This window comes from Mobula birostris, chromosome 2, assembly GCF_030028105.1.
Source record: "Mobula birostris isolate sMobBir1 chromosome 2, sMobBir1.hap1, whole genome shotgun sequence".
NCBI classification, from domain to species: domain Eukaryota; kingdom Metazoa; phylum Chordata; class Chondrichthyes; order Myliobatiformes; family Myliobatidae; genus Mobula; species Mobula birostris.
Genome location: NC_092371.1, coordinates 209,382,940 through 210,536,372, shown reverse-complemented (window position 1 = coordinate 210,536,372; position 1,153,433 = coordinate 209,382,940). Strand labels below are relative to the sequence as shown.

Here is a 1,153,433-nt window from a genome sequence, read left to right as displayed (position 1 = left end):
CGCTGACTTCGACTTCCCTTGGCAGCTACTGTTGCCTCATCATTCCTTTGGAATACTTCTTCATCTTTGGGATGTATCCATCTATGCTGCACCTTCCGAGCTGTTCCCAGAGACTCCAGCCTTTGCTGTTCTGCTGTCATCCCTGCTAGTGTCCCTTTCCAATCAACTTAGGCCAGCTCCTCTTTCATACCCCTGTAATTCCCTTTACTCCACTGTAATACTGATACATATGACTTTATCTTCTCCCTCTCAAACTGCAAGGTGAATTCTATTATATTATGATCACTGCCTATGAAAGGTTCCATTACCTTAAGCTCCCGAATCCATTCTGGTTCATTATACAACACCCAATCCAGAATTGCCTTTCCCCTAGTGGGTTCATTCATGAACTGCTCTAAAAAGCTATTCCCGAGGTATTTTACAAATTCCCTCTCTTGGGATCCAGCACCAACTTAATTCGCCCAATCTATCTGCATGTTGAAATCCCCCTTGACTATCGTAACATTGCCCTTTTTACATGCCTTTTCTATCTCCCATTGTAATTTGTACCCCACATCCTGGCTACTGTTTGGAGGCTTCTACATAAATCCTATAAGGGTCTTTTTATTCTTGCAGTTTCCTAACTCTCTACCCACAAGGATTCTACATCCTCTAATCCTGTGTCACCTTTTCGAAGGATTTGATTTCATTTTTCCACCAACAATGTCACCCCATCCTTCTGCCTAACTGCCTGTCCTTCTGATGCAAGTTGTATCCTTGGATGTTGAGCTCCCAACTATGATGATTCCCTGATGTCATACCTGCCAACCTACAGCATGCATTCAGAACCTTCAGTTCTAAATTCTCCATCCTTTTTGATTTTGCCCCCAAGTTACACTTTAAGTTATCCTGCTGCCAAATTAGTTCAAACCTTCCCCAACAGCTCTGGCAAACTTCCCCACAATGATATTTGTTCTGCTCAGGTTCAAGTGTAACCCGTTCTTTTTGTATAGATCATACCTTCTGCAGAAGAAATCCCAATGATCCCGAAATCTGAAACCCTGTCCCTGGACCAATTCCTCAGCTATGCATTAATTTGCTAACTAATCCTGTTCTTACTGTGGCTGGTATGTGGCACAGACAGCAATCCAGAGATCACTACCCTGGTGGTTCCTGCTTCTTAGTTTTCTGCCTATCTCCCTATAATCTTTCTTCAGGACCTCCTCCCTTTTCCTATCTATGTTGTTGGTACCAATATGCACCACAACTTCTGGCTGCTCACCTTCCCCCTTTAGAATGCTGTGGATCCGATGCAAGTCATCCTGACCCTGGCACACGGGAGGCAAAATACCATGCGGGTTCCTTTTTCACCTCCACAGAATCTCTTGTCTGCTCCTCTAATTATGGACTCCCCTACTACACTCCCTTCTTCCCCTTTCTTTCTGAGCCATAGAGCCAGACTCAGTGCCAGAAACACGCATACTGCAGCTTCTCCCTGGTAAGTCATGCCTCCCGACAGTATCCAATGTGGTGCACTTATTATGGAGGGGAATGGCCACAGGGGTACTGATACTGGCTGTCTATTCCCTTTCCCTCCTGTGACTTAGCATGTGGGTCACTCTTCTTTGTTTACAGACCGATATATAGCTCTACATGTTCTGTGTGTTACTTGAAGTGTGAACTAAGTGTGTGACTGGAGTTAGGGTCAGGATTAGGAATACTAGGGGGTCAGGAAACTGGGTAGGTTTGTGACTTAAAATGGTGATCAGCCATTGGCCAGGTCTAGTGTGCTCTAATGTTTCATAGAGAAACTCACCAATTCCATAAGACTAAGAGTAGAATTAGGCTATTAGACCCATCAAGTCTTCTCCACCATTTCCTTATGGCTGATTTATTATCCCTCTGAACCACATTCCCCTGCATTCTCCCCAAAATTTTTGACATCCTTACTAACGGAGAACCTATCAACCTCTGTTTTAAATATACCCAATGACTTGGACTCCACAACCTTCCATGACAATGAATTCCACAGATTAACCACCATCTGCCAAAAGAAATTCCTCTTTATCTCTGTTCTAAAGGAATATCCCTGTACTCTGAGGCTGTGCCTTTTGCTTCTAGACTCACCCACTCTAGAAAACATCCTTTCCACAGCCATTCTATATAGGCTTTTCAATATTCAATAGGTTTCAATGAGATTGGCAGGTATGATATTGTGGCCATCACTGAGACCTGGCTAAAGGTTGCATGTCTCTGGGAGCTGAACGTCCAAGGATACACGGTGTATCGGAAGGATAGGAAGGTAGGCAGAGGGGGAGGCGTGGCTTTATTGGTAAGAAATGATAATAAATCATTAGAAAGAGGTGATATAGGATCGGAAGGTGCAGAATCTTTATGGGTTGAGCTAAGGAATAGCAGGGGTAAAAAGACCCTGATGGCAGTTATTTATAGGCTTCCAAAAGGCTGCAGGGATGTGGACTACAATTACAACTGGAAATAGAAAAGGCTTGTCAGAAGGGCAGTGTTATGATAATTGTGGGAGATTTTAACATGCGAGTAGATTGGAAAAATCAGGTCGGCACTGGATCTCAAGAGAGAGAATTTGTAGAATGTCTGTGGGATGGCTTTTTAGAACAGCTTGTTGTTGAGCCCACTAGGAGATCGGCTGTACTGGATTGGGTATTATGTAATGAACCAGAGGTGATTGGAGAGATTAAGGTGTAGGAACCCTTAGGAGGCAGTGATCATAACATGATTGAGTTCACTGTGAAATTAGAAAAAGAGAAGCCGAAATCTGATGTGTCGGTGTTTCAGTGGAGTAAAGGAAATTACAGTGGCATGAAAGAGGAACTGGCCAAAGTTGACTGGAAAGAGACACTGGCGGGAAAGACGGCAGAGCAGCAGTGGCTGGACTTTATGCGAAAAATGAGGAATGTGCAAGACAGTATATTCCAAAAAAGAAGAAATTTTCGAGTGGAAAAAGGATGCAACCATGGTTGACAAGAGAAGTCAAAGCCAAAGTTAAAGCAAAGGAGAGGGCATACAAGGAAGCAAAAATTAATGGGAAGACAGAGGATTGGGAAGTTTTTAAAACCTTACAAAAGGAAACCAAGAAGGTCATTAAGAGATAAAAGATTAACTATGAAAGGAAACTATCAAATAATATCAGAGGATACTAAAAGCTTTTTCAAGTATATAAAGAGTAAAAGACAGGTGAGAGTAGATATAGGACTGATAGAAAATGATACTGGAGAAATTGTAATGGGAGATGAGGAGATGGCAGAGGAACTGAACAAGTATTTTGCATCAGTCTTCACTGAGGAAGACAGCAGGATACCGGACACTCAAGGGTGGCAGGGAAGAGAAGTGTGTGCAGTCACAATTACGACAGAGAAAGTACTCAGGAAGCTGAATAGGCTAAAGGTCGATAAATCTCCTGGACCAGATGGAATGCACCCTCGTGTTCTGAAGGAAGTAGCTGTGGAGATTGCGGAGGCATTAGCGATGATCTTTCAAAAGTCGATAGATTCTGGCATGGTTCCGGAAGACTGGAAGATTGCAAATGTCACTCCGCTATTTAAGAAGGGGGCAAGGAAGCAAAAAGGAAATTATAGACCTGTTAGCTTGACGTTGGCGGTTGGGAAGTTGTTGGAGTCGATTGTCAAGGATGAGGTTACAGAGTACCTGGAGGCATATGACAAGATAGGCAGAACTCAGCATGGATTCCTTAAAGGAAAATCCTGCCTGACAAACCTATTAAAATTTTTTGAGGAAATTACCAGTAGGCTAGACAAGGGAGATGTAGTGGATGTTGTATATTTGGATTTTCAGAAGGCCTTTGACAAGGTGCCACACATGAGGCTACTTAACAAGATAAGAGCCCATGGAATTACAGGAAAGTTACATACGTGGACAGAGCGTTGGCTGATTGGCAGGAAACAGAGAGTGGGAATAAAGGGATCCTATTCTGGTTGGCTGCTGGTTACCAGCGGTGTTCCACAGGGATCAGTGTTGGGGCCGCTTCTTTTTACATTGTACATCAACAATTTGGATTATGGAATAGATGGCTTTGTGGCTAAGTTTGCTGACAATACGAAGATAGGTGGAGGGGCCGGTAGTGCTGAGGAAACGGAGAGTCTGCAGAGAGACTTGGACAGATTGGAAGAATGGGCAGAGAAGTGGCAAATGAAGTACAATGTTGTAAAGTGTATGGTTATGCATTTTGGCAGAAAAAATAAATGGGCAGACTATTATTTAAATGGGGAAAGAATTCAAAGTTCTGAGATGCAACGGGACTTGGGAGTCCTCATACAGGATTCCCTTAAAGTTAACCTCCAGGTTGAGTCAGTAGTGAAGAAGGCGAATGCAATGTTGGCATTCATTTCTAGAGTATAGGAGCAAGGATGTGATGTTGAGGCTCTATAAGGCGCTGGTGAGACCTCACTTGGAGTACTGTGGGCATTTTTGGTCTCCTTATTTAAGAAAGGATGTGCTGATGTTGGAGAGGGTACAGAGAAGATTCACTAGAATGATTCTGGGAATGAGAGGGTTAACATATGAGGAACATTTGTCCGCTCTTGGACTGTATTCCTTGGAGTTTAGAAGAATGAGGGGAGACCTCATAGAAACATTTCGAATGTTAAAAGGCATGGACAGAGTGGATGTGGCAAAGTTGTTTCCCATGATGGGGGAGTCTAGGACGAGAGGGCATGACTTCAGGATTGAAGGGCACCCTTTCAGAACAGAAATGCGAAAAAAATTTTTTAGCCAGAGGGTGGTGAATCAATGGAATTTGTTGCCACGGGCAGCAGTGGAGGCCAAGTCATTGGGTGTATTTAAGGCAGAGATTGATAGGTATCTGAGTAGCCAGGGCATCAAAGGTTATGGTGAGAAGGCGGGGCAGTGGGACTAAATAGGATAAAATGGATCAGCTCACGATAAAATGGCGGAGCAGACTCGATGGGCCGAATGGCCTACTTCTGCTCCTTTGTCTTATGGTCTTAGATAACACCCTCTCCCCCCCGACCACCACCCATTCTTCTAAGCTCCAGCGAGTACTGGCTTAGAGCCATCAAGTGTACCTCTCAGTATCCTTTAAATCACGGTAACATTTTCATGAACCTCCTCTAAATTTTCCTCTTAAGCTTATCTTGTTCACTAGAAAATCTAAGACACCAATGTTAAACAAATGTGAAGTAGAAGTATGTTGATTGACACTTGTAACATGCAATATATGCTGTTCCCATGTTATGGCTGGGTTCCATTCCTGTGAACTAGGGGTAATCCAAGCAGTTTGCAAGTCGAAAATGTGGCCACGACTTCAGATACCAATGGCAGAAGATGCCTACAGCCGGCAACAGCCAGCGAATCCAGTCTCCTAAATGTTCATTTATTTCTACAGGCTGTACATAAACCAGTGTTTGTAACCTTGGAGGATCTGCAGTGGGAAAAACGGTTAATCCGGTACCACCAAAGTCTGGAGAGTGATGTACTGTTGGATTTTCAACAGTAGGTGAAGTGCTGTTACCTTCAGGGGTATTGACATGGAACTGACAGATGTGATAATCTGTCATGGTCAGTTTAAAAAATGTTGTGGCTCCATATTTTTGTTTAACTGGCAGATAATTAATGATATATTTTAATTATACAGGTGGTAGTAATGAAGTGAGGGCTGTGGTTGTTTTTGTTCTCACATTCCTTTGGAATGATTCACAGAGTGAGCTGGAAGTGTATGCCAGATTAAATTTGTTGAAGCAAGTATCAACTCTTGAGTATCACAAGAAACAACATTACTATTGGCCCATTTATCATATGTACGGCGGGCACCAGCAATATCTTTGGAATAATACAAATCTTTTTTCTTCAGTGTGGAAGCTGTACTTCAGTGTTGTGATTTTTTAGGTAATGGTCCATGAACCCATTAACACTACCTAATCGTTCCTTATTTATTTATTTAATTAATTATTTAGGAAAGTTTAATACTGAGATTGAATTTGTGCTACATATGCCAAACAGCATGTTTCACATCATATAAGACAAAGGCAATAAATCTAATTCTGATTCTGATTCTAACCTGCCCCAAAGAAAGACTGCTACCTGATTCTGCTCACTGGCCAAAGTGTTTTAACCTTTATTGATTTTAATTGTTGTATTTACAGATCCCCAATGAAGAAAGAGGACAGAGTAAATTAAAGGTTGCACAGTCAAATTACTGCTTTTGCTGAAGATGTAAACAGAGCTGCTTCTGTGCATCCTTGCTCCCCAAACTAAAGAAAGATTTGTAAATAGTTCTCTATTAGGACCATTTAGCCTGAAGGGAATTAGAATTAGAAGCCATCAGATTTGAGGTGATGTACAACAAGGGGTTAAGTTCTTAACTTTAAGATAAACTTGCCACATCCATTTGTAGCATGGATCTGCTCTTGAATGAATGACCTGTGTCATGCCTCAGCTGTGCATCAGACATAGGAGCAGAATTAGGCCATTCAGCCCATTGAATTGCCCCACTATTTCATCATGGCTGATCCCAGATCCCACTCAACCCCATACACCTGCCTTCTCACCATATCCCTTGATGCTCTGACCAGTCAGGAAACTATCAACTTCCACCTTAAGTATACCCATGGACTTGGCCTCCACCGCAGTCTGTGGCAGAGTATTCCACAGATTCACTATTCTCTGGTGAAAAACCTTCCTCCTTACCTCTTTTCTAAAAGATGACACCTCAATTTTGAGGCTGTGTCCTCTAGTTTTGGGTATCTCCACCATAGGAAACATCCTCTCCACATCCACCCTATCTGGTCCTTTCAACATTCGGTAGATTTCAATGAGGTCCCCACACATTCTTCTAAATTCCGCTGAGTACAGGCCCATAGCCGCCAAGTGCTTCTCATATATTAACCCCTTCATTTCCAGAATCATCCCCGTGCACCTCCTTTGAACACTGTCCAATGACAACACATCCTTTCTGAGATATGAGGCCCAAGACTTGACAACACTCCAAGTGTGGTCTGACTAGTGCCTTATAGAGGCTCAGCATTATCTCCTTGCTATTATATGGTATTCCCCTTGAAATAAATGCCAACATTCCATTTGCCTTCTTTAGCACAGACTCAACCTTTAATGAATTGTTTGAATGAATTTCATGGGAGTGCATTGTATGTGTTGAATGTGTATTTTGCAGTTCTTCCATGTGTCAGCATATCTAATGAATGACCTAGAAGCACACAAGAGTACTTGAAAATAGATGCAATAAGTACATTTACTGATAAAATTATGTCTCACAGGAAACATAAATTATGCTACATAATATAATGCCTCAATTCATGTGTCGTAGTATTCCTCATGGAAAATATTTTTGTATTGAATGACATTTTACACATTATTTTCTAGCCGGTTTGAGAAGTTAACTCAAATAGTGCCTCAACTGTAAAGTTGCTAAATAAGTTGTCGTGACCACCAATTACCAAGAATTACTGTAATACATGTAATGCTTAGGGCTAAGGACTCGTGTTTGTCTTGGGGAAACCCCGTCTGCCTGCCAAACTGTGTCTCACGGTTGCATAGATGCTGGGTAATGCACCCCGTTACAAACACACACGTAAAATGTCAGACAGCACACAAGGTACGATTAACTGATTACACTTTATAAATCTTAATGTGACTATGTGGTTAATAGAGATACAAATACAAAAGGAAAAGAAAAAGGCGCCAAACTTATCAGAGTTCAACCAATTCATGCACAACCGTTGGAGCTCAATTAACAGAGTTTTCTCTCCACCATCTGATCTCCTCCAAACTCCTCGACCCTCCGACTGGGACCAACCACGGTGGTCTACCAGAGCACGTCCAGCATGCCCTTCCTCTTCATTCTTCCTCACTGAAAAGCCCCAAGCCCATGCAAACTAACAGCTTTCAATAAACAATAGGTGCAGAAGTAGACCATTTGGCCCTTCGAGCCTGCACCACCATTCTGAGATCATGGCTGATCACCTACTATCAATACCCGGTTCCTGCCTTGTCCCCATAACCCTTGATTTCCCTATCCATAAGATACCTATGTAGCTCCTTCTTGAAAGCATCCAGAGAATTGGCCTCCACTGCCTTCTGAGGCAGCGCGTTCCACACCTCCACAACTCTCTGGGAGAAGTTCCTCCTCAACGCTGTCCTAAATGACCTACCCCTTATTCTTAAATCATGCCCTCTGGTGCTGGACTCTCCCAGCATCTGGAACATATTTCCTGCCTCTATCTTGTCCAATCCCTTAATAATCTTATATGTCTCAATCAGATCCCCCCTCAATCTCCTTAATTCCAGCTTGTACAAGCCCAGTCTCTCTAACCTCTCTGCGTAAGACAGTCCGGACATCCCAGGAATTAACCTAGTGAACCTACGCTGCACCTCCTCCACAGCCAGGATGTTCTTCCTTAACCCTGGAGACCAAAACTGCACACAATACTCCAGGTGTGGTCTCACCAGGGCCCTGTACAAATGCAAAAGGATTTCCTTGCTCGTGTACTCAATTCCTTTTGTAATAAAGGCCAACATTCCATTAGCCTTCTTCACTGCCTGCTGCACTTGCTCATTCACCTTCAGAGACTGATGAACAAGTACTCCTAGATCTCTTTGTATTTCTCCCTTACCTAACTCCACACCGTTCAGATAATAATCTGCCTTCCTGTTCTTGCTCCCAAAGTGAATATCCTCACACTTATTCACATTAAATGCCATCTGCCAAGTTTCTGCCCACTCACCCAGCCTATCCAAGTCACCTTGAATTCTCCTAACATCCTCATCACATGCCACACTGCCACCCAGCTTAGTATCATCAGCAAACTTGCTGATGTTATTCACAATGCCTTCCTCTAAATCATCGACGTAAATCGTAAACAGCTGTGGTCCCAATGCCGAGCCCGGTGGCACCCCACTAGTCACCACCTGCCATTCCGAGAAACACCCATTCACTGCTACCCTTTGCTTTCTATCTGCCAACCAGTTTTCTATCCATGTCAATATCCTCCCCCCAATGCCATGAGCTCTGAATCTCCTATGTAGTACCTTATCAAATGCCTTCTGAAAGTCAAGGTACGCCACATCCACTGGATCTCCCGCGTCTATCTTCCTGGTTACATCCTTGAAAAACTCTAATAGGTTAGGCAAGCATGATTTGCCCATGGTAAATCCATGCTGGCTCGGCCCAATCCTATCACTGCTATCAAGGTATGCCGCTATTTCATCTTTAACTCACACAGACAGTAAGAATAACATCTCTTCCATTGGTTAGCAAGTGAACACAAGTCCCGTTATCGCTAATTATAACCCAAATATGCTGCTACAGAGAACCTTACCTCATCAGTTAACATTACAGAGAAGCCATTTTATTTTAACACTACAGAGAAGCTATTTCATTATTAGCAGTTAATATTACTGAGAACACTACATACAAAAATATACCTAAAAGCTAATTTACCAATTAGACATGTTAATTATTTTTATGTCTCCTTCATCTTAATAATTCTTGTATTCTGTCCTGAAGATCATAATTATCTCTTCAAAGTACATTATCATTATGAGTCATGTCATATGACATGGGCAATCATAGTCTTTGACCATGATTGTTCTAGGCAAATTTTTACATAACTTTGAGAGAAGTGGACTTCACACAGGTCCACTGCCCAAGTAGAAAAAGGCAGCAGCAGATCTTGGTAGCACAGTTGAGTTTTGACCAGCGACAAGTGATGAGGTTCTGTACAGGGACGAGAAAATCTGCAGATGCTGGAAATCCAAACAAGACACACAAAATGAAAGAGGAACTCAGCAGCCAGGCAGTATCTATGGAAAAGAGTAAACAGACAACGTTTCAGGCCAAGGCTCTTCATTCACGAAGTGTTCCCCAACACAAACTTCTGTCACCTGTCCTTTCTCAGTCTCTAATAGCAGATTCAGTATCATATGCTCTATCATTTGGACTTTGATGTACTAATGAAAGAAACTTTCCTGAACACATTTGACAAAATCTATCACATCTGTATCAAACAGTAGCAAATCAAGGCAACTAGACTCACTGTGTTATCTAGAAGACATTTTACCACCCATCCAAGAGGCTTCTTCAGTTCTGAGCCATGGTTTTCCGGCTTATAAACTCTGTGAGCTGTCCAAAGGTATAGAAATCCCCTGAGGTCGTTAAGTATTGTAGAGGTAACAAGAAGGTCATTAGTCTTATCTTTGCATGAATGGAGGTGTGAACTGTTGTGGAGAGACTGGAGAAGAGATGTTAAGGACTGCATTGTAAGTAGCTGATAGGTGGTGTTGGACTCCAACCCCTCTATTCAGGAATAGGTTTTTTAATTCCAATTTCAAACCACCTGTCCTCCTGTGCACATTGTTATCATCAAAGGAGTGTCCCTGTACTTTGTGTGTAGATACACACTGCATCTTGACCTGAGGTGTTTCACCCTCCTATGTTGGGCCATCTGTTTCTGAAGTAGTTGTTTTGTCTCGTTGATATACAGATCTGTGTAGTTCTCATTGCATTGGATAACATATCTAATATTGCTCTGTTTATATTTGCATGTCGGATCCTTGGGGCAGACATGTTTTTCTGTCTGAGTGTGTTTGTAGTTTGAAAAACACATTTTGGACAGGGAGGACAGGTCGTCTGAAAGAGTGGTTAAAGAAGCCATATTTGTCAAATTGGAAAACCCATCCCTGAACTGAGGGGGTGGGTACGATACCACCTGTCAGCTACTTGTAATGCAGTCATAACATCTATACCCCAACGTCTCCACAACAGTTCACACCTCCATTCATGCAAAGATAAGACTAATGACTCTCACATTACCTCTATGACTCTTAACAGCCCTCATGTGATTGCTATACCTTTGAACATCTCACAGAGTTTATGAGCCAGAAAACCATGCATCAGAACTGAAGAAGCCTCTTGGATGAGTGATGAAATGTCTTCTAGACAACACAGCAAGTCCAGTTGCCTTGATTTACTACTGTTTGATATAGGTAGGATAGACTTTGTTAAATGTGTTCAGGAAAGTTTCTTACATATAAGTTCCAATGAGAGAGCATGTTATACTGAATCTGCTATTAGAGAAGTGTTGGCGCATGGCCAAGTGGTTAAGGCGTCGGTCTAATGATCTGAAGGTCGCCAGTTCAAGCCTCAGCTGAGGCAGCGTGTTGTGTCCTTGAGCAAGGCACTTAACCACACATTGCTCTGCGACGACACTGGTGCCAAGCTGTATCGGCCCCAGTGCCCTTCCCTTGGACAACATCAGTGGCATGGAGAGGGGAGACTTGCAGCATGGACCACTGCTGGTCTTCCATACAACTTTGCCCAGGCCTGCGCTATGGAAACCTTCCAAGGTGCAAATCCATGGTGTTACAAGTCTAAAGGATGCCTATGAAATATATTAGAGAATGAGAAAGGACAAGTGACAGGAGTTTGTGTAGGAACACTTTGGATTCAGTGACCACAATATCATTAATTTCAAAGTAAATATACAAAAAGGTAAGTCTGGTCCCTGGGGTGAGATTCTAAATTGGAGAAAGGCCAATGTTGATGATATAACAAATGATCTGCCAAGTGTAGACTGGGACAGGGCTGTTTTCTGGCAACGGTATACTCAGTAAAGGCTGATTTATACTTCTGCTTAGGCTCTATGCTGTAGTCTACGCAAGTAGCCTACGCCGTTGTGAGCATTTATACTTGTGTGTTGGCGTGTCTGCGTCGCTCAGGAATTCACCGTCAAAACGTTAGTTGGCGGTGGGGTTTCTATGCCACTGTGTTGAGTTTCTTCATGTTGAGTTTCTTTGTGTACTTCAAACAATGGCGACTGAAACTGAGCACATCATGTTGGAGGTGGAGCTAATAAATGTTGAACAAGAGTTACTTTTATTGAAATTACTGCAACGCGGAAAAGAGAGAAGACGTGGGAGGAGGTGGTGTGTACGACTACTGAACGGATTGAGGCAGAGGGAGGGTGAATTTTCTGTGCTTGTCCGGCCACTAAAGGACATGGATAAGGAAATGCATTTCAAATATTTTTGGACGTTGGCAGGTAGATTTGACGATTTGATGAGAAGAAGCAACTGGAAATGCGATGCTACCAAGTGGACCAATCACAGTTGTTGCAGTCTGCGTTGCTGCAACGCGTAGTTACATTTTTGGGAAGGTGCATGTCAGGCTACATCGTAGAGCACGCGGCTACGCCATAACTACAGCGTAGGTTCGACGCAGAAATATAAATTGGCCTTACGGGGGATGCATTTAAAAGTGAAATTTTGAGAGTACAAAGCTTGCATGTACCTTTCAGAATAAAAGGCAAAGATAATAAGTGTAGTGAATCTTGGTTTTTAAGAGACATTGAGGCCCTGGTTAAGAAATGAAGGAGATGCATAGCAGGTATAAACAAATAGGAACAAATGAGGTGCTTATAGAATACAAGAAATGCAAGAGAACACTTAACAAAATCAGAAAAGCTTAAAGAAGGCATGAAGTTGCTCCAGCAGACATGGTGAAGGAGAATCCGAAGGGATTTTATAGATATGTTAAGAGCTAAAGGATTGCAAGGGACAAATTTGGTCCTCTGGAAGACCAGAATGGTAATGCACGTGTGGAGGAGATCTTAAAATGATCATAAGACATAGGAGCAGAGTTAAGCCATTTGGCCCATTGATACCTTTTCTCCCCTTCCTCTGCCCCACTTCCCGGCCTTCTCCCCTTAACCTATGATACCACGCCAATCTAGAACCTATTCATCTCTGCCTAAATGCACCCAACAACCTAGCCTCTACAACTGCCCTTAGTAACAAATTCCACAAATTCACCACTCTATGGCTGAAGAAATTTCCCTGTAGCTCTATTTTAAATGGATGCCCCTCTTTCCAGAGGCCGTACGCTCTCGTCCTAGACTCCACCACCATGGGAATCATCCTTTCCACATCTGCTCTGTATAGGCCTTTCAACATTTGAAAGTTTCAGTGAGATCCCCCTGCCCCCCCCCATATCCTTCTAAATTCCAGCGAGTACAGGCCCAGAGCCATCAAATGTTCCTCATATGATAACCTTTTCATTCCTGGAATCATCCTTGTGAACCTCCTCTGAACCCTCTCCAGTACCAGCATATCTTTTTTTAGATTTGGAGCCCAAATCTGTCACAATACTCAAGATGAGGCCTCACCAGTGCCTTATAAAGCCTCAGCATTACGTCCCTGCTCTTGTATTCGAGACCTCTAGTAATGAATGCTAACATTGCATCTGCCTTCCTCACCACTGACTCAATCTACAAGTTAACCTTTGGGGTGTTCTGCTCAAGGATTCCACATCCCTTTTCATCGCAAATTTTTGTATTTTCTCCCCGTTTAGAAAATAGCCTACACACTTATTTCTTCTACCAAAGTGCATGACCATGAATTTTCCAGCATTGTATTTCATTTGCCACTTTTTTCCCTATTCTCCTAATTTATCTAAGTCCTTCTGCAGCCTACCTGTTTCCTCAACATTACCTGCCCTTCCAATAATCTTTGTATCATCTGCAAACTTGGCAACAAAGCCATCTATTCCATCAGCTAAATCATTGATATACAGCAAAAACAGAAGGGGTCCCAATCCCAAACCCTGCGGAACACCACTAGCCACTGGCAGCCAGCCAGAAAAGGATCCTTTTATTCCTACTTGCTACCTCCAACCAATCAGCCAATGCCCTAACCATGCCAGTAACTTTGCTGTAATACCATGGCCTCTTAAGTTGGTAAGCAGCTTTATGTGTCGCACATTGTCAAAGGCCTTCTGAAAATCCAAATATACAACATCTACTGCATCCCCTTTATCTATCCTAATTGTAATCTCCTCAAGAATTCCCTTAAGGAAGCCATGCTGACTTTGTCCTATCTTGTCCTGTGTCACCAAGTACTCTATAACCTCATCCTTAACAATTGACTCCAACATCTTCCCATCACTGAGGTCAGGCTAACTGGTCTATAATTTCCTTTCGGCTGCCTCCCTCTTTTTTTAAAGAGTGGAGTGACATTTGCAATTTTCCAGTTCTACCACAGTCCAATGATTCTTGAAAGATCATGCCTAATGCCTCCACAATCTGTACCGCTACCTCTTTCAGAATTCTAGGGTGCAGCTCATCTGGACTGGGTGACTCGGATACCTTTAGGTCTTTCAGCTTTTTGAGCACCTTCCCCCTTGTAATGGTAACTGCACTCACTTCTCTTCCTTCACACCCTTCAAAACCTGGCACACTGTTTGTGTCTTCTACAGTGAAGACTGACACAAAATACTCATTTAGTTCATCTGTCATCTCCTTGTTCCTTGTTATTATTTCTCCCGCCTCATTTTCCAGTGGTCCTATATCCACTCTCATTCCTTAGTTTTTACATACTTGGAAAAGCTTTTTCTGTCCACCTTGATATTGTTGCGAGCTTGCTTTCATATTTCATCTTTTCCCTCCACCTAATGATTCTTTTAGTTGATTTCTGTAGGTTTTAAAAAGCTTCTCAATCCTCTATCTTCCTGCTATTTTTGCTTTGTTGAATGCCCTCTCTTTTGCATTCATGTGAGCTTTGACTTCCCTTGTGAGCCACGGTTGTACTATTTTGCCATTTGGGTATTTCTTTGTTTTTGGAATACATCTATCCTGCGCCTTCCTCATTTTCCCCAGAAACTCAATCCATTGCTGCTCTGCTGTCATCCCTGCCAGCATCTCTTTCCAATTTACTTTGGCTAACTCCTCTCTTTCATACCACTATAATTTCCTTTATTCCACTGAAATGCTGCTAATTCAGACTTTGCTTTCTCCCTATGAAATTTCAAGTTGAACTCAATCATATTGAGATCACTGCTTCCTGAGGTTTCCTTTACCTGAAGCTCCCTAATTGCTTCCGGTTATAGAACACAGCACTCCATCCAGTATAACTGATTCCCTAGTAGGCTCAACAACAAACTGCTCTAAAAAGCCATCTCATAGGTATTCAGCAAATTCACTCTCCTAAGATCCATTACCAACCTGATTTTCCCAATCTACTTGCATGTTAAAATCTCCCATGACATTGCCTTATTAACACGCCTTTTCTATTTCCCGTTGTAATCTGTAGTTCACATCCCAGCTACTGTTTGGAGGCCTGTATATAGCTGCCATCAGGTTCCTTTTACCCTTGCAGTTTCTGAACTCAACCCACAGGATTCAACATCATTTGGTCTTGTGTCACGTCTTTCTAATGATTTGATCTCATTCTTTACCAGCAGAGACACCACCCCTTCTGCCAACCTTCCTATCCCTCCGATACAATATGTAACCTTGGACATTCAGCTCCTAACTACAACCATCCTTCAGCCACGATTCAGTGATGGCCTTGACATCATACCCGACAATCTGTAATCATTCTTTGCATCTATATTTACTCGGAACTTCTCCGTGCATTGTCACCTTGTCGTGATGGAGAAGCTTGTGTGGTCTTGTGATCCCGAGAGCAATGCCGTATGGAGCTATGCTCCTGGTAGGGTCACCCATGGCGGTAAGGTCGAGGGTGAGGTCCCTGACAAAGAACAATCCAACCAAGACCTCAACGGTGGAACAGGCAGATGAAGTTCCTTCGAACTCAATGGCTGTGAAGGCAGATGAAGGCTGTGACAAATCCATCAGCTCCAATCGTCGTGGTTTCCATGCCACTGGAATCAGTTGGTTGATTTGTGAGGTATCATGTGCTCCTTGGAATGCAGCATCAAGTACACGTTAAACAAATACACGCACAGGCGTCTTCACTCTGTGGGCCACTTCTTCAGAAACAAAGACCATCATCCTCGACCTCGAAGGATAGCCACGAAGACGATTTACTCAGAAGATGGATACAGAGTCTGCAGAAGTGAGGCAAAATGGTATCAACTACTTGGAGCCTGTACAGATTACAGAGGAGGAGGAGCTGGCTAAGATAAATCCCCAGGGCCTGACAAGATGTTCCCTCGGACCCTACAGGAGGCAAGTGCAGAAATTGCCAGGGCCCTTACAGAGGTATTTAAAACATCCTTAGCGACAGGAGAGGTACCAGAGGATTGGAGGAGAGCCAATGTCATTGTTTAAAAAAGGTTCTAAACAGAAGCCAGGGAATTAAAGGCTGGTGAGTCTGACATCAGTTGCGGGAAGGTTTTTGGAAGGTATTTTAAGGGACCAGATATATCAGTATTTGGATAGAAATGGACTGATTAAGCATAGTCTGCATGGCTTGTGCATGGCAGGTCATGTCTACAGGGAAGTTACCAGGAAAGTGGATGAAGGCAAGGCAGTGGATGTTGTCCACATGGACTTTACCAAAGCATTTGACAAGGTCCCGCTTGGAGGATGGTCTAAAACAGTGGTCCCCAACCACCAGGCCACAAAGCATGTGCTACCGGGCTGCGAGGAAACAATATGATTTGGCGATATGAAATGATATGAGTCAGCTGCAACTCTCCTCATTCCCTGTCACGCCCACTGTTGAACTTGAACACACGCGAGGTTATTACCCACGCGAGACCATCAGTCAGTCATTAACCTACAACTACTCGATGAGTGAAAAACAAACATCGCTTGAGAGTTTCTTTGGAAGAGATGGTAGGGAACATAAAAGGCCTAACAATGATGATAATGCAGAGACAGCTGAGGCTGAGACTGCAAAAAAAAAGAAAGCTTCCTTCAACAGAAAATACGACGAGTCGTACATAAAATATGGCTTTATTGCGACTGGTGACTCCCATGCTCCAAGTCCCCTGTGTGTGATATGTGGAGACAAACTGTCTAATGAGGCAATGAAGCCCTCAAAACTGCTTCGGCACCTTGAGTCCAAGCACCCTGCACTTAAAGACAAACCCGTTGAGTTTTTTGAGCAGAAAAAAACATGAGCAAGTGGGACAGGAGCAAGTTCTGAGAGCCACCACCTCCACAAATGCTGCTGCGCTGAGAGCGTTGTACTTAGTGGCTAGCCGTATTACTAAGGCTAGGAAGCCTTTCACTGTTGGTGAAGAATTGATTCTGCCTGCTGCCAAGGACATGTGCCGTGAACTGTTGGGAGAAGCTGCAGCTAACAAGATGGCACAGGTTTCTCTTTCAGCTACCACAGTTTCAAGGAGAATCGATGACATAGCGGAGGACATCGAAGCACAGCTGTTGGAACAGCTTAACGAGTCACCGTGGTATGCTATCCAGGTCAGTGAATCTACCGATGTGGACAAAAAGGCAATACTGCTGGTTTATGTGCGATATATATTTGAAGACTATGTGCACAAGGATATGTTGTGTGCACTGCCGCTGCCAACTAACAGAACTGGGGCAGAATATTATCAAGTCTTTGAATGACTACATGTCAGGCTAACTGGACTGGTCATTCTGTGTTGGAATATGCACAGATGAGGCTGCAGCTATGACTGGACAGCTGTCTGGTTTCACTACCCGAGTCAAAGAGGTTGCTCCTGAATGCCAGTCTACACACTGTGTCACACACAGGGAAATGCTGGCTAGCTGAAAAATGTCACCTGATCTTACCAGTGTATTGAGTGACGTTGTTGAAGTTATCAGTCACATCAAAGCAAAAGCCCTTAACTCACGTCTGTTTGAGCAGCTTTGCGAGGAAATGGATGCAGAACACAAAGGCCTTTCTTACACACTGAAGTCAGGTGGCTATCAAGGGGGAGAGCCCTGGCCAGGGTTTTTGAGTTAAGAGAGCAGCTACAGAGATTTCTTTCAGGAAAAGAGTCACCAATGGTAGCACACTTCAGTGATGGGGAGTGGATTGCAAAACTCGCTTATCTGTGACTTCTTCAACCTGCTCAATGAACCCAATTTGTCACTTCAGGGGAGAATGACAATGGTCTTCAAGTTGGCAGATAAAGTGTCTGCTTTCAAAGCCAAAATGGAACTGTGGGGACGGCGAGTGGACAGGGGCATATTTGACATGTTCCCAACATTAGCTGGGTTTTTGGGAGAGACTGAGGCTTCACCGTTCTTCTCACAGCTGGTGTGCGATCACCTATCTTCGCTGTCGACAGAATTCGAGCGTAACTTTCCAACCACAAATGACCCAAGATGTGCAAAGGAATGAGTCCGTGACCCATTTGTGAATATCCCCGGTGAATCATCCATGTCAGCGTGGGAAGAAGATCAATTCCTCGAGCTTGCAAATGACGGTGGGCTAAAAAGTATGTTTGACATAACATCTCTGCCGGCATTCTAGATCAAAGTCAAGGCTGAATATCCTGAGGTAGCCACGAAAGCACTGAAAAAGTTGCTTCCATTTCCAACATCATATCTCTATGAAGCGGGATTTTCTGCAATGAATGCAATGAAAACTAAATTGCGGAATAGACTGGACATAAGGAACCCCTTTCGAGTATCGCTGTCTCCCATCACCCCTCGATGGGACCGTCTTGTTGCAGGGAAACAAGCCCAGGGCTCCCACTGATTCAGTGATATTGATGTGTTGCAATGACTGATATATGATTATGAAGACACGTAGTCCTCTTTTATAATGCATGCATTATGAAATGATACAATATTTCCTCCGGTGTGATATCATAAAACACAGGACAGACCAAGACTGAAAAAACTAACAAAACCACATAATTATAACATATAGTCACAACAGTGCAATAGTACCATAGCTCGATGAAGAAGTCCATGAGCACAGTAAAGGTCTAAGTCTCTCAAATGTTCCACATCTCACGCAGACGGGAGAAGGAAGAAAAACTCTCCCTGCCATACCCGACCATGGTCCGATTCTGAGTCATCCGAAAACTTCGAGCTCTGATCAGCTCTTCGACACCAAGTACTGAGCGCCATCTCTATCCGAACAATTTGACCTCCATCTTGGTTGCCAACAGCAGGCAAAACTGGGGATTTTGAGGCCTTCCCTCCGAAAGATTCCCAGCCGCGCAGTTATGACAGCAGCTAACGAGCGTTTCAGAAATTTTTCCAGATGTTCCTCTGTGCTTTCACGTCCATCTCCATCAAATCAGAATTTAACGGATACGATATCATTTTTCACTGAAGGGCTGTGCACACGTGGCGCGCTGCTTCCCTCTCCTCCCACCGTTAGATAAACCCTTTTAGAAATGAAATTGGGTGTATTAGCACTATAAGTGACTTATAGTTGACTTATCACCTATATTCCAGTCGTGATTAACACCACCCCCCCCCCCCCCCCGTCGGCCAGTCCGTGGTGCAAAAAGGGTTGGGGACCCCTGCTTTAAGGAGATTGTATGTCCTCCCCATGACTACATGGGTTTCCTTGGGGAGCTCCAATCTCATCCTATATTTCAAACAGTAAGGGTCAGGTAGTTGTGGGCATACTATGTTGGAGCCAGAAGCATGACAACACTTGCGAGCTGCCCCCAACACATCCTTGGACTGTTACAGTCGTTGACACTGATGCACACATGACAAATAAAGCTAATCTTTCATAAAGATCTTTATTTTTTATTTCACTTAGAAAAATAATTACTTCATCAGTTGCCTGAAATATTTAAATATCTTCGGCCTTTTATCTGAATTTGGATTTTTGGAATGTTATCAAACTTTGGTATTTATTTGTAATCCTTTTCCCAGGGATGGAGGTGAGTTGCTAAAAATGGGAGGGCAAAGGTTTAAGATTAAGGATTTAAAAGGGCCAGTTGAGGCAGCCCCTTTATTCAAAAGGTGGTGTGTATTTGGAATGAGCTGATAGAAATGGTGGTTGGGTTGGGTATATTCGCATCATCTAAAAACCATCCAAGTAAGTATACGGATGGGATTGGTTTACAGAGTGATGGGCCAAATACAGACAGATAAGACTTGCTCACTGGGTAAACAGAACAACATCGATGACTTAGACCTGTTTCTGTGCTGTATTACTCTCGGACTCCATGCTTCAAAATAGGGGAGTGGGAGATCCTTGAAGGTGTCAGTGGAAGAATTTTAGGTTTTCTTCTGTGTGTTAAAATATAAAATGATACTCAATATGCAATGCCTATAAAGACACTTAAAATATTATTAGTTGAGTCATCCATGACCCCTCACCAATATTGCATTATGTTGATTTGAACTAAAGGACAATGAAAAAGATGAAGATGGAAACAGATTAGGGGTACATTTTTTGAGGAGTACTTAAGCACCAAAAAGAATCCCAAATATCAGTGTGTTGCCAGTTCATATCTTTATGAATATGTTTCCTTAAATTTTTATCTCAAATTTGGCTGTCTAAATTAATTCAGATTGTTACAATTTGTATCAATAAATCAAGTTCCTCGTATTGTTGCAGTTTGGATGCTTTTTTTCACGTTTTAGTCCCGAAAGGAAATGACCTTTGCGTGAATTTGGAGAGAATTTCCTTCCTGATTCTCCCATATTTCTTATGGTTGTGAGAGTATTATAGAAATGTTAATAATATGTGTAGTTTGTAAATGGTCAACCACTTCTGTAAATCTGCAGTCACAGTTTGAGGGTTATGTTAGATTGCATATATTAAAGGATATTAGTTATCCAGGTGCACTTAACCAACAATCCAACAGTTCATGTTCTCCATTTTAATCATTTTGTGATTTGTATTTAGATTCCCTAGCTATCATCTTTGAATATGAAACACTCTGGTTTCCTCGGCTGCGTAAGTCTAGGGAAGACTATCACCAGCCCTGCCAAACGTGTGAGATTGAGGCGCAAACCTACCCCAAAACCCCGTCTGTGTGGATGCTGTGTAATTCATTACCCTGTTACAAATGAGTGGCACAAAATAAGAGACAGTACATCACATACAATTAAAAGATTTAGCTTTATAATTCTTAATTTGACTAAAGGGTTAATAAAGAACAACAAAAGGAAAAGGGCCCATTTTAATGAAACAGTTTAATGTGCACAAATTGGAGCTCACAGTTTCCCCGTCGCCGATCCACCATCGATCTCCCCGGGCTTCGTCGGATCACGGCTCTGCTCTGGGTCGAATCCCATGACCTCTTCTCTCTTCTTCTCTCCCTAACCAAAGCCCCAAACCCAACCTTAGTCTCCCTCCCCTTAATCCGACCATGCGAATGAGACGGCACACAATTCTCCTATCTCTTCAACAGTAACCCAAACATAAGCAGAAAACAAGCAGCTTGCACAGAACAGCATAACAGTAAAAAATATGAACCGGAGCATTACAAATACGTAAGTTGCACTTCTGTGTACAAGGCCATTAACAACAACAATGAAACCAGATCCATAAAATACAGTGGAGAAACAAATCACTTAGCTACGCAGACTCTTCCAGTGTTGATGTGACAAAAATATTGCAAAGCAATTTCAGAGTAATTTTGTTGAAAGATGTGAGAAAAACGTGGGAACAAAATCAACTTTCGCCTGCATGAGTTTGTTTGCAAAGAATCAGAAATTTTGTAATACAGGTTGAGTACCCCTTACCCGAAATGCTTGTGGCCAGAAGAGTTTGGGATTTTGGAATACATAATGACGTAGCTTGGGATCGCCATCATTTATGACAGTGAATTTATGTGCTTCTGGCAAGCAGTCTTTGTCTTACACTAGTTCTTCACACATATGTGGTTGTTGTCTGCCGTTTCCCGATGATGATGTAAACCTGTGCAGGAGGAGTTTTATAGTGAAAAGCCCGTTGCATTGGGGTAGTTCCAGTCCTTGGCCTCAAAAATCTTCATCCAATGGTACAAAAAACTGTCACGACTGGAGACTTCTTCTGCTGCAGTGAATAGCAATGACGCCTTCTGTGCCTTGTCATGCCCTTTGTTCTCCATGAAGTATTGCAGCACCACCTTCTTGGGCATTCGATCTTGTGGCATCCGCTGGAACTGGTGTCACATGCTGGAGTAGGCATATCCCTATCTCACCTGGGTTGGAGGTTCCCGGCTACCCTCACCTGGATTAGCCCGCCTATCGAAGTAGTGTACCGGGGTGTGGTCACTTTCACATGCAAAGTTACTTGGAGCCACAAGTGAGAAGTGAGTGGCAGGTAGGGACCAAAGGTGGATGAGCTGCCCCTGGGTGGAGCACGACAAGCCCGCCACTGCAGGTGCTACCCCTGTCCGGACACCCCATATACCCCACATATGTACTTAACAGTAAAATATATTATATTCTATTAATATAATGAAAATATAATGTGTGTAGGGTAACAAAAGCAGCACAGCAGTAACGGAAGAATACCTGAATCAGCTGTTGAATAATAACAAACAACACCAGACTTTTAGCTTCTACCTACAATGCCGTGTTTTGATTAAAAGGTTACAGAGCACTGTGTTTGTATTTTACTTTTTTTTAGGTTTTATGTAAGGTACAAGAGCAATCAGCATTGTAGACTTGTTCTGGTGTTATATTTTCATCCGAGTAAACTTATATTTTCATCCCAGTAAACTCATCAATGATTTTTTCTGCTGCTTCATGATCAGTAGATGCTTTATCTTTAATTTTTTTTTAATCTTTAAAAATTTAATGCTGTGCATTTTCTTAAATTTCTCCAAACAGCTTGCTGAATATCCACAATTACCTTCAATTTTTAGTTCATCATGAGAGGTCTTTGGTTGTTTCATGATCAGGTTTAATCATGATCATGATTAAGTGACATACACTCCAATGTTCACTCCAGTGTTAATGTTTCCATTCTTTCAAAACACAATCAAGATTTTCGTTTTTCACTTCTGCAGTGTTTTTCTATTTTTCATAAACTTCTGCTCATTACATATTTGAATCCTCTTCTCATAACTGTGTGTTATGTATCGAGACCTGTTCATCGACTGGGAACCTTCCCCGTGTCTTATAGAATTTTCCATTTGTGATGTCAAAAAATTTTGGATTTCAGAGGTTTTCGGATAAGAAGTACTCAAACTGTATTAGCAAAAAGTTAATTCAAAGCAAGTATCTGTTTTATTGATTTATTAAGATGCTAAGTAAAATTTTGATAATTTTCATGTACAGTTATTTTCTTGTGCAAAGATTGGTCAAGATCATAATGACCGTATTTCACTGTCAGTTTCAATTTAATTCAAAGCATATAACATGTGATATATGAGGAACATGGAGGGGGATTTCCAAGATGGTAATTTGATGCTGTTTTTCTCTTATTGTGCAAAACTTTCCAAATTGGCAGAATCTGTGCTATTTCATGCTTTAAAGTGTCTTTTCAATCAACTTCTGAAACATTTATTGATCAACATTGTTGACAACAGTCAAAAAATTTATTCCAGGCTTGCATGTTGAATGGGGACTGGCAAACATGAATAAAAATAAATAATAAATATCTGCAAAATGCCCTCTGCAGGTGTATACTGGAATTTACATGAATATATGCACTTGGAGACAATGCAGGTGAGAATCAGGATCAGGTTTATTATCACCGGCATGTGTTGTGAAATTTGTTAACTTAGCAGCAGCAATTCAATGCAGTACATAATACAGAAAAAAAAACAAAATGAAATAATAATAATAAAAAATCAATAAATAAATCAATTACAGTGTATATATATTGAATAGATTAAAAATTGTGCAAAAACAGAAATCATATATATTAAAAAAGTGAGGTAGTGTCCAAGGATTCAGTGTCCAAGGGTTCAATGTCCATTTAGGAATCGGATGGCAGAGAGGAAGAAGCTGTTCTTAAATCACTGAGTATGTGCTTTCAGGCTTCTATACCTTCTATCTGATGGTAACAATGAGAAAACGGCATGCCCTGGGTGCTGGAGGTCCTTAGTAATGGATGCTGTTTTTCTGAGACAACACTCCTTGAAGTTGTCCTGGGTACTTTGTAGGTTAGTAACCAAGACGGAGCCGACTAAATTTACAACCCTCTGCAGCTTCCTTCGGTTCTGTGCAGTTCAAACTCCTAATGAAGTATAGCCACTGTCTTGCCTTCTTTATAACTGCATCGATATGTTGGGACTAGGTTAGATCCTCAGGGATCTTGACACCCAGGAACTTGAAACTGCTCACTCTCTCCACTTCTGATCCCTCTCTGAGGATTGGTATGTGTTCCTTTATCTTACCCTTTTTAAAGACAGCCTAACATCGGCCTCTGAGACAGACATCACAGGGTCATCAGGTGCAGCAGGGTTCTTCACAGCTGTAGTTGTGTTCTCCCTTTCAAAGTGGGCATAGAAGGCGTTGAGTTCATCTGGTTGTGAAGCATCGCTGCCATTCATGGTATTGAGTTTCACTTCATAGGAAGTAATGTCTTGCCAACCCTGCCAGAGTTGCCGTACATTCGATGTTGCCTCCAACCTCATTTGAAATTGTCTCTTCACCCTTGAAATAGCCCTCTGCAAATCATACCTGGTTTTCTGGTACGGGCCTGGGTTGCCAGACTTCAATGCCACAGATCTAGCCTTCAGCAGACGATATACTTCCTGGTTCATCCACAGCTTTTAGTTTGAGAATGTGCAGTAAGTCTTTGTGGGCACACACTCATCAACACAGGTTTTAATGAAGTTGGTAACAACTGCAGCATACTCATCCAGGTTTGAAGATGAATCCCTGAATACAGTCCAGTCCACCAATTCAAAGCAGTCCTGTAGGCGCTCCTGTGCTTCCCTTGTCCATACCTTCTTGGTCCTCACTACTGGTGCTGCAGACTTCAGTCTCTGGGCCTATACTCATGGAGTAGAAGTACAGCGAGGTGATCAGACTTCCCAAAGTGAGGGTGTGGAATAGCACAATAGGCATTCTTGATAGTGGTGTAACAATGGTCCAATGTGTTGTTTCCTCTAGTGATGTGTTGATGGCAATTGCTTAGTGATTTTTTCGGACTGGCCTTGTTAAAGTCTCCCAAAACGATGGTGAAGGCATTAGGGTGCGCTGTTTTGTGCATGTTGATCCCATTGCTCAGATCATCTAAAGCCTGATTGACATTGGCCTGAGGTGGAATGTATACTGCTACTAAAATGACCCCAGAGAACTCCCATGGTAAGTAAAAAGGATGGCACTTAACTGCTAGATATTCCGGAGTGAGCAGAATTGGGACAGCACTGATATATTTGTGCACTAAGAAGAGTTGATCATGAGGCATACTCCTCCACCTCTGCTTTTGAGAGACAGTAGATCTATCTTGACGGTGTATAGTAAATCCGTCGATCTGAATCACTGCATCCGGTCTCTTCTCTCTTCGGTTGTCCATCAAAATCCGATGACGACGTCCACTCCTTTAACGGTGAGATCTTTGATGACTATGCAGTCCTACCCTGGACCCACAAGCTCTATTGCAGGTAGGACATGTATATGTGGTAGTGGTGGCAACCATGACTGCATTTCTCCTGGCTCTCTTCTGCTGTCTTCTGGTTGTTCTTTTCATCTCCAGAATACAAACCCCGTCCCTACACAGCTGTCGCCAGGTGGTACAGTCTGCAGCAACCTCCTCCAGGTCCTCGGGTCTGATCTTGCACTTCCTTAAAGCATTCTTCATCTGATCCTTATAGCGCTTCTTCGGCCTTCTAGCTGAGCATCGCTTCCGGTACAGAAGGGGTTAACAGTTCTGTGAAACAAAGGACACAAGCGGTCCTAATGTCCCTCTGATTCAGCATCCTAGCTCTAAGATCATCGATTTTATTCACCAGAGACTGCAAGATAGTTGGAATTGGGAGTTTAAAACCCCATTTCCTTAATAGCACTTGTATCCCTGAACTGCAGCCATGCTTCCTCTGTGGAATCCTATGGAATCCTACAAGGACACTTCCGTCCACAATCAGTATTGTTTCTGTCAGTTTTAAGCAGCGATAGTTCATTTAAACGCATTAAGACATCTTTGTTGATGGTTCTGACCTTGGAAGCAGTTGTGCTTTTTAGCTGTGTCAGGCTGGAATGAGAATATTTAATCATATCCATTGAGAGTTCTGCTGCTACGCGAGTCGCTCCTAGGTGCCCTGGAAGTAGTTAGCGATGTTCTCTGTTTTTCATTGTATTTTGCAGTTTTAGTTCATGTCAGTGGTAAGTTAGACCATAAGACCATCAGACATAGGAGCAGAATTAAACCACTCAGCCCATTGAGGCTACTCTGCCATTCCATCATAGCTGATTTATGTCCTTTGTCAACACTAATCTCCTGCCTTCTTTTCATAACCTTTGATACCCTGACTATCAAAGAACCTATTAACCTCTGTTTTAAATTATTCTCAATGACCTGGCCTCCACAGCCATCTGTGGCAATGAATTCCACGGATTCACCACCATCTGGCTCAAGAAATTCCTCTTTATATCGGTTCTGAATGGACATCCCTCTATTCTAGGCTGTGCCCTCTGGTCACAGATTCAACCACTGAAGGAAACATCCTCTCCACATCCACTCTGTCTTGGCTTTTCAATATTCGATGGGTTTCAATGGCATCCTCCCTCATTCTTCTAAACTCCAGTGAGTACAGGCCCAGAGTGTTAACCCTTTCATTCCTGGAATCATTCTCGAGATCCTCCACTGAACCCACTCCAATGCCAGCACATTTTTTCTTCAATAAGGGAAGCAAAACTGCTCACAATACTCCAAGTATAGTCTAATGCCGTATAAAGCTTCAGCATTACATCCTGCTGTTGTATTGTTCTTTTGAAATTAATGCTAACATGCATTTTCCTTCCTTACCACTGACTAAATGTGCAAGGTACCCTTCAGGGAATCCTGGACAAGGACTCCCAAGTCCCCTTGAACCTCTGAGTTTTGAATTTTCTCCCCATTTAGAAAATAGTCCATGCCTTATTTCTTCTACCAAAGTGCATGACCACACACTTTCCAACACTATATTCCTTCTACCGCTTACTTGCCCATTTTCCAATCTGTCCAAGTCCTTCTGACACTCTGCTTCCTTCACACTACCTATCTTTGTATTGTCTGCAAACTTGGACATAGAGCCTTCAATCTGTCGTCCAAAAAGGCCCCCTTTATTCTGACTCTTTGCCTCCTGCCAGTCAGCCAATTTTCTATCAGTGCTAGTATCTTGTAATACTATAAGTTCTAATCTTGTTCAGCAGCCTCATGTTCTGAAAACAAGATCCACGGACTCTCCTTTATCTATCGCACCTGTTATTTCCTCTAACAGAGTTGTTAGGGAAGACTTCCTCTTGAGGAAACTATGCATGCCTTGGCCTACTTTATCATGTGCTTCCAAGTACCCCGATATCTTATCCCTAATAATCAACTCCAATATCTTCCCAATCACTAATGTCAGGCTAACTGGCCTATAATTTCCTTTCTTCTGCCTCCCTTCCTTCTTAGAGTGGAGTGACATTTGTAATCTTCTAGTTCTCCAGAACCTAATGATTCTTGAAAGATCATTACTTGTGCCTCCACAATCTCAACTCACACTTTCAGAACTCTAGGGTGTAGTCCATTGGTACAGGCGATTTACCTATCTTCAGACCTTTCAGCTTTCCAAGTACCTTCTCCTGAATAATAGCAATTACACTCTCTTCTGTCCCCTGATACTTTCAAATTTCTGGCATACTAACATAAGAAATAGGTGCAGGAGAAGGCCATCTGGCTTGTCGAGCCTGTTCTGCCATTCAATAAGATCATGGCTGATCTGGCCATCTCCACCTACCTGCCTTTTCCCCATAACTCTTAATACTGCTAGCGTCTTCCACAGTGAAGACTGACTAATATTTATTAAGTTCATCCACTGTTTTCTTTGTCCTCATCCTCCGTTTAGAATACTTCACCATCTTTGGGATGTATTTATCCTGCACCTTCTGAATTGCTCCCTGAAATTCCAGCCATTGCTGTTCTGCCATCATTTCTGCTAGTGTCCCCTTCCGATCAACTTTGGCCAGCTCCAGTCTCATGCTTCTGTGATTCCCTTTGCTCCACTATAATAATGATACATCTGATTGATCTCCTCAGACTACAGTGTGAATATCATGTTATGATCACTGTCTTCTAAGGGTTCTTTTACATTAAGCTCCTTAATCAAATCTGGTTCATTGAACATAGAACATAGAATAGTACAGCACAGTACAGTACAGGCCCTTCGGCCCACATTGTCGTGCCGATCCTCAAACCCTGCCTCCCATATAACCCCCCATCTTAAATTCCTCCATATACCTGTCTAGTAGTTTCTTAAATTTCACTAGTGTATCTGCCTCCACCATTGACTCAGGTAGTGTATTCCACGCACCAACCACTCTCTGAGTAAAAAACCTTCCTCTAATATCCCCCTTGAACTTCCCACCCCTTACCTTAAAGCCATATCCCCTTGTATTGAGCAGTGGTGCCCTGGGGAAGAGGTGCTGGCTATCCACTCTATCTATTCCTCTTAATATCTTGTATACCTCTATTACGTCTCCTCTCATCCTCCTTCTCTCCAAAGAGTAAAGCCCTAGCTCCCTTAATCTCTGATCATAATCCATGAGCATCCTGGTAAATCTTCTCTCTAGTATTGCCTTTTCTCGATGGGACTCGACCTCAAGTTGCTCCAAAAAGCTATCTCATAGGCATTCTACAAATGACCTCTTTTGGGATCCAGCATCAACCTGATTTTCCAAATCAACCTGCATATTTAAATTGCCCATGACTATCATTATATTGCCGTTTCTATTTCCTGTTGAAATTTATATGCCACATCCTGGCTTCTGTTCAGAGGCCTATATATAACTATCAGGGTCATTTTACACCTGCAGTTTCTTAACTCTACCCACAAGGATTCTACCTCTTCCAAAACTATGTTACCTCTTTCTAAAGATTTGATTTCATTTTTTTACCAACAGAACCACTCAATCTCCTCTGCCTAACTGCCTGTCCTTTTGAAACAAGGTGTGTCCTTGGATGTTAAGCTCCCAGCAATGATCTTCTTTCAGCCATGTCTCAGTGTTGACAACCTCTAATTGTGCTTCAGATCGTTCAGGATCATCTACCTTATTCCATATACTGTGTGCATTCAAATATAACACCTTCAGTCCTGTATTCATCAACCTTCTTGATTTTGCCTTCATGTTACACTTCACCTCATCCCATTAGCTGCAATTTTGCTCTACCCTCTGCCTGTCCTTCCTCACAGTCTCACTACACACTGCATCGACTTGTATACCAACTGTCCCATCCTCAGCCCTATCAGTCCGGTCCCATCATCCCCCTGCCAACTTAGTTCAAACCTTCCCCAACAGCTCTAGTAAATCTGCCTGCAAGGATATTGGTTCCCTTTGGGTTCAGGTATAACCCGTCCTTTCTGTACAGATCATACCTTCCCCAAGGAGATCCCAATGATCCAGAAATCTGAAACCCTGCCCCTGCACCGGTTCCCCAGCCATGCATTCGCCTTATTCCTGCCCTAACTAGCATGTGGCACTGAGAGTATTCCAGAAAAGTTACTATCTTGCAGGTCCTGTTCTTCAGCCTTTCCCCAAACTCCTTATGCTGACTACATTGGACCTCTTCCCCCTTTTCTACGTATGTCATTGCTGCAAATGTGCATCATGACCTCTGGTTGCTCATGCTTCCCCTTGAGGATCTTCTGCAGCTGCTCTGAGACATCCTGGACCCTAGCACCTGGGAGGCAACGGATCATCCTAGCTTCTTTTTCATGGCCACAGAATTTTGCCATGATGTTTACAACACGATTTTGGGAGGAAAAGGAACTGACAATGTTTCAGGTTACCACCCTGCATGAGGACTGCGAGTGGAAAACCAAGGCAGCCAGTATAAAATGAAAAGGGAAAGTGTGACAGGTGGTAGGTGAACCGATATTGGGTGAGGTTTACAAGTGGATGGAGCCATGTTGGGGGAGGGAGAGGCAAATGGGTTATTGAAGTCAGAGGCTGATAGGTGAAAGCAGACAATGGAATAAAGGACAGATGGGACCAGATTGGGCATGAGAGTGGGGATGGTAAATACGGAGAGCTGCTGGAGGGTAAGAAATAGGTACAGAAAGGTTACCAGCAGAATCTGAGAAGTAGGGAATGTGATAATGGGAACAATTAGGAGAGAGATGAAGGGCAAGTAGAGCCAGATTGGAGAGGGGTCTGGTGAGTGAGATGTATGCGAACCAGGGAGTGGTGAGAGACAAATATTGCTGATGGTTGGGGTGTTGCTAGAAGGGGTTGTAGATATGAGGGAAAATTGGAAGACTAAAATGTTCAAACCACTGGGTGTAGACTATCCAGGCAACATATAAGGTGGTGTTCTTCTGATTTGCATTGAATTGCACCTTGGCTTATTTTTGACTGGCATTGGTTCAAAGGGCCAAATATCTCACTCACAAGAAATGAAAAAGATAGAAAGGTTAATTAACAAGTCACTTGTATTTGTTGAAGAATTTGGTTTAACATTCTCCATTAACTACAACCAAACTTCCTGGTTAACTTTATTGTTTTTATTAAAAGATAATATGCAAAGAAATTCTTTTAAAATGTACAGTATCTTTGGATCAAGTTAATAGAGAAACCGTTATGAAATCAAGTTTCATTATGCTAGTAACTACGAACATTGTCGAGGGTAAGAGGTAGGACAAAGGAAGTAAAGAAGCCATGTTAATACTTTAAGTTAGTTCATAATGGCACAGAAGGCACAAAAGTTTGTTCATCAGGTTACTGCCTGGAACACAGAATATTTGGAAAGATTGGATGAACTTGGTTAGTTTTCTCCGGAGCATCATATGCTGAGGGGAGACCTGATAAAGGTTTCTAAAATTATGAGTGATAGGTGATAGATGCAAGAGACTCTGTAGATACTGGAATCTTGAGCAACACTCACAAAAATGCTAGAATTGGTAATCCAGCATTTTGTGGGTATTGCTCAACTGGGTAGATATTCTACTTCCCAGAATAGAAATGTCAAATACTAGAGGACATAGCTTTAAGATGAGAGGAGGTAGTTTAAAGAACATATGCAAAGTTAAGATTTATTTTTAACTTGGTTCTTGCCTGGAATGCACTACAGATGGTGATGGAAGAAGATGCAACTGTGACTTTTAAGAGACATTGAGACATACACAGGAAATGGAGGGACATGGATCATGTGCGGGCAGATAGATTGAGTCTAATTTTGCATTGTGGTTTACACGTTCATTGTGGGTCAAATGACTTATTCCTGTGTTGCACTGTTCTTTTCCTCTGTGTTCAGCACATGAACTCTCGCACTCAGTTTTCTGCCTTTCACTGCCTATACACATCAAAGAAGGTTCACCAAATTGATTCCTGGGATGGCAGGACTTTCATATGATGAAAGACTGGATCAACTAGGCTTATACTCTCTGGAATTTAGAAGATTGAGGGGGGATCTTATTGAAACATATAAAATCCTAAAAGGATTGGACAGGCTAGATGCAGGAAGATTGTTCCCGATGTTGGGGAAGTCCAGAACGAGGGGTCACAGTTTGAGGATAAAGGGGAAGCCTTTTAGGACCGAGATTAGGAAAAACTTCTTCACACAGAGAGTAATGAATCTGTGGAATTCTCTGCCACAGGAAACAGTTGAGGCCAGTTCATTGGCTATATTTAAGAGGGAGTTAGATATGGCCCTTGTGGCTGAAGGGATCAGGGGGTATGGAGGGAAGGCTGGTACAGGGTTCTGAGTTGGATGATCAGCCATGATCATACTGAATGGTGGTGTAGGCTCGAAGGGCCGAATGGCCTACTCCTGCACCTATTTTCTATGTTTCTAAGACACTAATGCCTGACATCTGCCAATTCCCTTTGGAACCATCAACAACTTGTCAAATTGATTCAATCATTTGAGTTGGCAATCCTAAGTTTTCTAAATTTATAAATTCAGCATTTGTTTACTCTGCTGGAGCCATTCCTTAAACTTCTGGTTTAAGATGGCGTGACTGAACACGTGCGACAGTTCACTGGTAGTTCAAAAGGCAAGAAATTTGACTAAAAACATTACTAATAACGCCTTTTCTGAAGTAAATTGGAGTGAATTATCACCGCAAACAATGAAGAGGCGGGTGAGGAGAAGCAAATTCAAGGGATGAACCGTGCTGAGTCGACGCAAATGGAGTAAGCTATTCGGAGGGGAGAAGTCGAGGTTGAAGAGTTCCGATGCCTGTACCACTGGCCAGGATGTGAGGCTGGATCGCTCTGGGTGCTAAGCCAATTTGGAGAAGCTGAGAGCAGCTTTGGGTTGGGCAGCAAAATCTGGGCCCAGAGTCAGTTACTAGGTGGCATGTACTAGGCCCAGAGCCTTTTGCTGCAGTGGTGCCCAGGTCCTACTGTGAGGTACAATACACTGTTTGGACAACTTAAACAATATACCGGAAAGCCAGGCGTCAGGATCAAAGGCAAGCACTGATATCACTCGCTCTCCCGTGATGTTCACTCCTCCCTCCATGGCGCTGAGGCTATGAAGGCTGCTGCTGCTTCCTGCGCTCTGAGCCCACAAATATAGACTGATACCGAGGCTTGGGCCTACTCTGGGCTGCTTTGGGGTTCGGATCTAAAGGCTGATTTATACTTGAGTCAAATGGACGCCATAACCTACGCAAGTGGCCTACGTGCGTTGTGAGCATTTATACTTGTGCGCTGGTGTGTCTGCGTCGCTCTGCAATTCAGGCACGTTGCGCATACACACACACACCTACCCGCGCAAGGCTTCATGGTCATGGTAGTCTTTCTTGGGGTAAACAAGTTTAAAGTGAGCGACTTTCTTCATAAAAGTGAAATGTGTCCTCCATAATTTCGGAGGTCTGTAAAGCTTTATGGAAAGCATTGCAGCCAGAGTTCCTTCCCTGCCCTTCAGTCGGCCAATGGGAAGCTATTGCAGCGTAGGAGGAAATGCGATGTTACCAGGCGGACCAATCACAGTTGTTGCGGTCTGCGTTGCTGCGACACGTAGTTACATTTTGCGAGAGTTGCGCATCAGGCTACAGCGTAGGGATCCGCATAGGCACTGCGTAGGGTTCACGGCGACGCCGTACCTACAGCATCAAGTTGACACACAAGTATAAATCGGCCTTTAGGACTCATTTTGGTTCAGACTGTTGTTGCTGGCTTCTATCATTTGCATGATTTATGTTCTATTTTTCTTCCTTTCTTTGAGTATCGGCTGTTGGTCTTTATTTTTCTTTAATTGGGTTCCTTGCTTTGTGGCTTCCTGTAAGCAAACAAATCTCAAGGTTGTTTAATTATACATTCTTTGATAATAAATGTATTTTGAATCTTTGAATCCATTTATTCCCTTCCAAATTATAGAATTTTTTTTTACTAAGGCAGATTTCAAAAAGTCATCATGATATAAGAGTATTCAATGTCATACACTCTATAAATACTGGCACTGTTGCAGATTTGAGGAATGACTCCCTTAAAGCATTCACTTGAAATATGAAGTGTATGCATTTTGCAGAACCACTTTGAGTCTTGAAGAGAAGTTGTAATTCACGTTGTGCATGGACATTGACTAGCTTGACACTGGCTGTTGAGTAGTTTCAGTAAAACGATTTTGAAAATCAGTTCCAGAAGCTCTACTCCAAGCAGTTACTTATTTAAGTTTTTGATTCAAACTCACACTAAACTGCACTGTTGAGGGAAAATATTATTTTCTTCATTTAATTGCCTTTTACTGAAAATCTATTGCAGCTAATCATAGGTTTAAATTTAAACAATCAGAATTCTTACATTGATAACCCAAGATTAAAACACTAATGCATAACGTTTGACATTGTGATATTTAATGGAGGAATATCAGTCATGACACTAAGACTCTCCTACTGTTCATTCTCAGTTTGAACCATGAGATTGATCAGGTCCCTCTGCACTGCCATATAATATTTAATTTAAAAAATGGCAATGCAACTCTCCCTCTTTTCTGCACTCTGGCATAAACATATGCACTCAGTGTCCACTATATTAACCTGCTCGTTAATGCAAATATCTAATCAGCTAATCATTTGGCAGCAACTCAGTGCATAAAAGTAAGCAACACGGTCAAGAGATTCAGCTATTGTTCCGACCAAACATCAGAATGGGGAAGAAATGTGATCGAAGTGACTTTGATCATGGAGTGATGGGGTGGTTTGAGTACCTCAGTAACTGCTGATCTCCTGGGATTTTCATGCACAATGGTCTCTATATAGAGAATGGTGCGAGTTCTGTGAGTGAAAACACCTTGATAATGAGAGAGATCCAAGGAGAATAGCCAGGCTGGTTCAAGATGACAGGAAGGTGACAGTAACTCAAATAACAAAGCGTTACAACAGTGGTGTGCAGAAGAGCATCTCTGAACACACAACACATCGAACCTTGAACTGGATCGGATACAGCAGCAGAAGACCATGAACATCCAACTCTGATCATTTTATTAGTTATAGGAGATACCTCATAAGATAACCACTGAGCGTATCTGGTCATATCTTCTAGTGGCATTTCCTGCTGGCACTACTGGAAATACTTAATGGAAGACAAGCAAATAATCTGAGATGCCTTTTGGCTGGGAGGCACCCTTTATGAACGTTTTCATTTTCAAGACAACCTCAATTTTTTGTCTCACGTTCCTGATGAACTCCAAATTACCTGGTCAACGGGTATCGTCCTCCATATATTTGATTAAATCTTGAGGTGAACCTTTATCTTTCAGAGATATAAATGCAACATTTGAGCCAATCTGTCATTCTATACAACAAAAAGTCAGGGTGTTTCATCTGTGCCTTCATGCTTTAAGACTACTTTTAAAAGTTAATTATTCTTTACTTCTTCAGTTTCTTATGATGCATAACAGCACTTAGTTATTTAGGATGGTGGTGAATATTGGTAGCTCAGGCTGAGACATTTGCTGAGCTTGGCAATAAGCTTGCAGACCTTTCATCACATAAAACACCCGAATACTTATACAGATGTACTGCGAAGAGCATTCTGACAGGCTGTATCAATGTCTGGTATGGGCGGGGGGCACGGGGAGGGTGCTGTGCTACTGAACAGGATCAAAAGAAGCCTCCATGGTATCCAAGACATCTTCAAGGAATGGTGCCTCAGAAAGGCGGCCTCTATTATTAAGGATCTCCATCACCTGGGGCAGGCCCTCTTCTCAATGTTACCATCAGGAAGGAGGTACAGAAGCCCGAAGGCACACACTCCATGATTCAGGAACAGCTTCTTCCCCTCTGCCATCTGATTCATAAATGGACATTGAACCAATGAACACTATCTCACTTTTTTTAAATATTCCTATTTTTGCACTATTTTTAATTTAACTATTTAATATATATATATACTTACAGTAATTGATTTACTTATTTCTTTTTCTTCATTATCATGTATTGCATTGTACTGCTGCCACTAAGTTGACAAATTTCATGACATGTGCTGGTGATATTAAACCTGATTCTGATTCTGACCAGTTGAGGTGACATTGTCAGTACTTAGATACTGATGTTTCTCCCTTGGGGTGCTCATGTTTATATAGGCCCTAGTTCACCTGCCTCGATCCTGATTGGTTACCCCTTCGGTTGACCTTTGAATTCTATTGGCCCACATTTTTTTGGCTGTTAGGGGTTTGTAGATAGTGTCTATTTCAAAATGTTTGTTTACGAAGTCATCCGAAGAGAACCATGCTTCTAAAAGTTCTCGTGCCTGCTTCGTGTTTGCCTGCACCAAAACCTCTGCGGTGTCCCAGTTAGAGTGGTGTCCTTCTTGGTCTTCACATACTGAAATCAGCAACAGTTGATCATGTCTCCGTACCACCAGTTTGTGTTCTTGTAAACGAGTTGAGAGTTTACGTTCTGTCTGGCCGATGTAGTTCTTGTTGCAGTCTCCATAGGTGATCCTGCACACCACATTGCTTTTGCCTGTTGCCTTACTGGTTCTTGAGACAAGCTTTCTTAAAGTCGCCGCTGGTTTGTGAGTGATTCTGATGCTGTGAGATTCAAGCGGTCAAGCTGTCATTTGTGAGAAATTCTCGATGTAGAGCAAGGTTGCGCACTGAGTAAGGTCTGCACAATTCTTTCTCCTTAGTAAGCATCTCCTCATGAAATTCTGTGGATAACCATTGTTATGGAGCACTTTAAATAAATGCTTCTCTTCCCTGGCCCGAAGTATAGTGGTGCTGCAGAGTGTTTGTACTCTCTCAAATGAGGTGCAAATGCAGCTTTTCTTGTGGCAGTTTGGGTGGTTGCTGTGGTAGTTCAATACTTGGTCCGTGTGCGTACCTTTCTGGAAAATGGATGCTTCTAATGTACCGTCTGTCCTTCTCGCAACAAGTACATCCAGGAATGCGAGTCAGTTGCTACTTTCTCTTTCCATTGTAAACTTGATGTCACTAAATATGTTATCATGTGATTAAAGGTATCCTCACTTTCATTTTGTTTGAGTATGACAAAGGTATCATCTGCACATCTTACCCAGGGTTTGGGTTTGAGGACTGGAAGCGCTCTCTATTTTTGCTTTTGCGTAATGGCCTTGGCAATGAAGCCAGATATTGCCAAGCTCAGCTTCATCAAAGCTCTTCATTATTTTTGTCAGCAGCCATCTAAAGCCAGTGTATCATTCTAAAACCAGTCACAGTCTCAGTTCTTTTTAATGTTCAGATCTGTAATCCTATTCCTTCCATGGGTTATAAACAGGATATTCAGGTTCCTGCCATGATAACTGCAATTTTGTAATCTCTGTTATAGAGAAGTACAGCACAGCACAGAAACAGGCCCCTAGGCTCATCTAGTCCATGCAGAAACCATTTAGACTGCCTATTCCCACCAGGATCAAAGCCCTCCATACCCCTGCTATCCACGTACCTATCCAAATTTCTCTTAAATGTTGAAATCAAGCTCGCATGCACCACTTCTGCTGGCAGCTCATTCCATGCTCACGATCCTCTGCGAGAAGAAGTTTCCCCTCTTGTTCCCCTTAAACCTCTCACCTTTTACCCTTAACCCATGACCTCTGGTGCAGTCCCACCCAATCTCAGTGGAAAAAGCTTGCTTGCATTAACCCTATCTAGATCCCACACAATTTTGTATACCTCTATCAAATCTCCTCTCAATCTTCTACGTTCTAAGGAATACAGTCCTAAGCTATTCAACTTTTCCTTATAACTCAGGTCCTCCAGACCTGGCAAAATCCTTGTAAATTTTCTCTGTACTCTTTCAACCTTGTTTACATCTTTCCCATATTTAGGTGACTAAAACTGCACACAATACTCCAAGTTAGGCTTCATCAATATCTTATACAACTTCAACATAACATTCCATTTTCTCTACTCAATACATTAATTTATGAAGGCCAATGTGCCAAAAGCTTTCTTTACAACCCTATCTACCTGTGACACCACTTTCAATGGATTATGGACCTGCATTTTCCAGATCCCTTTGTTCTGCCACACTTCTCAGTGCCCTACCATTCACTGTATATGACCTTTACTGGTTGGTCCTTCTGAAGCCTAAAACCTCGCACTTGTCTGCATTAAATTCCGTTTGCCATTTTTCCAGCTGATGCAGGCCTCCTGGCAAGACGTGATAGTTTTCCTCACTGCCCACTCCACCCCCAATCTTGAATTCATCTGCAAACTTGATGATCCAGTTAACCACACTATCATCCAAATCATTGATTTAGATCACAAATGACAAAGGACCCAGCACCGAACCTTGTGACACACCACTAGTCACAGGCCTCCAGTAAGAGAGGCAACCCTCTACTACCACTCTCTGGCTTCTCCCACAAGGCCAATGTCTAATTCAATTTACTACCTCATTCTGAACACTAAATGACTGAACCTTCTTGACCAGCTTCCCATGCAGAACCACAAATTCCTTACTCTAAGTCCATGTGGGTAACATCCACTGCCTTGCCTTCATCCACTTCCCTGGTAACTTCCCTGAAAACCTCTAAGATTGGTTAGACATGACCTACTGCATACAAAGGCATGCTGACAATCCTTAATCAGTCCATGTCTATCCAAATACTTATATATCTGGTCCCTTAGAATACCTTCCAATAACCTTCCCACAATTGATGTCAGACTCACTGGACTATAATTTCCTGGTTCACGTTTTGAGCTTTTTTTAAACAATGGAACAACATTGGCTATCCTCCAATCCTCTGGTCACTAAGGATGACTTAAATATCTCCGCTAGAGCCCCAGCAATTTCTGCACTTGCCTCCTATAGGATCCGAGGGAACACCTTGGACCTCAGGGGAGCAAAAACCTCTTCTGTAATCTGTACAGGGTCCATGAAGTTGATGCCACTATGCCTCACTTCTATAGACTGTGGTTGTCTCCTTAGTAAATACAGATACAAAGAATTCATTTAAGATCTCCCCCGTCTGTTTTGGCTCCATACGTGGATTACCATTCTGGTCTTCCAGTGGACCAACTTTGTCCCTTGCAATCCTTTTGCTCTTAATATATCTGTAGAATCTCTTAGGTTTCTCCTTCATGTTGTCAGCTAGAACAACCTCATGCCTTCTTTTAGCCCTCCTGCTTTCTTTCTTGAGCATTATTTTGCATTTCTTATAATCCATAAGCACTTCATTTTTTCCTACTTGTCTACCTGCTATGCACCTTTTTTTTTCTCTCAACCAGTGCCTCAATATCCCTTGAAAACAAGGTTCCCTACACTTGTTATCTTTACCTTTTATTCTTACAGGCACATACAGGCATTGTACTCTCAAAATTTCATTTTTGAAGGCCTCCCATTTACCAAATACATTTTTGCCAGAAAACAGCCTTTCCCAATCCACACTTGCCAGGTCATTTCTGATACCACCAAAATTGGCCTTTCTCCAATTTAGAATCTTAGCCCATGGAGCAAAACTATCTTTTTGCATATTTGCTTCTTTTTGTGTAGATCGTTTCCACGGATGCTGCCCGACCTGCTGAGTTCCTCCAGCGTGTTGTGAGTCTTGCTTCTGTTGCCAGTCCTGTCTCATTCCCTAATAGCAGATCCAGTATCGCACACTCACTTGTTGGGACTTCTATGTACTGGTGAAGGAAACTTTCCTGAACACATTTGATAAACTGTATTCCATGTAGTTCTTTTACAATATGGGATTCCCAGACTATATGTGGAAAGTTAAAAATCGTCTATTATAACAACCTAATGTTTCTTGCAACAATCTGTGATCTCTTTACAAATTTGCTCCTCTAAATTCCTAGGACTATTGGCTGGTCTGTGACACAGCCCCATTAACGTGGTCATACCTTCCTTGTTTCTCAGTTCCTCCCAGAATGCCTCACTAGTCAAGTTCTCCAGTCTGTCCTGATTGAGCAGTGCAGTGATCTTTTTCCTTGTCTGGTAATGCCACCCCTCCTCCTTTAATCCCTCCTGCTCTGCTGTGTTTAAAACAACAGAACTCCGGAATATTGAGCTGCCTGTCCTGCCCCTTCTGCAACCAAGTCTCACTAATGGCTACAACATCGTAATTCCAGGTTTTGAGCTATTCCCTGAGCTCATCCATCTTTCCTATGATACAATACACAGATGATACCACTGTAGTGGGCCACATCTCAAATAATGACGTTGGAGTATGGGAAAGAGGTAGAGATCTTAGTGTCATGATGTCATGTCAACAACTTTTCCATAAATGTCAACAAAAGAAAGAGCTAGTCATTGAATTTAGGAAAGGTGTGGGGAGCAGTGCGAATGCTTCTGTCTACAACAGCAGTGTTGAGGTTAAGGAGGTTGAGAGCTTCAAGTCCCTCAGTGTGAACATCATTCCTTGTCCAACCATGTTGACATCATAATCAAGAAAGCTCACCAATGCCTATACATCCTCAGGTGGCTAAAGAAACTTGGTACAGTATGTCCTATCAACCCGCTGTAATATTTACTGATGCACCATAGAAAGCGTTCTATATGCATGCATAAGGGTTGGTATTGCAACTGATCTGCATGTGACTGCAAGAACTAGAGATTTTTGGAGACAACTTAGCACATCATGGGAAGCAGCCTCTCCTCTAGCTACACTTCTCATTGCCTCAGTGAAACAGCCATTATAATCAAAAGACCCCATCCACCTTGGACATTCTCTCTTCTCCCCTCTCCCATTGAACAGAAGAGCTCAAACCACCAGGCTCATCGACAGCTTCAACTCCACTGCTATCAGACTTTTAAACAGACCTCTTATACAATAAGATGGATTCTTGGCCTCAGTCTACCTTGTTAAGACCTTGCTCTTTATTGTTTCCCTGCATTACACTTTTTCAGGCAGCAGCTCTAGGAAGAGGTACAGTCGACTTTTCGGGCCAAGACCCTTCGTCAGGACTCAGCCCAAAATGTCAACTGTACCTCTTCCTAGAGATGCTGCCTGGCCTGCTGCGTTCACCAGCAACTTTGATGTGTGTTGCTTGAATTTCCAGCATCTGCAGAATTCCTCGTGTTTACACTTTTTCAGTAGCTTTTACATTTTAGTCTGCTTTGTTCTTGTTTTACCTTATTCTAGCTCAATGCACTGCATAATGGTTTGATCTACACTGTAGAAACAGTAGATACAGAATAAAACTCTCTCTCAAAGCAATGATTTGAAAATAAACTAAATGCATAAGCATTCTATTCAACTGGCATTTTTGACATATGCCTAGATGATGCAGCTTCACATTGTCGAAATTCGTGATACAGGCTGTTTTCTCAGAAAGCAACAGCCCTTAATGTGATGTTCACCTGTATTTACACTATTTTATTTGGGGCAAACATACTGGTGTTGTTAAAGCTGCAAACTGGAGAATCCATTCATTTACAATTCTAGTCACAGAATAAATGGCAAGATTACATTAGGCTTATCAGACTATTAGCCATTGGAGCAGAAATAGGCCACTCAGCCCATCGAGTCTAATCTGCCATTCCATTATGACTGATTTATTATCCCTCTCATCTCCATTCTACTGCTTTCTCCCCATAACCTTTGACCTCTGACTAACCAAGAAACTATCAGCCTCTGTTTCAAATATACTCAATGAGTTGGTCTGTGGAAATGAATTCAACGGAATCACCATCCCCTGGCTAAAGAAATCCCTTCTCACCTTGTTCTAAATGGATGTCCCTTTATTCTGATGCTGTGCCCTCTGATCATAGTCTCAACCAGTAAAGAAAACGTACTCTCCACATCCACTTTGTTTCAGCCTTTCAATATTCAATATGTTTCAATGAGATCCCAATTCATTCTTCTAAACTCCAGTGAGAACTGGCCCAGTGCCATCAACCACTCCTTATACATTAACTATTTCATTCCCTGAGTCTTCCCTGTGAATCTCCTCTGGACCCTCTCCAATGGCAGCACATATTTTCTTAGATAAGGGCTCAAAATTGCTCACAATAGTCCAAGTGCAATCTGACCAATATCTTATAAAGCCACTGCATCACATCCTTACTCTTATACTATAGTCCTCTTGAAATTGATGCTAACATTGCATTTGCCTTCCTTACTACTGACTCAACATGGAAGTTAACCTCACACTTAGACAGGGTCATACACTTCCCTACACTATACTCTATCTGCCACTTCTTTGCCTCTTCTCCCAATCTGTCCAAGTCCTCTGCAAACTCACTGCTTCTTCAACACTGCCTACAGCTTCACCAATCTTGGTATCATCTGTAAACTTGGTCACAAAACCACCAATTCCATCATCCAAATCATTAACATATAATGTGAAAAGAAGCAGCCCCAATACTGACTTCTGCAGAACACGACTAGTCAAGGCAGCCAACAAGAACTCTTTTATTCCCACTCTTTGCCTCTTGCCATTTAGCCAATCTTCTAACCGCTTCCACTTCGATCAAGTTGGCACTTGCGTACAATGCTCCTTTGGTCGTGAAGTACAATCTCCTGGATAGATCGTGAAACCATATATTTCACTTCTGTTATGTCTTTTACATTTGTTTATCATCTTGGATGCGATTCTGGAACTGTTGGAGCCTGAGATTTGCAGGTTGGAGATTGTGTGGGTGCAGTCTCCAAGAGGATTCTGGGAAGCAGAGGCAGTGTGTGGGAACCTCATGGTTTGTTTTTTTTTGTGTGGGAAGAAGGATTTGGGTATTGATGTGCCTGTTCCATTCTTGTTCGGTTTTTGTGCAGGGAGGGGGGATTTTGAGGGTTGATGATCGTACTGCCTTTCTTTTCTTTCTTGATTTCATGGCTAGCTGGAGAAGAAGAATTTCAAGTTGTACACTTTGATAATAAAGTATGCTCTGCTGTGCTGGGGGAGAAGCTGACAGCGATGCAGGTGGATGCTTCCCTGGTATCATGGATTCTTGACTACCTGACGGGCAGACCACAGTATGTGTGCTTGCAACACTGTGTGTCCGACAGAGTGATCAGCAGCACTGGGGCTCCACAGGGGACTGTCTTGTCTCCCTTTCTCTTCACCATTTACACCTCAGACTTCAACTACTGCACAGAGTCTTGTCATCTTCAGAAGTTTTCGGATGACTCTGCTATAGTTGGATGCATCAGCAAGGGAGATGAGGCTGAGTACAGGGCTACGGTAGGAAACTTTGTCACATGGTGTGAGCAGAATTATCTGCAGCTTAATGTGAAAAAGACTAAGGAGCTGGTGGTAGACCTGAGGAGAGCTGAGGTACTGGTGACCCCTGTTTCCATCCAGGGGGTCAGTGTGGACTTGGTGGAGGATTACAAGTACCTGGGGATACAAATTGACAATAAACTGGGCTGGTCAAAGAACACTGAGGCTGTCTACAAGAAGGGTCAGAGCCATCTCTATTTCCTGAAGAGACTGAGGTCCTTTAAAATGTGCCGGACGATGCTGAGGATGTTCTATGAGTCTGTGGTGGCCAGTGCTATCATGTTTGCTGTTGTGTGCTGGGGCAGCAGGCGGAGGGTAGCAGACACCAACAGAATCAACAAACTCATTCGTAAGGCCAGTGATGTTGTGGGGATGGAACTGGACTCTCTGATGGTGGTGTCTGAAAAGAGGATGCTGTCTAAGTTGCATGCCATCTTGGTCAATGTTTCCCATCCACTACATAATGTACTGGGTGGGCACAGGAGTACATTCAGCCAGAGACTCATTCCACCGAGATGCAGCACAGAGCATCACAGGAAGTCATTCCTGCCTGTGGCCATCAAACTTTACAACTCCTCCCTTGGAGGATCAGACACCCTGAGCCAATAGGCTGGTCCTGGATTTATTTCATAATTTACTGGCATAATTTACATACTACTATTTAACTATTTATGGTTCTATTACTATTTATTGTTTATGGTGCAACTGTAATGAAAACCAATTTCCCCTGGGATCAATAAAGTATGACTATGACTACTAAAATGAACCTTTGAACCTTTTTTATCCATGCCAGAATCTTCCCTGTTGTACCATGGACTCTAATCTTGTTAAGCTGCCTCATGTGCAGCACCTTGTCAAAGGCCTTTCTAAAACCCAAGTAAACAACATCCACTGACTCTCCTTGTTTATTCTGTCCATCATTTCCTCAAAGAATTCCAACAGATTTTTCAGGCAAGATTTCCCCTTAAGGAAACCATGCTGACTTTGGCCTACTTTATCATGTGCCTCCAAGTACCTAAAAACTTTATCTGTAATAATGGACTTCAACATCTTTCCAACCACTAAATTCAGCCAAAATTACCTACAATTTACTTTCTTCTGCCCCCCCTCCTTCAAAGAGTAGATTTATATTTGAAATTTTCCAGTCCTCTGTAACCATTCCAGAATCTCGTGTTTCTTGAAAGATCTTTTCTAATGCCTCTACAATCTCCTTAGCTACCTCATTCAGAACTCTAGGCTGTAGTCCATCTGATCCAGGTGACCTATCTACCTTTAGTCCTTTCAGCTTCCCAAATACCTTCTCCTTAGTAATAACAACTACTCTTATTTCTGTACCTGATGCTCTCGAAATTCTGCCCTACTGCTTGTGTCTTCCACAGTGAAGAGTGACTCAAAGTACTTATTATTAAGTTCGATCGCTATTTCTTTGCCCCCACGACTACCTCTCCAGCATCATTTTTCCCATGGTCCAATATCCACTCTCACTTCTCTTCAATTCTTCATATATATGAAAAAACTTTTGATATTCTCTTTGATATTTTTGGCCAGCTTACCTTCATATTTCATCTTTTCTCTCCTTATGGCTTTTGTTAGTTGACTTCTGTTGGTTTTTAAAAGCTTCCCAATCCTTGAACTTCCCACTATCATTTGCTATATTATATGCTTTCTCTTTTGCTTTTATGCTGTTTTTGACTTCCCTCTTCAGCCACAGTTGCCACATCCTCCTTTCAGAATACTTTGTCATCTTTGGGATGTATCCATTTCTGCAGCTTCCAGATTGCTCCCAGAAACTCCAACCATTGCTATTCTGCTATCATCCCTACTTTATCAACTTTGAACAGCTCCTCTTTCATGCCTTTGTAATTCCCTGTACTCCACTGTCATACTGATATGTCTGACTTTATCTTCTCCCTCTCAAATTGCAGGGTGAATTCTATCATGTTATGATCATTGCCTGATCGGGATTCCTTTAAGTTAAGCTCCCTAATGAAATCTGATATATTACACAACACCCAATCCAGAATTGTCTTTCCCCTAGTGGGCTCAACCACAAGCTGTTCTAAAAAGCCATGTCCCAGGCATTCTTCAAATTCCCTCTCTTGGGATCCAGCACCAACCTGATGTTCGCAATCTACCTCAATATTGAAATGATATCTTATCATAGCTATCATGACATACCTTTTCTATTTCCTGTTGAAATTTATATCCCACATTCTGGTTACTGTTCAGGGTCCAGTGTACAACTCCAATCAGTTTTTTTTTCATTCTTGCAGTTGCTTTAACTCTACCCACATTCTATATCTTCCAATTCTATGTCACCTCTTTCCTAGGATTTGATTTCACTTTTTGCCAACAGAGCCAACCCACCCTTCTGTCTACCTGCCTGTCCTTTCAATACAAGATGTATCTTTGGATGTTAAGCTCCTGACTATGATCTTCTTTCAGCTACAACCAAATGATGCCCACAACACCATACCTGTCAATCTCTAACTGTGTTACCTTATTCCTTATATTGTATGCATTCAATATAACACCTTCAGTCCTGTATTCATCACAATTTTTGATTTTCCCCCATGTTACACTTCAACTCATTGTACTGACTGCGGTTTTGCCCTTCTTCATTCTCACTACACACTGCATCTACTTGTGTACAAACTACTGCATCCCTCATCCCCAGTTCCCACTCCTCTGCTAAGTTAGTTGCGAAAATTATCAGGATAAGAAGTGTGTCATGAAAAATATTTTAGAAGTTTTGTTCCTAGTTCTTTTCTTATTCCGCAACAAGACGTATTCATAGCAAAGTAGGTAAAAAAGTCAAAAGTAATACCTATGGACACCACACAATATACTGCTGACACCATTTTGCCTTACATATTTTAGCACATATCAGAAAGGAATCAAATATCACTCTTTCCTTGCAGTGCTCTAATAACCTCTCATGCCTGTTCTGTCATCCCATTATATCATTTCCTCAATCTATCTTGCTTCCCTAAGATCTTTCTTTTCAAAGATCTATCAATTTCAGTTTTGACATACCCTCCACCTTAGCATCTTTATATGGCAGAGTCTTTCAGATTTCCTTCAGCTCAGAAACAGATTTGAGACATTACTCCTAAATGTCCCTCAAGTAATCTTTTTGTCATTTTAGATCTCTCAATTGGATTGTGTTACTCCAGTCAAGAGAGCCCAACGCCTAAAAATGAGATTCCATCTTTTATTATGTTAAACGTGTGTCATGCTTGGCAAAATTTGGCACAAGCACATAATACCTTGCCAAAAATAGCATAAATTTGGCTATGCAGCCAGGCAAATGCACCACAATGCAATGGTACTTCTGTGATTGCTGACAGGGACCTTATTCAAAAAAACTTTTAACTATGGCATCTTTTGTCATTGGAAAAGGCAGCAGATTTTAACACAGAGCTACTGCACAAAATGCTGCTATTGAGATGAAAGAAAACAGAGCTAATGAGATTTGCCTCTGCGAGTGGGCACTTCATACATGATCCGTCTTAGTTGAATTTTGTGCTGCAGGAGACCACACAATTTCAAGGTGAATGTTATTCAGTCAGGGAGAGACCACAGTGTGAGCTGCTGATATTTGTTCCATAAAAAGGTTGCAATCAGTGATGGAAAAATCTGTGGTCCTCAATCAATTATCCTAACCATTAAAACTTGAAATGAAAAATGCTGTGCAAAATTTTGGTGTCAGAATGGTGACCCTTCAAAACATTTCATTGGCGTGTCATTTAATGTATTTGTAGTATTTTTGAGAGTTTTCAATGAAATAATCAGTTGTACATAAAATCTCTAACTTACAATAGTAAAGAACTTGATATGTGCTTAATTGTTACTGGGAAAATGTAAGACACACTGAAGTGAATTTTGCATAGAAGTGCCCAAGCCTGTTTTCTGACAGGTGTAATTTAACCTTGAAATGATCATTTGTACAAACAAGAGAAAATCTGCAGATGCTTGAAATTGAAGCAATGCACACAAAACGCTGGAGGAACTCGGCAGGCCAGGCAGCTTAAATGTAAAAGAGTACAGTCGACGTTTCGGGCTGAGAGCCTTCATCAGGACTGAAAAATCCAGGTCAAATCACTTTTATGCATGATTGTGCTTGAAGGAAACCAATTGAATCAATTTCAACAACCAATCTATTCAATCTGTTTTAATAATTTAACAAATTTTAACTCTAACATAATTCTGTACCTCAGAAAATCCAATAAAATGTATTTGATGATACTGGAAGCATCATTTCATATTTTGTTTCATAACAAAACTTTAAGCAAGTGAAAAAGTGGATGGAGAGAGCACAGGAGATTTAGCAACTTGCTGTCTGCCATGATATGTGCAGGTTCTTCAGAACTGAAAAAAACATCTACAGTCTAAGTGTTGAAGAGCAACAGTGGGTGAATGTTCTGAGACAGAGAGACGGACATTGCCCCACGGCCTCCTTGACAAAGATTCCATCCTTGACATTAGTGCATTTGACTACATCTACTGCAGCTTGTCCAGGCCAACCATTCCACCACTCCTGACCAACAAAGAGTCAAGCAGGCCCTATTCAACTAAAAGCTAATTGGGTTTTGGAAGCATGCAGATTTCCTCTGAAATCCTAAAACTCAGTGGTAAAGAACCTCAGTCACAAATCCACGGTCTCATCTTCCACATATGGAAAGAGGATATACCAGGGGACTTTAGAGATGCTATAGTCTTGAGCAACCTCAAGCAAGCAAACATCCAATCAGGTTAACCACAGGTGTCTTCTTACTTGGTAATTGGTCATTACCAACTATGACTGTCTCCTCCCAGTATCTGAAGGTGTACGCCCCAAATCACAGTATGTATTTCATGAAAATCCCAAGAAAAATGTAGGGATCAGCACCAGCCACTACACTTTGGCTCTTTGACCTCACTGAAGCCTTTAATCCTATTGCTTGAGAAGGAATGTGGGATACCGTCTTGAAATTTTCCTGCCCATAGAAATTGTCTCCGTAAGAGCATATATGCCATGACACTAATCAATGGGTCAATCACAGATTCAATCTCAGTGTAAGATGAATGTTAAGCAAGGCTGTGTCATCACCCTTGCATCTTTTTTTCAATCTTTCTCTTGCCATAGTGCTGCCCCTCACCTCCAGCAAACTTCCCTTGGGAAAGGAGCTTCATCCTTTGACAACTCAACTTCAAGCCTTAGAAATTGAGCTGTCATTTTCAGATGACATTTCCATTGGTACACATTCAAGGTCTGAGCCCCAAGCCACTTTCAACATTGTGATTAATACTTAAAGTAGGAAGGACCTTATGCTCAAACTATTGGCAAGACAAAGGTTTGTTTACCAAACTACTACAACAGCTTACAGTTCATCTGACAACAAAGGTTTATGGTGAGATCCTGGAGACTGTGGACCACTTCTTGAAACACATGACTCTTCTCAGCATAGGCAGAAGTCAGTTATTAAATTTATCATCTCTTTCAATGCACCAGAATGTCTTGGGTTGATCGATGATCTACTGGTCTGCAGTATATTCTGTCTTCTGATATGCTTTGAGATTTGGACAATGTACGCAGGGATCTGAAAGGGCTGGAAAAATGTTATCCATCCTATTTCTTCAAAATCCTCAAAGTTCACTGGAAGGAGAAGTAAACCAATGTACATGCCCTTTCCCAGGCCAGCATCCACAAACCCGAGATCCCCGTAATCCGGTACATTGGACAGATTATGCTGTTCTCATAACCAACACCAGACTCCAAAAACAAATATTCTGTTCTGAGTTCTGTCAAGAATTGATTTAACCAGATGGGCAGAGGAAAAGATTTGAGGACATCCTCAAAGCCTCCTTGAAGAAAAGTGAATTCCCCATTGAATCCAGGGACTTTGACTCCTGATTAGTCAAAGGAGTATTCAGGATGGTACTGAGACCCTTGATGCCAGGCATCTGGAGCACACAGTGACTATGTAAGCAGAATAGGAACACTGCACCTCAAAACTACCCACCCACCTCCTGGCCTATCTGTGGAAGAGTCTACAGTTGCACAGTGAGTTCATTGGTCATCTCAGAACTCACAAAACAGGAATGAAAGTAAATTGTCCTTGATTTTAAGGGATTGTCTAAAAAGGAAGAAGATAATTACAAGGGAGTGCAGGTTGAAAATTAACATGCAATTTCTGGAGATTGATTATACGCATTTCTTACAACCAATATACGGTACTTTGAAATATTTAATAAATATTCTGCTTCAGTATTTCAGCTCAGAGTGCTCAAAAGCATATTCAACTGAGCTCTATAATCTAAAGTGTTAAAATAGGATCTGTCCTATTATTGGCATCTCTTTGTTCTAACATTCATAGTTTATAATTTTAAACTATTGCTTAACAGCAGATTAAAAACTGCAAATTTCTTTCTGTGAGGTATCATTGAACCTAACAGGCAAGAGCTGGACAGGCCCATCAGAGGTAGGCGCATCTTTGAGTATGAGTGGGAAGGAGTGCTCTTTGAGCTTTCAACAATCACTTCAGAGCCTTCTGGGTTATCACCAACATAGAAGTCAGTCTTCAATTCTCTCCACATAAAGACAAGAAGAAACAGCTAAAAATACCAGATATGGGACCAGACAACATTGCACTGAAGTTCTTCCAGGATTAGCTGTACTAAGTTATTGCAGTTGAGATACATGTCTGGCATCTACCTAACAACGTGAAAAATTGATTGAGGATGACGTGTTGACATAAGGCAGGACAGATACAACCCAGCTAATTATTGCCCTATTGCTTCACTCTCAATCAGTGGAAAGTGGTGGAAACAGCCAGCAACAGTACTATCAACCAGCACTAACTCATCAAGAACCTACTGATTGATACCCAGTTTGGGTTTCACAAGAACATTTGTGTCCTGACCTCATCAGTTCCGAGGTGTGACAAGAGTCCTAGGCGGGGATGGTTAGGACCCAAGTGCTGGAGTACTAGAATTGAGACACAATATGAGACTGAAACAAGGACAGGGTTCTAAACTAGACACTTGAAGATAATCCAAAGACAATTAAGCACCAAACCTCATTTCGGGTGTTCTTTAAACATTAAAATCCTAGCTCCAAACCATGGCCACTAATTAGCAGGGCAGGCTAGAGTCTTTAAAGGGGCATGCCAGCTATCTATATTCCAGAGAGTCGGAGTGTCTAAACCCCAGAAGCTGGTGTGCTTAGATGCATATCGCAACACAGGGTTCCAACATGACCAAAGAGATGAACTTCTGAGATGAGGTGAGAAACATAGAAACATAGAAACATAGAAAATAGGTGCAGGAGTAGGCCATTCGGCCCTTCGAGCCTGCACCGCCGTTTATTATGATCATGCTGATCATCCAACTCAGAACCCCGCCCCAGCCTTCCCTCCATACCCCCTGACCCTCGTAGCCACAAGGGCCATATCTAACTCCCTCTTAAATATAGCCAATGAACTGGCCTCAACTGTTTCCTGTGGCAGAGAATTCCACAGATTCACCACTCTCTGTGTGAAGAAGTTTTTCCTAATCTCAGTCCTAAAAGGCTTCCCCTCTATCCTCAAACTGTGGCCCCTCGTTCTGGACTTCCCCAACATCGGGAACAATCTTCCTGCATCTAGCCTGTACAATCCCTTTAGGATCTTATACGTTTCAATCAGATCCCCCCTCAATCTTCTAAATTCCAACGAGTACAAGCCCAGTTCATCCAGTCTTTCTTCATATGAAAGTCCTGCCATCCCAGGAATCAATCTGGTGAACCTTCTTTGTACTCCCTCTATGGCAAGGATGTCTTTCCTCAGATTAGGGGACCAAAACTGCACACAATACTCCAGGTGTGGTCTCACCAAGGCCTTGTACAACTGCAGTAGTACCTCCCTGCTCCTGTACTCGAATCCTCTCGCTATAAATGCCAGCATACCATTTGCCTTTTTCACCGCCTGCTGTACCTGCATGCCCACTTTTAATGACTGGTGTATAATGACACCCAGGTCTCGTTGCACCTCCCCTTTTCCTAATCGGCCACCATTCAGATAATAATCTGTTTTCCTATTTTTGCCACCAAAGTGGACAACTTCACATTTATCCACATTAAATTGCATCTGCCATGAATTTGCCCACTCACCCAACCTATCCAAGTCACCCTGCATCCTCTTAGCATCCTCCTCACAGCTAACACTGCCACCCAGCTTCATGTCATCCGCAAACTTGGAGATGCTGCATTTAATTCCCTCATCCAAGTCATTAATATATATTGTAAACAACTGGGGTCCCAGCACTGAGCCTTGCGGTACCCCACTAGTCACCGCCTGCCATTCTGAAAAGGTCCCGTTTATTCCCACTCTTTGCTTCCTGTCTGCTAATCAATTCTCCACCCACACCAATACCTTACCCCCAATACCATGTGCTTTAAGTTTGCACACTAATCTCCTGTGTGGGACCTTGTCAAAAGCCTTTTGAAAATCCAAATATACCACATCCACTGGTTCTCCCCTATCCACTCTACTAGTTACATCCTCAAAAAATTCTATGAGATTCGTCAGACATGATTTTCCTTTCACAAATCCATGTTGACTTTGTCTGATGATTTCACCGCTTTCCAAATGTGCTGTTATCACATCTTTGATAACTGACTCCAGCAGTTTCCCCACCACCGACGTTAGGCTAACCGGTCTATAATTCCCTGGTTTCTCTCTCCCTCCTTTTTTAAAAAGTGGGGTTACATTAGCCACCCTCCAATCCTCAGGAACTAGTCCAGAATCTAACGAGTTTTGAAAAATTATCACTAATGCATCCACTATTTCTTGGGCTACTTCCTTAAGCACTCTAGGATGCAGACCATCTGGCCCTGGGGATTTATCTGCCTTCAATCCCTTCAATTTACCTAACACCACTTCCCTACTAACATGTATTTCGCTCAGTCCCTCCATCTCACTGGACCCTCTGTCCCCTACTATTTCTGGAAGATTATTTATGTCCTCCTTAGTGAAGACAGAACCAAAGTAATTATTCAATTGGTCTGCCATGTCCTTGCTCCCCATAATCAATTCATCTGTTTCTGTCTGTAGGGGACCTACATTTGTCTTTACCAGTCTTTTCCTTTTTACATATCTATAAAAGCTTTTACAGTCAGTTTTTATGTTCCCTGCCAGTTTTCTCTCATAATCTTTTTTCCCCTTCCTAATTAAGACCTTTGTCCTCCTCTGCTGAACTCTGAATTTCTCCCAGTCCTCAGGTGAGCCACTTTCTCTGGCTAATTTGTATGCTTCTTCTTTGGAATTGATACTATCCCTAATTTCTCTTGTCAGCCAAGGGTGCACTACCTTCCTTGATTTATTCTTTTGCCAAACTGGGATGAACAATTGTTGTAGTTCATCCATGCAACCTTTAAATGCTTGCCATTGCATATCCACCGTCAATCCTTTAAGTGTCATTTGCCAGTCTATCTTAGCTAATTCACGTCTCATACCTTCAAAGTTACCCCTCTTTAAGTTCAGAACCTTTGTTTCTGAATTAACTATGTCACTCTCCATCTTAATGAAGAATTCCACCATATTATGGTCACTCTTACCCAAGGGGCCTCTCACGACAAGATTGCTAATTAACCCTTCCTCATTGCTCAAAACCCAGTCCAGAATAGCCTGCTCTCTAGTTGGTTCCTCGACATGTTGGTTCAAAAAACCATCCCGCATACATTCCAAGAAATCCTCTTCCTCAGCACCTTTACCAATTTGGTTCACCCAATCTACATGTAGATTGAAGTCACCCATTATAACTGCTGTTCCTTTATTGCACACATTTCTAATTTCCTGTTTAATACCATCTCCGACCTCATTACTACTGTTAGGTGGCCTGTACACAACTCCCACCAGCGTCTTCTGCCCCTTAGTGTTACGCAGCTCTACCCATATCGATTCCACATCTTCCCGGCTTATGTCCTTCCTTTCTATTGCGTTAATCTCTTCTTTAACCAGCAACGCCATCCCACCTTCCCTTCCTTCATGTCTATCCCTCCTGAATATCGAATATCCCTGAATGTTGAGCTCCCATCCCTGGTCACCCTGGAGCCATGTCTCTGTGATCCCAACTATATCATAATCATTAATAACAATCTGCACTTTCAATTCATCCACCTTATTACGAATGCTCCTTGCATTGACACACAAAGCCTTCAGGCGCTCTTTTACAACTCTCTTAGCCCTCATACAATTATGCTGAAAAGTGGCCCTTTTTAATGCTTGCCCTGGATTTGTCGGCCTGCCACTTTTACTTTTCTCCTTAGTACTTTTTGCTTCTACCCTCACTTTACACCCCTCTGTCTCTCTGCACTGGTTCCCATCCCCCTGTTGTGAACTAACCTCCTCACGCCTAACCTCTTTAATTTGATTCCCACCCCCCAACCATTCTAGTTTAAAGTCACCTCAGTAGCCCCCGCTAATCTCCCTGCCAGGATATTGGTCCCCCTAGGATTCAAGTGTAACCCGTCCTTTTTGTACAGGTCACGCCTGCGCCAAAAGAATTACATACGGGAGGGAGGCAAGCTTGGGGCGACGTTGGGGTTCTAACATTTAACTGTTGTTCATTCTTTGGGGCACTCCTCTGTTTTTGTGGACGGTTGCAAAGAAAAAGCATTTCATGATGTATATTGTATACATTTCTCTGACATTATAATGTACCTTTGAATAACTGACTTTAATGTCAAGGAAACATTTGACTGAGTGTGCCTCCAGGAAGTCCTGGTAAAATTGAAGCCAATGCTTAGGATACATTGTACAAAGGAATCTTGTTGTCACCATTGAAGGTCAATCGTTCCAGTCTAGGTCATCACTGCAGGAATCGATTAGCCAAACCATCTTAAGCTACTTTGTCATTAATCTTCCTTCAGTCATGAGGCTAGAAGTAATTGATGATGGCACAATGTTCAATTGCATTTGTAACTGCCATGCAAATATTGGAAGAACTTGACTATTCATTGGTGTCACCACAACAGTCTAACCACTGTCAACATCCTCAAAGCCATATTGATCAGAAATTCAATTGGGCTGGTGACATAGTGACATAAACACTATGGCTACAAGACAAGGGTTTCTTACATCAAAAAATTGATTTCCCAAAGCTTGTTCACCATCTACAAGGCGTGAAGTCAGGAGTGCCGTGAAATATTCTAAAATTTGCCTGCTCAATTATAGCTCCAACAACAACACTCAAAGAATTAGCTCCTTTCTAGGGCAAAACAGCCGGTTTGATTGTTACGCCATCTACTAGTATTCCCTCGCCATCAAAAGATTGTGTGCAGCGTGTACCATTTGCAAGGTTATTGCTGTTCTGTACATTGGCCACTCTGATACACCTCCCAGATCCTTGACCTAAAACACCAAGGGCAATGGATTGAAATGTATGGGAACATCCGCTCCAATTTGTGCAGCATCCTAACTTGGAAAAAGATGATTGTTTCTTCATCTTTCCTCCACTTAAATTCAGGAACACCTTCACCAATAGCATTGTGGGAGCACCCACTAATTTTCAAGAAAGGCTAATGGATGATACCCTTGCCAGTGATGAGCAGATTTAAACCAATAAAAAAACTGAGTGATAAGTATTGACGGTAGACTTTTGGTCCAGTAAGTATTCAATTGTCATTATTTCCTGAAATAATTTCTAATCTCTCATGTATTTTACTGATCTACTGTTCTGAATTGTTCCCAAAGCTTTCACTGAGTGATATGTTTCAGATTTTCTAATCTTTTCCAGACAAGGAGCACATTCTTACATGTCTGTTTTAAAATTGGTAACAGTATACATGTAAATTATAACATTAAAGTTATATTAGAGGTCATTCTCAAACAGTCTGTCTGTCTGGGTACCATATCCGATACGGACTTTGGTGACCATGGTTTTCCATATAGATCTATCCTTCATTTTTTTGATGACTTCCATTTCCTTGATGTGTAGCCACCTGGCTATGCTTTTGATGTACATAAGCCGAGGTCTTCCTCTAGGTTTACTCCCCTCAAACTTTCCAGAGAGTATTAGTTTTTCTAGTTCATCTTTCCGCATGATGTGTCCTAGGAATCTGAGTTGTCTTTCTCTTATTGTTGGTATGAGTGATCGAACTGCTTGGGCTCTTCTGAGAACTTCTTCATTTGATGTGTGTGTGGTTTCAAACAGTAATTGATTAAAACAAAATAGTTAAATGTCAGATCGCCCATTCATAAGGCAATGCACCAACATATTCATTTGACTGAATGTAAATGCTGCACTCAAATGATTTTGAATGATGAATGAAAATGGGATTTTCTTGTTGGTAACCAGGAAGATTCTGATGTTGTTTTATTTTTCAGAACAATGGGTAGCATCTGACTTCTTTCCCTGCCAAAAGTCAACTTTTCTGGACTGGAAAATATTAGCCATAACTGACATTGGTTGGTTGCTTTCTCAGTCTTTCTGGTGGAAACTGTCTATTTTAAGGAAGACATTTCCTGTCCACTGTTGTTGTGTCAGTTTTGATTTCAAGGTCTTTGCTTATGTTTCCTGAACAAAGGTTGCTGTAGCTTTTAGTTTCTGATTAAATTTGTCATTTTTTTGCATAATTTGTCTTTTCTTGTTCACTACAAGAGTGGATTTTTCAAGTAAAAGAATACGTGTACCTGCTCTCCACCTGAACATTGCTGCATTATACAATGAAACGAAGAACATAGAACAGGCCCTTTGGGCCACAATGTTGTGCTGGCTCTTTAACCTGTTCTGATCAATCTAAGACTTACCCCCCCCCCGCCCCGACATAGCCCTCCACTGCTCTTTCATCCATACAGCTCAGCATTCAATACCATCATCCCCTCAAAACTAATCAATAAGCTCCAAGACCTTGGCCTCAAGACCCCTTTGTGCAATTGGATCTTGGATTTCTTTAGCTGTAGACACCGGTCAGTTTGGATTAGCAACAACATCTCCATGACTTCCATCAACATAGGTGAACCACAGGGCTCTGCTCTACTTGCTTTACACCCATGACTGTGAGGCTAGGCACAGCTCCAATGCCATATTCAAATTTGCTGATGACACCATTGTAGTGGGATGAGTCAAAAGTGGTGATGAATCAGCATTTAGAAGGGAGTTGCTGATCCTCCCCACCTCTGATCCTCCAATGATACTGACTCATGGACCTCTGATTTCAATAATCAGCTCTTTGGTCCTGGTGACAATGAGCAAGAGGTTGTTGTGGCACCACTCAGCCAGATTTTCAGTCTCCCTCCTATATGCTGATTCATCACCACCTTTGATTTGGCTTACGACAGTGGTGCATCAGCAAATTTGAATATGGCATTGGAGCTGTGCTTAGCCACACAGTCATACGGGTAAAGCGAATAGAATCAGAGCTAAGCATACAGCTTTGTGATGCGCCTGTGCTGATGGAGAGAGTAAGTGTAAAGTTCCTTTATACCAGCTATCAATCTCACAATCCCTCCTGGCTTTGCATTATTAGTTAGATTGGATATGTGACATTTCAGCCAAATTCTGGCCAATTATTTTTGCAAATATGACAAGCAGCTTCAAAAGAATAATTAAACACATAAAAGAAGAGCAGAAACAGAATCTTTAGGGAATTGAAATGTCAAACAATTCCTTGTTTCATATCTTTTTTTTCCTCCAATTCACCGAAGAATTTCTTATCATCTGCTTACAGCAAAGGGTTGGAAGGGAGAGAACTTGGCCCAATTTTCTGATCTGAACTTCTCTGCCTACATTGAACTGACTAAGGCATGGAAAAATCTGTACAAAGAACGACAAGCTAAAGTAGAGGTGACCTGGTCAGTTTTGAGGCAAGATTTATGACTCATAATTTATTTATTATTTACTGAGATTCAGCGAGGAATAGGCCATTCCAACCCTATGAGCCATGCCACCCAGCAATTCCCCGTATTTAATCCTGGCCTAATCACTGGACAATTTACAATGGCCAATTAACCTACCAACTGGTACATCTTTGGACTGTGGGAGGAAACTGGAGCACCCAGAGGAAACCCATGCGGTTACAGTGAGAACGTACAAACCCCTTTTAGGCAGCGTCCAGAATTGAACCTGGGTTGCCTGTACTGTAAAGCATTCTGCTAACCACTACGATACCATGCCGCCCCTAACATTTAAAGTGTAATCATTATGATATTGGATAAGCTAAAATAGGTGAACTGGTCAGTTCTGAGGTAAGATTTATGACATAATTTTAGGTCAGTTTTTCTCTGCCATCTGATGCTGTCAAACCTCCTGGGCTTTTCCAGCATTTTCTTTTAGTGTCATATTTCCAGTCATTGCAGCCACTTGTTCCAGCAATATTTCTTTTCTCTTTCTTCTGTCTTCATCCACCCTCCTCTAGTTATACCTCCTACTGACAGATCAGCTGCCATTAACAAACTAACAAGCAGCCTCTTTCAGCTGCCATCAGTCTGTGTCATCTATTTTCTCTTGGTCTCCACCGACCACAAATATTCCCTTTGTCTTCTCTACCCTTCCCCCTCCCTGCAATACAAATGTGCCTGTTTTCTAAATTTTCTTTGTTCTGGTGAAGAGTCTGACCTGCTGAGAATTCTCAGCTGAATACTAATTGATCTGTGAGGGTACCCAAAGCACAGTATTTGTTAACTGCAATGCTTTGTAAATCATCACAGCTGATTATCTGTACTATGTCAACTTAGAACCTCCATTAAAGAGCAACAATTATGAAGGTGTTATTCCTTGTAAGTACAGTTGCTACTTGTTTGACATTGGCATGCAGTGCCATCTGCCTGATGTACCACTCAACACTAATGTTGGCATGAACATTGATTTCATTTCCCCTTCACCACTCACTCACCCAACCTTCCCTTCATTTGGTCTCACTTATCACCTGTACTCCTTCCCCTCCCCCACCTTATTTTGGCTTCTGCCCCCTTTCCAGTCCCCTGAGGGAGGGGGTGGTTCAGCCCCAAATGTCAACAGTTTATTTCCTTCAGTAGATGCTGCCTGATTTGCTGAGTTCTTCCAGCATTTTATGTACGTTGCTCTAGATTTTCAGTGTTATTGTAGAATCTCTTGAGTCTGGGATGGCTTTGAAGATCTGGGATCAGCAAAGTTTTATGTTATGTTAACTTTAACATCTGCAGAAATCTGTAACCCAGCTGCAGATATTTTCTGTAGATCAGCATGATTTAGTTGCGTCAGCCGGTCTTGGAAAATAGAAATGATTAAGTCTTTGCACATAGATTTCACAATGGTGATGTCTGAAGGCTTTTTAAATTCCTTCATCCCTCGTAAGAATTAACTTTAAGCAAACACTTTGTCAGTGCTATTTAAAATTAGATTATGGGAAAGCCATACCAAAATTACATCTACAAAAGGAGGGATACCAACTAAAGTAAATAACACATTCAGAAAAACATGTATTAAATTAAACAGGAAGTCAAACATTAACCCAATAGAAATATATCTGTTTTTCTAGTGAGGAAGGAGGATTGAAAAAAAATTTGCCATTTCATGTTCAAGAAGTCTGTGGTGCTCAATGTTGATTTTTATTTTGGAATAAAGAAGTAGAGACTGTGGGAATTGGACAAGGAAGTGAAATTAGGATGGAGAATAAGTCACAATACTAATTGTTAAAGCAAGAGAGATCTTGCAATCTACTCCAATTTCTCATGTTCTGAGAAGCTGTTGGCAATTTGCTTGTATTTGCAGATGAGATTAACTGAAAAAATGTACAATCAGGTGCAAAATTTAATAAAAATCATTTTAGTTTTGATTCTGAGAGTATGACGGGGAAACACAGCTTTAAACTAACAAAAATCTCATTTACAACTATTGCCAGGAATGATGCACACAAAAGTTGGAGCTTTAGCTGACCCTATCAGATACACTGCATTGTGCTATTTAAATCCCAGTTTGTACAGAGTGCAACCTTACTCAAAATAGAGGCATTCTCTGTGGTATGTTTGTAGAAGACCTCCAAGGTCCTGTAGCAGCTGAAGGATTTTCTCCATGCATCTTGGAATCCATTTCTTGATCTGAATTTCGAGTTTTAAATTTGAGATTTTTTTTGAATCTTTGAAAGTATTCCATCAACTAAACCAATTATCCTGTGCATGTTTTCCAATTAGCAGATGAAATCAGGCTTGCTTGGAAAACTCAGTGACAGTAGCTCTTCTTGCTGACTGTATCAGAACAGCCAGGACTAACTTGTCAGCCTCTGACTCACAGCTTTAAAAAAATACTTACTTCATTTTCAATATTTTTCCTCTGACTCATATCTTTAGCATTTTGCCAAAGAGAATGTTTATTCAAGCCATTAAGCTAGTAATGGGAGTGTCACAGTTGAGCAGAGTCATGTTCTTACTTGATATCAGTTCCTGATCGTTACAAGGAGGGCACTTTAGCTGACTTTCTCCTTCTAAACATGGATTACAAAGGCTAATATAATTACCTCTGCTGATATTGTAACCAAGCTCACAAATGAGAAATAAAATTTAAGACCATCTACTATTACTAGGCCAAACACCATAAACATTTCAGCCCTAAATTATGCAGGACTGGAGAGAACAGAAGTTAAGATCATCCATGGAGGCCCCCAGAATAAAGGTCTTAAAGAAACGTACAACATTTTATATGGACTTCTTGGCCAAAATTAGTGGCTCTAGCACTCCCACACAAGTCCTGATCTTTCTGGCAGTGCTGAACCATAGTTTCCCTGCTGTGCTCTGATCTCGTTCTCCACGTGAAGCAGGAGCTTCCCAAGATGGAGAATCTACTGACAGATCCTGCTCAAAATTAGACCTGGTGCAAGATCCACAACCTATTCTTCCATTAATTTGAAAGTAGATTTTATGGCTGCAAGGAAGCAAGGTTTATGGGTGGTATGCGAACAAGAGCCCAAACTGGTAATGAAGAGAATGTAACAGAAATACAGCAGACTAAAGCTATTTGTCCCCTCAAACCTGCTTAAACATTCAGCAAGTTCATGGGTGATTTATTTCCCGTCCCTTCCTTGTTATGCCAAATATTTACATTGGAATCTCTACTAACTGATGAAAGGTATACTTAGAGTAGCTTGCACAATCCCAGACAAGCTGTAGGCAATTAATCTAACTTATACTGTGGCTTCCCTTTAATTTCCGAGCCCCAGACCCCAGGTCCTTCCTGGTAAGTGTGCGTAAAGTCTCTTTGCAATTCCAGGCTTCCATACTCTTCCAGATTCCAGTAAGGAGTTAAGTCCTTTCCCAAGTGCCATCTCCTTCCTGTTTCTTCTGTTCTTCTCCACTGAGGCAGTGCCACATTGATAGTCCAGACCGGGTTCATCTCATTTTGGCCACTATTGTCTTGTTGCAGTTGGACTATTGGTTACCACAGTATTACTTCAGGTTTTCACTTCACCAGTTAAGTAGCATGCTCATTATTGATGATGAAGCAATCATGTACAAAGGAGCATGGAACTGATCGCTCTTGACTATTCAGACAAGGATCTCCTTCTCAACATTGTTTTCATGACCAGTCCTCATTATTTAGTATTTCATTGTCTTAACCTAGGCCTTCAGTAATCTCTTCTTGTCATAATAACTGGTAGCTCTTATGTCAGTTGTTGAGTTGGAGAGTGGGCCCGTTATTTATGTTCTTACCACAACTAGATGTCCGCTGTCTCATGTTTTCCTCTTTATGTAAGTTGCTGAGGCTTTGAATATTGGTAAAGTGAGTAAACTTCCCAATGTATTATTATCACATAGTTAAACTAAAAGTGTTACACTGGGATTTTGTTGCTTATCTCCTTATAGTTTTATTCATTTTGTGATCACTCATGCCTTGAGATTCACTCCTTCATTTAAATCATTATTAATGGCCTCTGCGATGGATAGTTAAACCCTGAGGTTGGACCACTGTGCCTGGAGAGCTGGGATTGAGCCATGTCTCTATCAAGCAGAGTATGCAACATTATCTGATATCCCTCTGGTACTGTCACCTTGCTCTGAGGTTTTCAATTTTACTTAGCAGAAATTGTACATTAGCCAGGAGGATGACAGATGAGGGTCCTTCAGGCTCTGGGCTTCACTTTTATCTGCAGCCCTCCCCATTGGTCACATTTTCTGAGACAATAGAGACATTGCCTGAGCAATCCATTCCCTCTGTGATAGATACAGGAGCCTGAAGACCCACAGTCAATGTTTTAAGCACACTTTCTTTCCCTCCTCATTAGATTTCTGAATGTTCCATGAATCCACAAATATACTGTAGCTCATTATTCCTTTCTTTTTACTATTTACTTATTTCGTAATTGTTATGTCTTAGCATTGCACTGCTGCCACAGAACAACAAAAGACAGTGATAATGACACTGATTCTAATTTACTTATCAGAGATCATTAACCATGCTTTAATGTGTCCAACACAAATGTCTTTTGAGATTGCAAACTTCATCTATTCTTCTATAGCAATACATTAAAAAAAACTGAATGAACTCCATAGGTCAGGCTGCGTCTATGGAGGGAAAAGAAGAGTCAATTTATGATGATTGGAATGAAAGAGGAGGGATATGAATTCAAGAGAAGGGGTGGAGCAGAGCTGGCAGATGATAGGTGGATCCTGATGAGGTGTGTGTGAATGACGTAAGAAACTAGGAGATGATAGATGGAAGTAACAAAGTACTGAAGCACTGTAAGAGTAGATAATGGAACATCGAATGGTGGGGGGGGGGGGAGCACCAGTGGGAGGAATGCAAGCCTGCGTGAGTGCCTGGTTGAAGAGCTGGAGAGCAGCTGAGATCATGGAGCAGTGAGAGAGGGTCTCAAAATTCCCATTGGAGAGAAGAAGAAAGTTTCAAGGTCGGCGTACCTCCAAGAGATTTATTCTGTGATAGCGCTTTCAATGCCATACCCCATACCCTTTAATTCCTTAAATATCCAGCAATCAGGCAAAATTTGCCTTCTTACCTAAAAAAAATCTTCCGTTTACCAGAGAGTGTTGGGAATGTTTATCACATTGGTTCTTACAGTTCTGTAATAAGAAGAAAGTTTGAATAGATTAGACTTTGCTTTTTAAGAGTATATAAAATGAAAGGTGACTTTTTTGAAATTTACAAAATTCTTAGAAGGTTTAATCATTTGGATTTTGTGAGGATGATTCCCTTGGCTCATGAGTCTCACACTAAAGGTGACAGTTTCAGAATAAGGAGATAGCCTCTTGGTTTTGCAATGAGAAGAAATTAGTGCAAAGAAAAGTCTTTCAGATAATCTTTGGCTGTGGAGAGTTCATCACTGAGTTCATTCAAAAAATATACTGGGAGATTTCAGGATATTAAAAGACAATATGTGTTTAGTGAGGGAAAATAGCATTGACTTCAATGATCAACCCTTCAACTGAAGATGAATGATGGAGTAGGCTTGATGGACCAACTGGTCTATTTCTGCTTCTGTCATTTTGTTTTCATGTATTTATTCCTGTCATATCCCTTCATTCATCACCTCTGAAATGGAGAAAAACCCACTCTTTGCTTTCTATGCATAAACAAATTCTCAATCCATACAAAAACAATACCCTCAATTTTGTATGGTCTAACTTGAATTACCCACCACCTATTGAAAAGCTTCCACAATTCTGACTACACCATACCATATTTGAACATGATTCTCTGGATTATTAAACCAGGTTTCTGGATTACTGGACCTGCTCTACCATCATCATCAAAACAGAAGAATAGTGATATATTCTGGAGAAACTGTCAATTCTCATGATGATCAACATTTTAGAACAGGACATGACATCTACCCCCGATGCTTGTCCTTTTTGTTGCCTTTTGCTACTCTAAGCTTTGTACTTTTGAAAAAGTAATTTCTCATCCCTAAGTTTTTGATGTTGTTTGGACCCACTGTTTTCCAAGAACTGTTCAGCGAGCATTGCTTCCCAAATGTGCAATAAACATAAATTGCATATTTTAAAACAAATCAAGTTTGTTTTAGAAACTTTACAAACATTTATTGGCCATTAAGATAAAAAAAAATCAAGCCATGCTGCAAATATTTCTTTTGATAAACACATTCATAAAAGTGAATTGTAACACAAAAAAAAAGGTAATTAATTGATTTTAGGATTGTGTGCTCTAAAAAGCCAACTCATAGGCATTCTACAAATTCCCTCTCTTGGGCTATAGCCCCAAACTGATTTTCCCAATCTACCTGTGTGTTTGAAATCCCCCATGACTATCATAAAATTGCCCTTGGTACATGCATTTTCAGTCTCCTGTTGTGATTTATATCCCACATCCTGGCTTTTGTTTGAAGGCCTGTATATAATTCCCATCAGGGTCTTTTTACCCTTGCAGTTTCTTAACTCCATCCACAAGGATTCTACATTTTCCAAGCCTATGTCACCCCTCTCTAAGGATTTGCTTTCATTTTTTTACCAGCAGAGCCACCCCACCCCCTCTGCCTACCTGCCTGTCCTTTCGATACAATGTGTATCCTTGGATGCTAAGCTCCTAACTGATATTCTTTAAGCCACGGCTCAGTGATGCCCACAAGGTCGTACCTACCTATCTCTACAAGATCATCCTCCTCAGGTACAGCTGCATCTGTAAGATTTTTAGCCTCCTGGATGATCTGAAGACATCCAGCTCCTGCTCCATTTCTTTGACCTTTCACTCAGGAGCTGCAGTTGGATGTATTTCCTGCAGATGTAGTAATCAGGGAGACTATTAGGTATCCTGAAATCCCACATCTCACAGGAGGAACATTTCACTGGTTAAACTATCATCCTGCCTACACTTGTTACACCTCCAGACAAGCCTGTGGTGTCCAAGCCTGTTGAGTGAAAGGCTGGTCACTCTAACACTGTCCACCCCAACAATGGCCGCTCCAACATTGAAAGCATGCTTCTAGAGTTGTCATTTACAAGAGGACTAGATATGAAGAGGGAGTCAATATTTTGGGTTGTTACACAATTTTTCCAAGAGGGAGACATTCCGCTCACCAACATTCTTGGTTGTGCAACAAATGGAGCACCATCAATGACAGATCACCACCGTGGGGTTATTGTATTCTTAAAAGAGCTGTACCTAACATTTATCATTCACTGTAACTCACAGGCAACATCTTATCAGAAAAAAAATGGCTGCACAAATCATTAAATACTGTTATCACAGTGGTAAATAAAATCAAGTGCAATAACTACATTCACATCCCCCGTTATTGAAATGATCCTACAACCAATGATCTCACTTTAAGGATTCTGTATCTCAAAGTTCAGAATAAAATTTATTATCAGAGTATATACATGTCACCACATACAACCCTGAGATTCTTTTTCTACGGACATACCCAGCAAATCTATAGAACAGGAACTGATCAATATGGAGGACACATCTGACATGCCAAAGAGAGGTGTTATGGATGTGATGGGAGGTGAGGCCGAATCTGGAGTACTGTGTTCAGTTTTGGTCACCAAATTACAGGAAGGATATAAATAAGGTTGAAAGAGTGCAGAGAAGGTTTACAAGGATGTTGCCGGGACTTGAGAAACTCAGTTACAGAGAAAGGTTGAATAGGTTAGGACTTTATTCCCTGGAGCGAAGAAGAATGAGGGGAAATTTGATAGAGGTATATAAAATTATGATGGGTATAGATAGAGTGAATGCAAGCAGGCTTTTTCCACTGAGGCAAGACGAGAAAAAAACCAGAAGACATGGGTTAAGGGTGAGGGGGGAAAAGTTTAAAGGAAACATTAGGGGGGGCTTCTTCACACAGAGAGTGGTGGGAGTATGGAATGAGCTGCCAGACAAGGTGGTAAATGCGGGTTCTTTTTTAACATTTAAGAATAAATTGGACAGATACATGGATGGGAGGTGTATGGAGGGATATGGTCCGTGTGCAGGTCAGTGGGACTAGGCAGAAAATGGTTCGGCACAGCCAAGAAGGGCCAAAAGGCCTGTTTCTGTGCTGTAGTTTGTATGGTTTCTATGGTTTCTTTGAGGATATAATGAGCACAGTGGATAGAGGGGAACAGATGGATATTATTTACTTATATTTCCAGAAGGCGTTCAATAAGGTGCCACATAAAAGACTTACCCATAAATTAAGGATGCATAGAGTCGGGGATGACGTATTAGCATGGATAGAGGATTGGTTAACTAAAAGAAAGCAGAGAGTTGGGATATATGGGTGTTACTTTGGTTGGTAGTCAGCGGTGAGTGGTGTGCCAGAAGGGTTGGTGCTGGGCTCGCAAATCTTCACCATATACGTTATTGATCTGGAAGAGGGGACTGAGTGTAGTGTATTTAAGTTTGCTAATGATACTAAATTGAGTGGAAAAGCAAATTCTGCAGAGAGATATAGATAAGTGAGTAGGCAAGGGTCTGGCTGATGGAGTACAATGCTGGTAAATGCGAGGTCATCCACTTTGGAAGGAAAAATGAAAGAGCCGATTATTATTTAAATGGTAAAAAAAAATTGCAGCATCCTGCTGTGCAGAGGAACTTGGGAGTGCCTGTACATGAATCACAAAAGGTTGGTTTGCAGGTGCAGCAGGCTATCAGGAAGGCAAGTGGAATGTTGGCCTTCATTACTAGAGGGATTGAATTTAAGAGCAGGGAGGTCATGCCGCAAATGTACACGGTATTTCTGAGGCCACACCTGGAGTACTGTGTGCAGTTCTGGTCTCCTTACTTGAGGATGAATATACTGGCTTTGGAGACAGTGAAGAGGAGCTTCACCAGGTTGATTCCAGAGATGAAGGGGGTTACACTATGAGGAGAGATTGAGTCACCTGGGACTGTACTCGCTGGAATTCAGAAGGGTGAGAGGAGATCTTATAGAAACATATAAAATTATGAAAGGGATAGATAAGATAGAGGCAGGAAAGTTGTTCACTGGTAGGTTAGACTAGAACTAGGGGACATTGCTTCAAGATTCAGGGGAGTAGATTTAGGATGGCAATGAGGAGAAATTGCTTTTCCCAGAGAGTGGTGAATCTGTGGAATTATCTGCCCAATGAAGCAGTGAAGGCTACCTCAGTAAATATATTCAAGATAAGGTTGGATAGAGTTTTGCATAATAGGGGAATAAAGGGTTATGGGAAAAAGGCAGGTAGGTGGAGATGAGTCCATGGCCAGATCAGCCATGATCTTATTGAATCGCGGAGCAGGGTCAGAAGACAAGATGGCCGACTCCTGCTCTTATTCCTTATGTGCTGATGTTCAATAGACAACAAACTGTGCAAATGCAGATATAAATAAATAGCTTGAAATAACAAGATAAAAGAGACCATGAAGTGAGACCATCGGATGTGGGAACAACAGAAGTAGAATGAGTGTACAGTATACATTAGCAGTTCAACTATTCACTACTTAATTAATTTTTCACCTTTTAATGAGATGGATGGGCTTGGTGCAGTGATAACAGCTTCTCAACACCAGGGTGAAAGTCACTCAGGAGTCTCAGGTCCCCATGTTAAGGAATTTCCAGTCTGTTTCATTGCCTTGAAAGAAGTTGGGCGACTGCACTGAAACTGCGCTCCACTAAGTATAGACAATAGACAATAGGTGCAGAAGTAGACCATTCGGCCCCTCGAGCCTGCACCACCATTCTGAGATCATGGCTGATCATCTACTATCAACCCCCAGTTCCTGCCTTGTCCCCATAACCCTTGATTCCCCTATCCATAAGATACCTATCTAGCTCCTTCTTGAAAGCATCCAGAGAATTGGCCTCTACTGCCTTCTGAGGCAGCGCCTTCCACACCTCCACAACTCTGTCCTAAATGACCTACCCCTTATTGTTAAACCATGCCCTCTGGTACTGGACTCTCCCAGCATCTGGAACATATTTCCTGCCTCTATCTTGTCCAATCCCTTAATAATCTTATATGTCTCAATCAGATCCCCCCTCAATCTCCTTAATTCCAGCGTGTACAAGTCCAGTCTCTCTAACCTCTCTGCGTAAGACAGTCCGGACATCCCAGGAATTAACCTAGTGAACCTACGCTGCACCTCCTCCACAGCCAGGATGCCCTTCCTTAACCCTGGAGACCAAAACTGCACACAATACTCCAGGTGTGGTCTCACCAGGGCCCTGTACAAATGCAAAAGGATTTCCTTGCTCTTGTACTCAATTCCCTTTGTAATAAAGGCCAACATTCCATTAACCTTCTTCACTGCCTGCTGCACTTGCTCATTCACCTTCAGAGACTGATGAACAAGTACTCCTAGATCTCTTTGTATTTCTCCCTTACCTAACTCCACACCGTTCAGATAATAATCTGCCTTCCTTTTCTTGCTCCCAAAGTGAATAACCTCACACTTATTCACATTAAACGCCATCTGCCAAGTTTCTGCCCACTCACCCAGCCTATCCAAGTGACCTTGAATTCTCCTAACATCCTCATCACATGCCACGCTGCCACCCAGCTTAGTATCATCAGCAAACTTGCTGATGTTATTCACAATGCCTTCCTCTAAATCATTGACGTAAATCGTAAACAGCTGTGGTCCCAATACCGAGCCCTGTGGCACCCCACTAGTCACCACCTGCCATTCCGAGAAACACCCATTCACTGCTACCCTTTGCTTTCTATCTGCAACCAGTTTTCTATCCATGTCAATATCCTCCCCCCAATGCCATGAGTTCTGATTTTACCCACCAATCTCCTATGTGGTGCCTTATCGAATGCCTCCTGAAAGTCAAGGTACACCACATCCACTGGATCTCCCGCGTCTATCTTCCTGGTTACATCCTCGAAAAACTCCAATAGATTAGTCAAGCATGATTTGCCCTTGATAAATCCATGCTGGCTCGGCCCAATCTTATCACTGCTATCAAGATATGCCGCTATTTCATCTTTAATAATGGACTCTAGCATCTTCCCCACTACTGATGTTAGGCTAACAGGGTGATAGTTCTCTGTTTTTTCCCTCCCTCCTTTCTTAAAAAGTGGGATAACATTAGCCATTCGCCAATCCTCAGGAACTGATCCTGAATCTAAGGAACATTGGAAAATGATCACCAATGCATCCCCAATTTCCAGAGCCACCTCCTTTAGTACCCTAGGACACAGACCATCTGGACCTGGGGATTTGTTAGCTTTCAGTCCCATCAGTCTACTCATCACTGTTTCCTTCCTAATGTCAATCTGTTTCAGTTCCTCTGTTACCCTATGTCCTTGGCCCATCCATACATCTGGGAGATTGCTCGTGTCTTCCCTTGTGAAGACAGATCCAAAGTACTTATTAAATTTGTCTGCGATTTCTCTGTTTCCCATAACAATTTCTCCCAATTCATTCTTCAAGGGCCCAACATTGTTCTTAACTATCTTCCTTCTCTTCACATACCTAAAAAAACTTTTGCTATCCTCCTTTATATTCCTAGCTAGCTTGCGTTCATACCTCATTTTTTTCTCCCTGTATTGCCTTTTTAGTTGTTCTGTTGCTCCTTAAAAATTTCCCAATCATCCGCCTTCCCACTCACCTTAGCTCTGTTATACTTCTTCTTTTTTAATGCTACGCTATCTCTGACTTGCTTTGTCAACCACTGTGGCCACTTTCCCCCCCTTTGAATCCTTCCTTCTCCAGGGGATGAACTGATTTTGCACCTTGTGCATTATTCCCAAGAATACCTGCCATTGCTGTTCCAGTGTCTTTTCTGCTAGGATATCCGACCAGTCAACTTTGGCCAGCTCCTCCCTCATGGCTCCATAGTCTCCTTTGTTCAACTGCAATACTGACACTTCTGATCTGCCCTTATCCCTCTCAACTTGCAGATATGATGTTGGAAAGGCAGTAAAGAACATATTGACCTTTTTCCACAGTACAGGACAGTGTTCAGAGATTTCAAAGTTCAAAGGTTCAAAGTAAATTTTACTTTGTCATATGTCACCATACACGACTCTGAGATTCATTTTCCTGTCGGCGTGGTCAGTAAATCTATAGAATAGTCATTATAACAGGATCAATGTAAGATCAACCAGAGTGCAGAAGACAACAAACTGTGCAAATGCAAATATAATTAAATTGCAATAAATAACAAGAACATGAGATAATGAGGGAGATTAAAAATTTGGCTGAATGGTGTAATAACAACTTATCACTCAATGTCAATAAGACCAAAGAACTGATTGTAGACTTCAGGAGAGGGAAACCAGAGGTTCATGAGCCAGTAATCATCGGAAGATCAGAGGTGAAGAGCATCAGTAACTTTAAATTCCTGTGTGTCATTATGTCAGAGGACCTGTCCTGGATGCAACATATAAACATCATTGCAAAGAAAGCATGACAGCACCTCTACTTCCTCAGGAGTCTGCGGAGTTTTGGCATGTCATCAAAAATCTTGGCAACCTTCTATAGATATGTGGTGGGAAGTGTGCTGACCGTCTGCATTACGGCCCGGCATGGGATCACCAATGCTTTTGAGCAGAAAATCCTACATAAGGTAGTGGATTTGGGCCAGTACATCGCAGATAAAGCCCTCCCAGCCATTGAGCATATCTGGGTGAAATGTTGCTGTAGAAAAGCAGTATCCATCAAAGATCCTCACCACCCAGGCCATGCTCTTTTCTCGCTGTTGACATCAGGTAGAAGGCACAAGTGCCTCAGAACTCAACACCAGGTTCAGGAACATTTACTACCCCTCAACCATCAGGCCTTTGAACAAAAGGGAGTATCTACTGTACTTTCTAAAATTGTTGATGAAAAGAGTTTTTACTGTAATTAAATAAAGGCATAATTTTATTTGTAGCTTTAAATAGTTTTGAATATTTCTTGCAATTATTTGTCACCGATTTAAATTTACAGTTCCTACTTTCTTTCACTGTGCATCATAAATCAAAATTCTTCGTAGTTCTTATGCTCAAATGTCATCTATAAATTTGCTGATGATATAACCATTCTTGGCAGAATCTCAGATGGAGACGAGAGGCGTACAGGAGCGAGTGGAGTGGTGCCGAAGCAACAACCTTGCTTCAATGTCAGTAAGGCCAAAGAGCTGATTGTGGACTTCAGAAAGGGGAGGACGAGGGTACACGAACCAATCTTCATAGAGGGATCAGAAGTGGAGAGAGTGATCAATTTCAAGTTCCTGGGTGTCGAGATCTCTGAGGATCGAACCTGGTCCCAACATATCGATGCAGTTATAAAGAAGGCAAGACAGTGGCTATATTTCATTAAGAGTTTGAGGAGTTTTGGTTTGTCACCTAAAACACTCAAGAACTTCTACAGATGTACTGTGGGGAGCCTTCTGACTGGCTGCATCACTGTCTGGTATGTGGGGGGGGGGTGCGGGCAACTGTACAGGACTGACAGAGGCTACAGAGAGTTGTAAAATTAGTCAGCTCCATCTTGGTTACTAACCTCCGTAGTATCCAAGACACCTTCAAGGAGCTGTGCCTCAGAAAGGCAGTGTCCATTATTAAGGACCCCATCACCCAGAACAAGCCCTCTTCTCATTGTTACCATCAGGAAGGAGGCACAGAAGCCTGAAGGCACACACTCAGTGATTCAAGAACAGCTTCTTCCCCTCTGCCATCCAATTCCTAAATGGACATTGAAGCGGTGAACACTACCTCACTTTTTTTTATTACTTCTGTGGTTTCACTACTTTTTAATATAACTGGTTAATATACACATTTATGCTTACTATAATTACTATATTTTAAAATACTATTGTGTATTACAGTGTACTGCTGCTAAATTAACAAATTTCATGACATGTGCTGGTGAATAAACCTGATTCTGATTTTGATTCTAATGGAGATTCTTATGTAACGAAAAGGGAAAGGGAGGCACTGGGGATGTGGACTGGGAGCCAAGGGAGTATAACCCAAAAATATTTGGGAACCACAGGTCTGGATTCTACCATCTGCAGCCTCTCGTACCTTCAAAGCACTGACGACCATCAACTTAGGGTTCAACAGCTGGCTGCCAGAATAGAGAATTTGCTTAAAAGCCTTGGGAAGATTTGCTCAAGGATTAATTGCAAGGTGCAAACAGGGAAGATGTGCATTAGAGATAATAAGAGAAGTGTGTGTGGTGGTCAGAAGAATAAAACCAGCCAACAGAAAAATTGACAGTGTTTGTAAGTTGCCATGTGTAAGAATGTTGATAATTTTTGAAGTTCTCAGAGAATGATAAAAAAATAATCAAAGAAATGATAATAACTTACTCAAAGGAGTAAATCTCTAGCATTGGTTTATCACTGAATGTGGCATGGGAAGGGGAAAAATTCCAATGTAATGTTCTCTCTGCTTCATTAGCAGCAGTAAAATATTGGGCAGTCAGATCTCTTTGCTAATGTCTCGGTAAAGCAAATAAACTGGATACAACAAGACTGATCATCTGATTGGATTTAGGTGAGAAATAACGATTACAGTCTAGGACATATTTGGTGGTATCTAGAGCTTAAATGTCAGGGAGAAGAGTTGGCTGTTACACTGGTAATTAAAAATAATGAGAGGCCTAGGCAAAGACATTGGAATAACTAAGTGATAAGATTTGGTTAAGGGACCCCAGTAGAGAGGAGTTAGAGGATAAACTGTCAGGGGTAATCAGTTCTATGCTTCCCTGTTCTGACTGGGACTGTATTGGTAGCTAGGATGCAACTGAATTAATGAAGTGGAAGATGAGGTTGATACCGAAGCAATGTACAATCCAGATGTAACAGGATGAAGATGGATGAAATCAGTTAAGTTTAAATTACTAAACAAACGGTTCATTGGAGCAGAAGGAATAAGACCATAAGACAGGAAAAGAATTAGGCCTTTTGGCCCATTATTGTATGCTGATCCATTTCCCTCTCAATCCTATTCTTCTGCCTTCTCCCTGTAACCTTTCACACTCTGACTAATCAAGAACCTATCAACCTCCACCATAAATACAATGACCTGGCCTCCTCAGCCACTTGTGGCAATGGTTTCCACAGATTTAAATTAGATTCAACTTTATCGTCATTGTGTCGAGTACAGATACAAAGCCAATGAAATGCAATTAGCATCTATCCAGAAGTGCAAAAGAGTAGTATTATTTACAAAATAACTGTGAATAAAAAGTAAGTGCTACAGCATAAAAATATTAAAGTACCGAGACAGTCCAATATGGGTGCAATACTGCTTAGCGCTGTGATGTGAGGTTCAGCATGGTCACAGCCTCAGGGAAGAAGCTGTTCCTGAGCCTACTGGTGCGGGAGCGGAGGCTCCTGTATCACCTACTGGATGGGAGGAGAGTAAAAAGTCCATGGTTAGGGTGAGATGCATCCTTGATAATACTTTTTACCCTGCCCAGGAAGTGTTTATGGTAGATGTTCTCAATGGTGGGCAATTGGGTGCCGATAATCCGCTGGATTTATTACCCTCTAGCTGAAGAAATTCTTCTTCATCTCCATTCCAAATGGACACCCCGCTGTTTTAAGGTTGTACGCTCTGGTAATAGACTCCCCCATTATAGGAATCATCCTCTCCACACCCACTCCATCTTGGCCTTTCAACATTTGATAGGTTTCAATGAGATTTTCCCTTCAGTCTTCTGAATTCCAGTGAGAGCAGGTCCAGATCCCTCAAACACACCTCATATGTTAACCCTTTCATTCCAGAATAATTTTCGTGAACCTCCGCCAATGTCAGCACACCCTTTCTTAAACAATGGGCCCCAAACTTCTCATGATGCCCTAAGCGAAGTCTGACCAGGGCTTTATAAAGCCTCCGCATTACGTCCTTGTTTTTATATTCTCGTCCTCTTGAAATGAATGCAAACATTGTATTTGCTTTCCTCACCACAGACTTAATCTGCAAGTTAACCTTCAGGGAATCCTGCATGAGGATTGATAGTAGAAGGGTAATGTATCAAGGAAACGAATTCAATACCCTACTGATCCCTGAAACAGTATGAGAACTTGTGATCACAGAAACTATAGAACTAACACTTGCAAATGGAGATCTAGTGCCTGCAATTCAGAGATTAAAGAGAAGCCATATGTCTGTTCAAGACTGATCACTTCATGTCATGCTATATAGTACACCATGCAAGGTGTGAGTGCTTCTATGTTCCTTTGTAATTAAAGAGTTTGAATGAAGCTAAGTACAGCTTTCCCAGCTGTTGGTAGTTTTGGCTCTCCTATAAGTGCAAATTAAGCACAACATTTTGCAGCCAATTCACATGGACACTAAAACATTCAGTCATAAACAGAGATGACATGACTGATGTATGCTTTGGGTGCCAGGTGCTACAATTGCCACAGTATTTTGGGCTTAAATACAAGTAAATAGCAGCCAAGAAAGATGCTAGTTCTCTCATTGCTCAGATGCAAAGAAACAAGATTATAAAACAGTCCTACTGCCCTGGTGCTTGTGAACGAGGTCCCCAGCTGTGGGTAAATAGACCCACTGCCTTGTGGGCAGCCTCAGGAGAGATGAAGGCTATGGGAGGAATGCCAGACAGCAAATCCAGAGTGGAGCCCCTCAGGCAGCTGGTCGTTATTGAACATCCTTCCGGCAGCTCCTGCAGCCAAGCTGGTGCCAAACGTATTGCTTCATAAGCTTTCCATTGGACTACACTGGTGAGACCAAGGTGGGGGGGGGAATGATTGGGCATCTCAGGATCTCCATACTTTCCGCCCAGGCTTGTGATGATGATCATCACCCGAATGTCCTTCTAGACAGACAGATACCAACAACCACCACCACCACTAGGGTACCATGCAAATTGTTGGATCAGACAACATCAAAGTGGCGATGAGGATGGTTTATACTGTATCTTTCCACTAAGGAGAGTTAGGGACACAATCACAGACATGGAGGTTCATACCATAGCAAGTCACCGGTGAAGGGTGGGGTGCGTATCTGAAATATTGCCACCAGTAGTCATTCAACAGTGCAAGGGACAAATTACTGATGAAAGTGCAACAATAAACCGTAGCAGATCAGATCCAGTTGTGTGAAAGCACAGTGAGATAAAAGTAATCTTATCGCAACCTGCAAACTGCCTCCATGGCCATCTGCAGACTTCCTACTATGAGAGGAGAGCTTTAAACAAGTCTTCATGCTACGTCTGCAGAGTACTGCATATAATTACAGGATCAGTCAAAGCACCAAGAACTGTCACACAGATGATTAAATAAGGAGAATGAAGCTTTGGATAAGTTAACTCCATGTTCCTATGCTCCTTTCTGGTAAAATTGTCTCTTTTGTGAAGTCACAACGACAGTGATAAGCTACAGACTGGCACAGGCGATATATGTTGTTAGCTGCAAACTGAAATTATCCTGAGGAAATGAAGCTCAGAGTGCTTCAGGCAAGAAGCTTTGGCTGGATCTCTCCACACAGCAGGTGACAAATTCCATACTCTGACAAAACTTGGATCCTTCAGAAATATCACACATGCATTCAGAATGGTTCTGCACCAAAACTGCAATCAGTTTAGGACAAATTTAACTTGTGCAAGTGGGTGTCATGGAAGGGCCTTCCTGTTGTTCACATATGGACTTATACATAGATTGAAGTCAAAGAGTTATAGAAAAGTACAGCACAGAAGTAGGCCCTTTGGCCCATCTAGTCCATGCTGAAACCATGTAAACTGCCTTCTCCCAATGAACTGCACTGGATCATAACCCTCCATACCCTTACTATCCATGTACCTATCCAAATGTACGGGGTCTTTCTTTTGTTACATTTAAAATGGCGATTTTGTTATGTTAATCTGTGGAATGCGGCTTTGTTGTGTTTTAACGCTGCAGAGAGTTTGCGCTAACAATTTTTTTTTACTTTAAATGAGATAACCAGGTTCTATTAGCCAATGGGTGGTTATGTATCGTTTTGTTTTCGGATGCCATGCTGTATGATATGACTGTGGACTGAGTTTTGGCGGGGAGTCGGAGGAGAGACGAGGAGGACGGCGGACGTGCAGAGAGGCTCCGGTCGATCACTCCGGGTGGTCCCGAGCCGTGGGTCAACGGAATTCAGGTGGTCATCTGACGTCGAACTGAGCTCCAACGGTAGCGCGCGAAGAACTTGGACTTTGATAAGTGTTGGTGCCTTTTTTTTCCCATTACTTTCCTCTCTATATCAAATGTATATTAATGTCATAGAATTAGTAATATCTATAAAGTGTATGTGTTAAAATTTACTGGGTGTGCTGGCTGATGATTGACGTTTGTGATTGATTCGGGCGACGACTGACCCTGAGGGGAGTGTTGAAGCAGGTGCTGGGTGGGATTTCCCCTAGACATACACGAGCCAATATAACGGAACGTTACACAAATTTCTCTTAAACCTAGAACTCAAGCTCACATGCACCACTTGTGCTGGAAGCTCCTTCCACACTGTCTATTCAATCTTCCCTTCTAACTCAGTTCCTCCAGCCCCAGCAACATCCTTGTAAATTTTCTCTGTACTCTTTCAACCCTATTTACATCTTTCCTGTAGGTAGGTGAACCAAAAATGCACACAATACTCCAAACTAGGCCTCACCAATATCTTATACAACTTCAATGTAACATCCTATCTCCTGTAGTCAATACTTTGATTTATGAAGGCCAATATGCCAAAAGCTTTCTTTACGACCCTATCTACCTGTGATGTCATTTTCAATTAATTATATGACCTGTATTCCCAGATCTTTTTGTTCTACCACACTTTTCAGTGCCCTACAGTTCACTGTGTAAGACCTACCTTGGTTGGTCCTATCGAATTGCAAAACCTTGCACTTGTCTGCATTAAATTCCATCTGCCATTTTTCAGCCCATTTTCTCAACTGATCCAGATCCCTCTGCAAGCCATGATTAGTTTCTCCACTGTCCATTACACCCTCAAACTTGGTGTCATCCACAAATTTGCTGATTCATTTACCACACCATCATCCAGCTTGTTGAGATAGATGACAAACAACAATGGTCGCAGCACCAATCCCTGTGGCACTTCACTAGTCACAGGCCTCCAGTCAGAGTGGAAAGCATCTACTACCTCTCCAACAAAGCCAATGTTTAATCCAATTTACAACCTCATCTTGAATGCCAAGCAACTGAACCTTCTTGACCAACCTCCCAAGCAGGACCTTGACAAATGCCTTGCTGAAGTCCATGCAGAGAACATCCGCTGCCTTGCCTTCATCCATTTTCTTGGTAACTTCCTCTAACAATTCGATGAGATTGGTTAGACATGACCTACCACACACGAAGCCATGCTGTCTATCATTAACCAGTCAATGTCTATCCAAATATTTATATACCTTGTCCCTCAGAATACCTTCCAATAATTTTCCCACTACTGATGTCAAACTCACCGGCGTATAATTCCCTGGTTCATGTTTAGAGCCTTTCTTTAAACAGTGGAACAACATTGGCTCTCCTCCAACCCCCTGGTACCTCTCCTGTCGCTCTGGATGGTTTAAATATCACTGCTGCTGGCCTAGCAATTTCTGCACTTGCTTCTCGTCGGGTCAAAGGGAACACTTTGTCAGACCCTGGGGATTTATCCACTCTGATTTGTCGCCGGACAGCAAACACCTCTTCCATCTTAACCTGTATGGGGTCCATGAATTTGATGCTACTTTACCTCACTTCTATAGACTCTGCATCCACTTCCTGAGTAAATGCAGATACAAAAAATTTTTTAAGATCTCCCTCTCTTTTGGCTCCACATATTTTGATCTTCCAGAGGATCAACTTTATCCCTGCAATCCTTTTGCTCTTAACGTATCTGTAGAATCCCTTAGGATTCTCCTTCAGCTTGTCTGCCAGGACAATCTCATGCCCTCTGTTAGTCCTCCTGATTTCTTTCTCAAGTCAGTGACTGTCTACTTTGTGTACGCAAATTCACTATTGATAATTAGAATTATATCTTCCAGCCAAACAAGGACTCAAATAAGAAAATGTGTCATGATCCATTTTATATGCCATTGATCTGGAATAGTGAATATTGCATTCACAAATTTAATTTGTGCTGACCCAAGGATATTTTTTAAGTAACTTCAGTGAAAACCTGCTGACGTCTAGGAAAGGGCTGTGATGTGGACAGGAAGTTAACACCCACAGCTGCAGAATCAGGTCAAACAACTTTAGGGCAGCTGAAAAAGGATGTTTTGAACTTTGAAGTCCTGGGCCCTGCCATGTATAGCTGAAATGTCAATTGTATGTTTGCAGGTTTTGGGGAATTGGCTGGGGTAGCTGTTGAATTCTCAGCCATCTCAATGCTAATTACCACAGGGACTATCCCCTTCCATTCATTATTGCTATGGCAACAGTGGCAGGATACATGCTCGTGGCATTTCGCAACTATAAATATGTCACTGAAAAGAAATAGCGTTATTGGGACACAGGACACATCTGAAAGAAAAATTACTCCGTTCTGCAAACAGGAAGTGATCAGGCACAACACTTTTGCTGCTCCCGTCCACATCAAACCCAGCCACAAGTAAACAGGTGGGGAGCAGAAAATACTCCTTTCTTCTTTTTAATCTCCATGGGATCTTTTAATGAACCCACACCTGACAGGAAGGAGGAGGTGCAGTGGAGACTCAGGAGGATGTTGGTTGGGATGGGATGCTTCAGTTACTGTATGAGGAAAGAATGGAGAGGCTAGGTTTGTCTTCCTTGTGCAGTGAAGGCTCAGTGGGGAATTGATAGAAGTATAAACCTTCAGTGAAACTTTTCCTGAGGCAGAGGAGTCAAAAACTAGGAGGCATAGTTACAGTAAAGGGCATGAGGATGAGAGGAGATTGAGCAATTCAGTAAAGATACAGGCCCTTCAGCCCAATGAGCCCATGATGACCACAGTGCTACCCAGCTCATCCCAATTTCCTGCCTTCGACCCCTGTCCCTCTAAGTCCTATCCTTCATATACCTATCCAAGTGCTTCTTCAATGGTACTACCCGTACCTCCCTCAACTGCTTCACATGGCAGCTTGCTCCATATGCACTCCCCGCCCTCTTCATGAAAAACTGTCCCTCAGGTCACTTTTAAATCTTTCCCCTCTCACCCTCAATTAATGTCCCCAGGTTTCATATTCCCCCTACCCTGGTGAAAAGAATGTTCCACCCACCTGTTGTAAGTGAGGAAACGGATTCGATAGGTCTCAAAGGCGAGGACTCGACACAGTCTTGGTAGTAAAGGATTTTATTTACAGAAGGCAAACATGGGAAAATGGCTTCAGAAGCAACACACACATGCACACAATTTACGGTAGTCAGATCAGCAATAAAACACACGCAGACAATTAATAAAATCGCGTGGGAACAAAGTACACACACACACACACACACACACACACACACCCACCCAAGGGAAAAGTCCATACGATACCCGACACACTTGACTCTGTGCGGACACGGCTCTTATGATATTAGGGACGATACCCACACCCCTAACTCTATTCAATGCACAACTCACCAATGGCAGGGTGGTCCCTCAGAGGTAGCAAAAAAGAGAGAGGGTCGAGCACACGTGGCTTCCTTTATAGTGCAGCAGGACTGATGAGTCCAGCCCAGGTGATTCACAGGGAAGCCAATGGCTTGGTGCCAGCAGGGTTAAGCTGATTACAAAGGCCAGTTGCCCGAGGTCAAGTACAAGGTTAATTAAAGGGGCCAATGGTTAGGTGAACGTTGATGGACGAGGAGGGGGTCAAACCTTGATTGGCAGGTGGTGTGTCTTTCGACCAGGTAAATGGGCAGTACTATCACGTGACAGTCACGACCCCTCCAATACACCACCATATCTATGTCTCTCATATATCATTTCTAAAAGGTCACCCCTCATTTTCCTGTGTTCCAAGGAATAAATTCCTAGCCTGGCCAACCTCTCTCTCACTCGGGCCCCCTTATCAACACCCTCATATACCTTAGATGCACTCTTTCCATTTTAACTACATCTTTCCTATCACAGGGTGACCAAAACTGTACAGAGTACTCCAGCTGCAGCCTCATCAACAACTTACACATCTGCAACAAAAGTCTTCACCAGATGAAGCAAGTATCTCTGTAACGGTCTCCACATGAAATCCAGGATGTATTTGGTCTTTTTATCAGTATCTCGATCTGAGCAAGAATTTTTTCACTCAGAGGGTGGTTGAAATCTGGAAGATACTGCTTGAGAAGGTGAAGCAGTTATACTTACAACTTTGCCCTAATCCAGTCAAGCCAAGGGTAGGTCCAACACACCCCTGATTTACACTTTGTAGATGGTGGAAAAGGTTAATCATGAGGTGAGCTATTCACTGCAGGTAACTAGCTTTGCCAATTCAGCTGCAGCTTATGTTATGAATCCTGGTGGTGGACAGTAGATGCTCTTAGAAGGTTACCTGGCAATACCAGTGTTAATGAATGTAAAGAGTAGGTGGTTAGATTTCCCCGTGGTAGATGATCATTGTTTGGCACTTTTGTAATGTGAAGATTTCTTGTCCATGCCTTAAAATTGTCTATGTGTTATGATGGCGTCTTAGCTGAGAAATATTCAACATGGAACAAACCTCACTGAACATCTCCACATAATCTTCTGGCAAAAGTCATCGATGAAGCAGTTGAAGATGTTTGAACCTCAGACTCAAACTGCCAAAATGAAGCTGGGATAATTGGTGTCCAACAACCATAACCACCTTCCTTTGTGTGTTATAACCATTTAAGTGTTCTTCCCCAAATGTAATTGATATTGAAAATTATCCTATTGATAATTTTATGGAATTTGCCCTGATTTTTTGCTGGCTAGCCTGTTCTTTTGCTTCAAGCTCATGAAAGTAGAAGGTACATGCTTTTATTCCAAATTAGAATATTAAAGAAATCATATGAGTTAAAGTATCAATTGAACTTAAATTGCATGACTTTGAAAAATCAAATCCACTTCATGCAGATATTGAGACGTCTTTTATACAAGCTGATTTTTGAAAGCCTGCATTACTTTAAACTGCCTCAATATACTTTGTTAGTTGTCGTTATTTTCTGCAGAATGGAATTAGGAGGTGTCACAGATAATGTCTTATGTTTCTATAAACATAGAAATTTGGTCCTATGTTTATGTTCATGGACATAAAAACTAAAGGCTCACTTAAGATCAAATTTCAGCTATAAATTAATTTCATTTAGTATTTCAGCAAATTCCACAATTTGAGATTCAACTGTAGCAAATGATACCAAGTCTGTTTTGATGGATTCAGCAGTGCTGTCAGCACTTCATTGACCTTTCCTGCCTCCTACTCATGGTGCTTACACTGGGAAACAAATCCAACATGCTCAGAAAGGTCCCCTTTGGAACTGGAAACGTGGCCCCACTTTAGAGAACTAAGTCAAAAGAGGAACAAATAAAAGAAGTCAGAAGTTGAATTCAAACTTACTGAACTTAAAACTTGTGCCAATCTGAAATAGATTGGGACTAAAGAGGTAGCAATTATGTGACTATATACTTTTACTGATGAGTGATGTTTGTCCAAATTATTTCGTCAATGTCATTTGTCTGATAGCAATTATTTAAACAGACTAAGTATGTCAGGTAACTGCAGGAATTCAGAGGGATCTTTGGATGCTTATGGACAAATCGTGGAAAATTAACATACATATGCAGAAAATAGTTTGGAAGACATAATGATTGATAGCTCTTAATGCAAAACAGGTACATAAGGTTAACAAAGTTGAGCAGCAATCACATAGAGCAAGGGTGGCAAACCTATGGCACACGGCATGCAGTGCCCCTCCTCAATTCATTAAACCGCACCCATAATATAAAGATACACAATGACTATCTTTACTACCAAATGAAGCAGCAGATAATTTTTAATAAGCTAACAACATTCAGATGTTTTCACAGGAAACGTCTCATGCCAGCTAGACAGTTGTGAGAACATGTGATGTTGAAATCCTCACAGACTTGGTGTTCACATCAGTAGCTGGATGGCAATTGGCTTCATATTTCTAATTAAAATTATGTTTCATTTCAATTGTCTTTTTGAAAGATTAATATTCATAATTTTTAATAGGTTGTTTCAAATACTTCATTGATAGTAAAACAATGAATAAACAGAAATAAGCAACAGGACATGGAGCTTAAAAAAATGAAGGGCTATGGGTAACCCTAGGTAATTTCCAAAATGTGCATGTTCGGCACAGCATTGTGGGTCAAAGCAACTGTATTGTGCTGTAGGTTTTCCATGTTTCTATGACACATCTTTTCTCCTTAAAAAATCAATAATAGTAATTCATTAATTAGTGACTATATATTCTTAAAATTACCATGGCATGTGAGAGAATTTTTTGATTTTTTTGCTAATTTAGGCACAACCTCTCTAAAAAGTTAGCCAGCCCTGCTCATGGAGCTTTGGTGAGACAGCATCTCAATTACAATGTCCCCCTACCCAAGGATGGATATGCTTGATTCAGAACACTATAAAGAAAGTTTACATGATTAATTCCAATGGTGAGTGTCCGGACTTGTACAGGAGGCTTGAACCAAAAGCAGAACAGCAAAGGCGAGCTAGCAGTAACAGATATTTTACTAAAAAACTACAACATAACAAGCCACAAAAGAAAATAGATGGGATACTTAACACAAGAAGGCAAAAGGTAACTGAAGGCTAGGAGTTACTGGTTGAGGTTGACTGGTTTGATGGGTGAAGAAAGGACTGCGGATGAGAACTGGGTTTAAATTAGCTACGGGTGTAACATTGAAACAAGTGACAGGTGACTTGTGTTAGCTGGGCGGAGACTGGGGGAAGCATGCCTGATATGAGAGAGTTTTCCTGTGAATTTGTAAACGGGTGGAAAGAGTGGGATAAACAAGCAACAAAGCGCAATTATAGTACAAAGATAACAATTCAAAGCTACAATTTTTAGTAAAAATAAAAACATATTTTAGCTAAAAGCTTTAGGGAATGGTGTCTCAGAAAGGCAGCGTCCATTATTAAAGACCTTCAGCACCCAGGGCATGCCCTTTTCTCACTGTCACCATCAGGTAGGAGGTACAGAAGCCTGAGGGCACACACTCAGCGATTCAGGAACAGCTTCTTCCCCTCTACCATCCGATTTCTGAATGGACTTTGAATCTATGGACACTACCTCACTTTTGTTAATACATATTATTTCTGTTTTGCATGATTTTTAATCTATTCATTATACGTATGCTGTAATTTATTTATTATTACTTTTTTTCTTCTATTTCTATTTCTATTTCTGGTTTGCACATTTGAAAAAATCTATTCCATATACGTAATTGATTTACTTGTTTATTTATTATGTTTTATTTTATTTATTATTATTTTTTCTCGCTCTGCTAGATTATGTATTGCATTGAACTGCTGCTGCTAAGTTAACAAATTTCACGTCACATGCCGGTGATAATAAACCTGATTCTGATTCATCATGGAGCAAGGTGGGGCTCCAGAGCTGAGAACTGGAATCAATTAGTGGAGAAACTCTCCTTCAACTACTTCAGGAATGTGAAAAAAGAAACAGAGTTAAAGGAATTTTAACTAAAACTAAGTATTCAAGTTTATTCTACACCATATTTCTGATCTTTTCACCTTATAACTTGCTTCCTTGTACAAAAAAAGAATAAAACTGCTCATTGAACCAACTGGGGTCTATGTTAAGTTGGCTAACTCTGAGCTTCACGTGGTTTAGAACTAAAACTACTTGTTCTTTCTTTTTGGAAAAAAAACTAAGTTATATAATTTAAAAATTGTGGAGGACATTACTAAAATCAACACCTAGTATTCATGGACTGCATGATCATCATTTTGACAATAGATAGTAATCTCAGCTGCTCATCTTAACTATTTAAATTACTTTAGTTTGAATGTTTTTCAGTGCTGTGTCTGAATCTTTATGGGTTGACTAATGCCCATCAAGCCTCCGGATACAGCACATTATCCTCTGCAACTTCCGCCACCTTCAACAGGACCCCATCACTAAGCACATCTTTCCCCCTCCACCCCTCTCCGCTTTCCGCAGGGATTGGTCCCTCCACGACTCCCTGGTCCACACGCCCCTCCCCACAGATCTCCCACCTGGCACTTATCCCGGTAAGCGCAAGTGCTACACCTGTCCCTACACCTCCTCTCTTGCCACCATTCAGGGCCCCAAACAGTCCTTCCAAGTGAGGCAACACTTCACTTGTGAGTCTGTTGGGGTCATCTATTGCATCTGGTGCTCCCAGTGCGGCCTGCTCTACATCAGCGAAACCTGATGCAGATTGGGGGACCACTTTGTCGATCACCTCCGCTCCATCCACCACAACAGACAAGATCTCCCAGTAGCCATCCACTTCAACTCTGCTTCACATTCCCATTCAGATATGTCCATACATGGCCTCCTCTACTGCCATGATGAGGCTAAACTCAGGTTGGAGGAGCAACACCTCATATACCGTCTAGGTAGTCTCCAGCCCCTTGGTATGAACATAGAATTCTCCAACTTCCGGTAATTCCCTCCCCCTCACTTCCTCTATCTCTATTTCACTCTGCCCCCTCCCCCAGCTGCCTATCACCTCCCTCATGGGTCCACCTCCTTCTACTACCCATTGTGTTTTCCCCTATTCCTTCTTCACCTTTCCTGCCTATCACCTCCCTGCTTCCCCTCCCCCACCCCTTTATCTTTCCCCTTACTGGTTTTTTACCTGGAACTACCAGCCTTCTCCTTCCCACCCTCCCCCCACCTTCTTTATAGGGCCTCTGCCCCTTCCCTCTTCAGTCCTGACGAAGGGTTCCAGCCCGAAACGTGGACTGATCATTTCCACGGATGCTGCCCGACCTGCTGAGTTCCTCCAGCGTGTTGTGAGTGTTGCTTTGACCCCAGCATCTGCAGATTATTTTGTGTTTACGGTTGCTCATCAATGTCTATTTTCATCCACGCTTTTTTGATATTCTTATTTGTTAATCGCATACTGTGTGAAATTGAGATTGCTTATTAGAATAAAACATAGTATGCAGAGCTGTGTAATTGCTTCCCCAATTAAAACATTGCAAATAGCAATCTTCTACATATCACAGTCACACTTCTGCATCCATTACTCAAATTGTGAATGGTTAAAGGTTATACAGCTGATATTTTTTCTTCAGCCAGAAAACAGGAATTACTTACTTACAGTTGTTTTTTTTTATATTAGGCTAGCATGCTTACAGTTTCTTTTTTGATTTTGCTTTACAAATTTCCACTTGGACTGCCTGTGGGGACCAATATTTCATGAACTTGTGAAGAAAGTCGGGAGAAGAAAACAAACTCAAGAAAACAACACTGGGAGATGAATAATTAATGTGGGTCTTTCTGTTAAGTTTAATGCTATTTTGCTGTTACATTCAAATGCAAAGTGGCTTCTCCTTAGAATGAATCAAACAACAGTATTCTTATGACTATTACATTCATAAAACATTTAAACAGAAATGCACTCATGAACATTTTTGAAAGAGTTAAATACAATTTTATTTGATTGATGAATGAAGCTTTTGTTGCATCTGATGCTGTTGATCTTTCTGTATTCACATAGTAACTCATTGGTTTTCCCTTCTCCTTCCAAATGGAGCAAGGGTTCACTTGGACTTCATCCAATTCAATATACTATATCACAGCTTACAAAGTTACAAAGTGATCTGTACTTTGGGCAGATCACAGATTGATGATACTTTGCAGAATAGTGCCATTTCTACTTTTCTATCACTTTAATTCTTCATCTCAGTTACAGTCTGTCTTCCCTGTCCTTGGCTTCCTATATTGGTCCAACGGCACAACTGGCAGGTGTGTTTACAGACATTTTTAATCTCTCCCTCTCCCAATGTAGAGTGCCTTCCTGCTTCAAAACATCCACCATTGTTCCTGTGCCTAAAAAGACCAAGGTAACATGTCTGCACAATGGGCGTCCTGTTGTGAGAGGCTGGTCAAGGACCACATCTGCAGCATGCTGCCACCCACACTTGACCCCCTACAGTCCGCCTACCGACACATCCGATTGACAGATGACGCAATAGCCACCGCTCTACACACCGTCCTTACACACCTGGAGAAGAAGGATGTGTGGTAAACCATATATATGTTGTAACTGGGTTAACTGTCTGGACACGCCCCTCTGCTGACTGCCCCTGTGGCTCCTCCCACAGAGTCCTGAATAAAGGAGATTTCGCCTTGTCCCTCCCCCTCAGTCCGGGGGCAGACACTCACCATGGAGGTCGTATTGTACAGCGAATAAAAGCCTTTCAGTATTTACCCTACTTCTGTCTTTTGGAGTTATTGAAGGTGCTTCAATTTTATACACAGTAAATTTTAAAGCATGGAACGCGCTCTGAGACCAGACAAGTTAGATCTGAATCCACAATCATCTGACGCTGGAAACGCTTTCGAACTGTGGCTGGCCTGCTTCAAATCGTACCTAGAGGAGATTAAAGCAACCGACCCCGTAGCGAAGCGCAGAGTTCTACTCTCCAGGGTCAGTCCACGGGTCTATTCGCTGATCAGAGACCAGCCGAGCTATGACGGCGCGATGAGTGCCCTCAAAGGACAATACCTGCAGCCGTTAAACAGTGTCTACGCGTGACATCATTTAGCGACTCAGAACCAGCGGCCCGGGGAATCAAGTGCTGAGTTCATCCAGGCCCTACGGACGCTCGTGCAAGCCTGCAATTGCCAAGAACTGATGGCAGTACAGCATGCAGAGCTCCTAGTGAGAGACGCCTTCGTCACGGGGACCAGGTCAGTGTATGTGCGCCAGCTGCTGTTGGAAAAAGCTGATCTTACGTTACGTTCGGCGATTGAGCTGGCCAATACACTGCAGGCCGTTCTGCATAACTCTGAGGCTCTCCAGGCACGCGATCCCCCCGATGGCCTCGTGGGCGCCGCAGACCCCGCAACCTGCTGGCAAATCGACCTCGGCTGCTGCCAGTCGTGAGTCCGCGAAGTGCTACTTCTGCGGACTCGAGAACCACCCCCGGAAATGCTGCCCGGCTTGACAAGCTACCTGCTCCAGCTGCAGAAAGAAGGGCCACTTCGCCAAGGTCTGTAAGTCCAAACCATGAGCGGGATCAAGCAGCGCTGCGTGCGAGACATGGGGGTCGCCATCTTGCCTGCCGCCATCTTGCCTGCATGCCGCCACCACGTGCGAGACATGGGGGCGGCCATCTTGGTTGGCGCCCCCTCCCACTGCCTACGACCAACAGGTGCTCACGGGGCACCCCACCACACCGGACCAAGACAGCGACTCAACCCTGGCCTCCGTGACCCTCGACCAAAGCGCCCCCCACCAGCTCGCAAGGTCAATGATGGACATCCTGGTGGAGGGGCGCAGGACAAGCTGCCTGTTTGACACAGGCAGCACAGAGAGTTTTATTCACCCGGATATGGTGCGGCATTGCTGACTCGTGATACGGCCGGTAAGTCAGAGGGTCACCATGGCTTCCGGGTCGCATACAACAGACATCTGGGGGGGTTGTGTAGCGACGCTAGTGGTGCAGGGCACAGAATATCGAGACTTTACGTCACTGGTCATGCCTCAAATGTGTGCCCCCCGACCGTATGCGCCCCCTGTTGGAACTCCCTCTTCCCAACACCCTCAGAGCCCTCAAAAGGTGCCTGGGCTTCTTTTCATATTATGCCCAATGGGTAACTACGCAGACAAGGCCCACCCCCTGGCCAAGTCCACCACATTCCCCCTCTCAGCCGAGGCCCGCACGGCCTTCAGCCACATAAAAAGGGACATTGCCAAAGCAGCAATGCATGCAGTGGATGAGGCCATTCCCTTCCAAGTCGAGAGTGACGCCTCTGACTGCACTGGCTGCTACCCTCAACCAGGCGGAAAGACTAGTGGTGTTCTTCTCCCGTACTCTTCAAGGCCCTGAAACTCAGCACCCCGCGGTGGAGAAAGAGGCCCAGGCCATAGTGGAAGCTATTAGGCACTGGAGGCACTATCTCGCCGGCAAAAATTTCACCCTGCTAACTGACCAGCGCTCAGTTGCATTCATGTTTAGTAACCAACAGCGAGGCAAAATCAAAAATGATAAAATTCTCAGGTGGAGAATCGAACTCTCCACCTTCAACTATGACATCATGTACAGGCCTGGGAAGCTCAACGAGCCCTCCGATGCCCTATCCCGGGGAACGTGCGCCAGCGTGCAGATCGACCGGCTATACGCCCTACATGTAGATCCTTGCCACCCGGGGGTCACCGGCTTTTCCACTTCGTGAAAGCCCAGAACCTGCCTTACTCCCTTGAGGAGATCAGGACGATGACCAGGGACTGCCAAATCTGCGCAGAGTGCAAACCGCACTTCTACCGACCCGAAAAGGCACAACTAATCAAGGCCACCTGCCCTTTTGAGCAACTGAGTGTTGACATTAAGGGCCCCCTTCCCTCCACTGACCACAATGTGTACTTTCTTAACGTTATCGATGAGTACTCGCGGTTTCCCTTCGCCATCCCCTGCTCCGACACCGCTATCACGTCAGTTATAAAAGCCCTGCGCAAGCTCTTCACTCTGTGTGGATATCCATGTTATATCCACAGTGACAGAGGGTCCTCATTTATGAGTGATGAGCTGCACCAATACCTGCTGGCTCGAGGAATTGCAACTAGTAGGACCACGAGCTATAATCCCCAGGGGAATGGACAGGTGGAGAAGGAGAATGACACAGTGTGGAAAAAAGGGACTGCCGGTCTCCTGCAGGCAGGAGGTCCTTCCCGAGGCACTCCACTCCATCCGCTCCCTGTTATGCACGTCCACCAATGCCACCCCTCATGAGCGGCTCTTTTCTTTTCCCAGAAAGTCGACCACTGGGACCACCCTACCGACTTGGCTGAAGTCCCCGGGGCCAGTGCTGCTCTGGAAATATGCGAGGAGCAATAAATACTCCCCGATGGTCGACAGGGTTCACTTAATTCATGTTAACCCTCAGTACGCCTACGTGGTTTTACCTGATGGGCGGGAGGACACAGTCTCCATCCGCGACCTGGCGCCCGCAGGAGCACCGGGCCCCTACCCTGAACACTCCATGGTGACTATTAACCCCGTATCCACCGATATATGTACCCAACAGACACCGCGCACTCCAAGCCCTACACAGACACCCCACGACACTCCCATACCGGGCGCGACACACACGCACGAGGGATTACCGACGCCTAACGTGCTGGCGCCTCAAGTCAGGCCGGAGCCAGCACAACCACCATCGCCAGTGCAATCACCACCAGTGCTACATAGATCACAGCGACAGACTCGACCGCCTGATAGACTTAACCTGTAAATATACTTGTTTTAAATATTGTCAGTCACTTCACTCCGTGGGACTCTGTTGAAAAAAAGGAGGGGTGAATGTGGTAAACCATATATATGTTGTAACTGGGTTAACTGTCTGGACAGGCCCCTCTGCTGACTGCCCCTGCGGCTCCTCCCACAGATTCCTGAATAAAGGTGTTTCGCCTTGCCCCTCCCCCTCAGTCCGGGGGCAGACACTCACCATGGAGGTCGTATTGTACAGCGAATAAAAGCCTTTCAGTATTCACCCTACTTCAGTCTTTTGGAGTTATTGAAGGTGCTTCAGGACGCTTATGTGAGAATGCTGTTCCTGGACTACAGTTCGGCATTCAACACCATAATTCCCTCCAGGCTTGACAAGAAACTCAGAGACCTCGGCCTTTAACTTGCTTTGTGTACCTGGACTTCCTGTCAGATCACCAGCAGGTGGTAAGAGTGAGCTGCTTCACCTCTGCCCCTCTGACCCTCAACATAGGTGCCCTCAGGGCTGTGTCCTAAATCCTCTCCTTTACTCTCTGTATACCCATGAATTTGTCGCCACCCACATCTCCAATCTGCTAATTAAATTTGCTGATGACACTACATTGATTGGCCTAATCTCAAATAATAACGAGGCAGCCTATGGAGAAGAAGAATCTCTCTGACACAGTGGTATCAAGAAAACAACCTCTCCCTCAATGTTGTAAAAATAAAGGAACTGGTTGTAGACTACAGAAAGAATGGAGACAGGCTAACCCCTATTGACATCAAAGGATCAGAGGTTGAGAGGGTGAACAGCTTTAAGTTCCTCGGCATACACATCACCAAGTATCTCATGTGGCTCTGTGGTGAAAAAGGCACAACAGCACCTCTTTCACCTCAGGCGGTTGAGGAAGTTTGGTATGGGTCCCCAAATCCTAAGAACTTTCTACAGGGGCACAATTGAGAGCAGACTGACTGACTGTACTTCCCTCAATCACAGGACTCTGCAGAGAGTGGTGTGGACAGCCGAGCCCATCTATAGATGTGAATTTCCCACTATTCAGGACATTTACAAAGACAGGTGTGTAAAAAGGGCACGAAGGATCATTGGAGACCCAAGTTACCCCAACCACAAACTGTTCCAGCCGCTACCAGCTGGGAAACAGTACCACAGCGTAAAAGCCAGGACCAACAGGCTCCAGGACAGTTTCTTCCACCAGGCCATCAGACTGATTAATTCATGCTGATAAAATTGTATTTCTATGTTATATTGACTGTTCTGTTGTACGTAGTATTTATTATAAATTACTATAGATTACACATTCCACATTCCACAGAGAGATAACGTAAAAAATTTGACTCCTCATGTATATGAAGCATGTTAGTAATAAAGTCAATTAAATTCAACTTAGTTCAACATCCACTTGAGGAACAGAGTCTTGACGTCCAATTTAACCTTCAAATTTCAACAATTTCTACACTTCATTCATATTTCCAGCAATTATTTCACATTTATCCAATAATTTAACATTATTATTCTGGATATATACCATTTGTATGATCTTCTTTCTTCCACTATCTTTACTCATCTTGTACTGTTATTGATTTTGTCAATTAATATTTCCTGCCTTCACCTTCATATAGACCTTTGTTGCTTTCCTCCCCTCTTCAGTTTCTATACATGATAAATGTGGTTTTATCTCTAGTTATTCCAAGTTGGCTCCACAGATGTTGCATGATCTGTACAGTAATTGCAGCATTTTGTTTTTATTTCTGATTTCCAGCATTGATATATATTAGTTTGCATCATCTATCTAATTTTTGCATCCTATAAATCAACCTTGCAGATAAAGTATATATTTGTGTACATGACGTGATATTTATGTGCTTTTTAAAATCCTTTTTATAAGATTTGTACTTCTTAACAAATGCATGTATTTTTCACACTCGCTGGCAGAAAGCTGTATAGCTGCTAAACAAACAATTTATCACCTTTCTCATTTTTCATTGGCTCAGCATTAGCACATTACCCACAGGATGTAATTGTTTAATTATTGTCTATTAACTAATTTATCATTATCTAAGGTATTTTCTTCATCTTATCTATAAAAGTGATAGACTTTTCAGAAGCGCCATCTTTATTTCTTTTATTCCTTTGTCTTACGTAACTTAGCATTAATTTCCCTCTTTTCTCTGCTCTTTATTTAGTTTTCTTAGTATTTGTATGTTTGTTTGTACTCTAAAATAAATTGAAATCTTGGAATTCAGACTGTGTGCTATTTTTGGCTCCCAGAAGAACCCCGAGGATTAGAAATTAAACAGAGATACAGCAGTGCATAAATGGTTTTATTATTTCGTAATGAAACACAGTATAGTATATGAGCACAAATAATGGAGAAGATCTGCATCTTAGTATCTTGGGCCCATTATATTTGTGTTGCGCTCAACCCACATTCTTTGTCTTCTTAACAGTATAAACGGCTTACAAGTCAAAGCACAGGGGTACACCTTTGAAATTCCCTAGTAATTCCAGCATTTGTAATTGGTTTAAATTTGCACCCACCAAAAAGACCAAGATAACAGTCCTCCCCTCCCAATCACTTCATGCAAGTATTAATGAGGTTTTGAGGGCAGGAAAGACTTCCTTTGAATTTATTAACATTTGCTCTGGATTTCTGGACACACTTTCTAATAAGTTCAAATCATCTTTCATGCTAAGATAACTTACTTCTTTGTGGTCTGCATCCCCAAACTCTCAGCAGATTAACGGGCATGAGTTTAGCCTCAGGTAATTTGATTTTTTTTTCTTCCTGTGAAATTGTAATGTTTTCCTGCCAGCGCGTGCACTGTGTGTCATTCACTCACCGCCAAAATATCATGAGGTAAATATTAATAATACACAATCTACAGATTGAAGCCGACTAAAAGGATATATTTAGATATAGTTCAGTTGAGCATCTTTTCAGTCATTATATATATGAAGCATGTTGTATGCAAAGAAAGAAGGAAGTGGATCCTTGGTTCTATTTTTCCTTCAAATGAGCTCATTTGGATGATTTGGATGGATGATTTGGATGAATGAGTCAGACACAAGCTGAGATCTGGAAACCTGTCTCTTTATTCTTTAGCTGATCCTCTCCATGGCATAACTGCTGCAGAATCTGGGCATTCTCACAGGCGGGCACCTGAAAGAAGACAGCAATCACTTCGTGAGGATGCACACATTCCAGCCAATTAGGGTTCCTTTCTAATTGTATATAATCTTCCTTTTGGTTCAGCCTTGTTAAGTATTGACCAAAGCACAATGCCGACAATGCTCCCTGCTTACCTTCATCTATGTTCTGGGAAAGCAGACTAGCGATCTCGATAGACGGTCTAAAAGGAACAGTATTAATTTAGTTCTAGGTGACTGTTTTTGAGCCGCGGTTGGTATTTTTTATCGTCAAGTTTGACACTTTCTGGTTCATGGCCCTGTCGGCTGAGCTTTTATTATTTTCCTTAGTTCAGTACAGTTCTTTTTGAAGCCAAGTGAACTGTTCATTCTGTGTCTCTCCACCTGCACTTGTGTCATCACCAAAGTCCGATCACTCAATTTTCCTCTGCATTTCTTGTAATGTTTCTCTGAATTTACCAGAAAGATATGAAGGCATCACCGAGCTCCCAGAAGTGAACATGGGTGGAGATATGTGGATCTACTTTTACAAATGGTGGACATTGCTGTCAGGGAAAGAGCATTTCAGCATCTTAAGAGAGACCACAAAGGCTTTCAGCATTGACCCATTAAATGGGATTTCTACGCTGACAAACCATTTTCTAACAGTGCAACCCGTGGTTCTTATTTTTTAAAGTCTTGATCAATCTACCAGGAATCATGATGATCATTCACAAGTTAAAGATCTTCTGCATGTGTTCTACTCTTCACCAAAGATCATCAAGCCACCATCTTGGTATTATCGCCCATTTGATGAGATGCCAGAAAAACATCTGTATCTGTCTGCAAATCATAAACACAAGATATTCAGGAAGAGCTTCTTCCCCTTTGCCATATGATTCGTAAATAGACATTGTACCCATGGACACCACCTCACTGCTTTTTATATCTATATTATTTCTGTTTTGCACTATTTTTAATCTAATATACATACTTACTGTAATCAGTTTATTTTTTTCTTTCTATATTATCATGCATTGCATTGTACTGCTGCTGCCGAGTTAACATATTTCACGACACATTCCAGTGATAAACCTGATTCTGATATTCCGCAGATGCTGGAAATCCAGAGCCACACACACACGAAATACTGGAGGAACTCAGCAGGTCAGGCAGCATCTTTGGAGAGCTGAGTTGACGTTTTGAGCAGAGATCCTTCATCAGGACTGGAAAGGAAGGGGGAAGAATCCAGAAGTATCTGGCTGCTCAAGTGGACCAGATGAGTGGAACAGAATTTCTTTAACTATCCAGCACTGATGATGACACAGCTAATGCTTCTACTCCATTTGAGGCCTTACTCTTTGCAAATTGGCACAGCATTTCCCGATCTCAAAATTTGTCTCAAGGTGCATTACAAACTCGACTTCATTTTCAATAATAATTGACCAAGCAAAAACAGGTATATATTTTTCCCATCCTTTTTAATTTTTGTTGGTTCTGCTTACTATGACCAATCATATTTTTGAAGGGTACAGGTCGAGCATCAGGCTGTCTTTGATGGTGATATGTTATTAATGCTGGCAAGCTGGCTATTTGGACCAAGCAGATTATTACAAACGAGCACCTCCAATCTGAGGCAGTTTTATGATTCGCCGCAAACGAAAAACAACTACAGTTCCCGGTGTCCACCGGGGTCCCGGTGACGGCTTGTTCGGGGCGGATCAGACATGATGTCATCCTGGTAAATTGGTGCTGGCTGGGTTTGTAACCATCCTCCCCAGGATTGGGCGTCCTCCTCTGGTCGAAAGCATCAGCATCTGCACACTGAGCTGCCATCCTGCCAGCTGTTTTTTGTGCAGCCCAGCGCCTGCAATCACACGACTCTCATCCATCCGAATGAAAAAGGCGTTGCCAGCTGCAAATGGGTGAAAACTGCCGCCGCCGAGTATCTGATCTCCTGTCTCCCTGCGCTGCAGATCATCACCGTGCAGTGCATCCCTCGCTCGGCTCAGGTTTGTATCTTGGTAGTGCAGACTGAATGCATTGCTTTGCTTGCCGTTCTCCGAGTAATGATGCGTAACCCGTGCATTGCTTTATTGCAGACACAATACATAGAGCGAGTTGTTATGCCGTTTTGATCTGCATTAAGAAGCCTGTATTTTGAGCAAATAAGGTCACCGCCTGCAAAATAAATGAACAAAACCAAAATGTCTAAAGCCAAGACTTGCGAATCGGTGAAGGTTGTTGTCAGATGCCGCCCAATGAATGGGAAAGAAGAGGCGGCTGCTTGCGAGCAGATCGTGGATATGGATATGAAATTGGGACAGGTGACTGTTCGCAATCCCAAAGCCACATCCAGCGAGATGCCCAAGTCATTCACGTTTGACGCCGTCTATGATCACAGTTCCAAGCAAAGCGAGCTGTACGATGAAACAGTCCGCCCTTTGGTTGATTCGGTGTTACAGGGCTTCAATGGGACAGTTTTTGCTTATGGTCAGACGGGGACAGGGAAAACATACACCATGCAGGGTATCTGGGCCGACCAAGAGAAAAGAGGAATCATTCCTAACACCTTCGAGCATATTTTCACCCATATCTCGCGATCCCAGGACCAGCAGTATCTTGTGAGGGCATCCTATCTCGAAATCTACCAGGAGGAGATCCGAGACCTACTGAGCAAGGACCAGAATAAAAAGCTGGAGTTGAAAGAAAAACCGGAAACCGGCGTTTATATTAAAGGTAAAGAATGTTTTTATTTCTTCAAAGTTGAACATAAATAACGGTCTATTTTTATTCAATGCAACAGTAGTAATTAAAACAGGCACAATTGGGATTAAGACTTGGTGAGAGTTGTTTTTGCTGCAGACTCTCTTATGGACACCAACGATTCTGTTTGTTTTCTTCAGAGATAATGGGAGGAGTCGATGGAGGCAGAGAGGAGTTCCTTTCATCAAATTGCATTTTCTTTTCACATGAAGTATTAAAGAGCAGGCCAATGATTCTAATTCCACTCATGTATGAACTTTTCATAAGAGGATTAGTTTATGGACTGTGCTTTATAATAAGTCTCAAACTCTCCACTCAACAAAATTGGACAGCTGCAGTATTCAGATGATGCCCAAATCATAATGCTGCGAAAGTGAGTCAAGCGCGATATCATGTATTTACTTCTCAGTCTCTTCAAACCATTATGATTTTCATTTAACCTTCAAATCTGTGGGCATAGTTTTGGATCACAGTCAAATATAATTGGAATAAGTTGGATGACACTCGATATTCTTGTACAGTAACATCAGCAGCATTCACAACGCGACTTACCAAATGACACAATTCCTTCCATTGAACATTTCAGTCATTGGTAAAATTGGCCATTATGCTTTAACAATAACTCAGCAGAGTGCTGTTAGATTGTTTTATGGATTTATTTTTCTTAGCTTTGTAACCTCCCATTTATAAGATTATGAGTACAGAAGACTGTTCCATCTTCCCCAACAATGCTTTTGACTTAGGGAAAGCAGTTAAGCGCAAAATATTTATCACTTCACAGAATTTGAACAGTCTTTTTGACAAGAATAGGCATCTTATGGGTATCATCACAAGTTCACTGGATCACTGGTAAAATGTAACTACTTTTAGAGGCTTTTTTTTGTTCATTTTTGTTTTTGAAAAAAATCCAATTAACTACATGAGGTTGGTTTGACAATCTTGAGAACAGCATTCTTTAGCAGGGTGACATCCCAGTTTTATTTCTTCTTTTCACAGCAACATTAGTCATAAAATCCATATTGAAACACTGGAATAAAGTCAGACGGAGCAGCATTTCTACAGTGCAAGAATCAATAGCTTTCTCTGTTACTTTGTAGAGATTTAGGAAACTAGGATTGCATAGTATACATTATAATATAATGTATTCTTAATTTACAGATCTTTCATCCTTTGTAACTAAAAATGTCAAGGAAATAGAACACGTAATGAATGTTGGAAACCAGAACAGAGCAGTTGCATCCACCAATATGAATGAGTACAGTTCAAGATCTCATGCCATTTTTGTTGTTACAATTGAATGCAGTGAGCTTGGCCTGGATGGTGAGGATCATATCAGAGTAGGCAAGTTGAACCTAGTTGATCTTGCTGGAAGTGAGCGTCAGAGCAAAACTGGTGTCCAAGGAGAACGCTTGAAGGAAGCTGCTAAAATTAACCTTTCTCTATCTGCTTTGGGTAATGTAATATCGGCTTTGGTGGATGGCAAGAGTACACATATTCCCTATAGAGACTCAAAACTGACCCGCCTGTTAGAAGACTCCTTAGGTGGTAATGCTAAGACAATTATGGTGGCCACTGTTGGACCAGCATCCAGCAACTATGATGAGAGTTTAACAACTTTGAGATATGCCAACAGAACCAAGAATATTAAAAATAAGCCAAGGATTAATGAAGACCCAAAAGATGCATTGTTGAGAGAATTTCAAGAAGAGATTGCAAGATTGAAGGCACAGCTGGAAAGAAGAGGGATGCTCAGTAAGAAAAGAAGGAAAAGCCAAAAGAAGATCATTCTGGAAGGAGAAGAGCTCATGGATGAAGTTGAGGATACTGACGATAACATAGAAAAGAACATGGAGAATTATCTAAAAGAACAAAAAGAGACATTGGAGAAGGAAAAAGCAGCAATCCAAGATGATCATAACTTAGTGGCAGAGGAAAAGCAGAAATTGTTAGAAGAGAAAGAGAAGATGATGGAAGATCTGAGGAAGGAGCAGGAAGCCACAGAGCAGCTTGCTGCCAAGTTTAAGGTAAGGATTTCACATGACATTTCTCAAGGTCATTTTACATTAGAGTATAGATAAGTTTTGTTAAAATAGGATGTTATAGCAACTCAAGTGAAGCACATGGAGATGTTTCAATTGCTTGTTCTTGCAGATATCTCTGGTGTCTAAGCACAAGGAGTGGGCATTGATTGGATGTAAAATTAAACTAGTTTAATACTTTGTGCAATTCAGAAGTTGCAAAGTGTGTATAGTAGCAGTGTCACGTCAGAAATAAAATTTCCATTATTGTTAGTGTTCTGGCTGTGTCATCAGTGACACAGCAACAAATCATCTGCAAGTGCAAAAACTACAAGGGATTCACATTTATCCGTTCAATCCTTTGTTGAACTTGTTTTTTTTTGTGAACACATCACAGAGGAATAATTGTTTCTCTAATGCAAAAATAATTCAGTAGACTGTTTATGAGATTGTCTCCAACTAAATAGTATTTAATTCATATTTAATTTGTTTCAGAAGGTTTTAATGTTGGTAACTCATACTAATAGTACATAACTCTGGGAACAATTTTAATGACAAATGTTTAAAATTAACAGAGCCATATCACCTCTGTTTCAATGCTTTACCAGCCCAGTATCAAGCTCTGTCAACTACAAACACAGTCCAAAATTATGATCTCACATTTTACTAAAGTACAGCAAAAACACATTTTGTACCTCATCCTTTGTATTAGAATAAAATTGTGCCTTTTATGGACTTGCAATTTTTGAGAGGTAAAGTGCTGTAACTTAATGGTTTACTTATTAAGTGTTGGTTCTATTGTGTGTGAAATCATTGTTGCATTGTTATAAATATTTTCTTCCTAAAGTATTTTGTAAAGTGTCCAAATTCAAACATATCTCTATAAAGTTGTAGAGATGCAAATAATTTTTAACAAATATTCTTTAGCAGTTCATTCAGATGGATTGTTAATAACTAAGGCTATGGTAATTTGTGATCAAGTCGTAACCCAGCTGGGTGCCTGGTGAGCTCTCGGGTGATGCCTTTAATGCCTGGTTGACTTGAAAGGGAATGCTGCACCCAGTCCTGACTGATTGAGAAAATACATCTGGTTCCCTTCAAGTCAAGGAGAGATGAACCCTTCAAGTATTTGGGTTCATCTCTCCTCTTTGGCTGATGATAGAAGATGTCTTCATTCCACAGAACACGAAAGATCTGGAGCTACTACTGTATATAAATCCCAGTGATTGTGTTAGGTTGTAGCATGAATAGGAAGCTTCAGTTGAAAAGCAACTATCTCCCCAATGACTAGGCTTTGTCTGGACGTGCCCTACCTGCAGGCTTCTCAAGCCTTTGAACTTATGATTTTGCACCACGAAACTTCAAAAGTTTCATTTCTCAAGAAATGGTCAGTAAATACTGAATGCACAAAAGAGCCGTTCTTGCTTTCAGCTATATATTGTGCATTTTGATGTTTATATTTTGAATGATGTATTTCACATTAATGTTATTGGTTGGAGAGTGCAGAATACTATGGAAAATGGAACTCATTATGTGTGAGTAGAAGCATCTGCTTCATGTATAAATAAGACTGTTATGCTGGTGATTCCAGTGTAAAGCCAGTGGGTCTCAGCGCCTCAACCGTTTCTACTAACATTTGGTATGCTATGAACTCACTGCAAAATATGATATGCAAGACACTCAGATGAAAGAGAAGAGGAGAAGATTTATAACAGGGAAGAATACCTTTGGTACTTTGGAAAACATCTGCTTGTGTTTTATGAATATAATCTATTATTGTAGGTGAAGAGAATACAAGGAATAAGTAAGAAATGTGAGACGGTAAATATATATGTAGTGATCAAGAATTTTGAACAGTAAATTTGATGAAAAATGTGCTATCAGAAACATCCTAAGTAATACCAGTAGAGAAAGTAAATCTGAATTTTCGTATAGCTATCCCATAACAGCAAGAAATATAGTCTCATTCTACCTGTGAACACGTGTAAAGATGTTAGTTGTTCACACACACACCACTCATACATATGAATAAAGATTGAATTTTCTATCATTGAGTCATTGATTAGGTTTTAGGGGATTCAGGTCACAGGTTTGTGAAGCTACTTATGAAACTATCGTTTTTCCTTAAGGACTTTCTGTGCCCTGACCAACAGAATGAAGGTGTCCCTTTCGTTCTTGTTCCTGGGACATACAAGATGAGTGGTTCAGTGTGATTCATATCCTCATTTCAACCACATAAAACTGTGGTACTACAACCACCATTCATTTCACAAGCCCTACAGAAGTAATGTTGTTATTGGGAGACTCATAATGTAGGTAACTGCAGGGTGAGCCACCAAATCTATTTATCCTGGTCCATGTTCTTAAATCCTTGAGTGCACAGTGGGATAACACAACTGGATTGTTTTATCTGACTGGCAAAATGTTACAACTGGTATGCTACAGGGATCATTACAGGAGTCTCATCTTCTTCCACAATTTGGATAAGTAACTTGGCTAAAGGCACCAGATGAGATAAAGATAAACTCATAAAATTTTATCATTTATTGCTTATGGCTGAAATAATACTGGGGCCTGATGCTGATATTGGTGTTCAATCAGCATTTCAATTTGGACCCCACCAGTATCTGGAAGATATTCTTCCTTGTGCCTCCCAGGTTCTTTTGTCAGTTGCCTTACATCTGTAATGAAAATAGAAAATCCTGGAAACATTCAGCAGGTCAAGAACGTAGTTGATCTTTCAGCCTAAGATGCTTGGTCAGAGAAGGTGGGGATGGGTAGGCCATTCTCCTCTGATCTCCCTCATTAACAAGGCATTTTTGCTCACAGAACTGCTTCTCACTGGATTTTTTTTGAATTTCACACCATTCTCTGCAAGCTCTTGGAGGCTCTTGTGTGTGAAAATCCCAGGAGATCAGCAGTTTCTGAGATAACCACCCGATGAGCACCAAAAATCATTCCATGGTCAAAGCCACTTCGATCACATTTCTTCCCCATTTTGCTGTTTGGTCTGAACAGCAATGGAACCTGTTGACCATGTCTGCATGCTTTTATGCATTGAGTTTCTGCCACATGATTGGCTGGTTAGGTGTTTGTATTAACATGCCGTTGTACTGGTGTGCCTAATAAAGTGGCCACTGAATGTAGTAGCTTCAGGGAGTATGCAAAGGAGATTTACCAGGTGCTACCTGGATTAGAGAACATGTTTTATGAGGAAAGGGTGAGTAAGCTAGCGCTTTTTTCCTTTAGAGTGATGGGGGACGTGAGGAGACGATAGAGGTGTATGAGACTATGAGGGGTGTTGAAAGAATGGACAGCTATCTCTGTTTTCAGGCACATAACAAATTCCTAGCCAGAGAAGTCATCGTCTGTGAGTTTGAGATTTATCTCCTTGCACCCCCCATATATTAATCTGAATCTTTACCAAACCACAACAGATTTCAACAAATTTCACAAATTTCACAACATAGCAGACACGGAACAGAATCAACAAATTTATTCGTAAGGCCAGTGATGTTGTGGGGATGGAACTGGACTCTCTCATGGTGGTGTCTGAAAAGAGGATGCTGTCCAAGTTGCAAGCCATCTTGGACAATGTCTCCCATCCACTACATAATGTACTGGTTGGGCACAGGAGTACATTCAGCCAGAGACTCATTCCACTGAGATGCAACACAAAGCGTCATAGGAAGTCATTCCTGCCTGTGGCCATCAAACTTTACAACTCCTCCCTTGGAGGGTCAGACACCCTGAGCCAATAGGCTGGTCCTGGACTTATTTCATAATTTACTGGCATAATTTACATATTGCTATTTAACTATTTATGGTTCTATTACTATTTATTATTTATGGTGCAACTGTAACGAAAACCAATTTCCCCCGGGATGAATAAAGTATGACTATGACTATGCCTATATGCCAGTGATAGTAAATCTGATTCTGAAACTCGCTTTTTGTCCACTATGCTAAAATACCTCTAAGTGTTGCCTTTCCAGACATAAACACCATGAAGTTTCCTGAAGTAGCAAATCATTGACATGAAGGATCAATGTTATGGCTCACCTGTATATTGTCTGTGCCAGTCGAATGCTTTTTGTGATTACAGGGTACAGTACTAATAGTTCACTTGTTGAATGCTGCTACACTTGTGTTATATCCGTGGAATGAATGTGGAGTACCTGTGGCATGGGAGAAATTTATTTTGCTGACAATCATTATGTATGGATTTCCGAGCTGTAAATATTGGCAGAGTTCTTCTTAGGAGAAGTAGATAAATGAAGACAAAAAAATAACATTTTTTGAAGTATGCTTTTGGAGACCTGGCTGATATCCATAGCGTTTCAAATTGTCAAAATAGGCTGATGAGTCAAATAGTTTCCTCACAAGCAAGAGAAAATCTGCAGATGCTGGAAATCAAAATAACACACACAAAATGGTGGAGGAACTCAGCAGGCCAGGCAACATCTACGGAGAAGAGTAAACAGTTGACGTTTCAGGCCAAATAGTTTCCTCATGTGTTGTGATCCTATTACTGTTATTCTATGAGATGGTGTTATAAAGCAGGAGCACATCAAAAGAGATTGAAAACACAGCTTGCGACCATTAGCAACACAAGCAAAATGTTGGAGGAATGAACTTAGCAAGTCAGGCAGCATCTATCAAGAGCATTCACGGAATCTCTTGTGTTCATGATTTGTTGAAATTGTTGAAACGGAATCAGGAAAGCTGAAAAAAAAATGTTTGTTCAGGGTGAAGGTACAACTAAAGGAAAAGAATTTGAGGAGGTCTAGGGAGTGAATAGTGAATAGATGGGCCAAGTGAAGACTTGTAAGCGTTCCAGAGGCTCCTTTGTGCTGGACATTTAGCATCTGGTGGAGGAATGACAAGATTTGAGAAGCATTGCCTAACTTTCTAACTGCAATATTTTACTGCCTTCCAATAGTGCCATTTAATGTCTAATAAAGTAACAACATGATGGAGAAAAGTATATGTGAAAGGAACTTACATTTTTGAGGAAATTTCTGTGCCATCTCTTAGCTGAAACCAGAGACAGAAAAGAGAATGTCCACAGAATGGGAATAGGAGTAATCATCTATGTGCTCCCTGAAAAAGTATATTTGTAATTGTCTATTTAGACTTTCAGAGGGCCTTTGGTATTACAAGCAAGTTACTGGCATGCTTAGAGCAGTGGTCCCCAACCTTTCTTGCAATGTGGACCGGTTTATTATTGACAATATTCTTGCGGACCGGCCGACCGGGTGGGGGGGGAGGGTAGGGTTGCCAACGGACAAGAGTAACTGTCAAATACGTTGTGTTTACCCCGAGAAGACTACAATTACCATGAAGCCTTGCACGGGCACCTGTGTGCGCATGCGTGTACGTGCCGATTTTTTCTTCTACAGATCGTTTTTGGCGATGCTGTTCGGGGGGTTGTTAATCACAACTGGAATATAGAAGATCAGTCAACTATAAATCACTTATAAGTGGCTAATACACTCAATTTCGTTTCTAAAAGGGTTTATCTGAGGAATTTAATATTAAACACACAGCGCATATTTTCCTCTCATGAATATAGTGATAAATCACTTATAAGTCAATAGCATCATAACATTTTAAGTAATGTTTGGATATTAAACACACAACACATATTTCCCCCGTATGAACATATAAAATCATTGCAACACACCAATATCACTGAATCAGTGGGAGCCCTGGGCTTGTTTTCCTGCAACAAGACGGTGCCATCGAGGGGTGATGAGAGACGGTGATACTCGAACGGGGTTCCTTATGTTCAGTCTATTCCGCAATTTAGTTTTCGTTGCATTCATTGCAGAGATATGTTGGAAATGGAAGCAATGTTTTCAGTGCTTTCGTGGCTATCTCGGGATATTCAGCCTTGACTTTGATCCAGAATGCCAGCAGAGATGTTATGTCAAACATACTTTTCAGCCCGTCGTCATTTGCAAGCTGGAGGAGTTGATCTTCTTCCCACGCTGACATGGATGACGCGTGCGTAATGACCTCGCGTGCGTTCAAGCTCAACAGTGGACTTGACAGGGAATGAGGAAAGGTTCAGCTGACTCCTAGCACCAAATCATATCGTTTCCTCGCGGTCCGGTAGCACATGCTTTGCGGCCCGGTGGCTGGGGACCACTGGCTTAGAGCATTGGCTGAGTGGTAGGAAGCAGTGAGTAGGAATAAAAGGATCCTTTGCTGGTTGGCTGCCAGTGACTAATGGTGTTCCACAGGGGTTGATGTTGGGACCTCTTCTTTTTATACTGTATATCAAAGATTTAGATGATGGAATAGATGTCCTTGTTGCCAAGTTTACAGATGATACGAAGATTGGTGGAGGATCAGGTAGTTTCGAGGAAACAGGAAGGCTGCAGAAAGACATAGACAGATTAGGAGAATGGGCAAGAAAATGGCAAGTGAAATACGATGTTGGAAAATGCTTGATCACGTGCTTTGCTGGTAGAAACAAATGTATAAGCTACTTTCTAAATGGGGAGAAAATCCAAAAATCTGTGATGCAAGGGGACTTGGAAGACCTTGTGCAGAACACCCTAAAGGTTAACTTGCAGGTAATATCAGTAGTGAGGAAGGCAAATGCAATGTTATCATTAATTTCAAGAGGTCTAGAATATAAGAGCAGAGATATGACGTAGAGGCTTTATAAGGCACTAGTGAGGCCTCCCCTAGAGTATTGTGAACGGTTTTGGGCCCCTCATCTTAGAAGAGATGTGCTAACATTGGAGAGGGTCCAGAGGATGTTCACAAGGATGATTCTAGAAATGAAAGGGTTATCATACGAGGAACATTTGATAGCTCTGGGTCTATACTCGCTGGAACTTAGAAGGAGGGGGGATGGTTCTCAGTGAAACTTTTCGAACATTGAAAGGTCTAGACAGAGTAGATGTGGAAAGAAAGTTTCCCATGGTGAGGGAGTCTAGGACAAGAGGGCACAGCCTCAGGATAGGGCGTATCCATTTAAAACAGAGATGTGGAGAATTTGTGGAATTTGTTACTATAGACAACTGTGGAGGCCAGTTTGTTGGGTGTACTTCAGACAGGGCTTGATAGATTCTTGATTGGACATGGCATCAAAGGTTACAGGGAGAAGACCAGGGAGTAGGGCTGAGGAGGGGAAAACAGGATCAGCCATGATTGAGTGGTGGAGCAGACTGGATGGGCCAAATGCCCTCATTCTGCTCCGATGACTTATGGATGACTTATGGTTCATAACTTGAACAAAATTTAAAAAGCGGTGCTTAGCAACATCAAGGGTAATTAATCCACATTGTACCATCTCAATCTTTTAGTCAGAAAGGCTTGTCAGTTATTCAACTGATCTTTTTCACATAATTTTGCATTTGAGAACTTAAGTATTTGACTAATCAAAATAGGACATACATGGTAAATGGTAGGGCATTGAAGAATGCTGTAGAACAGAGGGATCTAGGAATAATGGTGCATAGCTCCCTGAAGGTGGAATCTCATGTGGATAGGGTGGTGAAGAAAGCTTTTGGTATGCTGGCCTTTATAAATCAGAGCATTGAGTATAGGAGTTGCGATGTAATTTTAAAATTGTACAAGGCATTGGTGAGGCCAAATTTGGCGTATTGTGTACAGTTCTGGTCACCTAATTATAGGAAAGATGTCAACAAAATAGAGAGAGTACAGAGGAGATTTACAAATGTTGCCTGGGTTTCATCACCTAAGTTACAGAGAAAGGTTGAACAAGTTAGGTCTTTATTCATTGGAGCATAGAAGGTTGAGGGGGGACTTGATAGAGGTGTTTAAAATTATGAAGGGGATAGATAGGGTTGATGTGGATAGGCTTTTTCCATTGAGAGTAGGGGAGATTCAAACAAGAGGACATGAGTTGAGAGTTAAAGGGCAAAAGTTTAGGGATAACATGAGGGGGAACTTCTTTACTCAGAGAGTGGTAGCTGTGTGGAACGAGCTTCCAGCAGAAGTGGGAGAGGCAGGTTTGATTTTGTCATTTAAAAAAAAATTGGATAGGTATATGGACAGGAAAGGAATGGAGGGTTGTGGGCTGAGTGCAGGTAGATGGGACTAGGTGAGAGTAAGCGTTCAGCACGGACTAGAAGGGCCGAGATGGCCTGTTTCCGTGCTGTAATTGTTATATGGTTATATGGTTATCTTTACACTCTTGTATTTAAGGTTGGAAGATCCTCACACCAATCACTAAATTAACTAATCTAAATAACTAACCCACCCTTTCATTCATTAAATCAAAGTGCGATTTACTCAGTGTTGTTTTGATACATTGACGTATAATAAACATAAAATAGAGTGTTCCAGCTTTATTAGGAATTTGAGGTAGTTTGCTTTGTCTTGTAAGTTTCTACAGATGTATGGTGGAGACCATTCTGACTGGTTGCATCATAGTTTGATATGGAGGCTCCAATGCACAAGATAGCAAGAGGCTACAAAGATTTGTAGAGTCAGTCAACTCCTTTATGGGCAGAACCTTTTCCACCCTCAAGGATATCTTTAAGAGGGAGTGCCTCATGATGGTAGGATCCATCACTGAAGATCCTCACCGACTAGTATATGCTTCCTTCTGATTATAACAATTGGGGAAGAGGTACATGAGTCTGAAGACCCACACTGAACGCTTCAGAAACAGCTTCTTCTCCTCTGCCTATCAGATTTCTCAGTTGCCCATGAAACTGTGCACACTACCTTATTATTCCTTCTTATTGCATTTTTTATCACTTTAAAAAAATTCTAATCACTTTTGTGTCTTTGCACTGTTCTGCTGCCACAAACAACAAATTACACATCATATAAGTCAGATTTTTCAGATTTTGAAAAGCTGGTCACAAGCAGCTCTGACTTCAACTCTGGGAAAACCATGAGGCACATCCCATTTTATTGCCCCAGAGTTTGTCTTTCCTCATTTTATGACACTGTCTCTGAGAATTAGTTTTATAGTTGCTTAGCCATTTGGCATTTTAGCCATTTGTTCACGGCAGCACACAAAAGTGGAAGCTCACACTTCAACAGTCTGTGATGTTACTAAAAGTCCCTTCCCTTTACAGGTTGATGTTTTTGACTTCACTTCAGCAGATTTCAGTTTAAAGTTCTCCCTTATTCAAGACTGACAAACACATTGATACTAAATGCATATATTCTGTTTAAAGATCTTTAATCTAAAAAACACTTAGTCAGACAGACATGGCCAACCCAATATGATCCAAAATCAGCTTTTTTTTTTCAGATTTCTCGCTGTTGCCTTCAGGAAGAAGGTACAGGAGCCTCAGGATCCATATCACTAGGTTCAGGAACAGTTATTACCCCTCAGCCATCAGGCTCTCGAATCAGCGGGGGTAACTTCACTCAACTTCACTTGCCCCATCACTGAAATACTCCCACAACCTATGGACTCACATTCAAAGGTTCTTCGTTTCATTTTCTTGATATTTATTGCTTATTTATTTATTCATTATTATTATTATTATTATTTCATTTTAATTTCTTACTTTTTGTATTTGCACAGTTTGTTGTCTTTTGCACACTGATTGTTTACCCCGTTGGTGCAGTCTTCCATTATTCTGTTGTGGTTATCGGATTTATTGAGTAAGCCCACAAGAAAATGAATCTCAGGGTTCCATATGGTGACATATATATATATTTACTTTGAACTCTATTAACATGCTTGGTGACTCTGGCTTTTGCCACTTCAGAAACCGAATCAGGTTTATTATCACTAGCATATGTTATGAAATTTGTTTTTTTGGTGGCAGCAGTACGGTACTGTACATAAAATAATTACTGTAAGTTACAGTAGGAAGTATACAAAGAAACTAAGTTGAGCAAAAAGAGCCAAATTATAAGGTAGTGTTCATAGGGGAAGCAGCTCTTCCTGAATCATTGAGTGCGTGTCTTCTGGCTCCTGTACCTCCTCCCTGGTGGTAGTAATGAAAAGAGGGGTGGTCCTGGATGGTGACAGTCCATCACCTTTTGAAGATGCCCTCGAAGGTGGGGAAGCTCGTGTCCATGTTAAAGCTGGCTGAGTTTACATCCCTCTGCAGATTTCCTGATCCTGGATATTGACATCTCCATACCAGACAGTGATGCAACCAGTCAGAATGCTCTCCATGGTTTATCTGTAGTAATTTGCGAGTCTCAGGTGACATACCAAATCTCTTCAAACTCCTCATGAAATATAGCTGCCAGTGTGCCTTCTTCATATTGGATTAACGTGTCGGGCTGAGGATAGAGCTTCAGAGATGTTGACATACAGGGATTTTTCTCCACGATGTAATTGTAAATTTTTTGGTATATTTTTCTTTATTGCTGGCGGTTTGATGTTTACTTCTAGAAGCTTTTTGTATAACACATGGCTCCGGGGTTGTACACCTAATGGGTTTTCCCCCCCACTTTTTCTGCTCAGTAGGGTTTTATTATTATCACAATATTTTCTAATCTTTAAGATAATGTCTTTTCTCCTTGAGACATTGTAAGTGTTGTTACTTCGATGTACTCGTGTATCTTTTTTTGAATAATATAATAATAAAAAGATTTGAAAAGAAAGAAAGACATCTAGGGATTTGAAGTTGCTCACCCTTTCTACTGCTGACTCCTCGATGAGGGCTGGTGTTTGTTCCCTCGAACTGGCTTTCCTGATGTCCACAGTCAATTCCTTGGTTTTACTGACCAAGATTATTGTTGCGGTACCACTCAATTAGCTGATCTCTCTCACCCCTGTACATCTTCTCGACAGCGTCTGACCCCTTGTCACATTCACTTGTGTTGAGAGCAACAGAGAGATAACAAGGGAACTGCATTGTTCTGAGGGTGAAGTTTCCTTTGTTGGTTGGAAGGTTGGTATTTATTGCTCACGTCTAAATCATTCTGAAGGCAATGATGTGTATCTTCCTGATTTACTGCGGTTGTCATGGTGAAGAAACACTGACGTCATTGCTTTAAGGCGGGGGTATCCAGCCTGGGGCCCACGGACCTCTTGGTTAATGGTAGGGGTCCATGGCATAGAGAAGGTTGGGAGACGCTGCTTTACGGCAATTCCAGCACTATGAGAGGCTGATTACACAGGAAAGGGAAAATATATTTCCGTGTGTTCGTTCCAGAAATATAGGATAGGAAAAGGTGAGAGGGATATGCAATTGGAATTGGTTTATTATTGTAACATGTACCAAGGTACAGTGAAAAGCTTGTCTTACATACTGGTTATATAGATCAGATCGTCACACAGTGTATGGACAATGTAAAGCAATAACAGAATGCAGAATAAAGGGTAACTGCTGCAGAGAAGGTTGCATTGCAGGAGACAGATCAGGGAGACAGCTAGGTACAGGAGCACAACAAAGTAAGTTGTGAGGTTAAGTTCTGATGAAGGGTCTCGGCCAGAAACGTCGACTGTTTTAGATGCTGCCTGACCTGCTGAGTTCCACCAGAATTTCGTGTGTGTTGCTTGGACTTGCAGCATCTGTAGATTTTCTCTTGTTTGTGAGGTTAAGAGTCCACTGGGAACTATTCCACAGACTTAAAACAATGGTGTGGAAGCCGTCCTTGAGCCCGAAGGTACGTGCTTTCAGGCTTTTGTATCTTCTGCTCAGTGAAAGAGGGGGGAAGAAAGAACATCTGGGACGGGTGTGTAGCCTTTAATTATGTTGGCCGTTTTACTAAGGCAGCGAAAAATATAGTCAGAGTCCATGGAGGGGAGGCTGGTTTCCTTGATGTGCTAAGCTGTGTCCATAATTCTCTGCAGTTGCTCGCGGTCATGGACAGAGCCGTTGCCGTACCAAGCCATGAATCAGAATCAGGTGTAATATCACTGGCGTATGGCGTGAAATTTGTTAACTTTGCAGCAGCAGTACTATGTAATGCATGGTAAACATAGAGAAAAGAAAACTGAAATACAGTTAGTATATTAAATAGTCAGATTAAATAAGTAGTACAAAAACAGATATAAAAATGTAGTGAGGTAGTGTTCATGGGTTCAGTGTCCATTTAGAAATGGGATGGCAGGGAGGAGGAAATTCTGTATCTTCTTCCTGATGGTAACAAAGAGAAGGGGGCATGTGCTGGGTGGTGGGCATCCTTAATGACGGACGCCACCTTTTTGAGGCACTCATCCTTGAAGATGTCTTGGGTGCTGTGGAGGTTAGTACCCAAGATGGAGCTGACTAATTTTACAAAGCTATGCAGCTTACTTCGATCCTGTACAATAGCGCCCCCCCATACCAGCTGGTGATGCAGCCAGTCAGAATACGCTCCACAATATATCTGTAGAATTTTTCGAGAGTTTTATGTGACAAACCAAATATCCTCAAACTCCTAATGAAATACAGTCGCTGTCTTGCTTTCTTTATAGCTGCATTGATATGTTGGGACCAGGTTAGGTCCTGAAGAGATATCGACACCAAGAAACTTTAAATTGTTCACTCCCTCTACTTCTGATCTCTCTATGAGAATTGGGTTGTGTTCCCTCATCTTACCCCTTCTGAAGTCCACAATCAGCTCTTTGGTTGAATGATGTTGAGTGCGAGGTTGTTGCTGTGACACCACTCCACTGGCTGGCATATCTCACTCCTGTACGCCCTCTCATCTCCACCTGAGATTCTACCAACAATGGTTGTATCATCAGCAAATTTATAGATGGGATTTGAGACCATGACATGATGCACCCAGACAGGACGCTTTCTGTGGTGCATCGTTAAAAATTGTAAGGGTTGACAAGAATGTGCCAGGTTTCTTTCACCTCCTGAAGAGGTAATGGCATTGGTGAAATTTCTTGGTTGTGGTTAGACAGGCTAATGGTGATGTTTGATTCTAGGAACATGAAGCTCTCAACTTCTTCAACCTCAGCACAATTGATTTAGACAGCAGCATGTGCACTGCCCCCCTTTCTGAAGTTAAGCTCTGGTGCTAACATTGAGGACACGATCAATGTCATGACACTGTGTTCCTAGATTACTAAGCTTTCTATTTCCTTCCTGTACTCTGACTGATTGTTATGTGAGACTCTGAGTGGAATTCACTACAAGAAAGTTTTTTCTTGTGATCTGTAAGTAGCTGAAAAATCTGAGTTTGTGGGAGTGCAGTCTATGGCTGCCTGCACTGATGGGAAGCCAGCCACCCTGGCAAACCACACAGCCTGAGGTGCAACCTAGTCCCCTTTGAAATCAAAGCACGAGGAAATATTTCTTTCCAAATAAATAGCCTGGCATGTTGTTGACTACTGTAGAAATCAACACACCAGGAGAGAGGAAATGAGCTCTGCTGTCACCACATGGAAAGATTTAGTGTTGAGCAAGCTGAGAGTTAACATGACCTGGATGCCCTTGAAAGGAGCAGTGAAGCACAAAAACATGCCAAAATGTCTTAAACACAAGAGTTTCTGCAGATGCTGGAAATCTGGAGTAAAGCACACAAAATGGAGGAACTTGACAGGTCAGACACCATCTATGGAAAGGAGTAAACAGATGACATTTCAGGCTGAAACCTCCAGTATTTTGTGTGTGTGCGCATTAATGCCTTCCTGTGCAATGACCCATTCACATTTCTTATTGATGATGGACTTGGAAAAACTGAGCCTACATATGTGTTGCTTCTCAGAGAGGTGCAGGTGCTTTCCCTGATGAAATCCATCAGTGATCTTGAACTTGCACACAGCAGATTCTCTGGAATTTGTTCCAAGATTAGACTTGTTCCAGGTTAGACCAGCCTCAGAGCCTGTGATTTCATTCATTGGCAGAAAGGGAGAGAGGGAGACATAGAAACATAGAAAATAGGTGCAGGAGTAGGCCATTCGGCCCTTCGAGCCTGCACCACCATTCAGTATGATCATGGCTGATCATCCAACTCAGAACCCTGTACCTGCCTTCTCTCCATACCCCACTGATCCCTTAGCCACATCTAAATCCCTCTTAAATATAGCCAATGAGCTGGCCTCAACTGTTTCCTGTGGCAGAGAATTCCACAGATTCACCACTCTCTGTGTGAAGAAGTTTTTCCTCATCTCGGTCCTGAAAGGCTTCCCCTTTATCCTTAAACTGTGAGCCCTCGTTCTGGACTTCCCCAACATCGGGAACAATCTTCCTGCATCTAGACTGTCCAATCCCTTTAGAATTTTATACGTTTCAATCGGATCCTCCCTGAAACTTCTAAATTCCAACGAGTATAAGCCTAGTTGATCTAGTCTTTCATCATATGAAAGTCCTGCCACCCCAGGAATCAATCTGGTGAACCTTCTTTGTACTCCCTCTATGGCAAGAATGTCTTTCCTAAGATTAGGAGACCAAAACTGCACACAATACTCCAGGTGTGGTCTCACCAAGGCCTTGTACAACTGCAGTAGTACCTCCCTGCTCCTGTACTCGAATCCTCTTGCTATGAATGCCAGCATACCATTTGCCTTTTTCACCACCTGATGTACCTGCATTCCCACTTTCAATGACTGGTGTATAATGACACCCAGGTCTCGTTGCACCTCCCCTTTTCCTAATCGGCCACCATTCAGATAATAATCTGTTTTCCTGTTTTTGCCACTAAAGTGGATAACCTCACATTTATCCACATTAAATTGCATCTGCCATGAATTTGCCCATTCACCTAACCTATCCAAGTCACCCTGCATCCTCTTAGCATCCTCCTCACAGCTAACACTGCCGCCCAGCTTCGTGTCATCCGCAAACTTGGAGTTGCTGCATTTAATTCCCTCGTCTAAGTCATTAATATATATTGTAAACAACTAGGGTCCCAGCACTGAGCCTTGCGGTACCCCACTAGTCACTGCCTGCCATTCTGAAAAGGTCCCGTTTATTCCCAATCTTTGCTTCCTTGTCTACCAACCAATTCTCTATCCACATCAATACCTTACCCCCAATACTGTGTGCTTTAAGTTTGCACACTAATCTCCTGTGTGGGACCTTGTCAAAAGCCTTTTGAAAATCCAAATATACCACATCCACTGGTTCTCCCCTATCCACTCTACTAGTTACATCATCAAAAAATTCTATGAGATTCGTCAGACATGATTTTCCTTTCACAAATCCATGCTGACTTTGTCCGATGATTTCACCGCTTTCCAAATGTGCTGTTATTACATCTTTGATAACTGACTCTAGCATTTTCCCCACCACGCGGGGTTACATTAGCCACCCTCCAATCCTCAGGAACTAGTCTAGGATCTAAAGAGTTTTGAAAAATTATCACTAATGCGTCCACTATTTCTTGGGCTACTTCCTTAAGCACTCTGGGATGCAGACCATCTGGCCATGGGAATTTATCTGCCTTTAATCCCATCAATTTACCTAACACCACTTCCCTACTAACATGTATTTCCCTCAGTTCCTCCATCTCACTAGACCCTCTGTCCTCTATTTCCGGAAGATTATTTATGTCCTCCTTAGTGAAGGTAGAACCAAAGTAGTTATTCAGTTGGTCTGCCATGTCCTTGTTCCCCATGATCAATTCAACTGTTTCTGACTGTAAGGGACCTACATTTGTCTTAACCAATCTTTTTCTTTTCACATATCTATAAAAGCTTTTACAGTCAGTTTTCATGTTCCCTGCCAGTTTTCTCTCATAATCTTTTTTCCCTTTCCTAATTTAGCCCTTTGTCCTCTTCTGCTGGACTCTGAATTTCTCCCATTCCTCAGGTGAGCTGCTTTTTCTGGCTAATTTGTATATTTCTTCTTTGGAATTGATACTATTCCTAATTTCCCTTGTCAGCCATGGGTGCACTACCTTCCCTGGTTTATTCTTTTGCCAGACCGAGATGAACAATTGTTGTAGTTCATCCATGCGATCTTTAAATGTTTGCCATTGCATAACCACCGTCAGCCCTTTAAGTATCATTTATCAGTCTATCTTAGCCAATTCACGTCTCATACCTTCAAAGTTACCCTTCTTTAAGTTAAGAACCTTTGTTTCTGAATTAACTATGTCACTCTCTATCTTAATGAAGAATTCCAACATATTATGGTCACTCTTACCCAAGGGGCCTCTCATGACAAGATTGCTAATTAACCCTTCCTCATTGCTCAATACCCAGTCTAGAATAGCCTGCTCTCTAGTTGGTTCCTGGACACGTTGGTTCAAAAAACCATCCCGCATACATTCCAAGAAATCCTCTTCCTCAGCACCCTTACCAATTTGGTTCACCCAATCTATATGTAGATTGAAGTCACCCATTATAACTGCTGTTCCTTTATTGTACACATTTCTAATTTCCTGTTTAGTACCATCCCCAACCTTGCTACTACTGTTAGGTGGCCTGTACGCAACTCCCACCAGCGTTTTCTGCCCCTTACTGTTATGCAGCTCTACCCATATCGATTCCACATCCTCCCGGCTAATGTCCTTCCTTTCTATTGCGTTAATCTCCTCTCTAACCAGCAACGCTACCCCACCTCCTTTTCTTTCATGTCTGTCCCTCCTGATTATTGAATATCCCTGAATGTTGAGCCCTGGTCACCCTGGAATCATGTCTCTGTGATCCCAACTATATCATATTCATTAATAACAATCTGCACTTTTAATTCATCCACCTTGTTACGAATGCTCCTTGCATTGACACACAAGGCCTTCAGGCTCGCTTTTACAACACTCTTAGCCCTTATACAATTATGTTGAAAAGTGACCCTTTTTGATTTTTGCCCTGGATTTGCCGGCCTTTTACTTTTCACCTTACTACTTTTTGCTTCTACCCTCATTTTACACCCCTCTGTCTCTCTGCACTTGTTCCCATCCCCCTGCCACATTAGTTTAAATCCTCCTCAACAACAGTAGCAAATGCTTCCCCTTGGACATTGGTTCCAGTCCAGCCCAGGTGCAGACCGTCCTGCTTGTACCGGTCCCACCTCCTCCAGAACTGGTTCCAATGCCCTAGAAATTTGAATCCCTTCCCCTTGCACCATTTTTCGAGCCACACATTCATCTGATATATCCTCCTATTTCTACTCTGACTAGCACGTGGTACTAGTAGTAATCCAGAGATTATTACCTTTGTGGTCCTACTTTTTAGTTTATCTCCTAACTCCCTAAATTCACCTTGTAGGACCTCATCCCGTTTTTTTCCTATATTGTTGGTACTTACGTGCACCACGACCACTGTAACATCTTATTCGTGGAAGAATAAGATGTTAATTGTTTTGCACTTAGTTAATGATTTTAGTTATTTAAAGAGTCTTTTTAAGTATCTTAGGTGAATATTATAATTTATTTTTTGAAGAAGTATGCATTCTTTATTGCTGATTGAACTTTCAATAGAATTTAAATGTTTTTAAATGTTGCTGAAATGAGAAGCATTGAAACAACCTGACAGCAAAGTTCGAAGTTTATTAGCAAAGTACATATATGTCAACATGCACAATCCTGTAATTCATTTTCTTGTGGTAAATTCCCTAAAGGTTAATTTGCAGGTTGAGTCTGTGGTGAGGAAGGTAAATGCAATGTTAGCATTCATTTCAAGAGGACTAGAATATAAAAACAAGGATGTAATGTTGAGACTTTATAAAGCACTGGCGAGACCTCACTTGGAGTATTGTGGGCAGTTTGGGTCCCTTATCTTAGAAAGAATGTGCTGAAACTGGAGAGGGTTCAAAGGAGGTTCACGAAAATGACTCCAGGATTGAATGGCTTGTCATATGAAGAGCGTTTGATGGCACTGGAATTCAGAAGAATGAAGGATGACCTATTGAAACCTATCAAAGGGTGAAAGGCTTTGATAGATTGGATTTGCAGAGGATGTTTCCTGTGGTGGGTGGAATTCTTTGCACAGAGAGCTGTGGAGGCCAAGTCTTTACGTATACTTAAGCAGAATTTGATGTGCCTTATTGGTCAAGGCATGAAGGGATTTAGGGAGAAGGCAGGAGATAGGGACTGAGAGGAAAATTGGATCTTCCGTGATGAAATGGCGGAGCAGACTTGATGGGGCAAATGGCCTAATTCTGCTCCTATATCTTATGGTCTTGTGTGCATACTCAGCAGATCCATAGAATAATAACTATAACAGGATCAATGAAAATTCAACCAGAGTGCAGAAAACAACAAACTGTGCAAATGTAAATATAAATTGCACTGTGTGGTCTGACGGGAGGAGAAGATGGCGGCGCGACGCAGCACGCATAACCTCTCCTGTCAAATGATATCGTATTGTTAAATAGGGGCTGTGCACAATCCTGATTTGATGGAGACAGCCGTGAGAGCACGGAGGAACATCTGGAGTAACTTCTGAAATGCCTGGTTGGCTGCCGCTGCTACTGTGCGATCGAGAATCTCCAGAGGGAAGGCTCCAAAATCCTCGGCTTTGCCTGCTGCTGGCAGCCGGGGCTGGGGTAGAAGCGTTTAGCAGAGATGGTGCTCGGTACTCGGTGTCGGCTGGACGGGCTTGAAGTTTTTGGACAACTCAGAGTCGAACTGTGGTCGGGTATGGCAGGGAGAGTTTTCTTCCTTCTCCCGTCTGCGTGAGATGTGGGACTTTCGAGAGACTTTGAACTTTTCACCGTGTTAATGGCCCGTTCTTCATCAAGTTACGGTATTGCTTGCACTGTTGTAACTATATGTTATAATTATGTGGGTTTTGTCAGTTTTTCAGTCTTGGTCTGTCCTGTGTTTCTGTGATATCACTCCGGAGGAATATTGTATCATTTCTTAATGCATGCATTACTAAATGACAATAAAAGAGGACTGCATGTCCTCATAATCTTAAAAAAATAAATAGCAATAAATATGGAGAACATGAGATAATGAGATAAAGAGTCCTTGAAAGTGAGATCATTGGTTGTGTGAACATTTCATTGATTAGGCAAGTGAAATTGAGTGTAGTTATCCCCTTTTGTTCAAGAGCCTGATGGTTGAGGGGTAGTAACTGTTCTTGAACATGCTGGTGCAAATCCCGAGGCTCTTGTACCTTCTAGCTCATGGCAGCAGTGAGAAGAGAGCAAGACCTGGAAGTTGAGGATCTCTGATGATGGATGCTGCTTTCCTAATGTAGATGTGCTCAGTGGTTGGAAGGGCTTTACTTGGGCTATACTGGGCCAGATCCACTACTTTTTGTTGGATTTTTCATTCAAAGGCATTGGTGGTAATACAAGAGGCAGGAATTAGCTCTTGTTAAGGTTTCATTGGACTTCTGTGGTTAAAGCTGATTCTACTTGCTTACATTGTTCAAAGCACTGGTGCGAAGGGGCATGCATGTGGCTTCAGGAGGTCATAGGTAGTCACGTTGGTCATTTATATCCAGACAAAGAAAGTTTTGGCCAAGTACTGGACTAGCAGTCAGATTTCCAGAGCACTGGTAGAGAAACATGAGCTGAAATCAAAATGACTAAGAGTAGCCATGAGGTTACTGGACCACATCTAGTTCATTAATGTCTTTTGAGGAAAGAGATCTGCCATCTTTTATCTGGTCTGCTGGAAAACTGAGGTAGGAAAATGCCCATTCCATGTGAAACTGGGTGTTTCTCTAGAGAATCCTGCAGATTAGATTGTATAAACTGTGCCATTGCTCGTTGCCTTCTGTACAGAGGATATTGATGTTGAAGCGATGGAGAAGATGGTCATTTATTTGCCGTGTCTGAGGTGAAGTGTATGTGACTGGGGTTGGAAGTAGAATGAAAATTGAAAGGAAACTGGGTTATACTGCGGAGAAGATTATTAACTTCACAGAACAGTAATTTAATCAGGGACATGGCGACATTAACGTCTATAATATTTCAGAACATCACCAGAGTTAACATTTGTTCTTGGAGACGAAATGAATACCCCTGAGACATTGCTTTGTAACTACTTTGATGTTAAGCTCTGTGGTAGTGTATTATTGCCGCGATGGGACAGTGTGACTACAATGGCTTTGTATGTTGCAATGCCATTATTGTTTGGTCTTGGAATTCCATCTACATCACATGGCCCTTTAGTCAGAACTGAACAAAGGTGTCATATTGCACTGACTGCTGTAATGGAAATGCAATTACAAATAAAAGCAGTTTTATTTCATTGCCTGCCTCCACATTCTGCAGACAATCAGTATTACAGAGAGCTACGTATGTGGATTATACTGTCTTCCCTCCTCCACTGATCAAGCCAGAAGGGCACATATCGTCAATCTGGTTAACCTTTTAAGAGCCTGAAATATTATATTTTTTTGCAAAATCAAATTTAATAAACCATAATTGATTAGGCAGATAGCTGTGAAAGGTTAGAACTCCATTTTCCAATGAATTCCTCCACAGGGTTTTACATTGTTGTAATGTATTTTGCTGTTAAGTAAATTTAAGCTTTTTTTCTACTGAGAGCTCATGTAATTGGCCGCATTGATCATGTCCAGTTGTGCCGTCAGCAGGAAGCGACACAAGTAGAACACTGTGAGTGTGAGCGCCTCAGCTCCATTGAGCCTGTGATATGGTCCAAAATAGGCTTTTGGCAGGAAACGTGAAAGCTTTATGCCATCACTTTGGGTGGCACAGGCTGCAGCAGCTAAAGCCACTGCTTCACAGTATCAAAGGTGTGTTCAGTCCTGACCTCAGGCGCTATCTGACCAGATATTCCTATGGATGCTTTAGTTTCCAACCAGATCCTAAATCTGACCAGCAGCCATTGGCTGTGTGTGTGTGTGTGTGTGTGGGGGGGGGGGGGGGGAGGGGGGTGAGAGAAATAAGGGTTGATGAGAATGTAGGGAGAATTAAAAAATGAATTAATGCAGAATTACTGTAAATGGGTAGCCAGAAGTCGAGTGTGGACTTGGAGGCAGAAAGGCTTGTTCTAATGATGCATCTCTCTGTATCTATGACTTTTCAGTAAATCATAGGTCAGGTAACAAAGCCATTTGTTGAGTGAAAGTGAGAGGAGCTCAGAAGTGAAGAGCAGTACTGACTTTCACTCCTCAGAGGGGAAGAGCAGGCTCTTCATCTGCTCCTCCATGTTCTGCTGAACGAGGTTCAGTTTGCTGCTAACCTGACTTGACGTTTGTGATTCTGTCGCAAGGCCTTAATATGCAGCTATAAATGGATCTTCTTCCTGAAGGGAACAGGTAAGCTGAAAGGAAAGGTTTCAGTTCAGCCTGGTGATGTGGGGGCAAAATGCTAAAAGCTCTCATTGTTATTCTAACCATGAGCTTGCTTGTTTCCGCCAGTGGGTTGAGGGTTAACATTCCCTTGCCCCTTCGCAGCCACCATGATACGGTGCTACAGTAATAACAACAACTTGCATTTGAGTGGTAATTTAAATGGTAAAACATTTCAATGCACTGCCAGTCAGCAATTGCCTTAACAATGCTAATCAAAACCTCAGAATCAGAATCAGGTTTAATATGTCATGAATTTTGTTGTTTTGTGGTAGCAGTACATTGCAGTACATAATAAAAAAACTATAAATTACAAGAAGAAATATATAAACTATTAAATTTAAGTAAGTAGTGCAAAAAGAGAGCAAAAAATATATTGATGTAATGCACTGTACATGGGTTCATTGTCCGTTCAGAAATCTGATGGCAGAGGGGAAGAAATTATTCCTGAAACGATGAGTGTGTGTCTTCAGGCTCCTGTACCTCCTCCTTGACGGTAGCATTGAGAAGAGGGCACATCCTGGGTGATAGGCATCCTTAATGATGGACGCCACCTTTTTTAGGCATCTCCTTTTGAATGTGTCTTCAATCCTGGGGAGGCTAGTGCCCATGATGGAGCTGTCTGAGTTTAAAACTTCCTGCGACTTTTTCCGATCCTGTGCAGTAACCTTTTCATACCAGATGGTGATGCAACCAGTTGGAATGCTCTTCATGAGCATTTGCACGTGTCTTTGATGACATACCTAGTCTCCTCAAACTCCTAATGAAATATAGCTACTGCAGTGTCTTCTTTGTAATTGCATTAATACGTTGGGCCCAGGATAGATGTTCAGAGATGTTGACACCCAGGAACTTGAAACTCCTTATCCTTTCCACTGGTATGTGTTCTCTTGACTTCCCCTTCCTGAAATCTACAATCAATCCCTTGGTCTTACACGTACTAAATGCAAGGTTGTTGTTGTGAAACCACCCAACACCTCCTTGTCACCATCTGAAATTCTGCCTATGATAGTTGCATCAGCGATTGTGTAGATGCTGTTTGAGCTATGCCTCGTCATGTAGTTGTGGGTGTGGGGAGAGTAGAGCAGTGGGCTAAGCACTCATCGCAGACGTGCACCAGTGTTGACTGTCAGTGAGGAGGAGATGTTATTTCCGATCTGCACAGGCTGTGGTTTCCCGGTGTGGAAGTCAAGCATCCAGTTACAGAGGGAGGTACAGAGGCCCAGGTTTTGGAGCTTGTTGATGAGAACTGAGGGTATGATTGCATTGAATGCAGAGCTGTAATGAATAAACAGCAGCCTGATGTAGTTATTGCTATTGTCCAGGTGATCCAAGGCGGAGTGGATAGCCAATGAGATTGCATCTGTTGTAGACCCATTATGGCAATAGGCAAATCGCAGCAGGTCCAGGTATTTGCTTAGGCAGGAGTTGATTCTGGCCATGACCAATCTCTTAAAGCACTTCATCACAGTAGATGTGAATGCAGCTGGGTGTCAGTTGTTGAGGCAGCTCACCCTACTCTTCCTGGGCACTGGCATGATTGTTGCCCTTATGAAGCAGATGGGAACCTCTGACTGCAGCAGTGAGAAATTGAAGATGTTCCTCGGCACAGGTTTTCAGTGCCCTACCAGGTACATCATCAGGGCCTGACACCTTGCGGGATGTTTTGATGTTGGCCTCTGAAACAGAGATCACAGGGTCACCCAAATGCTGCAGGGATTCGCAGTTATAGATCGCAGTCAAAGGGAATATCTTGAACAGCTTTTGAAATGCAGAGGGGTCTCGCAGTCAGAATGTCAGGGCATAAGCTCCGGAGCTGGGATTGGGGATGCATGCTTCAATCAGCGCCATTACCTTTGAACTCCAGGAACCTGAAAGACCATGAGACATAGCAGCAGAGTTAGTCCATTTGGCCTATCGAGTCTGCTCCTCCATTCCATCATGCCTCGTAGTCAGATTTCCAGAGCACTGGTACAGAAACATGAGCTGAAATCAAAATGACTAAGAGTAACCATGAGGTTACTGGACTCCATCTATTCATTAATGTCTTTTGGGGAAAGAGATCTGCCATCTTTTATCTGGTCTGCTGGAAAACTGAGGTAGGAAAATGCCCATTCCATGTGCAGCTACAAAACAGTGACCACAACTCTTTAAGTTTTAACATAGCGATAGATAAGGATAGGTATGGACCTTGCAAGAGGGTATTAAAGCAGGGCACCACTGCTCAATACAAGGGGACATGGCTTTAAGGTAAGGGGTGGGAAGTTCAAGGGGGATATTAGAGGAAAGTTTTTTACTCAGAGAGTGGTTGGTGCGTAGAATGCACTGCCTGAGTCGGTGGTGGAGGCAGATACACTAGTGAAGTTTAAGAGACTACTAGACAGGCATATGGAGGAATCTAAGGTGGGGGCTTATATGGGAGGCAGGGTTTGAGGGTCGGCACAACATTGTGGGCTGAAGGGCCTGTACTGTGCTGTACTATTCTATGTTCTATGTTCTATGTTTACTTTCCCTGTCAACCCCTTTCTCCTACCTTCTCCCCATAATCATTGACATTCTCACTAATGAAGAATTTTATCAACTTCCACGTTAAGTATACCCAATGACTTGGAACCCAGGTTTGGTCCCACTTTGGGTGCTGTCTGTGTGGAGTTTTCACAGTCTCCCTTGTGTTGTTTCTGTTTCCTCTCACATCCCGAAGACATGGGGTGAGTTACTGGCCACCATAAATTGCCTTGGAGTGGCAGAAGAATATATGGGAAGTTGATGATCATGTGAAAGAAAATAAATTACAAGTCCACAGCGACATAAGTTTTTGGGAGGGTGGGTGGGAATGGAACTCATGGGATTGCCCTGCTGGCAGTAGCGTGAACTCAGTATATCATGTGGTTGTCTCCTCCTGTTGCAGTAATTAGTAAATAATCCGCAGAGTCGGGTGGGCTCCAGCATTGAGGACACGGCGGCTGAAGGCCATGCCTACTGTCCCGGAACTATTACCATGAGGAAAATGAACGATAATTCTTTAAGTCCAACAATTTCTGAACTATGTTTTGGCCCTGTGCTGAGTTTCTCGCTCTGTGTTTCTCCGTGTTAATTGTCATTCATCAGTACACAAGTGTAAAGGAGAATGAAATGATTGTTTCTCTGGATCTGATGCAACATAAGGAAAAAAAAAGAACACAATAAAAAACACAATAAGTACAAATGCATAGGATTAGCTTATAATGTTCATAGACTGATTTTATGTACATTAGGTAATGTTAAATACATAGACTATATGTAACTTTCAGCTGGAGGTAATATGAGGGTACCAAAAAGATGTTTTCTGTTATACAGACGTCGCTCTGAGTCTTGGCTTGTTGACATGTTCCAGCATTCATTTGGAAATTCTGCTGAATTGTTGGTCTTCAGATGCATGTTTATATGACAGGTCGTCAGCAGAAGTTGAGTGAGGCAGCTACCCTGGCATTAGCATTGGACACAATTGAAAACATTGAAACCCAAAGTTAGCAGAGATTACATAATTTCTAGCAAGTTATATAAAACAAATCAAAAAAAAGTACACTTATTTTGATTAGTGTTTGGCCACACCTGAAGAATACATCTCCAGGTTAGAAGAAAAGCTCTCTTCCTCCCTTGCCACGATTTCTAATATCTATCCAGTGAGAAGTCCTCCAATTATTCCACAGGTTTAGGTCAGTTTACAGTTTCAGTTCTTGTTGACATTTAGTTTGAGGAGCCCAGAGGGAAAATTGAATATTCAACCACCCAGTGAAGGAAATTGTCAAGCCTTTGAAAAAGACATCATTCCAGAGAAAGTACGTGGGGTAGAAATTCAATAGGACTGTCGTTGTGCATTTTTAATGACTGTGTGTTCAACTAAAGCTAGAGCAATAATCTGGAGCAATACGCACAAAATGCTGGAGAAACTCAGTATGTCAGGTAGCATCTGTGGAGGGGAATAAACAGTCAGTATTTTGGGCTGAGACCGTTCACCTGTTAAGGAAAGTCATTTAGACCCTGGGCTCACAGGCTGTCATCAAACAGGTTTATAATTTGCACTAATCCCTTGGTTCATTTGATTTGTATGTTTTGGGCAATACCTTCTCATGTAAAGAGAAGCAATTGAAAGTGTTTAAGTGCATGCAGCATTGTACAGCAGTGAAAAAGAGTTGGCAACTGCTTTTTTTTTCCCAGCACTACTGATGGACCAGCTGAAGCAGCAGTACTCCACATGCTTCAGCTTTCTGTCTCGATTCCTCCTGTAGTCTTGCTGCTGACCTCAAAGAAATCTGCCCGTTTGGTTCAAGGGATGTTGGCAGAGTGGAATTCTTCTCTTGTGATATCAGTTGCTGCCAGGCATAAGTTTAAAATGATACTTTTATCATTGTACCTTAATGTTGGCAGATGTTCTGTGAAAGATGATCTGTGTGTAAAGATCAAAATTCCCGAAAATCTTCAAAACACTCTCGATTCAGAATACCTTTGTGGAGAATCAGTGACTTCTATGGGAAAGATGATTGTGAGATTAGAAGTGACACTCCTCATTTGAAATAGCTGAAATAAATTTAAGCTCTGTTTTGGTGGATACCTAGCATTTTCATGAGAGCTGAAGATAGTTTTATGATCCCTGTTGTTAAAAAGCCAGCATTTTTTTCTGAATATGGTATACTCATTTATATTTTGTCACCTTTAGGGTGATGTAATGAAGTTCTCTCAATATATACAAGCCTGCACCACAGACAAGAAGCATTACAGCTCCGTGTTGAAAAAGGGCTTCAATAGACAATCTGAAATGTCTCCCGTGGGTGGATTGACAGAGGAGAGTTGGAGGCCTGGAAGCAAGTTGCCCTCTGAACCTCTCAGCCTCAGAGCTGAGCTGGGTTGAACTGGGACAGAGCAGGTGAAAAATCACACCCAAGCCAACACAGTGACCCACTGTTTTAATTTTTAAAAATGACTACAGGTCAACTCTCTTAGTAAGTTCCAGCTATTTGATTTATTTGCTTTTTGAAATGAAAGTCACAAAGAAAAGTGAAAATAATTTTAACTTTCCCCTCATACTGCTTGCCAAATTACCAATGACAGATTAATTGATGTGGTAGGTTTACATTTTTGTTTGGTGGAAATCTTTTTCCTCCATAATGTTCAATGGCAGAAGGTGATCTGATGAAAACCCACTGGTAGGAAAGGCAGATTCATGGAAGTTGTTGAATTTACTATTAAGTCCCATGCCCGTGAATGCTGTCCAACCAGCTGCGAATTTACAATATTTTTATCTACTTGTTTTATTTACCCTTTTGTCAAGATGTGAACTAGATTGAGGACCAAGTGTAGCCTGATAGCTTTCTTCAAGTCACCCATTCCCTGGTGCATTCAGGGTGTTATCTACCAGACAGTGCATTCAAAGGTTCAAAGGTCCAATTCAGTGTGGGAGAAATGTATACAATATACATCCTGAAATGCTTTTTCTTCGCAAACATCCACGAAAACAGAGAAGTGCCCCAAAGAATGAGCGACAGTTAAACGTGAGAACCCCAAGTCCCCCCCAGCTCTCCCCTACCGTGCATAAGTAGCAGTGAGCATCAATCCCCCCCTCCCTCCACTGGCCTAAAAAATCAAAGCATCAGCATCGCCACCGAGCACTCAGGCGTGAGCAAAACAATAGCAAAGACATAGACTTGCAGTTACCCCAAAGACTCCATGTTTCATCCAACATTTGACATACCACAGGTTCTCTCTCTCCCTAATAAGGGAGAGGGAGGTGTTTCTATTTTCCCAGCGAGCGGGGAGAGATAACAAACAACTTGCTGGTTTATGATGTTAAAGGTCCGTTACGTCATTTTTTTCGAGCTCTGTGCTTGAAGATCAAGCCTCCGTCAAGCTTCCCACTGGATTGAAGCTTTTCACTTTGAAAAGGCGCAACAAAATTGAAGTTCTGTGGCAAAGACAGTGAATGGCCCAAGCAAGGCTTGTTTGTCCACTTGTTTTGAAGCCACCAAACATAAAATGCCAACATTTTTGGGAAGTTTAACTTGTACAGTGGTTTGGTTAGCTTGGATATGTATTTAATTGAGCATAGAGTTAAAAATGGCAGTAAAGTCACTTTGAAAAATGAAGTATGTTAATTTGTCCTATGAAATCACAACCTTTCATGTACTTGGAGAATCTTTGTGATCTGCAGTTCTGTGAACTGGCACATTTTTGCTGCCTTTTTTGATTCAAATCTGACTTGTGATATTTTCAAATGCAGATCAGCCATGTTCTATCCATAGGTTAAATGTATGGCATTTGGCACAGAAGAATTTGATTATATCGACAGATATTTTTGGCTTTACTCCTGCTTTTAATTCTTTTTGAACTGTGCAGCATTTTCTTTTAGATGTTTGCTAAAAGATATTTATTTTTTGTATCAGCCTAGTTCTGAATCTATTAAGTAAAATAATGCATTTATTAAGATTCAAGATTCAAAAAACTTTATTGTCATTCTAACCGTACATCAGCTCTGCAGGGCAGAATGAGACAGCGTTTCCCAGGAGCAGTGCAATCATACCGTAACAAACGCAACACTAAATAATAAACATAACAATAAGTAGTAAAACACAACAGCCACATGTCAGTTAAAATCAAGTTATAAGTGTCCAGTGCAAGTTAAAAGTGTCCAAAGCAGAGTCAGGTGGAGCAGCTATTTAGCAGTCTGACTGCCTGTGGGAGGAAGCTGTTTAGTAGCCTTGTGGTTTTAGCTTTGATGCTCCTGTAACGTTTGCCTGATGGCAGAAGAACAAACAGTTCATGGGGAGGGTGTGAGGGGTCTTTAATGATGTACCGTGTCTTCTGGAGGCATCGACTCTGAAAGAGGTCTTAGACAGAAGGTAGGGAGACCCCAGTAACCTTCTCTGCTCCCCTAACCACCCTCTGCAAGGCTTTTTTGTCGACAGCACTGCAGCTGGAGTACCAGGTTGTGATGCAAAAGGTCAGCACACACTCAACCACGCCTCTGTAGAATGTAGTTAAGATGTTAGTGGGGAGTGATGCTTGTTTAAGCTTCCTCAGAAAGTGCAATCTCTGCTGGGCCCGTTTCACAATCCCAGTGGTGTTCCTGGACCAGGTGAGATTGTCTGAGATCTGCACCCCAAGGAACTTGATGTTTTCCACTCTCTCCACTGTGGAGCCACTGATGCTGAGGGGTGTGTGCTCAGGCTGAGACCGTCTGAATTCGACGATCATCTCCTTGGTTTTGGTGACATTAAGCATCAAGTTGTTATCAGTGCACCAGCTCTCTAGGTGTTTGACCTCCTCCCTGTATATTGTTCTATCATTTTTGCTGATGAGCCCCACCACTGTGGTATCATCTGCAAATTTAATGATCAGGTTCTCCTTGAATCTGACTGCACAGTCATGTGTTAGCAGTGTAAACTAAATTAAATACTTAGCTATTTAATATTTGCTATATTAATAGAGAATATTTAAATTTTCATTGTGTTCAACATTTAATTCTCTTTACCATTATGAGCTGTTGGATTAAAAGAAAAAGGCATGAAGAAACATTCAGAGAAACCTGAACTAATAATCCCCCCAGTGCTGAAGATCAGCAAAGCAATTTCAGTGCTCGACTCTGGGTATTGGAATGTAAATAAATTCACCTTTGGTCCCCAAAGCTTAACTGCAGAGTTTGCAGAGCGTGTGTATCTTTGCAGTTTTCGGTTGCATGGATACAATTCTGCAAACATAAGCACAACTGATGTGCAGATACTCAAATATGTTTAATATTGGTGAATAAAGGAGATCTTTTTCCCCTTGGAATCTCATGATGATTATTTTTAAATAAGATGAAATATAGAGAATTATTGAAGATTGACGACATGGCTCTCATTATTTTTATGCTAACATTAGTGACGTTGAAGTATTTTGCTGATTTAAAAAAAATTCCTTTAACTTACTTCAGCCAAGTTAATTTCATTTTGTCGTGGTTAGTTGGGTGATACTTGCTATTTTATGCATCATTTTTGCCTCGTGCCTTCTGAAGTGGTTGTTGAAACATCTGAACGTGATCACAGGAGAGTAAACACACACAAAATGCCAGAGGAACTCAACAGGGTATGCAGCATCCATGGAAGATTCAAGCTACTTCAGGAGAGTAAAGATGGGTTGAATTTTAAATAATCCTCAACTAAAACCAGAGATGAAAGGAGCAACACACACAAAATGCTGGAGGATTTTGTGTGTGCGTTGCTCAAGATTTCCATCAACTGCTGAGTCTCTTGTGTTGTGGAGATGAAAGGATGTTTCTTTTTCTTAAAGATAAATGTATCTGTAATAAATTCCATGGAAAATATTTCATACTGCTTATGAGGTATTCACAAAAACTGCTCAGTATTGATTTGGGAATAAGAAAAAGAGCAGGATTGTGCCAGTAGGACCCTGGTGATAAATATTCATTCATGATATAAACATAGAAACACAGAAAATGGGAGCAGGACATTCAGAGCTTTGAGCATTCCCCATTCTTCTATCTAAAAACATATTAATAGTCTTTTCCCATGCTCCTTGATGCCTTTTACACTTACATATTTATATATCTCTTTATCAAATGGGTTGAGTGACATGGCCTCCACAGGCCTCTAGGCTAGTGGATTGAGACATAGAAACACAGAAAACCTACAACACAATACAGGCCCTTCAGCCCACAAAGCTGTGCCGAAGATGTTCTTACCTTCGAAATTACCTAGGGTTACCCATAGCCCTCTATTTTTCTAAGCTCCATGTACCTATCTAGGAGTCTCTTAAAAGACCCTATCGTATTCACCTCTACCACTGTCACCGGCAGCCCATTCCAAGCACTTAGCACTCCCTGTGTAAAAAAAACTTACCCCTGATATCTCCTCTGTACCTACTTCCAAGTACCTTAAAACTGTGTCCTCTCATGCTAGCCATTCCAACCCTGGGAAAAAGCCTCTGACTATCCACACGATCAGTGCCTCTCATCATCTTATACACCTCTCCAGAATCTCAAGGTTCATATCCTCCTTCGTGAAGAGATTTCTCCTCAACCTTTTGCACTGTACCCTGTGACTGGAACCTCCTGTGCTAAATATCTAAAGTGGGAGAAACATCCTCCTTTCATACAGCCAGCCAAACCTGTCAGAAATTTGTGTTTCATTTAGACCCCCTCTTATAAACCTAGTCACCTTAGTTTGTTTTTTTTAGATTATGAGGACATGCAGTCCTATTTTATTGTCATTTAGTAATGCATGCATTAAGAAATGCTACAATTTGTTCCTCCAGAATGATATCACAGAAACACAAGACAAACCAAGACTAAAAAAACTGACAAAAACCACATAATTGTAACATATAGTTACAACAGTGCAAGTAATACCGTAATTTGATAGAAGAACAGACCATGGGCACGGTAAAAAAAAACCACAAAGTCTCTCAAAAGTCCCATCATCTCATGCAGACAGTTGAAGGAAGAAAACCCTCCCTGCCATGAGCTTCCAGCGCCTCAAACTTGCTGATGCAGCATCCTGGAAGCACCCGACCTCAGTCCAACTCAGAGTCCGTCCGAAAACTTCGAGCCTCCGACTAGCTCTCTGACACCGAGCACCGAGCACCATCTCTGCCGGGCGCTTCGACCCTGGCCCCGGCAACAGGCAATAGGCAAAGCCGAGGATTTGGGGCCTTCCCCTCCGGAGATTCTGGATCGCACAGTAGCAGTGGCAGCAAAGCTGGCATTTCAGAAGTTTCTCCAGATGTTCCTCCGTGCTTCTCACATCTGTCTCCATCAAATCAGGATTGTGCACGGCATCCTACTTACAAATACGATATCAATTCGGAGCGGCCATGCGCGCTGCGACGCGCTGCCATCTTCTCCTCCCCATAGTTCCTGCCTGATACAGAATTCTCAAATGGTTCAGGGAAACATTTGTCACATTTCTCTATATTCCAACCATGATTTCACCAAGATGTAATTGCTCTTGCACTAAAATCTTTTTGACAGGAAAGTTGGCTCTCATCGACTGGGGAACTTTGAAATATTTTATTCTCCTTCCTCATCCAAGTCGTTGATGATACATAATGAACAGCTGAGGCCCAAGAACTGATCCCTGTGTGAGGCCCCAGTTGAGGCCCTCTGTTAGTTGGGGTTGGCCATGGATGTTGTGTTTCAGCTGCCTACATGATATGCAAGCCAGGGCAGTATGATATGGAGAGCCAGCTGCTGCCCATGTAGCAGGCACCCCCTCTTCTTGCAGTTGATGAGTGAAGGGAATAGCAGAGTCTGATACAGTTTGGCAACAGCGGCATCGCAGGAGTTGCCGGTCAGCGTTGAGCTCCACCTTGCACTGCCATAGGGACTTCAGTTCTGGATTCTTCCTCGGGGTTTACTCCTGAAGTTTTCCCAATGAGTGGGTATAGCTGCAAGGCAGTGAAGGTTTGAGATCAGAATTTTCTTTCTCCACGATGAGCTGCCCAAAATGGCTGACACCGATAAACCGCCTTTACCCCTTCTCCTGTTGGTAGAAACAGTTCTGCCCTGCTTAGTAGCTAAGCCACACATGAAAGCCAGGAGGTGGACTTGATTGTCAGACTATTTGTGTTGCACGCCTTTGGGAGCTTATTCTCACTACCACCCCAGGCTATGACAACTTTAAGAAACCAGTTCCTTCCTATCATTCGTGAAATAGACTCATCTATTACTGTTGTTTCCTGTCTGTCATTCTGTATCAGCTATTGAATTTTCCCCCTTCATGTGTTTTTATCAAAGATGGATACTTTATTGATCCCAAAGAAAATTGTAGTATCACAGTAGCATTACAAGTGCACAGACATAAATATTAGAATAGAAGTAAAAAGGAAAAAAAAAGTTACCACAAACAGCCTAACTGGAGGGGGTCATCATTTCCCCGGCAATGGGTTATCTCATTATAGAGCCTAATGGCAGAGGGCAAGAAGTACCTCCTATAGCGCTCTTTGGAGCAGCACAGTTGTCTTAGCCTATTAGTAAAAGTGCTCCTCTGTTCAGCCAAGGGGGTAAGAATCAGTGTCCAGAATTGCCAGGATTTTCCATAGGGTCCTTTGTTCTACCACAGACCAGTTTGACTCCCATAACAGAGCCAGCCTTCCTCATCAGTCTATCGAGCCTCTTTGCATCACCTGTGTTGATGCCATTGCCCCAGCACCCCCCCCCCCCCGCATAGAAGACCATACTGGCGGCAACAGACAGGTGGAACATGTGATCATCCAATAAATGATTTCCACTGATTTTCCCTGAACTATTTTGCCAGTTACTTTCTCAAAACACTCCAATAGGTTTGTCAAGCATGACTTCCTTCCCAGAAGCAAACGTTGACTTTGTCCAAGATAGTCATAGTCATAGTCATAGTCATACTTTATTGATCCCGAGGGAAATCGGGTTTTGTTACAGTTGCACCAACCAAGAATAGAGTATAAATATAGCAATATAAAACCATAAATAATTAAATAATAATATGTAAATTATGCCAGATGGAAATAAGTCCAGGACCAGCCTATTGGCTCAGGGTGTCTGACTCTCCAAGGGAGGAGTTGTAAAGTTTGATGGCCACAGGCAGGAATGACTTCCTATGACACTCAGTGTTGCATCTCGGTGGAATGATTCTCTGGCTGAATGTACTCCTGTGCCCAACCAGTACATTATGTTGTGGATGGGAGACCTTGTCCAAGATGGCATGCAACTTGGACAGCATCCTCTTTTCAGACACCACTGTCAGAGAGTTCAGTTCCATCCCCACAACATCACTGGCTTTACGAATGAGTTTGTTGATTCTATTGGTGTCTGCTACCCTAGTGTTCCCTAGTGTTCTGTAATCTCATGCCTTATCATAGCCCCTTCTGTTTTCTTCATTGCTGATATTAGGTAAGCATCATTAGTTTCCTATTTTCTCTTTCTCTCTTTATAAATACTTAGGTTATATTTGCCATCCTCCAATCTGTAGGAACAATTCCGTAATCTCTAGAATTCTGGAAAGTAGCAGCTGCTGTGTTACTATTTAGATTGCTTCACTTTCCAACTTCATTAGGAACTGTATCATTCTATGGTCTTTCTTCCCTGATGGACCTAGCACAGCAAAATTACTCACTATTCCTTTCTTGCCAAATAATAAGTACTTTATTGATCTCGAGTGGGAAATTCTTTTGTTACAGCAGCAACATTTAAAATCACACTCAGCAGTGTGCGGACTTAACTAATAATAATGTACAAAATAATAATATACACAATTATAATGTGCCAGTATACAAAAATGTGAAATAATCATGTACAAAAATAATAAAGCAGAGACTTTTGTACTATGATGTGTGTTTTCCTGTCGCATAGAGATGAACTGTTGTATATGCTTGTTGCATGAGGTAGCAAAGATTATCTGTAATGATCCTTGTGACAGCGGAGCTGAAAGAATCTGTTTGAAAAGGTGCACTGCTACTTATTCGGTAGGTCATGAAGAGGATGTGCCCGATTGTCTATAATGGATAACAGTTTGTTTAATGACCTCCTCTCCATCACTAACTCAAAAGAGTCCCGATTGTAGTCAAGGACGGATCCAGCCTTTTTGAGTTTATTTACTCTTTTTGCATCACCAGCACTGATGCTGCTTCCCCCAACGTAAATCAGCAAAGTCTGCACTTGCTACAACAGCCTGGTGAAAGATCTTCAATATCCTTCTCTGATCCTCATCGAGGGATCAGAAGTGGAGAGAGTGAGCAGTTTCAAGTTCCTGGGTGTCAAGTTATCTGAGGATCTAACCTGATCCCAACATATCGATGTAGTTATAAAGAAGGCAAGGCAGTGGCTATACTTTATAAGGAGTTTGAAGAGATTTGGCATGACAACAAATACACTCAAAAACTTCTATAGATGTACTGTGGAGAACATTCTAACAGGCTGCATCACTGTCTGGTATGGAGGGGCTACTGCACAGGACCGAAAGAAATTGCAGAAGGTTGTAAATCTGGTCAGCTCCATCTTGGGCACTAGCTTACAAGGTACCCAGGACACCTTCAGGGAGCGGTGTCTCAGAAAAGCAGTGTCCATTATTAAGGACCTCCAGCACTCAGGGCATATCCTTTTCTCACTGTTACCATCAGGTAGGAGGTACAGAAGCCTGAAGGCACACACTCAGCGATTCAGGAACAGCTTCTTCCCCTCTGCAATCAGACTCTTAAATGGACATTGAATCTTTGGACACTACCTCACTTTTTTTTAATATACAGTATTTTGCATGTTTTTAAATCTTTTCAATATATGTATACTGTAATTGATTTACTTGTTTATTATTATCTTTTATCTTATTTATTATTATTACTTTTATTTTCTTTATTATTTTTTTCTGTCTGCTAGATTATGTATTGCATTGAACTGCAGCTGCTAAGTTAAGAAATTTCAAGTCACATGCCAGTGATAATTCTGATTCTGATATCCTGCTGCACACATTGAAGGATCTCAGCTTCCTTTGAAAATAGAGTCTGCTCATCCCCTTTTTGTAAACAGCCTTGGTGTTGGCTTTCCAGTCAAGTCTGTTGTCGAGGTGAACACCCAAGTATTTGTACTCCTCCACCATTGCAACCACTTCTCCCAGAATGTAGACAGGACTCGTCACAGTTCCTAGTCTGTGATAGCCTACTTGCAACATACTGATCTCTAAAGCCAGCCCGTACACACTCGAGAAGTCTCCTTCCACAGTCTAATTGCTGTATTAGTTTGGCCTGTCCGTATGTCATCCTGATTACTGTAGTACCCTTGGTGCTTATATCTTTAATATCCTGTTTGATATTGATCCATGTATGACCTTTGCTGCTTGGAAGCCAGAAGTCAGGTCCCGCCAATGTTTTTCATTCTCTGGTGCTTCTTACTTCCACCCAGACTGATTCTGCACCATCATTTTCTCAGCTAATATCCTTTCATTATTGCACTGACTTTTTATGAACAATGCCACTCCATCTCATTTTCGTGTGTGCTTATCTAATCTGAACATCAAATAATTCAGAATAATCAAAATCAAAACAGAAACTGCTAGAAATACTCTTTAGGACAGGCCACACCTGCAGGCAGAGAAACAGAGTTCATATTTCAGGTTCAATGTCCTTTCCAGATCTTTCACTTGAAATTTCACTCTGTTTCTGTTCCCACAGCTGCAGACTCATGTGCGGAATATTTTCAACCTATTCTGTTTTTGTTTGAGATTTCTGATGTGTGCAGTTTTTACTGATTTTCACATCACTGGATATCTGGCCTTGGTCATACTTCTACCATGTCTCTGTAAAGGTAAGTGGCCTCTTCTCCATTTCAGTGGTTCAGTAGTTCCTTTTAATATCAGAGAATGTATGCAGTATACAACCTGAAATTCTTACTCTTCACAGACATCCACAAAACAGAAAAAAAAATCCTCAACAATGAATGACAGGAAAATGTTAGAACCTCAAAGCCCCTCTCCAATGCACAAGCAGCAACAACACATCGACCCCCTCCCCACCCCTCCCTCCACCCGTCTCAACAAAAGCATCAGGCCCCCACCACCTACCATGCAAAGCTCCAAAGTGACCATGATCTGCAGTCCATCCCAACACTTCGACATAGTGAGGCTCTCTCCACACTATTGAGGGGGAGAGAGATATCACTTCTGTCACACCGAGACGGAGACCAACAGCTCATCGTTTCGATGTTACAGTCTGGAGCATTGCTTGTTTCGACAGCAGCCTACACTGCTGTCTCGGTGTTCCGATCTCATGATTGGAAATGATAAAAGGCCTGAACAGATTAGATATGGAAAAGTTATTTCCCATGGTAGGAGAGTCTAGGACAAGAGGGCACAACAGGGTTGAAGGATGTCCATTTAGAACAAAGGTGCAGAGAAATTACTTTAGTCAGAGGGTGATAAATCTGTGGAATTTGTTGCCATGAGTGGCTGTGGAGGCCAAGCCATTGGGTGCCTTTAAGGTAGAGATAGATAGGTTTTTGATTAGCCAGGGCATGAAAGGGTATGGGGAGAAGGCAGGGGAGTGGGAATGACTGGAAGAATTGGAGCAGCCCATGATTGAATGGTGGAGCAGACTTGATGGGACGAATGGCCTACTTCTGCTCCTATATCTTATCATCTTATGGTCTTAAGAATGGAATTTCTCTGAATTTACATGAAAGTTGAAAAATATAAAGCTGAAATTTCCCCCACATGATTGACAAGATAAGTTAAAATGTGTTCCATTTTGCTACCTTAGAAAATCCCAAAAATAGCAACCAGTCCCAGGATATCAAAGCAGTGAATCCCAAGATATTAAAGCAGAACTCCCAGTTGTGGACTAAAACTTGCTTACCCAGGTGCTTCAAAGCAGGATGACATATTTAAATATTGAAATGAGGCTTGTACATGGCAGTTATAAGACCCATCTTCTTGATTCAAAATCATTGTGTGAGTCATGTTTTCTGAAGTGAGTATACTTCAAACAAGACCTGTAGAATCATGGAATGAATCTTTTGGCCTAATGTGTCACATTAACGCTTCCCTCCACATGAGTTTATGAGTAAAATCTCATTTTCTTGTTCTTTCTCCATTGCTATTGATTCCTTGCACTTTCAAGAAGTAAACATTTTCAAAAGAAAATCTGGACTAGATTGTTATTATTAGCTTGTGGCAAAAATCTATACTCTCACTATCTAAATGTTCAAAGGTACATTTATTATCAAATATGTGTAGTATACAGCTCTGAAATATGTCTTCTCCAGACAGCCACAAAATGAAGAAAACAGTGGAAGCTGTTCAAAGAAAAACATCAAACCCCCCACATGCAAAAACCATATTGCACAAACAGCAACAAGAACATCACCCCGCCCCACACACAAGCAAAAAACAAACAGATTGCATAGGCAGCAACGAGAAAGAATGAGCAAACACACTGAATATAAAAACATAGAATTGAAAGAGTCTTACTGAACTACAGTCCAATTCATAAACCGCAGACCCAGAACTTCACTGTTTCACAGGTGCAATTAACCCTGAATTAATTCAGTTACTTAAGGTCACAATTCCTCTTTTAAACATTTCACTGACGTGTTAGAAATTCAGTCGTTAGTCTTCCCCAGGGCACCACTGCTCAATACAAGAGGACATGGCTTTAAGGTAAGGGGTGGGAAGTTCAAGAGGGATATTAGAGGAAGGTTTTTTACTCAGGGAGTGGTTGGTGCATGGAATGCACTGCCTGAGTCAGTGGTGGAGGCAGATACACTAGTGAAGTTTAAGAGACTACTAGACAGGTATATGGAGGAACTTCAGCTGGGGGGTTATATGGGAGGCAGGGTTTGAGGGTTGGCACAACATTGTGGGCTGAAGGGCCTGTACTGTGCTGTACTATTCTACGTTCTTTACAGACACTTTGTAACCTTTAAAACTTCAGTCTCGTCATCACTATCTTTAATACTGCAGTGAATGAAACATGCAGTTTCTCAAGCAAACACCAATATCCTCACATGGAGACCTGAATACTCAAACACTTCATCTCTCCAAAAACAAAATACAGTACATAAAAGATAGATATACAGAGAGTGTGCTGAACTAGCCTGGCAGCATGTGTGGAGGTGGAAGCAGATAACATTTCAAATCGATGACTTTCTTTTGTCTGGGAGCTTTTATTTTGTTCCGATCCTCCCTTTTTTTTTGCTTCCATTAGCTCTTTTGTCATGTTATCCCATTTTTATTTAGTACAATGGACAACTGCTCTAGCCATAAAACAAATTATGTGATATATTGTCAAATGCATTGTATAAATCCATCAAAGTCACACCCTTTACAGAAAATGAAGTCTTACTGGTGCCTGGAGCATGATTTGTCATCAAAGATGTTTGGCGTGCTGTGGAAGTTCAAGAAAATTGTTAACCGCTCCCAATTATCATGCAACTGCAGTTTCCTGACAAGCACCAATGTTACAGTCTGTGTAATGTGTAATACTGCTGTACAAAGCTGGCAGATGATACTTCAGAAAGGAGTGTGATGCTAATACCTCTTGAGTTGCCAATAATGTAATAAAGTCTGGGAGGCATTAATTCATCTAAGGCAATTCTGGTGACTTGAAATTTACTTTTATGTTCAGTCCTGACAGCAGAGCTGACTGGTATTCTGTCAGGAAACATCTGCTATGATAGCACATGAATCAGTGAGAAAGCCTCAGATGGTTTCACTGTTATTCTACTTTGTGATTCATGACATGGATGTCTTCAGAAAGGACCATGGAGGGAATTTTCATCTTCATCACTTGCATAATGGTGCGGCACAGTAAATAGTCAACTTATTTTTACAGCTCTCCTGGTTTTACTTCTGTCATTGTTTGTAGAGAACATGCCAGTCTACCTCCTTGGAGTAAGGCTGGAAATTCACACTTAAATTTTTTCCTCTTACTGAAATGTGCTTGGAACAAATAAGATCATGTGAAGCTCCCGGAAAGGAGGTGGACAGGCCAGTCAGATGTTTCTCTGCCTGAATAAACTTGCCCTTCAACAAATGGACTATTCTATAAATCCTTTCTCAATCTTCTCTAATGCTTTCTATGCTGTAATGTCTTGACCACAGGAGAACATTATGACCCATCTGAGCCTGGACAATTGCTTCAGGAAGGTTCAGCTCAGTTTTCCTGCTTTTATACTCTTTACCTGTTTTGATAAAGGCCCAATTTGTTTGTCTTTTTAATGACTTACTTCACCACCAGTGTCACTCGGAATGATTAGTGTACATATGTCCCATGGTACAAATGCTCTTGCTACCCTCTCAATGTAGCATCTTTATTTTTTGTTTCCTCCCATCTTTGTCATTACCGAGGTCTATAATAGAGTCATAGAGAAGTACAGCACAAAACAGGCCGTTCAGCCCATCTAGTCCATGCTGAAACCAATCAGCCTACTTCCATCGACCTGCACCGGGGACCATACCCCTCAATTCCCCTACCATCCATGTACCTATCCAAACTTCCCTTAAGCGTTGAAATCAAGCTCACATGCACCACTTGTGCCGGCAGCTCATTCCACACTCTGGTTTCCCTCATGTTCCCCTTAAGCTTCTCACCTTTCACCTTTAACCCATGAGTCTGGTTTTAGTCCTACCCAACCTCAGTGGAAGAAGCCTGCTTGCATTTATCCTTGCTCTACACCTCATAATTCTGTATACCTCTATCAAATCGTCTCTCAGTCTTGCATGTTCTAGGGAAAAAAGAGTCCTGATCGATTCAACCTTTCCCTTTAGCTCGGGTTCTCAAGACTTGGCAACATTCACGTAAATTTTCTCTGCACTCTTTCAATCTTATTTACATCTTTAACAATTGCAACAAAACATCCCATTTCCTGTACTCAGCACATTGATTTATGAAGGCCAGTGTGCCATAATCTTATTAGCATTAAGCTTCATCTACTGTGAACCTGGCCATTCCACCAGTCTGTGTGTTATGTTGGATTTTTACAGTGCATCATGCAGCCAAATTTTGTGTCATCCACAAAATAGAAATTGTGGCTTGCACTCCAAGTTTAGGTTATTACCATAGATCAGAAAAAGCATTTGATCTGAACACCACTCTCTGAGGAACATCACCATTTACCTTCCTCTAGTCTCGACAAAATATTTTCTGTTATGGAGCCACCTTTGTTTTCAACGAGTCTTTTACTTGTTTTAACTTTGCTGAAAGGACTATTATGTGGCATCTCATTAAAAGCTCTCTAGAAGTTAATACACATCACAAGTCTGACAGAACTTACCCTTCTGATTTTCATTTGTTTGAAATTACACTGAAATTCCTTCAGTTGCTGTGAGATGACTGCAACTCTGAACTTAAATGTCTGGGAATTGGATGAATTCTGTGGGTGTGGAAAAAAACTCAGACGTACTGCAATCAAAATTAGTAACAACTCAGATGCAGATGTTGGCTGTAAAGGTCGAAGGTCAAACATTAGAGGGACCTGACATTTGGAATAGGAAGCAATACAGTGAGATCGGCCTAAAGAATAGGATTAGAGTCTTATGAAGCTCCTTTGTATATATCAGTTTTGTACATGCTATCAGCTAGTTATTAATTACCTATCATGATGTCTACAGATGTTGAATGTGTACACAACTCATGTTTATGTAGTGCTAAATGAGCAAGGTAGCTCGCAGAATCCCTATAATTGTGAATATCACTTAAATAAGAATAACAAAACAAAATCTGAAAATGCTTTATTGTTATGGAATGTTACACTGAAGCAGAAACATATCTGGACAGATGTTAGACATCTCTGGATGCACATCTTTAATCCAACAGTGTTGTATCCTGGAATCCCTCTTTGGTCTTTGGTGGCAAGAACAGGAAAACAGATTATTATCTGAATGGTGGCCGATTAGGAAAAGGGGAGGTGCAACAAGACCTGGGTGTCATTATACACCAGTCATTGAAAGTGGGCATGCAGGTACAGCAGGCGGTGAAAAAGGCGAATGGTATGCTGGCACTCATAGCAAGAGAATTCGAGTACAGGAGCAGGGAGGTACTACTGCAGTTGTACAGGGCCTTGGTGAGACCACACCTGGAGTATTGTATGCAGTTTTGGTCCCCTAATCTGAGGAAAGACATCCTTGCCATAGAGGGAGTACAAAGAAGGTTCACCAGATTGATTCCTGGAATGGCAGGACTTTCATATGATGAAAGATTGGATCGACTAGGCTTATACTCTCTGGAACTTGGAAGATTGAGGAGGGATCTGATTGAAACATAAAATTCTAAAGGGATTGGACAGGCTAGATACAGGAAGATGGTTCCCGATGTTGGGGAAGTCCAGAACGAGGGGCCACAGTTTGAGGATAAAGGGGAAGCCTTTTAGGACCGAGATGAGGAAAAACTTCTTCACACAAAGAGTGGTGAATCTGTGGAATTCTCTGCCACAGGAAACAGTTGAGGCCAGTTCATTGGCTATATTTAAGAGGGAGTTAGATGTGGCCCTTGTGGTTAAAGGGATCAGGGGTATGGAGAGAAGGCAGGTACAGGGTTCTGAGTTGGATGATCAGCCATGATCATACTGAATGGTGGTGCAGGCTTGAAGGGCCAAATGGCCTACTCCTGCACCTATTTTCTATGTTTCTGTGTTTCCGGCAAGTAAATAGTTGTCTTTGTTAAAAATTATAGTCAAATGAATCTATTCCTGGTTCTATCTTCTGAGCTGCAGATCACCACTGTAAATGGTTGCAGTGAGTGTTGCAAATCTGATTAATATGAAAGACTTACTATATAGCATGACACTCAAAAGCATTTGCTGTTAAGGTTAGCTATCAGTTCACAATAATGGACCATTTTTAGGAATTAATTCATGTTACTAACATTTTAAGAAGCTAATTTATCTTGAAAAAACTGTTTCCCTTTAAAAGCACCAAAGGAGAGAGATCCCATTCTCTGATAAATAATTTCCTCCGCAATAGTACACAGTGTTGCATAGAATATCCAAATCTATCTGCAACACTGCCGCCTTTGTGGTGTGGAATCAGATAATGAGGCTTTGACAGATTCTGCAGAGGAGGTTGCATCATTACTAAACAAAATCATCTCAAATGGCCTTACCAAAGGAGTTACTGTTGCTACTGCCAGTGTTATCCCAGGCTTATAATAAAGACAGAAGAATTCAATGGTAGCACTGTGCTGAGTAAGAATGATTGATCAATCATTGAAGTAAAACCCTGGGTAGCAAGTGTTAATAAAATAAAATAAAATAGCTGATTATTAAATACAAATTTTATAATTAATGTCCCAGTTACCTTCGTCCCAGACATTACTCCAGGAATTCCTCAGGGAAGTGTCCTTAGCCCAGCCATCTTTAGCTGGTTCATCAGAGACCCAGCTTTCATGTTGAATTCAGAGATAAGAGATATTTATTGGTTGCATTGTGTTCAGTTGCTTTTGCAACTATTTAGGCAATGAAGTAGCTTCAACAAATCTCAGCATGGTCTGATAAAGAACACACAAATGCTGGGCAACGCTGTCTCCAGCAGAGGAGACTTGAGCCATTGATCCTAGATATTGGGCAGCATTATAACCATCAGTTTCTAATCATCAATGTGCCATGGTCAGGGAGTTAACAAGACCAGCCCTGTCAACAGCAAATCAAACTTCTGGTGTCCTGCTGCAAGGGACTTCATACTTTGACTCCCTAGAGCCTTTTTACCATTCTCTTGGCACGTTAAGAGTTTCTACATGGATGAGTGCAGTTCCAACAACATCCAAAGAGCCTGACATCAGTCAGGATGAAGCAGCCCATCCGACTGTGATTGCAGACCTCACCTAAGATATTTATGTCCTTTCCTACTAATGTCCTAGACTTCAGGAGGAAGTGAATCTTCTCATTCATCCATGGTTTCTGGTTTGGAAACACCTGGAATATCCTTTGTCACATTGTCCTCAATACATTTATTGAAGAAGTTTATGACAATACTGACTTAATCATCTAGGCGGGCTACTGAGTCTCTGCATGGACTCTAACATTGACATCGACAGTCTACTGAAACAAAGCAGTCATGTACAGTTCTGTGCTAAAGTCTTAGGCACTTGTATATAGCTAGGGTGTTTAAGACATTTGCTCAGTACTGTACTGTTTAACACTTGCTTAACACTAGAGGAGGACGAGAAGATGGCAGTGTGACGCAGCTTGCGCAGCCACTCCGGTGAATGATAGAAACACAGAAACATAGAAAATAGGTGCAGGAGTAGGCCATTTGGCCCTTTGAGCCTGCACCGCCATTTATTATGATCATGGCTGATCATTCCAACTCAGAACCCTGTAACTGCCTTCCCTCCATACCCTCTGATCCCCCTAGCCACAAGGGCCGTATCTAACTCCCTCTTAAATATAGCCAATGAACTGGCCTCAACTGTTTCCTGTGGCAGAGAATTCCACAGATTCACCACCCTCTGTGTGAAGAAGTTTTTCCTAATCTCAGTCCTAAAAGGCTTCGCCTTTATCCTCAAACCGTGACTCCTCGTTCTGGACTTCCCCAACATCGGGAACAATCTTCCTGCATCTAGCCTGTCCAATCCCTTTAGGATCTTATACGTTTCAATCAGATCCCCCCTCAATCTTCTAAATTCCAATGAGTACAAGCCTAGTTCATCCAGTCTTTCTTCATATGAAAGTACTGCCATCCCAGGAATCAATCTGGTGAACCTTCTTTGTACTCTCTCTATGGCAAAGATGTCTTTCCTCAGATTAGGGGACCAAAACTGCACACAGTACTCCAGGTGTGGTCTCACCAAGGCCTTGTACAACTGCAGTAGTACCTCCCTGCTCCTGTACTCAAATCCTCTCGCTATAAATGCCAGCATACCATTTGCCTTTTTCACCGCCTGCTGTACCTGCATGCCCACTTTCAATGACTGGTGTATAATGACACCCAGGTCTCATTGCACCTCCCCTTTTCCTAATCGGCCACCATTCAGATAATAATCTGTTTTCCTATTTTTGCCACCAAAGTGGATAACTTCACATTTATCCACATTAAATTGCATCTGCCATGAATTTGCCCACTCACCCAACCTATCCAAGTCACCCTGCATCCTCTTAGCATCCTCCTCACAGCTAACACTGCCGCCCAGCTTCGTGTCATCCGCAAACTTGGAGATGCTGCATTTAATTCCCTCATCCAAGTCATTAATATTTATTGTAAATAACTGGGGTCCCAACACTGAGCCTTGCGGTACCCCACTAGTCACTGCCTGCCATTCTGAAAAGGTCCCGTTTATTCCCACTCTTTGCTTCCTGTCTGCTAACCAATTTTCTATCCACATCAATACCTTGCCCCCAATACCGTGTGCTTTAAGTTTGCACACTAATCTCCTGTGTGGGAACTTGTCAAAAGCCTTTTGAAAATCCAAATATACCACATCCACTGGTTCTCCCCTACCCACTCTACTAGTTACATCCTCAAAAAATTCTGTGAGATTCGTCAGACATGATTTTCCTTTCACAAATCCATGCTGACTTTGTCCAATGATTTCACCGCTTTCCAAATGTGCTGTTATCACATCTTTGATAACTGACTCTAGCATTTTCCCCACCACCGATGTCAGGCTAACTGGTCTATAATTCCCCGGTTTCTCTCTCCCCCCTTTTTTAAAAAGTGGGGTTACATTAGCCACCCTCCAATCCTCAGGAACTAGTCCAGAATCTAAAGAGTTTTGAAAAATCATCACTAATGCGTCCACTATTTCTTGGGCTACTTCCTTAAGCACTCTGGGATGCAGACCTTCTGGCCCTGGGGATTTGTCTGCCTTTAATCCCTTCAATTTACCTAACACCACTTCCCTACTAACATGTATTTCGCTCAGTTCCTCCATCTCCCTGGACCCTCTGTCCCCTACTATTTCTGGAAGATTATTTATGTCCTCCTTAGTGAAGACAGAACCAAAGTAATTATTCAATTGGTCTGCCATGTCCTTGCTCCCCATAATCAATGATATCTGTTATATGCCATGCACAATCCTGATTTGATGGAGACAGACGTGAGAGAACGGAGGAACATCTGGAGAAGCTTCTGAAATGCCTTTTTCGCTGCCGCTGTTACTGTGTGATCCTGAATCTCCGGAGGGGAAGGTCCCGAGTCCTCGGCTTTGCTTGTTGCTTGGCGGTCGGGATGGAGTCGAAGCGCTCGGCAGAGATGGTGCTCGGTGCTCGGTGTCGAAGGGCTGGTCGGAGGCTCGAAGTTTTTGGACAGTGTCGGCTGTGGTCGGGTGCTTCCAATGCATCGACAGTTATTGGTGCCTGGAGGTTTATGGCAGAGAGAGTTTCTCCCTTCTGCTGCCTGCTATCGGGACTATCGGGAGTCGATCGGAATTTTGAGACTTTTTTTTACCGTTCTCATGGTCTGCTCTTTATCAAATTATAGTATTGCTTTGCACTGCTGTAACTATATGTTATAATTATGTGGTCTTGTCAGTGTTAGTCTTTGGTTTGTCCTTTTTTTGTGGTATCAGTCTGGAGGAACATTGTATCATTTCTTAATGCATGCATGCATTTCTAAATGACAATAAATGAGGACTGAGTGTCTTCATAATCTAATCTAATCTAATCTATTGCTGTGCAAATAAAGACAAATGACATGTGAGTAATGATAAACCTGGGTCTCTATTGTGGACTGAGAGTGGAAAGGGGGCAGGGAGAGGAGAATCATGGGTGGGAAAAGGGGAAGGAAGAGGGAAGCATCAGAAAGACATTCTGTAATGATTGATAAACCGATTGTCTGGAACCAAATGACCTTGCATTGTGTCTTCGGGCTGGGTGTGTTTACATCCACGTCACAGCACACCTCCTCTGCCACCTGACACACACCCCTCCCACGGTGTTCCACCCTCACCATTCCTCACTTTCTTTGCTCCCACCAGGTTTACAAACTTCCTCTCTGCTCCACATTGACAAATACAGAACAGTGCAAAAGTCTTCGGCACCCTAGCTCTATATATCGGTGCCCAAGACTTTTATACTACCTTCTGCACTGGATTACTGGATTCTCATGTTTTAACTTTAGCTTGTATGCAGGGAGAAGGAACACATCCCGCTGGTCTGATTTGCCAAAGTGTGGTTGGAGGGTGGGGGTGGGGTAGCTTGGAAGGCCTCTTTGATGATTGTGTAACAATCGTTGTGACACCTGGGGCTTTGGTGATTCAGGAGACATGCTGATAGTGTTTTACTCTTGAAGGTGGCCTGGTTGAAGACACCAGTAATGATGAAGAGGGCATCGTAGTTGTTGACCACAGAGCATGTGTCACTGAGTGTAGGCTTCACATCTGCTTGGGTTAGAGAATGTGACTTTGCTTAATATGGGCAGGCTGATGCATGGGCAGCCACCACACTGTCTTTGATGGATCAAGGTCAGGGCCCAGTGGCACGAAAAGCAAGGTGGCACTACAGCAGCCGTCCTCTGCTTTCATTGCCATTGTGATGTGTCATCATCTTCTGCCAGCTCCACTATTAAGATCTTGGTTGAATTGATCTTTGTTTGGAAACTCCTGCTTGAATTTAGCACCATGGGTGACTCTACCAGCAGCTAAGCTCCAGATGGTGTCGCACTCAGAATCTTAGGAACCCGCGAGCCTCTCCACCACAACGAGGTGACGGTCCTGAGGAAAGACAGCTAGAGTGAACTCCTGCGTGCAGGTAGGACGAGGGGAGAGAAACAGCTAATGTTTCAGGTCAAAGGCTCTTCAACAAAACTGGGAAGAAGACAAAAGAAGCTTGTTCAACTGCAGAGAGTGTGCAGGAAGGTGGATAGGGTGACCATGGGGAATAAACTGTAAAAGACGTTATCTGGTCAGTGAGCAAATGGAAGCAGTTATAAAGTGAGAACATAAGCAATAGAGTTCCATCAAAAGATGTAGGAGTTGCAAAATGCATAGCAGGCTGATAAATCCAGCAGAGCAGGGTGATAAATCCAGCAGGTCAGGCTGGACATGTCCTCCAAACCCAGCTGAAAAAATAACAACAAGCTGAGCCAGTATCGCAGTTGGAAGATGAATAGAGCCTGAAGTTAGATTACCTGAAGTTGTGGATTTCATTATTAAGTCCAGAGGGCTAATATGAGTCCAGATGGAAGATAAAGTACCGTTCCCCAAGCTAGCGTTGCATTGCATTGTGTTACCACTTCTGATGAAGTCTTCAACCTGTCATGTTAGCTCTGTTTCTCTTCCCAGAGGAGTGGCCTGACGTACTGAGCCGTTCCAGCATTTTCTACTTTTGCTTCAGGTTTCCGGCATTTGTAGTTTTTATGTTCATAGATATAAAAATAAATACAGTTGATTAATTGGACCACATTGGGACCAGTATATTTTGGTCCAATTAAGTGACTGCCCCAATTAGCTGAAATTTCATGGAATTAGTTAAAAACATAAAAAAGACAAGCTGCTGTTTAACTGAGTAACAAATTATGTACTTAAATGAAATACAGAACAAGTTAGAACACTACCAATACTACTACAGTACTATAAAACTGTAGTTCCTAACAGTTATTTACAGAGAAATTCATCCAGTGTATGCTACCATGTCCTTTTGATTGACTGTAAATGAACAAAATCAACACAGACACCTGGTGAGAATAATGGATTACCTTTATACAATGCTGTCTATGATTGCATCCTCTAAATCTTCAATTTCATTGTAGCATTCAAGATGATTGCTGATACCTTCAAATTCTTCATGGTGCCTAACTTGTTGGAAGTAGTGAAATTGTTTCATTTTCACTCCTGGCCATTTCTGCAATCTCCAAACCTGAATGCTTGAACCTGCAGTGAGCAAAACAGAATTGTCACACTGCTTATTTCTCACCAACAATCAGTAACAAAAATCAAACAACAGGAATTCTGCAGATGCTGGAAATTCAAGCAACACTCTTCCTTCAGTTAGTCCTGACGAAGGGTCTCGGCTTGAAATGTCGACTGCACATCTTCAGAGATGCTGCCTGGCCTGCTGCGTTCACCAGCAACTTTTATGTGTGTTGCAGTAACAAAAATCACTGCTTTTTGAACACAAACACACACAACTGATGCTATTTAAAAACTGATCGCTCGAAGCATGATGTCGTGTTTAACAGCCACACAGGTGTGCACAACTAGTGCTAGTTAGAAACTGTGGCAACAGCCTTCTGTTCCAGTTAATCGGAATACACTGTATGAGATGCCAAAACTAATTTCGAACACAAACTGCTTGCAACTCAGCGGCATAGCAGAAATGCCACCAGTATCACTTGGGAGGTTGTAGGACAGTTATGTGGAAGTTACAAAGTCACACTAAAGGATTACACCTTTGAAGATGGGGTAAAGCTATATGTTTCCCTATGCCTCATTTGAATTGACAGACACATGATGGTGTGGTGTTGTGTGGGTTGCAATAGTGTGGACGAATTTCTTTTCTGTGTTTACGTGTAACGGTGCAGGAATTGTTTCAGGCAGACAGATACCATTTGTTTCAACGTGCCCCACATAATAAAAACTCCTCATTTCAGAATGTTTAATGAGCCCCCTGATGCCTCATCTGTCGACTGTCATTGTCTTTGTGTCCTCACAGCAGAACTGGTTAACAGTTGGGTAACTTGTGGGCTTTCCACTACAAATGCATACACTGTCACAACACTGCATGAGTGTAAAACCTTGCTGTTGAATGGATGTTCTTTGGACTCCATTGACGACATGGCAAGAAATCATTACATTCCTATCATGCAGCTGTCTCCCTGTATTGATGACTCTTTTTTCTTGAAAGAGAGACTGAACTAATAAAACTGACAGGGAGTAGTCATGTGTCATCCTCGCAACGCGCAGCGGCCACTCCGGTGGTGATGTCTGTTATCTGTCAAGTAGGGTGCCGTGCCAATCCTGATTTGATGGAGACGGACATGAGAGCACAGAGGAACATTTGGTGAAACTTCTGAAATGCCTGCTTCGCTGCTGCTGCTGCTTTGCTTATTGCTCGGCGGCTGGGGCGGGGTCGAAGCGCTCGGCAGAGGATGGTGCTTGGAGAGGCTGTGTCGGAGGCTTGAAGTTTTTGGACGGACTCAGAGTCCACTGCGGTCGGGTGCTTCCAGTGGTGCTGCATCAGCAAGTTTGCAGTGCTTGGAGGTTCATTGCAGGGAGAGTTTCTCCCTTCTACTGCCTGTGTGAGATGATGAGGCTTTCGGGACTTTGAGACTTTTTTTTTACTGTGCCCATGGTCTGCTCTTTATCAAATTATGGTATTGCTTTGCACTGTTGTAACTATATGTTATAATTATGTGGTTTTGTCAGTTTTAGTCTTGGTTTGTCCTGTGTTTTCTTGTGATATCATTCTGGAGGAACGTTGTATCATTTTTTAATGCATGCATTTCTAAATGACAATAAACGAGGACTGAGTGTCCTTATAATCTAATCTAAATCTAAATCTAAGTGGTCGGAGAACTTGAATAAGATTGTCACCTTTGTAGACATGGGAGTGCACTGAGAGCAGAGGAGTGTGGCTTGACTTGTTCCAGCAGCGCAGCACACATAAAATTTATTATGTAACCAAAGATCTATCTACGTACACACAACTCTGAGGAAATATCGGTGTAAGACCAATTCTGTCGAAATATTCTACTGGGCACACGGAATTACAGAGACAGAAGGTCGATTGTGATGGCCAGCAGGATGCTGCTCCCCAGATGGTACCGAGAAAACAGTTCTAACCTCAGGATGGAGGAGATCCAGAGGAATTTGTTTTAATTTACTTTGGGGATGTGGACTTCACTGACAAAGCTGGCATTTAGTGCCCATTTTTCTACGCAATGGAAATCAATGCTGCAATGTTTCAGGCTCAAAGGCCCTTTTGTTTCCCGCCTTGCTTATGTTTTCCTTACAATGCACCATCTACTGCACATCTCAGTGTCGTTCACTCTAAGCATGATCAAGCTTAAACCCAGAACAACTGCAGGTGCTAAATGACTGTTGTCCACTCTGATGTACGCAAATAAATCCTATGCGATTTGGTCAAGAAAAAGCAGAAGAAATCTTGCAAAAGTGAAAGGAATTTGTAGGGAGAGAGGGCAGTGTTGAAACTGGAACAACTTTTACCCAACTTTTCAATTTAAAATATATTCTACTGCATTCTTAAATGGGAGAGTGAACAGCGAAAGGTCATGGTCAGTGTAGGCACCAACGACATCAGTGCAAAGAGTGCCGAGGTTCAGCAAAGGAAGTTCAGGGAGTTGGGTGCTATGTTAAAGGGCAAGACCTCCAGAACTGTGATCTCAGGATTGCTTCCCATATCAAGTGCAAGTAGGAAGATAAATACAGTTTAACACATGGCTAAGGAGCTGGTGCAGGAGGCGGGCAGAAGATTTTTGGATCATTGGGCTTGTGAGGAGATCCTGGAGTACTCCTATTAACTGCTTTTGAAAAGAGAGAGAGAGAATTATTTACCACCGATATGTTGCTTTTGAAACGAGAGAGAGAGAGATGAAGATAAACGGTTGGACTGTCACTTTAAGGCATTGGAAGTAACTTTGGATTTCTTCTGAGTTTGGAGTTGGAGACAGCACCAAGCAGCTTGAAAGTTGCTATGGTGACCAAAGGCAGGTTGTTGATGTTACTTTCAAGGACTTGTTGCCTGCTTGCATTCCTTTACAGACAAAGGAAGGAGGGACTCTTAGAATGACAGGTGATGCTTAGCCTGGTGAGTTAAATAGGAGGTCGGATGATACAGACCTCAGACACATGATCTGGACACTGAATGAGCATTGTTGTGCCCGCAGAGAAAGTGGGTTTTGAAGGATCGATCAGGCGGATCGATCCAAATTGCTATTCCAGCGGTGAAGAAGGGATTGACTGGTGGGGAGTTGTCTATGTGTCCACCCTTGCCGGGGTGATAGCTCCACCACAGGAAAACCGGTCCCCCTGGTTAAAGTCACAGTCGGTGACTTGTGAAGGATTTTGGAGGACGACGAGAAGATCGACGGCAACAGCTGATCTGAAGACTCAACTCTCTCTCTCTCTCTCCCCATCGCTATTCAACTACATACCACGAACTGAACTGAACTTTACTCAACATCGTAAGACTGTATCTTTTTACCCCTAGACTTAAAGAAGCTTGGTTTTTCATATATCTATTTCCACACTTACTGATTTACTTACTTATATATATAATCATTGCTAACCTGTGTGATTTGTCTTCATTAATATTACTGTATTGTGTAGTTAATAATAAATATTAGTAATTTATAGCAATACTGGACTCCGAAGTGGTTTCTATTTCTGCTGGTTTCTTTATCCCCGTCATGGGGTATGTGACAGGCTCTCTTCCAGGGAAAGTGGGACCTGTACTGAAAAGACCAGTTGTTCCTAAACTGTAAGGGGACTAATACCCTAGCGGAAAGCTTTGCTAGTGTGCATGGTAGGGTTTTAACTGGAGTTGCAGAGGAATGGGAATCACAGTACCAGAACCTGTGAGGTTGTGGGGACAGATCTTGTAGCCAACAGTGAGACTTGGGTGCAGGAGGGGCAGGACTTGCAGCTCAATATTCCAGGGTTCCATTGTTTTAGACACAACAGGGCGGGAGGGATTACAGGCGGAGGGGATGGCGTTACCAGTGAGGGAAATGTCCACAGCAGTGCTCAGTCAGGACAGACTGGTGAGATTGTCTAGTGAGGCGTTATGGGTGGAACTGAGAAATAAAAAGGTATGACCATGTTAATGGGGTTACATTACAGACAGCCCAACAGTCCGAGGGATTTAGAGGAGCAAATCTGTAGAGCAATCACAGACTGTTGCAAGAAACATAAGGTTGTTATAGTAGGTGATTTTAACCTTTCATATACTGACTGGGAGAACAATACTGTAAAAGGACTAGCAACACACATAAAAGTTGCTGGTGAACGCAGCAGGCCAGGCAGCATCTCTAGGAAGAGGTACAGTCGACATTTCAGGCCGAGACCCTTCAGGCCTGAAACGTCGACTGTACCTCTTCCTAGAGATGCTGCCTGGCCTGCTGCGTTCACCAGCAACTTTTATGTGTGTTGCTTGAATTTCCAGCATCTGCAGAATTCCTGTTGTCTGTAAAAGGACTAGATGGGATAGAGTTTGTCGAATTTGTTGAGGAAAGTATACTTAGTCAGTACATTGAAGTCCCAGCATGAGAGTGTGTGATACTTGATCTGCTGTTAGGGAATGAGACAGGGCAGGTGACAGAAGTTTGTGTGGGAGAACACTTTGCATCCTGTGATCACAATGCTATTAGTTCCAAACTTACTTTTTACATTTGGCTGACTAATAGGATTATTTAATGCCTGTTGATGTTGATTACATTTATAGAATTTGGTGTATTCGATAACATTTTATTCTCGATAATGTTTGTTTTTATTTATGGTTTTTAATTTGGCTTTGTATTTTTATGACTAAATTTATTTATCTTCACAATCTATGTAAAGCACTTTGAGCCTGCATCTTAATGTAACAAAAGGTTCTGTCTAAATAAAGTTATTATTATGTACAAAAGACAGCAAACTGCAAATGCAAAAGACAGAAAAAAAAAGATTATTATGATTATGAGAACACTCAGTCCTCTTTTATTGTCATTTAGGAATGCATACATGCATTAAAAAATGATACAATGTTTCTCCGGAGTGATATCACAGAAAACAGGACAGACCGAAGATAAACTGAAGTCAGTACAGAACCACATAATTATAACATATAGTTACAGCAGTGCAAAGCAATACCATAATTTGATGAAGAACAAACCATGGGCACGGTAAATAAAGTCTCAAAAGTCCCCGAGTCAATCGACTCCCGAGTCCCCGATAGCAGGCGGCAAAAGGGAGAAACTCCCTGCCATAAACCTCCAGGCACCGACAACTACCAATACATTTGAAGCACTCAACCACAGCTGACTCTGAGCCCTTCCGTCCAAAAACTTTCAGCCTCCAACCAGCCCCACTGATACAGCCTCCCGAGCGCCTTCGACCTTGCCCTGGCCACTGAAACATGCAAAGCCGAGGATTCAGGGCCTTCTCCTCCGGAGATTCCGGTTACCACACAGTAGCAGCGGCAGCGAAGCGGGCATTTCAGAGGTTTTTCAGATGTTCCTCTGTACTCTCACATCCGTCTCCATCAAATCAGAATTGTGCACGGTCCCCTACTTGACATAACAGATATCATTCACCGGAGGGGCCGTGCGCGCTGCTGTCACACCACCATCTTCTCCTCCTAGTAGGTAAAAAGTAGGTAAATAAGCAATAAATATGAAATAAAGAGTCCTAGAAAGTGAGTCCATAGGTTGTGGGAACAGTTCAGCACTGAGGCGAATGAGGTTGAAACCCTCTGGTTCAGGAGCCTGATGGTTGAGAGGGACTGTTCCTAAACCTGGTGTTATGGGTCCTGAGGCTCCTGTACCTTCTTCCTGGTGGTAGCACCGAGACGAGAGCATGACTTAGGTGGTGGAGGTCACTGACGATGGACGCTGTTTTCCTGCGACAGTGCTCAGTGTAAGTATGTTCAGTGGTGGCGGGGGTGGCGGGCTTTGCCCCTGATGGATTGGGCTGTATCCTTCCTTTTTCTGTTCAACGGCTTTAATGTTTCCATGCCAGGCTGTGATGCAACCAGTCAACATACACTCCACTACACATCAATGCTGCCGTAGCCCATCCACTTCAAGGTTTGGCGTATTAGGTGTTCAGGGATGCTCATCTGCACACCACTGTTGTAATGCATGGTGATTTAAGTTATTGTCACCTTCCTGTCAGTTTGAACCAATATGACCATTCTCATTTGAACTCTCCCATTAACAAGGCATTTTCACTCACAGAATTGCTGCTCACTGGATGTTTTATCTTTTTGGGCCTTTTTGCACCATTCTCTGTAAACTCTGGAAACTGTTATGCATGAAGATCCCAGCAGGTCAGTTCCTGAGATACTCAAACCACCTTGTCTAGCACCAACAGTCATTCCACGGTTAAAGTTACTTAGCTTTAATTTCTTACCCATTCTGATGTTTGATCTGAACAGCTGAACCTCTTGACATTACCTGCATGCATTTATGCATTGTGTTGCTGTCACATGATTGGCTGATTAGATATTTGCATAAATGAGCAGCTGTGCAAGTGTACCTAGTAAAGTGGCCACTGAGTGTTCATATTCACTGAATGTTTACTGCTGTTTATATTTGTAACTGTTGTTATTTTTGTGAAATTTGGTCCAGGTCCAATTGGACCAATCATTTCAAGTCCTTGCTTTGGTCTCGGTTTATAAGTATCCAGAGTGAAGTAGGTTTATGAAGGGAAGCCTCGTTCAAATTGCCGTTTGCTTTGCAAGACACCGTTTTTCTATCGAGTGTTAAGCGCCACCATGAAGTTTGAAAAATCAGTAGCAGCAGCTGACTGTTGCCTTTCAGATGTTAGTTGTCAAAAGTGAATGACAGACTGTCATAACCAAGTTTTAATTGTCTGACGCTGGTAGAAATATAATCCAAAGTATGACATCAGTCCAGTGTTTATTTATTTTTCTTATTGAGTGTCCTTGCCTTCTGTTAATAAATTTTAATACTGACAATTCTGACTCCTTTAGATTAATGTAATAGTCTGACTTACTTAGCTATGCCATCATGTGGTATCCTCGAAGGATACATGCAAATGAGCAATTGAAATAAACTTCATTTGATACAATGCTCTCTCTATGTTATGCTTACCCTTGACTTTAATAACTCTTGGGAAGTATTACTTTAGCCTAACAGCCCAAGTTCACATTTGGCAAATCCAGCATTTATGGTAGCATGAACTTGTTACCAGCTCTTTGACAGGATCTCACTTTGGCTGGGATTGAATTGTTTCTGTGTGAGGAAGGAAGCATTCTTAAAAACTCCACAAAACAATAAAGTGCAATAAAGCCTCTATACTGCAGCACTTTCACCAAAGGTAGAAATCATTCTAATGCATCACTTTTAATGGTACTACTCCAGAATTCTTTAGTGACTGCAAAGTGCTTCAAACATATTGTGCAAGCTGGGCTAGTAAATTATTTTGTGAGGCCTGCGGTGCAAAGCTCTATGAGCACGTGTTTAATGCACTGTAAGGCCATCCCCTCCACCCCCCAGAGTTTCCCCATGGTTACATTTGCCTTTAGACACCAACCATACATTTGCATGAAATATGAATGGAGAAGTCAAGGGAAAATCTCAGACAAGAGAAAATCTGCAGATGCTGGAAATCCAAGCAACACACGCAAAATGCTGGAGGAACTCAGCAGGCCAGGCAGCATCTAGGAAAAGTGTACAGTTGATGTTTCAGGCTGAAACCCTTCGGGAAGAAAATCTCGGATATTACAGACTGCTTGGTAAATATTAGATCATGCTTCGGACTTACTTTGGTAGCCCAGGCCTCTGTTCCAAATGTCAAGGCAATAGTTGGGTATCAATATCATTGTAATAGAGTATCAATACCTGCAATTTCATTGGAGAGAAGGGGGAATCTAACACATGTAGGAGTGCATTGAAATTTTAAGATATGATATTTAATAAACACAGATTCTACTAATAAAATAGCTGCCTTTGTTATTTTTAATCAATTGCTCAACCCTGGATGAACATTTCCCTTTTTCAAATAATGTAAGACTTCTTTTAACTATTCTTATCATTTCATTTAGATATTGCCCTGATCTTCAAGCCAAATGTAAATACGTATAAACCAAATGAATGCTTCCATAATCCTTTGAATGTTCTCAATGTGATTCAGTTTATGCTTTGATTAGAACAGTGAGAGATTTATCAATGTAGATTAAGTTTGAGTTAAATTTTAACACTGAAATACTAAAATGAAACTTTCTGAAACTGCCTGAGCATAAATCGTGTCTTTCCATACTTCAGAGTATAAAACCATAACTTGTTGCAATAGCTTATTTTTAGAACTATTATGCAAATCTTGTTTGCCATTGCATTTTATTTGCCAGTTACTGTGCTGACAGTGCACTCCAAGGATTTGGATTTGGCTTTATCTGCTCAAATGTACTTAAAATGCATATTTGAACGTTGAAAGATACCCTAGCAGGGATGACAGTGGAACAACAATGGCAGGTATTTCTGGGAATAATACAGAAGGTGCAGGAACAGTTCATTCCAAAGAGGAAGAAAGAGTCTGAGGGGAGTAAGGGGCGACCATGGCGGACAAGGAAAGTCAAGGACAGTATAAAAATAAAAGAGAAGAAGTTTAACATAGCAAAAATGAGTGGGAAGCCAGAGGATTGGGAAACTTTTAAAGAGCAACAGAAGATAACTGAAAATGAAATATGAGGAAAAAAGATGAGGTACAAAAGTAAGCTAGCCAAGAATATAAACGAGGATAGTAAAAGCTTCTTTAGATATGTGAAGAGGAAAAAAATTAGTTAAGTCCAAAGTTGGGCCCTTGAAGACAGAAACGGGTGAATTTATTATGGGGAACAAAGAAATGGCAGATGAGTTGAATAGGTACTTTGGATCTGTCTTCACTAGGGAAGGCACAAACAATCTCACAGATGTAATAGTGGCCAGAGGACCTAGGGTAACAGAGGAACTGAAGGAAATTCACATCAGGCACAAAATGGTGTTGGATAGACTGATGGGACTGAAGGCTGATAAATCCCCAGGGCCTGATGGTCTGCATCCCAGGGTACTTAAGGAGGTGGCTGTAGAAATTGTGGACACATTGGTTTTCATTTTCCAATGTTCTATAGACTCAGGATCAGTTTCTGTGGATTGGAGGGTAGCTAATGTTATCCCACTTTTTAAGAAAGGAGGGAGAGAGTAATCAGGGAATTATAGATCAGTTAGCCTGACATCAGTGGTGGGGAAGATGCTGGAGTCAATTATAAAAGATGAAATAGCGGCACATTTGGATAGCAGTAACAGGATCGGTCCGAGTCAGCATGGATTTACGAAGGGGAAATCGTGATTGACTAATCTTCTGGAATTTTTTGAGGATGTAACTATGAAAATGGACAAGGGAGAGCCAGTGGATGTAGTGTACCTGAACTTTCAGAAAGCCTTTGATAATGTCCCACATAGGAGATTAGTAGGCAAGATTAGAGCACATGGTATTGGGGGTAGGGAACTGACATGGATAGAAGATTGGTTGGCAGACAGGAAACAAAGGGTAGGGATTAACGAGTCCCTTTCAAAATGGCAGGCAGTGACTAGTGGGGTACCGCAAGGCTCGGTGCTGGGACGCAGCTATTTACAATATACACTAATGATTTAGATGAAGGGATTAAAAGTAACATTAGCAAATTTACAGATGACACAAAGCTGGGTGCCAGTGTGAAATGTGAGGAGGATGTTATGAGAATGCGGGCTGACTTGGACAGGTTGGGTGAGTGGGCAGATGCAGTTTAATGTGGATAAATGTGAGGTTATCCACTTTGGTGGCAAGAACAGGAAGGCAGATTACTATTTGAATGGTGTCAAGTTAGGAAAAGCGGAAGTACAACGAGTTCTAGGTGTCCTTGTTCATCAGTCACTGAAAGTAAGCATGCAGGTACAGCAGGCAGTGAAGAAAGCTAATGGCATGCTGGCCTTCATAACAAGGGGAGTTGAGTATAGGAGCAAAGAGGTCCTTCTGCAGCTGTACAGGGCCCTAGTGAGACCACACCTGGAATACTGTGTGCAGTTTTGGTCTCCAAATTTGAGGAAGGACATTCTTGCTATTGAGGGAGTGCAGCGTAAGTTCACGAGTTTAATTCCCGGGATGGCGGGACTGTCATATATTGAAAGATTGGAGCGACTGGGCGTGTATGCACTGGAATTTAGAAGGATGAAAGAGGATCTGATTGAAACATATAAAATTATTAAGGGCTTGGACACGCTAGAGGCAGGAAACATATGTTGGGGGAGTCCGGAACCAGAGGCCACAGTTTAAGAATAAGGGGTTAGGCCATTTAGAACAGAGTTGAAGAAAAACTTTTTCACCCAGAGAGTTGTGGATCTGTGGAATGCTGTGCCCCAGAAGGCAGTGGAGGCCAATTCTCTGGATGCTTTCAAGAAAGAGTTAGATAGAGCTCTTAATGATAGTGGAGTCAAGGGGTATGGGGAGAAAACAGGAACGGGGTACTGATTGTGGATGATCAGCCATGATCACAGTGAATGGTGGTGCTGGCTCGAAGGGCCGAATGGCCTACTCCTGCACCTATTGTCTATTGTCTGTTGAAAGTTTAAAGTAAATATTCTATCAAAGAACATATATGTCACCATATACAACCCAGAGATTCATTTCCTTGCAAGCATACACAGTAAATCCAGAAACACAATGGAATCAGTGAAACTCCGCAGCCAACATGAAGAACAAACAACCAATGTACAAAAGACAACAAACTGTGCAAATATAAAAGAGAAAAAAGACAATAAATAGGAGCAATAATTATCAAGAAAATGGGATGAAGATTCCTTGAATGGGAGCCAAGTTCAGTGGGAACAGTTCAATGATGATGTGAGTGAAGTTGTTCCCTCTAGTTCAAGGGCCTGATGGTTGAGATGTAATTAGTTCCTGGACCTGATGATCCCTGTACTTTCTTGCTGATGGCGACATCGAGAAGAGCACATGGCCTGGGTGGTGGGGGTCCTTGTTGATGTATACTGCTTTCCCGCGACAGTGCTTTGTGAAGATATTCTCAATGGTGGAGAGGGCTTTACCTGTGATGGACTGGGCGGTGTCCAGAACTTTTTTTAAGATTTTCCGTTCAAGGGTGTTGGTGTTTCCATACCAGGCTGTGATGAGCCAGTCACAGGGCCCTAATTTCCTCAGTGTTATCATTTCAGAAGATCTGCCATGGTTCCAGCAGGTGCAGTATGTGCAATTATGAAGAAAGCATGCCAGCATTTCTACTTCCTCCAAAGTTTGCAAAGATTCAGCGTAACGTCGAAAACTTTGACAAACTTCTATAGATGCGTGATGGAGAGTATATTGCTTGGTTGCTCATTGACCTTACCCCACCCCCGACCCCCCCAAAGCCTTGTGGTCTTGCTGACATTGAGTGAAAGGTTGTTGTTGTGGCACTCCTCAGTCAGATTTTCAATCTTTCTCCTCCATACTGATTCTTCATCATTTTCACTTCGGCCAGTAAAGGAACCAGATTCCTAAGGTCTGTCAGTCAAGCTGGTACAGAAATCTGTGAAGGAACCCATGCAGAGGAGCAATTTCAGTGTGACCTATTTGGCAAATCTGACGTATGGGCCCTCAGAAGGAGCTGCTGTAAGTCACTGCTTCTATCCCATCACTGTCACCGTCTTCGTTTTTAATCTTCTTGTCTGGAGTTAATGGGATCCTTCAATAAAAGTGCCGATTTGAGTTTTCTTTGTACCTTCATTACACTTCAGGCAAGAACTGCTAAGTGAAATTACAGGTAAGATGATTCAGGGCTAGAAAAGAAGATCTGAAGCAAGTTTTTATACCTTAGATACATGAGCAGCAGGTGTTGATTCTTCAGATCTCCCTGCAACAAGAATCCTTCCACCTTACTCACTGACATTTTGTGCTGGCAGCTGAAGTAGGAGATGTGGTTTAAAAACGATCGACTGAATCATGGACTACCAGACTCAGGAGTTATTGCCATCTTCCCTGTTACTTGCTTCTCGATTATGATTACTGGTCCATTTGAAACTGGAGTTCTTACATGAAGATAAATCTTGAGCATTTTTCATTAAATGAAAATTACAGCTTTATAAAACTGCTGTTTATCTGCAAATTTGTAGCACTGACTTTTATTTTTCAGCTGTTTTTGACTTTAAAAAAAGTTGCAAAAGTTATTGGTTGGAGAATGCATCAACCATAATCACTCACTGTTGTAAAACATTGACCTTAGGACATTTCAAGCTTATAAGCTAAGCTCCAAGACCTGAGCCTCGATACCTTCCTTCATAATTGGATCCTTGAGTCTTCACTATCAGACCTCAGTCAGTTCGGATTGGCAACAACATCTCCTCCACACTCACCATCACCACAGTTGCACCACAAGGCTGTGTGCTTAGCCCCCTGCTTTATTCACTTTCTACCGAAGCTGGTGTGGCTAAGTACAGCTCCAATGCCGTATTTAAGTTTACTGACGACACTACTGTTGGCTGAATCAGAGGTGGTGATGAATCGGCAGATAGAAGGAAGATTGAAAATCTGGCTGAGTGATGCCACAACAACCTCTCACTCAATGTCAGCAAAACCAAAGAGTTGATTATTGACTGCAGGTGGAAGAAGCCAGTCCTCATCAATTAATCAGAGGTGGAGAGGACTCGTAGCTTTAAATTCCTTGGCATTAACATATCAGAGGATCTGTCCTGGAACCAGCATGTAAGTGCCATCAGAAAGAAGGCACGACAGCGCATCGACTTTCTTAGATGTTTGCATAGATTCATCGTGTCATCAAGAACTTTGACAGACTTCTGTTGACGCACAGTCGAGTATATCTGAACTGGCTGTATCATGGGTGGTCTGGAAAGACCAATGGCCAGGAATGGAAAAGTCTGCAGAAAGTGGCAGATACAGTTCATGCCAGTCCCAGTCCCTCCCTACCATAGAACACAATTACATGGTGTGATGCCATAAGAAAGCAGCATCCATCGGGAAAGGCCTCCACCGTCCAGGTCCTGCTGTCTTCACACTATTACCATTGGTGAGGCCTCAGGTCCCACACCACCAGGTTCAGGAACAGTTATTACTCTACAATCATCAGGTTCCTGAACTGGCTTAGAAAGCTTCACTCACCACAACTCTGAGCTGACTCACTGACCTATAGACTCTCAAGGACTTTTTTCAACTCATGTTCTCAGTATTAATTTTTTAATTTGCACAGTATGTCTTCTTTAGGTTGTTAGCCATTCTTTGTTTATGTATGGTTCTTCATTCTTCCTGTAAATGCCAACAAGAAAATTAATCTCAAGGTAGTATGTTATATATGTACTTTGGTAACATATTATGTATGTACTTTGATAATAAATTTACTTTGCATTTTGAGAACAAGATACTCCACATCTCTTGTTTATAGGCTTAAAATGATGCTGAGTGACTCTGTTAACATGGAACCAAACCCATAACTGCGGACTGGGCATGGCAGAGCCGGATATTTATCAGTTGGTGCCAGGGCTGTGAGATGTTGCCACTACTGCAGAAGTCCCAGACTGGGTGGCACTCGAGTGCTTCGAGAGTCATTTTAAACCAATCCAAAGACATGAAGTGACAGTGAAATGGTGCCAATGAATATTTTATCATTTTGCATGTCTGAATTAGAAGGCTTCATTTGTTTCATTTGTTAAACACTGCTCTGTAATGCTACTGTACGAGACGTGTCGTAGAATAATTTTCTTCTGTTACTCAGCTTCAGGAATAATTATGTGCTGTTGTTCTCACCAGATAAATCCAACAGGCAATTTAAATGCAACGTGGAACAGACCCGTGAAGCATTATAAAATGGCAATGGCAAAATGGTACAGAGATGAATTTAACTATGACTACCTTTAGAGAAAAATATTAAACCATCAAAATAGTATAATACTGAACAGTTTGCACTCTGTTGTACACTTCCAGCCTCAATCTTGTGCATTCCTTTACCACAGGGTATTTATATTGATTACTCTATGTTCCAAATTAGTGCAAGTAAGGCCACAGTCCAAAAGAAACAAAAGAGGACAAGCAATGGTTCGAGATTTAGAATTTTTTTCTGTTACCCGTTATATTCACAAAGACCACTTTCCAGTGTTGTAGGTTATTATGTTGCATTATCATGCTGCATCTCCGTCGTCTATATCAGGTTCTTGCTGAAGCGTCAAATCTCTGATATATAAAATCTAGGATAACGTGACATCTGATTATTCAGGAGTCTTAGTCTGGTGTCTGGTTTGCTCTTTAAGCTGCAACATAGACCCAGGGTCCAGAGTGCCAGCAGGTTATGTGGCCAGACTAGGGGTCCACTGTGCACACGAGACAGTGTCCGGACTGTGGCTGGGTGTGCAGCTTGAGCCAGGGCTGATTCTAGAAAGTCAGGGATCAGCAAAGTTTAAGGCCAAGACCTGGAGTACTTACCCATTCTCTATAAATTCACTGGAAACATTAGTAGAATACACGTCTGTGTAAAATGTAACAAAAAGTGAAAGTAAAGCATGTTTGGATATTAGAAGTGACATACAGTAATGCAGAAAACCTGTTAGTTCAGTGCTAGCAAGGTTGCAAGAATGACAGATTGTTGAAGATTTATTGTACAGGGTACCAAACTAACCTGAAAGAGCAGATACTAAATCATTGGCCCAGTGCATTCAGATTGATTCAGATAAAAAGATAATAATCTTTTTAATAGATATTTAGAAGGAAGATTTGACAAGGCACATATCAGTCCGATAGAAAGTGAGCCTGGAAAAATAATAATGGCAAACAAGGAGAGGGAAGTTTTTTTTATAAAGTACTTTGCAGTCGTTTTCACTGTGCAGCGAATGTTGTGATGACTAAACTAAATTTCTATATGGAAGCTGTAACTGGGAGATATACAGTAAAAGATCTTTATTCACACTGCCAAATTTCTGGAATGGATCTCGAATCATCTCCTGACACAATGTTTATACCTTGTAAACACAAAACAACAATAAATGATGAACTGCAGTTTCAAGTTACAAATTAAAGCCGAAACAACCATTTCCCTCCAACCATTCATTTTGTGAACCCACTGGCAAAACCCTAATCACTAAAGTTTAGCAACACTGAACACTTTGACTACCTTGCACTAAAATGAACTTTTTTTCTTTCTGATTGTTCTTTCTTGTAAAGCGATTATGTGTAGTTTACATTTCACATGTCTTTCCTGTGAATCCTGCTTATATGACCATAAAATATAGGACCAAAATTAGGCCTTTTGGCCCATCAAGTCTGCTCCACCATTTCATCATGGTTCATCCAATTACCTCTCAGCCCCAGTCTCCTGCCTTCTCCCTGTATCCCTTCATTCCCTGACCAATCAATCAATCTCTGCCTTAAATATACTCCTCATTCTTCTGAATTCTACTGAATACAGGCCCAGAGCCATCAAATGCTCTTCGTATGACAAGCCATTCAATCCTGGAATCATTTTTGTGAACCTCCTTTGAACCCTCTCCAGTTTCAGCACATCCTTTCCCAGATGAAGGGCGCAAAACTGCTCACAATACTCCAAGTGAGGCCTCACCAGCGCTTTATAAAGTCTCAACATTACATCCTTGCTTTCATATCCTAGCCCCCTTGAAAAGTATGCTAACATTTCATTTGCCTTCCTCACCACAACCTCATCCTGCAATATATGGTGCTATGTGCCTGCGATGCTGTAAGTTTTTGAGTGCATCTGTGCATACATGTAAGTAAGTAAAGGCATCCGTTAGTCTTGCGAGACCATGGATCTGCGCCTAGAAAGTCTTCATTCTCCAGGGCGCAGGTCTGGGTAAGGTTGTATGGAAGACCAGCAGTTGCCCATGCTGCAAGTCTCCCCTCTCCACGACACCAGTGTTGTCCAAGTGAAGGGCATTAGGATCCATACAGCTTGGTACCAGTGTCGTCGCAGAGCACTGTGTGATTAAGTGCCTTGCTCAAGGTCACAACACGTTCCCTCGGCTGGGGCTCGAATTTACGACCTTCAGGTTGCTAGTTGTATGTAAACTCAATTTTGGCTTTTGAATGGCTGTAATCACCTACTTAACATTAGCATTTTGAATGTAGGCAGGTAAAGTTGCAGAATAACATCTTTACATTACATGATTATAGCACATTCCAATGAGCAAAACTCCTTTGAATATCCAACACTAGTGGCTCGTCCCCACGTTCCTGAGCACCAGATCCCGGTATCAAAGATATCTGTTTTGTCATACTGTTGTTGAGGGATGACTCCCTGAATGTTTAACTGGCCAGAAGCAGACCAGCTCTGAACTGCACATTAAGCGGTATGGATTTTCCTTTAACAATGTGCTAATACATGAGATGATCACATTTTTCTCTGATCTCGTCTTGAAGTTTTCAGTGAGGACTAATAAATATCCATCGATTATCTTCCCCGCCATGGTTTCATTAGTACAGAATCAGAATGTTTCACTCTCAGGAAGTGGTTTCCGAAGACCCCAGCGATCAGTTAAAGTTAAATTGTGAACAGGTTTTATTTCCTGAAGACTGGTTCGGCAATTTGCAGGTAATAAAATCTGCCATGTTCCTCGTTTCAATTTATATCTCCTACCCATCATTTCATAGCTGTAGAATAATCTCTAACAGAGGATCTAATTGGAAGTCCAGGAGTAGCAGCAAATCAAGATTTGGAAGGGAGAGATTGTGGAGGCAGTGTGGCTCCATCGTGCAGTGGGCACTGGAGACTCTTCTTCTGCTAGCTATGATATTTATTTGAATCTCATGCTTGAGATCACTTTGTGGAGTGTGAGCTTCAAGAACAGCTGCTTCTGTCATGACCCAACAACCAACCACACTCGATAGAGTCATTACAGAGACTCTACTATTGAACTCTAGCAAAAGACTTATATAGTCTTTTATAGGATAAGAGGTGGAAACAGTGGCATGGCAAGGGTTAAAGCAGTGTGTGCCTGTACAGTGTCAGGTCCTTGCAAGAACAAATTCCCATGTGAACAATGTGAAATTGCAAGGTCATGAGTGGACCCAATAGACCAGATAAGATAAAAGTGCAACTGAGGGATTAAATGGCATGCAGCTTCTATTGGTCAACAATGCCTGTGAAGTGTACTAGTGATGTCTATTATTTTGTATGTTGATGATGAATTCAGAAGTGTATAAAAGTTTTCGATTGGGTAATACCTGTTTGAAACTGACAAATCTGAGTGGAATTCTTCAAAGCAGTTTGATGACAGGGGACCAGGACCAGACTGTTCTTCTGCGAAAGTGAATCGTGTTTGCTTGGGAAGCAAATGCCAGTTGTCAGAGTCCAGTTGGCCAGTGACAACAAGCTCTAATTATCAATCCCAATAACTGCATACTTGCAGTTTTTACATCCCTTCATTTTTTTCATTTGGATTGAAGGTATGATTGCTAAGTTTGCCAATGGCACAAAGGTAGGTAAGTAAGTTGTGAAGGAGAGGCTGCAAAGAGCTATAGACAGGGTAAATGAGTGGGAAAGGATTGCCTCATGGAGTATAATGTGGGAACATTTGAAAATTTCTTTTTTTGCATGTGAAAAAGTTACCTAAATGCTGAGAGATACAGAGCTCTGAGTGTCCTGATGGATAGTCCACAGAAGGTTGCTATGAAGGTACAGCAATCCATAAATATTGGTACTTTTTATTACAAGGGAATCCAATTTCAATTGTAAAGAGATGTCTCATGCCATGAGACACTGTTGAGACCAAACCTGCTGCACTGTGTACTGTACTGGTTTCCTAATTTTATGGAAGGATATTAAAGGATTGAAACACTTTAGAGAAGGTGCACTGGAACGATAACTGGATTGGGTGGGTTGGGTTGTCTAATGAGGGGAGATTGTACCTGCTAGGTTTTAGGGTGGCAAGTGATATAACTGATTGTGACGGGCTCGATGTGGAGAATGTGTTACCTCTTATGGGAAAGCTAAGAACAAAGAATCAGAATCAGGTTTAATATCACTGCCACATGTCATGAAATTTATGGTTTTGTGGCAGCAGTACATTGCAATACATAATTAAAAAATTATATATTATAAGGAATACTGTGTGTGTGTGTGTGTGTGTGTGTGTGTATATATATATATATTTAAAATTAAACAAGTAGTGCATAAACAGAGCAAAAAAAAACAATAGTGAGGTGGTGTACATAGGTTCATTGTTCATTCAGAAATCTGATGGTGGAGGGAAAGAAGCTGTTCCTGAAACTTTAAGAGTGTGTCTTCAGGCTCCTGTACCTCCTCCTTGACAATAGCAATGATAAGAAGATATCACTGGTGATGGGGTTCTTAATGATGGATGCTGCCTTTCTGATGTGTTGCCTTTTCAAGGTTTTTCTGATCCTGTGCAGTGGTCATAGAAACATAGAAAATAGGTGCAGGAGTAGGCCATTCGGCCCTTTGAGCCTGCACCGCCATTCAGTACGATCATGGCTGATCATCCAACTTAGAACCCTGTACCTGCTTTCTCTCCATACCCCCTGATCCCTTTAGCCACAAGGGCTATATCTAACTCCCTCTTAAATATAGCCAATGAACTGGCCTCAACTGTTTCCTGTGGCAGAGAATTCCACAGATTCACCACTCTCTGTGTGAAGAAGTTTTTCCTAATCTTGGTCCTAAAAGGCTTCCCCTTTATCCTTAAACTGTGACCCCTCGTTCTGGACTTCCCCAACATCGGGAACAATCTTCCTGCATCTAGCCTGTCCAATCCCTTTAGGATTTTATACGTTTCAATAAGATCCCCCCCTCAATCTTCTAAATTCCAGCACGTATAAGCCTAGTCGATCCAGTCTTTCATTATATGATAGAACCAGTTAGTATACTTTCCAAAGTATATCTGTAGAAATTTGCAAGTCTGGTGAAATGTTATATATCCACAAACTCGTAATGAGATTTAGCCACTGTCATGTGTTCTTTGTAATTGCATCAATATGTTGGGCACAGGAAAGATCTTCAGATCTTTACTTATCCTTGCAAGCAGAGCTGGTGCCACACCTGCCCCTATACCTCCTCCCTCTATACCATTCGGCGGCCCAAACCATCCTTCCAGGTGAGATGACACTTCACTTGTGAGTGTGTTGGGGTCATCTACTGTATCCAGTGCTCCCAGTATGCCCTCCTGTATATCGGTGAGACCCGATGTAGATTGGGAGATTTCTTGGCCAAGCACCTACCTTTATCTACCAGGAAAAGCAGGAGCTCCTGGTGGCCACTCATTTCAATTCTACTTTCCATTCCCATTCCAACATGTGAGCCCATAGCTTTGTGAACTGTTGCAATGAGGCCACACTCAGGTTGGAGGAGCAACACCTTATATTCTGTTTGGGTAGCCTCCAACCTGATGGCATCAACATCAATTTCTCAAACTTCTAGTAATGCTCCCACTTCACTATTCCCCTTTATCTCTTTACTTGCCCATCATCTCCCACAGGTGCTCCTCTCCCTTCCCTTTCTTCCATGGCCTTCTGTACTCTCCGATCAGATTGCCCCTTCTCCAGCCCTTTACCTTTTTCACCAGTGGACTTCCCAGGTCTTTACTTCACCCCTCCCCCTTTCTCGGTTTCACCTATCACCTACTACCTTGTACTTCTTCCTACCCTCCCCTCACCTTCTTTCCCTGACTTTTCGTCTCTTTTTTCCGGTCTTGATGAAGGGTCTTGGCCTGAAACATCAGCTGTTTGCTCTTTTTCATAGGTGCTGCCTGGCCTGCTGAGTTCCTCCAGCATTTTGTGTGTAATACTTTGATTTTCAGCATCTGCAGATTTTCTCTTGTTTAAAGGTCTTCAGAGATGTTGACACCTGACTAGAAACTGCTCATTCTTTCCATTGCTGATCCCATGATGAGAACTGGTGTGTGTTCCCTCGACTTCCCCTTCCTGAAGTCCACAATCAATTCTTTGGTCTTACTGCCATTGAGTGTAAGGTTGTTGTTGTAACATCACTCAACCAGCTAATCTATGTCGCTCCTGGACGTCACCTTGTCACCATCTGAAATTCTGCCAACAATAGTTGTGTCCTTGCCAAATTTACGGACAGAATTTGAACTGTGCCTAGCTACGCAGTTGTGAGAGTAAAACAGCGAGGTAGGCATGCATCCTTGAGGTATGCCAGTGTTGATTGTCAGCGAGGTGGAGGTGTTATTTCTGATCCAGTGTGGTTCACTGATTAGAGTAATTTCCCACTTCAGCTGAACTGAGCCAAAGCTTTTTTGCTCAGAGTGGTGTTGGTCTTTTGTACTCATTTCCTGAAAGGATAGTGGAAGAAGAGTCTTTGAAAATTACAAGAGCAGACGAAGATGGATTCTTCATAAGAACAGAAGTGAAAAGTTACTTCATGACAGAAAATGCAGGTTTGAGAGTTTGCACTCAGATCAGCCATGATGGGGGAGATCTTAAACAATTTTTTTGCATCAGTATTTACTCAGGAAACTGGCATAGCATATATGGAAGGAAGGGAAACATGCAGTAGTGTCATGGAACATATAGAGATTAAAGAGGAAGAGGTGCTTGCTGCCTTACAGCGATAAAGGTAGATAAATCCCCCAGGCCGAACATGATATTTCCTCGGACCTTGAGAGAGACTAGTGTAGAAATTGCAGGGGCCCTGGCAGAAATATTTAAAATGTCCTTAGCCACAGGTATGGAGCTGGAGGATTGGAGGGTAGCTCATGTTGTTCCGTTGTTTAAAAAAGGATCCAAAGGTAAACCAAGTAAATACAGGCCAGTGAACCTGACATTAGTAGTAGATAAATTATTGGAAGGTGTTCTGAGAGATCGGATATACAAGTATTTGGACAGCCAAGGGCTGGTTAAGGATAGTCAACATGTCTCTGTGTGTGGTAGATCGTGTTTAACAAATCTTGTAGAGTTTTTCGAGGAGGTTACCAAGAAAGTAGATGAAGGAAAGGCTGTGGATGTTGTCTACGTGGACTTTAGTAAGGCCTTTAACAAGGTCCCACATGGGAGGTTAGTTCAGAAGGTTCAGACACTAGGTATCCATGGAGAGGATGTAAACTGGATTCGAAATTGGCTATGTGGGAGAAGACAGAGGGTGGATAATTTCTTCTCAGACTGGAGGCCTGTGACTAATGGTGTGCCTCAGGGATCTGTGCTGGGTCTATTGTTGTTTGTTGTCTATATCAATGATCTAGATGATAATGTGGTAAGTAAATTGGATCAGCAAGTTTGCTGATGAACTAAGATTAGAGGCATTGTGGACAGTTAGGAAGGCTTTCAAAGCTTGCAGAGGGATCTGGACCAACTGGAAAAATGGGCCAGAAAATGGCAGATGCAATTTAATGCAGACTGTAAAGAAGGCTTTTGGAATCCTGGCATTCATAAATCAAAGTCTTGAGTATTGGAGTTGGGATGTTATGGTGAGGTTGTATAAGACATTGGTGAGGTCAAACTTGGAGTATTGTGTGCGGTTCTGGTCACTTAACTATAGGAAGGATATCAGTAAGATTGAAAGAGTGCAGAGAAGATTTATTAGGATGTTGCCGGGTCTTCAGGAGTTGAGTTACAAGGAAAGATTGAACAGGTTAGGACTTTTATTCCTTGGAGCGAAGAAGAATGAAGGGAGATCTGATAGAGGTTTACAAAGTTATGAGGGGTATAGACAGAGTAAATGCGAGTAACCTCTCCACTTAGATTAGGAGAGATAAATACAAGAGGACATGGCTTTAGGGTGAAAGGGGAAAGGTTTAGGGGGAACATTAGGGGGAACTTCTTCACTCACAGAGTGGTGGGAGTGTGGAACGAACTGCCATCTGATGTGGTAAATGCAGGCTTACTCTTAAGTTTTAAGAGTCAGTTGGATAGATACATGGATGGGAGCGGTCTGGAGGGTTATGGACTGGATGTAGGTCAATGGGACTAGTGGAATAATGTTTTGGCACAGACTAGAAGGGCCGAATGGCCTGTTTTCTGTGCTGTGGCGTTCTATGGTTCTATGATCTTAAATGGGAGAGCAGGCTAGATGGGCCAAGTGGTTTTATTCCTATTTCTAATTTGTATGCTTGTGTGGGATTTAATGTAGTAAAAGAGGACTATTTCACAATTGGTATTCACCCTGCCACTTTCCCCCTCTGATCTTCTGACTGCTATCTTGCTAATATCGATTGTCATTTTCTGCTATTAAGTTTCTTATCCAATTGGCTATATACAAATTAGGATGTAACAAAAACTGATCTCGTTGAAAATTCATGTAGCGTATTTCCCAGTACAACTCATTCCTGGCTTTTCTCGCTAATAATGCTCCAGTTAGTAACCCCCAACTTGCTTCCATGGCTAAGACCAGTGCAGAGTGCAATCTAAGTTCTCACACTTTTTTCCAAGTAAAGTCCCCACCATTTTTAACAATAGATAACCAACCCAAAAAGAAACTTGTATTCATTTATTTTAATTTTTTTTAAGATGGAACAACTCATGGAATTTTCATGTCTATAGACTGGGGATAACATATTTGGTATTTTGCCAAAGTAAGTTATGTCTTCATATCCGCTTCTTTCTCCTCCATAACACCATCAGGTTATGACACCAGTCTTGTGATCACTGTGAAGAGAAGTAAACATTACCACCTTATTGTAGATGTAAAATCATCGTTACTATATTCGATGTGTGGTCGCCATCACCATCAGTGTCATATGGGATAACGTTCAAAGTCTTGAGAGCTGTAAGTTATGCATAACCTTTGTGCATTCATTTCTCATGTTGAGAAAAGTCACAGGAAAACATGGAACCTCTGTTTATTGCCTTGTGCATTCCTAAATTCTTTCTGAAAATAGGGATTTGTTTTATTAGTCACGGAAGCTTATTGTTATTTGGATCTAAATTTGCAGTAAATATCCACAATGTTAAAAAATTATAAAAAATCACTTCTGAATTTGGTTGGAATGAACGTCCTTGTTAGAACATTGCAGACTTTGGCTGTTCTATCACTTTCCTTACTGAATGCATCAATTAATATCTGCTAGCCATTTACTAATGACTATGGTTTCTTACAATTCAGTGATGTAACTGACATTCACAAAATTTATGTATGAACACTGATACTTAAACCTGACGCACTGCAAGTACAGTCTGTAGTACAGGTGCTGTACAGAAATACTCTGCAGTGAAATTTCACACACAGCGATGACATAATCCTGATATTCTACAAAAAGTGTGAACGATGAAGATTAGTAGCCAATATTGGATTGTATGTCATCCCTACCAATGTGTGGCAAAGTTAGGTCACCTAAGAGTGTGTTTGCTATGAACTTCTGAGGGCAGCCCTTGAACCATGAGAGAGCTGCTGATGTCCTCTAAGCAACAGCTTGGTCACCTCGGTCAGAGACGAGTGGTTATTTTTCAGCTGTCCGCTCTCCTTAATTCCCAGTCCTTCTTTTGCATTCCCTTGTTGAAGGTACCTTCTGGTTGAAATATTAAAATGAGTCCCAGTCTTGACCTCTTCAAGACCCCCTGTCACTGCACAAAGAACAGGAGGTCTCCCCTCCTTCAGGCCAATATTTATCCCACAGCTAATGCCGTAGGTAGGTGAGGTGTTTGCTTGCTTGATTGGTTGTGAGAGTTTGCACAAATTAAACCTGTCGAACAATAAAACACTGACTGAGGGTGTGGAAGGTAATTTTAAAAAACAATGAAATATGCAGGTGCTTATTTTTTTCTTCCCATTACTGTAGGGCTGAAGGACTGAATGAGTAAAAATGGTAAATAAGAAAGATGGAAGTGATTAATTTCTGGACAAATGTTGGCTGCACATCAATCTGATCTACTGCCCTAGATTGGGTTCACTTGATATTATGGAAAAGGATTTTTCCTGATGTCTGGTTATGTCTGAAAGGTCAGGTTTTGTCTGCCCTCTAAAGTAATGCATAGAGTAATGTCATTTTTAATTACCCTAATATTTACAGAGATGGAGCTGTCACTTTTAATTTAGTAATATCTGCATTTCCTTCCTTCATTACTTGCTTTGACGTGCATGGGATAGGTTTTGCTTAATTGCCTGGTGGCAGAAGTTACTTAGTAAATAAGATTATTTTCTTTAAAACATACTGCCTGTGCCTTGCTGTCAGGCATGAGAGCTCTGCTGATTTAAAGCTGTGCTATACTACAGTAATAGCAGCAGAAAATAATTGCATATAAATAATTCTGTGGGGATTTCATGCCATATGGCGCCCTTGCTAAAACTTCCAGTGTTGCATATGGTATTGGACAGAGGAGGAAGAAATCAGAGTGAGTGACTTCTGTGATGCAGCGTCTTGTGCTTTTGATTTTTAAGCTGGCTATTAATAAATGCTCAAAGCAAGGTTTGACGAAGATAAAGTTTCTCTTTATGGTGGAATTTAGGATAAGGACATTTTAAAACGAGAGCCAGGCTGTCCTAAAGAAAAGTTAATGAATATAAAAAGGGCATGAGAAGTGAGAAATCCAACGCCCAAAGCTGCCAAGAATGTCACCACAGTGGTTCATTTTAAAGGGAGCTGGTTCAGGCGGCATGGCAAATTAAACCTGCAGCACCATGGAAGTTCATCATGCCTGTGTTTCAGCTGATGTAGTGATTCCCTCTCCCTTGAATACCTTCTGTCTAAGGTTGTATAAACCTGGGCTTTGAAAATGCTCATCAGGCAAGCATCCTTACAGCATTTTGCAAAAATTCTCAGCCATCTAGGAGAAATGGTGAAGCAAAATATCATCGTGCTTCACACCAATACTGTGCATTTTCAATTGCATGGTTTGTCAAATAAACTGTACTATGAGATTGAATTTCAGACGCTGTTGGTTTATTTGTGATTTAATTGTATATATCTGTATTTACAGGAAATAGTTTGTCGGTTTCGAGCCTTCTATTCAGGTTAGCAAAGAGCTTCCCAAAACCCTGTTATCAGAACATACCTCTGGTACATCATGGTTAACCACCAGTTTGGTGCATCATAACAGACCACTATTTTAAGAATCTACACACAACTATTATACTATTCACACAGCACAAGTGACTGATCAATGGAATAAAAGCCTTCAAACCTGTGTTCTGATTTTGTCCACTTCAACTAATCTTTTCAATAGGAGGTATAACTTTCAGTTCTGTTGCAGTTCAAAACAAGCAGATGTACCAAGGCGTGAACATAGACATTATTTCAGTAACACAGAGCACTGCATTCACTACAATGCCTGTCAGTCCTCAGGCACATTCTGGCCCAACTGCTTTTAAAGGTGTCTTTATGATATAAATTGACAGTTTTCTGATTTTAATGACTTGCAAGATGTTTCTCATTTACAACATTCTACATTAATCTTCAGCAATTAAGATTGCTATACTGGAGTGACACAATTTCCAATCAAATTATTTATTAATCCTTCATCCAAGTCATACAATGTTTCAGGAGGCTTGGTCGAAGAGCAGAGCAGCAGAGATGATTTAGCAGTAAACAATATTTTACTAATAAACTGCCAAAATAACAAGACATGAGGGGTCACAAAACAAGAGAGAACGGATACCTAACACAAGGCAACAAGGTAACTGAGGGCTAGGAGCAACTGGTTGAGGCTGGACGATTCAGTGAGTGAAATGGGGCTGCAGATGAGAGCTGGGTTTAAATAGGCTGCAGGTAATGAGTTGGAAAGGACTGGTAGGTGATTAGCTGGGTGGACTCTGAGGTGCTTGGCTGTACAGGCCTGAGAAGATCTCCCCATCCTTTGGTCAGCATCCGACAGTCCAGAGCGATCTGGATGGGTCTGGTGGAACTCTCTGATGAGTATTTGATCCAAGATGAGACTGGATGGCACCAAAGACCTCTCCTCCAGGCCGTACCCTTCCTAGTCAACCAGGTACTGCACACCCCATCCATGACAACGTGAATCCATCAACTAGCGAACCATGTACGTGTACACTGGACCACCTTCCACCATCCTAGATTCTGGATGGTTTAGGTACAGGCTTAGGTGGGTTGAGAATGGACTTATGCCAGAACACATGGAAGGTAGGTGTGATTCTGAGGGATGGTGGCAGCTAGAGGTAATAAATGAGTGGATTGATGCGATGGGTAATCTTGAAGGGACCAGTGAACCAGGGCGAGAGCTTGCTGGAGTCAGATGTTGGGTAGACAGCCAGACACGATTTCTAGGCTGGAGCAGTCTGGCCTGACACCGCTGGGTCAAGCTGGTGGCAGCTGGTGGTTAGCAGCTAGGATGGCCTGCTGTGCCCTCTGCCAAGCATTCCAGCAGCATGATCCAGAGGTCTGTTGGACATCCACCGTTGGCTCTTTGGCAGGGAACAACAAAGGTTGCTAGCCATGAAGCACTTCAAAGGGCAACCAGGTTCATTAACTCAGTGGCTGATGGAAGACTTGGGAGGGCAATGAAGTGGGCCACCTTGGAGATATAGTCCACCATTGTCATGGTCACAGTGGCCCCATCGGAAGGTGGCATACCCATAATGAAATCCATGGCAATGTGGGACCAGTAGTGGCTGCAGGAGCACAGGGGGCCACTGGTTGGAGAAATTGGTCTGGGCACATTGAGGATGGCAGCTGCGAACTGACTTCATCTGCAAACATGGGGGCTACCGGAACCAGAAGAATCCAGAGTCTGATGTGTGCATGGCTGGCAGGAGAGTAGTGAGGAGTGGGCTTGCTGGAGTGCCTCAGAGCACACGGTCACCAGCACAGGAATGTGGTTGACAGGTGTGTTGGCCAGACCAGGGCCTTGTAGACCTGGTTCTCAAGATCCCAGGTGATACGGGTGAGAATCTGTGAGGACGGAATGATGGGCTGAAGATTGATCTCCATTTCCGTTGGGTTGAACTGTCATGAGGTGCTCACTTCAGCTGAGTCGATAGGCGATGTTAAGGTTGAATTGCTTGAAGAAGAGTGCCCAGGGAGACTGATGTGGGTTCAGTTGGTGGGTCTTTTGCATGGATATGAGGTTCTGGTAGTCAGTTTAGATCAGGAAGGGCTGGGCGTTTCCCATCAGCCAATGTCTTCATTCCTTCAAGGCCCATTTCATGACGTTTAGCCCCCTGTCTCCTACTCCATTACAGGAGTGTAAAGTTGAATTTGTGTGGGAAGATTGCACAGGTCTGTGACTTCCCATCTGGTCCTCACTGGGAGAGGATGGCCCCGGTGCCCACATCAGAAGAGACCACCTCAACCACAAAGGTTCCTGAGAGGTTCAGATGGCAGAAAATGGGAGCTGTGGTGAAGCGTCTCTTGAGCTTCTTGAAGGCATGGTCCAATGCAGCAGGCCTGGCCATCTGTGAGGTAGATAGATTGGTGAGGGAGGTGAGAGGAGTGGCAATTTAACTGTAGTTTCTGAGGAACTGGCAGTGGAAGCTGGAGAAGCCCTAGAAGTACTGCAGCTGTTTGAAGGAGCACGGTCGGGACCATCCAACAATGGTGTGCACTCTCTCTTGGTTCACGGTTATACTTTATCCTGAAAGGAACTGGCATTTTTCTAATTTGCAGTACAGTTGGTTTTCAAGGAGATGCTGAAGGACTGAGCAGACATGACAGACATGATCTTGGAAGTTCTTGGAGAAGATGAGGATGTCATCGATGTAGATGAACACATATCTGTGTAGCAGGTTTTGGAGGGTCTTGTTGATGAAGGCTTGGAAAATGGCTGAACTATTGGAAAGTCTAAAAGGCATCACCAAATATTCCGAATGACCAGTCACTGTTACCATCAGGTAGGAGGTTCAGAAGCCTGAAGGCACACACTCAGCGATTCAGGAACAGTTCCTTCCCCTCTGCCATCCGATTCCTAAATGGACATTGAACTTGTGAACACTACCTCACTTTTTTAATATTCATTATTTCTGCTTGTGCACGATTTTTAATTTATTTAACATAGGTATACTGTAATTGATTGATTGATTAATTTTTTTCTTCTCCTATATTATGTGTTGCTCATGCCGGTGATAATAAACCTGATTCTGATTCTTCCACTCATCGTCCTGGCAGGTGTGGGTCAGGTTGTACAGACACTGTAGATCCAGTTTGGTGAAGATCTGGGTCCCACGGACTGTTTCAAATGCGCTACCCATCAAGGGGTGAGGGTAGCGGTACTCAGTGGTGATTATGCTGAGTCCACAGTGGTCAATGTGGGGATGAAGACCCCACCTTTCTTCTTGACAAAGAAGAATGCTCTTTGGCTGGGCACTGTGATGATCAGATGAAGCCAAGCATTTTGGTGATGTAGTCAATCATGGCTTGGATCTCATGAGGGCAGAGGGAGAACAGATGAGCTCGGGGATGGGTGGTGCCCGGGAGGAAGGCGATCACGCAGTTATGTGGTTTGTGAGTTGGCAGGTTACTGGCATTCCTTTCACTGAAAGCAATGACTAAAGTTGTGGTATTCTTGTGGCAGTCTGGTGAGGCTCAGAATTTTCTCCATTCCCCCGGATTTATTGGATGAGGTCAGCTGAGGTTGGAGGCAAGTGGTCGGGCAGGCGGGTCCTCAGCTCAGCAGTGATCTCAGGCAAAGTGAGGGTCATGAATGGAGAGCCAGGAGTGTTGGGTCAGTCAATAAAGAGGAACTGGATGGATTTGTAGTGTTCTCTGAATCTCAAGTTCACAGGCACTGTGACCATCCCAGACACCAAGAATGTCTGTCAATGGCCGTGGTGCTGGAGGGGTAAGAGATCGAGTCCAAGCTGCACACACAGAGCTCGGTCCATAAAGCTGCCTGCTGTGCCGAAATCCACCAGAGCCCCCTGTGTGTGTAGAGCACAGGGTGTGGAGGAGGAAAGAGAAGGTGAGTCAGGTTATGTTGCTGGAATGAGAGGCCGGGGGGACCTACCAGATAAAAGGCCCCTTGTCTTTACCTGGTAGTGCCATTTCCCTGGACGCAGTGGGCATTTGATGCGTGAGTGATCAGCGGCTCTACGCTAAGTGCACAGGTTGTCTCTCCGCTGATACTCATGCTCAGTGGCGGTTAGGGACCCTCTCTAATTGTGTGCGTTCTGGAGACATTGCTGATGAGAGTCTTGCAAACTGAAATGGTTCTGGGAATGGAACTGGGGTCTGGCTGATGATCTGGGGGGTTGTTCCATAAGACACTTGTCAACTCAGAGAGCTAGAGTGTTATGGCTTTTGAAGTCAGTGGGCACCTCCCAGGTAGACAGCTCATCTTTCAAGCTTTCCGAGAGGCTGCGATGGTAACGGGCCAGCAGTGCTTCAGCGTTCCAGCTGTACTCTGCGGTGAGGATCCTGAATTCCACGGTGTAATCCAACACAGAGTATGAGCCTTGATGCAGGTGAAGTATTGATTCACCCTCTCTCTTCCATTTCCTGTATTGTGGAAAACCCAGCGCATCTCAGCAGTAAGATCTTCATATTGGTTGCATCAGGGGGTTTTACTGTCCCAGTTAGTGGTGGCCCAGGTCAGAGTTCATCCATTCAAGAGAGAAATTATCAAGGCAATCTTGGCCCAATCTGTAACATACAGAGATGGCTGAAGCTCAAAGTGTGACAAGAAGTTACTACATCGTGTTGGGGATCCATCGAAGCACTCGGACACCAAAGTCCAAGACTACGAGGGAGGAGTTGACTGGCGTGGGGATGCTATATTGAGACAGAGCGTTGGTTGAGAGTGGCAAGCAGATTGTCAATGGTTTCCTGCTGCTTCAGGATCGTGTGCTCCTGATGATGGAGGACTTCCTTTAGGCGAGCTTACTCTTCAATGTCAGTTGTTGATTCACTCATCCTGTCAGCAGATGTTCAGGAAGCTTGACTTAAAAACAGAGCAGTGCAGACGATTGAGCAGTATACAATATTTTACTAATAAACTGCAAAGTATCAAGCCAGGAGGGGTCACAAAACAAGAGAGGACAGATACTTAACATGAGAAGACAACAAGGTAACCAAAGGCCAGGGACAACTGTTTGAGGCTGACTAGTTTGATGAGTGAACAAGGACTGTGGGTGAGAGTTGGGTTTGAATAGGCCTTTTAATTATAAATTTGATTGTATATGCATTCAAGTTCATGTGATGAGACTATTATTTATGTAGACAAGTGTTCAGAACAATATTCTGTCATGAGCTGCCTTTTATTGGCCTCTACTTTTTCTTCAAAAAATCTGATCCCAAAAGATGAATAGTGGTTTGAGCTAACAATCAAGTCATTGAATTTTGGAATATGCCCACTCATTAAGTTTTGAAATTCCCTTCAAATTTGGAAAATAGACAAAATTCCAGTAAAACAAAACATAAAAAGTAAATAGGAGAAAGAATATGCTACTAACCATGAGTAACTGTAGTGCCAATTCATCCTGGACACGCTGACAGATAGCTACATTTCAGGTTCTCACCACAATCATCTTTCCAACTGCACTGTTTGCAAATTAACAGTGAGGGAGCATCAGCATCTTTCCTAAGTGAATTGCTGATTTTGACAGACATTACAAAGAGTGAAACATCATTCAGCCTTAAAAATGCAGATGTCTAAATTCTGCTTCCTCTAAAACCAATTCTCAGGACTTCTTTACTTGTTATTGTGGACTTGAACCAGCCAATAACCCTCTCCCCACTACAAACAGACACACAGACACCAAATCATCAAAATGCAGATTCCCATCACCTGCGGTGCATGGTTAGTTCACCTGTTGAAGTTAATAATGGCAGGGTCATGAAGAAAACCATCAGTACATGTTGTGTACTGATCATATAGTGTGCCCATATGGGGCTGCTACATTTTCAAAGGTTTCAAAGGTACATTTAATGTCAGAGAAATGTATACAACATACATCCTGAAATTCTTTTTCTTTGCTACCGTCCACGAAAACAGAGGAGTGTCCCCAAAGAATGAACGACAGTTAATTGTTAGAACCCCGAAGTCCCCCCCAGCTCCCCCCCACACGTAAGCAGCAGCAAAGCAACAATCCCCCCTCCCCCCACCCGCAAAAAAAGCATTGGCACCCACCACTGAGCACTCAAGCGTGCAGCAAAGCAACAGCAAAGACACAGACTTGCAGTACCCCAAAGACTACTCATTCACCCTGTATTTGACGTACCACAGGCTCTCTCTCTCCCTAATAAGGGGAAAAAAGATGTCTCCATTTCACAGCGAGAAGGGAGACATAACAAACAACTCCACGGTTTACGATGTTAGAAGTCTGTTGCGTCGCTTTTTCAGAGCTCTATGCCCAAAGATCTCGGGTCTCTGGGCACACAGCCAGAGATCTTCCGACTCCCATGACACGCTAATCTCCTGCTGGGACACCAAACTTCAATCCACCCGTCTCCAGAGCCACAAGATCCCAGGCCTCCAAAGGTGAGCTAAGCTCTTAGGCCACATCCTTGCAATGTCAGATATCGGCCAGTCGTGAAATCGAAGAGCGGGTCCCATTCCTGCAAAGAACCGAAGTCAACATGTTACTCCAGGTCAGGGTCGTCAAAAGAAACCTGAAAGGGAAAAATAGAGGTATTAAAGATGGAAATAGAACTGTTTCCAAAGATGCAAGCAAAGGATTCGCCATTTAGCACTGTTCTAGCCTCTATTTCTTAAGTAGACATCACAGAATCAGAGAAGTAGCTTGACTAAGAACTCCCAAGAAGACATAGAATTGAGGTTAGAGGGAAAAGACTTAAAAGGAATTTGAGAGGCAACATTTCACACAGGAGGTGTTAGGGAGATGGATCAGAGGAAGCTGTAGAGGTGAGTACCATTACAATATTTAAAATACATTTGGACAGGTACATAGAAAAGGTGCAAAGGGCATGCAGGCAAATAGGACAAGCTCAGATAGACATGCTGGTCGCATAGATGAGTTGGATCAAAGGGCTTGTTTCAGTGCTGTATAACTTTATGACTTTATCATTCACCCTTTGAACAACCAGCTTGGAAACAGAACTTCACAATTCAAAAGGATGCTTCCTTACCCTTTTTCCTGATGAAAATTTTCTGTTTATATTTGATTATCTACTGACTCAATTGCTACTGAAAGTATGATTAACCAGGCTAACTTTGCCCATTCCCCAAATTCTCTTAACTCCCTCAATGAAGTTTCTTACTCATTTAGATTTCTTCTACCACTGATTTTGGAAAAAAAAAGGCAGTGGTCTCAAATGTTGATGTTGTAGACTTGCTCTTTAAAATAGTGCACGCACTTAATTCTGAACGGAAGTATTCCACGCTGGATAATGGCAGGAAGAGTCATCCGTCACCTGAGGCAAGTATTACACTTTTGGCCGACACAATAAGGAGACTGAAGCCTGCTGGAGGTCCCCACTAAAACTTTACAAAAAGCTTCTATTTGATAAATCCATGGTGAAGAACAAAATTGGTGTGGGAGAGGATCAGAGAAGCTACTGTGACGGGAGAATGAGCAGGACCAGGACACAGTGAGCCAGTGACTGAATCTGCACAGCTATCCCAGCTTGGCTTATCTCAACACTGCCCCTATTTGATGTAGCTCAGGTGAGGTGAGGGGAACAGGGAGTAGGGGCCAAGGGGAGAGAAAGCATGTGAAAAACCCCTGTTCCCACCCGGCACAAGATGTCTGCAGCCCTGCAACAGCTGGCAAACCCATCCCAATCCACCCTGCCAGTCTCATATACTGTATAAGGAATATCCATAAGGTGGGTGCTGGTAACTAGGGGACAGTCTGTATTGTTATTTTTGAGCAAATTACATCTTTCTTGCTTTTAAGGAATATTTCAGTGATCTGAGAAAATTCCAGATAAAGCTTACCTTATATCTGAAGGCCAAATGGAAATTTGAGCACAGTACCTCATAGTCATAGTCATAGTCATACTTTATTGATCCCGGGGGAAATTGGTTAGGTTAGGTTAGGGAAATCAATCCCTAACCTACCCCCAATGACTTTAATGACAAACCTTTCCCTGCAGGAGCTCAGCTACAGGACAATTCTGCCCCATGGAGAGCTGCCAAATGGATCCCTGCCAAAACAGAGTGTGTTTTAGCAGCAGTATCTTCATGCAGAATAAAATCCACCATCACAACCGCAGGCAAGCTCGTGTTTTTTGTATTCTAGCATAATCACTTTAGGTTGATGCATCACCACCGCTTCTAAACAAATTACTTGTTTTATCTGATGTCCTTAAATCGTTGGCCTCTCTTAAAAATTATGACATAACTCTCTAAATCTTCAGGCTTTTCTGTTTCCACTGACAGTAATGCATTTTGTTGTACAATCATCTTCCTAACATTAAATAGCAATTCCTGTCAAGGATTTGGTTATTGGCTTTACCACCAACTGCAAGTTCATCTTTATTCATAATTATACTTGGCCACTCTGAGCAGGAACACATTTGCATTTCTTTCCATGTGACTACCTCTGGCAATTTGACCTTCCATTTTCATATCACTGAGAATAACTTAAGACAGTTAATTTTTTCTCAATGTGTCATCAACTGGAAATTTGTCATTTTTAGGAAAAAGTGTAGTAATTTGAACACCCTGATGAGAGATTGACCTGCACTCCAGGAGCTGTACTCTGGAATGTACACGAGCCATGCCCTTGGTCCCAGCTGTGTTGAACTCCGTTGAAAAATCATGTTGAAACGACTCGGCGACGGAAGTTGTATTCTGTGACTGAGTTTCCAGATTGTTTATATCTTATCGGTCTTGTCTGAGGTGTTAACAAATGTAAGAGATGGGGGCAGAATTAGGCCATTTGGCCCATTGCGGCTGCTCTGCTATTTCATCATGATCTATTTACCCACTCAACCCCAATATCTCCCCGTAACTTTTCACAGCCTCCCAAGAACCTATCAACCTCCACCTTGAATACACTCAATGACCTGGCCTCCATAGCCACCTGTGCATTGAATTCCACAGATTCAACACCCTCTAGCTAAAATAATTTCTCCTCATCTTCATTTTAAATGGACATCCCTCTATTCTGAGGCTGTGTCCTCTGTTCCTAGATTCCACCACTATAGGCAACATCCTCTCCACATTAGTTTAACAAAAATTGTGATATAAAAGCAGAGATGTTCCCTTCAGTATTTTAACAATGAACATTGGCAAATGTGATCCTGGGTTAAAAACTCTTGTATTCTAAAGTATTAATGCTTGGGCTGAGAAGTGGCAGATGGAGTTCAACCCGGAGAAGTGCGAGGTGGTACACTTTGGAAGGACAAACTCCAAGGCAGAGTACAAAGTAAATGGCAGGATACTTGGTAGTGTGGAGGAGCAGAGGGATCTGGGGGTACATGTCCACAGATCCCTGAAAGTTGCCTCACAGGTAGATAGGGTAGTTAAGAAAGCTTATGGGGTGTTAGCTTTTCATAAGTCGAGGGATAGAGTTTAAGAGTCGCGATGTAATGATGCAACTCTATAAAACTCTGGTTAGGCCACACTTGGAGTACTGTGTCCAGTTCTGGTCGCCTCACTAGGAAGGTTGTGGAAGCATTGGAAAGGGTACAGAGGAGATTTACCAGGATGCTGCCTGGTTTAGAAAGTATGCATTATGATTAGAGATTAAGGGAGCTAGGGCTTTACTCTTTGGAGAGAAGGAGGATGAGAGGAGACATGATAGAGGTGTACAAGATATTGAGAGGAATAGATAGAGTGGATAGCCAGCACCTCTTCCCCAGGGCACCACTGCTCAATACAAGAGGACATGGCTTTAAGGTAAGGGGTGGGAAGTTCAAGGGGGATATTAGAGGAAGGTTTTTTACTCAGAGAGTGGTTGGTGCGTGGAATGCACTGCCTGAGTCAGTGGTGGAGGCAGATACACTAGTAAAGTTTAAGAGACTACTAGACAGGTATATGGAGGAATCTAAGATGGGGCTTATATGGGAGGCAGGGTTTGAGGGTCGGCACAACATTGTGGGCCGAAGGGCCTGTACTGTGCTGTACTATTCTATGTTCTATGTTCATTAAATCTGCTGTTTCACTATTTTGTGAGTTGCCAACACTTATTTTGGTTATGTCTTAAGTCAGAAACATGTGACCATTACACAGCAACAAAACTGAATGCTAACCATGAATCAGCATTTCTTTTGCAATGACTCAGTTCACCAGTAACCAAAAGGGCCTCAGTAAAAGACAGGGACACAATCCTGTTTCAGTGTGCTTGAGCCTACTAGGGGAAAGGCTGTCTTAGATTGGGTGTTGTGCAGTAATCCATCTTATTAGGGAGCTTAATGTAAAGGAACTCTTGGAAGGCAGTGATCATAATATGATTGAATTCATACTGCAATTTGAGAGGGAGAAGCATAAGTCAGTTGTATCAGTATCGCAATGGAATAAGGGGAATTACAGAGGCATGAGAGTGGAGCTTTGCCAGGTGGATTGGAGGGGGATACTGGCGGGGATGACGGCAGAGCAGAGATGGCTAGGAATAGTTCACATGGCGCAAGATGGATATGTCCCACAGAAAAAGTTCTCAGACTGTATAAAAGCCAAAGAAAGGCATATAAAGCAGCAAAAGTGAGAGGGAAGTTGGATGATTGGGAAGCTTTTTAAAATCCAACAAAAGGCAACTAAAAATGAAATATATGCAGAAACTAGCCAATAATGTAAAGCAGGATACTGAAAGTTGTTTCAGCTATATAGAGAGTAAAAGTAAGAGGAGAGTTGATATTGGACCACTGGAAAATGATGCTGGTGAAGTCGTAATGGGGGACAAAGAAATGGCAGATGAACTTAATGAGTACTTTGCATCAGTCTTCACAATGGAAGACACTCGCAGTGTGCCAGATGTCCGTGAGTGACAGGGAGCAGGAGTGAGAGCCATTGTGATTACAAAGGAAAAGGTGCTAAACAAACTCAAAGGTCTTAATGTGGATGAGTCCTGAGAGAGGTTGTTGAAGAGATAACGGATGCATTGGTAATGATCTTTCAAGAGTCACTTGATTCTGGCATGGTCACCGAGGACTGGAATTGCAAATGTTACTCCACTCTTTAAAAAGGGAGAAAGGCAAAAGAAAGGAAATTATAGGCCAGTTAGCCTAGCCTCAGTGGTTGGGGAAGTGTTAGAGTCTATTATTAAGGATGAGATTTCAGGTATTTGGAGACTAATGATAAAATAAGTCAAAGTCAGCATGGTTTCTCTAAAGGAAATATTGCCTGACAAATCTGTTAGAGTTCTTCAAGGCAGTGACAAGCAGGTGGATAGAAGAGAGGCAGCGGATGTCATTTACTTGGATTTTTAGAAGGCATTTGAGAAGGTGCCTCACGTGAGGCTGGTTAGCAAGATAAAATCCTATGTCGTTACAGGAAAGATACTGGCAGAATGACTGACAGGTTGGAGGCAGAGAATAGGAATAAAAGGGGCCTTTTCTGGTTGGCTGTCAGTGACTGGTGGTGTTCCTCAGGGGTGCCAGTATTGGAACCACTGCTTTTCACATTGTCAATTATTTTGTTAAATGGAATTGATGGCTTTGTGGCAAAGTTTGCAGATGATATGAAGATAAGTGGAAGGGTAGGTAGTGCTGAGGAGGTAATGCGATTGCAGCAGGACTTAAGACAAATTGGAAGAATGGGCAAAAAGCGGAAGATGGAATACAGTGTTGGGAAATGTATGATAATATATTTTCATAAAAGGAACAATAGTGCACACTGTTATATAAATGGGGAGAAGGTTCGACATCGGAGGTGCCGAGGGACTTAGGAAGACTCCCAAGAGGTTAATTTACAGGTTGAGTCTGTGGTAAAGAAGGCAAATACAATGTTGGCATTTATTTCAAAGAGAATAGAATCTGAAAGCTAGGAGTTAATGTTGAGGATTTATAAGACACTAGTCAGGCCACACTTGAAGTATTGTCAACAGTTTTGGGCCGCTTATCTCAGAAAGATTGTGTTGTCATTGGAGAGAGTCCAGAGGAGGTACATGAGGATGATTCCAGGAATGAAAGGGTTAACATATGAGGAGCGTTTGGCAGCTTTGGGGCTATACTCATTGGAATTTGGAAGAACGTGTGGGGATCTCATTGAAACCTACCGAATATTGAAAGGACTGGATTGGGTGGATGTGGAGAGGGTGTTTCCTCTGGTGGGGGTATCCAGAACTAGAGGGCACAGCCTGAAAATTGAGGGGTGACCTTTTAGAACAGAAGTAAGGAGAAAGTTGTTTAACCAGAGAGCAGTGAATCTGTGGAATGCTCTGCCACAGACTGTGGTGGAGGCCAAGTCCGTGGGTATATTTAAGGCAGAAGTTGATAGTTTCCTGATCGGTCAGGACATCAAAGGATATGGAGATATGACAGGTGTATGGGGTTGAGTGGGATCCGCGATCAGCCATGATGGAATGGCTGAGCAGACTCAGTGTGCTGAATGATCTAATTCTGCTCCTGTGTCTTATGTTCTTACGAAACATAAGATGTGAGAATTAAAGTAGTCTACAATTACTTCTAGAAGAAGCTAGTAATTGTCGTTCAACACACAAAAGAGTCTAGAAATTGGCCCTCTTTACGGGAGGCTGCTTTGTAGTGCCAGCCTGTGATTTCAGGGGTGTTCCAGGCTGACCCAGTCCCCTTCTTTGACCATCCCATATCCTAAGCTGATCCAGGATTTACTGTGTTTGTTTACAAGGCTTCACTGTAGTTCCCAAGTGAAATTCTAATGCTTGGATTTTCGAGAATTTCTACTATAGCCTCTTTCGACCATAAACTCCATACCAGGCCACAACAAAGTTCAGGGAATCTTTAATGGTATGGAAGTAAAATGCTATGGCCAAACATTTAGAGTTCTGTTTAGTTCAAAAGAGACAAAAAAAGAAGTGAAGGAGGAAATAGTGATTTCATTAAACTAAGCATATTTGGTGAACAAGAAGGAAAAGAATGCTGAAGGAAGTTAACATTTTTAAAAAACCTAATGAATTATAGCATTTGCTCTTGAAAAGAGGAACATGTGACTGATGGAGCATTGTTGTTTGTTGCACATTTTTAGCGAATGTAGGAGATACAGTCAGCGAGTTTGTGAATACTTTGTCAGTGTTCCAGACAGCAATAATGATTGCCTCAGCCTCCAGCAGGATATTGGCCAGCAAATTGGATAGTGAATTTAAATCCCGAATGTTAAAGGTGACGCATTTTGGGAAGTCAAGAAGGGGTATGCCATACTGTATGCTGGGGCATGAACGAATGTTGTATGAAGTTACGGATCTTGGGTTTCAAGTCTGTAGGCAACCATGCTTGACTTCCTGGGTTGGGGCAGAAAATATTAAACGTTCAGAAGTTATGATGCAACTTTGCAAAACACTGGGTTAGACTGCACAAAGAGTGTTGTCTGCACTTCTGACTGCTAAACTGTATCAGGAAGATAATTGCACTGGAGAGGTGCAGAGACGTTCACCAGGATGTTGCCTAGATTGGAGGACTTTAGTGATGAGGAAAGTCTGGGCTTGTTTTGGATCAGACTGAAAGAGGCTGAGTGGTTTCATGAGGCCGAGGATAGATGAGAGTGAGAATGGGAATGTGATGGAAAAGCAAAATGACAGGCATCTGGAAGCTCAGCTTCACCTCATGGGCTAAAGCAGGTGCTCTGCAAAACCAGCCCTTAGTTTGTGTTGGTTATCGAATGCATATTGTGAGCACCAGATTAAAAATGTATATGAGTCTTTGTTTCCTCAACCTAACTGCTGCTGTTAGGTCAAAATTCTTTCTGAGTTTCCTTCTCAATCCATATTCCCTGTTTTATTTAAATAACAGCAAAATTCTGGAGGAACAATTAACCTCTCAATGCATTCTCAATGTTTTTTTAACCTTGTTTTACAGTGGAAGACTTCAATTTTAGTTTGTGCCTAATGTTTTTATCAGATTTCATGAACCTGTATTGTCAAAGCCAAGTCGAGTTTATTGTCATTTGTGTGTACATGTACGCAGAGTTGCAATGAAAAGTTTACGTACAGCAGCATCGTAGTCAATAGCATGATGTAAGCAGCATTCACAAGAAAAACATAAGTTAATTTTAAAGTATACACAATGTTTCCAAGAAAACACAATTAGAACAAAAAATAGCCAAGTTCATTTTGGTGCAAAGTGATGAAAGTATTCATCGTGAGTGATTAGGGTTTTGTTGGTTGGTTCAAGAACCTAATATTTAAAGGCAAGTAGCTGTTCTGTTCAGCCTGGTGGTGTGGGACTTCAGGCTTTTGTAAATCATGCCCAAAGATAAAAGATGGCATGGCCCAGATGGTGGAGATTTTTAATAATAGATGTTGCCTTCTTGAGGCAGTCATTGGCTCCCAAACTTCTTTGGGTTACCACCCTTGGTTCCCAGACCACATCCCCTGCCTCTCTGGCTATTACACACAAACTATAAAACATCTTGATTTACAATGCACCGTGAAAGAAAACAGGAACTGTAAATTCAAAGCAGTGAGAAATAATTGCGATAATTATTCTTATCTATTTAAAGCTACAAATAAAATTATTTCTTTGTTTCAATGCAGTAAAAACAATTTTCATCAATAATTTTAACTATTCACTACCTCAGTGCTTTTTCACCTTTCAATGAGATGGATGGGCTTGGTGCAGTGATCAGCTTCTCAACATCAGGCTGATTGTCACTCAGGAGTTTCAGATCCGCACATTTACTAATTTACAGCATACTTCATTGCTTTCAAAGAAGTTGGGCAACTACACTGAAACCGTGCTCCACTAGATATGATGTTGGAAAGGCAATAAAAAACACCTTGACTTTTGTTCACAGTGCAGGATAGCATTCAGAGATTTCTCTCTGCAACCAAAAATTTGATATGGTTATTTTTGAGCCTGATGTTCAGTGATGTTCACAAATGTTCATGGATGGATTTCGTACCCAATCTGGAATTTGGATCAAGAGAAAATCCTGAAAGCTCTGTGACACGTCTTTATGCAGCTCACCCAGGCGGGCACAGTATACTTGAAGATTATCGTCTGACATTCTTTCTTTCTTTTCCAATGCAGAGAGGCTCAGACATTGGAAAAGGTCGCAACAACCAATGTTGTACTTAAAAAGGGTTAACTTGGACAGAAGTGTGGAGACGACTTATTTGACTTTCATAAGATTCACGTCATTTCCTTTGCAATTGAAGATTGATTTAATTGAATTTTACAAATAATTCCGACATATTAGCAATGTCATGCCTAATATTCTTGAGTTGATTATTGAATGAAGCATTCAAGTCTTCAAAGAATTTTATCTCATTTTCAAAAAGTGCATGAAAAAATCTCAGGCAGTTTCCTTTTGAGACATCTGACTTCTTTGTGCAACAGCAAATGCTCAGACTGTTTATCATTCTCAGTACAAAGCTCTTGAAATAGTCAAAAATTGAGAACCTAGAAGTTGATTTTATTGACTGATAACGGCATTTAACGATTTGTACAGCCAACCAGTTAGGTATTTTTGTGACAAGATGTTGTCTGTGAATTACACCGTAAATGGTAAATATGATAGATACTTTTTTTTTTGAAGGAAGTAGGAACCCTCATGGTGGCACTCTGACATTGATATTCTGACATTCTGACATCTGTTGCACAAGCAGGAATATTGGTGAGCAGAATGCTTTTCTCTTCAAAAAGTAGCTCTCAGCGAAAATATTGCTTTCGTAGCTGTTTCTAGTCCCCTTGCAAATAGCAACTTTTGAACCATCTTTTATGAAGTAAACATAGCAAGAAATAACTATTTGTTGCCTGGCAAAGTTGACTCATCCAACTGCAGAGCGAGTTCTGTTGCCTAAGTATGTTGCACAATGTGTCTTCCACATTTTCAGGAATTTCATCTATTTGTCTTTGAACAGAGTTGCCAATGAGTGGAATCGATTTAATTATTTGGTCTGGTGATTTATGCAAAACTATACTCAGAACCTCCCTTACTGCTGGCAGAATCAGTTCTCCAATTGTATGGGGCTTTCCAGATTTAGCAATGAGCAATGAAATGTTCTACAAAGCACGTGAACCATCACTGTTTTGTTCTGAGGTGCTGGCAAGCATGTTTTGAAGTGTTTTCCATTTTTGAAAGTTTTCATGAAGGGGCTGAAAATAAACAAAATTCTTGTTTGCTTTATCGGAGTGTATTCTCTTCAAATTTTTAAGGTGTCTGGACAGTTTCATTGCCTCACTTGTAAAACCTTTCCACACACCAGACTGTGGTTGCTTGGTGCTGATATAAGTCCATATTTTAGATACTCCACACTGTACTGTCTACATTTCATTTTTGTTTGGGCTGCTTCTGCTATTTTCATTATGGATTAACGACCATGATCAATCAACTCTTCTTTAAGTCTAAACTCAGGGGCTACAATCATTAAAATGGTAATTTATGACATCACCATAGCTCAGGCAAAGCCTGACTCTCTGCCTGAAGGTACATAAAGTGGAGCAACAATATCTCGGTTGAGCCATGGATGAAAGAAATGTGATCAAGACCATTCAAAAGGGCATATTCTGTGAACTTTACCTCATTGAACATCATACCAAACTCACAGGAATTGTGTCACTGCATGATTAGAGTGTGGGAGATGCACTGGCTAACACTGTACCACTATAGTGAACACCAATAATGCACAGGCCGGGGCCGGAAATAACACTATTTCTTCAGGCTAGATTTCTCATAATATGTGTTACATTGTTTTTAAGACCATAAGATACAGAAGCAGAATTAGGCCCTTCGGCCCATTAAGTCTGCTCCACATATCTTCATGGCTGATCCAATTTTCCTCTCCTGACTTCTCCCTGTATCCCTTCATGCCCTGACCAATCAAGAATCTACCAAACTCCGCCCTAAATATACATAAAGGCTTGGCCTCCACAGCTGCCTGTGGCACCAAATTCCACAGATTCACTACTCCATGGCTAAAGAAATTCCTCCTCATCTCCTTTCTAAAAGGACATCCCTCTATTCTGAGGCAGTGTCCTCTGGTCTTAGACTCTCCCGCCATAGGAAACTTCTCCACATCTACTCTATGAAAGCTTTTTGCCATTTGCTAAATGGATTCATCCATCGAATTCTAGTGAATACAGGCCCAGATCCACCAAACACCCTTCAAATAAGGCCTCACCAGTGCTTTATAAAGTCTCCACATTACATCTTTTCTTTGATATTACAGTCATATTGAAATGATTAACATCGCATTTGTCTTCCTCACCACAGACTCAACCTGCAAATTAATCATGAGGAAATCCTGCTCAAGAACTCCCAAGTCACTTTGCCCCACAGTTTTTTTTTGTATTTTCTCTCAATTTAGAAAGTAGTCAACACTTACATTTCTTCTAACAAAAAGCATGACTATACACCTCCTGGCGCTGTATTCCATCTGCCATCTCTTTGCCCATCCTCCTAATCTGTCTAAGTCCTTCTGTAGCCTCTCTACCGTCTCAAAATTACCTGCCACTCTGCCTATCTACATATTGTTTACAAACTTTGTAACAAAGCCATCAATTCCATCATCCAAATCATTGACATATAACGTAAAAAGAATCAGTCCCAACACAGAGCCCTGTGGAACACCACTAGTCACCAGTAGCCAACCAGAAAAGGTTCCCTTTATTGCCACTCTTATCCTCCTGCCAGTCAGCCCTCTGGAAGTTTTTTAGCCAGGGAGTAGTAAATTTGTGGAATGCTCTGCCACAGACAGCTGTGGAGGCCAAAACCGTGAGTATATTCAAAGTAAAATTCTGATTGGTCAGGGCATTAAAGGTTATGGTGAGAAGGCAAGTGTATGGGGTTGAGTGGGATCCGGGATCAGCCGTGAAGAAATGGTGGAGCAGACTCAATGGACTGAATGGCCTAATTCTGCTTTGATGTCTTATTGTCTTAGGTGTGGTACCTTGTCAATGGCCTTCTGAAAATCCAAGTACACAACATCAACCGATTCTCCTTTGTCTCTCTTGCTTGTTATTTCTTCAAAGAATTCCAACAGATTTGTCAGGCAAGATTTTCCTTTGAGGAAACCATGCTGACTATGGCCTATTTTAGCATGTGCCTCCAAGTACACTGAGACTTCATTCTTAATAGTTTACTCCAACATCTTCCCAACCACTGAGGTCAGACTAGCTGTCCTATAGTTTCCTTTCTTCTGCCTCTCTCTCTTCTTGAAGAGTGGAGGAACATTTGTAATTTTCCAGTCTTCCAGAACCATTTCAGAAACTAGCGATTCTTGAAAGATTGCAAATGCCTCCACATTCTCTTCAGCCACCTCTTTCAGAACTCAGTTCCAGTTGATTTATCTACTTTCAGACCTTTCAGTTTCCCAAGAACCTTTTCTCTAATTATAGTAACTTCACATACTTCATGACCTCCAACACCTGGAACTTCCACCATACTGCTGTTGTCTTCCACAGTGAAGACTGATGCAAAAAACTTATTCAGTTCATCCGCCATTTCCTTGCCCCCGTTACTGCCTCTCCAGCTTTCTTTACAAGCAATCCGATATCCATGCTCACCTCTCTTTTAATGAAATTTGGTCAATTTTACTGTGAATTTTTAGTTTGTGAATCACATGCTCCTTTTTTCACTGTACAGCCTCAAAAACATGGAAGATAGTAAAGCATGAAAATCTAAAAATTCAAAAATTGAAACGTCAGCAGTTCAAATGTATTCATCTCCCTTTTCTCACTACTAAGTTGAACCACCTCTTTTGGATAAGTCTTTATTACCTTTGGACATTGAATTGAGCAAGATTTGCCTATTCCTCCTTGCCAGGTCAGATGGGGAGTGGTGCTGGACAGCAATCCTGAGGTCCTGCCAGAGATGTTTGATTGGGCTAAGGTCAGGACTTCTGGCTGGGCCATTCAAGGACATCAATTTCCTTCATTTGAAACCACTCCATGGTTGCTCTGGCAGTTTTCTTTGGGTCATTGTCTTACTGAAAGACAAAAGTTCCCCAGTTTAAGCTTTCTGGCAGAGGCTAGCAAGTCCAAAATGAGGTTGTATAAGGCATTGGTGAGGCCGAATCTGGAGTATTGTGTTCAGTTTTGGTCACCAAATTACAGGAAGGATATAAATAAGGTTGAAAGAGTGCAGAGAAGGTTTATAAGGATGTTGCCGGGACTTGAGAAACTCAGTTACAGAGAAAGGTTGAATAAGTTAGGACTTTATTCCCTGGAGCGTAGAAGAATGAGGGGAGATTTGATAGAGGTATATAAAATTATGATGGGTATAGATAGAGTGAATGCAAGCAGGCTTTTTCCACTGAGGCTAGGGGAGAAAAAAACCAGAGGACATGGGTTAAGGGTGAGGGGGGGAAAGTTTAAAGGGAACATTAGGGGGGGCTTCTACACAGAGAGTGATGGGAGTATGGAATGAGCTGCCAGATGAGGTGGTAAATGAGGGTTTTTTATTAACATTTAAGAATAAATTGGACAGATACATGGATGGGAGGTGTATGGAGGGATATGGTCCGTTAGCAGGTCAGTGGGACTAGGCAGAAAATGGTTCGGCACAGCCAAGAAGGGCCAAAAGGCCTGTTTCTGTGCTGTAATTTCTATGGTTCTATGGTTCTCTCTGTATCTAGCAGCATTCATCTTCCCATAAATCCTGACCAGATTTACAGTGATGATAGTGATACCTGACTGCTGTGCAATATTAGATTTTCACTGCACATATTGCTTCGTGTTGAGATCAAAAAGTTCCACTTTTATCTCATCCACCACAAGACCTTTTTCCACAACTTTACAGTATCTTCTAAGTGACCCTTTGCAAAGTCTTTAAAAGCAAGGATATGCTTTTTTTCAGCCAAGGCTTCTTCCTTGCCACTCTTCCATAAATACCCTATTTGTGCAAAGCCTTACAGATTATGGAGCCATGAACTTCATCTCCTGTTGCAGTCACTCAGATTGACTGTTAGTGTCACAGTAGCCTCTCCTACAATCGTCATTCTCCTCCGGCAACTGTGTTTAGAGGGGTGGCTTGACCAAGGCAGTGTGGCTTTGGTTTCATATTTTCTCGATTTTTTTTACAATGGTCTGCACTGAGCTCCGTCCCTGTGTTCAGTCCCTTTGAAGTGGTCTTGTATCCTTCAGACTTGTGCTTCTCTATTATCATTCCCTGACTTGTTTTGAATGCTCTTTTGTCTTCATTTTGGTTTGGTCTGTTGAAAATCTACCATACTGTTGGACCTTACAGAGGGAGGAGGGAATTATTTTTATGAATTCATTGAAAGCAAGTGATCCTCTAATTTTCTACAAATTGGATGAGTTGGTAAGGTTATAGCATTTTGCACCTGAGGAAAGTCAGCATTGTTATCACAAAGGAGATGAATACTTTAACAGCCTCACAATTTTGGTTTTTAATTTTTAGTAAATTGTTGACAAGTTCCGTAATTTCTCTTTTGATTTGACACGATGCACACTGTTTTGTAAATTACTTCAAAAAGTTCTACTTGAATATATTTAAAATTTAGGAATTGAGGCAGTACAATGTGAAAATACTTGAGTACTTTTTCAGGCACTGTATAGAGAGTAGATCAGGGGGCTAAGTATGCAGTCTTGAGCGTGTGCCTGTGCTGACGGTCAGCAAGGAGATGCTTTTACCAATCCTCACTGTTTGAGGTCCTTCAATGAGGAGGACCATCTGGTTGCAGAGGGAGCTACAGGGGCCCTGATCTTGAAACTTGGTGATGAGTTTGGATGGTATGATTGTGTCGAACACCAGGCTGTAGTCGATGAACAGCAACCTGATGTTTGAGCTCTGGAGCAGATGGTCCAGAGCACAGTGAAGTGCATGGGACAGTCATCATTGAGGCAGGTCCACACTCTCTCCTTTGACACCAGTACAATCAATGCCCTGTACAAGCAAATGGGACCTTTAGACTGCAGAAGCAAGAGGTTGAATATTTCTATTAATACCCCTGCCAATTTGTCCTCGCAGATCATTAGTACTTCGCCAGGTATGCCAGATACCTTTCCTGGATTGACACTCTTGAAGGATGTTCTGGATGTCAGCCTCAGAGACCGAAATTACAGGGCCATCAGGATTTGTATGTGTTATATAACCTAATACTCCCTATCAAAACATGCATAAAAGGCTTTGAATAACATGTTGTTGCTATTTTATTTTTAACTCTTATTTCATTTTATCTTCACCCATTTCTGGAGCTTCCTCCCTGATACCCTGAATCTTGTTAATTCTGAAAAAAAAACCTTCACAAAATTCGACATGATTTTAATCACTTTTCCTAATTCTTGTTTTATCCTTTCTTTGGTCTCCAAATAAACCACCTTTGGAACAACACAGAAGTTGTTACATGAATGCAACTTGTTTTAAGGTTTGACTCATCACTGCTCATAGGAAAGAAGATAAAATCATTCTGATAAAGTCAACAACCCTTCAAAATGAATGATCGCCTTTGAGACCATTGTATGACACACAGGAAGGCTGGAGCAGTGATTACCGGAGCCTCAGAAAGCAATATAGAAGCAGGGTAATTGTAGCTCTTTCATGGTCACCCAAGTCCAACTCACAGTTCCCTGTACAGAAATTCTATTTTTTTAAAAAAGCGGGAAAGGGTAGATAATAAGAGGGTAGATAATTATTACCCTTGCAACTGCATCTTCCCTGTGATGTGTCCAATAAGAGTAATAAGAGTCATATCCACAGTTTAATCCTGGTGGTAAATGCAAAATATTTAGAGAAGCAATCAACGTTAAATATCCAAGCTATAAATGATATCTAATGATGATTGTATGGGAACCATTGATGAGATGAGGAGAACAAATTTAATGAAATTAAAATAGGGCGAATGTTGGAAATCTGAAATAAATTGAAAATTGCACAAGATAATTCACAAATTGGGCAATATCTAAAGTTTATGGTGAGAAAATTGTGCCCAGAAGTTGGACCCATTTGTGCATGCTTGCTGTGCATAAATCATGCATGGGAAGAGTTTTGGGTCATTTTAAAGTGCTTGTGCACTCTTCCAGTTAAAGTCACAAAGTCATGATTTGACTTGTCACATCCTGTTGCAATTCATTTGAACACTGATGTCATTTCTGACAAGTGGGAAGGTGGCAAAGAAGCTCTGTCTGCACCTGCTACCTTTTAACACAAGTCTGCATTTAATTGGAGGAAACCTAAATGAAAAGCTTTTTATTTAAGGCAAAACTGTCCCAGCTTTATTGTTATTTTGGTGTTTGGCGTTAGAGGAAAATATGATGCCCATTTTGCACACAATTGCTGGGGTGAAGTCAGCATCAAGGCATTAAAGTTAATACTTTGACTTGCATCAAATGTGGCAGAGTTGGCTGATGTGAAAAGATTTTGTACAAATACTGAAGCTGTGAAAGGCAGGAGGGCAGAAAAGGGGTATGTTTGAGATTGCATAGAAGGCAGGAGGTTAAATGATAAATGAGCAGGTGATGGCGAGTGAAGTGGGGTTGAAGGGAGACAAAGATTTAAAAGGTGAATCTAATCAACAAGTGGCAACAGCAGAACCATAGCCAAGGCATGCACTTCAAACAGTGGATAATGATTCCATTGCTAATTCTGTAGAGACCATTTTCCAGTTTTACTCAGATGTGTCTGTGTCTGACGTTAATTCCTTGAGGTAAAACTATCTGAATTTCTGAGGAAATGTCAGAGTGAAGAACAAAGGCTAACATTTGTTGTGGGTCATAAATCAATTCCAACCCATTTCTAAGCAAAGGATATGTTGTAATTAAATTATTATTTAACATCACATCCAAAATGTAATTTTTACTTCTTGATATCTTCATTATGCCATGGACTTAAAATTAATAACAGACTTAAAGAGAATTCTCATTCTATCCCAGTGTCATGTTATTATACTTCATCTGTAGTTGATAGTCATGCAGATTCTTGCAAACTTCAAAGTTCTCTATCAGTGAATGTTTCAACACCAGCAATTGAGAGAACATATTATTTTCTTGGTAAGTAAAAGCTTCAATCAGGAATTTGTGAATAAACCAAAACTTGTAGAGGAAGGTATTAAAATGAAAATAGGTGAAAAGTCAACTGCCCAAGTACTCTACATCATTGGGAGTTTCTCTATTCATTACTTGCAAACAATGACTAGAAGATAACAAAGAAAGAAAAATTGAGTATGAGATTTGGCTAGCCAGAAATATTCAAGTAGATAGTAAGAAATGCACTGTGTATTTCAAAAGGGAAAGAGTTGATGAAGTGAATGTTGGTGCAATAGAATGCAATGGTAGCGTAATGGTTAGCACAATGCTTTACAGTATTGGGGTTCGATTCCTGCTGCTGTCTGTAAGGAGTTTGGTGTTCTCGCCATGATTGCCTGGGTTTCCAAAGAGGTACTGACTGGCAGGTTAATTGGTTATTGTAAATCGTCCCGTGATTAGGCTGGATCGCTGGATGGCACAGTTCAAAGGGCAGAAGGGCCTATTCAGCGCTGTATCTCAATAAGGAAAGGTACGTCGCATCTGGAGTTTCTCCGGTTAGCGGACGATTTCGTCCACGCCTCTGTGATGTAGTGGGGAACCGTGTACGAGGCAAGTTACAGCAGTGGTTTGTCATTGCCGTCTGCCGGGTGAGTTTCCAAAGAGATCACCAGCTCGTAACCCAGCACGGATGGAAAGCATGCAGGGGAGCCAGCTGGATTCGAACTTGGCACCTTTCATCCCGCAGTCCGGCACTGATGCCACTACACCACCAGCCGGGTCTGAAAAATAAATAAATAATGGGGAGAATTAATCACAGCAAATACTGAGGTGGTAGACGACTAAAAAGAGCATTTTGCATTAATCTTCACCATAAAGTGCTATAAAATTGGAATGAAAAAGGAGTTAATGTGGAACTCAGGAATGTATTGAATAAATTGTTGGAGCTGCTGGCTAACAAATACCAAGGCCCTAATGCACTTCGTCCTCAGGTTCCATTAGATCAGAAAGTATCAACGCAGAAACGGCACAGGGAGCAGGAAACAATAGACCAGTTAAGTTACACACATCAAAGTTGCTGGTGAATGCAGCAGGCCAGGCAGCATCTCTAGGAAGAGGTACAGTTGACGTTTCGGGCCGAGACCCTTCGTCAGGACTAACTGAAAGAAGAGCTAGTAAGAGATTTGAAAGTGGGAGGGGGAGGGGGAGATCCAAAATGATAGGAGAAGACAGCAGGGGGAGGGATGGAGCCAAGAGCTGGACAGTTGATTGGCAAAGGGGATATGAGAGGATCATGGGACAGGAGGCCCAGGGAGAAGGAAAAAGGGGGGGGGGAACCCAGAGGATGGGCAAGGGGTATAGTCAGAGGGACAGAGGGAGAAAAAGGAGAATGAGAGAAAGAATGTGTGTATATAAATAAATAACAGATGGGGTACGAGGGGGAGGTGGGGCATTAGCGGAAGTTAGAGAAGTCGATGTTCATGCCATCAGGTTGGAAGCTACCCAGACGGAATGTAAGGTGTTGTTCCTCCAACCTGAGTGTGGCTTCATTCTCCCCCCCTCCCCCTTTTCCTTTTCCCTGGGCCTCCTGTCCCATGATCCTCTCATATCCCCTTTTGCCAATCACCTGTCCAGCTCTTGGCTCCATCCCTCCCCCTCCTGTCTTCTCCTATCATTTTGGATCTCCCCCTCCCCCTCCCACTATCCAATCTCTTACTAACTCTTCCTTCAGTTAGTCCTGATGAAGGGTCTCGGCCTGAAACGTCGACTGTACCTCTTCCTAGAGATGCTGCCTGGCCTGCTGCGTTCACCAGCAACTTTGATGTGTGTTGCTTGAATTTCCAGCATCTGCAGAATTCCTCTTGTTTGTGTTTTTAAAGACCAGATAAGTTAATATCTGTCATGAAGAAATTGATGTTCTGGCAGAGTATTTCAGAAAAAAGAAAGATAATTGAGAGAAGTCAGCAGTTTTGAGAAAGAGGTTGAAGGTCAACTGGCTAGTGAGAAACCTGGAGAAGTCACAACCTGGCAAGTTGTGACAAATAGTGTGTCACAGAGATCATTGCTGGGGACTCAACTTTACAATTTATAGAAATGCCGTGCATGAAGGTATGATTGCGGATTTTGTTTAATTGCGCAGTTTGGAAGAGGATATAGAGAGCATACAAATACTATAAAAGTGAGGAGGAAATGTATGTGGCAAATGAAGTTTAATACAGGAAAATAAGGAAAATATTTTGACACAAAAAATTAAAGAAGATACTCTGTACGATTGTACGATTCTATGAATAGTGAGCAACTGCAGTGCTCTGAGATGCAGAGAGATCCAGTACATGATTCACAGAATGTTTGCATGTGAGTAGCAAGTAATTAGGTAAACAAACAAAAGATTGTTTATTGTAAGGAAGATTGAATATAAAGTGTTGAGTTTATTGAGTTATATAGGGCATTGGTGAAAATGCACTTGAAAAATTTGACAGTTTTGGTCTAATTTAAGGCAGAATGGTAATATGTTGGAAGCAATTCATGGTTTACGAGATTAATACTAGAACTAGGTCACTATTAAAAATAAGAAGTTGTTCATTTAAGAGAGAAATGAAGTGATTTTTCTTCTCTCCCAGATTGCTTTGAGTATTTGGAATTTTTTTTCTCAAAGAGTTTGAATGCTTTTAAGGAAGAGGCAGATAGCCATGATCTTACTAAATCGTATAAAGCTGACTCAGAGGATGGGTAGGGGGGCGTATAAAGCATTTACTCATATTCATGCTTTGTGTGGTTGTGTAAAATACATTCACATCTACCACTGAGATTAAAGTGCAATAGTTATGATATTTTTATGTTGCATCTATTTTAGCTTAAAATAATTCAATTTAACCTGATAAGCTGTTTAAATTGAAGACTAACTTACAACAGAGCGCTCAGGAACACATGGCAAAAACAAAATTGATTCAAAGAGCCGTAGAGCTATACAGTACAGAAACAGGCCTTTCAGCCCAACTCATCCAGAGCAACCAAGTTGCCCACTGACCTAGTCTATTTCCGACATTTGGTCCATTTCCCTCTCAGCCTTTCCTATCCATGTTACCATCCAAAGGCTTCTCAATTGTACCTGCCTGTACCACTTCCTCTGGCAGGTCATTCCATGTGCTCGCCACCCTCTGTGTGGATAAACTTGCCCCTCCCTTGGGTTGCTTTTACATAATTTCCTCTCACTTTTAATCTATGTCCTTTAGTTTTGGATTTCCCTACCCTGGGGAAAAGTCTTTGGCTGTTCACCTTACCTGGAGAGGTCACACTAATTGAATCGCCACCAGTAGTGCGTACCAGTCATTTGGCACACAAGCAGGCAACGTTAAGTTGATGTACTGTCGTCCTTGAATATTTGATAAAATTCCTGGAGAATGAAACTTCTTTACTCAGCAACATAAGGCAATCTTAAAAGGCAAATGAAAAAAAGCTGCACATGCTGGAAATCTAAAATAAGAATGGAAAATACTGGAAACACTTTCCAGATCAGGCAGTATCTACAGAAAGAGAAACAGGCCTGAAACCCTTCACCAGCCTAAGTTTTCTAGCACACTGCACAATTCAGGAAAATAATATGGAGAGATTGTCAATCTCAGCTGCAGTTTTAAATTTTAGATGAACACAGTCCTCAGTCGCCAACACATTATTATCCTCTGATTTTACCAGGTAGAGGGGAGTCATAGAGCACTACAGCACAGAAACAGGCCCTTCAGCCCATCTGGTCTGTGCCAGACTGTTATTCTGCTGAGTATCTTGTGAGAGAATTCTTCATTCAAATAAAGATCATACTTATCAGTTAAATGAGGGAATCAAAGTTAAAAATGCTGCATGATGATATATAAACTTAAATAGCCAGTGTTGCCGTGGTAGAGAATCTTTTGAAGTGTTTGATCACAAGCTGCACAGGAATCCACAAAACATCTCAGAATAATTTTATTTTATATTTGTGATGCAGTGCTTTGTCAACTCAAATTCCAGTGCAAGATGTATGTTCTCACTGAAAAAAAAGACCTGCAGCTGAGGAGTTTGGTACCCTACCTGACAGGTCAGATCTGGAGCTTCTTGATGGCAAATGCGAATCTCTGTAAGGTGCTTTAGTTGGGTGGTATTCTGGTCTGCTTGTGGTGCAAACGCAGCCCATCTCCCTTGAGGAACATCTATCAAATATGGACAACAAGTTCCCAGTTGGTTCCCCACTGCTAAAAGAGAGCCAGGTTTGCCTTAAATTATCCCATTATCCCATTTTCTTTCAGGCTGGATTCCAGGTGACAAAGGGGTGTTTTCACATTATTGTTAACAAAGTAGAGTTTACTACCCATCTTTCTCAAAGAAAATCTCAAATTGCTCATCAGAGATGACTTGAAGTCAGGTCTATCGTTGAGGAATTTGACAACGCCAACCCCTTCTATGAAAGGTTCCACAAAGTCAGAATGAGAATGAGTGATTTCAACTCATCTTTTGCTGTCATCCTGCAAGTTAAGGGTTTAAAGTTCTTAATGCTACACAGGACCTTAATCTGTTTTTTACTACTGGATAAGAAAATTATAGTCATAAGGCATGTTGATATTCTCACTCTGACATTTACCATACTTTATATGATTAATGCCATTTTGCCTCCAAAACATGAGGTGTGGGTGCACAAGCAGTGTAAATGTTACTAAAGATGGGGAAGAGAAAATAAGAATAGGAGAAAGAAAAAATAATATCTTAATCTTTCTGGAAATTTTTTTTTTGTTGTTCTTAAGAAATTGCTTCCTCGCACTTATAATTAGTTCATCACTGAGCAGCGGGGGGGTGGTTGTTAAACACTTAATTTGTCAGGTTTTGTTTTTGAAGATTACAGACTGATTCCATTATTTCACCAAGAAACTGCAATTAGAGGTCTGTTAATTGCTAGTATTGAATTCATAACATAGAATAATAACAAATTTGGAATGCAATTATTGTTATAGAGTTTTACAAGATCTACCTCTAAAAACACATGTATCCATTGCACTAGAATTTACAAGCCCTCTGCCCAGTGATTTCATCTGAGACATAGAATAACTGTGAAAAGAATTAAAATGTGGCTACCTGTTTGTTTATACCACTTTTATATTTTCCTTTCCCCACACTTAGAGGAGTGGTATCATTTTAAAAGCAGCCTAAGTTTCCAGAGAAATCCATTAAGACACATTTTCCTGAGCTATGCCTCATTCCATGGGGCTTTTTTATAAGGTTGGACCAGTGTGCATGAGCTCAGCACTCATTTTCAACACTTTGATTTTAGGCCATCTCTAAGACTATATGACTCCCAGTATGTATACATTTGGGTGGCTGTTTTGAGTGGTTTTGTGGCCAATTTTATCTACTGTACAGGTCAAGGAGTAATTTTAGTAAATTTAGTGACGTGTTTTTCGCACTCTGCTCACAGTTCCCTTGAGTCAGATTGGTTATACCCTGTGTTTGTCAGAGTTAAAGCTGGTCAGGATGTTTGTGTCCCACGGTGGAATGTAATCATCGCAGGAACTTTTAGGAGCAGAATTAGGCCATTCGGCCCATTGAGTCTGCTCCATTACTTCATCATGGCTGATCCATTTCCCTCTCAACCCCATTCTCCTGCCTCCCCCCCATAATCTTTCATGCTCTGACTAGTCAGAAAGCTATCAACCTGTGCCTTAAATGCACCCAGTGACCTGGCCTCCACAGCCGCCTGTGGCAATGAATTCCACAGATTCACCACCTTCTGGCTAGAGAAATTCCTCTTCATCCCTGTTCTAAATGGATGCCCCTCTATTTTGAGTCTGTGTCCTCTGGTCCTAGATTCCCTCACCAAAGCAAACATCCTCTTCACACCCCCTCTATCTAAGCCTTTCAACATTTGTTAGGTTTCACTGAGATCCTCCCTTATTCTTCTAAATTCCAGTGAGTACAGGCCCAGAGCCTTCAATTGCTGATCATATGATAACCCTTTCATTCCCGGAATCATTCTCGTGAACCAACTCTGAACCTTCTCCCCAGACAGCACATCCTTTTTTAAATGAGGGGCACAGAACTGCTCTCGGTACTCCAAGTGAGGCCTCACCAGTGCCTTATACAGCCTCAATATTACATTCTTGAGTTTATATTCTAGTCAACTTGAAATGAATGCTAAGATTGCATTCACCTTCCTCACCACCATTCAACCTGCAAATTAACCTTCAGGGACTCCCAAATCCCCTTGCACCCTTTTCTCTGTTTAGAAAATAGTTTGTTCTTTTATTCCTAATACCAAAGTGCATGAACATACATTTCTGACACTATTCCATCTGCCATCTGCCCATTCTCCTCATCTGTCTAGGTATTCCTGCAGCCTCTCTGCTTCCTCAGTATTACCTGCCCCTCCACCTATCTTCATATCATCTGCAAACTTAGCCACAAAGTCATCAATTTCATCATCCAAGTCATTGACATGTAGCATAAGCAGAAGCGGCTCCAACACAGACCCTTGTGAAACACCAGTAGTCACCAGCAGCCAATCCGAAAAGGATCCCGCTATTCCCATTCTTTGCTTCCTGTCAATCAGCCTATGCTCTATCCATGCTAGTATCTTTCCTGTAATCCCTGAGTTCATATCTTGTTTAGTAGCCTCATGTGCCACATTTTGTTAAGGCTCTTCTGGAAAGTACACAACATTCGCTGATTCTCCTTTGTCTATCCTGCTTGTTATTTCTTCGAAGAATTCCAACAGATTTGTCAGGCAATATTTTCCCTTGAGGAAACCATGCTGGCATTGGCAAATTTTGTCTTGTGCTTCCAACTACCCCAAAAGCACGTTCTTAACAATTGACTCCAACAACTTCCCAGCCACTGAGGTCAGTCTAATTGGCCTATAATTTCCTCTCTTCTGCCTCCCTCCCTTCTTGAAGTTTCCAATTTTCCGGCCCTCTGGAACCATGCCAGAACCTATTAATTCTTGAAAGATCATTAATAATTCCTCCACAATCTCTTTAGCTACCTCTTTTAGAACTCTGGGGTGTAGTCCATCAATTGCAGGTGACTGTAGCTCCCCTGTGGTAGTTCATCTTCCCCCCCCAACAGTATCCAAAACGGAACACTTGTTGTTGAGGGGAAGAGCAACAAACGTATTCTGTACTGACTGCCTATTTCCCTTCGCTCTTCTGACAGTCACCCATTCATTTGCCTCCTGCAAATCAGGGGTGACGATGTCCCTGTAAGCCCTATCTAGTTTCCCTTAGGAGCTGAAGGTGATTGAGTTGCAGCTCCAGTTCTTTAACCCATTCTCGGTGCACCTGCTGTAGATGTTACCTGGGAGACTGGAGGTCTCCCAGCATTCACACATCCCACACAGAACAAAACACAACCCCTGGAGCCATTCTTACTGCCCTAGCTGTACACTAACAGATGAAGAATAAGCAAGAAAAGGCTTACTAGTTACTTATGTTGCCCAAGCCTGTTGAGTCGAAGCCAAAAGTCTCCCCACTCTAACACTGTCCCGCTCCAACAATGGCTGGTCAGCTTGCCCCTGCCTTAATTTTATTTGACCTTGCTGATGAATCCTGAACTCTGATTGTCCACTGTTCAAGCTTTAAAAAATGGCTACAAAGTGCTCATTTTCAAAGCTGGGTAAAGTCACCTTTACTTTTTGCCTCTGAATTCCAATTGGCTGCTGTTCAAGCCTCTCATAACCCCATAAACCCTGCCTTTCCCCCCAAAACCTTAGACAACCTTACTGAGCAAGAAACTATTAATATTTGCTTTAAATATAACCACTGACTTGGACTCCACAACCATCTGTGGCAATGAATTCCACAGATTCAGCAACCTCTGGCTGAAGAAATTCCTCCTTATATCTGTTCTAAATGGGTGTCCTTTTATTCTCAGGCTGTGCCCTCTGGTCTTAGACTCTCCCATGACTGGAAAAATCTTTTCCACGTCCATTTTATCAAGACCTTTCAATGCTTGGTAGGTTTCAATGAGGTTGGCCCCCTCGCCCCCATATCTAATCTAAACTCTAGCAAGTACAGGCTGAGGGCCATCAAAGACTCCTCATGTGTTAACATTTTCATCTGTAGAATTGTCTTTGTAAACCTCCTCTCCAATATCAGCAGATCCTTCCTTAGAACATAGAATAGTACAGCGCAGTTCAGGCCCTTCAGCCCACAATGTTGTGCCAACCCTCAAACCCTGCCTCCCATATAACCCCTCACCTTAAATTCCTCCACTAGAGACTGTCTAGTAGTCTCTTAAATTTCACTAGTGTATCTGCCTCCACCACTGACTAAGGCAGTGCATTCCATACACCAACCACTCTCTGAGTAAAAAACCTTCCTCTAATATCCCCCTTGAACTTTCCACCCCTCACCTTAAAGCCATGTCCTCTTGTATTGAACAGTGGTGCCCTGGGGAAGAGGCACTGGCTGTCCACTCTATCTATTCCTCTTAATATCTTGTATACCTCTATCATGTCTCCTCTCATCCTCCTTCTCTCCAAAGAGTAAAGCCCTAGCTCCCTTAATCTCTGATCATAATGCATACTTTCTAAACCAGGCGTCATCCTGGTAAATCTCCTCTGTACCCTTTCCAATGCTTCCACAACCTTCCTATAGTGAGGCGACTAGAACTGGACACAGTACTCCAAGTGTGACCTAACCAGAGTTTTATAGAGCTGCATCATTACCCCGTGACTTTTAATCTCTATCCCTCGATTTATGAAAGCTAACCCCATAAGCTTTCTTAACTACCCTATCTACTTGTGAGGCAACTTTCAGGGATCTGTGGACATGTACCCCCAGATCCCTCTGCTCCTCCACACTACCAAGTATCCTGCCATTTACTTTGTACTCTGCCTTGGAGTTTGTCCTTCCGAAGTGTACCACCTCACACTTCTCCGGGTTGAACTCCATCTGCCACTTCTCAGCCCACTTCTGCATCCTAACAATGTCTCTCTGCAATCTTTGACAATCCTCTACACTATCTACAACACCACCAACCTTTGTGTTGTCTGCAAACTTGCCAACCCACCCTTCTACCCCCACATCCAGGTTGTTAAAATCACAAAAAGTAGAGGTCCCAGAACTGATCCTTGTGGGACACCACTAGTCACAATCCTCCAATCCGAATGTACTCCCTCCACCACCACCCTCTGCCTTCTGCAGGCAAGCCAATTCTGAATCCACCTGGCCAAACTTCCCTGGATCCTATGCCTTCTGACTTTCTGAATAAGCCTACTGTGTGGAACCTTGTCAAATGCCTTAATAAAATCCATGTAGATCACATCCACTACACTACCCTCATCTATATGCCTGGTCACCTCCTCGAAGAACTCTATCAGGCTTGTTAGACACGATCTGCCCTTCACAAAGCCATGCTGACTGTCCCTGATCAGACCATGATTCTCTAAATGCCCATAGATCCTATCTCTGAGAAGCTTTTCCAACAGCTTTCCCACCACAGACGTAAGGCTCACTGGTCCATAATTATCCGGACTATCCCTACTACCTTTTTTGAACAAGGGGACAACATTCGCCTCACTCCAATCCTCCGGTACCATTCCCGTGGACAACGAGGACATAAAGATCCTAGCCAGAGGCTCAGCAATCTCTTCCCTCGCCTCGTGGAGCAACCTGGGGAATATTCTGTCAGGCCCCGGGGACTTATCCGTCCTAATGTATTTTAACAACTCCAACACCTCCTCTCCCTTAATATCAACATGCTCCAGAACATCAACCTCACTCATATTGTCCTCACTGTCATCAAGTTCCCTCTTATTGGTGAATACCGAAGAGGAGTGTTCATTGAGTACCTCGCTCACTTCCACAGCCTCCAGGCACATCTTCCCACCTTTATCTCTAATTGGTCCTACCTTCACTACTGTCATCATTTTGTTCTTCACATAATTGAAGAATGCCTTGGGGTTTTCCTTTACCCTACTCGCCAAGGCCTTCTCATGCCCCCTTCTTGCTCTCTTCAGCCCCTTCTTAAGCTCCTTTCTTGCTTCCCTATATTCCTCAATAGACCCATCTGATCCTTGCTTCCTAAACCTCATGTATGCTGCCTTCTTCCACCTGACTAGATTTTCCACCTCACTAGTCACCCATGGTTCCTTCACCCTACCATTCTTTATCTTCCTCACCGGGACAAATTTATCCCTAACATCCTGCAAGAGATCCCTAAACGTTGACCACAAGTCCATAGTACATTTCCCTGCAAAAACATCATCCCAATTCATACCTGTAAGTTCTAGCATTATAGCCTCATAATTTGTCCTTCCCTATTAAAAATTTTCCTGTCCTCTCTGATTCTATCCTTTTCCATGATAATGCTAAAGGCCAGGGAGCGGTGGTCACTGTCCCCCAGATGCTCACCCACTGAGAGATCTGTGACCTGACCCGGTTCATTATCTAATACTAGATCTAGTATGGCATTCCCCCTAGTCAGTCGATCCACATACTGTGACAGGGATCCGTCCTGGACACACTTAACAAACTTTGCCCCGTCTAAACCCTTGGAACTAATGAGGTGCCAATCAATATTAGGGAAGTTAAAGTCACCCATGATAACAACCCTGTTATTTTTCCACCTTTCCAAAAACTGCCTCCCAATCTGCTCCTCTGTATCTCTGCTGCCTCCAGGGGGCTTGTAGAATACTCCCAATAGAGTAACTGCTCCCTTCCTGTTCCTGACTTATAGCCATACCGACTCAAAAGAGGATCCTGCTACATTACCCACCCTTTCAGTAGCTGTAATAGCATCCATGACTAGTAATGCCAACCCTCCTCTCCTTCCCCCCCCCCCCTCTATCCCTTTTAAAGCACTGAAATCCAGGAATATTGAGGATCCATTCCTGCCCTGGTGCCAACCAAGCCTCTGTAATGGCCACTACATCATAATTTCATGTATGTATCCAAGCTCTCAGTTCATCACCTTTGTTCCTGATGCTTCTTGCATTGAAGTACACGCACCTTATCCCTTCTACCTTACTACCTTTACACCCTTCATTCTGCTTCTCTTTCCTCAAAGCCTCTTTATATGTTAGATCTGGCTTTACTCCATGCACTATACTTGCAGTTCTCTCATGACCTTTATCCTCCTCCACCTCACTATCTGCTCTAACACTCTGGTTCCCCTCCCCCTGCAAATCTAGTTTAAACCCCCCCCCCCCCCGGAGCAGCACTAGCAAACCTTCCTGCAAGAATGTTAGTCGCCTTCAGTTCAGGTGCAACCCATCCTGTCGGAAAAGGTCTCACCTTCCCTGGAACAAGGCCCAATTGTCCAAAAGCATGAAGCCCTCCCTCCTGCACCATCTCCTTAGTCACGTATTTAGCTGCATTATCTTCCTATTTCTAGCCTCACTAGCACGTGGCATGGGTAGCAATCCTGAGATTGCAACCCTGGAGGTCCTGTCCTTCAACTTTGCACCTAACACCCTAAACTCTCTTTGAAGGACACCCTCCCTCTTCCTATCCACGTCATTGGACCACGACATCTGGCTGCTCACCCTCCTTCCTGAGAATACTGAGAACTCGATCCGAGATATCGTGGACCCTGGCACCAGGGAGGCAACAGACCATCCGGGATTCTCGATCTCTCCCACAGAACCTCTTATCTGTCCTAACTATCAAATTCCCTATCACTACTGCTCTCCTCTTTTCCCTCCTTCCCTTCTGAGCTGAAGGTCCAGTCTCGGTGCCAGAGACGCAACCACTGCAACTTGTCCCTGGTAGGTCGTCCCCACCAACAGTATCCAAAACGGTATACTTTCTATTGATGGGAATGGCCACAGGGGTGCTCTGCTCATTCTGTCTATTCCCCTTCCCTCTCCTGACAGTCACTCAGCTACCTGTCTCCTGACTTTTAGGGGTGACTATCTCCCTGAAACTCCTGTCTATTTCTGCCCCTGCCTCATGAATGATCCGAAGTTCATCCAGCTCCAGCTCCAATTCCCTAACTTGGTTTGTCAGGAGCTGCAGCTGGATGCACCTTTCGCAGGTGTAGTCATCAAGGACAATTGTGCTCGCCGTGACTTCCCACATACTGCAAACGGAGCACTCAACTGCCCTAACTGCTGCCTCCATTACCTACTCCTAAGTTAATTAGAGTTATTAAAGGAACTTACCTGGCCTTACCTCACTGGGAGCAGGCTCGTCCTCAGCCTCTGCTCGCCGAAGCCTCTCGAGCCAAAGCCTTCCTACTCTGTCTCCCACTACTCCGTCGCCCGCTCCGTTAAACTGCTCGCTTTTTAAACTCTCCAGCTGTCTCACAGGCTGACTTTCACGCACTTGTGCAGTCATGCCCCGTTCAAACTGCCGAAGAAATGACTGCCCCTTCTCAATCTGCTCGCTTTTTAAACTCTCCCGCTGTCTCACAGGCCGACTTTCACGCGCTTGCGCAGTCGTGCTACGTTCAAACTGCCGAAGGAAAGCTCTTTCGGCTTTTAGCATGGGGCTTTTAAGTTCTATCAGGTTCAAGTTTAACATTTGTGCTTACTCTGAACTGGAGAGGGTCACTTTAGTCGCAGTTACTGTTATTAGACTTTAAGTGAGAGATGTGGATGTCACGCCTGATGCTGATCCAATCAACTATCTTCCATTATTTATTTAACTGTGAACGTTCCAGGACCATTCTGCTGCCTGCAACTTTCCAGACTTACTGAAGAAATAAATGGTTCCAATGCCCACCCGAGAGGGCTGATTCCTGATTCTACAGATGGGAATAAAGAATGATGGAATTCACTCTAAAATTCAGGATTATTATGTCTGTTTTGAAAAAGAGACAGTTAATTAGTACAGACACAATTCAGCACATTTTTGAAAATTATTCAGAACAAGAAGCCACAGGAGGAAGAGGTGAATAATTACAGATGCCTCTTCAGTTCCCTGGGGATTGAGGGGGAAAAATGCAGTCAAATAAATGAGAAGCCTTTCAATAAATGATGCAGTTGCAGAAGGTCGTCCATGTTGGGAAAACCTTACTGCGGAGGGAATCAATGGGAAGCAGCTCGTTCGTGAGCCCGGCTTGGATTTGCCATTTCATTGCTTCCATTTTAAATTGACTGGATTATGTTGCTGCTGCTAGAACCCTCAAAATTGATTCAGCCTCAGGAACAGAGCAGCAATGAGCAGCTTCACGCTGAGATCATTTCTAATGTAATTTAACCATGCAGCCGTGGGCCTTGCAAGGCCAAGAGGGTCAACCCACCGACTGTTCAGCAGCAGGCAAGTGAAGGGAAATACTTACTGGATTTCACATAGTGTTTGGCAAAGGAAATTGGGAGCTATGTCTTGAATCAGGCTGGAAGTGTAGGGCGACAAGGTCTGCAAGATTTGTAACTGAATTAAGAATATATCTTAGGTGCATTTATATAGTTCTTGCATTTAATTCAGTACTCGTTACAATGGTCTCACACACACACACACACACACACACTCACACAGTAGCAGTCTGCATAGTGAATCAGACTCCTGTCGGAACACTTCAGTATTTTCATTGCCATATACGGTCTGAAGCACTGGAACTGTAATGCTGTAAATCCGGAATATTCCCTCCAGCATTATAAATTATTAAATTCTACAGATATTTTATGCCCAGTTGCATTTGATGAGAAAAAGAAGAAATAAAAAATGCAAGGGTTAAAAATGTGATAATGTGCTCGTTATATTAGGTGAACATTTTCACACAAATATCCTACTCTAGAACAGTACCCTCCCCCTGTGGACTCTGTTTGTACTTCTTGGTGCCTGAGTAAAGCAGCCACCATAATTAAAGACTACATTCACTCTCTTCTCCCTTTTCCCATCGGGCAGAAGAAACAAAACCTTGAAAGAACAGTCCACCAGGCACAAGGACTGCTTCTACCCCACTGTTACAAGACTGTTCCCTAGTACAGTAGATGGAATTTTGACCTCACAATCTACCTCGTTAGGACCTTGCACCTTATTGTCAGCCCCACGGCACTTTATTCTGCTTCTGTTATTGATTTACCTCGTGTTACCTCAATGCGTTGTGTTATGTTTTGATATGCTTGAACAGTATGCAAGACAGGTTTTTCACTGTACCTCGTACATGTGACAATAATAATAAGCCAATTCCAGTACAGCACAGGAACAGGCCTTTTGTCCCATGATGTAATTAGACCGTAAGATATTGGAGCAAATCAAGCCCCAGTCTTCAGCCTTCTCCCCGTAACCCTTCATGCACAGACTAATCTAGAACCTGTCAACCTCTGCCTTAAATACACCCAATGACTTGGCCTCCACAGCCACCTGAGGCAATGAATGCCACAGATTTGCCATTTGCCATCCTCTGGCTAAATACATTCCTCCTCCTAGATGTCCACTCTAATAGGACATCCCTCTATTCTGAGATAAAGATACGGAAGGCGCTGGCGTGGAGGGCTATGAACAACATGAAGGAAATCTGGAAGTTGAACCTGACCAGAGGACTTAAAAAGAGGATTTTCTTAGCAGTCATAGAGTCCATTCTCATGTACGGATGCGAGACGTGGACACTCACCAAGACGATGCAAAAGTCTCTAGATGGTTGCTATACATGAATGCTCCGGATGGCTCTTGATGTGAGTTGGCAACAGCACATGATGGACGTCGAGCTCTATAACAACCTACCAATACTCACCACTAAATCGAGGCGAGAAGACTGCAACTAGCGGGGCACTGTCTACGCCACCTCGAGCTACCTGCCAGCCTAGTCATCATATGGGAGCCCAAGCATGGGAGGGTGAACCCTGGGCGCCCTCCCAAGACTATGGTCAACACGCTCCTAGAAGACAGCGGCTCGGCTAATGTAGATGAACTGAACACACTGATGAGGGAGAGGGAGAAGTGGAGAGTCCGTCATCGTGCTCGACGCCGGCCCCCTAGGCCTGAGTCGACGTAGTAGTAGTCTATTCTGAGGCCGTGACCTCTGGTCTTAGATGCCGTACTAATCAAGGTACCAAGACCTCACATGGCCTATATCCTTCCATTCTGCACATATTCCTGTGTCTGTCTAAGCCTCCTTAATGCCTCTGTTGAATCTATCTCCACCACCAGCCCTAGCAGTGAATTCCAGGCATCATCTTTGAGCAAAGTTCAAATGAAAACAATTAGTTCTTATGTTTTCATTACAGGATGGTGATCCTTTGATAGATTGTTGCAATTTTCAAAACATGCACTATGTAATTGCATTAATTTGAGTTCTAAGCTCAAGGAACAGTCTACTAGGTTGCAGGGTGAGGAATAAATTGTTGTTTCAGTGCTTGCCTGCCAGAGGGGGCTGAATCCTGATTCTGGAGGTGTGAACAAAGAATCAATTTGGAAGTTGGAATTCTACAGCATTCATTTTGCACCCTAAGACGAAGGATTGTTGAGTCTATTTTGAAAAAAATTTAATTAGAACTGTCACAGTTCAGACACAAATTTGGAGGGTTTTTTTAAAATGCTGCTAAAAATAATTCCTAACAATCAGCCTACACTGGTGTTTTCCTAATCAAGAGATTCTGTTCGTGTTACTGCTCAACATAATAGGCCCTTCCAGCCCTTTGACCCACACCACCCAGCGATCACCCATTTTAATCCAGTCCTAATCAGGACTGACGAAGGGTCTTGGCCTGAAACGTCGACTGTACCTCTTCCTAGAGATGCTGCCTGGCCTGCTGCGTTCACCAGCAACTTTGATGTGTGTTGCTTGGAGGGATGGGTTAGTACATTTGCTGATGACACAGAGATTGTGGATGTTGTGGATAGTGTGGAGGGCTGTCAGAGGTTACAGCGGGACATTGATAGGACGCAAAACTGGGCTGAGAAGTGGCAGATGGAGTTCAACGCAGGTAAGTGTGAGGTGGTTAATTTCGGTAGGTCAAATATGATGGCAGAATATAGCATTAATGGCAAAACTTCTGGCAGTGTGGAGGATCAGAGGGATCTTGGGGTCCGAGTCCACAGGACACTCAAAGCTGCTATGGAGGTTGACTCTGTGTTTAAGAGAGCATACGGTGCATTGGCCTTCATCAACCATGGGATTGAGTTTAAAAGCCGAGGGGTAATGTTGCAGCTATATGGGACCCTGGTCAGACCCCACTTGGAGTACTGTGCTCAATTCTGGTCGCTTTACTACAGGAAGGACGTGGAAACCATAGAAAGGGTGCAGAGGAGATTTACAAGGATGTTGCCTGGATTGGGGAGCATGCCTTATGAGAATAGGTTGAGTGAACTTGGCCTTTTCTCCTTGGAGCGACGGAGGATGAGAAGTGACCTGATAGAGGTGTACGAGATAATGAGAGGCTTTGATCGTGTGGATAGTCAGAGGCTTTTTCCCAGGGCTGAAATGGCTAGCACGAGAGGGCACAGTTTTAAGGTGCTTAGAAGTAGGTATAGAGGAGACGTCAGGGGTAAGTTTTTTACACAGAGAGTGGTGAGTGCATGGAATGGGCTGGCAGCGGTGGTGGTGGAGGTGGATATGATAGGGTCTTTCAAGAGACTCCTGGATGGCTACATAGAGCTTAGAAAAATAGAGGGCTATGGGTAAGCCTAGTAATTTCTAAGGTAGGGACATGTTCGGCACAGCTTTGTGCGCCAAAGGGCCTGTATTGTGCTGTAGGTTTTCTATATTCCTATGTTTCTGTAATTGACCATAATGGTAATGGATGCTGTCTTCACAGAAACTTTTAAAAATTAACATTATAAAATATTGGCACATCTAGAACTGAAATACCTTCTTCAGTTTGAATTGGAATGCTGACTAGAACAGACACATCCTAACATGCAGTTCTTTGAAATATAAGATGTTGCCTCTCTTGCACTGAGGACTGCATAGGAAGCTCATTGTGGTTAACTTTATGATCCAAATGGAGAATGGGAATGTTGCCTATTGACTGAAATATGGATTTGAATCCACCCCCGCTGGTGGTGAAGGAGTCTCCAACTCTGAAGAGTTTCATAAACACTTTCTGCCCAACAGCGTTCCTTGTAGTTTCAGATCTTGAACAATAGTTTGCTCACCTCTGCAAAATTTGCATGGCATAGATTGCATATGGTGTGGAAGGGAACTGCAGATCACCATTACAATTCTGAAATAAAAATAGAACCTCCCATGGAGCAGACATACACAGAGCAGGACGATAGGACCATAAGACCAGAAGGCCATTTGGCCCATCGTGCCTTCTCCACCATTCCATCATGGCAAAACCACTTCCCTCTCAACCCCATTCTCTTGCTTTCTCACTGTAATCTTTGATACCCTTTCTGATCAAAAACCTAGCAACCTCTGCTTTAAGTATACCCAGTAACTTGGCCCCCTGTAGCTGTCTGTGCCAATGAATTCCACAGATTCGCCACAGGTTCTGAACAAAGAAATTCCTCCTCTGTCCTAAAGGGACATCTTTATATTCGGAGACTGTGCCCTCTGTTCCATGACTCCCCCATTAGAGAAAACATCCACATCCATTTGATCTCGGCCTTTGAATATCCAATAGATTCCAATGAGATCCCCCCCCCACTCCAGCGAGTACAGGCCCAGAGGCATCATATGCTCCTCCTCTGTTAACCCTTTCATTCCTGGGATCATTCTCGTGAACCTCCTCTGGACCCTCTCCAATGCCAGTACAAACTATCTTAGATAAGGAGTCCAAAACTGCTCACCATGCTCCAGACGTGGGGGGAGGGGAGGAAGAACCACAAGGTGAAAGGTGAAACCGGGAGGGGCGGGGGGAGTAAAGAGCTGGGAAGTCGATCGGTGAAAGAGATACAGGGCTGGAGAAGGGGGAGTCTGATAAGAGTGGACAGAAGGCCACGGAAGAAAGAAAAGAGGGAGGACCACTAGAGGGAGGTGACAGGCAGGTAAGGGGATATGGTGAGAGAGGGAAATGGGAATGGGGAATGGTGAAGGTGAGCCGGTGGGGGGGGGCACATTACTGGAAGTTCGAGAAATCGATGCTCATGATATCAGGTTGGAGGCCACCCAAGTGGAATATAAGGTGTTGCTCCTCCAACCTGAGTGTGGCCTTTTCACGATAGTAGAGGAAGCCATGGACTTACATGTCAGAATAGGAATGGGAAGTGGAATTAAAATGGATGGCCATTGAGGAATCCTGCTTTCCCTCCCCAATAGACAAGAGGTCACACCGGGAGCACTGGATACTGTAGATGACCCTAACGGACTCACAGGTGAAGTGTTGCTTCTCCCAGAAACACAGTTTGGGGCCCTGAATGGTAGTGAGGGAGGAGGTGTAGGGGCAGGTGTAGCATTTGTTCCACTTGCAAGAAGAAGTGCTAGGAAGAAGATCAGTGGGGAGGGATGAATGGACAAGGGATTCGTGTAGGGAGAGACCCCTGTGGAAAGCAGAAAGTGGCGGGTGGGAAGGATGTGCTTGGTGGTGGGATCCTGCTGGAGATGGCGGAAGTTATGGAGAATTAGGTACTGGGTGCAGAGGCTGGTGGGGTGGTAGGTGAGGACAAGGGGAACCCTATTCCTTGCAGGGTGATGGGAGGATGGGGTGAGGGCAGATGTGTGCGAAATGGAAGAAATGTGGTTGAGGGCAGCGTTAATGGTTGAGGAAGTGGGAAGCTCCTTTCTTTGAAAAAGGAGGACATCTCCTTAGTTCCAGAATGAAATGTCTCATGCTGAGAATAGATGTGGTGGAGCCAGAGGAATTGAAAGAAGGAGGTGGCGTTTTTGCAAGTAACAGGGTGGGAAGAGGTATAGTTCAGGTAACTGTGAGAATCAGTGCGTTTGTAACAGACATCAGTAGATAAGCTGCCTCCAGAAATAGAGACAGCAAGATCGAGAAAGGGGAGGGAAATGTCAGAATTGGATCTGGTAGATCTGAGGGCAGGGTGGAAGTTGGATGCAAAGTTAATGAAGTCATTGAGCTCGGTATGGGTGCAGGAAGCAACACCAATGCAGTTGTCGATGTAGCCCAGGAATAGTTGGAGAGCAATACTAGTGTAAGCTTAGAATGAAGACTGTTTCATGTAGCCAACAAACAGGCAGGCAAAACTGGGACAATGCGAGTGCCCATGACTAATCCTTCTGTTTGAAAGAAGTGGGAGGAGCTGAAGGAGAAATTATTGAGAGTGACAAGTTCTGCCAGACAGACGAGGATGGTGGTGGAGGGGAACTGGTTGGGTCTGATGTCCAGAAAGAAATGGAAAGCTTTGAGGTCTTCCTGGTGGGGGATGGAGGTGTATAGGGACTGGACATCGATGGTGAAAACAAGATGATTGGGACCAGGAAACCTGAAGTTATTGAAAGGATCAAGACTCTATCATAAACTAGGAAATTATAGGCCGGTGAGTCTGACGTTAGTTGTGGAGGAGATTTCATAGAGGTATGAGAAAATTATGAGGGATATATATATTGTAAATGCAAGTAGGCTTTTTCCACTGAGGTTGGGTGGGACTAGAACAAGAGGTCATGGGTTAAAGGTGCAAGGGGAAAAGTTTAAGGGGAACATGAGGGAGATCTTCTTTACTCAGAGGGTAAAGAGAGTGTGGAACAAGTCGTGCATGCAAGTCCAGTAATATTCAGTTTAATTCAGTTCAGCACTGCACAGGGCCACAGGGCTTTCACCAAGGCGCCCCAGTCTGCATCAATCCCACCGATCAAGAAGAACAAAGAAAAAGTAACCAAAAGCCAGAAGCACATGCAACATGAACCTCAAGGTCCTCCAAAACAGCCACGAGTCTCACCAATAAATCCTTGCAACATGAATCCCAAGACTCCTGCACTTCCTCCCAACAGCAGCTATCGAGGGGGGAGAAGACGAATGCTCAAACATAGTCAGACAGCACCAAACACCCGCCCGTCATCTGCTCTCGTCCTCATCGACTACAACCTTGCTCAGCGCCTCTGTTGGAGAGAAGCAGTGGAGACAGTCATGGGCTCACACCCCGGCTCCAGGCTTCTCGGCCTCCAGGATAACACTCCACTCCAAACCTCACCGACTCCCTCAGAGACAGCAAAGTGCCAGATTGCTCAAACAGCCCAAAAACACACCATCAAAATGTAAGTCACAGGTTCCAGTCACACACAGTTTAGGATTAGAATCCTATTTCAAAGAAGTAGCTTCATGAACTGTTTGTAGAATGTTGTGTTGGTCATATTGTTCACTTGTGCCATCTTGAAGAAACACCTCCTGTACCAGTGTTTAAAGTGGCCAGTGAGTGTACATTTGTGGTCTTCTGCTGCTGTATCCCATCCACTTCAAGGTTTGACATGTGTGTCCAGAGGGAGTTGCTCTTCTGTACATCACTGCTGCAATGTGTCATTATTTGCGTTGCTGTCACCTTCCTGTCAGCCTGAACCAGTCTGGTCTCCACTGACCTCTCTCATTAACCAGGCCGAAAATTTCTCGGTTTATTCTTCGAGCCTTTTGTAAACAATGGAACAACATTAACTATCTTCCAATCCTCTGTCACCTCGCCTGTTGCTAAAGATGTTTTAAATATCTTTGCAGGCGCCCCTGCAATTTCTGCACTAGCCTCCCGCGAGGTCCAGGAGAACACCTTGTCAGGCCCTGGGGATTTATCCACCTTAAGTTTTCCTCAAGACGAGCTCTCCAGCCTGCCCTGTCTAAGCACTGTCATGTGGATCACATTATTACAGATGGGTACCCACTGATCAGATGACTAAGTGGCCTGTCTCCATCCTGTCTGACTCTCTGACGATGACATTATTTATCATCCTGTGCTTATATAAATTTGATTCCTGGTTATAAGGTGAAAGCTGTGGTAAATTTGAATGAAGGAAACTTGAAATACTTTCCCTCTGGTGTCTGGTGATAGAATAATAGATAAGAATTCTTGCTGGAAGCTGACTGGATTTTTTTATGAACCATATGCTAAGAATAAATAGCAAGATCTTTGTGGTGTAAGTGCCTTGTCAAATTAAAGGCATCTGCCCACCAAAGTGGCGAACTCATGTCCTTAACCCCCAAAGGAGTCACAAACTGAATATTCCTACTTTACATGATCAATGATGTAGTTATCTGTTGCATGCTCAGTACATCCAGTCTCATTATTGATGAAAACAAAGGCAAAATATAGAATCGCCTTGCAGCCTTGTCCTATATTCTATTCAAGAGCTACAGTGGTATGATTTATTTTCGACAGAAACTATTCGCAACAAAAAAGGAATTAGAACATAGAGCATTAAATCTACAACACATTACTGGCCCTTCAGCCCATAATGTTGTGCCAACAATGTAACCTACTCTAGAAACTGCCTAGAATTTCCCTACTGCAGAGCTCTCTATTTTTCTAAGCTCCATGTACCTCTCCAAGAGTCTCTTAAAAGACCCTATTGTATCCAGCTCTACCACCATCACTGGCAGTGCATTCCATGCACCCATCACTCCCTGTGTGAAAAGCTTACCTCTGACATCCCCCTTGTACCTACTTCCAAGCACCTTAAAATGATGCTATTTCAGTCCTAGGAAAAAGCCTCTGAATATATATATGATCATTGCCTCTCATCATCTTATACACCTCTATCAGGTCACCTCTCAACCTCCGTCACTCCAAAGAGAAAAGGCCAAGTTCACTCAACCTATTTTCATAAGGCATGCTCCCCAATCCAGGCAACATCCCTGTTGTGGCATAAGACTAGAAGGAGACTTCCTTTTCCTTGGTGGCAAAAACTAAATACTTTTGAACAGTGAAGAATTATTAAGAGTAAACAAAAAACAAACTCTATATTGTATTAAAATGCTTAAATATCCCAAAGGGATGGCAGTAATAATTTTAGGACTTCAGACTATGTATGAGTTGACTGAAATTGCTGTCAGTAATGTGGAGAAAGTTTGACAGCTTTATGGATGTGACATTTTCCTGCAATATCAATGCCAGTTGCAGGAATGTCAGTGGCGCCATGGACTGATACACTAATGAAGAAGGAAAATATCTGCTTCCTTGCAAATCTAACAGTATGTATTTTTATCTTGTGTGGAAATTCATAAAAGTTCTGGGACACTTAGCTTGTTATAATTCCTGCCACATTCATTTCTAATATTTGAATGTGTTAAAAGTATGAAAAGTTTAAAGTCAAAGTTCAAAGTAGATTTATTATCAAAGGACGTATATGATGCAAAACCTTGAAATTCATCTTCTTACAGGCAGCGACAAAAATCCATTAAAAAGACTATCAAATACCCAATTTGCCAAAAAAAAGAACAAATCAGACAAACAATTACAAGTAAACAAAACTCAGAACTAAAGTTGGCGAAAGTGAGTCCATAGTCATGAAACCAGTTCATCATTGCAGCCGGTCTAGGAGCCTGTTAATAACAGGCCACAGCCTCAGTTCTGCGCAGAGACGAATAAACTTTTCAGAGCAGCGAGCTGAACACAGGCCCCGACACCCCGACCTTTTCAATCTGGCCCTGTGCTTAAATCAGACAAATATTAGCTTGTTCCTCGCCCTAAGCCCAGCCTTGCCGCTTCAATTCTGCTCCAAGACAGCTTCAGCAGTGGCCAAACATTCAAAACTTTTTAAAATACATTCATCTCAAAATATACCATACTTTTTCCAGAAGGAAAATTAACTATATATCTTGCATACACGGTAGAACAAACTGTAACAAGCCTATACTACGTTTTAGAATATCTTCAGAGAGATATAAAATTCATTATATCAATGTATTTGTCCAGCTCCTTTCTGACTGGAGTTGGTAGTATCTGCAATGTGAATGGCAATTCATACCTTCAGAGTGTAAAACACATTATTTGATAGAATTATTACTTCTATCAGGTTACTGACCAGCTGACGAAGTAGCTGGCTTCCAAGTATGCACGAAATACCAATTCATCCATGTAAACATGGGCCCATTCGTAATACTCTCATCTAAGGGCACCAGAAAAGGGTTATGGCTGTTTGATGTCCATTCCCAAACAGCAACTGCAATAATGTTGTATTTACAGCCATTAATGTGTGTTGAAATGGATCAAAAATGGAGGGATAGAAACATAGAAATATAGAAAGCCTGCAGCACAATACAGGCCCTTTGGCCCACAAAGTTGTGCCAAACATGGCCCTACCGTAGAAATTACTAGGCCTCTATTTTTCTAAGCTCCATGTACCTACCCAAAAGTCTCTTAAAAGACCCTATTGTATCCGCCTCCACCACCTTTGCCAGCACCCCATTCCACGCACTCACCACTCTCTGAGTAAAAACTTACCCCTGACATCTCCTCTGTACCTACTCCCCAGCACCTTAAAACTGTGTCTTCTTGTGGCAACCATTTCAGCCCCAAGAAAAAGCCTCTGACTATCCACACGATCAACGCCTCTCATTATCTTATACACCTCTATCAGATCACCTCTCAAGCTCTGCCGCTCTAAGGAGAAAAGGCCGAGTTCACTCAACCTTTTCTCATAAGGCATGCTCCCCAATCCAGGCAACATCCTTGTAAATCTCCTCTGCACCCTTTCTATGGTTTCCATATCCTTCCCGTAGTGAGGCGACCAGAACTGAGCACAGTACTCCAAGTGGGGTCTGACCAGGGTCCTATATAGCTGCAACATTACCTCTCGGCTCCTAAATTCAATTCCACGATTGATGAAGGCCAATACACCATACGCCTTCATAGCTCCTGGTCAATCAAGGCCAGGCTTCTTCAGCACATCCCAAAGACATATTTTGCCAGCTATGAAGAAAAACACTCATCAGATCAGTCTTCACCTGAACCTTGAGGGATTCCGTAGATCATGAACAAAGATGATCAGATGAATGGGACGAGGGTTGGGGTTGTGGGTTTGGAGAATCACAGTCAGAGCCTGGGTCCTGGGTGGCGTAGGACCCCAGAGGATCCAGAGCATTAAGTAACCAAGAGCTGCAGTCCACTCCACAAGAGTTTAGGAGCGAAAGAAGGTAAATTGGACAAATTACTGGCACGGAAATAACAACAGCCATATAAAGATAAATCTGTGTATAAAACAAGCCTAAAATTTAGAATTGATTAAATTGAAAATAGAAGTTTTAGAATTGTGTTCAGTGGTGATGTTGTAGGCCGAAAGGCCTGTTTGTGCTGTGCTGCTGCACTGCTCTATATTCTGAAGGAAATGCCCTGACAAATTCCTTGAATGATATGATATGAACAAATATGTGGGTGGCACTACAGCCCAAGGGCTAGTAGAACAATAGGAACAGGGCCTGGGTTCAATCCCACCACTGTTTGTGAGGAGTTCATACGTTTTCTCTGTGACCGCGTGGGTTTCCTCCAGGTGCTCCAGTTTCCTCCCACCATTCCAGTTAGTAGGTAAAATGGTGTTCCCTTTTCTCAGTTCCTCTGTCTCTGCTGCATCTGTTCCCAGGATGAGGTTTTCCCTTCCAGGATATGAGAGATATCCTCTTCCTCAAAGAACAAGGATTCCCTTCCTCCACTACATGCTGTCACCTGCATGTCCTCCATTACCCAGATGTCTGCCCTCACCCCATCTTCCTGCTGCCTTAACAGAGATAGAGTTCCTCTTGTCTTTACCTACCACTATATGGGCCTCTGCATCAAGCACTTCATTCTATACAACTTCTGCCACCTTCTACGGGATTCTACCACCAAACATATCTCCACCTGCCCCCACTTTCTGCAGGGATCACTGTTTCCATTATTCTCTTGTCTATTTCTCCCTCCCCACTAATCTCCCTCCTGCTACTGATCCCAGCAGGCGGATTCCATTCCCCGCCTCCCTCACTCCATTCAGGGCCCCAAACAGTCCCTCCAGGTCAGGCAACACTTAACCTGTGAGTCTGTTGGGATCACCTACTGTATCTGCTGTTCCCGATGCAGCCTCCCTTACATTGGTGAGACCCAACGTGGAGGGAACTGCTTTATTGAGCGCCTTTGCATCATCCGCAACGTCCAAGATTCACCGTTTGCCAATGATTTAAATTCCAATCCCCATTCCCATTGCAATGTTTGAGTCTGTGGCCTCCTGTACTGCCGTGATGAGGCCACTCTCAGGTTGGAAGAGCAACACCTCACATTCTGTCGGGGTAGCCTCCAACCTGATGACATGAACATCAATTTCTCCGGAAGCATGAACTTCTAGGAACTTTTCCCCTCCCCTTCCCTCTTCTTCTATTCCCCACTCTGGCTGTCCTCATACATCTTCCATTCTCCTCACTTGCCTAGCACCCTCGTGCCCCTCCTTCCCTTTCTCCCATGATCCACTCTCCTCTCTTATCAGATTCTTTCTTCTTCAGCCTTTTTTACCTTTTTCACCCTATCACCTCCCCAGCTTCTCACTTCTTCATCCTCCCCCTCACCTGGTGTCACCTATCACTTACTCTCCTGTATCCCATCTTCCTTAACCTCTATCTTCTTATTCTGACTTCTTCCCTCTTCCTTTCCATGATGAAGGGTCTCAGCCTGAAACATCGATTGCTTATTTCTTTCTATGGATGCTGTTGCTTCATGTTCAGGACTCTATCAGAAGTGGATTGAGGAAAGGAGGGTGGCAGGTGTCATGAATGAGGAAGATGGATTCTGGTCTTGGTGCTAAGTAAGATGAAATCCCTGGACCTGCACTGCATCCACAATGCTCCGACTCATACACCATCCTGACTTGGAAATGTGTCACAGCTGCATCATCTTCATTGGGTCTTAAATACCCAACAACATTGTTAGAGTGTCTTCACCCTTCAGGAAGATGACTCCTTAGCACTGTCTCAAGAATGATTATTGATAGAAAATAAATGTTGTACCTGCCGGTGAAGGCCATGTTCCACAAATGAAGAAAAAACCAAAAGAACATATTTGTTTCATGAGAACTACTCGTCCAACACAGTGCAACTTCCCTTGATGCTGTGTTTCAGAGGTTCCAGTTTTGGAGACACCAGCTCCTCCCCCATCCCCCTCCCCATCTGAAGCTTTCGGACACCGTACTTGCTGTTGCCACAACCATTAACAAATCAAGCAGCACTCATTGAACGTGTCAACCAGAACACAACAAACAGATATTAGGTAACTGCACACCTTGGGCTTGTTTAATTAGATTAGATTAGATTCAACTTTATTGTCATTGTGCCGAGTCCAGATACAAAGCCAATGAAATGCAGTTAGCATCTGACCAGAAATGCAAAGAATAGTGTTACTTACAAAATAACTGCAAATAAAATGTAAGTGCTACAGCACACAAATATAAAAGTATTGTGACAGTACAATATGGGTGCAATACTGCTTAGCGCTGTGATGTGAGGTTCAGCAGGGTCACAGCCTCAGGGAAGAAGCTCTTCCTGTGTCTGCTGGTGTGGGAGCGGAGGCTCCTGTAGCGCCAGCGGATGGGAGGAGAGTAAAAAGTCCATGATTAGGGTGAGATGCATCCTTGATAATGCTTTTCGCCCTGCCCAGGCAGCGTTTATGGTAGATGTTCTCAATGGTGGGCAATTGGGTGCCGATAATCCACTGGGCAGTTTTCACCACCCGCTGGAGTGCATTGCGGTCCAATATGGGACAATTGCCATACTACACTGAGATGCAGTTGGTGAGTATGCTCTCAATGATACAGCGGTAAAAGTCCGTCAGTATCCTGGGACAGAGGTGAGCTTTCTTGATGGTCCACAGAAAATAAAGGCGCTGTTGCGCCTTTTTGATCAGGATGGAGGAGTTCAGAGGCCAGGTGAGATCATCGGAAATATGGGCAGCAAGGAATTTGAAGCTTGATACATGCTCCACTACAGCTCCGTTGATGTAGATGGGGACATGAGTGTGGCTCCTAGCATTCCTGAAGTCCACAATAATCTCCTTGGTCTTCTGGGTGTTAGGGGCCAGGTTGTTGTCGGCACACCACGCAGCCAGGTGCTGGACCTTGTCCTTGTAGGCCGTCTCGTCATCCCCTCTGATCAGGCCAACCACCGCAGTGTCGTCTGCAAACTTGATTATGGAGTTAGAACCATGTACAGGAATGCAGTCATAGGTGAAGAGGGAGTACAGAAGAGGGCTCAGCACACAGCCTTGAGGCACGCCGGTGTTCAGGGTGAGAGTGGAGGAGGAGAGGTTGTCTAACTTAACAGATTGGAATCTGTTAATCAGAAAGTCCAAGGTTCAGTTGCAGAGGGATGAGCTGATACCAAGCTAGTGAAGTCTGGCGATCAGCTTGGAGGGGATCACAGTACTGAATGCTGAACTAAAGTGAATGAACAGCATTCTGACGTAAGACAACAGGAATTCTGGTCTGATGTAAGAGTTGGGGCTGTCCAGGTGGATCGGGCAGAGTGAAGTGCCGTGGAGATGGCGTCCTCTGTACACCTGTTGGTGCGATAGGCAAATCGATGGGGTCCAGGGTAGTGGGCAGACAGGATTTCAGATCTGATAGAACCAGTCTCTCAAAGCACTTTGCAATGATGGGGGTGAGTGCAACTGGGCGGAAGTCATTCAGGCCCATGGCAGTGGAATGCTTCGGCACTGGCACGATGGTGGCAATCTTGAAGCTTGTGGGGACAACTGCCTGTGCCAGGGACAGATTGAAAATGTCCGTGAAGACTCTGGCCAGCTGCCCTGCGCAGACTGTGAGCATACGGCCAAATATTCCATCCGGACCAGCTGCCTTCCGTATATTCACCCTGCTCAGGGTGGCGTAAACATCGGAGGTGGAAAGTGAGAGAGGCAGTTCACCAGGTGGGAGATCCACTTTGAGGGTGACCTCCTTGTTCCCTCGGTCAAAGCGAGCGTAGAAGTATTAAGTGGTCTCATCTAATTTATTTTCTTTAGTACTCATTTCCCACTACACCTTTCTCAATTTGCTGAGTTGGAAATTCTTCTCTTGTCCTAAACCGTATCAGGGAGGCTGGCAAATCTCAGTGACAAATTGAAGGTGATAGGTGAAGCCAGGTGGGGGTGGAAGGTCGGTGGGTTGGGGGGTTGGGAGAAGAAGCAAGAAGCTGGGAGGTGATGGGTGGAAAAGGGAATGGACCATGGGAGAAGGGATGGAGGAGGGGCACCAGGGTTGGTGACAGGTCTTTTTGCTGCAAATATTTTTAAAAAGGAAGCAGAAGAATTATTTGCCTGAGTCAAGCAGTGCACTGAAATTATTTATTGCTGACATTGTGATATCAGCATGATGCTTGTCCAAATGCAGATTGTGTTCACAGGCTGGCTGCACTGATAAGATTCTTCTTCCACAATTCATAATTTATGATAATCACATTAAATTATATGATGGGCTGCAGCTGACATATATTGCTAGGATTTACTCAGAAAAATATCATTTTAATAAAAATTATTGCGTTTTAGTTTATTTAATAGTATTGGAGTATTCTTTAATTGAAGCACCTTGCATTTTAATGAGCATCTGCATTGATTATTCTCGAGGTGCTAAATCAGTTCAGATTCATTTCGTGTATCGAGCTTTGCACTTAATCTGAAGCGTCCATCATTAAGTGTTTTCTTGCCTTGTGTATTATGTAAAAAGGTGGCTTGTTACAGAAGGTCACTGGAGTCTCACTGTTGACAATATCAACACACAAACCGTTCTTTCCCTCTATATTTCAGTGTACACGTGACAAATAAAGCTCATCTTTGATCACACAATACATGAGATTGCTCCTGGCCAGCATTTATTTTTGTAGAAGCATCACTATCAGTATCTGATGTTTGTGGAACATTGTAAAAGGTAAATTGACATGCATTATGTATATGACAAAATGAACTACAATCTAGAAATATGCCTTTGTAAAGTACTGTGGGACATCCTGAGGCTGTGAAGACACTGTGAATGCGGGGATTTTTCTCATGATGTCCGGGTAGAACAGTTTCTATATTCTGTTTATCTTCTTTATTCTGGTGAATTTTGTTGCTTGTCGTAAAGGTTGGCTGATTGTGATCAACCGTCCTTGATCATTCACCATCTCTACTGTCCTTGTTGTCTCAGAAAGGACATGTCAAACAAAATAACCAAGTACCACATTAATTTTTGATAGCAGGAATTCTCAGAGAAAATGAAACACAAAGACTAAAGTGATTGTGCTCAATTTTTGGGGCCTACCAATTTGGTTTAAGAATGAACCACCTGTCTTCAGTATAGGCTTTGCCCTTGAAAATTGTGGCAGATATATGGATTGCACTTCACTGAAGCATAGTAATATGTGATCAAGAAGGCTTAATGGTACTTCCTTTTCCAAGGGTAAGTGGGACGATCCGTCATCCTCTTGAATTCAATATTGTAATTGTCTCCTCCAAGAAACAGAGCCCATCTCTGCATTTGTGCTGCTGCTGTTAGTGGAACAGCCTCCTGGGGATTGAAAATAGACACAAAATGGTTGATGGTCAGTAATGAGGGTAAACTCCCTCCCATACAAGTACTGGTTGAAATGCTTTACTGCCAAGTCAGGCTTAAGGCCTCTCCGTTGATCAGTGCATAATTTTTCTCTGCAGCGGTAAAGGAACATGATGCAAAAGCTCTGGGGTATTCACTTCTATCGTGCAGCTTACTGTACACTGTACGGGATGCCAACATGTCCAGAAGATGCCAAGAGCCGCACATCTCCATCCCTGGCATTGCCCTGGCAGAGGACTCATGTGGATGTTACCACACCATTCATAGGCACAAATTTCCTGGTAGGAGTGCATTGCAGGTACAAGGTTGCCAGAAGCGTTCCCTGTAGCCTCCACTGCAGCCTCCCACACTGTGGATTTATTGAGAAGTCTCTTCGCAAGGACTGATGTTCCAGGACACTTAGTCAGTGACAACAGACCACCGTTTGTGGAGCAACAGTTTCAATCATGCCGAAAAAAGACTGGAATAAGATATCTTACATCTCCACTGTACCACCCAGCTACAAGTGGCTAGGCAGGAATGGTTGTCCAGGGTCTAAAGAATGCAGTGCAAGCTATGTCTGCACTAACACTGAACCAGAAACTCACCAGCTTCCTCCTTGCATATTGTAATGCAACACACTGCACAGGCAACAACTCTCCAGCTATGCTGTTCCTGGGTCATCTCCTTGGATCTCCTCAAGCCCAATCTCAGAAGCGGGGTACAAGACAAAAAGCTGAGACAAATTGAGGGCTCCTCAAACAATGTTTCACTCCTGGACAAGCAGTCCTGACAAGGGACTGCAGAGATGATCAGAAGTAGGTACTCGGAAGGATTCAGAACAGAACTGGACCATTCTCCTGCACGGCTGGAATTGTGTCTGATATCACCTGGAGACGACACATTGATCAGCTGAGGAGAGCAGAGTCAATTGATACAGAAGAAAGGTGGCTAGCACGATCAGAACCACTTCCAGCAGTCTCAGAGGCAACTCCGACAACCACCACAGAGGAGGCCCCAGAGCCTGAGATTGTTTCACAGCCACAAGTCTCACCTACCCAGCAGAGTGATCTCCTTCGTCAGGAAAGGCATTATCACACAAAAGAAAGAAAACATCCACAGCGATTAAATCCTTAGGCCTGAATGGGACAATTAAAATTTTTCTATGATGTGAATATCTCTATATTAGTTGTATTATTTAGTATACTGTGTATATAGTTGAGATTGGAGTTTATAGCTAAGCAGGGAGCAGTATAGCATATTTAATATTTTCATAATATTTAATCTCATATATATATTGTTTAATTAACCATTCTTGTTTGCTCAAATAATTAATTAATGGTTATATGTACAAATACATTAATTGCATACACCATCAACTACCACGTGATATGTGCGCTGCTCGTTTAAAGTAAACTTTAAGTTAGACCTGCATTTCAGACACACATGTGTTCCTTTGAATTAGTTTAATGTTTTGAAGTTACAGAGCATAAAATTTATATGAGGACCGTGTACTCACTGGAATTCAGAAGAATGGGGGTAGGTCTCTTTGAAACCTGTTAGATGTTGAAAGGCCTCGATAGAGTTTTTGTGGAGAGATGTAACCTTTAATGGGGGGAGTCTAAGACAAGAGGACTCAACCTCAGAATAGAGGGATGCTCATTTAGAACGGAGTTGAAGAGGATTTTTTTTTTGCCAGAGAGTGGTGAATCTGTAGACTTTGTTGCCACAAGCAGCTGTGGAGGCCAAGTCGTTGGGTGTACTTAAGGCAGAGATTGAGAGATTCTTGATTAGTCAGGGCATGAAGGGATACGGGGAGAAGGCAGAAGATTGGGGCTGAGAGGGAAATGGATCAGCCATGGTGAATTGGTGCAGCAGACTCGATGGGCCAAATGGACTAATTTTGCTCCAATATCTTATGGTCTTATGGATCACAGCTTTGTATGGCAATTTTTCTACCGGAGACAAGAAATTATAGAGAGTTGTGGACACAACTGAACACATCACATTCTTGATCTCACAATCTCTCCTGTACTGCACTCTCTCTGCAATTGTAACACTTCATTCTGCATTCTGTTATTTATTTCCCTTGTACTACCTCAATACACTGAGTGATGAAATGATCAGAATGGATGGTAAGCAAAGCAAAGGATTTCACTGTACCTCCGTACAGATGACAATAACAAGCCAATTCAGAATTCATAAAATTGTTCTCCTAAGTGTGTAAAAGGGAAGTTGGCTTAAATTGTTACTACAATTGAAATAAGGGAGACAGCAACAAACTGTAAGGAAGCATGAGTAAAATGGTCAAGAACTCATTTACATAAATGGGAACTCAAAGGAGTTTTACCTCAAGAAATTACAAAGGACAGACCCCCAGTCAATGCACTGGAAAGCAGCCCTCTGGACCATTGAGCATGAAGCTACACTAATCCTAATTTTATTCTGGCCTCGTTCCCATCAACTTCCTCCCCCCATCCTGCCCCTCCTACATACGAGGGGTAATTTAAAGCAGCCAAATAACCTGTGGACGGAAAGGGGAGAATCCGGTGGAGATCAAAGCTGTCACACGGGGAACATGCAGCTCCGAGGGCGAGGATCGAAACTGTGACCCACCAGCTATGGGGTAATTGCACCTTGGCTCCAGTTCATTCGGTGCCAGATCCAAAAAGAAAGCATTGAGAGGCAAATTCATAGCCAAAGGGATTAAGAAGCAGAAATAAAGGGCAGAGAGCCACACATAAAGACAAAGAACCAAGAACCACACCAGAGACTGAGCCAGAACCAAAGGCAATTCATTAAGATCTGGACCAAAAGTTAAGGCCCAGAAAACCCACAACTAATGATATGGTGGGTGGGGAGAAACAAAAATAATAATTTACACTGTAGATTCAATCTGTAGATGTCAAATGAACACCTGCTTGCTTTACACAAATTCAATTCTTTAGCAGTTGGTGAGAGAAAGAAAAGTACAGTTTTAACATTAGTTCTGAGTTTATTTGAAAAGAACTGCCGATTGTGCACAAAGGCAGCAGCCCTCCATTTACTCCACTGCACAAAAAATGCTGGAGGAACTCAGCAGACAAGGCAGCATCTGTGGAAATGAATGAACAGTCATCGTTTTGGGCCAAGATCCTTCATCAGGACTGGAAAGGAAGAGGGAAGACTTCATTCACAGGCTCTCTGGTAACATTCTTACACCAAACGTGTGGAAAACTGGTAATCAATAAGTACTAATTTTGGAAAAAAAACTCTGCCTCATCCCTATTTTAGCAACATTCTGCATAATTAAATACCTTTGATGCTTTCAGGGCATGTTTCTATTGTTTAAACCAGGGTTTATGAGTGTTAAATTGAAAATCTAGAGGATCTTTTAACTGTGAGATCTTGAACTCAATTTATGTTAATAGGTTTCTGATCACGTCCTTGAGGCTACATTACTGATCAGTTGAATTGGCCCTCGGCAATCTACCAAACCACATGGAATAAAAAGCATCTCCACAATGACTATTGGCATAGTTTGCAAAGGGCTTCCATTAATCCTCCAACTCCCTTCTCTGTTCTTGAGCTTTGGAGTTCTCTGCATCTATATCATTTCACACAGCAAAACGAGCTCTTCAGAAGTTTTCCATAATAATTTAAAACATTATAACTAACGTAAAAGACTTTCTACCTAAACAAAATGTGTTCACATCTGTTCCTTTTCCTTCCCGCCAGTCACCTGTTTCAAAGAGGCACCCCATTGGTCAGGCTTAGTGTGCATTTCTAATTAGGGCCAGAATACCAACCTTCAGCCAGAAATAAGTCTTGGAGAAATTATACCCCTGATTGTGCTGTGACTACAGAAGATGCTTGGATATATATTCCTGCAGATAGTCAACATGTGGAGCCTGGAAATAGCACTGCAGGAAACAAAAGCAACCCGTTCAGGTCAAGCTAATCTGTCAGCTAAAAGTAGTTTGAAGTGAACAAGCTCATGCTTACATTAGACCCACAAATAATGAAGTTTTGGGGCAGGTGGAGGGCACTCAGTTGATTGTAGAGGTGATGTGTTCGCCTTCACATTGAGTGTTGCCGAGTTTCTCAACTGCAAAGTCATTCACTGTAAAACTGTTCCACATATCCACCTGTTTAAGCAGCCCCTTTATTCTTGCTTTTAATTCATTACGCAGAAAGGTTGATCTCACTGCTACATTTGCCAAGCTTCATTAGCTTAGAGTGGAGTCTTATATTTAAATCCGTGGAGATAAGCTGCCAAAATGAGTGGGCATTTTATTGCATGAGTGTCACCATTTTATTGCATTCATCTTCGATTTCTTGACCGTTGAATTTCATTGACAATGTGTGTAGTCTGCGAAGGGACTACAGAAAAAATGAAGCATTTACTACAAACTGTGTCACAACTTGCTCTGTGTGAAGTGAACTCAAGTCAAAGTAATTAATTAGTGGGAAGACAGCAATTTGCTCTATTCACCAGCCTAAAATCAGATCCCATTATTCAATAATTAGATTGTCCTGTGGAACACTGATGATCTATCTGAAGCTACTTTTGTTGTATGAAGTCCTTATTTATATTGGAGTTATATTATCGGTCTTGCCACTGGATCCAGATGGGAATTGGGAAGAGAGAGTGAGGCTGACGCTGCGCAACTCTCCCTCACTTAAATCCAAATCACGCGCTAGTCTCGACACCATCTGGTGTCGAGGTCCTCATCGATGTCAACGATGGATGAACAACATATTATTGACAACCCACAAAGGGTATACTGAGCTTTATTCAAGATTCAAGATTCAAAAAACTTTATTGTCATTCTAACCGTACATCAGCTCTGCAGGGCAGAATGAGACAGCGTTTCTCAGGAGCAGTGCAATCATAACATAACAAATACAATACTAAATAATAAACATAACAATAAATAGTAAAACACAACAGCCACATGTCAGTTAAAATCAAGTTATAAGTGTCCAGTGCAAGTTAAAAGTGTCCAAAGCAGAGTCAGGTAGAGCAGCTATTTAGCAGTCTGACTGCCTGTGGGAGGGAAGCTGTTTGGTAGCCTTGTGGTTTTAGTTTTGATGCTGCTGTAACGTTTGCCTGATGGCAGAAGAACAAGCAGTTCATGGAGAGGGTGTGAGGGGTCTTTAATGATGTACCGTGTCTTCTGGAGGCATCGACTCTGAAAGAGGTCTTGGACAGAAGGTAGGGAGACCGCAATAACCAGACTCTTTATTGTAAAGATAATAAAAATGAGCTTTATTTGTCACATGTACATCCAACCATCAAAACGTACAACGGAAAGCGTTGCTTGCATCATATCAAATCAGCGAGAATTGTGCTGGGCAGCTTGTAGGTGTTACCAGCGCCAACAGAGCTTGCCCTGACTCACTAACCTGTACATGTTTGGAATTTGGGAGGAAACCCATGCAATTGTGGGGTGAAAGTACAAACTCCTTACAGACAGTGGCAGAATTGAACCCCAATCTTACAGCTGGTGCTGTACAGTGTTGCACTAACCACTGTGCTATCATGCCTCCCATCGTAAGGCACTCGTTCCTTGCAATATATACTACCCACTGGGACATAAAATGAACAGGCTCGTTCACACTTCTGGCTGCCCTTTGTTCTCTGGTGACCTTGAATTTTACTGGTTCTCTTTTCAAGGAGGCATTTGATCAAAATCAGTTACTTTGTTTGGGATTCTCGCAGATTTGTTAAAAACATCCTGGTGTCAGTTTTTAATTAAGGCTTATTAAGGCTCAAAGTGGGCACTTCAGTTTTCTGAATCTTGTCCAAGTCAATTAAGCAGACTAAGAGAACAAGAGTTTTAGATCTGGTCAGGAAAAGTCAATAGATTTTTTTTTCTTTCTGAAATTCTGTTGTGAAAATTATATTGATACATGACAGATAGCTCACTCTGGCTTTGACTTGACTTCTGGTGGGACTTGAGAGTGCTATTGGCATGCACACTACGTATGGGGACCAGCAGAATTCTGTGACTAACCCAGGCAAGCATCTGACTTTCCCACAAGGTTCCCTAATGATACTAATGGTACAGGCAGAACAAAGGCAGCATAGTTGCTCAGTTAGTGAAAAAAATGTAAATTCAGATGAATACTCCACCTGGAAATGCACAGTTTCTAGGTTACCCATCATTTTAGTTACAAACTAAAATGGGCACGTGGCCAAGTGGTTAAGGCGTTCGTCTAGTTATCTCAAGGTCGCTAGTTCGAGCCTCAGCTGTGGCAGCGTGTTTGTGCCCTTGAGCAAGGCACTTAATCACACATTGCCCTAGTCTGTGCGAGGAGTGGCGCCCCACATAGACTTCCAATCTGCGCCCGGTAAGGCATGAAAATGCCTGACGCAGGCCTCTCATAGTCTGAGTCGACGTTCGCTCCCTTAGTTGCAAACTGGAAATGTAATATGGTGTTCACAGAATACCATAGGACTTGAAGTATTCTGTAGAAAGTTAGTTGAGATGATGAAAAGCAATGAGGGTGGATGGACATCTGGAACAATTATTTACCATTGTCCATTGGGCAGTTTTAACAGTTCACCATCATCCTAGTTTTCTACAGCCAAATCAGTTCCCAGACCGATCTATTTCCCTATATTTCTTAAGTCTTAGGTAACGGGAATATAAATAATAGTGACACTACTCTTCTTCACGCCTGGGAATAGTTAGTTATTAGTATCAATGAACAGAAAGATGTTAAAACTTGTAGCTTTTATTTCTGTTCCCTGAATGTCATCTCAATGCTTCCAGCACTCAACTCAATGGTTGTCAGGTTGCTTGAATGTAGACATGCCCAGAAATTGTGCTGTCAATCTTTCCTGTGCCACTATTTCATACCTGTGGAGCTCTGGGTACAGAAATACACAACTAATGTACAGTAACAAGAAGGTGATTAGTTGGAGGACCAACCAGAATCTGTTTCAAGAGGAATCAGCAGACAGATCTCTGACAATTTAATGCAGTACATTGATCTTGCCAGCTTTCCAAACTGAGAGGTAATCCTTCAAACCAGTAGCTGCTTCTGTGGATGTCTCACTATGGCTCTGACAGCATCACACACAAAGTGCTTTAGGAACTCAGCAGGTCAGGCAGCATCCTTGGAAAAGAGTAAACAGTCGACACTTTGGGCCGAGACCCTTCTTCAGGAGTGACAGAGAAGAGGGGAGGTGACTGGATTAATTGTTGGGAAGAGGGGAAAGAGGTTGGCTGGAAGGTGATAGGTGAAGCCAGGTGGGTGGGAAACGTCAAGGGCTGGAGAAGAAAGAATCTGATAGGAGAGATGAGTGGACAATGGGAGAAAGGGAAGGGGGAAAAAATAGGCAGGTGAGAAAAAAATGGGTACATTGGTAATGGCTCCCTGAGTGTAGCACAATGAAAGATCAATTGATGCATTTTGAAAAATAATACAATCTTGCTTCAATTATTCCTTGTTTTCTGCTCCCACATAATGAACACTATATTTCATACTCCAGCCAGAGAGATTGATGAGTTAATATCTTAAAAACATGGCATGCAAGATAAATTAGTGCCATCTCATCTGTGATGGAAGTTGCTTGCAGAAGCAAACGCATTCTTGTACCAGTAGAAATGTGAAAATGTCCTTGTTTTGCACATCTTGGCTCTTAAGCCGGCATTATAGGAGACATTGTAGCTGAATTATCAATCCACACACTGCTCGATTTCAATTGCATTTTCCATTCCCTGTGTGTATAACTAAATGGAATCGGATAATTAATGAAATAGATTCTGAGAAAGCCATAAAGAATCATTTAACACATTTTGGTTAATGTCTCCTTGCCCATTTTCTCATCTGCAGTAAAAAGGACCAGGCCTCAGCTACAGTAGGCAGGGTTTTCTTCACGTTACAGTGGGCTGCATTAGACCCAGCCAGTGGGAGCTGATGGCAGGAGCACTGGCCCTGTAGTAACACGGAAACAGTTTTAAATATGAAGCACGGTGTGAGATTCCACTGAGGTCTTCTGGAAAAGGATTTAAAAATGTTCAATATCTTTAATTTTATGAAGTAACCATTTAACAGTAATTATTCTAAATCTATATGGCTACCTTATTTATTATTTACTAATATCAGCATGCCAAACAAAAACTAATATTTAAATCTAATTCCTGTAAAATGCTTTATTATATCAGGGGAACCATACACTTTATTTTCTCCATTAGAAAACAAGAGGGCTCAACAAAGTAGAGCCAGATCTCATCCAGTATTCATGACCCTGGGGATGTCATTAGAAAGGTCATCGTAATCTCCTGTGTGCAGTGTTCCCTTGAAGGTCTGAACTGGCTTCTTTGGAATATGAAATCACATATCTCTCCTTCCCGTTTTTTTTATTAGTATGTACAAGGTTAACAGTTGTTTAAGTGGAAGTTAAGACACTGCCAGAAAAATTAAATCTGTGTAAATATCTTTCATTACCAACCTTACTCACTTAGTCCTGGGAACTCATTATCAGTTTTTATTTTTCACTTTGCCATGGGTTTGCAAATTAACGGCAAAATAGGATACTGTGGAAAAACTCCACAGGTTATGCACCACCTGGGGAAAGATAAATTGAGTTAGTGTTCTGCAGAGAAATAACCAAAGTATGTGTCCCTCTCCACAGATGCTGCCAGACCTGCACTTTCTGTTCTAACAACACACATCAAAGTTGCTGGTGAACACAGCAGGCCAGGCAGCATCTCTAGGAAGAGGTACAGTCGACGTTTTGGGCTGAGACCCTTCATCAGCACTAACTGAAGGAAGAGCTAGTAAGAGATTTGAAAGTGGGAGGGGGATGATTTTGGATCTCCACCTCCCCCTCCCACTTTCAAATCTCTTACTAGCTCTTCTTTCAGTTAGTCCTGACAAAGGGTCTCGGCCCAAAACGTCGACTATACCTCTTCCTAGAGATGCTGCCTGGCCTGCTGTGTTCACCAGCAAATTTGATGTGTGTTGCTTGAATTTCCAGCATCTGCAGAATTCCTCATGTTTACGTTTTCTGTTCTAACTTCAGATTTCCTGTACCTGCAGATTTTTGGTTATAAATAGAAAGCTTTGCTTTATGATGAGAAGCAACCCTTTAGAATACAAATTTAGTGATTTCTTGGAAGAACGGAAATTTGCTTCTCCTGCAATTATTAATGAAAAGACTGAACAAGTAACTATGAACCATCCATCATCAAAGATCCCCACCACCCAGGCCGTGCTCTCCTTTTCCTACTACCATCGGGCAGGAGGCATAGGAACCTTAGGTCTCACATCACCAGGTTCAGGAGCAGTTATTCCTCTACAGTCGTCAGGTTCCTGAACCAGTTTGTCTTCTTTTCAACAATGGTCATTTTTCAATCTTTGTCTGTTATGCTTAGCTTTTCATAGAAACATAGAAAATAGGTGCAGGAGTAGGCCATTCGGCCCTTCGAGCCTGCACCGCCATTTATTATGATCATGGCTGATCATCCAACTCAGAACCCCGCCCCAGCCTTCCCTCCATGCCCCCTGACGCCCGTAGCCACAAGGGCCATATCTAACTCCCTCTTAAATATAGCCAATGAACTGGCCTCAACTGTTTCCTGTGGCAGAGAATTCCACAGATTCACCACTCTCTGTGTGAAGAAGTTTTTCCTAATCTCGGTCCTAAAAGGCTTCTCCTCTATCCTCAAACTGTGGCCCCTCGTTCTGGACTTCCCCAACATCGGGAACAATCTTCCTGCATCTAGCCTGTCCAATCCCTTTAGGATCTTATACGTTTCAATCAGATCCCCCTTCAATCTTCTAAATTCCAACGAGTACAAGCCCAGTTCATCCAGTCTTTCTTCATATGAAAGTCCTGCCATCCCAGGAATCAATCTGGTGAACCTTCCTTGTACTCCCTCTATGGCAAGGATGTCTTTCCTCAGATTAGGGGACCAAAACTGCACACAATGCTCCAGGTGTGGTCTCACCAAGGCCTTGTACAACTGCAGTAGTACCTCCCTGCTCCTGTACTCGAACCCTCTGGCTATAAATGCCAGCATACCATTTGCCTTTTTCACCGCCTGCTGTACCTGCATGCCCACTTTCAATGACTGGTGTATAATGACACCCAGGTCTCGTTGCACCTCCCCTTTTCCTAATCGGCCACCATTCAGATAATAATCTGTTTTCCTATTTTTGCCACCAAAGTGGATAACTTCACATTTATCCACATTAAATTGCATCTGCCATGAATTTGCCCACTCACCCAACCTATCCAAGTCACCCTGCATCTTAGCATCCTCCTCACAGCTAACACTGCTGCCCAGCTTCGTGTCATCCGCAAACTTGGAGATGCTGCATTTAATTCCCTCATCCAAGTCATTAATATATATTGTAAACAACTGGGGTCCCAGCACTGAGCCTTGCGGTACCCCACTAGTCACTGCCTGCCATTCTGAAAAGGTCCCATTTATTCCCACTCTTTGCTTCCTGTCTGCTAACCAACTCTCCACCCACACCAATACCTTACCCCCAGTACCGTGTGCTTTAAGTTTGCACACTAATCTCCTGTGTGGGACCTTGTCAAAAGCCTTTTGAAAATCCAAATATACCACATCCACTGGTTCTCCCCTATCCACTCTACTAATTACATCCTCAAAAAATTCTATGAGATTCGTCAGACATGATTTTCCTTTCACAAATCCATGCTGACTTTGTCCGATCATTTCACCGCTTTCCAAATGTGCTGTTATCACATCCTTGATAACTGACTCCAGCAGTTTCCCCACCACTGACGTTAGGCTAACCGGTCTATAATTCCCTGGTTTCTCTCTCCCTCCTTTTTTAAAAAGTGGGGTTACATTAGCCACCCTCCAATAATCAGGAACTAATCCAGAATCTAACGAGTTTTGAAAAATTATCACTAATGCATCCACTATTTCTTGGGCTACTTCCTTAAGCACCCTGGGATGCAGACCATCTGGCCCTGGGGATTTATCTGCCTTCAGTCCCTTCAATTTACCTAACACCACTTCCCTACTAACATGTATTTCGCTCAGTTCCTCCATCTCACTGGACCCTCTGTCCCCTACTATTTCTGGAAGATTATTTATAATTTCTTTTTATCCCTGTAAATGCCTGCAAGATAATGAATCTCAAGGTGGTATATGGTAACATAAGAAAGTTAATTTGAACTTTAAACCTAATTGAAATTGGACTCCAGGACAACGGTATGGTCAGGAAAATAGCACTAATTAGATGGCAGAGTTATGGTGAAACAGATCTTATGTTGAGTCTTTTGACATCCATTTTCATGACTGCTTTGCCAGCATTTCACCTTTGCTGTTTGTAAAAGTTAATGCTTGGTAAATATAGCTGTCCTTACCTATGGCAGTAATGGAGACGAGTGGTGTGATGGGGATTGGGAAGAAGGTGGTTGGCTAATGAAGCGGGAAGCCAAGATACATTGGGGAAAAAAGGGGCTTGTCAGGGAAAAATGCCTCTCCTGTGGAAGATCATTTTAAATCATTTAAAAAAAGTTTTGGGTAAAGCATTTATTAAATAATTATTTATTAATTAAATTATTTTAACCTGTTTAAACAATTTAAATAATTAAATTATTTATTAAATAATTTAAACATTTTTTGGGTAGAGCAGATATTTAAGAGGAACAATGATGAATAACAGAAAATAATGTGAAAGTAGAAGGAAAAATTGCAATGTTTGCGAAAAATGTGCCAGCCTGTAAAACAGATATTAAAAAAGAGCATATTCAGCTCTTCTCTTCGCAGTTCTGCAGCAGAAATGTTTTGATGTGGCTGTTCCCGAATTTGTAGATGGAAACTCAGAAGTGAAAATGCACTGTTATTAATATCCCCGGTCTGGATGGTTTAAAATCATTGGTATTTGCACAAGTGAGTCATCGTTAGTTTGGAAATAGTAGTGGATTGCCCAGTCATATGATTTCAGAATATTTAAATGATCTGCTAGTTTATAGATGTCATTGCAATACACGGCTAATAATTAGTTCTGGCAGCATTACTGGGCAACATATCTATGAATTTTTTCCACTAAATGGCTCCGGAGGCCTTTCAGGCTACACGACAGGGGCATCATGTGGGACATGTAGATCTCTTGAAATTGTGTGGGCTTGCACAACTCCTATGTTCATTCATGTCTAATGGAACTTGCAGCTTATGAACTGAGATCAAGTACACATGCACAGGCCCAAAGTCAGGTGATAAGCAGCTTCCACCACTGATCTTGGAGTTCAGTAATTTTAATAAATTTGCATGAATTCCAGGTCAAACCTGGAGAGTCTCCAGGTGGGTGAATGGACAGAATGTTGTTGCTGATTAATCTTGACAGTTGGGTTAAATTGCAATTTAATTGGTGATTCCCAGTGCAAAGCAAGAACTAATTGCAAAATCACAAACAAGAAAAAATCTGCAGATGCTGGAAATCCGAGCAACACACACACAGTGCTGGAAGAACTCAGCAGGCCAGGCAGCATCTATGGAAAAAGTGCAGTCGACGTTTCAGGCCAAAGAGTTTTGGCCCGAAAGGTCGACTGTATTTTTTTTCCATTGGCGCTCCTGGCCTGCTGAGTTCCTCCAGCATTTTGTGACTGATTGCAAAGTTACCAGTCACCACAGGGCAAAGTCAGTTCGGAGTGTGAAGATTGAGGAGCCAGAGAAACTAAAATCTGATCACTGTCTTGCCATTTATCAACAAATGGGCAGTCACAATCCGCTAGAGTAGACGATTCCTAATACTTACAATTGTCTCTGAAGTTTCTTTTAATCTAAGCCCTAAATGGGGCCTGCATTCAACAAAAAGTTGTGGTGTTGTAGATAGCGTAGAGGATTGTCAAAGATTGCAGAGAGACATTGATAGGATGCAGAAGTGGGCTGAGAAGTGGCAGATGGAGTTCAACCCGGAGAAGTGTGAGGTGAGAAGGACAAACTCCAAGGCAGAGTTCAAAGTAAATGGCAGGATACTTGGTAGTGTGGAGGAGCAGAGGGATCTGGGGGTACATGTCCACAGATCCCTGAAAGTTGCCTCACAGGTAAATAGGGTAGTTAAGAAAGCTTATGGGGTGTTAGCTTTCATAAGTCGAGGGATAGAGTTTAAGAGTCGTGATGTAATGATGCAGCTCTATAAAACTCTAGTTAGGCCACACTTGGAGTACCGTGTCCAGTTCTGGTCGCCTCACTATAGGAAGAATGAGGAAACATTGGAAAGGGTACAGAGGAGATTTACCAGGATGCTACCTGGTTTAGAGAGTATGCATTATGATCAGGGATTAAGGGAGCTAGGGCTTTACTCTTTGGAGAGAAGGAGGATGAGAGGAGACATGATAGAGGTGTACAAGATAATAAGAGGAATAGATAGAGTGGACAGCCAGCGCCTCTTCCCCAGGGCACCACTGCTCAATACAAGAGGACATGGCTTTAAGGTAAGGGGTGGGAAGTTCAAGGGGGATATTAGAGGAAGGTTTTTTACTCAGAGAGTGGTTGGTGCGTGGAATGCACTGCCTGAGTCAGTGGTGGAGGCAGATACACTAGTGAAGTTTAAGAGACTACTAGACAGGTATATGGAGGAATCTAAGGTGGGGGCTTATATGGGAGGCAGGGTTTGAGGGTTGGCACAACATTGTGGGCCGAAGGGCCTGTACTGTGCTGTACTATTCTATGTTCTATGTTCTAAATGCGGCACTAAATTGATCTGAACTGTTCTAAACTGAACAGTTTTGGACTGTTTCAAGGACTCTGTGGTTTGATGTTGAATATTCTGTGTGTTATTCACCTGTGTTTTTTTTTGCTGTTGGCATGATTAGTTCTTTTTGGCTGATCTGGTATCATGTAAACATATCATGCTCAAAAAGCACCACAAAAGAATTGATCAACTTTGTTTCTGTGCAAAACCTTGAAGGACAGATATCAGTAATCTTGAGAAAGCAAAGGAAAAAATGACATGGATGTTGCTGGGGCTTGAGAACCTGAGTCACAGGGATAGATTGAATAGGTTAGTTGTGTATTCCGTGGACCGCAAGAGAATGGGGGAATATCTTAAAGATTCAAAGGTTCATTTATGATCAAAGTGTGTAAGCAGTATACATCTGTGACATTTGTCTTCTCCAGATAGCCACAAACAAAGAAAGCCATAGAAAGCCCTTCAAAGAGAAACAGCGGATCCACCCCCCGCACAACAAAAAAGAATGACAACACGATCATTAACCCCCCTCCCTGCACAGAAAACTAACAAAGCAGAAGAACATCAACCCCCAAACCCCCTCACAAAAAAACTAACTAAATATAACAAGAACCTCCACCCTCAAGCCCCCTCCCTCCCCCCACACAAAAATCAACCAGAAAGAATGGGCAAGAACACAAAATATAAAAACTGTAAGACTGTTAAGCAGCATTCAGGTAATGACCTGTTATTTATTAAAGAATTTATTTGCGTTCAAGCTTGATACATGAAAGAACAAGGCAGAAGACAGACACAAAGCACTTTGCATAAAGCCTGAGTGAAAACTCATTGAATTCATGACAGTTCCTTGCTAATACTGTAAATATCCTTTGGTTAGCATTTGCACGCTAAGGTTGGTGATACAATGGCAACAGTTGGTGGTGTTTTATCAATTGTATTTACCAGTGGATGTCATCCTAAGGAGAACCCACCAGCCTTCTCCTTCCCACCCTCCCCCCACCTTCTTTATAGGGCCTCTGCCTCTTCCCTCTTCAGTCCTGACAAAGGGTTCTGGCCCGAAACGTTGACTGATCGTTTCCACGGATGCTGCCTGACCTGCTGAGTTCCTCCAGCGTGTTGTGAGTGATCCTAATGACATGACTCTCCCTGCGAGAGAGTCTACACTAATTGTAACACGGGAGATATTACTCAGTCCTACACACTATGACAGCTGAGCAGAAGTGTGTTGAAACATTTAGAATTTTCTCCATTAATTTGAAATTGTCAGTATACTGATTTTACTGGCTTGGGAAGCTTGAAGCATTTCTGTCACATGAATACTGTATTGCAACTCGCCTGGTCTCACTTCTCGATTTGCCCCCAACCCTGCACCACTACCTCCCTCCCTCACCAACTCCCAGTGAGGATTAAAATATAAAATTGTCATTTTCCCAGACAGTTAACACATTACTTTGGGAGATTTTTCACCATTCATAGCTCCAAGTTCATTGAAAGATATTGTATGTGAGGCATCAAGCTCAGAGTACCCTTCAGTGTACAAGTAGGTGATTAGCAGATGTCACTGATAGGTCATGATGAAACAAACTTCAGTGTGATTATTGGTGCTATTTAGTGAGTAGGGGATCACCAAGGCAGCTATAACCAAACCCCAGAGTTACTTACTCAGACTCAAATTTACTGGTCCAACCAGTCTCATTGTATTGGGTTTTTGGAATGTTGATCTGAATATATGGTCAGCCAAATTGAATCTGACTGACAATCCGTGGGTATATTTGTTTTGTTTTTGATTACTTCAGCAATCTATTTCTGTTGTTACAAAGGAGCACTGAGCAATCTGTAATTGCCCTCCCCTGAGTAACATGTCAAACCACACTGCACAGCAGTTTCCTCTTGTGACTTTGCTATGGAGCAACTGAAGACTTGAAAAATTGCTAAGAGTCTGTTTATTTCACAAATTTCTTTCTCCTTTCAAGCTCTAAGTACTGGACACTGCTCAGTAGCAGTAATTTCCAAATTCTTGGGAGGTGATTTTTCAAACATGTTGCAAATGGATCATCTTGTTTATTTGTTCCAGGCAATGGAAAGCAAGCTGCTGGTTGGAGGGAAGAATATCATAGATCACACCAATGAGCAACAAAAGATGCTGGAGCAGAAAAGGCAAGAGATTGCAGAGCAGGTGAATGCCTCTTCCAATCACAATAGTTTGGTGACATGCAAGTGTTTGTTCTTTCACCATCTCAAGTAATGAAATATCTTCTGACCTAAGAAATGCAGATGAAGGGAACAGATTGTGCTTGATAAGCCACACCACTCTTTCAATTTAGCAAAAGCGAACATGGATTCCCCAGTGTCAAGTTATATGCATTCTGGAAAATGTATTGGTCAGCATTACCACTGGACTAAAGTGGCATATTGTTCACCAGTGTGCAGCTGAATGTGACAAGTAAAAAGTTAATCAATCAATATCAGAGTGCTGTAGAGTTCGGAAGAAATTTCCATTGCATCCATCTAAAGAGAAGGCAAAATAAAGACCATAGGATATAGGAGCAGAAGTAGGCCATTTGGCTCATCGAGTTTGCGCCGCCATTCAATCATAGCTGATCCAATTCTCCCAGTCATCGCAACTTCCCTGCCTTCTCCCCCAGCACTGACCCCTGTGGAACTCCACTGATAACCAGCAGCCAACCAGAATAGGATCCCTTTATTCCCACTCTCTGTTTTCTACCAACTAGCCGATGCTCCACCCACACTAGTAACTTCCCTGGAATTCCAAGGAACCCTTATCTTGCTAAGCAGCCTCCTGTGCAGCACCTCGTCAAAGGCCTTCCGAAAATCCAAGTACACCACGTCTACTACATCTCCTTTGTCTACCCTGCTTGTAATTTCCTCAAAAAATTGCAGTAAGTTAGCCAAGCAGGATTTTCGTTTCAGGAAACCATACTGGCTTTGGCCTTTCTTGACACGTGCCTCCAGGTGCTCTGTAATCTCATCCCTAACTATCGATTCCAACAACTTTCCAAGCACTGATGTCAGGCTAACAGGTCTATAGTTTCCTTTCTGCTGCCTCCCACCCTTCTTAAGTAGCTGAGTAACATTTGCAATTTTCCATTCATCCGGTACAATGCCAGAATCTATCGATTCTTGAAAGATCATCGTTAATGCCTCCACAATCTCTCCAACTACTTTCTTCAGAACCTGAGGGTGCATTCCATCAGCTCCAGGAGAGTTATCCACCCTCAGACCATTAAGCTTCCTGAGCACCTTCTCAGTCATAATTTTCACTGCACATACTTCACTTCCCTGACACTCTTGAATGGTATACTGCAGATGTCTTCCACTGTGAAGACTGATGCAAAATACACATTCAGTTCCCCTGCCATCTCTGCGTCTCTCATTACAATATCTTCAGCGTCATTTTCTATTGGTCCAATATCTCCCCTCAACTCTCTTTTACCCTTTATATGCTTAAAAAACCTTTAGTATCTTCTTTGATATTAGTCACCAGCTTCCCTTCATAATCCATCTTTTCCTTCCTAATGACCTTCTTAGTTTCCTTCTGCAAGTTTTTAAAAGCTCCCCAATCCTCTCTTCCCACTAGCTTTGGCTTCCTTGTGTGCCCTCTCTTTTGTTTTTACTTTGGCTCTGACTTCACTTGTCAGCCACGGTAGTGTCCTTCTTCCGTTCGAAAATTTTTTTCTAATTTGGAGCATATCTGGCTTGTACTTCCCTCATTTTTCACAGACACTCCAGTCATTTCTGTTCTGCTGTCCTTCCTGCAAGTGTCCCTTTCTAGTCAACCTTGGCCAGTTCCCCTCTCATACCATTGTAATTTCCTTTATTCCATTGAAATACCGACACTTTGGAATTTAGTTTCTCCTTCTCAAATTTCAAAGTGAACTCGATCATATTGTGATCACTGTTCCCCAAGGGTTCCTTAACCTTAAGTTCTCTTATCACCCCCGGATCATTGCTCAGCACCCAATCCAGCACAGCCGATCCCCTAGTGTGCTCGACAATACACTGTTCTAAAAGGCCATCCCTTAGACATTTTACAAATTCTCTCTCGAGTTCCAGTACTGGCCTGGTTTTCCCAAACCACTATCATGTTAAGATCCCTAACGATTATCATGACATTGCCCTTCTGACACATGACATTGCTATCTCCTGCTGTAATTTGTAGTCCACATCCCAGCTGCTGTTTGGAGGCCTGTATACAACTGCCATTAGGGTCCTTTTACCCTTGCCATTTCTATGTTATCCCTTTCTAATGACTTAATATTATTTCTTATACACAGGGCCACACCACCCCCTCTACCTACTAACCTATCTTTCTGATACACCGTATATCCTTGGACATTCAGCTCCCAATGGCAGCCATCCTTTAGCCAAGTTTCAGAGATGCCCACAATGTCATACCTGCCAATCTGTAGCTGAATTTCAAGATTGTCTTGACTTGATTTCACCTTAATTCCTGAGGTGCCAAAACAGCTGAGCCAGGCTGCCAGAGACAGTGAGAATCCATGGCCAGGGTTTGAGTTTCTCAGAAATGTGATATAGATAAGCCAGGCACTAAAGGGGCGGACAGTGGTTTGAGTTACGTCAAATGTCTTTGGAAGTTTTGTTGATTACAATATCATGCCCTTATTTTATAGATCCAATCACCTACTTCCCTGCCTCACAGCCTGCTTGATTGGCCAATCCATCCTTGCATGGCTTTAAGTTCGAACTACCAAATAAAATACACTAACTGTGTCAATGACAACATTTATACGGTGGAAGACGCTAAGGCTATAAAACATTGGAGCAGAATTAGTCCATTCAGGCCATCGAGTTTGCTCCGCCATTTCATCATGGCTGACCCCGGATCCCACTCAACCCCATACACCTCTCTTCTCACCATATAATTTGTTGCCCTAACCAATCAGGAAACTATCAACTTCTGCCTTAAGTATGCCCCACAGACATGGCCTCCACCACAGTCTGTGGCAGAGCATTCCACAAATTTACTACTCTCTGGCTAAAAAAAATCGGCCTTAACTCTGTTCTAAGAGCTCACCCCTCAATTTTGAGGCTGTGTCCTCCAGTTCTGGATGGCCCCACCATAGGAAACGTCCTCTCCACATCCATCTTATCTAGTCCTTTCAATATTCGGTAGGTTTCGATGAGATCCCACCACCCCACATTCTTCTAAACTCCAGTGAGTGCAGGCACAAAGCTGTCAAACACTTCTTGTATGTTCAAGCAACACACATAAAAGTTGCTGGTGAACACAGCAGGCCAGGCAGCATCTCTAGGAAGAGGTGCAGTCGACGTTTCAGGCCGAGACCCGAAGCCTGAAACCTTAATGTCTGAAACGTCGGCCTGCTGCGTTCACCAGCAACTTTTATGTGTGTTGCTTGAATTTCCAGCATCTGCGGAATTCCTGTTGTTTGCACTTCTTGTATGTTAACCTCTTCATTCCCGAAATCATACTCATGAACCTCATCTGGATTCTCTCCAGTGACAACACATCCTTTCTGAGATATGGGGCCCAAATCTGTTGTCAATCCTCCAAGTGCAGCCTGACTAGTGTCTTATAAAGGCTCCGCATTATCTCCTTGCTTTTATATTCTATTCCTCTTGAAATAAGTCCAACATTTCACTTGCCTTCTTTACCACAGACTCAACCTGTAAATTAACATTCTGGGAGTCTTGCACAAGGACTCCCAAGTCTCTCTGCACCTCTGATGTTGAACCTTCTCCCTATTTACATAATAGTCTGCACTATTGTTCCTTTTACCAAAATGTGTTATCATACATTTCCCAACACTGTATTCCATTAGCCACTTTTTGCCCATTTTTCCATAGCTTTCTCACCACTACCTACCCTTTCACCTATCTTCGTATCATCTGCAAACTTTGCCACAAAGCCATCAATTCCATTACCAAATCATTGACAAAGAATGTGAAAAGTAGTGGTCCCAATACTGACCCCTGAGGAACACCACTAGTCACTGGCAGCCAACCAGAAAATGCCCCTTTTATTCCCACTCGCTGCCTCCTGCCTGTCAGCCATTCCTCTATCCATGCCAGTATTGGTTGGGAGGTAGTGCACATTGCTTGTTTGTCAGTTTTGGCTTTTGTATAGTTTTTCATAAATTCTATTGTATTTTATTTTCCTGTAAATGCCGGCAAGAAATTAAATCTCAAGTTTGTATAAGGAAACGTATGCGTAATTTGAAAGTAAGTTTACTTTGACATTAAGATTGAACAATGCTGCACAGTTCTGGATGCTTTATTGGGTACTTTGGTGACATGCCCCTTTTCTTACAAAAACTGACCCACATACTGAGTTTGTCACAAATATGTTTCAGCTTTCCCCATTGTTAGTTCAAATGGGTCTGAGAAAGACTGAAGGAAAAAAACTTATTACTGTATTTTTGTAAAACCACAGTACTGTGAATATGTTTGAAAATCTCATTGAAGTATGAAATTTGATGCCAGAATACAAAATATAAAAGAGTTATTTCCTTTAAACAGAAACGGAGGGAACGTGAAATACAACAGCAGATGATGCTGCAGGATGAGGAGACATTAGAACTACGAGAAACTTACACCTCACTTCAGCAAGAAGTAGAAATGAAAACCAAAAAGCTGAAAAAGGTGAGAAAAAAAGTAAGAATCAATTTAATATTTTACTTTTTCCACTTCCTTTTTTTAAATGAAACACCTTTGGGTTTTTTTATGGTTAAAATTATAAGTCTCCCTCATTGCATAACGTTAATATAAAACCCTAAATGTTTAATAATCAGTCTCTCACTAACAAATGGAAAATGTATTAAAAGTGAATTGGTAATATTCATTCGTGTCGGGCACAAATGGAACTGAAAGGCAAAGGCAGATTGTTTTGGGCAGTGAGTATAGCCCGAGCATACAAACAGGGCACCTCGAGAGCGGGATCTGCCCATGGAAGTTTAGTTGAAGTATGTATGATTTGACATTTGAGCTGGAGTATCTGCTTCAGGTCGAGTGTTTTCCTTAGCACTGGAAGTATTGCTGCATAGATGTGCAATAAATAATGTTTCTGTGCCACGCTGAACAGTACCTGCCGCAGGGTAGAGTCAATTCTGAAGGCTTGGACAACTAGAAATAATTTGAAAAGTTACATGTCACTTTTCTGCTATTTTATTAAGAAACTCACAAAGGAGAATGGTAAAGGCATTTTGAAAATGGGTCTTAAACTGATTTTACTGTTTTCCTTTGTCAGATTTTATGAGGTAACTTAACATATCCATCATTGGTTGGTTCCCTCAGTTGTCCACTAATATATCAGGCAGTCGGCCTTTTGCAATTAACAAAAATTTGTCTCTTCTTCAGTGACTCCACTGACATGGCAATGTAGTGATCACAACAATGCTTTACAGTACCAGCGACTTGGGTTCAATTCCTGCCGCTGCCTGTAAGAAGATTGTATGTTCTGCCCGTGGCTGCACGGGTTTGTATCTTCTGCCCGTGACCGCGTGGGTTTGTACGTTCTGCCCATGACCACGTGGGTTTGTAAGTTCTCCCCGTGACCACGTTTAGTTTGTATGTTCTGCCCGTGACCACGTTGGTTTGTATGTTCTCCCTGTGACCATGTGGGTTTGTACATTCTGCCCGTGGCCGCGTGGGTTTGTACGTTCTCCCTGTGACCATGTGGGTCTGTACATTCTCCCCGTGGCTGCGTGGGTCTGTACGTTCTGCCCGTGACCACATGGGTTTGTACGTTCTGCCCGTGGCCGCGTGGGTTTGTACGTTCTCCCTGTGACCATGTGGGTCTGTACATTCTCCCCGTGGCTGCGTGGGTCTGTACGTTCTGCCCGTGACCACATGGGTTTGTACGTTCTGCCCGTGGCCGCATGGGTTTGTATGTTCTGCCCGTAACCATGTGGGTTTTACGTTCTCCCCATGACCACGTTGGTTTGTATGTTCTCCCCATGGCCACATGGGTTTGTACCTTCTCCCCGTGACCACGTGGGTCTGTACGTTCTGTCCATGGCCGCGTGGATCTGTACGTTCTGCTCGTGACCACATGGGTTTGTACGTTCTGCCCGTGGCCGTGTGGGTTTGTATGTTCTGCCCATGACCACGTGGGTTTGTAAGTTCTCCCCGTGACCACGTTTAGTTTGTATGTTCTGCCCGTGACCACGTTGGTTTGTATGTTCTCCCTGTGACCATGTGGGTTTGTACATTCTACCCATGGCCACGTGGGTTCGTACGTTCTCCCTGTGACCATGTGGGTCTGTACGTTCTCCCCGTGGCTGCATGGGTCTGTACGTTCTGCCCATGGCCGCATGGGTTTGTATGTTCTGCCCGTGACCATGTGGGTTTTACGTTCTCCCCATGACCACGTTGGTTTGTATGTTCTCCCCATGGCCACATGGGTTTGTACCTTCTCCCCGTGACCACGTGGGTCTGTATACGTTCTGCCCATGGCCGCGTGGATCTGTACATTCTGCCCGTGGCCGTGTGGGTTTGTACGTTCTCCCCGTGGCCACGTGGGTCTGTACGTTCTGCCCGTGACCGCGTGGATCTCTACGTTCTCCCCGTCGCCGCGTGGGTCTGTACATTCTGCCCGTGGCCGCATGGGTTTCGTCCGGCTGTCCCAGTTTCTTCCTACAGTCCAAAGACGTACTAGTTGGCAGGTTAATTGGTCATTGTAAATTGTCCTGTGATTAGGCTTTGATTCAATTGGGGGATTGCTGGGCATCGTGACTCGAAGGGCCAGAAGGGCCAATTTCGAGCTGCATCCGAATAAATAAATAAATAGATTTGGCAAAAGGGTCAGTCATCATGATATGACAGCACTTAAAGTTAGACATGAGACCAACTGAAGGACAAAATGTATTTAACACAAGCATTTTACTGGTGCTTATTATGTACTGACAGACAAATATTAGATCTTCACTTTTAATCTGACTGCCACTTCCATGAAAGGCATTTCTACATATTAATATAATCTCTGAAGATCAGTCAAGAGCTTCAATTCATTACTTCCTATTGGTCAGGAGAATTGGAAACTTGCAGGATATTTAAATGTTGTATTCCTTTCACGATCAAGGACAGTAGACTGAATTTCACTATGAAAATGAATTTCACTATGAAAATGAACTTCACTATGAAAATGAATTTCACTGTGAAAATGATTGTGAAAACAATCAATACTCAGGATCAGTTTTGCTAAATTCAGACAGTAATTGTCATCATGTGCAGTACGTAAGTTCAATTTAATTTACAAACCTGAAAATATGTCCAAGGTATGGTGCTCCTTTGTTAGAATGTGAAAACATTCCATTACTGTCTCCCTATTTAGTTATAGTGAGTGAGTGGGTTAACAAACTAACATTGGAGAAATGATTCAAACTCATCACAAAATGTTTGATCACAGTGTTCAAGTCTGGTGCACTTTACTGTGTTAAACTATCGGAAAGCCTCTCTGGTGCAGAATTTAATTTTTTCACATAGGGTGCAGAGGCAGCTACTGCTCCATTTCTTCGAGGTGTTTGAGGTCACAGGTTTCAGAAACATGAGGTACAGTTTACTGAAGGAGTTGTATCTGAGTGCGCGCAGTTTACAGAACAGGGTAGATGAACTTGTAGATTGGCAGGTATGATGCTGTAGGCATCACTGAATCATGGGTGAAGGAAAATTATAGCTGGGAGCTTAATGTTCAGTGATACACATTGTACTGAAAGGATAAGCAGGAAGGCAGAGGAGGTGGTGTTGCTCTGTTGGTAAAAAATGAAATCAAATCATTAGAAAGGGGTGACACAGGATCGGAAGGTGCATAGAGCTAAGGAACTGCAAGGTAAAAAGATCCTGATGGGAGTTGTATACAGACCCCCAAACAGTAGTAAGGATGTGACCTACAAATTACAAAGGGAGATAGAAAAGACATGCCAAATAGGCAATGTTGCAATAGTCAGGGGAGACTTCAATATGCGGGTAGATTGGGAAAGACAGGTTGGTGCTGGATTCCAGGAGGGAGAATTTCTAGAATGCCTATGAGATGATCCTTAGAGCAACCCGTGGTTGAGCCCCTTTAGGAGAATCAGCTATTCTGGACTGGGTGTTGTGCAATGAACCAGAACTGATAAGAGACCTTAAGGTAAATGAACACAAAGGGGAAAGTGATCATAATATGATCAGATTCACCCTGAAATTTGAGAAGGAAATGCTAATGTCAGACGTATCAATATTACAGTGGACTAAAGGGAATTACAGAGGCATGAGAAAGGAGTTGGCTAGAATTGATTGGAAAAGAACACTGGCAGGGATGGTGACAGAGCAGCAATGGCTGGAATTTCTGGAAGCAATTCAGAAGGCGCAGTGGTATACATCCCAAAGAGGAAGAAGAATTCTGAAGGAAAGTTGACACAACCATGGCTAACAAGAGAAGTCAAAGCGAACATAAAAGAATGGGCATAAAATAGAGCAAAAATTAATGAGAAGTTGGGAGATTGGGAAGCTTTTAAGAACCAACAGAAGGCAGCTAAAAAAATCATTATGAATTAAAGAATGGAATACAAAAATAAGCTAGCCGGTAATATTAAAAAAGATACCCAAAGTTTCTTCAGATACATAAAGTGTAACGAGAAATGAGAATAGATACCGAACCACCTGGAAGATGATGCTGGCGAGGTAGCAATCAGCACTAACAAAATGGAGTACAAACCGAATAAGTATTTTGCGTAAGTCTTCACTAGCAGCATAGTGAAAGTTCCAAGTGTCATGAAGTGTGTGATGTTACCATTAATAGAGAAAAGGTTCTTGGGAAACTGAAAGACCTGAAGGTAGATAAGTCACCTGGACCGTATGGTGTACACCCCAGGGTTCTGAAAGAGGTAGTTGAAGAGATTCTGGAGGCATTAGTAATGATCTTTCACGAATCAATAGATTCTGGAATGGTTCCAGAAGACTGGAGCATTGCAAATGTCCCTCCGCTCTTCAAGAAGGGAGAGAGTCAGAGGAAAGAAAATTATAGGCCAGGAAGTCTGACCGCAGATGTTAAGAGTCAATTATTAATGATGAGATCTCTGGGTACTTGGAGGCATATGATAAAATAGGCTACAGTCAGCATGGTTTCCTCAAGGGAAAATCTTGCTCAACAAATATGTTGGTATTCTGAGAAGAAATGACAGGCAGGATAGACAAAGAAGAATTGGGTGATGTTGGGTACTTGGATTTTCAGAAGGTATTTGACAAGGTGCCACACATGAGGTTGCTTAACAAGCTATGAGCCCATGGCATCACAGGAAAGATTCTAGCATGGATAAAGCAGTGGCTGATTGGCAGGAGGGGAAGAGTGAGAGTAAAAGGAGCCTTTTCAGGTTGGCTTCTGCAGGGGTCTGTGTTGGGACCGATTCTTTAGGCTGTATGTCATTGATTTGGATGATGGAATTGATGGCTTTGTTGCAAAGTTTGCAGATGATACGAAGATAGTTGGGGGGCGGGTAGTTTTGAGGTAGTAGGGAGGCTATAGTGGACTTAGACAGATTAGGGGAATAGGCAAAGAAATGGTGGATGGAATACAGTGTTGGGAAGTGCAGGATTCCCTAAAGGTTAATTTGCAGGTTGAGTCTGTAGTGAGGAAGGCAAATGCAATGTTAGCATTCATTTTAAAAGGACTAGAATCTAAAAGTCAAGGATGTATTGTTGAGATTTTATGAAGCACTTGTAAGGCCTCACTTGGAGTATTGTGAGCAGTTTTGGGCCCCTTATTTTCGAAAGGATATGATGAACCTTGTGAGGGTTCAAAGGAGGTTCATGAAAATGATTTCAGAACAGATTGGCTCAGAATGAAAAGGTGTCCTTTTAGAACAGAGATGAGGAGACATTTCTTTATCCAGAGAGTGGTGAATCTGTGGAATTCTTTGCCATAGGCTTCTGTGGAGGCCAAGTCTTTATGTATATTTAAAGTAGAGGTTGATAGATTCCTGATTCGTCAGGGCATAAAGGTATACGAGGAGAAGTCAGGAGATTGGGACTGAGAGGAAAATTGGATCAGCCATGATGAAATGACGGAGCAGACTCAATGGGCCAAATGGCCTAATTCTGCTCCTTTATCTTATGTTCTTATGGAAATAAAACATAAATTTTTCCACAAAAAAACTCTATGACAAGCTGTACAGGATCTCTGAAGATATCAATAGTTCCAGTAAACCACTTAACCATATTCCCATTGTACCCATTTGGCCTGACATTCTGTTCTACAACTGAATCAGAATCTGTTTATTCTCACTGACATATGTTGTCTAAAATTGGTGTTCTGCGGCAGCACGAAATTGCAACAAATACAGTATGATTTACTGTAACAACATGTTAAACAAATAATGCAACAGGCAAATAATGAACTAGGGTTCATGGGTTCAAGAAAAGTTCAGAAATCTGATAGTGGAGAGGTGAAAGCTGTTCTTAAAATGTTGAGTGTGGGTCTTCAGGCTCTGATACCTCCTCCCCAATGCAGAGAGGGCATGCCCCAGCTGTGAGAACCTTTAACGGAGGATATTGCAATCTTGAGGCACTGCCTCTTAAAGATGTCCTCAGTGGCGGGGTTTGGAAATGGCTGAGTCTTCAGCCCTCTGAGGCTCCTCATGATGTTGTGCATTGGAGTTCAATACCAGGCTGTAATGCAAACAGTCAGAATGTTCACCATCATACATCTGAAGATATCAGTAGTTCCAGTAAACCACTTAATCATATTGCCATTGTACCCATTTGGCCTGGCATTCTGTTCTACAACTGTAGAAATATTCAAGAGTCTTTGGTGACATATGAAATCTCCTTCATCTCAAATGAAGTGAACTGCTGACGTTCCTTCTTAGTGATTGCATCAATGTGTTGGTCCCAGAATAAGTCCTCTGAGTGCAGGAAATTGATGCTGCTTACCCTTTTCATCGCTGACCCCCTCTATGTGGACTGCTGTGCATTCCCATTTCTCCAAATGAATGGGCCAAATCAATGCTTTGTCCTGTCACATCTTGTCCTGAATGGTGATGGAAAGTTAAACAGCTAATGAGAGAAGAAGGCACCATAGGCATCCCCATACATAACAATGACAGGGCTCATCATTTGAATGCTAAAGTGAAGCCTAAAGAATTTGTAAACATGTTCAACCAGATGGTCTATCTCATCCTGAGAACCCCGAAGTCACAGAGTTGGCCTTCGAGCAGTTTGATTCAAGACATGGCTGAGATACAGAAAAAGGCCTGTGTCATTCCCATGAGGTATTCTGGCACTAATGTCCTGTTGCTGAACTGTTTGTCCGCCTACAACCACAACCATCTCAGTTGCAGTACTGAAGACTAATGATCTGGAACCAATGGTTCCAGATCAGTAAGCTACAAAGGAAGTACAGTACAGGTAAACAATGAAGCACAGGATCTTGATGAGATATATTGTGAGGTCAAGAGTCTGTACTAGGGAACTAAATGACCTTCCTTTCATCATAGAACATAGAACACTGCAGCACTGTAAATGCCCTCCGGCCCAGGATGCTGTGCCAACCTTTTAACCCACTCCTCGATTAATCTCAAATAAGAGAAAATCTGCAGATGCTGGAAATCCAAGCAACACACACAGAGTGCAGAAGGAACTCAACAGGCCAGACAGCATCCATGGAAAAGAGTAAATAGTCCACGTTTCGGGCTGAGACCCTTCATTAGGACTGTATTACCATGTCTGTATTGCCACGAATAATCAAGCCCTTCCCTCCTACAGCTCTCCATTTTTCTTAAATCCATGTGCTTAGCTAAGAGTGTCTTAAATAACCCCTGTATATCAGCCTCTACCACCACCCCGATCATGAGGTCAAAAGCAGGGACGTTAGCAGATGATTGAACAAATGCTCAATTCCCTTCATGACTCGCATTAAAACATAGAAACATAGAAAACCTACAGCACAATACAGGCCCTTTGGCCCACAAAGCTGTGCCGAACACGTCCTTACCTTAGAAATTACCTAGTGTTACCCATAGCCCTCTATTCTTCTAAGCCTCATGAACCTATCCAAGAGTCTCTTAAAAGACCCTATCGTATCCGCCTCCACCACCGTCGCTGGCAGCCGATTCCACGCACTCACCACTCTCTGCATAAAAAACTTACCCCTGACATCTCCTCTGTACAATAGACAATAGGCAATAGGTGCAGGAGTAGGCCATTCGGCCCTACGAGCCAGCACTGCCATTCACTGTGATCATGGCTGATCATCCACAATCAGCATCCAGTTCCTGCCTTATCCCCATAACCTTTGATTCCGCTATCTTTAAGAGCTCTATCCATCTCTTTTTTGAAAGCATCCAGAGAGTTGGCCTCCACAGCCTTCTGGGGCAGGATTCCATATATCCACCACTCTCTGGGTGAAAAAGTTTTTCCTCAACTCTGTTCTAAATGGCCTACCCCTAATTCTTAAACTGTGGCCTCTGGTTCTGGACTCACCCATCAGTGGGAACATACTTCCTGCCTCCAGCATGTCCAATCCCTTAATAATCTTATATGTTTCAATAAGATCCCCTCTCAGTCTTCTAAATTCCAGTGTATACAATCCCAGTCGCTCCAATCTTTCGACATATGACAGTTCCGCCATCCCGGGAATTAACCTTGTGAACCTACGCTGCACTCCCTCAATAGCAAGAATAGCCTTCCTCAAATTTGGAGACCAAAACTGCACACAGTACTCCAGGTGTGGTCTCACCAGGGCCTTGTACAGCTGCAGAAGGACCTCTTTGCTCTTATACTCAATTCCCCTTGTTATGAAGGCCAGCATGCCATTAGCTTTCTTCACTGCTTGCTGTACTTGCATGCTTGCTTTCAGTGACTGATGTACAAGAACACCTAGATCTCGTTGTGCTTCCCCTTTTCCTAACTTGACCCCACTTAGATAATAATCTGCCTTCCCGTTCTTACCACCAAAGTGGATAACCTCATATTTATCCACATTAAACTGCATCTGCCATGCATCTGCCCACTCACCCACCCTGTCCAGGTCACCCTGCATTCTCATAACATCCTCCTCACATTTCACACTGCCACCCAGCTTTGTGTCATCGGTAAATTTGCTAATGTTACTTTTAATTCCCTCATCTAAATCATTAATATATATTGTAAACAGCTGCAGTACCCCACTGGTCACCGCCTGCCATTCCGAAAGGGACCCGTTAATCGCTACTCTTTGTTTTCTGTCAGTCAGCCAATTTTCAGTCCATGTCAGTACTCTGCCCCCAGTACCATGGGCCCTAATTTTGCCCACTAATCTCCTATGTGGGACTTTATCAAAGGCTTTCTGAAAGTCCAGGTACACTACATCCACTGGCTCTCCCTTGTCCATTTTCACAGTTACATCCTCAAAAAATTCCAGAAGATTAGTCAAACACGATTTCCCCTTCGTAAATCCATGCTGACTCGGACCAATCCCGTTACTGCTATCCAGATGTGTCGTAATTTCATCTTTTATAATTGACTCCAGCATCTTTCCCACCACCGATGTCAGGCTAACTGGTCTATAATTCCCTGTTTTCTCTCTTCCTCCCTTCTTGAAGAGAGGGACAACATTAGCCACCCTCCAATCCACAGGAACTGATCCTGAATCTATAGAACACTGGAAAATGATTACCAATGCATCCACGATTTCTAAAGCCACCTCCTTAAGTACCCTGGGATGCAAACAGCCTATCCAACACCATTTCCTGCCTAATATAAATTTCCTTCGGTTCTTCCATTACCCTAGGTCCTTTGGCCACTATCACATCTGGGAGATTGTTTGTGTCTTCCCTAGTGAAGACAGATCCAAAGTATCTGTTCAACTCATCTGCCATTTCCTTGTTACCCACAATAAATTCACCCACTTCTGTCTTCAAGGGCCCAATTTTGGTCTTAATTACTTCTTTCCCTTTCACATACCTAAAGAAGCTTTTACTATCCTCCTTTATATTCTTGGCTAGATTACCTTCGTACCTCATTTTTTCTCCACGTATTGCCTTTTTAGTTACCTTCTGTTGCTCTTTAAAAGTTTCCCAATCCTCTGGCTTCCCACTCATCTTTGCTATATTATACTTCTTCTCTTTTATTTTTATACTGTCCATTACTTCACTTGTCAGCCACGGCCTCCCCTTACTCCCCTTAGGATCTTTCTTCCTCTTTGGAACGAACTGATCCTGCACCTTCCACATTATTCCCAGAAACGCTTGCCATTGCTGTTCCACTGTCATCCCTGCTAGGGTATTGTTCCATTGAACTTTGGCCAGCTCCTCCCTCATAGCACCATAGTTCCCTTTGTTCAACTGTAATACTGACACTTCCGAGTTTCCCTTCTCCCTCTCAAATTGTAGATTAAAACTTATCATATTACGGTCAGTATCTCCTAATGGCTCCTTTACCTTGAGGTCCTACTTCCAAGCATCTTAAAACTGTGCCCTCTCGTGCTAGCTATTTCAGCCCTAGGAAAAAGCCTCTGACTATCCACACGATCAATGCCTCTCATCATCTTATACACCTCTATCAGGTCACCTCTCATCCTCCGTTGCTCCAAGAAGAAAAGGCCAAGTTCACTCAACCTGTTTTCATAAGGCATGCTCCCCGATCCAGGCAACATCCTTGTAAATTTTCTCTGCACCCTTTCTAAGGTTTCCACATCCTTCCTATAGTGAGGTAACCAGAACTGAGCACAGTTCTCCAAGTGGGGTCTGACCAGGGTCCTATATAGCTGCAACATTACCTCTGGGCTCCTAAACTCAATCCCACGATTGATGAAGGCCAATGCACGGTATGCTTTCTTAACCACAGAGTCAACCTGCACAGCAGCTTTGAGTGTCCTATGGACGCAGACCCCAAGATCCCTCTGATCCTCCAATATGCCAAAAGTCTTACCATTATATTCTGCCATCATATTTGACCTACCAAAATGAACCACTTCACACTTATCTGGTTGAAATCCATCTGCCACTTCTCAGCCCAGTTTTGCAACCTATCAATATCCCGTTGTAACCTCTGACAGCCCTCCACACAATCCACAACACCCCCAACCTTTGTGTCATCAGCAAATTTACTAACCCATCTCTCCACTTTCTCATCCAGGTCATTTATAAAAATCACGAAGAGTAGGGGTCCCAGAACAGATCCCTAAGGCACACCACTGGTCACCGACCTCCATGTAGAATATGACCTGTCTACAACCACTCTTTGCCTTCTGTGGGCAAGCCAGTTCTGGATCCACAAAGCAATGTCCCCTTGGATCCCACGTCTCCTTAGAAACCATAGAAAAACTACAGCACAGAAACAGGCCTTTTGGCCCTTCTTGGCTGTGCCGAACCATTTTCTGCCAAGCCCCGCTGACCTGCACACATACCATATCCCGCCATACACCTCCCATCCATGTATCTGTCCAATTTATTCGTAAATATTAAAAAAGAACTCGCATTTACCACCTCGTCTGGCAGCTCATTCCATACTCCCACCACTCTCTGTGTGAAGAAACCCCCCCAATGTTCCCTTTAAACTTTTCCCCCCTCACCCTAAACCCATGTCCTCTGGTTTTTTTCTCCCCTTGCCTCAGTGGAAAAAGCCTGCTTGCATTCACTCTATCTATACCCATCATAATTTTATATACCTCTATCAAATCTCCCCTCATTCTTCTACGCTCCAGGGAATAAAGTCCTAACCTATTCAACCTTTCTCTGTAACTCAGTTTCTCAAGTCCCGGCAACATCCTTGTAAACCTTCTCTGCACTCTTTCAACCTTATTAATATCCTTCCTGTAATTTGGTGACCAAAACTGAACACAGTACTCCAGATTCTGCCTCACCAATGCCTTATACAACCTCATCATAACATTCCAGCTCTTATACTCAATACTTTGATTAATAAAGGCCAATGTACCAAAAGCTCTCTTTACGACCCTATCTACCTGTGTCGCCACTTTTAGGGAATTTTGTATCTGTATTCCCAGATCCCTCTGTTCCACTGCACTCCTCAGTGCCTTACCATTAACCCTGTATGTTCTACCTTGGTTTGTCCTTCCAACGTGCAATACCTCACACTTGTCTGTATTAAACTCCGTCTGTCATTTTTCAGCCCATTTTCCCAGCTGGTCCAAGTCTCTCTGCAGGCTCTGAAAACCTTCCTCACTGTCTACTACACCTCCAATCTTTGTATCATCAGTAAATTTGCTGATCCAATTTACCACATTATCATCCAGATCATTGATATAGATGATAAATAACAATGGACCCAGCACTGACCCCTGTGGCACACCACTAGTCACAGGCCTCCACTCGGAGAAGCAATTCTCTACTATCACCCTTTGGCTTCTTCCATTGAGCCAATGTCTAATCTAATTTACCACCTCTCCATGTATACCTAGCGACTGAATTTTCCTAACTAACCTCCCATGTGGGACCTTGTCAAAGGCCTTACTGAAGTCCATGTAGACAATATCCATTGCCTTCCCTTCATCCACTTTCCTGGTAACCTCCTCGAAAAACTCCAATAGATTGGTCAAACATGACCTACCACGCACAAAGCCAAGTTGACTCTCCCTAATAAGTCCCTGTCTATCCAAATGCTTGTAGGTTCTGTCTCTTAGTACTCCCTCCAATAATTTACCTACTACTGACGTTAAACTTACTGGCCTATAATTTCCCAGATTACTTTTCGATCCTTTTTTAAACAACGGAACAACATGAGCCACTCTCCAATCCTCCGGCACTTCACCGTAGACAGCGACATTTTAAATATTTCTGCCAGGGCCCCCGCAATTTCAACACTAGTCTCCTTCAAGGTCCGAGGGAACACCCTGTCAGGTCCTGGGGATTTATCCACTTTAATTTTCATCAAGACAGCAAGCACCTCCTCCTTTTCAATCTGTACAGTTTCTATGATCTCACTACTTGTTTCCCTTAATTCCATAGACTTCATGCCAGTTTCTTTAGTAAATACAGTCGCAAAAAACCTATTTAAGATCTCCCCCATTTCCTTTGGTTCCGCACATAGCCAACCACTCTGATCTTCAAGAGGACCAATTTTATCCCTTACAGTCCTTTCGCTTTTAATGTACCTGTAAAGGCCCTTTGGATTATCCTTCACTTTGACTGCCAAGGCAACCTCATGTCTTCTTTTAGCCTTCCTGATTTCTTTCTTAAGTATTTTCTTGCACTTCTTATACTCCTCAAGCACCTTATTTACTCCCTGTTTCCTATACATGTCAAACAACTCCCTCTTCTTCTTTGTCAGAGTTGCAATATCCCTTGAGAACCAAGGTTCCTTATTCCTATTCACTTTGCCTTTAATTCTGACAGGAACATACAAACTCTGCACTCTCAAAATTCCTCCTTTGAAGGCTTCCCACCTACCGATCACATCCATGCCAGAGAACAACCTGTTCCAATCCACGCTTTTTAGATCCTTTCTCATTTCTTCAAAATTGGCCTTCTTCCAGTTCAGAACCTCAACCCTAGGACCAGATCCTTGTCCATGATCAAGTTGAAACTAATGGTGTTATGGTCACTGGAACTAAAGTGCTCCCCTACACAGACTTCCGTCACTTGTCCTAACTCGTTTCCTAACAGGAGATCCAATATTGCATCCCCTCAAGTTGGTCCCTCTATATATTGATTTAGAGAACTTTCCTGAACACATTTTACACACTGTAAACCATCTAGACCCCTAACAGTATGGGAGTCCCAATCAATATATGGAAAATTAAAATCCCCTACCACCACAACTTTATGTTTCCTGCACTTGCCTGCTATCTCGCTGCAGATCTGCTCTTCCAATTCTCGTTGACTATTGGGTGGTCTGTAATACAATCCCACTAATGTGGCCATACCTTTCCTGTTTCTCAGCTCCACCCATAAGGACTCAGTAGACAAGCCCTCTAATCTGATCTGCCTGAGCACTGCTGTAATATTTTCCCTAACAAGCAATGCTACTTCCCCACCTTTCATTCCTCTGCCTCGATCACATCTGAAACATCGGAACCCTGGAATATTAAGCTGCCAGTTCTGCCCCTCCTGCAGCCAAGTTTCACTAATTGCTATAACGTCATAATCATAATTCCACATGTCAATCCACGCCCTCAACTCATCCGCCTTCCCCGCAATACTCCTAGCATTGAAATATATACACCTCAGAAGATTTTTACCACCACTCACAACCTTTCTATTAGCGGATTTGCTTGAACTTTTAACATCATTTATTTTCACCCCAGCCACACTGTCAGCTCTGGTACTGTGGTTCCCATCCCCCTGCAAATCTAGTTTAAAGCCTCCCCAATAGCACTAACAAACCTCCCTGAAAGGATATTGGTCCCCCTGTAGTTCAAGTGTAACCCGTCTCTCTTGTACAGGCTCCACCTGCCCCAGAAGAGGTCCCAATGATCCAATTACTTTCTCAATAAGCCTTGAATGGGGTACCTTATCAAATGCCTTGCTGAAATCCATATATACTACATCTACTGCTCTACTTTCATCAATACGTTTAATCACATCCTCAAAAAATTCAGTCAGGTTCGTAAGGCACGACCTGCCTTTCACAAAGCCATGCTGACTATTCCTAATCATATTATGCCTCTCCAAGTGTTCATAAATCCTGCCTCTCAGGATCTTCTCCATCAACTTACCAACCACTGAAGTAAAAGAAGAAGCTCATGACTCCACCTGAGTGACTTAAACAGCAGCGGGCTGATCAATGGCAAGAGGCACGAGTGTGACAGAAGTGCCAAGAAATTATCATTTACAACAAGAGAGTCTAGCCTCCAACCCTTCATGTTAACATCACTGGGATTACCATTCAGCAGAAATGGAAATTGGCCAGCACATAAATATTGTGGTCAAAGTTCAAAGTAAATTCATTATCAAAGTACATATATGTCATTGTATACACCCCTGAGATTCATTTTCTTGTGGGCATAGTCAATAAATTCATGATAGAATAATAACCATAATAGAATCAATGAAGGACAGCACCAACTGGCCATTCAACCAGTGTGTTAAAGACAACAAACTGTGCAAGTACAAAAAGAAAAAAATTTAAAAAATAAATAAGCAATAAATATTGAGAACATGAGAGGAAGAGTTCTTGAAAGTGAGTCCATCAGTTGTGGGAGCATTTCACTGATGGGACAAGTGAAGTTGAGTGAAGTTATCCCCTTTGGTTCAAGAGCCTGATGGTTGAGGGGTAATAACCATTTGAGTAGTGTGGTTTTAAGGGCAAAATACATGTCTGAGTTTGGCATCCTGTGGCAAGTGACTCATTTTGTGATACCTCAGGTCTTCCTGCTATATACAAGGGACAAGTCAGGAATGTCCTCCATTTCCTTAGGTGAGTGCAATGCTGATTCCCAGCAAGCCTGACACCAGGCAGGAGAAAGTTCCACTTGATGAATACCCTATTCACCTGCCTAAACATTTATTCTCTTCACCTTTGGTGCACAGGAGCTGCAGCATGTATCATCTGTAAAATGCACTGCTGGTAATTATTTTAATTACTTAAATCCCAAATATGTGATCTCTACCGTCAAGACCAAATGCTTCTGAGACATGGGACTTCATTATCTGCAAGTTCCCCTTTAACTCACACACCATCCTGATATGGGCAGGTCTACCTTCTCATTGGCTCAATATCTTGGAATTGTCCATCCAATAGAGCTATGAGAGTACTTTTGTTTGAAAGGTAATCCAACCCCACCTTCTCAAGGGCACTTAGGGATGAGTAATAAATGCTGGCTTTGAAAGAGAGCTCCCAGACCAAGAATAATAAAAACCCTACCCCCATTTCTGAAGTTCCTGTGTGTGCATGTACCCAGGTGTCAGAACATGCCATCTCATTTGGCAAGCACCTTCAAATCTTGCCATGTTTGAATATCTCTCACTTTGAATATACTGACCAGGACATGTCGATGAATGATTTGGTGGTGTTGGTTCTGCAACAGTACAGCAGCGGGTTGGAAGGAAGGGCTTTTTGTACACAATGTACAGCTGCAGCAAGCAGTTAGAAGGGATGTAGTATGTTGACTTTTTTAATGAAAGGATTTGAAACTTTACTACAAGTACTATATATAGCACCTTGCTAAGGTTCTTTATCCTCAAATCATTTGCCTTGGAGAGTGTGAAACAAAAATTAGTTCCATGGATAGCAAATCCGACATGAGGAGAGATTGAATAGAATAGGCTTGCACTATTGGAAGAAAAGAAGATCTCATTGAAAATTCGAAAAAAATACAGGACTTGACAAGCAGATGGTAGGGAAGGTGTTTCTTCTATCTGAAGAGCCTAAAACTGTTGTCAACATCTTATAATAAAATATAGGTCACTTAGGGCCGAGATGTGGAGAAATTTCTTCACACAGAGGATGTGAGTCTTTGGATGACCCTAACTCTAAGGCTCTGGAGCTTCACTCAATAAGTTCATTCAAAGCAGAGATTGATAAATGGCAGAGAATCAAGTGAAGGAAAATAGTACTGAGGTAGGAGATCAACCCTGAATGGTGGAGCAGGTTTGAAGAGCCAAGTGGTGCGTTCCTGTTCCTCTTCCTTATGTTCTTATGTAAAGATCCAGCGTTACACTTTTTAGGCCTCCAAAACTGTTGAGTTTCCGCTTCTGTTCTCAATGCAATGAAAAGCTGAAAAGCTGAACAAGGCCAGTAGTTTTCTCCATGATCCCAATCCTGCAAACATGAGTCTGGCTTGGGATGGCACAGGTCAAGATGGGAGATGTTTACACATTTCTCAGTAGTAATAGAAATCCAGGGAAGAGCAATGAGAGAAAATATAAGAGTCAAAATATTTTTGTGTAAATGAACCTGCATTGGTCCTGGAGCTGGGTGAGGAATAATGATATCAAAGTTAAATGTAGGTGCCATGATTGATACACAAGTGTGTGGACATGTGTAAGAATACATATCGATAAGAATCATCTTAAGACTGAAGTCAGGGAGTTTGCTATCAACAGCTTACTCAGCACGTTTGATTGACATGGATTGCCGCCATTGTTTAGGGAATGAGGCTGTGAAAAAATCTCATCATAAAGCCCTGTTAAGTTTTCCACAAGTCCATTTGTCTACGAATCAACTACAATCAGTTTTGTTAATTGAATCATAAAATGCTGGAAATTCTATACAAGCCAGGCAACAGCTGAAGAGAGAAACAGAATTAATGTTTCACATTGAAGACCGAACAACCATTTTATTAAACTGCATTTGCCATTTGTGAGATTCATGCAATCTCCTTGTCATTTACCAACTATCTGGTGGCCATCTATCATTGATGCAGTAGCCAACTGTTCATTATATAATGATGTAAAAGAATCCTCATCATATCTTATTATTGGAAAGCAACCTCCTCTCATCAGGCAGTATATCATCGGATATTTCTTCAGAGAACAGATTGTCTGATCAATATCCCAACACCATGAGATAGAAATTATCTTACAAATCTATTTAATTAGGTTCCTAATACAGTAACTTTGATGGGAATTCTTGAGAGGAGAAATGTCATAAAAGTACGTAAGAATTGTTTTGTCATACTCAAGTGAGACATTCTTTCTCACTGACTGATTTTGGTATTTCTAACTGCTGTAGTTAACTGGCTGACAAAGGAACAGATGCTCCTAACCTTAGTAGTTCATCTGATTGATCATATCAGCAGCATCGCAGTATGTTGCTAACATGGGGATAATCTAGCCCAGTCATCTGGGTCTGTGCTCATGACATCTTTTCTTTTTAAATCTTTTTGTTAATTATTATTGAAAATCAACAACAGAGAAAAATACATCAAAATAATCAAGATAACATATCCATATATAGAATAAGAGTTAGACTATCAACCAGGCTGAACAATGTATCAATAATAATCAAAAAACAAAGTGTTAAAGCTTTTTTTTTAATGGAAAAAAGGAAAGAAAGAAAAAAAAGAACCCCTACTAGCTAAAACAGAGAAAACCCCTAATAACTAAAAACAAGGGGGGGAAACCCATTTGGAGCACAAACCTGGAGCTATGCGCCATACAAGCTTCCATAAAAAAAAAGACATCAAACCGCCAACCAAATCCATATAACCAAGCATCAGAAAAGGACCATCTTTATTAACTCGTCAAATGATAATAACGAGCAAAAGAACCCCACCTTTTCTCGAAGTCAAATTTAGGATTAAAAGTTCGACTTCTAATTTTTTCCAAACTAAGACATAACATCACCTGAGAGAACCATTGTATCAAAGTGGGAGCAGAGACATCTTTCCATTTTAATAAAATAGCCCTTCTAGCCAATAACGTAACAAATGCAATTATGTATTGGTCAGATATAGAAATACCGTGAATATGTTGAGGAATTTTACCAACAAAACTGTCAATTTATTAGGTTGTAAATTGATTTTTAAAGCTTTAGAGATTGTAGAAATAATAGATTTCCAAAATTGTTTCAATACAGAACATGACCAAAACATATGTGTCAATGTAGCTATCTCAGTTTTGCATCTATCACACTGACTATTAACATTAGGAAATATTTTAGACAATCTCTCCTTCGTCAAATAATAACAATGTACAATTTTGAATTGAATTAGAGAATGACTGGCACAAATCGTAGAAGAGTTAACCAGCTTCAAAATTCGCAACCAATCTCCTGTTATCAAGGTCATATCAAGCTCTCTTTCCCAATCTTGCTTACTCATGGCATCTTTTAGGTTCATAAATGAATTTTCCTGTTGAAAGCATTGGATCAGATGATCTGCCTTTATCTGTCAGCGCAAATCCCAGAACTGTTCCTCTCCATTGCAGAGCAAACCCACAGTTAAAAATGAAGAATATTGACTTTAATGTTTATCAATTTGTCAACAGTAATTGAATTTTATAGTAAGATAAAATAAGGTTTATTATTACGTACCCTTTCCTTGTACAAAGATTAAACTATGTATTTTAAATTTCAATGCACTTTCCACAGTTCCAGTCACTGTCTGCATTTGAAGATCCAGTCAAAAGGTCACAAAGTTTGCTTTTAATACTGATGAAAATGATTCCCATCTCTTCCACCTTTTGTTCTTTTTTTTATCCCACTACAGCTGTTGGCAAAGTTTGAGTCTGTGAAGGCTGAGATCCAAGATCTACAGAATGAACATGTGAAGAAGCGACAGAACCTGGAACATGCACAGAATGAACTGACACGGGACCTTAAACTCAAGTAAGTTCAGGACATTTGGAAACGATAACCTAAAATTGCACCACAGTTTTTTGCAGCATTAAAACAGCAGCACTGTGGGTCACATAAAGCACAAGACTCCCGTTAAAGGTTCAGACCAATGCATTACCAAGTTTCCCTGTGTAATGCCATGCTGAAACTGATATTGTTGTTTTCAGCCTTCATGGACCTTATTGTTAGGTTCTCATCAGGTGACACCGTAGGTCCTCAACCAGCTCTCAAAGGAACTTATCACCATGCAAAGATCTATCAATGTACAATCTCTAGTACCTATGTTAAGATTTCAATCCATTTTGAATGGCTATTGATGAGTACAAGGAACTGAGAGTTTCGTTTTAGACAAATATCAGCATAGACTTGTTGGAATGATTGAGTCAGTCATATCAAAGGTCAGAATGATATCATAAAAATAATATTGTCAGCACTGCTGGTAAATTCTACACATGGACGCAAGCCTGCCAATTCAATGCAGAGGATACAAAACTAGGAGACACTGTGAATTGTGGAGAGGATGGTAACTGACCTCAATGAGATATACGGTGGCTGGTGGAATGGATGGAGCAGTAAATTAACTGCTGAAAAAATCTGAAATGTTTGGGAAGTGCAATATGAACTCAAGGCCACAGTTCCTGAAAGGGACACCAAAGTGATCTAGAGATCTGTGCGTAGCTTATTACAAGTGGCAGGATTGGATAAAAAAGTAATTTTAAAAGCATGCTAGCTTTTATAAGCTTGTTCAGCTGCACTGAGATTTAATGCCGATTTAGATAGCAAAGATGTGAAGGATGTTGCGAGGCTGTGGTTGAGATGGAGTTCAATTATATGGATAAACTGGAGCTGGGGTGTTCTCCTTGGAGAAGAGGGGTGTTAGGAATCTCGAATAGAGGTATTTAAAATCATGAAGTCAGGGTGGAAACTGTTCTCATTGGTGGAAAAGTCAGCAACTAGGGGATGTCGAGAAAAGAAAATTGGCAGAAGAACTGATAGTAATAGAAAGAAAATATTCTGCAGTGAGCAGAGAGAATCTGGAATCAGTTGCTAGGTAACAGTAGAGGCAGGTTCCATTGGAGCTTTCAAAGGGAGATGAGTAAGTATTTGAAAGGAAAGAATTTGTAGGATCGTTGGGAGAGGCTGAGTTGCTCTTTTATAGGCTTGATAGAGCTAATGACTTCCTTCGGAACTGTAACCATTCTACAAATTGTTTTATCAATGATAAGTCAATACATAAACGTCTATGTCAATGGCATTGGTATTGATGATTTTAGTGAGCTCGGTATGTAGTTCATCTACCATCCTTTTCCTGGAGTATTTAGAATGAACACTCAGTGTCTCCATTTGAAACATTTTTGGCCAGATGATAATTCAAATCTCTGATTACAGAATGGCTGTAAAACTGCTTTTGAATATTCCTCCAAGTTCGTCCATCTGGATAAAGTGCATTTTTGCCCTGCTTTAATATTATATCTGTTTGAGTCGCCTGAGCAATCTCTGTGGCTGTAATTGGGATATCCTTGTCCACACCTTTCACCACTGACATCAGATGAATCAAATAGCAAAATGTACAGAGCATTAGCTTTGAAAAATAAATGCTTCTATCCAATCAATTTCCAGTCTTGCAAACCCAATCTTAGCCGGTCAGTTTTTGATCATCTTCTGTTGTACACTGCAACTGTGGGTAACTCAAGATGTTTGGCATCAGTATATTATTATATGTGTACCAGAACTCTGAAATTTGTCTTCAATGCTTCTTAAGTTTGATTGTTTTACTGACTGCTTGTAATATGTGTTTTTCTCTGAAATGGAACAGATTGCAGCTTTTTGAGCTATTAAACTCCAGAAGTAATTAGTGCCTAAGAGCTTAAACTGGATCATTTCACCTCTCTAATTACACTGATGCCTGTCTCTGAAGGCCAAGTCTAAAAACGCTCCAGAGATTCAGTACCATGACCGGTCTGAGAAGGTAGCAGTGTCATCACTCCCAGGCTACGTCTGCACTACGCCGGATAATTTTGAAAACGACAGACGTCCACACTAAGCGTTTTTCAAAATATCTCTGTCTACATTAGGCGGGTATTTGGGCGAATCTCCTCCTACTGGGCATGCGCAGGACACACAGAAAACAAGCAAAGAGGAAACGGTATACTTGATGTGCGTTTGTCCAGTTACAGAGTAGAAAAACTTTAAAGGAATTGCTCTTGGCTCTCGCGCAGGAGGACTTAAAACTGAAAAAAAGCAAATACTGGAGCGTATGGAGGCAACCGACAGGGAGTTCACGGACAGTATGACCCGGCTGACGACGAACGTTGAAAAACTGACTAACTCTGTTGCGTTAATAAAGCACCTTGTTAAATGTATAAAACATGTCTGCATCAGTGTTATCTTGTATTTCCATACAATGGTACATTAGGCTGTTACACATCTATTGTCAGAGAAGTACTTGCATAAATAGGTAAACCACCTTCATACAAGCAAGGACAGAAAATGGGGCAAAGTGAGTATACTTATTTATTTAGTAAGCTATGGGTCAAAGTATTTGGTGAGTACATTTCTAACTCTTCTGGCTTCAGTCTCGTTGCCGTCTGTTCTGAAATTGTTAGGTTATGTGGGGGGTTGCGTTCAGGAAAGCAACGAAATGCCGCGCTGCGGCCATCTGTTCCGGCACGTCATGACAGCGTTTTTAAATAGTCAAATAAGCTCACTTTACAATTTAACTCTCACGCCGTTCACACCGACTGCGCGTTATAACAGCCGTCCGGCAGTGCTTGTGCAGTACCAAGCAGAAGCAGAAAAAGCATTGTTGTTGTTGTGTTGTCATGACAGCGTTTTTAAATCTCCCTGTTTACCCCATACACACTACAATGGATATTAGGCGTTGTCAGACTTACTCACTCTGGAGACCGTTTCTGAAAATCTCCGTTTTCAGGGGATGAAAACGCCGTTTTAGTGTGGACAGAGGGTCAGAACAAAGAGAAAAAGCTTTGTTTTCAAAATTATCCGGCGTAGTGTGGATGTAGCCCCAGAGTAGGACTGCTAATATTTAACTGCCCATGATTTCAAACAATTGTTAAAGTTTGCTTTCACGGTCTGAATTATGTCTACAAACAATATATCTGTAGCTTTTTGTAGGGCTTTGTTTACAAATTTCGGTAACATTGCTTTCTAACATTCCATTATTCAATTCCTGCATATTTTCAGAATTACCTTCTATCTTAACTTTTGACATAAGAAACATCTCCAGCTTTTCACATAGTGCATGACTGATTCACATATCTTGTTGTAGTTCCCTCGCCTACTTATAAAGGTTGCTTTTGCTCGAGTCTCCATTTTCTTCATTCCCCACCAGTTGTGTTGAAGCACTCAAGCCTGCTTGTTTTATTCTGAGCTTGTTCAACTATTTACAGACTACCATGATCCTCCTTGTCTTCATTTTGCTTTGACACTGATTGCCTTAGTTTTAAATCATAACCTTCTACGTCACAAATTCTCCCCTTCCTTTCCCTCCTCAGCCTCCTGAAAGGAACCATTCCATAGAGGACACAGTGATTCACTTTTCCTTTTCCATTATCACTCACTTCCTTCATGGTGGCACCTTCCTACGCAACCACAAGAGATAGAGCAGATGCCCTTCCTTCCTTCTCTGTCAACAGATCAAAATTGTTTTTCCAATTATCTTCAGTTGAAATCTTCATTTGGCTGTTTCAACAATTACCTCCTTGCTTCATAAGTTCAGAAGCAGGGATATTGCCTAACAATTGCACAAAATTCATTTCCATTCATAGCCCGAAAAATGCAAGACAATGACGACTTAGACAAATTGGAAGAATGGGCAAAAAGGTGGCAGTGTTGAGAATTGATAATGCATTTTTGTAAAAGGACCAGAAGTGCAGACAATTATCTAAATGGGGAGAAAATTCAAACAACAGAGGTGCCAAGGGACTTCGGGGTCTTCGTTCAAGACTCCCAGAAGGTTAATTTACAGCTTGAGTCTGTGGTAAAGAAGGCAAATGTAATGTTGGCATTCATTTCAAGGGGAATAGAATATAAAAACAAGGACATATTACTGAGGCTTTATAAGATACTAGTCAAGCCACACGTGGATTATTGTCAGCAGTTTTGGGCCCCATGTCTCAGAAAGGATGTGTTTTCTTTGGAGAGACCCAGAGGAGGTTCACAAGGATAATTTCAGGAATGAAGGTGTGAACGTATGAGGAGCATTTAGCAGCTTTGGGCCTGTACTCATTGGAATTTAGAAAAATCTGGCGGGGGGGTGGGGCGGTTCTCACTGAAACCTACCAAATTTTGAAAGGACTAGATAAGGTGGATGTGGAGAGGATGTTTCCTATGATGGGGACATCCAGAACTAGATGGCACAGCCTCAAAATTGAGGGGCAACCCTTTAGACCAGAGGTAAGGGGGAATTTTTTTAGTCAAAGAGTAGTAAGTCTGCCACAGACAGCTGTGGCGGCTGAGACTCTGGGTATATTTAAAGCAAAAATTGCCAGTTTCCTGATTGATCAGGGCATCAAAGGTTATGGTGAGAAGGCAGGTGTATGATGTTGGGTGGCATCCGGGATCAGCCATGATGGAATGGCGGAGCGGACTCGATCGGCTGAGTGGCCTAATTCTGCTCCTGGGTCTTATAGTCTTATGGACTATCTCCATAAGATAACTTGACCATCTCTGACCAATTGAGCATCATGGGATTTGTTACCCATCAGAAACTCAACTGAACCAGCTATGTAAGTATTGTGCCAATAAGAGGGCGGGCACCCTATGATGAGAAACTCAGCTCCTGACAGTGCAAAGCATTCCACCATTTGCGAAGTACATGCCAGGAGTGTGATGGAATTTTCTCTACTTGCCTGGATGAGTGCAGCCCCAATAATTCTCAAGAAACTCACGACCATCTACAAGGAAACAGTCTGCTTGACTGGCACTCCTCCAACCACCCGACATTAATTTTGTCCATCTTTGATGCGCTGTGCCTCAAGCATTTAGATTCATTTGCAAAATGCATTGTAGTTATTCTTCAATAACACCAGCAAAGTTTCCCAAATTCTTCAAGTCACACGCCATCTTGACTTCATCAAATCAGTAGAAAAATGTGACATAGGATCGGAAGATGTTGAATCCTTGTGGGTTCAGTTAAGAAACTGCAAGGGTAAAAGGACGTTGATGGCAGTTATCTACAGGCCTCCCAACAATGGCTGGGAGGTGGACCACAGGTTACAAGAGGAAATAGAAAAGGCAAGTCAAAAGGACAATGGTATGGTAGTCATGGGAGATCTTAACACGCAGGTCGATTGGGAAAATCAGGTTGGTAATGGATCTCAAGAGAGTGAGTTTGTTGAATGCCTATGAGATAGCTTTTTAGAGCAGTTTGTCGTTGAGCCTACTTCCACAGTGGATCAGCTATAATAGATTGGGTATTATGTAATGAAACGGAGGCGTGTAGGGAGCTTAAAGTAAAAAAAAACCCTTAGGAACTAGTGATCACAATATGATTGTGTTCAACTTGAAATCTGGTAGGGAGAAAGTAAAGTCTGAATTAGCAGTATTTCAGTGGTCTAGGGGAAATTACAGTGGTATGAAAGCGGAGTTGGCCAAAGTAAATTGGAAGGAGCTGCTGGCAGGGATGTTAGCAGAGCAGCAATGGTGTGCATTTCTGGGAAAAATGAGGAAGGTACAGGACGTGTGTATTCCAAAAATGAAGAAATACTCAAATGGTAAAATAGTACAACTGTGGCTGACAAGGGAAGTCAAAGCTGTTGTAAAAGCAAAGAAAGGGCACACAACAAAGCAAAAATTAGTGGGAAGATTGAGGATTGGGAAGTTTTTAAAAACCTGCAGAGAGCAACTAAAAAAAAATTAGAAGGGAAAAGATGAAATGTGATAGCAAGCTAGCAAATAATATCAAAGTGGATAGTGAAAGTTTTTTCAGGTATGTTAAAAATAAAAGAGAAATGAGAGTGGATATAGAACCGCTAGAAAATGAGGCAGGAGAGATAATAACAGGGGACAAGGAATTGGCTGATAAACTAAATGAGTATTTTGCGTCAGCCTTCACTGTGGAAGACACAAGCAGTATGCCTGATGTTGTAGTGCGTGAAGAAGAGAAGTGGGTGCAGTTACTGTTACAAAAGAGAAGGTGTTCAAAAAGCTGAAAGACCTAAAGGTATATAAGTCACCCGGACCAGAGGAACTGCACCCAAGAGTTCTGAAAGAGGTAGCGTTAGAGATTGTGGTGTCGTTAGAAATTACCCTTCAAAATCATTGGATTCTGGCATGGTGCCAGAGGACTGGAAAATTGCAGATGTTGCTCCACTCTTCAAGAAAGGAGGAAGGTAGCAGTAAGGAAATCATAGATCAGTTAGCCTGACTTCAGTGGTTGGGAAGACATTGGAGTCAATTGTTAAGGATGAGGTTATGGAGTACTTGGTGACACAGGACAAGATAGGATGAAGTCAGCATGGTTTCCTTCAGAGAAAATCCTATCTGGTGAACCTTTTGGAGTTCTTTGAGGAGATTACAAGTAGGATAGATAAAGTGGATGTAGTGGATGTTGTATATTTGGACTTTCAGAAGTCCTTTGACAAGGTGCCACACATGAAGCTGCTTACCAAGTTAAGAGCCCAAGTTAAGATCTCATTGAAACCTTTCGAATGTTGAAAAGCCTAGACAGAGTAGATGTGGAAAGGATGTTTCCCATTGTGGGAGAGTCTAGGACAAGAGGGCACAGCCTTAGGATAGAGGGGCATCCTTACAAAACAGAGATGTGGAGAAATTTCTTTAGCCAAAGGGTGGTAAATTTGTGGAATTTGTTGCCACATGCAGCTGTGGAGGCCAGGTCATTGGGTGTATTTAAGGCAGAGATTGATAGGTTCTTGATTGGACGTGGCATCAAAGGTTACAGGGGGAAGGCCAGAAACTGGAGTTGAGGAAGAGATGGAAAAAAAGGATCAGCCATGATTGAATGATGGAGCAGACTCAACCGGCCAGATGGCCTTATTCTGCTCCTATGTCTGATAGTCTTATGGTCTTGACTTGGAAATATGTTGCCACTCCTTCATCATCCCTGGACTTACAACATTGAACTCTCCAAATGGTTTCTGGAACTCTTTTACCAGAAACAGTGCAGCAATTCAATAAAGCCACTCACCATCACCTTATCAAGGCCAATTAGGAATGGGCAATAAATTGCTTGTGAACATATGTCGAGATACATGAATAATTTAAAACCATTGAAACCATAGAAACTACAGCACAGAAACAGGCCTTTTGGCCCTTGTTGGCTGTGCCGAACCATTTTCTGCCTAGTCCCACTGACCTGCACACGGACCATATCCCTCTGTACACCTCCCATCCATGTATCTGTCCAATTTATTCTTAAATGTTAAAGAAGAAACCTCATTTACCACCTCGTCTGGCAGCTCATTCCATACTCCCACCACTCTCTGTGTGAAGAAGCCCCCCGCTAATGTTCCCTTTAAACTTTTCCCCCCTCACCCTAAACCCATGTCCTCTGGTTTTTTTCTCCCCTTCCCTCAGTGGAAAAAGCCTGCTTGCATTCACTCTATCTATACCCATCATAATTTTATATACCTCTATCAAATCTCCCCTCATTCTTCTACGCTCCAGGGAATAAAGTCCTAACCTATTCAACCTTTCTCTGTAACTGAGCTTCTCAAGTCCCGGCAACATCCTTGTAAACCTTCTCTGTACTCTTTCAACCTTATTAATATCCTTCCTGTAATTTGGTGACCAAAACTGAACACAATACTCCAGATTCAGCCTCACCAATGCCTTATACAACCTCATCATAACATTCCAGCTCTTATACTCAATACCTTGATTAATAAAGGCCAATGTACCAAAAGCTCTCTTTACGACCCTATCTACCTGTGACGCCACTTTTAGGGAATTTTGTATCTGTATTCCCAGATCCCTCTGTTCCACTGCACTCCTCAGTGCCTTACCATTAACCCTGTATGTTCTACATTGGTTTGCCCTTCCAACGTGCAATACCTCACACTTGTCTGTATTAAACTCCATCTGCCATTTTGTAGCCCATTTTTCCAGCTGGTCCAAGTCCCTCTGCAGGTTCTGAAAACCTTCCTCACTGTCTACTACACCTCCAATCTTTGTATGATCAGCAAACTTGCTGATCCAATTTACCACATTATCATCCAGATCATTGATATAGATGACAAATAACAATGGACCCAGCACTGATCCCTGTGGCACACCACTAGTCACAGGCCTCCACTCAGAGAAGCAATTCTCTACTACCACTCTCTGGCTTCTTCCATCGAGCCAATGTCCAATCCAATTTACCACCTCTCCATGTATACTTAGCGACTGAATTTTCCTAACTAACCTCCCATGTGGGACCTTGTCAAAGGCCTTACTGAAGTCCATGTAGACAATATCCACTGCCTTCCCTTCATCCACTTTCCTGGTAACCTCCTCGAAAAACTCCAATAGATTGGTCAAACATGACCTACCACGCACAAAGCCATGTTGACTCTCCCTAATAAGTCCCAGTCTATCCAAATGCTTGTAGATTCTGTCTCTTAGTACTCCCTCCAATAACTTACCTACTGCCGACGTTAAACTTACTGGCCTATAATTTCCCGGATTACTTTTCGATCCTTTTTTAAACAACGGAACAACATGAGCCACTCTCCAATCCTCCGGCACCTCATCTGTAGACAACGACATTTTAAATATTTCAGCCAGGGTCCCTGCAATTTCAACACTAGTCTCCTTCAAAGTCCGAGGGAACACCCTGTCAGGTCCTGGGGATTTATCCACTTTAATTTTCCTCAAGACAGCAAGGACCTCCTCCTTTTCGACCTGTACAGTTTCCATGATCTCACTACTTGTTTCCCTTAATTCCATAGACTTCATGCCAGTTTCCTTAGTAAACACAGACGCAAAAAACCTATTTAAGATCTCCCCCGTTTCCTTTGGTTCCGCACATAGCCGACCACTCTGATCTTCAAAAGGACCAATTTTATCCCTTACAATCCTTTTGCTCTTAATATACCTGTAAAAGCTCTTTGGATTATCCTTCACTTTGACTGCCAAGGCAACCTCATGTCTTCTTTTAGCCCTCCTGATTTCTTTCTTAAGTATTTTCTTGCACTTCTTATACTCCTCAAGCACCTTATTTACTCCCTGCTTCCTATACACGTCATACAACTCCCTCTTCTTCTTTGTCAGAGTTGCAATATCCCTTGAGAACCAAGGTTCCTTATTCCTATTCACCTTGCCTTTAATCCTGACAGGAACATACAAATTCTGCACTCTCAAAATTTCTGCTTTGAAGGCTTCCCACCTACCGATCACATCCATGCCAGAGAACAACCTGTCCCAATCCACGCTTTTTAGATCCTTTCTCATTTCTTCAAATTTGGCCTTCTTCCAGTTAAGAACCTCAACCCTAGGACCAGATCTATCCTTGTCCATGATCAAGTTGAAACTAATGGTGTTATGATCACTGGAACTAAAGTGCGCCCCTACACAGACTTCTGTCACTTGTCCCAACTCGTTTCCTAACAGGAGATCCAATATTGCATCCCCTCTAGTTGGTCCCTCTATATATTGATTTAGAAAACTTTCCTGAACACATTTTACAAACTCTAAACCATCTAGACCCCTAACAGTATGGGAGACCCAATCAATATATGGAAAATTAAAATCCCCTACCACCACAACTTTATGTTTCCTGCAGTTGCCTGCTATCTCGCTGCAGATTTGCACTTCCAATTCTCTTTGACTATTGGGTGGGCTGTAATACAATCCCACTAATGTGGCCATACCTTTCCTGTTTCTCAGCTCCACCCATAAGGACTCAGTAGACAAGCCCTCTAATCTGTCCTGCCTGAGCACTGCTGTAATATTTTCCCTAACAAGCAATGCCACTCCCCCACCTTTCATTCCTCTGCCTCGATCACATCTGAAACATCGGAACCCTGGAATATTGAGCTGCCAGTCCTGCCCCTCCTGTAGCCAAGTTTCACTAATTGCTACAATGTCATAATTCCATGTGTCAATCCATGCCCTCAACTCATCCGCCTTCCCCGCCATACTCCTAGCATTGAAATATATACACCTCAGAAGATTTTTACCACCACTCACAACCTTTCTATTAGTAGATTTGCTTGAACTTTTAACATCATTTATTTTCACCCCAGCCACACTGTCAGCTCTGGTACCGTGGTTGCCATCCCCCTGCAAATCTAGTTTAAAGCCTCCCCAATAGCACTAACAAACCTCCCTGAAAGCATATTGGTCCCCCTGTAGTTCAAGTGTAATCCGTCTCTCTTGTACAGGTCCCACCTGCCCCAGAAGACGTCCCAATGATCCTGAAATCTGAAACCCTGCCCCCTACACCAGTTCCTCAGCCACTTGTTCATCCTCCAGAGCATCCTATTCCTACCCTCACTGGCACCTAGCACAGGTAGCAATCCTGAGATTACCACCCTCGAGGTCCTGCTTTTCAACTTCCTACCAAGCTCTCTATACTCACTCTCCAGGAACTCCTCACTCTTCCTTGCTATGTCATTGGTACCGATGTGCACCACGCCATCTGGCTGGTCACCCTCCCACTTCAGAATGTCATGCAATCGATCAGAGACATCCTTGACCCTGGCACCTGGGAGGCAACAAACCATCCTGGATTCTCTGTCACGACCACAGAACCTCCTATCTGTACCTCTAACTATCGAGTCCCCTATCACTACCGCTCTCCTCTTTCTCCCCCCTCCCTTCTGCACTGCAGAGCCAGACCCAGTGCCGGAGATCCAGCTACTGCAGTTAGTCCCAGGTAAGTCATCCCCCACAACTGTATCTAATGTGGTATACTTGTTGTTGAGGGGAATGGCCACCGGGGAACCCTGCTCTGCCTGCCCTTTCCCCTTCCCTCGCCTGACAGTGACCCAATTTCCTGTCCTCTGCTCCTTTGGCGTAACTACCTCCCTGTAGCTACGATCTATAATCTCCTCATTCTCCCGAATGATCTGCAGGTTATCCAGCTCTGCTCCAGTTCCCTAACGCAGTTTGTTAGGAGCTGCAGCTCCTATGTTAATAAATATGTTAATAAACAGCATCACATTTAAGCACAGAAGATGATGAGTTATTCTCAGTACTCTAGAAACCTTGGCAGCATCTTAAAGGATTAGCCAGAATCTGCAGAAGAGAAAAGCTGTTGGAACTTGTGGGAAAATTTTATCAGAAGGTAGTTGGGTATAGAATTTGAGATCAATCCTGTGACTACCGTGGTTCCAAAATTTACATCAATGACTGGAATTCACAAATTACGCTCAATCACTGCTTTATTAGGTACCTCACGGTAGGCTTATTCAGAAAGTTAGAAGGCATGGGATCCAGGGAAGTTTGGCCAGGTGGATTCAGAATTGGCTTGCCTGCAGAAGGCAGAGGGTGGTGGTGGAGGGAGTACATTCAGATTGGAGGATCGTGACTAGTGGTGTCCCACAAGGATCTGTTCTGGGACCTCTACTTTTCGTGATTTTTATTAACGACCTGGATGTGGGGGTAGAAGGGTGGGTTGGCAAGTTTGCAGACGACACAAAGGTTGGTGGTGTTGTAGATAGTGTAGAGGATTGTCAAAGATTGCAGAGAGACATTGATAGGATGCAGAAGTGGGCTGAGAAGTGGCAGATGGAGTTCAGCCCGGAGAAGTGTGAGGTGGTACACTTTGGAAGGACAAACTCCAAGGCAGAGCACAAAGTAAACAGCAGGATACTTGGTAGTGTGGAGGAGCAGAGGGATCTCGGGGTACATGTCCACAGATCCCGGAAAGTTGCCTCACAGGTGACTAGGGTAGTTAAGAAAGCTTATGGGGTGTTAGCTTTCATAAGTCGAGGGATAGAGTTTAAGAGTCGCGATGTAATGATGCAGCTCTATAAAACTCTGGTTAGGCCACACTTGGAGTATTGTGTCCAGTTCTGGTCACCTCACTATAGGAAGGATGTGGAAGCATTGGAAAGGGTACAGAGGAGATTTACCAGGATGCTGCCTGGTTTAGAAAGTATGCATTATGATCAGAGATTAAGGGAACTAGGGCTTTACTCTTTGGAGAGAAGGAGGATGAGAGGAGACATGATAGAGGTGTACAAGATAATAAGAGGAATAGATAGAGTGGATAGCCAGCGCCTCTTCCCCAGGGCACCACTGCTCAATACAAGAGGACATGGCTTTAAGGTAAGGGGTGGGAAGTACAAGGGGGATATTAGAGGAAGGTTTTTTACTCAGAGAGTGGTTGGTGCGTGGAATGCACTGCCTGAGTCAGTGGTGGAGGCAGATACACTAGTGAAGTTTAAGAGACTACTAGACAGGTATATGGAGGAATTTAAGGTGGAGGCTTATATGGGAGGCAGGGTTTGAGGGTCGGCACAACATTGTGGGCCGAAGGGCCTGTACTGTGCTGTACTATTCTATGAATCTATGAATATCCTGTGCTACTGTCGCCCACCTACTTCAAGCTTCAATGTGCTGTGCTCTTAGAGATGCTCTTCTGCACGTCAATGTTGTAACACGTGGTTATTTGTGTTACTGGTGCCCTCCTGTCAGCTGGAACCAGTCTGGCCATTCTCCTTTAACCTCTCTCACTAACAAGGCGTTTTCACCCACAGAACTGCTGCTCACTGAATGTTTTTTGTTTTTCGCACCATGCTCTGTGAACTCCAGAGACTGTTGCGTGAAAATCCCAAGAAATCGGTACTTTCTGAGATACTCAAACTACCCCATCTGGCACCAAAAATCATTCCATGATTAAAATCACTTCCTCATTTTGATGCTTGGTCTGAACAAGAAACTGGCAAAGAGAAAATACAAAATGAATCAGAAAGGAAAATATAAATCTAACGAAGCAAATGGTGAGTATAAAGACCTGATTTCAGACTAAAGAAATTTGATGAATATGTTGAAATAGAGATGGAGAAAGTAAAAGTAGATTCTGTGGTCCTGATTGATTTAATATCTGGTAGATCCCATCACAATAGAGCAACATGCATGAATGCAAATTGAATTTTGAACAATGATCAAGAGGTCATAATCTCAGTCAAACATACAGAGGAAAGCACCTAATGTTCTGAAGCACTTTTTAGCAAATAAAATACTCTGAGGTGCTGCTATGTAAGAACCTGCAGCTAATTTGCTAGTAGCAAGCTCCCAAAAACAACGTTGTGAAAGTGCAACAGAATCAAAAAATCTGCAAATTTAAAACAGAAGCAGAAAATGCTGAAAATGTTCAGCAGGTCAAAGTGCATCTGTGGTCATGTCTTCAGTTATGTTAACATCCTAATCCAAAAGCAGCTCTTGCAGCTATGGAGCACTCCCTCATTAGTACCAGACAATGATCTAGTTCTCAGGTATCTCAGGTAGGATTTGCAAATAGCCTTTTGATCAAGTGGCACTTGAGCTAGTAGTTTTGTCTAATAGCTGGTCACATACTTTGTTCAAACCTGGGCATCAAAATACAATAGACAAAGAAAGGTCTGAAGTGTGAAAAACATCTTTTAAAATCTGGAAGGAGTCTGGAAGGAAATACCTGAAAGCAAATCTGGAGGGGCATAAAGTAACAATTGGCATGTAGAATAAATTGAGAAAGTTACTACCAAATAACTTGCAAGAATAGATCAAGCATTTCCATGGCTCGTTTAATAAAAAGCAAATTTATGAATTCAAGAAGCTCTCTGGCAGAAAATGGTCTTAACAAATAGAGCAAATGTCCAGGTAAAGTAATAGGGACAAACATATTCCTGGAATTGCATTAGCAAGGTTGGATAGTCCTGTGGAGACCTTTGGTCTGTCCAAATAGATGAATGAAGATACTAAGTAGGCAAACTTATAAATACTTACTTTGTGATCTGCATGTGTCTCACCTCCTGATGAACTACTTCCACCTCTTCTTCATATTTACAACAGCCATGCCTTTTCCCCGACTCCTGAATGTTGTGTTCCACAGTGTGTCATATTTCTTTCTTTTCTTCTAGCTCAAGGATCTCCTCACTCTTCTTGTCCCAACTAAATTTCAATCTGTGTCTGTAGCCTCAAGCCTCTTCTTCAGGATTCAAGGTCCAGTTCTCACATCTCTAGCTCTTCAGCACTGATGCGTTTCCTTCTTTCCACTGGTTTAATTTTATAACTGCACAGAAACTCTTCCATGCTATTGAATGTCTTTTTTCACAGTTGCTAGTCTCTATTCAATTTCTTTGTTGCTTCAGCCATTTGATGTTTTTACCTGTTCAACAAAATGACTGTGTTGACTGGCTCTACTTCCATACTGATCACTCAAAAGTCAGATTTTGGGGGTTCTCTTTCTTTGCGGTTCATCTGTATATTCTTCAAACTCACTTTTAATCCACGTTGCAAGTTTTGCTGACATATTTGCTGAAATATTTTATAATTTATCCTTTGCCACAGTAATCTGCTGTTTATCATATACATCGAATTCACCTCATAGTGCAATACAGTAGTCCTGAGCTTTGAAGCCATGTATCACAACAGGTAAAAATTCTGATTGTTTTTTTTCACTCATCTCTGCCTATGTCTTACTCAGGTATCTGATCATTGAAAATTTTATTCCACCTGAAGAGAAAAATAAGATCATGAACCGGCTGTGTTTTGACTGTGAGGAGGATCAATGGAAATTTCTGCCTCTGGCGCCTGCTGACAAGTAAGTCTTGTTTCAGTCTGCTTTAGGTTAACGCGTACATCCTGAGTAAAGAAAGAACAAATCTCAGAAGAGAAAGATTATTCCCACCCTCGTTTTTGAAACCCTGTCCATAATTTTTTTTTAATTTCACAATCTTTGAGAGGAATCTTTTCATGTCAGAATCATGTGTTTCATGCAGGAGAAGTGTGCTCCCAACATTCTAGCATATGTCAATGGAAAGCAAGCAGGAGGTGCAAAGAGGAAAGGTCATTGCTTGTGGTGGTGATACAGGAAATGATACAGAAATTATAATGATAATGCAGGTGCTTGGCCCAACCAAAGTTCAAATTTATTATCACCATATACAACCCTGAGATTTGTTTTCTTAACTGCGGGCATACTCAGTAATTCTAAGAAACTGAACAGAGTTGATGGAGGACCACACCCAACAGGATGGAGAAACAACCATCGTGCAAAAGACAACAAACAATGCAAATAGAAAAGAAAAAAAGAAATAATAATGAAATAAATAAGTAATAAACATTGAGAACATGAGATAGGTCCTCAAAAGTACACAGCTTGTGGGAACAGTTCAGTTTAGGGGGTGAGTGAAGTTATTTCCATTGGTTCAAGAGCCTGATGATTAAGGGCTCAATAGTCACTCAAAATCAAAATATTGCAAAAACTGGAAATCTGAATTAAGAAGTGAAATTGCTGGAAGTACTCTGCAATTTTTTATTAGGTGGACCCTATCTAATCTATTTATTTGATAATATTGGTACTTTCTTTACTTCATTCAATAAGTCCAGAGTTCCACAACATTCATTATTGACATTTTCCTCTTGTTCTTTGTTCTAGATCTCTCACACTTATTTGGGGGTAATTTTGACTCAAGATGCAAGATGACTTTAATCCAGTCAGCCACTAAACATTTCTCCAGAATTTCATTTCTATTGAGTTAGTCTGTGCAATCCTCTGTTAACTCTGATATTAAATCCTGCCTGTGGTGCACTTTGTGAACTTAAATGGGGACTGTTGCTGGCCTCACAGAGCTGCTTTTTTGTCTTCCACCTGGGAGAGACTGTTGGGTGTTAGCAGTTTGCTGTGTAGAAATGAATTTAAGATGCTGCTCAAGCTCATCAGTTCAGATATGGGGATTGATTCTCGCACACTTGCCCCGCATCCTCTTATCAGAATATCCTTATTCCCTCATCCTCCACGATTGCCTCTTTGGCCATGCTAATTTTTTTCATGAAAACCCAAGCGATTCAAAAGCAGGAAATGTTGGAGACATTCACTGTGCCAATCTGTATGACGGCCTGAAGAGGAAAGTTTTTGTTTTAAGACTGTTAACTTCAACAACAGCATTTTATTAGTTAACTGATTATTTTGCTAAAGTGTTTTTAAAATGAAAGGACGGCATTAAGTTTATTAGTGCAAAAGTAACATGAGTTCAGATTTGATTACTCATATTAGAATCTCAATCTTATTATTACTAGGTACTTATCTGGTGTAGAAAGCATATGCAAACTGTCACTGACCTTTATTACTTTATGCTTGTACTATCCAGACACCAAATGAAGAAACGGTCTACATCTGCAGTTGGCTACAAGCGACCAATCAGCCAGTATGCCAGAGTTGCTATGTCAATGGGCATTCATCCCAGATATCGTGTAAGTAATCTATGCACCAAGTTTAATGGGGTGCTAAGGCCTTTATGCGTTGTGTAGAAATAGTTTATTTTCTCATCTGTCAAGAAATACATGAAAAAAAATGTCATTCTGATCCGTTTTACAATCATAGTATGTAAGTCATAGATTTGTACGGCATAAAAATAGGCCCTTCAGCACATGTCCATGCTGACTCTTTTGCCTTTCGACACTAATTCCACAGAAATAGGCCCTCAGCCCCTTTTTCTCCAAGGAAAACAAGCTCAAGCTGTCCAATGTCTACCCATAACTAAGTCCTCCAGTCAGGCAACATTCTGGTGAGTAACACACACAAAATGCTGCAGGATCTTGGCAGGTTAGGTACCATCTATGGAAAGGGCTGAAGAGCTGATATTTTGGGCCAAGACATACTGCCTTTCTGAAGTGGAGGAACACTTTTTTTCCAGTCTTCCATCCGTGGCTAGCAAATTTACAATCATTTTTGCCAATATTAATTTTGCACATGGGCTTTCGATAGATAAACTGTTGAAAAGCGATTGAAAAAGTGACAAAGATACACTACTGAAAAGTAATTTATCAGTCTAACCATGCTGGAAGAGAAATTTGTTGTCTAGAAAGCACTTGCATTAACAGTAGGTAACCCCAACTTGCTCTACACCATCCCCAACAGTTATAATGCAGATATTATTTAGTTATCGTGCAGATATTGTAATGCTTTTGGCACAAGTAAAGAAGATAAGTACAGGAAAATTATGTTATGAAGGCAACTCATATGGTGAGTAGATATATTTTGCAGGTGCAGTTTGGGATTGAACAGAGCACTGAGATTCTGGTTAGCAGCCATAAAGTGGAGCAGATTTTCTAAATTACAATAATCAGATGGAAGAAATTTTGTTCCATAGAAGACTGGACACCACTCAAACATTTAATGGGGTGGAGAGGGAGGCGTTTGATGGCAATAATAGAAACAGAAAGAACACATCAGCAACAACTGAAGATGAATGAAAATTGTGAAAACTGAAATAGATATTGAAGAGGTGTATACTACAGGAGAATAGAGACATTTCCTTCTATGTTTCTATGAAACTCTCAGAGTTATGGACCATTTTTGTGGACAAGAATACAGCATTGTGGAGATGGATATAGTCAAGTCAGATCTGGTGCTGCTCGATTAAACCCTTTGTACACTGGGTATGTTTGAAGTTGCTCCCTTGAAGTCAGAAGAGCAGACAGTAAATGAATACTTCAATATTAATGGAGAAGGGTTTATTAGGAACAATAGTGTCATAGGAGGAAGTCAAGATTTGTTTTAGCCAAGTTACAGCTACAGAGGTATTATGAAAGGAGACTCAAAGGCCAAGCAGGGTGAACGTCATAGAATGGAGCAGAAGTGGGTACATAAAGGAAGATGCTGATTCACTTGGAAGAGAGGTTTTTCTCCCCCTTCAGAACATCTTCTGTCTGATGGAAGGAGGAGGTGGGGAGGAGAGGATTCTGGGATACAGAGTTCTCACCAGAACCCAGACAGAAGATAAGAAAATTCACGCACCTCTCCCAACATTGAAGCAGACTGATGTCTCAGATATATGTAGAGTGTTTTTTAGGCAGTCACAGTCTTTTCTGTAGATAGTCACCATCTTTTTCCAAGGGTTGGAGAGTGTAAAAGTAGAACCACATAAGGTGTCTAACCCTGTCTGCCTCTATGTTTAGCCTGACTGTGGCTCAAATATTGTGAGCAACGTGAAAATAATTTCTGAACTGTTAGGATCCCACAGGATGTGAAAATCAGAAAATTTCCATCAGTGGCATTCTCAGTTTCTCAGTTTTAGTGTTTACCATATCAACGCCAGTAACTTTAAATTCCTCAGTGTTATATCAGAGGATCTGTCTTGGGACCAGCGTATAAATGGCATCACAACAGCACCTCTACTTTCTTAGAAGTTTGTGCAGATTCAGCATGTCAGCTAAAACTTTGACAAACTTTTGTGGAAGCACAGTGGAGAGTAACCTGACTGGTTGCATCACAGCCTAGTATGGAAACATGGATGCCCAGGGATGGAGAAGTCTACAAAAGGTGTTGGATACAACCAAGTCCATCACAGGCAAAGCCCTCCCCACCTTTATTCCCTTTCAAGTTGGCAGGCGTCCTCTCGGAGTCCATGATCTGCAGTTGCACTCAAACTGCATTCTTCATGGACGGTGGGCTCTCACTTTTTGGAACTTGCCGAGTGTCCTGTGTTTGGAGATCTCCAGGAGCAGCTTGGAAGATGTGCACCTTCAGCGTGCAGCCTCGCGTGGCCCTGTGGATGACCCAATTCCTTGCCGATGTCACCGCCTGAAGCACCACAGGAGGTCCAAAACATCGGGACAGTGGGCATGGCTGTCAGAGCCCTCTGCACTCATGTGCTTGCGCTCTCTCGCAATGGTGAAAGAGGGCCCCAAGTCGAGGAAACTCAAAGTAATCAACAGTGCAGACTATAACATTGAAGCAGTGAGCCTTTGGCCTCCCCTCTCACTGTAGGAGCACTATCTCTCTCCCTTAGTAGTGAGTGATGGACAGTAGTTTTTGATGGACTTTTAGATCATGGTCTCGGAGGGCTTGTGGGGGCTGATGCTTGCTGAAGTGAGGTGGGGAAGGGAGGGGGATGGTTGGTGCCTTTGCTGCTGCTGGTCGGTGTCTGTGAAGAGTAAAGATTTCAGGCTGTATACTGTAAACGTTCTCTGATATTGAATTAAACCATTAAGCACATCTGCAAGGAGCTCTGCCTCAAGAAAGCAGCATCCGTCATCAAGGACCCTCACGACCCAGGGCAAGCTCTCTTTTCACTGCTTCATCGAGAAGGAGGTACAGGAGCCTTAGATTCCACGCCAGAAACAGTTATTACCCCTCAACCACCAGGTTTCTGAACCAGTGTGGATGACTTCACTCACCTCAACACTGATGTGACTCCATAACCTCTGAACTCACTCTCAAGGACTCGAGATCTCATGTTCTCAGCATTATTTATCTCGGTCTGTTGTTTATTTATTGATTAGTTGTACAGTTTGTCTTCTTTTGTACTTTGCTTGTCCGACTTTCTGTATAGTTCCTCATTGATTTTATTGCACTCCATTTTTACTATGAATGCCTGCAAGAAAATGGATCTCAAGGTTGCATATTGTGACATATACGTACTTTGATAATAAATTTACTTTGAACTTTGAATCTGATAAAGAGTTATCGACTCTTCTTGGAGACATTAGTGAGGAACATTATCCGGGTTTCTATTTTCTTGAAGATTGCCTTCTTAGCTCCAAATATTCATTGTTGAAGAGAATAGTGCGGATCTTGCTGCTTTAAAACTATCAAATTTGGATTTAATGATCCTGTGAGAACAATCCCAGCCAGATATTCTCCAGTGTGTGCTGAGTTACTAATTAGTTCATTAAGGTCGTCAGAGAACCGGAAGCAGAGTTTACAGAACTTCTGCCTTTCTCCGAATGATAAGATTATGGGTTTATGATGATTTCACATTAATCTTTGCAATAATATGGAATATAAACCTCTGCATAATTTTTTAAAATTTCCCCTCATTTATTACCTCTGCATTATGTGATGCAACATCTTGTGTTTCCAGCATCTGCAGAATTTCTCTTATTTATGAGGCATGATATCTTGCTTGGGATGTTTTACAAGTTCACAGTCCTGCGTGGAACTTATTATCGAGAAAGAACTTTAGTGGCTGATCACTGGGGTGGAGGTGATAGCTCCATTGTGGTGATTGATAGAGCCTGCTTTCTTTTCAGCTCTGTATGGCGAACAGCAAGTGCAGAGCCATGCAAAGTTGGAGTGTCTGAGTCACGGAATTATTTAGATTCCTTGGTATTACAGGAAATTGGATAGAGAGATCCTCTTTTGACATGACAAATTCTACATGTGTATCTCTTCAGCAAGTCATACTGGAAAATTATCACTGAAGAAACAGAGAATTGCTGATTATTTCATTGTTACGGAAATAAGAGTGTACATTTCCAAGCTCGGGACTGGGTAATAGTTCATTCAGCATCCCTTGAGAAGCTCAACACCATTCATAACAAAGCAGGGTTCTTGCCCTCACTCAGTAATTCCTTGCACTAACAGTACACTCTGCCTGCAGTGTGTACCATCCCCAAAATATACTGCATTTAATTTTAAACATTGTCACAAATGCATCTTCCAGCCTTGTGGCCCTGATTGTCAAGAAGGGTAAGGGCTAATGCAAACAGCACTGACCACAGGTTCCCGATAAACACATCACCCAGTTCCCAGTATCTCTGCTTTATCTGGCCTTCATAACAAGGGGAATTGAGTATAAGAGCAAAGAGGTCCTTCTGCAGCTGCAGAGGGCCCTGGTGAGACCACACCTGGAGTACTGTGTTCAGTTTTGGTCTCCAAATTTGAGGAAGGACATTCTTGCTATTGAGGGAGTGCAGTGTAGGTTCACAAGGTTAATTCCCGGGATGGTGGGACTGTCATATGTCGAAAGATTGGAGCAACTGGGCTTGTATACTCTGGAATCTAGAAGGCTGAGAGGGGATTTTATTGAAACATATAAGATTATTAAGGGATTGGACATGCTGCAGGCAGGAAGCATGTTCCCGCTGATGGGTGAGTCCAGAAATAGGGGCCATAGTTTAAGAATAAGGGGTAGGCCATTTAGAACGGAGTTGAGGAAAAACTTTTTCACCCAGAGAGTGGTGGATATACGGAATGCTCTGCCCCAGAAGGCTGTGGAGCCCAAGTCTCTGGATGCTTTCAAGAAAGAGATGGATAGAGCTCTTAAAGATAGCGGAATCAAAGGTTATGGGGATAAGGGAGGAACTGGATGCTGATTGTGGATGATCAGCCATGATCACAGTGAATGGCAGTGCTGGCTCGAAGGGCCAAATGGCCTACTCCTGCACCTATTGTCTATTGTCTATTATCTCCAATGTGTTCTAACACAAGGGACACATACTGCCTGATCAGTGCTTTGCACTACCTATCCAATTCAATTATAATCTTTGCAGTTATTTAAACTGCAAAATTAGTTACTTTTACACCCTCTGGTCCACCTTTAAAACTCAACTGTCATTGATACCATACGTTGTTGCATTGAATACCAGCATTTTCAGGCACCAGACTCCTAACAGATGATCCTTGGAAAATATTGCAAGAGCTACCTTCTGCTTGGACAATGTGGAATGCCTTTGTGTACCTCTGGGGTGACACCACTGCAGTCCCAGTGTTTTGGAGTTTCTCCAGTATTTGAAGAAAATAAGGTTCTTATACACTTTTGGGTCCTGGTGACTTCTCAGAACTGCCACTTGGGGATTATTTTGTCCAAATGTATTGATTGTCCAATCCAAATTAACTATCTCAATGCAGGTAACCTCACTCCTGTCAGGAAACTTGGATTCAGACAGCTTTTATGAACTGCTTGTGTGTTAAACTCTTATGTGCTTTCTCCTGGCTCAAGAGATACAAAAGGATAAATTGACTGTGTTTAGTCACTTGATCTGGTAGTTTAGCACAGTGTCTTCTCCCAGTCTAATCTTTGATGACTGTGGGTAAACATCCATCACCAGAATAACGCAAAGATGTGCAGCTTAGAATGGACATCAATAAAGAAGTTCTTCCAGTGTCCCAGCAGTAATATATAACTGAACCCAATTCAGTGCATGAGTAAAGCAGATTCACCTTTTTACCAGCTGGTGATGAGAGGGGATTATGAGGGGCAGCTCAACAAAACAGGGTGAAAACTGCATCTGCACAAAGTGCATCAGGCTGCAGCTACTTAGGGACCGTGTTAAGTTGCACCTCGATGACCTACTGACAATGAGGACGTGATAGATAGGAGCTACAGGGAGGTAGTCGCTCCTAAGTTGCAGGAGGCAGATACCTGGGTGACTGCCAGGAGAGAGAAAAGGAATAGGCAGCCGGTTCAGAGTACCCTTGTGGTCATTCTCCCCAAAAAGAAGTGTACTGGTGAGATACATCAGGGGAGGGAGAGGAGGAAGCCACAGGGACTGAATCTCTGGGCACTGAGTCTAGCTCTGTGGCTCAGAAGGGAAGCGGAGGAGAAGATGAGTGCAGTGGTGACAGGGGATTCCATAACTAGAGCAGCAAAAAGCAGAATACTGTGGATGTGAAAGAGGCACACGGATGGTATGTTGCCTCACAGGTGCTGGCTCAGGGAGATCCACAGAGATCTGAAAGGGGCAGCTGAAAAGATTGTGGAGGCATTAGTCATGCTCTTTCAAGAATCTCTGGATTCTGGAATAGTTCTGGAGGACTGGAAAATTACATAGTCAAATGGTTTAATTTAATATTAGAGAATGCATACAGTATACAACCTGAACAACTTACTCTTCAAATCATCAGAACCCCAAAGCCCGTCCTCCTCCTCCCCTGCGTAAGCACAACCCAACCCCTCCCCCCTTCCTCTGACACCCGTGCACACCACCTGCTGCCGCGATGTTTCAGTCTCCCATGATGCTCGGAGTTGGGTTGTCCACGGGACCGCACCCTGAAGGTGCACGTCTTCCAGACCACTTCTGGAGATATTGAAATGCCAGGCCACCTGCGGAGAACCGTCATTTTGAGCTGTAGCTGTAGGTCATGGACTCCGACCGGACCAAAAAGAAAAGGTAGACATGAGAGAAAAAGAATAAGCTGTTTCACAGACGAACTGGAAGAAGTTACCAAAGCTCTGGCGCCATCTTTTCTAGCTCCTCCCCTCATTAAGAAGGTGGGAGGACAGAAGGAAGGAAATTGGAGGGCAATTTCCTAACTTCAGTGGTTGGTAAGATGTGGGTGTAAATTAGTAAGGATGAGTTTTTGGAATACATGGAGACATATAATAAAATAGGTCAAAGTCAACATCGTTTTCCAAAAGGGAAATCACACCTGACAGATCTGTTGGAATTCTTTGAAGAAATAACAGGCAGGATAGACAAAGGAGAGTCAGTGGATGTTGTTTATTTGGGTTTTCAGAAGGCCTTTGACAGGGTCCTGCTTATGAGGCTACTTACAAAATAAGAGCCCAGTTATTACAGGATAGTTACTGTTGTGGATAGAAGATTGGCTGACTGGCAGGAGTCAAAGAGTAGCAATAAAGGGATCCTTTTTCCGTTTGGCTGCCGGTGTCTAGTGGTAGTCCACAGGGGTCTGTGTTGGGACCGCTTCTTTTCGCATTATATGTCAGTGATTTGGATGAAGGAATTGATGGCATTGTGACCAAGTTTGCAGTCAGAACGAAGATAGGTGAAGGGGCAGTTAGTGTTGAGAAAGCACGGTATGTGATGAAGGACTTAGACAGATTGGGGGAATAGGCAAAGAGATGGCAGATGAAATATATGCAGGAAAGTGCATGGTAGGCAGAAGGGATAAAGGCATGGACTATTTTCTAAATGGGCAGGACATTCAGAAATTCAAATATGAGGCATGTTGATGGCTCTGGGCCTGTACTCACTTGAGTTTAAAAGAATGATGGGGTATCTCATTGAAACCTATCGAATATTGAAAGTTCTAGACAAAATTGATGTGGAGAGCATGTTCCCTATAGTAGGGGAGGCTAGGACCAGAGGACACAGCCTCAGAATTGAGGGCCATCCATTTAGAATAGAGAGGAGGAAAAATTTCTTCAGCCAAAGGCTGGTCCTTGGCAGGCCGAGTCATAGGGTATATTTAAGGTGGAGGTTGATAGGTTCTTGATTAATCAGGCCATCAAAGATCATGGGGAGAAGGCTGGAGAATGTGGTTGAGAGGGATAATAAATCAGCCATGATGGAATGGTGGAGCAGACTTGATGGGCTGAATGTTCATATATATTATAGTTTAGGCCCTCCTTTGTGGGATAGCTAAACCTTTCTGGATAAGTTATCCAATAAACCTGGTTTCTCACAATCCTACACCTAATTTTTACTGATTTTCCAACATGCTTTGAAAATCAGATTCTTGATTGAGTTACTGTTTTTTTTAAGTAGGGTTTCTTCTTGATGCTGTGTTAAAAATTGGCAGAATTGGCTCTCCCACCCCCCCCCCCAACAATGTTAATCAATGTCACCTGCTTTCTGGGAACTTGAAATAAATACAGATAACACTGGAAAGGGAATTAATTGGTTTGTCAGCATTTGAAAAGAGAAGGCACAAGTTTTCTGTGAACTGGAGATTGGTTATCTGTGTGATAATATATTGTCCAGCCAATTAACTGGACAAATTTCCCTCTGCAAATGTCTAATATATTCCCATTGTGTAAAACACTGCAGTGCAAGCACTAAATCAAAGAAATTAGACTGAAGTACTTCTAATGGAGATTGCAAATGAGGTTTAAAGTAATGCAGCAGCTCCCTCTGTTGTGAAATGTGAGTATAACAAGTTGCCTCAGCCCGAAATGTTGACTGTTTACTCTTCTTTGTAGATGCTGCCTGGTCTGCTGAGTTCCTCCTGTGTGTTTCTGGGCTCATGCCCCCTTGATATTTAGTGGGTTTTCTAAAAAAAATAAAACTACAATGCAACATCTGATTAAAAAAAACATTTAGAAATACTTTGGGGTATTAATTAAAACAACATCCAATATTGGATGTCTCAACTCCCACTGGGAAATTCATACCTTATTTCAGTGAGATTTTTATTCATCCTGACACATAGCTTCCAGTGTAAAACTCCCCCACATAACGTCAGCAGAACTGCAATACACCAGTTCAATTTTCAGTATCACTAGTTGTGTGGCAAATCACCCAAATTCTGTCTACAAGGAGAAAGGGCTTCCTCTGCATTTTCTTTTACCCACAAGAGCAGCCAGAACAGACACGTATATTTTCTGCATTGCAGGTTTCACTGAGCGTGTATGTTTGGAGAGAGCATTCATGTTCTTATTGAGACCTGCTAAGCGACTTCATGCCAGGATCACTGGCTGCAGCCCCGGGGGATTTCCCTTGCTCGCTCTCACGGGCACTGATCTCCTTAGATCTCCCCAGGCACCTCCAGTCCCCCAGTGAGCACTCGGCCATCATTTCCAAGTTCTGCTATGTTCACTGTGCCAAATGCAACACGTCACTAAGGCTGAAGCTGGCATTGCCATTTTCAATGGAGGATTATTCAGGAGAACATTGCCACTATTCTGCAACCTTTATCCTTCATGCCATTTTCACATTATCTTCGCATGCCAAAGGGACAGCTCAGACCACATTCTAAGTCACTGTAACTAGACACGGTGAACTGTGATATCTGTCCCAGGATGAGCTTGGAAGAATCCATGAACTCCAGCAGAATCAGTCCAATGGATACATTTGGCTTCCGTTTAATATTTCTTCCAAATGGCAGCATCATTAACAATGCAGCATTTACTCACATATTGGAGAGTCCCGAGTGTCAGCACTAAAGTTGTATGATCCTCTCCGAGACTGGCCATGTACTGTTTGTCTGTAAGGTGGGACGAGGACATAAAGAGATAAAAAGTAATATGGACAGGTAAGGGTGTGGTCGGAGGATTTGGCAAGTGGATTATAATGTGGGGAAATGTGAAATAGTTCATGCTGTTGGGATATGCTGTAGTGTTTCAGGGCCATTGCATTGCAATTCATCATTGATGCAGAGCTGGAGCAACTTATAATTACCTTTAGAAGAAAGAAGAAATGGAGGGTGGGGGAAGGAGCACCAGAGGGAGGTGACGGGCAGGCAAGGAGATAACATGAGGGAGGGACAAGGGGATGGGAGATAGTGAAGTGGAGGGAGGCACTACTGGAAGTTTGAGAAATCGATGTTCATGCCATCAGGTTGGAGGCTACCCAGACGGAATATAAGGTGCTGTGGCCTTATCCCGACAGCGGAGGAGGTCGTGGATGGACATATCAAAATGGGAATGGAAGTGGAAGTGGAAATGGAAATGGAATGGAAGTGGAATTAAAATAGGTGGCCCGTGGGAGATCCTGCTTGTTCTGGTGGACAGAGCGTAGATGCTCAGCGAAGCAGTCTCCCAATCTATGTCAGGTCTTACCAATATAAAAGAGGCCACACCGGGAGCACACACTGGAGACCGTCCCGCACTTTTCCAATGCTAATCGACGACTGCATTGGTGCTGCTTCCTGCACCCGTGCTGAACTTATCAATTTCATCCACTTTGCCTCCAACTTCCACCCGGCCCTCAAATTCACCTAGTCCATTTCTGACACCTCCCTTCCCGTTCTCAATCTCTCTGTCTCTGTCTCCGGAGACAGCTTATCCACCAATGTCTATTACAAACCCATGGACTCTCTCAGCTACCTGGACTATACCTTGTCCCACCCTGCTCTTTGTAAAAACGCCATTTGCTTCTTTGAATTCCACTGTCTCCACCGCACCTGTTCTCAGGATGAGGCTTTTCATTCTAGAACAAAGGAGGTGTCCTCCTTTTTCAAAGAAGGAGGCTTCCCTTCCTTCACCGTCAACTCTGCCCTCAACCGTATGTCTTCCACTTCACACATGTCAGTTCTTATTCCATCCTCCTGCCACGCTACCGGGGATAGGGTTCCTCATCCTCACCTACCATCCCACCACTCTCTGCATCCAGCATATTAATTCTCCGAAACTTCCGCCACCTCCAACTGGATCCCACCACCAAACACCTCTTTCCCTCCCCCCACCCCACTTTCTGCTTTCTGCAGGGATCGCTCTGTATGCAACTCCTTTGTCCATTCATCCCTCCTGGCTCTTATCCTTGCAAGTGGAACAAGTGCTTCACCTGCCCCAACACTTCCTCCCACACTACCATTCAGGGCCCCAAACAGTCCTTCCAGATGAGGAGTGAGTCTTTTGGGGTCGCCCTCTGTATCCAGTGCTCGCAGTGTGGCCTCCTGTATATCGGTGAGACCCGACGTAGATTGGGAGACTGCTTTGCCGAGCATCTATGCTCCATCTGCCAGAACAAGCGGGATCTCCCAGTGGCCACCCATTTTAATTCCACTTCCCATTCCCATTCCTGTATGTCCATCCATGACCTCCCCCACTGTCATGATGAGGCCACACTTAGATTGGAGGAACAACATCTTATATTCCGTTTGGGTAGCCTCCAACCTGATAGCACGTACATTGATTTCTCAAATTTCCAGTAATGCCTCCACCCCACCTTCACTATTTCCCATCCCCTGGTCCCTGTCTCATGTTACCTCCTTGCCGGCCATTGCCTCCCTCTGGTGCTGCTTTCCACACCCCCCCCCCTTCTTTTTTCCATTGTCTTCTGTCTCTTTCGCCAATCACTTCCTAGCTCTTTGCTTCATCCCTCCTCCTCCGAGTTTCACCTATCACCTGGAGTTCTCTCTCCCCCCACCTTTCAAATCTACTCCTCATCATTTTTTCTCCGGTCCTGCCAAAGGGTTTCGGCCCGAAATGTCGACTGTACTTTTTTTCTATAGTTGCTGCCTGGCCTGCTGACTCCCTCCAGCATTTTGTGTGTGTTGCTCGGATTTCCAGCATCTGCAGATTTTCCCTTCTTTATAATTATCTTTCTTCTCTCGTTTAGGCTGAGAACATACTGTTCCTAGAATTGGATATGGCAACACCCCAGGTTTTTGAGCTGGATATCCCACGGTCGTGGTCATTACATGGAGCAACCGGAGGAGAGCCACACTACAGCAGTTCTGTTTTCCCAGACCGGTCCACCGCAGCGAGAGTTCGCAAATCAAGATCATGGTGAGGATTTCTCAATTCCCATGGCTATTTTCTCAGCAGAGATAAAATTCATTAAATACCTTAAAATTTGTGCAACACACACAAAATGCTGGAGAAACTCAGCAAGTCAGGTGGTACCTATGGAGAGGAATTAATGGTCGACATTTCGGGCCGAGACTCCTCATCATGACTCTCAGTGGAGTCCTTGGAGGGAAATGGATGGTCAATATTTCAGGTCATGACCCAAATCGTCAACTGTCTACTTCCCTCAAAGAGCTGGCTTGACCCTTGAGCTCCTTCAGTAGTCTGCTTCTTTGCCCCTTGCGGTCTCTCGTGTCTTAGTGTAATATCTTCTCTGAACAACAGCGCCTTCAGCAACACAGCATACCCTCAGTCCTGTGCTGGACTGTCAGCCCACATAACATGTAGGAGGAATTCTTGCATAATTTTGGAATAAATTATCTTCTTAAAAAAAGATAATCAGCCATGTAAAAGTGAAATCTTATCTTAATCTTTTTTGATTGTATTCCAGGTCCAGACCTGAGAGACGAGTAACATCCTCCTCTTCCTTCTCCTCATTGGCTTCAGGCTCTCAGCTGTTCTCTCATTCGGAGGGGAAGGTGTCACAGTGAGGAATACTGTGAAACTTGTGCCTGTTCTTTGGTGAGAAATTCGTCCTCAGCCTACGGCATTGAAGGTGCAGGTTAGCAGTGGCTCCATTTCCAAAATTTGCTTCATGTAACTTCAGCTGAAGCAAATGTTGGAAGTGGCGTTCAATGCACAGCTGCCTCCAAATTGCAGACTTAGGCCCAGAGACTGAGGGCAGATTTCAGGCCGTTTATTTTCCCCGTCGCTCAATCCATCTCATTGCAGCCCAAACAAAAATGGTTCATGCTTCTCACTTTCAAGTGCAACCTCCTGCGTTTGACAGTGTCCCACCAATCTCCATCTGCTTTACTGCCTTATTTTGCAGTCTGAGCTACAGGGTTAAAGAGGCACAAAATGGAGCTTAGTGGGGAAACTCGTTTTCCCAAACGAGCTTAAAAATCAGAGCTATGAAAATTAGCTGTTTATGAGAATCAAATTTTATCAGCACAACTGGTCTTTCTATAGAGTTCAAGCCAGAAGTAAGACTTAATTGATCATCCCGTTTTTATTTACACTGCAATGTTTTCAAAATACTCAGCCTCTTCAGTGTCATTCCCTCTCTTCCAATATATTCATGCCTTCCATTCAGTTTGGAAATCTGTTCTGAAGAAGATGTGTGTCATGTTGTGCTGAATACAGCAGATTGCCTGCCAAGTTTTATTTCCAAGAGCAGTAATGTCGCTTTGTAAATTTGTTGGACTTTTGATCCTAATTAAATTGATGTTGCTGTTGCTCCAAAAAATGTTGAAATATTTAATCGCAGGTCCTGCTGTCACTGGGATTGAGGGTACTTTATTGTGGAATAAAATAAATACTATATGCTCAAGGACAATTGTGTGCATTTGCTTGATGTTTTCAATCAAGACTGGATACTACCTTTTTCAGAAGATGGTGGTTATGATTTGAATGAAACAGGTCAATTATGAAAATGGTATTATCTAACAAAAGGAAATGCAGAAAATACTCAGCGGGTCAGTCAGCATCTGTGGAAAGAATAGATTTGATGTTGCAGGTCAGGGACTTTTTTCCAGAGCAATAAATTTACTTGGACAAGATTTTATGAAGTGCATTTGGTTCCTTCAACCAGATTGTGAATAGTAAATGTAGTACACTAGATTGAATTGATGCTTCGCTTGGGAAGACCTTTAGGGTCTCTGGATGGTGGGAAGGAAAGAGATAAAGGGACAAATATTCCATCATCTGCAGTAGCAAGAGGAAGATGATGGGTGAAGATGATGATGAGGTACTTAATGAATATTTTACTTCAGTATTCACTATGGAAAAGGATCTTGGTGATTGTAGTGATGACTTGCAGCAGACTGAAAAGCTTGAGCCTATAGATATTAAGAAAGAGGATGGGCTGGAGCTTTTGGAAAGCATCAAGTTGGATAAGTCGCCGGGACCGGATGAGATGTACCCCAGGCTACTGTGGGAGGCAAGGAAGGAGATTGCTGAGCCTCTGGCGATGATGTTTGCATCATCAATGGTGACGGGAGAGGTTCCGGAGAATTGGAGGATTGCGGATGTTGTTCCTTTATTCAAGAAAGCGAGTAGAGATAGCCCAGGAAATTATAGACCAGTGAGTCTTACCTAAATGGTTCGTAAGTTGATGGAGAAGATCCTGAGAGGCAGGATTTATGAACATTTGGAGAGGTATAATATGATTAGCAATAGTCAGCATGGCTTTGTCAAGGGCAGGTCATGCCTTACGAGCCTGATTGAATTTTTTGAGGATGTGATTAAACACATTGATGAAAGTAGAGCAGTAGATGTAGTGTATATGGATTTCAGCAAGGTATTTGATAAGGTACCCCATGCAAGGCTTATTGAGAAAGTAAGGAGGCATGGGATCCAAGGAGACATTGCTTTGTGGATAAAGAACTGGCTTGCCCACAGAAGGCAAAGAGTGGTTGCAGACGGGTCATATTCTGCATGGAGGTCGGTGACCAGGGGTGTGCTTCAGGGATCTGTTCAAGGACCCTTACTCTTCATGATTTTTATAAATGACCTGGATGAGGAAGTGGAGAGAAGGGTTAGTAAGTTTGCTGATGACACAAAGGTTGGAGGTGTTGTGGATAGTGTGGAGGGCTGTCAGAGGTTACAGCGGGACATTGATAGGATGCAAAACTGGGCTGAGAAGTGGCAGATGGGAGTTCAACCCAGATAAGTGTGAAGTGGTTCATTTTGCTAGGTCAAATATGATGGCAGAATATAGTATTTATGTAAGACTCTTGGCAATGTGGAGGATCAGAGTGATCTTGGGATCCAAGTCCATAGGACGCTGAAAGCAGCTGAGCAGGTTGACTCTGTGGTTAAGAAGGTGTGCGGTACACTGGCCTTCATCAATCGTGGAATTGAACTTAGGAGCCGAGAGGTAATGTTGCAGCTATATAGGACCCTGGTCAGACCCCACTTGGAGTACTGTGCTCAGTTCTGGTCGCCTCACTACAGGAAAGATGTGGAAACCATAGAAAGGGTGCAGAGGAGATTTACAAGGATGTTGCCTGGATTGGGGAGCATGCCTTATGAGAATAAGTTGAGTGAACTTGGCTTTTTCTCCTTGGAGCGAAGGAGGATGAGAGGTGACCTGATAGAGGTGTATAAGATGATGAGAGGCATTGATCGTGTGGATAGTCAGAGGCTTTTTCCCAGGCCTGAAATGGTTGCCACAAGAGGACACAGGTTTAAAGTGCTGGGGAGTAGGTACAGAGGAGATATCAGGGGTAAGTTTTTTCCTCAGAGAGTGGTGAGTGTATGGAATGGGCTGCCGGCAACGGTGGTGGAGGCGGATACGATAGGGTCTTTTAACAAACTTTTGGATAGGTACATGGACCTTAGAAAAATAGAGGGCTATGGGTAAGCCTAGCAATTTCTAAGGTAGGAACATGTTCGGCACAACTTTGTGGGCTGAAGGGCCTGTATTGTGCTGTAGGTTTCCGCTGTTTCTATGAAGTGGTGGAAAACCTTGTTTACAACTTAATCCCATGATCACCCCAGTTTTCCCCCATCTCCTTTCTCCAGTCTACTTCAACAACTATCTTCTGTGCTTTTTGGCAAGTCAGAATACTGTGGTACTATGTTGGTTATGATTTAACATCACTTGATGGTTCCAAATACTGCACAGACTGGGCTCATGCACTGATTTCTGCTTGTGGAAGACAAAAATGGATTGACATCTGAAGAATGCTGGAGAGAAACTGAAGAACTCAAAAAGTGAAATATTCAGCAATATTCTGCTGAAGTGGTCTGAGTCTGACAATTTCATTCTGTCACTTGCGTACATATTCCACAGCAATTTTGCCTCTGGGTAAAACTGCACAGAGCAGCAGCATTCCACGGCAAAGGCTGGGAGAAGTTTATTTCTACCATTGCACATGCATCTGAGATTGGCCGGTCACAACTTTGATCCCAACGTGGTGTCTTGGACCAATTACAGTATCATTGCAAAAAGACCTGTAATAAATTCCAAATGTTCAGCATTAATAATGCAGTTGTGACCCTCAGGTTCTGTTGGCTGTGTAGGTCTAGGGTCAACAATCTTTGGCCCCACCAAATGTGTGAGACTGAGGTGCAAAACCTCCTGTTTGTGTGGATGCTGTGTGAGGTGTTACCCTGTTACAAATCAGTACCACGAAATAACAGACAGAACACCATATGCAATTAAACAGTTTAGCTTTATTATTCTTAATTTGACTAAAGAGTTAGTAAAGTAATACAAAAAGAAAAGGGCCCATTTTAATGAACCAGTCGAATGTGCACAAGTTGGAGCTCACGGTTTCCCTTTCGCTGGTCCTCCATCGATTTCCCCCGCTTTGTCGACTTCCGGCCCCACCAAGTCCACTCCTTTCTGGTGCCTATTGACCTCTCCTCTCTGGCATCTTCGCTGCCCATCTTCCGCCGAGCAAAAGACCCAGATCACCTCGGTCTCAGGCACACAACAAGAAAAAACACTCCCTTCATTGGACGGCGCACATTCCAAAGCTCCCGTTATCTCTAGTCATAACGCAAACACTGCTGCTACAGAAAAGCTATTACATTAGCAGTGCTTCTACAGAAAGACCATTACATTAGCAGTGAAACCTTTCCCAGGGTGTTACACTAATGCAAATTTACTTGTTTTTATTAGCACTTGCACTTAGATTCATTTATTTATCACATGTACATTGAACATAACAGTTAAATGTATTAACAAACACCACAATCTGTGTAGGTGCTGGGGGCAGCCTGAAAGTGCTGCCATGTATTCCAGTGCCAACATAGTGTGCCCACCATGTTCACAGAGCAGCAAAACGACTATGGAAAACCAGGCCCATCCCTCTCACACACACAGATAGTCATCTGACTCCACGGGAGGCTGTCTCCTAGCCTCCAGTGGACACGCAGATCTGCAAACATTAGGCTTTCAGCATCCCCAGTGAGACCAGGGCTCTGGCTATTGGGCCTCAACTTCCAGACTTCTGCCCCAGGGGTAAGTGGAATTCATTCTGGAATGGCCACTTCAAGGAGTTCCTGTCCCAATGGTCAGAGTTTCCTGAGATTATCATGGTCAGAAATGAAGTTGGCTGGAGTAAGAAAATCAATACAGCCAATCACAAACCGCTTTCACTCCTCAAAGTCAATACCTGAGAAAAGCATTGGTTGCACCTGTAATTCTGATTTATGAGGGAGGAGGGGGCATTTTGCTTTCAATGCAAAAGCAGCACAATTCAAAGAACCTTTCATCTGCAGCCTGCTGCATTTATTTTCCATTCACTGTTTTTATTTCCTGTGGGAATTCTGGTTTCCTTTGTGCTCAATGAGACCTGGTCTTCCAAAGGATTCATCAGCACTGAGCTTCCTGCTATTGTAACACTCTGTTACCAGTAAATGATGCAGAGCTTTTACTAAGAGCTCATGAGCCCTTTCTCCTGGACACCACTGGATCTAGTTTTATTTACTATTTTCTAAAATATGAAAAAAACCTGAACTAATGTTTTCACACAAACTCAGGTTCCATCCTTCCTCTACCATAATCTTTCAACTTCATTTGCATTTTGTTTGGTTGATAGATACAAAGGTTCTGCAATTTCTGCATTGGTTGAGTTGGCAGTTTAAAGCTGATATCAAATGCAATCTTACAGACATCTAACTGTTTAAAGCTCTCATTTAAATGAAGTTAATAACTGCTAATGGGGGAAAAACATTTTAAGTGTTAAGTGGAGTCACCTAATATTCTTAATAGCAGATTCTTCAAAAAAAAGTGCTTGCACCATGTCAAAACACATATACAATATCCATATGGTATTTACTCAGTAAATTATCATGTTTATGAGATGAATACCTCCACTAAAATAATAGGAGAAAATGTTAAGGGGTCTTCAAAAGGCCATTTGCAGCTACATAGAACATAAAAATCCAGAGCACATTACAGGCCCTTTGGTCCACAGTGTCGTGTCAACCATGTAACATACTCTAGAAACCGCCTAGAATTACCCTACTGCAAAGCCCTCTATTTTTCTTAGACAGAGGCTCTAAAAAGATATTATTGTATCATCCTCTACCACTGTCGCTGGCAGTGCATTCTATGCACCCACCACTTTCTCTGTGAAAAACTTACCTCTGACATCCCCCTTGTACCTACTTTCAAGCATCTTAAAACTATGCCCCCTCGTGCTAGCCTTTTCAGCCCTGGGAAAAAGCCCCTGACTATCCACATGATCAATGCCTCTCATCATCTTATACACCTCTATCAGGTCACCTCTTATCTTGTCGCTCCAAGGAGAAAAGGCCAAGTTCATTTAACCTATTCTCATAGGACATGCTCTCCAATCCTGGCAACATCCTTGTAAATCTCCTCTGCACTCTCTCTATAGTATCCACATCCTCCCTGTAGTGAGGAGACCAGAACTGAACACAGTACTCCAAGTAGGGTCTGACCAAGGTCTTGTATAGCTGTAACATTACCTCACAGCTCTCTTGAGCTCAATCCCATGACTGATGAATGCAAACACACCATACACCTTTAACAACACTGTCAACATGTGCAGCAGCTTTGAGTGTTCTGTGAACACAGACCCCAAGATCTCTGATCCTCCACACTGCCAAGAGTCTTACATTTAATACCGTATTCTGCCTTCAAATTTTACCTAGCAAAATGAACCACTTCACACTTATCTGGGTTGAACGCCATCTGCCACTTCTCAGCCCAGTTTTGCATCCTATCAATGTCCCGCTGTAATTTCTGACAGCCCTCCACATTATCCACATCACCCAAATCACCCCCAACCTTTGTGTCATCAGCGAACTTACTAACCCATCCCTCCACTTCCTCATCCAGGTCATTTATAAAAATCACAGAGAGGAGGGGTCCCAGAACAGATCCCTGCAGAACACCACTGGTTACCGACCTCCATGCAGAATACAAACCATCTACAACCACCCTTTGCCTTCTGTGGTCAAGTCAATTCTGGATTCACAAAGCAAGATCTCCTTGGATCCCATGCCTTATTGCTTTCTGAATGACCCTTGTATGGGGCACCTTATCAAATACCTTACTGAAATCCATATACACTACATCCTCTGCTCTACCTTCATCAATGTGTTTTGTTATCTCCTCAAAGAATTCAGTCAGGCTCATAAGGCACAAACTGCCCTTGACAAAGCTATGCTGACTATCCATAATCAGATTATTCTCACAGTAGCCTCGGGTATATCTCATTCAGTCCCGGCAACTTATCAAACTTAATACTTTTTAAAAACTCCACTACATCCTCTTTCCTAATGTCTATATACTCAAGCTTTTCAGTCCGCTGAAGTCACCTTCACAATTGCCAGAGTCCTTTTCACTGGTGAACACTGAAGCAAAGAATTCATTAAGTACCTCTGCTACCTCCTCTGACTTCATGCACACATTTCCACTATCGCACCTGATTGGTCCTATTCTCACACGGCTCATCTTCTTTTTCTTCACATATTTGTAGAATGCCTTGGGGTTTTCCTTAATCCTGCTTGCCAAGGCCTTCTCATGGCCCCTTCTAGCTCTCTTAATTTCATTCTTGAGCTCCTTCCTGGCAACCTTTTAATTTTCTAGAACCCTAGTGTCCTGAACCTTTCAAAAGCTTTTCTTTTCTTCTTAACTAGATTTTCCACATCCATGGTTATTTTACCTTACTATCCTTTCCCTGCCTCAGTGGAGCATACCTATGCACAACACCATGCAAATGTGCCCTGAACATTTGCCACATTTCAGCCATGCATTTCCCTGAGAACATCTGCTCCCAAGTTCCTGCCTAATAGCATCATATTTCCCCCACCCCAATTAAATGTTTTCCTAAATTGTCTGCTCCTATCCCTCTCCAGCACTAAGATAAAGGCGATAGAGTTGTGATCACTACCTCCAAAATGCTCTCTCACCAACAGATCTGACTCCTGACCAGGTTCATTTCCCAATACTAGATAAAGAACAACTTCTCCTCCAGTTGGCATATCTACATATTGCATCAGGAAACCTTTCTGACCACACCTAACAAACTTCACCCAATCTAAACCCCTTGCTCGAAGGAGATGCCAGTCAATATTAGGAAAATTAAAATCTCCCATCACAACAACCCTGTTATTATTGCACCATTCCAGAATCTGCCTCCCCATCTGCTCCTTGATGTCCCTGTTACTATTGGAGGGATCTATAAAAAATGCCTAGTATAGTTATTGCCCCCTTCCTCTTTCTGACTTCCACACACACTGACTCAGTAGATAATACCTCCATGACTTCCAACTTTTCTGCAGCCGTGACACTATCCCTGAGAAGCAATGCCGTGCCCACACCTCTTTTGCCTTCCTCCCTGTCCTTTTTGAAACATCTACAGCCTAGCACACTCAGCAGACATTACTACCCCTGAGATGTCCAAGCTATCATGTTTAATTCTCAAAATTCTCTAAGTTCATATTTTCATATTTTTGGAAACAAAAGGAATTGGATGATATGGGATAGGCTCAAAAGGAGGATGCGGAGAATAAGATGATCTTATCCAGTATTCAGTGTCCTGTTTCTTATGTTTCGCTGTGGTCTAAGGTGTTTAATTTGTGCACATAATATTCAATTAGGTAAAATAAAACTGAATTACTTAATAAAATAAATCTTTTTCAATCTGTGGGTGATGTTTGCTGGTGCAATTTAAACCTAATCTGAGGTGTTTACCATGACATCATGTTTTATAAGGAATTATAGATCCATCAAGCCATTGGTTCTCTTTAAAATAGAGTAAAGTAAAACTTCTTAATAAATAGAACTCCTAATCATTTAAGATGGAAAAAATTAAAGTGGTCTTAGCATTGTTCCAGCTATATCACACTTAGCTGCTATGGCAACAATGGTGGTTTGATTATGTGGAAACACCTAGAATAATGAGAAATTGCTTGAAGGAGTTTTGTGCAGAAGTTGAAAGAAAACGGGGAATGTTGAAGTTACTCAACAGGACAAGGAATATATGTGGAGAGAGAAATAAAGGTACTGCTTCAGAGTAATGACATTTTGCAGAGAAGTTGGTTGGTTGGTGGAACAATATTGAACAAAAATAGTAATGCTGATATTTTTGCAAAAAAATGTCTTCTTAGCTTGCACTCAGTGTTAGTGTTAGCAAAGCCTTAGTGGAACTGAAAGTTAGAAAACAGTGATTTTGGATAAATGGATCCTTTATCAGGCTGTAGGGCTTAACCAGTGGAATAGACAAGTGATTAGATCTTGGTCCTCAGTTGTTTACTATTAATGATTGGAAGGAAGGAATAAAAGCTAAGATTTCCAAGTTTGCTGATGATAAGGAAATAGATGGAAAGACACATTGCGATGAGGACATTTTGATTCTGCAAAGGCTGCAGATAGCATAGGTGACCGGGTGAATACCTGGGAAAGCAGATTTTAATGGTCAGAAAGACAACAATTATACAAGTGCACAATTAGGCAATTAGGCAATTTATACCTAATCTGAGGTGTTTGCCATGGCATCATGTTTTACAAGGAATTATGGAACCACCAAGCCATTGGATTTCTTTAAAATAGAGTAAAATAAAAAAACTTGTTAATAAATGGAACTCTTTTAAGGTGCTTGGAAGTAGGTACAGAGGAGATGTCAGGGGCAAGTTTTTTATGCAGAGAGTGGTGAATGCGTGGAATGGGCTGCCAGTGACGGTGGTGGAGGTGGATACAATAGGGTCTTTTAAGAGACTCTTGGATAGGTACATGGAGCTTAGAAAAATAGAGGGCTATGGGTAACCCAAGGTAATTTCTAAAGTAAGTACATGTTTGGCACAGCATTGTGGGCCAAAGGGCCTGTATGGTGCTGTAGGTTTTTTATATTTCTATTAAGAGTAGTGTGAGCTGCCTTAAAGACTGTCATCCTGTAGTACTCACATCTACAGTGATGAAATCCTTCGAGAGGTTAGTCATGACTAGAAACATTTCCTGCCTCAGCAAGTACCTGGACCCATTGCAATTTACCTCTCGCCACAATAGGCCTACAGCAGACACAATCTGAATGGCTCTTCACATGGTCTTAGATCCCCCGGACAAAACAAACCCTATGTTAGGATGTTGCTCATTGATTGTAGCTCATCATTTAACACCATCATTCCTACAGTCCTGATTGAAAAGCTACAGAACCTGGACCTCTCTACCTCCCTCTGCAATTGGATCCTTGTCTTCCTAACCAGAAGACCACAATCTGGGCAGATTGGTAATAACATCTCCTCTTTGCAGACAATCAACACCGGGGATGTGTGCTTCTCCCCCTGCTCTACTCTGTACCCATGACTGTGTGGCTAGGCACAGCTCTAATAGCATCTATAAATTTGCCATTGTTGGCAGAACCTCAGATGAAGATAACCTCTCAAGTCTGCTTGACCATTCAATATGATCATGGTTGATCTATATTGGCATCCATCCCACTTCTATACCACTTACCCATAACCCTACACTTGCTCTTAATTTCTTGTGTACATTGTTGGGAATACCTGATTTCCAATATATCAAATGCCTGGAGGTAGATCTGGAACTGCAAGTTCCTTGTTACTGGACACTCCACACAACCTTCACAATAATTTCAGTGGACAAACTGTAAAAGTGTGGGATCTAATATGAGTAGAATCACACAGCTTTCGAAAGCAAAACCAGGGAATTGATTGTGGACTTCAGGAAAGGGAAGTCAGGTGAATGCACGCCTCTCCTCACCGAGGGTACAGCAGTGGAACCAGTGAGCAGTTTCAAGTTCCTGGGTATCAGCATCTCTGAAGATCTATCCTGGGCCAGACATATTTATGTAATATGAAGAAGGCACACCAGCAGCTATATTTCATTCAGAGTTTGAGGGGATTTTGCTTATCACTAAGGACTCCAACAAATTTCTACAGATGTACCGTGGGGAGGATTCTAAGTGGTCGCGTTACTGTCTCGTACGGAGGAACAACCGCACAGGATGGGAAAAGTGACAGAGGATCGCAAACTCAGCCAGCTCCATCACGGCCACTAGCCTCCCCAGCATCGAGGACATCTTCAAAAGGCGATGCCCCAGAAAGGCAGTGTCCATCATTAAGGATGCCCTCTTCCAGGACATGCCCTCTTCTCCTTGGTACCATCAAAGAGGAGGTACAGGAGCTGAAGGCACACACTTGATGTTTCAGGGACGGCTTCTACCCCTCAGCCTTCACATTTCTGAAAGGACAATGAACCAACCCGTGAATATCACTCACTGTTGTCGCTCTACTTCCTAGTTTATATATTTCTTATTGTAATTTATGGTATTTATGTATTAAACTATAATGCTGCCACAAATCAACAAATTTGATGGAATATGTCAATGATATAAAACCTGATTCTGAGATAAGCAGGAAGTACCTTTTCCTGTCAGCAGGACCAGGAGGCATTGAATTTAAGGAAAGGATAAAGGATACATAGGGGATGTGAGTAAAGTCATTTTTATTCAGAAAATGGTGATGATTTGAACTCCCTGCTGATGAGGATGATGGAAACTGAGTGAACTTGAGCTTTCAAAAGGAAACTGCATTTGACAGAGAATTATTTACAAGACTATGCAGAAAGATTGAGGACATGTGATGAAGAAGAGAGCTGCCATGGATTAAGTGGCAGCTCTTCTACGCCACAATGATGCTGTGACCATGTAACCTATTCCACTTGTGATTTGCTACTTGAGATGCAACACCAGAATAAGGTTGTGGGCACAAATAGTATTAAATAGAACCTTGAATGGTAACATTAAGAAAGTAATTGAGAATGCACATGTTTGATTCTTGTTGCTAGTTTGCATAAATTCTATTGCTACCATGTGGCTCTTGAAGAAAAGATTGTGTTTGTTTCTGCTGCACAATCCAGCCGACATACTTGAACATGAAGTCAGTAAAAAGCTACTTACAACTTGTACGAAGGGCAAAATGTCAACAGAACTCTCCTCTGTGATGTACAGAATCCATGATACTAGCCAACAGTCTACAGCAAATTTGAGTCCAGTATCGAACAAGAAAGCATAAATGCCACATCGCTTTTCTCAATTTTTATTGTTGCAATGTTTCACCTTACCATGACTAAACTTCCTGTGAGATTGGAGCTAATCTTCAGAATGAATCTCTGTTGACTACCCTCCAGAACCAAGGTCACCAGAACCTCAGTAGTGAATTGCAGTCAGCTCTTGTGTCTGCAAGCAGTCAGAGGCTGAATTTCAAGACATTCCCAACTCACTCACTGCAGTATATGGAGAATGGATTCCTGACAGATACATAGGAAATATGCAGGGGGATGTGGATTTAATGCAGGCAAATGGGATTAGTGTGGATAGGCTTCATGGTTGGTGTGGACAAGGTGGGCCAAAAGGCCCAGTTTTTGCACTGTACGTTTCTGTGCTTCTAAAAAATGCAACAGCCCCACTGACTTTTTCCATTTTTGAGATATCATTAATTTGTACAGCTACTTTGGACATTACATTAGTAACACTAAGGGGCAGAAGACGCTGGTGGGAGTTGTGTGCAGGCCACCTAACAGTAGTAGTGAGGTCGGAGATGGTATTAAACAGGAAATTAGAAATGTGTGCAATAAAGGAACAGCAGTTATAATGGGTGACTTCAATCTACATGTAGATGGGGTGAACCAAATTGGTAAAGGTGCTGAGGAAGAGGATTTCTTGGAATGTATGCGGGATGGTTTTTTGAACCAACATGTCGAGGAACCAACTAGAGAGCAGGCTATTCTGGACTGGGTTTTGAGCAATGAGGAAGGGTTAATTAGCAATCTTGTCGTGAGAGGCCCCTTGGGTAAGAGTGACCATAATATGGTGGAATTCTTCATTAAGATGGAGAGTGACATAGTTAATTCAGAAACAAAGGTTCTGAACTTAAAGAGGGGTAACTTTGAAGGTATGAGACGTGAATTAGCTAAGATAGACTGGCAAATGACACTTAAATGATTGACGGTGGATATGCAATGGCAAGCATTTAAAGGTTGCATGGATGAACTACAACAATTGTTCATCCCAGTTTGGCAAAAGAATAAATCAAGGAAGGTAGTGCACCCGTGGCTGACAAGAGAAATTAGGGATAGTATCAATTCCAAAGAAGAAGCATACAAATTAGCCAGAGAAAGTGGATCACCTGAGGACTGGGAGAAATTCAGAGTTCAGCAGAGGAGGACAAAGGGCTTAATTAGGAAGGGGAAAAAAGATTATGAGAGAAAACTGGCAGGAAACATAAAAACGGACTGTAAAAGCTTTTATTGATATGTGAAAAGGAAAAGACTGGTAAAGACAAATGTAGGTCCCCTGCAGACAGAAACAGGTGAATTGATTATAGGGAGCAAGGACATGGCAGACCAATTGAATAATTACTTTGGTTCTGTCTTCACTAAGGAGGACATAAATAATCTTCCAGAAATAGTAGGGGACAGAGAGTCCAGTGAGATGGAGGAACTGAGCGAAATACATGTTAGTAGGGAAGTGGTGTTAGGTAAATTGAAGGGATTGAAGGCAGATAAATCCCCAGGGCCAGATGGTCTGCATCCCAGGGTGCTTAAGGAAGTAGCCCAAGAAATAGTGGATGCATTAGTGATAATTTTTCAAAACTCGTTAGATTCTGGACTAGTTCCTGAGGATCGGAGGGTGGCTAATGTAACTCCACTTTTTAAAAAAGGAGGGAGAGAGAAACTGGGGAATTATAGACTGGTTAGCCTAACGTCGGTGGTGGGGAAACTGCTAGAGTCAGTTATCAAGGATGTGATAACAGCACATTTGGAAAGCGGTGAAATGATCGGACAAAGTCAGCATGGGTTTGTGAAAGGAAAATCATGTCTGACGAATCTCATAGAATTTTTTGAGGATGTAACTAGTAGAGTAGATAGGGGAGAACCAGTGGATGTGGTATATTTGAATTTTCAGAAGGCTTTTGACAAGGTCCCACAAAGGAGATTAGTGTGCAAACTTAAAGCACACGGTATTGCGGGTAAGGTATTGGTGTGGGTGGAGAGTTGGTTAGCAGACAGGAAGCAAAGAGTGGGAATAAACGGGGCCTTTTCAGAATGGCAGGCAGTGACTAGTGGGGTACCGCAAGGCTCAGTGCTGCGACCTCAGTTGTTTACAATATATATTAATGACTTGGATGAGGGAATTAAATGCAGCATCTCCAAGTTTGCGGATGACACGAAGCTGGGTGGCAGTGTTAGCTGTGAGGAGGATGATAAGAGGATGCAGGGTGACTTGGATAGGTTGGGTGAGTGGGCAAATTCATGGCAGATGCAATTTAATGTGGATAAATGTGAAGTTATCCACTTTGGTGGCAAAAATAGGAAAACAGATTATTATCTGAATGGTGGCCGATTAGGAAAAGGGGAGGTGCAACGAGACCTGGGTGTCATTATACACCAGTCATTGAAAGTGGGCATGCAGGTACAGCAGGCAGTGAAAAAGGCGAATGGTATGCTGGCATTTATAGCGAGAGGATTTGAGTACAGGAGCAGGGAGGTACTACTGCAGTTGTACAAGGCCTTGGTGAGACCACACCTGGAGTATTGTGTGCAGTTTTGGTCCCCTAACCTGAGGAAAGACATCCTTGCCATAGAGGGAGTACAGAGAAGGTTCACCAGATTGATTCCTGGGATGGCAGGACTTTCATATGAAGAAAGACTGGATGAACTGGGCTTGTACTCGTTGGAATTTAGAAGATTGAGGGGGGATCTGATTGAAACGTATAACATCCTAAAGGGATTGGACAGGCTAGATGCAGGAAGATTGTTCCCGATGTTGGGGAAGTCCAGAACGAGGGGCCACAGTTTGAGGATAGAGGGGAAGCCTTTTAGGACCGAGATTAGGAAAAACTTCTTCACACAGAGAGTGGTAAATCTGTGGAATTCTCTGCCACAGGAAACAGTTGAGGCCAGTTCATTGGCTATATTTAAGAGGGAGTTAGAATAGGCCCTTGTGGCTACGGGGGTCAGGGGATATGGAGGGAAGGCTGGGGCGGGGTTCTGAGTTGGATGATCAGCCATGATCATAATAAATGGCGGTGCAGGCTCGAAGGGTCGAATGGCCTACTCCTGCACCTATTTTCTATGTATGTTTCTATGTATAGATTAGCCCAGACAATAATGTTAAAGTTCTTTTTCCCTTTCGATTTATTGCACATATTGTCAAAATGTACATCTTGTACCTAATAAAGTACCCATTGAGTTTATATTCATGATTTCTGCTGCTGTAGCCCATCAGCTTCAAGGTTCAAAGTGTTGTGCATTCAGAGATGCTGTTCTGCACACCGCAGCTGTAACACAACTGTACCTGTTACTGTACCACAGTTGTACCTGACAGCAATGAAAAGATGATGAGAGGTATTGATCGTGTGGATAGTCAGAGGCTTTTCCCCAGGGCTGAAATGGCTAGCATGAGAGGGCACAGTTTTAAGGTGCTTGGAAGAATGTACAGAGGAGATGTCAGGGTAATTTTTTTACGCAGAGAGTGGGGAGTGTGTGGAATGGGTTGCTGGCAATGGTGGTGGAGGCAGATATGATGGGGTCTTTTAAGAGACTCCTGGACAGGTACATGGAGCTTAGAAAAAGATAGATGGCTATGGGTAATCCTAGGTAATTTCTAAGGTAGTGACATGTTCGGCACAGCTTTGTGGACCAAAGGGCCTGTATTGTGCTGTAGGTTTTCTGTGTTTCTATATGGTTATTTGAGTTACTATCACCTTCGTGTCAGCCTGAACCAGCCTGGCCATTCTTCTCTGACCTCTCTCATTAACAAGATGTTTTCACCTACAGAACTGCTGCCCACTGGATTTTTTTTTTTTTTTGTTTCCATTGTGTGTGAAAATCCAGGAGATCTGCAGTTTCTGAGATACTCAAACCACATTAACAATCATTCCACAGTCAAAGTCTTAGTTCACATTTCTTCCCCATCCGATGTTTGGTCTGAACAACAACCGAACCTCTTGACCATGTCTCCATGCTTTTATGCATTAAGTTGCTGCCACATGATTGGCTGATCAGGTATTTGCATTAATGTGCAAGTGCACCTAATAAAGTGGCCAATGAGTGTCTGTTTATACATGTACCAATGTCATGTACTTGCAGAAATTAGTAATTGGGAGAGATACAAATTCTTATGCAATCAACACACACAAACAAGAATAAAAAATTTGTGATTTATATTTGTAATTAGTTTAGATCCCTCCATCTTCCTCACATTCATGTGCCTATCTAAACATCTCTTAAAATCCTCTAATGTATTGCCTCTGCCACAATTCCAAACAGCACATCCAGGCATCCACCCCTCTCTGAGTAAAAAACTTACCTTTCACATCCCCTCTGAACCTACCCCCTCTCACTTTCAATGCATGCCCTCTGGTATTGGGCATTTTTACTCTGGGGGTATAGATACTCCATCTATGCTTCTTATAATCTTATAAACCTCTTTCAAATCTCCCCTCAGCCTCCACTGCTCCAAAGAAAACAAGCCAAGTTTATCCAGCCTCTCATGATAGCACATGCCCTCTAAACCAGGCAGCATACCGGAAAACCTCTTCTGCACCCTCTCCAAAGCCTCAACATCCTTCCTGTAGTAAGGCAACCAGAATTGTATGCAAAACTCCAGATGTGTCCTAACCAGAGTTTTATAAAGTTGCAACATAACCTCTTTTGAACTCAATGCCTCAAATAATAAAAAGCAAGCATTCTTAACTACGTTATCGACCTGTGTCACCAGTATCAAGGAGCTATGAACTTGGATCCCAAGATCTCTCTGCTCAGCAACACTGTTAATGATCTTGCCCTTAACGGTGTACTGTTGCATTTGCCCTGCGAAGGTGCAGTATCTCGCATTTATTACCATCTGCCATTTATCTGCCCTCATCTATAACTGATCTATATCGCTGCAGTATTCTTTGCACTACACTATCCATAACTCCATCAACGTTGGTATCACCCGCCAACTTACTAACCCACCCATCTACATTTTCATCCAGGTTATTTATATTCCATTTGGAAGATCCAAGTATATCACTCTAGTATCTCCTGCCTATGTTGTTCGTTGACAGCCTTGGAAGTCTCTGGCCCCTGATGCACAATGTTTGCAGCAGATGTGAGCCAGGAGACTCATGGAACATGACAGTATGCTCACTGCTGTCAAGAATTGTTAATGCAGACAAGCACAAATAAGCAACACCCTTGAGTAGATGGTGCTTGCCTGCCTTCGTGAGTTGGTTAATGAGGTCTCAGCTGCAAGAAATTCAGCAAGAGTTTTCAAAAATTACTGGCTGTTTCAGAAAGACCAACTGAATATATTTTACCAATATCTAACAGGATTACCAATTCAATAGAGCTGTGCTACTTTTTGGAGCTATTATAAAGAGTAATTGTGAGGTACTCTATGATAGTTTAAAGTTTTAAAATACAGTGCACACAAATTCCTGTTTTTAAAATTAAAGCCAAGGTTTATATTGGTGCTGGAAGGCTCCTGAGCTCAGCTATCCAAATAGGCCAGGAACTGTATCAACATGAGCAATTTGAAGAGCACAATCAAGAACCAAGAAGTGTGGTTTAAATGTCATCTTCACACAGGAAAAGGTTATTCTGTACTTGACACTTCCCCAAATGCTTGGGCAAGTGCACAAAATATTTTAAAGTAGCAGATAAAGATGCTAAGCAAGATGTTTGCTGTATACAAGTTTAATATATAAGGCTGACCCACTGCAGTTTTCAGTCATGCTGAAATGGATTCGCCCTGGGGGACAGATAACTGCAAAATGGTCACCAATACAGGTCAAGACTACAGACCAAGATAGTTGTAAAGAACTTCGTGCTTTTCATATGAATATACCTGAATATACCAATTTCCTACCCTTACAAATAATATTGAATCAAATGGACTTCACAATCAGACCCCAGCATTCATGTCAATGATGGGTTTCAAATCCAGATTAATTTAATTAAGTGAATTTACTCCCCAGCTACTGGATCATTAGTCCAGGACTGTATAAGGTTACATCTGGTTTGCAACTGCAACTATATTTAAAGTATCAAAATTTAGCTCTGCTGCTGCATCATTTACACTGCCTGATATGTAAATGAGCCAAGCGAAAAAACACAACAGCGAGGGGGTGAAGCGTGCACTATTCACTGGGTTACTCAACAGAGGGCTGTAACGGGGGGAAACCTCTGGGAAGAAAGCAGAAGTTCATCATCTGATATTCTTGTGAGTGAGATTTGCTGCAAAATGGTGCAGGTGAGAAAAAAGAGATGAGGAACATAAAGAACAACTGTTACTAGTGTTGAGTTCATTAAATCCCACCTCTTGTATCTCAGAAGAAGCTGGACAGATTTTATTTAGCACTCTGCTTGACATCAAGGCAGCATTTGGTCAAATGTAGCATCATTTGGAATCAGGAAAATGCTTCAATGATGGGAGTCATACCTTGCACAAGGAAAAGTAGTTGTCACACACAAAATGCTGGAGGAAGACAGCAAGTCAGGCAACATCAATGGAGGGAAATAAACAGTCGATGTTTTGGGCTGAGGTCCTTCATCGAGTAACTATAGGAAACAGAGACCAGAGCACTGCAAAGTTTGTGAGCAAGAAAAGGAGTGCACAGCCAAAAACACAATGGCTGATCAAAAAAGTAATTTCACACCTGCCTCCTTGCCCTTTACTCATTGAGAAGTGTGTGACTTCTGGCTACTTCCCAAACAAAATGGGAATGGGTTTCACCTGGTATCAGTCAGTACTCGCAATACATGATAATGTGCAAAAATGAGTTGAGATATTCAACTGCACAATGTTTACTTGTCGAGAAAAAGAAACCTCAAATACAATGACACAGACCCATAGGGAGCAAAGAATTAAAGGATGAGAACATCTGCACTATCTTATCCTGTTTCCAGCATCTTGAGGAATCACAGATTAAACTCAAAAACATGAGATTAAAAGTAAAACTCTCAGAAAAGAACACAGGAGAAATTTCCTTAAACAAATACATTAGGATATGAGCTTTGCTTTCATAATTCGTGACTTTGGCAGAAACTATAGCAAGGAAATTCCTTGAATCAGCATGCTCTCCAATGGAATTATTTTTTCTCAAAACATAGTGTAACGTTTCTTTAAAACTATATGCACGCCTTATACCAGACTTCTGGTAAAAATAAGATAATCAGAATCAGAATTATTTTCTAAGGAATTGGACGGCAAGTCAGCATCCAGAATAAAGTGAGAAAGAAGGATAAATAATGGGGATTAGAGAGCAAATGACATTCAAAATCTTTGCTCACACGGTCAGACAATGCTGAAATAGGTTGTTTAAATATTGTGAGTCACTACTTGTGTTTAAATTGCTTAGAAAATGAAGTATAATATCCCTTGTCTTCTATATATATATAAAAAGGAAAGGTACATCACATCCGGAGTTCCTCTGATTAGCGGACGATTTCCCTCCACGCCTCTCTGACGTAGTGGTGAACCGCGTACGAGGCAAGTTACAGCAGTAGTTTGCCGTTGCCTTCTACCAGGTGAGTTTCCAAAGAGATCACCAGCTCGTAAGCCAGCACGGATGGAAAGTGTGCAAGGGAGCCGGCTGGATTCGAACTCGGGACCTTTCGTCCTGAAGTCCAACGCTGATGCCACTACACCACCAGTTGGGTCCCTCTATATATAATCTGAGGAAAATTACCACTAAATCACACAGGAACACATGAGCAAAAATTGCAAAGGGCTTCTTAAAACAGGAGCGGTGGATGAAGAGGTCTTGGACAACTTGAGACATGACCACAGATGGGTCAAGGCAATTGGAGATACAGAGACAGCCAGACTTATGGAATGCAGGAATCTCACAGGGTTACAGATTGGAAAAGGTGAGAGAGAGTGATGAACACTAGAATCAGAAATTTGAGTTTGTTCAGAATGTGAGTCCATAAGTATCAGTGAATGCATGACTGATGGTGAATGGTAGGATATTTGTAGTAGAGGTTTGAATGCAGTCTACAGAAGAAGTCCTAAAGAGAGATGTTCAAGTTTCAAGTTTCAAAGTGCATTTGTTATCAAAGAATGTATAAATTATACAACTTTGAGATTTGTTTGTTTACAGGCGGCAAGTAAACAAAAACACCTGAAAGAACCCAATGAAAAAAACTCAGCGAGATAGGTAAAATCTGAAAAGCAGGACCTCCAGGGTAGCCCTCTTTGGGTTGCTGCCTGTGCCACGCGCCAATTAGGGTAAGGGTAGGGTGATTTGGCAGATGGAGGCATAGCTGAGGAACTGGTGCAGGGGTGAGGGTTTCAGATTTCTGGATCATTGGAATCTCTGCTGGGGAAGGCATAACCCTTATAAAAGGGATTAATTATACCTGAACCTGAGGGGGACCAACATCCTTCTGGGCAGGTTTGCTGGAGCTGTGGGGAGGGTTTAAACTGATTTAGCTGGGGGTTGGGACTCAGAGTGATAGGGCTGTTGGTTTACAAGCAGAGGCAGTGTGCAGTGGCACTGTCAGAAAGGATAGGCAGATGATAGGGCAAAATTGCAGCGGGATGAGTTGCAGTGTAAAACGGGGACAAAATCGAAAAGGGCGATGAATACAGGATTGAAAGTTTTATACTCGAATGCATGCAGTAACAAGGTAGATGATCTTATACTGAAGTTAGAGATTAGCAGGTATGAGATTGTGGGCATCACTGAGCCATGGCTGAGAGATGATTATAGTTGGGAACTAAACATCCAAGGACACACATTGTATCGAAAGGACAAGCAGGTAGGCAGAGGGGATGGTGTGGCTCTGTTGATTGAAAATTAACTCAAATCTTTAGAAAGAGGTAGATTCCTTGTGGGTAGAGTTAAGAAACTGCAAGGGTAAAAAGACCCAGATGGGAGTTATGTACAGGTGTCCAAACTGTAGCTAAGGTACAAAGGGAGATAAAAAATATATGTCAAAAAGGCAATGTTATGATGGTCATGGGGATTTCAATAGTCATAGTCATAGTCATAGTCATCCTTTATTGATCCCGGGGGAAATTGGTTTTCGTTACAGTTGCACCATAAATAATTAAATAGTAATAAAACCATAAATAGTTAAATAGTAATATGTAAATTATGCCAGGAAATAAGTCCAGGACCAGCCTATTGGCTCAGGGTGTCTGGCCCTCCAAGGGAGGAGTTGTAAAGTTTGATGGCCGCAGATAGGAATGACATCCTATGATGCTCTGTGTTGCATCTCAGTGGAATGAGTCTCTGGCTGAATGTACTCCTGTGCCCAACCAGTACATTATGGAGTGGATGGGAGACATTGTCCAAGATGGCATGCAACTTGGACAGCATCCTCTTTTCAGACACCACCGTCAGAGAGTCCAGTTCCATCCCCACAACATCACTGGCCTTATGAATGAGTTTGTTGATTCTGTTGGTGTCTGTTACCCTCAGCCTGCTGCCCCAGCACACAACAGCAAACATGATCGCACTGGCCACCACAGACTCGTAGAACATCCTCAGCATCATCCGGCAGATGTTAAAGGACCTCAGTCCCCTCAGGAAATAGAGACGGCTCTGACCCTTCTTGTAGACAGCCTCAGTGTTCTTTGACCAGTCCAGTTTATTGTCAATTCGTATCCCCAGGTATTTGCAATCCTCCACCATGTCCACACTGACCCCCTGGATGGAAACAGGGGTCGCCGGTACCTTAGCTCTCCTCAGGTCTACCACCAGCTCCTTAGTCTTTTTCACATTAAGCTGCAGATAATTCTGCTCACACCATGTGACAAAGGTGACAATATGCAGGTAGATTAGGAAAATCAGGTTGCTGCTGGATCGCAAGAGAGAATTTGTAGAATGCCAACAAGATGACTTTTCAGGGCAGCTTGTGGTTGAGCCCATTAAAATCCTATGGCTTTACAGGAAAGATACTGGCATGGATAGAGGAATGGCTGAGAGGCAGGAGGCAGTGAGAGGGAATAAAGGGGGCACTTTCTGGTTGGCTGCCATTGACTAGTGGTGTTCCTAAGGGGTCAGTATTGGGACCTCTACTTTTCACATTGTTTGTTAAGGATAGGTAGTGCTGAAGAAGCAATGTGATTGCAGCAGAACTTACATAATTTGAAAGAATGGGCAAAAAAGTGGCAGATGGAATACAGTGTTGGGAAATGTATGATAATGCATTTTTGTAAAAGGAACAATAGACTATTATCTAAATGGGGAGAAGGTCCTCGTGCAGGACTCCCAGAAGGTTAACTCACAGGTTGAGTCTATGGTAAAGAAGGCAAATGCAATGTTGGCATTTATTTCAAGGAGAATAAAATATAAAAGCAAGGAGATAATGCTGAGCCTTCATAAGACACTTGACACGCTGCACTTGGAGTATTGTCAACAGTTTTGGGCCCCATATCTCAGAAAGGATGTGTTGTCATTGGAGAGAGTCCAGAGGAGGTTCACAAGGATGATTCCGGGAATGAAGGGGTTAACATATGAGGAGTGTTTGGCAGCTTTGGGCCTGTATTCACTGGAGTTTAGAAGAAGCGTGAGGATCTCATTGAAAGCTGCTGTGGGCAGTTGCGCAGAATGTGTTCAATGTTCTGCACCCTTTCGCCACACTCACAGGATTCGCTGGTCTTTAAACCCCACTTCACCATGTTGTCTCCCGTCATACAAACTCCTGCTCTCGCTCTGTTGAGAGTGCACTACTTCCATCTGTCAAGCAGTGCCCCGTCTGGCAACATTTCTGTGGGGTCTTGCACTGTATTGTTTGGTGGGGTTCTGGCTTCTGTTTGTTGCCAGAGGTCAATCCTGTATGTTTGGGGGGATGTTCTGTGCGGTAGTTCCTCCACTATAGCAGTTTTTCCTCGATTTTAGGTGGTTGGAAACTGGCACATGTTGATGTAGTGGGTACTATGGATCCGAGTTCTGTTTACCTTTTTCAATTTTTGTTGTAGTGTGTCTTTGGATCTCTGGGGGAACAATGCTTGCAAGTCTGTAAATGATATTAGTGGGTGTGGGGTGCAGTGTGCCCGTGATTATTCAGCAGGCTTCGTTAAGCAACGGGTCTGTTTTCTTCACATGGGCTGATCTGCCCCACACAGGTGCACGGTATTCTGCAGGTGCATAGCAGAGTGCTAGGAGGCAGTGATGACAATGATAGAATTCACCCTGCATTTTGAGAAGGAGGAGCTAAAATTCCATGTATCAGTATTGCAATGGAGTAATACTGATCCATCCAATTTTAGTTTCTCCCTCGTGTAGCAACAGAAATGCATCAATAAGATGTATCAGTTTTACAGTGAAGTAAAGCAATTTCCTGTGGCATGAGAAAGGAGCTGGCCAAGGTTGATTTAGAAGGCAACACTAGCAGGGATGACAGCAGAGTGAGCAATGGCTGGAGTTTCTGGGAACATTCTGGAAGGTGCAGGATAGATACATCCCAAAGAAGAAGTATTCTAAAGGCAGGATGACGCAACTGTGGCTGGCAAACAAAGTCCAACCGAACATAGAAGGAAAAAGGAGCAAAAATTAGTGGGAGGTTAGAGATTAGGAAACTTTCAACAAATAGAACACAACTCAAAAGCCATAAGGTGGAAAAAGATGAAATATGAAGGTAAGCAAACCAACAATATCAAAGAGCATAGCAAAAATTTATTCAGATATATAAAGAGTAAAGGAGATGCAAGAGTAGCTATTGGACCACTGGAAAATGATGCTGGAGAGGTGGTAATGGGGGACAAGGAAACAGCGAACAAACTGAATAAGTATTTTGCATCAGTCTTCACTGGGGAAGACACTAGCAGTATGCCAGAAGTTCGAGAGTTGCAGGGGCAGAAGTGAGTGCAGTTGCTATTACTATGGAGAAGATGCTTAGGAAATTGAAAAGTCTGAAGGTAGATAAGTCACTGGTGGACTACACCCCAGTGTTCTGAAAGAGGTGGCTAAGGAGATTATGGAGGCATTACTAATGATCTTTCAGGACTCATTTGATTCGGGCATGGGTCTGAAGGACTGGAAAATTGCAAATGTCACTCCAATCTTCAAGAAGGGAGGAAGGCAGAAGAAAGGATATTATAGGCCAGTTAGTCTGCAAGGTAACCGTGGTTGGGAAGATGTTAGAATCGATTACTGAGGATGTGGTTTCGAGGTACTTCAAGTCACATGTAATATAGGCCAAAGTCAGCATGGTTTCCTTTAGAGAAACTATTGCCTGACAAACCTGTTAGAATTTTTTGAGGAAATAACAAGCAGCATAGGCAAGGAGAATCAGAAGATGATATGTACTTTGATTTTCTGAAGGCTTTTGACAAAATGCACATGAGGCTGCTTAACAAGATAAGAGCCCAGGGTCTTACAGGAAAGATAACTAGCATGGATAGAGCATTTGCTGATTAACAGGAGGCAAAAGCAAAGATTGGGAATAAAGGGAGTCTTTACTGATTGGCTGCCGATGACAAGTGATGTTCCGCTGGAGTAGTTGTTAGGACTGCTTCTTTTTACGTGGTATGTCAATGATTTGGATGATGGAATCGATGGCATTGTGGCAAAGTTTGCGATGATACGAAGATAGGTGGAGGTGCAGGTAGTGTTGAGGAAGCAGGGAGGCTACAGAAGGATTTAGACAGATTAGGAGAATGGACAAAGAAGTGGCAGATAGAGTATAGTATTGGGAAGTGTATGGTCATGTACTTTGGTAGAAGGAATAAAGGTGCAGACTATTTTCTAAACAGGAAGAAAATTGACAAATCTATGATGCAAGGGACTTGGCAGTCCATATGCAGGATTCCCTGAAAGTTAACTTGCAGGTTGACACAGTAGTGAGGAAGACAAATGCAATGATGGCATTCATTTCAAGAGGACGAGAATATAAAAGCAAAGATTGTAATGCTGAGGCTTTATCAGGCACTGGTGAGGCCTCACTTGGAATATTCTGATCAGTTTTGGGCCTCTTATTTAAGAAAGTATGTGCTTATATTGGAGAGGGTTCAAAAGAAGGTCATGGGAATAATTCTGGGAGTGAAAGACCTATCATATGAGGAATGATTGATGGCCTTTACACGCTGGGATTTAGAGGAATGAGGGGTGACCTCATTGAAACCTATCAAATGGTGAAAGACTTTGATAGAGTGAATGTGGAGAAGATGTTTCCTATGGTGGGGAAGTCTAAAACCAGAGGACACATCCTCAGAATCAGGATCATCCATTTAGAACAGAGATGAGGAGGAATTTCTTTAGCTAGAGGGTGGTGAATCTGTGGAATTCATTGCCACAGGTGGCTGTGGAGGCCAGCTCATTGGGTGTATTTTAGGCAGAATCTGATAGGTTCTTGATTATTCAGGGTGTGAAAGGTTACGGGTAGAAGTCAGGAGAATGGGGTTGAGAGGGAAATGGATCAGACGTGATGAAAGGACAGAGAAGACTCGATGGGCCGAATGGCCTAATTCTGCTCCTACATCCTATGTTCTTTTGTATTTGGGGACCAATACTGATCCTCACTGGACCCAACCATGTTAGTTGGGTTTGTGCAGTTGGGTTATCAAAAACATCATAATTTTAATTTCTATCAGGTTTATACTAAATGAGGGTGCATTGTTGAGTGAAATATAATGTGTAAGATAGAATGGCATTAGAACAGTCCTGGAGGTCACACTCATGTGAAGATAGCAGTAGTTCACAGCAAAAGATAGACTGAGACAACAATGGAGGTGATCCATATGTAGCAAGTGGTGGAAGCCTGTTGGATTGTAATCTCCGTTTCTGATCATGGATGTTACCGTCAGTCTCCAGACAACCTATTGTTTGCTTTCTTGCCTTCAGTACCTAGAAATTCACTATTCTTTTTCTAAATTCAGCTAATCACGCCTTCAGGTAAATTTAAGACAATCTGGTGTCTCTCATGATTGCTACAATTGTCACTAAGAATGATTTCCTTTCTCTTTGCTGCTTTTAAAATGGTAGAACCATCACTCATGAGTACACTGATGAAAAGTGTAATCATTAGTGCAATCAGATGTTATTTACTCCCCAATAATATACTCAATGAAGCTGAGTTTGAATTTCACTGAACTACTCCGTTCCAGGCTCCTTTCTGCTTAGGAACAAAGGGCTGGGAGGGAGGTGAGGGGCTTGTTTTGCTGTTGCTCCTTTGGTGCTGTTGTTCGGTTCTTGTGCGAACACGATAGGCACGCTGTGCTGATGCCAGAATGTGTGGCAACACTTGCAGACTGCCACCCGCACATCCTCAAGTTGTGTTGGTTTGTTAACACAAATGGCAAATTTCACATTGTGTTTCAATGTATATGTGATAAATAAATGAATCTGAATCCGAATCTTTCAGGCGGTATCCAGTATCCAGCATTTGATCCATCTTATACTGTAAGTTCTTCAGTATGAAGCTAAATTACCAGAAGAAAATAGTGCATTAAGGAAGGAAAAGTATATCGTCAACTCAGTAATATTCAACTGTGTTATTTCAAAGCAGACAGAAAATGGACAATAGCATTTGCAAAGGGAAACCTGCAGATGCTGGAAATCTGTATTTAAAGCCGATAATACTCAAAATGCTTAGCAGGTCAAGGTGGAACTATGGAGAGAGAGAATTGTTTTGGGTTAATGTCCTTTCATCAGAACTGAGAAAATTTGGAGATAAACCAAGTTCAAAGTTACAGAGTAGTGTGGAGAGGCAGAATGAATAAGAGGGAAGTACTATGAACGGGTGGAGACTGGGAGAGATCAAATGATTCAAGCAGTGGAGGTGACAGGTCAAAGAGGCCTGAGCTAATAACATCTTAGAAAGAGTGCTCTTGCTGTGCCAGATCCAGCTGCTATTAAAATTGTGTCAGTACTTGAATCAACATGTTCACATTGCAGGGAAAGCGTTGCCAACACATGAACAACAATAACTGGAGTTTCAGGGGACAATTCTGAAAGCGTAGGATATATGCATCCCAAAGATGAAGAAATATTCTAAATGAAGGATAAAGCAACCACGGCTGACAAGGGAAGTCAAAGATGGCATAAAAGCAAAGGAAAGGGAATACAATACAGCAAAAGTTTGTGGGAAGTTAAAGGATTGGGAAGCTTTTAAAAACAACTGAAGACAACTAAAAAAAGCCATAACGGAGTAAAGATGAAATATGAAGAGAAGTTATCTAATAATATAAAAGTGGATACCAGAAGTTTTTTAAAAATATATAAAGAGTAAAAGAAAGGTAAGAATGGATATCAGACCACTGGAAAATGAACTGCAGAGGTAGCAACTGGGGACAAAGAAATGTCGAACGAACTTAATAAGTATTTTGTGTCAGTCTTCACTATGGAAGGCACTAGAAGTCTGCCAAATTTTAGAGAGAGTTAGTGATTGGAAGTGAGTGTAGTTGTTATTATTAAAGAGAAGGTGCTTAGAAAGATGAAAGGTCTCAAGTTAGATAAGTCACCTGGACCAGATGAAGTAGACCCCAGGGTTCTGAAAGAGGTAGCTGAAGAGATTGTGGATGCATTAGCATTGATCTTTCAAGAATCGCTAGATTGTGGAATGGTTACGGAGGACTGGAGAATTGCAAATGTCACTCCATTGTTTAGGAAGGGAGGGAGGCAGAAGAAAAGAAAGTATAGGCCAGATAGCCTAACTTCAGTGGTTCAGAACATGTTGGAGTCCATTACTAAGGATGAGGTTTTGGGCTACGTAGAGGCACATGATAAAACAAGCCAAAATCACCATGGTTTCCTCAAAGGGAAACCTTGCCTGACAAATCTGCTGGAATTCTTTGAGGAAATAACAGGCAAGATAGACAAAGGAGAGTCAGTGGATGTTGTTTACTGGGATTTTCAGAAGGCTTTTGACAAGGTGCCACACATGAGGCTGCTTAACAAGATAAGAGCCCCTGGTATTACAGGAAAGATACCGGCATGGATAGAGCATTAGCTGAATGGCAGGAGGTAAAAGCAAAGAGTGGGAATAAAGGGAGCCTTTTCTGATTGGCTGCCAATGACAAGTGATGTTCCATAGGGGTAGTTGTTGGGACTGCTTCTTTTTATGTTGTATGCCAATGATTTGGATGCCAGAATTGATGGCTTGGTAGCAAAGTTTGTAATGATACGAAGATTGGTAGAGCTGCAGACAGTGTTGAGGAAGCAGGGAGGCTGCAGAAGGACGTAGACAGATTGGGAGAATGGGCAAAGAAGTGACAGATGGAATATAGTGTAAGAAAGTGTATGGTCATGCACTTTGGTAGAAGGAATAAAGGTGTAGACTATTTTCTAAAATGGAAGAAAATTGAAAAATCAGAGATGCAAAGGGACGAGAGTCCTTCTTCAGGATTCCTCTAAAGGTCAGTGGTATGGAAGGCAAATGCAATGTTAGTATTCATTTGGAGAACATAAAAGCAAGGATGCAATGCTGAGGCCTTACAAGGCATTGGCCTGACCACATTTGGAGTATTGTGAGCAGTTTTGTGCTGGCAATGGAGAGGGTCCAGAGGAGGTTTAAGAGAATGATTCCGGGAATGAAAGGGTTAACTTATGAGGAGTGTTTGATGGCTCTGGGCCTGTAGTCCCTAGAGTTTAGAAGGAGGGGGAAATTTCCTTGAAACCTATGAAATATTGAAAGGTCTGGATAGAGCGGGTATAGGAAGAATAGGAGAAATTCCTTTACCCAGAGGGTGGTGAAACTGTCGAATTCATTACCACTGTCAGTGTGGAGGCCGCTATGTTTTGTAACTCTAAAACATAAAACCAATTGCAAGAAGATGATGGGAGCCCAGGAGAATGGGTTTTGTTTTTACTTGAAGCAAGGCATGCAGGTATGACCAACAAAATAAAGTAACAAAGCCCATTATATACATATTAGTCTATATCGTTCACATAATTGTTAGAGTTCATTGCTGTATAATCAATCCAGATTGCTTCACTTTGTTTACTCACAATACCGAAACAGTTTTGCACTGAAGAAACCTGTCCCAGGAAACAATTATTCATGCAACATCCAAAAAAAAAGTTGAACTTTCTTCAACATCATGCTAACTAACTAACTAAAAGTTATCTACATATTTTCCATGAGACAATTGACTGCATGGGGTTTTTGCAACATCAGTATCTGTCCTTTCAAATGGGTTCTGTGAACATTTCACTGTGTTCTTCTCCAATGTTTGTTGACAGTTTCTATTCTCCTTCTTCGATCCTGTGCTCTCCCAAAAAAAAAATGTTTCCCACATTCTTTTCCTGCCCTCTCTCGGAATAAAATGTTAACAAGACAAATTCTATTGGCTAATTCAACAAGCCTAACTTAGTCATTGAATTTTTATTTTAAGCAGCAAAAATTAAATACTCAATTGTATAATGTAATTAAATGGACATTTATTGCACTTAGAGAAAACCTGCAGAAAATACCCAACAGCATAACTGCATTAATAAAGTAACATGTGATCTGAAACCAGGGTATTACGATTAATTGCCTTTCACTACTGGTGGAAGCTATTTTGCTTGTCTATGATTAGTTTTCACATTGTGGATCTTAAGACTCCCCGTCCTGTGTCACTCTCAGCATTATCATATTCTTCGTCAACAGCATGTAGCGTGCTCTTCTTGAAACTGCAACTTGACTTTTAATCCATATCTCTTCCCTTTTTGTTCTTTGTAAGTATATGTCCAACTTTATTGCATTTTCTGCAAGTTTCACCTTTAAACTTGCAATGGTCTGGTCTGGTCAAGTCAAGTCAAGTCATGTTTATTGTCATTTGGCATATAATGTATATGGAAATGAGACATTTCTTTGAAACAGGGTGTAAAGCACAGAAGTGCAAATAACACACATAACTCACGATAACTTATGAAGGTAAGAATAAAATCAACAGATGAATCGATCACTTCCCTTAATCGCAGGACTCTGCAGAGAGTGGTGTGGATAGCCCAGCGCATCTGTAGATGTGAACTTCCCACTATTCAGGACATTTATAAAGATAGATGTGTAAGAAGGGCCCGATGGATCATTGGGGAGCCGAGTCACCACAACCACAAACTCTTCCAGCTGCTACCATCCGGGAAACTTTACCGCAGCATAAAAGCCAGGACCAACACGCTTCGGGACAGCTTCTTCCACCAGGCCATCAGACTGCTTAACTCATGCTGACAAAACTGTATTTCTATGTTATATTGACTATCCTGTTGTACATGCTATTTATTATAAATTACCATAAATTTCACATTGTACATTTAGGTGGAGACATAACGTAAAGATTTTTACTCCTCATCTATATGAAGGATGTAAGTAATAAAGTCAATTCAATTCACTTCATAAATACCAAACTAAAGTACATAAATTAAATATTGTAAGTTACGGAACAGGTTAACCAGTGACAGTTCAAATGTGATGGGGCAGGGTGTTTTTATGCATCCGAGTCTCCTGCCTGATGGTAGAAAGTCAAAGAGGATGCTGGATGGATGGCTGGGATCTTTAATAATACTAAGGGCCCTGTGTAGGCAATGCCCCTGATAAATGTCCCCAATAGATGGTAGGGAGACCCCTATGATTCTCTAAGCTGTTTTCACTGTAGGGACTTCAAAGTGTACGTGAGCCCCTGCCACAGTGGTACCACAATTTGTTCACCCAGCTCGGTTTCTATTAAGATGTTCCAGTTTTATTCATGCTCACTTTCATTCAACTGCATCTCTGTCTGCTGTTTCCATTGATGCAGCTAATTCAACTGCTCTTTTAAATCTAAGTTGTGCATCAGTTCGGAGCTGATTTTGAATGTTCTCTTGTAAGATTCCATAAACTAAACATTCTCTCAATGCATCATTTAGCCTATTACTGAACTGAAAATGCTCAGACAACTCCTTCAAATCAGCCACGTACACTGAAATAGACGCCCCTTCCTTTGAATTTCACTAATGAAACCTAACACATTCTGCAATCAACAATGCTTTTGGTTTTAAATGCTTCTGTATTACTTTCATGATATCAGCGGAGCTCATTTTGGTTGGTTTCGTGAAGCAGCCAAACTTCCAAGCAAACTGTAATCTTTTCCACTCAATGTTCTCAGCAAAACTGATAGTTGTTTTTCATTGACTATTCCATTTGTTTTAAAATACTGTTCAATTTGCTCAGTATATGTATTCCAGTTATCTCTTGTACAATCAAATGCATCTATCTTTCCGAAGTATACAGCCAATTCTGCTTTTTTATGATTATTAATACCTGGTACTCACTGTTTATGAACTCGTAAATACATCCATTTCCTGCCTTTTTTTTTACCTCCACCATCGTCCTTTGCGAAGAAGGTCACTGTGCTTTTTTAAAAACTCAAGCACCTCGCTGCACTTCAGCAGGTAGGTAGGCATCTTGGGTTTATTTTAAAACTTACTCATTGCCACTGTTATATTTTGTAACTCCAAAAGATAAAACTAATTGCAAGAAAAAGATGGGAGCCCAAGAGAACGTTTTTAGTTTCATTTTATTTTAAACAAGGCGCACTTGTATGACGTGGTGGCATGATGATGTTATGCATTAAATAAACAAAAAAGAATGTTTAATCAAACAATATATTTACAATATTACAGAAATATTAAATACACACCAAAGGTCAAGTCATTGGGTATACTGAAAGCAAAGGTTGATAGGTTCTTGATTAGTTAAGGTGTCAAAGGTTATGAGAAGAAGGCTGGTGAATGGGATAATAAATCAACCATGATGGGATTGCAGAGGAGACTCGATGGGCCGAATGGACTAATTCTGCTCCTATGTCTGATGGTTTTATGGTCTAAAAGCTGAAATGGATCAATTGTTAGTAGCAGAATATTAATGGTGCACAGTGGTGCTCGGCATTGATCTACAGTCTACCTGCTGTAACTTCAAAGATTGAAGGAAGTATGGTATTTATTTGGCTTGTCAAGTTCAATTTTTATGGTTGGTAGCAACTACGTTTCTGCATGCGTAGCAGAATAATTTGTTTTGATTCATCCATTTATTTTTTCTAATGTAGATCTGCAACCAAGGGGCTACCAGGAAGAAACACACAGCAAGGAATGCACTTATCTCATTATCTCTGATTATTTGAATTCATTTTTAAGTAGAATCTGCCTGAAATTACAGTCTGTCCACAATTTCTATTGATTATATAAAATTTAAAAATATATCCAATCCCTTGGTTACATAAAGATCCTGTTAGTGAGAACAGTCTTTAAGTCGGTTTCTCTGTAAGTCAGAAACATCTTGTATTGTGTTACTCCACGTACTCATGCTATGATTTTTTAATTTTACCTTTTATTTTACTATCCCAGTTTGTTTATTCTGCATTATGTTGTACTATTTATAGCAGTTTGAAAATGCTTTAGAGGTTTATGGGAAGATTTGCGTAAAGTTGATTTTCTATAAATCAAATCATTTTTAATCCACTGTTCAAAAAAGTGGATGTTGTGAAACTTTTTATCCTTTTCAGGATGATTTACGATTTCAGACACATGCAAAATTTGAATGGGAGATGTCCCAAATTAATCAGTGTGAAGAATGTGACCCCCGTTGAATTAAAATGCATTTGAATATGTTAGAAATTTGAAACACATTATAGCCCTGAGAAAAAAATATGATATGTTGACAGGTTCAAATTTGGATAACCTTGTGTCCATGCTGAGTCTGTGCCAAGGATCCCAAGGAAATTGACAATTTTATTTTTTCAGCTATCTTCTTGCTTTCTCTCCTCCCCACTGACATAAAGAACACATTTGAAGATTCTTTTGATCCACAACCCACTGTAACCTCTGACACCTTGTTTTAGATGCATGTCCTGCAATTCCCTCATCACTGTGTGAGATGGATCTATTAAGTCATCTTCAACTTTGAGCTTTTCTCATTCCTAAATATAATTCTGCCTGCTGATCACTGGTCTAATTCCTGTCTGGTCTGACTGAGTTTCCTGAAAAATAAACAATCAATTGACATGCAGGAGTGGCAGAGGCTAAGTGTCTGATGTTTTCCACACTCCCCTTACTGTGGCATTTTGCTCAATCATACCTGTTGTTTCTCAGATTTAAAACAAAACATGCCGCTTGCTCAAGGTGCCTCATTCTCCACTACTTTCCACTGAGGAATGTTCAGTTCCCAGGTGCAAAGAAGTGAAAAAAAGATTTTGTTGAGAGGCCTCCACTTGCTCTGCAGACAGATCAGTGATATAAAGCACCATTCAAAGCGTTGCTGAATTGGACCTATGCTCAGAACAATTGAGAAATTCCTCCTTATCTTTTAGAACATACAACATAGAATAGTACAGCACAGTATAGGCCCTTCAGCCCACAATGTTGTGCCGACCCTCAAACCCTGCCTCCCATATAAGCCCCCAACTTAAATTCCTCCATATACCTGTCTAGTAGTCTCTTAAACTTCACTAGTGTATCTGCCTCCACCACTGACTCAGGCAGTGCATTCCACGCACCAATCACTTACTGAGTAAAAAACCTTCCTCTAATATCCCCCTTGAACTTCCCACCCCTTACCTTAAAGCCATGTCCCCTTGTATTGAGCAGAGGTGCCCTGGGGAAGAGGCGCTGGCTATCCACTCTATCTATTCCTCTTATTATCTTGTACACCTCTATCATGTTTCCTCTCATCCTCCTTCTCTCCAAAGAGTAAAGCCCTAGCTCCCTTAATCTCTGATCATAATGCATACTTTCTAAACCAGGCAGCATCCTGGTAAATCTCCTCTGTACCCTTTCCAATGCTTCCACATCCTTCCTATAGTGAGGCGACCAGAACTGGACACAGTACTCCAAGCGTGGCCTAGCCAGAGTTTTATAGAGCTGCATCATTACATCGTGACTCTTAAACTCTATCCCTCGACTTATGAAAGCTAACACCCCATAAGCTTTCTTAACTACCCTATCCACCTGTGAGGCAACTTTCAGGGATCTGTGGACATGTACCCTGAGATCCCTGCCTTGGAGTTTGTCCTTCCAAAGTGTACCACCTCACACTTCTCCAGGTTGAATTCCATCTGCCACTTCTCAGCCCACTTCTGCATCCTATCAATGTCTCTCTGCAATCTTTGACAATCCTCTACACTATCTACAACACCACCAACCTTTGTGTCGTCTGCAAACTTGCCAACCCACCCTTCTACCCCCACATCCAGGTCATTAATAAAATCACGAAAAGTAGAGGTCCCAGAACAGATCCTTATGTGACACCACTAGTCACAATCCTCCAATCTGAATGTACTCCCTCCACCAGACCCTCTGCCTTCTGCAGGGAAGCCAATTCTGAATCCTCCTGCCAAACTTCCCTGGATCCCATGCCTTCTGACTTTCTGAATAAGGCTACAGTGTGGAACCTTGTCAAATGCCTTACTAAAATCCATATAGATCACATCCACTGCTCTACCCTCATCTATATGGCTGGTCACCTCCTCAAAGAACTCTATCAGGCTTGTTAGACACGATCTGCCCTTCACAGAGCCATGCTGACTGTCCCTGATCAGACCATGATTCTCTAAATGCCAATAGATCCTACATCTAAGAATCTTTTCCAACAGCTTTCCCACCACAGACGTAAGGCTCACTGGTCTATAATTACCCGGACTATCCCTACTACCTTTTTTGAACAAAGGAACAACATTTGCCTCCCTCCAATCCTCCGGTACCATTCCCGTGGACAATGAGGACATAAAGATCCTAGCCAGAGGCTCAGCAATCTCTTCCCTCGCCTCGTGGAGCAGCCTGGGGAATATTCCTTCAGGCCCTGGGGACTTATCCGTCCTAATGTATTTTAACAACTCCAACACCTCCTTTCCCTTAATTTCAACATGCTCCAGAACATCAACCTCACTCATATTGTCCTCACCATCATCAAGTTCCCTCTCATTGGTGAATACCAAAGAGAAGTATTCATTGAGGACCTCGCTCACTTCCACAGCCTCCAGGCACATCTTCCCACCTTTATCTCTAATCGGTCCTACCTTCACTTCTGTCATCCTTTTTTTCTTCACATAATTGAAGAATGCCTTGGGATTTTCCTTTACCTTACTCGCCAAGGCCTTCTCATGCCCCCTTCTTGCTCTCCTCAGCCCCTTCTTAAGCTCCTTTCTTGCTTCCCTATATTCTTCAATAGACCCATCTAAACCTCATGTATGCTACCTTCTTCCACCTGACTAGATTTTCCACCTCACTTGTCACCCATGGTTCCTTCACCCTACCATTCTTTATCTTCCTCACCGGGACAAATTTATCCCTAACATCCTGCAAGCGGTGGTCCCTGGCCTTAGAATGGAGATTAGGAGGAATTTCTTTAGTCAGAGAGTGGTGGATCTGTGGAATACTGTTGCCTCAGGCATATGTGGAAGCCAAGTCATTGGGTATATTTAAGGCAGATGTTGATATGTTCTTGATTAGTCAGGGCTTAGAGGAATACAGGGAGAAGGCAGGAGATTGGGGCTGAGAGGGAAAATGGATCAGCAATGAGGAAATGGCAGGGCAAACTCGATGGGCCAAATGGCCTAATTCTACTCCTATATCTTATGGTCTTCAACTTTATGTTCAGCAAAATCTCATTAGCAAGAGCAGAAAAGAGACATAAGGAGTAAATACATTTCCTAGACAAAGTTAAAACCCCATTTCTGAAGCAATATGACACCATCTTTCTGTACCCCAGCCAGAACATGATTGCAGCCAGCAGTTATGTATTGAACACAGATGCACAGTGAACTCCACCCAGTCTCCAGGCAGAAGCTAAGGCCCAGAAATGTCTCATTCTATTAATGTGAATTAAAGTGGGATCAGCACAAAGTGAGCGGTAAATTCTCACCAGATGGATGTGAGAAGGGAAAGATGAAGTGCCTACATAGATTGGGAAGAGTGAAACAAATCATTTGTAATTTACACAGTCGAAACCAACTTTGTCCCTGCTTGCAACATTTGCAAATTACTGATAAAGATACTTAAAGTAACTTTCCTTTCCTCACTTCTGTGACAGAGTATTTGCATTGAGAATACTGAATTTTTGGATCATAGCTGTAAACCCAATTATCTGACTCCAGTCTCCCAGGTCAGGTCTCTGAATTTCTTACCATTTTATATTGGCTTTCTAACCTTGTTTCTATTGATATGTCCTTTCCCATAAAATTTTGTTCATGTACTTCATCCCTAATTTTCTACATTTCGATTTTCTTAAGTATTCTTGTGAATTTCAGTTGCAAGTCCAGCAACACCCACAACCTTAAGCTAAGAGCTCTAATTTCCCTATCATGTCAAAGAATGGCCTGAACAGCACTTACAACTAAGAGTAAAAATCTATCAAGCTTTTATAATTGCTGATGTTTTTCGAGAGAAGCCTCCAACACCTCCTATGCCCTTGAAGTGATTTTGAGAAACTTTCTTTTCATATGATGTCCCATACTCTCTCTTTCCATCTCTTTCAAAAAATATCATGCTGCAATATCAGCCAGAATTTAACTTGCTCTTTCTGCTCCTTGTCAATCACAGTACACCATATTGTGTTCTGTTTCTTCTCCTTTTGTGTGCTATAATCAAAACGTTGCATAATCTATCAATGCATCTCATTCTTTTACATGACATCCTATTTGTGTTCAATTTATATTCCAAAGGTGATGGGATGCACAAGTTAGAAATGAGTGGCAGATTCACCCATTCATTTACTTTGCCACATAATTTATTGGAATTTGAAATTGAAGGCAGCAAATATATGCACCAAAATCGAGCATAATCTCATGGAAATTGGACTCTGCTGACTTGACATGAGCAGCACTTGAAGCTGGAAACTTTGACAGGGAGAAATGAGATCTTCTACCACAGATAAAAGCTGGGAATCAGCCCCAGAGTCAGAATAGTCACAAGAACACCGCAAAAGTACATTATTCAGACCCTTAATCCAGCCCACCATCCACTGATCTATAGTGGCCTCAACTCCTCTTCTATTCCAGTTCCCTGTGACACTCTATTCCTCCATCTTTCAAATATTTATCTATCACCTCCTGAAGATGTGGTCTCCAACACCTGGGAGGGAAGAGAATTCCAGAAATTCATCACTCTCTGAGAGAAGAAACTTCAATGCACCGTCAGATTTAAACTATTGGTCTATTATTTTGAAGCTATGTCTCTTTGTGTTTAACTCTCCCACTTGCAGAACTATCTCAATATCTACCCTGGAAACTCCCTCTATAATCGTACATGCTTGAATAAGATCACTCTTCATTTTTCTAAACTCCAAGGAGTATAGACCCAATTTGTCTAGACTTTCTTGATAAATCAATCTTCTCATCCCAGGAATTAAACTTTGAACTGCCTTCAGTACAATTACATGCTTTGTTCAGTGGCCTCACCACCAACTGTACTGCCATAACAAAACTCCTCTATCCTTAAACTCCAACCCCTCTCAAACAAATTCCAACATGCAATTCATTTGCCTTCTTTTCAGACCTGCCTGTCTACTCCTTGCGATTCATTCACATCTTGATCTCTTTCAACATTCAGATAATAATCAATATTTTGATTATTTTACTAAAATGTATGCCTCATAATTCTCCACATAAAAATCCATTTGTCAGGATTTCACCCAATCACTCAATCTATCTGATTCCCATGGCAGAATCACAGTGTCCTCATCACAACATGCCTTTCCACCTATTTTTGTATCTTTGGCAAACTGGAAAACCTTATGTTTTGTTTCTTACTCCCAGTCATTCATTGTAAATACGTGAGGGCCAAGAACTGATCCCTAGGGTACACGGCTAGTTACCTCCAGCCTGAAAAGGATCCATTTAATTCCAACTCACTGTTTTCAATGTGACTGCCAGTTTTCAGTCCATGCTAACTTCTTCCAGTACCTCAGACTCTGAATTTATGCTACAGCCTCTTATGTAGCACCTGGCCAAATATCTTTTGACATCTAAATACACGGCATCAACAGGTTCCCCTCTATCAAGTCATAACTTCGAAGATTTCGAGCAAATTTGTCAAAAGTGATTTATTTTTCACAAAATTATGTTGACTAGGTTTGATTATATTTAGCCTTCTTCAATGATTTGTGACATTCTCTTTTGTTAGTGATACCAGTGCCTTGCCAGCAATAGATGTTAAATTAATTGGGCTGTAATTCCCCGCCTTCTGTCTTCCTCCCTTTTTAAACAGGGGAATCTCATTCACTGTTTTCTAATTTCTTGTTACCTTTTCTTAATTTAGCAAGCTTTTAGAATTTTCAGCAAATGGGTTCAGTATTTCTGAGAGCAGCTCCTTAGTTGTCTGCCATTGGGTCCTGGTAACTTGACCAGCTTTAATGCCAGGAGTTCCTCTGATACTTTACATGTTACATTGCAATTGGATTTTTTTTAAAGTTCCTCTATTATTTGAAATAAGCTCACTTCTGTTAACTCCAAGATATTTGCTTTGACTTCTAGTGATATAAAACAAACTGATTTAACATATCTGCCATTCCTCGATCCCTGCTATTAATTCACCAGCCTCGTTCTCCAGAGGTCACATACCAACCTTACCTGCCTTCCTGGTTGTTTCATATTGTACATAGAACGTTGACTAGCAGCCAATCCAAACAAGTTTGGAGAGGAGGGAACTTCAATCAGGTCCACTGCCTGAGGATAAAAGGCAGGAGCCAGTCACGGCAACATATTAGAGCTTTGACCAGCAACCAGTCAGTGTTTGGGATTGATTATTAAGAACAAATTAAAGATAGGTAGGGGCGAACACAGTGGCCTTTGTCGCAGCGGCCATTGTTAGAGTGGGCCTAGTCAGCTCTTTGAGGCTTCAACAAAGAGAGCCTTCACTCAAAGAAAGCAAAGGAAAGAAAAACTCATGTTTTTCCTTCTGTTCTTTATATCTGCTCAGTAGACATGCCAGGCAGGTTAGTGAAAAGCTCCTCTTGCAGGATGCAGGAAGTGTTCTTGATGACGACAACTGCGAGAAGTGCATCCAGCAGCAGCTTCTAACAAACTATGTTAAGGAGTTGGAGCAGAAAGTGGATGAACTGCAGATCATTTGGGAGGCTGAAGGAGTGATAGATAGAACATATAGAGAGGTAGTTACACCCAAGGTGCGGGACACAGGAAACTGGGTGACAGTCACAAAGGGGAAAAGATTTTAGGAGTCAATACAGAGTACCCCTGTGGCCATTCTCCTGAACAACAGGTATATCACTTGGGATACTGTGAGGGGGGAACGACCTAACAGAGGAAAGTCTCACTTGTTGGGTCACCGGCTCTGAGTTTGACTCTGTGACTCAGAAGGGAAAGGGGGAGAAGAGGCACGCAGTGGTGATAGTGATTCGTTAGTCAGGGAAATGGACAGGAGGTTCTGTGGGTGAGAATGAGATTCCTGGATGGTATATTGCCTCCAGAGTGCCAGGGACTGGGATATCTCAAATCAAGTCCTCAGCATTCTGAAGTGGAAGTCAGAAATCGTGATCCATGTTGGTACCAATGACGTGAATAGGAAGAGTGACCGAGGTTCTGCAAAGCGAGCTCAGGGAGGTAGGTGCTGAGTTAAAGGGAAGGACATCCAGGGTTGTGATCTCAGGATTGCTACTCGTGCCATGTGCTCGTGAGGCTAGAACAAGGAAGATGATACAGTTTAATACGTGGCAAAGGAGTTGGTGTAGGAGGGATGGCATAAGGTTTTTGGATCATTAGGCTCTCTTCCAGGGAAGGTGGGCCCTATACAGAAGGGACAGCTTGCACGTGAACTGGAACAGGACTAATATCCCAGCAGGAAGTAGAGTTAATGCTGAAAGGTGGGGATTGCAGGGTTGCAGGGGGATGGGAATCAAAATGCCAGAACAGTTACTAGGCAGCTTATGGAGGTAGATGTTGGTTATACTTGAGACAAAGTTAGGAATCAAAAGGTTGAGCATGGTGTGGCTAGTGTCCTGAGCTGCCTATATTTCAATGCGAGAAGTATCATAGGAAAGGCAGCTGAAGATGAGATAGCTGGTTTACAAACAGAAGCAATGTGTAGTGAAGAGTGGCTATTGACAGGGCAAAATTGTAGTCAATAGGATGAGTTGCAATGTAAAACGCAAACAAAACTGTAAAGGGTGAATACAGGACTGATGGTATTATATTTGAATGCTCGCAGTATACGGAATAAGATAGATGAACTTGCAGCACAGTTGCAGATTAGCAGGTATGATATTGTAGGCATCACTGAATCATGGCTGAAAGATTATAGCTGGGAGCTTAATGTCCAAGGATACACATTGTATTGAAAGGACAGGTAGGAAGGCAGAGGGGGCAGCATTGCTCAGTTGGTAAAAAAATAATATCAAACTATTAGAAAGAGGTGACATGGGGTTGGAAGCTGTTGAATTATTGTGGAAAGAGCTAAGAAACTGCAAAGGTAAAAAGACCCTGATGGGAGTTGTATACAAACCCCCAAACAGTAATGAGAATGTGGCCTACAGATTACAACGGGAGAGAGAAAATGCATGCCTAAAGGGCAATGTTACAACAGTCATGGGGGACTTCAATATACAGGTAGATTGGGAAAATCAGGATTCCAGGAGGGGGAATTTCTATGAGATGACTTTTTAGAGCAGGTCATGGTGTAGCCCAGTAGGCAATCAGCTATTCTGGATTGGATGTTGTGCAATGAATCAGAATATATTGGAGAGCTTAAGGTAAAAGAACCTTTTGGGGAAAGTGATCATAATATGATCGAATTCACCCTGAAATTTGAGAAGGAGAAGCAAAGGTCAGATGCATCAGTTTTACGGTGGAGTAAAGGGAATTACAGAGGCATGTGAGAGGATTTGGCCAGAGTTGATTGGTGAAGAACATTGGCAGGGATGACGGCAGAGCAGCAATGGCTGGAAATTCTGGAAGACACAGGATATATACATCCCAAAGAAGAGGAAGTAGTCTAAAGAAAAGATGACACAACTGTGGCTAACAAGAGAAGTCAAAGCCAACATAAAAAAAAGGGTATATAATAGAGCAAAAATTAGTGGGAAGTTAAAGGATTGGGAAGCTTTTAAAAACCAACAGAAGGCAACTAAAAAGTCATTAAGAAGGTAAGGGTGGAATAATAAAGTAAGCTAACCAATAATATTGAAGAGGATACCAAAAGTTTCTTCAGGTACATAAAGTGTAAAAGAGAGGTGAGAGTGGATATCAGACTGCTGGAAAACAATGCTGGAAAGGTAGGAATGGGGGACAATGAAATAGGGCATGAACTAAATAAGTATTTTGCATCAGTCTTCGCTGTGGAAGACACTAGCAGTGTGCTGGAAGTTCAAGAGTATCAGGGGGAAGAAGAGTGTGCAGTTGTTCTTACTATGGAGAAGGTGCTTGGGAAACTAAGTCCCCTGGTGGATAAGTCACCAGGTCCAGATTGTATACACCCCAGAGTTCTGAAAGGGTTTGCTGAGGAGGTTGTGGAGGCATTAGTAATGATCTTTCAAGAATCACAAGATTCTAGAATAGTTCCAAAGATTGGAAAATTGCAAATGTTACTCCACTTTTCAAAAAGGGAGAGAGGCAGAAGAAAAGAAACAATAGGCCAGTTAGTCTGACCTCAGTAGTTGGGAAGATGTTAGAGTCGATTATTAAAGGTTGTTGTCTCAGGGTACTTGGAGGCACATGATAAAGCAGGCTGATGTCAGCATGGTTTCTTCAAGGGAAAATCTTGCTTGTCAAATCTGTTGGAATTCTTTGAAGAAATAACAAGCAGGATAGACAAAGGAGAATTGGTTGATGTTGATGTGATTTTCTGAAGGCCTTTAACAAGGTTCCACACATGAAGCTGATGAACAAGCTATGAGCCCATGGTATTACAGGAAAGAATCTAGCTTGGATAACGCAATGGCTGATTGGCGGGAGGTAAAGAGTGGGAATAAAGTGAGCCTTTTCTGGCTGACTGCCAGTAACTAGTGGTATTCCACAGGGGTTTGTGTTGGGACCAACTCTTTGTACGTTATATGTCAATGATTTGGATGATGGAATTGATGGCTTTGTTGCAAAGTTTGCAGATGATATGAAGATATATGGAGAGGCAGACAGTTTTGAGGAAGTAGAAAGGCTACAAAAGGACTTAAACAGATTAGGAGAATGGGCAAAGAAATTGCAGATGGAATACAGTGTTGGAATGAATAGTCATGTACTTTGGTAGAATAAGTGAAAGGGATGACTATTTTCTAAATGGAGAGAAAATACAAAAACTGAGGTGCAAAGGAAGGGAATTGCAAGTCCTTGTGCAGGATTCCCTAAACATTAATCTATATGTTGAGTCCATGGTGAGGAAGGCAAATGCTGTGTTAGCATTCATTTGAAGAGGACTAGAATATAAAAGCAAAGATGTAATGTTAAGACTTTATAAAGCACTGGTGAGGCCTCACTTGGAGTATTGTGAGCAGTTTTGGGCTCCTTATCTTGGAAAGGATGTGCTGAAACTGGACAGGGTTCAAAGAAGGTTCACGAAAATAATTGCAGAATTAAATGGCATGTCATATGAAGAGCGTTTGATGGCTCTGGGCCTGTACTCACTAGAATCCAGAAGAATGAGGGGTGACCTCACTGAAATCTATCGAATGGTAAAAGGCCTTGATAGAGTGGATGTGGAGAGGATGTTTCCTGTGGTGGGAGAGTCTAAGAACAGAGGACATAGCCTCAGAATAGAGGAGCATCCTTTTAGAACAGAGATTAGGAGGAATTTCTGTAGCCAGAGAGTGGTAAATCTATGGGATTTTTTGCCAAAGGCAGCTGTGGAGGCCAAATCTTTAAGTCACTATAAGGTAGAGGTTGAATGATTCTAGATTGGTCAGGCCATGAAGTGATACAGGGAAAAGGCAAGAGATTGGAGCTGAGAGGGAAATTGGATCCTTCTGCAGGATCCCCTAAAGGTTAACTTGCAGGTTATGTCGGTGGTAAGGAAGGCAAATGCATTCATTTCAAGAGGTCAAGAATATAGGAGCAAAGATGTAATGCTGAGGCTTTATAAGGCATTTGTACACTGCACTTGTGGTATTGTGAACAATTTTTGTGATTCACTGAATCTTGGATGACAAACGAGAAAATCTACAGATGCTGGAAATCCGAGCAACACACACAAAATGCTGGAGGAAGTCAGCAGGCCAGACAGCATCTATGGAAAAAAAGTACAGTTGACGTACTGACTGAAACCCAAAGTTTTAGTTATTTGATTCACTTATAACACATGCTGATATATTTGTTGATCTTATAGGAACCAAGGGTAATGTGAACAGGGCAGGAACGGTGGGGATGGCGCAGTTACCACCACACGGCACTACAGGCCCAGGTTCAGTCCTGAATTCAGGTGGTAACTGTGTAGAATTCACATCTTCTCCCTATGACCCTACAGATGCTCTTTGGCTGCTCCAGTTTCCTCCCGCATTGCAAGGAAAGGGTACATTAACTGGTCACTGCAAATTGTCCTTTGTGTGTAGATGAATGACAGACTCTGTGGGGTGTTGAGGCGAATGTGGAGAGAATAGAAAGGGAATTAGTGCAGAACTGGTGTAACTGAGTGGATTTGGTGGGCCGAAGGGCTTGTCACTATGCTATATGACACTGTGATAGGATGAAAGCGGCTTGAACAATGGCACCTGCTTGCTCCTATCGTATTGAATTAATTCAATGACTGAATTTCCATCACCTTCCAAAATACACTTTCAAAGATTCACCATCTGCATGAAGAATTTCTTCTCAAGTCAGTGCTCAGAACAGGAGACTAAAAAAATAGCCTTCTCCATATATTCTTATGTTTTCCCACTATTTAAGGTGCCCCATTTGTGTCCAACATACCTCTTACAACATATTTTATAAAACAGTATTTCCATTCTCATTTCAATGAGAGTCAGGTAGTGGTGAATGTCAATAATGGAATGCTTTGGACCTAAAGAAAATATCCTGAATGGTCCACTGGGTCACGATAGCTGGCATTTAGTACCATTACAACCACCTTTCAAATCCCTACACAATCTCGTTATTCTCTGAGAAATAGGTCTTCCTGATTTCTATCGCTCCACTGTCAGTAGCCATGGCTTCATCTACAAAGACTCTGATCTTTATCTCTGTGCTTTGGCACTGCACTGACCCAAGTTCCCTTCATTCCTCTGGCATTCAAAAACCTTTCGTTCTCTTTCTTGAACTTGCTCAATGGCTGAAACCCAGCAGCCTTCTTGGATGGAGAATTCCAAAGATTTGTAATATTTTGGGTAAAGAAATTTCTTTTAATCTTGAAGGGCTAAGCTCTTCATTTAATACTGTGGTCCTTGCCTCTATATCACCCCCACCCACCCTTTCTCACCACCAGCCAAGAGAATGGTCCTCCCTGTACCTATTCTGTTAAAGTCCATAAGGTTGCGCAGGGTGCAGTTCATCGAACTAGTCTCACTGTTCTAGCGATTGATCATTGGGCTTGTAAGTTCTCCATGTGGCTGCATGGGTTTACTCTAGTTTCTTCCCACAACCCAAAAAACCTGAGCGTTGATTGCTTATCTGGCCACTGTAAATTGCCCCTGAAAGTGAGGGTAGAATTCAGAGAGAGTTGATGATGATGTTGGCAAAATAAGTTTTAGGAAAAATCAGTGGGAGAATTAATGGGATTAATCTGTGAGCAGAAATAAACTCAATGGTCTCCTTCTATGTTGTAATGAGGCCCTCAGTTATTCAGGGTCAACCACAGATTTTGCGTCCCAGCTGTCTGCATGATACACAAGCCAGAATGTAAGCCAGGGCAATATGATATGGATTGCAAGCTATTACTCATGTAGAAAGCTCCCTTCTCTTCATGCAAATGATGAATCCAAAGGAATGGAAGAGACCAATATGGTTTGGCATTAACAGCATCAGAGGGATTGCCAGTCAGTGTTGAACTCAATGTAGGACTGCCTTAGGGACTCCAACTCCAGATATTTCCTTAGGGTTGGCTCCTGAAGCCTTCCTCGTAAGTGGGTATAGCCATAAGGCAGCGGAGGCTTGAAATCAGAGTTTCCCTTCCAGATGAGCTGTCAACAATGGCTGATGAGACCTATTTGCCAGAAGCAACTGGTATTAAGACACCAGTAACCCAACTTTTCCCCTTCTCCAGTCAGTAAAAATGGTTCCACCGGGCTCACAGTAGTAGCTAGGCCACACGTGAAGGTTAGCAGCAACTTGGTTGTCAGAGGCCATTTGAGAGCATTTAATAGGTAATGGGAGCTTATCCCCACTACCACTCCTAGCTACAACAACCTTAAAGAACCTTCTGTGTTCTCAGGAAGCATTATAATACATTCATATCCTTCAATGAGATCAGTTCACATTGTTTTAAAGTGAGGGTTTTGGTATAGATTACATAATGGTTCCCCATGGGGAAATCCTCCTCCTCAGGAATCAATGCAGTAGACATTTTTTCAAAATTTTAATATTTTTTATTATCTGTTAATATTATTATTAATATGATTTTATGTGGTGTACGTGATATATGTACTGTGTTTTGCCCTTTCGTCCCAAAGGAACGTTGTTTCATTTGTGGTTGAATGGCAATAAACTTTAATTTGATCTGTTGCATTTGCATTTTAACAAATACATTTCTTTCTTCTGTAGTTTAGGAGAATAACTACAATACATTATATAGGTACTGCTCAACAATGCACATACTGTTTCACCAGGACCTAACATACTTACAGTAAATCATCTTTAATTTTCACTTTTGCAGTAAGGACCTTCCTGAATTCTTATTGTACCCACACATAAACTTTTAGATGCCCAAAAACATCTTGAATTCTTGAATCCCCAGCAGAGAACCTTACATTTTCCATCTCCCACCTGCCATCGTCTCACACATTCACTTAGCCTGTCCCTATAATTCTGAAGCTTCTCTACACAACCCATTCCAACACTTCGATTTGTATCGTCTGCAAACTTGTATCATCTGCTTCTTTAATTGATTTTCTTGGAGTCACTGGTGAGGTTAACATTTTTTGACACTAATAACAGTCCTCAAGAATGTAGTGGTAAGCCACTTTTAAAAACTATGACATTGTTTTTGTAAGGATACTCCCATGAAGAACATCAGGAAATTCCAATATTTTAACCCAGCAACATTGAGAAACACCAAAATATTTTCCAGTCAGGAAGATGCAAAATTTAAAGAGGAACATGGACCTGATAATGTTCACTTGAACTGGAAACCATTTTTCCTCCTTGGTGTGGAGGTCTTGGGACTGGAAGATGCTGTTGCAGTAGCTGAGTTGAGTAACCACAATACATTTTAGAGTTGGCACACACTGCAGTGACAGAGTATCAGTGATGGATGATTAGACTGGCAGATGAGATACCAAACACATGGGCTTCTTCTTGAGAGCTGTGGAAATTGCATTCATACAGGTACAGTAAGTGAAGAGTATATGACTGCATTCATGATTTGTGCCTTGCTATTTTGGAATAATTGTGTGGGGGGGTAGGGGGGGGTCAACAGATGAGTGACTCAACACAGAGCGACAATATCTGACTACCTGACCTTCACTTGTGCCCCCAGTACTATGTGACTGGATCACTTGAGTTTCTGATCAATGGTGATCAGTGGGATTTGATGGTGGGGACTTGGCAGTATTCAAGGGGAGTGGTTGGACTCTGTCCTTTGGAAAGATCACTATGACAATTATGTGGTGTAGATTTCACCTCTCACTGATTGACACTTGTCAAAAGTTGCTTACATCTGTGCCTGTATCTTATTTAATTTCCCAAAGACCTGCAAATGGAATCAAACACTGGGTAACCATCTGACATTATGATGGCAGGAAAGTCATTGATGAAGCAATGGTTTTAACGGTTGGACCTGGGACACTGCCTCATGGAACACTTGTAGCAATGTCCTGTGATAATTGACTTTCAACAATAACAACCTTCATCCTTTGTGCAAAAAGATTATTCTGATGACAATCATCTGCAGTTTTGGCATTTATAGTTCACATGTTAGTGTTAAATCTGTACATAACATTAAAACTATTTAACACTATCAAATACAAAATTATTGGCAGTTGAGATAGTGAATACAAGTACCAAGCTCCGGCTTTAAATATATATCTGGTGGCCTCATCAAAATTAATTTCTAGCCCTTTGATAGAGCTCACTGGTGGAAATCATAAGCAAACTGAAAATAAGGAGATGCAAGGAAGAACAAAACAGGAACAATGACCACATGCATCATCTTTGAGTCAAATTGAAAACAACTTGTACAATTCACACTGGAAGATGGTCAAACATTTCTGGACTGAACTTTCATTGTGACACATTTTCAGGTGCACAGCTAAACGCATGTTAAACTGCAGCCCAACACCCAAAGGAGATTGATTTTGGATCTCATTTTACAAATGTTTGCAAATTACTGGAGTTTATGTTTTCAGAGGTGCACTGTACAATCTTACTAATTTTCTTGCTGGCAGCAGTCCTTAGGTGCAATGGATTACAGGACAAGATGAAAAATCTGAGGGGGGGTGGTGCAATTGGCACATTGGTCCGCAGAAGAGCTGTGGAACTACAGGATAACACATCAAAGATAGTATCTTTGAAAAAATTGTGTTTTTGATCATAATGTGCATCAGGCCATAAGACAGAATTAAGCCATTCAGCCCATCCAGTCTGTTCTGCCATTTCATCGTGGCTGATTTATTCCCCTTTTCAACCCCATTCTTCTGTCTTCTCCCCATAACCTTGACACCCTCAAGATCCAATCAACCTCTGCTTTACATATACCCAATAACTTGGTCTCCAAAGCTGTCTGTGGCAATGAATTCCACAGATTCACTACTCTCTGAGTTCTAAAGGGATGCCCTTCTAATCTGAGGCTGTGCCCTCTGGTCCTAGACTCCCCTACAACAGGAAACATTCTCTCCATGTCTACTCTATCTTGGCCTTTCAGTAATCAATAGATTTCAATGAGATCTTCCCTCATTCTTCTAAACTCCATCCAATACAGGCCCATATCCTTAAAATGCTCCTGATACATTAACCTTTTTATTCTTGGGATCATTCCTGTGAACCTCCTTTGGAACCTCTCTGATGGCAGTACATCCTTTCTTAGATGAGGTGCCCAAAATCGCTCACAGTATTTGAAGTGCAATCTGACCAATGTCTCATAAAGCCTCAGCGTTACATCCTTGCTCTTATATTCTAGTCCTCTTAAAATTAATGTTAACATTGCATTTGCCTTCCTTCCCACCGATTCAACCTTCAATTTAACCTTGAGGGAATTCTGCATAAGGACTCTCAAGTCCCTTTGCACTTCCTGACTTCTGAATTTTTTCCCATTTAGAATGGGCCTATTTTTAGGCTCGCTCTATAGCCAGCAGATAGGTCTGATATACTCTGCTTTGCATAATCAAATTGCCCAAGTGTTCCTGCAAAAGGCATGAATCCTTTGATTTGCATTTTCATGTAACTTCACCTTTGATTCAGGCAGGTTTGGCAGGAACATGTCACACTTTCCAGCTCAGATGGAGACAGGAGTCAGGATGCTTCATGTTGAAATATGTTTTAATTACTCCTTTATGGTTACAATGAGACCACTCTCAGGTTACAGGAGCAACAGCTCATATGCAATCTGGATAGCCTCCAACCTGATGGCATGAACATCAATTTTTCTAACCTCTGGTAATTTCTACCCACTTCCCCTTCTTTGTTTTTTCATTCCCCATATGGCTCCCCTCTCACCTCTTCTCTTTTCTCATCTGTTCATCACCCCATCTGGTTTCCCCCCCCCTCCCCTTTGTTCTGTGGTCCACTGTCCTCTCTTTTCAGACTCGTTCTTCTTCATTCCTTTATCTCCTCCACATAGCAGCCCTCAACTTCTCACTTTAAATCCCCTACCCACCCACCTTCCACCTCACATTGTCTTACCTATCACCTGCCAACTTCCCCTCTCCACCCTTTATTATTCTGGTATCTTTCCCTTTCCTTTCCAGTCCAGATCAATGATCGTGGCCTGAAGTATTGACTGTTTATTCATCTCAACTGATGTTGCCAAATCTGCCAAGTTTCTCTAGCATTATGTGTGCGTTGCTGTGGATTTCCAGTATCTGCAGAATTCCTTTCTATTTCTGAATAATAGGGCTGTCTGTGTGGAGTTTGCATGTTCTCCCTGACTGTGTGGGTGCTACATTTCAAGTTCTGTTCAAGTTTGCACGTATATCCCCAAATGGAACAACGTACCTCTGGATCAAAGTGTGCAATATAGTTCATAGAACTCATACTAAAGTGATCATTCTAATGACATGTCGGTCCTTACGTTAATTGACTACTATAAATTACACCCAGTGTAGCTGGCTTTGGGGAGAGTCAGCAGAATCCCAGTGCCAGGCTTCTCTTGGTTCAAACATTTCATTTCACATGGATGCATTTAACCCTGTAAGCGGCCAAAGTGCTACACCTGCCCATCCATCTCTTCCCTCACCTCTATTTAGGGCCCCAAACAGTCCTTCCAGATGAGGCAACACTTTACCTGCAGATCTGCAGGGGTTGTCTATTATGTCCAGTGCTCGCGATTCGGCCTCCTCTAATTTGGTGAGACCTGTTGTAAATTGGGGGACAGCTTTATCGAATGCTCTGCTCCATCCACCAAAAGTGGAACCTTCTGGTGGCCAAACATTGTAATTCTGTTTCCCATTCCATTCTGACATATCAGTCCATGGCCTCCTTTTGTGCCACAATGAGGCCATAAAAGGTTAGAGGAGCAACACCTTATATGCCATCTGGGTAGCCCCCAACCTAACGGCATTAACATCAATTTCTCCTCCCAGTAAAAAAAATTCCCTCCCCCTCCCCTCTTCTCCTATTCCCCGCTCTGGCCTCTTACCTGTTCTCATCTGCTTCTCTCCTTCCCTTTCTTCCATGGTCCACTCTCCTCTCCTATTAGATTCCTTCTTCTTCAGCCCTTTACCTTTCCTACTCACCTGGATTCACCAAACACCTTCTAGCTATCCTCCTTCCCCTACCCTCACCTTTATATTCTGGCATCTTTCCCCTTCCTTTCCATTCTTGAAGAAGGGTCTTGGCACAAAATGTTGACTGTTTATTCATTTCCATAGATGCTACCCAACCTACTAAGTTCCTCCAGCATTTTGTTTGTGTTGCTTTGGATTTCCATCTTCTGCAGACTTTCTTGTATTTATGCATTGCTTTATATTGTCTTTGTATTGTCATGCGTCTTTGTGTTGGCGCGTGGGCAAGTGGTTAAGGCGTTCGTCTAGTGATCTGAAGGCCGCTAGTTTGAGCCTTGGCTGAGGCAGTGTGTTGTGTCCTTGAGCAAGGCACTTAACCACACATTGCTCTGTGACGACACTGGTGCCAAGCTGTATGGGTCCTAATGCCCTTCCCTTGGACAACATCGGTGGCGTGGAGAGGGGAAACTTGCAGCATGGGCAACTGCTGGTCTTCCATACAACCTTGCCCAGGCCTGCGCCCTGGAAACCTTCCAAGGCGCAAATCCATGGTCTCACAAGACTAACGGATGCCTATAATATATTGTCCTTGTCACAATCCACTTAGACAGAATTTGCAGTCTGCAATGTGTCATTTGCCATTGACTATCAAAATGAATTTGTACTTGACAAGATGATACTGCTAAATTGAGCTTCTCAGTTACTCAAAATAAGTTTCCAATAGAAGGGCCAAATGCTTCTTGCTCTGCTTGGTTTATACTTATGACTATGAGGCTAAGTACAGCTTCAATGCCATATTGAAGTTTGTAGACAACACTGTTGTTGGCCAAGGGAGACTGAAAACGTGGCTGAGTAGTGCCACACCAACAACCTTTCACCCTACATCAGCAAAACCAAGAGCTGATTATTGACTGCAAGAGAAGGAAACCAGTCCTCATCAGGGGATCAGAGGTGGAGAGGATCAGCAACTTTGAATTCCTTGAGGTTATCATTTCAGAGGATTTGTCCTGGGTCCAGTACATGAGTTCCATTATAAAGCCCTCCCCACCACTGAATGCAGCTACAAGGAGAGCTGTCACAGGGAAGCAGCAACATTCATCAAGTCCTCCACCATCCAGGCCATGCTCTCTGCTTCACTGCTGATATCAGGAAGGGAGCCTCAGGACCCATACCAACACGTTCAGGAATAGTTATTACCCACAACCATCCATCTCTTGAGTTAGAGTAGACTTCAGTCACTCCAACAATGAACTGATTGAACAACCAGTGGACTCACTTTCAAAGACTTTACAATTTTTTCTTTATTATTTTGATTTCTGTTTGTATCTGCACAATTTGTGAACTTTTGCACATTGTTTGTCCTTTTTTGTGTGCAATTTTTCATTGATTATGTGTTTCTTGGCATTTACTATGAAAGTCCACAAAAAATGACTTGTAGGCTAGTATGTGGTGACATATATGCACTTTCATAATAAATTTATTTTGATTACTTTGAACTTTGACAAATTGGTAGCTATACAGCCTGCCTGTAAAATTTTGAAATTTTGACATACTTATCCAATATGTGTTCTTCATTTTGCAGCTTAAATATGGTTCATTGCTTGGAAGTATTGGAATTATGAGAAAAAGATGGAAGTAACTTGTGTACATTTCTGTCTCACTGGGCAAATTCCATCTGTGGGTCAGTAGACAGCTGTTCCTAATAAACCAGAAGGATGGTTGTCAAAACACACTCATTTTTATTTCAATATTTCAGTGGATGTAACATTATTAGAATTAAGTAAGGAGTGTAGTGGCTGTATAACAAACGACCCACACAAAACATACTTACCAGTGAAAAAAAACCTGCAGTGCAAACCTCAGTTTTGAAACTGCCAACGTGCATAAGAATATCTTCTGCTTGTGTAAAAACCGTCAGTGTGCATTCATGATTTAAGCTGCAAACACATTTTCATCTTTAAAAAAACTCTCAAGTACATAAACAAACTTAAATAAAAAAAGATACAGTAGTACAAATCTTCTACCAATTCATTGTTGGGACTAATGGAAATCCACATTTCCAGTGGCAGCATTTAGAGCAAGCTGGAGTTGTCATTATCTGTCTGGGCTGGCTGACTGTGGATGTCTCTGTCTGCTCTCACGGATTGCTCATTGATCTTCTGCAGACCTCCTGACCCTCAGTCTGGGAAGTCAGCCCACTGAATCTATGCCATTTTAAATTAGGCACAAGTGCAACAGTCTCCAACAGATGGAATAGAGGCCACCTGGTTCCAAGGGAAAGGTAAAACAACTCCATTTTTAATATTTACTAAAAATTACTTTCAATGTGTTAATTGATATATTCAGATTCAGAATTAGAATCAACAGCATATGTAATGAAATTTATTAACTTTGTGGCCGCAGTACAATGCAATACATGATAATTGAGAGAAAAAGATTGTGAATTACAGTAAATATACACATAGTTATATATAAATAATTAAGTAATGCAAAAAGAGGAAATAAAAAATGTGTTCAATGTACATTCAGTAATCTGATGGCAGAGGGGAAGAAGCTGTTCCTGAGTGTGTACCTCCTTCCCGATTGTAGCAATGAGAAGAGGGCATGTCCTGTGTGGTGGGGGTCCTTTATGCCGTATGGTCACTTTTCTGAGGCACTGCTCCTGGATTCTGGAGGCTGGTGCCAGAGATGACTAATTTTACTACTCTCTGCAGTTTATTTCGATCCTGCACAGTAGCCCTCTCCATGGTGCAGTTATGTGTAGATATGTTTTTCAATTAGCATAAGTTTTTGTTTCAAATCTCTTGACGGTTACTGCACATTTGAAAATATCAAAGAGCAGCCGCATGGCCTGTGAGTTAGGGTTGGAGCCTCTCCATCGGTCAATGGTCCTGTGGCTTTCAGCAAAATTCTGCACACAGTGAGCCACAGTGCAGGAATCCAGTATAATGTGCGTCTGTAACAGATAACTTTAATGAAAATAATATGGTAGGTGTTCTGTTGACTAAGATTATTTCCATTAACGTTGTCTATTACCTATCCTCTGGAGTTCTCAAAAATGTGTACAGAGGGATGTCACCACAAATTCGCAGTATACAGACATGAAAAGAAATGCTTGTTTATTTCCAAGGCGGAACACTTAACCAAAATACATGGCGACGCCTTTGGCTTCAACTCCAGACTGCACTTTACAGTCAATGTCATTTATATACCAATCAACATATGCTGACAGACCTTGCGTGTGGTAGAGGGCGGGAACGGGTGCGGATTTATGTGTGCACGATTACTGACTCGGCCGGTTGGCCTCTAGTTGTTTTTCCAGCAGCTGCCCCAGGCTTTACCCGCGTCCAAAAAAAAAGAAGAAAATTTGCACCTAATTTCCAACAATCAGCAGCTGCACACCGCGCCTCCCGCCAGTCCCGACCGACCCCCACCCGCTCACTGCGGCTGCATTCCTCAGTGCGGTGTCATCCCTCTGAGGCGACTTCCTGTTTTACTGTAGCTGTACACGACGCCCCGAAGCTCCCCTGTAGGATCATGTGAAACGGTGCGCCGAAACTTGGAACGGAAAACCCAACATACCTGCTAATCTTTTCCCCACACAAAAAAATGTCTATCTGTAAAAGAGGGGACGTGACGGACGCTGGGCGCGGGGGTCAGAGGGCTGCCCCGGGGTGTACGTGAGTGAGAGAGTGAGTGATGTTATTTCCTGCCTTACTGTACATGACGTGTTCGCACTCCGGCCGTGTGTCTGGGCGGTCTCCGCATCATGTGAGGCTGTTGTACAGTAAGCCAGCAGCAACATGGCAGCGGCGTTCGCACACTGAGAGCCTGGGCGGGCTGTCACTCAGCGACCAAACACAGCGCTCGCGCTCCATTACTCAGCCCCCCCCCACCTCCTCCTCCTCCTCCCCTCCTCTCTCTGCCTCCTTCCTCCACTTGCAAAGTCTCTATAACCTTCAGCAAGTGTCAGCCTTTCCGACATGAAGGAGAAACAGAAGAAAAAGAAAGGACGAACCTGGGCGGAGGCAGCACGAACGGTAAAAACGACAGCAATAATTGCAGCGTCAGTTTGTCCTTCTGCCTTATTTTTCTTTGACAAAAGGGAATTTGAAACTTTGCGTGTGAATGCGTGGGCGAGCGTGAGTGTATGTGTATGAGTTCATGACCTACTACTGCAATCATTTACTGTCAGGGCCTCCTGTAGGCCGGGGAATTATTTCTTTTAAATTAATCGACTGTGCATGTCCAGGCTAATGGTCCAGCCACCCAGTTGGGAGTTGTCAGTTGGAAGTTCACCCTTTTTTTATGTTTTGGAAACACCTTGTGCAATATTCATTCTGGGAAATAAAATGCTAACCCGGTACACACAGTAATGGACCAGGCAATTAAGAGCTGTTGATGGCTTTCATTTGCAAGATAGTCTTTTTGTAAACTTTTTTGAAAAAATTAGGCATTTATACGATTTCTCCACTAATGCACCAGGTGAACGTGCAAACTCGATGTGTTTATGTGGGTGACATAAATGGTTTGATTGAACCAGTAATCCTGTTTTGCTTTGCACAAGTAATAATACACTAGTAATGTTATTGACATGATTGTATGAGGTTGACATCTAATGCTGTTAAAAAGTTGAGATACATGAAACAGATAAACAGGGAAGGATCTTTGAGATATTTTAACATTTCAGTCCTCTGCACTATGGTTGCCTGAAATGATACACATGCTTAAATACATTTTAAGAATTGAGGATATAATTATTTAAAAAAAACTAATCCTTGTGGCTCCATGTTCGTGGATCCTTCTGTCATTACATGCGGAAATTACGACTGATGTTGGCCTTCTGGGAAAACCAGGATTAGAGTTCCAGGGTAATTGGATGTGTGTGTGGTGAAGTATTTCAGTCTCATTTTGAAGTAGTGCATTCTGGCTTTTTAAATCTTCATTATATTTTCTGTTTTTGTGAGGTACATCAATGCAAACTGCCAATGCTCTGATTGCATATCCTTGCCAGTACTGGCAGTAATGTTTAATTGCAACACAATTTTACATGGGCATTTTATATTATAAGCATGAATATAGAAATTAATAGTAGAATTGGAAGTACATGAATGTCCAAAGATTTTCAAAGCATGGTTCTAGTCATACTTTGTATATTTGCATTGTTGTATTACTAGTCCATAGTGCTGAGAATTGCACTGTATAAAGTTTGAGCTAAAACTTAATCAGATAATAAGGTAACAATACTCTGCCCCTCATGAGCAGTGGGAAGTTGCACCTATTGCAGAGCTGCAGTACACTTTGCAGCAATCAAACTGAACCAATCACAACCCACAATTCCAATTTGATGCCTCGTCAGGCATCTTCCTGCAGATTCCAGGAAATGGAATAATGGAGGGTTTGTGAACTTGCTCTGGAGCTGGAGCTGTGGAATTAAGACCTAAATATCATGTTAATAATGAGAATTTGCTACTTTGTTGTATGTACGGTAAAATGGGCTATGGATTGAAGTCTAGTTATTGAGCTGTGTGATATTTTTCAATACTTTGAGTAAGATCATCCACTGCATTTCTTCTGCATTTGAAACTTCACCATTAGTATATGTGGCATGCTCTAAATTTACTGTAATTTTTGTTTGGCTTAACTAGAATTTTTGGAGATGATCTTACATGGTTTCTGACTGGATCTGCAGAATAATCTATATCCCACTTTGAACACTGGTATTATTAAGGATTCCAAAAAGTTATACTTTCTGTGAGCTTTCTTGAACAGAGTGGGAGAAAATTTGGACATACACATGATTCATTTTTCGGCAGCTTTGCGCTAAATTCTGTAGCATATTGAATATTGAAATTAGATTAACTGACTTCTGTAGCACTGATTAAATGTGGCTTTGCTGATGGAAATGTGCCTTGAATGGAACGCGAATTGGAATGATGTTCAATCCATTACTATCAATATGGATACCTAGCAATAGGATAAAAGAAAGCTGGAATGGAGAGGCTTACGTGTTTGTCTGTGTTCAAATGGGCTTTACAATGATTATCTTAGAATTAACAAATAAACTTGGAATACCATAGTCACTAAATGTTTTTATGTCATGGATAAAGGGAAATGCACAGGAGGGATTTAAAAAAAGACCAACAAATCTTAGCCAAGAATTTTATTGAAGATAAACATGTATTACATTCAGTTTGAAACTGATAGATATTTTTTGGTGTCAGTACATCTGTAGCAGGTGTTAATAAGAATTTATAAATGGAGGGAGTGAAAACGGATGAACGATTCTTCATATTGTTTTGCACCCTCAAACTTGTGATGCTTCATATTGCTCATTGTTGTAGTCAGAACACTTTACGTTTATGTAGTCATACCTCTTCAGCTCAACATTGTTATTTCCTTGCCCCAAGGAAGCAAACATAAAGGGGTAATTAAAAATTGAGAATCATTTGCAATTTTTCCAAGACAAAATTGATTTATTGCATATGTTTAAGAATTTTTATACCTTGTTGGTTCAGTTGACGTAGCTTAGCTGAAGTAATCTGCTTCTCAACAAGCAGCTCTGAAATTGGAGATTGATATTGTTGTCTTGTTGATGCAAACCCAAATCACAGATTATTCCTTTGACAGGCACAGCACAAAGCTCATGAGTTGAGTTTGGCAAAGTAGTGCACTATGCCTGAGCAACATCAGTGTGCAGTCAGCAAGAGTTTCATGGTCTACTGATTGCAGATTCACGTTAATTGTCATATAGCTCCATTTCACTCGGTAGCTCTTGACCATGTGAATTGTGTACTCTGCAGGTGATCTATTTCCCCTTTGACCCAGCTTTGTTGTCTTAGTGCTCTCATTGACCCCATTGCTATGGGTTAGGAGTTGCCCCTACACGTGCCTTGCATGTGGCCATAGCTGTAGTGCTGTCTTCCCATGTTGCTGTGAGAAAGCTGGTGAATTTTGATGGTGGTGTGTGCATGAAGGAGGTATCTGTGACCCTGTGTGCAACAACTCTCCTGATGTTTTGATGCAGAGACTGTAGACATTTGTGGACTTGGGAAGCTATTGATGATTCTGTAGCTGTCATTCAGCACTTGTCAATTGTTTTTGTTTGACAGAGCATTCCCAACAGGGCAGGTGTACGTACGCTACAGGGTGAGAGCACCGTTTCCAAACATGGATGGCCTTCCATTTGAAGTTGTTTGTTGTAATAATGACAAACACCCATTAGAGAGGATTATATGGATCATTGGATTTGCTGGACTAAACTGGAACCCCTGCTCTTAAGTTAACTCTGTATCATCTTGATAGATAGTGTGTTACAGCAATAGCAGCATTGCTGACCAAGCATTGTATTTGTTCACTATCAGATAGCCAACAGCAGATCCAGAAATGAAATGGACAAAATCTTCAGTCATAAAAGCTTTTTGCCATAAAATTCAGACTCACTGTCATCATAAAGAGCTGTATTTATTTCATGTCAGTATTAACTTACCATTATCTATTGAGTAATGTATTGCTCAGTGAAATATGGTTCTGCGGATTAGCTTTGAATTTGCCACTCTTGTTCTCTGATTCTACAGTTGGTAGGTGAGATGAGTCAGCTCACGGTAGTTATCTATTTAGCATTACAGTGCAGTAGTCCCTTCTGGCCCTTCAAGCAACGCAACCCCAGTAACCCCTGACAAACCTGATCAAACCTAACCTCATCATGGGACAATACACAATTACCAATTTACCTCCCTGTCTTTGCACTGTAAACCCACGCATTCCACAGGGAGGATGTACAGAGACTCCTTACAGAACAGTGCTGGAATTGAACCCTGAACTTGAGAACACCCCCCCCGCCCCACCGAGATGTTGTAGTGTCACGCTAATTGCTATGTTGCCGTGGGGCCTACATGATCTAGTCCTTTTCGAGTTGCAAAAGCAGTAGCTGGATTACTTGCCACCTTTCACTTTTCTCATGAGAACACAGCCAATTTACATATAACTCAAAACTTGTAATCATTCTATTGAATCTGTCTCCATTGTTTCAGAGGGCTATGTAGTATCTCAACTACAAGAACATTGGTAATTTGCAGATGGTTAATTGCATAAGCAAATCAGATCAATATTGTCTCTGGCATACATTTTCACCATCTGGTTAGCTTCATTTATTGTTGTAGGACATTGTAATAGTTTTGATTATCATCAAGATTTCTTGTACATAGATAAATGTTTGTGATTTTTGATAGTCCTTTTGTTTCCCTTTCCCTTGGACCATTCTTGACCAAAGATTTCAGCTTTCTGACTTGTATGATTGACTGCATCTTCTGTTGGTGTCAGTTGTAGATACTATTGTATGAAGAAGCAGAGCCAAATCGATGCACTGTTTGTGGGAGGGCTTTGTTTAGCTTTTCCATTTATTTTTGAAAACTGTAAACCCCGCTGTATTTTGTTAGCATTTCATTTTTAATTTCCACCCCAATCTTGTTTTCATTCTTCATTTTCCTGTCTTTTCCTTGACTCTGTCTCCAGTTGCTTTATTGATATACACTTCTGTTTTTATCTTTTAATTTCCTTTCCAGTGTCTTGCTCCATTGATCTGTTGCAAAGTCTGGCAATCATTTCATCATACTACCTCTCAGTATTTGTTTTTCTTATCACTTCCTCCTCTCTAAGTTGACTTCAATGTTCATCCTTCACTTGTTAGTTTTCAAATTCCAGGCCTGAGCCACTGATCTGTCTTTGCATTTAATAAGTTAATTGATGCACATTCCCAGTATTTTCTGTTTTCATTTTTTTGGGTAAATGCTTTCCTGATCTGATTATGTTACACAAGAATTAGCACTGAAGTAATTCAAAGCAGCACATATTTGTTAAGAAGCGATGAACGAAAAAGGTTGAATAATGTCTTTATTAGAGTCCTCTTTTGCATAGTAAATGGAAGATTTTATACTTTTTAAAAATGTAAGTGTATAATACAATGATTCTCTATTTTGTGTCCCAAGTTAAAAGATACAAAGGCACCAGGAGAGGATGCAGCGCAGATGGTAGTTGATTGATCACCAATGGCAATTTAACAGTGCATCTGATATTCTTGTCAAAAAGGTTTTTATACCTTTTTCAATCTTATCTCTGTGAGCAGCTGGCCCTATGCAGGCCGGCACACCGTTTATTGCTTGTATTCAGAATCTAGTGGGCATAATTGCTCATGGGAAGTTATCTGGCTGCTGTGCATTGTTGGAAATGTCATTATCCTTGTGCACATCCTAATTGAGAGATTAAAAATGGTAACAATTATTCTCAGCAAGACCCAACTTTCCTATCCAATTGTTAGCACTGTCCTGCCAGTAGAATTTTATTGCTAATGACAGAGAGCTAGTTTGCAAATTGACCAAGGCTGGGAAGGAGGAATATCTAGTGATACTTTAAGAAGAGATGGGCAAAGTAAAATGAATAACAGAAGGTGGGGGGGGGGGGGTTAGTCCTGATAACAATGTTTGGGATAAATGCGGTAAAGAGGAGAGGCCTTAGCTCCGAAAAGAAAGAAAAGGAACCATTTCAGACCAGGCTGAGAACTCGTGTGGGGTACTACATGGGAAAACTATGTTGGGAGTTGTATCATTCTGTTCACCCGTCCCACAAAAGAAAAGATAACATGGGGAATAATGTCATCAGGAAAAGAAGGGTGCCTGTAACAAGGATTATGTGGGAACTTTCCATTGCACTAAGGAAACCAAATTATTAGCCATAGTGCCCTGACTGAATTTTCTCAATATGAAAGAGGTTATTTCTTAGAACATGATGTTGTGGACCCAATGAGGGAACAAGCTGTCTTTGGTATCCTATTGTCCAATGAGAGAACATGAATTGGTGATTTGTTGGTGAAGAGAACTTCAGCCATGAAGGGAGTTGTAGAATTTAGGGGTTAATTTAGGAAAGTGGGGGTGAGATAAAAGGTTGCTCATAACCTTACTGAATGGCAGACCAGGCACAATGGGTTGAATAAACTATTTTTTGCTTCTGTTTCTCCTGCCATGATAAGAATTGTTTCGCAGAGACTCCTGGCTATCTGTTCTGACTTTGAAATTGCCTTTATAATGTCTGTCACTTGTTACTGGTTGGGAAACTGGTAAGTTGGAATGACAAATCATTATGGCAAAAGCACAGTGAAGTTAGTAATTTTATGTGGTTGCAAGCTAATTTGTACTGCATCTGAATTACTGCTTGATTCACAAATTCCACTTCAATTAAATTATGATCAGAATTCTTTTTATTCGTGTTGAATTGTATTTTCCTCTATCAGAGCACTCCATTCTACCACCTCCATTACTGTGAACTTCTTTTGGGAGGGTTCTCGATACTTGTGCTTCACTGTGAGCCAGTGTGCTAAAAGGTGACAGTGTTGTCAGATATATCAAGGTTGCCGATCACGTTAGAGGCCTTGCAGAATTTAACAGACACTATGTCAGTCTGACTGGGGGAGACCAACAATCACTGTCATTTTATTGATGACATCTGACAACAGGGATGACTGAAGAGCTTCCAGACATTTAGGAATGCCACACAAAACTGCAAAGACCGTGAGAATAGTATTAAGTTCTAAGAAAAGCAGCGAGGCCAGTCTCCAAGGTTTTGATGTTGAAGAGAAAGTCAGCAAAGGAGAACTATAGAGAGTAACAGTTTTTTTAATTATTTGGGAGCCATCATAGGTAACAGTTAAAAGGAAGTCATGACCAGAAAACAAACAGCTAATCTGGGTAAATTGCCATCATGCACTCAAAGCTGCTGCCTACTGTACTCATCTCAACCCTTGTGGCCGTGACGCAGAATTTCTTGACAAATAGATAGATAGTTAAGGCAATTGAAATCGTTGCAACCTGTGAACCTTGACAGACTTGGCTTGATAAAGGATAGTGCAATGGTTTGGGCATTTTGCAAAAAGCCCAAACGTTTTTGTCCATACCAAAATCCAGAGTGTTGTAGAGGACAGAAACATTGTAAACCCCAGAAGAGCTGGAAGCTGTTGCAAGGTCCTTGACCTAAAACACTCACTTTGTTTCTTTCCCTGCAACTGCATTTTTTTTCTTTTTAGAGAACTTCTATGAAGGTCTAGATGTGTGTTCAACAGATAGTGCGCAGAACTAGCCAACAGGACAGATTGGAGAAAGTGATTGCAGTGAGCTCATGTTTGAATATGGTTAGCTTTCTTTTGCTGTCTTTTGTCCATTGTTGTTGTTGTTGTTCCTTTTCACGCCTTATGGTGCATCAGGCAGCAATTTTGCCATTTCCTTCGCACTTAACTGTTTTTCACGAGGCCAAATTGCTAGCTCGATGCTCAACCCTGCACAGATGGAAAGTGTCCAAGGAGCCAGCTAGATTCAAACTCGGGACCATTTGCCTCAGAAGTCCAGTGCAACACCAGCCAGCTATTTTGTCCATTGATCTTACTTCAATTTCAAGCCACGTATAGTCAAAGATGCTTAAAATAAATAATAAAATATTTCTCCTATTTTTTCTTAAGACTGGCAATGATAGAAAGCAAATGTGAAAATGCCTGTCATGTTTAAAGTTCAAAGTGAGTTTATTGTCAAAGTACATTTATGTCACCATATACAACTCTGAGATTTGTTTCTTGTGGGCATACTCAGTAAATCCAAGAAACATAATATTGGTGAAAGACTGCCCCCATCAGGATGGATGAACAACCAATGTACAAAAGGCAACAAGCTGCAAATACAAAATAAAAAAAGAAATACAATAATAAATAAGTAAGCAATGAACATCAAGAACATGAGATGAAGAGTCCTTGAAAGTGAGTCCGCAGGCTTTGGGAACAGTTCAGTGATGGTGCGAGTGAAGTTAACTGAAGTTAAACCCACTGGCTCAAGAACCTGATGGTTGGGGGGTAATAACTGTTCCTGAACCTGGTGGCGTGAGTCCTAAGGCTCCTGTACCACCTTTCTGATGGCGGCAGCGGAAAGAGAGCATGGCCTGGCTGATGGAGTCCATGATGAAGGGTACTACTTTCCTACGACAGCACCCCGTGTCGATGTGCTCAGTGGTGGGGAAGGCTTTAGTTGTGATGGACTGGCGATATCCACTACTTTATGTGGGATTTTCAGTTCAAGGTCATTGGTGTTTCCACTCTAGGCCATGGTGCAACCAGTCAGTATTCTCTCCACCACACATCTATAGGTGTTGGTCAAAGTTTCAATATTATGCTGAATCTTTGCAAACTTCGAAGGAAGTAGAGGCACTACAGTGGTTTCTTTGTACGTAATTGCACATGGGCTGGGCCCAGGACAGATCCTCTGGAATGATAACACTGAGGAATTTAAAGTTACTGAACTCTCCGCCTCTGATTCCCCCAATGAGGACTGACTCACTGACCTGTAGTTTCCTCCACCGGAAGTCAATAATCAGCACCTCGGTCTTGCTGGCATTGAGTGAGACGTGGTTGTTGTGGCATCCCAGAGCCAGATTTTCAATCTCCCTCCTCTGTGCTGATTTGATTCAGCCAGTGACAGTGGTCTTGGCAGCAAACTTGTATGTGGCATTGGCACTGTGCCTTAGCCTCACAGGCATAAGTATAAACTAGTAAAGCAGGAGAGAAATACGCAGCCTTGTAGTGTACCTGTGCTGATGGAGATTGTGGAGGAGATGTTGTTGCAAATCTGAACTGACAAGTGCGGAAAATAACGATCCAATCGCACAAGGAGGTATTGAGGCCAAGATCTTGAAGCTTATTATTAGTTTTGAGGGGATGATAGTATTGAAAGCAAAGCTGTAGTTGATCAAGTGCATTCTGAAGTATGCATCTTTGCTGTCCAGATGTTCCAGGGTTGAGTGAAGAGGCCAATGAAATGGCATCTGGTGTGCATCTGTTGTGTTGGTAGGTAAACCGGAGCGGATCCAAGCTGCTTCTCAGGCAGTTGATATATTTCGTTACCAGCCTCACTTTATCCCAGTGGATGTAAGTGCCACTGGACGATAATCATTGAGGCAGGTTACCACGTTCTTCTTGGGCACCGGTATAATTTAAGGCTGCTTGAACCGGGTGGGTATCTCACATTGCTGAAGTGAGAGGTTAAAGATATTGGTGAACACTCCAGCCAATTGGTCAGCACAGATCCTTGGTACTTGCCTAGGTATGCTATCAGGGTCTGATGCCTTCCGTGGGTTCACCCTTCTAAAGGATGCTCTCATGTTGGACTCAGAGGCTGAGTTCACATGGTCATCGGGGGCTGTGGGAATTCATGAAGGTTCTTCATATTTTGACAGTCAAAGCGAGCATGGAAGGCATTGAGCTCAACTGGGAGCAAAGCCTTGTTATCATCCATGTTACACACACAAAATGCTGGTGAATGCAGCAGGCCAGGCAGCATCTATAGCAAGAGATGCTGCCTGGCCTGCTGTGTTCACCAGCATTTTGTGTGTGTTGCTTGAAATTCCAGCATCTGCAGATTTCCTTGTGTTTGCGTTATCATCCATGTTTCTTGGTTTCACTTTGTAAGAGGTAATAGCATTCAAACCCTTCCACAGCTGTCGAGCATCCTTCAGTGATCACACCTTTATACTTTCAGTGATTGGACTTTTCCCATGTGTTCTCTAGTTAGATATATTAGCTCTGGATTGTTCTTTATCCTTCTGCATACAGCATGGGAACAAGCCATTTGTCCTATCAATTCCTCAATTCGTATTAATTTATTATTGTAACGTATTAAAAATAGTGAAAATCTTGTCTTGCATATAGATCATATAGATCAATTCATTGTAATAGTGCACTGAGGTTGTACAAGGTACAATAAGAGTGCAGAATAAAGTGTTACAGTTATGGTAATATAGTGTATATAGTGCATAAAGTGTTACAGTTGTGGTATGTAGTGTTATATAGAGCATAAAGTGTTACAGTTATGGTATGTAGTGTATACAGTGTTAGTTATGGTATGTAGTGTATGTAGTGAATAAAGTGTTACAGTTATCGTATGTAGTGTTACAGTTATGGTATATAGTGTTACAGTTATGATATATAGGCATTGCAAGTAGACAATAAGGTGCAAGGTCATCTGAGGTAGATGGTGAGATGAAGATGGTTCCTTATCATACTAGGGAACCATTCAATATTCTTTTAACAGCGGGACCCTTGAGCCTGGTGGTATGTGCTCTCAGGCCTTTGTATTTTCTCCCTGATTCATGAAGAGACAGTGACTGGGTGAGTGGGGTCTTTGATTTTGTTGGCCGTCTGACCAAGACAGCGAGAAATATGGACAGCAGGCTGGTTTATGTGACCTGCTGAACCGTGTCCACATCTCTTTGTGATTTCTTATGGTTATGGGGAGAGAATTTGCTGTACCAAATCATGGTACATCCAGATAGACTGCTTTCTATGGTGCACTTCTTAAAAGTTGGTGAAGGAAATAGGGACATAAGCTTCTTGAAGAAATAAATGTGCCGGTGATCTTTCTTGGCCGTGGTGTCAATGTGATTGGACCAGAACATTCCCTGGTGCTGTTCACTTGTAAGAACTTGAAGCTCTTAAACCCCTTGGACTTCATAATCATTGATGTAAACAGGAGCGTGTACATCACCCTTCTTGAAATCTTTGACCAGCACACTTCTGTTTTGCTGACATTGAGGTCAGGGTTGTTGTGATGATGCAATGTCAGTAGGCTCTCTGTTTCCTTTCTTTACTTTGACCCATTGTTACTTGAGATACGGACTCCATGGTGATAATCATCTGTAAATTTGTAGATGGAGCTTGAGCAAAATCTGGACACGGTGTCATGAGTATGTAGGGAGTAGAGTAAGGGGTCTGATGACGCAGCCTTGTGAAGCATCAGTGTTGAGGATAATCAAGGTGGGGGGGTTGCTGTTTATTTTTATTGATTATAGGCAGGAAGTCAACAATCCAATTGTAAAAGGAGGTGTTGAATCTCAGGTCCAGGAACTGGCAGATGAATTTGCTTGGAATATTTGTATTCAACCACCATGTACTCTAGTTATCCACTAATTTCATATTTTAATACTCCCCACATTCCCAGCCGCTGCCCACAGGTTCTGCTACCACTCGCCTGAACTCCAGGGGCAATTTACAATGGTCGCTTAATTTACCAAGCTGCATGATATGGGATTAACCAAGCTGCATGTTTTTGGGATATTGGAGTAAACCAGAACAGCTGGAAGAATCTATCCTTAATGCTCCAGAGATGTTTATTTTTTCTTCGGCACTGTAATATTCACTTAGATTATAATAGCCATCCTCTGACATTCTGTTTTAAATGGCGCTCATTGTTCCTGTATACCTTTCCAGCTAGAAATGTTAACGATCTGTTCTCATTATCAATTTTGCAGCATGGCTGTTTGAACCTACAACTCATTCAACCTTATCACCACACCTAACACAGCCGAAAACACTCTTCAGATTTGAATCTGTTAATAATCTAGTGTCCTGTGCTGATCCTGCTTTTTATAACTGGGTCGGCTCCTGTCCCACATGGAACTCTTCTCCAGCTCTTTGAACTTTGACTTCTTGCATTTGTTTGTTCCTTCAGTGCTGCTGCTTTCTCGTTGGGGTTTGATGACTCTTTCTATGAATTCCCTTTACCTTGGCACTAGGAAGGCAGTTTGGATTTGGAAACCATCAGTGCCGGCAGAACTGTCTCTAGCCCTGACAATCAAATCCCCATTATATTAAAACTGTTAATATGCCGCCTGGGATTGGTACTGGACGCTCATTTTCCTTGGACAGTTGGATGTTATACTACTTAAATCTCCGAAACATGTTTATTTTGTTCAACTGTTCTACAGGAGAGTAGAATAATTAAGTTTCTATTGGGTGAGTTTAGAGGGAGCATAAGAAGTCAAAGAAGGCATGGCAACAGCTCTAGTTCTTTAGGACATTTGGTACGTCACTAAAGTCTTTTGCCAATTTCTATAAATATACTGAGCATTCTGACTGGTTGCATCTCAGCCTGATGAGGAGCCTGCACTGTGCAGGATTGCAAAAGGTTGTAGTCTCAGTCAGATCCATCACTGGTACAACTGTCCTGGCCATTGAGAACATCGTCCAGATGAGGTGCCTCAAGAAGGTGGTATCCATCATTAAAGACCCTCACCTCCAGCACATACCTTCTTCATGTTACTAGCGTTGGGGGGAAGGTGGAAGTCCCACACTCAACATTTTAGGATCAGCTTCTCTCCCCCACCCGTCATCAGATTTTTGAACAGTTCATGAACACTACCTTGCTATTCCTCTTTATTTCTCAGGTTCAGGTTTGTTTATTTATCCCATGTACATCAAAACCTACAATGAAATGAGTCATTTACATTAACAACTGGCACAACCTCAGGATGTGCTGGGGCAGCCTGCAAGTGTCACCACACATTCTGGCGCCAACATAGCATGCTCACAGTGCTTGCCAAAATGACGTAGAAAACACCAAAACTAAACAAGGCACAACAAGCAACAAAACAACAACAGCAAAACAGGCCCCTTTCCTCCCTCCCTCCTACCCACACAATGGGTCAGTCCCCAGGACAAGCCTCTGGGCCTCCAATCTCCCGACTTGGGCCATCGGGCTTTGACTTCCGTTTGACCTTCTGTCTTCGATATTGATCCCTGGGCCGGGACCCTGAACTCCAGGCTCACTGACTCCCTGGCCCTCGTGCCTCCTGCTTGTACAGACATCGAATCCTGGGAGCCACGAACATGGTACATCTGAAGTCGATGGATGTCCTTCGTCACATGCTCATTTTGCAGGCCTTCTGGTGCGGGAGGCCTACGTTCCAGATATTGTTCGTCCTCTGTCCCTGTTGCTGGCCTTTGAGGGTGAAGCAGAGGTCTGGACTCCAGATCTAGCAATTTTTGTGTCTTATGCTATATCGTTGCTACAAAAGAACACATATCATGACATATGTTTGCGATAATAATTCTGATTCTAATTTAGAAGGGACCTGGGCCCCCAGAGTGCAAGAGGAAGAATGGGAATTAGCACCACTGAGCCAGATACCAAGTTACAGGATTTCTGAACACTTATTGGAATTTTAATGAACAGATGAATTTGTACAATGTTATAATTGGCTCTTATGTCAGGCTCAGGCCTCTGACCTGGCTGTGACCACAATGTTTACTTTGGGTTTATAATCCTTCCTCATTTTTTTTTTAACTGAAGCAATACAGAAATGGTTGACAGATAAGTTGCAGTGTTTTTGGGCAAACCAGAAATCAGCTTTACCTTTCTTTAAGGCTTTTCACTTTTATACACAGCACTTGATGCTGTTGGGTTGGAGCTTCAGGGAAAGAACGGCATATGAGTGTTGTAAAGGTACCAACTGATATAATCTTCAGCAGAATTTGAACAGTACTGTGACTGAGCCAAAAGTTTTCACATCGTTAATGATTTAAACAAAAACAAGGATGATGGTGTACTCACTATCAGTAGTGGCTCAGTTGACTGCCGTCTGGCCTCCTGCCTCTTAGTCATAGTATGGAAACATGCCCTTTGGTCCACTGAGTCTACTGACGTCAAACACATATTTACACAAATCGCACATTCATCCCGTTTTAAAACAAAATCTCTCTGCATTGTCATTAACTCTTACCCTCCCCAGATTCTTTCACTCCCTAAAGATCTGGGGGCATTTGCAGTGCCCAGCTAAGCTACTAATCTGTGTATCTTTGGGATGTGAGAGGAAACTGGAGTGCCTGGAGAGAACGCAGACAGAGCCCAAGATCAGGATTGAATCCTGGTCTCTGGGGTCGTGAGGCAGCAGCTATTCCAGCCAAGCTTTTGAAAAGTTGCGGTAGGTTCAGGACGCACTTCAGAGATAAAAGCAGAAAAATCTGGATTAACAACAACACTGCACTACCTAGATTTTATAGTTGATAAATACAAATGATCCTCCAGATGCTGGAAATCCAGAGCAGCACACACAAAATGCTGGAGGAACTCAGCAGGTCAGGTCCGTCAAACAGCCCTAAACTGAGGCCTCGTCTACTCGACTAGGAAGAGTTGAGCAATCCCTTGGCAGGAAGAAAATTAAAATTTGTAATTGGTTGGTTAATTGGTATAGACCTTAGTTAATTATGGATGTTAGCACTTTGTTAGAATTAGTTAATAGTATAAATTTGTACTACAAACTCAAAACATGCTGGATCACAGAATTGTAGATGAGAGGACATCAAGCTATAACATTTTCAAGCTATTTTGGCTAAATCATCCTCACTTTATGTACTGAACATCTGGAAGTACAGGATTTTTGGGAAAAAAATAATTCACAGTTACTTTGTAACAGTTACTTTGCTTTCTGTTCACTGTTCCCTGTTAATCTATTTCATAATTCTATCACCAGCTCAGAAAAAATAACAGCCGTGTTACCTAATTCTTCCCAATTTTCCTTTCTTTGAATCTTTTAGCAAGTAGAAGAAATTAGCTGAGAACAAATTTTCTTCACTTGTAGCAACAAGTGAAGAAACTTGGAGAAATTCAGCAAGTCAGGTGCCATCTGGGGAGGGGAATAAACAATCGGCATTTTGCGCCAAGACCCTTCATCAGGAGGATCTCCACACTTTGTTTTTCCACACTTGTAAATTTTTTAAACATTTGTAATCTTTGTTATTTAAAAGGTATTAGTGAGTTGGAGCGTGGCCAAGTGGTTAAGGCATCAGTCTAGTGATCTGAAGGTTGCTAGTTCGAGCCTTGGCTGAGGCGGCGTGTGTGTCCTTGAGCAAGGCACTTAACCACACATTGCTCTGCGACGACACCGGTGCCAAGCTCTATGGGCCCTTCCCTTGGACAACATCGGTGGCATGGAGAGGGGAGACTTGCAGCATGGGCAACTGCTGGTCTTCCATACAACCTTGCCCAGGCATGCGCCCTGGAAACTTTCCAAGGCGCAAATCCATGGTCTCATGAGACTAACGGATGCCTATATAAAAAATAAATAAGTGAGTTCGAGCACTTCATGTTGTGTAGATCTGAAATTTGGGCTTCAGCTTTGTAGCTGACTTCTTTGCCTCATATTCATACAGAGAATAAATCTAAATGCAACATAATTGGTGAATCACCAGGAGCAGACTCACTTGGAAATTGCCTGTTCCTAAACTTGTAAATCACACTTGAACGCCAGCACCTTATTCTGTTTCCTCACGACTTGGAATCTCTGAAGTTAATTTGATACCTAGATCTTGTAGTTGATAAATACAAATGATTTTCCAGATGCTGGAAATCCAGAGCAGCACACACAAAATGCTGTAGGAAATCCAGAGCAGCACACAAAGTGCTGGAGGAACTCAGCAGGTCAGGAAGCATCTCTGGAAATGAATAAATAGCCACTATTTCTGGCCGAGACCCTTCATCAGTATTGCAAAGGAAGAGGGAGAAAAAGCCAGAACAAGAAGGTGTGGGGGAGGGGTGCAGTAGGTGAAAGATGGAAAAGTCAAAGGGCTGGTATCTGATAGGAGAGAAGCGTGGACCATTGGAGAAAGGGAAGGAGGAGGAGCACTTAGGGGGAGGTTGATGGGAAGATGAGGAGAAGAAAATGGGTAAGGAGGCCAGAGTGGGGAATTGTGGAAGAGAGAGGGGGAAAGTTTCCCAGAGTTGGAGAGATCATTGTTCATACCATTTCACCTCTCTCAAATGTCTTGTGTCTGCATACAAATGTGCACTGCATTTGAATGCGTATGAGCTACAGGATTGAACTTAATGCAATAAGTAGCAAATTGCATTTTGACTAATTTAAATTTTCCTATGCGTACCTGTTAATTTTGATGTGAATTCTGTTTGTGTGACTGAGCCAGTGTAATTTTGTAGATTGGCAAAATACATCAGCTTCTTAAAGGTCCCATGGCAGCTGTGGAAAGCCATCATACTAATTTAAGGTATTACCATAGAAGCTGTGACTAGCATGTAAAAGTGACACAGATACCAACTGTTCACACTTGTGTCGTTGTTTTGGAGAGTTTTAATTTATATTTCAGTCTTGTTCAAATTCCTGAAGCAATAAAAACAAAATTAATTGAGGCCAAAAGTGCTAATTGGAATATAATGCCAGTGTCAGCAAGAATTCTGAATTGTGTTTGGACTGATGTTGAGAAGATTCAGAGGTTTGTCTGTACACATTATCCGAGAGTAAGATTGAAATCCCACAATGCTGCGAAGTGATGAGATTTTTGGATAGCAGGTTGTGTTAGAACCACACAGTCTACACTTGGATCAGAAGTTGAATACATTCTCGTTTCAATTGTTGAAGGACAAGGTGTGCAGCCTCAGAATAAACATAAGATATTTGCAGTGTGAATACCGGCATAAGCACCGGCCTGATGGGCCACAAGGCTCGTGACAGACTTTAACTAATTTGCAGAGTGAGGGCACGGCTTTGAGGAAACATTGGAAAAATTGGTTTATTTATTGTCTAAACAGGACAAATAAATTTCTCTTGGGGATCATTCCTTCAGATCATAAACAGGACCCTCGCAAGGTGTTAGGCCCTGTTGGTGTACTTGGTAGGGCACTGAAAACCTGTGCCAACCAACTGATGGGAGTGTTCAAGGACGCCTTCAGTCTCACTGCTGCAGTCGGAGGTTTCCACCTGCTTCAGGAGGGCAATGACCACACCAGGTCCAAGAAGAGCAGGGTAAGCTGCCTTAATGACTATTGCTCAGTGGCACTCACATCTACTCGAGGTTGGTCATGGTTAGAATCGACACGTGCCTAAGCAGGGGTACAGACCCGCTACAATTTGCCTGTCACCACGATAGGTCTACGGCAAATGCAATCTCACTGGCCCTCTGCTCAGTTTTGGATCACCTGGACAGTAACAATACCTATGTCAGGCAGCTGCTTGTTGACTATGGCTCAGCATTCAACACAATCATACCCTCAGTTCCAATCAACAAGCTCCAAAACCTGGGCCTCTGCAACTGTATCCTTGACTTCCTCATCGTGAGACCACAGTCATTGAGAATCAGAAATAACTCCTCCTCGCTGACAATCAGCTTTGGCATACCTCAAGGGTGCATGCGTAGCCTGCTGCTGTACTGTCTCTACACTCATAATTATGTAGCTTGGGACAGCTCCAACACCATCTATAGAATTGCCAATGAGTCCAGAACAAGCTGCCAGTGCAAATGGTGCGTTCAACATTTGATAGAAGTTTGGACAGGTACATGGATGGTAGGGGTATGGAGAGCTACGGTGCAGGTATAAATCGATGGGGATAGTGTGGCACGGCCAAGATGGGCCAAAGGGCCTGTTTCTGTCTGTACTTTTCTATGACTCTATTGTTGGCAGAATTTCAGATGGTGATGAGGAGGTGTACTTGGAGTGAAAACAGATCAGCTGGTTAAGTGGTGTCACAGCAACAACCTTGCACTCAATGACAGTAAGACCAAGGAATTAATTGTTGGCTTCAGGAAAGGGAAGTCAAGGGAACACATAGCCCATCCTCATCGAGGAATCAGAAGTGGGAAGAGTGAGCAGCTTCAAATTCCTGGGTGTCAGCATCTCTGAGGATCTGTCCTGGGCCCAACATATTGATGCATTTACAAAGAAAGCACAGCAACGACTATATTTCTTTAAGAGTTTGAGGGGATGTGATAGGTTACCAAAGACACTCGCAATTTCTACAGAAGTACTGTGGAGATGGTGGGCACGTGGCCAAGTGGTTAAGGCATTTGACTAGCGACCTGAAGGTCATGAGTTCGAGCCCCAGCCGAGGCAGCGTGTTGTGTCCTTGAGCAAGGCACTTAACCACACAGTGCCCTGCCACGACACTGGTGCCAAGCTGTATTAGCCCTTGCCCTTCCCTTGGACAACATCAGTGTCGTGGAGAGGGGAGACTTGCAGCATGGGCAACTGCTGGTCTTCCTTACAACCTTGCCCAGGCCTGCGCCCTGGAGAGTGAAGACTTTCCAGGCGCAGATCCATGGTCTCACAAGACTAATGGATGCTCTTAACTGTGGAGAGCATTCTAACTGGTTGCATCACCGTCGGGTATGAAGAAGCCACTGCACAGGATCGGAAAAAGCCGCAGGAACTTGTGAACTCAGCCATTTCCAACATGGGCATCACCCACTTCAGCATCCAGGATTTCTACAAAAGGCGATCCCTCAGAAAGGTGGCATTCATCATTAAGGACCCCCATCACCCAGGACATGTCCTCTTCTCATTGCTACCATTAAGAAGGTGATACACACACTCAATGTTTCATGAGCAGCTTCCTCCTCTCTGCCATCAGATTTCTGAATGGACAATGAACCCATTGAACCAATGAACCAAACTACCTCACTATTTTTTTCCTTTCTTTTTGTACTACTTATTTAATTTAACGGTTTTTTTATATACATCTTATTGTAATTTATAGTTTTTACGTCTAGGTATTGCAATGTACTGCTGCCGCAAAACACCAAATTTCACAGCATATGCCAGTGATATTAAACCTGACTCTGATTCTGAAAGCTATCGTAAAACATACTCTTACAACATCTTAATGGATATTGAGCATTATTTGACAAAAGAATAAACATGATTGTGCTCTATTAAAATAATTTGGAGATACTGAACAGATTTTTGGAAATGGGACATGTGAGTGGATTGGAGCTGGGGGTTTTGTATGTTATTTCTGGATTGAAGAGTTGGAGTAAGGGTAATCTGACTTTTCCTTAACTTTATTATGAACTTAAAGCTGTATGGTAGTTCATTTAAACTTAGTTTCTTATTGAACATTCCCTTGTGCTGCCTTCCAACTGGAGCTAATTTACTCTTCGGTCCTTCCAATGCTCATTCACAGCCTGTTTGAGATGAGCGTCACAAACTATCTTGCAAAGATGTTTCTTCAAATCCAGATTTGGAAATTAAACACCAGTGGCAACTCTTTGTACAAAAAGTTATAATGGTTACGCTAATGAATTTTCTCATTCTGACAAAGGGTCTTTGCCATGGATGTGAATATTTATATTCTCTTTCTGAGTTTGTAAACAGGTCTTCAATGTATTTCACACAACTTTGAGTTTTGTTTTGGATATTTCTTTGACATTCGTGTTTCAGTTTTTACCTGTGCTGAATGACATGGTCATTAGTGTTTGAGTTCCTGAGTACACTTGCCCTGTGTTAACACGAACTGTACGGGCCTTTCATCACACACAATTGTGGTCAAGGAACGAAATGAATTGAGGAAATGTATGGAAAATCTGTGTTTGTGGTAATACATACAAAAATGGGCTAGGAATGCCATAAAAAAACATTTTAGGTTTTGATATTACTGACAAAATAGGCCTTTTGCAGATGTTGAATGCCAGGACATGAGTTGGGTATTGCAACCTTACTTGTCAAAAAGAAGCAAAACAGGAAATGGAAAATTCTACATTTGCTTGGGCTAATATCTTGGGAAGGAAATGCTTTGAATGCACTTTACTGAATGCAATTAAGGTTCATCCAAAGAGCATTAACTGGAATGGTTAGAGTGGCTTTGCCAACAAATATTCATGGCTCATTAAGCTTCTGGAATTCTTTTGTGTAAGTAACTGAAAGAGAACTGTACAGTGAATATAATTGATTTGGGTACTCGGGGTATATTTGATCATATTTCATGTGAAGATTTTAGAGAAGAAATTAATGACATTTTCCAACTGAACAGAGAATGTGAATGTACAATAAAGGCACAATTAGATGTGATTTTAAAAGTAACTACAAGTTGTACAAAATGCAACAGACTGAGGAATCATTAATGTATGGGTGAAACAAATTATTGTAATTTGAAGCAAGAGCAGATATGAATTAACAGTTTAAAAAATGTGCTTTGAGACTTCAGGAACATATGAAAGTGTTGTTACCTTCAGCAGTGTTGAAGTGTATTCTGTAATTATCTTTTTACATTTACTTTCCTTTTTATCTCACACCCACCCTCAGAGCAACTGGTTTATAGACAGAGTCTGGAGTATAGAATGACAAAGGTGTATTTCAGATGAATGAAACTTATAGTTCAAATCAGAGCTCGAAACTTTGAGTATGGCTGGAAAGCTTAAAGGTCCATTTTCACAGAGTTCAGCAGAGCAATGCAGTTGGGGAGGGGGAGGTGGACGCCCATCCAAGTTGAATATTTAGTAAAACTTGTCTTTTTCAAATCAGTGTGTTGACGTTTGAATATAAATTTGCTACAACCAGTGGATCCCAGATACTGGAATTACTTAGTTTTTCTGTTGTTCGTTCATTATACACTGTGTTGAATGATGTAGGTGATCATGGCCTTTCCATGACCATGATTGTTCTTGGGAATTTTTTCTACAGAACTGGTTTGCCATTGCCTTCTGAACAGTGTCTTTACAAGATGAGTGACCTCAGCCATGAACAATACTCTTCAGAGATCTTCTGCCTGGCATCAGTGGTCGCATAATCAGGATTTGTGATATGCATGAGCTGTTCACATGGCCATTCACTACCTGCTCCCATACATTCATGTGACCCTGATCCGGGGTGGGGAAGGGCTAAGCAGGTGCTACACCTTTCCCAAGGGTGACCTACAGGCTAGCAGAGGGAAAGAGTGCCTTTCACCTTGTTTTGTAGCGATGTATCTCCACTCCACAACTTATTTTTCGAAATTTGCTTAAAATGGGGATCTTTCCTTCTCCCACTCCCTGTATGACTTATCCACTTAAACTCCCCCTAGTTCTAATAGTTACTTTGACTATGGAATGATTGTTGGTGCCAGAGAGGGTGGCTTGAGTATCTCAGAAACAGCTGTTCTGGAATTTTCACACACTACAGAACAGAGAACAGTGCGAAAAACAAAAAAAAATCCAGTGAGCTTCAGTTCCGTGGGCAAAAATGCCTTGTTATTGAGAGAGGTCGGGAGAAGAGCCAGATTTAAGCTGACAGGAAGGGAACAGTAACTCAAATAACCATGCGTTACAACAGTCATGTACAGAAGAGCATTTCTGAACGCACAACACATCAAACCTTCAACGTGCATGGGCTACGGCAGCAGGAGACCACACCAGGTTCCACTCCTATGGCTACTTTATCGGGTACATTCCTGTATATGACAAGCCACCAGGGGCACTGCACTGATCCCCATGGTGCACTGCTGGTCAAAGAGCGGTCAATCCATTACCATCATCTAACTCCTTCCAGCTAGACAATTTTGTATCCAATTGAACAGCTCACTCAGGATCCTATGTGATCTCTCCTTCTGGACAACCCTATCATGGGGACCTAGTGGAAGGCCCTGCTTAAGCCCTGTCTTCTTTAATCCTCATGGTCACTCCTTCAAAAAGAGAACTCAAGTCAAATTTGTGAGACACGAGAAGTATGGTTACTTTCAAGATCAGAGTGACAGCAGGAAACAAGCACCAATGCTAGTTGTCGGTGCAGCAGTGCGAAGCAAACAGGGGAACCCGGGCAGTATTGAAACAAAGAATGCTCTATATAGCTTACAAAACGTCAGGTACAGCTGGTTTTCCATAGCAACATCCTTTATCTGCCGTGAGTTAAAAAGAATTTTTTCAAGGTAATACAGAGGAGCTTATCAGCTAAGTAGGGGGGGCTGAAATGTGTTGACTGTTGGAACAGCACTTCCAGGACATTTTCTGGGAGACGGGAGGTAAGTCGTAAGATTTGCTACGCAAAGTCATTTTGGTAGCAGTGTCTTGTCAGAGGAGTCATGAAGATGAGACGTTGGACAGAAGAAAAGTGATCAAGGTATGTGGAATTTAATTTATAGGCATTGCAAGAAGCTGGAAATAAATGGTTTACGATTATTGATTGTGAATATGGGTCAAGAGAGGAAGGAAGAAACAATTATCATGGAATTAGGCATCGACCCAGAGTGTAGCAACTGGTTGAAAACAAACTAAAAGTTGCTGAGAGACTAAGTGAGGGAGTAGTGCACTGTATGATGCACTTTCAAGTCAAAAATGTACCTTTAATCTTCTATTACAAACCAACAATAAATCATTCGACTCTCCATAATTCAAGTAAAACAAAAATGGGGGAGATAAGCGTAATTGGATCATATTCAAAGACAAAAAATATGTGCTCCTTACTCACCCCCTCTCTATGCCGCTATGCAGGTGAATAAGTGACCATATTTATTTCTCTCCATGTGAGAAATTACCTTAACCCAGAGTGAGGATACTCAACACAAATACAACACAGACAGTCAATAAATAGATACATGGCTCTGACAAAGGGGTCAAATAAATGACTGGTTTAAAGTTCAGGATTGATTTCAGAGTACTTGTACTGACGTGTGGAATACCGTACAGTGTTGATTGGCAACCTGCAGTTTTGAAGAAGGCTGTATCTCAAAACTATAGGTTTTCAACCCAAGGATGATTAAAACTTGCTGCTGCATTTATTTTGTTGAATAGTTACTCATAATTGTGGACTTATGAATTTTTCTTTAACTTGTATATCTCATTGGCATTTTATTAACAGTTTTAGCATTCATTTTCAAGATAACAATATTATTAATATCCATTTAGATGGGATGTTTGAGACCCCACAGTCATCTAAAACCAAGTGAGACAACATTTTCTTTCATGTGGTTTTTAGAAGTTCTATGACAAGCTAGGTATTATGTTGTGCTTCAGCTGAGCTTTGTTTCACCAGTGGAATGCCCCTCTCTCAAGGAGCGCATATTGGCTGATGAAAGGAGGGGGATGGTGGTGAATGAGGAAGTAGAAGCTTGTACTGGAAGAACAGAGCTGCAGCAGGTATGGATGACCGAAACCCTCCCTGGTTGCTAATCCTCCAAGATTATTTCGGATATGATGAAATTAAGGATAAATCCTTTGATTTAGCTGCTCATCAAAGAAAATATCGAGCAATGCATATCAAGGAAGTGTTTTCTCTAGTACATTTGGGAAATTGGAGAAGTGTTTGAAAAGGATCCTTGGCTGCATATGGCTGCCGCATGTGTGGGACAGGGTGAACACTCAGGAAGGTTCATATCACAGTTTGCAAATGTATATCCTGTCTGTATTATCATGGCATTTGTAAAATTGATGACCACATTATGGGTGAGGTTATTGATCTTACAGTACCTGGAGATAAATCTGGTGACACGGCTATTAGCTAGGCTTTTAAGCAACCAGGCTGTTGGTTATATTGCAAGAAATACATATTATATCACAAATAAAAATTAAATTGTGGTCTCCAGTCAATATATTGCTTTTATTTTAGCCTTTAGATCATAGGCTACTGATGTTGTATGTGGACTGGTTTCTTAAGCCCACTGTGGAAGACCGTATACATACCTATCCTCCTTGTGTTTCAGTTTTTGGCTTTGTCTTGTATGACCTGGTGTCCATTATTGTGAACTGTGAATCATTGAGTGGCAGTTTACAACTTGAGAGCCAGATATACTGATTAACAAAGAAAGGGGGTCTGTCAGATGCCTGGCAGTTCCTGCAACTCAGCAAAAATAGCTGAAGGGTATTTAATTTCTACTCGTGTCCTGGTTTTTCCTGCTGCAATTTTGCCATTAATACAATTTCCAAACCGTCTGCTTGTAAGTGAATGAGAGCTGGTATGGTTTGTCATTTCCCCAGTTGAAATGTAAAAGTTGAATTCTATAGCTTAGCAACCACACTTCAAGTCTTGATAATGCTTTGATTCAAACCAGCCATTTGACCTTGAGCTCCCTCTAAGTTCTCTTTTGGGACATGGGTTTTACAGTTCATTTCTCCATCTTGGCATGATTAAAGGCTGGAGGATTTGAGTGCCAAAATAACTTTTGTCCAGAATTTGATCCTTTGTGATTTGACTGTTGTCCATTCTTCTGCCCACACTGTTTCCCCCTTGACTCAGGGTCGTATGTGTTAATCATCTGGGTGGGAAATTTGGTCCTAACAGTCTCCTGTGTCACCATCCAGAATGCACAAGACAATGATAATCAGCATATGGCAGCAAATTTCCTCATTACATTTTGATCAACAGTGTACACTTGGCATTTTCCAGGAGCTTATGGATTCTGTGTGGTTGAAGGTTATGCATTCGATACCTCCTGAAGCAAGATCTACTGAAGTGGAAAAGCTGCTAGTTTCATAATTTCTTATTGTGTGTGCAGTTCCAAGACTGTTCCATGAATGATTAACTTGCTCATTCCAGCTGTGAGCCTTCCCTTTCCACATGCTACTAAATGTGTTCTGCTCAGAACTACAGTTCAAGCATTGTTGCAGCATGTCAGTGTTTATTAATTGGCAGGGACAATGCCTGAGGGTTTTTATATCTAACCTCCCATTCTTGATTGATGCCATATTCAGAAAATAACCATTATATAAGTGAACTTTATAACATCATTGCATACCAACACACACACACACACACACACACACACACACACACACACACACACACACACACACACACACGGGATTTTACACAATGGCTTTCATTCAACTCTCGAACAATTAAGAAGGGATTGGCTGTCAATCATTCTGAATATAATTACTAATGTAAGATAGGAGTACCACGGCAATTGGTACCACAGAGAATTTCCAGCAAGAATGTTGGCAGAGTGTTGAAAGCTAGATAAAGTGTTCCTGATGAGTTGCACAAGTCCACTTCCTGAGTGCTACACCTATAAACAATGATCAAAGTATTCAACAGTGAATTGTTTAATGCCAATCAGCTGGTTGATATTTAGAGAGGGTGTTCTTTGGAGCCTTCAGGTGAGAGTTTGCAAGTAATTTCAAGTGTAATTGCACTTTATTTAGGCTCCTTCATTTCTCCCAGAGGTGCAAACTTATCCCCCAAGTAAACTTTAAATTGAAGTTCTCTGTCTCTTTCACTGTATGATATACTCCATACTGTAAAGGTAGCACACTAGACCATCAGGCCAGTACCTGAACACTTTGAATGTCAATTAGAAATTGCTTATCGATGCATGCATCCTCTGCACCATCCCTTCTCAAAATAAACTGTGTCACTTAATAAAGTGAATGGTGTTAAAAGCAGCCAACATGGTCATTATATGGGTTTGTTTACATTTTTTGATGCTGTCAGTCAATGTCATCCAGCCGTCACTGTCCGTGAAATTGTGATGTATCCTGTCATTAAATCTGGGTGTTAAAGGAGCTTTCAAAATAAACATTCACAATCCACCAAGTCCTAATTTTGTGGCAATTGTATTTTGACATCCAGTTTCTTGGGAGTTGCTATAAAAATTTAAGATTCTTTTAAGCATTTAATATCTCAGTAAATTTTCTGTACAGCAGAAATCATGATTTGAAAGTTGATTGAAGTGAATTGAGTTGTGGAGTTAAAGTAGGAGACAGGTTTGTTAGCATGGGGATGTTGGGGTAGAATCTGCTTCAGTTAATAGGGATTTTCTAAAGAGTTAAAAATGTTCCAGGCCATTAAGTTTAAACTTTTAAGTTATAGGCGAGTTGTGTAGAATGGTGTTGTTCCTGCTTTGATCAATTTGAATTCATTTTTGGAAGCATTTTATGAATGGCTCTTGAAAATCTGGGGGAAGATGTAGTCTTTCATTTTTTCCAGGTATTTGTAATTCCTTTTCATGCTGAGGAACATCTTCCACAGGTGCTTATTGCTGACTGCTACACTGCCCAAGCAGCTATCTTTCATGTGTTGACTGAAACAGGGTTTCAAAGTAAGGCTGTGGAACTGGTGATAAGGAAAACTACAGCCAATTGCAAACATGTCTCTCCTTGCTTTAGTTTCTCCGTTTGTTGCCACTGTTTTAACCTGCCACACACCGAAGTCAAAATTTTCGCTTTCATTGAAGTTAGATGAAATCTGCATGTAGCAGTTAACAAAAAAAAGCAATTGATTCCTTTAGCATGCAGGAAATGCTGAACAACCTACTTGGGAAGAATTGAAATGCTCTAAGAATGCTGAGCTTTCAACAGGTTCCAGCCAGAATTACTTATTTCAGCTGTACAAATATTAAGCTTGACCATGAACCCTTAACCCTTAAAAAGGATGCAAACACAAAGAAGCAATTACTTTATCTTGTTGACTTAATGACTCAAATTATTGACCTCACTTGTCATTGCAATATTTTTATTTAGATCTCACCAATTTATATTGTCTCTGAGCAGTGCATTAATCATAGTGTTGCAAGTTTTCCATGATTCTATGTCTGTGCTGATAAATAATGTTGGATTTAAAACACATTAGCTGGACATTTGCCCTAATGTGGTAAATGTTAAATCACTACTTCCTGTGACTGAAGGCAACCTTTTCATAATAATCTATTGTGCCATTCAGTAATTTGGGCCAGTCTTAAATAACACAGACTTGTTCATTTGACAATGTTAAGGATATGATAATTAAATCATTCGATTCTCCATGGATGCTGCCAACTTTCCCATTTCAATTTAATTAATTTTAAAGCTTTGACAGCTTCACTGACAACAGAAAAGGCAAAATAACTTTACTCTATTTTCATTTCTAAACCATGTTTTTATTTGGGCCAAGAACTGAATTATTTGAAGCAGGATTATTTAAAACAGCAAAGTTCATGGGTTGAGGGTGTACCAGAGCTGCATTGAGCAAATGACACAGGTCAACTCCAGAAAGGCAAATGTGTTTAGCGTGCTTTGCTGCACGAAAGAGAGAAAAAAAATTTGAGGAAAACCAATGTGACAAGGAGGGGGTTGATTAGATTTTTTTGTAGTGTCGATGTATACATGCATGGTTCAGCGGCTCCTTTCAGTTGTTCTTCACCAGTTTGATACACAGGATTTGATCTTGTTAATATTTTAAAAAATAATTTAATTGATTTAAAATTTTTTTATGTGTTTTCCTGTCATAAGGATCTTGCATTGCCACTTGTTGGTGTCATGCTCCACTCAACAGATCCTGGTTGAGAAAAGTTAGTGTACTTGTGCAGATAACAGAAGGTGTGAAATGGATGTGCTGTTTTCACTTTATTTTCTTAATCCCTGGAGAGTATCCTGTCTACTCCACATGCAAATGTTGCATTGCCAGCTATTGGTCAAGGCATTCTAGTACTCAAGGGGTTGCAACTTTAATGTACCCGGAGCCACTGAATCTCTCTTAGTGTAAGCCACACCTCAAATGTTTACACGCAAAATGCCGAGGAAACTCAGCAAGTCAGCCAGCATTTATGGAGAGGAACAAACGGTTGATGTTTTGGGCAGAGACCTTCATTAGAACTGGGATCTTAGCAATCGTACCTTGAGTCAGAAGGTTGTAGATTCAATTCCTATTGCAGGATTTTGACCAAATCATCTGGACTGACTTTCCATGGCCTGTACTGAAACTGTATATTCAGTGAGATATCAATTAGGATCTCCTGTCCCTTTGGGTGGAAATAAAAGTTAACAGAACATTGCTTTGAAGAGAAGTGGTGAGCTAATTTGTCCTTCAAGTGTATTAAAAACTATCTATTTGTGAAATTCTGCTGTGGGCAATTTGACCTTTGTATGTCCAACCTAAGTGGCAGAACTCCAAAAGCAGGCTCAGGACACTTATAGATGCCCACAGGTTGTGACTGGTGATGTACAAATGCATCCTTCAATGAGCAGCTTTCTATCATACACAGTCTCTTAGAACAAATCAATTTTGGATCCAATTTACGAACTTGCCCTAACCTTTTGGACCAGCCTCACATTAGGGACGTACTGAAGTTATTAATGCACTTAAGAAAAGATGACACTACCATTGCTAACAAGAGAAGTCAAAGCCAATATAAAAGCCAAAGAGAGGGCATATAGTTGGGAAGTTAGAGGATTGGGAAGCTTTTAAAAACCAACAGAAGGCAACTAAAAAAAGTAATTCAAAAGGTAAAGATGGAATACGGTGGAGGCGGTAAAGATGGTGGTTGGTATCCATCTGCCTAGAGGGACAATGGGTGATGATCATCATCACAAGTCTAGGTGGAAGATATGGAATTCCTGAGATGCCCAGTTGTCAAGATCCCCCTCTTGGCCTCACTGGTGTAGTCCAAAGAAAAGCTTGTGAAGCAATGCATTTGGCACTAGTTTGGCTGCAGGAGCTGCCAGAAGGATGTTCACTGACGTCCAGCTGCCTTAAGGGCTGAACTCCAGATTTGCTGTCTGGGTTTACTCCTGCAGCCATTGTCCCTCCCGAGATTGCCCACAAAGCAGTGGGGCTATCTACTCATAGTTGGGGATCTGGTAGGCGGTAAGCATGAGTGCTATGTGTACAGGGCCAAACCTCCTCCCTGTCCTCTCGTTCACCCTGAGTCTGAAAGGAGTTCAGTTTCCGTGTGTCGCCAGCAAGGAGGCACTACGTGAAGCTTGCTGTAGGAGAGGCTCTGTACTGGCAGGAAGATACCTACACATTCACCTCTCCTTTTTGCAAGACTGTTAGCCAACGGTGGAAGCTCAATGTGAGAGCGCCAAGCACTACCCACTACACTACCACATAGATGCATCCCAACAACCATTTCAACATACAAAAGTAAGCTAGCCAATAATATTAAAGAGGATACCAAAAGTTTCTTCTGATACATAAAATGTAAAAGAGACGAGAGAGGATATCGGACTGCTGGAAAATAATGCTGGAGTGGTAGTAATGGGGGACAATGAAATGGCAGATGAAGTGAATAAGTATTTTGCATCAGTCTTCACAGTGGGAGACACTGGCGGATAGTGGAAGTTCCAAGTGTCAGTGGGCATGAAGTGTATGAGGTTACCATAACTACAGGGAAGCTTCTTGGGAAATTGAAAGGTCTGGAGGTAGATAGGTCACCTGGTCCAGATGCTGGACAGAGTTCTGAAAGAGGAGGCTGAAGAGATCGTGGAGGCATTAGTAACCCATAAGATATAGGAGCAGAAGTAGGCCATTCGGCCCATCAAGTCTTCTCTGCCATGTAATCATGGACTGATCCAATTCTTCCAGTTATCCCTACTCCCCTGCCTTCTCCCCATACCCTTTGATGCCCTGGCTAATCAAGAACCTATCTATCTCTGCCTTAAATACACCCAATGACTTGGCCTTCATAGCTGCTCGTGGCAACAAATTTCATAGATTTACCACCCTCTGACTTAAGTAGTTTCTCCGCATCTCTGTTCTAAATGGACGTCCTTCAATCCTGAAGTCATGCCCTCTTATCCTAGTCTCCCCTACCATGGGAAATAACTTTGCCATATCTAATCTGTTCAGGCCTTTTAACATTCAGAATGTTTCTATGAGATCCCCTCTCATTCTCCTGAACTCCAGAGAATATAGCCCAAGAGCTGCCAGATGTTCCTCATATGGTAACCCTTTCATTCCTGGAAGAATCTTTCAGGAATCACTTGTTTCTGGAATGGTTCTGGAAGACTGGAAAATTGCAAATGTCACTCTACTCTTGAAGAAGGGAGCGAGGCAGAAGAAAGAAAACTAGGCCAGTTAGTCAGTCCTCAGTGGATGGAAGTTATTGGAGCCGATTATTAATGATGAGGTCTCAGGGTTCTTGGAGGCACAAGATAAAGTAGGCCGCAGTCAACATGGTTGCCTCAAGGGATATCTTGCCTGACAAATTTGCTGGAATTCTTTGAAAAAATAACAAGCAGAATGGACAAGAAGAATCAGTTGATGTTGTGTACTTGGATTTTTGGAAGGCCTTTGACAAGGTGCCACACATGAGACTGCTTAACAAGCTATGAGCCCACGGTATTACAGTAAAGATTCTAGCATGGTAATGCAGTGGCTGATTGGTAAGAGGCAAAGAGTGGGAATAGAGGGAGTCTTTTCTGACTGGGTGCCGGTAACTAGTGGTGTTCCACAGGGTCTGTGTTGAGACCGATTCTTTTTACGTTATATCTCAATGATTTGGATGTTGGAATTGATGGCTTTGTTGCAAAGTTTGCAGACGATATGAAGGTAGGTGGAGGGGCGGGTAGTTTTGAGGAAGTAGAGTGGCTACAGAAGGACTTGGACAAATTAGGAGAATGGGCAAAGAAATGGCAGATTGAATACAGTGTCGGGAAGTATATGGTTATATACTTTGGTAGAAGAAATGAAAGGGTTGACTATTTTCTGAATGGAGAGAAAATTCAAAAACCTGAGGTGCAAGGGGACTTGGGAGTCAGTGTGTAGGATTCCCTAAAGGTTAATTTGCACGTTGAGTCTGTGGTGAGGAAGGCGAATGCAATGTTAGCTTTCATTTCAAGAGAACTAGAATATAAAAGCAAGGATGTAATGTTGAGACTATATAAAGCATTGGTGGGGTCTCACTTGGAGTATTGTGAGCAGCTTTGAGCTCCTTATCTCAGAAAGGATGTGCTGAAGCTGGAGAGGGTTCAAAGGAGGTTCACGAAAATGATTCCAGGATTGAATGGCCTCTCATATGAATAGCATTTGATGGCTCTGGGCCTGTATTCACTGGAATTCAGAAGAATGAGGGGTGACCTCATTGAAATGTATTGAATGGTGAAGGGTCTTGATAGAGTGAATGTGGAGGGGATGTTTCCTTTGGTAGGAGAGACTAAGACAAGAGAATACAGCCTCCGAATAGAGGGGTGTCCTTTTAGAACTGAGATGAGGAATTCTTTAGCCAGAGAGTGGCGAATGTATGCAGTTCTTTTCCACAGGCAGCTGTGGGGGCCAGGTCTTTATGTATATTTAAGGTGGAGGTTGATAGATTCTTGATTGTTCAGGGCATGAAGGGATATGGGGTGAATGCAGGGGATTGGGTTTGAGAGGAAAATTGGATTAGTCATGATGAAATGGCAGAACAGATAAGTTGGGCCAAATGGCCTAATTCTGCTCCTATATTTTATGGTCTTAATATCATTGGTATATGTTGTGAAATTTGTTAATTTTGTGGCAGCAGTACAATGAAGTACATGATAAATATAGAGAAAAAAATCTGAGATAACTTTATTGTATATATGTCAATTAAATAGTGACAGTAGCACAGAAAGGAAAGAAAAGAAATAAAAAAGTGGCGAGATATTTTTATGGGTTCAATGTCTGTTCAGAAATCAGATGGCAGATGGGAAGAAGCTGTTCCTGAATCGCTGATTCTGTGCCGTTAGGCTTTAGTACCTCCTTCCCAATGGTAGCAGCGAAGAGGGTATGTCCTGGGTGGTGGGGATCCTTAATGATGGACTCTACCTTCCTAAGACACCAGTCCTTGAAGATGTCTTGCATACTGTGGAGGCTGGTACCCATGATAGAACTGACCAACTTTACAAGTTTCTGTAACTTATTTTGAACTTGTGTAGTAGCCCCCCCCCCCCCCACCCCCCATGCCAGACGGTGACGCAGCCAGTTAGAATTCCCTCTACGGTACATTTGTAGAAGTTTTTGAGTGTTTTAGTTGACTAACCAAATCTCCTCAAACTCTTATTGAAATATAGCCTTTGTCTTGCCTTCTTTATAGCTGCATCCAGGTTAAGTCCTCAGAGATATCAACACTCAGAAACTTGAAATTGCTCACTCTCTCCACTTCTGATTCCTCTATGAGGATTGGTTTGTTTTCCTTTGTCTTCCCCTCCTGAAGTCCACAATTAGCTCTTTGGTCTTGCTGCCGTTCAGTGTGACATCAATTGGCTGGTATATCTGGCTCCTGTATACTCTTTTGTCACCATCTGTAATTCTGCCAACAATGGCTGTAAATTTATAAATGCTGTTTGAGCTGTGCGTAGCCACACAGTCATGGGTGTAGAGCAGTGGGCTAAGCACATATCCCTGTGGAGCATCAGTGTTAGTTGTCAAGGAGCTGAAGATGTTATTTCGAATCGACGCAGATTGTGGTCAGTGCTTTGAGTTTGTCTATTTTACAAGTTGAATTCCTTGTACTAAAATGATGCAATTAGCCTTTGTTTTCTTCCAACGATACTTATCCCTACACTACCAACTGGATTTAACCTTTTCTCCACTCGGTGACTGTACCTCCCCGTCTGAATATCTACTCTGAGCCCCATTCCTTTGTCAACTTGGGTTAAACCCTCCTCCAACTGCACCGGTGAACAGTAACTTGTAAACTGAGCTCTGACGAAGGGTCTCAGCCCAAAACATCATATTGGTATACAATTGACAGTTATCAATTTAACTGAATTCTTCAGTCTGTGCCTTGGACTGAAACAAAAATGATTTCGTAGTATTTCCCAGGTTGTCTGTTTTGTTTCCAGAAAAAAACTTGTCTCTCTTCTTAGTCCTGATATTTTTTTGGCATAATCAAGGATGCATACAAAGGGCCACACGGTGGCGTAGTGGTTAGCGCAATGCTATTACAGCTTGGGGCATTCGAATTCGAGTTCAATCCCAGCTTCCTCCGTAAGGAGTCTATATGTCTCCTGGTCTTAGCAAGTCCATTGGGCAGATTCTTCAGAGATTCTTGATTCGTCAGGGCATGAAGGGGCACAGGGAGAAGCCAGGAGATTGGGGCTGAGGGGGAATGGATCAGCCAAGATGAAATGGCGGAGCAGACTTGATGGCCTAATTCTATTTCTGTATTACGGTCTTCTATACTCCCCGTGGAATACATGTGTTTGTTTTCCCCCAGATCCTCTGGTTTCCTCCCAACAGTCCAAATACAGTGCCTACAAAAAGTATTCAGCCCCCTTGGAAATTTTCATGTCTTATTGCTTTACAGCATTGAATCACGGTGGATTTAATTTGGCTTTTTTTGACACAATCAACAGAAAAAGACTCATGTTAAAGTAAAATCAGATCTCTACAAAGTGATCTAAATTATTTGGAAATATAAAACACAAAATAACTGATTGCATAAGTCTTCACCCTCTTTAAGTCAGTATTTTAGCAGATGCACCTTTGGCAGCAATTACAGCCTTGAGTCTGTGTGAATAGGTCTCTATCAGCTTTGCACATCAGGACACTGCAATTTTTCCCTATTCTTGTTTGCTAAACGGTTAATGCTCTGTCAGGTTGCATGGGGATCGTGAGTGAGCAGCCCTTTTCAAATCCAGCCACAAATTTTCAATTGGATTGAGGTCTGGACTCTGACTTGGCCACTTCAGGACATTAACTTTGTTGTTTTAAAGCCATTCCTGTGTAGCTTTGGCTTTATGCTTGGGGTCATTGTCTTGCTGGAAAAGAAATGTTCTCCCAAGTCATAGTTCTCTTACAGACTAATCAGGTTTTCCTCCAGGATTTCCCTGTATTTTGCTGCATTCATTTTACCCTCTACATTCACAAGCCTTCCAGGGTCTGCTGCAGTGAAGCATCCCTACAGCATGATGCAGCCACCACTGTGCTTCACATTAAGGATGGTGTGGTTTTTGGTGATGTGCGGTGCTTGGCTTACACCAAACATAGCGCTTAGTCTGATGGCCAAAGAACTTCATTTTGGTTTCATCGGACTATAGAATTTTCTTCCAGCTGACTTAAGCTTAAGCTTCCAGCATACTCTAGCTGAGATTCTGTGTGAGTTTTTTCAACAGTGGCTTTCTCTTTGCCACTCTACCATAAAGCTGTGACTGGTGAAGCATCCGGGCAACAGTTGCATGTGCAGTCTTTCCTGTGGCAAGCACTGAAGCCTCTAACTCTTCCAGAGTTGTCATAAGTCTCTTGGTGGCTTCCCTCTCTAGTCCACTTCTTGTGCAGTCACTCAGTTTTTGAGGACAGCCTGCTCTAGACAGATTTACAGCTGTGCCATATTCTTTCCATTTCTTGATGATTGACTTAACTGTACTCCAAGGGATATCCAGTGAATTAGAAATTTTCTTGTATCCATCTCCTGACTCGTGTTTTTCAATAGCTTTTTTTGGGGAGTTGCTTGGAGCGTTCTTTTGTCTTCATGGTGTAGTTTTTGCCGGATACTGACTCACGAGCAGTTGGACCTTCCAGATAAAGTTGTATTTTTACTGCAGTCAATTGAAACACTTGACTGCATGCAGTGATTTCCATTTAATTAATTATGTGGCTTCTAAAACCAATTGGCTGCACCAGTGATGATTTGGTGTGTCATATTAAAGGGGGGGGGGAAATACTTATACAATAATTTTGTGTTTTAAAATTGTAATTAATTTAGATCACTTTGTAGAAATCTGTTTTCACTTTGACATGAAGGAGTCTTTTTCTGCTGATCAGTGTCAAACAAGCCAAATTAAATCACTTTAATCAATGCTGTAAAACAATAAGACATGAAAACTTCCAAAGAAGGTGAATACTTTTTATAGGCACTGTACATACCGGATAGGTTAATTGGTCATTCTAAATTGTACTGATTAGGTGAGGGTTAAATCAGCGGTTTCTGGGCAGTGTAGTTTGAACTACCAGAAGGTGCTACTCCACGCTGTATCTCTAATGAAATTAACAAAACCATGGTGCTTTTGGCATTTTAAAATTTTGTTTCTGATTTCCAGCATCTGCAATACTTTACTATTTTATCATTGGAAATACATTGATTTTTAAGTAATTCTGTATAACTGGTACTCTACCCAAATATCTATTTGTACAAGTTCTGTAACCAAATACTCAAAGCTTTTGTCTTGTGTATGGACTTGCATTGTTCATGCTTTTCATCAGGGCTCTGGGAAAATGAGTTTTTCTTTATTTAATCGTGGTCCCAGCCTGTAACAATTAAGTCTAATTTTTTTTGAAAAGAGATTTCCTTATACTGGCATTGCTTAGTTTTTCATGTATTACAGCTAGCCACCTTATTGTTGAGATTTTATTTGAGAGTTCAAGGTTATTTTCTGAAGCTGGGTAAGTAGAAAACCTGCATGTTAAATAGTTTTCCTGTACGGATAAAGTTGTACTTAATTTGTGTTGGTATGTTGACGGTGATGGACTTTATCGTATTAAATGTAAGTTGATTTGGTACCCGCTGTTTTTTCGTAAAGACAAATAATTTGCTCAATGTACTGTTAGCTTGGATAATTGTCAACTGATAAGCATAAAATTGGCAGAAAAGGCCTGTGACATCAAGTTTCCATTAAAATATACTATGTAATTCTTCTTTCTTTATTTTAAAGATTGACAATTTGCAGAGCTGGAAAATCAAGCAAACCCAGTCGCTGTTTTGAATTTCATATTGCCCACATTGAGAAGGGTGAGATGCCAAGAAATATTATCTAAAAACATTTTTATATGTTTATGTTTTTGAGGATTGTTTGAGTAAAGCAAATATTGCACGATTCTTGTTCACACTCAAGACTGAAGTAAAGATTGTGAGATTGAAGTAATAATTTGAAAGGACTTTAAAATAATATTCATTAGTCAACTATTTCTGTAAATGTAGTGACAAATACAAAGAAGTAACCAAAACTTCTCATGGGTCAAGGCTCCAGTGGTTAACAGATGTCTCAGTTGTTTTGCCAGCCAGTAGGAGTAAGTATGGGGATCCCTATATAAAAGGTCAAAATAGAAATGGATGCACAATAAAGATCTTCCATTGGGTAACTTTGTGCTTTTATATCTTCTCCTGTTCAGCATGCTCTCAAAGCCAAGTCAATGTTTCCTTTGTTTTGAGAAAGAAAACCAATGAATATGTAAATACTTTGGAGATTTCTGTAATTGCTCCAGTATGTGTTCCACTTGTTTGACCTCTTTTGGGGAGAGAGATGTGCTCAGTAAATGCACCGTTAAAATTGATGAATTGTAGTTTAAAAACTATGTTTTTTAATTGTGAGTACATGAGCGATGATGTATTTATGAGGCAGCTTTATAATGGGAAGTCTGGTAGGGTGGTTAATCTGCTCTTGGTTGCTTGTTCTTATCTCTATACTCTCATCAGGCCTACTGTCCATGAAGTGTGCCTGATAGTTTAAAATATTTTGTTTTAACAGTGTATCAATGGTAACCAAATCCTAGAAGGGGAATTCCTTCTCAACAACATAGGTCAAAGATCTCCTGTGACTACAGATACTCTAATCAATTTGGGGCTTTGGATTTATTTTCTGTCTGTAGAATTGATGTAAACAGAGTTTGTTTCTTTTTGCTTTTGGTAAATCTTCTGAATATGTACTTCTAAAGCACCATATCAAGTCTACAGTGACTGAAATTATCTCAGAAAAATACTCCTAGGTTGTAAAGGTATGAGCTGTAAATTGCTATAGAAGGATCTTTTTGACTTAGTCAAAAAGATAAGTTTTCTGTAGGTTTTTAAATGCAGAGACAATGGCATAGGGATTAATTTGCAGAGTGGAGGCAGGTGAAGATTAAAACAAAGAATGGAGTGAACTAGACACGCACACTCACATACGCACACTCACAGATGCACACGCATGTGCACACACAGTGCTGGAGGAACTCAGCAAGTCAGGCAGCATCTGTGGAAAGGAATAAAGAGTCAACATTTCGGGCCAAGACCCTTCATCAGAAGATGGTTTGAAACGTTCCTCTTCATAAATGGAGCAGAGATAGTTGTCTGAGATACACAAGAGAAATCATTGCATAGCCACAAACATTCCACCGATATCCCACCTCAAAGAGCCATCTAACCCTCTGTGAGGAACAACAGCTCTTAATCTGTCAGTGTATAAACCTGGTGCTCTGTTAGTAAATTGGGGAATTGAAGTAGAGCAAGTCTGAAACATAGATCAAGGGTTCACTATGTATCCACACACCAAAAATACTCTCAGTTTAAGATCAACAGCAGTGTATCATGGGGAGGTAAATATTGAGCTATTTGGAGTGGTGGTTCAGAACTTAGATTTTTCTTTTAAAGGCAAAGAGCAAGAAAATTCCATATTCTGAATCATTTGTATACAGTTGGCTAGGAAGAGCAGAGGGGAAGAGGGGATGGAAGTAGTGTTTCAGAGTCAAAGGGGCAGTAGTTTCAGCTGGAATGAATGTCTGACAAAGATTTCACAAACCTGGGAGTTTAAAGGTCTTGTTGTGGGAGTAATTTGTCTTTGTATGCTCAGTTACAGATGTGCAGTTGTTGTCTGTTGCTTGTATCTGCTTTTCCATATTTAAATTTATTGACTTGGGAGCCATTTGATTTGTTTACAGGTGTATAGGCAGTGTCTGAGGCACTGAATTTGACGAATTTCTATTTACGTTCCTTTGTTTTGTTGTGGATATAACCTGATTTCATTGTTCATTATGACAAGGCTGTTGTACACTTCTACCTTTTCCAAATTCTTACCTTGTAAAATGAATTTTATTCAAATTTATTAATTTTATTTTGGACTCCTAAAAATCTCTGGGCAGTTTGTAGCTGATTCACAATCAATGCATACCATTTCAACGAAGTCCCAGCATAGAAACTGGCCATTTACCCTAAGCAATTCATCTCTGCTTTTATCCTTCATTCAGCCACTTGACCAAATCTAACTACTCACTCCTTCCCTGCATTTCTTTTTCTTTCTCCTTCACCCCATCTAATTCCTTAACATTTCTTCTCGTTCACCTGATTGCCTTTATCCTTTCTCTCATCCCTTGCAACCTGTCATGTGAGTGCACCTTAGTTGGTTCTTTGTTCAGGGGGATGCTTGTACAGCTCCCTAATCAGATCCTTCAGAAGGTGTTCCCTTGGACCCTGTGGGAAGCTGGTACTGAAATTCCAGGAGCCCCAGCAGAGGTATTTAAAACATCTTTGGCCACAGGTGAGGTGCTGGAGGATTGGAGGATAGCCAATGTTGTTCCATTGTTTAAGGAAGTCTCTAAGAATAAGCCAGGAAATTATAGGCCAATGTGTAGGGCCTATCGGTAGTGGGAAAGTTATTGGAAGGTATTCCAAGGGACCAGATGTATAAACATTTAGATGGGCGTGGACTGATTAGAGATAGTCAACATGGCTTTGTGTGTGGCAAATCATGTCTAACCGATCTTGTGGAGTTTTTCGAAGATGTTACCAGGAAAGTTGATGAAGGCAAGACAAGGGATGTTGTCTACATGGACTTTAGCAAGGCCTTTGACAAGGTCCCCATGGCAGGTTGGTCAAGAAGGTGCAATTGCTTGACACTCAAGACATCGGCTTTGTGGGAGAAGGCTGTGTATTGAGTACAGGGAGTTGAGATGTTATGTTCAAATTGTATAAGTGGTTAGTGAGGCCTAATTTGGAGTGTGGTACCAGTTTTGGTCACCTACCTAAAGGATAGATGTAAATAAGATTGAAAGAGTGCAGAATATCTACAAGGATGTTGCCAGGACATGAAGAAAAGGTCGAATAGGTTAAGACTTTATTCCCTAGAATACAGAAGATTGAGGGGAGATTTGATAGTTATACAAAATTTTGAATGGTATAGATAGGGTAAATGCAAGCAGACTTTTTCTGCTAAAGTTGAGTGACACTATTAGTAGAGTCATCTGTTAAGGCTGAAAGATGAAATGTTGAAGGTGAGCATGAGGTGGAACCTCTTCACTCAGAGAGTGGTGAACGAGCTGCAGTGCAAGTGGTGGATTCTGGGTCAATTTCTTGACTTTTTTTCAGATAACTGGTGAAGAATGTAAAGGATTAATAGACAAATGAATGTCACGTCAGTGTTGACAGATAGTCAAGTGTAGTCATGCTTTCAGGTCGAACCATGTAATTTCATTAGTTCCATTTCCCTAATCATTTTCCTGAACTCTATTCTCTCTTACATAACAAGTCTCCATAGATTTTACCATTCACAATCACTTGGATTAATTTATGGCAGCCAATTTACCTGCCAACCTGCACATCTTTGGGATGTGTGAGGAAAGTGGAGCATCTTAGGGAAACCCCACGTGATTGTAGTGGGAACATGCAAACTCTGTATAGTTAGCACCAGAGGTCAAGATCAAATCCAAGTTACAGGAGCTGAGAGGCAACAGCACTGTTTGCTGTGTCACTGTGCTTTAAGTGCGGAGTAAGGAGCATTGGAAGGCTGGGAGATGCATGAGCTAATTATGAAGTCAAGCAGTAAAGATGCATGGAGTATGTGTTTTGGATGGCAGTGCACAACGCTTTACAGTACCAGTGACCCAGGATCAATTCATGCCGCTGACTGTAAGGAATTTGTACATTCTCCCTGATCATGTGGGTTTCCTCTGGGTGCTCCTGTTTCTTCTCACAGTCTAAAGACGTACCAGTTAGTAGTTTAGTCGGTCATTGTAAATTGTAAATTAGGCTAGGATTAAGTCAAGGGATTGCTTGGTGGCACGGCTTGAAGGCCTGAAAGGGCCAATTCCAAACTTTATCTCAATAAATAAAATAGAAATATCCTTTATTTTCTATGAGAATGGTTAATTTAAAAGTGAGTTATGCATAGGTCTTCTGTTCTGAGATAAGCACATGATAAGAAATAGAAGCAGAAGGCTATTTGGCCAAATGCATGCACCCCATTCAGCGAGATCATTGCTGATTTTTCACTTCAAATACTATTTTACTCTTTTTGGTTTATTTGGGGTTCTTTATTTTGTTTATTCTTTCCTTTTCCTTTCTGTATTAGCTTAAATGTTCATTACTGTTCTAGTCATACTCCCAGTGAGAATAATCATTGCCCCCTTGAATAGCACACATCTGTTTGTATGATTTGGCCTCTCTCTCCCAGTGATGATGTTAGTCTTTCAGGAATCTGAACTCTTGCCATCAGCACTGTTTATCCTCATGATGCCCTCTGTGGTAATATTGAGATGAATAAACTCTGGCTCTAAATTCTACTCGCTCCTCTTTATACGAAATCGCAACACAGAAGTCACGCCTTAGCTTTGGAGAAGAGCTATTGAATCAGTACTCTACTGCCGTCCCAATGACCTGCACAGGTTTTTTGTTTGCACATGTATATCCAATTTCTGTTTGTTTTTCTGGGTGATGTTACATGATCTAACATGCATGCTATGCTTTTTTTGTAAAGAAATTTAAAGAGAAAATGCTGGAAAGACTCAGCTGGTTAGGCAATGCGAAGGAACACAATGAACTTTATAGATTAAAGACTTTTGGTCAGACCTGTTCCGACATGGTATCTTTGATCTGAAATATTAAAGTTTTCCTGCTTCATTAAAGCTGCCTGACCTGTTGAGCGTTTCTTGCATTTCCTGCTATCATTTCTCACTTCCAATATATGGAGTTCTTTAAGATATATATATTTATTTCAAAGTTCCCTCATCTCTGATCTGCTCCTTTGCCAATTATTTTACTTTAGTGTCCTTTCATTATCAACGGTGCTGTTAGTAGAAATGATTTCCTCCTCTTTACTGTGTCAAAACCTCTCATGATAATGTGTACCTCTACCAGATTGTCTCTTAATCTTCTCCGTACAACCCCATTTTGTCCGGTCTGTCTTTTGACAATAAGTGAAACCTCCTGATCTTCATTCCATTCTGGAAAGTCTCCTTTGTCTCTTTTCATGGGTCATTATATTCTTGATGAAGCCATTGTGAGTGCTGAAGGACTGCAGTTGGAGTGGATAGATCCTTGCATGGGACTGTCTTTTTGTACAAGGGAGGATCGAATTGAGGTTTATAAAATCATGAGGTCCAAACAGTGTGAAGGAAAGGACTTAATATCTCTTATAGTAGCAGAGAGGTCATTAATTAGGGGGCATGGTGGTGGTGGAAAGGAGTTGACAAAAATATTTTTCACCGAAGTTTAGTGAACATGTGGATCTCACTGGTTTAAAAAGGGAATAGACATTGAAACCCTCAGCATTTTTAACTTGTAAGTGGATATGTACCTGCAGGACATAACCTAAAGATTTGTGAATGATGCTCGGATGTGTGCACCATCCCAGATTCAGTTATTATTTTAATTTAGCTTCATGATGACCTTGCTCTTGTATTTTTTGGTATTTTATTTACAAAGACAAGGATTCCAAATGCTGCTTTGAAAGCATTATCAGGTAGTCTTACCACCTGCAAAGTTTCAGCATAGCTTTGGCACGTCTCTCAAGGTCAGAAAGCAATTATAGGGGACTTTGACACGGATGTAATGTGAAATGAGGTTGGCCATAAATTATTCAATTTACCCACAGACAATTTAGAGAAATCTTTGCCAGACTTCTTTGTGCATATGATTTAATTATTTCTAAATTATTGATTTGGAAGACATTAAATAAATAATAATAATGTAGGTCATGTCCGGAATTTTTCTGGGTAGCGAATGACTTCCTCCCACGCCATTCTGACGTATTGGGAATTCGCGTACGAGGCAAGTTACAGCAGTGGTTTGCCATTGCCGTCTGCCGGGTGAGTTCTGTTTTCAAAGAGATCACCGGCTGTTAACCCCCACGGATGGAAAGCGTGCCGGGGGGAGTCGGCTGGATTTGAACTTCGGAATCTCCGCCCCACAGTCCAGCGCTGATGCCACTATGCCACCAGCTGGAAGACATTGACACTGTGCAATCAGATCACTGTATTTTGCCAATATGTTGTTGGAGCAGTTTTTTTTGATTGTTGTTTAAAATAAAGTGTAGTATAAAAGCAATTGCGAAATAGTGCATTGCATCAAATTAACTTTGAACGTGTATTTATATGTACATCATGCATGCACTTTGGAACTTCACAAGATTATATTATTTATTATACAGCACTTCATAATATTCCAATGCTAATATTTTTGACTATGCACGGAGAATTCAGTCTCAGTGACATGGACAGGCCCTAATACTCGAACACAAAAAGGAATATATTTCAAGTTTTTACATCACTGAGTACATTTTAATTCTGAACATTAAACCCCAAGGTACATAGACTTGCACAGAAGGCATCTCAAAGCTCTGGAGAAAAGCCAACAAGTTCACTCTCACTTCTACAAAATCTTCCAAATCCACTGGCAGAAGAAGTGAACCAACTTCAATGTCCTCTCACAGGTCAACATTGCTAGCACCGAGGTCCGTTTCTAGTACTTAGTCAGTTCCTTTGGGCAAGCCAAATTGATCCAATCCTTTAAACATGCAAAGCAGACAGAAGTTGCAAGGACATTTTCAAAGCTGCTTTGAAGAAGGGTAACTCCCTGCCAGCCTGAGGGAAACCCTGGCCCAGGACCTCCTGCACCGGGGAAGGAGCATTTGGAATGCCGCTGAATGCCTTGTCCAATTGTCAGGAGCGCGCAGCGGCTTAGCAAAAGTGGTGGAAAGAGTACATTGGCATCCACCTGCCCTGCCAAGCACTTTGTGCCTCATCTGTGCCTGTGTCTGAGTCTGCAGATTCTGCACTGGCCATATCAGACATCCAAGGATTGGAGTGGAAGCAAATTTATCCTCAATCTTGAGGGACTGGCTACAAAGGAGGACTGTTCTGTTAGTAAGTGGCCTGATCATTCCAGTCAGCAGCTCTGAAGTGTCCCCCCTCTAATTTGCAGTACACCTGTAAGCAAAATTAAATGCCAGCAATTTGTTTCCATCTCCTTCAGCGGAGAGAGAGCATCAGACATCAAGCGTATGGCTTGAGCCAAATTGCTAAAGGTTTAAAGAAACATCCATGTATCCAGGAGGCTTGCTGGTCTAATTTACCCTGTGGTTCTTTGCTATACCTATCATACTAAAGCCAATGTGCAGAAAGGATCTTGTGTGAAAAGACTATCACTTTTATTAATACACCCAAAATGATGAAGGGCCTCATCCTGAAACGTCTTTTCCGTAGACGCTGCCTGACCTGCTGAGTTCCTCCAGCATTGTGTGTGTACTGTATAACTTTGACTTTCAACATTTGCAGATTTTTTCTTGTTTGTGATATCCCTGCTATTCTTGGCTCCTCATGCTTGGCCCAGTTATGCTACAAGTTCTATTCGTACATGATCCTGGGGGGTCATGAATCAAAACACTATTGCGTTCCTCAGGGTGGGATTTCATTGCCAGACTACTGAAGGATACTTGCAGTACTCTCTGTACAGATTCTCCCACTTAGTTGTTGTGTGCCACAAGCTGTAAACCATCTTGCTGTAATGAGAGCAGAGTACAATATTTGGAGAGCAAAGGGGGTAGGTAGTAGGTGTCAATGAGGAGAGGATTTCTTAAATGCATAGTCAGGGTGCAAACACGATTTGTATGAGAATGCTCTTCCACTGGCTCGAGCATACACAGAGGGCAGTTCCTGTCAGATTGCCACCATTTGGAAGTCTCATTTTCCCCCTTTCATTACAAGTTTCTCAAAAAGCAACATGCTGACAAGAAAATGAGCAGCCAGGCACCTGCTATGGCTGCAAGACCATGTTGGGAGTTGTAAATGTTACAGCGTTGGGACTCAGCGTTCACAGTAAAGTTCATGAGAGAAGTTCTTATTTGCTTCAGCGGCACTGAATCCTCTCTGCTTGCATTTATGATTGAGTAAAAATACAACTTTATTATCTGACTAGCATTTTATTACAGCATCACTTGTAGTAACTTGGCAAGAATCACCTCTATTTCAACTTGGATGGAGTTATTGCTGTCCAGACCACTGTTTTTAAACTTCCTCCCCATCAGAAAGAAAAGCTTTAACATGTACCACCTAGGAAGACACAGATTGTTCTCATTTGGATAATTATTACATTTTAAAGAGAATTCCAAGTCTCTGATTATGCTCATTTAGCAATATATTTTCCCTTTAATGTGTGTTAATTAATTTAAGGAGCCAATATTTCCTTAAGCCCAGTGGAACCATTTCTACCAACAAGAGAAGGGGCAAAGGTGAGTTACTGGCGCCTTAATACCAGTTGCTTCAGGCAGATAGGACTCATCATCTGTAATTGGCAGCTCATCTCAGAAAAGGAAAGTTCCGATCTCAAAGCTCTGCTACCTTGTGGCTATACGCACTCATGGGGAAGGCTTCAGGAGTAAACCCTGAGGGGGGGAAAAATCCAGAGCTGGGGTCTCTAATGCAGTCCTACGTTGAGCTCAACGCTGATGGCAACTCCTGCGACACCAGTGGTGCCAGACTGTATTGGTCTCTGCTGTTTCTTTGGATTTATCACCTGCGTAGAGAGGAGAAGCCTGCTGCATGGGCATCAGCTTGCCTTCTATATTGGACTGCCCTTGTTTGCATACCAGCTTGTGTATCATTAGACATCTATTCGTGGTCAACCTCGACCAATAGGGGGCCTCGTATTACATTTGGAGTTTTCCCACAGCAGTGCTCAGCACCTCAAACCCTACAGTGGATTAGGAAGGCAGCACCTCAGCACCACTGGTGCTGACGCCTCCAGTACGGTGAGCACCCATGAGAAGATAAATGAGAAAAGCGAGAGGAAAACATTTCCTAGTTGCCATCCTTCTGTCAATGATTATTTTGGTGTCCTTCACTATACAAATCAGAATCACACTGGTTGATATCCTAAGTATTATGTACATACATTCAATGGCACAATTGTTAATTCATCACTTTATGCATTCCCTTAGTGCCTGTAGTACTATTACATGGCTCCTTCCCTCATACCTGATTGCTCCCTTGGAGTAGATGAGGACGTGGATGACTGTATGGGGTGATTACAAGGAAGTGACAAAATAAACTGATGAAGGTAGAGTGGTGGATGTAAAGTATATGAATTTTAGTAAGGCTTTTGACAAGATTCCCCATTGTAGGCACATCCAGAAAGTCATGATGCATGGGATCCATGGAAAATTGGTCATGGGGATTCAGAATTGGCTTGCCCACACAGGACAGCGGGTGGTGGTAGATGGAGCAGATTCTGCATGGAGGTTGGTGACTAGTGGTGTTCTGCAGGAATCTTTGTGCTGTTTAGAAATGACTTGGCTGAGGAAGGGAGAGTTGGGTTGGTAAGTTTGCAGATGACATGAACATGGGAGGTGTTATTAATCATGTAGAAGGCTGTCATAGGTTTTAATGAGATATAGACAGGATTCAAAGTTGGGCAGAGAAATGGCAGATTGTTCAGTGTTAAGTAATACACTTTCAAAGATCGAACGAAGACGGAGCACAGGATTAATGGCAAAATTCTTAGCAGTGTGGAGGGAGAGAGGGATCTTGAGGTCCAGATCCATAGATCCCTCAAATTTGCTGCACAAATTGATAGGGTTGTTAAGAAGGTGTATGGTGAGCTGACCTTCATTTGTCGGGACATTGAATCTTCGAGATGTAAGGTAATGTTGCAGCCTTATAAAAACATGGTTTGACCACACTTGGAGTAATACACACAAAATGCTGGAGCAACTCAGCAGGCCAGGCAGCACCTATGGAAAAGAGTAAGCAGTTAACGTTTAGGGCTGAGACCCTTCATCAGGACTGGGAAAAAAGAGGTAAGAAGTCAGACTAAGGAGGAGGGGGAGGAGGAGGAAGAAGTACAAGGTAGTAGATAATGAGTGAAACTGGGAGGGGTGAAATAAAGAGCTGGGAATTCTATTGGTGAAAGAGATGAAGGGCTGGAGTAGGAGTAATCTGATGGGAGAGGACAGAAAGCCATGGAAGAAAGGGAAGGGGAAGGAGCACCAGAAGAAGGTGATGGGCAGGTAAGAAGATAAGATGAGAGAGGGGAATGGTGGAGGGGAGTACTTAACAGAAATTTGAGAAATCGAGGTCTTGCCCTCAGGTTTGAGGCTACACAGATGGAATATAAGGTGTTGCTCCTCCATCCTGAGTGTGGCCTTATCACAGAAGTAAAGAAGGCCATGGACTGATGTCGGAAACTTAGAGTATTGTGTTCGGTTCTGGTCATCTCATTATAGGAAAGATGTGGAAGCTATAGAGAAGGCGCAAGGGAGATTTACCTGGATTAGAAGTTTAGGGGAGATATCATATGTTAGGGAAGAGGTTACAGAGAGAATGGTAGGTGCCTGGAATGCACTGCTGGGGGTGGTGGTTGAGACTGATACATTAGAGACATTTATATGTTGGTGCAATATTGTGGGTCCAACTATGTTTAATGAACAGCTCTGCGCTTGGATGACTTGACTTTGAACTGCATATACCTGAAACAGGATTTCCAGTATCTATTGCAGCTTGTTTTGCACTTACATTTGTCAGACAAGTGTATGTTCAAAATATGCCAGGTGAAGGTGCTCAAATGAGTTCTCCAGAGTAGACCTGGTGTGTGGCCTCACCTTACAGAAGCAAGTTGAAGAGCTTTGTTTTTACCAGTTTGGCTGGTGTACACCCATGTCTGGCGACTGAGCTTGTGCATCTCCTCCCTCTTCAACCGCTGTTCAAGAAGTGTCAGTGTCTGACCAGGTCAGTCAAGTGTTAGATATGGTCATTTCTATTTTCTGCAGGTTCACCAGTGGTCAATTGTGATCTCCTTACCCTGTGAAATAACCAAATGACAAATGTAAGGTCACAGTGAGGGGAGTGGCAGTGAGGATACAGTGAGGGGAGTGGCGGTGAGGAGGTGAGGTTACAGGGAGGGGAGTGGCGGTGAGGAGGTGAGGTTACAGTGAGGGGAGAGACAGTGAGGAGGTAGGGTTACAGGGAGGGGAGTGGCGGTGAGGAGGTGGGGTTGCAGTGAAGAGAGGCTGTGAGGAGGTAAGGTTACAGTGAGGAGAGAGGCTGTGAGGAGGTGAGGTCACAGGGAGGGGAGAGGAGGTGACGTTACAGTGAGGGGAGTGGTAGTGAGGAGGTAAGGTTACAGGGAGGGGAGAGGAGATGAGGTGAGGTTACAGGGAGGGGAGAGGAGATGAGGTGAGGTTACAGGGAGGGGAGAGGAGATGAGAAGGTGGGGTTACAGGGAGGGGAGAGGAGATGAGGTGAGGTTACAGGGAGGGGAGAGGAGAGGAGGAGGTGGGGGTTACAGTGAGGGGAGAGGAGATGAGAAGGTGAGGTTACAGTGAGGGGAGTGGCAGTGAGGAGGTGAGGTTACTGAGGGGAGAGGAGATGAGGAGGTTACAGTGAAGAGTGGCAGTGAGGAGGTGAGGTTACAGTGAGGGGAGTGGTGAGGAGGTGAGGTTACAGTGAGGGGAATGGTGAGGAGGTGAGGTTACAGTGAGGGGAGTGGTGGTGAGGAGGTGAGGTTAGTGGTGGTGAGGTGGGGGTTACAGTGGAGAGGAGATGAGGTGAGGTTACAGTGAGGGGAGTGGCAGTGAGGAGGTGAGGTTACTGAGGGGAGAGAAGGTGAAGTTACAGGGAGGGGAGAGGCGGTGAGGAGGTAGGGTCACGGAGGGGAGTGGTGGTGAGGAGGTGAGGTTACAGTGAGGGGAGAGGAGGTGAGGTTACAGTGAGGGGAGTGGCGGTGAGGAGGTGAGGTTACAGGGAGGGGAGAGGCGGTGAGGAGGTAGGGTCACAGGGAGGGGAGTGGCGGTGAGGAGGTGAGGTTGGCCGAGGGGAGAGGCAGCAAGCTGACAAGGAAAGGGCATGGTGAGTGGAGGGAGTAGGTCAGGAAGAGTACCTGTGAACTGACTGACAGTGTAGATTGGGTGATATCAAGGGAGGTAGGAAGGAGGACACTGCAAGGCTAAAATTACAGTTCAGTTGGATATTATGGAAAATCTATCACATAAGTTCTGCACTATAATGAATGTGACCACAGTGAGTGACTCTTGCATGGGATGTCTGTATTTTCAAAGCTCAGGGACCACCCTGTTTCGACAGATACCTGAAAAAAATTTCTGCCTGTTACGACAGCAGAGGGCAGAGTTGCATGGCATTGTAACATTATTTAAGCAGTTTTAAAAAATTTCTATGATGTTTGGTAAATTCGTTTTTATTTTTGTGAAGTGCGACAGCTTACGTTTGTTTTAGGGCAATAATCTCAGTTGTGTATGAAGAAAAATAGTGACGTGGAGTTTTGAAATGTTGCACAGTAGTAAGGTGTGGATATTTTTAAAAAGTTGAAATATACTTTATGTATGTAGAGGTTGTAAGCCGAAGATGAAATTTTCATGTTTTGCATCATTAAGTTGCGGTGCTTGCCAATAAAATGAGCTCATGTGAGCAAATATGTGAAACATAGTCTTCAAGATGGAAAATTCCAGTTTATGGAGTAGTTGTTCATCTCTGTGCGCTCGACAACTTTTGTGTGGTCAGTATATTGTAAATGGTGACTCATTTCTTTAGAAATGTTAGTTCCAGTGTGATGGCAACATTTTTAGTTTTTCGAGCAATAAAGTACAGTTAAACTGAATTTTGCTCACAAAGTAAAATAATAATGTTTATAATCTTGTATTTAATAGTACAGGATTTAAATTGGGAAGTCATATTTGTTCCTTTCAAAATCCTGTAAATACTTCCTTTATATTTTCATGTCTTCCTTTTGGAACTAGTTTCAAATTTTTTAACATCAATTGTCTCTCGTGCATGGCTCCTAATCAACTTAGTCTTTTGTGGCTTCCCAAACATTCCTCTCATAAAAGACCTTTCCTAGCATTCTATCTACTCCAAACACTTGTTTGAGATACTGGTTGCTGTGGTTTAAATATCACATTGTTGCTAAATGTTGTACGGCTTCCTGAATTTTGAAGTTAACTTTTCACTGTGTTAATTTAATTCTGTTTAGAATACAAACTATTTATTCACTTATTTGAGTAGGATATTGAAACCATTTGTGATCTCAATTCAACTTGTGATATTAAAGGAACACTTCATATAAGGTCACAACCGTAAGGTATAGGAGCAGAATTAGGTGGTCCGGCCTGTCGAGTTTACTCCAGCATTCAATCATGACCTATTTATTTTCCCTTCTAACACCATTCTCCTGCCTTCTCCCTGTAACCTTTAACACCATTACTAATAAAGAATCTATCAACCTCCACTTTTGAATATATCCAATGACTTGGCCTCCACAGCCGTCTGTGGGAATTAATTCCGTAGATTCATTACCCGCTAGCTAAAGAAATTCATCCTCATGTCTGTTCTAAAGGGACATCCTTCTATTCTGAGACTGTGCCCTCTGGTCTTAGACTCTCCTACCATTTGAAGCCTCCTCTCCACAGCCACTCTATTTAGGACTTTAGATATTCAGTAGGGTTCAATGAGATTCTGCCTCCCCCCCCCATTCTTCTAAATTCCAGTGAGAACAGGCTCTGAGCCGTCAAAAGCTCCTCAAATGTTAACTCCTTCATTCCTGGGATCATTCTCACAAGCTTAATTTGGATCCTTTCCAATGCCAGCACATCTTTTAGACATGGGGCCCACAACTGCTGGTAGTAATCCAAATGTTCTCTGACCAACACCTTATAAATTTGCAGGATTATATCCTTGCTCTTATATTATAGTCCTCTCGAAATCAACGCTAATGTTGCAGTTTGGCTTCCTTACCACTGACTCAACCTGCAAATTAAACTTTTGGGAATCCTGCACGAGGACTCCCAAATCCCTTTGCACCTCTGAATTTTGAATTTTCCCCCATTTAGAAAATATTCTACGCCGTTATTCCTTCTACCAAAGTATGCATGTCCATCCATTTCTCTATACCATATTCCATCTATCATTACTTTGCCTACTCTCCTAATTTGTGCAAGTCCTTGTGCAGAGTCTCTGCTTCTTCAACACAACCTGCCCCTCCATCTATCTTCATATCATCAATTCTGTCAACCAGGTCATTGCCTTTTAATGTGAAAAGTTGCAAAGCCAAAACTGACCCCTCTGGAACATCACTAGGCACTAGCAGCCAACCAGAAAAGGCCCTCTTAATCTTACTTTAGCATTTTGTCAGTAAGCCAATTTTCTGTCCATACTAATAGCTTGCCTGTGATATCATGGGCTCTTGTCTTGTTTAGTGGCTTCATGTGTGACATCTCGTCAAAGGTCTTCTGAAAATCCAAGTAAACAACATCCACGGATTCTCCTTTATCCATCCTGCTTGTTGTTTTCTCATAGAATTCCAGCAGATTTGTCAGGCAAGATTTCTCCTGAAGGAAACCATGCTGACTTTGGCATATTTTATCCAAGTACCCCAAAACCTCATCCTTAATAATAGACTATGACATCTTGCCAACCACTGAAGTCAGGCTAACTGGCTTGTAATTTCCTGTCATTTGCTTCCTTTCTGAAAGAGTATGACATTCGCGATTTTCTAGTCCTCTGGAATCATTCCAAAATCAAGTAACTCTTGACAGATCACTACTAGTGCCTCCACAATGATGTGGGACAGTAGAAAAAAAGAAATTATAATGGAAATTAAAGCAAATCTATTATTAGCACTTTGAGGGCAGATGGCAACAAGTATTATGCAATGTCCAATCTACTGTGTGGATTGATGCAGCAGAGTAAGTCATTATGCTTTATCAATCTAGGACCTATACCATCTTAACTATCAAAAAATTCTGGGTGGAAATTACAGTTCAGCTGTACTTACATATAAAAATGTGAAATGATTCTGCATCTGACTAAATAGTATCCAGGTTGATGATATAAAATAGAACAGGCTATATGTTATCATCAGCATATAACCTGCAGCACCAGGGGTCCCATAACAACATACTTGACCACTGCTATACTACGATTAGGAATACTTGTGGTTCCGTGCCTACACCGCATTTTGGGAAACCTGATCACTTGGCTGTCCTTCTCACCTGCATATAGGCAGAGGCTAAAGAGCAAGGCTCCAGTGATTAAGATGGCAAAGAGATGGTCACCGGAGGTAGAGGAGTGGACTGGGCCATGTTCAAGGACTCATCAGAGGATCTGAACCAATACACATTAGTTGTTATGGACTTTATAAAAACAGTCGTAGACAAGTGTGTCCCCTCAAAATCATTTAAAGACTTCCCCAACCAGAAGCTCTGGATGAGCCATGAGATCCACAGTCTTTTGAGAGCCAGGTCAGTGGCATTCAGGTCTGGTGACCAAGTAAGATAAAAGAGGTCCAGATACTGTATCTGGAAGGACATCTCATGGGCAAGGTAGCAATTCCGGACTAAGCGTAAATCAGTGAAGGTTACTCCACAGTTGTGGAAGGGCCTGAATGCTGTTACCAAAGTAAAGCCAAGTGACGTAGGTAAAACAAGGCTACGCTCCTAGATAAGCATAATGCCTTTTATGCTCGCTTTGACCGTCAAAACATGGAGGAACGGTCATGAACTCCCACAGCCCCTGATGACTCTGTGATTTCATTCTCTGAGGCCAATATACGAGCAACCTTGAAGGAGGCGAACCCACGGAAAGCATCCAGCCCAGATGGCATACCTGGTAGAGTGCTAAAGACCTGTGCTGATCAACCGGCTGGAGTGTTCATTGATATCTTTAACCTCTTACCTTGGCAGTTTAGGGTGCACACCTGCTGCAAGCAGGCTTCAATTATACCAGTGCTGAAGAAGGATGTGATAAACTGCCTCAGTAGCTATTGTCCAGTAGCACTTGCACCCTCAGTCATGAAGTGCTTTGAGAGGTTGGTGATGAAATGTATCAACACCTGCCTGAGAAGCAACTTGGATCTGTTTCAATTTGCCTACCGTCACAGCAGGTCCACAGCACATGCCGTTTCATTGGCTCTTCACTCAACCCCGGAACATCTGGATGGCTAAAAAGGCATACATTAGAATGCACTTGGTCAACAATAGCTTTAAGACCCTAGCCTGAATACCTCCTTGTACAATTGGACACTCAAATTCCTCACTTGCAGATCCCAGTTATTTTGGATTGGTAACAACATCTCCATAATCTTCATCAGCACAGGTCACCAAAATTCTGTGTGCTTAGCCCCTGCTGTACTCGCTTTATACTTATGATTATTAGGTTAAGCACAACTCCAAGGCCATATTTGAGTTTGCTGACGACACCACTGTTGTTCCTCGAATCAAAGGTGACAATGAATCAGCACATAGGTGAAAGATTGAGAATCTGGCTGAGTGATGTCACAACAACAACTGCTTACTCTATGTCAGCAGGACCAAGGTGCTGATTATTGACTTCAGGAGGAGAAAACAGGAAGTCCGTGTTCCAGTCATCATTGGAGGATCAGAAGTGGAGAGGGTCAGCCACTTTAAATTCCTCGGTGTAAACATTTCAGAGGATCTGGTTCCAGTATGTAAGTGCTTAGAAGTTTGCAAAGATTCAGCATGACCTCTAAAACTTTGACAAACTTCTGCAATTGTGTGGTGGAAAGTATATTGATTGGCTGCATCATAGTCTGGTATAGGAACACCAAGGCTCTTGAACAGGGTTTTCCTTTTTGTAAGAAAATCCTAATGAAAGTAGTGGATATAGTCCAGACCATCATGGGTAAAGCCCTTCCCACCATTGAACACATCTTAGGATGTGTTAGGAAGGTTCAATCGTTAGGTATTAATATCGAAGTGGTAAAATGGATTCAGCAGTGGCTAGATGGGAGACACCAGAGAGTAGTGGTAGATAGCTGTTTGTCAGATTGAAGGCCGGTGACTAGTGGTGTGCCTCAGGGATCTGTACTGGGTCCAATGTTGTTTGTCATATACATTAATGATCTGGATGATGGAGTGGTAAATTGGATGAGTAAGTATGCAGATGATACTAAGATAAGTGGAGTTGTGGATAATGAAGTAGGTTTTCAAAGCTTGCAGAGAGATTTAGACCATTTAGAAGAGTGGGCTGAAAGATGGCAGATGGAGTTTAATGCTGATAAATGTGAGGTGCTACATTTTGGTGGGACTAATCAAAATAGGGCATACATGGTAAATGGTAGGGCATTGAAGAATGCAATAGAACAGAGGGATCTAGGAATAATGGTGCATAGTTCCCTGAAGGTGGAATCTCATGTGGATAGGGTGGTGAAGAAAGCTTTTGCTATGCTGGCCTTTATAAATCAGAGCATTGAGTATAGGAGTCAGGATGTAATGTTGAAATTTTACAAGGCATTGGTGAGGCCAGATTTGGAGTATTGTGTACAGTTTTGGTCACCGAATTATCGGAAAGATGTCAACAAAATAGAGAGAGTACAGAGAAGATTGACTAGAATGTTACCCTGAGTTTCATCACCTAAGTTACAAATGGAAGGTTGAACAAGTCGGGTCTGTATTCTTTGGAACGTAGAAGGTTGAGGGGGGACTTGATAGAGGTATTTAAAATGACGAAGGGGATTGATAGAATTGACATGGATAGGCTTTTTCCATTGAGATTGGGGGAGATTCAAACAAGAGGACATGAGTTGAGAGTTAAAGGGCAAAAGTTTAGGGGTAACATGAGAGGGAACGTCTTTACTCAGAGAGTGGTAGCTGTGTGGAATGAGCTTCCAGCAGAAGTGGTTGAGGCAGGTTCGATGTTGTCGTTTGAAGTTAAATTGGACAGCTATATGGACAGGAAAGGAATGAAGAGTTATGGGCTGAGTGCAGGTCAGTGGGACGAGGTGAGAGTAAGAGTTCAGCACGGACCAGAAGGGCTGAGATGGCCTGTTTCTGTGCTGTAATTGTTATATGGTTGTATCTATATGGAGTGTTGTTCTAGGAAAGTAGCATCCATCATCAAGAACCCCTTCCAACAAGGCCATGCTCCCTTTCACTACTGCCATCAGGAAGAAGGTACAAGAGCCTCAGGACTCACACCACTGGGTTAAGGAACAGTTATTACCCCGCAATCATCAGGCTCTTGAACTAAAGGAGATAACTTCACTCAACTTCACTTGCCCCATCACTGAACTGTTCCCAAAACCTAAGGACTCAGTTTCAAGGACTCTTCATTTCATGTTCTCAATATTCATTGCTTATTTATTTATTATTATTATTCTCTTGTATTTGCGTAGTTGTCTTCTGCACATAGGTTATTTGCCCTCTTGGGTGCGGTCCTTTGCCTTTATTGTGTTTTTTGATTTGCTGTGTATACCCACAAGAAAATGAATCTCAGGGTTGTATAGGGTGACATATATGTACTTTGCACTTTGAAAAATACATAAAGAAAATTATGTTAATAGTTCGTAACACAACTCGGGTCTGGTTTCCTAAATGAACTCTTCTACTGACTGTCCCAAATTTCTGATCTGTTATTAGACTGGAGTAGAGAAAAATCATCAACCTCAGAACCTGCTCTTCTGGTCACACCTGGCAATGCCTGTCACCAGAGTAGCTTCTCCATTTCTATGGCCCAGAGAAACTGGGGGGAAACCCATGACGAGACGGTTAGAGATCCTTGCTGGATTCGTGACCCTTTCATAACTGCTGTTAGCTTTCTGCTTTTGTCAGCCCTTAAAAGCTCTGGTCTCAAAGGTCAGTTGGAAATAAATAAAGAAGCATGAGTATACAGTATACAGGCTGTTATTAAAGATCCAGGGATTGAAGTGATTGATTATTTGTTGCATATCCAATCAGTTAGGTAATAAACTTTAAATGCAATAATTGAAGTCTGAGTTCACTATTAGTTAAAAAGAGGCCACAAGCGAAATGTACAGATGATTTGATGTGGACCTGGACATGTACGTGAACTGCTGTACAAATTCTTTGCACTTCCTCGAATTCCTTCAAGCCAGACACTTACCTGGGGCTTGTTCACTATGGGTGAAAAAACTTATGATGATATGATCCACACATTAAAAAATAAGCTGCATGACTTAACTTCAAACACAATGCTTGCTTTAAATTTGTACAGTCTTCAGGAGAATTCCAGTCAATATTAGTGACTGGAATATTTCTTTAAGGAAAGTATTTATTCCATAGACCATAAGACATTGGAGAAGAATTAAGCCAATTGGCCCATTGAGTCTGTTCCACCATTCCATCGTGGCTGATTTATTATCCCTCTGAACTTCATTCTCCTGCTTCATATTGTAACCTTTGACCCCCCCCCCCAAAAATAATTAAGAACCGATCAACCTCTGCTTTCGATATACCCAGTGACTTGGCTTCCACAGGTGTCAAACAAACGCAATGAATTCCACAGATTCCCTACCCTTGGATTAAAGAAATTCCTCCTCATGTCTGTTCTGAATGGACGTCCCTCCAGTCTAAGTCTGTGCCCTTTGGTCCTGGACTCTCCCACGCTTGGAAACATCCTCTCTTCACCCACTCTGCCCAGACCTTGTAATATTCGGTAGGTTGCAATGAGAGTCTTTCTCACCGCCCCCCCCCCCCATTCTTCTAAACTCCAGTGAGTACAGGACCAGAGCCATCAAATGCTCTTCATAGTTAACTCTTTCATTCCTGGAATCATTCTCGTGAACCTCCTCTGAACCCTCTCCAACGCCAGCACATAATTTCTTAGATAAGGGGCCCAAACTGTTCTCAATAGTGCAATCTAACCAATGCCTTGTATTCAGCAACATATCCTTGATTTTATATACCAGTCCCCTCAAAATGAATGCGAACATTGCATTTGCCTACTTTACCACTGACTGAGCCTGCAAGTTAAAATTTAGGGAATCCTGTACAAGGACTCCCAAGGGCCTTTGCATCCCCTGATTTTTTTGAAATTTTCTCCCCGTTTAGAACATAGTCCACTCCTTTATTCCTTCTACCAAAATATATGACCATACACTTTCTTACACAATATTCCATTTGCCACTTCTTTGCCTATTGTCCAAATCTGTCCAAGTCCTTCTGCAGACTCCTTCCTCAACACTACTTGGATTGTCAAAATCATTCACATATAACATAAAAAGAAGTGGTCCCAACATCAGTTCCTGCAGAACACCTTTCGTCACTGGCAGCCAACCAGAAAATGGCTCCCTTTATTCCCACACTTCGCCTCCTGCCAGACAGCCGAGTCTCCTATCCATGCTAGTATCAAAGTTTTAGCATGGAGACATAAGCCACTGCAAGTTCTGAAATCTGGACCCCCAAAAAGAATTGAGCTGCTGGAGGAACACATGAGTTGGGCAACAGGAGAAAAACATGAATCAGGCAATATCTGTGGAGGGAAATGGACATTTGACATTTTGTGTTCCACCTGTCAGTTAACCCTTCTCATCTGGATCAAGCTATAATTTCCCAGCTTTTGCACTACCCTCTTTATAGTCAGCTCTTTTAACAGGCTACTTCACTCTATTCTTTCAGTCCAGAACAAGGGTCTCAACTTAACGCATCAACTGCCCATTTTGCTGTATGGATTCTGCCTGACCCGTTGAGGTTCCCCAGCAGCTCGCTCTTTTGTGCTACCTGGTAGCCTGGTCCTTTTTGATACTCAGATCATTTCTCAGTTTGGGATTGATTTTTTGTAGTATACTTGGAGAACTTGGGTTTGAAGTCCAAAAGTATGAAACAAAGGGATAAATGAGTTTCAACAAGTCTTAACACTGAACTAGTGTCGGCTGTCACTGTGTTTTAAGAATCTGCATTGGATGTGAGTCCACAGTCTTCATCGACATTGATAGTGTCACTGCTGGCCAAAGCTGCGTCCCTGTAGCAAGCAGGTGGCAGGCACAGCAATTACTGCCTTTTCATATCTTCTCCACAGAGCTGAGGGTCTAAGTGGCTTTGTGTTTTGGAATGTAAATACAGATTCTTTTGTGAAGTTTGAAGCAGGTTAATTTAGCAGCTTTTTCAGTATGGTTATGTCTAAAAATAAAAACACAACATTTATGAAATTACATTGATGAACTATTATTTTCATTTCGTGATGGTTCTAAGCTGGACGCGCAAAAGCAAAGAAATGTTTTCTTCCATGATTCTGTGGGTAACGTAAATCGCCAGCAGAGAGCCTCTTTTGGCTCCAAATGACTCATCCATTGTTATTCACAGATTTGTTATTTGCGGCTTTGACTATTTGTTAAGCCTATGGAAAATATGATCCCTGAAGAAAAAAATTACCAACCATTGTACATTCAAATGTTGTAATTGGTTTCTGATCCACTTGTGTCAATTCGTACCCTGCAGTGTAATTTTGAAGCTGCTTGTTGTAATTGTGAACAGTTTGTTTTTTTTAATATAGCAACATCTGGTGATCTCAAAACTTAGTTCTTCTGTGTGGCTATACCAATAGAGTGAAGGGTAGTTCCCATTTATAACCGTGATTCCTATATTTGTTATCTACCCTCTGAAGATTTTTGGTAGCCAGCGCAGACTCAGTGGGCCTATTTCTATTTGACTCAGTGACAACTAAGATGGCTTTCTTATTGCTTACAAACTCCACCCAGAGTCATTGAAGCCAGACTGTAGAACCAGGGTGCACCAATTTGAGCTTCCTGTCCAGGTCTTTCGAAATATACCATTCTGAACCAGTGGCACATAAAAATTGTAAAAAAAAAATAAATTTAAATCTGCAGATGGTGGAAATTCAAAATAAACCAGTAAATTCTGGAAATGTACAGCTGTTTCGCTCTGCACTGATCCTGCTAACCTGCAAGGTGCTTTTGAAACTTTGTTTTTATTGATTACTTTGGTTGGGATCTTTTGTGGGAAGGACTGAAACATGAGTGGGACAATCAAATTGAGCCAAGAATTGTGAAGTGAGTTAAAGGGACAGAGGGCATTATGCAGGCTGGTCTTTTTTTAACATGAGAGATGAGAATCAGCCACATGCTCACTCCAGGCTGCTCTGACTGTGTTCAAAGGTTTCAAAGGTATATTTAATGTCAGAAAAATGTATACAATATACATCCTGAAATGCTTTTTCTTTGCAACCATCCACGAAAACAGAGGAGTGCCCCAAAGAATGAACGACAGTTAAATGTTAGAACCCCGAAGTCCCTCCCCCCCCCCAGCTCCCCTCCCTCCTGTGCGTAAGTGGCTGCAAGCCACAATTCCCCCTCTCCCCACCGGCAAAAATAAAGTATGGGCACCCGCCACCAAGCATTCAAGCGTGAGCAAAGCAACAGCAAAGACACAGACTTGCAGTACTCCAAAGACTACCTGTTCACCCGGTATTCAACATACCACATGCTCTCTTCCTCCCTAATAAGAGAGAAAGAGGTGTCTCCATTTCACAGCGAGAGGGGAGACATAACAAACAACTCACTGGTTTACGATGCTAAAAGTCAGTTGCGTTGTTTTTCCGAGCTCTGTGCCCAAAAATCTCTGCTGTCTGAGCACAGCCTGAGATCTTTCATCTCCGACGACACACCGGTCTTCTGCTCAGACACTGACCTCCGATTTCCCTCCCCCGTTTCCAGAGCCAAAGCTTAACAGGGATATTTTTGACATTATGCTTCTATATACCATGAGACAAATTAATATTCTTGACTACACTATTTGGAATTTAAGTTGATACAGGTTGAGTACCCATTATCCGAAATGCTTGAGGCTGAAGGTGTTTCAGGTTTAGGATTTTTTTTTCAGATTTTGGAATATATAATGATGGGACCGCTATCATTTACAACACACAATTTATGCACTGCTGGTAAGCAGTATTTGTCTTACACTTATTCATCAAACTTGTGTACGTAACAGTAAATAATATTGCATGCCATTAATATAATGAAAGTATAATGTGTGCAGGGTAACAAAAGCTGCACAGCAGCATTGGGAGAATACCTGGATCAGCTGTTGAACAACAAATCAAGGCAGGCTTTCAGTCTCCACCAACGATGCTATGTTTTGATTAAAAGGTTACACTACACTGTATTTGTATTTTAAATTTTTTTAAGGTTTGATATACGTTATAAAAACAATCATCATTGTAGACTTGTACTGGTGTTAGATTTTCATCAGCAATGATCTTGGCAAACTTATCAATGAATTTCTCTGCTGCTTCGTGATCAGCAGATGCTTTGTCACCTCAAATATTTTTAAAAAATTAATGTCGTGCCTTTTCTTAAATTTCTGCGGCCAGCCTGCTGAATGTTTGCAGGTACCTTCAATTTCCAGTTATAGTGATAGATATTTGCTTGCTTCATGATCGGCATACCGTTAAGCAGGATATGTTCACTCTGTTGCTGATGAATCCACTCTTTCAACTCACGATTGAAGTCTTTATTCTTTGCTTTATGCAGTTTTTTTATTTTTCTTTCACATACGTGAGATCACCTCTCAGAGCTGTCCGTGCTACGCAGGGACCTGCGCGTCATCTGGGAACCTTCCCAGCATCTTGTGGAATTTTCAATTTGTGATGTCATGTCTGCACTCAAAAAAAAAAAATTTGGATTTCGGAGGTTTTAGGATTTTGGATGTTTGGATTAGGGGTGCTCAACCTGTAGTTAAGAAAGGCTCTTCGAATGACGCATGTGACTGTCATTTAGAAATTAAGTAATGTTCAGAAAATTGCTAATAGTTGAAATGTTTTACTGAGTAAAGTGATGGAAGTTGAATCCTATTGACTGATTGGAAGTAAAATCTTTTTTTTGAAGTTATGTTGGATTTCTGGCACAAGATCAGATTTTAGATTGTTGACTTTATCACTACTTGCAGTAAAATAATTTTCAGACGGTGGTATGGTAAGCACAAGCTTAACTGTCATCACTATAGTAAATGCAGAGTTTTGTTTGTTCAACATCCTTGTACAATGTGGATTTCATTCAAATGGTGGAGCAACTGAGGAAATTGCTATCTTTAGGCATTTATGCTGATCACTTTCATCCTGTAATTTCATGTAAGAAAATACATGAGATCTTTTTTTTTTTAACCCTATTCTTTACTATCAGATAGATATTTTTCTTTGGTTATTCTGTTCCAAAGATTTGTTTTTTTTTCCTTTGTCATTGCATGAATTTATCACTACCATTTTAATATTTTAGTTCACTGTCTCTGTTCTTAGCTCACTAAACCCAGTCTTTCGTTCCCCACTTCATGGCTAGGCCCTGACTTGCATCTACAATCTGCCACATGAATCACTGCCTTGAACTGAAAGCCAAGATATATTACAGTTATGTTTCAGAATTGCATTGTCTTCACAAATGAGGCCAGTCCATATTTCAGTGTGATGCTTCAATCATGGTAAATGGCCTGCCACAGGAATGTTAAAATTCAATTCACAGGCCTAAAAGAATAACTTAGTCCTTAGAAACACAAGAAATTCTGCAGATGATGAAAATCCAAAGCAATATACATAAAATGCTGGAGGAATTCAGCAGGTCGAGCAGCATCCATGGAAATAAACAAACAGTCGATGTTTCAGGCTGAGACCCTTCTTCAGGACTGGAATGGAAGTGGGAAGATGCCAGAATAAAAAAGTGGGAGGGGAAGAACGATCGTGAGAAAGATAATGGGTTGGAGATGAAGGAATCTGATAGGAGAGGAGAGTGGACCATAGGAGACAGGGAATGAGGAGGGGACCCAGGGGGGAGGTGATAGGCAAGTGAGAGGAGGTAAGAGGCCAGAGTGGGGAATAGAGGAAGAGGGGAGTGAGAGGTACATTTTTTTTTAACCAGAAGGAGGAATTGATATTCATGCCATCGGGTTGGAGGCTACCCAGTCGGAATATAAGGTGTTGCTCCTTCACTCTGAGGGTGGCCTCATCACGGCATAAGAGGTTGCCATGGACCGACATGTCAGAACGGGAATGGGAATTGAAATTAAAATCTTGGGCCACTGGGAAGTTCCACTTTTGGCAAATGGAGTGGATGTTCTTGGTGAAGTGGTACCCCAATTTCTGACGGGGCTCACCAATGTGGAGGAGGCTACATTGGGAGCACCGGACACAATAGATGTCCCCAGCAGAGTCGCAGGTGAAGTGTTGCCTCACCTGGAAGGACTGTTTGAAGAAGGAGGACATCTTTGATGTCCTGGAAAGGAAAGCCTCATCCTGGGAACAGATATGGCGGAGATGAATGAACTAAGAAAGTCAGTAAAATGCATTAACTGAGCAACATTCCTTCCCCCTCATAGTTTGGCTTTTCTGATTCTTGTGTAAACGTCTTTCTGGTGTAACTCACAAACATGCAAAATTCATTAGACATACAGAGTGCTGGTATGAGTGCAAAGCATGTGTGATGTATCAGGTGAAGATTGTAGACGTGTTCCATTGGATTCCACACTCGGAATTTGAAAATTGGCATTCTGCAGGTTATGTACTTGGTTTCCGAGATGAACTACCGGATTTTTTCATGTGAAAGCAAATCTTGTATCTCCATGGAATGTGAAATCCCTCAAAGAATAAGGAAGATAACTCCAATGATAGGCAATTAACATTATGATAGTCCTGGTGAGTTAATTTATCTGAGTGTTCACAGCTGCTTCCTCTTTGATCTTGTACTGAAACCAAACAAGTCATAATGTATTTAACTAGGAGAGCCATTGAGCATTTTGTAATCAACATATTAATGAAAAGAGGATTTTTTTTGTTAAGTATATAAAGCCTGGAATTACTACTTAATTTTTTGGGAGACAGTTTTCATCACTGAACAACAGTTTTAATATGGAGCAGTTTAAAACAGTGGTTCCAAAACTTTTGGGTTACCGTCCCTTGGCTCCAGACCCCATCCTCAGCGCCCCCTCTCCCTTTCTGGCCAGTACAAACTATAAAGAATTTTGATTTACGATGCACAGTTGAAAGAAAATAGGAACTACAAATTCAAAGCAGTGACAAATAATTGCTAAAATTATTTAAAGCTACATATAAAATTATTTTTAATTACAGTGAAAATAATTTTCATCAACAATGTTAAGAGTGTACATTAGCAGTCCAACTGTTCAATATTTTATGAATTTTTGGCCTTTCAATGAGATGAATGGGTTTGGTGTAGTGATATCAGCTTCTCAATGTCAGGCTGAATTTTACTGAGAAGAATTCTCAGATCCCCACATTGATTAATTTGAAGTCTGTTTCATTGCTTCGAAAGAAGTTGGGCGACTGCACTGAAATCGTGCTCTATCCTTCCTGTTACTTCCTCATTACAAGTGTTCAGGAATGGATTTATGACTCAGTCTGGAATTTGAATCGAGAGAAGATCCTGAAATCTCTCTGACATGTCTTTATGCAGCTCGCACACTCGGGCACAGTGTACTTGAGTATCATCTGGTATTCTTTCTCTTCCAATTCCGAGGGGATGGGAATTGAAAAGGTTGTGACAGCCAGTGTTGCACTTAAATAGGGTAAGCTTGGTCAGAAATGTAGAGACAACTGATTTGACTTTGATAAGATTCACATCATTTTCTTGCAATCGAAGATCAATTTCATTAAAATTTAGTGAATAATTCTGACAAATAAGCAATGTTACGTTCTTGAGATGATCACAGTTTGAAAAACTGCATAAGAGTATCTCAGGCATTTTCCATTTTGAGAGCCATCTGTCTTCTGTGTGCAAGAGCAAGTGTTCATACTGTGCATCATTCTAAATACAAAGCTGTCAAAATCATTGAGAGTGAGAGCATGGAACTTGATTTTATTTACCCCTGTGATAAGTGTATTGATTTGTATAGCTGATCACTTATATTTGTTGCAACAAGATAACGTCTGTGAATAACACAGTGAATGATAAATATGTTAGGTACAGCTTTTTTCAAGAAAGTAATAACTCTATGGTGATGTCTTGTCAATGATGGTGCCCCATCTGTTGTACAACCAAGAATGTTGGTGAGCAGAATGCCCTCTCCTTTGAAAAATTGCCCGACAACCCGAAATATTGACTCCCCCTTCGTATCTGTTTTCAGTCCCCTTGTAAATACCAGAAGGTATGAACATAACCAGAAGGAAGCCAGAGCTGACAGTGTGGCTGGGGTGAAAGTAAATGATGTTGAAAGTTTAAGCAAATCCGCAGATAGAAAGGTTGTGAGTGGTGGTAAAAATCTTCTGAGGTGTATATATTTCAATGCTAGGAGTATTGCGGAGAAGGCGGATGAGTTGAGGGCGTGGATTGACACGTGGAATTATGATGTTGTAGCAATTAGTGAAACTTGGCTACAGGAGGGGCAGGACTGGCAGCTTAATATTCCAGGGTTCCGATGTTTCAGATGTGATCGAGGCAGAGAAATGAAAGGTGGGGGAGTAGCATTGCTTGTTAGGGAAAATATTACAGCAGTGCTCAGGCAGGGCAGATTAGAGGGCTTGTCGACTGAGTCCTTATGGGTGGAGCTGAGAAACAGGGAAGGTATGGCCACATTAGTGGGATTGTATTACAGACCACCCAATAGTCAACGAGACTTGGAAGAGCAAATCTGCAGACAGATAGCAGGCAACTGCAGGAAACATAAAGTTGTGGTGGTAGGGGATTTTAATTTTCCATACATTGATTGGGACTCCCATACTGTTAGGGGTCTAGATGGTTTAGAGTTTGTAAAATGTGTTCAGGAAAGTTTTCTAAATCAATATATAGAGGGACCAACTAGAGGGGATGCAATATTGGATCTCCTGTTAGGAAACGAATTAGGGCAAGTGACAGAAGTCTGTGTAGGGGAGCACTTTGCTTCCAGTGATCATAACACCATTAGTTTCAATTTGATCATGGACAAGGATAGATCTGGTCCTAGGGTTGAGGTTCTGAACTGGAAGGCGGCCAAATTTGAAGAAATGAGGAAGGATCTGAAAAGTGTGGATTGGGACAGGTTGTTCTCTGGCAAAGATGTGATTGGTAGGTGGGAAGCCTTCAAAGGGGAAATTTTGAGAGTGCAGAGTTTGTATGTCCCTGTCAGGATTAAAGGCAAATTGAATAGGAATAAGGAACCTTGGTTCTCAAGGGATATTGCAACTCTGATAAAGAAGAAGAGGGAGTTGTATGAAATGTATAGGAAACAGGGGGTAAATCAGGTGCTTGAGGAGTATAAGAAGTGCAAGAAAATACTTAAGAAAGAAATCAGGAGGGCTAAAAGAAGACATGAGGTTGCCTTGGCAGTCAAAGTGAAGGATAATCCAAAGAGCTTTTACAAGTATATTAAGAGCAAAAGGATTGTAAGGGATAAAATTGGTCCTCTTGAAGATCAGAGTGGTCGTCTTTGTGCAGAACCAAAGGAAATGGGGGAGATCTTAAATAGGTTTTTTGCGTCTGTGTTTACTAAGGAAGCTGGCATGAAATCTATGGAATTGAGGGAATCAAGTAGTGAGACCATGGAAACTGTACAGATTGAAAAGGAGGAGGTGCTTGCTGTCTTGAGGAAAATTAAAGTGGATAAATCCCCGGGACCTGACAGGGTGTTCCCTCGGACCTTGAAGGAGACTAGTGTTGAAATTGCAGGGGCCCTGGCAGAAATATTTAAAATGTCGCTGTCTACGGGTGAAGTGCCAGAGGATTGGAGAGTGGCTGATGTTGTTCCGTTGTTTAAAAAAGGATCGAAAAGTAATCTGGGAAATTATAGGCCGGTGAGTTTAACGTCAGTAGTAGGTAAGTTATTGGAGGGAGTACTAAGAGTAACAAGCATTTGGATAGACAGGGGCTTATTAGGGAGAGTCAACATGGCTTTGTGCGTGGTAGGTCATGTTTGACCAATCTATTGGAGTTTTTCGAGGAGGTTACCAGGAAAGTGGATGAAGGGAAGGCAGTGGATATTGTCTACATGGACTTCAGTAAGGCCTTTGACAAGGTCCCGCATGGGAGGTTAGTTAGGAAAATTCAGTCGCTAGGTATACATGGAGAGGTGGTAAGTTGGATTAGACATTTGCTCGATGGAAGAAGCCAGAGAGTGGTGGTAGAGATTTGCTTCTCTGAGTGGAGGCCTGTGACTAGTGGTGTGCCACAGGGATCAGTGCTGGGTCCATTGTTATTTGTCATCTATATCAATGATCTGGATGATAATGTGGTAAATTGGATCAACAAGTTTGCTGATGATACAAAGATTGGAGGTGTAGTAGGCAGTGAGGAAGGTTTTCAGAGCCTGCAGAGGGACTTGGACCAGCTGGAAAAATGGGCTGAAAAATGGCAGATGGAGTTTCATACTGACAAGTGTGAGGTATTGCACGTTGGAAGGACAAACCAACGTAGAACATACAGGGTTAATGGTAAGGCACTGAAGAGTGCAGTGGAACAGAGGGATCTGGGAATACAGATACAAAATTCCCTAAAAGTGTCGTCACAGGTAGATAGGGTCGTAAAGAGAGCTTTTGGTACATTGGCCTTTATTAATCGAAGTATTGAGTATAAGAGCTGGAATGTTATGATGAGGTTGTATAAGGCATTGGTGAGGCCGAATCTGGAGTATTGTGTTCAGTTTTGGTCACCAAATTACAGGAAGGATATAAATAAGGTTGAAAGAGTGCAGAGAAGGTTTACAAGGATGTTGCCGGGACTTGAGAAACTCAGTTACAGAGAAAGGTTGAATAGGTTAGGACTTTATTCCCTGGTGCGTAGAAGAATGAGGGGAGATTTGATGGAGGTATATAAAATTGTGATGAGTATAGATAGAGTGAATGCAAGCAGGCTTTTTCCACTGAGGGAAGGGGAGAAAAAAACCAGAGGACATGGGTTAAGGGTGAGGGGGGGGGAAGTTTAAAGGGAACATTAGGGGGGGGCTTCTTCACACAGAGAGTGGTGGGAGTATGGAATGAGCTGCCAGACGAGGTGGTAAATGCGGGTTCTTTTTTAACATTTAAGAATAAATTGGACAGATACATGGATGGGAGGTGTTGGAGGGATATGGTCCGTGTGCAGGTCAGTGGGACTAGGCAGAAAATGGTTCGGCACAGCCAAGAAGGGCCAAAGGGCCTGTTTCTGTACTGTAGTTTCTATGGTTCTATTAGTTGCCTGGTAAAATTGGCTCATCCAACTGCAGAGCAAATTCTCTTGCCCTAACTATGTTGCACAATATATCTTCCACATTCTCAGACATTTCATCTGTTCATTTTTGAACAGAGTTGTTGCTGAATGCAATTGCTTTTAATTATTTGGTCTGGAGACTTGTGCAAAACCGTACTTAGAGCCTCCCTTACTGCCTGCAGAGTCAATTCTTCTCCAATTGTATGGGGTTTTCCAGATTTAGCAATGAGCAATGAAAGCACACAGACCATCACTGTTTTGTTGTGAAGTGCTGGCAAGCATGTTTTTGAAGTGTTTAACGTTTCTGAAAGAGATAGGGTTATTATGTGATCATTGTAATCAATTGTACGGCACTGACAGTCAAATGCTTATAATAGTATTTCATTTCTTAAATTAAGCCTGTCCCCCTTGCTACCGATCACCCCTTTAGAAACTCTTAGCACCCTGGGAGGGGGGCAATTTTGCCAACTTCGGGAACCAGTGGTTTTAAATGTATATATTCTGCAAAATATCACAATTGCAAGGTGATTGTCTATTCATTGAACACCATACTTGATCATATTTGTTGTTTGAAAATGCTATGTTTAATAAAATACCACTGTAATTGAAACATAATTTTTCTAAGTTAATCTTTGGATTATTAGATGTATACTGGGTGCTCCTCATAAGTGTGGTTACCACGCGGGAATGCAAATTTGAAGCTGACATTGCTGTACGTCTTTATCAGGTACTGGAGAAGTACCGAAACACACCAATGAGCCACAAGGAGATCCTACAAGTCATTCAACGTGAAGGACTGAAGGAGATCAGGTAAGTGCTTTTACATTCTTTTGTACACAGTTACCTCCACAAACCAGAATAAGGGTTAGAAGACCAACATGATAAAAGCAAGGATATAATTTTGAGGTTTTATAAGGTACTGGTGAGGCCTCACCTGGAGTATTGTGAGCAGTTCTGGGACCATTAGAAGGAATGTGTTGAAACTGGGGAGGGTTCAAAAGAGGTTCATGAAAATGATTCCGGGATTGAACGACTTGTCATATGAAGAGTGTTTACTTGCTGGAATTCTAGAAGAGTGAGGGGTGACCTCATTGAAATGCATCGAATGTTGAAAGGCCTTGATAGAGCTGATGTGGAGAGGATGTTTCTTATGGCGGGGGAGTCTTAAGACCAGAGGATGCAGCCTCAGAATAGAGGGGTGTCCTTTTAGAATGAAGACGAGGAGGTATTTCTTTTGACAGAGAATGGTGAATATGTGGAATTTGTTGCCACAGTTGGCTGTGGAGGCCAAGCCAGTGGGTATATTTATGGCGGAGGTAGATAGGTTCTTGAGGAGATTAGGGCTGAGAGAGAAAATGGATCAGCCATGATGAAATGGCAGATCAGAGCTGATGAGCCAAATAGCCTACTTCTGCTCCTATATCTTATGGTCTTATGGTCACACTGATAATAGAAAGACAAATGAGGTACAAATTTGAGGTACAGGCCAAATATAGACATTCACAAAATGGTATTTACTCAAGAATATGGAGACATCTCCTCTGTTTTTTCCTGTTTGGAACTTTGAAACAAATTTTTTTCTCTGTCCATAGCACAGTGCTTTGGTATAAATGTAAACGTTTGTCAAATTATGTACAGTAAAGATAACCAAGCAGAGGTTTCAGAACATTATACTTAGTGCTGTTCTCTTTGTTGTCTATGAGTTCTCTTCAGCGATGTCATCTGGAAGCAAGATATTGATTATGCATGTCTTGTCTCCACCTCTGTGCATACCAGTGACGTTATTTAATTGGCCCAGTTAGAAGAGCAAAACTCCCTTATCTACATGGAGCCAAAATTTTAGCAATTCCTTTTGGCTTTTGTCAGCTTTGGTGGTTCTGCTCTTGTTTTTAATTTGAAGTTTTCCTTGGTGTCATTCGTCTTTGAAATTGTGTTCAATTCTCAGCTGATTCCTTTTCCCCACATCGTCTGTCAGCAAAACCAACACTTTGCATTGTCTGTAAGAGTCTTGAAACAGATTGTAACTTCAAGGCAGTTATATATTTTTGGGTATTTTGTCATACTAATCTTGATTTTTGTGTCCGTCCATCTAGGCAAATCAAATTTCATTAAATTCCATTGCTCAATTTTTTATCTGTTTAAAAACCCCACACTTGCTTTACCAGGCTTCACTTCCACCCTGCATTTTTGAGGTTGAACTTGAAGACATGGTCCTTCAGATGTCCTCCCCACAGTCACACATCTTCACAAACCTTTTAACTTGTAACTTTGTTCCTATCCTTTTTCTCCTTCACTTCTGCTTTTGTATGTTAAAAGATTTCCTCCTCACTCCTCTGAGCTTACACTCTTTTCTCCTCCTTTCCAAAGTTCACTCTGGACAACTTTATTTGTCACTGCAGATTGGTGTTTGTGAAAGAACTGAAACTGTTATTTTAATTTGACAATGAATATCTGTTGAAAATTGATAATTTAACTGAATATAATGATATTAGAAACATAGAAACATAGAAAATAGGTGCAGGAGTAGGCCATTCGGCCCTTCGAGCCTGCACCGCCATTTATTATGATCATGGCTGATCATCCAACTCAGAACACCGCCCCAGCCTTCCCTCCATACCCCCTGACCCCCGTAGCCACAAGGGCCATATCTAACTCCCTCTTAAATATAGCCAATGAACTGGCCTCAACTGTTTCCTGTGGCAGAGAATTCCACAGATTCACCACTCTCTGTGTGAAGAAGTTTTTCCTAATCTCAGTCCTAAAAGGCTTCCCCTCTATCCTCAAACTGTGACCCCTCGTTCTGGACTTCCCCAACATCGGGAACAATCTTCCTGCATCTAGCCTGTCCAATCCCTTTAGGATCTTATACGTTTCAATCAGATCCCCCCTCAATCTTCTAAATTCCAACGAGTACAAGCCCAGTTCATCCATTCTTTCTTCATATGAAAGTCCTGCCATCCCAGGAATCAATCTGGTGAACCTTCTCTGTACTCCCTCTATGGCAAGGATGTCTTTCCTCAGATTAGGGGACCAAAACTGCACACAATACTCCAGGTGCGGTCTCACCAAGGCCTTGTACAACTGCAGTAGTACCTCCCTGCTCCTGTACTCAAATTCTCTCGCTATAAATGCCAGCATACCATTTGCCTTTTTCACCGCCTGCTGTACCTGCATGCCCACTTTCGATGACTGGTGTATAATGACACCCAGGTCTCGTTGCACCTCCCCTTTTCCTAATCGGCCACCATTCAGATAATAATCTGTTTTCCTATTTTTGCCACCAAAGTGGATAACTTCACATTTATCCACATTAAATTGCATCTGCCATGAATTTGCCCACTCACCCAACCTATCCAAGTCACCCTGCATCCTCTTAGCATCCTCCTCACAGCTAACACTGCCACCCAGCTTCGTGTCATCCGCAAACTTGGAGATGCTGCATTTAATTCCCTCATCCAAGTCATTAATATATATTGTAAACAACTGGGGTCCCAGCACTGAGCCTTGCGGTACCCCACTAGTCACACAAAGTGACACTCAAAACGATAGAGCAAAGTTTATCCCAACTGATATGAATTTTCTAGTCTGTGTGCCTGGAAGTTTGGGTAAAGATGGATAGATTGCTGTGTTTTTATAATGATCTATTGGCATCTGATCATCATGGCAGATGGTGAACTTTACATATCTAGATTTTTGTAACCGCTGTATTCAAGTTCTCACACTGCCATAACATGTTTTTTCATGTTTTTATACATTTTCCTATTTTCTTATCATATAGAAGGAGCCATTCAGTCCATATGATCTGTTGGCTCTAAATCCCATAACCCCACTTATCTCCCGGGCAACTGTTTTCACTTTCACACCTTTTCAACTTCTCCGATTATCCTACCTCCCAGCTACACAATGGAAAACTTTGAATAGCCAATTAACTTTCTAACTAACACGTCTTTGGGATGTGGGAGAAAACTAGTGCGCCTGGGGAAACACAAATGATTAGAGGGAGAAGGTGAAAAATCAGTCCATAGTCCTCATAAATTATTTGATTAGATCCCAAATTTGTACCTGAGTGCTAGGTGACAAAGAGATTTGCATGCAGGTGAACTGAATGGGAAAGTGACATGTAGAAGAAATAGAAAGGCAGTGTATTTTATAAAGGGTTAAAGTTGGAAAGGTGCCAATGTCTAAAATAAAACTTGGGTGGCCTTATAGACAAATCACCAATAGTTAATATGTAACTCAGCTAGATTAGGAAGGCAAATAGGATGTTTTCCTTCATTGTAAGACTCTTACCCTAATGATTTAGAGCCTCAGTAGTACCACATTTGGGATTTACCCAAGGAAGAAAATACTTCCAATGGAAGGAATGCATCAGATTGATTTCTGGATAGAGGAGACTGGACCTATACTATTTTGAGTGGTGATTCTCTTTGGGGGGAAAAAAAAAATTCCTTGAAGGGATAACATAGGATGACGTGACCATGATGATTCCCTTGGGGTGTCCAAAAGAGGGGTGTGCTCTCAAAATAAATGGTTAGCCATTCAGGACTGAGAGGAGAAGAAATTTCTTGACTTGGAGAATGGAAAATGTTTGAAATTCGCTGTTGAGGCTCAGTTACTGATGTAATCATGTTAAGGGAATCGAATAGGGGTTTAATCTGGGAAATAACATCAAGGGCAAAAGTCAGGCACAACCTTACTAACTGGTGAAGCAGACACAAGGGACCAAATGGCTTCCTGCTCAGATTTCTCACGTTCTTCTGATTTTAAAAATCAATGGATGGGAAACCAACAAATTTCATACTTTGAGATCTTAAAAAAATGTAAAAAAAAGTAAGGAGAAGTACTTTCAGAATTGATGAAGATGTCGGGAAACCATGCAGGATACGCTTGAAGAAGAATTGAAAAAGAATACTCAAAGGCCCAGTGTGTTGATGTCACTAACCAGCAAAATACACACTGATATCACTTTGCAACACTTGATCTAAAATGCTGCAGATCATGACTCCATCCAAGTATGTTTCAAATGTGATATGAATTTCGCCCTCTACATTCCTTTCAGACAGTGTATCCAGACTCTATTACCCTTGGTTCAAATCATTCCTCATCTCTTCTCTGATGTCTGCTGTAACTTCAAATCTATGCCTCCTATTTTTGAATTGGCTGATTGGAGAAATAGGGCATTGTTATTCACTCTGGTTGAGGAGAGTTGGCTGTGCTAGATTTCATCATTTGATAGAAACATAGAAAACCTACAGCACAATAAAGGCCCTTTGGCCCACAATGCTGTGCCGAACATGTACTTAGTTTACAAATGACCTAGGGTTACCCATAGCCCTCTATTTTTCTAAGCTCCATGTACCTATCCAGGAGTCTCTTAAAAGACCCTATTGTATCCACCTCCACCACCGTCGCCAGCAGCCCATTCCACATACTCACCACTTACTGCGTAAAAAAACCCAAAGAAAACTTATCCCTGACATCTCCTCTGTACCTACATCCAAGCACCTTAAAACTGTGCCCTCCCATGCTGGCCATTTCCTCTCAAACCTTAACCAGAGAATCTCCTGCAATCAATACACGCACACATATATCTAAAGAGATAGCTGTTTTCTCTTATTCTTTCATAATACTGTATGCAAGATGCAAAAGATTTATTCACACATTATAATATTTATATAAGTACAGCACAATTAGTGATTATCAGAATTAGTGGGTTCGCCAACTGTACACGATATACAAAATGCAAGTGTTAAGAGGCTTTGGTTCTTTAGAATTAAGTCTAATGTGGATATCTTGAGGAAATGGTACTGGGATTTACAGAAAGCAAAAGTCGAGGTGTTAAGTTTTATACAAAGAAAGAAATTTATGTGATCATTTTAGTTGGTATCACATGACAAACAAATTTATAGGCACAGCACTTGATGGAGCATATGTTGGAGAGAGTGAGATAAAACCACTTGTCACTGAGCATGATCTTGCATTTGCCATTTACGTATGAACTCATGTTCATCCTTGACGAAACTGTCTTCATGTTCTCCTTCCTCACAATTTTTGTTCGCTGTCAATGTTCATGTCAAGGATTTCCAGTAAACTTGCAAAACATAGATTATAACTGATTTAATGTTGTATTGTTTGTGTTACTAAGACTTGCATTTGAAAAGTAGTCGCAGTTCCAGTGGGGTTTATCTTGTACTGTTCTGTTACTTGGATGGAATGAGTGAGTGGTTCAGTGTCAAGAGTGCTGGTGAACCCTGAAGTATTAGAGATGTGGGATATACCCAGTAAGTGTGAGGTTCAGTTGGCCTGCCTTTGAGTAGGAGCAGCTAACATGGGCAATGGATATTTATGAATTGCTGAATAGGACCATGGTTATTGTCTGAGTTATCTTTCCTTGTGGAGGTACAAATAAAATGCAGTAACATTCATTTGTGAGCACTATTTTCTTTGGGGAAAAATAATGTAGGGAGCAGAAGTCACTCAGATTTCGTGGTGGTAAAAGCTGGAAGTTTAGACAAGCTTGGATCATAAGCAGCACGGTCCTTTTTGAAGATGCGTTCTTTCAGGCCTGCTTTGATATTAGATTATACCTATGAGCGGCTTTACAATGACGAGGTTTGTATTTTATGAAAGAGAACAGCTTAACCAATTCTAGAGAAACTAATTATGTGCTTGGCTCTATTCAGAGCGATTATTTGTAACTTCCCTGTATGATGTTGCAAAATGTGAACTTTGTGGTTAAAATGCTTCAAACTGCATTTCTTTTCTCCAAGCCCTCCAGTGAGAATTCAATAAAAAATGCTGCTCCAACGAGTTTTCGCAATATCTTGCAGCCAGCTGCAGATGGTAGTCGGCACAGCATGGTTTTATTAAATCAAGCACATTTTGCAACTCCTGCAGGGTGAAAGGTTCTTGCATCTGACTTGAGGGCGCTGTACGTATTTTGCCAGGGGTTAGGGATCCTCCTTTAGTACCTCAATGAACCCTTTATTTTTGACTCTCCACTGCTGATTAACACTGGCAGAATTTTTGATGAGTAAATGAATAAATTGCAGCCACAGTGAAGAACTGAAATATCTGACTTCTTAACAGTGGCCTGGAGTTTCTGGAAAGTGGACGTTTTAAAATAGTGAGTGACTGCATAATGTTAACGTTTTGAAGAGGTTATCACTGAGAGATGAAACAGAAATGCAGCAAGAGATTAGAAAGGTGGAAGGCCTTTGTTATGAGAGGGTTTGAGAGCATGAGTAAGGATTTATTGCTGTAACAATAGAACCTTGGTAATAGTATATGTGGAGCAATTTGTAGAGTTTTGGTTTTTCTTTCTAAAGAAGGATACATTGGCCTCAGAGGAAATGTGGCAAAGATTCATGAGGTTGACTTCAGGGATGATGTGTTTGCTGTACGAGCAGAGATTTTATTTATTTGTTTTTATTTATTGAGATACAACGTGGAACAGGCCCTTCTGGCTCTTCAAGCCATCTCCAGCCTAATCATGGGACAATTTACAATGATCAATTAACCTACTAACCAGTACATCTTTGGACTGTGGGAGGAAACCCACGCAGTCACGGGGAGAACATACAAACTCCTTACAAGCAGCGGCGGGAATTGAACCCGTGTCGTGTGTGCTGTAGAGCATTGTGAGAGCCACTATGCTACCCTGCCACCCCATTCAGGTAAATACGACTGTATTCTCCATAATTTAGAGAATGAATGAGAGTTCATTGAAATATACAGAGTACTTACAGGGCTTAACTGATTGGATAGATGCAGATGGATGCTTCCCCAGGATGAAAGAGTTTAGGACCAGGAATAAAAAGGAGACATGCGTGAAACACTAGATAAGTGCTTTCAACATTTTCTGTTTGTATTTCAGATTTTCAGCATCTACAGATTTTGGTTTTCAAACTAAAGCCAATAGTCATGATTTCAGAATAAAACCTAAACTATTTTGGGTCAAGGGGAGGATAAATCCCATCACTAATGAAGGTGTAACAAGGAATCGCTGGAGTTTTCCACCCAGGAAGGCTGCGGAGGTTTTGTCATTAACTGTGATTAAAACAGAGATAAACAGATTTCAGAATATTAAAGGAATCAGGAGATTCAGAGGCAGTGCTTGAAGATAGCATGAAAGTGTCAGATGAGCCATGATTTAATTAATAGTTGAGTGGGCTTGGAGGACCAAATTAACTCATCCTGCTGTTACTCCATGTGTTCTGAAAGATACAGAGTTCCGTGTTGTTCTCCACAAAGCTTTACTGAGAGTGCATTGCTTTGTGACAGGAGTGGTTGTCGAGGACCTGATGCCAGGGAGTTTCAGAAAATGGTGATGTCCCCAACTCCAATCAGCGTGGAAACGTTTAAATGGACAGCCAACCAGGAATTGCAGAACATGCTTAAATAATAATAGACAGTGAAAAATCATATACCAAGTTACTTAGAATTTTCTTATTTTCAAAATTCAAAGATTCAAAGTACATTTATTATCAAAGTATATACATTACTGTGCAAAAGTCTGAGGGACCCCAGATTTTTTTTTATATGGTTTCAGATGGTATGGCCTCCACAGAGCCCTGAACTCAACGTCATCGAGCTGTCTGAGATTACCTGGAGAGACAGAAGCAAGTCTGCAGAAGAAATGTGGGTTAGTTCTCCAAGATGCTTGGAACAACCTACCAGCTGATTTTCTTATTAAAAACTGCATGACAGTGTAAAGTCAAGGTTTATTTATCATCGAAGTATGAAACCAGAATACAACTCTGAGATTTGTCCTCCCACAGTCAGCCATGAAACAAAGAAACACCATAGAACCTGTTCAAAGAAAACATCGAACACCCACGTGTGGAAAAAAGAACATGCAAACGGCAAAAAGAGAAGGAATAACGCACAGAATATTAAAGGTCAAACTGTCAAGTCCGCGATGATCCAGGGGTGTTCAGTTCAGTTTATTTTAGTGCTGTCTTGTTCATTGACTGCAGGCCGAAGCACCCTGATCAAATTGCGCAAAAATAGTAAAAAGAGAAACCAGAGACACATGTAACATGAACTGCAGAGTCCTTCAAAACCAGTCCAGAGCCAGAAGCTGCGCTGGTCAAACCTTGCAGTGTGAGGAAGACTCCTGCACTTTCCTCTGGCAGCAGCAAAAGAGAGGGCGAGGGAGACCGGTCAAACACCGACAGACGGCGCTGAACACCCACTTGCCTTCGGCTCTTGTCCTCGTTGATTTTCATCTTGCTGTGATGCTTCAATCGGTAAGGAGTAATGGAGCCAATCACGCATTCACGCTCCAACCTTTAGCCACTCACTCTTCTCTCAAGCTTGCTGAATTCCCCTGGAGACAGCAAAGGCCCCAGATCGCTCAGTCAGCCCAGAAACACATCACTCAACGTAAATTTCAGGCTCCAGTCACACGCAGTTTAGTAGCAGAAGCATATTTAAAAGAAGTAGTTGTTTTGTGAACTGTCTGTAGGACATCTCCATTGGTCGCTGACGCCATCTTGTCAAAACAGTGAAATCAATATTTTAAAGTCAGTGAAATTTTGCAACAATATTAAACCCTATGTATAAAGATTAGTCAGAAGCAATTATGAATGAGTGTGATTTCATAAATTTGGTTACTCATTTGACAAGTCAATCGATGTTCAGTGGTTTTATGGAAAGGATGAATTGAAGTACATGTCATATCACTGTTTGTGTGTTGCTTTTAGGAGTGCCAGATGCAGTGCAGGACCAGGGTATCACAGCTTGCTGATTCAGTTGTTTCCCTGTGTGTCTGTGCAGACATCAGAGATTTTAGTGTTGAGCTGACAATTTTACTGTTATTAAAACCCAGATGATGGACACACAATACTCTTCTCTGGAGTGAGTGGGGTTAGAGATTCACAGCAGTATTTGTTTCTCAATCTATTATAGGAAACTTGTTATGAGAAAAAAGGAAGGGGTCATTCATTGCAGGCCACTAATGAATTTACTCCTTTGCAGTTGATAGACTGCCCATATATTTCAGGCAGGGTAATATGGGAAAGATGAAATGAAATTGTGGGAGGAGATGGAAGCAGACCTGACAGTTCATTAAAATATATAAATTATAATTGATGCTATCATCTAATTGAATATATAATTACCATATTCTAACTGAAGCCTTAATGTTGGGCAAGAGAAAGAAACTGAAAGCTGGGGAAATGTATTAACAGAATTCAGAAATCCAATAGGCGTTCCAACTAAAAGTCATTCTACATGGCAGTTTTTTGCAGTACTTCTACTTCACTCAGGCAGTTTTGGCAATGGCAATTGCAATTGCCATTGCCACTGCAGTTAATAAATAGATATAGTGAGTTAGATTTAATTTAAATTTTCAAGTGAAGTGTTACAAAGACATTCTCTGTCTTCTCACATCTGTCAAGAGTTTGTCCTTGTCCTTCATGGGAATTGGAATCAGAAAGAATCCATATTTTGTTGTGTTTACATTGTGGATAGGAAGCATAGGTGCACTGGAGAAAGTTAGCAATGTTTTGTATTGTTTTGAAATACTGCTCAACATCGTTACTGTATGAAGTCTAAGAAACTTTAAAATTCAAATGAAGCCCTTATCTGAGAAATCAGTTCTTTAGTGGAATGTGGCAATTACAACATGCTAGTGTTTCTGTTTTAGAAACGTTGATTTCTTTTGGAGAAAATAATGTGGAATTAAATAGGGTTCAAAACTAATGAACATAGCAAATGCAGAGTTCAGGTTGTGGTGAATATTGTAATAACGAGGATTATGTTTGAGACTTTCATCCGGGGCAATTAAATCAGTGGTCAGCGTTTGATGTAATTGGCAGGTTTACCTAATATGGGTGTGGAAGCAAAGTCTATTGACTATATTCAGTTGAATTTGATAAAGGAAATTATGTAAGGGAATCTTCATGCTTTTGCTCCTGAGGGGATTATGAGTGCATCAAAGAATTTTTGAGCTTTTCATTTAGGCTTGGTTGGGTGTGTGTGTGAGAATGAGAGTTGTGCATGTTGCCAAGAAAATGACTACTGGGCTGTATGGTTACTGGCTCTTCAAACAAGTCTAGACACACATTTGACTTTCTTGAATTGAATCTGCAGTAGCAAAATTGTCAGTTAACACCTTATGTTTCTTTTTCTATGTGAAGCCATTACAACTGGTAGCTTGTAACATTCCAGGTTTTAAATGTTGGCCAGTGTGATCCTGTGTATTTCTAACCTGGAAATCTGAGGTAGGTTCTTTTAAAATCAGAAATATTTTTCCTGTTACGGATGGACACACAATTCTTAATGTATTTTGTGGCATTTTTCATATTGACTGCTTCTGTCTCGGTTATATCTCAAGAGAATTTCACTGAACAACAATATCAATGAAGTCATGAGCAATATCAATGAAGTTTCTTTTCTGAGCCCTGTCTAGTAGCACTGTAAGTCTATGAATGATTAGGTGCAAAATTGTGTTGAAAGTATATGTTTTCTTTTTAGTTATTGTTTGGTGCGCCTATTTACTGTTTCATTTCTATTCCCTACATGATATTCTTGCAGCTCTACCTATGTTCGTTTGGAAATGTTTGTGCTCGGTATTTGTTGAGTTGAACTGCTCTGTTTTAGCACGGCTTACTGCAGTGAGCAGTAAACTCTTGCCAAACTGCCTTTTGGAACATTGGAGAGATAGAAGTAATCGATTTGAAACTGCCAAGGTGTTGAAGTTGTGAAATTTTGTATTAAATGCCAGTTTGGAGGTTAATCGGTTTTTACAGCTTCCGATGCAACCGAGTGAACCATCCAGGTAAATGTATTTGTGGTTCTTCTGTGTTCTCATAAGAAATCATACTGCTTTATATACTCAAGTTCTACATCTGCTTTTCTCGGCTGTGGGAGATGTAGTTTTAATATCAACTACAGAAACTGTTCTTGGATTCTGTTGCTGTGGTTTGAGAGGTGCTTTGTTTGTAAGGTACCTTGTAAGAATGACTGTTTTTTTTTGAACAGGGAGGCTGATGTAATAGTGTGCTGGCAGCAGCTGCAAGTAATGTGGGACAATGGCTGGTTACACAGCTGCTTTTGCCTCTCAGGGTCACCAAGCAGCATTGCTTTCAACAGCTCACAGTCACTTCAGCTGAGTTAACATTAAGGCAAGGCTAGCAACAGAATAGTAGAGCAGAAACAAAAAAAAAACAAAGTGAGAGCACCAAATGCTGAAATTCCCAACAGGACAGGCAGCATCCATGTTGCAAATGCATTGTCTTGAACTGAATAATGTTTGTGAGCGATCTGGCCAGAGCTATTAAATCACAAGGCAGCACGAAACAGGTTACTGGAGAGTCAGAGCTATTAACAGTCTTCTCCCAATTACACAGTTCATTATCCATCTGTAATCTGAACTGAACTGGATCAGAATCACTGATGTGAAGTTTGTTTTGTGCCAGCACTACAGTGCAAAAACATAAAATCACGATGAATTACAAACAAAACAGTCAAAAGAAAAGCAACAGTGAGGTCTTGTTCATCAACCACTTAGTAATCTAATGGCGGAGATTTCTTAGTGCTATAGTTAGTCCTTATAAAATCTAGATCTGTACAGGTATGATCTTTTATATTTATCTGGCTTCATCTGGTGTTATTCGCCACAGAACACTTTGTTGAAGGTACTTGCTGCATGTTATGACAAGACCAGTGGTCTATGAGCGATTCCCATAGATCAAAGAGATTTTGGGGACTCTGCACCCCTGTAGTTGCCATCAAGCATAAGCTGTGCTTTCCCCTTTGCCCCACGTGTGGATGAAATGCCTGATACCAGTGGAGGTAAAGTAGGCTCTCACTAAACCTGCTGTTGCTGTTCCTTCACTCCTTTCTTGTAAGACTGCAACGAAATTCAATTTCCATCCAATAAGAAGCAACTTTCTGTCTGTTTTATGCCTTCCCCCAATTCATGGAGCACAAACTAATAATCCTTATCAAGGAGTATTTCAACTCTTGGCTCTGACGATAAGGGAGTTGCATGATTTTTTAAACCCTCCCTCCCCCATGGAGTTGAATTTCTTGTCACTTGCTCCCACTGCCTGTGAAAGAAAATGCAACCTATATTGCATTTCCCTTCTTGCCCCTCTTAACCTGATTCACTACCTCACTTCCATTCCTATCCATCTTCACTCCATCCTCCTTCCATCAGGACTTCCTCACTTATCAAAATGATGCATCACTTCACCATCCTCTGTTATGTTACTGTCTCCTCCTCTCCTTCTGTCCAGATGTTAAACAAGCTTCTACAGTTCTGGATTTGGTTGCTGGGTATGTGCTGTATCGTGGGAGGTTTGCTGGTGTACTGAGAAAGAAACAGTGGAAAAATACAAAGAAAGGAAATGGAACTAAATTTAAGAGCACTATTATTAAATAATGTTCTTCTTAATTAACCCCAAATAACAATATTGTAACTGTACAGTTTTATAAAATCTTCATGGTTTGATGTTAAAACTACTTATTATAGGATGTGTTAGCTGAGAAAACAATATCTCAGTGGTGCTGAAGATTTGATGAGAATGAACTAATTAATTCTTGTGAAGGACTTAAAAGAGATGAGAAATTCTGATTAGGTACTTTTCAAACTACTTCCTGTATTATGTGCTTTGGAGCTTTATTTTGTAAACTTCCAGTGCTGTTTTTGTATTTCTAATTTTTTTTCTGAAACCTCTCACTTGCTATAAATTGTGCTGCTATTTGGTTGACTGCCAAATGTAAGCAGGGGGTTTAAAGTGCCACTCTGACGAAGAGGGTGATGTACATATCATACACCAGGATGGCTGGGGTGCTCAACAGCAATTGACTGTAAATTGATTTTAATGGCAATGTTGCCAGCAGTGTACAAGAGAACAGCTTGGGATTTTGAAAACTCTTCAGTCTTCAACTAATATTCATGAGCAATGAAAGCTAGAATTGAAGGTGTTAAGATATACTCAATATTCATTGAATTACAGGCAAACTTCCCTTCCCCTCCCTTCCTCCTCCCCCACCATGGAGAAACAGTCAGTGACCTGAGCCAGTGGTATTTCAAATTTCTCTCCTTCAAAGTCAACCTTTTGTTTCTGTGGTCTCCTTCATGAAGAGTACTAAAGCATCCAGTAGTTTTAATATAATTTATATATAATTTACCACTCACTGATCATCAACAACTCTACAGTTAGCACCGATTCAACATTCAGCTTCCTGGGCATCATTATTTCACAGGACTTCATGTGGGGCAGAACCAGATCTCCTTCTTTAACAAAAAAGCTTGATCAGTATTGTGGGAACGACGGTGTCAAACACTGAGCTATAGTTAATAAACAGCATCCTGAAATGGGTATTTGCATTGTCTAGGTGATCCAAGGCCATGTGGTGAGCCAGTGAGATCATGCGCACTGTAGACCTGTTGTGGCGATAGGCAAATTGCAGTGGGTCCAGGTCCTTGCTGAGGCAAGAGTTGATTCTCGCCATGGCCAACCTCTCAAAGCATTTCATCACCATGGGTGTGACTCCTACTGGATGATAGTCAATAAGGCAGCTCAACTTGCTCTTCTTGGGCACTGGTACAATTCTGCACTGCCATCATAAAGAGCATTCTCACATCAGCCATTACTGTCTGGTTTGGTGCAGCATCCTCCCACAACATAGAAATATTGCGGAGAACTGTCAGGACGGCAGAATCAGAATCAGGTTTATTGTCACTGGCATGTGTCGTGAAATTTGTTAACTAAGCAGCAGCATTTCAATGCAATACATAGTCTAGCAGAGAGAGAGAAAAAAAGCATAATAAATAAACAAGTAAATCAATTATGTATATTGAATAGATGTTAAAAAATGTGCAAAAACAGAAGTACTGTATATTAAAAAAGTGAGGTAGTGTCCAAAGCTTCAAAGTCCATTTAGCAATCGGATGACAGAGGGGAAAAAGCTGTTCCTGAATCACTGAGTGTGTGCCTTCAGGCTTCTGTATCTCCTACCTGATGGTAACAGTGGGAAAAGGGCATGCCCTGGAGGTGTTTAAGCTGCAGTCTACTTTCGCTGCAGGACTTGAACACTTTGTGGCCACTTCATTGGGTACACCTGTACATCTGCTTGTTAATACAAATATCCAAGCAGCCAAACATGTGGCAGCAACTTGGTGCACAAAAGCATGCAGGCATTGTCAAGAGGTTCAATTGTTGTTCAGATCAAACATCAGAATGGGGAGAAAATGTGACCTAAGTGAGTTTGACTGTGGAATGATTTGCTAGTTTGAAACTGATGTCCTGGGATTTTCACCCACAACAGTTTACAGAGGAAGATGTGGAAAACAAAAAGTATCCAGTGAGCAGCAGTTTATTTGTTTATTTTTATTTAGTGGTACAGCACGGAACAGGCCCTTCTGGCCCAATGAGCCACCCTGCCCAGCAACTCACCTACTTAACCTTAGCCTAATCACAGGACAATTTACTATGATCAATTTACCTACTAACCATTACTTATGGACTGTGGGAGGAAACTGGAGCACCCAGCGGAACTCCACGTACTACATCTGCTACTGCCCACACTGGACCCCCTACAGTTCGCCTGCCGACATAACCAATCAACAGATGACGCAATAGCCACAGCTCTATACACCGTCTTTATAAGGTTCATCCATGGTTATCGATGAAGACCTCAACACTATTAGTACTTTTTACGAAGTCGGGTTGCTAGCTCAACGCTCAACCCAGCATGGATGGAGAGCGTGCACGGGAGCTGGTCGGATTCGAACTCGGGACCTCTCACCCCGAAGTCCAGCGCTGATGCCACTACGCCACCAGCTGGCTTATATGATGGTGTCGAGACTAGCGCTTGATTTGGATTTAAGTGAGGGAGAGTTGCGCAGCGTCAGCCTCACTCTCTCTTCCCAATTCCCATCTGGATCAAGTGGCAAGACAAGAGTCGAGATGGCTGGAGATGGGACTAGGCACAGTGTATGACCAGGACGTCTTCTGTGTCTAGTCGTGCTCTACACCTTCCACGACGCTTGCGGAGACTGCCTTCTTGACCATTGGACCTTCCGTTGGTCTCGTCTGCTCAATCCGCTGGAGTCTGTCTTCACATGCTGGGATAGACACCTCCCTATCTCACCAAGGGTTTGAGACCCGTTGGCTACCCTCACCTGCTTTAGCCGGCTTGTCGAAGCCGTTGCCTGGGGTGTGGCCGCTGTCGCATACAAACAGCTACGGGGAGCCACGGGTGAGAGGTGAGTGCCAGGTGGGGACCAAAGGTGGACTAACCGCCTTGAAAAGGATGCGACATGTTCCCCCACCAGGGGTGCTACCCCTCCCTGACACCCCATACACATCGTCCTTACACACCTGGAGAAGAAGGATGCTTATGTGAGAATGCTGTTCTTGAACTACAGTTCAGCATTCAACACCATAATTCCCTCCAGGCTTGACAAGAAGCTCAGAGACCTTGGCCTTCACCCTGCTTTGTGTAGCTGTAGCTGGACCTGGACTTCCTGACAGATCCCTCACCCCTGCCCCTCTGATCCTCAACACAGGTGCCCCTCAGGGCTGTGTACTAAGCCCCCTCCTTTACTCTCTGTATACCCATGACTGTGTCGCCACCCACAGCTCCAATCTGCCATTTAAATTTGCTGACGACACTACACTGATTGGCCTAATCTCAAATAATAATAAGGTAGCCTACAGAGAAGAAGTCATCACCCTGACACAGTGGTGTCAAGAAAACAATCTCTGTACTATTCCGCACCGTATCTCAACAAACAAATAAATAAATAAAAGCCAGACTGGTTCAAGCTTCCGGGAAGGAAACAGTAGCTCAAGCAACCACGTGTTACAACAGTCGTGTGCAGAACAACATCTGTGAACACACAACACGTTGAACTTTGAAATAGGTGAGCTACAACAACAGAAGAGCACACTCCTGTACCTAACAAGGTGGCCGGTCAGTGTATGTGTCCAGGACAAAGAAGCGGGCAGGAAACATGATTGCGGGCACTTCCCTCCCAGCAGACTGCCTTTTCCAAAGCCTCCCTTCTGGAAAGGGCTGCAGGTTTACTGAAGCAAATACTTTGTGTAAGTGTGTGGGCACGTGGCCAAGTGGCTATGGCGTTCGACTAGTGAACTGAAGGTTGTCAGTTCGAGACCTGGCCGAGGCAGTGTGTTGTGTCCTTGAGCAGGGCACTTAACCACACATTGCTCTGCGACGACACTGCTGCCAAGCTGTATGGGTCCTAATGCCCCTCCCTTGGACTACATCGGTGGCGTGGAGAGGGAAGACTTGCAGCATGGGCAACTGCCGGTCTTCCATACAACCTTGCCCAGACCTGCGCCCTGGAGAGTGAAGACCTACCAGGCGCAGATCCATGGTCTTGCAAGACTAACAGATGCCTTTACTTACTCCCAAGAAGCTAATCTGATCAACCATTCTAGTTAGCTCCTCCCCCCCAATCTATTACCTCAGTAACTGCACTGTTAACATTTTAAACCACTTTTTATAATGCTGTTTACTTTGTAAATACATGGTTGTATTTATGCACATTTTATTCCAGATCTGTACTTCTAACATTATTTTTATGTAACTGTAATTCTTCATTCTTTAGAATTAATTTCTAATACATGTAACTGTATGTGGCGTCTGAAGTTGATCCTTGATGTAGTGCATAAAAATGGCAAAAGATGCATTTGTTGTTCATCAAATTGTTAATACCACCTGTAATTGCTGGTCAGTATGGTGCTGAATTGTTATTTTAGCATTGCAGACTTGATGGGGGAGAAAAGATGACTTTTGGAGTCACGTGAACCAGACCTGAATTCGGCTTTGTGACTTGCAGTGAAGGAAAAATTGCCATTCATGTTGCTGGCAGCTGTTATAGACTTGGCAGTCTTTTGAGCCAAAACTTTCTCTGATCTAGTGTATCCATGCTCGCAGTATATTACAAGATGAAAAATGCCAAAGCTCTTTAATCAGTTCATTGAAGGCTCCACACATAATCCTGCTGGAGTGAAATTTGTTAATGGGCAGTTCTGTCTTTTCAGCAGTATCAGGTTGGCTAACAATTATAATCAATACCTGATGTTCAATTGCTTTGAATTACCAGAGTAAAATATCATTCACTGCATATGAAGGGACAATGGTTTGCTGGCTCATGCTGTGCAGATCATCTTCTGTTCGTCTGTAGTGTTTAAAATGATTTGTTGTTTTGGAGAACCCAAACCAGTGAAATGAAGATTGGAAATGAAAACTGGCTTGATGGTGGTGGGGTGGGGGTGGAGAAAAAAAGGGATATGAAAGTTACAACTAACTAAAAGCAAACACTGATAATTCTTTTCAAGTCACCCATTTAAAAATCACTAATGAACTCTTGAAGGAATGAGTCTCAACCCATGAGATGTCTTAAGAACAAAAAAACAAATCACAGTCTAATAGCGTCTGTGGTGTCATGAGGCTGGTTGACCTTTCAGGTAGTGACCCTGCATCTGGACTTGAGAGTGAGGAGCGAAGATGGTCAGTATATTGAAGTGAGAGGGAGGGTTGAGGCTAGGGAAGGCAAGTAATTAGGGGAACCAGAGGAATGGGAAGAGTTGGTGGGCAGATGGTGCTGGATGGGAAAGGGTAGAGATGTGAGCTGGTTGGTGATAGATGGACGCAGATTTTTAAAAAAAGGACAATGGGTAGATAGAAGCAGGTGGAGGAGGGGATATAGAACGTGAACTAAGGGAGAAGAGAACCTGGGCAGGCTGTGGGAGTGGAGGGTGCTATCTGAAACTGGGAAATTAAGCATTCACACTAATCATGCTATAGGCTGCCCAAGTGGTATATGAGGCCTTATAGACGAGGCTTGGTAGTGCAGAAGGCTGAGGACAGATAGGATGGTGTGAGAGTGGGAAGAAACTCAAGGTGGCTATTGTAGACAAAGTGCAGGTTTTTTGCAAAACTGTCATCTCACCCTTGTTGGGTCTTGCCAATATAGATACAGGAAGCCACATTGTGAGCACTAGGTGCAATTTTTCCATGTTGAAGGAGTGGCATATGAATCTCTCCCTCACCTAGGAGGGCTGTTTAGGTCCGTGGATGGTGGTGAGTGAGGAGGCGTGGAAACAACTGTCGCACTTCCTGTGATTCCAGGGAATGATGCCAGGATATGGGGAAGGGCAGGTAGGTGGGGAGAGATCGAGCAGTCATGGCGTGTAGCCCTTGCAGAAAGGTGGGTGAGAGGAGGAGATGTGGCTGGTGTTGGGAATCTTTGTGCTGGCAGAAGTGGCGAAGGATGATAAACTGGGGATGCAGATTCCAGGTGAGGTAAAAGATGAAGCCCGAGGGGACTCCTCTGTTCTGTCTGTGGAGAAGGAGGACATGGGAAATGGAGAACACAAGTGTAATATTTCATGGGCTGCAGAGATATTTGGCCATATCATCTTGTTAAAAATTTCTTAAATGCTCCAGTCCAAAATTCACATGGCATTTTCAGGGTGGTCATGTTGGATTGGAACACCAAATAACGCCATTACATGGCATTGCTGAAGCTGTCAAAATCTGTTTCAGCAACATCTTTTGGGGTACAGGCCATCTTTGACATGAACTGTGACTGGAAATAACTTTATGATTACTGTTGTAATTATTGGCAGTAATACAGTTGTAACATTATAAACCAGATCACTGACTTTCATTTTAGCATTGCTCTATTTAAGTTCCCAAACTGCAGGGACTAATTATAGAGGAGTTCAAAACACATGAAGAGGAAATGAAGTTTGACATCAGATGCCTGATTAAATTTATTAATCTATATTGTTCCCATTTTTGTGTTGTAAATCTATTTCTTTATGTCAGACAGCTGATGAAAGTTTCCTTCACTTTCTTCTTCTCCTCCCAACCCCTTAGCTTCCTAGTTTTCTGTATTTGATATCAGAAATAATGAAGTAGATATTTGAGGGGGAAAAACAGGTTTCTGTGTTTCAAGAACATGCTATTGTTGTTGACCTCATCAATCAAACAAATGAAAGGCAGAAAAACTTGAAAGCATTCATGGGACTGTTTGCTTTGAAGAATGCAGTCACTAGTTTCATTATTTTGACATACGGTGAAATCTGAGGCTGCCTTGTTTTGGCTTTTGGTACGTTGTGATGTTCATTAGCCTGTGGCTGTAAATGTTGCTGTCAAGTCTCTGCAAGCCCACCATGGAGTGGCAAGAATCACAATCTTTACTTGTTTTTCTCCTGGAGGCACCCTTGTTTTAATCTCTTGCTGTCTGCTACAGGCCTAACAGCAGGCTGTGAATTTGAACTTACTTATGCATTTTTAACAGTGGTAGATTGTTTTTAGTGATGTTACAATAGATGCGCACATATTTGAATCTTGCATATTGGAAAGGTACTCAGAAATAAATTTTCATGAAGTGCTCACGACTTTAATAGTTTTGGTATGAAATGCACCAGTTTTCAAGTTCTTCCAGGTTATTAGGAATCATTGTAAAAAATCCTTGTGTGTGTATTTAAAAACTGCAGTAATAAAGAAACTATGGCGAGAATGCTTTTTTTTGACATTCCCCACTTAGAAAAATATATTGAAAATAATGTGGTGTATTTCAATTTTGTTTAAATTTTATTTAGACATGCATAAGGTGTATGCATACATCAAGCTGCACCAAAGCTAGCAGTAATGAGAGTAATGTAAATTTAAAATGGGCCTTTTCTTCCCTATTGAGAATAGTTTTAGGCATTTGTCAGGGAAGGTGACGTGCTGAAGTTTCAGTAAAGATAATTAAAACCATCACACAAAGGAGCTGGAGGAACTCTGGGTCAGGCAGCATTTATGGAGGGAAATGGACAATTGACTGAAAGTTGGTGTAAATATGAAAGACATATTAATTTGTGTATTTGAAATAGTGAATAATGTTAAATTCCATATTGTATGCTTATTGTACAAAACAAATTAATAATTGGGATTTGGTGAGTGTGAATTAGAAATATCCCAGTCCCCACTGTGATTAGTACAGACACTCTGGCATGAGCAGAGCTATTCTATGAATTATATTGTGAGGAAGAGGAGGGATTGGGACCCAAGACAGTGGATTTATGTTAACTGTACTTTGTTTATCTATGAACTTGGAGGGGTTTTCAACTCTTGAATTGCTTTTATTTTCCTCATGTTAACTGTAACTTCATTGAGTGTGTATCAGCAGCGTCAACCTGCAGTGTGCCATTGCATTTTTCTGACCTCTTGTATCTGCATTGACTCCAGTGGGGGGAACACAAACTTGCTTTTATCTATCAGCACTCACACTGGGAAATATATCCACTGAAACTGCACTGGGTAGGACTGTTACATTTTTTATTTTGTAGTTTTAGTTTCAGTGCATTTAATAGAAGTTAGTTGTTTTCTGCCGTTTTTGTGTTTCCATTTTAACTCAATTATTTTTGTCATCATGCTTGCTTCTTAATGGCCAGGATCTCATGGAACAGCTTGGAACTGACTTGCCTGCAGAAGTTTGTGCTCAGTCCCCTGTTCCAGGTAGTAGCAAGTTCCACAGGTAGAGAGCACTGGTGGCTCAAAGTTCAAAGTACATTTATTATCAAAGTGTGTATACTATATACAAGCTTCAGATTAGTCTCCTTGCAGGCAGTCACAAAACAAAGAAACCCAATAGAACTTGTTAAAACGGAATACCGTAAAAAACGAATGTGCAGGGAAAAAAAAACAAATCATGCAAACAATGAAAGTAAGCAAATAATAATCAGAACTAAAGTTCATGAAAGTGCCATGAAGCCAGTCATAGTCAGTCCAGGATCCTGCTAGTTGCAGGCCACATCAGTTCGGTGCAGAGAGGAGTAAACTTCTTGAGCAATGAGCTGAAGATTGGCCCATCCCTCACCTCTGGTCCTGATACACTGATGTTTTCAGTCCTGCTCGGTAATTAAATTGGTCAAACACTGGCTCATTCCTGGCTCCCAGAACTGGACCCCGCCGCTTCAATATGCTCTTGAGCCTGGGCCCCTCTGCCTCGATTTGGTCTGTACCCATCCTTTCCAATCTGGCTTGGCGCTTATATTGTTCAAACATTGGCTTGTTCCTTAGTCTCGGGCTCCGCTGTCTGGACTCTGTCTCGCCTCGGCTCTGCTGCTTCAAATCGCCTTCAAGTCTGCTCGAGCCATGACCAAACATTTGCTTGTTCCCTGCTCTTGCACCCAGGTCCCACCGCCTCAGTTCTCATCTCTCTCAGTTCAAGATCCAGGCTATGTACTCAAGTCTGTAAGACTTCCTAATTTACATGGATTGGAGCAGAGTGAATAGATTCTTCTTCAATTTAATGGTGTTTGCTTTTTTATGTGGGAGAAAGTTCTGTACTTCTAGTATACTATGTATGAAATATCAGTTGAATCCTCTCCGAAATACCATCTTATGTTGCCCTGAATAAGTCTTCCTCCCAGCAGCAACTGTGTACAAACCTATTTCTTTTACGTTTGTAAGTACCTTTAAATTCGAGGAAAATTATGCCCAATTTCTGTAATCTTAACTTAATTCCGGATGTCCTGCTGCCAGTGTATTATTGCAGTGATTTCAAAGCTAATTTTATCATTGTAAGGTTCAGAGCACAAAAATAAAATCATTGAAATCTAGATGTGACTAAACCAATGTACCCCAGAGTTGTCACCAAACATCCTCCTCTTTATATTCTACCTCTGGGGATATCAAGCTCAGCATTCCTTCCAAGCATGTTTATTGTACCTGCTGTTGGCTTTTTGGTGGCATCTGCATGCAGTTCCTTGTTGTGTCATCACTATTCCCAATTCACCGTTTACATTTTACAGTTTAGAGCCTCTTGTTGCATGTACTCAAGAAATTCATTATTTTCTCTAATTTTGCTTTACTCCGCTGTTTCTCCTGTGAAAGTGTTTTTGCTTTTGTGCTGGTATAGTGTCATTAGAAGGATCAATACTGAAAGTTGCTGCTTGAAACAATGTGAATGCTGAACATGATCTAAACAGTGAAGTTCAGAATGTATGTACCCAACGGTAATTTAAACTGCATTTCCTTGAACTTCTGTTGAACTTCACTGGGAACTTTCAGAGGCCAAGGTCAAAATGGGAGGGAGAGGAAAAATTAAAAAGGCAGCTGCGGGACTGTGCTTGAAGTCTGAATGGAGCAACTGTTCTTTGTTTTTAATTAGGTTTCATTCCTACACTGAGGAGGCGAAGAGCAGACGAGTTCAGAATAGAAGTGTGATGAAGGAATAACTGGAAACTAGGAGCATACTGTTTGTGCAGGGGTCAAATGGATGGAAACTGCTCTTAATCAGTTTAAACACTACATTATCTGAAGTGCTGATGAACTGAAGCATCTGAATTTGTGTTGGGGGGGGCGCGGTGTGAGCAAAGTTGATTTGGTGTCAGACTTGATGGTCATTTATGTTCCTGGGAAACTAACTGTTGCAAGGCTAAAGTTTAAATTTGTAAGTTTCCCTTGGGTGATGAGGATTGTGTGGTTGGGGTGGGATGGGAAGGATTACAGCAGCATGTAGGAAATCCAAAGTAATACAGTTCATTATGGAGAAACTTTCATCCAGTCAGCACGTACAATAGGAACAAATATACTTAGTTAATGCTGAAGAAGTATTTCATTGTAGTAACTTGAATAAAATATTCAGGATAGGAAAAGCTGAACATTAGAACATAGAACATGACATTCTTTCGGCCCAAGATGTTGTGCTGACCTTTCAACCTACTCTTAAGATCAATCTCACCCTTTCCTCCCACATAGCTCCCCATTTTTGGACTGTTGAAAAGCAGAGTTGCCTTTAAGCATAGCAGCAAAAAATGTGTGATGCAACGTTGGCTGTTTCAACTGGACTATACATGATTCCAGATGGGTTGGTGATGTCTACCCCAAGCATGAATCACAGATTGTCATGGCTTTAGTGGTGAGACCTTTATGGTAATGCCTTTGCTCGTGGGAAAAGTAGTTAAAACTTTACACAAAATCAAGGATGCTTCAGTATGATTTGGTGCAACTCCCTATTATGTCATTAGGCCTGACAGTATCAATCTCCTTGTCCCTAACCTTGACTGTCAAGTGTGTAGATGACGAGAGGCATAGATAAGGTAGATGGTAAAAGTCTTTTTGTCAGGGTATGGTAGGTCAGAATGAAAGGGCACAGGTTTAAGTGAATGGGAAAATATTTAAAAGGTGGTAAATGTGGGTTCTTTTTTAACACTTAAGAATAAATTGGATAGATACATGGATGGGAGGTGTATGGAGGGATATGGGTCTTTGTGCAGGTCAGTGGGACTAGGCAGAAAAAGGTTCGGCACAGCCAAGAAGGGCCAAAAGGCCTGTTTCTGTGCTGTAGTTTTCCATGGTTCTGTGGAAACTGAGAGACAGCGTCTTGCATGCAGTAGCTGGTGAATAAATGGAATGAGCTGCCAGTGCAAGTGGTTGAGACAGATACAGTAAAATTATTTAAGAACCACCTGGATAAGTACATTGAGAGGTGGGGCTTAGAGAGATCTGGGCCAAACGTTGGAAATTGGGACTAGGTCAGTGGCACCATTGTCAGCATGTACTGGTGGGCCAAAGGGTTGCTCCGTGCTCAATTACTCAATAACTCCGAAGATTCAGTAAGATGACCCACAACTTCATCGCAAAAGCTGTATAAATTTTCATGCATGATTATTCATATTTTGGATTCTGCATGTCATCAGCTTTTATTGCCCGTGTTGAATTATCATGGAGATAATGGGGTGTGTCACCACCATGAGTTGCTGTTGATATTAATAAGGTTTTACTATTAGGTTCCAGCAGCTCTGAGGGAAAGGAGATTTTACATACTGGCACTTTACTGGTATGACTTCCACTCGTGCTCCCAAACCTACAATAATGATTCAGCCCATTATTTCAGCTATTTAGTGTGGTAAAATAAAGAGTAATGCCCATTTAATTTGTAATATTTAATTTCTGTTGAGCAGTCCAGAACATCATCTTTACAGTTCGCCAACTGTTTGCTTGTAGCATCAGCCTAAGAATATGTTTCTTTTAAATATTTTTTTTGTGAATGGCTGTGAAGCATGTAGATTAATAAAAGAGAAAGCCTTCACTCTCTCCTGTAGCTTACCAAATATGCTGAAATATCAACTAAAACCATAACGATTTCTTTCAATTGGTGTTGAGACCAGAATCACTCACCCGTTCCATTCACCTGCCCTTGATGTGTTCCTCCTCCATGGCTATTTGTCTATGTTTAGATACATCATGATCCTGGTCCTATTTTTGATTACCTTCTCTCATAAACATTGCAGCTTTTACCTCAGTATAACAGTACATGAATACTAATACTGCCTATCAAGTGTACTAGAACATCCTGAAGTTATCAAAGACATGTTGCAAAAAACAGGTTTATTTTATCCTGTTGAAATTAGTTCCTTTTTAAAATTGCCCCTCACTTTCAAATTATTCCCACCGCTGCCTGTAAGGAGTTTGTACGTTCTCCCTGTAACTGTGTGGGTTTCCTCCAGGTACTCCAGTTTCCTCCCACAGTCCAAAGATGTACCAGTTGGTAGGTTAATTGATCATTGTAAATTGTCTCGTGATTGGGCGAGGGTTAAGTCAGGAGTTGCTGGGCGGTGTGACTCGAAGAGCCAGTAGGGCCTACTCTGTGCTGCATCTCAATAAATTAAAAGATCAATAAATGATTAGAAAAAAAGTAGGCAAAATGTATTAAAAGATAGAGGATCAATTTCATCACTGTAATTGACTGCTTCTCAATTTTATGGGTTTACAGGCAACTGATGAGGACATTGTGGGAACAACAGACAATTCCAGGATGGGACCAGAAGTAGATGAGGACAAGGGCAGGTGTTACCTTGTGAAATGGGTGCAGCTTCTATCTTACACTTGGGGTTTATGTAATTTACAGAAGTAACCTCGCAGTATGACTGTTGGATATTGGAGGCCAGGGCACCCATAGAAAGCCAACATAGTAATGGGGAGAAAAGTCACAACCCACACGGATAGCACCTGAGGCCAGGATGAATCTGGATCCTGGAAATTTGAGATGACAATACAAACTGCTGTGTCACAAAACTGCACTTTTGGTTCCAAGCAACACACACAAAATGCTGCCTGGCCCGCTACATTCCACCAGCATGTTGTGTGTGTTGCTTGAATTTCCAGCATCTGCAGATTTCCTCGTGTTTTGGTTCCAATATCATTTTGGCTTGTTGATAGCAAAGACTGTGGCAAATCTGAGTGTATACGGATGTAGACTTGAAAACTATGATCATAGTGTGATCCAGTAATGAAATCGCTTTTGTACATGTGTGCACAATGGTTTTTAAATTCCATATGATTCATAATGTGAGAGATTGCACTCACTGACCTTTTGAGCAGCAAAAACAGAAAATGCTGGAAGTACTCAAGAAGGTTGAATAGTAATAATGGGTTTTTCATCTCTTTATGTACAGTATTTTTAATGCTTCTTATTTGAACAGAGCATCTTGGAAATGGAAGTTTGTTATACGCAAATAACAACTCGTTTGAAGGACTGAATAGAATGCACGGTTAGAGACCTTCATCAATTTGGAAATATTCGAAGGAGCAGAATTTATTGTAATTTCAGATTTTCCACATAAGAGTTATGACACTATTGTAGTAATCATGTCAAAGTTCAAAGGAAATTTATCATCAAATTATATATATGTAACCATATACAATCCTGAGATTCAATTTCTTGCAGGCATACTCAATAAATCCAATAATCATAATAGAATCAATGTATGACCACACCAACAGGGTGGACAGCCAGTGTGCAAAAGACAATAAACTGCAAAACAAGAAGAAAGAAAAATAACAAATAAGCGATAAATATAGAGAGCATGAGATGAACAGTCCTTGAGAGAGAGTTTATAGATTGTGGATTGTCTGTGGATTGTCACCTTGTCATGGTGGAGAAGCTTGTGTGGTCCTGAGATCCTGAGAGCGATGCCGTCTGGAGCTATGCTCCATGGCGGTAAGGTCGAGGGTGAGGTCCCTGACAAAGAACAATCCAACCAGGACCTCAACGGTGGAACAGGCAGACAAAGTTACTTCGAACTCAACGGCTTTGAAGGCGGATGAAGACTGCAACAAATCCATCAGCTCCAATCGTCGTGGTTTCCGTGCCATTGGAATCAGTTGGTTGATTTGTGAAGTATAGTGTGCTTCTTGGAATGCAACATCAAGTACACGTTAAACAAATACACGCACATGCATCTTCGCTCTGTGGGCCACTTCTTCAGGACGAAGACCATCATCCTCGACCTCGAGGGATAGCCACGACGGATAGGTTGTGGGAACAGTTCGGTGATGCGACAAGTAAAGTTAACCCCTTTGATTCAATAGCCTGATGGTTGAGGAGTAATAACTGTTCCTGAACCTGGTGGTGTAGGTGCTGAGGCTCCTGTGCCGCCTTACTGATGGCAGTAGAGAGAAGAGAGCATGGCCTGGATGCTGCGGGTCACTGATGATGGATGCTACTTTCTTGTGAGAATGTTCCATGTAGATGTGCTTCTGCACCATACCCACTACTTTTTCTAGCATTTTTTGTTCAAGGGCATTGGTGTTTCCATACCAGGCTGTGATGCAGCCAGTCAATATACTCTCCAGCACACATCTATAGGGGTTGGTCACAGTTTTAGTTGTCATGCCGAATCTTCGCAAGTTGCTAAGGAAGTAGAGGCGCTGCCTGCTTTATTCATAATTGCACATGCATATCTTCCTTCTGTTTCCATCCCTCCCCCAAGTAACACTTAATGATATCTTCACCACATAGAAGGAGGTCATCTGGCTTATCAAATCCATGTCATCTTTCAGAACAACATCATCAATTCCTGTTCCCTTTTCTCCGAGCCTGTTCTCTCACACAAGTCCTATTCTGCCCTCGTTCAAGGGTCTTCCCTGTTTCCTTTAGCTAGACAGATAGATAACTCCAATCCCGGCATAGCTGTAGATGAAGGCTTTTTATTATTCACCAACGTGTTCCAGTACGCAAGGAATCGGTGTGAAAAGACAGTACGTCTCAGCGTTCTCCTGAAATGTAGATTCAAGTATTGATTGAAATTCCTTTGGCTTCTAACTATGAAATGAAATGTATAAAGATATAAAATGGCTGACCAGATGACGAAAGCTAATTGCATAACAATACGATAATAAGCAATCAACAACAGCTGTGAACCCACGAGTAAGCAGTGAGATCTCGTAATTAGAAATAAAATAATTCAATTCATGAGAGACATAACAAGCCCATTAGAAAAGATACTGATGGAAGTGTAAATGAAATAAGAGCAAACAAGAGAATCTGCAGATGCTGGAAATCCGAGCAACACACACACAAAGTACCGGAGGAACTCAGCAGGCTAGGCAGTATCTATGGAAAAAGTACAGTTGACGTTTTGGGCCAAAACCCTTCAGCATGACTGATGAAAAATAAAGAGTAGAGTTAAAAGGTGGGGTAGGGGAGAGAGAAACACTAGGTGATAGGTGAAATCCAGAGAGGGAGGGATGAGGTCAATAGCTGGGAAGCTGATTGGTGAATGAGAAACAGTGCTGGAGAAGGGGGAAGTCTGGTAGGTGGGGATAGAAGGCCATGGAAGAAAAAAAGAGGTGGAGGAGCACCAGACGGAGGCGATGGGCAGGCACGGAGAAAAGGTGAGAGAAGGAAAAGGGGAAGGGGTCTGGGGAAGGCAAGGGCGGGGTGGGGTGGGGTGATGTGTTGGGGGTTGCCATTATCGGACGTTCAGGAAATCGACTACTTTTTTTTTCCATAGATGCTGCCTGGCCAGCTGAATTCCTCCAGCATTTTGTGTATGTTGCTTGAAATAAGAGCTTGCTGGCAACCAAAATAAGAGTGCCAGGGAGTGAATTAGGTTATAAATAAATGGTTAAAGATTAATGTGAGAGGACTTGCTATTGAAATGAATTGAGTTGTTTCTGTGATTAAAAATACAGCGTCCACAATGGAATGAGGAACTGGAGGTAATAATACACAAGGATCCAGGTATTATAGGTGTCCCCATTGTAATAGAGCTGTAGACAAAGTCAGGACTAGGAATTGAACACATGCTCTGTTTATTAAAGAGGAGGAACTGTTGTGGGTGGAGTTGCAGTTTCTGTCAGAAGTACAAGACAGCCATTCACACAATAGAACAGAAGCCATGTGGGGATAGGATCAATTGCATTTAGTTGGACGAGTCTGCAATGTACCTGTTTGCCGAGAGGCAAAGAAGTATTTGGAAAAACTATGGAAAGCACAGAGAATCAATCATAAAGGGATTCAAACACCGATTACTTAGCTATAAGATGAAGTTAATAGGTTGAGGGAATCGAGTTCTTGCAGTGTCTGCAGGAGTGTTTTCTACTCAATATGCAAAAAGGAGAAGCATGTTCCTGAATGTCATGAGTAACAAATCAGACAGAAAGCAGAATTAAGATAGGAGTGGGTCAATTGGTGGCCACATCACATTGAAGATGATATCTGCTCCTCTGTCTTAAGATCTTGTGACTGGGAAATCATTTTTGAGGGGCTTAGTAAAGAGTTTTGGAAAATGAAATTGACAACAATATTGTCAACCAGTATTAAATGGGAATGGAAAATGCAAAACAGTCTTCAATAGAATCCAGAACATGCAGATTTTGTACAAAAATAATCAGACCAACAGCTAATAAACATGAGGGAAGGAGCGCTCTCAGGAAGCAGCAGAAAGAATGACAGAGCTGAATATGAAGTACATGTATTATTGATGTATACGATATACAACCTTGAGATTTGTCTCCTTACAAGCAGCTACAAAACAAAGAAACAAGAGAATCAGTTTTAAAAAAGACTGTCAAGGTGCAGAAAAAGAAACAAATTGTGCAAGCAATAAAAGCAAGCAAGTAACATTCAGAACTGAAGTTCACAAAAGTTATGAAGCTGATCATCACTGCTGCCCATCCAGGAGCCCATTAGTTGCAGTCTACAGCCTCAGTTCGGTGCAAAGACAAGTTAACTTCATGTATCAATGATTTGAACTGGCCCATACCTCGCCCCCGGCTCGACACCCTGAGCTTTTCAATCTGGCCTGGTGCTTCAGTCATCCAAACCTCGGGTCGTTCCTCAGTCTTGGACCTGGTCCCTGCCGCTTCTGTGCGCTCTCAGGCCTGCTGCCTCAATCCGGCCCATATCTGACCTTTTCAATTCGCCCAGCACCTAAATTGGTCAAAGCCTGAGTCCTTCTCTGCTCTCAGGCCCTTAACTTTGTATCACCTCCACTCAACTCACCTCTGTTCTGCTGCATCGAATTGCCTCTGAGTATGCTCCAGCAATGGTCAAACATCGACTCACTCCCACTCTTGGGCCCGGGCCCGGGCCCTGGCCCTGCTGCCTTGATTGGGCCCGTACACGCCACACCGCAACTGTCCTGCGCCTTCGAGACTTCAGTTCACACTGCAAAAGATGCCAGGTTGTACAGGTGGTTCAAAATCTCAACTCCAAAAGGGAATTTACAGGCTATTGATGGCCGTGATCCTATTGGAGAAAAAGTCTGGTAAGTACAGTAGTTTTTTTTGTTTGCTACCTGCAAGGCATTGCTATGCTTCACCAGCACCATCTTAAACAGAGATTAGGTGAGAGACTGAAAGAGGAAAAGAAGAAATGTTGAAGCATAAAGGAAAGTAAGGCCGAGGATGCAAAGCTGTAATCTTGCTTCAAAACCTGGGCTTCTGTACCTCCCACTGTACACAGGATCCTTGACTTCCTTATCAGGAGACCACAGTCATGTAGATCAGTAATAACATCTCCTCCTCATATGTACAGTGAAGACCTTGTCTTACATACAACACGCACACAATTTCCAGCATCTACAGATTTTCTCCTCGTTGTGTTCTAATACTTTTCATACAGATCAAATTATTACTCAGCGCACTGAGGTACTACAAAGTTAAACAATAACAAAATGGGATGAAAGCACAACAGCTACAGAGAAAGCGCAGTGCAGACAGACAGGTGCAGGATCATAATGAGGGAGGTTGTGAGGTCAAGTGTCACAACCTCGCACTCAACATCAGCCTGACCAAGGATGAGGACGTTGGGAGAACGCAGACCAGCCTTTATCAAGGGCGTCAGCGGTGGAAAGGGTGAGCAGCTTCAAGTTTACGGATGTCAACATTTCAGAGGATCTATACAGGACCCACCACATTAACGCAGTTGCAGAAAAGGCATACCGATGGCCGTACTTCATTAGGAATTTCAGGAGCTTCGGTATGTTACCAAAGACTTAATTTTTTGACAGGGGTATGGTGGATTACATTCCAGCTGTTTGCATCACCACCAAGTATGGAAGCTGCAATGTGAAGGATCCAGAGGGTTAAGGTCTCAGCCAGTTCCATTACAGGCATAAGCCTCCCCACCCTTTGAGTATATCTACAAGAGGCAGTATTCATTATTCAGAACCCTCAACATCCAAGACATGCCCTCTTCTCATTGCTACCACCAGGATTGGAGGTACAGGAAGACCCACGCTCAACGTGTTTGGATTAGATTCCTCCCCTTCTCCATCAGATTTCCGAATGGTCCACACAGCACTCCCTTGATATTCCTCTTTTACTGATTTGTTTGTAACTGATTTCTACGTTTTGTACTGTATTACTGCTGCTGCAAAACAACAAATTTCACAACATATGTTAGCGGTAAACCTGATTCAGAGAAGAGGGAAAAGGAGTTAAAGCCAAAGTTAGGATGGGAACAGCACAGCTGGGTGTATTGAATGTAGCTACAAATGATAATTACATTGGTTGTTTCAGATGAAATAGATGATATGCGAGTGACATCAGAAGATGAGATTAGAAATGTTGCAGCTGTATATATAATATATATCTATTAAATTATTCATCCTCTAAAGAAGATGAAACTGATTCAGATAGATTCACGCAGCATTTTTTAAGAAGAACCTGCTCAAAGGATTATAAAAGTAGTCCCTTTAAAGCTTAATAATTTGATTGCAATACCAAAGCTGTGTTCCCTCTAATTTGTAATGACCAGTGTGCGCAAAAATCTTGTGCTGTGCAATTTTTTGCCCAATGACAACAACATGCGCGCACTGAATTTTTAGGTGAAGTAAACCTGAAGCTATTGTAAGGGTAATAAACTACCAAGTCCAGTTCGTTGTTCACTCGCTGTCCATATCATACTGCCCAAGCGTGTGTATCTAGAAAGCTAGGACGAAATATACGTTGTCCACTCTGACCTATGGAGGCCTTAGATTCAGAAAAGGAAATACAATAATAGATATCAATGAGTCTTTTTTTCCTCTTATGCCATATGACAATACACACAAGTAACACCAGTTTCTGTATTGTACATAAATATTTCTCGTAGCTGCATGTTCCTGACCTCGTGAGCTTTCGGTGTAGCAGTTCCTACTGTTTCATTAAGCCATTACCCTTTAAATGAACAAGCAGTTCTTTAGCGCTTCATGGCTTTTGCTTCTTTGGAATTTGACGTAGTGAATACGAATCAGGTTTATTATCACCGGCATGTGACGTGAAATTTGTTAACTTAGTAGCAGCAGTTCAATGCAATACATAATAGAAAAAATATATATAACAATAAATAAGTAAATCTTATTCGGTTTACTTTGTACAGTATGCATATATTGAATAGATTAAAAATCGTGCAAAAAACAGAAATACTGTATATTTTTTTAAAAGGTCCTAGGGTTCAATGTCCATTTAGGAATCAGATAGCTGTTCCTGAATCCCGAATCAGTGAGAAAAGGGCATGCCCTGGGTGCTGGAGGTCCGTAATAATGGACGCTGCCTTTCTGAGGCACCGCTCCTTGAAGATGTCCTGGGTATTTTGTAGGCTAGTACCCAAGATGGAGCTCACTAGATTTACAGCCCTCTGCAGCTTCTTTCGGTCCTGTGCAGTAGCCCCCCCACCCCCACCCCCCCATACCAGACAGTGATGCAGCCTGTCAGAATGCTGTCCATGGTACACCTATAGAAGTTCTTGAGTCTATGTGTTGACATACCAAATCTCTTCAAACTCCTCATAAAGTATAGCTGCTGTCTTGCCTACTTTATAACTACATCAATATGTTGGGACCAGGTTAGACCCTCAGAGATCTTGACACCCAGGAACTTGAAACTGCTCTCTCTCCACTTCTGATTCCTCTGTGAGGATTGGTATGTGTTCCTTCGTCTTACCCTTCCTGAAGTCCACAGTCATCTCTTTCGTCTTACTGACATTGAGTGCCAGGTTGTTACTGTGGCACCACTCCACTAGTTGGCATATCTCACTCCTATACACCCTCTCGTTACCACCTGAGATTCTACCAGCAATAGTTGTATCATCAGCAAATTTATAGATGGTATTTGAGCTATACCTAGGCAGACAGTCATGAGTATATAAAGAGTAGAGCAGTGGTCTATGCACACACCCCGAGGTCCACCAGTGTTGATCGTCAGCGAGGAGGAGATATTATCACCAATCCTCACAGATTGTGGTTTTCTGCTTAGGAGATCGAGAATCCAATTGCAGAGGGAGGTACAGAGGCCCAGGTTCTGCAACTTCTCAATCAGGATTCTGGGAATGATGGTGTTAAATGCTGAGCTACAGTCAATGAACAGCATCCTGACATAGGTGTTTGTGTTGTCCAGGTGGTCTAAAGCTGTGTGGAGAATCATTGAGATTGCATCTGCTGTTGACCTATTGTGGTGATTGGCAAATTGCAATGGGTCCAGGTCCTTGCTGAGGCAGGAGTTCAGTCTGGTCATGACCAACCTCTCAAGACATTTCATCACTGCAGATGTGAGTGCTTCCGGGCGATAGTCATTAAGGCAGCTCACATTATTCTTCTTAGGCACTGGTATAATTGTTGCCTTTTTGAAGCAAGAGGGAACTTCTGCCCATAGCAGTGAAGGGTTGAAAGTGTACTTGAGTACTCCCGTCAGTTGGTTGGCACAGGTTTTCAGAGCCTTACCAGGTACCCTTATCGGGACCTTCTGCCTTGTGAGGGTTCACTCTTTTTAAAGAAAACCTAACATCAGCCTCTGAGACAGAGATCACAGGGTCATCAGGTGCAGCAGGGATCTTCACAGCTGTAGTTGTGTTCTCCCATTTAAAGTGGGCATAGAAGGTGTTGAGTTCGTCTGGTAGTGAAGCATCGCTGCCATTCATGCTGTTGGGTTTCGCTTTGAAGGAAGTAATGTATTGCAAACCCTGCCAGAGTTGCCGTGCATCTGATATCATCTCCAACCTCGTTCAAAATTATTTCTTTGCCCTTGAAATAGCCCTCCGCAAATCATACCTGGTTTTCTGGTACAGGCCTGGATTGCCAGACTTCAATGCCACAGATCTAGCCTTCAGCAGACGACATACCTCCTGGTTCATCCACGGCTTTTGGTTTGGGAATGTGCAGTAAGTCTTTGTGAGCACACACTCATCCACACAGGTTTTAATGAAGTCGGTAACAACTGCAGCATACTCATCCAGGTTCGAAGATGAATCCTTGAATGCCGTCCATTCCACCGATTCAAAGCAGTCCTGTAGGCACTCCTGTGCTTCTCTTGTCCATACCTCCTTGGTCCTCACTACTGGTGCTGCAGACTTCACTCTCTGCCTATACTCAGGGAGTAGAAGTACAACCAGGTGATCAGACTTCCTGAAGTGAGGGTATGAAATAGCACGGTAGGCATTCCTGATGATGGTGTAGCAATGGTCAATTGTGTTGCTTCGTCTGGTATTGCAAGTGATCTGTTGATGGTAATTGCTTAGTGATTTTTTCAGACTGGCCTGGTTAAAATCTCCCAAGACGATGATGAAGAAGAAGAAGTTAGGATGCGCTGTTGCGTGCATGTTGATCCCACTACTCAGATCACCTAAAGCCTGATTGGCATTGGTCTGAGGTGGAATGTATACTGCTACCAAATTGACCCCGGAGAACTCCTGTGGTAGGTAAGATGGACGGCACCTAACTGCTGGATATTCCAGGTCTGGTGAGCAGAATTGGGGCAGCACTGATATATTTGTGTACCAGGAAGAGTTGATCATGAGGCATACTCCTCCACCTCTGCTTTTGAGAGACTCTGTAGATCTATCCTGACGGTGTATAGTAAACCTGTCGATCTGAATCGCTGCTTTCGGGACAGAAGGGGTTAACCAGGATTCTGTGTAACAAAGGACACAAGCAGTCCTAATGTCCTTCTGATTCAGCACCCTAGCTCTGAGATCATCGATTTTATTCACCAGAGACTGCATATTTGCTTGCAAGATAGTCTGTGTTGGGAGTTTAAGTAATCAATAATTTCTTCAATAAAAACAGTATAAATAAGTCAGTTCTAACACCTGTAGACAAATCATTGCAAACTCCACGTTGTTAACACCATCCACATCAGAAACCAGAAAGTGAAATGTGATTGTGTATGATTGTGAAATATACTTAACCTGCCATCACGGCAGAGAGATTATTGTACCAAAGGACTGCCAAATCACGAACAAAATACTTTGAAAGGTATCTGATACATAGGTAGGCTGCCGTCGTTTAGTCAGCTGAGTGACAATCATAGGTTAATAATTGGATTCCTATGAAAGCAGACTTCGAAAAATGTTTAAATACTAATTGTTTAATAATGAGTAGCCAGCATGAGTCCAAAAGACTTTCTGAACCTATTTTTGTAATGTTGTAACAGAAGAAATAGACTAAAGCAATGCAGCAGATGTAATTTATTCCTTGAACGAGGTCTCATATAGCAGTTTAATGAATCGTATTGGAGCATGTGTGGAGTTGAGACAAGTTATAGACGAGATGTATTGCTATCTTCAGGAAAGCAAGGATAAAGGATGGCTTGTTTAAGTGGCAGAGGATGGAGAACGGAGTTCCATTTGTATTACCACAGAACCACTATTGTTCACTATTCATAGTGACAATTTAGACTGCAGCTAAAAATGTAATCTCTAAAATTACAGTGACATAAAATTGTGAGCAGAAGTTTAGGGTAATTGTTAACGTTGAGGAAGGGCGTCATAAGTTAAAAGGAGACATTAATAAATTGAAGATTGGGCATACAACTGGCAACTTAAATTCAATGACCTTCCAAGCATTCTATATTTATAAATAAAATGCAGAGATCTCATTTTCTTGGGAATTAAGAAATTCACTTAGGAAGATGAACAAAGGACTCTTGAAGTGCAACACAATAGCTGCGCATATTAACAGGGCAGCAAGAAAAATGCAAGCCAAACACTTGGAATTATTTCAAAAGAATATAGTAGGAAACCCAGTGTGCCAAACCTACACCAAGCTTATGTGTTACCAGTGCTGTGCCCACTTCTGTTCATCGTATAAAAATACAAGATATGGAGGTACTGGAAAGGTGTAGAATTAACATGGATGATGATGGGGGTGTGACATTATATCTACCAGGGAAGGGGGAACAGTTTATGTCAAACATAGAACAATGCAGGCATTTCAGTCTGGGATGTTATGCCAACCTTTTCACACATTTTCATATCAATCTAACCTTTCCCTCCCACGCAATCCTCCAAATTTTTTTTATCATCCAGTGCCAATCTACAAGTTTCTTAAATGTCCCTCGGTGTATTTGCCTCTACCACCACCCTTGACAGGCCATTCACATATGCACTACTCTTTTTTTTTGATGATCCCCCTATACTTTCTTATGCTCACATTAAAAAATTATGCCCCTCACCCCTCGTATTAGCAATTTCCACCTTGGAAAAATGGTCTCTCGCCATCCACACAATCTATGCTCTTGTCATCTTGTTCACCTCTACCAAGTCATTTTTCATCCTTCATTCCTGCAAAGAGAAAAGCCTTAGCTCGCTTAACCTGGCCTCATAGGTCATGCTCTCCAATCCAGGCAGCATCTTCTTTGCATATTCTGTAGCTTCCAGATTCATCCTATAATGTGATCAGAACTGAAGTCAATATTCCAAATGCATCTAACCAGGGTTTTATAGAGTTGTAACATTACCTAGTAGCCCTCCAGCTCAGTCCCCCAATTAATGAAGGCCAATACACCAAAGACCTTTAAAAACCCTGTCAACCTGCCCATCAACTTTGAGGGATCTCTGGATCTGAACCCCAAGGTCCGTCTGTTCCTCTAAACTGCTAAATATCCTGCTGTTAACCCTGTATTCTGCCTTCAGATTTGGTTTTTCAAAGTGAACTGCTTCACTCTTTTCTGGTTGGACTCCATTTCCCACTTCTCAGCCCAGTTCTGTATCTTTTATGGTCCTTATTCTTTTGAAAAGAGGAGGATGAAGATTCATGTAGCAGGTCTTTTAAGGGGGTGAAGAAAGAATATTTCCACTTGTGACCATCAATGTAGTATGGCACTAAAAGATCAGAGAGAAACTGAAGAAGAAATCTTTGCCCAGAATATTGGACTAAAATCTTACTTACTGAAAGAATATCTCAACAAGCAAGCAAAGGAGAAGGTTATAGATGATGTGGACAGGCTGCAGAAGCATTTGAATTGGTATGGAGTCATTGCGCTAAATGGCCTTCCATTTTTCTTTCTTTTAAGAAACAGTTAAAGATCAAGAAGAAAACTGGATTTGCTGGCAAGTATGAACACAGATAAGCTCTAACTGGGTCACTTGAGACACCATTCCTGTAAGCAGCATATGGGAAATAATGGCGTGGCACTCTGTTGAAGTGCTGTCCAAAGAAAGAAGGGACGATTGAAAGGTGGTAGAATAAAAAGTAGAGAGGAAAATTATAGAAGTAGAAAATGCTGGAAGTTATATCCAGGTTGCCAGCAATTGGCATCAAAAGATAATATTTCAATATAACCTGGCAGCATAACATGAAAACATCATAGTTTATCTGCTGATTATTCCTCCCCTATATTAAAAGAGAATGGAAAAAATTTGACTGCAGCCTGTGCCAACATGACTAATTTTATTCCATTTTTTTTTAAGGTCGACCCATTGAATAACGAAGTACGGCTGAAAGCAAAAGCCAAACACGCCCAACAGGATGTTGTACTGTGAACAAAAGTTGACTCTTAATTGATTTAGAAGCTCACGGTCGCCATAACCTACATAGTTGCTTTTAAGATAGAAAACAAAACTTGGTAGAATATTCTGTATGGGCAGCATCTGCAGAGAGAGAACAGCAGAGCCACTATTTCTGGCTCATAACCTTTAATTAGAACAGCCGTACTTTTTGTCTTATTTCAGATTTGTAGCACTTGACATATTTTGTTTGTTATTAAATATGCTCAGCTTCTTTATTGGCACGGATACATTGGCTGACCAGTCCATTACAATAGTCTCCAAATACAAACACAATATAAAGGAATTGGAAATGAAATAGAAAATTCTGTAAGCATACAGCATTTTCATGAGGGCATGAATATAGATGCATTGTTAGTCATCTTGTAAACCTATCATTAGAATCGAAATAAATTCGTTGAATTCTTTAATAGTAATGAACCAATCAAAAGGGAGATGGAAATTTTGCTAAGTTTGTTCCTGCCAGACCGCTTTTGCAACTAGAAGCTCCTTCACAATCATAGACTCTGGCAACTGTCCAGAAAATGTTCTAATATTGTCCTGAATGATGCAAGAGAGCAACTTGCATTTAATGTAAATAAATACAACAGATGTGATCAGTCATAAACAGATATCAAATCATTGAAGATGTTAGGATGTGTGAGCATGACATGATCAAGAAGGTGATTTTTTAAAGTTGCTGGCTACCTTTATTCACCACTGAGAACATAGCAAAATATTTCATATTGTTTCGCAGGCATGTTATCTAGCAGGTTTTAACAAGGGGAGACAGAGGAAGGGTCCCAAAATTAAAGATGGAATTCCAAAGCTAGAGGACAACTTCAATGAGTGATTGTAGGACAGGAATGCACAAAAGAAGTCTGCAGAATGAAGAATTTCTATATGAAGTTTGTTAGTTTTGTGCGTTGAAAGCGGCAGAAGAGGTAAGGCTGTGAAAGAGTTCTACCAGAAAGAAAATGATTGTAAAGTGAAGATAATAGCTGTTGATGGAAATTGACCAGGAAAAGATGAGTCAGCTAGTAACCAAGTTCGGAATGATTTTTACAGCAATATACTGGTCTAATACAAGGAACCTTGTGTTGGAGCCTTGCATTTCCAACAGGAAACACTTATTAGACCCAACAAATATGCTTCCATAGATATCAGCAGCAGCACTGTGCATGTTGAAGATTAACTCACTAACAAAGTCTTGTATGCAAAACATGGGTCCGCGTTGTATTCAATTTGCAGAAAGGTTACTAATGGATTTGGTGTAAATAAATTAAGCCAGTTAATGCATTGGATATAACCTAAGGAGAATCATCCCATTCAGTGAAAATTTTTATGGCAGGTTCTTTTTAACTGAATTCTCCAGAACTTAGGTTCTGATTGAAATATTAAAGCCATTTTGACACAGTATCGTCACATGTTTCCTTTCTGCTGGAATCAAAAAGAAACTGGCAGAGCTTCAAACAATTCTCCAGACTTATAAAGATGAATTTTCATAGGTTGCACCCTTCAAGGCAATGCACATTTCTGACTGTTCTCTGATTATACAGAAGATTTTAATAGAGTTGTTAAGAAACATAGGTGCTGGCTGAAGAACAAGTCATTAAAGTAGCATTGGCACCTTGTTGAAATTCATTTTTTGAAACACTTCAAAGTAGTTTAATAATAAAATCTTGACTAATAAATGATCCGTGTATCTTTAATCAAGCATTGATTGATGTTTCTATTTTTTTCCTAGTGGCACCTCTCCATTGGCTTGCTTGAATGCTATGCTTCACACTAATTCTAGAGGAGAAGAAGGTATTTTCTATAAAGTACCTGGTCGCATGGGAGTCTACACCCTAAAGGTGAGCTGCTGTTTAGAAAAATGACTCCTTTCTTTGGAGATAAATAGATTATTTCTAATCTACTGTAAAACTAGTTTATCTGTTAGATTGCATTTATTGGTGATTAACGGTAAAGCAAGTGAGTTGAGCACTTTTACACTCAGCAGTCTCGGGTCTGATGTAGTATCACTGAGAATAAACTTGCTTAAATCTACTCCAATATTACCTTTGTTCATTGTAAGAAGAACAACCCTTTGTCATCAGCGCAAATTCTTCAGTTTCTTGCAATCTTTTGATTATGAGAAGTAGTCCAGGTTTGGTAGTGTTTTTGTGTTGGGCATTCTAACCCTCCAGGAATTGGCTGAAACATCTCACGGAATTTATAACAGTAGTGTGTGATGATGCCTCCGCACCATCGAGGGTGCCTTCAAAAGGTGATACCTCAAAAAAAGCAACATCCATCTTTAAGCCCCCACTACCCAGGGATCGCCCTCTTATTGTTACCATCAGATTTCTCAATGGTTCATGAATGCTGCCTCACTATTTTCCCTCTTTTTGCACAACTTCTTTATATATTTCTAATTTTGGTGTAGTTTTAATGTATTGCACTGTACTGCTGCTGCAAAACAACAAATTTCATGAAGTATGCCGGTAATAATAAACCTGAATCTGATCCTGAACTTAAAGGAAGGGCCAAAATATGTTAGATTTATGAGTGACATATGAAATCTAAACTCCTGAATAATGTGAAATTGCAATTTCATTCACTGGATGAGCACAAATTGTCAATGGTTTTGATTCACAAACGAGAAAATCTGCAGATGCTGGGAATCTAAGGAACACACACAAAATGCTGAAGGAACTCAGCAGGCCAGGCAGCATCTATGGTTTTCATTTGCATGTCATCCCTCTTTAACACTAATAATACTGAAACATCAATTTCACTAAAATAGCATTAAAATTTTCCTTTGAGAATGAAGTTCGTGCCCCCGTTCTGCCTTCTTATTTGTGCCGTTGGACAGCACTGTGGAATACAGGTCATTCTGACATCAGAATCGAGGCTAAGTGACATCTACCACAGATTAGGAGTGGCACAAGACTGAGAACAGGGGACTTGACAGCGGAAACTTTGCTCTGCTTTTTTTTGTCCCGTGTTACTATATTTGCACTGATTAATGTGGGAAATCAAATAGCAACTTGAAAACGATATGGAACTGTGCTGCAGAATAACTCAGATGAAGCAGTGATGAAATGTGCATTGTATTATACTGCGTCCATGCTATCAGATATGGTGAGGAGATGGCTCATCCATAAGCATATTTTTATGTGTTTAAATACATTTGTATTTTCTATTTAAATTCATATTTGACCATTATCCAATTATTTTGACAGCCTTGGTTATCGGTCCTTGACCGATAGTAATTGGAGACTAGTCAGCAATAGACACATAAATGAATAGACAAAAATGAAAAGTAGCTGACAACAATTTAATCTATTCTCAAGTTCATAAATGGAACTTATTAACCGAATATATACAGAGATATGGTCTCTGAACAGGTAACATTTGACTAGTCTCTGTGCAATAATGGAAAAGTCTGAAAAGTTAGTCATTCTTACTTCGACACAAGAGGTACTGCAGATGTTGGAATGTGCTGGAGGAGCTCAGAAGGTCAGGCAGAATGTATGGATGGGGATAAAAAGTCGATGTTTCAGGCCGAGACCCTTCTTCAGTCATTTTGACTTGCTGTGGTCTTGAAGTCCAGAAGGTGGTAGAACAATCAATGGGCTTCTCTTTTTTTCAGGTTGACAAATCCTTAATTCAAACTCTGCTTTCATCAGTACAGTACTATAATTGGCAGCAGTTAATGAGTCAGTTCTGTTGTCATGCCATCAAGGGTGAGTTTTCAGAATCTCCATTTATAGCCTGTGAGCTTAAACAAGACGTGTGCTGAACTGGTTGTAGCAGAACAAAAGTCCCAAGGGATTTTGCTGATTGTAGCAACCTATTGAGACAAATTTTCAGTAGGTGACCTACGCGGTATTGGGCTGGAATGTGCTGACTTGCAGTTGGTAGGCCAGGAAAGAACTGCTAGTTCATTCCTGACTTCCTGAGTTGATGCATTTTTCAGCAAGAAGGGTGAGAACAGCCTGGAGGTCCAGTGCTGGTGCACATGGGTATTATGCATTTTCCTTCCCTCTCGACTGCTGGACTCAACACTCCATCTGCAGTCGAGTCTCTAAGCTGAAGGGCTGGGTGCCACTTCGTAATCACCCCAGTCATTGTGCCAGAGATGGCTGCTGTACATATCGCATGACCCATTTTCGAGAAGGGAGTTGCTAACACCGATCGAAAAGTAGAGTGGAAATAAGTGGTTATGATTGATGTTTATGATTAACTTCTTGCTCTTAAATGTTCAAAGTGATCCGGAAGCAAAATGTCATGTACCAGAACTCTGAAATAAAGATATGTTCGAAATACTCTGTCAGACATCATCTGCAAAGGATAAACAGAGTGAACTGTTTGTCTCCACGAAGAAGATTCCTAAGGACATTGAGGCAAGCAAGACTCCCAACCCCCATCTCAACTGCGTTTTACAGGAACACCAGAGCACCATCGAGCACGTCCTGACAAGTTCATCCCCATCTGGTATGGGAGCTGCCAAATATTAGACTGAAATTCCCTACAAAGGATTGTGAGAACAGCTGAGAGGATCATAGGGGTCTTCCTACCATCCACTGGGATATTCATCAGGAGCACTGCATGCGTAGGGCCCTTGGTATTATTAAGGATCCCACCCATCCATCCAGCATCCTCATTGACTTTCTACCATCACGCAGGAGACTATGAGGAATAAAAACAAGGATGGTCAGGATGGAAAACAGTTTCTTCTCCCAGGCTATTAGGCTTCTGAACTCCCTCCTGCATCGTATTCGAAGTGTCACTGGTTCATCTGTACCGTACCTTCCAATATTTAAAGTTAATGCACTTTAGTTTATTATTTATGGGTGATTCATCTGTATATTTTATCCTTACCTTCATAAATTATTGTGTGTTATATGCACTACTGTGCTTTACACCCCGGTTCGGAGAAGTATTGTCTTGTTTCTGTGTACATTATACATGTTGTATACATTATATACTAAAATGACAATAAACTTGACTTGAAGATACTGTGTGACCTGCTGAGTGCTTAGAATGTTTTCTGTTTTTTTACAATGATGCACTTGAGTAATTTTATTACTTTAATTTACTTACTGATTTTTAAAACAGGTAGTTTTGGTTTCTTTTTTAAATGTCCTTCAAGATGAGAGACATGCAGGAAGTGTTCAAAGGCTACTGACAGCAGCAGACTGTTGGTAGACTGTGATGGTATTCTGAGGATAAAGTCTTCGTCACTGCTCATGGGCTGCTTTGCCTTTGGGTCAAGAGCTTCAGTGAGGCCCAGAGGATGATTAACCCTCAGTTATGCAAAAAAGTGCAATCACAGGAAAGTTTTGTTGGGCGTTGGGGTTGTGAGTGTGGACAGTAGGCTGGATCGAGCAATGTCTACCCATTGTAATGACAGGACTTTAGAATGCAGTAACATTGCTTTTTCTTTTGGCTTTGCAGAAGGATGTCTCAGATGAAATGAAGGATCTATCTGAGATGTGGGAAGACAGCAGTGATGGCCAATCGGACTCGCAGAGCATAGAGAGCAACGAGAAAAAGGAAAGGAAAAAAAGTAGGTGAAATTTAGGAGACAGTTGAAAAGATCATTTTGTGGCCTCCACACACGTTTAGTTCCCCTTCTTGATCTGGTCAGAGTTGTTTAATAAGGACTGAGCTTCAGTAATTTGGACCCCGTTTTATCCCAGCTAAAAATAATCTCAGAATTTCACAGCAGGTGACTGTCAATTCAATCTAGGGTACAGGCATATTGTGCACCTTCAGCCAACAGAGGAAATGATAGTGTTCATATTGGATGCTCACATGCCAAGTAATATTGAAGTTTTAGAACTCTCCATCCATTTCCCAGTGGGAAAACCTGCAAAGGGAACACACGAGTGCTGGGTAGAACAATGGAGTGTATACCACATTGATGGACAGCAATGATAAAGTCTGTTCTTGTCCCTCCCAGTGGTTTTTAATGCTACATCAGTCTTTGTACATGGTTCAGTATGAAGATCGACTCTAATGAATGTATTTCTAGTCGGCTCTTCCTTGCTCACAAGTTCTCCAAGTGCAGTGGTAATTCTACATTTTCTGTTGCAAATGTACTTTGACGTAAACATGAATGTATGCTTGCAATATTCTTTATACTACATTTTTATTAGCAATTTTATGGGTTAGCATTTCTGAGTTAGAATCTTGTATGAAATCAGCACAAAATCTATTACATATTTAATTGACTTCATTCCTGGCTGATAATTTTGTGTTTTGAAAGCTTAATTATATATGTTAAAAGAGGAAAAATGGCTGGAAAGAGATAAATGTGTCAGATTCTCCATTGCACCCAATTATTTGATCATTTTATAATTAATTTGGATTTCAGCTCATATTTTTGATAAAGGGTAGATGGCTCATCTTTGAGTTTTAGCCAGTTTTTAGTGGAAATGATGAATAACAGATTTATTTCAAAAATAACAATCTGCCTGGTGAATGACCATTAATATATCTGTGACATGCCCATTCACTCCCTGTACACAGATGGTCTATTTACAAGTTATTTGCCAGAGGAACACTTGCATGTTCGTATGAGAATTATTAGAATTTTTGGCTGTGCTGATCTATTGAGTAACCTAATTAAATTTGTAATTGACAAATTAATTAAATAGAGAAAAATCATTGCACTAAGTCAGTGGTCCCCAACCACCGGGCTGCAGAACGATACTGGGCCGCAAAGCATGTGCTACCGGGCCGCAAGGAAACGATGTGATTTGGAGATATGAAACGATATGAGTCAGCTGCACCCTTCCTCATTCCCTGTCACGCACTGTTGAACTTGAGCACCCCCCACCACCTGTCAGCCGGTCTGCAAGAATATTGTCAATATTAAAACGGTGCAGAAAAGGTTGGGGACCCCTGAACCAAGGTGACATAATGAACACAGTCAAACATATGCATTTCATTCAAATCATATTCTGCAAATCATTGGTGGTTGGCAAAATTGAGATAATTGATAGTCATGGAAACATTTTTAGTACCTGCATTTTCCTGCCACACAAGATGAAACTTGTTATAATTAGCCAGTATTACATTGAGCCTTTATTTAAATTTCCTGGTTTCTACACCTGTTATAACTATCTGTGACAAAAATAATTGAATATGTAACCTTTTATTAATGAGGCGTTCATGGGTTCAGTGCTCTGGGTCCATATTCATTACTTTGTGGTGTATATTTCAAAGTATGAAAACTGATGATAGGAGTCCATATCAGCTAAGAGAAAAATCCAAATTTAGACAGTAGATAGTTTTCAAGCGCTTCTGAAGTGCATGTCTTAAAGTAACCGCTGTTTGCAATTGTGTTGCGCCTTGAAAGTAACTCGATTTCAGGTGCTTTGCAGGACATAATATTGAGCCATTTGTGATATATTGTATACTGTTTGTGGTATAGTAGTTGCATTTTAAGGGGCACTATTATGAAGGTGATTCCAGAGTTTGGAGCTTTGGTTAAGTTGGATGAATAAGTTGAATACAAATAGCTTTGGGTTGTGAGTTTACATAGAAAGAATGAAAACATGTCTGAGATATTAGAAGTTAAATATTGATCAGTAGGGAACTAATAAAAGAAACAACAGGCAGTTTTTGGAATTACTGTTGAAAGGCAAATTGATCTGTTTTATGTTAAGAATAAATATTGGTCAGAATGTTCTTTGCAGCAGAGATGTTTAATACTAAGGGACATATAATTAGCCGAAGGAATAAAGTTTTCAAAGGGATCTGAGGAAGTACATTTTCATCCAGAGACTGGTTGAAAGTATTTCGATGAGCCTCTGAAGTGTCAAGTCAAAGAAGGCAATAGACCAAGGGCTGGTAAGTGGGATTAACATAGATAGGTACTTGTTGGTCAGTATCTTGGGGCCTGATTCTGTCCTGTCCTGTTCTGATATATTTATTCTTTGCTTTCTAAAAGCAATCCATTCATGCTTCATGTGCACTTGAAAGAAGTGCTGCAAAAATTGAAATAATTGGCAAAATACTTTGTCTCATCCAAAAGACGGCACCCTGCACTGATGTACAAGTGAAAAATTCTGTGCCCCACTCTCTGAAGTGAAATATGACTCCTTCTCTTTGTCAGTAGAAGGATAGACACCAGTATAGAACCACAGCTTCCAATCAATCAAAGTTCAAAGTAAGTTTGTTATCAAAGTGCATGTATGTCACCATATACAACCCTGAGGTTCCTTTTCTTGCGAGCAAACTGAATAAATCCAATAACCATAATAGAATCAAAGAAAGACTGAACCAATAGGCTAGACAACCAGTGTACAAAAGAGAACAAACTGTACAAGTACAAAAAGGAAAACAAGAAATAATAATAGAAAATAAATAAGCAATAAATATCGAGAACATGAGATGAAGAGTCCTTGACAGTGAGTTCATAAGTTGTGGCAATGGTTCTATGATGGGGCAAGTGAAGTTATCCCATCTGGTTCAAAAGCCTGATGGTTGAGGGGTAATAACTGTTCCTGAACCTGGTGGTGTGAGTCCCGAGGTTCCTGTCCCACCTTCCTGATGGCAGCAGCGAGAAGAAACCGTGAGCTGAGTGGTGGGGACCCTGATGATGGATGCTGCTTTCCTGTGACAACGCTCCATGTAGATGTGCTCAGTGATAGGGAGTGCTTTACCCATGATAGGCTAGCTGTATTCACTACTTTTTGGGCGATTTTCCATTCGAGGGCATTGGTGACTCAATATCAGGCTATGATGCAGCCAGTCAATGTACTCTCCATAACATCTATAAAAGTTTGTCAAAGTCATGCCAAATCTTTGCCAACATCTAAGGAAGTAGAGACACTACCATGCTTTCTTCATAATTGCACTTGCATGCTGCGCCCAGGACAGGACCTCTGAAATGGTAACACCGAGGAATTTAAAGTTGCTGACACTCGCCACCTCTAACTCCCCCAATGAGGACTGGCTCATGGGCCTTCCCTTTCCTCCTGAAGACTTAAAAATAACTAAAAAGATCCCCTTCATCCCTGGCAGCTTCAAAGAAAGTGCTAATGCATGGAGAAAAGAAAAGAAAACAGAATCAGTTTGAAGAGTAATATGCATGAGTTCAACAATGATGGTTAGAAATGTTTCAGATACCCCTGCTCTCTGTTACCTTTGTTTCATGGTGGGAGCTACATGTTGGTTCTCTCTCTCTGGCTATCCATCCCATAGGATGATGATGGTTCCTTTCAGTCAGTTAGTGGGGTTTGATATGTGCGTCCTGGAGTGGCTGTACAGGCCGATCCTTGACAGGCACTGCTTGCCACATACTTGGCAGGTGAGGCCTGGAGGGGCAGCAGGGGCCGAAGCTCTGTTGTGGCGCTTCCTGTGCCTTTCCTCCGTTGCCTCGTTGAGCTTGTTCTCAGCAGCATCCACACCTTTTCTGATGGCGTCCCTCCACTGTGAGCGATCTTGAGACAGATCCTCCCATGTTGATGGGGCAATGTCAGCTATCTTGAGGCTCCTGTGCAGAACATCCTTGTACTGCAGTCACTGGCCTCCTCATCTTCGGGTACTACTGGACAGTTGGCCGTACAAGATGTCCTTGGGCAGTCTTCCGTCAGGCATTCTGACAACATGTTCTGCCCAGCGCAGCTGGGCTGACATCACCAAGGTTGAAACTGCTGGCATTCCGGCTCGATAGAGGGCCTCCGTATTGGAGACCTTGTCTCGCCGGGTGATCTTCATCAGAGAACGTAGGTGACGCTGCTGCAGTTGGTCAAGCTGGCGTAAGTGTCTCTGATATGGGGACCAAGTCTCACATCTGTTTTACAAGGTTGATATGACAACGGCCTGTATACCTTGCACTTGGTGGCCAACCTGATGTTCTGTGACCAAACTCGATGTTTCAGCTGACCATAAGGCAAAGCAGGCTTTCCTGGTTCTTGACTCAATCTCTGTATCCAGAGAAGCTGAGGATGTTATTATGCTGCCCAGGTAGCAAAACTTGTTGACAGCATTGAGACGAGTGTCATCAATGAGGACAGTTGGTTCTTTGTAGCTTGAGCCAGGAGCCGGTTGGTACAAAACTTCCGTCTTTTTCAGGCTGATTGTCAGTCCGAAGCTTTTGGCTGCACTGGCAAAGCGACTAGTGATCTCCTGTAAGTCTTCGAGAGAGTGGGCAACTAGTGCACAGTCATCAGCAAACTGTAGCTCATGCGCCACAATGTCCCTGACTTTTGTTTTTGCTCTCAATCTTGCGAGGTTGAGGAGCACGCCATCATCCTCGTTTGTAGAAAGACCCCTAACTTCAGGTCTGATGTGGCATCCTGAAGAACAGCGGCGAAGAATGGTCCAAACAGAGTAGGAGCCAGAACGTAACCCTGTTTTACACCGTTGCTGATGGAAAATGGGTCTGACCACTCACCGCACATGTTGATGCGGTCTTCCATGCCTTCGTGGAACTGACGGATGATGTTGGTTAGGCGTGGGGGGCAACCGAATTTTGGTAGGAGCTTCCACAGGCCATCTCTACTAACAGTGTCAAACGCTTTGGTTAGTTCAACAAATGTGACATAGAGACTTCTCTGCTGCTCAACACATTTCTCTTAGAGCTGCCTCAGTGAAAAGGTCACGTCCACTGTACTACGGCCTGCTCGAAAACCACACTGGCTTTCTGGAAGGATGTTGTCACTGATGTTGGACACCAAGTGTCTGGGGATGACCTTCGCGAGGCATTTTCCCGCAGCTGACAGAAGAGAGATGCCACTGTAATTGTTGCAGTCTCTCTTGTCTCCCTTGTTCTTGTAGATGGTCACGAATGATGCAGCTTTGAAGTCTTGTGGTAGTTCTGCAGCTCCCAACAAGTTTGTGAACAGCTGGTGCAGGCATGATGTCAGTGTGTGTTAAGCAGTGAGCCAACAGATGGTGAGTGAATTATCTAGCAGCTTATGAAAGATGACCAAGCTCGGAGAGTGATCGTCATTGAGTGGAATAGCAATCTGTCCAACATTAGTGATGGCATGAAATGTGGGTTGCTTGTTGTGCTCACTTGCAAGAAAAAAGCAATTTCATGAATTCTGTAGCTCTTCAACAAAAGTATTGTGGTGGAGTGTGTTTTATGCTGCACTTTATTATCCAATTGCAGCTGGATTAAAATATTGTAATTTTCTTTTTTATATGAGATCTTCCTGAATAGTGAAATAGGAAATCTGCTTTTTATAAGGTACCTTGATGCCTGGATTTCAGTAGTGGAAAGGCAGTTTTGCAAGCTGTACTGTAAAATAAAGTTATCAGTGAAGGAACAGCTTCAAAATGGTATTCTTCTGCTAAATCAGTGAAAGAAAGTTTGATTTGTTTTACAAACAGGATCTCGTATTCGAAGGTAAGCTTGGATATCAAACCACCCAGGCAGCTATTCAGCTGATGTCAGGAAATAGTTGCATTGAAGTTATTGCTGGCAGCAAGCAAGGACATGGAGGCCCAGTACTGATGAAATAAACTTGCATGTTTATGCAACAGGTAAAGGTTAGTCAGTTGGTTGACCCTTCGACACAAAGTAGTGACATAAACCTGAAACACAAATTCAAGAAAATTGGTTTTGTTTACTTAATTTTTGGAAGGAAATGTATCATCCAAATTAATGGCTATAAATTTCCTTGAAATGGCAATGGCCGTGGCCCAGGGTTTTGACCCTAAACATTGACAGTTCATTTCCTCCCACAGATGTTGCTTGACCTGCTAGGTTCTTCCATCGCATTGTTGCTCTTCGGTTAATGTCTTGAGTTTCCTATAGCTGGATAGGTTGTGCTGAAAAGATTGGTATACAGTTTCCATTTGGTTTAGGTTTACAGTTTCGAAGCTGAAATCAAATGGAAACATCTCAGCTGCTGCTTGTTGTCAAAACAGAGACGTGATTCACTCTCGTGCTGTTTGTAAAGGCCAAGTGAAGATTGGAAACTTCAGTTGTGAGGTTCATTACCATCACTCTCACATTCAATGTGTAACAATGCACGTGAGAAATGTTGCCTGCGTCATTGTAGATTCTCAATTGATGTGTAACAAGTGCTTTCAGTTCTCAACATGAAATGCAACCAAGAATGGTCTTTGCAGGTAGTTTGAAAAAGACATAACTCAACGCAGTCAACACTCTTCCACCACCGGAGAGTATTATCACTGCCTGAATGAATATTGCAGTGGTGTGACGGGAAGATGATCCCAGGAGCTCAGATGGACTCGTGCCTGCTTTGTCTTCCAGAGGATGAAAGGAAATTAGATGAAGACTTCTCTTCGTGTTCATGGAATTTGAGTGTGCTCCCAAATGCATCAGTGAGCAGCAAACTGAGTTGAGGCAGACACCAGCAGCCTTGAACCATCTTGAGGCTGAGAAATAGTGACCTTGATAGTTCTAATATTCAGAGTTGGCAAGGCACACATCAGCAGTGTTTGATGTCGTAGAAAGCCAAAGATCTCAGTATGTGTTCAGCGTTTGACCCATAAAATAGTAGAATTTCAGTTCTGTGAATGATCAAGTATTCATTTTTTCAGGCCTATAAGATTGAAAATCTGACTGCAGACAAATATTATGTATTGGATTGCTTTGTGGGTGAACTTTATACTTGAAAAGTGTCCATGGGGGCTGGCTGGTGGCGCAGTGAGATCAGCACCGGACTCTGGAACGGAAGTTCCTGGGTTCAAACTCAGTTAGAGCCGCTCCCGAGTACGCTTGCCATCCGTGCTGGGTTGAGTGTTGAGATCGCAACTCGACCTCGTAAAATAAAAGGGGAAAATACTGCAAATATCTGTGTGAGGAGTGGCGCGCCACACAGTCTCTCTCTCTCTCGCTCTGCACCTTGTAAAGGCACGAAAAAGACATCGTCTCGCCAACATCGCACACGCAAAAAAAGAGTCCAGGGAACAAAAATTGTCCAATAAAATGAGTAGATTTATTTTCTAGTAATATGAAAAACATATTAAAAACCCTGCATGGTTTCAACCCGAAACATCGGCAATTGATGTCTCCCCACAAATACTGCTTGAACCACTGAGTTCCTCCAGTAGATTTTTTTATTGCTTAAAAACTGTTGGTCAGTTATAAGCCTTATCTTGGAATTTTCTTGTGCGTTGTTAGAGTGGAGAATCCACCTGCCTCAAGGAAGGTAATTTTTGCAGAAGCTGTGGAACTGTGGGTGGCAGCTTTCAAAGTCTGGGATCTGCGTGCCTGAAAACACTTGTCTGTCATTCAGCAATTTAGGAGCATTTGGCATGCTTTCAGCTTCTGTTGTAATGTGTAGTCACTTTTGACAGATGCATACCAAGCAAGTAGATGGAGATGGGGAAGTATGATTTCTGCTCTCAGTAGGCAGTTAAAAATTTCCATTTAGACATTAAGTAAATTTAACCCATTGAAACACAGTACTTGTGTACTTCAGCAAAATTGAATGCTTTCATTCAAAAAAAAGAATCAAACCAAAGAATATGAATCTTACATTAAAAATAAAAGGATGCAAAGTGGAAAGGTTTGGTGTTGTATACCCAGTCTGGCAGAAAGCTGTTTTGATTCCCTTAACAAACTAAGAGCTTAGTTTTACAGAGATATTAGAAATAAAACACTTTTTAAATAACCTCATTTGTCAAAATTCTTCAGTAGGTTCTGCAACTGCTATTGTTTAAAATGAACACCTTGGAGACCTCTCAAAGAGACTGCTTCAAGCACCCTTTCCAATCAGGGCTGAGCACCGCAGGCAAGAAGGTGGTTGTGAGCCAGCATGGCCAGCAGCTCACGCGAAAGTAAAGGTCGTGAATCATTTCTATCAGAACTTCTTGCCTTTTGTGGAACCAGCATGAGTCCACACCTGATAACAGGCGTTGATGCATTTTCATCGCAAAGTTTTCCTTTGGAATACATGTAAAAATTCAAATGTAAGAATTAACTCTCTGTTTGATCGGCAAAATTTTTTGAAGTGCGGATTAAATCTGTCTGCTTGCACCCCAGTCTTTGATCAATTGTAGTTCCCTTTTAAGAAAGATTTGTTAAGTATTGTCTGTCACAGCCTCCAGTCTTTCCAAAATCCTCAATGATCTCTTTTATTTCCTTAGTGAGGAGAAAACAGTTTGAATAAAAACAGTTCTCAGTCAAACCCTGGAGCTTCTCTATGTCAAAGTATACGATAATATTGACGTTTTTCAGATGGATGACAATGAGAGAAGAGAGAGAGTTTTGTTTATGTATATGGACATCGAAAGCCACTTGCAGAGTAATTATCTTGCAATTGAATAATTGATAAAGAGATCAGATTTGCTTTTTTGTCATACATACGTCGAAGTATGTGTCATTTTGTATCAAATTAAATCGATGAGGAATGTGTGGGGCAGCCTGCAAATGTCACCAGGCATCCTGCTCCAACGTAGCACACCCCCAACTCACAAAGCTTAACCGTATGCCTTTGGACTGTGGGAGGAAACCAGAGCACCTGGAAGGAGCCCAGGCGGTCATAGGAGAATGTACAAACTCCTTAAAGACTGCAGCGGGAATAGAACCCCAAACTTACAGCCAATGCTGTAAAGCATTACGCTACTATGCCGTAGAGTACGTAAATCGACCGTGACAGGTCTCGAAAGTGGTGTTCCAAAGAATCTGTATCTGCAAAGGGGTGGGAGTGTGGATTGGGGAGGTGTGTTCTATTCTGAAATTATTGCAGCACTTAACTTTGAAATGCCTGTCATGCTTCATGGTCATTCAGTGCATGGTCAAATTTTCAAAGAACACTTTCAAAGCAGGGAGAGAAATAACAAGGCTGGAATTCCAAAATAGATTATGTAAACAGAAAATGCAGGAAACACTCAACTGGTCAAGCAGGATCTATGCAAAGAGAAGCACAGTTTGTTTTTGAAGACCTGCTGTGTGTAACAAGTGTTTTCTGATTTTTGATCAGAATTCCAGCACCAGGGTTGTTTTTCATACCATTTGAAATTGGTTCCTAGTTGCCTGAAGCTTTGGTTGTCACTTATAGATACTGGGATGCGAGGTATGTAAGCTTTGAATTTTCTGTGGCAGAATCTTGTAACTAGGAGGTTGCAGGGAACTTGAACTGCCTCTTGCTCTGACTTTTGTCTTAATATCCTGCCCATTATGAAATGATGAAACTCTGAATGCAGCATTGAAGGAAGTTGGTTTTGTGGATGGCTGTAGTAAAAATACTGACTAATTTGAAATCAGTCAATACAAAATCAAAAATAATGTGCTATCACTTTAAGAAAGTAACTTCCTGCAGCTTTGAGTTGATTAAGTCTGAGTCACAGCTGTGGGTGACTGAAGATGGCTGTGACTGTTGAATGTGGTTACTGGGCAGCAAAATGTCATCAGAAACAACATGTGTGTGGTTTGAGAATGTAGAGAGAAGGTGATGCTACTTTGGCAAATAAGGGTGTCCTATATTTTTTCCATTATATTCGTTGATACACATGCATGACTGGTTTGAAATGCAAAGAGGTGGTCTGAAGGACCATTGTTATATCCGGAATTTTAAATCCAAAAGGAAACAGCAACATTTAAACTTACAATATTTTGTTGGCTCGGTTCAATTATGATGATTTGGATTTTTTTTGCCTTAGGAGACAACTATTTGCAAATACAAGATCGAGCGATGGCCATAAATGAGAATGAGGGGGACATAATTGCCCTGCAATCCCTGCCTTAGCTCATCTCTTCCACTTTACTATTCAGTATAGCAGACCTGTTTGTGATACCATTTAGCTCTATTACAGTATAGCTGCCATAAGACATAGGAGCAGAATTAGGCCATTCAGCCCATTGAGTCTGCTCTACCAATTCATCATGGCTGATCCCAGATCCAATTCAACCTCATACAGCTGCCCTCTCACCATATCTCCTGTTGCTCCAATCAATCAGGAATCTTATCAACTTCCGCTTTAAATATACCTACGGACTTGGCCCCAACGGCAGTCTATGACAGAGCATTCCACAGATTCACCACTCTCTGGCTAAAAAATTCCTCCTTACTTTGGTTCTAAAAGGTCACCCCCTCAATTTTGAGGCTCTGCCCTCCAGTTCTCTAGTTCTGGATACCCCTACCAAAGGAAAGATCCTCTCCACATCCACCTTATGTAGTCTATTCAACGTTCAGTAGATTTCAGTGAGATCCCCAAGCATTCTTCTAAATTCCAGTGAGTCCAGGCTCAAAGCTGCCAGATGCTCCTCATATGTTAACCACGTCATTCCCGGAAATGTCCCTGTGACCTCCTCTGGACTCTCTCCAATGACAATAATCCTTTCTGAGATAAGTGGCCTAAAACTGTCGACAATTCTCCAACTGTGGCCTGACTTGTGTTTTTAAAGCTTCAGCATTATCTCCTTGTTTTTATAGTCTATTCCCCTTGAAGCAAATGCCAACATTGCATTTGCCTCCTTTACCACAGACTCAACCTGTAAATTAAAATTCTGGGAGTCTTGTGCAAGGCCTGACACACTTTTAATTTTTAACATCTTGGTTTAAATATTGAATTCAGATTCTGGTTTCATGTTGCGAAAATTTATTCTGTTCAAACAAGAATTTCGACCTGTCAGGGTTTTATTGAAAACTATGGCCATCACTTATCGTGGATAAAAACGTAAGAAATAGGAGCAGGAGTCGGCTGTAGGCCCCTTGACCCTGCTGTGCCCCCTTCATGGCTGACATGATCCAAGTCCCGGCCATGCTTTCCTGCCAGTTTCTCCAAACCCTTGATTTTTCCCCCATAGTTCAAAAATCTGCCAATGTCAATCTTGACTTTTATCAGAGACTCAGCAAGAACTTCGGAGCACTGCAGCTAATACTTGATAACAGAAACAGTTCTCTTGTTCATCAAAGCGGGGGGCATCCTGTCAGATTCTTCATAAGCATGAGGAATCCATCATTTCTTAAAATTGTGAACCAGAAGGTTCTTGTCTTCCTGATTGGTACTTGGACAAAATGTTATTTTTCTGCTGCTTCAGTTTTAATTCCTGTGGCTGGGTATGGTCTTGGGCACATTTTGGGTAGATCAATATCAAGGGGAGTTGCAATACAGTTAGAAGAAACAGAAATTATTTAACAAAATCTTTGCAGTTCTCAAGGTAATTTGAACTCCAAGCAAACAAATTTAGTTAACTTGATGCATTTTCAGTATGATGAGAGGCAAATCTGTTTGCAGTGTGACATTCAGAAATTTAGTGTTATGCAAACAGAAAAAGTTATAATTTTTGCCTCAGCTCTGTATGTCCATTTCCATGTGTATTATTTTGAAATGGTGAGTGGCGAAATGAGGGACACTATATGGATGTGTAGGCATAATTCAATTTCCATGTTGAAGTTGTATGCCTTGTCCTTAATTTTCACACAATATGTTTGAATTAATGCCAGTATTTAAAGTGTTGATTAGTGAAAACAATACTTGGGAAAAGTAAAGTTAATGAGAACATGCACTTTTCTCAGTGATTTAAACTTGAGAGTGGAGCTACACTGAAGCGGGTTATTATATTCTCACAGTGTGAGGAAGTGATTGCTACGTGGCAAGTGTAAATAGCCAGCGCCTGTTATCTATGTGAAATTTACCTTTGCATCATTTGGTGCTACTCCGCAGCTGCCTGGAACCTCGCTTCATTTGCAAAATGTTGACCAAAGGAAAGGACAAGCAAAGGATTTTTCTTCAATGTTCCATGGTAGATGTAACTCAAGTGATGAGAACAATTGTTATTTAAAGTTGGGGTACTTAGCTCAGAGAGGTACATTACATCCTATAAAACTCTTGCATTCAGTTTTCTTTTCTTGGATTTTCATAATCGCCCCTGATGTGTTTGCGGTATTAGTAATTGAACTTGCCTTCGGTGTTCAGGTTTTTAAATTTTTTTAGCAATTTCCTTCAGATGTTTCCTGATAACTATGCAATCATCAAAGAAGGGCATGTGGGATCCAAGAGTGATGAAGGAAAAACCCGTCGGATTGAAACATTTTGAATAATGTGAATTGGAATGGAGGAGAGAAGCAAAAGGGAGAACAAGATCGTTAATCTGGAATCATCTCCAACAGTCCCTTGGAGGAGTACAACTATTCATGTAATAGATAAACGCAGGAGATTCTGTAGATGCTGGAATTCCAGAGCAACACACACAAAATGCTGGAGGAACACAACAGGTCAGGTCAGGCCGGGTCTAGACCCTTCCTCAAGATGGGAAAGAAAGGGGGAAGGCAGCAGAATAAAAAGGTGGGGAGAAGGGGAAGGAGGGTATTTGGAAGATGACAGGTGATGCCGGGTGCATGGGAAAGGTAGAGGGCTGGAGAGAAAGGAGTCTGATAAGAGAGGATAATGAACTGTGGGAGAAAGGAAAGAAAGAGGGGCACCAGGGGAGATTATGGACAGTGCGGAGAAGGGATAAGAAGCCAGAGTGGGGAATAGAAGAAGAGGGAAGTGGGAGGGAAATTTTACCAGGAGAAATAGCTGTTCAGGCCATCAGGTTGGAGGCTGCCCGGACAGAATATGAGGTGTTGCTCCTCCACCCTGAGAGTGGCCTTTTCATGGCAAAAGAGGAGGCCATGGACTGACTTGTCAGAATGGGAATGGGGATAGAAATTAAAATGGTTGGCCACTGGGAAATTCCATTCTTTACAGAGTGGAGGCGCTCAACAAAGCGGTACCCCAATTTATGTTTGGTTTCACCAATTTAGAAAAGGCCGCATTGGGAGCATCAGATACAATAGACAACACCCAAAGGTTTGCAGGTGAAGTGTTGCCTCACCTGGAAGGACTGCTTGGGGCCCTGAATGGAGGTAAGGGTGTTGGTAAATGGGCAGGTGGAACATTTCAGTCGCTTGCAGGGGTATGTGCCAGTCTGGAAATTAATGGGGAGGGATGAATGGACAAGGAAGGAGTCTGTGGAGTGATATGAACATTAAATGCTTCAGGTCAAGATCCTTCATATAAGGTTCTAGAAAGGAAACGTCATCCATTGTATTGTCAGAGAGAAAAAGATGAGCTTTTTCATTGCTATGTCACACTGCAATGGCACCCTCCCACCAGTGGAGACACTCAAGTGCCATTGCTGCCCATATCTGAGAAGTTGCTATTGGAAATGTAAAGGCAAAATGTAACACAGTAAAATTGATGCAAAGAAATTTTTTAATTGGGAGAAAGGTGGTTTTGATTAGAAAAATCTGCAAAGAGTTAAAAGTATACCAGTTGCTGTTGACAGTACCATGGATACATTTCATGGCATGTATGCACTAGACACTGAGACTTGTGAGCACATATTGCTGTTGCCTGGAATTGAATGCTTCACCATGAGTATACTTCCTCATTCAGTGCTGTTCCGCCTCAATTATATGGTCAAGGATTGCTTGTCACAGCTTGTACAGCCAATACTGCAGTATGCAAATTCACAGTGTGAGCAAAGTAAATTTGTGGTGCATTCTTCTCTGGAGTGCTTGCAAGTTATTTCATTTAAGAACAAGAACCTTGGTGTCCTGATATATCACTCAGTGATTTAATAATTTTCAGGCACGATCATGAGTAATTGCTAAATTGCAAGTTGTTGTTTTCACGTTGATTCTGGATCAGAGGGAAGCAAAAGCTGAGAAGAGGTCAGCTGGTTTGCATCAACCTCGATTTAGGTGCAGAAATACAAGCATTGACTCTGAAGATGACCAAGGAGATAGGCCAGATTGTCAAAGCCCAGTCCAATCAGACACGATAATCTAAATTTGTAGAACGACAATTTTGAATCATGGTGTTTAAAGTTCAAGATACTTGTAAACACAAAGGTAATAAAACTGCTGTTCGCGCAAAAATGGTGGAGAGCATTATATGGTACAGCCCTTCACAAAGTGTCAAAATCATTTTATTCTGCTGTGGATTTTGCAACGTGACATCATTAGTTTCATATACTTGGTACAGGAAGCTTACTGATAAAAATCAACAACCACTTCCTTATAAGTACCGAAATAAAGTCACAGAAAGCGGAAATGTCGCTTTTTTTTTCAAAGAAACACTTTATTTTGCTGATATAAACTATATTACCATGCTAATTGACCAATAAGCTGAGGTGTTGAAAACAGCAAAAGTTAAGCAGTACAGCAGCAGCTTCAACTGTTCGAGGTGAAGTGAGAAAAAAATGTTGAATAAAAACTTTTATGCCGATCAGTACAAAGGTAAGGAGCACTGACATTTTGTTGAAACCTTGTGTGTGTGTGTTGGAAATTCTTACATCTGTTAAAGTGATGAATGTTTGTAAGGAGGCAGAATCACATTTGCATTGACTAATATTGTGGGTGGAACATCAACTCCAGTTTCATTTGGACATTTTAACTCTGAGGAGTCTTTGAAGAAATACAAGTAAATCCAGTCGGAGGCCTTTGCGTCAACTGTCTCCTTTCTTTGTCAAATCATGATGAATTCCTTCATCTTTGGCATTTGCTTTGAAAATGTAACATTGATAGTGTGCAGTTCCGTCTCTCATGTGAATTAATGAAAGACCTGAAATTGACCAGATCATTAAAGAGATCATAACAGATTATTAAAAGATTCTTAAATTATCAGCTTTGAACACAACCTTTTATTGAGATATTTTTGGATTATGTAACTAAAATAAATTAGAATAACATTTTGCCAATTTTGACCATTCTGTGACTGTTATCATAATACACACTCTGCGCCATTGACAGACGTAGTTAAAAATTGTTGAGATCTCATGCTTCACCAGAAGGCTGTTTCCATACATTTTATCATTCAGATACTGGTAACACCTGCCCAGTAGAAGGAATTGACACCTCCAATGTTACACTTCCTGTTCATTGACCTAAAATGAGAAGTTTAACTGTGTGAACATTTGCAAATCTTTGTCTGAAAGTATTGGAAAAAAAACATTTTTTAAGTTGCTTTCCTCTGTGTTCAATATTGTGACAGTTGCTTCGCAATCAAATTTTACAGAATATGATGACAGTTTTGAAATGTAGGACAGTTTCAACCTGTGAATTAATACTCTTTGCCGGACTATTAACTTAATTAACTTTTAATACATCTCATCTACAAGCAGCACCTAGTCAGTTGAGCCAACACAGGTGTGTCCTGTTCTGTACTACCTGACTACGTTTAAATTAAATTGACATTAATTGAAGCAGCAGGAGTAACCCAACTCGATTGGAGCTTCAATTGATCAGAAAAATAAAGGCTTTAAACTGGTTGCTATGTGATGATGTTGGATCGAAGGTTACATTTTCAAGTTTATGTCTGCTTTTCAGAGAACAATGAAATGTACTCCCTGTATAAAGGGAATGTGTGGAAATTTGCTGTGCTGATCTGCTGAAATGACCAATTTAGTAATGATTCATTGTGTGCCGAATTTTTGGACCAGCGTGATGATGGAGGAAACTCAAAGGTTGAGATGCTGTTGACCTCCATTTACAACTCTGAATCTCTCATTCTCTTGGATTTGAATTTATATTCTGATATGTAAACATGGAGCAGTACAGATAGGAATAGCCCTTCAATTCATAATATCTACGTTATTATGATGACAATTGAAACTAATCCCATCTGTCTGCATATGAGCAGGAACTTGCGTGGCTGCAATGTCTTAACTTGCACTCCCACCTTCCAGGAGTCAATTTTCGACCTATTTCCAAAAGATTGTCATTTAAAAGATTTCAGTTTGATTTTTAGATCTTGTCAAACCAAATGCTCTTAGCTGGTCCAGCATTTGGGGCAGTACTGTTGATCTGCACAGATAAATCATGAATGTTTCAAAAACGTATGGTCACAAAGTTGGCTTTTGGTTGGTATCCAGTGATCTCTGAGGGGAAATTTGCATGCATGTTCTTAATTGTATACTTTTCTCAAAATTCCGTTGGATTTAAAATCCTGGTAAGTTAACTTAGGAAATAATTTTCTTTGTTGTATGATTTGAAGGAATGGTCCATTAAATACAGCCTTACTCTACATTACCACATTAATTTCTAATCCTTCGTTTGGCAAAGTTAGTAATATTTTGCTTTTTACAATAACTCTACCATTTGCACTGAACCAGCTGCAGGCTCCCCTTTGTCCTGCTGGTGATGACAATTCTTCCATCAGACTCAATGGCAGAAAGTTACCCAGAAGCCTTGCCCCTGATATGTCTAACTGGATTTTGATTCTCAAGAATCTGTGTGGTTAGATCTATTTGTGTCTCATGGTTGAAGATCATAGTATGTTTGTCCCATCACAAGATACACGTAACTAAACTGAGGAACCAGAAGGCGCTTCATGTGAAGTATAATGATGCATGGAAAGTTGCTTCAGGGAGAGAAGAGAGGAAGGGAGAAAACTGGAGCATGAAGGATGGAAAACGTATTTTGGAAAATGTTATTGGTTCCACTGATTCATTTTTCTTATAAAGCCAAAATTGCATATAAGAATGGTTTATGTTCCCAAGAAAGGCAAATCCTTAAACTGAAGTGAAGACACAAAACACTGCAGATGCATGAATCTGGAGCAACAATTTGTTGCAGAGTGAGCAGGATCTGTGGGGAAGGGGGGTGGGGGTGGGGAAGAGCTGTTGATGTTGCTGGTGGAAACCCTGCATCAGAACTGACCTGAAATGTCGACAATTCCTTTGACCCAAAACGTTGACAATTCCTGTTCTCTCACAAATGCTCCACAAACCATGAAAATTGTTTCCCTTAAAAGTGAAATGGTGAGCACTACCTTACTTTTAAAATTACCTATCTTAACCATGTCAGGTTGTACAAATTTGCCTGCGATGAAAGCTAATGACCAGAATGACTGCAGATCCACCTTAAGTTAAAGGCATCCGTTAGTCTTGCGAGACCATGGATCTGCGCCTGGAAAGTCTTCACTCTCCAGGTTGCAGGCCTGAGCAAGGTTGTATGGAAGACCAGCAGTTGCCCATGCTGCAAGTCTCCCCTCTCCATGACACCAATGTTGTCCCAGGGAAGGGCATTAGGGCCCATACAGCTTGGCACCAGTGTCGTCGCAGAGCAATGTGTGATTAAGTGCCTTGCTCAAGGACACAACATGTTCCCTTGGCTCGGGCTCAAACTCACGACCTTCAGGTAGCTAGTCCAATGCCTTAATCACTTGGCTACATGCCCACACAGATCCACCTTAAAAGCATACAAATCAATAAATGTAGCAAGGATGAGGGAGAGGAGGGGAATGCAGAGTTGACATTACATGCAGATAAGTCATGATCTCATTGAATGGTGAAGGAGGTTCAAGGGGGCTTTGTGACCTACTCCTGCTCCTAATTCATACATTTCTTTACTGAAGTATTTTTATTGTGCTTGAAGAACAGAAAAATTACTATGTACAGTACTGTGGAACAAGAAAAAATCATGACATATATGAGTGATGATAAACCTGATTCTGATATGGGTCTCTATAGTGGGAAGGAGGCAGGGAGAGGGAAATCATGGTTGGTAAAAGGGCAAGGGAGAGAGAATGAAGCGGGAAACACCAGAGAGATGTTCCATAGTCAATAAACCAATTGTTTGGAATCAAATGACCTTGCCTGGTGTCTCAGGGCTGGGTACATCTGCATCCACACTCCTCCAGCCCACCTCTGGCACTCCTCTTCTGCCACTCGAGTCTGCTAAATCTTCCTGAAGGACTTTTGCAGTCCAATGGGGGTTTTGATTTGCCTTTCTAGCAATCCTACGAGCAGTTCTCTCGGAAAGTTTTCCTGGTCCTCCAGACCTCAACTTGACCTCCACCATTCCTGTTAACTGCCATTTCTTAATTACATAACGAACTGAGGAAATGGCTACCTGAAAAATGCTTTGTTTTCTTCTTCTAGCCTTCTCCTGCTTTGTGAACATCATTTATTTTAATTTTCAGAGTGCTAAGCAGCTGCTTAGAGGAGCCCATGGCTGCTGATTGTTGGGACAAGGTTTGAGGAGTCAGGGTATTTATAAAGCTTTGAAATTTGCATCACCTGGTCTTTCCTAATAATGACTGTGAACAAGCCATAGCCCTAACAAGCTAATTAAGGTCTGAGACCTTGGTAACAAGTTATCTGAGAGCTCAAATCTCTTGGGGTGCCCAAACGTTTTCATGGTGCTCCTTTCCTTTTTTTCACTCTAAAATTGTACAAAACAAAATTAATACACTAATCTTGCTTAAAATGTTGAAAAGAATGTTTCATCTTTAACTTTATGACTTTTGGAGATCAGTTCATCTTCTACTCACTTAACTATTCACAGTAACAGAAATTTTGACCGGGGTGCCCAAACTTTTGCAAGCCACTCTGTATGTGTGTGTGTGTGTGTGTGTGTGTGTGTGTATATATATATGTGTGTGTGTATATGTATGTGTGTGTATGTATGTGTGTATATATATATATAAAAACAAACTTTTGGTACAGTACTGTATATTATGTAATTAATGCTTCAGCATTTGCTGCTGTACACCACCTAAAAGCTCCATTTTCACCTGTGGTTTTTGCTCTGTAATGGGGGCTTTGGCCCAATGGTTTTTATCCAAACCACAATAGAATTCTCATTCTGGTATGGCTGAACACTTCAAAGATGTGTTAATATTTGATGATTTATCTTTTGTTGTGTTGAAGTAATTCAGGTTATGTTTCCTCTGCTTAAAATCTGGAGACTAAGTGATTGGAATGTGTTAAGAAGATGAAGCACCAGGCTATAATGACCTGTGCTTTGCAATTTGAGAGATTGTCATGCTGCCTGGGTATCTAGTAGAGCTCTTGCAGGCTCAGCTAATCACTTGCATTAATTTCAGCTGGTGATGGGTAGCACCCTCATGCAATCTATCTGCCATCTATTTTATCTGCTGAGGGGGGTTTCCGGCATCATGTTGGTAGTTATATACATTGTGTACAAGATAATGAGAGGTATTGATTGTGTGGATAGTCAGCGGCTTTTCCTCAGGGCTGAAATGGCTAGCACGAGAGGGCACAGTTTTAAGGTGCTTGGAAGTAGGTACAGAGGAGATGTCAGGGGTAAGTTTTTTACACAGAGATTTGTGAGTGCGTGGAATGGACTGCTGGTGGCAGTGGTGCAGGTGGAAACGATAGGGTCCTTTTAGAGACTCCAGGACGGCTACATGGAGCTTAGAAAAATAGAGGGCTATGGGATAAAGCCTAGGTAGTTCTAAGGTAGGGACATGTTTGGAACAGCTTTGTGGGCCGAAGGGCCTGTATTGTGCTGTATGTTTTTCTATGTTTCTACATTCCATGTGCGGCAGGCACTGAGGGAGCTGAGCACTGTAATCAGCAGGCACGAACCAGCACACCTTGATGGGGCATTTCAACCGGGTAATCCTGAAGAAGTCTCAGAACAACTACCACTCACATATCACTGGTGGAACCAGAGGAGCCAACACCCTTGACCACTGTTAGACCACCATCGAGACACACTTACCATGCCGTCCCACAGCCACACTGTGGAAAGTCCAATCACTCAGCGTATAGGCGGAGACTAAAGACTCCAGCAACAGTGGTGAGGACCAAGAAGGTGTGGTCAAGGGAGGTGTAGGAGGGCTTACAGGATGGCTTTGACTTCATCGTGACCTGTGAATGAGTGTGTGCCTGTGAGAACATATCTGACATTTCTGAACCAAAAACCCTGGATGAACCAGTCTCCTGAGAACTAGATCCATGGCTTTCAATTTCAGTGATCCAGAACTATGCAAGAAGCCCAGTTATGACCTACAGAAAGCTATTTTAAGGGTGATGAAACAATCCTAATTGAGGTTAGAGATAGAATCAGGTGCATGTCAGTTCTGGCAAGGTTTGTTTGTCATTGCTTCCTACATAGTAAAACCTAACATCATGAATGGCTGTGATACTTCAACACCTTCTATGCACACTTCGAAATGGAGAATAAAACTCAGCCTGTGCAAATCTCTGCAGCATCTAGTGACCCTGTGACCTCTGTCTTGGAGGCTGACGTCAGAACATCCTTCAAGAGGGTGAACCCTTGCAAGGCATCAGGTCCTGATGATGTACCTGGTAGGGGTCTGAAAATCTGTGCCAACTGGTGGGAATGTTCAAGGAGGTCTTCAATCTCTGACTGCTGCAAGCGGAGGTTTCCACCTGCTTCAGAAAGGTGACAATTATGCCAGAGCCGAAGAAGAACAGCCTGAGCTGCCCGTGCAGCGTAGGTTCACAAGGTTAATTCCCGGGAGGGCAGGACTGTCATATGTCGAAAGATTGGAGCGACTGGGCTTGTATACTCTGGAATTTAGAAGGCTGATAGGGGATCTTATTGAAACATATAAGATTATTAAGGGATTGGACATGCTGGAGGCAGGAAGCATGTTCCCGCTGATGGGTGAGTCCAGAACCAGAGGCCACAGTTTAAGAATAAGGGGTAGGCCATTTAGAACGGAATTGAGGAAAAACTTTTTCACCCAGAGAGTGGTGGATGTATGGAATGCTCTGCCTCAGAAGGCTGTGAAGGCCAAGTCTCTGGTGCTTTCAAGAAAGAGATGGATAGAGCTCTTAAAGATAGTGGAATCAAAGGTTATGGGGATAGGGCAGGAACTGGATACTGATTGTGGATGATCAGCCATGATCACAGTGAATGGCGGTGCTGGCTCGAAGGGCCGAATGGCCTACTCCTGCACCTATTGTCTATTGTCAATGACTATCACCCAGTGGCACTCTCATCCACTGTGATGAAGTGCTTTGAGAAGTTGGCCATGCCTAGAATCAACTCCTGGCCTATTACCGCAATAGGTCAACAGCAGATGCAATCTCACTGGCTCTGTACTCAGCCTTGGATCATAACTGCATCACGCTGCTGTCTATTGTATACAGCTCAGTGTTCAACACAATCACACCCTCAGTTCTAGTCAGCAAGCTCCAAATCCTGGGCCTCTACCTCCTACCATCTGGATCCTTGATTTGTTCACCACAATCTGTGGATCAGAAATAACATTTTCTCTTCGCTGACAATCAACACTGATATATCTCAAGGATGGATGCTTAGCACACTGCTGTACTCTCCCTAAACTCAGGACTGTGTGGCTTGGCACAGCTCAAACAGCATCGATAAATTTGTTGGCAGAGTTTCAGATGGTGATGAGGAGTGTACAGAAGTGACGTAGATCAACTGGTTGAGTGGTGTCACGCAACAACTTTGCACTCAACTTCAGTAAAACCAAGAAATTGATTGTGGATTTCAGGAAAGGGAAGTCGAGGGAACGCACCAGTCTTCATCGAGGGATCAGCAGTGGAAACGGTGAGCAGTTCCAAGTTTCTTGGTATCAACGTCTCTTAAGATCTAATCTGGCCCAACATATTGATGCAATTACAAAGCAGGTACAGCATTAGGAGTTTGAAGAGACTTGGCATGTCATTAAGGACACTCGCAAATTTCTGTGGTGAGCATCGCCGCCTGGTATGGAGAGGCCACTGCATGGGATTGGATAATGCTGTGGAAAGTTGTAAACTCAGCCTCCCCAGCATCAGGGACACATGTGCAAAGGCTATGCCTCAGAAAGGTGACATCCATCATCAAGGACCCCCATCACCCAGGACTTGCCCTCTTCTCATTGCTACCATTAAGGTGGAGGTACGGGAGCCTGAAGGCACACACTCAGTGTTTCAAAAACAGTTTCTTCCCCTCCATTATCATATTTTTGAATGAATTCCACGAGCACAACCTCTCTATTTCTTCCTCTCTTGCACTACTTATTTAATTTAATATTTTTATATTTATACTTACTGTAATTTATAGTTGTTATGTATTGCACTGAACTGCTACTGCAGCAAAACAATAAATTTCATGATGTGTGCCAATGATATTAAACCTGATTCTGATCTCTTGACAAGCAGGATCAAAGTCTGCACACATTTTTCTGGTAATCCTTGTTCTCTAGTTGAAAACGTAATTCTATTCTGTTAGTCGTAACTAAGAATAAGCTTGGAGAAACTGGACAAGTTAGGCAGCATCTGCAGAGGGAAAGGGAAAGATGACATTTATTTGTCCAGCTGAAAGGTCTTGACCTGAAATGGCAGCTATACATTTCCCTCCACAGACACTGCTCAACCCACTGAACTCCTTGAGCCTTTTGTTTATTGCTCCAGATTCCGACATCTGCAATATCCTGCGTCTCCAGCAGCATCTAATTTTTTTAACCAAAAGTTGTCAGTACGATGTCACATCTAGTACTTGGGCAGATAGGTGTCAGCTCTGATCACTGTACAAATGTCCCTCTGAAAGGTTCTGGCCTGAAACGCCGACTGTACTTTTTTCCATAGATGTTGCCTGGCCTGCTGAATTCTTCCAGCATTTCGTTCGTATTGCTTGGATTTTTCAGCAACTGTAGATTTTCTTTTGTTTGTACAATTATATTTATTTACATTTCCTTCTCCTTTTTCTTCCAATGTCTTGGTGTTAAAATGCGGTAATTAATAGCAGCAATTGGCATTAGAACTTGCCTAGGAAACCTCTATGGTTTGAACATCAGTGCTTTCAGCTTGGACCTATGGAATCTAGCCAAGCCAATATCAGGGATGTGACGCTTGAGTCTTGAAGAATTTGAACTTGTGTCATTTGCAAACATTTGTGCTAATGTGGGGATAAAAGATGAATGGGAAGAAATGAAACAGCCATGACCTTTCACTTTAATTTATCACCTCACATTCAAAAGAAGACTGACCTACTTTTCTCATTACATAAATCCACAGGGTTTTGTGCAACTAAAGGACATCTTATAAAACATGATGGATTTACAGTCAGTCTTATCAATGCTATCTTGCTGGCAACACTTTAATTTTTGGTTCATAATAATGTACTATATAATGCAGGCCAAGAATAGATTTATCAAAGAGATTTGGTTATGGCCTCTTTCTCAAAGTTTATGAGGCATTTTGAGGAAAATCTGCACATGAAGTACACCCTGTACCTAATAAAATGGCCACTGAGTGTATGTTTGTGGTCTTCTGCTGCTACTGCAGCGCATCCACTTCGAGGTTCGATGTGTGTTCAGAGATGCTCTTCAGCACACCACCATTGTAGCGCGTGGTTATTTGAGTTCCTGTCGCCTTTCTGTCAGCTTGAACAAGTTTGGCCATTCCCTGACCTTTCATCAACGAGGTGCTTTCCTGTGGAACTGCTGCTCACTGAATTTTTTTTTGTTTTCTGTACTTTTTGGGGTTTTGTTTTTTGCACCATTGTCTGTAAACTCTGACACTGTTGTGCACGAAAATCCCAGTAGATCAGCAGTATCTGACACCGACAATCATTCCACAGTTAAAGTCATTTGGTGCACATTTCCTCCGCATTCTGATGTTTGGTCTGAATCACTGAACCTTTTGACTATGCCTGCAGGCTTTTATGTATTGAGTTACTGCCACATGATTGGCTTATTAGATATTTGTATTCGTGAGCAGGTGTATCTAATAAAGTGGCCACCTGATGTACATGGTGTGATGTAGAACTGACTGCCATGGAGCGAGCTATCATGAAAAACAATGGCATATGGCATCAAAGATGAACATCAGAAAGGTGTACGAGAATAGGCAGACTACATCAAACTTCTGAAACTTGTGTAGTGATAAGCATCCTGTGCACATTATAGAAACATAGAAAATAGGTGCAGGAGTAGGCCATTCGGCCCTTCGAGCCTGCACCGCCATTCAGTATGATCATGGCTGATCATCCAACTCAGAACCCTGTACCTGCCTTCTCTCCATACCCCCTGACCCCCGTAGCCACAAGGGCCATATCTAACTCCCTCTTAAATATAGCCAATGAACTGGCCTCAACTGTTTCCCGTGGCAGAGAATTCCACAGATTCACCACCCTGAGTGAAGAAATTTTTCCTAATCTCAGTCCTAAAAGGCTTCACCTTTATCCTCAAACTGTGACCCCTCAATCTGGACTTCCCCAAAATCGGGAACAATCTTCCTGCATCTAGCCTGTCCAATCCCTTTAGGATTTTATACATTTCAATAAGATCCCCCCTCAATCTTCTAAATTCCAACGAGTATAAGCCCAGTTCATCCAGTCTTTCTTCATATGAAAGTCCTGCCATCCCAGGAATCAATCTGGTGAACCTTCTTTGTACTCCCTCTATGGCAAGAATGTCTTTCCTCAGATTAGGGGACCAAAACTGCACACAATACTCCAGGTGTGGTCTCACCAAGGCCTTGTACAACTGCAGTAGTACCTCCCTGCTCCTGTACTCGAATCCTCTTGCTATGAATGCCAGCATACCATTCACCTTTTTCACTGCCTGCTGTACCTGCATGCCCACTTTCAATGACTCGTTGAACCTCCCCTTTTTCTAATCGGCCACCATTCAGATAATAATCTGTTTTCCTGTTCTTGCCACCAAAGTGGATAACCTCACATTTATCCACATTAAATTGCATCTGCCATGAATTTGCCCACTCACCTAACCTATCGAAGTCACCCTGCATCCTCTTAGCATCCTCCTCACAGCTAACACTGCTGCCCAGCTTCGTGTCATCCGCAAACTTGGAGATGCTGCATTTAATTCCCTCATCTAAGTCATTAATATATATTGTAAACAACTGGGGTCCCAGCACTGAGCCTTGTGGTACCCCACTAGTCACTGCCTGCCATTCTGAAAAGGTCCCATTTATTCCCACTCTTTGCTTCCTGTCTGCCAACCAATTCTCTATCCACATCAATACCTTACCCCCAATACTGTGTGCTTTAAGTTTGCACACTAATCTCCTGTGTGGGACCTTGTCAAAAGCCTTTTGAAAATCCAAATATACCACATCCACTGGTTCTCCCCTACCCACTCTACTAATTACATCCTCAAAAAATTCTGAGATTCGTCAGACATGATTTTCCTTTCACAAATCCATGCTGACTTTGTCCAATGATTTCACCGCTTTCCAAATGTGCTGTTATCACATCTTTGATAACTGACTCCAGCAGTTTCCCCACCACCGATGTTAGGCTAACCGGTCTATAATTCCCCAGTTTCTCTCTCCCTTTTTTAAAAAGTGGGGTTACATTAGCCACCCTCCAATCCTCAGGAACTAGTCCAGAATCTAAAGAGTTTTGAAAAATTATCACAAATGCATCCACTATTTCTTGGGCTACTTCCTTAAGCACTCTGGGATGCAGACCATCTGGCCATGGGGATTTATCTGCCTTTAATCCCTTCAATTTACCTAACACCACTTCCCTACTAACGTGTGTTTCCCTCAGTCCCTCTATCTCACTAGACCCTCTGTCCCCCACTATTTCTGGAAGATTACTTATGTCCTCCTTTGTGAAGACAGAATCAAAGTAGTTATTCAGTTGATCTGCCATGTCCTTGTTCCCCATAATCAATTCACCTGTTTCTGACTGTAAGGGACCTACATTTGTCTTAACCAATCTTTTTCTTTTCACATATCTATAAAAGTTTTTGCAGTCAGTTTTTATGTTCCCTGCCAGTTTTCTCTCATAATCTCTTTTCCCTTTCCTAATTAAGCCCTTTGTCCTCCTCTGCTGGACTCTGAATTTCTCCCAGTCCTCAGGTGAGCCGCTTTTTCTGGCTAATTTGTATGTTTCTTCTTTGGAATTGATACTATCCCTAATTTCCCTTGTCAGCCACGGGTGCACTACCTTCCCTGATTTATTCTTTTGCCAAACTGGGATGAACAATTGTTGTAGTTCATCCATGCGATCTTTAAATGCTTGCCATTCCATATCCACCGTCAGCCCTTCAAGTATCATTTATCAGTCTATCTTAGGTAATTCACGTCTCATACCTTCAAAGTTACCCTTCCTTAAGTTCAGAATCTTTGTTTCTGAATTAACTATGTCACTCTCTATCTTAATGAAGAATTCCACCATATTATGGTCACTCTTACCCAAGGGGCCTCTCACAACAAGATCGCTAATTAACCCTTCCTCATTGCTCAATACCCAGTCTAGAATAGCCTGCTCTCTAGTTGGTTCCTCGACATGTTGGTTCAAAAAACCATCCCGCATACATTCCAAGAAATCCTCTTCCTCAGCACCTTTACCAATTTGGTTCACCCAATCTATATGTAGATTGAAGTCACCCATTATAAAGAGCATAATTAATACCAAGTGTAATTGGAAGGCATCCATCTAATTTTTATTTTTAAGAATGTTCACTCGCAGATCTGATCACTTTAAATTCCCCTCAAGGATCTTTTTTTTTTAAAAAGTAATTAAATTCACTACTGCGAAGCCTGTTCCGGTGATGCCTACACTGAAGAAGTTTAAATCTTCCCTTTGACGGGAGTTCAGCGAAACCATCTCTCACTGCTCCCCATCTGTAATCTCTTCGGCCATTTTGGATCTCCCCCTCCCCCTCCCACTTTCAAATCTCTTACTAGCTCTTCATTCGGTTAGTCCTGATGAAGGGCCTCAGCCCGAAATGTCGACTGTACCTCTTCCTAGAGATGCTGCCTGGCCTGCTGCGTTCACCAGCAACTTTGATGTGTGTTGCTTCTATTTTACAGTTATTTTCCCTGAGTTCAATCATCAGAATGGCAGTGTTATTGATTATAAAGAATTGTGCTTGAAAATGTCAGCCATAGACGGGGAAGACGGTTTTGTGTGGGTCCTCGTGCTGCTTTTGTTGTGCACTTGCTGATCTTTTACACCCTGGCTACTTAAAAACTGCAATGAACTTATTCCACATAAGCCTGCTAAGCAAGATAAGAACCCGTGGAATTAAAGGAAAGATACCAGCATGAACAGAGGATTAGCTGACTGGCAGAAAGCGAAGAGTGAGAATAAAGGAGGCCTTCTCTGATTGCCTGCCAGTGACTAATATGTATGTTCTGCAGGGGTCAGTGTTGGGCCTGCCACTTTTTACATTATATGTCAATGATTTGGATGATGGTATTGATGGCTTTGTGGCCAAGTTTGTGGATAATATGAAAATAGGCTTAAGAGCAGGTAGTGTTAAGGAAACAGAGCCTTCAGAATGACTTGGACAGAATAAGGAATTGGAAAAGAACTGACAGATGGAATAAAGTGCAAGGTAGTATGTGGTCATGCACTTTGTAGAATAAATAAAGACGCAGACTATTTTCTAAATGGGCAGAGAAGTAAAAAGTCAGAGCTGCAAAGAGGCTTAGGAATCCTTGTGTAGGATTCCCTAAGGATTATCTTGCAGGAGGAGTCAATGTTGAGGAAGGCAAATGCAATGTTAGCATTCATTTTGAGAGGAATAGAATATGAAAACCATAGTAGAATGCTGAGGCTTTATAAGCTTTGGTCAGACCACATGTAGAGTGTTGTGAGCAGTTTAAAGCCCCATATCTAGAAAAGCGCATGCTGGCATTGGAATGGTCCAGAGGAGTTTTCATACAAATTATCCTGGGAATGAAAGGGTTAATGTATGAGGAGCATTTAATGGCTATGGGCCTATTCTCACTGGAGTTTAGAAGAATGAGTTGGGTAGGGAGTATCTCATTGAAAACCTACTGAATATTGAAAGACCTAAATGGAGAGAATGTGGATAGGATGTTACAAATTGTGGGAGAATCTCAGACCAATGGGCACAGTCTCAGAATAGAAGGATGTCCCTTTAGAACAGAGATAAGGAAGAATTTCTTGACCCAGAGGTGGTGAATGTGTGGATGGCTTTGCAGGACAAGTCATTGGGTATATTTAAAGCAGAGTTTGATAGGTTCTTCATTTGTAAGAGGGTCAAAGGTTATGCGGAGAAGGGAGGAGAAAGGGTTGAGAAAGAAAATAAATCAACCATGATAAAGGATGGAGCAGACTCAATGGGCCAAATGGCTGAATTCTGCTCCTATGTCTACGGTCTCATTGGAAAATTAATCAAGCATGCTATTACCCTGTACCTTGGATTATTGAAATGTTGAAACTTTGAAAATTGTCTGTTAACATTATGGATTTTATTCACTACATTAATTTTCCAATTCTTTTTTCAAGTCTCATCCAGGTTATCATCTCAACCAGCCTCGCCTCAGGAAAGCTGTCCCTCTCCCTCCATCACTCAGAATAAGGTTATGTCTCCATCCCAGAAGCACAGCAAGAAGGCTCTCAAGCAGGTTAGCCTTTCAAATTGTCTCTCGTGTCTTCTTAGTAGTCTCATAAATATCCCAGACTTGGTGCCAACAATTGAATTATTATTAACTTAGCTGAACAAATAAAACAAATTTCAGCAAATTTTAATATTTGGAATATTTTGTCCAGATCTTTATTATACCTTTATACTTTATCATTATCCTTTCAGAAATGTTAGGCCAAGGACAGTTGCAATTTTTCTGATCTAATATTTTGTTTTAAATATTCTAAGATAATTTAAAAAATAATGTAAAATAAAATGGAAGTTTTTTTTCTGTGTATTCTTTAAATGCCCATGCCACTGATTGTGAGAAAATTGAAAAAGAAGATATCCTCAATTTAAAAAAAGAGGTTGAAGGTGTCATATTCTCCAGTTTCAGAACCCATATCAGCAAATATTTTCAATGTGTTGATAAGACCATTGTAGATTTCATATGATCTTTATAACGGTTTAAGTAACGTTGTAATTGTGCCAGTTTTATTCTGATAAAGAAATGATACACATACAAATGAAAGCCAGATGAATTAAGACTTCCTTGCCCAATGTTTCCAGATTCTAGAGACATGAAACAGAACGACAGGGTACACATTATCAGAGTCTACTGTGATGGGGATCATTGGGACTTGGCCCAATCTATATGCCTGTAATGCTGCTGCAAGCAATGTTTCTTTGTACCTGTATCTTGTCGTACTTGTGCATATGACAAAAAAAAAACTCTACTTCAGGAGCTCATAGAAGTATCTGGAGTAATATGCAAATTAACAGTGTAAGCCGGGTGTTGTAGCCAGAGAATGCAAGATAATGATTGACTTAAACAGTAGATGTCTCCTGTAGTGTCCGGCAATAATGCGTCTGGGTTGCTACTGTATGTCGCTCCAGAAAACTATCTGAGTGTCCTGACAATAATTACTTGGTTTGCAGTTTAAGCAGTGTCCTCTGGAGGGAATCCCATTGGAGTTTGACAGTCATGCGGTGGCAATCTTAACTTTTATGGGTTGAATATACATAAGTGCTCTTATGGGTGATATTTTTGTTCTCTTTCACCTTGTGGGTTGGAGGTTGGGGATCTTCTGAGGGTAATACATAGTTCCAATCCAGCTGAGGTCCCCTTTCGCACCTTATGAAGAGATTGCTGTCTTATGCCAGCTCTGCCACTGTAGAGGCCAGTGGGCTGTCATTCATTCCCAGTATCCGCTTACACAAGAAAACGTATCCACTGTTGAATGGCCTTGCTGGAATTAGGAATCCAAGGTGGTCTTTTAATGTTCTGTGTAAGTTTTGTCCATTTATAAGATGACTGTGAATAAATTGGAGATTGCACTATTTCCCAGGGAAATCCCCTGGAATTAGAAATAGAAGCAAGTGGAAGCCATGTTGATTCATTGTGTTGTGAATGGAACAGACATGAAGTTTTATCAGTAATTTGAAGGAGCATTTTATTGTAAATAACTTATCCATCTGTATCAACCTCCTTGGTTCTGCTGCTTTCTTGATCAACACAGTCTAATCACTGTACAGTATTATTCTTAACATCAGAGAAAAGTAATGCTCCAATCTCGTGTTAAAAAGTAACTATCAATTCAAGTGATTGCTAACGGAGACTTGAATAGTGAAATAGTTTGTACATTGAAGCATCTCTGGAAGTTGTTGTTTTTTGAAACAATGTTGTCATTTCTAAGCACAAATAGGTTGTACATTAAAACAAAAGCTTCCAGTTGTCATTTCCCTTGAGGCTATCCAAATAAAAGTGTTTTATATTGTTATGCTTTAAATAATATAAAACCTTCACATATTTTAATACTGGCAGGTACAACAAAATCGGTGTAAATGTGTTCTGCATTAATGTAATGTGTGGGCACGTGGCCAAGTGGTTAAGGCACTCGACTAGTGACCTAAAGGTCGTAAATTCGTGCCCCAGCCAAGGCAACGTGTTGTGTCCTTGAGCAAGACACTTAACCACACAGTGCTCTGCGACGACACTGGTGCCAAGCTTTATCGGCCCTTGCCTTTCCCTTGGACAACATCGTTGTTGTGGAGAGGGGAGACCTGCAGCATGGGCAACTGCCGGTCTTCCATACAACCTTGCCCAGGCCTGCGCCCTGGAGAGTGAAGACTTTCCAGGCGCAGGTCCATGGTCTCACAAGACTAATGGATGCCTTATTTATATTAATATAATGCATGATTAAGCAAAACTTGTATTTAAACAATGCTTAGTTAAAAATTGGTCATAATTGGTGGTTGTTGCATTGTACTTGTGTTCGTGATGTGGTACGGTGTTCCTCAGTTTTCATGTTGCATTCAGTATTCAACAAACCCTTTCCAAGAGCACCTCATTCAAATTCAAGTTTATTGTCATCTTGACTGTACATGTATACAACCGAATGAAACAACGTTCCTCCAGACCAAGGTGCACAACACATATAAAAAAAATTGCCACAAATAAGTCTCTCAGCCTGAGGGAAGAAGATATTGCCCTATCTGGCAGTCTAGTCCTGATGTTCCTGTACCTCTTTTTCTTGACAGTAGTAGATCAAAGAGATTGTGGGATGGATGGTCGGGGTCCTCAACAGTGCTTTGAGCCTTTCGTATACAACACTCCCAGTAAATGTCACAGATGAGTGGGGGGGGGACATGAAAATGCATACCCTTAATTCAAATTAAACAATATTAATGCATTGATTCTGGGTCAAGGCCCGATCCATGGAAAGACTATTGGGTTGACTTGACATCTTTTGAAGGACCCAGGAAGAAAAATGTTCGATTCCTTGTCGTTAAATTGAAAAAAATAATGATGGCGCAATGACATTGGCAGAAATATGTACTGCATTAAGACCATAAGATATAGGAGCAGAAGTAGGCCATTTGGCCCATCGAGTCTACTCCGCCATTTAATCATGGGCTGATCCAATTCTTCCAGTCATCCCCACTCCTCTGCCTTCTCCTCATACACTTTGATGCCCTGGCTAATCAAGAACAAATGGACACTGCATTGATATACCTCTTGTGTGGAGCTAGATAATATTTGGGCAGTCATATTACCCCACTGGAAAAATAATCTTGTCTGGTAATGAATCAGACATGTGTATTTTGTTTAACCAGTTCATTATGTGCTTGATATCATTCGGTGGTTTGTCTGAGGCCAGTTATTTCCTTTAACTTACCAAGTGCACAAACACTGAAAGCACTCGTCAGAATCAAGTTTAATATCACTGGTATATGTCGTGAAATTTGTTGTTATGTGACAGCAATACATAATACTGTAAATTACAGTAAGAAGTACATATACATTTTAAAAATATTAAGTAAGTAGTGCGGGGGGAGAGAGAGAGAGATAGTACTCATGGGTTCACTGTCCATTTAGAAATCTGATGGCAGGGGGAAAGAAGCTATTCCAAAATCGTAGAGTGTGTGCCTTCAGGATCCTGCACCTCCTTCCTGATGGTAACAATGAGAAGGGGTCATGTCCTGGGTGCTGGGGAGGCTGGTGCCCATGATGGAGCTGACTGAGTTCACAACTTTCTGCAGCTTATTTTGAAGCTGTGCAATGACCCCCCCCCCCACCCCCCAAAACCAAATAGTGCCAGAGCCAGTTAGAATGCTCTCCACTATACATCTGTAGAAATTTGCGAGTCTGTTTGATGACATGCCAACCCTCCTCAAACTCTTAATCAAATATAGCATCTGTCGTGCCTTCTTTGTAACTGCATCGGTATGTTGGGCCCAGATTAAATCTTCAGGGATGTTGACAAGTAATGTCATATTTTACAAAGAAAATTAACTGCTCTAAAAATTGGTTAGCATGTCATTTTGAATAACTGCTGATACTTGCATGCCATAACATGTCAAATGGTATTCCTTATTTTGACTTCACCTCCTTTTGATTTGGGATTTTTTTTATGTCTTTTCTTCTAGTAGCGTTGGGTACAAAGGAAATACTGCTTTCTTACTTTGTTCATTTTCCCAAGTGTTTATGATTAATTAAGAATTATGTTTATTGTCACAGGTTGTAATAGAAAAGTTTGTATCTTGTGAATAATTTTCCATCCATATTTTGTATTATTTTAACATGTAGATTATGAATGCTAAACAAGTCTGTCACAATTTAGACATTTAGTTCTATTAATTAGATTAATTAGTATAATTACTTTTATGTATTTATCCCTGTTAATATACTGTATGTTGTTTATTTCATTTTTAAAATCTTTTTATTTATAATCTTCTACAGCTATAAAATATAAAAGTTCAACAAATTAGTATATATATATATATATATAATTAATAAAGCTGAAAGGAAAAAAGGTTGTATATGCTAATGAAAAGAAAAACTTATTTAAGAAAAAGAAGGAAAATAGAGAACCCCAACTAACTAAAAAAAAAAACCCCACTAACTACAAAAGAAATAAAAATCCATTAGGAACCAACTCCCGGAGCAATACATCTTACAATAATCTATAAATATAAAAAAAGAAAAAACAGCAACTGCCAAATCACATTTATATAACATAAAATTGGAAGGAAACCATATAAATTAATTCAAATTAAATGATAATCTTGGCAAAAGAGCGCCACCTTCTCTCAAAATTGAATCGGGGATCAAAAGTTCTACTTCTAATTTTTTCCAAACTAAGGCATAACATTACTTGGGAAAACCATTGAATTAGTGTAGGGGCAGACATATCTTTCCACTTCAATAAAATAGCCCTTCTTGCCAACAATGTAACGAATGCAATTACATGTTGATTTGAAAATGAAATACCCCGAACATGATGCGGAACTATTCCAAATAGAACAGTCAATGTATTAGGTTGTAAATTAATTTTCAAAGCTTTAGAAATTGTAGAAAATAAAGATTTCCAAAAAGATTTCAGTGAGGAACATGACCAGAGCATATGTGACAAAGTAGCTACTTCATTTTTACACCTATCACAATAGTTGTCTATATTAGGATATATTTTGGATAGCCTCTCTTTTGTTAAATAATAACGGTGAACAATTTTAAATTGAATTAAACAATGTTTGGCACATATCAAAGAAGAATTAACCATTTTCAGAACTCGCAACGAATTTTCATTAACAAAAGCCATATTAAGTTCTCTCTCCCAATCTTGTTTAATCTCTGGTGAGAGTTTATCTTTTTGTAGCAAAAATAAATTAATTCTACCAATGAAACCTCTCACTAAAGGATTCATACTGAAAATAGTACCCAACAAATCAGATTCTTGCATATATGGAAACGTAGAAACATTTTTGTAAGAAATGTCTAACCTGAAAATATAGCAAGAAATGTGTATGAGAGAGAGAATATTTGCTAATTAACTCTTCAAAAGTCATCAATTGACCATTACTAAACAAATCTGCAAAAGAACAGATCCCCTTATTTCTCCATAAAAGAAAAATGGGATCAGTAATTGAAGGTTTAAATAGCAAATTTCGAAACACAGGGCTAGACAATTTAAATTGTTTAAAACTAAAAGAGTTGTGAAACTGAAACCAAATCCGTAAGGGCTGTTTAATAACGGTAGAGATTTAAATTGGGAATTTTAGCAAGTTGTAAGGGTAATGGAGTATATTGTTTAATTAACATAATTGACCAGATAGAACTCTTTTTTTTAAATACACACAGGCTTTGAAACAGCAGCAACAGAGAAAGCAGTGTCGTCCTGGTTTAACAGTGTCCTCCAACTCACGGCTTTTGGTGAAGTCTGTGAAAACCACTGATCAAGCAGGCTCTAAGACTGGTATGCTTTAAACTTATTATATTTCCCACAGATGGTAATTTCTTCTCCATAACAAAAATGATAATGTCACATCATGTGTTATTTTTGAATATATTGGATTTTATCCCATCCGGTTGATTTATGTACCGTTTGTATTTGCACTGCAATTTCAGTTAAAAATTACAACTTAAATAACTGATCAGCATGCAAGAATTGTGAATGCACGAGGACCATTTGCTAGTTTCAAGCATGTGGGGTCTAACCACTAATGTCGGTTAAATACAGTTTTGTGAATAGAATTTTGTGAGGATTTGTGGAAGTGGGTTCCAAAACATGTTTTTGTCAGTGCAACTCTTATCTGTAAACTGTGGGATATGAATTGATGCAACATGAAGTCTTAAACAGTGTAGTTGGATGTGACCAGAAATGCCATAAGGATACTCTGAAGTTATTTGTAATCATGGTGAGCTCAGATTTACAAAACATTTAATTTACCCAAAGAAAGTTTTACAAAGGCAGTTTTAACAATAACTTCAGTTCAAATCCCAATGTTATCTCCAAGGGATTGAATTAGTTGATTCAAGTCAACAGTATTTTGGAGAATTACATGCTTTATTGAATATGCCTTCTGAAGAAATTAATGTAAAATAGGTCCTAAATATGGGGGTAAATCCTCTGCTTCTGCTCTTGGAGCACACATCGCAAGCACATGCTGTGAATTCCCAAACCAATTTCTTTGTCTATTAACATTTATGAATAGAAAATGATCAACTCTGTGTGTCATCCCAGTGTATGCCATAAGTCATGGTGCAAAACTACTCCAAGCAATGACGGAGCACGGCAGTACAAGTTCAATTTTATTGTCATCTGTTTATATGTATATAAAACCAAACAAAACAACATTTCTCCAGACCATGGTGCACCCTCGCAACACAGCACACACAGCACCCAAACCAAAATATTACCATAAATGTGCAAGTAAACGGTCCCGTATAAAATCAGCAGCACTTCGACCTCGTGACGAGACCACGGTGATGGCAGGGTATTCTTTAGTCTCACAACCTGAGGGAAGAAGCAGTTACACAGTCTGAGTCCTGATGCTTCTAATTCTCCGTCCTGACAGTAGATTGTGAGATGGGTGGTTGGGATTCTCAACAATGCTTCGGCCCTTTCGTCTGCAACACTGGCGGAAAGTGTCACAAGTCGGGGGAGGACACCCCATGATCCTCTCGGCAGTTTTTACTATCTGCTATAGCATCTTGCGGTCTGAGTCCTTGCAGCCTCCATACCACACAGTGTTGCAGCCAGGCAGGACACTCTCAAGGTGTGCTCCTGTAGAAAGTTGTTAGAATGGGGGTGGAGAGCCTTGCCCACCTCAATCTATCCTCAGAAAGTGTCGGCGTTGCATCGCCTTCTTGACTAATGAGGAAATGTTGCAGAAGAGGCATTCTGCCTGAACATAGCATCCACATGCTGAGCAGGCCTAGGGTTGCCGAGTTGAGTTCATGCATAGGTTGTAATGAAGACTGAGATGTTGCTTCCCCACCTACTGGAAGTTGGCCAAAAGCAGGCGAACGATCTGGCCAAGATGACCTGTATTCCAAATTTTCAGAAGAAGTGGCTGAAGCAATAGTGGATGTATGAGTGGCGATTTTCCACAATTTTCTGGATTTTGGAGCAGTTCCAATGAATTGAATAAACGCAAATATAGCATTGCGTATCCAAAAAAGAGTGAATGAGAAAATGGAGAAGTACAGCCAAATTAACTTGGAATAATTTCTCTGGGGCTTCCATCATTAAGGAGATGAGAACAGGAAAGCTGGAAAATGGGAATGTGAAATCATGCTGGCTGAGGCTGCTGGTTTCAAAGGGAATCAGCATCAGGTTTGTTATCACTGTTAACTTTGTGGCAGTAGTGCAATGCAAAAATTACCATAAGTTATAAAAATAAATAACACAAAAGAGGACTAGCGAGGTAATGTTCATGGACCATTCAGATATCTGATGGTGGAGGGGAAGAAGCTGTGCCTGAAATATTGAGTGTTGTCTTCTGATGGCACTGATGAGAAGAGGCCATGTCCCGGAAGGTGAGGATCCTTCATGATGGATGCCACCTTTGCCTCTTGAAGATGATATCAGTGGGGAAGGTTGCTGGAGCTGGCTGATTCTACAACCCTCTGCAGCCTCTGTTGATCCCGTGTACTGGTGCCTTCATACTGCGCAGTGAGGTGGCGAGTCAAAATGCTGTCCTTCGCGCATCTGTGCATCTGTTGCTGGTGACTTAACAAATCTCCCCAAGGTATAGCAGCTGGTGTGCCTTCTTCATGATTGCATCAATATGTTGGGCTGAGGATAGATCTGTTGGCATTCAGTTTATTCCCATGCAAAGAGGTTTGGAATTTATTGAGTGTTAAGTGCTGCCAGGTATTTAAATACCTCCTTACATAGTTTGTATTCTTATCAGGCCTCACCTGTTTTCATTTTTCTAAACCTGCTGTAAACCATCTTTTTTATTTATCCAACCTGTGATGTTCCTTGACTTCCAGGTTCTTTGGACTTGTTGCCCTTCACCATTACGGAAACTTCTTGATCCAGAGCTTCCAATCATTTGTTTTTTGAATCGCAAACAAAAATCTAAAGGTTCAAGTAATGGCCTAGAAATTCTACTGTGTCATAAAAGACTTAGTAAAATGCTGTAGCGAGGCTTTCTGAGGCTGAATTCAAAGGTGCTGTGTGCTATGGAATAGCGCTTAGGCTAATAAATGCATACAAAGACTTTTGCTCTGTAGCTCTGTCATGGTTAATGGTCTAGGGTACTGTGGACTTCCAAACCTGACCTTTGGAATTTGCGGACATGATTGGATCTGCTTAAAGGGGCACAAGTTTGGAGTCTTGACGAAGGGATTTGTGATCAGAAGCACAATCGGATGAGGGTCAGGTGGGCGGGAGGTTAAGGCCATGAGCAGGAGCCCAGAAGCTAAAAGAATGGAATGGGTCAGTGTAGAATTCTTCAAGGAACTACCTACAAGAAAACCAGCACCTTGGACTCCCTCAACAAACACAGTAAATACACACAAAATGCTGGAGGAACTCAGCAGGCCAAGCAGCATCTATGGAAAAGAGTAAACAGTTGATGTTTTAATCCGAGACCCTTCAGCAGCACCTGATGAAGAGTATTGGCCTGAAACGTCGATTGTGTACTCTTTTCCACAAATGACAGGTGTGGAAAACTTTAAATCTCTCCCTCTCCCAGTGTAGAGTGGCCTCCTGCTTCAAAACATCTAACATTGTTGTTGTACCTAAAAAGACCAAGATAACATGTCTGAACAACTGGCGTCCTGTTGCACTCACCTCAACAATTGAGAGGCTGGTCGAGGACTACATCTGCAGCCATGTTCCCACCCACACTGGACCCCCTACAATTCGCCTACCAACACAACCGATCGACAGGTGACACAATAGCCACAGCTCTATGCACTGTCCTTACACGTCTGGAGAAGAAGGATGCTTATGTGAAAATGCTGTTCTTGGACTACAGTTCAGCATTCAACACGATAATCCCCTCCAGGCTCGACAAGAAGCTCAGAGACCCCAGCCTTCACCCTGCCTTGTGCAGCTGGATCCTGGATTTCCTGTCAGATCGCCGGCAGGTGGTAAGAGTGGGCTCCCTCACCTCTGTCCCTCTGACCCTCAACACAGGTGCCAGAACCAACAGGCTCCAGGACAGCTTCTTCCACCAGGCCATCAAACTGATTAATGCACGCTGATACAATTGTATTTCTCTGCTATATTGACTGTCCTGTTGTATATACTATTTATTACAAATTACTATAAATTGCACATTGCACATTTAGACGGAGCTTTAATGTAAAGATTTTTACTCCTCATGTATGTGAAGGATGTAAGGAATAAAGTCAGTTTAGTTCAATTTTTCCTAGATGCTGCCTGGCCTGCTGAGTTCCTCCAGCGCTTTGTGTCATTTCACCTTGATTTCCAGCATCTGCGGATTTTCTCTTGTTTGAAATACAGTAAATGCAGCCTTCCTTAATGGGAGAGCAGAGGTTCCTCAAGTGTAAGGCCTGCTTTAGTGTGACTGGCTTGTGACATTTGCAGGTCACAGCCACATAAGTGATGTCGAAGTGTGCACTCACTGACAGGTGTGAGGATGAGAGATTACAGTAAACGAACTGATTGCATTTGATGTTTGAGTTTTGTTAAAGTGAACTTGCTGAGAGTGCAGAGGCATTGCACTGTGCAGAAGAATTTCCAATACAGTGAGATGAATAAACAATGTTATGCACCATGATTTCAAGGGGATTCTAGAGAGCTTGGTCTTAAAACAACTTTTTAACATGAAATGGCCATTGGGTTTCGTGAGTGAGATGATATGCTTGAGAGCATAGAGCAATGTTGGGCACATGCTCTCTGAGAATCAGAATCAGGTTTATTATCACCGGCATGTGTCATGCAATTTGTTAACTTAACAGCGGCAGTAGAATGCAATACGTGATAATATAGAAAGTATGAATAAATAAATAAATTACAGTAAGTATATATCTGTGCAGACCATAAGACATAGGATAAGAATTAGGCCATTTGGCCCATCGAGTCTGCTTTGCCATTCAATCATGGCTGATCCTCTTTCCCCTCCTCAGCCCCATGCTTTTGCCTTCTCCCCGTAACCTTTGATGCCGTGTCCAATCAACAACCTATCAAGCTCTGCCTTAAATATACCCAACAACCTTGCCTCCACAGCTGCCTGTGATGATAAGTTCCACAAATTCACCAACCTCTGTCAAAAGAAATTTCTGCACCTTTCTGTTTTAAATGGACGCTTCTCTTTTCTGAGGCTGTGCCCTCTTGTCCAAGACTCCCCCACTAAGGGAAATATCCTTTCCACATCTACTCTGTCTCGGCCTTTCAACATTAGAAAGATTTCAATGAGATACCCCCTTCAGCATTCTAAATTCCAGCAAGTATAGATGCAGCTATCAAATGTTTCTCGTATGATAACACTTTCATTCCTAGAATCATCCTTGTGAACCTCCTCTGTACCCTTGCCAGCACATCCTTTCTTAGATGAGGAGCCGTTCACAATACTCAAGGTGAGGCCTCACCAATGTCTAATAAAGCCTCAGCATCACATCACTGCTCTTGTATTCTGGACCTCTTGAAATGAATGCTAACATTGTATTTGCCTTCCTCATCACCAATTCTACCTGGAAGTTAGCCTTTAGGTTGTTTTGCATGAGGACTCCCAAGTCAATTTGCATCTCAGATATTTGGATTTTCTCCTCACTTAGAAAACAGTTTGCATGTTTATTTTTACTACCAAAGTACATCTATGGAAAAGAACCAAAGTACCAATGCATTTTCCAACATTGTATTTCATTTGCCACTCTTCCCATTATTAAATAGGTTAAAATAGTGCAGTGCAAAAACAGAAGTAGTATATATTTTAAAAAATTAGACATGAAAAGAAATGAGTGGATTTTGAAGATTGCCTTGAGCTTTTAATTTTTTTGGTGTTTGTCCTTGCCAATTAATGTAGATAAGCAGCATTTTCATCTAAAAACAGAATATCACCTCTCACCACAGGTTGGGAAACAAAGCAGTCAGACGGATGTTCAACAAATCCTCAGAATTCAACCTCCACTCCATCAGTATCCGGTAAAATGGAACAAGCTCTGTCTGGGCTGGGCAGGAAACCCACTCAGAGGTCTGAGAGGCTCAATGCAAGTGAGTTTATAATGTATTTTATTGGACAATCTACGCTGTTCAGTTCTGTAAATATAGAAAATATCAAGAAAAGGAACACAGAAAAAAAGATGTTTGTTGGAGTTGCTGGGATTGAGGTGGGAAAAAACCAGTAGTGACTTCTGCCAGCAGGTGCACACCAACAGTGTGGTTGAAAAGGCTGAAAATCTATTTTCTGTCTCTAATCAATGCACTTCTGGAATCTTAACAAAGAGTTATTATGCATGAGGCTTCCACACTGTTAGTGAGAAATGCATTTCCTTTGTCTTGGAAGTTCACTGTTAACTGAAGTATTTGATCGTGACTGTAAGACATCGGAGCAAAATTAAGCCATTCAGCCCACTGAGACGACTCTGCCATTCCATCATGGCTGATTTATTTTCACTCTCAATACCGTTCTCCTGCCTCCTTCCCATAACCTTTGACTAATTGTGGATTAATTTCCAAAATTTGATTCGTGAAGAACCTATCAGCCTCCGCCTTAAATATACTCAGTGACTAGGCCTGCACAGCCTTCTGTAGCAATCAATTCCACAGGTTCGCAACCCGCCAGCTAAAGAAATTTTTCTTCATCTCTGTTCTCAATGGATCTGTCTCTATTCTGAGACTGTGCCCTCTGATCTGAGACACCACCACCATGGGAAGCATCCTCTCCACCTCCACTCTGTCTAGACCTTTCAATATGCGATCAGTTTCAACGAGATCCACCCTCATTCTTCTAAACCTCAGCGAGTGCAGGCCCAGAGCCATCAAGTGCTTCTCATATGTTAACCCTTTCAATTCTGGGATCATTCTTGTGAATCTTCTCGGGACACCCTCCAATGGTTGCACGTCTTTTCTTCGATAAGGAGCCTGAAATTGCTCACAATACTCTAAAAATGCCATCAGAATTGTTTCTCCCTGAATGATCTAAAAACAAAATTGGAACAGCAACAAAACCTTCCCTCTTATTTGGGTCAAGGAGAAGAATGAAGTGCTTGGTTGCCAGAGTAAATGCGACTAGAATGAGAGCGAGAGGAAACATTTCCAGAGTTTGTTCAGATTAGAGTAACAGTGGCATGAGATGTCAATGTGTGCATGTGGTACATGGATAGGTGATAGGTGCAATGTGTGCATGGATAGGTACATGGATGGTCCTGGTGCAGATCAATGCGAGTAGACAGTTTAAATAGGTTGGCATGGACTAGATGGGCCAAAGAGCCTGTTTCTGTGCTGTACTTTTCCATGACCATAGGAAATGTTAAAATGAGTGTGGGGCAAAGGATGAGAATCTTGGTTGGCATGAAGCAGATGGGCCAAAGGGCCTGTTTCCTTGTTCTCTGACTATGTGCAATGAACAGCTCTGATGTTGAATCACAATCCATTTTCTCCTGTTATACACAATCCACAGAGAAAAACACATTCAAAGCTAGCATGTGTGAATTGCCCTGAGTCCAAAGTGACTATTGTGAAGCGATATATGTTCTCTATAGTTTAACCAAATTGCTAGAAAGCACGGTTTCAAGTTTGTAAACAAAAACTGTGCATAAATTAGCAGGTCATTGCTGGAATGCCATTGTGGGAGTTGATTCTCCTTTGGGCACAGGATGTTCACAACAGTGGAAAAATAACAGAAATGTTTGCTTTGTACTTTTCTCAAATCTTCAGTGAACTCCCAAGCAGGTTGGAACTAGAAACACTGCTGTACAGTGCAGCAAATGGAAAATTCATCCAGGTGCACCGAAGGGTGAAAGATGATCCCTTGGTTCTTGTTTAGGAAGCACCATAAAACCAAAGCATTTTGTCATTCTCATTTCTTCACTTGGTATCTAACTTATGGAATTACGTACCCCCCATGACACTTTAAGGACTCATTCTGCATTATAAAATTGTAATATAAACCAACAGCAAGGCCACAGAATACATAACTTTAGCAAAAAGCAGAAGGCTAACTGCCCGCAAACAAAGATTGGATAAAAAATTAAGAGAGAGCAACCAACTATTGATTCAATAGTTAGCAGAATGTATGCTGCAGATGGGATGGTAGTGCAGCTTCAGCAGCCCAGGTTTCTGACCTTGAATGATTGCTCTGTGGATTTTTCATGTTCTCCCTGCGAATGTGCAAGTTCGCCACACATGGTTTCTCTGTTTTCCTCCCATGTCCAAAGACTATGAGTTCTTAATTTATCTCTGTGAGGCCAGGGTTGTAAATGGGTGTAACGTTGAAGCAGGTTCACGGATTTGATGAATGACTGCGAAGAAGTATATAAATCAGTTATTTACAAACAGTAACAAATTCAATCAGACACTCATGTTCCCCAGGTTACAGAAACTACAAAGTCGAGTATTCAACAAACAGATATGTAGTTAAAAGTGTGTGTGAGGCATACCTGTAAAAGCTCTGCACAGCTTGCTTTAAACAAAGGAAGAGAGAGAGCAAGCCTCCTGAATGTGCTATCTTATACCCAGGATATAAAGTGGGGCACTAGGCCACCAACCAATGAGAAGAGCAGCTGCAGTTTCTGAACTAACCAATCAGGATGGAAGCACCTTTCGACCAGCAAAATAAGCCGTGCCCCAGAGGGCACCCCTGAAAATTTGCGAGACCGTGATGATCCAACCCTCAAACTAGTAAGACCCTGCTGAACTCCCAACAAAGCTAGATATAAAAAAAATACCCAGTACTGTAAACCCAATTGTGACCACCCCGCCCAGTGTACTACAGTAGTCCACCAGCCTCCCTGTGCCTCAAAAGGCCACCAGCCCCACCCTGGAGTGTAACAGCTAATGAGCTGGTCCCCCACTTAATCTGACACACTGACTCTCAGATGTGATGATCCAGATGAGTGATATTCCCCGGCCTGTCAGGCATGTAGGGACAGCTTTTTTGACCATTAACAGTAGAAGTGCCACTTCGCTTTGAGAGCTGATAATCTAAGGCCATCAAAATCAGTTCCCAGGACAGTCTGGCCATACCATGCCGAGAAAGGCTATCATTGGAAACCTTCCTTGCTTTGTGATAGCCCTTACTGTGCCAACTAACATGGGCAAGGTGCTCATCCAGGGCACTGGGGTGGTATACGTTCTGCACTGCATATCAACTGTACCACCCTGGGGGGGGGGGGAGGCGGTGCATGGGCAGGCCTGGGAACTACATATCCAGTGAGTGCCAGTCAGCGTCTAGCAAGTGCCCACCTTCACCATATCATTTGGGATAGACACATCCATCCCAGGATACTGCTCCTGCTCACACTCGCCATCCACCGTGTACCTGTGCTTATCATACCACCACCACCATTCCCTGTCAAATGGGAACTTCAAGAGTCAGGACCTTTCAATTATGTAGGGAAGTACTAGCCCTTAAAACACTCACTCAGCAAGGGCTGTTTCGTCTCTAGTCTCTTGAGGCTGTTACTGTACTCTTGGTCGAGATTGGCTGGAATAGACGACTACTTCCCAGCTCCCCCCCAAGACAGAATGCCAAAGCCCAAGAAGCCAGATCATTTCCTCCAACAGTCTGTTTCTCTTGTCATCAAAGGGATTAATATTAGCGGCATGCCTTCCGCAATGTAGTAAGAATTCCTCATACAAATTCAGCAACCTGATCCGTTGGTCCATGTGAGAATTCAAACACCATTCCAGGAATGTATCACAGGATCTCCCACGACAAGTCAGCCTCCACCACTTTGCCATTCTGTAATGCAAGGAGATACAGTGGTATGGAAAAGTTTGGGCACCCCTGTTCAAAATTCCTGTTACTGTGAATAGCTAAGCGAGTAAAAGATGAACTGATTTCCAAAAGGCATAAAGTTAAAGATGACACATTTCTTTAATATTTTATACAAGAAAACCTTTTTTTATTTTCATCTTTTACAGTTTCAAAATAACAAAAAAGGAAAAGGGCCCAAAGCAAAAGTTTGGGCACCCTGCATGGCAGTACTTAGTAACACCCCCTTTGGCAAGTATCACAGCTTGTGGATGCTTTCTGTAGCCAGCTAAGAGTCTTTCAAGCAACACACATCAAGGTTGCTGGTGAACACAGCAGGCCAGGCAGCATCTGTAGGAAGAGGTACAGTCGACGTTTCAGGCCGAGACCCTTCGTTAGGACTGTTGTTTAAGAGTCTTTCAATTCTTGTCTGGGGAATTCTCGCCCATTTTTCCTAGCAAAAGGCTTCTAGTTCTGTGAGATTCTTGGGCCATCTTGCTTGCATCGCTCTTTTGAGGTCTAACAACAGATTCTCGATGATGTTTAGGTCGGGGGACTGTGAGAGCCATGGCAAAACCTTCAGCTTGCGCCTCTTGAGGTAGTCCATTGTGGATTTTGAGGTGGGTCGAGGATCATTATCCCGTTGTAGAAGCCATCCTCTTCTTATCTTTGGCTTTTTTACAGACGGTGTGATGTTCGCTTCCAGAATTTGCTGGTATTTAACTGAATTCATTCTTCCCTCTTCCCAGTGCCACTGGCTGCAACACAAGCCCAAAGCATGATCGATTCACCCTTGTGCTTAACAGTTGGAGAGGTGTTCTTTTCATGAAATTCTGCACCCTTTTTTCTCCAAACATACCTTTGCTCATTGCGGCCAAAAACTTCTATTCAAAAAGTTCAAAAGAACATCTGAACAAGCCGGATGCATTTTGGAAACAAGTCCTGTGGACTGATGAAGTTAAAATCGAACTTCTTGGCCGCAATGAGCAAAGGAATATTTAGAGAAAACAGGGTGCAGAATTTCATGAAAAGAACTCCTCTCCAACTGTTAAACACGGGGGTGGATCAATCATGCTTTGGGCTTGTGTTGCAGCCAGTGGCATGGGGAACATTTACTGGTAGAGGGAAGAATGAATTCAGTTAAATACCAGCAAATTCTGGAAGCAAACATAACACCGTCTGTAAAAAAGCCGAAGGTGAAAAGGGGGTGGCTTCTACAACAGGATAATGATCCTAAACACACCTCAAAATCCACAACGGACTACCTCAAGAGGCGCAAGCTGAAGGTTTTGCCATGGCCCTCACAGTCCCCCGACCTAAACATCATCGAAAATCTGTGGATAGACCTCAAAAGAGTAGTGCATGCAAGACAGCCCAAGAATCTCTCAGATCTAGAAGTATTTTGCAAGGAAGAATGGGCAAAAATCCCTCAAACAAGAACTGAAAGACTTAGCTGGCTACAAAAAGCGTTTACAAGCTACGATACTTGCCAAAGGGGGTGTTACTAAGTACTGCCTTGCAGGGTGCCCAAACTTTTGCTTCCGGCCCTTTTGCTTTTTCATTATTTTGAAACTGTAAAAGATGGAAATAAAGAAGTTTTCTTGTTTAAAATATTAAAGAACTGTGTCATCTTTAACTTTATGCCTTTTGGAAATTAGTTCATCTTTTACTGGCTTAGCTGTTCACAGTAACAGAAATTTCTATCAGAGGTGCTCAAACTTTTGCATGCCACTGTATACAGATGCATTCCCTCTTGATTAATCACTGGGTATTTAGAAAAAAGAAAACAAAAACTTCTAGAATTGCTCCCCAAATGCTTGTGTCCCTCAGAAATATGGGCATCTCATTTCTGGAATAAAGTTGCTCAAATTTCTACCCAATCAACTCAAATTTCATGTAGCCAGTGTGAAATGTGAGTTGTCTCTAAAACCGATTACATGGAAAACAAGTAACAAAACACAAGAAACAAAGTAACAGATTAATACACAATAAACACATAATAGATTTCAAAAATGAGAAACAAATTAACAGATTTTTTAGAAACACAAGATATAAAGCTCAAGCTGTATTCCTCTTTAAAAACTTCTCATGGAACTGCAAAACCTCAGACAGGCAGTTAATTCCCATGGGGAATAGCACACTTATCAGAGAACAACTGAGAAGGAAAAAGCAACTGGACAGGGCCCAACACATTCACATTGTCTCTTAGCGACAAAGTCGTCACGCACGCATGCACGCACACACGCACGTAGACACACACATTCACACCTCTAACCCCTCCACCAGGTTCCCACTGCTGTCACAGGTCGGCACCGGCCCTCTGAAGGAAACACGAGGAAAGGGAGTACAAAGAATCTGACAGAGGAACAAAAGGAGCTTTTATCAGGAGAGGGCTTGAGAAATGACCCCTCCCCCTAATGGCCTTCCATTCTCGCCTCCCTTGACAGTACTCCCTCCACCTCACATAGAGGGTGGGGTAGGAATCCCTCTTACCTGCTCCTCTGGGACCCCAGCTTTAAGCAACGCTAAAAATATCTTTTATAAGACGTGCAGGATCCCTCACCCCTCGTCTGTTTATCCAACTCCCTTACCTGTCCATGTACACCCTACATGAAGGTCCAGAGAAATAATTGGAAGAAATGGAATTGCTTCACTTATGTCTCTTAAATGGGACACTCAATGTTTTACGTGAATAAGGTGTCGATTCTGAACAGGAGGGAAAGTTATGAAAATGTGAGCAAAGGTCAGAGATTTAATTTTCAGACTCCGGCCAAATCACAATGCAAAGATGTTGGACATTGCAAATGAATACATATAGACTTGAGGTAAAATATGTTCTGTATATACTTTTTATTATTATCTATTGAGCCCTATTGTTTTCACTAGTTGTTGCTATGCATTGCAGTGCTGTTTTGGAAACATGCAAAGGACTTGTTTGGGAGTGTTGAGTATCCAGGATCTTCATAGAAATATTTATTTGCATATTAGCATTCTGGCTTTAGAAGGTTCTGCAACGTACAGAAATTTGTGACATTAGGTCACATTCAGTCATTTTGTCATATGGATGTGACAGCTTTGCCATCAGGAACATGAGTAAACCAATGGCAAAACCCTGGTGTACTACAAGTATAGTTATAGCATACTGGAATACAAGCTGGGGTTGGGCAACAATTTAACTGTTGATAGTCTTAATAGTGCTGTCCCCACTGAGTGCAATATGTGTGGAGAGTTAGCTTTACACATGTAAGGTCAGCTGTTCAGTTTCTTTTAAAGTTAAATTATTTAAGGAATTAATTAAATTAATTGTAACATTTTGGCATAGTGTGCTTAAGCAAATGAAGGCATAGCAAAGCCTGTGGACTGCATAGCCAGTATCGTATGAAAACTCTTGGATGCTGCCCAGGTGCTGAACAAGTTCAAGTTCTCGGTCCCGGAGCTTGAAAAATACCTGACATCTTCCAGGACTGTAAGCAAGGTTCAGCAAGTGGCCAACCCCAAAGTGCAAAACTAGGAATTGGTGACTGCCAGACAGACAACTAGATAGTCTAATGGACTCCTGACTCTTTCCCTAGTATCTTGTTTTAAAAGCTACCTGAGGCCATGCATCTTGGTGAACACAAAAGAACCACAGCGACCAGAAATGAGAAAAATAGCCAAGAAAGCATAGTTATAAAGGAGTGTTTAGTTAAAACAGCAGACCTGTTTCCAGATGAGATGTTGTCAGACAGGTTCTAGAATCATGGATAAATCATAACAACCTAATGGGAGTGGAGGTCATAGATTATTTTGGTGCCAATAACATATAGAAACTTGAGAAGTTCAAAAGGGAGATACTTTGAATAAATTAAGAAGCAGGGCCTCAAATGTGGACACCCAGAGGTAAATGAAGAAATAAAAGGATTGCCGGTGAATGAATGCTGGCCAGAGGGACACTGCAAAAGGAAGGGCTTGACAATCCTGGGCCATTGGATCTAGTTCTGGGCAAGTTGAGTTGCACCTCAACAGGGCTGCAACAAATGTTTTCAGAAGCAGGTTTGCTGGAGCTATTGGAGAAGGGGCCACCTTTGCAGGAGGATGGAAAGGGAGAAAAAGCAGAACTGAAAATGGGAGGCAGAAGTCAATGAGAGAGTAAGAAGAAAAACGGACCAAAAAAAGGAGTGTGGTCATGATTCTAGTTAGTACACAGTGATACAGAAATGAGTAAACAAGGCAGAAGAATTTGGGGCCTTGCTAGAGCTGTTGAAAAATGTAATGACGTGATTATGAAAAACGTGGCTCAGACTGTAAGGAATGAAAACGACATTCCAGCTTGCAGTCTTTGCAGATAACAAAGATGGAGATAAAATGGACTGAGTGTTTATGACAATATCAGTTGAAGAAACATTCACAACCAAGAAAAGGGTCAATGTGTTGGAGGGATTATCACATGAGGCTTTATACCTTGAAGTGAAGAATAGATGATCATACTGTTGCAACTGTACTACAGCCCGACAAATTCCCATAGGTAAAAAGCTTGAATGCAGAAATATTGGGAGGTTTTAATTATGCTGATATTTACCGTGTTACAGTCAATACAACCTGTTTTGAGGTCTCAAAGCCAGGCGGAAGAAAATGTTTTGAGTCAGCTTCTAGGAAGCTCAGCAAGAAGCATGGAGGAGAAAATGAAATTCTGAATTCAGTTCAGGGGTTGACACTGGATGTTGTGTCAATAGCACAGCATGCCTGTGGTGATCATAGGTTAGGTTTACTACCATTATGGAAAGACCAAAGATGGAATTGGAGTAAAGGTTCTAAAATGCTAAAGTGATCTAGCATAAGTGAACTGAAAACTAAAATGTTGTTTCCGTAACAGTTGGCTACTCCTGAAGGCCTGGATGAGTATTACAAATACAGTAGTAAAATTACAGGAGCGTTTGGGAAAATAAAGGATGGGCATGAAAAATTGTGCAAGTGAAATCAAATCCAAAATCTTTTACACATAGTACATAACAAACGAGATTATTCAGAAATAATCTGTAAGCGGAGCATGTGGTAAGGTTCTTCAAAAAAATAAATTTTTAACCATCCTCACAAAAGAAGGGAATAATGCTGTTGTAATTAAAAATGTGATAAATATTGTAAAAAAAAGTAAATATTGAAGAATTTATCATCTTTGAAAATGGATAAATTGCCAGACCTGAATAAAATGTAACTCAAGCTGTTAAAAGAGGCAAAGTTTAAAAATTGCAAAGACTTTCTCAAGGACCTTTATCGTCTTGTGAGCCTGTGCATTGGAGGCTGCATATCAGATGGTGATGCAACAGGTCAGAATGCCTTCCATGATATATAGAGACCTACAGCACAGTACAGGCCATTCAGCCAACAATGCTATGCTGATCATGTACTTAATTTAGAAATTACCTAGGGTTACCCATAGCCCTCTATGCTTCTAAGCTCCATGTACCTGTCTAGGAGACTTTTAAAAGTCTCCACGTCTCCACCACCGGCAGCCCATTCCACACACTCACCACTCTCTGCGTAAAAAAGCTTACTCCTGCCATCCCCCTGTACCTACTTCGAAGCACCTTAAAACTGTGCCCTCTCGTGTTAGCCATTTCAGCCCTGGGAAAAAGCCTCTGACTATCCACACGATCAATGCCTCTCATCATCTTATGCACCTCTATCAGGTCACCTCTCATCCTCCGTCGCTCCAAGGAAAAAAGGCTGAGTTCACTCAGCCTGTTCTCATAAGGCATGCTCCCCAGGCCAGGCAACATCCTTGTAGATCTCCTCTGCACCCTTCTATAATTTCCACATCCTTCCTGTAGTGAGGCAACTGGAGCTGAGCACAGTACCCCAAGTGGGATCCACAACACCCCCAACCTTAGTGTAATCAGCAAATTTACGAACCCATCCCTCCACCTGCCTTTGACAAAACCATGCTGACGTTACATGATTTATATTATGCCTATCCAAATGTTCATAATCCTGCCTCCCAGGATCTTCTCCATCAATTTACAACCACTGAAGTAAGACTCACTGGTCTATAATTTCCTGGGCTATCTCTACTCCCTTTCTTGAATAAGGGAATAACATCTGCAACCCTCCAATCCTCCAGAGCCTCTCCTGTCCCCATTGATGATGTAAAGATCATTGACAGAGGCTCAGCAATCTCCTCTCTCACCTCCCACAGTAGCCTGGGGTATATCCCGACCGGTCCTGGTGACTTATCCAAGTGATGCTTTCCAAAAGCTCCAGCACATCCTCGTTTTAAATTTTTTTTTGCTCAAGCTTTTCAGTCTGCTGTAAGTCATCCCTGCAATCAGCAAGGTCCTTTTCTGTAGTGAATACTGAAACAAAGTATTCATTAAGTACCTCCGCTACCTCCTCCGGTTCCATACACACTTTTCCAGTCACACTTGATTGGTCCTATTCTCTCATGTCTTATCCTCTTGCTCTTCACATACTTGTCGTATGCCTTGGGGTTTTCCTTAATCCTGCTGGTCTAGGCCTTCTCATGGCCCCTTCTGGTTCTCCTAATTTCATTCTTAAGCTCCTTCCTGCTAGCCGTATAATCTTCTTGATCTCTATCATTACCTAGTTTTTTGAACTTTTCGTAGACACAGACTGTCCATTCCCGGCCCCCCCCCAATGGGTGCTGCCTGACCTACTGAGTTCCTCCACTGCATTGTGTGTTGCATCAGACTCCAGCACTTCTGGTCTCTTGTGTCTTCTGTGCCAGAATTGGCTTGGTTGCCTTTGCGAATGGCTGCCGGTGACTAGTGAGGTCCCACAGGAACTGGTGCTTGGGACACTTGTTACTTGTAATACTTGTGAATGGCTTGGATGTGGATATGGATGCAGAGTGAGTAAGAGAGATAACTGATGTGTTGAAATGCACTGCAAAATGACAGATGGAATGTGCGATGGGAGTATTGAAGAACAAAGGGACATTGGAGCGCATCTTTCGGGAGAAGTACAGGTAGACAACATGATTTAGAAGGCACTGAATAAAGAAGGTTTTAGAACAATGGTCAGACCTCGGCTGGAGCACTCCATGTATTTCTGGTCACCATGGTGTAGGAAGGCTGTGATGGTGCTGGAGAAGGTGCAGAGGAGATTCACTTGGATGTTGCCTGAGGTGGAGAAATTAAGTTATTTGTGGAGGCTGGGGAAGTTAGGTCTTTAATCCCCAGAGAACAACACAAGAGGAGTATATAAAACTGGAGGTGATAGATTTGGGGTAAGAGGAAAGAGATTCAGAAGGGACATGCAGGAGACCTCCTTCACCCAGAGAGTGGTAAGTTATTGGAAAGCGATGCCTGGTTGAAGCTGGGTGGCGACAGTATTGGAAAGTGTTCAGATGAACACTTGAAATGCTTTGACACGGAGGGCTATGGATCAAGTGGTGACGGTTAACCAATTTCCCCCGGGATCAATAAAGTATGACTATGACTATGTGGAAGGCTGCACATGGGCCGGTGTAGATGACATGCATGCTGTATGTTTGAAAGCTGTCTGATTCTAGTTGGGAACTGGAAGAGGTACTGTCTGGTGAGCTGATGGGCAATCCTCCTGATTGTAAATCTTCGTGATGCCATGATTCTTTAATACACCCATCAACATTACTCATAATTAAACACGGAATAATTGTTACAGCATTTGTAATACAGTCTACCTGTTAGTTTTAATTAATGCAAAATCATGGCACATGAGGCTGCCAAGAATTAGCTGGAATTTTTAAACTGGTGCTGCTGATTTAATCTTGTATCAACATCTGATTACCATAAAATTTATTGTCGTGATTTGGAATTATCATTTTCTATTTTTTTTGAGCAAAAGGGGAAAGAGCAAATTTACCTCTGAGCCAGTTACAATGAGAAATTAATTTGTCTCCTCTGTTAATTTTTAGGACAACTGAAAAGAACAAAAGCCATGGACATTGATGTTGAAACACCAGATTCCATTCTTGTGAACACAAATCTGCGGGCTCTTATCAACAAGCACACATTTTCTGTTTTCCCTGGTGATTTCCAGCAGCGTCTCCTCCTCCTGCTTCCTGAAGTGGACAGACAGGTCTGTGTGTTGTCAATAAACAGAAAAGCAGCTCTGCTTTCTGCCCTGATTTGTTCCAAAAGCAACAGGAATAGTGTCCCACAGACCTCGTGATATTCTACTCACAGTCTGTTATCACCCCCAGAGGCAGCATGCTGAATTGAAAGTCACAGGTTAAATGGTTCCAGAAATACAGAACAAGTCATTTTATGAGATGATGTAATTGCCCGTATTGAAGCTGCAAAGAAAAACCTGCAAATTTGTCTGTCCACAGTGTCAGTGGCACTCTAGATTTTATCGATGGTATCAAAAACACAAATGCGTAATGCCAGAAGCCCTCGCAGATTGAGATGTTGTGCAATATTGATTAGGATAAAAGATAAATCACTTCCACCTGTCTCATTGAAGAAACAGCATTGTGAGTGAACAAACCCAGAAAATGCTGGAAATGCAGAATATGTTGAAGAACTGAGAAAGGAAAGAAAATACTTACTGAGTAGGCCCTGAACATGTAATCGAACTGGGATTTTTAGTGATGTCATTGCAAAAACAGTGTGGCGGAAATAAGATTGTCTGTAAACTGCACAAAGGAAGACAGCTAAATGATGTAAAAGAAATTTGGTGAAGTGTAGAGATTTGCCAGTGGTGCAGAACAATATTGAAAATGTGAAGCTTAGATGTGTATTCAAAGCCTGGAAAATAATGAATCAATAAGGAGTTAGAAAACTGTTGAAATATTTAGATGAATCAGAAATTAATCGAGAGAGGAAAATGCACTAATCTGCTGGACCTAAGAAGAGCTCAGACCCCAGCAGCATTGCTCTCTAACCCAAATGTCAACTTGATGCTCTCCCACCACTGTTGTGATGAAGGTGAGCTGTGAAGCTGGGATCTGATGTTTCTATGGTAGTCTTAAGCCCACTGGGTTGGTTATAAGAAGGAAGATGACACGTTTTGGAGGCTGGTTAAATGGAAGGCAAGGATTTTAGCTAGATAAAAGCAAAGGTCTGAGAAATACTGTAAGTTTTGGTTAAGAGTCCTGTGAAAGAATGCATGATTTTTGAAATGCTTTGGAAAATGCGGGCTTCAGGGCAAATGGGATGACGATGAAGAAGCTAAGGTGGAATACTTTATTTATGTAAGGTAGGAAGAAACCTGATGAAATAACAAGGTGTACCATCTAGGCAATAAATGATGAAAGCCCATCTGCATAAGTCAGGGAAGTCTGAGGAATTGGAAATGGGTTTTGTGAAGCTTCATGTTTTCAGCACAACATGCCCAACTCAATCAGGCCGGCAAAACACCACTTGGTCCTGGGTGTGAAGCTTGAGGACAACTTAATAGCATCCAGCATTAATATTGTGAACTCCTGTTCTTCCTGGTTTCACATTTTAGTAAATTGAAGGAGGGGAGAAAATCCTTTCACATTGGTGGCATCCAATAATCTTCTCACAAATAACTTGCTAAGTCTTCTGATTTTAGCGCAATCTTAGTCACTTGCATTGACTTTAGTGTGTAGTTCTTCAATAGAACTTTCAGTGGAAGTCCCATGAAGAGTGAGAATTTATTTGCAAGGTTCACAAAGCATCCTTCTTGGGTTTCCTTGCAGAACGACTTGCTGAAACTGGCATTATCAGTTGTAGCAGTGTTCCCTTCTGACAGATTATAATTCCTCTCAGCTGTCAACATTTCGCCTTTATCAAATGGGTCTTGAAGGCCAACATAAATGATGTAACGTCTTTCAAGCTGCAACGAGTCTGGAGTGGATTGCTTCTGTATTGATAAGGGCTGTGGCAGGGAGGGCAATGGATGACCGGAAGAAGTGTGGTCCTGTGAAGTGAGAGCATTTTGACCTTTGGATGACCTCCTTCCTGTGGTAATGAGCAACAGATTTTGAAAGGTGTTGGAAATCTATGATATCATAGCAAAGCATCTGCAGAGGATCGATACCTGTTTAATGTGGCATCGGAATCCCTGGATATTGTTGAAAACCAGTGTAGCACTGAGTATATGCCATTCAAGCTGAGAGTCATGGGAGACAGGCCATGGGAGATTGCTTTCCTCTCTTGCAAACAGCCAAAGTTTGGGTTTCATTGTAGATGCTGACTTGGTACAGGTTTACTGGACATGAAGGTGGCAAGTTTCTAAAGAGTTGACTGGGCTGTTTGGCTAGATTCTTTGCAGTGTTATATCTGATGAAAGTTTGATTGATTGATTGTGACTCCAAAAACCTGATGATGGAGAAATTTCACTTGAGAGTTGAAAATGTGTTTGAATATTAAAGAGGATTATTGTGGGGGTAAGTCTTGACATACTTTGCACAATGTTTGAAAATCACCCAGGAGTATGTTTTGCAATAATTACCCTGACAGATAAAAATCAGCCACAGTGCAAACCAAGCTGACAATTATTTATCAGTATATTTAGTTTGACTTCACTTCCGGTTAGTTAGTTTTGTATCTGTCTCATATCTAGTAAATGCAGCAGTTGTATGCCAGGGTTACCAAGCTCAATATACAAGTGACTGCCTTTGCATTGCTTTTCCCCCAATGTTCTGCTTGGATTTTTCTCACAGGTGGGTACAGATGGCTTGATGCGCTTGAGCACTTCAGCACTGAATAATGAATTCTTTACTTCTGCAGCCCAGGGTTGGAAGGAGCGGCTTTCAGAGGGTGAGTATCTTCTGCCATTTAACAGGCATTGTTACTTAATTGTACAATTTTTATTGTTCCCCAAGTGGTTGCCCATTAAGAAGTAGAATTTTGACAAGTATGTTGACGCTGTATAGCCACCATATGAGGTTTGATGAATTTCTCATTTGGCATTATCCATTCTGATATTGTTTTATGATTTTTAAAATGTAGTTCTGAAATATTAGTTGACAGAAGTTTACAGAATTAAAGTCTTATTGCTATACCTGCCCATTCCACATCCCTCTCATATCCATCCAGGGCCCCTAACAGTCCCTCCAGGTGAGGCAACGCTTCACTTGCAATTCTATTGGGAGTTGTCTACTGTATCCGGTGCTCCCAGAGAGGCTTCCTCTATATTGGTGAGACCCAACCTTGAGAGGGAGACCACTTTGTCAAGCACCTTCACTCCGTCTGCAAAGGGCAGGATTTCCCAGTGGCCAATTTTCCCAATCCGACATGTCGGTCCAAGGCCTCCTTTACTGCCACAATGAGGCCACTCTCAGGTTGGAGGAACAACATCACATATCTGGGTAGCCTCCAACCTGATGCATGAACATCAATTTATCCAACTTGTGGTAATTTTTCTCCCTTCCCCTTCCCTCTTTGATTCCCCATTCTAGTCCCCCTCTTACGTCTTTGCATCTCTTCACTTGCCAATCACCTTCCTCTGGTGTCCATCCTCCTTCCCTTTCTCCCCTAGTCCATTCTTCTCTCCTATCAGATTCCTCCTTCTCCAGCCCTTTACCTTTTCCACCTATCTTACTTCAACCCCTCCCCCACCCACCTGGCTTCACCTATCACTTTCTACTTGTTCCTCCTTCCCCCTCCCTGGACCTCCTTTTTCTGCCTTCTTACCACTTCCTTTTCAGTCCTGATCAGGGGTTTTGGCCAAAACTTCGACTATTTATTCATTTCCATAGATGTTGCATAATTTTCAATATTCCTCCAGCAGTTTGTGTTGCTATGAATTTTCAGCATCTGCAGAATCGCCTGTGTTTGCCTATTTTACCACACAGTGTTCTGCAAATTCACCTCAAATTCACAACCATGTATCAAATATTTAAAAGTATCAAAATAATTATTCTATTAAACTTGATATGTTTTAAAGGAGGTAAACAATTGTTAAAATAATATCTTTTGGTATTAAATGTTACACAACGGGACAGGAATTGTTTTCAGGAAAGATTCCTCATATGATGAGTTCCTATTTTAATTAAATTATTAGGATAAGTTATCAAGTCCACCCCTAATTGGATGCAGTAGTGGATCCAAGTAACTCAGCAACTTTTACTGGCATTATAGAATGGCATGTATAGTTTCCTGTCGTGTGAGAGTCTCAGACCAGAGGGCACAACCTCAGAATAGAGGGACGTCCTTTTAGAACAGAGATGAGTAGGAATTCCTTTAGCCAGAAAGTGGCAAATCTGTGGAATTCATTGCCACAGGCAACCTCGAGGCCAAGTCATCAGGTATATTTAAGGCAGAGGTTGATCGATTCTTGACTGGTCAGGGCATGAAGGGATACAAGGGAAGGCAGGAGACTGGGGCTGAGAGGAAAATTGAATCAGCCGTGAGGAAATGGCAAGGCAAACTCGATGGGCTGAATGGCCTAATTCTGCTCCAAAATCTTATGGTCTAATAGTTGATTTAAGAGGTACTGTTTGTTTCTGTGGAAGATAATGCGTATCTTGGAGACCAAAAGAAGGAACTGTTGCAAAATATTGATAGTAAAAGCAGCAATTCAGTTGTAATGCTTCTCAGTTCTCCATGTCCCATTCCTGTGGCTTATAAAGGTTATGAACTTCAAGCTGTATTTTCTGTTTTTCTTAAACCATAGCCTGTGTGTGACATCAGAAAAATGTAATGCAGAAGTGATCTGATATAGAGTTTTAAAATGGTATTCTAGCATGTCATTCTTCGTCCTCATTTGTGCACTTTCCACTTCAGCTCAGAACAAAAAAATCAATGCCATTTTTAAGCCTTGTCAAAAACAGTGATTCATTCCATTTCACCTCCATCTGTATCAGAAATCGAACCTGAATGGATAATTTCTGTGAAAGTACATTCAGAGGCATGGCGCCTTAAATCAGGGTGTATTTGCGGTAAATTGAGCAGCAATGAATTCAGGATGTCTAATCTAAATAGTTAACTTCTATAAAGTTTTTATTCCCTATAATCATTAAATATTAATCTTTTAGCATACATAGAAGGCTGGAAATATTTGCTGACCAAAGAGAAAATTGAAAGAGGTAAATTTTTTGATGACGGTATTGAAGGTTTAAGCCACCTGATTAAATAACAGCCTGATTTGCATAGGCATTCTATTTTTATTTAAAGATTATGAAAGCATATTGCATTTATTCAAATGTTCTATCAGAACACTAAATGAACTGTAAAATTGTGTTAAATCATTTAAGTTTTAGTAATAAATTTGATATAATACTTAAGGAAATTAATTCAAATTTTAGTTAATCTGTTATGTTTTCACCAGAGGATGGTTTTGAGCAGACAGATTGTGAAGCAGAAATATTGCTGAAACTAATTATGAATGGCATTCTGCCAGCTTATTTAACAGTCCTGTACACTGAAGAATATAATCTAGCAGGAACAGAAACCAAATAGTGTGATGCTGGAAGTTTACAGTCAAAATGCCCAGTAGGTCAGAGAATGTCTGCAGAGATGGAGTTTAACTTTTCAGGTTGACATTAATCAGAACGAGTTTTATCCAGCAGTCTATTATTCCTCTCACTTCATTCTCTTTGTTACCTCGTGTATTATTTCACTGACAGTTATCATTGATATCACTTTTAAGTATTTTGTCTATTGGAACTGAAATAGAAGACAGTAGACCATGTAAATTAATATCCAGTAAGCATATCTTTTGGGTATAAAACCTAATTCTATAGTATTATTTTCACATTTCCTGTCCACAACTTCCCACTTTATTTTATCATTAGAACAAATAGTCTTAATTGCCATCCACCTTGTTTGCATTTGAGAGTGGTTTTCCAACTCTTCTGTTGCCAACGTACTACAATAGAAACAGCTTCACAATATTGCTTTGGCTTTCTCTCTTGCAAGTTTTCATTCATCTGTCCGACTCTTGATTACGCTTAATTGAATTCTGTGTTGTTCACTCTTGCAATTACTTTGTCTACACATTGGTAGATGAAAGTAGATTCTGATTGCAAACCTTCCCACTAAACTTTCTAACTAGCAACAAGATTGGGGGAGGAAATAAAGCATCATTAATTTTCTTTTAACTTTCATGATTTCCTTCATTTGGTTTATCAACATTCAACCATGCAGTTGAACTGCTATATGCCACGTAATTTTATTTTCTTTCTCCAATCTTCTAAGCAACAAGAACATGTTTGTTTAAATTCCTTTTAGGTGCACTGATGCCAAGAGTTAGTTGTCTGTCAGCGCCACAGTGGAAATCTTTGAATGTCAGTCAGGCTTGAATTCAGAATCGTCACTGCCGGTTTTGCTAGGCCAAAGATATGCTGTAATTATATTTTATGACCTAAGCATTAATTTTCTATTTAACTAGCATGATGATTCAGCAGTTGATAGCTAGGAGATATTTTGTGGTGTGCTAATAGACGTTGATGGTGTACCATCTTCTTAAATTGCTCTTTTATATGGCAGTGCCCAACTAACCTATTTAACAATCGGCCTATTGTACAAAATATTGACAAAATGTTAAGTTATTTTAATTGGGTTGATTTTTTGTTTTTTTTTTGAACAGTGCTGCTTATTTTTCTAATAACAAAGTATTGTTAAGAATATTCCATCAGTCTTGGTTGTTAATTCTGAGAAATACTCTGATTCGTGGTTAAGTTAAAATAATGTGATGTATATTCAAGTAAGACAAAAGTTTGTCTTATTCCCCTGAACTATTGAAGTCAGTGGATTTTGAGTCACAGTGACAATAAAGGTGACCTATTTTTGCCTCAATCCACAGCTATTTCCTTCATGTCTCGTGATAAAGTGCCTCAGAGAGCCATTGGTAATTTTCAAAATCTTCCAGGTTTATACTTGATATTTGCCATTTTTTTTTTCATTGCAATGAACAGTGGCCCTTTAATTTAATTTCCAAGGTAAGGTGCTGAGCAAGCAGTGTTGTACCACTCATCTACTTTGCTTATATCAGGTGAACTTACCTTTCTTGGATTGGCAAATGACAGTGTTTTCTTCTTGCATTGTCCACGTCTTTCTGGTACTACCAGCATCTCATTCAGCTTTGGTGCCTCAAATATTCTGGGGTCTCAAAGTTTCCAGCCCCTCGCAGAAATCCAGCAGAACACCCCACCTGTACAAAGCACTTACTGTATACAGAAGTCTGCACCTCTGTACAAGATCCTGGCCATTTCCCACTTTCCTGGTCTCCTTCTCAGGGTCTTCTATTACTTACCTAATTCATCCTCTCCTTCTGATCTCTTTTCATTATGGATCTGAGACACAGGCATTGTTGTAAATGAGCATAAGACGTTGGAGCAGAATTAAGCCATTTGACCTTTTGAGTGTTCTGTCATTTGATCATGGCTGATTTAACCCCATTCTCCTGTGTTCTCCCTTAAATCTTTGACACCCTTATTAATCAAGAATCTAAAAGCTTCCACTTTAAATATAACCAATGACTTGGCCTCCATAGCCATCTATGGCAATGATCTGCAGATTCACCACCTTCTGAAGAAGAACTTCCTCATCATCTCTGACCTAAAGGGACTTCCTGCTGTTCTGAGGCTGTGCCCTCTGGTCCTAGTCTCTCCCACTATTGGAAACATTCTCTCCTCAAACATTCTAGGTCTTTCAACATTTAGTCAATTTCAGTGAGATTCCCCCATCATTCTTCTAAACTCCAGTGAGTTCAAGCCCAGAGCCATCAAACGCTGCTCATTCATTCCCAGAATTATTCTCGCAAACCTCCTCTGGACCCTCTCTAATGACATGTTGTCTTCATTTTGCTTAATAATCTAAAAGACAGTGAAGGCATGTCTGACAAAAATTGCACATCAGGAAATGATGGCATTGAGCATAGTAATGATTTTGTACCACATCAGAAGTTTGGGACTTGTTATGGATATTGATTCTTCCAGTCCTATTTCTAATTGTATGCCAGCAAAACCCAAGGACACAGTACTGGCATCTCCTGCTATCTGAACTGAACATTTACAATGTTCGCATTTGTGCTTTTATCTTCTGAAGGCAAACAAACACTTGGTGAAATTAAACTGTTTAGAAGCCAATAAACTTATTTTAGAGTAAATCAAATGTTTGAATCAGAATCACTTGGTCCAACAAGAGAGAGTACTATTGCATGAAGTGAACAAGACAAATAACACAGCATGCTTCCATCCGTCATTAGACCACCTATCTCAGCTTCAACTAAATAGCTGCTGATTATTTTCTCCTGCAGTCCAAGCACCTTCAGTTGTTTCTACCTGCTGGCCTCACTGCATTCTGGTTCAAAACCTGACTGCCTGTGCCTGTGTCTGTGTCTGTGTCTTTTAACTCTAGCTGTTCACAGCCAGAAAGGAAAGGATTACCAGACCTCATGCCAAGCATCAGGGACCAGTGACCCTTCCAGCAGAATGCTTGTGAGTCGTTTATCAATTGCTGAGCCAAGCTAATGAATTGCTCATTATCCACTGCCCATGGGGGAAACAACACCAAAGTGAGCTCGTTATCATCTTTGACTTGCATGAATACACTGGGGTAGAAGATAGTCCTCAGCCTGCACTAAATGCACATAAATAGGAGGGCATGCGCACTGTACTTCACTGAGGAAATTAGGTTCCACTGAATTGAGCATGCTGTACTAGGCTGTGCATTTACTGCATGATTCAGAGGATGAATTTCTACTGCAGCATGTTTAAAGATGGCATTTTTTTCAAGAGTTTTTTTTGTGGAAAATAAGTCAAGAATTACAGAAATGTGTTAAAGAACAGATTTTAAAAATTTCCAAGGTACAGTCTCATCTCATCTTATTACTTAAATTGATTTCGGTATCAATGTAATTCTCCATTTTCAGAAGTTGCTTTTTGAACACAGTATTGTTCTTTGTGAGAAGCAAAGAAAAACCTATAGTACTGGAAATGTAAAATAAAAAGCATGCTGGAAGCATTTTGCAGGTTGGGCAGCATTTATGAATGGAGAAGCAGTTAATACTTAAAGTCAACCATTCTTTAGAATTGGGAATTGCTAAAAATTAAGTCCTCTTTAAGTTGCTGAGAAGTTGTGGAGAACAGGATGTCAGAGAACAAAAGGGATCAACTATGGTATGATGGAAAACAAAAGAGAGTGGTCGTGGTGTTGAGGGAAAGAGGGTGGTTTAGACAAAGTGTAAATGGGAGACCAGTGAATTGTAAAATTACCAGAAATAGCAAAATAAATACTCATGGCTGGGTTGGCTGACTAACCAAGTTCATTTCTGAATAGATTAGATTTTAAGCACCCAGTCAGATGATAAGGTACTACTCCTTGATTTTGACATGGAAAAGAGGGGGAATGGAAAGGAAAATCAAAATGACAGAATTGCCTAATATCTGGTGTAACATTTCAGTGTAGCATTTCAGTTGTTTACACCCAAAAGCAATACCTTCCTGGTTCCCAACAAGCTAGATTCATTTGAATGCAGTGCCAACACATTGCTTTGCAACACTCAGCCCTAAAATGCACCTTCTTTCCACCCTCCCCCCCCCAACCATTGCTGTTGTCTGCTTACCATGGAGAAGGAGAAGTTGCTAAGGAGCGGGAGAGCTTCTCAGAAAAGGTCATTGAACTCCTTTTAACTACAGTATGCAGTTATCTTGAGAAGTGTGTAGGACAGTAACTGGGTGGGTGAGTGCATGGGAGATGAAGAACCACCAAGACCATAATTGGAAGGTTTTAGCATGGGAGACTCAAGTGATCCCGGTGGGAAGATCAGTTCTGAGATACATCATGGCCATTTGCACATCACAACAAATGTTATTACAGTAGATGGTCTCACCTATCCAGGCATATATTTATTTGCCTGTTGCAGAAATCTCAACACTGGAGATAGAGGCCTGAATATCATTGGAGAACCTTTCATTAGACAGTGTTCAGAGCCTTGCTCCTATTTCCTACAGCCTTAGTGCAAACAGAGAAGTGTTACGTTCTCTAACATTTTTGTTCTTGTCCCATTGGAGACTTGGTCTCTTTGTGAGGTTGGAGGGGTTGAATGTCATTGGTGAAGACCATCATGAAGACCCTGGAGAGACTTGTTCTGGAGCTGCTCCGGCCTATGGTCAGGCCACACTTAGATCCCCTCCAGTTCGCCTACCAGCCCCGACTAGGAGTTGAGGATGCCATCGTCTTCCTGCTGAACCGTGTCTACGCCCACCTGGACAAGCCAGCGAGCACTGTGAGGGTCATGTTTTTTGACTTCTCCAGTGCGTTCAACACCATCTGCCCTGCTCTGCTGGGGGAGAAGCTGACAGCGATGCAGGTGGATGCTTCCCTGGTGTCATGGATTCTTGATTACCTGACTGGCAGACCAAAGTACGTGTGCTTGCAACACAGTGTGTCCGACAGAGTGATCAGCAGCACTGGGGCTCCAGAGGGGACTGTCTTGTCTCCCTTTCTCTTCACCATTTACACCTCGGACTTCAACTACTGCACAGAGTCTTGTCATCTTCAGAAGTTTTCGGATGACTCTGCCATAGTTGGATGCATCAGCAAGGGAGATGAGGCTGAGTACAGGGCTACGGTAGGAAACTTTGTCACATGGTGTGAGCAGAATTATCTTCAGCTTAATGTGAAAAAGATTAAGGAGCTGGTGGTAGACCTGAGGAGAGCTGAGGTACCGGTGACCCCTGTTTCCATCCAGGGGGTCAGTGTGGACATGGTGGAGGATTACAAATACCTGGGGATACGAATTGACAATAAACTGGACTGATCGAAGAACACTGAGGCTGTCTACAAGAAGGGCCAGAGCCGTCTCTATTTCCTGAGGAGACTGAGGTCCTTTAACACCTGCCGGACGATGCTGAGGATGTTCTACGAGTCTGTGGTGGCCAGTGCTATCATGTTTGCTGTTGTGTGCTGGGGCAGCAGGCTGAGGGTGGCAGACACCAACAGAATCAACAAACTCATTCATAAAGCCAGTGATGTTGTGGGGATGGAACTGGACTCTCTCACGGTGGTGTCTGAAAAGAGGATGCTGTCTAAGTTGCATGCCATCTTGGTCAATGTCTCCCAGCCACTACATAATGTACTGGTTGGGCACAGGAGTACATTCAGCCAGAGATTCATTCCTCCGAGATGCAGCACAGAGAGTTATAGGAAGTCATTCCTGCCTGTGGCCATCAAACTTTACAACTCCTCCCTTGGAGGGTCAGACATCCTGAGCCAATAGGCTGGTCCTGGACTTATTTCATAATTTACTGGCATAATTTACATATTACTATTTAACTATTTATGGTTCTATTACTGTTTATTATTTATGGAGCAACTGTAACGAAAACCAATTTCCCCGCGGATTAATAAAGTATGACTATGCCTATGACTAAGTGTGGTAGAAGAAAGGATGGAGATTGGCTGGTGTGGATCAGATTGTGTGATATACTGCCATCTGCCTGTTCCAATTGATATTAAATGTTCCTAAGAACCACTAGCCAAGCAGTGTAGGCAACCCCCTTGTTACAGCATGGTCGTATTCCAAGAAAACTGCATTTTGATTTTCTGTACACAAACCCCATTTTCCCATTAAATCCCATGTTATGAGCAGTGAAACATGCATGAATGTTTTTTCTCTCATATTCAGCCATTTTTCAATATTGTCAATTTGATCAATTGTGGTCATTTAATAACTAAAGGCAACATTAGGCTTGGATGGATCAGGCTCATGAGAAAAATAACGAATGATGTAAAATTTTATTATCATCTATTCAATACTGTGGGCCAATAAGATTTGGATATAAGTTACCATGTCGATTGGGTTAGAGTTCCCTCTGTCTGAGGACACATGAACAGCCATGCTCTTCATCAGCAAACAGATGCGCAAACTTCGTAGGTTAGGAAAGGGTTTAGATGAGTTTGCTGGAGCCTTGAATAATATCTTTTTGTCCTTTCTAGCCATTGGCGAGGTCCCAGAAGACTGGCAAAGAGCTAATGTTGTCCATTATTCAAGAAGGGAAATGGGGATAATCCTGGAAACCACATCAGTATTAGGGAAGTCACTGAAGAGGATTCTTAGGTTTAGGATTTAAGTGCATTTGGAAAATCATGGCCTAGTTAGGGACAGTCAGCACAGCTTGACGCAGGGCAAGTTGTGTCTTGATAATCTGATTGAGTTTTTCAAGGAGATGATGAAGATAGAGCTGTGGGTATTGTCTACGTGGATTTTAGATCCCCCATAGGAGACACATCTAGAAGGTTAAGATGCATGGGATCCTCAGTCATTTGGCTGTTTGGGTCCAGAATTAGCTTGCTCATAGAAGTCAGATGTAGTGATCGATGGGAGTTATTCTGGCTGGAGCTTTGGGACAAGTTTTCCACAGATGTATATACTGGGACCTCTACTCCATGTGATATATGTAAATAACCTGAATGAAAATGTAGATGGGTGGGTTAGTAAGTTTGCAGGTGATCTAAAGATAGATGATGTGGTCAACTTCAAAGACTGGCAAAGGATGCAGCAGGATATAGATTAGTTGCAGATATGGGTGGAGAAATTGCAAACAGAGCCAAATGTGAAGTGTGCCATTTTGGGAGATCAAAATGAAAGGACAGTACACTGTTAATGACAAGACCTTGAACAGTGTTGATGTACAGAGGGACCTTGGGGTTGAAGTCCATTGCTCCCTGAAAATGGCTACACAAGTTGATAGGGTGGTAAAGAAAGCATTTGGTATGCTTGCCTTCGTTAGTTGGGGGTTTAAACTGAAGAGTCGGGGAGTTATGTTGCCACTTTATAAAACTTTCATGAGGCTGCATCTGGCGTATTGCATTGAGTTCTGATCGCCCCATTCTTGGAAGGATGTTGAGGCTTTGGAGAGGGTGCAGAAGTTGTTCACTAGGACGTTGCCTGGGTTATAGGTTATGTGATGTAAGGATAAGTTGAACAAACTTGTGTTGTTTTCTCAGGAATAGCAGAAGCTGAGGGGAAATCTAATTTAGGGTTTTAAGATTATGGGAGGCATAAACAGAGTAGACAGCAAGTATCCTTTTCTCAGAGTTGGAATGTCCAATACCAGAGGCTATGCATGCATTTAAGGTGAGAGGGGTGAAGTTAAAAGGAGATGTGCAGAGCAAGCATTTTTTACACGGAATTGTGGAGGGTTGGAATGTCCTACCTTGGATGGTGGTGAAGGCCAATATGACAAAAGTATTGAAAAGGACATGGATGTGCAGGAAATGTAAGGATATGAACATTGTGCAGGCAGAAGGGATTAGTTTAGTTGTGCGTTTGATTACTGATTATAGAAGTGAAATTTTGAGAGTACAGAGTTTGCATTTCACTGTCAGAATAAAAGGCAGGTCTAACAGGTTTAGGGAACCTTGGTTTTCAAGAGATATTAGGTCCTGGTTAAGGAAAAAAGGTGCATAGCAGGGCAGGTATAGGCAGGCAGGAACAAATGAGGTACTTGAGTATAAGAAATGCATGAGAACACTTGAGAAGGAACTGGAGGGCTAAAGAAAGATATGAGGTTGATCAAGCAGACTAGGTGAAGGAGAATCCTTAGGGCTTCTACAGATTTATTAAGAGCCGAAGGATAGCTTGGAACAAAATTGGTCCTCTAGAAAATCATAGTGGTAACCCATGTGTGGAGCTGTGAGATAGGAGAGATCTTAAATTAATTTTTGCATCTGTATTTACTCAGGAAATGGACACAGAATCTATAGGTGTGGGGCAATGCAGCAGTGAGGTCATGGATCCTGCACAGATTAGAGAGGAGGGGGTGTTTGCTGTCTTGAGGCAAATTAGAGTAGATAAATCCCCAGGGCCTGACAATACGTTCTCTCAATCCCTGTGGGAGGCTAGTGCCAAAATTGCAGGGGCCCTAGCGAGATATTTTAAAAATCCTTAACCAAGGGTGTGCTGCCAGAGGATTTAAGGACAGTTGATGTTGTTCCACTGGTTCAGAAAGGCTCTGAGAGTAAGCCAGGATACTGAGTCAGTAGTGGGTTAGTTATTGGAAGGTATTCCAAGGGACTGGATATATAAGTATTACATAGAGCTGGACTGATTAAGGATAGTCAGCATGGCTTCATGCATGGTATGTTGTGTCTAACCAATCTTATAGTTTTTTGAGGAAGTTACCAGGAAAGTTGATTGAGACAAGGCAGTGGATGTTGAATGCATGTACTTTAGCAAGGCCTTTGACAAGGTCCCACATGGGAGATTGGTCAAGAAGGTTCAGTTGCTTGGCATTCAAGGAGAGGTAGTAAATTGGATTAGACACCGGCTTTGCAGAAGAAGCCAGAGAGTGCTTGTAGATGGTTGCCTTTCTGACTGGAGGCCTGTGACTAGTGGTGGGTCACAACGATCAGTGGTGTCAACTATATCAATGATCTGGATGATAATGCAGTCAATTGGATTAGCAACTTTGTGAATGCCACCAAGATTGGGGTATAGCAGTACACAGGGAAGACTGTCAAAGCTTGCAGTAGGGTCTGGGCCATTTAGTAAAATGGGCTGAAAAATGGCAGATAGAATTTAATGCAGACAAGTGTGAGTTTTTGCACTTTGGGAGGACTAATCAGGTCTTACACAGTGAACAGTAGGGCACTGAGGAGTGTAGTAGAACAGAGGGATTTGGGAATACAGATCTATGATTCCTTGAAAGTGGTGTCAAGAGTAGAGAGAGTTGCAAAGAAAGCTTTTGGCACATTGTCCTTCATAAATCAATGTATTAAGTACAGGAGATGGATGTGATGTTGAAATTGTATAAGAAGGTCTAATTTAGAGTATTGTGTCCAGTTTTGGTCACCAACCGACAGGGAAGATTTTAAGGTTTAAAGTACATTTATTATCAGAATATGTATGCAGTATACACCCTGAAATTCATCTTCCCACAGGCAGCCACGAAACAAAGAAACAGCATGGAACCCATTCAAAGAAAACATCAAACAGCCAACGCGCAAAAAAAACCAAATCATGCAAACGCCAAAAAAAGAGCGAAAATCGCAATAGAAAACATCAAACGACAGAGTCACTGAAACAGTTTAGTTCAGTTCAGATCAATTTAGCACTGTGTTGTTCATTAACTGCAGGCTGCAGAGCCAGTCTGCCCCAATCAAAATCACACAAAATAGCAATTTTTTAAAAAAGTAACCAGAAATACATCATAACATGAACTAAAGAGTCCAATCAGCAAGCCACATTGATTAAAACTCGCCCAAGACCCAAGACTCCAGCACCCTCCTCTGACAACAGTGAATGAGAGGGAGAGAGAGATTGGTCAAATGCAGGTAAATGGCGCTGAACACCCGCTCACCCTCATTGATTTTAATCTTGCTGGAAGCTTTAATTGACAAGATCAGTGAGAGATGGAGTCTATCATGGGCTTGCGCCGCATCTCCAAGCCGCACACTCCACAGAGAAGAAAAAATTTACAAGGATGTTGCTGGGATTTGAGGACTTGAGTTATTGGGAATGGTTGAGTAGGTTAAGACTTTATTCCCTAGAATATAGAAGATTGAGGGGAGATTTGATAGCGATTTACAAAATTATGAAGGGTATAGATAGGGTAAATGCAAATAGGATTTTTCCACTGAGATTGAGTGAGTCTGGAACTAGAGGTCATGCATTTAGGGTGACAGCTGAAATGTTTAAGGGGAATATAAAGGGGATCTTCTTCACTCAGAGGGTGGAGAGAAAGTGTGGAATGAGCTGCCAGAGCAAATGGTGAATGCTTGGTTGATTTCAATATTTAAGTAAAATTTGGATCGGTACATGGATGGGAGGTGGTATGGAAAGCTATGGGAGTAGTCAATGGGACGAGGCAGGTTAATAGTTTGGCACAGACTAGATGGGCCAAAGGGCCAGTTTCTGTGCTGTAGTGTTTTATGACTCAATTTAATGTGCCAAGAGCCTGTTGCCGTGCTGTACTGGTCAATGTTTTGTGATCAGTCTCTGTCTGGAAATATCCACAGGCAGCACCAGAGACCCTGTTCTAAATCATTTGCGCAGGCAAACTTTGAAGATGGAGGTAACATTCTCTTCATTAAGCATTTCTGTTTCTGGTGTTTACATTATAGGGAAGGTCAGTGTTGAAGCAGGGGAAATATGGAGGTTGCAATTTATTGCGAGGCAAAGGATGCTAGCGTAGCACTGTTGGATTCCACCTTATAGAATCTACCAGGGTAGTATTAACTTCTGCAGACTTCCCTGCTCCTAGGATGGGATATCTTCTGCTGACTGCATTCCATTTTAACCTGCCATAGTGATAGCAAGCCCATTGGGTAAATGGGGAGAAATCAGCTGCATGAGAAACATATATGAAGATTATTAAGTTAGCTTAAATAGTTTGCATCATGGCCTGGTATGGGAGCACTGATGGCCTTGAACGGAAAAGCCTACAAAACGTAGTGGATGCGGCCCAGTCCATCACAAGTAAACTTCTCCCCACCATTGAGCATATCTGAATGGAGCACTGTCGCAGGAAAGTAGCATCCATCATCGGGTACCTCTGCCACCCTGGTCATGGTGTCTTTTTGCTACTGCCTCCAGGAGCCACGCTGGTCATGGTCTATTCTTGCTACTGTCTTCAGAAAGAAGATAGAAGAGCCTCAGGACCTGCAGCTCCTGGTTCAGGAGCAGTTATTACCCCTCAACCATCAGCTCTCGAACCAGAGGAAATTCATTCAACTTCACTCATACCATCACTGAACTGTTCCCACAATCTACAGATTCATTTTCAAGGACTATTCATCTCGTGTTCTTGATGTTTATTGCTTGCTTTTTGTTCTTTTTCACTTTTACACAACTTGTCTTTTGTACATCGGTTGTTTGTCCATCCTTTTGGGTGCGGTCTTTCACTGATTCTATTGTGTATCCTGTACTTACTGTGAATGTCTGCAAGAAAGTGAATCTCAGGGTTATATATGGTGACGTAGATGTGGTTTGATCATAAATTTACTTTGAACTAATTGATTTCTAATGCTTGTTATTGGTTCTGTAATCTTATTCTTTAAATACGTATCATTCAATAGATTTTTTTTCAAACAGGTCCCAGGTGTTTTTAAATGTTTCTACATAGATATCATATCCATTGATATTGGAAGCAATCACACCATGGACTATCATTGAAACTGGGGGAGGGAGGGAAATTGGGCTCAGCAGCGATTAAAGGCAGGCTGTCAGCACAGCTGAACCCCCAACATTAGGAGAAATTGAACTGCCCCGTGCTTCACATTGTCCTTGCTGCAGAGAAATTTGACCAGGACCGCTTTGGACAGAAGTGTGTGATTCAGGACACAGGTCACAGTTGGTCAGCAATCTTGGGTTTAATAGTATATCTGCCCCATAGTTTCCTCCAGCTTGAGGATAAGTTGTACTTTGTATTTTTCCCCTCTGTGAAGTGATGGCCTCTTCTGTAGCTATAACAGAACAGCTTAACTCAAGACGCAAGGGATCTTGATCATAGATCTTCACCACCAATTTTCCGATAGTGTGCAGTCCCATTAACTTATCCTGTGTTGCCAGCCCTTGTTATCGCATTTAGCTGATAAATTTACAAGATTTTGTCTCGTGCCTTTTTAAAATCCATTGTCTTCTCCTTCTGTCACTTAAAAGCTATCTTTTCATGTACTTAATACCTCTTTAGTAAAGCAGGACTTCCTGCTTTTCCAGTTTTCTTTTGCTGCCATCAGTTTGTTGATCTGGCCTCTGTCAAAGACTTGTATTTCTGTGTACCCATTTGGAAAATAGAAAGCTGGCAAAAGAACAGCTTGTGATTTAATGGGAAAGTCATCCAAAGCACTATGAAGTGAAGCACGAGGAAACGGATGCCAGTAAGTTGCAGAGGTGGATTTTGAAAAGGTTTTTAAGAGGAGAAGAGTATAGGACAATGGTAATGACTGGAGAAAGCACTGCATGATATCACTTGATGCCTTTATCCTCTTTATTCAAAGCATAAATGTGTTTTGTTTGACACTATACCCACCAGGTGTCTGGTGATTGATCTATTATAAATGAAAAAAATAGTATATATGTAGAACTAAACTGCATATCTAATGAAGAAATCTGCATCTTTTTGTGCCATTGTGTTTCACTTTCCCACTACTGTGATTAAAGTTATTTCTCTACTCTCACTTTGAGCCATGAATTTTGCCGAGCAGATGGATTCAGTTGACAGAGTGATCAGCAATCTGGATGAAAACTTGGAAATTTCTTCTGGGAAGTTTATGTGAATTCAGTACACATTTTGATCCAGTTGATGTAATTATTCATTTGCTTTAGAAATCTCACAATATCCAGACCTTCTCCATAAGTGTGCTTGAAATATATTTTGGAAATACAGTCATCATAATTTGTAGGGGATTAAAAATTACTCAAAGTTTATGTTAAGTTTAATCTGAAACATACAAATATGTAGCCTAACAAATGCACTCTTAGACTTGGCTGCTGGAACAGCTTGCTCTTTGGCTACCTGACAAGAAAAGCTGCCTTCAGGGACTTCTGATTGCCTTTAATGAAAGCAAGAGAGGGCCATTTGGCCCCTCCTGTCTGCTCTGGCAATCAAGATAATTATGGCCAATCTTTTACTTTGGTACCACTTTCATGTAATAAACCCATATCCCTTAATATCAAAAAATGGGTTGAGCTGCATCTTGAGGATAGTCAGTGTGTCTCCTCAATGCTCTTAGCCTGTAGATATATTAACACATCTTCCAGTGCAGGTAAATTATCCTAATCTACCTAGTCAGAAGGTGAGATATGTAAGGGTTCTCCTCACACATAGGGCAGGAGACTCATGGTAAAGGCCCAGAGATTGGCAGTAGTGTGGAATATGGTTGGTACTGCAGGGTCGATGGAAGTAATGAAGCCACAAGGAAATGTAAATGTAATTGTGGGAATATTGGTGATAACAGTACATAAAGAGGAGCAAAAGTATTTCAATCATGTAGAAATTGTCATGTTAAAACTAGTAATCATATTACTGCAATTAAGTTATGCACTTTTGTTACACAGGAAGAAAAAAATATATATAGTTCTCAACAAGATTATTGGAAGAAAGCTCTAAATAAGGATGTACTGTTGAGACTTTATAACGCACTGGTGAGGTCTCACTTGGAGTATTGTGAGCAGTTTTAGGTTCCTTATCTTAGAAAATATGTGCTGAAACTGGAGCGAGTACAAAGGGGGTTCACCAAAATGATTCCAGGATCGAATGGCTTGTTATATGAAGAGCATTTGATGACTCTGGGCCTGTATTCATTGGAATTCAGAAGAATAAGGGGTGACCTCATTGAAAGCTGTCAAATTGTGAAAGGCCTTGATGAAGTGGATGTGGAGAGGATGTTTCCTATGGTGGGAGAGCCGAAGACCAGAGGACACAGCCTCAGAATAGACGTGTGTCCTTTTAGAATGGAGATGAGGAATTTCTTCAGCCAGAGAGTGGTGAATCTGGAATTCTTTGCCACAGGCAGCTGTGGAGGCAAAGTCTTTATGCATATTTAAGGCAAAGGTATAGATTCTTGATTGGTCAGGGCATGAAGGGATACAGTAAGAAGGCAGGAGATTGGGGCTGAGGAAAATTAGATCGGCCATGATGAAATGGCAGAGCAGACTTGATGGACCAAATGGCCTAATTTTGCTCCTATATCTTATGGTCTTATACCTTTTACATTTATGTAGCAAAAGGTATTGGTAAATACTTGAAGATGCATAAAATAAGTAGAGAAGAATTGGGACCGCACACATTTTTCAAATAATAGAACTCATTTTGTTTCATCCTTGTTTTAAGCTTCAATTCAACACTCAACGGATTGGAGCTTTTAATATTTTATGAAACAACCTGGGGAAAGCTATTGTATTCTTTCTTCTTTTAACTCTTTAGTTTATCACATATTCATTTTAAATACACACTTTCTCAGACTACTTTGCCTGTACTAAATATACTGAGAACCTACATTTACCAAAAGGAAACAAAAAGTTCCAAATACATCGGTGTATTGCTGCATGCCATGTTTGTGCTGGTTAGTTGTGCTTTTATAACCAGGAACAATACTGGCAATTAAAGTAGGATGATATCCTAAGAAATAGCACAAGAATTCAAGCTTTGATATGAATCTGGCATCAATTGGTGCCAAAGAATTGCTTGTTATAGCGAGCATTCACCCATCTACCTGTTTCCATGAAATGAAAGAAGATATTGGTAAAGGTCAATATCTACTGTAAGCAAGGAGCCTTTACTCCAGCAATAAGAAAGAATCAGGACACACCATTCTTCTGTTTAATTTGTTCCTCAGCTCCATCTTTCTGGCTTTGTCCAATATGCTCTGATACTTTTTCATACCAGATAATGGGAAAGAGAAATATATAGTGTGAAGTAGTGTGAAGGTTTTTCAGGTTGGTTCAAGAACCTGGATAGCAGTGGAGAAGGAGTTGTTGTCGAACCTTGAGCTGTAGGTCTTCAGATTCCTTTTCCTCCACAGCACGCACAAAATGCTGGCAGAACTCAGCTGGCCAGACAGCATCGATAGAAATGAATAAACTGTCAACAGTATGGGCTGAGACCCTGCTTCAAGACTTTGTCTCTAGCCTGATGACGTCGTCATGAAGAGAGCAGAGCCGAATGAGGTGTTGGGGAGGGCATCCTTGATGGTGGATATACTCTTCCTGACATGTCTCCTCTTGAAGATATTCTGATGTTCACTTGCTGAGTTACCGTTTGTTACTTCATGGTGCACTTCATCCCAAGTCGCAGAGGAATTATGATGTGAGACATTAATATTCTTAGAGTATGCATGCTTTTGAAATTCTTCTCTCTGCTATTTTAGGAACACCATTAACCTGTCTAAAGTAAGTGTTGTTAGCACCCTTGAACAGTGGAGATGAATTTCAGTCTTTTGCATTGACTATTTATCTACCAGAATGAGAAAACATTTATTGTGGACCTAGATATTCTATTTCAGCTCATTTATATTCAGATTAGTGACGGGAAAGTTTAAATTTTTAATTTTTTTTGTATAAAATGCATGTAAGTTGCTTTAAAGCATGGCTTTTGAAAAGTAAGTACATATAAGTTGTATTTACCATCTAAGACTAAGCAATCTTGTAAAGTTGCTAAGGTGAAGAATTGTTCTTCTCCATGCTTAATATGATGAACTGATTCAAGAGAATTATTGAGAGTCAAGTGGTTTCAGTTTTTATATTTGATCTGAAGAAATAATCTTGTATTCTGATTTGTTTTTTGTTACTGAAAGTTATATCCAGCCTGTGGTCATGGAAACGGAATTCAGACTGCTGGAATCTTTCAGTTCCATCCAGACAGACAATATTTAGCTCTATTTGATAATGTCTTTACTGTGAGGACTGTCATAATATCTATAATGTATTTATGTGTTTGAATATTTTTATCATTGATCTTAATTTATGTTACCCTATTTCAAAACAAATTCTTGTATTCTTTGCAAATGCAAACAAAATCTAGCCAACTAGTATTCACTATGGTGAATAGAATCTGTTTCAGGGTTAAAATATCAGGGTTTGTCACTCAAATGAAAATTTGAATCATCTTTTTGGTAGAATGGTCCAGAATTTTGATTTCAGTGTGTACACAGGCAAGTCAGAACATTTTATGCTCCATTTTCTAATTATACTTCTGTATAGCTGGCTGGAGATGAGAACATTTTTGTAACTGTTCAGTGTGTACCATGCAGCATATTAATCTGTTAAATGTTTATTTATCTTCAGGAGAGTTCACTCCAGAGATGCAGCTGAGAATACGACAGGAGATAGAGAAAGAAAAGAAGGTGGAACAATGGAAGGAAAATTTTTTTGAAAACTATTATGGTCAAAAGTAAGAAACTTGTTCAAATTTTAAACCTTGTAGTGAAGTTATCTGTAAGTTAAAGGGAATATGTCCTTTGCTTTATGGCAAGCTATTCCAGTTCAGGTGCTATAATATTGCAATTTTTGTCACAAAATTAGCACCTTGAGCCAATCCTTTTAAATAAGGAATAATCTTTCTTTGTGAAGTATAAATGAAACATTCCTTCAATGGAAAAATAACTTTCTAATATCATTATTAATTAATTTGAACATTAACTATGGTATTGTTTTAGGACAATATCAAGTGCCAGTTTCACCTTATGCTAGTGAGGTCAGAAACAGAACGATAGGCCAGATTCATTCATGGTTGATAAGCAGGTTCAGGTTCTTGGACAATTGGGATTTCTCCTAGGGTAAAGGCATTTGTATGAAAGTGACAGGTTGCTACATAGGAAGGTTTAAACTAAATTACCAGAAGGATGGGACTCTGAGCATGAGAAAGTCATAGTTTAAAGCAGTAGCCTTTGAGAGCAAATCTAGTAATCAGAATAGCCAAGAGCACAGCAAAGGCTTGGAAAGGAATACTCAGTTAAACTGTGTTTATTTCAGTGTTCAACATTTAAAAGGTTAAGAAGACGAACTCAACTTGGATTGGCTCTGAGGTCTAGGATGCTAAAGAGATAACAGAAATGTGACTAAGAAAAGGACAGGACTAGAAGCTCAGTATTCCAGGATACAGATGCTACAGTGTGACAGAGATACAAATAATCAAGGAGAGTGTGTGGCCTTTTTATTAAGGAAGAATATAACAGCAATACTTAGAGAAGATATTCTTAGGGAATCACCCAGGGAAGCCCTGTGGGTCAAGCTAGAAAGGGTAGGGGGGGGTCGCCCAGGTGGGGCTGTATTGTAGATTCACCCCCCCCCCCCCCCGCCCCAGTAGTCAGCAGGAACTTGAGTAGGTGTGCAGAGAATTTGCTCACAATTGTATGAATAATTGGTTTGTAATCATAGGAGATTAACATTTCCCTAGTATTGACCAAGCCACCTAGCGTGTTCAGCACTTACACAGGGTGGAATTTGTGAAATGCGTCGAGGGAAGTTTCCTAGGCCACTGTCTCCAAGCTAGGGAGCTACAGACTGTTCAACCTGGCATCAGTGGTGGGAAAGTTACCCAAAGGAATTCCAAGGGGCAGGACCTACCAACATTTGGATAGGTAGAGTCTGATTAGGAGGAGTCAGCACGGCTTTGTGCATGAGAAGTTGTGCTTGATGAGCCTCTGAGATTTTTGAAGTGGTAGGACAGGGGATGTTGGATTTTTGAGGGTAGAACAGTGGATGTTACCTATTTGGATATTAGCAAGACTCCACTTGCTAGGCTGGTCTGGAAGGTTGGGTTCTGTGGAATCAGGGAGAGCTAGTTAGGTGAATTCGTAATTGGCTTGGAAGTGTGAGCAGACAGCGTGGGTGAAGATTCTCTTTGGGTGGCTAGTGCTGTACCATGTGGCCTAGTGTTGGCACCCATGTTACCTGCTACTGATTTGAATGCAAGTGCACAAGGCTTGGTTAGTAAGTTTGTGGATGACACACAAGTGAATTTGGTTATTGTAGATGACAAGGAAATCTTGATCAGTTAGAAAAGTGGACTGAGGAGAAGCATATGGATTTCATACAGCAAAGTGTAACGTGATGCATTTTTGAAAGTCAAACCAGTGTAGGACTTATAATGTGAATATTAGGGCAATGAGGAGGACAATGGAACAGAGGAGTACAAGTGTGTAGTTCATTGAAAGCAGTGCCACAAGTCGACAGGGTGGAGCATAAACACAGGAGCTGTATTAGGCCATTTGGCCCATTGATTCTGCAGCGATGATGAAAAAGGCTCTTAGCATGCTGGCCTTCATCTGTCAGGGCCGTGACTGCAGTGTTAGGACATGATGTTGCTATTGTACAAGTCAATGGTGAGGCAGCACATGGAGTATTCTGTACAGTTCTGGTCACCATGTTACAGGAAAAGTGTAGTTAAACTGGAAAGGATACAGAAAAGATTTGCAAGGAATTTGTCAAAACTAGAGGGCCTGAGTTATAGAGAGAGGCTGACTGGGCTTGGTCTTTATTCCCTGGAACGTTGGAGACTGAGGAACAGCCTTATGGAAATGTTTATAATTATGAGAGGCTTAGATAAGATGGAAAGAAATTGCCTTTTCCCCAGGGTAGGGGAATCCAGAACTAGGAGCATAGATTTGAGTTGAGAGGGGAAGGATTTAAAAGAGACATTGGGAAATTTTTTCTGCAGAGGATGGTGAGCATAGAGGATGAGTGGCCAGAAGAAGTGATTGAAACAGGTACCATACTGTCAATTAAGAAACACTTGATAGGTACATCGAAGGACAGAGCTTAGAGCAGCAGTTCCCAACCTGTTTTAAGCCATGGACCCTTACCATTAACTGAGGCGTCTGTGGACCCCAGGTTGGGAACCCTTGGCTTCGAGGGATATGAGCCAAACACGGGGAATTGGGACTGGCTGGGTGTGCACCTTGGTCACCATAGACTGACTGTATTGCTCTGTGGCCCTGTAACTTTGTCTCTAGGCCATGGATATATTATCCAGAGCTATTCTATACAGGAGATGTAAATCAGAAATGGATCTTCCCAATTAGCAGGAAAAAATGTATTCAGCATTTTCCTGGTACTCCTTTAAGAGGGAGCTTATAATGTCTAGTTTTCTTCAAAAAGTACATGAGTGTGTTTCTTGTCCACTTGGTCAGAACATGAACATAATAGTCATTTTCGCCAGGAGGTTTCCTCACTTACTGGTACATCACATATTTTCCAAAATACACCTAACAATCTGAGGGTAGCTGGCCAGTGGTGTGGTGGCATCCCACCAGACTTCGAGGCGAGCATTCCCTGGTGCAAACTCCTTGCATGCTTTCCATCCGTGCTAGGTTGAGCATCGAGCTAGCAACTCGGCTTCGTAAAAAAAAAAAACAGACACATGCTAAAGAAACGGCAAGGTTGCCACCCGATGCACCACAAGGCGCGGAGAGGAACAACAACAATCAACTGAGGGGGTTTCATTTTTTTTTTGAACAATCATTAGTGTTATTTATTTCCCCTCCACATGCTTGAAAATACAAATTTAAAAATTGTTTGTGGTTTTCGATCTCTTTTAATTTTGCAGCTCTGGGATAAGTCTGGAAGACTCAGAAAAGCTGACTGCAGTAACAAATAATTCGGAGGATCGTCCTGTGTCCAAACAATGTCCGGTCCAGTTGGCTGCACATGATACCTCTCACAAGGCTGGGACACAGACTGAAGCAAAAGGAGAAAAGGACAACAAGACAGGAACCAAAGAAATAAGAATGCTAAAAGAAGAAAAGACTGAAGAAAATGAGAAATCACCTGTGTCTTCAGAGCAACGTAAAACCAAATCTCCAATTATTAAAAATCCTGAAGAAAACTCCTCTGCGATCAGTATCGTGTCTGAGATAAAGGTGGAGCACGCTCAGAACACTTCAACACTGAAGCAGGATAATCAAGCAATGGGAACAAGCCGGGTTATCTCCCCAGAGCCAAAAGTCATGGTAGTTAAGCCAGAAGTAGAGCAAACTGAGTCCAAAGTGCAACTGAAATTGGAAGGCTTGGATGCAAGTGAAAATAAAAAATCTGAGACTGTTGATTCTGTGGAGAGCAAAGCCCATGAGCTTCCTAAACAAGACCAGCTTGTAAAAATGTCTTCTATAGAGGAAATGGAAGTTACTGCAGAGGGCCTGAAGAGGAAGTCTACCAGTGACCAAGAATCTGTGCTCAGCCCTGAGAAAAAGCCTCGAGTTGTGGACCATCTGTTATTTCGGACCCCACCTAAGGACTTTCCCAGGAACGAAACTGAGCCAGAAGAACCCAAAGTCCCACCTCTTAAGGTACTTAAAATCATACTTAAGAAGAGTTGTACCTGGTATAGTTAGGGAGATGTGTGGGTGTACATGATAGAACTTAAGCTGTTGACTCAGTTAAATAGATTTTTCTTCTATTTCTAGCTGAGTTTGTCACCAATTATTGGCATATTGGTTAAAATAGCACTTATAGTTACCAAGTTATGTTTTATAGCCAGAAATAATGCAAGAAATCATAGAATGAAGCAACAAAAATACTATCATTGAACCATGGAATCATACAATACAAGATGTCTTTACTCCCAACTATAGTCAGTCTTATTGCCCAGCTATTACCTTTAACTCTGCATTTTTCCTGTCAGATTTCTGGTTAAGCCCTTTTGGAAGCAACAAAAAACATTGATTCCACAGCCTTGCAAATTGTGAAATTGAGACCACAACAATATCTTACATCTTTTTTGTTTCTTTGAGTTACCTTTTACAAGTTTGCCAATCACTTTTAAGTTCAGTTCCTCACACTTCACCTTTCTTCAGTGGGAGCAGGTTTTCTATGTACTGGCTGCCCTGGATCTTTTCATTGCTAACTGCTGGCGAGACACTAACCGTCTCGACTTTACCACTCCTTCCAAAGGCACTGCTCTTCACTCTTTCTGCATTAATCCTAACCTCATCATCAAACCCTCAGATAGAGGGGGGTGCTGTGGTAGTCTGGCAGACTAGCTTGTTGAGGCCAGGCGGCAACTCTCAGACACCTCCTCTGACTTAACCCCTCGAACAGGACCCTACTAAGAAGCGCCAGGTCATTGTCTCCTGCACCATCAGCAACCTTATTAACTCTGGGGATCTCCCACCCACTGCCACCAACCTCCTTCCCCCATCAGGAGGGCCTTAAAGCTCTCTACTTCTTTCTAGGTGACAAACCCGACCTGTTCCCTCCACCACCACTCTCCTCCATCTGGCAGAACTGGTCTTCACTCTCAATAATTTCTCCTTTGGCTCCTCCCACTTCCTCCAAACAGGTGTAGTCATGGGCACTCACATGGGTCCCAGGTATGCCTGCCTTTTTGTCAGCTACATGGAACAGTCTATGTTCCAAGCTTACACTGGTATCACTCCCCAACTTTTCCTACGTGATGTTGCATTGCTGCTGCTTCCCGCATGAAAGCTGAGCTTGTCAACTTCATCAACATTGCCTCCAATTTCCAGTCTACCCTCAAATTTACCTGCTCCATTTCTGATACCTCCCTCCCCTTTCTCGATCTCTCTGTCTCTGTCTATGGAGACAGCCTATCTACTGATATCTTTCATAACTCCACTGATTCTCACAGCTACCTGGACTATACCTCTTCCCACCCTGTCACTTGTAAAAATACCATCTCCTTCCCTCAGTTCCTCCATCTCTGCCGCATCTGCTCTCAGGATGAGACTTTTCATTCCAGAGCTAATGAATGTCTTCCTCCTTCAAAGAAAGGGGGCTTCTTTCCTCCACCATTAATGCTGCTCTCACTTGCATCTCTTCCATTTCACGCACGTCCACCCTCACCCCATCCTCCCACCATCCTACCAGGGATAAGGTTGCTCTTGTCCTCACCTACCACCCCAGCAGCCTCCATGTCCAGCACATAATTCTGTGTAACTTCCGCCATCTCCAACGGGATCTCACCACCAAGCACACCTTCCCCCCCCCCCCACTTACTACTTTCTGCAAGGATTGCTCCCTATGTGGCTCCCTTGTCCAATCATTCCTCCCCACTGTGTCTCCCTGCTGGTACTAATCCTTGCAAGTAGAACAAGTGCCATACCTGCCCCTATATGTCCTTACTCACTCCTATTCAGAACCCCAAGCAGTCCTTCCAGGTGAGGCAATACCTCACCTGTGAGTCTGTTGTGGTCATCTCCTGTATCTGGTGCTCCCAGTGTGGTCTCCAGTATATCAGTGAGATCTGAGGTAGATTGGGAGACAGCTGGGCTGAGCACCTATGCTCCATCCACCAGAAAAAGCAATTCTACTTCCCATTCCCACTCCCATTCCGACATGTCAATCCATGGCCTCCTCTACTACTGCAATGAGGCCACACACAGTTTGGTGGAACAACACCTTGTATTCCACTTGGGTAGCCTCCAACCTGATGGCATGAACATCAACTTCTCAAACTTGCAGTAATTGCCCCCACCTTCACCATTCCCCATTTCCATTTCCCTCTCTCATCTTATCTCCTTACCTGCCCATCACCTCCCTCTGGTGGTCCTCCCCGTTCCCATTCTTCTCTGGTCTTCTACCCGGTCCTATCAGATTCCTCCTTTTCCAGCCTTTTACTTCTTTCACCAATCAACTTCCCAGCTCTTTACTTCAGCCCCCACCTCCCAGTTTCACCTATCACCTTCCCCACCTCCTAACTTCTCATCGTTTTCCCCAAGTCCTGATGAAGGATCTCGGCCTGAAATGTGGACTGTTTATTCTTTTCCAGAGATGCTGCCTGGGCTGCTGAGTTCCTCCAGCATTTTATGTGTGTTGCTTGGATTTCCAGCATCCGGAGATTTTCTTGTCTTTCTATGTATCCTGTTTAGATTGTTAATAATTTTGAACTGCTCTCAAGACACACCTCAACCTTCTCTGTTCTAAAATCATAACTAACTTCTCCATTCTGTTTAAGTTGTTCATTGTCCTGCAACCACTGAAGTGAATCTATTTTTCTCTTTTTCTTGCTCATTGCCCCTCTGCGTGACCCACCCCAACACCCTCCTCATCACCCCTCCGTGCCGCCCCTCTTTTTGCCTCCGTCCTCATTGTCTGCCTCTCGGGCTTCACATCCTTCCAATACTGCCATGATCAAAAGTGGAGGGCAGTTACAGGTAGCTTATTCAGGTTCAATGTCATCTGCTTTTGTACTCTTTGCTCCAGTTAATTAGATTAGGATCCCTTCTATTTTCTGGAAAGTCTACTTTCTCCACCTCCCATGCACCTTCAATTATTTGTTAATGCAACTACTGGTGTCTATGTTCCAGCCTCCATTTTGGAACTCTGCCATTATGCTGCCATTTCTCCCTTTTCCTCCTGAAATTCCTGGTTTTAACCTCTGTCTGCTATGTATTCAACGGACTATCTGCATCTTCTTGAAGTCACACACTCTGCTAACTGCTGATCTTGGGGAATTCAACTCCGGTCCAAAAAAAAACTTCCACATTACATTGATTTTTGTTTGTGATTTTTGGTGCACTGTGTTTGTACCAACTTTTTCAAAACAGCTATTCAATTTGTCCCACTCACATCTTCTTTTCCTCAAGCCCTGAAAACCTTTCTTTTTTACTAATATTTTTCTAACTCCTTTTTGTAAATTATAAATGAAAATTCCACCACTATCTTTGTAGGTGAAAACTTTTAAGCAGCATTATCAATGACTAGTCTGCCTTCGATCTGTGTCTTTAACTTCTGTCATTGAAAACACTTTCTCCTGAACCATTTGTGATTCAGACACTTATGTTAAAGCTCGATTTAATCTCCTCTGCATTGAGGAGAATAGATGCATTTTCTGTAATCTGTGCCTTGCTGGAATTCATTCATATATTTTCCCATCTCCAACGCAGACTCTTCAGGATTATGACATCCTTCAGAGAGTGTGCTGCTTAGAATTAACGACCATACTTGACTGACTTAAGTTTGTTCTGATGTCCCAGCTTGTGGATTCTGAAGTTCTAATTATAAACCCCAAGAATCAAAATGCATTATATAATTTAGCTTTAATTAATTTCAGTGAGACCCATTGAGCACAATGGTGCAGTTGATGGAGCTGCTGCCTTTCATTGGGTTCACTCCTGATCATTGGTACTGTCAGTCTAGAATTTTTTATTCTCTCTCTGACTGCATGAGTTTCTTCCAGCTGCTTTTATTTTCTCCCACCTCCTAAACAATTCCGATCAGTAAGTTAATTGATCACTGTAAATTTACCTTTATGTGGAGGTGATTGGTAGAGAATGGGATGAGATGATGGGAATATGAAGAGACTGAAATGGAGTCATTGTAGAATGAGTGTAAAATGGCCATTGATTTGCTGTTGTCCAGGACATTAGTATCCAGGGCATCTTCAAGGAGCTTAGCCTCAAAAAGGCAGCATCCATCATTAAGGACCCCCATCACCTAGGTCATGCCTTGTTCTCATTGCTACCATCAGGCAGGAGGTATAGAAGCCTGAAGACACACAATCAACAATTCAGAAACAGCTGCTTCCAATTTCTGTATGGACATTGAACCCTTGAGTTTAGTTTAATTTTTATTTTTGAACTGATTTACTTGTTTTGTGTGTGTGTGTATTTATGTGTGTATAGCTATTCACTTCTTTCTGCTATTATGTATGGCATTGTGCTGCTATCGCAAAGACAACAAATTTCTGGACATCTGCTGGTGATATTAGACCTGATTCTGATTCTCACGTACCAAGATAGTGTGAGGAGATTTAGTTTGCGATGCCATTCAGGCAGACGATTCCATGCACAGCGTTGTGCACTGCAGAGAGTTCTGGGCACAGAAACCAGCTACTTTCTGTGGACTCTGTCAGCCTTATGCTTCAGTGAAGCAGCCAGCATAATCAAAGAATCCAAACATTCTCTTCCCATCAGGCAGGTGGAAGATACTAAAACTTGAGAATGTGGATCGAGGACAGCTTCTATCCTGCTCTTATAAGGCTTTTGAACAGTTCCCTCGTACAATAAGATGGACTCTTGACCCCAATCTATTTCTTATGGCCTTGCACCTTATTGTCCTCCTTGTCCTCTGTAACTGTGAGACTATATTCTGCATTCCATTAATGTTTGTAATTAATTGATCTAGATGGATGGTATGCAAGACAAATTTTTCACCGTACCTCAGTACCCTTGGTAATAATAAACTGAGTTTCCTTAAGGTAGAATGATATATGCATAGTGGAGCGTTACACTGACAGAGTGAGTGCACTACAGGTAGATATATAAAGTGCAAGGGTCTTGACGAGGTAGATTTAGCAATCATGAGTCCATCTTTGTCATAAAAGAGGCCCATTCAAGACTCTTGTACCACAGGGCTCAAAGGCAGCTTCTATGCTGTTGTTACAAGTTCTCAAGCGTTAGCACCTTCTATCTAAAGGAAAGAAGGAGAAGAGGGAGTAACTGGGCTGGAGAGGTTTTGGATTATGTTGGCTGCTTTCCCGAGGAAACAAAATGTCGACCAAGTCAATGGAGGGGAGGCAAGTTTGCATGATAGATTGGGCTACGTTCACAACTCTCTTCTACTTCATGTATCCCGGGCAGTGCATTTGTCGTATCATCTGGATAGGATGCTTTCTATGGTGCTCAGTGGTCGGTGTGGCCTGGACCATTGGGCTGAAAGGTCTGTTGCTGTCCAATATTAATCTGTGACTGTATGGCTTGAGAATCTGAGGAGTGAGCAGAAGATTTCAAACCTCATATGTTTTCCCATGGCAGAAACTGTGTGTACACATTTTAATTCAAGGACTGAAAAGATTAGATTAGATTAGATTCAACTTTATTGTCATTGTGCCGAGTACAGATACAAAGCCAATGAAATGCATTTAGCATCTGACCAGAAATGCAAAGAATAGTGTTACTTACAAAATAACTGTGAATAAAAACAAGTGCTACAGCACACAAATATAAAAGTACTGAGACAGTACAATACGGATGCAATACTGCTTAGCGCTGTGATGAGAGGTTCAGCAGTGTCACAGCCTCAGGGGAGAAGCTCTTCCTGTATTAAAAGCTGTATTAATGGAACCTTGGCAAAGAAATTTTAAGAGCAAACATTGATTCCACCCATAATTAGGCAAGCAATTCACATGCATTTAATACTCCTTTAACGTTGTGTTTTTTTCATTCTTAACAGATACCGGTCTCAAGGATCAGACCCGTACAAACCCCAACTGGTCAGGTCTCTCCAAGGGCCACTTTCCCACTGCTCGTCACTAGTCCAGGGAGAACCTCAGCCAGGACTCTGGCCGACATCAAAGCTAAAGCTCAACTGGCCAAAGCACAGCACGCAGCAGCCGCCGCAGCCGCAGCCGCAGGTGGAGCCGTTCCAGGCCCGGGTCCGGGAGGAGGGAGTGGAGGAGGCGGAGGTGCGCTCGCTGGGACAGGGAGCCACAGGAACTCAGGACAGTGGGGTGCACTGGACCTGGACAGAACTGGAGGCAGGAGAGGTGCTGGAGGTCCCCTGTTTGTTTCTCCAAGAGAGCAATCTAAATCGAGTTCGGAGGCAGCGAGCGAGGCAGGAGCCAGTGTGGATACGAGAGCACAACTACAGCCGGCAGCCCTGGCGCCGTGCAACTCTACAGTCAGCAACATGGACCCCAGCAAATCCACATCCCTATCAACACCAGCATTAACATCACCAAGTGCACATAAAGCAGTACCAGTCGCTGTGCGATCACCTTCGCGGGCGTCCCCAGTGGCGGCAAGTATTGCTGCAAGTAAAACTTCTCCTGCCCTTTTTCAGGCACACACAGTAAACCAGGTTTCCAGTCCAACTTTGAGAGAAGTTTTGAAACTTGCACCTGCTTTCAAAGATTCAGAATATGCAAGGGCAGAAACTCAAAGCTCAGGAAATTTTACGGTGCACAATAAACCGGGTGAAGGGGGTAATGAACAACCTTCAGTAGGTTCCAGTAACAGAGAATCGAATGTGGACAGAAAGCAACCTGCTGAAACCCAGCTGCCACCCCTTTCATTTGATGCACAAAAGAACCTTCAGCTGGCATCTTCAGCCAGTGTCTTCACCACAGCAGGTAGTTGTAATACAGTAGCAACCAGAGGCACAACTGGGACTTTAAAGGTGGCCCCTCCAGTTTCTGAAGCCATTGTGAATGTAGAGAGCTGTTTCGTTACATCTGTTGCGTCCACACCATTACCTTGCAGCACACAGAATGCAGCCAGCCTTAAAACGCAAGTAGAAACCATGCCAAAAAGCAGCTCGTCTATCCCTGCAAACAATCCACTGGTGACGCAATTGCTTCAAGGAAAGGAGCTGCCTCTGGAGCAATTTCTACCTAAGACGCTAACCAAAGCAGAGATGAAGCCTGTGTATCAGTTATCGCCAAGTGATAAAGTGAGGGCATGTTCTGATGGTGCATTGTTGGTGTCTGTCACTGTTGGAAGTGCTACCACTGTGATTCACAGGTCTGGTGAAGGAACCACTGATCTTATCAAAGGGAGACGATTCCAGACAATTACGGAACACGGTGTTGAATCAATAGCTCAGCTAATTCAGCCGGAGCAGTTTGAACAGACTTCAAAGGACAATTCTACCAGTGAAGAGCAACAAAGCAGGGACTCTGATCAAGACAGCATTCAATCAGAGTTGTTCAACAGATCGCAGGAGAGAATTCTGCCGCCCATACTGAGCAACGTGCCAGGTCAAAGCCTGCCTGCTGTGTCAGAGTCATTACAGTACAAGATCAGCAGCTTTCCCTCTGGAGATGCTGCTTTGGGTCAAAGATCAAGATTTGGTTTGATGGGGACAAAGTCTGCCCTTAAGCCAGCAGTGTCTGGCCACTACCTGCTTAATACGGCAACCTATGGGAGAGGTTCTGAGAGCTGGAGGAGGGCACATGCTCAGACCTCGGAGCCTCCAGTTGCTCTGAACGGTCAGGCGGAAACTTGTGAGAAGGATGGCAGGGCAAAACCGGCCGAGGCTGGTGCTCAGCAGACACCAGCGTCCAGTCATCCTCCATCTGCAGTAATCAAGACAGAGCAGGACTCTACCCAGGCTGGTGACAGTGTCTCCTGTCCCCAAGCAGGTTATTTATCCAGTGGGGTTTTGAAGCAGGAAGTAGTTGTGCATGAACACAGACACACAGGAAAGGAGAATACTCCTTTACTGCCTCCTGTCCCAGTGGCTGGTTTACCTGTGTTTAAAGAACACCATCAAGGAACACAGTCAAACCTAGCTCATTCCGGTGGTGGCAAACTGTTGCAGAGTCATCAGGATCCCAACAAAACAGCCAGTTTCTCTGTCGGATTTCAGCAGTCTGCCCAGCATCAGCAAAAGGTTCCTGCTTATGGAAACCGTGCAAGTTCCCAGTTTGCATTCAGACCTGTTCATAGTGGTAGTAACAACATTCCTTCTGTTTCACCTGTAAATCATTGCTCCATAGTCAAAGGAATGTCAGTGTACAGCCAAGTTTCAAACAACTCTGGAAATATGGTGTCATTCTCGGTTACTGTAACAACACTTCCTGCTGGTCAGTCAGTAAATACCAGCACTCATGGCCAATCTGCCCAGACTTTTTCTGAAGGTGGCAAAATGGAGGACTCACCTTCCAAATGTTATTGCAGGCTTAAAGCCATGATTATGTGTAAAGGATGCGGAGCATTTTGTCACGATGACTGCATTGGACCATCTAAGTTATGTGTTTCCTGTTTAGTGGTACGATAGATAACATGGTTTCTTTTGTTTAAAACATTACCTGAACTGGCATATGCCATGCACAAGAGACATGTACAATCAGGAAAAGTTTGTATCGATTTTATTAACAGTGGCACCTTGTTCTAGGCTTGACTGGTATGTGTTAAATGAGACAGAGTTTGCACTAAAGATCATGTTCAGATATTATTCATCTATTTTTTTCAAAAAAAAAGAACTTTGAACAGAAGCAAACAGGGTAACTAATAGAAATTTGTTTGATGTTATTTAAATGCCCACATATATTAACAGGGGCCCAGTGTATTTTACCCTTTCTCCCCGTTTTGGCCACTAATAAAATTAATTTGATGAGGCATATTTGAAATTTGCATTGGCAGCAAACACTATTTGCTGCTCATTTACCTTTCCCCATGAAATGAGACAAATCATCCAGCGTTATACCGGGGTAAGAAATTTTCGGCTTGTCACGAGGGATGGCTGGTCTGTCAACTTAAATCTAAATCTGCTTGGTAGTTGCTCTTGCTTAGTTTTACACTTATGAGATTGGTAAATGGGTAACGCAGCTGCAATATCCAAATATAACCAAAATCATAAATCTCTGAAGTTAGTTTTGAACTAGAAATCATGGCTGATGTGAAATTAAGGCAAAATGAATGAACTGCATTATTATTGACTTTAAATAAGAGAAACTCCATCAGGCATTAAATTTTAAAAGCTGTCAGGTTGTGTTTGTCGATCAGTAAAAGCCGAGATTATAAACTGAAGGCTCTTTGGCAATGACCAATAAAATTTACATCACGGTTTCATCATAGAAAGAAAACCCCAAGATGATTAGATTTTATATCCTTTCACAGTATTTCTAAGCTCCTTTGATGATCAGTCCAATGACAATGACAAAATGAATATAATAGATTTTTAATCTGTATTTCCTGAAATAATTATAGGGTATGTGGCACTGAAGAAATTCCAGATTTTTCCCTTCATTTTTAATGATTTTATTTAAGTGTATGTATTAAAGTAATTACATTACAGAATGCCAGTGGAAAGAAAAATTCTCTGTTACAATATACAGATCCAAGCCCTCAAATAGAGTACCTCTTGTCCAATGTTTCTGTGAAATGACAAAAGTGAAGCTCTTAACTTCTGAAAGGCAAGCATTTAATAAGGATATTACAGCCTCTCAAGCAAGAGAACATATCACTGATTATATCAGCAATAAACAACACAGTTGCAAATTCAAAGAACTGGCATACTTCCTTAATCCTTCATCCACAGCCAAAATCTAGGCTCTGAGGTTAATTACCAGGAATCACCAAAGCTCTTTTTACCAACACTAGTGAAACCTGCTAACATATAATTGCCTGTGGTTATTTGGAGATTTCAGATGACATTTTATGATTTTTGAAGCTGTTGACAACGATCCAAGCAGTTTAACACCAAAAAGGGGGCCAACAAAATAACCCACTTTCTTGACAGTGTAGGTTTTTTTTTTAAAACACCCTTTTCCATTCAGTACAAGGGAAGTAAGACTTCAGTTGGGTGGTAAAGCAAAAAAGCACCCTTAACTGTCACTTAACTGAAGACTAGCTACACTTTTTTTTATTATTTCTATTGGTTTTGGTTTAAAATAGATTGTAAAAATAGCATGATTTCAATGCTTTTGTTGTCTTTAAAGACTTTTTAATATTCTGCCTTTGTCATGCAATTTTTGAGGGTCTTTTGAGTTAATAATGGGGCAAATGTAAAAATAAATTAGACTGATATATAGTTTAAAAAAAGACAGTAATTTTTTTCACAAATACCAGTATAGAAATCACTATTTTAAAATAATAAAGACTTTTTAAAGAATTTAAAAATGAAATAGATGATTCTTACTTTATATTGGTTGCACTTCATATTTTATGTTTAAAGAAAATAAGTGGCAAAATATTTAACATTTACTTTCCAAAACAAAACTCACCCAATAGTAGGTTGCATGGTTAGTAACATGGAAAATACTCCATACTTACTGTAACTGCATCAACCAATGTTCTTGTCATAGATGCAATTGAATTATTGATATATTATGTCACTTGTTTTAAAAAAAAAGAAACATAGAATCTTTATTTCTGGTATTGTCTTTCTTGATACAGATTATATTTTTCTCTTAAAATTAAGAACCTGTTCTTTTAATGGAGAATGTATATTAGAAATATAGCTCCTGTATGAAATGTATTTTATCACCAGATAAACAGCAAATAAAGATGGCTGTTATATCATTTGTGTTTGCAATAGCAGAAGTGAATGGTATGATCTATGGCAAAAAGCACACCAGTCAATTGTTTCTTTGTTCAGTAATTCAGTATCATTACGTTGTTAATATGGTCTTGTCTGCAAACTGTGGGCAAATTCTGAAGGTATACTTCAGATCTGGAAGTATTTTCACCTTTTGTATTAGACACTACTCACTAAGTAATCTATTTCAAAATCTTTGTTAGCGAAGGCATGATACTTTTTACTGTCAGTAAGAAACTGATAAAGCTGGATTTTTTTGGTTTTTATACAGTTCACCCAATGTTATGTCATGTCATTTTTTATGGAAATCAACAAAAGAATTTCTGGTGCAGTATAGAACCTGCAGGCAGTAGATTACTGATTGCTTTGGGGTATCATTCTCTTGAATCAACACATTTAAGCATTTACAGAAGATCTTCACTTTTTGATTCCTTTCCTTGCCTCACAACTATTTCAATATCCAGAACTTAAAGCAAGATTCTCTCTTACAATTCCACCCACTCTTTCACACTGACCATGGTGACTGTGTGCAGTGTTTATCTGTTATTAAATGTGTGTACACTCTCACACATCCACACGAGTTAGCAATGAAAAGCTATGTACAGTTGCAAACAGTGTGTTTTATATGTGAGTTCAGCGTTATTCCACTGTACCCTTTTATAACACTACATGACATTCTGAAGTTAATTTTATTTCTCACCTGGTGGGCAAATTGATATAAAAATGGAATTATGTATATGAAAACAATATTCATAAATTTAAAGTGTTAGAACCTTAATAGCTATTTTCAAAAGGAAATTTGGATGCGTAATAAATATTCACTCGGAGCTTCACTCATTAAAAGATGATAAAATATATTGAACATAAATGCACTGAATATGTTTATCAATGTCTAATTAGTTCTTTAAGAGCTTTTTAACATGAAGTAACAAATTGCTAGAAGTATTTCAGTACAATATTGACTGTCTACACCTCCCACTGCCTGAAGAAAGCAGCCAGTATAGTCAAGGTCCTCTTCCACGCCAGTCATTCTCTATCCTTGCCCCCTTCCATTGGGCAGAACATACAAAACCTTGGAAGTATGTACCACCAGACTCAAGCACAGTCTTTACTTCACTGTTATCATACACTTGACTGGATCTCTCATATGCTGAAGATCAATTCTTGATCTCTCAGTCTGTTTTGTCATAGTCCTTGCAATTAAGTTGTCTACTGCACTTTCTCACCAGCTTAACAGGATGTGTCTGGATGGTAAGAAAACAAAGCTTTTCACTGTACCTCAGAACATTTGACAATATGATGCCAGTATCATAAACTTAATACTTCCGAGCTGCTGCCTGTACAAGATGGAGGAAGCTACGGTTGCAATGCATGTGATGTTTTGGTATGAAGCTTCCCTTACACAACATGTCCTCAAAGTGTAGCATTTAGATAAGTGAATCAATTTACAAGAGAAGCACAAAGGTCAAAGGATAACTACAGACCAAGCAGACTGGTTGAATAGAGCTATGAAATATTTCTAGCACTATTCCTTAATAGATTTGATCTGCGGTGTGGTTCTGTCATTCCTGTTGGGGGAGTGAAGACTTTTTGATCATCTGCATCTCTTGATGAGCATCCTTTGTAAATACATGTAGCACAGATTTTAAGATTACAGTTTGTGAATAATTAAGTTTTACTCAGCAACTTCAGTTTCATCCTGTATAACTGAACGATAATGCAGAAAGTAATTTATTTCTGATTAGGATCTTAATTGGGGAGCCACTTCATAAACTCGTATCTGCAACAGCTTTACAGGCAAACACTATGGTCCGTTCATCACCATTCCTTTGCACCTTGCCATTAACTACATATCCTGCCTCTATTTGACTTATAATGTGTTACTTTTCACTTGTTGGGATGAAATTCCATTTGCCAACACCTCATCCAAATTTCCATCTGATCTGCAGCCTTAATCTGGAGCTAGAGCTTTACTCTTTGGAGAGAAGGGTGATGAGAGGAGACATGATAGAGGTGTACAAGATAATAAGAGGAATAGATGAGTGGATAGGCAGCGCTTCTACCCCAGGGCACCACTGCTGAATACAAGAGGACATGGCTTTAAGGTAAGGGGTGGGAAGTTCAAGGGGGATATTAGAGGAAGGTTTTTTACTCTGAGAGTGGTTGGTGCGTGAAATGCACCGCCTGAGTCAGTGGTGGAGGCAGATGCACTAGTGAAGTTTAAGAGACTACTAGACAGGTATATGGAGGAATTTAAGGTGGGGGCTTATATGGGAGGCAGCGTTTGAGGGTCGGCACAACATTGTGGGCCAAAGGGCCTGTACTGTGCTGTACTATTCTATGTTCTATGTTAACGTGTGTTCTTCTCAATCCACACCAACAACTTCTGTGCCATCCACAGATTTACTAAGCATGTCTCCAACATTGATGTCCCAGTCATCAATATGTATTAGAAACAACAAGGGTCCAGGAACTGATCCCTCAGGTACCCCATTGTTCACAGACTTCTAATCAGAGAGACACCTTTCCACCACCTTCAATCACCAACCCAAGTATAAATCGAATTTGTCAGCTTACCTTGGATCCCATATACTGAAATGTTCTGCATCAGCCTACCATGCAGGGTCTTGTCAACCACCTTATTACAGTCCACATAGACTTCATCCACCATCTTGTCTTCATCAGTCTTCTGTGTTATCAAAATTATATAAAATTAAGTAAGCAGGATTTCCTGTTTGCAAATCCATGCAGGCTATCCCTGATCAGCTCTGCCTTTCCAAATATACACAAATCCTATCCCTTTGGATTTTCTCAAATAATCTCCCTCCCACTGAATAAAACTCACTGGCCTGTAGCTTATTCCTGCTGCCCTTCTTAAATAAAGGAATGATACTCGCTATCTTAGAGAACATGCTTTCACTGGAAGTGCATTCAGAATAAGGACCACTGCTGAGTATAATGGCTGAATGACCAGCTTGTGTGCTGTTGATTTTCTGTAGTGTGGTGTATCTGTGGCTCAGAGCTCAGACTTGCTATTGCAGTCCTTTGGAAGACAGAAACCAAGTTTAGAATGTAAAGTGAGTGTGTTGTCTATTCCAGGGCTGATACCCTGATATGTTAAGATGCCGCGGTACAGTAGCGGTTAGCACGTTGCTATCGCCGCTCGGGGAGTAGTCGGAGTTGCAGTTCCATTTCGGCACCCTCTGTAAGAAAGTTTGTCCATTCTCCCCACGTGCACGTGGGTTTCTGTCAGGTGCTCCAGTTTCCTCATGCAATGGAAAGATGTACCGGTTTGTAGGCTATTTGGTCATTGGAAATCGTCCTGTGATTAGGCTAGGGTTAAATTGGTGGGTTGCTTTGCGGTGTGACTTGTTGGGCCAGAAAGGGCTGTTCGTGCTGTATCTCTAAATAAATAAATAAGTCCAGTACGAGGGTGATTTTGACCTCTGACAATGACATAACACTTATTGGCTCAACCCCCCTGTTAAATGCTTCAAAATGACTTTCTGTTGACTGCAATGGAAATGAAAATCAAGCAGGACGTATATCCTGTCATCAAAAGTCAAAAAGATCCCACATGCTCTGTTTTAGTTCATTTCTCAAATATATTATATCTGCTTTAATATCTTGGAGGCAATGCAAATGATGAGAACTTTGCATTTCATGTAAAATCTGTGTACACGAATTAGTGAAATCTCCGCAGTGTGATAACACCATAATTTGTGGATTTGCAGAGTTTTCTCCAACAGACTTCAAATGTGTAACAGCAACAGGAATGAAAGCTGGCTGAATTTGGTCTCGAAGCCAAGTGGGAAATTTGTGGTCAGAACAGCCAGATGGCCAGGGGCCAGAATTATTCCTGAGTGGCATCTTTTTAAACGGAATTACAATCTTTCTACTGTAAACAGCCTTCAGAACTGAAGCTCCAATTAGGCCCATTAAGTTACAACTCCATAAGATAGAAATACACTCTGACATCAGCCTGCAAGGTATTTCCATTGTTGCAGCAAGAAAATAAAGAGACTCCACATTCAATGGCATTATCTTGTTATTGTGATAAGTCAGTGTAGACAACATGAAATCCCTGATCCATATTTAAATAGCAATCCAAAACTCTGATTTCAAATGATTAAGGTTTTATAAATTTGAACAGAGTACAGGAGTAAAAAAAAAGTTACTGCTTTGTGAAAGAAATCATCTGGGATGATTAGCGTACAGGATATGAGGAAAAGCATACCTGTCCCCTCAAAAAAACATACAGCCAGGACCACCAAGATAGCAGTGACTCAGTTGTATGTTGGCAGTTCGATACCTGAGTTAACAGGACAATCCCTGCTTTAGCAATGAAGGAATATTGGAAATTTAATGGAAGTTTCCAATATTATTAACAACTTCGTAGAATTGAAAAAGAAAATTAATTTCCTGTAGCTCTTAGTTGCATATGGTCACCAACTTAAAATCATCATGGTGTGCAATGGGAAAGATAAGAATTTGAAATGTATATGTTTGTATGGGCAGTGTATTGCTCAAAAGCTTTATGTTATATCTTCTTAGTCAATTCCTGGAGAATGATGATGACTTATTTTCATTATGGTTGTGTAGTCCCGAGGTGTTTAATCAGACCGATGTAAGACAACAGATTCTTCCAGAGATGGGACGGGAGTTTGAATAGATAGGCAGTTTCTGAGATGGTACTGTATACTTACTCTGCTGCTAATGCTGGTCTTCTGTGTGGTCCTGGTGCATGGCTCCCAATGCCATTCTAAAGGTTTCGGCTCCACTTTGAGAGGTGATGGGCCTCGGATTCCCAGGAGTAAATGGGAAATGCTGATTTTTTTTCCCACAGCATTTGAGTATATCTTTGAATCCATACTCTGTCCAACTGATAAGCTCTTCCTGTGATGCTGACCATTCTTCTGAAGTGGCCTATTGAGGTTTCAGATCAAGGCTGCCAGGGTCTAGGAACAAGAGAATGTTCTCAACTGAAGACTTGTTCATTCTTATGAATACATTTCTGAGTGGAAATAATTTCTTAGTATCTTTACATATCATCATATATTACGTGATCTCTCAGTTGCCCAAACACAAGCAATTACAACCCACTATGTTGATTGCTTTCTCAATGTATATACTGTAATAAATTGCTGGGGCATTATTCTGCTGACTTATAGAAGTTTGGTTCTTGAAACTGAATGCATTGGTCAACTGACATAAATCTCCATGCCCCCACGCGCCCCCCCCCCCCCCAGCCCCACTCCCAATTGCTTGTTTTCCTGACCCTTAGAGACGAAAGCCAGTGTTGTGTTGCCTGTTAATTATTGTACACATCTGTGAACAAGCCTTTAATGGTTTGTGTTCAAGGAAACACAAAACCCATTGATCTTTGACACTGCTTCTATTTCACCTTTTATAAAATTCAGATTTTTCTTCCTTTGAATCAAAGTTGATGGCATCCAAATTAAAACATATTTGATCATAGTTCAATCATTTAATTAGAGCCACTTGGAAACACAGAGAAATATACCATACTTTAATCCTTTATGCAAGAAATGGGTTAGACTGAGGTGCCATTGGTGGTGACTAGAGAGTATCACACACATCATTAGACATACCATTAAAGAGAATGTAGTCCCTCAACCCCACATCTCTGTCTCCTGCAATTAACAGCTCCAATTCTTCATGGTCTCACATAGCCTCTTGTGCTATAAACACTGCACAATTGTGACTTTTAAATAATAGTCTTAGGGAAAGATCACTAAAATTAATGAATTTATTTTTATAATAACCTTTTGATGGCAATGAAGCAAAGTTCACAATCCAGAAGGGCGGTCATGACATCAGACCTGTTAGACCTCCTCCATTGCCATTTACCTCTTCAGACAATCCCTCAGGGTTGAGGATAACTTGCTTCCACTCCAGTTCCATGCATTCTGATAAGAACAACAGAGAGCACACAGATTTTGCCACTGGTGTTCAGTAAGTGTCAGGCTGGTCAGGGAGGTGCGGGTTTTGTAGGGTGGGGCACTCCTTCCACTTTCTGCTTCTGGGGCTCTCTGCTCCAGATGCATAGACCCAAGAGCTCTGTCAACGATGGGAGATGGAAAGTCATGGTTCATTAAGACATCCTCAGAGGCAACTTGATGGAAAGCCTTGTATTTAAAGCAAATAGAATGGAAATAGAGGAACATGGAAATTTGAATGGAGCCCTTAGATGAGACAGTGTGAGAGGAAATATGGCAGAGCTAGTCTGTAGGCTTGTAAAGGATGTTCTCCTGAGCACTGCCACTTGTTTAGAATAACAAATATATTCACAACAGTTCATGAAAAAAGTCTGTAATACATAGGTTCCATGAGTAATGGTGGGCACATAAATGACTAGGTCTTCTTAAAAAATTCATCTTTGTCATTTACATCCTCTAAGGAAGGAGATCTGTCAAGCTTACCGATTCTGACCGGAGTTCAGTGAAATTTTTGGAAATGCAAAACAAAGCAGGAATACTGCTGGAAAACCTCAGCTGATCAGGCAGCATCCACAGACGGTACAGTAGAGTAGTGGTTACTGTATCACTTTACAGTGCCAGCCATTGGAAGATCGGTGTTCAGTTCCTGCTGCTACCTGTAACGAGCTGGTGTGTTCGCCATTCACCCCTACCCCAACATTCCTAAAGGTGTACAAGTTAGGGTTAATAAGTTGTGGGCATGCTACGTTGGTGCCAGAAGCATGGCAACACTTGCGGGCTGCCCCGAGCACATCTTCAGGCTGTGTTGGTCATTGACACAACGCATTTCACTGTTTAGGTTTACACGTGACAAATAAAGCCAATCTTTGACAGAGCTTAGCTTTATCAGAGCTGAAAGGACAGTCTGATAAAAGGTCATTGACCTGAAATATTAACTCTGTTTCTGTCTCCACAAATGTTGCCTGAACTGTTCTCAATATTTATTGTTTCTTTATTACTACTATCATTATTATTATTATTATCATCATCATTATTCATATTAGCACAGTTTATTGTCTTTTTCACACTAGTTATATCTTTCATTGATTATTGGATTTATTGAATATGCCCACAAGAAAATCAATCTCAGGGTTGTATATGGTGACATGTATGTACTTTGATAATAAATTTACTTTGAACTTTAAACTTTTGTGGAATGTTTTGTGGAATGAAAGATTCACTGTTTTCATTGTGGGCGATTCTTATTCTTAGAATTCAACTCTAACATGTCAGGAGCATCAAAGATTGGGCAATAAATGACTGCACTGCATCAAATTCCAAAAGACCAACTGGCTAAACACAGAATTTTTATATACTGTTGAGGCCTCAATCAGATACCCAGAGAAGAGAACTTTAAAAACAAGATTCATAATTTTAGTTGAAAACACATGGTCTTATTTCCTACTTTGTTTATCTGTTATAAACTAGTCTACACTGCTGCTTTTATTAGTTGGAAGCGATTGTCACCTGAATAAATGTCATATTCAGACAGGCATTTCCAATATTAATACTGAGAACTGACACAGTTATATAGCACTCAGTCAAAATGATTGATGCTTTGCTGAGTGATTGATTGAATCATGTATTCCTCTCAATAATCTCCAAGGCAGCAGAAATTTGGTGTCTTTTTGACAGGACATAACAGAAACTGAATATTTGGAATCAAAGTGGGATCTCACACATAGATCGGACTGGGGCAACATGAGTGATTCCCTTTCTCAAAGGCTGATAATGGGCAGGACTGTGATGAGACTACCTGAGATTTCTGTGTGTGCTCCAGTTTGGTCACATATCCCAAAGGCATGCCAATAAGTCAATTTGAAGCTGTGTATTTACTTTTGGCATAGGTGAGTTGCAGGAGAATTTAAGGGTAGTCGGCGGGTATAAGTACAGAGTCATGGAGAAATAAGAGAAGGAGTGTCATATTAGATTTTGTAAAAACATTGGCTGAATGTCTGAGAGGTCAAAATAACAATTTACCTCTTCCTGATCTTGTAGCATTTCGGGTCTGTTGGTGGAAAATGTTTGTGAAGTGTCTATACAAGGTAAAGACTGTAGATCTGCTAATGTCTGCACGATGTCTGTTGATAGAAGCTGGAGTTTTTCTTATTCTCAGGCATCATTAAAATATAAATGTCGGTCCAGTGATTTGATAGTTGGCCAGATGAATTTTTTTGGATTCAGGCTTATTGCTTATATGTAAACCTTTTTAAGTGTAAGGAATGCAATGAGTAACTATTACAATATTTAATTAATTGTTTTGTGAGGCCTGTGTTAATGGACACGAGAAGTGTTTGTAAAAAAAAAACAGGCTGTGTGAAGACAAAAGATCATAGACTTTGTCTGTTTCTGGGTGTCTCTGTGCTTGTGGAGCTTGTGTTTATGGGGGTGCCTTTCCTGGCTTCGTTGGACTTCACTCAAGGGCTGAAATGGTGATCGATTCCAAGGACCCAGGGGAATTTCAGGAATGAATCAGAATTTGGTGCTTCCATGACAACAGCAACAATCAAGTGGTGACTAAGAATCATGAGCCATGAACCTTTGTGCCTTGCAGAAATATATGATACTTGCTTTGTAGTATTTTGGGTGTTTTATTTGTGCTTTCTATTTTATGATGATAAATTAGGCTTAAGTTACCTTGTTGTGCTTGTACACTTATTACCGCATGTCCTGGACACTCAGATAGTGTGAGTCTGATTAATCCAGCTCATTACTGAATGGGGAAACAGGACTGATGGAATTGCTCTGCTGGAGCTAACGTGGACCTGATGGGTGAGTTTCTTCTTTCAGTGTCAAAAGAAGTCAGTCAGTGCAGGTGAATAGTGATCCAGTGGACACAACTGGAGTACCCTTATTGTTGGTAAACATATGACAGCTTGTCAGTATCTACAGATTACATTGTGTTCCTATATGCAATGCAATAATGCAGAATCTGAGAGTTTTATACATGACAAAGTATACTCATAAGTGATCAGCAATGATATTGTAGCTTCACTTTTCAGTGAGGTATTTTTATATGCGATTAATATTGCTGAAGATTTCAGAGTACAGTCTAGTTTCAAGCAAACCATTTGCATTCTCTCCATACAGATCATCATCCAGAATATTAATTCGTCTCCACTGCTTGCTGTGCCTGAATAAACCACTATTTAGGTTTCAAAGAAATGCTTCAGAGGAGGCAGTGACTTTAATTTCTCTGTGCAAGCTTTTAAGTAAATTGTAGGCATCTGTGAAGCATTCAATGCACATAAAAATGTATTTCCTTAGCAACTTTAGGATGACTGTGGAATACATTATTTGTAAGAACATAGCATTGGAAATATTGGATAAGAGATTTATGTAACTGTCTTGCAATATTATTCAAATAGAGTTTCACAGGCATACAGGAAGGAGGGTAGGAGAAGATGGTGGCGCGAGGCAGTGTGTGCGGCTGCTACGAAATGCTGTCGTATTTGTTAAGTAGGTACCGTGCACAATCCTGATTTGATGGAGACAGATGTGAGAAGCACAGAGGAACATCTGGAGGAACTTCTGAAATGCCCACTTCGCTGCCGCTGCTACTGTGCAACCAAGAATCTCCAGAGGGGAAGGACCCAAATCCTCGGCTTTGCCTATTGCCTTTTGCCAGGGCCGGGGTCGAAGCGCTCGGCAGAGGTGGTGCTCGTTGTTGGAGGGCTGGTCAGAGGCTCAAAGTCTTTGGACGGACTCAAGAGACGGCTGTGGTCGGGTGCTTCCAGGGTGCTGCATCGGCAAGTTTGCGGCGCTGGAAGCTCATGGCAGGGAGAGTTTTTCTTCCTTCTACTGTCTGCATGAGATGATGGGACTTTCGAGAGACTTTGAGACTTTTTTTTACCGTGCCCATGGTCTGTTCTTTATCAAATTATGGTTTTGCTTTGCACTGTTGTAACTATATGTTATAATTATGTGGTTTTTGTCAGTTTTTTTAGTCTTGGTCTGTCTTGTGTTTCTGTGATATCATTCTGGAGGAACATTGTATCATTTCTTAATGCATGCATTACTAAATGACAATAAAAGAGGACTGCGTGTCCTCATAATCTAATCTAATAATCTACTAGCCCCTGAAATTTGGACACTTGGATTTCTGTTATTTCCTGATGAGTTTTCAGCAATATCCACTTTCATGGCGTGTCAATAAATTACTTGCATCATTGATATGTTGTTTTTGGAGGGCCATTGTGTGAGTGGACAGTGTTAAATTGGTTAACAGCCTTGGATGAGAATAACTAAAGGTGAGGATTTAAGTTTGAGAAGTTAAAGGCACAACGAGTGTAGGCAGGATGGTAGTTCAGGAGGTGGAATGCTCCTTCTGTGAGAAGTGTGATTTCAGGGTACCTAACGGTCTCCCTGATTATTACATCGGCAGGAAGTGCTCCCAACATCAGCTCCTGACTGTCAAGGTCAAGGAACCTGGAGCTGGAGCTGGAGCTGGATGTACTCAGGACCATCTAGGAGGCTGAAAATCTCATAGACAGGTCTTTTACTGAGAAGGTCATACCAAGAGTGCAGGCTTCAGGTTGTAGATGGGTGACCAGCAGGAGAAGTAAGGGGATTAAGCATGGTTCCCCTGTGCCCATTCTCCTCAGTTGCAAGTATACTCCTATGGATACTGCTGGAGGGGGTGTCCTGTCAGGGCACAGCAGCAGCAGCCAGGCCAGTGGCACTGTGGCTGGCTCTGAGGGAAGGGTGAAGTCAGGAAAAGCAACTGTGTGATAGGAGACTGGATAGTTACGGGGACAGGCAGCAGATTGTGTGGCTATAAAAAAGAAGCCAGGATGGTGTGTTGCTTCTCAGGGTGTCTCAGAGCGGCAGCAGAAGACTCTCAAGAGGGAGGCCGAGCAGCCAGAGGTTGTGATGCATATTGGCACCAATGACATCCTGTAGGTAGAAAGGGGGAAGAGGTCCTGTGCAGTGGATTTAGGGAGGTAGGGAAAAGGCTAAAGAATAGGATCTCCAAGGTAGTAATCTCTGGAATACTCCCAGTGCAACATGCTAGTTGAGGTAGGAATAGGGTGATGGTATTGATGAATGAATGACTGAGGAAGTGGTGCAGGGGGCAAGGTTACAAATTTCTGGATCATTGGAATCTCTTCTGGAGAAGGTATGACCTGTACTAGGTGGACGGGTTACACTTGAACCTGAGGAGGACCGATATCCTTGTGGGTTTGTTTGCTAGTGCTCTTGGGGATGGTTTAAACTCAGTTGGCAGGGGAATGGGAATTGGAATGATCGGGCTGAGGATGGGACAGTTGATGTACAAGTTGATGCAGTGTGTAGTGAGACTGTGAGGAGAGACAAGCAGATAGTAGGGCAAAATTGGGGTCAGTGGGATGAGTTGAAGTGTAACATCTAGGCAAAATTGAAAAGGGTGATGAATACTGGACTGAAGGTGTTATATTTGAATGAATGCAGTATATGGAATAAGGTAGATGATATTGTAGTGCAGTTAGAGAATGGCAGGCGTGATGTTGAAGGCATCACTGAGTCATGGCTGAAAGAAGATCACAGTTGGGACCTTAAATCCAAGAATACATCTTATATTGAAAGAACAGGCAGGGAGGCAAATGAGGTGGGGTGGTTCTGTTTGTAAAAAGTGAAATCAAATCCTTAGAAAGAGATGATGTATGATCAGATGATGTCAAATCCTTGTGAAGTTAAGAAACTGCAAGAGTGAAAAGCCCCTGGTGGGATTATATACAGCCCCCGAACAGTAGCCAGGATGTGGGATATAAGTTGCAATGGGAGATAGAAAAAGCATGTAATAATGGCAATGTTACAGTAGTCCTGGGGATTGGAAGATTGGGAGAATTGGGTAGGTACAGGATCTCAAGAGAGGGAATTTGTACAGCTTTTTATAGCAGATTGTGGTTGAGCCCACAAGGGGAAAGACAATTCTGGATCGGGTGTTGGGTCATGAACCAGATTTGATTAGGGAGCTTAAGGTAAAGGAACCTTTATGATCCTAATATGATAGAATTCACTCTGCAGTTTGAGAGGGAGAAGATAAAGTCAGGTGCATCAGTATTACAGTGGAGTAAAGAGAATTATCAAGAGGAGCTAGACAAAGTTGATTGGAAGGGGACATTCACAGGAATGACATAGAACAGCAGTGATTTGATTCGGAAGATGCCACCTGGAGAAAAAAATACACCCCAAAGATGAAGAAATATTCTAAAGGGAGGATGAGGCAACCGTGGCTGACAAGGGAAGTCAAAGAGAGGATAAAACCAAAAGAGAGAGCATATAATATAGCAAAAAATAATAGGAAGTTAGGGGATTAGGAAGCTTTTAAATACTAACAGAAGACAACTAAAAAAAAAAACCATAGAGAGAAAAGATGAAAAGTGAAGTTACAGTAAGTTAGTTAGAAATATCAGAGGATAGCAAAAGCTTTTTTAAATATAAAATGTGTAAAAGGGAGATGAGAATTAATTGGCCGCTGGAAAATAATGCTGTAGAGGTAGAAATGGGGACAAAGAAATAGCAGATAAACTTAATAAGTAATTTGCATCAGTGTTCACTGTTTAAGACACCAGCAGAATGACGGAAATCCAAATGTCAGGGGACAGAAGTGAGTGTAGTTGCAACTACTAAGGAGAAGGTGCTTAGAAGCTGAAAGGACAGAAGTTAGGTAAGTCACCTGGACCAGATGGACGATATTCAAGGGTTCTGTAACAGGTATCTGAAGAGACTGGGGAGGCACTAGTAATGATCTTTCAAGAATCACAAGATTCTGGAATGGTTCCAGAGGACTGGAAAATTGCAAATGCCACACCACTCTTTAAGAAGAGAGAGAAGCAGAAGAAAAGAAATTATACGTCAGTTAGTCTGGTTTCAATGGTTGGAAATGTGTTAGGGTATTATTAAGGATGACATTTCAGGATGCATGGAGCCACATGATAAAGTAGGCCGAAGTCAGTATGGCTTCCTTAAGGGGAAATCTTGCCCAACAAATCTGTTGGAATTCTTCAAAGATTCAAGGTTCAAAGTATGTTTATCAGCAAAGTATGTATGCAGTAAACATCTCTGAAATTCATCTTCCCTACAGACAGTCACAAAGCCAAGAAGAACCATGGAACCAACCCCATTCAAAGAAAGACATCAAACCTTCCCCCCCCCGCCCACACACACACACACACACACACCCGCAAATGGCGACAAAAAAATGAGTGAAAACAGAATATAAAACACAAAATCAAAAGGCGTATTTCAGTTCAGTTCAGCTCAATGTACCTTACCTGTTGGCCGCCCCGATTCAAAAATCGCCCCAAAGTAGTAAAGAAAAAGGGGTGACCAGAACTAGAACACATCATAAACCTGAATTAGAGTCCAAATCTACCATCTGCCTCAATTAACCCTTGCTTTGGCACCATCCATCGACAGCATCAAGAGAGAGGGTGGTTACTCAAACGCGTCCTTTCGCTTGGGAGCAGCGAGCAAGAGAGATCAGGAGACTGCCACACACGGACATCTTCTCTGGCAGCAGTGAGCGAGAGGCTGGTAGACGGCGCTGAACATTTGCTTTCCATCTGCACCTGCTTCGACGGTTTCAATCTTCTCAGCACTTTAATCGGTGAGCTTGGCAAGAGATGGAGTTGATCATGGGCTTGCGCCCCGTCTCCTGACTCCTGGCCCCCTGGACTCCAAGCTGCACGCTTTGGTTGCAGCCTCGTAGAATATTCTCAGAGACAGCAAAGTGCCAGATCACCCAATCAGCACAAAATCACACCGCCAGAATGTAGATAACCGGAAATAACATGCAGGATCGACAAAGGGGAGTCAGTGGACGTTGTGCACTTGGATTTTCAGAAGGCCTTTAACAAGGTGCCATACCTGAGGCTGCTTAGCAAGATAAGAACCCATGGTATTACAGGAAAGATACCAGAATAGGTATAAGATCGGCTGATTAGCAGGAGGCAAAGTGTTGGAATAAAGGGGGGCAATTCTGGTTGGCTGCCAGTGGTGTTCTGCAGGGGTTGGTATTAATGCTGCTTCTTTTCACATTATATATCAATGATTTAGATGACAGAGTTGTTGGCTTTTTACGCAAGTTTACAGTTGATACAAAAATAGCTGGAGAGGCAGGTAGTCTGCAGAGGGAATTGGACAGATTGGACACTGGAGTTTAGAAGAATGAGGGGGTGGATCTCATATGAAATCTATTGAATATTAAAAGGACTAGACAGAGTGGATGTAGAGAGGATGTTTCCTATCATGGGCGAGTCTAGGACCAGAGGGCACAGCCTCAGAACAGAGATGAAAAGCAATGAGAAGCAGAGAGTGAATTCCACAGATTCACCATTACCACAGATGGCTGTGGAGGCCAAGTAATTCAGTATATTTAAAGCAGAGGTTGATAGGTTCTTTGTTTGTCAGGGCATAAATGGTCACAAAGAGGAGGCAAGAGAATAGGTTTGAGAGAGTTAATACATCAGCCATGATTGCTAGGCAGAACAGACACAATGGGCCAAATGACCTAATTCTGCTCCTGTACCTTCTGATCTTATATCCAAATCAAAGCACAACAAAGCATCACCCTAGTTACTTCACTGACGCAATGAGGCTTTCGATTCTCCTGTCATGACTGGATGGAAAATAATCATTGAAGCTGGTCTTGGGAAGTGAGGCATTACTATTGCAGCAAATGGTCTTAACTTCAGAAACAGATCGTGTAGATTTGCAGAAAAGGAAAACATGCAAGTTTAACCCGCAAACTTCAGCATTTAAATTAAAATTCAATATGAAATGTAATTTAGAAATGTGGTTGATGAAGAGGGAGACTAGGAAAGACATGAGCAGGAAAGGGAAACTTACTGGGTGCAAATTTCGGGTGTGTGGTCTGATTATATTGGATTTACATCTTTTGAGGACTCCATAAAAGATAATGTGCTCTCTTTTGCAACTACTCGAGGCAGTTCCAGCCATAACATGGATGTATTAGGGAGTGTTCTTCGTAATTTATTCTAAGATGCAGGCATCAGAGAATGGCCAGATCAACACATTCCTCATTGCCCGTGAGAAATCCTCATTCTGGTGCAAATTGACTTGTGAGTTACAGATGTGCACAGCCACTTTAAGGGATTTTTCTTGCTCTGGAGGTGAGAAGCCTTATCTGGCATGAACAAAACTTGGCTACATGGGACAGGATTTATCAGTATTTGGAAAAGCATCAAAAACATTCATGAAATTTGAACTCCTAAGACCCTGACCTTTGATGGCAATGGGCAGAATGCCCTGAAAGAAGTGAAGAGTTGTAAAAAAAAACCCTACCATCTAAGACATTCCCTGTTCTCATTACTACCATCAATGAGGAGGAGCCTGAAGACCCAGACTCAATGTCTTAGGAACAGCTTCTTCCTTCTGCCATCAGATTTCCAGAAGGTTCATGAACACTATCTCACTGTTCCTCTTTGCACTGTTTACCTATTTACTTTTAAAATTGCAATTTAAAGTAATGTGTTATGTTTACATTGCACTGCTCCCACAGAACAACACATTTCACCACTAACATCAATGACAATAACCCTGATTCAGTCTCTAATTCAGAAACTATCTTGTAAAAAATTTCAAACACCAGCTGTTGAGATGTGGTTTAATCCACTAACAGATTATTGGGATGGGGCCTTTTGGGGGAAGGCTGATTATGATGGTATTAGTCAGGAACTTGGGAGCATAAAGTAGGAACAGATGTTCTCAGGCAAGTGCACAGCAGAAATGTGGAGGTTGTTTTGAAGCTCTTGCATGGGGTTCTGGATAGGTTTGCCCCACTGAGATGGCAAGAATGGCTGGTTGAAGGAACAGTGAGGAGGAACAAGAGAGGAAGAAGGAAGTAAACTTCAGATTTAGGAAGCAAATATTAGACAGAAGAGAGTTAAAAGATAGTCAGGAAGGAGCTTAAGTAGGGACTTAGGAGACTTAGAAGGAGTCATGAGAAGGCCTTGCCACACTCTAGGTGTTCTACATACACGTGAGGAACTAGAGTATGACTAGATTGAAGGTAGGACCGCTCGGGGATAAAGCGGGAAATATGTACCTGGAGTTGAAGGAGGTAGGGAAGTCCTTTATGAATACATTGCTTCAGTGTCCAACAAGGAGAGGGGCTTTGATGAATGTGAGGTCAGAGTAGAAAAAGCTAATATGCTAAAACATGTCAATGTGAAGAAAGAGGCAATGGTGGAGCTTCTCAAAAACATTTGGATAGATAAGTACTCCGAGTCAGACAGGTTACTCTGAAATGAGAGGGGGGAGATTGCTGAGGCATTGAAATAATCTTTACATCTTCCCTTGCATTGGACTCATAACAGAGGATTGGAGGACGGCAAGTGTTCCATTATTCAAGATAGGTAACAGGGATAATCCTGGGAATTATACACCCAATGAGTCTTATGTCAGTGGAGGGCAAAATAATGGAGAGGATTCTTGGGGACAGAATTTATCACCATTTGGAAGAGCATATGCTTATTAGGGATAGTCAGCATTGTTTTGTGAGGAACAGGTCGAGCCTCATGAGCCTGATTTGAGTTTTTTATGGAGGTGACAAAACAAATTGATTAAGGTAGAGTGAATTTGACAAGGTTCCCCATATTAGGCTCTTCCAGAAAGTCATGAGGCATAGGATTCATGGAAAACTGCCTGCATGGATTCAGAACTGGCTTCCCTACAGAAGACAGATGGTGGTAGTAGGTAGAATACATTCTACCTGGAGGTCAGTGACCAGTATTGTTCAGCAGGGATCCATTCTGGAACCCCTATTCTTTTTGGTTTTTATAAATGACCTGGATGAGGAAGTGGAAAGGTTAGTTAGTACATCTGCAGATGACACAAAGGTTGCCAATGTTGTGCACAGTGCAGAAGGTCATCATAAGTTACAATGGGATATAGACACCTTGCAGTACTGGTCAGGGAATTGGCATATGGAGTTCAATATGGAAAAAATGAGAAGTTATACACTTTGGAAGATTGATCTTAAATGTTAATGGCAAGATTCTTAACAGCATGGAGGAACAAAGGGACATTGTGGTCCAAGATCATAGACCCCTCAAATTTGCCACACACATTGCTAAGGTGGTTAAGAAGGTGTATGGTGTGTTGACCTTCATTCATTGATGAACTGAGCTCAAGAGCCAAGAGGTAATGATGCAGCTCTATAAAACTCACGCTTGGAGTATTATGTTCAGTTCTGGTCACCTCAATATTGAAGCTTCAAAGAGGGCTCAGAGCAGTTTTACCAGACTGCTCTCTGGATTAGAGAACAGGTCTTATGAGTAAAAGTTGAGTGAGCTCGTACTTTTCTCTTTGGAGTGAAAGAAGATGAAAGGTGACTTGTTGTGAAGATTATGGGAGGCATAGATAGAGTGGACAGCCAGTACCCTTTTCTGAGGTTGCCAATGGCCAATAAGGAGGACATCCTTTTAAGATGAGTGGAGGGAAGCTTAGGGCAGATGTCAGATGTAGTTTATTTACACAGAGAGCGGCAAAAGCCTGCAATGCATTGCCAGGGATGGCTGATACAATGGGAACATTTAATAGGCACATGGATGTAAGAGAAATGGAGGGTTATGGGCTATGTAGAAGGGATCATGGAGTATTATCAGGGATTATGTAGTAGCATCATGGGCATTAAGGACAATACTGTGCTTTATGCTCTATGTTTTATTTGTATGTCACCCCGTTACACCCTTGATTATAGGATCATTCATCAAAATCTATTATCAGATTTGTCCTTTGACATTGGACTTCCTTTTCTGCTAAACAAGTTAAGTACACTCTCACTAAACTTAAAACAAACTGACAAGCCATGAAGACTTTGTTTCCATCACCAGGCAGCCTAAGGCAGAATTATCATCGACTCCCAGAATCCCTTGGAAGAACATTGTTTTCACCAAAGGTTTCAAGTAGTATTGCACATACGTAATTCTACATTCACCACCACAAAGAATTCTCCTCTGTTTATTCAATTAATTTTCACTTCACAAATTTTCCATCCATTTTTGAAAACATGGGCACAAACTGATCTTACGGATGTTACAGACAAAATGCTGAAGGAACTCGGTGGTTCAGGCAGCATGTCTGGAGAGAAATGGAAAATCGATTTTTCAGGTCAGGACCCTTCATCTGGACAGCACCTGCGTGCTATTGTGTCTCCACTTTATGGATGACAGTTACTTTTCAGTATCTCTGTCATTCACTCTCCTCACATGGACCTGGGATATTAACACAGCAGCAATTATGGAGCTTACATTTAGATTGTGGAATAGGACTAACAAGTCAAAATCTCTTCGTCAGCTGCTGTACTTAGAGGATAACATCTGAAATAAATATCATTTCTTTATCTCATGGTCTCCTGGGCTTTGGACCAAATTTTCATTCACATGTTTTTGTAATCATGAAAGAAAAGGGCTCGACAAATGATGAATTAACTCACTAATTGTAAGGTTTGCCAGCTCAGTAATTAAATCCACAGAAGGTTGATTTCTCTTTGTTCATTGTTCCTCTGCTGCTGCTTGTGATGCATTTATGAGCAGCACAATGGAACACCCTACAGACCTGCCACCTCACAACTCCAGTCACCTGACTTCAGTCCTGACTTCCAGAGCTGTCAGTTTGACAGTTTGCTCTGTCTCTCTCTGGCCGTGTGGGTTTCCTCTGGATGTTCTATTTTAATTCCACATCCCAAATATGTGTTGATTGGTCGTTCATGTGTAGGTGAGAGGTGGAATCTGAGAGGAATGTGGGAAGAATAAAATGGGATATGTTTAAGTGGGTGTCTCATGGCTACTGTAGATCCTGTGGGCTGAAAGACTATAACACCATAAGACCATAACATATCGGAGCATATTTGGCCCATTGAGTCTGCTCTGCCAGTTCATCATGGCTGATCCAATTTCCCTCTCAGCCCCAATCTCCTGTCTTCTCCCCATATCCCTTCACGCCCTGACTAATCAAGAATCTATCAACATCTGCCTTAAATATACATAAAGACTTGGCCTCCACAGCTCCTGTGGCAAAGAATTCCACAGATTCACCATGTTCTGGCTAAAGAAGTTCCTCATCTCCATTCCAAAAGGATGCCCCTCTATACTGAGGGTGAGTCCTTTGCGCTTAGGCTCTCCCACCATGGGAAACATCCTCTCCACATCCACTCTATCAAGGCCTTACCATTCAATACATTTCAATGAGTCACCCCTCTTTCTTCTAAGTTCTAGTGAATACAGGCCCAGAGCCATCAGATGTTCTTCATAGGACAAGCCATTCAATCCTGGAATCATTTTTGAGAATTTCTTTTGAACCCTCACCAGTTTCAGCACATCCTTTCTAAGATAAGGGGCCCAAAACTGCACACAATATTCCAAGTGAGGCCTCACCAGTGCCTTACAAAGTTTCAAACTTATAACCTTGCTTATATTCTAGTCCTCTCGAAATGAATGCTAATATTACATTTACCTTCCTCACCATAGACTCAACCTGCACAAAGACTCCCAAGTCCATTTGTGTCTCAGTTTTTTTGTATTTTCTCTCCATTTAGAAAATAATCAACCCTTTCATTTCTTCTACCAAAGTGCATGACCATACGCTTCCTGACATAGTATTCCATCTGCCAATTCTTTGCCCATCCTCCTAATCTGTTTAAGTCCTTCTGTAGTCTCTCTTCTTCCTCAACACTACCTTCCTTTCCTCCTATCTTCATATCATCTGTAAACTTTGCAACAAAGCCATCAATTCCATCATCCAAATCATTGACATATAACATAAAAAGAATTAGACCCAACGCAGACCCTATGGAACACCACTAGTCTCCGGCAGCCAGTCGGAAAAGGCTTCCTTTATTCCCACTCTTTGCCTTCTGCCATTATCCATGCTAGAATCTTTCCTGTAATACCATGGGTTTACAGCTTATTAAGCAGCCTCATGTGTGTCAACTGGTCAAAGGCCTTCTGAAAATCCAAGTACACATCATCAACCAATTCTCATTTGTCTACCCTGCTTGTTATCACTTCAAAAAATTCCAAAGGATTTGTCAGGCAAGTGTTTCTGTTGAATCATGCTGACTACGGCCTATTTTGTTACGTTCCTCCAAGTATCCTTAGACCTCATCCTTAATGATCGAGTCCAATATCTTCCCAACCACTGAGGTCAGAGTAACTGGCCTGCAGTTTCCTTTCTTCTGCCTCTCTTCCTTCTTGAAGAGTGGAGTGACAATTGCAATTTTCCAGTCTTCTGGATCCATTCCAGAATCCAGTGATTCTTGGAAGATCATTATCAATGCCTCTACAATCTCTTTCAGGACTTTGGGGTGTACACCATCTGGTCCAGATGACTTATCTACCAACACACATAAAAGTTGCTGGTGAACGCAGCAGGCCAGGCAGCATCTCTAGGAAGAGGTGCAGTCGACGTTTCAGGCCGAGACCCTTCGTCAGGACTAACTGAAGGAAGAGTGAGTAAGGGATTTGAAAGTGGGAGGGGGAGGGGGAGATCCAAAATGATAGGGGAAGACAGGAGGGGGAGGGATGGAGCCAAGAGCTGAACAGGTGATAGGCAAAAGGGATACGAGAGGATCATGGGACAGGAGGTCCGGGAAGAAAGACAAGGAGGGGGGGGACCCAGAGGATGGGCAAGGGGTATAGTCAGAGGGACAGAGGGAGAAAAGGGAGAGTGAGAGAAAGAATGTGTGTATAAAAATAAGTAACAGATGGGGTACGAGGGGGAGGTGGGGCATTAGCGGAAGTTAGAGAAGTCGATGTTCATGCCATCAGGTTGGAGGCTACCCAGACGGAATATAAGGTGTTGTTCCTCCAACCTGAGTGTGGCTTCATCTTTACAGTAGAGGAGGCCGTGGATAGACATGTCAGAATGGGAATGGGACGTGGAATTAAAATATGTGGCCACTGGGAGATCCTGCTTTCTCTGGCTTATCTACCTCCAGATTTTTCAGTTTCCCAAGAACCTTCTCTCTAGTTATGGTAACTTCACACACTTCATGCCCCCTGACACTTGGAACTTCCACCATACTGTTAGTGTCTTCCACAGTGAAGACCTGTTTCTATACTTGAAGGGTTGGACTCCATGATGGGAAGCAGTTTTCTGGCTCTTTATGTAAATGATCTTTCTTCATTTGCCCCATACCAGATTTCAATATATTTCTTCATCATGGGGCAGCATAACCAAGCCACTTCTATCAGAGATCATTAAATCAAGATCAACCATGAATTCTGATTTCAGTCCCTGCCTTTTCCTCACAAGTCAAATAGTTGCATCACACAGGAGATACAAGCCTTAAGAGATCTTTATCTTGTGCAGCAGAACAAGACCTATCACAACACTCTAATCAGCTGAAATAATCCAAGTCCCGAGGCCATCTTGTGTATTGCAACAGCACAAAAGCATACTTATATCAAGAAGCAAAGGGAGAGCGAAGGTGTTCAGGATCAGTCAATGGGTAAATAAGGAACAATGACCTAAAGGTAATACATGAGATTCGCCTCACCAACATTTACATCTCACCTATTAAACCAAAAATCAAACTGACACGCTAACCTCATCCACTTGTCTGGATATAAACCTTTTGTTCAGAGGTATCAGGCTTTTGTATCAGCCACCGGTGGAAAACCCAGGGATGTTAGATTGATATAAATCAGAAACATCACTGTTCTGACCCTTGCTCCCCAGAGCATGCTGGTTCTATTTCTTCTGGCAACCTGGATTGAAGAATCTGGCAAGGTATCTCTGGAGTCAACTTTTATTTAAGCTACTTTCCTGACTGATACCTGAACGTCTTCACTTTTGCACTTTGTTTATCATGGGTGCTGCTATAATTAGCAAAGGCTGACTGTTAATTGATCATCACTCAGTTACAAACCTTCAGTATAGGAGTGAGTAGTATTTGCACTTTGGTGCCACTGGCCCTCCCAGCGTCTAGTGGACCTCCCAGCAAGGCTCCGGAAACAGATCTTCACTGAAGAATGGAGTGACAGTGTTGCAGCATCGAAGAATAAAGCTGCTACGCTGCCTTTCTGGATCTCACAGATGAAGACATTGGACTTCATCATCTGATCAGCCATCCAATACATAATGTGTGAAATCTCTGTGATTTTCAGCTTGAAGGCCTCAACATTTAGGGGAGACATCTCCAGATATCATGGCAAAATGTCCATTCTTTACATATTCTATCACCCCCCCCCCAACCCAACTCCTTACCCCATGCACTGCTCATTCATTGCTCTTCTGGTAATCTCCTTCTTGTGTGGTTGCTAGGTGGCTTGGATTGCTGGTATGATTGGTAGTGAAGTGTCTGAATAGATTTTCTTCCTTCAATGTTTCTGCTTGACAACGCAAAGTGTCATGACAAGAAATCGAGTGGTTAGTGAGGAGAATGGACCATTGACAGGTTGTGTTCACATATGGCTCTTTGGAAAATGGGACACAGAGATTTTCACAAAAGCTTTATCACAATGAAGAAGTATGGAAAAATGCTTTTGTGAACTCAGGGTGATGCTTGCCCTCCGCTCTCTGCTCATCTATCAGCAACAAAAACATCTTGAACAACGGAGAAAATCAAGGATGATGGTGTCAAGGGTGGGGATACCGGTTCATCTGTGTTTGTTTTCTCTTTTACAAAGAATTCAAAATGTGAGGTTGGCCTTGAGCAGATGGATGTATGTGCAAGGAGCCTTGTGCTGCTTGTTGGACATTAACAATGAGCCTTAAAATTTTACAACAAATTGAAGGGGAAATTTTTAGACGATTTCCTCTTCAAAGGTGGGTGCAGTTTCTCTTGTATGGCTATCCTTTGCCATTATTAATGACTAATGACATTTGTCAGTAGCTCAGCTCAGAGTGACTGTCCAGAATACTTCCTTCAGCTGAATCAGATAACAATCTCTGGGCTTGGTCTCTGACGTAATTGTCTTCTGTTTTCCTCACTGTGGAGTTAATGGCCCAGAAAACTAAATTCTTCTTTCTGGGAATGCTTGGCTAGTTAAAATTTGACTAAATGCCATATCATATCCACTGATCGATGTGGAGATTATGTTGCTGTTTGTCCACAGCAGTTCAACTCTGGTGAGAATCTGGGCAGATTCACCACAATGCCGTTTATCCAGGGGAGGCTCCATCCTCCCACTTCTCATGATGATCACTTAGCAGTGGAACATCTGAAGTTAAGCACTAAAAAGTAGGTTTTAATATTTTCAAGATTTCTGTACGGATATGCCACAACTAAAAATATTCTCAGAATGATAGTTGTGAAGAGTTCTGCATGAAAACAACTTGTATAGCTTCCTGAAGGTGGATTTGACACAAAAAAACGTTGTTTTGCTCTGATTAACAATTTCATTTGCTGGGCAGGTTACATTTCCCTTTGCTCATCTGCTTAAAAGAACCTTATGGCATTAAATGCTTCTGAAAGTCAGTATTCTCGCAAGATTCTCTCGTGGTGTAAAACAGATTGGAACTGTTAGATGCAGAAAATGACATTTAGTTGCTAATTAACACTTTTTTAAATATTCCGTGAACTACTGTATATAATCTATTATCACCAGTGCCTCATTAAATTTCATGGCTTCACTCTTCCTAAAATCACATTAGAATCCCCGTTGCAGGTGTCATCAACAAGAGACTTTTATACCCAGGTTCTCAACATAGCCAGTATCTCTGCTTCCAAGCAATAATGTGTTGACTGTAGATTATTCCTCTAGAGAAATTCCAGTTCTCTTCAGTGCACATCAGTAATTGCATATGTCAGAGAAAGGTGAAAGTGCTTACATTGTCGATGAAATTACTTGTATCTTAACAAGCTTTATTTCAGCCAGTGTAATTAAGGAATAATTTTATTCCTTCACTGTTGTGAGGGGAGCACTGAATAGCGAACTATTCATCACAAAGTATATTCCTATTTAGATAAGATTTTGCTTTTCTTCACATTGTTCTTTGTTTGAATTGTGCCAAACAAAGTAAGTGTCACTGATGGTAGGAAGATAGGCTTCGGAGCGGAGTGAAGTGATGATGGTGCTAAACGGTGCCTCCTTTGCTTACATCTTCGGAAACAGCTCTATTCGTATCTTTGATATCTCTTTTTTTTCCTTTTCAAGGTTCTTTTGAAGACCTTGACCTGGAGTTACACTCTGACTTCAGTTCTTTACAGGAATGGGACCCACTCTCAGGGTCTCACGACTGGCTGTTATTTTGATATCCCAAATTACCGGGTGAACGAGTAGTCTTTGGGGTACTGCAAGTCCGTGTTTTTATTGACGCTTTGCTGCATGCTTGAGTGCTTGGTGGAGGGCACCGATGCTTTTTTGCTGGTAGGGAAGGGTGGGGGGGGTTGTTGACTTACTGATGCTTATGCATAGGAGGGGGGGCTTTGGGGTTCTAACGTTTTAACTGTCATTCATTCTTTGGGGCACAACTCTGTTTTCATGGATGTTTGCGAAGAAAAAGAATGTACATTGTATACATTTCTCTGACATTAAATGTATCTATTGAGATCTACTGAAACAAAAAAGAATATAAATTGTCTCCTTATCTCAATGGATTTAAAAAAAAACTTTTTTCATTTTAGGTCAGAGGTAGTATGCAGGGTATGATTAGACATCTGCTGTACTTTGAAGCTGTAAGTTCTTCCAGCTGTGGTTTAAATGGGTTACCATGTACTACCGACAAAGGAACATGTGGGTGGCATGTGATAATTCAGTTATACCATGTGTAATGGGCCCTTACACTGCAGGTAAGGCCTGTGTAACCCAGGTTAATTAAACCCAAAGATGCAACATTAGAAAGCTCCACCTGTGGAGGGATGAAAACAGGGTTTATCAGAGAGATCTTGGAAAGAAAGCTTTGCGAGAATGAGGCATGGCTGTTGTAGGCGTGGACAAGTGAGGGAGATGTTGCAATCTGTTGGAAACTAAAGATGTAATCTGTTAAGAGTGGAATTAGTGTTGAGTATCTTTACACTACTTACTTGAAAACCCCAGGGTGAAACCCCTGAAAGACAGACAATAGTGATGAAAAATTTATTGAAGCTATAGCTACTACAGGCAGTAGCTATAGTGAGACAATTCTGGCAGAGATGAGTGTCCAAGATCTCTACTGTGTAACTGGGAATTAGTTCTGTTAAATCACACCAAGGGTTTTGGGTAGTTTTTTTTGTGTAAGTATTGTGAATGGACTTTCCATGGATGATCAAATACTTCAACCAAAAAACAAAGAAACAAGGTGGGAAGCCAACCAAGGTTGAAGAACCAGCACGCGATCGAAATATTTCATGATGTACAGGATTTAATACAGTTGGATGTATAAGGTTATTTTCATTTGAAGAATCTGAATTTGATTTTCTGCAACAACTGATTATTTTTGCAAAGACTTCTTTTTATGCTGTAGATCAGCAATTTAGATGATGGAATAGATGGCTTGCTGCCAAGTTTGCAGCTGATTTGAAGATTGGTGGAGGGGCAGGTATTGTTGAGGAAATAGGTGGGCTGCAAAATGACAAACAGATTTGGACAATGGGCAAGAAAGTGGCAAATGAAATACAATTTGGAAAATGCATGGTCATGCACTTTGGTAGTAGAAATAAATGTGCAGACAATTTTCTAAACAGGGAGAAAATCCAAAAATCTGAGATGCAAAAGGGGCTTGGGAGGCCTTGTGCAGGACATTCTAAAGGTTAACTCGCAGGAGAGGAAGATAAATGCAATGTTAGCATTCACTTCCAGAGGTCTAGAATACAAGACAAGAGAAAATCTGCAGATGCTGGAGATCCGAGCAATACAAACAAAGTGCTGGAGGAACTCAGCAGGCCAGGCAGCACCAATGGAAAAAAGTACAGTCTTCATTTTAGGCCAACTTTCAGCCCGAAACGTCCACTGTACTTTTTTCCATAGATGCTGCCTGGCTTGCTGAGTTCCAGCATTTTGTGCGTGTTTGTCTAGAGTACAAGAGTAGCCATATGATGCTGAGTCTTTATAAGACACTGGTGAAGCCTCACCTTGAGTACTCTGAACAGTTTTGGACTCATCTAAGAAAAGATGTGCTGGCATTGGAGAAGGTTCACTCCCACTCTTCCCCCTTCTGCCTGTCACGTTCTGCCCAGTTAAAATGAGAACTTGAGGAATCATATCTTAAATTATTCTGGACCCATTGCAGATGGAGCCTATTCTGATTCAACAGCTTTGCTGGTGAACCTGCCCAGATTCTCACCCGAGTTTAACTGCTCCAACTTTAGGTAGCTCACTCTGTCTTTCTGTCTACTTCAGAGATTATTATTTCTGTCTCCATCATTTTGGCTCAGTTTTTCTTTAACTGTATAATATAGTAAGTCCAACTGGGCACAGCCTTCAGTCTTACCATGAGCAAGACTCTGCACAAAGAAGTTTAATCTGACCTTACTGCTATATTCACTCATTTGGTCTCCCCATAACGGAGATACTATCTTTGTTCTACCCATCCCTCCCCACTTCTCTCCTACTGAAAATTAAGTTTCCCCTCTTTCCCATTTCTGATGAAATTACCTTTTCCACAGATGCTGCTTGCCCTGCTAATTTTTTTCCAGCATCTTCTGTTCGTTTTTCAGATTTCCAGCAAGCATATTAGAGCTGTGTTCTGTAACTGGGCTAATAATCCACAGACCAGAGCTGAAATCCATAGCAGCACTGAAAGTTCAATTCAGTTAATAATCTGCACTTAACAAAAAAAAGAACCTATTATTAGTAATGTTAATGGCAGAATTATCGACTTGTCATAAAACCAGATCGAAAAGGTCAGAACGTCAGGACCAGAGGAGAGGTGAACTCAACACCACCTTGCTCGCTTTGAAAGGGAGAACACAACTACACCTGTGAAGATCCCTGCTGCTCCTGATGACTCTGTGATCTCTGTCTCAGAGGCCAATGTTAGGCTGTCTTTAAAGAGAGTGAACCCTCGCAAGGTGGAAGGTCCCAATGGAGTATCTGGTAAGGCTCTGAAAACCTGCGTCAACTAACTGACAGAAGTATTCAAGGACACTTTCAACCTTGCACTGCTACAGGTGGAAGTTCCCACTTGCTTCAAAAAGGCAACAGTTATACCAGTGCCTAAGAAGAATAATGTGAGCTGCCTTAATGACTATCGCCCGATAGCACTCACATCCACAGTGATGAAATGCTTTTAAAGGTTGGTCATGACTAGACTGAACTCCTGCCTCAGCAAGGACCTGGACCATTTGCAATTTGCCTATTGCCACAATAAGTCAACAGCAGATGCAATCTCAATGGCTCTTCACACGGCCTTAGACCACCTGGGTAACACAAACACCTATGTCAGGATGCTGTTCATTGACTATAGCTGAGCATTTAATACCATCATTCCCACAATCCTGATTGAGAAGTTGCAGAACCTGGGCCTCTGTACCTCCCTCTGCAATTGGATCCTCGACTTCCTAACCAGAAGACCACATCTGTGTGGATAGGTGATAACATATCCTCCTCGCCGATGATCAACACTGGTGCACCTCAGGAGTGTGTGCTTATCACACTGTCCTACTCTCTGTATACCCATGAATGTGTGGCTAGGCATATCCCCTTCTCAAACACCTTCTCATTAGCATTAAGAAGCTGTGCTAATTTTTGGTTAGTGCTGCCATTTGGGCTGCTGTTGTTTGTTGGTACCACACTGAATGTTAGCCCTCCACTTTTCAATACATACGAGTGGCAGGATGGGAGATGCCAGAGAGTGGTGGTGGATAACTGTTTGTCAGATTGGAGGCTGGTGACTAGTGCTGTGTCTCAGGGATCTGTACTGGGTCCAATGTTATTTGTCATATACATTAATGATCTGGATGATGGGGTGGTAAATTGGATGAGTAAGTATGCAGATGATACTGAGATAGGTGGAGCTGTGGATAATGAAGTAGGTTTTCAAAGCTTGCAGAGAGATTTAGGCCAGTTAGTAAAGTGGGCTGAAAGATGGCAGATGGAGTTTAATGCTGATAAATGTGAGGTGCTACATTTTGGTAGGACTAATCAAAATAGGACATACATGGTAAATGGTAGGGCATTGAAGAATGCTGTAGAACAGAGGGATCTAGGAATAATGGTGCATAGTTCCCTGAAGGTGGAATCTCATGTGGATAGAGTGGTGAATTTTGGTATGCTGGCCTTTATAAATCAGAGCATTGAGTATAGGAGTTGGGATGTAATGTTGAAATTGTACAAGGCATTGGTGAGGCCAAATTTGGAGTATTGTGTACAGTTTTGGTCACCGAATTATAGGAAATATGTCAACAAAATAGAGAGAGTACAGAGAAGATTTACTAGAATGTTACCTGGGTTCCATCACCTAAGTTACAGAGAAAGGTTGAACAAGTTAGGTCTTTATTCTTTGGAGCGTAGAAGGTTGAGGGGGGACTAGAAGGGCCGAGATGGCCTGTTTCCATGCTGTAATTGTTATATGGTTATATGTTATATGGGTGATTGATAAATCCCTGGCCTAAGGTAGAAGCAGTCAATTTTAGAAAACCTCGCACATTTATTTTTCAACATAGTCCCCTCCTACATTTACACACTTAGTCCAGCAGTCGTGGAGCATACGGATCCCTTCTTTGTAGAAGTCGGCGTCTTGGACCTCCAGAAAGTGGTCCACAGCAGGGGTGATTGGTAAGTTCGTGGCCTAAGATGAGTTATACGGCTCTCGTTACATGCATGTGCAGTTCAACCCTTTGAGCGATTATGCAGAAAGTTTGAAGTTAATAACTCATCTCCTTCTCAAGTCAAGTCAAGTCACTTTTTATTGTCACTTCGACCATAACTGCTGGTACAGTACACAGTAAAAACGAGACAACATTTTTCAGGACCATGGTGCTACATGAACAATAAAAAACTACACTGAACTACATAAAACAACACAAAACTACACTAGACTACAGACCTACCCAGGACTGCATAAAGTGCACAAAACAGTGCAGGCATTACAATAAATAATAAACAAGACAATAGGCACAGTAGACGGCAGTAGGTTGGTGTCAGTCCAGGCTCTGGGTATTGAGGAGTCCGATGGCTTGGGGAAAGAAACTGTTACATAGTCTGGTCGTGAAAGTCCGAATACTTCGGTGCCTTTTGCCAGATGGCAGGAGGGAGAAGAGTTTGTATGAGGGGTGCGTGGGGTCCTTCATAATGCTGTTTGCTTTACGGATGCAGTTTGTGGTGTAAATGTCTGTAATGGCGGGAAGAGAGACCCTGATGATCTTCTCAGCTGACTTCACTATCCGCTGCAGGGTCTTGCGATCCGAGATGGTGCAATTTCCGAACCAGGCAGTGATGCAGCTGCTCAGGATGCTCTCAATACAACCTCTGTAGAATGGGGGGGGGGGGGGGGATGGATTTTTCTCAGCCTTCGCAGAAAGTAGAGACACTGCTGGGCTTTCTTTGCTATGGAGTTGGTGTTGAGGGACCAGGTGAGATTCTCCACCATGTGAAAGCCAAGAAATTTGGTGCTCTTAACAATCGCTACGGAGGAGTCATCGATGTTCAGCGGAGAGTGGTCATTCTGTGTCCTCCTGAAGTCAACAACCATCTCTTTTGTTTTGTTCACAATCAGAGACAGGTCGTTGGCTCTGCACCATTCCGTTAGCCGCTGCACCTCCTCTCTGTATGCTGACTCATCGTTCTTGCTGATGAGACCCACCACGGACATGTCATCGGCGAACCTGATGATGTGGTTCGAGCTGTGTGTTGCAGCAAAGTCGTGGGTCAGCAGAGTGAACAGCAGTGGACTGAGCACACAGCCCTGGGGGGCCCTGTGCTCAGTGTGATGGTGTTGGAGATGCTGCTTCCAATCTGGACTGACTGAGGTCTCCCAGTCAGGAAATCTAGGATCCAGTTGCAGAGGGAGGTGTTCAGGCCCAGTAGGCTCAGCTTTCCAATCAGTTTCTGAGCCTACTGGGCCTGAACACCTCCCTCTGCAACTGGAGGAATGATTGTGTTGAATGCTGAACTGAAGTCTATGAACAGCATTTAAAAATACGTGTCTTTTTTGTCCAGCTGGGTTAGGGCCAGGTGGAGGGTGATGGCAATGGCATCATCTGTTGAATGGTTGGGACAGTACGTGAACAGCGGGGGTTCAGTGAGGGGGTCAGCAGGGTCCTGATGAGCTCATGATGAGCCTGTCGAAACACTTCATGATGATGGGTGTGAGTGTGATGGGACGGTAGTTGTTGAGGCAGGACACTGAAGACTTTTTCTGCGCAGGGACGATGGTGGTGGTCTTGAAGCATGTAGGAATGATAGCGTTGCTTAGGAAGATGTTGAAGATGTCAGTGAGAATATCTGCTAGCTAGTCAGCACATCCTCTAAGCACTCTGCCAGGAATATTGCCTGGTCCAGCAGCCTTCCGTGGGTTGACCCTGCACAGGGTTCTCCTCACATCGGCCACAGTGAGACACAGCACCTGGTCGTTTGAAGGAGGGGTGGCCTTCCTCACCGCCAAGTCATTTTCCGCCTTAAAATGAGCGTAGAAGTTATTCAACACATCTGGGAGGGAGGTATCACCAGCACAGGCAGGTGGTGTAGTCTTGTAGTTAGGGATGTCCTGAATGCCCTTCCACATACGCCGCGTGTCGCCGCTGTCCTGGAAGTGGCTGTGGATTTGCTGGGCATTTGCACGCTTTGCCTCTCTGATGGCCTGGGACAGGTTGGCCCTCGCTGTTGTTAGGGCTGCCTTGTTGCCTGCTCTGCTGGCAGAGTCACGGATCCTCAGCAGTGCACGCACCTCGACGGTCATCCATGGCTTCTGGTTAGCACGTGTAGTGATGGTCTTGGCCACAGTGATGTCATCAATGCACTTGCTGATGTAGCTAGTCACTGATGCCGTGTACTCCTCTAAGTTGGTGGTCACCATCGGTTGCAGCTTCCCTGAACACGTGCCAGTCAGTGTGCTCAAAGCAGTCTTGAAGAGCAGAGATGGCTCCTGCTGGCCAGGTTTTCACCTTCTTCTGAACTGGTCTGGAGCGTCTGATGAGCGGTCTGTATGCTGGAATTAGCATAACAGAGATGTGGTCTGAGTAGCCAAGGTGGGGGCAGGGCTAAGCCCGTATGCTCTCGTTGCAAAGTCCACATACTGATGGAATTTAGGGAGCACTGACTTAGGTTCGCGTGGTTAAAATCTCCGGCGACAATAAACCTTAGGCCACAAACTTATTAATCAACCCTGCCGTGGACCACTTTCTGGAGGTCCAAGACGCCGACTTCTACAAAGAAGGGATCCGTATGCTCTACGACCGCTGGACTAAGTGTGTAAATATAGGAGGGGTCTATGTTGAAAAATAAATGTGCTAAAATTGACTCCTTCTACCTTAGGCCACAAACTTATCAATCACCCCTCGTAAAGCTCTAAATGTTGTGTTTGGCCTTTATACATCACACTTACTTTCAGTTTTCCTTTGGGAGACACTTTTTCACTTGTGTAAGTCTTTAGCATCAATGAGGTCTTCTCTTATTGTATCTTAGAAAACAGACTGTTGTATTCAGCCTCTGGAATTATAGACAAAGCTAACCCTCTATCCAGCTCCATTTTTACTTTTACACCAGACATATCTGTTGTATCCATATTATATTGTGATCTGCTTCAGTAATACTATGCAGTTCTAAGCATGATAGTTCAGCTTTGTCAGACTCTATGTTGTCTGATTCTGTTTTACATTCGGTAACTTTAAGCTTTTGCTTAGTTTTGTGTTTGAGACTTTTCACTTGGTTGTGTTTTTTCTCTGCCTCTCTTTATGTGACCTTGTCTGTGACACTTCCTGCAGACTTTTACTTTGAACCAACAGTTTTTAACAATATTGCAATGGTCAATGCCCATACTTGGATTAGGTCTCTTTCTGCCAGTAGCCTTGTTTGAGTGTTTTGACTATGCATGCCATATAAAAGCCCATCCCTTAATGCATCAGAAAGTCCATCTCTAAAGTTACAGTACTGGGAAAGTTTGCACAGTTCTGCAATGTATTGAATGAATGAATGAAATTTATTTCAGTCAGTACAAACATAACAAAAAGCATCATTTTCAATGATGATTTCATAAGACAAAATTACAACAAAAAAAATAGATATTTTTTAAAACAGACCGAAAGGGTGTAGGCTGAAGCTACAGCTTTTTATGCCTACCCCTCTTACTTATACAACAACATATTTGGCATCAATCATCACATCAAAACAAAAGATTTCATAATCTTTTAACACAAAATCCAATTCCAAGTATCACTTATTTACATTACTCCCATTCATTTTAAATCATATATTTTATAATTGTTCATTAAATTATTTTTAAATAATTTTTTTAAAACTTGAGTGTGGTGCATATTTTTAAATTCTCACTACAACTGTTCCATAGATTCACCCCTCTGACTGAAATACAATGATTTCTTACATTTGTTCTTATCCTTTGTTTTTGAAATATACATGTTCCTCTCAAATCACATTGGCTTTCTCTCATTTTAAACAACCTTTGGATACTTTGTGGTAGCTGTCCATTTTTCACTTTGTACATAATTTGTATTATTTAAAAATCTATGAAATCTCTGAATTTTAAAGTTTTTAGTTGAATAAGTAGTGGATTGGTTCAGAAAGGCTTGCATCTTTTGAACGATTCCTTTTGTAAAATCTAAATCTCTCAGCTATTGCCAACAGTTTAGGGCCCAGTGATTCAGTAAAATTGTAACAATTTCATCGAACGTCTTTCTCGCTTGCTTTTCAGGGGTCTCTAGGTTGCATAAGAGACTGTGGTTCCTTGCACCTGTAAAGCTGTGAAGTGTAGGGGCTTTCTTTTCCTCCTCCATGTTATTTGCGTTACAGTACAGTTACACGTTCTTGATATACAACTCCCAGCCTTTATTAGTACTATCAAATTCATCAACTTTTCCGAATGAAGCCATCACCACATTATTTTCACTTTAAGTTCAGCATGTCTTTCACTGTTGCTGTGCACTGTACTCATGCATTTGTTAGGGTCTATGATGGCCTTCTCATTCAGTTTAACTCTCGTTGTTTCGTCCTGTAACTGTAGGTGCAGTTCGTGATATTTTCTGATGTTCAGGAGCGTACTCATCACCAATTTGTTGTGTCTGTGCACTACGTGTCAATTAAGTAAAAGCACTCACACAGGAGATGGCTTTAACTTGTGTATTTGCATTGCTGCAAGTGAGAGAAAGAGAACAATGTGCTTGTGTAGACAACGGTGTAGGCGTAGACAACAGATCAATATGTAATGCTAAATGTGGGGTGGGGGGGAGGTTATTGCTCTAAAAGCAATAGATCCGTACATTACAGATCCCAGACTCATTTGTTTAGTTGACTCAAATGTCTTTTGAAGTGGGATTGCAAGCTCCTCAGTTCAAAGGCAAAAAAGGAGGATCAATAAATCCTAGATTCTGAAAAATGAATAATTTAGTCTCTTGGCCTGCAAGGTATTCACTGGCAGGAGAGAGTGAAATGAGTTCAGCTCTGTTTATCTTATGAAGGGCAAGTGGTGACATGGATTGCTACCAGCAATGCAGTCCTTCTCCGAAGCTGGCGTTATGAACGAAGTCAAGGGTACTTTTCATTCAGAACTAACTTCATAAAGTACAAGTTGAGCATTGCATCTCAAATGGTTGATCTGGCCTCCCAGTGAGAATCCTCCTTCCTGTCCACCAGCTGTCCGCTCTGGTCTCTGTGCTCTGTTGTCATTATTTTAGTCACGCCAAACTCCAAGGGGAATGTCTACAAAGACATGCATGCTTGGGTGAAACTGACTGGCATAAAGTCTCATCAATGACTTCCAGTGCCTGCCCAACCAACAGGACTGAAATATGCCTTTTGATTTTGTGCTGTACATTCTGTTTACACTCGTATTTTTTTGTCAACGTTTGCACAATGTTTTGCACGCAGGGGAAGGGGGGGGTGGTGGCTGATGTCTTTTTTTTGTTTGAGCAGTTTGGTTCCAGGCTTCTTCTTTCCTTTGTGACTGTCTGTGGGGAATTTTAGGGTTGTATACTGCATACATAATTTGATAATAAATGTACTGTGAATCTTTGAAAGCAATCTCTGTACCCCTGAGTACCACAAAAAATACTCATAACTGTTTAATTCTAACAACAGCCAGTAAAAATCAGACATTAACTTACCTAAGTCGCATTAGTGGGAAGGCCTTCCCGCTGCTAAATAAGTGTTCCGCTGTGCAACATCAAGAGAGAGACTGAGCCGGAGAATATCAAACGTGCAATGCGTGCTCTTCATGTCAGAATCTGATTTCTCTGCATCCCTTCAGCAAGTGACAGCATCACAGACTCAACCCTCTTAAAGTATGGTGTTCACAGTGACCATGCTTCAAATCTGCATACTGACACTTCAGTTACCATATTGGAATCAAGGTTCTGAGTAGAACCTTGTGCCTAAAGTAATCGTTTATTATCACGTTATTTAAATGTTCTCCATAATAATTTTTCCTGTCTTTGTCTCAAAGAGACCAACTTTATTTCATTCAGGATTTCATTACGGCCATCTTAAAGGATTTACTTTACCTGAACATGCTGCTGAAAACGATCCTCTTGATATTTGCAATGAGCAATAAATTGCATTTTCTAAATTGCTAACTTCATTTGGGATTACTTGGTTCTGCTCTTTCAATGATTTATTCCAAGAGCCTTATGTGTCTTCAACTAAATAGAGACAGAATTGCAATTTTAATTAAAAATGTTTATTTTCTCAAAGCTTATAAAATATAAAACTGCATTCTTTATACTCTTTCGTAATATTTTCATCCAAGCATTATTATTTCAAGTTTACTTCATTAAGTTAGCCTATAATTCCTTCCAAAATTGGAAGTCTTCATTGGAAAAGCAGTTAGTTTAAGTGATTAAGATTACAAATAATATTACAATAACAGTGGTGCTAGAAAGTTTGTGAACCCTGTAGAATTTTCTCTATTTCTGCATAAATATGACCTAAAATGTGATCAGCTTTTCATGCAAGTCCTAAAACTAGAAAAGAGAACCTAATTAAATAGATAACACAAAAAACATTATACTTGTTCATTTATTTATTGAGAAAAATGATCCAATATTACATATATTTGTTGGAAAAGTATGTGAACCTTTGCTTTCAGTAACTAATGTGGCCTCCTTGCACAGCAATAACTTCAACCAGATGTTGATAAGTCTTCCTCATTGGTTTGGAGGAATTTTAGGCCATTCCTCCTTACAAAACTACCTCAACTCTGGGATGTTGGTGGACTTCCTTGCATGAACTGCTTGCTTCAGGTCCTTCCACAACATTTCTTTAGGATTGAGGTCTTGACTTTGACTCGGCCATTCCAAAACACAAACTTTCTTCTTTTTAAACCATCTTGTTGTGAATTTACTTTTGTTTTTCAGATCATTGTCTTGTTCCAGTATCCAACTTTTATTAAGCTCCGGGTGACAGACTGCTACCCTGACATTCTCCTATAAATGTTTTGATACAATTTTGAATTCATTGTTCCCTCAATGATTGCAAGCTGTCCAGGCACTGAGGCAGCAAAGCAGCCCTAAACCATGATGTTCCTTCCACCATGCTTCACAGTTGGAACGAGGTTTTGGGGTTGATGCGCAGTGCCCTTTTTCCTCTGTGCATAGCAATGTGCATTTCTGCCAAAAAGTTCAACTTTTGTCTCATCTTTCCACAAAGTATTATCCTAGAAGCATTGTAGAATTTCCAGATGGACTTTTGCAAACTTGAGACGTGCAACCCTGTTTTGTTTTGGAGAGCAGTGGTTTCCTCTGTGGTGTCCTTCCATGAACACCTTTCTTATTCAGTGTTTTTCCTTATAGTGGACACATGAACAGAGACTTTAGCAAGTTCTAGGGATTTCTGCAGGTCTTTTGTTACCCTTGAGTTCTTTTTCACCTCCTTCAGCATTGTACATTGAGCTCTTGGTGTGATTTTTGCAGGATGCCCACTCCTGGGAGAGAAGCAACAGTACTGAGTTTCAAACAACAGGAATTCTGCAGATGCTGGAAATTCAAGCAACACACATCAAAGTTGCTGGTGAACGCAGCAGGCCAGGCAGCATCTCTAGGAAGAGGTGCAGTCGACGTTTCAGGCCGAGACCCTTCGTCAGGACTGAGTTTCCTCCATTTGTAGACAGTTTCTCTTACTCTGGACTGATGAACACTCAGGTCTTTAGAAATGCTTCATGCATCTCTACAATTCTTCTTCTAAGGTCCTCTGAAAGTTATTTTGATCGAGGCATGGTGCACATAAACAGATACTTAATACTTTATTGTCGCCAAACAATTAGTACTAGAACATACAATTGTCCCAGCGATATTTGAATCTGTGCTTCACACTCCCTGGATTACAAATATTAAATATTAAAAATAGTTAAAATTAGTAAATATTAAAAACTTAAATTATAGAACATAGAATAGTACAGCACAGTACAGGCCCTTCGGCCCACAATGTTGTGCCGACCCTCAAACCCTGCCTCCCATATAAGTCCCCACCTTAGATTCCTTAAATTATAAACCATAAGTAGAAAATAGAAAAATGGGAAGTAAGGTAGTGCAACAAAACCGAGAGGCAGGTCCGGATATTTGGAGGATACAGCCCAGATCCGGGTCAGGATCCGTTCAGCAGTCTTATCACAGTTGGAAAGAATCTGGCCGTACAAGTCTTCAAGCTCTTGAACCTTCTCCCAGAGGGAAGAGGGACAAAAAGTATGTTGGCTGGGTGGGTCGTGTCCTTAATTATCCTGGCAGCACTGCTCCGACAGCATGCGGTGTAAAGTGAGTCCACAGACGGAAGATTGATTTCTGGGATGTGCTGCACTGTTTTCATGATCTTCTGCAGCTTCTTCCGGTCTTGGACAGGATAACTTCCATACCAGGTTGTGATGCACCCTAGAAGAATGCTTTCTATGGTGCATCTCTAAAAATTAGTGAGGGTTTTAGGGGACAGGCCAAATTTCTTTATTTTTCTCAGGAAGTAAAGGCGCTGGTGGGCCTTCTTGGCAGTGGACTCTGCTTGGTTGGACCAAGTCAGGTCATTTGTGATATTGACCTCGAGGAACTTAAAGCTTTTGACCTGTTCCACTTGCGCACCACCGATGTAAGTTGGGTCGTGTGGTCCGCTACTCCTTCTGAAGTCAACAACCAATTCCTTCGTCTTGCTGACATTGAGGGATAGGTTATTGTCTTCGCACCATGCCACCAGGTTCTTAATTTCCTCTATGTACTCAAACTCATCATTACCCGAGATACAGCCTGCAATTGTGGTGTCATCAGCAAACTTAAATATTGAGTTTGATGGAAATTTGGCTACACAATCATGGGTGTACAGTGAGTACAGCAGGGGGCTGAGTACACAGCCTTGTGGGGCACCAGTGCTCAGAGTGATTGTAGAGGAGAGCTTGTCCCCTATTTTTACAGCCTGGGTCCTGCCTGTGAGGAAGTTGAAGATCCAGCTGCAGATCTGAGTGCTAAGGCCCAGGTTCCAGAGCTTAGGAAACAGTTTATTTGGAATGATGGTATTAAAGGCAGAGCTGTAGTCAATGAAAAGGAGCCTTACGTATGCGTCTTTATTCTCCAGGTGTTCTAAGGAGGAATGTAGGGCCAGAGAGATGGCATCTGCCATTGACCTGCTGCTCTGGTAGGCAAATTGCAAAGTGTCGAGGTTGACCGGTAGGCTGTGGTTGATGTCTGCCATAACGAATCTCTCGAAGCACTTCGTAGCAATTGATGTCAGAGCCACAGGTCGATAGTCATTCAGGCATGCCACCTTGCTCTTCTTCGGCACTGGGATTATCATTGCCTTTTTAAAACATGAGGGGATCTTAGACTGAAGCAAGAGCAGTTGAAGATGTCAGCAAACACTCCAGCTAGCTCGCTTGCACAGGCCCGGAGAACTCGTCCCGGCATGCCATCTGGGCCCGTCGCCTTCCTTGGAGTTATCTTCAGGAAGGCCCTTCTAACGTCCTCCTCGGTGACGATGAATCTCAATGCCACCAGGTCCGGTTCATCTGGAGGGAGTGGGACGCTCCTCTTCTGTTCGAATCCTGCGTAGAATACGTTAAGTTTGTCAGGAAGAGAAGCGCCACAGTTATTGATACTCCCAGCCTTTTCTTTGCGCCCAGTGATCTCATTTAGACCCTGCCATAGTCTACTGGCATCCCTTTGGTTAGCCTATGCTTCCAACTTGGCTTGATATTGCCTCTTGGCACCCTTAACGGCTTTCTGGAGTTCATGCCTGGATTCCGTGTAGCGACTGGTATCCCCGGACCTAAAAGCCGCAGCTCTAGTCTTTAAAAGGGACTTGACCTTCCAAGGTTTCCGGTTAGGGAATACCCGGATTGTCTTGCAAGACACATAGTCCTCCGTGCATTTCCGAATAAGGTCCGTGACAGCTGAGGCATACTCATCGAGGTTAGCTGCCGAGTCCTTGAATACTGACCAGTCTACCGATTCAAAGCAGTCACGGAGGACCTCATCCGTTTCCTCCGTCCAATGCGACACTACTTTTGACACCATGACCTCCTGCTTCAGTTTCTGTTTGTAAGCCGGGAGGAGGAGTACGGCCTGATGGTCCGATTTTCTGAAGTGAGGTTGTGGGATGGAACGGTAGGCATCCTTGACTGCTGTGTAGCAGTGGTCAAGAATATTCGGGCCTCTAGTGGGGCAGGAGATCTTTCTTGAGAAGAGCAGGGTCTGTCAGTAAACTGACTTTGTGTGTCTTTTTATTTATATAGGGCAGGGCACCTCTACAACTCACACCTCCAATCTCATCTCGTTGGTTGAAACACCTGACTCCAAATAGCTTTTGTAGAAGGCTTTACCCCAGAGGTTCACGTACTTATTCCAACAAATACATGTCATATTTGATCATTTTTCTCAATAACTAATTGAACAAATATAATGTTTTGTGTTATTTATTTAATTGGGTTGTCTTTATCTAGTTTTAGGACTTGTGTGAAGATCTGATCACATTTTAGGTCATATTTATGCAGAAATAGAGAAAATTCTACAGGGTTCACAAACTTTCTGGCACCACTGTACATACATATTTTTCAGATAATGTAAAGTCATTTTCAATTTTGCATTTTGCATTGAATATTACATTTTTGGGGTCAATTCAAAATATTTCAAAGTTCAAAGTTAATTTCACCATATACAACCCTGAGATTTATTGCCTTGAGGGCATACACAGTAAATCCAAGGAACACAGTAGAATCAAGAAAGACCGCACCCAACAGGACATACAAACAACAAATGTGCAAAGGACAACAGACTGTGCAATACCAAAGAGACAAAATACATAATAACAATAAATAAATAAGCAATCGGTACAGTCTCGCTCCTCTACACTGATTCGTCATCACCTTTAATTCACCCAACAACAGCGGTGTTGTCAGCAAAGTTACAGTAAATATGACACTGGAGCTGTGCTTAGCCTCACAGTCGTAAGTGTAAAGTGAGTAGAACAGAGGACTAAGCACACAGCCTTGTGGTGCACCTGTGCTGATGGAGATTGTGGAGGAGATATTGTTGCCAATCTGAACTCACTGGGGTCTGTAAGTGAGGAATCAAGGATCCAATTGTACATGGAAGTGTTGAGCCCAAGATCCTGAAACTTATTGATTAGTTTTGAGGGGATGATAGTATTGAATGCCAAGCTGTAGTCAATAAAGAGTATCTTGACGTATGCATCTTTGCTGTCCCGATGTTCCAGGTTGAGCCTGTGCAATGGTCTCTGCAGTGGCCCTGTAGGCAGAATGGAGTGGATCCAAGTCACCTCTCAGGCAGGAGTTGGTATAGTTTCATCATCAACCTCTCACAGTGGATGTAAGTGCTACTAGTTGATAGTCATTGAGGCAGGTTACCATATTCTTCTTCGATGATGATGATGATGATGATGATGACGTTGACTCAGACCTGAGAGGCCAGCCTTGGGCATTTTCATGCCTTACAAGGCACAGCTCAAAAGGCCGTGTGGGGCGCCACTCCTCACACAGATACTTTGCAGAATCATTTTACCAGGCCAAGATGCGAGCTCGACATCAACCCAGCGCGGATGGAGAGCACGAACAGGGGCGGTCTGTCACTTGACCGAACTCAGGAACCTCCGTTCTCGAGCCCAGTGCTGATCTCACTGCGCCACCAGCCGACCTACTTAGGGACCAGTATAATTGAAGCCTGCTTAAAGCAGGTGGGTATCACTGTCTGCCAAAGCGAGAGGTTAAATATATCGGCAAATTGTAGTTAATTGTCTCCTTAAACAATGAAGATGCAACCAAAGGCAAAGCGAGTTCGAGGGATGAGCTGTGCTGGTATGTTGCAGAATTGGCGCAGATTGTGTGAGCCATTCAGAGAGGAGAAGCTGAGGCACAGGAATTTCAAAGCCTGGGTGCAAGCTTGGGTTGCTCTGGGCCCAAGCTGATTTGGAAACATCGAGAGTGGCTTCGGGCTGGGCAGCAAAATCTGGGCCTGGAGTGAGTCATTGGGCAGTATGTTCTAGGCCCTGAGCCTTTCGTTGCAGCAGTGCCGGTGTCCCAGCGCAAAGTACAATATGCTGTTCAGATAATTTAAATGCCTCGATATACTGGAAAGGCAGGATGTCAGGATCGGAAGCAAGAGACGATTTCACTCGCTCTCCTGTGATGTTCACTCTTCTCTCCATGGTGCTGAGGTTATGAAGTCTGCCCCCAGCTGCTGTGCATTGTGCCCACAAATATGATGGCTGATACCATAGGCCTTGGGCCTACTCCAAGCTGCTCTGGGGTTCAGATCAAAGTACACATTTTGTTTCACTTCTATTGTCTGCATGATCTGTGTTTTTTTCTTTGCCCTTTCTTTGCGCATCATGTGTTTTTTTAAATCGGGTTTCTTGCTTTGTGGCTGCCTGCAAACAAACAAATCCCAAGGGTGTATAATTTATATATTTTTTGATCATGATAAATGTACATTGAAACTTTGAACACTCCAGCCAGTTAATCAGCACAGGTCTTTAGTACTCAGCTGGGTACCCGTCTGGGCCGGGTACTGAATGTGGGTTCACCCTCCTGAAGGATGTTCTCACATCAGCCTCAGAGACTGAAATCATCAGGTTATCAGTGGCTGTGGGAGTTTGTCAAGGTCAAAGTGGCCATAGAAGGTATTGAGCTCATCTGGGAGTGAAGCCGTGTGGTCACCTCTGCCACTTGGTTTTACTTTCCAAGAGGTAATAGCATCCAAGCCCTGTCACAGCTGTCAAGCATCCCTCCATGACTCAGGTTTGCTCTGGAATTGTCACTTGGCGAGAGGGATGGCTTTTTGGAGATTGTACTTTACTTGGTCACCAGATCTGAACACCACTGATCTGGCCCTCAGCAGATCGTGGATCTCATGGTTCATCCGGAGCTTCTGGTTGGGGAGGAATGTGAACGATTTTGTGGGCACTCACTTGTTCACAACTATTGTAATAAAGTCAGTGGTGTATTCATTCAGATGTTCTGATGAGTCCTAGAACACATCCCAATCCACCAGCTCAAAACAATCACGTAGCTGCTCCTCTGCTTCCTGAGGCCAATCCTTTGTTGTCGTTATCTCTGGAGCCTTGCTGTTTAGCCTCTGCCTGTATGCAGGTAGGAAAAGGACAGCCAAGTGATCAGATCTCCCAAATTACAGTCTAAGCATGGAATGGTAGGCATTCCTAATAATGGTATAGCAATGGTCTAATGCGTTGGGGTCACTGGTGTTGCACATTATGTGCTGATGATAATTTGACAGCTCATCCCTCAAACCATATTGAAGTCGCTAGCTATGATCTGAAATGCATTGCAGACAGCATTTTTTTTGTTTGGTGATGGCAGCATTCAATATCTTGAGTGTTTGGTTAAATTGGCTTTTGGCTACATGTGAAGTCAGGATCGTGGAATTCCCTTGGTAAACAGAGTGGTTGCCACTTAATCATTAGATGTTCCATGTCGGGGGAACAAGTGTGCGACAAGACTAAGACTGCTGCATCTGCGCACCACAAAGAGTTTATCATGAAACACTGACCAACACCTTTTGCCTGCTTCAAATCTGCAGTTCGGTCCATTCTGTGTACCAAGAAGACCTTGTGTCTGATCATCGAATCCAGCCTGTTAGGAGTGAGCCATGTCTCCGTGAAATATGGATGCAGCAAATCCTCATTTCCCTCTAATACAGCAATCTTATCATTAGGTCTCCAATCTTGTTTTCCAGTGACTGTACATTTACTACCAAGATGCTGAGTAGAGGAACTTTCATTGCATGGCATTTCAGCCTAGCTTGGAGTCCTCCTCTCTTCCCTCTCTACTGGTTATGGCAATGTACCTTAATCTGCTTAAAAGTGTTGTACCTGTAAACTTGAGAGTTAATTTTGCCAAGTACTTCAGAGGATCATGAAATCGCTAGTTCATTAAGGTGGTTCAAAAGTGCATTTCATAAAGGGAAATTACAGTCCGCAGATTGCAATGTGTGATTTAGAAGGGGTATATCTGAAAGCTTTGTAAGCAGCCTGCAGCATGCCACCATGGCTCACTGGTGCCATCTTACCAAACAAGTTGCTTAATTGGAAGTACTCTTTTTAATGATGGCATATTTTTCTATGTAAAACCAAATTATTTTTAAGGAAGGAAAATAGCATCTCATTCATGGTAAGAACAAAAGAAATAAAAGCAGTGGTTGGCCATTTGGTCCCTCCCATCTACTTCACTAGACAAATTATGTTTTTACTCAATGCCACTCTCCTGCCCTTCCCAACTCCCTTGATCCCATATTCAACCTCTGTCTTGAATTTACCCAGAGACTGGGCCTGCAAAGCCCTCTTGAACAGTGAAATCCAAATCCTTTCAACAAGCCCCATAAAGAGAATGCCACCATCTCATGTCAATGAGAACTCAATCAGCCCAGCCTGTTTATTCTCTTTCTACTGTCAACCCATCATCCCAGGACGTGTTGAAAGAAAGGTGGTTTACCAGATTGATAAACCTTTGCTGCAATCTTTACTAATATACCCTTTCTTTGTCAGTAAGATCAGAACTGTAAGTATTCAAAAAGTGAAATCACAGGAGCTCTGCATAACTGGAACAGGACATCTCTTCCCTGGTACATAAATTCCTTTGCAATAAAGGCCAGCAAGCCCTTTGCCTTTCTGCATGGTACCTTTCAGTGATTTTTGTACTCAGACACTCAGGTCTTTCTGACACCGTCACTTTCAATATTTCTTTTTTTTAACTATTAGCTTTACTTATGACATGTACACTGAAACATACAGTGAAATGCGTCACTTGCATCAAATCAAATCAGTAAGAATTGTACAGGACAGCCATCAAGTGTTGTTACACTTCCAGTGCCAATAAGACATGCCCCACAACTCAGTAACCTTCACCATACGTCTTTGCAAGGTGGCAGGTAACCAGAGCACCCAGAGTAAGCCCATATAGTCACAGGGAGAATGTACAAACTCCTTACAGACAGCAGTGGGAAGTAAACGTCAATCTTATGACTAGCACTGTAACAACACTATGGTAACTACTATTCCACCATTTAAGAAATTTTTCCACATTATATATCCATGTTAATACCCCCTGAACTTTCTGCAGCCCTCATTGGCACCAAAAGTGGATATAGTATTGACAATCTTCTCAACCAACTCATTGATGTAACATGCAGGGCCCCGCATTGATTCTCGCAACCCTCTGTTGGCCCTAGCCAGTAAGTTATTGTTTATGTATGCTCTGTTTTCTGTCCACACTTTTTTTTTAACCAATACTCACATCATGTTATTAATTAACTATCCAGAATGTCATCAGTCTCAGTATTGAATGAAATCAGTGACTGAAAGATCATTGTCCTTCCAGGTGGAGAATTCCAATAACTCACCAGTCAGGCATAAATTGGTATCCCTTATTTTGAACTAAGACATCTAATTTTAAATTCCTGAACCTAGAGAATAATCCTTCCAATATCCACCGTGTTGAGCTCTCTTTCTATAAGTTTCGATGAGGTTATCTCTCTCTCTTCAAAAAACCCATAAAAGATGGCATTTTAGAGCAGCTCATGGTTGAGTCCACTAGGGGATCAGCTTTTCTGCACTGGGTGTGGTGCAATGGACCAGAATTGATTAGAGAGCTTCAGGTAAAAGAACACATAGGGGAAAGTGATCATTGTATGACCAAATTCACACTGAAATTTGAAAAGGAGAAGTTAAAGTCAGATGTATCAGTATTACAAAGGAGTAAAAGGAATTACAGAGGCATGAGCGAGGAGTTGGCCAGAATTGACGGGAAAAGAACACTGGTAGGGATGATGGCAGAGCAGCAACGGCTGGAATTTCTGGAAGCAATCCAGAAGGCACTGGATATATACATCCCAAAGAGGAAGAAGTATTCTAAAGGAAAGATGACACAACTTTACCTGGAGTCGATTATTAAGGATGCAATCTCAGGGTATTTGGAGGCACATGATTGTACAGGCCATAGTCAGCATGGTTTCCTTCAGGGTAAATCTTGCCTGACATATCTGTTGGAATTCTTTGAAGAAGTTACGGGCAGGATAGACAAAGGAGAATTAGTTAATGCCTTGTACTTGGATTTTCAGAAGACCATTGACGAGGTGCCACACATGAGGCTGCTTAACAAGCTCTGAGCTTGTTGTATCACAGGAAAGATTCTAGCATGGATAAAGCAGTGGCTGATAGGCAGGAGGTAAAGAGTGGGATTAAAGGGAGCCTTTTCAGACTAGATGCCGATGATTAGCGGTGTTTCACTGATTCTCCACAGGGATCTGTGTTGGAAAGTTCCTCCAACATCTTGTGTGTGTTGCTCAGATTTCCAGCACCTGTTTGTCCTTTGCTAATTATGCCTGTTGCCGCAGGGAAAGGTATTCATCCTTTAACTATTCTCTCCTCTTTGATCATTGCTTTCTTCTTTACCTCTCCTATTCCAAAATTCTTTGTTAGTTTCTCATTCACCCTACAGTCTCTGCTTTCATCTCAGCAGGTTGCAGGGAATCTGCACGTGTCGGACAGATGCAAGGGCTAAAGCCCCAGTACCACTTCGTTCTGGATCCTCATACCTTCCCGACCTGCAGTCACATCCTCCTTTCCCTTTTGACTAACCAATTCATTGTACTCATTCTAAGAAACATGGCTGTTTCCTGGAAGAAGTTATCCAGGATACTTCTCATCTCACTGTGCATCTCATCATTTTCATCCCAGACTCTGCTAATCAGCTGTGAGCATGAATCCCAGTAATTCCCATCAGTTGCCACTGATATCACCTGCACTGCCACGCCTCTCTTAAGATATTTATTTAATGCAATTAACTTAGTTAATCCTGTTACCATCACCCTTTTCTTAATTGACTATTTCAGATCTTTGGCTGAAATCTTTGTCAGATCTTTGGCTTATATTGGTAAAATGACCAAGGCAAAGACATTTACACCTGCAAAATGATATTATCTGTTCACTCAGCTGGGATTGAAAATGTATTCATCAATCCATAAAAATGTACAAAACATGTTTTAGTCTGCGCTTGGCTTCATTTTAATGATCGTGTTAAAAAAATCAGAGTTTGTAAATAATTTCAGTGGCATTTTTTTGTTAAAACAAATGAAAAATATCATGAGAAAACAGGTTGTGATGAAATAACTTATTTTTCCTCCTAATTTTGACCTACTGCTGGCTGGTAGTGCGTGTGACAGCACAATTCTATTGCCTTTTCAAGAACTCCATTGTTCATTGGAAGTGGGCATGCTTATCAAGACAAAGCATTGCAGAAACTTTGACTGATTTTGAAATAATCTATAGTTAATAACTCTGTGGTCTGCACTGTATGTTCGCTGCACAACAATGGGTAATGATTTTTCAAGGTATATATTTCCTTCTCTTAAATCAGCAAGGTGTTGATGGTTGCTCATCTGTGGTTTCCGATGATGATCAGATCTGAAATGTAACTTGAATTTTCTTCCAACATAGTGACAGGACTGTTGGGTGTTTTGGAATTCTTGTTTTAGATTTCCCCATTTCCTTTCATTTTATTTTATCAATACTGCTTGACTTGTTATCTCTCTTGTAGGAAGAATTGCTTTGAAAGCTTTGTGTTCTTAGAATCACAGAGTCTTTGAATCTGATTTTGCACAAATATGCTCTTGTCAAGATCTACTTTCCTAAGATTTAATGAGATGTAATGAGGAAGTACTTACATAGGTTCCTTCTGATTGACATTTTAAATTTAATGAACAATTCTATTTCTCCAGGGGCTCCATGAGTTTTCCATCATAATGTTATCAGTAGACTCAAATTTGCAGCAAAAGTTTCTGGTTCTAATTCATTCTGCATGGATTTTAATTGAAGTTTTTTTTTGTTCCACTTTTATTCACATTTACCAATCAGTGGAAACTTTTGTGACTTCCAATACCCTTCTGGTTTCAGGCACTCTATAATGATTTTTCATGTGTGTATTCTCAAATTTTAAGCAACTGCATTGGCTGAACCCTCGCACAATTCCTTGGTTTTCCATGACGTATGATCCTTTCTACCATCTGTAGTATATCCAAAAAAGGTTTGTACTTTCCTTTTAGTTGAGAAGATTAGAAAATTAAGCACTTATTGGATGCAGACTAAACCACAATTTTCCTCTGGCTTGGACTCTTGTAATCTCCAGTGCTCATCAGTTGTGACCCAAGGTTTCTTAGCCTGAAGAATGCTGCCATGTATCCCAACAATTTCCTTCAAATGCCAATGATGGCACCTGCACTGCTATACCTGTCTTAAGATATTTATTTAATGCAACCAATTTCTCAGAAGCCCAAGTTGCCACGTTCTCCCAAGTTCTCACCACAACTAGAAAGTAGAAGATACTTTCCAGCATCTGCAGAATTCCTGTTGTTTGCGGTTGTAGAAGATACTTTATACTTTATTGTCGCCAAACAATTGATACTAGAGTGTACAATCATCACAGCGATATTTGATTCTGCACTTCATGCTCCCTGGAGTGCAAATCAATAGCAAATATTAAAAATTTAAATTATAAATCATAAGTAGAAAATAGAAAAGGGAAAGTAAGGTAGTGCAAAAAAACCGAGAGGCAGGTCCAGGTATTTGGAGGGTACGGCCTAGATCTGGGTCAGGATCCGTTCACCAGTCTTATCACAGTTGGAAAGAAGCTGTTTCCAAATCTGGCCATACGAGTCTTCAAGCTCCTGAGCCTTCTCCCGGAGGGAAGAGGGATGAAAAGTGTGTTGGCTGGGTGGGTCGTGTCCTTGATTACCCTGGCAGCACTGCTCTGACAGCGTGCGGTGTAAAGTGAGTCTAAGGACGGAAGATTGGTTTGTGTGATGTGCTGCGCCATGTTCACGATCTTCTGCAGCTTCTTTCGGTCTTGGACAGGACAACTTCCATACCAGGTTGTGATGCACCCTAGAATAATGCTTTCTACGGTGCATCTATAAAAATTAGTGAGGGTTTCAGTGGACAGGCCAAATTTCTTTAGCTTTCTCAGGGAGTAAAGCCGCTGGTGGGCCTTCTTGACAACAGTCCGTTTGCTTGGTTGCACCAAGTCAGGTCATTTGTGATATTGACCCCAAGGAACTTAAAGCTTTTGACCTGTTCCACTTGTGCACCACCGATGTAAATTGGGTCGTGCGGTCTGCTATTCCTTCTGAAGTCAACAACCAATTCCTTCATCTTGCTGATGTTGAGGGATAGGTTGAGAGATTTGATAGAGGCATACAAAATTATGAGGGGTATAAAAAGGGTAAATGTAAGCAGGCTTTTTACACTGAGGTTGGGTGGGATGACAACCAGAGGTCATGTGTTAAGGTGAAAGGTGAAAAGTTTAAGGGGAACATGAAGGAAAACCTCTTCACTCAGAGGGTCATGAGAGTGTGGAATAATCAGCCAGCACAAGTGGTGCATGTGAGCTCGATTTCAACATCTAAGCAAAGTTTGGATAGCCACATGGAATACAGGGGTACGGAAGGCTATGGTCCCGGTGCAGGTCGATGGGTGTAGGCAGTTTAAATGGTTTTGGCATGGACTGGATGGCCAAATGGCCGGTTCCCCTGCTATACTTTTCTTTGACTCTAACTAATCACAAGCTTGTTAAGACTTTGTTTAATCTGCTGTTGCCATTATTACTTCACTTCCTAAACTCTTTTTACAGTGAGGAGAATCCTTCTGTCTGAATCTGATCTTTGCAGCGGACAACAAATAAGATCAAAAACTGAACCTGCTATTTCAGGTGATGATTGGGGGTGGGAGAACTTGATGTTCCTTCTCTAGAACTATCATGGGATCCTTAACACTCAGCAAAACAAAGGGAGTTAAAGATCAGCTTTAGTTGTCACATATACACATATGTCAAGCATACAGAGTAAGTAGGGTGAAATGCATCAACGACCAACACAGACCGAGGATGAGCTGAGGGTGGCCTGCTAATGTCACCATGCTTCTGGCATCACCCTAGCATGTCCACAACTTAATAACCCTAACTCGTATGTCTTTGGAATGTGGGAGGAACGCAGAGCACTGAGAGGTAGCTCACACAGTCAGAATCAGAATCAGATTTACTATCACGGGCATATGTCATGAAATTCGTTTATTTTACAGCAACAGTACAATGAAATGCATGATAAATAAATAGAGAAAAAAAACTGAGTTACATTAAGTATATATATGTCTATTAAATAGTTAAGTTAAAATAATTAGTGCAGAAAACAAAACTGAATAAAAAAGTAGTGAGGTAGTGTTCATGGGTTCAAAATCCATTTACAAATCAGATGTCAGAGGGAGAGAAGCTGCTCCTGAATCCCTGATCTCCCGATCAATGTTGCCATGAAGTGTTCTGCCAACCAATATGCAACTTTCCAGGTGTTGATTTAAGGCTTCTTCCTGATGATAGTACTTCTCACGCTGTAGCTGTTTATAATGCAACACATCAACAGGCAGCAATCTGAAGAGGACATGTTGTGTGTGGTGAGGATCCTTAACGATGGACACTGCCTTCCTGAGTCACCGCTCCTTGAAGATATCTTGGATACTATGAAGGCTAGTACCCTTGATGGAGCTGACTAATTTTACACCTTTCCGCAACTTATTTCAATCTTGTGCAGTAGCCCTCCCCGATACCAGACAGTGATGCAGCCAGTCAGAATGCTCTCCATGATACATTTGTAGAAGTTTTCAAGTGTTTTAATTGACAAACCAAATCTCCTCAAGCTCCAAATGAAATAGAAGCACTGTCTTGCCTTCTTTATAGCTGCATCAATATGTTGCATCCAGTTTAGATCCTCAGAGATATTGACACCCAGGAGCCTGAAATTAGAACATTAGAAAGTTTTTGACAAGAACAGACCATTTGGCTCAACAAAGTTTGCCAAATTCCGATTCACATAGTGTGTTGAAATAACTATCGAGTTTAGATTTGAAAGTCCCTAAGGTACTCCTCTCAACTACACAACTGGGTAGTTTGCTCCATATGTACACAACTCACTCTGTAAAGAAATGCTTCCTGATGATAGTCTGAAATCTCCCTTTAACCAGTCTCCACCTATGGTCCTTGATGATGGATTAATTTTGAAGTAGCAGCTGGCATCCATCTTACTTGTACACTTAATGATACTGAACACTTTTATCATGTCTCCTCTCATTCTACGTCTACTTGGGGTCAACAGATTTAATTCTTTCTCACTCTCCCCACTTCTGATCCCTCTATGAAGATTGGTTGGTATTCTCTTTTCTTACCCTTCCTGAAGTCCACAATCAGCTCTTTGGTCTTGCTGATGTTGAGTGGAAGGTTGTTGCTGCGACAACACTCAACTAACTGGTATACCTTGCTCCTGCATGCCCTTTTGTCACCATCCGAAATTCGGCCAATAATGGTCTTATCATTAGCAAATTTATAAGTGGCATTTGAGCAGTCTCTAGCCACACAGGCATGGGTGTAGAGAGAGAAGGGCAGTGGGCCAAGCACAAATCCCTGTGGTACGCCAGTGTTGATTGTCAGCGAGGTGGAGATGTTATTTCCAATCCGCACAGATTGTGGTCTTCTGGTTCGGAAGCTGAGCATCCATTTGCAGAGGGAAGAATGTACAAACTCCTTACAGACAATGCTAGGAATTGAACCCTGATTTCCCGATCAATGTTGCCATGAAGTGTTGCGCCAACCTATATGAAACTTTGCAAGTGTTGATTTAAGGCTTCTTCCTGATGATAGTACTTCTCACGCTGTAGCTGTTTATAATGCAACACATCAATATAATGCTGCGTGGAGCAGTCAGGCTAAATTATGAGTTGATTTCTGCAATGGGAACTGACTCAAAACAGAGAATACTTCTGATGGAGTTAAGCTAAAACTCGAATATCTTAAAGTATGGGCATTTTCATATAAAATTTCTTTCTGATATTACTTTGCGTCTTCTTTGAGGGAGCAAAATCTGCTTTGCCACTTCCCATTTTGGTTTCACTTCATCTTCAGCCTGCTCTAAATGCGGCAGCACTGAATGAAAATTCAATTGTGCAGTGATGCATTAATGCCTTCCAAGTGTTCTGCAGACTCGATTAATTCCATGTTCATCAACAATGTGCACAGGACCTTTCCCTGACCAACACCATTCAAAAAGACAAGTTTGCATTATTAACCCTTTCAGTACCAGGCCACCGATGGGTTTATTTATCATTGATGGCATATCATGGTCCGGATGCGATTTCCGTGTTTGAAATCAATCCTGTGGCTTCTATAATGCAATCATTTGAACTCAATATTCTGATTAGCAGATAAATTTACCTTGAGAGGGAATCATAAGCTAATTGATCAGTGCGTTGCTTTATCTTTGGTTTCATTTCAAATGTAAACGAGAGAAGCAAGACCATCAAAAAGGAAGGGAAAAAGAAGAATAGGTAAATGCAGATAAAAGTCTGTGAAATTAGTAACAAATATATTGAGGGTCCTTCTCGGGATGTGGGGGGAGGTGCTGCAACAAGGGACTCCTTAGGAAGGGCAAGTGTTTGAAGAGTCAGTCAGGGAGCACCTTGGGTTCAGTGAACATAATTCTGTAAGTTTTTTTAAAAATTAAATGGGTAAATTGGTTTAATATTGTTGCATGTACCAAGATACAGAGAAAAACTTTGTTTTGTGTGCCATCCATACAGATCATTTCATCACATCAGTGCAATAACAGAATGCAGAATAAAGTATTACAGTTATCAAGAAAGTGTGGTGCAGGTAGGTTACAATAGACCATGAGGTCCAGAGTTGATCTTACCATACCAGGGGATTGTTCAATAACTGTGGGATAGAAGTTTGTCCTTGAGTCTGGTGACATGTGCTTTTGTATCCTTCATCCAAATGGCAGGTGAGTTCCTTGGGTCTGCTGACTGCAATACAGTACTGATCAGCGAGAAGGACAGACAAAGTCCCTGGAAGGGTGGCTGAGCTGTATCCACACTTGCTGCAGTTTCTTACAGTCATGGGCAGAGCAGTCAACATATCAAGCAATTGGCAGGCTGGGTTATGGAAAACCCCAAGGGATTCTATAGGTATATTCAGAGTAAAAAGTGGCCTGGGAGAGAAAAGGTCCCCTTAAAGATCAACATAGGCACTTATGTGTAGAGCCAGGAGATGGATGAGGTTTTAAATGAATATTTCTCTTCAATTTTTATAATGGGGAAAATGATGGATGCTAAAGAAATGTAGGAAATGAGTGATGATATCTTTCATCACATACATATTCCCAGAGAGGAGTATTGGCGGCCTTAAAGTACATTAAAGTGGATAAATCCCTGGGCCTTGACCAAGTGCATCCTCAGACCCATGGGAAGCTATGGAAGAAAATCTAGAGACCCTTGCAGAGATACTTGCTTCAATTTTAGCTGCAAGTTATGTTCCAGAAGACTGGAGGAATACTAAGGTTATGACATTGTAACACTCAGGTCTATCGGCTCGTGTTTATCTAGGGGAAACTCTGTCGGCCCACCAAACCGTGTCTCACGTTTTGTGTAGGTGCTGTGTAATGCACCCTGGTTCAAACTCACACCTCAAATATCAGACAGCACACAATGTACGATTTACAGATTACAATTTATAGCTCTTACTGGAACTATGTAATTAATAGAGATACAACATAAAAGGAAAGTAAAAGGTGCCAATCTTATCAGAGTTCAACCACTTTGTGCACAACAGTTGGAGCTCAATTAACGGGGTCTTCTTTCCACCATTCGATCCCCTCCGACTCCCTCAACCCGCCGCCTGGGATCAACCACGGTGGTCAACCAGAGCGCGTCCAGCATGTCCTTCCTCTTCGGTTCTCCTCCCGAAAACCTGCCAAACCACACAGTTCCCAGCCAAATGAGACAGAATGTCACCCACAAAAAGAATAACATGGACACTCATTGGTTCATTCTCTCCCTGATCAATAATATAACCCAATCAAGCAGGGAGAGAGAGAACTCCTTACATCACAGTTATTTTAACAGAAAAGCCATTTTATATAACATACAAGGAAGCCATTTTAGACACCTCAGCAGCCAGTGTAACCAAGACCCAGTTACATTATTTAAGAAAGACAGCAAAGACACATCAGGATCTATAGGTCAGTGAGTCTGACATCAGTGGTGGTAATTTACTGGAGGGAATTCTGAGGGACAGGATCTATCAACATTTGGATTGGCAAGGTCGTCTAAGTAGGGAGAGTCAGCATGGCTTTGTGCATGGTAAATTGTGTCTGACAAATTTCCTAGAGATTTTGGTAGAGGTAACCAAGAGGCTAGTTTTGGGTAAAGCAGTAGCTGTTGGTAAGGACTTTTGCAAGACCTTTGCCAAGCTCTTGCATGACAGGCTTGTCTGAAAGGTTAGACTGCATGTGATCCAGGGACAAGTACCTAAATGGATTCACAATTGGCTTGATGATAAGAAATTAAAGGTGATGGTTAGAAGCTGTTTCTTGGACTGGAGGCCTGTGACCAATGACATGCAAAAGGGGTCAGTGCCAGGACTTTAGATGTTCATTATTTATATAAAAAATTTGGACGTGAATGTACGAAGCACAGTTAGTAAGTTTGTGAATGATACTATAAGAAGTGGTACCATAGATAATGAAGGAGGTTGTCAAAAACCACCGAGGGACCTTGATCAGCTAGGAAAGTAGATCTCCAAATAGCTTTCAATTCAGCTGAGTACAACGTGTTGCATTTTGGAAAGTCATACAAGGGCATCACTTGCACAAGAATGGTCAGCCCCTGGGAAGTCGTGTGGAACAGTGGGATCAAGGATGGGCATGAAAGTGGCAGCACAGGAAGACAGGAGAATGCAGAAGGCATTTTGGCTTGCTGGCCTTCATCAGTCAAGTTACTGAGTACAGGAGTTAAGACTCTATGTTGCAGTGGTACAGGGTATTAGTGAGACCGTACTTGAAATATTATGTCCCGTTTTGATATAATTAAACTGGAGAGAGTGCAGAGAAGATTTGCAAAGGTGCTGCCAGTACTCAAGGGCCTGAGCTACAGGGAGAGATTTGACAGGGCAGGGAACAGACGATATTGAAGGCTGTCCTTAGAGAGGTGTATAAAATCATGAAGGGAATAGATACTATGAACTTTGAGACTGGGTGAATACACATTGTATTTTTCTCAGTGAAGGGGAACAAAAAGACAGAGGGCATAGGTTTAAGTTGAGAGGTGTAAGATTTAAATGAGACCGGAGGGGCAACATGTTCTTGGAGAGGGCACTGTAAGTATGGAGTGAGCTGCCAGAGAAAGTGGTTGAAATTGGTGAAATAACAACATTTAAAGCAAAAAAACAGGAGAAAATCTGCAGATGCTGGAAATGCAAGCAACACACACAAAATGCTGGAGGAACTCAGCAGGTCAGGCAGCATCTATGGAAAAAAGTACAGTCAACATTTTGGGCCAAGATCAGGACTGGAGAAAAAAAGGCGAGAAGTCAGAGTTAGAAGATGGTGGGAGGGGAGGAAGAAACACTAGGTAGTAGGTGAAACCGAGGGTGGGGGTGGGGGAAAGATTGAAGTAAAGAGCTGGGAAGTTGAGGGGTGAAAGAGATACAGGGCTGGAGATGGGGGAATCTGATTGGAGAGGACAGAAGGCCATGGAAGAAAGAAAAGGGGGGAGGAGAACCAGAGGGAGGTGATGGGCAGGTAAGGAGATTAGGCGAAAGAGGGAAAAGGGGATGGGAATGATAAAGGGGGGAGGGACATTACTGGAAGTTCGAGAAATTAATGTTCATGCCATCAAGTTGGAGGTTACGCAGATGGAATATAAGGTGTTGCTCCTCCAACCTGAATGTGTCCTCATCGCAACATTGACATGTTGAAATGGGAATGGGAAGTGGAACTAAAATGGGTGGCCACTGGGAGATCTCGCTCTTTCTGGCAGACGTAAGACATTAGGGTAAGTACATAGGGAGGTCGAGTCTAGAATGATGAGGGTAACACAGGCAAATAGGACTAGCTTGGTGGGCATTATGGTCAGTATGGATGAAGATCCTGTTTTCATGTTGGTTCATTCTTTGGCACTATGACACTTCTGGCTGCAGAGAGAGAAAGCAGAAGATTTTCAGTTGGCTCTAAAGCACAGTTAGGATAATATAGGTCCTTGCACCAAACTGCAATTTCCACTCAAGCTATTTTATACATCTGTTGGAAACACTCAAGGCACATTTTTAACTGATAACTTCTGTCAAGACCCAAGCCTCAAGAGCTTCTATCAGTCAAGACTTAATGATGCAGCTCCCTCTTTCACCACGATTATTTCATGCCTTGGAATAAACCAGAGTGAAGTGATTACTCCCAATTATCTAGGTTGTATACTCAATCTGACAAATTTGCAAAAATAAGTTTCGACAAGAATTGGAAATTACTGTAGTCTGAGAAACCTGTACAGATTATTCATATTTTTTTCAAGAATATTATACCGTTATTCATTACGGTATTTACACAACACAAAAGGATAAGATTTGGCCTAATGAATCCAAGGTGGCCTCCAGCAAGACAATCCCATCATCCATCACTCCCATTCCTGTGATTTTTTGAAAAATATTTCTCTATTGCTCAGGAACATATTCTATCAGAAATGCCCACAGCTCACCTTTGATCCTTTTTGCCACTGTACCAATTAACATCTCAGTTCAGAATGGGGGAGGAAGTTGGAGAACCTGGCAGAAGTTCATAGAGTGTGTAAACTCCACACAGACAGTCTTCCTAGATGAGAATCAAACGTGTCTCCCTGGAACTGTGAGGCTGCAGTGCTAAGTGTTGCTCTTGAAAACCATGACTGTTCTGGTGATGAAATGATAACTTTGTTAAAAGTGCAATGTCCTTGTGAGTATTAATTTCACTTCTCAACCATTTAAGCAGTGCAAAAAAGATATACATAAACAAATACATTTTGTATGTAGCATTGCATGGAAGAATATATTCCTAATTCATAAATAGCAAGTATTGAGAGTCTAATTGGAACAAAGCAATTTTGGTGTAATGAGAGGAAGCATTGCTGCTGACTGTTGAAGTAAATTGTCTTGTTAATGGTGAGAATAAAATAGAAAACAATAGCTATCTCAATGAGAAAGTGTCCTAACACAATTATTTCTGTTAGGAGAAAATAGGTCAAACAATTATAATAGCTTTACATTGCTGTTCAAAATACAGTAGGACTCCCATTAAGTGCTCCCGTATATGCAGAAATTCTGATCGTTCAGCATCCAGTTCACTGGCGATGTTTGCTCAGCTCACTGGCGATTGTTTGCCCAGCTCACTGGCGATGTTTGCTCAGCTCACTGGCAACGTTTGCCCAGCTCACTGGCGATGTTTGCCCAACTCACTGGCGATGTTTGCTCAGCTCACTGGCGATGTTTGCCCAGCTCACTGGCGATTGTTTGCCCAGCTCACTGGCGATGTTTGCCCAACTCACTGGCGATGTTTGCTCAGCTCACTGGCGATTGTTGCCCAGCTCACTGGCGATTGTTTGCCTAGCACACTGGCGATGGTTGCCCAGCTCACTGGCGATGTTTGCTCAGCTCACTGGCGATTGTTGCCCAGCTCACTGGCGACGTTTGCCCAGCTCACTGGTGATTGTTTACCTAGCTCACTGGCGATTGTTTACCTAGCTCACTGGCGACGTTTGCCCAGCTCACTGGCGATGGTTGCCTAGCTCACTGGCGATGTTTGCTCGGCTCACTGGCGACGTTTGCCCAGCTCACTGGCGACGTTTGCCCAGCTCACTGGCGATGTTTGCCCAGCTCACTGGTGATGTTTGCCCAGCTCACTGGCGATGGTTGCCTAGCTCACTGGCGATGGTTGCTCGGCTCACTGGCGATGTTTGCTCAGCTCACTGGCGATTGTTTGCTCAGCTCACTGGCGATGGTTTCCCAGCTCACTGGCGATGGTTTCCCAGCTCACTGGTGATTGTTGCCCAGCTCACTGGCGATTGTTGCCCAGCTCACTGGCAATGTTTGCTCAGCTCACTGGCGATGGTTTCCCAGCTCACTGGCGATGTTTGCCCAGCTCACTGGCAATTGTTTCCCAGCTCACTGGCGACATTTGCCCAGCTCACTGCTGACTAAATAGAGACTACTTCCAGTGGTCCCTTCCAATCCAACAGGGCACCACTTCTTGTGCTTGCTTTTGAATTATTGGGACTGCTGTCCCCCTCTCATTTCTGATTCATTGGGAAAGCTCCTGTTCCCATCTTCTGATTCAGTGGAGTGCTCATTTCCAAGCTCTCTTTAAACCATACTGAACCCCTCCTCCCAACATCCCACTCCTGCTCGCCTGTTAAACTTGCTAAGTTTCACCAGAAAACTTCATCGTCATCGTCGTCGTGGCTATCCCTCAAGGTCGAGGATGATGGCCCTCGTTCTGAAGAAGTGGCCCACAGAGTGAAGACGCCGGTGCGTGTATTTGTTTAATGTGTACTTGATGTTGCACTCCAGGAAGCACACAATACTTCACAAATCAACCAACTGATTCCAATGGCCTGGAAACCATGACGGTTGGAGCTGATGGATTTGTTGTAGCCTTCATCCTCCTTCACAGCCGTTGAGGTTGAAGTAACTTCGTCCACCTGTTCCACCGTTGAGGTCTTGGTTGGGTTGTTCTTTGTCAGGGACCTCACCCTCGACCTTACCGCCATGGGTGACCCTACCAGGAGCATAGCTCCAGACGGCATCGCTCTCGGGATCACAGGACCACACAAGCTTCTCCACCACAACAAGGTGACAATCCACGGAGAATTAGAAAACTTACAATACTGTGGAACCTGTACTGTGGAATAGACTGCAAGAGGATATAAGTAAGATGTCAGATTTGGCAGCCAAGAGGCAAATGGGCTCAAACGGGATGATATGCAGTGGATTCTGGTTAATTGAGACACAATCAGACCGGTACATTTTGACTCAATTAAGTGGCTGTCCCTATTAGCTGAAGTTTCATGGAAGTACATAATTTATTATTCCGTATAAAGGTATAAAAAAGACAAATTACTGTTGAACTGAGCAACAAATTATGCATTTAAATGAAATGCAGAACAAATTAGAACACTACCAATACTATTACTGTACTAAAAATATTTATTAGTTCCTAAGTTATCAATGGAGGAATTAATTCAGTGTATGCTGACACGTTCTTTCGATTACTGTAAATGAACAAAATCAGCCGAGACACCTAGGACTACCCCCATACAATGATACCGACAATTGCATCCTTCATTTTAAGACCATAAGATATAGAAGCAGAATTAGGCCTCTTGGCCCATCGAGTCTGCTCTGCCATTTCATCATGGCTGATCCAATTTTCCTCTCAGTCCCAGTCTCCTGCTTGCTCCCTGTATCCTTCATGCCCTGACCAATCAAGAATCTATTGACCTCTGCATTAAATATACATACAGACTTGGCCACCACAGCCACCTGTGGCAAAGAATTCCACAGATTTACCACTCTCTGGCTTAAGAAATTGCTCCACATCTCCAGTATAAAAGGATGCCCCTCTACTCTGAGGCTGTGTCCTCTGGTCTTAGACTCTCCCACCATAGGAGACATCCTCTCCACAGCCACTCTATCAGGGCCTTTCATCATTCAATAGGTTTCAATGAGGTCATCTCTCATTCTTCTGAATTCTGGTGAATACAGGCCCAGAGCCATCAAACGCTTTTCATGTGATAAGCCAATCTATCCTGAAATCATTTTTATGACCTTCCTTTGAACCCTCTCCAGTTTCAGCATCCCTTCTAAGATAAGGGGCCCAAAACTGCTCACAATACTCCAAGTGAGGCTTCATCAGTGCTTTATAAAGTCTCAACGTTACATTCTTGCTTTGATATTCTAGTCCTGTTGAAATGAATGCTAACATCACATTTGCCTTTCTCACCAGGACTTAGCCTGCAAATTAGCCTTTAAGGAATCCTGCACAAGGTCTCCCAAGTCCCTTTGTGCCTCAGTTTTTTTGTATTTTCGCTCCATTTAGAAGATAGTGAACCCTTTCATTTCTTCTACCAAAGTGCATGACCATACATGTCCCAACATTGTATTCAATGTCCTGCCTCTGTACTCATTCTCCTAATTTGTCAAAGTCCTCCTGTAGTCTCTTAACTTCCTCAAAACTACCTGCCCCTCCAACTTCCTTCATATCATCTTCACAAAATTGGCCACATGCCATCAAATTTTCATTGTAATATTCAAGGTGATTGTCAATACCTTCAAATTGTTTATGGTTCTGAACGCGTGGAAGTCGGGAAATCATTTCTTTTTCACTCCCGTCTGTTCCTGGCAACTTCAAAGCTGAATACTTGAAATCACAGTGAGTAAAACAGCTCTGAATTGTCTTATTGCTTTTTTCTCACCCACTATCAGTCAAAAAAGTCATTGCTTTTGAACACAACGGCATGTAACTAATGTTCTTTAAAAACTGTTCGCTCTAAGCACGTTGTAGTCTCTGTTACGTACCCTGTAACTGGGTTGCCAAACCAGCAGAAATGGATCACTCAGTTGGAGTCTGGATTACTAGAACTAAGAGAGTTTTATTAAAGAAACAAGCAACACAGTACACTAATCAAAAGGATAATAAATGCAACAGTTCAGCAATGATAAACACACATGTACACAGAATTAGGATAACAGGATCAATCAAGCTCTATCGTTGTCTAGGGGTAAATGACCAGTTTCAAAGTGACGCAAAATTCAGTTCGCAGACAGTGGGGGGAAGGAGAGAGAGAGCAAAACGAATGAATATTCAAACGGCTTCCACACAGACCTTCGCAGTCAGCTTTCGTGCGAGCCCTTTGTGATGTCATCTGAGGTCACCGACCGTGACCCCTCCGTTTCCAGATACGGTCGTTTCTCTGCGGTGAACTCGGCACCCAGGCAAGGGTGGACACACACCAGGTTCCCGCCGATCGTGCCTTTCCACCCTGTGCACCTATGGCTTGTCCCGCGACCAGCCATCCAAAAACTTCCCACCGACTTGTGGGAGACGCACCGCTTCCAGGGTCTCATTACCTCGGGTGTCGTGTGTGTTGCCTTAGCGAACCTGTCCCTTTTTATCCCCCTGCTGGGGTATCGCCTGTCCATCACTTCAAACAGTTCAGGGTTCAAAGGGGGAGCCGATCTTGACAGCTCTCCTTCCGTTACTCTCTCCCGTCCCTTCATTAACATCTCCTAATGCTGCTCCATTGTTTTCCTTATCTCTCTCTCTCCTGAAGACAGGTGACAGACCAACTGCTGATCCCACTGGTGCCAGCACAGGACAGCTAACATCTTAATCTATGTGTATTCTTGTCACATCTCTCATGGCTACACAAGCACGCACATCTGACTCTAATTAGAAACTGTTTGGCAACAGTCTCCTAAGCCAATTATGTGGCATGGTGTCCCAAATAAACAAAGGGAATTCCGGCTACTTTCTTTATTTGTTTTTGTTCTTTAAGAGTTGTCCCAAATAAGTGGCTGCCCTGATTAACCGATGGCCCATTTTACTGATAAAGCATTTGAAGTGAAATAATCAAGGCAATGGCATGATTCTAAACAGTCTTCTGGAATTGAAGGGTGTATGTGGGCATAAATTGTTGAAAGCAGCAGGATTTTTGGATTGGGTTTGGTTTATTATTATGTTTATGAAAATACAGTGAAAAGCTTGCTTTGCACACTGTTCATACAGATCAAAATCATTGCACAGTGCATTGAGATAGAACAAGGTGAAACGATAACAATGCAGAATGAAGTGTAAAGGCTATGGAGCAAATGTAGTGCAGGTAAATTACTGTTGATGGTGACAATCTGTCTTTTTGGAGTAGCTTTATAGATGTAGCATCAGCATTATAGTATGAGGAGTGTCTGACATAAAACCAAACAAACCAGTGAGAACTTCAACTGAACCAAACAGCATGATGAAGATTAAGTATGGAACGCTGCAGATACAGTGAAAAAGAAATCCAATAAATTAGACAATTGGGTTTAATTGGAAGTTTTCACGAGTTAAACTACTTCAGGTACAAATGTGGAAAGTACATTATTCCTAAATTTAAGAATTAAGGCTTTGCATGCAATACTGACACAGTGTGCTACCAAACCAAAGGAGATGAATTTATCAAGAAAGTATTATGCATATGCACTGCATTGGAGAGATTGAGTTATCGGGAGAGATTGAATAAATTAGCTCTGTTTTCCCTGGAGTGAAGGAGGCTGAGAGGTGACATGATAGAGGCAAATAAAATGATGAGAGACAGTAGATGTTTCCCATGGCCATCACCATTATGTGCTATGCACCTGCTGCTCATACGACCATCCAAGACCTGCTCCCATGGCTTCACATGACCCTGATCGGTGGGGGATGGCCAGGCAGGTGCTATACCTGGCCCAAGGGTGACCTGCAAGCTAGCGGAGGGAGGGAGTGCCTTACTCCTCCTTGGTAGAGATGTATCTCCACCCTTCCACCTATGGCAGCAGCGTCTAAAACAGGAGGGCAGAGGTTTAAGATGAGATGAGTTCTGAACGGTAATTTCTTTTCACGCAGTGTGGTTGGCAACTGAATTGAGTTGCCAGAGGGGGTATTGGAGGCTGAGATGCTAACAACATTTTTGGAGGCATCTGAACAGGTACTTGAACATGCAGGGCAAAGAAATATATGAAATTAATACAGGCAAGTCGGATTATTACAGATATGTATAGTTGTCAGCATACACATGGTGGGCCAAAAGGCCTGTTTGTACACTGTATTAACTCTAAGACAACATGAAATGCAATGGCCCACACACCAATGTTGCTTGAGAAAGATTTAGTGTACTTGGCTCATAGTGGAAATGACGCTGAACACAGGGTCACTTATTTGGGAAATGGATATGTTGCATTGTAAAATAGGGTGGTTTCTCAAGTTGAATCTGAGGTAGCTTAGTGAGGAATATCTGATCATCCTATATTATTGATCTTGCTACTCTAATCTATAAATTGATCCTCACTGCTTCTTGCTGGGACTCTGGTCTATTCTAGCATTGGCCAGCAGGGGAAGACATAGTTCCCTAAGGGATTTTTCGGAACCCATCGGACTCTCTTGTTATTGATCATTGACTGCTCATGATCCTAATTAATGCCTATGTGTTTAAACCCTGCTTCCTGTACTTTATTTTGCTTGGTCATAAAGGGTGACCTTGTAGGTAGTGACAGCCTCTGGTATTTTTGAGTCTTTTCTGTGTTTTTTTTTATGTCTGCTTACTGCCTGCTATTTCTGGATCTTATTTGTGCCTCAAGATCTTGGATTATTGAACTTGTGTTTGGATTACTGCATTTTTGGGTTGGACTAGTTGCCTGTTTTATTGCCCACCTTGGCTAAAAGAAAGTAAAATTTGCTTTTGAATCTGCACATCAACTCCTGTTTGCCTCGTGGTTTCTGCAATTGGGGTCACTCACTATACTCAGTGGTGCAGCGGTAGAGTACTGGACTTCCATGCCGGCAACCTGAGTTCGATTCCTGATTGGGCCATTTCCTTACAGCCTCCAATCCCAAACATTCTCCACACTGATCAAGTGAGGACAAAAAAAATACAATAAATGTCTACATATATCAATGATAATATATAGAATATTATCAGATGAATCAGATGCAAAACAGGCAATATCCTTAACAACCAACATAAAAAAGCCAGCTCTGCACTGCCCTGATCCCTGGATTGAGTTCCCGGAGCTCAGCAACCATGAACACATAGAAACATAGAAAATAGGTGCAGGAGTAGGCCATTTGGCCCTTCGAGCCTGCATCACCATTCAATATGATCATGGCTGATCATCCAACTCAGAATCCTGTACCAGCCTTCCCTCCATACCCCCCGATCCCTTTAGCCACAAGGGCCATATCTAACTCCCTCTTAAATATAGCCAATGAACTGGCCTCAATTGTTTCCTGTGGCAGAGAATTCCACAGATTCACCACTCTCTGTGTGAAGAAGTTTTTCCACATCTCGGTCCTAAAAGGCTTCCCCTTTATCCTCAAACTGTGACCCCTCATTCTGGACTTCCCCAACATCGGGAACAATCTTCCTGCATCTAGCCTGTCCAATCCCTTTGGGGTTTTATACATTTCAATAAGATCCCCCCTCAATCTTCTAAATTCCAATGAGTATAAGCCTAGTTCATCCAGTCTTTCATCATATGAAAGTCCTGCCATCTCAGGAATCAATCTGGTGAACTTTCTTTGTACTCCCTCTATGGCAAGGATGTCTTTCCTCAGATTAGGGGACCAAAACTGCACACAATACTCCAGGTGTGGTCTCATCAAGGCCTTATACAAATGCAGTAGTACCTCTCAGCTCCTGTACTCGAATCCTCTTGCTATAAATGCCAGCATACCATTCGCCTTTTTCACCGCCTGCTGTACCTGCATGCCCACTTTCAATGACTGGTGTATAATAACACCCAGGTCTCGTTGCACCTCCCCTTTTCCTAATCGGCCACCATTCAGATAATAATCTGTTTTCCTGTTCTTGCCACCAAAGTGGATAACCTCACATTTATCCACATTAAATTGCATCTGCCATGAATTTGCCCACTCAGCTAACCTATCCAAGTCACCCTGTATCCTCTTAGCATCCTCCTCACAGCTAACACTGCCGCCCAGCTTCATGTCATCCGCAAACTTGGAGATGCTGCATTTAATTCCCTCATCCAAGTCATTAATATATATTGTAAACAACTGGGGTCCCAGCACTGAGCCTTGCAGTACCCCACTAGTCACTGCCTGCCATTCTGAAAAGCTCCCCGTTTCGAGGGGGAGCAATATCCTTGCAGGTGGGTTTGCTAGCATGGTTCAGGAGGGTTTAAACTAATTTGCGAAGGGGATGGAACGCAGAGCGATAGACCAGTGAAAGAAGTGCATGGAGTAAAGACAGATCTAACAAACAGAGAGGCTTTGAGGAAAGAGAAGCAGAATAAACGGTGTAAAGACAGTAAGGTAGAAGGGCTGAAATGTGTGTACCTCAATGCAAGAAGCATCAGGAACAAAGGTGATGAACTGAGAGCTTGGATACATACATGGAATTATGATGTAGTGGCCATTACAGAGACTTGGCTGGCACCAGGGCAGAAATGGATTCTCAATATTCCTGGATTTCAGTGCTTTAAAAGGGATAGAGAGGGCGGAAAAAGGGGAGGAGGGGAGGCATTACTGGTCAGGGATACTATTACAGCTACAGAAAGGGTGGGTAATGTAGCAGGATCCTCTTTTGAGTCAATATGGGTGGAAGTCAGGAACAGGAAGGAAGCAGTTACTCTACTGGGGGGTATTTTATAGGCCCCGTGGTAGCAGCAGAGATACAGAGGAGCAGATTGGGAGGCAGATTTTGGAAGGGTGCAAAAATAACAGGGTTGTTATCATGGGTGACTTTAACTTCCCTAATATTGATTGGCACTTGATTAGTTCCAAGGTTTTAGATGGGGCAGAGTTTGTTAAGCGTGTCCAGGATGGATTCCTGTCACAGTATGTGGACAGGCCGACCAGGGGGAATGCCATACTAGATCTAGTAATAGGTAATGAACCGGGTCAGGTCACAGATCTCTCAGTGGGTGAGCATCTGGGGGACAGTGACCCCCACTCCCTGGCCTTTATAATTATCATGGAAAAGGATAGAATCAAAGAGGACAGGAAAATTTTTAATTGGGGAAAGGCAAATTATGAGGCTATAAGGCTAGAACTTGCGGGTGTGAATTGGGATGATGTTTTTGCAGGGAAATGTACTATGGACATGTGGTCGATGTTTAGAGATCTCTTGCGGGATGTAAGGGATAAATTTGTCCCGGTGAGGAAGATAAAGAGTGGTAGGGTGAAGGAACCATGGGTGACAAGTGAGGTGGAAAATCTAGTCAGGTGGAAGAAGGCAGCATACATGAGGTTTAGATGGGTCTATTGAGGAATATAGGGAAGCAAGAAAGCAGCTTAAGAAGGGGCTGAGAAGAGCAAGAAGGGGGCATGAGAAGCCCTTGGCGAGTAGGGTAAAGGAAAACCCCAAGGCATTCTTCAGTTATGTGAATTAAAAAAGGATGACAGGAGTGAAGGTAGGACCGATTAGAGATAAAGGTGGGAAGATGTGCCTGGAGGCTGTGGAAGTGAGCGAGGTCCTCAATGAATACTGCTCTTCGGTATTTACCAATGAGAGGGAACTTGATGATGGTGAGGACAATATGAGTGAGGTTGATGTTCTGGAGCATGTTGATATTAAGGGAGAGGAGATTTTGGATTTGTTAAAATACATTATGACAGATAAGTCCCCGGGGCCTGACGGAATATTCCCCAGCCTGCTCCACGAGACGAGAGAAGAGATTGCTGAGCCTCTGGCTAGGATCTTTATGTCTTCGTTGTCCACGGGAATGGTACCGGAGGATTGGAGGGAGGCAAATGTTGTTCCCTTGTTCAAAAAAGGTAGTAGGGATAGTCCGGGTAATTATAGACCAGTGAGCCTTACGTCTGTGGTGGGAAAGCTGTTGGAAAAGGTTCTTAGAGATAGGATCTATAGGCATTTAGAGAATCATGGTCTGATCAGGGACAGTCAGCATGGCTTTGTGAAGGGCAGATCGTGTCTAACAAGCCTGATAGAGTTCTTTGAGGAGGTGACCAGGCATAGATGAGGGTAGTGCAGTGGATGTGTTCTATATGGATTTTAGTAAGGCATTTGACAAGGTTCCACACCGTAGGCTTATTCAGAAAGTTAGAAGGCATGGGATCCAGGGAAGTTTGGCCAGGTGGATTCAGAATTGGCTTGCCTGCTGAAGGCAGAGGGTGGTGGTGGAGGGAGTACATTCAGATTGGAGGATTGTGACTGGTGGTGTCCCACAAGGATCTGTTCTGGGACCTCTACTTTTCGTGATTTTTATTAACGACCTGGATGTGGGGGTAGAAGGGTGGGTTGGTAAGTTTGCAGACGACACAAAGGTTGGTGGTGTTGTAGATAGTGTAGAGGATTGTCAAAGATTGCAGAGAGACATTGATAGGATGCAGAAGTGGGCTGAGAAGTGACAGATGGAGTTCAACCCGGAGAAGTGTGAGGTGGTACACTTTGGAAGGACAAACTCCAAGGCAGAGTACAAAGTAAATGGCAGGATACTTGGTAGTGTGGAGGAGCAGAGGGATCTCGGGGTACATGTCCACAGATCCCTGAACGTTGCCTCACAGGTGGATAGGGTAGATAAGAAAGCTTATGGGGTGTTAGCTTTCATAAGTCGAGGGATAGAGTTTAAGAGTCGTGATGTAATGATGCAGCTCTATAAAACTCTGGTTAGGCCACACTTGGAGTACTGTGTCCATTTCTGGTCACCTCACTATAGGAAGGATGTGGAAGCATTGGAAAGGGTACAGAGGAGATTTACCAGGATGCTGCCTGGTTTAGAAAGTATGCATTATACAAAATAATAAGAGGAATAGATAGAGTGGATAGCCAGCGCCTCTTCCCCAGGGCACCACTGCTCAATACAAGAGGACATGGCTTTAAGGTAAGGGGTGGGAAGTTCAAGGGGGATATTAGAGGAAGGTTTTTTACTCAGAGAGTGGTTGGTGCGTGGATGCACTGCCTGAGTCAGTGGTGGTGGAAGATACACTGGTGAAGTTTAAGAGACTACTAGACAGGTATATGGAGGAATCTAAGGTGGGGGCTTATAGGGGAGGCAGGGTTTGAGGGTCAGCACAACATTGTGGGCCGAAGGGCCTGTATTGTGCTGTACTATTCTATGTTCTATGTACCCACTCTTTGCTTCCTGTCTGCCAACCAATTCTCTATCCACATCAATACCTTACCTCCAATACTGTGTGCTTTAAGTTTGCACGCTAATCTCCCTGTGTGGGACCTTGTCAAAAGCCTTTTGAAAATCCAAACATACCACATCAACTGGTTCTCCCCTATCCACTCTACTAGTTACATCCTCAAAAAATTCTATGAGATTCGTCAGACATGATTTTCCTTTCACAAATCCATGCTGACTTTGTCTGATGATTTCACCGCTTTCCAAATGTGCTGTTATCACAACTTTGATAACTGACTCTAGCAGTTTCCCCACCACCGATGTTAGGCTAACTGGTCTATAATTCCCCAGTTTGTCTCTCCCTCCTTTTTTAAAAAGTGGGGTTACATTAGCCACCCTCCAATCCTCAGGAACTAGTCCAGAATCTAAAGAGTTTTGAAAAATTATCATTAATGCATCCACTATTTCTTGGGCTACTTCCTTAAGCACTCTAAGATGCAGACCATCTGGCCCTAGGGATTTATCTGCCTTTAATCCGTTCAACTTACCTAACACCACTTCCCTACTAACATGTATTTCCCTCAGTTCCTCCATCTCACTGGCCCTCTGTCCCCTACTATTTCCGGAAGATTATTTATGTCCTCCTTAGTGAAGACAGAACCAAAGTAATTATTCAATTGGTCTGCCATGTCCTTGCGCCCCATAATCAATTCACCTGTTTCTGTCTGTAGGGGACCTACATTTGTCTTAACCAATCTTTTTCTTTTCACATATCTATAAAAGCTTTTACAGTCAGTTTTTATGTTCCCTGCCAGTTTTCTCTCATAATCTTTTTTCCGCTTCCTAATTGAGCCCTTTGTCCTCCTCTGCTGAACTCTGAATTTCTCCCAGTCCTCAGGTGAGCCACTTTTTCTGGCTAATTTGTATGCTTCTTCTTTGGAATTGATACTATCCCTAATTTCCTTTGTCAGCCACGGGTGCACTACCTTCCTTGATTTATTCTTTTGCCAAACTGGGATGAACAATTGTTGTAGTTCATCCATGCGATCTTTAAATGCTTGCCATTGCATATCCACCATCAACCCTTTAAGTGTCATTTGCCAGTCTATCTTAGCTAATTCACATCTCATACCTTCAAAGTTACCCGTCTTTAAGTTCAGAACCTTTGTTTCTGAATTAACTTTGTCACTCTCCATCTTAATGAAGAATTCCACCATATTATGGTCACTCTTACCCAAGGGGCCTCTCACGACAAGATGGCTAATTAACCCTTCCTCATTGCTCAATACCCAGTCTAGAATAGCCTGCTCTGTAGTTGGTTCCTCGACATGTTGGTTCAAAAAACCATCCCGCATACATTCCAAGAAATCCTCTTCCTCAGCACCCTTACCAATTTGGTTCACCCAATCTATATGTAGATTGAAGTCAGCCATTATAACTGCTGTTCCTTTATTGCACACATTTCTAATTTCCTGTTTAATACCATCCCCAACCTCACTACTACTGTTAGGTGGCCTGTACACAACTCCCACCAGCGTTTTCTGCCCCTTAGTGTTATGCAGCTCTACCCACATCGATTCCACATCCTCCCGGCTAATGTCCTTCCTTTCTATTGCGTTAATCTCCTCTCTAACCAGCAATGCTACCCCACCTCCTTTTCTTTCATGTCTATCCCTCCTGAATATTGAATATCCCTAAATGTTGAGCTCCCATCCTTGGTCACCCTGGAGCCATGTCTCTGTGATCCCAACTATATCATATTCATTAATAACAATCTGCACTTTTAATTCATCCACCTTGTTACGAATGCTCCTTGCATTGACACACAAAGCCTTCAGGCTCGCTTTTACAACTCTCTTCGCCCTTATACAATTATGTTGAAAAGTAGCCCTTTTTGATTTTTGCCCGGATTTGCTGGCCTGCCACTTTTACTTTTCACCTTACTACTTTTTGCTTCTACCTTCATTTTACACCCCTCTGACTCTCTGCACTGGTTCCCATCCCCCTGCTGTGAACTAACCTCCTCTCTCCTAGTCTCTTTAATTTGATTCCCACCCCCCAACCATTCTAGTTTAAAGTCACCTCAGTAGCCCTCGCAAATCTCCCCGCCAGGATATGGTCCCCCTAGGATTCAAGTGTAACCCGTCCTTTTTGTACAGCTCACACCTGCGCCAAAAGAGGTCCCAATGATCCAAAAACTTGAATCCCTGCCCCCTGCTCCAATCCCTCAGCCACGCATTTACCCTCCACCTTATTGCATTCCTACTCTTACTGTCGCGTGGCACAGGCAGTAATCCCGAGATTACTACCTTTGCGGTCCTTTTTCTCAACTCCCTTCCTAACTCCCTATATTCACCTTTAGCAAAAGCTTCCTTCCACTGGCTAGGCCGAAGCTGGCTGGAAACACCAGAAAGGATAACTGGGAAAGTACAAAATATATTTAAGGAAGTCACTTCGTGATACTGTTAGGTAACATAATTTATATTAATTATTATCTAAGCATTTAAAATCATTTTAACACAGTTCTTTCAGGGCAAGATGTGTATTTGGAGTGTGAAGAAGTCATGAATCGGATAGATTGGAAGTGCAGAGTGAAAAACCTGGAGGAGCAGGCACTAAATACTTAATCTTCAGAAGAATCGTGGAAGATTTGAGTTGATTGAATAAATAAAAGAATACAGAAAATAATTAACCGATCCAAAATGGTTTGACCACCAACTGGTTCCTTTGTCTTTCTTTCCCGCTGTATCATATCCCTGGTATCATCTTTAATATTTAACGGCAGATCCTCTTGCTTTTCATCTTTCACTTCTTTTTGCTGCATATAGTTGTATAAAAAGTGGATATAAAAGCAATGAGTCAAGTCTATTAAATCTAGAGAATTTGTTTTAAAGCCGGTTAGGTTATAGGATGTTCACTTGAATTTATTTCCATATAATGCCTTGAAAGCAGATTGGAATTTATAGCAAATTCTGCAAGTGGTGTTTTGAGCTTAAAATGAATAAGGTATTGGTATTGGTTTATTATTGTCACGTGTACCAAGAAACAGTGAAGAATGTATTTTGCATACTGCCCACACAAATCAAATCATTACCACATTGCATTGAGGTAGAACAAAGTAAAACAATAACAATGTAGAATAAAGTGTAAGAGCCACAGGGGAACGTGCAGTGCAGGTAAATTATAATGTACAAGACCATAACGAGGTAGATTGTGAGGCCAAAAGTCCATCTTATTGCACAAGAGGTCCTTTCAGGAGTCTGAAAGCCCTGGATGGAAGCTGTCCTTAAGCCTGGCAGCACATTCCTTCAGGCTTTTGTATCTCCTGCCCCGTGAGAGTAGGGAGAAGAGTGTATGTCTGGGGCGGGTGGGGTCTTTGATTATGCTGGCTGTTTTACTGATCCAGTGAGAAGTATAGACAGAGTTCCTACAGGGAAGGCTGGTTTCCATGATGTGCTGATCCAGGTCTACAACCCTTTGCAGTTTCTAGCGGTCATGTACAGAGCAATTGCCATACCAAGTTGTCATATATCCAGATAGAATTATTTCAATGATTCATCAATTAAAATCAGCAAGAGTTGATAGGGATGTACCAAATTTCTTTAGCCTCCTTAGGAAGTAAAGTTCAAAGTAAATTTTATTATCAAAGTGTATATATACATTCAACCCTGAGATTCATCTTCTTGTACTCATACTCAATAAATCTATAGAATAACCATAACAGAATCAATGGGAGACTGCCTAACTGGATTGTTCAACCAGAGTGCAGAAGACAGCAAACTGTACAAATACAAAAAGAAGAAATAATAATAATAAATAACTAAGCAATAAATATTGAGAACATGAGATGAAGAGCCCTTGGAAGTGAGTTCATTGGCTGTGGGAACATTTCAATGATGGGGCGAGTGAAGCTATCCCTTTTGGTTCAAGAGACTGATGATTGAGGGGTAATAACTTTTCCTGATCCTGGTAGTATGAGTCCTGAGGCTCCTCTACCTTCTCCCTGATGGCAACAGTGAGAAGAAATCATGTCCTGGGTGGCGACGGTCCCTGACGATGGGTGCTGTTTCCTGCGGCAGTGCTTCATGTAGATATGCTCAAAAGTACACTGGTGAACAACGTTTGAACCAGCAGAGGGAATTGGAACTTGGAATCCTCTCAACCTCAATACCTTTGATGTAAACGGGAGCATGTGCACTGTCCCTTTCCTGAAGTCAATGACCTGCTCTTTTCTTTTGTTGACATTGAGGGAGAGGTTGTTGTCATGACACCATGTCACTGAGCTCTCGACCTCCTTCCTATACCCTGTCTCATTATTATTTGAGATATGGCCCACTATGGTGGTATTATTTGCAAAATTGTAACTGGAATTAGAGCAGAATTTGGCCATGCGGTCATGAGTGTAGAGCAGGGCGGATGAGGACACAACCTTGTGAAACACCACTGTCTGGAGTAATTGTGGTTGAGGTGTTTCTGCCTACCCCTACTGATTGCAGTCTTTTAGTCCAGAAGTCAAGGATCGAGTTGCAGAGGGAGGCATTGACACCTAGGATCCAGAGTATGGTGATGTTTATACCTGGAATTATAGTACTGAAGGTAGAACAGTGTCAATAAACCATAATCTTTACTGTCTTTACTGCTCTGGGGATGAGTGTAGTACCAGGGAGATGGTGTATGCTGTGGACTTGTTTTAGCAGCAGGCTAATTGTAGTGGGTCAAGGCTTATATTAGTAACTCTGTTAATCTTGACAGAACAAACAACAAAACAAATAGGAATATAAATGACAGAGAACACTGATTATTCAAATTACCTTGGATTCTGCACTTTCAAACAATACTTGTTTGAATGATTATATGTAGATTGAAAAGGTAATTTTATTTAATTTTTCATAAGGCCAATTTCGGGATTGTTTACTTTCCATCAAACATGTGGAGTAGATTCCTGAAGCAGAAGCTCTTCTCGAAACCCTGTCATGGGATGAGATCAACAGAGACGGAAAAGATTCATGGACGTGCTCAAAGCTCCATTGACAAAATACAACATCCCAGCACAGATTCTTGGAAACTTTGGCCTATGACTGCTCAAAGAAGCTTTCAGAATGGCACTGAGAATGCCAAGACCATGAGTCAAGAGCACACGGGTTTCTGTGTAAGTGATGGAAAGACTGTAGCACCACAAACTACCCATTTGCCCACTCCATCAATTATCTTCTATCCCATCCGAGGCAAAGCCTGCAGTTCACATATCGTCCTCATCAGCTACCTCTGAAGCCAGGGAAGAAGCAGAACATATAACACAAAATAAGGATTAAGCCTTCATGATTGTGGATTGTTGTCTGTTTGAACAAAGAAGAGAACTTATTTTCAATTATGGTATTTTTCTCATGTAAATTCAGGGTGGGAATTTCAATTGTTAAGCCATTAAAATTGCAGGCAAAACAATAGTTTCACCATGGATGTCCAGTCCCTGTATACTTCCATCCCCCATCAGGAAGGTCTCAAAGCTCCCCGCTTCTTCTTGGATTCCAGACCCAATCAGTTCCCCTCTACCACCACTCTGCTCCGTCTAGCAGAATTAGTCCTTACTCTTAATAATTTCTCCTTTGGCTCCTCCCACTTCCTCCAAACTAAAGGTGTAGCTATGGGCACCCGTATGGGTCCTAGCTATGCCTGCCTTTTTGTTGGCTTTGTGGAACAATCTATGTTCCGTGCCTATTCTGGTATCTGTCCCCCACTTTTCCTTTGCTACATCGACGACTGCATTGGCACTGCTTCTTGCACGCATGCTGAGCTCGTTGACTTTATTAACTTTGCCTCCAACTTTCACCCTGCCCTCAAGTTTACCTGGTCCATTTCCGACACCTCCCTTCCCTTTCTAGATCTTTCTGTCTCTATCTCTGGAGACAGCTTATCCACTGATGTCTACTATAAGCCTGCTGACTCTCACAGCTATCCGGACTATTACTCTTCTCACCCTATCTCTTGCAAAAATGCCATCCCCTTCTCGCAATTCCTCCGTCTCCGCCGCATCTGCTCTCAGGATGAGGTTTTTCATTCCAGGACGAGGGAGATGTCCTCCTTTTTTAAAGAAAGTGGCTTCCCTTTCTCCATTATCAACTCTGCTCTCAAACGCATCTCCCCCATTTCACGCACATCTGCTCTCACTCCATCCTCCCGCTGCCCCACTAACGATAGGGTTCCCCTGGTCCTCACCTACCACCCCACCAGCCTCCGGGTCCAACATATTATTCTCCGCAACTTCCGCCACCTCCAACGGGATCCCACCACGAAGCACGTCTTTCCCTCCCCCCCTCTCTCTGCTTTCCGCAGGGATCGCTCCCTACGCGACTCCCTTGTCCATTCGTCCCCCCATCCCTCCCCACTGATCTCCTTCCTGGCACTTATCCTTGTAAGCGGAACAAGAGCTACACATGCCCCTACACTTCCTCCCTTACCACCATTCAGGGCCCCAAACAGTCCTTCCAGGTGAGGCGACACTTCACCTGTGAGTCGGCTGGAGTGATATACTGCGTCTGGTGCTCCCGATGTGGCCTTTTATATATTGGCGAGACCCGACGCAGACTGGGAGACCGCTTTGCTGAACACCTATGCTCTGAACGTCAGAGAAAGCAGGATCTGCCAGTGGCTACACATTTTAATTCCACGTCCCATTCCCATTCTGACATGTCCATCCACGGCCTCCTCTACTGTAAAGATGAAGCCACACTCAGGTTGGAGGAACAACATCTTATATTCCGTCTGGGTAGCCTCCAACCTGATGGCATGAACATCGACTTCTCTAACTTACGCTAGTGCCCCACCTCCCCCTAGTACCCCATCTGTTATTTATTTTTATACATTCATTCTTTCTCTCACTCTCCTTTTTCTCCCTCTGTCCCTCTGATTATACCCCTTGCCCATCCTCTGTTCCCCCCCCCCGTCTTTCTCCACGGATCTCCTGTCCCATGATCCTCTCATATCCCCTTTGCCAATCACCTGTCCAACTCTTGGCTCCATCCCTCCCCCTCCTGTCTTCTATCATTTTGGATTTCCCCCTCCCCCTCTCACTTTCAAATCTCTTACTAACCCTTCCTTCAGTTAGTCCTGACGAAGGGTCTCGGCCTGAAACATCGACTGAAACTCTTCCAACAGATGCTGCCTGTCCTGCTGCGTTTACCAGCAACTTTGATGTGTGTAGTTTTAAAATGGGGAAATGTTGAGGTCATAGGAACAAGGCAGGGAGGGTCAGGTTATTGAGAAAACCACTGAGTTTAACGTGTATAATGTCTTCTCGGGCTTCCAGTATATCAAAAGGACTGGAGAGAAATGTACAGTGGAATTGCAAATGATTTAGAATCAGAAACACTGCTTTTCCTGAGGCAGATTAATAACCCAACTAGAGTGTGCTCTACATAGTTTTTAAATTGCAAATGACATATAATTCAAAGGTATAACAAAAAGAAGTTAAGAATATACTTTGGGAGATGTAGACAGGTTGGTGGAATAGTCAGATAGGTGGAAAATGTAACTTAATTCTGAAAAATGTTACACAATTTGATAGGAGGAATAAAAAAAGTAATTATATACAAGGGAGCACAATTCTAAAAGGTGTTCAAGAAAAGAATGATCTAGGGGTGGAGTAATATGTGTTTGTCACAAGAGGGACTAGTTGAAGAAGATGATGAAAAACATACTGGATTTGAGGCTGCACAAGTAACATTCAGAGAGTATAAGGCAGGGATATCAGGATGAACTTTTATTAGACAATGGTTCAGCCTCAGATGGATTCTTAGAACAGCTTGTACTGGAGCCTACCAGAGAGAATGCAATTCTAGATTTAGTGTTGTGCAATGAACCGGATGTTATCAGGGACCTTGAGGTAAAGGAGCCATTAGGAGGTAGTGACCATAAAATGATAAATTTTAATCTACAATTTGAGAAGGAGAAGGGAAACTCAGAAGTGTCCATATTACAGGTGAACAAAGGGAACTATGGTGCTACGAGGGAGGAGCTGACCAAAGTTCAATGGAACAATACCGTAGCAGGGATGACAGTGGAACAGCAATGGCAAGTATTTCTGGGAATAATGCGGCATGTGCAGGATCAGTTCATTCCAAAGAGGAAGAAAGATCCTAAGGGGAGTAAGGGGAGGCCGTGGCTGACAAGGGAAGTAATGGACAGTATAAAAATAAAAGAGAAGTATAACATAGCGAAGACGAGTGGGAAGCCGCGGATTGGGAAACTTTTAAAGAGCAACAGAAGGTAACTAAAAAGGCAATACACGGAGAAGAAATGAGGTACGAAAGTAAACTAGCCAGGAATATAAAGGAGGATAGTAAAAGCTTCTTTAGCTATGTGAAAAAGAAAAAAAAAGTTAAGACCAAAATTGGGCCCTTGAAGACAGGAGCGGGTGAATTTATTATGGGGAACAAGGAAATGGCAAACGAGTTGAACAGGTACTTTGGATCTGTCTTCACTAGGGAAGACACAAACAATCTCCCAGATATAATAGTGATCAAAGGACCTAGGGTAATGGATGAACTGAAGGAAATTTATATTAGGCAGGAAATGGTGTTGGATAGGCTGTTGGGTCTGAAGGCTGATAAGTCCCTGGGACCTGATGGTCTGCATCCCAGGGTACTTAAGGAGGTGGCTTTAGAAATCATGGACGCATTGGTAATCATTTTCCAATGTTCTATAGATTCAGGATCAGTTTCTATGAATTGGAGGGTGGCTAATGTTGTCCCTCTCTTCAAGAAGGGAGGAAGAGAGAAAACAAGGAATTATAGACCAGTTAGCCTGACATCGGTGGTGGGAAAGATGCTGGAGTCAATTATAAAAGACGAAATTACGACACATCTGGATAGCAGTAACAGGATCGGTCCGAGTCAGCATGGATTTACGAAGGGGAAGTTGTACTTGACTAATCTTCTGGAATTTTTTGAGGATGTAACTATGAAAATGGACAAGGGAGAGCCAGTGGATGTAGTGTACCTGGACTTTCAGAAAGCCTTTGATAACGTCCCACATAGGAGGTTAGTGGGCAAAATTAGGGCCCATGGTATTGGGGGCAGAGTACTGACATGGATTGAAAATTGGCTGGCTGACAGAAAATAAAGAGTAGCGATTAACGGGTCCCTTTCGGAATGGCAGGCGGTGACCAGTGGGGTACCGCAGGGATCAGTGCTGGGACCGCAGCTATTTACAATATATATTAATGATTTAGATGAGGGAATTAAAAGTAACATTAGCAAATTTGCCAATGACACAAAGCTGGGTAGCAGTGTGAAATGTGAGGAGGATGTTAGGAGAATGCAGCGTGACTTGGACAGGCTGGGTGAGTGGGCAGATGCATGGCAGATGCAGTTTAATGTGGATAAATGTGAGTTTATCCACTTTGGTGGTAAGAACAGGAAGGCAAATTATTATCTAAATGGAGTCAAGTTAGGAAAAGGGGAAGTACAACGAGATCTAGGTGTTCTTGTACATCAGTCACTGAAAGCAAACATGCAGGTACAGCAGGCAGCGAAGAAAGCTAATGGCATGCTGGCCTTCATAACAAGAGGAATTGAGTATAAGAGCAAAGAGGTCCTTCTGCAGCTGTACAGGGCCCTGGTGAGACCACACCTGGAGTACTGTGTGCAGTTTTGGTCTCCGAATTTGAGGAAGGACATTCTTGCTATTGAGGGAGTGCAGCGTAGGTTCACAAGGTTAATTCCTGGGATGGCGGGACTGTCATATGTCGAAAGATTGGAGTGACTGGGCTTGTATACTCTGGGATTTAGAAGGCTGAGAGAGGATCTTATTGAAACATATAAGGTTATTAAGGGATTGGACATGCTGGACGCAGGTATCACGTTCCCACTGATGGGTGAGTCCAGAACCAGAGGCCACAGTTTAAGAATAAGGGGTAGGCCATTTAGAACGGAGTTGAGGAAAAACTTCTTCACCCAGAGAGTGGTGGATATATGGAATGCTCTGCCCCAGAAGGCTGTGGAGGCCAAGTCTCTGGATGCTTTCAAGAAAGAGATGGATAGAGCTCTTAAAGATAGCGGAATCAAAGGTTATGGGGATAGGGCAGGAACTAGATACTGATTGTGGATGATCAGCCATGATCACAGTGAATGGCGGTGCTGGCTCGAAGGGCCCAATGGCCTACTCCTGCACCTATTGTGTATTGTCTATTGTCAATGTGAATATTGAATCCATTTCAAGGTGCTACATTTTGGAAAGAATGTGGAGCCTTTGGAGAAATTGCAGAAATGATTTACCACAATGATCATAGGAATGAAAGACTAAAGTGATGCTGATAAACAGGTGGTTCTGAGGGGATAAGATAGAGATAATTAAAATAATAAGGTATATTAAACAGACTGGATGCAGAGAAATTGTCAGAGGAGTCAAGAACCAGGGACATGGGATGAAAGTGATTGGCAAAAGAACCAAATATGTGTGAGAAAAACTTTTTTTTATGCTGCAGGTGATTGGGTCTGGGATGGAGTGGACTTTTTTAAGCCAGAGGCTGATAATCTATGGAATTCATTGTCACCCATAGCTGTGGGGGCCAAATCATTGGGTATATTGAAAGCAGAGTTTGATAGGTTCTTGATTAGTAGGGGTGTTATAGGTTTTGGGGAGAAGACAGGAGAATGGATTTGAGAGGGAAAATAAAATCAGCCATGAATGAGTGTTTCAGAAGAACAATGGGCTGAAAGGCCTAAATCTGCTCCTATGTTATATGACCTAATGAAGGCATGTTCAAAGGAAGTGTGCAGAAGGAGATTGATTTATGTCTGAAAGGAAAGAATTTGCTGGAGTTTGGGCGGGCGGGGGGTGAGGAGCAGATCTGATTGGAGTTTTCTTCCAGGGAACCAGTATGGACTTGATAGGCCACGTGCTCTCTTTCAATGCTGTAACCATTCCGTGATTCTGAAGTGCAATTGTTTTCTTCACTCTAGAACAAATAACTTGAAAATCCCCATGTGCTCTTAGCATTTCTTACTTATTATCATCAACAAAAAGTTTCACTCCTACAGCCTCCCTTGAGCCACAGTTTGAAATGTGTGTGGGCAGAGTAGATTGTCGTCAGCTGCTTGAACACATACTACCAGGCCATGATTATCAGACAGTCTGTGGGACAGTGAGGGATGCAATGGATTTTTTACAGTGATATTATTTTGTCCCACGCTGGTCCAAAACACACTTTCCAGGAACTTCTTTGGTGTTCTCCTGATGCAAAATCCACAGAAAAATGTGTAACATTTTTTGCTGAAATAACAGTATCCAAATGGGGCTATCCCACAGACAGTTTGAGTAATCAAGTTTATTATTGTGCAACACACGCAAAATTCTGGTGGAACGCAACAGGCCGAGCAGCATCTATAGGAAGAAGTACAGTCGACATTTCAGGCCGAGCCCCTTCATCAGGACTCAGTCCTGAGGAAGGGTCTCGGCCCAAAACATCGACTGTACTTCTTCCTATAGATGCTGCGTTCCACCAGCATTTTGTGTGTGTTGCTTGAATTTCCAGCATCTGCAGATTTCCTCATGTTTGCGTTTATAATTGTGCATTTGCTTTGAAGTGATATCAGTCAATAATGGAGAGGCCAACTCTCCAGAGTTCATTAAGAAATTAAAAACTAATCTGCATGACATAAACTATGAGCAAGTCAGGAGAAAAAAAAGATATCGTAGAGATAAATATATTTTGTTTTAATTTTTTTAGGGTTCAGTTTTGTTTGCTAGTTACAAAAGTACCAGGCATAGAGGAAAATGGATAGTTAAACTAATTGTTCACAATCATTCAGTTGCTTAAGTAATGGAGGGATGACTCACTTTCTACTTAGCTGGTGTGGACGATATACCAAGGTAATGGATATATTTGGGTGACTAATAGATGGGATGACACCTCCAGAAATTTTTGCTGTCAGAACTGGCAACATCAAAAAGGAGCAGGATTCTCAAAATTCAGATCGCACCTGGTAATGTTTTAAGCAAAAAGAAATTCAATTATTACTGTCTATAGAGACTGGAAGTAAAACAAAATAGTATATTATGCTGATAACAGACAACTATTGCAGATATTCTGCTGTTCTATAGGAATGTGTTCACAGCAATTGTAACTCTTTCTATTGGACACGGACGCCAACAATTCTTGGATAATTAATACAGCAGATTTATAATCAATTGCGTAGGGGATGATATTTCTGATTGTGCTATACAAAATAGAGCAGTGCGGTTTCTCTCTTCTGGAAAAAACTGGAAATTTGGAATTATTTATTGAATTGTCTTTGGAAAGTGCATCACCTCATAAGCTGTCCACCGGATTACTGTGTCAGTCGTTCCTTGTCGTACACATAGTCCAATTCCCGCATTAGCCTTTTCATTTGGAAGGATGAATTCAGCATTCACACAGATACGCTGAAGTCAATTCCTCAGGATTCACTGATTCCAAAGCATTGACACCAGGTTTCAAACCTGTCAACTATAAACCAAGTCCATTTAATCTATTTCTTGAAAAGTCAAGAAGAAGCAAAGCTCAAGAAATTGGAAAATATCTTTGTGACTGGGCAACTCTAATGGTCGTCATGGTGAGAGAACTAGTATATTTACATATAATATGTAAATAAGCCATGATATTTCCAATGCAGAAAATAATGTAAGTGCTACATTTTGACCTGCCTTGTTGTTGGACCAAAATATATTACATAGTAACATAGAAATCTACAGCACATTACAGGCTCTTCGGCCCATACTTTTGTACCAATCATGTAACCTACTCCAGCAGCTGCCTAGAATTTCCCTAGCACATAGCTCTCTATTATTCAAAGCTCCATGTACCTAAGAATCTCTTAAAAGACCCTATTGTAGCCTCCTCCACCACTGTCACTGGCAGTGCATTCCATGCTCCTGCCACTTTCTATGTGAAAAACTTGCCTCTGACTTCTCCCTTGTACCCACTTCCAAGCACTTTAAATCTGTGCCCTCTTGTGTTAGCCATTTCAGCCCTGGGAAAAAACCTCTGGCTGTCCACATGATCAATGCCTCTCATCACCTTATACACCTCTGTCAGGTCACCTCTCATTCTCCGTCGCTCCAAGGAGAAAAGGCCAAGTTCACTCAACCTATTCTCTTAAGGCATGCTCCCCAATTCAGGTAATATCCTCGTAAAATCTTCTCAGCACTCTTTCTATAGTATCCACATCCTTCCTATAATAAGGTGACCAGAACTGAACACAGTGAACATCCCAAGTGGGGTCTAACTAAGGTCTTATATAGCTGTAACAGTACCTCATGACTCTTAAAACTCTATCCCATGGTTGATGAGTGCCAACACACCATAAGCCTTCTTAACAACACTGTCAACCTGTGCCGCAGCTTTGAGTGTCCTATGGACATGGACCTCAGGGTCTCGCTGATCCTCCACACTGCCAAGAGTCTTACCATTAATACTATATTCTGTCTTCAAATTTGACCTACCAAAATGAACCACTTCACACTTACCTGGGTTGAACTCCTTCTGCCACTTCTCAGCCCGGTTCTACATCCTATCGATGTCCTGCTGTAATCTCTGACAACCCTTCAGACTATCCAAGACACTCCCAACTTCTGCGTCATCAGCAGATTTACTAACCTATCCCTCCACTTCCTCATCCAGGTCATTTATAAAAATCACAAAGAGGAGAAATCCCAGAACAGATTCCTGCAGAACACTATTGGTGACTGTCCTCCATGGGAATACAGACCACTTACAACCACCCTTTGCTTCCTGTGGGCAAGCCAATTCTGGATCCACAAAGCAAGGTCTCCTTGGATCCCATGCCTCCTTTCTTTCTAAATGAGCTTTGCATGGGAACATTTGAAATCCATATAACGCACCCATGTTTCAAAGCTCCTCATCATCATCAGCTCATAGGAACATAGAAAATAGGTGCAGGAGTAGGCTATTCGGCCCTTCGAGCCTGCACCACCATTCAGTACGATCATGGCTGATCATCCAACTCAGAACCCTGTACCTGCCTTCTCTCCATACCCCCTGATCCCTTTAGCCACAAGGGCCATATCTAACTCCCTCTTAAATATAGTCAATGAACTGGCCTCAACTGTTTCCTGTGGCAGAGAATTCCACAGATTCACCACTCTCTGTGTGAAGAAGTTTGTCCTCATTCGGTCCTAAAAGGCTTCCCCTTTAACCTCAGACTGTGGCTCCTCGTTCTGGACTTCCCCAACATCGGGAACAATCTTCCTGCATCTAGCCTGTCCAATCCCTTTAGAATTTTACACGTTTCAATCAGATCTCCCCTCAATCTTCTAAATTCCAGAGAGTACAAGCCTTGTCGATCCAGTCTTTCATCATATGAAAGACCTGCCATCCCAGGAATCAATCTGGTGAACCTTCTCTGTACTCCCTCTATGGCAAGAATGTCTTTCCTCAGATTAGGGGACCAAAACTGCACACAATACTCCAGGTGTGGTCTCACCAAGGCCTTGTACAACTGCAGTAGTACCTCCCTGCTCCTGTACTCGAATCCTCTTGCTATGAATGCCAGCATACCATTCGCCTTTTTCACCGCCTGCTGTACCTGCATGCCCACTTTCAATGACTGGTGTACAATGACACCCAGGTCTCGTTGCACCTCCCCTTTTCCTAATCGGCCACCATTCAGATAATAATCTGTTTTCTTGTTCTTGCCACCAAAGTGGATAACCTCACATTTATCCACATTAAATTGCATCTGCCATGAATTTGCCCACTCACCTAACCTATCCAAGTCACCCTGCATCCTCTTAGCATCCTCCTCACAGCTAACACTGCCACCCAGCTTCATGTCATCTTTTGTTGGAGAGAGTCTTTACTCGTTGGGGATTGCCAAGGAGTTTTGAATCAGATCAAGATCCGCACTTCACCGCACAGGTGATGCAAAGTTTGATGGGACTGTATGGGATAAAACAGAGGTTATCAAAACCAATGCAGTGGAATTGTTGAACGGATGAATAGGTCTTTGAAGACAACATTGGCCAAAATGTCTAAACAACATAGGACCACATGGGTCACGGTCTTACCCTATGTTCTTATGATTCTCCGAACCACCGAAGCTTCTTCTCCTTTGAAGTTGATGACCAGGTCAGAAATAAAAGGGTTAGAATCCCTGGTTGGACTAGATTTATCAGATCCTGAATATGATAGTATTGTAAAGGACGAATGGGTGCAGCAGTTAATCAACACTATTAAGGGAGCCCATTATGTCACAGCCTATAATATGGGACAGAAGAAATAGCAGAGTAAAGCTTGTTTTGGTGTGTGAATAAAACTTAGGGAGTTGGAGATAGGACAGAAGGTTATGATCTCAGTATATCAGCCTGGCCTTTCTACATCTCTGAGATTTGTGGGACCATATGATGTTATTGACAGAGCCAGTTCATCAGTTTATTGCATCCAGACTGTGCCAAATAAGTTAGGTTGGTATCATATCAACCAGCTTAAATGCCTTGGGGGCAGTCAACGTTCTCTCGCGGCTGAGGTCCATAAAACACATTGTTAATGGGATGCTCTGGACCAAGATGATGATTTTTTTTTGTATGCCATATTCTGCCAGAGCCCCGGCGACCACTTTTCAAGTGGTTGCCTTGGAGGAAAGATTCTTTGAGTGGTCCCCCACGTCCTTCCCACAGCGCAGTTTTTTTTTAAAGAGGCCGAATTGCGAGCTCGACACTCAACCCGGCACGGATGGAAAGCAGCCCGAATAGGTTTGAACTCGGGAACCTTCGCTCCGGAGTCCGGCGCTGATGTCACTGTGCCACCAGCTGGCCAAGATGATGATACACATAGATTTGTTTCAGATAATTGACGATGAGGAGGATGAAGGAGTAGTTGTATCCTCAGTTACTTTGGCAACCATTTCTAGTTTGTACCCAGAGGTTAAGGATAGTCCACTTCATACCCAGTATCAAGAAGGGAGGGTTAAGGCTGGGCAATCTTTATAGTTGCCTAAGCCAAAGCAAAGTCAATGGAAGAGAGAAGCTGATGGGAGATTGCGTTCATCACCAGATATTTTGGAAATACAGCAGGGGATAGAAACCTTGAATTTAGAGGAGGTATTAGATAACTAGATAAGTACAGAAACTGCTCTTAGTGTTTTTATTTCCAGGTGTTCAGAGATGATTGGGATTAGAATAATACTGATCAGTGACCTCATAATGGTTGAAGGTCCTATCGAAGATCGCATGTAATATGAATGAAATTGTTAACGACTGAGACTGATTGTTGACATTTGTGGTTGAATAACGGTGATATGGGGAAAAGATGGGAGTACTAGGATAACAGTAGGGCATTATGTTTTATTGTGAATATAATGATATTGTTGATGTGGACACAAATTAGAAGTAAGGTTAAGGATTACCCTAACCCAGGTAACTCAGTCCCAGTGGCCCTGGAGCTCTAAGGTTTCCCATATATACCTTACTCCATGGCGTGAATGACAACAACTGACAACACAACCATCACAATGCCAACCGATGCAAGTCTTTTATTGTGTGATGAGGTTTGGAACTACAAAGGGAGTAAAATTGGTTCTTTTCATTGAAAAGGAGAATATTGGGTTTATTGCGAGGATTTAATTAAGAATGGGTAAACAAATTGTTGTTTTGTTTCTTTATGAATGAGCTCATAATGCAATTTGAGAGAGAGAAGCATAAGTCAGATGTATCAGTATCGCAATGGAATAAAGGGAATTACAGAGGCATGGGAGAGGAGCTTGCCCAGGTGGATTGGAGGAGGACGCTGGCAGGGATGACAGCAGAGCAGAGCAGAGATGGCTGAAGTTTCGGGAAATGGCTCACAAGGCGCAGGATAGATACGTCCCACAGAAGAAGTTCTCAAATGGCTGGGGAGGGTAACTGTGGCTGACAAGGGAAGTTAAGGACTGGATAAAAGCCAAAGAAACGGTATATGAGGTAGCAAAAATGAGTGGGAAGTTGGATAACTGGGAAGCTTTTAAAATCCAACAAAAGGCAACTAAAAAGCAATAAGAAGGGAAAAGATGAAATGTGAGGGTGAACTAGCCACTAGTATAAAGCAGGACCCCAAAAGTTTTTTCAGTTATATAAAGAATAAAAAGGAGGTGAAAATTGATATTGGACCACTGAAAAATGAATCTGGTGAGGAAGTAATTGGGGGCAAAGAAATGGCAGATAATCTTAATGGGTACTTCGAATCAATCTTCACTGTGGAAGAACTGGCAATGTGCCAGAGATCTGTGAGTGTCAGGGAGCGGGAGTGAGTGCCATTGCTATTACAAAGGAAAAGTGCTAGGCAAACTCAAAGGCCTTAAAGAGGATATGTCATCTGGACCAAATGTACTACATCCCACAGCCCTGAGACAGGTTGCTAAAGAGATAACGGATGCATTGGTCATGATCTTTCAAGAATCACTTGATTCTGGCATGGTCCTGGTAGACTGGAAGGAAATTATAGGCCAGTTGGCCTAACCTCAGTAGTGGGAAAGCGTTGGAGTCTATCAATAAGGATGAAGTTTGCGGGTACTTGGAGACTAATGATAAAATAAGTCAGAGTCAGCATGGTTTCTGTAAAGGGAAATATTGCCTGACAAATCTGTTAGTGTTCTTTTAGGAAGTAACAAGCTGAGTGGACAAAGGAGAGGCAATGGATGTCATTTACTTGGATTTTCAGAATGCATTTGATAAGGTGCAACACATAAGGCTGCTTAACAAGATAAAATCCTATGACGTTACAGGAAAGATTCTGGCATGGATGGAGGAATAGCTGACAGGCAGGAGGTAGTGAGTGGGAATAAAAGGGGCCTTTTCTGGTTGGCTGCCAGTGACTAGTGGTGTTCCTCTGGGGTCAGTATTGGGGCCACTACTTTTCACATTGTTTGTCAATGATTTGGATAATGGAATTGATGGCTTTCTGGGAATGTTTGCGGATGATAAGGAAAAAGGTGGAGGGATAGGTAGTGCCGAGGAAGCAATGTGATTGCAATAGGACTTAGGCAAATTGGAAGAATGGGCAAGAATGGGCAAGAAAGTGCCAGATGGAATACAGTGTTGGGAAATGTATGATAATGCTTTTTGATAAAAGGAACAGTAGTGCGGACTATCTAAATGGGGAGAATGAGTGCAGAGGGACTTAGGAGTCCTCATGCAAGACTCCCAGAGGTTAATTTACAGGTTGAGTCTGTGGTAAAGAAGGCAAATGCAATGTTGGCATTTATTTCAAGGGGAATAGAATATAAAAACAAGGAGGTATATGCTGAGCCTTTATAAGACATTAGTCAGGCTGCACTTGGAGCATCGTCAACAGTTCTGGACTCCATATCTCAGAAAGGATGTGTTGTTATTGGGAGAGTCCAGAGGAGCTTCACAAGGATGATTCTGGGAATGAAAGGGTTAACATATGAGGAGCGTTTGGTAGCTTTGGGCCTGTACTCACTGGAATTTAGAAGAATGCAGGGGGATCTCATTGAAACCTACCGAATGTTGAAAGGACTAGATAGGGTGGATGTGGAGAGGATGTTTCCTATGGTGGGGGTATCCAGAACTAGAGGGCACCATCTCAAAAGTGAGGGGTGACCTTTTAGAACAGAGGTAAGGAGGAATTTTTTTTTAGCCGGAGAATAGTGAATCTGTGGAATGCTCTGCCAGAGGCTGCAGTGGAGGCCAAGTCAGTGGGTATATTTAAGGCAGAAGTTGATAGTTTCCTGATGAGTCAGGGCGTCAAAGGATATAGCGAGAAGGAAGTGTATGGGGTTGAGTGTGATCCGGGATCAGCCATGATGGAATTGCAGAGCAGACTCAATCGGTTGGATGGTCTATTTCTGCTCCTATGTCTTACGGTCTTATTATGTGCCATGTTGTGTGACTTAGGCGATCATGGTTGTTGGCTGTGATTGTCTTTGACAAATTCTTCCACAGAAGTGGTTTGCCGGTGCCTTCTTCTGGGCAATGTCTTCATAAGACGGGTGACCCCAGCCATTATCAATACCCTTCAGAGATTGTCTGCCCGGCGTCAGTGGTTGCATAACCAGGACTTGTGATATACTTCAGCTGCTCATACAACCAAAAAAGAAGTCCTATTGTACTGTAATTATCATTGTAGTAAAAATTTGTAAGCAGTTTCAAAATAATTTGAGGTCCATCCCAAAATACATTGCGAGACCAAGGAGTTATTTTAGAGACAGAGTGAAAGCAGATACTAAGTTGGTCCCACACTGAAAAGGATATGCCTGATTGAAAGCCTGGTTCCTGCCTGCATTGTTGTGGCTGACTATTGAAAATCATGGTCTGCATATTCCTAGAGAAGTTAAGCTGCAGGCACATTCAGCATTCACTTGGTCATAATGGTTAATGGGTGACACCATGTATTAGAAGATAGAACACTACTAACGGTACAGTACAGGCTTTCAGCTCACAATGTTGTGCTGAAATTTTAACCTGTTCCATGATCAATCTAACCCTTCCATCCCATGTAGGCCTCCATTTTTCTTTCATCCAAGTGCCTATCTTAAGAGTCTCCTAAATGTCCCTAATGCATCTGCTTCTACTGCCACATTGGAAGCGCATTCTGCACACCCACTACTCTCTGTGTGAAAAACCTGCCTCTCGATAGGTCTGGTTGTGGGAGCGTAGGTGCTTGTTCCATGCCAAACCCATGGAGGAAAGGAAGTCAGAGAGGAGAACAACTGAAGAACATGTGAGGACATTGTTGAGTGGACGAGGGTTCAGAGGCCTGGTTCCACAGCTGGTTCCAAGGCTGGAAGAGATTTCATCATTTGATACAAGTGTTTTAAGGTGATATTCTGCCTCACAAAGACCCTCTTCAATAGTTGCACCACAACTTGGATCTCAATGTCAAGGAAAATGAAAGCTACATTCAAGAGTCTGCTCAGTTGTCAGATACATTTTACATTTTGTTTTTTTAGCACTGTTCATCTTGAAATGCATCTATGCAAAATACATGCACACGTACCTGTCATGTTATTATGAATACAATCATGTGCCATTACCATTCCAGATCAGGGTACCCTAAACAGGCATGGCCATTCATGCCTATAGATATTACTTATCTGTTTGCAGTGGAGTCATATAATAACGTGTAAGGCCATGACGAGGTAGATTGTGAGGTGAAGAGTCAATCTTACAAAAGAACATAATTAAGAATCCTAAAAGTCTTAGAATTTAGATTTAAGAGAGTAAAATGATTACAATAATGAATAGATTTGTAGAGGGAGGCTTGCTAGCACCATCTTATATTAACTTTTATTAATCTTTTTCATTTTATGTATATACAGAATCTCTTATAACACTTTAATATTTCTTGTGAGGCCTTTGAAAGGAAGCTCTCCAAGTATGCAGGACTGGTCAGCAACTGTCGGAAGGCTGGATGGAGAGCGAGGTGTCTCCCAGTGGAGGTTGGTTGTAGGGGATTCGTAGACCGTTCTTTAGTTAGAGCTTTCAGCATTTTGGGCATCGAGGGAGAGAGAAAGAGCAAAGCCATCCACAGTACCACCGATGCGGCAGAGAGGGCCTCAAGACGGCTGTGGCTCAAAAGAGGGGAGCCATGGAATCATAAGTAGCTAGCCATCTGGACACAAGCTGGGGTCTGACCAGCCCCGGCTGGGTCACCTGGAGGAGGTTGTATGATGTTGAAAGACCCGAAACACCCGATGATTCCAGGAACATCACTGAAGATGTGTCCAGAAGCATCAATAGATGTATGTACACAGTGAATCCACTTCTTATTCTACAGTTTTTTCTTTTTAATTGGTTCTCCTTTTCCAAATTCTGAAATGTTCCCAATCCTCATGCTTAATGCTTTTTCACGAAAATATTTTCTTTGATCTAATACTATATTTAATTTCTCAATAGATCAGATTCCCTGGTGGGATTTTTTTTTGCCTTGGAGTGTATACATTTCTCAAAAGTTAGGCACTGTTGGTTTACAGTCAAGCTCTTCACTCTATTTTCCCAGTCTATCATGGTACACCATGCCTCATGTTCTTCTGTATTTAGATTTAATACCCTAGATCGCAGCTGAAATAAATCACTTTAACTCTTTAAAACAAAAATGTAAGTAATTATTATTGCTGCACTCTGAAGACTCCTGAACTACCAGATCATCAGTTAATCGTTTCTCATTTTTTCCCACATTGATTCCTCCACACCTTGATTTTTAAAACAACCCTTAAACACTCCATATAATTTACTTCTCCACTATCATTGTGGATCTGTTTTCCCTTGTCAAAGTGCAGGATTAAAGTCCATGACTATTCTCTTATTTTTATTCCATTTATACTACCTCAAATTTCATGTTTATACGATACCTTTACTGTTTTTTAGGGGGAGGGGGAAGGCCTATAGACAAAACCTTTTGATGTTTTCTGTTGTTTCTTAGCTCCATCTAAATTGATTCCAACTTTATAATTTTTTAACTAAGATTTTTTCTACTCTACTGCCTACTCCCCATGCTTCTCAATCGGGTCTAACCTATCTTTCACTTTCCTAACTACATGCAAATTTTGGAGCCCTTGATAAACCCTCACTCCTGGATGGTAATGCCCACGGCAGAACTGTTTCAAAGCTTGATGAAAGAAGGTGTGCTTTTTCATTTAACAGGCAATCATCTGGAGGAGTTCGGCAGGTTAAGAAGTACCTGTGGCAGAAAATGAATTATAATCCATCCAGTTCGAAACCCTGCATCAAACGTTTCAACCTGAAACATTATCAATGGCTGTACCTCCCAAAATGTTACTCAGCCGCCTGAGTTCCTCCATCTGATTGATGGTTGCTCCAGATCTCAGCGTCTGCTGTCCCTTGTGCCCCACTTTTGATTTAGTTGGTGCCAAACATCTCTCCCAGGGTCAGGCTGAAAATCTTGACCTTCAATGTTGTATATAGTAGGCATACTTTGATAGTAAATATATTTGAAACTTTGCTGGTCATGTTATGATTTTTATGCTGGATCAACTACAGTACAACATCTGCTGGGGTAAAGACTAATTTCAAGACAAGGAGAGATGCACTAAGTCGTCCCCAGTTTGAGACCCTCCCCTTTTGTCCGTGCTCCTTTTGAGGTAGGTAGGCTCCTCTAAGTGCTGGCTCGAAGGGCCGAATGGCCTATTCCTGCACCTATTGTCTATTGTAAAGAGAAAACCCAAGCAAGATGTTAAAGATTAGGACTTCTTTCTCTAGGTGGCTTCTCTAAGATCTCCTCGGCTATTTCAGACGAGATACTCCAAAACTTGGTAGAATAAATATTGTTGCAACGTCTGTGAACTCTTCACCAGATTGTCTCCAAAAGCTTTCCACTATGCACTGAAAGTCCTCTTTTCGTGAAGTTTAATTTGCAGCAGCAAGTGAAAATTTGCCCCTTCCAATCGATTTCGGTTGTTCGCAGTCTGCAAGATGACAACCTGTAACACTTGCCCTCAAGATGTTGTGAGGTCTCAATTGAGGATTTAGAATTGCTCAGTCAGTCCGGGCAATTCTGGAGGAGGCCTTCAGTACTGTCCGTCTCGTTTGTTCTATTAAGATGGTGTCCTGCACTGGGCTTAGTTATCAAAGCGCTGCAACTCAAGTTCCCGTTATAATGACCTCAGATACTCACTAGCTCATGTTGAAATCAGAGCGTAAAATGTTCACGGAAAATTCATCCAAGTGGTTGCATGTTGGATAGTGGTGAGCGACGAGAAATAACTCTCTCTCTCTCTCTCTCTCACAAAGCCCAAACTTTTGAATTCCCACCAACCATCCAGCATAGTTAACCAAATTTTAGTTTGCCGAGATTAATCTTCAGTAGTGCTTCGTATGCGAGAGCAACCAGCCCAGCGATAAAGTACAGGTCAATCCTTCAGTGCACTGTATGAGTGATAGAATACCGATAATGGCTATCGATCACACCGTGATTTGAAGCGTCATTAGTGTTTAATGGTGCAAATGAAACTAACCAAAATAAATACGCGCGCCTCTTCAAGAAATATTGTACAGTAGAAAATATAGACATTTAAAGATAGGAACTACTTTATATAATAATATGACTTTGAGACAAGTAAGACGAGTGCAGTGAACTTGTGCGGTGTCATGTAAAATTGAAAGTGAGAAAATAAGTGGTCGAGAGAAGTGCAGAGGCATCTGAAATAAACGGTAACGCAGGGGGAATATGCGAGAGTCAGTGGGAAAAAGTATATACTATAGAAGCTGCTGGTGTGGGGGAAGAAGCAAGCGTTGCATCCAGCGAGCCCGTGAGTGAGGCTGATCCGCAGTAAGGTGAAGCGGGAGGCGAGCCTGGGCGAACAGAGCCGCAGCACATCAGGGTCCCGCAGTGAAGTCAAGTGCGGCAACGCGCAGTGACTCCTCTTTCCCGGTGATAGCAATACACGACCGAGCGCGGATGCTGCTGCGGGGATCCAGCGCCTGACTGCAGGCAGCCCTCCCGCCCGCAAGCGGCCGAAGGACTGCGGAATCCGTGCCCCGTCCGCTCACAGCTCCAGCTCCCGGGGGCCGCGCAGGTGAGCGACCGGCCGGCAATTAGACTCCGGTAAGTGCCCGCCAAGCGCGGGGAGGAAGGGAGGGCGATGGACCCAAACATGGCCGCGGAATCGCGGCTCCCTCCCAAGCTCAGCATGTGGGAACGCTGCTGCATCAGTGCCCCTCCCTCCTCGGCCGTGTGTGGGGTGTGGAGAAGGTGGAATGGAGAGGGTTGTGCACGGGATCTACCACCGCTCAGCTCAGGTACGGCGCACAGGGCAGCGACGGGCCTCTCTCCCTCCGCACCAGGGGCGGGGTAGCGGCGCTGGCTGCCACCTCGGTCCCCCACTCGAGTGGGAGGAGGTGCTGCGTTCCTCCTCCGCCCTCGGCGGCTGTGAACGAGACCAGCGAGGGAGCGGCGAGGCTCCTTTCAACGGTGGCTCGCACTTCGCACAAGTTGCCCGAGGGCTTGGCTTGGAGGAGTTTCTGCCATCTCCTCCTCCTACTCCCACTCTTGGGACAAAATCCGTCCCGCTAACTCGTGTTTTAATGTTAATCTCATCCCAACGGCTGTGAGCTCCCTCCGACCCCGCTTCCCACAGAAGTCGCCGGCTGATTTAATTTCCTTTGGTACACTGAGGTAAATTATTAACATTTTACAGTTGAACAATGTAACGGGAACAATGTTTTCTATTGTTGTGATTATGTCCGTGGGATAAGGGCGGAGAGCTGGGGAGGAATTTGTGTCGTTATATGACTTGGAGCTAAAGGTAGGCACAACTACTTAAATTCACCATCCAAGGTCAATGTTCTTAAATTGGACGGTGTTAGTTTTGTTTTGCGTGGTTTAGTTTTATACTTGAAGTGGTATTGTAGAATGCTTTGTAAGATGATTTGGCTTCTGACTGTTCATATACTTGTGGCCATTCTCCATTTCTTACCCGATTGTTTATTTTTTAATATATAAAACACCATAAATTTTTGGAGTGGATTTTAATGTGGCGCTTAATAATTAACAAAAACAAGCACTCAAATAAAGATCAAATACTAATTTAGCAGAAATGTTGCTTTAATGAGACTATTTGTGATACAGTATTTGTGTTCATTTGGACAACGTGTCTCACACCGGTCATTGGATGAAATAAATTTTTCCAATGTCCGAGTAGGTCCCGAGTTTTACAGATGTGCAGTATTCAGAATCATGGCCACTGTCTCACAAAATGCTGGAGGAACTCAGCAGGCCAGGCAGCATCATGGAAAAGAGTGGAATAGAGGAAAATAGAAGTAAGTGTGTGTTGTGTAAACAGCGTGACTGTATAATGATTGCAAATAGAACTTCACTATTGTCAGTAGTACCTACCCAAGCTGAGGTGATGTACTCCAACTTTTAAACTCGAATAACCTGTGCAGTAATATTCTCCCCGTCTCTGGTATCTCGCTCTGAACATCCCGCTGGGTATGGTTTGTAAACTGAAGCAGTATTGTGGGAGGGTGAACAATGTTTGTTCTGTGTCGGTGTATCGGATTTCAGAGGTGCACTCCCGTGCGTCCGCTTCAGGGAATGAAAGTCATGCACGTTCACGTGATGTGATGCCATTTCTGTCACTGCCTGGATTCGTGGATCAAAATCTCTGCATTTGCCGAAAGAAAGTGATGTCCAGGTACTGAGCTGGGAGGAAGCCTTCATTACATGTGCCTGACATTAATGGCTTTGAAGCTGAAAGCCATAAATAAGCCTTCAGTTTCAGTTGATTGTTCACTTTCTGAAATAAACAGCCTCTTTGCTGATGGTGTGCTATTTCAGGGAATTGTTCACCTCCATAAAGACATTCGCTGGAAGACTGTAGGTAAATTCCACATTAAAGAACACTGCTAATTCACTTCTGTCAGTGGAAGCAGTTTATTCAGCATGTATCTGATGTACTGTATTTATGAAGTAGTAATCTGGTTGATATCAGAAGAATTAAAGCAGAAAAGTAGAACTGAATGATGTGTGTTTGTAGCCTAAACTTTTAAGACTTTCAAGCTATGGTTTCTGCATATAAGGGAGGCAAGTTGAAATTGCACTCGATGGACTGTAATTGTTGCGACATTGAAAGAAACGATTTTGCCAATCTCATTTCCCAAATGAGCTGATTATTGGCCACACATATCAAAGTTGCTGGTGAACGCAGCAGGCCAGGCAGCATCTCTAGGAAGAGGTACAGTCGACATTTTGGGCCGAGACCCTTCGTCAGGACTAACTGAAGGAAGAGCTGGTAAGAGATTTGAAAGGGGGAGGGGGAGATCCAAAATGATAGGAGAAGACAGGAGGGGGAGTGAAGGAGCCAAGAGCTGGACAGGTGATTGGCAAAAGGGATATGAGAAGATCATGGGACAGGAGGCCCAGGGAGAAGGAAAAGGGGGAGGGGGGTAAAAACCCAGAGGATGGGCAAGGGGTTTAGTCAGAGGGACAGAGGGAGAAAAAAGAGAGAGAGAGAGAAAAAGAAAGAATGTGTATATATAAATAAATAACAGATGGGGTACGAGGGGGAGGTGGGGCATTAGTGGAAGATTGAGAAGTCAATGTTCATGCCATCAGGTTGGAGGCTACCCAGATGGAATATAAGGTGTTGTTCCTCCAACCTGAGTGTGGCTTCATCTTTACAGTAGAGGAGGCCGTGGATAGACATATCCGAATGGGAATGGGATGTGGAAATAAAATGTGTGGCCACTGGGAGATCCTGCTTTCTCTGGCCGACAGAGTGTAGGTGTTCAGCAAAACGATCTCCCAGTCTGCGTCGGGTCTCGCCAATATATAGAAGGCCACATTGGGAGCACCGGATGCAGTATATCACCCCAGCCAACTCACAGGTGAAGTGTCGCCTTACCTGGAAGGACTGTCTGGCGCCCTGAATGGTGGTAAGGGAGGAAGTGTAAGGGCATGTGTAGTACTTGTTCCGCTTACACAGATAAGTGCCAGGAGGGAGATTGGTGGGGAGGCATGGGGGGAATGAATGGACAAGGGAGTCGCGTAGGGAGCGATCTCTGCGGAAAGCATAGAGGGGGCGAGGGAAAGATGTGCTTAGTGGTGGGATCCCGTTGGAGGTGGCGAAAGTTATGGAGAATAATACGTTGGACCCGGAGGCTGGTGGGGTGGTAGGTGAGGACCAGGGGAACCCTATTCCTAGTGAGGTGGTGGGGTGGTAGGTGAGGACCATTATTGGCCAGCTGGCTAAAGATGTGCTGTCTGTTTACTTTTGTATTGGTTGCAGACCATGTTTGACCTTGGTTTGCTTCAGCCAGTTGAATGTTGCTTTTCTAACTTGGTTGGTTGCATGTGCTCGTGGTCTGTGTCTGAGATGAGGATTGGTGGAAAGTAGTTCTGCTGGAATTTGAACTCTTCTTAATAAACAGTTTGTGACTATATTTTGCTAACTGATGTTTTCCAGTGTTTTACCCATAACTGGAAAGGTGCTTATTGTGTAAAATTGACACAGTTCTATCTTGTTGTGTTTCTGTTATACCTGGGTACGTGCTTTCTTTACGTCCTGTGGAGTGAGCTGAATAGGCAAAGCACTGGGATCTATCAATATTAAGGGCTTAATAGGATTGTCCTTCCAGCATCTTTGGTGAGGGTGCTTGCAAGCACCCCAGGGTTGACTTGTGTGCATGTGATGGGTTCCACTGTGGTTGCAGGTGGAGCAGTTACTGAGTCACCATCTCTCCCTGTTAGTTTCAGGACATCCAAGGGGAGGGTGAACGGCTGGAGACCATGATCCATATCAGTACCAAAGACACAGGCAGCAGCAAGGATGAGATCTGGATTCTCGGGAGCTAGGTAGAACATTTAAAGACAAGAATTTCCAGGTCTGTATCTGCGCCACCTGCCAGAGAGGTGAGAAGCAGCTACACGGTGCAATGTGAAACATAGCTGAGGAGCTGGTGTAGAAAGGAGGCTTCAGATTTATGGAGCATTGTGCTGTCTTCCAGGGCAGTCTGTATCTGAACTGGAGAGGAACCATATTCTTGATGGGAGGTTTGCCCGTGTTGCTCAGGGTTTAAGTTAGAGTGGCAAGGGGATGGCAGCCACTACAGCAGGGCAACAGGTAGTAGGGTTGAGAGCACGGAGGGTGATATGACAAGTCGTCGTCGTGGCTATCCCTCGAGGTCGAGGATGATGGTCTTCGTTCTGAAGAAGTGGCCCACAGAGTGGAGACGTCTGTGCGTGAATTTGTTTAACGTGTACTTGATGTTGCACTGCAAGAAGCACACAATACTTCACAAATCAACCAACTGATTCCAATGGCATGGAAACCATGGCGATTGGAGCTGATGGATTTGTTGCAGCCTTCATCTGCCTTCACAGCCGTTGAGTTCGAAGTAACTTCGTCCACCTGTTCCACCGTTGAGGTCTTGGTTGGATTATTCTTTGTCAGGGACCTCACCCTCGACCTTACTGCCATGGGTGACCCTACCAGGAGCATAGCTCCAGATGGCATTGCTCTCGGGATCACAGGACCACACAAGCTTCTCCACCACGACAAGGTGACAATCCACGGAGAATGATATGACAAGTAGGACCGAGAGGAAGGGCAGCAAGGGACAGGCAAATATCATGGTGGGGCTGATAGGCTGAAATATGTTAATTTCAAAGGAGCATTTAGGACGAGGAGGATGAACTTTTAGAGCTTGGATCGTTACATAGAATTACAATGCTCTTGCCATTACGGAAGTTGCATGAGGGATAGGACTGGTAGTTCAGTGTTGCTAGGTTTTGTTGTTTTAGATGTAATAGAGAAGGAGGGTAAAGAGGTGGAGGGGTTGCATTGATTATCAGGGAGAATGTCGCTGCAGTACCCAGATCACATTCTTGAGGGCTCACCCTACAACTTGGGTGGAGCTCAGCATTGGAAAGGTGCAGTTAGACTGCTGTGATTATGCCTTTGTCCCTCCAGTAGCCACCAAGAATCAGAGGAACAGAAATGTGGACAAATGTGCAGAAATAACAGGGTTGTCAGAGTGGTGGCATTGATTGGAACTTCCTTAACACTAGGTGTTCAGAAGGGGCAGATTCCTGCAGTGCAACCAAGAGGGATTCTTGAAACTGTGTATAGAGCGTACAACTAGAGATAATGCACTGGGCTGGGGCCTAAAACCGGGCCTGGTGACCAACCTGATAGTGGGGGAGCAATTTTGGAACAGTGACCACAACTGGTGTTTTAAGATAGTTACGAATAAGGGAATAATTGGATATTGCAGGAAGGTACTAAATTGGGGGAGCATGAATTACAACAGGATAAGACAGTCCTGATAATTGGCCTCAGCCTGAACATAGACGGTTTATCCCTCTTCATAGATGTTGCCTGACCTGCTGCTTTCCTTCAGCATTCCGTTTGGTTCTCAGGATAAGACAGAAGCTAAAAGGTATTGATTGGGAGCAGCTACTGTCAGACAAGTCCAGACCTTACCTGTGGGGGTTGTTTAGGATGGTACTGAGGGAAGCCTTTGAGCTCTGGGCTTCAGTTTTACCTGCAGCTCTCTGGGCAGCCAGATTTTCTGAGACAAGGGAGAAGGTCACTGACCTTCCACCTGCTGTGCTTGTTCCCTGGGTGGTAGGTACAGGAGCAACTAAGCTTCATCTGCGACTAAAAACTTTAGAACGCTTAAAAAAAAGCCTGTTTCATCCCTTAGCACGGTGATGTGAGACAGTTGTGTGTTTACGGAGCAGGATGCAAAAACGAGTTGTTAATATTCTATACATCTAAAATAACTTGTCAGCAGGAGTGAGAACTGAAATCCATATACACATAACTCCAAAGGAAGGCTGTTGATAAGAATATCAACATCTGAACTGCTATGAGTTCACAAGTTTATTGCACATCAGAGAATTAGGCAGTTGATGCAAGAAGTCCAGAAACTACAGGGAAAATCCTTCTGATTAAGCAGTGACATTGAGAACACTTGTACTGAATTCGTGCATTGTTATGGTGGCAATATCCATGCTAAGTATTCAAGTACATCGAGCCAAATATGAAGCTGAACACTAAGGCATTGAAACTCATTGAAGAAGAATGTGAGCGATGTGCAGGATTTGGATAGTGCCTTTATTGTGGGGACGTCATACAAAGTGGAATGACTTCGTAAGGAGAAGCAGTGTCTCCTACGGAAAGTTCCACAATTTCCGGAAAGTTTATTGTACAGCAAACCCAGTTCTTCAGAAAGCATATCGCGAGTGCTGAAGTGAAGGAGAAAGCCAATAACAATGATCATGACTCTGAATATGTAATGTCATTCACCTCGCTTGCTGGGGCATTCATCGAGAAGTGAAGGGGCAAATGATATTGTGATAAATGGAAAAAGAAGTTGACAGTCTTCACCATTGTCGTACTCTAACTCTGTGACAAAATGCTGACTCTAAGCTGGCGACATCTTTGACAGTTTGGTGAAAGTGTTAAGGAGATTGAGGGGTGAGTTTGTTGGGGTGTGTATAATCACGAGTGGGTATAGATAGGTAAATGTACAGTCTTTTGTGAATGGGGACTAAAGACAAGTGAGTGTAGGTTTAAGGTGAGGGGTGAAAAGTTGAAAAGGGACCCGAGGGACAAATTCTTCACACGGGATGGTACATATATGGAATGAATTGCCAGAGGTTGAGGTAGGTAACAATAACAGTATTTAAGAGACATTTTGGTAAGTAATGGACAGGAGGGGTTTAGAATGATATGGGCAAAACTTGGGCAAATGTGAACTAGTATGATTGGTACAATGGATAGTATTGGATGAGTTGGGCAGAAGGATCTATTTTCATGTTGTATTATTATATGACTTAAGATGATGCTCCATTGCTCTCAGTGACAGTAATTCTGTCACCAAAGATAAACCGTATTCTGGAAACACAATACAGACTGCAGGACGTGTACACGGTATCCAGTGAGCTCATCATTTCATTTTTGTCAGTTCTTGTGATGCGCGGTAAATTGTTTCTGATCATGCATCGTATCTCAAGCACCCGTGGCTTGCGTTGTGCTCAGTATTGAGTTCTTGTAATTAATCATGGGAAAAGGGGTCAACATTTAGAATTATTCACTCAGGGGATGTCTTGGGAGGTTTACCTTGGTGAAAAAGCCAAAGAGGTGCAGCACAGAAGCTGAATGAATAGTTTCAACATGATCAACATGATCAGTTTGAACAGCCTGTAGATCCTTTCTGGCATTCACATCAAATGGCAGCATGTTGTTATGGAGTTGCTTGCTTGCCTCTGTGGTTATCAAGTTTCATCAGAACTATTTCTCCAGTAAGTATTGTTGTAGATCTGAATTTTATGTATTTGCATATTATTTGTGAGAAGTGACGAGTGAAAAATATGGTGTGCTCAGTGGTTAAATTATCGGTCTAAAATTCAGAGGCCTGGAGTGTTAATCATTTGTATGCTTTCAAATCCCATCAGAGCTGGGGACTGTAAGTTTAAAAGCTATTTAATAATCTTTTAATTTATGGCAAAAAAAGCTTGTAACAACATTGGTGCTTAAATCTGGTGCTAAATTACTGGATTAGCATGTGATCCCAGATCCCCCATTGTGACTGGAAAAGGCATTAAGAGACATTGACTGGCCATGAGCATTCAGTAGCATTTTAAGGTTAGGTAGTAAATGCTGGCATTGTTGGTCATGTTCACATCCTACAAGCAAATAAGTTATAAGGATACAGATTTGGAATAGAGAAGCAAGACCCATTGGGGCTTGATGTGGGTCAATTCAACTCTGGTGATGGATACAAAACTAATCCTTTACTCAGGAGATGGAATGGTGCAGGAAAGGGAGCTGATTTAAAAGATCAGACAGGATCTTAATGAATGAGGGAGAGTGTATGTGGGGGGATCGTTTACTCAGATTCAGTAGCTTGTGTTCCCAAATTAGCAATTACTGAAATACTGTGGCAATGGAAGATTAGAGAATTTGAAATTTTAAAAATATCGTTGCACGTGACATGGAATTAATTTTTTTCCCCCAGAATGAATACATTTCTATACTTAGGTTGTGTAGCATTTATGGATCAATTTTAATTCAGTAAAACATTCTGAGTTACTTCACGGGCTGTTTTTCAAGCAAGGGTTAGTATTGAGCCACAGGGGAGGTGTTGGGCCAGGTGACTAAAATGTTGGGCACAGAAGTGGGTGCTTTCAGGAGCTGGGTCTCTCTGAGCCACACTTTCTCTCTATCTTTGTAGACTATGGCAGAGGTGTGAGGTTCAGTGAGAGCACTCTGGAGCCTGGGTCCCAGCGGAGCAAACACACTGCTGCCAGTGAAAAGATGGAATTGATAGGGCTGGAGAAAAATTCTGTTGTCAAAAGATTGCAGGCTGCTGGAATTAGGCCATGGAGGTTTTGATCACATATATAGAACTTTAGGCCTGTCTGATGGCAGGTTAACAAAAGTTGTTGACTGGGAAATGGTAACAAATGTATGCCATGTGTAGATTGGAAGTTCAAAGATTCAGAGTACGTTTATTATCAAAGTATGTATAAAGTTCACAACCTGAGATTCACCTTCTTGCAGGCAGCCACAAAAGAAAGAAACATCATAGAACCTGTATAAAGGAAATCCCCCACACAACAAAACCATCAAATAAGTGGGGAAAAAAAGAATAAATTGTGCGAACAGCAAAAAGCAAACAAATAACACACAAAAGATTAAACATCAAACTGCAGAGTCCCTGAAAGTTAGTCCACAGCCACAAGCCATGGAGGCGAGTGAAGGCAGTCCAGGAGCCGATGGGCACTGTCACCACGTCGGTCGGTACAGCGCTCTATCGATGGCTGCAGGCCACAGCCACAGATCCAGTTTTGTGCCGATCAAATCGAGCAAATAGTGAAGTACATTCAATGCTGAGGACATTGAACATCGAACCGCAGCCTAAAGTGAGTCCACCGCCATGAGCTGCCGAGGTGATCGAACCTTGCTGCGTGAGACCCAAGACTCCTTCACTTCCACGCCAAATGCTCCAGGAGATCACAGAAGTGCCCGATTGTCCAGCCAGCCCAAAAATGCATTCATAAAAGGGAAATTACATGCTGCAGTCGATCATAGTTCAGAAGAAGTGTATTTAGAAGAAGAGTATCCAGTAGTTTTGTAAGCCATTAGCAAGCTGTCACCATTGGTCACTGCCATCTCACCAGAAACACCAGTTAGGTAGGACCTGTAGTAAGTGTTTTGGATGTTTTGAGTGTTCTGACATACTCCATGTTTTAAAGGTTTTGAGATTAGATTAGATTAAATTCAACTTTATTGTCATTGTACTGAGTACAGTTACAAAGTCAATGAAATGCAGTTAGCATCTAACCAGAAATGCAAAGAACAGTGTTATTACAAAATAACTGCGCATAAAAAGTAAGTGCTACAGCACGCAAATATAAAAGTACTGAGACAGTACAATATGGGTGCAATACTGCTTAGCGCTGTGATGTGAGGTTTTGCAGGGTTACAGCCTCAGGGAAGAAGCTCTTCCTGTGCCTGCTGGTGTGGGAGCAGAGGCTCCTGTAGCACCTACCAGATGGGAGGAGAGTAAAAAGTCCATTGTTAGGGTGAGATGCATCCTTGATAATGCTTTTCGCCCTGCCCAGGCAGTGTTTATGGTAGATGTTCTCAATGGTGGGCAATTGGGTGCCGATAATCAGCTGGGCAGTTTTCACCACACGCTGGAGTGCTTTGCGGTCCGATACAGGACAATTGCCATACCACACTGAGATGCAGTCGGTGAGTATGCTCTCACTGGTACAGCAGAAAAAGTCCATCAGTATCCTGGGACAGAGGTGAGCTTTCTTGATGCTCCGCAGGAAATAAAGGCGCTGTTGCGCCTTTTTGATCAGGATGAAGGAGTTCAGGGACCAGGTGAGATCCTGGGAAATGTGGACACCAAGGAATTTGAAGCTTGATACACACTCCACTACAGCCCCGTTGATGTAGATGGGGACGTGAGTGTGGCTCCTAGCATGCCTGAAATTCTGGTTATAAATATTTTCAGTTGGTGCACCAAGTATCTAACAAACTGGAAAATTTATGTTGGAAGCTATATAACGGGTAGGCTACGTAGGTGACATGTTGTTCAAAAGTCCGCATTGACTGACTTAATGCTGCTGATTGGTTTCATTTGATGTAGTGACTGCCCACCCAACTATGGTTAAAATGAAATATAAGGAAAATTAATTCTTATCTGTTTTTGGTGGATTTGCATCGTTTGCAGAAACGAAAGAACATGATTTTGACTCCTGAAATTATTCTATAGTGATTCTCAGCCTTTTAAAGAGTTGAGCTCTTTGTGCAACCACTTAGTACAAATGTTGTTCTTATTGAATTACGATAAATGAATAATTGTGATTCTAAGAGCAGAAGTGAAATACTGAATTAATCTAGTTTATGATTTATTCAGGCAGTCCATTTGTCTGCAAGGTTTCTCTGCACTACACCCATGGAGAAACTCTACCATCCTCCCCAAATATGGTTGCCTTTTACAGGATAGTTCAGAATACTTGTCCTTTGCAAAATAGTCTTGGCAACTAACTTAGTGCACAAATGCAATACAGACAGACTGATGTGACATGAGTCTTTGCAATGGGTTTGAAGGATTTGAGTATGGAAGTTGTATGTTGTGATGACTTTAATTTCTGTCTGCCATCATCTGTGCTGACTTCAGCATTGAAAGCTGTGATTATGTTTGAATTTGTGTGGTGGAAATGGTTTTTGTGAGTGCCAAGATGCTGTGGATAGCTTTGATCTGAATTTGTTCTCTCTTATTTGTTGCCTGCAACAAAATCACAAGTTTCGAGTTTCCTTGCAGATTTTCATCCTGTATTCTGCATGGTGCAAATGAAATGAATGTAGCGTTTAAGAATAATAAAGAGTGGGGAAGAGGAGAAAATGAACTATGTCAGGAAGGATAAATAGGCTGACAAAGCTAACTTAAAGAATAGAATCTTCTGAGAATTGCAGAATTAGTTTCCCAGCACCCCAATTGGAGCATTTCAATTTGTATCCTATTGAAGACCATCTCCCAAAATTTTGCATTTAAAAATCAAATGCACTCAAAGCCCTAATAGAAACGATGAATTTTGGCCAAGGACAGTATTTAATGCTGTGCTGTCTTTTCTCCAACTCTTTCATTATCTTGTTGTTCTTGCATTGAATTACACTGCAGCTGTTGTTGGGTATCCATTCTGCTGTGCAACGGTAAGGTTCCACACCAGAGTAACATCTGTCCCGCACCTCCACATAAAAATGTCCCAGCCATTACAAAAGAAAAGACAAACGTTATGACCGTAACTTAATTTGGTGAAATAAACAGTTGGAATTGAAACATGAAGGAATAGGTTTGTTTTTTTTTGGTGGAATTAATTCCTTGACAGTCATTCTTGTCAGTGGGTCAATTGAAGCGAATGGTCACTAACCTGCTAATAGTATTAGCACAGAGCATTTGTTTGTAAGGAGTTAGCATACCACATGGTTTTGCCATGTTCTGCTGTTATCTGATTCTGGTGTTCGCATTGATTGTTCGCATTGACAATGGCTGCCTCCAACAATGGATATTCTGTTAGAACTGTCTGGTGAAACATAGTGCTGCCACAGCCCTCGCAGAGGTGGAGTTTGCTTGCTTGTGAGCGTGGTAAGAGACCGATGTAATGAAGCAGGAGAAATGGATACTCTGGATATTGGTGAGACAGGTATTGGCTTATTATTATCTTAATAAGATAAAATGAAAAGCTTGTCTTGCATACTATTTATACTGATCAGATCATTACGCAGATTGTAACAAAACAATAACAATGCAGAGTTGTGAAAGACCTGCTGAAAAGTGCAGTGCAGGTAAATGATGAAGCGTGGTGGTGGGTGAGGCGGGGGGAACATGTGGATACCTGGGAAGTGTGAGCAACTCCGGTGTAGACTCTGGGGAGTTACTTTTGTAAGATAGGAAAAAATTTGAGATCCTCCCACATTCCAAAAATGTACGAGTTAGGGTTGGCAAAGTTGTGGGAGTGCTATGTTAGTGCTGGAAGTGTGGTAACACCTGTGGGCTGCCCTCAGTACAATCCTGGATTATATTGGTCACTAATACACAAAAAAAGACTTTTCACTGCATGTTTCTATGTACACATGACAAATGGAGCTAATCTTAAGATCACAAGGAGAACGTAAAATGGGGAATGTGAAGTTGGGTGAGGAGGAGGAGGTGACGTTACTGCTCCTAACATAATGGGAGACATGAGATTCTCTGAGTATACTTAAGCCATCTTTCATGTTTTCAGGACGAAGTGCACAAAAGAAGTGATCAGTGAAAGTGAAAGCTCTGGTTGTTTAATTTGCAATCTGGACAGCAAAGGACCAAACTCCAAGCAGCCAGTGGATTGTGGATCTACTTGGAGTGGTGTTGTTTCAGCGTAGTAGCAGTGGAGCTGAGATATTCTGACCTTCGCAGAGGATCTGGATCCATGGTAAAGAGGGTGGTGCAAAATTAAGGGGGCAGAAATGTGGTTTCAGAACCAGCAATTAAATCAAGATGCATGGCTGCAGAAGAACAGACGTCTGAGCATGGAGAATGCAAAAGGGTAACAGAAGACCATTGAGAGTTCATACTTGATAGGGAGCTAAATGTATTGTATAATTACATTTATGCTAACTGTTAGAGGTAATGGAAATTTAGGGTTTTCATTAACTATACAATTGATAATATGGTCAAAATTTTGGCGTTTTTTTTTGTCAGTTAATTTTGGAGGTGTGGGTATTTCTAGCAAGACCAGCATTTATTGTCCAATGAATACTGTTCTGAATAATGTTAGAATATAGAACTGTACAGCCCAGTACTGGCCCTTTGGCCCATTATGTTGTGCTGACCCTTTAACCTACACTAAAATCATTTTAACACTTCTCTCCCACATTTCCCTCCACTTTTCATTCATCCATGAATTTACCTGAAAAAAATTTAAATGTCTCTAATGCCTTTTCCACCATGCCTGGTAGTGTGTTCCAGGACCGACCACTATGTTGTGTTTTTTAAAAACTACGTTTGACATCCCCCCTGTACTTTGCTGCAAACACCTTAAAATGATGCCCCCTTGTAGTAGCCATTTCTGTCCTGGGAAAAAGTCTCTGACCATCCACTTGATCTGTGCTTCTTATCATCAAGTCACTTCTCATCTTCCATCTCTCCAAAGAAAAAAAACCTAACTCTTATAGCTTCCACCTCCTTCCTATAATCAGGCAATTAATACTGCTTACCTTTGTTTTGCTTGGTCACTTCAGTGAAGCACATTGTTGGTCTGGTGTCACAAGTTCAAAGTTCAAATTTGTTATCAAAACATGTGTATGTCAGCACGAAATTTCTTGTGGGCATACTCAGTAAATCCATCATAGGAAAATAACCACAACAGTATTAATGAAAGACACACCAGCTTGGGTGTTCAACCAGCGTGCAAAAGACAACAAACTGCAAACACAACAAAGAAACAAATAATCATAATAAATAAGCAACGAAAATCGAGAACATGAGATGAAGAGTACTTGAAACTGAGTCCATAGGTTGTGGGAACATTTCAACGATGGGGCAAGTGAAGCTGAGTGAAGATATCTCCTTAGATTCAAGAACCTGATGGTTGAGGGATAATAACTGTTACAAAAAGGTCAGACGAGGAAAGGATGGCAGACTTCTAACCTGAAGGACCTAAATAACATTTTATTTTACAACAGTCTTGAAATTATATTACCAGATCAAGATGTTTTCTTTTTCAAATTGCAAATGCAGCATAATTTCATTTTGGAATTTGAACTAGTGTCTCTCAATTGTTAGTCTGAAGCTTCAGGCTACCTCTCTGATAATTTGGCTGTTGCATCACCAATCTATCAAATCATTTATGTACATTGATGTTAGACGTGTGAAGAATGCTTAAAGAATTTCAGATACAGCACAAAGATTGTCTCTGGGTTCAAGTAAGACAACCAAGGTGAGGAAAATTGGAAATGGAATAGATTCATGTTTGGTTAGATTGTCTTATAGTTAAATTGCTTTTGGAAAGACCAGCATTGATTGTGCAATTCAGGTAGCTCCTGAGAAGGAGATAATGAGCAACCATGCTGAAACATTGTAGTCTGTCAAGGTACTGCCGAGATGTTGTCGGATCAAGATCTAGGAATTAAAATAGTGTGATGATATATTTCCGAAACAGGCTGGTTTGCAGCTTGGAGAGGTGTGTGGTGGTGATGCTGTTCCTGTGTGTCTGCTGTCCTTGTCCTTGGTGGTTGTGGGTTGAACAGGTACCATTGGAATAAACTAGCTGTGTAATTGCGGTGCTTTTCGGGGATTTTTGTGTTGGAGGAGTACCAGCTCGTGCTGAGCTCCTTGAGAGCTGTTGGAATTGCAGTCTACCAAGCAAGTGGAGAATATTCTGTCACACTAATTATTTTGTGCCTTGTAGGTGGTGAAAAGCCCATGGGGTGTCAGATAGTGAGTCGCTCACTTACAGAATACCCTGCCTCGGATCTTGTAATCAGGGTAATTATGTGCCTGATCTAGCAATGCTTCCAGTCAGTGGTGACGCCAAGGATACTGATTTGGGGGAAACACTGAGTACCAGATGAAGGTGATCACATTTCCTCTCGTTGGGATGCCATTGCCTGATATTCCTGTGGCAAAAATGTTACTTCCCACTGGTCTCCTGTGCCTGAATGATGTCTGGTTGTTGCTGCATGGAGGGGCAAACTGTTTCGGTTGCTGACTGGGTTTAGAGTCCAGCTGAATATAATGCAGTCACTGAGCACTCTCACTGCTGTCATTGTGATTGAGGAAAGGTCATTGAGGATGACTTTGAAGATGGCTGGGACAGGAACACTGCACGGAGGAACTCCTGCATTGATGTCCTGGGGCAACCACTACAAGATGACACCAAGCTGTAGTCTCCACCGAAGTCATGTCTCAGACTTTTTTAGATTGTATGGATGGTTTCTGAGTACGGGGGAAGAGCTGGGGGTCGGGCTAGGGTTTCGGGACAGGGATGTTTGGGAATAAGAGGACAAGCTGGAGTTTAAGCCTCCACTCTCTGTGCGAAGGCCAGTGACTTGGATCTGGGTTGGATGTTGGTTTGTTAGACCAGAAGAGATGAGCGCAGGTCCCTGTACACCCTTCCCTCTGGTCTGTGAGTCATCGGCATATTCTGGAGTTCCTTGCGGGCAGGAGGCATAAGGGCCGGTGACTCTCTAGTATGTGAATCAGCGAGAATGGAGTTCCAAGCTTGGTGTACCCTTGGTTGTGTTGGTTAACACAAATGACACATTTCACTGTGTATGTATATGTGATAAATAAATCTGAACATGAATCAACCATTTTTTCCCCATTGTTGAAGGCTTTTGGAAAGCAAGTGCTTTCCGATAACTCTGCTAATAATTGAGATAGCCTGAGTTGACTTACTAACCCGATTGGTTTTGTCCTGCCTTTCATTGGCTCGATGTACTTGGACAACATGTTAAGCAAATACCTGTGCTTTATCTAAACTGGAGCAACTGCATGAAAGATGTTATTTTGTTGGCTCTGTCTGGTCTGAGTGACAATACTTGCAATGACACTGCAGATGTACGAAAGCACTGCAGTGGTTCAAGCTGTATTTGGGTGGGTATCTACAGCTGCTCTCTGGTCAGCCTACAGACTTGAAAGGTAGCAACCTTGTCTTTGTAATTAAATATGTTTTGCATGTGTCTAGATAATTTTAAATAGAGTTTATTCATATTCCAGTGTTGACTACATAAAGATATTAGAAACAGTTGAAAGAAGTGTAAGAATTTTGCTGAATTCAGATACAAATTCGTTTGTATTGAATTGCAGAACTTGGGTTACTGGTTCAGGAGCAGTTTCCAAGATGGTGTTTATTTTTTCCTCAAATTTCTTCAAGTAATATGAGCTGCTTTCATATAGGACACGAGTCGCAGAACAACACTTGGTTACATGCTTAACAACAGATGTTATGACATTAATTACCAGGACGTGTTTTTTTTTAAAAAGAAGCTTGTAAGGTGAATGATTATGTGGCACCATTTAGATAATTCAAATATGCTTATCATTACTGAATAATAGAATGTAAAAAAGGGGAACTAAGTATTTGAATCTGACTACGAAGGTGGTGAGGGTAGATCTGATTCTTGGCTTCCTGCAAAGGAGATTGATGATAGAAGAAAACGAGTGCTATTTAGTCTCCACAGAACCTTGGTCAGATTGTGGTAAAAGAGCTTTGTCATTGGGCTCCCCCAAATATGAAGCAGTGGAATGGCAATGTGTAAAGTAATGTTAGATTGAAACAAGTTCAAGTTTTTTGGTCATCCAGCCGTATTCATGTTCCGTTCAGTTCAGTTTTCATTTATTGTCATTTAGAAATGCATGCATTAAAAAAATGATACAACATTCCTCCAGAATGATATCACAAGAAAACACAGGACAAACCAAGACTAAAACTGACAAAACTGCATAATTATAACATAATAGTTACAACAGTGCAAAGCAATACCATAATTTGATAAAGAGCAGACCATGAGCACGGTAAAAAAAAGTCTCAAAGTCCCGATAGACTCATTATCCCACGCAGGCGGCAGAAGGGAAGAACTCTCCCCGCCATGAACCTTCAAGCGCTGCCAACTTGCTGATGCAGCACCATTGGAAGCACCCGACCGCAGCAGATTCTTGAGTCCGTCTGAAAAGTTCGAGCCTCCGACCAGCCCCTCTGACACAGCCTCTCCGAGCACCATCCTCTGCCGAGCGCTTCGACCTCGCCCCGGCTGCCAAGCAAGCCAAGGACTCGGGGCCTTCTCCTCCGGAGATTCTGGACTATACAGTAGCAGTAGCAGCAGCAGCGAAGCAGGCATTTCAGAAGTTTCACCAGATGTTCCTTCGTGCTCTCACGTCCGTCTCCATCAAATCGGGATTGTGCATGGCACCCTACTTGACAAATAACAGACATCACCACCAGAGTGGCTGCTGCGAGCTGCGTCGCGCCGCCATCTTCCCGCCTCATTTACTGCTAAATGAAACAACATTCTTCCAGATCAGCACAGTACATATCAAAGTAAAAACTTATTATCATAGTACATGCATATCACCACATACAACTCTGAGATGCTTTTTCCTGTGGGTGGACTCAGCAAATCTATAGAATAGTAACTGTAAACAGGAGCAATGAAAAAGCAAGAGCATACTACTACTACTACATCAACTCAGGCGTAGGGGGCATAGAAGTCAACAAACTATTGAAATGCACCTATAAACAAGCAGCGATAAATAACAAGAACATGAAATAAGATGAAATAAGATAAAACATGTAATTCACGCACAAAGTATCATTGCCACAAATAATAAATTATCATCCAGAAAATTGATGTCCTTGAACAAGACATAATAGATTGTAGTTGGAAGAAAACTCTGAAAGCATTTGGGTTAGTTCTCACTGGTATAGAAAGCATTTCATAAAGACTTAAGTTCTCTAATGTTTTGGAAATGAAAATAATCAACACCTCTGGCTATTGATTGTCAAATTGATGTCAATGGGGCATCAATTGAAGATTGTATAAGAGGAATGATGTTTCTCGCAGTGTGTAGTGAACATCCTTTTTAAAAAGTATTTTGGTACGCTAACAATGAAAACTGTGATTTTGATCTATTATTGAATAATGACCCAGAGCAAGTTGGTAGCTTAAAAGTAGGGTAACATTCAGCTAGCTACTTGCTAATCACATCTCTTGCTTCTTGCAATAACCTGGCAGGTTTATCCATCACATCAATCTCTGGGGACTTAGCCACCTTGATGTTTTTTATAAAGAGTCCAAACATTATCCCCTTTATCTTGAAGTATGCTTGCAAATTTGCATGCTTCATAATGATGTTGCTTTCATCCACGTACTTCTCCTTGGTGAATACTGATGACTGAATAAACTTCTCTTTATTGCAGTGCTAAGCAGCCTGGCCCTTAACAATGGCCTCAGATTCTAGACTCCTCAGCCAGGAAAATCCCTGCATCTAGCCTGAAAAACCCTTTACTGCTTTGGCATGCTTCAATGTGAGTTCCGTCATTTTTCTGAACACATGGCCACACAACAGCTGTCTACTTGATCTCTCCTCGTACAGTAAACTCACCATCACTGGAAGTGGTCTATGGAGTCTTCAGTGCACTCACTATAGTATACACATCGCTAGCTAAGGAGAGCTGAGCAGTACACAATATTCCATGGATCATCTCGCCACAGTCCATATTCAGCGACATGGGCCAAATCGATGTGGCAGGGCCAGTTCCAAAAGTGGGTATTGTACTGATGTTTAGCCATTGATAAAGCTGATTGAGGCCGAATCAAAGCAGCAGGGCCAAGTCCAAGAGCATTGTTTGGCTGATTTAAGCATGGGGCCCGATTTGGGGGGTGGGGGGAGTTCAGGTGTCAGGGCCGGAGGCAAAGTACATCCACTGTTAAGCTTGCTGCTCCACAACGTTTACAAGTCTGCACTGAACTGAGGATGTGGCCTGCAGGTAACAGTCTCCTGGACCGGCTGTGGTGATAAACTGGCCTTGTGGCTGTGGACTCACTTTTGTGAGTTTTACTTGTTTACTTTTTATTGTTAGCATGATTTTTTTTGCACATTAGGTGTTTGTCATTTTTTAATAGGTTCTATTGGGTTTCTTTGTTCTTGTGGCTGCCTGTAAGAAGACAAATTTCCAGATTGTTTATAGTATACATACTTGATAATAAATGTACTTGAATTTTTCTTTGAATTTGTAAAGGACTTTTATTCTGAATTTCAATTCCTGGTTCTTGCCACTTGGTGGAGCCAGTGAGCACCATTCTGAAACCTTTGTGCTTTCCTGGACCTTGAGGGCTGGAATTTGCAGGAGCAGTTCATCAGAAACCATTCACTGTATCTTTTCCATTCAGTTTCCTCTGCTCCACAAGTGCAATCTGACAGATTGCAAGGATGGCAATGTTTTTGGGATCACGGTGAAAAATGAGAGCAACGTTACTGATCTGATTTCTAGATCTGTGGCGTTCTAGTCTGGCGACCCAGGCCTGTACCAGAAAATCAGATATGATTTACGGAGGGCAATTGCAAGGGTGAAGAGACTATTTTGAATGAGGTTGGAGGTGACATCGGATGTACGACAACTCTGGCAGGGTTTGCAAGACATTTCTTCCTACAAAACAAAACCCAATAGCATGAATGGCAGCGATGAATTCAACACCTCCTATGCCTGTTTTGAAAGAGAGAATATAACTACAGCTGTGAAGATCCCTGCTGCACCTGATAACCCTGTGATCTCTGCCTCGGGGGCCGACGTTATGCTGTTTTTAAAGAGAGTGAACCCTCGCAAGGTGGAAGGTCCCGATGGAGTACCTGGTAAGTCTCTGAAAACCTGTGCCAATCAACTAACTGGCGGGAGTATTCAAGGACACTTTCAACCTCTCACTACTATGGTTGGAAGCTCGCACTTGCTTCAAAAAGGCAACAATTATACCAGTGCCTAAGAAGAATAATACCTTATACTTTATACTTTATTGTGTCCAAACAATTGATACTAGAACATTACAATCATCACAGCGATATTTGATTCTGCGCTTCCTGCTCCCTGGTTTACAAATCGATGGTAAATATTAAAAATTTAAATTATAAATCATAAATAAAAAATATAAAAATGGTGGGAAAGTAAGGTAGTGCAAAAAAACCGAGATGCAGGTCGGGATATTTGGAGGATACGGCCCAGATCTGGGTCAGGATCCGTTCAGCAGTCTTATCACAGTTGGAAAGAAGCTGTTCCCAAATCTGGCCGTACGAGTCTTCAAACTCCTGAGCCTTCTCCCGGAGGGAAGAGGGACAAAAAGTGTGTTGGCTGGGTGGGCTGTGTCCTTGATTATCCTGGCAGCACTGCTCCGACAGCATGCAGTGTAAAGTGAGTCCAAGGACGGAAGATTGGTTTGTGTGATGTGCTGCGCCGTGTTCACGATCTTCTGCAGCTTCTTCCGGTCTTGGACAGGACAACTTCCATACCAGGTTGTGATGCACCCTAGAAGAATGCTTTCTACAGTGCATCTATAAAAATTAGTGAGGGTTTTAGGGGACAGGCCAAATTTCTTTAGTTTTCTCAGGAAGTAAAGGTGCTGGTGGGCCTTCTTGGCAATGGACTCTGCTTGGTTGGACCAAGTCAGGTCATTTGTGATATTGACCTCAAGGAACTTAAAGCTTTTGACCTGTTCCACTTGCGCACCACCGATGTAAATTGGGTCATGTGGTCCGCTACTCCTTCTGAAGTCAACAACCAATTCCTTCGTCTTGCTGACATTGAGGGATAGGTTATTGTCTTCGCACCATGCCACTGAGTTCTTAATTTCCTCTCTGTACTCAAACTCATCATTACCCAAGATACGGCCTACAATTGTTGTGTCATCAGCAAACTTAAATATTGTGTTTGATGGAAATTTGGCTGCACAGTCATGGGTGTACAGTGAGTACAGCAGGGGGCAGAGTACACAGCCTTGTGGGGCACTGGTGCTCAGAGTGATTGTAGAGGAGAGCTTGTCCCCTATTTTTACAGCCTGGGTCCTGTCTGTGAGGAAGTTGAAGATCCAGCTGCAGATCTGAGTGCTAAGGCCCAAGACCTGGAGCTTAGGAATCAGTTTATTTGGAATGATGGTATTAAAGGCAGAGCTGTAGTCAATGAAAAGGAGCCCTACGTATGCGTCTTTATTCTCCAGGTGTCCTAAGGAGGAATGTAGGCCCTTCTAACGTCGTCCTCGGTGACGATGAATCTCGATGCCACCAGGTCCGGTTCATCGGGAGGGAGCAGGACGCTCCACTTCTGTTCAAATCTTGCGTAGAATACATTAAGTTCGTCAGGAAGAGAAGCCCCACAGTTATTGATATTCCCAGCCTTTTCTTTGCACCCAGTGATCTCATTTAGACCCTGCCGTAGTCTACTGGAATCCCTCTGGTTAGCCTGGGCTTCCAACTTGGCTCGATATTGCCTCTTGGCACCCTTAATGGCTTTCCAGAGTTCACGCCTGGATTCCGTGTAGTGACTGGTATCCCCGGACCTAAAAGCCGCAGCTCTAGCCTTCAAATGGGACTTGACGTCATAATTCATCCAAGGTTTCCGGTTAGGGAATACCCTGATCATCTTGCGAGACACACAGTCCAACATTCATTTCCAAATAAAATCCCAAATAAAGCTGAGGCATACTCATCGAAGTTAGCTGCCGAGTCCTTGAATACTAACCAGTCCACCGATTCAAAGCAGTCACGAAGGACCTCATCCGTTTCCTCCGTCCAACGCGACACTACTTTTGACACCGTGACCTCCTGCTTCAGTTTCTGTTTGTAAGCCGGGAAGAGGAGTACTGCCTGATGGTCCGATTTTCCGAAGTGAGGTCGTGGGACGGAACGGTAGGCATCCTTGACTGCTGTGTAGCAGTGGTCAAGTATATTTGGGCCTGGAGACATGTTGGTATAACTTTGGCAGCGCCTTTCTGAGTTTGGCCTGAATAATGTCCCCGGTTGTGATGAGCAAAGCCTCCGGATACCTGGTCTCAAGTTCACTGACGTTGGCATACAGTATGTTCAAAGCACACTCCACGTCCGCCTGTCAGTATGACCAAGGTGAATTCCCGTGGCAGATAGTAGGGATGACACTTCACCGACAGGTGTTCCAGGTCCGGGCTAATGTGAGCTGCCTTAATGACTATCACCCGGTAGCACTCACATCCACAGTGATGAAATGCTTTGAGAGATTGGTCATGACGAGAATAAACTCCTGTCTCAGCTGGGACCTGGGCCCACTGCAACTTGCCTATCGCCACAATGGGTCAACAGCAGATGCAATCTCAATGGCTCTTCACACGGCTTCAGACCACCTGGACAACACAAACACCTATGTCAAGATGCTGTTCATCGACTATAGTTCAGCATTTAGAACCATCATTCCCACAATGCTGATTGAGAAGTTGCAGAACCTGGGTCTCTGTACCTCCCTCTACAATTGGATCCTTGACTTTCTAACCAGAAGACCACAATCTGTGCAGATCGATGATAACATCTCCTCCTCGCTGACGATTAACACCGGTGGACCTCGGGTGTGTGCTTAGTCCATGGCTCTATTTTCTGTATACCCATGACTGTGTGGCTAAGCATAGCTCAAATACCATCTATAAATTTGCTAATGATATAACTATTGTTGGTAGAATCTCAGATGGTGACAAGAGGGCATACAGGAGTGAGATATGCTAACTAGTGGAGAGGTGTCGCAGCAACAACCTGGCACTCAACGTCACTAAGATGAAAGGGCTGATTGTGGACTTCAGGAAGGGTAAGATGAAGGAACACATACCCTATCCTCACAGAGGGATCAGAAGTGGAGAGTGTGAGCAGCTTCAAGTTCCTGGGTGTCAAGATCTCGGAGGATCTAATCTGGTCTGAACATATTGATGCAGTCATAAAGAAGGCAAGACAGTGAGTATACTTCATTAGGAGTTTGAAGAGATTTGGTATGTCAACAAATACACTCAAAACTTCTGTAGATCAGATAGGCATTCTGATGGGCTACATCACTGTCTGGTATGTTGGGAGGGGGAGAAGGTTTTACTGCATAGGACCGAAAAAAGCTGCAGAGGTTTGTAAATTTAGTCAGCTACATCTTGGGTACTAGCCTACAAAGTACCCAGGACATCTTGAAGGAACAGTGTCCCAGGAAGACAGTGTCCATTAGTAAGGACCTCCAGCGCCCAGGACATGCCCTTGTCTCACTGTTACCATCAGGTAGGAGGTACAGAAGCCTGAAGGCACACACTCAGCAATTCAGGAACAACGCCTTCCCCTCTGCCATCCAATTGCTAAATAGACATTGAACCCTTGGATACTACCTCACTTTTTTAATATATGTTGTTTCTGTTTTTTTGCATGAATTTTGCTCTATTCAATATACGTATACAGTAACACACATAAAAATTGCTGGTGGAACGCAGCAGGCCAGGCAGCATCTATAGGAAGAGGTACAGTCGACGTTTTGGGCTGAGACCCTTCATCCTGAAGAGTGTCGGACCAGAGGACACCAGCCTCAGAATAGAGGGGCGTCCTTTTAGATTGGAGAAGAAGAATTTGTTTAGCCAGAGAGTAGTGAGTCTGTAGCATTTGTCGCTGTGGAGGCCAAGTCTTGTTTTTACTTAAGGCAGGGGTTAATAGATTCTTGAATGGTCAGGGCATGTAGGGGTACTGGGAGAAGGCAGGAGATTGGGATTGAGAGGAAAATGGATCAGCCATGATGAAATGGCGGAGCAATCTCAATGAGCCAAATGGCCTGATATCTTATAGACTTAAGACGTAGCCAGGCAAAAGAAACATCAAAAGGTGCTATCTCGCATTTTGTTTAGATTGAATGTTGTGGGGGTACACTGACGGATGCGAGACTCAAGGAAAACCATCGAATCCGATGGACGTAATGTTCAAGGTGGTATATAAGATGACCCCCTGTATGGAAATGGAACTTAAAACATGAGGCGGTTTTGATCAGGGCATAATTCCCAGGTGCAAGCTATTAAAACTCATTGAGAGGTGGTTTAGGTGGCATGGACACCTTTGTTGCCAGATAAAGTGGACACTCCAATTGGACAACAGGAGGTCCCTGAGTGCAGTGGTCAAAGGCGAGGGTGTACAATATGTGTGTCTTTGCTCATGGATGTTATGAGAGCCAAGTGGCCATTGAAAATAGTCAAGTGAATGTCCTGGATAGAATGTTGCTGCCAGTAAATTTGGTACTCTCGCGTTGGCTTAGATACAAGGAGACTAGTTTACGGAACAATTTTGCTGGGAATCAATCACATAGGGTCAACTAACGATCAAATGAAAACAGAAGTGCTAATTGGTATCTGTTGGATAACTAAACAGTGTGAGAAAGGGAGTACTTTTTTGGTTATCTTGCTGATAATGAGGAAGTAATTGTAAATGTAAGCAGCAAGATATGTTGTGGACCAAGACACATTTGAAATACCATCTCCTATTTCATTAGAATAAGAGCGAAACAATTTTGGTACATTTGCAGAGTGAACTCTCCCAAGTTAAGGGGCTGATGAACTTCCTGGTCTCGAGGAAATAGAGAATCCACTTGCCTCTTCTAGCTGTCAGCTGTGAGTGTGCAGCAGTGATCATGGGGGTGGGTGGTGGTGGTGGACTGGATCAAGTCCTTTAAGGCTTTTTGAAATTCAACTTCCTTTGGCCCTGAATGAATTCAGAGGCTGCCCTCACTTTGGGAATGCACTGACCCCGACTGTGGATATCATTGGTCAGGTGGGTTTGGGGGGTGCTGAGGAGTTTCCAAGTTCCAGACACTGGAGCTGCAGGGTACAACCCTCTAGTGCCAATGAGATAGCTGTGTAAAATGAGACAACTCGTGAGGGGAGGTGCAGTCCAGGATGGGAGTAGCCTTCCCGAAGAGGACATGTGCACTTCCCAACGCCAGCACCGTGACAGGTGGAATTTGGAGACAGTCCATCAAGTGTGAAAGGAAGGAGGGCTGACCGGTGAAACATGAGACCTACTTGGAAGAAAGCAGGGAAGAGCTTTGGCTGAAGCATCCACATCACACAAAGAAAAACAACTAAAGGAATTCCTGCAACTCTGTGTCAAAAGCCAATGGGAAATAATGTGGCAATGACAGAGGTCTAGGACAGGATAACTCCAGAAGAAGTTTGTAATTAGTGTATGATGTTCATGGAGGAATAAGGAGCCTACTGAGGGTATTCTTTGGGAAACATAAGCTCATGGTACTAATTTTTCAGGAATCAGACAATTGATATATGATTGTTTTGCCAGGAGTCATGCATTGCAACCAAACCTAGTACTGAAATTATTAATCATGGAAATACTTGCAGAGGTAACCACAGGCCTATGAAACAGGTCTGCAAATCTTAGTAACAAGATGGTCAGTAAATAAGCCAAGGTTAAGGTGCACTGGAAGAATACTGTAGACCCTCCAAGTCCTGGACCAGTGGAGGTCAATAGAGTGTAAGTAGCCATATGAAGACATGGGTGATCTGGACTCTGTGTTTAATTTTGCGTAGGTGGATTTGTTCATACAAGTGATGGCAAGAAGATGGTGATACAGAAAATGTATGATATTTTTGTTATTATAGAGACAATTATGGTGAAGTATTAATTATAGAACATGGTGCAAAATTATGTGAAGCTGTTTGGAGTGTGATCTACTCCTTATGAAAACAGGTTGAGTGAACTCGGCCTTTTCTCCTTCGAGCGATGGAGGATGAGAGGTGACCTGATAGAGGTGTATAAGATAATGAGAGGCATTGATCGTGTGGATAGTCAGAGGCTTTTTTCCTGGGCTGAAATGGCTATCACAAGAAGGCACAGGTTTAAGGTGCTTGGGAGTAGGTACAGAGGAGATGTCAGGGGTACGTTTTTTATGCAGAGACTGGTGAGTGCGTGGGAACGGGTTGCCGGCAACGGTGGTGGAGGCGGATACGATAGGACCTTTTAAGAGACTTTTGGATAGGTACATGGAGCTTAGGAAAATAGAGGGCTATGGGTAAGTCTAATAATTTCTAAGGTAGGACATGTTCGGCACAACTTTGTGGGCCGAAGGGCCTGTATTGTGTTGTAGGTTTTCTATGTTTTACTGTGTGTATTTCAGGCTTGTCAAGGGAATGAAGAGGCCAAATGATTGAGTGAATTTATAATTCTATTTACAAGTGCATATTGATATAAATTGCTAACACTATCAATTCAACTTCTTTTCACAACTTGATTTAAAAATGCCCATTCTTGTTTCCAAGTGAAGATCTATCTCTATAAATGTCCTCCAGACCTATAAGCTCTAAAGGTCTCTTACTTGGATAAAATTCTGCTTCATTGGCCATCCTTCAAATTAATTGCTCTTTAATGTGCAGCCACGCCTGTTTCCTTCGCTCTGGAGTGCCCTCCATTAACCTTCCTACCTTTTTTTCCTCCCTGTGCAGAATTAGAGTTCGCTGCATCAGTTGTATTGGGCAAGTTTACTGAAGCGTGCAAATTGATTTGGTCATGGAAAGTGTATATCATTGGCTGTAGGTGTACACAAAAGAAAACTAAGGTGCAGCTAAAAATAGGAAAGATTAATTCCCTGGGTAGAAAGTGCTAGGGGCTGTGGTTAGATTGTTAAAAAGCCTAATAATAGAATCACTACAATGCAAGATCGTCAGCACAGCACTTTTTCTTCACTGTTTTAAGTTGGGAAACCCATACCCAGGGTTGGGGACATTGTAAATAAAACTTTGTTATATCAGTGAAAACTAGTGAGTGACAGCACAAAGTCAGTGAGGCACATGATGAACTAAGTGATAAACAGTTCTCTCCAGTTTCCATCAACCTTTTTGAATGTCTTAAGTATGAAAGAGCCACCTTGTTCTCCAGTTAAAATATTTATACATCCTTAGCAAATTTTGCAACATATTCAGGTTTATTATCACAGACATCTGACTCTAGTGATCTTCAGCCTTGCCTCAAGCTTGAATCTCAATACTAGTTTCATCCCCATCTCAAAAGCAGTTGTAATGCAAACAATACCGTATTTGGATATAAAACTTTTTAACTTGGGTGATTGGATTTCTTTCACAGTGTTTGACAACTAAGGTAGAAGAATCCTAATGGCAATTGTATACAGGCCTCCAAACAGCAGCCGGGATGTGGATTACAAATTACAGCAGGAGATAGAAAAGGCGTGTCAGAAAGGCAATGTCATGATAATTGTTGGGGATTTTAACATGAGAGTGGATTGGGAAAATCAGGTCAATACTGGACCTCAAGACAGAGAACTTGTAGAATGTCTAAGGGATGGCTTTTTAGAACAGCTTGTTGTTGAGCCCACTAGGGGATCGCCTGTGCTAGATTGGCTGTTGTGCAATGATACAGGGGTGATAAGAGAGCTTAAGTTCCCTTAGGGAACTGTGATCACAATATGATTGCGTTCACATTGAAAGTTGAGAGAGAAAAAATAAAATCCAATGTGTCGGTATTTCAGTGGAATAAAGGAAATTACAATGGCATGAGAGAGGAACTGGACAAAGTTGACAGGAAAGGGACATTTGCAGGAAAGATAGCAGAGCAGCAATGCTCAGAGTTTCTGCAAATAACGAGGGAAGTGCAAGACAGATATATTCCAAATAAAAAGAAATTTTCAGAGGAAGGGCACTACCGTGGCCGACAAGTGAAGTTAGAGCCAAAGTAAAAGCATGAATAGGAAGCCAGATACAAGGAAGCCAGAGCTAATGGGAAAATAGCTTTTAAAAACTTGCAGATGGAAACTAAGAAGGTCATTAGGAAGGAAAAGATGAATTATGAAAGGAAGCTGGCAACTAGTATCAAAGAATATACTAAAAGCTTTTTTAAGTACATAAAGGGTAAAAGAGAGTCGAGGGTAGATATAGGACCAATATAAAATGACACTGGAGATATTGTGATGAGAGTTGCAGAGATGGCAGGAGAACTGAATGCATATTTTGCATCAGTCTTCACAGTGGAGGACGTTTGCAGTTTACTGGACATTCAAGAGTGTCAGGGAAGTGAAGTTTGTGCAGTGAAAATTATGACTGAGAAGGTGTTCAGGAAGCTTAATGGTCTGAGGGTAGATACATCTCCTGGATCTGGTGGAATGCACCCCTCGGGTTCTGAAGGAAGTAGCTGGAAAAATTGTGGAGGCATTAACGATGAACTTTCAAGAATCGATAGATTCTGGCATTATACTGGATGACTGGAAAATTGCAAATGTTACTCCGCTATTTAAGAAGGGTGGGAGGCAGCAGAAAGGAAACTATAGATTTGTTAGCCTGACATCAGTGGTTGGGAAGTTGTTGGAATCGATTGTTATGAATGAGATTACGGAGTACCTGGAGGCACATGATAAGGTAGGCCAAAGCCAGCATGGCTTCCTGAAAGGAAAATCTTGCCTGACAAACCTACTCCAATTCTTTGAGGAAATTACAAGCAGGGTAGACAAAGGAGATGTAGTAGTCTTGGTGGACTTGGATTTTCAGGAGGCCTTTGACAAGGTGCTGCACATGAGGCTGCTTAGCAAGATAAGAGCCCATGGAATTACAGGAAAGTTACTAGCATGGGTGGAGCATTGGCTGGTTGGCAGAAAACAGAGAGTCAGAATAAAGGGATCCTATTCTGGCTGGCTGCCAGTTACCAGTGGAGTTCCACAAGGGTCAGTGTTGGGACCGCTGCTTTTTATGATGTATGTCAATGATTTGGACTATGGGATTAATGGCTTTGTGGCTAAATTTGCCGATGATACAAAGATAGGTGGAGGAGCAGGTAGTGTTGAGGAAACAGAGAGCCTGCAGAGAGACTTAGATAGTTTAGGGGAATGGGCAAAGAAGTGGCAAATGAAATACAATGTTGGAAAGTGTATGGTCATGCACTTTGATGGAAGAAATAAACGGGCAGACTAGATGGGGAGAGAATTCAAAATGCAGAGGTGCAAAGGGACTTGGGAGTCCTTGTGCAAGATATCATAAAGGTTAACCTCCAGGTTGAGTTGGTTGTGAAGAAGGCAAATGCAATGTTGGCATTCATTTCTAGAGGTATGGAATATAAGAGCAGGGATGTGATGTTGAGGCTCTATAAGGCACTCAGGAGAATGAGGGTGGCTCTCATAGAAATATTCTGAATGTTCAAAGGCCTTAGCAGATGAGATATGCGAAATTATTTCCCATGGTACAGGATTCTAGGACAAGAGGGCACGACTTCAGGATTGAAGGACATCCATTTAGAACTGAGATCCGGAGAAATTACTTTAGTCAGAGGGTGGTAAATCTGTGGAATTTGTTGCCATGAGCAGCTGTGGAGGCCAAGTCATTGGGTGTATTTAAGGCAGAAATGGATAGGTTCTTGATTAGCCAGGACATCAAAGGGTATGGGGTGAAGACAAGGAGTGGGGATGACTAGAAGAATTGGATTAGCCCATGATTGAATGGCGGAGCAGCCTCGATGGGCCGAATGGCCTGCTTCTGCTTCTATATCTTATATTGTTTATCTTTTTTGAATTGATTTTGAAAACAGGTAGGTATATTTAACACATTTTCTATTTGCAGTGGATGTTGTTCGTCAGCATCCACAGTGCCCCGGTAGCGTGATGCTATTACAGCTCAGACCGTCAGAGTTAGGAGTTCAATTCCAGCATCTTCTGTCAGCTGTTTGTACGTCCGCCCCATGGAATACGTGAGCTTTTTTTCTCAGCTGCTCTGGTTTCTTCCCACAACCAAAGATGTACCAGTTATTAGGTTAATTGGTCATTGTAAATTGTCCTGTAGCCCCCCTGGCCACCCTCAGGGTCGCTCGGCTTGCTGTCATCGAGGGAAACAGCCTCGGCCCCGCCAAACTGGGTAATTCGTTTGTGTGGATGCTGTGTGAGGTACCTCACCCCGCCCAAATAACAGACAATACACCAGATGCAATTAAATGATATACAGTTTATAGATATTACTGGAACTATATAATTAAAAGAGAATAAAATATAAAAGGAAAATAAAAGGCGCCGCACTTATCAAAGTTCAATCTCTTCGTGCACAAAAACCGTTGGAGCTCAAGGACCTTCTTCTTCACCCTGCGACCCCTCGGACCACCTCGACCGGCCGCCTGGGACCAACAACGGTGGTCGACCAGACGCTCCACACGAGTCCGAGTCCGTCTCCGTCTCCTCGCCGAGCGTCCCGCTCGGGGTCCGACCCCGTTAGCGGACTCACAGCACCTGGTCCATCCTCTGTCTCGCTCTCCCGCCTTCTGCCCCCAAAACCCCGCGCATACAGTATCTTCAAATACACCAAAACCATAACTACTATCCCAATTGGTTAATAGCACCCTCTTATTACCCTCTAAACCACAATAAGCTGCTAGCGCAAACTTTCTCAGCGTTAAAGCACAACAAAGCCGCATTCCCCAGATTAACATAACAAAAACGCCATTTTAATTAGCCTTCGCAGTAACATAAAAATCGAAACCCCCTTACAGTCCCATGACTTGGCTGGGGTTAAACTGGGGGTTGCTGGGTGGTGCAGCTGGAAGGGCCAATTCTGTGCTCTGTCTCTAGATCAGATAATATAGAAACTAATGGCAATGTATGTAGGTGTACTTGAGAAAGTACATGTTTTACTTTATTTCAACTTATTACACTGTAAAGAGAACAGTGGAATTAGAATGAGAGAATGCTTAGAGAAAGCAAGAAATTGAACGAAGCTTATTTTCACAGAGAAGCCACTGCAAACTTATGCTTAATGAACGCTGCCAGTGGTTCTGAGTGCATCTGCTTGATCTGTGTCAGGAACTCTTGGCTTTCTGACAGTTCCAAAGAACAGCATCACCACGCTGGGAGCTTACAATGTAAACTGGTACCCTGGCATCATGTCAAACTGCTTTGGTGGAGTCATCCTCACTGGTAGATTGTCTGAATCAGGGCATGGCTTAGCTGTCACATATTTAAGATTATCGTACTTCAGGCTGTCACTTTGTGGAAAGCAGGCCAAAAAGACATGTTAGTCCATGAGTAAATTCAAATGAAAACAAATTGATGGAGTAACAGCATTATCTCTGAATGCTAAAGTGACTCGTGTGCTCAAATTGTCAAATGAATATTGATAATTAAATTGCAGTTTGCAAGATGTGATATTTTCTAACTTGGAGATGCATTGGTTATCGATCCACGGGCAGAGGACGCCTCTGTTATGTTGCTGCAGGACTTGATTAAAAATGCTGACTTTAACTCATGCATGTGTCCGATCTTGCATGTAAAACAAGGCGTTGCAAGGGTTATGTCACCAACCTACATTTCTAGATCAGTGGATTTAATTTTGAAAGTTCCTGTTCAACTTGGGTGTTTTAACTACTGTATGTTTATTGAAAAAAGTTTATGCCAGTGAAGAACTTATTTACTGATGTAATAATTATGCACCCAGTGAAATAATATCAGTGTAGTTTTCTTTTTAATGGCCCTAAGAATATAAATTATCAATTGATTTAAAAGGTAAATGGTTACATGGAGTAGACGGGAAACACCAACTTCTAGCTGTTGATTGTCTCTGTTGTATAACAATGTACAATGGTGGTTCCCAGTACAAAAATTGATATGCGTTTGTGGAAGGAGATATTTGGACAGGTTATTGAAGCTTGGTTTTAAGGTGGGGGTGGTGGAGAAGAAAGATTTGTAACTGGAGAGATCAATGATAGCTTGCATTCAGGACCTTGGCAACAAAAGATAAGATCATTGAGATGAAACAATTGGATCTGTTTTGGATTGTTTGTTTGGATTTGTGGTGAGCTTAACTGTTGGTACGACCGAATCTGGTAAAAAAAAGGGCCTACAGGAAATTGAACCAACTCTTAGACTGAATTAAGTGATGAACATCTATGACTTTATCGGTTGTACATGGTGTTATGTCATTTTAATACACAAAATGCTGGAGAAACTCAGCAGAACTGCTGAAGGGTCTCGGCCTGAAACGTCAACTGCTTATTCTTTTCCACAGACCTGTTGGGTTCCTCCAGCATTTTGTGTTTATAACAAACAAGAGAAAATCTGCAGAAGCTGGAAATCCAAGCAATATACACAATGCTGGAGGACCTCAGCAGGTCAAGCAGCATTTAGGGAAAAGAGTATAGTCGATGTTTTGGGCCAAGACCCTTTGGCAGGACTGGAGAGAAAAAGCTGATGAATTGATTTAAAAGGTGTTGGGGGGGGGGGGGAAGGGGAGAGAGAGACACAAGATGATGGGTGAAACCTGAAGGGGGAGGGATGAAGTAAAGAGCTGGGAAGTTGATTGGTGAAAGAGACAGACGGCCATGGAAGAAAGAAAATGGGGGAGGAGCTTGAGAGGGAGGTGATAGGTGGGCAAGGAGATAAGGTGAGAGAGGAAAAAGGGAATGGGAAATGGTGAAGGTGGGGTGGGTGCATTACTGGAAGTTCAGAAGATCAGTGTTCATGCCATCAGGTTGGAGGCTACCCAGACAGAATATAAGGTGTAGTTCCTCCAACCTGAGTGTGGCTTCATCATGACAGTGGAGGAGGCAGTGGATAGACAAACCGAATGGGAATGGGACGTGGAATTAAAATGGGTGACCACTGGGAGATCCACTTTTTCTGGTGAGAGCTCAGCAAAGCAATCTCCTAATCTATGTCATATCTCATCGATGCACAGGAGGCCACACCGGGAGCACCGGACACATTATATGACCCCAGCAGACTCACGGGTGAAGTGTCACCTCACCTGGAAGGACAGTTTAGGGCCCTGGATGGTAGTGAGGGAGGAGGTGGAGGGGCAGGTGTAGCACTTGTTCTGTTTGCAAGGATAAGTGCCAGGAGGGAGATCAGTAGAGAGGGATGAATAGACAAGGGAGTCGCGTAGGGAGCGATCCCTGCGGAAAGCAGAAAGTGAGAGGGAGGGACAGATGTGCCTGGTGGTGGGATCCCGTTGGAGATGGCGGAAGTTTCAGAGAATTATGTGCTGGATGCGGAAGCTGGTGGGGTGGTAGGTGAGGACAAGAGGAACCCTGTCCCTGGTAGGGTAGCGGGAGGATGGGGTGAAAGCAGACCTGCGTGAAATGGAAGAGATGTGGTTGAGGGCAACATTGATGGTGGAGGAATGGAAGCCCCTTTATTTGAAAAAGGAGGACATCTCCTTCGTTCTAGAGTGAAAAGCCTCATCCTGAGAGCAGATGCGGTGGAGACAGAGGAATTAAAAAACAGGGATGGCGTTTTTGCGAGTTACGGGGTGGGAAGAGGTATAGTCCAGGTAACTGTGAGAGTTTGTGGGTTTATAGTAGACATCAGTGTCCAGGTAGCTGTGAGAGTCCGTGTATTACGTAGATTTCCAACATCTGCAGATCTTTTCTTGTTCGTAATATGTCATTTATGTGTTTCAGTAATAAGCTGTAGACCCTAACAATGAAAGGATACTAATTTGAAAAATTAAAAGGCAGGAGCCAGCATATGATAAAGAAGAGAAAATCTGCAGATACAGGAAATCCGGAACAGCACACACAAAATGTTAGAGGATCTCTGCAGGTCAGGTAGCATCTATGGAAATGAATAAACAGTCACCATTTTGGACCAAGATCCTCTTTCAGGACTGGAAATGAAGGTGATGGAGTAAGAAGTTGGGGGAGGCGAAGGAGAGTAGCTAGAAGGTGATAGATGAAGCCCTGTGGGTAGGAAGAGTTAAAAAGGGCTGGAGAGGAAGGAAGCTGATGAGAGTAGACCATAGGAGAAAAGGAAGGACGAGGGAACCCAGGAGGAGATGATAGGCCGGTGAGAAGAAATAAGAGCCCACAGTGGGGATTAGAAGGAAAGGAGGGAATTTTTTTTCACAGAAGGAAAAATCAATATTCATGCCATCAGGTTGGAGGCTACCCAGATGGAATACAATACTATGTGGGTGGCCTTATCTTGGCACAAGAGGAGGCCATGGACTGACATGTCAGAACACTGAGTCTTCTGATTTTACTACTGAAAACCTCAAGCTCATAGTCAAGATAATAGATTAACAGAGTGCACTTAATTTGATTATTAACTGTCCTTCTGTAGTGGATTTTGTAACTGTTTCCATTATTGCTCTGTCGAAACAGTATTATCATGTGTCATAACTTGACTGCTTCACCAGTTTCTTCTATCAGCAGACTTTTATCCAGAATCTTTTAGACCATCTTTCTGAAAAAGGTATCTGAAAGAAAATCACGAGTGTGAAGTCACGGAAGTGGCAAAGGAAGACTTTTTAGGAATGGTCCAGGAACATCAAGAAGAATGACAGAAGCACAGTGGGGGGAGGGAAGTGGAATTCATTCCTCTGCCATTGAATTATGTGACGTACGATTTGCCTGTCTGCGACTCGTGCATATGTCTTTTTAGTTTATAGGAATTGTGGCTATATTTTGGAAATTCTTTGTTTTAGAAATCATTTGTAACTGAATTGACTTTATTTCTTACACCCTTCACATACCTGAGGAGTAAAAATCTTTGCATTACGTCTCTGTCTAAATGTGCAATTTATAGTAATTTGTAATAAATAGTATGTACAACAGGACAATCGATATAGGATAGAAATACAGTTGTATCAGTGTGAATTAATCAGTCTGACAGCCTAGTGGAAGAAGCTGTCCCAGAGCCTGTTGATCCTGGCTGTTATGCTGCGGTACCGTTTCTCGGATGGTAGCAGCTGGAATAGATTGTGGTTGCGGTGACTCAGGTCCCCAGTGATCCTTCAGGCCCTTTTTACGCACGTCTTTGTAAATGTCCGGAATAGTGGGAAGTTCGCAACAACAGATGCTCTGGGCTGTCCGCACCACTCTCTGCAGAATCCTGCGATGAAGGGAAGTACAGTTCCAATACCAGGCAGTGATGCGGCTAGTCAGGATGCTCTCAGTTGTGCCCCTGTAGAAAGTCCTTGGGATTTGGGGACTCATGCCAAACTTCTTCAACCATCTGAGGTGAAAGAGGTGCTGTTGTGGTTTTTCACCACACAGCCAGTATGTACAGACCACGTGTGATCCTCAGTGATGTGTATGCTGAGGAACTTAAAGCTGTTTACCCTCTCAACCCCTGTCAATAGGGGTTAGTCTGTCTCCATTCCTCCTGTAGTCTACAACCAGCTCCTTTGTTTTTGTGACATTAAGGAGAGGTTGTTTTCTTGACACCACTGTGTCAGGGTGATGACCGCTGCCTTGTTATTATTTGTAAGTCTTTTATAAGATAGAAATCGTCTGAGTTTTATAAGTGTTTAATGAATGTTGTTTAAACTTATCGAGTAACACTGCAAATAAATTAACTGTATTTAAACTAATTTGTTAAGTGGGCACATCTCCTCCTTGGTAGTGAGATTGCTCAACTCCCCATGGATGATAAATGGGGAAATGAACTCACCTTTGAAGATTTGGTAGTTAACGTATAACCTCCCTTTGGTGAGGGTACCCGTAGCTATCTGTATTGAATAGGGTTTAAGATCTTCATTTGAGTTTGGAACTTCACGGTCAGCAAACCCAAGACCATCACACCAGTATCTCCACTGTTTTTTGCTTTTATGGAACTCTGAACTCTGTAAAATCATAAAATAATTGACAGCTCAACTCTACCAAGCGAGTATTAAAGTTTTTTTTTACTTTTTGCTGAGAAAATTCTCTCGAGGGCTTGTCTGTGAGAATTAAACTTTCTCTTTGGTGACGAGCTACTTCTCCACTTCAATAAACACCTGCTCCTAGCTTTGAAAACTGGAAAGTCAATTAGCTTCAGCAACATTCCTTGCAGCTTCAATACTTTCTGATAGGTTGAAACCAAAAATTTTCTATCTGTTGTTGACCAAAGAAAATTTTACTTTGAAGTTTGAACATTTGAAACTTGGTTCGCTTTCTCTCTAGGACCTGACCTAATGCCTTCTTTCTGGCTTTTTGCATTGAAGATTTAAAGATTGGCTTTAATTATCACATGTATATTGAAGAATACAGAGAAACCTGTTGTTTTGTCTTAACATCGGAGGATTGTACTGGGCAGCCCCCGCAAGTGTCGCCATTCTTCCAGCATCAAAATCGCGTGCCCACCACTCACTAACCCGAACAATTGGAATATGGGAGCAAACCAGAGCACCAGGGAGAAATCTGTGCTGTTACAGGAAGAACGTACAAACTTGTTATGGGCAATGGCAGGAATTAAACCCTGATTTGTGATCACTGGCATTGTAAAGGTATTGCACCAACTGCTAAGCTACTGTGCCAACCCTGAATAGATTCAGGCTGAAAAGAAAGGCTTATGGTTGTTTTTCTTCCCCTATCCCTGCTTCGGTGTGCAATATTTGTGAAGGCGCATATCGATTTCAATATCTGTCCAGACTAATTCAGAAAGAGGAGTGAAAATTTCCCTGATGTAATTCTTCTTATAGAAACATAGAAAATAGGTGCAGGAGTAGGCCATTCGGCCCTTCGAGCCTGCACCGCCATTTATTATGATCATGGCTGATCAGCCAACTCAGAACCCCGCCCCAGCCTTCCGTCCATGCCCCCTGACCCCCGTAGCCACAAGGGCCATATCTAAATCCCTCTTAAATATAGCCAATGAATTGGCTTCAACTGTTTCCTGTGGCAGAGAATTCCACAGATTCACCACTCTCTGTGTGAAGAAGTTTTTCCTAATCTCGGTCCTAAAAGGCTTCCCCTTTATCCTCAAACTGTGACCCCTTGTTCTGGACTTCCCCAACATCGGGAGCAATCTTCCTGCATTTAGCCTGTCCAATCCCTTTAGGATTTTATACGTTTCAATCAGATCCCCCCTCAATCTTCTAAATTCCAACGAGTACAAGCCCAGTTCATCCAGTCTTTCTTCATATGAAAGTCTTGCCATCCCAGGAATCAATCTGGTGAACCTTCTTTGTACTCCCTCTATGGCAAGGATGTCTTTCCTCAGATTAGGGGACCAAAACTGTACACAATACTCCAGGTGTGGTCTCACCAAGGCCTTGTACAACTGCAATAGTACCTCCCTGCTCCTGTACTCGAATCCTCTCGCTATAAATGCCAGCATACCATTTGCCTTTTTCACCGCCTGCTGTACCTGCATGCCCACTTTCAATGACTGGTGTATAATGACACCCAGGTCTCGTTGCACCTCCCCTTTTCCTAATCGGCCACCATTCAGATAATAATCTGTTTTCCTATTTTTGCCACCAAAGTGGATAACTTCACATTTATCCACATTAAATTGCATCTGCCATGAATTTGCCCACTCACCCAACCTATCCAAGTCACTCTGCATCCTCTTAGCATCCTCCTCACAGCTAACACTGCCACCCAGCTTCGTGTCATCCGCAAACTTGGAGATGCTGCATTTAATTCCCTCATCCAAGTCATTAATATATATTGTAAACAACTGGGGTCCCAGCACTGAGCCTTGCGGTACCCCACTAATCACCGCCTGCCATTCTGAAAAGGTCCCGTTTATTCCCACTCTTTGCTTCCTGTCTGCTAACCAATTCTCCATCCACATCAATACCTTACCCCCAATACCGTGTGCTTTAAGTTTGCACACTAATTCTTAGCTGAATTTCACAAGCAGCTTTTGGAATGTCAAAACTGGGCAGAATACTCCAAACTAGGCCTCACCGATCTTGTATACAATTTCAACATAACATCCCAGCTCCTGTACTCAAAGTATTGATTTATGAAGGCCAGTGTGCCAAAACTTTCTTTATGACCCTATTTACCTGTGATGCAATTTTCAAGGAGTTATGGATATAGATCTCAATATGGATTGAAGGAGTTAGATATGGCCCTTGTGGCTACAGGGATCAGGGGGTATGGAGGGAAGGCTGGTGCAGGGTTCTGAGTTGGATGATCAGCCATGATCATAATAAATGGCGGTGCAGGCTCGAAGGGCCGAATGGCCTACTCCTGCACCTATTTTCTATGTTTCTATATATATAGTTTGTTCATTTAAATAATTATGATTGTATGTAAAATTACATCAATTGCATATGTCATCACACTACCACATGATATGTACATGCCTTTCTTAAAGTAAACTTGAAGTTAGACCCACATTTCGGACTCGCATGTCTTTGTTTCAATTAGTTTAATGTTTTGAAGTTATGAAACATAATAGTACCTTTTCTTATTCCTCAGTTCTACTCATAAAGTCTCATTGGACGAAGTCTCCAGTCTGTCCTGACTGAGCACTATCGTGACATTTTCCCTAGCTTGTAATTGCACCCCTCCCACTCTGCCATGTCTAAAACAGCAAAACCCTGGAACGCTGAGCTGCCAGTCCTGCCCCTTCTGCAACCAAGTCTCACTACTGGCTACAATATCATAATTCTGCATGTGGATCTATGCCCTAAGCTCATCCGTCTTTCCTACCATCATGATCATTATCATCATGTTGTATGATGTGAGAGATCATGGTCTTTGATCATGACGGATCTTGGCAAATGTTTCTGCAGAAGTGCTTTGCCATTGCGGCCTTGTCTTTACAAGGCGGGTGACCCTAGCCGGTATTAATACTTTACAGAGATTGTCTGCCTGGCTGGCTTCAGTGGTCACATTAACCAGTTCTTGTGATATACACCAGCTGCTTATGCGACCACCCACCACCTGCTCCCACGGCTTCACGTGACCCTGATCGGGGGACTAAGCAGGTGCTACAACTTGCCCAAGGGTGACCTACAGGTGAGCGGAGGGAAGGAGCGCTTTATACCTCCTTTAATAGAGATGTATCTTCACCCCACCACCCATTTCAGACAATACCCTTTGCACTGAAATATATGCAGGACAGATCATTAGTCCTACCATGCTCAACATTTTGATTCCTGACTTGGTATGGAGGCTTAACAATATCTTTCTCCACAACCACTCTACTATCTCTAATGCATTCTGGTTCCTATACCCCTGCAATTCTAGTTTAAATAGCCCCCGCCACCCCGTGCATGACTTGGAAACATGCCTGCCAGGATGTTACTTTGCTTCCAGTCCAGGTGCAAGCCATCCCTTCTGTTTGGTCCCACCTCTCTGGAAGAGAGCCCAATGATCTGAAGGCCACTTTCCTGCACCCATTCCTTAGCCACATGTTAAACTAATGATCTTCCTGCTTCTGGCCTCACTGACACATGGCATCAGGTAGCAATCCTGAGATCACATCCCTGGAGGTCCCGTCCTTTAACTCAGCACTTAATTCCCTGACTTGCATTGCAGCACCTCGTACCCCATCCCACCCATGTCATTGGTACTGACATGGACCACGACCTCTGGCTGCTCACCCTCCCATTTAGGAATGCTAAAATGTCCCTGACCTTGGCAAGTAGATTCTTGTTCTCATCCACAGAGCCTCTTTTCTGTTCCCCTAACCAACGCATCCCCTAGCACTACAGCTCCCCTCTTCTCCCCATTCCCTTCTAATCCACAGAGCCAGAAACCTGACTGCTGTGGCTTTGCTTCGCTAGATCGTCCTCTCCCCCCCCCCCCCCCAAACAGTATCCAACATGGTAAACTTGTGGTTGAGGGGAACCCACATGGCCTGGATGATGAGGGAACTTAATGATGGAAGCCGGCTTCTTCAGGCCCCACCTTTTGAAGATATCCTCGATGGGCAGACTTGTGTCCATGTGTCTACAATCCTCTGTGGCATTATTCAATCCTGTGCATTTGAGCCTCAATACCAGGCTGTGATGCAGCCGGTTAGATTGCTCACCACAGTGCATCTGTAGAAATCTTTATACTTTATTGTCGCCAAACAATTGATACTAGAGCGTAAGATCATCACAGCGATATTTCATTCTGCTCTTCGTGCTCCCTGGAGTACAAATCGATAGTAAATATTAAAAATTTTAATTATAAATCATAAATAGAAAATAGAAAAGGGAAAGTAAGGTAGTGCAAAAAAACCGAGAGGCAGGACCAGATAATTGGAGGGTATGGTCCAGATCCGGGTCAGGATCCATTCAGCAGTCTTATCACAGTTGGAAAGAAGCTGTTCCCAAATCTGGCTGTAAGAGTCTTCAAGCTCCTGACCCTTCTCCCGGAGGGAAGAGGGACAAAAAGTATGTTGGCTGGGTGGGTCGTGTCCTTGATTATCCTGGCAGCACTGCTCTGAGTCCAAAGATAGAAGATTGGTTTGTGTGATGTGCTGAGCTGTGTTCACGATCTTCTGCAGCTTCTTCCAGTCTTGGACAGGACAACTTCCGTACCAGGTTGTGATGCACCCCAGAAGAATGCTTTCTATGGTGCATTTATAAAAAATAGTGAGGGTTTTAGGGGACAGGCCAAATTTCCTTAGCTTCCTCAGGAAGTAAAGGCACTGGTGGGCCTTCTTGGCAGTGGACTCTGCTTGGTTGGACCAAGTCAAGTCATTTGTGATATTGACCCCAAGGAACTTAAAGCTTTTGACCTGTTCCACTTGTGCACCACCGATGTAAATGGGGTCGTGCCGTCCGCTATTCCTTCTGAAGTCAACAACCAATTCCTTCGTCTTGCTGACATTGAGGGATAGGTTATTGTCTTTGCAACCATACCACCAGGTTCTTAATTTCCTCTCTGTACTCAAACCCATCATTACCTGAGATACGGCCTACAATTTTGGTGTCACCAGCAAACTTAGATATTGAGTGCGATGGAAACTTGGCTACACCATCATGGGTGTACAGTGAGTACAGCAGAGGGCTGAGTACACAGCCTTGTGGGGCACCGGTGCTCAGAGTGATTGTAGAGGAGAAGCTTGTCCCCTGTTTTTACAGCCTGGGTCCTGTCTGAGGAAACTGAAGATCCAGCTGCAGATCTGAGTGCTAAGGCCCATGTTCCGGAGCTTAGGAATCAGTTTATTTGGAATGATGGTATTAAAGGCAGAGCTGTAAATCTGGAGAAGATAAGGTATAATATGGAGGTCAATAGCATTCAGACAATAAGCAAACTGTGCTGTAACAAACACAACATGCACATTTGGGCTGAGAAATGGCAGATGGGGTTCAACCCAGGTAAGTGTGAAGTAGTTCATTTTGGTAGGTCAAATTTGATGGCAGAATATAGTATTAATGGTAAGACTCTTGGCAGTGTGGAGGATCAGAAGGATCTTGGGGTCCGAGTCCATAGGACGCTCAAAGCAGCTGCGCAGGTTAACTCTGTGGTTAAGAAGGCATACGGTATATTGGCCTTCATCAATCGTGGGATTGAATTTAGGAGCCGAGAGGTAATGTTGCAGCTATATAGGGCCCTGGTCAGACCCCACTTGGAGTACTGTGCTCAGTTCTGGTCACCTCACTACAGGAAGGATGTGGAAACCATCGAAAGGGTGCAGAGGAGACTTACAAAGATGTTGCCTGGATTGGTGAGCATGCCTTATGAGAATAGGTTGAGTGAACTAGGACTTTTCTCCTTAGAGCGATGGAGGATGAGAGGTGAACTGATAAGGGTATATAAGATGATGAGAGGTATTGATTGTGTAGATAGTCAGAGGCTTTTTCCCAGGGCTGAAATGGCTGCCACGAGAAGGCACGGGTTTAAGGTGCTTGGGAGTAGGTACAGAGGAGATGTCAGGGATACGTTTTTTACGCAGAGAGTGGTGAGTGCGTGGAATGGGCTGCTGGCAACAGTGGTGGAGGCGGATGTGATAGGGTCTTTTAAGAGACTTTTGGATAGATACATGGAGCTTAGAAAAATAGAGGGCTATGGGTAAGCCTAGTAATTTCAAAGGTAGGGACATGTTCGGCACAACTTTGTGGGCTGAAGGGTCTGTATTGTACTGTAGGGTTGTTATGTTTCTATCTCTGCAAGGTTTATTGACTTTGTTAAGAAGCACCGATTCCGTTATTTTCTTTGTGCTACAAGTTCACCATTGGATTGGCTTTCTTTGTGTAACAAGGGTGATCTTGGAATGACCCACTCAGTCCTTGTTTCAAATGCAACACCTTTCAGGAGATGGCTCAGATATTTTTATTACTCGGAGCACTGTGTCATGTTGCTCTATTTTTTCTCTATAGTTTGAAAACCAGGATAGAGGTAAACGTATTTTCAGATATGCCTTACTGGTTGTCTGATGTGTATCTGAAGAGGAGTATTCATTTGACTTTCAAGTCCAGATTTTTTTCTACCTGCTGTGAGTAGCAAGGAAAAAAGTTGAACAATTTTTTTGTGGAAAAGCTTATCGCATTATTGGTGGATAGCAGCATTAGCTAGAATTGATTTGATAAAGTTGCATTGGTTATTTGTTTGTGAATAAAATTGCTGCTTTTTTTTGGTTTGTGCTCCATAATTATTTTTTGACTATTGCAGGAGTCTTGGTGCAAAATGATGCAGCATACTGTATAAATCCAGAGGATATGTGCAGTGGATCAGCCCTTCCCAATTTTTAGTGTGTTTTGTAATACTCCACTGAAGTAAGCAATCTTGGTTTGCTGCAGGCGTTTCTCAGCATGCCTGTCATAAGAATACCTGTTATATAAGCAATTGTATACCCTCCCTAGCAAGGCAAATCCAACTTGGCTCCATGTAAACTGGGAGTGCCACTGCAGGTGTCCCGTGATTTACAAGAGGGCTGGGTTGAATTATGTTTCTTTAGAATGATCTATATCACAGCTTCCCATAATGTAAAGCTGAGTAATCTGTGTATACATCCAGATATGTGTGTCTGAAGAAATATTGTGCAGATTTACTTACTTCCTGTTCACTGAGAGTCAATTTTATTCCATAGTTCAACATTTTGGAAAGTGATTTGTGAATTCTGTAAATGTGAATTTCCTTTTTCAAATGGCTGTAACAGCGGAGTTGCTAATACTCAACCAATCAGATAGAACAATTCTTACAAAACATACAGTTTCAAACCAGGACTTGGCTAAGACTTGACGTATGATTGGAAAATCACTTGCCATAACTTAGTGTTATTTGATATGCATCATCCACAAACATCTGCACCATCACTATCTCACTTTTCAAAACAATACGCTGGGCAGGAGTCACAATGATGTTGCTTTGGCTGGAGAGCTTGAGATAGGAGAGATGAAATATTTTTGCTTGAGTGAAGGAGACTGACAGGTGACATGATAGAGGTATATAAAAATATGAGAGGCATAGAGAGGATATCTAGCAAGAGCTTATTTCCCATGGTGGGAGTGTGTGAAACTAGAGGGCAGAGGTTTAAAGTGAGAAAGTGTTTATAAGACCATAACATATAGAAGCAGAAGTAGGCCATCCGGACCATCAAATCTGCTCCACCATTCAATCATGGGCTGATCCAATTCTTCCAGACATCTCAACTCCCCTGCCTTCTCCCTTTGATGCCCTGGCTAATCAGGAACCTATCTATCTCTGCCTTAAATGCACCTAATGATTTGACCTCCACAGCCGCTCATGGCAACAAATTCCACAGAGTTACCACTCTCTGACTAAATTAATTTCTCGGCATCTCTGTTCTAAATGGACATCCTTCAATCCTGAAGTCGTGCCCTCTTGTCCTAGACTCCCCTACCATGGGAAATAACTTTGTCATATCTAATCTGTTCAGGTCTTTTTACATTCGGAATGTTTCTATGACGTCCTCCCCTCATTCTCCTGAACTCCAGGGAATACAGCCCAAGAGCTGCCAGACGTTCCTCATACAATAATTCTTTCATTCCTGGAATCATTCTTGTGAATCTTCTCTGAACCCTCTCCAATGTCAGTATATCCTTTTTAAAATAAGGAGCCCAAAACTGCACACAGTACTCCAAGTGTGGTCTCACGAGTGCCTTATAGAGCCTCAACATCGCATCCCTGCTCTTATATTCTATACCTCTAGAAATGAATGCTGTGAGGGGATCCTGAAGTACCCCTATTAACTGTGCTTTTAAAAAGAGAGAGAGGGAGTTATTTATCACCGATAGCTTGTTTGTAAAAGAGAGAGAGAGATGAAGATTAACGGTTGGACTGTCACTTTAAGGCGCTGGAAGTAACTTTGCATTTCTACTGAGTTTGGAGTTGGAGACAGCACTGAGCAGCTCGTAAGTTGCTATGGTGACCGAAGGCAGGTTGTTGACACTTTTTCAAGGACTTTTTTTGCCTGCTTGCATTTCTTTCATAGAGAAAGGAAGGAGGAGTTAATTGAATGACAGGTGGTACCCAGTATGGTAAAATAAAATAGGTCGTCAGATGGTACAGACCTCAGACACATGTTTGGACACTGAGCATTGTTGTACCCACAGAAAAAGTGGGTTTTGGAGGATCAATCAGCTGGATCGATCAGTCGCTGTTGCAGTGGAAGGAAGAGGAAAAGGGGTTGACTGGTGGGGAGTTGTTCACGTGTCCACCTTCGCCTGTGGGATAGCTCCAGTCCCCTTTGCTAAAGTCACAGTCGGTGACTTTTAAAGGATTTCGAAGGACAACGAGAAGATCAATGGCATCAGCTCACCTGAAGACTCAAATCTCTCTCCCTCCCTCTCTCCTCAACTCAATACCATGAACTGAACTTTACTCATCATTGTAGGACTGTATCTTTTTACCCCTAGACTTAAAGAAGCTCTCTCTTTTCTGCCGATCGGCCAATGCTCCACCCATGCTGGTAACTCCCCTGTAATTCCATAGGTTCCTATCTTGCTAAGCAGCGTCATATGCGGCACCTTGTCAAACAGCTTCTGAAAATCCAAGTACACCACATCTACTGCATCTACTTTGTCTACCCTGCTTGTAATTTCCTCAAAGAATTGCGTTGTTAGTCAGGCAGGATTTTCCTTTCAGGAAACCATGCTGGCTTTGGCCTATCTTGTCATGTGCCTTCAGGTCTTCTGTAATTCCATTCCTAACAATCGATTCCAACAACTTCCCAACCACTGATGTCAGGCTAACAGGTCTATAGTTTCCTTTCTGCTGCCTCCCACCCTTCTTAAAAACTGGAATAACTTTTGCAATTTTCCAGTCATCCGGTACAATGCCAGAATCTATCGATTCTTGAAAGATATCGTAAATGCCTCCGCAGTCTCTCCAGCTACTTCCTTCGGAACCCAAGGGTGCATTCCATCAAGTCCAGGAGATTTATCCACCCTCAGACCATTAAGCTTCCTGAGCACCTTCTCAGTTGTAATTTTCACTGCACATACTTCACTTCCCTGACTCTTGAATGTCTGGTATACCGCAGATGTCTTCCACTGTGAAGACTGATGCAAAATACGCATTCAGTTCCTCTGCCATCTCTGTGTCTCTCGTTACAATATTTCCAGCATCATTTTCTATTGGTCCTATATTTAACCTTGACTCTCTTTTACCCTTTATGTACTTAAAAAAGCTTTTAGTACCTTCTTTGATATTAGTCACCAGCTTCCTTTCATAATTCATCTTTTCCTTCCTAATGACCTTCTTAGTTAACTTCAAGTTTTTAAAAGCTTCCCATTCCTCTATCTTCCCACTAACTCTGACTTCCTTGTATGCCCTCTTCTTTTCTTTTACTTTAGCTCTGACTTCGCTTGTCAGCCACAGTGTGTTGTTCTTCCATTCGAAAATTTCTTCTTATTTGGAATATATCTGTTTTGCACTTCCCTCATTTTTCACAGAAACTCCAGCCATTGCTGCTTGGCTGTCCTTCCTGCTAGTATCCCTTTTCGGTCAACTTTGGCATGTTCCCCTTTCATGCCATTGTAATTTCCTTTATTCCACTGTAATACCGACACATTGGAATTTAGTGACTCCTCCTCAAATTTCAAAATGAACTTGATCATATTGTGATCACTGTTCCCTAAGGCTTCCTTAACCTTAAGCTCTCTTATCACCTCTGTGCTGGATTGGGTGTTGTGCAGTGATCCAGCTGATCCCCTAGTGGGCTCAACAACAAGCTGTTCTAAAAAAAACCATCCCTTAGACATTGTACAAATTCTCCCTCTTGAGGTCCAGTGCTGGCCTGGGTTTCCCAATCCACTTTCATGTTAAAATCCCCAACGATTATCATGACATTGCCCATCTGACATGCCTTTTCTATCTCCTGCTGTAATTTGTATTCTGTGTCCTGGCTGCTCTTTGGAGGCCTTTATACAACTGCCATTAGGGTCCTTTTACCCTTGTCCTTTCTTAACTCAACCCATAGAGACTCTACACCTTCCGATCATATGTCATCCATTTCTAATGATTTAATATGATTTCTTATACACAGGGCCACACCACTCCCTCTGCCTACTAACCTATATTTCTGATACACTGTATATCCTTGGACGTTCAACTCCCAATGGCAGCCATCCTTTAGCCAAGTTTCAGAGATGGCCACAAAGTCATACTTGCCAATCTGTAGCTGAATTTCAAGATCGTCCATTTTATTTCTTATGCTGTGTGCATTCACTTACAGTCCAGTATTTGTTGCTTTCTGTTGTTAATCATCCCACTGGCTGTCATTGTGCCTCATCTCTTGCCTGTCCTTCCCACCATCTCTGTTGCACTCTATCTGTGATTCATTTCTGTTTTTCCCTTCCTCAGTCCTATCTCTCTGGTTCCCATCCCCTTCCCCTTTGGGTCCTTTTTGTACAGGTTGTACTTCCCCCAGAAGGTTGTCCAGTCATCAGCCCTTCACATTTTAAGAAGCATTAAAAATCTGAAATAGCTAAATGATTTACAAATAGTTTTTAAAAAATCTATCAACATTCTATTTCACAAAAGAAATATTACATTTGATGTCAAAATGAATATTTGTTCATGTGAAAGTTTTCTTTGAGCATTATTCATTTCAATGTTGCTTCGTGGTTTTGGAGCTTTGATTGGGCTTCACAAGTTCAAAAAGAATTGTCTGCTGTTCAGTCTGCCTGAATGCAGTCTTTCTGATGAAGGACTTGGATCAAAGCTGATTTTGTGACACTTGTGGATGAGCTTTGAACTTTGCCACAAAGCTACTACAGCTTGCTGGGGGTGGGGTGTGGTGGGTTGGAGTTCAGAGTTTATTCCCAGTGTCATCTGCAAGGAGTCTGCATATCCTCCCTGTGGAATGCACTGGTTTCTCTGAGTGCTCAGGTTTCCTCCTGCTGTCCAAAGACATACTGGTCAGGAATTAATTGGTCATTGTAAATGGACCCGTGATTGGGTTGGGGTTAAATCGTGGGTTGCTGTGTGGTGAGTGTTGCTGGTTCAGAAGGGCCTGTTTGCGCTGTGAGATATGGACCTCCGTCGGTCAGACCTCCATGGATATTGTGTCCTACCTGTCTAGATCCACAAGCTTGGGCAGTACAATATGGAGAGTAAGCTGTTGCCCATGTAATATGCTCCCCATCCCCATACACCTGATGAACCCAAATGAACAGCAGAGACCAATACAGTTTGGTACCAGCAGCGTCACTAGAATTGCTAGTCAACTTTGAACTCTATGTCGGACTGCCTTAGGGATTCCAGCTCCAGAGTTTTCCCTTGGGGTTTACTCCCAAAGCCATCCCCATGAGTGGGTTTAGCTGCAAGGCAGCAGGGGCTTGAGATTTGAGTTTTCCTTCTCCAACTGCAGCTAATGACTCCCATCTGCCAAAGCGACTGGTTTTAAGGTGCCAGTAACCCACTTTTGCTCCACCTCCTGACAGTGGAACTGTTTCGCTTGGCTTAGTAGCTAAACCACACAAGAAAGCCAGGAACTGGACTTGGTCGTCAGAGGCTATTTGAAGAGTATGCCATTAGGAACATTTAATAGGTAGTGGGAATTTGTCCCCATTACCACTCCAGCTTAACAACCTTAAATAAAATAAGGAACAGGGTGTTGGGATATATAACAATCTGGTTCTTTTATGCTTAACTTCCGTTGTAGACATCTAGACAGTGTTCACGTGTATCACTGCGTATGATGTTACTGCCAAGTCTTTTTGCTTAGAACAGGAGGAGAGTCCTTGAACGTTTTTTTTCCTGAAGGTGTTGATGTACCTCTAGTTGTTTGACAGAACTTCCAAAATTTTCTGGAAACTTTCTTTCTGTTTGTTATAAACTGTATGGCAGCAAGAAACTTCACAATAGTTTAAAAAAAAATGCAATGTCAAAGTTTAGTTGGATTTTAGACATTGAACTTTCAAAAACTGCGCATTCCAATAAGTGAAGTGTTTTTATTTTAAAATTGTGGCAGCTTGTTAGATACTTTGCCACATACTAATTGAAAAAAGCCATCGGTTTTGCCTGCCACAGTGCTGCTGCCAGTTAACTGCTAATGCGTGATGATGGATTTTCTACAGCAGAAAGGAACACAAAGACAACTAGCAGAATTGTTTGATCAAGGCTGGGTTACTGAGCTAATATTAACTTTGAATTAATTGCATTCTTTGGGGGGTAGAAGCAGCAGTAATGCATTAATCGCAGTGAAGGGGTGCAATATATGATCTGGCAAATGAAATCTTTCACAACTTCAAGTCATGAATTTATGATATTCATTCAGTGTTCTCTTGTAAAGTGTATTCTGCAGTTCCACATCAACAGCCGTGACTAAGTGTTAAGCCTAGCAGCTTGGTAGTTTGACATTTTCAGCACCTGTGAATGCTCATATGTTGCTACATAAGGTTGTAAAGGAAGGAAGCTATCAAGCTTTGTGTTAAAATAACTTGCATTGATTGCTAGAAAATATAAATTTGAAGAAATAAAAGTCTGAATATTGAATGCTTTGGTCGGATTGCTATGTGCAGATTTGTGTCCTGACATTGCACACTTTTGAAATTGTATGTAATATTACTTAGAGATTACAAAATTAATACCACAACATTATGAACTGGTTTGCAAACCACATACTTTCGGCCCTCCTTATCTGCGAGGTGCCGGGACCCCTCGCGGATACCAAAATACGCGGATGCTCAAGTCCCTTATTCAACCTGTCTCAATGCAGTGGACCTCAGGACCCAGCGGAACCCTGGACCTTATTTAACCTGTCTCAGTGCAGCGGGCATTAGGACCCGGCAGTGGAGCTCTGAATGCGCAGTGTTTCTGTTCACGAAAATAATCACGATCGCGATTTAAAATAAAGTGGAAATAATAAAGCAATCAGTAAGAGTTGAGACACCATCGGTCATTGGAAAAGCGTTAGGCTACAGTCGGTCAACGATCGGCACAATTTTAAAGGATAAAATGAGAAAGGCTGTGCCTGATTAAAGCTAGAATTATTACTAAGCAACGCAGTGGTTTAATTACTGAGTTTTGGGGTTTTGGGTTTTTGATCCTCCACATCAACCCAGCAAGGATGGACAGCGCGCTGGGGAGCGATCTGTCACTGGATCAAACTCGGGAACTTCTGTTCCCGAGCCCGGCGCTGAAACATACGTTTCTTAAGTATTTTATATGCATAGAAAGGTAAAATATATACTATATACTAAGACAAACGTTTGACTAACTGACACTAAATAATACTGGATGTACCTGTTCTGACTTACTTAGTAAGAGAACTTCCGTTATTTTTCCGATCCTGATCTGGGATAACCTACGCACATCCTCCCGTATTCTTTAATTCATCTCTAGAACAATGTAAATGCTATGTAAAATATTTGTTATACTGCATTGTTTAGGGAATAATGACAAGGAAAAAAAGTCTGTACATGCTCGAACAGCAAGTGCTGTTTCTCGATTCGCGGTTGGTTGAATTCGTGCGTGCGGAACTCGCGGATAACGAGGGCCGACTGTATTCTCATTCTTCTCTGAGATAAAGTGAATATGGGAATTGTTCATATGAAATTTCAGAGATAAGGGGAAGATGGATCAAAGCAAAGGGGAAGTAAATAAGTAGCTAGTCACAGTTAAGCAGTCCTATTGGGTGGTGTTCTCAGGATTGCCGCCAGTGCTACGTGACAGAGATGGTAAGGATTGGAGCAGATGGCAGTTGAATGCGTGGCTGAGGAGTTGGTGCAGGGAGCAGGGTTTTGGATTTTTGGATCATTGGGATCTCTTCTGGGGAAGGTGGGACCTGTACAGATTGGATGGGTTGCACCTGAACTCGAGGGGGAGCAATATCCTTGCAGGTAGGTCTGCTAGCATGGTTCGGGAGGGTTTAAACTAATTTGCAAGGGGGATGGGACCCGGAGCGATATAGCAGTGGAAGAAGTGCATGGAGTAAAGCCAGATCTAACATACAGAGAGGCTTTGAGGAAAGAGAAGCAGAATAAACGGTGTAAAGGCAGTAAGGCAGAAGGGCTGAAGTGTGTGTACCTCAATGCAAGAAGCATCAGGAACAAAAATGATGAACTGAGAGCTTGGATACATACATGGAATTATGATGTAGTGGCCATTACAGAGACTTGGCTGGCACCAGGGCAGGAATGGATTCTCAATATTCCTGGATTTCAGTGCTATAAAAGGGATAGAGGTGGGGGAAAAGGGGGAGGAGGGGAGGCATTACTGGTCATGTATACTATTACAGCTACAGAAAGGGTGGGTAATGTAGCAGGATCCTCTTTTGAGTCAGTATGGGTGGAAGTCAGGAACAGGAAGGGAGCAGTTACACTATTGGGAGTATTCTATAGGTCCCCTGGAAGCAGCAGAGATAAAGAGGAGCAGATTGGGAGGCAGATTCTGGAAAGTTGCTAAAATAACAGTGTTTTTATCATGGGTGACTTTAACTTCCCTAATATTGATTGGCACCTGATTAGTTCCAAGGGTTTAGATGGGGCAGAGTTTGTTAAGTGTGTCCAGGACGGATTCCTGTCACAGTATGTTGACAGGCTGACTAGAGGGAATGCCATACTAGATCTAGTACTAGGTAATGAACCGGGTCAGGTCACAGATCTCTGTGGGTGGGCATCTTGGGGACAGTGTCCACCACTCCCTGGCATTTAGCATTATCATGGAAAAGGATAGAATCAAAGAGGACAGGAAAATTTTTAATTGGGGAAGGGCAAATTATGAGGCTATAAGGCTAGAACTTGCAGGTGTGAATTGGGATGATGTTTTTGCAGGGAAATGTACTATGAACATGTGGTCGATGTTTAGAGATCTCTTGCAGGATGTTAGGGATAAATTTGTCCCGGTGAGGAAGATAAAGAATGGTAGGGTGAAGGATCCATGGGTGACAAGTCAGGTGGAAGAAGGCAGCATACATGAGATTTAGGAAGCAAGGATCAGATGGGTCTATTGAGGAATACAGGGAAGCAAGAAAGGAGGTTAAGGGGCTGAGAAGAGCAAGAAGGGGGCATGAGAAGGCCTTGGCGAGTAGGGTAAAGGAAAACCCCAAGGCATTCTTCAATTATGTGAAGAACAAAAGGATGACAGGAGTGAAAGTAGGACCAATTAGAGATAAAGGTGGGAAGATGTGCCTGGAGGCTGTAGAAGTGAGCGAGGTCCTCAATGAATATTTCTGTTCGGTATTCACCAATGAGAGGGAACTTGATGATGGTGAGGACAATATGAGTGAGGTTGATGTTCTGGAGCATGTTGATATTAAGGGAGAGGAGGTGTTGGAGTTGTTAAAATACATTAGGACAGATAAGTCCCTGGGGTCTGACGGAATATTCCCCAGGCTGCTCCACGAGGTGAAGGAAGAGATTGCTGAGCCTCTGGCCAGGATCTTTATGTCCTCATTGTCCACGGGAATGGTACCGGAAGATTGGAGGGAGGCGAATGTTGTCCCCTTGTTCAAAAAAGTTAGTAGGGATAGTCCGGGTAATTATAGACTAGTGAGCCTTACGTCTGTGGTGGGAAAGCTGTCGGAAAAGATTCTTAGAGATAGGATCTCTGGGCATTTAGAGAATCATGGTCTGATCAGGGACAGTCAGCATAGTTTTATGAAAGGCAGATCATGTCTAATAAGCCTGATAGAGTTCTTTGAGGAGGTGATCAGGCATATAGATGAGGGTAGTGCAGTGGATGTGATCTATATGGATTTTAGTAAGGCATTTGACAAGGTTCCACACGGTAGGCTTATTCAGAAAGTCAGAAGGCATGGGATCCAGGGAAGTTTGACCAGGTGGATTCAGAATTGGTTTGCCTGCAGAAGGCAGAGGGTTGTGGTGGAGGGAGTACATTCAGATTGGAGGATTGTGACTAGTGGTGTCCCACAAGGATCTGTTCTGGGACCTCTACTTTTCGTGATTTTTATTAACGACCTGGATGTGGGGTTAGAAGGGTGGGTTGGCAAGTTTGCAGACAACACAAGGGTTGGTGGTGTTGTAGATAGTGTAGAGGATTGTCGAAGATTGCAGAGAGACATTGATAGGATGCAGAAGTGGGCTGAGAAGTGGCAGATGGAGTTCAACCCGGAGAAGTGTGAGGTGGTACACTTTGGAAGGACAAACTCTAAGGCAGAGTACAAAATAAATGGCAGGATACTTGGTAGTGTGGAGGAACAGAGGGATCTCGGGGTACATGTCCACAGATCTCTGAAAGTTGCCTCACAGGTGGATAGGGTAGTTAAGAAAGCTTATGGGGTGTTAGCTTTCATAAGTCGAGGGATAGAGTTTAAGAGTCGCAAGGTAATGATGGAGCTCTATAAAACTCTGGTTAGGCCACACTTGGAGTATTGTGTCCAGTTCTGGTCACCTCACTATAGGAAGGATGTGGAAGCATTGGAAAGGATACAGAGGAGATTTACCAGGATTAAGGAAGCTAGGGCTTTACGCTTTGGAGAGAAAGAGGATGAGAGGAGACATGATAGAGGTGTACAAGATAATAAGAGGAATAGATAGAGTGGATAGCCAGCGCCTCTTCCCCAGGGCACCACTGCTCAAGACAAGGGACGTGGCTTTAAGGTAACGGGTGGGAAGTTCAAGGGGGATATTAGAGGAAGGTTTTTTACTCTGAGTGGTTGGTACGTGGAATGCACTACCTGAGTCAGTGGTGGAGGCAGATATACTGGTGAAGTTTAAGAGACTACTAGACAGGTATATGGAGGAATTTAAGGTGGGGGGGTGTTATATGGGAGGCAGGGTTTGAGGGTCGGCACAGCATTGTGGGCCAAAGTATAGTACTGTGAACTATATACTGTATATATACTGTGCTGTACTATTCTATGTTCTATTGCAACCAAAATGTGTCTGCACAGGAATCACTAAATTCGTATCTGAAATGTTGAAATATTTAACCTTATTAATCCAAGAAACAAGGCTTCAGAGGAAAAAATTAACACTGCAAGTTTGCCACTTTGAGAAAATCTGAGATCAAGTTCAATTTTATTGTCATTCATCCATACATGTGTGTACCACCAAACGAAACAACATTCCTCTTGACCAAGGTACACAGCACAGTACATATAACTCAAACACACACAACACAATGTATTATTAAAACAGATAAATTAACAAACAATAAGTTGCATATATGATAAAAGTTTAAAAGGTAAACAGTATAATGCTTCATGGTAGTCTTGGTCAGCAGAGGGAAGAAGCTGAGCTTTTTTCCCCATCTTAACAGTTCTTGTCTTAATGCTATGCTACCTCCTGTCTAATAGTAGGGAGTCAAAGAGATTGTTGGACGGATGGGAGGGATCATTGACATTGTGAAGGGTCCTGTGTATGTAGAACACCTGCTAAATATCTCTAATGGGTGGAAGAGAGGTCCTGATGATCCTCTCAGCATTCCTTGCAATCCTCCTGTATGGATTTACAGTCAGATGTCTTGCAATTCCCATACAAGAAATGACACAGCTGGTCAGAACATTCTCGACAGTGCTCTGTAAAAATTGGTTAGAATGGGAGGGGGAGATTTGCTCATCCCAATCAACCCAGGAAATCAAGACACTGCTGTGCTTTCTTGACCAAAGTGGTTGTGTTGAGGGACCAGGTGAGATTATCCATTCAGTGAACTCCTAGAAATGTGGTGCTCCTAACTCTGTCAGTGAAGAAGCTGTTTATGTTCAGTGAGAATTAGTCAGCCTTCACCTTCCTAAAGTCCATAATCATCTCTGGTCTTGTTCATGTTGTTGTGCTTGCACCGTTCTATCAGTGCCCTCCCTCATCCCTAGGCATTGTCTCATCCTTACTGTTGAGACCACCCGATATTGTGTCATCTGCGAACTTATGATTTAGTTTGAACTGGATGTCGCAGTGCAGTCATGTCTCAGCTGCAGGCTAAGCATGGGGTGTGCCTGTAAGGGTTAACATATGGGGTACGTTTGATAGCCCTGGGCCTGTACCCACTGGAGTTTAGAAGACTGGGGGGGGGGCGATTTCATTGAAACCCATCAACTATTGAAAGGCTGAGATAAAGTGGATATAGAGGGGATGTTTCCTATAGTAGGTGAGTCTAGGTCCAGAGGGCACAGCGTCGGAATAGAAAGATGTCCATTTAGAACAGGGATGAGAAATAATTTCTTTAGCCTGAGAGTGGTGAATCTATTAGATTCTTTGCCACAAACGGCTGTGGGGGCCAAGTCATTGTGTATATTTAAAGTGGAGGCTGATAGTTTCCTGATTAGTTAGGGCATCAAATATTACGGGGAGAACAGAGGGGAATGGAGTGGAGAGGTTTTATATATCAGCCATGGTGGAATGGCAGAGCAGACTCTGGGCTGAATGGCCTAATTCTGCCCCAATATTTTGTGGTAATTGTGAGTGGTGTAGGTAACCTTTGGAACCATCAACAGCTAGCAGAGTTGATGTTATTTTATTTACCACAAGACTGGTTGGCTGCCGCTGCTGGTCAAAGCTTGGCAAAAATGTGCTGCTTGAGCAACTCTTTGGACTGACTTTAAGCATTAGAACAATACTGAGGTCTTGTCACTAAAACAACTGTAATTGCCTTGAAATGACTGTTGTTTTCAGCAGAGCAAAATTGTGTCCTGCTGGTCCCATCATGTGTTGTTTGCCTATGTGCTGTGGGCCTTTTGGAATGCAATCTGGGTATTATTTATCAAAGAGTTGGTTGAAAAATGCAAGTCTCATTACAGATCTCAATAGTATGACATAAGCTGAGGCTCTGAGATTTGTTCTTTGTCATTCCCATCGGTCTTTGAGAAGCTCTCAGGTCTTTGAAAAAAGGTTGGACCAAAGTAGGGGAAGTTTATTATTTTGAATTTTGCAATGTCTTCAGAATGTATTGAAGGACAACAATTATATACAAGAAGATGTGGAAGGTTATTAATGAGGTAACTTTATAATATAAAAAAGCAGATGATATGAAGTGTCAAAAGTATGTGTGAAGCCTTTCCAATTCATAATTTGAAAACTTGGAATCATAACTTGGGAGTCCATTGCTTGTAATAAGTTTATGAGTAAGCATGTGTAGCCGTCAGCACATCTGCAGTTGATTCAGTAGTTGTTTTTGAAGTTGCTGATTTGACAATAAATTGATTAATACTTGGAAATGTCATTGCAATTTAAAAAAAGACTGGAGGTATTCGCTGGGAGAGTTACTTGGGCCATGTCCATGACTATTGAAAAACTTTGTTGGCTGCTTCTTTCAATTTCCACAATACTTGACAAAAATTACATTTGTTGATAAATGATTTGAAATCATGGTCCAAACAAGTGCTTCCATTTTAATTATTTCTGTGTGTGCAGTATGAAATTTCAGTATGAATCTTGCTGGAGTAATACCACTCAACAATGTTACATGAGACGCCCCTGCTCATATAACAAATTATTGTGATGATTGTGGGATGGTTTCCATTCCAAATGTAAACAATAATTAAGATCTATCCCTCCTTTCAATATTTCATTGTAATTATCTTTTTCAACACCTGGGCTTCTCTGGGTCTAGTCTGTCGTTTTCAAAAAGCATTCTTTAATGTGTTGTTCCCCTTCCACTTCAATTAAAAAAAATATATACCCATCCTTGTTTCTGCAGTTGCCGCAGGCATCATTGATTTTGATGTGTAGTGTTGTTAGCAGTGGCATATAATCTCAAGATGGTAGAGAATTGACTGAAGTAAAGATGAGTGGACTTTCCTAATTCCAAACACTATTCCAATGCTTTCTTCTCGGTGTGTTCACTCCCTGTGATAAAGTAAGGCAGAAAAGTGATGGATTCTCTTGCCCATTGTTCACCGTGCAGTTTAGTAATGTGCCTAGGTCAGCTTGGTGTGCCTTAATAAATAAGGATGGCTTCGGTTGCTGATCTTCCATTCACTATTTGGACTTTCTTACACTTTGTTCCTCATCCATTTCACATGATTTGAAATGGTGAGATTTGGAATGAATCATACAGTACTTCATAATTCCTCAGAGTGATCTGAGCACTGCTATATGTTCCAAACCCTGGTACACTGAAGATGGGTTTTTCTCCCATCACTGGTCAATGGTGATTTGAATCACCATTCAAGCGGAGGGACCCTATCTCTCATTGCAAAAATATATTGCTTCACTTCATTTTCAGCTAAATGATGTGCTTGCACTGTGCCTCTCACAGTCAGAAAGTTCTTCTGTCTGCTTGTGAAGATTATCAGATTATCCTTGTTTACACAGCAATGACCCATTTTGTATGAGATTTAATCTCCTGTGGCCTGAAAATTTTGGCTAAATCAGTGGAGCTTGGGGTAGATTGAATGACAGGGCAGATCTGAAGGGCTGAGTGGCCAGCTCATGCTCCTGTTTTCTCGCCATCCAAATACTTGACTCAGGGTGGTTTCGTTCAGGAACTGAATTGTTTTTGCATGTGATGTACTTCTATTTTTGTTGATAATTAACTGTGTTTTGGCGTGGAGAGGTCCAGATTTATAACTCACATTAATCCTGCCAACATGTCTTGTACTTGTGTAGTAGACATGATTTGTTACTTCCATATCTTGGAGACCTTGTGGTCTCCATACAATCACATGTTTATTCTTCTGTCTTGGGCCCATTCGCTGTTGGAATGTCATACTCATTCTTGCCAATTTTCCTAAGATTGTTCTGTTCCAGTTTTTCTAGTTTTCAGCCTTCTTCTGCAGCTGATCCAGTGCAAGATAAAGAACTTCTGCACGCTTATTCTTGTAGAAACATGGCTCCAGGACAATATCCCATGCAGCATCAGTCTTCAGGCTATGCCAGCCAAGGACTTGTGCTAATATTTTTTGTGTGACTGTGTGTTGTGCTGAGTGTGTTTGTACCTTGTCCCTGGGAGGAACACTGTTTCATCCAGCTGATTATATATGTATGGTTGAATGACAGACTTGAACTTTTCAACATGAGAGAGGTCTGGAGGGGGATGAGGACCATCACTGGGTTCCGGCAAACTAGCAACAGAGGAGTGGAAGGCAGTGTGGACAGGGCCAATGGGTTCTTTAACAGATTTGACATTGTGGCCCCTGCCCGTCCCACACATGAGCGATCTGTTGTCGGCCCCCAACCAACACATATTCCACTCTCCCCTCCTACCCCTCCTCACAGTCCCCCACCCTGCTCTCATGACTATACCCCTTCCCCACACGAAACTACCACGGTGGACTTCACAACTGAACAGGTGAGAAGACAGCTGAAACGTCTCAACCCAAGCAAGGCGGCAGGACCGGTTGGTGTCAGTACCAGGGTGCTCAAAGCCTGTGCCCCTCAGCCATGTGGAGTACTTCGCCATGTATTCAACCTGAGCCTGAGGCTCCGGAGGGTTCCTGTACTGTGGAAGACGTCCTGCCTCATCCCTGTGCCAAAGACGCCGCGCCCCAGCGGCCTCAATGTCTACAGACCGGTGGCATTGACCTCCCACATCATGAAGACCCTGGAGAGACTTGTTCTGGAGCTGCTCCGGCCTATGGTCAGGCCACACTTAGATCCCCTCCAGTTCGCCTACCAGCCCTGACTAAGAGTTGAGGATGCCAATGTCTTCCTGCTGAACTGTGTCTACGCCCACCTGGACAAGCCAGCGAGCACTGTGCGGGTCATGTTTTTTGACTTCTCCAGTGCGTTCAACACCATCCGCCCTGCTGTGCTGGGGGAGAAGCTGACAGCGATGCAGGTGGATGCTTCCCTGGTATCATGGATTCTTGATTACCTGACTAGCAGACCACAGTACGTGTGCTTGCAACACAGTGTGTCCGACAGAGTGATCAGCAGTACTGGGGCTCCACAGGGTACTGTCTTGTCTCCCTTTCTGTTCACCATTTACACCTCGGACTTCAACTACTGCATGGAGTCTTGTCATCTTCAGAAGTTTTCGGATGACTCTGCCATAGTTGGATGCACCAGCAAGGGAGATGAGGCTGAGTGCAGGGCTACGGTAGGAAGCTTTGTCACATGGTGTGAGCAGAATTATCTGCAGCTTAATGTGAAAAAGACTAAGGAGCTGGTGGTAGACCTGAGGAGAGCTAAGGTACTGGTGACCCCTGTTTCCATCCAGGGGGTCAGTGTGGACATGGTGGAGGATTACAAATACCTGGGGATATGAATTGACAATAAACTGGACTGGTCAAAGAACACTGAGGCTGTCTACAAGAAGGGTCAGAGCCGTCTCTATTTCCTGAGGAGACTGAGGTCCTTTAATATCTGCTGGATGATGCTGAGGATGTTTTATGAGTCTGTGGTGGCCAGTGCTATCATGTTTGCTGTTGTGTGCTGGGGCAGCAGGCTGAGGGTGGCAGACACCAACAGAATCAACAAACTCATTCGTAAGGCCAGTGATGTTGTGGAGATGGAACTGGACTCTCTGACGGTGGTGTCTGAAAAGAGGATGCTGTCTAAGTTGCATGCCATCTTGGTCAATGTCTCCCATCCACTACATAATGTACTGGATGGGCAGAGGAGTACATTCAGCCAGAGACTCATTCCATCGAGATGCAGCACTAAGCGTCATAGGAAGTTATTCCTGCCTGTGGCCATCAAACTTTACAACTCCTCCCTTGGAGGGTTAGACATCCTGAGCCAATAGGCTGGTCCTGGACTTATTTCATAATTTACTGGCATAATTTACATATTGCTATTTAACTACTTATGGTTCTATTACTATATTATTTATGGAACAACTGTAACAAAAACCAATTTCCCCTGGGATTAATAAAGTATGACTTTGACTATGACTATTCACTCATTTTGGCACTTTAGAATGTGTGGGACTGGCCTCAGCTTCCAATAGAATGATAGTATGTATAGTTAGTATGTGGCTTGTACTGTGTGATATCCAAGTGTCTTTGAACATATCATTGTACCTTTTCAGAAGTATATAAAGACCATAAGATATAGGAGCAGAATTCGGCCATTTGGCCTGTTGAGTCCGCTCTACCATGGTTGATCCTTTTTTCCCCTCCTCAGCCCCACTTCTTGGCCTTCTCCTGTAACCTTTGCCATGTCCAATCAAAAATTTATCAAGCTCTGTCTTAAATACACCCAACGTCCTGGCCTCCTGCCTGTGGTCACAGATCCACCACCCTCTGGCTCAAGACATTTATTTACATCTCTGTTTTAAATGGATGCCCCACTATCCTGAGGCTGTGCCCACTTGTCCTAGACTCCCCCACCATGGGAAACATCCTCTCCACATCTACTCTGTCTCGGCCTTTCAACATTTGAGAGGTTTCAATGAGATCCCCCCCCTCATCCTTCTAAACTCCAGTGAGTACAGACCCAGAGCCATCAAACCTTTGTCATATGATAACCCTTTCTTTCCTGTAACCATCCTTGTGAACCTTCTCTGAACTCTCTCCAATGCCAGCACTTCTTTTCTGAGATGAGGAGCCCAAAACTGTTCACAATACTCAAGCTGAGGCCTCATAAAGGCTCAGTGTCATATCCCTGCTCTTATATTCTACACCTCTTGAAATGAATACTAATATTGCATTTGCCTTTCTCACCACCGACTCTATCTTTTAGGGTTTTCTGCACAAGGACTCCCAAGTCCCTTTGCATCTCTGATTTTGGGATTTTCTCCCAATTTAGAAATTAGTTTGCACATTTATTTCTTTGACCAAAGCGCCTGACCATGCATTTGAAAGGTGTACTTTGTAGCAGCACTGCTGAAAATATTATATGTAATCTTCTTCAGCTGTCTTGACTAGATCTTCCCAATTAATCTGGAGCAAAGAACATACTGGAAGAGCTCAGGCTGCAAAGAAGCCTAGCTGTAATCATTGCAACATACTATCAACTTAATTTAGCCCCCACACATGCAGCTTTGTCCGCTGAATTCATCCAATCTCCTGTTTGTTTTTTTTTGTCTAGAATCTGCAGTCCTCTTTGCATTCATTAGCAGTGAAGGTTTTCAATGTTGATGGAACCACTGTCACAGTATCTAGCTGATGTAGTTTGCATAAATAGTTTCATCTGAAATTACCACACAATCTGTGGCAGGATTGATTCTTATGTCAATGCACCTTCATTGGAAATAAAGTCAGGAAGAAGGTGTGTCTGGTGGGTTGGTGATTGTGGTGAGGCTGGCAGAAATGGCGGACGATGGTGTGTTGAATGTGGAATCTAATGGGGTAAAAGGCAAGATCCAAGGGAATTCTGTTGTTGCTCTGTGTGGGGAGAGAAAAGGGTTGAGAGCAGATATGCGTGCAGTTATAGCAGAGGGGGTGGGGAGGTCACCTTTCCAGAAGGAGGAGAACATTTCAGAAGCCCTGGTACAGAAGGCAAAGCCAATCCATGTAAATCCAGCATTTGAACCAGTGGTCAAGGAGGGAGTGGTGAAAATCAAGTCGTTTGGTCCTGAATTTTAGGAAGATCTGTCAAGCAAAAGAATAAAATGCATTATTATGAGATGTACTACACAAAAAAAAAATTCAAATCACTGAGAATTTTTTCCCAAAACTTTGTGAATACCTTTTGGGGAATCAGTAAGAGGCAATTGGATGTCAAAACCTGCAACTCCGTGAATGTCAAAAAAGCTTTGCTTCACTTGCTGATATTTGACATCTTCATGAGGTGGTTCCTAATGAATAAAGCATCCTTCGTTAAGGACACTAAACATCTGAGGCACACCCTTTTTGTTGCTAGCATCAGAGAGGAAGTACCAGAGCCTACAGATCCACATTTAACATTTTAGGACCTTTCTCTGCCTCTGCATCATCAGATTTCTGAATGATCCAGGACCCTCACCTTGTTAGTCCTCTTTTGTACTATTTATTTGTTTTTTTTGTGACTTGAAGTAATTTTTATATTTTGCACTGTACTACTGTCGGACAACAATAAATTTGTTGGCACGTGTCGATGACAATAAACCTGATTTTGATTCCAGTTATGGGTGGAACAGTGTACAGTGCATGATGTTGAAGTTTTGCTTCTGTAAATGTAGTCTGATCTGGTTTTGATGACTGAGCTTTGTATCTGTGGTAAATGGTCTGACAGATGATGAGGTATATCTGTAGTTTTTGAGGACTAAATAATACATTCAGTTTGTAGAATTTATAAATATTGCAGCAGTTTCCCTGGAAGCATCCAATGGGGCAATTGTTGCGAATAGCAGAAATAATTATAACTTGTATTACATGAACTGAAATAACTCTCAGGCACAGATTAAAATGACATGACAAACAAGATCACATTATTTAGTATTTAATTCTTTTTGTTGTTTTGCAGTTCTGACCCAGTGTTGACTAACACATTGCTGATTTTTCTGATTGGTTTGCAGGTACATGAGTCCAATGCATCCATGAGTCTTGCTCTGGAACAGGTTACAAAATAAATTAGTTTATTCTGTTGTATCTAGGAAAAAAAACTGGTGAGGAAATCGTGGAATCTTTGGTAGAATTCTAATTAAGAGTTCAAAGAATGTCACAAATTGCTGAAGTACTAATGAATAGTTTGTGACTAGAATATAATCCTCCAGTTGATAACTGGCATGTTTTTATGGATCATATCAGCAAAACAATAGAGCTAGTCATTGACTTCAGTTGGGCAGGCAGCGCACATGCTCCTGTTCACATCAATGTGCTGAGGTTGAGAGGGGTGAGAGCTTCAAGTTCCTCAGAGTGAACATCACAAATAGATAGTCTGGCCTGATCCAGCCAAGTTCCCACAGCCAAAATATAGCTCAGCAGTGCCTCTTGCTCAGGGTGAAAGAAACTTGGCACATCCCCATTGACTATCAGCAATTTTTATTGATACACCCCACAGAAAGCAGCCTGTGTGGATGTGTCACAGCTTTTTTAGATTATGAGAACACTCAGTCGTCTCTTATTGTCATTTAAAAATGCATACGTGCATTAAGAAATGATAGAATGTTTCTCCGGCGTCATATCACAGAAAACAAGACAGACCAAAGACTAACACTGACAGAATCACATAATTATAACATATAGTTACAGCAGTGCAAAGCAATACCATAATTTGATGAAGAACAGTCCACCGGCACAGTAAAAAAAAGTCTCAAAGTCCCGAGTCGATCGACTCCCGAGTCCCCGATAGCAGCGGCAAAAAGGAGAAACTCCCTGCCATAAACCTCCAGGTACAGTCAACTTGCTGATACCTTGGAAGCAGCCGACCACAGCCGACCCTGAGTCCATCCATCCGAAAACTCCGAGCTTCCGAGCAGCTTCTCTGATACAGCCTCCCAAGCGCCATCCTCTGCCGAGCGCCTTCGACCTCTCCCTGGTTGCTGAAACATGCAAAGCCGAGGATTTCAAGGCCTTCAGCTTCAGAGATTCCGGTTACCACACAGTAGCAGCGGTAACAAAGCAGACATTTCAGAAGTTTTCCAGATGTTCCGCTGTGCTCTCACGTCTGTCTCCATCAAATCAGGATTGTGCACGGTCCCCTACTTGACAGATAACAGATATCATCACCGGAGAGGCCATGCGTGCTGTCATCACGCCGCCATCTTCTCCCCTTGGTAAGGCAAGTGCTCTGCCTTTGACTGCAAGAATTTGCATAGAGTTGCGGACACAACTCAGCACATCGTGGAAACCAACTTCCCCTCCTTCAGCTTTGTTGATTCTTCTCACTGCTTCGGTAAAACAGCCAGCATAATTAAAGATCCCACTCACCCTTGACATTCTGTCTTCTCCCTTATCCCACTGGACAGAAGATACAAAAGCCTAAAATTGTATACCAACAAGCTTAGGGACAACTATCCTGCTGTTGTAAGACTACTGAGTGGTTCCCCAGTATGATAAGATGTACTCTACACCTCACAATCCATTTCGATATGATCTTGCACTGAACTTTTTCTGTAACTGTAGCACTTAATTTTGCACTATTATTGTTTGATCTTGTCCTACCTCAATGCATTGTTGTAATGAAGTGATCTGTACGAACAATATGTAAGATAAGTTTCTCACAATGCCTCAGTACATGTGACAATAAAAATAATCAATTACCATTTTTTTGTAACAGATGGAAAAATAGAAAAATAGTTCTTGCTGCATTGTGGTCTTCAATGTTACACACCCTTTTCCTCAATTTACCAGATGTTGTACTAGTGCCGGGAAGATGCATAAAAGCAAATTTCATCATTGATGTTTCCTTTGCTGAGAGGTATGAAGTATCTCTCTACTTATTAGCAGTGATCCACATTTTTCAAGGTCTTGCCTTAGACCTTTTATAGTCAGAAGTCAATGTACCATCAGTAATGGCAGGTTGATATAAGGACTTAGTGTTGCAAGTGTAAAGTATGAAATCCATTCTCACATTATGCCTCAGTGAATTAGTTGGTGATTAAGTTTAGTTGACATATTTAAAAAAACACTGTGCCTCACCTCCAACAGACCTCCGACAGGACTGGAACTAATCTTCAAAACAAATCTGAAATTCAGCTTGTGGCACATACACTCCAGAACCAAGGTCATACCAACCTCAACAGGGGGAAATGTGTGTGATGAATGTAGCCATACAAAGCACTGTTGCTCCAGGGCCGAGGTGCAAAACAAAGTACCAACAGTCACACGCAGCACATATAGCACACGTTGTCCTGATAGCGGAAAAACACACAGTTGCAAAAAAAAAAAAATATATATATATATATTCGTAGACTAATAAATTACGAGTCTTCTTCCACTGAGGGAAAACTGAAGGGCAGCACTGATGGGAGGAGCCAGACCCCCAACCCAGTATGGGCTCTAGCTCTCTTTCACAACAGGTCTGGCATCTCCTTCCTTGGGTGGCTGCACAGGCCATCCTGTGGCATGAGGGTCTGGCCCGTGCAACAACTCAGGCCGCACAGCTTCTCTGCCATCTGTCTCACCAGCAAACTGCACTTCAAGTATTCAACATTACCCATGTGCACAGGGTTATGTTTTGGTGCCCAGCTTTGTTGCAGATGTAAGCAAAGCATAGCCTGCATACACATGTCCTCTGGTGAGATTGATTCTGGAGTGTGTTTGCCACAAGCTGAATTTTAGATTTGTTTTGAAGATCGGTTCCAATCCTGCCAGAGGTCCTTTGAAGGTGAGGCACAGTTTTTTTTAGCGAGAACGATAGTGGGGCAAGGAGTGGTGGTAGGAGCATCTTCACTGAGATTAGTCCGGTAATGAACTTCACTCAACTTCAGTTACCCCATCATTCCCACAACCTATGGATTCACTTTCAAGGACTCTTCATTTCATGTTCTCAATATTCTTTGCTTTTTAATGTTTTGTATTTGCACAGTTTACTGTCATTTGAACAATAGTTGCCCCTTGGGTTTGGTCTTTCATTGATTTTAATATGGCTATCAGATTGATTGAGGTTGCCTGTATATAAATGGTTGTAAATTTACAGCGTACGACATCATCTAGATAACCCATGAAAATGTCTATTTTATTTCTTTTCTGTCTGTTTTCATCTTAGCTGTGTTTCTGGAATTGTTAGAGCCTATGATTTAGAGTCTGAAGTGATCTAGCACTTTGCTGTCTTCTAGAAGATTCCAGGAAATAAGCGCATACTCAGATGGCCTCGAGGCGAAGAAGCTTTGAGACTGGGCACGAGCTGATGTTCAACACCACTAGTCGTCGATTAAAGCTTCCATTAATCACCAATTAATGTGTTAAGGAACTTTGTGCTGGAGGTGCAGAATGTAGATAGCGGCTCCATTTATCCAAGATGGTGTTGGCCATGTTGAGCATTGTTGGAGTTGCAGTTATCCAGGTGGGTGGGAGTATTCCATTACTCTCTGAACAAATCTTGCTAGTGGTAGAAAAAGTTGTGTTTAGGAATGGATTGAGGTTTGAGGGCCTCATTTGGTCAGAGTTGACGATGGATATTGTGTCCTAGCTATCTAGATACACAAGCCTGGGCAGTACTATAGGGAGAGCAAGCTGTTGCCCATGTAGTACGCTTCCCTTCTCTATACATCTGGTGAACCCAAAGGAACAGCAGACACCCATACAGTTTGGTACCAGCAGCGTCGCTGGAGTTGCCCATCAGCATTGAACTCAAAATAGGACTGCCTTAGGGACTCCAGCTCTGGATTTTTCGCTCATGGTTTCCTCCTGAAGCCTTCCCCATGAGTGGGTATAGCTGCAAGGCAGTGGAGGTTTGAGATCAGAGTTTTCCGTCTCTTAGATGAGCTGCCAATCACAGCCGACGAGCTCCATCTGCCCGAAGTGACGGGTTTTAAGGTGCCAGTAACCCACCTTTGCCCCTTCTCCTGTCAGTAGAAACTGTTCCACTGGGCTTAGTAGTTAAGCCACGTGTGAAGGCCAGGAGCTGGACTTGGTTGTCAGAGGCCACTTGAGGTGCATGCCATTGGGAGCATTTAATAGATAGCAGGAGCTTGTCCACATTGCCACCCCTGGCTATAACGACCTTAAGGAATGGATTACCTGATTGTTCAAAGTCAGCCTCCAGTGAATTCCTTTACCCACACTAGACATACTGTATTCCATTAACTAATAAGGGGCGGTGTAGGTTTTTATACTATTTTCCCCTTAGTAAATTCATTTATTTTGCTGTAGTAACAAAATCAACCACCTTTGTCTGACATCTTCATCAATAAATAACTCAGGCAGAATGGTGAAAAGCAGAGACTAGCAGGGATGTATTATGATTTGTAGCTGAGCTTTGAAAAGATTCAGTTTTCACAGAGAAGTGAAGAGTTTGATTTTTGGGGAGAGATTCTGGAGCAGCAGGGTAAACATTTAAAATTAATAGCTAGGATGGCGAATGACAAATGGATAATGTAAATAAATTTTGAGGGGATTGATCAAACAGCAAAACTTACCTCAAGACAAGAAATGTGCCAAAAGATTATGGATAGATTTGGAGTTTCTGAAATTTGTGCAGAGGGGTGGGAGGTCAACATGACAGCTCGAGAGTACTTCACCAACTGTGACAAAATAATACTCGAGGGCACTGGCTGCTCGAGTGAAAGTAGTGTCAGTTATGAAATATAGAGGTCGTAACATGAATTCAAAAGCAGCAATGGAAGGTTGTAAATCATTTAGTCAAACCCATGAGAATGTTTGAGGACAGGAATGCAAAAAAACCAGAACATGCTGGAAGCACTCAGCAGGTCAGGCAGCATCTGTTATAAAATAACTAGAATTAATATTTTGATGTGGTCTCGAATCTGAAGCTGTTCTAAGTGCTGTTTACAGCAGTTTTGTTTGATTTTCAAGGCCATGAACTTGGTCAGCAGGGAGTGCACCATCAGGTATGTCAAATGTTGTTCATTAGTTTACTGAGCAGTTCTTTCCAAATTTTCTTGCAGAATTGGTCTGTTAGTTACTTTTTAAAGAAGGTGAGTAATTTTTCCTCATGGGCAGAGGGACATCATCACAGAATGTAAGAAATAGACCTGAGAGTTGGCCATCTGTTCTCTTACTTGTGACTAGCCATTAAATAAGATCAGTAGAGTGTTTGAGCATCCTAAACATCTGTGATGGTTGGAAACGAGTTCATTCCACTTTGCTCTTTACATACACAGCTTGTTCTGCATATTTTCAGCAGTTTCTGCTTTTATTCAAAAACCTATTCGCCTTCCGGGAAGTTTTGTTCAGCGTTTTCTCAAACTGGCATAATTTGTGTGTCTGATCTCTGTGTCTTTCTCAGTCTGTAAGATCCCATATTAACTTTGGCCAATGTTTTCTTTCCTACATGTCCTTACAAGTTACTGCAGTCAGTTTTTTGCCAGATTACACTTGCTTTCATTGTTCCTTTTCCATGTCATTGCTTTGGCCCTCCTCTCTTGAATTCCTGGTTTTCAACCTTGGTGCTTTTTGGCAAAATTTACAAGTCTATTCCTTGGCTATAATAGCCATGATGTGTGTTCACAGCTGGACCACATTTCATGTTGGAAGTTTTGCTGAAGACATTTTTTGTAAGCTATGCTTTTAATTACTTAAAAGTTAGCCACTACTGTTTTATGTTATTTCTTAAACATAATTTTCCAATCTACCATTGCCAATGTGCTTCATATTTTCACAGTTGGTTTGAATTTAAAGCCCAAGTTTCAGATTTAACTAAATACCTGAAATCTTTATATCAGGGTCTGTCACATTATAATCACATTTCCATAAAGACCCTTTAACTACTAAATTATGAATGCAGCCTTTCCCATTGCTCCATGGTAGATCTGAAACAGTCTTGTTCATAGTAGGTTTGTCAACATGGTGATCTCGAAGGAAATAAAAATCATAAAATTGCAGATTTGAAAAAAAAAGACAAAAAATGCAAGACAATCAGTAGGTGAGGCAACACACACAATATGCTGGTGGAGCTCATCCGGTTGGGCAGCATTTATAGATGGGGATAAGTAGTCAATGTTATGGTCCGAGACCCTTCATCAGGACTGGAAAGAAGTCAGGATAAGAAGGTTGGGGGAGAGGATGGTGATAGATGAAACTGGGACGGGGTGAAGTAAAGAGCAGGGAAGTTGATTAGTGGAAGAGATAAAGGTCTGGAGAAGGGGAAATCTGATAGGAGAGGACAGAAGACCATGGAAGAAGGAGAAGAGGGATGGGCAAGTAAGGAGTGAGGGTGTGCGAGGGAGGCAAGAATGGGGAACGGTGAAGGCGATGAGGTGGGCTGAGGCAACATTCGTGAGTTTGGAAAAGGAAGTGGAGACATCATTGCGGGTCAAAGACCCGACATCAAATTGAGAACGTGAGCAAACAGCGTTATGCACACCATATTTATTCCATCATTTCATTTCAGGCATGTTCTATGTCCTCCATTTGTACCCATTTCTTCAAATAGTATAGAAACTTGTACAACTAGACAGCTCCGTCATGGGTACTAGCCTCCTTCGTATCCAAGACATCTTCAAGGGGTGGTGCCTTAGGAAGGCAGCATCCATCATTATGGGCTCTCACCACCCAGGACATGCCCTCTTGTCATTGTTACTGTTGGGAAAGAGGTATAGAAGCCTGAAGGCACACACACAATGATTCAGGAACAGTCACTTCCCCCTCTGCCATCCGATTTCTAAGTTGACATTGAACCCGTGAACACTACCTCAGTACTTTTTTATTTGTTTTCTTTTGCACTACTTGTTTTAACTTAATTATTATATATGTAATTCAGTTTTTTCACTGTATGCATTGTACTGCTCCCATAAAGTTAACAAATTTCTTGGCATATGTCAGTGATATTAAAACTGATGCTGATAAACAGTGAAGTAACCTGGAGTATATAACTTACAAATCTATGGATTGCGAGCAAGACTGCTCGACTTGTTGAGCCTGTTCTGCCATTTAATAACATGATGGCTCATTAAATTATCACTTCAACTCATTGTTCACTTCTACCCACAGTGTTAAATGTTTCACCTCCATGTTTATCAAGAAAATATATCTGACAGTGCCTTAAAAACATACAAAGAATGTCCTTCCACCAGCCTGAAAGGAAGAGGGGGGAAAATACATCCAATTAAACATTAACCCCTTAGTTTTAGATTTACCCATTGAAGCGCCTTCAATATTTCCAAAAGACTGAAGTAGGGTAAATACTGAAAGGCTTTTATTTGCTGTACAATACGACTTCCATGGTGAGTGTCTGCCCCTGGACTGAGGGGGAGGGACAAGGCGAATCACCTTTATTCAGGATCTGTGGGAGGAGTTACAACAGTTACAACATATATATGGTTTACCACACCCATAAGGGGTAAATCTGCTTTTCTGCTCTTTTAAGACCTGCCAAAATCTTGATTTTATAAACAGTGTCTTTTCTCTCTCTAAACTCTAGCAGCTATGGTCTAGTCTAGCCAATGCAGTTTTGATGAAGGGTTTCAGACCCGAGCTGTTAAATGTTTATCTTACCACAGATACATCCTGATATCCTAATTGTATCAAGCAGTTTTGATGTTATACTCCATCCATTCTAAGCTGCATTCTTTAATTAATGAGACCAGTCCAAAGCACAGTGCTGCAGATTGGGGTGGCGCCAGAGCGTATGTAGCAGTTATTGTAATACCAGTGACTCGGGTTCAGTTCCATGGCTATCTGTAAGGAGTTGGTGAGTTTTCCCCGTGTCTGTGTGAGTTACAATTTCTTTTGCTGGCCTTTCTCAGGAGCTGATTTATTTTTTCTTCTCTTTTGCATACTTGTCCTTTTGCCAAATATGTGGTCGGACATTTGGATCTAATTCTTGCATCTGTCTCTCTAATAAATATTAGAATGTTTGTTCATTTCTGTTTGTATTGTTACGGAAGCTTCATACCTTCAGAAAAATAACCATTTTTTAGCAACACACACAATATGCTGGAGGAACTCAGCAGGCCAGGAGGCATCTATGGAAAAGAGTAGAGTCAGAGTTTCTGGCCGAGGCCCTTTGGCGGGACTGGAGAAAACAAGCTGAGGAGCAGATTAGTAAGTTGGGGGAGGAGAGGAAGAAACACAGGGTGATAGGTGAAACCTGAAGGGAGAGGGATGACGTAAAGAGCTGGGAAGTTGATTGATGAAAGAGATACAGGGCTGGAGAAGGGGGAATCTGATAGAAGAGGTCAGAAGGCCATGGTAGAAAGAAAAGGGGGAGGAGCACCCAAGGGAGGCGATGGTTGGGCAAGAACGTAAGGTGAGAAAGGGAATAGAGGATGGGGAATGGTGAGGAGGGGGGAGCATTACCGGAAGTTTAAGAAATCAATGTTCATGCCATCAGGTTGGAGGCAACCCAGATGGAATATGAGGTGTTTTTCCTCCAACCTAAGTGTTGCCTCATCACGACAGTGGAGACTGCCATGGATAGACATATTGGAATGGGAATTGAAATTAAAATGGTTGATTGTTAGATTATGAAGACACGCAGTCCTCTTTTATTGTCATTTAGTAATGCATGCATTAAGAAATGATACAATATTTCCTCCAGTGTGATATCACAAAACACAGGACAGACCAAGACTGAAAAAACTAACAAAACCACATAATTATAACATATAGTTACAACAGTGCAACAATACCATAACTTGATGAAGAACAGTCCATGAGCATAGTAAAAAGTTCAAAGTCTCTCAAATGTTCCACATCTCACGTAGACGGGAGAAGGAAGAAAACTCTCCCTGCCATGCCCGACCACAGTCCGACTCTGAGTCGTCCAAAAATTTTGAGCCTCCAATCAGCCTCCAACACTGAGTACTGAGCGCCTTCTCTATCCGAATGATTCGACCTCAATCTCGGTCGCCAGCAGCAGGCAAAGCCGGGGATTTTGAGGCCTTCCCTCCGGAAGATTTCTCGATCATGTAGTAACAACAGCAGCGAACTGGCGTTTCAGAAATTTCTCCAGATGTTCCTCTGTGCGTTCACGTCTCTCTCCATCAAATCAGAATTGTCCACGGCCCCTATTTAACGGATATGATATCATTTTCACTGGAGGGCTGGCCGCACGCGGCACGCTGCTCTCTCTCCTCCCGCCTACTGGAAGATTCCACTTTTTCTGACAGATGGAGCGTAGGTGCTCAGCGAAGTGGTCTCCCAGTGTAAGTTGGGTCTCACAATATACAGAGGCCCCACAGGGAGGACCGGGCACAGTATGTGACCCCAGCTGACTTACAGATGTTTTAATTCCATTCCCCATTCCCATTATGATTTGATATCCATGGCCACTTCCACTGTTGTGATGAGGCCACACTCAAGTTGGAGGAACAACACCTTGTATTATATCTGGGTAGCCTCCAAACTGATGGCATGAACATCAATTTCTTGAACTTCTGGTAATGCCCCCATCCCCCCCCCTTCACCATTCCCATCTCCTTTTCCCTCTCTCACCTTATTTCCTTGCCTGCATATCGCCTCCTTCTGGTGCTCCTCTCCCTTTTTCTTTCTTCCATGGCCTTCTGTTGTCTCCTTTCAAATTCCCCCATCTTCAGCCCTGTATCTCTTTCACTAATTGACTTCTCAGCTCTTTACTTCATCCTTCTTCCTCCCGGTTTCACCTATCATCTTGTGTTTTTCTCTCCCCTCCCCACCGTTTAAATCTACTCCTCGCCTTTTTTTCTCCAGTCCTGCAAAAGGTTCTTGGCTCAACGTCGACTGTACTTGGATTTCCAGCATCTGCAGATTTTATCATTTTTTTAGCAACATCTGACAATGTACTCACGTTTATATGCCATGTCCTTTTCTAACCATGATAATAACCACTCTGGTTATTATCACTCCTTCCTTGTCCCTGCACTGTTGTCTTTGGCTTTTTGATTCAATGTCCTCTTACAAGTATCTGTGTATTTTGTACATTGCTTCTGTTTACCTGCAGCTCTAGTTATTCAATTTAGCATTGCGTTGGTAGCAACAGATTCAAATTGCATTCAATTACTCAAATCTTGGACTCCAGCTCTTCAAATCCCCTTTCAGCTATTGACTCATATAGCTGCAATAGCCGTGGGTGTCAGTTGTTTCCATCAACTCCTGTATGTGATTTTGGAATTTTGATTATTGGAATGCATTTACATGTGCTGTTTGTCCTTAAGAAAATTAATTCATTTATTTAATTTATGCAGCTACTGTTGTCTTACTGAAGATTCTCACTTGCCAAAGTCCAAGTTCTGGAGGCAATGAATTCAGTGGCTGAAACACATTGTGCTTTGTTGGGATGCACAGATTTATCATGCCAAACACTGCACTGTCTGAGTCAGGTGGTGGTGACTTCATTGACCCCCTTCCAGCTGCTTGTTACAACAACTGGGAGAGTGGCAGCATATTTGCTTCACACTTTGGGTTGATAGCTTACATAAACCACGAGGCTAAGGAAATCTAAGTGTAAAACTAAATAAGATTTAAGTGCCTCTTCACTCACCAAAGTGCACACTACACAGACACTGCATTCTTTGGGTACGATATTGCCATGCTAACATGCATTTAGACATCTTTCTTTCACAGGCTGGTTTTTGCACAAACTTGTTTAGCTTTTTGTTTACATAGGCACCACTCCATGTATTTATTATCTGCCTTTAAAGGAATGTGCATATACTTTGGTTATGCTCCAATTTTTACGTGTGTTATTTTTGCATTCTCCACATGACAGGTATGATGCACCTTAAGTATGTTAGAAATGCTATTTGGAATAAATAACATTCTAAGATTGATTGTTATGCAGTTTTAAACAAAAGATCAAAATAGAGTAACATCTAGCTGATGGCCTAATTATGTCTCATGGTCTTGTGGTCTCATTGGACCTATTCAGGTAAAGAGATGAGAACTACCTGAAACATAGTATGTGTTGGCAATTCAGGACTCACGAAGGGTCTCGGCCTGAAACGTCGACTGTGCCTCTTCCTAGAGATGCTGCCTGACCTGCTGCGTTCACCAGCAACTTTGATGTGTGTTGCTTGAATTTCCAGCATCTGCAGAATTCCTTGTGTATGTGTTGACAATTGTTTTAATGTAATGAGTATCATTTTTGTGACTTAAAATGTATTTATTGAAAACTGAAGTTCTATTTTCTGGAATGTGCTTGGGTGTAATTTGGACTGCTCTTAAACATTAGCTGGTGTCTCGCCAGAAAGAATCATTGCAAGTTGCTTTAAGTATTTATTCCACTTTTATGCTACTGTTCTCCAGTTGGGGGTACAGGTTGCCCCATAGTGTAAACTCGTATTTCATTTGCTCAATGAATTGATCTTTTTGAAATGACACATGGGTCTTTATAATTGTAAAGATCAACAGGAAGTTCTTTGGTCTTCAGTCGTGGCAGGAAGATAATTTCCTCAAGCACCAAACACAGCACAGACAAGATGCTGTCCTTTAATTAAAAAGAACACATCTTTTCCCTCAGGGATGGATATTTTAGGATTTCTTGAGTTATTATGCAGAGAAAATTGTGCAAATGAGGTGTGGAAAAAGGTGAAAGAGGAAGATGGTCTATCTTGCAAAATTGTATCTATCATCAGAAATCAAAAGAAAAAAAGATATTTCAAAAGCGGCTTCTCCTTTGAGTGCTGTGGAGCTTATTTTGAACTAGTCTCAATGTTGTTAATGCACTTGGATGTGGGACAATAATACTAACAAGTAAATACAAATACAGTTCTTCCTTCCAGAAATCTATAGACAAATAAAATTTCAGAATATTCCCTGGTGTCCACTGGCTGCAGTCCCTGCACAGAAGTGCTTGTGAGGTTCTGATGTAAGATAAAACTGTTTTATATTTTTTACAAGCATTTGCTGCAGTGCATTTTTTTTCTTAGAGCAGTGTTTGTAGAGAGTCAGGTTTGATTCTGAGTTCACTATGACAATACCAAAGCATTAGACCTTTCGGCATTATGGTTGATTTTCAGGCAGAGTGATTTGATGACTTCCATCTCCACTGTAGGTGAAGCCTGCTGCATTTAGCATTCCAAGCTAGTCTGCCATTCAAGTGTTAACAGTGGCTGAAATCAGAGGGGAATCGGCTCAGTTCTCAACAATGGGCTGTATGCAGGGTAAGAAATAATGATTACCAAGTTTTCTTTCTCCTTTCATTTTGTCTGTTGAAAAATTGCATTCTCCGTAATTAATAAGACAAAACTAGCCAAACATTCTCTTGTGTCCCTCTGTAAAATCCTGTCCCTGTGAGGGTATGAGGACCGTTCCTGCAGCTGTTGGCTCTCCAGCACTGTCAATGCCAGTGCACCCAGTCCTCCTTCCCGAGGCCTGTTGCTACCTCTGAGTCTGGAGCTAGCACATCCAAGGCAAGTGTTCATTGTGGCATTTGCAGCGGACATCAGGATTTCAGAGCCAGCTTTCTAGCAGTAGGCTCGGCCACGGCCAGTCAGCTGTGGCTTGGTGAGTGTATGCTATTCCTCCAACTCAAACTTAACCAGAGCTCAGGAGCAGACCTTGTGGGATCTCTTCAGAAATCCTAGCCAGAGAAGAAGTTAAAGTTCAGAATATCATCATGCATATCTAGTAGAGCAGAATATATGTGGGGTATTCAGAAATACCATGATCTTGACCATCTTCTAGAAAGGAGGCATCTAACTATGGCAAGGGAACAGAGTAGTTCCCTTGTTATCAGCTGCATGGAATTTATCAATTGGCTCTACCTTAACTAACTCCCCATGGTTGAAAATTCTGCTCATTGAAAGGGACGGTGAACAGGATCTTCACCACACAAAACCCCCAAGAAAACTGCTGGGAGCAGGGCAGGCATTAAACATGGCCACCAATCTCACTAAAGCCTTTGACTCTGTTAATTGCGAGGGACTGTGGACTACTCACATTCCAAATACAGCTGACCATGGAAGTTCACCTCCATTTTATATTTGCTCCACGAACGTATTCAAGCTGTGGTACAAACAAAATGTCCACAAATTATTCAATATTTGTGAAGGTAGATGTCAAGCAATATGCAATCATTCTTGCTGCAGCATTACATCTTGCCTCAAAGGAAAGGAATGAGTTTTCAGAAATGGGAAATTGTTCAACCCTGGATAAGTATCAGAAGGTCAGAAGCTGAGCTGCAACGCATCATCAATTTGACAACTGACGCAAATGAGAAGATGGGCCCTCCACTTCTCATTCACAAGATCAAGGTACCCCTGGTCCCCTACACTATCCTTTCCCACCCCCTTCCCCCAGCAATAAAGATTCTCAGTGAGATCTTGGACAGGGACGTCAAAATGCTGCAAACATTGGAAATCAGTAAAAACAGAAAATACTGCAAGTTCCCAGCAGGTAAGGCTGCTTCTGGAAGATAAACAGAATTAATGATTCAGGCCAAAGATCCTTGTGACCCTTCAACAGACTGAGAAAGGGACAATAAAACTAACTTGTTTTTTCTGCTTTCCCAGTTCCGAAGAAAGAGTCTTGACCTGAAGCATTAGCTGTTTCGTCTTGCACTGACACTGCCTGACCTATAGGTTGGTTCAAACAGTTTTTGTTTTTTATTAAATACGGATGCATGTGATATCACATACGTCGACTGGTCTCTTTTCCGAGATGCTCTCTGGCCTGCTGAGTTCCTCCAGCATTTTGTGTGTGTTGCTGGGATTTCCAGCATCTGCAGATTTTCTCTTGTTTGTGAGCACATTTGTAATGTTGGTTTTCTTACACAAAGGCTGCTTGGAGGAACTGGCGAGAGTGTGCCAAATGAGCTGCATTGTTAGATGTTTGGCTGCAGTTTCAAATGAACCTAAAAGCTGCTGAATGTGTGTTAATTGAGTAAACAATGAAAAGTTATATAGTTGTTGCCAAGTATTCCAGTAATTTAAAAGGATTATTAAGTGTCCTTATGATCTTATTGAGTAGTGCTGGTATTTAGTGTTACTGTGATCCTAAATGTGCATGGCTGCGTGTTTTTAAATGAGCCATTTAATGGATATTTGTGCAGATAAGAAAAGCGATAAGTGGCCTGTCGTGAAGAAATTCAGTCCCTCAGATAAATTGAAAGTGCTTTTGGTGATGGGCTTGAAAAGTGAAGGTGCTGCATACAATGAGAAATAATACACATATCTTTGAAAAGTTGATCAAATGGACATGAATCCATTAAGTTTGTGGTTCTAAGAAGCTCTTTGTTGATTGAGTTTGAGAACAGAAACAGTTTGAGTCCCTCAGCCAGCCTGTGGAAGAGAAAGTGTGGCAGCATTATAAGGTGTCAGTACTGAATCACACTGAAGATTGTTGCAAAAATATCAGACTGGTATGAATGACCCTTTGTGTATGTATGATTTGAGAAAAATGTGCATTAAGACTGATGAGAATTTTTACCAGCTGAAACACTGTCTTACAGCATGAACATATTCAAGTAACTGATTGGGTAACCAAGGATCTTTTAGGTTAGCAACATAAAGTAATGTGATTAGTTATTTAAAGTAAATTTAGCTAAATATTTAGTTTTGTCAATAATAGTAAACAAAGATTCAGAAAGGAAAGATTCTGCATGCTGAGCTTTCTTCTTTGATTATGGTTAAGCTCAATGATTCTGGGGCCTTGGACTTCCAAAATGCACTTGACAAGAAGCCATTAATTAAAGTCAAAGTAGGATTCGGACAATGAGTAGGTGATTCTGGAGAATGGGAAACGGCAGGTAATCATTTGGGAGTTTAGTTGAAAGTTCAAAGTAAAATTTGGTAAAGTACATATACTTTAAACAAATATACAAATATACAAACTTGAGATTTGTTTTCTTGCGGGAATACTCAATAAATCCATAATAAAATAACCATAATACTATCAATGAAATACTGCACCAACTGGACATTCAACCAGTGTGCAAAAGACAATAAACTGAGAAAATACAAAAAAAGAAAGAAATAATAGAGTTCTTCAAGGAAGTAACAAACTGAGTGGACAAAGGAGAGGCAATGGATGTCATTTACTTGGATTTTCAGAAGGCATTTGATAAGATGCCACAGATAAGGCTGCTTAACAAGATAAAATGCTATGGTGTTACAGGAAAGATACTGGCATGGGCAGAGGAATGGCTGAGAGGCAAGAGGCAGCAAGTAGGAATAAAGGGGGTCTTTTCTGGTTGACTGCCTGTGGCAAGTGGTATTCCTCAGGGATCAGTACTGGGACCGCTACTTTTCACATTGTTTGTCAATGACTTGGATAATGGAATTGATGGCTTTTTGGTGAAGTTTGCGGATGATACAAAGATAGGTGAAGGGGTAGCTAGTGTTGAGGAAGCAATGTGATTGCAGCAGGACTTTGACAAATTGGAAGAATGGGCAAAAAAGTGGCAGATGGAATATGGTGTTGGGAAATGCATGATGCATTTTGGTAAAAGGAACAATAGTGCAGAATATTATATAAATGGGGAGAAAATTCAAACATCAGAGGTGCAGAGGTACCTAGGAGTCCTTTTGCAAGACTTCCAGAAGGTTAATTCACCAAATGAGTCTGTGGTAAAGAAGGCAAATGCAATGTTGGCATTTATTTCAAGGGGAATAGAATATAAAAGCAAGGAGATAATTCAGAGGCTGCATAAGACACTAGTCAGGCCACACTTGGAGTATTATCAACAGTTTTGGGCCCCTTATCTCAGAGAGGATGTATTGTCATTGGAGAGAGTCCAGAGGAAGTTCACGAGGATGATTCTGGGAATGAAGTGGTTAATAGAGGAGCGTTTGGCAGCTCTGGGCCTGTACTCACTGGGATTTAGAAGAATGCGGGGGGGCGGGGGGTGGAATCTCATTGATACCTACCGAATGTTGAAAGGACTAGATAGGGTGGATGTGGAGAGGATATTTCCTGTGGTGGGGGTATCCAGAACTGGAGGGTACAGACTCAAAATTGAGGGGTGACCATTTAGAACAGAAGTAAGGAGGAATTTTCTTAGCCAAAGAGTGGTGAACTTGTGGAATGCTCTGTCAAAGACTGCAGGAGGCCAAGTCCGTGAGCGTATTTAAAGTGGAAGTTGATAGATTCCTGATTTTTCAGGGCATCAGGGGTATGGTAAGAGGGCAGGTGTAAGGGGTTAAGTGGGATCAGCCATGATGAAATGGCAGAGCGGACTCAATGGGCTGAATGGCCTCATACTACTCCTGTGTTTTATAGTCTTGTATCACTTGCCAGCTCTTGCTCCATCCCTTTCGCTAACCCCTTTATACTGACTATCTCCCCGCTATCTTTTACTTCAGATGAAGGTCTCTTCCTTAAGTGTTGACAGCCCATGTCCCTTTGCTGATGCTGTCTGACCTGCTGACTTCATCAGCATTTTGTCTGTTACTTGAGATTCCAGCATCTGTAGCGTCTTATGTCTGCAGTGAATGTTAAATAGGTTTATTAATGTCACATTATCGCTAGAACAAATTAGAACATTACAAATACTACTGCAGTATTAAAAATCTGTATTAGTTCCAAATAGTTATCGACATAAGAATTCATCCAGTGTTCATTAGGGTAATATTGTTGGCTAGTGTTAAATCTTTTTGTGGCTTTTTGACAAGGGTCATAAATTATTTAAAGTCAAAATAAAGAATAAAATTGTCAAAAATCATTGCTTTATGAATTGGCGTCTGTTGGCCCAAATGGATAACATAACATAAACAGAATCGGAATCAGATTTATTATCACCGGCATGTGACGTGAAATTTGTTAACTTAGCAGCAGTACAATGCAATACATAATATAGAAAAAAAACCACAAAATAAAATAACAATAATAAATAAATAAATCAATTACAGTATACATGTATGGAATAGATTAAAAATTTAGCAAAAAACAGGAATACAGGTCGACCTTCACTAATCCGGCACCATTGGGACCTGAGGAGTGCCGGGTTAATGAAAATGCCAAATTACAGAAGGTTCACATTAAGCAATAGCTAACCACCTCATCATACCTTTAAAATATCATGTAAATCAGTACAAGTTAGATAATAATGAAACAGAAATATTAAATGAGTAGCAAGTGAAATTTTAGTAAAGTAATATACTGTACAGGCATAGATGAAATAAAGGGTGCAGGTAAATGTACGGGAATTAAGTTATACAGAACAGTTGAGCACTTCTGCTTTCAAAGTGAGACGTTTAATATACCTTCAGGCAAAGTTACATGTCTACAAGTGTGGGGTTGTCAGGATCATCAACATCTTCATCTTGAAAAGTGAGTGAAGCATCAGGAACTGGTGCTGAAGCTGGCACAACGGTTTCTTCAAAAACAGTTGATGTTGGTGGCAGCACATCTGGGTAAGCAGAAGTCGGAGAAAGGAGGTCTTCTGCATGTTATGTTTCATGCGACCGCCAGGTGGCCGGGGATTAGGCGCCGGGCTCTTCCCTCTTCACTCGCAGTTACTGAGGGAATCCTTGTTAGTTTCTTTTCCTCCGCTTAGTAATATGCTTAAATTCAGCGGATCGCCATGTCTGATCTGAGGTCGTAGGCAGAAGAGAACGGAGCGCTGGCCGGGCAACGCCAGAGGGCAGTACGCGACTGTTGACAGGCAGGCGAGAAGGCGGACCAGCCCAGCACGTGCCAGCTTCCCTGCCGCTGGCGGGTGAGACGGGCAGGTGCCGGGCGGCCGCACCTCACGCAAATGATAATAATAAATGCAGGAAAACAAGCAAGAATCGCCTGTCTGTGCTTACAAGAGTGTGCCAACACGTGAACAGATCTAGTGCAACCAAAACAGTGCGCAGCAGATTGGTACGGTGGCCCAGGAAATTTGAAATTACAGTTGCGCAGAAAATTTGAAATCAGTGCCGGATTATCGAAGGAACCAGATTGCAGATAGTCAGATTAGTGAAGGTCGACTGTACTATATATTAAAAAAAGTGAGGTGGTGTTCAAGGTTTCAATATCCATTTAGGAAACGGATGGCAGAGGGGAAGAAACTGTTCCTGGATCGCTGAGTGTGTGCCTTCAGGCTTCTGAACCTCCTACTTGAATTGTAACAGTAAGAAGAGGGCATGCCCTGGGTGTTGGAGGTCCTTAATAATGGATGCTGCCTTTCTGAGATACCGCTCCTTGAAGATGTCCTGGGAACTTTGTAGGCTAGTGCCCAAGATGGAGCCAACTAAATTTACAATCCTCTGCAGTTTCTTTTGGTTCTGTGCAGTAGCTCCCCCATACCAGACAGTGATGCAGCCTGTCAGAATGCTGTCCATGGTACATCTGTAGAAGTTTTTGAGTATATTTATTGACATACCAAATCTCTTCAAACTCCTAATGAAGTATAGCCGCTGTTTTGCCTTCTTTATAACTACATCGATATGTTGGGACCTGGTTAGATCCTCCGAGATCTTGATACCCAGCAACTTGAAACTGCTCAACCTCTCCACTTCTGATCCCTCAATGACGATTGGTATGTCTTATCCTTCCTGAAGTCCATAATCAGCTCTTTCGTCTAACTGACGTTGAATGCCAGGTTGTTGCTGCGACACCACTCCACTAGTTGGCATATCTTGCTCCTGTACGCCCTCTTGTCACCATCTGAGATTCTACCAACACTGGTTGTATCGTCAACAAATTTATAGGTGGTACTTGAGGTATGCCTACCCACATAGTCATATGTATACAGAGAGTAGGGCAGTGGACTAAGCACACATCCCGGAGTTGCACCAGTGTTGATTGTCAGCGAGGAGGAGATGTTATCACCAATCTGCACAGATTGTGGTTTTCTGGTTTGGAAGTTGAGGATCCAATTGCAGAGGGAGGGACAGCAGCCCAGGTTCTGCAACTTCTCAATCAGCATTGTGGGAATGATGGCATTAAATGCTGAGCTATAGTCGATGAACAGCATCCTGTTTGTGTTATCCAGGTGGTCTAAAGGTGTGTGAAGAGCTATTGAGATTGCATCTGCCGTTGACCTATTGTGGCGATAGGCAAATTGTAATGGGTCCAGGTCCCTGCTGAGGCAGGAGTTCATCCTAATCATGACCAACCTCTCAAAGCATTTCATCACTGTAGATGTGAGTGCTACTGGGCGATAGTCATTTAGGCAGCTCACATTATTCTTGTGTGGCTGTTCCATACGCACAAGAATAATGTGAATAAACATACACAAGTGCCCCAACTTAGAAACTGTTCAAGCTAAGCATGGTGTTGTGTCTAACAGCCACACAAGTGCATGTGACTGATGCTGGTTAGAAGCTGTCTGGCAACAGTGTCTTGTCCCTATTAAGCAGCATTGTGTCCCAAATAAAGGTAGGGAATTTCTGCTATGTTATCGATTAGTTTTTGTTCTTTAAGAATTTTCCCAAATAAGTGGATGCCCTGATTTAGCCTATGGCCCAATTAACTGGACTCCACTTTAGTTTGTTCAGCTTGCAAAGAAATTTTAAATAGATTCTGTCTTGTGCAGGGACTGGAATTTTCTTTGATATATGTACATGTGGGGTACTTTATTTCATGGGTGAGCACAATAATATTATGTTTGGTAAGAATTAAATGGCACATTTAAGATGCCACAGCCAACAGCTTTGAAATTTCCAGTCTTGCAAATTCAGCAATGTTTGTATCCTGTAAACAGATGAGAGATTTTTGTCTTTGTCACATTTATATATAGACATCTGTTAGTCTCATGAGACCATGGATTTGTGCCTTGGAAGGTTTCTAGGGCTCAGGCCTGGGCAAGGTTGTATGGAAGACCAGCAGTTGCCCATGCTGCAAGTTTCCCCTCTCCATGTCACTGATGTTGTCCAAGGGAAGGGCATTAGGACCCATACAGCTTGGCACCGGTGTCGTTGCAGAGCAATGTGTGGTTAAGTGCCTTGCTTAAGGACACACAAGCTACCTCAGCCAAGGCTCGAGCTAGTGACCTTTGAATCACTAGACAAACACCTTAACCACTTGGCCACACGCCAACATTTGTCACATTAAAGTTTTTTTATATTCATCCATTCAATTATTTTCATCTTTAATATGATGAGAAACAGAATAGTCAAACAGACCTACCCTTTGCTAGTCCATATTGGCTGCCTCTAATTAATCCATGCTATTGTGTGTGTGCACCATTGAAGACCTTTTTAATACATTGCCATTCTTCAGTAATTATCCATATAGTCCCAGAGAATAGCTTTTGGAAGCAAAGAAATTTTCAGTTCATTCACTTGACAGGAGACGTGTTTTAAAATTCTTGATTAATTCGCACAATTAATGGGTTGACTTTGTTCAGTTATCATAAGGATCACCTTTTTTTACCATTATAAAAAAAAGTTAAATTTGTAATAAATGATCTTGTTGTATAGCTCTGAAATTTGAACATAGTATCAGGAAGCTGTTAGTTGTATGATAATATAGCTTTAAAATTGCTTCTGCTTGAAAATGTATTAAATTAAAATTAAGTTGTTAAATACAATTTGAATTTTCAAGAGGAATAATTTTCCGCTCCAATATGGTCCTCTGCAAATTACTTTTGACACTGTAGAATTTCTTTGTCTGCAGCATTTTGATTCTTGAAGTTTTCCCACAGGTATTTTTGTGAAAAATAAATTGGACTCTTAAAATGCAATGTATTCATAAAAGTTTTAAACAATAGCACAAAGGTTAATGATGTTTAAAATGCTCATGAAACAATTATTAACTATAGATTGTACATAATATAACAAGCCATTCCCCAGCCCAACCCAGTGACTTTGAAAATACCTCAGTCAGATTGTTGGAATGAGTTTGATCAAATGAATTAGAAAATTGCAGCTTAACATTAGTCCTCTCCTGTATAAGGACAAGTGTGTTTTTCTAATCATTTTGGTAGGTGGAGTAGTCACCCTTTTTGACAGATTGAGGCAAAACAAAACAGAGCTGTGAAATTTATTGGAAAACCGGTAAACAAGGACATAAAGTCATGTGAGATTTGCCAAATTTAATTGTTACAACCTGTTAGTCTGAATTGAAAAAAGAGGAATTTGTTGCTAATACCCACACTGGGTAGAGACTTACACTGCAGCATTCTGCTTAGGAAGTCACCAAGGCATGTTTCCATAGTTATCATTCTGCTCAGGAACTCACCAAGCTATGTTTCCATAGTTATCCTTCCCTCCTATTTTTGCCACCAGGATAGAAAACCCGAACTAGACAATTCATGTTTGATTTTCCTAAAATAACTGAGAGGTAAATTGATCACGGAACTGGGATAACAAATACCTTATTATGTTTGGTTGGTCAAGCTTGTTAACACCTCAGCCATCCTTTTCCTCATTTCCACAAGAAGAAAGCCTCACTCTGTCATGTGCGTGAGTGTACTTTGTTCTAATACTTAATGTTTTGGGTCAGCAATTCAACATAGCAATTGAGTAAATTGTTACCTTTTGCATTTTGCTTCAGAGATTTTCTGGCTAGCATGTGAAGCTCTGAATATAAAATGTTACATTATTTAGAATTAATAATTTTCTATCATTACTTTAAATCAATTATTATTCTTTGACAAGGCACCAGGTTTTACACAACTTAATATTTTGAATTTTTCTTGTTGGTTGTAGTTGTTAGACAACAAAATGAATGAAAACTTGTAAACCTGGTGTGTTCTTTAATATTTCCAACACTATTTGCTAATTCTGGATTCACTATAGCTGCTTTTTGAGATGCATAATCATGTTTGACTAAATCCTCTTTGTAATGAAGTTAAATGGCACCACACACAATTGCTTCTGTATGTGGTGAAAACACACGAGGCATGAATATTCAACATTCTGAATAATATAATATATCACATTATTGTCCTGTTATCCAGTCATAATGGTTAAGCCAAACAGAACAGTAACTACCACCAAATGATTCTTGGACATATTTAAAAGATTGTCAAGAAACATAGGCACTGCTCCAGAAATGAATACAGTGTAATGAAGGTTCCTTTTCCATTTGACACAAGGATGTTTCTGTTGGATGAGGAGTTGGCATGGGAACCAGGTGTCATTATTTAAGCTAAAGGATAGCCCACTAATGACAGACATAGTGGAATATTTTTCCTGATGGTTGTGAGTCTTTGGAAATGTTTTAAAAAAAGGCAGTGGAAACAGAAACTTTGATTTTTTTTTAAAGCAGAGCTAGATAAATGCATGATTTTTTTTGAGGATGTGACTAAACATGTTGATGAAGGTAGAGCAGTAGATGTAGTGTGTATGGATTTCAGCAAGGCATTTGATAAGGTACCCCATGCAAGGATTATTGAGAAAGTAAGGAGGCATGGGATCCAAGGGGACATTGCTTTGTGGATCCAGAATTGGCTTGCCCACAGAAGGCAAAGAGTGGCTGTAGACGGGTCATATTCTGCATGGAGGTTGGTGATGAGTGCTGTGCCTCAGGGATCTGTTCTGGGACCCATTTTCTTAGTGATTTTTATAAATGACCTGGATGAGGAAGTGGAGGGATGGGCTTCATAATTTGCTGAAAAGGTTAGGTTGTTGTGGATAGTGTGGAGGGCTGTCAGAGGTTATAGTGGGACATCGATGTAAAACTGGGCTGAGAAGTGGCAGATGGAATTCAACTCAGTTAAGTGTGAGGTGGTTCATTTTGGTAGGTCAGATATGATGGCAATATATAGTATTAATGGTAAGACTCTTGGTAGTGTGGAGGATCAGAGGGATCTTGCGGTCTGAGTCCATAGGACACTCAAAGCTGCTGCGCAGGTTGATTCTGTGAGTTAAGAAGGCATACAGTGCATTGGCCTTCATCAATCGTGGGATCGAGATTAAGAGCCAAGAGGTAATGTTACAGCTATATAGGACCCTGGCCAGACACCACTTGGAGTACTGTGCTCAATTCTGGTCACCTCACTATAGGAAGGATGTGGAAACTATAGAAAGGGTGCAGAGGAGATTTAAAAGGATGTTGCCTGGATTGGGGAGCATTCCTTTCAAGAACAGGTTGAGTGAACTTGGCCTTTTCTCCTTGGTGTGATGGAGGATGAGAGGTGACCTGATAGAGGTGTAGAAGATGATGAGAGGCATTGATCATGTGGATAGTCAGAGGCTTTTTCCCAGAGCTGAAATGGCTAACACAAGAGTGCAAAATTTTAAGGTGCTTGGAAGTAGGAACAGAGGAGATGTCAGGAGTAAGTTTTTTACGCAGAGAGTGGTGAGTGCGTGGAATGGGCTGCCGGCGACGGTGGTAGAGGCGGGTACAGTAGGGTCTCTGGATAGGTACATGGAGCTTAGAAAAGTAGAGTCTATTAACCCTAGGTAATTTCCAAAGTAAGTACATGTGCAGCACAGCATTGTGGGCTGGAGGGCCTGTATTGTGCTGTAGGTTTTCTATGTTTCTATGATTAACAAGGGGGTGATCAGTTACAATGGGCTGACAGAAATGTGAGGCTATACATCAGTGTTGATCATATGAAGCAGTGGAGCAGCCTTGAGGGGTGACATGGCTTTGGATGTTCACATGGAGTCCTAAACATGGTTTGCAACAAACACTGGTGCATTTCCCAGGAGATGCAGATGTGATTCTTGTTAAGGAGTGACAGTTTCCTCTGTTAAAGGTTTTATCTAATTTCAAGCTTTTGTTGTATTCCTTTGAATTGTTGACCCTTAACCAGGGCAGAAAGGTGGATTTCCAGAATTTGTGCTGATGATTACAATTGGCAAGGGAGATGACATTTTGCTCTGGGGCTAGTGGAATTAGTTTTTGTGCCTGAAATTTTGCGAAATTTTGAAATTATTAGATTATACAAAAATAGTTTGTGGCAATGGAGAAGAAATTGTTGTTGAACCTTGAGATGTAGGCCTCCAGGCTACTGTACCTCCTGCCTAACGGCAGCTTCAAGAAGAGGGCATGGCCCAAATAGTGAATGGCCGTAATGATATATGTTAATTTAGAGGATGAGAAATTAGGCATCTGTTGCACAAAAGAGCTGGAAAGAAGACTGTTTTAGCAGGACAAAGCTTTGATTGACAACCCAACTCATATAACCTATGACAAGCAAATTGCTTTATAGTTGGAGGAGGGGGGAAGAATTTGTATTAAGATAGTTGTCTTTATATTATGTTAACTCTGGCCAGTGAAGAAATAGTCCAGAGGATGAACACTAGTAACATACAAATCTCGGTCTATATTGGAGTTGATTACTGACAGGAGAAGGATAAGAAAAGCCGTGTATCTATCCTGTTCCTTATGTAATACAGTTTAAACTCCTGTCACTCTTCTCAATGTGTTAAAGAGGTGTGATCTCTCATTTTCGATTCAATTCTGGTGATCATTTATTTTATACCTCCCTATTGACCATTCTTCTCCAACATAGATGGATCAAAGTCCCAAAGCTAGGAACCTTTTTTCAGTTTTTTTTTTTAGACTAAATTTTTAGTTATCTTAGTTGAATATTTGCAGGTCTAACAACCATAACTATCATGGAGTCTCAATTAATGTTACCACTCAAGTTTTATTTAAATCTATTTACACTTGCAAGGGGATCAATTGGAGGAGACAGAGTGACTGGATGTTGGCCGGTCTCTGTATTTTCTATGAAATAACTAAGTATTTGAAGCCTTTGGGAAGCCAGTATGACAGACTTTGAACTTGTTTTAAACTATAATTCTGCTGCATTTGCAGCTTTGTGAACTAGGAATAAATCTCTGTGACATCCTGTGTTTCTGTGTTATAATCAAAGGGGCATATGATTCATCTTTCATTTGAACATGATTCTATCATGGGCAGGTAGAATGTCACTTCCCACAGCAGGAATAAGAGGGGTGGTCAAGAAAACATCCCCAATCCACTGCTGCGTTGATGGAGCAAAGAAGTAAATTCTGACCTGTGCATGTTTTTAAAACTAATCCCTACTCTACTCTGTCTACGCTCATGACTGTGTGGCTAGTCACAGGTCAAGTACTCGTCTATAAATTCACCAGTGAAAGCATTATTGTTGGCAGGATCTCCAATGGCAATGAGGAGGAATGCAGGAGTGGGATGGATCAGTTGATTGAGTGGTGTCACAACAACAGCCTTGCACTCAGCTACAGCAAGGGAACACACACCATTCCTTAGAGAAGGATCAGAAGTGGAAAGGGTGAGCAGCTTCAAATTCCTGAACGGCAGCATCTCAGAGGACCTATCCTGGATCCAACATATTGATGCAATCATGAAGAAGGCATGCCAGCATGTATGCTTCCTGAGAGATTGAGGAGATTTGATATGTCACCAAAGACTTAATTACCAAATCTGTGGAGACCATTCTGACTAGTTGCATTGCTGGCTGCTGTGGAGGCTCTTATACGTGGATACTGCAAAGGGTTGTCGATTCAGGCAGCCCCATCATGGGTACAAACTTCCTCCCCACTCCCCATCCCTTCAGTCAAAATCATCTTCAAAGCACAATGCCTTGAGATGGCAGCAACCATCAGTAGGAAGCCTTGCCATCTGAGACATGCCCTTCTCTCATTACTGCCTTCAAGAGGTGGTACAGGAGCCTCAACGTGCACACTCAACACTTCAGAAACAGCTTCTACCCTCCACTGTCAGATTTCCGAACAGCCTCACTACCTCTTTTGCACTGTCTTTTTTTTATTGTGGCCATAATCTTTTGTCTTTCACTGTACTGCCACACAAATGAATTTCAGGTGAGTCATTAAAAGGTAATGAAGAAGTTTTAAAATATGTTACATGTATTTAGGTGGTGATTCTGGCCTGGCAGTAGTACTCTCACTGAAAACTTTCAGAAACTCTGCTTGCTTTAATGAAGGAATTAAAGTAGTTGGTTTCTTTAAGAAAAGGGAATGAATGATAAATGCTCTGAGAGTGAGTGAGAGGGTGAGATCAGCCAAAGCTGTCAGTAGAGACAATACTGGTTGAGACTTGAAGGATTAGATGATTCTCTCTCCTGATGAGATATAATTGCTTGCAGCCCTTCACCTTTGAGTAGTTATTAATGATTCTCAAGTAAACAGTTTTCTTTTCTTTACAGTGCATCACTTTAAAATAGTTATGGTTTAGTTTCAGGTCATTGATGGCTATCTAGATTTTGGTATGAAAACTTTCTGTTGCTCTTCTCCACGTGGATCTGCTTCTGAACGAGTCACCTGCTCAGCACAGAACTGATGATGCCCACCTCTGCCAAAAGTCTGGCTGCAAGAAAAATAAATGAAGTCACTCAGCATTGTTTGCATCTGAAACAAAAATCCTTCCCATAAAATAAAAATCTTAAAGTTCAACAGCATGGAATTAAGGAACCTGACCACATTGAACCTGGACTTTGTTCCTTTGATGAGATTGACAATGTAAAATTGGGAAAGAAAGGCAAAAGCGCATTCGTACATAGAGTCAAGGAAAACTGCGGAGTGCTCTGAATAACCAACGAGACGAGAAGTTTAGGCTGAGGGGGCATATGAAATGTGTTAGGAGGACAGGAGTTTGGGGGTTGTGGGCAAATGTCCAGTAACGCAAATGAAGCTTAAGCTTATTTGATGAATTGGAAATAAATGAACTAAGTTAATTTGAAGTATACATTACACAACCTTGTGATTCGTCTCCTTACAGGCAGCCACAAAACAAGAAACCCAAAAGAACCCTTTTTTTCAGAGACCAACAAACACCCAATGCGCAGAGAGAGGGGGGAGAAAAGCAAATCATGCTAACAATAGAAGTAAGCAATTATGAAAGTGAGTCCTCCAGTGCAAAGCCCAGGGCATGCCATGGCCTCAGCCTCAGTTCATCACATAGCAGCGTAAATGTTGTGGAGCAGCGAGCAGAACTGGCCTGACCTTTGCCTCTAGTCCTGATGCCCTGTCTTTTCAATCTATATGGCCCGTCTGAACATGGGGTTGTCCCTCGCACTAGGACCCATTCCCTATCGCATTGATATGCTCTGGGCCCGGACCCCACAGCTATGTTTCAGCCTGTACTTGACCTTCCCAAATCGGGCTGGTTCTTAATCAAACCTTCCTCTTGGTTTGGGTGGACAGGCTCTGAATCTTCTCCACTTCGACTTTTCTCTGCTCCGCATGCCCTGACTCCGTCTCAAATACACCTCGACCTCGCTCCGATTTCTTCTCCTCGAAGAAGGCTTGACCTTGCTCCAACTTTGCATTGCACTCGCATGCTTCGACCTTTGGCTCAGCCTCGCCTTCACTTGCCTTTTCATTGTTTGCCGTGATCGTTTACCATTTTTTTTTAAGAACTGTTATTAATGAAGTCTGTTATGCGGTACATTTTATGTTCTCATTTTCTGACTTGCTATTTACCATTAAGGTGACAACACAACAATGGTAGAAATTTTGACAATTTTATAAGCTTGCGTGATTTATTTGGATTGAAAACCTACTATTAACTTGTTTCAGTATCCGGTTTAATAAATTGCAAAATATTGCTCAAGTTGCAGACTGTATAATTTTTGGATGTTGAAAGTAGAAACACAAAAAATTAATCTTTGTGGATGATTTCTGTAGTAAAACATAGAACATTATAGCACAGGATGGGCCCTTCAGCCGATGATATTATGAAGATTTTTTAACTTAACGATTAATCCAAGCCTTCCTATATTATATTCTATATTTTATATTAATATATGTATATTAATATAGAAACATTCCTGACAGCAGTGTAAGTGTAATGGATGTTTGAGCTGAGGCAGTTTTCAACGTTTGGAATTTATGAACAACTGATCCAGGGTAAAATGTGCAATGCCAGTTCTTTTTTTTGTTTTCCTTTGCAACATGTCTTTGCAGAAGAAGATTCACAATGATGAAGAAAGGACTCCGGAGTTAGCCCTTCACTGTCAGCACCAATTATCCAGCTACCCTATCTCACTCAGGAGCCCAAGCACAGTGGCCGAGCAACTGATGACCTTGTGAAGTCAGAGTTAGCACGGAGTCAGTAACACAGCAGCATATCCGACAGGTGGAAACTTGCAGGCAAATTAAACAGTAGAATGTCATTGTTGGTGGATATCATGGTGACACTTCTTTCAATTGTAATGCATACGAGTCCTTCCTGCATACTGTGTAGGACATCAGTAGGTCTTTAGTTTTCAACAGAGCTGGTATCTTCATCAATCATCTTTACGGTGTGCCAGCTTCTACAGAACTGTTGACATTTCAGAGGCCATTGTGCTTGGGCCTAGTATAACACAGCAGTGTATTTATCTAATTTTAGTAATGCTATGGTGTAGTAACTTCTACTTTGAAAAAGGCACACTCGATGCCCAAGAAGCAACTTTATTTCGAACTTCAGAACCGTTGTGTATATACAGAGGCTTTCACAACCCGTACGGCATGGCAGGAACACCATATACAGAGCCCACCGGAAGTCAAAGAAACGGAAGTAAACCCCCCCCCCCTCCCCACCATTATCCTAATTAGTATTAACTTACTTTTAATAATGCTCACATTACAACACTTCTCCCCTTTAAAATCCAGCATCCTCAAATGTAAAAGAACGGGGAAATAAAAGCAGTGGTGTTATTAACTTGCGTACCACTGAAAACTTATACTAGTATCTCAGCAACAGTTATCAATACAAAACATCTGGAAAATGTGACAGATTCAACATTAAACTGTCCCGTCAAAGATTCAGTCTGTCAGGAGGTTTACGAGTGCGCTGTGATCTGCGCACTACCCCCGGTGACCCAGCAGGCACTGCTGGTGAGGGTGTTTTGGGTGGATCTGGTTTTGGGGGCATGAGAGGGGTCTGTGTGTCTGCGTGAGAATGTCCATCCTCCTCAGGGGACCCCGACCCCTCTGCCAGCGTCTCGCTCTCTGGCAAAGTCACTGGTGGACATGTGTCCACCGTAGTCTGTCTCAGAAATGGAAACTCCATGGAACTGTTGGCCTCTGAGCTGGTATCATGACGCAGGCTCACATGGTCCTGATGTCTGCGGAAAACACGCCCATCAATCAGCTTAATAACAGGAGACGGGACCACTCTGCTTAAGAATAACCCCAGGCAGCCATTGCTGATTGTTTCTCACATAGACATTGTCATCCGGTTTTAACTGCCTCTCTCGCGCATGTTGATCATGTCCCTCCTTCTGCATTTCCTGCTTCCTCTCCACTTTCGCCTTCACGTCCGGGCGCAGCAGGTCCAATCTGGATTTGGGCCTATGTCCCATCAGCATCTCTGCTGGAGTGGGGGCAGTCGTAGACTGTGGTGTGAAGCGGTATTTAAACAGGAAAGGTGAAAGCCGAATGCTAGGAGAGTCCCCTGTCATCCGCTTCAGGCCTTCCTTCGCTGTCTGAACAGCCCGCTTAGCCAAACCATTGGAGGCTGGGTGGAAAGGGGCCGTCCGAATGTGATGAATGCCATTCTGCTGCGTGAACTCACTGAACAGTTCACTGGTGAACGTCGGACCATTATCAGTGACCAAAGTATCAGGCAACCCGTGGACTGCAAACACTTGCCTGAGTTTGTCTATGGTCGAGGGGGCTGTGATGTTGCTCATGATGTGAGCTTCGATCCATTTAGAATGCATATCTACCATTGCAAGAAACATCTGCCCCATAAAAGGGCCAGCAAAGTCCAAATGTAGCCTAGACCAGGGGTGGTCTGGCCACTCCCATGGGTGCAAAGGAGCTGGTGGTGGCATATTCTGATTAGTCTGACATTGCGTGCATGATTTTACTTTGTTCTCCAGATCCTGATCCATTCTTGACCACCAAACGTAGGATCTTGCAAGGCTTTTCATTCAAGACACCCCTGGATGAGTCTCATGAATTTCCTCCACGATCTGTGAATGGCCAGGGGGAGGCACGATGGACCTCGCCCCGCAGAAAATGTAGCCATCCTGCGGACTGAGTTCTGTCTTGCGTTTGGCACAAGGCCTCAGTTCCTCTCCTTCCACGACATTGGGCCAACCTTGTAAAAGAAAAGTCTTGACTTGGAGCAGGACTGGGTCCCCTGCCCTTAGCTATCACTAGCCTGGCTTCAGCCTTCTGACCCCCGGCTGAAATTGTCCACATATAACACCCCTAAATGAGGTATGGGCTGCCTCATATAGATTCTAAGTTTGAGCTTTGACGGTCTAATGGGAGGCAGGTTGGACCCCCATGTCCTCCTGTCGGTCTCCTCACTAATAACCAATGCAGTAGCCCCTGAATCAATCTCAAACTTAATATCCTTTCCCCTGACAGTGACTGTGGCATAATATGGTTCAGGTGGTTCCTCATCTGTTTCCACTCCAAACGTGTTGTAGGCACACGCTGTCTCTTCACCTGCTTCTTCTAGATGGTGTGTGGCTGCCTGAGCCTGTTGAGCTTTCCCCTGCCCAGGCTTAATCTTACCCTTTGAACCTCTGCACTTTTTAGCTAAATGTCCCTTTTTGCTACAAACATGGCAGACAGTGTCTTTGAATTTGCAATCATTTGCATAGTGCGTCCCTCCACACCGGAAACATTCCACCCGCTTTGCCTGTTTACCAGTCTCCCTCCTGACTTGGTGCACTGCCGCCGACTGCGACCCCCCATGTCCTTTCTGGATATCCTTGACATTATTAGCAGCCATCTCCATGCCTTGGGCAATCTCTAAGGCTTTCTTGAAAGTCAACAGTGGGGTTTCCTCTAACAGACGGCATTGTATGCCGTCATTATTGATGCTACATACCAATCGCTCATGGAGCATGTCATCCAACACCGCTCTGAAGTCACAATGCTCTGACAGCTGCCGAAGCTCGGCCACAAAATTGGCCACAGACTGACCTGGCTTCCTGAAACGGCTGTGAAACTTAGGCCGTTGGACGATCACAGAAGGTTTCGGATTGTAGTGGTTCCCCACAAGCTTGACCAGTTCATTATATGGAATGTCCCCCGGTTTCCGTGGTGCGACTAAATTCCTTATTAGCTTGTAAATCTATGCCCCACACACACTCAGGAGAATAGAGCGCTTCTTAGCCTCCTCAGTAATTCCATTAGCACAGAAAAAGTGTCCCAACCTTTCCTCATACTCCGGCCAGTTCTCGTTTCCTCTCAGAAATTCCCTGATAGTTCCAAACGTAGCCATCTGAAACGCAAAGCTCCCGTTTGAAAAACATACTGATATGTTCACAAAACCGGTTCACCTTGTCGCCAAAAATATGTAGTAACTTCTACTTTGAAAAAGGCACACTTGACAACTTCATGCCCAAGAAACAACTTTATCTTGAACTTCAAAACCGTTGTGTATATACAGAGGTTTTCACAACCCGTACAGCATGGCAGGAACACCATATACAGAGCACGCCGGAAGTCAAAGAAACGGAAGTAACCCCCCCCCCCCATTATCCTAATTAGTATTAACTTACTTTTAATAATGCTCACATTACAACATATGGTTTGTTGCTGCACAACATCATACAAGTAAATGCCCCATTCAGTTGGCTACCGCGTTTGCGTACAAAAACCAGGGATTATTTCAGACATTTATTAACTGTGAAGTGCTCAGCAACGTCTTGAGGTCATCCACATTGCTTGACAAAGTCATGTTTGTTTTTGGCTATTTTACCACATGATAACTGAAGTTTCAAACTTGTGTTACTGTTCAGTCATTTCAAAATTACTTACAAATGTTACCAATTCCTTTACTTGTTACCTGCTATGAGGATTTACTGCAAATCTGGTTACCAGTCTTATCTTCTAACTCAGAGATACAAATATAATCAGTGAGAATATCTTGCAATTAGCCCTTAAAATTCGCCGTCTTTTTGGGAGATTTTGTGAATTTGGTGTTGTTCGAATTCGGTCTTGCCCATGGCTTCAGTGTTTCTTTGGAACCTTGAAAGTGGTGGAGCCTTCCTAAAAATTCATAGGTTCTTGGAGTATGCAATTGGTAGTGTTAGGTCCATGAATCCTAGTTTCACTGGAATGAAAACACTCATTTCTGATGGCAGTTATTATTTATTTTTTGATTTTTTTCATTTAGTATTTGAGAACAAGTAGGCAGCAAAAGCAATTTGCTGCTGTTCATAGCTAATGAAGTGGTTGGTAGAGACTGAAGGAGAATAGGCAAATGTATTTGGGGGTGGTGGAAGAAACTATCCTTTCCGTAACCCTTTCAGGTGTGAGGGATATAAAAAAAATGGACTCTAGTGTTACTCAGACAAGCTTAGTTAAAACAGTTTCTTAATTGGATAATCATTGTGATTCATCTTGTTTTAACTGTTCTAACATGTGTGTCCATAACTCCCTAAAGCAAGGGGTAGGCATTATAGTATGCAGTATAAACAAGTAGTATCCTTGCAGTTATTAATTAACCAGAATTAAGGGGCACAGATATTTCAGGATGTAAAAGGAGAATCCTTTAGTATTATTAAGGATCCCACCCATCCATCCAGCATCCTCTTTGACTTTCTACCATCAGGCAGGAGACTATGATGCATAAAAACAAGAACAGTCAGGATAAGAAACAGTTTCTTCTCCAGGCCATCAGGCTTCTGAACTTCTGGCTTCATTGTATTCAAAGTGTCACTGGTTAATCTGTTCTGTACCTTACAAAGTTTAATATTAATGCACTTTCGTTTGTTATTTATGTGTGATTCATCTGTAGATTTTTATTCTTACCTTCAAAAGTTATCGTGTGTTATGTGCTTTACACCCTGGTTTGAAGAAATGTTGTCTTGTTTCTAAATACATTATATACATGTACGTATATAACATATATAATAAACCTCATTTAACATGAGCCCCCTTACTAATGTACTGTGATAACTGTTGCCACTTTGGGCAGGATAGAGATGGGCGGATCTGCATTTTTGATCAAGGAGTATGCCACAGCAATAATGAGAGATGAAATTACTGAAGGACATCCAGTGACGATGTATGGGTGGAAATGAGAATAAGAGGAGGATAATTATTGGGATTGTACGCTAGGCCCCCAGATAGTCAACGTGATTCAGAGGAACAAACATGCAGGGTGATTGTGCGGTGCTGGAAGAATGCCACAAGTAGAAGCACAATAATTGGAGTGATTTTGGCTGAGGGATGTAAATAAAGTGAATAGTTTTTTTTTGCCCAATATCTAAGAAAGGATGGACTGGCAATGAGAGGATCCACAGAAGTTTGTGATAATAATCCGTAATGAAAGCATTAATGTATGAGGAGCTTTCAATGGCCCTGGCGCTGTACTCACTGGAGTTTAGAAAAAACAAGCGGGGGGGGAATCTCATTGAAGCCTACCCAAAATTGAAATGCCTAGAGAGGGAGAGTGGATGTGGAGAGTTTATTTCCAATCATGGGAGTGTTTCGGACCAGAGGACTCATCTTCAGAAGGAGGTCCCTTTATTAGGGGTTCCCAACCTGGGATCACGGACCCCTCAGTTAATGGTAGGAATCCATGGCATAAAAGGAGTTGGGAACCCCTGCTTTAGAACAATGATGAGGAGGAATTTCTTCAGTCAGTGTGGTGAATTTGTGAAATTCATTGCAACAGGCGGCTGTGGATGCCAAGTCATTGGGCGTATTTAAAGCGGAGGTGGGTAGATTCTGAATTTGGTGGGGGAGGGGTAAGGGCATCAAAGGATACGTGGGGAAGGCAGGGGTATTGGATTGAGAGCCTATGTAGAATGGTGGAGCAAACTGGATGGGGGCAAATGGCCTAATTCTGCTCCTATGTCTTATCTTATGATCTATACTGTATATAGTAAGGTTGTCATACTAGGGGATTTTAACTTTTCTGACAAAGCCGAGGACTGCCATTCTGTTGTGAGCTTAGATGTAGTGGAATTTGTTAAGCTTGTTTAGGAAAGTTTACTTGGGTAACATGTAAGAGAACCCTATTAAGAAGAGGGTAAAGCTTAACCTAATCTAGGGCAATATGGTGAGGCGAGTGATTGAAGTGAGCTTTTGGGACCATTAACCATAGTTTTATTAGTTTTAAGATAATATGGAAAGGTTTAGAACTGATTCACAGGTTCAGTTCTAAATTGGGGCAAGAATGAGACTGGGACTTTCATTTGACTGGAGTAGGTTGTTTCTGAGTAAAGGGACCACAGGCAAGTAGTTTTGGATGAAGTGGGAACATTTAGGAGCTAGATGATCTGACTGCTTTTATTAAAATCTTCCTTTGTCCATTGTCTAAGCACCAGACTCCTTTTTAAGGGGAGAAAGGATAACTTATAACATGTGGAGTACATCTTTTACTGTAATAGCTGCATAATTGACAGGCTGGAGGCTTTATTTATTTGTTCACCGCTTGGTCACCGTTTTGTCGACTGTGTGGACTTTGACAGGATGAATTTTGCAAAGATATAGGATGTGACAGATCCAATGCTGCAATTTCCACACCTGCATTAAACAGCTGAAAAAATATAAATTTTCAGGACGTCTTTTAGCATGCAATGGGAGCAAATCCGCAGTTATCCTGAATTATACTTTCCAGTGAGGTTGCTGGATTGTAAACCAGAAATCCCTGTTCAATGTAACAAGACACAAAGATGTGCTCCGTGCTTTTCACAGAATGGGAGGCTGCTTTTTGTATCAGACACTCTGCCTACTCTACTGCTGTAAGGAATTGAAGTGATGTTTACAAGGTGGTGTCATTATCTTGAAAATGCTAATTCAGTACATAATTTATGCTTATCATCCAACCAGAGATAGAAATTCTAATCTCTTCTGAAAAGAATCCAACTTCAAGAACAGTTTAATTTCCTGTTATATTTATTGTTGTTGCATCAGCAACAGATTGTCATTCAGTTACAGGAATCATAACATCAACATTATAAAACATTAGTGCGTCCAGAGTTTTGTGTGCATTTCTAGTAATCACTATGTAGGAAAGATATGATTATGATAAAAAGGTTGCAGACAACATTCATCAGAATACTGACCTGAACTGGAGCACTTCATCTGCAAGAAGAATTAGAATTAGAATTTATTTAAATCTTGCATCCATCCCACAACGTGAGGGAGTAAAAATGCTTGCGTTATGACTCCACGGCAATGTACAGACTTGTGAATTTAAAAGCTTGTAGAAAGAAGCTGTCCCATAGCTTTTGGTCCTGGCTTTAATGCTGCAGTAGCATTTGCCAGATGGGAGCTGAAAACAGTCTATGGTTGGAGTGACTGGTGACCACAATGATCTTCCAGCCCTTCTTTCTGCACCTGCTGCTGTAAATGTCCTCAGTGGAGGGAAGTTCACATCCACAGATGTGCTGGGCTGTCCGTACCACTCTCTGCAGTGCCCAGCGATCAAGGTTGGTGCCGTTCCCTTACCAGGTGGTGATACCGCCAGTCAGTAAGCTCTCAATGGTGCCCCTGTAGAAAGTCTTGAAGATTTGAGGACCCATGCCGAACTCCTTCAGTCACCTGAGGTGGAAGACGCTGCTGTGCTTTTTTTGCCACAAAGCTTGTGAGCACAGTCCAGCTGAGATCTTTGATGATGTGTATACCGAGGAACTTGAAACTACTCACCCTGTCAACTGCAGACCCATTGATGTTGATCGGGTCGAGCCTGTCTCCGTTCCTCCTGTAATCCTCAGTCAGCTCTTTTTTTTGATTGGGCAGTTGAATTTGTTTTCCCTGCAGTGGAGGAGGCTGAGGTGTGACTTGGCAGAAGTAAACAAAGTTTTGTTGGGGTGAGATACAGACCAGATAGATGGTAAGGTTTTTTTTCCTTTCGGAGGATGTGTCCAAACCAAAAGAGTATTGCTTATAAGGTGTGAGACAGGAGGTTTGGAGGGGTTCAAAGGGAAATATATTTACACCCTGAGTGGTTAAGTCTGGAATTTACTGATGAGAGGATGGTTTAGGCAGGTATAGTTACAATATTGCAGAAGCATCAAGACAAGCACTTGAATAGCCAAAGCCACAGAAGGCCAAAGGCCAATTGGGACTAATGTAAGTTGGTACAATGGGCAGCATGGATGTGATGGGCCAAATTACACCGTGCTTGTATGACTGTTTTTCATGTTAGTTTTGTTAAGATGCATGTGAATGTGTTCATGCACAACTTAGTACTGTGAAAGGAGACCACCAGAACTTGGAACTTGAAATACAAGATGATGTGAGATATATTGGGGATAAAATCTTCTGGTTGGAAATACTGAGTTTAGAATTGAAAGAAAACTGATAATTAAAGTGTTAGCAGCATCTTAGAAGAATAAGTATCTGAACCATCCAAGTGGTAAGGAGAGGAGATTGCTCTTATTTTGCAGTGCAGTACGGTATTTTGTTGTATTATGGTTGGGAGTTGGTAACCTGTTTTAATTTGGATTAATTTTAAAACTATATTTCCAGACATAAGGAATGAGGTAAATTTAGAAATCAAGTACCTTGTCCATCTCTTACCAGCTCCACTGAGTTAGGCTGATTCAGCACAGTCTATGATCAGATTCTGAATTGCACAGCCAGTTGGGTGGATTCACATACTTTAGTCAGAGAAAACTAAATTGAAACTAAGGGATCAGGCCCATTGGCCCATCTGGTCCAAGTCAAGACATTTCAACTGTCAGTCCCATCAACCTGCACCCAGACAATGGCCTTCCATGTCCCTCCATTCCATGTACCTTCTCTTAAACGTTGAAATCGCAATCACGTCCACCACTTGAACTCTCGCCATCCTCTGAGTGAAGAATTTTCCTTTCATATTCCACTTTAAAGAATTCATCTTTCTCCCTTAACCCATGACCTCTAGTTGTCATCTCACTCAGCCTCAGTGGAAAAAGCCTGCTTGCATTTACCCTATCCTCGTAATTTTGTTTACCCCTCTTAAAACTTCCGTCAATCTTTTACGTTCAAGGGATTAAAGTTCTAATCGAGTCAATCTTTCCATGTAACTCAGGTCCTCCGATCTTAGCAACATCCTTGTAAATTTTCGTTCTACACTTTCAATCTTATTTACATCTTTCCTGTAGTCAGGAGACCAAAACTGCATACAGTACTCCAAATTAAACCTCAACAATGTCAGATACAATTTTATCATAAAATCCCATCTCCTGTATTCAATACTTTGATTTTTGAAGACCAATGTGCCAAAAGCTTTCTTTATGATCCTGTGATGCCACTTTCAATAGATTATAGACCTGTATTCTCAGATCCCTTTGTTCTTCCGATCCCTGAAAGTTGCCTCACAGGTGGATGGGGTAGTTAAGAAAGCTTATGGGGTGTTAGCTTTCATAAGTCAAGGGATAGAGTTTAAGAGTCGCGAGGTAATGATGCAGCTCTATGAAACTCTGGTTAGGCCACACTGTGTCCAGTTCTGGTCGCTTCACTATCGGAAGGATGTGGAAGCATTGGAAAGGGTACAGAGGAGATTTACCAGGATGCTGCCTGGTTTAGAGAGTATGGATTATGATCAGAGATTAAAGGAGCTTGGGCTTTACTCTTTGGAGAGAAGGAGGATGAGAGGAGACATGATAGAGGTATACAAGATATTAAGAGGAATAGATAGAGTGGATAGCCAGCTCCTCTTCCCCAGGGCACCACTGCTCAATACAAGGGGACGTGGCTTTAAGGTAAGGGGTGGGAAGTTCAAGGGGGATATTAGAGGAAGGTTTTTTACTCAGAGAGTGGTTGGTGCATGGACTGCACTGCCTGAGTCAGTGGTGGAGGCAGATACACTAGTGAAGTTTAAGAGACTACTAGACAGGTATTTGGAGGAATTTAAGGTGGGGGGGTTATGTGGGAGGCAGGGTTTGAGGGTCGGCACAACAATGTGGGCCGAAGGGCCTGTACTGTGCTGTACTATTCTATGTTCTTCCAGACTCCTCAGTGCTCTACCGTTCACTGTGTAAGACCTACTCTGGCTGGTCCTCCCAAAGTGCAACTCCTCGCACTTGGCTGTATTAAATACCATTTGCCATTTTCAGCCCATTTTTCAGCTGGTCCAGATCCTACTGCAAGCTGTGATAGTTTTCCTTGTGGTCCAATGCTGGTGTCATCTACAAATTTGCTGATCCAGTTAATCACATTATCATCCAGACCATTGATGAAGATGACAAATAAAACGATCCGGTACCAATTCCGTGGCACACCACTAGTCATAGGCCTCCAGTCAGAGGGGCAACCATCTACTAACACTTTCTGGCTTCTCTCACAAAGCCAATGTCCAGTCCAGTTTATATCCCCATCTTGAGTGCCAGCTTTCTCTGCGGGACCTTGTCAAAGGCCTTGTTTAAAGTCCATGTAGACAACATCCATTGCCTTGCTTTCATCAACTTTCCAGGTAACTTCCTCAAAAATCTCCAACTTTGGTTAGACATGTCCTCATGCACACAAATCCATGCTGACTATCCTTAATCAGCCCCTGTCTATCCAAATACTCATTTATCCAGTCCCTTAGAACAATGTTGATGTCAGGTTCACCAGCTGATAATTTCCTGGTTTATTCATGGAGCCTTTCTTAAATGCAGAACAAACATTAGCTCTTCTCCAATCCTCTGGTACCTCAGCTGTCGCTACTAATAATTTAAATACCTCTCCAGGGTCTCTGCAATTTCTGCACTAGCCTCCCACAGGGTCTGAAGGAATACTTTGTCAGGTCCTGGGGATTTGTCCACCCGATTTTGCCCCAAGATAGCAAACACTTCCTTCTCTGAAAACTCTTTGAATTGAATTGATTTTATTTCTTACATCCTTCACATACATGAGGAGTAAAACTTTTTACGTTACGTCTCCTTCTAAATGTGCAATGTGTAATCATTGTAATTTATAATTATAATAAATAGAACAGTCAATGTAACATAGAAATACACGCAAATCAGCGTGAGTTAATTAGTCTGATGGCCAGGTGGAAGAAGCTGTCCCGGAGCCTTTTGGTCCTGGCTCTTATGCCACGGTACCGTTTCCCGGATGGTAGCAGCTGGAATAGATTGTGGTTGGGGTGACTTGGGTCCGCAATGATCCTCGGGCTCTTTTTTTCACACCTGTCTTTGTAAATGTCCTGAATCATGGAAAGTTCACAACTATAGATACGCTGGGCTGTCCGGACCACTCTCTGCAGAGCCCTGCAATTAAGGGAGGTACAGTTCCCATATCAGGCAGTGATGCAGCCAGTCAGGATGCTCTCAATTGTGCTCCTGTAGAAAGTTCTCAGAATTTGGGGGCCCATACCAAACTTCCTCAACCATCTGAGGTGAAAGAGATACTGTTGTTCCTTTTTCACCACACAGCTGGTGTGTACAGACCACGTGAGGTCATCAGTGATGTGGATGCCAACTAACCTAAAGCTGTTTACCATCTCAACCCCAGATCCACTGGTGTCAATAGGGGTTAGCCCATCTCCATTCCTCCTGTAATCCACAACCAGCTCCTTTGTTTTTGCGACATTGAGGGAGAAGTTGTTTTCTTGACACCACCGGGTCAGAGATGACTTCTTCCCTATAGGCCACCTTGTTATTGTTTGAGATGAGGCCAATCAATGTAGTGTCGTCTGCAAATTTACTTAGCAGATTAGAGCTGTGGGTGGCGACACAGTCATGGGGACACAGGGAGTAAACCAGGGGACTCAGTACACAGTCCTGAGGGGCTCCTGTGTGGAGAGTCAGAGGGCTGGAGGTGAGAGAGCCCACTCTTACCAACTGCCAGCAATCTGGCAGGAAGTCCAGGATCCAACTGCACAAGGCAGGGTCAAGGCCAAGGTCTCTGAACTTCCTGTTGAGCCTGGATGGAATTATAGTGTTGAATTCTGAACTGTAGTCCAAGAACAGCATTCTCACATAAGCATCCTTCTTCTCCAGATGTGTAAGGATGGTGTGTCGAGCAGTGGCAATCGGTTGTGTCGGTCGGCGAATTGTAGGGGGTCCAATTTGGTTGGTAGCAAGCTGCAGATATTGTCCTTTACCAGCCTCTCAAAGCTTATAGGCTTATTTGACCTCACTGCTGCTTCGCCTTGCATCTATAGACTTTGTGTCTGTCTCTCTTGAGTAAATAGAGGTGTAAAATAAGATCTCCCCCATCTCTTTTGGCTCTTTGCATGGATTTCCATTAGGATCTTCTAGTGGACCAATTTTGTCCCTTGCAATCCTTTTGCTCTTAACATATCTGTAGAAGTCATTCGAATTGCCCTTCAACTTCTCTACTAAGGCAATCTCATGTCTTCTTTTAGTCCTCCTGATTTCTTTAGCATTCTCTTGCATTTCTAATACTCAAGTACCTCATTTGTTCTAGCCTGCCTATATATCTGGACGAGCTGCTTCTTTACTAGATGGGTTGCAGTGTTACAGAAACATGTTATCTCTGTTCATATTTCCTGCCTCTTCTGTTTCAAAACTAAATCGAAAATCTTGGTTGACTACCTAATCCGTCTATCTGCTGCATTAGCAGAGGTTTTCGGGAAATGGCAGTACAACGGTTAATTGATAGGCAATTTCAGCTGTGAATCAAAGGTCATTAGTTGAAATTCCTCAGGTACAAAATCAATAAGTGATGTACTGAGAGAGGGCACCATTGATGGGGAGGCATCTTTACTTCAATAGAAGTGTTAAACCATTGTCCCATCATGGGATTATTTGAGTATGTGTACAGCAGTTAATGCACTGCCAAATATTTACCCCCTTTAATATAGATACAGAAAACTCTGGAACTACTCAGCAGATCAGACCACATCCGTGGGAAGAACAGATGTAACCTTGCACTGTGCCTTGTAACTGTTAGTGTTTTTTTTCTGAATTACTTCATGAACCACAATAGTGGATGAGTTTGTCCACGAGCTGAATGATTGTAATTTCTTTCTTCTTTTTGTGATATTAAATTTTAAGGATTCTGTAGTTTTGACACAGATATGATCATTTCATCGTTTGTCAGATTGCTAAATGAATGATAATTATTTGATGATATACCTCCGAGTTGCCTTTCATCATCTCAGAATGTAAGAAACCTGTAAGCTGCACTTTTCTTAAAAGAAGACTTTTGCCATATTTTCATAATAAGAATCTAATAAGTTGCTTGCAACTGCATTGTTAAAAGTCCAGTAAGCAGTTTTACAGTTAATGCAGATCATGTATATCTGAACATCTTCACGGAGTTAGATTTAATTTGGATAAAACGTTCCGCTTCAATTAAATTTATTCAATAGTTTATTTTAATTTGATTTTCTCTCTTTCATCTCGTATCTCATCTCATAATTACGCTGTTTAAAGTTACATCATAATGGATTCACGTTAAAGGGATACACTGCACTAGCCAAATGAAAGTTTGTAACCATTTTAAGCCAGTTCACGTCTTCTCGCCAAAATAGGGGGGAGCATGTATGTTTTCATGCTCTGCAACAAAAAAAAACTATTTAATGTAGTGGTTTCTGAGTGAGAGAGGAAGTAATAGCTTCCTCTTTCTTTTCCTCCTGCATCCTTCAGTGTGCTTGCTGCACGCCTGATAAGTGACTGGCAGCTACCTCGCCTCTGTCATTTGACAGAGGCTCCTAGCTCGGCCCAGCAGCAGCATGACGTACCTTTCGGGTCATGGACTGTACATGGTAATGGCTGTGATCTGTTCGTGCCAGCGAGCGGCTGTGGAGTCGGTCTGTGGCGGAGGCGTTTGAACCAGCTGGTTTGTTAGCGAAGGAGTGGAACTATAAGGAATAAGTGCTGGACGGCGCGGGCAGGAAGGAGTAGCGTGGGCATCGACACGGTGACCTGGGAGGAATGTAGAAGATTTCCGAACAGGCTGGCTTATTTTGGTGCTTTGCAGGTCAATTGCAAAAGGCTGCATAGTCATCCCCAACGGGAATGTGTCTTATAATTGGGAAATACACGGAATAAATAACAGTGACATTCCACCCAGAAGGACGATATAGGCAAGACGGAAGGATCGCAGCAACGAAAGGAATAGCGTGCGATGGGCATGAAATTCTCGGCTGCAGCGTCTGCATGTACAGTGTGAAACGATCTCACACATAATAACAGCACGCTGCGCACGCTCTCCAATAGGCTTTATGCAGTTGTGGAGTTTTTGCCTGATGTGTTCGTCTTGACACTTTGTTCATGCAAGTAAGTACTCTGCAAAAAAATATCTTAAATGCTGTTTCCTCCGATCCCCGCTGTGGATCCGCATAACGTGTAGTTGTTCAAGCTAATGCCCTCCGTACCGGATAGGAAATGATGCTGTTACCGTCTGTTGTCAGATACATGCAAACATAAATTCTTTTCTTGCACGGGAAAATGAAGCCCCCTTCACTCGGATGCTGAGGAGTGGGGGCAAGAAAAACATTGCGTAGGTGCAGCAGTTCAGTTTGGTTGCGTTTTTCATTTTAACCTTTTCAGCGCGGTTTTGAAAGTCAGAGTTCAATGATGAATGCGTTGTTTTGAGAGAAGTATCAGGTCGGATCTTTTCCCTCTGTTTTCTGTTTTGCAATTTCACTTGACGATAACAAAGAAGGTTTGGCTTTTGATGTTGAGCCTCCTCCCGTGATCTGTGGACCTGCGATATTGCATATAAAGCGGACTTGTTGTGTATTTTTTAACCGATTGGAATGCGGGAGTTTAATATTACTCGGTTTGTGTCATTTGTGTTCCCCCCCCCTTCAGCAGTTTAGAAATACTTTACTACAAAGCAATTAGGTAAGAGCTCTGCACTTTATAAAAACTCGTTTTCAATGCAGTGGATTCATGACATGAAATATACCCACAGGTAACGAGCTTTTCCCGCTTTTGTTACGGTTGAAAAATCATAACTGTACTAATAATGACCAAAAGAACAGTTTACATCATAGAAAGCCACAGGCTTCCGCTTCTCATAAGTTTCTCAATCTACCTACATAAATTTTTTTTGATAAAAGGAAACGTCGGCTGGAGTTGTATATTCCCCAACAACTTGATCCAGCTGCACCAACTTGTCTTTTTTCTTAAGACAGCTCTATCCTGTTACACTTCCAGACTTCATATAATGATAGCTTATACACAATGCAGCACAACGTGTACTGCGGTTTATGTATTTTCTTCATTAAAAGTGGCTGCATTTAAAGGGCATTGTTCTGTCCAGGGATTTTGGACTTTGAGTTTTAACTCTTCTGGAGCTGTGCTGTGCGAAGCTGTATTTTTAATCTCATTTCAAGTTTTACATCCGTTTTAAATCTTCTTGATGTCAGGTATTCTGGAAAGAGTTATGTTATTTAGTGGGTGGCAGATTCCTTTCAAGGTTTTAATTACAGTAGGTGAATCACGATTGTAAAACAGAAGTTGCTTAAATTTCTTCTTAAGCCGGTCGCTCTTACTGGGGCATAGGCCGCAGACAGCAGCTTGCCACAGTCCTCCGTCCTGCGCCAGTCTTCCAGATTTGCTTTCAAAGTGTAGCCTATTGAAAATCCTTCCTGTCCCAGAAATGAGGTCTTTGGAGCTTCTCTTGGCATTTCCAGAGTGCTGTGTTTTTATGGGATGGGTTTGCTAGTCTCCTTCCCAAACCTTCTCCTTTTGCAGCCGGGCTTGAGACAGTCTATGGCGGAGTTTTGGCGCAAATTGCACTGGTACAATTTGCTCTTTCTGGAGCACGTTTGTTCAAATCTACTATAATGTTTAGCTCCGTGTGTGCAACCCTTTCAATTAAAATATAACATAATAACAACATTGAGCTTGAATTCAGACCAAAGATGAGCATCATGGTTGATGTGTACCGATAACACTTGAAACAGGAACAAATGATGTTCATGACAATTTTTGCTTATTTGACACAGACTTTTGTATCCAGAGACTAAGATTTTAGACATGGAGGCTTACATTTGAGGACTGATTATATCTGTTAATTATGCTTTTAAGTTTATTTATTTATGAGGCAGTTATTCTTCAGTTACTGTGAGACTTTGTGTGGCAGATGGACTTTTTGGTACTGTGCGGTATCTGTTGCAAGCAATCACTGTTGTTTTCATGTGGACCAGGAGTGGTGACTGACGACACGTCATTGTGTAAACAGGGTAATGAGAACAATGCCACGTGAAGCTGTGAGGGACAAGCAAATCATGAAGCTGTGAAAATGAGTCCCAATTATTAAACCACAGTATGTAAGCCACATTTTACTTTTAAATCAAGCAGGCATTGCCCCTGGCTTGTATTGGAGAGCCATAATATTTGACAGTAATTTTTTTAATTGCTGTAAATTAAAATATTAGTGTAATTTCCCTTTTTTTGATGTTTGCATGTCCTTTGCTGCATTACAGAGAGACAACAGGAGAACCTACCCAGGAGTCTTGTTGTCCCAGCAACAGGTACACACATGGATGTGTGTAGATAGTGAGTTTATGACAGGAGTGTATAATAGTATGTAAAACTGAAAGGAAAAGGTGCTACTGAATCTAGGAATTCCTGAAAGAGACTTTGAACTTGTTCCATGCACCCAGAGGTATTTGTAGACGTTGATAAGGTTGGAGGTGATTGAAAGGGCAACAAGACAAGTGATGCAACAATTAAACTCATGACCTGTTTTGCTCAGTCCAAATGAAGATCTGGACAAATAGGCATTTGAAATTGCAGAAGATATGCAAAGATGCAGAGTCAAGCTTCAGAGCATTACAATTGATAACTATATCCAGAGTGGTATAGAAATGTAGTGGTTAACATAATGCTTTACGTTGCCAACTGTATGCTGTTGTCTAAGGAGTTTGTACATTCTCCCCATGACCATGTGGTTCCTCCAAGTGCTCTGGCTTCCTCCTACGTTCCAAAAAGATGTACTGTTTGGGTTAGTGCGTCATGGATGGGCAAGCTATGTTGGCGCTGGAAGAACTGATTTGATTTGGCACAAATGACACCTTTCACTACGTACTTGTGACAAATTAAGCCGATCTTTATCTTCTACTAGCCAGTAGCAACAAGAACTCTTCATAATATATTCTTTCCTGTTAGTGTCTACATCTGGTTCTCTGCTGACCCAGGCTAGTGTCGATAGTTGTTCCCTTGTTGGCAGATATGTTAGGTTTTCAGTAATCATATCTGGCAAGCTCCCCATCCATTTCCAACAACATGATATGCTGTGATTCACCTGAGAAAGCATCCATTTTTTTTTTGTTATTTGTTCATTTATTTGCCTTGATGATGTAATTGGAGATGTCTCATCTTTGGGAAAGCAACCTTTTCATCGGCCCAAGTTGTTTTTCAAAGCATGGTGTACTCAAATAAAAATATCTGGTGCTGTAAGACGATTAGTAAGTGGATAAAGCTTAACCAACCTTTTGTATAGCATAACAATCTTTAATTCTATTGAATATTCTCAAGGCTTTTGAAGGGTTTCCATTTGGGGAAATGCATCAGCTTTTGTGTGTGTGTATAAATATGTATGTAAACAAGTTTTATATATATATAAATAAACAAGTTTGGCACAAGGTTTTGAAGATATGGAGCCAACCAGCTGAAAAAATACACAAAATGCTTTTCATGAATAATGCTGTAACCACCACCAATAAGCTATTTTAATTCACCTTAAAACAAGCATTCACTTTGTTCTACAAGTCCCCCCACAACGTTTTTGTCTGCTGAAAACACTCTGGTATTGTTCTTTTCTCCCGTTCTGACAAGAGGTTACATACCCAAAATGTTGTCCTTTTTCTTCCTACAGATGCTGACTGGGTGGCTGAATTTTTCCAACATTTTCTTTCCTCCTGTTTTATAAATAGTGCTGTGTTATTCTGTGGGAAGTGCAATTTTGTCTTGTAACTCTGGGAGAAATATTTTCACGTAGAAGTTGTTCATGCTTGGTAGCATCAGAACAATAGAGTGTAGTGTGCCAGGTGGATTTCATCACCCCTCTTGCTCCATTTTTTTTTGAAAATAATCCAGTTCGTTCAACGTTGTGTATTTCTGGTGGAATGACTTTTTTCACCCGTTTTTGTATCTGCTGTACCTGTATTGTCAAAATAGAACAATTGTGGCCCATGACTGGTATCTGGTTTTATCTGTTCAAACATTTAAAGATATAAGACCAACCCTGAGAGATTAATTTCAATCGTGCATGAAGATATCTCATAAACTTTCCTTTTCCTAAATCGGGTTTGCTGAAGACTATAGAAACATATTGATAGCCACTGGAACTGGGGCTAGATAAAATAGCTCAATCATCGAAAGAATTGAACTTGGCATTTGTGGTGTGCGGGTCTTCGGTACTTGCTGTGTTTGCTTGTAAGCTTGTGTCCATATGGTAAAACTGCTCTCCTTTGGGAGCTCATAAACACAAGATATTTTGCAGATGCTAAAAATCCAGAGGACCGTATAATAAATGCTGGTGGAATTCAGCAGATCGGGCAACATCCATGGAAAGGAATAAACAGTTGATGTTCCAGACCAAGACACTCATCAGGGCTGGAAGATGGGAGGGGGTGCAGGAGTACAAGCTAGGAGCTGATAGATGAAGCCAGATGAGTAGGTCAGGGGCGATGAAGTGAGAAGATGATATGTGGGAAATATGAAGGACTGAAGGAGGAGGAGTCTGAAAGGAGCGGAGAGTGGACCATGGGAGAGAAGGAGGGAGGAGGGGCCCCAGGGGAGATGATAGGCAGTTGAAGTGAGGAGAAGATGTAATAGGGGAGCCTGAGTGAGGAATGGAAGAGGAGGAAATGGGGAGGGGAAAATTACCAGAAGTTACTGGAGAATCAGTATTCATGTCAGCAGGTTGGAGGCTACCCAAACTGAATAAGTTGTGTTGCTTCTTCAACCTGAGAGTGGCCTCATCATAGCCTTCTCTATTGCCATAAACTGACCTACCGGAATGGGAGTGAGGATTGGACTTAAAATGGTTGGCCACTAGGAAATCCTATTTATTGTGAATGTGCTTGACAAAGCAGTCTCCCAATATACGTCAGGTCTTACCAACCTGGAAGAAGCTGCATTGGAAGCTGGAGATACAGTAGATGACCCCAGAAGATTCGCAGGTGTTGCTTCACCTCACCAAGATCCATATACTTGACTGTCCATGGAGTTCCATTGTGTCTGCCTGCTCCTGCCCCGCTGAACTTGTGTCCACATACTTTGACTCCATTTAATCCCCCTTGGTATACTCCCTCCCCACCTCCATCTGCAAAGCATTACATACTGTTGATCAGTTCCATAACTTTCAATTCCCTGGCCATGGTTGCTTCCTTTTCACCATGGATGTCCGTTCCTATACACTTCTATCCCTAATCAGGAAGACCTTAAAGTTCTCCGCTTCTTTCTCAACAACAGACCTGACCAATTCCCCTCCTCCACCACCACCCTCAATCTGGCAGAAGTGGTCATCACATTCAACAATTTCACTTCGGCTCCTCCCACATCCTCCAATTCCAAGGTGGAGCCAAGGGCTCCCGCATGAGCCTCAGCTATGCTTGCCTTTTCGTTGGCGATGCGGAATAGTCCACGTTCCAAGCCTTCTCTGGTAAAGCTCCTCAACTCTTTCTGTGCGACATGGACAACTGCATCATGCTGCTTCATGCACCAATGCTGAGCTTATTAATTTCATTAACTTTGCCTCCAACTTTCAGCTCACCCTTAAATTCACTTGGTCCATTTCTTTCACCTCTTTCCACTTTCCCAATCTCTCTGTCTCCATCTCTGGGGACAAATGTCTACTGATGCTTTTTTATAAACCTACTGATTCTCACCTTAGAAAATCTACAGATGCTGGAAATCAAAGTAATACACACAAAATGCTGGAGGAACTCGGGACTGATGAAGTGTCTCGGTCCAAAACGTCGACTGTTTACTCTTTTCCATAGATGCTGCCTGGCCTGCTGAGTTCCTCCCCTCTCTTACCTCAGTTCAGGGCCCCGAACAGTTCTTCCAGAAGAGGCAGTACTTCACCTGCAAATCTGTTGGGTTCCTCCACTGTATCTCATTGGTGAGACCTGACTTGGGTTGCTGGACTGCTTTGTTGAGCACCTTCCCTCTATCTGCGACGAGTAGGATTTCCCAGCGGCCAACCATTTTAATTCCAATCCCCACTTCCTTTGGACAGATCAATTCACGCCTCCTTCTGTGATGAGGCCACTTTCAGGGTAGAGGCGCAATACCCTCATATTCCCTCTGGCCTCCAATCTGATGGTATGAGCATTGATTGCTCTAAGTTTTGGTCATTTTTCCCCATCCCCCTTCTCTCTTCTTCAATCCCCTATTTCTGGTGCTCTTCTTACCTGATCTCCTTGCCTGCCTATCACCTACCCTGGTGACCCTCCTCCTTCCCTTTCTCCCATGGTCCACTGTCCTCTCCTATCAGATTCCTTCTTCAGCCCTTTACCCATCTCCTTTCAATTTCTCACTTCATCGTCCTCCCCTACCCGCCTGGCTTCACCTATCATCTTCTAACTTGTACTCCCTCCCCTCCCCCCGTCACTTTATACCGTCTCCTTCCCCCTTTCCTTTCCAGTCCTGATGAAGGGTCTCGGTCCAAAATGTCGACTGTCCATAGATGCTGCCTGATCAGCTGAGTTCCTCCGGCATTTAGTGTGTGTCATTTGGTCGATATTGTAATATAGAATGAAAATGTGGTCCGTGTAGCAGAGCTGCTAGATAGTCTCTTCCTTGATATGGCACTCAACCAGTTAATACTATAGAATTATAGTATCAGCGTTAACTGTACTAGTGATGCCCACACAGTGAAGAAAACTCACCAATGCCTCTGCTTTCTGAGGAGGCTCAGGTGAGCTGGGCTTTGGACATCTGTGCTCATGTCATTCTACAGTTGCACAGCAGAGAGCATCCTGACTAGGTGCATCGCTCTGCAGTGTGGAAGCTGCACTGTGATGGACAGGAAGGCTCCCTGGTGGGTAGTCTGAACTGCTCAGCACATCACTGGCTCCAGCCTGTCCGCTACCGAGGATATATATACAGAAAATTGCCAGCAAAGGGCCAATAGCATCATGAAGGATCCTACCCATCCTGGCCAGGACTGTTCTACTCCCATCAGCGAGGCGGCGATACAGCATCCACGCCAGGACCACCATACTCAAAGACAGTTACTTTCCCAAGCAGTAAGGCTGATAAGCACCCCACCCTTCCACGCCCCCAACCACCACGACTTGATCATTTTCTGTCAGTCACCTTATGTACCAACACTCCTGTGCCTTGCATTACTTTTTGAACATACAATCAATCTATGTGTAGAAGCTATCTTGTGTCTTAATTATGGTTTTTAAATTATTGTTTTTTTTATCTTAGTCTTTTTTTCTAATGCTGTATCAGACCCAGAGCAATAATTGTTTTGTTCTTCTTGTGTACTGGACATGACATTAAAGAATATTGAATATTGAACCAGAAGATTAGTTATGCACTATATGATGCATTTTATTGCACCACCCCGACAATGTGAAAGATGCCCAAAACTAAAAGTCCCTTAAAAATAAACACTGGTCTAAAAGCAGCAAAGATATTTTTGAAGTACTGTTATTAATTATTTGCCTTGTTCAATCATAATGAAGACTAAGAATCAGAGTGATTGTGACAGTCAAATTCAGGTGAAAAGATTCGTTGCAGTGCAAAGGAGTAGAGGAATTTTAGGATCAATGTCCATGGGTCCCTCAAAGTTGCTGTTCCAGTTGATAGGACGGTTGAATTTGCATATGGTGTGTTGGCTTTCATTAGGGCATTGAGTTCAAGAGCCGCGAGGTAATGTTGCAGCTGTATAAAACTCTGGCTAGACCAGACTTGGAATATTGGGTTCAGTTCTGCTCTTTGTTGTAGAAAGGATGTGGAACCTTAAGAGGGTGTAGAGGGGATGTACCAGAATGCTGCCTGGATTGAAGAGCATTCCTTTGAGGAGAGTTTGAAGAAGTTAGTGTTCTTCTCTTTGGAATGAAGGAGGCTAAGGCGTAGCTTGACAAAGGTGTATAAGATAAGACCATAAGACATAAGAGCCACACATTTCAAAGTTGCTGGTGAACGCAGCAGGCCGGGCAGCATCTCTAGGAAGAGGTACAGTGGACGTTTCGGGCCGAGACCCTTCGTCAGGGCTTGTCCTTGGTTGAAAAAATATTGGAAAGAAAGACATAAGAGCCATTTGGACCATTGAGTGTGCTCCACCATTCAATCATGGCTGATCCTGTTTTCCCCTCCTCAGCCCCACTCCCCAGGTCCAATCAAGAACCTATTAAGCTCTTCCTTAAATACACCCAACGACCTGGCCTCCTTAGCTGCCATGCAGTAACAAATTCCACAAATTCACCGCCTTTTAACTAAAGAAATTTCTCTGCACCTCTGTTTTAAATGGATGCTTCTCTATCCTGAGGCTGTGCCTCTTGTCCTACACTCCTCTACCACGGGAAACATCCTTTCCACGGTTACTCTGTCTAGGCCTTTCAACGTTTTAAAAGGTTTCAATGAGGTTCCATCCCCACCCCCCCGTCCTTCTGAATTCCAGTGAGCACAGACCCAGAGCTATCAAACGTTCAAATGTTCCCCATATGGTAACCCTTTCAGTCCTGGAATTATCCTTGTGAACCTTCTCCTATACCAGCACATCTTTTCTCAGATGAGGAGCCCAAAACTGCTCACAATAATTGAGGTGAGGCCTCAGCAATGCCTTCTGAAGCCTCAGCATCACATTCCTGCTCTTGTATTCTAGACCTCGTGAAATGAATGCTAACATTGCTTTTGTCTTCCTCACCACTGATTCTACCTGCAAGTTAACTTTTAGGATGTTCTGCACAAGGACTTCCAAGTCCCTTTGTATCTCAGAGTTTTGGATTTTCTCCTGTTTAGAAAATAGTCTGCACATTTATTTCTACTACCAAAGTGCATGACCATGCATTTTCCAACATTGTATTTCATTTGCCGTTCTCTGGCTTATTCTCCTAATCTGCCCAAGTCCTTCTGCAGCCTAACTGTTTGCTCAACACTACTTGCCCCTCAACCAATCTTCGTACCATTTGCAAACATGGCAACAAAGCCATGTACTCTGTTATCTAAATCTTTGATATACAGCATAAGAAGAAGAGGTCCCACCATCGACCCCTATGGAACACCACTAGTCACTGGCAGCCAACCAGAAAAGGATCCTTTTATTCCCACTCACGGTCTCCTACCAATCAGCCAATGCTCTAACTATGCTCGTAACTGTACTGTAATACCACGGGCTCTTAACTTGGTAAGGATCCTCATCGGTGGCATCTTGTCAAAGGCCTTCTGAAAGTCCGAAAATACAACATCTACTGCATCACGTTTATCTATCCTACGTGTTATCTCCTCAAAGAATAACAACAGGCTTGATGGGCAAGATTTTCCCTGAAGGAAACCTTGCTGACTTGTCCTATCTTGTCCTGTGCCACCAAGTATTCCATAACCTCATCCTAAACAGTTGACTCCAACATCTTCCCAATCACTGAGGTCAGGTTAACTGGTCTATAATTTCCTTTCTGGTGCCTCCCTCCTTTCTTAAAGAGTGAAGGGATATTTGTAATTTTCCAGTTCTCTGGCAGCATGATTCTTGCAAAGATCGTTGCTAATGCCTCCACAATCTGTACTACCACCTCTTTCAGAACCCTAGGGTGCAGTTCATCTGGTCCTGGTGACTTATGTACCCTTGGGTCATACAGCTTTTTGAGCACCCTTTCTCTTGTAATACGTCTCTTCCCTCACACCCTTCACCTTCTGGCACATGGCTAATGTCCACAGTGAAAACTGATGCAAAATACTCACTTAATTCATCTGCCATCTCCTTGGCCCCCATTATTATTTCTCTGGCCTCATTTTCTAGCGGTCCTATATCTACTCTAACCTCTTTTACTTTTTTACAAACTTGAAGAAACTTTTACATTCCACTTTTAGATATTGTTTGCTAGCTTACTTTCACATTTCATCTTTTCCCTCCTAATGATTTTTTTAGTTACTCTCTGTAGGGTTTTAAAAACTTCTCTATCCTCTATCTTACCACTTAATTTTTGCTTTGTTGTGTACCCTCTCTTTTGCTTTTACATTAGCGTTGACTTCCTTTGTCAACCACTGTTGTACTATTTTGCCATTTGAGTATTGCTTTGTTTTGGAATACATCTATCCTGCATCTTCCTCATTTTTCCCAGAAACTCACACCATTGCTACTTTGCTGTCATCACTGCCAGCATCTCTTTCCGGTTTACTTTGGTCAACTCCTCTCTCATACCACTGTAATTTCCTTTACTCCACTGAAACACTGCTACATCAGACCTTACTTTCTCCCTATGAAGTTTCAAGTTGAACTCAGTCATATTGTGATCACTGCCTCCTAAGTGTTCTTTTATCTTAAGCAACCTAATCACCTCGGTTCACTACATAACACCCAATCCAGTATAGCTGATCCCCTAGTAGTCTCTATGACAAATTGCTCTAAAAAGCTATATCATAGGCATTCAGCAAACTCACACTCTTGCGATTCATTTCCAATCTGATTTTCCCAACCGATCTGCATGTTGAAATCTCCCATGACTATCATAACACTACTCTTTTGGCATGCCTTTTCTATTTCCTGTTTTTAATTTGTGGTTCATATCCCAGCTACTGTTGGGAGGCCTGTATATAACTGCCATCAGAGTCCCTTTACCCTTGCAGCTTCTTAACTCAACCCACAAGGATTCAACATCTTCTGACCCTACGTCACATCTTTCTAATGATTTGAGGCCATTCTTTACCGGCAGAGCCACGCCACCCCCTCTGCCTACCTTCCTACCCCTCCGATACAGTATGTAACTTTGGACATTTAGCTTCCAACTACAGTTCAGTGATAGCCACAACATCATACCTGGCAATCTGTAAAAAGAAAAACAAGAAGATTATCCACCTTATTTCTTGCACTCCATGTATTGAGATATAACACTTTGAGTACTGTATTTGCTACCTTTTTTGATTCTGCGTCCCTAATGCACTGATACTCATCCTGCTGGTTGTAATTATGTCCCATCATATACCTGCCCTTCCTGACAGTCCGACTGCACACGATCTTTGCTTTTTGGCCATCGACCCTATCCTGAGTCCCTTAACTCCATTTCCCACACTTCTTCTGGATTACTTTAAACCCTCCCCAACAGTTCTAACAAACCTGCACGCGAGAATATTGGCTCCCCCAGGGTTCAGGTGCAGCCCGTCATTTTTGTACAGGTCGTACCTCCCCCAGAAGAAATCCCAATGATCCAAGAACCTGAGGCCCTCCCCCCCTGCACCAGCTTCTCAGCTACACATTAATTTGCCAGATCATCCTGCTTCTACCGTCACTGGCGCGTGGCACAGGCAGCAGTCCAGAAATTACTACCCAGGAGGTCCTGCTTCTCAGCTTTCTATTTGGCTATCTAAATTCTCTTTTCAGGACCTCTTCACTTTTCCTTTGTTTGTCATTGGTACCAGTGTGTACCAAGACATCTGGTTGCTCTCCTTACCTCTATAAAATGTTGTGGACGTGATCCAAGACGTTACTGACCCTGGTACCTGGGAGGCAACGTACCATCTCGTTCCCCATCCGTTATTTACTTATATACACACATTCTTTCTCTCTCTCTCCTTCTTCTCCCTCTGTCACTCTCACTATACCCCTTGCCCATCCTCTGGGGATTCCCCCCCCCCTTTCCTTCTCCCTGGGCCTCCTGTCCCATGATCCTCTCATATCCCTTTTGCCAATCAACTGTCCAGCTCTTGGCTCCATCCCTCCCCCTCCTGTCTTCTCCTATCATTTTGGATCTCCCCCTCCCCCTCTCACTTTCAAATCTCTTACTAGCTCTTCCTTCAGTTAGTCCTGACGAAGGGTCTCAGCCCAAAACGGCGACTGTACCTCTTCTTAGGGATGCTGCCTGGCCTGCTGTGTTCACCAGCAACGTTGATGTGTGTTACCATCTGAGTGTCCCATTCACATCCACAGAATCTCCTGTCTGTTCCTCTGACTATTGAGTCCTCTATCAACACCGCTCCCCTCTTCCCCCTCGTTCCCTTCTTCACCATGGACCCATGCTCAGTCCCAGTAATGCGGTCTCCATGGCATTCCTCTGGGAGGTCATCCTCCCACAACATTATCAAAAATGGTATACTTATTTTTGAGGGGAATCGTCACGGGGTGCTCTGTGCTAACTGTCTATTCATACTTCCATTTCTCCTGAGAGTCTCCCAGCTACTCGCCTCCTGCAACTTCGGTGTGACTACTTCCCTTTAACACTGATTATCTCCTCACTCTCCCGTACAAGCCAAAAGACATGCAGCTGCTGCTCCAGATCCCTAACACGGTCTTCAAGAAGCTGTAGTCGGATGTATTTCACATAGATGTAGTTCCCTGGGAGACTCTGGGTCTCCCAGGAATCCAAAATCTGGCATGAAGAACATACAACAGCCATTTACTACACCAGGTCCAGTAAAGGTGTTGGGGGGGGGGGAGGGGGTAAGGAATTTTTTTAAAGATTATGTGGATACGCAGTCCTCTTTTATTGTCATTTAGTAATGCATGTATTAAGAAATGATACATTATTTCCTCCGGTGTCATATCACAAAAACACAGGACAGACCAAGACTGAAAAAACTGACAAAACCACATAATTATAACATATAGTTACAACAGTGCACAATACCATAACTTGATGAAGAAGTCCGTTAGCACAGTAAGGTTCAAAGTTTCTCAAATGTCCCATGTCTCACGCAGACGGGAGAAGGAAGAACTCTCCCTGCCATGCCGACCACAATCCGACTGCGTCATCCGAAAACTTCAAGTTCTGATCAGCTCTCCGACACCGAGTACTGAGCGCCATCTCTGTCCGAGTGATTCGACCTCTTTCTCGGTCACCAAAAGCAAGCAAGGCCGGGGATTTTGAGGCCTACCCTCCAAAAGATTCCCGACCGCGCAGTAACAACAGCAGCGAACAAGTGTTTCAGAAATTTCTCCAGATGTTCCTCTGTGCTTTCACGTCCATTCTCCATCAAATCAGAATTGTCCACGGCCCCTATTTAACAGATATGACATCATTTTTTTTTACCAGAGAGCTGTGCACGCGCAGAGCTTACCCAGAGCCAACACCTCTTTCAAGCTGATTCCTCCTTTGAGCCAAAGCCTGACACTCCTACTCTCACCACTGGCCTACACCTGACAATGGCTGCCCTGCTTGTCCCTTCTGTACTTTTAAACGAGCATTTCCAACCTGCGAGAAGCCTGTTCGCTGTGGCCTGCTCCTGCCACTGTTTAGGCTGTTAGAATGAGCCTGAACGCCTGCGAAGCTCTCCTTTTAAACAAGCATTACTGACCTGCGAGAAACTTTGTCGCTGTGGCCTGATTGGGCCGTCAGAATTTCACTGTACCTGGACAATCATTGTGATTTGGCTTCATTTGTTCACACATTTAAGGCAAGATTAAAGGCTAAACTGAAGAATGAAATGGCAATTAACAAATTCTGATAGGTTTTCCTTTTCCAAAGTTGAGCCCTCAACAGTATCTTTCACTTGAACCAAGGAAGTCAAAACTGTGAGGTGACATCAAAAGTTAATTGTATGTTATTTTAAAATACGTGTTTGAAATAACAACATAACACAGGTAAAGGTTTTGGGTAGCTTAGTGTGGTCTTCCGTGGTTCTAATATGATCTGGATTTTATGGTTATTTGGTCAAGAGTGTATTTTTATGATTATTTGGTCAATCTTAGAAGATAGTCTTAAAAATATAAATGCAATGGGTGGAATTGTATGGCTTCTGATTGATGCACTATATTTGAGCAAAATCTTGTGCAGAAATATTAGGAATCTTTTACATGTGTTATATAGCCAGTAAGGAAAACACTTTATGAATCAGTAATCAGGGAGCAATGGATGCTACATTAAAATCAACTATAATAATATGAAAAAAAAATTAGGATTAATTCAGTCAAATTGCAGAATAAGTAGAATTAGTTTTTTCAATTTATCTGTAGAAAATTATGTGGTGTTTGTTTCTTGTGTTAATATTCCATTCTATAAATCTGATCTTAATTAACATTTTTATTTCTAGATATTCCTATTATCAAAAATTGAAGCCTATCGAAGTTGAAAAACCAGGATAAAAGACCCCAAAGCTCCTAGGACAAGACAGAACCCAGGTTACAGACAGGTGGGGGTAAAATTTTGATATGTATTTGGGAAGAAAATTTTGAACACAAACAATGATGCATTTTCTCGCCTGAAACCGTGCTAAGACATAAAGTTGCATTCTGCTCACATGGCTTGCTTCTGAGCACCTTAGTTTTAATGTACAATGAAAAATTTACATTTTGAAAATTCTAAGATCTTATTTGCAAGCTAATTTTAAGTTATTTTTGCTGGAAATTGGTTGTAAGGTTACTGGTTACAAGTCAAATATTTCTAAAGTTTGTAAATTATCATGTTTGCACCTGGCCTGTTTTGTAGATAAGTGTTTTGGAATATTTCTAATACTTTCTGACTGCTTTGATGTATTGTTTATCAAATAATATAGTATTTGGACAGGATTGCCTTTGATATTTTTCCTGTGTAATTGGTTAACATTCTTTTGGTTCATTTCTCAATGGAAAAAAGTTGAAGTGAAGTTTGGAGGTGATACAAAGATAATTTTGTTAAGTCAAATGTGTTAATGGGAAATGCTTTAAATTCTCACAGTTAATGCCAGAGCATGATTTATAGAGGTATTTGTGTATGATAGATATGGCATATTTTTCACGAATAACATTAGACAAATCCTGAATATTGAAATGCGCAAGGCATTGCAGCTGGTCATTGCTAAGTTTTCACCTGATAACCATTCGTAAGCATGTTCCAGTAGTTATGATAAAGAGCAAAGTCTTATTGATATTAAACTTTTGTATTCTGGGAGCACTGTGTTTCAGCATTATTTTTGTAACTTTGCTTATTTTCTATGTAACCTATCTCTGGATAATGTGAACTGAAACAAGTATTGGACTTGAGAAGAAACGTGCAGTATATATAAGCCATCCAAATTATTCATTTGGTCCTTAATGTGATCAGCCTTGAATATGATATTTGTTGGCCTGCTAATGTTGAATTGAAAGTAGATTGGCAATAATTACAGTTTTGAAATTGCTGCCTGCAGACAATGAATAAGCCTTGTTTGTGGATGATAATGAAAGAAAGTGTGTAAACTTGTTCATATTTTGCCCTTTGTTTAAAGTGTTTTCATTTCTATAAAGATGATACATTCTGTTTGGAAACACACTCTGCTATCCATACTCCACTTTTCTCTGAGCTATAATTAAACTGCTGATAATATTGTGCATGGCCTCTTTTTTTTGTACTGTAGTCTACCTGTAACATAGCATTAAATTAAACCTGTAATTTTGTGTGTGGACCTTAACCAAAACAAAATATTTTCATTCATGTCTGTACAATCTTCCTTTATTAGTTCTTCAGAGTAACACCGCAGGGATTTACCTGCGGATGAGAGCCAGCTAAAAGACTGTCTGCTGTATGATCAATGCCAGTACTCTGTTCAATGATCCGGCCCTATTTCTGTTGTCCAGGAGCCTGTGTGTGGAATGTAGGATTTTCCTTCTGCATATACTGTGTGAAGTCCTTCAATTCCAACTGTCCACTTTGAAAACTGATTAGAGGTCTTTTCCTTAAGCAGGTAGACTGTTCCAGATCGAAGTCACGCAGCTAATGAAGGACGATGTTGAAGATTTCACTCAACGGCCTTGTACTTTAAGAACTGCTTTCATTATTGAGAAACTTAGTTATCCTCTTTTTAAACGTTCTTAAACTCCACTGCTGCTTTATGTTTTATTGAGTAGTTGGCCTTGCATTTTTCTAGAGGTTGAGTTTGGATTGAATGCATAGATGAAGAGGTGGTTTAAATATATTTGCAGTGAATGTTCAAAATAATGCATACCTCATGATCAAACCTATTTCTGATGCTGTTTTTCATCTCATCAGCAGTAGCCTAATCATACTTGAATTCACACTTTTCCTTTCTCCTCATTCCTTCTTCTTATAATTCTTCTTAGCATTGATGGACTCTGCTTGAATCAATGCTGAACTCTAGCGCTTTATATAATGCCTCAAACTTTTATGTATTAAGTTTCTACAGTAGGTTTATAATTGTAAATACTTCTCTCATTTTGTTAATATCTCACTGTGTTAGTGTATTGCACAGTGAATACTCTGCATAAGTCAATGTGTTTTCTGCTACTTTTTTTTTATTCCTATGGTGAAATTCATATTTGATGTTTATAATTTGCATTCAATTGTGGGCATTAAATTTATGTTTCAAATATAATAGAATGGAATTGAATTTCTATTGTTAAGCATTTTGAGTTCCAGAATATAAATTCTATAGTCAAAGTTTGTTTTACACTGATTTCTTTTAGAGTGCATTATGTGGAAGATCAGAGGGATCTTGGGGTCCGAGTCCATAGGACACTCAAAGCTGCTGCGCAGGTTGACTCTGTGGTTGAGAAGGCATATGGTGCATTGGCCTTCATCAATAGTGGGATTGAGATTAAGAGCCGAGAGGTAGTGATGCAACTATATAGGACCCTGGTCGAACCCCACTTGGAGTCTGGGCTTAGTTCTGGTCACCTCACTACAGAAAGGATGTGGAAACTATAGAAAGTGTGCAGAGGAGATTTACAAGGATGTTGCCTGGACTAGGGAGTATGCTTTATGAGAATAGGTTGAGTGAACTTGGGCATTTCTCCTTGGAGTGACAGAGGATGAGAGGTGACCTGATAGAGGTGTACAAGATGATGAGAGGTGACCTGATAGAGGTGTACAAGATGATGAGAGGAATTGATCATGTGGATGGTCAGAGGCTTTTTACCAGGGCTGAAATGGCTAGCACGAGAGGACACAGTTTTAAGGTGCTTGGGAGTAGGTACAGAGGAGATGTCAGGGGTAAGTTTTTTACACAGAGAGTGGTGAGTGCGTGGAATGAGCTGCTAGCGACAGTGGTGCAGGCGGATACGATAGGGTCTTTTAAGAGACTTCTGGTTAGGTACATGGAGCTTAGAAAAATAGAGGGCTGTGGGTAACCCTAGGTAATTTCTAAGGTAAGGACATGTTCAGCACAGCTTTGTGGACCGAAGGGATTCTATTGTGCTGTAGGTTTTCTATGTTTCTATATGCTAGGGAAAATTGGTCAAGTTGTGCTGCCTTCACTGACTTCAGTTGCTGCAATAAGGCTACATAAGGAAGGACGTTAAAGCATTGGTGAGATTGCAGAAGAGGTTTGCCAGAAGACTACCTGGATTACAGGACTTGTAATATAAGGAGAGCTTGGTCAAGCTTGGGTCATTTTCCCTGGAGTAGGGAGGCTGAAAGGAGATCTGATAGATGCTTTTAAAATAAAGGAAAGTATTCATGTTGATAGGATGGGCAGCCGGTATCTTTTTCACGGAGCTGAAATGTCTGAGGCCTGGTGTGCCTGCACCTCAAGGACTACAGGAGTTCAAGAAGGCAGCTCATCACCACCTTCTTAAGGGCAACCAGGAATGGGCAATAAATGCTGGCATAGCTGACGATGCCCACATTTTGTAAATTAATCAATTAAAAAAAGCAACAGGGCGTAAGTTCAAAGGGGAGGTGTGGGGTACTTTTTTATATATCAGAGAGGTAGGTGCCGGGGATATGCTACCTGGTGTGGTGGAGGCAAATACAATAGGGGCAATCAAGAGGCTCATGCATATGCAAGATGGGGAAGGATATTGACTTTGTGTAAGCATAAGGGACGAGTTCAGTTGGTCATTTAATTACCGATTTAATTAGTTCACAACATTTTTAGTTGTTCCTGTGCTATACTGTTTGATGTTCTTTAACCTTGTATTTGGGCTGGAATTGTGAAGCAAAAAGCAAAAATTCTGTAGTGCATTCATGTTTGTAGAGTAGTAACTCAGCTAGATTCTACTCTGAATAAATGTACTTACAAAATAGGGTAATTCTCCTCTTCTGTGCCTGATAATTCTCACTCCGGTGTTTAGTGAAATGAGACATTTTCCAAAACCAAGCCTGCAAAGCTTTGATACTTGTTTTGACAACAGCTAGGTTGATTAATGGTAAGGCAGGTGAGAGATAAGTTTTAAAGAGGATCTTATTGAAGAAAGAGGTGTAAAAGCAGGCTTTGGAGAAACAGTGAAATTGAACTAGCACAGTGAATGTATTTGCTAGGAATTGGGCTAGCAGTGCTCAAGTTGATGAAGGTAAAGAAAATGGAAGGTTGGCAGTGGGATAATTGAAACGAAGTTTCTGGCATGGTTGTGGCAAGATCAACATTCTTCCCCCCCCCCCCCCCCATGTTTGCTTGAAATCAGGATTCATTCTGTTCGCTCAAGTTCAAGTTTAATTATCATTTGACCATACCACACATGAATGTAGCCGAACGAAACAGTTTTCTTCCCGGGCCGAGGTGCAACACGCACACAGCCCTGTATTTTTCTAAGCTCCATGTACCTATCCAACTGTCTCTTAAAAGACCCTATTGTTTCTGCCTCTACCACCGTCACTGGCAGTGCATTCCACACACCCACTACTCTGTGTGAAAAGCTTAGCTCTGACATCGCCCTTGTACCTACTTACAGGTACCTTAAAACTGTGCCCCCTCATGTTGGCCATTTCAGCCCTGGGAAAAAGCCTCTGTCTATCCACACAATCAATGCCTCTCATCATCTTAGACGCCTCTATCAAGTCGCCTCTGATCCTCCATCGCACCAAGGAGAAAAGGCCGAGTTCACTCAACCTTATTCTCATAAGGCACGCTCTCCAATCCAGGCAACATCCCTGTTGTGCCGACAAACAGGGCAAGTGGGCCTGTCTGCATTGTTACATTGTCGATGTCCAGCAGGGTTTTGTGATCTCAAAAGAAATGTCCAGTGCAGTAACTCGCTGTTATACCGCATGCTGCATTCCTGTACCAACTCTGATGCCTTTAGTGCTTTCCTATAGCAGGCAGCAACATGGCCTGCACCAAGCCCATCTCCTCCGCCAATGAGTAGCTCGCTGATCGGGGTAAACCTACAGTACCCGAAGTTCTTAAAGTTCAGTTTTGTCTTGCAACAGTAAAAAAAGATGTTTAAACAAAGACAAAAATACCATTGGTTGGCTCCCAAGAGGCTGCTGTGTCTGAGCACACTGTCATGTTATTGAAAGCAGTGTGATGATAGACAAACTATGGAAAGGACATAAGAGTGGTGAAGAAGTAGAACTGTGTACAGTCAAAATGTATGTGGAAAAATACAAAGCTGATATAGAGTATTGAGCATTGAAGTAATCTCATTGATATGCTTTTCCTGTGTTTACATTTCACTTGGCCCTCCTGCTTTTTCTCTAATTCTACAAAAATATCCCTCAAAATGTAAATGCAGTTACTCCTGGTGAGTGTGTTCCTCATGCGAACCATTTAAGATGAGGAAACTTTTTTTATGACGCTAGTTAGGCACAGCTTATAGACCAGCGGGTTTGTGTGGAGTGTAGGTGTTTTGATTGGGGATTATAGAAACTTGGAGAACTGTAGAGGTAACTATGCAGACTAATGAGAGAGCAGTTGCTGGAGATGTTCTTGATTGCCATAAAATTAATGAAAATAATCAGTTTGCCTTTTGGGAACACCAACGTAGAGAGATGTTATTTCAATTTGCCTTGATGTCACATGGGATGATTGAAAAATAATTATGAAAAAGGATGTGAAATTTTAACCTTTATGACTTCCATACCCAAGATGAGCTGCGGCCAATTGCTATAGTGGTGAAGGGTTTTGAATGGGAGTTGGGGTGGGCAAGAGGTTAAAAACCGGTTCTCTTTATTGGTTGTTAGCGTGGTTGGGACCTATGTGCAGCAACTTAAAATGGGGAGTGACGGTGACGAGATGAGAAGAAAATCTTCCATTCAGAACATTACAAGTGTATAGAATATGAAGTGACATAGAACCCAATGCATCTTTTCAGGAAAAATTGATCAAGTGGCGTAAGAGAAGAACGTGTACTACTGGTTGAAGAAATGGGCTTGGTCCTGGTACACCAGCTGCATGGCTGCTTCTTGCACTATAAAACGTTATGGTTTCTTCTTATTTGTAACCTATCCAAGAGGTTGTTGCCAAACAGCTGCCCTAAGATAGAGAGATGATTCTTTCTTGCTATTTTTCTCCAAGCCAAAGGGAACTTGATACTCCTCAAAGAGCAATGGGAGTGACTTGCAGTACCACCCTGTGACCTCAGGATGCATACAATTAGGTAACTTTTCCATAGGGGAAATATCACTAGTGTCCTTGAAGCGATCTGACTAAAAGCCAAATACTGTATAACCACTTGATTCCCGACCACAGTGCACACAGAAATAAAGCTGGAGCAGAGCTATTAATGCCCAGTATTTTGGAGCGACTCAACTTACTGCTGACTTTGAATTGTGTTCACTGAAAGTAAAATCATTAAAATGTCATTGATTATATAAAGTTATTATCAGCCTCAGTCAAACTTTAAAATCATGCAGTTATTTTGGGTTTTTTTTTAGTACAGCTGCAAGAAATATTTGGAATTTCAAGGAAGAAGCTAAGTTCACAAATTGGGATGGAGTTGTATTAGGTCCAGACTCGCCATTAGACTTGGGAGCAGAATTCGCCCTTTCAGCCCATTGAGTCTGCTCTACCATGGCTGATTTATTTTCCCTCTCGACATCATTCTCCTGCCTACTTCTTGTAATCTTTGACACCCTTACTAATTAAGATCCTGTCAACGATCCGTTTTAAATATACTCACTGACTTGGCCTCCACCACCCTCTGGCTAAAAAGATTTCCTCCTCATCTCTTCTAAAGGAAAGTCTATCTATTCTGAGGCTATGCCTCTTGGCTTACGACTCTCACATTTTTTGAAAACATCCTTTCCATGTCCAATATTCAGTAGGTTTCATTTATCTAAACTTCAGCGAGTACAGCTCCAGAGACATCTAATGTTTGTCATTCATTCTTTCCCAGGATATTTCTTAAAATCCTGCTCTGGATACTGTCCAATGCCTGCACACCCCTTTGTAGACATGGGGCCCAAAAATGCTCACAACACTCTAAATGTGGTCTGTCTTATGCCATATAAATTTAGACGTTTATATCTCATAAATACTCAGAATCACTTTTTTTTATATTCTAGTCCACTTGAAACCATTTGCCTTGCTTTCTATTGACTCAACCTGCAAATTAACCTTAAGGGAATCCTATACTAGGTCTCCTAAGTCCCTTTGCACCTCTTGATTTCTAAATTGGCACCATTTCAAAACTAGTCTACACATTTATTTCTTGTACTAAAGTGCAAACCATATACTTCCATATACCTCCTTCCACCTGTCACTGCTTTGTCCATTCCCCCAATCTGTTCATGTCCTTCTGCAGACTCCCTGCTTCTTCACCACTATCTGCCCCTTCACCTGCCTTTTTATCATCCATAAACTTGATGTCAAAGCCATCAATTCTGCCGTCCAGATCAACAATAACGGATCCAACATCAACCCCTGCAGAACACCACTAGTCAAAGCAACAGACACGAGGCCCCCTGTTATCCCACGACACTTTGCCTTCTTCCAGTCAGCCAATCATTTATCCATGCTGGTATCTTTCCTGTAATCCCATGAGTTCTTATCTTGTTTAGTAGCTCATGTGCGGTACCTTGTCAACAGGCTTCCGAGGTTTGGGTGATCCAAGGCAGAGTGGAGAGCCAGTGAGATTGCATCTGCAGTAGACCTATTGGAGCAGTAGGCAAATAGCAGTGGGTCCAGGTCTTTGCTTAGGCAGGAGTTGATTCTGGCCATGACCAATCTCAAAGCACTTCATCACAGTCGATGTGAGTGCAACTGGGAGATGGTCTTTGAGGCAGCTCACACTGCTCTTCCTGGGCACTGGTATGATTGTTGCCTTTTTGAAGCAGGCGGGAACCTCCAACTGCAGCCGTGAGAGTTTGAAGATGTCCTTGAAACTCCCACTAGTTGCTTGGCACAGGTTCTCGGTGTCCTTCCTACCTGTTACATCATCAGGCCTGACACCTTACAAGGGTTTACCTTCTTGCAGGGATTTGCAGAGGTGTGGCTTTATTCTCCCTTTCAAAGTGTGCATTAAAAACGGTGAGCTGATCTGGGGATGAAGCATCACAGGCATTCATGATGTTAAGTTTTGCCTTGTAATGACCAGTAAACTCTCCCAGAGCTGATGTGTGTCTGATTCCATATCCAACTCCAAACCAGAATGATTTTCACACTTAAAATCATTGGTTTTCCCCACTATGATCATATTGATTGTATTGAGTTTGGCTGCTGATTTTGAGTCAGTCAGTCTTTGGGCAATGGATTATTGAAGCTGCGATTCAATGTTACTGTTGTGAACTTGAGCAATCTTGGCACAGACAAATGGCAGTAATTCAAAACCCTTTAATAAAGCTCGCATTGACAAAATAAACCAGGGCTGCCCCTCCCCAAGCTGTAGTGTGATCTGTTTGGTTTCCACATTGTCTTTCAGAATACCAGCTGAAATATTCCAAATTGAATCGACAGTCAAAGGAAATAAGTATCCATCAATTGAAATCCTTTTGCCAATCACCTGTCCAGCTCTTGGCTCCATCCCTCCCCCTCCTGTCTTCTATCATTTTGGATCTCCCCCCGCTCCCACTTTTAAATCTCTTACTAGCTCTTTCTTCAGTTAGTCCTGACGAAGGGTCTCGGCCTGAAACGTCGACTGTACCTCCTCCTAGAGATGCTGCCTGGCCTGCTGCGTTCACCAGCAACCTTGATGTGTGTTGCTTGAATTTCCAGCATCTGCAGAATTCCTCATGTTTGCATCAATTGAAATGATTTGTTATATTGACTGATTTAAAAAGAAAATGTAGATTGTATCTTCCAAACGCACATACTTTGAAAACCAAATAAGAACATTCTTGATTGAGAATCTAGGCTGGGTCAAATAATTTGATGTAAACATGTGTTCACTATATTTTATTTTGCTCCTGCTTTAAGAAGATGGTAAGTGATTTTGAGTAGGAAATTTTAAGAGATTGAGCATCCCTTGAGCTGGTGTTTGGCAAGGCAGGCATCTACACAATAACACCTGTGCTGCAGGTGTTCTACTAAAATAACTGATGACATTATCATTAAGTTAACACCCAAGCACCAGATGCCAGCTGAATTGTGATTTATTCATTGACTTGGATACAACATGCGCGACTTTTAAGAAGAGATGCTTTCTATTAATTGTGTAAACGATACTTGTATTTACATGAAATTACACGGCAATCATGCTGCAGTAATTTTTTTTGCCAACTGCAGAATTTTGGGTATTTGTCTCCAGAGTGGTTGGTTAAGAGAGAATATGGCCTGAAACTCAATCCTGATTCTGACCACTCCTGCTATACGAACTGCTCTGAAAATGATCAATAACTCTTAAGTTCCGGTACCTCATAGCTCAGCTGGATGAGGATCCCTGGTGCAAAAATATAGGAGCAAAGAATGTTCTGGGATTAGTGCAGTGAAGGCTGAGACTTCAAAGCATTACAGACAGACTGAGAAAGGGCTAGATACCTGGCAGGTAAAATTTAATGCTGAGTTTTATAAAAAAAAATAGATTCGAGGAGGAAGAATTAATAGATATGCAGAACAGCACATTTATGAATGATGTGCAGGATTCTGATGAAAGTTCAAATGAACCATGAATTAATTCTCCATCCCAACAAATACTAGCTTCCCTGCTGAGTATTTCTAGCATTCTTTGTTTTTATTTGAGATTGGAGCATATGCATCAAAGTCTATTGAACGTAGAGGGCAGGATGAGAAAGTGGTTGAAAGGATATACAGGTTATTGGGCTTATAGAAAGAGATATAGCATACAGAAGCAAGGTAATAGTGATAGAATTTGATGAAGCACTGATTCAGACATAGCTGGAATATTGTGTTCTTGTACCACACTCAGAGATGAATGTTTTATGAGTTGTGCTGAAGAGATTGAAGCAACCAATTCTACAGATGAGGAAATTCAGTTTTGACTGGTGAAGCTGAGGTGGTTCCTCCCTAGGATCAAATCATAAACATGAGAAAGCCTGCAAATGCTGGAGATCCAAGACAACACACACCAAATGCTGGAGGAATCAGCAGGTCAAGCAGCATCTATGGAAAAGAATGGATAGTTCATGTTTTTGGCTGAGACCCTTATTTAGGAGTTCTGATGTTCCCGATGTTGGGAGAGTCCAGAACCAGAGGCCACAGTTTAGGAATAAAGGGTAGGCCATTTAGAATGGAGTTGAGGAAAAACTTTTTCACCCAGAGAGTTGTGGATCTGTGGAATGCTCTTATCCAGAAGGCAGTGGAGGCCAGTTCTCTGGATGCTTTCAAGAAAGAGTTAGCTAGAGCTCTTAAAGATAGTGGAGTTAAGGGATATGGAGAGAAGGCAGGAACGGGGTACTAGTTGTGGATGATCAGCCATGATCACAGTGGATGGCTTGAAGGGCCGAATGGCCTACTCCTGCATCTATTGTCTGTTGTCTATTGAAATGTCGAATATCAATTCATTTCCAGAGATGCTGCTTGACCTGTTGAGTTCCTCCTCCATTTTGTGTAGGAGGGGATCTGGTGGAGGTACTGAAAGGTACTGAAGTTGTTACCGACTTCATTTAAACCTGTGTGGATGAGTGTGTGCCTACAAAGACTTACTGTACATTCCCAAACCAAAAGCCATGGATGAACCAGGAGGTACGTCAGCTGCCGAAGGCTAGATCTGTGGCATTCAAGTCTGGCGACCCAGGCCTGTACCAGAAAACCAGATATGATTTGCGGAGGGCTATTTCAAGGGTGGAGAGACTATTTTGAACAAGTTTGGAGGCGACATTGGATGCATGACAACTCTGGCAGGGTTTGTAAGACATTACTTCCTACAAAGTGAAACCCAATAGTATGAATGGCAGCAATGCTTCACTACCAGGTGAACTCAAAGCCTTCTATGCCCATTTTGAAAGGGAGAATATAACTGCAGCTGTGAAGATACCTGCTGCACCCGATGACCCTGTGATCTCTGTCTCACAGGCTGATGTTAGGCTGTCTTTAAAGAGAGTGAAAACTCGCAAGGTGGAAGGTCCCGATGGAGTACCTGGTAAGGCTCTGAAAACCTGTGCCAACCAACTGGTGGGAGTATTCAAGGATATTTTCAACCTCTCACTGCTACGGGTGGAAGTTCACACTTGCTTCAAAAAGGCAACAATTATACCAGCGCCTAAGAAGAATAATGTCGGCTGCCTTAATGACTATCGCCCTGTAGCACTCACATCGACAGTGATGAAATATTTTGTGATTGGTCATGACTAGACTGAACTCCTGCCTCAGCAAGGATCTGGACCCATTGCAATTTGCCTATCGCCAAAATAGGTCAACAGCAGGTGCAGTCTCAATGGCTCTCCACACGGCTTTAGAACACCTGGACAACAGAAACACCTACATCAGGATGCTGTTCATCGATTATAGTTCAGCATTTGATACCATCACTCCCACAATCCTGATTGAGAAGTTGCAGAACCTGGGCCTCTGTACCTCCCTCTGCAATTGGATCTATGACTTCCTAACCAGAAGACTACAGTCTGTGCAGATTGGTGGATAACATATCCTCCTCATTGATGATCAACACTGGCGCACCTCAGGGGTGTGTGCTTTGCCCACTGCTCTTTTCTCTATATACCCATGACTGTGTGACTAGGCATAGCTCAAATACCATCTATATATCTGCTGACAGCCATTGTTGGTAGAATCTCAGGTGGTGACGAGAGGGGATACAGGAGCGAGATGTGCCAACTAGTCGAGTGGTGTCGCAGCAACAACCTGACACTTAATGTCAGTAAGATGAAAGAGCTGATTGTGGACTTCAGGAAGGGTAAGATGAAGGAACACATACTAATCCTCATAGAGGGTTCAGAAGTGGAGAGGTTGAGCAGTTTCAAGTTCCTGGGTGTCAAGATCTCTGAGGATCTAACCTGGTCCCAACATATTGATGTAGTTATAAAGAAGGCAAGACAGTGACTATACTTCATTAGGAGTTTGAAGAGATTTGATATGTCAACAAATAGACCCAAGAACTTCGATAGATGTACTGTGGAGAGCATTCTGACCGGCTGCATCACTGTCGATATGGCGGGGGGGGGGGGGGAATACTGCACAGGACAGAAAGAAGCTGCAGAGGGCTGTAAATCTAGTCAGCTCCATCTTGGGTACTAGCCTACAAAGTACCCAGGACATCTTCAAGGAGCGGTTCTCAGAAAGGCAGTGTCCATTATTAACTACCTCCAGCACCCAGGGCATGCTCTTTTCTCACTGTTGCCATCTGTTAGGAGATACAGAAACCTGAAGGCACATACTCAGCGATTCAGGAACAGCTTCTTCCCCTCTGCCATCCGATTCCTGAATGGAGTTTGAACCCTTGGACACTACCTCACATTTCAAAAAAAATATAGTATTTCTGTTTTTTGCTCAATTTTTAATCTATTCAATATATGTTTACTGTAATTGATTTAGTTATCATTATTTTTTTCTCTCTGCTAGAATATGTATTGCATTGAACTGCTGCTGCTAAGTTAACAAATGTCACATCACATGCTGGTGATAATAAACCTGATTCTGATTCTGAAGATTTTAGGCAAAGTTGATGGATAGAAACTGTTCTCATTGGCGCAAAGGTTAAGAGCAAGAGTACATGCAATGAAATTATTAACAGAACCAAATATGATATGCGGAGATCTTTTTTTTTAATGCAGTGGATGGTTCGGGATTGGAATGCATTGCCAGAATTACTGGTGATGGCATATTTTATGGTAACCTTTTAAAAGGGATCTGAGTATGCAACTGAATGGAAACCATTTGCAGGGTAAAGGGGAGAGGACAGGGGAGTGGGACAAGCTAGAGTTGGCAGAAACAGAATGGGCAAGATCTCCTTACATGTTGAAACTGTCCTATACTTCTGTAGTAGCATTTTCAGCATCACCGTCACTTTTAACATTTGACACTGAGGAATGCTTTTAGGTAATAAATAATATGGAAGATGGCTTTTCACAGATAAAAATGATTGATAACATTATTAGAATCCCGGATTTTAAGTATGAACATTTTTAAAAATTCCATTTTATTTAAGTGATATTCTAGCTTCCTTCTGTTAAATAATGGAGAGCACCTTGTGTGCAAGTTTAAATAACCATCTAGAAATTCATTCATGAAATGGTTGGAATAGGAAATTAATTGTGATGCATGAACAGCTTTTCCTTGTGTGCATATTAAGGAGTTGGATTACATGCTTCTGAGTATCGGGTGCCTTCATACACTGAGACCAGTCAGCATGCAAAATGTCAGTTGTGCGGCACTGGTTTGATGGAACTGCTGCGATGTTGTATTGTAGGTGAAGCCTTAGTATGTTCTTTCTGGAGAGTGGATGGTGTGGCTTGACCGCTTCAGAATTGTTGGTTGGTGTTAACCATGTACTGTAGGTCTAGTTGCCGGATGTACACACCCATCTCCAGAACACCCGATCAAGTGAGTTGAACTTGCTGCCAACCCATTCTGACCTGACATGACATTTGGTGGTGTAAACATGCCTCACTAGAACCAATTGAGTTCCCCTGGAAGAATAGTTTTACCGTGATAGAAACTGGAGATTTTCCCCCTCTGTGCTTTGTTCAAGTGTAGAAAGCGCCGCCCACTTTGCTTCTGGTAAATGATGATGCAGCACTGTTTTAGAAACATAGAAACATAGAAAATAGGTGCAGGAGTAGGCCATTCGGCCCTTTGAGCCTGCACCGCCATTCACTATGATCATGGCTTACTGAAGTTGAAGTTTTAGCATTGATTCCGTGATAAACAGTTGGTTCGAACCCCCAAACAGAGATGGATTGGACCAAAATAGGAAATCAACTGAATTGCACAGTCCTGGTCTGATGAGGCAAGCTGGTTTGCTTATAACACCTGGTCATTTGCATATTACAAAGAAGCTGCCTGCCTTCATTTTTGTGAATAATCACAGCTGGGCTTTCTAAGCTTAAGAAAGTAAACCGCTAAATGCAGGCAAGAAGGGGTGAGATAAAGTACTGTGCACACGTATATCGCTAGGATGCCCAAGACTTTTGCACAGCGCTGTATTTGTCAATGACGAGCAGAGAGTGAGTTTGTAAATCTGGCAGGAGCAAAGGATGTGGATAGGGTGTGGGACATGTGGCAGAGTGTAAGGAGCAGGGAGTGGCTCGGGTGCAGACACACCCAGCCCTGAGGTACCAGGCAAAGTCATTTGATTCCAACCAATTGGTTTATTGATCATAACAGAATGTCTTTCTGGTGTTTCCTGCTCCCACCCCTCTTCCTTTCTCCTTTTCCAACCATGATTTCACTGTCCCTGTCCCTCTTCCCACTGTCAGTCCATGCTAGAGACCTATATAAGAATCAGGTTTACATCATTCACATTCAGTATGTCATGAAATTTGTTTTTTATGGCAGCATAATGGTGCAATACATTTATGAGAGTATTGTGCAAAAATCTTGGGTGTCTTAGCTATATGAATGTAGTGAAGACTTTTGTACAGTTCTGTGAGTATCCTTAAAACTGTATCTCCTGCAGTCCCATCAAACTGACTAGTAATATCGTACCCACAACCACCCCAACACTACTCACGATTGAAATTTGCTGCCTTCTTTCTGACCACTGGTTACATCCTCTTCCCAGCTACCACCTCTGTCCGCCCATCCATAGCAGTGATCTCCCTGTGCCTGATGACGTCAGGCCGAGGCGTCGACTGTGCCTGACGACGTCGGGCCGAGGCGTCGACTGTGCCTGACGACAGCGGGCCGAGGTATCGACTGTACTTTTTTCCATCGATGTTGCCTGGCCTGCTGAGTTCCACCAGCATTTTTGTGTGTGTTGTCTGGGGAAACCTAGTGGCTTTTTTTTGACATAATAACCAAATAGAGACAGGCCAATCTGTATCTGTGTTAGTGGGTATTAATTTTATTCTGTTTATTGATGGCACTAAAAGGAGCTTTAAAATTTAATTCCTAATATATGGAATATGAAATATTTCTACTTCAGGGTAAACTCAGTTTTAAAACACTTGAGTTGCACATAGTAAAAACAGCAAGTGATACATAAATTCACATGTATGTTTTTATATAAACTTATTCAAACTAAAGAGAACTTTGCATAGATTTGGTAGGCGAAAGGGGCCTGTTGCTCTGCTGTACAACTCAATGACTCTCATAATTGTGTTTATAACCACTGCGAGACGGACGAGCCACCATTGCTCTTCAAAGCGTGATTTTTTTTTAGCATACTGCAATGTGATGCAGTCAAATGGATAAAACACAGTTGTATCAACAGCCTCAATATTCATAAATTGCTTCATCAGGAACCAGATATCGAAAAGTTGCATTGAACAGAGAAAAGTAAGTGTTGTAGTGAACAGAAGCGGAGTGGAGTTTTATCAGCTCAGGGAGTAAAGGTGGTGATCACCTATTTTCCAGCAAAGGATGAAAATTCGTTTAAGATTTTAGATTAGAACAGTTGTGTAAATTATTAGAATGAAGAAGAATAGAATTAAAATAATTAAATATTTTCATCACCAAGAGCTTTCATCTGATAATTTTTGAAATTGGGATGGTTACATTATGTGGAAATTATATTGAGAAAGGCACTGAAGTATTCGGGCCCAGCACTGGATCAAATAGAAGTAGACAATGTTGCAAACAATCTGGAGCTCAGGCAACATCAGTGGAGAAATAAATGATGTCGATGTTGCAGGTTAAATCTCTTGCTTTGAACAGGTGCTCATTTGGGTCATAGTATCATTGTAGCATGAAATGCCATTGTAGAATGGTCACTGTAAGCTGGTCAAAAATGTACTAAAATTAAATTGCTCTACTGTAGCCATGTAACATAGGTGTGCTCAGATTGGAAATGCATTGCTTTATTCTATTGTGTTAGGATGCTTGGGAATGCTTTAACACATCAAGCACTTTTTTTGTGACTGAGATATTCTATAATGGTTTTGATTGTTTTTGCTGTTCATGTTACTATTGTGAGACCTTTAGTTATGTAAGTCTCCTGAAAGTTTTTGATAGAAAGGGATTTGCTTTTGATAGCAAGAGATTTTCTTTTGTAATGCAAACTTTGCCTTGCCATTGTGCTTTGTTTGAGTTACGAAAAACAAGTTTAATGTCCCATTTATGTTTTATTTGGAGAACGCATTTCCTTGCAGCAATATCTTGGGACACCTTCAGAGTGGTTTATACTGTATATCTGATCCTTGGCAGGCTTTGTGACCAAATAGTTTTTTGCTTCCGTTCACTTCAATTCAATTCACTTTCCCCTAATGGAATAATCCACAAGTCTTTTCGTATAATCAGTTTATTCGACAAAGAAAAAATATCAGAGGAATACAATCATTGTTTAACAATTGCTCGTTTCTAGAGCAGCCTTTCTCAACCTTTTTGCCCTGGAGGAACTCTTGAAATAATTTTCAGGTCTCAGGGAACCCCAGCGTAAAAAAAAATTATATCTACAGCTCACGGTATGTTAGCGTGATCAGTAAGTTGTAGATATAACCTAAAAATAATTGTTAATTCTCTCTTGAGTAGAGAATGTATTCTTAGCCAGCCTTTCTTGGGGGAAAAAAAAACAGATAGTTAGGTTTAGCTTACTTTTCTGAAGATTTTAATTAAAAGCTTTACTGGTTGTTTTGAGATTTCAATAGCGTTCAAAATATTCAGCACTTCTACCTGTGCTTTGTAGTTAAGTGTCTTTTCAATTTTGCTGGAGCCATTGCTGCATTTGTAAGTTGTTTGCCACAGACTAGGGTCAGTGGAATAGGGGCTAATATAAATAAGAATGGCAAATAAATAACTAGACAAGAAACCATAAAAAATACGAAAACTTCACAATACCATTCACTTCTAACCTACGCAATACACCTATTGCAACATTTAAGCTAAGTCACAGTGCGTAAAATATCCTCCTTTAGAATGAAAATTTCCCTCCAACTTTCTACTACATCGGTAGAGTTTGTTCACTCCCTTAGGTCAGTCAGCAGTGCATAAGGGGAAGTTGGAGGAGGTAAATTGGGAGGAAGAGGCTGACATCACAGCCCATGTTGGGTGACTCCATTCAATGCTCATCAAATGCACATCGCGTTCCTCATCAGCCTACCGTCCTCCCCTTTGTGTAATACCATGCTCACCATCAGCCTACCATCCTCCCCTCCGTGCAATACAACTCTCACCAACTATCAACAGCCTACTCTGTCCCGCGTCACATACACACGGTCCTACTGTGCACTGGACCAGACCTCTAACGAGATTGCGAACAGGGTCGCTCAGTCACTGCCCACCACTGTGTGTGCTAACAATGCACATTGCGTGAAGTTCAATAAACGATTATCTTTTCAATAAAAAAAAATAAGAATCTTGTGGAGCCCTGGGGTTCCGCAGAACCCCGGTTGAGAAACCCTGGTCTGGAGTTTGCTGGTGTGCTTGACTGCATGAGATGAAATAGAACCTAATGCAAAGTGAGGAAGCTCAGTGTCTACAAGAAAAGCTCCCCTCAAAACTCCAGTGATCCCTGAGGTTTTGCCTTCCCAACACCATCGAAGAGTTATCATAAATAACAAACCAGCAAATAAAAAGCTCAAATTTCCGAATAACTTTTCAAACATTTTTAAAGGAACAAAATAAAGATTAGGATATTCACATGAGAGCTGTATGACTAATAAACTGCAAAAAATATGTAGAAATCTATGGAATCTTGCGATGATTACTCAAAGGTAATTAGACTTTCACTTTTAAAATTAATTTTATTTTTAGTGCTGTGAAAATGGTGAGCATTACTTTTGGCGTTCAATACTGTTACACCTTATTAGAGAAGCCATAATGTTTTCAGAAGCTATTCTGAACGTAAAAATTAGTAAAGGACTGCAATTACTTCACTGATTTCTGCTGACTAAGCGAGGCAAGTTTGCAAGGGATGAGGACTCATTATTTATTTCCATATTTAAATATCAGAATCAAATTTATGATCTGACATATATTGTGAAATTTGTTTTCTGGCAGCAGTACTGTGCAAGACCAAACAATATTGATAATGCATGCACTGCTCAGGCATTATGCAGAATGTGCCGTACCCACGAAGCGCTGGAGGAACTCAGCAGGCCAGGCAGCATCTATGGAAAAAAGTACAGTCAGCGTTTCGGGCCGAAACCCTTCAGTGGCTCCTTGCAAATGACAGTACACTGTGCAAATACAAAAAGAAAGAAGAAAAAAATAATAATAAATAAATAAGCAATAAATATCGAGAACATGAGATGAAGAGTCCTTGAAAATGTGCATAGGTTGTGCAAACAGTTCAGTGATGAGGCGAGTGAAATTATCCCCCCTGGTTCAAGAGCCTGATGGTTGAGGGGTGATAACTGTTTACTGAGCCTGGTGGTGTGAGTCCTGAGGCTCCTGCGCCACCTTCCTGATAATAGTAGCAGGAAGAAAGCATGACTTGGATGATGGAGGACCCTGATGATGTTTTGCTGCTCTCCTGCGATGACACTTCATGTAGATGTGCTCAGTGGTGGGGAGAGCTATACCTGTGCTGAATTGGGCTTTATCCACTACTATATGTCGGATTTTCCATTCGGGCACTGGTTTTTACGTACCAGACCAGGATGCAGCCAGTCAATATACTCTTCACATATCTTACGCAAGCTAGTCAAAGTTTTAGATGTCATGCCATGTCTTTGTAACCTTCCAAGGAAGTAGAGGTGCTGCCGTGTTTTCTTCGTACTTGCACTTGTATGTTGGGCCCAGGGCAGGTCTTCTGAAATGATAACACACAGGAATTTATAGTGCTGACCCTCTCCACCTCTGATCCCCTGAGGAGGACTGACTCATGCACCTCCGGTTTCCTCTTCCTGAAGTCAATAATTAGCTATTTGGCCTTGTTGACATTGAGTAAGGGTTTGTTGTTGTGGCACTAATCTCCCTCCTTCCTATATGCTGACTATGTTACAAGTCTAAACAATGAGAGAATTCCAGTCGAACGTCTAAATTACAGAATTTTTGAGATGATTTGGCAAGAATATAATGAGTGGAGATGTTTTAATCATTCAGAAAGGAAATTGGATTTTTTTCTATTATTAAGCATACACAGTAAGGCCGTGAAATTATGCAGCGAAGTGAGTGCATTTTCTAGTTCCCCATGTTTTTTTTAACTAGTGAAATATTAAGATGCCAGCTAAATTTAAATGTGGCAACTATATTAGTATATTGGCGCTCGGAGGACACCAAAATCCATTTGGAAAAAGTGAAGAGTTTTGTGTTTTGAGAAAGTTCTAAAGAAGCATGTTTAAAGGAATTAGAGCTCAATTGAAATCTTTGTGTTTAGAAACAGACAAGCTTTTCCAAACTGGATGATTTGTTTTATCAACCCACTGAAAATAAATCCAGCCACAATTCAACTTTGATACCTTAATCTAAAGTAATCTTTAAAGCTCCTGTAATTCCCTGGCATTTAGTTTGTTCCATAATACTTAGATTATAGAATTCTGCTGTGAATTTGCTCTATGCACCAAGGTTTTGCACGTTATTGTGGTATTCTTGTGAACTTCCTGCTTAATAAAAATGTGCATATTGGTTCAAGACATGCACTTATTCTTTGCTGAAGTTTGTATCAGTTAATAGCCTTGCAGATTTTAGTTCAAATCACAATTATTTCCAAAATAAATTACTTAAAATATAAGAAGGTTATGCATCACCAGTTATTGTTATAAATAATAATCTCATCCTTGAGTATTTAAACATAAAGTGCAACGAGACAATTTTCTCTTGCAAGGAATTACTTTGGTCTCAGTCTATTAAGTATTCTAGATTCTCTGTAGATTATTGCAATTGAGATAGATTTTGAGTAAGCTTAAAGTAGGCTCCTGATATGTAAGGCTTTATCTTCCATTGGCTTACTGCCAAATTGGAGGTGCAGATTGTTGCTAGGACAGAAGGCTCTTTTGCAGTGTTTTCACAATACTTAATAATCCATATTTTGCCACAAATTACTTTGCCATACCTTATTTATGTATGTCACGAACTTAAGTTTGCATTTTAGACAGCTTAAGAAAGATAAAAGCAAGTGCTATTGTATTTGTGCGCACAGAACAAGGGTGAACTCAAACTCTAGCTCTTGCAATAAATCAAATTTATTAAGTCATTTAATAAACAATGGCATTGTGCTACTACTGCTTGCTATGCAGCCACAACACAGATGGTGTTCAAGATACGAATCATTGCACTGGGTTCCCAGAAGAACTTTTATTTTTCATGTTGGTTTTGCCATTTACTGCTTTGTCATATGTGCATGGGAATGCAGAATAATTGCTGTAGTTCATCAGAGCACCTTCTGACTTATCCCCCAAGAGCCACAGTCTTACTCCTGGGATGATCGGATAAGAATGGATGAAATAAAGCCATTTTTATTAATCTTATCCACCGAGTTCTGAGACATGACTGTGACCCATCTGCCCACATGAACACTATAGCATTCAGTTGTTTCTCTCATTATTCCAGGGATTTCCCCTGCACACTTGGCAAGAGTCAACCATTAATAAGTTGGAGATCTTAGAGCTAAAATTGTCAAATTCTGGGCAGATTTGCATATTATATTGGTGTCAAGATGCATTGATGTTCAAGCACTGGAGGTAGTGTAGAGCACAACCACCGGTTATTTGATCAGATTTATGAAGCAAAAGTCAAGAGAATTATTCCAGACATAAGACTCTCTTTAACTGGTGAAGGAAATTATTTCAATTAATCTGCCCAAGCGCTTTTATCAAACTTGCCTGTAATTGCCGAGCTGATTACTGTACCACTGTAAATGGAGGAAAATGGAATTCTGTTATGTTGACCTGAATTTCCGGATTAAGATGGTACTGATGAATCACAGTGACTTCTGGCTGGTGGCAGATTGAAACAAGGAAAGCAACTAGGTACTTTGTTAATAACTTTTCTCTTTCTGGCAAGCGATCATTGCAAACCATAATCTGTAACTTCCCTTTGAACTTGTGGCAGAACCAGGGCAAGGCAAGGCAGTGGGCCCGGCACAGAGACCAAGGAAGACCCAACCTAAAGTTCAATCGATTTAAACACTCTTCTCAATTGCAAAGGTTTGCAGACTGAATTGCAAACTTTCCCTACCTGTATCAGGAAATAATTGAGACATCCTTCATCTGAGTATCCCTGGTAGTGTGAGCTGATCAGAACAAAAACCCTCTCACAAACTTGGACTGATAGCAAAGCCAAGCAGTTGTGCATCAATGCTTCTAGTGCTTTGCAATGACTCTGTCATTCAGAAACATCTAAAATGAAGTGCATAATCTCAAAATCTTCTAAATTATTAAAAACCTCCTCAGATTCCTCCTCCCTCTTCCTTATACCTTTTCCATCTATCCTCTCCCAGCTTCAAGAACAAGAGAAAATCTGCAGATACTGGAAATTTACTTTAGGAACACACAAAATGCTAGAGGAACTCAGCAAGCCAGGCAGCATTTGTGGAAAAGAGTAAACCGTTGACATTTCAGGCTAAGACTCTTCAGCAGGACTTCAGCAAGCAAAAGCTTTTATGGTTTTATATGCATTAGCATTGCCTGTGTTGGAGATCAAATACAACTATTTGCTCTGAAGCACTGGGTTGCATTATGAGACAGATAATTGTATGAAACAGCATTATAGTCTTCAAAGGTGCCTGAAGCTGCCCAGTGGGTTACTCCAGCTTCTGAAGAGAACAAAGGATGATTTTAATGTCTTGCTATGGAAGACATTTCACCAGTCTCATTGGAAAGTGGGAACATCAATTTATCAGTCAGAAGAATTTTATAAAATTCTTCTATTTTGCAACTGTTGACTGGTATGACTGAATATGTCCTCAGAGCTATTTGGATTTGATGTCATTTTACCATTGTTATTGACCGTATCTGCAATGGACTCAACACAAATTTAGTTGACCTCTTTTCTAAAACACCTGAAGCCACAAGTTAATTCACCAAACTGTGTAGGTTTTGTTCACCAAGACAGATGAGATCAGGTTTTGGAGGAGCTGGAGAGCTATGAAGGTTGATATGGTCTTAATTCTGAGAAAGTATAATATTGAACCAAATAACAAATGAGGGCTCTTGGTAGACATGAGAATACCAGACAACAGGTTGATGGAGGATAAACCAGCAGTGATTCAGGTTTTAAGGGACAAAGGAAGGTAAAGAAAGAGCATTTTGAGAAAGGTTAAGGAGCAAAGGTTTGTAGGAGGAGAGGAAACGGATTACAATATAGGAAACATGAGTACTAGTGGAGTGGACAACGGAGAATTCAGAGGATGTGAAAGAAATGGATGAACTGAGCCACAAGAGAATGCAGATACTGAAATCTGAAGTAAAAAAAAATGCTGCTGGAGGAATCCAGCACGTCAGGCATTATTTGTTGAGGAAAATGGAAAGTCAACGTAATTGGGTTGAGACCCTTCATCTGGTCCTGAATTTTGATTGTCCCTAGATACTGATTTCTTTCAACAACAATATTTTGTTTTGGTAGGATGGATAACTGAACGAGAAGCCATTTAACCGTCATGAGAAAATCTGCAGATGCTGGAAATCCAAAGCAACACACAAAATGCTGGAAGAACTCAGTCAGTCAGACAGCTTCTGTGGAAAAGTGTGAACAGTTGACTTATTGGGCCAAGTCCTGATGAAGAGTCTTGGCTCGAACCATTGACAGTTTACTCTTTTCCATAGATGCTTCCTGGCCTGCTGAGTTCCTCCAGCACTTTGTGTGTGTTACCATGTTGGTGTTCATTAGTATTGGTACAGAGCTGAGGAAGAAGAGTGGAATAGTGATTAAGAGGAAAGGATGTGAGGCACGGTGCGGTTAAATGAGTCAGAAAGGGTTAATGAGTGAATAATAGAATTGGTGGAGTGGATTTGTGGTAATGGGGGAGGCTGAGAAAATAATTATTTAAATTGTTAATACCAAACATGGCAGCATTATGCAATGTGATGGGTGAGATGGAAAATATGGGAGTGGAGAGTATTTCTGTATTTTAAATGGGTGGCAGTGGGTCCAAGGGCATGTCTCCGTGCTCTATCTCTTGTTCACTGCATGACACTGATTTGAAAGGCTGTCTTTGTAATACCTATGGATGAGAAAAATCAATGAGTTTCTGGGGAGTTCTCCGATTTGACAGATGTAACCTCGAAAAGCTGGTTGAAACTGTGGATAGACGGCAAGATCAGGGTAACTGTCTCAATTCAGTTATGGCCTTTATTTTTTTTTTGTTTAGTACCTTATTACCTGTGAAAGTTAGTCATACTATTAATTAACACGTTCTTATTCATTTTGACTCCAGGGTTACAGACAAGAAATAAGAGAACAAATTCCCTGATGATTAAAAATTGTATTATACAAGTGTTTGAGGAATTATATAGGATAAAGAGTTTCATCAATTCAACTCCCACAGAAATGGGAACTTGGCAGAATAAAGTAGGCATGGTTCTTATTTCAAAACTCAAAGTACATTTATTATCAAAGTATGCATATAGTATATAACCTTGAGATTTGTCTTCTCGTGGACAGCAACAAAATAAAGAAATACCATAGAACCTGTTTAAAGAAACAAGACAATTAGATGTACAAAAAAAGAACAAATTGCGCAAACAGCAGAAAGTGAACAATTAACACAAAATATTGGACAGCAGACTGTAGAGTCCCCAAAAGTGAGTCCACAGTTGCATGTCACTGAGGTGAGTAAAGCCAGCCCGGGAGCTGCTGGCTGCGGCCGCAGCCTGAGTCGGTCAGTTCAGCACTGTGTTAATGGCTGCAGACAACAGCTGCAGATCCAGTTCCACCCTGAAGCACCTTGGTCAAGTTGCGTAAATAGTGAAGTGTGTTCAGAACTGAGAACATTAAACATCAAACCGCAGCTGAAAGTCAGTCCACAGCCATGAGCCACCGAGACGATTGAACCTTCCAGCAAGGGGCCCAAGACTCTCCTGGACCTTCAGTGGGCAGCAGTGCGAGGGAGGCTGGCCAAACGCAGGCAGACGGCACAGAAAACTCATTCATTTTATACCCTCCAACTTGCTTGATGCTTTAAGCAGTGCGTAGTAATGGAGCTGACCATTGGTTCATATTCCACCATTAGCAATCGACAACCCCAGCAAAGACCGTGGCTACACTCCGTGCCAGATAACCCACGAGATCGCAGAAGTGCCAGATCGTTCAGCTGACTCAAAAATGTATTCCTAAAAGGGAAATTACAGGCTGCACTCCAATTTCTGTCCTGTGCTCCTTAATCTAAATTTGTGTGATACCTTTCAAAAATGCAAAGTGTGGAGAAGAAGCATAGGTTGGCCCCACAGGGCTGGTTACAACACTGTGCAGCATCATCCCTCCCTCCTCATTCCCTTTGCACTCTTGATTTGCTGATGAAACTGAATTTCCCACATGCCATTCACACAGCCTATTGCCCTGAATGTGAACCCAATGATGGTGTCTTACCATTTCTAGCTTATGAGGAGGCTCTGGGATCGTGCATGGCCGTTGTGTACATACATCTACTGATGCTTCTGGACCCACCTTTAGTGATGTTCCTGGAATCGTCTGGTGTTTCGGGTCTTTCAACCTCCTCCAGGTGACCCAGCCGGGGCTGATCAGACCCCGGCTTGTGTCCAGATGGCTAGCTACTTGTGACTCCATGGCTCCCCTCTTTTGAGCCACAGCCATCTTGAGACCCTCTCTGCCGCATCGGTGGTACTGTGGGTGGCTCTCCTCTTCCTCTCTCCCTCGATGCCCAAATTGCTGAAGGCTGTAACTAAGGAATGGCTGCAAATCCCTTACAACCAACCTCCACTGGGAGACACCTCGCTAACTGTTCAGCTGCGATACTGACAATAATTGTTGTCATGGCTCCATAATGGTTGTTATGAATATTGAGTAGGGCATGACGTGGAGGAATACAAGAGCAGATGGCATAGGCTGTGTGACAGTTCAATTAAAACTCAGATTGGATCACGTTCCATGAAACCAAGAAAAGAAAAGAACCAGCAGCACGATCATCAGCCCTCAAAATCCCCCCTCCCTCCCCGCACAAGACAAACAAACAAAATCGTACCAGTCACGTCAACTTGATCGGAACTGGCGTGGCTGTGCTCGTGATCTGTTACTGGAACTGATGTTGAGTTACAGACCATCTCTGTGTTACAGGGGAGGGACTGGGTTGCATTCCTGTGAAACAGCTGCTATCATAATTTTAAACACGAGAAATTCTGCAGCTTCTGGAAATCTGCAGCAACATATACAAAATGCTGGAAAACTCAGCAGCTCAGGCCACATCCATGGAAATGAACAGTCTATGTTTCAGGCTGGGACCCTGGAAAGGAAGGGGGAAGATCCCAGAATGCAAAAGTTGGGGGGGGTGGAAGAAGGATAGCTAGAAGGTGATTGGTGAAGGCGGATGGGCAGGAAAGGTAAAGCACTAGAGATGAAGGAGTCTGATTGGGGAGGAGAGCGGACCATAGGAGAAAAGGAAGGAGGAGTGGCAAGAGGGGGAAGTGATAGGCAGGTGAGGTGCGGTAAGAACCCAGAATGGGGAATAGAAGAAGAGGGGAAGGAATTTTTTTTTTAACCCGGAAGAGAAATCAATATTCATGCCATCAAGTTGGCGGATGGCTAGATGGAATACAAGGTGTTACCCCTCCACCTTGAGGGTGGCCTCTCGGGTCAGAAGAAAAGGCGTGGACCGACATGTCGGAACAGGATTGGGAATGCCACTCTCACCCTTTAATGCTGTCCAAAACAGCTTATTCCTGATTTATTTTATTCTGCAACTGTAACAATTTATAATTCAATGCAGACCATGACTGACGTGAAGAGAAAAAGCATAGAAAATGGTGAAAGCTTGCAATGAATTCAGATCCATTTTCTTTATGAAGAATACAATAAGATCTTGCATTAAGATCTGATACAGCTTTAATATTATGAATATAAATTTGGTTTAGTTCAGATTTAGCAGCTATAGACAGGTAAGAACAAACGAGCTGTTTATGGAGTATAAGGAATGCAAGAGAACACTTAAGAAATAAATCAGGAGGGCTGAAAGAAGGCACAAGATTGCCCTAGCAGAGAAGGTAAAGGAGAATTCTAAGGGATTCTATAGATTTGTTAAGAGCAAAAGGATTGCAAGGGACAAAATTGATTCTCTGGAAGATCAGAGTGGTAGTCCATATGTGGAGTCAAAAGAGAATGGGGGAGATCTTAAATGTTCCCTTGTATCTGTATTCACTCAAGAAATGGACACAGTCTATAGAAGTGAGGCAAAGCAGCATTGACTTAAACAAATTAGAGAAGAGGAGATGTTTGCTGTCTTGAGGCAAATTAGGGTGGATAAATCCTCAGGGCCTGACAAGTTATTTTCTTGGACCCTGTGGGAGGTAAGTGCAGAAGTTGAAGGAACCCTAGCAGAGATAGTTAATTCATCCTTAGCTACAGGTGAGGTACCAGAGGATTGGAGGATAGCTAATGTTGCTCTGATGTCTAAGAAGAGCTCTAAGAATAAACCAGGAATTGTATGCTGGGGAGCCTGAGATCAGTAGTGGAAAAGTTATTGGAATGTTGTCTAAGGGATCTGATATGTGACTATTTGGATCAACATGGACTGATTAGGGATAGTCAGCATGGCTTCATGCGTGGTAGGTTGTATCTGCCTAATCTTGTAGAGTTTTTTAAGGAAGTTTCCTAGAAAGTTGACGGAAACAAGGCAATTGGATGCCATCTACAAGGACTTCAGCAAAATATTTGACAAGGTCCCACATGGGAGGTTGGTCAAGATGGTTCAGTTGCTTGGCATTCAAGATGAGGTAGTAAATTGGATTAGACATTGGCTTTGTGGGAGAAGCCAGAGAGTGGTTGTAGATAGTTGCCTCTCTGACTGGAGGCCTATAACTATTGAAGTGCCACAGGGATTAGTGTTTTGTCCCTTGTTGTTTGTCATCTGTATCGACAATCTGGACAATAATGTGGTTAACTAGATCAGCAAATTTACCAATGACACCAAGACTGGGGATCTAGTGGACAGTAAGGAAGATTATTAGACCTTGCAGCAAGATCTGGACCAGCTGGAAAAATGGGCTGAAAAATGACAGATGGAATTTCATGTAGACAAGTGCGAGGTGTTGCACTTCGGTAGGACACAGTGAACATTAGGTCAAGGTAGATTGGGTCATAAAGAAAGCTTTTTGACACATTGGCCTTCATAAATCAAAGTACTGAGTCCAGGAGTTAGGATGTTATGTTGAAACTGTCATTGGTGAGGCCTAATTTGGAATATTGTCTGCAGTTTTGACCACCTACCTACAGAAAAAAAGATGTAAATAAGTTGGAAAGAGTAGGAAGAAAATTTAGAAGGATGTTGGCAGGACTGGAGGACCTGAGTTGTATGGAAAGATTCAATAGGTTAGGACTTTATTCCTTGGAATATAGAAGATTGTTGTCCTGGGTATGACTCTAAACTGCAACCGTTGATGAGGCTGTGATTGCGGACTTTCAGAGCTTTGGGGAAAGTGGAGTTGCCCCTTAGTCATTCATTGCTCCCAGGGCCGCTCTGACCCGGAATGGTAGCACCTGCAAAGGTTCCTGCTCAGGATACGAGCAAAGGCCAACGGCAGATCAGGCAGGTTCAGTAACTGAACTTATGACGGAGAAGGCGGATGAGCTAGGACCTCAAATGTCAACGGCTATAGTACAGGCGGATAAACATTTGGGAAGAGAAATGGTGATTGGATAGGTGCTGGAACATGTCAGAATAGAAATAAAACACTAATTTATTCTTGTGGAACATCCCATACTAATGGAGTAGGAATTCTTATGGATGAAAACATGGCGAAAAGTGTTTTAGGACATTGGGCAATATCAGAAAGAGTGCTCCTTGTTAGATTCAGAGGACAACCATTTGATTTAGCAATTATACAAGTATATGCACCAACAACAGATGGAACAAATGAGGATATAGATTAATTCTATGAAGAGCTTGAACAAGCAAAGAATGGACGCAAATCTCAAGATATTGTTATTGTCATGGGAGATCTAAATGCTAAAGTAGGACGAGGTGCTGATGGAAAAACCATAGGAAAATTTGGACTGGGGTAAGAAATGAAAGAGATGAGAAATGGGTAGAATGGAGCAAGATGAATAATCAGGTCATTATGAATACCTACTTTAAAAACGATCCAAGATGCTTGTGGACCTGGAAAAGTCCAGGTGATAACACTAGAAATCAAAGTGACTTTATTACTATACACCAAAGATTTAGAAACTCAGTGACTCAATGCAAAACATATCCAGGTGCAGACTGTAATAGTGACCTTAACCCAGTAATATGTCATGTAAAAGTAAGACTTAAAAAGCTAAAGAAGCAAATACCTGAACAATCCCTTGACTACTTGCCATTAATTAAAGAAGAAAACTTAAGACAAATACTTACAATTGAAGTAAGGAATAGATTTCAATGTCTAGAAATAGAATCTGTTGAAGACGATAGCAATCATGTAGAAATGAAATTTAACTGTCTAAAGGATGCCTTGGTAGAATCAGCAAAGTCAGTGATTCCTGAAAAAGAAAAAAGCACAAAGAATAAATGGATGGCAGATGAAATCAAAAATCTAATGGAAGAAAGGAGACGGAACAAAGCAAATCCAATAGAATGTAAGTCTTCAGATAAAAAAAGTTAAAAACTTATGTCAAAAAGCCAAAGAAGAATGGTTAAACCAGGAATGTGGGCAAATAGAAAGAATCCCTATTACTGATCAAAAGGTTACATAAACAGATCAAGAATATCACTGGTAAAAAAACTCCTCTGTTCTTCAGGTGGATGTTTGAAAGCAAAGGATGGTACCATTATCATGGAAAAAGATGAGATTATGAACAGATGGACTGAGTATATTCAGGAATTGTTTGAAGATGATCGAGGTGAAAAAACAGAAATTAAGAAGAACATTGAAGGTCCAAGTATTTTAAAATCTGAAGTTCATAATGCAATAAATAAGATGAAGAAAGGAAAGGCAGCAGGTCCTAATGAATTAGTAATAGAACAAATTATCGCCCTTGAAGATTATGGAATTGAAAAACTTACTGATTTAATCAATAACATTTATGAGACTGGAATAATAACAGAAGAGATGAAAAAATCAGTATTTATCACTCTTAAGTTTAATGAGTCATATCACCAAGATACTTCTAAGAATTTTGATGACAAGAGCTAAAGTAAGATACAAGCTGAAATAGGTAAAGAACAATGTGGTTTTGTGAAAGAGAAAGGAACAAGAAACGCAATATTGATGTTAAGGATACTATCAGAACGAGCTATTCAAGTGCAAAAAGATTTGTTTGTTTTACTGACTACACAAAAGCATTTGATAAAGTGGTGCACAATAAGTTATTTGAAATATTACAGAAAACTATAGATCTTGATTCGAAAGACCTCTGCCTAATCAGAAACCTATACTGGGAGCAAGCTGCCACTGTAAGAATAGATGGAGAAGTGAGTCAGTTTACAAAAATCAAGAGAGGCGTTAGACAAGGGTGTGTTTTCTCCCCTGATTTATTTAATGTGTACAGTGAAACAATATTACAAAAAGAGATATTTTGGGAATCAAAGTTGGCTGTGAAAATAATTTCAGATATGCAGATGATACTGTGTTAATTGCAAGTACGGAGGAAGAACTACAAAACTTAATTGATATAGTTGTTGAAGGAAGTGCAAAAATGGGTCTATCTATCAGTTACAAAAAGACAGAATGTATAGTGATATCCAGTAAGAAGGAGAATCCTATCTGCAGGCTGAGAATAAACGGGAAAGACATAAAACAAGTACAGAACTTTTGCTGCTTAGGAAGCTGGTGACATCAGATGGCAGGTGCGACATGGATATCAAAATAAGAATAGGGATGGTAAAAGACACCTTTACAAGAGTGAAGAGTATACTGACCAATACTAAACTAGGCATGACAACCAGCCTCAGAGTACCGAAATGTTACGTTTATCCAGTTATGTTGTATGGCTCAGAATGTTGGACAATATCTAGTAACATGAAGAAACAAATTGAAGCTGCAGAGATGTGGTTTTTGAGGAGGATGCAGAGAATATCATGGATGAAATGAATATCTAATGACGATGTCATGAACAGCAAACACAAAAAGAGAAATAATGTATGAGATCATGAAAAGGCAATGTAACTTCATTGGACATGTGATTAGGAAAGAGGAGTTAGAATGCAGGATAATTATGGGAAAGATTGAAGGGAAGAAAGCAAGAGGAAGACAAATGATGATGGAGACAGCAGACGGAGAACTGGAAATGAATACCAGTGAGTTGATCCACTTGACCCGAAACAGGAGCATGTGGGCCATGGCAGTCAAAGCTCAAACTGGGCATGGCATCTGATGATGATGATGATGATAGAAGATTGAGAGGAGATTTGATAAAGGTATATAAATTATGAGTGGTAAAGGTGGGATAAATGCAAGCAGGTTTTTTCACTGAGGTTGGGTGGGACTCCAATTGTAAGTCAGGGGTTAAGGGTGAAAGGTGGAAATTTTAAGGGGAACACGAGGGGGAAACTTCACTCAGAGGGTCGTGAGTGTGAGGAACAAGCTGCCAGCACAAGTAGTGCATGCGAGCTCGATTTCAAGGCTTAAGAGAGGTTTGGATAGGTACATGGATGGTTGGGGTGTGGAGGGCTGTGGCCCCGGTGCAGGTCAGTGGCTCGACATGGATTAAATGAGCCTGTTTCTGTGCAGTGCTTTTCTGTGACTCTATAATCTTCAAAATCTTGGAACTCAAGTTTTATCTTGCAGCTTGACAGACCTATATTTACAAATAGGACTGGTTAGTCAGATTTATTGCTACAGATTAACCAGAAATCTAACTTGCCCTAATTGTTAGTTCTGCAAGATAAATACTTCAACTTCAGTGAATTAAAAGTCGCTCTGGATTAATATTTGTTCATTATACCACATCTGAGATGCACAGATTCCGTCAAGCAGATTTCCTTTTGAATTTAGAGGTGTGCTTCCTTACTGCAGAGACATTTGGCTGCACTGTGATCGCGGCTGACCCTCTGCTCGCCTGGGCCACGTTGTTTTTTCCGGTGTGCGTCAGGTGAGAGTGTTCTGTTGGGTACCGGAATCTAGCCATTGGTAAGGTCAGCCCAGGGCACCACAGATCCTCTCTGTGGCTTTGACACAAAGACATTCGCAAGTGTTAAAAGTTATGAGGGTTCTCTGGAAAATAAACCTCTAATATTCTAAACTATTTAAAACAGTTTTATAAATTAAAGACAGACAAAAGAGCCATGTTCGTTCTCACAGGCATACTTGCAGAACAACTAACAAGCATTCTTAAAATAGCTTAATTAAATTAAATGAAAAGCTCTATTTATTTTGCTCTTGGCAACCCATTTTCCCCATTCATTTTAATGGGCCTTCTGTACTACTGCCAGGCCAAATCTGGTCCAGGCTCGCTGGGCAACTTTCCCAGCCTGAGTGTTGGAAAGTCTGCAGAAGTTGTTTCTGCCTTGTTAAGATTCCTCATTGGAGTCAAGGGCCAGCATTGTGCTCAGTGCAAGCCTGTTGTACACTGATCTGACAGCGAGTCTGGGGAGATCTCAACAGACTTAGCTCCTGAATGGTCTGCAGGGAAACATGGTGCCATTTAGCTAAATGTTTTCTATACTAAAGAGAAAATGCTGGGAATGCTTGGTATCTCAGGCAGTGTGAACAGGAAGTGAAACAGAGTTAACATATGAGGGGTATTTGACTTGAAATGTTAAAACTCTAAGTCAGCACACAAATGGGTCCTTCAGCCCATCTGATCCAAAGCGATCTGTGCTAGTTCCATTTGCTCGCACTGTGCCCATGTCTCTCTACTCTTTTGTAATAGTATTTTATCACTTCCAGCAGTAGTTCTTTCCATACAGCCTCTATCCTCTGTGGAATACTTTCCCCTTTCTTTCCCTGAAGATCTCCCCTCTCACCTTGAACCTCTACTTTTAGGCTTCACAACTCTAGGAAAAAGACTGCGAGTGAAAAAGATATTTGTGTTGCAGTTCCCTGATAAATTCGACATGATTCTCAATTTATAGCCTGTTTAACTTGGCTAGACTTTGGATTGAAAGCAAATCATATTTCTGATCCTGTAAATGAGGGAGAGAAAGAGTTGGTGTAATAATTGCTTGTACTCCGTGATTCATCTGTAGTGATTACAACAGTGCTCGTCTTCTGAAGAAATGGAAACCAGTTTTGTGCACAAATCAGCCAGATCCCTTCAGAGCTCTAAGCATCCCAGTCTTGCACCATTTAAAAATACTGCACAGCAATTTTTGCTGCTTTTTTAAAAAAAAAATCAATGTGGATAACTTCACAAGTTTCCTGCAAGTTAACAAGTGTGTTTTAATAATTGGCACACACTGCAGCCACAGTGCATTGCCTGGTCAACAGAAAGTCATTTATGGTTGTGGATGATGTTGAGATTTTGGAGTGGTATTGATGCTGTTTCAATTATGGCGTGTAATGTTTTAAAAGTCATTTCTGTTTTTGCACTACTATTTTTAATTTAACTATTTAATTTACATATATACTTAGTGTAATTCATTTATTTACTTTTTTCCAGTATTTATCATGTCTTGCAATGTACTGTTGCTGCTAAGTTAACAAATTTCATGATGTATGCCGGTGATGTTAAACCTGATTCTGATTCAAAAAGAAAATTTCCACCACACTTCTGGCTTCTACCTTGTAAATAGTAGTAAGGTTTGAGGAAGCTGTGTGGTGATTCACTGTCTGCAGGATACCCAGCCTCTGACAGTATAAAAGTGGCCATTCTAGTTGAGTTGCTGGTGATGGTGACTCCCAGATTGTTGTTGGCAAGCTGTTTGTATAACCATTGAATATCAAGGGTAGTTGGTTATGGTTTACCTCTTAGGAAAGGGCCTGGCACTTTGGTGCAAAGATTACTGGACCTACCCTGTTGTTGACTACCCCCATTTAGCATGACTTTATCCACTTGAAGCTTTTTTGCAGCAACATCATGACTCATGTTCCGACCTAGTGTTGTGTCATCAGCAAAATACAGAATTGTTGCATTTGTTCCCCTCAGCCAAATTAAAAATTGTGTGTAGGTGAGCTCTAAGCATGATCTGCCAATCTGAGAAATACACATTTATTTCAACTCTTTGCTTTCTGCTTTCTCAGTATCTCTAAACTTTGTTTTTGCTTCCATATGTGCTTGTCCAGATTTATCAACTCTTAATCCTTTCCCTTGTTTTATTAGCATTTCAGGTGGGCTTCATTCATTGTGGTAATGCATTAATTGTGATGTGGACACCTCTCTATAATACAAACTTCCATTTCCTCCTCCTGGGTCAGACATTTTGTTCATAGGCAGAGTCGAATGTGGAGCCTGGGATATTTCTTTTGCATGTTAAGCAGAATTCATACCACCTTTATTGGATATTTTCTGTGTGATTTATTCACAAATGTGCTTTATTAATTCATTAGCACATATTCATTGATCTTTGATCAGACTCGTTAAAGATTCAGGTTCACAATTGTTTTGAATAGATGAACTGCTGAGTAGACATTAATAGGTCTCCAGCATAAGAATTGCAATAAGTGAATGTAATGCACTTTATTGCTGACCCTGGTCCATAAACTGCCTGACTTCAATAATAACATCATGAACATATTTCCGAGAAGAAACTAAAACTGTGGCTCCATTTCCGAAAGGCTGCCAATACTGACTGTTTGTGCTTTCTTTAGGATCAATTTATAGACTTTGGGCTTTGCTGGGATGCCAGAATTTATTGCCAATCTCCTACTAGCCTGGAGTAGGTGGTGCTTGCTGTAGTCGTGATGAAGGAACTCCCACAGTGTAGTTGGTGGGAGTTCCAGATTTAGACTTGGTGACAAAGCAGGGTTAGTGATTTATGTGGGAGCCTGCAGTGGTGTAGGAGGTAAATGTTTTAGATGGTTGATGGGGCATTAGTCAGCTAGGCTGCTTTGTTGTGGATGCAGTGAGCTTTTTGACAAGTATTGGAGCTGTACTCGTCCAAGTTGATAGAAAGTGTTAGAGTTCTTATTTTTGCACATGGTCAGAAGATGTGGATAGTCTGTTTGTGCTCAATTTTGGACATGATATGCATGTAACTGATACTCTTCACTTTCTGGTACTTGGTGACATCCATGTTGTTAATGGTAGAGGACTTACAATTAACATTGCCATAATCACGGGGAAGTTGCTAGTCCTCAACCCCCTCCCCCCTCCAGAATTAGGGGTGATTGTATTTGAGTGCTTCTCATGAAGCTTTCCCCTTCTGTAGGTTAATACCTCTTGTTTATGAGGGACGATAATTGGTCATAAAATGGGAAAGAGCATTATTTTAATCGATGAAACAAATTTGGCTGTATCTTCAAGGGTTTCAAAGGTACATTTAATGTCAGAGAAATGTAAACAATATACATGTTGAAATGCTTTTTCTTCACAAAGATGCATGAAAGCAGAGGAGCGCCCCCAAAGAATGAATGACAGTTAAATGTTAGAACCCCAAAGTCCCCCCTCAGCTCCCCTTCCTCCTGCATAAGCGGCAGCAAGCAATGATCCCCCACCCTCCACCAGCAAAAAAAAGCATCGGCACCCACCATCGAGCACTCAAGTGTGAGCAAAACAATAGCAAAGACTACTTGTTCATCCGGTATTCGACATACCACCGGCCCTCTCTCCGTAATCAGGGAGAAAGTGATGTCTCTGTTTCACAGGAAGAGGGGAGACATAACAAACAACTCGCTGGTTTACAATTTTAAAAGTCCATTGCGTCGCTTTTTCTGAGCTCTGTGCCCAAAGATCTTGGGTCTCTGAGCACACAGCCTTAGATCTTCCATCTCCCACGACACACCGATCTACCTGTCTCCAGAAACACGAGATCTTGGCTCTCTGAAGGTGAACTGGGCCCTTAGGCTGAGCCCTTGGTGTGCAAAATAACGGCCAGTCATGAAACCCTGAGAGCAGGTCCCATTCCTGCAAAGAACCATAGTCAGTGTGTAACTCCAGTTCAGGGTCTCCAAAAGAACCTTGAAAGGGAAAGATAGAGATATTAAAGATGGAAATAGAGCTGTTTCTAACACTGCAAGCAAAGGAGTTGCCACTAGGCACCATTAAACCTCCCAAACTCCTCCTCCAGCTTTTACTTTAAATTTCATTAAGTATTCTTTTGACCTGAGTTGCTCAGCAATGAGTGTTCTCTTTTCAGATTATATATTTAAGTCATTAAGGTCTTGTGTATTTAAAACAAAATGATCTGTGCTCATTTTATGCCAAGTGATTGGTGCACATCTGTTCCTTTGCATTGTTTGGAATTTTCTGAGCTGACCAGTCCTTATACGTTAATAATACTGTCTGCAGTTATAATATGGCTGCAGATTCAATTAACCTTACAGCTAGAAATTATTTCAGATTTTATTGGAAGTGTTCATTTCATCAATGTGCAGTAATTTTATTTCAAAATGAATATAATAAATTGAATACTGTAATTTCACTAACATTATAAATCTTAATGAGTTTCAATTAGAATATTTAAGTGGGGCATTGATAAGTCAGCTGGCAATGAGCTGACATGGAAATATTCTGTACAGTACATTTTTAAAAAACTGGTTTCTCTTTTAGAGCAGTTTTTGATTTGTTCTCTGGGACAATAGCACAGATATCTTTAGTAAGTATATTACTGACATTAACATAATTTTGAAACACTGATTCTGCACCAATAAAACCAAATTAGCGCTAATTAGAATTGCTAAACTAGATGTACCGTGCAAAAGGTTTAAATGTAGAGATTAAAGAAGACTTATAATTTAATACCCTGTTAAAATCAAACTGGAGTCTTTCTGAAAGAAAATAGAGTTGTTTTGTTTTCAAATATTTTCTCTGCAGTACTTCTGTCAATCATTACTTCACTTTAAAAGCCTTCTAAATTACAGAAGACAGAAGTTTGGATGTTTTAAATTGTTAACAGAATTTGGTTTAACGATCCCATAGACAGCTGTTTTCATTTTCACGCTTTACTGAGGTGACTTTTGTAGTTTGAACACACTTTCTTGAATGCCCTCACTTGTAATAGTGAAAGACTGGTAAGATGGCATTCCAAATTGTGGAAACTGCAGCTTGGTATTAGAACTAATCCACCGTGATTGTAATAAGAGCATTTATGACAAAGTTCTATGTTTAATTATAGCCTTGTACAAACATAAAATAAAACAAGTCTTGGTTATCATATATTCATTGGCAACAGGAAGCAGTTCATGATAATTCAGAAATAATTTGATGGGCTATGTCATCGTGTATGTCCTGAAGCAAAAAACTGACGATGCTGATGCTGGAGGACGTCAGTGGGTCAGGCAGCATTGTGGAAGGAAAAGGACAATCACCATTTCAGGTCTTCTGGACTGGAAGGATTGAGAGGAGATGGCCAATGTAAAGAAGGGGGAGGCTGGAGCTGTTTACCTTTGATAAGCTGTTGACCAAAACTTGCTTCCGTAGAGACATTCCTTCGCAAATATCATTAGCTTCAACTGTTCCCATATATCTGGGTGTTGTGGAACGGAGGGATCTCGGAGTGTGGGTACATGTTTCCCCAAAGGTGGCATCATGGCTGGATGGGGTGGTGTAGAAGGCTTTTGACTTGCTGCCTTTATGGGTTAGGGCACTGAGTATAAAAGCTGGGAGGTCATAGTGTGGTATACAGGACGCTGGGGAATCTGCCTTGGGATGTTGTGTTCTCCTTTGGTGCGGGTGAGGCAATGTTCTGGGGCTAGAGGGGTTGTGGGGAAGATATACAAGTACGTTACTAGTACTTGAGGAACTGAGTTGTGTGCAGAGGTTGGACGCACTGGGACTTCATCATTTGAAGCCTGGGAGATTGGGTTTGATCTTCTGGAGACCATGAGGGGCAAAGAGAGGGTGAGTGCCCTCAGCGTTTTTTCCCCCCTCGTGGTTGAAGAATAAGTACTTGTGGTTATTGGTTGCAACTGAGGGGTGAAAGGCTTAATAGAAATTTGAAGGTCAACTTTTTTTTACACACAGGGTAATCAGTATGTGGAATGAGTTGCAAGAGGAAGTGGTTAAGGCAGGTACAGTAATGAATTTTAAAAGGCAGCTGAACATGTACATGGATTAGAAAGGTTTAGAAAGTTGTGCTGTCAAATGGAACTCGTTTGGAGGGGACATCTTGGTCGACATGGACAAATTGGGCTGAAGGGCCTGTTTCTCTGCTGTATAATTCTGACTTTCTGTCCAATACCACGCAAAGTCCACAAGTGTTGTAATGCCGCTGACATCGAAAGGTGAAAGGTTAACAGGAACCAACTGGGTGAAACTACAGCCATCTGGAGTGAAACCACAACTATGACAACAGCTTCTAATTGGAACATAAGCTGTATCACTTTCCAGTCCTTCACAGCTGCCTGAAAACACTTCAGGTACCTTCCGACTTCCTTGCAGACACATCAAGTACTCCCTTTTCAATCATGCACAGCAAGTATGAAATCCCAGAACATTTTCATTGTTCTAGCACAAGGGATTTTTCAACAAAATCCACTGGAAGCACTGAAACCTTCAATTTAAGCCGTCACTGATTTTATATTGGAACTGCATATTTGAATGTAATGCTCTTTTCTCATGCCCTTAAATATGTTTCCCTCATAACATTTTGCAAAACTAGCCCATGATCTGAATAAATAATGAAATAGGCAAGAGGAACCAAACATTATAATAATAATAATAATAATAATAAACAAGAAATTCTGCAGATGCTGGAAAACCAAAGTAACACAAACAAATTGCTGGAGGAACTCAGCAGATCAGGCACCATCGATGAAAATGAATGGACAGTTGCTGTTTCAGGCTGAAACCCTTTATCAGGACTGAAATGGAAGGGGAAGATGCCAGAACAAATAGATGGGGAGGGGAAGGAAACTATCTAGAGGGTGATAGGTGAAGCCAAGTGGATTGGGAAGCGTAAAGTTTGGAGAAGAAGGAATCTGGTAGGGGAGGAGAGTGGACCAAAGGAAAAGGGAAGGAGGAGGGTACCCAGGGGAAGTGATAGGCAGGTGAGAAGAGGTAAAAGTCCAGAATGGGGAATAGAAAAAGAGAGGACGAGTAGGGAAAGAGAAATCGATATTCATGCCATCAGGTTAGTGCCTACCAGATGGAATATACAGTGTTGCTCCTCCACCCTGAAGGTGTCCACCTCTTGGCACAAGAGGAGGCTGTGAACCGCCATATTGGAACGAGGATGGGAATCAGAATTAAAATATTTGGCCACCAGGAAGTTCCGCTGTTGCTGGATGGAGAAGCGGCGCACGACAAAGTGGTCCCCCAGTTCACGACGGGTCTCACCAATGTAGAGGAGGCTGCATTGGGGGCACCAGACACAAGAGATAACCCCAGGGATTTGCAGGTGAAGTGTTGGAATCCTTTCTCGCCTAGAAGGATTGTTTGGTACTCTGAATGGAGGTGAGGGAAGAGGTGTATGGGCTGGTGTAGCACGTAGGCCGCTTGCAGGGATAAGTGCCGGGAAATTAGTGGAGAAGGACAAATGGACAAGGGAATTGTGGAAGGACCAATCCTTGCACAAAGTGGAGAGGTATGGTGGGGATAGGAGAAGAAGTAGAGGCAGGATTATTATTCTCAGCTCAAGCTGGTAAAACCTGAGGTATAGGCATAGTCAAGCACACTTATTTTTCAATTGCTGGGAACTTTTGGGCTATTCTAGTGGTGTTTAGTGTTGTGGCTTTCTGAAGATTTACTTAAATATTGCTGTGCAGGCCAACTTAATACTATTGTGTAGTGACCTTGGGATGATACCAGTTGTAGATATTACTATGGGGATAATGTACATCCTGTACATGTTCCATAGCCTTTCAATTTCCTCTTTCAATTCAGCTTATTTCTGATGGTTTTCACCTATTGATTTCTGTGTGTTTGTTTGCAATGGTTCCATTAAGGAAAGTTGTTCTTGCTTGTTTACCCTCTATTGTTATATCTGGAAGGTAGTTATGCATTGCCACATCTGTAATAATGGATCCGTCGTAATATAATTTGTAGGACTGACTCAAAGTGGGTCAGGCCTGTATTTATCGTAAGGTATGTTGTCTTTTATGAGTTTGTATTTAAAAACGGGATTTTGGTGAATGAAGTTTGCAACCTGATTGTGTCTGTGTAAGTAATCAGATTGAATTAAGCTACTGCAGGATCCTGTAATGTGTTCACACAAAATGCTGGAGGATCTCAGTAGGCCAGGCAACATCTATGGAAAAGAGTAAACAGTCGACGTTTTGGGCTGAGACCCTTCATCAGGACTTCCCAGTTCTTTACTTCACCCCTCGCTGTCTCCCCGATTTCACTTATCACCTACAACCTTGTACTTCTTCCTGTCCTCCCCCCACCTTCTGACTCTGACTTCTCATCTTTTCCGTCCAGTCATGGTGAAGGGTCTCGACCTTAAACATCGACTGTTTACTCTGTTCCATAAGTGCTGCCTGGCCTGCTGAGTTCCTCCAGCACTGTGTGCGTATTGCTTTGATTTCCAACATCTGCAGGTTTTCTCTTGTTTGTCCTGTAATGTGTTGCATTGTTTCTGGTTTCTCTTGGCATTTTCTGGAGTTATCTTGTATTTGTTGGTCTTTTATTATTATTATTATTATTATTATGTCTTTATGATAATTGTTTGTGCTAACCACTTGGTCTTGTATTGCCACAAGGAACCCCTCTGTTTCTGGGAAGAGGTTTCCAACTCTGAGCCAGGTGTTTGATGCTTCCTTGTCGACATCTAGTCTGCTCACTTGGGGGTGGGGATGTTTTCCGTCGAGGGCTATGCTCTTCCATTGGTAGTTTTTTGTTCTGTAGTGATAATTTCTTCATTTTTCTGGGTTGTGCTTTCATTTTTAGTTTAGTGGTGTGTACTTATCAGAATTAGATATGTTTCTGTGGAGTGCTGAATCCTGTTTTTGTTGATGAAAATATATCCTTTGAAGTTTTATCTGACAGTTGAGTATTTTTTCATGTCTGTTTTTCCTGTTATTATAGTTATTATTATCATACAACTTAATGAGAAAAATATATTTTGGCTAGGGTTAATTTTCAACCAGAGCTTTGATTGCTTTTCCACCAGCTTTCAGAGTTGGGTGGGTTTTAAGAATGTATGAATAGCATATAAAATATATACCAAACATAAAATGATCTTGCTTTCAGAAATTGCTCGTGTGCTTCTTCAAACAATCATATTTTTTTTCCACTAGAATGATTGAGGAGTGTGGAAGAAGAGGGAAGACCATGGCTGAGAAGAGGCAGCTATTTATGGATATGAGTAAGTATCCTGAGTTTCAAAGTTCAGACGTTCAAAGTAAATTTATTATCAGAGTATGTATCTGTCACCATATTCAACCACGAGACTTGTTTTTTTTTTGTGGGCACACTCAGAAAATCAGAGAAACATAACAGAAACAATGAAAGACCACACCCAACAGGATGGACAACAAACTGAGCAAATACTAAAGAAAAAGTAAAAATTATAAAGAAATAAGAAATAAATAGCAAGAAATAAAGAGTTCTTGAAAATGAGTTCTTAAATTGTGGGAACAGTTCAGAATTTGTAACTTTTAAATAAAAAAACTTTTAACATTGAAGTAGTGTTAACAGATGTTTGTCTAATATCATTATTAGAGCAAAATTCACTCAAAGGGAAGAATGAAAAATGGGCAATTTAAGAGGATGTAAAGTTGATCGGATGGAAAATAAATTCATCATTAAACTTTGCAGTTTTAGTATACACTTTTGCTCCTGTTTTGATGGAGGCCATCTATTCATTGTTTCCAGAAAAGATATGCTAATGAAAATGAGTTGCCTGAAGTTTGTACTTTCCTCCAGGCCAGAAGAAGGAGAAATTATTGTTTCAATAATCTTAACCTATGCTTTGGAGCTACTTGTGGTTGATCATTCTGACTGAGGATTACCATGCCTGGCCTGCTGACCTCCTCCAGCATTTTGTGTGTGTGTGTTGCTTGGATTTTCAGCATCTGCAGATTTTCTTTTCTTGATGAGAGACCATTGACTGGATAGAATTTGACACAAATACCAAGCCTAACTGGCCATTCTGGTTGCTAGCTTTCTGAAAGACATGACCTTGGGTCACATTCCTGAAGGTCATGTCCCAGAAATATTTCAAGGGGCAGAGAGTACATGTATGTAGATACTATCTGTCTTTGTTCCTATTTCTTGAACTGGGATGACATCCTTGATTCAAATCTTGGAACTCCTAGAGCTGGGGTGAATGAGTTTCAGTCTGAAGAGGGTGAGGGGTTAAAAATCTATGCCAAAAACAGAAGCCTCATGAATTATTGAGAAATGCAGCACTGATAGAGGCTCTGTGGCCCAAGGAATCCACATTGAATTGAAACAAACACTTGGGTTTACACAAAGCCAAAAAAGTTATAGAGTTTAATCGGGGTAAGTAAAATGTTATCTGAAGTATTGTGCATCTTTTGATATTTTTTCTGTTAAGTGAGTCAAACTAATAAATAGAGACAAGGCATCTCAGGCCCATTGAATACACACTGAGTGACATGTGGGAACTCCAGGATGGTTACTGTATCCTGGAGAATGATAGCTACAGGAAGTGTTGTCAACTGGAGGGGCTTGTACAACAGTTGGCAGCATCGAGTGTTTTGAGGAGTCGACAGTTTGAGAGCTGCTCAACCTGCAGCTGAACAGAGTGCAAGCCTGGATTCATAAAGGAGCAGGCGGGCAATTCAGGAAATCCTTAGGAGCGCTGTGGTCTTTAAGCGATGTTCAGTTTCGAATACCGTTGAGGGTGTTCCCTTGGAAGTGTGGCCACAACAAGATCTGTAGAACAGTGGTCAGCATAATTGCAAATGGCGGGAGGATTCAGAGGAGCACTGGTTTTAGGAGAGTCTCCAGTTATGGACCCGAGAATGTTGCTTTGCATTCCTGCTGATAAGGTCAAGAATATCACTGATCATCTACCAGAGATAAGAAGGAAAGACTGAGCAGCCTGAGGTTGTGGTTCAGTGAGGTGGGATGAAGTTCTTCAGCAAATGTTAGAGGCAATAGTCTGTGTGTTGATATCAGCACCACAGGCCAGTGAGTGCAGAAATAGTAGGAAAGGTGTCGGTGAATGAATGCCTGGCTGTAAAGTTGGTACAGTAGAGAGTGCTTTTGATGATTGAGATATTGGGACCAGTTCAGGGGAAGCTCAGAGCTGCGTGGACTGGCTGGGTTGTACCTCAGGACAGGGATCAGTAGGCAGGTTTGAGAGTGCAGAGCTCAAATTAACTTGACAAGAGATTGGGAAGCTGAGCATGTATTCAAAAGGGAGGAAAGGAGATAAGAAAATAGATGGCAAGAAATTAGTGTGTTTGGAAGATAGGACGAATGAGTTTGGAAAATAGAGTATCCAGCTAGCTTCCTTACCCCTCCCCTCATCCTTTTATTTTGGCATCTTACCTCTCTCTTCTCAGACCTGAAGAAGGGTCTCAGCCCAAAATGCTTCCTTCAGTTAGTCCTGACGAAGGGTCTCGGCCTGAAGCGTCGACTGCACCTCTTCCTAGAGATGCTGCCTGGCCTGCTGCGTTCACCAGCAACTTTTATGTGTGTTGCTTGAATTTCCAGCATCTGCAGAATTCCTGTTGTTGTCGACTCTTTATTCATTTCCATAGACGCTGACTGGCCTGCTGAATTCCTTCAGCAATTTGTGTGTGTGTTGCATTGAGGTTGCTCTTTTTTTCCACTGTATATGTTTAATTATGGTAAGTGTTATGTATAAGTTTCAATGTACATTTATTATCAAAGAATGTGTAAGTTGTACAACCGTGAGGTTTGTTTGCTTGCAGGCAGCCATAAAGCAGGAAACCCGAAAGAACCCAAATAAAAAAAATAAAATAAAGACCAACACCTGATGCGCAGAGAAAGAAGGAGAAAACCCAAACCATGGAAACAGTAGAAGCGAGCAACAAGCAGCCTGGAGTAGGCCCAAAGCCTTGGTATCAGTCCGTCATATTATCAGGCAGAAAGCACAGCATACGGGGCAGTCTTCATAGCCTCAGCACAATGGAGAGAGTAGAAACATCACAGGACAGCGAGTGATGTCTTTCCAGTCTATCTAGGCTGGTGTTGAAATTGTCCAAGCAGCTTATTGTACCTCGGACTACGACCCGGACCCCAGACCTGGGCCCTGGCGCAGTGAAATGCACCAGACGTAGACCACGCCACCCAGCTCGAAGTCACTTTGGATTTCTCCGAATTGGCTCGGCGCCCAGAGTGACCTGGGCCAGTTGTACGGGTATCAGAGCTCCTCTGCCTCGATTTCTCCTCTGTGAATGGCTCACTCCATTTGTGTCGCTTCTGCAACGTAACAGCATGCTTCATCTTTGCATGCCTCTTCATTGTTTGCAGTGATAATTTTCCACAGTTGACTTCAGAAAAGATGTGATTAGTAATGTTTTTAGTCAAATTTCTTGCCTTTTGATCTACTGGTGAGCTGTTAGCACGCATTCGGCAGCACCATCTTAAACTGGAAGTTTCATTCTGTACAAGGCAGATGAGCTGAAGGCACTGATCAGTACATGGCAGTACATTATTATTTTTTTCATGGAAATGGGACTGAATGAAAAATGGTTTAGAGTTCCTGGTTAGAAGTTTTCTGGAGGATAGGAAAATAAAAAGAAGGGTGGTATTGGCAGTATTGCTTTAAGAAGCATAACAGATCTGAGAAGTACCTTTCAGACCTGAGAAGAATTATCAAATGATACTACAATAGAAAGATAATCAAACGATGCTGCATGCATTGAATGAAAGAACAACATTGGAGGGAATCACACTACTGGGAGTGCAGTATAGACTTCCAAACAATCTGTAATAAATTAAAGAGCAAATCTCTAGACAATTGTAATAATAAAGTTAATAAAGTGGTATTAGTGCAGTATTTTTATTTCCTAAATATTAACTAGGACACAGTCAGTGTAAAATTTGCAGTGGGCATTGAATTCTTGCTTTCAGGAAAACTATTTTATAGCGAGCATAAGATTATTTTGTTTATGACTAGAAAGTTGTTGCTAATGGGTTCCACAGAGCACGGTGCTAACACCCCTGCCTTATCTTATGTATATACTAATAATTTACACTTAAATGAAGGAGGATTGATAAGAACTTTGTAGAAATAATTAAAATTGGCATTGTGGGTGGCAACGAGTAGGTGAATTTAAGACTGGACGTGGATATTACGCTAACCGCCAGGGTGGTGTAGCCGTTAGCGTGACACAATTACAGCACCTGGTGATGGAGTTCAATTCCCGCATCCTCTGTAAGGCGTCTTTGTCTGTCCTCCCTGTAGTACCATAGAGCCATAGAAACTACAGCACAGAAACAGGCCTTTTGGCCCTTCTTGGCTGTGCCGAACCATTTTCTGGCTAGTCCCACTGACCTGCACACGGACCATATCCCGCCATACACCTCCCATCCATGTATCTGTCCATTTTATTCTTAAATGTTAAAAAAGAACCCGCATTTACTACCTCGTCTGGCAGCTCATTCCATACTCCCACCACTCTCTGTGTGAAGAAGCCCCCCCAATGTTCCCTTTAAACTTTCCCCCCCTCACCCTTAACCCATGTCCTCTGGTTTTTTTCTCCCCTTGCCTCAGTGGAAAAAGCCTGCTTGCATTCACTCTATCTATACCCATCATAATTTTATATACCTCTATCAAATCTCCCCTCATTCTTCTACGCTCCAGGGAATAAAGTCCTAACCTATTCAACCTTTCTCTGTAACTGAGTTTCTCAAGTCCCGGCAACACCCTTGTAAACTCTTTCAACCTTATTTATATCCTTCCTGTAATTTGGTGACCAAAACTGAACACAATACTCCCGATTCGGCCTCACCAATGTCTTATACAACCTCATCATAACATTCCAGCTCTTATACTCAATACTTTGATTAATAAAGGCCAATGTACCAAAAGCTCTCTTTACGACCCTATCTACCTGTGACGCCACTTTTAGGGAATTTTGTATCTGTATTCCCAGATCCCTCTGTTCCACTGCACTCCTCAGTGCCTTACCATTAACCCTGTATGTTCTACGTTGGTTTGTCCTTCCAACGTGCAATACCTCACACTTGTCTGCATTAAACTCCATCTGCCATTTTTCAGCCCATTTTTCCAGCTGGTCCAAGTCCCTCTGCAGGCTCTGAAAACCTTCCTCGCTGTCTACTACACCTCCAATCTTTGTATCATCATCAAATTTGCTGATCCAATTTACCACATTATCATCCAGGTCATTGATATAGATGACAAATAACAATGGACCCAGCACTGATCCCTGTGGCACACCACTAGTCACAGGCCTCCACTCGGAGAAGCAATTCTCTACTACCACTCTTTGGCTTCTTCCATTGAGCCAATGTCTGATCCAATTTACCACCTCTCCATGTATACCTAGCGACTGAATTTTCCTAACTAACCTCCCATGCGGGACCTTGTCAAAGGCCTTACTGAAGTCCATGTAGACAATATCCACTGCCTTCCCTTCATCCACTTTCCTGGTAACCTCCTCGAAAAACTCCAATAGATTGGTCAAACATGACCTGCCACGCACAAAGCCATGTTGACTCTCCCTAATGAATCCCTGTCTATTCAAATGCTTGTAGATTCTGTCTCTTAGTACTCCCTCCAATAACTTACTTACTACCAACGTTAAACTTACCAGCCTATAATTTCCCGGATTACTTTTCGATCCTTTTTTAAACAACGGAACAACATGGACCACTCTCTAATCTTCCGGCACCTCACCTGTAGACAGCGACATTTTAAATATTTCTGCCAGGGCCCCTGCAATTTCAACACCAGTCTCCTTCAAGGTCCGAGGGAACACTCTGTCAGGTCCAGGGGATTTATCCACTTTAATTTCCCCCAAGACAGCAAGGACCTCCTCCTTTTCAATCTGTACAGTTTTCATGATCTCACTACTTGTTTCCCTTAATTCCATAGACTTCATGCCAGTTTCCATAGTAAATACAGATGCAAAAAACCTATTTAATATCTCCCCCATTTCCTTTGGTTCCGCACATAGGCGACCACTCTGATATTCAAGGGGACCTATTTTATCCCTTACAATCCTTTTGCTCTTAATATACCTGTAAAAGCTCTTTGGATTATCCTTCACTTTGACTGCCAATGCAACCTCATGTCTTCTTTTAGCCCTCCTGATTTCTTTCTTAAGTATTTTCTTGCACTTCTTATACTCCTCAAGCACCTTATTTACTCCCTGCTTCCTATACATGTCATACAACTTCCTCTTCTTCTTTATCGGAGTTGCAATATCCCTTGAGAACCCAGGTTCCTTATTCCTATTCACTTTCCCTTTAATCCTGACAGGAACATACAAATTCTGCACTCTTAAAGTTTCTCTTTTGAAGGCTTCCCACCTACCGATCACATCCTTGCCAGAGAACAACCTGTCCCAATCCACGCTTTTTAGATCCTTTCTCATTTCTTCAAATTTGGCCTTCTTCCAGTTAATAACCTCAACCCTAGGACCAGATCTATCCTTGTCCATGATCAAGTTGAAACTAATGGTGTTATGATCACTGGAACCAAAGTGCTCCCCTACACAGACTTCTGTCACTTGTTCTAACTCGTTTCCTAACAGGAGATCCAATATTGCATCCCCTCTAGTTGGTCCCTCTATATATTGATATAGAAAACTTTCCTGAACACATTTTACAAACTCTAAACCATCTAGACCCCTAACAGTATGGGAGTCCCAATCAATATATGGAAAATTAAAATCCCCTACCACCACAACTTTATGTTTCCTGCAGTTGCTTGCTATTTCCCTGCAGATTTGCTCTTCCAATTCTCGTGGGTATGCATAGGTTTCCCCCGGGCCTTGTGATTTCTTCCCACGTCCTGAAAACTTACCGGGTAGGTTAATTGTTCGTTGTAAATTGTCCTGTGATTAGGGTAGTTTAGAGTTACATTGGGGTTGTTCACTGCTGCAGGTCAGCACAGCTCAAAGGGCCTATTCCACACTGTATTCCTACATAAATAAAAATAAATAAATGCATATAGATACGATCAGTCGGCAGAAAAATGGCAAATGGAATTTCATCCAGAAGAGTCTGAGGTAATGTAGGTGAAACTGCAACAGGGTAAAGGAATACTCAATAAATGTGAGAATATGTATAGGTGTGAAGGAACAATGCCACCACAGATCCATAAAGGTTGATTAAATTGTGAGTGAATGAGGGCCAACCTTTGACTGATGCCTAAATTTAGCTTGCCTAATTGATTTGTATCAGCTTTAATCATATACTGTTAATAATAACTCTCAATTGAATCTACAACGTTGCCCTTTTTTTTGAATTATTAGAAGTTAGTTTTAAAAAATGTTGACCATGTTAATCTTAGAATCATGCCTCACACCGCTTGACTGTTGTCAGCTAATCAGTGGATTAAGCCAGTTAACCAATTAAAAATGTTGTCGAATTATATTTAAGTTAAATACAGGAATTTAGTATTAACTAAGTGCTCACTGATGATAAATCTGCACTCGGAATCGGTGTCTGAGATCAGCGTAGATTTATGTGATTAGGCTGCTGAGATAGCTGACAAGCTGGATGTTAACAACTCCCATTTATACAGTGTAGTACCTCTATTGTAGTAACATTTCCACATTAAAAGCAGGAGGTGGTGAACAATTTGGTTGATGGATTTGGTTCTGATAACATTTGGAGAGGCAGCTTCTCAGTAGGATCCAGGCAGCTGATGGTGTAGATATTACCAGTGGTAAGGAGATTAAAAACCGGCTTGCACAAGGGGATAGAGACTTAAAGATGTGACAGACCAAGGGAGATGAGGCCTTGGGTAACTTGTAAACAGGAACGGGCATTTCAAAAATCTCCTAAGAGCGGATGTCAGCTCAATGAGCACAGTAGTGAGATAGGTGAATTCGATTTGAAGCAAGTAGATATGTAAAGTAGAATTTTGGATGAGCTCCAGTTTACGTGAGAGGGAAGGCAATGGGTCAGCTCGGAATGAATATTGAGATTGTGTTTGGCTTAATGGCTTATTAAGCTATTGCTTTCCCAGCATTTAGTCTCTGTACTCGTAACATTTTGAGGAGACAATTAATGTACTTCTCAATCAGTTTTCCTCTGCTGCTGCTTTTTAAAATCTTTTTAATATTCTTCTTCATGACGCTATCTCATTCCCATTGGTTTATGGGCTTGGTTTTAGTGGTTGAAAAGGCAGAGTATGTTATGTAACCAACCCCTGTGCTCAGAAGGGTGATAATCAGACTATTCTGCCCTTGCTCAAGAGTTTCCTTGATTTTTAAGCTAGGCTGATGGGTATACGAGGGGTGATTGGTATGTTTATGGCCTAAGGTAGAAGGAGTCAATTTTAGAAAACCTAGCACATTTATTTTTCAGCATAGTTCCTTCCTCCATGTATACACTTAACCCAGCGGTCATGGAGCATACGGATCCCTTCTTTGTCGAAGTGGTCCACAGCAGGGGTGATTGATAAGTTTGTGGCCTAAGGTAGAAGGACATGAGTTATTAACTTCAAACTTTCTGCGTTATCACTCAAAGAGTTAAACTGCACAAGCGTGTAACGAGAGCGTCTTGAACCCCCAGGTGGTCCACAGCAGAGGTGATTGATAAGTTTGTGGCCTAAGGTAGAAGGAGATGAGTTATACGGCTCTCGTTACATGCACGTGCAGTTCAACTCTTTGAGTGAAAATACAGAAAGTTTGAAGTTCATAACTCATCTCCTTCTACCTTAGGCCACAAACTTATCAATCACCCCTGCTGTGGACCACTTCTGGAGGCCCAAGACGCCGACTTCTACAAAGAAGGGATCCGTATGCTCCACGACCGCTGGATTAAGTGTGTACGTGGAGGAGGGGACTATGTTGAAAAATAAATGTGCTAGGTTTTCTAAAATTGACTCCTTCTACCCTAGGCCACAAACTTATCAATCACCCGTCATACTTCAATCCTGCACAGTTGCAGTTTGAGGGCATTATAGTTTGCAAGGAGCTGACGTATAAAGGCAGTATTTCTCGGTGCTCTTGTGAAAGGTAGTTTTAAATATTGATTGAGATTCCTTCGACTTCCAACCAAGTGCTTCTAACTACTAGCAACTGAGTAAAATGTACAAGCAATATAAAATGGCTGACCTGATGATGAAAGCTAATTGCTTAGCAAAGCAATAATAAGGAATGAACAGTAGCTGTGAACTTACAAGGAAGCAGTGAGAGCTAGTAATTAGAAATAAAATAACAAACCAGCTCAAGTAGGACATAATAGTGACCTTTAATTATGTATTGGCTATCTTAAGTTTGCTCCCTGTTAGTTTCACATTGAGCAACTAAATATATCCATTGGAACCTTTAACAGCCCCTCATATCTTGAATAAGAGACACATTTGCTTTCAAGGGCGAAGAGACAATTTTGAATGAGGTTGGAGGCAACACCGGATGTATGACAACTCTGGTAGGGGTTTGCAAGACTTTACTTCCAACAAAGTGAAACCCAATAGCATGAATGGCAGTGATGCCTCATTACCAGATGGACTCAACGCCTTCTTTGAAAGGGAGAATATAACTGCAGCTGTGAAGATTCCTGCTGCACCGGTGATCTCTGTCTCAGATGCCAATGTTAGGCTGTCCTTAAAGAGAGTGAACCCTCACAAGGTGAAAGGCCTGATGGAGTAACTGGTAAGGCTCTGAAAACTTGTGCCAACCAACTGGCAGGAGTATTCAAGGACATTTTTTCCCTGCTACGGGCGGAAGTTCCCAATTGCTTCAAAAAGGCAACAATTATATCAGTGCTTAAGAATAATGTAAGCTCCCTTAATGACTTATCGCCCAGTAGCACTTGCATCTACAGTGATGAAATGCTTTGAGAAGTTGGTCATGACTAGACTGAACTCCTGCCTGAGCAAGGACCTGGACCCACTGCAATTTACCTATCGCCACAATAGGTCAATGGCTTTAGACCACCTGGAAAATAGAAACACCTATGTCAGGATGCTGTTCACCGATTATAGCTCAACTTTTAATACCATCATTCCCACAATCCTGATTGATAAGTTACAGAACCTGGGCATCTGTACCTCCCTCTGCAACTGGATCCTTGACTTCCTAACTGGAAGACCACAATCTGTGATAACATCTCCTCCTCGCTGATGATTAACACTGGTGCACCTCAGGGGTGTGTGCTTAGTCCACTGCTCTACTCAATGTATACCCATGACTATGTGGCTAGGCATAGCTCAAATACCATTTATAAATTTGCTGATGATACAACTATTGTCAGTAGAATCTCGGATGGAGACGAGAGGGCGTACAGGAGTGATATATGCCAACTAGTGGAGTGGTGTCACAGCAACAACCTTGTACTCAAGGTCAGTAAGATGAAAGCTGATTGTGGACTTCAGGAAGGGTAAGATGAAGGAACACATACCAATCCTCACAGAGGAATCAGAAGTGGAGAGAGTGAGCAGTTTCAAGTTCCTGGGTGTCAGGATGTCGGAGGATCTAACCTGGTCCCAACATATTGATGCAACCATAAAAAGGCAAGACAGTGACTATACTTTATTAGGAGTTTGAAGAGATTTGCTATGTTAACCAAAGCACTCAAAAACTTCTATAGGTGTACCGTGGAGAGGATTCTGACTGGCTGCATCACTGTCTGGTATGGAGGGGCTACTGCACAGGACTGAAAGAAGATGCAGAAGCTTGTAAATTTAGCCGGCTTCATCTTGGCTACTAGCCTACAAAGCACCCAGGACATCTTCAAGGAGCGGTGTCTCAGAAAGGCAGTGTCTATTATTAAGGACCCCCAGCACCCAGGGCATGCCCTTTTCTCACTGTTACCATCAGGTAGGAGGTACAGAAGCCTGAAGGCACACTCTTGGTGTTTCAGGAGCAGCTTCTTCCCCTCTGCCATTCGATTCCTACATAGACATTGAACCCGTAAACACTACCTCACTTTTTTAAAAAAATTATATATATTATTTCTGTTTTTGCATGATTTTAATCTATTTGATATACATGTACTGCAAGGTATTTATTTTTCTTCTATATTATGTATTGCATTGAACTGCTGCTGTTAACAAATTTCACGACGTCATTGATAATAAACCTGATTCTGACCATAGCATGTCACAATGATAGGCCGCACTTGAGTTGAAAACACTTGAAATACGAAGTGTTACTAGCTGCATGATTGGGTGCTCTGCTGAGATTTTCTGACATCTGGTTTTAGTATTTAAAGCACCAGTCCTGTTCGCGTGAAACCAACAACCTGAAAAGTTTTCAGTCGGCCCAATTGTGCTGCTCGTGAACTGTTGTCCAGCTGCAGTGTGCAGTTTGCTTGTTTCTGGTTTACGCACCTACACACTAGAAAAGCTGAAATCATGCTACTGGGTAGGGACAAGTGCCTCAGTGTTGGATTTGGCAATTAGCCCAGAACAGAGCTCAGTCACACTGATCTTATAAGTCAGCCAGCTTCATATCCCGGAACTTAGCTTTACAGTAGCCATACAACAATACCTCATTCAATCCACTGACCTGAATTGGAAGGGACATTTAAGAAACTCTTAGATAGGCACATGGATGATTGAAAAATAGAGGGCTATGTAGGAGGGAAGGTTTAGATTTATCTTAGAGAAGGTTAAAAGGTTGGCACAACATTTTGATGTGTTCTTTGAAAGGGTAAGAACAGGTGACTTAATTTGTTTCTTTATTATATTAAAACTATTTAATTAATTTAAATATCTTCCACAGCAACGTGCTGGCAAAAGGCTATTTCCTACATGAGGCATGGCATTGCTTGCAGACCACCCTGTCTCCGGGACGGCTGTAAGACCTGGAGGTTGTTTGTACCTGTGAGGGTGCAAGAAAGGCAGCTGTAGGTGGTATGGAGGTGAGGGAGGAGCCTGGCTTGAGCACGATCAGGCCCAAATTGGAGGAAAGGAAGGAAGAAATGTCCCAGTGTTACCCTAAAGAACAGATGGATACTTTATTTACATATGTAGCTATTGGCAGTGTGTTAAAAGAACTTAACACCTCAGTGTTTGCACAAAGTATTAGCTCTCACTTGTTGTATGCCTGTTTACACCCGTGTTGCTAGTTTGTGTAACGCAGGGTGTTATTGAACACCCGAACCTCATTGGTTATTGCAATAGCATGTTCCAATATGGCTGTGAATGGCCCTGCTTATTTCTTGGGTATACAATTCTCCTCACTGGAGGAGGAGACCATCCCTGCCTATTATTCATTGTTATGCCTTGTGTGGACGATTATTTGCAAACAAGCAGAAAATTGACATTACATTGCAGACCAAGCTACTTTAAAACATTTGATTTCTTAAATCCAAAATTTTGGAATTGCTTCATGCATTTGTTAGGTTATTTGAGTGATTTATTTCAATGCTCCCCTTGCTCCTGCTCTGAAGTTTGCTCAGATCTATTGGGACTTGTCATATATTTGCAGCATTGTTGGATTTTTCTTTTTAATCAGTTGTTATTCTCACAATTCACACAAAATCAATAATTGTTTTTAAGAAAGAGCAATGTATCATTTTTACAGTCTTCTGTATTTTTCAGTGTTAGAATCATTGCTTTCATAAGATTTATTGTTGAAGAAAAAGAGTTTGTTACTGTTATTGATCTGTGTAAAAGTGATAGAACTTTTTTGGAATTATAGCAAGTCTCCTATTCCACAGTTCATTTGAGGTTCTGTAGGGAGCTATTTGATTTGAAATTCATTCTTAAGAATTGTAGAGGATTCCAGTATTGACAAGGTTGCATTTTTTGTGTGCCTGAAGTATTGGAGCAAGGCTTATTTTTTTGCTGTGGCAATGTACTAAAGTTATCCTTCTCCTGTGTTACAAAATCTGAATGAATGAGGAAAAAAATGTTATAGTGCAAGTACACTCCACAAATGTGTCATTAAAATTTTATTCCATGTTCATTTAGCAATTTGAGAAAATCCCGAAGTGTTTGCTGTTGTAATGCCCTGGTTAAGATTTCCACTGCTATGCCCAGAAGTAGTTTAAATTAGCAGTTTTCTGTAAAAGCTGGAAAGTGTGGTTTGGCTTCGGCTAAGATGAGGACCCATGTTGTCCAGTTTGGGAACGTTAGTCTGTATGATCTGTTATTTCTTGCCGACCAATGATTGCGTATGGGCAGTATTTACACAGCATTCACTCAAATTGAGGTTCCTTTAATTCAGAACATCCCGACTTTCCTATTCAGTTGAAACCCAACTCAGACCAACCCTGGACGTGTATTGTTTATGAAAGGTGGCCCTCTCACTGCTGAGTCATGAAGCTGTCAGCTGAATTAGCTATCAAGCCTGTTTGCATACAAGCCTGGTGAGAGTGTTTCTTTGGAAACCATCAAAAAATTGCAGCATCTAAAGCTTAATGCTGGAAGTCAAATAGAGATTTTTAAAAATAAAGTTTCCAATGTTTTGATGTGGTAATTAGTCAAAGCTTTCACTGGTATACCTATTGCTTTATGAACAAAGGGTGGAGTTGATTGTATTGGGCTTAGAATGATTAGAATAGAATTCTTTGTTACGTGAGACTTTTGTATTAATTAGAAATAATGTTTTTACTAGAAATGGAATGAAATGGAATAATTTTTGAACAAGACATGACGTTGGTTTTGTTGAAGAGTCTTCATTGACATGGTCTCAACTGCAGCTTTCATTACAGGTGACTTTTTGATGAGTGACAAGAAAGTCTGGTTAGAAAAGAAAAGCATCCCATGTCTTGCAGAAAAGGCATTTAAACATAAAGGCAATGTTTATTTTTCATCTTCCGTGCTTTGTTTATAAATACAAAGAACAATCATTTCTCTGCCTTGCACTTATAACACTACTGAGAACCCCTTAATTACTGTGTATGACCCAAAGTTGGTCTGGTGGTGTAGTGTCATCAGCACTGGACTTCAAGACAGTTGGTTCCGAGTTCAAACCCAGCCGGGTCCCAATCTGGGCAACAGCATTATCTGCGCGGAAGAAAGGCCTGTATCTTGCCATGAACACCCTATGGATCCCATAGTCCATGAGGTCACGAAGAGTCGGACTTGACTTAACAATGGAACAACAACAAATGATAGAACATTTAGATTTTCTAGAACATAGAACCATATAATACGGGACAGTTTCCACGGCCCACAATGTTGTGGTGAACCAAATAAATTAGTAATCAAATTGTCAACTAAACTAATCCTTTATGACCATACAATGTCCATATCCATCTATTTTACTCACATTCATACGTCTATCTAAACCTCTCTTAAAAGTCCCTAGATGTATCTGCCCAGCACCCAGGCACCAACCACTGTCTGGTATTAGACATTTCAACCCTGGGGAAAAGGTAATGCCCGTCAATGCCGTTTATCATTTTATAAACCTCCATCAGATCTCCCCTTGGCCTCCGCTGTTCCAGAGAAATCAATCTATGTTTGTCCAACGTCTCATTATAGCATATGCCCCCTAATCCAGGCAAACCTCTTTAATCCTGGTAAACCTCTTCTGCACCCTCTCCAAAGCCTCGACAGTCTTTCTGGATGACCAGAACTGCATGCGATGCTCGAGCTGCAGCCTAACTAGAGTTTTATAAAGCTGCAACATAACTTCCCGACTCAAGGCCTCGACAAACAAAGGCAAGCATGCCATCTGCCTTCTAAACCGCCCTCTCAACCTGTGTGGTAACTTTCAGGGAGCTATGAACTTGGACCCCAAGATCTCTCTGCATATCAGTGCTGTTCAGGATCCTGCCCTTAAGTGTCCCATCTCTTTATATTTGACTTACCAAGGTGCAACACTTCATATTTGGCCAGGTTAAACTCCATCTGCTACTGATCTATAACTACTGTATTGTTTGCAGTCTTCTACACTATCCACACCACCACCATCTACAAACTTAATAATCAATCTATCTAGGTTTCAGTCAGATTGTTTATATACATCACAAACAGCAGAGGTCCTAGTCCCACTTATAACTCCGAGCTGCAGTTAGTCCTTTCAACCACCACTCTGTCTTCCGTGGACAAGCCAGTTCTGAATCCAACTGGCCAATTCACCGCTAATTCCATGCATCTTAATATTCTGGACGAGCCTCCCCTGAGGGACCTTGTCGAACATCTTACTAAAATACATGCAGACAACATTCACAGCTCTACCTTCATCAATCACCCTCGTCAAATGGTTAAAAAAAACTCAATCAGATGAATAAGACCGGACTTGCCCTGCAGAAAGCCATGCTGGCTCTCCCTAATTCGACCGTGGTTTTCCAAATGTTCATAAATCCTATCCGTAAGAATTCTCTCCAGTACCTTCCTTAACACTGATGTGAAACTTGTCAGTCTGTAGTTCCCAGGATTATTACTGGTTCCCTTCTTGAATAATAGAACATTAGCTACTTGCCAGTTCTGCCTGTGGCAAAGAGATTTGTCAAGACCTCAGCACCCTCTTCAGTTGTCTCATCATATATCCCATATATATCCCATCAGGTCCTGGGGACTTATCTACCCTATTACTCTTTAAGAGACCCAGCATGACTTCCTCCTTTACTACAAAAGAATATTAATACTCTCTGCATTGATCTCCTTGTCCTCCACATCTTTCTTCTTGGTAACTATTGATGTAAAGTAGCCATTAAGGAGCTCACCCACATTCTTTGCATCCAAGCAAATATCCCTGTCCTTAAGTGGTCCTAAACTCTTCCTAGCTGTCCTCTTGCCCACGATGTATGTATAGCATTCCTTGGGATTCTCTTTAATCAAGGTTCAAAGCACACTTATCATCAAAGTATACATTATGGAACATTGAGATTTGTTTCCTTATAGGCAGCCACAAAGCAAGAAACCCAAAAGAACCCATAAAAAAGACTGACAAAACACCCAGTGTGCAAACAATAAAAGTAAGCAAACAGCATTTAAAATGAAAGTGAGTCCGCAGACATAAAGCCCAGAGCAGCTGTAACATGCCCTCAGCCGCAAACATAAAGCCCAGAGCAGCCGTAGCATGCCCTCAGCCACAGCCTGAGTGCAACATGCCCTCAGCCGCAAACATAAAGCCCAGAGCAGCCGTAGCATGCCCTCAGCCACAGCCTGAGTGCAACATGCCCTCAGCCGCAAACATAAAGCCCAGAGCAGCCGTAGCATGCCCTCAGCCACAGCCTGAGTGCAACATGCCCTCAGCCGCAAACATAAAGCCCAGAGCAGCCGTAGCATGCCCTCAGCCACAGCCTGAGTGCAACATGCCCTCAGCCGCAAACATAAAGCCCAGAGCAGCTGTAGCATGCCCTCAGCCACAGCCTGAGTGCACCGCAGAGCAGAGTAAATGTCGCGGAGCAGTGAGCCGATCTGACCCGACCCTCACTTCCGGTCTCAACACCCTGCCATTTCATTCTATCTGGCCCAGCATTTAAATTGTCCAAACAATTCTCACACTACAACCCGGGTCCTGTTGCATCAGTGCACCGCTGCCACAGTTCAGCCCGTACCCAACCCTTTCAAAACACCCCAGCACTTGGATCGACCGGACCTCGCTCTTGGTTCAGGTGGATGGGCCCCGAATATGCCTCTCCACTCATCTCGACTTTGTCTCAACTATGCCTCAATCTCGCTCCAACTTCTCCTTGAACGTGCCACGACCTCGCCTTGCAACCGCAAGCTTCAACCCTCAAGTCAGCCTTGCCTTTTCTTGCCACTTCATTGTTTGCGGTGATCATTTTCTGCCAAATTTTTTTTTTACGGAGAAGTGTTATTAATAAAATATGTAGTTGTATTTCTTGTTTGGGAACCGCCAGTAATTTGTCAGTTGCCCTCAGCGCCATCTTAAACTGGAAGCCTAGGACTTTTCAAGGCCCCTCTTGGTTTTCCTATTCCTTTCCTGAGGGTTTTTGTGGCTTCTTTATAATCCTCCAGGGCTCTTTTGATTTTAGCATCCTAAGCTTTACATAGTTTACCTTGTACTTCTTGACTAAATGAATCACGTCTCTTGACATCCAAGGTTCTCTTCCCTTTCCATCTTTAGCTTTCCTTCTGACGGGAGCATACCTATTGTGTACTCTCTGCAGCTCTTTAAACACCCTCTGCATGTTGGATGTAGACTTGCCTAAAGACAGCTGTTCCCAATTAACTCTCTGTAGTTCCTGCCTAATGCTCTTGCAATTTGCCCTGTTCCAGTTTCATACTTTCTCGCAAGGTCCATGGTTATCCTTATCTATAATCATCATTCATCATTATGCGGCTGCTCTGAAATGATATCGTAGGATGCCATGCACAATCCTGATTTGATGGAGGCAGACGTGAGAAGTACGGGAGGAACATCTGGAGAAACTTCTGAAATGCCCGCTTTGCTGCCGCTGCTACTGTGCGATCGAGAATCTCCGGAGGGGAAGGCCCTAAATCCTCGGCTTTGTCTATTGCCTGTTGATGGGGTTGGGGTTGAAGCGCCCGGCAGAGATGGTGCGCGGTGTCGGAGGGCTGGTCAGAGGGTCGAAGTTTTCGGGCGGACTCAAGAGTCGGCTGTGGTTGGGTGCTTCCAGGGTGCTGCATCGGCAAGTTTGCGGCGCTGGAAGCTCGTGGTAGGGAGAGTTTTTCTTCCTCCTCCGTTTGTGTGAGATGATGGGACTTTCGAGAGACTTTGAGATTTTTTTTTTTACCATCCCCATGGTCGTGTTCTTATCAAATTATGGTATTGCCTTGCACTGTTGTAACTATATGTTATAATTATGTGGTCTTTATCAGTTCTTCAGTCTTATTTGTCTTGTGTTTCTGTGATATCATACCGGAGGAATATTGTATCATTTCTTAATGCATGCATAACTAAATGACAATAAAAGAGGACTGTGTGTCCTCATAATCTGATCTAATCTATGTGCAATGTCATATGATGTAGGTAATTGTGGTCTCATGGTCATGATTGCTGATCGCAAATTTTTCTGCAGAAGCGGTTGCCATTGCCTTGTTCTGGGTAGTGTCTTTACCAGACTGGCAACCCCACCCATTATCAGTACTCTTCAGAGATTTGTCTATCTGATGTCAGTTGCTGCATAACCAGGACGTGATGTGCACCAGCTGCTCATATAACCATAACCACCTTCTCCCATGGCTTCACACTACCCTGATTGGGAGGCCGAGCAGGTGCTACACATTGCCCAAGGGTGACCTGCAGGTTAGCAGAGGGAAGCAGTGACTTACAGCTCCTTTGCATCTCTACCCTACCACCCATCTACTTAGCTATAGCTATCTTAAAGCTTAAGGGAGTTGTCAGAATCAGAATGAGCTTTAATATCACCGACATATGTCATGAAATTTGTTAACTTTTTGGCAACAGTACAATGCAGTACATGATAAATATAGAAAAAACTGATTTACAGTAAATATACGTGTGTGTATGTGTATATATATGTATATGAATAAATGTACATATAGTAAATAGTTAAAATAAGTAGTGCAAAAACAAAAAATAAATTTCAAGAAGCATTGAGGTAGTGTTCATGAGTTTGAAGTTCATTTAGATGTCGTATGGCAGAGGGGAAGAAGCTGTTCCTAAAACACTAAGGATGTGTCTTCAGGCATCTGTACCTCCTCTTTGACCGTAGAAGAGGGTAAGTCCTGGGTGATGGGGGCCAGAATGATGGATGCTGCCTTCCAGAGTCACCGCTCCTTGTTAGTGTCTTGGATTTTATGGAGGCCAGTGCCCATGATGGAGCTGGCTAATTTTACAACTCTGCAACTTACTTTGGTCCTGTGCAGTAACCCACACTACCCCCAATACCAGACGGTAATGCAGCCAGTCAGAATGCTCTCCACGGTACATCTACAGAAGTTTTTGAGTGTTTTCGGTGACAGACCAAATCTCAAACTCCTAATGAAATACAGCTGCTGTCTTGCCGCCTTTATGGCTGCATCGATATGTTGTGGCCAGGTTAGGTCCTCAGAGATCTTGACACCCAGGAACTTGAAACTGCTCACTCTCTCCACTTCTGATCCCTCTATGAGGATTGGTTTGTGTTCTCTTGTTCTGTCAGTCACCTGGCCAAACTCACTACTCAACACCAGATCTAGAGTAGCCTCTCCTTTTGTTGGACTATGTACATGTCGACTTATGACACCCTCCTGGATGCAGCTTACAAAATGCCCTATCTAAACCACTTGCACAGACAAGATCCCAGTTTATATTAGGGAAGTGGAAATTCCACAGGACAACAAGACTATTGTTTTTACACCTTTCCTTTATCTGCTTGGGTACCTGTTCCTCAATGTGCTGGTGGCTATTGGGGGTCTGCGGTACAATCTCATCAGAGCGGTTGCAACCTTCCTATTTTTGAGTTCTACCCACCTACTATAGACACAGTGGATGTGCCTTCCATTATGTACGCTGTGCAGCTGTGATATTGTCCCTGATTAGTAGTACAACTACACCCCCTCTTTTATCTCCCTTTCTATCTTTTCTAAAACATTGAAACACTGAAGCATTAAGCACCCATTCCTGTCCCTCTCTCAAGTAAATCTCTGAATATGGCCACAGCATCATTGTTTACTGTATTGATCCATGCTCTATGTTCATCTCCTTTACCCATTATATTCCGAGCAGTAAAATACACACACTTCAAACTACCTGTCCTGTTGTGTCTATTACTTTGCTCCTGTCTGTTGTTACTGGCCCTGACACCTACCTTCTTTACCATCCCTCCATTTTGTGACCTGGTGCTTGGTTCCCATTTCCATGCTAAACTTGCTTAAACCCATCCTGATGATCTTGATGCATTCCTTTTTACAACCTCAGAACTATTGAATATGTAAGGATTGAATTTTAACAAACCATTTCTGTATTTTCCGTTATCAAAATAGATTACTTTGCAGATGCATCCCACCACAGATCCAAACTTGCTTTGGCTGACAATTTAGAGGGCTCATTAAATCTTCAGATTGCAGATAATGTACAAATCTGATTATTTAGATTCTTTTGTATATTGGCCGCGAAGCTGGGGAAGTCGTTTGCTTTATTTCCCATACACTGTGCCCTGTTTTTCCCCTGAGTGGAATAGTGAGTTAACAGATTAACAACTTTGGTGCAGAGAAACTTGAGGATTTAATATATTTTCTCCTCACACAATGTAAGCATTTATTGTATTGCCAGAGTCACTGAATGTGACTTCAGACTTCAGAGGTGAAGTGAATGATAATTATTTAATATAATCTTATAAAGACACAAGAGGTGAGGTTGAGATTCTAATCTGGTTAATCATCACCAGTTACTTTATTTCTCTGCCGATGCTGGTATTGAATGACATAGGAATTCATGTACCCTGGTAGACAGAGAGGTTCTAATGTTTTGTTTCTTTCATTTCTTGATGTGATGTTTATTAATCTGAAACAGCTTGAGGAATGATTTATGAGATTCTGTTCTGTTCTTGAACAAATCAAATATGATGTATTATATTTGTCCATAAAGATCCAGGTTAGTTATTTTGCAGCGTTTAAAATGAATTGCTTTCGCCGGCAGTAGGCAGGAGTCATGCTTAAAATCTTTCATACTTGCATCGGAGTTTCAGTGTGGTCATGGGAAAAGCTCTGGTGACATTTTACTCTGAACACGATTGGTAAGTGGCAGGAAGCTGCTTAGCATGTTGGGGCAGTTTGAGTAATCTTAATCCTGCAACCAACCAATGTTTGCCCGTGAAGTTTGAGAAGAAATGTTATCAGATTGTGGATCTGTTGGTCCAGTGCCAATGTAAAAGCCCAGTACTCTATTACAATTTCTGATAACAGCTCAGCATAGGTGAATTATTTAAGTACATGGGATGGATTGAATCTGGGATCTTTGTGGACTCCTTTTCAGCATTACGTGTTCCAGAGTCTGCTGTACTTATCATTTGTCCTGTTTTCAGGATGTATTGAATAATATTGATAGGATGAGTGAGAATGAAAATCAGGACATTTTGGGTAACTTGTACAATCACACATGTAAGCTAGCAAGAGAATAATTCATCATTGAGCAAATGAGTTATTGATGAAAGATATTTTTCAGAAGAAATGCACAACTCCAGCAACAAATATACCTCACTGCTAAATTCAAGCAAGGCTCCAGGTTTGACTGTTGAGTTACTTTAGATCGAATCAAAGTCTGCATCATTTTATGTAGCAGATTGAATGAAGCATGTAGGTGGTTAGATTAAAAGCGGCAATAATAACCACAGTGGCCCCCTTGAAGCAAACAAGTCTGGCAAAAAGCAGCCAAAGTTGATGTGCATCTGAACAATTTGCTCCTTCCCATTTCAGTTTTGCTTTTTGAACTATCAGGGAAATTATAGATCTTATTGCTCTGCATTGGGACACAGAGAAAATTGTATAAGGCTTATAACAGCAAAAAGCACATTATGTAGACTACTTCAAAAGAATAACCGTCAAATGGAAATAACCATTTTTAATGGGGTGCGACCATAACTGGCTCAAGTAAATTGGAATAAAGGGCCTGGCAGGTGGAACTGTAGTTAACGAATGGAAGGCCTCTAAGTTAGGGATGTTTCAGTTCTGCATTTTCAGAAGGGGGGGGGTAAAGAAAATTAAAGTTAAAGGCAGTGTCTCCTGGTTGACCGAAGAAAATAGGAGCAGAAGTGAACTAAAAGCATCTGATGAATGCCAGCTTGTTAACACAAATGAGATGCAGACTGATAATGGAAAATTCAGAGAAGGAACAACAAGAAAATGCAAGTGGTAAAGGCAGAGCATGAGAAAAAAAACAAACAGCAAATGGAAAAGGGAATCCAAACACACTCTTCATGCATATAAGGCAATAAGACATACGAGCAGAATTTGAGACATCGAGTTTGCTCTGCCATTTCATCATGGCTGATCCATTTCCTCCCAGCCTATTCTCCTGTCTTCTCCCCATATTCTTTCATGCCCTGACTAATTAAGGACCTGTCAACCTCCACCTTAAATGCACCCAATGACCAGGCCTTGCCAGTTGCCTGTTGTAGCAAATTTCACAGTTTCCCCAGCCTCTGGCTGAAGAAATTCCTTCTCATCTCTTAAATGAATGTCCCTCTGTTCTGAAGTTGTGACCTTTGGCTGTAGACTCCCCACCAAAGGAAGGATCTTTTACACATCCACCCTATTGAGGCCTTTCAACATTCGATCGATTTCAGTGTGATTTCCCCCCTCGTTCTTCTAAATCCCAGTGAATATAGACCCAGATCCTTCAATCGCTGCTCATATGATAACTCATTAATTCCTGGAATCATTGTCATGAACCTCCTCTTAACCCTCTCCAATAGCGACACATCCTTTGTTAAATAAGGGTCCCAAAATTGCTCACAATATTCTGTGAATCCTCACTAGTGCCTTATAAACCCTCACATTACCTTCTTGCTTTTATATTCTAGTTCACTTGCAATGAATGCTGACATTGTATTTGTCTTCCTCACCAGCAATTCAACCTGCAAATTAACCTCAGGGATTCCAAATCGCTTTGCACCTCCAGGTTTTTGAATTTTCTCCCTGTTCAGAAAATAGTCTACACTTTTATTCCTCTACCAAAGGGTGTGACCATAAACATCCCAACACTATTCCATCTCCCATCTCCTTGTCTATTTTCCTCATCTGTCTAAGTACTTCTGTAGCCGCTCTTACTTCCCAACCACTGAGGTCGGGCTAACTGGCCAATAATTTCATTTCTTCAGCCCACCTCCCTTCTTAAAGATTGAAGTGACGTTGGTAATTATTCAGTCCTCTGGAACAACGTCAGAATCCATTGATTCTTGAAAGATCATTACTAGTGCCTCCACAATCTCTTCAGCTACCTCTTTTCGAACACTGGGATATAGTCCATCCAGTCCAGGTGACTTATCTATCTTCAGACCTTTCAGTTTCCCGAGCACCATCTCCCTAGTAATAGTAATTAAACTCATAATCTGCCCCTTGACACTTTTGAACTTGCGGCATGCTGCTAGTGTTTTCAACAGTGAAAACTGATGCAATATTCTTATCCAGTTCATCTGCCATTTCCTTGTCCCCCACTACCATCTCTCCAGAGTCCAATATCTACTCTTGCCTCTCTTTTGCTCTCTATATATCTGAAAAAACATCCAGAATTATTTTTGATATTATTGGCTAGCTTACCTTCATATTTAATCTTGGACCAATCAAAACTCACTCTCACTTTAGGTGGATGGGTCCCTAATCTGCTTCTCCTTCACTCAGCTGATGCTGTCCTGAATATGCCTCGACCATACCCCAACTTCGCCTCACACCTGCACCCTTCAACTTTTGATTCAGGCTCACTTTCGTTATCCTCTTCATTGTTTACTGTGATCGTTTGCCATAACTTGCTACTGAAAAAGTGTTATTATTAAAGTATTTAGTTGTATTTCTTGTTCTGGGAACCGTCAGTAAGTTGTATCCTGCCCTCAGCAGTACCATCTCCACTAAGTAGGAAGACATTATTTGGTGGACAGAGGAAAAATAACAAAGATGAGCTCTGTGCTTGTTTGGGGGAAAAATGAGCAACATTGCTTTTGACTCTTGGATTCCCTGGGCCACCACCAGTCAGAGTGGAGAGGAAGCATTCTGAATGGTCTAGGGATCTTTGCATCAATGCACAATCAAGCAATTGAATGGTAGGAGTTAGCTGCCTCACACACCACCCACTCTTCTGCACCTTTGGCCCTATCTGCTGAAGTATGCGTTACCCCCATTGGTCATCTCCAAATTCTCAGAACTGGAGTGGAAAGAAGTCATTCTCGATCCAAAAGAGAACATATATTCTGCCACTTGGTTTTGCTTGGTTTAACTTGCAAGATATGTTTATTCTTGGTTTGATTTAGACCATAAGACGTAGAAGCAAAATTAGGCCTTTTGGCCCATTGGGTCTGCTCTGTTATTACATCATGACTGATCCATTTTTCCTTTCAGTCCCAATCTCCTTCCTTCTCCCTGTATCCTTTCATGCTTTGACCAGTCAAGAATCTATAAACCTCTGCCTTAAATATACAAAAAATACTTGGCTTCCACAGCTGCCTGTGGCAGTGGATTCCAGAGATTCACCACTCTCTGGCTAAAGAAATTCCTCCTCATCTCTGTTCTAAAAGGATGCCCCTCTATTCTGAGGCTGTGTCCTCCTGTCTTAGACTCTTACACCATAGGAAATGTCCTCTCCACATCCACTCTATTGATGCTTTTCACCATTTGATAGGTTTCAATGAGGACACTCCTCATTCTTCTGAATTCCAATGAATACAGGCCCAGAGCCATCAGACGCTCTCCATATGACAAACCATTCAAACCTGGAACCATTTTTGTGTAGTTTCGGCACATTCTTTTTAAGATAAGGGACCCAAACCTGCTCACAATACTCCAAATGAGGCTTCACCAGTCCTCTCCAAATGAATGCTAACATCACATTTGCCTTCCTTACCACAGACTCGACCTGCAAATTAACCTTTAAGGAATCCTGCACAAGGACTCCCAACTTCCTTTGTGCCTCAGTTTTTTTGTATTTTCTCTCCATTTAGAAAATCATCAACCCTTTCATTTCTACCAAAGTACACTTCCTGACACTGTATTCCATCTGTCATTTCTTTGCCCATTCTTCTAATCTGTCTAAGACCTTCCGTAGCCTCTCTTCTTCCTCAAAACTACCTGCTCCTCCACCTATTTTCGTATTGTCTGTGAACTTTGCATCAAAGCTATCAATTCTATCATCCAAATCATTAACACATAATGTAAAAAGAATTGGTCCCAACACAGACCCCTCTGGAGCTCCACTAGTCACCGGCAGCCAACCAGAACAGGCTCCCTTTATTCCTGCTCTTTGCCTCCTGCCAGGCAGCCTGTGCTAGAATCATCCATGCCAGAATCTTCCCTGTAATACTATGGGCTGATGGTATTAAACTGATTATCCTGTCGTACATACACATGTGTGTAATTCTGGTCACTTAGCTGTAGCGAAGGATGTGAATGAGCTGGAGAGGATGCAGATAAAATTCACAAAGATGACCGAGTGACTGGATTGCTTGAGGTATTAGGAGAGACTAGGTTGGGACTGTTTCTCCTGGGGTGACCTTATGGAGGTTCACAACATTCTGAGTTGCAGAGATAAGACGGATTGTCACAGTTTTTTTTAAATCCCAGGGTAGAAAAGTCCAAAGGTAGAGGCTATAGGTTTATGGTGAGTGGGGAAAGGTTTAAAAGCGGAACCCTACAGTGGGTGGAGGAGGGGCAAGTTTTTCCACACAAAGTGAGCTTGCAACAAGCTGCCATAGGCAGGGGCAATTATAATGAATAAAGGACATTGGGGCAGGCATAGGGGTTGGGAAATCTTGAGGATGTTGGTTGACACATTTGCACCAAAGGGCTTGTTTTTGTGCTGAAGCATTAAGACTCATTCTCTTGGTATAATAGTTTGCAAGCTCATAGGGAAAGTTTATTGTAGTCTAAATACCTAGGATTGTTAATTAATAAGATAAATTACTTGAGGCGCTTTTGGTACCAAGATTCAATCAGGTGCATATCTTTGTTTCATCCTAATATTTACATATTGCAAAATGTGACATTTAAAAATATGTTTTCTAAGAATTCAGTTTGTTTGAGTCATTAATCAATGAAATCCCATGTCCTGTTCATCAAAGAGAATAGTGGTTCCAATTACTTGGTGTTAATACTCAACGTACATAAGCTTGCTCATGACACACACCATTGTTCATGGACCCTGTACGGATTACAGAGGAGGTTACCTGAGGCAAATCAGGCTGGATAAATCCCCAGGGCCTGACAGTGTTCCCTCAGACCCTAAAGGAGGCAAGTGCAGAAATTACCAGGCCCCTCGCAGAGATATATAAATCATACTTAGCGACAGGAGAGGTACCGGAGGACTGGAGGACGGCCGGTCTTGTTCTGCTGTTTAAAAAAGCCCTAAACAGAAACCAGGAAATTATGGCCCTTGAGTCTGACATCAGTTGTGGGAAAGTTATTGGAAGGTATTCTAAGGCAGTGGTCCCCAGCCACCGGGCCGTGGACCGGTACCGGGCCGCAAAGCATGTGCTACCGGGTCGCGAGGAAATGATATGAGTCAACTGCACCTTTCCTCATTCCCTGTCACGCCCACTGTTGAACGCACGTGAGGTCATTACCCACACGAGGACATCAGTCAGTCATTAACCTACAACTACTCGATGAGTGAAAAGCAAACGTCGCTTGAGAGTTTCTTTTGAAGAGATGGTAGGGGACATAAAAGGCCTAACGATGATGATAACACAGAGACAGCTGAGGCGGAGACTGCAAAAAAAAAGAAAGCTTCCTTCAGCAGAAAATATGAGTCGTACGTAAAATATGGCTTTATTGCGACCAGTGTCTCGCATGCTCCAAGCCCCCTGTGTGTGATATGTGGAGACAAACTGTCTAATGAGGCAATGAAGCCCTCAAAACTGCTTCGGAACCTTGAATCCAAGCACCCTGCCTCCACAAATGCTGCTGCTCTGAGAGCATCATACTTAGTAGCTAGCTGTATGGCTAAGGCTAAGAAGCCTTTCACTGTTGGTGAAGAATTGATTCTGCCTGCTGCCAAGGACATGTGCCGTGAACTGTTGGGAGAAGCTGCAGCTAACAAGATGGCACAGGTTTCTCTTTCAGCTACCACAGTTTCAAGGAGAATTGATGACATAGCGGAGGACATCGAAGCACAGCTGTTGGAACGGCTTAACGATTCTGGTTTCACTACCCGAGTCAAAGAGGTTGCTCCTGAATGCCAGTCTACACACTGTGTCACACACAGGGAAATGCAGGCTAGCAGAAAAAAGTCACCTGATCTTACCAGTGTATTGAGTGACGTTGTTGAGGTTATCAATCACATCAAAGCAAAAGCCCTTAACTCGCGTCTGTTTGAGCAGCTTTGTGAGGAAATGGATGCAGACCACAAAGGCCTTCTTTTACACACTGAAGTCAAGTGGCTATCAAGGGGGAGAGCCCTGGCCAGGGTTTTTGAGTTAAGAGAGCAGCTACAGAGATTTCTTTCAGGAAAAAAAAGTCACCACTGGCAGCACATTTCAGTGATGAGGAGTGGATAGCAAAACTGTGTGACATCTTCAACTTGTTCAATTCACTCAATTTTTCACATCAGGGGAGAATGACAACTGTCTTCAAGTTGGCAGATAAAGTGTCTGCTTTCACAGCCAAACTGGAACTGTGGGGATGGTGAGTGGACGGGGCATATTTGCCATGTTCCCAACATTAGCTGGGAATTTCGGAGAGACTAAGGCTCACAGCTGGTGTGCGAACACCTGTCTTCGCTGTCGACAGAATTCGAGCGTTACTTCCCAACCACAAATGACCCAGGACGTGCAAAGGAACGGGTCCGTGACCCATTTGTGAATGTCCCCGGTGAATCATCCATGTCAGCGCAGGAAGAAGATCAACTCCTTGAGCTTGCAAGTGACGGTGGGTTGAAAAGTATGTTTGACAGAACATCTCTGCCGGCATTCTGGATCAGAGTTAAGGCTGAATATCCTGAGATTGCCACGAAAGCACTGAAAACGTTGCTTCCATTTCCAACATCATATCTCTGCAGAGCAGAGTTTTCTGCAGTGAATGCAATGAAAACTAAATTGTGGAATAGACTGGACATAAGGAACCCTCTTATGACTTACAATTGACTTATCACTATATTCATGCGAGGAAAATACGCGCTGTGTGTTTAATATTAAATTCGTTAAATAAACCCTTTTAGAAACAAAATTGAGTGTATTAGCCACTGATAAGTGACTTATAGTTGACTTAGCACCTATATTCCGGTCATGATTAACGCCCCCACCTGTCGGCCGGTCTGCAAGAATATTGTCAATATTAAACCGGTCCGCGGTGCAAAAAAGATTGGGGACCCCTGTTCTAATGGATTGGGTAAATAAGTTTTTGGATAGACGTGGACTGATTAAGGATCAGCGTGGTAGGTCGTGTCTAACCAATCCTACTGAGTTTTTTTGAGGAAGTTACCAGGAAAGTAGATGAGGCAAGTCAGTGGATGTTGTCTACATGGCCTTTAATAAAGCATTTGACAAGGTCTTGCTTGGGAGGCTGATCAAGAAGGTTCAGTCGCTTGGCATTCAAAACAAGATCGTAAATTGAATTAGAGTTTAGCTATGTGGGAGAAGCCAGAGAGTGGTTGTAGAGAGACTTGCCTCTCTGACTGGACACCTGTGACTAGTGGTGTACTGTGCCCTTTGTTGTTTGTCATTTAGATTAATGATCTGGATGATAATGTGGTTTACTGGATCATCAAATTTGCAAATGATTACAAGATTTGGGTGTAGTGGACAGTGGGGAGACAATAATGGCTTGCAGAGGGATCTGCATCAGCTGAAAAATGGCAGATGGAATTTAATGCAGATAAGTGCAAGGTTTTGCACTTTGGTAGGACCAACCAGGGTAGGTTTTACTCGGTCGGGCACTGAGGAGTGTGGTTGAACAAAGGGATCTGGGGATACAGGTCCATAATTCATTGAAAGTGGTGTCACAGGTAGATAGGGTTGTAAAGAGGCTTTTGGCAAATTGACTTTCATCAAATTTATTGAGTACAGAATATGGGATGTTATGTTGAAGTTGTATAAGACGGTGAGGCCTAATTTGGAGTATTGTGTGCAGTCACCTACTTACAGGAAAGATATAAACAAGATTGAAAGAGTGCAGAGAAGATTTACAAAGATGTTACTGGGTCTGGAGGAACTGAGTTACAAGGGAAGATTGAATAGGTTAGGTCTGTATCAGATCAAAAGACCACAAGATATTGGAGCAGAATTAAGTCATTTGGCCAATTGAGTCTGCTCTGCCATTTTGTCACGGCGGATCCATTTTCCTCTCAGCCCCAATCTTTTATTTCTCCAGCCCCCCTGAATCTTTTCATGCTCTGACAAATCATAAATTTACCAACCTGTGCCTTAAATATACATCAAAACTTGCCATCCACAGTTGCATGCGGCAACAAAGTCCACAGATTCACCCTCTGTGCCGAAAGAAATTCCTCCTCTTCTCCGTTCTAAAAAGACGCTCCTCTATTCTGAGGCTATGTCCCCTAGTCTTAGACTCTCCCACCATAGGAAACATCCTCTCTGCATCACTTTATCAAGGCCTTTCACCATTCGATAGGATTCAATGATGTCGCCCCTCATTCTTCTGAATTTGAGTGAATGTAGGATCAGAGCCATCAAGCACTCTTCATATGACAGGCCATTCAATCTTGGAATCATTTTCATGAATCTCCTTTGAACTCTCTCCAATTTCAGCACATCTTCTCTAAGATAGAGGGCCCAAACCTGCACATAATACTTTGGTAATACTCGTATCATGGATAATGATGAGTTTGAGTACAGAGAGGAAATTAAGAACCTGGTGGCATGGTGTGAAGACAATAACCTATGCCTCAATGTCAGCAAGACGAAAGAATTGGTTGTTGACTTCAGAAGGAGTACGGACCGCACGACCCCATTTACATCGGTAGTGCACAAGTGGAACAGGTCAAAAGCTTTAAGTTCCTCGGGGTCAATATCACAAATGACCTGACTTGGTCCAACCAAGCAGAGTCCACTGCCAAGAAGGCCCACCAGCGCCTTTAGTTCCTGAGAAAGCTAAAGAAATTTGGCCTGTCCCCTAAAACCCTCACTAATTTTTATAGATGCACGGTAGAAAGCATTCTTCTAGGGTGCATCACAAACTGGTATGGAAGTTGTCCTGCCCAAGACCAGAAGAAGCTGCAGAAGATCCTGAGCACAGCCCAGCACATCACACAAACCAATCTTCTATCCTTGGACTCACTTGACACCGCACTGTGTTGGAGCAGTGCTGCCAGGATAATCAAGGATACGACCCACCTGCCAACACACTTTTCGTCCCTCTTCCCTCCAGGAGAAGGCTCAGGAGCTTGAAGACTCGTACGGCCAGATTTGGGAACAGCTTCTTTCCAATTGTGATAAGACTGCTGAACGGATGCTGACCAAGATCTGGGCCGTACCATCCAAATATCCGGACCTGCCTCTCGGTTTTTTTGCACTACCTTTCTTTCCATTTTCTATTTTCTATTTATGATTTATAATTTAAATTTTTAATATTTACTGTCATACCGCTGTGATGATTGTACTTTGTAGTATCAATTGTTTGGCGACAATAAAGTATAAAGTGAGGCCTCACCAGTGTTTTATGAAGTCTCAAAATTGCATCTTTGATTTTATATTCTGGCTTTTATATTCTGCTACCAAAGTGTATGGTTATATACACTTCCTGACCCTGTATTCCATCTGCCATTTCTTTGCCCATTCTCCCAATCTGTCTAAGTTCCTCTGTAGCCTCTTTACTTCCTGAAAGCTAACTGCTGCTCCACCTATCTACGTATTGTCTGCAGACTTTGTAACAAAGCCATCAATTCAGTCGACTAGATTGTTGACATATAACCTAAGAATTGGTCCTAACACAGACCACTGTGTAACACCACTAGTCACCGGCAGCCAACCAGAAAACGCTCCCTTTATTCCTGCTCTTTGCCTCCTGCCAGTTAGCCACTGCCTTGCCCATGCGAGAGTCTTTCCCTTAATACTATGGGCTTGTAGCTTGTTCAGCAGCCTCATGTGTGGCACCTTGTCAAAGGCCTTCTGAATATCCAAGTACACAACATCAACTGATTCTCCTTTGTCTATCTGATTTGTTATTTCTTCAAAGAATTCCAATAGAATTCTTTAGAATGTAGAAGATTGAGTAGAGATTTGATAGAGGTATACAAAATTATGAGGGGTATAGACAATAGACAATAGGTGCAGGTGTAGGCCTTTCGGCCCTTTGAGCCTGCACTGCCATTCACTGTGATCATAGCTGATCATCCACGATCAGTACCCCGTTCCTGCCTTGTCCCCATATCCCTTCACTCCGTTATCTTTAAGGACTCTATCTAACTCTTTCTTGAGAGAATCCAGAGAATTGGCCTCCACTGCCTTCTGAGGCAGAGCATTCCACAGATCCACAACCCCCTGTGTGAAAAAGATTTTCTTCAACTCTGTTCTAAATGGTCTACCCCTTATTCTTAAACTGTGGCCTCTGATTCTGTACTCCCTCAACATTGGGAGCATGTCTCCTGCCTCTAGCGTGTCCAATCCCTTAATAACCTTATATGTTTTAATCAGATCCCCTCTCATCCTAAATTCTGGTTTATACAAGCCCAGTTGCTCCAATCTTTCAACGTATGACATTCCCACCATCCCTAGAATTAACCCAGTGAACCTACGCTGCACTCCCTCCATAGCAAGAATGTCCTTCCTCAAATTTGGAGACCAAAACTGCAGACAATACTCCAGGTGGGGTCTCACCAGGGCCTTGTACAACTGCAGAAGGACCTCTTTGCACCTATACTCAACTCCCCTTGTTATGAAGGCCAACATACCTTCACCGCCTGCTGTACCTGTATACTTACTTTCAGTGACCGATGAACAAGGATACCCAGATCTCATTGTACTTGTCACCATTCAGATAGTAATCTGCCTTCCTGTTCTTGCCACCAAAGTGGATAACCTCACATTTATCCACATTAAACTGCATCTGCCCACTCACCCATCCTGCCAAGTAACCCTGCATTCTCATAACATCCTCCTCACATTTCACACTGTCACTCAACTTTGTGTCATTTACAAATTTGCTAATGTTACTTTTAATCCCTTCATTTAAATCATTGATGTATATTGTAAATAACTGTGGCCCTAGCACCGAGCCTTGTGGTACCCCACTAGTCACTGCCTGCCATTCTGAAAAGGACCTGTTAATGCCTAATCTTTGTTTCCTGTCTGCCAACCAATTTTCTGTCCATGTCAGTACCCACCCCCCCCCCAGTACCATGTATAGATAGGGTAAATGCAAGCAGGCTTTTTTCACTGAGGTTGGGTGGGACTACAACCATTGGTCATGGGGGTAAGGGTGAAAGAAGAGAAATTTAAGGGGAGCAGGAGGAGAAACCTTTCCACTTGAGGGTCGTGAGACTGTGGAATGAGCTGACCTTACAGGTAAGTTCAATTTCAATGTTTAAGAGAAGTTTAGATAGGTACATGGATAATAGGGGTGTGATGGGTTATGTTCCTGGTGCAGGTCGATGGGAGTAGGCAGCTTAAATGGTTTTGGCATGGACTCAATGGGCAAAGGGCCTGTTTCTGTGTTTGATTCTCTGACTGTTGGCTGAATTAAAGGTGATAATGAATCAGCATATAGGAGAGAAATTGAAAATCTGGCTGAGTGGTGCCACACAGCAACCTGACACTGAATGTCAGCAAAACCGAAGAGCTGATTATTGACTGGAGGGGAAAGAAACCGACTGGCTGTGAGTTGGTCCGCATTCGGGGATTGGAGGTGTGGAGGGTCAGCAGCTTTGAATTTCTCAGTGTTACTGTATCAGAGAATATGTCCTGGGTCCAACATGTAAGTACTATTACCAAGAAGGCACGACTGTGTCTCTACTTTCTTAGAAGTTTGCGCAAGACTTTCACAAACTTCGATAGATGTGCAGTGCAGAGTATTTTGTCTAGTTACGTGACACCCTGATATGGAAACACCAATGCCCAAGACTGGAAAGGTCTTCAAAAAGTGGGGGCTAAGCATGCAGCCTTGTGGTTCATCTATGCTGATGAAGATCATGGAGGAGATGATGTTGCTAATCCCAATTGACTGGGGTCTGCATGAGGAAATAGAGGATCTAGTTGCACAAGGAAGTATGGAGACCCAAGTCTTGGAGCGTATGGATTATTTTTGAGTGGGCGATAGTATTGAATGCAGAGCTGTAGTCAATGAAGAGCATCCTGATGCATGCATCTTCACTGTCCAGATGTTCCCGGAATGAGTGAAGAGCCAATGAAATTTCCTTTGCTGTTGACATGTTGTGACTGTAGGCAAACTAGAGTGGACTGAAGTTGCTGCTCAGGCAGAAGTTGATAATGCTTCAAAGCACTTCATCACAGCGGATGTAGGTGGTGCTGAATGATAGTTACTGAGGCAGGTTGCTGTGTCCTTCTTGAAGCAAGTGGGTATCTCAGACTGCCGAAGCAAGAGGTTAAAGATATCAGCCGTTAGGTCAGCTCAGGTCTTTAGTACTTGGCCAGGTACCCCATCTGGGACGGATGCTTTCCATGGATTCACCCTCCTGAAGGATGCTCTCACGTTGACCTCAGAGACCGACACCACAGGTTTGTCAGGGTTGTGGGACTTCATGAAGGTGCCTGCATGCTTTTTTTTCAGTCAAAGCGAGCATAAGAGGCATTGAGCTCATCTGGGAGCGAAACCTTGTTGTCACATACTGTATGACAGTGGCTTTACTTTGGAGGAGGTAATAGCATACAAGCCTGCTACTTTGAATGTGAAATGGCTTTCCGGAGTTCGTAACTGGACTTCTTGTACTTTACTTGGTTGCCAGACTTGAACGCTACCGATTTGGTCCTCAGCATGCTACAGGTCTCTTAGTTCATTCAGGGCTTCTGGCTGGGAAAGATTCTAAATGATTTTGTGGAGATGCACTCATCTATGACTGACTTTATAAAGTCCATGACAATTGTGGTACATTGGTTCAGATCCTCTGAGTCCTTAAACATGACCTTGTATACTGACTTAAAGCAGTTCTGTAGCAACTCCTCTCCCTCCTGTGACCCAGCTCGTCATTGTCCTTACCTCTGGAGTGAATGATGAAATACAAGTACTTTGATAATAAATTTACTTTGAACTTCGAACATTCTGTGCCAGTGTTGTGATTTGAATTCATACTTATACTTTATGGTCGCCAAACAATTGATACTAGAGCGTATAATCATCACAGCGATATTTGATTGTGTGCTTCCCGCTCCCTGGATTACAAATCGATAGTAAATATTAAAAATTTAAATTATAAATCATAAATAGAAAATAGGAAAATGGGAAGTAAGGTAGTGCAAAAAATCCGAAAGGCAGGTCTGGATATTTGGAGGGTATGGCCCAGGTCCAGGTCAAGATCCATTCAGCAGTCTTATCACAGTTGGAAGGAAGCTGTTCCCAAATCTGGCCGTATGAGTCTTCAAGCTCCTGAGCCTTCTCCCGGAGGGAAGAGGGACGAAAAGTGTGTTGGCTGGGTGGGCTGTGTCCTTGATTATCCTGACAGCACTGCTCCGACAGCGTGCAGTGTAAAGTGAGTCCAAGGACGGAAGATTGGTTTGTGTGATGTGCTGCACCGTGTTCACGATCTTCTGCAGCTTCTTCCGGTCTTGGACAGGGCAACTTCCATACCAGGTTGTAATGCACCCTAGAAGAATGCTTTCTACGGTGCATCTATAAAAATTAGTGAGTGTTTTAGGGGACAGGCCAAATTTCTTTAGTTTTCTCAGGAAGTAAAGGTGCTGGTGGGCCTTCTTGGCAATGGACTCTGCTTGGTTGGACCAAATCAGGTCATACAGATGCAGTATAATGATTGCTTATTAAGGAAGAATGTTTTCTGTTTAGTTGTTTGGTAATTGGTATTTTAAAGAACCAAACTCTTGTAGGACAATAACAAACTTAACCAAAGTATAACGATAAACATAGCAAATGCTGTTGAACTCAGATGATAAAAACCATAAGGGTAGGAAGAAGCTGGTATTAAAGAAGGAAAGATTTTTTTTAATGTTCTGGGTTGTGGGTCAGACAATCTCAATGTCTATATCAACTTAATCCTCTGGATTTTAAAGTAATTTATTTTCTTCCACCTTACAAAATCTTCATTGGTTTTGCCTCACAATATATCCTGGTTGTTTAAATAGTGAGATGTTGAGCTTTGGTTCTACAGTTTGAAAAATATCAAGCAAACTTTTTAGATAATATTTTAACCTACATTATTTATTCACAAATTGTGAATTAACAATATAAAAAAATATTTCCAACCTCTATGATGGGAATCAGATATATTATTATTGTGTTATATGACATAAAATTTGTTACTTTGTGGCAGTAATACAGCATAAATTTACTATGAATTACAAAGTAAATGAAAAGGCCTAATGAGGTAGTGTTTATGGGTTCATGGACCTTTTAGAAATCTGATAGTGGAGGAGGAGAAGTTGGTTCTAAATTATTGAGTGTGGGTCTTCAGGCTCCTGTACCCATCTCCCTGATGGGAGTAATGAACAGAGGGCATGTTCTGCATGATGATGGATGCCACCGCCTTGCTCTTCCATTTAACTAATAACATTTATTGGTTATGTTGAAAATATCTTGATTATCAATGCACCATCAGAACTTTGGTCATTTTGATCCCTTTTCTTCAGATTTCTTGTTTTTCATTCCAGGGGCTCAGAACTATGACGTGATCCGGCTGTCCACCTATCGTACAGCGTGCAAACTGCGGTTTGTGCAAAAAAGATGCAATCGTAAGTTTTGGCTCAAAGTAATTTCCTTTAACCTGAAGAGTTGAGTGATTGGGTAGAGGTGGGTCACTGAGTGAAAGGAAACATTGAATATTTGGGACTTGCAGGACAGGTAATTGGCATTTCTTGATTATGTTTTATCTGAGATGAATTTAAGGTAAACTCCTGATAGAAAAGACCTCGAGTGTCCTGGCCAATGTTTACTTGTACTACTTAATCAACAACATCAGAACACATGCACCTGGACTTCGCAATTCTTCAAGGGATCAACTTTACTCGCAATTAGCGTTTTGTTGTGCTGTGTTGTCATGACATGCGACAAAAACATTTAAAAATATAAAGAAATGTACAAAGATAAGTTAGAGGTTAAAGTATGAATATAGATTAAAGATGAGCATAAATACATACCAGGTTGTATCTGCAATGTAAACATTATTGTAAAAAAGTGTTTTAAAGTGTTTTCAGTGCAAAGCAGTGACAGAGGTAATAGATAGAGAGGGTGGGTGGGCCTGACTAGAATGGTTGATCAGATTAACTGTCGTGGGGGCGGGGGGAGGGGAAGAAACCTTTAAGATGGTGTTAGGTATTTGTTTGAATAGCCCTATAGCACTTTCCCAAAGGGAGCTTTTGGAAAATGCAGTTTACTGGGTGTTGATGATGAAATCTGTGGATTTGCCCCAATTATTGTCAAAACTCACAATAACAAAGATTTTTTACAGGGATGTAGATGTATGTAGCAATATGAAGGTTGCTGTCAACGTATCCCCATAGGGTGCTCTCAGGCACTGAGCTCAATACAGAATTGAAAGAGGGAACGATGTCAGCTAACTGCCCAATAATATATATAAAGGCATCCGTTAGTCTTGCGAGACCATGGATCTGCGCCTGGAAAGTCTTTGCTTTCCAGGGCGCAGGCCTGGGCAAGGTTTTTATGGAAGGCTGGCAAGTCTCCCCTCTCCACGACACCGATGTTGTCCAAGGGAAGAGCAAGGGCCGACACAGCTTGTCGCAGAGTACTGTGTGGTTAAGTGCTTTGCTTAAGGACACAACACGTTGCCTCGGCTGGGGCTCAAACGCACAACCTTCAGATCGCTAGCCCAATGCCTTAAACACTTGGCAACGTGCCCAACTGCCCAATACCTGAGGATGAAACATATTGAAAAACTCTGCACTTATTGAGAAGCAATAACACAATAACCAATAACACATTAATTTAGACAAAATCCCATTGTTTTTAATTTTAAAAGATGTATTATGAATTGTTTTGGACATCTTTTAAAGTATGATCGTCTAAAGATTTTAATGTTGCTTTTTTTTATTAAAACTGAACAATTCTGGTTATATCTTGTTAGATTCTGATGTTTTAATATAAGGTTTCTTCAAAAGTCAGGAAAGGCACAAAACGTGTTGTTTCATGATCGTTTTATTAAGTGTTAATAGACCAAAGATAGTTGAAAGCAAACAGTGATAGTTAAAGAGAGGGAGAGTTGAAAGATCTAAGAACTAAGATGGCACTGGTCTTGTGTACAGCTTTTTTATTCTACATGGATAAGGATAATTCCATTCAAATTTGGAAATAAGAGTTAACCAATGAGAAAGCTTTTATTCAGATAATGCAGTACCCAGAGACGCTTCCAGAACTTCCTAGAATTTTACAAATATAACTAGGTAAATATACCTAGGTAAACTACAGTACGTGACAAAATGGCATGGAAGGACATAGGGCAGAGATATTTTTGAGTGTATCATCTAGGTCAACACTTGGAGGATCACTGAAAGCTCACTCTGATAAACACTATGAATTTGCACCAAATCCATAGTTGTTAGCAGTTTCACAAGAAGATCTGTAGATGCTGGAAAACCAAGCAACACACACAAATTGCTGGAGCAACTTAGCAGGCAGTCCTGATGAAGGGTCTTTCCCTGTAATATCGACTGTTTACTCTTTTCCACAGATGTTGCTTGGCTTGCTGAGTTCCTCCAGCATTTTGTGTGTGTTGCTGGCAGTTTGATCATATCGTACTGCTGTTTGCCATGTGTTGCTGTGGCGAAATTATTTGACGTGGTTCCTTCATCTCAATAATGGAGGTGCTTGAGAAGAAAGTTCTTCATTGGATGTAAGGGTTTTGGAATCTTCTGAAAGATGTGTTTAAAGTGATATAATCAGATATATCCTGTTCGTGGTCTTCTGCTGCTGTAGCCCATCCAGTACCAAATAATTAGCCATTTGAGTAATTCTTCAATCTATTAATTGTTAGATTTACAGATTTTTGCTAAAGTACTAATGACTGCTTGGAATTGGCCTCTTCAGTTTACAAAGCTATTTTTCACTCTGGTGAACACAGTGTGGCACTCTCCATGCATTCCTATTCACTGTGCTGAAATGCATGCAAGGCATTTTAACTCATCTTTTAATAAAAGAAAATGTGCTTGAGTTAAATAGAGGAGCCCCCTAAGTAGTTAAAGGGTCATTGCTACAGGGCAGACAGCTTGGGTCTTTAGGATTGTGCCGTTAATAACACAGTGAGGTAGACCCTATTTACACTAATTCTACACTGAACCTATTTTATTTCTTCCTGCATTCTCATTAACTTTCCCTCCATCCCCAGAATCCACCACTCACCTACACACTTGGAAAGATTTACAGTGGGCAATTAACCGACCAGCCCACATGTCTTTGGGACGTGGTTGGAAGAGGGAGTACTTACAGTGTGGTGGCCAAAGGTCACACAGCAAGGTTTAGGCTTAAGACAAAGAGAAATCCATTTTTATTTCAGGGAAAGGAGCAACGTTCAGAATCAGAATCAGGTTTATTATCACCAGCATGTGATGTGAAATTTGTTAGTTTAGCAGCAGCATTTCAATGCAATACATAATCTAGCAGAGAAATAAAATAAAATAATAATAATAAATAAATGTCCATTTAGGAATCAGATGCTGGAAGGGAAGAAGCTGTTTCTGAATCGCTTCTGTACCTCCTACCTGATGGTAACAGTGAGAAAAGGGCTTGCTCTGGGTGCTGGAGGTCCTTTCTGAGGCACTGCTCCCTGAAGATGTCCTGCGTACTTTGTAGGCTAGTACCCAAGATGGAGCTGACTAGATTTACACCCTCTGCAGCATACCAGACAGTGATGCAGCCTGTCAGAATGCTCTCTACGTTACAACTATAGAAACTTTGAGTGTATACTTTATACTTTATTGTCGCCAAACAATTGGTACTAGAACGTACAATCATCACAGTGATATTTGATTCTGTGCATCACACTCCCTGGATTACAAATATTAAATATTAAAGATATTTAAAATAGTCAAAATTAGTAAATATTAAAAATTTAAATTATAAATCATAAATAGAAAATAGAAAAATGGAAAGTAAGGTAGTGCAAAAAACACCGATAGGCAGGTCCGGATATTTGGAGGGTATGGCCCAGATCCGGGTCAAGATCCATTCAGCAGTCTTATCACAGTTGGAAAGAAGCTGTTCCCAAATCTGGCTGTACGAGTCTTCAAGCTGCTGAACCTTCTCCCAGAGGGAAGAGGAATGAAAAGTGTGTTGGCTGGGTGGGTCATGTCCTTGATTATCTTGGCAGCACTGCTCCGACAGCGTGCGGTGTAAAGTGAGTCTATGGACGGAAGATTGGTTTGTGTGATGTGCTGCACCGTGTTCACGATCTTCTGCAGCTTCTTTCGGTCTTGGACAGGACAACTTCCTTACCAGGTTGTGATGCACCCTAGAAGAATGCTTTCTACGGTGCATCTATAAAAATTAGTGAGGGTTTTAGGGACAGGCCAAATTTCTTTAGTTTTCTCAGGAAGTAAAGGTGCTAGTGGGCCTTCTTGGCAGTGAACTCTGCTTGGTTGGACCAAGTCAGGTCATTTGTGATATTGACCCCGAGGAACTTAAAGCTTTTGACCTTGCGCACCACCGATGTAAATTGGGTTGTGCGGTCCACTACTCCTTCTGAAGTCAACAACCAATTCCTTCGTCTTGCTGACATTGAGAGATAGGTTATTGTCTTCGCACCATGCCACCAGGATCTTAATTTCCTCTCTGTACTCAAACTCATCATTACCCGAGATACGGCCTACAAAAATGAAGCTTCATTCCTTTCCTTCCTACCAAAATGCATGTTACATTTCATTGCGTTAAACAAAATCTACCTCACATCTACCTGTTCCAGCCTGATTAAATCCTGTTGAAAGCTCTCACAATCTTCACAGTTCACAGCACTGCCAAGTTCTGTGACGTTCTTAAACTTGCAAGCTGCAACTAAGCTGCCTGCATTTTGAACAGTATTTGTTGACATGCCAAATCTCTTCAAATTCCTGATAAAGTATAGCTGCTGTCTTGCCTTCTTTATAACTACATCGTTCTGTTGGGACCAGGTGAGATCCTCAGAGATCTTGACACCCAGGAACTTGAAGCTGCTCACTCTCTCCACTTCTGCTCCCTCTATGAGGATTGTTATGTGTTCCTTCATCTTACCCTTCCTGAAGTCCACAATCAGCTCTTTTGTCTTACTGACATTGAGTGCCAGGTTGTTGCTGCGGCACCACTCCACTAATTGGCATATCTCACTTGAGTACACCCTCCCGTTACCACCTGTGATTCTACCAACAATGGTTGTATCATCAGCAAATTTATAGATGGTATTTGAGCTATGCCTAGCCACACCATCATGTATATAGAGAGTAGAGCAGTGGGCTAAGCACATACCCCTGAGGTGCGCTGTTCAAAATGCAGGCAGGTTAGTTGCAGCTTGCAAGTTTAAGAACGTCACAGAACTTGGCAGTGCTGTGAACTGTGAAGATTGTGAGAGCTTTCAACAGGATTTAATCAGGGTGGAACGGGTAGATGTGAGGTAGATTTTGTTTAACGCAATGAAATGTAACATGCATTTTGGTAAGAAGGAAAGGAATGAAGCTTCATTTTTTTAATGGCTGACACATCATATGGATAGCTTGTACAGAAGTGGACAAGGTTTAATGCTCTGCAGTGAATTTAAGTTCTATCTATCATTGAACCTTTTGCCATTAATTTGTGTCTCAAACAAGTTGACGCTGTTCCATAGTTAATAGTAGAGCGGTGGGATGTGAATAGCTTGGATGTTCAAAATAGAGTCAGTAACTGCTTCTCAACTGACATTTCTGCAGAGTTTGCACATGAACAGCAGGAGGTAGATTTGGCTTGATCTTGTTTTTTAAAATTTCTTTGAAGGTATTTTAATGCTCACACATCAGTTGCATTGAAATTGAAAAAGTTTAAAGATTGCACATTCTTAACTTTGCCTTTCCTATTCAATAAATCGATGGCCTGAATCTTTAATTGATATGGTCAGAAGATTTCAATTCCTTGGGGCTCAATGTAATGTGGCAATAATAAATCTCTCAAGAACGGGTATGATTTCAGATGTAACTTTCCAATTATATACTAGAAAAAATTCCACCACATCATGTGGGGCTTTACTCCCTGTTGTGTACACTCACTCTTGTTATTTTAAAACATCCAAAGGGCTCAGCTGCATGCCTAGAACAATAATTGTAATCAGAAGGATTTAAGAACATAAATTGCCACAAAAAATGCAATACAAGTCCAATGAAAGATCATAGTATCCAAACTTAGAAAGAAGAATTATACTGTAATAATACACCGGGAGTTTTGATCTCTGACGTAAGTGCATGTCATCTTTTGTTCTCTGACTTCAGTTAGCCTGCAACAGTGCAGCAGCAGCTTAAATCTTTCCTCAAGGAGAGAATGACCCCACTGCAAAGACCCTACTTCTTAATAGCACAAAGCAGTTCATTTAATTTCAACGTTTCACCAGATGTGTATTCATCTGGGAGTTGGAGCAAACCAAGATGAGTGATTTGTCATTGATTACATTCCAGAAGTTTTAAGTGCAATTGTAATTTGGATTTTCACTTAAGATTTTAAACATCTGTTACTTTATTGATCTCCTGCTGAAATCCAGAGACTAGGAGAGAAAATGTGTGAATCGCTTCAGACACACCAATAATTCAGCCCTCACAAAATGCCGGAGAAACTCAGCAGGCCAGGCAGCATCAATTCAAAAGAGTAAACAGTTGATGTTTTGGGCTGAGACCCTTCCTGCTGAGTTTCTCCAGCATTTTAGATTTCCAGCATCTGCAGGTTTTTTTATGTTTGGGAATAATTCAACCCAACTCTTAACTTTCACAGACTATTCAAACATGAAAGAGATTTGACTTCCCAGTACTTGAATATGAAAGTGCAAGTTAGTTTGCTTCTTGAAAATCCTAGTACATGCCCAGTAAGTCCTGTGGCTGTGTGCGTGCATTTTTGTTCTTCTGTTGTGTTTTCACCATTTGTGAACCATTTACTGGGTGTAATACAGAAAAAAAATGAAAAACACTGAATCTTGTGACCCAAGTAATGTGAAGATTTTGCATGATAGAAAGGTCTTAATGATGACAACTCGCGGATACCTCCTCTTATTTACCCCTTGATCGTGACCCCACTAAGGAGCACCAGGCCATTGTCTCCCACACCATCACCGACTTTATCTGCTCAGGGGATGTCCCATCCACTGCTACCAACCTTATAGTTCCCACACCCCGCACTTCCCGTTTCTACCTCCTACCCAAGATCCACAAACCTGCCTGTCCTGGCCGACCTATTGTCTCAGCTTGCTCCTGCCCCACCGAACTCATTTCTGCATACCTCGACACTGTTTTATCACCCCTTGTTCAATCCCTTCCGACCTATGTTCGTGACACTTCTCACGCTCTTAAACTTTTCGATGATTTTAAGTTCCCTGCCCCCCACCGCTTTATTTTCACCATGGATGTCCAGTCCTTATATCCCCCATCAGGAAGGTCTCAAAGCTCTACGCTTCTTTTTGGATTCCAGACCTAATCAGTTCCCCTCTACCACCACTCTGCTCCGTCTAGCGGAATTAGTCCTTACTCTTAATAATTTCTCCTTTGGCTCCTCCCACTTCCTCCAAACTAAAGGTGTAGCTATGGGCACCCGTATGGGTCCTAGCTATGCCTGCCTTTTTGTTGGGTTTGTGGAACAATCTACGTTCCGTGCCTATTCTGGTATCTGTCCCCCACTTTTCCTTCGCTACATCGACGACTGCATTGGCGCTGCTTCCTGCACGCATGCAGAACTCGTTGACTTTATTAACTTTGCCTCCAACTTTCACCCTGCCCTCAAGTTTACCTGGTCCATTTCCGACACCTCCCTCCCCTTTCTAGATCTTTCTGTCTCTGTCTCTGGAGACAGCTTATCCACTGATGTCTACTATAAGCCTACTGACTCTCACAGCTATCTGGACTATTCCTCTTCTCACCCTGTCTCTTGCAAAAACGCCATCCCCTTCTCGCAATTCCTCCGTCTCCGCCGCGTCTGCTCTCAGGATGAGGCTTTTCATTCTAGGACGAGGGAGATGTCTTCCTTTTTTAAAGAAAGGGGCTTCCCTTCCTCCACTATCAACTCTGCTCTTAAACGCATCTCCCCCATTTCACGTACATCTGCTCTCACTCCATCCTCCCGCCACCCCACTAGGAATAGGGTTCCCCTGGTTCTCACCTACCACCCCACCAGCCTCCGGGTCCAACATATTATTCTCCGTAACTTCCGCCACCTCCAACGGGATCCCACCACTAAGCACATCTTTCCCTCCCCCCCCCCCCCCCGCATTCCGCAGGGATCGCTCCCTACACAACTCCCTTGTCCATTCGTCCCCCCCATCCCTCCCCACTGATCTCCCTCCTGGCGCTTAACCGTGTAAGCGGAACAAGTGCTACACATGCCCTTACACTTCCTCCCTTACCACCATTCAGGGCCCCAAACAGTCCTTCCAGGTGAGGCAACACTTCACCTGTGAGTCGACTGGGGTGATATACTGTGTCCGGGAGTGCTCCCGATGTGGCCTTTTATATATTGGCGAGACCCGGCGCGGACTGGGAGACCGCTTTGCTGAACATCTACGCTCTGTCCGCCAGAGAAGGCAGGATCTCCCAGTGGCCACACATTTTAATTCCACATCCCATTCCCATTCTGACATGTCTATCCACGGCCTCCTCTACTGTAAAGATGAAGCCACACTCGGGTTGGAGGAACAACACCTTATATTCCGTCTGGGTAGCCTCCAACCTGATGGCATGAACATCGACTTCTCTAACTTCCGCTAATGCCCCACCTCCCCCTCGTACCCCATCTGTTACTTATTTTTATGCACACATTCTTTCTCTCACTCTCCTTTTTCTCCCTCTGTCCCTCTGAATATACCTCTTGCCCATCCTCTGGGGTCCCCCCCCCCCTTGTCTTTCTTCCCGGACCTCCTGTCCCATGATCCTCTCGTATCCCCTTTTGCCAATCACCTGTCCAGCTCTTGGCTCCATCCCTCCCCCTCCTGTCTTCTCCTATCATTTTGGATCTCCCCCTCCCCCTCCAACTTTCAAATCCCTTACTCACTCTTCCTTCAGTTAGTCCTGACGAAGGGTCTTGGCCTGAAACGTCAACTGCACCTCTTCCTACAGATGCTGCTTGGCCTGCTGCGTTCACCAGCAACTTTGATGTGTGTTGCTTGAATTTCCAGCATCTGCAGAATTCCTGTTGTTTAAGGTCTTACTGATATTGTTTTAGCTGAAGGAATTTGTATATGTGCTACCAGGGGCACTGATATAATTTCAGGAAGGTGTTTTTCCTGATTGATTTTACATGCTGCTTATTGGTACTGTGGAATGTATCAGGATTGTCTTTAGATTGATGCATTTAAAATTCCAACCAGTCTTTCAGGGAATTCCATATTGATTCCTTGTCAGCTTGGTGATAAGTTTTAGTATTGATGGTGGGCGTGAATGTAGGTGGATAATTTTAGAATAACTGTCCTGCTATGTGGTTGAAGCCGAGTAAATAATTTAAGTTGTCCCATCAATCCTACTAAAAGTTCATGAAGATCCCGCCTGTACTCTTTTCTCTATCAATGACAATAAACACTTTTAGAGAAAAGGAAGAAATAATAGACTCTTTTTCATGTGGTGCCATTTTGACCTTGAGGCATCTCAAAGTTTTGTATTGCCTATGAAATCTTTTAATGTTTTAAATGTAGGAACATACCAATTACATAAAACCCTCCACTTAATATATGATTGAAAAGGTAGCTTTTGATGCATCCCTTTGCCAAAGTTATCCGAGAATATGAGCTCAAGTCTGAACAGTTTTCTTTTTAATCAATAGCCTTAAAAATTTGAGGCAAGAATACTTAAAATAGATGCTAGTAAGTATTAAAGTGAGGTGAGTGGGGGCAGATTAGGGAAATTTGGTGGGCTAGAGAGGGGAGATTACAGTGAAAGGACCAAAGGAAGTGCAAGAGAGGAGGAAATAGGAACAAGGCAGAAAGAACAGAGGCAATGCAGAATAACAGGGTGAAAGAGGAAATGTTCCCAAGACCATTTCTGCCTTTACTTCTACAGTGTTCCCCTGCTTGAGGGTTGGTCATTTGGATAATTTTCACTTGAGCAGTCAAATAGCATGTGTAGAGAAACTGAGTCTAAGGTAAATAGGGAGAATGGAAGGAAAAGAAATAGTTTGTTTCCTTGTTCCTGGAGATGGCCAGGAATTTGATTGAGTCTCATTTATGTTACAGAGTGATGATACGGGTCATTGCAAATTGCTTCTTTTTGTATTCTTCGGAGAAAATACTTCCCATAAAAATGTGCCATCCTGTGTTTGCATTATCTGATTAATTAAACATCCCTCTGTCCGACATGGGGTTAGAATGTGTACAGGTTTTAACGGTCTTGTGCCTTTGGAAAAAATGCTGTAAGATATAAATATCAATGTTGCTGCTGCCAAAACAATTGCGCAGAGTAAATGAGTGATCTTAGAAAATACTTTGTCTTTGCCATGTAATTTCACAGGAAGTAAGCTGATTAATAATTCAAATAGGAAACAAGCTACTGGTTAAAATTTTCCAATTTCATTGATGATTAGTAATTATTTTACTGTGCTAGTAATATGAGGCATGGACTCAAAGTTTAAAGATGAAAGTTCAGATTCTACCTCGGCAATTTCAAAACTTGAATTCAGTACAGCAAAAAAATCTGAAATTTGAAAACCCTCAGTAATTATTGGGAAAGGCATCAGACCCACAGCAAAATGTTTTATCTCTGAAATAGCTGAGCAAGGTACTCATTTTGTATCAAACTTCTTTGAAGAGAAATAGTGAAAGTAAACCACGAATAGATCATTTGATGTTGATTTAGGCAAATGATTGGGAGATGACAAAGGCTTGTCAAGTCCAGTTTTGTGAAGTTTTCCCTCGTTTCTCTGGGGATGTGCTAGTATTTGGAGATTTGGCCCACATACAAGTTCGACCAATCTTTTCAGTTTTCCATATCGTTCCAGACATGCCCATCCCAGAGAGAGCAGCACCGTTTTGCATCTCTACCACCTTCCTTGCTGCTTCAACTAATGTTCTTCATGGAAGATGGTGATTCATCAGCTGAGGGGGTCGGGGGGACAGTCAGCAGGAGGTTTGACATGTAACACTTCATGGGTTCTGGAAATATGACTGAAGAATCCGGAAGCGCTCCCTCCTGGTGGATTTTCTTTACCTTCCTCATTGAATTAAAGGGGCCAAATTGAGAGTAATCTTTACACGCAGCAAAGATCCTGTGAAAGTGGAGGTGAAGAATCCAGTGTATAAGAACTGGCAATGCAGTGCTGTAAAGGCTATGTTATAGTTGGTATCTGAAATGTATGCGTTCTCCTAACTAAATAATTTTAGGAATTGTGAGGCTATGTGCGTATGTTTGTTTTTGCTTTGACAGTTCATCTTCCTTCTCGCCTACAGTCCATCTTGTAGATATATGGAACATGATTGAAGCTTTTCGGGATAATGGCCTCAACACCTTAGACCACAGCACAGAAATAAATGTATCTCGATTAGAGACCATCATTTCATCTATCTATTACCAGCTGAATAAACGCCTGCCAACCACCCATCAAATCAGTGTGGAACAGTCCATCAGCTTACTTCTCAATTTCGTCATAGCAGCATATGACAGGTCAGTGCTCAGCCAGTCTTGCACATAATGGATGCCTTTTGGTGTCAGAGCATTGAATGTCAATTTTTCTTTTAGAGTTCCTCTTAATGTTCAAATCAAGTATTCTTTCTTTCCAAGTAATGTAGTTAATATTGCTTATAGCTTTTAGTTGTTTAAAGTCAGGGACACAATTCTCTCATTTGGTTATGTTGGCTGGAACGTATCATCAGGGTTGGCACTTGGACTGACCTGAAATCTTACCCATGTTCTGAAGCTACTCTTGGGAATGTTCTTCAGAGCTGTTGTGATGAGGCTGGGAGAGTTTCATCATGAGCCAAGGAATGATATAGCAGGGAAGAAGATCATTAAGGTTATTGAGACACTCCCATTCACCTGCTTTTTTTGCCCTCCAAGGCCTAAAATTAATCTTCTTTTCAGCAACTACTTAATTCTCTGCTGAAAGCTGGTTTTGAATCCCTTTTCTGTTACTGTATTGCAGTTCAGAATGCAACATGTAAAGATATTTTACCTGCAGTTTCAAACACGTTTTCTTAGGTTTCTGTATCTTGTACCATTTGAACCAGCTTTTCCTTTATTTACTCTGTCCTGTCTTGAGATAGAACATAGAACTTTACAGCACATTACAGGCCTTTCGGCCCACAATGTTGTGCTGACCATGTAACCTACTCTAGAGACTGTCTAGAATTTCCCTAGCGCATAGCCCTCTATTTTTTAAGCTCCATGTACCTATCTAAGAGGCTCGTAAAAGACCTGATTGTATCCACTTCCAATGTCACCGCTGGCAGTGCATTCCACACACTCACCACTCTCTGTGTAGAAAAACTTACCCCTGACATCCCCTCAGTACCTATTTCCAAGCACCTTAAAACTATGCCCCCTCGTGTTAGCCATTTCAGCCCTGGGAAAAGCCTCTGGTTATCCATGCGATCAATACCCCCCATCATCTTATACACCTCTATCAGGTCACCTTTCATCCTCCATCGCTCCAAGGAGAAAAGGCCAAGTACACTCAACCTATTCTCATAAGGTACGCCCTCCAATCCAGGCAACATCCTTCTTGTAGTGAGGTGACCAGAACTGAATACAGTACTCCATGTGGGGTCTGACCAAAGTCTTAATTAGTTCTAACGTTACTTCACAGCCCTTGAACTCAATCCTATGGTTGATGAATGCCAACATATACCTTCTTAACAACACTTGTCAATCTGCACAGCAGCCTTAAGTGTCCTATGGACACAGACCCCAAGATCTCTCAGATCCTCCACACTGCCAAGAGTCTAACTTGTATTAGATTCTGTCTTCAAATTTGACCTACCAAAATGAACCACTTCACACTTATGTGGGTTGAAGTTCATCTGCCACTTCTCAGCCCAGTTTTGCATCTTATTGATGTCCCGCTGTAACCTTTGACAACCCTCCAGACTATCCACAACGACCCCAATCTTTGTGTCATCAGCAAATTTACTAACCCACCCTTCTACTTCTTCATCCAGGTCATTTATAATAAAAAAAAAGTCACAAAGAGGAGGGCTCCCAGAGTAGATCCCTGAAGAACAGCACTGGTCACCGACCTTCATGCAGAATACGAACCATCGACAATCACCCTTTGCCTCTGTGGGCAAGCCAATTCTGGATCCGCAAAGAAAGGTCTCCTTGGATCCCATGCCTCCTTACTTCCTGAATGAGCCACGCGTGGGAAACCTTATCAAATGCCTAACTGAAATCCCTATACACTACATCCACTGGTCTGCCTTCATCAATGTGTTTTGTTACTTCCTCAAAGAATTCAGTCAGGCCCATAAGGCACGACCTTCCCTTGACAAAGCCATGCTGACTATCCCTAATCAGGTTTTGTCTCTCCAAATGCTGATAAGTCCTGCCTCTCAAGATTTTTTCCAACAACTTGCCCACCACTGATATTGAACACCTCTTCCTTTTGGCTTCCATTTCGTGAAACAATTCTAGCCTCTTTATGAAACTAAGGTAATATATCCCAATATTATTTTCCCAAAGTCAACATACAATTTCAAAGGAGCTTGATGAACTTTGGCACATTTTGATTTTTCTAGAATTTTAAGAGACCCTTCAAACCTAATAGTGTGGAGGGGAGAAAAGAGCAGGTTTAAATTTGTATCAAACCACCCCAGACCCATACCCTTGATCGGTTAATGAGAAGACATTCTCCAAACTTGATCATACTTTAAGTGCAAGTGTGATATGCTTGGTTTCCTGATGGTCAGGAAGTCCATTCATTAGAGGCTTTAGAATAAGGTTTTGCCCAGTGAAGATGGAAATTAGAAGAAATTTCTTCTGTTAGGTGTTTGTGAATCTTAATTCTCTTCCATAGATATTTGATGGAAACCATATCTTTAGAAGTACACAAGGCTGATGTAGACCCATTTTTTGTGTTTAGGGGAATTGAGACTTAGAAGCAAAACAGGGAAATGGAGCTGAAGCTGGATATTATTGAATGGCAGAGCACGCATGAGCGCTTTATAGCTGATTTCTGCTCATATTTTCATACACAAATGTTCACAAGGGGCAAGATGAATAGCTGAGTGCTTTTCAGAGGGAATCTGTGCATAGTTAATGTTGTGACAGTGACTGTAAACTGGGTATTCTCTTGCAGTGAAGGGCATGGGAAGTTGACCGTATTCTCAGTTAAAGCCATATTGGCAACAATGTGCGGAGGCAAGATCTTGGACAAACTTCGGTGTAAGTACAAATGATGTTTTAATGTTAAGCATTTGAAACAATCAGTCAGGCCTTTGTTTGGTATTTGCTGATGGGTGTGTTCTTTATTTATTGACCTTTGATCAGAATTCTGGCAGTATTTTCCTTCCTACACTTAGGCATCCTGGGGCATTTGGTCTAAAAGCCTTCTTGACGTATTTGGCTTTGCTGTTCAAAGGCTAAACACTGGAATTATGCCTTCTAAGTTAAAAATCATGTGGACTCACTAATTTTTTGTACAGTGCAAAACCTGAAAATAAAGCTATTTATTCTGTATTCTAGATAAAATGCATGGATTTGATTATTCAAAAACTAAAAATTAGGTGGTTCCAGTTTAAGCAGACTCTCAGTTTTCTGTTAGAGTTTGACTCTGAGAGTGCGTTATTTAATTTGTACCTTATTTGATATGAAATTTATGTTGATCATTTTTAATCTAAAACAAATTGCATTGCCAAGTTAGAAACAAAAATAACTTGCTTACAAAACGTTTCTAATCCTCTAAGCTGATTCAAGTCTTAAGAGAGTCTAAGAGGTCTGCAGTTACTGTGCAAGATGGATTTATATTCATATGTTTAAAATATGCTTCAGCCCTATATTGAGATTTCTAACCACAAGTGTCCTCCAGATGGTTCGAGACTGGATGTAAAATGAAGGACAGATTCAATTACTGCCTGCATTCTAATTAGTTAAATTTGTTGTAATATTTTAATATATATTTGGCACCATTTTTGGCAAGTTGAAGGGGTGGGGTGTGCAGGATAAGGAGAGTTTTGTCACAGAGTGTGTTTGTACTGAAAAACACCTAGAGTACATTTACTGTTGTAAGAGCGTGAATGTACAAACAGCGGAGCTTGGCCAGTTGTCTTGGTCCCATCACCACAAATGAAGACTTAGAGTAACTTTGTGAAGTCTGTGTGGTAGCTGGTATGTGAATGCTAACCCGTGTTGTGAGAAATCATGCACAAACAATTTGAATTTGCCTAAGACGATACCCAGCAATTTTGTACAAGTGCCAGACTTAAAGACTTGTGAGTGATAAGCTTTAATATAAGATACTGCACATCATTTTCATTCTCCTGATGCTCCTACGTAAGAACACAAGAAATAGGAGCAGGAGTAGGCCATCTGGCCCATTGAGGTTGCTCCATCATGCAATAAGATCATGGCTGATCTGGCCATGGATGCATCTCCACCAACCTGCCTTTTCCCCATAACCCTTAATTCCCCTACTATGCAAAAATCTCTCCAACCTTGTCTTAAATATTTTTTCCGAGGCAGCCTCCACTGTTTCATTGGGCAGAGAATTCCACAGATTCACCACTCTCTGGGAAAAGCCGTTCCTCCTCATCTCTGCCCTCAATCTACTTCTCCGAATCTTGAGGCTAAGTCTCCTAGTTCTAGTCTCACCTACAAGTAGAAACCACTTTCCTGCCTCTATCTTATCTATCCTTTTCATAATTTTCCTACGACTGAAATAATAATAATAATAATCCTACAATTGAAAACAGTGATTGACCTGGTCCCAACGGTCTGTGAGTTTCTGATCTCAGCCTCCTAGCATGACAGAATTTGAAGCCTAATAAGAGGATGGATGTCTCAACATGGCCCTTCATTGTACTGCATAAACACAGCAGATTCTGCCACTGATGGAGGAACTCGGCAGGTCAGGCAGCAACTGTACAAATGAATAAACGGCCAACATTTTGGGTCAAGGCCCTTCATCAGGACTGGAAAGTAACGGGGAAGATGGCAAAGTAAAAAAGGTTGGGGGACGAGGAGGAGTGCAAGCTGGAAGATGATAGTTGAAGCCATGTAGGTCAGGAAGGGGGATAAACGAAGAAGCTGGGAGGCGATAAGTGGAAAAGGCAAAGGACTGGAGAAAAAGGAACCTGATAGGAGAGGAGGATAGATCATGGGAGAAAGGCAATGAGGAGGGGCACCAGGGTGAGTGTGTCACGTACCCCGTGACAGGAATAAAGAAACCAGCAGAAATAGAAACCACTTTGGAGTCCAGTATTGCTAATAACTAATAATATTTATTAATAACTACACAATACAGTAAACTAAGTGAAGATAAATCAAACAGGTTAGCAAGAATTATATATATAAGTAAGTAAATCAATAGTGTGGAAAAATATGTATGAAAACCCAAGCTTCTTTAAGTCTAGGGGTAAAAAGATACAGTCTTACGATGTTGAGTAAAGTTCAGTTCAGTTCAGTTCATGGTATTTAGTTGAATGGCGATGGGGAGAGAGAGTGAGTTGAGTCTTCAGGTGAACTGTTGCCGTTGATTTTCTTGTTGTCGTCCGAAATCCTTCAGAAGTCACCGACTGTGACTTTAACAACAAAGGGGACCGTACTTCGGTGTGGTTGAGCTGTCTACCCAGGCCAGGGTCGGACACATGGACAACTCCCCACTAGTCTTGCCTTTGAATTTTCACTGGCAGGGCACTTGGATCAATCCGCCTGATCGATCCTCCAAAACCCACTTTCTCTGCGGGCACAGCAATGCTCATTCAGTGTCCAGATCATGTGTCTGAGGTCTGTATCATCTGACCTCCTATTTATCTCACCGTGCTGAGCATCACCTGTCATTCAAAGAGTCCCTCCTTCCTTTGTCTGCAAAAAAATGCAAGCAAGCAACAAGTCCTTGAAAGTAACATCAATAATGTGCTGTTGGTCACCGTAGCAACTTTCGAGCTGCTCGGTGCTGTCTCCAAACCCAACTCAGTAGAAATCCAAAGTTACTTCCAGTGCCTTAAAGTGACAGTCCAACCGTCAATCTTCATCTCTCTCTCTCTTTTCAAAACAAATCATCAATGATAAATGACTCTCTCTGCCTCTCTTCAAACAGTTAATAGGGGCACTCTTGGATCCCCTCACAAGTGGAAAAAAGGTAAGACATCAGAGTAGGATGTAACTGCATAACTAATTGAGAAGAACACCTTCTCCTTTTGAGGGGCAGCCATCTTACACCATTTAAATGGACATTGTCTTACAATTTCACCAACTGATATTAATCTTCATTTCATGCCTGGCTGTGTAAGAGGTTCAGAGTTGTTAGTGACTTGAATTTGAAGATCCACGGTTATGCGAAAAGAAAGGCAGTTCTATGTTTGAGTCTGTGGCTTTCCTGGTGCAAAAATAAAGGACATTGAGGGACTGCAGAGTATTCTGGGGCTAAGGAGTGAGTCAGGTTCTTTTGTACAGAAGACATGGGGAAGTAGAATAGAGATCTACTTCCTCAATGTTTAAAAGCATAGTGTGGGTAGCAAGCTGTTAGACTCTTGGCAAATTGGAATTAATTCTGGACAGGAGGCCGTTGTTCAAAATGGATGTGTACACCCTAGTATTGTGTATGAATGTAATAGGCTGCAAGAATTATCAGATGGAAGATAAAATTTAAGGCAGGTGGTGAAGTGGTAGACTTTGGTGTAAAGATTAATCAGAGACATGATAGATTAAATGGGACATTTCCAAATGATATGCGAGAACAGAGGGTCCTGGTTGTGCAGGTGTAAGTTGGAGAGTACATTGGCAATAGTTTGTTAAGCAAATAAAATGCTGGAATTCATATGCCGAGCACAAAAGCCAAGAAGATATATTAAACCTGTGTTTACATTGTCAACGTCCACTGGTATATTGCATCATATTTTGGTCTCTACACTCAAAGTAGCATTTAGAGGCCTTGAAGTGCAGAAAGGATTCTCTTGAATAATTTCAGGAATGAGGAATTCCACCTGTTAAGTTCAATTGAAAAAGTCGGGGTTTTTCTCTGGAGCAAGGAGGCTAGGGGGATTTTAAAGAGCTGTTGAAGATTACATGGAATTGGTCCAAATTGTGGCAGCTTCTGATTAGGCAAACAGATAAACTGTTCTTCTGAAGGTTTCAGGGTCAGCATTCAGCTTTACTTATTTATTACATTGAAGTATACAATGAAATGTGTTGTTTGCATTAACAGGCAACATCCAAGGTTGTGTTAGGGCAGCCTGCAAGTGTCATCCACTTATCATGCCCACAGTTTTCAGCAAAACAACACAAGCAGCAGGAACAACAACAGGAAACAAGTCCCTTTCAGATCTTCCCGCCCATTCACTTAAACATGCAGACAGACAGGCCTCCAACCCCAGGAAAGTTTGCCTTCAGGCCTTTAGTCCTTGGCCCTGAGCTGTCAGACTTTTGCCTCTAACTTCAGAATTTGCAATCCTCTTGGTTTCAAGGGTAAAAGAACCAGTGGTGTCTTGGGGGAGGGGGTGAAAATTGAAAATGTTTACTCTAAAGAGTATTTATAACTTGGAATTGTTTGCCTGCAAGGGGTGGCTGGGGGAAAACTGAATGAAAGGGAATTGGAGAGTCACTTGAGAGAAAATAATTTGCAGCTCCTTGCAGAAGGAGCAGGCAACTGATGGGATTGGTCCACGCAGAGTTAGAATGGACTCCTTTGTGCTGTAGTAGTTCTTCCTAATTTGGCAAGAATGACCAGTGTAAGAGTCATAATGGTTATTGTAGGAAATAGAAAGCAAATATCACCTTAGTTCTGCAGGAAGACTGTTGTCAGCTTGCTGAAGTACACCATCAAGTGGAGTGGAATGAGATTTATTGTAAATCTGGCTCTCTCACAACCTAGAATACTTGATTGTGTCAGATGAGAAGGAATGTACAAAGTTCATAAAGTTCAAGGTAATCTTATTACCAAAGCACACGTGTCTCTTCATACACCCCTGAGATTCATTTCCTTGTGGGCATTTGCAGTAAATATAAGAAACCCAATAGAATCAATGGAAGACCATCCCCAACAGGACAGATAATATCCAATTGGCGAAAGACAACAAAATGCTGTTACCTGTCTCGTGAGCTTGATGTAATTATCTTCTGATGGGCATGATGTAATTGTCTCATGATAGCGGGGTGATGTGATGTCATGTGATGGCATGTGCCAACCGGTATAAATGGGAAGCCGTAGTCTGTTGCGTGGTTGTTTTGTTGGGAGTCACAGTCGGTGGTTATGCAATCGCAGAAGGAGAGAGAGAATGAAGAATTACCAGCTTCGTGCGAACCCAAAGAATTGGGTTGAAATCAATGGCGTTCTGTGTATCTTGAAGAGGTTGATGTGAATTATGGCACACACTTTTGGGTAACGCCTGCATGGTCTCGGGTGTGTGGTGACCACCTCCGGTGAAAGGTCAGTTACTTTGAGAAATCTTTCTCTTCATGATCTCTTCGGATAAGGCATTTCTCGGCTGGAATCTGCATCCGCAGTTTCACCTATGCTTCAGGAATCGCTCGCTGGTTCGAGAAGTCTCTCCTCTCACTTACTTTATGTATCATATGGACTTATTAAACTCCCACCTTAAGACTGTGCTTAAGTAAGATCTGTTAAGAATTGTCTTTAAGTTCGACTGCTTGATAACTAAAGTTGCATAACATTGTTAACTTCCGTTTACGTTAGTCGTTTGTATACTTTTCTATGCTTTTGAGTAGAGGTTAATAAATTTCGTTGTTTACTTATAAAAACCTGACTCAATATCTATTGCTGCTGATCCGTAACAAAAATTGGGGGCTCGTCCAGATTTGAACAAATTTAGAGCTTAAATGGTTGTTTAATTATCAATCTGATTGGAAAAGGGGAAATAATCGGTTCCTTTTTTTTGGTTGATTTGTGTGTAGTAATCAGCAGCAATGGATATTGGTGCTTTTCTGGCATTACCAACCCGTGAGGTATTAGCGAAAGCCAAAAAGGGTGGGGTACTGGAAATTGCTGAAGAGCTGGAGCTTACTGGGATAATGTCGGCTATGACAAAGTCAGTGATTCAGAGGAAAATAGCTGACCACTATATTGTTGCGAAAGTGTTTGATGAGGAGGTGTTAGAGAAGTTTCCAGTAAGTAAACTTGAGATGCAGCTACAAATGCAAAAAATGATGTTAGAGAGATTTAAAGTGGAGGTAGTGGAACGGGAAAGAGATAAAGACAGAGAATTTAAGCTAGCAATGGAGAGGTTAAGGCTCGAGAAGTTTTGGGTATCCGGTTGTACCGTTTATTGCTGGTCAGGAAGTTAAATTGGTTCCTCCATTTAATGAGGCAGAGGTTGATAAATGCTTCCAGCATTTTGAAAAAATTGCTCAGAGTTCAAATTGGCCGAAAGAGGGCTGGCTTGTCCTTTTACAAAACATTATATAAAGGTAAAGCACAACAGATTTATATGGCCTTAACTAGTAAACAGGCAGCTGATTATGATACTGTGAAGCAGGTTATATTTAAAGCTTATGAATGGTTCCGGAAGCTTATAGACAGAGATTTTGGAGTCTGAAGAAATCTGTGAACCAGACTTACGTGGAATTTGACTATGACAAATCTGTGTTTTGAGCGCTGGTGCACCTCTAAAAATGTGAATGGAGAGTATGACAACTTGAAAGAGTTGATTTTAATCGAGGAATTTAAAAGGTGTGTCCCTGATGGCATAAAGGCATATTTGGATGAGAAGGGCCCTGCCATGTTGCCAGAGTCTGCAAAATAAGCAGATAAGTATGCTCTAACCCATAAGAGTAAGTTTACTCCGAGTAAAACTTTCCAAAAGAGTAACGTGGATGGTCAGGGTAAACCAGAAACTAAATCGGAAGCTAGTGATAAAGGTAAGGATGAAGGGAAGCAAGTGAAGGAAAAATATTTTGGTCCTATTTGTCACTATTGTAGGAAACCTGGTCATGTTATGGCTAATTGTTTCCGTCTGAAGAAGAAGAAAAAGGAGACAGATCCAGATGCTTGTGTGCAACACTTTGAAACACCCATGAACCCGTAAGGTTTGGGACATTCAAAGGAAGCTCTGTCAAGGTCTGACAGAGTTAGGAAGGGATTCGATCCTTTTATGTCAGAGGGATTTGTTTCCATGAATGAAGGGTCCACTCAAGTACCAATAAAAATTCTTCGGGATACTGGGGCTTCTCAGTCAGTCATGTTAGACAGTGTTCTAGAGTTTAATGATGAGACTGACACTGCTGAAGTAAATCTTATATGAGGTATTGAGGGCAACCTTACACCTGTACCTCTGCACCAGGTAGCTTTACGGTCAGGGGTAGTTTCAGGATCTGTTAAAATCGGACTACGACCCAGTTTACTGGTGGAGGGTGTCTCCTTATTGTTAGGGAATGACCTAGCAGGTGGAAAAGTTGTTCCTGCAGTGCAGCTGACAACTAAGCCAATCACTGATGATCCAAAAGATGGATTCTAACATGTATCCCTCCTGTGCAGTAACCCGAGCTATGGGCAAAAAGTCTGCCAAGGCAGATAGTTCTGTGCAGCATGGGTCTGCTACCCTTGACAGCTCAAATTGGGATTCAGATTTTGATAACTTGTCAGGAACTTTCCCAACCTTCCTTGTTTGATCAAGATGCTTGTAGTGAGTCTGACCATAAACACTTGCCTTTGTCTAGGAAGGAGATTATAGCGGAGCAGAGCAGAGATCCTGAGATTGCCACCTTGAGAGAGAACGGTCTCCCAGATAATGAGATTGAGAAGGTGCCAGTAGGGTTTTATTCCAAGAGTGGAGTGTTAATGAGAAAGTGGAGACCACCTGAGATTCCTGCAAATGAGGATTAGGCAGTTGTTCACCAGGTAGTCGTTCCTAAGGTCTGTAGGAATGTGATTTTAACTTTGACTCATAGTATGCCCTTAGGTGGCCATCTAGGTGTGAAGAAAACTGAACAAAGTTACGAAACACTTCTTCTGGCCTGGTTTGAGGAAAGATGTGGCGACATTTTGCCGAACTTGTCACATTTGTCAGGTTGTGGGAAAACCTAATCAAGTTACCCCAGTGCCCCCATTGCAACCTATTCCTGCATTTGGTGAACCGTTTTCTGAAGTTATTGTATATTGTGTTGGCCCATTGCCAAAAACTAAAACTGGCCATCAGTATTTGCTGACCATCATGTGTACAGCATCTAGGTTTCCAGAAGCAATACCTCTCAGGAATATAAAAGCCAAAACTGTGACGAAGGCTCTCATAAAATTGTTTGCTTTATTTGGGTTGCCTAAAGAAATCCAGTCTGATCAGAGAAGTAATTTTATGTCTGGATTATTCCAACAGGTAGTTTATAAACTAGGAGCCAAACAGATTACATTGTCTGCATACCATTCAGAATCACAGGAGGCCTTAGAAAGGTTCCATTCTACCCTCAAAACCATGAATAGGAAGTTCTGTGTTGAAAATGAGAAGGATTGGGATGAAGGGAGTTCATTTGCTTTTGTTTGCAGTAAGGGAGTCAGTGCAGGAGTCCTTAGGCTTTAGCCTCTTTGAACTTGTGTTTGGGCACAGAGTCAGAGGATCTTTGGCATTGTTAAAAGAACAGTGGATTAACAAAGAAGTATATACTAATTTGTTGGATTATGTCTTAAAATTTAAGGAGAGATTGCAAAAAACTTGCAGGTTAGCAAGGGAAATTTTAAAATCTGCACAGGAAAGAATGAAAACTTGGTCTGACAAAGAAGCTAGAATGAGGACATTTAAGCTGGGAGATAAGGTGTTGGTTCTTTTCCCTGTGCAAACCAACCCTTTACAAGCTAAATTTCATGGACATTAGGAGATTATATCTAAAGTTAATAGTGTGGTAAAAACACCAGATTGACAAAGGCCAACACAGCTTTTCATGTAAACATGATAAAACCATATTATGAAAAACAGTCTGCCACTATAACTGCTGTCAATAACAATGAGTCTGATCTCCCTGGGAATTTGGTAGCTGATCCATCTGAGACTTATCTTAAACCGAACATTATTTCCGCCAGACTACCAAATTCAACAATTTTGGAACTGTTAAACTTGGCTAAAGGTGAATTTGTCCATGCCACTGTGACCTATCTTGGTTACGTTTGTGGGTCAAAGCAGGCTGGCTCCTGTTCAGGCAATTTTGGAGCTTCCCACTCCAACCGGTAAAAAAGCTCTGAGAAGATTCTTGGGAATGGTAGGATATTACCGTAAGTTCTGTAAGAACTTTGCTGAGATTGCCCTTCCATTGACTAACACTCCTGAAGAATGGTGAAAAGTTTATTTGGAAAGATACTTGTCAGGAAGCATTTGATAAATTGAAAGCTATCCTATGTTATCACCCTGTGCTCAGGTCACCTGACTTTGAAAAGCTATTTTCCCTTGCTGTGGATGCTAGTGACAAGGCTGCAGTAGCTGTGTTACTACAAAGGGATAATTATGATGATGTTGACCATCCTGTGGCTTACTTTTCCAAGAAATTTAATGGGCATCAAAGAAATTATTCAACCATAGAAAAGGAATTATTATCCCTAATTTTAGCTCTGCAACATTTTGATGTGTATGTTGGCGCAACTCAGAAACCTCTCGTGGTTTACTCTGATCATAACCCATTGGTATTTTTGAGTAAGCTGAAACGTAAAAATAGAAGGTTGTTAAATTGGAGTTTGATATTACAAGAATATGATCTCTTAATAACTCACATTAAAGGCAAAGATAATGTAAGTACCATATGTCTGTCCAGATGTTGAATTTGCAATATGTTTTTTTTTGGAGTGGAATTTTGATATTTGTATGCACTCCTGCCATATGTTATATTAGTACTGTATGATAACTATGTGTATGGTTCATTTTGTAAATTTTATGCATTTGTGTATTTTGAAAATTGTAGTTGAAATTTTGCTCTTGATAGACCAAAATTATCTTTGGAGGTGTTACCTGTCTCGTGAGCATGATGTAATTATCTCCTGATGGGCATGATGTAATTGTCTCATGATAGCGGGGTGATGTGATGTCACGTGATGGCATGTTCCAACCGGTATAAATGGGAAGCCATAGTTTGTTGCGTAGTTGTTTTGTTGGGAGTCACAGTTGCTGCTGATCTGTAACAATGCAAATACAAAATGAGAAAAAACAAAATAAATAAACAAACAAACAAGCAAGCAGTAAATATTGACAAAATGAGTTGTAGAGTCCTTGAAATTCAGTCTATAGGTTGTAGGAACAGTTTATTGATGGGGAGAGTGAAGTTATTCCCTCTGGTTTATGAACCTTATGATTGAGGGGTAATAACTGTTTCTGAATTTGCATTCTTGAGAGTTGAATTCAATGAGTCCTTTAGTTTGGTAAGACTGTTAAAAAGTACTTTACACAAGGGAAATTACAGGCTGCAGGTTGCAGTGAGATTAGTTGAGAAGAAATATATTTAGAAGTTTTGTAAACTGCCCGCAGTGCGTTGTTGTGGATTCCATGCCATTACCATTTCCCAACATTCAGAAAAAGATTCCTAGTACTCCAGGGCTTTGAATGTTCACACAAAGTACCAACATCAACATGGACCAGTTCAGCTAAATCATCAGTTTTGTGCAGTACATTATCTTGGTGAGGAGTCACACTTTAAGTATAAAAAGTATACCTTATAGCTGACCTAATGTGGTACAGCAGAATATCTTAGAATCTTTCTCTTCGGCATTGTTTTCGGTGTTTGAAATTGGATGATGGCTGGATGATGAACTTTTCAGCTGAAAGTTCTGGTGTCTTGGTTTTTGTTGTACCCCCAAGAAAAGAGAACAGAGGGCATGTATTGTCTTTAATTGCCTTGGATTAAGAGCTGGTTCAGGTACTGATTCTTCCCCATTTAAGTTTGATTAGATTTTTTTTGAGTAGGTAAGGTAATTTTATTGGGTGAGGATATTGTGGTTGATGTAGTCTACATCGACTCTCCAATTAAAACTTTTGACCAAATTCCACATCAGAGGTTGGTTTAAAAAGTAAGAAACTGTCACTGGTAAAGCATCTGCAGACTTTCTCTTGTTACTGGTAGAGTTGTTGAAGATTGTGATTCTTAATTGTGCACTGGTGATCCATGAGAGGCATTTTTCGTAGTTAACATGGAATATTATCGCAGAAGCACTGATGCAGGTTTTCCCGTCTTTTGGCTGATTTGATTGCATTTGGAGTCCACCACACTGGCTGATTGACTCTATGGACAATAAACCACAAGGGAACGTCTGTGGGAATGATTTTAAATTAAATTTTGTTCTTTGCTGTCTGTGCATTAGTTTGCCATTTTATTTCATGCTCTGTCTGGTTTGTTTGCACAGTCATCTGACTAGTTCTCTGCTTGTAGTTACTGAAAACAGTGTTTTATAATGTTTCTGAAATTTGCATTATGTCGTGCAGACTTGCACGTTTTAGCAACCACATTTGGATGTTAATTCTGCAAAATTAGTGTTACACTTCAAAGAGGGATATTATTAAGTAGTTAATTTTGAAATTTAGAGATTTATTTCCAGACATTCCAAAAAGAACTACAGTAGCCTCACATGATGTAGATGTTGGAAACGCCAAACCCTTAAAGCAGCAGTTGAAGACCATTTGTCAGAAATGAGAAGACAAAATAGCTTTGTTAAGGTGCAGGGAGGAGAGACCAGAGGGATGTCCCTGATTGGATAAAATTCGGGTGGCTGTGGAAATGAATCTCAGGGTTGTATATGGTGACATAGACAGTGGCATGCAAAAGTTTGGGCAGCTCTGGTCAAAACTTCTGTTACTGTGAATAGCTAAGCGAGTAAAAGATGAACTGATTTCCAAAAGGCATAAAGTTAAAGATGACTCATTTCTTTAATATTTTAAGCAAGAAAACTTTTTTATTTCCATCTTTTACAAAATAACAAAAAAGGAAAAGGGCCCGAAGCAAAAGTTTGGGCACCCTGCATGGCAGTACTTAGCAACACCCCCGCTGGCAAGTATCACAGATTGTAAACACTTTTTGCAGCCAGCTAAGAGTCTTTCAATTCTTGTTTGGGGGATTTTCACCCATTTTTCCTTGCAAAAGGCTTCTAATTCTGTGAGATTCTTGGACCGTCTTGCATACACTGCTCTTTTGAGGTTTATCCACAGATTCTCGATGATGTTTAGGTCAGGGGACTGTGAGGGCCATGGCAAAACCTTCAACTTGCGCCTCTTGAGGTAGTCCATTGTGGATTTTGAGGTGTGTTTAGGTTCATTTTCCTGTTGTAAAAGCCATCCTCTTTTCATCTTCGGCTTTTTTACAGACGGTGTGATGTTTGCTTCCAAAATTTGCTGGTATTTAATGGAATTCATTCTTCCCTCTACCAGTAAATGTTCCCCGTGTCACTGGCTGCAACACAAGCCCAAAGCATGATCGATCCACCCCCGTGCTTAACAGTTGGAGAGGAGTTCTTTTCATGAAATTATGCACCCTTTTGTCTCCAAGCATACCTTTGCCCATTGAGGCCAAAGAGTTCTATTTTAACTTCATCAGTCCACAAGACTTGTTTCCAAAATGCATCAGGTTTGTTTTGATGTTTCTTTGAACCTTTTGAGTAGAACTTTTTCCTTCCCACCCTCTCCCCAACTTCTTCATAGGGCCTCTGCCCCTTCCCTCTTCAGTCCTGACGAAGGGTTCCAGCCCGAATCATTACTGATTGTTTCCACGGATGCTGCCTGACCTGCTGAGTTCCTCCAGCGTGTTGTGAGTGTTGCTTTGACCCCAGCACTTGCAGAGTATTTTGTGTTTATCTCACCCTCCCTGTAGTTTAACAAGCTTTTGTCTCCTTTCCTGTTCCAATAAGTGGTCTTAGACCTAAAATGTTAACCCTGTTTCTCTTACCACATGTGGCCTGACTTGCTCTATATTTCCAGTATTTTGTATAGCAGACAGGGAAGTGACTATTGTGATACAGTTCTTGTGCTGCTGATCTTTTTGAATGGTAAATCAAATCACTAACTGTATTAAAAAAAGATTTGAACTTTGTTGCCATTGTTGATTTATGTTTTATTTTTAAGGAAGAAACTTACTTCACTTGCAGTATCTGCATGCTGATTATTCCAAATTAATTATTCACTCTTTACTTAACTGGAGTTAGTGTAAGACATTTTTTACATTGTGATTCTAATGTCAATATCTTTTGACTGAACATCAACAAATTGTGAAGTTCAAAAAGGATCAAATTATATTAATTTGCATTTTTACTTGATTTGCATGCCGGCAGTAGGATGAACATTTTGCGAATTCTCCATTATCCAGCAATTTCTGTAATGTGCAGTCAGCAACCTCTGATCCTTTTACCATACCTGCACTCCATTGTGGAGGATAATGGAGATGACAGTTCTGCTGTCACAAAATGCAGTGCATTGGCTCTGAAAGAAGGATTATTCCCTAAATTACCAGTCATAACGCTGTGAGCTTCCCTCCCCGGCAATGGATAATGTTAAATTATTGAGTTGTGCTGTGCAGTATTTTCTCACAACTTTTGTGAAAGTTTATGTTGTTACTGGAACTTTCAACTCAGGTTATCATCCTCAGCAATTTATCTCTGAAAGAATAATTTTTACGTAAAGCATTTCTCTTTTAATTCTGTCACTTGCTGGTGCCCTATATAGTTTGGTGTCCATTGCAACTTAATTTAACTACGAAGCCCACCAGACTTGGCATGGATCCCATTGTGAATCTCTGGATGATATTTCATAAGATTTCTGTTTTGTAGTGAGGTGTAGTTTCTCGAACATATAGTTTACCTTCTGTGGAGAGGGGAGTCAAAAATCTCCCAAAAATGGTAGAGACGCAGATAAGCCAAGTGTCCTGCCATTGATCTATGATGGGAGATTGACAGCAATCATAACAAACTGATAATAACATGAGTCCTGCCGAAGGGTCTCGGTCTGAATTATCGACTGTACTTTTTTCCATAGGTACTGCCTGGCTTGCTGCGTTCCTCCAGTATTTTGTGTGTATTGCTCGGATTTCCAGCGTCTGCAGATTTTCTCTTGTTTGTGATAGTAACATTTCTTTTTTGCTGTAACTATAAATTTTAAGCTCTAAGAAATAATTAAAATTACTTTCCAGAACACTTTATTCAGTGATCCTTCTTTGAAGTTCATGCATAAATTTTGCATTGTAATAATTAAAGAAATGGAGTTAACTTCATCCATGTTTAGTTTTAGGGCTCTATAACCTGTACTTTTATATTGTACTATCATGACTTGTTTGCTGAAAGTTAAAACCCAAAATAAATAAGGGGTTTATTCATCCAAGCCTGAAACTTTGCATCTGATCATCTATTGTGAGCATTTACAGTGGATATATTTTTCTTAAAAATAATATTGAACAATGTGAACAGTGAGGAGTTTGGTGTAAGTGATCGACTACAAAGCTAAATCAAAGAGTCTACCACCCTATCGCCTGTTCTAAGACACCTTGGTTATATTTGCTTGCTCTCCAGTGGCAGTCAGGTGGTACTGCATTATTGGAGAGAGAATTTGTTTAAGAAACAATTCGAAATTTATCATTGCACTGTTTCTTATTTTCCTTTTAGTTCTTTAGGAATTCAGATGCAAGCCTCTTGAATCAGTCTTTCCTAGGCGATATCAGTAAAAGAGGCCAGCATTGCTACCTCAAGTGATGATTGTATTCTTCCTTACTAGACGGTAACCACAAGGTATTTTCATGTCACGATGAAGGAAGGAAAGAATTCCACAATAGAATTTAATTGTCAGTATTCGTCTTCAAATGTGGGGAAAATAATTGTTAACTGCAGTCAAATTTGCAACAAGATTTCACAAGTGCTGGAGAGATTTGAAGGATTAGTTTGTACTGCTCCAATGCTGAGCCAGCAGCGGGACAATGAGCTGAATCCTCTGGTCCTATTAGTTTCTGTAGTTCGGCAATTCCATGTGCACTCAAGTCAAGTGGAGTTTATTGCCATATGCTCAGTTATGGCTCGGCTTACTATAGCATCAAAACAACAATGCACATGGTAATGCAAGAAGTATACAGTAGCTTTCTGTTTCTGAGGGAGGACTAGGGTTATGCAGGTCAATTCAAGGACCCTCTGTAACTTGGAATATGTTTAATGGTTGCCTAACACATGTAGCATCTGCCCAATCTCTTGTGTTTAACGGCTGCTTGGTTGGTTGAGGGTATGAAATCATGTTTTTATACCTTCTGTTATCTTTTTCCTGTTCTTCTGGATCTATTCTCTTCTGGGTATTTTTCAGCGATTTTTATATTTGAACTAAAATATTGTCGTCGTTTCGCATGGCAGTTGTTTTTCTCTTCGCACTTTGAATTGGTTTTTGTCAAGCCATTCCCTCCATCTTATGGCTGCATCGATGGACCGCAGCAAAGCTGTCTTGGATCTTGGTGAGAGGGCATGTTTCAACCAAGTGGAGGATATCCTGGGTTGGGGCACCACAGGGGCAAGCTGGGGTTCGTGCTGTTTTGGCATGTCAACTTCTGAGTCTATTTGCGGCTGTCCGTTTTTTTCTGGCAGCTGTAGTAAAGCCTGGGAGGGGCAAGGCGTGGTCGTCGATCAGATCTCCACCGGGGGCATGTTGGCGCTATTCAGTATGTGTTTGTCAAAGGAAACAAGGTTCCTCAAGTTGTAGAAAGCCTTTCCGGAATTGAGTTGGGAAGTTAGAGGAGCATTATCCATGCGTTTACAAGCTGGAATATTGTTCGGCATATGTTGGATATGCTTGTAGAATTTTGCTGAAGCAGATCTCTGGGGGTGCTATTCTGCTCATTGTTGGGAGTTATTCGACAGGTGTGGATCATAGCGCTCCTGAGGTCACCAGTGTTCACCAGCATTTTTTGTGTGTGGAGCTGTGTACTGATGATGTTTGTGTGAGCACTTCTCTCCCAGGTGGGTGCGCAATACTCAGCGAGGCTAGATGTTCGTAGGACTGGCTGGTTAGCACCCATTTGGTTCCTGCTATCTTCCTGATCATGGCCATTCTGGATTTTAGTTTCTTTGCAACATTTTGAAGGTGCTTCTTAGATGAGAGAGTTCGATCCAACGTGCTTTCTAAGTACTTTGGGTGTGGATTGTTGGTTAGATGTTTGTCATTTAGTTTGATATTAAGTTTCAGTTTGGTTAGCCAGTTGTCCAAATGAAATATGGAAGTCAGTGTTTTGTTGACATTGATATTTAGGGACCACTTTGAGAAGTATTGGATAGGGAGTTGATATCTCGGGTAAGGTTTTTTTCAGTGGATTTGACATGATTCGGTTGGAGGGCTATGGCCCAATTATCAGTGGATCCAAATCTAGCAGATTTGGTTTCGAGGAGGTCACTGAGGTGCAGCTGGAACAAGGTTGGAGCCAGAGCTGACCCTGGGGGGTGCCACTGCAGGGCTGACCCTGGGGGATGCCACTGCAGAATTATCTCGTCCCAGGGAGGTGAAGAAAGAACGGGTGCCTGTCGTTCTCTGGAGGAGGCGTAGGATGGTTCAGCAGCATCTCTAGGGTCTCGGCCTGAAATGTCGACTGTACCTCTTCCTAGAGATGCTGCCTGGCCTGCTGCATTCACCAGCAACTTTGATGTGTGTTGCTTGAATTTCCAGGATCTGCAGAATTCCTGTTGTTTGTAGGATGGTTCAGGCTAGTTTTAACATAGGCATTGGTTCTAAAAGGCATTGATGCAGCGGATAAATCGATAAAAATTGCTCCTGTTTTCTTTTTGAGCTGAAATCCTGATTCGATGTACGATAAGGGTGCGAGAACTTGTGCACTGGTATTGTTGTGTTGTCTGAAGCCAGCTGGTTCGATTGGTATGTAAGGATTGATCAGAGGGAATAGTCCGGATTCATCATGAATCAAATAAAATAGTGAGGCTTCAATAAATCAGTGCATCAATTTAACAGTAGCTCAATGCCCTACAAACAGTATTTGGACGAGTGTTAACATACCACTCAGCAGCCAGTTCAAGTGGTGGCAGTGAATGGATAAGACACTGCTACCAGAGCTAAATCTGTAGGTTTTTGCCAATAAAACAAAGTGAGGCGATTTGCATTTAAGAAAAAAATTGTTAACACATTTTATTGAACTCCCAAACCTGAAGTCAAAAGTGTGCTAAAAACCTTTTACATAATTACCTCATCATGACAGACCGGCCTCTTGAAGTGACACACCCACTCATTGTTGGTGGTTGTGAATTAGCTCCGTCTCCATCAATTACGTTACCCTACAAACCACCGCTGAACATTCCTGACCTTCGTGGTAAACGCACATTTGGTTTATGGATTCCCCAGTGTCAAAATAGATGCTTAACTTTACCTGAAGTTGGAAGCCTGTGAACACATGGGTGATGGATGAATGGACTCTGAGATGTGAGCTCCTCAGATGTCAGTGTTGTGCATATTAGAACAACGGTATAGAGTTGCTGAATTCCAATGCCACAGCCATACACGCATGTTCATCATCTCCTGCCTTGTGTTGTGCCAAATCCTAGCAGCTGCATCTGCTCATTTATTATTTCCAACATACAAGTGTTTATATGCTTAATCTGAATATTACTGTTCAAAGGAAAGTGAAATGAATGAAATGTTGATCATGTAAGTTAACTAGAATGATTCAAAAGTTAGCTTTCCATTTTTTTCCTCCCCAAGCCCAGAGCTGCTGCTGATCATTCCTGTACCTTGCAGTGTTCTGGAACAGCAAGGCCAGGCACGTAACCTTTAGCTGAGCTCTCTAAATTATCTCTGAAGGGCTTGCTGGATCATGTGTCATTTAAATGCTGACTTAAAAATTCCAGTGTTCATTTTGATTTGTGTAATTACCAAAAGGGTGAAATACGAAATTGCTCACAGAAACAAGGAATGTTCAAGCCGAGCAACAGTACCTCATTTGTTCGTGGAGGTTTGCTTGCTGGAATCTGTCACGGGCAGCAAAGTCAGCACTTGGAGAGGTGAAGGCTGGGCAAGCTGAACCCGGCTGATTCCGTAAATAGTTGTCGATTTAAAGAAAGTCAGCTCAAGTGCTGGATAGACCAACAGCAATTGAATGTCACTTGTACATATTTTTATAACGCATTTGAAACATTTGCATGAAAGACAGTTGTCTTTTATTGAGCTAATCTGGGAAGGGAGGTGATCCCATGTCATTGATAAGGAAGTAACAGGGAGATAATTGAGGTAAAGCATAAGATATGGAAGTAGAATTTGGCCACTTCTCCCATCGAGTGTAATTCACCATTTCATCATGACTGACCCAGTTTTCACTCTCAGCCCCAGTCTCCTGCCCTCTCCCAGATCCCTTCAAGTCCTGACTAATGAAGAATCCATCAAGGTCTGCCTTAAGTATACTGAATGACTTGGTCTCCACAGCCACCTGTGGCAACAAATTCCACAGATACACCACTGTCTAGCTAAGAAATTCCCCCTCATCTCTGTTCTGAAAGGACACCCCTCTATTCTGTGGCTGTGTCCTCTGGTCTTAGACTCCCCCACCATCTTCTCCACATCCACTGTATCAAGGCCTTTGAACATTGGATAGCTCTCAATGAAATCCACCCTCATTCTTCTGAATTCCAGTGATACTGGCCCAGAGCCATCAAACACTCTTCATATGACAAGTATTTCAATCCCAGAATAATTTACGTGAGCCTCCTTTGAAATACATGGTAACCTGAGTTATTGGGTAATCTCAGTGATTTTTGCTATCTAATGATCATAATGCTGCTCTTGTGACTTGCAGCCAATAAGTTGGGTGTTTGGAATATCTTGAGATTTTTGTTTTCACTCCATCTGTCTGTAAACATGGATTGGTGATGTGTTGCTAGAACTACTGTTGCGTTTTTCTGATCCATTTTCAATGAAGTGTGTGGACGTACCTGCCAAGTCTGTTACTGCTTTATGGCATTTAACATTGGTATGCAAATGCTCAACAACTATGTCCTTCAATGTTTCCTTTCTTTGAGTTTGTTCGGTTTTTATCACTTTATCAACTAACTTCTTAAAATCATTCTCTCCCCTTTTCACAGACACTTTCTCACAAATATCTGACTCCAATGGAATAATGATGTACATGAAGTTTGACCAGTTCCTGAGAGAGGTTTTGAAGTTGCCCACTGCTGTATTTGAAGGCCCATCTTTTGGCTACACAGAACATGCTGTACGAGCCTGTTTCCCACAACAGGTGAGATATTTGGAGCAATTCAGCACCCAAGTTTATATTAGCTTACATTTAACAAGTTTGTGCTTTTGATGTGTTTGATCGTGGAGAACGTTCACGATGCATAGTTTTGTTGAGGGCTTAAACATGGTCACTTTTGGGGATTGGAAATTATAGTGTTATCTGGATATTTTAAAGATTGCTGGACAGAGTCATACCTGAATGACCTGATAGCGCAGTGGAAGCAAATTTTCGTCACTTCTGGCATTTTGAATCAAGCTCCCTTCCCTAGCTTCAAAGATCATGTAAGATTAAACTCAGTGATTTTAATCACATTTGCCTGTGCTTTTTAATTCATAAATTCATTGAGACATTGATTGAGAGACCAATAGGAAATATGAAGATTAGCATAAGTAGTTGGAGAAAGTTGAGCAAAATACGTTCTTGGATGGGAGTGCACTGTTTTTGCTTCCAGTTGAAGATTTTGGAACTGAGCATGTCTAAGTGTGTTTGGTGCAGACAGAGTGTCCAGTTTGCCAGTAATATGTTTGGGCTAATAGATTTTTTTGCCATTTGTGCACCTCACTTCTGGGTGAGTTCTTCTAATGACTTACGTTTCTGAAGAGCATCCACTGAAGTTAAGACAAGTTTTTGGGCAGAATCATATCACGCCAAGACATCACAGCACAAAATCTAGTGTCCTTTTAATTTGAAGCTAAGAGCCATGGCCAATGTTTTCCATGAATATGATTGATATGACTTCCCAGCTGAAGGGCAGCTTCTAAGTTGATCTTCATGGTGACCATTATCCTGTATCCAAGCAGGAGAGATAGAGGAATACCTCTTTTCCATAGTTGAACCTGAAACGATGTGTTTGGCCATTTTTAGAGCCAGTTTACTCAAAATAAATTTTGTTTTAATGTGTTTGATCTGAAGTATATGAATTCTTAAGAAATTCCATTACATTTAGAAATAACAGACAACGCTGAAAATACACTGTCAATAAATATAATCTTGAGGAAACTTGATGCTTGAAGCAAGAGCACTGTTAGGAAATTTAACTACAACATCTTACCTGTAATTGTGTTCAAAATATTAAAGAGGTCTTGAAATACCTGATTCTATAGAAATAAGCTGCTGAATAAATTTAAAATTTACTTCACTCCCACATGAGCCTCCAACTTTCATAAGACTTCATAGGAAAATAATATTTTCTGAAGCTGAGTACTTAACTGAAGCTAAATGCATAAATACACCATTAAAATTCACACTCAGTGGCTACTTTATTCGGTACACCTGCTTGTTAATGCAAATATTTAATCAGCTAATCATGTAGCAGCAACTCAATGCATAAGAGAATGCAAACATGGTCAAGAGGTTCAGCTGTTGTACAGACCAAGCATCAGAATGGGGAAGAAATGTGATCTACGTGACCTTGACCTTGGAATAATTTTTGGTGCCAGATGGAGTGGTTTGAGTATCTCAGAAACTGCTGATCTCCTAGGATCTTCAAGCACAATGGTCTCTAAAGTTTTCAGAAAATGGTGCGAAAAACCAAAAAAAAAGACATCTAGTGAGTGGTATTTGTGGGGGGAGAAAATGCCTTGTTAATAAGAGAGGTCAGGGGAGAATGGCCAGACTAGTTCAAGCTGACAAGAATGCAACAGTAAATCAAATAATCACAACTTCCTACAGTGGTGTGCCAAAGAGCATCTCCAAATGCACAACGTTGAAGTAGATGGGCTACAGCAGCAGATGCCCATGAATAGACACTTTGTGGCCACTCTCTGGTACAGGAGAAACCTATGAAGCAGCCACTGAGTGTACCTGTATGGAGATGAAATTGAAAACTTAATGTACTTGACATGGTCAATTTTAAGAGTCGGGGTGAGATCGGGAAAGTTGGAATGGGACGGAGAGAGGATTGTTGATGATGAAGGTTGAAATGGACAATTGAGACAATCTAGATGGGGGAAAGGCCATCTTGGTTGGTAGGGGAGACGAAAAGGTGGGCCTGAGTTCGATAATGTGACCAGTCACTAAGAGAGGCACTTTAAGGGAGAAGCCATGTGGGAAAAGATGGCCATCTTGAGTTCCCCAGCATTAGCTCAGGTAAAGTTAGACCTCCTTTAATTAAACTAGTAGCAAACATCAGCCCTTTAATTTTAAATGACTTTAGAGTGTGAGCTTCTTCCTGTTTGTGTGCCTGGTCTGGGGAGAGCACTTTTGGCAAATGTTCCATGCCATTTGATGTTATTGTGTCCCTGTGTGTTTGTTGCAGTGACCTCCAAGCTGGTGGTGTCTTGCACATTGAGAGCTAAAATTGGTAAATATGCCATCCTGGTCTAATTATAATACGCTGAAAGGCTGAGCTGTGAGATAAGAATTCTCAGCCGCCATCTGCCTGGGCCAGATGATCATTTTAAGATCGGTGTATGTGTGTGTTTCCTATTGCTAACGAAGTTATTATTCAGGTTTCTCTACAACATAAATAGTATTCTGAAATGTGTATTCACTTACAATACAACTAGCAAAACACCGACAGTACATTGATTTACAAAGCACTCGAAAGCAAGTGGATTTTTTTCCAAATTTACTCTCCAGTCAAATTGCAGAAATTAAACTTCCATAATTGGAAAATGAATAAATATTTGTAGGTATGTGCTGCCTTGGAAGCTGATAAATTCTTGTTCTCTTTTAAAAGTTTGGACAGATCTCTTACATGTACAGGGCACTGTGATCAGTAGAGAGAGAGTTGTGAGGGATCGGAGAGCACAGAACTGGAAGGATAATTACCTACCTGTTGGCAGTGCTGCCTTACGTCAAGGGGCGTTCAGGTGTTCACCCGAAACCCTTCCTCCTGACTGACAGAGTCCCGTGGAAAGCCAGTGTTTTTGGAATACTGCCTTTTCCTTGAAGAACCTGCAATAGAAATTGAAGTGGAAGGTCCCACAACCTCTGGGAAGTGGGGCTGAACTGCCAGTATCAGCCCAACTATTCTGCCAGATCCATTGTGTAAATCTCCGAGAAACAATCCCTGTATTGAATATGCTCAGTAAACGAGTCTCCTCAGCCCTCTTGGGCAGAGAGTACTAATGATTTATGGTCCACTGAGTGAAGAAGTTCTTCATCATCACAAATCTAAATCTTATCCTGAGTCTGTGACCCATCATTCAGAAGAAACAAGCCTTAAGAATATCATCCATGCAATTATTGTTCATTCTTTTAAACTCATTGGCTGTTTTGACTGTTGAACAATCTTTAATCCACAATGTACAGATTCAGAGGTGTCTGTGAGATTGGAATCAGGTTTGTTAACACTGGCGTATGTTGTGAAATGTTGTTTGACAGCAGTAGTACAATGCAATACAGAAAAATGTACTATTAATTACAATGGTATATTAAGTATATAGAAGAGCAAAAATAGTGAGATAGTTTATCTCTTTTCTGTCAGTCTGTGTTGCATTTTGTGTTGTGTGTTTTATTTTGGGTAATTTGTCACACGGGTTGGGGTGTGGTCGAAGTGAAGAGTATAGTTACGTATTCGTGCTTTGTCTTTAGGTTCCTGTCAGTCCGATTAGGGCAAGGTGGTGAGCTGGGGTGATTTTTTTTGTTGACCACTAGAACACTAAGGTTGATAATTTCTCTATTACATTAATTCTGCTATTCGATTGCTAATTACATCGTTATGACACTCTTATACTGCTTATTTCTCCAGATGGCAAGTTTCAGTTTTGTAAGTTTTATAAGATTGTTCGGATTTCCTGGTTTTGTAATAAAGGATAGAGTGTACCTTTTTCGATTTGGAAATTCGTTATTTTGGAAGCACGTCATACAGTGTCAACGTCTGTACTCAGTCTCTCAGCAGTTTTGGTTTGTTTTCAAGTGACTGGTACAGTAGTGTTCATTGTCTGTTCAGTAACCTGATGGCAGAGGGGAAGAAGCTGTTCCTAAACCAGCTCATTTAAATATTTTAACTCCAGAAACATTTTTCTCACAATCTTTATCATTTAAACGCAAGCCCCTATTTAGAGCCTACATGATTCTGTTATACGTCTGACAAACCTCATTTTGATATTTGGTGGAAAATATTCTGAGTAGTGAAAATGAGTTCTAAGACAGAGCATTTGTCAAGTTCTTGTATTTCCACAAGAAGGCAGTGTTGCCTGCCTGTTCTCGAACTGCACAGTCAGGAGGAGCATGTGCTCCCTCACTCTTGTTGAAAAGGAGAAATTTGCAAATGTCACTATTAACTTGTCACCCTGAGTTCCTCCAAAGACTTTCATGTTTTGCAGCTGGATGTCAAAGTTTGAACTACCTGTGTCAGCCGATATTCTACTGCCTCCTCGTCCTCCTCCTTGAAAGTCACGTTATTGGCCGAGCATTCGATCATCCCTCCTGCTGTTAGCCCTGGCTCAAAGCCCGTTTTGGATTTCAGCCTATTTACCATATGTTGTTTAAACACGTTGGTCTCATAAATAATAGTGGCTTTTAACTGTTAAACTTCGTCCTTGCAAATGAAATCCATGAGGACGAAAGATAAACAGGTTAGCACTTCGGCTCTAAATAGGGGCTTGTGTTTAAATGATAAAGATTGTGAGAAAAATGTTTCTGGAGTTAAAATATTTAAATGAGCTGTTTCCAACTAGAAAATCTCATTTGATTTATGGGCATTTTTGTCAGAAAGTATGAAACATTAGCTTGTTTATTTCATGTTGTTTTGCCTTCATGGATTTCGATAGCTCAATAGCATGATGCCATTTTACTTTTCTGAGCTTTCTGTGAAGCAGATTCTAAATCAAGATTGAAATGCTAAACAAATGTCTTTTTCCACCAAGTCCGTTGTGCAACTATGCAGCTGTGTTATGTCGGGGTATAAAATAGTCTGGTGCTCTGGGGGGAGTGGTCAACATCTCGCCCCAGCATTCCCTGCAGCCAGCACTACTTGTTGGTCGAGTTTTAAAATGAGTTGATGGTGTGCATGTTCAGTAGAACAATGGCGAGATGTTCAAGTTTGGTTATTGTTACATTTTAGCTCGGATTATAGAGTTTTTTGCTTGAGTGTTTGTGTGTTCCCCTCTGAATGTAACCAGGGTGTGTCAAATCACCTCCCCCATCTGTATTGGACTGAGTTAGTTTTCACTGAGCTGTTGTGGTCTGCCCATTAATGTCTTTCTCGCAATAAAACTGGTAGTTGAGATCAGGTCGAAGTTCAAAGTAAAATTTATTATCAGAGATTTTTGATGATGGATGCTGCTCTTCTACAGCAGTGTTTCATGTAGATGTGCTCAATGGTTGGGAGCATTTTACCAGTGATGTATGGGGCCAAATCCACTACCTTTTGTAAGGTTTTCTGGTCAAAGGCATTGATATTCCCATACCAGGTTATAATGCAGCCGGTCAGCATACTTTCCACCACACACCTGTAGAAGTTTGCTAAAGTTTTCAATGACATACTGAAACTCCACAGATTCCTGTGGATGCTGTTGTGCTTTCTTCACAATAATATTTACATGATGGGTCCAGAAGAGGGAGTTAGATATGGCCCTTGTGGCTAAAGGGATCAGCGGGTATGGAGGGAAGGCTGGTATAGGGTTCTGAGTTGGATGATCAGCCATGATCATACCGAATGGCGGTGCAGGCTCGAAGGGCCGAATGGCCTACTCCTACACCTATTTTCTATGTTTAGAACAGGTCCTCTGAGATAGTGACACCCAGGAATTTAAAGTTACTGACCCTTTCCACTTTTTATTCTCTGATGATTACTGCCTCATGGACCTCTGGTTCTTCTGTGTCATTATGGACTGAATCCTCACCACAATAGTTTAATAGCTTAAAATCTGTCAGAAATTGGCTTATAAAATGGCTCGGAACAATGAGGATTCTACTTCATCGTAGGAGGATTATACTCTTGGGGATTAGGGGTATCTGTTTGTAACTATTGTAAATGTGTGTGGCAGGAGCAGATTGCATATTAAATAGCATGCAATCTTATTGTCAGGTATTGAATTGAGTTGCTGAGTGCAGCGGTGGAGGAAAATTTCCATTATAACAAATAATGGAGGTTGAATATTGCACATTTCTTTTCTCAACAATATTTTTATTTTTTTGAAATAAAGAGAGCATAGTATAAAGGAGATTTGTGCAGTGCATAACAAATGTATTAAATGTACAATTCACATTTGTGAAAGAGATGCACTGATAGTACAATCATGCTTTGATTATCTCCTCACCCCTCCCAGTCCCCAACTCCAAGCCATCATTGCATTAGCAAATAGAGTTAAACAGAACCTTTGTCCCCACAGAGCTGCATTGGTATAGAGAAGGTGTATTTTCCTAATTCATAGACTGTTGTATCTTCACAAGTCTGAGTCCATAGAATTTTACCAGGAAATGCTGGAGGTCAGGGATTTATGTACTGAGGAAAGGAAGAAGGGATGGACCTTTAGTCTGGCTGGGAATTCTGAAAATATTCAAGAAAGGGTCCCCACACCTTTTGGAGCTTTATGTCAGAGTTAAGAATTGAATAATGGATCTTCTCAAGGTGTAGACTGGACATGATGTCCCTGAGCCACTGAGCGTGGGTGGACGGGGCAGCATCCCTCCACCTGAGCAAGACTGCGCACCTGGCCAAAACAGGGGCAAAAGACTCTGTGCGACGTTTGGTCGGACTTAGGTGCGTGTCCCCCTCTCCAGAGGTGCCGAAAAGGGCAATCAAAGGGTTAGGTTCCAAATTGTAATTAAGTATTTGGGATAGAGTTTGGAAAACATCTTTCCAGCATTTTTCCAAGCTAGGGCATGTCCAGTATATATGAATAAGGGAAGCCTCGCCCCTTTTGCATTTGTCACAGCAGGGATTAACATCTGGGTAAGTGCGAGATAATTTAGTTTGAGACATATGAGCCCTGTGTACGACCATGAACTGTAACAGGCAGTGGCGGGCACATAAAGAGGTTGAGTTAACTAACTTGCGAATTGCGTCCCATACCTCATCCGACGGTGAGGAATTTAAATCTTGCTCCTAGGCAGTTTTAATTTTGTCAAGGGGGGCTCGCCTCAGAGCCGCTAGCTTGTCACAGATAGTAGATATTAGACCTTTGCGCAATGGATTCATGCAGAGAAACATATCAACGGCATTTGTGTCGGGTGTCTCAGGGAAGTTTGGTATCGGAGGGCTGATAATTTGCAAATATCTGAAGAGATGAGTGTTGGGTAGGTTAAACTTTGCAGACAGTTGTTCAAATGATGCAAAGCAGTTGTCTATAAAAAGATCTTTAAGGCGCCTGATGCCCTTTCTGTACCAGCCTTGAAATGTTGGATCAGGTATAGAAGGCTAGAAGAGATGATTATATAGAATAGAACTTGAAAGAGAGAAGCCATAGAGACCACTATGCTTTCTGAACTGAGTCCATACTGTCAGGGTGTGCCTGATAACAGGATTAGCAATTGGTTTAGGTGTAAGAAAAGGGAGTGTGGATCCAAGGAGTGCAGAGATCGAGACATTCTTCATAGAGTTCAGTTCCCATTGTCACCGATATGGGGCAGTCAGATTGGTCGTAAAAATGAGACCAAAAGATGAGACAGCGTATGTTAGCTGCCGAGTAATATAAGCAGAAATTGGGCAGAGCCATGCCCCCATCTCTTATAGGTTTTTGAAGATGGACTTTATTCAGATGGGACACTTGCCCTTCCATAAGTAGGATGATATGACTGAGCCTAGCGAGTCAAAGAAGGCTTTAGGAATGAAAATTGGTATGGATTGAAAAAGGTATAAGAATTTAGGAAGGATGTTCATTTTGACAACATTGATTCGGCCCATAATATTGCAAGATTCTTTGTTCATGTGAAACTTATAACAGTTCGATTGAAAAGGCAAACTGTGAAAAAAATTAATATTAATTGAGTTCAAATATATGGGTAAGGTATTCATCATAATGCAGTAAATGCATTCTGTTGTTGTATAGTTAGTGTACATAATGGGCCTGTCTATAACAATGGTGATCATTCAGAAGTGTCACTGTAATAGAATGTGCTGTGAATGTCAGGTGACATTTGGTAAATAAATACATTTTGAACATCATTCAGTTCTGGCCTCTGAGACCGATTTGATTTTCTATGCGTTTTTAGCCAACAAAATGGTATGAATGCACATTGGAATGGGTTGTGTTTACAGATGGCAGATGATAATGTTAAATATCCCTGGAAAAGTCATTTAAAACAGCAACAGTATTAAAAATAATAATTCTTCACAGCTATTTGATTCTTTGAGATTTGCTGGAAGAACTAATGAATAAAAACATCATTATGCTATCCACCATGGTTGATGGAATTGATGTCAGTTCAAAGCATGGCTTGCTTTACAGTGCATTGTTGACTACCACACAAGAGGTGAACTGTGTCCCCTGCTATGAGCATTCCTCTCATGTTGTTTTAAATCCTTGTTTGTTGTTTTCAATAATATGTCACAGGTAAAGTGGCACAGCTACTGTATTTCTGAAGTTGGCCATAGGTGTCAGTGTGCAGCCACTGGCATGAGCACAATGAAAAGAACTTAGTTCTTACAAGAAGAATTAACTCAGCAATGGTAAAATAACGTGTGTTGGTGCACTGGCCCAGATTTTTTAGTGACAGTAATGGTGAGATTTTAAGCACACTGTTATGAAGGAGTAAATTGGATTGAAAATTCCAGCACACACATATACAAATTGCTGTGCAGATTTCCATTGATTTTGCCACCTCTCGAAGTGTGTCATAAGAGCACTCTTGCTACCTTTAATAGTAAAACCATATGTAGTCAAAGGGGAGGGTTTGTCTTTCACTTTCTGCACAAACCAAATGAAATCAAACATCCAAGCAGGACTCTTTGACTGGAGTCCCCCAGCTGATCATGTTAAATACATCGTACAGGTCATAAACTTCAAGGTAAATGCATCATCAAAGTACTTATGCCACCATATACAACCCCGATTCCATTTCCTTGTGGACGTTCATAGTGAATATAAGAAACACAATAGAATCAGAATCAATGAAAGACTGCACACAACTTTACGGACAAGCCAACAACATGCAAAAGATGTCAAACTGGACATACAAAAGTAAAAAAAAAATAAGAAGAAGAAATAAGAAAATAAATATCAAGAACATTAAATGAAGAGTCCTTGAAAGTGAGTCCATAGGTTGTGGGAACAATTCAGTAATGGGGCAAGTGAGGTTGAGTGAAGATATCCTCAGTTGTTCAGGAGCCTGATGGTTGAGGTGCAATAGCTGTTCATGAACCTGTTGTGTGGGTCCTGTTCCAGGTGGCAGCAGCGAAAATAGAGCCGTGTCTAGATGGTGGATGGTCCATTCTTGCAACAGCATTCTGTGTAGATGTGCTGAATGGTGGGAATGGCTTTACTTGTGATAGTCTGGGCTATATCCATTACTTCTTTAGGACTTTCCGTTCCAAGACACTGGTGTTTCTATACCAGCTGTGATGCATCCAGTCAATATACGTTCCACCACACATCTATAGAAATTTGTCAAAGGTTTAGGTGTCCATAAAACCATAAGCTATTGGAGCAGAAGTAGGCATTTCAGCCCAATCAAGTCTGCTCCACCATTCAATCATGGGCTGATTCAGTTCTTCCAGTCATACCCAGTCCCCTGCCTTCTCCCCATACCCTCTGATGCCCTAGCTAATTAAGAACCTATATATCTTTGCACCAAATGACTTCACCTCCACAGCTGCTGGTGGCAACAAATTCCACAGATTTACCACCCTCTGACTAAAGTAATTTCTCTGCATCTCTGTTCTAAATGGACACCCTTCAATCACTGAAGTCGTGCCCTCTTGTCCTAGACTCCCCTACCATGGGAAATAACTTTGCCATATCTAATCTGTTCAGGCCTTTTAACATTTGGAATGTTTCTGTGAGATCACCTGTCATTCTCCTGAACTCCAGGGAATACAACCCAAGAGCTGCCAGACGTTCCTGATACGATAACCCTTTCATTCCTGGAATCATTCTCGTGAATCTTCTCTGAACTCGCTCCAACGTCAGCAAATCCTTTCTTAAATAAGGAGCCCAAAACTGCACACAATACTCCAAGTGTGGGCTCATGAGTACTTTATAGAGCTTCAACGTCACATCCCTGCTCTTATATTCTATACCTCTAGAAATGAATGCCAACATTGCATCCACCTTCTTTACCACCAACTCAACATGGAGGTTACCGTTAAGGTATCCTGCACAAGGACTCCCAAGTCCCTTTGCATCTCTGCGTTTTGAATTCTCTCTGCATCTAAATAATAGTTTGCCTGTTTATTTCTTCCACCAAAGTGCATGACCATACACTTCCCAACATTGTATTTTATTTTCCACTTCTTTGCCTATTCCCCTAAACTATCTAAGTCTCTCTGCAGGCTCTCAGTTTCCTCAATACTACCCGCTCCTCCACCTATCTTTGTATCATCGGCAAACTTAGCCACAAATCCATTAATACCGTAGTCCAAATCATTGACAAACATCGTAAGAAGTAACGATCCCAACGCCAACCTCTGTGGAACTCCGCTGGTAACCGGCAGCCAGCCAGAATAGGATCCCTTTATTCCCACCCTCTGAGGGGGGATCTTATTGAAACACATAAAACCCTAAAGGGATTGGACAGGCTAGATGCAGGAAGATTGTTCCCGATGTTGGGGAAGTCTAGAGCGAGGGGTCACGGTTTGAGTATAAAGGGGAAGCCCCTTAGGACCGAGATGAGGGAAAACTTCTTCACACAGAGGGTGGTGAATCTGTGGAATTCTCTGCCACAGGAAACAGTTGAGGCCAGTTCATTGGCTATATTTAAGAGGGAGTTAGATATGGCCCTTGTGGCTAAAGGGATCGGGGGTATGGAGGGAAGGCTGGTACGGGGTTCTGAGTTGGATGATCAGCCATGATCATACTGAATGGCGGTGCAGGCTCGAAGGGCCGAATGGCCTACTCCTGCACCTATTTTCTATGTTTCTATGTTTTCTGCCGACCAGCCAATGCTCCACCCACTATGTAACTTCCCTGTAATTCCATGGGCTCTGATCTTGCTAAGCGCCCTCATGTGCAGCACCTTGCCAAAGGCCTTCTGAAAATCCAAGTACACCATGTCTACTGCATTTCCTTTGTCTATCCTGCTTGTAATTTCCTCAAAACATGGCTGTAGGGTAGTCAGGCAGGGTTTTACTTTCAGGTAAACATGCTGAGTTTGACCTATCTTGCCATATGCTTCCAGGTATTCCGTAATCTCATCCCTAACAATCGATTCCAACAATTTCCTAACCGCTGATGTCAGGCTAGCAGGTCTATAGTTTACTTTCTGCTGCCTCCCACCCTTCTGAAATAGCAGAGTAACATTTGCAATTTTCCAGTCTTTTGGTACAATGCCAGAATCTATCAATTCTTGAAAGATCATCATTAATGCCTCTGCAATCTCTCCAGCTACTTCCTTCAGAACCCAAGGGTGCATTCCATCAGGTCCAGGAGAATTATCCACCCTCAGACCATTAAGCTTCCTGAGCACCTTCTCAGTTGTAATTTTCACTGCACCTATTTCACTTCCCTGACACTCTTGAATGTCCGCTATACTACAGATGTCTTCTACTGTGAAGACTGATGCAAAATACGCATTCAGTTCCTCTGCCATCTCTGCGTCTCTGACTACAATATCTCCAGCATCATTTTCAATTGGTCCTATATCTACCCTCAACTCTCTTTTACCCTTTATATACTTAAAAAAGGTTTTAGTGTCTTCTTTGACATTAGTCACCAGCTTCCTTTCATAATTCATCTTTTCCTTCCTATTGACCTTCTTAGTTTCCTTTAAGTTTTTAAATGCTTCCCAATCCTCTATCTTCCCACTAGCTTTGGCTTCCTTGTATGGCCTCTCTTTTGCTTTTACTTTGGCTCTGACTTCACTTGTCAGCCACAATAGTGTCCTACTTCGATTTGAAAATTTCTTCTTATTTAGAATATATCTGTCTTGCATTTCCCTCATTTTTTACAGAAACTCCAGCCATTGCTGCTCTGCTGTCCTTCCTGCTAGTGTCCGTTTCCAGTCAACCTTGGCCAGTTCCACTCTCATGCCAATATAATTTCCTTTATTCCACTGAAATATTGACACATTGGAATTTAGTCTCTCCTTCTCAAATTTCAATGTGAACTCGATCATATTGTGATCACTATTCCCTAAGGGTTCCTTAACCTTAAGCTCTCTTATCACCTCCAGATCATTGCGCAACACCCAATCCACCACAGCCGAACCCCTAATGGGCTCAACAACAAGCTGTTTTAAAAAGCCATCTCTTAGACATTCTACAAATTCTCTCTCTGGTGGTCCAGTACTGGCCTGGTTTTCCCAGTCCACTTTCATGTTAAAATCCCGAATGATTATCATAGCAGTAGTCATAAGGGATTCCATAGTGAGAGGAACAGACAGGAGGTTCTGTTAGCCTGATAGAGGTACCCGCATGGTGTGTTGCCTTCCAGGTGCCAGGGTACAGGATGTCTCAGATCGGGTGCAGAGTATTCTGAAGGGAGAGGGTGAACAGCCAGGTCTTGGTATATGTTGGTACCAATGACGTAGGTAGAAAAAGGGAGGAGGTCCTGAAGAGAGAATTCTGGGAGTTGGGGAAGATGCTGAAAAACAGGACCTCCAGGATAGTAATCTCAGGATTGCTGCCTGTGCCATATGCTAACAAGCGCAAGAATAACATGATCAGGCATATTAAAGTGTGGCTGGGAGACTGGTGTAGGGGGCAGGGCTTCAGGCTCCTGGATCATTGGGGCATCTTCTGGGGGAGGTAAGACCTGTACAAAAAGGAGGGGTTACACCTGAACCCAAGGGGATCCAATATCCGAGCTGCAGGTTTAATAGACCTGTTCGGGAGGGTTTAAGCTAATTTGGCGGGGGATGGGAACCGGAGTGATAGGGCTGAGGAAGGGGAAAACAGAAATAAATCAAAGGTAGTATGCAACAGAGATGATAGAATGGGCAGGCAGGAGATGAGGCATAGTCACAGCCAGTGGGATGAGTTACGGGGCAATGGAGGCATGGTGTAGTTAAAATAGAAAGCAACAAACACTGGACTGAAATTGTTGTATTTGAATGCACACAGCATAAGAAATAAAATAGACAATCTTGAAATTCAGCTACAGATTGGCAGGTATGACATTGTGGCCATCTCTGAAACTCGTCTAAAGGATAGCTCCATTGGGAGTTGAACGTCTAAGGATATACAGAGTATCAGAAAGCTAGGTTAGTAGGCAGAGGGGGTGGTGTGGCCCTGTGTATAAGAAATAATATTAAATCATTAGAAAGGGATGACATAGGATTAGAAGGTGTAGAGTCTGTATGGGTTGAGTTAAGAAATGGCAAGGGTATAAGGAGCCTAATGGCAGTTGTATACAGGCCTCCAAACAGCAGCCAGGATGTGGATTACAGATCACAGCAGGAGATAGAAAAGGTGTGTCATGTCATGCTGAGCCTTTGCAAATTTCTAAGGATGTAGAGGCATTGCAGTACTTTTTCATAATGGCATTTACATGCTGGACCCAGGACAGATCCTCTGAAATAATAACACCAAAGAACTTAAAGTTGCTGACCCTCTCTACCTCTGATTCCCCCAATAAAGACTGGCTTATGGTTTCCTTCTCCTGAAGACAATAATCAGCTCCTTGGTCTTGAAGACGTTGAAAATATGGCTGAGTTCTGCCACAACAACAACTTCTCACTCTATCTCCCTCCTACCTGCTAATTCGTTACCACCTTTGATTGGGCCAACGACAGTGGTGCTGTCAGCTAACTTGAATATGGCATTGGAGCCGTGGTAAGTTTCACAGACATATGTATAAAGTGAATAGAGCAGGGGCAAAGCACACAGCCCTGTGGTGCACCTATGCTGATGAACATTGTGGAGGAAATGTTGTTCCCAATCTGAATTGACTGGGGTCTGCAAGTAAGGACATCGAAGATCCAATTGCACAAAGAGTAACTGAGGCCATTGTCTTGAAGCTTATTGATTAGTTTTGAGGGGGTGGTGGTTTTTAATACCGAGCTGTAGTCGATGAGGAACATCCAAATATAGATCCAGATGTTGCAGGGTTCATTAAAGAGCCAATGAAATGACACCTTCTGTGGACCTGTTGTCAAGGGCTCTGCTTTATCCTAGCTTCTTAAGCTTTACATTTTTCCTTTTTTATTCTTGACTAAACTCATCACCTCTGTTGACCTCCAATGTTCTCTTTCCTTGCTGCACTTGTCCTTCCTCCTGTCCTGTACTCTGTGCAGTTGGTCGTTAAACACCCTCCACATGGAGACTTGCTGAAAACAGCTGTTCCTTATTCACTCTCCCTACTTCCTGCTTAATGCTCTCATAATCTGCCCTGATTCAGTTTAATACTCTCTCACAACATCCATACTTAACCTCATCTCTTAAAATCTAAGGAATTGTGGTCACTGTTCCCTAACTGCTCATACATTAAAAACTCAACACCAGATTCACAGTGCTGCCAGACCTTTTATTGGACTATCTAGATATTGATTTAAGAAACCCTCCTGGATGTACCTAACAAATTCTGCCCTATCTTAAGTTACTCGCGCTAAGAAGACTCCAGTTTATATCAGGGAAGTTGAAATACTCCATGACAACTCTATTGTTATTGCACCTTTCCTTAATCTGCCTGCATATTTGTTCTTCAACTTCCCAGCTTTACCTGCGATGGACTGGGCCATATCCACTACTAAGCTAAAATCAAGCCAAAAAAGGCAGACCTCATCATGTTCAATGTTTTGAAGCCAATGTGTCAATATTTTTACCTTCTATACTTATATATTGACATGTACCTCGTGGTTCTCTGAGGCAGAGTACAATGTTTTTACTACATTTAAAGGTGCCATTGATCAATTGAAGATGTTGCTGAAGTAATGTAGCTGAAGTCAGGGTAGCCGGGAAGATACTGGCAACAATTTCTTAATTGGGTGATCATACCAATAATCATATAATGCCGTGGGATGTGTTTGGATCAAATTGAGTTTCAACCCATTCAAATGACAATGCATCAACTGGGATTAAATATACCCAGGAACATATTTTTCTCTTGGATAACATTTTGCATCTGGTGAATGCAAGCCAAGCGTGCATCTTCAGCTGAAGAGAAATCTAAGAGCTTATCGATTGAAGCAGCAGCCTATTTTTGATACATGAAGTAGTTACAAGAAAGTTCATTTACTCTTTTAAAAATCTGTTTTAGTATACTTAGATGGGCATACCAAGCACGTGAATAAAGATAGTGCTGAAAATAGTCGTATCTGTGGTGCAAGAAACATTAAATATTTCAAACAATTTTCTCTCCATTGATCCTGCTTGCCTTGCTGAGTTTGCTTGCGAAGCATTTTTGAATTTTAGTTCAGATTTTCAGTATTTGTCAAAATTATTCTTAACTTTTTGTTTTGACATCCTGCACCTAATCATGAAGTATGGTTTGCCCTTATCTTCAAAACAACAGTGTAGAGATGAAACTGAAGAAAGAAGCTGCAGAATTGGAAGATTGGATGGTGCAGTTTGTTTTGGAGGGAAAGGGTGGGACAGTTGGGTGGGAAAACAGCACAGTAAAGTGAGTGCTTCAGTTTGAGTGTGTTCTGGAATCAGTCATGACATCTAGTGCTAAATATGTGTAATCTGTATGTTTTTCTTGTGACCATGTGAGATTCTCACAGGTGGCCTGGTTTGTTCCTATCTCAAGATGTGAGGTTTGATAGGTAAATTTGCCCAAGTGTGCAGATGAGCAGAAGAATCTGAGAGGATTGCTGGAAGTGTGGAGAGAATGGGATTCAAGGAACATTAGTGGGGGAAATTAGAAATGGACTTGATGGGCCAAAGTGGCCTCCTCTTTTGTCATGTGGAAATACAAATTGAAAAGGGCCTGTTGTTGGGGAAAGAGGGGGCATTTATTTTACTGGTTGTTAAACTTTTGTAAAACTGAGACCTTTGAAACTTTGAGACACTTTTCCGAACTCTGTAGAATGTGATAATTAATATTTTTAATATATTTAACAATTGCACCTTGTACCATTTGCCAAATTGTCTGGAACTAACATTCATGTTCTTTATTTTCAGAAAAAAATTACTTTAAATATGTTTCTGGATACAATGATGGGTGACCCTCCTCCACAGTGCCTGGTCTGGTTACCACTTATGCATCGACTTGCCAATGTGGAAAATGGTAGGTTCTGGCAATGAAACAGGATCTCTTCATGCCAAACAGGTCTGTGTTTTCACCTGAGGGATTGCAGTGGTTATGAAGTTGGCATCTCACCACCAATTTGTCAAGGGAAATGAATGCTAGCCTCGCGAGTGTTCAAAGTTCAAAGTAACTTTATTATTAAAGTACATACTTTATATGCTACTATATACTTCCCTGAGATTAGTTTCCTTACAGGCATTCACTTACAGTAGAACAAAGAAATACTGTAGAATCAATGAAAAAAACTGCAAAGAAGGCAGACTGTGCAAATACAAATCAATGAATAAGTAGTACTGAGAACATGTGTTGTAGAGTCACCCACTCCTTCTAAATGAACAAGTTTTAAACAAGTCTCCAAAATTGTTTTCTGGCGTTTGACAGCACGATGATTCACATGCACAATTCTAGGATGTTGACTGCAAAATTGGTTCAAAAAGATATTGCTGTCTCAATTCATTTATTATGTTCTCTTAAGCATACTAAGTGATTTCAGAGAGCGTAATATCTACGTTGCCTATGTTTTCCTTTTTGAGTAGTCCCAAGATAAGTAGAACAATATGATTTTAGAAGTTGGCGGCAAGTCAGATCCCATGCTTCCTCAAGTCTGCTTGCCATTTCATAAAATCAAAGCTGATTTAATTGTGATTTCAAGTCTGCATTCCTGTCTGTTCCTGGTAATCTTTCACTCCCTTGCTTATCAGGTATCTTTATACCACCCTTTGAAGAAGAGAGTTCCAAACATTCTCAACTCTTTTGAAAAGGAGACATCTTGCCTCATCTCTTTCTTAAATGAGTGATCCCCTTTTAAATACTGAAACTAGTTTGAATTTCTCACAAGAGGAAAGCTCTTTTACATTCATTCTGTCACGATTCCTAACAATCTTGAATCTTTCTATCAAATCACCTCTTAATCATCTAAATTTGGGTTTTTCCTTACTGTTTTTCCTCATAGGACACCCCCTCCCTTGGCGATGTCAGTTATCTAACTTTGAACTGCGAATGCATTGCCATACTTTGTTAAGTGAAGAAACGATTACTCAACCAATGCGGTTGTTGCTACAATCTGTCCAGCCGCCTCATTATTTTATGTACATATCAAATTTCCCATCAGCCTCCTCCAAAGGAAACAGTTCTACCTTTTGTAATCGATCCTTCTGTGTCCGTCATTCCAGGAAACATTCTTGTAAATCTTTCTAGGATCTTCTTTAACACCCTCGTGTAGAATTCAATTAAGAAAAGTTGTGGACTCCTTAAAAATAGTAGTCCAACACTCTGTGTAGCAGAGGCCATACCAAAATAGTGGTGCAAGCATAAGAAAAAGACATACGTTTGCAAATTGATTAATGCAAAAACAATTGTGCATGCTTTTTTAAATGTTATTCTGTTTGCCCTAAATAAGAATAGACTAAAAGGAAATGCAAATCTTTATTAAAATGATTTTAGTAACTATTGAAGTGCATGGCAATAGTTAGCAATTGAAATTCTTCTCTTCTGCAATGGGATTTGATTCCCATTGGGAAACATTTCATTCTGTCCGCTTTGTATAGTATTAATTCCAAAGTGTGACTACTGTTGAAATGCAGATCGAGCTTCAAGGAGTTGAATGGTCCTTGTGGCCTTCATTTAGACACTTACTGTACCTTATTGAGGTCATCAGTGCTGCATACACGTACTATAGGAATAAGACCAGAAGACTAAGGAGCAGAATTAGGCCATTCAGCCCGTCAAGTCTGCTCCACCATTCTATCATGGCTGATTAATTATCCATCTCAATCACGTTCTCTTGTCTTCTCCCCGTATCGCTTGATACCCTGACTAACCAAGAAAGTATCAACTCCATTTTAAATATACTGAATGATTTGACCTCTACAGCTGCCTGCAACAATGAATTCTATTGATAATTTAGTCTCTGGCTAAAGAAATTCCACCTCTTCTCTGTTCTAAGTGGACATACCTCTTTTCTGAGGCTTTGCCCTTTGGTTCTCGACTTGCCCATTATTGGAAACATCCTCCCTACATCTGCTCTATCCAGACCTTTAAGTATTTGATTTGTTCAATGAGATCCCCCTTCATTCTTCTAAACTCCAGCAAGTACAGGCCCAGAGCCATCAAATGCTCCTCATACATTAATTTTTTAAACCAAATAAGTTGTAAATTAACAGCTGTAACTATTTTTAAGTTTAGACCATCCTGAGAATCCCAGAGTGAATGACTGAAAAGTAATTTTGGAGTACAATTTGGATTTGATGCAATTTATTTCCCTTTCTCTAGTTTTCCATCCAGTGGAGTGCTCATATTGTCGCAGTGAGAGTATGATGGGTTTCCGCTACCGTTGTCAACAGTGCCACAACTACCAGCTTTGTCAGACTTGCTTTTGGCGGGGTTATGCTAGTGGCTCCCACAGCAATCAGCATCAAATGAAAGAACACTCCTCCTGGGTGAGTAACGGAATGTATCTTATTTGCAAAAGTACATCTTACAGTGCAATGAATTAGTTTCAGTATCTAAGTAAGAAAGATGTACACATCAATTGCCCACACGGTGACTATGCCTTGTTTTTCTTTTCATTGTGTTTTTGTTCCGTGTTAGCAGATTTAAGACATTTATTTCCTGTAGCCCAGCTTTTTTTCATGATCCTTGGGCTGTATTACTTTTCAGTTGGATACACTGAATTATTTTCCTAATTTGCAAATTCCCTAACAGTCAATACCAAAAATCAGTAGTTTCAAGGAAGTTGTGATCTATTGTAATTTAGTTGCACATCAGATAACTTTAGATTAGCTACTATTTCCAGTAATTTTTAATTAAACATTTGTGGAACTTGGTTCTGCAATTGTGAAATTACTTGTGTTATTACATTTTAGTTGGATTAATAAAAGTTTGCAAATTTTGCTGCTTTTATGAAGCAATTATTCTACATTTCTCTATCAACTTGGGGAAAACTACAGACATTTATAACATTACTTGTGCCTGATTGGATTGATTCCTGAACCATGAGGGCTGTTTGTGAAAAGTGTTTTAATGAAGTGCCTATCTTCTCTGTGGTTTAATGGGAGGTGATACTCGTATGTTCCATGATGTAAAAGGAAGCTGCTTGGTCCATCTGGTGTATGCAAACTTTCAGTGCAATTCCGTCACTTGCATTCTCTCAGTTACCCCCTATAATCTAGTCTTTTCCACTAAGAAACACCTAGAGAGCTGGTGCAGGGATAACAACTTGATGCAGAGATTGCACTTTCTGAGGAAGCTTAAACAAGCATCACTCCCTAGTAACATCTTAACTACGTTCCACAGAAGCGTAGTTGAGAGTGTGCTGACCTTTTGCATCACAACCTGGTACTCCAGCTGCAGTGCTGTCGACAAAAAAGCCTTGCAGAGGGTGGTTAGGGGAGCAGAGAAGGTTATTGGGGTCTCCCTACCTTCTGTCCAAGACCTCTTTCAGAGTCGATGCCTCCAGAAGACATGGTACATCATTAAAGACGCCTCACACCCTCTCCATGAACTGTTTGTTCTTCTGCCATCAGGCAAATGTTACAGGAGCATCAAAACTAAAACCACAAGGCTACTAAACAGCTTCCTCCCACAGGCAGTCAGACTGCTAAATAGCTGCTCCACCTGACTCTGCTTTGGACACTTTTAACTTGCACTGGACACTTATAACTGATTTTAACGGACATGTGGCTATTGTGTTTTACTATTTATTGTTATGTTTATTATTTAGTGTTGCATTTGTTATGTTATGATTGCACTGCCCCTGAGAAACGCTGTCTCATTCTGTCCTGCAGAGCTGATGTACGGTTAGAATGACTAAAGTTTTTTGAATCTTTTGAATCCCCTTCACCTGTCTATCACCTGTGCTTGGGTTAGTTAACAGTGGCCTCTAAGCTGCTAATGAGCATATCTTAGGGATGTGGAAGGAAATCAGAGCTTCTGGGGAAAGCTGCACAAAGGGAGAACATGCAATTTCCACACCAATAGCATCAAACGTCAGATTCTAAACTGGGTTACAGGAGCTGTAAGCTAGCAGTGCTACCTGTTCTACTTTTATTGTACACAGTACTATCCTGAATTAAATATTTATCATCCTGTCCCACTTAACAATGTGATTGCTATATAATTTACCAACATTCTGAGACGTTACTCCCTGGCTCACTAAATGAAGCTGTCACCTTATCAACAACATCCCATGGAGACAAGTGCTGTTAGGTTTTGTGAAACTACTTGTCTCAACAGCCCCTCAAATCCCCTCCAAGCCTCCTACCCTTTTCCTTCATATTAAGCCTTTGGATTATGGATGCCTTGCTTAAGGGATAAAGTGTCTCATTTTCTTGGCCCCTCATCATTTTCTGTATCTCAGTCAGGACTCCCCTTGACCTTCCTGGCTCCAAAAAGAACTAACCAGGCCCATCCAGTCTGTCTTCCAGCTGAATTTCTCCCTGCGAATCTCTGTACTCCCTGTGAATTTCTCCTTGCAAACCTCTGGAGTAAATGTATCCTTCTTCTAGTGTGGCGACCAGAAATGTGTATAATATTACAGCTGCAGCTCAAACTGTCTTGAACAATATTGCCAAAACTTCCTTTCTCTTACATTTTCTGCCTCAGCAAATGAAGGTAGTTTCCCATATACCACTTCACTACCTTGGCACTTACAGAGACCCTTAGATGTGAAGACAAAGGTTGTTCAACAGCTGTTGCTGGCTTGAAAGAAATAACCTTTCCAGTGCTATTCAGCACTAAAGCCCACTGCCATTCTTCTTATTACTGTATTGCAATACCTTGCCTCTTCATTTCTACTCTGTATTTCTAAACTAATCTGAAATGTTTTAAATTAATGTGGAAAGAATGTTTTTGATTGGTACCGTTCTGCCAAATATGGTGCAAAGCAGGAAATTGTGATTGAGATCTCTAATATTTAATTGTGCTCCCTTGTGTGTAACCAGCAGTTGCACGGTCAGGAATCTTGCATTTCAGAATTTGTGCATTTACTAATGTCTTCCAACTGAGAATTTTACTCTGACCCTACTCCCAACCCTTCTAAGGAGTGTTGTCAGGAAATAGTTTCTCTGTTCATTCAGTGTAATAATCTATTACTTCTGGCAGGAGATATTTTCTTTCAAGTTCAAAGTAAATTTATTATCAAAGTACATATATGTCACCATATACAACTCTGAAATTTGTTGTCTTGTGGGCCTACTCAATAATTCCAGTACCCATAAGAGAATCGATGAAAGACCACACCAACCAGTGTGCAAAAGACAACAAACTGTGCAAATACAAAATGAAAGAATAATAGTAAAATAAAATAATAAAAATAAAATAAAAAAAATAATAAAATATAAACTCCTAAATGAAACCTCACCTTCCTATAAATACAAGCCTGGTCCAGTTTTTAAGTCAGAATACTGCAAATTAAATTATGACTGTTCAGATGTACAGACAGGACAATTCATATTAACCATCTGGATATAATAATACAGGATAAACAAGCAAGAACAACTTATTTAATGGATATAGCCATTCCAAACATACAACTTACTGAAATCAATAAGTGAAAAACACCAGAAATATATTGTATTAAAAGAGGGAACTGAAAAACTTTGGAACATGAACATTGTCCCAAAAGTAGTATCTACAACTGCTGTCATCTCAGAAGCAGTACACAGTAGCTTTCTTGTCATCCTAAAATGTGCTGGTAGATTAATTAACGACTGTTTATTATTCCATGTATAGGTTGATGGTGGGGAAAAGGAAGAATGCACTTGATAGATATTTGTGAGTGATAATACGTTGGATGGGTACTGGGAAATGGAGAGGTGGAACGGAAAGTATGGAATTGTTCCCTCTGGAGCTGTAATGGACATGATAGACTGCATGTCCTCTTCCTCATTTAAGTAAGATTATCTTGTCAGAAGCGCTAAAGAGGGAACTTGCATTTGTATGTCACATTCTAGATAATCATGATTACTTCAAGTGCTTCATGAACATTATTCTTTAAGCTAATTGGGAAAGGCACAAGCACAATAAAGACTGTGATAATGAGAAAAAATCTCATTTTGAAAAGGAAAACATTGGGAAATAAAATGAACAATCGTTTTGTCAAACTGAATTTGAGAACATCACTGGCAAATGAACAATGTTTGCAAAATAAGATCTGAAGAAAAGCAAACTTAAAAACAAGTGGACAATGTGGAAATTTAACAGTGTCAACAATATGGATGCACTTAACTACCGTGTATTTCTCATGACCCTAAAATGTGCTGGTAGGTTAATCAACGACTGTGTATTACCTCATGTATAGGTTGATGGTGGGGGAAAGGAAGAATACACTTGATAGACATTTGTGAGTGATAATACGTTGGAATCTGTACTGGGAAATGGAGAGGTGGAATGGAAAGAATGGTATTGTTCCAGTATGGACTGTGGAGAAAAACAAGTTTATAAGGCAGATGGCATACTTATTGATTTTATTTCTATACAAAAAAATATATATATTTATGGGTCCCAACGTGAAACGTCAACTGCTTACTTTTTTCCATTAATGCTGCCTGAAACAAACACACGCACACCACCTTGACCAGATGTTGCATCTGTATAAAACCTTATTTAGGTCATATATGAAATGTTACATGCATATTTTGTCACTGCATTACAGGAATCATGTGGAGGCTTTTGAGAGGGTGCAGGAGAAGTTCATCTGGATGTTGCTTGGATAACAGCATATGAGAACTTGAATAAACCAGATTCATTTTCTCTAGGGCATTGGAGGCTGAGGGATAACCTGATTTTTTTTTTAAAAAAGCATAAAGAACAGTGAGGTTTTGAGAGCGGAAATGTCACATACTACATGGCATAGCTTTAAGTAGGAGGTGGTGTTGAGGGACTGTATGGAGGAAGTTTACAGAAGATTTACAAGGCAAATTCTTATTTACACCCAGAGTCGCAGGTTCTCAGAATATGCTGCTGAAGATACAATAGCATCGTTTAAGATAAAGTTAAGATTAAGTGAATATCCCTGGACTCTTTTGATGTCTTTGTGATTTGGTGCTTTCAGTCCGTGAGCCAGGACCCCATATTTGAGCCACTGGTACCATCTGGGGGGGAATAATGCCTATAGTGATTTTTGGCAAGATATACACCCCTAGTGCTAGAAAATATATGATAGCATTGTAGCGGTGGTAGTTTTCTGTGATCCTACGGTGCTTTGCTTATGATAAGATGAATTATGTCAGATACCTGTCCCCTTACTTTGCTCAGATGATGAACCTCTCAGAGAAGAATCCTTCTGTTTGAGGCCTTCAAGACTGGCCAATTCTCAGTGCAACTGTCAAGTAACAACACCTTTGGGCAGATCCCTGTGGACCAGGCTATTGAAGCCACAGTGAGCAAAAGCACACAGACTCCTGGAGGCATATCACGGTTCAGCCTGAATGCTGGAGATATCAAGTGTTACTACATAACAGCTGAGCGCCACAGTGCATTCCTGGGACAGTTAAGGGAGATGTTGCAAGGCAACAAATCAGAACTTTGTCATGCAGAGCTACAACAACCAAGAATCCAGAAAGATGAGGAAGCAGTTTCAGCAGTGGTTAGCCTCATACATGAATGGGTCAACCCATTTGCAGAGAAGTGGGACCTCATTAGCATGTCTACGGCAAGGACAGCCCCCAAGGACATTGCCTCTGACCTGATGAAGGTATATGAGATTAGTGAGCAATGCTATGCAACCTTCAAGGATGAGAGACTATAGGAAGACCCACCAGCAAAGAAATTCCATGACCCAATGAAAACCAACAAGCTGAAAACATTCAGTGATATGTGGAAGAAGAGAGAAGTGAAATGAAATGGGAGGTTGATCATCTTGAAAGCAGACAGGTCTTTGCTTAGACGCATCATAGTGATGACACAAGGGCGCAGTCTACATATGGAGGATATCCTTTCTCATCCCCTTAAAACTATTGCCCTGGGCCTTGTCCACACCAGAAGGATCTCTGAGAAAGACAAATAAAGCTATTTTAGACACAACCTTGCAGAAAAATGTAGCAGTAGAAGAGCAACTCCCAGGAAACTCTGCTACAGTGGTTGATGGAATGAACTTGGTCCAAAGAGTGAAAGGTGATCAAGTTACTTTCAGAGATGTTGCCACAACAATTCTGGGTATGGCTGTGAGAGAAGGCAGTCAGAGTAGCAGAATAGATTTTGTGTTTGACACATACAAGGAGAACTCTATCACGAGTAGTGAAAGATCTCTACGGGGTGAAGAGACTGGTCATGAGTTGCAAGGCATCACAGGCACACAAATGGTGAATGGAGGAAGGTGGAGTACAGAGCGAAGCTACAGGAGAAGATTCTGTATGCAACTGTGAATGACAAATGTTACAGAATCACATCTCAAGACAGTGAGGAAGTGTCAGCTCTTCAGTTTCAACAAGAAGAAGCAGATGGCTGCCTACTTCTCCATGCTACCCATGCTCCACAAGAGAGGGATACCAGTCTGCTCAGAAGACACAGATGTTCTTATCATGTCTTTAGCATTTTGTGACAAGATTGAGGCCCCATTGTTGCAGAAGTGTGGCACTAGAACCCGTACAAGGCTTGTAGACATCAGGAAGGTTGCTGCCACTGTTGGCATAGAGGTTTGTAGGGCTCTCATCGGGTTGCACGCATATACAGGAGGTGACACTGTAAGCGCTTTTGCAGGCAAAGGGAAAACAAGTGCCCTAAAACTTCTGACCAGCAACAGGGAAATGGGACCTCTTCCCAGAACTGATGGACAAACTGGAGGCATTTACATGTCTCCTGTATGCCCCAAAAGCATCGACCACCAAGGTCAATGAGCTCAGGTATCACCTTTTCTGTGCCAAAAAAGGGTGAAATGGAAAGTCATCAACTCCCAGCATGCAAGGACTGCTTAACAAAACATGCACAGCGAACCAAGTATCTGGCTGGTATATGGAGAAGATGTTTGGAGAAGGACCCACAAGTGCCAAGCCCTGTTGGCAGAGGATGGAAGATGGAGAGAGAAGAGGAAGCTGAACAGTTGGTGGTGCACTGGATGGAAGGCCAGCCAGCACCCGATGCCGTCCTGGATCTACTGGCCTGTAACTGTCCAAAAAAATGTTCACTCCCAAGATGTATGTGTGTTGTAAATGGCCCCAGGTGTACTGACATTTGTAGACTGGCAGACTGTGAGAACCAGGCATCCACCTCAGAGAGTGTGCAAAGTTCAGATGAAGATGTGGAAGACATGGAAGACTTGGAAAATTATTGTGATTAATTAATCATAATTATGAAAATTTTTATGATTATGATAAAGCTACCACTGGTGCAATGCTATCACATATTTTCTAACTCTAGAGATGTATACCTTGCCGAAAATCACTATGAGCATTATTCTCCTCAGATGACCAACCCTACTGGCTTACGGACTATTTGTATTCTGTGTTTTTTGCTCATTTTTTTCATACCATTTGTGTGATTTGTTTTTTTTTGCACATTGGGGGATTTGATGCTTTTCCTTAAATGTATTCTATGGTTGTCTTTGTTTCGTGGCTGTCTGTGGGAAGATGAATCTAAGGATTGTATACTGCATGCATACTTTGATAAATGTACTTTGAATCTTTGAAATAGACATGAACAAGCTGGGAATGGAACAATGTGGACCAATGGGATGAGTTTCTATTAGTGTCATGGTTGGTATGGACATTGTGGGCTGAATGGCCTGTTCCTGTACTGTACTAATTTGTGTACTAATGAAAGAAGCAAGTCACATAAAGAAATTGGAAACCTGAGGAATTAACTAACTGAAGAATGTAAATCATAATTGTAATATATGCTCCTGGCACATGAAAAGGAAGCTAGTTTGTGACTGGAATAAAATTGCTGAAGCGTAACAAATAGCAGAAAAAGTAATTATTTGCTTCCATTGCTTATCCAGGAGCTGCATTATGTAAGTATGAAGATATGATGCTAAACTGTTTTATCAGCATTTCGATGAAGGAGAAACATTATAAAAGTATTTTCAAACTCGAACTAATATCTACTGTATGGATTGCATGTCTAAATTTTGCTATCTAAAATAGACTATGTCCAAAAGGGATTTAAGGAATAGGTAGCAGAGGAATAGTTGAATTAATAGCTGGGAAGAAAATAGAACAAAAGTTGTGTTAGTTAGCTAAACTTTTGACTTGACCAGGGCAAGCAGTAGCTGGAAAAAGTAAATATTACAGTTGATTGTAAACTGGGTGGCACGTTAGCATAGTGATTAGCACAATGCTTTACAGTACAGGTGACCTGGGTTCAATTCCTGTTGCTGTCCGTAAGGAGTTTGTACGTTCTCCCTGTGACCGCATGGGTTTCTTCCGGGTGATCTGGTTTCCTCTCACAGTCCAAAGACAAACCAGTTGGTGGTTGGTATTAAATTGGGGGATTGCTGGGTGGCATGTCTCGAAGGGCTGGAAGGGCCTACTTCACACTGAATCTCAAATAAAAGATAAGAATAAAATAAAGGCTCAGTGGTAGCTAAATGGATATGCTTGCACATGCCGGAGAATTGTGGTGTGGCTCATTGTCTGAACTTTGCTACATGTGCAGTTTGGTGGGTTTGTAATCACCCATTTTTCAATAAAAAGGCAAATTTTCCTTTGTAGGCTGGAAATACAACTAGAGTGAATACACCCAGAGACTTACAACTTTGACTTGTTGAAAAACAATAGTATCCTTATTAAAGGGAAAGCTACCTCACACAATCGAAACTGGTGAAAAAATTTCAAAACATTTATAAATAAAAAAGGTAAAGATCAAAGATGGAAGCACCAGTGGTGAGGACTATAAAGTATGGTCAAGGGAGGGTAGAGCAGCTCTAACAAGACTGGTTTGATTCAGTAGACTGCACAATATTCAAAGGTCAAAGGTACATTTAATGTCAGAGAAATGTATACAATATACATCCTGAAATGCTTTTTCTTTGCAACCATCCACGAAAACAGAGGAGTGCCCCCAAGGAATGAATGACAGTTAAATGGTAGAACCCCAAAGCCCCCTCCTACGCATAAGCAGTGGCAAAGCAACGATCCTTCCTACCCCCACCAGCAAAGAAAAAGCATTGGCACCCACCACTAAGCACTCAAGCGTGCAGCAAAGGAGCAGCAAAGACACCGAATTGCAGTGCCCCAAAGACTACTCGTTCACCTGGTATTCGACATACCACAGGCTCTCTCTCTTCCTCATAAGGTTCTTTATGCATATTTTGAGCGGAGAACTAGAAGTACACCTGTGCGAATCCCTGCAGCAACTGGTGACTCTGTGACCTCTGTCTCAGAGGCCAATGTCAGAACATCTTTCAGGAGGGTGAAAGCTCGCAAGGTGTTAGGCCCTGGTAGGTCACTGAAAGCCTGTGCCATACAACTGGCAGGACTGTTCAAGGACATCCTGAGTCTCTCACAGCTGCAGTTGGAGGTGCCCACCTGCTTCAAAAGGGCAACAATCACACTATTGTCCAGGAAGAGCAGTGTGAGCTGCCTCAAAAACTATTGCCCAGTGGCATTCACCTCTACTATGATGAAGTACTTTGAGAGGTTGGTCATGGCCAGAATCAATTCTTGCCGAAGCAAGGACCTGGACTCACTGCAATTTGCTTATCATCACAATAGGTCTGCAGTGAATGCAATCTCACTGGCTCTTCATTTGGCCTTAGACCAGCTGGATAATAGCAGTACCTATGTCAGGCTGTTCTTTATTGATTACAGTACAGCATTCAGCACTTCTGTTCTAATCAATAAGCTCCAAAACCTGGGCCTATGTTCCTCCTCCTGATTTCCTCACTGGGAGACCACGGTCAGTGTGGGTGGGAATTATTGCTGGCAGTCAACACTGGCACACCTCAAGAATGTGATTTAGCCCACTGCTCTACTATCTTTCCACCCACGATTGTGTGGCTTGGCATAGCTCAGGCACCATTTATAAATTTGCTAATGACACAGCCATTGTTGGCAGAATTTTAGATGGTGACGAGAGGAGGTGAACGGGAGCGAGATTGATCAGCTGGTTGAGTGGTGTCACAGCAACAATCTTGCACAGTGTCAGTAAGACCAAGGAATTGATTATGGACTTCAGGAAGAGGAAGTTGAGCGGACAAGCACCAGTCCTCATCGAGGAATCAGCAGTGGAAAGGGTGAGCAGTTTCAAGTGCGTGGGAGTCAACATCTTGGAAGATCTATCCTGTGCTCAACATATTGATGCAACTACAAAGAAGGCACGACGGTTCCACAATGGGCTCTAGTTTCCTCAGCATTGAGGCCGATGCCTCAAAAAGGTGGCATCCATCGTTAAAGACCTCAGCACTCAGGAACCCTTCTCTTTGCTGCGATTGATGAGGCTGTACAGGAGCCTGAAGGCACATACTCAGTGTTTCAGGAACAGCTTCTTCAAAAGTCCGAAGTACTTTTATCTTCAAAATATGTATACATTATGCAACCTTGAGATTCGTCTCCTTACAGGCAGCCACAAAATAAAGAAACCCAAATGACTGTATTAAAAATAAGACCATCAAACACCCAGTGTGCATAGGAAAAAAAATTGTGCAAACTAGAAAAGTGAGCAAATAACATTCAGAACTGAGGTCCGTGAACGAGATTCCATCTGCATACTCAAAGCTGCAGCCTTGAAAAGTTGTGGAGCGGCGAGCTGAATCAGCTTGGCCCTCACCTCTGGCGGCTGATTAAGTAGCTGTTGAGCTTCACAAGCACAATTTTAAACCTCTGCCATCTGGTTTGTGAATGGATAATGAAGGCATGAACACAACCTCACTTTTTTTTTGTGCTACCTACTTAATTATTTAATATATATTTCTTATTGTTATTTATAGTTTATTATGTATTGCAATGTATTGCTGCCATAAAACAACAAATTTTACAACACTTGCCAGTGATATTAAACCTAATTCTGATTCTGAAGAGCAAGCTTGTCTGCTCTGTGTATTTTTGTAAGATTAGTACAGTGTTGTCAAATGTAACGTTACTGATGCATTTGTTCTAGTTTTTCATAAACTGTATGTTTGTTACCACGATAATGCTGAGGCCTTATAAAGCATTGACCACACTGCACTTGGAATACTGTGAACAGTTTTGGGCCCTTTGTCTAAGAAAGAATATGCTGGCAATGGAGAAGATCTGGAGGAGATTCACAGAATGATCCTGGGAATGACAGGGTTAACTTATGAGGAGTGTTTAATAGCGCTGGGCATGTACTCCCTCGAGTTTTGAAAAATGAGGGGGTTCTCATTGAAACCTATCCAATATTGAAAGGCCTAGATAGTGTGGATGTGGAGAGGATGTTTCCTACATTGGGTGGATCTAGGGCCAGAGGGCACAGCCACAGAATAGGATGTCCCTTTGGAACCGAGATGAAGAGGAATTTCTTTCACTGGAGGGTAGTGTGTCTGTGGAATTCATTGCCACAGATGGCTGTGGAGGTCAAGTCATTGGGGTATATATAAAGCAGAGGTTCATGCGTTCTTATTTAGTAAGGGGTCAGAAGTTACGGAGAGAATGCAGGAGAGTGGAGTTGAGTGGGATAATAAATCAGCCATGATAGTATAGCAGAGTAAGTTCAGTGGGCTGAATGGCCTAATTCTGCTCCTATGCCTTGTGGCCTTATCATGAATTAATGAATAAGGTCCAGCTTGTAGAATAAGGTGACAAATGGCAGAAAACATGTAGCTAGCTAAAGAGGAGGAGTAATAGATAGCAATTCAGAGTGTGAGAGAATGGAATAAAACCACTATCAGTGATGACATTGACAATTTATATCAATAATTTAGACGAAGGATTCAAAGTGGAAGCAGGTGAGGTCTAATTTAGGTGATGATATCAAGGAGGAGAACAACAAATTACATGGTGACTTCAGTAAGATTAATGAAGGATATGGATCAAAGTAGAGAAAGATTTTGAATGGAAATATGTGAAGTGTTGTATTGTAGAAGAAGATGCATTTTCCTTGGAAAATAAGGATTATCACGGAGAAGAATCAAGGCACAGACCCAGAAATCATTATGTTCAAAGTAAATTTATTATCAAAGTACACATATGACAGCATATACCACCCTGAGATTCATTTTCTTGCAAGCATTCACAATAGAACAAAGAAATACAGCAGAATCAATGAAAAACTAACCACAAAGACTAACAAGCAACTCATGCAAAAGACGACAAACTGCAAAGATAAATAATACTGAGAACCTGAGTTGTAGAGTCCTTGAAAGTGAGGTCACAGGTGAGTGAAGTTATTCAAGCTGGTTCAGGAGCCTGATGGTTGAAGGTAATAACTGCTCCTGAACCTGGTGGTGTGGGACCTAAGGCTTATGTACTTCTATCCCAATGGCAGCAACAAGAAGAGAGCTTGGCTGGGTGAGAGTCCTTGGTGATGGTGGCAGTGGTCCATGTAGATGTGCTTGCTGATGGGGAGGGCTTCTTCTGTGATGTGATGAATTGGACATTTTGAAGGCTTCTCCGTTCTTGGGCACTGGCGTCTCCATACCAGGCCATGGCGCAATCATTCAGTATACTGTGCATCTATAGATGTTTGTCAAAGTTTTAAGGCTGATTTATACTTTTGTGTACGCAAGTATACTTGTGTGTACCTACGCAAGTGGGCTACGCTGCTGTGAGCACTTATACTTGTGCATTCGTGTGTCTGTATCGCTCTGCAATTCGGGCACGTACACGCATGTGCACGTCACGTATCACACATCATGCATGCGCACACACCTGCCCGTGCAAGGCTTCATGGTCATGGTAGTCTTTCTTGGGGTAAGCCAGTTTAAAGCGAGCGTCTTTTTTCGTAAAAGCGAAATGTGTCCTCCATAATTTCGGAGGTCTGTAAAGTTTTATGAAAAGCATTGCAGCCAGAGTTCCTTCCCTGTCCTTCAGTCACCCAATGGGAAGCTATTGCAGCGTAGGAGGAAATGCGATGTTACCAAGCGGACCAATCACAGTTGTTGCGGTCTGCGTTGCCGTGACGCGTAGTTATATTTTGGGAGAGGCGCGCGTCAGGCTCCGGCTACGCCGTACCGACAGTGTGAATTTGGCGCACAGGTATAAATCAGCCTTTAGATGACAAGCAAATCTGTGTAAAATTCTAAGATAAAGTTGAGGCATGCTGTGCCGCCTTTGAAATGGCACTTACGTGATGGTCCTTTGATAATGCCAAGAAATTCAAAGTTACTGATCCTCTCCGCCTCCAATCCCCTTATGAGGACCGCCTCATAGTTCCCCAATTTCTTTCTCCTGTTGTCAATAATCAGCTCTTAGGTTTTGCTGACGTTGATTGAGAAGTTGTATCTACCTACGTCATGAGATAGATCAATTTGGCAATTAAAAATTAAGAAAAAAGAACACTAGATTTTATTAAATTGCAAAGGAGAGGAGTTATGCTAAATATTTCACTGAAGTTTGTTCCACTGTATTCTGTGCACTGGAACATAATCTGTATTATGCGTTGAAGAGTTCAGATGAGTGCAAGTAATCACACACGAAAGACCAAGGGACAGAGTCCTGCCAAACTCTTAATACATTGAGTCTGGACACCTTTTAAGTTTAAACATCTGGTGAATAGATGCAATTTTAGTAGTTACAATACATGGTTTGCTTCAATGTTTTTGTTACAATGGTACTTTTACAATGGGAATACATACTAACGCTCAAGACCTGCAAACACTTTTATTGAGACAATGTCATTCACTTCAATATTCTCAGTGCTTCTGAAGACAAATCCCAAGCTATAAATATATATATAGTGACTAAGACTTTTGCACAGTACTGTAGTCATTTTACGTATTGCACTGTACTGCTGCCACAAAAAAAAACATATTTCATGACCAATGTGACTGATGGTAAACTTGATTCTGATGAGGGTCTCCATTGTGGACTGAGAGTGGAAAGGAGGCAGGGAGCAGGAAGCACCAGAGAGACATTCAGTAATGATCAGTAAACCAATTGTATGGAATCAAATGACCTTGCCTTTTGTCTCAGGGCTGGGTGTATCTGCACCTGCACCACATCACTGTTCCGCTATGCTTTCACTGCCACCTGTACAACACCCCCTCCACCTTAATCATTCCCAACGTCGTTTGCTCCTGCCAGATTTACAAACTCGCTCTCTGCTCCATGTTGACAACTGCAGTGCTGTGCAAGAGTCTTAGGGACCCAAACGATATATATGTGCTTAAGACTTTTGCACAGTACCATATCTTGCCAGAATGCGAGCAACACACATCAAAGTTGCTGGTGAACGCAGCAGGCCAGGCAGCATCTCTAGGAAGAGCTACAGTCGACGTTTCGGGCCGAGACCCTTCGCCAGGACGAAGTCTAGTCCTGGCGAAGGGTCTCAGCCCGAAACGTCGACTGTACCTCTTCCTAGAGATGTTGCCTGGCCTACTGCGTTCACCAGCAATTTTGATGTGTGTTGCTCGAATTTCCAGCATCTGCAGAATTCCTTGTGTTTGCCAGAATGCGAAGCTGTTTAGGTCTGAAATAATAATGTAATAAATGACCACTAATAATCTGTTTTGGATCATGTTGATTGAAGTAAGTTGTGGCAATAATACTTGGAGGACTTAACTGTAACATGGTATTCATATGCTCGAGTTCTGAAATACTTTTTCCATTGACCTCCATCACTTGTACTTTGTTTCATTTTTTAATGTTGATAATTATAGCATTATTATTTCATCCTGTGGAACACAGACACTGAACAAAAATTCTACCAGAAGTGGCTGATCAACTTGCACAGACTGCTGCGGACTGAAAGAAATTAAAACAAAATGCATAATGAGCAATTCCTTGGGTATTTTTTCTTGCCAATAGATGGTGCTGAATGAACAGTTTATAATGTAAATTTCCAAAACTAAATATTTGAATTGTTTGTTCAGGATTTTTGGCCCTCTGTTTGCTGGGGTGTGTGCGAGTAGGGGGTGGAGTGTAAATATAATTTAGTTTTCACAGTTTTACAGAAAAATTATGACTTGAATACATCATTCAGGCCAATCATTCTGCAAATCTGACTTGCATGTTCTTGAATATTTGTGTGATCTGATTGTAGGCTTGGGGCAGGGGAGGGTGGGAGGACACACCAGTTCTCAGTGGTATGGTGGACATATGTTGGGCTGCATTCTGACTGGTTGCATCACAGCTTGGGATGAAGTCTCCAATTGCTCAGAATCGTACAAGACTCCGGAGGGTTATAGACTCGATCAGCTCCATCGTGAGCTCAATGTGATCTGGCAGTACTATAGCGCTCAGTTTTTCAAACTTGTTTTTGGGGAAATCAGTTAGCTTGTGGTTTAAAAAAATCAAATATAGCCTTATACCATGACCTTTTACTTTTGACCTCTGAACTATCAATTGAGTGTTCCCATATGCTCTGTCCTGTGCATTCGTGACTTTGGTTAAATAACTCTCATCTCTCCTTTTCAAAAAAAAAGACATCATTTTGGTCTCTATCTTTTCTGAGTTCTGGTGGAAACTTAGCTGAATGTGAATTTTGCTCTTTTATCTACTGATTTTGTCCAACCTGCTCAGTATTTCTACTGTTCTGTTTTGTTTTACTTTAACATCTTCCTTTCACTTGCTATTAGAATAGCGAGTGGGTTTATGAATTTGCATGGTGCTTCAACAACATCTTAAACAACAGAACATTAATTAAATTCTGTATTCCACTTGTGGTCTTGATCTTTTGGATATCTCGACATAAAATTTAGCGTTTCAATCATTCTTTTAGGAAGTCATTCACTTGTTGCCAAGATTTTCATGCCCTTTGAATTTGAAATGCGCAGTCCCTCTTCATCATTATTCAGCTCTCCTGTTGTGTGCAATCATCTCGGACACATCTCAAGGATGTGTGCTTAGTCCACTGCTCTACTCTTTTTCTCTACACTTAGCTGTGGAGCGAAGCACAACTCAAAAGCCATCTATAACTTCACCAATTACAGTACTGTTGTTCTTTCATGGCATTGAGGGGGCTTACAGGAGTGAGATAAATTAGTTGGTTGAGTGGTGTCACCACGTAACCTTGAACACAGTGTCAGCAAGACCAAAGAATTGATTGTGGGCTTGAGGAAGGGGAAGTACCAGTTCTCAGTGGACATAACACTGGAGTGCATTCTGAATGGTTGCTTCATGGTTTGGGATGAAGACTCCAATTGCTCAGAATTGCAAGAGACTGCAGTGGGTTAGAGACTTAGGTAGCACCATCACACGCACAGCCCTCCCCACTAACGTGGACATAAGAGCAGAATGAGGCCGTCTGGCCCGCTCCGCCATTCAATCATGGCTGGTCCTGTTTTACTTTCTCTCCTCCTCAACCCCAGTTCCCGGCTTTCTCCCCATAACATCTTCAAGAGGTGCTGCGTCAAGAAGCCAGCATACATCATTAAGGGTTGTCATGACCTGGCTCATCATCACCATCAGGGAAGAGGTACTGAAGTCAAAAGACCCACACTCACACTCAACAGCTTCTTTTCCTTTTTAGATTTCAGAACGATCCATGAACAGTACCTTGCTATTCCATTTTGCATTTTTTATTGTGGCTTATAGTAATTTGCATGTCTTGTTCTGTAATGCTGCTACAAAACAAATTTCATAACATATGTCAATGATAATTAGCCTGATTCTAATTTGTTCCAAACATTGGCTGCTCTTCTGCAGCTTTTTTTGGGATGGTCCCTGGATGATACATGTAGCATCATCTTCTTGCTGTATCAGTGTATTTACCAATTTCTTTGAATAGTAAATTACATAGATTGTTCTTAGAAATTCCTACTTAGTTTACAATCTTGATCTTTATTATATCAATTTTTTCTAATGAAGTATATACTTCAGGCAAAGCTCTTCAAAAGTTTTTTACTGGTCCCTCAAGCTGAGCCTGCACTTACCACCTACAGTGTCCTTTCCCCTCCAAATCATACTCCTTCCTGACTTGGAATAACATCCTTCTTTGTCAATGAGTCCACACCCTGGAGCTCTGTATGCGGTAGTAGAATGCGACTATTTTCACAGTAGCTACAGCAGGTGGCTTAACACCTCCTTTTGTAGTGCATTTAGAGATTGCCAATAAACACTAGCCTTGCCTTTGGAGCCTGCATCCTGTAACTCAACAAAAAAGTAATTTCCTCCAGAAATAGCAGATGCGGAGATGTAAGATAATCATTGACCATGTTAGACAATATTCAGATTGGTTTGAAGCTGATTGTTTCTTTTTTCCCTCATGTTTGCAACACCCTGAAATGCCAAATATTTGTGATGTTTGCACTGAATAATTCGCTCTTTATTGCTGTTCTTTTCTGTTTGTGCTGCAATCCAAATGAAATGAAAGTTCAATGTAGTACTTTAATGAAAAGGGTGAAATCCAGGCAATCGGGAGCAATGCTATTTCTAGCTCTCGATAGTGACATTGCAGTGCTGTGTATTCTCTGCCTTAGCAGGCTGCATGCCTTGTGTTTACCAGAGCAAGTTGGATGCATTAAAATTTGTGGACTTGCATTCATACTGTATTTTTGTTTTGTATCCCACTTGAGTAAAGAAATACTAATGCATCTCTCTCTCAGTATAGTACGAATCCAGTAATCTGACACACTCAGGTGGTGCCAGACAGGCAGATTTTCTGCACTGTTGGTGGCTATTCCAATTAACACTCCAAAACATTTTTGACTTTTTAAAAAAGGTAGTAAAATAAATTTTCCAGGAAACACAGTACATTTCAAGGTAACAGAGCTCAAGGGAGCGTGAATTTTAAGAGGGGGGAAATGAATGGAGCCAAGCTACACACATTGTAGTAGAAACAAGGAACTATAATCAAAGTGTATCCGGCACCTTATTCCAAGATAATTAATGACACTCTCAACATCTGTGCTGACATCTGATCTGCACCATATACCTGACTTCCATTGTGCAATACAGAACACTTTACAAAATGAAGCAATTTATTATATAAATGCTGTAGGAATTAGACAATGTTCAGCTATAGTTAGTAACTGAGAAAGAGCAAGTTCAGATTCAGAATCAGCATTGTTATCACTGATATATGTCTTGAAATTTGTTGTTTTGTGGCAGCTGCAGAGCAAAGCGTAAAATATGCTGGGTAGGCTACTGCCCATGTTGGAACTGGCCGAGGTTACAATCCTTTGCAGCTTTTTGTGATCCTGTGCTGTGCCCCCTGATGGCAGCAGTGCGAAGAAAGCACGTCCAGGGTGATGGGGGTCCTTTATGATGGATGCGGCTTTTTGAGGCATTGCTTTTTGAAAAGGGCCTTGATGCTGGATAGGCTGGTGCCCATGTTGGAACTGGCTGAGTTTACAATCCTTTACAGCTTTTCCCATCCTGTGCAGTGGCCCCCGCGTACCAGGTGGTGATTCATCCAGTTAGAGTGCGGCCAATGGCACTTCACCATATGAGCCTAGAAATGACTCTCTCCAACACCAGTTTAACAGTATGAGCATCACTGGCCCAACCAGTGGTCCTTGTCGGATCCACCAGTTAAAGATAAGCCAGTTTCACCCTACTATGCTGTTGTAGTCAGCAGTGTTTTCAAACTCTTGAGATATTCCAAGTGTAGAGAATGCTTCAAATTGAGAGGGTGTCCGTGGTGGTTGGGAATCTGTTTGCCTTCAGCAACTTTATGTAGCAAGCATTGGAACTGATAAAGAAGCACCCCTTCAGTTTTGAAGAATACCACAAAGTATTTAAGTAGACTGCAGCCTGGTTCCCTTCTCCAACAGAAAGCACAGTAAAGCAACTGGGGCAATGAGTAGAAGTGTCAAGAAGTCATATAGAAGCTATGTAAAACTTTGTTGAGGTTGCACTGGGAGTATTGTGTACAGTTCTGGTCGTACTATTATGGAAGGATGTGGAGGCTTTGAAGATTGTGCAGAGGGTACTAAGATGCTTCCAAGGTTAGGGAATAGAAAACATAGAACATAGAAAACATACAGCACAATACAGACCTTTTAGCCCACAAAGCTGTGCCGAGCATGTCCCTACCTCAGAACTACCTAGGCTTTAGCCCTCTATTTTTCTAAGCTCTATCTAGCCATCCGGGAGTCTCTTAAAAGACCCTATCATATCCGCTTCCACCACCACCGCTGGCAGCCCTTTCCACGCTCTCACCACTCTCTAAAGCCCTCTTCTATGCCCTCTTGTGCTAGCCATTTCTGCCCTGGAGAAAAGCCTCTGACTACGCACATGATCAATGCCTCTCATTATCTTGTACGCCTCTATCAGGTCACCTATCATCCTCCTTCGTCCAAGGAGAAAAGGCCGAGTTCACTCAACCTGTTCTCATAAGGCATGCTCCCCAATCCAGGCAACATCCTTGTAAATCTCCTCTGCACCTTTTCTATGGTTTCCACGTCCTTCCTATAGTGAGGCAACCAGAATTGAGCACAGTACTCCAAGTGGGGTCTGACCAGGGTCCTATATAGCTGAAACATTACCTCTTGGCTCTTTAACTCAATCCCATGGTTGATGAAGGCCAATGCACCGTATGCCTTCTTAACCAGAGAGTCAACCTGCATAGCAGCTTTGAGTGTCCTATGGACTTGTACCCCGAGATCCCTCTGATCCTCCATACTACCAAGAGTCTTACCATTAATGCTATATTCTGCCATATTTGACCTACCAAAATGAACCACCTCAGACTTATCTGGGTTGAACTTCATCTGCCACTTCTTGGCCCAGTTTTGCATCCTATCAATGTCCCATTGTAACCTCTGACAGCTCTCCACACTATCCACAACATCCTCAACCTTTGTGTCATTGGCAAATTTACTAACCCATCCCTCCACTTCCTCATCCAGGTCATTCAGAAAAATCAGGAAGAGTAGGGGCCCCAGAACAGATCCCTGAGGCACACCTCTGGTCACCGGCCTCCATGCAGAATATGACCCATCTACAATCACTCTTTACCTTCTGTGGGCAAGCCAGTTTTGGATCCACAAAGCAATGTCCCCTTGGATCCCATGCCTCTTTACTTTCTCAATAAGCCTTGCATGGGGTACCTTAACAAATGCCTTGCTAAAATCCATATACACTACATCTACAGCTCTACCTTCATCAATGTGCTTTGTCACATCCTCAAATAATTCAATCAGGCTCGTAAGGCATGACCGATCTTTGACAAATTCATGCTGACTATTCCTAATCATATTATATCTCTCCAAATGTTCATAAATCCTGCTTCTCAGGATCTTCTCCATCAGCTTACCAACCACTGAAGTAAGACTTACTGACCTATAGTTTCCTGGGCTATCCCTACTCCCTTTCTTGAATAAGGGAACAACATCCGCAACCCTCCAATCCTCCGGAACCTCTCCCGTCCTCATTGATGATGCAAAGATTATTGCTGGAGGCTCAGCAATCTCCTTCCTCACTTCCCACAGTAGCCTGGGGTACATCCCGTCTGGTCCCGGTGACTTATCTAACTTGATGCTTTCCAAAAGCTTTAGCACATCCCCTTTCTTAACATCTACATTCTCAAGCTTTTCAGTCCACTGCAAGTCATCCCTACAATCGCCAAGATCCTTTTCCGTAGTGAATACTGAAGTAAAGTATTCATTACGTACCTCTGCTGTTTCCTCCGGTTCCGTACACACTTTCCCACTGTCACACTTGATTGGTTCTATTTTCTCATGTCTTAGCCTCTTGCTCTTCACATACTTAGATTAGATTATGAGGACACGCAGCCCTCTTTTATTATTTAGTAATGCATGCGTTAAGAAATGTTACAATGTTTTTCCAGAATGATATCACGAAAACACATGACAAACTGACTTAAAAACTAACAAAAACCACATAATTATAATATATAGTTACAACAGTGCAAAACAATACCATAATTTGATAAGACCAGACCATGGCACGATAAAATCTCAAAGTCTCTGGAAAGTCCCATCATCTCACGCAGATGGTAAACCTCCAGCGCCGCCAACTTGCTGATGCAGCATCCTGGAAGCATCCGACCACAGTCCGACTCCGAGTCCGTCTGAAAACTCTGAGCCTCCGACCACCTCCCGACACCAAGGACCGAGCACCATCTCTGCCGAGCGCTTCGACCTCGGCCCTGGAAACAAGCAACAGGCAAAGCCGAGGATTTGGGGCCTTCATCTCCGGAGATTCTCGATCGGCCCGTAGCAGCGGCAGCGAAGCAAGCATTTCAGAAGTTACTCCAGATGTTCCTCTGTACTCTCATGGCTGTCTCCATCAAATCCGGATTGTGCTCGGCCCCCCTAGTTACATATACGATATTTATTCGGAACGGCTGCGCATGCTGCATCGCGCCTCTGTCTTCTCCTCCCTCCTCCTACTTGTAGAATGCCTTGGGGTTTTCCTTAATCCTGTCCACCAAGGCCTTCTCATGGCTCCTTCTGGCTTTCCTAATTTCATTCTTAAGCTCCTTCCTGCTAGCCTTATAATCTTCTAGATTCATATTCATTACCTAGTTTTTTGAACCTTTCGTAAGCTCTTCTTTTCTTCTTGACTAGATTTACAACAGCCTTTGTACACCACTGTTCCTGTACCCTACCATCCTTTCCATGTCTCATTGGAACGTACCTACTCAAAACCCCACGCAAATATCCCCTGAATATTTGTCACATTTCTTCCATGCGTTTCCCTGAGAACATCTGTTTCCAATTTATGCTTCCAAGTGCCTGCCTGATAGCCTCATGTTACCCCATATCCGAATTAAACACTTTCCTAACTTGCCTGTTCCTATCCCTCTCCAAAGCTATGATAATAGAGATAGAATTGTGATCACCATCTCCAAAATGCTCTCCCACTGAGAGACCTGACACCTGACCAGGTTCATTTCCCAATACCAGATCAAGTACAGCCTCTCCTCTTGTAGGCTTATCTACATATTGTGTCAAGAAAGCTTCCTGAACACACCTAACAAAGTCAACCCCATCTAAACCCTTCACTCTAGGGAGATGTCAGTCAATATTGGGGAAATTAAAATCTCCCACCACAACAACTCTTATTATTACTTCTTTCCAGAATCTGCTTCCCAAATTGCTTCTCGATGTCCCTGTTACTATTGGGTGGTCTATATAAAAAAAAACACCCAGTAGGGTTATTGACCCCTTCCTATTCCTAACTTTCACCCACAGAGACTCCGTAGACAACCCCTCCATTTTGGTAAGATGGAGGTATTGGATAAGCCTGAGTTGCTCAAGTCTATGCGGTGGGGGGAGCTATTGGAATTTTGTAAAATTATGTGAGGCAAAAATAGGATAAAGAGTCAGATAATTTTCTCATGATAGAAAAGTCAAGCACAGGAGGCCATAGCTTTAAGGTGAGGAGGAAGATTTAAATAAGATGTGTGGGGCAAGTTTTATTAACAAAGAGTATTGGATGTCTGGAATTCTCTGCCAGAGATGGTGATGGAAGCAGGTATGTTGATGAAGCTTGAGTTTTCAAGTAGTTCTAAGCATGTGCACGGATTGGAGGGAAGTCTGCCACCTGCAGTCAGAAAGGATGTTTAATTTGGCATCATGTTTGGAACAGGCATTGTGGGCAGAAGAGCCTCCAGTCAATTCCTTCAGCGAGGAAAGAGGCAATTATGTGAATGGTGAGCAGGGCCTCCTTTGTTCCTCCTGGAATTGATCATCATGAGGGGTGGTTGATAAATTCGTGGCGTAAGGTAGAAGGAGATGAGTTGTACAGCTCTCGTTACATGCACATGCAGGTTAACTCTTTGAATCATTATGCAGAAAGTTTGAAGTTAATAACTCATCTCCTTCTGCCTTGGGCCACGAACTTATCAATAACCCCTGATGAGTTATTAACTTCAAACTTTCTGCATAATCACTCAAAGAGTTGACCTGCCTGTGCCTGTAACGAGAGCTGTATAACTCATCTTCTACCGTAGGCCACAAACTTATTAATCATCCCTGCTGTGGACACCTTCTGGAGGTCCAAGATCCATATGCTCCACGACCGCTGGACTAAGTGTGTAAATGTAGGAGGGGACTATGTTGAAAAATAAATGTGCTAGGTTTTCTAAAATTGACTCCTTCTACCTAGGCCATGAACTTATCAATCACCACTTGTAGACCCTAGCACCATTAGGCATAGGAGCAGTTTATTCCCCCTCTCAGCCCCATTCTCATGCTTTCTCCCTGTGACATTTAAAGCTCTGATTAATCAGGAACCTATCAATGTTCGCTTTTAAATATACTCAATGACTTGGGCTCACGCCATCCATTGCAATAAATTCCACAGATTCACTACTTTCTAGCTAAAGACATTTTCCTCATCTCTATTCTAACTGGATGTCCCTTTATTCTGAGGCTATGTCGTCTGGACCTCAACTTGCCTATATAGGGAACATACTTTCCACATCCACTTTACCTAGACCTTTCAATATTGGACAGGTTTCAATGAGATCTTCCCCCATTCTTCTGAACTCCAGAAAGTACAAGCCCAGACCTATCAAACATAATCCTTTTATTTGTGGAATTAGTCTCATGAGCTCCTCTGGACCCTGTCCAATGCCAACTCATCTTTTCTTAGGTAAGACCATAAGAAATAGAAGTATTAGGTCATTTGGCCCATCTAGTCTGCTCTGCCATTTCATCTTGGATGATCCATTTTTCCTCTCAGCCCCAATCTCCTGCCTTCTCCCCATATCCCTTCATGCCAATCAAGAATCTTATCAACCTCTGCTTTAAATATACATAGGCAGCTGTGGAGGCCACACCTTTGTGGCAATGAATTCCACTGATTCATCACTCTTTGGCTGAAGAAATACCTCCTCATCTCCATTCTAAAAGGACGCTCCTCCATTCTGAGGCTGTGTCCTCTGGTCATAGGCTCTTCCACCATCAGATACATCCTCTCCAAATCCACTCTATTAAGGCCTTTTACCATTCGATAGGTTTCATTTAGGTCTCCCTCATCCTTCTGAATTCCAGTGAATGGAGGTTCTGAACCATCAAACATTCTTCATATGACGAGCTGTTAAAACATGGGATCATTTTTGTGAACTTCCTTTGAGCCCAGTCCTGTTTCAGCACATCCTTTCTAAGATAAGGGGCCCAAACCTGCTCACAATACTCCAAGTGAGGCCTCACCAGTGCTTCATAAAGCCTCAACATTACATCCTTGCTTTTCTATTCTAGTCCTCTTGAAATGGTTGCTAACATTGCATTTGCCTTCCTCACCACAGACTCAAACTGCTAATTAACCTTTAGGGAATCCTGCACAAGGACTTCTAGGTCCCTTTGCACCTCAGATTTTTGGATTTTCTCTCCATTTAGAAGATAGTTAACCCTTTTATTTCTTCTACCAAGGTGCACGACCGTGTACTTCCCGGCACTGTATTCCATCTACCACTTCTTTGCCCATACTCCTAATCTGTCTAAGTCCTTCTATAACCTCTCTACTTCCTCAAAACTACCTACACCTCCACCTATCTTTGCATCATCCACAAATTTTGCAACAATGCCATCAATTCATCATCCAAGTCATTGACATGTAATGTAAATAGAAGCGGTCCCAACCTCCATGGACCAGAAAAGGCTCTCTTTATTGTTACTCTTTGCCTCCTGCCAGTCAGCCAATACTGTATCCATGCTAGTATCTTTTCTTTAATACCATGGGTTCTTAACTTGTTAAGCAGCCTTATTAGTGGCACCTTATCAAAGACATTATGAAAATCCAAATGCACAACATCAATTGATTTTCCTTTGTCTATCCTGCTTGTTATTTTTTCAAAGAATGCCAACAGATTTTTAAGGCAAGATTTTCCCTTGAGGAAATCATGTTGACTATGGCCTATTTTATCGTGTGTCTCCAAGTACTGTGGAACGGCATCCTTGACAATTGACTCTATAACATCTTCCCAACCACTGAGGTCAGACTAACTGGCCTATTGTTTCCTTTCTTCTGCCTCTCCCCCTTCTTGAAGAGAGGAGTGATATTTGCAATTTTCCAGTCTTTTGGATTCATTTCAGAATCTCATGATTCTTGAAAGATCATTGCTAATGCCTTCACAGCCACCTCCCTCAGAACCCTGGGGTGTACACCATCTGGTCCAGGTGATTTATCTACCTTCAGACCTTTTAGTTTCACAAGAACCTTCTCATTAGTGATGCTAACTTCACACATTTCTGACCCTTGATACTCTGGAACTTCCACCATTCTGCTACTATCTTCCACAGTGATGACTGATGCAAAGTACTTATTCAGTTCGTCTGCTATTTCCTTGTCCCCCATTACTACCTCTCCAGCATCATTTTCCAGTGGTCTGATATCCACTCTCCCCTCTCTTTTATGCTTTGTATATCAGGAGATGATTTTGGTATTCTCTTTAATATTATTAGCTAGCTTACTTTTGTGTTCCATGCTTTCCTTAATGGCCTTTTTTAGTTGCCTTCAGTTGGTTTTTAAAAGATTCACAGTCATCTAGCTTCCCACTAACTTTTGCTCTAAAATATTCCCTCTTTGTTGGCTTTGATTTCTCTTGTTAGCCATGGTTGTGTCAACCGCCTTTTAGAATAGTTCTTCCTTTTTGGGATGTATATATCCTGTGCCTTCTGAATTGTTTCCAGAAATTTCAGCTGTTACTCCTCGACTGTCACCCTGCCAATGTTCTTTTCCAGTTAACTTTGGCCAAATTCTCTCTCATGCCTCTGTGATTCCCTTTACTCCATTGTAATACTGATACAATTGACTTTAGCTTCTCATTTTCAAATTTCAGAGTGAATTTGATCATATTATGATTACTCACCCCTTAAGGGTTCTTGCACAACACCCAGTCCAGAACAGCTGATCCTCTAGTGAGTGCAACCACGAGCTATTCTAAAAAGCCAACTTGTAGGCATTCTAGAAATTTCCCCTCTTGGGATCGAGCACCAACTTGATTTTCCCAATCTACCTGCATATTGTAATATTGAAACAGTGTTCATTTGCATGCATTTTCTATCTCCTGTTGTAATTTGTCAACCACATCCTTACTACTGTTTGGGGGCACTGTACCCCATTAAGATTTTTCACCCTTGCAGTTCCTTAGCTCTACCCACAATGATTCAGAACCTTCTGACCCTGTGTCACCTCTTTCTAATGATTTGATTTCAGTTTTTAGTAACGGAGCAATGCCGCCCACTCTGCCTTTCTGCCTGTTCTTTCAATACATTGTGTATCTTTGGACGTTGAACTCCAAAGCTATAATCTTCTTTCAGCCATGACTCAGTGATACGTCCAACATCATACATGCTGATCTTTAACTGTGCTACAAGTTCATCTGCCTTATTCCATATACTGCGCACGTTGAAATATTGCACCTTCAGTCCTGCATTTGATTTTGTCTGAACTCATCCTGTTGACTGCAATTTTCCCCTATCATCAGCCTCTCCTTTCTAGGAGTCTCACTACAGATTTGCTTTGTTTGTAAACCAACTACTTTGTCCTCAGCACTGCAACTACAGTTCTCATCCCCCTGCCGAATTAGTTTGAACCTTCCTGAACAACTCTAGCAAACTTGCCCACAAGGATATTAGACCCCTTCAGGTTCAGGTGTAACCCATCCCTTTTGTACAGGACATCACCTCCCCAAGAGAGATCCCAATGATCTTTCAGTCTGAACCCCTTCCCCCTGCACCAGTTCCTCAGCAACGCATTCACCTGCCAAATCATCCTATTCTTATCCTCACTGGCACATGATGCAGGCAGCAATCCAGAGACTAATACCCTCGAGGTCCTGTTTTTCTGCTTTCTACCTAGCCTCCTAAAATTTCTATTCAGGGCCTCCTCACCTTGTCTATCTATTTCATTGTAGTCAATATGCAGCAAACCTGGCTGCTCACCTCTCACCCTTGAGAATGTCATGGACACGATTTGAGGCATCCCTGTTCCTGGCACGAGAGAGACAACATACCATCCGGGTGTGTCTATCATGCCCACAGAATCTCATCTCTGTTCCTCTGACTCAGGAATCTCCTGTCAACACTGCAGTCCTCTTCACCTCTCTGCTCTTCTGTGCCACAGCACCAGACTCCGTGCCAGAGACCTGGTCACTGTGCCTCTCCCTCATTTGGTCCTCACCCTCAACAGTATCTAAAGTTGTATACTTATTACTGAGGGGAATGGCCACAGGGGTAGTCTGTACTGCCTGTGTGTTTATCTTCCTTCTCCTGACAGTCACTCAGTTACCTGTCTCCTGCAGCCTCAGGGTGACTACCTCCCTGTGGCTCCTGACTATCGCCTCATTCTCCTGTATGAGTCAAAGGTCATAGAGCTTCAGCTCCAGTTCCTTAATGTGTTCTCTCAGAAGCTGTAGCTCGGCACACCTGGTGCAGATTTGTTTCTCTAGGAGAATGCAGGTTGCCCAGACTCCCCACATATCACACCCAGTACAAAATACTGCCCCGGAGCCATTCTCACTACACTCCTCTGCCCTGACAGATGAAGAGTGAAGAAATAAGAGGAAAAAGAGCATGTCACCAAGATATTTTACCTCGCCTAAGCCCGAGGAGCCAAAGCAACTAAAAGATTGGCAGGTCAAATGAATGGCTGCTCCACTTGTGGCCCAAAGCTGCTTACAGTACTCCAAGTGCATTCTGACCAATACCTCATAAAGTCTCAGAATCACATCTTTGCTCTTGTATTCTAGACCTTTCAAAATGAATGCTAACATTGCATTCTCTTTCCTGACCATCAACTCGAGGCTGCAAGGTAACTTTTAGGGAATCCTGCTCATTGACTCAAGTCCCTTTGCACATCTGACTTTTGGATTTTCTCCCTGTTTAGTCAAGTCAAGTCAAGTCAAGTCACTTTTTATTGTCATTTCGACCATAACTGCTGGTACAGTATACAGTAAAAGCGAAGTAACGTTTTTCAGGACCATGGTGCTACATGAAACAATATAAAAACTACACTGAACTACGTAAAAACAACACAAAAACTACACTAGACTATAAACTTACCCAGGACTGCATAAAGAGCACAAAACAGTGCAGGCGTTACAATAAATAATAAACAAGACAATAGGCACAGTAGAGGGCAGAAGGTTGGTGTCAGTCCAGGCGCTGGGTATTGAGGAGTCTGATGACTTGGGGGAAGAAACTGTTACATAGTCTGGTCGTGAGAGCCCGAATGCTTCGGTGCCTTTTGCCAGATGGCAGGAGAGAGAAGAGTTTGTATGAGGGGTGCGTGGGGTCCTTCATAATGCTGTTTGCTTTATGGATGCAGCGTGTGGTGTAAATACCTGTAATGGCGGGAAGAGAGACCTTGATGATCTTCTCAGCTGACCTCACTATCCACTGCAGGGTCTTGCGATCCGAGATGGAGCAATTTCCGAACCAGGCAGTGATGCAGCTGCTCAGGATGAGGAAAATAGTCTACACCTTTATTCCTTCTACCAAAGTGCATGGGCATACACTTTACTGCACTATATTCCATCTGCCACTTTTTTGCCCTTTCTGACTCCTTCTGCACATTGCTTGCTTCCTCAACATTACCTGCCGCTCCACCTATCTAGGGTCAAGACCTCCGCCTCGGCCTCACCAATGTAGTCCGAAGGAAAGCTTATGAAGGCAATATGTTTGGCACCAGCTTGGCTGCAGGAGCTGCTATAGGGGCTCCACTCTGGATATCCTGTCTGGGTTTGTCTGGGTTTACTCCTGTAGCCTTTATCTCTCCTGAGGCTCCCCACAAAGCAGTGGGGCTATTTACCCATAGCTGGGAATCTGGTTCACAAGCACCAGGATGTGTCCACGTGTGGGTAGGCCTGCGTGCTATGTGTGCAGGGGCCAGACCTCCTCCCCGTCCTCTGCAGTTCAACCTGAGTCTGACAGATGTTCAGGTTTTGTGTGACGCCAGCGAGGAGGCGGTACATGAGGTTTGATGTTGGAGGCTATGTACTGGGAGGGAGAGACTTGTGCATTCAGCTCTCCTTTTCGCGAGACTGCTAGCCAGTGGTGGAATTTGAAAGCGAGAGTGACGACTCTACCCATTATGCTACCACACTGGCTGCATCCCAACAACCATTTGACACGCAGAGGAGTTTCCACTCCAAGATCAGATCAGAGGATATGGGACTATTCTCTTACTAGTTGTAATACAGAAAGACACCAGTATCAATGCCAACAATCAACAGAGCAATCGCATCAGTGTGATTCACCTTCATCTGTATCCCTGAGGCTTTGCAATCCATTGTGTCTCAAATGCCCATTAAATTCTCCTTTGATTTTTTGTTTTTGCTGGGTAATTTCCTTTAGCCACTTAACGTTGCAGGAGGAAATAGGAGCAGCTGCTGGAGAACATGACTGTGTGGGTTTCCTCCAGCTGTTCCAGTTTCCTTGTACATCCTAAAGGTATGCTGCTGGGTGGTGACTGCAGTACGAGAAATTACCCCAGCTGTAGGTGGGCCGCTCAAAGAAATATGTTTTTACTACCCACGTCGTCAGGTTTGAATTCTCGTCGTGAAGCAACTGAATGTTAGCATGGCATTTAATGCATGCTTTCTGGGTAAATTGAAAGAAGCAATTTCCACCTGCAGATGGTTTAATGGATGGTTTATTAGCAAAATGGATTTGTTGAACACATAACTCTCAGGAAATGAGGAAGCTCGTTTGTACACCGACTGTTGTTATCATCTGCCACTTGCTGCCTTTAAGAAGAGTAGAAACTTCCAACCAGGGCTTTGAAATGGAAATGGCATTGAAAACTTCAGATGCAGATGCAATAATTTGCATGCTTTTACAGAATAATGGATATTCAAAGTTAAAACTTCAACGTAAATTTATTATTGAAGTACATCTAGTCACCACACACAACACTGAGATTAATTATCTTGCAGGTATATGTATATTCAAGAAACACAATAGAATCAATGAAAGACTGCACCCAACAAAACGGACAAGCAATCAGTATGGAAAAGACAACAAACTGCAAATTCAAAAGGGAATAATAATAATAATAATGCATAATTAAGCAATAACTATCAGGAATATGAGATGAAGAGTCTTTGAAAGTGAGTCTGTTGGTTGTGGGAACAGTTCAATGATAGGGCAAGCAAAGTTATCCCTTCTGGTTCAAGAGCCTGATGGTTGAGGGGCGACACCTGTTCCTGAACCTGGTGCTGTGGGTGGGTCCTGAGACTCCTGTGCCACCTTTCTTTTTTCTCAACAATATTTTTATTGGTTTTTTAAATAAAGAAAGCATAGTATAAAGGAGGTTTGTATAGTTCATTAACAAATGTATCAAATGTACAATTCACATCAATGAAAGAGATGCACCCGTAGTACAATCATGCGTTGGTTGCCTCCCTGCCCCGACCCACCCCTCCCAATCCCCATCAAACCAACAATAGAGTTAAACAGAACCTTTGTCCCCACAGAGCTGCATTGATATAGAGAAGGTGTATTTTCCTAATACATAGACTGTTGTATGTTTACAAGTCTGAGTCAATAGAATTTTGCCAGGAAATGCTGGAGGTCAGGGATTTATGTACTGAGGAACGGAAGAAAGGATGGACCTTTAGTCTGGCTGGGAATTCTGAAAATATCCGAGGAAGGGTCCCCACACCTTTTGGAATTTTCTGTCCGAGTTGAGAATTAAATAATGGATCTTCTCAACGTTTAGACTGGACCTGATGTCCCTGAGCCACTGAGTGTGGGTGGGCGGGGCAGCATCCCTCCACCTGAGCAAGACTGCGCACCTGGCCAAAACAGAGACAAAAGACAGTGTGCGACGTTTGGTCGGACTTAGGTGTGTGTCCCCCTCTCCGGAGGTGCCGAAAAGAGCAATCAAAGGGTTAGGTTCCAAATTGTAATTAAGTATTTGGGATAGAGTTTGGAAAACATCTTTCCAATATTTTTCCAAGCTAGGGCATGTCCAGTACACATGAATAAGGGAAGCCTCGCCCCTTTTGCATTTGTCGCAGCAGGGATTAACCTGGGTAAATACAAGATAATTTAGTTTTAGATATATGGGCCCTGTGTACGGCCTTGAACAGTAATAGGCAGTGGCGGGCACATAAAGAGGTTGAGTTAACTAACTTAAGAACTGAATCCCATATATCGTCTGACAATGAGAAATTTGAAGTTTGCTCCCAGGCAGTTTTAATTTTGTCAAGGGGGGCTCGCCTCAGGACCACTAGCATCACAGATAGTAGATATTAGACCCTTGCACAATGGATTCATGCAGAGAAACATATCAGCGACATTTGTGTCAGTGCCTCAGGGAAGTTTGATATTAAAGAGCTGATAAAGTGTCTAATTTGCAAATATCTGAAGAAGTGTGTGTTGGGTAGGTTAAACTTTGTAGACAGTTGTTCAAGTGATGCAAAGCAGTTGTCTATAAAAAGATCTTTAAAGCACCTGATGCCCTTTCTGTACCAATCTTGAAATGTTGGATCATGTATAGAAGGCTGGAAGAGGTGATTATATAGAATAGGACTTGAAAGAGAAAAGCCATAGAGACCACTATGCTTTCTGAACTGAGCCCATACTCTCAGGGTGTGCCTGATAACAGGATTAACAATTGGTTTAGGCATAAGAAAAGGGAGTGCGGATCTAGAAAGTGCAGAGATGGAGAAATTCTTAATGGAGTTCAGCTCCCATTGTCACCCATATTGGGCAGTCAGATTCGTTGTAAAAATGAGACCAAAAGATGAGACAGCGTATGTTAGCTGTCCAGTAATATAAGCTGAAATTGGGCAGAGCCATGCCCCCATCTCTTTTAGGTTTTTGAAGATGGACTTCATTCAGTCGGGGACACTTGCCCTTCCATAAGTAGGATGATATGACTGAGCCTAGCGAGTCAAAGAAGGCTTTAGGAATGAAAATTGGTATGGAGTGAAAAAGGTATAAGAATTTAGGAAGGATGTTCATTATAACAACATTGATTCGGCCCATCACGGACATGGACGGAGTGACCACTGTGCTAAGCTCTATTTTGTATGATTTAACAAATTGATGAAATTTTCTCCAAAAAGATGCTTATGTTTCCTTGTTACTGTGACGCCAAGGTAAGTAAATTGGTTATTCACTACCTTAAAAGGGAGGTTTTGAAACTCTAATGCTTGTGCTTCTCCATTTATTGGAAAAAGTTCACTCTTGTGTAAATTAAGTTTGTATCCTGAAAATTGAATAAACTTGTTAAGTAGTGAGAACATGTGGGGTAAGGAGGTGATCAGGTTTGATATAAAAAGTAAAAGATTGTCAGCATAAAGGGAGACTTCGTGCTCAATTCCCTCCCTCCAAATCCCCATCAGATCCGCACAACTGCGGAACGCAATCGCCAGTGGCTCTATGGTCAGATCGAGAAGTAAAGGGCTTAAAGGGCACCCTTGGCGGGTTCCATGTTTGAGTTTGAAAGGTTGGGATAGCTGAGAGTTGGTCAAAACAGAGGCGGTGGGACGCAAATATAACAGTTTAATCCACGTGATAAAACTTGGTCCAAAATCAAATTTTTCTGAAACAGCAAAGAAGTAATTCCATTCCACACGGTCGAATGCTTTCTTTGCATCTAAGGAGGTGACACTTGTGCCACCTTTCTGATGGCAGCAGTGAGAGCATAGCTTTGATGGTGGGGGTCCTTGTTGATGGATGCTGCTTTACTGTGACAACGTTTCGTGTAGATGTGCTCACTGGTGGGGAGGGTTTTACTCATGATGGACGGGGTCATATCTCGTACTTTTTGTAGGATTTTCCATTCAAGGGCATTGGTGTTTCCATTCCAGGCTGTGATGCAGCCAATCAATATACTCTCCACAACACATGTATAGAAGTTTGTCAACATTTTATATGTCATGCCGAATCTTTGCACACTTCTGAGGACTGGCTTATGAACCTCTAGTTTCCTCCTCCTGTAGTCGATAATCAGCTCCTTATTCTTGCCGACATTTTCAATCTCCCTCCTTCCTATATGCTGTTAACAATGAGAGAATTCCAGTAGAACATATAACTTACAAAACTTTTGAGATGATTTGCCAAGAATATAATGAGTGGGAGATGTTTAATCACTCAGAAAGGAAATTGGTATTATAACATACACAGTAAGGCAGTGAAATGAAGTGTATTTTCTTGTTCCCCATGGCCGTTTTTATTGGTGAAATGTTAAGATGCCAGCAAAGTTTAAGTGACGATAATGTCAGGTAAATTGGTGTGAGTAGAGCAGGGAGCTTTGCACGCAGCTTTGTGTGCAAACAGAGCCTGTGCTGATGGAGATTGTGGAGGAAATGTTGTTGCCAATCCGAACTGACTGGGGTCTGCAAGTGAGGAAATCAAGGATTCAATTGCACAGGCAGATATTGAGGCCAAAGTCTAGAAGCTTATTGGTTAGTTTTGAGGGATGGTAGTATTGAATGCTGAGCTGTAGATTATGAAGCACATCTTGGCTCTCCAGATGTTCCAGGGTTGAGTGAAGTGCCACTGAAATGGCATCTGTTGTGGATCTGTTATGATGATAGGCAAATTGGAGCACATCCAAGTTACTTCTCAGGCAAGACTTGATACTTTTCATCACTAACCTCTCAAAGTACTTCATCACAGCGTATGTAACTGTTACTGGTACTGATTAGAGTGCTGTGCAGAGAACCAGCAAAGAGGGATTAAACTGAACAGCTTGATAACTATATTTTATTTTGAGAAGTAGCAGGTGAAGAGAAAGCATGCTGTTCAGGGTCATTTATGTGAGGCTGATGTTCTCCGAGAATTGGATCTTGCAGGATTTACTTTTGAAAGTTGGATGCTTTGTGAATGTTACTCATAACTATGTAAGGCAATTTCCATGGAGAGGTCTTAAACATGGGATTTTGCAGATGCTGAAAATCTACAGGAACTCACACAAAATACTGGAGGAACTCAGCTGGATAGGTAGCATCTATGGAGAGGAATAAGCAGTTGATATTTTGGGTGGAGACCTTTAATCAGGACAGGAAAGGAAGGGGGAAGAAACCCTTCCTCTCCAGTCCTGATGAAGGGTCTTGGCCCAAAACATCGGCTGTTAACTCTCCTCAATAAATGCCATCCATGGAGAAGTCTGCCTGTTCTGAAGCATTGAGGTAGCAGTCTTGCTTGTGTGGCAAAAACTGGATGCAGTTAGGCAACTGTGATGATTGAAAGAACTTGTCTTCTATCTGGTCGTGATGGCTAGGTCATGTATCAGAGGTTCAGTAGCCAGTTTACTCATGAGCAAAAACAGAATGGAACATGCATAAAATGATTGCGAGAAAGGTGCAAAGGAGCATGTAATTGCCATCAGAATCCTTGAGATTCCTTGTTTTCTCCAGTGCTGCTGCTTCCCCTTCAAAATCTACTGTACTTGATATTGTGTGACACAACCCTCTCCCTTTGTATTTTGTGCTGATCCCGCGTATAGTGTATCTGATGAACTGCATGCATGATTTTTATGGATTGAATGAGTCTCCAATCTTTAGTTCGGGGCCAGTAGAGCATAATAGTGAGTCGAAGTCTGTTTCTTTCACTATAACCTGTACACCTTGTATGCTAACTTGCTATGTATTTTTCAACCTTAGAGCTGATTATTGATTACAGATGGAATATATAAAGTATTGTGTAAAGATGTCTCTGTATCTTCATGGGAGCTTAATTACAGCATTAATAGAACAATGTAATCTTAATGGCAAAAGCACCAGTGAAAATTCCAGTAAGTCAATTATTTGACTTGTTTAAATACTGTAAATCAATGGCTCTCTTAACTACAACGTTCAATAACTGTTTTGCTGTAAAATTAACTTGCCACGCGCAATATCAAAAAAAAAATTTTTGTAACTTTAAATTAGTTGCTTTGGAAGTAAAGGTTGAAATGTATGGAAGTTAACTTGCCCACTTCTGCACACAAGCATTGATCTTCAAATCAGGTTGGTAATATTACTCATGGCGATGATGCAAGGTTCTTCATATTGAAAGCAGCCTTCAAGAGAGATTTTGGGGCAGATGTCCGGTTGCATCCATGTCTTGTGGAGCAGAAGGATGAAATCAGTTTTCATTGTGAACACAAATATAAAGGTGCAAAGTATCCAAAAGATACTTTGGTATATTTTTAATCTGTTACTTGAATTGGACACTTTTTGAGGTATTCCAGGGTAATCTGGTAGTTAACCTGACAGCCTGACTCATTGACTTGATGGGACTGGACTTGTTACCTGATAATCTGCAAGCCAGTTTGCAGATGAGTAAAATGGTCTCAGGGCAGAAGAGACACAGTTAACCTAGCAATGTTCCCTCTTGTTCATTATTATCGATTTCTCCAGTAATAAAGATCCAATTACCATGATTATGGATCTGACTTCAAGAAAAGTCTCCGAGATCTTTGGCTGTTGATTAATCTCCAACATAATTTCTTTTGCATTAATGGCAGAGGTAACACTTCAAAGATCTATGCCAGTGAAGATTTCACTGAGTTCTGAAAGGCACAATTATTTATCTAAAAAAAGAATACTGTTAGTGCATTAATCTGCGTAATTGAAGTACTGCAACATCAAGATGCAAATGCAATACAGCTTAAAATTGCAGAAGAGTAATACTGAAAGAAATCTGTCATGTTCATGTCACTTTTCATTCCCATCAGGTGTTCTAAAGCAGTTGCAAATAATGAATGGCTTTTGATGCTAATTCCACATAGCAAGGTCTAAATGAAATGAGAGAATAAACAGGCCATCTGCTTGTTAGTTAAGAGATGAGTATTGGTCAGGACAGGAACAGCTCCTCTGTTCTTTACTCATTTGTGCAGTGGAATCAGAATTTAGCTTATTATGCTAAATTCTGACTCTGATGATAAAAAGGGCAGATGCCTTTGGTTCTGTCTTCTCTTTGCCAAACAAACTGGACTGAATTGTTAAGGTTTATTCCAGTCCCTGTATGAAACTGCACTTTCTCTCTTCTATCCCCCTGCTTGCTGAGTTGATCTTGGCCATGTGACCTGTGACCTTCCTTCTGCCTTGTCAAACCAATTCTCATTAATTTACTTCCCATCCAGGTCCCTTGCGGATCCCACCATTAGACAATATAGTTGGTGATTCTCCATGCTTGGTTGAATTCTGTTTCTTTAGACTGAAAGGAGCAATCCTGTCTTCAATAAAGCAGCTTCCATCCTTGGAGACTGTTTCCCCATCTGCAGTCTCTGGATCCTGTTGTTCTTGAATGTGCTGTTGACTTTTATGTTAGTTGCACCTCCTTTTACCCTTGTACTTATAATTTCTCCAACAAAGAGTGAGCAAAAGTGGCCTTCAACTAAATATTGTGTAAACTGGTGATTGATTAGAAACCCCATTTCCTTGACTCTGCCACTATTCCTCTTCCTGAAATGGAAGCTGCACATTCTTGTATTTGACTCTGAGGTAAAACACGGGTGGCATGTCTACAGCATTACTTGGTTCTCCTTTTCAGCTCGTATGCTGTCAAAGCCCTCATTAGTCCCTGTGCCACAGCAAGGACATTCTTCTGCACTCCTTGGCTTTCAAATTGTTTAATAATGCTTTTATTTTTGCCTATTAGAGCAAAGGCCATTTTTCCTATGGTTCCATGCCAGCACCCAGTACTACAAAGCTTGTTGTTAATGTTTATTGAGAATATGGAGCTGAATTATCCTTACGAAAAACATGAATAATGAGACAGGAACATTGTGTGATTAGAGACATGCAATGTTGCAGCAGGAAATATTAATGAGTGCACATTTATTAGATACCTGACATCAGTATCTGAGGGAGTAAAGTGGAAACAGACCAAGCCTCGTTATATTCCTTGGATGCTGAAGGCTAATAGTTGTAACTCAATAGTTGCTTTAAATTATACTATTCATCATTTGCTGCACTTGAAGATTATCTTCCTTGAGTTTCTGAACATTACCATCTGCTACTTATTCCACTGGAAAATTCACTTGTTATATGATGTATATATTAAAAAAATACAAATTATGGTACCTAATTCTGCCCTGAGGCATCTACTTGGCTCTGCGCTGAACTGAGGCTGCGGCCTGCTCCATCTGCATGATGCTTGGTTTCACATCTACATACTCACTTTCATTCTGCATACTGTTTGCTTGCTTTCGTTGTTTGTGCGATTTATTTCTTCTCTCTGCATGTTGGGTGTTTGACTGTTTTTTTAAAATGGGTTCTTTTGGGTTTCTTTGTTTCATGGCCACCTAGAAGGAGACGAATCTGAAGGTTGTATAATGTATGTGTGCTTTGATAATAGGTGTGCTTTGAACTTTGAATATGTGTTCCTGATCAGATTCTGCTTAAAGCAATCTTAAGTACTTGACCGGCAAAGAGGAAGGGCGTGGGTTATTGGTGATGGGCAGTCAGCAGTGGGTGAAGTGGTAACAGAGTTCTACATGGCATGAGTGATTGCTGGATGGTCAGGAGATTGTAGAGGATGGGTGGGTGTGTGTGGAGTGGATTGTCCTTGTGAAAAATGCATCTGTAATGATCCAGGGCTATAAACATCAATACATTTAAAGAAAAGTGTAAAAATGTCCTCTTTACTTAAAACAAATAATCGAGTATTTGATTTTTGGGAAGTTGTGATGGTTCAGCATCAGATGCATGAGCCTGGAGTGTGAACTGTGGGCCTGGAGCATGAAAGATCAGTGCAGCTCAAGCTCGAGTACAGAGTGCTTGTTTGCTTCAGCTTGTTTTTAGTGAAACTCACTGGCTTCTAATACTCACTCCCTTTAAACATTGTGCAGAATGTCGGGGCAGGGGAGGGAGGTGAAATAAAAGCTTTTTAGGAAAAATATGTTCAGCACCTGTATGTCTCAGGGTGTTGGATTATCTGAGGTCTGGTATGCATTTATTTGTATAGCATCTACCAGGGCCAATGTGTCTTTTCTCTCCTCTATCTGAAGATTGTGATCTTTTTGCTGATAGCATTGTAGCCTTAGAATTTTGCCAAATGAGAAAAGGTACTTTAGCCCACCAAATCCACAGCGACCATCCACGTCCATTTACACTGCTCCTAGACTGAGCCTTGTATTTGCATAAATCCCACCGGATCGTATAACTCGTGTGTTGGGGCAATTCATTATCACCAGTTAATGTAACAACCTGCACACCTTTGAGATGGGGGAGGAACCCAGAGTATTCGGAAGAAACCCTTGTGGTTGTAATGCAGATGTGCGATCTCCATGTAGATGTTTCTGGAAGTCTGGATTACTTGAGCTGTGAAAGGAGCAGGTCTCTTGATCATCATCTCTGGCTCAACCAGATTGTTCTTTCATTTCATTCTTTCACCCCCCCCAAACTTGGAGCAGTGCAGACACCAAACCCTCATCCTGTTGAATAACTACAACCATCTATTGAGATCCCACAGCCGATGATCTCACCTTAAGGGTTCTTTGTCTTGTTATTTTCATGCACTCGTTATTTGTTGCTATTTATTTATATTTACATTCTTAGCTCTACTCGATCTTTCATTGATCCTGTTATAGTTACTATTCTGTAGGTTTGCTGAAAATGCCTGCAGTAAAAAGAATCTCAGGGATGTATGTTGGTGACATGGATGTACACTGATAATGAATTTTACTTTGAACTTTGAATCTGGCTGTAGCCTCCATCAGCTCCCAGTGTTTCTACCTTCTTGTTCTCACAGTGTTTGTGGTAATGTTTTAAAATTATTTAAATTAAATACTTCAGTTGATTTTGTTTTATATCTCTTGAAATCATTTTTTACTTTTTATTGCTAATTTTATTTTGATTGTTGAAATGCTTCTGAACAATGGAACATTATGGACATTCAGATGTATGAAAAATGACAGTGTTCACTGATGGCAAGATTGGGGTGTGTGGCATTGTCGTCTTGATGTTTCAGAGTTGTTTTGTGGTGATGCTGGTTTTGACTCCTCTTGTGACCTTGATTAGGTCCTGTGGGTTCTTGGCCAGACAAATCCACAACGTACTTTGCAACCAATACTACAGAATTCAAATCAAATCAGACTAACTGTGGAGCAGTGCAGATTCTGGTGGTGACGTGCCCCACCTAGTTGGGTCCAGATTATTGCATCTAATGGAATAATATTTTACTACTGCTCTCGATTTGTTCATGAACATCATTAAAAAACTGTTAAACCATTAACTGTGACCCTTCATCCTATTAACTTGGATAAAATGTGATCAGTGAGGTGTGATGAGTTATGTCTTTTCTCTGTGTTGTTCTTTGTTAATCAAGAGTGAGAAGTGATGACACTTTAGACGTTCCAAGTGTTGTGTTTTTTTTTGTGAAAGATTTTATTTGAAAACCACTGAGATCAAGACATTTAATGAGGTTGAAATATCACTTGTGTTTCATCCTGGAACTCTGTCTTATCTTGTATTACTTGTTGTAATGAATGGATTTGTATGGACGGTATGCAGTGCAGAATTGTCATTGTACCTCAGTACATGAAACACTAATAGACCAGTTTACCAGTTTTTCTTGCCAAATCAGACAGGAAGGGTCACTAAATCTTTTTTTTTACTTCTAGTTACTGCTTTGCTTTCATCATTTTCCTTGGGTAGTGCTTGACAATCATATACATCAGTCATTGATTTGTTTATTTTTTACAGAAATCACCGGCAAAGAAGTTGGGCCATGCGATTAGCAAATCCCTTGGATGTGTACCAAGTCGAGAGCCACCTCATCCAATATATCCCGAGATGCCAGAGAAACCTCTAGATTTGGCTCATATAGTGTGAGTAGTCAACTTTTGTGTAGCTTTTATTGGCACATATGATTAAGCTGGAAATTGACCAGAGGAGAGCCGGGCATGCTGTCACTGCTCACAAATACTTTGGGATAGCTTTAGTGTGATTTCTCCTTCATTACATTTGTAATCTCATTACGCATAATTTGGATCCGTCTTGAAAAGCTGCTCGATGATATTTGGTCATAACATCGAATTGCCTATTTATTGGGAGGAAACATAATTTTCAATGGAAACTGTGAGACTCATGTTTCTGAAAATGGCCACACTAAATCTTACAGAGCAGTCTGTTCTGAAGTCGAAAGACAGGAGTGATGTCCAGATCTCACAGGAGCAGATATGGCGTTCATCTCCTGAATCTTGTTCTGTCAATCACCCAAGTCATGAGCAGTCTATATCTCAACACTATTTACATATGTTTCCCTACTGATTATCTCAGCCTTCAGCCTACAATGCAAGTAGTAGGTTCCAGATCTTTTCACTGAATACAAGGTAAAGAAAGTGAAATGTTTCTGAAATTCTTTGGAGTGATTTGCAGAAAATCAGTTTTCAATTGCCCGAATTGATTTTAGGTTTGTTTTGGCTTTCTTGGTGGAAAACGTGACACCTTGCAATTGTTCAGCCATACCTTTCACGTGATTAGCGTCCATTTGGTGAATTCAGTAGCTCATTTTGGGAATTCAGGAGATTTAGGAGCTTTTGCAAAATAGCAGAATTTGTACAGTTTGGTTAAATTATTCTGTAGTCCTTATCCTGTTGAAATAATACTTTGAATGTGATACAGATTGGAACAGTTGGTGCTTCATTGTTGAATTAATTCAGTTCAGTCAGAGAGATCATTTCTACTGAAGCCTTTTGATTTTCTCACCTTTCCCAATTTTCTCAGAAGCAAAGTCAAATTTGTTTATTCACACTTAAATCTTCCATAAAAACGTTTGCTCTTTACTTTATGGCTTATGTACAGTATATCCTGATCAGAATTTTCAAAAGTGTAGCACTATTGAAAATGTAACATGGGCTTGACTTTATGTCTTTCAAAATAAAATCTTGAAGAGTAAACACAGCATCAGAAAATTAAACTGGTTGTTGTGTACTCCTCAAAATTGCTTTATAATTTATAATGTTCCTTGTTCCCTTTTCAATTTCACTCACATTAGGTGACTTTAAGGCATACAGTGTGATGCACAAAGATTAAAGATTAGTTTAATTTGTCACACACACATCAAAACGCAGTGAACTCTGTTATTTGTGTGAACGACCAACACAATGTGTTGGGGCAGCTTTCAAGTGTCGCCATGCTCCCAGTGCCAACATTGCATGTCTATAAATGAGTAATCCTAACCCGTACAATTTTGGAATTTGGGAGAAAGCTAGGCTACCCGGAGGAAACACTTTCAGTTATGGGGAGAATATATAAAATCCTTACAGACAGCGGCAGAATGGAACCCAGGTGGCTGGTGCTTTAAAGCGTTATGCCAATCACTATGCCACCATGCCGTACCAAGATTAGGTTATACATATATGAGTAACCCAAAATACAAGAATCTTCGATTAAGTATTTCAGGCAGAAGTTTTCTACAGCTTCATCAGTGTTATGTTTAGATGTTGGACAAATTTGCTTGCATCAGATTAGTATCTTTAACTGATGCATATATTTTGGTATGTCATTGAATATCCTGTCACCATTTTGGCTTCACAGCTGCAGTTCAAAAATATAGGCCTTCCACAACCGTATCTGGTCAAGCAGAGTGTGGCATATTCACAAGTGGAACGTTTTTGCCCTTTTACAGAAGTTAGGAGGAAACAGTTCCGAGCTTGCACTTGGTGACAAAGCAGTCACTGTGAAGAGGAACCTGATCACAACTGACTCATCAGAATAAACGAAGACTGGTTAGGAATTTCTTAATTGATTTTACAGCCTCTTATATTGCAGTACCCAAGAGGTGTTTCAGATTAGCATGATTTATTATGTGAAATTAGATTACGCTAAAGTGCTTATTCATGTACTGTCCCTGGGACACATTTAATTTAGTGCTGTTGAAATAGAGTCTATTCTCATGTGCACAGGTGCATTGAAAAACTTGCTTGCAGCATCATTATAGGCACATAGAACCTTTTTACTACAAAGTTGTCAAAGTGGTCATAGTGTTGCTAAACTGTAGTGATTAGAGCAGCCTTTCTCAACCTTTTTGCCCTGGAGGAGCCCTAGAAATAATTTTTAGATCTCAGGGAACCACTGTGTAAAAATCATTGTATCTATAGCTCATGGTACTTAGAGTGAACAGTACGTTGTAGATACAATAATCCAAAAATAATTGTCAATGCTCTTTTGAGTAGAGAATGAATTTTTAGCCAACCTTTCCGGAAAAAAAACAGGTAGTTAAGCTTAGCTTACTTTTCTTGAAATTAATCTCTTTCTTTCTCTTTCATAAATTTTTAAACTCATAAGGCAAACATAATAAATTTCTGTTAAATAACTGGCTTAAGACAAATTGGGATTTAATTTTTCTAAAGGTGTGCTTGGTAGATCTAATTTAAATAAAGGTTATAAATGATTTTAATGAATGCCATATACAACATGAAAATTTATTAACAATGTTGAATAGTAAAGTTGCTAAAAGTCATAAGCCAAAGCAATATGAATAAATATGTAGCCTAAGACACAATTTTATACAAGACTTTAAAAAACACATTTTCTTACAAGTGACATGATCAGGCTCAAATATAGGCCTAGTATGTGAAACCTGTGCTTGGTTTTTGCTGCACAAATACTCATTTCTGGTTCAAACTTGAGATAAGTGCACACAGATTTCACCTTCACCTGAAATGAGACGATTTCTATCCTTGCTCTTGATGCTTGTTGAACAGGAAGAAGGTTGCTCACACATGCAAGAGTTTGAAAACTGCCGCAAAATGTTCATTAACGAGAAAATGCGTAGATGCTGGAAATGCCAGCAGCACACACAAAATGCTGGAGAAATTCAGCAGGCCAGGCAGCATCTATGGAAAAGGGTACAGTTGACGTTTCGGGCCAAAATGTCGACTGTACTCTTTTCCATAGACGCTGCCTGGCCTGCTGAGTTCCTCCAGCACTTTGTGTTGCAAAATGTTCATTGCTTTCCTATGAATGACAGGATACTCTTCTTTCACATAAGTCAGTCCGTGGCATGCAAGGAGAAGTTCGAGGGAGGTAAGTCGGGAGGGAGAGGCCAACGTCACAGCCCAAGTTGGTGCAGTCCTGTCAATGCTCGGAAAATGCACTTCATGCTCCTCATCAGCCTACCGTCCTCCCCTCCGTGCAATACAGCGCTGGCCAATTATCAGTGGTCTTCCCTATTTCGTGTCAGTGACTGAGAATGGACTCAGGCAAATAAACATGGTCCTTTTGTGTATTGCCATACTGGGCTGAGAGACCTCTAATGAGACTGCTAATGGGGCTGCTCGGTCATTGCCCACCACTGCAAGCGTGAGCATTGTGCAAAGTTCAAAGAGCATTGTTTATTTTCTTAATCACAATCTCTCACTGAACCCCTGGTGACCTGTTGCCAAGCCCCGATTGAGAAACCCTGGATGAGAGTTTTGCTAGTTGGTTCAAAAACTGAATGGTTGAAGGGAACTAGCTGTTCTTGAACATAACGATGTGGAACTTCCAGTTTCTGTGCCTCCTGCCCAATGGTGGCTGTGAACATTCAAATTGCCACTCCAGACCATTATGCAACCAGCCAGAATTCTTTCAACAGTACATCTACGGAAGTACTGTATATGCAGGGTCTTACTATTATTAAGGATCCCACCCATCCATTCAGCATCCTCTTTAACTTTCTAGCATCAGGTAGGAGACTCCAATGAATAAAAACAAGGGCGATCAGGATGGGAAACAGTTTCTTCCCTCAGGCCATTAGGCTTCTGATCTCCCTGCCGCATCGCATTTGAAGTGTCACTGGTTAACCTGTTCTGTACCTTACAATGTATAATTTATGCACTTTAGTTTGTTTATTTATGCTCAATTCATCTGTAGATTTTATCCTTACTTTCATAAGTTATTGTGTATTATGTGTACTTCTGTGCTTTACACCCTGGTTTGGAGAAATGTTGTCTCGTTTGACAGTAGATGTGTGTATAGTTAAATGACAATAAACTTGACTTGATGACTTACAGTGTTCAATGACGTTGAACCTCCTCAGAAAGCAAAGGTGCTGGTGCGCTTTCCTCATGATTGCATCTATGTGCTGGGCTCAGGACTAGTCATTTGATCTGCTCCTGCACAGGAATTTAAAGCTGCTTACTCTTTCTACCACTGATTCCCCATTGCTGGCTGGCTTGTGTTTGCCCTCCTTGCCCCTCTTGAAGTCAACAGTTGGTTCTTTAGTTTTGTTGGCATTGAGTGAGATGTTATTGTTGGTGCACCACTCAACCAGGTGTCCTCCAAGCTGAATCATTGACGCCTGTGTTTTGTCCAACAACTGAACTGTCATTGGTGAATTTAAAGATGACATTGGAACTGTGCTTAGTCAGTGAAGAGGAGATGCTAATGTTGTATTAGTGAAGATTTTTGTCTTGGTAGTATAACGCATGTACTTAGAATTCCACTGCTCTGTACTTGGCTTGATGTGTTATGACAAGACTTAGTGTAGGTATTGAAAATGCAAGATAATTCATGTTAACACACTCTAATGGTGGAATGGGCCATGACAGTTTGAAGTGATTTTCATAGAATTATCCACCTGAATAAAGAAACGTGTACCTTTTCTGAGAGCCAGGAATTAAATTAAATATTTATTCTGTATACTTGCATCAGTTAAATCAAGGAAATTTTGTTGTTCGTGAAGTTTTGTTTATTGCTAATTTGGATGAGAACTCTGAATGTTTGACTGCAGAACAGCTGCATTGTTTAGTTTATCTGGAAATTTGCAAAGGCCGTTTACAACAAAACAAATATGGAACTCGTAGCTTATTCTGAGTCAGATCCTGTCGCTGTGGGATCACAAGACATGTTCATGAGATGTTTTCTCATATTGTTTATATCACCACCTGCTGGAAATATGAGTTGATTTGTGCATGTCAATGTCAGCAGAGCTCCTGAGCCCTGAGTGAGCGATGGGGACCAACTGTGAAAGTTAATCAATGAAGTTTTAAGTAATGAGAATTGATCACAGAGAAGGAAGTTTGGATTGTTGTTGTTAGAGCTTTAGTGTCAGTGCTCAGGACAACAAAATTGCAGTGCTCCTCCAGTCAGTGCAAAGCTGCCTACTGGCAATTGGGAAAACACATTGACTAAATTTTAAATAATGTCTGAGTTAATTAGAGTGACATCTCAGTTACAACTGAGTTACAAACAAACAACTATAAAATTAAAGGAAACAGTGGCTGCCCTATTCGTATTATACATGCCCATGTTAAAAAATACAATGATTAAATGTAAAATTGCATCAAGAATTAAAGCTGAAATTTTAAAAAAACAGAGCTCTGAAATCAAAGGGAGATAGCTGCTTCATTTAAACCCAAATATTACACATGTCCATGTATTGCACTTAGAGTTTGTCCCTCATGCCTTTGTACAAAGGGTGAGTGGAAAGGAGCATTGTTCATTTGCACATTAGCCCAAGCTGGTTTTTTCAGTCTGGATGTCCATGCAGAGATGTTTCTGTATCTCCTGCTGGATGGTAAGAGATTGAGCAGATGATTACTAGGGTGGGATGTGTCCATCACGATATTGCAAGCCCACTGTAGACAGCGTGACTTGTCGATGGTTTCCATATCTCGCCCCAGTGATCTTCTGTGCAGTCCTGATCACACATTGAAGTACTTTCTGGTCAATCTTGTTGCAGCAGTGTAACATACCACCGTGTCAGTATGGCACATCGGTAAAAGTTTATAAGCAGCTTTTGGGACAGGTTTAAATTCCTAAGATAGTAAAGGTGTTGCTGAGCTTTCTCTACTATCAAAGAGGTGTTGGTGGTCCAAGGAAGCTCCTCTGTGAGATGTTCATTCCCAAGAACTTAACACTGGAGACCCTTTTCACTGCTTCGCCATTTATGAGTAACGGAGCTTGTTCATGCCACCTTGATTTCCTGAAATCGATAATAATTTCTTTATTTTTTTTGTGAACATTTATGGCTATTGCACCACTCGGACAGTTACTGCACCTCCTCTCTGAATGCTGTTTCATTGTTATCCAATCACTGTGGTGTCATCTCAAATTTGATGATGGAGTTGATGGCCAAGGCAACGGCACAGTCATGGGTGAAAAGAATGTAACGGCGTGGGCTCAGTACACATCCCCACGGTGCACTGATGAAAGGTACAGAAGGACAAGCAAAATGAGGGAAAAGGAATGGAGTGAGAAGAAAGAGACAGAATGGGAAAGTGGGAACAAATTTAATGTTTTCATATTTTGAGTATCTTCTTTTTGAAATTGTTTCAATTGGATATGTCGCTTCACAGTTATAATTGTTTTCATTCCAGGCAAAATATAATGGTGGTGTATTGACCATATTCATGTTGTTAAAATACTTTATTTGAACAAAACATTGCTGTGAAAAGTTGAGTTCGCAATAATTTTGTAGTTTTAACTTAGCTAAAAATGATGTGGTAATAGAGGTCAGCATGTGCCATTTGTGGAAAGCAATTGGTGATGGTCATGTCAATTGGATCTCAGGTTCTGCAGATTAGTTCTTGCTTTAATTTCTTAATTCTTTGAATTTTCTATCTGACCTGTGTGCTGATAATTCCAGTCTTTGTAACATCCCACTGTTAAGAAACCATAAGATATAGTATGGTTGAGAATGATATGTGCTTTGATGTTCATTTTGATAAGTTGGCTGGAATCAGTTAGCATAACACTTTACAATGCCAGTGATCAAGGTTCAATTCCTGCTGCTGTCTGTAAGGAGTTCGTACAATCTCCCTGTGACCACACTTGTTTCCTCTGGGAGCTCCAGTTTCCTTCCACGTTCCAGAGACAGCACGTTAGGATTCTTAAATTCTTGGCATGCTATTTTAGTGCCAGGAGCATGAAGACAGTTATGGGCAGCACCCAGCACAGCTCGCACTTTATTGGTCAATGACGCAAATGACGCATTTCGATATACATTTGGCTGTACATGTGACAAATAAACTTTTCTGTTTTGTGAATTTCTGTGCTGTTATTTTCTGTAGAGCAGATATGCCACTGTGATATTAATGAGAATCCTGTACTACAGAGGTGCAGACCTTTTGCAGTTGATTAGTCAGCGACTTCAAACTAGTATTGCTCAGGTCTTGTAACATTTACCAGATTTGTAGAATACTCACTTACCTTTTATCATAGAAACCATAGAACCATAGAAACTACAGCACAGAAACAGACCTTTTGGCCCTTCTTGGCTGTGCCGAACCATTTTCTGCCTAGTCCCACTGACCTGCACACGGACCATATCCCTCCATACACCTCCCATCCATGTATCTGTCCAATTTATTCTTAAATGTTACAAAAGAACCCGCATTTACCACCTCGTCTGGCAGCTCATTCCATACTCCCACCACTCTCTGTGTGAAGAAGCCCCCCCTAATGTTCCCTTTAAACTTTTCCCCCCTCACCCTTAACCCATGTCCTCTGGTTTTTTTCTCCCCTTGCCTCAGTGGAAAAAGCCTGCTTGCATTCACTCTATCTATACCCATCATAATTCTATATACCTCTATCAAATCTCCTCTCATTCTTCTACGCTCCAGGGAATAAAGTCCTAACCTATTCAACCTTTCTCTGTAACTGAGTTTCTCAAGTCCCGGCAACATCCTTGTAAACCTTCTGTGCACTCTTTCAACCTTATTTGTATCCTTCCTGTAATTTGGTGACCAAAACTGAACACAATACTCCAGATTCGGCCTCACCAATGCCTTATACAACCTCATCATAACATTCCAGCTCTTATACTCAATACTTTGATTAATAAAGGCCAATGTACCAAAAGCGCTCTTTACGACCCTATCTACCTGTGACGACACTTTTAGGGAATTTTGTATCTGTATTCCCAGATCCCTCTGTTCCACTGCACTCCTCAGTGCCTTACCACTAACCCTGTATGTTCTACGTTGGTTTGTCCTTCCAACGTGCAATACCTCACACTTGTCAGTATTAAACTCCATCTGCCATTTTTCAGCCCATTTTTCCAGCTGGTCCAAGTCCCTCTGCAGGCTCTGAAAACCTTCCTCACTGTCTACTACATCTCCAATCTTTGTATCATCAGCAAACTTGCTGATCCAATTTACCACATTATCATCCAGATCATTGATATAGATGACAAATAACAATGGACCCAGCACTGATCCCTGTGGCACACCACTAGTCACAGGCCTCCACTCAGAGAAGCAATTCTCTACCACCACTTTCTGACTTCTTCCATTGAGCCAATGTCTAATCCAATTTACCACCTCTCCATGTATACCTAGCGACTGAATTTTCCTAACTAACCTCCCATGCGGGACCTTGTCAAAGGCCTTACTGAAGTCCATGTAGACAATATTCACTGCCTTCTCTTCATCCACTTTCCTGGTAACCTCCTCGAAAAACTCCAACAGATTGGTCAAACATGACCTACCACGCACAAAGCCATGTTGACTCTCCCTAGTAAGCCCCTGTCTATCCAAATGCTTGTAGATTCTGTCTCTTAGTACTTCCTCCAATAACTTACCTACTACTGACGTTAAACTCACCGGCCTATAATTTCCCGGATTACTTTTCGATCCTTTTTTAAACAACGGAACAACATGAGCCACTCTCCAATCCTCTGGCACTTCACCCGTAGACAGCGACATTTTAAATATTTCTGCCAGGGCCCCCGCAATTTCAACACTAGCCTCCTTCAAGGTCCGAGGGAACACTCTGTCAGGTCCCGGGGATTTATCCGCTTTAATTTTCCTCAAGACAGCAAGCACCTCCTCCTTTTCAATCTGTACAGTTTCCATGGTCTCACTACTTGATTCCCTCAATTCCATAGATTTCATGCCAGCTTCCTTAGTAAATACAGACGCAAAAAACCTATTTAAGATCTCCCCCATTTCCTTTGGTTCCGCACAAAGCCGACCACTCTGATCTTCAAGAGGACCAATTTTATCCCTTACAATCCTTTTGCTCTTAATATATTTGTAAAGGCTCTTTGAATTATCCTTCACTTTGACTGCCAAGGCAACCTCATGTCTTCTTTTAGCCCTCCTGATTTCTTTCTTAAGTATTTTCTTGCACTTATACTCCTCAAGCACCTGATTTACCCCCTGTTTCCTATACATTTCATACAACTCCCTCTTCTTCTTTATCAGAGTTGCAATATCCCTTCAGAACCAAGGTTCCTTATTCCTATTCAATTTGCCTTTAATCCTGACAGGAACATACAAACTCTGCACTCTCAATATTTCCCCTTTGAAGGCTTCCCACCTACCAATCACATCTTTGCCAGAGAACAACCCGTCCCAATCCACGCTTTTTAGATCCTTTCTCATTTCTTCAAATTTGGCCTTCTTCCAGTTCAGATCCTCAACCCTAGGACCAGATCTATCCTTGTCCATGATCAAATCAGGGTGAGTCCATGGATGTGTGAGAGAGAAGAGAGAGAGAATGTGTTTTGGGAACCGTATGGAGAGGACATTAACGGACTTACTGGTTGCAACACAGAAGCTGATGTGGACACTGTAATACCATCAAGGACTGTTCACTGCTTCCCTAACAACAAACCATGGGTCACCAGTGATCTGAAGGCTCTTCTCAACCACAGAAAGAGAGCCTTTAGATCAGGAGACGGAGGAACTGAAATATGTGCAGAGGGAGCTAAAGGAGATGATCAAGGTGGCTAAAGAGGAATGCAGGAGAGAGCTGGAGAACAGGCTTGGACAGAGTAGCATGTGAGAGGTGCGGAGAGGCATGAAGAACTTTACTGGCTCCAATCAACTGAGCTGTTTCTGTTCACCCCCCCCCCCCCAGCATACCAGTCCAGGTGCCGAGGCACCCAATGCTCCCTCAGCACCAACGCCTCCCATCCTCCCTCCTCTACCCTCCAGTTCAACATGTGAATGAACAACACAGGCTACCACTGTCTACAACCCCTCCTTGCCCTGCACCTACCATCCACACCTCCACATACCAACTGCTATCGTCCCGATCTCTACCTCCCCCAGCTCCTCACCTCCTACCAGTTCGCCAGTCATCATGCACTCAACCTTCGCTACTGAGCAGGTGAGAAGGGCCCTGGGGAAACTCAGACACGGCAAAGCATTGGGATTGGATGTTGTGAACCCCACGGTCCCAAAGGAGTGTGCTGAGCAGTTGTGTGGGGTTCCCCAGCATGTTTTCAATCTGAGTCTGCCTGGAAAGGGTCCCGACTGTGTGGGAAACATTATGTGTGGTCAAACTACCCAAGAAGGGCTGACCAAAATCCAGTGGCCTTGACCTCACACTTTATGAAGACCTTAGAGGGACTGGGTTTGGCTCACCTCTGTCTTAGCCATTTCAGGGCATTAACTTTGTTGTTTTTAAGCCATTCCTGCGTGGCTTTGGCTTTATGTTTCAGGTCATTGTCTTGCTGGGGGAAAATATCTTCCCCCAAGTCGCAGTTCTCTAGCAGACTGTATCAGGTTTTCCTCGTGGATTTCCCAGTGTTTTGCTGCGTTCATTTTACCCTCTACCTTCGCGAGCTTTCCAGTGCCTGCTGCAGTGAAACATCCCCACAGCATGATGTAGCCATCACCATGCTTCGCGGTAGGGGTCGTGTGTTTTTGATGATGTGCGGTGTTTGGCTTACACCAAACATAGTGTTTAGGCTGATGGCCAAAAAGCTCGATTCTGGTTTCATCAGACCATAGAACCTTCCTCCAGCTGACTTCAGAGTCTCCCTCATGTCTTTTGACAAACTCTAGCCAAGGTTTCATAGAAACATAGAAACATAGAAAATAGGTGCAGGAGTAGGCCATTCGGCCCTTCGAGCCTGCACCGCCATTTATTATGATCATGGCTGATCATCCAACTCAGAACCCCGCCCCAGCCTTCCCTCCATACCCCCTAACCCCCGTAGCCACAAGGGCCATATCTAACTCCCTCTTAAATATAGCTAATGAACTGGCCTCAACTGTTTCCTGTGACAGAGAATTCCACAGATTCACCACTCTCTGTGTGAAGAAGTTTTTCCTAATCTCGGTCCTAAAAGGCTTCCCCTCTATCCTCAAACTGTGACCCCTCGTTCTGGACTTCCCCAACATCGGGAACAATCTTCCTGCATTTAGCCTGTCCAATCCCTTTAGGATCTTATACGTTTCAATCAGATTTCAAGTGAGTTTTTTTCAACAGTAGCTTTCTTTGTGCCATTCTCCCATAAAGCTGCGACTGTTGAAGCAAGTGGGCAACAGTTGTTGTGTATGCAGTCTTTCCCATCTCAGCCACTGAAGCTTGTAACTCTTCCAGAGTTGTCATAGGTCTCTTGTTGGCCTCTCTCACTAGTTCCCTTCTTGCACGGTCACTCAGTATTTGAGGACAGCATGCTCTTGGCAGATTTACAGCTGTGCTATATTCCTTTCATACTTAACTGTATTCCAAGAGATAGTCAGTGACTTGTGTTACGTACCCCGTAACTGGTTGCCAAACCAGCAGAAATGGACCACTCGTTGGAGTCTGGATTACTAGGAACTAATAAAGTTTTATTAAAGAAATAAGTAACACAGTACTCTAATCATAAGGATATAGATGCAACAGGTTAGCAATGATAATACACACATGTACACAGAACTAGGGTAATAGGAATCAAACCAAGCTCTATCGCAGTTTAGGAGAAAATGATCAGTCTTAAGTGACGCAGAGTTCAGTTCAGCTTAGTACTGTTCACAGTAATTGCTGTTGTGCCATTGGAGGGAGAGAGGGGGAGGGGGATGCAATTTGATCCAGGCAGACCTTTGATGTTCTTCGCAGTTGGTTTCAGGCAGACCCTTTTATGTCTTCTATCCCGCTGTGGTCACCAACTGTGACCCCTCCATTCCAGGTACGACCGTTCTTCCGCGGTGAACCTGGCACCCAGGCAAGGGCGGACACACACACCAGGTTCCCACTGATCGTACCTTTGCACCCTGTGAATCTGTGGTCGGTTCCCGCGAACCGGACCTCCAAACTCCCACAAACTTTGTGGGGGGCACATCGCTCTTCCAGGGTCTTGTTATCTCGTGATCTCGTGGTGTGTGTCCATGCCTAGTGAACCTGCTCTTTTTATCCCCCTGCTGGGGTATCACTTGTCCATCAAACTTCAAACAGCTCAGGTTCAAAGTAACCAGTCTGTCAATAGCTGAATTATGTTTCTTTTCCATTAATCTCTCTCTCCTTTCTCCTCTCTCATTAACATTTTGAATGTTTCTCCATTGTCTCTCTTATCTCTCTCATTAGCATCAATTGTCTGATAACTTGGTTTGGCGTCACACGTGGAAGTTTTATTGTTTTACAACATTGAATCACAGTGGATTTAATCCATTTCCTGACTTGTGCTTTTCAATAAATAATCTTTTTCACGGACTTGTTTGGAGTGTTCTTTTGACTTCATCATGGTGTTGTTTTTGCCAGGATACTGACTCACCTACAGTTGGACCGTCCAGATACTGGTGTATTTTAGTTACAATCAATTGAATCACCTTGACTGCACACTCCAAAAAAAGGTCTCCAGTTAACCAATTATGTGACTTTTAAAACCATTTAGCTACACCAGTGATAATTTGGTGTGTTACATTAAAGGAGGGTGAATACTTAAATGCAATCAATTATTTTTTGTTTTATATTTGTAATTAATTTAGATCACTTTATAGAGATCTGTTTTCACTTTAACATGAAAGATTCCTTTTCTGTTGATCAGTGTCAAAAAAAAAAGCAAAATCCTTCAAAGTTGTAGAACAATAAAACATGAAATCTTCTGGGGGGGGTGAATACTTTTTATAGGGACTGTATTTCACTGTATATTTTGATGTACGTATAATAAATAAAATTATTTGAATCTGAATGTGAAATTTGCACTGCCTTGCAGGCGTAAACTACTGATAAGATCAATAGGCATAGAATCTCTTTGAGCACCTTGGTTTAAGAGTGGAGGAGGAGCAGAGACAATCTCTCCTCCTCCACTCTCACCCTGAACACCAGCATGCTTCAAGGCTATGTGATGAGCCCTCTTCTGTACTCCCTTTTCACCTATGACTGCGTTCCTGTACATGGTTCTAACTCCATAATCAAGTTTGCAGATGACACCACGGTGGTTGGCCTGATCAGAGGGGATGACGAGACGGCCTATAGGGACGAGGTCTAGCACCTGTCGGCATGGTGTGCGGACAGCAACCTGGCCCTTAACACCCAGAAGACCAAGGAGATCATTGTGGACCTCAGTTATGCTAGGAGCCACACTCATGTCCCCATCTACATCAACGGGGCTGTAGTGGAGTGTGTATCAAGCTTCAAATTCCTTGGTGTCCACATTTCCGAGGATCTCATCTGGTCCCTGAACTCCTCCATCCTGATCAAAAAGGCGCAACAGCGCCTTTATTTCCTGCGGAGCATCAAGAAAGCTCACCTCTGTCCCAGGATACTGATGGATTTTTTCTGCTGTACCATTGAGAGCATACTCACCAACTGCATCTCAATGTAGTATGGCAATTGTCCCATATCGGACCGCAAAGCACTCCAGCGTGTGGTGAAAACTGCCCAGCGGATTATCGACACCCAATTGCCCACCATTGAGAACATCTACCATAAACGCTGCCTGGGCAGGGCGAAAAGCATTATCAAGGATGCATCTTACCCTAACCATGGACTTTTTACTCTCCTCCAATCTGGTAGGTGCTACAGGAGCCTCTGCTCCCACACCAGCAGGCACAGGAAGAGCTTCTTCCCTGAGACTGTGACCCTGCTGAACCTCACATCACAGCGGTAAGCAGTTTTGCATATTGTACTGTCTCAATACTTTTATGTTTGTGTGCTGTAGTGCTGTAGCACTTACTTTTTATTTGCAGTTAATTTGTAAATAACGCTATTCTTTGCGTTTCTGGTCAGATGCTAACTGCATTTCATTGGCTTTGTATCTGTGCTCGGCATAATGACAATAAAGTTGAATCTAATCTAACCTAACTTTCTACATTTGTCCTTCATCCTGTCTGTTCCTCAGATACATTGTTTGAATTATATTCAAACTGTCATAGTCGGAGTGTCCTTTCTCTACGTGCTACAAAGGACACACACTCTTTGTTCTCTGTGAAGGTTAGGACAGTGTTCCTATTCTATTCTTCTGCTTATCAAAGTCTGGTTATCTCAGCAAAATAAACTGTCAGGCAATTTTGGTGATGAATTGTAATGGTTTGGATTAGTTGAAAATAGCTAAGAAATAAAATTAAGAGTACAAGATAGAGATCTAGTTGGCATTTTTAGCCCTTTAAGCCAGTCTGCTGTTCAGTAAGATTATGGTTTATCTTTCTCTTGTCCTGTACAAACCCGAAACCCCTTGATTCCCTTCCTATCCAAAAATCTTTCATTATTGAAGATATAAACATGCCTGATATATGCATTTTCTGCTGCTGCAAGACATTCCAGTTGACAGAAATTTTTTAGGAGCAAGGACGAGAAAGCAACTTGCGCACTTAACTAATTTAAAATTTTTAAAAATCAGCCTGCTGCAATGCTAGCATTACAAGCAATTGGTCTAAACACTTAAACCACAATAATTCCATGCAGAGGGTAATTTGGCTGATAGTGTCAACTTTTCTGCATTGCCTTGGCTTAAGTATTAATGGTTGCAGAGGAAATATATGAGGATTTGGACTTCAAAGTGATGTGTGTCCATTCAGGAAAGTCAAAATTCAAAAACCACTTCAAAAGTACATATTGAGATGGAATTGAATGAGCAATATACCAAATTAAACAAAATAAAGCCCCACTGTGTAAGCAGCCTGCATCAGTCCCATGGTGCATGTTAGCCGTTGCTGTTGTCCCAATAATGTTGCAGGCAGTCTCAGTACACATCTGGATCTTAGCAGTTAGGATGTTAAAGCTGTCTGCAGGAGAATGTGACATTGTCCGCCAGTATGGTACATGATGTCGTTGTGGCTTTACTGACTTAGATTGATGATCATCTGGACGTGCCAAATACAATATCCTTTTTAATTACTTAGCTCTTTCCAATTTACTTCACTTTGCTGCTCAGTACAATGAAGTCTTGACATCTAGTTACATGAGAGATATTTTCCCATTCCTTTCGAGTTGGCATTTAATTCCTTTAAGAGAGTGATATGTGAAAGGGGCATTGAATGTTGACAACATATGAATTACATGCTAATCCATCGTGTTTCTAGTGGAACCTCCAGTGTCAGTTTCCTGATTAAGTTGTTGATCATGTGCAGAGATGCTGACATTGAATTTGTTGGCCCATTTTACAATGCATTGATTTTTGTGAAGTTGCTATGGGGACATTTTGAGCATTGGGACCCATGTCTTCAAATACTCTGTTTGTTTCATATTATATACTAAAGATGTACTGTGGAAGTTATAAAGGGATAAAACTAAAAGATCATGCATAAATACTTATCAAGAGTAGTGGGGAAATCGTAAGATTGGGAAAACTAAAAAACGAAGAACCACTAAGCAAGCAATAAGGGAAGATAGATGATGAAAGTAAGCTTGTACAACATATAAAAAGCTGAGAGTAGAGATTTAATTAACACTAGAGAACACGTGTAGAAGTAAATGAATTTATTTTCTTCGCTTCATATGTTCTGCTCATGGTTTGGTGCAAGATCACCAAGTCCAGGTATAAAGTTCCATTTTCTATACACAAGTCGTGTCTTTGGCGAGAACAGGCAGAGGCTCTAAGTAAATTTCCAGTAAGTTTTTCTCTCTTTCTTTGTCTATTAGTCCATAACTACTGGATTAGTGTTATGTTTGTTTTTGAGATGTGGAAACTCTGGGAGACCTCCAGTCTCCCTGATAACTACATCTGCATGATGTGCATCAAGCTGCAGCTCCTTAGAGATTGTGTTAAGGAACTGGTGCTGCAGCTGGATAACCTTCTGCTCATAGGGGAGAATACACTGGAGTAGCATTAGGCCATTCAGCCCATTGATTCTGCTCCATCATCCTATCATGACTGATTTATTAACCCCCTCATTCCCATTCTCCTGCCTTCTCCCAGTAAGTTTTGATGCCTTGACTAATCAAGGACCTATCAACCTTCTCTTTAAGTGACTTGGCCTCCACAGCCATCTGTGACAATGAATTCTACAGATTCAATATCTGCTGGCTTAAGAAATTCTTCCTCGTCTCTGTTCTAAATGCTTGTCCCTCTATTCTGAGGCTCTGCCCTCTGGTGCTTGACTTCCCCACTATAGAAAACACCCTCTTCATATCTACTCTATCTAGGCCTTTCACCATTCAATAGATTTCAGTGAAATTTCCCCTCCCCCCCCCCCCCCCCCCCCCAATTCTTCTTATCTAGAGCAAGTACAGGCCCGGAGGTATCAAACCATCAAACGCTTCTCATACATTCTCATGTATATCCTGAATGCTCTCTGATGCCAGCACATATTTTCTTAGATATGGGACCCAAAACTGCCCTCAGTTCTCCAAGTGTGGTTTGATCAATGAATTACAATGTCTCAGCATTACACCATTGCTTTTATATAGTAGTCCTCTCAAAATAAATACAAACATTGCATTCGCCTTCCTTGCCACAGACTTAACCTGCTGATTAATCTTCAGGGAATCTTGCATGAGGACTCCAAAGTCCCTTTGCACCTCGGATATTTGAATTTTCTCTACATTTAGGAAATAGTATATGCCTTTATTCCTTCTACCAAAGTGCATGACCATGTACTTTCCAACACTATATGCCATCTCACTACTTTGCCCATTTTCCCAATCCCTTCTGCAGACTGCCTGCTTCCTCAACACTACCTACCTCTCTAGTTATCTTCGTATCATCCGCCTACTTGGCCACAAAGCCATCAATTCCGTCATCTGAATCATTGACATATAACATGAAAAGAAGCGGTCCCAACATCGACCCCTGTGGAACACCAATAATCACTGATAGTCAACCAGAAAAGGCTCTCTTTATTTCCACTCTGCCACCTCTCTGTCAGTTAATCTTCAATCCAGGCTAGTATCTTTCCTGTAATACTACGGGCTTTTACCCTGTTAAGTAGCCTCATGTGCAACATCTTGTCAAAAGTCTTCTGAAAATCCATGTAAACAACATTTACTGACTCTCCTTTGTCTATCCTCCTGATACTTTCTCAAAGAATTCAAACAGATTTATCTGGCAAGATTTCCCCTTAAAGAAATTATGTTGGCTTTGGCCTATTTTATCACGTGCTTCCAAGTGCTCCAAAACCTCATGCTTAGTAATGGACTCCAACATGGAGGCCCAGCATGGATATGTCAGTTCCCAACCTGTCAGTCCCATCCTCCCTCTTATTTTCTTGCAGCCTCTCATGTGTGCTGCTTGATTTTCCTGATTTTCCTTTTACCTACCTATCTCTACAGGTAATTTACAAGAGTGAATTACCTCACCAACCTGCATGTCCTTGGGGTGTGGGAGGGAAATCGGCATTTAGATGGGCTGGGTGGGGAATGTGGTCAGAGGGAGGATGCAGAAACTTTGCCCAGACGGTTCCTGGGTTCAGAATGAAACTGAAATGCTGGAGCTTTGAGCCAGCAGCACTACCTGCTGCACCACTCTTCATGGTGTGGCAAATATCTTTTTCAGTCTTATCACGCCTCGTCAATGTCTTTCAGATTGTAGAGTACAGTGACCTGAGAGGTGCTATCAAAGAAATCCTCTGAATAATTGTAATGCAATTTTGTATGAACTGCAGTTATGGAGGGATATGGTACAATTAGAGGGCTGGATGGGGGAGCCTGTCAAGTGGGTTAATTGGTTCTGGTGCTGTTAAACTCTCTGAGTGTTGTTAGGAGATGTACTTCTCCAGGAAGATGGAGAGCATTGCATTATGTACCTGATCTGCATTATGTACCTGGAACCTACCAGCCTTCTCCTTCCCACCCTCCCCCCATCTTCTTTATAGGGCTTCTGCCCCTTCCCTCTTCAGTCCTGACGAAGGGTTCCGGCCAGAAACATTGACTGATCTTTTCCATGGATGCTGCCCGACCTGCTGAGTTCCTCCAGCGTGTTGTGAGTGTTGTTTTGACCCCAGCATCTGTGGATTATTTTGTGTTTAAGATGGAGAGCATTGCATCATGTACCTGATCTGTGCCTTGCAGATGCTGGAAAAGCTTTGGGCAGTCAGAAAAGGCATTCACTGACACTGAAAGCACACCCTCTGACTGACTTATGTCACTGCAGTATTTATAGTATGGATCGAGGAAATTAGAAGTAATATCATCTTTCAGAATGATTCGGAAATACAACTTGCAACCAAAAGAAACAGTTAAGGAGAAAGGATTAGTTGGTGTGGTTACATGAAGAGTGGAAACGAGCTTTTGTAGAGCATAAAAGAGTTTGAAATAATTAAGATGTATGGTCTGTTCTCATGTTATAAGTACAATACAGTTCATAAGCTAGTTAGCTCAAATTAAGAATCAGTTGAGTTTGTACTCAGTGTGTTAGTAATATTTAAGGTGTAACAATTGTAGTCAATAAAATGTGATAATAATTACCTGACTATAAATATAAAGGGAAAGTAATGTGCACAGTGAAAGGGGATGACCTTTGTTGCAATAACAGAAACAAAGAATTATCACACAATGACAACTCCAATGTTGACACTGATTTAATCTATTGTTCCTTAGTTTCTTTCTGTGAATGCATTTACGGTAATTAACTGTGGGTGGTGAAAACTATTTTGTGTCACGCTGCTGTGTTTCAAGGCATTAATATTATGGTTCATTGGAGTCCCATGTCTTATATTTTATAATTATATCTCTGTGGAAAATGAGGTAATTAAAACACAATTTGTATTCGAGCTGGAGCTGCTATTTAACTGCTCTGCTCTTCAACACAGAACATAACCTATCCTTCATAAAGTAATTGGATTTTCTTTGGTATTAGAATAAAATGTAATGAAAAGCAATTACTTTGCAATAACAAATGCACCCGCAGAATTAGTCCATTTCTAAATTTTATTTTGCAACATGAAGAAAATCAAGTGTGTTGTTGACGGATTTCTACTGACTTTTGTTTGGATCCTCAATATACAGTTCCATTTGGCATTTCCACAGCTTTTGTACATTTGTATTTCATCTTCACTCAAGGTGAGCAGACTTTAAGAAATATAGGAGGATAGAATTAAATGTCAGGATTTTATGTTCATTGTCCAGCATCTTGATTTTAATTTTAGAGACAAAGAAAAAAAGATCCTTTCACGAGAAAGCAAGTAAAATATTTTGAGGAATTCTTTGTGAAAATCACCTTACAGTAACTTCATTAGCATACAAATGCTAGCTTATTACAGTACTTTATTGGTAAATCCCTATTACACATTGTTTTCAATAATGAGCTGACAATAATTAATTGCATGGTTGTGGTGGCAGAGTGATACAATTACTGGATTAGTATTCAAGGTTGTCAAGCCGAGGGGTGGTAGTGGGGATAAAACTACCTAAAAGTGCTCCTCACGGCATGCGCTTCAAATAGCCTCTGACAACCAAGTCCAACTCCTGGCCTTTTCGTGTGGCTTAGCCTTTAAGCCCGGCGGAACTGTTTCTGCTGACAGGAGAAGGGGCGAAGGGGTCCTGGCGCCCTAAAACCAGTGCTTCAGGTAGATGGAGCTCGTCAGCCTGGGAAAGCAGTCATCTAGGAGAGGGAAAACTCTGATTTCAAACCTTTGCTGCCTTGCAGCCATACCCACTCATGGGAAAGGCTTCGGGAGTAAACCCAGAGGACAAATCCGGAGCTGGAGTCCATAAGGCAGTCTGACGTTGCCTTCAACCTCGTTCTGGCAACTCCTGCGACAACACTGGTGCCAAGCTGTATCGGCCCTTGCCCTTGGACAACATCGGTGTCGTGGAGAGGGGAGACTTGCGGCATGGGCATCTGTCAGTCTTCCATATAACCTTGCCTAGGCCTGCGCCCTGGAAACTTCCAGGCGCAGATCGATGGTCTCGCGAGACTAACGGACGCCACCACCACATTCATTGCCGAATGCCATAACCATTGACTTTCTGGTAGTTGTAAACTCTTCCTCTCACATCCATTTGGATAGACTTGAAGGTTCATTCTCCATGGCTGTCTAATTTCACAACCTCTGAGAAAAAAAATTCCTGCTCATCTAACAATTTCTTATTTTGAAATTCACCATTCTTTTATCTCTTAAACTGTTCAAATCTCGTTTCAACTTGGTTTCCCACCTTTGTATTGTCAGCAGATTTGGTGAAAATATGTTTTACCTATTTGTCTTAGTCACAATTGTCGATAGTAAATTACCTCTGGCCCCAGTATCGATCACTGTGTCACCCTACAGCTTGGTAGCCTGAAAATGACTAAATCATCCTGAGGCTCTCTTTTCTGTTCATTAGGCAGTCCTCTATCCAAACTCAATTTCTTAATCATGGAATAATTATTTTTTGTGTGGCACCTCAGACTTCTGGAAAGTCAAATGCACTACATCTCATGATTATCCTTTACCCATAGAACAATGACAAACATAATTTTTTTTTGTTTTGTAAAACCACTTTGTTGCATTTGATTATATTTTAAATTTCTTATTCCTTTTTCAGTAGTACATCCGGCATTTGACAATGACAGTCTATCTTGCTTTACAACTTTCTTTCTTCGTGTATAGGGACATTATATCTGTGCTCTTTCAATCTCCTGGAATCTTGCCAACCCAAGGGATTGCCTTCACTTTATCAGCAGCCCAGGGAACATGTCAACCGTTGGCTTACCTTCAACTTCTCCTCTTGCCGTAATTACTGCTGGATACTGGTGCCCTTTTGCCCTCATGCTCTTTGATTTTTGGAGCACTTTTGGTAATATACAGACAGATTCAACCATTCAACCATTTATTCATATGTGTTTGCCATTTGCTTATTTCCCATTATTGATTTAATCCGTAGGATTAAATTTTTCTTCAGCTGCATTCTTTTCTGTTCCATACAGAAGTTTTTACTGTGATTATATTTTTAGCTGGCTTGCTTACTTAATCTATTTTCTGTCTGTTAATTAACTTGTTTGTGGTGTTTTGCTGGTTGCAACATGTTCTTTGTCTTCTTGCCTGCCACTAATCTTTACAGAATTGTTTGCCTTTCCTTTGAATTTGACACATTCCTTAACTGTCTCATAGATTTTTGGCAATACAAGTTTGTGAATAACAGATAGTTTACCAGAATCCATTGGGGATGGTACTCTGCCATCCTTATATAATCGGTCTTGCAATTAACTGCTGACATATAGCAAGGTGGTGGTTGTTCCTTTCTGCACCTTGTGCTGCATCAGGTGGCAACCTTGTGGTTTCTTGAGCATTTCTACCTGTCTCTTATGAGGCCGAGTTGCTAGCTTGATGCTCAACCCAGCATGGATGCAGAGCATGCAAGTTGCCGGCCGGACTTGAACCCGGGACCACTTGTCTTGAAGTCCGGTGCAGATGCCACCATGCCACCGGCTGGCTTATACGGTCAGGTGATTGATCCTTAAATGTATTGTGAGCTGAGCTAACTGCACAACCAGCCCCACCCACCCCAGTTCAGGGACAATATTGTTGTAAGCAGGTGAACCACAGCAACGCTCTGCAGGCAACATACAAAACTTCTAGATATGCCTTTTGAATTACTCTCACTGCAATCTGCAGCATGTAATTTTCCTTTAAGCAAGGCACTTTTAGATCGACTTAATGAACGCCTGATTTCACGACAGTCAGAAGAACTCAGCGGACTTAACTCTCAAACTTGTAGGTATGGCAACTTGAACCTTTGACAAACTTCTCTAGATGCGTGGTGGAGGTATATTGACTGGTTGCAACATGGTATGGAAGCAACTAATGACCTTGAATGGAAAATCCAGCAAAAAGTAGCAGATACGGCCCAATCCATCACAGGTAAAGTGCTCCCTACCATTGAGCACATCTACACAGAATGCTGTCTCAGGAAAGCAGTTGTCCATCAACAGGAATCCTCAGCACTAGAGAGTCATGCTCTCTTCTCACTGCTGTCATCAGGAAGAGGTACAGGAGCTTCAGGACCCACACCACCAGGTTCAGGAACAGTTATTACCCCTCATCCATCAGTCTCTTGAACCAGAGAGGATAACTTCATTCGCCCCATCACCAAACTGTTCCCATAATCTCTGGACTCACTTTCAAGGACTCTTCATGTTATGTTCTCAATATTTATTGGTTTTTTTATTTGTTATTATTAATTCTTTTATCTCCTTTTGTATTCTCATAGTTTGTTGTCTTTTGCCCACTTGTCCACCCTGCTGGCTCAGTCTTCCATTGTTTCTATTGAGGTAATTGGATTTATTGAGTATGCCCACAAGAAAATGAATCCCATCGTTGTATATGGTGATATACATGTACTTTGATAATAAATTTACTTCGAACCTTCTTGAACTTTGATCTATGTTGGAGGAGGGTCAAAGTGGATTACCACTTGGGTCTGTGGCAGATGCAATATCATTGGCTCTTCGCACAGCCTTGGCTCTCTTGGACAATAAAAATACCTATGCTAGGATGCTGTTTATTGTCTACAGTTCAGCGTTTAATACAATCATTCCTACAGTCCTAATTGGAAACTCCAGAACCTGGGCCTCTGTGCTTCCCTCTGCAACTGGATCCTCAACCGATCAGTGTAGATCAGAAGTAACACCTCTATCTACCTCACTGACAATCAACACTGAAGCACCTCAGAGATGTGTGCTTAGCCCGATGCTCTACTCCCTCTACATCCATGACTGTGTGTGGCTTTGTATAGCAGTAACAACCTTGCACTCAATGTCAGTCAGAGCAAAGAGCTGATTGTGGACTTCAGGAATGGTAAGACGAGGGAACACAAACCAATCCTTATAGAGAGATCAGAAGTGGAAAGAGTGAGCAGCTTCAAGGCCTTGGATGTCAGTATCTCTGAGCATCCATCCTGGATCTAACATTGATGCAGTTACAAAGAAGGCATGACAGCAGCTATATTTTATTAGGCGTTTGCGGAGATTTGGTATGTCACCAAAGACACTTGCAAATTTCTACAGATGCACTGTGGAGAGCACTATAACTGGCTGCATCACCACCAGGTATTGGGTGGGGAGGGGGTACTGCACAAGATCAAAATAAGCTGCAGAGAGTTGTAAACTTAGTCAGCTCCATCATGGGCACGAGCCTCCACAGTATAGTTTCCAGCACACCTTCAAGGAGTAATGCCAACTGATTTCTAAATGGACATTGAACCCATGAACACTACCTCACTACTGTTTTATTTCTATTATTTGCATTACTTATTTATTCTAAATATTATATATAGAAAATCCTATCATCATATTCTTTTATATTTTGTTTATCTTTTTATTGCTATTGCATTTCGCAACTGCCACATGTTGTTACATTCATATTTTAGCAGCTTGTTCAGGAAATGTATTTTTGAGGTTCAAAGTGCAAGTTTAATGTTTAGATAAATTCAGTAAACAAATGATTACAACTTACAATCACTTGTTCAATGACCTTTAACCAATATTTCATATTTGGATAAGAAACTGCTTTAAACATTGTTGGATTTGGAATTTCTGTCTGAACAGGCTCAAAATTAAGCACTTGAAGATGAAAAGTTGCCTGTTGAAGCCTGCAGTTTAGAGCAAGATTGCAGTTAAAATTGCCAGATACAATGGGTTTGAAGGACATAGTATTGCCATTATGGCAGTTAACCACAAATATAATTAGGCATTAACAAATATTGATGTTAATATAAATATTTTCTGTAATCATCTATATTAATTCATGCCTAGTGATATTCAGCAGGCAGCAAATTGTATGGAGTATTCTATTTTCTCTTCTGTTTAATATCACTTTCATGTAGTTCGTTCTTCCTTGCTTTTCATATGCTTTTATGTCTGCCTTAAATATATGGCTTAATTTCTCCTCTTCTTTAGCCTTTCTACTTTAATTTGTTCTGTCCTCAATAATTATTTTAAAACTAGGCTCATTCTCATTTGCTCTGCCAAACTGAATTGCAGACACTGTTCCTCAACAAGAAGGCGAGGCAGTAAAAGTGACTTGTTAATATACTGAGTTATAAATATCTTTACAGAATTGGGCTGTTCTTGTTCTTATTGTCCAACCCTCATGGTCCTTAAATTGAAAGGTTTGCCGGCCAATTTTAGAAGGTTGTTGTGTCAACCCTGTTGGTACATGCCTGAAATCGCACAGAAGGGAGACCTTTTAAAGAGAAGAAATTTTCCTCCCTGTGGGATATTAGAAGAGCAGTTAGGTTTTTATGATGATCACCATTATAAAACTCTATAGATTCACTGGGAACCCTGATGAGATTTGAACCCCATGTTAAAACATCACTAGTCAGGACCCTGGATCATTAGTCAACTCCTATAAAAGGTAACCATAGTGCCAAATTTATTCTTTTGCCTTTAACTCTGGTACCAATATGTTTTCTGTTTCTTACATCTTGATTTCAGTAGGTACAGGAATTTTCTCCAAGGACAATGTGAAAGCTGCCATTTTTATGAATGGCAAAAACAACAAGCTTGCCAAGCTGAAAGATCAACTCAATCATGGAAACTTCTTGAATTATTAATTCCTGATATGTGTACTGCTGAATCTATCTGAGTTCATGGGAAATTGCTTGAATCATTTCATTTCTCTCTAGTTTGGCCATAAGTGTATCGTCAGAGCAACAAAAACTTTGAAATAGACATCCATGCTATTCAACATTGTGTAAAGGAATAAAAAGGGTGATAAGATTTTGATTTTGTCAGCACACCTCATTGAAGGATTAAAAATGAAAGACAATGGGCCTATATGGAGAAGAGCCAAAAGGTGGGTAATATCTTATGCAGGGGAGAATTATCTCAACAAGTTTTGCTATTTATGGATGAATGCTGTCAGGTCATAACATATCTAACTTCCTGTACCCAGCAAGAATAGGTTACTCGGCTCCTCAAGTTTACTCTGCCATTCACTATGATGGTGATTGATCTTTTTTCCCGTTTTCACTTTCCCACCTTATCCTTTTCTACTGTTTTTATATATTATTATTATATTTAAAATTGCATATCAAACTCACCCTTCATTCTTCTTCCTTACCATACTTTGTGTATGTTCAGTTCTGAGCTGATTAGATGGACAGTTAATAGTTTGAGTGAATAATACAACCAACATAAGCAGAGTCTCATTTGCAATAATATCAAATTGAAGAAAAGCAGTTCAGTTAGAATGACTTAACACAGGAAACTCTTTAACTATGGAGTGAATAATGGTAAATTATTAATTGGATTCACCCTGGTTTTGCTTCTTGGTCACCTTTGCTCCAAGTGAAGAATTTACATCATGTTTATCATGAATGAAACAAAATAAGATTTCTTACTGTGTTTGACCTTGCATCATTAACTAGTAAACAAATTACTTTGCGATACAAGAAATTGAGAATGAATATGAAACCAGAAGAGTCTCTGATAGCACAGAGACTGTGCAACTCTGGCAGCCACCCAGAAGAGCTTCTATTGTATTGCTAGTATTAAGACAAGATGATAATCTTAATGGAAATTGCCGATTTGATAAGGAGCACTTACCAGGAAGTCATGTGGTTTGTTTGAATCAGCTTAATAAGGTAAAATTGAATTATATTGAAGAAAGCTATCACCAGCTTTGCACTGCACTTGTGAGAGTCAACATGGAGCATCTAAAATGGCCACTGCTTTTTTTTCATCAAGGTGATCATTTTTTTTCATACCATCATGATCAAAATATGCTGCAAATTTAGTATAAAGCAGGTTGACCACAATTTAAAACCTAAGCCAAAACTAGAAAGGTCACTCAAGTACAGTTTGAAATAGCTGATTTCCATCTCCTTATCATAGCACCTGGAGTGCAAATTAACTTCAAGAATAAAGTTGAATTGTAGAAAAATACTGGATACTGTCCATTTGTCTATGTTATTCAAAACCTAGCTGATATATGACTGAGGAACAAATAGATTGGCCACCATATGGTGGCATTTCTTGAAGCTCTTCCACTGGCTAAGTCTTTAACTATTGTGCATAGGTCCTGCGTGAGACCTTTTCGGGGCATTGCTAGTCAGGTTGCTTGACTTAGGCAAGATTTTATTTGAGGCACACTCTCCCCCCCCCCCCTCCTTATCATACGTACATCAATCACCATACCCCATCCACTTGATAAATTGATTAAGACTGTCTCATAGACATTTTATAAATTTGGAATTTCTTAGTAAAATCATGGAGATATTGATAGCAGTATAGCCCCTGTAGCCAATAGGAGTCCTGGAATTTATTTGACCACTATCTGTATTACCATGATCCATAACAGCTTTCAATCTTCCTCATAAGACATAAGATATTGGAGCAGAATTAGACCATTTGGCCCTGCCATTTCATCACAGCTGATCCATTTTTCCTCTCAGCCCAAATCTCCTGCTTTTTCCCCATATTGCTTCATACCATGACCAATTAAGAATCGATCATAAAGACTTGGCTTCCACAGCTGCCTGTGGCAATGAATTCCTCAGATTCACCATTGAGCCAGGTAGATCTTTTGATGAAGTTACTGTCACATTTGGTGGTGTGTATTGAAGTTGAAATCCTTTTGCACTCTGCAGCTTCTCAACTCTTATAATTTTGAAAATAAAAAATCTAAATTGCATGACCTCACATTAACCTGTATTCAGCCACATCTGCCAAGCTTTTCCACTCATTGAAACTGTCCGTTGTTGCTTTTTGTAAGTTGCAAATCCAACCCTCATAACACAAGATGTTAATTTCACTCAAATATCATGGCCTATTTTTGCACAGTTCTGATAATACTTGAGGCTTAAAATGTTTTTATTGCTGGATAAGGTGATGAGAGAGAAGGTTCTCTGTGGAATGGAACACCAGTCTCCTTTGAAAAGACTATCAGTTGAGGAGGTTTTTTCCGTGCGCAGTGCATGGTCAGATATTTATGACTGGTGAGAAAATCTTCCTGGTTACTTCAGAATGCATTTCTTTGTTCATACGTTATGTGGACTGAATCCAAAAGAACCGCAGAGCTCAAGTAGTACTATGAGGGGGAAAATATCTAGTGAAACTTGTTTTAAATCTCCCGGCCAAAATTGATTTAAATCTCCCTGCCAAACATTAAAGTAAAAAGCATGGCATTTTGCCCCAGAATAAATTCATTTTGTTTTCATTTAAACATGTGCAGTACAGGAATATTGATCTGAGTTGTGCATCAATAATGCCTTCGCCAACCGGCTGCAGTTTTTAATGTGGTTGGAATCAAGTCATTGGAATTACAAACAAGGAGACAGCAACTGGAATTGAGCAGGTGCCAGAGCAATAGAATAGAATACTTAACAGAGTAAGAATAGCTTCCCTGATAATTGAGTTTTACAGATAACAGCAAAGCTGATTAAAATTCCAATATCATCTTTGTGCTTCTCAGTTTACATTAAGATTATTTTCATCAGTAACTTGTTTTGCTCTCAGTATTTCCATAAGGTTTCTAAACCTTAGTAACAATTTGTATATCCAAATAAAAATAATTGTGGTCTTCATTTTTGTTGACACAACCTTGATGCTGAGTGGAGGCGCATATTAACAGAATTAGCACGACATGGAGAAATAGGTTTACATTGCAGAAAGAAAGCCTTCAGCCCACGAAGTCCCCACCAACCATTAAGCACATATTCACTCCAAACATAGCCAAATCCCGTTTGATGTTCCTACCAAATTCTACCTTGTACCACTCAACAGGGTATATTTATTGTAACCAACCAACCCACCGGTCTTAACGGCCCTGGGATCATCAGGGAGAAAACTCAGTGTGGGGTTGACATTGTTCCTTTGTCTTTCTATTTTATCTTTGAACCACTTCCCTGCCATTCCAATTCAAGATAGCTATCGCTAACAATAGCACATTGGAAAGCCCTAACTCTATATCCAAAGGATATTCCCTTTCATTTTCATCCTTTCATACTCATTTTTGGATGATAGTTGCATTTGCATTGGTTAATACTAGTTTTATTAAATTTTGTCTGTAAGCTGGGGCAATGTTTGAGGGCATTGCCTCCAAAACCACCTGGTTGTGATCTCAGATTACTTGAGTACTCAGTGTATTATTGCAATATCTTCTGGGTTTATGACTTATGTACTTAGTTTTGCAAATGTACCAAATAGTAAGTATTCAGCAGGTAAGGAAGCGGCTGAGAAAAGGAGAACTGAATTAATATTTGGGGTCAGTGATCTTCCAGCGGAACTGGACAATCAAACTGCGCATAGTATTTATCGCTTTCTTCAATTCTTGACTTGCATTGTTCAAGGTTCAAAGTAAATTTATTATCAAAGTACGTATAAAATACCCTGAGATTCACAGTAGGTCAATGAAGTACAATAGAATCAATGAAAATCTACACACAAAGACTGACAAGCAACCAATGTGCAAAAGAAGGCAGATTGCAAAAGAAAACAAGCAGTAAATACAGAATAGTGAGAACATGGTGGTAGAGTCCTTGAAAGTGAGTCTAATTGGATGTGATCAGTTCAGTGTTGAGGTGAGTGAAGTTATGCACATTGCTTCAGAAGCCTGATGGTTTCAATAGATACCTTTAACGTCAGAGAAATATACATCCTGAAATTCTTTTCCCTTGCAAACATCCACGAAAACAGAGGAGTGAAGGCTGATAACTGTTCCTGAAGCAGGTGGTGTGGGATTTAAGGCTGCTGTACTTCCTCCCCAGTAGCAACAGCGAGAAGGGAGCATGGCCTGGATGGCAGGGGTCCTTGATGAGGGATTTTGCTTTCTTGCGGCTGCGCTCCTTTAGATCTACTCAATGATGGGCTGCCTGGGCATTTGGTGAAGTTGCTTCAGAATATTTTCCTGTTTGCTTCATATTTGCATTTCCTGTTAATGCATTAGAAACGAGGCCAAATAAGACCATAAGACAAAGGAGCAGAAGTCGGCTATTTGGCCCATTGAGTCTGCTCTGCTATTCTATCATGACCTGATCCATTCTCCCATTTAGTCCCACTTCTCTGCCTTCTCACCATAACCTTTGATGCCCTGGCTACTCAGATACCTATCAATCTCTGCCTTAAATACACCCAATGACTTAACCTCCACTGCCACCCATGGCAACAAATTCCACAGATTCATCACCCATTGGCTAAAAAAAATTTCTTTGCATCTCTGTTCTGAATGGGCGCCCTTCAATCCTTAAGTCATGCCCTCTCGTACTAGACTCTCCCACCATGGGAAATAACTTTGCCACATCCACTCTGTCCATGCCTTTCAACATTCGAAATGTTTCTATGAGGTCCCCCCTCATTCTTCTAAACTCCAAGGAATACAGTCCAAGAGTGGTCAAATGTTCCTCATATGTTAACCCTCTCATTCCCGAAATCATTCTAGTGAATCTTCTCTGAACCCTCTCCAACGTCAGCACATCCTTTCTTAAATAAGGAGACCAAAACTGCCCACAGTACTCCAAGTGAGGTCTTACCAGTGCCTTATAGAGCCTCAACATCATATCCCTGCTCCTATACTCTATTCCCCTAGAAATGAATGCCAACATTGCATTTGCCTTCTTCACCACTGACTCAACCTGGAGGTTAACCTTAAGGGTATCCTGCACGAGGACTCCCAAGTCCCGTTGCATCTCAGAACTTTGAATTCTCTCCCCATTTAAATAATAGTCTGCCCGTTTATTTCTTCTACCAAAGTGCATAACCATACACTTTCCAACATTGTATTTCATTTGCCACTTCTCTACCCATTCTCCCAATCTATCCAAGTCTCTCTGCAGGTTCTCTGTTTCCTCAGCACTACCTATCTTTGTATCATCAGCAAACTTAGCCACAAAGCCATCTATTCCATAATCGAAATCATTGATATACAACGTAAAAAGAAGCGGCTCCAACACGGACCCCTGTGGAACACCACTGGTAACCGGCAGCCAACCAGTATGGGATCCCTTTATTCCCACTCTCTGTTTCCTGCCAATCAGCCAATGCCCTATCCACATATGTAACTTTCCCGTAGTTCCATGGGCTCTTATCTTGCTTAGCAGCCTCATGTGCAGCACCTTGTCAAAGGCCTTCTGAAAATCAAAATACACAACATCCACTGCGTCTCCCTTGTCTAGCCTGGTTGTAATTTCCTCAAAAAATTTCAATATGTTTGTCAGGCAGGATTTTCCTTTAAGGAAACCATGCTGAGTTCTGCCTATCTTGTCATATGCCTCCAGATACTCCGTAACCTCATCCTTGACAATCAACTCCAACAACTTCCCAACCACTGATGTAAAGCTAACAGGTCTATAATTTCTTTTTGCTTCCTTGCCCCCTTCTTAAATAGCAGAGTGACATTGCAATTTTCCAGTCCTTCAGAACCATGCCAGAATCTATTGACTTTTGAAAGATCATCGCTAATGCCTCCGCAATCTCCACAGCTACTTCCTTCAGAACACGAGGGTGCGTTCCATCTGGTCCGGGAGATTTATTTACCCTTAGACTATTCAGCTTCCTGAGTACTTTCTCTGCCGTAATTGTGACTGCACACACTTCTCTTCCCTGCCACCCTTGAGTGTCTGGTGTACTGTTGATGTCTTCCTCAGTGAAGACTGATGCAAAATACTCATTCAGTTCCTCTGCCATCTCCTTATCTCCCATTACAATTTCTCCAGCATCATTTTCTGTCGGTCCTATATCTACTCTCATCTGTCTTTTACACTTTATACACTTGAAAAAATCTTTTAGTATCCTCTTTGATATTATTTGCTAGCTTCCTTTCACAGTTCAACTTTTCTCTCTTAATGACCTTCTTAGTTTCCTTTTGTAAGCTTTTAAAAACTTCCCAATCCTCTGTCTTCCCACTAATTTTTGTTTCCTTGTGTGCCCTCTCCTTTGCTTTAACTTTGGCTTTGACTTCTCTTATCAGCCACGGTTGCATCCTTTTTCCATTCGAAAGTTTCTTCTTTTTGGAATATATCTGTCTTGCACCTTCCTCACTTCTCGCATAAACTCCAGCCGCAGCTGCTCTGCCGTCCTTCCCATTAGTGTCCCTTTGCAGTCAAATACTGCTGTTGGCCAAAGCCACAGCCAGATCAGGGAAACAGTTCTCTTTTCTCTGAATAGCTTTTCATGAGTTTATAACCCACTATCACTATTTGTAATAAAGTAAAGCCATTTGTGGATTTTTCTTTCACAACTGCCTGTGCATTCTTAATAGGATCTGTTGTAAGGATTTGAGGTTTTGCTGTCATTGAAAGGGTTTTATTCTTGTGTGAAATCTACATGTTCATAAACCATCGTGAATTTGACTTTACTGTGCAACAAGGAGATGTAGAATTTACAGGATTAATGAGAGCAAATGATCAGAAATAAAATATCTCAAGTGAAGTGACCTATTGTCATGTTTTGCAATGCATTCATTAGATTAGTGCAAGCAATATTTTTGTATCAGTACAAATGAAGAGGTTTCTAGTAAATCATTCTGTTGAATAACTGGCAAGGTGGGTTTCAAGAAAGGGAATCAGGACACCCATTTTATTATTAACGTATGTACGCAGAATACAACTCCAGGATTTGTCTTCTCCTGGTAGCCATAAAATACAGAAAACCATAGAAGTAGTTGAAAGACATCAATCCCCCCCACCCGCACGAAAAGAAAAAGAAACAAAACCTTGCACACCTCAAACCAGCTCCCAACCCCTCCCTCACACAAAATCTAATAGATCAACCACATGGAGAAAAACAACAAGAACCAAATCTCAAATCCCCAGCCCGCTAATCAGCAACAAGAAAGAATGGGCAAGAACATGAAATAAAAATATAGAACTGAAAGAGGCCAATATGAACTACAGTTAGTTTAAACAACAGTCCAATCCATAAATCTCAGAATTTTGATGACATTCTGAGAGCATCAGGACCTAGTGGCCCTTCTGAGGGCTGCAACTCAAACCAGTGACCCCTCCGAGAACAGCGATTTGAACCAGCAATCCCTCCAAGGGCAGCGACTCTGGCCCCTCCCAAAATACACTCACAACATTATCTGCCAATCTCCCACGCTGCAGAAAGCAGACTCTTTTATTGACTGGAAAAAGAGTCAGGTGATCCCCTTCAACCAGTGGGAATGAGGTAAATGAGTCCATGTCTGATTGAACTTTTCCTGCACTTTTCCCTGTTTGTGCTCATCAAAGAGATTGTCAGCTGACATTGAACTAAATCAATGCCTGATTCTCTTGCATTGAACCATTTAATGCAGGACCTTTTGCTGCCAATGCAGTATTGAATAAATGGCTTCAGAGAAATTTTGACTGCAGTGTCAGCAAAAGCACATTTGATCTTCATGGAAGATTTAATTTTGTGTAAGTGATGGGTATATTCAAAAATTGGGTGTGAAGTTGGAATTGAAAGGGATCTCAAAATGAAGTCACTGTCTTTAAATCCCTAATTTTGAAAAAAGAATTACATTCGTGCTTCTTAAATGCATTGATTTATTTTTTGAAAACTTCACTGGAATGATGTACCCAAGTAATATGAATGAAATTTTTGACCTGTTATTTTATTTGCCTGAAGATCACTATCAAAATATCTTAGATGAAGGAATGAGTACCATTTGCATAACCAACTTTCATAACCTGTACACTTCTTCACAAGGTCAACAAAATGAAAGCTGCAAATTTTCTAGCGGTGTTAAAACATTTTAGAATGACGTTGTCTGTGATTTTTCAATGGCATCATGAATCATGTTTTTTATAATGACATTACCTGTTTATTTCCAGTAAATTTATTTGTTCTAGGTGGAATTTTAGACATACAGTAGAAATAATAAGTGCAAATGCAGGACTGCAGCTCACGTGTAGCAGAAACCTGAGCAGCCTGTTTGGCACAATGCAATTTTATACAGTCTTGAGTCTCTTTATTTTTAGAATTCAGAATTAGATGTATTTCACTGAGAAATAATGATCTTAAAATCATGTCACATAAGTACACCATTGACATTTATATTGAGGCATTTAATTGGGAGTTAAAAGGCCTTTGGTCATCAGATTGCGTTGGTAGAAATTATAATTTTCAAAATTAATTAAGGGCTGATCACGCCATTTACAGATTCCCCTCCATGTTAACATGCTAGACCGACTTCATAATTCCTTCCTATTCTTTCCGGAAACTCATTACGCAATGGTAGAGTAGGATTACCTTCACCAGGAAGATGCAGCATTTCAGAAAGGTTGCTGACCATTGTTTTCTCAAGGGAAATTAGGGATGGATAATAAATGCTGTCTTTACCACTGACACTCATATGCCAGAGAAGGGACAAAAGGAATAAGAGCTGTTCAATTTAAAAGATCTATGGCTATATTTTGACAAAGCCGACAATTTAATAAAAAGACAGTTTATGTGGATCTGTGAGGCAAAGGTTGTGAATGACAAATTTTATCAAATTTTTTGAGGGATTGTTGAGGGCATAGTGTTTTATGTAGTTTGCATGAATCTTATCCAGCTTTTGACAAGATACTACATGGCAGCTGGTCAAAAACAAATAAAGTCCATGGGATTCAAGGCAGATCCAAAGTTGGGAAATGAAATTTGATCTGAATTTTAATGTTAACTGATTTGTCTCAGTGCATCATTTTGGATTGATGTGCCAAGTGGATGGCTTTTAAGTAGTAATATAGGTGTTAGTTTAGTTCACAGGAATTGAAAGTAAGGAAACTCTGCAGTATGCCATTGCATTGTATGTTCAGAAGCTCATGAGTGAGGCACTCCCTTCTTCTCTTTCTGGTCCTATTTATCTAGTAACACACACAAAATGCTGGAGGGACTCAGTCGGCCAGGCAGCATCTGTGGAAAAGAGTAAACAGTTGATGTTTCAGGCTGAGTCCTGATGAAGGGTCTCAGCCTGAAACGTCAGCTGTACTTTTTTCCATAGATGCTGCCTGGCCTGCTGAGTTCCTCCAGCACTTTGTGGGTATTGCTTCAGATTTCCAGCATCTACAGATTTTCTTGTGTTCACGATACTACTCATCAATTGTTTGGATGCTGCTTCCGCTTCAGAATCCAAATCAGGTTTATTAACACTGACATGTGTTGTTTTGCTGCAGCAAATACATAAACGTTACTTATAAGTTGCAATAAGATTATAAAAAAAGTAAATAAATATTGTAACTTACTGCCCATTACACCTCTGCTGTTAGGGCAGCAATAAAGATCCTCCATCTCTGTTTCTTCATTACTGTTGTATAGCAATTGTTTTTTGCCCAGTCAGTGTTGTTAGCCTGGAGCTGAACCCCCAAACCTGGAGGCCCAGGACCACTCTTAGTCTAGCCTCTGACCTGTTTGGCATGGGTCACCCTGCCAAGAACCAAAACACAAGGCCCTGACTCCAACCGACATAGCTCTTGGGGTCATTGAGGCACACTAGCCTACAACCCTACGACAAGGTTGTGGTCTCCTTGAAGGAAGTACTGCAGTCAGAGAGCAAGATAGTGAGGTAGAGTTCTTGGATCATTGAGAAATCTGATGGTGGGGGTAAATAGCTGTTTGTAAAATGTTGGATGTGCACCTTCAGGCTCTTGTCCCTCCTAATTTATGGTAGTGATGAGAAAAGGACATGTCTTGAATAGTGAGGGTCCTTGGTGGATGCCTCCTCATGTCATCACCTCTTGAAGACATCCTCAAAGGTGGTGAGACTAGTGCAGTTTTTTTTCCCAATCCTGTGCATTGGCACCTTCATACCAGAAAGTCAGAAAGCTCTCTAGAAATTTGCCAAAGTTTTTGGTGACATACCAAGCTGCTAATCCAAAATGCTAATCGTAAATAGGGTTTTTGTTGAATAGAATGATGTGTGGAAACTAACTTTGTTACATCTCTTATTAATGCAAAACTGATTGGCTTTGTCCAAACAATTTTTTTTCAATAATAAATCTTGACATAAATGTGCAATTTTAATAAGTGGAATGATGAATAGGTGAATGGACAGAATTACAATGAGTACTGCTGCAGAATTCCATTTGCAATTGAAACCTGCTAATATGTAATGAGAGTACACCTTCCACCATCTGCTGCTGTTTGAAGATTTCTTCTGAACAAAACAAAGGAATTGCTCTTGTTTATGTCCATATGACACAGCTCAGTTAAAACTTATCTTTTACTCTTGGGGAGGTAAAATTTACTGTAAAATAAATTTCAACATTTTACAAATGCTGTACTATAACTCTATGTACGGTTGGATCTATCCATGATCGTTGTTTGTGGTAATATGTTTCAACATCCTATAGCACTGATGTGAAACACTTGAGTTGTTCACATCAATGACTCTTGCTGATAAAAGCCAAATCCAGCCTGAAGTAAACAAATTCTTAATTAGTCTGATAGTGATTTTAAAAGACTAATCTCATCCTGGCTAATGTTTAAAAATCGACATAGACACTTGTGGTTTATGGTGTTAACTAATTACCATCATAAAATGATTCTCACTTCTGCCTCTTTTCCAAATTTAGATTTTATTTTTTGTTGTGAGTCAAGTCTGGAAATATACGTTTATGCTTTACTTTATATTTTGTTTGTGCCTCTTTGTTGTATCATAAAATAATGATAGCTCACATAAAGCAAAGGTAAATAGATGTAGTATCTAGCTTTAACAATTTTTCGGTTATTAGCCTTAGAAGTGTTTAGAGTATATCGAACTTCACTGCCAGCCCTTTGAAAGGCAATTGATTGAGCTTCTACTGTGCTGTCCCATAGTTAATAAGGTCTACTCCAACAGGATGTGAGCATATATTGGCATGTTGGAGAATCAGCACATTTTGAAGATCTGAAATGCGTTCATTTACTCCTGTACACACACAAATCGAAAGCTGGCAGAGACTGATTACTGCTGTAGGGCTATAATATTCTGTGCAATGCCAGCACTGTATCAGCTGCCAGACAGCCGATGATAGGTTATCATGTGATCTTTGCTCGAATGAATCTCCAAGGTTTGTTCTGCTTCAAACCAGTGAGAAATAGCAGCCTTCATTTGGACAAAGCTAGAGCCAAATCTCCTTCATAGCTTTCTGCTTCTTTCTGATGTCGACAAACTGCATTTAAGTAATTGCCTACCTGCGTAGACTCCAGACAGAATTTAATTAAAGGGATCACTTACACAGTAGTTGTTCGGCAGACCTGAAGTGGTAAGTTTTCATTCTCCAAACTCCTGTGTTAGTTAATTTTTGATGTGCTGCATGTAATCAGTGACTAATGTAGACTGCTGGAGGTCAATGTTTGGGGCTTTGTTTGAAACAGGCATTTTGTTTGAAATGTGCTCAGCAATTGTGCCTGCAGTGAATAGTATGTTTCAGAAACATGAGGTCTTATGTTGTGTATGTGAGATACAATTTTAGTGCCTGATTAGCAAATTCAGGGGATGAAGTATTGAATTCACCTGTAAAATACGATTTATTGGGAATGGCAGGATTTTAAATCTTCCAAAATGTAACTTTGATTTTTTTTTAATAACAATGTGACTGTAACTTGCTCAGGTTGTTAGCATGATTTTATGACTTTTTTAAGTGGCAGTGAGACTCCACCAAGTTTGGATTTTGCTGTGCTTAGGGTATTTTTTAGATAGTTATTCTTTGCTACTTAAATAACTATTTTAAAAGAAAATTCAAATTATTCAATGCTATCTTTGATACCATTTGAGTTAGTATGATGCCAACTTCTCCCATCCACATTCCCTTACTCTTAAAATATAAATCTTCAAGATTTAAAATCAGATGGCATGCTTCTAAATATATAGGAAATAATTATAGTTGTAATTGATAAGGATAATTATAAATAAACTTAGATTAGGTTAGATTAGGTTCAACTTTATTGTCATTGTGCCGAGTACAGATACAAAGTCAATGAAATGCAGTTAGCATCTGACCAGAAATGCAAAGAATAGTGTTATTTATAAAATAACTGCGAATAAAAAGTGCTACGGCAAACTTAACCATGTTCCCTGTTATATTTTTGTCTACTTTGAAAATTGCTTACAAAATAAAGACTGCTTTTGGTAACATAAAAATTGAAGTTCAAAATGTAGAACAAAACCAGTCATCAGAGAACCTGCTTTTTTGGAATGGAACTCGCAAGCTCATTGCATACCCTAGAAAAAATGCTGGAGATACTGTGTCAGCATCTTAATGGACAAAAGGCTGAAAAATATTTTAGATAATGAGGAATTAGCTGTAATTTCTGGAGAAGAGTGTGAAATTGAATATTACCTTTGTCTTTTCAAATGCCAATAAAATGCTGTAATTGCAATCAATTTGATACCTACATGTCACTTGTTAGGAGTTTGATTTTTTTTAAAAATTGATAGTTTTCTTTGTTGGGTTTGCTTTCTCTTGCGTCCTCTCTGGTTAAAGTCATACAATCATTTTCTAAATATCATTTTGTTAGAATTGATGTACAGATTGCAAAGCATTCTTGTTCATTGTCACCTGATACTTCATATGTGAAGTTACTGAGGTTTTGTTTTTTAAGACTATGTATTTTGCAGAATAACTAATAGAGCCCTACATGCCTGCGTTAAACTGTTTCGAACGTAGCTAATGCTTGCAGGCAGTTCAGTGCTGCCACGGCAAGAGGCAAATCATGTGTGCTCATCACAGGTGCCATAACGAAAATCTACTTGTCAAGTGGATGGAAAGGAAAAAGTAGTGAGATTTATAGAATCCATAGCTGTGATCACAATGCAAGTGTGAGATATCAACTTTAAAATTTACTGTTTCATTTTAAGTCTTTTCCAATAACTCCTGGGCCGTTTAGCTAGAGGAAGAGAGAGGAAATGTAATCTGCAAGTTCAAATGAAACTATCTGTGGAGGAAGGATGGTGAGGGATTGCACTGATCTCCCGCCTCACTGCAGCGTGTCTCCACAGTTGCTCTTTTACAAGTGAACATTTGGATTATTGAGCGAACCACTGAAAATTAAAGAAAAATATTAAAACCAGGTGGAAGAGCTTTGTGAACAATGAAAGCTTGCCCACACGATCTTCCGTGATTGCATTAAAATGTAGAGCTATCTTAAGTCAATTGTGGAAGTGCAGACAGAAGCCAGATAGAGCCATTTTGCTCTATATTGGATCACATCTGTGCAATAGCGTTCACTTATTACAGTGCACCTTTCAGTGAGCTTTTTCTAACATTTATCCATCAGGAGTCTGGAATATTTGTTTTTAGTGCCAACGTTTACTCAGATAAACCTTTGGTTTTGATAGCATATATTATTTAGTGACCAGAAGGTGTTCAATTTCTTAAGTTAAGTGTTTTTTTTAAAGAGGCCAAACGCATCTGAATGTTTTTATTCATCCTTAAGCTGTGGGATTTCATCTCACTTGTTATTTAATGTTCATTATAGACAGACTATGAACAATGAAAGAAAACCTTGATTTAACATAGTATAAACTTCATCTGAAAATGCTTAAATTACTATTCATGTGAGGCAGCAGGACAGCTATCCACATCTTGGGGTAAAATACTTCACTTTGGTTAAGAATATCTGAAATTATTCTATCAGATTCTGCAATGATTTATTCCACATTATCAATACTCGGTTTGGCCCTGTATTTATAATATTTTCCCCAGTTGTTTTTGAAAGGATTAACAATTACTATACCAGTCAATCTTAAAAATTGATTGTGATTGTATAGTATGATTTTTCAAGCATTACATTTAATTATATTGAAATTATTGTTTTGATTTCAAAGCGGCAAATAATATTTATATATGATAGATTTAGTCTCAAACAAAGTCTGCTGTATCTGTAGATGATAAGAGTTCAATGCAAATAACACTGAAAGCTGATATCTTTTATTGGGATACTGTCATCAGTGATTACACGTACCAATACGTTATACACAGGTGAAGGTGCAGTTCTCCAATTCCATCACAGCGGGTTTTGCATGAAAGCAGCTTATGTTAGAACTTGTATATGGATGGAGTACTGCAATAACATTACTTAATAAACCATCTTAATCTATCAAATACTATTTTGAAGCTTTCATCTCAACATTGTATAAATGTAGAAAAATAATTAACAGACCTTATTGATTGAGAATTTGAGATTGAAAGGAAAAGCAGATATCTGGGATTCATAATAATGGTGAATCCATCAATGTCATCATTGCAAGAGGGGAAATTTGCTGGAATTAAACACAGAAGCTCATGTAGCCCACTCGGCTTGCCCGCACGTGCATCTAGGGGAGTCAGCTTTCGGCTCCGCCAAATAGGGCATTCAAGCTTGGGTGGATGCCGTGTAATGTACCCCAGTACAACCCCACAACGCAAATATCAGACAGTACACAATAAGCGATTAAATGATTACACTTTATAACTCTTATTTTTTTGTGTGGTTAGTAGAAAAACAAAATATAAAAGACAAAGGCGCCACTCTTATTAAAGGTAACAGTTTCTGCACACAAAAATCATTGGAGCTCACACCTCCGGTGTTCCTCCTTAAATGACCTCTGCCAAAACGCTGCCAACCTCTGGACCCTCGAATTCCCGTGTACTGTACTTTGTACGGTGATCACCGGGCACTCCCTGCACTCGTCCTTCCTCTTCACTCGCCTCAACCAAGAACCCCGCCAGAAACTCGGTTCCCGGACATAGAAGATAGAATAACATCTCTCCCATTGGTTAGCTATCAGTTTTCTGTAGTTATAACCCAAACATCGCTGCTGCAGAGAAACCATTACATCAGCAGTTAACATTACAGAGAGGCCATTTCATTAGCCTTAGCAGTTTACATTACTGAGAACCCTACACTCAGAATTTGCTGTCAGTGCAGTAAATTGAACAGATGGATAGTAACATTTTATGAACTAATCTTTTCTTCTTTAAAAAAAATGCAAGATTTTGCGTTTTGTTGAATAAGTTATAGCTGAGATCTCAGTTTTACTCAAAGCCGTAACTACTGCTGAAATATCAAATTTCTGGTTATCTTCTTACAAATAATGGCAAAATGTTCTTGCATTTTTCATATAATTACATTCTTACAATTTCTCTATTAATCTTTGTGCATTCAATTTTTCAATTTGTGGTTTGTAACAGGTTGTTCAAAGCTTAATGAGATTGCTTTTACTTTTTCTTTTAATGAATTTATTGTTTCTGACATCAAGACAAATCTCAAAATCTATAGATCTGAGTGCGTCAATGGGATCAGTATAGCTCAGTAAAATGAGTGGCATAGATGTGGTTGGCTAGAAGGCCTGTTTCTATTCTTTGTGCCTCTATGATTCTATGGAATAAATGGCACTAATTTACTAAAAAAAAAATTGCATCAACAGACATTCTTAAGGCAAACATCTTTTTGGTTCAACTATGCACTCAAAGCGCTGGAGGAACTCAGCAGGTCAGACTTTGGTTCAGCTACCTATTTCAGGCAGTCAGTTGCAAAAAATTTATTTGCGTGAAACAGCCGAATAGTACTTAATATGAATAGAGATAGTGATATCTAGGAATGAAAGAAAAGAAGGTAGATTTAAGTATGAATAAATGTAACATATGAGACTTTGGAGAAAACCATCTGAAATGTGCTCTGTGGGTAGTGTAAATTAGTAACATATAGTAGGATTATTGAACAGAAAATCTGTTTATTTGATACTAAGCTTGCATATTGGTTTGTGCTGTCTTGGTACACAGCTGCAATATACTATTAAATGATATATTAAAATAGAATTAGGTTCCTCTATGTAAGACAATTAATTTAGGATTTTGATGGCACAGATGAGTTGAGGTCAGCTAAGATTAGCTATGATCATATCGAATGGCAGACAGGCTTGGCAGGCATGTGGTCTCCTCTTGTTATGTTCTTCTGTTCTTGTGTTATGGTCAAGAAGGGAGAGAATTACCTAAGAAGGAAGGAACTTGAGACAACGTTCTTTAAAAAACTTCTTGAGCAATCCTGAAGGTAGTGGTTAGTACCCCTGCTGTATTACCTCTGGAGAAATAAATAAACCTTATTTACTGTAACATCTTTATGAATCAATGAATCTACTCTATTCCTTGTGTAACTTCTGAACTTGGGAAAAAATAAATTGTGCATTGGGGTTTTGCAGAAAAGGAAAGGTATGCAACTTACACAGGTGACATCAATAACTTGCATCAAACTCATACCATATCTACAAGTTGTTGATGTCAACAGTTACCTCTTGGGTGATTTTCTACAGGCTGTCTACAGACCACATACCTTTCTGGTCGCTCCTTTTTGTTGCTATTTTGTGCGATTCAGATCGGGGCAGACTGATTCTGTGGCCTGCAGTCAACAGATGACACTCTGCCAGATTGAACTGAACATCACTGGACAGTGTTGATGTCTCTGATGTAGATCGATGCTTTATATGCTGTGCTTTTTGTTCATGTTTTGCTGTTTGCTGAATTTGTTCTTTTTTTGTGCATTGGGAGTTAGATGCTTTTCTTTGTGCATTGGGAGTTGGATGCTTTTCCTTGAATAGTTTCAATGGTTTTCTTTGTTTCATGGCTGTTTGTGAGAAGACGAATCTCAGGGTTGTATACTGCTCACATACTTTGATAATGTACTTTGCTGAATATATTTTCAAATTAATTCAAAAACTATGCATTTGAGTTCTCAGTACAAGAGAACTCACTGATTTCAATCAATAAGAAGATCAGACATAATTTCTAAAATGATATTTTCAGGTAAATATATAAAATATGAACATTTTTCACACACTGCAGCCTCTATATTTAATTAATCACTATTTCTTGGAGACTATTGGGATACTATTGTCAACTTTCAGCCAATTTCAGTCTCAACACTTTCTATTTGTAGTTTTATCATGGACTATATGAGTCTTTTTTTTAAAGAATGTGGATTAAGTTTTGAGAGAAATAACTCTTTTTTCTTGTACTTTTCATCACTTAACTACAGGTTCTATTTGGAAGAGCCCACCTTGAAATAATAGAAGGCAACATTTTTTATGTTGAAAGACATGAATAGAATTCTGTGATTGTATGTGCAGTATGCTTTCATGGCTCTTGTGAAGTAAGAGCTTAGAATTGCTTAATGCGTGGTGTCCATCATTACACAATAGCATGAGTTTGTGTAAATATTTTATGAATGGCAAAAGTCTTGCACCAACAATGCAGCACTCCTTCAGTACTAGGCTGGCATGCACAAACCTTTGCAATGGGACTTGAACTCTTACCTTCCATCTCAGAAGGTACAATTCACAGGGTATGTGCTTACACTTCTATATTCTCATTGTACATTTTCTTGAGCAGGATTTTGTTTAACTATTCATGTGGTGAGTAACTCAAACCATTTATAAGGTGCAAGTGAGGGGTGTGTTGGATATTCTCCACTTTCCTGCATGAACACAGCTTCAACGCATTCAAGAAGCTTGATAGTATTTGTGTGCATCAATCCATTTTGTCCATTTCTTTCTTAAGCTCTTCACTTAAACTGACCTTTCTTCTTCCATATTCCTTCAGTCCCATTCTTGTTACTTCAAAGTTCAATGTAAGTTTATTATCAAAGTACATATATGTCACCATGTACAAACCTGAGATCCATTTTTCTGCAGGCATACTCAATAAATACATAGAATAATAACAGTAACAGAATCAATGAAAGACCACTTAGCTTATTTCGAGAGATTTCAGACATTGGTCTGCATTCAGCTGTGCTATATATTGCATTGATTTATTGAGAGATTACTTTGTAATTATTTTATTTGCATTTTATGCATTCTTAAAAGTCTTTAATGCGGGCTTTCAGCTTTGTTCTATTAATGTTATTTCATTTCTGAGTGGCTAGTTCAGGAAGGTTCCATCTACCATCTCTGGTTAATCGATTATACACAGGGTTTGCTTTGACCTTTTTGCTCTTGGGTTAAAGTTGATAAATTCAAATTAGAGTAACACTCCAATTATAAACAGCTGAGGTGCATGTGAGGAAGTGTTAAAATGTATAATTGTGGAAATTATACTTGTCCTGCTTGTACAATATCCTAACAACCTTATTCAAAGTATTTCTACTATTTTATCCATCAATTACTTTGACTATATTGGTTGAATTTAATTAAAGGTTGGTTTTATTGACAAGTGATTTTTTTATTGACTTACCATGGGAAAAGGGATGATTCCCCTTAACAAAGTTATCAAGAACAGGAGGTCATAGATTCAGATGAGTACTTAAGACAGAAGTGAGGAGAGAAGTTTTGTATCTTGGAGGTGGAATTTTGGACCATATTTAGGGCAAAGACTGATAACGATTAAACTGGAAAGCATTCAAGGAATAGGCAGGAAGAGCAGGAAAGTTGGATGAGCAATGATTTTACTTAATGCCAGAGCAGTCACAGAGGGGCTAATGTGCCTATTCCAGTTCCTGTTTTTTATGTTCCAGGAATACAATTAAACATAAAGGATTACGTACAGGTGTCCCCTGCTTTTCGAACGTTTGCTTTACGAAACCTGACTGTTATGAAAGACCTACATTAGTACCCTGTTTTCGCTTTCAGACGGTGTTTTCACTGTTACGAAAAAAAAATCAGCGCGCGATAAAAGGCAGTGCGCGCCCTGAGCAGCCGCTCTCCCCTGGATTCGGAACGGCATTCTCGCCGGCATTGCTTAAACACATGCCTGTGAGTAGCCGTTTGCAAGATGAGTTCTATGGTATCGGAAAAGCCTAAAAGAACTCGTAAGGGTGTTACACTCAGTGTAAAACTAGACATAATTAAGCGTTTCGATCGTGGTAAACAAAGTAAGGACTAAGTGAGTTTGGATTGCGGAAGTTGACGAACATGATATTGAAGAGGTTTTGGCATCCCATGACCAAGAACTGACAGATGAAGAGCTGATGCAATTGGAAGAAAAAAGGATAACAATCAAAACCGAATGAGTAATGATAAAGTACGACTTTAATTTTGAAAGGGTACGTTGGTTTAGGAGATATTTGCAGGATGGTTTGAGTCCTTACAAAGAACTGTGTGATAGAAAAATGTGTGAGGCTCAGCAGTTAAGCGAGCCTTCCACATCAGCCACAGCAGACGACGAACCTCGACCTTCGACATCGAGGCAGGCAGTCATAGGAGAAGATGAGCTGACTGCTCTAATGGAAACAGGCGACGAGATGACACCCCAGTGTCCCACCACCCCAACACCCAGGCCACGGACAAATATCTGGGGCCTGGAGAGTGGGGGCCACTGCACCACCCAACCTGCGACGACTCAGTCTAACACACCATCATCAGTGTGCTCAGCGCTGTCTTCCCGATTTCCGTAAGTAATACTACACTGTTCATATATTATTTCTACTTTATATAGGCTGTGTATTTTTACGTGTTATTTGGTATGATTTGGCAGCTTCATAGCTTAAAGGTTACTGGAGAGAGTGTTTTTGCCAACGGCGCCTGCGTGAGATTTTCTGCCAGGAGCGCTTGCGTGAGATTTTTGCTACGGAGAACAGTTCAGTAATGATTGTGGAAAAGTATTTCTACTTTATATAGGCTGTGTATTTATCATATCATTCCTGCTTTTACTATATGTTACTGTTATTTTAGGTTTTATGTGTTATTTGGCATGATTTGGTAGGTTATTTTTGGGTCTGCGAACGCTCACAAAACTTTCCCATATAAATAAATGGTAATTGCTTCTTCGCTTTATGACATTTCGGCTTATGAACCGTTTCATAGGAACGCTCTACCTTCGGATGGCGGGGGAAACCTGTACAGGAAACCCAGAGCAACATACAAACAATGCTGGAGGAATTTGGCAGGTCAGGCGACATTTAAGGAAAGGAATAAACAGTCAACGTTTCAGTCCAAGACCCTTCATCTTGATGAAATGATTTTCAGCTGTCAGATTGTAATTGTGTTTCTGATGTCTTGTGTCAACAAAATAAGTTTGATATTTTAACCTTGCAGAAACTATTTGATGAGGTATTTTCTGTTCTCCTTTTGGATTTGAGTATTCACAGTTCTTGTTGGAGCCATTTATCTATTTTCTGTCTGTTTGTCGTGTATATTCTGTTGCGTGTTTCTTATGGGTAGTTGTCATTTGGACTGGGGTGTAGGAGAAGCAAATGAGTATAGTTCATATTCACACTTCGTCTTAGTCAGTTTAGTCTAGTTGAGAGAGGGTGAGCTGGGGCGATGCTGTTTTATTGACCATTAATTTTTCTATGTCAGTAATTTAGTATTGTTAGTTGTTAATTGCTAGAAGATTGCTCGTCTTTGCTGGTTCCATGATAAAGGATCAAATGTACTTTTTTCCAACTTGGAACTTAGTTATTTGGAAGCAAGTCATACAGTGTTAACGCCATACTCAGTCTCTCAGTAGTTTTGGTTTGTTTTCAAGCCACTACTACAGTTCTCTTTATTGTCGAAAAGTATGTAACTATATTCAAACAACTTGCAAGTTTGGAACTGTTTTAGTTCTGTTTTATGAAACGCTCATACAACTTTATGCGGTTAATCCATTTTCATTATTTTATGTGAGAAATATCTCATCATTAAGACTTGTTTCAATAAGGTTTGTTTTAATATTAAGATGAAATAGATGCTCAGAGAGGACTAATTATTGAATAATTAATCAACATTGTAATATAATGCCCAATTTGAAATATAGGGAATATCCAACTGCAGGAAACTTAGCCCTTATGCACCAAAACCTGGAATACTCTACCGACTGAGATATGCGAGGCTAATAGTCCTGTGGAACGTTTAAAAATATTTCTAAAAACCTACTTTTAAAATTTGGCCGACTTATGCCTGGTGATGTTGATTATATTTACATAATTTGTTATAAACTATTACATTTTATTCTATATAATGTTTGTCTTAAGATTTTTAATTTTGTCTTGTATTGATTTATCTTTATAGTCTATGCAGAATACTTTGAGCCTACATCTTAATGTATGGAAGATGCTATGTATTATTATTAAGCACTTTCTGCACATGAACAGAGCTGGAAGAATGCAAAATTTTGATCAGATCAGTGTTGGCTTTTGTTGTAAAGAATAAGAATTATTGTATAAACATTTTTTGAAGTTTGCTTTCATCTTTTTATTATGCGCCGAAGCTAAGTCATTCATGACTCAATGCAGATGTAAAATCCTGTTTAGAAAATTAGATACAATGGATATCTAATTCTGGCCTGACAGTTTGTTGAGATAAAAACTGTTTGGAAGCATATTGTTCAGTATTGAACTCCATAATTTTTACGTTCCCATGGCAATGCAAATACAGATGTTTTCATTTTGAACTTTTGCAGCATGTTTGTTAGATCCTTGGAGTTGCGTTGTTCACCTGGCAGCTTTATTTCGGCAGCAGTGAGTCTCAGACACAGTTTGCGACTGAGATGAGGGGTGTCCACAGCAGGAACCTCAGAGCAGTGGAGAGTTATTACCAACACCCTCTACCCAAGCGCCTCATGTACTAATAGGATTAGCAAACCAGTGTCCTGTGCCAACCAGAGTTCCCAGACCTGAAGCTCTAAAGGCAGTCAGGTCAGATGTGTAAGCCATGTACTATAATTTGTGTGCCTGACAAAAGACTTCAAAGACAGACTCCACTCTCTGCTCGATCATAACTGGTAGACAGAGTTCAGGGATGTTCTCACACCTTCCCGGAAAAAAACGCACCATTCCCTCCATTCACGGGAAACTTTGGCCCATGATCGTTCAAAATGGAGGAGAAACATTCAGGGCGTAATTTAAAATGTCAAGCCTCCTCATTTGGAGCATATATAAGCCCATGAAAATGTCAGAAGGAGCGCAGTTCTTTTCAAACCTTCAGGTCATGCTGACCTTTCCCATCACCAGGCACACATGTCCAACTGTGTGGGATCCCTGTGATGGCATCAGCGCTACGCTTTATAGGACCAGCGACATGGCTTCAATTCCTGCTGCTGCCTGTAAGGAGTGTGTACGTCCCCCCCTCCGACTACATGGCTTTCCTCTGGGTCCTCGGGTTTTCTCCCACAGTCCAAAGATTGGTAGGTAAATTTGTAGGTCATTGTAAACTGCCCTGTGATTAGGCTCAGGTTAAATCGGAGTTGCTGGCCAGCGGGGCTCGAGAGGCCAGAAGGACCTACTCCATGCTGTATCTCAGTAAAATAAAACAGAATGGGCAGTGAAATAAGGCACAATCAGTCTGAAGGGACAGCTTAAGAGAAGATTTGTAGCACTTATACCACACTGCATAGATAAAATCCAGCCTGGGGGGGTGGGGGGTGTGCAGATACGGGAATTGATAATGGATGTTGCTTTGAGGATCTGATCAGCAGCGACTTGGAAGTCAATTGCCCAGAATGAAATACCAATTCTATTTCTTTGATGTTAGGCAAAATATTTGGATTAAATACTTAGCACTTGAATTTTGAGTGATTGTTAGGTTTATTAAGAGCATTTTTAATCTTGAAACATTTTTAAGTTGATGCAATACTGTTTAAAAGGAGTCCTGAACCTTTAAGTTCTGTGGTGTGGGATTGTTCAAGATTTGAAGTTGTTAATTAAAACATTAGCTTACATGCCACCTTTGTAAAAATACGCACTGCTATTTTACTACTATTACTACTATAAATACTACTATTTGTTAAAATAATGCTTTATAGTAAGAATTTAATTTTTCTTCCAGGAGCATCTTTTTTTATTTTAGAGAAGTCAGTAATAATTTCTCATGTATTTTAATATCAACTTGTGTTCTCAAAAGCTGATCTCTACTATAAAAACACTCAAATGGGCTGGTTTAAGTCTGCTTTGGGTGTGTCTGATCATCTTTCCCTAGACAGCACATTAGACAACTTGCATTGACAAGATCATTTTATTGTGTTTCTTGTGCATCAGGCCTTCACAAAAAATACACAGCATACTAAAGAATAAGGCAAGCATAGCTATGCTATCATGTGACTTGGGGGCAGTTCTCCTGTCTGCATGATGATTCTGTTTCCATGGAGATAGCAGCAGGATGTATTAGCATTTACATTCATCATTGCTGAGGACGGAGGGAGAATGAGAGACACCTAGCAGTAAGTAGGAAGAAAGGTTGGATACATGCAAGCAGCTTCTTTTTAACATTCAAGGTTAGTTGTTATTGAGAGTGTTGCTTTTCTTCTTTTGTCCTTCATGCTGTAATCTCATACTAATTTTTTTTCAGGTCTCCCTTTTTGAATTTGGCATTAAAATTCAGAGTTTTTTTTTTGCAGAGCAAAATCTCAAAAAATCCCTTTTTAGTCAGATACTTCAGTTTTGGAATATGGTGTGAAAGAATTGATGCAGAACTACTGAAGCAAGTGTACTCAGAATACTTACTATTTTTTTGTGTGTCCTGTGTACTTTTTTTAAACTTTTGTTTTATTAGTTGTGAATAATAGTGATCTATGAGAATTATCTACTCCTTTGCTGCAGGCATTTTTGCCTCCACACTTTTCTATATCTGTCAGAACAATTATGTCCAGTAATATGTTAAAAATTCTCAGAATGGTATCAGTCATAATGTTGAATTGCGTGTTCTGTAGTCGAAGATCTGCTTTACAAAAATCTACCTAGAAGTAAAATACGTAGCAATAATAGAGCAATTCAACGATCTGTTGATTAAATTTTGAAGTATTTAGCAGAGGCATAGTTTTGAAAGTCAAAGATGTAATTGTAATAAATTTCACATTTATATAATTTCTGTCAACCTGTGGAAAACTAAGTAAACTCATTGTGGATGTTGTGGAAAATGTTAGGAATAGCCCAGTTAAGTTTATTGAACAGACGCTCACTTGGCTGCTGACGGCAACATTGAACAGAAATCCATACTAGGGTATAAGATGACAAGAAAATAGGAGCAGGAACGATCCACCAGGTCACTCCAGCATTCCCCATCACTCATTGTGATCTAGATTGACCTCTAAATGTGCAAGTGCTTATTTCATGCCACCATGAGAATGTTTTAATGTATCAAGCAGTTTAATCCGTGTTAAAATATGCAGGTCTTGAAAATAATTATACTTGCTTTGAGTTAGAAGCTTCAATATGTTCCATTTACACACCCTGATTTCTCTGTTGGAAATGAGGTCAAAAGCATTATTAGATACGTTGTGAGGTGCTTACAGACTTACCAGTTGTATTGGGATGCTTGTGAGACTGAAAACTTGTGATAAAATAGTGGAGTGACAACACTGAATTTTTGAAATTTGTTTGATATCTTGGCTTAGTATTTTAATATATTTCATTACATTTTGAGGCTCCACAAACAAAAGTTTGTTAATATCCAGAGTTATTGTAGAAACAAAGATTAAGGGATTCTCACAGCTGTTTGCTGATTTTTGTGGCTGTGTGTGAAAAGTCCGAATGATGTGAGCAACAGCTGAAGCCTGGTTTGCACCCCATCCTGATCATAGTCCTCAACTAGATGTGCCTTTAATGTTGCAGAATATGGAAAGGAGGTGAGCTTCTGATAACATCTTTAAAGCCAGCGCTGGTATCCAGTTGTGTTACATTCAAGGTTAGTTACTTGTAGATCCCTGAAGAGTATTACCTGTAGTTTTATTAAGCAGATAGATAACTTGAATCAGAAATACAAATTGTAAAAACTAGTTATCAGACTGAAAGAGAAGAGCTGATGAATTGTTGTTTGTGGTTTTCTTTTTTTCTCTTGACAAATTCCAGATTTTGGAACAGCTAGCGCTGTTTAGATTCTTCAGGTAAAGACTTATTACCTGCTGGTCACTCTTTCAGGTCCTTAGAATCTAGCTTTAAATTTAGTTAGTTCTCTCCATCTGGTTCAAATCTTCAGTTTTGTTTTATCATCAGCAATTTCAAGAAGTGCTCATTCATTTTAAGTAAACTCCTTCTACTAAATTGCTCTGACCTTCAGCAACCAGGTTGGTGTCAATACCCAGCTCTTATCTTGTCCTTGAGACCAAACCATGTCCAGTGCTAAAATCTTTGAACAAAAGGAAGCTTTGTGTTGGCAGCAGTGAGGCACTTTGTGGAGGTTATTATTTTGATCACGTTCTTGTTTCAGGCTGGATCCGCTATTGTACGTACAAAGACTGTTGCCAGGACTGATAAGTATATACACAATTTATGCGGCCACACAGCCTGGATAAGCCACCTGGCTACACACCCTGGATAACCCAAACAAAACATACTCACAGACAAAAGTGAAATGCCATCTATAATCATCCGCTTACTGGTAGTAACGTTCTAACAGCTTCTGATGCAATTTTAGCCCTTTTTAAAAAAGACAGGCATATAATTTTGTATAGATTAAGTGTACAACATGTTTCTGATAATAGTGTAACATTTAAAATCCTAATAGTGGGTCTTACTGGGAAGAAATATTGAGAAGGCTCCATTTTTCAAGAGGTTTGCTGTTTTCTTTACTAATGTTGTGTTCATCTTGTGCTATGAAATTCTATTTTCTAAACAGCCAGTCTGGAGCAATTTGCAATTCCCCCAAATAGCTATTGAGGTGTGTTAGTGTGTGTGAGATAATCCTTCCACGTTGTGGGGGAAAGTTGTATCAATCGCACAGCAGAGGAGGTAATCGGTTCCCCTACTTCATCCCTGCTCTCTGAATCCTGTGGTCGCTGATCTGTCTCTCATTGATTGCAGCAGTGTATACAGTGCCTTCTCTGCTGAATTGTTCCTTAATTGCTCTGACGTAACTGAAGAGCTCCACAGAACTTGCCTTGAGAAGAGGCACACAATTGCAAAAATGTCCTTGATACCAGCTAATTGCATTCAGACAATCCTCTTTCTAGTGAGTCACGTTGATATTGCGCCCACTTTAGCAAAATATTACTGACTCCTGTAGCATCCTACCTTGCACTTTACTTTTTTTGTTTGGATTTAACCCATTTCTCTGTGCACAAGTACCTCCCAGTGCAACAAAATGTGTTTGAAAGCTCAGCTTTTGAGGCCGTCTCTGATGTTCTGTGTAATAGTGTATTTTGTAAGTTTGTAATTGTCTAGATGGTGCAGGTGGACCATGGCTACCGGTAGCAGGGGTATTAAAACCCAGGTGTGTCGGAGGAATTGAGGAAAGAAATCTCAGGCGTTGTAGGGCAAACAGAGCATAGAACTTGGAAGCAATTGAAAATGAGAAGAGTCTTAACTCTTCTTGTCAACAGGAAATGGGATGATGGGTGAATGAGAGAAACAATGCTAAATTTTAATGATAAAACATTAGTGGATTAAAATAAGGTCAGTGGCATGTCTCTTGGTTTGACAGTTATTTCAATGTCCAGTGATATAAAATCTGAAAAATTTATTTTGGCATTTGGATTTTTCTGGTTTTGAGATATTTTATTCGATGTGTTGCAAGTAGCGATTTGAGTATTCGTAAGGTGCGGTGTTCAAGTGCTTGTAGGGATGGTGATCGGGAAGAAATTTTAATACTTTTTTTGGGAAAATGCCTAATAATAAATAAAATTTAAACTTATTCGACTGACCATCTGATTGAAATAGCTGCAGCGAACAGAGAATTGTGCAGACTTTGTCCATGTGCTGCCAGCATCCCTCGAGAGCAGGGTTTCCCAACCTTTTTAATGCCATGGACCAATACCAAGTTGGGAACCCCTGCTCTGAAGTGTATGTTATGTGGATGATCTCAGGTTCTAATTCACATTTATTTGTCACAAGTGCACCGAAAAACGCTGTGAAATGTGTCATTTAAATGTGGGTTTAAACTGATCTGGCAGGGTGATGGGAATTGACATGATAGGGGTGAGCATGGGTCAGTTGGTATACAAGTAGATGCAGTGTGTAGTGAGACTGTGAGGAAGGGCAGGCAGACGAGAGGGCAAAGTTGCAGTCAGTGGGATGAGGGAAATTCAAAGAAGGTGATGAACACAAGACTGAAGGTCTTATATTAGAATGCACACAGTATACAAAAGAAGGCAGATGATCTTGTCACGCAATTGGAGATTGGCAGGATACATTTTGTGGGCATCACTGAGTCGTGGCTGAAAGAAGGTCATAGTTCAGAGCTTATCATCCGATGATACATTGTATTGAGAGGACAAGCAGGTGGGCAGAGGGATTCATAGCTGTGTTGGTAAAAAACGAAATCAAATTCTTAAAAGAGGTAACAAAGGATCGGAAAATGTAGAATCCTTGTGGGTAGAGCTAAGAAACTGCAAGGGTAAAAAGACCCTGATGGGAGTTAAAATACAAGCCCCCGAGCAGAGGCCAGGATGGGTGATATAAATTACAATGGGAGATAGAAAAGGTGTAGGGTGTGTTGGCATTCATCAATCATTGGACTGAGTTCAAGAGCCATGAGGAATGTTACAGCTATACAAGACCTTGGTCAGCCCCCACTTGGAGTACTATATTCAGTTCTGGTCATCTCACTACAGGAAGGATGTGGATACTATAGAAAGAGTGCAGAAGAGATTTACAAGGATGGTGCCTGGATTGGTGAGCATGCCTTTTGAGAAAAGGTTGAGTGAACTTGGCCTTTTCTCCTTGGAGCGAACTGATAGAGGTTTATAAGATGATCACAGGCATTGGTTGTGTGGCCAGCCAGAGGCTTTTTCCCGGGGCTGAAATGGCTAACACAAGGGGGCATAGTTTTAAGATGCTTGGAAATAGGTACAGAAGGGATGTCAGGGGTAAGTTTTTCACACAGAGGGTGGTGGATGCGTGGAATGCACACTGGTGACGGTGGTGGAGATGGATACAATAGGGTCTTTTAAGTAGCTCTTAGATAGGTATATGGAGCTCAGAAAAATAGAAGGCTATGTGGTAGGGTAATTCTGGGTAGTTTCTAGAGTAGGTTACATGGTCGGCACAACATTGTGGGTCGAAGGGCCTGTAATGTGCTGTAGAGTTCTATGTAATGTCAATGTTATGATAGTTGTGGGAGAATTTCAATACGCAGTAGATTGGGGAAATCAGGTTGGGACTGGATCTCAAGAAAGAGAATTTGTAGCATACCTCGGAGATGACTTTTTAGAACAGCTTGTGGTTCAGACCCCATTAGGGAAGGTAATTCTGAATTGGATGTTGTGTAATGAGCCAGATTTGATTTAGGAGCTTAAGGTAAAGAAAACTTTAGGAGGCAGTGATCAGTGTGAGATAAAATCAGATGTATGAGTATTACTTTGGAATAAAGGGAATTACAGTATCATGAGAGAGGAACTGGGAAAAATTGATTGGAAGGGGACATTATCAGGGATGATGCAAAACAGCAGTGGCTGATGTTTCTGGGTGCAATCTGAAGGTGAACGATAGATGCATTCTAAAGAAGAGGAAGTATTCTAAAGGGAGGAAGAGGCAACTGTGGCTGACAACGACAGCATAAAAGCCAAAGAGAGGGCATCCAATAGACCAAAAATGAGTGGGAAGTTCAAGGAGCTGTTAAAAATGGACAGAAGGCAATGAAAAAAGCCAGAAGCAGAGAAAAGATGAATTATGAAGGCAAGTCAGTCAATGCGAAAGAGGATACCAAAAGTTTTTTTCAGATATATAAAGAAAAAAAGAGGCAAAAGTGGATATTGGACAACTGGAAAATGACACTGGAGAGGTAATAATTGCGGACAAAGAAATGATAAATGGAAGGGAGATCTCATTGAAACATAGAGATTATTGAAAAGCCTAGATAGAGTGGTTATGGAGAGAATGTTTCCTTTAGTGGGTGTGTCTAAGAACAGTGAGCATAGCTTCAAAATGGAGGGACATACATCTAAAATAGAGATGAGGAGGAATTTCTTTAGCCAGAGGATTGAGGATCAGTGGAATTCATTGCCATGGATGACTGTTGAGGCCACATCATTGAGTATATTTAAAGCAGAGGTTGATAGATTCTTGATTCAGCAGGGTGTCAGAATTTATGGGGATAAGGCAGGGGAATGGTGTTGAGAGGGATAATAAATCAGCCATGATGGAATGGTGGAGAAGACTCAATGGGCCAAGTGACCCAAATCTGGTCTTTTGTCTTATTGCTTATGGTCATAGTTGTGTGAACAACCAACATACTGTTGGGCAGCCTGCAAGTTCCATCACACATTCTGGCGCCAACACTACACGTCCACAATGATCAGTAGAACAATACAGAACACACAAAAAAAAGCAGAACATATCAAGCAACAATGCAACCATAGCGAAAAACGCCCATTTGGCACGTGAGCTGATAACAAGGGAGTTAAAGGTTTCAGTTATTTCCGTGACGCCAGAAATTGTAACATGCCACTTACTTTCATGGTTCAGGCAACATTTTCCTTTGTGGCAATTCGTAATCTATTGATTACCTGTCTCCGTATCTTTTGGGTATGAATAAATATCAATTCAAATGGTTGGCGATGTGACAGAGCTATTTATTGGTTTTATTGCTTGCATTGTAACTGTTCAGTGGTTTTAACAGTTTGAGAAAGAGAACTAATCTTGCTTTGCTGCATTGGGATATCTGATGTTGAAGGAAAGATCCATATTATTCAGTGCATGGAGAATTCATTACTGTGGAGATGTTGAAATAAAACTGCTGTTTCCAATATGCACCAAGAGGAAATGTTCTAAATTTGCTGACAAAATAAATGTAGCTTGCTTAGAAAATGGCAACATTTTTAGATGCACTTGCAATGTAATTAATGTATTCAGTTTTTCTTTTACCTTTGTGCAGCTGACTGACTTTCTTGGAGCAGTTTATTTTCACCATTTATAAAGAATTACCTGCCAACTTTTCCTGATTATAAGTTTATTATTAAATAATAATTGCTATCAAAAGGCATACTTTTTTGGTCATAGAATAAACATAATCTCTTAACCAAGATGCTTTCTACTCTGGGTATCAAGGCACAATTATTTTATACAAAGGGGTGCGGAACGGCTGCCAGAGGAGGTGGTGGATGCGGGATCACTTTCAACATCTAAGAGAAGTTTGGATAAGTATGTGGACGGGCGAGGTATGGTGACTAGGTGGAATAATAGTTCGTCATGGACCAGATGGGCCAAGGGGCCTGTTTCTGTGCTGTAGTGCTTCTGCTTGAGGAACTCAGTAGATCAGGAAGCATCTGCGGAGGGAAAGGAATGGTCAGCTTTTCAGGGCTGAGACTCTTGCTGGTCTGAGAGCACAAAGTGGGAGCGAATAGAGCTGGTATAGAGGGGGGCAGTATGGGGGGAGGTGTGAGGCACACTGGATGATAGGTAGACCAAGGTGCAGTGAGGAATGATAGGCAGATGGAGCTTGGAGAAGGGTGCATTTGGGTTGCAGAGGCTAGGTATGATCGATGGAAACAAGGGACAAAGTGCCGAGGAGCCACGTGAGGAGTTGGCACAGATGCTAGAGGCTGATAAACGGAGGCACAGGGTGTGCAATTGTTGGACACCGGTAAGTAAGAAAGGTGATCACTAGAAGCAGATTAGAGTGGATTAGTAGAAAGATGGAAGCAGCCTGCAATGCTACCAGCTTCAGGAACAGTTACTACCCTGTACCACCTCAACACTGAACGGATTCCACAACCTACAGACTCACTTTCAAGGACTCTACAACTCATGCTTTCGTATTATTTATTTTCTAATTTGTACAGTGTCGTCTTTCACACATTGTTTGTTTGCTAGACTTTGTTTATAGTTTTTCGTAAGTTCTATTGTATTTCTTTATATTGTAGAGCAGGAATGTAAGCAGGAAAAGATTAATTTGCAGCTTGAGTCAGTGGTGGGGAAAACAAATGGAATGTTAGCATTCATTTCAAGGGGACTAGAATATGAAAGCAAGGATGTAATGTTGAAGGCGTTCATGAGGCCTCACTTGGAGTATTGGGAGCAGTTTTGGGCCCCTTATTTAAGAAAGGATGTGCTGACACTGGAGAAGGATCAGAAGAGGTTCACAAGAATGATTCCAGGAATGAAAGGGTTGTCATATGAGCAGCAACTGAAGCCTTTGAGCCTGTACTCACTGGAATTTAGAAGAATCATGCCGGGGGGTTGGGGGGGGGGCGGTGTTGGGATCACATTGAAACAAATGAAATGTTGAAAGGGCTAGACAGAGTGGGTGTGGAGAGGATGTTTCCTTTTACAGGGGAATCCAGGAGCAGAGGGCACAGCTTCAAATTAGAGGGACATCTGTTTAGAATTGAGAGGAGAAATTTCTTCAGCCAAAGGGTGGTGAATCTGTGGAATTCATTGCCGCAGACGGCTGTGGAGGCCAGGTCACTGGGCGCATTTAAGGCAGAGGTTGATGGGTTTTTGATCAGTCTGGGTTATGGGGAGAAGGCTGGAGAATGGGGTTGAGAAGGAAATGGATCAGCCATGATGAAATAGTGGTGTGGACTTGATGGGCTGAATAGCCTACTTCTTTTTGTGTGCCTTGTGTCTTAAAAAGAGCTTTGAGAAGTGGCCAATTGGACATTGGAAGTTTGAGAGGAGGTGACTTCAATCAGCTCCACTGCCCAAGGATAAAACGTAGCAGCAGGTCACTACAACCAAAAAGAGCTTTGACCAGTGACCAGTCAGCATTTGGAATTGATTAGCAGGAGCAAATTAAAGGAAGGCAGGCGTAGTGGCCATCATCTGAGTGGACATAACCAAAGTGCTGATCTTAAGGCTTCGAGGTTTCTGCGAAGAGAGGCTTCAGCCAGAAAAAGCAAAGGAAAGAAAAACTCAAGTTTTCTCATTCTCTTCTTTATATCCATTCAGCTAAGATGGTAGAGATGCCAGGCAGGATAGTGGAATGCTCCTCTTGTGTGATGTGGGAAAGCAGGGAGACCTCCAGTGTCCCTGACGACTACAACTGTGCAAAGTGCATGCAGCTGCAGCTTCTAACAAACCGCGTTAAGGAGTTGGAGCTGGAACTGGATGAACAGATCATTCAGGAGACTGAGCAGGTGATAGATAGGACATATAGAGAAGCAAATACACTGAAGGTGCAGGACACAGAAAACTGGGTCAGGAAGAGGAAACACGTTATGGAGCCAGTGCAGAGTACCCCTGAGGCCATCCCCTTCATCAACAGGTATACCACTTTCAATACTGTTGGGGGAAGGGGATGGCTTAACAGAGGAAAGTCACAGTGGTTGAGTCGCTGGCACTGGGTCTGTTTCTGTGACTCAGAAGGGAAGGAGGGAGAAGAGGCAAGCTGTGGTGATAGGGGATTCATTGCTTAAGGGAACGGACAGGAGGTTCTCCTGGTGAGAACAAGATTTCCAAATGGTATGTTGCCTCCTTGGTGTCAGGGTCTGGGATATCTTGGATTGAGTCCTCAGCGTTCTGATGTAGGAGGGTGAAAACCTCCATGTAGGTGCCAATGACATGGGTAGGATGAGTGATGAGGTTCTGCACAGGGAGTTCAGGGAGTTAGGTGCAAAGTTAAAGGGCAGGACCTCCAGAGTTGTGATCTCAGGATTGCTACCCATGTCACGTGCTAGTGAGGCTAGAACTAGAAAGATTATACAGTTTAATACGTGGCTAGATAGTTGGTATAGGAGGGAGGTCATAAGGTTTTTGGATCATTGGGCTCTCTACCAGGGAAGGTGAGACCTGTACAGAAGGGACGGCTTACAAGTGAACTGGTTGGGGTCAATATCCTAGCAGGAAGATTTGTTAATGCTGCACAGTGCAGTTTAAAATAAAGTTGTAGAGGGAGGGAACCAGAGTGCCAGAACAGTTGGTGGAGAGGTTATGGAGGCAGATGTTGGTAAGACCTCAAACAAAGTTAGGGATTGAAAGGTTGAGCATGGTGCGACTAGTGTCCTGAGCTGCCTATATTTCAATGCAAGAAGTATCATAGGAAAGGCAGATAATTGTGCTGAAGATGAGGTGGCTGGTTTACAAACAGAGGCAATGTGTAGTGAGCAGAGACTGTTGATAGGGCAAAATTGCAGTCAACAAGATGAGTTGCAACATAAAAGGCAGACAAAGTCGAAAAGGGTGAATACAGGACTGAAGGTGTTGTATTTGAATGCGCGCAGTGTATGGGATAAGATGGATGATCCTGCTGCACATTTACAGGTGAGCAGGTATGATGTTGTAGGCATCACTGAATCATGGTTGAAAGAAGATTATAGCTGGGAGCTTAATGTCCAAGGATACACATTTTATCAAAAGGACAGACAGGAAGGCAGGGGAGGCAGAATTGCACTGCTGGTAAAAAAAAATGAAATCAAATCATTAGAAAGAGGTGACATGGGGTTGAAAGGTGTTGAATCATTGTGGATAGAGCTAAGGAACTGCAAAGGTAAAAAGACCTTGATGGGAGTTATATACACAACCCCAAACAATCGTAAGGGCATGGCAAATTACAATGGGAGATAGAAAATGCATGCTAAAAAGGCAATGTTACAATAGTCATGGGCAACTTCAATATGCAGGTAAATTGGGATAATCTGGTTGGTGCTGGATTACAGGAGGGGGTATTTTCAGAGTGCCTGTGAGATGGCTTTTTAGAGCAACTCATGGCTGAGCCTACTAGAGGATCAGCTATTCTGGATTGGGTGTTGTGCAATGAACCAGAATTGATTAGAGAGCTTAAGGTAAAAGAACCCTTAGGGGAAAGTGATCATAATTTGGTTGAATTCACCCTGAAATTTGAGAAGGTGAAGCTAAAGTCAGATGTATCAGTATTACAGTGGAGTAAAGGGAACTACAGAGGCATGAGAGAGGAGTTGGCCAGAATTGATTGGAGAAGAACATTGGCAGGGATAACGCCAGAGCAGCAAAGGCTGGAATTTCTGGAATCAATTCAGAAAGCACAGGATATATACTTCCCAAAGAGGAAGAAGTATTCCAAAGGAAAGATAACACAACGCAGCTAACAAGAAAAGTCAAAAGTAGCTTAAAAGCCAAAGAGAGAGCATATAATAGAGCAAAAATTAGTGCAAAGTTGAAGGATTGGGGAGCTTTTAAAAACCAACAGAAGCCAACTAAAAAAGTCATTAAAGAAGGTAAAGATGGAATACAAAACTAAGCTAGCCAGTAATATTAAAGAAGGATACCAAAATTTCTTCAGGTTCATAAAGTGTAAAGGAGAGGCAGCAGTGGATATTGGATCACTGGAGAGGTAGTAATGGGGGGACAACGAAATGGCAGATAACTGAATAAGTATTTTGCACCGATGTTCACTGTGGAAGACACTAGCTGTATGGTGGAAATTCCAGGTGTCAAGTCATGAAGTGTGTGGAGTTATCATTACTAGAGAGAAGTTTTTTTGGGGAACTGAACAGTCTGAAGGCAAATAAGTCACATGGACCAGATGGTGTACAGAGTTCTGAAAGAGGTGGCTGAAGAGATTGTGGAGGCACTGGTAATGATCTTTCAAGAATCACTGGATTCTGGAATGGTTCTGGAAGACTGGAAAATTGTAAATGTCACTCCACTCTTTAAGAAGGGAGAGAGACAGAAGAAAGGAATATCTAGGCCAGCTAGTCTGACCTCAGTGGTTAGGAACATGTTGGAGTCGTTATTAAGGATGAAGTGTCAGGGTACTTGGAGGCACATGATAAAATAGGCTATAGTCAGCATAGTTTCTTCAAGGGAAAATCTTGCCTGACAAATCTGTTGGAATTCTTTGAAGAAGTAACAAGCAGGATAAGCAAAGGAGAATCGGTTGATGTTGTGTACTTGGATTTTCAGAAGGCATTTGACAAGTTGCCACACATGAGGCTGCTTAACAAACCAGGAGCCCATGGTTTAACAGGCAAGACTCCAGCTTTGATAAAGCAGTGGCTAATTGGCAAGAGGTAAAGAGTGGGAATAAAGCGAACCTTTTCTAAGTGTCTACTGGTGACTAGTGGTGTTCCACAGAGGTCTGAGTTGGGACAGATCCTTTGTACATTATATGTCAATGATTTGGATAATGAATTGATGGCTTTGTTGCAAAGTTTGCAGATGATATGAAGATTGGTGGAGAGAAAGTAGTGCGGCTATAGAAAGACAGGAGAATGGGTAAAGAGATGGCAGATAGAATACAGTGTTGGGAAGTGTATGGGGGTCATGCACTTCGGCAGAAGAAATGAAGGGGTTTACTATTTTCTAAATGGAGAGAAAATACAAAAAACTGAGGTGCAAAGGGACTTGGGAGTCCTTGTGCAGGATTCCCTAAATGTTAGTTTGCAGTTTGAATCTGTGGTGGAGAAGCCAAATGCAGTATTAGCATTCATTTCAAGAGGATGTAATGTTGAGACTTTATAAAGCGCTGGTGAGATTTCACTTGGAGTATTGTGAGCAGTTTTGGTCTCCTTATAACCATAGAAACCATAGAAACTACAGCACAGAAACAGGCCTTTTGGCCCTTCTTGGCTGTGCCAAACCATTTTCTGCCTAGTCCCACTGACCTGCACACGGACCATATCCCTCCATACACCTCCCATTCCATGTATCTGTCCAATTTATTCTTAAATGTTAAAAAAGAACCCGCATTTACCACCTCGTCTGGCAGCTCATTCCATACTCCCACCATTCTCTGTGTGAAGAAGCCCCCCCTAATGTTCCCTTTAAACTTTTCCCCCCTCACCCTAAACCCATGTCCTCTGGTTTTTTTCTCCCCTTGCCTCAGTGGAAAAAGCCTGCTTGCATTCACTCTATCTATACCCATCATAATTTTATATACCTCTATCAAATCTCCCCTCATTCTTCTACGCTCCAGGGAATAAGGTCCCAACCTATTCAACCTTTCTCTGTAACTGAGTCCCGGCAACACCCTTGTAAACTCTTTCAACCTTATTTATATCCTTCCTGTAATTTGGTGACCAAAACTGAACACAATACTCCAGATTCGGCCTCACCAATGCCTTATACAACCTCAACATAACATTCCAGCTCTTAGACTCAATACTTTGATTAATAAAGGCCAATGTACCAAAAGCTCTCTTTACGACGCCACTTTTAGGGAATTTTGTATCTGTATTCCCAGATCCCTCTGTTCCACTGCACTCCTCAGTGCCTTACCATTAACCCTGTATGTTCTACGTTGGTTTGTCCTACCAACGTGCAATACCTCACACTTGTCAGTATTAAACTCCATTTGCCATTTTTCAGCCCATTTTTCCAGCTGGTCCAAGTCCCTCTGCAGGCTCTGAAAACCTTCCTCACTGTCTACTACACCTCCAATCTTTGTATCATCAGCAAACTTGCTGATCCAATTTACCACATTATCATCCAGATCATTGATATAGATGACAAATAACAATGGACCCAGCACTGATCCCTGTGGCACGCCACTAGTCACAGGCCACCACTCAGAGAAGCAATTCTCTACCACCACTCTCTGGCTTCTTCCATCGAGCCATTGTCTAATCCAATTTACCACCTCTCCATGTATACCTAGCGACTGAATTTTCCTAACTAACCTCCCATGCGGGACCTTGTCAAAGGCCTTACTGATGTAGACAATATTCACTGCCTTCCCTTCATCCACTTTCCTGGTAACCTCCTCGAAAAACTCCAATAGATTGGTCAAACATGACATACCACGCACAAAGCCATGTTGACTCTCCCTAATAAGTCCCAGTCTATCCAAATGCTTGTAGATTCTTTCTTAGTACTCCCTCCAATAACTTACCTACTACCGACGTTAAACTTACTGGCCTATAATTTCCCGGATTCCTTTTCGATCCTTTTTTAAACAACGGAACAACATGAGCCACTCTCCAATCCTCCGGCACCTCACCTGTAGACAGTGACATTTTAAATATTTCAGCCAGGGCCCCTGCAATTTCAACACTAGTCTCCTTCAAGGTCCGAGGGAACACCCTGTCAGGTCCCGGGGATTTATCCACTTTAATTTTCCTCAAGACAGCAAGGACCTCCTCCTTTTCGATCAGTACAGTTTCCATGATCTCACTACTTGTTTCCCTTAATTCCATAGACTTCATGCCAATTTCCTTAGTAAACACAGACGCAAAAAACCTATTTAAGATCTCCCTCATTTCCTTTGGTTCCGCACATAGCCGACCACTCTGATCTTCAAGAGGGCCAATTTTACCCCTTACAATCCTTTTGCTCTTAATATACCTGTAAAAGCTCTTTGGATTATCCTTCACTTTGACTGCCAATGCAACCTCATGTCTTCTTTTAGCCCTCCTGATTTCTTTCTTAAGTATTTTCTTGCACTTCTTATACTCCTCAAGCACCTTATTTACTCCCTGCTTCCTATACACGTCATACAACTCCCTCTTCTTCTTTATCAGAGTTGCAATATCCCTTCAGAACCAAGGTTCCTTATTCCTATTCACCTTGCCTTTAATCCTGACAGGAATGTACAAATTCTGCACTCTCAAAATTTCTGCTTTGAAGGCTTACCACCTACCGATCACATCCATGCCAGAGAACAACCTGTTCCAATCCACGCTTTTTAGATCCTTTCTCATTTCTTCAAATTTGGCCTTCTTCCAGTTAAGAACCTCAACCCTAGGACCAGATCTATCCTTGTCCATGATCAAGTTGAAACTAATGGTGTTATGATCACTGGAACCAAAGTGCTCCCCTACACAGACTTCTGTCACTTGTCCTAACTCGTTTCCTAACAGGAGATCCAATATTGCATCCCCTCTAGTTGGTCCCTCTATATATTGATTTAGAAAACTTTCCCGAACACATTTTACAAACTCTAAACCATCTAGACCCCTAACAGTATGGGAGACCCAATCAATATATGGAAAATTAAAATCCCCTACCACCACAACTTTATGTTTCCTGCAGTTGCCTGCTATCTCTCTGCAGATTTGCACTTCCAATTCTCTTTGACTATTGGGTGGTCTGTAATACAATCCCACTAATGTGGCCATACCTTTCCTCTTTCTCAGCTCCACCCACAAGGACTCAGTAGACAAGCCCTCTAATCTGTCCTGCCTGAGCACGGCTGTAATATTTTCCCTAACAAGCAATGCCACTCCCCCACCTTTCACTCCTCTGCCTCGATCACATCTGAAACATCGGAACCCTGGAATATTAAGCTGCCAGTCCTGCCCCTCCTGTAGCCAAGTTTCACTAATTGCTACAACGTTATAATTTCACATGTCAATCCACGCCCTCAACTCATCCGCCTTCCCCGCAATACTCCTAGCATTGAAATATATACACCTCAGAAGATTTTTACCACCACTCACAACCTTTCTATTAGTGGATTTGCTTGAACTTTTAACGTCATTTATTTTCACCCCAGCCACACTGTCAGCTCTTGTACTGTGGTTCCCATCCCCCTGCAAATCTAGTTTAAAGCCCCTCCAATAGCATTAACAAACCTCCCTGAAAGGATATTGGTCCCCCTGTAGTTCAAGTGTAACCCTTAGAAAAGATGTGCTGAAACTGGAGAGGGTTCAAAGGAGGTTCACGAAAATGAAATCTGGGATTGAACGGCTTGTTATCTGAAGAGTGTTTGATGGACCTGGGCCTGTACTCACTAGAATTCAGAAGAATGAGGTGACCTCATTGAAACCTGTTGAATGGTGAAAGGCCTTGATAGAGTGAATGTGCAGAGGATGTTTCCTGTGGTGGGAGAGTCTATAAGACCAGAGGACACAGCCTCAGAATAGGGGTGTGAGCTTTTAGGACGGAGATGAGCAGGTGTTTCTTTAGCCAGAGAGTGGTGAATCTGTGGAATTCTTTGCCACAGGCAGTTGTAGAGGCCAAGTTTTTATGTATATTTAAGGCAGAGGTTGATAAATTCTTGCTTAGTTAGGGCATGAAGGGATATGGGAAGAAGGTAGGAGATTGGGACTGAGAGAAAAATTGGATCAGCCATGATTGAATAGTGGAGCAGACTTAATGGGCCTTAAGGTCTTTTTCTGAGGCTGTGTACTTAGACAGTTCCATCATAGGAAACAACCTCTCCACATCCACTCTATCAAGGCTTTTCACCATTCGGTAGGTTTCAATGAGGTCACCCCTCATTCTTCTGAATTTCGGTGAATACAGGCCCAGAGCCTGTATGGTCTAATTGCCTAGCAGGAAAATGAATCTCAACCTAGTATATGGTAATATATACATACTTTGATAATAAATTTACTTTGACTTTTGAACTTTGATTTCGAGGTCAGGGAGCATCTTTGGAGGGAAATGAGCAGTTGACATTTTGATCCTGATGTAGGATCTTGGCTGATCCTTCCCTCTATAGATGCTGCCTGACCTGCTGAGTTCTTCTCAAACTTTTTGTGTTGCTCTTTTGAAGTCTTCTGGAATGTAATTAGAGGAGATTGATTTATATTTGTAGTTTACCTTCAAGGAAACACAACTTTATGAAGGGCATTAAATATTAATAAAGGCAGAACTTTGCTTGTGAAACTTATTTATTCTTTCATTATCTTTTGAACTGTGGTTAATTAGATGGTGAATACTTTCAAGGCAATAGTTATTTCACTTTGTAGGTTGTACCCAGGGAAACGTAGAAACATCTAATCTTGCAACACGGTAGGGATCCATAATAGTTGGTTCATTGAAATTATAAACTCTGCAGGGTGTGGAATGGGTACTTTGACTTTAAAACATGTTTGATGGAATAGACCTCTCTGCAGACTAATCTGATCATCTAAATGCAGAAGACTGCAGATGCAGTCATCAGATAAGGGAGCAATGTGATAATGCTTGATAAAAACCTGAGTTGATAGAACGTGTTGTTAACAGTGTTTTCTGTTGTTGAACATAGCTTTCGTTAATGACCTGCTGTCATGAATTTCTTTTGTCTGCAAAAGAATACTGACCATTTTTGAGTTGATTATAACACCAGGTTCCAGAATCTGACACAGAATTCCGGGAGCTGTATCATTTGTGTGATGGGCTGACTTAACATGCTTCCTTCCTGACAAATCTGTTAGAATTCTTTGAGGAAGTAACAAGTAGGGTGGACAAAGGAGAGGTAGCAGATGTCATTTACTTAGATTTTCAGAAAGCATTTAATAAGGTGCCTCACATGAGGCTGCTTAACAAGATAAAATTCTATGGTGATTTGGCATGGTTTGGCAAAAATTTGGCAAAGATACTGGCATGGATAGTGGAATGGCTGACAGGCAGGAGGCAGTGAGTAGGAATAAAAGCCTTTTCTGGTTAGCTGCTGATGACTAGTGGTGTTCCTCAGGGGTCAATATTGGGACTGCTACTTTTCACATTGTTTGTCAATGATTTAGATAGTGGAATTGACGGCTTTGTGGCAAAGTTTGCGAATGACATGAAGATAGGTGGAGGGGTAGGAAGTGCTGTGGAGGCAATACGATTGCAGCAGGACTTAGACAAATTGGAAGAATGGGCAAAAATGTGGCAGATGGAATACTGTGTTGGAAAATATATGATAGTGCATTTTGGTAAAATGAACAATAATGTAGACTATTATCTAAATGAGCTGAAATTTCAAACATCAGAGGTGCAGAGAGACTTGGGAGTCCTCATGCAAGACCCCCAGAAGGATAATTTACAGATTGGGTCTGTGGTAAAGAAACAATGTTGGCATTTATTTCAAGAGGAATAGAACATAAAAGCAAGGCGATAATGCTGAAGCTTTATGAGATGCCAGTCAGGCTGCACTTGGAGTATTGCCAACAGTCTTGGGGCCCTTATCTCAGAAAGGATATATTGCCATTGGAGAGAGTCTAGGAGAGGTTCACGAGGATTATTCTGGGAATGAAGGGGTTAACACAAGAGGAGCGTTTGACAGCTTTGAGACCCTACTCACTGCAATTTAGAAGAATTTGTGGGGATCTCATTGAAACCAACCTATTGTTGAAAGGACTAGATAGGGTGAATGTGGAGAGGATGTTCCTGCTGGTGGAGGTATCCAGAACTAGAGGGCACAGCCTCTAAATTGAGGGGTAATTATAGAACAGAAGTAAAGAGGAATTTTTTTTAGCCAGGGAGTGGTGTGTCAATGGAATGCTCTGCCGCAGACTGTGGTGGAGGCCAGGTCTGTGGGTATATTTAAAGTGGAAGTTGATAGATTACTGATTGCTCGGAACATCAAGGGACATGGTGGAAGGGTAGGTGTACGGGGTTGAATGGGATCCGGGATCAACCATGATGAAATGATGGAGCAGATTCAATGGGCTAATGGCCTAATTCTGCTCCCATACCTTATGGTCTTCAGGAGTTTTCCATTCTATTTTGGAGAAATAATTATTGAAGAATGTATAATGCTTGATTGGCTTTGCTTTCACATTAAAAGGGCAAAAGGCGATGAGTTTGAAACAATAGCTATTTTTATGTTTTGAGGACCATTGAGTGAGTGATTAGTTCTCAGCACAAAATAGGGTGGGCTATATATTATCACATTTATTTTGTACTTCGTTACAATGAACTCCATTTGTCCGTATAAAACTCAACTGCTTTTTTCTCACTTATTCTGTATTCTTTCAATGACCTCCTTTGTATATTGACTAATTTACATAATACTATAAATATTTAACGTTTTCTTCGGTAGATATATATAGCAATATACAGTACTTTTGCAAAGTAATGTGCATTGGTTAAAGTAGAAGTATGATTGGGAAACAGAAATAAGAGTACTTAGCTTTGTATTTTTTTATGGCATCCGTTAGTCTTGCGAGACCCTGGATCTGCGCCTGGAAAGTCTTCGCTCTCCAGGGCGCAGGCCTGGGCAAGGTTGTATGGAAGACCAGCAGTTGCCCATGCTGCAAGTCTCCCCTCTCCACGGCAATGTTGCCCAAGGGAAGGGCATTAGGACCCATACAGTTTGGCACCAGTGTCAAGGACACAACACGTACCCTCGGCTGGGGCTCGAACTCACAACCTTCAGGTCGCTAGTCCAGTGCCTTAACCACTTGGCTACGTGCCCACACTAGCGTTGTATTATCTCAGTAGTATTAATTGTTATTTGTTAACTGGACAGATACAAGATACAGTACTGTGCAAAAGTCTTAGGCACCCTCATAATGTATATGAGCCTAAGACCTTTGCACAGCACTGTATTCCACTGCAGTTTTGTCCTTTATAGCAGGTAGGCTGGTGCCAGTAATGCATTGGGTGGTTTTCACTACCCATGGTATCCTGTCCACCGCAGTGCAGTTTCCGTTCTATGCAGAGATGCAGCGTGCTAGGGTGCTCTCTACTGCGCATCTACAGAAGGACTTGAGTATGGATGTGCATAGTCCAGCTCTCTTCAGCCTCCTCAGAAAGTAGAGGCATTAGTGAGCTTTTCTGTTCGTGCAGGATGAGTTGTGGGACCATGAGGGGTTGTGCAAGATGTGCCCTCCCAGGAGTTTGAAACAGTTCGCAGTTTCCACTGCTGTGCTGCCGATGTAAAGATGAGGGAAAGTTCTCCTGAAGTCGATAACCATCTCTATGGGGATGCAGTGGGGAGGGTTTGAGTGCACTTTACATCAGTGACAGCTGGCAGACCAGAAACCTAGCTAAATCATTCAATGTGGGTCAATGGTTTCAATTAAAAAGTTGCTCATTTAAGGTTTATGTTTTTTCCCCTTCATTTTATTTTGATTACTTATTTTTGGAGAAGCTTGATTTTTGAACTACATTTATTTTTTGTTACATTTTTCATTTATTCAGTTGATTAAAAGTATTTTTAGCAGATTTCAAAATATCTTTAAAACAAAACAGTGAGACGTGCCTCTCAAGTGCTGCATTGCCTTCATAAATGTAATTGGTCACATTTACACTGTTTCTGCAACAAATATAGGTGTAGGAATTTAGAGCAAAGCTGCCATAAAATATATCCAACTTTAGCATTTCGACCTTGGAGAGTAATTTATCAGACAGGAGGTATGTGCAATTACATTTCTTTCACATAGCTCACTGCCCAGGATACCTCACAAAGCACACCTAATTTTTTTCATTTGCAGAAGACTAATAAGTTGATTTGACTCACTCTGCACCTGGCTTCATGCTGAAGACAAGCCGGCAGCAGCTCATCAGCTGTCCAAGTCTCTCAAAGTTTGCTGAATGATTTTAAAGTATCTTTAACAATGATAGCAGTTAAAATGGTTCTTGTAAATAACAATTTTAAAAGTGTGAAATTGCTTTTAACATATTGGTATGAATTAAAATATTAAAACATCAACAGGTATTTCAAATATTAACAAAATTAAGTGAAGAGATTAATTTATTTACACAGAGTCACCGGTCTCTCCTCGAGTTGAGCTGAAACACTGATTTCCAGGAGCCCCATAATGGGAGCAACTGTTCAGTTGATGAGTACAATAATGATCCAAGGAAAGGAGAAGATAATCAGATTTACCAGCTTCTCTTCTTCACATTTATACTTCCACATTTGGTTTCATATCTACAGAACTCGGAGACTTGAACAGCGGGTCTCTGGAATTATTGCCTAGCTGTCAGCATGATTTGATCCTTTAAAAAAAACAAAAATCCTTTAAAAATATGTGTCTGTAGTCAATTTAGGCATCTCAAGAATATTTTTCACTTTAGCACCATATGAACTTATTTTCATTGCAATCGGGAAAGAGAAAAAGAAGACTGAGTTACTCATTTTTTTCACCCTGTTGATTTGTTGGATAGGACTTCAGGAATTTCGAGAAGAACTTTTGATTGAAATAGCTGACGTTTCCTCGTGTGGCTGTGAGGTTCTGGGCATTCTTCACATGCACGTGATTATGGAAGATCTGAAGCTGCTGTATCTGTTTTCATAGCTGTGTAATGGTCCTGGCCTTGATAAAGGATCTGTCATTAGGGTTGGAAATTACAGCAACTCACAGTGATCTACAATGGTAAAATCTCTACAGAGACCTTATGCCTTCATAAATCAATTGATTGGGACCAGGAGTTAGGATATTAAGTTGAAGTTTATAAGACGATGTTGAGACCTAATTTAGAGTATTATGTTCAGTTCTGATCCACCTACATACGGGAAAGATATCAGTAAGATTGCAGAGTGCAGAGAAAATTTACAAGGATGTTGTCAGGACTTGAGGATCTGAGTTATAGGGAATAGTTGAGTAGGTCAGGATGTTATTCCCCGGAGCACAGGAAAATGAGGCATGATTTGATAGAGGCATTCAAAATTATGGGGTTATAGTTTGTGTAAAATGCAAGCAGGCTTTTTCCACTGAGGTTGGGTGGGATTAGAGCTGGAGATCATGGGATAAGAGTAAGAGGTGAAATGTTTCAAGGGGAACATGAGGAGGAACTTCTTCACTGGTGGTGAGAGGGTGGAACCAGCTGCCGGCGGAAGTGGTGGATGCGGGATCAATTTCAACATAAGTTCATGGATGGGAGGGGTATGGAGGTCCAAGGTTCTGGTGCAAGTCGACAGGACTAGGCAAATTAATAATTTGACACCAGCTAGATGGACTGAAGGTCTTTCACATGAGCCAAACTAGAGCATGATTACTTGAGAATACTCTATATGCCAGAGTAGGATACAGAGCTTTTTTGACCCCCCCCCCCCACCATGACAAATGATTCAGTCAGAAGGCTCATCACTCAGGGAACGCTCTTGAAATTAAGAGTTTTAGCTGTAAAAATTACGCAATAAAATGCATATAAGGTGTTTCATTCCCCATTATGCTTTATTTCTGCACTCTGTGAATAAAATTAACTTTAGTTCATCAAGCATGATACCATCTAAAATATTTTTGGATTGTATTTCATCAATCTGAAAATTAGACCAGGTAGTTTGTGGTGTGATTCACTGAGATAGCTTGAGAATCTGACATAGTCCATGCCATGATGATGTCAGTTCCTACAAAAGCCTTTAGAGTACTTCTGAGGAATGTACAGCCACTTGATCTATGTTTGGGGAAGCCTAGTTGACTGGGTAGATTATCAACTTTCTGCTGACCAGGGCACCCCCCAAGTCAGTAAGTTTCTTATCTTGAGCTTCATTGCACATACACTGAGCTAATTTCTGAAATCCCTGTCAAGATCAAGCGGAACCCCCACCCCCACCAAACAACTTCCAACAGCTGATATGCCTGCTTGCACTTGTCTGATGTTTTCCCAATCTCTACTGTTCATTTCTTCCCAACATCATCTTTCTTCACGTAATAGTGTCAAGATCTCAGATTTTCCTCTCCCTTAACCAATTTCCTTTAGATTCAGAGTAGGCCTGCAACTGTCAATCATTGATTTCCACTTGGCCTTCGTCTCACATTACCACCACTGAGATAATTATCTCATTCTTCAAGGAATACTGAACAGGGCATTTCAGCTCTGGAAATCTGCACCATCTCTTCTGTAATTCACGTGAAGTTTTCAGCAGAGCTCACTCTCCTCAATGGTCACTGGTTTCCTGCTGCCACACTCATCAGCTTATTAATGAGCCTGCAAGACAATTATACTCCCAGAACACTTGGAAGAACCTTGTTCAATAACTTGAACAATAACTTCTTAGTGGAAATCATTCTATTCCAAATGCAGATTGTGCTTAAGGTTATTAATGCATCCACTTAGGTCCTCCACTTTTGAAATTAGTGTGCGGTTCATTTGTCTTTAAAATAACATTTCAAAAACTTTTACCCATGTAGGAAGTTAACTTTTCCACCTGAATATTGATGTCCATGAATTTATAAATATAGTCTAGTTTAGTGTATCCTTGAAGGATGTTATTAAGTGAACTACTTTCTTTGATTACTTTTTTTTTTGTTGCTTTCTAGCCCCCAACAACGATCATTGCCAAACATGAACGATGCCATGGTATCCCACTCGGTGGTTTCCTCTGGAGCACCGACTCCTACAAAAAGGTACTGTGTGTGTCTTGAGTGTCAATGTGACAACTATGTGATATTGTCAAGAAGAGGTCAATCCAACTTACTTGTTATTACTGGTTTTATAACAAAATACTGCAGTCAATTTACCACTTTTTAAAACAGTTTAGTTTGTACTTAAACCGGTCAGCATTAATAGTTCAATTGAATGACAGAAGCACATTTTAATCATTGGCAAGCCTGGATTGAAAATCTGAACAAGGTAGACAAAGCAAAGAAATCTGAAAATAAAACTCACTCACAGATTCTGAATGCGTTTAACGAATTACTATTCATACAAGTTTTTTCTGTGACTTCACAGTAACTGATGTTTGGTTAATTGACTGTTGACTCATAATGTGGAAGGTGGGAATTGAATATACTGTAAATCTCAACATCCACGTTCACTAGGCTGATCTTTTTTCCACCTTCCCAAGCTGGGAACAAAGTCTGTTCATTTGTAACTTCCTCTAAGTTGCATGTCAATTTGAGATTCCCTAAGTTCAGAATCTGTTTGGATGGCTTTCATGTTTCACCTTTTCTCAGTATTTCAATAACACTAACATCTGTAAGGTGGTATCTTTACTTCCCTGTTTTCAGGTATTTGGTGTATTTCTGCATTTACCTTAGAAACAATGGAACCCATTCCTTTATGTAATAACCTTACCTTTTGAACGTATCGGTTTACTAATTGGGCCCATAATGCTGCATAACAATTCTTATGTTTTCCTTCACTTGTTATGTGGGCATCCTGACAGCATATCTATTGTACCTGTTATTGCCTGTTATTTAAAGATATTTAACAGGTGTGATTAAAGTTGCAGATTAAATGAGATTTTGGAAATCAGGAGACACGTTTGATCTTGAAAAGCACAAGTATTAATGTAAGCTTTGTGTGAATGTCTTACCTTTAAATTGATGTACTTTGAGTTGTACTGATTTAAGTTTGTGATTAGCAAATTCCATGAATGTGGAGTAGGTGTAGTTGTGAACTTTAGTGCCTGATCAATTCAGCATTTTAAAGGGCACAATGGAACAATCCAATAAATGATCATTCTTCCTTGAAATATTTGAAATGTTCATCCTCACTGATTTGAGTTATGTTTGATGTATCTTTTAACGTGCTTTGATTTGTAGTGACATTCATCATGCATGTCTACTCCCTGCTGTTCAGAAGGCTAACATTCAAAATGAACAGCTAGCTGTTTCACATTTGAGTCCTGGCTTCAAATCAATAGAAGGTTGTTCAAAGGCCGACGATATCTGGTGGGCTTTGTGAAAAATGTATGAAATTACTTTCCCACTTTTCAAAGCAAATTTATCCTTTAACCAATGACAAATTGACATTTAAGTCAGTAATATGACACTCCAGTCACAAAGGTGGCAGGTATGCATCATGACTAATGAGTGTGTTGATGCTGGTGATAAGTAGATGTTGATAATATTTAACTCTAGTTACAACATCCAGTAAGAGACTGCTTGATTTTGATACCAAATGGAAAGCCCTGAGCTGAAGAATATCTTAATTAATGACATTTAAGCATGCTTTTTCTATTCTTGACATTGGTAATTCTCAGACAGAATAAAAGTGCAGCTGGATTATTGGTGTTAAGGTGTTATGTTAATCTCATGTGGTTGCACAGTCAGGAACATTTTAAATGTCGAGAGTTAACAGCTTCTGAGATTGTAACAGGGTTCATTAAGCATTGGAACGCCACACTTCAGTAATTGAATCACTGGAAGTTCACTTTCTTTCCTTCTAGACAAAACTAGATTTATTGGTTTCAGAATAAGGCCACATTTTTATTGATTGGTTTTGATGGATGTTGGCTAAAAGAATTGATTCTTTGTTGGCACAAGGTCTGTGGACTGCTGTTTTTCAGTTATTTATTTAATATATTTATCTCTGAAGTTGTGACATACATAGGTTTCAGAAATATACTGCTAGAATTTGTCACAATAAACTGCACTGTGAAATCATGATTTTAAATCATATAATACATTAACTGTATTGCTTTTCCTCATAGCCACATTAGTAAACATTTTTTCTTGCATTAATGAGAAAACAACTGAATATCTTTAATGAGAATTTCTAACAGAAGGAGAAGTTTTTTTTGCTATAGTTCTGAAATATGAATTCAGGTCCAATTTCACCAAGGAGCATCAATATTTCATTTTGATGATTTTGTAACTGGGTTAGGGAAGGTATTTATCCCATTGAGCTTCGTGCTTTCACAAAATATATGAGCTGTCCTTTCACGAATGTTTTATTGCTTGTCCTGCTGGGTTTATTTGCAGCCTGAAGCTGCAGAAGCACATGGCTGTTGGTTAAGCAGGATTATATTTCCAGTGTGTGTATGCTTAAATTGTGCAGGTACATATGAACTTAAAGAGCTGTCATTTTACATCAATGGCAGATGATTATTTCCAGTTGAGATTACAAATAATTTGTGTAAAATCATTCTTTTTTTGAATTGGGTTTAATGGAATCTTAACATTGCATTAAAAATAATTGGCGTTCAAAACTAATTCTGGAATATCAAACGAAAATGGTCTCAATTGGTAAGTTAATTTAAACGTCCATTTTTCTAGACCATATATTTCTAAAACTCTATTTTCATATGCATAAAAACATTTTTAAAAGCAGGGGTTGTTAATTGGTGCTAGTAGCAGTAGACATATTAATACTAAATATCAATCTATTTGCAAAGTCTCCAGGCATTACTTTAACAAGGCAATGCTTCCACAAAATTACATGGTAAATGTCATCAAGAAATCTTGGTCAGAATCTTGAACTGTGAATAACCGCATGGCGTAATTTTGCACCATGACAAGAAAGGGTCATACAGCTCATTCAACCAAAAAAAGAAGAAATCTCTAAGCTGGGTTTTAAGATTAAGAATGAATCAGATTGTGTTTAACTTGATACAGCTGCAGATAAAAATCTTCTGAAGTTTAGATGTCAGAATTCATTTCCCCTCTCTGTTTTCTATGCCACCTACCTTATGTAGTTGAAAAGGTAGAAGTAACATTTATTTGGTCTGCCAACAACAGCAACTACGAGGTGCCTTTAACATAGTGAGATGCCCCAGGATGTTTCATAGAATTATCAGACAAAGCGTGACATTGGGACATTTGAAGACTTCAGGCAAATGACCAAAATTTTGGCAGAAGGCTGCTTTCAGTGAATTGTCTCCATGGAAGGAAGTGAGCTAGAGAAGTTTAGTCAGGGAATTCCAGAGCTTGGAATCTCGGCAGCCAGGCATGGCCACTGGCGGGAACTGGGGGTGCACAGAAGCCCTGAAAATGAAGAGTGCTGATATCTTAAGGTGCGTAGGCTTGAAATTACTGAGTGTAATAAGGATATCTCGGAACGTCGAAAGGAGGATGAGAAGTTTGAAATTGGTATGTCTCACAATTGAGTCAGTGTAGGTCAGCGTTTATAGCTCAGCAATGGAGCTGTATGGTTTAGGATATGTACAACAGGTTTTGCAAATGACCTTCATGCCAGAGATGTCTTATTTCCAGTGAGGGAGTCTCTCGCCACTTATCTTGCTTTCACTGCACCTTGCATCATCCACGTCTCATTACGTAGTGATGACTCTTTTTAGATTAGATTATGAGGACACGCAGTCCTCTTTTATTGTCATTTAGTAATGCATGCATTAAGAAATGATACAATTTGTTCTTCCAGAATGATATCACAGAAACACAAGACAAGCTAAGACTAAAAAAAACTGACAAAAACCACATAATTATAACATATAGTTACAACAGTGCAAAGCAATACCATAATTTGATGAAGAACAGACCATGAGCACGGTAAAAAAAAAAGTCTCAAAGTCTCTCGAGAGTCCTATCATCTCACGCAGACAGTTGAAGGGAGAAACTCTCCCTGCCATGAGCTTCCAGCGCCGCAAACTTGCCGATGCAGCATCCTGGAAGTACGCGACCACAGTCCGACTCTGAGTCCGTCCGAAAGCTTCGAGGCTGTGACCAGCTCTCTGACACCAAGCACTGAGCACCATCTCTGCCGAGCGCTTCGACCCTGGCCCCAGCAACAGGCAGTAGGCATAGCCGAGAATTTGGGGCCTTCCCCTTCGGAGATTCTCGATCGCACAGTAGCAACGGCAGCAAAGCAGGCATTTCAGAAGTTTCTCCAGATGTTCTTCCGTGCTTCTCACGTCCGTTTCCATCAAATCAGGATTGTGCACGGCCCCTATTTAACAAATATGGTATCAATTCGGAGCGGCCGCGCGTGCTGCGTCGCGCCGCCATCTTCTCCTCCCCTCCCCTCATAATTATTAAGTGAGCCACATAAATCCTGTGATGATAATAGCAGGTGTGGGTCACAGTCTAGTTATTCTGGGAAAGTAGCTCATCTCAGATTACTGCAAAGGCAGTCCTACTTGTGCATGGGTGTTAGGAGTGTGAAGGAATGCTCATTGGCCTGGATGAATGCAGCGTTAACTTAAGCAGGCAGCACCATCTAGGACAGTGAGTTTTACTGGACTGATGCCTCAAGCACCAATGTATTATGCTCCACCTACAAATGTACTGCATCTGTCAGCTCGTCACATGTCTGCAGTCTCTTACACCTTAAGGGAGGAAGGGTGCTGACCATCACCACAACCTGGTTGGACATAAATACGGTTCTTTCTATGTCCCATTGGAACTTTCAATTTAATAGTATCATAGAAGCCTTCACATGCAGTGTGTGGACATATGTGGTGAATCCGTGGAGTTCATCGCCACAGGCAGCAGTGGAAACAAGTCTTTATGTACATTTAAGGCAGAGGTTGATAGATTCTCGATTGGTCAGGGCATGAAGGGATATGGAGAGAGGGCAGGAGATTGAGGCTGAGAGGAAATATTGGGCCAAATGGTCTAATTCTGCTCCTATATCTTATCGTATTGGCTCACCATCGAATGGACCTGCTCTAGGTGCCCACATCCCGTATGAATGGAGAAGATGCAGTTTACAGAGAATACAATATGGAAAATCTTAAATGATCAATGGGGGTCAAGAATACCAACAACATTTCACAGTCTGACTCAGTCAGAGGAGTGACGTCACATTTTACCTGGGCGGCATTAATTGGGTGTGAAATGCAACTTTGTATCATGTCAGGTATAGGTGTAACTTTTCAGCAATGACTTAACAGAGTTTTCTGATCAGGATATTAACCTGTTTGCGGCCAACTACAGTAAACTGGAATCATGCGTAGTCAGTCACTGCTGCTATGAAGAAAGGCACCGTACAGATGCAGAATGATAATGGTTTTCCAGATAACCACTGACCTGTCCAAAGTATTGCAGTCTCTCATTTCAAATTAAAAAATCTAAATTATTTACGTTTTTATAACTATCTTTCACCTGAGCAGATGATCACATGGATGATCATGCTTTATAGATTTCTTTTTCAAGAGACTTGTGTAAGTGAAACAGCTTTCCTTGTGGCTGTTCTTGAATATCATAAAATCAAATGGTAAATTTGATACATGAACTTGGACTTGAAGTTTTCAGTTTTAATTTTGGTTCATTGGGATTTTTAAAAAAAATTCAGTAAAATAAACAAGTATCATATATTGTACAGTATGTACTGTATTCATTATTCTGGAATTTGCTGTTCAACATTCTATTCATTTATCAAGTTACAGGTGTTGGCTTCTTAAAATAAGTTTCAACTTTTATTAGATCTGTGAATCAGAATGTATTTGTGAGAATAAATATATATTTAACCATCACATAGATACTTCAACACAATTAATTGCTAATTAATTCCAACTAGCATGATTCATTGTGGCCAAACTTGTTGAATTAAAGGCTAAATCGGTTTCTCAGAATATTGATTTGTCTTCATTGGGAATCAGTAAAGATTTGCACTTCATCCAGAAGCTGCAGTGAGAAACAGCGTGCAACTGTTGTCACGGTGTAAATTCAATTTGAATACATATCAAGGCAAAGCCTCCAGTGTAGCCCAATATTTGGATCAGATAATTGCACAAAAGCAAAAGATATGTAACTGTTTCCAGGCAAACTGTGGAACTGTCTTCTTACTGGAATAATTTTAATAACTTCAAGGTAGTATCGGGAGGTTTATCACTGATGCTTCTGAGTAAGAGAAGCAGTTTGATTCAGAAATACTTGGATAAAGGTGTTCACTGTGAACTGATGTCCAACATTAGGGTAAAGCGAGAAAATAAAAAGTGGGTAATCTCACTGGGTCTAGTTGCTGCATTGATATCACTTTTGGTGAAATCATCCCCTCCACCAGCTTCAGAATAGTACACCTCAAATCTAAGCATCTGAGTTCAAATTTTGCAAATGTTATGAAGTACCAGATGATTTTCATTCATTGCTAGCTAATACATTGTTCTGAATGTTGGAATTTTTAATACAATTCCATTGCCATTATGTCACAATATACATGTCTTCGTATGACCTACAAGAAGGTCGTTCAGCCCTCTGAGTTTATGCCCTCTCAAGGACTGTCCGCAACCATTCCATTTCCCCTTTGTTTGCACGTGGCCATTAATTCCCCTTGAATTTCCTGCCTACGCCTGAGGCAGGTGCAATATTTGTGCATTTAATATTTTCCCTGTTTTAGTTTTAAAAATTGATGATCATAAAGATTGAGAGTTAAAAGAAAAAAATATGTAAGTAAAATAAAAACAGAAAGAGCTACCAATTCTCAGCAGATCAGGCTACACCCATGAACATATGATTGGTCTGTTTCTCTTCCCACAGATGAGGCTTGAGCTAAGTATTTCTTGCATTTTCTGTTTTATTTATTTTAGATCTGGGTATTTCCAGAGGTTAAGCTGAGGCAGAGAGGGGGAAATTTTCAGCATTACATTTCCAGCGTTTGCAGTTACATTGATTTTCAGAACATGTAATTAGTTTAATTTTATTTTTTATTGCAGTCAAAATAATCAACCAAACAGAATTTGAAATTCAACCTGAGTGAAGCACACAAGGTGCTAGAGGAGTTCAACAGGTCAGGCAGCGAATAAATAGGCAACATTTTGGGCTAAAACCCTTCATCAGGACTGGAAAGGAAGGGGAAAAAAAGCCAGAATTAGAAGGCCAGGAAGCAGAAGAAGCACATGCTGCCAAGTAATGGGTGATATCAGATGAGGGGGATGCAGTAAGGGGATAGGTGGAAAAGGTAAAAAGGCTAAAGAAGGAGGTATCTGATGGGAAAGGACAATGAACCATGGATGAAAAGAAAGAAGAGATAGCAGAGGATATGGTGGCAGGTGAAGAAAAGGAGTAAAGGGGAGCCAGAATGGGAAATGGTAAAAATGAGGTGAAGGTAGAAAAATTGCTGCAAGTTAGAGAAATCGACGTTCATGCCTTCAGGTTTAGGGCTAGTTCGGCAGAATATGAGGTGCTGCTCCTCTAACCTGAGTGTGGCCTCATTGTAGTAGACCATGGATCAACGTGTTGAAGTGGGAATGGGAACTAGAATTAAATGGGTAGTCACCAGGAAATACCACCTTTTGTGGCGGACAGAGCGAAGGTACTCACCAAAGTGGTTGCCAATCTGCGTCGGATATTACAATTAGAGATTATTTACTTAAAATAAACCAAAGTAGTTTAAAAAATAACTAATTCATTTCAGTAGAAGCTGCAGAAAATTGACTAAGTAGTGCTTGTCCTTGCTTGACGATATCAGTTCAATTAGTACAATGAATGGATGGGTTGAGAGTGCAGATGGATTCATGGAAGTATGATACCTTTGGAATTACCAAAATATGGCAAGGTCAAGCAGGAATCGGAACTCCGGTTTTTGGATGGAGAGGTGAGGCTTAGACAGAGGATCAAAAGAATGAATAGAAAAAAGAAGTGGTAAATAAAATGTGTAGCAAACCTCTGACAAGTGCAGTAACAAGGCAGCTGTAGTATAAAAGATTTGAGAGTGCTTGCCTCATGAAATGGACTTAACAGCTGAAATCTAGTAAATTCAACAGGAAGAGGTGGGAATTGGAATAGGGATAGTTTGGGGGTGCAATGAGTGGTTGGTTGTACATTAATATGGATTTAGTTTTTGGAACTAAAGCCAGTCAGATGAAAGGATTATTAGTGGGAGAGCATTTTTATAGTGGCAATAGTCATAGTCATACTTTATTGATCCCGGGGGAAATTGGTTTTCATTACAGTTGCACCATAAATAATTAAATAGTAATATGTAAATTATGCCAGGAAATAAATCCAGGACCAGCCTATTGTTTCAGGGTGTCTGACCCTCCAAGGGAGGAGTTGTAAAGTTTGATGACCACAGGCAGGAATGACTTCCTATGACGCTCTGTGTTGCATCTCGGTGGAATGAGTCTCTGTCTGAATGTACTCCTGGGCCCAACCAGTACATTATGTAGTAGATGGGAGACATTGTCCAAGATAGCATGCAACTTGGACAGCATCCTCTTTTCAGATACCACCATCAGAGAGTCCAGTTCCATCCCCACAACATCACTGGCCTTACGAATGAGTTCGTTGATTCTGTTGGTGTCTGCTACCCTCAACCTGCTGCCACAGCACACAACAGCAAACATGATCGCACTGGCCACCACAGAGTCGTAGAATATCCTCAGCATCATCCGGCAGATGTTAAAGGACTTCAGTCTCCTCAGGAAATAAGACGGCTCTGACCCTTCTTGCAGACAGCCTCAGTGTTCTTTGACCAGTCCAGTTTATTGTCAATTCGTATCCCCAGGTATTTATAATCCTCCACCATGTCCACACTGACCCCCTGGATGGAAACAGGGGTCACCAGTACCTTAGCTCTCCTCAGGTCTACCACCAGCTCCTTAATCTTTTTCACATTAAGCTGCAGATAATTCTGCTCACACCATGTGACAAAGTTTCCTACCGTAGCCCTGTACTCAGCCTCATAATTCAGTTGGATTTAGCATGGTTAAAGAGCTGAAGATGAAAAAAATATGAATGGGGACAGGCAAATTTTATTAAATTGAGAAATAATTTGGCAAAAATGGACTAGAAACAACTACTTGAATCTGGTGTTAGAACAATAGGTAGGGGGTGGGGGAGGTATTTCAATAGCTCATACAATGATGAAAAATTGACCAAGTAGTTCCAACAATGATAACAAAAGGCAGTGACAGATTTAGATTCCGTCTGGAAGATAGATGCATACAGTTTAAGCTGAAGGAAAAGGGGAGGAATATGTCAGTTGCAGAGAAGCTCAATAACGGAGGAAGCCTATAAATGTACAACAACTGCCTGGGTGAAATTAAAAGGGAAATTAGGAAAGCAAAATGAGGGTATGAAAAGAAATATTGGGTTGCATAATCAAACATTACGATTTTGTAAAGTTTGGGATAGGAGGAAAGGAAAGTTGATGGCTAAAGGGACGAAGCATGTAATGTGTGTGTGGAGGCAGAAGATGTGATTAAAGTTCTTAATACATAGTTAATACTGTCATCACAAGAGAGGGATAGACGTTTTTGTTGTTAAAACAGAGAGTGTGAATAGGATAAGCAGACTAACAGGAATGTTAGGAGCCTCAAAATCTGTGAAGGCAGATAACTTGACTGTCCAGGATGCCCATAAAACATAGGAGCAGAATTAGGTCATTTGGCTGTCTTGAGTCTGCTCTGCGATTCAATCATGACTCATTTATTTTTCCTCTCAACCTTATTCTCCTGCCTTCTCCCTGTAATCGTTGACACCTTTACTAATTAAGAAACTATCAACTTCCACTTTAAATATATCTAATGACTTGGCTTCCACAGCCGTCTAAGGCAGTGAATTCTGCAGGTTCACCACCTTCTCGCTAACGGAATCTTTGTTCTACAGGGAAGTCTTATTCAGAGGCTGTGCCCTCTGGTCCTCAACTCCCCCGCTGTAGAAGACATCCGCTTCACATCCACTCTAGTGAACAGTAAAAGAAGCAGAAGAGGAAATAGCAGAGTCTCTGAACATCAGTTTAGGATCTCCTTGGTTACAGGAGCAGTGCCAAAGAGTTGGAGATCAGATTATTTTAAAGTGTACATTAGAGGACAGGTCAAAATGGTGGTTTAAAGGAAATTTGGCATTCTTCCTCTTCATTATTTTATAAATTAAATTAATGCAAATTACTTTAAAAGATTTTCCATCAGTGGAACTCCTTAAACTGCTTAGATTAATCTGTGCAAATTTATAAAATAATATATTTAAATATTAGTATTTAATATTGCAGTTTTACAGGTTCGGATCACATGAGGTAAATCATAACAGTACCTCCAATTTTAATCCATTGTGTCATGGTTGAAATCTAACATCATTATGGCTAATACACTGAATCAAATATCAGTTTCATCAATTAAGATGAATTATCTTTTAATTGTTCAGACTAATTTAATATAAGAAATAGCAAGCATATGTATTTGGGTCCTTGGGTTTGCTGAAGGCTGGTTTTCTCTCAAAAAAACCCTTCCTGCACTATCCTCTACATTCCTGATTACCAAAGTACGTGAAGAGCATTTTCTTCATTTTGGCCCTCAGTTAGTAACCCTTAAATTCTAGACTTCACAGCCAAGGAAACATCCTATCAGAATAGATTGCTCAAGCCTGCCAAGAATTTCAATCGAATCAAATCACATTTCAATCTTTTAAACTCAAGGCAATAAATACGTATTCTATTGAGTTTGAAGTTACGAATGCACTAAATTTTCAGATTTCTCCACTGTCCAACCAATCAGTTATAGAGTATCTCAAATTAATTCAAGTAAATAGTAGAATCTGTCCATACCTCATAAATCTTAACTTCACCCAGCCCTCCACTTACTTTCTATAATAGGCAACGTTTTCCTCCTTGGACTGTGTCCTGCAGTAGGACAAAGTGTGCTGGAGGATCTATACATTCATGACAGTAATGTGTTTCCAAGAAGGCATGACACTGAAGAAATGCTTCTTTGTATTTGTCTTGATCCTTTATCTAATAACTATTTCATTTATTTCCTTAACAACTCAGATATCAATGGAACTGAAAAAATAAATGCTCTTCATCATTATTTTAATAACACCTGTGATAATCAAGAGCCTAGACAATGGGTGTAATTTGCTTGTGTGTATGGGAATTGCTTTCATCCTCGTATCTTCCTGATCTGTTATACATTCTACTGTACATGCGATACAATTCTTACCTTGTACCAATCTATTATTATTTTTATTTCATTGAGCCATAATGTATTGTAACCTTAGAATCATTTTTGAATAGCAGTACCTTACTATTGTGCACCTCTTATAAATTCATCTGTTTCAGTTCCCAAGTGCATTTCCTGGTTTGTAGCTTTGAAATGGTCCTTTCAACCTGTATGCACCTGACTCCGGTTTCCTGACACATATGTACAATTTATCATTGTGTAATTCATCTGCTTTAAAGGAAATTCCTCAGACATATAGGCACATTCCACAAATGTATTTGCTTCTTTAGTTTCATTTGGTTTAAAAAGAATGAAAACTCGCAAGCTTGTTTTTGTCCCCAATTAACTTTTCCAAAAAAATGATGGAAAGTTGGCAACGAAAATAAAGACTTTTCGATGCTAGAAATATGAAATAAAAACTGAAAATTCTGTAAACATTTAGTAGGTCAGATAGCATCTGTGGAAGGACTAAACATTTAGCATCTGTAGTACAGCTACATTTAGGTCGGGGGCCATTCATCAGAACTGGAAAAGAGGGCAGTTCCTTTTGCCTTATATATATAAAATGGGTAAAGTTTATGACACGGAGTTACAAGTAACTGCTGATGCTGGAATTGAGAACAACATGCAAAGTGCTGGAGGAACTCGGCAGGTCAGACAGCATCCTTAAATGTGTATCAGACAGCTTTGTAAAGAAAAAATGTAAAGATTTCTTTGAGAAGCTAGCAAGCTTTATGAAAAGATGTTAACATGCTGAAACCTTCTTCTTCTTATCGTGTCCACAACAGTCTGTACATGGCCCAGCCAGAACTGAACATATTTTTGCGCCTTGTTGTTGAATTCGGCAAGATTTGCAACAGTACAGGGTTCCTCCAGCGATGGGCATTGCAGGAGATGTTGCATAGTTTGTGGCTCAGTTCCACATTCACAAGTTGTTGGGCTGGTTGTATATCCCCATTTGCTTAGTGACACCTTTGAATGACCCACACCAGTCCTAAGTCTGTTAAGGCACTTCCAGGTCGCCCAGTTGCCATTAGCTCCTGGGGGAAGGCTTTCATCTGGTGGAGTTTCCATCACTGGGGGTTGTTTGAGACTGGCGAGCCAGTCTTTCCACAAGGCGATTGGGCTTCAGATGGGGTTGATTGTAATGGAACAACACTGTTCATGAAGCTCTTACTTGACTTTAGGCAGCTGGGTGTGGGTGTATGACCACGTAAGGTGCCTCTCATCTGATGTTTGTGGAGTCGTTCTTTCGTGCTGGCTACTGTTCTTCTTATATCAGGGGGAGCGATACCCACCAGGATGTATAGGCTGTTGGTGTTTGTTGGTTTTAAACAACCTGTGATAAGTCAGCAGCTTGCATTCAAAGGCATCCATCTTCTTAGCATGAGTAGATCTTTCCCATACAGGGCAGGCGTATTCGGCAGTGGAGTAGCAAAGAGCAAGTGCTCTGGTTCGCAATGTTTTTGAGCTTGCTCCCCATTTTGTGTTAGTGAGCTTATTCAGGATGTTGTTTCGTGTGCTCACTTTTGCCTTTGTCTTATTGATGTGGCTCTTGAAAGGGGGCATCTGTCAAGGGTGACTCCTCAGTAGATCGGGTGCTCGCAATGTGTCAGTGTTGCTCCACACCAGGTCACTTTAAGCTGGAGTTTGGCTTCACGGTTCCTGAGGTGGAATGCACAAACCTGCGTCTTTGACGGGTTTGCGCGGAGGTGGTTTTCTTCATAGTAGGATGTTAGTCCCTCCAAGGCCTCAGAAAGTGTTTTCTCCATGGTGTTAAAATCAGTGCTTTGGGCAGTGATGCATAAGTCATCAGCATGTATAAAATGGCGTATAACATCATCTATAGGTTGGTCATTTGTGTAGATGTTGTACAGCAACGGTGAAAGCACACTTCCCTGAGGAAGACCATTCCTCTGAATATGTCACTTGCTGTGCTTCCCACCTAGTTCAACATAGAACCGGCGATTCTGAAGCATGAGATGAAAATAGCTCTTCAAGTAGTTCCAATAATCAATGATTGGAATGCTCTGATTGTTGAATTTTGAGTTGATGCCCTGATTTTGGCTTTTTTTTTAAATCTGTTCTGCTTTTCTGTACTTTGTATCAATTAGGTTTTATTGTGTGAATTCCTGTCTGGCTGCTTAGTATGGGTTGCATTAGCATTGGAATTCTGCTCGGCTTATCTGTACAGAGTTTGAAAGAATCAAGAAGCTGTTATGTCAATTTATACAGCAGCCATCAAAGTATTTATATGATGTGAGGAATGTAGCTTTTCTCTGCTGGTTTAATTTGTTTTTGTCTCATCTATTGAAACAACTGTGGTTTTGTTTTCACAATTCAAGATGGATTTTTGTAATAGGTTTCAATCATATAGTCACAATTGCAGTGAGCTTCAGTAAATGCTGTGACATTTGCAAGCTTGACTTAGATACTGATATGAGCTGCTGTCCTTCATTTATGTAGCTGTGTCTGCTTGGTTCATTGTTCAGCTGTATTGCAATGTTCTACAGTGGAAAAAAAACATAATGTGTGAGGTGGGTACATTTTCTGGAATAATTCTACACTTAAAGATTTTAAAATTTAGGTATGTTTTATCCTGAATTTTGGTTCAATATATTCATAGTACCAACCTCCCCTCCATCAACCTCATTGCTTACTGCCTCCGGAAACTAGCAAACAAAATCAAGGACCCCTTCCACCCCAGTCATTTTCTCTCTTTCCTCTTGCAGAAGATACAAAAGTATGAGAACATGAACAACTAGGCTCAAGGACAACTTGCTTCCGACTGTAATTAGATTTTTAAATAGACTTCTCATATTCTAAAGGATGAACTCTTGATCTTCCAATCTCCCTCATAATAGCCCTTGCACTTTTTTTGTCTGCGTGCATTATACATTCTCTGTAACTGCAACACTTACTGCATTCCATTTTCTTTTTTGTATCTGAACCTCCTTCTCAGCTTCTCCATACTCACCTTAAACCTGAATTCCCTCATGTGATCGCACTTATACCTTTTCTTCAAGTGAGGTGCCCAGGATTGGATGCAGTGTGTCCTGAACACAAGCTTCCTGGTTTTGTACTTTTTGCCTAATAATAGGTAACACAAGTATTGCTAACCACTCTTCAAGAATTTGAATACATCCATGTCTATGTTCCTACGTACACTTTAAATTTGTGCTATTAAGCTGTGATTGAAATTCCTCAATAATTCTTCAAAAAATGCATCTCTACATACTTCTCTACTAAATTTCATTATTCAGTTATCTAGCATGTCATTTTACATGTGATGGATATTCACTTCCTAGACCCCTTTTTTTTTGGTAAAGCTTACTTTCTAAACATGGCAGCTACGACTTGTAAGATCACATACAGATGTAAGTAAACTTCCAACTAATATTCTTTTGTTTAAGCTTCTGATTGTAAATGGGAGTCTGTCTTCAATTCTTAAACTGTAAATGGCAAGCAGTAATCAGCTTGAAGTTAAAAGCACAGCTTTACAAACAAGTTCTGTTTGTAGCAGGCTGCTAGCCCACAATACTTGTCTTATTGCTGAAAGAGGTCAATAGAAGACAATGGGTTATTTACTGTGACTTGTTTCAAAATAGACAAGCAGACCCAAAGTTGTTTAGTTTAAGGATGCTTGCAGATCATATGGATAATTTCATGTAGCATATTAAATAACTGATCTATTAATGTTGAGAGATTTATGTACTCAAAGAAGTCAGCTTTACCACATTAATTGTGAGCATTATGCTGAGCACTTTGTCTCCAAATTTCTTTGAGACCGTTTGTGTAAAAAGACACACAGTTGAACCCGTTGAAGAAAACATCAAACACTCAATGCGCATAGAAAGAACAAATTGCTCAAATGCCAAAAAGCAAGTGAACAACACACAAAATCAAATGTCAAGCCAGGAGTTCAGTAGAATTGAGTTAAGTTAAGAGTCACATTGTGATCCCACTGTAGGCTGCAGGGGCATTCTTGGCAGAAGTGCCTCAGAAAACATCTATCGCTCTTATCAAGCCATTCAAAAACAACAGCAAAAAAAAGTAACCAAATCCAGAAACAGGTGCAACGTGAACCTTGAAGTCCCCCAAAATGAGTATACAGCCTCGCCGATCTGTCCTTGCATCACGGATCCCAGCACTCCTGCACTTTCCAACCGCAGCTGGTGTGAGGGAGAAAAAGACCAGTCAAACTTAGGCAGATGGCGCCGAACACCCGCTTGTCCTCGTTGATTTCAATCTCACTCAATGCCTCAATTGTAGCGAAGCAATGAAGTTGATCATGGGCTCACACCCCGGTTCCAGGCTTCCAGGCCTCCAGGCTCACACTCCGCTCCAGACCTCACCAACTCCCTCAAAGTGCCAGATTGCTCTTCAGCCTAAAATATATTTGAAAGAAAAAGTATTAGTCTAGTAAACTGTCTGAGGATGTCGCTGTTGGTCATGTTGTTCATTGGTGTCATCTTGAAGATCTTGAAATGTACCTGTGTTTTGGAAATCCTTAATGGTTTTTGTTTTAGAAATTGTTTGTAATTTTTTATTGTTTTATAAGATAGAAATCCTCTGAGATTTAAATGTGTTTTAAGATTGTTGTCTGGATTTAAATGTGTCTTGCTGAAAATAAATGAGTTATGTTTTAAACGGCTTTGTCCGCTGAAAGTATCTTCTCTTTGGTAGGGAGAAAAGACCCCTCCCAATCAAATAGTGATTATTGGTAGCTAAACTACTCATAGAGAGTAAACGGAGAAGTGAACTAGCTTTGAAGATTGGGTAGTTACAATATAATCTCACTTTGTTGAGAGTACTTGTGGTTGTTTATATCCAATAGGGCTTAAGGTCTTTGTTTCAGTTTAGAACTTTGTTGTCAGCAAACCCAATAGCACGGCAAATTCTGCTCTCTATTTTTTATGAAATTTTTATCATATGCAAAATGGGTAATGTTGGCACGCACACCTATATATGCAAATATTAAAACAACTCTGAAAAAAAGTAGTCCCCAGCATGCCTCTGGGGAACATCACTTCCTTCATTATATAAAAATATTTTCTATAACTCTATTCACCATCATCTAGCTGATTTCTTACTCATGCTGCCTTAGAAACATAGAAAATAGGTGCAGGAGTAGGCCATTCGGCCCTTCGAGCCTGCACTGCCATTTATTATGATCATGGCTGATCATCCAACTCAGAACCCTGCACCAGCCTTCCCTCCATACCCCCTGATCCCCGTAGCCACAAGGGCCATCTAACTCCCTCTTAAATATAGCCAACGAACTGGCCTCAACTGTTTCCTGTGGCAGAGAATTCCACAGATTCACTACTCTCTGCGTGAAGAATTTTTTCCTAATCTCAGTCCTAAAAGGCTTCCCCCTTATCCTCAAACTGTGACCCCTCGTTCTGGACTTCCTCAACATCGGGAACAATCTTCCTACATCCAGCCTGTCCAATCCCTTTAGGATTTTATACGTTTCAATCAGATCCCCCCTCAATCTTCTAAATTCCAACGAGTACAAGCCTAGTTCATCCAGTCTTTCTTTATATGAAAGTCCTGCCATCCCAGGAATCAATCTGGTGAACCTTCTTTGTACTCCCTCTATGGCAAAGATGTCTTTCCTCAGATTAGGGGACCAAAACTGCACACAATACTGCAGGTGTGGTCTCACCAAGCCCCTGTACAACTGCAGTAGTACCTCTCTGCTCCTGTACTCGAATCCTCTCGCTATAAATGCCAGCATACCATTTGCCTTTTTCACCACCTACTGTACCTGCATGCCCACTTTCAATGACTGGTGTATACTGACACCCAGGTCTCGTTGCACCTCCCCTTTTCCTAATTGGCCACCATTCAGATAATAATCTGTTTTCCTGTTTTTGCCACCAAAGTGGATAACTTCACATTTATCCACAGTAAATTGCATCTGCCATGAATTTGCCCACTCACCCAACCTATCCAAGTCACCCTGCATCCTCTTAGCATCCTCCTCACAGCTACACTGCCGCCCAGCTTCGTGTCATCCGCAAACTTGGAGATGCTGCATTTAATTCTCTCATCCAAGTCATTAATATATATTGTAAACAACTGGGGTCCCAGCACTGGGCCTTGCGGTACCCCACTAGTCACTGCCTGCCAATCTGAAAAGGTCCCGTTTATTCCCACTCTTTGCTTCCTGTCTGCTGACCAATTCTCATCAATACCTTACCCCCAATACCGTGTGCTTTAAGTTTGCACACTAATCTCCTGTGTGGGACCTTGTCAAAAGCCTTTTGAAAATCCAAATATACCACATCAACTGGTTCTCCCCTATCCACTCTACTAGTTACATCCTCAAAAAATTCTATGAGATTCGTCAGACATGATTTTCCTTTCACAAATCCATGCTGACTTTGTCTGATGATTTCACCGCTTTCCAAATGTGCTGTTATCACATCTTTGATAACTGACTCCAGCAGTTTCCCCACCACTGACGTTAGGCTAACCGGTCTATAATTCCCTGGTTTCTCTCTCTCTCCTTTTTTAAAAAGTGGGGTTACATTAGCCACCCTCCAATCCTCAGGAACTAGTCCAGAATCTAACGAGTTTTGAAAAATTATCACTAATGCATCCACTATTTCTTGGGCTACTTCCTTAAGCACTCTGGGATGCAGACCATCTGGCCCTGGGGATTTATCTGCCTTCAATCCCTTCAATTTACCTAACACCACTTCCCTACTAACATGTATTTCGCTCAGTTCCTCCATCTCACTGGACCCTCTGTCCCCTACTATTTCTGGAAGATTATTTATGTCCTCCTTAGTGAAGACAGAACCAAAGTAATTATTCAATTGGTCTGCCATGTCCTTGCTCCCCATAATCAATTCATCTGTTTCTGTCTGTAGGGGACCTACATTTGCCTTTACCAGTCTTTTCCTTTTTACATATCTATGAAAGCTTTTACAGTCAGTTTTTATGTTCCCTGCCAGTTTTCTCTCATAATCTTTTTTCCCCTTCCTAATTAAGCCCTTTGTTCTCCTCTGCTGAACTCTGAATTTCTCCCAGTCCTCAGGTGAGCCACTTTCTCTGGCTAATTTGTATGCTTCTTCTTTGGAATTGATACTATCCCTAATTTCTCTTGTCAGCCACGGATGCACTACCTTCCTTGATTTATTCTTTTGCCAAACTGGGATGAACAATTGTTGTAGTTCATCCATGCAATCTTTAAATGCTTGCCATTGCATATCCACCGTCAATCCTTTAAGTGTCATTTGCCAGTCTATCTTAGCTAATTCACGTCTCATACCTTCAAAGTTACCCTTCTTTAAGTTCAGAACCTTTGTTTCTGAATTAACTATGTCACTCTCCATCTTAATGAAGAATTCCACCATATTGTGGTCACTCTTACCCAAGGGGCCTCTCACGACAAGATTGCTAATTAACCCTTCCTCATTGCTCAAAACCCTTGGATCCTTTTATAACATGATCTAAATTTGGCAAGTAGAACTTGCATGGGACTTCGGTAAAAGTTTTGAACATCCACTTACAACAAATTTCTCAATTTACTTCCTGTGAGCTCACCAAAGTTTGCAGTCAAGTTGTATTTTAATATCTCTAAGCATGCTTGTCTTTTTTAACTCAAAAATCTCCAAATGTTAATTATATTTTCCCCTGATTATTTTCCTTCAGTTACCAAAGGTCTTCCTTGCATCTTTTTCTTATTTAATGTTGCACATTTGCTATTCTCTACCCCTCTGGAGGATTTGATAATTACATTATACCCAAATGCAACTTCTACCTCCACTTAGCACCTTGGATTCATCCAGTGAAATTGACTTAGGTAAAGCATGAGCTGCCTGTCTATTACCTTATCCTTGTCAATTTCATCTCATCATTAATGTTTCTCCCATGATTAAGGTTTGGTAACTTCCTCTATTTGGTTTAAAAAAATAAGAGCTTCTCAGTTTTCTGCATTGACCCGTATTTGGTGCTACCTCTTCTTGTCAATTATATACTAATGGATGACCTGTGTTCCTTTTTATTTCACCAACTAGTCTATTTTAAGTCTCTCATAGCTTGTCTAATTTGCTTTTCACCCCCCTGCTCTTGTTCACCTCGTTCTATTTGAAATTTTCAGAGTTTTTTTTTTTCGTTGGAGCTCTAGTTCTTAGAGAGGATCCTCTGGCTTTGGTTTCCCCAGTCTCTGTCTCTTGTTTGAATGTATCTGTTCTGCACTTGAAACATCACCGTTGTTATACAAAACTTGGGTTTCACTTTACCCTGTGCAGGTCTCCTCCCATAGAGTCATAGAGAAGTACAGCGCAGAATCAGACCCTTCAGCCCATCTACTCCACACTGAAACCATTTAAGCAACACACACAAAATACTGGAGGAAGTCAGCAGGCCAGGCAGCATCTATGGAAAAAAAGTACAGTCGAGGTTTTGGGCTGAGACCCTTCGGCAGGACTGAAACCACTTAAACTTTCTACACCCATCGATCTGCACTGGGACCAGAGCCCACCATATCCCTAATATCCATGTACCTATCCAAACTTCTCTTAAACATTGAAACTGAGATTACATACACAACTTGTGCTGGCAGCTCATTACACACTCTCACAACCCTCTGAGTGAAGAAGTTTCCCCTCATGTTCCCCTTAAACTTCTCACCTTTCATCACCCATAACCCATGTCTCTGGTTGTCGTCCCACCCAACCACAGTGAAAATAGGCTGCTTGCATTTACCCTAGCAATACTGCTCATAATTTTATATACCTCTATCAAATCTTCCTCAAACTTCTATGTTCTAAAGAATAAGTTCCTAACCTATTCAATCTTTCCTTATAACTCAGGTCCTCCAGACCTGGCAACTTACTTGTAATTTTTTTCTGTTCTCTTTCAACCTTGTTTACATCTTTCCTGTAGGTAGGTGACAAAACTGCTCACAATGTTCCAAATTAGGGCTCACCAGTGTCCGATACAAAACATCCAATCGTCTGTACTCAATACATTGATTGCGAAAGCCAATGCGTCCAAAAGCTTTCTTTACAACCCTATCTACCCGTGACGCCACTTTCAACAAGTGATGTACCTGTATTCCCTGATCCCTTTGTTCTACCATGCTCTTCAGTGCCCTACTGTTCACTGTGTAAGACCTACTCTGCTTGGTCATACCTCACAAACATGAAAATCTGCAGATGCTGGAAATCCAAACAACACACTTACAATGCTGGAGAAGCTCAGCAGGCCAGGCAGCATCTGTGGAAAAGAGTACAGTCGATGTTTCAGGTTTCTGCAGTGGAGGAGGAAGAAGAGGGGTCGCTGGGAACACGAGAGGGGTGGTTTAGAATTCTTGGAGCTCAGAGGTACCAACCTCAGTTTGATTGAATTGTGAAGCACAACACTCAGCCACTACATTGTAACAAAGCAGTACCCAGAGAAAGTCGGTCGTCCTGCCACCCACTAAATGCAACCGAGTCGGGAGACATGAAAGAGAGACGACGAAGGGGGAACAGGTCCTGCTGAAGGATCTCGGCCTGAAATGTTGACACTACGCTTTTCCATAGATGCTGCCTGGCCTGCTGAGTTCCTCCAGCATTTTGTGTGTGTTGGTTATACCTCATACTTGGCTGCATTAAATTCCATCTGCCTTTTTTCAGCTGATGCAGAACCCTCTGCAAGCCCTGATAGCCTTCCTCACTATCAATTACACCCGCAATCTTGGTGTCATCCGCAAATTTACTGATCCAGTTAACCACATTATTATCCAGATCATTGATACGGAGGACAAACAACAATTGAACCAGCACCTTAATCCTCCAGTCAGAGAGACAACCCTGTACTACCACTCTCTGGCTTCTCCCACAAAGCCATTGTCTAATCCAGTTTACTATCTCATCCTGGACGTCGAGCGACTGAACCTTCTTAAACAGCCTCTCATGCAGGACCTTGTCAAACGTCTTACTAAGGTCTACATAGACAACATCTCCACTGCCTTGCATTCACCCATTTTCCTGGTAACTTCCTCACAAATCTCTATGAGATTGGTTAGACTTGACGTACCATGCACAAAGCAATGCTGACTGTCCTTAATCAGTCTACGTTTATCCAAATACTTGAATATCCAGTCCCTTAGGATGTTATATTATAGTTGTATTAGACGTTGGTGAGGACTAATTTGGAGTATTGTGTGCAGTTTTGGTGACTTATCTACAGGAAATATGTAAGTAAGGTTGATAAAGTACAGAGAAAATTTACAAGGATGTTGCCAGGTTTGGAGGAACTGAGTTATAAGGAAAGATTGAATAGGTTAGGACTGTATTCCTTGGATTCTAGAAGATTTGAGAGGAGATTTGATAATGGTATACAAAATTACAAGGGGTATAGATAGGGTAAATGCAAGCAGACTTTTTCCACTGAAATTGGGTGGGACAGCAACCAGAGATCATAGGTTAAGGGTGAAAGGTATGTAAGAAATTGAAGGGGAACATGAGGGGAAATTTCTTCACTCAGGGGGTTGTGAGAGCGTAGAATGAGTTGTCAGTGCAAGTGGTGCATGCGAGCTCAACTTCAACATTTAAAAGAAGTTTTGACAGGTGCATAGATGGTAGAGGTATGGAGGGCTATGACCTCCGTGCAGATCATTGAAATGGTTTCAGCATGGACTAGATGGGCCAAAGGGCCTGTTTCTCACCGGCCTATAATTTCCTGGTTTCTGTTTAGAGCCTGTTTTAAACAGTGGAACAATATTGGCTATCCTCCCATCCTCTGGTACCTTTCCTGTCACTACAGGTGTTTTAACCATCTCCATTAAGGCTCTGGCAATTTATGCTCTTGCCTCCCGTAAGGGAACACCTTGTCAGGTCCTGGGGATTTATACACCCCGATTTACATCAGGATAGCAATCACTTCCTCCCTTGTAATATGTACAGGGTCCATGAAGCTGATGCCGCTTTGCCTCACTTCTATAGACTTTGTATCTGTCTTCTGAGTAATTACAGATGCAGAGAAAGCATGTAATATCTCTTCCATCTATTTTGACTCCACACATGCTTGAAGTTAGCCTTCTTCCAACTGAGCTGTGGAGTTTATTGTTAATTCAGATCAGATTATTGTCATATTGCATCCCCGGATACAATGCAATTCCTTGCCCATGTGAAGCTCATATTGTAAACAGTACACATGTTAACAATAAATGTAGTGATGAGTGCAAAACAACAGAAAGTTGTGAAGATTGTACATCTGAAGTAATGCAAAAGAAATGCTGAAGTGATCATGGAGTGAATAGTGAAGGTGGAACTAAGAGACCGAGAACATGGCAGTCACCAGGAACTTGGTGTGAATGAGATGAAAACTGTTCATAAATCTGGTTGTTCTGACTTTCAGGCTGCTGTATCTGCTCCCAGAAGAATGGAGAGAGAAAAAAAGAACTGGGAATTGGAGCTACAGGGAACTTAAAAAAAAAATCAATACAACCATGTTGGATCAAATGGCATCCTGAATGTGCTAGAGGGTTCTGTACATTTTCCAAAATGCAGATGTGTTTATTTTCATGAAACATGTGCATGATGCAGAAGGTAACTCAGAAGAGATTGGGAAAAGATTGATAAGTTTAGTGGCAGAAATTTGGAGTATTGCCACCCTGTCTTCCTTAATCTTCCTGCATTTGGCTGTACATTGACATATTAGCTGAGGTCGAGCCCTTTCTTGCAGTGACTCCGGTAATGTGATTGTAATCAGATGGCTCAAACAAGAACATAAATTTATTCATAAGCAAAGCAAATGGTAAATCAAATGCACACTGTACATATTTCCATCCTGAATTTGCTTTTTCAAAAAAGCAAATAGTAAGATAGTAAGGTTTCGCTTACTATCAGCCACAGTCTGAAAATGGTTTCTACATACTAATTCATTTCAGTAAATGTCTTCCCTTTCTACAATTCATATTGCCTTTCTATAGCAAGGTGTTCTGCTCAGTAAGAGGTCAGACATGTTCCTTTTAGAAACCAGGTTGTTTTTTCAGTGTGTCAGTTCTATATCTTATTGGGTAGAAAATTAAGTGGTGATTTAATTGACTTTTTTAAGATTTTTAATGAATTCAAAGGATGTACAGGAAGGTATATTTTCTCTGCAAGGGCACTTTTGTGGTGTGAGTTGAAGTGTCATAGATGCAGGGCTGTTGCGGTGTGGTCTGTACGGGCTGAATTGAGGCAGCAGGGTCCGGGCCAGAGAGGTGGGAACGAGCCAATGTTTGGAGGCAGTTGGATTCGGCAGAACTGAGGCGAGGAGAGTGGAGGCAATGTAGAGCCAAATCAGTGGGGTTTGGACCTGCACCTGAGAGCAAGGAAAGACCGGAGGTTTGATCAGTTTAAGCGCCGAGCCGAATTGGGAGGACGGGGCACTGGCCCAAGAGTGTATCAAAGCAATAGGGTCCAGGACGGAGAGCAAGCTCTGGACTATTTAAGCACCAGGCCAGATTGAAAAGGACGGGGTGTCGGGGCCAGAGGCGAGGGACGGGCCAGTTCAAGTCTCTGTCATGTGAGTTTTACTTGACTCTGCGCTGGACTTCAGCTCATTGCTCTGCAAGATTTATTCATCTGTACACCGAACTGTGGCTGTGACCTAAAACTATCACAGTGTGAACTTCAGTTCTGTATGTTATTTGCTTACTTTTATTGTTTGCACTTTTTTCTCTGCACATTGGGTGCTTGACGGTCTCCTTTTGTTTCAATGGGTTCTATTGGGTTTCTTTGTTTTGTAGCTGCCTGTAAGAAGATGAATCTCAAGGTTGTATAAAGTTTACATACTTTGATAATAAATGTACTTTGACTTTGACTTGAATGGAATTAGGACACATCATTCAGAGCTGTCTGAAAGCAATTCTTTATATAAACTGCGATAGACATGTTGAACTTGCTCTCCCAAAACAGAAGGTGCCTGCTGAAATAATAATAAATGCTGCCGGTCAATCTGTGCAGTTTTTTTTAATGCATGTAGTTAATTTTGCCTCCAAAGCTACCCACACTCCATGTTATGAGAATGGGATAGTTGTGCACACTTTGTTCAGCTTTGGTGCATGGTAAATTCATTCTCTGTTGAAGGGCTCAGAGACATATTCACTGTTTGGCAAACTTCTATAGATGTGTAATGGAGAGTATATTGACTGGCTGCATCACAGACTGGTATGGAAACCCCAATGCCCTTGAGCGGAAAATCCCACAAAAAGGAGTGGATACGGCCCAAACCATCATGGGCAAAGCCCTCCCAACCATTGAGCACATCTACATGAAATGCCGTTGGAGGAAAGCAGCATCCATCATCGGGACCCTCACTGCCCAGGTCATGCTCTCTTCTGGCTGCTCCCATCAGGAAGAAGGTACAAGAACCTCAGGACGTGCACTAGCAGTTTCAAGAACAGTTACTACCTATCAACCATCAGGCTCTTGAACAAAAAGGGGATGACTTTACTCAGCTTCACATTGAAATACTCTCTCAACCAATAGACTTACTTTAAAGGACACTTTATCTCACCTCCTCGATATTTATTGCATTTGTTTATATTTGCATTTGTACAGTTTGTTGTCTTCTGCACTCTGGTTGAATGCCCTAGTTGGATGATCTTTCATTGATTCTGTTATAGTTACTATTCTGTAGATTTTTTTTGAGTATTCCCATATGAAAATGAATCTCAGGGCTGTATGTGGCAACATATATGTACTCTGGTAATAAAATTTTCTTTGAACTTTGAAGGATCCATATGTTGAGCCATTGTTACATAATTGTTTGTGATTAGATCATGTTGTCTTCTTGCAGCTGGAATCTGGATATTCCATGAGATGACAAGAAACACAAGCAAGCAATCAGCACAAAAAGGATGTGTGCTTGTGCAGGCTCTGTGAAAGAGCTAACATCTGCCAACTTGTACTTCATTTTACACAGTGATTTATTTAACAAAATAATGCTGCCTAATTGTACATAATCTTAAACTCTTGGCCAATTCTGGGCATGAATTCAGATTTATTTATAGCCAAAGAAGTAAGAGTTGTTGACAAGATGTTTTTCTAAATTCTAGTTACAGGTAAAATTACAGAGTTAGTAGTGGCTATGTCAGTAATGTTATCTTTGCTCCATAAAGCAATTGAGGAAAGAAAAAAAATCTAGAGTGAGTTGTCCTGTTGTCTACAGATCATTAAGGTCAAAAATGTTGTTGTTGTATTGGAAAATGACAATCGTCCTTGGATTGTTTCATGTTGACTCTGCTGTCCTCAGTCTGTTCTGCAGGCCTCATCGCTGATGGGATGGTATAATCAATAAAGGAGAAATTCTCTTGACCGATCAACATGAAATCCACACCAAAATTTATAATGCAAACAGCAAAGTGTAGTAGAATTTGTGAATTTCAAACTGAAGGTCAAATGATAGAATACTACATTGTTCCTGTTTTATGGTAAACTGTGTCCGGCAATGCAATTGCCTAATGCCTTCCTGCATTCAAAACATATGCCAATCCATTGAATGATGACCCACAAACTTTAAATTTCCCATTATGTGGAATCAGTTAATGGAGCTGTTTAGCCTTTGTCCATAGATTTCCCTCTGGCATGGATTACACAGGTAAAAATGAAAATGCTCATGTTACCGAAACTTTGATTATTGATCTTTTGTTAATTTGAATTCTCAATTATTCTTTAGTTTAATCATGTTATAAAGTGTTTGTTTTATAATGTGAATCATGTATGATTTTATTTTATTTCTTTTGTTCTACTTTTACTTTATTTACCTCCATTGTCACCAGGTTACAGTACAGGCTGGACATGGCTAACCAGCTGGCTGATGAGCACGATCTGATAGCAGTCTATGTGAGCCGACTGCAGAATGGCACACGGTTAGTGTTTGTTGAGTTCACTGCGCTGTTGTACTGAGGAAATAAGCCTCTAAAATATTGAAATACGCAACCCAGTTGGAATGAATGAAATCCAGTTTTTGAGGGTAGATTCATGAATTTGATCCAAGGCCATCTGAATTCTTTAACCACTGTATTCCTCACTGGGGCACCACGGCAGCGTAGCGGTTAGTGTATGCTATTACAGCTCAGGCTGTCGGATTTTTAGAGTTGAATTCCGGCATCCTCTGTAAGAAAGTTTGTACATTCTCCCATTGTGCATGTGGGTTTCCTCCAGGTTCTCCGCTGGTTTTCTCCCACAGTCCAAAGACGTACCAGTTAGTAGGTTAATTGGTCATTGTAAGTTGTCCTGCGATTAGGCCAGTGTTAAATCGGTGGGTTGCTGGGCAGTGCAGCTCGATGGGCTAGAAGGGCCTGTTCTGTGCTGTATGTCTAAATAAAATAACAATACATGATATACAAACATGATTTCTATATGTTTCAAACTAATAATAATCCTTGCTACAGTCCTGTGCATAAACAAGATTCAGTTGAATGGCCTGGAGTGCAACAATATATTTCTGAGTTAAAACTGAGAGTTTCTTGGAAAACCAAGCTGTACCTGTTGATCTTTCTGCTCTAGAGCACTTTGAAGTGGCTTACTGAGAACTTAGAAACACAGAAAACCTACAGCACAATACAGGCCCTTTGGCCCACAAAGTTGTGCAGAACATGTCCCTACCTTAGAAATTACTAGGCTTACCTGTAGCTCCCTATTTTTTAAGCTCTATGTACCTATCCAAAAGTCACTTAAAAGACCCTATCGTATCCGCCTCCATCACCGTTGCCGGCAGCCCATTCCACGCACTCACCACTCTCTGTGTAAAAAAACTGACCCCTGACATCTCCCCTGTACCTACTCCCCAGCACCTTAAAACTGGGTCCTCTTGTGGCAACCATTTCACCCCTGGGAAAAAGCCTCTGACTTTCCACACGATCAATGCCTCTCATCATCTTATACACCTCTATCAGGTCACCTCTCATCCTCTGTCATTCCAATGGCCGAGTTCACTCAATCTGTTTTGATAAGGCATGTTCCCCAATCCAGGCAACATCCTTGTAAATCTCCTCTGCACCCTTTCTATGGCTTTCACATCCTTCCTCTAGTGAGTCGACCAGAACTGAGCACAGTACTCCAAGTGGTGTCTGACCAGGGTCCTTTATAACTGCATCATTACTTCTTGGCTCCTAAATTCAATTCCACAGTTAATGAAGGCCAATACACCGTATGTCTTCTCTACCACAGAGTCAACCTGCGCAGCTGCTTTGAGTGTCCTATGGACTCGAATCCCAAGATCCCTCTGATCCTCCACACTGCCAAAAGTCTTACCATTAATACTATATTCTGTTATCATATTTGACCTACCAAAATGAACCACTTCACACTTATTTGCCACTTCTCAGCCCAGTTTTGCATCCTATCAAAACTGTAACCTCTGACAGCCCTCCACACTATCCTTAGTGTCATCAGCAAACTTACTAACCCACCCCTCCACTTCCTCATCCAGGTCATTTATAAAAATCACAAATAGTAAGGGTCCCAGAACAGATCCCTAAGACACACCACTGGTCACTGACCTCCATGCAGAATATGACCCATCTACAACCACTCTTTGCCTTCTGTGGGCAAGCCAGTTCTGGATCCACAAAGCAATGTCCCCTTGGATCCCATGCTGCCTTACTTTCTCAGTAAGCCTGGCATGGGGTACCTTATCAAATGCCTTGCTGAAATCCATATACACTACATCTACTGCTCTTCCTTCATCAATGTGTTTAGTCACATCCTCAAAAACTTCCATCAGGCTCGTAAGGCACGACCTGCCCTTGACAATGTCATGCTGACTATTCCTAATCATATTCTACCTCTTCAAATGTTCATAAATCCTGCCTTTCAGGATGTTCTACATCAATTTACCAACCACTGAAGTAAGACTCACTGGTCTATAATTTCTTGGGCTGTCTTTGCTCCCTTTCTTGAATAAAGGAACAACATCTGCAACCCTCCAATCCTCTGGAACCTCTCCCATCCCCAGTGATGATTCGAAGATCATCTCCAGAGGCTCAGCAATCGCTTTCTTCACCTCCCACAGTAGCCTGGGGTACACCTCATCCGGTCCCGGCGACTTATGCAACTTGTTGCTTTCCAAAAGCTCCAGCAGATCCTTTTTCTTTCTTAATATCTACATGCTCAAGCTTTTCAGTCTGCTGCAAGTCATTAATACAATCACTAAGATCCTTTTCCAAAGTGAATACTGAAGTAAAGTATTCATTAAGTACCTCTGCTATTTCCTCTGGTTCCATACACACTTTCCCACTGTCACACTTGATTGGTTTTGTTTTCTCACGTCTTAGCCTCTTGCTCTTCACATACTTGTTTGTGATGAGGTTTCAGGGTCAGAGTCAGCATGGTTTCCTTAAGGGGAAATCTTACCTGACAAATTTGTTGGAATTCTTTGAAGGAATAACAGGCAGAAGAGACAAAGGAGAGTCAGTGAATATTGGTTCGTTGGATTTTCCGAAGGCCTTTGACAGGTGCCACACGAGGCTGCTTAACAAGATAAGAGCCCATGGTATTACAGGAAAGATACAAGCATGGCAAGAGCATTGGCTGATTGACAGAAGGCAAAGAGTGGGAATGAAGAAGGTCTACTCTGGTTGGCTGCTGGTGACAAGTGGTGTCCCGCAGGGGCAATACTAGACTGCTTCTTTTCACATTATATTGTAACAATTTTGATGATGGCATTCATGGAGTTATGGTTAAGCTGGCAGCTGATACAAAGATAGGTAGAGGGGCAGATAGTGTTGGGGAAGCAGGGAGTCTGCAGAAGGACTTGGTCAGATTGGGAGCATGGGCAAAGAAGTGGCAGTTAGAATATAGTGTAGGGAAGTGTATGGTCATGCACTTTAGTAGAAGGAATAAAGATATGGACTATTTTCTAAGTAGGGAAATAATTCAACAATCACACACACAAAGGGACTTGGGAGTCTTGTGTAGGATTCTCTAAAGTTAACTTGCAGGTAGTAATGAAGGAAAATGCAATGTTAGCATTCAGTTGGAGAGGATGAGAATATAAGAGCAAGGATGTGATGCTGAAGGTTTGTCAGGCATTGGTCAGACCACACTTGAAGAATTGTGAGCAGTATTGGGTCCCTATCTAATAAGAACTGTGCTGGCATTGGAGATTGTCCAGAGGAGGTTCGGGAGAATTATTCTGGGAATGAAAAGGTTAGTGGATGAGAAACGTTTGATGGCTCTGGGCCTGTACTCACTAGAGTTTAGAAGAATGATGGGGGTATCTCCTTGAAACCTATCAAATACTGAAAGGCCTAGACAAAGTGAATGCGGCGAGGATATTTCCTTTAGCGGTTGAGTCGTTGATCAGAGGGCACAGGTTCAGAATAGAGGGACATCGATTTAGAACAGAAATGAGATGGAATTTCGTTAGGCAGAGGGTGGTGAATCTGTGGAACTTATTGCCATGGGCGTGCTATGGATGCCAAGACATCAAATATATTTTAAAGCAGATGTTGACAGATTCTTCATTAGTCAGGGTTTCAAAGGTTACGGAGAGAAGGCAGGAGAATGGGGTTAAGAAGAATCATAAATCTGCCATGACGTAATGGCAGAGTAGACTCAATGTGCGGAATGGTGTAATTCTGCTCCTATATCTTCAGGTCTGACATGTTTCAGGCTATGGAACTTGGGCATCAACACATAATCCATTTAAATACTCAGTCAAATTGCTCAACATGCAGTAAAATGCTGGAGAATAGAATGGATGTGTTAGGAAAAATATTCAGGGCTATACAATTCTGTATTTTATCAGTAATTTTTAATGCTTGATAAGAACACAAGGGTATAATCATTCTAATTAGCACTCAGTCCTTCAGTCATTAAAAAAGTAAGGGCAAGGTAGTTAAAAAGCACACTTTAGATTTATTATTTAATGTCCTCATCCAATATTAACTGTCCTTTTACAATCCGATGATTTTTTTTCTATTTCTGAATTAATGCCTTCTTTGGCATGGCACAGATTTCATATTGGTATGTCGTGGATTTGGAATCTCCTAGAGAGTTGGACGAGGTGCCTAATCACAGTGGCACTTATAATCATAGAGGAATGATTCAACTGAGATTCATTCCTCGAAGTTGAGTTTGTTCATGGAAGGTAATGTTTTCCCTTCCTGTAATATCATGGGGAGTATTGAACATGCACAGAGCAGATGTTTGGTTATTGCAAATGGTTCCATCAAACTGCATATTTTATCTTGCATACTTGTGCCAGAGCTCCAGTCAAGCGGGAAAGAAGAGATTTGGTCTTCTGTCTGCAACAATAACTTTCTGGCCAGCATTTATTTCAGACTCCATTTGTTAAACAACAGCTGATAAATTTAAAATCACTCTCAGGCTTCATATTAAGGGCAAACTGACCTTCATGCAGTGTTACTTGCATGTTCAGTAGTAAGATTATTATGCAAATCAAGTAAATAGATGAACTTCATAACTAATTCAGCAGATTATAATCATTACGTCAGGACTGGTCAAAAATGATCCCTCTGGTTGAATTAACTGGACTGAATTGCCTTCTTCATCTATAATTATCCCTTAATCTTATGCTGCAGCTTGTCTGGATCTTTCTGAACAAGCTTTGTCTTTCAGTTCTCATTATTGCCTTGACCCATCACGTCAGAGTTAGGCAGTTTGCAATTTACTTTTGGCACTGATATGCAGCAGTTAGATTCAAAGTTAAAAGTTTAGTAAGTGATTTAATACCGTTAGGTAAAATGAATAAATCTTTCTCATTTAAAAAATAAACAATTCACTTTTTGAACAATCAATTTCCATTAAATTATTGCAAATGAATTGGAACTTTTGTTCATATCATCTCCTAAATTTCAATGAATGCAGACCTTCTTTGTTAACTTATGGTTAAAATAAAACCTTCGGACTCCAATTTACATATGTTTTATGATGCATTCTCTTTAAAACCAATACATCTTTCCTGGGTATACGAGTCCAGACATAGTCTAACAAGATATAGGAGCAGAATGAAGCCATTTGGCCCTTCGAGTCTGCTCTGCCATTTCACATGGCTGTTCCAATTTTTCTCTCAGCCCCAATCTCCTGCCTCTCCCCATATATCTTCATGCCTTGACCAATCAAGAATCTGTCAACCTCTACATAGAAATCTACAGCACATTACAGGCCCTTTGGCCCACAATGTTGTGCCAACCAGATAACCTACCCTAGAGACTGCCTAGAATTTCCCTGGCGCATAGCCCTCTATTTTTCTAAGCGCCACATACCTATCAAAGAGTTTCTTAAAAGACCCTATTGTATCCACTTCCACCACCGTCGCCAGCAGTGCATTCCATGCACCCACCGCTCTCTGTGTGAAAAACTTGCTCCTGACATCCCCTCAACACCTACTTCCAAGCACCTTAAAACTATGCCCCCTCATGTTAGCCATTTCAGCCCTGAGAAAAGCCTCTGGCTATCCACGCGATCAATGCCTCTCATCATCTTGTGCACCTCTATCAGGTCACCTTTCTTCCTCCGTTTGGTCCAAGGAGAAAAGGCCAAGTTCACTCAACCTATTCTCATAAGGCACACTCTCCAATCCAGGCACCATCCTTGTAGATCTCCTCTGCACTCTTTCTATAGTATCCACATCCTTCCTGTAGTGAGATGACCAGAACTGAACACAGTACTCTAAGTGGGGTCTGACTAAAGTCTTGTATAGCTGTAACATTCCTCATGGCTCTTGAACTCAATCCCATCGTTGATGAATGCCAAACACACCATATGCCTTTTCTATCTCCCATTGTAATTTATATCACACATCCTGGCTACTGTTTAGGGGCCTGTATATAACTCCCATCAAGGTCCTTTTACTCTTGCAATTTCTTAGCTCTACCCACAAGGATTCTACATTTTCCGATCCTTCATTTCCTCTTTTAAGAATTTGATTTCATTTTTTACCAACAGAGCTCCTCTGCCCACCTGCTTGTCCTCTCAATACAATGTGTACCATTGGATGATAAGCTCTGAACTATGACCTTCTTTCAGCTATATCTCAGTGATGCCCACAACGCGGTTCCTGCCAATCTCTAATTGTGCGACAAGATCATCTGTCTCCTTTTGTATACTGTGTGCATTCAAATATAACGCCTTCGGTCTTGTATTCATAACTCTTTTTTGAATTTTCCCCCATGTTTCATTTCACTTCATCCCACTGACTGCAATTTTGCACGATATGCTCCTTAAATATACATAAACACGTCGTCCAGAGCTGCCTATGGCAAAGAATTCCACAGGTTCACCACTGTCAGGCTAAAGAAATTCCTCATCACCATTCTAAAAGGACACTCGTCTATTCTGAGGCTGTAGTCTCTTGTCTTAGACTCTCCCACCGTAAGAAATCTTTCTACATCCACTCTATCAAGGCCTTTCAGTGTTATGTGGAACATGATTTCTAATCCTCTGGACATAAAAGCCATTGTCCACTGCAGTTGCAGAAGAGGAACTGGAAATTTGTTTTTTTAGTGTTTATGCTTGGGCTGACGAGTCAATGATGCTAAATTTAGCATCTGTGGGATTAGGACTAAAGGTTAAGTTAAGATCTCACCCCAACTTGACATTTGAAAATGAATATTGCAAAGTTTATTTGCTTTAAATTTTTTGGTATGTATTGTAAGTGTCCTGGTTACTTTCTCACATCTAAAACGAAATCAACTTTTACACCACTGAAATCAACTACAGAATCTTTCATCTAAAAATATATGAACTATTTCAATTATTGATCAAAACTTTCAAAGTTCATCTATATAGGTGGCCCCATGTTAAGGGGGTTAGGAGATGATTGCATTCTTAGACAACAGATCTCCAGACCAAATTTCCCATCATGCCAAGCTTTGCTGTCTGTTCAAAACTTAAGAAATGCGTGTTGACTAAAATAAATTTTGTATTAACTTATTTACTTTTTCACAATAATTCTGTGAGAATAAATCTTATACCATATCTTAAATTTTTGGGAAACGAATTGTGAATTCTTTATCCACACTCTGGTGGGTCACTGTGGAGCAATTATCACCTGAATAGAGGCAGGAGTCTGAAGCTGATTTTAAGCATGATTACATGAGCCTTCAGGTGTGCAGTGGGATTAGATGAAAAAGAGCATTTGATTTAAACCTTTGGATGAAAATGTGGATTCCAAAGATATTTGGAAACTCTTCAAATAAATTTATTTTTTAGAAAAAACACACATTTAAGTTGAAGGATATTGATTGTAACACAGTGAAATGGCTCTCAGCTTAAAGCTACTTAACAAGAAAAAAAGGATATGTTATGGTTTTTGCTTAATTATTATGGCTTTATCAATATGGGTCATGCAATTTTATATTATTTGATGCAGCTTTTTTGCATGTTTTTTAATAAACAAATCTGATTGTGTGTGACACAACATGGCAGAAAGTAAGATGCTGCTCTGTCTGTGAAGTTGAGATCCCAAGAATAAAATGTAAGAGATTTAGGGATGTTGGGAATGTTTGTGCCTGGGCCCATGCAGCAAAAAAATCTGTTTCTGTTCGATGCTTTCAGTGCAATCTCTGCATTTCTGTACTGTACCAGATTTTAGAGGGTAAGAATACAGTTAGAATTCTTGTCAACAAAATGTATCAACATGGACCATTTGGCACAACTTTACTCGTCTTATAGAGAAACAGCTATGACCTTGACAGCAGTCATCTCCCACCCAACACCATTGAAGTATTTCTCAAATTAACAATAATTATGTTTGCCGTGGGCAGTATGTTCAATAATTTAAATAAAGAATAAATGATAGTTTGCATGGCAGAGAAACGGTGATCAAGAGTAGAGGGTTGCTGCACAGACAGTCTTTTTCCATTTGTTTTGGCTGGGAGATCTTTAAGTTATGCTCAACATTTTGTCACAAGTTGCAGACCATGTACCAATGCTGGACTTATCCTGCAATTTATCAAGGGACCAGGGATTTGTGAAAATTGCGCAATACTTAAAATATAGAATTGTCCAATACAGAAAATTCTGCAACACAGACAAAATGTTGGAGGAACTCAGCAGGCCAGGCAGCATCTATGGAAAAAAGTGCAGTTGACATTTAATTCTGCATCAAGTTTTGTATGTGATTATCATTGCCAAATTATCAAAGTGCTGTCAAATTATTGGGATTCCATTTGATTATTCAATCAATAATGGATTTAGGAAAGCAGTGCTGCATAGTAATTTTAGTTAGCATTGCGTATTTATTAAATAGTTTGTCATCCTGTATTATAAATTACGGAAATATGTGTACGTAACTTTTAGTTTTTCTACCATCTCCCATCAGTCGGATGCTTGAAGCATGAAAATGCAAGATTTAGGATTAAATTATTGTCAAATTCAGTTTCCTTCATTTTCAGAATGACTATTCTCTTAAACAGTGAATACTCCCTGCCTTTCCTGCCTGATGGATCTCTTTGTGATGGAACAATTTGAAATCTTGCTGCTCTCCGTTGTTCCTTTTGCCCTTTGATTTGTTGTAGCCCTGAGACATGAGCTACACAACCTAATGATGTTTTTCAAATAATTAATCCTAAACAAATTGGAAGTATTATTCTGTATTCTACAAATTGTAAGCAATAAATGAGGTAGCAGCCCAGATTCACAGAATAATGGCAAGGTGCACAGCCTTCGTTTTTATGACGGAGTAAATCTAACAGCAGCTTCCAACATCTACGTGCAATCAAAAGTAAAAGTTCTTATATTCTGTTCTTTCACAAGTTTTGCTACGCTCATATTAGGTCAGGAGACTCTGCATTTTACATACACGTCATGGGCTGAAGTTGCATACTGGAAGCACAACATGGAAAATTGGAGCCTTTACATTATGGTGTGGATGAACACTTAATAATGTGTTACTTAATTATTTCCATGCCTTTCTTTTGGAAATTCTTTCCCCAAGGTTAGAAATAGCAAGTAGTAGAGGGCATACCCTGAAGTTGAGATGGAGAAATTACAGGATCCGTGCAGAGTGGTGGGTACCTGACCCAAGCTGTCAGAGGCAGTGGTGAAGCAGATATGGTAGTGGCAATTAAGAGGCTTTTAGACAGTACATGAAAATGCAGAGAATGGAGGGATATAGATCATATACAGGCAGAAGGGAATCAGTTTAATTTAGCATCGTGTTTAGAACAGTAAGACCTGTTCCTGTGCTGTACGATTCTATGTTATTTCAATTTCATTTACATATCTCTCTCTATTCCAGCTTTATTTCATTTCTATTTTACTTTCTGTTCGTAATTTTACAAGGAGATAACTAACTTAATATACTCCTTATTATTCAGTGGCTGCGTCCCGGATAGGGTTTCTTCAATGTGATTAGTTGAAGAGATAGCCCATTGTTTGCTCTTCATACAGGTCACATGTACAGTACCTTTTGGAAGAATATTGCTCAGTCTGTCCATTGCAAAATTTGGACCAATGTCACAAAAGAGAGTTTGTACATTTTATTCATTTTAATTATCTGTGGTATTGGTTAACTTATTGAAAGATGACACACAGTCAAAGATGTGCTGCTTGGTAGGTTATTTGGCAACTGAAAGTTACCCCTGCAGTAGGTTGGTTGAAGTCGAGCTTGTGACGGAAGAAGGCCCAGTAGAGACTTGGTGCATTGAGATGGTACAGGACGTTAGTGTGGGTAGGGATGATAGGCATGGAGCACCCGATGTGAGCTAGGAAATGGCAGCAGAGTTTTAATGAGCTTAAGTCTGTTGCAAGTGCAAATTAATATTAAAGGAATGTGGGTGAGTGAAGTATTGGGCAGAGTTCAACTTGCAATTCTGTTTCTATGCATTAATTTTTAATTTTAAGTTCTATATTTTCACCATCCTATTCAAATTTATGTAGGGTAATGTTTGAAGGCTGGCAGTTGCAGTTTTTCTTGCTTAGATGTGTGGAAACATATTACTTTATGTTCATCTCAAAACTATTCATCTTAAGACCAAATACTGTACCTGAAAGTACAACACAGTTCCTGTTTCTCTGTGATGGAGTAGGCATTCTCTCTTCATAAGCGAAAACTAGAGGTCTCGGTGTAAATTCATTCAAATACAACTTACAAGCACAAGTTCTGTTGTGCTGTGTTTACTTGTGCACAAGCTGCATTGTCCAGTAGAGTTATATAGACCAAAGAAGATGAAGATCAGCTATCAAAACAAGGTTGAACCATGCTGCCATTTTCTAGCTGGTGGCTGATCTGGAGTTGTTGCCCAGTGTGGAATGCAGCCTTAACTGATTGCTAATTCTTCTGTCATTGCTTGGCTTTAATACGTTCTTCTAGACTTGACTTTATAGAATAGGGTCAGCCCCAAGAAAACGCATAGACGGTAATTTACTTAAAATAACTGGGAAGCTTACTTCATTAAGTATCACATTGTTGCTGCAATCACTTCAAACCCGTTAGGGAAAAAAAAAATCACTCAAAAAATTGTGTATGTGAACTTGTCTTGTACAACAGTCTTACACATGTGAGAAGCCGAATACGTTTGTAGGACATCAAATTTCCTCCCAAAATGATACAAATTTAATTATTTCATAAAACATTATAAGGCAGAACCAAATTTACAAACTACTGTCACTGTTGTGGAGTTTTAAAGATCTAAATCATGCCATTTGATTTAACAAACTATCTAAATTTAGTTTTAAATAGTTTACAGTTGTGCCATTACAAGAGGATCAAATTCCTTCAAACCCCATGGTCTTTGAATTTTGAATACAAGTATAATCCTCAGTCGGAGTTTGCTAGGTGCATAATGTGTTGTTGATTTGCTGTGAGTGACTAATACTTGAAAAATATTTGAATTTTTGACTCGCCATTAGTTCTTGGTCCAGCTCTTGAAAATATGGCCAATTTCTGATAGATAGTATTTTGATTTGAATTTATTTCTGGACAGTGTCCTGGACAGCCCAAGCAGACTGGATGAAGAACACAGGCTGATTGCCAGGTACGCAGCCAGGTTGGCTGCAGAAGCTGGAAACACAGTAAGTTGCACAGCCTAACTCACTCTATTTATCCTGTTCTTGGCACCAACATCCAATGCATAACAACTTTTTATATTAAAAGATGAGGAATTATTGTAAAATGTAGAATAATAGACATTTGACTTGATTTTTGACTTTCAATGAGTCTGGTTTAGTCATTAGAGTGCAATATTGTCATTGATTTTTTGATTATCAGCAAGATTTCCTAAACAATGCGATACATGTTGGGGTTAATTGAATTCATCTGAATCTGAACTCAAAGATTATGAGTTTGAAATGTCTCCTGAGCAGCTTTTTCTGTGGATATAGAGGTATCTGATAGAGGTGTACAAAATTATGAGGGGCATGGGTAGGGGCGATAGTAGGACGTTTTTCCCCCACAGTGGAGGTGTCTAAAACTAGATGGGTTTAGAGTGAGAGGTAAGAGGTTTAAAGGGAGTTTGAAATGCTTGATTGTTTATCTGCCAGGCACAGTCATTTTGATTTTGTTCAAAACCTTTCACTTGTGATTGCTGAATGAGTAGAACTTAGTTGAAGAGTTGAGTTGCTTGTCAGGAGGTTTATTTCGGGGTACTGCCCGTACCCATTATTATTCTCTCTTAGAACCATTGGAGAGGAGGGTGGTTTATTTAAGTGGAAGCAATTTGAATGCTTTGCTCAATGTCAAGAAAGATCCATTTCTTTCTGTCACATTAGTTCAATTTAATTGCACAGCTGGAGCTTGGATAAAAGCACAACAAATTAAATATAAGTTTTCTTTTTAGCTTTGAAAGTATATATCACTGAATTTGAGCTGAGAAAATTAGTGGAGTCATAACATCATAAAGTAAGGAAACAGACCAACTTACACACAATATCTACACCAGCCAACAAGTACTCATCTATAGTAGTCCCATTTACCATTATTTGGTCCATAGCCATCTATGTGCTGGCATTTCAAGTGCTTGTCTAGATGTGCTGGCATTGGAGAGGGTCCAGAGGTCGTTCACAAGGATGATTCCTGGAATGAAAGGGTTATCATACGAGGTACGTTTGATGGCTCTGGGTCTGTACTCGCTGGAATTTAGAAGGATGACGGGGGATCTTATTGAAACCTTTTGAATATTGACAGAGTAGATGTGGAAAGGATGTTTCCCATGGTGGGGGAGTCTAGGACAAGAGGGCACAGCCCTGATCAGGATAGAGGGGTGTCCATTTAAAACAGAGACATGGAGAAATTTTTTTAGCTAGAGGTGGTGAATTTGTTACCATATGCAGCTGTGGAGGCCAGGTTGTTGGGTGTGTTTAAGGCAGAGATTGATAGGCTCTTGTTTGAACATGGCATCAAAGTTTATGGGGAGAAGGCTGGGGAATGGGGTTAAGGAGGGGGAAAAAGGATCAGCCATGATTGAATGGCAGAGCAAGCTCAATGGGCCAAATGGCCTAATTCTGCTCCTATATTTTATGGTCTTATGGTTTCCTAATTGTTGTGGAATTCTTTGCCTCCTTCCCCACTCAGCCACCGCCGCAGTTTCCAACCAGCCTTTGAGGCAGTGTTCTACCTCAGGTCCCCTTTAAACCTATGCCTTCCAATTTAGACATCTGTGCTGTGGGGAAAAGTTCCCTAGTATCTACCCAGTCTGTGCTCCTCATCATTGTGTATACCTCTGTCCGATAATCATTTGGTCTCCTTTGCTCCATGGAAAATGACCCAATGTCTCCATCCTGGCCTCAGAATCCCTCGGGCCTGAGCACCCTACCTTTCACTGTGTATGCACTAAGTCATCCTCCTAGAGTGCATCACTATACACTTCAGAATTAAATTCCATTTTACTTAATGATCAGTTTTCATCCTGTCGCCAAAGGCAATAACATCACAGATATTTGTGCCTTTTGCAAACCAATCAATCTTACCACCTACATTCATATCCACACAAATAATGTATGTAACAATTGTACAAATCCTAGTACCCATCCCTGAGATGCACCACCTGTCATAGGCTTCCAAGCACAAAAACAACCCTCCATTATCACCCTTTGCTTCATATTACGAGGCACATTTTAGATTCAGTTTGCCATGTATCTCATGTGGTCTAACTTTTTGAACTAGTTTCTGATGTGGGGGTAAAGGTTTTATTGAAATCTGTGTAAACTTCATACATCGTGCCGGCAGAGATGTGTAAATCTGTAACTGCACAGTTTGCCAGTGGTGGTTTTGGTTATGGGAATGGTGGCTTGAAACTGTAGTAATACCCAGCCTTTAAAAGAATAAGGTCATTCCTTGGTGCATGGTGGAGAGGTGTGCTTCAGTCCAGGCTTTGCAGAGGGATTGGAGTTTGGAGGTGAACCAGGGTCAGATGTCATTGCTCAAGTGTGGAGCATTTGGTGGATGGAGGAGTTTTTATTGGGACGCTGCGTGGGTCAGAATACAGGGCCAACCTTAAGTGAGGTCACTGTGCTCAGTGACAGTAGGTGAGTTGGTGGAACATCGTTGTATTTGATCAGTGGTCAGGAGTTGGATGGTAAGATCAGGGCTTATGGGTGGGGAGGTCAGTGAGTGAAATAGGGTGGTTGGTTGGCTGTCCTGAGTTTGGGAAATATAGATTTGTGGGTTCAGAATGAGAGCTGGTAAGTTAATAAAGGGAGCTTAACTGAATTGGACTTCCAGTGTCAGCACCACTTGTAGAGGGCTCCCTTCATCACGTTAATGTGCAGAAAACAGGGCAGTCAAACTCTTGTTGGGCAATGACTGATACTCTTTAGAACCACACAGACAGATACTTCAACAACACCCTAAACAAAGGGAGACTGATGTCCTTCTTAGGAAAGCCTCCATCAGCACAAACACCATTCACAACAAGTGGCTGGTTGAATTTCTGGAGTGGTGACTTCCAAATTGGAAGCAACAATAATTGCTTCCCATCTAGAAAAAAAGTAGTTTTCATACACAACACTGCAATAAGATTATGAGACATTTTGTTAGTGGTATTACTGCTAAATTAGTTTGCTGGATTTGCCTGCTGACTGAAATTATACAAAGATTACAGCTCTGTTGTAAACAGAGCAGAGGGAAACTCCTGTGGCTGCAGGCGCAGATCCAGGATGATATGGTGCTTCCTTTGGTCATGTGTCAGAAATTAATTGAAATCATTTATATGCAGTTATATCTGTTCCAGTTTAAATTATGTTCACTGATTTGGAGTAAGCATTTAGAACCATAACAACAGATTGCACTTGTTTCCATCTGTATACTTAACATCATTCTCTACCATAGTTACTTTTTTACAAAGAAAAACAAACACCTTAACTTAATAAAACAAGCAGTGATAAGCCAGGTAACTACAAGCCAATGAGCTGAACATTAAATTATCCCAGAAAATCGTAGGAGATAAAGTTTATGTACATTTGGAAAGCAGATCATAGATTCTAGTATGGCTTCGTGCAGAAGCAATCCTTCCTTACTATTTTGACGGAGTGTTTGGAGAAGGTAACAAAGAAGATTGCTGATGGCAGTGCTGTGGATGTTGTCCACATGGACTAGAGTATTTGACGAGGTCACAGAAGGTTAAGGCATATTGGACCCAAATTTGATTTGGTGATAGGAGGCAGAAGGATAGTGGTGGAAGTTTGCTTTTCTGATTACAAGATTGTGACCTGTGCTCTACGTGATCAGTTCTAGGACCCTTGTTGCATGGATATTCATGACTTGTATGTGTGTGTAGTAGGCGTGATTAGTAAATTTGTGAATTACACAGAAGTTGCTAGTGGTGCAGATACTGGTTTTCTGAGACGAGAGATGAAATGGAAAGTTGGGTAGAGCGTTGCTAGATAGAGATCAATCGATACAAATGCACATTGATACATTTTGGCAAATCAAATAGGAGTAGGACGTTTACATTAAATGTGGTGCTAAGGAATGATAGTGAACAGTCGGAATCTGCTGGTCAGTTCTCTGAAGGCGGCATATGGCATGCTTGCCTTTATAAGTCGGTGTAGATTCTTATAGTTAGGACGTTATTTTGGAACTTCACAAATAAACAGACTATTTGGAATATTCTATGCAATTCTGGTCTCCACTCTTTGTAGAATGTTGTGCTGGAGAGTATGCAGAGGAGATTCAGTGGGATGTTCAAGCAACACATACAAAATGCTGGTGGAACGCAGCATCTATAGGAAAAGGTACAGTGGACGTTTCGGGCCGAGACCCTTCGTCAGTACTAACTGAAAGAAGAGATAGTAAGAGATCTGAAAGTGGGAGGGGGAGGGGGAGATCCAAAATGATAGGGATGTTGCCTGGATTAAAGGACATTTATTAACAAAGAAGGACTAGATAGGCTGGATTTGTTTTTTGTGGAGTGAAGAAGGCTCAGGGGTGACTTGATAAAGTTATATATTACTATGAAAGTCATAGATAGGGTATATATAATCTTTTCCCCATGCTAGGGCTACCAATAACAAAAAGAATAGGCTTTAGGAGTGAGGAAAGAATTTTAAAGAGGATATGAGGGGAAAGTTTTTTTTTCACAGAGAGAGTGGTTGAAATCTGGAACTTGCTGTCATTCTTAATGAAGTGATGCAATTGAATATAATCTGAATGTCCAGGAGACATTTAGACTGACACTGCCAGACCATAAGAAGGGATCAGCCACCAGTAAGTGAACTAAAAACAAAAGATAAAAGCAGGAAAACAAAACTCTGAAGTATAAATGCAATGTTCACCTGCAACAGTAACAACTTGTATTTATCTAGCATCTTTTAATTGGCAAAACAACGTACATCGCTTCACAAAGGAATTATCAAAAACTTGAGGCAATATTAAGGTAAAACTTTGGTCTTTAGGAGTGCATTAATGAAGGATGGAAAGGTAAACACGAGGGGTTGATTTTTATATTGGTATCCTGTAACCAATGGGGTATCACAGGGATTGGTGCTAGGACCTCAATCATTTACAAATTTTGAAAATGACTTGGAGAAGAATTGAACCAGCTTTGCAAACAATGCTAAGATAGGTAGGAATGCGAGTTGCTTGTGGAAGTCGAAGAGAGAGGAACTCAAAACAACTGCATTACTGAAATAAAAGATAGAAAACTCTCAGCAGGTCAGACAGTATCAGAGAAAAGAGAACAGAGTTACTGTTTCAGGTTAAAGATCCTGCTGGATAGCAGAATGTAATGTAAAATATGATGTTGTTTTAGAACGATGAGCAAAAGAACCAAGTACCATTTTACTGCAGTACTTCACTTTACAAAGAACTAAACAGCAGAAAGCTGCAGCACAAAGTGATTTGGAGCGACTTGTGCACAAAGAAAAAAACACTTAGGTGCTGCAGGTAATGGGAGCTCTTGTAAACAATTTTGTTTCCCCTGTTTAAGGAGATATATTATTCCATTGGCAGCTACTCAAAGATGGTTCACTAAGATGATCCTGCGTATGGAGGGATCATCACACAAGAACATGATAAGCAGACTGGGACTCAGTGGAGTTTAGAAGAATGAGAAGTGATCTTACTGAAACATGGAAGATTCCTAGGTTGAATGGGGCTTTCCTCACTGGAAAGTTCGGAACTAGAGTTTATGAGGGGGGTGCTCATCCAAAACTAATATAAGGAACAATTTCTTTCCTCAGAGTTATAGTTCTTCGAAACTTTGCCCCTGAGATATGCTGAGGGAGGAGTCTATGTGTATATTTAAGTCTTGGAGGAACAGGTTGAAAATAGAGTCATAGAACACTGCATCACAACAACAGGCCCTTCATCCCTTCTAGTCCATGCTGAACCATTAGCCTGCCTAGTCTGATCGACCTGCACCCAGACCATAGCCCTCCGTACCCCTCCCATCCAATCTCTTAAATGTCAAAATCGAACCCACATCTGCCACTTTAGCTGGCAGCTCATTCCATATTCTCACTACCCTCTGAGTTTCCCCCATGTTTCCCTTAAACAGTTCACTTTTCGCCCTTCACCCAAGACCTCTAGTTGTAGTCTCACCCAACCTCAGCGGACAAAGCCTGCTTGCATTCACCTTATCGCTATCCCTCATAAGCTCTATCAAATCTTCTCTCAATCTTCTACGTTCTGAGGAATAAAGTCCTAACCTATTCAATCTTTCCTTATAACTCAGGTCCTCCAGTCCCAGCAACATCCTCGTAAATTTTCTCTGCACTCTTTCAATCTTATTTACATCTTTCCTGTAGATTGGTGACAAAAACTAGACACATTACTCCAAATTAGGACACATACCACAACTCCTGTACTCAATACTTTGACTTATGAAGGACATTGTGCCAAAAGATTTCTTTATGACTCTTATCTACCAGTGACACACTTTCAGGGAATTATAGACCAGTATTCCCAGATCCCTTTGTTCCAAAGTACACTCCTCAGTGCCCTACTGTTCACTGTGTAGGACCTACCCTGGTTGGTCCTCCTAAAGTGCAATACCTCACATTTTCCTGCATTAAATTCCATCTGACACTTTTCAGCCCATTTCACTTGGTCCAGATTCTGCTGCATGCTTTGATTGTCTTCCTCACTTTCCACTGCACCCCCAAATCCTACAAATTTTCTGGTCCAGTTGATCTGGATGACAAAGAACAAAGGCCCCAGTACACTACTAGTCACAGGCCCCCAGTCAGAGAGGCTACTATCTACAGCCTATCTCTGACTTCTTCCTCAAAGCTATTATCTAATCCAATTTACTACCACATCTTTAATGCCAAGTGACTGAACTTCTTGATCAACCTCTCATGTGGGATTTTGTCAAAAGCCTTGATAAAGTCCATGTAAATAACATCTACTGCCTTGCCTTCATCAACATTCCCGGTAACTTCCTCAAAAATCTGTAAGATTGGTTAGGTATGACAAAGCCATATTGACTAACCCAAATTCATTCTTGTCTATCCAAATATTTCTGTATCTGTTCTCTTAGAATACCTTTTACTAACTTTCCCACTACTGATGTCAGGCTCACTGGCTGATAATTTTTGGCTGATTCTTAGAGCCTTTCTTAAACAATGGAACAACATTAGCTAGGCTCCAATCCTCCAGCACCTCACTATTTAACAGTATGGGAGTTCTAGTCACTATTTAGAAAGTTAAAATTACCTGCTATCACAGCCTTAGCAACAATGTGCAATCTCTACATATTTGCTCCTCCAAATCTTGCTGACTGTTGGGTAAAATCCCTTTAACATGATCATAACTTTCTTATTTCTAGATCCACCCATAACGCCTCACCGGGCAAGCTCTCCAGTCTGTCCTGACTGAGCACTGCCATAATATTTTCCATAACTCATGATGCCACTCCTTCCCCTTTAGTTGCTCCTGCTTGGTCACATCTAAAACAACAGAACCCTGGAATATTGAGCTGCCAGTCCTGCCCCCTCCTGCAACCAAGTGTCACTAATGGCAACTTTGTCATAATTACAAGTGCTGATCCATGCCCTAAGCTCATCCGCCTTTCCCTCAATACTCTTTGCATTGAAATGTACGCGGATCAGAACGTTAGTCTCACCATGCTCAACCTTTTGATTCCTGACTTTGTAAGATTAACAACATCTTTCCCCACACCCTCTCCTCTATCTGCTCCAGCACTCTGGTTCCCATCCCCCTACAACTCTAGTTTAAACTCTCCCCTGGCAGCACTATCAAATCTTCCCACTGGATATTAGACCCCCCCTCCCCCAAGTTCAGATGCAAACTGGCCCTTCTGTACAGGTACCCCCTTCCCTGGAAGAGAGGCCAATGATCCAAAAATCTGAAACCTTCCCTCCTGCTCCATCTCCTTAGCCATGTGTTAAATTGTATGATCTTCCCATTTCTGGCCCCTCCAGTACGCGGCAAGGGTAGCAATCCTGAGATGTTCACCCTGGAGGTCTTATCCTTTAACTTAGCATCTAGCTCCCTGTGCTCACTTTGTCACAATCTCAGTGAAAGGCCGAGCACCCTTGAATGGCCTACTCCTTTTCCTATTTATGATCTTGGCAACGTTAAGGAAGAATGGCAGGAAAGTATAATAAAATGGCCACTTGGTTATTTGGTTGTTGTAAAAAGATTTTGTTAACAGTTCTATAAATTGATCTATTTTGCATTTTAGCAGCGTTCAACTTCAGAAATGACCTTCAACTTTGATGCAAACAAGCAGCAGCGGCAACTAATTGCTGAACTGGAAAATAAAAACAGGTAGGAACAATCGTGTGTCTTAACTGTGATACAATAGAAAGTCTCCTACTGATGTTGTTTTGCATTTGGGATTCAGTTCAGAAAATATTTTTATTCTCCTGTTCATCATTAGCTTTGTAGAAGTACAGGACAAAGATAAGTAGAACTGCCTAAAGGGAATATGAAAGAAACATTGAGAGATGTAATGATTTTATTGGAAGAAGAGCTGTGAAATGTAATGTGGTCTTGTTAAATAAAGCAATGATAACACTAATAAAGGAAGGGACACTGTGGTAGAGTTAGAGAGTAAAATATGCAAGCAAAAAAAATGTATGACAAAGCCTGGTTGTTTAAAAAAAAGGTGAGGACCAGACTGATTACAGAAAGCCCAAATGGGAGATAAAAAAGAAGCAAAGAGAGTTTATGGAAAAAATGTTGAGAGGAATACAAAGTGATTCCATAGCCACTTGAACATGGTTAGAAGATGAGGGTGGCCCAATCGGACATGTGCAAGGAAATCCACTCAGGGAAGCAGAGAACAGGGCTGAGGTACTAACTGAAGAAGGAAAGATCTTTCATTGGATTCTTCATTTGAAACAGATTTCTTCATTGAAAACATGAGTATTATTTCACCAAATTACAGAGCATCAATGAGGGAACTGCAGTCGTCTTGATTTTTCCTGAATTTTCAAAAGTGATTTTATAAATTGCCAGATGATAGGTAGCATCAAAATTAAACCCTATGGAATAAAATGCAGTATGGATGGAAAATTGGATTATAAAAAGGAATGAGGAGGAGTAGAGGGAAGTATTCCGTAAAATTTCGCAAAGATGGATGCCAGAACCTCCATTTTTCTTTAACGGATTTAGGATTTTGGAACGCAGTTTCCTTATCTGCAGATGATGCAAAACTTGTAAGTGTGATGAACTGTGAAGAGAACAACTGGATTTTAATGATATATTGACAGACTTGCGGAATGGATGAAATTTAAGGCTGAGAAATGCCAAGTATTATGCTTGGCGAAGACACGTTATAAGGCAATGTGTGAAAAGTGATAGAACAAAGAAAAATCTAAAGGTACATCTACTTAGTTACCTGAAAATACCTGGTTAAGGTTAGAAAGTGACTAATAAATATTTTAGGCCATAGGCCTTAAATGTTTATAAATGAAGGTATTGTCTGCAATGCCAATTGAGGTGTAAGAAACAAAGTCAAGATGAAGTGCAGTATGACTGTGAAGGATTGTGTCAAACTGGGCAACACACATTAGGAAAGAATTAAAAGCTTTAGAGAGGTTGCACAAAGTGGTTTACTCAAAATATTGGTAATTTAGGTAGATTGAGGAAGTTGGGACTATTCTGCTTTGACAATGAGCCATTCATTTCCATCACAAACTTTGGGCACATGCCTTTTTTGTCCACAGGATTTATCCACCAGAAATCACTGTGCAATGGTTTACAGGTGGGGGTGGGAGTGCTTGGTCCTCAGTATTGACTTTGGACTCCATGAAGTCTCATGGAATGGGATCAAATATGGGTAAGATGGGGGACTTCAGTGTCCATCACCAAAAGAAGCTTGTAGCACAAGCACTGGCCAAGGTGGCTGAGTTATGAAGCACACAACTGCCAAATTAAATCTGTGCCAGATAGTGAGTGAACCAATGCAAGGCACAAACCTGCCGGCCTCGTTCTCACCAGTCCGCGCATGGCAGATTAATATTGGCATACTCCACGTGAATGCTGTTGAAAAGACTGCGGTATTCACAGTCGTGTTCAGCCAGAGATACTAAGTGAACGATCCATCTCGGCTCCCTTCCCACCCTCACAGAAGATGGTCTCCAATCCATTTGGTTTAGTCCACCTGATATTAAAGTTCAGAAGTTCAAAGTAAAATTTATAATCCGAGTGCATACATGTCACTACATACTGCCCTGAGGTTCTTTTTCCTGCGGGCATACTCAGTAAATTTACAGAAGAGTAACTGTAAGCAGGATCAATGAACACCAACACGAGGAAATCTGCAGATGCTGGAATTTCAAGCAACACACATAAAAGTTGCTGGTGAATGCAGCAGGCCAGGCGGCATCTCCAGGAAGAGGTACAGTGTTCAATGAACACCAAAACTGTGCAAATGCAAATATAAATAAATAGCAATAAATAACAAGGGCATGAAATAACAAGATAAAGAGTCCTTAAATTGAGACCGTCAGTTGTGGGAACACCAGACAGAGAAGGAGTGTAGTTATCGCCTTTTGTTCAAGAGCCTGATGGTTGAGGGGTAGTAACTGTTCTTTAACCTGATGGTGTGAGGCCTGAGGCTCTTGTATCTTCTACCTGATGGCAGCAGTGAGAAAAGAGCATGGCCTGGGTGGTGAGGATCTTTGATGATGGATGCTGCTTTTCTATAGCAACGTTTCTGATAGATGTGCTCAGTAGTTAGAATTGCTATACCCTAGATGTAGCAAATGCCATGGTACTGTATCACTATGGCTGTGGAAATGAAGATTGGTATTCCAGAAGCCTGCACCTCCAGTCAAATTGTTGTAGTACCATTGCAACACTGACATTTTCTCAACAGTATTGAAAATTGTCCATTTGTGTCTTTTTCACAAACAAATGAAATCCAGCTTATTACCATTTAAGCAAGTTCCTGCCCATCAGCACTAAATTGATGGAAGATGTCATTATTATATGACAAAATGGTACTTAGTCATCATAACCTGCTGACTGATACAAGTTTGGGTTTTTTTAAGGCCAACTTGGTACTAGATGGCAAGACAACCTTGGTTCGAGTATGCATCAAAGAGCTGATTTCAGGTGTGAGGTGAGAGTGTCTGTCCTTGACATCAAGGCACCATTTGACCGGAAGTGTAACAATGACTTTCTTGTAAAACTGAAGCCAATGGGGAAATTATTCCAATGCTTGGAGTCATACGTCACAGAAAGGAACATGGCTGTGATTGGTGGAGGTCGATCTTTTCAGCCCATAGCGTGTCATCACAGTTTGTTTGTGGAATTCTGTCAGCCTATCCATCTTACGCTGCTGCTTCAAAGACTTTTCCATCATAATGTCAGAAGTGGAGATGCTTGATGACTGCACAATATTCACTTCTAATCACAACTCCTCAGCAAATGAAGCAGTCTACTTCTGCATGCAGCATAACATCCGCTTGTGGATCAGTGGGTGCCAACTGATGTTCATGTTACAATAGTATTAGGTATTGATTGTCAACAGTCAGCAGCCAGCAGCCAACTACCCTTGACATTCAACAGCCTGATTGCAACTGAGTTAACAATATCAACACACCTTGTGCTTCACCATTAACCAGAAACTCATCTGGGCCAGCCACATAAATACTATGACTGGAACAATTGAACAGATCTTGGGTTTCTGCTGGCAAGGGATGCATTGATACCCAAACCCTTTTCACCATCTACAAAGTGCAGTTTCACAGCATGGTGGACTGTTCACAGCCTGGAATAAATGCTGTACCAACAGCTATCAAGAAGCCCAACACCATCCCATGGTTACCCCATCCACCACAACAAGCATTCCCCTGAACCACTGACACACAATGCCCATTGTGTACATCATTTACTGAAAATACTGTAACTACTCACCCAGACAATGCCATTGGCTCCTCTTGAGCCACAACCTACAGCACCAAGGATATGAGTTTCAGGCACATGGGGACTTCACTTCCAGATCCCTCTCCTGTCGCTGGTGCTTTATCATTGCTAAATTCCAGAACTCCCTACCCCAGAGCTATGAGAGTTCCTTTCATTGAAAGACAGCAGAGGTTGAGAAATGCGGGTCATTGCTACCTTGTTGAGGGTAATGAAGGATGGGCAATAAACAATGTCTCTGTCTGTGATACTCAGATACCAGAAAATTAATATATTGAGGGGTTGGGGGAGTGGAAGATAAGCTGGCACCGTAGTTTGGCCAGAACTCCAGTGACTGCATTACAGGCTGTAACAATCCAAGAATGGGTACAGAAGAGATTTGTGGCCAAAACCAAAAAAATTTAAAGGCTCTCAAATAGAGGGTTTGTGAAGGATCATTTTCATCAGCAAACAGGAAATCTGGAATTTTAAGGTTCATGTGAAGAGATTTTTCACTTTGACTCACTGTGTAGAAGATATTTGTTCATCATTTGAAATGCTGTCACAACCAAAGTCAGGAGTCAAGGCCTTGCAAGTTGGGATTAGGCTGAAAAGGCACAAACACATTGGTGCAAATGGATATCTGTGATGTATGTTTACTGTACCTAGTGTGATTGCATGTGTAATTCTCTTCAGATCTTTCAGAGAAAATAAATCCTTTTTGATCTTCCTTTCAGGGAGATCCTGCAAGAAATTCAGCGTCTTAGATTGGAGCATGAGCAGGCCTCCCAACAGACCCCAGAAAAAGCTCAGCAGAATCCGACCTTACTGGCTGAACTGAGGCTACTGAGGTGAGGTTTGGCATATCTCTCATTGGCCTTTATATATCAGCTAGTTTCATTGCTTGTCAACATCTAACAATTGTAGTGTTATATATGTAAATAGAGCACTGTAAATATTGAATTGATTAGGTAGCATCTGTGGGAAGAGAAGCAGAATTAATGTTTCATTTCATTTATCTACATTATCATGTTAATTAGCAGTGTTCTCTCCCATGATATGCAGGAAACTTTATAATTAGTTTTGATCCTGACACAGTAAGTAATGTAAGGCAGTGGCACTCAATCAGCTTTAGAAAATGGTTATTTGGTGTACGTATTTGCGTATTTGAGTTTTATACTTAAAATGATACACAGTTTGATGTAATATGTCCCTAGCACATGAACTATGTTAATCACTTCAGACATCTGCACAAGACAAGATACAACAAACAAGTATTGATTATTTTATAAAAAATGAATTGCCATTTACCTGAAGATGGGTATTTTCTTTAATTTTTCTTTTCCACATCACTGTATCACACAAAACAAAATTTGGTTTGAAGGTACACTGTTTTCAAAAGAAAAATTCAAAACTTAACCATCTTCTTTCTCAGTATTTCCAACAGATTCCTGCCATACATTATTCTTTAGTGAAGCTTGCTTTTTGCTCCATTTAAGGGGCGTCATCTTTTTAAGCTACACTTGTGTTAGTAAGTTGGCCATTTTCATATTTTTTGCATGATATACCAAACTCTCTAACTCAGCAATAGCGCATCCATTCTATTATCAATTTTAATCATTCCCTTATTTAACATGACCAGATTACACATAACAGCTCTTCTAATAAAATCATGAAACTTTCTGTGTCAATTATGACGTCCCTCAGGTTTCCTTTCATATTCTTTTAATAGCTCTACCTATCTCTGTGCTGAACCACTCCAAAGCTATTTGATGAACCAGAGCACCAAAATGTTTTCCAAAATTTAATCCCTAATGCAAAACAATGCAACAGTAGACTTTCTGTATATCACGGCAAAGGGACATGATTTTTCCTACTCGTTTTTATTTTTCCAGTTCAGCAGTTAGTTACCGCTACTGCTTGTTTGCAGCAAAGTTGAAGGCCATTTCTTGTAGAAATGCTAGAATGAAAAGTAGACCGAATTATAGAACTGTTAATAAAGTTTTATTTTACAACTAAACAACTAAATGGCTATCTGATTATACATTCCTGCCATTCTTTCTTAAACATTGCCAAGCTTAAAAATAGGAACAGGAGTAAGCCATTCAAGGCTGCTCTGCCATTCACTAAGATTGTGACAGTAATGCCTCCCCTACCCCTTCACCATTTCCCATCCCCTTGTCCCTATAAGACCATAAGATACAGGAGCAGAAGTAGGCCATTCATCCCATTGAGTCTGCTCCACCATTCAATCATGGGCTGATCCAGTTCTTCCAGTCATCCCCACTCCCCTGCCTTCTCCCCATACCCTTTGATGCCCTGGCTAATCAAGAACCTTAAATGATCCTTAAATGATCCCTTTGACTTGGCCTCAACAGCCACTCGTGGCAACAAATTCCACAGATTTATCACCCTCTGCCTAAAGTAAATTCTCTGCATCTCTGTTCTAGATGGACGTCCTTCAATCCTGAAGTCGTGCCCTCTTGTCCTGGAATCCCCTACCATGGGAAATAACTTTGCCATATCTAATCTATTCAGGTCTTTTAACATTTGGAATGTTTCTATGAGATTCCACCCCCCCCCCCCCATTCTCCTGAACGCCAGGGAATACTGCTAGACGTTCCTCATACGGTAGCCCTTTCATTCCTGGAATCATTCTCATGATTCTTCTCTGAGCCCTCTCCAATGTCAGTACAGTATATCCTTTCTAAAATAAGGAGCCCAGAACTGCACGCAATACTCCAAGTGAGGTCTCTCAAGTGCCTTATAGAGCCTCAACATCACAACCCTGCTCTTATATTCTGTACCTCTAGAAACGAATGCCAACATTGCATTCATCTTCTTCACCATCGACTCAACCTGGAGGTTAACCTTTAGGGTATCCTGTACAAGGACTCCCAAGTCCTTTTGCATCTCTGCATTTTGAATTCTCTCCCAATCTAAATAATAATTTGCCCATTTATTTCTTCCACCCAAATGCATGACCATACACTTTCCAACATTGTATTTCATTTGCCACTTCTTTGCCCATTCCCCTAAAATATCTAAGTCTCTCTGCAGGCTCTCTGTTTCCTCAACACTACCCGCTCCTCCACCTATCTTTATATCATTGGCAAATTTAGCCACAAATCCATTAATCCCATAGTCCAAATCATTGACGTACATCTTAAAAAGCAGCGGTCCCTACACTGACCCCTGTTGAACTCCACTCGTAACTAGCAGCAAGCCAGAATAGGATCCCTTTATTCTCACTCTCTGTTTTCTGCTGATCAGCCAATGCTTCACCCATGCTAGTAACTTCCCTGTAATTCCATGGGATCTTATCTAGCTAAGCAGCCCCATGTGCAGCACCTTGTCAAAGGCCTTCTGAAAATCCAAGTACACCACGTCTACTGCATCTCCTTTGTCTACCCTACTTGTAATTTCCTCAAACAATTGCATTAAGTTTGTCAGGCAGGATTTTTCTTTCAGGAAACCATGCTGGCTTTGGCCTATCTTGTTATTTGCCTCCAGGTACTCTGTAATCTCATCCCTAAAAATCAATTCCAACAACTTCTCAACCACTGATGTCAGGCTAACAGGTCTATAGTTTCCTTTCTGCTGCCTCCCACCCTTTTGCAATTTTCCAGTCATCCGGTACATTGAAAGATCATTGTTAATGCCTCCGCAATCTCTCCAACTACTTCCTTCAGAACCCAAGGGTGCATTCCATTAGGTCTGGGAGATTTATCTACCCTCAGACCGTTAAGCTTCCTGAGCCACTTCTCAGTCGTAATTTTCACTGCACATACTTCACTTCCCTGACTCTCTTGAATGTCCGGTATACTGCAGATGTTATCTACTGTGAAGACTGATGCAAAATACGCATTCAGTTCCTCTGCCATCTCTGTGTCTCTCTCATTAAAATATCTCCAGCATCATTTTCTATTGGTCCTATATCTACCTTCAACTCTCTTTTACTGTTTATATACTTAGAAAAGCTTTTAGTATCTTCTTTGATATTAGTCGCCAGCTTCCTTTCATAATTAATCTTTTCCTTCCTAATGACTTTCTTAGTTTCTTTCTGCAAGCTTTTAAAAGCTCCCCAATCCTCAGCCACGGTAGTGTCCTTCTTCCATTCGAAAATTTCTTCTTGTGTCCCTCTCTCATGTCATCTCCTTGCCTGCCCATGGCCTTCTGTCGCTTTCACCAATCAACTTCCCAATCTTCCCAGCTCTTTGCTTCATACCTCCCCCTTCAAGTTTCACCTGTCACCTAGCGTTTCTCCCTCCCCTCCCCCCACCTTTCAAATCTCCTCCTCAGCTTTCTGTCCTCCAGTCCTGCCAAAAGGTTCTGGCCCAAAACATCGACTGTACTCTTTTCCATTGATGCTGCCTGGCCTGCTGAGTTACTCCAGCATTTTGTCTGTGTTGCTTGGATTTCCAGCGTCTGCAGATTTTCTCTTGTTTGTGATTGTGACTGATCTGACTTCCCTCAAACTTAGGTTGAGATGTCTTGTACCATTGCTGTAGAAGATCAGGCATCTTCATGTCCTGAGAGGCACTTTCAATTATAACATCTATATTTTGCTGACTTTCACAAACACACAATGATTGCATTTTATAAACACAAGAGATTCTGCAGATGATGGAAATCCAGAGCAACGCCCACAAAAAGCTTGAGGAACTCAGCTGGTCAGACAGCATTTATGGAAATGAATAAACAGTCGACATTTCAGGCCGATCGTTGCATTTTCACAGCTTCTGCACATGTTTCCTCCCACATTCCAATGTTGAACAGGTCAATAGATTAATTGGTCATGTGTGTAATCAAACAGTGTAGACTCGTTGGGCCAGAAGTGCCTGTTACTGTGCTGTGTCTCTAAGTTATAAATTACAGTTATTATTGTTATAAACCTAAAAGTCTGAAAGAGGCTATCCTGAACACTTCAGTGACCGGGATAAATTCCTGGAACCACCAGCTCACCATCAGCACTGTCTAGGCAGTTATCTGTCCATTTTATCAAATTATGTGCTTAAATTGATAGAAGTTCAGATTTTTAATTTGTTATGTAAGAACTAAAGGTAGTGCTTATCCTGATACTGTGATAGCACTAACCTCTGAAGTCTAAGAAGTACCCAATTTATTTGGAGACATCTGTCTTCAAGCTTTGCCACTGATGTTTCAATAAAAGAATCAATAAATTCTGATTTGAATCTCCTTTTTCTTAACTATATTGTTCATTTATGTAAGTTTTCAATTATTAAAAAAAACAATTTGCACTTCACCACAGATTAAAAAGCTGTATAAATATTCTGTATTTATTTTTTAATCGAGTAATCTGTCACAGGAGGAGGATATTCAGTTCACCCTACCATAACATATTTACTGATTAACAGTAAATGAATATCCTATGTCTCAACTTAATGTCTGGTTATTGCGATCGCAGTGCCTGCAATGTTCAGCACTGGAACCTCAGTTACTTTATGTAAACTATGCTTTTTAGTTCTCAGTGAAACCACAGGGTGGAGTAAGATGCCACACAGATTGACCGCTTCACCTGACTCAAGCCCTCTGCTGGTGGGTTTTATGGACTACCTCTCCCAGCTATTCCAAAATGAGTGAAAGTTAAAATCATGCTCTCTTTTTAAGTGCACAGATAGGAATCAGAAGAAAAGGAATGATGCTTGAAGAGATGAATCGTTTCAGCCAAAATATTTTAAGAATAGATCTTCAAGAAAAAAAGTTATTTTCCTGAACATTTTGATGTAGTTTTCTGTTTTATTTCCTTATGATAAGTAAGAAATTGCTTCTTGCCTGATGGACTCAATGTAAATTAATCAGGCTCCATTAGAAGACAACCAGCTGACTCCTCCAAGCAATGAATTGCCTTAGCAGGACAAATATCTAAATCCTTTTCAAATACTTTCACACTCATTTTAGGATTATTTTTACCTGATAATTTTATTTGTTCCAAGTAATCATTTTGACACATTGACATCTTGCTCAGGTAGTCAAGTTATTGTATCTGCTGAGCTAGTTTGAGTGGTATTTTCACATAAACTGTATCCTGAGGCCAAATAAGTACCTTTGAAACCCATTTAGGAAGGCAGTCACTGTGCAACTAATGAAGCTAAAAAGGCACTCTGTCTTTAGCCAGTTACTGTGGATTCCAATTAATTGGGACATGCTGGGACCAGTACATTTTGGCCCAGTTAAGCAGTTTCCCCAATTAGCAGAAATTTCATGAGGAAAGTTAAAAAGGAAAAAAAAAACAAACTACTATTTATCTGAGTTACAATTTATGTATTTAAATGAAACAACAAATTAGAACACTATCAATAGCTCTACATACTATAAAACTGTGTATTAGTTCCTAATAGTTATTGGTGGAGGTATTCATCGGTAGTGCTGCTCTTTAGAGTGTAAATGAGTGAAATCAACACAGACACAGTGCAAATAATTGACTGCTTTCATACAATGTTTTGGATGATTACATCCTCCAAATCTTCGTTTTCATTATAACATTCAAGATGATTGCCAATACCTTTGTAATTCCTAATTTGTTGAAGTAGTGAAATTGTTTCACTTTAGCTCCGGGCTGTTTCTAGCATCTCCAAGCCTGAATGCTTGAAACTCTGGTGAGCATAAGTTACAAATGGTCTTTCTCTCCTGCAATGTGTGACAAAATCACTTATTTTTGAACACAAGCACACACGACTGACGTTATTTAAAAAATGATCATGGAGTGCTATGCAAGTGCACACAACTAACACTAGTTAGACACTGTTTGGCAACACTCCTGCCCCATTTAAACGGCATAGTGTCCCAAATAAGTGAAAAGCATAAACAAGAGAAAATATGCAGATGTTGGAAATCCAAGCAACACACACAAAATGCTGGAGGAACTTGGCACCTGTGGAAAATTATTTTCTTGATTTAGTTTTTATTTGTCAAGAATTGTCCCAGATAAATGGCAGCCCCAATTATCTGATGGCCCAGTTAGCCGGAATCCGATGAGTGAGCCATTCTGTTTGAAGATCTGTGCGAATATCATTAATCAGAAATACAAGGAAAGGTGTTATGATTTGCATAATTGCTCTTCCCACTGACTAAATTTAGACTAGATAATTCTGATGTGCAATGCTGCTTCTGTCACAGTGTCTGTGATATTAAAGTTATGTTCAGAGTCATTAGTTCTCCTTTCCCTTCAGTTGATCAACTTTTCTTTAATTCAATTGAAAACTAGAAATGAGTACAGAATTGGAAAGGGGAATCAAACATAAATTGATTTTTACTGTAACTCCTCACCTTCACAAAAAAAGTTCATTTTAATGAATAAAGACAATATCTTGTTATTCTTCCCTCACTCAAGATTTTCCCTGTTTTCTTCAGCTAGATAGATAACTCCAGTCCCAGCGTAGCGGTAGTTGAAGGCATTTTATTATTCACCCGTGCGTTACAGTACGCAAGGAGCCAGTGTAAAAAGACATTAACTTCACACCGTCCTCATGAAAAGTAGATTCAAATATTGATCAAAACTCCTTCAACTTCCAACAAATTGCTTCTAACTGACTGAAATGTGCAAATGATATAAACTGGCCGGCCCAATGATGAAAACTAATTGCTTAATAACATGATTTTGAGTAATCAACGACAGCTGTGAACTTACAATTAAGCAGTGAGGTCTAGTAATTAGAAATAAACAAACCACGTCCGGAAGACATAGCAGTTATAATACCTGAACTTTTAGAGGTGCCAGTTATATGCTCAAAGGTGCTAAATATTTCTTACAATTAAGCAGTGTTTCATTTGTCATATTTCATTAGGTGCTTCTGTTTACAAGGATTAGCTGTGAACCTCTGTTGCAGAATATATGGAATTATGAAGAGATTTTATGTTGTGTTCGCTGAGTTTGGCAATTAGCATGCAGACCTTTTATCACCAGTCGAGGTGACATCCTCAATGCACAGTTGTTGGGGTTTCTCTCTGGGAGTGCTCACATTTATATAGAGCCCCATTCACTTGCCTCAGTCCTGATTGGCTATCCCTTCAGTTGTCCTTTGAATTCTATTGGTTTGTGTTTCTTTGGCTCTTAGGGGCTCGTAGATGACATCTGTTTCGATATGTTTGTTTACAGAGCTATCAGAAGAGATCCATGCTTCTAAAAACTCTTGTGCCTGCTTCATGTCTGCCTGCACCAGAATCTCTGTGGTGTCCCAGTTAGAGTGGTGTCCTTCATGGTTTTCACATACCGAGATCAGCGACAGTGGGTCATGTCTCTGTACCACTAGTTTGTGTTCTCGTAAACGAGTTGAGAGCTTACGTCCTGTCTAGCCAGCGTAGTTCTTGTTGCAGTCTCCATAGGTGATCGCCTCAACCTGAGCTACCAATATTCACCACCAACCTAATTATGAAGACTCTTTCTTACCAAGAAAGAGTTAAGATGTTGTACAGTACAGGCTGTTTGACCATCCATGTCTATAATGCCAGTCAAGAACTGTTCATTTTCCAGAACCACTGCCTTCTATACCATGGAAGTGCTTTGAGTGCTCATCTGAATGTTTCTCGCATCTCGTGAGAGTACTTGGAAGAGATCGGAGCAGGATTAGGCTATTTGTACATCGAGTCTCCACCGCCATTTGATCATGGCTGACTGTGTTTGCTGCTGCTTCAGAGGGTGCATTCCAGATTTCAAGCACTTTCTGGAATGGTAAAATTTTTCTGTAGATCCCTGTCTTACCTCAAACAAATATCCTTAGGTATTAGACGGCTTTGTTAAGGGGTAAGATTTTATCACTGTTCATCCTATCTCTGCCCTTCATCAATTTCTGCATCCCACTCAGGTCCTCCCTCATCATTTTCTGCCCCAAGAAAAACAATACCAACCTATTCCTCGTGCCAACCTATCTGGTCTCTCATAACATAAGCACTTTATCCCAGGCTACGTCCTGGTGAGTCTCCTCTGCACTTTCTCCAGTGCAGTTGTATTGATCCTATAGAACTGCACTTAGAGCTCCAGATGTAGTCTAAGTAATGTTTTTTGTAGTTGTGCCATAATCTCTCTGCTATGTATTCTGTACTCCAGCTATTGAAGATGAGCATTCTGTGTTACTGCTTCACCAACTCGTCTATCTGTTCCAAGTTCCACATCCAAGTTTATTGTCATAGTCATAAATGTCTAGGGTATAAATGCCATGAAGATTAGGTTTTTGAAGTAGTAGAAAGTACATTACAAATATGACAAACACAAGTCAGCTTCAAATTCTGTCTTCAGGGATCCTTAGACAATAAAACCATGGTCCCACTGGTGCTCAGTACTCCATGAGCCTTACTATTCATGGGGTATCACCTAGTTTGGTTAGTTCCCTCAAGTGTGAACATTGTCAGAAGTGCAGCAGTCAACAAGTGAAAGGCACTGTGGTGATTGGAAAAGACAAAATATTTTGAGCAGAACCCATGTCAAAAGTAGAAGTGGAAAAGCAAATTTTCAGGTACACCCAAGCAAAATGACAGAGGCAGGAGAGGGAAGAGTAGCAGATTGAAATGGGGGAAAGATTCTGGCTTCTCCCATAGAGAGAATGCCTGTGGATTTCACTTGAGCTTATCTGATACAAGGCATGTCTCACTCCAAGATGAGGTGAAATGTTCAGGTGAAATAAACACTGGCCAGACAGAGATCAAGATAAGTTGACATTATTTTAATTAATGGAAGATTTCCTTGAGAGCTAGGAAAATTAGTAGCATCTTATTTGGCAAGAGATTGTTTTCTTTCTGATATCTTTAACGTCACTTCTACACCCAGCCTGTGACGAGCTGGAAGGCATTCCTTGGGAGCAAGAATGCCAGTCTCCCAATTCAGTTTGTGTTCTTGATCACTGTGCATGATGTAAGTTCTGCATGATTTCCAATTCTTTTGTGAACTAATTCCACTTTTTCTCTTTAAGAAATGTAGATTATTTGTCATTTCACTAATTTCACAGCAAAGGTGTTTATTATGTTGCAAATTTCAGTGATGGGTAGACATGTTTTCTGAATTCATTGACATTAACCGTTCCTTGAAGAGGATCCCATATTGCCTTTGTTCTACGAGTAATTAGACTACCTCACCTCTTAATACAGATGTATCCCTTTTGCAGTATGAATGTAGCCCTTTGACCCCTTAGACTGAATATGGTGTCTTTCATGTGTGTCCTTCCACTGTCCTCCTCCAATTGTTAAGTGGTTAGATTCAGCATTTAGAATACTCAGCTGGAATAAAGCATTTAACTTCACTGACCAAAATAAGGTGCAATAGTTACTGCACTCAGTTCACTCAGCATCCAGATAAAAGATACATTGACATACAGCTTTTAATCGGTGTTTGCAATCAAGGATTTCCCAGGATACTTGGGTGTGGGATGTGTATTGGTTGTGAAGACATGCCAACAAATTAGCTTCGTTCGCCAGAAAATTGCATAGAAGTGTGATTTTAATCACTTTTCACCTCTTTGCTCATTTCTAACCTTGTATTTTATTTCAAAATCTCAATTTGTAATAAAATCTTTCACAAATTATCTACAGGGAAAAAAGGAGTCAAATATGCAAAATGTTTATTTGTCTTTTTGATGACAAATGCATCCCAGTCTGACTAAGTTTCCAATGTAATTAACGTAATATGCTATTGGATTTGCCAAGGTAAATATTCTTAAGCCAAGTTTCTGGAGTTTAATTGTAAATTCATTGCATGCACTGGACACAAACATGTCTTTAATTGGCAACTAAAAATTAAAAAAGTGTCAGAAATTGAGTAAAAACAGAGAATCACGCAAAAATGCTGGAGGAACTCAGCAGGCCAAGCAACATTTATGAAAATGAGTAAATAGTTGATGTTTCCATATGACCTTTGGCCTATCAAGTCTGCTCCACTATTTCATCATGGCTGATCCAATTTTCCCCTCAGCCCCAATTCCTGCCTTCTCCCTGTATCCCTTCATGCCTTGACCAGTCAAGAATCTATCAACCTCTGCCTTAAATATACATAAAAGCTTGGCCTCCACCACTGCTTGTGGCAAAGAATTCCACAGATTCACCACTCTCTGGCTGAAGAAATTCCTCTTCATCTCCATACTAAAGGATGACCCTCTATTCTGAGGCTGTGTCCTCTGGTCTTAGACTTTCCGACCATAGAAAACATCCTCTCCACATCATATCTATCAAGGCTATTCGATAGGTTTCAATGAAGTCACTCCTCATTTTTCTGAATTCTAGTGAATACAGGCTCAGAGCCATCAAGTGCACTTCATATGCCAAGCCATTCAATCCTGTAATCATTTTCCTGAACCTCCTTTGAATGCTGTCCAGATTCAGCTCATTCTTTCTACAATAAAGGACACAAAACTGCTCACCATACTCCAAGTGAGGCCTCACCAGTGCTTTATAAAGCCTCAACATTACACCTTTGCTTTTATATTCTCGTCCTCTTGAGATAAATGCTTACATAGCATTTGCCTTCCTCACTGCAAACTCAAGCTGCAAATTAGCCTTTAGGGAATCCTGCATAAAGATCCCCAAGTCCATTTTCACCTCAGATTTTTATATTTTCTTTCTGTTTAGAAAATAGTCAACCCTTTTATTTCTTCTGCTAAAGTGCATGACCATTCATTTCCTGACACTCTTCCATCTGCCATTTCTTTGCCCATTCTCCTAATCTGTCTAAATTCTGTGCCCTCTCTACTTCAAGACTACCTGCCCTCCATCTATTTTCATATCAACTGTGAACTTTGCACCAAAGCCATCAATTTCATCATCCAAATCATTGACATATAATGTAAAAAGAATCAGTCCTAAGACAGACCCCTGTGGAACATCACTAGTCACTGGCAGCCAACGAGAAAAGGTTCCCTTTATTCCCACTCTTTGCCTCCTGCCAATCAGCCACTGCTTTACCCATGTTTGAATGTTTCCGGTAATACCACGGGCTCGCAGTTTGTTAGACCGGTACCTTGTACAAACCCTTCTGAAAATCCAAGAAGGCAACATCAATCATTTTTCCTTTGTCCATCCTGCTTGTTATTTCTTCAAATAATTTCAACAAATTTGTCAGGCAAGATATTCCCTTAAGAAAATCATGCTGACTACAGCCTATTTTATCATGTAACCTGAGATCTCATGCTTAATCATCAACTCCAATATCTTCCCAACCACTGAGGTCAGACTAACTGGCCTATAATTTCCTTTCTTCTGCCTCTCCCCCTTCTTGAAGAGTGGAGTGACATTTGCAATTTTCTAGTCTTCCGGAACCATTCCAGAATCTAGTGATTCTTGAAAGAATTACTAATGCCTCCATGATCTCTTCAGCCACCTCTTTCAGAACCTTGAGCTGTACACCATCTGCTCCATGTGACTTACCTAGCTCAGACCTTTCAGTTTCCCAAAAACCTTCTCCCTAGTTATGATACCTTCACACACTTCATACACCTGGAACTTCCACCATACTGTTCGTGTCTTCCACAGCGAAGACTGATGCAAATTACTTATTCAGTTCATTTGCCATTTACTTGTATCCCATTACTACCTCCCCGGCATCGTTTTCCAATAGTCCGATATCCATTCTCGCCGCTGTTTTACACTTCATGTGTCTGAAAAAACTTTTGGTATCCTCTTCAATATTATTGGCTAGCTTACTTTCATATTCAATCATTCAATTTTACCTTCTTAATGACTTTTTAGTTGCCTTCTGTTGGTTTTTCAAAGCTTCCCAATCCACTAACTTTCCACTAATGTGGTTTCTCTATTATATGGCCTTTCGCTGGCTTTTATGCTGGCGTTGACTTCTCTTGTTAGCCATGGTTTTGCCATCTTTCCTTTAGAATACTTCTTCCTCTTTGGGGTGTATATATTCTGTGCCTTCTGAATTGATTCCAGAAATTCAAGCCATTGCTGCTCTGCTGTTATCCCTGCCAGTATTCTTTTCCAATCAATTCTGGCCAACTCCTCTCTCATGCCTCTGTAATTCCCTTTACTCCTCGGTAAGACTGGCACATCTGACTTCAGCTTCTCCTCCTCAAATTTCAGGGTGAATTTGATCGTGTTATGATCATGTACCCCTAAGGGTTCTTTTACTTTAAGCTTGCTAATTAATTCCAGATCATTGCACAACACTCAATCCTGAATAGCTGATCACGAGCTGCTCTTAAAAGCCATCTCATTGGCACTCTAGAAATTCCCCCTCCTGGAATCTAGTACCAACCTGATTTTCCTTAACTGCATATTGAATTCCTTCATGGCTATTGTAACATTGCCCTTTTAGCAAGCATTTTCTATCTCCCATTGTGATTTGTGGGCCACATCCTTACTACTGTTTGGGGGTCTGTATTTAACTCCCATCAGGGTCCTTTTACCCTTACAGTTCCTTAGCTCTATTCACAAAGATTCAACATCTTCCGACCCTGTGTCACCTCTTTCTACTGATTTGATTTCATTTTTTACCAAGAGAGCAACGCTGCCTCCCTCCTCTGTCTTCCTGCTTGTCCTTTCGATACCATGAGTATTCTTAGACATTAAGCTCCCAGCTGTAATCTTCCAGGCATGATTCTGTGATGCTTACAACATATACCTGCCAATATGCAATTGTGCTACATTCATCTACCATATTCCACATACTGCACTCAACCATAATACCTTCATTCCTGTATTCGCTTTTGTCCACCTTTTACATTGCAACTCATCTGCAATTTTGCCCTATCAACAGCCTCTCCTCACTACACATTGCCTCTGTTTGTAAACCAGCTGCCTCATCTTTGGCACTATTATCTACCTTTCCTATGATACCTCTTGCAGTGAAGTATATGCAGCTCAGGACACTAAGACCATAAGACAAAGGAGCAGAAGTAGGCCATTGGCCCATCGAGTCTGCTCTGCCATTTTATCATGAGCAGATCCATTCTCCTATTTAGTCCCACTCCCCCGCCTTCTCACCATAACCTTTGATGCCCTGGCTACTCAGATACCTTTGAATCTCTGCCTTAAATACACCCAATGACTTGGCCTCCACTGCTGCCCGTGGCAACAAATTCCATAGATTCACCACCCTCTGACTAAAAAATTTCTTTGCATTTCTGTTCTGAATGGGCACCCTTCAATCCTTAAGTCATGCCCTCTCGTACTAGACTCCCCCATCATGGGAAACAACTTTGCCACATCCACTCTGTCCATGCCTTTTAACATTCGAAATGTTTCTATGAGGTCTCCCCTCATTCTTCTAAACTCCAAGGAATACAGTCCAAGAGCAGACAAATGTTCCTCATATGTTAACCCTCTCATTCCCGGAATCATTCTAGTGAATCTTCTCTGTACCCTCTCCAACGTCAGCACATCCTTTCTTAAATAAAGAGACCAAAACTGCCCACAGTACTCCAAGTGAGGTCTCACCAGTGCCTTATAGAGCCACAACATCACATCCCTGCTCCTATACTCCATGCTTTTAGAAATGAATGCCAACATTGCATTTGCCTTCTTCACTACTGACACAACCTGGAGGTTAACTTTAAGGGTATCCTGTATGAGGACTCCCAAGTCCCGTTGCATCTCAGACTTTGAATTCTTTCCCCATTTAAATAATAGTCTGCCTGTTTATTTTTTCTGCCAAAGTGCATAACCATACACTTTCCAACATTGTACTTCATTTGCCACTTCTCTGCCCATTCTTCCAATCTATCCAAGTCTCTCTGCAGACTCTCCGTTTCCTCAGCACTACTGGCCCCTCCACCTATCTTTGTATCGTCAGCAAACTTAGCCACAAAGCCATCTATTCCATATATTCCACTAGTTGCACCATACTCAACTTTCTGGTTCCTAACTTTGTCTGAAGTTTTCCCAACCTCTTCACTGACTGTTCTGGCTATTGGGTTCCCATTCCCCTGCAGCTCTAGTTTAAACCCCACCGTGTAACATTAACAAACCTACCTGCTAGGACATCATACCCTCCCTTCTGGTTCAGGTACAAACCATCCCATCTATACAGGTCCCACCTTTCCTGGAAGAGAACCCAATGATCTAAAAATCTTAGTCCTTCCCTCCTACACCAACTCCTTAGCCACATATTAAAGTGTATAATCTTCTTGGTGACGACTGTTTACTCGTTCCCATGGATGCTGCCTGGCCTGCTGAGTTCCTGCAGCATTATGATGTGTGTTGCTTGGATTTCCAGCATGCACAGATTTCATTGTGTTTGAAAAACAGAGAATGTTAGGAATCATCAACACATCAGGTTGCATTTGTAGATGGAGAAGCAGATCTTTCTGCAGATGTTGCATGACCTGCTGAATGCTTCCAGTTGTTTTCTGTTTTTATTTACTTCATAACATTTGGGAAATTAATTTGCTTTGGAACTGATCATTTTTGTTGGCTGCATTTAATTTAAGAACATAATTAACTTAAAGTTATGGACTGAATCAGTTGTAGGGCATCAAGTCTTGAGATGAAAGCCATCATGATCAATACAGCAACTTGTTTGATCAGTGCTGCTTCAATAAACTTTTTTAAAAATGTTTCTTGTAAGTGCCATCTTCAAAGCAAAGGCAGTTAAAGCTGTATCTTTTTTTAAGTGATTGTTTATCGCTGTATTTTGTACTTTAGAAACCAGGGTCATTTTTAATGTCTGGTTGAATTGTTCTAAGAAAAGCAGTCTTCATGCAAGTGCTTCATGGTCCAGATGTTCTGAAGTCTCTATATTGTTGTCAGATGAAGCAGAGAAGTGCTAAATTCCATCTGTATTTTGTCACAAAGGAAAAGATGACTGCCAACCAAGATTTTTTTTTGTGTGAATATTTATGTGCGTGGCTTTGGGACCAAGTGCGTGTACTCTATACTAAGGCACAACTGGGGGTAATGGAAACATCCTTTAAATCTGGCATGAATCCAACTTGTTGATAATCTATTATTTATCTGTGACATTTCATAATTCTGGAAACACACCTTGTGCCTCTTTTTAGTAAACTTTATAACTGTTAATGAGTTACTCAATCAAATTTCTTGTTATATAATTCATGTTCCATTATTCCAATTTAAGATATCACCTTTCAAGATAAATGTTAAATTTTAGCAGTTTTGTGGAGAGATAAGCACTCCATTTCTCCCAGTACTGGTAACTTTGCTGTCTGTTTGGAGCTACCTTTCTATTCATACTTAAAACAGTTTGGCTTAAGTCAGCAGATTTTTCTCCAACAGACTTGCCCTCATGAATAAGTAACTAACCAGGCAATTCTCCTCATCTTAAAATCTGCTGTTATTTAGATGAGAAAGCCTTTTACACCCCCTCTCTCTTTGTGTTAACTAGTGTTAGTAATTTTTTTTAAAGCAGTTTCTTTTTGAAGTTAATCTTCACCTGTGCACCTGCAGCGTGACAACCCATCTGCTCACAAAGCATCAATTATGAAATGTTACTCTTGGTGACAAATCAATAGATGTGAATACGATGTTCCATTTTTAATCTCAATGTAATAGTGCTGAGTAAGCGTGAAGAGCACTCTAAAATACTGTAATGCACGTAATTTCTTGATACAACCCCTCTGTAGTGAATAAATTCTCATCCAGTGGTATAGCCATGTTTGACAAGAGGCTTTGTTTTTGTCTGTGTTGCAGTGGAGTGCTGAAACTGCTTTTTGATGCACAGCCTTGTTCTGAACCAGACAGTCTGAGTGCTTGAATTCCCCAGTGTTTTTTGAGAGAGACGGGGCTTAATTTCTTTGTCTGTTCATTCAATAGGCAAAGAAAAGACGAGCTAGAGCAGCGGATGTCAGCCTTGCAAGAGAGTCGCCGTGAGCTGATGGTACAGCTTGAAGGACTAATGAAGCTGCTGAAGGTAAGAAATATTCCCTGCCACTACATAGACTTTAGAAACCATCATCTCCTTTATAGATAGAATATTTTATTTTCCCTATTATTTGTCTGCTCAGCCTTTGTTCTTGGTATGCACTTATCCAATTTGCACTTCACATTATGAATGCATTAAATTATAATTGGAAAAAATATGCACATCAAATTATATTTATATTTTTGTGCCATAAATTTAACTTTATCAGCCAACCAAGGATGCTTTACTTTTGATGAACTGTGGTTGACGCATTGTGCTATGAAAAGGTGGGTTAAGCTTTGCAGGTAGTCAGACTCCTGCACTGAGGTTCAAAAATGCAGTTGTGCAGTCACAGGCAAGGTAGAAAATAGGTCTGATACTCCCTGAAGGAGAAGCCACCCAGGATTCTTCAATAAGAGTCCCTGAATTTGTGTGAACATCTCACTGGAAGTATTTTCTCCTGAGCTGAATGAGACAAAATAAAAACAACTTCAGAGTTAACACATTTTGTCAAAACCTGATTCTGATTTTGTTTCTGATCAGCTTTGTTCATCTTCTTACTGTTATAAACCTTATTTTGCAATATTTCAGTTTCTATACAGCGATGTTTTTAATTAAGGAATGTGTAATACTAATGAGGGAGTTTTCACCTCTCAAATCTATATCGATTTGGATATGATATCAGAAATAAAAAGGCATTGGACTGCAATGTAGGTGATTTAATGGCCTTGAATTACTGAGTGATTCTCCCTGTTAAGCTCCAGCTGAGATTTTCCTTTGGAGTCTGCTACTTTCTAGAGTTATAGCTGCTCACCTTCCTCTTCCCCTGCTCCCACCCCATCTCCCATAGAATTTCAAAGCTAGCATGTTCTTGCAAAAGTCATTTATAATCTTTTTGGAAAGTAAAAGTTGATCTGTAAATTTATCTTAACTAGTAAGAATACAGATCAGTACAGGCCCTTCAGCCCACAATGTTGTTGTAACCTATAACCTACTCCACGATCAATCTAACCTTCCCTTCCTACACAGCCCATAAATGTTGTTTTTGCATCCCATTGATGTTGAAGGGTATTACTAATGACTGTGGACAAACGTTACTCTCATTGTTGTGAATTCTTTACTCCCAGGCCACATTCGTAGTGTGTAGGGATTTTGATCTAAAGTGCAGAATGGCCCACATCTTTCTGACACCAATGAGTCCCCTGCCTTGGTTCCCAGAGTTTGCTATTTCTACTGACACTACCCTCACAGAAGCTTCTAACATGGAGATGATTTGAACCCGCATGGTAAAGGGTTCTGTGTCAATACAGTTTTATGAAAGGGCCTAAAACTCGAAAAACTGATATGTTGACAGCTCCTGTGGCTTAGCACGTTGTCAAAACTGCTAAATTACTTAAATGTTTCTGATGTTCGTGTTTAGAAAATTACTAAAATTACTTATAACTTTTAATTTTTAAATGTAAGAAAATCTTAAACATAAACATTCAAATATAATCAAGGCAATTAGCATATGCTTGAGACTCGGTGTTGCTTCATTGAAATCAATGGAACAAATTATTCTTGGCAATTGTCCTGACTGGACAAGATGACCACTGAACAGAGAGGGGAGCAGTTGAGACCAAACAGTCTCCTAATGGCACATAGGCTGCACATCTCATATCCTGTGATGTCACCACCTGTGTCATAGATAGACATGTCAGAATGGGAATGGGATGTGGAATTAAAATGTGTGGCCACTGGGAGATCCTGCTTTCTCTGGTGGACAGAGCGTAGGTGTTCAGCAAAGCGGTCTATCCACGGCCTCCTCTACTGTAAAGATGAAGCCACACTCAGGTTGGAGGAACAACACCTTATATTCCGTCTGGGTAGCCTCCAACCTGATGGCATGAACATCGACTTCTCTAACTTCAGCTAATGCCCCACCTCCCCCTCGTACCCCATCTGTTACTTATTTTTATACATACATTCTTTCTCTCACTCTCCTTTTTCTCCCTCTGTCCCTCTGATTATACCCCTTGCCCATCCTCTGGGTCCCCCCCACCTTGTCTTTCTCCCTGGGCCTCCTGTCCCATGATCCTCTCATACCCCTTTTGCCTATCACCTGTCCAGCTCTTGGCTCCATCCCTCCCCCTCCTGTCTTCTCCTATCATTTTGGATCTCCCCCTCCCCCTCCAACTTTCAAATCCCTTACTCACTCTTCCTTCAGTTAGTCCTGACGAAGGGTCTCGGCCTGAAACGTCGACTGCACCTCTTCCTAGAGATGCTGCCTGGCCTGCTGCGTTCACCAGCAACTTTGATGTATGTTGCTTGAATTTCCAGCATCTGCAGAATTCCTGTTGTTTGCTTGATTTTTATTGATGTTTTGGCTCTTTAATCATAATCTTTGTCACATGTTTTCAAGTAGAATTATTATTTGGTCCTCTATAATCCTATTGGCTTTAAAGGTTAGGCTGCATTCCCCTTTATTGTCAAGAGAAAATCTGCAGATGCTGGAAATCCAAGCAACACACACAAAAGCCAGAGGAACTTAAAGGCCAGGCAACATCTGTACTTTTTTCCATCAATGCTGCCTGCCTTGCTAAGTCCCTCCAGCATTTTGTGTGTGTTTCTCTTTACTGCCGTGTTTTATTAGCATGTTTGCCAAAATTAGTACCAACATGGCAGTTGAGAGTTGAAGATGAGAGACATGGAAATAATCTTGCACTAAAAATACTTATTGTGATGTTCAGTGGATCAATGTGTTCTACCACTGGGGTTAAGAAAGATTTGAATCTCAAAATGATTCTGAAAGCAGGTTGCTCATTTGTCTTAAAGTATTTCTTAAGATTTTTTTTATGAGGAGGTTACTCTAAAAATATTGGCGTAATATTTTCGTACATACTTAAACAAAATTTACCTTGCTATATTCTTATGTCAAAATTATACTATGTCCTTTCATAGAACTGAAGCTGTTCCTTGAAAGATGGGGTTAGAATCCAATTACTTCCCTCTTTGGTATTCATCTAATGTTAGGCAAAGGTACAGGAAAGTGTTAGGAACACATGCTGTTTTCTTTTTGAATGGTGCTTATGATATTTTTTTCCGTTTCCCACATCCTGTGACACCTCTGAAAGAGTTCACCAATTTGATTTTGAGGCTGCACGTGGGCGCTGTTAATCTCAGTCCATAAGAGACCAGATGGGTGCTACGATAGTGCAGCAGTTAGTGCAACACTATAACAGCCCGGGTGCTGTGGAGTTCAGAGTTCGGTTTCTGTGCACAATGTTCAGTGAATCTCTGCAATTCTCTACCAAAGGGAGCTGTGAAAGCTCTGTTATGTAGCTTTCTTCTGACTCAATATCGTCGTTACTCATTTTTAAGTACAAGTTATGTTGTGTTTTTTGTAAAGTGGGTTTTGAAGATCTGCAGAAGCAAGGTAAATGTTTCTGGTGTGTTATTACATGTACTATAAAATATCGTGACATTTATTGAATCATCCACCAGCAGCTGATGGTCTCCACATGTCAGTACAATGTTCAGGCTCTTGGCTCTATAAAGAATGTTACTCTGGCAGACACGAGACAATTTTTAATTATCTCTGTTGCTTTCAAGATTATATCTCTATATGCAACTGTAGTGTGTGTTAGATTAGTTTGCGGGCACCACCATGCAAAATATTGGCCAGCTTTTGTTTTTCTTTTAACACTGCCTCCATTTCCAGATTAATCCAGTCAATCACTCTCAGTTCCCATACTCAGGCTGCTGTTAAATAAATCAGCTTTGTCTTAATGTATGGATTGCATCTTATCTAATTTGTTTTGTTAACTGTGGAAGGAGGAGCGGGTGTCCTTTTTACCCCCAGCAGTGGCAAATAGAAATATCATATCAATTAGAGCTAAGTCAGGTTGTGAGTTAAGTTATAGCAAACATTCCACTTGCCTCATCCAGTTAATGGAAAGATACCAGAATAAGGACGAAGGCAGAAACCATGATGGACAAATATCGAGGGAATTCCAGTGCTTTGTGAAACAGTAGCAAGAATGATCGGGGGTTTGGGAGCAAGGGGGGAGTTGGATTACTGATTATTAATGCAAAAGCGATAACCTTCCTTTCTTTCCAACAAAGTGTGTAAATGACTCCAACTGCCTTAGTAAATCAATCTTTCCTGGCTTGTGCATTGATCTCTGCTGGAGCCATGTATAAGTCCCTGTTTAATGCTCTTCTCGCCTTTCAACAGTTGTAGATGTCTATTTACATTCCAATAATCTATCTTCTCTTTTCTCATGTTTCTTTCAATTTTTCCAAATGCTTACTTGTATAGGATGAGGAGCAGAAGCAGGCAGTAAGTTGAACTCAACCTTATATTCCCGAGTGTTTCAGTTCTGTGCATGAAGGTAAAATGTGAATAGCCTTTCTAGAATGGATAATAGTGAGTGAGAGTGTCTTTGGCCCTATGTGCACAACATAGGTGCACATATCAACATCCTCAACCTTGGTGCCAGCTACTAAGCATAACTTAGCAGTAAGTAAAGATACTTTGTTGATAAATGTACCAAACTGTTCATAATTGGCACTTTTAATCGATTATCTACATGCTTTTATCTTTTATTCTTCAATATGTAATATGTTCATAATTCTACAACACAAAAACAAAACCAATTCAGCCTGCTTATGTCTGAGCCACTAATTTGAAAAGTAGTTGCACTGTATGGCCCTTTTTTTCACAGTCCTGCAAATATGTCTGTTTTAATCCAGTACTCATTGTAAAGCAATAGCTTGGTGATAGTTATTAACATAAATTGGCCAGTTGTTGCTTCTCTGCTTTCTGTATGGATTGATTTCTTTATCCTTAAGCCATAGCACTTTTTTAAGGATGCTTCTTTCATTCTGGGAATAGGATATTGTTGACAGCATTGTTCTAAGGGAAGCACCGACATCTTTACCCCTCCCCAAGGGATCCCTGTCTGATCAAGCAGTGCTGGGATCAATAGTAAAGATCCCAAAGTAGTGGCACTTGTTTTACCCCATTTTGCAGCTGTTACCAAGAATCTTGAAAGGTATATTTTACACTGTGAAAGCAGTGACACAGTGGATGGAAGAAAATATGAAGCACACAAAAATCATCCAGAAGTCTCAATTTACGTTGTTCACTTCAAAAGCAGGAGGCTGGGGGTCTTTTATTTTAAGAGTTTTATTTCTAGACTGAAGTGCAAGAGCTCAAGATAATAACCTTAGCAAGATGCAGAGGAGATGTCAGATTCCCAAGGCAAGGTCTGGGCAAAAAGTACACTACAGATGGAATACACTTTGCCTGAATGCAACAGGGGCCAGGGTAATGTGGAAATAATAAAGCAGAAAATGCAAGCAAAGTAGTACTGTATTTGAAAAACAAATGCAAAATAAAGGCTGCTGATGATATATGTGAACTTGAACTGATCATGTGGTAAAGAGCTGTTTGAGTGGAAATGCGTGAATAATTACCTGAAACATTATGAAATGAACAGACAAGGAAGAAATGATGAAATAAATGCACACCAATCCAAGGTGGTGGTGACCTAAATTCCTCAGGAGTTCCATATTCATGTGCATGAAATCTAAATAAATTGAACATCTCAGAGGCTCTTCTGAGGGAGAATGAGAGAAAGGGAAACTGTGTGTGTCAGTAATTGATACTGTTGACTGGATAAATGTGCAATAATGCAGGCCTTTTCATGAAACCATTAATATAACAGTTGTACATTTTGAAACATGATGATGACAAGGATCATGATAAGAAAAGTGTTCAATCATGAGCTTGCATTGTACAGTTTGCACATGGACAGATATAGTTTCTAAGGGTGTGAATTTGAATTTTTATGAAGAATACTGAAGGAAAATGGTAATCCTGTTAACTGTGTTGAGTTGTTGCTAGGATCAAATGGATAAGGAATGCAAACGAGCTGTTAAACCTGATGTAAGTAGTAACCAAGAAAAAAGATTCAAAGAAATATCATGGCACTTGTAAACACAAGCTGTTGAAATTATACAGTAAGTTACAGCCCTTGAATGGAAAATTACGAGATAAATGAAGGAAATCAGAATGGACAGAGCAATTGGAAGTAAAAAGAGCATGGAATTAAAATGAATAAACTTGAGAAATCCTGTGCACTGGGAACCAAGGTAACCAATAAATTAGTTAGAGAATGAAATTAAAACAGCAGGGAATTGTCAGGCATTGCTTTGACTTTATGTAAACCATGCAGTTGGGAAAGGAAACATTTGATCAATAGAAACATGTTGACTGATGAAGCAAATATTCTAAATTAGTCCTTTAATGTTTTTCACAGGCATCATCTCAGCATGGAAGTTAAATACCTTGGAGAAAGCTGTAAAATATTTATAAATACTAGATGGGACATTTTTGAGAAAGAACAAGGTCAGACATCTGGATGGACTTAACAAAAAGTTAGAACTGTTAGTACCTAAATCCGATACACTACTATTTTCTACAAATCATAGAGAATGTATATAGTGCTAAAGATTCACTAGAATGATTCTGGGAATGAGAGGGTTAAAATATGAGGAACGTTTGTCCGCTCTTGGACTGTATTCCTTGGAGTTTAGAAGAATGAGGGGAGACCTCATAGAAACATTTCGAATGTTGAAAGGTATGGACAGAGTGGATGTGGCAAAGTTGTTTCCCATGATGGGGGAGTCTAGTACGAGAGGGCATGACTTAAGGATTGAAGGGCGCCCATTCAGATCCGAAATGCGAAGAAATTTTTTTAGCCAGAGTGGTGAATCTATGGAATTTGTTGCCATCGGCGGCAGTGGAGGCCAAGTCACTGGGTGTATTTAAGACAGAGATTGATATGTATCTGAGTAGCCAGGGCATCAAAGGTTATGGTGAGAAAGCAGGGGAGTGGGACTAAATGGGAGAATGGATCAGCTCATGATAAAATGGCGGAGCAGACTCGATGGGCCGAATGGTCGACTTCTGCTCCTTTGTCTTATGGTCTAAAGATGACAATATTTAACATGATACTCACCTTTAAAAACGGCTCCATAAATTACCCATGTGTTTATGATCATATGAGCATAATATTTTTATAAATTTGTTGGTAGGCGTCATGAGAAACAAGACAATGAAGTGCTTATTATTGTATGACAAAGAAGTCAACTTAAATAACTTGATAAGTCTTGTTACATATGTTTATTAGGTCCTTGAGAAACCAAGATAAACCTCTGTTAATCCAGTTTTCTGGAGACTTGGTGCAGGACTGGCAAATTTTCTAGACTATCGGATGTTATTCCAATTAGTAGTGCAACACACTTTGCGTCTCACATGTTACACAACAGCATAATAAATTTTCCAATAAAGTTGAATGGAGCATGGGAAACAGCATCCATTAACTTCAGGTTCTGCTTATTGTCATTCAACTTTACACATCTATACTGGCAAACAAAACAACGTTCCTCCAGGCCAATGTGCACAGCAGAGTACGTATAACTCACACACATAATACATAAAGTAATAAATTAACAAATAATAAGGTGCAACTATGATACAAGTTTAAAATAAACAGTATAACACTACTGGCACTTCATATGTGATGAGACCTGGGTAGTGGCAGGGAGTTCAGTATTCTTACCCTGGGGGAAGGTGGTGGAAGAAGCTTTATCTAATGCTATGATACCTCCTGCCTGATGGTAGGAGATCAAAGAGATTGTTGAGGGATCACTGACAATGCTAAGTGCCCTGCATATGCAGCGCTCATGATAAATATCTCTGATGGGTGGAAGAGAGACCCTCATGATCCTCTCAGCAGTTCTCTCTCAGTCCTTTGTAGGGACTTGCGGTCAGGTGCCTTGCAATTAGATGAGTGTAGAAATGGGGCTCTGGTGAGTTCCAAGGGAGTATGGGAAATGGAACCTCTGAGCTTTTGGGGGCACCCAAGTTGTTTCAAGGGGAGCATTGACACCAGGGCTTTAGTGAACTTCAAGGAAGCATAGAAACCAGTTATCTTAAAGGGAGCACAGGAATGAGCAACTAGTGAGCTGGATGCCAAACCAGCAGGATTTCTGAATGATCGGTGAATTATCAGGGTTGTACTGTAACTGGTTCTGATGACATGAGTCTTTTCATACCATAATATAAAATGTGATTCGTCCATGTGGTAGGTAAGCATGCAATGGGGAGCATTTTGAGCTAAGCTGAAGATTAATTGGATTCCCAGAACATCTGGTGGCAATGAATGGAGTAATGCAAACATAGGTACAAGACTGTTTGCATTAGTAATAAATCATCTCAGCACACAATCATGGCTCAAGATAAGGGAGGGAACCAGGGCTGTCTTAGTCTGGGAATAAGCAGCCAAGGGAGTTAAACAGTCTTACTGGCATCCTTCCAGAAGGATACAACAAGTTTTCCAAAAGATCTCACCAGAATTTTGTCTCAAACAGTTGTGCTTCAGTTATAAAATTCTGTGAAGCTGCATACAGGCCTGCAACCCATTTCCATAGCAATAACAGTGACAAGTGAAGCTGCCACCCTCCTGCCTTGCTCCAGAGGTTGTAGTTAACTGCAGTAAGACGAGGCTGCAGGACGTACTTTACAAAAACTGCAAAGTTGCTTCTACATAAGACAAGCAGGATTGCTCTATTTGTCTGTGAGGTTGGTGTGCTGAACAAAATCAAGCCAAGGCCACTTGGTTCTGGCAGCTTGTTTCTGTGCAGTAATTCTGGTTAAGTTCTTCAGTGCTCAGAGTGCATCAAGTGATACGTGTGTCTTCGGGAGGGATGGGGATGTTAAAGTACATATTTATATGAGTTGCAAAAGCTTTTATTCTGTGAAAGCTTCCTATACATGAATTCCCCAAAGAATAAGAAATGGCGTACTGCCCCAGACCATTGAATAGAAGGAAAGGGGAAAGCAGGAAAGTAGGTTTGCAGGTGGTTCTACAGCTGGGCTTTCTTCAGGATGGACAGTCAGGAAATCAACAAAGGTACTGGACACAGCAAAGTGCTGGACTACATCATGACACCAGACATCTTTCCTCTTAGGAGTTATTCATATGAATTTAATAGCCTTCCAACATTCTTTGTTTTTTACATAGTTTTGGATCAGATACTGAGTGACATTGGGTGGACATTTAATAAGAATCAGCTCTTGTATATTAGGCTTTACTTTCACACTGGTGTCCCATGTGTATTTTGTCTCCTCATCATTACCTTGTGTAATCCCTCAGCATCAAATCTATTTGGGAATGGATATCAACAGCTCAGGGTAGAGGAAAAAGCTGGATCTCCCCTAGTAGATTCCTCTTTCAGGTGGACAAGCAAACCTCTGTGTGTTGCTTTCTTATCAAGTTCAATTTATTGTCCACTCACTTGTACACATGTATACCGCCAAATGAAATTTTCTTCTGGACCAAGGTCCAGTACATTGTACATATAACTCACACACGGTCTTTAATTGATCCTGTTATAGTTATCATTCTGTAATGTAGATTTCTTGAGAATGCCCACAAGAAAATCAATCTTAGGATTGTCTAAGGTGACATATATGTACTTTGATAATAAAATTTACTTTGAACTTAGAGCATAGAGTAATATTACCACAAATAAATTTAACAAATAATGAGGTATATTTACGACACAATCTATAAAGTAAACAGCACAATACCACTGGTGCTTCATTTTTCATGAGACCTGGGTGGTGGCAGGGAGTTCCAGAGTCTTGTGGCCTGTTTCCCATCTGAAAAGTTCTTGTCCTAATGCTGTGGGTGCTCCTGCTTGATGATAGGGGGTCAAAGAGATTATTTTTACTTAAGACTTGGCATAAGTGTATATCTTTTTTGTATCCAGAGGGAATTTATTATTTTTGTTCGCTCTTCACTGTCAGGAGAAACCACTTGTAAAATAAAACCTGGAACAAGAGAACCTAAAATAAAATCTATAAACAAGAGAAAATCTGCAGATGCTGGAAAACGTATCAGTTTTGTGTAGTACTTGATTTGTAACAGAACACCTTGCAACATCTCTATGCTATTTGTAGTGATAATAAAGTCATGTTAATGTTGTTTTGGTCATTTTAGTTTTATTTTCTAATTTGGATTCCAGACATAATGTATTAAAATTGTTAATTTCTATTTACAGTGCTGCCTGTGATCTTCCAGATGCTAAAAGATTGATGCTGAGCCTAACAATGTGATCAAGGGTTTTGCTTGTCATAATCTTTACTTTAAAATATTTATTTATTATTCATAGGATTTTTTTTTCCCTTTTTTATGTACGTGTCTAGCTCCTGTGCACACTAAACTTGTATGATTAGACCGGTGCATTTCTGATTACAATCCCATCTTTTTTGCACGGTGATTATAGATAGTGTTTCCCTAATGGCTGATAAGTCAATCAACTCTCTAAGCGTATGATGTAATGTTTGCATACGTTTCTTCATGACCAGTTACAGCTGCAAGTCACTCAAAGTAATTGCAACATCTCTTTCCTTCACACAACTAGCTTAACACTTCATAGCAATTAATCTTAAACCTGAGACTTGAACTTGGCTGGCAATTGAGCAATTAATCTCTGCTTATTTGTTTTGTAGGATCAACTTAGATCTCACAATTTTACACTTCCAGACAGTCTTTGCTTTTTATTGCCTCTTCAATCTTCTCTTCTTATTTGGGTCTTCCCAGAAACCATCTACTTCCAGGGCCTTTCTTTTCTCAGATTTTTTTGATTCCTTCTGACCACAGCTTGAAATTTCTATCAGATGTTAACTTGTTTTATTGTTTGCAGTTTTAGAGATTTCTTCCACAGTCCTTTTGGTTTTATGTAACTGTTTTATTTTTTGTTTATTTTTATTTATTCTAACTTTTGTATTAATTTCTAGTCACCTAGATTAAGTCAGTTAGTTCCGGGGCTTTGTTTTATTAAACTATACGATTCAGATCAAGTTTAATAGTTTAGAGGTGAATGTGGACATAAGGCCACATAGAGGAGAGCTATAAAATAGAAAACTGCAGGATGGTGATAGATCTGAGCAAAATATCACTCAGGAGGCATTGCGAGAGTGTAACAATCAACTAGCAGAAATGGTAGATGTGAGTTTAACATTCAGGAAAGGTTTATATAGGTACATGGATAAGATGGGTATGGAGGACTATGGTAAATGGGACAAGGTGGATGACCATGGATTAGATGGGCCAAATGGCCTCTTTTTTGCGCTGTAGTGCTGTATGACTATAACTTCCCCTACAAGCCTTAACATACTTAATGGCGTAAAGCACAGCAAGAGAAAATCTGCAGATGCTGGATATCAAAGTAAACGCACACAAATTGCTGGAGGAACTCAGCAGGCCAGGCAGTATGTAGGAAAAGAGTAATCAGTCAGCATTTCAGGCTGTCCTGATGAAGGGTCTCAACCCAAAACATCAACTGTTCACTTTTTCCCATAGATGCTGCCTGGCCTAGCTGAGTTTCTCCAGCATTCTGTGTGTATTAATGATTGAAATGATTATTCTGTCAGAGTTTCGGGAAGGATTTCGAGTTTTTGAGTAATTTAGCTAAATGTTAAAACTTGCACTTAATGTGCAAATGAAAGCATGAAAACAAAGAACAAAATGAAAAAGCATCTTTCGAAACAACAAAGAAGCAAGAATTTACTTCATAGTTTCGTTTTGTCAACAAAGAGCTTCATGTACACACACACTTCAAATTGCTGTAGAATTTTTGCTTTATTTCATGTACTTTTCAAAAAATTGTTTTTTATCCTCTTTGATAAATTCTGTCATATCTTAGCCTGCAATAATAATGGAAAGTGCATCAGTCGGATGTAAATATTTCCAATCTGTCTAAAATCAAAATCTGCTCAGCTGAGTGCTCTATTTGGGTGATGTGATGTTTTGCTTCTGCATGATAATACACTACTTCGGCTGGCAGTCTGATAGTTATTTTTGCAATAACTTACTGTATGGCATGAAATTAAAACTTTTACTATTGCTCGTTATTCTTTAGATTTCAAGCATGCTGTAAAAATAAGCAGGACATGGTTGATTTGCCTTTGCAAAATCAATTAATTGAAATCATACAGTTGTGCAGGAAATGTACAGCAAAACCTATGACTGTGCTACAGGAACAAAAGCACACGTGAGCACAATGCATGGTTACTATTCATTTTGGTCAATAAGTAATGAAAAGCAGCCTGCACACGCAGTTGTGCTGTTACTATGGTCAACGCAATGGCAGAAACACTGAAGGAAGGAAATCTGCTTGACTGTTAAGGTATTTGAGCCATAAACAGGTTGAGAAAATTGCGAGTTGACACCCAGCTTGACTCAACATGATAGACCAATTTGCTTCTGCAAATCCACCTGTACACCATGGAAAAACCGAATTGGCAAAATTATCTGCAGATGGAATTATTAACCAAAGTTTACATGGTCCCACATTAAATTTCATACAAAAGAACAAGGTCAAAGGATTAGAATGAATGTGTAAATGAAATGCTACATCTGGTATTTTAGTCGCAGTAATAAAAACAAATAATGAAGTGATAATGGTGGAATTAATAAAGAAAGAGAAGAAAAATGCCAAAAAAAATTTATAGGACCCTGACTCAAATCCTTCTGGGTACAATATATGGTTCTGGTCACTTAGACATGAGGACTTTGCCTGCGAAAAACAATGAAAATAACCTCGTGTTCTCAAACATTTTAACTTAGAAAGAGATGGTTATGAATTGAATTGAGTAAATTAATATGTATCACTTGATTACTAAATGACTGTGTTAAGAAAGCAGAAGATACAAGTTTAATTTATAATTAGAAAAAGATCACATAGAGTTTTTAAAATTTGTTATCAGACATATGTGATTCTTTTCCTTTCCAAATGAATGTTAAAATTGCATTTGCCTTCCTTACTACCAACTAAACCTGCAAGTTAACCTTTAGGAAATCCTGCACTGAGACTTCCAAATCCCTTTGCATCTCCAATTTCTGACTTAATTCCCCATTTAGAAAACAGCCCATAACTTTATTCCTTCTACCAAAATGCATGACCATATATTTCCCTATGCTATGTTCCCTCTGCCTCTTCTTTGCTCATTCTCCAAACCTGTCTAAATCTTACTACAGATTCTCTGCTTCCTCAACACTACTCCCATCCACCTGTATTTATATCATCTGCAAACTTGGTCACAGAACCATCAATTCCGTCATCTGGATCATTAATATATGACATGAAGAGTAGTGGCCCCAACAGTAGTGGCAGCCAAGCAGGGAAGAACTCGGTCTCTGGGCACACAGCCAGCAGCCAGCTTGCTGCTTTCGGTCTTCTGTGTACTCCCATGACACATCAGGTGGCGGCACTGACCTCAAATCTGCCCGCCTCCAGAGCCACAAGAACCCGGCACCCTGAAGGCACACTAGTCTTCCAGGCCACGTCCTTAGCATATCGAAAAGTGGCTGGTCGTGAGGCCCTGAGAGTGGGTCCCATTTCCGTAAAGAACCGAAGTCAGTGTGTAACTCCAGGTCAGGGTCTTCAAAAGAACCCAGAGAAGGGAAAAAAAAAAGATATTTTAGATAGAAATAGAGCTGTTTCTGAAGATACAAGCAAAGGAGTCGCCATGAGGTGCAATCATCCTAAACTCTGCCCTCCACATGGTGAACACCAATGCAAAATATAAATTCACCTCATCTGCATTTCCTTGTTCCCCATTACTACCTCTCCACTATCCTTCTCTTGGCAGTCCAGTATCCACACTTGCTTCTCTTTTAGAATCATATAACATTATAGCACAGAAACAGGCCATTCAGCCCTTCTTGACTGTACCAAACCATTTTTCTGCCTAGTGCCACTGACCTGCACCTGGACCATATCCCTCCATACACCTCTCATCCATGTAGCTGTCCAAGTTTTTCGTAAATGTTGAAAGTGAGCCCGCATTTACCACTTCATCTGGCAGCTCATTCCACACTCCCACCACTCTGTGTGAAGAAGCCCCACCCCCGCAATGTTCCCTTTAAACTTTTCCCCCTTCACCCTTAACCTATGTCCTCTGGTTTTTTTCTCCCCTTGCCTCAGTGGAAAAAGCCTGCTTGCATTCACCCTATCTATACCCATCATAATTTTATATACCTCTATCAAATCTCCCCTCATTCTTCTATGCTCCAGGGAATAAAGTCCTAACCTATTCAACCTTTCTCTGTAACTGAGTTTCTCAAGTCCCGGCAACATCCTTGTAAAGCTTCTCTGCATTCTTTCAACCTTATTAATATCCTTCCTGTAATTTGGTGACTAAAACTGAACACAATACTCCAAATTCGGCCTCACCAATGCCTTATACAACCTCACCATAACATTCCAACTCTTATACTTTGATTAATAAAGGCCAATGTACTAAAAGGTCTCTTTACGACCCTATCTACCTGTGATGCCACTTTTAGGGAATTTTGTACCTGTATTCCCAGATCCCTCTGTTCTACTGCACTCCTCGGTGCCCTACCATTAACCTTGTATGTTCTACCTTGACTTGTCCTTCCAAAGTTCAATACCTCACACTTGTCTGTATTAAACTCCATCTGCCATTTTTCAGCCCATTTTTCGACTGCCTTCCCTTCATCCACTTTCCTGGTAACCTCCTTGAAAAACTAATAGGTTGGTTAAACATGACCCACCACTCACAAAGCCATGTTGACTCTCCCTAATTAGTCCCTGTCTATCCAAATACTTGTAGATCCTATCTCTCAGTACTCCATCCAATAATTTACCTACTACCAACATCAAATTTACCGGCCTATAATTTCCCGGATTACTTTTCGATCCTTTTTTAAACAACGGAACAACAGCTATGCTCCAGTCCTCCAGCACCACACCTGTGGGTACCGACATTTTAAATATATCTGCCAGGGCCCCTGCAATTTCAGCACTAGTCTCCTTCAAGGTCCGAGGGAATACCCTGTCAGGTCTTGGGGATTTATCTACTCTTGATTTGCCTCAAGACAGCAAGCACCTCCTCCTCTTCAATCTGTATAGGTTCCATGACCTCACTACCTCTTTGCCTTATTTCCATTGACTCCATGCCAGTTTCCTTAGTAAATACAGATGCAAAAAACTCACTTAGGATCTCCCCCATTTCTTTTGGTTCCATACATAGCCAACCACTCTGATCTTCAAGAGGACCAATTTTATCCCTTACTATCCTTTTGCTCTTTGGATTATCCTTCACCTTGACTGCCAAAGCAACCTCATCTCTTCTTTTACCCCTCCTGATTTCTTTCTTAAGTTTTTTTTGCACTTTTTATACTCCTCAAGCACCTTATTTGCTCCGTTTCCTATACATGTCATACATCTCTCTCTTCTTCTTTATCAGAGTTCCAATATTCCTTGAGAACCAAGGTTCCTTATTCTTATTCACTTTGCCTTTAATTCTGACAGGAACATACAAACTCTGCACTCTCAAAATTTCTCCTTTGAAGGCCTCCCACTTACCAATCACATCCTTGCCAGAGAACAACCTGTCCCAATCCACACTTTTTAGATCCTTTCTCATTTCTTCAAATTTGGCCTTTTACTCTTTATATACCTGAAAAAAATCTTTTGGCATCCTCTTTCATATTATTAACCAGCTTATCTTCATATTTCAACTTTTCTTCCCTTTTCAAGTTATGTTAACTTAAATAACTACATGCAGGATTTATTAGAGTCTATGTCGTCATTCCCCACATAGTTCAATTTCATTCTTTTTTTTAACATTACTTGCATTTCTCCATTATATCCTGAGTCCCTGTAAGTGTTCATTATGTCAGTATATACAGGGGATTAGATGGATCCATTTTGCTGCAGTACCTAATTTCAGGCACCATGTTCCCATCAATTGACTATAGAAGAAAAATTGGAAGATAAGTAGTGCTATTGCAAATCATAATACTTTTGTTTGGCGTTAGTGAAATTTTAACATTTAAAATGTTGTGAGATGGTGAACATTCATTTACTTTTATCCGGTCTGATAGTTGATCATTTTGAATGAACCACAGATCTCATTACACTATTGGGTAGAAATATACGTGTGCCTTGTAATGAAGTTACTGTGCTTCATGTCTCTAAAAGTTTATTTGCAATTTTTGAATGCATCTGAAACCCACGCTGGACTAATGTCATTCCACTTTTCGGCAGTGTAAGAGAAGTAAACTAAGATGTCCAGGTGCATGTTAAAACTGAACTCTTAAGTCAAAAGTTTTGTCTTATAGTTTACCCTGTTTATTATAAAATTGCAGAAGATTATTAAATAGCTACATGCCAGTTTTTTTTAGATCATCTTTTCAGTGTTTTGGACATATGGAGCAGTATTGTTTGCAATTGGTGATGTGGTCTATTTGGTAGACTACAATTGCGATATTCTGTTTTCTCATTATTATTATTATCATGAATTTTTATATTTAAGAATTAGATAACTGCTATTTCAACTGGATGTTTTAGATTCTGGAACTTAATTGTGCGCAGCTGACATGGCCAATATCACTCATGTCCCCATACATTTCCACTTTTCCAAATACAAATGTTTATCCAACAAACTCAGCTTTTTTCAACAAACCCAGTTCCCATAGAATATGTATATTCAAGTGTGGAGTCTTGATTACTAAGCCTTCTGTTACAAAGGTATTTAGGCATATTGAAGCCATGTCAATCAAAGTATATAGGGCTAAGTTTAAAAGTTTATGACTGGGCAAGCACAGTGATGTTGCCGTTTGCCTGAAGCCTCCTTCTGATTCCATAAGTAATGATGATGTTTCTTGTGTCATTTTGCCTTGTCATAACCGTAAATATCTATTCAATTGAACAAATATTTTAGGTTTGAATTAAGCGATTGTAATCTAGGTGAAAGAAACTGTACATTAACACCAAAGTCATGCCATGTTGGTTAAATGATTGTATTCTATTAATCATTCAAAGGGGTTTTAAATCCTGGCAAATGCCTTTTTATGGCAGAAAATGAATCTTAATTGACTATTTGAATTCTTATTAAGGAAATATCTATTATAATTATTTCTTTCAGTTAATTGTTTTCAATGAATTTTATATAAATAATTGTATGTGTATTGCCATTCTTAGAGGGGATTGTAACAGAAACTCAGGCCCCCATAAATGCTAATTGTTCTTTTCCTGCTTCCCTTCTGCCTTTAAAGCTGGAAACTAGATAATGATTTGGCTACCCTTGTTTATAGCCTGATATCAGAGATGGCTGAGGTTAACCTCACATTGTTCTGTCCCAGAGCCGTCGACGTCTAAGTTGTTGGGTGGTTAACAGTGACCTTCCATATTAGAAGTTTCCTCAATCCAAGCCTTCACAGAACACAGCATGTGATCAGTGGGATATGTCTCCCGAGGTCAAATGTATACATCAGCCAATTTGGTTTGAGCATCTGGAATTTTGGCATTTATCCTTAGAGGTTTGTTTTTAAACTTTGAACTATTTTTAATTCAGTTGACTCTATTGGTTGATTGGTACAAATTGGCAAAACTTCAAGATCAGTGATCACCACCAGCATAAAATCTGTTTCAGCTCCACTTAAAAATTCCAGCTGTCCTTTGTAGCATTTGGCCCATGTTAATGTATCATAATTTCTAACCAAAAAGCAGGTGGTCATTTAATTTTTAAATTGTGGGAACTTTTATTTTGTCTGTTTTTAAAAAATATTTGTTGGACAGTGTTTGAATGAAATGTTGTTAAATGTCTGCATTTATCAGTTTGTTCAGAATAATGTGGAACTTTTCATGAAATGTTTCCTTTTTTTTTATTGTTACTATTTTTATGATAATTCAACTACCTGCACAGAATGGCAGCTGATGCATGTCAAGATACTGTTATATGTATTAAAGTAATGTACAAATAAAATGAAAATGATGCAATCAATCTTCTGTTTTAAAACACTTATTTCTTTTAAATCAAATTTAATGGAGTAGGAAGTGTGAATGATTCTCTACCCACTTGCTTGTTATAAATACAAAATTAAGATGTCAATAAAGCAACCTAAAGGCTAACTGAGTATCAGACTCTAGATGGCGCTGTTGTTCTGGCATAAGGCATAGGATTTTATTTCAACACAAGACTTTGTCATTCCTATTCTTTAAAAAATCCTGTATCTCTGTAACTAAAGTTGAACTTTATACTGAGATTCTGTGGAGTAACTGATATACTAAGTATAAATGACCCCAAGTATAAATTTATAGTTTTACTGCTATGTTGCTTATAAAATTAGCTAGATTATCCATCTTTAAAACTGCACATGTAATATAATGATTTGGTTATGAATACTTTGAAACATTCCAGTGATTTAAGAGTTTGAGATAAATGTTTTTCTTGCAACCACATGTCAATCTTGTATAAATATATTTAGAAGGCAACATAAAATAACAACAGTTTATCATGTGCTACTTTATATTAAAATCTGCAATCAGAGATTTATGTTCATTCATCATTGAATTTAAGATTAATAACCAACTATAGAGGTAGATTTATGCACTTGTAGCATATACAATGATTTTTTTAATATAAATTACTGCAGACAGAAGGTTATTTTCTTCCAAAACAAGGTGTTAGTGGAATGTACAGCCAATGAAAAATTAACAGGTAGCTGGAGTTATTTTCCACAGGTTTTCTATTTGTTCATGATTTGCACATGATGGGAGATGGTTTTAATATTGAGGCTAGGAGCTTCATATCAAAGTTCAAATTAAATTTATTATCAAAGTATAGATTTGTCACCATATACAGTACAACCCTGAGATTCGTTTCCTTGTGGGCAATTACAGTAAATACAAGAAACACAAAAGGATTAATGAAAGAATGTACCCAACAAAGTGGAAAACAACTAATGTGCAGAAAAAAAACAAACTGTGTAAATACAAAAAAGTGCAAAAAAAAAGCAATAAATATCAACAACATTCTTCAATTATGTGAAGAACAAAAGGATGACAGGAGTGAAGGTAGGACCGATTAGAGATAAAGGTGGGAAGATGTGCCTGGAGGCTGTGGAAGTGAGCGAGTTCCTCAATGAATACTTCTGTTCGGTATTCACCAATGAGAGGGAACTTGATGATGGTGAGGACAATATGAGTGAGGTTGATGTTCTGGAGCATGTTGATATTAAGGGAGAGGAGGTGTTGGAGTTGTTAAAATACATTAGGATGGATAAGTCCCCGGGGCCTGACGGAATATTCCCCAGGCTGCTCCACGAGGCGAGGGACGAGACTGCTGAGCCTCTGGCTAGGATCTTTATGTCCTCATTGTCCATGGGAATGGTACCGGAGGATTGGAAGGAGGCGAGTGTTGTCCCCTTGTTCAAAAAAGATAGTAGGGGTAGTCCGGGTAATTATAGACCAGTGAGCCTTACGTCTGTGGTCGGAAAGCTGTTGGAAAAGATTCTTAGAGATACGATCTCTGGGCATTTAGAGAATCATGGTCTGATCAGGGACAGTCAGCATGGCTTTGTGAAGGGCAGATCATGTCTAAGAAGCCTGATAGAGTTCTTTGAGGAGGTGACCAGGCATATAGTTGAGGGTAGTGCAGTGGATGTGATCTATATGGATATTAGTAAGGCATTTGACAAGGTTCCACACGGTAGGCTTATTCAGAAAGTCAGAAGGTATGGGATCCAGGGAATTTTGGCCAGGTGGATTCAGAATTGGCTTGCCTGCAGAAGGCAGAGGGTCGTAGTGAAGGGAGTACATTCAGACTGGAGGATTGTGACTATGGTGTCCCACAAGGATCTGTTCTGAGACCTCTACTATTCGTGATTTTTATTAATGACCTGGATGTGGGGGTAGAGGGGTGGGTTGGCAAGTTTGCAGATTACACAAAGGTTGGTGGTGTTGTAGATAGTGTAGGGGATTGCCGAAGATTGCAGAGAGACATTGATAGGATGCAGAAGTGGCCTGAGAAGTGGCAGATGGAGTTCAACCCGGAGAAGTGTGAGGTGGTACACTTTGGAAGAACAAACTCCAAGGCAGAGTACAAAGTAAATGGCAGGATACTTGGTAGTGTGGAGGAGCAGAGGGATCTGGGGCTACATGTCCACAGATCCCTGAAAGTAGCCTCACAGGTAGATAGGGTAGTGCGTTCATAAGAGTCGCGATGTAATGATGCAGCTTTATAAAACTCTGGTTAGACCACAATTGGAGTACTGTGTCCAGTTCTGGTTGCCTCACTATAGGAAGGATGTGGAAGCATTGGAAAGGGTACAGAGGAGATTTACCAGGATGCTGCCTGGTTTAGAAAATATGGATTATGATCAGAGATTAAGGGAGCTAGGGTTTTACTCTTTGGAGAGAAGGAGGATGAGAGGAGACATGATAGAGGTGTACAAGATAATAAGAGGAATAGATAGAGTGGATAGCCAGCGCCTCTTCCCCAGGGCACCACTGCTCAATACAAGAGGGCATGGCTTTAAGGTAAGGGGTGGGAAGTTCAAGGGGGATATTACAGGAAGGTTTTTTGCTCAGAGAGTAGTTGGTGCATGGAATGCACTGCCTGAGTCAGTGGTGGAGGCAGGTACACTAGTGAAGTTTAAGAGACTACTAGACAGTTATATGGAGGAATTTAAGGTGGGGGGGGTTATATGGGAGGCAGGGTTTGAGGGTCGGCACAACTTCGTGGGCCAAAGGGCCTGTAATGTACTGTGCTATTCTATGTTGTATTAACATGAGATGAAGAGCCCTTGAAAGTGAGTCCATAGGTTGTGGCAATATTCTGATGATGGGGTGAGTGAAGCTTTCCCCACTGGTGAAAGAGCCTGATGGGTGATGGGTAATAATTGTTCCTGAACCTAGTGTTGATCCTGAAGCACCTATACCTTATTCCTGATGGCACTCATGAGAAGAGAGCACTTCATGTAGATGTGCTCAGTGTTGGGGAGAGCTTTACCCGTGATGGGCTGGGCCATGTCTGCTACATTTTGTAGGATTTACTGTACAAGGATGTTGGTGTTTCCGTACCAGGCCGTGATGCAACCAGTCATTATATTCTCCACTCGCATCTATAAAAGTTTGTTAAAGTTTTAGGTGTCATGTCGAATCAATTCAAACTTCTCAGAAAATAGAGACACTGCCATGCTTTCTTCATAATGGCACATATGTGTTGGGGCCAGGACAGATCCTCAGAAGTGATACCATCGAGGTATTTAAAATTCCAATCCGATATGAACTTGCTCATGGACCTCTGGTTTCCTCCTCCTGAAATCAACAATCAGCTCCTTGGTCTTGCTGACATTGAGTGAGAAGTTGTTGTGGCACTACTCAGCCAGATTATCAATCTCCCTCTATATGCTAATTTATCACCACCTTTGATTCCGTTTACAAAAGTGGTGTCATCAGTTTGACTATGGCATTGGCATTAGCCTCAGTCATAAGTGTAAAGTGAGTAAAACAGGCTAAGCACAAAAACAGGACGTGCACCTATGCTGATGGAGATTTCAAGATTCAAGTACATTTATTATCAAAGAATGTATAAATTATGCAACATTGAGGTTTGTTTCTCACAGGTAGCCGCAATGCAAGAAACCTGAAGAACCCGGTTAAAGAAAAAAATAACATAAAAATAAACAACTAACCACCTGATATGCAAGGGAATGAAAAAGAAAACATGCAAACAATTGAAGCAAGTCTGAACTGATTGGGGTCTGTAAGTGAGAAAATCAAGGATCCAGTTGCACAAGGTGGTATTGAGGCCTCGAACTTGTTGAGTAGTTTTGAGGGGATAATAATATTGAATGCTGAGCTGTAGTCAGTGAAGAGCATCCTGCTGTATGCATCTTTGCTGCCCCAGGATTGATTTGAGTAGCCAAAGTGGCATAAGCTCTTGATCAGTTGTGGCGGTATGCAAGCTGGAGTGGATTCAAGATACTTCTCAGGCAGGAATCAATATGTTTCATCACCAACATCTGGAAACACTTGATCACAGTGGATGTTAGTGCTACTGGAAGATGGTCACTGAGGCAGGTCACCACACTTTTCTTAAAGCATCAGTATAATTGAAGCCTGCTTGAACCAGGTGGGTTCATCAGATTGCTGAAACAAAAGTTTAAGGATTTCAGTGAACACTCCAGCCTTAATGTCACATAATACTCCAATGAAGTAAAACCAAAACTAAAAACTTTGCTGCTTCACATGTCAAAGTTGCTGGTGAACACAGCAGGCCAGGCAGCATCTCTAGGAAGAGGTACAGTCAACGTTTCGGGCCGAGACCCTTCGTCACGACAGAATCTTCAGATTTCCTCGTGCTTGCGTTTTGAAACTTTACTGCTTAACTGTTTCACGGGAGAAGTGTACATGAAAAATATTTTTATAATCAGGAATTTTTTTCTTTCATGCCATTAAACTTTTTTAATGTTTCTGTGGAATGTGATAGGACTTTATTGCTCTACAGAAAGGAAGTCTAATTTCTGACTTACTTTTTTTTCAGTTGAAAGAAATTGACAGATTTAGAATTTGGCTGTTTACTGTAATAGCTCTTGAATGTATTTTGAAATCATTGTGAAAAAAATATGAAGGAACATTTGGATATCTCCCTATGCACTTTGAATCTCTTTATCTGAATAAATGTGAATTTGAAATCGATTCTGAAATGCTTTGACAGTCCTTAAGAGGTTAAAGGAATTGGGAACGTTTTCAAATGAAGTTAGGTTTGATGCTCAACAAATATCACTAAACAATTGTGAAAATGCACAAGTGCTTGCAATTTTATTTCAGTTAAGTGGTTTTATGTGTTTTTTCTCCTTTAATGTAGCTGAAAGTTGCAGAAGAAGTAAGTTGCACCATGTGTGTATACGGTTTGAGTACCAAGAGAAAGAAAATATTTGAAATTAGTCTGTGGTCCCTTTGCTGAAAGAAGTATAATATGGCAGTAAGGCATGATTGTTTCCACCTGTGTCCTCTGTCATAATCTTTACGTCTGAAAGAAGCCATGCTATTTTCTAAGTGGGCAGTGTGAAAAAAGAATAACTCTCGCACATGATGCTTTTATCTCCTCTGCTGTTGCCATTGGCAATCAGGGTTCCACTAGAGTTAGGTACTACCAGCATCCCTTTCCCGTGTTTGTAGGAAAACCATGGCTGTCATCTTTAATACGCTGTTTAATCATGGTGTGGATTGTAATCCGTGCTCAATCCTGTTGTTCCTTGGGATACGAGCATACTTCATCTTCACTCCTCCTGTGACCAGCCTTAGTTTTTGTGGATCAAGCCTAAAGCTTAAACTGTCTAAACTCTGTCTTTCAGGTCCTGCTGGAAACTTTAGAAAACCGTTATTCATTTATTGGGTAAAAGACTCGGGCTGCATGGAAACAGGCCACTTAGTCCATCAAGTCTGTGCCAACAATCAAGCACCATTTACACTAACCCTAGGCTGATCACATTTTATTAAATTCCTATCAACTCCCCCTGGATTTTACCAGCACAATTAAGCGTGGAAAATTAGCCTATTAACCTGCATATCATCAGAAAACGCAAGGAAACTGGAAGGCAAAACCATAGAGTGGTAGGGGACTGTGTAAACTCCACAAAAACAAGCGCTGAAGGCCAGGACTAAAGTCAGGTCATAAGAGACAGCTGTTCAACTTGCAGTGCCACTCCTTTCCTAAAATTGCATCTGAACGTCCTTCCAGACTGAAATCCAAGCATGTATTTTTAAGTGAGATATATACTAATCCTAAAATCCTGTCTTCTGCCTTCTTGGACCAATGCTATTGTATAGATGAATTTACAGTATATGATCCAATGAACTTGTAATTATACTGAAGCCCATGTATACAGATACTCAGGGATTGATTATGGGCTTGTATTAGTTTCTCTAGCTGCAACCTCTTACAGTTATTGATTAGTTTCAGCCAGCAGGTAACTGGTTGCATCAGCTTTTCTGTAGACCTCTGGAAGAGGTACACAAGACTCAGGGTGGGATCTTCATGAAAATCCTTAATATTTGTTTTATTCATCTATCAGTGATCCATTGCACCATCTGTGCTTCGCCTCATCCAACACCTTTATTTCAATTGGAAGGTGATATTTTTGATACAGTGCTCCACTGAAGCATCAGTCCAAGCTAAATATTTTGAATTGGGAACAAATCGTTAAAATGTGATCTTCTAATTCAGAAACAAGACTGATTTCACAAATTTTGTTTACGTATAAACAGCAGATTTTGTTTCCGTTAATAAAATCAAACTAAATATTTGTTTTATTTTTCAGATAGCTAGCAGATTTGCCAGAATTTTTTGATGGTTACACACTACTTAATTCAAACATAATAGGAGTCAAATGAACAAGGAAAGACCCAGCAATGCTGTTGATCATTCCGCATTTCTGTAACAGCTTTGTTCGGAAGTGTTTGATGTCGAACATTTGATGCCAGAATTTAATGAAGATTCAGAAATAGATCACTGTTTAATGAATAACAGGCTTTCTATCATAAAAACACATGAGCAAGAAACTTATATATAAAAAAACAACTTGTCTGTTTTTAATTTGGTTTTTTAAGTTTTTTTTGCACTTTTTTCTGGTTATGAGGTGGTGATGGAGGGGTAAACAGGAAAATCTTTCAGACTTGAACTGATCTCCCCCTCCCCCTCCAACTTTCAAATCTCTTACTCACTCTTCCTTCATTTAGTCCTGACGAAGGGTCTCGGCCTGAAACGTCGACTGCACCTCTTCCTAGAGATGCTGCCTGGCCTGCTGCGTTCACCAGCAACTTTTATGTGTGTTGCTTGAATTTCCAGCATCTGCAGAATTCCTGTTGTTTTTGTCTTTTTGATTAATGCCTTTCATGGTTGATATCCTCCTGCAATACTGTCTAGGCAGTGTGAGTAGCCATCTCTGTACATTGCTCGGCATACATGGTATGGTCGCAGGATTTTATTATTCTGTTCCAACATCCCTTAATAACCTTCAAATTATGATTTATAGAATAGAAATATAATCCCAAGAGAGCTCCTACACTAGCATTCAAATCTTCCTATTGGATTATTTTCTCTTGTTAAGTGGAATGATATAACCCTAATGCACTGTAAATTATTGTTTTCCTATCTCATGATAGGATATTTTAAAACATGGAAATAATATCATTAAATTTTAACAATGTTTGAGATTTGTCTCCTGTTTGGTTCCTTAATGAGGAACTTGGCAAAAAGCCGATGTCTTCACTGTATGCCATATTGTTTTAATTTACCACCAATTAAACGATTTAAAATTGTCCATTCATTGAAAGAATAGATGAGCGTTATCCAGCACTCCCTGTAGAGATAACTGAAGTCTTGTAAGCAATTTAAAATCCAGTTTTAGCTAACACTTGCTAATTTACTCATTCATCTTGCAGGCTACCAGTGATCCCTTTGATGTTTGGTTTTCCACTTTTTATTGGGAAATGTAAAGCAATTCCATAAAAATGTGTAATTATGTTTAAAATACCCAGTTCCTACCAATCAACTGAACTTAAAGAGCTGTGCCTTGCTTTTAACAATTCCAACATTTTGATAAATATTCTTCATTATGATAGACTTTGGGATGAAAAATGGCTTTTCCATGCAGGCGGAATCCCTTCACCTTGTATATCAGGAATTCCATGTTTTACCATTAAATCTCCTGATAACTTCAATGTGCTGACAGTGAGTGCATACCCAAGTCAAAACATTCACTCTGAGTTTATTCCCAAGCATGTAATTTTGTCAAAAAAATAGCAATAGATTGTTCGTGACTGATTCGTAATATTATTACTTTTGAGCCTAATCTTAATGGAGCATATAGTTTATGATTAATAGGTGTGAAGTTTCTCAGGTGTTCTCAAGTGGCAATATAACCTCAGTGGAGAAACCAGAGAAATGCTGGAAAAAAGTGCAGAAATAACCATTTTGCAAATCAAATTACAGTAAGTATGGGAAAATCACTGTGGGAAATCCTCCTCCAAAGTCTTTAAATAGTGTCGGTGAAAGTAGCTACAATGTTTTGCCATTTTGTATTGATGTGTTGCAGCAACACCTTATCAAAGTTTGTGGTGCGGATGCAGGTAGCAATCTGCTGAGAAGGTATATTAAGAAAAATGGTAACTTGAGGTATTTAATCACAAAATACCTCTTGCAAACAACAAAAAAACTACATATCTAAACAATGTGTGAAAACAGTACTGCTGCTCCAGTGAATAAAGGGAAAATTAATCATAGCAGACTGCTGGTTTCATGGGTGTGTCCTCAGTTACTGCAAAATAAGAGCATTAAAGCAGGTGCTGGCTTAGTCAAATTGTCATCAATGGTCATGAGACCAAATTCGTGTTCAGAAATCAATTATGGCATATCCTCGCGTCTCAAAATCATTAGTTTTGATTTAAGTCTTCAAAATATTAAATATGTTTGTAATATGGAACAAACTGCTGGAGGAAGCTGTAGCGATGGGTACAGTGACAGTGTTCTAAAGATATTTCGACAGGTATGTGGATAGAACAGACTTAGAGAGATTTGGGTCAACCTGAAGTAAATGGGACTAGCTCAGATTAACATCTTGGTCGACAAGTTAGACAAGTTAGGTCGAAGGGCTTGCTTTTGTACTCAATGACTCCATGTCTCTATAATATAAATCTATAACATTTGCTTGTTTGATTACTTTATCTGAATTTTGCTACTCCTTGTTTTTCCTTGATGGTCAAATTGAGTAGTATATCTTGTAAGCACATAAGCCTGTTTGATATTTTGAAATACTATTCATCTGAGAGTTGTTGAATGGAACAAAATCTAATTCTCATGAGTCATTTTTATTTGCTTAAATAAGAAAAATCTGACAGAACTGCACAAGGAAAAAAATTCATGCAGAATAGCTTTATTATTTTGAAGGGAGGTGATTGATGTTCGCAGAAATAATTCATGATGATGTGAAAAATATGGAATGTATGGTGCAAGTAAAATGGGTAAAAGATAACTAAGTGTGAAATGTAATCAAGAACTACTGTACAATAATTCCTAACAACACATATGGTCGACTTTATTTTCATCAGTGATATGTGGTGGTATGACACTTCACTATCCACTTCTGTCAGTCTTTTTGCAATGGTAATCGTTGCATTACCACAATAAATGCAAGGCCAGCATTTGTTACCCATCTGAAAAGTTGCTTATGAGCTGCCATATTGAATCAACGTAGGATTGGTGGTGAAGGTGTCCCATGTTAAGGCCATCCGATTTCCATTTCCATTTCAGTTGAAGAACTTGTGTATCAATCACTCTCTCTCAAGTACCTCAGGAAACATTGATCATGTTGAAGGGCACCTGTACAGTATATGTTCAAGGAAGTATAGCATTTCTGGGACATGTACAGTAGTTTCAGCATCATGTAGACATTTTGTTTGAAATGTTGTTATTAAAGCTGTCAATTTAGTTGCAACATCTTAAAACACAGTGAGTTCAATGCAGTTTAAATGCATTTAAGACACTTATTGATGAAAGATGTTGGATGTGACACCAGATCAGACCATAAGACATTGGAGCAGAACTAGGCCATTCAGCCCATCGAGTCTGCTCTGCCATTCCATCATGGCTGATCCCAGATCCCACTGAAACCATTACACCTGGCTTCTTGCTCTAACCTTTGATGTCCTGACGAATCAGGAAACGATCAATAAGGCATCCGTTTGTCTTGCGAGACCATGGATCTGCACCGGGAAAGTCTTCACTGTCCAGGGCGCAGGCCTGGGCAAGGTTGTATGGAAGACCGGCAGTTGCCCATGCTGCAAGTCTCCCCTCTCCATGACACCGATGTTGTCCAAGGGAAGGGCATTAGGACCCATACAGTTTGGCACCAATGTCGTCGCAGAGCACTATGTGGTTAAGTGCCTTGCTCAAGGATACAACACGCTGCCTCAGCTAGGGATCGAACTCACAACGTTCAGATCAGTAGTTCAGTGCCTTAACCACTTGGCCACGTGCCCACCGATCAACATCTGTCTTAAGTACATGCACGGAACTTGGCCTCCACCGTAGTCTGTGGCAGAGCATTTCACAGATTTACTACTCTTTGGCTAAAAAGTTCCTCTTTACCTCAGTTCTAAAGGGTTGCCTCTCAATTTTGAGGCTGTGCCCTCTAGTTCTGGATACCCCCACCAGAAGAAACATCATCTCCACATCCACCCATCTAGTCCTTTCAACATCAGTAGGTTTCAATGAGACTCCCCCCCCCCCCCCCCCGGCATTCTTCTAAATTCCACTAAATACAGGTACAAAGCTGCCAAATGCTCCTCATACGTTAACCCCTTCATTCCTGAAATCATCCTCGTGAACCTCCTCTGGACTCTCTCCAATGACAACACATCTTTTCTGAGATATGGAACCCAAAACTCTTGACGATGCTCTGAGTGCAGCCTAACTATTGTCTTATAAAGGCTCAGCATTATCTCCTTGCTTTTACATTCTATTCCCTTTGAAATAATTGCCAACATTGCATTTGCCTTCTTTATCACAGACTCAACCTGTAAATTAACCTTTTGGGAGTCTTGCACAATGACTCCTATGTCCCTCTATACCTCTGAAGTTTGAACATTCTTCCCATTTAGATCATAGTCTGCACTATTGTCCATTTTAGTAAAATGCATTATCATACAGTTCCCAACACTGTATTCTATCTGCCATGTTTTTGCCCACTCCTTCAATTTGTCTAAGTCCTGCTGCAATCACATTGCTTTCTCAGCTCTATCTACCCCTCCACCTGTCTTCGTATCATCCGCAAACTTTGCCACAAAGCCATCAATTCCATTATCTAAACCATTGACAAACAATGTGAAAAGCAGTGGTCCCAATACTGCCCCCTGAGGAACACCACTAGTCACCAGCAGCCAACCAGAAAAGGCCACTTTTAATTCCCACTTGCTGCCTCCTGCCTGTCAGCCGTTCTGCTATCCATGCCAGTCTTTCCTTTAACGTCATAGGATTTTATCTTGTTAAGCAGCCTTAAGTGTGGCTCCTTATCAAACACTTTCTGAAAATCCAAGTAAATGACATCCACTGTCTCTCCTTTGTCCACCCTGCTTGTTACCTCCTCGAAGAGTTCTAGCACATTCTTGCCTATGAAAGAAACCATGCTGACTTTGACTTATTTTATCATTAGTCTCTAAATACCTTAAAACCTCATCCTTAATAATAGACTCCAACACTTCCCCAACCACTGAGGTTAGGCTCACTGGCCTATAATTGCCTTTTTTTTTTTGCCTTCCTCCCTTCTTAAAGAGTGGAATGACATTTGCAATCCTCTGAGATCATGCCAGAATCAAGTGATTCTTGAAAGATCATGACCAATGCATCCATTATCTTTTTAGCGACCTCTCCCAGGATGCTGGCATGTAGTCCATCTGGCCCAGGTGACTTAAGCACTTCTAAGTCCTTTGAATTTTGCCTAGCACTTTTTTCTTTGTAACAGCAATGGCACTCACTCCTGCTCCCTGACTCTCATGGACCTCTTGCACACTGCTAGTGCCTTCCAAAGTGAAGACTGATGTAAAGTATCCATTAATTTCATCTGCCATTTCTTCGTCCCCCGTTACTACCTCACAAGCATCATTTTCCAGTAGTCCAATATCAACACTCATCTCCCTTTACCTCTTTATATAACTGGAAAAATCTTTTGGTTCCTGCTTTATATTATTGGTAGTCTGCCCTCATATTTCATCTTTTTCTTTCTTATAGTTTTTTTAGTTGCCTTTTGTTGAATTTTAAAAGCTTTCCAATCATCCAATGACCCACTCACTTTTGCTACCTTGTATGCCCTTTCCTTGACTTTTATACAGTCCTTAACTTCCTTTGTCAGCCGTGGTTGCCTACCCCTGCCATTTGAGAACTTCTTCCTCTGTGGGACCTGTCTATCCTGTGCCTTGTGAAAAGATAGTCAGATATCCTTCTTCAAAGTGTACTATTGAACATTACACCCTCTGAACCTTCACACAATTAAGACAAGTTCAAGGTTCATCATAACTTCAGCAGGATGGCACAGCTAGTGATACAGGGCTCCCTCACTCCAATGGTGGTGTGTTAGCCCACATTGTGTGCTGAACCTGTGGAATATAGCTTCATCTTAAAGCAATATTTTTGCACTGAATCTTTGGGAATTGCAGATGAATTTTGCTGCCGTGTTAATTTAAGGGAATTCTTTGTCAAAAGCATCTGAATAATCTGTTTCATTTAGTATTGTTAGTGAGGTCATTGTTGATGATTCTAGTGCTGTCAAAACCAAACATCGCATCACGTTTTTCAGCAAGGGCTAGATAACACAGAAGCTAAAATTGCAATTTGATTTTTATTTTCCCATAATAACCTGAGGAATTCTACTACTGCCATGCTGCCCACATTCAATTTGCTGTGCCTATCGTGTGTCACACTGAAGTTTAGTGGATTAGGCAAGAAGTAATGAATACCACAGAGTGATTATAAGACTGAAGTTGCAATCAAATGATATATAATCTGTTAAAATAGTGCATGAGCACTTCATGATGAAATACTATACAATACCCCTCATGTAGAATACAGCCCTAAGTTGCCTTAATACATTAAAATAAACATTGGATAAATGATTTGCCTCTGTCATCGGATTTCTGAATGCTCTATGAATACTACTTCGCTATTTCACTTTTGCGCTCCTTATTTATTTATTGTAACATGGTATTTTTTAAAAATGTCTTGCACCGTACTGTTGGCACAAACCAGCAAATTTCATGACGTATGTCAGTGATAATAAACCTGATTCTGAAGGCTTTTGTATTCATTAGGTACAATATTCGCTACTTTTCTTTGCTGCAGAGAGACTCCATAAAGAATGCAGTGCACTTCAAAGTCACTAAAGCAGGTCTGTTGCCAAAATGTGCCACACTGGAGAATATGCTGCAATTGCACTGAGTGTGTAAACGGTTTGACACAGTGAAGGTTGCAGCTGCAGTTCGTATTTTCACCTCCCGATCGTGACTGCAGCATCCAGCCAATGTCAGCAATGCTGCTTAACAGTATGCTGCCAATCCACGTGGTATAATTTTAGGGCTTGCCAGCATCAGCTGAAACTTTGCAGTGCTGATTAAACCGCTGACTGCATCTCATCAAGGGGAGCTCATTTGCTGCATTAGCTTTTGGAACTCGTTCCACTGGTTGCGGAAGCTTTTCAAGAGGCTCTGGTAAATCTGGGAAAGGGAGGAGCAGGTATCACAAGTTTCCGATGCAGCTCAGGATGTCTCGGTCAATAAAATGGAGTGGAGCAGAGAAGCCCTCTGTGGCTGTCAGCTCAGGAACGCCAGCGTGAGGCCAGAAGTGAAGTGCCAAACATGGATGGGTTGCAGTAAACCCTATGGCTATAATCAGTGAAATGCACACTTGTAACCAGTTGATGTGTGTACAGTTATGCTCTTCATTGGGTGGATAATTTTGGTCTTCATTGGGTGTGGAGGTTTGGTTCTCAACAGGTTGTTGTGTATTTTGATCCTTGTAGGCAATGTGGATGCGGTTTGTTGTAAAGTGCCACTCAAACAGGCTGCATCGTGTCTTGCCCAGGGCATAGGAGAGGTTCTGTCCTGAACCCAGCACGTAAGTGCAATTGTGAAGAAAGCGCACCGATGCCTCTACCTCCTTAGGATCCTGTGGAAATATGGCGTGCCATCTAAAATTTTGACAAACTTTTATAGATGTGTGGTGGATAATTTGGTTCCTGCATTTACAAATGGCTGTCATGCAGATACTGAGGGGGTTAGCTTTGGAGGGAAGATGAGCTGGAGGTTACTTGGTTCTGTTATAATTCAGTCACAGGATACATATATTACAAACACATCAGGTCTGATAAACATTGAAGGAGATGCTAAGGAAGTATATTCTCAGTAGCAGTGCTGTGGTGAAGGTTCTGATGTACTGTTAGGAAGGGAACTGTAGGGTTTCTACACAGCTGTAATCTACAGTGTGACTGTCCTGTGAACAACCTAGAGACAGACTTTATATTTTATTGTCACCAAACAATTGATACTAGAACGTACAATCATCACAGCGATATTTGATTCTGCACTTCCCACTCCCTGGATTACAAAAATTAAATATTATTAATATTAAAAATAGTAAAAATTAGTAAATATAAAAATTAAATTATAAATCATAAATAGAAAATAGAAAAATGGAAAGTAAGGTAGTGGGAAAAAAAACCGAGAGGCAGGTCTGGATATTTGGAGGGTACGGCCCAGATCCGGGTCAGGATCCGTTCAGCAGTCTTATCACAGTTGGAAAGAAGCTGTTCCCAAATCTGGCCGTACGAGTCTTCAAGCTCCTGAGCCTTCTCCCGGGGGGAAGAGGGACGAAAAGTGTGTTGGCTGGGTGGGTCGTGTCCTTGATTATCCTGACAGCACTGCTCCGCCAGCGTGCGGTGTAAAGTGAGTCCAAGGACGGAAGATTGGTTTGTGTGACGTGCTGCGCCGTGTTCATAATCTTCTGCAGCTTCTTTCGGTCTTGGACAGGACAACTTCCATACCAGGTTGTGATGCACCCTAGAAGAGTGCTTTCTACGGTGCATCTATAAAAATTAGTGAGTGTTTTAGGGGACAGGCCAAATTTCTTTAGACTTGTTGATGTACTCAGAGGATTGCTCTTCTTACTTTGCTGGAGTGTAAATAGGAATCTTTTTTGAAATTGCCGAAGAAGTCTCGACAGGTTATTGTGGATTTTGTTAATTGTGGGCTATGTGGGCACGGTGCCACTCAAACAGGCTTTCATATCCTGTCCAGGATGTATCAGAGGATCTGTCCTGGGCCCGGCGTATAAGTGCAATTGTAAGCAAGCATGGTAGTTCCTCTGCTTCCTTAGGAGTCAGCAAAGTTCCAGTGTATCATCTAAAACTTTGACAAACTTCCATATGTGTGTAGTGGATAGTGGATTGATTGGCTGCATCATGGCCTGGTATCGAAACTCCCAATTCCTTTGAAAGGAAAATCCTGCAGATGGTAGTGGATTCAGCCCAGTACATCACGGGTAAAACCCTCCCAAGCATTGAACAAATCTACATGAAATACTGTCATAGGAAAGCGGCATTCATCATCGGAGATCCCCACCACCCAGAACTTGCTGTTACCATCAGATAGAAGGTACAGGAGCCTCTGCATTCACAGCACCAGGTTCAAGAACAGTTACTACACCTCAACCATCAGGCTCTCGAACAAAGGGGATAACTCCATTCACTTGCCCATCAATTGAGATGTTCCTACAACCAATGACCTCACTTTGAGGGCTCTTTACCTTGTTATCTCATGTTCTCATTATTTACTGCTATTTATTTATATTTGCATTTGCACAGTTTGTTGCATTCTGCATTCCAGCTGATCTTTCATTGATCCTGTGTAGTTTCTCTTCAATAGATTTACTGAGTATGCTCGCAGGAAAATGATTCTCAGGGTTGTATGTGATGAGATGTATGTACTTTGATAATAAAATTTACGTTGAACTTTTTTCTGGACAGTGTCAAGTTTATATATTTCTGGGAACACTCAGAATTTCACTCAGCATCTGTAGAGAGAGAAATGGAGTTAACATTTAAGGTCAGTGATCTCTGGTATGTTACCAAAAACTCTAGCAAATTTCTATCATTGTACGTGGAGAGAATTCTGAGCAATTGCATCGCTGACTGGTATGGAGGCTCCAATGCATTAAGTCAAAAAGAACTGCAGAGGGTTGTAAATTCAGCTGCTCCTTCATGGGCACAACCCTCTCTACTCTCCACTCAAAAGGTGGTGCCTTAAGAAGGTGCCGTCTGTCATTAAGGAAGGACCTTCACCATCTAGGATATGCCCTCTGCTATTACTACTATGAGGGAGGAGGTGCAGGAGCCTGAAGACACACTCAACATTTTAGGAACAGCTTCTCCCCTTGGCCATCATATTTCTGAACTGTCCATCAACCCACGAACAATACCTCAATATCTTGCTCTCTCTTTCCACTATTTATTTATTTTTTAGAATACTTCTTTTGTAACTTGGTAATTTTTTTTGTTTTGCACTGTACTGTGACAGAATTTCACAACATATATGTATGATAATAAACTGGAATTTGGTTCTCTCAATAGATTTGTGGCATCACAGTGTTTCCTGTTATTTGTCATTAATGTGGATGGTGTGCTTTTCCGAGCAAATGGAGAATACTCCATGACACAGCTGACTTCCATAAGTAAGAGGGTTATAAGGCTTTGAGGAATTAGGAGGCAAATCCTTTGCTGTGAGGTACCCAGTCATTTGTAGTCGTGTTACTGTTTGTGTTGTTCAAGTAAGCTTCAGGTTGATAGTTACAAGAAATTGGTGGCATGCATGCCGATGGTAATAGCAAAAATGTGGCAAAAATGATTCTTGCTGCTCGTAAGGCCCCTGCCTGATGGTTCATAATCAGAATCAGGTTTATTATCACTGGCATGTGACGTGAAATTTGTTAACTTATCAGCAGCAGTTCAGAGAGAGGGGAAAAAAATAATAAATAAAATAAAACATAATAAATAAACAAGTAAATTAATTACATATATTGAATAGATTTTTAAAAATGTGCAAAAACAGAAATACTGTATATTAAAAAAAAAAGTGAGGTAGTGTCCAAAGCTTTAATGTCCATTCAGGAATTGGATGGCAGAGGGGAAGAAGCTGTTCCTGAATCACTGAGTGTGTGCCTTTGGGTTTCTGTACTCCTATCTGATGGTAACAGGGAGAAAAGGGCATACCCTGGGTGCTGGAGGTCCTTAATAATGGACGCTGCCTTTCTGAGACACTGCTCCCTAAAGATGTCCTGGGTACTTTGTAGGCTAGTACCCAAGATGGAGTAAGTATGATGTTGTGGGAATAACAGAGACATGGCTTCAAGTGGACAGGGCCTGGGAAATGAATATTCAAGGTTATACGTCTTATCGAAAGGACAGACTGATGGGCAGACGGGGTGGAGTGGCTCTGTTGGTGAGGAATGATATTCAGTCCCTTGCGAGGGGGGACATAGAATCAGGAGACGTAGAGTCAGTATGGATAGAACTAAGAAATTCTAAGGGTAGAAAGACCCTAATGTGAGTGATCTACAGGCTCCCAAACAGTAGTCTGGATGTAGGGTGTAAGTTGAATCAAGAGTGAAAATTGGCATGTCGCAAGGTAATGCTACAGTTGTTATGGGGGACTTCAGCATGCAGGTAGACTGGAGGAATCAGATTGGTACTGGACCCCAAGAAAGGGAGTTTGTGGAATCCCTCCGAGATGGATTCTTAGAACAGCTTGTACTGGAGCCTATCAGAGAGAACGCAATTCTAGATTTAGTGTTGTGCAATGAACTGGATTTGATCAGGGACCTTGAGATAAAGGAGCCATTAGGAGGTAGTGACCATAATATGATAAGTTTTAATCTACAATTTGAGAGGGAGAAGGGAAACTCGGAAGTGTCCATATTACAGTTGAACAAAGGGAACTATGGTGCTATGAGGGAGGAGCTGGCCAAAGCTCAATGGAACAATACTCTAGCAGGGATGACAGTGGAACAGCAATGGCAAGTGTTTCTGGGAATAATGCGGAAGGTGCAGGATCAGTTCATTCCAAAGAGGAAGAAAGATCCTAAGGGGAGTAAGAGGAGGCCGTGGCTGACAAGGGAAGTAATGGACAGTATAAAAATAAAAGAGAAGAAGTATAACAATAGCAAAGATGGGTGGGAAGCCGGAGGATTGGGAAACTTTTAAAGAACAACAGAAGGTAACTAAAAAGGCAATACGCGGAGAAAAAATGAGGTACGAAGGTAAACTAGCCAAGAATATAAAGGAGGATAGTAAAAGCTTCTTTAGCTATGTGAAAAGGAAAAAAATAGTTAAGACTAAAATTGGGCCCTTGAAGACAGGAGCAAGTGAATTTATTATGGGGAACAAGGAAATGGCAGACGAGTTGAACAGGTACTTTGGATCTGACTTCACTAGGGAAGACACAAACAATCTCCCAGATGTAATAGTGGCCAAAAGACCTAGGGTAATGGATGAATTGAAGGAAATTTATATTAGGCAGGAAATGGTGTTGGATAGACTGTTGGGTCTGAAGGCTGATAAGTCCCCGGAACCTGATGGTCTGCATCCCAGGGTACTTGAGGTGGCTTTAGAAATCGTGGACGCATTGGTAATCATTTTCCAATGTTCTATAGATTCAGGATCAGTTCCTGTGGATTGGAGAGTGGCTAATGTTGTCCCTCTCTTCAAGAAGGGAGGAAGAGAGAAAACAGGGAATTATAGACCGTTTAGCCTGACATCGGTGGTGGGGAAGGTGCTGTAGTCAATTATAAAAGCTGAAATTACGACACATCTGGATAGCAGTAACAGGATTGGTCCAAGTCAGCATGGATTTACGAAGGGGAAATCGTGCTTGACTAATCTGGAATTTTTTGAGGATGTAACTATGAAAATGGACAAGGGAGAGCCAATGGATGTAATGTACCTGGACTTCCAGAAAGCCTTTGATAAAGCCCCACATAGGAGATTAGTGGGCAAAATTAGGGCACATGGTATTGGGGGCAGAGTACTGACATGGATTGAAAATTGGCTGGCTGACAGAAAACAAAGAGTAGTGATTAACGGGTCCCTTTCGGAATGGCAGGCGGTGACCAGTGGGGTACCACAGGGTTCAGTGCTGGGACCGCAGCTGTTTACAATATATAGTAATGATTTAGATGAGGGAATTAAAAGTAACATTAACAAATTTGCTGATGACACAAAGCTGGGAGGCAGTGTGAAATGTGAGGAGGATGTTGTGAGAATGCTGGGTGACTTGGACAGGCTGGGTGGGTGGGCAGATGCAATGGCAGTTGCAGTTTAATGTGGATAAATGTGAGGTTATCCACTTTGGTGGTAAGAACGGGAAGGCAGATTATTGTCTAAATAGAGTCAAGGTAGGAAAAAGGGAAGCACAACGAGATCTAGGTGTTCTTGTAAATCAGTCACTGAAAGCAAGCACACAAGTACAGCAGGCAGTGAAAAAAGCTAATGGCATGCTGGCCTTCATAACAAGGGGAATTGAGTGTAAGAGCAAAGAGGTCCTTCTGCAGCTGTACAGGACCCTGGTGAGACCACACCTGGAGTACTGTGTGCAGTTTTGGTCTCCAAATTTGAGGAAGGACATTCTTGCTATTGAGGGAGTGCAGCGTAGGTTCACAAGGTTAATTCCTGGAATGTCGAAAGATTGGAGCAACTGGGCTTGTATACTCTGGAATTTAGAAGGCTGAGAGGGGATCTTATTGAAACATATAAGATTATTCAGGGATTGGACACGCTGCAGGCAGGAAGCATGTTCCCGCTGATGGGTGAGTCCAGAACCAGAGGCTACAGTTTAAGAATTAGGGGTAGGCCATTTAGAACGGAGTTGAGGAAAAACTTTTTCACCCAGAGAGTGGTGGATATATGGAATGCCCTGCCCCAGAAGGCTGTGGAGGCCAAGTCTCTGGATGCTTTCAAAAAATAGATGGATAGAGCTCTTGAAGATAGTGGAATCAAAGGTTATGGGGATAAGACAGGAAGTGGATACTGATAGTGGATGATCAGCCATGATCACAGTGCATGGTGGTGCTGGCTCGAAGGGCCGAATGGCCTACTCCTGCATCTATTGTCTATTGTCTATTGACTAGATTTACAACCTTCTGCAGCTTCTTTCGGTCCTGTGCAGTAGCTCTTTTCCAAACCATGGCAATAGTATTCAGGCTGCCTTGGTGGAAATTAAAGCATGTGCCACATCGGGAAAGGATGATCTGATACAGTGTGGCAATTTGATTGTACAACAATGTAAGAAGCTGCAGAAAGTCATGAGCTCTGTCCAGTACATTGTGGACATATCCCTCTCCACCATGGGTAGTATGTACAGAAGGTGCCACTTCCAGAGAGCAACATCCACTGTCAAAGATCCCTATTAACTGGGCCGTGCCATCAGCTAAAGAGAAGCCGGAAGACCTACAGAACAAGTTCTAGAACGGTTATCTCCCTTCAACTTCTTAACCAACTGTCAAAGCCCTGATCACCACTGCAGTTTAGTAATACCATGACCACTCCGATCACTTTGCAGTAAACTGGGCTTTGTTTTTACTTCAATTGTGTTTTTATTTCTTGTGCAAATTTTACATTTAATTTATGCCTTTTTTTCCTGAATGCTGTTTATATAATGCTATGTGCCTGGAACACTGCTGTAAGTAGCCTTATGTTGCACCTGCGTATTCATGTGCATGTGCATACGACAATTAAATTAACTAGACTTTGACTTCTGTCAACTATCAACACAGAAAATAAACATCAACTGTACTCTTTTTCATAGATGCAGCCTCGTCTGCTGAGTTCCTCCAGCATTTTGTGTGTGTTGCTCGGATTTCCAGCCTTGATCCTCTTCTCATGTAGCTGTAGAAAAGGGTCAGGGTGTGATAGGGTGGGCTGATGGGGTGACAGTGAAATGAGTGATCCTCTCTGAAATGTGCCACCAGTTCAGCCATTAAAATCACAACTCCATTGCTGAACTCTGTAGTTCTGAGTACGAGGCCATAGCACTTCGGTGTGTAGAGCTCTGACTGGAATCAAGAAGCAGGCATGATGGTCCTTGTCACTCAAGAGCCACATGTTGCTTTGGAACAAACTGCCTCTGGGTGCCACAGTCTGCCATCCTGCCCAAGGTGCCGCAGTTTACCCAACCCACCCTGGGTGCCACAGTCTGCCCATCTCGCCCAGAGTGCCACAGTCTGCCCATCTCGCCCAGGGTGCCACAGTCTGCCCAATCCGCCCAGAGTGCCACAGTCTGCCCAATCCGCCCAGAGTGCCACAGTCTGCCCATCTCACCTGGGGTGCCACAGTCTGCCCATCCTGCCCAGGGTGCCACAGACTGCCCAACCTGCCCAGTGTGCCACAGTCTACCCACCCCACCCTGGGTGCCACTGTCTGCCCATCCTGCCCAGGGTGCCACAGTCTGCCCATTTTGCCCGGGTGCTACAGTCTGCCCATCCCACCCAGAGTGCCACAGTCTGACAAACTGCCACAGGCTCCTCAGTTCACAACTTGAAGCATCTGATTTTTTTTTCCCTATCGTTGTTGACTCTACTAGGAATGGACCTCATTGCTGTTGACGTGAAAGCTGAAGTTTCTAATTTGCGTCCTTCATGATGTGTGACTTCTGTCAACTCCCTCTGAATGGTGGGGAAGTCTATGATGTCTGCAAAGATGTGCCACTGATGTCTATTACTGAAGAAGGGGGTGATGAATTCCCCTCACCTTGAGCAAAGAATTTCATCACCCCATCGAAGCCACAGCGCAGTATATACTTGGAGGTGTGACTGATGTTTGATGCAGCTACCAGGAATGAATTGTCAGCTCAGAAATGAGCAGTTACAGTTACCTTATCTGACATAAATCCACATACAGCTGTGTAGCTGCAACTCTGCTGGCCTCAGTGGCAAATGCAAACAGATCTTCTCCTTCAGCAACCTTCCTTTGGACTCTTTGCCGCTTGTGGATCTTCTCAACGAGGTCTTGTCTTCTCCCTGTCATGGTGGAGGTCAGCTACCAAAGCTCTGATATGTCCTTGCGCATAGGACTCCCTTACACCTCAGATACAGACGGTGTCCGGTTACTGAATGTACAACAGTGGTCAGCACAGTTCCTTTTACCCACCTGTGGCAGACACCCTACGATTCAGGAACAGCTTCATCCCCTCTGTAATCAGATGTCTGAATGGACGTTGAACCTATTACCTCACTACTTTTACAAACTTACTTTTTTCCCTCTTTTTGCACCACCTATATTTAATTTAACTTTTTAATCAGTGTAATTCACAATTCTTTATTTTTATGTATTGCAATGCTGCCGCTTAACAACATATTTCACTACTCATGCCAATGATATTAAACCTGATTCCAATTCTGATTTATTCCCCTGAACTGTGAGCTGTAACTCCATTCTGATAAGCCATTCATGCATCACACCTGCTGGATCAACATGGCTCGGTCTGGTAGGCCAAGTGCAGGTCATTCCTGAATGGTGATTTGCATCAACTGCTGACTCCTCCTCATTTATGTACATAATGTTCCTTTTAAAAGTTACTCCGTTTGCTGAATGCCAAAAAAAATTGCCATTTCACTTCACAAATTAAATTTACAACAAACTAGCTCTTTATCTTGCTGGAAGTACTGGTATGATACTGCTCAATTTCACAAGCATCAGTTCCAAGAAATCTTTATACTTAACTGTCATTGTACTTTATTACCAACCATTTGCTTTGTGTCAGAGGAGTTGCCATTTACTGTTCTAAATGTATTTTTCATCTTATTGTTTATTCTAACAATAGAATTCATCTTCACCTTTGTGTATTTAGACTTGTTGAAAGCCAAGCTCAGACATCCAGTGGATGTTTTTTCAGCAGCATTCTCGGTGTGTGAAGACAGAGGTAAATCTCTGTTTTCTGCTACAAAAGTGACCCTGTACTCTCTAAGACTTATTAATAGCCACATTATTGCCACCATTACATCACTGTCCTCAATAAGTCTTCATAATCTCTCAACAAACAGTCCAATCGGCCAAGAGTGGGTAGCAGCAACAAGTAACTTTTAAGCCTGTCAATACTAACAGTAAAAGGTGAGCAAAATTATTAGCTATTTCTTTTCAGTCTGCCACAGCAAAATGAGGCTAATTGTACCCGCTGGCCATCTGCTACTTGGCCTGCTTCCATATGTCTGAGGCAGCAAATATATTGACAAAGCAGGTCTTTCAGGCCGTTGCCATGAAACAGCCCTGCACTCAGTTTTTGTGGTTCTGTTAATGCCTGTGAAAGGCTATTCGCCTGGTTCCACAAACTGAATGAATGGACTTCTTAGCTCTGATGTTGCGCTTCAAATGTTAAAGAGTAGCAAAACCTGCTGTGCCAGAACATGAAAACATGAGGCCTACAGAAAGGTATGGGTGCTGGAGATATAAAAGGCAGGTTTGTCCCAATGTGCTACTGGAGGATGGGCTATTTTGTTCAGAGGTTTCTTGGCAGGGAAACATGATTAGTTAAAGTAGTTTTATAGGAGCAGGGCAAGTCCAGTGAATGACCTTGTTTGAGTGTAGTGATCTCAAGCTCTGTAAGTGGAGCTTATTGAGGAAGTATATGTGTTCTTGGGAGAGGACATTGTGGTCTATCTTTACCTGTGTTTTTGCACTTTGAATTAAATGGCCATCATAAAGTAATGGTGTAATCTTCATTGTAAAAGTGAGAAAGTGCAGTTAAATCCGCAAACACGAGGAAATCTGCAGGAATGTCGACTGTACCTCTTCCTAGAGATGCTGCCTGGCCTGTTGCCTTCACCAGCAACTTTTATGTGTGTTAAGTGTAGTTAAATAGAAATTTGCACTTTTGCGCACTAAGCACGTTGAGAGCAAATAGTGACTATGAGTAGTATCAAGTCAGTGAGTCTGAAGATAGGTGTGTATTTATCTGTGGTAATCTTAGAAGATATCATGGGTTGCTTCAGGGATGGTCGACCTGGTTTCTATGTTTGTAAGATGTTATGGACTGGGTTTTGAGGTAGACTTGTTCTGTGCTCTAAATCTTCAGGCTCAAGCAGCCGGTTCTCCTCGTTCGTCACCTAGCCATGGTGCCAGCCGCCCCATGCCAATGCCTGTAAGATCAACGTCTGCCTGTTCCACACCAACCCATGGTCCTCAGGATTCCTTGTCTGGGGTTGGCGGAGATGTGCAAGAAGCTTTTGCACAAGGTAAGTGTAAGATATTAATTACCTTGTCTTTTCATTGTTATGCATGCATGCTTTCATGATTTGTTGATAAGATGCTTTTTTTAAACTATGTATTCTGTTTACTGATTTTAAAGAGGTGACTTACTATGTCCCATCATTTGTAATATCAAAATTACAATCATGCTTTTTTGTAGAAATTAGGCTGAACAATGTCTTTTATAAGTAGCATCATCGTGGAAGAAGGTGCTGAAGAAGCAGTAATTCTTATTTAGGCACATTTACCAAAAGGAAGGAAAATCTATCCGTGAAGCTCAGAGAATATAGGTAAACATTTTGGGTACAAGTCAATTTGGCTACATTTATAGCAAATCACTGCTGTAACTTGCCTCGTACGCGATTCCCCACTACGTCAGAGAGGCATGGAGGGAAATCCTCCGCTAACCAGAGAAACTCCAGATACGACGTACCTTTCCTATAACTTTTCATTTTTCATTCATCAACCTGAACAACAATGGTTTTGACTTGAACTTGCAAAGGAAATGACTGAACCTAAAACTACAGCTAGTATTTCAAGCTCTAAGTTACGTGAGATTGTAGTGAAATAGCCATTCCTTTCTGTATGTCCCTTTATATTTTCTTCCGATCAGTTACAAGTGATAAACACTTAAGTGGAAAGTATAATTCAAGATAATGTTGTTAGTTTGTTCTCAGGATGGAGACAGGATTGCATTGATTTCCCATTACTTGGTGCCCTGGGAAAGACTTTTCTTCTTGAACCACTTTAGTCATTAGTGTGATGCTGTTTCCATAATGCTGCAAGGTAGAGAACTCAGGACACTAGGCAGTGAAGAAACAGCAATTTAGACCAGACTTAGAATACTATGTTATATGGAAGTAAATTTGGATGTAAGTGTGTTTTCAAGTGTATCCTTCTTTCTTCTTGCTGGTAATGGAAACACTGATGAAGTATGCTGCATTGCTGTAGATGGTACACACCCTAGCCACTAATTCCAATAGTGTAGAGTATTATTCAGACAATGTTCTGAACTGAGTACTTTGAGCTTCTTAAATACTTATGTGAGTAATCATAGCAATTTCATCCAACTCATGACTTCAGTCTTGGAGGCAAGAGATGAACTATTTGTAACAGTCTGCAGCCTGATTCAGTGTCAATGAAGAAGGTATACTTTACCTTCTAGACCACACTGGCCTTCAAAATATTGAAGTCAGAGAATCCAGCAATGCTGGTGGTACTGGGAGGGAGACATCTGGACTGTATTATATGACCAGCCACACCAGCTGTTGTCTCTATGGTGCATGACTCAAGTTGCAGGAGAACCTGTCCTTTGGCCCGTTCGCCCATTCGCTCATTCGCTGTGAGACATTTGCACAATTCTGAATCAAATGTAGTCTTGATGCCAAGATTGGAAACTGCTGTGGCATTCAACACTTGTGCCCATGCCTGGGTCAAGACTATTCTAGGTCAAGAGAGGAGTGCGTCTTGCAGAGCTTGAATTGACCATTGTTAAGCCTATTTCCGATTTGGCGATATTAAATGGAACCATTGATGAGTCCTTTCAGCACGTTACTGGTTGTTGCAGTGAGGCTTGTCATGCAGTAAATTGATCACGTTGAGTTTATTCTGTTGTCACTTCATGTTCTTGTGCACACAGAAGTAAATTGCACATTATCACAACATTTATATCCTCTTCATTGAAATTTTCAAGTGCAGTTTTAAATATAACTTAATTGTCACACACAGTCGTTTAAATCTACAACATTATATTTTAGATTTATTTACTCAGCTAGTCAAAGGAGTAATAATTTGTATGTCATTGGTATGGAAGACAGTAAATGAATTATTTCATAATTTACCCTTCCTATTCTTCGTTGCTTCTAATTCTGGTACATTTAAGTTCCTTTTCTCCTGAATCATATTATTTTAATTGAAGAAAATCCTTGATCTGGATCTATAAAGGTTCAGCGACAAAGAGTCTATAGTTTGAACATGATGATTAATAGGAAGTCCTGTCTTTATGGTTTCTACAAGAAAGGGGACTTTAAAAAGAAATACCAGACAAAGGATACAGTGTGTACAAAATTCAATGTAACAGTTGGTCAAACTCAAAACCAGGAAGGCTACCATCTCAACGGACATGTGCAGCAAGCACATGGGAATTCAACCACTGCCAAGTTCCCATTCCAGTCATAAACTGACTCAATTGATGTATATCCCTTTCTCCGTCATTGCTAAATGTAAATCCAAGAGCTTTCACCAATAACAGCAAGAGAGTGCCTTCACCATATGGACATCAGAAAGAAGGCTCACCGGGACCATATCATCAAGAATTAGTTATAAGTTATAAACGCTAGCCGTGACAGCAGTTTCCACATCCAATAAATGAACAAGGCTTTTCATTGAGGCGCATACTGTTTTAGAGCTATCATCTCTTTGAAAAGCACTTTCTAGTCTGCCTGTGGAAGTTCTTGTTTCATGACTGAGTGCCACAAGCCTGCATAACCTAAGATCCAGGACTAGATGCTGAGAGGTCCGTGAAGCTGCTTGTAGTCACTTTAAGGCCCTGAGGAGGAAGGTTACAGTTTATGGTCCTCCCGTCATTGTGTATCACACACATGCCGTCTGTACTAATGCCCCATAAACTGTTTGCTTAAGCGTTTTATATCGATGATACATGATACCACGCTAAGATTACATAAATGGAATAGTTTTACTTGTGTTGAGAAGTTTGATGGGTGAGCTTCATTATATATGTTAGAAATCTTTATGAATAAAATACGTTTTGAAACTTTCAAGGAAGTAAATAAAGGGAGGGAAAATAGATAATGTGTTAATCTGATGCTTATCATGATAAATAAAGCAAATCAGAAGCTTTGCTTCATAAAATGAATGCTTCTGATATGAATAGATATGATTGTCCATGGTCATTCAAGATAGCTCTTCTATCAAATACAGTTGTATAATCAGTAAAGTCTGTACAACATATTACGATACCAGTGTTAATCCCTATCTTTGTGGGAGATAGTCCAGTAGTTACAATCTCTACTCCATGTGTTCTCTTTTTTTTCTTCCACTTTGCCCTCCAATCTTGGAACATCCATTCTAGAATCTTCAGGTAATTAGAGCAGATATCTTTATAAGTTCTAATTTACAATACAGAATGTTCTTTTAGTGTTATGGATCGTTCACCAGCCTGAACCAGCAGTTTTAAATTTAATTTTCCACAGGAGCCCGCAGAAACTTGCGGAATGATTTGTTGGTGGCAGCTGATTCCATTACAAACACCATGTCCTCGCTGGTCAAGGAACTCCATTCAGGTAGGAACATTCATTGAAACTGAGTCAATCATCTTACTGCCCTAATGTTTTACCTACAGGCTATATTGGTGCTCTTTGTTGTCAAAACAGTTATTATTTTTTAAAAAGTGCCATCCATGCTTAATGTGCCAACTCTAATGTTCTTACTCTTAAAGGGATCTGGTACTCCAAAATTTGCTTAAATTAAATTTAACTAGCAGCATGATATGGTAATCCAAAATTTGCCTAAATTAAATTTAACTAGCAGCATATTTCCAAAGCTAGAACAATAATCGTACTTGCATTCCCATTTACAGGTTATCCCACATTGCTTCTTTTCATATCCAGCATGACTCTGATATCCAATAGGACTCTGATCCATAGCACGAGCCATCTTGTTTGTTCAGAAAGTCATGAAACAATATGTGATGCCGTCATTACACTATCTGTATAAGGAATAGTAATGGGATAATACCTTCAGAGCAATTTTCTGCTGTTCAGAGTGATGCTTAGGGCCAAGTCTGCCAAATGGTCCAGGTTGTGTTCATCTTTCCCATTAAACGTAGCAAGGATGTCTTGCTAAATCTGTGTAAGGCCTTGACAAGACCACACCTAGTGTATTGTGTGCAGATTTATTCTCCTCTTTGCCTAAGAATATACTAGTCATCAAGGGATTTCATTTATAGTTTACATAACTGATTCCTGGAAAGGCAAGACTGTCAAATTAGCAAAGATTGGGTTGACTAGGACAATGTTCACTGGAGTTTAGAAGACCAGAGAAGGGACCTGATTGAAATGTACAACATTCTGACAGGGCTCAATAGGCTGGATGCAGTAAGGATGTTTCCCTACAGCCAGAGATGACAGTTTCAAGATCCAGGTTAAAATATTAGGAATCAGATGAGGAGAGATTTTTTTCACTCAAAGGATGGTAAACCCATGGAATTCTTCTCTGTAGAAGGTAATGGAGGCTAAGTCACCAAAAATATTTTAAAATGGAGATAGATAGATTTTTATACACAAGGAGATTGTGAAGGGGGGATTTGATAATGAGAATACAGCAGAGCATGCTTGAAGAGCTGAATAGCCTAATCCTCCTTCCATCTTTGACATTCTATATTTCCCAAAATAACTTAAGGCCCAGCTTCCAAAGTACATCTTCAACTCTTGCTTTACATTGCCTGTGGAATAATCTTTAAGATTAATTCAATTCATACATCAGGTCTTTTTCCTTCTAACATCTTCCTCTTGCACCTGACCACCTTCTGTCCTATCAACCTATCATTGTTGTTATCCCAAAGCTTTCGTCCTGTTTTCTTGCATACAATCTTAAGTTTTTCTATTTTGCAAAATACACTCATCATTTCCTTAAACTTTATTCTGACCCAATAACTAGCCAGCAAACTATCTTTTTTTTTTGGCTACAATGTTCACAAAAAATAGTCAATGTCTCACGTTCCTCTACTATCAGGGGCAATGTCTGCAACCTTCATCCTATCCTTGACCCATTCACTTCCTCGAGTTATTACTCCATTCTTAACCTTATGGTCGTTAAATATATCGCCTTTGCTCGGTTCATCTTCTGCACACCACTGCAGATAGACAACTCTTCCCCTGCCCGCAATACCATACCACCCTGAACAATAACATAAACAAGCTGTGTGACTTTAATGGGTATGCATTATCCTTCCTGGTAAAATGTATCAGATGCTAATCAAACTTAACTTAGTATTGTATGTGGCATTTGATGATCAGCTGTAGAATGTCTCTCTTCACATGATTATTTTTGCATTGTTCCAGTCCTGCTTTTTTCAATATAATCTCCATACCTTCTGCAGTGGTTTCTTCTACAGATAGATAGATAGGTAGACATACTTTATTGATCCTGGGGGAAATTGGGTTTTGTTACAGTTGCACCAACCAAGAATAGAGTATAAATATAGCAATATAAAACCATAAATGATTAAATAACAATATGTAAATTATGCCAGATGGAAGTAAGTCCAGGACCAGCCTATTGGCTCAGGGTGTCTGACCTTCCAAGGGAGGAGTTGTAAAGTTTGATGGTCACAGACAGGAATGACTTCCTATGACGCTCAGTGTTGCATCTCGGTGGAATGAGTCTCTGGCTGAATGTACTCCTGTGCCCAACCAGTACATTATGTAGTGGATGGGAGACATTGTCCAAGATGGCATGCAACTTGGGCATCCTCTTTTCAGACACCACCATCAGAGAGTCCAGTTCCATCCTCACAACATCACTGGCCTTACGAATGAGTTTGTTGATTCTGTTGCTACCCTCAGCCTGCTGCCCCAGCACACAACAGCAAACATGATAGCACTGGCCACTACGGACTCGTAGAACATCCTCAGCATCATCCGACAGATGTTAAAGGACCTCACTCTCCCCAGGAAATAGAGACTGCTCTGACCCTTCTTGTAGACAGCCTCAGTGTTCTTTGACCAGTCCAGTTTATTGTCAATTTGTATCCCCAGGTATTTGTAATCCTCCACCATGTCCACACTGACCCCCTGGATGGAAACAGGGGTCACCGGTGCCTTAGCCCTCCTCAGGTCCTCCACCAGTTCCTTAGTCTTCTACATGTTCAGTTCCAGAATTCTTCAGTGATTCATCTCTGATCTGTCGCATTTCATCTCTCTAGAAGGGTCTTCACTTTGGTTGTATTCCTTCTACCCAATCTTTAAAACTTAATTCGACCTGATCAATTACTCTCCAAAATTTATAAACATTAAGAGGTGGTATTATTGAAATGGACAAAATTCTGAGGGGGCATATGCACCATTAATGTTTCCCATAGTTGGTATATCTAAGACTAAGGTTCGTGGAATTCACTAGTCCAGAAATCTGATGAGTATATTCAAACCAGAGTTCAAGTTTGATATTTTTTCTTAGAGCTAGAGGGAGCAGGTGCTACAGAGAGACAGCTGGAACGGGATAACTATTGAATGGCAGAGGAGGCACAAAGGGTTGGATTCCCCCCCCCCTGCTCTTTTCTATATCTCTGTAATTTTAAGATTTTGAGGAAATTAAAGATTTTGGGATTTGTGTAAAAATTGGCAAAGAGGGCAAAGGTGCAGTCAGGAGGTGCAGAATGACTAACCCCCACTTACGTTTTCAATTCTTATAGGTCTGCCATAGTAGGTAGGAACCTATGTTTACTATTATTGGTCTGTAAGGCTGTTTACTATACGTACTTCTTCTGCAATAGTGTGTACAAAAGAGGAAAAAGAGCAAACTTGTAGGTGGGGATATATTCAAAGATCTTAGGTCAGGTTGTATGGTTAAGAACAGGGTAATAATGGGAAGAAGAGAATGGGTCAAGGATTGAATGGGGGATAGAGATGGTGCCTTTGATTGCATAGCATAGTTAGACATTGACTATTTTTTATGAACTTCATTAAAAAAAAGATAGTTGGCTGGCTTGTTGTTGGGTCAGAATAAAGTCAATGAAATGACAAATGCATTTTGTTAAATAGAGAATCTTGAACACTGTAAGTAAGAAAACAGGACGAAAATTTCAGCATAACAACAATGATAGGTAGATTGGACTGAGGTGATCAGGTGCGAGAGGAAGATGATAGAGGGAAAAGGAACAGATGTATGACTTGAATGAATCTTAAAGAAATAGATGTTCTAAAATGCCAAGGTAGCTGGCCGGCCAGTTTGATCAGAAGGAAGTCTAGGAAATAAAAAGTGCATTATATAATGTCTTATTTCGGTCAATAAGTGTTACAAAGATGTTTTGATAAGAAATATTTGAATTTTGTGGTGGTGCAAACTGAATTTTAATTGTGGTAATTCTCTCAGGTGGACCCTGTCTTTCTGTAATTCAAGGCAATGATGTTATTGCCAAGAATAGTCAATAGCCAATATGCTGGCCTTCCAAATCAAATGTCAAACATCCAGTCTCTAGACTCAAAGCAGTTGATGGTATTTATGGAGTCTGGCATCAGACAATGACAACTCAGCTCAGAAAGGAAAGATAATGGGAAACAGCTATGTGGAAAAGTATGATGCTAATCAAGCCAAATAAATGATTTCCTCTTCTCAGCTCATATTTGTTTTTGGAAAGTACAGGAAGAGCCCGAGTACAAGCTGCCAAAAGCGGACATTGAATTGCAGCCTCAGAGTAAATAAAATGTTGTGGCATTATTGCCACAAGCTGTCATTACAATAATTCGTTGTTTCATAAACTGACGCAGTGGAAAATTTGATATATGTCTGCCAATGCTGAAATGTTGCAGACTTGCAGTTTCTACATGCTTCCAGAAACTTTCCATTGTGGAGTTGACATATCCATAGCCATAAATTTAGCAAGATGTCAGGTTAAGTCAACAGCGGTATTAAATTACAAATAAACCACTTACTGTCATTTTTATAGGTTAAAACTACATTGTTACACTAATAGGACATAGTTATTTAATTGAATCATTAATGTTTTTACATCAGATTGGTACAAAAACAGCAGTGTAATTGAACGATAAAATCACTAACTTCATGAAGTATCCAAGCAAGTGGACTCATCTAAAGGAGAGAGTTCTACCACATTTCACATATTTGCTGTATAGTTATAACTGGTATTAATCTATTTCAATGAATTCTCAATATAAGAAAGTTCCGTTACTGTTTCAGCAAAACATTGCAAGTTTTTCATTGCACCTGTGCGTACGTGCATTTGTGCACATGACATAAAAAACGTGAGTTTGACATGTGAAATTTTGCCAGCCTATGGACAGTCTTAACTAGAGTTCTGGGGATATTTGCTTGTTTATTTGTGAAGAATTTTGTTTTCCAAATTACAGCCTATAGAGTTGTAACAGAACTGTGAAATGGGTTGTTTGGCAGCAACAGTACATTACAATACATAATAAAAAACTACAAATAACAATAAGTGTTTATGTAAATAAAATACATAGTGCAAAAGGAGAGGAGCAAAATGTAGCGAGGTGGTGTTCGTGGATGCATTGTCCATTCAGAAATCTGATGGCTGAGGGGAAGAAGCTGTTCCTGAAATATTAAGTGTGTGTCTTCAGGATCCTGTGCCTCCTTTTTGGTTGCACTGAGAAGAGGGCACGCCCTGGGTGATGGAGGTCCTTATTGATCGATGCAGCCTTTTTGAGGCATCGCCTTTCGAAGCTATCCTCAATGCTGGAGAGGCTAATTCCTGTGATGGAGCTGACTGTGTTCATAACTTTCTGCAGCTTGTTTCGATCCTGTGCAATGCCCTGTCCTCCTACCAGACGGTGATGCAGCCAGTGGGAATTCTCTCTACGGTACATCTGTAGAAATTTGCAAGTGTCTTTGGCGGCATATCAGATTGCATTACTGTGAAAGAGTATTATATTGAGACATACAGTACATTTCAAATATATTGTTTCATATGTCTATTTTAAGAACAACAGTTTAATGCAGCAGTCTTTATCATTAACCAGTTTCCTTTTTTGAAAATTGTCCCTGTCAATTTGACATTTCAACTGTGAGTAGATTGTATTGTACTTGAATTGGTTAACATGCATAGCTTTAAACAGTTTCTAGTGAAGATGTGTGTCAACCCTTCGGTTTTCGTAGACAGTTCTTGGCAAAAAGTTCACTCGGGGATCCCAATACAATATTATTGCTCATATTTTAATGCTTCCAGTGTACAAGTTCTAATAATCATTAACTTTGTGGTAGCTGAGGTTAATTGGTCAGTGGGTCGTTTTCCTGTTGGGGCAGTCATGCTCCAGCTGAGGCACTATTTATGTTTGCATCTGGAATGGAGACACTGAAGCTTATTGCTCGCATTCAGTTTGAGCTGCATGGTTTCTATTACTTCTTGGCACAGCGCTTTTCTGATTGTTGATAGCAGATTATTCCATTTTTATCCATTTCAAAATCCAAAAATATATTCTGTGCTCATTGGGTGACTTCAGGTTGCTAGGCAACTGCAAAGCTTTTCTGGATACATATTCTCCACTCCTATTGGCTGGTTATTTATAAATGCTTGACAGAACACCCGAAGTGACATTTAAAACTCCTGTGAGCAGTATGTTTTCTTGCTGCTTTGGATCCACTGAGATATTTTTTATGCCGTGTTGTTTGAGGAGGGGCTTCTTTGCTCTCCCACCCCCCCCCGCCCCCCCCATGCTGCTGACAAATTTAAATCTCCATCAATCAGAAGGCAGGGGCTTCCTTTATAAACAAAATCATGGCCTCTGTGACAAGGCCGAAAGGAAGATTTGCATGTGTATAGTGACTCTCACAAAGCTGTTCACAGCCAGTGAAGCAGTTCTACAATGTTGTAGTCAGTTCTGTCACGTAGGAAGTGAGCACGCCTCCCCTGTCTCCAGTGTTGCACCACTGTCCTTGGTCATCTGATGAAATCTTACAATCAGGCTTCAGTATGGTTTCATAATGCCGGAAACTTCTAACTGAACCAGGGTATCAGTACAAAATCAAGCCAAAACTACTTTGGTGGATATCCATGGCACAAAGAACTACAAGACTAAAGCGTCATATTTACATAATCTTACTGTAATGATTATAATTGCTGTTCACATCTCAAATCATCTGACATATTTCCAGTCATAGGCACCTCCAAAACTGTCCTCACAGCTGTTTGGTTTCTCAGGATAAAATGTGCTTGATTTGTTTTCAATTTATTAAATGATTCTGTGCTCTCTTCAGGTCTGTTTGCTCTTCACATTCTCTCTCATTTCTCCTCTTATCACCTCATCGTATTCTGTTTGATTACACGGTCTGCATTTTGTAGATAGTGTGCTCTGAGCAGTTACGATCTCTGTTCCTCATCCAGTTACATTGATGAACTTCTTTTTCCTCAATCACTGCTATGACTGTTTAAAGAGCAGTCAAAAATGTGTCCTTTTCTGTTCAACAATGCAGAGCTCCCAACAACCTAAAGTCAAAACTTCATTCTGAAATGACTACAAACAAAGCAAAACCCCAACAGTTCCTGCTTTCAGTCATTTCCTGCAGTTTACATTGTGCATTGCCGGGTAAAGTGCAAATACAGGCATTGTACAAAAAGCAAGTTGGCCAGAAGCAAGGGAAGCAATTCCTCTGTTCTGTTCGTCCTGATACCACGAGGCAAAAGGCTTATTCAGAAAAACTTGATCTCCGAAAGTAGCCATTGTGCGGCAAGTTACTTTTATATCAATGTGGCTGTGAAGATTTTGATTTTTAAAGCTTAGGTTTATTTGTCACAAGTACCTTAAGACACACAGTGAAATGCTTTGTTTGCCTTGACGACCAGTACTGTCTGGGGATCGTGCTGGGCATAGCCCACAAGTGTCACCACACTTCCAACGTCAGCAACTCATTGGCTATAATCCTAACCATATATCTTTTGGAATGTGGGAGGAAACCAGAGCATGAAGAGGAAGTGCAAACAGTCACAGGGAGAACATACAAACTCCGAACTGAACCCCAACAGCTGGTCGACCAGTGGCGCTGTGACCCATGCTTTAACTGCTATGCTACTGTGCTGCCCCAAATTTAATTTTAAATTTTAGATTTCAAATTAAATCGGAAAAAATCAGAATAGCAAAGGCATTGATAATCTATTTCAAAGAAAATGTTTAAATCCTGGCACCTAAAACCCATTCTGTGCAGACAGCCTTGGGAAGGGGGCACTTTCCTCTTTGGTCCCAGAAACATAGGCATCTGCCATTGGCAGAGAGATGAGCAGGCTTTATTCAACTCCACACTATCTGGCGAGACCAGTCAAGGTGGTCTTAAAGTGACATTACTCAATCAAGTTTAGTTTGCTCATCCAAGGCCAGATTCTATCCTTCAGTCCCTTTAGATTCTGTTCCATTAGTCCCTTTAACCTCCATAAAAAAACTTCTATTGTATTGATAAGACTGTCTTTAAAATGTTTTTGCACTTAACAAACCATAAATATTTATAAAAATCTACATAAACCTCAATTCTTGTTCCAATCTTTCAAGAGAGACTTAACTACCATTCTTGAAGAGTATGCTGACAGAGGCTAATATGCCATCCTTCTCACACCTATGGTCTTCAGCAAGTTTCATTATTGCTGTTCAGACCTTGGTTTGTTTGGTCTTCCCAAGATATTAGCTTCTGATCCACTATACATTATCCTTTCTTGATCAGGATTATTCATATGGATTCTTCACATACATTGTTTTATTAAGACATCAGCGTTGTACACGTTCTTCGTTAGTGCCTGCTTTGATTTTTGGAGATAAAACTTGCCCCAGCCTGGGCCTACATTTTGTCACCTCACTTTTAGAAAAATGATGTGCCAGGTTCTCACTCATGAACTCCCAGCATTTTTGTTGTGAGAGGATCCTTTCCAATGCATTGAAACTTGGGTAATTTAGAAAGAGAAGAAATGAAAAATAAAGTTATTAATCATTTTGTGATGTTGGGTAGATTACAATATTCTAACCCCCTTTGCGTATATATTATAATGTTACCACATTTGCAGCTCACATAGACAGATCTTAGCCTTCAGCAAAATTGTTTCAGACCTTAAAGAATAGTCATGGGTCTCAGTAGATTTTTTTGTGCCAATTTAACATGATACTTTAATCTATCTGTTCCAAGCAAGACATGTAATATTGCTTATTGGAACCTGACCCAGGATGGAACACCAGTGGCTCAAAGGGATGCAGTTTGGTCTCCTTCTCCTTATTTCAGGTTTCCTTGATTGAAAAGGAAAACTAGAAAACATCTTGGTACCTAACTTGGCTGATTAGATCCTGGTCTGCTATTTAACTTGAAAGATGTTAATGAAGTGAGGAAGCAGGCACAGTTTATTGATGGATTTGTTTATATCGTGTATCACTGTGATGTTTAGTGTTGTAAGATTAATATTTCTTTTGTGGAGGACTTACTGCATAAAGCATTATTGAAGTGAGGTCCATAAGACCATAAGATATAGGAGCAGAATTAGGCCATTTTGGCCTATTGCGTCTTCTCTGCCATTTCATCATGGCTGATCCAATTTTGCTCTCAGCCCGTATCTTGCCTTCTCCCCGTATTCCTTCATGCCCTGAGCAGTCAAGAATCTATTACCCTCTGCCTTAAATGTACATAAAGACTTGGCCTATACAGCTGCCTGTGGCAAAGAATTCCACAGATTCACCACTCTCTGGCTAAAGGAATTCCTCCTCATCTCCATTCTAAAAGGACACCCCTCCATTCTGAAGCTGTGTCCTCTGGTCTCTTCTGTCATGGGAAACATCCTCTCCACATCCACTCTATCAAGGCCTTTCACCATTTGATAGGTTTCAATGAGGTTGCCCCTCATTCTTCTGAATTCTAGTAAATTCAGGCCCAGAGCCATCAAACGCTCTTCATATGACAAGCCATTCAATGCTGGAATCATTTTCATGAACTTCCTTTGAACCTTTTCTGGTTCCAGCAAATCTGTTCTAAGATATGGGGCCCATAACTGCTTACCATACTCCAAGTGAGGCCTCACCAGTGCTTTATAAAGTCTCAGCATTACGTCCTTACTTTTATATTCTAGTCCTCTTGAAATGAATGCTAACATTGTATTTGCCTTCCTCACCACAGACTCAACCTACAAATTAATCTTTAGGGAATCCTGCACAAGGACTCTCAAATCCCTTTGTACCTCAGTTTTGTTGTATTTTCTCTCCATTTAGAAAATAGTCACCCCTTTTATTTCTTCTACCAAAGTGTATGACCAAATGCTTCCCAACAAAGTATTCTATCTGCCCTTTCTTTGCCCATTCTCTTAATCTGTCTGTTCTTCTATAGCCTCTCTACTTCCTCAAAATTACCTGCCCCTCCACCAATCTTCGTACCGTCCGTGATCTTGCAACAAAGCCATCAATTCCATCATCCAAATCATTGACATACAACATGAAAAGAATCGGTCCTAAACAGACCCCTGTGGAACACCACTAGTCACTGGCAGCCAACTAGAAAAGGCTCTTTATTTCCACTCTTTGCCTCCTGCCATTCAGCTGCTACTTTATCCATGCTAGAATCTTGCCTGCAATACCTTGGGCGTGTAGCTTCTTAAGCAGCCTCATATATGGCACCTTGTCAAAGGTCTTCTTCAGGTCCAAGTACACAACATCAACCAATTCTCCTTAGTCTAACCTGCTTGTTATTTATTCAAAGAATTTCAACAGATTTGTCAGGCAAGATGTTCCCTTAAGGAAATCATACTGACTATGGCCCATTTTATCCTGTGCCTCCAAGTACCCCTGAGACCTCATCCTTAATAATCGACTTCGGCATCGTCCCAACCACTGAGGTCAGACTAACTGGCCTATACTTTCCTTTCTTCTGCCTCTCTCCCTTCTTGAAGTGACATTTGCAATTTTCCGGTCTTCCGGAACCATTCCAGAATCTGGTGATTCTTGAAAGATTATTACTAATACCTCCACATCTCTTCAACCACCTCTTTCAGAACCTTGGGGTGCACACCATCTGGTCCAGGTAACTTATCTGCCTTCAAACCTTGCAATTTTCCAAGAACCTTTACTCTAGTAATAGTAACTTCACACACTTCATGACCTGTGTCACCTGGCACTTCCACCATACTGGTGGTGACTTCCACAGTGAAGACTGATGTAAAATACTTATTCAGCTTGTCTGCCATTTTCTTGTTGACCATTACTACCTCTCCAGCATCGTTTTCCAGCGGCCTGATATCCACTCTCGCCTCTCTTTTACACTCTAAGTATATGAAGATACATTTGGTTATCCTCTTTAATATTACTGGCTAGCTACTTTCATATTCCATCCTTACCTTCTTAATGACATTTTTTATTGGCCTTCTATTGGTTTTTAAAAGCTTCCCAATCCCCTAAATTCCCACTAATTTTGTCTGTATTATATGCCCTCTCTTAGGCTTTTATATATTTTTTTTACTTCTTTTGTTATCCGCAGTTGTGTCACCTTGCCCTTAGAATACTTTTTCTCTTTGGTATGTATATACACTGTGCCTTCCGAATTGCTTCCAGAAATTCCAGCTATTGTTGCTCTGCCATCATCCAGCCAGTATTCTTTTCCAGTCAATTCTAGCCAACTCCTCTCTCATGTCTCTATAATTTCCTTTACCCCACTGTAATGCTGACATCTGATTTTAGCTCCTCCTTCTCAAATTTCAATGTGAATTCGATCATATTATGATCATTTTCCCCTAAGGGTTCTTTTACCTTAAGCTCTCTAATCAATTCTGGTACATTGCACAACACTCAATCCAGAATAGCTGATCCCCTAGTGGGCTCACCCACAAGCAGCTCTATAAAGCCATCTCATAGACACTCTAGAAGTTACCCCTCCTGGAGTCCAGCACCAACCAGGCCCCAGGTGCTTCCTGTACCAATGAAAAATATGCACCAGGCTATTCATTTTCTGAAGCAGAAGTAATTTGCAGGGCAAATTAAAAATAATTTTAAAGCATGCTGGAAGAAAAGTCTTTCAACACCATCATCGAATTATCTCCATGAATATATGGACCATACAATTAGTGTATTCTGTCATTTACTTTTACAAAATATGACGATTTACATTCCTACCAGGTTTCTGCTTTGGAACCATTTTTTTGCAAGCATGTTTTCCTCAGGCTACTTTTCTTGTGACTGGATATTCTAACACCAAGCACACACACCTCTGACACATGCCGGTGTAAGTTAGAATGTGTGACTTTTATGTATTAAGATTGTTTTTAAATTTACTTTATTGAGAGTGCGGAATAGCCTCTTCTGGCTCTCCGAGCCGCACCACCCAGCAACCGCTGATTTAATCCTCGCTTAATGCTGTGACAATTTACCCATAACCAACTAATGTACCATCTGGTATGTCTTTGGACTGTGGGAAGAAACCGGAACACCCAGATGAAGCACAGTCTCTGGGAGAACATATAAGTTCCATACAGCAGTAGCAAGAATTGCACCCAGGTTGCTGGTACTGTAAAGCGTTGTGCTGCTCTGTGGTTTCCTTGCAGCCCTTTTTAAATAAAGGGCCACATTCGCCATCTTCCTGCCTTTACATATGTCAAGCGAAGATACAAATATCTCTGCCAGGTCCTTTGTGATTTCTTCCTTTGTTTCCCACAATGCCCTCGGATACACTAAACCATACCCTGAGAACTTATCCACCTTCATGCACTTCAAAATGTCCAACACTTTCTGATTTGTATTGTGGGTTTGTTTCAAGCTATCATTGTCCGCTTCCCTGAATTCCCTGGTTCCAGTGATCTTCTCCATGGCGAGTACAGATGAGAAATATTCAGTTAAGACCTGTGGCATGGAGGAAAGAAGATCAACTGTTTACTAAGATGCAGGGCAAAGTCTATTTCAATGTGAACTTTCTAAAACAAAAATACATCAGAGTAAGATCAGTTTTGAAAAACAAGCCTACATTTTGTATGCAGATCACAAACAAGAAAAAATCTGCAGATGCTGGAAATCCAAACATCCAAGACTGGAGAGAAAGAAAGAAAGAGAGAAAAGCAGTTCTGCCAAAGGGTCTCAGTCCACAACTTCAATTCTTCCTTTTTCCATAGACGCTGCCTGGCCTGCTGAGTTCCTGCAGCACTTGGTGCTTGTTGCTTTTTCTACTGAGGTTAGCTCGATTTCAACTTTTAAAAGAAATTCAGATAGGTACATGGAAAGAAGGAATATGGAGCACGAAAGACCTGGTGCAGGTTGATGGGAGCAGGCAGATGAAATGGTTTTGACATGGACTAGATGGGCTAAAGGGCTATTTCTGTGCTGTACTTCTCTATGACTCTATCAAGGTTTCTAGTTTCTGCTTTAAGGTCAGTTATTAGTACTGTACCGGTTTTGGAAAAAAGTTTTTCCCTGATGGGCTCTTTAGTCAAGCTCATTTAGACCACTGCAGTACAATAGTGTTGTAAAATAAACCAAATTCAAGTTTAATTATCATTCAACTATACATGAATACAGCCGAATGAAACAGCTTTCCTCTGGGGCCAAGGTGCAAGACATGCACATTCAAAATAGCAAGCAAAAAAAAAACATAGTCACACAAGAAATACATATATAGCCTAAGACCCTGCACGACATGTCCCGCAAATTGATGGTGCAGATCCTGGCAGTGCACAGCCACTATAATCCAGCCTGTCATTCCACCAATTGGATTGGAGAGCTGAGCCGCCTACCGAGCACGGATGCCACACTGCACCGCCTCCTCCAGCATCTCCTCTCCTGGACTGCAACAGCAGGCAAGCCCGCGGCTTGAGGTCTAGTCCTCGCTACAAAAAAGGCTACATGGCTTCCCCGCCCCCTGTTGTGTCACCAAACAAGGGAAACAGGCCTGCTGTATCTTACATTATCAATGTTCAAGAGGGTCTTGCAATCACAAGAGAAACATCCAAGACAATCACTTTTCTAAAGTTAAAATGTCCAAGACAAAGCCAGGAAAAAAACACATTTTGAATCTTTATATTACCAAATGATAAGTTAACATATTGGATAGAACAGGCATACTTACTCCCTCTCACCTTAAATACATGCCTTCTGTTATTAGACTTTCTAACTTTGGAAAAAGTTACTTGGCTGACTACTCTATCTAGGCCTCTGATAATCTTATTATTTCTATCAGATTTCCCCTCAGCATCCACTGCTCCACAAAACACTACTCAAATTTGGTCAACCTCACCATATAGAAGATGGCCTCTAATCCAGGCAGCATCCTAGTAGACTTCTTCTACACCCTCTTCAAAGCCTCAACAGCCTTTCTATTATCAGGTGACCAGAACTGACTATTACGGTCCTGATGCAAAGTACCTAGAGTTTTATAAAGCTGCAACGTAACTTCTTGACTCTTGGACTCGGGTGCCTCAGTAAATAAAGTTAGTTGTCTCATAGGTTTTTTTTACCACCTATCAACCTGTGTAGTCATTATGCGGGAGTGACATGTTTCAGTTTCTTTGAAGAGGTGTCCAAGAGGATTGATGAGGGATATTGGAGCACACCTTTCGGCCCATGATGTGTGTGCTAACCATGTTGCCAAATTAAACTGATCCCACTTCTGTAAAAGAGAGGTGAGAGTGGAATTTAGACCGCTGGAAAACGATGCTGGAGAGGTCGTAGTGGGATGGGGGGCAAGGAAGTGGCAGGTGAACTAAATAAGTACTTTGCATCAGTCTTCACTGTGGGAGACACTAGCAGTATGGTGGAAGTTCCAGGTGTCAGGTGTCATGAAGTTACCATTACTAGGAAGAAGGTTCTTGGGAAACTGAAAGGTTTGCAGGCAGAAAAGTCATCTGGACCAGATGGTGTACACTCCTGAGTTCTGAAAGAGGTGGCTGCAGAGACTGGAAGCGTTGGTAATGATCTTTCAAGAATCACTATATTCTGGAATGGTTCCGGACACTGGAAAATTGCAAATGTCCCTCCATTCTTCAAGAAGAGAAAGGCAGAAAGGAAACTACAAGCCAGTTAGTCTGACCTCAGTGGTTGGAATGATGTTGGAGTTGATTATCAAGGATGAGCTATCAGGGTACTTGGAGGCACATGATAAAATAAACCTTTGTTAATACATTTTCCTCAAGGGAAAATCTTGCCTGACAGTTATGTTGGAATTCTTTGAAGAAACAACAAGCAGGATAAACAAGGGAAAATTGGTTGATGTTGTGTACTTGGATTTTTAGTTGACCTTTAACAAGGTGTGACACATAAGGCTGCTTAACAAGCTAGGCGCCCATGGTATTACAGGCAAGATTCTACCATGGATAAAGTAGTGGTTGATTGGCAGGAGGAAAAGAGTGGGAACAAAGGGAGCTGTTTCTAGTTGTTTTGTCGACCAATTCTTTTTACGTTATATGTCAATGATTTGACTGATGGAATTGATAGCTGTGTTACAAACCTTGCAGCCAATAGGAAGATAGGTGGAGGGGCAGGTAGTTTTGAGGAAGTAGAGAGGCTACCGAAGGACTTAGACAGATTAGGAGAATGGGCAAAGAAATTGCAGATGGAATACACTGTAAAGAAGTGTATTGTCATGTACCTTGGTAGAAGAAATGAACAGGTTGACTATTTTCTAAATGGAGAGAAAATACAAAAATCTGAAGCACAAAGAGACTTGGAAGTCCTTGTGCAAGGGTCCCTAAAGGTTCATTTACAGGTTGAGTCTGTGGTGAGGAAGGCAAATGCAATGTTAGCATTTGTTTCTAGAGAACTAGAATATAAACACAAGAATATGATATTGAGACTTTATAAAACACTGGTGAGGCCTCACTTGGAGTATTGTGAGCAATTTGGGCCCCTTAGAAAGGATGTGCTGAAGCTGGTGAAGGTTCAAAGGAGATTCGGGAAAGTGATTCCAGGATTGAAAGGCTTGTCTTATGAAGATCATTTGATGGCTTTGGGTTTGAATTCACTAGAATTCAGAAGAATGAGGGTAACCTCATTGAAATGTATCCAATGGTGAAAGGCCTTGATGAAGTGGATGTGGAGAGGATGCTTCCTATCGTGGGAGATTCTAGGACCAGAGAACGCAGCCTCAGAATAGAAGAGTGTCCTTTTTGAAAGGAGATGAGGAGGAATTTCTTTTGCCAGAGAGTGATGAACCTGTGGAATTCATTGTCACAGGCAACTGTGGAGGCCAAGTCTTGATGTATATTTATGCCAGAAGTTGAAAGATTCTTGATAGGTCAGGGCATGAAGGGATATGTGGGGGAAGGTAGGAGATTGAGTCTGAGGAAAAATGGATCAGCCATGATGAAATGACAGAGCAGACTTGATGGGCCAAATGGTCTAATTCTGCTCCTATATCGTATGGTCTTATAGTCTTCAGTAAACGCTGTTTGCTACTTGTTTGTGCCTGAATAAGTAATCAGATTGAGTTAAACTGTTGCAGCATCTTGTAATGTGTTGGATTGTTTCTGGTTTCTCTTGCCATTTTCTGCAATTATCATCTTGAATTTGTTGGTCTTTTGGCATGAATTTTGATAATTTTTGTGTTAACCACCAAGTCCTGTATTGCCACAAGAAACCCCTCTGTTTCTGGGAAGAGGTCTCCAACTCTTAGCTAGGCGTTCGAAGCTTCCTTGTTGACATCTAGTCTGCTCTGCTAATAATAATATTTGTTTTCTTTCTTTTTATATTTGCGCAGTTTGTTGCCCTTTGCACACAGCTTGTTTGCCCTGTTGGTGCGGTCTTTCATTGATTCTGTTGTGGTTATTGGATTTATTGAGTCTGCCTGCAAGAAAACAACTCACAGGGTTGTATATGGTGACATATTTGTACTTTGTTAAAATAAATTTGCTTTCAACTTTGACTGATGAAGCTAAGTATATTGTACACCTTGTTTATCACCCTCTCTATTTGTATTGCCACTTTCAGAGAACTACAGATTTGCATCCCAAGGTTTCTCAGCACTTTGCCCTACCATTTACTCTGTACGTTGCCCTTACATTGGCCTCTCGCAGTGCAGCATCTCACACTTGTCCAGGTTAAACTCCATCTGCCATTTGTCTGCCCACATTTGCAACTGATACATATCCTTTTGAATTCTTTGACAAACTTCATTATGAACAACTCTGCTAATTTTTGTGTCATCTACAAACTCATTAATCAGCCCATCTACTTTTTCACCCAAATTATTTATAAATATATCACAAACAGAGGTTTCAGCTCTTGTCCTTGTGGAATACCACCGGTCCCAAACTTCCAATTAAAACACTACTATTCTCTGTCTACTGTGGCCAAGCTAATTTTGAATCCAGTTTTCCAGTTGCAAAAATAAATCATTTGATTTTGCAAATTCTATGTTGCAGTTGCCTGACAGTTTTATTTTATTGCAGTTAATAATACGAAATAAAGATAGAATTGCAGGGAGATAAAGTAAACAGACTACAGATTATACCATAGGGAGAATGAATAACTTGACACTTTGGTTTCAGATCATTTGTTAAATCTTAACATATTGCCATTCCTGTTTCAGAGTATGTTTATTGCACTGTTAATCAACAGGACTTCAGCATCATTCGTTCTCCTGTGACCATTCATGATGTTAAGAGTGCCATTTAGATGCCATTAAATGTTTCTCTGGTCAGAGAAATCTAATAAGCTACCAACACACACTGAATGCTGGAGGAACTCAGCATCCATGGAACTGAATAAACAGTCAACATTTTGGACTGAGATCCTCCTTCAGGACTGGAAAGGAAAGGGGAAGACACAAGGATAAAAAGGTGGGAGGAGTGGAAGGTGCACTAGCCAGTAGGTGAAAGGTGAAGCCAGGTGGGTGGCAAAGATAAAGGGCTGAAGAAAAAGACTGCTAAGAGTGGGAAAAAGGGAAGAAGTCGAGGCACCAGTGGAAGGTGATAGGCAGGTGAGGAGAAGAGCTTTGAGGCTAGAATGGGCAACAGAACAAGAGGGAAGGGGATGTGGAAAAATACCAGAGGGAGAAATCGATGTTCATGCCATCAGGCTGGAGGCTGCCTGGATGGAATATTACATTTAAAGCTACATCTTCTCATCGTCCTTGATTAATGAAATAATGTTGGGGGATTGTATATATACAGTATATAGATGTAGAGATTTTCACATGAGCTGCCAGATGAGGTGGTAAATGCGGGTCCTTTTTTAACATTTAAGAATAAATTGGACAGTTACATGGATGGGAGGTGTATGGAGGGATATGGTCTGTGTGCAGGTCAGTGGGACTAGACAGAAAATGGTTCAGCACAGCCAAGAAGGGCCAAAAGGCCTGTTTCTGTGCTGTGGTTTCTATGGTTTCTATCCAATCCATATCTCACTGTTCTTCCAATATTTTGACCACGTACAGTAGAGTTTAATGAGCACAAAAATCAAAACTCACATATAAGTGATTTACATTCACTAATAACACTCTATCTGCATGCAGTAGACCACCATGTTCCAGGCTCCATTTTGAAAGTTAATGAAGGAAGATGTTTTACATTTTATCTCTGATTATTATAGCTTGTGCAAAGTGAACTCCAGAAATGTTTCTTTGAAATCATATCCATTCTAGTCATGATAGGCTCATCCATCCATATTTGCCTGTATCCAGTACTGTTAGGCCAATGACGAGAGCTCTGTACATATTGGATGCACGTATGTCCAAGGCTGGCTTTCCATGATTAAGGATCAGTGCCATGTCACCATTTGAAACTCTCATCATGTGCTCTCCCTACTCTAGAGATTACATATATCTCTGTGTGAGATGTTTTCAGAAACTCAACGTCAAAATCAAAATTGTAGTGCAGGACACAACCAAGGAAACAAAACATTAAACCAATAATTTTCTGATGCAAAAATGTTTTGCGTTGTGTAATTGACCTTCAGGCCAGTGAATCCGTGACACGATATTAGTGAAATCTGGTGAAAGTCAAAGCATTGTAAAGCAAGAAAGAATTACATTAGAAGGTAATTCACATCACAAGCATTGTCATTGTTGGCCAATGAGGCCCTCCGTGCTGCTGATTTTATAAGTTGTAAGTCACACAGCATACGTACAAATCATATGACATTGTTAGATTATTAGATTACTGTAGCCTCAACATGGATTTAAAATAAAAATTGCCGGTCTTTTTTTAATAGGTAAGTAATTTTGTGTATGCTTGAATCCATTTCCTATTTAAGTCCCTATCACAGGGAATTGTACTAAGCATTTCCTGTTGCAGTTCACCCAGTGTAGGGGTCAGTGTGTTATGTGTTGTGCATGTGATTTATAGATAGGAAGTACATTCGATCAGAAGTTTGCAATCAACTTTCAGCTCTTTCGGTAAAGCAGAAGTACTTGAAGCTAGAAGCACTACGTACACTGAAGCGCCACTGCAACGTCATTCATTTATTTTCTAGGACTCCTTTCATTGATTTAGAAGTGTTTCCCTTTTATAGATGAGCAGTATTAAGAAGTCACACTGTCTGTGAATATGCTGTGATTGTTGGCCCCAGCTGATTGTTGTGATAGTCCCTTGATTGTGGTGACTCCCTGACTTGCCCATTCCTCCTCCTCCCTTCACCTCTTCCCTTGTGCAAACTTCTCTTCCCTCTCCATCGTCCTTTCTCCCTCCCCAAAGCCCTCACACTTTCCCTCATTGTTGTGGCTTGTGTGATGACCATACAGAGAGCTCTAACTGTGCTGACCTGTTTCCCAGTAAATAAATGGGACAGTAGCTGTTGATGAAAATCTATGAATCAGTTGCAAATGCCTTTAAATGTATTTGGTAGCACTCAGTGTGATATGGGAGACAAACAGGGCATGCAGTTTACAGAAGGAAAATGGATGAAATCTACAAGCAAGCCAGATAAAATTGTATAAAAATAAATATCTTATTAATAGCAGTAATTTGCAAAATATCAGTGAGCGTAATCATTTCTGGAACAAAACACCGGGTTAGAGTCCATTGAAAAATACATTACTCAGAGGCACTCAGCAGGTTAGGCAATATCTGCGGAGATAACAGAATTAATGTTTGTGTTGATCATATATATCACAATTTAGTTTTTTATGCTTTGGAAACTACTGTACATAAACATGTTTTGTACATTCGAAAAGCATTTGATACCTTGCTGTTGTTTTGCTCATGTTGAGAACCACCTGCTGCCCTGCCTCAGCTGTTGGCCCATTCTTTGTCAACAAGGACCGGGGGTGAGCAGGCTGGAGCTCAGCGCTGTAGCTTGGAGGGTGGGGCTGCTACATTCCCTTTAATCCCTGGAATGGGGAGATACTAATCTGATCTAGTCCTGGCACCAACTCTCAGCAACCAGACAACTGTCTCTCACTTGTTGATGGACTAACTCCCCAAAACATCTACTGTATATACATTCACTTTAATCAGAGTCCTAATTAAAGTTCTCAACTGAAAATATCATTTGACTACTTCCCTCCACAGATTCTGCCTGACGCCCCCCCCCCCCCACCGCTGTCGTTCATCCTGCAATTTGATTTTTTTCACTCCATTGTGACTACGGTGTTTTGCTCTATGAAACGCTTGCTGAACCTAACATACCCACTCAGATTCAATTATGCAAGGCAGTGTTAGGTCATGCAGTCTCAGGGCTTTTACCTTTTAACTGTTCACTGGCCTCTGTTTCATCCTAGGTTTCTACTTTTCCTTTCTTCTGAGTGTTGCTCAGGAAAGTTAACAGCTTTAATCAGAAACAGACTTTGGTTTGACAACTTAGATTCCAAGTAATTTTCCATAAATGCAGCATAGCCTTTATAATCGAACCAATGTTCAAGAAAAATATCGGTCTGCATTTGTAAAAATCGAGATTTGGTTGAGGAATTCTAGGAAGGCAGTTGAAGTTGTGCAATGTCTATAAAAAGCTTTCAAGCAAACTATACATTTTGTTCTCAGCCTTAAGGTGACTGTCAAAAAATTGAGAGATTTTATATGAGATATGTCATGGATTTGGCTTCATGAATTAGTTTTGGATACCTGTCTCACTGTGAAATGAAGTTGTGGATTATTTGATACAACTGATGTAGAATCATCACTCTTTCTGAATTAGTTTTACACAGAAAAGATTTCAGTTTAGCTCCACACAGTTCATGAAATTGATTTGAAGTTACAACTGACTAGTTTTTTTGAGTTTGGCAAGCAATGATTTTAAATGGAGATAGAGAAACTGTAGGTGCAAGAATCTGGAGGAACTCAGTTGATCAGGCAGAAGGAAAGTTTAAATGTCCTTCCCAGTTAATCGTTGATTTTTACCTACCTTTTTATAAATGAAGTCTCCCCAAAGATTGCAGCTAAGCTTGAGTTGCTTTTTAAAAGCTGAGAAATTTAAAAACAAACACAAGTAGTTGATGCAAATGATGCAATCTTGGCCAGGAAAAAAAATGGCGTACTCCTGTCCACCCCAACTCTTAGCCCCCTCCCTCATGTTCCCCACCCCATCCAATGTACTATAAAGTGTAGGAACCACCTGTGTCCCTATTGGATATTAAAGTCCTGGCAGATCATCTGATTTGATTCTTCTGCAAATTGAGGCTGATCATGAAGAGAAATTCAGTCATTTGCAGCAGAGATTATGGCCTCACTTACTGTCAGCCTTGATAGGCTGATGCTGAGAAACATTTGAATACAGTTGATAAGATAGAAGTGTTTAAAAATCTTTTAAAAATTGAAAATGCAGTGCCGTGCAAAAGTCTTAGGCATATTTATTTATTGACATACATCGTGAAACAGGTCCTTCCGGCCTTTTGAGCCACACCACCCAGCAATCCCCAATTTAATTTTAGCCTAATCTCAGGACAATTTACAGTCACTAATTAACCTACCCACTGATATATCTTCCATCCAAAGGAAAGATGTACTTGCAATAGCGGAAGTACAGCAGAGGTTCACCAGAATAGTCCCTGAAATGGGGAGTTTGTCGAATTAAGTGAGATTAAACAATGTACGCTCTTGAATTTAGAAGACTCAGAAGTGATCTCATTCAAATATTCAGAGTTTGATATGGTTGATGCGGTGTTAATGTTTCATCTGGCTGAAGTGTAGAATCAATCAGACTATAAGGAATTCGTCATTCAGATCAGAGATGGGAAGAGAATGGTGAATCAGGAGGTTGTGAGGCCTTAGTCACTGGATAGTCTATAGAAGAACTTGGACATGGGAGAATGCGCAAAGAAGTGGCAGATGGAATGCAGTGTAGGGAAGTGTGTGGTTGTGCACTCGGGTGGAAGGACTGTTTTCTAAATGAGGAGTAGATTCAAAAATCGGAGGCGCAAAGGGATTTGGGAGACCTCATGCAGGATTCTCTAAAGGTTAACTTGTACATTGAGTTGGTGGTAAGGAAGTCAAATGCAATGTTAGCATTTATTTCGAGAGGACTAGAATATATAAGCAGGGATGTGATGCTAGGCTTTATAAGGTCAGACTGCACTTGGAGTATTGTGAGCAGTGTTAGACCCTTTGTGCTGGCATTGGAGAGAGTCCAGAGGAGGTTTACAAGAATGATTTCAGGAATGAAAAAGTTAATGTCTGAGGAACTTTTGATGACTCCGGGCCTGTACTGTCTGGAGTTTAGAAGAATTGGCGGGAGGGGGGAGAGACATCTCATTGAAAGCTGTCAAATATTGAAAGGCCTAGACAGAATAGATGTGGAGACAATGTTTCCTATAGTGGGTGAGTTAGGACTGGAGGCTGTAGCCTCAGAACAGAATGACTATCATTTAAAGACGAGAAGGAATTTCTTTAGCCAGAGGGTGGTGAATCTGTGGTATTCGTAGCCATGGACGGCTGTAGAGGCCAAGTCATTGAGTTGGTTTAAAGCAGAGGTTGATAGGTTTGTGGTCAGTCAGGGCATCAAAGGTTTTCAGGGAGAAGGCAAGAGAATGGGGTTGAGAGGGATAATAAATCAGCCATGATGGAATAGCAGAGCAGACTCGATGGGCCAAGTGGCCTAATTCTGCTCCTGTGTTTTATGGCTTTATTTTAAGGATAGAAATCAGTAAATTCAGTAAGGATAGAAATTTTAGACTAAGAAAATCAGTTTGATTTGAGCTATTATCATTTGATTTGAGTTAATTAAGATGGTCCCCTTCTGATTCTTGGGTAAATGGATTTGGTTGGCAGATTGATGTCTTTTTTTGTGGAAGCTTGTATGGCGTATAGCTCCAGGTTTGTGGTCCAAATTGGGTTTTTTTTTCATTGTTTTTTTTTGTTAGTGGGGGTTCTTTTTTCTTTCTTTCTTTTTTCCCAAAAAAAATAGCTTTAACATTTTGGTTTTTTTCTTATTATTATTGATATACTTTTTAGCTTGGTTGATAGTTTAACTCTTATTATACATATTGATATGCTGACTTGATTATTCTTTGTTGTTGATTTACAGTAATAATTAATAAAAAGATTTAAAAATTTAAAAAAATCAAAAGGTATTGGATTATTGCTGGAACTTCATGTTGGAAAGAATGGGGCTAAGATATTACTGAATATTGCAACAGGAATGAGAGGCTGGAAGGTGGACTCCTGCCTCTAGTTGTGATGTTTCTATATCTACATTGTTAAATCTACAGAACAAGATTAAAATAATTGACTAAGCAATAGTTCCATCCATATCTGAGATAACCTATCTTCCTTAGCTTAAAATGAAGCAGCATGGTGGGCAAACCAACTGAGACCACTGTGTGAGTTAGTTATAACTAACAGGCTAACTGTAGGTTGCAAAAACAGAAAATGATGGAAACACTCAGCAGGCCAGGCAAACTCTGTGAAAAGAGAAGCAGAGTTAATGTTTCATCTTGAAACAATAACTTCATTTCTTTTCCAACAGATAAAGCCTAACTTGCAGAGTGTTTCCTGCATGTTTTGTTTTTGTTTCCAGCATCAGCAGGTGTTTTTTTAAAATTATTTTTCTTTGCCTGTGGGATGCTCACTTGTTTGTGCACAATACCCTGGAGGCAGTGACTCCACCTGTGGGAAATGAGGAGCCTCAGCAGTGACTGATTGGTGTTGATGCAACTTGATCACTGCTGGCAGTGAAACCTGCATGTTTGACTCCATGATCTCAAACTAGGCCTTAGGGTCATGTTTTTTTACATTCACTGGCCGGGGCCACTTTATTCAGTACATTCTGTGCCTAATAAAGTGGCCACTCAGTGTGTTTCTATATGTTTGTGATCTTCTGCTGCTAAAGCCCATCCACTTCAAGGTTCAATATGTGGTGGGCTCAGAGATGCTGTTCAGCACACCACTCTGGTAATGCATGGTTAATGAGTTACTGTCAGCTTAGAACATAAGAATGTAAGAAATAGGGGCAGAAGTAGGCCACCTGGCCCATAGAGCCTGCTCTGCAATTCAATAAGATCATGGCTGATCTGGCCATGGGGTCATCTCCACCTACCTGTCTTTTCGTCATAACCCTTAATTCCCCTACTATGCAAAAAATCTATCCAACCTTGTCTTAAATATATTTACTGAGGTACCCTCCACTGTTTCATTGGGCAGAGAATTCCACAGATTCACCACTCTCTGGGATAAGCAGTTCCTCCTCATTTCTGTCCTAAATCTACTCCCCCGAACCTTGAGGCTCTGTCCCCTAGTTCTAGTCTCACCTACCAGAGGAAACAACTTTCCTGCCAGCTTGAACCTGTCTGACCATTCTCCTCTGACTTCCCTCATTATCTCATTTGCCCACAGGACTGCCGCTCATTGGATTTGTTTGTTTATTTGTTTTTCGCACTGTTCTCTGTAAACTCTCAAGGCTGTTATGCGTGAAAATCTTAGGAGATCAGCAGTTTCTGAGTTACTCAAACAGTTCCATCTGGCACCACACTCATTCCACTGTTAAAGTCATTTAGATCACATTTCTTCCCCATTCTGATGATTGGCGTGAACAATAACTGAACCTCTCGACCATGTCTGCATACTTTCATGCATTGAGTTGCTGCCACATGATTGGCTGATTAGATATTTGCTTTAACAAGCAGGTGTACAGGTGTAGCTGATAAAGTGGCCATTGAGTGTATAGTTGGCATAGTAACTGATCTTCCAGGCAGAGAAGACACAGCCATTGCTGTACCTTTTGCAGATGTTACAGGCTCCAGAACGGTGACCTTAATCCCCCCACAACAACCCACCATTCGCATCTTAGGGGAAGTGAAGGAGGGTAGGCCACTATGAAGATTAGAAAGAAGCTGCCAACTGTGGCAACCCCTAGAATTTCTCCAGTCACTGGGCATAAAGGAACACCAGTATCAGGTGAAATTTGACTAAACAGCCATGGAATCTAAATGCAGCTGGGTGTAGTCATGACAAATTGACCAGGGGCCCAGGGAATGCAAGGCTAATATCATGGTGTGCACCACATAAAGGTTCGTGGAGCTCTTTGCTCTGTGGACAGTCAAGTTCAGAATTGTGCCGTGATCCCCATAATTCCGACTAAACATAGAAACGTAGAAGCATAGAAAACTTACAGCACAATACAGGCCCTTTGGCCCACAGAGTTGTGCCGAACATGTCCATACCTTAGAAATTACTAGGCTTACCTATAGCCCTCTATTTTACTAAGCTCCATGTATCTGTCTAGAAGTCTCTTAAAAGACCCTATTGTATCCGCCTCCACCACCATTGCCGGCGGCCCATTCCATGCACTCACCACTTTCTGAGTAAAAAACGTACCCCTGACATCTCCTCAGTACCTACTCCCCAGCACCTTAAACCTGTGTCCTCTTGTGGCAACCATTTCAACCATGGGAGAAAGCCTCTGACTATCCACATAATCAATGTCTCTTATCATCTTATATACCTCTATCAAGTCACCTCTCATCCTCTGTCGCTCCAAGGAGAAAAAGCTGAGTTCACTCAACTTAAGGCATAAGGCATGCTCCCCAATCCAGGCAACATTCTTGTAAATCTCCTTTGCACCCTTTCTATGGCTTCCACATCCTTCCTGTAGTGAGGTGACCAGAACTGAGCACAGTACTCCAAGTGGGGTCTGACCAGGCTCCTATATAGCTACAACATTACCTCTCGGCTCCTAAATTTAATTCCACGATTGATGAAGGCCAATACACCGTATGCCTTCTTAACCACAGAGTCAACCTGCGCAGCTGCTTTGAGTGTCCTATGGACTCGGACCCCAAGATCCCTTTGATCCTCCATACTTCCAAGAGTCTTACCATTAATACTTATTCTGCCATCATATTTGGCCTACCAAAATGAACTACTTCACACTTTTCTGGATTGAACTCCATCTGTCACTTCTCAGCCCAGTTTTGCATCCTAACAATGTCCCGCTGTAACCTCTGACAGCCCTCCACACTATCCACAACATCTCTAACCTTTGTGTCATCAGCAAGTTTACTAACCCATCCCTCCACTTCCTCATCCAGGTCATTTATAAAAATCACGAAGAGTAGGGGCCCCAGAACAGATCCCTGAGGCGCACCACTAGTCACCGACCTCCATGCAGAATATGACCCGTCTACAACCACTCCTTGCCTTCTGTGGGCAAGCCAGTTCTGGATCCACAAAGCAATATCCCCTTGGATTCCATGCCTCCTTACTTTCTCAATAAGCCTTGCATGGGGTACCTTATCAAATGCCTTGTTGAAATCCATATACACTACATCTACACCTCTTCCTTCATCAATGTGTTTCGTCACATCCTCAAATAATTCAATCAGGCTCGCAATGCATGACCTGCCTTATGAGCTGCTCGCTATGACTTAGCCGCTTGCTGTGAACACCAACCTAAGTGTTGGTGTTCTCAACGTACAGTGTATCGGGAGTGAACTTCAAGACCAGAACAGCCTGTATAGATCTGTATTTGGTCCCGGCCTCTATAGCTCTGTCTGCATTGAAGGCCTGATGCTGAGGCCGCAAACACTCTGCCTGAAAGAGAAAGCTGAGCAATGGAGGTGTGACATAGCCACTGAGTGAGAAAACTCTGTTCTCAAAAATGGACTGCCTAATGATGCCATGTCTGTTGGTCTCCTCCTTGAATGTATTCAGTAACTTCTCTTCTTCAGCTCTCTAGGATAGAAATTAGCAACAACAGAGTGAAGAAATCATTAAGGGTTCCCAATTAGTTGACTCCCTTTTGTTCAGGTATCTCTCCTGACCTCCCTCCCCACACAAGTTCCTTCCCTTGGGGAGGAATCCTCTCAGCAGCACTCTTTCAAACCTCTTTTCAATAAGGTTACCTCCTACTCTATCACACTCCAGTCACTATGGATCCAGTCCATTCAGCCCCTTTTCATATGTCAACCCCTTCATCCAGCAATCATCATAGTGAGCCCTCATTGTACTGCCTCCAGCAGAAGGCTGAAGTATATTCCAAGTTAATTGCCCAGTATTGTTGCATCAATACTCCCATGTCCCTTGCCCCTTGTACTCACCTTTAGCATTGTGTGTTGTCTCACACGTAAGTATCTTGCCTTTTAATAACCAAGTTCTCACATGCATTATCACCTTTCAGAATTAACTGATATGGTGGCATTCTGATGCATTAAGCATGTTGAAATTATAATAATATTCTCTTAAAACACTTTTATAACTTAGCCACAATAATTGAAGAGAAAATTGATCATTTTTTTCCTTGAATCTTATTGATTTGTGATTGTAAAATGCTGAATTCTAGTCAGAAAATTCAATAAATATTAATGATTTTTGTATTGAAGTTTCCCAGCATAGAATCAACATGAAGTAATACAAGAAGTGTTTTAATAGTTTAATCAGGAGGCTGCTTGTTACATGTTCCTAAGTCGGCCTGTTTTCTCTATGTGGGCAACTGTACTGTCATAAAGCACTGTCACTAAGCACTGTCACTTAACTGGCCTGTTCTCTCAGCAGATGAAGGGTGTGAGGATGAGGAGGAAGCGGAGAACCTACAGAATGGAAAAGAAAGGGGTAAGCTCATAGGAAATTGGAACGTGATCATGCTTGAGGCTTATCTATGAAGAATTGTTTATCATATGCTTTATTAACTAAATATTATGAGGAAATGTCAAAGTTCAATAAGTGAAACTAATGAGTAAAAGCCTTCAAGGCACAAAAAATAATGTCCAGGGATTTCTGGACTGCTTATCAGTTGCCATGGAGGTCATCAGTGCTATTCGGGCCTATCCAGCTAATCTAGTCCATGCCGATTCTTTGCTAGTACAATCCAAAATATTCACTACCACTTTTTTCCTCTTCACATGTTATTTTAAAAGATGTGGGCCAAGAATCTTATCTGGTACAATATTTTTTCCGGTTGGCTCTTGACGTGAGTTGATAACAGCACATGACGGACGTCGAGCTGTATGACGACCTACCGATGCTCACCACTAAAATTGAGGTGAGAAGACTGCAACTTGCAGGGCACTGTCTACGCCACCCCGAGCTACCTGCCAGCCTAGTCATCATATGGGAGCCCAAGCGTGGGAGGATGAACCCTGGGCACCCTCCCAAGACGATGGCCAACACACTCCTAGAAGACAGCAGCATGGTAGATGTACTGAACACACTGATGAGGGAGAGGGAGAAGTGGAGAGTCCATCATCGTGCCCAACGCCGGCCCCCCCGGGCCTGAGTCAATGTAGGAGTAGGAGTAGTTTTTTTCTTTTGGTACACCATGAAATGATATCAGAAATAGTCCTGCTGTTTCAGTGTATGGCACTGAATATATGACAACATGATTCTGTGTATGCCAGCATGCAAGCCAAGGCAGTATGATATGGAGAGCAAGCTACTGCCCATGTATTAGGCTCCCCTCTCCACACGGTTAATGAATCCAAATGAACGACAGAGACCGATACAGTTTGGCACCAGAAACATCGCAAAAGTTACCAGTCAGCGTTGAACTTAACGAAGGACTGCTTCAGGGACTCCAGATCTGGATTTTTCCTCTGAGTTTAGCCACAAGGCAGTGGAAGTTTGAGATCAGAGTTGCCAATGATGGCTGACAAGCCTCACCTGCCTGAAATGACTGGTTTTAAGGCACCAGTAACCTGCCTTTGCCCTTCTCACTCAATACGGTTCCGCCAGGCTTAGCTAAGCCACACATGATGGCCAGGAGCTGGACTTGGTTGGCAGAGGCTATTTGAGACGCACAGGTAGTGAGAGCTTACCTCCCTCTGGCTATAACAGTCTTAAGGAACCATAAATATCATAACACCAGGATGCAATGAAATCAGAGAGAGTCAGGGAGTTTTGTGTTCAGTGTCTGGAAAAAGTGATATTTGAATTGAGGGGCTTTATTTTTGACTTCTAGTCACAAGCCTGGAGCACTGTTGTCTTTTGTTTAGGGTCTGTGATTTAGTGGGATGCTTCTGAAATACACCTTTCTATCAGGGAGCCCTTTTGGCCCCTCAGATTTCTCCCTTCCTTGTCTTCAGCTGCTGGTGCTTCTCACTAAGGCCAACCTCCGGCTCCTCCCCAGTTCTGCTGTTCCTTTTGTTTGTGCTGCTCTTCAGGCAGCAGCTGATGTCCAGCAGACCCTGGATCTGTCTGCTGCACGTCCTCTGGCATTGCTTTCAGTTTGCTGGGCTCCATGTGTACAACACACAGTGACGACTCTCTGCATCGGTGGAACATATCCTGCAAAGTACCCTGGCTGATGCAGGCATCACAGTCTCATTTTCAGAAGACCAGTGATGTTTTCCACAATATCCTGGTCTGGGCAGGGCTCTCATTTTATTGGTGTTCAGCAGCTGCAGCAGGATCTCAAATCTGGCACTAGAGAAGTATTGCATAACCCTTACCACCACTACTCCCCTCACTTCCTTTTCCATCACTCACCCTCCACATTGATTCTCCCTCAGGCGTTGCTAGCTGAGGAACATGTCTGGCAGTTCATGTTGGCTGAAGCTGAACATATCACATGGGCTTTCTGGAAATGTGATTGACTGTCAGGAGACTGTGTTGGTGATCCACAACCACCTGCACGATTGTGGACTGAGATACAAAGTAAAATGGGGAATAGATCACCTGGCCCTTGGAGTCTGCCCAGCCATTCAATAAGATCACAGCTAATCTGCTCGTTACCTCAGCTCTGCACCTCAGAGGTGACATGATGAGCCGAGTCTCAAAGTAATGAGCTGTTGAAGCCTGGGAAGGAGAGAGAGAGAGAACCTGGTGGCGTGGTATTATGACAATAGCCTATCCCTTCAGAACACAAATTGACTACAGGAAACTAACAGACTGAGACTTGGCGAGGTTGGGTGGAGGGGTGTGGTTGTAATGCACAAACTCCTGTTTATGCCTACAGTGCTGAAGTTGAGAGGGTTCAGAGATTAAGTTCCTAGGAACTTAACATACAACCAGGTTCAAGTACAATTGCAATCCTATTGTTATCAAATCATTGAATTGTCCCTATGTATGATAAAGTGGACTCTTGTGTCACAATCTACCTTGTCATGACTTTGTGCCTTATTGTCTGTGCACTGCACGTGCTCTGTAAAACTTCATTCTGCTTTCCTTTGCACTACCTCAATGTATTAATTTGATTAAATGATCTGTATGGATGACACACAAAACAAAGTTTTCACAGTACCTGGGTACATGTGACAACAGTAATCCTGTTTACCAGTTTACACCCTTGGTGCAGCTCCTCAGAGACCATGTTAGGGATCTGGAGCTGCAGCTTGATGACCTACTGCTTATTAGGGAAAGTGAAGAGGTGATAGACAGGAGCTACAGGGAGGTAGTCATCCCTAGGCTACAGGGGTCAGAAAACTGGGTCACTGTCAAGAGAGGGAAGGGAAATGCCTGGATAGTGGAGAGCACACCTGTGGCTGTCCCCCTCAGCAACAAATATCTTGTTCTGGATGCTGTTGAGGGGGATGACCTGACAGGGGACGCCCACGGTGACTGGGTCTCTGGCACTGAGCCTGGTGCTGTTGTGCAGGAGAGAAGGAGGGAGAAGAGGAATGTGGTAGTCGTAGGGGATTCCATAGTCAGGGGAACGACAGGAGATTCTGTGAGCCTGATAGAGGTACCCGCACATGGTGTGTTGCCTCCCAGGTGCCAGGGTACGGGATGTCTCAGATCGGGTCCTGCATATTCTGAAGGGGGAGGGTGAGCAGCCAGTTGCCTTGATACATATTGGTACCAATGACATAGATAGGACAAAGGAGGAGGTCCTGAAGAGAGATTTCCAGGAGTTAGGAAGGAAGCTGAGAAGCAGGACCTCCAGGGTAGTAATCTTGGGATTGCTACCTGTGCCACGTGCTAGCGAGAGCAAGAATAGTAGGATCAGGCAGATGAATGACTGGCTGAGAGACTGGTGCAGGGGGCAGGGCTTCAGATTCTTGGATAATTGGGATCTCTTCTGGGGGAAGTATGACCTGTTCAAAAAGGACAGGTTACACCTGAACCGGAAGGGGACGAATATCCTGGCAGGAAAGTTTAATAGAGCTATTAGGGAGGGTTTAAACTAATTTGGCAGGGGGATGGGAACCGGAATGACAGAGCAGGGGAAGGGGAAAACAGAAATAAATCTAAGATAGTGAGCAATAAAGCTGTCAGGAAAGACAGGCAAGTGATGGGGAAAATTTGTAGCCATTGGGATGAGTTTCAGTGCAATAAAGTTGCAGTGAAATCAAAGCGAAAAGTACCTAATACTGGTCTTAAGGTGTTATACTTAAATGCACGCAGCATAAGGAATAAGGTGGATGATCTTGTCGTACAGCTACAGATTGGCAGGTATGATATTGTGGCCATCACTGAGACCTGGCTAAAGGATGCATGTCTCTGGGAGCTGAACGTCCAAGGTTACACGCTGCATCGGAAGGATAGGAAGGTAGGCAGAGGGGGAGGCATGGCTTTATTGGTAAGAAATTATATTAAATCATTAGAAAAAGGTGATATAGGATTGGAAGGTGCAGAATCTTTATGGGTTGAGCTAAGAAATAGCAGGGGTAAAAGGACCCTGATGGAAGTTATTTATAGGCCTCCAAACAGCTGCAGGGATGCGGACTACAAATTACAACTGGAAATAGGAAAGGCTTGTCAGAAGGGCAGTGTTATAACAATTGTGGGGGATTTTAACATGCGAGTGGATTGGGAAAATCAGGTCGGCACTGGATCTCAAGAGAGAGAATTTGTAGAACGTCTGTGAGGTGGCTTTTTAGAACAGCTTGTTGTTGAGCCCACTAGGGGATTGGCTGTACTGGATTGGGTATTGTGTAATGAACCGGAGGTGATTGGAGAGATTGAGGTGAAGGAACCCTTAGGAGGCAGTGATCATAACATGATTGAGTTCACTGTGAAATTTGAAAAAGAGAAGCCGAAATCTGATGTGTCGGTATTTCAGTGGAGTAAAGGAAATTACAATGGCATGAGAGAGGAACTGGCCAAAGTTGACTGGAAAGGGACACTAGCGGGAAAGACGGCAGAGCAGCAGTGGCTGGAGTTTATGCGAGAAGTGAGGAAGGTGCAAGACAGCTATATTCCAAAAAAAAAGGAAATTTTTGAATGGAAAAATGATGCAACCGTGGTTGACAAGAGAAGTCAAAGCCAAAGTTAAAGCAAAGGAGAAGGGCATACAAGGAAGCAAAAATTATTGGGAAGACAGAGGACTGGGAAGTTTGTAAAACCATACAAAAGGAAACCAAGAAGGTCATTAAGAGGGAAAAGATTAACTATGAAAGGAAACTAGCAAATAATATCAATGAGGATACTAAAAGCTTTTTCAAGTATATAAGGAGTAAAAGACAGATGAGCGTAGATATAGGACCGATAGAAAATGATGCTGGAGAAATTGTAATGGGAGATAAGGAGATGGCAGAGGAACTGAACGAGTATTTTGCATCAGTCTTCACTGAGGAAGACATCAGCAGTATACTGGACACTCAAGGGTGGCAGGGAAGAGAAGTGTGCGCAATCTCAATTACGACAGAGAAAGTACTCAGGAAGCTGAATAGCCTAAAGTTAGATAAATCTCCCGGACCAGATGGAATGCACCCGCATGTTCTGAAGGAAGTAGCTGTGGAGATTGCGGAGGCATTAGCGATGATCTTTCAAAAGTCGATAGATTCTGGCATGGTTCCGGAGGACGAGAAGATTGCAAATGTCACTCTGCTATTTAAGAAGGGGGCAAGGAAGCAAAAAGGAAATTACAGACCTGTTAGCTTGACATCGGTGGTTGGGAAGTTGTTAGAGTCGATTGTCAAGGATGAGGTTACAGAGTACCTGGAGGCATATGACAAAGTGGGCAGAACTCAGCATGGATTCCTTAAAGGAAAATCCTGCCTGACAAACCTATTGCTATTTTTTGAGGAAATTACCAGTAGGCTAGACAAGGGAGATGCAGTGGAGGTTGTATATTTGGATTTTCAGAAGGCCTTTGACAAGGTGCCACACATGAGGCTACTTAACAAGATAAGAGCCCATGGAATTATGGGAAAGTTACATACGTGGATAGAGCTTTGGCTGATTGGCAGGAAACAGAGCGTGGGAATAAAGGGATCATATTCTGGTTGCCTGCCAGTTACCAGTGGTGTTCCACAGGGGTCCGTGTTGGGGCTGCTTTTTTTTACATTGTACATCAACTATTTAGATTATGGAATAGATGGCTTTGTGGCCAAGTTTGCTGATGATACAAAGATAGGTGGAGGGGCCGGTAGGCTGGGGAAACGGAGAGTTTGCAGAGATACTTGGATAGATTGGAAGAATGGGCTGAGAAGTGGCAAATGAAGTACAATGTTGGAAAGTGTATGGTTATGCACTGTGGCAGAAGTAATAAATAGGCAGACTATTATTTAAATGGGGAAACAATTCAAAGTTCTGAGATGCAACGGGACTTGGGCGTCCTCGTACAGGATACCCTTAAGGTTAACCTCCAGGTTGAGTCGGTGGTGAAGAAGGCGAATGCAATGTTGGCATTCATTTCTTGAGGAATAGAGTATAGGAGCAGGGATGTGATGTTGAGGCTCTATAGGGCACTGGTGAGACCTCACTTGGAGTACTGTGGGCAGTTTTGGGCTCCTTATTTAAGAAAGGATGTGCTGACGTTGGAGAGGGTACAGAGAAGATTCACTAGAATGATTCCGGGAATGAGAGGGTTAACATATGAAGAATGTTTGTCCGCTCTTGGACTGTATTCCTTGGAGTTTAGAAGAATGAGGGGAGACGTCATAGAAACATTTTGAATGTTGAAAGGCATGGACAGAGTGGATGTGGCAAAATTGTTTCCCATTATGGGGGAGTCTAGTACGAGAGGGCATGACTTAAGGATTGAAGGGCACCCATTCAGAACAGAAATGTGAAGAAATTTTTTTAGTCAGAGGGTAGTGAATCTATGGAATTTGTTGCCACAGGCAGCAGTGGAGGCCAAGTCATTGGGTGTATTTAAGGCAGAGATTGATAGGTATCTGAGTAGCCAGGGCATCAAAGGTTATGGTGAGAAGGCGGGGGAGTGGGACTAAATAGGAGAATGGGTCAGCTCATGGTAAAATGGTGAGCAAACGCAATGGGCCGAATGGCCGACTTCTGCTCCTTTGTCTTACGGTCTTATGGTCTAACACCAGCCCCATGTGTACATTTGGTCATCAGAGAGGGCAAGGTAGGGTATTGCAGATCTGAGGATTCTGTGGGGTAGGGTCTTGTCATCTTTGCCTTTTGTCCCAAAGTCCCAACTAAAACCCTACATGCAAATGTTGCTGCAAAAATAACCTCCAGTCAGATTTCCTAAAGACAACAGATTGCCCCTTGAATTAATGGGGAAAAGCACAATGATGTATGCCCAGTTCAGCAGTGATACTTTGATTATCACCATAATTCATACCAAATTTGTTTCAGTAAGGGTAGAACTATGTGTTGCACGAATTGGACATTGTTAGGTGCGTGAGCAATATCGGATGGATGCAAATTACACACAAAATATAAGCCCTAAGCAATCCAATTTTTTGGTAAGTATTTATGAAGTTATTTCTGCTTGACTGTAAAGTTATGATCATGCAGCAAGGCCACTCATCTCATCATGCGTTGAAAGAGCTCTCTCATGTTGTACTGCAGCACAACCTCTTTTCCATCACTCTGGATATCAGTCCTCTTGGTGGTCTAAGTTGTCAATTTTGTTTTGTCACTAAATTGAATTCTAAGAGGCATTAAATTTTCATCAAACTTTGGTTCACTACTGAATTCTTATAAACAAGCTCTGTATAAATCAACCCTGTCGATGTCCAACATTATCTTTTTCCAACTGTTCATTAACACACATGAGGAAGATTATTGTGTAGATTTATTATCTACAAACTACAGTCACTGAATGTTCTCAAAATCACACCTATTTATTAACAAATTCACCACTTTGTGTGACCATGCAGCCTGAATGAAATATCAGTAATAAATCTGAAAATGATCGCTACAATGTTCAGTTGAAATTTCCAAGTGTAAATGTAAGAATACCTAATGGAAAACTGAATAATCTTAATTTCAAATGCTGCTATGAAGATTAAGCATGGATTTTTGATATGTCATATTCTTCTGTGCATCCAGGATGTCTGAGTCAAAATAATGCTGGGGTCCAAGGACTTTTCATCCACAGGGTGCAAGTTCATAGCTCCCAGAAAACCACAACACAGATAATAGGGTTGTGAAAAACACCTATAGTATGCTTGCCTTCAAAGGTCGAACCAGAGAATATAAGAATTACACATCATTTTGCAACTTTACAAAGCCACATCTGGAGTATTGTGCACAGTTCTGGTTGCAACACTAGGGAGTATCTGATTGCACTGGAGCGAGTACAAAGGAGATTCACCAGAATGTTGCCTGGATTGAAGTATTTTAGTTATAGAGAGATATTGGATAGTCTGTGCTTGTTTTCCCTGGAGTGAAGGAGGCTGACGTCATGACCTGAATAAAGTTAAAAGAGGCATAGATGAGATTAATAGTCAGAATCCTTTTTCCCAAGGTAGGGAATGTCAAAATCAGGGGAGCAAGAGGAAAGAGGTGTATAAGTTAGTTGGAAGGGTATTAAAGGAGAGGTGAAAAATGTTTATTACACAAAAAGTGGTTGATATCTGGAAAATGCTGGCAGAGCTGGTGCAGGAGGCAGGTACAATCACAATGTTCACGGCAGCCCATGAGGAGACAAGGCAGACTTGGGTTTCGTGTAAAGGCACCACAAGCAACATGAAGCAGCAAGTTGAAAGGCCCATGTCTTATGCTGTACGACTTCATGACTCTGTGTAATGCTTCATAACATGATGCAAGAGCTGTGGCAATGAGCAATTTTATGACAGAGAATTGTAAATTTTAAGAACAGTTTATAAAGTACAAATAGGATTCAAGATAAGCAGAATGACACTATTATATCCAAATATCTAAATTTCTCTAATAATTTATAAACAGCATGAAAAGCATACTTTCTCCATATAAAAATGCACATGATGCCATAAGTGAGATGTTTGTATGGTTCAAGGCAGTAAGGCCCCAAAAGTTGGTGGTATTCATCCGTGAGCACTGAGAACAACAGTAGCCCATCTGCTTTAGATGTATTTGTTCTCCTTTAAAAATTTGCCCTAAATTGGAAACAACTTGGAGGCTTCGTGATGTGAATTTGTTTTAGCATGGCTCTGCTCATGCCTGTATCTGTAAAATGACATGCAGAAAAGGAGATAAAAGTTTGATGTATTCTGTGGCAGGGTTTATCAGCTTCATGAACACAGGTGAGCAATTTACCTGCAAAGCAGAGATTGAATTTTATTGATATAATTTATTTTCCAACAGGTTAAAGTGGAAAATGGAAGGTGGAATCTAATTCAAGTGAGTGAGTTAATTACAGCTAGTACGTATAGTGATGAAAAGATAATGGAGTCATCATTTATTACCATCGTTTGATTTCAGGCTAAAGATGAAAAGTAAAGTTAACAAATTTACAGTATTTAAAATCTGTTTCTATCTCCAGTGGGAGCTGCTGGAATTTATTCACAGACGTCAATTTCAAAACATTTGGCCAGTTTGTGGGAGTGGCTCCACCAATAGGTTCTAAATCGAATTAAGCAACAGAGCGTGAACTGGCTGAACTCCCCACCTGGGAGTCTGCTGGCTGTGCCTGCTCTGGGGTCAACCTACTACAGTCAAGTTGATTTACTTGTATGTGAAGCCACCTGTAAATGTACGGTCACTTAAATCATTTAATTAATTTTGCTTGCTCCAACTATTTTCACTAGTTATGTGATTTAAATGGTTTAATTAATGTTCTGCATTTCAAATAGTTAATTTTCAGAGTGATTCAATTGAATTGTTATTTTTGCGTGGTTACTAAAAGTCTGGAACATACAGGAACATTCATATGTTTTAACAACTTGGTTTTCCTGACTAAATAACAGTGGATGGGGCATATGCTCACCCATCCACGATGTCATTACAGTGTGTATGCTCCTGCTGTTTTAAAGACCAATCTGGAACCGAGGATCCACTTTATCTGTAGATGGCTGGCTTGCTGCAGGGCAGCATGTTCATGTACTTAGATACCATTTCTGCAGTCTACCCAGAGTTTGGACCTCAATCAGATTTTGTCCTCTTTTCCACACTTGTTTCCCCCATTTCCTTTGATGGCAATTACAGAAATACCAATCACCTCCTTGTACAGTACTAATTAAAATTGATGTAGTAGTGTTCAGAATTACTGGCCTCTAAGTCTAGCCGTGCACATCTTGTTTTTCAAACGTTAGCTGATCTTTTGAACTGCCAGATCTGGTGGGGAGAAAGTATTTCTGATCAGAGGTGCACAAATCACTGTTGGCGGAGGAAAAGAATGTTCATCCAAAACCCACAAGCATGAAAAAATAAGTATGAGTAGTCCAAATGGTCTCTTCATACCTCATGCCTACTCCTCAATTCATAAGATCATGCATCATCACAGTAACAGTTTCCTGCACCAGGAACATCTGAATTGGGAGCAGGAATATATCACTCAACTCCTTTTGTATTCACCATTATTAAAGAACATGATTGATTTGATTCTTGCATGATCTCTGCACTTACGCTACTTCCGTAACCTCCGCCTATCCCTTCCTTCACTTTGTATCCCTTAAAATTTTAAATCAGATCATAAGACCTTAAGGCATAGGAGCAGCATTAGTCCATTCAGGCCATCAAGTGTGCTCTGACATTTCATCATGGCTGATCCCGGATCCAACTCAACCCCATACACCTGCCCTCTCACCATATCCCCTGATGCCCCAAACAATCAGGAATCTTATCAACTTCCACTTTGAATATACCCACGCACTTGGTCTCCACCACAGATTCAGCACTCTCTGGCTAAAAAAATTACTCCTTACTTCTGTTCTAAAAGGTTCGCCTTCAATTTTGAGGCTGTGTCCTCTAGCTCTTGATACCTTGACCAGAGGAAACATTATCTAGTCCTTATCTAGCCCTTTCAGTAGGTTTTAAGCAATATAAAAATGGATACGTCTCTAGGTACTGACGGGATATTCCCTAGGACCTTGAGGGAAGTTAGTGTAGAAATAGCAGGGGCTCTGACAGAAATATTTCAAATGTCATTAGAAACGGGAATGGTGCCGGAGGATTGGTGTATGGCTCATGTTGTTCCATTGTTTAAAAAGGGTTCAAAGTGTAAACTGAGCAATTATCAGCCTGTAAGTTTGACGTCAGTGGTGGGTAAATTAATGGAAAGTATTCTTAGAGATGGTATATATTATTATCTGGATAGACAGGGTCTGATTAGGAACAGTCAACATGGATTTGTGCGTGGAAGGTCATGTTTGACAAATCTTATTGCATTTTTTGAAGAGATTACTAGGAAAGTTGACGAGGGTAAAGCAGTGGATGTTGTCTATATGGGCTTCAGTAAGGCCTTTGACAAGGTTCCACACAGAAGGTTAGTTAGGAAGGTTCAATCGTTAGGTATTAATATTGAAGTAGTAAAATGGATTCAACAGTGGCTGGATGGGAGATGCCAGAAAGTAGTGGTGGATAACTGTTTGTCAGGTTGGAGGCCGGTGACTAGTGGTGTGCCTCAGGGATCTGTACTGGGTCCAGTGTTGTTTGTCATATACATTAATGATCTGGATGATGGGGTGGCAAATTGGATTAGTAAGTATGTAGGTGATAGGTGGTGTTGTGGACAATGAAGTAGGTTTTCAAAGCTTGCAGAGAGACTTAGGCCAGTTAGAAGAGTGGGCTGAAAGATGGCAGATGGAGTTTAATGCTGATAAGTGTGAGGTGCTACATTTTGGTAGGACTAATCAAAATAGTACGTACATGGTAAATGGTAGGGCATTGAAGAATGCTGTAGAACAGAGGGATCTAGGAATAATGGTGCATAGGAAGGTGGAATCTCATGTGGATAGGGTGGTGAAGAAAGCTTTTGATATGCTGGCCTTCATAAATTATAGCATTGAGTACAGGAGTTGGGATGTAATATTGAAATTGTACAAGGCATTGGTGAGGCCAAATTTGGAGTATTGTGTACAGTTTTGGTCACTGAATTATAGGAAAGATGTCAACAAAATAGAGAAAGTACAGAAAAGATTTACTAGATTGTTATCTGGGTTTCAGCACCTGAGTTATAGAGAAAGGTTGCACTAGTTGGGTCTTTATTCTTTGGAACGTAGAAGGTTGAGGGGGGACTTGATAGAGGTATTTAAAGTTGTGAGGGGGATAGATAGAGTTGACGTGGATAGGCTTTTTCTATTGAGAGTGGTGGAGATTCAAACAAGAGGACATGAGTTGAGAGTTAGGGAGCAAAAGTTTAGGAGTAACACGAGGTGGAACTTCTTCCCTCAAAGAGTGGTGGCTGTGTGGAACGAGCTTCCAGTAGAAGTGGTAGAGGCAAGATGGATATTGTAATTTAAAGAAAAATTGGATAGGTATATGGACAGGAAAGGAATGGAAGGTTATGGGCTGAGTGCAGGTCGGTGGGACTAGGTGAAAGTAAGCATTTGGCACGGACTAGAAGGGCCAAGATGACCTGTTTCTGTGCTGTAATAGTTATATGGTTATATGGTTTCAATGAGATCATCACAGATTCTTCTAACTTCCAGTGAGTACAGGTCCAAAGCTGCCAAGCGCTCCTCTTATGTTAGCCTCTCATCTTTGCCTGGAATATAGCCAGTTACTGAGTCTTTGGAAATTTATACTTCTGTATAAAATTTTATAGGGCTTCACTGTAGTATAGTGATCAGCACAACACCATTACAGCTTGGGATGTTGGACTTCAGAGTTCAACTCTAATGCCTTAAGTACGTTCTCCCTGTGAGCACATGGGTTTCCTCTGGGTGCTCCAGTTTCCTCTTACAGTTCAATAACATAACTGGTTAATTGGTCATTGTAAATTGTCCTGTGATTAGGCTAGTATCAACTAGGTTGCTGGGCAGCATGACCTTTTGGGCCAGAAGGGCCTGTTCTGCGCTGTGCCTCTAAAATAAAAATTCCAAATATCAACATTCGTCTGGGTGGAAGAATTTCCTCTCAAGCTGCCCCCTTAATTTGAGATTGTGACCACGGTTTTAAGCTTTCCAGTGAAGGGAAACATCCTGTAAATTTTGCAGGATCTCAGTCCAAACTGTTTAATGTTTCTTTGTATATACCAGGAATCAATCTGATGAACCCGTACCACATTCCTCCATTGCAATTATGTCCTTCTACACCAGCATCCAAACCCAAAACCCAATTTAACACTTCCTGATACCTCTCTGATCAACTGTTGTCACTATTACATAACCTTAAATCCTCTCTGCTGATCATCTTGGTTCAGTAGCTCTTGTGATGGCAGCAGAAACTGGAACATGATTTCCTCACTGTCGAATACCTGTGCCTTGTCTGACTGTTATCTTGAATCCAAAGCCCAATACCAGAAGTACTTCATCCTTCTTCATTAATGGGTAGCCTGCTTTTAAGAATTTATGATCTCATTATTCAGACCTTGCTCCTAAAATCAGTATACTGTATCCTAGATCGTTTTATAATCCAAGATTTCAATCAAGGGATACTGACAGTGATGGCAACAATCCAAGCTTGGGAAACTTGGGTGAAATCATTCTTGCTACTGTCATGTGTGTCAAAGATTAGCTAAAGGCACAGATTGAGGTTCAGATCTGAGAAAATTGTGTGTGTAAAATGAGCTCAATAACATAGCAAAGACCAATTGACCACTATTTTGAAACAAGAGAAAATCTGCAGATGCTGAATGTCCAAGCAAAACACACAAAATGCTGGAGGATCTCAGCAGGCCAGGCAGCAACTATGAAAAAGAGTAAACAGTCGATGTTTCAGGTTGAGTTCCTCCAGCATTTTGTGTGTGTTGCTTGACCACTATCTAGCCTAGAGGACAATTTTGCAATTGCAATATCATCAAATATCAAGTTTGAAATTGACCAGAAATTTGTTCTCTTGGTTTCATCTTCCCACTGTTATATATTTCAGGCACAGTGACTATACGAAGAAACCAATCATATTTGACTTTTGTTCAGCCATTTGAACCACTCCCAGTCAGTTGTTGAGGACATCATCATGTGAATGTAAAAGAAAACAGAACAGCCTTCTACTGAACAATAAACTTCCTGGTTCTACTCATTGAAGGACGTTGGCACAGGAACACATTCATTTCTGTCTTCTAGATCTGGTGCATGCTTTATTTTCTTCTTAAGCAAATTCTTACTTTTTTCTTGATTATGGATTTGTTCAAAGAGTCTAGATATTATTTTCTTATGTGTAAAACGGTAGCATTGGCAACTCAATGCTGGTAACTTATGTAAATGAACTACTGAAGCAGTGGAATTAGTATTGTGTCTTTTGCTGCTGTATTTTTCATATCTGTCCTCTGACAATTTATACTTTGAATTTGTCCTTCAGTGCTTGGAATGCATTTTTTCATTTAAATCTGCTGAGGGTATAATTAAAGGAATTCTTTATTACGTTGCCTAAAGCAGCTGGCAACATTTTTATAGTCCAGCAATGCTGCTCTTGCTATCTTGACATTTCTCAGATTTGAGTTCAAATTAATTTCTCTGATAAAGGTATCATCAGTGGTATCATAATCCACCATTCGATGAAAGTTTGCCCTTTATATGAAACTTCATGAATTCATCTATTTCTATGCTTAGATGCCAAGACCGAAGGCTACAGAAAGCAGAAGTGTCCGAGTTGGAAATTGCTAAAATCATGTGCTGTGCAGGTGTAGTTTTCTCATATAACTGGATGTAGTTATTTCCAGCTGACTCAAAAGACCTGTTTTGTTAGCAAATTGAAGGAGAAATAGGAAATGAAAACAGGTAATTCTGATTAGAGGGCACATATGGAAAGAGACATAAAATTTAATTTTTAAGTTAAAGACCTTTTGTCTCTAAGTATCCAGCAATTTCTTATTTTTATTTCCGATTTCCATAATCTGCAATTTTTTACTTTCATTTATTGTTGGAAATGCAGAACAACTTGTTAAGGAATAAACAGGCAATACAGATGTGCCACTTGAGCCATCATAATCAACGTAAAATCCTTTGTACTATGACCTCTGTTTAAATATCTTAACCCTTTGAGGAAGAGGCATTTTCCCTTTACCAAAGATAACTAACAAAATTCAAAATATTTATCTGAATTTGCATAGTATTTATTTCAGATCAGCTTTTTCCACCTTTGATTGTAATGAGAACAATTCATTAGAATTATTTAAAGCTGTGATATTGTTTATGTTTCAACTGCAATTCCATTCCACAGGCACTCAACTTTCAACAGCAAATGAAAATGGAAAGTGCCAGAAAGATGCTGAAGATCAGGCAGCATCTGTGGAAAGAGGAACAGTTATTGTTTTCTCTTTACATAGAAGCTCTCTGAGTGCTGAGTAATTCTGGAATTTTCTGATTTTATTATTCAGCATCTGCAAATTTGCAACTTTCATTTGTTCAAGAGAAAAAATGTACTGTATTTTAATCTGAAATTTTGATTAAGTTTACGAAGTTGTTATTTATATCCTCAAATTCTATGCCCATGCTCTGAGGGAAATAAAATGGTGCATCCTTGCTTGATTTTAAAGTAATATAAAGCCTTGTTTCTTCATCACTTAAATTCCGCTGGAGTAAACAAGCCAGCAGGAGAAATTTTATAAGCCTAGTCTGTATTTCTAGAATAAGTGGCTTTCAAAGGCTAAGGCTGGGATTTTTTTGGTGGGGTGGGCAATTTTTCTGCATTCATATTGCCACTGAAATATTTTCTAATCATTGGCTTTCTATGATAAGTTACCGTGATTACCTAAGTTGCAGAAAATCAATTTAGATTAAATTTACAAGGAGCTTTATTCTCCACCTTTTCTTCTGTGTAGTCAGACTGCTTGATAACTAGTTATGATAGAGCAGCAATTTTTTTTGGAAAGACTCTCATCTTCTTCCATTCATGCCTCAAATGTTGGACCTTTCCCACCACCTTCACCAGCAAACCCTCAATACCCCAAACACACTTTCAAACAAGCCTCACTCCCTCTGTCTGCTTTTGAGAGCTATGTTGTCAACCAACCAAGTGCAGCACTTTCAAGGGAGGGAAGTGTGTGACCTGAAATTCACACCTTGTAATGTCCTCTAACCTAGAGATCCTCATTAAAACCCACCACTTTAAGAAAGCTTTTAACTGGGACTTCTAATACTGTCTTACTTAGGTTCATTTTTGACTAATTATTCCTCCATGAATTCATTTGTTAAGGACATGATGCAAATCCAATAGTTTTCAGTTCTGATTTGATTGGGTCACCAGGATTTAATTCCGGCACCATCACGTGAGCTTGCTGTGGCTGGGAATTGGTATTGTTCACTTTACACGTACACCAAAAGCTCCAACTGTTACTTTATTGATCTCTTGAGAAAAACGGAGAGTTAAAATCAAAGTATATTCCAAAGGCTGAAAGGTTGGTGGGATAGATTGAAAGAGCATGATAACTGTCACTGTACGCTCAGATCTGCATGACTAATTGTTGCAAGGGTTTCTATATCTTTCAGATGCTTTCTTTCTACTGTGTAGCTAATATATTCCTCTGCAAGCAGAGGGGCTTTAAGAACACAAGCAGAGTTAGGTAGTGTTGTAGTTAGTTCAATATTGTTAATAGAAAATGAGTAACTTTAGAAGGGATTCTGAAATTTTAAATGAGCTAGAAAATCTGTATAATAGTATTGTTATAAGTGAGGTCATTCTTCACATTGAAATCGGCCACTTGTAAATTATGCAATTCTAAGTTAATTTGTATAGTATCTTAAATGTGTTGTGAGTCTGAATTCATGATGTTTTACTATTGTTAACCAGTTTTGTGTAACCCAAACTTGCCACCTGTGAACAATGTCTCAATGTTATGCTGTTTTACATTGCATTGGCTTTCCCCTGACTGCTGAAATAAGAAAGATACAAAGATAAATAACCAGATCAAAGAATGTTTTTGAGAATTTTATTTTATTTGTGCAATTAATGCCAGTTGTCATCTTTCTATTTATTACATTGTGCTGATGTAATGCTGCACAAAAAATATGGAGTCATTATCCTTCATTCAATCACAAATAAAGTTGAATCATATCTTTGAAAGTCAGTGCATCGTGGACTTTAATGTATGAAAGAGTGGCATTGATAGCAAGCTTGAAGCAAATAAATAAGAATAGTTGAAGTTGTAGTTAAAGTTGTATCAAAATCCATATATCACAAATACTGACACAATTCAGTTTTATGTTAACAATAACAAAATTCTCAAGGATAAAGCTGTTATTTTGGAGTTATGACTTTTTCCACATAACAACCTTTAAATGTCTGCTCACGTAATTCTTCTTGATCTTCAAGGCTTGAATGCAAGGCTATTGCCTTTTGCCGTACTAAGGAATATTGCAAGGGTAGATTAGGATTGTAGATCATACCTTGTTTGTTTTTTCATTGATAAGAATACATTAAAACCTAACAAGGCAGGCCTCCATGCAAATGGAAGAGTAAATGGAATTCTGTTGTATTTTATCAGGGGTTTCTCATATAAGCTAATCAGATACTGGACAAAAGAAAAGGGTCCCCAGCCCTCTGAAGACATGAAGTCTGAAGATCCTTCATTGTATTTTTTCCAGAGTAGAAAAAAAAACCTGTTTAAAAATTGAGGTTCTCCATGTTTTTAACCAAGCATCAGAATTATATTCATTATTTAAAAACAATGCAATTTTCCTTCCTCCTTACAAGCATACTTAAGAAGAATATCCATGTAAAACACGTTGAAACATTCTGAAGAATTAACACTGATTCAAAGTGGTGTCGAACTAGGAGAATTTAATTGTTTTATATGATCGATTTTTCATGTCAACTTTGTTAGAGAAATCAAGGTAGCATTTATTCAATGTTTTTGCAATTTTAACCATCTATTAATAATGAATGTTGGAATCATAAATTATTGTTTGAGCTCTGATCCAGCACTGAAATACAAAAATCTTGTTCATTGTGTACGTTAAGCCTTTATTCAGATGAACCAATAGCATCCACCTCAATGTGGATGGGGTAGCACAGTGGAGTAATGATTAGCACAACGCTTTACAGAACAGGCAACCCAGGTTCATTTCCCACCGCTGCCTGTAAGGAGTTCAAACGTTCTCCCTGTAACCACGTGAATTTCCTTCGGGTGCTCCGATTTCCTTCCACAGTCCAAGGACCCACTGGTTGGTAGATTAATCGCTCATTGTAAATTGTCCTGTGATTAGGCTAGGATTAAATTGGGGGATTGTTGGGTGGCATGGCTTGAAGGGCTGGAAGTGCCTATTGCGTACTGTACCTCAATCTGTCAATCAATCAATCAATCAATAAGTGTATGTAGGTCTCACATACACCTGTTCCTCCTGATAGTTTTTGGGAATATCCTCCATTATTCCAATATCTTCACATCCAAACTGGAATCAAAGAACATCATGCATTACATTAGTGGCAGAGAATGCATTCAGCATCTACATAAAGTGAAAATATCCTAAAAATATGTATCAAACTGTATGGCAGACATTCCTCTTTCGCAAAGTATGTTACTATTAGGTTTTATTTCTTGGAGCTTTCTTATGTCTAGAATCTATAATGTCATGAGAGAGCCTGTGCATCAACAGTGAAAGTTAAACTGAAGTAAAATTACAATTTTTAATTACCATTTTGAAAAATGTGAATAGAATCTGGAACACATAAATCGTTGGAGGCTGAAATTGTCAGAAAATATTGCAGATTTTAAAGATACTTTTTTTCTGAGAAATGATGATCCCCACAAGAAAATAAAAGGTATTCTTCAGATCAAAGAAAGTTGTTCCACAGTATTCTGTGTTAGTTCACTATTAAGACAATAGATACGCATCGTGGAACAAAGCGTACGAATTTTGGGCAAAATAGCTCATTAAGCTCAGATTTCTGAAATGTGGTTCCATTGAAATTAATAACACTTGAAAACAGAACAGACAGTAATTTCTGTCTCCATTGATTTTAAGAGATTTTATTGGGAAAGGCTGCAAACCAGCACATGCTCTGTGGTATGATAGATTCTGGATTTCACCTTTAAATATGCATTGCACACTCCAAAGGCTGTTGTCATATTTCCTTTATTCTATTCAAAGGATGCTCCTGACCACACCATTATGTGTCAGTGCAAATTCCAATCCCAAACCTTGCAATCTACCAGCACAGCAAGACATAATATTGATTTGCATGAAAAAATGTTAATGGTGTATTGAAAGCATTGTAGCCTTTAATTGTGAAAAAGCAAGAATCTAAAAGATTACGAAGTTTTAGAGAATTCAAATCTTAAATATCTGTAGAAAATGAAAGTAGCTATATTGAATTATTTGATGGATTAATTGATGTTTACAATTATAAACAAAAGAAAAATATGAATTTTTTGCTTTGTACCTTCAACAATAAAAACTAACCAAGCTTAATTTGAAGAGCCCTCACATTGATGCAGATTAAATTTTCAAATTAAGATACAGATTTTTCTAAAAGTTCTCTTTCTTAAGCAGCGAAACTCCTGAAGGATTGTGACTAATCCAATGTATTAGTGATTTTTAAAGCTAAAGGAAAACTGATATAATTTCTGAGAATGCTAAATTGTTCATGTGGAATGTACAGGATAACAATGCAACATTGGTACATTTGGTTTATGATGTGGAGATTCACTTAGAATGGTTTTATAGTCCATGGATTCGTTAAGTCTTGACATGGTTGATTAATTTCAGTAGTAATATTTGCATTTATATTATCCTTTAATACAGTGAAATGTCTTGAAGGATTTCCTGCACTAAATAACCAGCAATGTCTTCTGTTAGGATTACAAATTAGTGGACTCTCGTGGACATGATGCATGTTTTAGATGAAAGAAGATGAAGGTCTCCAGCTGAAAGATTGGAGGTGGTTTTATTAATGTTTAGAGAAAAGTGGTAATAAACATTTAAATAACTTCCTCATGTTTGTGCTAATTAACTCCTAAAACATTGTAAATACAGTACTGTTCATCTAACAACATTGTGCTGAAATAGATTATTTATTTAGTGCTAACAGTACCCTAAAATGTATGAATCAGAATATCTTTAAAAGAAAATTTGCAGCAAGAAATAACAAGGACACATCTCAGCTTATCATCTGTTGCTGCAAAAAAAAAAAATAAATAGCTGGAAAAAGGTTGTTTTTAAACATTAAAATGTTTTTTCACAAAGTATTGTTTTCTTGAAAGTACAACAGTTCTGTATTGCTCTGCCACATGTTCATGCAAACATTTCATTTATCTCACACCTGGGCTGAAACTACCTTGAAAGAATTGAATTTTCTAGGTTAACCAAGAGAATGATAGCTAACGTGTCATGAATTTCATTGACTCTAGAAGGATGTTGTGAGTTGTTAGTTTCCTGTTCAGAATATGATGGCCAAATCCTGAGCAAATTTCTTTTCATGTACCTTTAGTTTTCAAATGTCATGACATGGAGAGACACTGGTGGACATCATTTTGACATTAGGCCATGGTTTTCATTCCCATCACCTGAAATCTGTCCTGGAAATATTAAAGACCTGAGAAAACCAAAGAAAGAATGGCCATGGCAGTTCCAATTTTAAAATCCAAGTAATCTTAAAAATGTAAAAAATATAATAATTCTTAACTATCCAATCCTTGTCTTTATTTTTATACCCCGAGAGTATTTTCCAAGACCATTAACTATATAAGTAATCTGAATTCCCTCCGTCATTTTCCTTCCACATTTTGGTGGTTACTGCGTTCAGAACTTATCTTAGCAATATTCCTCTTGTTCTACCTCAAGCAATAGTGATGTCTGTACAACCCTTTGGAACTCATAAACTATTCCTCTTTTATTCTTATCCTTAAGCAAAGTGACTTCTTTTCATTCTTGTGCCTTGAGCATATAATCATCATGGACTTCAAGTGCTCTTTCTGACGTGCAACAGATGCGGCAGAATTGTGATCAGAAGTAAGGCCAACGTCTACCGCCCTCTCCACAACCACATTTGGAATAATACAATGTCGGAAGTAGATCATATAATTTACTCCTATTTCGCCTAACTCCATCTACAAGTTGGCAGATGACACCATCGTAGTGGGCCATATCTCAAAAAACAATGAGTTGGAGTACAGGAAGGAAATAGAGAGTTTAGTGACATGCTGTCATGACAATAACATTTTTCTCAATGTCAGCAAAACAAAAGAGCTGGTCTTTTACTCCAGGAAGAGGAGCAGTGCACATGCTCAATAGCATTGAGATTGTGAGATTTGAGAGCTTCAAGTTGTTGGGAGTCAACATTCGCAATAGCCTATGCTGTCCAGCCATGTTGACATCATAGCCAAGAAAGCAGACCATTACCTCTATTTCCTCAAGAGGCTAAAGAAACATGGCAGGTCCTCTTTGGCCCTCAACTTTTATCGATGTACCATAGGAAGCATCCTCTCCGAATGCATCATTGCTTGGTATGCAACTACTCTGCCCGAGACCACAAGAACCAGCAGGGAGTTGTGACCACAGCTCAGCACAACATGAGCACAGTCTACAATTCTTATTGCCTTGTCAAAGCAGCAAGTCTAATCACTGACACCACCCGCCCTGGCCATTCTCTCTTCTCCCCCCTCCCCCCCCCAATCAAGCAGAAGATAACAAAACCCCAAGAGCACATACAACCAGGCTCAAGGACAGCTCCCATCTCAGTGTTAAAAGACAATCGAACAGTCCCCTAGTACAATAAGAATCGACTCCTGACCTTACAGTCTACTTTGTTATAGCCTTGCATCTCATTGTCTGCTGGCATTGCACTTTGTAACTGTTAACACTTTATTCTGCATTCTGTTACTGTTTCCCGTGTACTACCTCAACGTACGGATTTGATGAAGTGGTTGTTGTGCAAACCAATATTTTCCCTGTACCTTGGTGCGTCTAATAATAATAATTTACTGTTTTTATTTTTATTTTAATTTTCTGGTTTAAGATGGCACTGGTGAAGCTCAGCGACAACATGCTGGTGGCCAATGAAACAAAGAAAACAACTAAATACTTTGTTAATAACGCTTTTCCTATTAAATGATCACCGTAAACAATAGCCCCTGTAACTTCCCTTTGGACTTGGAGGTGATTCAATGTGGCAGAACCAAGGCAAGGCAGCAGGATAGATCCAAAGTTCGATTGATTTAAGCACCAGGCCAAACTGGAAAGGAAGGATACAGGCCGATTTGAGGCGGCAGAGTCCAGAACCCAGAGCATATCAAGGCAACAGAACCTGACATTTGGATGACGATTTAAGCACCGGGCTGAATTGGAAAGGTCAGGTATAGGCCGTGTTGAGGTAGCGGGGTCTAGGCCCCAGAGCATATCGAAGCGACAGAACCCAATGTTTGGACGACTAGATTGAAAAAATGTGTTGGGGTGCCCACCGAGGGACAGGCGGGTTCAGCTTACTGCTCTATGTTGTTAGTTCTGTACTGAACAGAGGGTTTGTGGCTTTGTGTCTGTTCACAGATTTTCTTTTGTAGACTTCAGTTCTGACCACTATTTGCTTGCTTTCGTGGATTGCACGATCTGTGTTTTTCTCTCTCTACACATTGAGTGAGAATTTTTTTTAAATGCTTTTTTTTTGAGGCTGCCTGTAAGGAGACAAATCTCAAGGTTGTATAAGGTACTTCGATAATAGATGTACTTTGAACTTAAATTTCAGGTTTGTCATCCAAGAAGTGCTTAATTTCCACAGAACTTATTTCAGCTACAACGATTCAGTGGAGTGCTCCAAAAAAAAAAACTCGCTCGGGGCGTTTGTGATTGAGGATGTCCCAGGGTACTTTACAGTCAATGAATTTTGAAATGTAGTTACTGTTGCAATGTAAGAAATGTGATCGCCGGTTTCCAAGTAAGTTTAATGAGAAAATGGCGGGATAATTACTGCTTTTGACACTATTGAGGGAGATGGCTTGTCGAGGGAAGGCAGCAGTAGCCACGATCATCATCATGGATGGCTGTGCTGCACAGGTGTGCAGGAAAGGGATTAGCAGAGCCATCCCAGTGGCTTAGCAGGCTTGACAGGCTAGGTGACGTACTCCTGCTCCTATTTCTTATTTCTTACATATGATGACAGGAGATAGGTAAATATTAGCCAGAAAGCTAGGAAGAACCTCTCTACTTTCACATGAATCAATCCTTTGTTGTCTGTGGAAATAATTATTCCAAATATTGTTGATTGATCTCCCTTGTTCTGTACTCCCTTAACTTGAGGTCATATGAAGTTCAATTACACCAAGTTGTGTTTGCCTGCCAATACTTCCCTTGGTTTCCAGAGCCAGGAGTGTCTCAATTTCATAATTATTTATGCATTGATTTCAATAGATTATCCTCTCCTGTAGAAAAGGGTAATTGGAAAGCTAATATTTTAAAGGAAAATATTTATGGAATATATTTTACTTGCGGGACATACAGTATACTGACTTACTTAAATTCAGCAACACATTTTTGTTACATTTTACATAAGATGAGTGGATTCTTCAAAAGTTTTGACAGATTCTAGTTTGCTTAACCTTATAATTCTGATTGTTCTGATTTTCTTATTCATGTAGCTGCTGCATTTTCGGTTTCTCACCTGTGCATTTTGGATCAATTTAAATTCAGAATATGCCTTAGAATTTCTTGAACAATCTCATTTGTGAATAAAATTTATTCTGCATGTAAATTTTTCATTTTTTTCCATCAGTAATGTGTACTTAAAGAGGTGCAACAACAAGAAGACGCAAAAGTGTAATAACAAATTTACGTAATCTGCCACATCATTTCCTGTTGAAGCTATCACGGTTCATGAATGGAAGGAGTTGTCTAATTTTTATAACATTTTAAAATCTCCTACTGTAATAATAACCACCTGCATTCCCAGAATCATATTTCAGAATCAGTCAATTGTTGAGTCTGAGTTTTCAAGCTCCTCCTCCCCAGATGTTGAGGCTTCTTTATGATGGAAGTTACCTTCTCGAGGCACCACCTCTTCAAGATGACCTTGATAGTGGGGAGGGTTGTGCCCTCGACAGAGTCAGCTAATTTTTTTGTGCATCATATCATAAGACCCTTGACCTTAATTCATGTGTCCCCCCAAAGTCTCTCCATTGTTTTATAGGATTATGGCGGATTTAATGGCTAGCTCCACAACTCATTCTTATCTGTCCATTGTAATCTCTCTGCTAATTTATCAAATATCAACCTCCATCACAAAAACTTTCACTGCTCTTTGAGGAAAATAATGCCAAAGACTCACCATGCACAGACTACAATGGTGTAGGCTACACTATGGCATTGCAAGTAGTGCAGTTAGCTCGTAGTTCCAGCCACTTGTGTTCAAAACTGCTCGATGCATGGAAGTTGTGCCTTCCCGGTGATTGTGGTGTTCACTACAGTTGCTCCACCTTTCCTAATGTCTCAGTTGTTTCAGTTAATTACCTACCTACTACAAGTAATCCCTAATATTTGGTTGCTGATGAGAGAATCGGAGTGTATGTGCGGGAAAAGGTGAATGGGATTGATAGACAATAGGTGAAGGAGTAGGCCATTCAGTCCTCCGAGCCAGCACCGCCATTCACTGTGATCATGGCTGATCATCCACAATGTACCCTTTTCCTGCCTTCTCCCCATATCCCTTCACTCCGCTATCTTTAAGAGCTCTATCTAACTCTTTTTTGAAAGAATCCAGAGAATTGGCCTCCACTGCCTTCTAAGGCAGAGCATTCCACAGAACCACAACCCTCTGTGTGAAAAAGTTTTTCCTCAACTCCGTTCTAAATTGTCTACCCTTTATTCTTAAACTGTGACCTCTTGTTCTCGATGGGCTCAAGTTGAGTGCAGGGACCTAACAGCAGGCTTCAATATTACATGGAAATATGAGAAACAGAAAATATGAGTTTGTTAGCCAAAGGTGTCCATTAAACTTGCATGTCCACTTGAAAATACTGAGTCAGGAAACACAACCATTTCAACAAGTGGGTCTGATTCTGTAAAATCACAGAAGTTAATTTTGTTACTCTTCAAGTCAAGGTAGAGAATAGAGAGCATGTTCACATCATATTAACAAAAGCTGCAATCATACAGAGTTCATGAAGGATATCATTTCTCTTGACAACAAAAGCTCTATGCTTCACAAAACTCTAGGTGGAGAATTGGCACTGACACTGGTTTTACCCCAGTGAGAAGGCATGCAGTGAACAGCAAGAAGTTCTGCACTATAAGAAAGTGAACTCACCCAAGTTACTCACGTTCACTTAGACCATAAGGCGATAAGACATAGGAGCAAAATAGGCCCATCGAGTCTGCTTCGCCATTCAAAATGGCTGATCCTTTTTTATCTCTGTGAATGGCTTCAGTATTGAGATAGTTTTAAACCAAGCCCTTGTCTTTTGGCCTGTGGGGTATTAATAAGCAGAAACTATATATTTGAACCATCAGGCTTATGTTTTGCACTTCTTTATTGACTAGTTTAAACTATCAAGCACAGTTGATAGTCAGCACAACATTGTGGGCCAAAGGGCCTGTAATATGCTGTAAATTCCTATGTTCTAACTATTGTGGTTTGCATTCACCAATTATGCGTACAGCAGAACTTTTCAAAAACACAGCTTCAGAAGATCAAGATACACCTCTCCCTATTGCATCAAGACATCAAGGAAACTTAGTTTCTCAATACCTGATAAGATTAATCTTCATGTCAGGAACCAATGATTTAAACAGACAAAACTATTCAATTACTTGCCAAGGAACCCCACTTATCATAATCTATCTGATCTAATGATCGATCTGACACTGTAGGATATGATCAGCAACTGCAAAGATGCTGTGCCCAAAATATAATAAAATACATTTTATATAACATTGCTGTTTAAATTGAATATAATTTCAACTTTATCATAAAGGACAAATATTGTAACTTACTATCAATCCAATCAAACAAGGAATAATCCTATTGTACACCAGGAATTAATGTAGTACATTGATCCAAATGACATTAGTCATAAGCTCAGGTTGGAGGAACAACACCTTATATTCCGTCTGGGTAGCCTCCAACCTGATGGCATGAACATCGACTTCTCTAACTTCCGCTATTGCCCCACCTCCCCCTCGTACTCCATCTGTTATTTATTTTTATACATACATTCTTTCTCTCACACTCCTTTTTCTCCCTCTGTCCCTCTGACTATACCCCTTGCCCATCCTCTGGGTTCCCCCCCCTTGTCTTTCTTCCCGGACCTCCTGTCCCATGATTCTCTCATATCCCTTTTGCCAATCACCTGTCCAGCTCTTGGCTCCATCCCTCCCCCTCCTGTCTTCCCCTATCATTTTGGATCTCCCCCTCCCCCTCCCACTTTCAAATCTCTTACTAGCTCTTCCTTCAGTTAGTCCTGACGAAGGGTCTCGGCCTGAAACATCAACTGTACCTCTTCCTGGAGATGCTGCCTGGCCTACTGCGTTCACCAGCAACTTTGATGTGTGTTGCTTGAATTTCCAGCATCTGCAGAATTCCTGTTGTTAGTCATAAACTTTTTTTGCACCCATATTGTTACACAAGTTGATAATGAAGGCTTTTCTAATCACATCCAGTGTTCCCAGTGAAACTTAAGAAATTATACCTGTTGACCACTTTGATTAAAAAAAATTCCCAACATCTGAAGATGAAGGATAACTGTGCTTATAAAGTACTGAAGGATTGTCATTCATTGGAATCCTAACACAACTCCTGGGCAAAAAGTAGTAAGGAGGAAAATTGAGGTTTTTTTCTCCCCTTACACTTTTTGCTTGACCTCATTTGGGATGGGGTTTCCAACTTTCCAATTATGTGTACTCATGGCTGAGTTGCCTTTCGATTCTCCCCTCCTTATTCTTCACGTCCTTCTATGCTTGGGTCCTGTCTGCAGGTTATGCCACAGAGCCTTACCCACCTTTCGTTAAGGATGGCCTTCCTGATTTTCTTTGAAGAATCTTTCAGTTTAATTCCATAAGATAAGTTATGATATTGACTCCATGCAAATTAATGTGTTTTATGATCTGGAGTGTACACTATGCAGATTAAGTGATTCAGAACTCCCTTACCCAGCATGTTTCCATGGGTCTGCATTGTGAAATTGACAGGTTTGTGTGGAGGGCAGAGAGGAACAGCAAATCCTATGACAGGAGCTTACCCACTGCTCAGATCTAATGAGGCTACTGTCATCCAATCAAAAAGGATTAACTAATTACATTTCCACTTGAATTACTTGATGTGTGAGATCAGGCAACTTACAGTGGCATGCATAAGTTTGGGCAGCCCTGGTCAAAATTTCTGTTACTGTGAATAGCTAAGCGAATAAAAGATGAACTGATTTCCAAAAGGCATAAAGTTAAAGGTGACACATTTCTTTAATATTTTAAGCAAGATAACTTTTTTATTTCCACCTTTTACAGTTTCAAAATAACAAAAGAGGAAAAGGGCCCGAAGCAAAAGTTTGGGCACCCTGCATGGCAGTACTTAGTAACACCCCCTTTGGCAAGTATCACAGCTTGTAAACGCTTTTTGTAGCCAGCTAAGAGTCTTTCAATTCTTGTTTGGGGGATTTTTGCCCATTTTTCCTTGCAAAAGGCTTCTAGTTCTGTGAGATTCTTGGGCCGTCTTGCATGCACTGCTCTTTTGAGGTCTATCCATAGATTCTCGATGATGTTTAGGTCGGGGGACTGTGAGGGCCATGGCAAGACCTTCAGCTTGCGCCTCTTGAGGTAGTCCATTGTGGATCTTGAGGTGTGTTTAGCATCATTATCCTGTTGTAGAAGCCATCCTCTTTTCATCTTTGGCTTCTTTACGGACGGTGTGATGTTTGCTTTCAGAATTTGCTGGTATTTAATTGAATTCATTCTTCCCTCTACCTGGAAATGTTCCCCGTGCCACTGGCTGCAACACAAGGCCAAAGCATGATCGTTCCACCCCCGTGCTTAGCAGCTGGAGATTCTTCACACTTTTTTCTCCGAACATACCTTTGCTCTTTGCAGCCAGAAAGTTCTATTTTAACTTCATCAGTCCACAGGACTTGTTTCCAAAATGCATCAGGCTTGTTTAGATGTTCCTTTGAACCTTTTGAATAGAACTCTTCAATGTACTTCTCTCTTGCAGGCTGTATAACTATAAATTTTGTTGATTATATAGCTATAATCTACATTGAAATACCTTACATATATGTAGGATCGTTTATGCAGTCAAGATATCCTATTAAGTAACTTTTTTGGTTTACCATTGATTAAGTAATAACCACTAGTTAGACACTGGAGAACTCCCCAGCTCTGGTTGAAGTGGTGCCAATTAAGGCTTAGCATCTTATCTAAAATATGACACCTCTGACATGGCAGCACTCCCACAGACCATATAACATGCATAAGCCTGCCGAATGGGCCAGAACTTGTGGCCTTTTAGCTCAAAGTGCTATTACTGAAACACAACAGCTATAATTAAAGCAAAAAGCAGAAAAGCTGCCACCAAAATGTCAGTCGAAAGAAAAATCATATCCATTAGTGGACATTATCTCACTGCAGAGGTCCAATTATATGCATTTGACTGAGATAGAGAAAGAGTTGTGCATGTCCAGTTTGTCTTCATTTGATACATTTCTCATTTTAAATTTTAAAACATACAAAGTGTTTCAGCACTTGTTTAAGCTACATACAGATGAAATTTACCTTGTCTCATTATTTCCAAATTTGAGGCCCACCATGTAACACCTGCAAATAGGTACAGACAAGTAGAAGTTATAATTTTAAAAGACTGACTCTGCTTACTTCCATATGTCAGCTATTCTGCATTATTTTAATTAGAATTTGTATCTGTTCATGATTACTCTGGTCAAAGTTCACGTCAATCTTTGATTCATGGTCCAACAGTGCTGTGCAATACATAACACGGTGAACTCTATAAATCTCTCGAATGTTTAAGGCATCTGGAATGTGTTTTTGAGATGCTGAAAGTCCAGTCAATCACCCACTGAGTCAAATAGCATCGATTCCATTGATATTTAATGATCTAAAACTAAGGTGCAAAACAAGAAAATTTGCAGTCTGTGAAACAGAAGTTCTGGCAATGGAATCTGTCCAGAAAACTAATAATAATTCTACTTTACATTGCCCATCAGTCAAATTATTTTATATTATATTGTTCCTATTGTTGTTCAGACTGTAAGTGGCATTGCTGCTCTTCAAAATTTTGAGACACAGTGGATTCCAGTTAATTGGGACACATCGGGACCAGTATATTTTGGCCCAATTAAGCGGCTGTCCTATTTAGCCAAAGTTTCATGGAAATATGGAAAATGTATAAAAAAGACAAACTATTGTTTAACTGAGTAACAAATGATGTATTTAAGTGAAATACAGAACAAATTAGAATGCTATCAATACTACTACAATACTATAAAACTGTAGTTCCTAACAGTTATTGAAGGAGTGTATGCCGTATTCTTTTGATTGACTGTGGATGAACAAAATCAGTGCAGGCACCTAGTGCATATAATGGACTGCCTTCATACAATGCTATTGACGGTTGCCTCCACCAAATCTTCATTTTCACTGTAACCTTCAAGATGATTGTGGATACCTTCAATTTTTTTTTTGTTCCTAGCTTGTTGAAGTAGAGAGGTCATTTTATTTTCACTTCTGGCAGTTTCTGACCTCGCCAAGCCTGAATGCGTGAAACCACAGTGAGCAAAACAGATCTGAATTGTCTAACTGTTAATTTCTCGCCAACCATGAGTGTCAAAAAATACTGCTTTTTTAACACAAGCACAAACAACTGAGGCTATTTTAAAACTATTTGCTGTGTGCACGGTGTAGTGTCTAACTGCCACAGAAGTACATGTGACTGATGCCCCACAGAAGCTGTTCGGCAACAGTTGCAAATTAAGCAGCATGGGAAGTCACAGCTATTCTCTCAACCAGCCCTTGTTCTTTAAGAGTTGTCCCAAATATGTGGCTGCCCCGATTAACTAATAGTCCAATTAATCAGAATCTACCGTGTTTTCATTGATTAGGCAATAATACGTTGTTAGATTAGGAGAACATTGGTGAAGCTGCAACATCACTGCTAACTTCAAAGTTACCTTTAATGGCTTCTGTCAAAGGAACATCCCTGTCCTCATGTTGGCAGGTGGCAAAAATCGACTGTTCAAGAGAATATCTTACATCCTGCATAAGTTGTCAACAGTCCACCTGAGCAGCCAATCTAATAGACAAATTCTCAGAGCTGGCAAATATTTCTGCTCATAAATTTAACAATTTCACACAAGTATACAATAAAGATTGTAACATATACAGAAGTTCAAGATGTAATAAAAATTATCAATTATTAAAAATAATTTATAGTATGTTAAAATATACTTCTTAAATACTTCTGTGTGGAACTCATATATGTAAGTTTGCTTTAGTGACAGGTAAATATGTTTAGGTATGTACTTCATTAAAAATGCACACTTGACATAACAAACGTATCACATTTTCAGAGCACATTACAACAGGAATTGTTTGCAAATATCTGAAACTTCCATGAATTCACCAATTTCCCCAAGGAAGGAGGAGACTACAAAATAGCACAGCCTGTGAGGAGGCATGGAGCAGGGACCACAGCTTTGCAATTTCCATATTGCTTCTGTGAATTCCAAAATTGCTCTTAGGGTGTAATATGATCAAGATGAAAATTGATACTAGGCTCTCCTTACGATAACGGGAGGTAGAAAAGGCATGTAAAAAAGGGGAATATTACGATAGTCATCAGGAATTTCAACATTCAGGTAGATTGGGAAAATCAAGTTGGTGCTGGATCCCAAAAGAGGGAATTTGTAGAATACCTATGAGATTGCTTTTTAGACTAGCTGGTGATTGAGCCCACTAGGGGGAAGGTAGTTCTGGATTGAGTGTTGTGTAATGAACCAGATTTGATTAGGGTGCTTAAGGAAAGGAATCCTTAGGAAACAGTGATCATAATATGATAGAATTCACCCTGAGGTTTGAGAGGGAGAAGCTAAAGTCAGGTGTATCAGTGGTGGTGGTATCTGTTAATCTCGCGAGACTATGGATCTGCGTCTGGAAAGTCTGTGTCCTCTCTGGGGCACAGGCCTGGGCAAGGTTGTATGGAAGACCGGCAGTTGCCCATGCAGCACGTCCTCCCTCTCCACGACACTGATGTTGTCCAAAGGAAGGGCAAGGGCCGATACAGCTCGGAACCACTGTCGTCGCAGGAGTTGCCAGAATGAGGTTGAAGGCAACGTCGGACTGCCTTAGGGGCTCCAGCTCTGAATTTGTCCTCAGGGTTTACTCCCGAAGCCTTTCCCATGAGTGGCTATGGCCGCAAGGCAGTGGATGTTTGAAATCAGTTTTCCCTTTCTTAGATGGATTGCCTTCCCAAGCTAACGAGCTCCATCTACCCGATGTATCAGTATTACAGTGGATTAAAGGAAATTACAGAGGCATGAGAGAGGAGTTGGCCGAAGTTGATTGGAAGGAGAGAGTGGCAGGAATGATGACAGAACAGCAATGGCTGGAAGTTCTGGGAGCAAGTCAAAAAGCGCAGGACACATATATCACAAAGATGAAGAAATATTCTGAAGAGAGGATGATGCAACTGTGCCTGATAAGGGAAGTCAAAGACAGTGCAAAAGCAAAAGAGAGGGCATATAATATAGAAAAAATTAGTAGGAATTTAAAGGATTGGAGAACTTCTATATAAAATAATCTGTCCAAGGATAAAGATAAAAATAACAGATGTATGGAAACTTGGTATCCAAGAGATTTTGAGAGGTTTGGACAAGGGAAGTAGAGGAGTGCTTACAGGACTGCTTTGAATCAGTGGACTGGACTGTATTCAGGAATTCATCTTCAAATCTGGATGAGCATGCTGTAGTTGTTACTGACTCCATTAAAACCTGTGTGGACGAGTGTGTGCCTGTGAAAATTTGCTGTACATTCCCGAACCAAAATCTGTGGATGAACCAGGAGGCACGTCGCCTGCTGAGGGCTGGATCTGTGGCATTTAAGTCTGGTGACCCAGGTCTGTACAAGAAAACCAGTTATGACTCACAGAGGTGCGAGGAACTCTGCAGATGCTGGAAATTCAAACAACACACACGAAGGGTCTCGGCCTGAAACATCGACTGTACCTCTTCCTATAGATGCTGCCTGGCCTGCTGTGTTCACCAGCATTTTTTGTGTGTGTTGCATGACTCGCGGAGGGCTACTTCAAGGACAAAGGGACAAGTCTGAGTGAGGGTGGAGGTAACAACGGATGCATGACAACTTTGGCAGCATTTGCAAGGCGTTACTTCCTACAAAGCAAAAGCCAATAGCTACAGTAATGAATGACCTCCTGCCTCAGCGAGGACCTGGACCCACTGCAATTTGTCTATCATCACAACAGGTCTATGGCTGACACAATCTCAATGTCTCTTTACAGTGCCCTAGATCACCTGGACAATACAAGCACCTATGTCAGGATGCTGTTCGTTGACTATAGCTCAGCATTTAACACCATCATTCCCACAATCCTGATCGATAAGTTACAGAACTTGGGCCTCTGTACCTTCCTCTGCAATTGAATTCTCAACTTCCTAACCAGAAGACCACAATCTCTGGGGATTTGTGATAATATTTCATCCTTGCTGACAATCAATACTGCCGCACCTCAGGGATGTGCGCTTAGCTCACTGCTCTATACCCATGACTGGGTTGCTAGGTATAGTTCAAATATCATTTATAAATTTTCTGATGATACGACCACTGTTGGTAGAATCTCAGATGGAGATAAGAGGGAGTACAGGAGCAAGATATACCAGCTTGTTGAGTGATGTCACAGCAACAACCTTGCACTCAACATCAGTAAGACGAAAGAGCTGACTGCAGACTTCAGGAAGGGTAAGTCAAGGGAACACATACCAATCCTCATAGAGGGATCAGTAGTAAAGAGAGTGAGCAATTTCCTGGGTGTCCAGATCTCTGAGGATCTAACCTGGTCCCAACCTATGTGGGACCAGTAGCAGATACAATAGGGTCTTTTAAGAGACTCCTGGATAAGTACATGGAGCTTAGAAAAATAGAGGGCTATGGATAACCCTAGGTAATTTCTAAAGTAAATACATGTACAACACAGCATTGCGGGCCAAAGGTCCTGTACTGTGCTGTAGGTTTTCTACGTTTCTATATCAATGCAGCTATAATGAAGGAAAGATGATAGCTATATTTCATTAGGTTTGAAGATATTTGGTTTGTCAAGTAAAATACTCGAAAACTTCTATAGATATACTGTGCAGAGCATTCTGACAGGCCGCTTAACTGTCTGGTACGGGTGGTGCTACTGCACAGGACCAAAAGAAGCTACAGAAAGTCATAAAATTAGTCCGTTCCATCTTGGATACTAGCCTCTACAGTACCCAAGACATCTTCAGGAGCAGTGCACAGACGGGTGACATCCATTATTAAGGACCCTCATCACTCAGGGCATGTCCTCTTCTTATTGTTACTATCAGGTAGGAGGTACAGAAGCCTAAAGGCACACACTCAGTAATTCAGAAACGGCTTCTTCCCCTCTGCAATACAATTCCTAAATGGACATTGAAATCATGAACTCTACCTCACTTTTTAAAAAATATACATTATTTCTGTTTTTGCACTATTTTTAATCTATTCAAAAAATATATATTTACTTTCTTAATTTTTTTCTTCTTTCTATATATCATGTATTGCATTGAACTCTACTGCTAAGTTAACAAATTTCATGACACATGCCGGTGATAATAAACCCGATTCTGATTCTGATATTGAGGCCCTGGTTTAGAGAAAAAAAAGGTGCATTGCAGGAATAGGCAGATAGGAATAAATGAGGTGCTTATGGAGTACAAGAACTGCAAGAGAACACAAGAAAAAAAATCAGGAGGGCTAAAAGAAGGCATGAGGTTGCCCTAGCAGACAAGGTCAAGGACAACCCTGAGGGATTCCACAGATAAAAGCAAAAGAATTGCAAGGAATAACATTAGAATGGTAATCCATGTGTGGAGCTAAAAGAGATGGAGGAGATCTTAAATGAATTTTTTGCATCTGTCTTTACTCAGGAGATGGGCGCAGAGTCGAAAGAAGTGAGGCAAAGCAGCATCAAGTTTATGGATGATACAATTTACAGAGGAGAAGCTATTTGCGGTCTTGAAGCAAATTAGGGTGGATAAATCTCCAGGCTTAATAAGGTGTTCCCTTGGAACCTTTGGGAGGCACATGCAGTAATTGCAGGGGCCCGAACAGAGATATTTAAATCATCCTTAACAACAGGTGAGGTGCTGGAGGATTGGAGGATAGCCAACGTTGTTCCACTGTTTAAGAAAGGCTCTAAAAGTAAATCAGCCTGACATCAGTAGTGGGAAAGTTATTGGAAGATATTCTGAGGGACTAGATATATATGTATTTGGATCGACATGGATAAGGATAATCAGCATGGCTTCATGCATGGTAGGTCATGTCTAACCAATCTTATAGACTTTTTTGATGTAGTTAGCAGGAAAGCTGATGATGACAAGGCAATGGATGTTGTCTACATGGACTTCAGCAAGGCATTTGACAAGGTACCACAAGGGAGACAGGTCAAGAAGGTTCAGTTGCTCGATATTGAAGATAAGGTAGTAAATTGGATTAGACATTGGCTTTGTTGGAGAGGCCAGAGAGTGGTAGGAGATGGTAGTCTCTCTGACTGGAGGCCTGTAACTAGTGGAGTGCCGCAAAGGTTGGTGCTGGGCCGCTTGTTGTTTGTCATCTATATCAACAATTCTGATGATAATGTGTAACTGGATCAACAAATTGCGGATGTCACCAAGGTTGGGAGTGTAGTGGACAGTTAGGAAGACTATCATGGCTTGCAGTGGAATCTGGCCCAGCTGGAAATATTGGCTGAAAAGTAGTACAGTAGATGGAATTTAATACAGACAAGTGCGAGGTATTGTACTTCAGTAAGACCAACCAGGGTAGATCTTACACAATGAACAGTAGGGCATTGAGGAGTGTGGTAGAACAAAGGGTTCAGGGAATACAGATCCATAAATCATTGAAGGTGGTGTTACAGGTTGATAGGGTTGTAAAGAATGTTCTTTACACATTTACCTTCATAAATCTTAAGTATTGATTACAGGAGATGGGCTGTTACATTGAAGTTGTTTAAGACATTAGTGAGGCCTAATTTGAATTATTGTGTGCAGTTTTGGTCCCCTACCGGCAGGAAAGATGTAAATAAGGTCGAAAGAGTGCAGAAAAAATTTACAAGGGTGTTTCCAGGTTTGGAGGACCTTAGTTATAAGGAAAGATTGAATTGGTTAGGACTTTATTCCTTAGAACATAGAGGATAGGAGGAGATTTGATAGAGGTATACAAAATTATGAGTATAGATAGGGTAAATGCAAGCAAGCTTTTTTCACTGAGGTTAGGTGAGAAGACATCTGGAGGTCACAGGTTAAGGGTGAAAGGTGAGAAGTTTAAGAGTAGCATGAGGGGAAATTTCTTCACTCAGAGGGTCATGAGAGTGTGGAATGAGCTGCCAGTGCAAGTGATGCATGTGAACTCGATTTCAATGATTAACAGAAGTTTGCATAAGTACATGG

At 41.5% G+C, this 1,153,433-nt stretch overlaps 3 protein-coding genes across 21 annotated transcripts; all 3 read left to right on the top strand.

The window, feature by feature from the left end:
* The first annotated feature begins 92,401 nt into the window (after positions 1-92,401).
* Positions 92,402-287,939, top strand: LOC140210082 (kinesin-like protein KIF3C). 2 transcript variants are annotated; one of them, XM_072278892.1, is made up of 10 exons: positions 92,402-92,661; positions 92,752-93,388; positions 94,574-95,439; positions 235,367-235,468; positions 239,812-239,934; positions 258,356-258,474; positions 273,080-273,196; positions 274,746-274,848; positions 286,345-286,514; positions 287,026-287,939. In XM_072278892.1, exons 2-10 carry the CDS (start codon positions 92,842-92,844, stop codon positions 287,123-287,125), a joined length of 2,247 nt encoding a protein of 748 aa, XP_072134993.1. In that variant the 5' UTR covers positions 92,402-92,661; positions 92,752-92,841; the 3' UTR covers positions 287,126-287,939. The 2 variants fall into 2 exon arrangements, with proteins under 2 accessions (XP_072134993.1, XP_072134984.1); XM_072278883.1 differs by having other exon boundaries at positions 239,812-239,946.
* A 52,456-nt stretch (positions 287,940-340,395) lies between these two features.
* LOC140194035 (putative Polycomb group protein ASXL2) lies at positions 340,396-537,056 on the top strand. 7 transcript variants are annotated; one of them, XM_072251393.1, is made up of 13 exons: positions 340,447-340,535; positions 375,359-375,435; positions 406,277-406,359; positions 445,317-445,425; positions 449,015-449,126; positions 477,451-477,569; positions 483,210-483,324; positions 488,902-489,042; positions 500,637-500,800; positions 503,355-503,451; positions 522,368-522,473; positions 525,630-526,368; positions 532,214-537,056. In XM_072251393.1, exons 3-13 carry the CDS (start codon positions 406,304-406,306, stop codon positions 534,758-534,760), a joined length of 4,305 nt encoding a protein of 1,434 aa, XP_072107494.1. In that variant the 5' UTR covers positions 340,447-340,535; positions 375,359-375,435; positions 406,277-406,303; the 3' UTR covers positions 534,761-537,056. The 7 variants fall into 7 exon arrangements, with proteins under 7 accessions (XP_072107493.1, XP_072107495.1, XP_072107494.1 ...); XM_072251392.1 differs by lacking the exon at positions 375,359-375,435 and having other exon boundaries at positions 340,396-340,535; XM_072251394.1 differs by lacking the exons at positions 375,359-375,435; positions 488,902-489,042 and having other exon boundaries at positions 340,396-340,535.
* Positions 537,057-626,548: 89,492 nt separating this feature from the next.
* On the top strand, positions 626,549-1,131,809 carry dtnba (dystrobrevin, beta a). Of its 12 annotated transcripts, XM_072251380.1 has the most exons (22): positions 699,715-699,732; positions 701,083-701,151; positions 743,361-743,459; positions 783,716-783,783; positions 818,826-818,906; positions 829,748-829,961; positions 832,591-832,676; positions 851,458-851,612; positions 867,721-867,826; positions 870,119-870,285; positions 909,404-909,528; positions 980,168-980,254; positions 1,006,181-1,006,270; positions 1,017,299-1,017,386; positions 1,025,459-1,025,544; positions 1,029,867-1,029,980; positions 1,045,855-1,045,951; positions 1,087,484-1,087,643; positions 1,090,869-1,090,958; positions 1,118,213-1,118,272; positions 1,127,081-1,127,116; positions 1,131,746-1,131,809. In XM_072251380.1, the coding sequence occupies exons 4-21, from the start codon at positions 783,717-783,719 to the stop codon at positions 1,127,083-1,127,085; spliced, it is 1,878 nt and encodes a 625-aa protein (XP_072107481.1). In that variant the 5' UTR covers positions 699,715-699,732; positions 701,083-701,151; positions 743,361-743,459; position 783,716; the 3' UTR covers positions 1,127,086-1,127,116; positions 1,131,746-1,131,809. The 12 variants fall into 12 exon arrangements, with proteins under 12 accessions (XP_072107484.1, XP_072107480.1, XP_072107485.1 ...); XM_072251383.1 differs by lacking the exons at positions 699,715-699,732; positions 701,083-701,151 and adding an exon at positions 626,549-626,762; XM_072251379.1 differs by lacking the exons at positions 699,715-699,732; positions 701,083-701,151 and adding an exon at positions 626,549-626,791.
* The last annotated feature ends 21,624 nt before the right edge of the window (positions 1,131,810-1,153,433 follow it).

Bases quoted from the DNA above. Each gene is read 5' to 3' on its own strand.
- LOC140210082 (XM_072278883.1), top strand. From the start codon at position 92,842: ATGAACAAAACCAAAATGTCTAAAGCCAAGACTTGCGAATCGGTGAAG. The intron at 239,947-258,355 runs GTAAGAATCAAT...ATCCCACTACAG, and splicing joins TGAAAAAGGTGAGAAAAAAA to CTGTTGGCAAAGTTTGAGTC. The intron at 258,475-273,079 runs GTAAGTTCAGGA...TGTCTTACTCAG, and splicing joins ACACGGGACCTTAAACTCAA to GTATCTGATCATTGAAAATT.
- LOC140194035 (XM_072251392.1), top strand. From the start codon at position 340,479: ATGAAGGAGAAACAGAAGAAAAAGAAAGGACGAACCTGGGCGGAGGCA. The intron at 406,360-445,316 runs GTAAGTGCTTTT...TTTTTTTCCTAG, and splicing joins GAAGGACTGAAGGAGATCAG to TGGCACCTCTCCATTGGCTT. The intron at 449,127-477,450 runs GTAGGTGAAATT...TCTTTTTTCAAG, and splicing joins GAAAAAGGAAAGGAAAAAAA to TCTCATCCAGGTTATCATCT.
- dtnba (XM_072251383.1), top strand. From the start codon at position 783,717: ATGATTGAGGAGTGTGGAAGAAGAGGGAAGACCATGGCTGAGAAGAGG. The intron at 818,907-829,747 runs GTAAGTTTTGGC...TCTCGCCTACAG, and splicing joins TGTGCAAAAAAGATGCAATC to TCCATCTTGTAGATATATGG. The intron at 1,017,387-1,025,458 runs GTAAGTTGCACA...TTTGCATTTTAG, and splicing joins CTGCAGAAGCTGGAAACACA to CAGCGTTCAACTTCAGAAAT.